Raw genomic sequence first — 1,153,433 nt, forward strand, 5'->3', positions numbered from 1 at the left:
TTAGTGTCATCGGCAAAATTATGTCACTAACTCCATTTATGTCCAGCTCGGATCTTATACATCCATTCAAAAGTAAGATAATTTGCCGGATGACAACAGGAATCAAAAGTGGTGTTTGCCTTGTGGCATTTTTTTCCCATGTGGCAAAATGGATTTTGCAATGTTGCAAAATTGATTTTGCTATGTGGCATTTTTTTTTTTGCCATGTGGCAAAATGGATTTTGGTTTGTGGCATGTTTTTTGGTGTATGTGGCATTTTTTAGGGGGGGTATATGGCATTTTGGCAGGCCATGCACATCCATGCCAATGACAGCTATGCACGTTCAAATTTTTCATTCATTTTGAATGGCAGAAAAACGTATGGTTATTTTTGACAACACACTTTACATTACAGCGCATCAATTTTGCTATATACCAAAAAAAAAAAAAAGCCACGTCAAAATATATTTTGCCACATGGCAAAAAAAATGCCACGTGGCAGAATCAATTTTCCACATGGCAAAAAAAAAAAAAAATGCCGCATAGCAAAAAAAAATGCTACATGGCAAAATCCATTTTGCCACAGTGCAAAATCAATTTTGCAACATGGCAACAAAAATGCCACATGGCAAAATCAAAAATGCCACATGGCAAAAAAATGCCACATGGCAAAATCAATTTTGCTACATGGCAACAAAAATGCCACATAGCAAAAAATGCCACATGGCAAAAAAATGCCACATGTCATAAATCAAATTTGCCACATGGGAAAAAAAAAAAATACTACATGGTAAAAAAAAAATGCCTCATAGCAAAAAAATGCCACATGGCAAAAAAATGCCACATGGCAAAATCAATTTTGCTACATGGCAACAAAAATGCCACATAGCAAAAAATGCCACATGGCAAAAAAATGCCACATGTCATAAATCAAATTTGCCACATGGGGAAAAAAAAAAAATACTACATGGTAAAAAAAAAATGCCTCATGGCAAAAAAATGCCACATTGCAAAATCATTTTTGCCACATGGCAACAAAAATCCCACATAGCAAAAAAAAAAAAGCCACATGGCAAAAAAATGCCACATGGCAAAATCAATTTTGCCACATGGCAACAAAAATGCCACATAGCAAAAAATGCCACATCGCAAAAAAATGCCACATGTCATAAATCAAATTTGCCACATGGGAAAAAAAAAAAAAATACTACATGGCAGAAAAAAATGCCTCATGGCAAAAAAATGCCACATTGCAAAATCATTTTTGCCACATCCCACATAGCAAAAAAAAAAAGCCACATGGCAAAAAAAATGCCACATGGCAAAAAAATGCCACATGGCAAAATCAATTTTGCCACATAGCAAAAAAATGCCAGATAGCAAAATCAATGTTTCCACATTGCAAAAAAATGCCACATGGCAAAAAAATGCCACATTGCAAAATCCATTTTGCCACATGGCAAAAAAAATGGCACATGGCAAAATCCATTTTGACACATTGCAAAAAAATTTGAATGGCAAAATCCATTTTGCCACATGGCAAAAAAAATGACACATGCAAGTACCACATTTCGTTCTCAGCCCTGCTAAAATGGCAGTGTCACGTCGTAATTATGAATAATTATAAATCGATATATATCGTTTTAAAGAGGTGTCAAAAGGAGCCAACAGGTTGCTACCAAAATCTTCTATTAGAAAAGTGTGCCTGCCAATGACGGCTCTAGACATCCCAATTCATTTTGACTGGATTGGATGTCTAGCGCCATCAATTGCATTGAGACCAGAGCAAATCTTTTGTGGGCACTTCTTGTTGATTTAGAGTTATTTCCTATTCATTTGGGGACAAGTTTGAGTTTCAGTAACCCAAAATCAACAGGAATTGACCCGTAAATTCCCCAAAAGGAAAAGGAAGTGATTGAAAATCAACAGGAAATAACGCGAAAAGTCTCAAAATGAACTCGTTGCCTGGCGTTGTCTGCCCCTTACGGCCATAGACGTCCAATCCGTTTGAAGTGGGAGGGATGGCAGTGAATGAACGAACGTTCATTCGCTGCCATTCTCCCACTTCAAGCGGATTGGACGTCTACTAGTGATAAACTCATTCCATTTTACAGCAGGAGGACTAAAATATATGCATTTTCTGTTGATTAGTTGTTCTTATCCCCAAGCTAGAAAAACATACACTGTCCAAGTACATGTAGACACGGCCTTATGCGACTCATTGGACTTTGTTGTGAAGGCGATTTCCCGTTATCATAACTGATAGCAAAATGAGAACTAAGTCAATAATAAACCAGTTAGTCACATAAAATGGAGAAAACATCCCTGTGTGCCGACCATCAATTTTACATACACATTTCAAAATCCAGGTTCCGTGATTAGTCGTCAAGGTAACTAAAGTAGTGCTCGCCCTTAGCTCAGTAGTATTTAGGGCAAGTTGTTGTTCATCTTGACAGACAGCAAACAAACAAGGCAATTGTGCTTATTGGAGCTTTTGACTTCCTTAACTTTTGACAATTTATAAATCTGTAACACACATATGTACAGTTGTTCAAAACGACACGCATGTTAACAATGAAACACTTGACACAAAACAATCTGTGTTTAGTGCTGCAACAAGTTTGGTGCTAACAATTGGTGCTAGTCTGATCAATATGTAAAATTTAGTAGATTAAATTAGCCTAAATTGCCAAACAGAACTCCACTAGTTTAACTCATTCACTCCCAGCCATTTTCACCGGAGCAACCCCCTTCGCTCCCGGCCGTTTTACTGGATTTTGACTGATTTTGCAAGGCCCACAGAAAATTCTGTTCTATTGCTATATAAACATTGGAACCCACCAAAAGAAAGATTAGACTTTCTTTCAGCAGGAAAAAAAAAGCTAGCTCATATCTTTTTCCATTCATTAGAAATTAGCGTAATAGCTTAGTTTGAGCAATTTTCTAATTTCTGATGAGAAAACAGAGAAATTGAGCTTTTTGTAAAAGCATACATTTCAAACATAACTTTGACACAGCTATTTTTTGCTTTTGTGACATCCCAAACATCTAAATAATGTTTTCCTTCTACAAAATAACATAAACAACAAGAGAAATAGAGCTTTTGATAGCAAAGTAACAATTTATTTACACATAAATAAACTAGTGAACTACTGAACTATTGAGAGATGACGCTGTTGTGGCTGCGACCGCCGGGGTAAACTTTTCCCTCATCGCCGCCTGTCTCATCAAGATGGATTTTTTTTTTTGCCTTTCTTTTGTGGTGACCACTACCTCGTGGCGGAGTTTACCTGGGGAACTTGTGTGGGGCATGTTGTGTTCCTGGGGGTGGGGGTGGGGGGGGTGGGTTCCTGATTGGCCCTGCGCATTTCCGGCTGAGTCGCGGGACACTAGAGGGTCGGGGGGGACGCGAGCGGCCGAGCACGGCGGTGCGGGCTCTGCTCGATGAGCAGCACGGACTCAACGGGATCGTCCGCTGCACTGGCGGTCCCGGTCGTTCTGCTCGGTCATCCAGCGCCTGGCATCCCGGGCGTCCTCCCGGTTGTTCTACTCGGTCGTCCACCGCCTGGCATCCTGGCCGTCCTCCTGGTCGTCGCACTTGGTCGTTCATTGCCTGGTGTCCCGGACCTCCTCCCGGTCATCTTTCTCGGACTTCCCGCGCCTGGACGTCCTCCTGGTCGTCCATTCTGTCGTTCCGTTGAATCGGGTTGCGGGTCTTACCAAATGCGCTACTTCCCTCCAGTGGCCAGTTTTATTGCTTTAAAATGGATTTTGGGCATTGTGCTTTGGAGCTAAGTTGCATCAGAACCTAGAGATGTCTCTTGAGAAAAAAAACGTAAAAGACGTATAAATACGTTTTTGGGACTCTGAAACAATAAAAATAGAACGTATTTATACGTTTTTGGGAGCAAATGAGTTAAATGCTACTAATGCTAACGTATTTACAATTCTCATAGCAAATCACTCACACGGAACTGTAGCTCTAAACTTAATTACAAATGCATACACAAACATATTAGCTGAAACAATTTACAAGCTTATGTGGGTAGAGAGCGCAGCTGTCCTTTATCCATGTTAGAAGTTTGAGTCTGCTTCTCAGTCAAACAAGGCGACATCTAGCCAGACCCAACGCTGCCACCAGAGGGCAGTGTATCCTCCATTATTAAACAAAATACAATATGTTTGGACTTTTTGGATAGTTATTTTGTAGGGGTACTTAAAGGGTTAGCGCTGAAATTCGGGTTACGTTGCCAGCGTAGGAACGGAACTCGTTTGTAAACCGGGGACTACCTTTGCAAAGTTTTCCCAGTATGATTCCGCGCTCTGCTGTTGTTTTTTAAAACAAGAGCAATGACAGCGTCGCAGTATTCTTAGCAACTGGCAGTTAATGCGGCATCACATTGACTGCCTCTTGATCCTCTTACAAGGCAGTAAAATATATTTCACCGGGACTTGAGCAATAAAACTTGGAAGTCAATTTGGAAGCCTGACTTGTAATCTTGCTCATACAGTTGCGGGCGCTGCTTCGGACATTAATGAGAATATGATTGATCATATGAAGGGTAATTGAAATTGATTAATCATTTGGGAGTCGGAACTCCATTTTTCCAGTATGCGGGCGCTATCGAGGTGACGAGCGGTAAAAAACTGACAATCGGCATTATCGCTGCCGGCCCAGGCTGGCCGAGCAGACACATGAGTGATCAATACCAGTAGAGACCATGGCACTTTATTTATAATTCACCTGAGGACTACAAAGAAGAGATTAAGCGTTTTTACCTTAAGTAAACATTTGAAAGGGAGAACATGTGTTCAATCAAAAATGGAAATGAATCGGAAATTTTGGCTATTAGGAATGAAAGGGAAAGTTTTTGGCAAATTTTGGACATAGACTTCATAATGTATTGACGGGACACGGAGCACGGGGCCGATAAATAAGGGGCTTGCATTGTTGACGAGGCCGTCAAAGCTGACTGAGTGGAATCACAGACAAAGAGCTTTTTTTGTTAAAAAATTCTTGTGAATAAATGCTTAAATCCCTGAATTCTTCATAGATATGTACGTAAAACAGTCTCGATTCTTGGTTAAAAGCAAAAAAAAAAAAAATGTTCAGTTACCATCTATTTCACGTAAATATATCGAAGTACAATAAAAGTCTGTTAGTGAATGTAGCTAGCAGCCATCTGATGTAAACAGAGCTTTTCCGGTGAAAATTATTGTGACTAAATGCTTAACTCGCCAAATTCTTTATAGATATGGACGTAAAACAGTCTTGATTCTTGGTTAAAAGCAAAAAAAATGTGCAGTTAAGCCAAAACAGCAACAGATCCAGGCGAGGAGGCAGACTCAGGGTCACCATATCACAAGCCAATAAAAGGTTCCCGAGAAAAATGACAACAATTAGTTAAACATTCAGTCTTTTTGAAGGCTCTTGCGGGGCGGGCCATGGGCAGGAAGAGGGGTGTGTTTGGGTCTTTTTCTGTTGCAGATTTGGCCGGTCAACTTTATGTGTCACCGTTGCTAGGTCATGGTTAATGAGGCAATAGGGGTGGGAGGTTCCGCGCGCCTCACCGTCTGAGAGGTCCTGAGCTATTAAACTCAGAGTTGTTTTTGTTATCGGGTGTTGTGGTAGTACAGGACGTCCCGCCACATGTTCTGGACTGTCCTGAAGAGCTGATTGCTGGATTTGCTGCAGACGTGGGCTTGTAGATGTCTTGCCTATCACCTAGTAGTCGTCGTCAATCTTGCTCAGTCAGCTGCATGACACAAGCGTTGGACTTCCGTGGTCAGAAGGCATCATGTATCTCTTATGCCCTGTGTCAAATATATTCTGCTTGCTTTCCTTAAACTATGATATAAATGCTATCTATTTTATATTGGGTATGTTAGAGTAATACAAACAGTGAATACCAAAAAAGATACTACCAGTATTCCCTGATTGATTATATTAAGTGTGTTAGAGTAATACAAACAGTTGAACGGTAAATACGTGAAAATATACTATTCCCTCTTCCCCTCGATTACATACAAAGCTACTATTAATGAAGAAAACAGATTTATGCATCAGCAGATGAGTCAGACTACACTCTCCAAGGGGTAGCTTTCAATATTTACAATGAATATTTAAAACATCATCTACCAAACTTGCAAATGAAAACGCTCTTGCCAATCACACTCATAGTGAGACTCCAAAGACACACTTTTCAAAAAGACTCTCTTCCCACGTCACACTCCTGTCCCAGTTTTGATGAGATAATCAAGCTTCGTCTCCTACTTGAAATGCAAACTACAGTGGAAAATAAAAGCTGCCTCAAATGAGACTGTATGCATGATTCGGGAAAAAGCTTGGAACATTAAACACGCTACATGTATTTAATCTCTTATACAGTATCATCTATTGATTTTTTTATCTGAGAAATAAGTTTTGAACTTAATACTTCCTGAGGACAGAGTTTGAATTTTTAAATGATTCGGCGTCCTTTTTAAAGCCACTTTTGTGCAATTTACCACTGTTCCTATTAAAAAATCCCAGCATTTAAATAGCATGGGCAGCCAGGCATGAGGCTCATTAGAATTAGAAAAGTGGGTGCTTGATTGTTCTCCTTCACTGGTAATGAAAATGAATAAAGACATTGTAATGGAGGCAGAAAGCCGGAAACACAGGAGCCCTTATAACACTACCTACAAGTTTGAGATTTAAAAACAATTTTTTTTAAAGTATTTTGAAATTCATTTATTTGTCTTCTCCACTGCTTATCCTCACGGAGTTGATGACACTTAGAGTTGGCAACTCTGAATTTTTTTTTTAAAAGGATACCTCATTGATAGAGCTGGCCCAGTTAGGGGGTGGTGCCGCGTCCCATTATTGCCATCCCTGAAGGCCGGTTGATAGGGGCTCAGCTGGCTCAGGGGACCACCCTGGATCCCGGGGGGATGACGACGGCCCCTTTGCTGGGCTGCGGGATGATGGATGGCCTGCACTGGCTCGGTGCGCGGCACCTCCACTCGTCTGCAGGACTATCACATGTCTGACGGGATTCACGCATGACTAGGTGCAATTAGACACACTCAAGTAGAAAACCTCGGGGTCAGGATTAGCGATGAGACAGCACAGAATAGGATGCCAACATACACTCACAAGGGATTCAGGGAGAGTTGGGACGGGGGCCATACAGTCCCAGCCGGCTCCCCCCTGATTTTAATGCATCACACATCAAGGTTGTGGGATGGATGGGGCCTGTTGGGGGGGGGGCTCAACGGTCACCTCCTCACAGCAGGCCCCGCCATTCTTGCACCTTTTTTAACGCACCACACACATCATACTCCACGGGGGAGCTGCGGCAAAGGGTGTTGGGACGGGCGGCTGGGAAGAAATTCCATGCAGCAGTTCCACTGCTCCAGGCCGAGCTCTCGTATTTTAATGCATACATTGCACTACCCTCCCCACACAATCCCATTATGGTGCTGGGTAATGGCTGCCAGCCGGAACCTGGCAGCCACAGTAATAGGGTGGTAGGCGGGTCCTACAATTTTTCTCTATGGCGTGGCTCCCGGGTCGTGGCCTCCCCTCTGCCTGGGCTGCAGGAGTGGAGGGAGGTCAGGGCTCCGATCTCGCGTCACCCAGCGGCGGCTCCTCAGCGCTCTCATGCCTCCGCCTTCCCCTCTCTTCTCTGCCTGGGTATCCGCCCTGGGCTCTGTCGCGGGTCGCTGGTTGGACGCCGGTGTATCGGCTGGATGTCGCCTACTCCGGTGGGGGACCCTGCCCCGCCCTGGGCTCGGTTGGCAGCTGGGGGTCCCGTGGCGTGCTGTGCTGGCTGGTGGGCTGCGGCAGCGGCTCGTGGGGTAGGTGGGCGTGTAGTTGGTGGTGCGTCCCCTCTTCCCATTCCTGAAGGCCGGTTGATGGGAGCGCTGGTGGCCTGGTGGACCACCCTGTATCCCCGGGTGGGGGGGGCGACGATGGCTCCTTTGCTGCGCTGAGGGCTAGCTGGCTGGGGGCCGTGGCCCTGGGTTGGCGCCAACGTGGCGTTTCCGCTCGTCCGCTTGGCTGGGCACGCATGCGGCTGGTTGTTATTGGACATGCTCGGGTGGGGGGTCCTGGTGCCAGGATTGGCGGTGGGGCGGCATAGGGTCGGTTGCCAACGGGCTTACACTCACAAGGGATTCGTACGATTACTGGGTTTTAGATCACAGTGCTGATTTGTGTACACTCTACCTCCCAATTACTTAGTTTATATTCCCCCCCCCCCCCTTTCTTGCCCTGGTCAACAGCCCCCCCACATGGTGTCAACCGGAAATACATTTAGCTGACGATAGCACCAACATATTATTAGTGTAGACGTTCAATGTGTTTCTTGTTGTTGCTTTTCTTTCTTTTCTTGTGTTTCTTCTTATTCTGTTCCCCCATAACCCCTTCCTGTTCGCTGCTTTGTCATAATAAATAAGGTATGTTGAATGATCACAATGGGAGTATGTCAAGACCAACCGCTCACTTCCATTCTCTGTGTCAAACAGCTGAACAGGACAGGTTTTAAAGAAAAACAAAAACAAAAAACAAGGGATTCACACAAATACTGTGTTCTAAACCAGTGTTTTTCAACCTTTTCTGAGTCACGGTACGTGTATACACGGGGGAAAAAATCTCACGGCACACCACAAATAAAAAATGTCCCAAAATTACTTTCTGTACAGTATATTTAATTATAATTTCTCAAGACTTACACTTACTCAGTATGAAACTTGAGCCTGTTTAGATGAACACACAGCCGATATCCTGGCAGGAATCTTCTTCAGCAGCTTTCAGTCACTCTGTTTTTATTCTTTGTAGCAGTTAGGCTTGAAAAGCTCAGAATGGTCAGACAAGGGGACTATGGCAATGTCTTTAACCGCATCAGGGCTGAACATCTCGCTGACAATGGCTTTGCAGGCAGGTAGCAGTCTCTGCCATTGTGTGGAGCTGGGCATGAATGGAGTTAGTGACATAATTTGCCTGATGATACTTAATGACATCTGTCATAAGCATTCATTAATGCCCATGATAACTCAAATAAATCAACAAATAAGCCGCACTGGACTATAAACCGCAGGATTCAAAATGAGGGAAAAAACTGAAGGCTTATAGTCCGAAAATTACGGTAAATATACTAATGTATTGCTTAAAATAAGTCCGTTAAGCTTTTTTTCAGCAAGCTATTTTTCTTCAAGAAATCGGAGTAAAATTCACTTGATAGTTGAACTTATTTCGAGTAGATTTCCTCTGAAAACAAAGGAATTTCACTAGTTTTAAGGAGATGTGTTTTTGCAGTGCACGCATACACCTCATTCTAGTGAATTATAAACAGAACATCTCCAGGGGAGACCCTTAAAATTCAGGTAGAAGTCACAAACATGGAGGCTGAGAGAAATGAGCACAAACTGCTAAAAGCAGTGCAGCACTGTAAACACTTGCAGTTTTAATCTGCTCAGTGCTTTGGCGCTTCCCTTTATGCGAGCATATGGGCTAATGAGGATCAATGGCAGATATGTGCCAGTATTAGAACACACACTAATCGTCCTAACTTTCTAAGATGTTCTCTGGTGGACATACACAAACACTCTACGTGACCTCAATCTTCCCTCCTCTTCGGACACAGCTTCTTGATGAAAGAACATCACTCGGTGGTTACATCATCAAGTACCTGGTTAAAAGCATGTCACTGTTAATAGACTTTAAGGTTTAGAGTTCACCAGCGCAACACGGTCAAGCAAACTTTCAATAGGTGATAGTACATGGCAAACAGCGGAACAAATATCTGCAAGAAAGGGATAATGAAAGGACTAAAGGATTTACACTAGAGTTATCCGATAATAACCGATATTGTCCAACTCCAAAAATCCGATATCAAACCGATATCGATATTTGCGGTCTTGGACCTAAGATACGGGTCCTTCTAAAAAAATTAGCATTTTGTGATGAAGGCCATTATTTTCAATAATGTAATGATAAAAATTTAACTTTCATATATTTTAGATTGATTACACACAACTGAAGTAGTTCAAGCCTTTAATTGTTTTAATTAATATTGATTTTTTTTTAAATGAGAAAAACAAACATCCCTATCTCAAAACATTAGCATATTTCGTCCGACCAATTTTTTTTTTTTTAAAGTGTTTTTAAAGCAACACTTGGTAACTTTTCAGCTTTGGTCAGTTTTAGCGACGTTGGTGGACAAAAGCGGTAGTGTTTTGCCTTAAGGAAAACTGTGTTTCTTATGAGGACCAGCGCATGAGTGTCGTAAAATGCTGATCTTCGCTCGCCTGCAGATGGATTAAACAACATTTCTGTTTCCAACGGCTGTGTGAAGGATGATTAGCAATGAGGTAATGAATCCAGCTGTGGCTAACCACCCTACCCGAACTGAATTCATAGACTTCATAATGTATTGACAGGGCGCGGGGCCGATAAATAGGGGGCCTGCATTGTTTGCGAGGCCGTTAAAGCTTACCGAGTGGAATTGCAGACAAAGAGCTTTTTTCACTGAAAATTCTTGTGATTCAATGCTTAAATCCCTGAATTCTTAACAGATATGGACGTAAAACGGTCTCGATTCTTGTTCAAAAGCATAAAAAAACGTGCAGTTAGTGTTTATTTTAAGTAAATACGTCGCAGTACAATGCTAGTCTGTTAGTGAATGTAGCTAGCGGCCGCATGATGTAAACAGAGCTTTCCGATGAAAATTCTTGTGAATAAATGCTTAAAACCCCGAATTCTTTATAGATATCGACGTAAAACAAACTCTTCTGATAGTAGCCTTTGTTACTGTGGTCCCAGCTCTCTGTAGGTCATTCACTAGGTGCCCCCGTGTGGTTCTGGGATATTTGCTCACCGTTCTTGTTATCATTTTGACGCCTCGGGGTGAGGTCTTGCACGGAGCCCCAGATCGAGGGAGATTATCGATTGTTGTATGTCTTGCATTTTCAAATAATTGCTCCCACAGTTGATTTCTTTACACCAAGCGTTTTACCTATTGCGGATTCAGTCTTCCCAGCCTGGTGCAGGTCTACAATTTTGTCTCTGGTGTCCGTCGACAGCTCTTTGGTCTTGGCCATAGTGGAGTTTCAGAGTGTGACTGACTGAGGTTGTGGACAGGTGTCTTTTATACTGATAATGAATTAAAACAGGTGCCATTAATACAGGTAACGAGTGGAGCCTCGTTAGAAGTTAGACCTTTTTGACAGCCAGAAATCTTGCTTGTTTTTAGGTGACCAAATACTTATTTTCCACTCTAATTTGGAAATAAATTCTTTAAAAATCAAACAATGTGATTTTCTGTTTTTTTCCCACATTTTGTCGCTCATGGTTGAGGTTTACCCATGTTGACAATTACAGGCCTCTCTAATAGTTTCAAGTATGAAAACTTGCACAATTGGTGGTTGACTAAATACTTATTTGCCCCACTGTATCATTTAACTAGTTGTCAGTCGACAATATCACAAATGTAATGAAAATGTTTTATAAAGGTTGAAAAATGAAAATGTTCAAATCATTCTTTCTTTGTATCTCCTTTTCACTCACAACTCCGTCCTACATAAACACATTGAAATCAAATCAGCATTTCCCGATCATAGAGAGCCACTTGCCAAAAGTACAAGTAAAAAGTGAATGAAGAGTGCATTAATGACCCACGAGGAGACCTAAAGTCATTTTTCATGTTTACTGCTCCGCACTAAAAGCACCTCAGCTCGGCGGCTCAAATTTAAAGACATCTGCAGTATGAGCCTGAATTTGATGTGCAGTCAAAACCTTCCAAAGTCTTGAATTATAGGGAGACTTAGATTTCTGCTGACCCATTTCTGTCCGCCCTATCAATATTATTAGTAGTGACAATGCGGCATTTGCTGTAGTACTTAATATATTTACGTTCCATGTGCTGCCACTTGAATGAAATCATAGCTTCCTACAATGCCAGTGATCTCTGATCCGGTGTCTACTTGATTGTACTTTTACACTTAAATAGGGCTCATGTAAGAATGCTTATTTTTAAGAAATCATACTGAACCTGCCATCCAAGTCATCTCCAGAGGTGGATGCATAAATCACAATCAAATGTGATCTGATTTTTGTCAAAATCACACAGATGAAAAAAACAGTCTGCTTTAACTAAAACCACCCAAATATGGATAGGTTTTCAATTTTTAATGAGGATACCATGCAAACAATGACGGAAGGGGGAAAAAATAAGTGAGACTTAAGAGCAATTGAAACCAATTTTTACCAAACAATTGAAGTCAGGTGTGTGTCCAATCACTGATGAGTGGTTTAAAGCTGCCCTGCCCACTATAAAACACACACCTGGTGATGAGAAGCGTTGTCTGATGTGCATCATGGCTCGGTCAAAAGAGCTGTTAGAAGACCTGCGATCAAGGATTGTTGATTTGTATGAAGCTGAGAAAGGATACAAAACCATCTCTCACAGTCTAAAAGTTCATCAATTGACAGTCAGAGAAGTTGTCCACAAATGGAGAGTTTGGCACTATTGCTTCTCTCCCAAGGATTGGCCGTCCACCAAGATGACACCAAGAGTTCAGCGCGGAATACCCACAGAGGTAAAAAAGAACCTTAGAGTGTCTGCCGAAGATTTACAGAAATCACTGGCACAGTCCAATATCTCTGTGCACACATCAACTATAGGTAAAACAATGGCCACGAACAGTTTTCATGGGAGGACTCCACTGAGAAACCCACTTCTGTCTTTAAAAAAAAAAAACATTGTTGCCTGTTTAATGTTTGCAAAAAGGCACTTAGACACTCCACAGAAGTTTTGGCAAAACATTTTGTGAACTGATGAAACCAAAGTTGAATTGTTTGGGAGTAACACACAAAGTCATTAGTGGAGAAAAAAATGGACCAGCTCACCAACATCAACACGTCATCCCCACCGTGAAGTGTGGTGGAGGGAGCATCATGATTTGGGGCTGTTTTGCTGCCTCAGAGCCTGGACAACTAGCAACTATTAATGGAAGAATGAATTCAAAAGTTTATCAGGATTTTTTGCAGGAAAACCTGAGGCCGTCTGTCAGACTGTTGAAACTAAAAAGAGGATGGATGCTGCAACAAGACAATGATCCAAAACACAGAAGTAAATCAACTTCAGAATGGTTTCAGAAGAACAAAATACACGTTCTGGAGTGGCCAAGTCAAAGTCCAGACTTGAGATACTGTGGCATGACCTAAAAACAGCGATTCATGGCATACATCCCAGGAATCTGACTGAGCTACAGCAGTTTTGTAGAGAAGAATGGGACATGATTAGTCCTGATCAATGTGCCAGACTGATCTGCAGCTACAGGAAGCGTCTGGTTGGAAATTATTGCTGCCACAAAATATTAAATGTGATGGTTCACTTGTTTATTTTACCCCCTTCTGTCATTGTTTGCATACTATCCACGTTAAAATATGAAAACCTATAAATGTGTGAGTGGTTTTAGTTAAAGCAGACACTGTTTTTTCATCTGTGGTTTTGACAAAGATCAGATCACATTTGATGGTGATTTTATGCGGAAATGTGAGAAATTCCAAAAGGTTCAGATACTTTTTCATACCACTGTAAAAGTAGTCATCTAAAAATTTACTCAAGTAAAAACATATTCGTTGAAAAGAGTACTGCAATCAAGTCATGAGTAACATTGTGAGTAACAGCTTACAATGTCACTTATTTTTAAATAAAGATTGTTTTTTTTTTTTCTTCACACAACTTGATCGATATGAACTGTTATCATACTGTATAGCAGTCCCCAGATTACGAATGAGTTCCGTTCCTACGCTGGCGATGTAACTCGAATTTCCGTGTAAGTCAGAATTAGCCCTTTAAAAATTCGAAATAACCCTCCAAAAAATCGTTGGGTATTATATTTGGTTGAAAGTAGGGATGTCCCGATCCGGGTGTTTGCACTTCCGATTCGATACCGATATTGCTTTGCACTTCCGATCCGATACCAATACTGGCCGATACCGATACCGGCCTATCTGAGCATGTGTTAAAGTTTAAAGTTATTTAGCCTCCTTACTTAGTTGTCAGACTCATGTTGAAAAAGGTTTTAGTACTCTTGATAACAACTAGCCAGCTGAATTAGGTGAGTTTGAATAACACACAACGGTTGTTAACAAGAAACTGACCTGTTTATTCATTGAGAAACACAAAACATTATAAATAACAAACAGAAATGGCATAGTCAGTCAGTAAAACCTGCAAATAATATTGTATATACTGTCTTAAAAAAGCAAAACACACAAACAACCTCAGTGGAAAATCCCACAAACCCCCCAAGCTATTAGATACTTTTAATGTTTCGTGCATTAGTTACAAAAATTGTATAAAAAGCCTCTCAGGTTTAAATCAACTACTATTTCAGTATCAAGTTAACATTTTAAAACAGTAAATAAAATACTCAAGTCCCCATTCTGTATCAGCAGCTTTAAACTACATTCAATTCATTTAATTTTGCGAATCAACTGTTAAAGTTGTTAAAATTGCTCCCGTTATTCCATAATTTCCCTTCTGTCTACTTTCGACGTGTGAAAGTTTGAAAACTGTTTTGAAGATAGATTCAAGTCATGATTTTGCCAATTTAGGAGTATTTTAGATAAAAAGTTAATTAGGTTCGCTTGGAAGGTTCACAACAGCCTACTAGGGAAGTCTCCTGCTTTAAGATGGCGGCTGTTTACTAACGCAACTAGTTTTCAATACTTCAATGTTGCTAACGCCCTCGAGGCTGTCATTTTGCATCTAGTTCTATATACATATATCATCTATATTCTACAGTAAAACGATGTTGACGTAGTTTGTAGCGGCTGTCAGCAGCAGTCAGGTATTCTTGTGTTTTTTATCCAGCGGCATGAGTTGAGCTAAAGCCGTGAGTTGAGCATTGGCATTACCCGGGTCTATGACAAGCATGAATTTTACTCTCGGGACGCAATGCGGTCCGTTTCTTATTGCGTGCCGAAGACCGCGCTGTGTATTAGTTCCGCTTTACTTGACATATTTCAATAATCGGAATTTGGATGTTTGTGAATCGTTCTCGAATCTTCCAAGGCCGAATCGCTCAAGGATGTAATGACGGCTGGGCATGTTGTACCGTGGTTCTAAGTGTTGGATGGTGCGTCTTTACTCACGAGAGATAATGGCTCGTCATCCAGAATGAATTCTTCGGCAATGACTCTTGTTATTCCCTGGGCTTTGGGACTGTCGAGTGCCAGTTTGTCACGCATAGCAAACGTTTCTGCCAGTGTTAGTTGCGTAGGACCTTTCTTTTTGTCTTCGGTTTTCTTAACATACTTCTTATATTGTTTGTGGTGGTATTTCGCTAAATGCTTGATTAGGTTGGTTGTATTAAAACTTCTTACAGCTTTACCACCACGCTTGACTTTATTGTGGCATATGTTGCACTCTGCCTCTTCGTCTTTGTCGTCCTTTAAGGTGAAATGATCCCACACAGCTGACATTTTTACCGATAAAGTCTCTCTGTAAATTGGGAGACGGTAATGTAAATGTAGTGTGTTGAAGGTGTGCCGTAAAATGCGGACCGGATTTTAGGGAAACCGAAGCAAAAACTGGAATGGATTATGTAAATCGGTGCGCTGGAAAACCCGGACCAGAGTTTTAAAAAAAAAAACTGGATCGGAAGTCTGGATCGGAATTTTTCCGTGTCGGCCAGAGGTTGCGCTAGACTTTTTCGTTGTCTGTCATTTTGACTGACAGGGTCATAAAAATCCGGTCATAATCTATTTTTACCCGTCACTTAAATTTTTAAAATGATGATAATGACATTGTGGTGACCATTTGTTTGGCATAATTCACCTTCCGTACTTGTGTGTCCATTTGGCCGAGCGCGTTACCGGCTACGACACAGTCACGTGACAGAGACACTTAAGAGCCGCGTGCGTTCCGGCTTAAATATGAATAGAGAGTTCACAGAGAGCAGCAGAGGTACAGCGGCTGGACACAGCAATTCGAGCTAACAAGACTCTTAACATTGCATACTGCTTCAACATATTCAATAGTATTTAGTTTCATTCATTTTAAATTAATATTCTGTCCGAACAAGCTTAACAGAGAATCCACACCGTGCCATCACACATCAAGCAGATGAATATGTAACTTTTTCTCCGCAGTGACAAAAACAGCTGACTGTGGCCCCAGTAGGTAGGCTACATTTGGAACAATGAAATTAACAGTTCACCTGCTATGGCCTGAACGGAGTCTTACACCTTCCTCCTGGTGCGCATGGACTTGAATTGCGTGCCCACTTGTGCAGTCCCCGTTTTTTCACCTCTTTTATCAACACCATCGTCGTTTTGGGGCTTTTTGAAGAAACTTCGGACACTCAGTTGCCTTGACATTTTTCAGAGTAAGGCCAACGACGTCATGCATCGAGAGAGACAATAGCTAATTAATATGCTCACTCGCCACCCTGTGGTTTGGGGTGTGAATTGCAACCTGTCAAAATGACAGATGGACTTCAGTTTTTTCCGTCACCGTTTTAAAAAATCGGTCAACGACGGAAAATATTCGGTTAATGCGACCCCTGGTGTCGGCTGATCCGATACCGATGCGCATTTTTTTTGCCCATATCGGCGTCCGATCCGATCCAAATATCGGATCGGGACATCTCTAGTTGAAAGATGGAGAATACACTGCCCTCCGGTGGCAGAGTTGGGTCTAACTGGACTGTCGCCTTGTATGACTCAGGAGCAGACTCAGACCTCTTACATGGATAAAGGATAGCTGAACTCTGGCCATAAGTTGTTTCAGCTAATATATGTTTTTGTGGGTGACAGCATATATTGGACACTGGTTTATATCGGTATCGGATTTCAGAGTTTGACAATATCGGGATATCGGTTAAAAAGTTATCATCATTATTATTGTCTTATCAATGCCCAGCGATAGGCTGGTAACCAATTTGCGGTGTACTCTGCCTAGTGACCATAGTTAGCTGGGATAGGCTCCTGCACCGTCGTGATGATACTTAGAAGATAATTTTAATATTTTTTAATAAAACTAGTGATTGTTTACTTCATTGAATTAACAACCTACTTTTTCCATTGTTGTACTTAACAAATGACAATGAAACGTGGCCCCTGAGCACCAAAGATTAGACATCACAATGTGTATTTTCCACTTTGAACAAGCCCAAAGCCAGCGCTCTTACAATCACGGGTCACTACATTCCATAACAGATCGGCTCACCGTGACGATGGCGTCCACAGCTGAGGGGTGAAATATGCCAGTGTGTGTCTGAATGACTTTGCAAAACTGGAATCCGCCTGCAATTTGGCACTCTCCTGTACACTTATCTCAACGGCTGTGAATGTTTGCTATGATACTGTATTGTGAGAAATTATATAACACAGTCCTGGCCAAAAGTATTGGCACCCCTGCAATTCTGTTAGATAATGCTCAATTTCTCCCAGAAAATGATTGCAATTACAAATGCTTTAATAGTAATAGCTTCATTTATGTTGCTTGTAATGAAAAAAACACTAAAGAGAATGAAAAAAAATAATCATCATTTTACAGAAAACTCCAAAAATGGGCCGGACAAAAATATTGGCACCCTCAGCCTAATACTTGGTAGCACAAGCTTTAGACAAAATAACTGCGAACAACCGCTCCCGGTATCCACCAATGAGTTTCTTTCAATGCTCTGCTGGAATTTTAGACCATTGTTCTTTGCCCAACTGCTCTAGGTCTCTGAGTGGTTGTTCGTAGAGTCCGCCCTGATTTAAATGGCCACACAGATGTGTCCGGAGGTCAGTTTGGTTGAAGCCTTTTTGTTATGTTGGGCCCAAGATATTTTGTTAAACTGTTTCTTTTGTGACTTTTATTTTCACCTAAGTTGAAACACCAGTCTCCTCATGTATGTTTGGTCCACTACAGCCACAGTGCCATAGGCTTTACACTTATTGATGACACTGCGCACGGTAGACACAGGAACATTCATGTCTTTGGAGATGGACTTGTAGCCTTGAGATCACAATTTTGCTTCTCAAGTCCTCAGACAGTTCTTTCGTGTTCTTTCTTTTCTCCATGCTCAATGTGGTACACAGGACCAGGAGTGGGAACCTCTTGGTACCTCACGATACGATACGATTTGCGATACAAAGCTCACGATAACGATGATCTGACGATATGGCGATACGACGATTATCGATACATTGGTCAGGAAATCATTCATCATCATCAATCATTCGTTCATTCGCTGCCGTCCCTCCCACTTCAAACGGAATGAACGTCTATGGCTGTCAGTGGCAGTCAATGCCAGGCAATTAGGTAATTTTGGGCCACTTAAGGTCTCACTGGAACAGCACAAAAAAAAGTTCCAGCATCATCACCTTGTCCATTGCAGATTCTTGACTCTTGACACCTTGTCCAATGCAGATTCTTGACAAGGTGATGATGCTGGAACTTTTGTTTGGTGCCGTTCCAGTGAGATTTACAAAGATGACTGCCTGAAGAAGACATCAAAGTTCCCTCAGTCCTTGATGATATGGGGCTGCATGTCAGGCAAAGGCACTGGGGAGACGGCTGTGGTTAAATCTTCAATAAATGCAAAGGTTTACATTGAAATTTTAGACAGCTTTCTTATCCCTTCAATTAAAAATATGTTTGTCATTTTCCAAGATGACAATGCATCATGCCACAGACCTAAAACTGTTCAAGCATTTCTTGGAGAAAGACTCATGCAGTGAATGTCATGGCCTGCAAATAGCCCTTGACACCTTTTTAAAACGATATCTCGATTCTTGGCAGGAGCATATCGATAACCTTTTGGGATACAAAGTATCACGATGTATCACCATTTCGATATATTGTCACACCCCTACACAGGACAGAGGTTGAGTCAACTTTAATCCATTTTAACTGGCTGCAAGTGTGATTGTTATTGCCACCACCTGTTATTTGCCACAGGTAAGTAACAGGTGCTGTTAATTACACAGATTAGAGAAGCATCACAATTTTTTTTAAAAGGGTGCCAATACTTCGTTCTAGTGCTGCAACGATTAATCGATTAACTCGAGTATTCGATTAGAAAAAAATATTCGAATTAAATTTTGCTGCCTAGAGTGTTCGTTTAGTTAAAGAGGGGTTGTAATGGTTTATTTGAAAGTGTTTGCATTGAGTTTTATTGATTTGGGTGGCTACACTGCCCTCTAGTCTGCCTCATTTCACATGGCTGAATCCAGCTGGTCAATGTTAAGACCGACATTAGCTAAGTTTTTGTTTGAGCTAATGTTTTCTAATGCATTCGGAATATGGTTTACAGGTATATTTCGCCATTTTCTGTTGGAATATGTGTCCGAACAATTTGCTAAGAGCATTATTTAAAAAAATAAATTAAAAAAAGTTAGCGTTTTATAGCATTTAAGCTAGCAGACCTTTGCTGTGTAAGTTAGCCAATTGTTCTTTTGTTGTACATAAATCCTTATTTTATTTAATTTTTATAACGTTTGAGGCTAAGCTCGGGTATTTTAATTTTTCATGTTCCTTATCCGATTACTCGATTATTCGAACTAACTAGTTCCTCGATTAATCGACTACTAAAATAATCGATAGCTGCAGCCCTACTTCGGTCCGGCCGATTTTTGAAGTTTTGTGTAAAATGATAATGATTATGAAAAAGAAAAAAAAAATCCATTCTCTTTTGTGTTTTTTCATTGCAAGCAAAAAAAATCTAGACATTACTACCAAAGCATTTGTGATTGTAATCATTTTCTGGGAAAAATTGAGCATTATCTGACAGAATTGCAGGGGTGCCAATACTTTTGGCCAGCACTGTACAACTCAATCCTGTCCCGAAGGATTAGCCATAATAGAACCATAATCACGGTTCAATTTGGCTGAAAGTGAAAGCTACAAGTCTCATTTTTACTCAACAAAAGGAAGCCGAGATGATGTAATGCCGCGCGTACGATTCGATGACATTGGACGGATGATGATTCACTTTATTCAGTTGACAGCTTGAGTGAGCCTCTTTAGTGTTATAGTGCGCACGTGGCAGTTTGGATGGGAACGTGGGACAAAAGCGCAAGGACGGTGGACGGGAGCGACAGCTGGATGTGTGGCTGCGGGCTATCTTACCACGATGGGTCCAGTGGGAGTTTAAGGAGGTTGGACTTGACTCATCTCACCCTTGGGCTCTCTCACTTCATTTTTCCTGTTGGCATCTTTGCAGCCATAAACTTGACAAGAGGGGAAAAAGGTGTTCAAGGAAGAGGGAGGACATGTGAGCAAGTGAAGCAATGTTAATTCATGGCGACTTCATCCATTAAAAAGAGACTTGTAGGTCTGTTTTCGTCCGATACGGGTGACGTCTAATGATAGTGGCGCTATCATACATTACATTACATTCAAGGAAATAAATTTATTTTTGAGTCACCCACATCATTGCTTTTGCACAGTCTGATCCCATTGCAAGCTGAGACAGCTCCAGCATTAAAAATGGTCTGTGGCAAATGCAAACTTTGTAGATGGATACATCATGCATGAATAAATAACATGGAAAGAGCCACGATGACATCGCAAATTGGTTTGCGGAATATACAGGTAAAACCAAATGTGCCATTTTGACCTTGAAGGGACAAATAAAAAATATATCAGTAGAGTTGTCATTTAAATATATACCGGTAATTATAAGGAAAATTTTTGTACTCAGGAGTCAACTGGCGATTAACAAAATACTACATCTAATTTAAAAATAATTCATCACTGCTGTGAATGGAATATTTCCTGTCAAAATTTTTATTAATAATAATGCATTAGATTGGATTTGTATAGTGCTTTTCTAGATACTCAAAGACACTATTTTGTATTGCATTATTCACTTACAGTAGGGCAAATAAGTATTTAGTCAACCACCAATTGTGCAAGTTTTCCTACTTCAAATGATTAGAGAGGCCGCTAATTGTCAACATGGGTAAACCTCAACCATGAGAGACAGAATGTGGTAAAAAAAAACAGAAAATCACATTGTTTGATTTATTAAGAGTTTATTTCCAAATTAGAGTGGAAAATAAGTATTTGGTCACCTACAAACAAGCAAGTTTTCTTGCTGTCAAAGGTCTAACTTCTTCTAACGAGGCTCCACTCGTTACCTGTATTAATGGCACTTGTTTTAACTCATCGGTATAAAAGACACATGTCCACAATCTCAGTCAGTCACACTCCAAACTCCACGCCAAGACCAAAGAGCTGTCGAAGGACACCAGAGACAAAATTCTACACCTGCACCAGGCTGGGAAGACTGAATTTGCAATAGGTAAAACGCTTAGTGTAAAGAAATCAACAGTGGGAGCATTTATTAGAAAATGGAAGACATACAAGACCACTGATAATCTCCCTCGATCTGGGGCTCCATGCCCGTGGCGTTAAAATGAGAACAAGAATGGTGAGCAAAAATCCCAGAACCACACGGGGAGACCTAGTGAATGACCTACAGAGAGCTGGGACCACAGTAACAAAGGCTACTATCAGTAACACAATGCGCCGCCAGCGACTCAAATCCTGCACTGCCAGACGTGTCCCCCTGCTGAAGCCAGTACACGTCCAGGCCCGTCTGCGGTTCGCTAGAGAGCATTTGGATGATCCAGAAGAGGACTGGGAGAATGTGTTATGGTCAGATGGTCAGAAACCAACATAGAACATTTTGGTAGAAACACAGGTTCTCGTGTTTGGAGGAGAAAAAATTCTGAATTGCATCCAAAGAACACCATACCCACTGTGAAGCATGGAGGTGGAAACCTCATGCTTTGGGGCTGTTTTTCTGCAAAGGGACCAGGACGACTGATCTGTGTAAAGGAAAGAATGAATGGGGCCATGTATCGAGAGATTTTGAGTGAAAATTTCCTTCCGTCAGCAAGGGCATTGAAGATGAGACGTGGCCGGGTCTTTCAGCATGACAATGATCCCAAACACACAGCCAGGGCAACAAAGGAGTGGCTTCGTAAGAAGCATTTCAAGGTCCTGGAGTGGCCTAGCCAGTCTCCAGATCTCAACCCCATAGAAAATCTGGAGGGATTTGAAAGTCCGTGTTGCCCAACGACAGCCCCAAAACATCACTGCTCTAGAGGAGATCTGCAAGGAGGAATGGGCCAAAATACCAGCAACAGTGTGTGAAAAGCTTGTGAAGACTTACAGAAAACGTTTGGCCTCCATTATTGCCAACAAAGAGTACATAATAAAGTATTGAGATGAACTTTTGGTATTGACCAAATACTTATTTTCCACCACGATTTGCAAATAAATTCTTTAAAAATCAAACAATGTGATTTTCTGTTTTTTTTCCCCACATTCTGTCTCATGGTTGAGGTTTACCCACGTTGACAATTACAGGCCTCATTAATATTTTCAAGTGGGAGAACTTGCACAATTAGTGGTTGACTAAATACTTATTTGCCCCACTGTTCATTCTAGCTATCATGTTTTTACATGATACCATGTTTTTACATAATTATCACATTTTTATATGATAATAATCATAATTTTACATGATAGTTATATTTTTAAATGAAACGTTTTTACATGCCAGTTATCAGGTTTTTATATTATAGTATGTAAAAATGTGATAGCTATCACACAAAAAAACGTTTTTTTGGGGGTGGCAGCAATATGCTTTGGTACAATACAACGTGATTAAATAGGAAATAGAAATTATGGCGACAAATAAATAGATAAAATGCTAAAATATATTGAGTATTTGAAGGGAATAGGCAGTTAGGAAAACACTGTCGTAAACAATAGCACTATTACCTCAGAATTAGAGGACTGAAATGCATTTTTGCATTTTGTCAATGTTTGCCTGTCAAGTAGAAAGTACGTGATGACAGTGAGACGCCACTTGCAGCTGGAAAATGAAAATGACATGAATTTTCATAGTCAACAGTGCTTTGATTCTACAAGTACAGTGCAAGTTTACAGTCTCTACAATAGAACACATTGCATCAATTTTAAAAATACATGCAATGCGTAAAAATACCACAAGATGGTAGTAATAATCCTTGGGAGCGTTATTGTCACAAACGAAACTTTTCTAAAGCAACCCCGCCACCTTGTGTTTATTTCGTGACTGACACGAGAATAAACCGAGTAGATCTTCCAATTCTCAAACCACTCTAGTAAATGGGGAATAAAAAAACTCACTCTGCCCACAAAATATTCTTTAATTGACCGTTAAAAAGAAATAAGGCGAGAGAGGAAGAGTATTGCTAACATGGAAGTTTCAGACAATCATTTTGCAGATAAATGCGGAGTGAAGACAAAATTCCTTGACTTTTTTTGAGAAAACCTATTGCTTGGTACACATCACGATTCACACCTCTCCCTGCAGATATTGTGCATAGCTCAGGTACATTTTTTTTCTTAACAGCAATACGCCATTGTCACATTTCAGACATACACGATGATTTGTATTTAATTTACATACGTACATTGTGAAGGCTCCATCATTGAAATAAATACTGAAATGGCTAAACTGTAGGCAGATACTTAAACTATTAAATACAAAACAAAACATTGCATGTCGCAATACAGAGGCCTGAAAACATTGGTAAGAAAGCCAAGCTGTAAAAGCCTATTCAAACAAAATATTTTTTTTTTCTATTGCTGTAAAAGGATGAGATGGATTTCCTCCCAAGTTTGGTTTCCTATCACACCGTGAAAATATTCCGCCTCCATTTGAAAACACCAGTCTAAAAATATATCTTATTTACAGCAAGATTTTTATGTTTTCCATTCAAAATATTCGCATTCTGTTACTTAAAGGCGCCACATTCTCATGTGACACGATTGTTAATTCAGCAAATGGCAAGCATTTATTAATAATCCTTTGGTAGCAAACGTAACATTCTTTCAAGCCAAATATTAATATTCAGTGTGAAAAGCCTAAGGCAGCTGAGGACTCTTTGAAAAATTATGCTGTAGCCATGTTGCAAAATACAGAAACCATCTTATTTCGATTACGTCTTTAAAACAAGATTCACCTAAAAGCTAAAATTCTGTCTTGTTTGCATACAAACACCACAGGACACAAAGTTGCCTAACATTGGTCAAACTCTCCATCAATATTGCTGAACATACATTTTTTCGTGTTTCTAGATCATTTTTAGCTGTCGGAAATCGACATTATTCAACCTGGTATTACTTACTGTATTTGGTTAGGCTCAGGAACTGTTGTCCTCAGCACAACAGTTGGGGTACAACATTCGCGTTCGTCCGTCAGTAGAGCTTTTTCAGTTCCGTGTCTAAAATGTCACACAAAAGGCACAAACTGGGGCTACCTGTACTCTGTTGCATATCCAAAATATATCATGTCATTATATTACCAGTTTGGGCTTATGAGTGTGAAGTAAAACAGCTGAAGAAATAAATAACTCTTAAGTACTAACTGAAAAATAGTTGGGCCAAAGAACCAAAAAAAAAAAAAAAAAAACATGTTCATGTTTGGTTTTGAAAACAAAGTGCTTGTGGCAGGCCTGCGGGGGTCCGAGGTCAGAGTTCATTCCCCGTTGTCTAGGACCTGCCAGACGATGAGGTGGCTGCGCTCAGCTATCGACTGGGGCGACTGAAGTTTCATGGGTGCCTCGTCTCCTTCATTCGATTCGCCCTCCTCATCTCCTGGAGATGCCAAAAAAAAAAAAAAAAAAGTTAGGTACAGAGCCCTCAAAGGGACATTGATAGAAATAAAATACATTTAAGCCACTGGGGTCAAACCGGTCCTCAAAGGGCCGCAGTGGGTACTGGATTTCATTCCAACCAAACGAGATGAATATCTTTTCACCAATCTGGTGTCTTACAAGTGTAATCAGTTGGAATGGAAAGATGAGACACAAGATGGATATATATTAGGGCTGTCAAACGATTAAAAATTTTAATCGAGTTAAATACAGCTTAAAAATTAATTAATCGTAATTAATCGCAATTAATCGCAATTCAAACCATCTATAAAATATGCCATATTTTTCTGTAAATTATATATATATTCTGTAAAATAAATTGTTGGAATGGAAAGATAAGACACAAGATGGATATATACATTCAACATTCGGTATATAAGGACTGTAGTGGGCATTTCACTCTACTGTCATTTAAATCTGTCTATGCTGTCCTCACTCCGAAGCGTCTACGTTTTCCAAAGCTAGACAGCTAGTGAACGACGCCTTAATAATCAGACTTCTTCCTTTTTCATCTGATCTATTAATAAAATGGCCTCAAACCATTGTCCTCTTTAGACCATCGTAAAACTACAAAAAAAAAAAGTACACAAGCATTGCATTAGCAACAACGTTAGCTTAGCACGCTATACAGGTTCACTAAACATAAACAAAAAGCGTCTCATACAAAAAATATAACATTTCGCTTACTAACATTATATGTACATTCTTTACAACAACCATACTTACGGAAAAATCTTGTCCAAGGATCATATAAGCACAACATTACAACGTAGGCGTCAGCCCGAGATGTCGTGCAGCCATATTGAACTGGCAAGAAAGCAATAAACCATGTCGCAAAGCGACCACAAGAGTTTGCTGTTAGACAGCACAAAAAACCTTGCTGTAAAACTTACCAAAAGGCAGAATACTGTCTGACATGGGACAGTGTGGGACATGTGCGTTAATTGCATCAAATATTTTAACGTGATTCATTTAAAAAATTAATTACTGCACGTTAACGCGATAATTTTGACAGCCCTAATATATATATCTCTCTCTCTCTCTCTCTCTCTCTCTCTCTATATATATATATATATATATATATATATATACACACACAGTATATATGGGGTATATATATGGGGTATATATGGGCCGATATATATGGCGGAAAACACTTAGGTGACTTGAAGTTCCGCTCTGAGACCCCCAATTTGGTCAAATATCAAAATTATTCTATATGCATGTGTGATACATCATTGGAAAGCTTAGAATCTCTATTTTCTGGGGGAAGAATATTTTTGAGCAGGAGGGCATTTAAAAAAAAAAAAAAAAAAATGTAAACAGCAAAACTAACTGGAGGTGAGAGCACGCGAGAGCTTAATTAAAGATGCCACAATTTTAATTAGATATTATCAAGTACTTACCTCTTTTCAATCCAAAAACTCCATGTAGCATGTATCCCCGAGTGTCAAGACACAGCTGTGAATGGGCACAGCCTGGTTTTTGGGGGATTTTATGGGTGTAACATTACTTTCTTTTTATGGCGAGGTTGAAATAAAAGCGGTTTGCACGTCTGTAAATGGGGGTTTCCAGGGTAAAACGAACCAAGTAAAAATAGTTCAGGGGCTTAAAGCGCCATGAATCTGCGATGGCAGCATATAGGCATATTGTTCTATCAAACACAACAGTTCTTTTGGCTTAAAATACAGCTGTTTATTTGAAAGTGGGGTGCAAGAGCAGAAACTGCTTTTTCAGCTGTGTCTGTGTTGCGCCATATATTTTTTTAATAAATGGTTTTAAGCACTTCAAATTAGGGCTGCAGCTATCGAATAGTTTAGTAATCGAGTAATCGACTGAAAATTCTATCGATTAATCGAGTAATTGGATAAAACAAATATATTTTTAGGTGAAGAGCAATTATAAATATACAAGAGAAAACAAGACATTTCATCTAATCTTGAACCATTTTCAGTCAATCAATGTCTTTATTTTCGATGAATATAGTTGAAAACAGCCAACAATTGCATCTCAGATGTAACTAGAATTTAAAAAAATACTAATTCACTGCTTTCACTCAAAAAACCATTAGATCTTGTTGAAAAAAAAAATATATATATATATATATATATATATATGCCTAAAAATGCCGTTACGCTTGATAACACACATCACTTAAAAGTTAGGATTTTTTTACCATGTGTTTCAGTTGAATTTCTATTTGTGTCAAACCAATTTGAAGTTCTAGTTAAGTTTTAAGTTAGTCTAAACTGTAAGTCCTGATAGGATTTTGAGTTTTTGCAGTGTTCAAAATAAATGTATAATACAGGCTGTATTGGAGCACATTAGGGACCAGTGCTCCTTGGTGTTTTATCCAGCAATGACTACTGAGCTAAAATTGATAGTTAGCATTACTGAGTTTTTATTTTACACCCTCATCACTCCACAACGCTATGTTATGTTAAAGCCTGTATGTAAGACACGATAGCCACGCATCGACAATGGTCATAATTAATAGAAACCCAGCAGGGCTAACGTTACGTGAGCTAAACGTTAATCTTATGTATTAGCGCTTAGCGCTCTACTGTTTTAAGATGGCGGCTGTTTACTAACGCTGCCCAGACGCGGCCGAGTCTGTCACTTCGCATCTAGTTCAACATACATGTGATCTCTATGAGACTCATCAGACGCTACCTACCCATCAACTAGCATCGTGCGGGCTAGTATTTAGCAACGTCGGCGTTGTTTGTTGCGGCTGTCGGCTGATGTAAGTTTTTTATTTATTTTTTTGCTTCTTCCTCTCCGCCCGTGACATCAGCGCGTTGTCCCGCATTTAAAGTAGTCCGAGCAAAACGTGATGCTTAGAGCTGTCAAAATAAACGATTACTCGAGGTGAATAAAATTACTCGGATCAGTTTTTAAACTAGAGTATTCGTTTCAGCTCTACTTAAAATATAATATTAATGATCAGTTTTAAACATGTTACTGTCCCCCCGACTGATTTTTAAAAAGGAATAACATAGAAAAATGCTTGTCTTTATGCAATGCTTCATTGAGTGAGTCCACTCAAATCCACTCACGCTGCTCATTTACACACACACACACACACACACACACACACACACACACACACACACAGAATGAGTTGCCACAGCACACTACTGCTAGTGTTTAACAAGCTAAACGACTCGGCGCCTTTGAACTCAGCGTTCCCAAGCTTCTCTGGCCAGATCAAAGCTTAAACACCTGTCAATCATCATTAACTTTAACAACTCCAGCTGCCTGCTGAGCAAGAAAAGCAGCAGGATGGCGAGTGAGAGGCTGTACGTGATCGAATCTGGACATCCCTGTAAAATACTGCATTTACTCATTTATTTTTTAATTGACAAAAAAACATCTGCAATGGACTGAGGGCGCGAAGTAGCAAAGGATCCCTGTATGTCGTCTCTAAATCTTTCAGCAGGCCCGCAAACTCACCCATCCTGAAGTCAATGTAGCCTTCTCCCCCACTCATCACCAACATGGACTTGGTTCCACCGTTTGGTGTAGTTTCTGAGCTCTTGTCACCTGGTGTATCGCCACAGCTTGATGTAGATGGAAGGGTATGACCTGAAACATCAACACACAACTGACTGGACAACCACGATTTTGACGGGACGTTGTGTCAAACATAGATATATGCATGCTTGATGGCACCATGTAGGTGTTTTGTTTACCTGGGACGGCAGTGAAGAACTTTACAGCATCGCGGTGTCCATGGAAACAGAGCTGGGCATGGGCCATGGAGCAATATGGAACAAATGTGCCTGCTGCAACTTTGTCACTGCTCTCATCACCGTAGACGTGAATTGCACTTCCTGGTTTGCTACCATCTCCTTTGGGTAGCATGTTAGCTTTTTAAATTAATAAAACAACTTGAATTATTATGATTACTTAAACGGTGATACATAATGAAATCAGGCAGTGTTTTTGTGTCTATCACTTTAAAATAAAGACTCACTCTCTGCTAGAGGGATTGAAATGATCACTCCATTGCCAGTACCGATCCACAGACGATTACATGACACCATGAGAGCCGTGATGCGCACAAATGAGAAGCCCAGTTTCCCCGTGCCTGACAAAAGTGCATAAATCATGATATTAAAATACAATAGCACATAAATTTAGCACATTTAAGATGGTGAACCAACCCAACATCTTGCTGACATATGGCTCAATGTCCACATCTTGCAGGTGCTGGAAAGTGTGGGCGTGGAAGAGCCTAAGCGTGGAGTCCAGTCTTATAGACACCCAGATGCCGTCACCATCCCATGCCAACTGACGCACCTGGCTCTCCTTACGGGGGTGTGCGTCAAATGACTTCTGCGTGGTCAACATACAATATCAGTGTGCAGTTTTGGATTTTGTTAGTATGAAGTAGAATGTTAATTCATTTTTGAAAAATCAGTCATTTCTTCTAAAAGAAAAAAGTCAATGCTGGTTATTAGCTTAAAGGTACTATTCGGATTTTTGGGTGATCATTTAAGATACTTTTCTAGTTCATGCATGCTCCCTCAATCAATGCCCTGATGAGTACACAGAGCCATGACATTTTAACTTAAACTGCCCCAAAAAGTAATTTTTCACACCAAGCCACCACCCAGTCACCGCTTGGCAAAAACACTTTTCAAACCCACTTTCATAACCCGCTTAAGACTTGCTACTAACAGTTAGCGTGTGACAAAATATCGAAATGGTGATAAATCGCTATACTTTGTCCTGATAAGCTCCTGCCAAGAATCAATATATCGTTTAAAAAAGGTGTCACTGTCTTTCTGTTCATTTTAGGGCATTTACTTCCCATGATGCTTGAGTCACTGCCTACTCATTTGGGGAGAGTCACTTTCAAATTACATGAGATTACAAAATAAAATTCCAGAGTATTTCTTCAAAGTATGCAGAATTGCACTTTCATTTAAAAATAAATTAAAATACCTGAGCTTAGCCTCAAACGTTATAAAAAAATAAATAAATAAATGAGGATCCAAGCACAACAAAATTGGCCAACTGGCATAGCAAAAGTCCGCTAGCTTAAATGCTATAAAACGCTAACGTTTTATCACAATGCTCTTAACAAATCGTTCACACGTTCCCACCAAAAAAACGGCTAAATACACATATGAACTAGGGCTGTCAAACGATTAAAATTTTTAATCGAGTTAATCACAGCTTAAAAATTGATTCATCGTAATTCATCGCAATTCAAACCATCTCTAAAATATGCCATATTTTTCTGTTGAATTATTGTTGGAATGGAAAGATAAGACAAGACGGATGTATACATTCAACATACTGTACATAAGTGCTGTATTTGTTTATTATAACAATAAATCAACAAGATGGCATTAACATTATAAACATTCTTTCTCTGAAAGGGATCCATGGATAGAAAGACTTGTAATTCTTAAAAGATAAATGTGAGTACAAGTTACAGTAATTTTGATAGTTTGTATATTGTGACTAAATATTGCCATCTAGTGTATTTGTTGAGCTAAACGAAATGTTTGAATAGCATTTGACCGAAGTCTGAGTATTATTTTGCATAGCTATTTTGATTGGGAATGCCAGTTCTCTTTGCAATATGCGCTTTTCTTTTTGTGAACGTTTTTTTTTTTTTTTTGACAAAGAGAAATAGGAAGATTATTTTTTGTTCTTTTCACTAAATGATTTCAGTAAGTGCTTTCACTATTCTTAACTGCCCAAATGCTTGATGGAAAGTTGGGCAACCATGACTGTCAGTGGTGGCTGCAAATGGTATATCTTCTCTGCATTGTGTACAATACAGGGTGTTAAGAAAAACCTAATCTCCTGTCATTCTTCCCCATATCGCGCGCCAAAATAGTTATAATTGTTGTGGAAGAGATGCCAAGGCTTATACCAATAAATAGCGCAGCTCCAATGAAAGCCTGTGTCTACTCTATTCGCTTATCTCTGCCTCTAAGCTCTCAATATAAATAAAACGGCGCAATTGTAGTCTGTTCGCGGCAATGCGTGAGTGGGTCGTTCCACGCATGCGTTAAATATTTTAACGTGAATAATTAAAAAACGTAATTACCGCCCATTACCGCGAGAATTTTGACAGCCCTACTTTAAACTAAATTACGAATGTATAACAAACATTATCTCAAACAAACACTTGCCTTATGTTGATAACAGGGAGCAGTGTGTTAAACGAGTCATGTCATATTCACTGTTGTCACTAGAGGGCAGTGTATCTACCCAAAGTAATAAAACAATGCAAACACTTTCAAAACAAACAATTATTAAGCCACATATTCACTGTTGTCACGAGCGGGCAGTGGATCCACCCAAATCAATAAAACTAAATGCAAACACTTTCAAAACAAACCATTATTAAGCCACATATTCACTGTTGCCACAAGAGGGCAGTGTATCCACACAAAAAAAACTAAATGCAAACATTTTCATAACCATTGCAACACTACTTACTTACTTACACTACTTAAATGAATATTCAAAGCAGAAAAATTTGATTCGCATTTTTTCCCTAATTGAATTACTCCTTGTATCGCAAATCGTATCATATCGTGAGCTACCCAAAGGTTCCCACCCCTGCTAACAGTACACAATAACATTTGCTATTTTTATATTTTTGTTGGGCCAAACGCTTATTGCTCGATCTTAACATAAGCGGTTACACTTCATGCCGTAGGTGTCAATCGTGGGTAAAAAAGTGACAAACTCTATATAGTGCCTTTAAAGACTTTCAGTCACCCAAAATGTGACTTATGTTTCTTTACCTCTATCTTCATTGCTTTGGGGTGCACCACAAAGATCTTGTTCCTGAAACCACACCACACCTTATCATGTACCACCGTCATGCAGCGGACGGAGTGGTTGGGTTTTCCCAAGTCGAGCAGGTGGTAGTTGGTCAGATCCCATTGTCCATCTGACAACAAAACAACGGAGGAAAACTTATTTTAACCTCAAGTCGATCATAGCAGTGGAATTTTATATCCACTCACCGACTCCGCGATGGAAGATAGCTAACGTGCCGTCCGACAGTCCCACTAGGACACGACCTTTGACGTGTCTGAGGCAGAAACGACAAGTCAAAAGTCACACTGGCACAGCTTTCGTGAGCAAAGGACCAGCTACGGATATAAACTTACACGATGCCGAGTACGGAGTCTTTCAATTTTATGGAATGAAGACATTTCTTCCACTGTGCCACGGATGAATGGACATACACACTGGAAAAATAATGATCACACGGATTGAATTCCCACTCACCAATCAGAATTTGAAGAGAACGTAAACAAATGATACTCACCATCCATTCTGTGCCCCGAGCCACATCGTAGGCAAGACGCTACTCATCTTTTGTGCGTCTTCTCTCATCAGATTCTGCTCTTCGGCAGTAGAGTTACAACTTTTGCCATCTTTCACCAGTTCACACTCTCTAATAACCCAGGAAATCACACTCACTGTCAAATCCTGTGGGAGTTCAGTTACTCTCTACTTTTTGACAGGGTATCAGACACGGAAATGCAGCAAAATTGGGAATTTTATATTTAAGATTAATTCTGGATAGCCATGAATCTGCCAGGATCCCTTGGCCCTAGGAAGGGTGGTGCTGCCTGCATTAAAGTCAGTACTTCTCCAAAAATTCTATACCGATATGAAACCGATGTGCACAAGAAAAAGAAAAAGCATTGTGATGGCCCACTGGATGTTTTACTAATGATAATACTGACATAAATCCTAAGCATCTTAGTTTGGCGACTTCTAATGGTCAATAAGCATAACTGCCATCAGCCCTTGTACAAAAGCAAATGGTTCCAACATTCACTTTGAGGGCGACATGCATATTAGCCCGAAAAACGATAATGAAAAACTGATGTTGATATTATCCGTTTTATTATCATTTTAATATGCTTTTAGGGGCTGATATTATTAGGCATCTCTAGTACATATACCATTAGGGGTGTGCCATCTTAGGCACCCCACGATTCGATTCGATTATTGAACAATCATTGTATTAATCATTCTCACGATTATCAATGCATCATACATTACCAATTAATAAAGTAGCCAAACAAATGTATGTGTAGGGCTGCAGCTATCGAATATTTTAGTAATCGAGTAATCGACTGAAAATTCTATCGATTAATCGAGTAATCGGATAAAACAAATATATTTTTAGGTGAAGAGCAATTATAGATATACATGAGAAAACAAGACATTTTATCATTTTCAGTCAATCAATGTCTCTATTTTTTATGTATATTGTTGAAAACAGCCAACAATTGCATCTCAGATGTAACTAGAATTTAAAAAAAAATAAAAAAAAGACTAATTCACTGCTTTCACTCAAAAAACCTTTAGATTTAAAAAAAATGCCTTTACGCTTGATAACACACATCACTTAAAAGTTAGGATTTTTTCCCACGTGTTTCAATTGAATTTCTATTTGTGTCAAGCCATTTTTAAGTTCTAGTTAAGTTTTAAGTTAGTCTAAAGTGTAAGTCCTGATAGGATTTTGAGTTTTTGCACTGTTCAAAATAAATGTATGATACAGGCTGTATTGGAGCACATTAGGGACTAGTGCTACTTGGTGTTTTATCCAGCAATGACTACTGAGCTAAAATTGATAGTTAGCATTATTGAGTTTTTATTTGACACCCTCATCACTCCACAACGCTATTAAAGCCTGTATGTAAGACACGTTAGCGACGCATCGAAAGTGGTCTTAATTAATTGAAACCTAGCCCTCCGCAGGGCTAACGTAAGGTGAGCTAGTAGTGACAGTAACGTTAATCTTATATATTAGCACTTAGCGCTCTTTATTAGCGCTTAGCGCTCTACTGCTTTAAGATGGCGGCTGTTTGCTAACGCTGCCCAGACGCGGCCTCGTCTGTCATTGTGCATCTAGTTCAACATACAAGTGATCTCTATGAGACTCATCAGATGCTACCTGCAACGTAGCATGTGCGGGCTAGTATTTAGCAACGTCGGCGTCATTTGTAGCGGTTGTCGGCTGCAGTAAGTTTTTTTTTTTTTTTTTTTTTGCTTCTTCCTCTACGCACGTGACATCAGCGCGTTGTCCCGCATTAAAAGTAGTCCGAGCAAAACGTGATGCTTAGAGCTGTCAAAATAAACGATTACTCGAGGTGAATAAAATTAGTCGGATCAGTTTTTAAACTCGAGTTACTCGAGTTGCTCGAGTATTCGTTTCAGCTCAATGTATGTCCATTATTTATTTCAAATAATAATGATTCAACAGGAATGATGGAAACATGGCCACACAACAAAAAGCTGCCCTTAAACTTCTGTTTTTTTAAACAACAAAAATGCAAATATTAGTATTAATTTCTATGCCACAGTAAGGGACTTTCTGAATTTAGCAAAAAGTTCAACAACAAGGTAACTGGCTTTGAGGGCTTTCTCCTTTACCTTTGTAGTTTTTCTCAAAAAAGTTGCCTGTTTCTCTGTGTTTTCACAAAGGCCAACAAAATAGTCCATCGACTTGTTTTGAAGCGACGGGTGTTTCGTTTGGAGATGACGTTTAAGTTTGTTTGGCATCATGGGGCTGTTGGGTAGCTGCTCGTGTCGCGTTCAAGAACTGCTCTGATTTCTAGCCATCGGCCACCTTGCTGTCCTCGACAATGTGTTGGAATGAAACACAGGGGGAGGATTAACGGTCGTCACATATGGATAAAATAGAACACTTTCGTGTATATCGAGACTTGATGAGTCTAATCCAATGACGTACAGTAGACGTGCTGGGGTCCACATTGTCGCGGACAGCAAGGTGGCTAGAAATCCGAGCAGTTCTTGAACGCGACAAGAGCAATACCTCCCTCATTTGCACACAACTGAAACCTTCTACCTAGTCCTTCCTTCCTTGCTTCCGTCTGCAACTCCGCCCGACGACGTAAAAAAAAAAAAATTTTTTTTTTAAATGCGATATTGGATAATTTCTCGCGGCACACTAGACCGGTTGAAAAAAACTGTGATATTGGGACCTATAGTAGACACTGCAAAAAGACATTCAGTAAATTCTGTACAAAATCAGGGCAGCAGTTTCACTGTTTGTCAGACTAATCTGCTTCCGTTCCATATTGTGGTTGATTGATCATTTTTGCAAAGCAGATTAAGAGCGGCGGTGCAACACTAGTGGAACATTGACTAGGGTGGATGTTAATCGCACTAAAAGCATAGCTACATGTGTAAATCTCTCTCATCATGTAAATCTCAAAATAAACTATCGAGGAGGTGATGAGTAAACTTTTCCATCACTTCTACGTTTGGGTGACCAAACGTCCTATTTTGCCCAGACAAGTCCTACTTTCACGTAGTATCCTCGTCGTCCGGGCGGGTTTTATAAATTCATAAAAATGACCGGTTTTTATGATTTTTCACGGGACCAATTTGAAGAGAATCCCTCCGGCCGCTAGGTGGCAGCAGTTGAGATGGCTCTTACTAGAAGGGAGGGAAGGAGTAGTTCTTCTTGTTTTTGTTGGCAGTTTACCCCTATCATGAGGCATTACCGCCATCTACTGGGTTGACGATTTGGCCACAATGCCTGCCCAGTTGTTAAGTTTTTTACGATAAATACGTATATAATGGCAACTGTTGACTTCTGTCGGAGCTTTGACTGTAAAATCCCGTTTGGTGTCGCATCGTTGCGCTGCCGATGATTGTAAACTTTTATAGCAAAGTTTGATTTTTGCCTCAGCTAACTATCAGTAAGCTAAATCACGCTATGCATTATGGGAAACGTAGTTTTGAACTGCTACGTTTGGATTCTTGTTTGTGTGCAATCTAAAACATTGAATGAGAATATCAATTGAATGGGAATAACAATTTGTCAAAGACAATTGTCGCTATAGTAATTTATAAAATGTTTAGTTGGCACATAGCCTACTGTGTGTATGTTTATTGACTGGACTACATTTCCATGGGTCTGCATTTTTTATAGTCATTTATTTTATTTTATTTTTTTAATGCATTTTTCCATCCAGAGTGAGGGGGCACACTTTAAATATATTAAACTGATATAGGCATCTTTGAGTGAACTTTGAGTAAAATTCAAGTATCTTGAGGCCGGGCTGAGTGTCCTCTTTTTTAAAAATCAAAATATGGTCACCCTATTCTACGTAATAGTTACCTTTCAGAGTAGTTAGCAGAAGATTCTGCTGTTTGCTGCAGCCCCAACGGATCAGTGAAGACATGTTCACTGTATGCTCCTGTATGACTGCTTTCACTCTCCTCAGTGGCTTCTACAACCAGTCACACCGTTAGTATTAAGCAGCGGGCATTGAAAAACCTTCATTGTCTTACCCGCCTCTCCATTTTCTTTTCCTGCACTATCGGCTGTCTGGGGGATAGCTGTTGCCCCCTCGGCTATACAGCCTACAACAGTAATGCCTCCGAGCACGCCGTCGCTGCCTGTTGTGTTACTACTGCTGTCGGACGAACAGGCCGTTTCCACTGGTGCAGACTCCGAACTCAAGGTTAGCTCCTCACCTGCTGGATAGTCTGTTTCCCTCGCACCTGACCAATAAAATATAGTAGCTGTTCCTCAAACATAAAAAAAAAATACAGTATGGAACTATCTTCATGACACTACTAAAAAAAATAATAAATGAGGATCTCAGTACAACATACAAACAATTGGCTAACTTGCACAGCAAAGGTTTGTTAGCTTAAGTGCTATAAAATGCTAATGTTTTCTGTTTTTAAAATACTCAATCGTTCAAACACGTTACCACAAAAAACAGCTAAATATACCTATTAACTAAATCACAAATGCATAAGAAAACAGCTTATCAGCTTATGTTGGTCTTAACCGGGAGCAGCTGGACTCAGCCATAGTAAAGCAACACTAGGTAACTTTTCAGTTTTAGTCGATTTTAGCGACGGCGGTGGACAAAAGCGGTAGTTTTTTGCCTTAAGGAAGACTGCGTCTCCCAGGAGGACCAGCGCACCCCTGCACAGTGTCATAAAATCATGATCTCCTGGTTGCCTGCTGATGAATTAAACAACATTTCTGTTTCCAGCAACTGTGTGAAGGATGACTAGTAATAAGGTAATGAATCCAGTTGTGGCGAAAAAATAGCATATGACTGTTAGCAACCGTGTGGCTAACCCCCCTCCCTAACCGAACTCAAGATATAAAAGAGTTGTAAGTCACCATATCATCACAAATGTTATGAAAATATTTCATAAATGTTGAAAAGTTAACTAGTGTTGCTTTAAATTAGTTATGTCATATTCACTGTTGCCACTAGAGGGCAGTGTATCCACCCAAATCAATAAAACGAAATTCAAACACTTTCAAAACAAACCATTACAATGCCACTCTAATTAAACAAATAGTCGAAGCAGCAAAATTTGATTCTAAGCTTTTTTTCTTATCAAATTTATTTTTTATCGTATCACAAGCACAAGTGTGACCCAGGATTTGCACACATGCTAACTCAAAAACTACTGGCACGGTGCTCCAATGCACCCCACTTTGTTTTATTTAGACGTTTTGTGTATCGATTTGTGCTTAAATTAAACAAATTTGAGTCGCGAACTTGTGTCTCGATCCACCTTAAATATAAACGAGCATGAGCTGCTGACAATAAGCTACATTGCCCTCTGCTGGCAATTTCCTAACCTACAGCAGGCTGCCCTCTACCGGCTAATTATTCTGCAGTTAACAATGTTTTCGGATGTTCAACTGCTCATGACTAAAAACAAAACCGAGTAGAAATGAACTTTTCTTTATGATGAAAATTGGGAAATTTTCTTTTCATAGATTCTGTGTTCATGAAGCCATACAACAATATTCTGTGGCACTTCAAGGAAGGGGCTGTCATGTGGCAGGACGTTTGGTAGTGAATGAGTTAATCAGCTCTGATACAAAAAAAAAAAAAAAATTTTTTTTTAATCAGGCTTCAAGGATCAATAGATACTGGTCGATGCCACATAACTATCAAGTTTCAATACGATTGGCTCACAAATGACAGAGGAGTAGGACTTCAACGTTAGTGTCCACAAGAACAACACTAACCAAAATGGCAACTTGACATACCTTCAGCCTGTAGAACAAAAAAACCTCATACACATACCTGGTACACTAGTGATGCAAAGGATATGTGCATTGCACACATAAAAGCTGTCAAGAATGATTCCAGGCTGATTGGCATCAATGACAACGGCTTTAGTCGTCGACTGGGTGCTGGTGCAAATCCACACCAATGACGACAACTCGTCCTGTTGTCGTAGTTCCTTCTGCTGTTCCTTTTGGTTAAAAAAAAAAAAAAAAGTGTACATTTCAGTTGAATTGTTCTCATCTTCACAGTTTGGCAGACGGCGGTAAATGCAATCCAACTACTAGAGACCTTGAGCTCCTGATCCAGTTTTTCAAGGCTGCTCTGTGATCCAATTTTCTTTTTGGGGCTTTCCGGTCCTGACACATTGCTGTAAAACACACTAGCTCCTACGATGGAACCTCCATCTCTGGTTTTACCTCCAGATAAGTGTACGCCAGCAGCACACCAAAGCTAAAGCACAGACACACAAGTTCACTGGAACTGATTAAGACTGTTACGTTTATTAAGTATTTTGAGCAGTGATCTGCTGAAGATTTTTTACTATAATTCAGGTATACAATATTATTCATGTCATATTTTCTGGACTATAAGTCACACTTTTTTTAATGACTTGGCTGGGCCTGCGACTTCTTAGTTGTTAATTGTATGGTCGTGAAGGTCTTTTTGATTTCAGGTTTTGCAACTATTGTAACTGAAGTAAAACTAGTAACAGTGTTTAGCGACTTAGCAAAGACAAATGGAGGATGACATACATTTATCGCCAAAATATGATTCATTGTCCGGTGCTACCTACTGTATACATGTTTTCTTTCTCCATCAAAATTTTTTTTAACTAGTGTGAGTTAAGCTCCAGGGCGACTTATAGTCCTGAAAATATGGTACTTCCTCTCCAACAGAACTCCCAGTCAGAGACATGATTTTAAGCTGTTTTTATTGTTGTATTGGGAGAAGTGTATACATATTGAATATACCTCTAAATTTTATAAACTACTGTCATTTTCACACTATAAGGCGCACCTGACAATAAGCCGCCACCCACCAAATGTAATACAAAAACAACATTTGTTCATAGATAAGCCGCACTGGACCATAAGCCACAGCTGTCCTCACTGTATTATGTAATGTATTATACAAAAATATATTTACCAGTAACACTTTATTTGAGAGCGGCATCATACGACTGTCATAAGACCAAATGAACCACTATGAAGCTTTGAACCAATTGGCTCCAAAGCTTCATTGCTTCAAAACGCTTCATTTGGCCATCACTGACTCAAATCTTGTCTTGTCAACCTCTGCTGCCACCTGTATCAACACTGTTGTTGTCAAACATGCCTCCTTGCAGCGCCGTAATGTAAACGTAATGTAGATGTAAACAACAATCAAAATTCATATTCTGTGCTAATTATTTCTTCAGTTACTGTTCCAGTTGTTTCATTAATTGCTATATATGGAATTTGGTAACACTTTATTTGACAGTGGCGCCATAAGACTGTCATTAGACAATCATAATTATGACATGACACTGTCATGAGCATTAACGAATGCTTATAACGGATGGAATTTAGTGTTATCCGGCAAATTATGTCACTTTTGAATGGATGTAAAAGATCCAAGCTGGACATGAATGGACTTAGTGACATAATTTGCCGGATGACACTTAATGACATCTGTCATAAGTATTTCGTAATGCCCATGATAGTGTCATGTCATAATTATGACGGTCTTATGACAGTCTTATTGACACCGCTGTCAAATAAAGTGTTACCTATTAATCCAAACAAATCAACAAGTAAGCCGCCCTGGACTACAAACTGCAGGATTCAAAATGAAGGAAAAAAGTAGCGGCTTATAGTCTGAAAATTACGGTATTTAACTTGTTTTATAACATGAAATGGCAAACGTGGAAACGTTCGTAGAAAATCTACCCCGCTTTAGACAAATCCAATATTGTATTCTTACTACTGAGCTAAAATAATGTAGGTGCGCAGTAGCAAAATTAAAAATCTAAACATACCTTCATGGAGGCATTTTTCTCATCCAGAGGTCTAAGAAAGACTGGAACTGGTAGGTTCTTCACCTTTTCTTGACCACCATTGTTCTGAAAGAAAAAAATTACAGTTCAACATAGTGTCAAAGCTTCACTCAAGACAGATTAGAGTAAGACAAAAATTGCCACACCCCTAATTTTTAAAGCTAAAAGGCCCAATAACACTTTTCCAGAAGAAATACTTGGTAACACTTTATTTGAAGTCAGTGTCATAAGAATGTCATAAGACCGCAAGGGGTTAATTTCTGCCGGATCAGGATCTGTCACCTCTTGATTTTGGCCTTAATTGGGCAGATCCGGCACCTCTCGTTTGACATTTAAAAAAAAAAAAAAAAATTTAATGATTTTTTTTTGGGGTGGGGGGGAATAATACACGGCAACTGACCAATCAGAGCGCTCCTTCAAACCCACCCATTATTAAAATGAATCAAAAATAATGGGAGATTTGTGTTATTTATTGTAATCTTTGATTTTTTTTTCATGTTTTACAAGTTAGACCTGTTGAGAAACTATTTGCTGACTGTGTACTATAAGTCCCACCTGTGGTTATGTGGGCAATTGCCCATGCTGTGCAGAGTATAGCTTAAATAATTGTGAATTTTTGTCATAACATTTATACCATGGACATTATCTGAAATTGAGGCTTGTAAGTCCCACAGCATGGCAATTGGGCATTTGTGTGTTGTTTTCAGCACCATTTTCTGCTTAAGTTCCGGGACCTGTGCCCGTCTCATCATCCCTGCGCTGTCCTATGTATTTTGCGTTTCGGCACCTTATGATTTACAAATTAAGCACTGTAAGAACGTCACAATGATGATGCGACACTGCCATGAACATTAATGAATGATTATGACAGATGTCATTAAGTATCCTAACCCTAACAGAGTTCCTAAACTCTAATCCCAACTCAAAGACATTTGAAAAAAATGTCAATATTGCATCAAAAGTGACATAATTTATTAAGTGGCATCTGTCATAAGCCCTCATTCATATTAATGACAGGTGTCATGATATCATTATGACAGTTGTAAGACAGAGTTAGAATAATGTGTATCAAATACTTTAATCAAGTGGCAGGTTCAGGATCTACTGTGGAATTAGTGAATGATGTACCATATTTTCAACACTATAAGGCGCATTGGAGTATAAGGCACAGTAGTAGTAGTAGTAGTAATTGGGGTTGCATAATGCATCCACTAGATGGAGCCGCGCTTAAGTGAACTGAACCATATAGAAGGTGGATCGGATTATTAGGCACACAGTCTTTTTTTGAGAAAATTGAAGGCTTTTAGGTGCGCCTTATAGGGTGGAAAGTACGGTAAGTAACTTTTCGTCTTACTTTTAGCTTCTTAGGCAGGCTCCAGCCATAAGCCTGTACTCTGCCCTCTTCCTCTTTCTGGACATGGGCTTTAACCTGCTGGTATTGCGCCCGCTTCTGTTCCCGCCTGGACACCACGTTATCCACTGCCGATCTGCAGTAGATGTCATCAGCGCTCTTACAAATGTGTCTTTCATTCAATCGAAAACTGATTTAAAGCGGAGAAAAATAATGACTTACTCCTCGTTGAGAAAATCAAAAGCTTTGCTCTTGTCGCTGGGCAGCTGTTGCAAAGTACTACTCCTTTTCTTGACAGACGGTTGAATCTGCGAGGTGGGCGCATTGTACTTGACGTTGACGGGGGCTTCGGGAGCAGGCTTCTTCGACGCTCCGCCCGACGAACTGAATAAACGGCTGAAACTGGAGGTGTGAGGGCAGGGAGAAGGGCCGGGGAAGGGACGGAAAGTGGGGAGAGAGCACACAGACAAACATATAGAGGGGTGGACAAAAGCAGTGGCTCCAGCAGAGGGGAGGTTTGAGCATTTGAAAGGGCGATGACCAATTGTTGTCATGCTGGCCTCCATAAAGTTAACATTTAAATGGAAACAATATGACACTACTGGTTTACAGTGTATGCTTAAATGAGCAAAAAAACAAGGGAGCGTGATGGAGTGCATGGGGGTTAGTATTGCGCATCGATTGGGACATTAGCAATGGCACATAGCAACACAAAACACATTCACCCTCACCCTACATTGTTAGCACTTTTTCTCCCTCTTCTGAATTATATAAAGCAATTTATTATGAGAGCAGGTTATATCACATTAACTGCCGCACGTTAATTGTGTCTTAGTATCCTCAAGACAGAGAAAGCAGCCGCTGGAACACAACAAATTCTCTCTACTACTAAACTTAGTAGATTGTATCCAACTATAACTGCACACGAAATGCCTGACATGCACTTCCCTAACATGCACCTCCATGAAGTTGGCCCCCATCAGACATAAATTTATGTGAAAATGAAGTCAATCGTTTGTGCTACGTTAGTGCTTGTTTGTGCTGTAAAAGTTTCGTTTTCGCTGCTACCGTTTTATAGATATCATCACTCGTGTCCCTTCTGTATTCTCCAGCAGCTGTCAGAGCATACCAACTGTCTACAAACAGAGGGGTGTCCCAACAACTAGCACAAATGACTGGCACCACTTCAGGTCCATTTTGCAGTCTTTGCGATATTAATTCCGAATGATGATGTCATTCGCATCCCTTCCGTTTGCTCACTCCAGCGGCTGACAGAGCGTACCAACTTTCTAAAAACAGAGGGGTGTCCCAACGACTGGCACCACTTCGGGTCCATTTTGCAGTATTGAGACATCCAATTTCGAGTGATGACCTCACTTGCAGCCCTTCCGTTTGCTAACTCCAGCGGCTGACAGAGCGTACCAACTCTCTAAAAAGAGAGGGGTGTCGCAACAACTAGCACAAAAGACTAGCACCACTTCGGGTCCATTTTGCAGTCTTGAGATATTAATTTCGAGTGATGACATGACTCGTAGCCCTTCCGTATTCTAACTCCAGTCCCTGACAGAGCGTACCAACTCTCTAAAAACCGAGGGGTGTCCCAACAACTAGCAAAAACGGCTGGAAACAACTTAAAGCCTTATGTGAGCCAAACCAGAGCGCAGCTATTCTTTTTTATCCATGTCAGACTTCTGAGTCTGCTCCCGAGTCATACAAGACCACAGTCCAGCCAGACCCAACGCGGCCACCAGAGCGCAGTGTATTCGCCATCATTGAACAAAATATAATACTTTTGGACTTTTTTGGTCATTATTTTGAAATTTTATAGGGGTTAATTCTGACTACCTGGATCTACAAAAGCGTTGCAGCACAAACAATTTTTACAGCAATAACAATTGACACCATTTTTAGCCACTTTTAATCAAATTGACCTATGAAACAATTGTAAATATGTAAAAAACTATAGCAGCAAAAACAAGCACAAATATACCAAAAACGATTAACATCATTTTTATATAAATTTGCATCTGATGGGGTTTGCAACTTCACGAAGGTCTAACATACATGCATCCAAACAGGTTATTCTGCATTCAAAAAGTCATTCAGGACATGTAACATCCTGTTAGTTTCAACTATTCAAGCGCAAATCCATGTGCCGTCTGTTAGCGCGCTAAAGCTCAACTGTACAACCATTATGATCTACAGCTAACATCCCAACATACCGCCTAGACGTAGACACATGACATCAGGCAGATTATAGAGGAATACAGAGCAGGAAGGAGAGATATTGAGATCGTCAGAAGACAATCAGTGTCTATGTTCCTTAACTTTAATTATGTCCACAACACAGCAAACTCATGCCTAAAACGGCCCGACAAAGGAGCCTGAATCTTCCACAATTAGTTTTTTGTGATACAAGGCTCATGATAACGACAATATGGCGATACAAGCCATTATCAGCATTTGACGCCCATTCCAGTCAAAATTAATTGGATTTCTAGTGCCGTCAATGGCAACCAGTGAGCTATCGTAGACACTATTCTAATAGAAGATTTTGGTAGCAACCTGTTGGTTGTTGTTGTTCTTTTTTTTTTTTTTTTTTTTTTTTTATTAACACTTTTTTAAAACAATATACCAATTCTTGGCGGGAGCATATTGATAACCATTTGGGCTACGTATCGCGTTAAACTGTATCACCTTTTTGACATACTGTCAGACCCCTATCTACTATGATAGACCGTTTAACTAGTTTTAACCAAGACATTTTACAACAAAGGGCCTCTGGAGGATGGATAAAGTCAGTGACAGTGGTGGAATGTAACTGTACTTAGGTACATTTTTGTGTGTATGTGTACTTTACCTGAGTACAAAGAAGAAGTGGTACTTAACTACATTTTACAGCAGGTATCCCTACTTTTTACTCCACTACTTTTCAAATTGTCGCCTGCGTGTCACGTTACTTTTGTTTGTTTTCTTTTTTTTTCCCCCCAATGTGAATTGATAGTTTCGTTTTCATGCGTCCGGCACAATCGATAAGCCCCCTGCAACTATACCGTAACCGAGCAATACAGGTAGCAACACAAGTACAAGCAAGATTGGCAGGTGAACAAGATATTAGCCAATAAAAACCACCACCCTCTAGTACAGTAGGTGGCGGTATGCACCTGGTAGTTGCTTGCAATCCGCCATTAAACTTAAGTTTTAGAGTTTTTGAGTTTGTTAAGCTTCTGTGTCCAGTGCAGTCCATTTTAATGCTTATTTTTTTTACATTCTGCAGTTTTATACGGAGCCCCTAAAGCAGTGCTTCTCAATTATTTTCTGTTACGCCCCCCCCAAGCAAGACGTAAATGTTTCGCGCCCCCCCAAACTCTCCGCCGCCACTGTAAATAGTATTATTCGTCTATAAAATTACTATTATAAATACGCATCTGCCTAACATTGTGTCCTTTTTTTCTAATAAAGAAAAAAAGTAACAGATCAACTTATAATAAAGTATAACTTTATTAACATTGTTTTGTTTGTAACAGAGAAGACTTGACGTGCATCAATTTGCCTGAATTAAAAAAAAAAAAAAGTCACATTCAAACTGTAAAAATACACTCAAGGTATTTTTGACCATTTGAAACAGAAAAATAAAATGTAATAAAATCCGTAAATAATAACAAATTCAAATTGATTAGAAACATTTACTCATGAGGACAATATGCCAAAAAATTTGACCGAAAAAACAAAAATGAATAAAGGAAAAAAAGAGTGTCCTTGGACAGAAGGACAGTTTTTATTTTTGCTGCTCACACTCAGTATTACCTCCTTTGCAATGGTGTGGAGTCATTATGCAATGAGCATGCTAACAATGCTCACTGGTTTACTGATATAACACTGACAAAGCAGGACTATTGTTGGCAATATTCGGCACGTTTTCGCTGAAAAATAATCAAGCGGCTTATCAATGAGATTGGGGTCGAATGTCTTTAAGTGGCGTCTTAATTGATTTGGCTTCTGGCAGTCCGCTATAATTATTTTCAGACACAGTAAACAGTAGTCTTTCCTCATCACCCCACTGTATTAAAAGTCAAAGCTAAAAGGCAAACGGCACGAAAAAAAGCACATTCTCGGCGGCCGAGGTAGAACCGTAGGTGAGGGCGGTCGTCGTGACGATCCCAAGCCGAAAATGGCACTTCTCGGGCGGCGACGTGAGAACCGGACAAGACAGTGGGTCGCTGTGTGAGTGAGTCCGGTCGGAAAACGGCTTTCGAAAACGGCGGCGGCGCACTGCTCTTCATGTCTGTTTTCTGTGTGCTGAGTGCTCTTCCTTAGTTCAAAAATACTGCACGCACTCTGAAAATGAGAGCGCCACTGCCACCCACTGAGTGGATGTGCAAGTACACTTTATTCCAGTCCGGCATAAAAAGAAAAAAGAAAAAAGCATGTTCCCCGAGGACACATGCGCCCCCCCTGGCATCGCTCTGCGCCCCCCCAGGGGGGCGCGCCCCACTATTTGAGAAGTACTGCCCTAAAGGGAAATCGATAGAAATATATACATTTAAGCAATTTGGTGTGCACCAGATAGTTTCTCGTGCACACCAGATTGTTTCTAGTGCACACCAGAAACTATCTGGTGAACATTAGCATTATATAGCATTTAAGCTCGCAGACTTTTGCTATGCAAGTTAGCCAATTATTATATTGTTGCAATTTGCTAACTTGCGTAGCAAAAGTCCGCAAGCTTAAATGCTATATAATGCTAATGTTTACAACAATTGACCAACTTGCATTAGAACTGGAAGTACCGGGGGGGTTTTTTGGGGCTATGAAGAAAGACCAGAAGGGCGTCAGATGACCCCGATACCAAACTGACTACTTGGCTAGTAGTAGAAGTAGACCAACCCGCTACACACTTCTGTGGAGTCGCTGCCTAGGTGTGAAAGGGGGGGTGTTCACTCTGGATAGCTTCAATTAGCATATTGAATATTTGCAAATCCAGGGCTCTCTTGGCTTTCTCAAACACAGAGGAACACTACGACAGGCCATCTCAATGTTCTACAATATGATTGACATGGCAGCCCTGAATGCATATGTGTTGTATCAGGCATGCGCCAGAAGGCAAGAGAGACGGGTGGACTTCTTGATTGGTCTTGCAAAGGAATTGGGTCACTCTCATGTGAGCACAAAGAAAGGAAGAAGGAAAAATTGCTTCGGCAACAACCTCCAACACCTAGTCCGGGAAAAGGGCGAAGTGTCGTATGTCACTTCATCAGCCGTCCATCATCAGCAATGTGACGATTATAGCTCCATACATACAAGAAACAGTGCAATTAAATATTCAGAGATTGAGACAGCTGTTGTTTCTCAATGCTGTAATGTCAGACAGCAACAAATCCCCAGCAAAAAAAAAAGGGTTCTGATATCTTCCTAATTTTGTGAAATCGTGCACAATTCGACGATTAGACAACCATACTGAGCAGTTACCAAACACTAAAACATACTGTAATTAGACTGTCCACCAGATTGCCTGCCTGAGCTGTCCAATGTCCAGCAAAGCCAAGGCAGCCCTGCCCTGCAAACACTCAAGGTGCTAACTGGAGCAATCCAACCCTGTGGTTTTGCGAGTGTGAATGCGAATGCCTAATGAGGACCTCAATGCTCACAAAAGATATGCTGATTTGAGTCAGATGACCCTTCTCTGGTAACAGAAGTGATTTGTATCAACTGATCCACCCTTGGTAGTTCTAGTGGGGGCTCTGTAGTTTTAAATAAAACTGCAAAAAAGCAGTCAATGAGTTTTCTGGTTCTTTCTTTGAATACTGACTGAGATTTATGTACATACACACACATGCACATGTATATATAATGTTTTTGCATTGGGAAAAACTTGTAACTTTTAAAGCAATCACTTTGTATTTTTACTTGAGTCCATTTTTTCTTAGATACTTATACTTGAGTAAATTTTTTACTTGAGTTAAAAAAAAAAATGTACTTCGTCCACCACTGGTCAAAGATCCAAGAAAGACTCCTCCTCTGTTAAGTTTTATATTAATATAAACACACACACGTAGGAAACCAAGATTCGCACTTATGCAAGTTACTGATTTACCTACATCCTGGAGAAACCCCCATAACACATGTAATAACAAAGGGAAAGTCAAACAAAGAACGTCAACAAAAGACAAAGAAAGCAGAATGGTTGGTATTTGAGGTAAGACAAATGGGAGCAACTCACAACTGCCACAGGCTTGATTTCTTCTTCTCTGGGAGTGGTGAGTTTTCCTTCGAGGCCCTGAGAGTCAAAATAAGCCAATCAGTACGAACAATGTTTATGTCATAAAACACAAACTACATCAATATTTACAATTTTATCTGTTAAATGACTTCTTTTATTTCAATTTATTTGCTTGCAGTGAAAACCAACAACATCATACTTATGTTTACAAGTCCTTTATACAAATAAACAAAATGGGATGAAATGCTCACTAGAATTACGATTTTTCCTTGACTTTTCGTATTATTAACCTCTACTTTTTTCACACCTGTGGCTTTAATGGCGAAGTGCCTTATGGACTTTTAAGGGCAAACTAGCTTCATGCTTACTAATTGAAAGTAATGCTTTTGCATCCTTGAATGGAATGCAGATATTTCTACCACCCTGGCTTACTTGTTTTTCCTATTCTTACCGAATCATTTCTGTCCATCTGACAGCCTCTTGCAGCTCCATCAGCCTCTCCTTATATTGGTTCCTCTCCATCAGGACTCTGGCCATTTCCACCCTGGTGAAACGTTTCCTCTGTGCCGTGGGCACGTCACTCTGCCACAACCAACATCAATGTTTGTGTGTTAAAATGTAAAATGACATCGCATATAGCAAACAAGCAGCTTACAGTATTTTTCGGACAAAAATCTGTTGTTGTCCCCCCCCATAGTTTGCCGTGCGGTGTGACTTATAGTGCTGGCCAAAAGTATTGGCACCCCTGCAATTCTGTCAGATAATGCTCAATTTCTCCCAGAAAATGATTGCAATACAAATGTTTGAATAGTAATATCTTGATTTATTTTGTTTGCAATTAAAAAACACATAAGACAATGAAAAAAAATGGAAATCATCATTTTACACAAAACTCCAAAAATGGGCCGGACAAAAGTATTGGCACCCTCAGCCTAATACTTGGTAGGACAACCTTTAGACAAAATAACTTCGAACGACCGCTTCCGGTATCCATCAATGAGATTCTTACAATGCTCGGTTGGAATTTTAGACCATTCCTCTTTGCCCAACTGCTCCAGGTCTTTGAGATTTGAAGGGTGCCATTTTCAGATCTCTCCACAAGTGTCCTATGGGATTCAGATCTGGACTCATTGCTGGCCCCTTTAGAATTCTCCAGTGCTTTCTCTAAAACCATTTTGTAGTGCTTTTTGAAGTGTGTTTTGGGTCATTGTCCTGCTGGAAGACCCATGACCTCTGAGGGAGACTCAGCTTTCTCACACATTATGCTGCAACAGTTTTTGGTGGTCTTCAGACCTCATAATGCCATGCCCGCGGTCAAGCAGTCCAGTGCCAGAGGCAGAAAAGCAACCCCAAAACATCAGGGAACCTCCGCCATGTTTGACTGTGAGGACCGTGTTCTTTTCTTTGAAGGCCCCGTTTTTTTTCCCTGTAAACTCTACATATGTTGATGCCTTTTCCTAAAAAGCTCTACTTTTGTCTCATCTGACCAGAGAACATTCTTCCAAAACGTTTTTGGCTTTCTCAGATAAGTTTTGGCAAACTCCAGCCTGGCTTTTTTATGTCTCTGGGTCTTCCTGGGTATCCTACCATAGAGTCCCTTTTCATTCAGACGCCGACGGATAGTGCAGGTTGACACCGTAGTACCCTCGGACTGTAGGACAGCTTGAACTTGTTTGGATGTTAGTCGAGGTTCTTTATCCACCATCCGCACAATCTTTCGTTGAAATCTCTTGTCAATTTTTCTTTTCTGTCCACATCTAGGGAGGTTAGCCACAGTGCCGTGGGCTTTAGACTTATTGATGACACTCCGAACGGTACACCCAAGTCTTTGGAGATGGACTTATAGCCTTGAGATTGCCCATGCTTCCTCACAATTTTGCTTCTCAAGTCCTCAGACAGTTCTTTGGTCTTCTTTCTTTTCTCCACGCTCAATGTGTTACACACAAGGACACAGGACAGAGGTTGAGTCAACTTTAATCCATTTTAACTGGCTGCAAGTGTGATTTAGTATTGCCACAACCCGTTATGTGCCACAGGTAATTAACAGGTGCTGTTAATTACATGAATTAGAGAACCATCACATGATTTTTCAACGGGTGCCAATACTTTTTGTCTGGCCCATTTTGAGTTTTGTGTAAATGGATAATGATTTAATTTTTTTTCCCATTCTCTTTTGTGTTTTTTCATTGCAAGCAAAATAAATGAAGATATTACAACCAATATTTCTGGTTGAAATTGAGCATTACCTGACAGAATTGCAGGGGTGCCAATACTTTTGGCGAGCACTGTACTATATGCAATCGCCTTATACACAGGTGCGACATAGTCTGAAAATACGTTAACTCGTTTGATTTTCATCCTCTCCATTTCAGTACTCCTACTGTCCTAAACACAAAAACAGAACATGATCAAGAACTCACATCGTCCTCATTCTCCGTTTTGGACTTTAGCTTGCTCTCCTCAAGTTCAGCTCGTGCCCTTTCGAGATGGAAAATTTTTGAATAAAAATCGTACATCGTGCAGCAAGATCAAAAAAATAAAATGACACACTTCTTCAGTTGGTCTTCTAAATCTTTGTTCTTCTCCTCTAGTCTGATCTTGGCCTGGGTGACAGCATCAAGCTCCCCTTGTAGGACCTCCTTCTCACAGGCCAGCTCATCCATTCGAGCAATCAGGTCATTCTTTACCACATTAAGAGCATTTCTAAACACAGACAAATGGTGGTATTAGTTTCTTTCAAAGGCCTTTTTGATAGTGTAGAGCAGTGGTGGTGCTGGTGCCCTTGGGTACTAGTCAGGACCCAAGGCATGGAAATAAGATTGAATGACAAATTCAATTAAATATAATTACTAACAATTAATTAAAGGTACTGTATCCCCTGCACTATAAGGCACACCTAAAAGCCTTCATTTTTCTCAAAAGCCGACAGTGCGCCTTAACGTCCAACGCGCCTTATATTTTGATAAATATTGGTTAATTATGGCATGACATTCATTCCCTTTAGCCCAGCTTTATCCAGGTGATGCATAACGCAACCCTAATCACTATGACGACTACTACTACTGCACCTTATAATGCTGTGCGCCCTATATATTAAGGCTGCAGCTATCGACTATCAACTAGTTAGCTCGAATAATCGAGTAATCGGATTAGGAACATTTAATGCGTTGCAAAATAAATTTTGTAAAACAAAGACTTACTAAGATTGCACTTTCAAAAGAGCATTAAATGCGAACACAAAATAAAATTCCCGAGTGTTTCTTCAACCAGCAGAATTGTATTTTCATTTAATAATAAATTAAAATACCTGAGCTTAGCCTGAAATTGTATTGAAAAAAATTAAAATATGAGGAACTAAGTACAACAAAAGAACAATTTGCTAACTTGCATAGCAATGGTCCCCTAGCTTAAAAGCTATAAAATGCTAATATATATTTTTTTTACAGTACTCTCAATTGTTCAAACACATGTTCTCACAGAAGAATAGCTAAATACAACTATAAACTAAATTACAAATACATTAAAAAAAAAAAACATTCACTTATTTTGGTCTTAACAGGGAGCAGCTGGATTCAGCCATATTAAATGAGTTATGTCATATTCACTGGCTAACTTACATAGAAAAAGTATGCTAGCTTAAATGCTATCAAATGCTAACTTTTTTTTAAAATGCTCTTAACAAATGGTTCAAACACAAATTACACACCTTCAAACTAAATTACGAATGCATTGAAAAAACATTAGCTCAAACAGAAAATTAGCTTATGTTGTTCTTAACAGGGAGCAGCTGAATTCTGTCATGTTAAATGAGTCATGTCATATTCACATTTTTTACAAGAGGGCAATGTATCCGCCCAAATAAAATTAAATGCAAACACTTTCAAAACAAACCATTATTACGTCACATATTCACTGTTGCCACTAGAGGGCAGTGTATCCACCCAAATGTTTTCAAAACCATTACAACAGTATTCTAATTAAACGAACACTCAAAGAAGCAAAATTTTGATTCCAAGTTTTTTTTCCTAATCGAATTACTCGGTTTGTCAATTAGTCGTTGCAGCACTAGAGACTTGTATCGCAAATCGTATCGTATCGTGAGCTACCCAAAAGTTCCCAGCCCCCGCTAACAGTACACAATCACATTTGCTGTTTTTACGTTTCTGGTGCTATTTGATGGGCCAAACGCTAATTGATCGATCTTAACATTCAGCCATGAAAAAAAAGGGGTTATGTCATATTCACTGTTGCCACTAGAGGGCAGTGTATCCACCCATATCAGTAAAATTAAATGCAAACCCTTACAAAACAAACCATTAAAACAGCCCTAAAATTAAATGAATTCTCATTGCAGCAAATTTGATACAAAGCTTTTTTTCTAATCGTTGCAGCACTACTATTTATGAAAACGGTTTTAAAATAAGCCATTCATTGAAGGTGCGCCTTATATTCCAATGTGCCTTATAGTGTGGAAAATACGGTAATCATACTTCAAACTAACCAAAATATACTAACTAACCAAATATACTCTGTGTACTAACTTTGTTTCCAGAAGTTGTGCGTTCTCCTGGATAAGATGTTCAACTTCACGACCCATACCTAAAAATACAATGATAAATTGTATACAATTTCTCTTCCATTAAAAAAACAAAAAAACAGAGCAAATCAACTACAGTTCCCGACATCTATCCAAGACTCTGTCTTACCTAAAAAGTTGTAGTCTGACATTCATGCATTGAAAGTTGCAGATTGGATTTAGAAAGATTTATATCAGATTAGCATTGTAAAGTTCTCAATTTATGATTCGGTTATTTCTAATCTAAAAAATTCACAACTGGAAACGCGAAAACACAGCTAACAAGAAAAAAAGCTAATGCTAAACATAGAAATATGACGAAAATGAGGTTTTTAAATGATACACACCAGAAAACTCATCTGCAAAGTTGCAAGCCAACAAAAGACATTTTGATAAAAATATAATGGCAGCCAAATGCACTGGACAAGTGATTCTGATTACCTAAAAGGTCTGCTCCTTCATCGACATCTCCTATGTATTCATTTCCTGCGGAGGACAGCTCTTCGAACAGAGAATCCGTGTTTCGGTCGAACGCTAGATTCTCTATGCCACCTTTAGTGGGTGTGCTGGGCAGTAAAAACACGACAAACAAGGTTAACAAGTTGAACTAAAACCGTACAACCTATTCGCTAACTATTGGCCTCAAAATATCTTTGTTTGTTAAACTAGACAGCTTCTGCATCCTGAACAATTTGTATTTGCAAAGCAGTTAAACTAGAGTTGTCCGATAATGACTTTTCAACCGATATCCCGATATCGTCCAACTCTAAAAATCCAATATCAAACAGATATATATATATATATATATATATATTAGGGCTGTCAAAATTATCGCGTGAACGAGCGGTAATCAATTTTTTAAATTAATCCCGTTAAAATATTTGACGCAATTAACGCACAAATGCCCCGCTCAAACAGATTAAAATGAGAGCACAGTGAAAGGTGTACTTGTTGTATATTTCGGAGTTTTGCCGCCCTCTGCTGGCGCTTGGTTGCGACTGATTTTATAGGCTTCAGCACCCATGAGCTTTGTGTAAGTAATTATTGACGTCAACAATGGCGGGCTACTAGTTTATTTTTTGATTGAAAATTTTACAAACGTTATTAAAACGAAAACATGAAGAGGGGTTTTGATATAAAATTTCTATAACTTGTCTTTTAAGAACTACAAGTCTTTCTATCCATGGATCGCTTCAACAGAATGTTAATAATGATAGTGCCATCTTGTTGATTTATTGTTATAATAAAGAAATACAGTACTTAGGTACCGTATGTTGAATGTATATATCCATCTTGTGTCTTATCTTTCCATTCCAACAATAATTTACAGAAAAATATGGCATATTTTATAGATGGTTTGAATTGCGATTAATTGCGATTAATTACGATTAATTCATTTTTAAGCTGTAATTAACTCGATTAAAAATTTTAATCGTTTGACATCCCTAACATATATATATATATATATATATATATATACACATACACATAGATACAGATATACACAGTCGTGGACTTAACATATTGAGAATCGTATTGTGATGCCCCACTGGATGCTTTACTAATGATAAATGTAACAACTTCAAGGTTTTCCAAATAAACATTCTGTGGAAAATAAGAGAACAACTTCAACTGAAGTTATGGAAAAAGTGCTTATACAGGTAGACATACTCAATTTACACGATTTGGACTTTATGAGCTGAAATCTTATCCTCTATTTTGTCTCCAGCCGTTTTTTTTTTTTTTTTTTTTGTTACATAAACACTACCTTATTGTACTTCACAGTATCTAATTTTTTACTTTACTTTATTCATATGCAGGGGTTCCCCTACATATTAAAGATTGTGGCGCACCGCCACACCAAAATAAAAGCTGCCACGCGATGCAAATGAGATTTTTTTTTCCTTTAAGGCCGCTTCAAACTAGCGGCAGCCTAGTGTGAAGGGTTCAGCGGCAACTTATTCATTGTGTATTGTAATGTCTGTAACTAGCGCGGCCCCCTTAAGAGACGATCGGACTGGGGAGCTGTGACGTAGGGGGAAGCGAATAGGAAAAATAGGAGAACGGGCGAGATAGCGAGAGATAGCCGTCGCATGTCGCGGCATTGTTTTTCTTTATTATTGTTGAAACAATAAAGTGGGTAAGCCAAAACCGACACCTCTCCTTCCTTACTGTATATTGCATGTGAATTAGTCATACATTTGTTCATTACCTTGTTGCTTGGCAGCCTTCAAGTTCCATATCCAACTCAGGAGTTGACTCTATAATCGCCAAGACTTCAGACTTTTCCAGAGTAATTTTGCCACCTAAAAAGGAAGCACAGGTAAACAACATGTGTTTTTGACATGTTTTTTGTTTCTAAGTAATGAATTGCTATGCTAACCTTCAAGAAGCGCTGTTTCAGACTCTTGATTGGTCATTTCTACTTGACCCTGCACGGTTGAGACATCGCAGTCCAGATTCTTATTAAGGCCACATTCTTCCTGAGGTGTACCTTCAGATTCCATTGAGGCAACACAAGCACTCGCGAGTCTGGATGAAGTACTTTTATTGCTACAGACTACGCCATGAGATAATGGCGATGAAGATTGATCGTCATCACTTTTCATGGATGAGGTGGTGTTTGTTTTTAAGCTACCCGTGCGAGACACGGTGCTGTTGGTTTTCGCAACGGTGCCGGATCTCGATCCTTCGTTGTCCGTGTTAGCCAGTTCATCCTAAAATCGGGGTGGAAAAGTACACAGGACTGATCCTCATTTCCAAAAATGTTGATGATAATAAGCATGAATCGATTACAAGGGGTGCAAGCAGTAATTCTCTAATTATGTAGTGAAATAACCAAATAATTCTATGAAAAGTACAGTTAACAGTATATAATATAGTATAGTATGATATATACCGTAACTTCCGGACTATAAGGCTCACCTGGCTATAAGCCGCTACCCACGAAATTTGACCAGAAAACAGCATTTGTTTATAGATAAACTGAACTGGAGTATAAGCTGCCGCTGTCCACACTATATTATGGGATATTTACACCAAACGATATTAAACGTTAATATTTTATTTGACATTGGGATCATACGACTGTATTAAGACCAAATGAACCACCAAGAAGCTTTGAACCAATTGACTGAAAAGCTTCATTGCTTCAAGAAGGTTCATTTGGCTATCACTGCTTGCTCCCTTGAAGGAGATAGTCAATCTGTGATGCCACCTGCTGTCAACACTGTTGTCATCCAACATGCCTCCCAGCATGCACTGCCGCACTACAGATGTAAATAACAATCAAAATTCATGTTCTGTGCTAATTATTTCTTTAGTTACTGTTCCAGTTGTTTCATTAATTTCTAGTTATGGTAGTTGGTAACACTTTATTTGATAGTGGTGCCACTGTCATAAGACCTTCATACTTATGACATGACACTGTCATGAGCATTAATAAATGCTATTAACAGATGTCATTTTGTGCCATATGGCAAATTATCTCACTTTTTAATGGATGAAAAAAATCCAAGCTGGACATAAGTGTAGTTAGTGACCTAATTTGCCGGATGACACTTAATGACATCTGTCATAAGCATTCATTCAGGCCCATGACTGTGTCATGTCATAATTATGACCGTCTGGCAGTCTCATGATGCCGCTGTCAAAGTGTTACATATTAACCCTAACAAATCAACAAATAAGCCACACCGGACTATAAGTCACAGGATTCAAAATGAGTGGAAAAAGTAGAAGCTTATAGTCCAAAAATTACGGTAGTTATCATTTTAAAATGCTTTTATCAACATCTACTAATATGAAGTATGCATTTCATACCTTGAGACTGGTGTTGGACCTTGGATGGCAGAGGTTATTGTATTTCCAAGATTCAGTCTGGTCATCCACCGGGTCCCTCTGGAGGTCAGTGCTCGTGGCATCAGTCCCTGGGACGTGAAAAAGTCCCATGGAGATTGGACGCTCCTTCCTAGATGCAAAATGGCATGAGGAAGAAACAGAACAGTCAGATGAAGGCAAAAGCAAGAAAAATAGAAATGCTACAGTTGTAGGTAATCAGAAACTGCAAAAAAACAAACAAGTATAATTCTACACAGGTTCCTTTAACGATTTGAACATGTTACAACTCCTGAGCTAATGTAGAGGCAGTGTTTTAGTGACTAACTCCATCTAGTGTTAAAGATGAGCGATGCAAAAGAATGTTGGCTGAATTTAACCTTCTTGTTTGTGCCATAATAAATTATATTTTCACAATCTGCTAAAGGTCAATAAAAAATGGCCAGCGGGCAACAGTTACCAGTTGCTCCCTGTTAAGACCAACAAAAGTAAGTTTTTGTGTGAGCTGACATGTTTTTCTATGCATTTGTTACATAGTTTAGAAGTATAGTTAGCCGTTTTTTTTTTTTTTGTTTTTTTTTGTGGGAGTATGTGTTTGAATGATTTGTTTAGTGCTACAACGATTAATCAATTAACTCCAGTAATTCGATTAGAAAAAAATTTCGAATCAAATTTGGCTGCTTCGAGGATTCGTTTATTTAAAGTGACGTTGCAATGTTTTGTTTTGAAAATGTTTGCATTTAGTTCAATTGATTTGGGTGGATACACTGCTTTCTAGTGGCAACAAAGAATATGCCAGAACTCGTCTGACATGGCTGAATCCAGCTGCTCCCTGTTAGGACCAACACAAGGTATGTTTTTGTTTGAGCTAATATGTTTGTTTATGCATTCATAGTGAGCAGTTGTTGTTTTTTTTTGTGGGACTATCTGTTTGAACGATTTGTTTAGTGCTGCAACGATTAATCAAGTCACTGGAATAATCCTAATAGAAAAAAGCTTGAAATCAAATTTTGCTGCTTCGACGATTTAATTAAAGTGGTGTTGTAATGGTTTGTTTTGAAAGTGTTTGCATTTAGTTGTATTGATTTGGGCGGATACACTGTTCTCTAGTGGCAACAGTGAATATGCCATCGTCTGACATGGCTGAATCCAGTTGCTCCCTGTTAAGACCAACATAAGGTATGTTTTTTTTTTATAGCTAATTTCTTTGTTTATGCATTCATTGTTTAGTTTAGAAGTATCGTGAGCAGTTTTTTTTTTGTGGGACTATCATGTTTGAACGATTTGTTTAGTGCTGCAACGATTAATCAATTCACTGGAATAATCCTATTAGAAAAAAGCTTGAAATCAAATTTTGCTGCATCAACGATTTAATTAAAGTGGCGTTGTAATGGTTTGTTTTGAAAGTGTTTGCATTTAGTTTTACTGAATTGGGTGGATACACTGCTCTCTAGTGGCAACAGTGAATATGCCATCGTCTGACATGGCTGAATCCAGTTGCTCCCTGTTAAGACCAACATAAGGTATGTTTTTTTTTTATAGCTAATTTCTTTGTTTATGCATTCATTGTTTAGTTTAGAAGTATCGTGAGCAGTTTTTTTTTTGTGGGACTATCATGTTTGAACGATTTGTTTAGTGCTGCAACGATTAATCAATTCACTGGAATAATCCTATTAGAAAAAAGCTTGAAATCAAATTTTGCTGCATCAACGATTTAATTAAAGTGGCGTTGTAATGGTTTGTTTTGAAAGTGTTTGCATTTAGTTTTACTGAATTGGGTGGATACACTGCTCTCTAGTGGCAACAGTGAATATGCCATCGTCTGACATGGCTGAATCCAGTTACTCTCTGTTAAGACCAACATAAGGTATGTTTTTCTTTGAGCTAATTTGTTTGTCTGTGCATTTGTTATTTGGTGTAGAAGTATAGCTAGCCGTTTTCTGTGGGAATATGTGTTTGAATGATTTGTTTAGTGCTGCAACGATTAATCGATTAACTCGAGTAATTCGATTAGAAAAAAAAGCTTCGAATCAAATTTGGCTGCTTCGAGGATTCGTTTATTTTAAGTGGCATTGTAATGGTTTGATTTGAAATGCTTGCATTTGGTCTCATTGATTTGGGTAGCAACACTGCTCTCTAGTGGCAAATTGAATCTTCCATTACTTGTCTAACATGGCTGAATCCAGCTACTCCCTGTTAAGACCAACATGAGGTATGTTTTTTTTTAGCTAATATGTTTGTCTATACATTCGTTATTTAGTCTGGAAGTATAGTTAGCCCTTTTCTGTGGGAATATGTGTTTGAACGATTTGTTAAGAGCATTGTAAAAAAAAAAAAAAAAAAAAAAAACATTTTATAGCATTTAAGCTAGCAGACTTTTTATGCAAGTTAGCCAACTGTTCTTGTGTTGTATTTAGATCCTCCTTTATTTATTTTCTTTATATTATTTGAGGCTAAGCTCAGGTATTTAAATTTATTTGAAAATGAAACTGCAATTCAACGCATTAAACGTTCCTAATCCCATTACTTGATTATTCGAACTAAATAGTTGACAGATTAATCGATTACTAAAATAATCGAAAACTGCAGCCCTACTACACACACATAATGTACCTGCGAGGACGCTGTATTGAGGGTAAAGACGGCAAAGCAGGTAAGCCACCAGTACCGACAGAATAGTGAACCAGCAGCAATACTGACAGAGACACCAGTATAGCAGAGTTGATGACCACCGCTCCACCAACAAAGCCAAAAACAAAAAGCAGCATACGCCCGGGGCTCATGGCCCCACGTCTCAGTGTTACCAAACTATATGGGGGAGACGAAATGCAGTAGCGAAGCAATGGGTACCGAAGCAAATAATTAACCTTGATCAGACCCGTAATAAAACATGTTTAGCTGTTGTAAGTGGGAGTCAAAGCAGAAAAGAGCTCGGTTGGGAGGTAGCCAGTGAATTAAAGCAGGCAGCGGCAACAATATCTGGAATCCAGAGTGAAACAAAGCCAGACAGAGAGACGAGAAGGAAAGTCATCCATGGATAGAAAGGAGAAGCTGTTAACTCCAGCACTGTCTTCCTCTGGTAATTGTGTTTTTGTTGCTCTGTTCCTCTTCCTGTCCTCTGCCGAGATGTGACACAGCAGGCACTGTGCGGTATTGAATGGTCTGACGCTCTCTCGCTCTCTCTCCCTGTTAGATGCTGAGGCAACCTCTGTTCAGACTGCAAATTACTGATTGACTGCCACAAAAATCTGCTTTGGTAGGAGTGTGTGAGTGACTTTGGAACTGTTTCGGCATCTAAATATTAACTTATGATACTGTACTCTATCTAGCAAACTTAAATTCATTCATTTTATTTAAAATTATTGATATACAAGTAGTCCCTGGGTTACAACGTACACGAGTTACGTGATTTCGACTTTACGACACTGGAGTCTCGTCCGCCGTGTTGTCTCCAGTCGTTTTTAAAAAAAAAAATTTATTCACGTAAACAGAACCTTATTGTACCTCTCAGTATCTTATTTTTTACTTTACTTTATTAATTTGATGTGTTCTGTCCTCATTGAACGTGAAGTTGTTCAGCTTAACAGACAGCAAACAAGCTAATTGTGGTTTTTGAAGCTTTTGACAATTTGTAATAAAATTACCAATAAAACACTTTAAATCTGTAACAATTGGTGTTCAAAGGTCCATCTAGTCCGCGCAATATGTAAATTTACTCAATTAAACTAGCCTAATTTGCCTAACTAAAGTCGGCTAGCTTAAATGCTATGAATGCTAACACCTTTACAATTCTCATAGCAAATCACTAACACATAACTCCACAAACTGTATCTCTAAACTTCATTACAAATGCATACACAAACATATATTAGCTGAAACAACTTACAGCCTTATGTGGGCCACACCAAAGCTGTCCTTTGACGTGTCTGCTCTTCAGTCATACTCGGCGACAGTCCAGCCTGACCCAATGCTGCCACCAGAGGGCAGTGTATCCTCCATCATTAACCAAAATATTAGTGCTGCAACAATTAATCGATTAACTTGAGTTTTCGATTAGAAAAAAGATTCAAATTAAATTTTGCTGCTTCGAGTATTCGTTTAATTAAAGTTGCGTTGTAATGGTTTGTTTTGAAAGTGTTTGCATTTAGTTTTATCGATTCGGGTAAATACACGGTCTTTTAGTGCAACAGTGAATATGACCTAACTCACTTCACATGGCTGAATCCAGCTTCTCCCTGTTAAGACCAACATAAGATAAATTTTTGTTTGAGGTAATGTTTTTTCACTGCATTTGTAATTTAGTTTAAATATATGTATGTGTAACATAATGTGTTTGAACCATTTGTATAGAGCATTGTAAAGAAAAAAAATGTTAGAATTTGATAGTATTTAAGCTAGCAGACTTTTGCTCTAAGCTAAACATTTGTTCTTTGTTGTACTTAGATCCTCTTTTCTTTTTTTATACCGTTTGAGGCTCAGCTCGGTTATTTTCATTTTTAATGTTTTTTATCCTATTACTCGAGTATTCGAACTAACTACTTCATCGATTAACCGACTACTAAAATAACTGATAGCTGCAGCCCTATAAAATACAATTCTTTTGGACTTTTTGAATAAGTATTTTGAGATTTAGGGGTACTTCAAGGGTTAATTCCGATTTACGCGGAAATTCGGGTTACGTCACCAGCGTAGGAATAGAACTCGTTCAGAACTGGGGACTCTCTCTAGTCTTTTTTTTTTTTAATGCCCATTTCAAAATACATGAAGGCAACACCAATACTGCAATTTGATGTCAGACTAGGGCTGCAAAATATTGTCCGGGTTTTGCCTTACCGAATCCTAACAGATGTGCCCGTGGCCGAATCCAAAGGCTCCGCTGTGACTGTATGCTGATTTTTAGTTCGCTCCAAGTGTTCCATGTAACTGTGGATCATCTGCAAGGTAGTGTCAAATAAATAAGATTTATTAATCCATGTGTTCATTTGTTATTATGTGACCATCTTAAAGCATTATATATTTTGTAAATTAGGTCAATACTAGTAGAACTGTTGTTTTTTTAACAATGTATTCATTTTAACGGTGCAAAAGGTCCAATTTTACACAAAATTCCAAGAAATCATTGTTCGCTTATGAATAATTGGAACACAATGTAAGATTCATCATCATCATCTAAACCACTTAAGAGACCCTTGGAGGCACTGGAGCCTATCCCAGCTGAATATGAGCCTAAACTCTGAACTGGTTGCCAGCCAAATTCCGCGTACGGACACAGACTGGCAGGTGTAAAATACATGCAGTAACATAGAATCACTATACAAAAATGCGTTAAAGGTCTTTGCCAGAAAACAAATGCCATTCCACGTTTGTAACATTTTAAAAAAGTACTATTTATTGAGCCTTGACAATTTAAAAACATGTAAAACTGCCTGTCGAATGTACAAGGTGTTACATGGACTCGCCCCACCTCCCATGTCGGACTTTAAAAATAAAATAAATAAATAAGGGGCAGGGGGGCTCACAGTGGTCTCAGGACCAGGGCCTCCTGTAGAGGGGACTGTAAGGTCCCAATCAGAAAAACAGCCTTCGGTCACAAATTCTCACAATTCTCTCTCTGTCAAACCTAGTAAAATCTGGAACAGTTTACCACTCGCCATCAGGGAGTGTCCCACAATACAAACCCTCAAAATTCGCTCAAGCAGTTGTTGAAAGTAAACCAGTCCTGCAACTACTGACTTTGAAATTCTTAGTCACCTATTGTACTGTGCTGTTCTATTGTAACATTTTGTTCTTTTTTGTCTTTCTGTGTCTTTGTGTTACCTGCCTAGGGACTGAAGATGTAAATTAGCATTTTTGCTACAATCCGGCATATTTTTCTTTTGGATGTGTCTAACATATGTTCATCAATGTACACTGTCCCTGTTAAATAAATAAAAGGCAGACAAAGAACCATCTAGACCAACGTTAAAACCTACTGATAGTTAAGAGGGTACAAACAACCAAACCAGATTACCTGGAAGCTTTAGCATAGTGTGCAGAGGACCACAGATTTGGAATGAACTTGACGAAACACTTAAAATGTCACACTCAGTCTCCATCAAAACTCATCTCCTAGCAATGTATGTATAATATGCTGATTCTTTGACTAACATTACTACGGTGTCTAATATGAAATTTAATGTAACCAGAATTTCGAAATTGTCCATAGTTAATTGTATGTGTGTGTGCGATGTATGTGTATGTTGTCCAACTGGGCCCCTGCTAAAAGCTTTATATAGCTTCTTTGCAGTGTCCTTTTCGCACATCTTATATGAATCGCTTGCATATGACCATGTACCGTATATCTTGATGAGTGAATAAACTGAACTGAACTGGAGAAAACAAACGCAGAAACGAGGAGAAAATGCAAACCTCACTGTGGTTTGATACATGATCTCAAAACTTTGAGCTGGACGCGCTAACCGATCAGTCACAATGTGAAATTAAACACTAATATTGTTTGGTTGTGAGTGTGATGCATGTGTGCTCTTACAATGCCCTTACATGCACATATACAGTATATGAATATGTTATTAAACACATTTTACCTCAGTGTGTCTCTGGTGGAGCGCATTGTACTCCTTCTTGAGCTCTGCTTCTCTCTCCTCAAATCTGTTGACTGCATTCATAAAAGGGAAAAAAAAGAGGAACTTTATCCAAAATTACGCACATATGATCCAACAGAGTCAGTAAAAACTCAAAAGACTCAGTGACAAATAGGTTAGTTGCTGCACTGAAGGCTCTGGACCAGAAGGGGGCCCTCCTTTTCAATGAACCAATACTTGATTATTTCTCCAAATACCTTATTTCCCTGCAAACAAGGCTGATCTTTCAGTAAGAATTAAAAATCTACCTTTACATTATGAATCAGCACTAATGGATGCATTGCACATTTGTGTTAAAGTGAATTATTCAAAATAAAGTACCATAACAGTACCAATAAAGTGGCATAATAGTTGTACCATTTTTTAGAATCACATTATTAAAATTATAACTTCAAAATTATATGGCATATCGTCATCGTGATATAAAATGGGCCCATATCGCTATAGCACTAGATGCGAGTATTTTTTTAAGCTTGTACCAATATAAAATGCATGCAGTCACACTATCTGAGACATGGTGAGACCAATATGTTTTTGTCCGTTCCTTGTGCCATCATGAGGCATTTTTTAGTAAATCGACCTATACTCCAGAGCTACATACGGTCCGCAAAACACGGTCATTGTTTTGTGTACAAAATAGTTGTCTCAGAAACGCCTGCCAAACCATCAACATATTCACATTTAACAGTAATTACTTTTTTTGCATGTGTGTTTCAATTTTGGTGTACAACATCCATTTCTCTCAGATGAAACAGATTAATTGTCGTATTTTTCGGACTATAAATTGCACCGGAGTATAAGTCGCACCAGCCAAATAATGCACAATGAAGAGGAAAAAAATATAAGTCGCACTAGAGTCGCGTTTTTTGGGAGTAAATTTTTTAAATGCTCTAAAACCCAAGATTTTAATAATAGTAAAATGAAGAACAACAGGCTAAATAGGCCTTTGCTAACGTAACATACCGTACATAACAGTTTTTCGGATATCTATAGTCTAAAAAAACACAAGATAACAGCCGAGTGGGGAATAAAAAACATAAATAGTCGCACTTGAGTATAAGTCGCAGACCCCGGCAAACTATATAAAAAAAAAGTGCAGAATATATAGTCGCAGACCCTGTCAAACTATGAAAAAAGTGCGACTTATAGTCCGGAAAATACGCTAATTGCTTTATGTGTCAATCATAGACTTCATAACAGCATTGACGGGTCAGTTTTCTTCGTCCCACTCCCTTTTAGGCATTTTTTCCCCCTCTGTTATTTCTTGAAAGCAAAGAACTGTATTAATGAAGATGAATGTAAATGCCTGAAATGAAATGAATTAAAAAAAAAAAGGGAAAAAAAAAAAAAAGATCGGTCATGCACTGCGCCTCGCCTTCAAGTAGGGGGCCGCCCACATCAAGAGGAGCTATTCACAAATACACGCAGCAATCGAACGCCAGATTTCTGTTGAAAAAGTACCAAAGCTGTAGAGCATACAGACAGGAAGGACTGTCTCAAGAGTGATTTGTTCGAAGAGTTCAAGGTAACTATTATATTTTTCATACCATGCATGCATTTTGAAACATGAAAAAAAAGAAATGGGAGAAATTAGCCGCCACTGCATTGGCATCATAGTTCGCAATATTTACGTATAATAAATGCTAACTCCCCTTTTTGTTTTTTTTTTGCTTTTAATCAAGAATAGAGACTGTTTTACGAGCATATCTATAAATAATTTGGGGATTTAAGCATTTATTCACTGAACTTTTCACCGGAAAAGCTCTGTTTACATAAGGCAGCCGCTAGCTACATTCACTAACAGACTAGCATTGTACTTTGGCATCTTTATGTAAAATAAATGCTAACTGCATGTTTTTTTTTTTTGTGCTTTTAACTACGAATTGAGACTGTTTTACGTCCATATCTATAAAGAATTCGGGGATTTAGGCAGTTATTCAAAGGAAGTTTCACCGGAAAAGCTCTGTTTACATAAGGCGGCCGCTAGCTACATTCATTAACAGGCTAGCATTGTACTTCCACATATTTATGTAAAATAAATGCTAAGTGCCTGCTTCTTTTTTTTGCTTTTAACCAAGAACCAATACTGTTTTACGTACATATCTATAAAGAATTAGGGGATTTAAGCATTTATTCACAAGAATTTTCACCGGAAAAGCTCTGTTTACATAAGGCGGTCACTAGCTACATTCACTAACAGAGTAGCATTGTACTTCGACATATTTACGTAAAATAAATTCTAACTGGGCGTTTTTTTTTTGTTGCTTTTAACCAAGCATCGAGACTGTTTTACGTCCATATCTATAAAAAGTTCAGGGATTTAAGTATTTATTCACAAGAATTTTCACCGGAAAAGCTCTGTTTACATAAGGCGGCTGCTAGCTACATTTAGTAACAGGCAAGCATTGTACTACGACATATTTATGTAAAATAAATGCTAGCTGGATGTTTTTTTTTTTTTTTTTTGCTTTTAACCAAGAATCTAGACTGTTTTATGTCCATATCTATAAAGAATTCAGGGATTTCAGCATTTATTCTCAAGAATTTTTTTAAATTTTTTTTTTTAAATTCTTTTTATTGTTTTCCAGTCACAAATTAAATTGACATACATTCTTCAGCAATGGAATCCAATGTACACACTATGTGACCTTGACGTCTAAGCATACACGCAGAACCAAAAACAAAAACCACATACACAAACACACAGCACCTCGTCATTTACAGTATAAAATACTGTATAATAGGGCAATGTCTCTGCAGTTCAACAGCTCCTGATAACCCCCCACAGCGCTCACCAAAAATCAATACACAACCATGCATATATGAACTTTAGGTCCGGTGGGAGGGGCGGCCCCATACCTTATCACTAACGAGAAAGAAAACAAACAAACAAACAAGGAAGTATCATTAATCCGGAATCTGAGGCAAATTCAAGGCCCTAGCATACTTCAGGAAAGGGGTCCACCGCTCGAAAAATTTGTTTCTGCAGCCCCCCAGCGTACACCGGATCTTCTCCAAGTGGACACAATTTAAGATGGACTTTATCCATAGCGTATGGGACGGTGAGATGGGAGATTTCCACGCAAGCAGTATTAGTCGCCTTGCCAAAAGTGTAACGAAGGCAATTCTATCCTGATCCATCTTTGATAACTCTAACACAGATGAGGATGTTCCAAACAGCGCTATGGTGGGGTCTGGACTTATTTGCCTGCTACATATCTCTGAAACAGTCTTAAATACATCCAACCAAAAGTTACATAAAGATGGGCAAGACCAAAACATGTGGGCATGATTAGCTGGTGAACTGTTACATCGTGCACAGGTAGAGGCAACATCCTTATAGATTTTGGACAACCTATCCTTTGTCCAGTGTGCTCTATGAATAATTTTGCATTGAATAAGGCCATGCCGTGCGCAAATTGATGAGGAATGAACTCTTTTCAGTGCAGCCCCCCATACTTCTTCCGAAATCATCACCCCAAGTTCCTGTTCCCACAGTGCTTTAATTGGTGTCAGAGAGACATCTTGTAAACTACAGATTTGGCCGTAAATAGTTGATAAACTGCCCTTAAGTGAAGGCAAAGGTGTCAAAAATGTATCCAAAGCAGTCTCCTCCGGTAAAGTGGGGAAGCAGGTGTTTAAGCTGCTAACAAAACTGCGTACTTGCAAAAACATAAAGAAATTATTCCGAGGAATACCAAATTTGGTCATAACTTGTTCAAATGTTGCAAATGTGTTATCAATGTAAAGGTCCTTGAGCCTGCAGATACCTCTATTGGCCCAGGACGTAAAGGCATTGTGGTACATAGACCGTTGAAAAGCCGGGTTAGCAGCTATTGGGGTAGAGAATGAAACCGCTTGAAGCCCAAAATGGCGTCTGAACTGGTTCCAAATCTTTAATGTCACTCGCACACATGTATTCCGTGTAAATAATGCAAAAGGATTTGTAATAGTAGAGTGAACCAAGGAAGACAGTGTCGCGGGCTTGGATGACTTTGCCTCCATTTCCAACCATACTGGAACTGAAGTCTCTTCTGGACCTTTAAGCCAGTACTTAATGGTTTTAAGATTTGCCGCCCAGTAGTAAAACCTAAAATTTGGTAGTGCAAGACCGCCATCTATCCTGGCTCTCTGTAATAATTGTCTCCGTATTCTAGGGGGTTTCCCATCCCAAAGAAAAGACAATAGTGAACTATCCACTTTCTTAAAAAAATTCTGAGAAAGGAAAATAGGAAGACATTGAAAAAGGTAAAGAAATTTAGGAAGGGTGTTCATTTTAATTGCATTAACTCTAGCACTCAGCGACATCCGAAGTAGGGACCAGCGTTCCAAATCTTTTTTAGTGCGAGTCAGGAGGGGCACAAAATTTGCTTGATATAGTGCTTTAAATGTGTTTGTGATGCATATTCCAAGATACATAAATTGTTTCTCGGCTATTTTGAAGGGCAGAGTATCCAAAGGAAAAGACTTGGCAGCAGTATTAAGAGGCATCAGTTCGCTTTTATTCAAATTAAGCTTATAGCCTGACAGGCAACGAAACGCTGAAAGTGTTCTTAAAATGGCAGGCATGGATATTGGGAGCTCAGAGACATATAGCAGCAGGTCATCAGCGTACAATGACACTTTGTGTTCAATTCCATATCTAACTATTCCCTTTATGGTGGGTTGTAAGCGTAGAGATATTGCCAGAGGTTCTACGGCGAAGGCGAACAACAAGGGACTGAGGGGGCAGCCCTGACGTGTTGACCTTTGTAGAGAAAAGTAATCTGAATATGAGCTATTGGTCCTGACGGATGCTTTTGGGGATGAATACAACAGTTTGACCCATGAAATAAATCTAGGGCCAAACCCAAATTTGTTCAGTGTATAAAACAGATATCGCCATTCTACCCGATCAAATGCTTTCTCTGCGTCGAGTGAGATTAATGCCTCAGAGATATTAAGAGATTGTGGATTATACAAGACATTGAACAGTCGTCGCAAATTAAAAAAGGAGTGCCTGTTTCGAATAAACCCAGTTTGGTCGGGTGAAATAATAGAAGGAAGAACCGGATCCAGACGCATTGCCAGTATCTTGGCTAAAATTTTATAATCCACATTAAGCAGACTAATTGGTCTATACGACGCACAGTCAAGAGGGTTTTTGTTTTTCTTAAGAAAGAGACATATGGTTGCGTAATTCAAGGTTTGCGGGAGACACCCTTTATCTAGTGAGTCATTATACATATCGATCAACATGTGAGAAATTCTAGGGACAAGTTTCTTGTAGAATTCAATTGGAAAACCATCAGGACCGGGACTCTTGCCTGAACTAAGTGACTGGATTGCCCTATGGAGCTCCTCAGTTGAAATCGGCTGCTCCAGTACTTCGGCTATCTCTGCTCCAATCAATGGCATGGTTAAAGACTGAAAGAAGCCCTCCAGTTCTGGGGTGCTTGCCACCATTTCTGAGGTGTACAAGGCCTGATAGAAATTCTTGAATTCGTTATTAATTACCAATGGGTCTATTGAAGTACCAGTAGATGTTTTGATTTCAGGTATCTGGTTCAACACTGAGGAACAACGAAGCTTATGAGCCAACAGTTTACCCGCCTTATCCCCTTGTTCAAAGTAATTGCTTTTAGTCTTCATAAGGAGGTCTGTAACCTGGTCAGTGAGCAGTGTATTTAGTTCGGCTTGCAAAATTAAGCGTTCTTTATAGACACTGGGTGAAGGCGAAATGGCATACAAACTGTCCAATTGTCCAATACTGTGCATAAGAATTAACAAGCGCTCCCTTCTCAACTTGTTCTTGTGTGCAACATGTGAAATGATCCCTCCCCTAATAAAAACCTTGAAGGCCTCCCATAAAATGGATGCAGAAATATCTGGAGTTGTGTTGGTGCTCACAAAGAGGTCAACTTGATCTCCAAGAAAGTTTATGAAATCATCATCGCTAAGTAACTGGGTGTGAAGCCTCCAAGGTGGTCTTCGGGTGTTGGCATGTTGAAATGCTATTTCCATAACCAGAGGAGAATGATCAGATATAATAATGGGGTGATAGGAGCTGGATGTAACTGTGTGCAGAAGCCTATCATCCACTAGGAAATAGTCAATGCGCGTGAAAGTATGGTGAACTGGTGAAAAGTAGGAGTATGCACGCCCAGAAGGATTAAAAAACCTCCAAGAGTCCGATAGCCCAAGATCTGACATAAATGTTTTCAAGGTTTGTGCTGCTGATGATGCAGTAGAGGGCTTTGTAGAGGATCTGTCCAATACTGGATCAAGCCAACAGTTAAAGTCACCCCCCAAAATTAGCAAGTGTGAGTCAAGGCCTGGTAGAGCAGAAAAAATAGATTTAAAGAACTCCCCACTATCCCAATTTGGAGCATAAATATTCACAAGCAGCACTTTAGTGTCTAGCAGTCTGCCACTAACTATAATATACCTGCCATTGGGGTCTGCCATTACCTTCGTGCATGTGAAACTTACGGATTTATGAATCAAAATCGCCACACCTCTGGCCTTGCCCGAAAATGAAGAATGGAATACATGATTTACCCATCTGGTTTGAAGCACCATGTGTTGGTTTGATTTGAGATGGGTTTCTTGCAGGAACACTACATGAGCATTTAATTGGTGGATGTGATGCAAGACCTTACTACGCTTAACCGGGTTATTAATACCTCTACAGTTCCAGGTCAAAAAATTGAGGCCGCTCCCCCCAACCGGACGAGTAACACCCTGATTACTCATATTATATCAAGGAAGGAACAAAAAATCAAGAATTTAACCATTGTGAGCGCATCATGAGCGGGATAGTCCATAACTGAGTCTAGGGAGACCACTAAAAAATATACACACAAATGACGAGGTACTGAAAACACACAACTAAAATCTAATGAAGATAAATCTAACACTACCCACCAAACCCACTTTGCCGAAGCGTCTTCAAAACTGAAGCGCAAGCTACCCCTTAAACCAAACAATAAACTACAGCAAAACATGCTTACTATACGCGCTCCCTTTACTTCACCCCCACCCTGAGCCAGTGACCATATTCCTGAGTTCAAAGATGCCTCCACCGCCAGTATCTCAGATACACACCGGGGAGAAAAAATAAAATAAAATAAAATAAAATAAAAATGATAATAATAATAATAATAATAATAATATTAATAATAATAATAATGATAATAATAATAAAATAAAATAAAATAACAGAAGAAAGCGTCTATATACATATGTGCGTATGTTTCCCTTTGTCTCATAATTTAATCAAGATTGTAAGAAAGATCAGATGAGAGCCAATAGGCGCAATAAACAATAGTGTCAATATATTATTGTGAATGCGCGAGCAATCTAACCCTACAAAGAACACACACAAACTAAACACATTCTATGGTATTACCAGAAAGGATCCAGTCGATCCTATATACTACTAATGGAAGTTGAGACCATTTAAGTTGATAATTTAACAGCACAAAAAAGCATTATAAGCAGAGACCTTCAGAAACATTCCACAAATAAGTACGTCTCAATTCCAAAGACTGGGTATGCCTAAAGAATTGTTAAACCGAAATACTCAGTCAAACATTCAAAGGAGGGGAAAAAAAAAAAAAAAAAAAAAAAAACGTCTGAGGAAACAGCCCAGCAGCAGTAATGAAAAATGGACAAAATAAGACAAAGAAAAACACCGATTCCCCTTTAAATTAAAAATAAAAAAATAAAAATAAAAACTTATAGACGCCGAGCCCGTTTTCCTATGAAATATAATTCCAGTTTTCATACATCAATTACCCCGAGCCTTCAGTCCATCAACGAGGATCCAAGATCAAGCCTCCCCCATTAGCAGCCTCTCTCCCCTTGAAATGTTTATTTACAAAATCCGCCGCCAGTCCCGGATCGTCAAATTTATACATTGTGTTATCAGGCAGAGTCACTCTAAGAACCGCTGGATAAACGAGTCCGAATTTTACTCCCGGGCAAGCTCGTAGTCGCTGCTTGACAGCTCCAAAGCCAGCCCGCTGCTTAGCGACCGACGAAGTGTAGGCCGGAAAAATGGAAATCCTCTTACCCTTGTAGACAATGGGTGATACCTCCGAAGACTTCCTCAGAATCTCGTTGCGGACGTGGAGAAGATGAACCCGAATTACGACGGGACGCGGTGGTCCACCGTCCCGGGGCTTGTCACGCAGGATACGATGGGCCCGGTCTAGAAGCGGTCTCTCGGCGAGACCGAGCAACTCCTGCAGCAGCTTTGCCATGAATTCCGCCGGTCGCGGACCCTCCACTCCCTCCGGAATTCCGATGAGACGAATGTTATTTCGCCTCATTCTGCTCTCCATGTCCTCGCATTTGTCTTCAAGGTGAGTGATCTTAGTCAGCATCGAGCCAACGCTGGCCTCCAGCTCCATGATGCGTGCATCATTGTCGGTAGCATGCTGCTCTAGCTTAGCCAGAGTAGCTCCCTGAGCCTCGAGCTTCTGGTGCATACCTGCGACCGCCGTCTTGAATTCACCCTTCATCAAAGACATCTCCGATCTTAAATTGGTAGACAACGAGTCGATTTTGTCAAACAGGTCCATCTTAAGGGCACCGATGGTGGATTGTAGAAGCTCTGCATATGTAGAATCCACAGGCCCCAAAATAGCAGCGTCAATTGGGAGTCCAGGCTTGCCGCGGCTTGATTTACTTGAATCCGTTTTAGGACGGGAGGAGGTCATTGCCAAACGGATCTTGGAGTGATCGCTCAAAAAGAATATAACAAACAATTGGGAAGAAAACGAGCCCAGTAAAACACGGTTTGGACGGTTTAAGTTTATAAATTGGTCATCGGCTCAGGAGCGGCGTTGAAACGCGTCCTACTCCTCGCCCATCCCGAACAATGCCCTATTCTCAAGAATTTTTAACAAAAAAAACTCTGTTTACATAAGGCGGCTGCTAGCTACATTTACTAACAGACTAGCATTGTACTTCCACATATTTACGTAAAATAAATGCTAACTGTTCGCTTTCTTTTCCTTTTAACCAAGAATCGAGACCGTTTTACGTCCAAATCTATAAAGAATTCAGGGATTTAAGCATTTATTCACAAGAATTTTCACTGGAAAAGCTCTGTTTACATCAGGCGGCTGCTAGCTACATTCACTAAGAGACTAGCATTGTACTTCGACATATTTACGTAAAATAAATGCAAGCTGGAAGATTTTTTTTTTTTGTGTGCTTTTAACCAAGAATCTAGACTGTTTTATGTCCATATCTATAAAGAATTCAGGGATTTTAGCATTTATTCTCAAGAATTTTCAACGAAAAAAGCTCTTTGTCTGTGATTCCACTCGGTCAGCTTTGATGGCCTTGCCAACATTGCAGGCCCCCTATTTATCAGCCCCGCGCCCCATATCCCGTCAATACTTTATGAAGTGTATGGTGTCGATGTAAACTTGAGTGTGCATGGAAAATGCGATCTTTAACCCCTTCAGGCCCGCATTATTTCTGCTGGGCAAAAATAAATAAATAAATAAATCTTCGCTGATCTACTCAAATACCAGAACAAAGTGCATTATTTTTGGTCGGAGATATAGCATGCTTTTATTGGTTATTTTAAATGTTAATGTTACATTGTTTTTAATGAGAAATGAGCACTTACGTTTGCCTTTTTTGAAGTTGCCTTTTGTCTCAGCCATTTTCAAAGAGCCAAAACTAGCAAAGAGGGCGTGCTAAACCTCATGATTTAATTTTGATGGGTAAAGTTTTGTCCAATCATCTCCCAGAAGTGGCAATAGCAACTAAATTCAGTGCATTTACTGTCTTTCAGCAGCATGCTCAGGTCTGAAGTGGTTAAAAAAGCCATCTCTGTTTGAGTCTACAGCATTATCTGCATAGCTTTTTATGACTTAGTACAGTGATCTCTGGCTATTTCGCTCTTCATACTTCGTTCCCAAAGTTCATCGCCGTTTCTTCAAATTAAAAAATAAAGTATTTTATAGAGATGTCCCGATCCGATCAAGCACAGCCTCTTCCTCCTGCTGCTTTTCTTGCTCAGCAGGAGTTTGCTTGTTAAAGTTAACAATGATTGACATGTTTGAAGCTTTGATCTTGCCAGAGAAGATTCAAAGCTTCAGATTTATCAATCATCGTTAAGCTTGTTAAACACTAGCGGTAGGCTCATTGTTTTAAGTTTTAAGTGATGAGAGGCTGGCCTGAGCAGCGTGAGTGGATTTGAGTGCACTCTATCAATGAAGCATTTAATAAAGACGAACATTTTACTACCCAATTCTTGTTTAAAAATAATACGGTGAGACAGTAACTTGTTTAAAACTTTTTTCTTACTTATACTTTGGGGAAAAAATGGGAAAACATGTCTTGTATGTAACTATTTCCACTAATAAAGCTGAATAAATACATCGAACACACCCAAAAAAAAACAAAAAAATGTCTTCATGTAAATAAGCTCCGCCTCTACTGAAAGGATTTTTGATTATCGCTGGGGGGTGCTCCCCATTATCCGAGAAAACGAAGGATCACAGTAATTCCATAGAGTCAATATTACAGAAGATAAGATTTTTGTGTCCCTTGAGGTGGTGCTAAAACAAACAGTAAAGAATTCAGCGAAAGTATGCTGATTCCAACAAATGGCACGCTGCTCTAGGACACACTGCTTCCAATTCTGACGGCAGACAGAATGCATCACAAGTGAAACTCCAATTGGGATGCAAAAAGCAAAAGAGGAAGTGTCACGCAGCAATATGTGCAGCAAAAATCATACTGCGACTTCTCAAAGTTGCCTTTCATATAAAACCGTAACAGTGCCTAGTCAGAATAAACAAGCGGTCACGCGCGGTCAACAAGGCGGTCATGCACACATCATGTGGGCTTTTACATGATGGCCTGGATTTCTAATTTGCCTGGCCTAATATCAGATAATTGTGTTTGCAATCGTCGAGAAATGCCACAAATTGAAAATTTGAATCCATTGCTAAAATCATCTTTTTTTATATATATATATATATTTTACAAGGTTGTTTGTGCAAAAACACTGTCAATACATCAATCCATATGACACATGCTGAAATACTTACTTTGATCTGCAGAGTTTCTCATTTTTAGTTCAAGCTGACGTGAGTACGACTCCAGCGTCGCCACTCGGCCCTGCAGTTCCTTCCTCTCCCCATCCAAAGAATCTTCATTTGCTATGTATCTCTGCAGATGAACACAAAAAAAAAGCAATTAGCTGTGGCCCTGAAAAAGCCATTGGGAGTTTTGACTTTATACATTTATTAGGAAGAATTCATATATATACAGTATATTAGGGTGTTAAAAAAGATATAGATTCTGAGATATATCGCGATAAAACGTCACGCAATTCTCGTATCGATTCAAAATCCGTCTGTATCAATCCTTACTGGTGATTTTTTTGGTGGAAATAAACAATACAGTGGCTGCATTTCTATTTCCGTCCTCTAGCTGGCAGCGCGCAGCATTCTTGCCATCAATGTTTCTGTTACAGCACAATTAGCTCCCTTGCACATTACGAGTTCTCAAATTAGGAGCCCCAACTACCACCTGCAGTAGTCAGATTGTATTTTGATTCTACTACAAAAATATCATTCCATATTTTCCGCACTAAAAGGCATAGCTTCAATGAATAGCCTATTTTAAAACTGTTTTCATATACAGTGATACCCTCTACATTCAAATTTAATTCGTTCCATGACCTGGTTTGCAAGTCGAAACAGTTCTATGTTGTTTTCCGAAATTTCCAGGTTCGCGGTGAAGCAGTAACAGGCACACTTTTGCAAAATAGACAATGTTTATTGATTAGAAAATGCAGAATAAATGAGATTTATTGATTACAATCCCACAAGAGCAAGCAAACAGATATCAAAAACAAGCAAACAAATGGTAACGTGATGCTAGATTTGAGTTTGTCAATCTCAGAATCCCCGCGTTACGTTACAGCACAACTAGTTGTCCCTTAGCAATGAAAATCGCTTACCAAGACAAACGAGTGGGTAGCCAACAACACTCCAGTAAAGCGGCAAAGGGACGAAGCCAGGCGATCCGTACGTGACCCGCTGGCGGACCTCACGGGTCGCCCGGAAATGTCCGGTTTTGTAAGGACGCACCCCTCGGAGGCGGAGAGGCCAACTTCAGCCCCCGAGCGGCGCGGCCCCGTCCAATCACAAACATTTAAGCTACTTTTGGTTCAGCCCCCATGAAAAACGGCTTTTCACATGGGACAAATGAGCTGTGCTGCAACAGATGCCAACAAATGGTAAATATTATGGGTACAAATCAAGTTATCTCGTGAGATTCTCAAGCGCGTCTCCTAACTATTGGAACAAGGTGAAAAACAATAGAAGTTGTTACAATCTATGTCACAGAAGCAATCCTACATCACAAAAGCATAATGTAATATTTTCCCACATCATATGTCGAGCGGGATTTTCCATAAATATATAATTTGATGAATTTGTTCCACAGCCCAACAACCATTGCTAAATTCTTAATAAATACTGCTGGTACGATTACAAATAGCAATTACACAGAGCAACACAAATAAATTATAAATACAAATTGTAATCATAATAAAAATAACGTAACGAATGGGGTTCTAATGTTGGGGTTGCGTTTTACATGCTTTTCCTGAGCGTAGATTTGTGAAGAAAAAATCCTACTCTTACGCTACTTTGGGCTGCACAAGAGTCATTACATTTTTCCTCTTACTTCTACATATTAATTATTTTTTTAGCCAGCGATGCTAAGAGTAGCGTTACGGATTTCACCAATGAGACGTCACACCAATGACTCCATTACACCAATCAGACGCAAGGTTGTTGTTCTATGATCATGCAAGCTTGTTCAATCAAGCACATTCAAAGCACCGTAACAAATGAAGTATTCGTCATAGAGCGCCGCCCTCGACATGAATCGAAATCGGGGATTTAAAACTCTCTCCCAGTTTTTATTTGGCACCGATTGACCACGGAAAACGGGAGATATGATACTTTTAATTTCATAATAGTAATTAAGGAACTGCAGTATTCACAACTCAAAACACGAACTGTTTTCTCCACTAGAGGGCAGGGCGCTCATGTTCTTTGGACGAATAATGCTTCATTACTGTTTTTTTCTCTCTCTTTAATTTAATGATTTTTTTCCCCCCGTTTGGCTTAATGTCGTTATGTAATGGGTTATTGTACAGTATCATTGTAACAACAGTTCATATAGATAAGTTTGTGCTGAGAAAAAAAAAACATTGTTTAAAAACAACAACAACAAAAAAATCAAACAAAAATAAGCAGTTACTCAAAATGTTACTCATTACTTGAGAATTCTTTTCACTGGATACTTTTTTTACTTCTACTTGGGTACATTTTTTGGATGACTACTTTTACTCTTAATTGACTATTATTATTTTTGAAGTAACGCTACTATTACTTGAATAAAATTTTTGGCTACTCTACCCACCTCTGGCTACGACAGACAGTTGCCGTGTTGTGTTACACAAGTTTTGAAATAAATGATTAAAAACCTGACGAAGTTGGCAACTTCCTTACCAATGTTACAATAATAATAATAAATTGGAAATAAAAAAGCATTTTTATTGCCACTTTAACTTATAGAGACTGGCAAAAGGAGGTCAGAAACCAGCCATTTTGTCGAGCAAGTTCACTCACACGCACACTACGCTTATATTTTTCTATCATTACCTTCTTAATTTAACGATTAGCATCATCTTTTGCCTTTTTTCACTACCTTCACTCCGCCATGCGTCCGTCTTGCGGGAAAACAATGAAAATGCAATGCTGTCATAAATCATCGTGTTTGCAGTATGTCGTCATATGTCGAGGCAAATGACGAGTCAAATTTTACATCGGATGACGAAAGGATCGTATGTCCAAGCCATTGTAGGTACCACTGTATAGGGTCCACTGCATTATAAGGTGCAGTTATAATAGTAGTAGCACTCACGTTATGCATTAGCTAGATGGAGCTGCACAAAAGGGCACTATTGATCCATATCTAAGGCACATCGGATTATAAGGCGCACTTTTGAGAAAATGGAAGTCTTTAAGGTGCACCTTATAGTGACGAAAATACAGTATTTTAACATTATGTGATATTGTCTTATGTCCAAGTTGTATTTATGTACAGCATTTTGTTGCAGCTGCATTGCCCCCAGTACATTACTATATAAATGGATCATTAAGGCTACTGTTAGTTTAGTTCTGTGTAATCAATTAAACAGCATGGTTAGGTCTTTCACAGTCATATTACAGAACCACTGTGGAAAATAGATGGGTAAACCACAACTCGATATGAGAAAGTGTGCTTGAGAGTAAGAAAATATAGACACACAGCACCTGTTTTTAAATTATCCGTGTCATCGATGAATGACGCCAGAAACACCACTAAACAATTTAGGCCTTGTTTTTGGTTTAATGTCTATGGTAACTGTGCGGGTTCAGAATTAAGACCTTAAAACTGTTCTTTACAATAAAATACGAACAACTAAAGTGGCACACAGTGAAGGGTGGACCGTAGACCAAAATATGTTGATTGGACTATTGAGGGTAAAGAAAACATTTACCCTCCTCATATGATAGGAATTTTGTACATGTACAACACAAAAGGTGAAACATTTCATTTCTAATAGTTTTCAAGTAAGGACTACTGTAAGTATGGAATGTTGAAAGGTACACTAGATGGACACTTGGCTAAATTCATATGACTGCCGAGTCTTTTTCCAAGCATGTTGCTTGTAAACATGCAACCTTGTGATGTGAGCTCCAATTCATAATAAGCTCTGACCCAGGGGCTGATGTCATCTGCAAACAGATGAGGATCAGCAGAGCGCCCCACCACAAAAAAGCCTCTATTTATGAAACTATCACATTGTTGCCCAGGGTTAGCATGATATCCAAAAAAGACATCCTTCAAGAAGCCTGCAACTTTTTTCTCGCACCACCGATCAAATGAGAAGTTACTTGCTTTGGGGGTCTGAGTGACAACAGTACACACTTGAGTGTCATTAGAATACAGCAAAATCACACAAAATATGTGGAATTCTGTTCTTAATCATGAAGGTTAAATTTGTCTCGGTATTACATATAGGCCGACATATCGGTCGGCTGACATATCGGGCCGATTTTGGAAATTTGGCATAAGCATGTGCCGGTTACCGGTTTCAAGGTTTTAGTTTTCTGAGTGCATCTCTGATCCATGCAATATTTGCGGCAACTGTGGTGTAATTCAATGGGAGATTCATCTGAAAAATCCACCTTTTGCCACAAAACAGTGAAGTTTGGTGGTGGCAAAATCATGGTGTGGGGTTACATCCAGTATGGGGGTGTGCGAGGGATCCGTAGGGTTGAAGGCAATATAAATAGTCTGAAATATCAACAAATCTTAGCTGCCTCTTACATTCCTAACCATAAAAAGGGACAAATTCTGCAGCAGGATGGTGCTCCATCGCATACTTCAATCTCTACCTCAAAGTTCCTCAAGGCAAAGAAGATCAAGACCCTCCAGGACTGGCCAGCCCAGTCACCAGACATGAACAGGATGTAAGAGGAAGCATGGAAGACGAAACCCAAGAATGTTGATGAACTCTGGGAGGCATGCAAGACTGCTTTCTTTGATGTTCCTGATGACTTTATCAATGAATTGTATGAATCCTTGCCGAACTGCATGGATGCAGTCCTTCAAGCCCATGGAAGTCATCCAAAATTTTAAATTTGGATCTCACTGCACCACTACTTAATTCTCTTATGTTATGTAACATATTTTTGTATTTGAAGTACAATTTTTGTTCAATTTTCACATTACTTTCTGTAAGCGAGAAAACTTTTGTCTTGCCAAAATTTGACCTTTATGTCTTCATTAAATGATAAATCTTTTTTCAATGAAACATATTTTTGTACATTCAATATCATTTGGGAGGGTCTTAGCTTTCATATGAGCCATTTCTAAAACTAAGGGAATAATTAAAAGTCAGGTTATTAGCAATTGTTACTCCAAAATGGATAAGCGACAAGACTTTTGTCAGGGAGTGTATTTCAATTTTATTTAAAATATTTCAGTTATTCATTTTTTGCTATTTCATTCCTTTATTTCAACATTATATTCATTTTGATGTTCCTATTTTTAAATATGTTGTGAAAAATAAAGAAATCCTGTTCAATTTATTTTTTTCAACCCATAAATCTCAAAATAACACCTTTTAGAGCTATAATTGCAATACCATGATACCGTAAAACCGCTGTATTTTTTGCTTAAGGTTATCATACCGTCAAAATCTCATACCGGCACATGCCTAATTTGACGGATGTTGGTATCGTCCTTTTTGTAATCTCACCAGACGATATGAAAAAGTTCATTTAAAACTAGGCATAGGTCTGTCAAGCCTATTTTCAGCTTGATGAAAGCCTAACGATTTTTCTTATTTCAAGAAATCTGTGTAAAATTTACTTGAAGCTCTGGCAGATAATTTAGCTTATTTCTAGTAGATTTATACTGAAAACAAGCAAATTTGACTAGAAAGGGAGGTGTGTATTTGTAGTGTCAAAGGAGCGAGGACCTCCCGGGGGAGAGGGGGTATGTCAGCCCATGCCGCGATCAAGCCGAGCAAACATGCCGGTTGAGTCGCCTGTCACGTGACCAAATCTACAAAAATATGTTTCCACCTAAATAGTTGTACAGTGATCCCTCGTTTTTCACGGTCAATGGGGACCAGAACCCGGCGCGATAAGTGAAAAAAACGTGAATTAGCCCCCCCCCCCCCCCAAAAAAAATACTCTTTTCTGTGTTTGTGTTCAATGTATTTATTCAGATTTAGCAGTGGAAAGAGATACAAGACATGTTTTTTCATTTTTTCCCAAAGTATATTAAAAAAAAATATGTCTCTATATATATATTTTAATAAATGGTTTTTAAGCACTTCAAAAACTTGTTACTGAATTATTTTTAAACAAGAATAAAGTACAAAAATGCTTGTCTTTATTAATGCTTCATTTAGTGAGTCCATTCAGATCCGCTCAAGCTGTTCACTTACACACCATGAGTTGCCACAGCAACTGTTTAACAAGTTAAAAGATGATTGACGCATGTGGCACTTTTAAACTTCGGCTTCCAAGCATCTGTGGCAAGATCAAACATTAAACGTCTGTCAATCATCGTTAACTGTAATAAGCAACTCCAGTGCACTGCCTGACCAACAAACAGCAGCAGGAGGGAGAGTGAGACTACCGGTATGTGATTAGCTCGGGACGGCTCATTTGTATTTTTCTTTAAAAAATTTTAATTGAAAAAAAAAAATCCGCAACAGACTGAGAGCGCCAAGTCTGTAGCACGAAGTAGCAAGGGATGGCTGCAGTATTTTTCTGCTGTACTGTAGTAGATAAGCAGCAAAGAATTGATGCATTTCGATTTGACATTCTTGACATTGTCCATTGATTTCGGAACAATAAACTCTTAATAATAAGTTGTTTTTTTAATTGCAAAAAATTACAGTTACAACAGCAAGAAGGTGAATACATATTTCACACACAAATGTTGTGAATTCTCGTCCCTAATCATTTGAACAAATTTACACAAACAATTATGTTTATTTCCTTGACCTGAATTCTCAGCCTGTCACTCGTAATATGGCAAAAAAACGTAGGATTGCACATCCAGAAAATGGATTTCCCCACTTGCTGTCATGCACTCTTCGCTAACATTGCACAGATAATGTTCCTTTTGTCCCTAACTTCCAATACACTAACACATGTGGCTCCAGCACAAGCGCATGAATGCAAGCAAACACACAGGGCACCACTGTATCATGCTCAATTGACTGGCTGAAATGAACTTTGTCTATTGCTCCAAAATCTCTTGGTTGCTGCAGAGAGCTTCTGGGAAGACCATATTCACACTGCTGTTGCCATAGTTGTGCGCTCCCTGTTGTTGTGGTATTACGGTTAAAAGAAACCAAAGTGATGAGCCGTGTGCACATGTGATTAGAAGCACACTGAATAAAGAATTGTTCCACTCAAGTCTTGGCCTTAAAACAGAGCAGACCTCGTTACAAAAAATATATTTCAAGACTGTTTTTTCACAAAAATTGCCTATGCAAGCCATGCCAACTCATCACTGAATATCTACACTCACCGGCCACTTTATTAGGTAGACCTGTCCAACTGCTCGTTAACAGTTAATTTCTAATCAGCCAATCACATGGCAGCAACTCAGTGCATTTAGGCATGTAGACATGGTTTAAGACAATCTCCTGCAGTTCAAACTGAGCATCAGCATGGGGAAGAAAGGTGATTTGAGTGACTTTGAACGTGGCATGGTTGTTGGTGCCAGAAGGGCTGGTCTGAGTATTTCAGAAACTGCTGATCTACTGGGATTTTCACGCACAACCATCTCTAGGGTTTACAGAGAATGGTCCGAAAAAGAAAAAATATCCAGTGAGTGGCAGTACTGTGGGCGGAAATGCCTTGTTGATGCCAGAGGTAACAGGAGAATGGCCAGACTGGTTCGAGCTGATAGAAAGGCAACAGTGACTCAAATAACCACCCGTTACAACCAAGGTAGGCAGAAGAGCATCTCTGAACGCACAGTACGTCGAACTTTGAGGCAGATGGGCTACAGCAGCAGAAGACCACCCCGGGTGCCACTCCTTTCAGCTAAGAACAGGAAACTGAGGCTACAATTTGCACAAGCTCATCGAAATTGGACAATAGAAGATTGAGAAAACGTTGCCTGGTCTGATGAGTCTCGATTCCTGCTGCGACATTCGGATGGTAGGGTCAGAATTTGGTGTCATCAACATGAAAGCATGGATCCATCCTGCCTTGTATCAAAGGTTCAGGCTGCTGGTGGTGGTGGTGTAGTAGTGTGGGGAATATTTTCTTGGCACTCTTTGGGCCACTTGGTACCAATTGAGCATCGTTGGAACGCCACAGCCTACCTGAGTATTGTTGCTGACCATGTCCTTCCCTTTATGACCACAATGTACCCAACTTCTGATGGCTACTTTCATCAGGATAATGCGCCATATCATAAAGCTGGAATCATCTCAGACCGGTTTCTTGAACATGACAATGAGTTCACTGTACTCAAATGGCCTCCACAGTCACCAGATCTCAATCCAATAGAGCATCTTTGGGATGTGGTGGAACGGGAGATTCGCATCATGGATGTGCAGCCGACAAATCTGCACCAACTGTGTGATGCCACCATGTCAATATGGACCAAACTCTCTGAGGAATGCTTCCAGCACCTTGTTGAATCTATGCCACGAAGAATTGAGGCAGTTCTGAAGGCAAAAGGGGGTCCAACCCGTTACTAGCATGGTGTACCTAATAAAGTGGCCGATGAGTGTATAAAGAAACTGTTTGTTTATGTTTATGGTTTGTTATGGTATGCTATGCTATGCTACGTTACATAGCAGATTCATTCTTATCTTGGCTTCTTTTAGGGCTGCAGCTATCGATTATTTAGGTAATCGATTAATCTATCAGTTCGAATAATCGAGTAATCGGGTGACAAACATTTAATGCATTGCAGAATAAATTTTAGGATATGTAAAACAAATAAGTGTTTATGTTAATAATTAATATTTATATTGGCTTGCTAAGATTACACTTTCAACAGACCGTTAAATGTGAATACAAATTCCTGAGTGTTTCTTCAAACTATGCAGAATTGCACTTTTGTTTCATGAGAGCAATTAATGCATTTAAAAAGAAATGAAAAAAAAACGATGATCTAAGTACAACAAAAGAACAAGTGGCCAACTTGCATCGCAAATGTCCGCTAGCTTAAAGGCTATGTTTTTTTTTTTTTTTTTTTTTAACAAATGCTCTTATAAAATCGCTATAACACATATTCCCACAAAAAGCTGATATACTTCTAAACGACATAACGAATGCATAAACAAACATATTAGCTCAAACAAAAACATACCTTACGTTGGTCTTAACAGGGAGCAGCTGGATTCTGCTATGTTCGACGAGTTATGTCATATTCACTGTTGCTAGAGGGCAGTGTTTCCACCCAAATCAATAAAGCTAAATGCAAACACTTACAAAACAAACCAGTACCACATCACTCAGTGATTGAATCCTCAAAGCAGCAAAATTTGATTTGAAGCGTTTTTCTAGTCGAATTACTCGAGTTAATCGATTAATCATTGCAACACTAGCTTCTTTAATATTCGATAATTGTTGTATCGCCGTATTGTGAGAAAAATCATTGCTATTTTTCATTGTTTCAGTGTCCGATAGACTTATTTATACGTCTTTTATGTTTTTTTTGTTTTGTTTTGTTTTTTTAAAGACATCTCTGGGTCGTGATTCAATTTAGCTCCAAAGCACAAAGCTGAAAATCCATTTTAAAGCAATAAAACCGGCCACTGGAGAACAGTAGCGCATTTGTTAAGACCAGCAACCCGATTCAACAGCAACGAACGGCCGGGCCACATGGTCGGACTGCCGGCGAAAGGATGTCAGGCAGTGGACGACCGAGCAGAACAACCGGGACCACCAGTGCAGCGGACAATGTCGTTGAGTCCGTGCTGCTCGCCGAGCAGACCCCGCAGAGACTCAAAAAAATCCATCATTATGAGACATACGTCGATGAGGGAAAAATTTACCCGGCTGTCGCAGCCACAACAGCGTCACCTCAGTTAGTTATGTGTAAATAAATTGTTACTTTGCTATCAAAAGCTCTATTTGTCTTGTTGTTTATCTTATTTTGTAAAAGGAAAACATTATTGAGATGTTTGGGATGCAACTAAAGCAAAAATGAGCTGTTAAAGTCAAAGTTATGTTTGAAATGTATGCTTTTACAAAAAATGTCTGTTTTTTTCATCAGAAATTGGAAAATTGCTCAAACTAAGCTATTTTCTAATGCTGATTTCTAAAGAATGGAAAAAGATATGAACTAACTTTTTCTCTGCTGAAACAAGAGAGTCTAATCTTTGTTTTGGTGGGTTCCATGTTTATATAGCAATACAACAGAATTTTCTGTGGGCCTTGCAAAATCAGTCAAAAAACGGCCAGGCGCGAAGAGCCCAGCTCCGGTGAAAATGGCTGGAAGTGAATGAGTTAAACGAATCCTCATAGCAGCAAAATTTGATTTCAAGCATTTTTCTCGTCGAATTACTCGAGTTCATCGATTAATTGTTGCGGCACTAGCTTATTTTAAATTCGACAATTGTTGTATCGCCATATTGTGAGAAAAATCATCGTTATTAACAAATCCTATCATATCGTGAGGTACCCAGAGGTTCTCACTCCGACTTCAAACTGGCTGTTCTGTTGTGTGTGTTTCTTTATTTTTCACTAGAGTTGGAAAAAGTTTCCATGATCTAGCAGACAATCAAACAGGTGCCGGGGGAGCGGTAGAAAACCGCTGTCTAAATATATCCAACACCACTATATGTAGCCCCCGAAACCACTGTCTGCCACTTTCAGTACAAAACGTGCTTGTTTGCCCTGTACAGAACAATAATTTACTTGTATGAGGAGGACCAAGCATATTAGAAACCTTAACCGGGTATTGTGTTAAATATGATCCCATTGGTTGCATCCTGCATCTCTAGTCACCCCTGACTGGACAAAAGTATTGAGGGAAGTCCTTGTTTTTCCCTAAGAATTTCCTGCCTTGCCTTTTCCTCCTCACTATTGAGATAAAGCTCTCGCTGGAGGTATTCCTCTGGGCTTGGAGCAATGGCAAATGGGATTTGGCTTCAGTAATGCGTATGTTTGATGAAATTAGCAAGACTATTTCTTGGAATGTCACCAGCCCGCTTAACGAGAAGATTATATTAAGTTGTGTTTTGCGCCCTTATTGGCATACTTTGATGTGCTATAGTATTGGTTGCCTCCTGTAAAGAGCTTTTATTAGCCTTTTAACCCATAAAGCTGCCACAACATTAACATTGACCATTTTTTGTTGTTGCAAACAAGTTGTGTTGTTTACAGACCAGCAAAATGATAAAAAGGCAATACAGAAGGGACTTGTTCGGCATGTTTAGCTGCGTATCTAATTTTAAAAAGCTTTTTAATGGATGACAAATCGTTGCTTGCTATGGATAATGAAATGTACTATGTGTGTGTGTGCTGATCAGATGTTTTCTAAGTACTCAGCCAAAATATGTCAAGTACTTGAAAATTTTCTAAGCTATTTGGAGACCAAAATTTGAATGTTTTCACGACACTTGACTGTCACAAGTGTACAGTGGTATGAAAAAGTATCTGAACCCTTTGGAATTTCTCACGTTTCTACATACAATCACCACCAAATGTGATCTGATCTTTGTCAAAATCACACAGATGAAAAAACAGTGTCTGCTTTAACTAAAACCACCCAAACGTTAATAGGTTTTCATATTTTAATGAGGATAGTATGCAAACAATGACAGATGGGGGCAAAAATTAGCAACTGAACCATCACATTTTTTTTTGCCAACAATCGTCCCGCTTTGTTTCAGTGTTACATCAGTAAATCAGCGAGCACTGTTAGCATCATATCAGGTGGCATACCAAGTTGCTCAGTGCAAAATAGCGAAAATAAAAAAACTGTCCCACTGTCTAATGACAGTGTTGTTTTTATTCTATTATTTTTTCTTTTTTTCGGTCAAATTATTTGAATTTATTAATATTTATTGATTGATTTTATCAAATTTTATTTTTCACTATTAAAAGTGTCCAAAAAATGTACCGTGAATGTATTTTTACAGATTGGATGTGACTTTTTTTTCTTTTTATTCAGGCAAAGTGATGCACTTTAAGTCTTTTCGATACTTTATTATTAGTTGAGCTACATTTTTTCCTTAATATTAAGAAGAACACAATGTTATACAGAGGTGTACTTATAATAATAATTTATAGGCAAACGATACCATTTACAGTGGCGGCAGGGAGTTGGGGGGCATGAAATGTTTACGTCTTCGTGGGGGGCGTAACAAAGTAATTGAGAGGCACTGCTTTAATGATTGCAAGTTGTCCAGGCCCTGAGACAGCAAAACAGCCCCAATTCATGATGCTTCCTACACCATCCTTCACGGTGGGGATGAGGTGTTGATGTTGGTGAGCTGTTCCATTTTTCCTCCACACAAGACGTTGTGTGTTACTAAACTTTGGTTTCATCAGTCCACAACATATTTTGCCAAAACTTCTGTGAAGTGTCCAAGGTACTTTTTGCGAACATTAAATGAGCGAGCAACAATGTTTTTCAGACAGCAGTGGCTTCCTCCGTGGAGTCCTCCCATGAACACCATTCTTGGCCATAATTTTACATGTAGCTGATGTGTGCACAGAGATATTGGACTGTACCAGTGATTTCTGTAAGTCTTTAGCAGACACTCTAGGGTTCTTTTTTTACCTCTCTGAGTATTCTGCGCTGAACTTTTGGCATCATCTTTGGTGGACGGCAACTCCTTGGGAAAGAACATTGCAAAACTCACTCCATTTGTAGACAACTTCTCTGACTGTCGATTGATGAACATCCAGACTTTTAAAGATGGTTTTGTATCCTTTCCCAGCTTTATACAAATCCACAATCCTTGATCGCAGATCTTCAGACAGCTCATTTGACAGAGCCGTGATGCACATCAGACAATGCTTCTCATCAAAACATTTCTTACCACGTGTGTGTTTTATAGTAGGCAGGGCAGCTTTAAACCACTCATCAGTGTATGGGCACACGCCCGACTTAAAATGTTTGGTAAAGATTGGCTTCAATTGCTCTTTAAGTCTCCTTAGGCAGAGGGTTCACTAACTTATTTCCCCCCCTTCTATCATTTTTTGTATGCTATCCTCATTAAAATATGAAAACCTATACATGTTTAAGTGGTTTTAGTTAAAGTAGACACTGTATTTTCATCTGTGTGATTTTGACAAAGATCACATCACATTTGATGGTGATTTTATTCAGACCATATGAATGCAGCATATGGATTTGTTGTGGTTTACTTACCGTGGTGCTTAATTCTGGATTCAATTGCAAAATTACGATCAATGTGACAAGCGCGAGTCCGCTAGGCCTCATGTGGTTGAATGTAAAGGCTGGAAAAAAACGACTGTTTTTATTTACATTAAGTTGATATGTGATGATGTACAATAAATCCAGCTAGACAATTACATGAGTCACACAGCCACCCAGGCATAAGATATTTCACACTGATGCCCAAAGAACTAAATATGATGTGGTGACACTCAGGGGTCAAAGGTTGACCTCAGAGCTCGGGAGCATGTTATAACAAGACTAATGATCAGAACACTCCTTTGTGACTTGTCGCACTTGTCACTCAACAGCTTAACTTGCGATCTAGTGCCAAGAAATACAAAAATATTAAGGTGTGTCAACACACACAAAGTCATTAATAGTCGAAGAAGATGTATATTTCCATGTATTAACTACAATTCATTTTTTCCTTGTATTGCAAACTGATTTTGCTGGACTTGAATACCAACGATTGGGGGAATAAACACTAAATCAGATTAAGTTCTGGCCAGCAGAGCATAACGGTTGTTAAAAATGCTTCATGTCGTTGGTGTGTTGGATGCCAAAACGTAAGGCTGAAAAGGATTAAGAGGAGTGTGCAGAAGCATGTGGAATTAAAAATAACAGTATTGTTTTGGCATCCAGGATTGGGAGTTTTATTCATTCGAGAGCAGCCAACCATGAAAATCAGAGCTAACTGCAAAAATTTGACAGAAAAGCAATTTCCTTCATCCAAAATGACAATCACACTGAAAATTAACTCGTTTTCTGAGGATTGGAATTGGGTTAGTGCTGCAACGATTAATCAATTAATGCGAGTATTCGATGAGAAAAAAAATATTCCAATTAAATGTTGTTGTTTAATTAAAGTGACGTTGTAATGGTTTATTCTGAAAGTGTTTGCAGTTTTATTGATTAGGGTGGATACACTGCCCTCTGGTCTGCCTCTTTTCACATGGCTGAATCCAACCGCTCACTGCTAAGACCAACTTAAGCTAAGTTTTTGTTTGAGCTAATGTTTTTTAATGCATTCATAATTTAGTTTGTCAGTATATTTGGCCGTTTTTTTGTGGGAATATGTGTCTGAACCATTTTTTAAGAGCTTTGTAAAAATAAAAATTTAGCATTTTATAGCATTTAAGCTAGCGGACTCTTTCCAGGTAAGCCAACTGTTCTTTTGTTGTACATAGATCCTCATTTAAAAAAAAAAAATGTTATACTGTTTGAGGCTCAGCTCAGGTATTTTAATTTTTCATGTTCCTTATCCGATTACTCGATTATTCGAACTAACTAGTCCATTGATTAATCGACCACTAAAATATTCGATAGCTGCAGCCCTGAATTGGGTAAAAAAAATGTTGTTGTTGTTGTTTTTTAACTCTTACTCAAACTTAATGCTTCAAATCAAATTTTGCTGCTTCAAGTATTTGTTTAATTAGAGTGGCATTGTAATGGTTTGGTATGAAAGTGTTTGCTTTCAGTTTTATTGATTTGGGTGGATACACTGCTCTCTAGTGGCAACAGCGAACATGATATAACTCATCTAACATGGCTGAATCCAGCTGCTCCCTGTTAAGGACAATATAAGGTAAGTTTTTGTTTGAGTTTGTTTCTTTTATGCATTCGTAATTTAGTTTATAGGTATATTTAGCTGTTTTTGTGGGAATATGTGTTTGAACAATTTGTTAAGCGCATTGTATAAAAAAAATATATATATATAGCATTTAAACTGACGTTTCTACGCAAGTTAGTTAATTGTTCTCTTGTTGTACTTAGACGCTCATGTATTTATTTTTATATACTGTTTGAGATTAAGCTCAGGTATTTGTTTTAAATTTAATAATCATCATTATCATTTATTAAAATGAAAGTGCAATTCTGCATAGTTTGAAGAAGCACCCGGTAATTTTATTTTGTATTTGCATTTAATGCTATTTTGAAAGTGCAATCTTAGCAAGCCTTTTTTACATCTCCTAAAATTTATTCTGCAACGCATTAAATCTTCCTAATCCGATTACTCGATTATTCCAACTAACTAGGGTAGCAGCTATCGATTATTTTAGTAGTCGATTAATCAATGAACTAGTTAATTCGAATAATCGAGTAATCGGGTAAGGAACATGAAAAATTTAAATACCCGAGTTGAGCCTCAACAGTATAAAATAAATAAATAAATAAATGAGGATCTATGTACAACGACAGGACAATTGGCTAACTTTCATAGCAAAAGTCCACTAGCTTAAATGCTATAAAATGCAAAAGTTATTATTATTATTATTTTTTTTTTTACAGTGCTCTTAACAAATGGTTCAGACACATATTCCCGCAAACAACGGCTAAATATACTTATAAACTAAATTATAAATGCATTGAAAAAACATTAGCTCAAACAAAAACTTTGCTTATGTTGGTCTGAACAGGGAGCAGCTGGATTCACCCACGAATTGCAATCTACTCTTAAACTACAGTCAATCATTCATCTTGGTGATTTTAAATCTCTTTTGTCTGATGTTTTTACTGATTATTGTAACTGTTTCCGTTAGTGTATTTTGTGTTGTTTGATATTTGTGAATGTTTTTTGTGCTCAGGCCTCTCTTGTAAAAGAGATATTAATCTCAATGAGACTGCCTGAAAAAATAAAGATTAAATTTTAAAAAATTAAAAGAAATAAAAATAAAATAAAAAAATGTGAAATGAGGCAAACCAGAGAGCAGTGAATCCGCCCAAATCAATAAAACTCAATGCAAACACTTTTAAAAGAAACCATTGCAACGCCACTTAATTTAAACGAATACTCGAAGCAGCAAAATTTAATTCCAATCTTTTTTTCTAATCAAATACTCGACTTAATCGATTAATCGTTGCAGCACTACAACTAACTAGTTTAAAGATTAATCTAGGGCTGCAGCAATCGAATATTTTACGAGTCGATTAATCGATGGACTGGTTAGTTCGAATAATCGAGCAATCGGATAAGGAACATGAAAAATTAAAATACCTGAGCTGAGCCTCAAACAGTATACATTTATTTTAAAAAATGAGGATCTATGTAAAACAAAAGAACAATTGGCTAATTTACATAGAAAACGTCCACGAGCTTAAATGCTATAAAATGCTAAAGTTTTTTTTACATTACGTTAAACAAGTGGTTCAGGCACATACTTCCACAAAAAACGGCTAAATATACCTATAAACTAAATTATGAATGCATTGAAAAACATTAGCTCAAACAAAACCTTAGCTTACGTTGGTCTTAACAGGGAGCAGTTGGATTCAGCCATGTGAAAAGAGGCAGACCAGAGGGCAGTGTATCCACCCAAATCAATAAAACTAAATGCAAACACTTTTAAAATAAACCATTACAACACCACTTTATTTAAACGAATACTCGAAGCAGCAAAATTAAATTCCAACCTTTTTTTCTAATCCATTACCTGAGTTAATCGATTAATCGTTGCAGCACTACAACTAACTAGTAGAAAGATTACTCGACTACTAAAATAATCAATAGCTGCAGCCCTAATTAACTCATCAAAAAAATACCATCGTTTAAAAAAAAAAAAACGAACATCTTAAGCAGTTAATCACAATGTTACTAATTACTTAAGTATTTTTTTTTCACTTTTTCACTTTTTTACTCGTACTTGAGTACATTTTCTGGATGATTGGAATTTTTGGGCAAGTTTTTAGCTACTCTACCCACCTCTGCATATTGTTTATTGCCACAACGGTTATTTTTATATAACATTAGATTGGTAGAACAGGTTACACGTTCTAACAAGTTGCAAAAGTGTTTAGTTCTTGATCAATCAACTTGACTTTTTTAGTTACGCAGTGTTTTCCCATAAATTGTTGCTCATCTTTTCTTAATTTAGACTGTGCTTCATAACTATATTTGACTTTGTGGTGTAATAACTATTATTCCATTTAGAAGCACCGAGTGACATCATAATAATGCGTGAGTTCGGCGTAAACGCACCTCCTCAATGTGCTTCCTCAGCGACTTCTCTCGTTCGTACTGCGTGACAAGTTGCTCGTTGTCCTCCTTGAGAAGCTCCAGCTCCACTTCGTGCTCCTGGTTGACAGCGAACACCGAGTCCAAGTTCTCCAGAACGGCGACGACGAGCGGCATCAGCTCCTTCACCACGTCCTCGTCGTACTGGGCGATGAGCCGCTCGAACTCGCGGTAAATGGAACTGGCAAGACCCGAGACCCGCTCGGACATCATGGAGGAGTTACAGGAGTCATCCTGGTAGAGGACGACGTCGTCCAACTCCATTTTTTTGGCCGCCGCCCGCTCACTTCTTCCCCCCGGCTACCGTAGGCGAGCTAGCCGCGAGCTTCGGCTTGACGTCCGTCCGAGGACCGATCGCCTTGTTACTCTCGAAGCAGGAAACCTTGTTTCTAAAGCATAGCTCAAGTGTTACGCGCTAAAGCGTTGGCAATACGGGACTGTAGTTCCTCAGTTTCTTGAATACTTGGCTCCTCTGCACAGCTGACTTGAAGAGATTTGCTAGCCTTGTTGTTGTGAGCAGTACTGAAAAGACTTTACTTGGCTCCTGATTAGTTTCACTGTCCAACAGATGAGCTCCTGCTGATACATTCAGGAGCAATCGGAAAGACGAGAATCGTCTGCTTCTGAACACGTACTTTACATTATTACAATGAAGTTGAACGATAAACCGAACGAACGTACCCATTGCGAATGTATTTGAATAGGATTAAATAATTTTTAATAATAAAAAAAAAAAAGTAGTTTACATAACAATAGTTATGCTTTATTGAACGAAAAACGTAGTTATCAGGACATGTTAGCCTCATAGCTTCATAGAATCTTCTGTTTTTAAACACGTACTTCACATTAGCCACATTACAATGAATTCAAATTGAACGACAAACCGAACGAACGTACCCATTTCGCATGTATTTGAATAGGATTAAGTAATTTTTTAATTTAAAAAAAAAAAAAACTCCTAGTTATGCTTTCCTGAATGAAAAACATAGTTGTCAAGATATGTTAGCTTCATAGAATCTTCTGTTTCTAAACACGTACTTCACTTAAGCCACATTACCATTAATTCAAGCTGAACGATAAACTGAACGAACGTACCCATTTCGCATGTATTTGAATAGGATTAAGTAATTTTTTAATTAAAAAATAAATAAATAAAAAACTAGTTATGCTTTCCTGAACGAAAAACATAGTTATCAAGATATGTTAGCCTCATAGCTTCATAGAATCTTCTGTTTTTAAACACGTACTTCACATTAGCCACATTACAATGAATTCAAGTTGAATGATAAACCGAACGAACGTACCCATTTCACATGTATTTGAATAGGATTGTTTAATTTTTTAATTAAATAAAAAAATAACTCCTAGTTATGCTTTCCTGAATGAAAAACATAGTTATCAAGATATGTTAGCCTCATAGCTTCATAGAATCTTCTGTTTCTAAACACGTACTTCACATAAACCACATTAAAATGAATTCAAATTGAACGAAAAACCGAACGAACGTACCCATTTTGCATGTATTTGAATAGGATTAAGTAATTTTTTAATTGAGAAAAAAAAAACTCCTAGTTATGCTTTCCTGAACAAAAAAACGTAGTTATCAGTACATGTTAGCCTCATAGCTTCATAAAATCTTCTGTTTCTAAACACGTAGGCTACTTCACATTAGCCACATTACAATGAATTCAAGTTGAATGATAATCCAGACGAACGTACCCATTGCTCGTGTATTTGAACTGGATTAAGTCATTTTAAAATAAATTTTAAAAATACTAACTCCTAGTTACCCTTTCCTGAACGAAAAACGTATTTGTCAAGACATGTCTAACTCACCATACAAATCAATGTTATCCTCATAACATAATTGCCGACAACATATTTTTCTGAAAATAAATTGGCGTTTTTTTATTGATATTGTTTTAGTTTTCTAAAACTTTTTGTGATTGGCCAAGGATATAAACAGGAAAGTAGGATTATACAGAGTTGAAAGGAGCCTGCCTTTTATCATGGATATACTGGACTGTCTCAGGAAATTAGAATACACAATATTCTAATTTTTTGAGACAGTCCTGTGTATATATACAGGACTGTCTCAGGAAATTAGAATACACAATATTCTAATTTCCTGAGACAGTCCAGTATATTTTGTTTTGTTGTAAAGCACTTTGAGGACCTCTTAGGTGGTGTATATAGAGCTATATAAAAACATTTGATTTGATACAAGTAGGGAATTATCTCTGTAAGAGCCATATTCCTGATCTGTAATATTATATGTAATTATACTCCTCACCACTAGAGGCTGTCAATTCCATCTTTCCACTGACCTCTGATCAGCCCAGGTACGCTTAAAATGACAGCTAATCATGTCACAGGTGTTGGCAGTTAGGAGGGCAAACAATTTTTGACTGTGGCTTAGTAGCAGCATGCAGGAAGGAATGTACTCATTTTGGTTGTTTGTTGTAAATACGTTTTGAGTCTTTTGGTTTGTTACTTTTATTTGGACAAAGTGCTTTTGAGTTAACTTATTAAACGCCACCAGAATAAACTAGTTGAACTGAGAAATGGACTCGCTGGTATTTGCTTCGCGTCTCCAACTGCACTGAGCGCACGTCATCACTACAATCCCCTAACTATCATCCAGTACTAGACTGAGAACAGGGATCAGTCAGTACATTTAAGGTCAAAAACTTGCTTTTTTGATGTGGACACCGATCGTTAATTGGGACAACGATCATCAAGAGGACGCGGAGCTGCACGCAGCGTGTAGATTTTTACCAGCTCGTTTGGGAGCAGCGGATGTCAGCTGGGCAGCGTTTGACATCGCCGATTGCTGACTGGAGCCGTACGGGAGCTTCCTACGAGACCAGCGGCGGATCATCATCGCGAAGGAGCACCATTCATCAAGCCGGCCAACGCTCGATTGGGGTATGTGGAGACCAGCGCTTATTTGAATGGCCATTTTAATTTGTGTGCACACATTCGCATAAATCCAATGCATTGGTGACGTCACGAACTCGCGATCGTCTAAAAACTTTGCGTCGAGACGAGTTGCGCAACACTTCTTTGCGGGCTAATTAAAAGCCATCTAAACATTCGTGGTCATAATGGCCGAAGAGGAAAAAGGAAAGCTTCGTCATGAGACCGAACTTACTGAAGGTGCGGGTGTACGGGAAAAGCGTGTGATTAAAATTACACCGAAGGTTTTAATGGAAAAAATAAGTAGCTTAGAAAAACAAAGGAAGTCTGGGTTTGTTAAACTGTCAAAAGTAAAGGAAAATATTGCAAAATTGATGTGCGATAAAAGGCACGTAAATGAGGTTGAAAATGAATTTAACACGTTTAATGAGTTGTGTGACAATATACAAATGGTTCATACATCTATATTAGGGTTGCTACCTGCTGACGAGGCAGGCAAACATGATATATGGTACCAAGCCAAAATGTTGAATGTTAATGATTTTATTGAGTATACAAATCAGTGGTTAGCTGACAATAGGACTGGTTCAGTGCGTGATTACCATGGTGTTGGTTATGAAATGGGAACACAACGTGGGCAAACACAAACGGTACAAATTGGAAATGAAATGGGACCAACAGAAACACAAAGCACTGTGGACAATGGCAATGAAAATAAAGTTGCGGATGTCAAGGATGAAGAGGAGGAAAATCAAATAAAACCACAAGACAGCATTTCAAATGTGCAGTCACAGCACCATGGCTCAAGCCGTCGATCATCAAGTGGCAGATCATCGAGCAGCAGATCCTCCACTTCTTCAGCTAGGCTCAGGGCAGAGGCAGAACAAGCTGCTCTCTTGGCTCGAGCTGCTGTTTTAAGGGACCAGCATGCGTTAGAGGAGCAAGAGCTTGCAGTGAAGAGAGCATTAGAGGAGCAGGAGCTTGCATTGAGGAGAAAAAGGGAGCAGCTTCAGCTGGAGGCTGAAATCGCTGCAACCTCGGCTAAGCTAGCGGTGCTTCAGGAAGGGAGCAGCGTCCATTCAAGGCGATCTGATGGAATGGCTTCCTACATTAAAAAGGGGGCTAGACCTAAGATCGACCTCGCCTCCCTCAATCCAGAGGCTGCGACATATGTGCCTCCACCACCGCAGCAGCAAGCTTTTCTACCTCTACAAAGAGATGTGTCATCAATGGTCATGCCCACAACCATATCCAACTCAAGGAAACCACAAGTTGATCCTTCAACATTGTATCCCACCTATTCTCAATCACAGGCAAAGCCAATTGTCAGTCAAGCCTCTCAAACACTTCAATTAAAACCAAATGCAACCTTCACTCAAGGAATTCCATCACAGCAAGGCCAACACTTGTTTCAACCCCTACAAGAACAAAATCCAACAATAGGCCTCTACAGTCTGCTGCAGCAACAAAATGACATAACGGCTCACCTTGTGCAAATGCAAACAGCACAACTACTCCCACGAAGAGAAATTCCAACTTACGATGGTGATCCTCTACAATACAACTCATTCATCAGGGCATTCGAGCACTGTGTTGAAGCAAAGACCACCTGCAAAGGAGACTGTTTATACTACCTCGAACAATTCACCAAAGGGCAGCCAAGGGATATTGTTCGCAGTTGCCTGCACATGACTGCAGATAGAGGATTCGCTCTGGCCAAAACATTACTCAAAGAACATTTTGGAAATGAATACAGGATAACCGCAGCCTACATGGAGAAGGTCACAGTATGGCCAAGTATCAAGCCGGAAGACCCCAAAGCACTCCAAGCATATGGACTTTTTCTCCGTGAATGTTCCAATGCTATGGCTGATCTTCAGCACTTGGAAGAACTTAACATGCCGACAAATATAAAACTTTTGGTCCAAAAACTTCCTTACAAACTGAGAGACAAGTGGAGAACAAAGGCATGTGAAATACTGGAGAAAACAAACAGGAGAGCACAATTTACAGATTTAGTCAAATTCGTCGAGCAACAGGTCAGAATAATTTCTGATCCAGTTTTTGGAGACATACAAGATACATCACCTGCCATCAAAGGGGTTACAAAGGCAATTAAGTTACCGTTGAAACCACAATTGAAAAGCCGTTTTTCTACACAGGTGGTCATTGATGAACAAACCCAACCAGGTGATGACCAAAAGGAAAAGGCACAGAACAAAGGGACTTCTAATATAACTACTTCCACATCCTGCCTGTATTGTAGCACGGGTGGTCATGTGTTGGCGCAATGTTTTAAGTTGGGAAAAAAGACCCACGGGGAGAAATTGGACTTTCTAAAGGAGAAAGGTCTTTGTTTTAGTTGTTTAACCACAGGACACTTGAGCAAGAGCTGTGATAGGCGCATCACTTGCAACAAGTGCAACCGAATGCATCCCAGCATACTGCATATAGAACAAAAGGAAATGGTGAATCATAATGATGGTCAACAAAGCACAAGTGAACAACCAAATACTTCTGACAGTTGTACAATATCCTCCACATGTGGTCTTACAGGGGCCGGAGACTGCAATAAAATTCTTCCAATTTTGCCTGTTAAAGTGAAGTGCTCAAAAGGGAACAAGGTGGTTAAAACCTATGCCTTTCTGGACCCAGGGAGTACAGGAACCTTCTGCACCAGGAGCCTCATTGAAAAGCTGAACACCAAAGGACGGAAAGCTAAAATCAAAATCCGCACCTTGGGGCATTACAACATAGTGGAAAGTTCTCTGGTTGATGGTCTTGAGATTTCAGGAATTTCTCCTGAGCAATTTTATTCGCTTCCCACAGTTTGCACCCATGATCAGATGCCAGTTTCGATCACCAACATAATCAGTGAGAGGGAGCTGAGAAAATGGCCTTATTTAAATAACGTAAAGATTCCCTACCTAAATGCCTCTGTTGACTTGTTGATTGGCACAAATGCATCCAAGTTGTTAGAACCCTGGGATGTGATTAACAGTCGTGAAGATGGACCCTACGCGATTAGAACCCTATTGGGGTGGGTGATAAATGGTCCGTTATGGGGCAGTAGCGACTGTGAACAAGAGCATCCTTCAGTTTACGCCAACACAATTTCACATCATGCCATATACCATCCAGGGAAAGGAAAATTGAAAAGGTCTGCTAAAAGGTGGCGGAAAAAGCAAGAGCTTCCAGAGGGAGAGGGGGTCCATGTGGAGATGGTCAATAGAAAATGCCAGGACAAGCGGGAGCTGATCAGGGCTCAGCCGGAGAACCAGAGGGAATGGGTGGTGAAGAAGTCTACAGTCCAAGCCGAATGGTTCAAGAGCACTGGCTCTGCCCCCTGCATGATGTCGCTGTCGCCTCTTTGCATTCCCCAGAAGTTGGGCAAGCTACCAGGTGCTTTTACCCGGCGCCGGAGCTCGCACTACGGCAGCGGTCGGAAGGATGGGCCGCTCTCAGCTCAGGGCTTTGTGAGGACGCTTCCTGGCCGCATCCATCCCCAAGAAGCCAATACCATCCCCCTCTCCTCTGAGTCCCAGGAACTTCACAATGGACATGATGTCTGGCAACAAGCCGACGCCGAAAACTGCTGGGAGCGCCTTGTGCCGTGCGACAGCATGCAAAGTTGTCATGCTGCCGGTCCATGTCTTATGGATCCGGTGAAGATTGAGCATCCGGACGATATGAGAATGCTGGTCTTCAGAGGTGGTACCAGATGGAAAATCAACAGGAAAGATGAAAGGAAAAATGGCATCCAATCAGGAAATTTAATTGAGAATTCACCAGGATAAGAGTCCGCCAGGTTTCTCTGGATGCCTCCCCTACCAGAAGGAAATGCAAGTTCTGATATTTCTCCTCCTAATGAAGAAACGCCAAAAACCTTCTGACGTGTCACCACAGGCAGCTGTCGGGGAAGTCTGAAAAGGAGCAAAACACTCCCTCTACTGGACGAATGCCTGACAACCAGTCAAATAGGAGGCATGGATTGGGGACAGAAATTACAGGAAGCTCAAATACATCCCGCAACAATCAAGGTTTCGAGACGAGCATAAAAAATAAAAAAAATATGTTCAAAAACAAACGTCGTTGGGTGGTCTATGATCATGTTATGACTACATTGTGGGGTTGAGAGCAAAAGATCGATGTTTTTTTGTGTATATCTATGGCTCTTTTGATGTACATTTTAATGTAATTGCTCTATAAGAAGAAGCAATTAGGGGCCGGTGTGTAAGAGCCATATTCCTGATCTGTAATATTATATGTAATTATACTCCTCACCACTAGAGGCTGTCAATTCCATCTTTCCACTGACCTCTGATCAGCCCAGGTACGCTTAAAATGACAGCTAATCATGTCACAGGTGTTGGCAGTTAGGAGGGCAAACAATTTTTGACTGTGGCTTAGTAGCAGCATGCAGGAAGGAATGTACTCATTTTGGTTGTTTGTTGTAAATACGTTTTGAGTCTTTTGGTTTGTTACTTTTATTTGGACAAAGTGCTTTTGAGTTAACTTATTAAACGCCACCAGAATAAACTAGTTGAACTGAGAAATGGACTCGCTGGTATTTGCTTCGCGTCTCCAACTGCACTGAGCGCACGTCATCACTACAATCCCCTAACTATCATCCAGTACTAGACTGAGAACAGGGATCAGTCAGTACAATCTCAATTGCCCCCCCCCCCCCCCCCCCCACCCAAAAAAAAGGACTTCGGCAATTATACAATGAGGCTAACGATAATCAAGTCAAAATGAGTGATTTTTGAATTTCCGAGGACTTTGAATATATCATGTGTGGCGGAAGGTCCCCTGGCCGTGACGTCACACTCAAGCGGGCTGGGAGGATAGAGTCAGAACTGCATTTAATCCTCAAACATTGTGGAAACATTTCTGTATGATTTGTGCCTCCACCCTATTGACTCACGGGCTTCACTTGTTGTGGAGATGCTTTCCAAAGCAAAGGGCCCCACATGCAATATTACTATTTTTTTGGTCACTTTTTCGTTCCAAAAATTCATAAAATGCAGTCTCTTTTTATTTCGCCCCACACGTTTACGTTTGTGGCCAATGGCGCCACTAGGTGGTGGCTAGGGGTGGTTACGGCCCCCCCCCTAGAAATTTGTTGGCCACCCCCACTCGCCAGTATAATGTCAGATTGTTGTAGCTTTCCAATTTTAGAATGTATCATTCGTTCATTCGGCCCACCCAGTCAAGCTGGATTGGACATCTAGCGCCGTCAATGGCCGCCAATAATTTAACAAGGCAGCAGTGATTAAGTACTCACTTTTTTTATATAAAGCAACACTCGGTAACTTTTCAGTTTTAGGGATACAGACCCCCTCAAAATATAAAAGAGGTGTCATTCAACTAGTTGTCAGTCGACATATCATGTTATGAACGTATTTTATAAAGGTTGAAAAGTTACCTAGTGTTGCTTTAAGTACAGATACAGGGGCAAAAAATTACTTAAGTAAAAGTACAAGAAAAAATGTACACAAGTACAAAGTACTTGCTTTAAAATTTACTTTACAAGTAAAAAGTAAAAGTATATTCTCCTTAATATAAAAATTTGATATATATACTAGGGCTGTCAAACGATTCAAATTTTTAATCGAGTTACTTACAGCTTAAAAATTAATTAATGGTAATTAATCGCAATTCAAACCATCTATAAAATATGCCATATTTTTCTGTAAATTATTGTTGGAATGGAAAGATAAGACACAAGACGGATATATACATTCAACATACGGTACATAAGTACTGTATTAGTTTATTATAACAATAAATCAACAAGATGGCATTAACATTATTAACGTTCTCTTAAAGCGATCCATGGATAAAAAGACTTGTAGTTCTTAAAAGATAAATGTTAGTACAAGTTATAGAAATTTTATATTAAAACCCCTCTCAATGTTTTCGTTTTATTAAAATTTGTAAAATTTTCAATCAAAAAATAAACTAGTAGCTCGCCATTGTTGATGTCAATAATTACACCATGCTCACTCCCCAAACCCATAAAATCATTTGGACCCAAGCGCCAGCAGAGGGCGCCAAACACCAAAAAAACAAGTAACAAGGCGGACATTACACTGCTGTCATTTTAATCTGTTTGAGCGGGGCATGTGCGTTAATTGCGTCAAATATTTTAACGTGATTAATTTAAAAAAATAATTAGCGCCCGTTAACGCAATAATTTTGACAGCCCTAATATACACATATTGTATTTTAAAATATATAACCGTGCAGAATGGAAAAATAATCAAATTGACTGCACTGTAAACAGAAGCTTAACAAGCTCAAATAACTCCCAAAACTTATCTTAATGGCGGATTGCAAGCAACGATCAGGTGCATACCCCCACCTACCGCACAATATCTTCTTCACCTGCATAATCTTGCCTGTCCTCATGTTGCTCCCTCTAGTGCTCAATAACGGTATAGTTGCACAGGGCTTATTGATAGTGCTGGAAAACTATCAATTAACAATGAGGGAAAAACAAAACAAAACTAATGTGTAATGCAGGCGACAATTCGAAAAGTAGTGGAGTAAAAAGTACAGATACATGCTGTAAAATGTAGTGAAGTAAAAGTAATAAGCACCACTTCATATTTGTACTCAAGTAGATACACAAAAATGTACTTAAGTACAGTAATAAAGTACTTTTACTTCATTACATTCCACCACTGCAAGGCAGTGACCCTAAAATGCCCCAAAATTCATAGGAATTGACCAAAAAATGTACAGGAAACAACTGAAGAGAGGACAAAGCATCCCCGCGCAATTGCATATTCAAATTTTGAATAACTGCTTCTAGCTCCACGTTGACATTATTTTATTTCTGGTTACTAGAAACTGCAATTTCTGGAGAAATTTCTCTGGGGCTTTGCTGTGTGGAGATACGGATCTTAGCCCCGCCCAGGTTGGTTTGTGGACATTTCGGGGACATTATCCGGTCACTTCCTGTTGATTTGGGAACAGTTGGGGGACATGTTCTGGTCATATCAGGTCATTTGGGGGACATGTTCTGGTCATATCAGGTCATATGGGGGGGCGTGCTCTGGTCATATAAGGTCATTTGAGGAAATGCCCTGGTCATATAAAGTCATTTAGGGACATTAGGGGGACACGCTCTGGTCATATCAGGTTATTTGGGGGACATGTTTTGGTCATATCAGGTCATTTGGGGACATTTGGCGGGGGTGTCCTGGTTATATCAGGTCATTTGGGGGACACGCACTGGTCATATCAGGTCATTTGGGGACATTAAGACATTAAGGGGACATGCCCTGGTCATATCAGGTCTTTTGTGGGACATGTCCTAGTCATATCAGGTCATTTGGGGGACATGCCCTTGTCATATCAGGTCATTTGGGGACATTTGTGGGACATCCCCTGGTCATATCAGGTCATTTGGGGACATTTGTGGGACATCCCCTGGTCATATCAGGTCATTTGGGGACATTAGGGGGACATGCCCTGGTCATATCAGGTCATTTGGGGGACATGCCCTGGTCATATCAGGTCATTTGGGGGATATGCACTGGTCATATCAGGTCATTTGGGGTCATTAAGACATTAAGGGGACATGCCCTGGTCATATCAGGTCTTTTGGGCGACGTCCTGGTCATATCAGGTCATTTGGCGGACATGCCCTTGTCATATCAGGTCATTTGGGGAACGTGCTAGTCATATCAGGTCATTTGAGGACATTTGTGGGACATCCCCTGGTCATATCAGGTCATTTGTGGGACATGCCCTGGTCATATCAGGTCATGTGGGGGATATGCACTGGTCATATCAGGTCATTTGGGGACATTAAGACATTAAGGGGACATGCCCTGGTCATATCAGGTCTTTTGGGGGACATGTCCTGGTCATATCAGGTCATTTGGGGGACATGCCCTGGTCATATCACTTCATTTGGGGACATTTGGGGAACATGTGCTAGTCATATCAGGTCATTTGGGGACATTTGTGGGACATGCCCTGATCATATCAGTTCATTTTGGGACATTTGGAGGACATCCCCTGGTCATATCAGGTCATTTGGGGACATTAGGGGAGACATGCCCTGGTCATATCAGGTCATTTGGGGGACATGTCCTGGTCATATTATGTCATTGGGGGACACGCGCTGGTCATATCAGTTCATTTGGGGGACATGTCCTGTCATATCAGGACATTTGGGGGACATTTTAGTTATCAAAGTACAGTGGGACCTCTACTTATGAAATTAATTGGTTCTGGAAGTACTTCCTTAACTTGAAAATTCTGTAAGTAGAGACGCGTTTTCCACGTAAATGCCCTAATCTGTTCTGAGCCCCCAAAATTCAGACATCAATCTTTTCTAATGCACAAAAATGCATCAAATCATGTAACAAATACATGTTACAATAAGATAATTGCACAATAAACATAAAATCTGAGTTGTTCATCGTGTAAAAAAACAAGAATAAAGAATAGAAGCTAATACACTCATGTAAAGCTGTTGGCACATGAGGGGCGAACGAAGAGGATCCTGGGATACACACATACACATACAGTAGAGGTCCCTCTTAGCCAATTGGATGCCAGGAATGCTAGGCAATAGCCAATAGCAGAGCAGCTAAAAGTATGATGCGTTCAGAAAACTGGGAGCTGCGAGTACCAGCCATACTGCGTGTCTTAACCTGAAAATTCTGTATGTAGAAACGTTTTTAAGTAGAGGTACCACTGTATAAGAACATCATGTGAAAATACATGCACAACATGATTAATTTGAATCATAATAACGGGGCGTAAAAGGATGTTGGTACATTGCACAAAATCTTTTATTTGCATCATGTCAATGCGATGTATTAATAAGGCGAACGCATCAGATGACTTGAAACCTTAATACTGTACTGCTATTTTGTTCAGGAAAAAATTGTGACGTCAATTTACGCAGACTAAAATAGCCTTTCTCCTATTTGCATCAACATGCGACATAACATCAGTTAGATCAAAGCACGGTTGCCTTTCCGCGTCGAAACAATATGACAAATTTTCGCACGAAGCGTAGGCACTGTTCACCCTGATATCTCAAAACAATAAAACACGAATCACAATTTTTCGATGCAAAATTTACGTTTTCAGACAGACGTTACGGCAATTCCACTTTCATCCTTGAACATTTCCAACCAGTGAGGAAGACAAGTTAGAGCGCTCTGGTGCAGGGCCGGCCCTGAGTGACTAGGTTCCCTAGGCAAATCTTTAGCTAGGCGACCCCCCTCCCCCCCAAAAAAATGACTACAGGTAGTCCCCGTAGTGATTTCGACTTTACGACGCCAGAATATCGTCCGCCATTCTTGTCCTCAGTGTTTTTAATTAGCGTAAACATTACCTATTATACCTCACAGTATCTTTATTTTTTACTTTATTAATATGACTATTCTGCCCTTTGCCGAAATGTGTATTTGATTATAATGTTCACTTTTGTTTTGTGGTGCATGCTTTTATTTTACACTGGCGAATGGAGATAGTACCTTTTCTCGTATTTAACGATTGACTGTATTACATTAACACACTCAATATAAAATAAACAGCATATGGCATAAGAGATACATGACGCCTTCTTATCACGGAAGCCCAACGTGTGCATCATGCAACTGACTGAGCAAAATTGACGCTGACAAGCCCACGTCTGCACCACCAACTCTCGCAATCAGTTCTCCCAGACAGTCCAGAACAAATGGCGGGACGCCCTGTCCCAACACAAGGAACTATGCCCATACTATATCCAACTGATAACACGACTGACAAGACTCCAAGAGCCCATAAAAAATCAAAACCCACAACTCTTGTTGCCTTGACAACAGTAACTCCCGAATCCTCCTGTCCAATCCACAAACAGTCAAGAATCTTAAACAAAGCCCAAACAGACACTTCCTGTTCACGGCCCGCCCAGCGAGAGCCTTCAAAAGATTGAATGTTTAACTATGCGTTGTCATTTTTCTCGGGAACCTTTTGTTGACGTGTGAGAGGGTGACCTTGCCTCCCCGCCTGAGTCTGTTTCTGTTTCGCCTTGCCGTTTGATCGCTGTCGACCTGAATAAACTGTCAACTTGTGCTTCGAAGCCATTTTCCAGCTCTCAAAACGGAGTCAGTACAAAGGGTTAAGACTAAGGTGAACGCGATGAATTTGGCCTTTTGGCTGGAATCCCGCCAGTCCGTGTCGCTGTGTGTTACACCTTTAGAAATCGTCAAAAGTGAGGAAAGTAAAAAGCATCAAAAAGCACAATTGCTTTGTTTGCGGTCTGCAAAGGTGAACAACTTCACATTTAGTAAGGACAGAACACGTCATATCAATAAAGTAAAAAATAAGATACTGTGAGATACAATAAAGTATTGTTTATGCGACTAAAAAAACGAGTGGAGACAAAATGGTGGACGGGACTCAGGCGCTGTAAAGTCGAGTACGTCGTAACCTGGGGATTAGCTATATTTTGTGTTAATTATTTCACAATTTAAGAGTGTACGCCCATCACTCTTTATTGTTCCTCTGAAACGAGTGAATAAAGTCCCATTTAAAGTGCCCGTTTTTCCTCTGCCTAGCCGCTAACAGTGAGATAATGCGCAACCTCTGCTTTGGATATGTTAGAAAATGTTTTGGAAGCGAGTCTTTTGTTCCCCCCCCACACACAATTTGTTGCCCCATCCACTTGATGGCTCCCTAGGCTCCTGCATAGCTCACCTATGCCCAGGGCCGGCTCTGCATGGGCGGTTCGGCCTTGTGCAGCGATACAACATACGCGCACAAACATTTATACAAATAGGATAAATACTCACTGTCAAATATTGTACACAAAGCACATTCATAGATCATGCCATTAAGCCTCACAAGGTAAGACAAAAAATGTGAAAATTAAGCAGTATTAGAATTAAATAATTAAAAGTGCAAAATTCCCCCCCCAAAAAACAGGAAAATAATTTCCTCGTCTTATAACAACTACAATGGAGTTTTTTTCAAAAGGTCTCTTGGTAAGTCTTTTTTTAAAAAAAACAATAGGCGTACGAACAGCATGGTAGGACATCGAAATAATGCGCGTGGAGAAAGCTAAACGCCGTATTTACTTTGTAAATCTTGTGTGGTACATTCAGACAATGTTGTGCTGGCTGTGGTTTGAGGATGACGGGCAGAGGGAGTAGGGCTTGTCTCTGGTCAGGCTCTCAAGAGCTCGAAGCACACCATCCGGCATGTGATCCACTAGCATCCTGGGGCTGATCAGAATGCTCCTGAATGCCATTTCGTTTGACCACTCTGCACGGTATCGAACCTGGGATATACAAGACCTGGAAGAAAAGGAAAATACGTATTTAATGAACATGTCACTCTGGAAGTCAATACATATGAAATACAATCCATACTATCGCTCAAGTTTATATTTGAGGCATTGAAAAACAGTCTACAGGTTTTAGGTGTACAGACAACATGGAGTGGATTTAATGTTATGATTTTTTTCGTATAATGAATCGCTTTTTACATGTAGATGGCCTAATTCGTCCCAGGCTCTACTGAAACAACACATTAAATTTGAGAGACCACGAGAACCAAAAGTGGTATTTGCCAAGTGGCAGATTTGATTTTCCCAATTGGCATTTTTTAGCCATGTTGCATTATGGATTTAGCTAGGGTTGATTATATAGCATTTAAGCTAGCGGAATTTTGCAATGCAAGTTAGTCAAATCAATTGGCTAACTTGCAAGTGAATTGTTTGGACCAACTTAAATAACACAATTCCGCTAGCTTAAATGCTATATAATGCTAATTTTTACAACAAATGGCTAAATTGCGTAGTAAAAGTCCTCTAGCTTAAATGCTATATTATGCTAATGTTTGCCCGATAGTTTCTGGTGCGTACCAGACACAATCTGGTTCGCACTAGATTGCTTAGATTTATTTTCTCTTTATGTAGATGTCCCTTTAGGGCATGGGTGTCCAAACCTGTCCTCAAGGGCCGCTGTGGGTCCTGGTTTTTGTTCCCACCAATCGAGCCCAGACAGTTTAACCAATGAAGTTTGTGCTAAAACAAGCAGCACCTGACTGCAATCAACTGATTACACTTGTGAGACACCAGATTGGTGAAAAGATGTCGTCTTGTTGCGTAGGAATGAAATCCAGCACACACTGCGGCCCTATGTGGAATGGTTTGGACACTACTGCTTTAGGGGGTCCGTAATTTACATATGACTGATGTCATCTTTTTGAGGGGACCCAACCTGCGCGTGGAGCCATCTTCCAAAATATGTAGAACGCGTCCTGGCAGGAAAAGAGGCATGTGTGGCACAGTGTGAACAGGTGAGTCGTCCGACGCCAGGCTTTGATAGGACGACGAGTTGCGGATCAAAAGCGATTCTTCGCCGAGCAAGGGCTGACTGAGCTCCTGCTCCCTTCTGTTCTCCATTTCGGAAGGAAAGTCATCTGGATCTCCTCCAAACAGTTCGTACCAGCATCCTTGCAAAAGGATACGGTACTGAAACACACACAAACAAACAGCTGACATCGAGCCACAACTTATATGCTAACGAAAATAGTCCTGAAGTGCTTCTTACTTTAGGTTTATTGCAATTTGAAACAATCTTCAGTATTTTTCTTTTTAGATCCTCCATATTGGGAAGGCTCAATCTGTAAGGAAAAGAATGCTTTCAAAAAAAAAAAAACATGTGAAAGACACTCTCTCAACATGCAATAGCAGAATAGAGCAGTCTGCATTATATATGAGTCCATAAATGCCTGTACACCACATTCATTTACTTGTTGGAAAACTACAATATACAAACCTATGTGACCTTCTTTAATACACAATCCATCCAATTATAATACAGTGGGGCAAATAAGTATTTAGTCAACCACCAATTGTGCAAGTTCTCCTACTTGAAAAGATTAGAGAGGCCTGTAATTGTCAACATGGGTAAACATCAACCATGAGAGACAGAATGTGGGGAAAAAAAAAAAAACAGAAAATCACATTGTTTGATTTTTAAAGAATTTATTGCCAAATTAGAGTGGAAAATAAGTATTTGGTCACCTACAAACAAGCAAGATTTCTGGCCCGTCTGCAGTTCGCTAGAGAGCATTTGGATGATCCAGAAGAGGAGTGGGAGAATGTCTTATGGTCAGATGAAACCAAAATAGAACTTTTTGGTAGAAACAGAGGTTCTAGTATTTGGAGGAGAAAGAATACTCAATTGCATCCGAAGAACACCATACCCACTGTGAAGCATGGGGGTGGAAACATCATGCTTTGAGGTTTTTCTGCAAAGGAACCAGGACGACAGATCTGTGTAAAGGAAAGAATGAATGGGGCCATGTATCGAGAGATTTTGAGTGAAAATTTCCATCTGTCAGCAAGGGCATTGAAGATGAGACGTGGCTGGGTCTTTCAGCATGACAATGATCCCAAACACACAGCCAGGGCAACAAAAGAGTGGCTTCGTAAGAAGCATTTCAAGGTCCTGGAGTGGCCTAGCCAGTCTCCAGATCTCAACCCCATAGAAAATCTGTGGAGGGAGTTGAAAGTCCGCGTTGCCCAACAACAGCCCCAAAACATCACTGCTCTAGAGGAGATCTGCATGGAGGAATGGGCCAAAATACCAGCAACAGTGTGTGAAAAGTTTGTGAAGAGTTACAGAAAATGTTTGGCTTCTGTTATTGCCAACAAAGGGTACATACCAAAGTATTGAGATGAACTTTTGGTAATGACCAAATCCTTATTTTCCACCATGATTTGCAAATAAATTCTTTAAAAATCAGACAATGTGATTTTTTTTCCCACATTCTGTCTCTCATGGTTGAGGTTTACCCATGTTGACAATTACAGGCCTCTCTAATATTTTCAAGTGGGAGGACTTGCACAATTAGTGGTTGACTAAATACTTATTTGCCCCACTCTACATCACATTTCACCACATTTATTTACTTGTTGGGAAACTACAATATACAAACCTATGTGACCTTCTTTAAAACACAATCCATCTAATTATAATACATTACAATGACAATAATTAAATCAGCGTCATTACTAAAAATGATAAAAACACATTTGGCGGTGGAACACGTACCGTGGAACCAAGTCTTTTCCCAGTACAACAGACACCACAAAGTCCTTGGAGTAATCAGCTAAGGCTTTGCTGCATATAAAACAGAAAATCGGTAACATTTAATAATTCCCATAAATAACCATTCAATTTCAATGTTACATTTTTTTCCCCTGAGAATAATACAGTATTTAAAAAAAAATAAATACAGCTAACACTTTATTTACTAGTGGCATCAGACTGTCATAAGATCGTCATAATTATGACATGACACTGTCATGAGCATTAATCAATGCTTATGACAGGTGTCATAAAAGCTCATCTGGCAAATTTTGTCACTAACTCCGTTTATGTTCAGTCCGTACCTTCAGTGGCGCAACTACACATTGAGCAGCGAAAGCCCCGCATACAGGGACGAACCGACAGGGGGCGCCGTCATGAGGAATGACTACCGGTACCAGTCAAATTTACTCTCAAGCCCTTTTTTTTTTATTACTTACTCCTCTTAATTGTTCATTATCAAAGTCAATGGATTGTTGGGAAAGAATTGGATTATCAATTTTTGCAGGCAGCTACGAGCAGTTTCGTTTGAGTGCTTGTTTGTGTGAAATGTGAGGCTGCGTGCGCGCCAGTGATTACAGCAAGAGAGCGCTACATTCAGGTTTGTTTGCTGAATCAATAATACAGTATTACAAAGTGTCAAGAGTTAGATTGATGTCAATAATGCCAATTGTATTGTTTGTATTCTTCGTTGATGAGACGTTACTACTTAGGACTCAGCGCTAAACGAATATGCTAATCAGTGTCTTGAGTGTCAACTTGATATTTATACTAAAAAAATGGTACTCGTTAACATTTTCAGTACTTCGTAAATAAAAAAAGCAAAAAATTATTTTTCAATAAACTCTTTTGTTTGCCATCGACAGTGATAGACGTCCAATCATATGGCTCTTTCAATCTAAATTAAAACTTTTTAAAAATTTAATCACGAGTAGAACAAACATTTGTTAATTTTCTGCCACCCTTCCCACTTCAAATGGATTGGACGTCAAGTGCCGTCAATAGCAGCCAATGTGTTAACAAGGAAAATGCAAAATTATACTCCATTACCACCAAAATTCGTGCAAAATTAAATATCTAGTGACCTGTGGTCATGCAAAAACGAATGCGTATCGATTTATTTGCAAATAGAAATCGGATCCGGGTTAGCAACATTCCAGTATCGATACTTTGATAATTTTCGATACTTTTAACAACCCTAATGCAAATATGTCATTGCTATATTTCTGCTGTTCGGACAAATTATTTAAAAAAAACAACAAATTTTTCATCTGTTGATATCACCATGTTTTTTATTTATTTATGTTTGTCTGATTGACAATATTTTGGGGGAAATTCTAACGGTCTGTGAACAAAGGAAAGGTAAATAAAAATCAGGTGTAGGAGGTAAAATTCAACTACACGAATAACATTTCCGTTTGATTAGATACATTACCTTCGAAAGTAAAATGAAATAATTCCGAGCATCCACCTAATATTGTATGTGGATGCTCAGAACTTGGTATTTTTCGTTTTTTCAGCTTCATACAACTCTTAAATTTAATAGCAGAGAACAAGACTGGCTTTGTCGCACCTCAGAAGTCCCCCTGGTGGAGAAAATGCGTAGCACTTCAGCGTGGGGAAGGAGCTGCGCAATAGGATGGCCAGCACTGCAGCGGCGCCTGCACCCAGGCTGTGACCCGTAATGACCAGTTTGTACTCATGTAAAACAAAAAACACACGTACATTACTTTTCCATGTAGTTCAAGAAAGACTTTACTTCCCTGATTAATAAAATTCCATTTAAACTGCATTTCGTCTAAGGCTGCAACAACTAATCGATTAAAATCGATGAATAAATTATAGTTGCCAACAAATGTGATAATCGATTAATGCCGGTAGCTATGAGCAGTCCCGTTTGGGTCCTTGTCTGTGTGAGTTTTAAGGCCGCCTGTGCACGCCTGTGATTAGAGCAACAGAGAGAGTTCCCTGCTACACTCAGTTTGGGTTTCTGAATCAATAACACTGTATTACGAAGTGTCGAGTTAGATTGTCTTGAGTCGTGTCTGTTATTTGATCCAGTGGGCCTCCATCAGAGGTGAATACAGTGGGGCAAATAAATATTTAGTCAACCACCAATTGTGCAAGTTCTCCTACTTGAAAAGATTAGAGTGGCCTGTAATTGTCAACATGGGTAAACCTCAGCCACGAGAGACAGAATGTGGAAAAAAAACAGAAAATCACATTTTTTGATTTTTAAAGAATTTATTTCCAAATTAGAGTGGAAAATAAGTATTTGGTCACCTACAAAAAAGCAAGATTTCTGGCTGTCAAAGAGGTCTAACTTCTTCTAACAAGGTCTAACGAGGCTCCACTCATTACCTGTATTAATGGCACCTGTTTTAACTCATTATCGGTATAAAAGACACCTGTCCTCAACCTCAGTCAGTCACACTCCAAACTCCACTTGGGCCAAGACCAAAGAGCTGTCAAAGGACACCAGAGACATAATTGTAGACCTGCACCAGGCTGGGAAGACTGAATCTGCAATAGGTAAAACGCTTGGTGTAAAGAAATCAACTGTGGGAGCAATTATTAGTAAATGGAAGACATACAAGACCACTGATAATCTCCCTCGATCTGGGGCTCCATGCAAGATCTCACCCCGTGGCGTCAAAATGATTAACAAGAACGGTGAGCAAAAATCCCAGAACCACACGGGGGGACCTAGTGAATGACCTACAGAGAGCTGAGACCACAGTAACAAAGGCAACTATCAGTAACACAATGCGCCGCCAGGGACTCGAATCCTGCACGGCCAGACGTGTCCCCCTGCAGAAGAAAGTACACGTCCAGGCCCGTCTGCGGTACGCTAGAGAGCATTTGGATGATCCAGAAAAGGAGTGGGAGAATGTGTTATGGTCGGATGAAACCAAAATAAAACTTCTTGGTAGAAACACAGGTTCTCGTGTTTGGAGGAGAAAGAATACTGAATTGCATCCGAAGAACACCATACCCACTGTGAAGCACGGGAGTGGAAACATCATGCTTCGGGCTGTTTTTCTGCAAAGGGACAGGACGACTGATCTGTGTAAAGGAAAGAATGAATGGGGCCATGTATCGAGAGATATTGACTGTAAATCTCCTTCAATCAGCAAGGGGCATTGAAGATGAGACGTGGCTGGGTCTTTCAGCATGACAATGATCCCAAACACACAGCCAGGGCAACAAAGGAGTGGCTTCGTAAGAAGCATTTCAAGGTCCTGTAGTGGCCTAGCCAGTCTCCAGATCTCAACCCCATAGAAAATCTGTGGAGGGAGTTGAAAGTCCGTGTTGCCCAACAACAGCCCCAAAACATCACTGCTTTAGAGGAGATCTGCATGGAGGAATGGGCCAAAATACCAGCAACAGTGTGTGAAAAGCTTGTGAAGAGTTACAGAAAACGTTTGCCTCTGTTATTGCCAACAAAGGGTACATAACAAAGTATTGAGATGAACTTTTGGTATTGATCAAATACTTATTCTCCACCATGATTACCAAATAAATTCTTTAAAAATCAAACAATGTGATTTTCAGTTTTTTTCCCCCCTCATTCTGTCTCTAATGGTTGAGGTTTACCCATGTTGACAATTACAGGCCTCTCTAATATTTTCAAGTAGGAGAACTTGCACAATTAGTGGTTGACTAAATACTTATTTGCCCCACTGTAAATGAAACCAATTGTATTTTTTGTATTCTTTGTTGATGAGACGTTAGCAAGGAGCGCTAAGCTAATCAGTGATTATGCTAGCTAGTGTTTTAAGTGTCAGTTTTGCGGTTCTGACGGTTTGGCTGGCGGGATTCCAGCAATCTGGCTAAAAGGTCAAATCCCAACAATTGGTACTTAAAGATGCCTAAAACAACTATGTTAAATTGTGAGGGTAATTGGGGAAAAAAAAGCGACATCAAACTGATTAATCAAACGTCCGATTAATCCATTATAACAAAAATAATCGTTAGTTGCAGCCCTAATTTCGTCTTTAGAGTGTGAAAACTGCACTTACTGGCACAACAGTGAATGCTTGGTTCAGGATTCCGTCATTGACCAGTTTCTTATATATGTAAGATGCCGCCTGGCTGATGCCCTGCAAGAAGTATGCATTTAAAATTTGTCAATCGAAAGGGACGGAAGAAGAACTTCGTTGAATTAGAAATTGCCTTGTGAGCGTAGCAGGCGCCGGTCACACCATCCATGGGCAGGTTCTCACATTCAGCAGAAAGGTCTGTCAGGACATCCTATAAGGATGACACCGTGAAAGAGAGATTACAATTTACTCGCTCAACCAACCTCAGCTGTAGGCTCTGTTTAGCCCCCCTCGTCTGCAGCAATATGGGCACACACAAATAAGAGTTGGAACCTCTGGGTATTAACGACGATCTCACGATATGGCGATACAACAATTATCGATATATGAGTCAGGAAATCATTCTAGGATGTTCTACAAAACAACTAATAAATAGATAAACAACATAAAGTGGTAGTTATCTTTTAGTCATCTGCACACAACTGACCTTTAATGACAGGGTTCCTCTGACAGCAACAATAATGAATTCCCGCTTATGATCCAGAGAGACAAAGAATGGGATCTCGTAGATCTGGAGGATAACAATTGTTCAAAAGACATAAAATGGACTTTAGCAAATGCTTATCTGTCTTCATCATGATGAAGGCAACAAGAGTGAATTACCTGGTTGTGGAAACTGACGTGGATGAAATCTCTGTAATGCAATCCGGTGCTTTGCAGAATGGAAGAAAAATGACAGCCGAGGTGGTCTCCCCCAACAATGTCATACTCGCCGGGGCGACTCCTACAGCTGACATGCGAACCCATTTTTTAATACCAAATACTAACTAGAAGGTCTTAATTTAAGAAAGTCAAATCATACCAGTCTCCGCAAAGCTTGCAGGGTCCAGTGAGAAAGTTGGAGTAAATATACAAAGGCCAACCATAAGCTGCAGCGGCAAACTGCATTAAATGGACAGAGTGCTCCAACTCTGACTCCAGGTCTTCTTCCTTCAAATTGTAACCAATAATTCCAAAATGTTACTGCTTAAAATAAGTTGAACGTAACAGTTCTTAGGTCACAATCTGCTGGTTAAAGAAAAAAAAAAGTACATACAATGGGAGAGGATGGACTGTGATCTAAAACGCCATCTGGATCTCTGCTCCTCTCCAGCTTGTCCTGTTCTTGATGCAGCAAAGCCAAACCAGCAGCAATGTCACTGGGAACCAAGTCAGTGTCCTGCAACACAAGTATTTCAATGCAGGGGGGTTACGAAAAACGATATTTAATGGTTACAAGCACGCGTGCAGCAAAGGACTCACAAGATCGGTTAACGCCATTTTTATTGTCTTTCATTTGACCGTTTTGTTGTTGCTCCTGCCACCCTCCTCAAAATTAATTAGTGTTGGTGAAAGCGATACAGACCCCCTCAAGATATAAAACAAGTGTCATTCAACTACAGTGGTATGAAAAAGTATCTGAAGCTTTTGGAATTTCTCACATTCCTGCACAAAATCACCATCAAATGTGATCTGATCTTTGACAAAATCACACAGATGAAAAAAAGTGTCTGCTTTTACTAAAACCACCCAAAAATGTATAGGTTTTCATATTTTAATGAGGATAGTATGCAAAAATAAGTGAACCATCACATTTAATATTTTGTGGTCCCCCCTTTGGCAGCAATAACTTCAACCAGATGCTTCCTGTAGCTGCAGGTCAGTCTGGCACATCCATCAGGACTAATCCTGGCCCATTCTTCTCTACAAAACTGCTGTAGTTCAGATTCCTGGGATGTCTGGCATGAATCGCTGTCTTGAGGTCATGCCACAGAATCTTCATGGGGTTTGAGTCTGGACTTTGACTTGGCCACTCTAGAACGTGTATTTTGTTCTTTTGAAACAATTCAGAAGTTGATTGACTTCTGTGTTTTGGATCATTGTCTTGTTGCAGCATCCATCCTCTTTTTGGCTTCAACTGTTTGAGAGGCAGCCTCGGGTTTTCCTGCAAAACATCCTGCAAATTCATTCTTCCATTGATGATTGCAAGTTGTCCAGGCCCTGAGGTAGCAAAACAGCCCCAAATCATGATGCTCCCTCCACCATGCTTCACGGTGGGAATGAGGTGTTGATGTTGGTGAGCTGTTCCATTTTTCCTCCACACATGACATTGTGTGTTACTCCCAAACAATTCAACTTTGGTTTCATCAGTCCACAAAATATTTTGCCAAAACTTCTGTGGAGTGTCCAAGTGCCTTTTTGCGAATATTAAACGAGCAACATTGTTTTTTTTTTTGGACAGCAGTGGCTTCCTCTGTGGAGTGTTCCCATGAACACCATTCTTGGCCATAGTTTTACATATAATTGATGTGTCCACTAGAGGTGCACGATAATTATCGGTCCGATAATAGGAATTATGACGTCATCCCAATAAATCCGATAACATAATATATTATCGGCCCTATTAATAATATTTTTGGCATGGTGTCGGATTGGGATTTGTGCGTTTGTTTCCACTCCTGTTTTTCCAGTATGCAAAGTTTTGTTACTGTCTTTGTTTTTTTTCATTATAATAATGTTCATGTCATCATGAAAATTCTGGCTCGGTCAAAGGCAAATCTAAGCTGAATCAACCACTAGTATTTTTGACCTACAGGTTCAAAAACTTAGGTGAATATACATTGAAAAATTATATATATATTATCGCTTATCGTATCGGTATCAGCCTTGAGGAGCAGGAAGTTATCGATATCGGTTTTAAAAAATGGATGTCGTGCACCCCTAGTGTCCACAGAGATATTGGACTGTGCCAGTGATTTCTGTAATTCTTTAGCAGACACTCTAGGGTTCTTTTATTTTACCTCTCTGAGTATTCTGCGCTGAACTCTTGGCGTCATCTTTGGTGGACGGCTACTCCTTGGGAGAGAAGCAACAGTGCCAAACTCTCTCCATTTGTAGACAACTTCTCTGACTGTCGACTGATGAACATCCAGACTTTTAGAGATGGTGTTGTATCGTTTCCCAGCTTTATTCAAATCAACAATCCTTGATCGCAGGTCTTCAGACAGCTCTTTTGACCCAGCCATGATGCACATCAGACAATGATTCTCATCAAGACATTTCTTACCAGGTGTGTATTTTATAGTGGACAGGGCAGCTTTAAACCACTCATCACAGATTGGGCACACACCTGGCTTAAAATGTTTGGTAAAAATTGGTTTCAATTGCTCTTTAAGTCTCCTTTGGCAAAGGGTTCACTTACTTATTTTTCCCTCTTCTGTCATTGTTTGCATGCTATCCTCATTAAAATATGAAAACCTATAAATGTTTGTGTGGTTTTAGTTAAAGCAGACACTGTATTTTCATCTGTGTGATTTTGACAAAGATAAGATCACATTTGATGGTGATTTGATGCAGAAATGTGAGAAATTACAAAAGGGTCAGATACTTTTTCATACCACTGTAGTTTTCAGTTGACATATCATCACAAATGTTATGAAAATATTTCATAACGGTTGAACAGTAACATAATGTTGCTTTAATTTCTATTCATACTACGAAAGTACTTAGAAATTATGTATATACAAATCTCGCCGCCGATGAAATATCTCCAGGTTTTGTCTGTGTGAGTGCCATTTTCTCCCTCTAAAAATACACCTCTCACATTTTAAATCACCTCTGTAAAATTCCTCTCTAAACTTTCTAATTGATATGAAGTAAGTGCCTTACAGAGAAGAATCCGCTGACAAGCTGTGAGATGCTGGAGAACGCCGCTCTGTTGCTTTCATCCTGCGGCAGGCAGCAGCACAAAAGTCGCAGCCTGCTCTCCCACACCTTGACGGCTAGTGAGCGTGCTGTGGAAAGGAACTGAGTTCCTCCGCTGCTCTCTAAGTGTCGCACACCCAGTGGCTCCGTGGGAGCACCGGAAGGCCGAGGATCGCCCAGTGGGTCGAAGACAAATATGACACCCAGAGCAGTGAAGAGCAGGATGATCCAACTACCGAGGGGAGAAATGCTTGAATAGAAACAACTCGAAAAATGCACTCATGTACTGCAACGGAATTTAAAGCACACCTGGCGACGACTGCCGCGATGACGACCCCAACCGTCGCCGGGTCGCAACCTTTACCATCATCAGATACCCACACGGCCCCCAGAGAGGCCCACACCAGCTCTGGTAGGTACAGGAGAGCTCGCAGGTACACCAGCGTTGGCATGGAGCGTCGTGACCCCGGGTTTGTTATAGTACCTGAAAGATAAAACATTACCAAAATCGGTAGAAATAACAGCAGCAAAGATTGAATTATGCAACCTGCTGAGTGGATCTCAACAAAAGCAAATTAGCTATTGTCATCAATCCCTTCGGTCATTGCTATTGTCAGTTTTAATCATATATTATAAAAACACACTACTCTCAACGCTACAGTGATGATAATTCTTAAATTAATTACGCGGAACGGCCACAAGATGACGCTATACCAGCTAATAAGGTGTTTGCCTACCGTAATTTTCGGACTATAAGCCGCTACTTTTTCCCTCATTTTGAATCTCGCAACTAATAGTCCAGTGCGGCTTACTTGTTATAATATTTTTGGGTTAATAGGTAACACTTTATTTGACAGCAGTGTTATCAGACTGTCATAAGACCGTCATATTTATGACATGACACTGCCATGGGGCTTTAAAGCTGTAATGTGAAGTAATTTCATTTTTCATTTTTTCATTTCAGATGGGCTTCAGTACATTTCTTAAAGATGATATCAGTCTATTCATTATTGCTCTATACGCTGTATGTTTACATAAATATATTTTCATCTTAAATTAATGCAGAAAATGCACAAATCAGTGTGTAAAGATTCACCAGAATGCAGGAAATTACGTAGTTGATACTCTAAATGTGTGTGTGTGTCCCAGCACTGGTGGTGGGGCCCAAAGTGATATCTTTTCATGGGGCCCAAAATCCCTGGCAGCGCCCCTGGTCATGGCTCTCTTGAGTTTCCAGTTATTTCTACAACTCTGATTTTTCTCTGATAGAGTGATTGGAACAGATACTTCTTTGTCACAAAAAACATTCATGAAGTTTGGTTCTTTTATGACTTTATTATGGGTGAACAGAAAAAAGTGATCAAATCTGCTGGGTCAAAAATATACATACAACAGCGCTAATATTTGGTAACATGTCCCTTGGCCATTTTCACTTCAATTAGGCGCTTTTGGTAGCCATCCACAAGCTTCTGGTTGAATCTTTGACCACTCCTCTTGACAGAATTGGTGCAGTTCAGTTAAATTTGATGGCTTTCTGACATGGACTTGTTTCTTCAGCATTGTCCACAAGATCTCAATGGGGTTTAAGTCAGGACTTTGGGCAGGCCATTCGAAAACCTTAATTCTAGCCTGATTTAGCCATTCCATTACCACTTTTGATGTGTGTTTGGAGTCATTGTCCTGTTGGAACACCCAACTGTGCCCTTGACCCAATCTTCGGGCTGATGACGTTAGGTTATCTTGAAGAATTTGAAGGTAATCCTCCTTCTTCATTATCCCATTTACTCTCTGTAAAGCACCAGTTCCATTGGCAGCAAAGCAGCCCCACAGCATAATACTACCACCACCGTGCTTGACGGTAGGCATGGTGTACTTGGGGTTAAAGGCCTCACCTTTTCTCCTCCAAACATATTGCTGGCCATTGTGGTCAAACAGCTCGATTTTTGTTTCGTCCGACCACAGAACTTTCCTCCAGAAGGTCTTATCTTTGTCCATGTGATCAGCAGCAAACTTCAGTCGAGCCTTAAGGTGCCGCTTTTGGAGCAAGGGCTTCCTTCTTGCACGGCAGCTTCTCAGTCCATGGAGATGCAAAACACGCTTGACTGTGGACACTGACACCTGTGTTCCAGCCGCTTCTAATTCTTGGCAGATCTGCTTTTTGGTGATTCTCGGTTGAATCTTCACCCTCCTGACCAATTTTCTCTCAGCAGCAGGTGATAGCTTGCGTTTTCTTCCTGAACGTGGCAGTGACAAAACAGTGCCATGCACTTTATACTTAAAAACAATTGTTTGCACTGTTGCTCTTGGGACCTGCAGCTGCTTTGAAATGGCTCCAAGTGACTTTCCTGACTTGTTCAAGTCAATGATTCGCTTTTTCAGATCCATGTACCCTAATTTTCGCACTATAAGGCACACCTGACTATAAGCCGCAGCCCACCAAATTTGGCACGAAAACGGCATTTGTTCATAGAGAAGCCGCACTGGACTATAAGCCGCAGCTGTCCTCACTGTATCATGGGATATTTACACCAAAAGAGATTAACAGGTACAACTTTATATTCATACGACCGACTGTCATAAGACCAAATGAACCATCATTAAACTTTGAACCAATTACTGCAAAGCTTCATTGCTTCAAGAAGCTTCATTTGGCCATCACTGCTCCCTTGGGGGAGACAGTCAACCTCTGCTGCCACCTGCTGTTGACTGTTGTCATCCAACATGCCTCTTAGCATGCATTGCAGTGCTACAGATGTAAATAAAAATCAAAAATTATGTTCTGTGCTAAATATTTCTTCAGTTACTGTTCCAATTGTTTCATCAATTGCTAGTTATGGTATTTGCTAACACTTTATTTGACAGTGGCGCCATAAGACTGTCATTACACAATCATAATTATGACATGTCTCTGTCCTGAGCATTCATTAATGCTTATAACAGATGTCATTAAGTGTTAAATGATCTCACTTTTGAATGGATGCAAAAGATCCAAGACGGACAAAAATTGAGTTAGTGACATAATTTGCAGAATGACACTTAATGATATAAGCATTCAGTAATTTCCATGATAGTGTCATAATTTTGATTATCTTATGACAGTCTTATGACACCGCTGTCAAATAAAGTGTTACCTAAAAAAATCAACAAATAAGCCGCACTGGACTATAAGCCACAGGTATCAAAATGAAGGAAAAAAGTAGCGGCTTTTAGTCTGAAAATTACGGTATGTATATTTTTGACCCAGCAGATTTTATCACTTTTTCCGTTAACCCATAATAAAGTCATAAAAGAACCAAACTTCATGAATGTTTTTTGTGACAAAGAAGTATCTGTTCCAATCACTCTATCGGAGAAAAATCAGAGTTGTAGAAATAACTGGAAACTCAAGAGAGCCATGACATTATGTTCTTCACAAGTGTATGTAAACTTTTGACCACAACTGTACCTTGAAACCGGTAATCGACACGTCTAGCTAGCACTATCACTGATTTCCCTCCCAGTCAAAATGAATTGGACTTTTGTCGCTGTCAATGACAACCTTAGAGATAACTAAAATGTCCACCCTTACAGCACATGTACTGTCTTGGGTGCTTTACCTTGAGCGCTGACATACACAATGGCACATAGAGACAGGATGATGAGTGCCAACACCACCAACAATCCAATCAGATAGATGTGAAGCACCCCATTCCCGTTACAATCAAAATGACCCTTGTGATAAGTGTACAGGATGATGGTGCCCAGCCACCTAAATAAAAACACAAAACATCCAATTAAAAGCTTGCAAGACTCTGCTGCTGCTTACAAGTCAGTGCTAGTTTTGTTTAACACAGAATTCAGCATGTTGTCAGTTATAGTTTTTGTTTACAAATGTGTTATTTAAAAAAAAAAAAAAAAAACTGCTTTCAAATAGGGACTAGAGCTAAAGCTTTCAATTATTAAAGTAATTGATTAATCTATCAATTAGATAGTTTGAATAATCAAGTCATGAGATTAGCAATATTTAATGTATTGCATGATGAATTTTAGGAGAAGTAAAACAAAGGCTTGTTAAAACTGCACTTTCAAAAGAGCATTAAATGTGAATACTAAATAAAATTCCTGAGTGTTTATTCAAACCATACAGAATTGCGCTTTTATTTCACAAGAGCAATAAATGTACTGCTGCAACAATTAATCAATCAACTCGGGTAATCCGATGAGAAAAAAGATTCAAATAAAATTTTGCTGCATCGAGTATTCGTTTAATTGAAGTGGCGACTTGCAATGGTTTGTTATGAAAGTCTTTGCATTTAGTTTTATTGATTTGGGTGGATACATTGTCCTCTAGTGGCAACAGTGAATATGACATAACTCATTTCACATGGCTGAAGCCAGCTGCTCCCTGTTAAGCACAGCATAAGCTACATTTCTGTTTGAGATGTTTTTTCAATGCATTCGTAATTTAGTTTGAAGGTATACATGTGTAATATAATGGGTTTGAACCATTTATTAAGAGCATTGTAAAAAAAAAAAAAAAAGAACATAAGCATTTGATAGCATTTCAGCTAGCAGACTTTTGCTATGTAAGTTAGCCGTTTGTTCTTTTGTTGTACTTAGATCCTTATTTTTCTTTTTGATGCCGTTTGAGGCTCAGCTCAGTTGTTTTAATTTTTTTAGGTTCGTTATCCGATTACTCGATTATTTGAACTGCTTCACCGATTAATCGACTACTAAAATAATCGATAGCTGCAGCCCTAAATAAATGCATTTCAAAATAAATTCAAATACTTGAGCTTAGCCTCAAACGGTATATAAGAAAAATAATAATGAGGAACGAAGCACAACAAAAGAACAATTAGCGAACTTGCTTAGCAAAAGTCCGCTAGCTTAAATGGTATAAAATGCAAACTTTTTTTTTTTTTTTTTTTACAATGCTCTTAACAAATCATTCAAACACATATTCCGACAAAAGCAGCTAAATATACCACTAAACTAAATTATGAAAGCATAAACAATGAATCGATTATTAATAATACTGGAACATTGCTGAATCAATGTTGTTTTCGACCAAAACGCCCGCTCATCCATAATTCAATGACTTTTCAATCTTATTTCCCGGTCAATCATAAACTATAAAACAATGTTAACCCAACCATCGCCTGACATACCATAGAACGACATTGTTTCAACGTCACATGACATCAAAAATTTCGATGTCAACCATATTGATGATTTCGATTGAAAATCAACATTTATTCAATGTCGGTCTGCCACCTGGGATATTAGCTCAATCAAAGCCACGTTAAATGAGTCATTTCATATTCACTGCTGCCACTAGAGGACAGTGTATCCACCCAAATGAATAGAACTACAATAACTACATGACAAAAACTACAATAAAACACTTTCAAAACAAACCATTACAACGCCACTCCAATTAAACAAATCCTTGCAGCAGCAAAATTTGATTCGAAGCTTTTTTCTAATCAAATTACATGATTTAAACCGATTAATCGTTGCATCACTAATAGAGACATTAGCAAAGACAGTGAAACGCGAAAAAAAACATTCATCATTCCAACAAGCAGTGTTCTTAATGAAGACTATGCAACATAACTACTTTTAGTTTGAATTAGAGTGCCTCGTACATACCAAAGTACGCGGAGGAACAGCTCGAATGCTCCAGGGAAAACAAGATCATCACTGGCGATCCCCCACCGACGACCGAAAACCACCATTCCAGGCATTTTTGCAATTAAAAAGAAAAATTGTTGACTAGGAGTTGTACACCGCTACAAAACTCATTCAATGGGCGCTCCGGGCCATTCATGGCTCCACTTCCTGAAAGCAAATCAGTGTTGCCATGTTGTACCTTTTCCTATGTTGCAACACATCCTCGAAATCATGCTTGTCGATACACGCCATTTTACAATAAGGCTGATAACAAATAGTCATGGGTGTTTAACCATCTCGCTGATACCTTAAATATCACGACAGCCGTTTAAATGAACATAAAATCGTACTAACAGCGAAATTAAGTCACATTAAATAACGTTATTAAGAGCTTTAGACGGTTACTGGAATTCTTAATGTTACGTGACTAGCTGCTTATCTTCTAATGTTAGCGACATTTACTAAAAATAAACCTATTCCAAGATAATGATTAAATCCATCACAAGACTGTTCGGTTAGACGGTTTACAAAAATCTTACTCTGTTGAACAGATAATGCGTTTCAAGGTTTTTTTTTAGGTACTAGTCTGGTACATGGATAATAAACGGACGTGTTTATCTTTATATCGTGTCCATCCGGATGGAGCAACCCTATGCAACAGCGATTTGTTTGTTAGTTCCGCTTTTGGTGTTTTATTTTGGTAATAATACTGCACTACTCCGGATAATAATGGGATTCTTAAATCAGTCTCCGTATTTTTTTATTCAAATGTAAATTTAATCTACACATGCCCGCGGTGTTTTTTGCAAGATTTATAAATGTAATACTAAAGATGAGTATTTTCAGGTTCCATGGTGTAATGGTTAGCACTCTGGACTCTGAATCCAGCGATCCGAGTTCAAATCTCGGTGGAACCTTGTTTTTTTTTTTTTTTAATCATTCGTTTTTTCATGTATTAAACAAAATTTGTCTGGTTAAACATTCCAGGAACAATTTTGATTTGGTTTAACAAGTAAACTTGTATGTCTACATCTTGAAGTCCTGCTACATTGGTTTCTTACAGCAGTCTTCCATTGTTGTTTTTTTTTTAAATTATAATATCAAAATATAGATTTTGTTGTACACTTGGCTTGAACTGGACTGATGCTGCCTTCACGTGCTGTCGTAAATATGGTCAATGCCACTTGTCGAGTAGAAAATTGCAATTTGGACGCCCCCTCAAGTCGTATTTTTTTCTACTGGAGAATCGGTATTTTACGCATTATGATGATTTAACTTTTCAAATGCCCTTTTAAGAAGATTTATACAGGATTTGCACGGTTTTTTTACGCCAGCATTAACACGTACTGACACGTTTATACAACTCTTGATTTTTTCACCAAGTGGTTGCTAAACGTTCAGCTACAAACAAAAACTTACCGTTTGCATTTTGATGCAAATCTCTTATTTTAGAAGATAAATTAATAGGTTTAAAACCGTATTCCCCACGCAACAAATTAAAATTAAGTCCGTGTCTGCTGCATTTAAATTTTTCCTATGACGACAAAAGCACATGAAAAGGACGCGTAACCAATTAGCAAGAGTTAAGTGTCATCTTTCCCAAAGCATGTGAAGGCAGCATAATGTTACACAAGAAGCACAGCTACTTATCTAAAGGCTACATAGCATGGCTCACTCTAAATTAACACATTGGAGCGGGACAATGAATTCGAGAGAACATACTTATACATATATATAAATATCTACCAACAAAATATAACACGGTCAAAAGTAAACTTACAGAAATATGTGTGGAGCACAATAATTACAAGTACGGACTCAAACGCTATGCTCCATAGCAGGAGTTAAATTAATCAAGGTGGACAATGCCCCCAAGTGGTTGATAAATGGCAACGCTTCATGTCGTCTACTTTGACGTCATGGGATCATGGCGGCATGCGTGGCTGGACGTTGTCTTTCTCTTTTCGGTAATATTTGTGCACATTTTTCGGTGATTCCACGGCCGGTAAAACATAAGTGCGTTCAGATTAGTAAACAAAACGGTTATGTCACCCGAAGGACAGACAAAGAGCAGGTAAGTCGCTTGTCAATTACGTAAATTCAACTACTAAATGCACTAAAATGAGCATATACACCCTCTTTAAAAATGAACATAAACCCCCCATCTTAATTTTATTTCATGACACACAACTATGTAATACTTTTACTCACATGAGAGTGTAACATTTCATTAAACAGATACTATTAACTCAATACATTTGTGTTTTTTTTCCTCCCAGGATAACCCAGTATACATTCCAATAGGTAAATATTATTTACCACTAAACCAGGCTATTTCTTATCAACTTGCTTTCATTTTAAATCACACTTTCTTCTCTTTAGATCGCCTCACCGTGTCTTATAGTCGAAGCGGCGGTCCTGGTGGTCAACATGTCAATAAAGGTCCTGCAACAGTCTTAACAAAAACTTTGTGTTCCAAGTTAACAATATGAATTTCAACCCACAGTCAACACGAAAACAGAGATCAGATTCCATGTGTTAACTGCAGAGTGGATCGCCGAAGACGTGCGAGAGAAAATCTTGGAAAAGGTTTGGTCATCAACCCTCATTTTTTAAACCTCCAAGCATAGACTTCATAATGTATTGACAGGACACGGGGCGCGGGACCGATTCATAGGGGGCCTATCGCCGTCAAAGCTGACCGAGTGGAAACACAGACAAAGAGCTTTTTCTGTTGAAAAGTCTTTTGAATAAATGCTTAAATCCCTGAGTTCTTTATAGATATGGACGTGAAACGGTCTCAATTCTTGGTTAAAAGCAAAAAACCGTGCAGGTAGCATTTATTTTACGTAAATATTGCGAGCTATGAGGCTAGTCACTAATGACATTAGCGGCCGCCACATGTAAACAAAGAGCTTTTTCCGTTGAAAATTCATGTGAATAAATGCTTAAATCTCTGAATTCTTTATAGATATGGACGTAAAACAGTCTCGATCCTTGGTTAAAAGCAAAAAAAAAAAAACGTGCAGGTAGCATTCATTATACGTAAATATTGAGAACTATGAGGCTAGTCAGTAAGGAAATTAGCAGCTGGCACATGTAAACAGAACTTTTCAGTTGAAAATTCTTGTGAATAAATGCTTAAATCCATGAATTCTTTATAGGTATAGATGTAAAATAGTCTCGATCCTTGATAACAAAGAAAAATAAAACGTGCAGGTAGCATTTATTTTACACAAATATTGCGAACTATGAGACTTAGTAAGGAAATTAGCGGCCGCCATATGTAAACAAAGAGCTTTTTCCGTTGAAAAGTCTTGTGAATAAATGCTTAAATCCCTGAATTCTTTACAGATATGGACGTAAAACAGTCTTGATCCTTGGTTACAAGCAAAAAAACATGCAGTTAGCATTGATTTTACGTAAATATTGCAAACTAGGCTAGTCAGTAAGGAAATTGGCGGCCGCCATATGTAAACATAAGCTTTTTCCGTTGAAAATTCTTGCAAATAATGCTTAAATCCCTGAATTCTTAATAGATATGGTTGAAAACAGTCTCTATTCTTGGTTAAAAGCAAAAAACCGTGCAGGTAGCATTCATTTTACGTAAATATTGCGAACTATAAGGCTAGTCAGTAAGGAAATTAGCGGCCGATATATGTAAACAAAGAACTTTTTCCGTTGAAAATTTGTGTGAATAAATGCTTAAATCCCTGACCTCTTTATAGATATGGACGTAAAACAGTCTCGATCCTTGGTTACTACAAGCAAAAAACAGTGCAGGTAGCATTTATTTAACGTGAATATTGCGAACTATGAGGCTAGTCAGTAAAGAAATTAGCGGCTGTTATATGTAAACAAAGAGCTTTTTCCGTTGAAAAGTCTTATGAATGATGCTTAAATCCATGAATTCATTATTGATATTGTTGAAACCCGTCTCAATTCATGGTTAAAAGCAAAAAAAACAAAAAACGGGCAGTTAGCAGTTATTTTATGTAAATATTGAGAAGTATAATGCCAATGCTGAAGCGGCTAATTTTTCCCATTGATTTTTTTTCACAATGTTTCAAAATGCATGCATGGTACGAAAAATATAATTACGTTGTTGAAGGCGTTGCGCAGTGGCTGATGGAGGTGACCTGTCAATACAATTATGAAGTCTATGCTCCAAGTAAAATGAGAGTGATCAACATGCTCACTCGATACAGAACAAAAACCGAATCAACAAGGCTGGTGAGTTGTTGGTGACTTCAGAACTTAGCAGAAGCCAGCACAGGAACTTCAACGACTGTATACAGAAGATCTCAGCCATTATTGCTGAAGCTAGCGAGAAGCCACACGAGGCCACGCCGGAAGATATTGCCCTCAGGAAAGCTAGGTACATTGGATAAACATTTGAGTTTTAGTGTTATGCATAGAATAAAGCCAGAAAACAAAAAATGATTAGTACTGATGGATGTGTTTTTTTATATTGACTACATGTCTTAATTTTGAAAGTCTCGCCTTTAAGGATCTTATATGGTGAACATGTTTTTTCAGGTTAGACAAGAGAAACCAGGAGCGAATTAGACAGAAGAAGATCCATTCTGCTACCAAACAGAGCAGGCGACTAGAGTTTGATTGATATTCCTACTTTTGGTTTGATTCTTGTATTGTTTATGTAGTAAAATTGTTTTTTTTTTAAATTTTTAATGGACATTAATTTCTTTAAGATTCCTTGACCAATCAGCATGTAGACAGTTTTAACAGCAGCTCACCCGATTGGCTGTTTTGCATGTAATTTTTTGTTGATTGACTGCATCACAGCCATGTTTAGTCATGCTATTTGATTATTTAAAAAAATAAAATAAGGACTGGAACAGAGTCTTACACTTTACTAGCAATAAATGTGGCTTCTCTCAGTTTGAAAATACACCAAGAATGTCATTTTGTATAGTTGGGTTCTTTATGATTGATGTTTAGACTAAAAATATATATTTGCTTTGTTTCCGTATTGTATCGCATCTATACTTAATTTAACTATAAGCATTGTCTTTAAATATAGTGTTTTTTTTAATCGAATCACAACCCACGCATAAAAACATTTCTCATATTACTTTTCCTGCAATGTAATTTTCTTTTTGTTATTAATTGTGTCAACGTAATTTGTAATATAAAAAGCGAAAAAACAAAATATGACAACAACAATAACTCTGGTTTGCTTTGTTGCAGTATGTCACTATCCACTATTTCCTCCTCTCTGACCCTTACCCATTGGTTGACTACCAGTAGGCGATACTTGATTAACTTATCTGCGTTTTGCACTGATTTATGACTGTTTTTAGCTGGTATATTTTGCTCTCCAGTTTAGCACTGACATGACCTCATGCTGCTGTTGTACATATGTCCAATACTGTGTCAATGTTTACACTTAGTACTTAAGGGTATTTAATATATGGGTTTTGCACTTTACCAAATTAGCTGTATGAGCTGTATGGATGCTCCAAACAGTTTCGTTGTGCTTTTTGTAACAATGACAATAAATATTATGAATCTGAAAAGAATGTCCGCAAAAATTAGCAGAGGATGGTTTCGATCCATCGACCTCTGGGTTATGGGCCCAGCACGCTTCCGCTGCGCCACTCTGCTGTAGCGCCACGTGTAGTCTGTGGTCTTCGTTATATCGGCAGCTGGAAGCAACGAGACATCGTTCATAGCGACTTTTATCGCTGAATCAGAACGTTGGGGTTTTAAAATTATTATTCCGCAGAATTTAAAAATCAAATCATTGAATTCAGTCACTACGACAAATGAAAAATGATCGACCACGAAGGGACTCGAACCCTCAATCTTCTGATCCGAAGTCAGACGCCTTATCCATTAGGCCACGCGGTCACATGCCATACATGGGTCGCATTAACTTTATAAATAAACACAGTACGCACCCGCCAACAGCCGGATTGCTTTGAGGTCCTAACACTTCCGAACAGGTCCGAACAAATACTCAAATAAGCAGGCTAGCAGCTCGACTGCTTCAAGGGTCCTAACAATACACATAACAAACATGTCCGAACATGAGGTGGCGCCTGTGTGCTCAAACTGATAGCACCTAGTACACCAAACACCATACATACTTTCGTCGTTCGTAGAGTTCCATTGAGAAAACTTTTGGTGTTGTTCTCGTTCGAATCAGGTCAAACTGAAATTTATGTACGCCAAATTAGGTAAGTCCACCACTACATCTCTAAATAAACGTTTTTATGTTTTAACCCACAGGGCAATCATCATTTCGCCTCTCGCAGTCAAAATGGATTGGACTCGATAGACGTCAATGGCATGTATCCAATGAGTCAAATACTATGAACAAAAATAATCATCTTTAGAGTGTTAGTTGAGGCTGTAACTACATTTTACTTGTTTTGATTCATTTCAATCGGATTTAGTTTTTTTATTAACATTATATTCATTTATAATAAAAATGGTACAATGAATGAATGAATGAATTTATTGTCATTGTCACCATCATCAAAATCATTGACAATACAATATTGCTAGGATTGTAGTTAGGATAGGTTAGAATTGTGGTTAGGATATTTTAGGATTGGGATAGGAATTGTTACGACTTGTTTGTAGGATATGATCGGCTCAGGGTGCGTCCCATAAATATTTTAAAGCACTTTGAGCAACATTAAATACAGGCATGTAGTGTGTACTTTGCTAACTATTACCAGATGCAAAATCTTGACAACAATGAATGCAGTATAAGGCTTTATTATCAATAGGTCTTCAATGAGCGACAATGGAACTATCGGTTTAACAGATAAAACAAATCCAAAATATGAGTCATTCATACAGTATATTGTGTATCATTGTGTAAAACAACAACAATAAATACAAAAGTACATTTCCACCCCCCACAACAACAAAAATGCAGAGGCACGAAAAGATTACAAGTGCAAAGGGTGAAACAAAAATATCTTGTTGAGCATTGAACATTTTCGAAATAGTCTTACCTTATTATCTTTGATTTTCTTTTCTTTTTTTTTTTACCGGAATTAAAGTTGGGTAATATGGGGGGAAATGTACCTCATTTTTTCAGATAGAATTACCTGAACACATCACACTTTTCATAATGTGGTTATCATATCAAAATGGTGTGCCAGGCGCTTGTTTTTGTGTTCAACACGCTAAAAACATTCATAGCTTTGTACTTTACAATACATAGGCAGTCACAAGCCCTACAACAAAAAGGAATTCAATCCTTAAAAGGTTTTTCAAGGTTAGTATGTTGGGTAAGGCTGCAAGAGTTAGACAAAACCGTGGCTTCAACATGCCTATTACTGTATTATTGTATATACCGTAATTTTTGTACTATAAGGCGCACCTGACTATAAGCCGCCACCCAGGAGTCAGTCAACCTCTGCTGCCACCTGCTGTCAATACTGTTGTTGTCCAACATGCCTCCTAGCATGCATTGCAGCGCTACAGATGTAAATAACAATCAAAATTCATGTTCTGTGCTAATTATTTCTTCAGTTACTGTTCCAGTTGTTTCATTAATTGCTAGTTATGGTATTTAGTAACACTTTATTTGAAAGTGGCACCAAAAGACTGTCATTTCACAATCATATAATTACGACATGACACTGTTATGAGCATTAATGAATGCTTATAACAGATGTCAATTGGTGTTATCCGGCAACTGATCTCACTTTTGAATGGATGTAAAAGATCCGAGCTGGACATAAATGGAGTTAGTGACATCATTTGCCGGATGACACTTAATGACATCTGTCATAAGCAATCAGGAATGCCCATGATAGTGTCATGTCATAATTACGAAGGTCTTATGACAGTCCTATGGCACCGCTTTAAAAAAAAGTGTTACCTATTAACCAACTAAATCAACAAATAAGCCGCATTGGACTGTAAGCCGCAGAATTCAAAATGAAGGAAAAAAAGTAGCAGCTTATAGTCCGAATATTACGGTAATCATGTAATGAATAACAAAAAATGTTTTCTTCTGCTTTAGAATGTGTAGATATTCAAAAATAAGGACATTAATATGTTATGATGCCATGTGTAGCACCCAAAAATATTGTGGTGATCCTCATGGGTCAAAGTCAAAACATTACATCAGCAAAAATGAAACATGTTCACTATAAAAACTGTCAATTAAACAGCCATAACTTCACATTCCTCTATATTCGAATAGTTGTATCCTATCCTTTCATATTCCCCTCTAAATGTAAGCATATAAGAAAACAAGAACACAACATAACATAATTGAAAAAGTAGCACCTATTGTTATTATTCAAAAATGCTAATTGCAAATTTCCAACACAACATGGTTTACCGTATCGCGCTGATATTTCCATGTGTATTCTTCTCAGTTAAATAGTGGTGAGCGTTCACCTTTTAGTGTAGATATTGAATAGGGGAGACCCTCGGTTTACGTCATGTGACTTTTTTTTAGCTACTGTGTGCTAATAGCACTAGAAGGCTAGCTAAGAAAAGAATGACTTTTTCATACAATTGCTATATATTTATGGCCTTGAAGTGGCTTTCAAACAAATATTTAATCATTCTGACTTTCTACTGCAGCAATACACAGTGAGTAACAGACTGAGCTTTCGTACAAATTCAGGTTAAGCCGTTAGCATAATGTTAGCCAATGTTGTTTTTGTTTATTTGGCAAGAATACATACGGCAATTTTATTTATTTTTTACAAAACTTTTTTTTTACTATTAAAAAAACAAGATTTTGCCATTTAAGCAACTTTGACAGCAGAATCCAAAGTATTTCTCCTATAACAATAGCCTCTTCCTTATTTTTGTCATTATGCTTGAGTACATTAATAACAAATGTAAAGTGCATCACCATGTTGATTTTTTCTCGTAACATTACGACTTTTTACTTGTAATATCACGACGTAAGACTTTCCTGTTATAATATTACTATTTTTTTCCCGTATATTTTTGACTTTTTCTGCTAGCATTACAAGACGTCTTATTTTGCAGTCAACACATTAATAGAAACTAGCGCTGCAACGATTAATCGATTAACTCGAGTATTCGGTTCGAAAAAAAATATTCGAATTACATTTTGTTGCATCGAATATTCGTTTAAATAAAGTGGCGTTGATGGTTTATTTTGAAAGTGTTTGCATTTAGTTTTATTAAGGTGGATACACTGCCCTCTGGTTTGCCTCATTTCACATGGCTGAATCCAACTGCTTCCTGTTAAGACCAATGTAAGCTAAGTTTTTGCATTGTAAATTAGTTTCTAGATATATTTAGCCGTTTTTTGTGGTAATATGTGTCTGAACCATTTGTTAAGATCATTGTAAACAAAAACAAAACAAAAAAATGTTAGCATTTTAACTAATTGACATCTGCTGTTCTTTTGTTGTACATAGGGGTGGTGTGGCTCAGTGGTAGAGTAGTTGTCCCCTAACCCAGAGGTTGTGGCTTCAATTCTCCGCCCTGATGAACTCGCCTAAGTATCCTTGAGCAAGATACTGAACCCTAAAGCGCTTTGAGAGCCTTGAAAGTTGGAGAAGCGCTATACAAATATAACACCATTTACCATAGCTCCTCATCGATTTTTTTTTTTTTTTTAATACCGTTTGAGGCTCAGCTAAGGTAATTTAATTTTTCACGTTCCTTATCCGATTACTCGATTATTCGAACTAACTAGTTAATCGATTAATCTACTACTAAAATAATCAATAGCTGCAGCCCTAATAGAAACATTTTATCTTGTGTGTTGAATGAGAGCGCAACTATTCTTAGCATCACAGTTCTGTGGTTTTGATTTATAATCTTTTTTTTTTTTTGCAATTCTCATTCCAATCCCATGCACGTTAGCTTAAGACTGAATTGTCCATATGTATAATTGTGAGTTTAAATGGTTTGTTGTCTGTACCCAGCGATTGATTGACGAGCTATGAGAGTTTTACCCTACGTCTCGCCCTAAGTGAGCTAAACACCTAACACTGCTATTGTACTACAAGTGTCCTTTAGATCAGGGGTGTCAAACGCATGGTTTGCAGGTCGGAAGCAGCCCACCAGTAGGTCCAATTCGGCCCGCGGGCTCGTTCTGCTGACAGGCAATTTGTAGCTCATTCATACTATACATATAGAACTGCATGCTTTTATTTTGACATTGGTGCCGCAAAACCGGACATTTGTGCACAACTGCACTGGGCTCACTTATGCGTTCTCAGTACTCAGTCACATTCGTACATTCGACCCTTGCCAGTCAAAATGGATTGGGCGTCTCGTGCTATCAATGGCAGCCAATGAATAAACAAACTAGTGATAAAAAATGACCCAAAACCAAAAGGAAGTGACCGCTGTGTGTGATCAGATGCAAATTTATATAAAAATGATGTCAATCGTTTGTGCTGTAAAAAGTTCTGTTTGTGCTGCTATCTTTTTTTAAGATATTTACAATTCTTTTGTAGGTCAATGTGAGGTCAACAACCCATTTGATTAAAATGGCTAAAAATGGTGTCCACTGTTTATGCTGTTTTTGAGATACAGTATTAATTTCGAGTGATGACGTCACGCAGCCCCCACCTTTAGCGGAAGGGAACCATAATAGTGACATTTAGTGTAGGTTTGTGCAGTTAAAATTGTCATTTGTACTGCTATCGTTTTATTGATATTGAGGTATTAATAATTTCGGGCGATAACGGTACTCACAGCTTTTCCGTATCCAACTCCCGCGGTTGACGGAGCGTACCAACTCTTTAAATAACAGAAATGTGTCCCGACAACTAGCACAAAGCACAAACATATCTCAAGCCCCCCATTTACTGCAAAATGGTCAGGAAGGGGTTGCTTAGAGGAAGTCGGCGTGATGTCACGATGACGTCACCTCGCTTAACGTGTCGCCATTTTGAGAGGGGGGCACGCACAGCTAAACATTCCGTAGAGAAACGTCTGAAATTCATATATTTCAGGTGTGTTTTGCATCTTTTTTCATGAAAACGTCTTAAACGTGGCTTACTATTATCACGAGTCACAGCCGACAGACGTGAGGAGGCGATACAATTTAAAATTACCATGTATTGGCTTGCAAATCTGCCCATACAAAGTCACAGCTGATTGCTGGATAAACAAAGGAATGGCCAGCAGTGGAGTTCGGAAACATCTACAACTACCTCATAAAGTCACCCAGTAAGTTGACCATTATCAATTACGTGAAATATGTACTGTGTGGAACTGAGAAAATTGGTAGTTTATACAAAGTGATTATTTCTGCCGTAACCGGTAATTTGCCTCCAAGCGTTATTTAGCCGTGAACACGTCACGGCAAAATAACCAATTCCCAATAATATACCGATTGACTGATCAGAGCACTTCACGGCAAAAGAAAAATAACGCTTTGCGATTTGCCGGTTACGGTAATAATAACCACTGCCTATTGAATCCTAGCAGCTACTAGGGGCAAAAAAAAAAAAAATCGATTAAAGTTTACTCACCAGTAATAAAATGTCGGCTGCAAACGTAAATGTGCTTGGATTTAGGTCCCACAGGCGAGATTAGCCCACGGAACAGTCTTCTTTTACTGTTCCTCGATTAATTGCTTTGCATTTGTTTCTCCTTTTCTTCTCACGAGGAAGAATCAAGAACTTCAAATGCAGCTCCGAACTCTTCCTTGTGTGACAACCCTCAACACAGCAACTTTTAGTCATTCCGACGGAAAAAAGACCGCAAATAAGACGAAAGTTCAACGCATTTGTATCACAATGCACCACAGAGAAACTGCTTGTGACTTGTCTTTTGCCCCTATTTCAATATGGCGACGCTTTGTCGTGGCTGGTGACGTCATTAATGCCCGGATGTCTGACTGTGAGAATTCGTTTGTGCTACCTTTGCGCTAGTTGGTGGGACACCCCTCTGTTTTTGAGAGAGTTGGTATACTCCGTCAACCGTGGAAGTAACTTGGATACGGTAAAGCTGCGGGTAACATCATACGAAATTAATATCTCAATACTGTATGTATAAAATTAGAAGAATTATGTATAAAATGATAGCAGCACAAACAAAAAAATCCAGCACAAACGTAGCATAAACGAATGGCTCCATTTCGGGTCCATTTTGCAATAAAGGGGCTGCATCACTCGAAATTAGTCTAAATATTTTTTAAAAAGATAACGGCTCAAACGAAACTTTTTTTCAGCACAAACAAAGCAAAAACGATTGACACCATTTTTAGCTGATTTTAATCCAAATGGGTGGCTGGTTAACCTCAGATTGACCTATAAAAGAATTGTTAGCTTCTCAAAAACGATAGCACAAACGTAGCACAAATCATTAACATCATTTTTATATAAATTTTCCTCTGATGGAAGGAAAACTTCACAGGAAGTGAAGTGTAAGTACCCTAAAATGACAAGTAAGTGACCCAAAATTAACTCTTTGGCTTCCTTGGACAACAATAGACATCCAATTCACTTAGATTGGAAGGACTGGCTATAAATGCTAATATTTCAGTGCTATTGACGGCGCTAGACATTTTATTCATTCCCCCCTCCAGGTCCAAATGAATTGGACATCTAGCGCCGTCAATAGTAGCTAATGAGTTAACGGTCCTGAGATCTTATGTGAACCACAGCGAGTTTGACACCCCTGCTTTAGATCTCGACATGTCACTATTTACTAGATTTGCCTGATTTGCTGGATTTACTAGATTTTGCAGACTTGGTAGCTTTAATATCCATTTTGGTCTTCTGGATACGAGAAAAGATCTCCTTGAAGAGAGCCTTGTACTCCGGAGCGTTTTGTCCCAGACGCTTATCCACCGCCTCCACTTGCTTGCCGATCATCTCGATGGCTTCCGGCGTGGACGGCGACTGAGTAGGGGTGGGCGGGGGCGCTTGCCCCATGGCGCAGTCTTTCATGGAAGGATCCCGGGAGACGGGTCGGGACGTCTGGACCCCGGTGTGGCAAAGGCTTTCCTCGTGGCGCCTGCACTTTCCTAGAAGCTCCTCATATTTTTCCAGTAAAGCGTGGTATTGCTCGTCCACCTCTCTGAGGATGGACATCCCTCTCTTCCTCACGCTGTTGGCGTGAAGCGCGTAGCTCCCCCTCCTGTGGCCCGAAGCGTCCCGAGCGACGATGGCGTTGAGTGCGGTGTCGCTACAGCTTTTCCTCACGGGGTTCGACTCGGGCAGGGCTTCGCCGTCCACGCCGGGGCCGCCCTCCGCCTTCTCTCTTACTCCTCCTCCTGTTTCACCGACCTCTTCTAGGAAGGTGTCAGTCTCCGGGGTGCTATTGAGGACGGTTTGGGTCAGGGTGACGCCGTCATCCTCGTTCCCGAGAAGGAACGTTCGGGTGCGGCGGAGCTGTTGGAGCTCCCGTAGCTCCACTTCCAACTCCTGTACCCTTGCTTGGCAATTCTCAGCATCCTTGGATGAAAAGCACATTGTAAGATAGCAAATAGGACAAATATCATTACATTTCGAAGTATTGCCATAGACTTCAAAACTATTGACCTGACACTTCATCATTCTTTGTGTCACGCCTTACCATAGGGGGCTCAGCTTCATTTAGTAATAGTCATTCGAAGACAGCACATGTTCAAGGTACGAAAGCTGTACCGCATACAAACAGGAAGGATTGTCTCAGGAGTGATTTGTTCCAGGATTCAAGGTAATTATTATATTTTTTGTGTCATGCATGCATTTTTAAACGTCGTGAAAAAAAAATCATTGGGAGAAATGAGCCGCTACAGCTTTGGCATTATAGTTCGCCATATTTACGTAAAATAAACACTAACTGCACGTTTTTTTTTTTGCTTTTAACCAAGAATCGAGACTGTTTTACGTCCATATTCATGAAGAATTCAGGGATTTAAGCATTTATTCACAAGAATTTTCGCCAGATAAGTTCTGTTTACATCACGCGGCCGCTAGCCTCAATCGCTAACAGAGTAGCATTGTACTCCGACATATTTACGTAAAATAAACGCTAACTGCACGGTTTCTTTGCTTTTAACCAAGAATCGAGACTGTTTTACGTCCATATCTATGAAGAACTTGGGGATTTAAGCATTTATTCACACGAATTTTCGCCAGAAAAGCTCTGTTTACGTCAGGCGGCTACTAGCCTCATTCGCTAACAGAGTAGCATTGTACTCTGACATATTTACATAAAATAAACGCTAACTGCACGGTTTCTTTGCTTTTAACCAAGAATCGAGACTGTTTTACATCCATATCTATGAAGAATTCGGGGATTTAAGAATTTATTCACAAGAATATTTGCCAGAAAAGCTCTGTTTACGTCAGGCGGCTGCTAGCCTCGTTCACTAACATACAAGTGTTGTACTTCGTCAATATATGTAAAATAAATGCTAACTGCACAGGTTCTTTGCTTTTAACCAAGAATTTATTAAGAATTTTCACCAGAAAAGCTCTGTTTACGTCAGGCAGCTACTAGCCTCAGTCACTAACAGAGTAGCATTGTACTTCGACATATTTATGTAAAATAAACGCAAAATGCACGTTTTTTTGCTTTTAACCAAGAAACCAGACTGTTTTACATCCATATCTATGAAGAATTCGGGGATTTGAGCATTTATTCACAAGACTTTTCGCCAGAAAAGCTCTGTTTACGCCAGGCGGACGCTAGCCTAAGTCGCTAACAGAGTAGCATTGTACTTCGACATATTTATGTAAAATAAACGCAAAATGCACGTTTTTTTGCTTTTAACCAAGAAACCAGACTGTTTTACATCCATATCCATGAAGAATTCGGGGATTTAAGCATTTATTCACAAGAATTTTTGCCAGAAAAGCTCTGTTCATGTCAGGCGGCTACTAGCCTCATTCGCTAACAGAGTAGCATTGTACTCCGACATATTTACATAAAATAAACGCTAACTGCACGGTTTCTTTGCTTTTAACCAAGAATCTAGACTGTTTTACGTCCGTATCCATGAAGAATTCGGGGATTTAAGCATTTATTCACAAGAATTTTTGCCAGAAAAGCTCTGTTCATGTCAGGCAGCTGCTAGCCTCATTCGCTAACAGAGTAGCATTGTACTTTGACATATTTAAGTAAAATAAACACTAAATGCACATTTTTTGCTTTTAACCAAGAAACGAGACTGTTTTACGTCCATATCTATGAAGAATTCAGGGATTTAAGCATTTTTTCACAAGAATTTCCACCAGAAAAGCTGTTTACGTCAGGCGGCTGCTAGCCTCATTCGCTAACAGAGTAGCATTGTACTTTGACATATTTAAGTAAAATAAACGCAAAATGCACTTTTGTTTGTGCTTTTAATCAAGAATCTAGACTGTTTTACATCCATATCTATGAAGAATTTAGGGATTTAAGTATTTATGCACATGAATTTTCGCCAGAAAAGCTCTGTTTACGTCAGGCGGCCACTAGCCTCAGTTGCTAACAGAGTAGCATTGAACTTCGACATATTTGCGTAAAATAAACAGTGAATGAACGTTTTTTTTTTGCTTTTAACCAAGAATCGGGACTGTTTTACGTCCGTATCTAAGAAGAATTCGGGGATTTAAGCATTTATTTACAATAATTTTCACCAGAAAAGCTCTGTTTACGTCAGGCGGCTGCTAGCTTCATTAGCTAACAGAGTAGCATTGCACTTCGACATATTTATGTAAAATAAACGCTAACTGTACGGTGTCTTTGCTTTTAACCAATAATCGAGACTGTTTTACGTCCATATCTATGAAGAATTTGGGGATTTAAGCATTTATTCACAAGAATTTTCACCATAAAAGCTCTGTTTATGTCAGGCGGCCACTAGCTTAATTCACTACAGCTATAACTAACTATACAATTGTATAATGATGATAAAGGGCTATTCGATTCTATAATAAATTACATTATTAATAATGTGTTTATAAATTATTATTGATTCTGCATGTTTTCCTGAAGTATTAAGTTTCTGATGTGAAAATTGAGTGATTTATTAGCTGTTGAAAAAAAAAGTTGCTATTTTGGGCAAAAACCTATATGATATGTTAAATATTGCTATTGACCCTGAAAATAGAGGTGATTATCTCTGCATTTGTTGATTTTTGTGTATGTAGTGTAAAATCTGAGAATTTTATAGCCATTTTAAGTTATGTTATACTTATATAAAAAACAATCAGGACTTTATAAGGGAACGACTTAGAATTTTTTGCTGCCGCTGCTGATGGAGATTCATGTATGGCTAAGGTGGATCGGCCCTGTGTCATTTCAATATACAGTATTATGAAGTCTATGGTATTTCTTTCTTAGTAATATAGTGTTGTCATAACATGATAGAAAGAGACCAAAAATCACCTGCACACGTGTTTGCAAACGTGAAAAGTCCGCAAGCAGAAGGTTGCATTCCTTCTCCACGCCCTCTCGGCGTCCCCGCTCCGTCCGGATGGCCGCTCTTAGAGCTGACACCGCCTCTCTCAGGTGCTGGTTTTCGTCTTCGAACGGCTGACGCTTAGGTTCCGAGGTGAAGCTTTCAGCCCGGCCCACAACAAACTCATCCTCGTACCTGACGAGCATGAAGACGGGCATTCAACGGGATAGATGTTAGATACATGGGCTTGTTGTCCATTCTTTTGTGGTGTAATTCTTCCAAGGGCATAGGTTTGGTCTCAACATTGGTAGGGACGATGTAACAGCATAACCTGCATTTACACTTTTTGCTGGCGACAGGACATTAATAAGACCAAACCATAGACCAGGGGTCCCCAACCCAGTCCTCAAGGCCCACTGTGGGTCCTGGTTTTTGTTCAGGCCGATCCAGCAGAGACAGTTGAACCAATGAGGCTTCTGCTAAAACAAACCACACCTGACTGCAGTCAACTGATTGCACTTGTAAAATACCAGATTGGGGAAAAAGTGTCGTCATCTTGTTTGGTAGGAATGAAAACCTGCACCCACAGTGGGCCTTTGTGGAATAGGTTGGGGACCCCTGCCATAGACATCATAATGACAGGTTATGAAGTCTATGACCAAACAGATTTTTGAACGGGGGTCAGGACAACATTTCTCACGAATATGAACCGAATTAATAGGCTAAATGATCAATGCAAAATAAATCTCTATTGATTTATTCTGTCATGCCACGTCGCTTCCTGTTTTATTTTGAAGGCTTCACCCTCTTCATAGTCGCGTACTTCCTCCTTCCTCTTGTCAGCTAATCACCTATTGTTTCCACCTGTTCCCCATTACCTTGTGTGTATATAATGCCCTAGTTCCCCTTGTCTTGTGCAAAAGTGTCTTTCATCTAAGGTCAGTCACGTCAGCCTCTCGCCATAGCTATCATAGTTATTTTGAACATTATTCTCTGTTTGGAGCGCTTTGTGTTAGAACCTTCTTGATCCTAGCCAGCTTGACTTTTTCCTCCATTTTGGAGCGCTTTATGTTTTTGCCTTACTTCCCTTTTGGAGTGCTTTGTGTTTGAAACCTTATTTTGTTTCTAGTCATCCTGACTCATTCCTCCGTTGGAGCGCTTTTTGTTTGTACTTTTTCTCATCCCCGCATGTCAGCGGAAGAACCTCTGTTTTCAAAATAAAGTTTTGCCTGAACCTCCGCAGCTGAGTCCGCCTCGTCATCTCGGCCAGACATATTCTAAATTTCATGTCTATTGGTTCAGTTGATGCAACATTCGAATCAAACCTTTGTTTTCAAAAACTACTAAAGAAACATTTTGAAGAGCAAGTCCCTTTATTAAAAAAACAAACAAACAAAAAAACGGGGAGCTATCGAAAAATGGGTCCACTCTTGGGGGACACCAGAGCACCCTTAGACTCAAACTAAAGTATTTTAATATTAAAATGATTTGGGGAAAAAATGAATGGAAAAAAACTCAGATATCCAACGACTGAGGCATACTAGACTACCCCAAGACTCGAACCAAAGTACTCTCATGAAATTCTGATGTGTGATGTGTGTCATTTCATTGATTTTTTTCATGTCAGTTCATGTTCATGTCAAAGTCCCCATAAACCGCGTTGCATTACCGTAATGCACATAATGCAAGCAATGACCAGAATATGGGACAGCTAGCTTGTTTTCATTGTTCCTTGTGGAGACTGGCCTGTAGTTTTGCAGTTTAGCAAGTTAACACAGTTTAATGTGATGCTAACTCTGATGCAGTTTGGACTTTCAGTTACAAAATTAGTGGTGTTTCTCCCATTTCTGCAACATTGACGTCTTTTTACATTACTTACAGTGGCTGCTGCTGGCCGAAAAAAAAAACTATTATCCCTCCTCTTTGAAGGGGCGGAGGAGGCGGCATGTTGTCGACATGAATCTGTCGGTGTTGTGTGAGTGTGCGTGCGTAATAAACAGATAAATAAGCTATTTTCATCCCTCTGTTGTGAGTTTATCACTGGTATGCCCCTACCTGGGTGCTGTGCAAAGTTCCTTCAGACAAGGGAAGGAGTGGATAGTCTTGCGCCGTTCCCTCTTCTCCCTCTTGACTCTCAGTTGTTCCACCGAGCGCAACTGTTCCACCTTTCCCGATAGGGATTCCACCTGATTCTGCAAAGCCTCGATGGTCCCTGTTAAACTGCCCCAAAAGACGGAATGTTTTTATTGGAACCCAATGCGGATACGGTAAACCTTTCTCTTTACCTTTCTATCTTTTGCTGTGAGACCTTGCTGTCCATCACGAGTGTTTGGTTGGTGTGTTCAAGCTCTCTCGCAGTACCGTCGAGCTGCTCATACACTTTGGCGTGCTGTTCATTCATGTCCCGAAGGACTTCAAGCTGTTTTGACAGGTACTGCGGAACAAACACAAAGACATTGTTTTTAATTATTTTAAAGGCAGTGGTTCCGAAACTGCGCTATGCCATAATAGAGGAATGCTACTGTAAAGGAAATCACAGAATGGGCTCAGCAGTACTTCTAGGAACCATTGTCGGTGCACACAATCACAAAAAATTGGACAGACAGCGAGAACGAAAAGTGGTACTTTGTATGCGGAAAAATTCATTTTGGCACGTGGCATTTTTTTTGCCATGTGGCAAACTTAATTTTGCCATGTGGCAAAACTAATTTGGGCATGTGGCATTTTTTTTGCCATGTGGCATTTTTTTGGTATGTGGCAAAATGGATTTTAGTATGTGGCTTTTTTTGTATGTTGCATTTTGTTTTTGTATATGGCATTTTTGCAGGCCATGCACGTCCATGCAGTGTAGGGTCAAAAATCACAACCACAAATTTCTCTACCGTTCAAAATGAATGGAAAATTTGGACGTTCATAGCCTTCAATGGCTTAGCCTTACTTGGGTGCCAGTTGAACGTCAATGCGCTGTAATGTAAAATGTATGGTCAAAAATCCCAGCCACACATTTTTCTGCCATTTAAAATGAATGGAAAATTTTGGACGTGCATAGCAGTCAATGGCATGGATGTGCATGGCCTGCAAAAATACCATATACACAAAAAAATGTTACATGGCAAAAAAAATGCCACATGGCAAAATTGGTTTAGTGGCAAAACCAATTTTGCCACATGGCTAAACAAAAATACCTCATGGCAAAAAAATGCCGAATGGCAAAATCAATTTTGTCACATGGCAAAAAAAAAATGCCACATGGCAAAACCAATTTTGCCACATGGCTAAACAAAAATACCTCATGGCAAAAAAATGCCAAATGGCAAAATCAATTTTGCCACATGGCAAAAGCTATTTTTTCACATGGCAAAAAATGCCATATGGCAAAAAAAAATGCCACATGGCAAAAAAAAAAAAAAAAAAAGACACATGGCGAAATCCATTTTTCCACATGGCAAAAAAATGTCACATGGCAAAATCAATTTTGCCACATGGCAAAAAAATTGCCACATGGCAAAACCAATTTTGCCACGTGGCAAAAAAATGCCATATGGCAAAAAAAAAATGCCACATGGCAAAAAAATGCCAAATGGCAAAATCAATTTTGCCACATGACAAAAAAATTGCCACATGGCAAAATCAATTTTGCCACATGGCAGAAAAAATTGCACATGGGAAAATCCATTTTTCCACATGGCAAAAAAATGCCACATGGCAAAATCAATTTTGCCAAATGCCCAAAAAATGCCACATCGCAAAATCAGTTTAGCAACATGGGAAAAAAATGCCACACGGCGAAATCAATTTTGCCATATGGCAAAACAAAAATGCTACATGGCAAAATCAATTTTGCCACATGGCAGAAAAAATTCCACATGCCAAAATCCATTTTTCCACATACCAAAAAAATGCCACATAGCAAGATCAATTTTGCCACATGGCAAAAAAATGCCATCTGGCAAAGTTCTCACATACCAAATACCACTTTTCGTTCTCGGCCCAGCTGAAAAATTGATGGGTGACCATTTGAGGCTACAAAGTGGAGGCATAGTTGGCAATGTCCCGTCTTTCCTACCTCAATTTCTTGCACTTGCTCTTCATTGGTTATGTACATCTGCTGAAGGGAGTCCTCCAGCTCCTTGTTCCTCTCCAGCAACGTCTTTCCCAACTCTGCAGCCAGGTGAAGGTCTACCAATGGGAAATATATTAAGTAATGTACGCATAGAGGAATGGGGGGGCAATGGGATGGAAATTTCAGACTAAATTGCCTCAGATGATGATATGAGGCAACAACCGAAGATCCAAAACCACAGAAGACACCAAACAAAACACTTTTGAGCATTCATGATTCAACTTGTCATTCCACCTTAGTTTCCAGGGAGGAAACAGCTGAAAAAACATGAGAAATTGGAGAGGCGAACAGAGGAAGCAGACAAATCAATACTAATAATTCCATTAGAAAACATTGGAATCAATACTTGCCACACACGAGCGTGTGTTTGTTCTAGAGAAGCCTGTAGCTTTAGTTAATTGAGTTCAAAACATTGACATTTTGCTTCACACAAAAAGCATTCATTTACAGGGCTTGCAATGATCTAATTTTAAGGTGCTGAATCCAGATCTGGCCTTACTTTTTTTTTTTTTGCAAATCGAGATTTAAGAAAATCACTACAGGATATTTATGAACAAAACGCATATGCCACTTTAAAAAAAAAGCCCAAAGTAACAATATGTATCAAAATGTCGTATGTATCGAGGTGTTAACCTAGCTACAAAATAAAGATCAATATGGATTTATGTGATTGCTAAACATAAACATTTAAACTAAGACTGAAATAGCTTAGGAAGCCTCTCATTGGATTGAAACTAACGTCCGTTCTCAGCTGGTACAATGGTCAACAGGACAAACAATTGCTCCTTGGATTTCAGCCAGTAAAGACTCTGGAAAGAAGAAAAACAATAGGTCCTAACAAAGCCACATACTAATGGCATGTCTAACACTCTTGTTGTTTTCCAGCTGTAACCCGAGTAGCTATATGAGGAATTCCACTGGTTCACATCATTCCAAGTCTGCCTGAAAATTTCACATAGAAGCTCTTGACTCATTTTTGAATAGTCCGCTCATTTGGTTCAATGCGAGTGAAATTTTTCAATGCGTCTCTCAGTATGATGCAGCAGAGCTGCATTCAAATATAATAACCGTAATTTTCAGACTATAGGGCGCACCTGACTATAAGCCGCCACCCACCAAATTTGATCATAGATTGCATTAGATTTAGATTTGCAATCATTTTCTGGGAGAACGTCAGCATTATCTGACAGAATTGCAGGGGTGCCAATACTTTTGGCCAGCAGTGTGACGTACCTGGGCTTGAACTTAAAGCATTTAGAAAGTTTTTATGCGTCTGCTTCAATGACTAACGAGGAGGGTGTGATAAAAGTTAATTTACTGCATTCAAATCAATAAAATACTCGTACATCACTGTAATAAGTGGCAACAGATATTTGGTCACTCAGCAGGCACGTGCCGCTCACACAGTAACTAACAAGCAAACAAAAAGACCTATTGTATCATTCCTGCAATTCATGACAAGACGGAAGCTTCTTGAGGGGCTCGTCGCCTCTGGAAATGTCGCAAGATAAGGTCACGTTGTCAAAGCGCGGCACTGCCAATGGCTCTGCTCCTCACATTTTATTGAACGTGAGGCTTTTTGGCATCAACTACTTTGTGGTACGGTCACTTTTGTGCAGTGCGTGAGCTTCGCAATGATAAATGCAGGGCTTAACAGTCTACATCAGCTTTGGTTCACCTTGAGGGCTATATTATTCTGATGACTCAGCACTGTGAATGAGCGTAGCCCAAAATTAGTAAGTGATGTTCAGCAACACAGCATGCGGCAGAAACTGTCAAAACAGCCTGATATTTTTGACTTTTGGGTTACACCCAATCACAGAGGTTTGAACAGAGATCTCAGGATTGTGAGTCAGGCACGATAAACACTAGTTTACCATATCATCTTACTTTTGAGAGCGTGTCCCAACTGAGATCGGGTGAAAAACAGTCTGAAAGTTAAGCAAATGAACTCACATCATTGCTGACTTCCCTTGATATGAAATTGTACACCAAATTTTAAGGCTGTAACAACAACTAATTACGGTAATTAAATTGATGAAGAGGGAGTTCACTGCTACAAGCAGGTTGGTTGCTGAATCAATAATATTACGAAGTGTCGCGAGTTAGATTGTCTTTTGTGTCGTTAGATCCAGTGTGCCTACGTCAGGGGTGTGGAAATGAAGCCAAATGTATTGTCTGTATTCTGTTTATGAGATGTTATCATGGAGCGCTAATCTAGTTAGCGATTATGCTAATCAGTGTCTTAAGTGTCCGTTTGTATTGTGTTTTGGAGAAGCATATTAGCACTTAACTTATTGTTAGATAGTAAAGTTGTCTCATTTCTTTTTAAAGAGAAACCACACACAAATTGTCTTACAAGAGAGTGTGCTTTGAAATTGGATTTAGATTGTGTTTATGAACAACTGTCTGGTAAAGAAAACTGATTCATTACACTCCGCCTCCTCCTTATTCGACTGTTTTTTGTTTAGTTTGTTTAAAGAAAATAAATGAGTCATTGACACAATTTATATCAGCGCTTTGCCCACAAGGAAAAAAAATGTCAATCAGCAGCACTTTTTTTTTTTTTTTAATTCAAATGAACATGACTTCACTGTCTGATTTGTGAACTGAAAAGTTATTTTTATGTTTTATACTTAGAACCTTAATTAAAAACCTTAACACGTTTTATGTACTTAAAACAGTACAGTTGTAGAATGCAGTTCAGCCAGGAAGCTGTAATAAAATATTTTGGAAGGAAATAGTCATCTAGGGCTGCAGCTATCAATTATTTTAGAAGTCAATTAATTTATTAACAAGTTAACTCGAATAATCGAGTCATCTGAACATTTAATGCATTGCAGAATGAATTTTAGGAGATGTAAAACAAAGGCTTGCTAAGATTGCACTTTCCAAAAAAAGCATTAAATGCGAATACAAAATAAATTTTGTACTTCTTTAAACTATGCAGAATTGCACTTTCATTCAAAAATAGCTGAGGTTAGCTTCAAACAGTATTAAAATAAATAAATAATTGAGGATCTAAGTTCAACAAAAGAACAATTGGCTAACTTGCATGGCAAAAGTCCGCTAGCTTAAATGCTACAAAATGCTAAGATTTTTTTTTTTTTTTTTACAATAATCTTAACAAATCGTTCAAACACATATTCCCACAAAAAACAGCTAAATATACCTATAAACTAAAACATAGACTTCATAATGATATTGACAGGACACACTCCCCAGATAATGCACCACACCTTCAATTAGGGGGCCGTCCAACACTCCGCTTCAGTCGGTCTAAGTCGGTCGCAGTTATTCTCAAACACATGCAGTGATCCAATGCTGGATTTAGGTTAAAAAAGTATGAAAGCTGTACCGCATACAAACAGGAAGGATTCTCTCAGGAGTGATTTGTTCGAGCTAATTATTATATTTTTCGTACCATGCATGCATTTTGAAACGTTGTGAAAAAACATCAATGGGAAAAATTAACCGCTACGGCATTAGCGTCATAATTCGCAATATTTACGTAAAATGAATGCTAACTGCCCGGTTCTTTGCTCTTTTAACAAAGAATCAAGACTGTTTTATGTCTATATCTATAAAGAATTTGGGGATTTAAGCATTTATTCACAAAAATTTTCAACGTAAAAAGCTCTATGTGTTAATGTGGCGGCGCCACAGTGACTTAAAGACTAGCAGCATATTCGACATATTTACGTAGAATAAATAGTAACTGCCCATTTTTTTGCTTTCAACCAAGAATTGAGACTATTTTACGTCCAAATCTATAAAGAATTCAGCATTTAAGCATTTATTCACAAGAATTTTCAACGTAAAACGTTCTTTGTGGTCATAAGGCGGCGCCACAGTGGCTTGAAGACTAGCAGCACATTTGACATATTTACGTTAAATAAATGCTAACTGCCCGTTTTTTTGCTTTAACCAAGAATCGAGAATGTTTTGCGTCCATATCTATAAAGAATCCAGGGATTTAAGCATTAATTCACAAAAATTTTCCAACGTAAAAAGCTCTTTGTCTGTGTTTCCACTCAGTCCGCTTTGACTTAGATTAATCTGCCCTGTGTCCTGTCAATATATTATGAAGTCTATGATTAAATTGAATGCATTAAAAAAAACATTCGCTTATATTGGTATTTAGCCATGTTAAACCCAAACGAGTAAAACTAAATGCAAACACGTTCAAAACAAACCATTACAACGCCACTCTGATAAAACTAATCCTGCAATGATTAATTGATTACCTGGAGTATTGGATTAGAAAAAAATATTCAAATTCAATTTTGTTGCTTCGAATATTACTTTAATTAAAGTGGCGTTGTAATGGTTTATTTTGAAAGTGTTTGCATTGAGGTTTATTGATTAAGGTGGATACACTGCCTTCTGGTCTGCCTCATTTCACATGGCCGAATCAGACTGCTCCCTGTTAAGAGCAGCGTAAGCTAAGTTTTTGTTTGAGCTCATGTTTTTAATGCATTTGTAAATGAGTTTATACATATACTTAGATATACTTTTTTGTGAGAATATGTTTCTGAACCATTTGTTAAGAGCATTGTAAAAAAAGCCTAGCAATTAGCAGTTAGTTAGAATTTTATAGCATTTAAGCTAGCGGACTTTTGCTATGTACGTTAGCCAATTGTTCTTTTGTTGTACATAGATCCTCATTTATTTTATTTTTAAAACCGTTTGAGGCTCAGCTCAGGTATTTTAATTTTTCATGTTCCTTATCCGATTACACGATTATTCGAACAAAGTAGTTCATCGATTAATTGACTACTAAAATAATCAATAGCTGCAGCCCTAAATGAAACGAATACTCGAAGTATCAAAATTTCATTCAAAGCTTTTTTCAAATCGAATTACTCGAGGTAATCAATTCATCGTTGCAGCACTAGTTTAATCTAATAATTTATTTAAAATAAAACAAATTTACCAAAACACTTCCCACCCAACATCAGGGGGCTTTGCAGTGCCCTCAGCACCCCACCTCCCACGCCACTGAACAATGAGCATCAAATCAGCAACAGAAACGTAACAGTTAGTTGGGAGTCACATGTGGGTTAGAAAAGTCTTTTTGCCAAGTGCAGCCTAAGCAGAGAGAGACTCAGTGAAACACCGCTGCTGACGTGGGGACATCACAGGTGCTGAACATAGGCGGAGCTTGACATTTGGGGCGGGGGGGGGGGGGGGGCACAACAACTTGATGACATGCAGTGTCAGCAATAAAATTAACGTACAAGAATATTTATAAGTTGACAATGAGCGTCCCCCCCCCCCCCCCCCCATCATTCTTGAGGGGAATTCTAAATCAGGCTGCTTAGGAATACTTATCGCCAAGATTGTCATCCATTGAATATGGTACACCCGCCGGTGTCGTGCCAATGTAGTTACCCCAATCAAAAATTGTATCCCCTGGGGGAAGCCATATGGAGGTAGATTTGTGTCTTTATTATTCAAGCCAAAAAAATGTCGCTTCAATTAAAAAAAATGTTTGAATGCAAAAACAAATTTGAAACGCAATGTGTTTGAATGCAAAAATAAATTTCAAACTCAAAAGACTCCCCCCCAAAAAATGCATGTGAAAGCTATTTTTCTTTGATTTGTTATTTCATTTAATTAATTTATTTATTTTTATTTATTTATTTTTGATTGAAGTCAAGTTTTTTTGATTAAGGCAACTTTTTTGATTGAATATTTGAGATAGAAAAATTTGCATTTGAACACTTTATTTTTCATTGAAAAAGTTTTCTTTGATTGAAGCAATCTTTTTTGTGTTTGGGCCATATTATGATTAGGACATTTGTGTCTAAATCATTCAATCCCCCAAAAAGTTGCTTCAATCAAAAAAAATGTTTCCGGTCAAAATAAAAAAACAGCATTTTTTAAAATACCCCCCCCCCCCCACACACACACACACACACACATTTTTTTTTAAAATTATATGCAAAGCAAATGGCCGTCTAAGGTGCTCGAAAAATAATTTTGATCCCCTGGCCCCCCCATAAAATCCGCTTATGGCACTGAATACTTTTTTACGTGTACTTGAATGAGTACATTTTTTTGGAAGAATACTTGTACTTTTACTCGAGTAATATTATTTTGAAGTAACACTATTCTTACTTGAGTCAGATTTTTGGCTACTCGACCTCTGTACATTTGTAATAAATACAAAATTACTGCTTGATTAGTGTTCGGAGACTGGTGAATTCCAGCTGAGCAAAATGCAATGCAAAACTTGGCATAGGTTCAAACGCATTGTAGTAAAAGAAACATTGACAACTTTTAAGTCTATAATTCAAAACTCGACTAAACGAGCAAAAATAGTAGTCTAGACTTAACCACTTCAAACTGCAGTGAAAAAAGTTCCATTATAGTTCTGCGAGATGAAACCGAGGCTTTGTTATGTAGGTACCACTGAGAGATGCCACGCCGCCGCTTCCTGCTAGGATGCTGCGGCCAAAGAGGAGGATCTTACCCTGCTCGAGGTCCCGTTGGTCGTACCAAGGCTCTTCCTCCTCGGTGACGAATTCGTCCATTGTGCCTGAGCTTAGCATGAGTGAAGAGCACGTTCCAAACAATGGAGATTTCGACGAGATGCTCGTAGTTCCTTTTAAGACATGGAAGCCGGGGCTGCTTAGGCGAACATTACTCTGTGTTGAGGTTCCTAATATTTCCTCGGCATTTCCTCCGTCACTCCCACTCATCCCCCACGGCCCATCCCGAGTGCCGAGTCCCGACTGCAGCTGCAGAGACGTGGCAGAGCAGAGATGTTGCAAGAGGAGCACTTCCTGTCACTGCGGTTAGGCCAGCCTCCACTTGAAAATACATCATCAAATTCAATAACTTTTTATACTCTATATTACGGTAAGGCGCAGCAACGGTCTATAGGAGTCAATTTTCAAAATAAAAACGGATTTATAACTATTTGGATGCCGAGATAAGAAATTATGAACATAAAATTTGGATATTTCCTGTGTTAAAATATGTTTTAAAGTTCTTTTTTTCATAAGTATTATGATTCCATAAGAGAAATTACGTTGGGATGCTTCCCATAGATTTTCAGTCCCTTGGCTATTTATTTTAAAGGGGTAGGTTTTGCTTCATCCTACTCCCTTTTGTATACAATGAATACATTCTAATATTATTTATTATTACTATTATTATTATTGTCGCAAATATTGTTGCTGTTATCTCAAGTATTATAATTGGTTTGTCTGAATTTTTTTGTTTGTTTGTTTTCTTGTTTATTACTTTTATTTTCTCATGTCCAAATAAAGCATTCATTCATTCATTCATTTTGCCAGCATTTTCAAGTCACTTTTTTGTTAACCCAGTTGCTGCCATTGACGGCGATGGACGTCCAATCCATTTGGACTGGGATGGAGCGAATAAACGACTGTCTATTGACTGACTGAAGCAGCCAATCCCCTCCTCCCAGTTTAATTGAATTGGATGTCTGTCCTAGTCAACGGCAGGCGATGTGTTAATTTTGGGTACTTACCCGTCACTTCCTGTTGACCTGGGGTCACTTCCTGATGATTGTGGCACATTCCCGTATTTTTACAGATACATACATTTAATTTTGTTTCCCTAACAGTTTGTTTTTATTTTTGACCATTGATTTTTTTTTTCTTTCGAAATTACATGCATATAAAACATCTGTTTCACAACATAGTTGACAAAAAAAGGACATACAGATGCAATCAACATTATCCTTCCAAAATAAAAGACAGTTAAAAAAAAAAAACACACACACACACACATACTGTATATAGATTCTAACATGTAAAAATAATATAGACATTTTAACCAGAGACTTCAGGGGAAAAAAACAAAAAAATTAATCAGTTGTTTACTCTTTTTTTTTTTTTTTTTTTTAATTACTTATAATTGCTAATTTGCCTTTTTGATTTCAGTGTTTAATCTATTTCTGATTGGAAACATGTAGGAGGTTTATTTGCAAACGTGTGTTTGTGAATAAAAGGAATTATAACATTTATTAAATATTCAAAACTATTATCTCTGGGGTAAGTGTGGTCACAAATCATTTCTTTTCAATTCCAATTATATGGGCCAGTAGAATCAGGGGGGAAAAAATTCAAAAACAGTCCAAAATTATTTGTTTTCACACATGTAAAAATATAAATGCATTATTGTTTCTTTGTCATTTCCACATAAGAGCACAAATCATTCATATGAAGAAATGTAGCAATATATTTCATGTAAATTATTTAAATGTACCACCTTTGCTTTATTGGATACACTGTATTTGTATAGTAACAGCCAGGTTTTCTCCAGTTTTTACATTCAATTTGGGACCACCAATGAATGTTATCAGTTAAACACAATGACTTTACACCAGACATGTCCAAAGTCCGGCCCGGGGGCCAAATGCGGCCCGTGGTCAAATTTCATCCAGCCCCCAGCCTCTGTTATAAATTCAATAACGTCTGGCCCGCACACAGACTTAATAAATTGGTCAGCAGCACTGCTACCAGCATATGAAGTAGCTTACACACTAAATGTTGCTCCTCATTTACCCACTAAGCAACATTACCCTGTGTGACCCCTTACTTGCAATTTTCTAAAATGGCGATAATCAACAACAAAAAAAGAAAGTTGACTGCGTTGGCCGACGCTTCAAGGATAGGTGGAAATTGGACTATTTCTTTACTAATTCCTTCACTACCCTACAAATGTGTCTGCCTCGTTTGCAAAGAGACAGTCGCTGTTTTTAAAGAGTTCAATGTGAGGCAATATTACCAAACAAGACACGCTGACATGTACGACAAGATGACAGGGAAGAAACGCAGCGAGAAACTGAAGCAACTTGAAGTTAGTTTAATTTCACAGCAGCAGTATTTCGCAAGATCCCGAGAGTCGAAAGAGAACGCCATAAAGGCTTGTTGTGAGATTGTTGAAATTATTTTTAAAAAATAAATAAATAAAGCAATTGTGACACACAGAATGGATTGCTAAAATTTGCTTAAGGCAGAAAACACTCAGGTGACTTGAAGTTCCGCTCTGAGACCCCCAATTTGGCCAACTTTCAAAATTGTCCGATATGCATGTGTGATACATTTGAAAGCTTAAAATCTCAATTTTCTGGGGAAGAAAAATTTTGAACAGGAGGGCATTAAAAAAAATAAATAAATAAAACAGCAAAGCCCTATCTGGAGGTGAGCGCACGCGAGAGCAGAATTACAGACGCCATGACTTTAACGAGATATTATCGCGTACTTACCTTGTTTCAATCCAAAAACCCCATGTAGTATGTATCACTGAGCGTCAAGACACAGCTGTGAATGGCCACAGCTGGATTTTGGGGGGATTTTATAGGTGAAACATGGTAATATAACAAGGGTCGCGATGCAGAAATCGCAGACATCAAGGAGTGGTCGAGATTTTCTTTTTCATTTATTTACCCTTTTAAACATTTTTTTTCAATTTTTTTTGTTTGGATCGATTATTTATCATCTAAAATATCGGAGAAAATGCGACAGTAACCACAAAAATACAATTAAGCAATAGTTATGAGGTAGATATCCGTGGCTTTTTTACAGACGCCATTTTTTTCATTGTGACATAATCTGTTATAAAGTTTAAAATATGTGAGTGAATAATTTTTACAGTTGTTGTTTTTTTAAAATGAAATATGAGACATCAATTAATGATACTAAGCTAAAAACGACAGACATTTTGAATAATAAATATATTTAATTACCTTCGTTTTATGGCTGGGTTGAAACAATAACAGTTGCGCGACGTCTGTAAACGGGGGTTTTCAGGGTAAAACGGAAAAATTAAAAATAGTTCGGGGGCTTATTGCACCATGAATCTGCGATGGCGGCATTTCGACATATTGTTCTATCAAACAAAACAGTTGTTTTGGCTTAATATACAGCAGTTTCTTTTAAAGAGGAGTGCAAGAGCAGAAACTGCTTTTTCAGTCTTGTCTGTGTTTCCGCCTTAAATATATTGTTCTACGTAAAAGACGTCAGCCAAGGTCGGCCCCCTACATTTTTACCACACCAAATCTGGCCCCCTTTGCAAAAAGTTTGGACACCCCTGCTTTACACGTACCATTTATTTTAGTAAAACGGCGCCCTCTTGTGGCTTTACCATAGTCTTGTCATTGTAAAACGACAACAGGAGCTAAACGATGCACGGCAGACTGTTGTGGGGAAACTAGCTAAAACGCGGGCTCGGTGTTTTAAACATGGTCACCTTCGCTTTCTATTATTTCTTCCCACCGCAAGAAGCTATTCGAACGAGGACAGGGACAAGGAATTGCACCAACAACGTCCTGTTTGCCTGAAGTCTATCGTAAGCAAAATCCCACGGATAGCAAAAAAACGAGTTTGTGTTAAACGGGAAATGTCTTCGACCGGAAGTAGTAGCTTTTGGTAGTTTGTTGTGATATGGCTGTTATTATCTTTTACCAAGGCACATTTTAGAGGGAAATAGATCAAATTTGACGGTAATAATAGGGTTCTAAGAAGTTTAAACGAAACCATAACCAGGCATGATTGAAGCTTACATTTACTTTCGTAATGAGAGCGTTTCGTTTGTTTGTTTTCCTCGAATTAACGCACTTTTTTGTGAAAAAGTGATGCGCAGCGCCGTGGAGTAGGCAAACCATTTTGAATTATGGAAACGAAGTATACAGAAGAGGTCCCTTGTTGCTCTAGCAACAACAGTGGGGGTCATTTGAATCAAAATGCAAGCAGAGGACCGCGTTCATCTTTGGGTGGCGGATGCTTCCCCTCCCCAACTTCCGCTAGAAGATTGACGTCGCTCCGGACTCGGGATCTGACACTAGGAGGCGTCCTGAAAAAAACTAAGGTATCCAAATAGAGGCACCCTCAATACTGTTGCCACGGATTTTTTAATGGAATAAAAATGGAACCCCTGTGTGTGATTGACTCTCCTAATCGCCCGTAAAGGCAACGAAATCAAGGAAATGTATTTGTGAAATTCCTCAACTTACCTCCACATAGTTCATTGTTACCAAAATGCCACGAAATAATAAGGAAGCAATGATTTTGTACTAGCATCGGTGATCTGCATCGGCCTTACTACTATTGTTTAATTCCCCAAATTTTTTTCCCCCTGCTTTCCCAAGAAAACCTTCGAGCCAAACGTCAATGCTGTAAGGAAAAGCAAAGATGAGTGAGTGCTAGCCATTTAACACTGTCTTAGAATCTGGTATAATATACAGGTAGTGCCCGGGTTACGAACAAGTTCCGTTCCTACCCGAATTTCTGCGTAAGTCGGAATTAACCCTTTAAAAATTCAAAAATAACTATCCACAAAGTCCAAAAGTATTGTATTTTGTTTAATGGTGGAGGGTACACTGCCCTCTGGTGGCAGCGTTGGGTCTCGCTGGACTGTCATTCTATAATGCTTCCATACAGGAGCACTCAGACATCTTACATGGATAAAGGATAGCTGTGCTCTAATTTGGCTAACATTAGGCTGTAAGTTGCTTTAGCTAATATATGCTTGTGTAAGCAATTGTAATGAAGTTTACAGCTACAGTTTGTGGAGTTAGTGTGAGCGATTTGCCATGAGAATTGTAAATAGGTTAGCATTCCTAGCATGTAAGCTAGCGGATTGTTGTTAAGCAAATTAGGCAAATTTAACTTTTGAACACCAATCGTTTTGTGTCAAGTGTGTTATTGTTAAAATGCGTGTCATTTTGAACAGACGTGTACATATGTGTGTTACAGCTTTACAAATTGTCAAAAGTGAAGGAAGTATGAAGATTCAAAAAGTACAATTGCTTTGTTGTCTGTTTAGCTGAAAAACTTCACATTTAGTGAGGACAGAACAAGTCATGTCAATAAAGTAAAGTTATTTTTTAAGACACTGGGAGGTACAATTAGGTACTGATTGCGCGAGGAAAAAAAAAAAACTCGAGACAAAATGGCGGACAAGGTCTGGTGTCCTAAAGTCAAAATTGTGTAAGTCGAGTATGTCGTAACCCGGGGACTACCTGTACTGTTATTTATTTGTCGTTTTTAACTATTTAGCATTTACCAATTTAATGCATCTGATTCTAGCATAAAGCAAGAGATTCAAGTGACGCCAAAAAGAGAGCGAAAACAGAGGCAAGATAGAAGAAGCGCAAACAGAGGCAGGAGGAAAGAGAAGCCGCAGACGATCCAGTGTCACTCCATCTTTGAACAGGGTCCTGCGGACTCGCTGCGGAAAACAGGTTCATGTCATGTGCATGATAAAGTATATCCTTTGTTCCTTGTACATGAATATTAGGCGGTAATTCCCGTAAATTCTGAACTATAAGCCGCTTTTACCCTTTGCTTTAAACCCTGCGTCTTAAAGTCCAGTGAGACTTAGATATGAATGGGTTTCCTGTAAAATTTGGTGGGTGAAGCTCATAATCAAGTGCAAAACTTACAGCAAGTAATGTAGTTGTTTGATATTATCGGGTAGCCGATAATATTGGCGGATAAAAGCATTTTCTAAATGATATTAAAAAATATTGGTGTCAGTTTTTCATCATTAATTTTGGGCCAATATGCCTTCTACCTTTGTACAGGGGCTGGTCACCATATATCACGGCAAATTTTGCTCATTGACTATTAGATGTCTCTAAACTAAGATGTTTGGAATTTGTTATGTGAGCAGACTATTTCCATTCATGGTGCAAAAATTAAATGAACAATACATTGAATAAACAATGAATTATAAACTTCTGCGTTGACAAAAAGAAGTCGTCACTAAGAAAACTATAAAAGTAATACCATACAAAAATCTGTGGAAAAGCCCAGCAAAATGCATCTTAGCAATTGTCATTGCATTGGCATGTCCTATGATTGGCTGCCTGTATTTCTAATGCTTTGGTCGATCTCTTAGTGGCTCTTTGGCATAACTACTGTTAACACGATTGAATTGAGAATGATTCCTTTTATGTAATGATGGACTTTTTGGCTCATAATCAACTGCAAAACTTACAGCAATTAATAGAGTTGTTTGATTTTATCGGGTAGCCGTTAATATCAGCCAACAAAAACAATTTCGAAATGATATCGGATAATATCAATGTCAGTTTTTCATTATTGGTTTTGGGGCAATATGCAATTGCATTCAAAGTGGATGTAGAAGCCTTCTGCCTTTGTACAAGGGCTGGTCACAGTTTAGCGCAGCAGATTTTGCTAATTCACTTTTAAATGTCTCCAAACTAAGATGCTTGGAATTTGTTATGTGAGCTGACCATTTGCATTCATGGTGCAAAAATTAAATGAACAATACATTGAATACACAATGAATTATAAACTACTGCGTTTTAAAAAAGAAGTAGTCACTAAGAAAACTAAGAAAAGCAACAAAATACAAAAATCTGTAGAAAAGCCCAGCAAAATGCATCTTGGGAATTGGCATTGCATTAGCTTGTCCTATGATAGCCTGCCTGTATTTGTAATGCTTTAGGTCGCCCCCTGTTGTAAAATGTTAGGTTAAAATGCATAATTGAATTAATAGTGAATAATAGTTTAGTTGAAAATCAGATAAAATAAATAGTTACAATATAAAACGCTTCTATATACAAATTAATACACCGCTAAAATTATTCTGAATATTATTTCCTGAACAATATACTGCTATAGATTTGACAGGAAGTGCTTTTATTTTGAAGTGTGACAGAGTGAGCTGTGTTATGGCAAAATGCCTTTGTTTTATGTTGTACTGCAGCATTTTTAAGCAGTAAATGTTCAAGTTGAAAAGCGAGTGTCTTAGTCATCGTTAAGAAGCTTCCATTACCCTTACACCCCCCTAGTGGCTCTTTGTTTACAGTAGTAATGCTATGATAGAATTGCGAATGATTCCTTTTATGTAATGATGGACATTTTGGCTCATTTCAATCTATATTATTCACATTGGACATTTTTTTTCTAAAAATTCAGTTGAACTTGTTTTCTAATTTTCACAGAATGTTTATTTTATTTGGAAAACCTTGATGTTGTTACATTTATCATTATCAAAGCATCCAGTGGGGCATCACGATACAATTAGCAATAACAGGTTAAGCGCACAACCGAATATAGGAATTTGTTTTGTATCTGTATTGTATTTTCGGAGTTGGACAATATTGGTTATCGGTTAAAAAGTCATGATCGGACAACTCTAGTAATTCATACATATTTTTAATCTTGCAGGCTGGGTTGCTACTGCAGACGTGTGTGACACCACCTCACCTCCTAAATTTCAACCAGTAAAAAAAGAGCACCTCGACTCTGACGATGAAGATGAGATACTCCAAAAACTACAACGAGATGATGTAAGTTAAATCTGCGAAATCGTTCACAAGAATTTCCCTTGATTCGGAGACTATGACTCACATGGTCGTCAAGCTAGGCGGGAGGGTGCATGTTAGCCGGAGGAAGAAAGAGTTCATGTATTCCTTCAAAATTGGTTGGAATATAGTATTAATGCAAGGATTCAAAGGATTCTGAATCTTTAAAAAGGATTAAAAGTGTTGTTTTTCTTTATTGTGAAGGGCAGAGTGAAATTCTACTCCTGATTACAATAAATACACTAGGTTACATAACACAAGTAGTTAGCATCATAGAGGCTACGGCTGGGTTATTTAACCCCAAAAAGTTTTACAATTTTTTTCACACATCGTCTGATCTTCATTCTTCTCACTATTTATTTTTTAATCTGTGTTTTTATGATGATTTATTTGAACTGGTAGATTTTAATGTTTCATTAATGTGTGTCTTGCTTCCCCAGTTCATATGTGATCCAAGTTTGAGGAATGACACAAAGCGAAAACCCATCCAGTTACCCCTGAGTCAGACGAGCACAACATGTAAGAAAATATTTTTTTCTTAAAGCTGGGTGAGGTATTTATACTTAATCGTAATTAATCGCAATTAAAGTCATAGTTACAATTTATTGTTAGGGCCCGAGCAACAACTGGCGCGAGAGCTCTATTGGAATGCAAATTTCTATTATTTTTCATGGCGAATGAAAATGGCCAATTTGGAGGCCTGAACATGCTCAAAAACTTACCAAAATTTGCACATACATGGGGCTTCGCGTAAATTTCGATAATTTTGCAACGTTGCGAAAACTTTAATAAAATGGCATGGTGGCGTCCATTGAATTTAAAAAAAAAAGGCCTCTCCTATTAGGTTTTTTCAACGTAGCGCAATGAAATTCGGGGAGCTGATACGTTGTGCAAAACTATTCCAAAAAGTCTCTTGAACCCATAATCCAAACCCAACAGGAAATCAGGTATTTCTGATTGAATGTAATTTTTTAATCGATTTACAGGGTGCACATTTAACACCTTGGCACCTAGGGAATTAGTTGGATCCTCCTAAAAATTGGCGAGACTGACATATGACATCTTAAGTCATCAAAATGGTAAGGGAGTGCCAAAAAAATCGATTATTAGACGCATCACGATTCGACACATGACGATTCGATTACGATTCATACATGATCAAAAACGATGATTTTCCCTAATAACTTTATAACAGCCGCTCATAGCGGAACAAAATTCAAGACACTTCTGCAACCCGGACACATTTAACGGACGCACACACGTTATGATGGATGCTGCCGGTTACTGAACGTGAGATTTACTCCTTTTTAAAAGACTGGAAAATTAATGTGTGTATGAGACAGGCAGGAACCTGGCGGTCGCACTTCTGTGCGCAAGTTATTTTTTTAGAACGAGAGGGGAAGAGAGATGGTTCATTGCTCCTTGTCGTTCAGTTGTCCAGCAATAGTTTCAAGTCATGTCAATTAAAATATGTCCTGAGTTTGTTGCTAAGTCCCGTGTGTGTCTATAAGAGGTGAGTACACAAACCCTCTTGTACAGTTTAGCCTGTAAATTTTTTTTGTTTGTTTGTTTGTTTTTTGAGATATTAACAGCGCCTAGCGCTAAGCTAATTAGCTTACGTGTCCATTTGTCTGTTGTTTGTTGGTGTACAAAAGTTATTTCAAGGTATCTCAAGGTCAGCTGTGTGTTGGATGGGCATGTTGAGATATAAGTACTGCCTTTAAAATGGTTAATGTTTTTGCACTTTCTTATTAAAAAAAAAAAAAAAAATCGACCATTTTTTGGCAAAACACCAAATTCAGAAAATGACAAATAACTCCCTGATACAATGTTCAATATATTTCATATCTGGGATTAATGTGAGGCATCACAGCCTGAACACGACTGCATTGAAATATTACCTATTAGGCCTGGCGTCCACTGCTGGGAACAGGAAACGGCCTTTTTTACGAGACCGGGTCCTCCTCTGGAAGGGAAATAAATCTATTGACCTCAAACCTGTTTCAAGGGAGCCTTAAGACATGTGGTCAGTTGCCTGATGAAAAATAGCAGAGCGGTCCAAACAGGAAATTGAAAAGACCGTTGTCATTTTGTCTCACCACAAATTTTGAACAGTCACAACTTGGCAGATATAAAACATATCTGCGTCAAACCCGTGTTTAGTGAGAGGCGTACCCTTAAGGGTGTAGGGTTCATTTGCTTGAACTCTGCAGCACCAACTAGTAGCAACAGAAAGTCACCTATTTCACTTATACATGTCCAGTTCTTTTCACGTTGGTCATTGTAGTTACAAGACCTTTTGTAATACTATATTTTAAGGCCTGTGTCTACATGTCTTTGTCTATGCCATGACGACCCTTTGTTCGACATTGAAAGAAGGAATTTTTTTTCATGGACTTTTACAGTTTACAGAGTCACGAAATTTGGCACTCTTGGTCAAATTGGTCCAATTAGAAGATTCATTTTGGTTTTGAATAAGGGCGTGGCTGCACAGCTCAGTAGCACCACCTTTTTTATAGGACCCTCTTCAATAGGGTTTTTTCTCCTAGGTGTGTGAATGCATTTTTAATCCCCAAAAAAGAGGCGAGTTCCAGCAAGTTAGGTTCTCTCTAGATGATGAGAGGGGGACGATCTGCCACCACTCTGACCTGCGTGCCGTCCGAGTTACGCCAAACTGGGAGGGCCTGTTCAGTCCTGCTTACAGGCCTAGTTTTTGAGTTATTATACAAAATGTGGTTCATCAGTATTAAACTCAACATGATTAATCCCGATTAAAATTGGTAACTATTGACCAGCCTATTTCTATTTTTAATGCAAACCTTTGTACTGTGTGCCTGTTACGTTATCTTACTCTACTGGTCTGCCCTTGTTTTAAAAGCAAGTCAAGCGAAGCCCTTTCTTGGACCACCGTCCTCGGGTGCTCAGGTTACAACAAGCCATCACAGAGACCAGCCATCTTTAGTTGAGAAACTGCAAGGTCTCTGCCTGTCCGGCAAGGAGGAACTCTTCTTCATGCAGTTACCTGACTGTATGCCGGCGAGAGCACAAAAACCCGACGTCCATCCTGAACCCAAATCCGAGAAAGCTGGCAGAGAAAAGAAGCCGCTGCATGCGAAAGCACAAGTGAGCGTAATTAGGGCCCGAGCACCAACAGGCGCGAAGGCCCTATTGTTTTGCAAAATATATATATATATTTTTTTCATGGCAAATGAAAATGGACAATTTGGAGGTCTGAACATGCTCAAAACTTCACGTAAATTTCGATAATTTTGCAATGTTGCGAAAAAATGTCACAAAATGGCTCAGTGGTGCCCCCTTGAATTTTTAAAAAAGGCCTCTCCATTTAGGTTTTTTCAACGTAGAGTGATCAAATTTCGTGATTCGATAGGTTGTGCAAAACTAAGTCTCTTGCACCCATATTCCAAACCTAACAGGAAATCGGGTATTTCGGATTGAATGTTGAAAAACACGCCATTTTAGTCCAAAACTAGTGTGCACGTTTCAGACCATTGCGCTGAGTCAGTTAGTTGGATCCTCCTCAAAATTGGTGAGACTCTTCATGAGACATATGAGATGTTAAGTTATCAAAATGGTGAGTTTTCATTCACGGGCCTGACATGGGTGGGGTACCAAAGTCGGGTATTTTTTGGGGTTCAGGTTAGTGCTTATTCATAGCAAATTAAAATGGTCAATTTGAAGGCCTCAACATGCTCGAAAACTCACCAAAATTTGCACATACATACGGAGAGCAATGAAATTTGGGGAATTGATAAGTTGTGGGAGGGCCCGTTCAGTCATGCTTGCAGGGCTAGTTTGTATTTGTATTTTGACATATTTTGTATTAATGAATTCCTGTTTGTTTTTGCGCCTCACAAGGAGTCTCCTCCGGTGAAGTGCTCCCCCGTGCTGTCAGAATTCCCAGATGGATTTCTAGGAAAGCTCCAAATACGAAAATCGGGGAAGGTGGAGATGAAACTGGCTGATATTGTACTGGACATCACGGATGGAGCCGCTTCCTCCTTCCTTCAGGTTGGTAACAATGTTCACGTTGGATTGACACACGTGTGAATTAGCATTTTCTGTTTTGTCGTTTTCAGCAACTGGTGTCCGTCAATCTGTCCGACGCCAAGACTGGAGACATGATGGTGTTAGGAAATATTAAACATAAACTGGTGGTATCTCCAAATTTCCAAAATTTATTGGAACAATCGACACAACAGCAGCAACAAGGATCCTGATCAACTCATCAGCGGAGGAAAATGGTTGTTTTATTAGTGCTGGTAAATATTGTCATGAAAATGTTACTGTTGATCTGTAAGCTAGGCTAGTCAAGCCTTTGGTAGTTTGCCTATTGTTGTCAGTAATATGTAGCAGAAAACCAGAAGTGAAGGCTTATTTTTCCAGAATTTTCAAGCCAAAATGCCTTCCAATTCTGGAATGATCCTAGTGTCATTAATCAACTTTTATGATTCTAATGCACAACTCACAAGTCCGTGAAAGAACCAGTTTAAAAATTTTTAACTGTAATTTTCGTGTGAACTACTTTTTCCCCCCGTTCACTCCCATTTTGTATTTTGCACCAAATGCGGCACAATTTTTGAGCGCGCAAGAACCAAAAGAGGTATTTGCCATGTGGCAAAATGGATTTTGCCATGTGGCCTTTTTTTGGCCATGTGGCCTTTTTTTGGCCATGTGGCATTTTTTTTTGCCATGGTGGCATTTTTTTTTGCCATGTGGCAAAATCGATTTTGCCATGTGGCATTTTTGTTTTGTTATGTGGCAAAATGAATTTCGCCATGTGGCAATTTTTTGGCCATGTGGCATTTTTTTTGCCATATGGCAAAATGGACTTTGCCATGTGCCATTTTTTTGCCATGTGGCAAAATCGATTTTGCCATGTGGCATTTTTTTGGCCATGTGGCATTTTTTTTGCCATATGGCAAAATGGACTTTGCCAGGTGCCATTTTTTTGCCATGTGGCAAAATCGATTTTGCCATGTGGCACTTGTTTTGCCATGTGGCAAAATGATTTTGCCATGTGGCATTTTTTTGGGCTATGTGGCATATTTATAACGTGGCATTTTTTTTGCCATGTGGCACAATGGATATTGCGACGTGGCACTTTTTTTTACCATGTGGCAAAATGGATTTTGCCATGTGCCTTTTTTGCCATTTGGCAAGATGGATTTCGCCATGTGGCATTTTTTTTTACATATGGCAAAATGGATTTTGCCGTGTGGCTTTTTTTTTTTTTGTTATGTGGCAAAATGAATTTCGCCATGTGGCATATATATAACGTGGCATTTCTTTGCCATGTGACATTTTTTTTGCCATGTGGCAAAATGGATATTGCAAAATGGATTTTGCCATGTGGCATTTTTTTGCCATATGGCAAAATGGATTTTGCCATGTGGCTTTTTTTTTTTTTTGTATATGGCATTTTTTCTGGCCATGCACATCCATGCCATTGACAGCTATACACGTCCAAATTTTCCATTTAAATGGCAGAAAAACGTGTGGGTGTGATTTTTTTACCATACACTTTACATTACAGCGCATTGACGTTCAACCAGCACCCAAGTAAGGCTAACCCATTGACAGCTATGAACGGCTATGAATGGAAAATTTGGATGTGCATGGCCTGCAAAAATGTCATATACCCCCAAAAATGCCAGATACAAAAAAAAAAAATACCACAAACCAAAATCCATCTTGCCACATACCAAAAAAATGCCACATGGGAAAATCAATTTTGCTTGTCACATGAGTTGGTGCCATCATGGTAAAAAAAATGCCACATGGCAAAAATTCATTTTGCCACATGGCAAATACCACTTTTCGTTCTCGACCCTGCTGCAATTTTTTGGGGTTGAAATCAGATTTTTTTGTTTCTAAAGTCTCTTTAACCTTCCGTTGTTTCTTGATACAGAGTATTTTCATATGTTAAACGTTATTGTGTTTGTCTGGCTTGTGTAATATTGACTCCAAATATTGTTTAAGTAATTAGCTGTTACATGCTAAACTTGTTTAGCGCTTTAATTTGTCATGTTTTTTAATTTTTTTGATTTGCAGGTCTCTTGCCTCTGACCATGTTTAGTTGTTGTTTAATAATTTACAAATATTTTTTGTAAATCTAGTACAAGAACCCTATCTGGGAAGAAAAAAAAATGTTTGAACATGAGACGAGAAAACCGCTTCAAATAACAAGCTAGCATTAAAGCAAAACTTTTCCTTTCAAGAGAATTCTCCTTTTGGTGTTCACAACGCGTTGTGGATGTCAATGTTTTACTGTAACAATGTGAAATGGGTTTAAATCTTTATTGAAAACACGTTACAAAAAAGGTAATGACTACAATTCTGTGAATCTGAAAAGTATGCTTTTAAGTCAAGGAAAAAAATCTAAAGAACGGAACTGGACAAAATGCGGACGTTTCATGGTGATATAACAATTTTCAAACATTACATCTTGATTTGGGTGTGATGAAAGCTGTTATTATAGAAACATAAGCATTTTGTTTTTTTTTACAGTGTTTCAGGGACATTGGATAACACAAGCATTTCACAGTCATAAGTGAATTTGCCCAAGCTTATTCACGTAAAAATGAGTCGAGAGCAAACATATGACTTCAGTCAAGTTGCCGTAGTCTTCCCAACGTGGTAGATACTGTCAAGTATAATAGCAAAGTAGCTGCGCTGTGAATTGCCGGTGAAGTGGAAAGGATCATTCGAAAACCTAAACATTTTTCAGTAGTTTTGAAGTTATTTTTTGTACATCACCGATTATCCAATCGTCAACGAAAAGATCACGAGGGCAGCCTTGGCGTTAAATGAACATTATCGTGCACATTAAATGTATGATCAATGTGGTAACACTTTAACAGTGGGTTCATAAGACTGTCATAAGACCACCATGACACTGTCATGAGCTTTAATGAATGCCAATGACAAGTGTCATCCAGCAAATAATGTCACAAACTCCACATATGTCCACATGTGGACTGGACATATGTGGAGTTTGTGACATAATTCGTTGGATGACACTTTATGACATCTGTCACAAGCATTCATTCATGCTCATGACAGTGTCATGTCATAATTATGACAGTCTTATGACAGTTCAATTAAAGTTTTACCCTTTATTTCAGTCTCATTAACCCACAGTCAAATAAATGGTAACACTTTATTTGACAGTGGGTTCATAAGCCTGTCATAATTATGACATGACACTGTCATGAGCATTAATGACTGTTTATGACCGTTGTCATGAAGTGTCATCTGACAAATTGTCAATCTGAATGGATGTAAAAATGCGGACTGGGACTAAATGGAGTTAGTGACATTATTTTGTCATGACATCTGTCATGAGCATTCATTCATGCTCATGACAGTGTCATGTCATAATTATGATAGTCATGAACCCACTGTCAAATAAATGTTACCCTTCATTTGACATTATTTGAAATAAAGTGTTACCCCCTGACAGTCTTATGAACCCACTGTCAAATAAAGGGTACCACTTTATTTGAACTGTCATAAGACTGCCATAATTATGACATGACACTGTCATGAGAATTAATGAATGCTTATGACAGATTTCATGAAGTGTCATCTAACCAAACATGTCACTAACTCCCATTTTTATACAGTATGCATCTTTTACATCCATTCAAAAGTGACATAATTTGCCGGATGACACTTCATGAAATCTGTCATGAGCATTCATTAATGCTCACTGAAAGCTCATGACAGTGTCATGTCTTAATTATGACGGTCTTATGACAGAGGTCAAATAAACTGTTAACCCCCTCACAGTCTTATGAACCCACTGTCAAATAAAGTGTTACTCAAGAGTAACACTTTATTTGACAGTGTGTTATAATTGTTATAATTATGAGATGACACTGTCATGAGAATTAATGTTTATGGCAGATGTCATGAAGTGTCATCTGACAAAATATGTCACTAACTCCATTTTTATGCAGTATGCATCTTTTACATCCCTTCGAAAGAGACAATTTGCCGGATGACACTTCATGACATTTGGGCATAATCAGTCATTAATGTTCATGACAGTGTCATGTCACAATTATGACGGTTATGAATTCACTGTCAAATAAAGTGTAACCCTTTTTTGACAGTGGGCCCTTTTTTGACAGTGGGCACATGAGACTGTCAAATAAAGGGTACAACTTAATTTGAACTCTGTCATAGGACCGTCATAATTAAGACATGACACTGTCATGAGCATTAATGAATGCTTATGACAGATGTCATGAAGTGTCATTAGGCAAATTAGGCCACTAACTCCATTTACGCCCAGTATGCATCTCTTACATCCATTCAAAAGTGACATAATTTGTCGGATGACACTTAATGACATCTGTCATAAGCGTCCATTAATGCTCATGACAGGGTCATAATCATCATAATAACGGTCTTATGAACCCACTGTCAAAGTGTTACCCTTTATTTGAGAGTTGGTTCATGAGACTGTCAAATAAAGGGTACCACTTTATTTGAGAGACACAGCGAGAACCAAAAGTGGTATTTGCCATGTGGCAAAATGGATTTTAACATGTGGCCTTTTTTTGCCATGTGGCATTTTTCTGCCATGTGGCAAAATGGATTTTGCCATGTGGCTTTTTTTTTTGCCATGCGGCAAAATGAATTTTGCCATGTGGCTTTTTTTTTTTTTGCCATATGTCAAAATGGATTTTGCCAACTGGCAAAAAAATGCCACATGGCAAAAAAAAAAAAGCCACATGGCAAAATCCATTATGAAAAAAATGTTACATGGCAAAAAAAATGTTGCCACATTGCAAAACATTTTTTTGCCACATTGCAAAAAAAAAAAAAAAAAGCCATTTTGCCACATGGCAAATACCATTTTTGGTTCTGGGCCCTGCTGTCATTTGAACTGTCATGAGACTGCAATAATTATGACCTGACACTGTCATTATCATTAATGAATGCTAATGAAGTGTCATGAAGTGTCATCTGACAAAATATGTCACCAACTCACTGATATCCAGTCCGCATCTTTTACACCCTTTCAAAAGTGACATCGTTTGCCGGATGACACTTCATGACATTGGTCATAAGCAGTCATTAATATTCATGACAGTGTGATGTCATAGTTATGACAGTCTTATGAACCAACTGTCAAAGTGTTACCATAAATGGAGACTGGAATTTTTATGTGTTTCGGCCATTTAGTTACAGAGCAGCTCTGGATTTAGATTTGTGCACAAGGTCATTTTGAAAAACTATTGACACATAGAAAACTGTACTTTTCTACTACTAATGAAATCCCGAAATCGGTTTGGCTATATGACAAGTCTATACCAACGTTACACTATAACAACAAAAGTATTAACATACCTTTATCGATTGAACATTGTGGACATTTTAGACAATTCTAGAAGTCCAAATTAGCGAGTTGCTCATAAGACCAGTGACCTAACAAATGCTCTTCTAACTAAATGGCCAAAACATGGAAGTGTCCTAGCCGTAAAGGTGATGTTATGCAAATTGTCATTCTGTTTATGCACGTAATAGCCATGAGTATTGCCACTTCAAATACATTTCTAAACCTCACAAACAGACCAATTGACCGAACGGATGTTAACCTTTAATTTTCTGGAGAACACGGTAAGAAATTTGACAACCTTTATAGTGCTGCAATTTTGAAGAGAAACAGCCAACACATGTCAGAGTCATCAAACCAAGAAATATAGTTAAGTCTTTTTTGTTTTCTTAACAACTTTGACGGTGCTCTTTTTGGTTTTCTTAGTAGTTTTTGATTTGGCTTTGGCGACTTTTGGCGTCTTTGCTGCCGCTTTCTTGACCTTCTTGGCCTTTTTGGCTTCCGCGGCCTTTTTTTTCCAAGTCTTGTCTCGGATCAGGTCTTCCCGTCCGATTTCCACCATGTGGTCCTCCCATGATTTCATCTCGTTTTTGTAGCGGATTTTGTCGTCTTCCGCCAGTTGTGCATAAACCTGAAATGTCATGGAAAAAAACAAGCTAAAATAGGCTATCTGGATCTTGACATTTGCTTATAATACAGCAAGGGTGTGTAAACTTTTTCTCCTTGAAACTCTCCTAATTTCATTTGTTAAACAGAAATCAGAATCAAGTCTTCAAACACGGTGATTAGACGTTCAGTCCATTTTAACTTGTAGGACTGGTTGTTTTACAACCCTCCTTCCCAATTATTTTTACTTTTATTGTACTTTATTTTGTAATGTCTGCTGCTCTGTTAATGTGGGAGTGGAATTTGTATTGGTGTTCCATATAGTCACTTAGGTAATTGTTTCGCAGCATGACTCAATCTTTTCGTTGTGAGAGAATTAATATTACGTGTTTAGTGAAAGCTCACATTTGGCTCACAGCATTAGAAGCTATGCAAGAAAACATATTTCAAGACCCGATTTACAGTGGGGCAAATAAGTATTTAGTCAACCACTAATTGTGCAAGTTCTCCCACTTGAAAATATAAGAGGCCTGTAATTGTCAACATGGGTAAACCTCAACCATGAGAGACAGAATGTGGAAATAAAAAATCACATTGTTTGATTTTTAAAGAATTTATTTGCAAATCATGGTGGAAAATAAGTATTTGGTCAATACCAAAAGTTCATCTCAATACTTTGTTATGTACACATGGTTGGCAATAACGGAGGCCAAACGTTTTCTGTAACTCTTCACAAGCTTTTCACACACTGTTGCTGGTATTTTGGCCCATTCCTCCATGCAGATCTCCTCTAGAGCAGTGATGTTTTGGGGCAATATGGACTTTCAACTCCCTCCACAGATTTTCTATGGGGTTGAGATCTGGAGACTGGCTAGGCCACTCCAGGACCTTGAAATGCTTCTCACGAAGCCACTCCTTTGTTGCCCTGGCTGTATGTTTGGGATCAATGTCATGCTGAAAGACCCAGCCACGTCTTATCTTCAATGCCCTTGCTGATGGAAGAAGATTTTCACTCAAAATCTCTCGATACATGGCCCCATTCATTCTTTCATTTACACAGATCAGTCGTCCTGGTCCCTTTGCAAAAAAAAAAAAAACAGCCCCAAAGCATGATGTTTCCAACCCCATACTTCACAGTGGGTATGGTGTTCTTCGGATGCAATTCAGTATTTTTTTAGTGATGCACGATAATTCATTTTTCAACCGATATCGATAACCGATAATTTCCTGCCCCTTTCACCCGATAACCGATAATGTCACGCCGATAATTCTATTCAAATATGTATGTCAAATTTTAAAGTATACAAAGATCAAATGTTACTGTGCAAAAATGTAATTTAGTGCTATTTTTTTCCCACATCAAATGTGAAGAAGTAGTAAATTCCAACATCTAAACAATGGCAATGACATTGTGTAATGGTAAGCTTTTGGCAACAATTACTTAGAGAGTAAACACCCAAGTTGCACAAAATGCCTTTAAAAGTAAGCCATTCCTAACATATATCACATTACTACACTGCAAAAACACCTCCTTAAAACTAGCAGAATTGGACAAAACTGTTGATTGCGCACATTTGGAGGCTAAATCAAGTATATAATTATCGGATTGCATTATCGGTTGAATTTTGTTTTATCTGGATTATCCGTGTGACATCATAATTGCCATTATCGGCCGATAATTATCGGTGACTAATATTATCGTGCATCTCTAGTATTTTTTTCTCCTCCAAACACGAGAACCTGTGTTTCTACCAAAAAGTTCTATTTTGTGTTTTGGGTGGTAGGTGGGTCCCACACTTTTTCCCTATGGCGTGGCTCCTGGAGCGTGTCCTCCCCTCTGCCTGTACTGCCGGTTGTGGGATTGGGGGGGGGGGACGATCCTGCGTCGCCCCGTGGCGGTTCATCGGCGTTCTCCTGCCTACACCTTCCACTCTCTTCTCTGACTCGATATCCACCTTGAGCTCAGTCGCGGGTTGCTGGCTGGGTGACAATGACACCCAGACAATGCTTCTCATCCAGACAATTCTTACCAGGTGTGTGTTTTATAGTGGGTAGGGCAGCTTTAAACCACTTACCAGTGATTGAGCACACACCTGACTTCTTTGGTAAAAATGGGTTTCAATTGCTCTTTAAGTCTCCTGAGGCAGAGGGTTCACTTAATTACTACTTACTTTTCCCCCCTTCTGTCATTTGTTGCATGCTATCCTCAATAAAATATGAAAACCTATAAATATTTGGGTGGTTTTAGTAAAAGCAGTTTTTACGTCTGTGGGATTTTGACAAAGATCAAATCCCATTTGATGGTGATTTTATGCAGAAATGTGAGGAATTCCAAAAGATTCTACTTTTTCATACCACTGTATAATTTTTTACTCTTTAATTCAGCACCCGTTCTCATATTTTGAACCTCACTGAAGCAGAAATTTGAAGATGCTGGTGTTTTGCACTATTGGACATTGTTGACTGCACATGTTGAGACTTGTGCGAAAATGAGATCTATGTAGCAGTCATGTATGTCGATCAAAGTCTATAGATGGCAAAGAGGGTGGGCGATTAGTTCCTATGTTATATCTTGACTGGTTAATCTGTATGTAAATCTCATCAAAAGACATATCTAATAGCAAGAAACGATAATAGAAATGTCAAGAGTATTAGGAGATTTTCTACCAAGATATTGCTTTAATTGTTGAGGCTTACCTGCTTCTGATGGCTGAAAAGACTACTCCAGTCATTCAGCAGAGTCTTCAGCTTTGTCTGGTAAGGAACACGTGAAAATCTGTTATGCAATATACTCATCGAGATGTGTCAGGAGGCATGATTTATGATATTAAAAAGCGGGTATACACAAGAAAAATGTTGCCACACTTAGGACGAACCTGCGTATCTGCGCCTCTGGCTTCCTCAAAATGTTCAGACATGAAGATGTTGAATGCCGAGCGAGGACGTTTCGGCTTTCCCATGCTGTTTGCTTCCTAGATGAAATTTAAAAAAATATTCATGGTTTAAATATTTTACCAGGAATTAGACACTTGGTAAGTGTGGTTTAGCATGACTTTCTCATTACACCCCTAATTATTTGTGATTTTTTTAAAAAATGACTTGAATTTCTAATGTGTGTTACCAAAAAGCATAGAAATTCCAAACTAGCCCTGCAAGTAGGACTGAACCGGCCCTCGCAGTGTTGTCTTTTTGGAGCAGTTTTGCTCAACGTATCCACTCCCGAAATTTCATCGCTCTACATTGAAAAAACCCAATAGGAAAGGCCTTTTTGAAAAATTCAAGGAGGCGCCACTGAGCCATTTTGTTACAGTACATTTTTTGCAAGGTTGCAAAATTATCGAAACTTACACAAAGCTGCATGTATGTGCAAATTTTGGGCGAGTTTTCGAGCTTGTTAAGGCTTCAAATTCTGCTGCCACTAGTTGGTGCTACAGAGTTGATGCAAATGACCCATACACAACCTTTCAGGGTATGACTCGGATACCTCTCATGCATGCCAGATATGAAAAAAAAAATCACCTTGTATCAGGAAGTTATGAATCATTCACTAAATTTGGCGTGTTGCCAAAAAATGCCCGACTTTGGTTCCCCGCCCAGGTTAGGCCCGTAAATTAAAAATAACCATTTCAATAACTTAACATCTCATATGTCTCATGAACAGTCTCACCAATTTTGAGGAGGATCCAACTAACTGCCTAAGTGAAATGGTCTCAAACGTGCAAGCAGTTTATCGACTAAAATTGCATGTTTTTTAACATTCAATTAAAAATACCTGATTTCCTGTTGGGTTTGGAATATGGGTGCAAGAGACTTTTTGGAGCACTTTTGCACACCATAATCGACTCCCCAAATTTCATCACTCTACATTGAAAAAACCTAAATGGAGAGGCCTTTTTGCAAAAATTTCAAGGGGGCGCCACAGAGCCATTTTGTTACAGTACGTCTTTTGCAAGGTTGCAAAATGATCAAAACTTACACAAAGCTGCATGTATGTGCAACTTTTGGGCGAGTTTTCAAGCTTGTATGTCTTAAAGTGCCTGTGACACGAAAAAGCATGTTTATTTCATAATACACGCGGTATTTTATGCCCCTGAATGATATGGACCGCTTGGATGTGTGTGGAAGCGATCGCTATATTTATTTAGTTTTTTGAATCCCGCGCCATGAAAATGAGTGACTTCCGGCTTCGGTCTTGCATTGAGGAGGAGGGCGCTGTGACGTGTACGGTAGAAGACGTTCTCTTCACTATACAGTGTACTGTTGTGTATGAGGACGAAGGATTCAGCTGATTTTGCGGATTAATACTTTTATTTTTTGCATCACGCCAGCCAAACGGCTGCAGAAAAATCATTCTGTATGCGGGAGAGGCGTATGCGCCTTTTTGGAGTTTCAAAAGGTTCCCATTCACCGTGGATATTTACTGTGGGACCATTGGACTTACAAGGAAGTGAGTAAACATCTTGTTTTGTATTATGTCAAATACGAATACAGTGATTACAAAGTAAACACTATAAAATTCCTTTAAATAAAGGACTACTTACGTTTGATCATTGATAGGCATGTAAAAAGCTATCCTCATGCTCATTAGCAGTTAGCTGTTAGCGCGTTAGCTAAACAACAACTCCAGCCACCCTCCTCCAGGGAACGAACTGTAAATTGCTCTCCGCCGGGCGGTTTGCCGATCCGCAAAGAAACTCGACAACCGGGTCGTCATGTCAAATAATCCAGGCTAGTTATGTGTGATTTTCCACTTCGAAGACTTTGAAACATCCCTCGGTTCGGGTTAGCATGTCGGCTAGCTGTCACTCCTTCTGGTCTGTTTACATTCTCCGAAGCCGGGGAAGGGAAATTACATATGTCCGATTTAGGTGTCATAAAATATCGTTCGGCAGGTGTGACAGTAAAGGTGAAGTCGACTGTTTTGACCATTATGGAGTAATTTTGCCATTTCGTCTTGGATAAATGGATTTTTATTATTTTATATTCCATTTAGCACAAGATTGTTATTTGTCATGACCATGCCATTTATTTAGCAATTGGGGAAAGTACTTGGGTAAAAAGAATATCCTGTAAAAATATTGAAGTAAAGAGACAGAAACAATGACATTTTGCCGCTCTCTTCGTCGCGTTTTCCTCATTGTGAATAGTTCCCCCTCGACGGGCTGACTGGTCCTTCTCAAGCCATTTATATAGCTATTGGGGAAAAATACTTGGATAAAAAGAATATCCTGTAAAAATATTGGGAGTAGAGAGACTGAAACAATGACATTTTGCAGCTCTCTTCGTCGTGTTTTCCTCGTTCTGAACAATTCCCCCTCAATGGGCTGAATAGTAAAACCGATGAGCCTAGTCTACCGCTGACGTCATCCACCTGTTGGGGACGCTAAAGCCCTATAATGGTAGGCGTGGCTAACCGGCAGATTAAAAGACTAATTTCTCGTCATCTGCGCTTTGCTAAATTGTTGTATATAGTCGAATCGTCTCAAAATATGATTCTAATTCACATAATAATGCCATTTAAGACTTTTTTTCTGGTGTCATATGCTCTTTAAGGCTCCCCTGATGCAGGTTTGAGGTCAATTCATTTTTTTCTCCAATGAGGAGGAGCCTTTCTCGTAAAAAAAGGGCGTTTCCTGTTCCCACTTGGGGGCGCCAGGCCTAATGGGTAATATTTCAGTGCAGTCGTGTTCAGGCTCGGTTACCTCTGATGCATGCCAGATATTAAAAAAAAAATTCTTACCCTCTTTTTGCGGATGGCCTTCCTCTTGGCCATTCTCTGCCTCTTCTCAATGGCTTGCTGCTCAATCTGTTGCGGAGTCAACTGGGCCTGGTATTTTTGTAGATTCACCTTGAACACTTCTTTCTCCCGCAGATATGCATCTTCAAAGGGCTTCATGAAGATGAAACCGACCGTTTTTGAACCATTCCACCGTTTACATTAAATATTTTTCACAACATTTTGTGGAACCTTAAAAGTTGAAAGTCTCTGAAGTTGTACAATAAGGAATTAAGAGTTCAATATTCAAGAAAGCTGCAACTCTTTATTCATAAAATCTCCAACAGAACTACAGCTTGCTATATAAACAGCCCTCATGCTTTTACCAGTTAGTTGTTCTGAAACACGGCGTACAACCCCTAGCAAAAAGTATGGAATCACCAGTCTCGGACGAGCACTCACTCAGACATTTTAACATGTAGAACAAACTCAGATAAAAAAAAACTTGAAAAAATAATGAGTTACCGTATTGGCCCGAATATAAGACGGTGTTTTTTTGCATTCAAATAAGACTGGAAAAGTGGGGGTCGTCTTATATTCGCGGTCTAGACATTATACCCATTCACGACGCTAGAGGGCGCCAGATATCATTGAAGCGAAGAGTTATTTGATTGTGGCTTTCTGAAAAACAATAAATTTTTACATTTAGGCACTCCTGCAATCGTCACTTTTCTGTTACAAACTGACCTGGCCCCTCATCAGAGAAGGGAAAAGTTATGTGGCCCTCACAGGAAAAAGTCTGGGGACCCCTGAACTAATTCTTTATGAAGGGAATAGTTACTTTTCTCACACACAACATATAACTGTTTGCATTACTCTCACGCACACGTAATATAATCAGGGTATAGTATTATTTCTCATATTTACTGTAGGACTGTTTGTATTACTCTAACACACCTTACACCATAGTTTAATGAAAATAAGCAGAGTAGAGGGCATAAAAATACACAACGCCATCTTATCACAGAAGCCCAACGTGTGCGTTACGAGCAAGATTGACACACAAACTCTCGCAATCAGTTCACCCGGGCACTCCAGGACAAAGAGCAAGGCGCTCTGTCCTAAAACAAGTATCATCTCGCCCAACCAGGATAACAAGTTGATAGCGGGCGCCTGGGACGTCAAGACCGGCGTCGGTCGCTGTGGCAACCACGTCCCAGCCACGAAGGATGACACACGAACTTAACCGCCCAAAACCTGCCACTGAGGGATGATCCCAAAACAACACCCAGCCACACCTTCCGCCCGGCCCACTCCACCGCAGCTTTCAAAAAGACTGGACACTGAGATAACAGACGGTCGCTTCTCGGGAACATTCCTATATAGCCGTTGTTTTGCTGACCCTGGATCCAGCATTGTTCCTCAGTTGTCTCTTTTTGCCTTGTTTTTTGACCATTGTCAAAGAATAAATTGTCAACCTGTTTTCCGTGAGCCTTCTTCAAACTTTTGGAACATGGAGTCAGTACAAAGGGTTAACACGGGAGTGAATGCACAGTATCTTGGCCCCCACCGAGACTGGTGATTCCATACTTTTTGCTAGGGGTTGTATAATATCACAACAAATGTACTAGATTTTTCCGTCATCTATTTTTGAAAAGTTTGACATCGGATGTAAAGAACTTCATCGAAGACAACCAAGAAGTAAACCATTGTTCAAACCAAATCATTAAATAGCAATACTAAATTTGGACAAACTTCATGTAACATAGACATAGAGGGGGTTCTGTTATATTATGTTCTGGGGCAATTTAGCTACGTTTGGCATTTCAAATTTAAAGGTTCCACTGTACTGAATGAAGATTCAGACGAAATACCCGTTTCTGCTCCGGACTCATCAGTCTCCACTCGTGGGCAATTTTCCTGACGACTTCTATTAGTTTTATTTCTAGAGGAGACAACAAGATCAAAAATGTCACATCATGCCACACTGCATTGCACATTGATGAATTAATATGAGTTGAACCTTACCTGGGTTCTGACTCACCACGGACGGCTTCTGCTGCATCACATACCTCATGTATCCATTGAGAGGCCTCTTTGGAGGACCACTGACTTGGGTGGACAGGCATTTGACTGGGTTCCTGAATGATGTATGGACGACTCTGGTCGACGAAGGACACAAATATTACTCTCCACAGACTATTCTGAGCAAAACAAACAACCTCAGGTACCCATTTCGCCATTGCTGGGGTTTGCAGCCCGCAGCACACACAGCTAGCAGATGCTACTGTTGCCAACTGCCCATTGCTCCAAAAACAAAAGTACGCGTCCCGTATTAAGCTTACAAGGGACGAGCTCGGTCCTGTATAGTCACAAAAAGCGAAAATAGGGTTTTATTTGTCGAACAAACGAATACTGGTATGGTGCTTTTCAAGAATACGTAGAGGAACGCACTCCCCCGCCTCACCTGTTTTCTGGCCAATGAGTTGACAGAACAATGACAATCCGGCTCATCTCATTGGTTGAGGTACTGTGGGTTGTCATGATAATACCGGAAGACAACATACAGTCCCTGACAAAAGTCTTGTCACTTATCCATTTTGTAGAAACAATTGCTAATAACCTGCCTTTTAATTATTCATTTGGTTTCGGAAATGGCTCATATGAAAGCTAAGACCCTCCCAAATGATGTTGAATGTACAAAAATATATTTGTTTCACTAAAAATATATAAATATATAATTTAATGAAGACATTCATTCAGGTCTGTTGTGAAGCGTGGAAACCTCCCTGGAGTTCCTGCTCATTTCTTCGAGTGGAAGCGTTGTGGCGCACGGGTTTGCGTCCCGGCCTAGTCAGAGGTGGGGTGGCCCTGACACACCTGTTACAATGGTGCCGTGACCCGGATCGTCAGCGAAGAAATCGGCAGGGAGGTTTCCACGCTCCACAACGGACCTGCGTGTACCCGTTACACTCACCCCCCGAAACCTTTGCTGCCGATCCGGGTTCACGGCAACATTGTAACCAGTGTGTCAGCGCCACTCCGCGTTCCGCTCCCACCTCTGACTAGGCTGGGACGCGAACCCATGCGCCACGATGCCTCCACTCGGCATGTTGGGACGCTAACCACTGCGCCATAAAGCTCGAGCCAACAGCACAGCGTCAGCGTCCCCACATGAAGGAATCGGCAGGGAGGTTTCCACGCTCCACAACCGACCTGCGTGTACCCGATACACTAGGAACTGCAAATAGTTCCTACAGTTCGAAAGCAGCTATTGACTGACGCTGGGCTGCTACTGGGGTGTGTTAACATCCCAGTAATGGCGGCCACAACTAGAGAGTGACATTCACAAATCTCTTATCGGATTAGTCTTAAAGCAAAATAATCCATTTGGCATTTAACAGATTGTTGAAAAATTCCAGCAGTTGTGCATTAGTGATGTTTCGTTCCGATACTCAGTATCGGCGCACGATACGGCTATTTTTTGAATAACAGTTTCAGATTTAGAAACAGGATCCAGCAGTCGTGTTTTTTCAGTACCATGGTGCTTTTTGGCAGCTGTAAATCAAAACACTAGACAAATAAGTCCGCTGAATGAGACTAGTGCTTTTTAATAAAGAATGATCCTGCCAAATTTTCGAGAAGGTACAGGCAGAGCTCGGTTTAATCAAAAAAATATGACTTTTTATTGGTCTAAAAATATAGGTATCGGCTTGGAAAAACATCTTGAAAAAAATCAGGTCTGAAGTAAAAAAAAAAAAGATAATAAATCACCATCGGGACATCCCAATTTTGTATGCCTGACTTGCATCATTGACTGATGAAGAAAAAGGTGCCAGCTCTCCCAGTCAAAATGGATTAGACGCCTATCGCCGTCAATGGCAGCGAATGAGTTGCAAATTAAATTCAGGCATTAAACTCTAATCAATAACATAAATATCAATTGTCAAGGATGCTTTGACAATGCATTAGAAGCGCTCTGTAATGTAGTCATTCAAAACAAACAAAAAAAACAGCAGCTATAAGAAAACACCGTCACACTATGAAAAGCAATGCTTCTTTGCCCACAAAAATTCGTTCTGGTCAGCTCTTATCCCACGATTAACATGCACATCGTCCCTAAATCGGTAGAACCAAAGTTAGTTTACCTTGCCAGAGTACTTGTGCATGTGAAGACATTGAAGGACTTCGCCAAAAGGCTAACACTCGCTGTCACTAAGCCGAAAGGAGCCATTCTCGCGATGTTTGCACGGTCAACGAAATTAGGCCGATCGGGGAAAAACTGTCCTATAACAATATCCCGGCACCGAAATATTAATTCATTCGATATCCTTCACGTCTGCACACATTCAGCCTCTGCAGCTCCAGCAAAAGGCGCCTTCAATAACCGCCGGTGCATTGTGGGTATCAAAAATAATAATCTCCTTGTTTTTGTACTGCCACCACGTGGACTGGAGTTTCACTAACTGGGGGAAGAACTTAAAAAATTAGTTATTAAAATCATTCGATGAATATTTTACATTATTTACAATATATAAAGAAGCCAACTAAAGAACCACATGATAACACATGTTTTAACTTGAAGTTGGGATGCTGTAGTATACGTAAATAAGAACAGAATACATTGGGTTGCAAATCATGTTTTTATATATTTAATTAAATACACTGAAAACACATACGGAGCCCCTGAAAGAGACATCGACAGAATTTTTTTTAAAAATTAAGCAATCTGCTGCGCACCAGAAACAACCTGGTAAACATTAGAATTACAGTGCCCTCCATAATTATTGGCACCCCTGGTTAAGATGTGTTTTTTAGCTTCTAACATTTTTTTTTTAAATTCAAATATTATGGGACCTTAATGGAAAAAAAAGAGAAAAATCCAACCTTCAATACAAGTGTATTTCTTCAGTGGGGAAAAAATCCCACATAAAGAAATAATTATTTGACATCAAATAATGTGTGTCACAATTATTGGCACCCCTGGTGTTAATACTTTGTACAACCCCCTTTGCCAACAAAACAGCACCTAATCTTCTCCTATGTTTCACAAGCTTGAGTTTGTGTCTGATGAACCATTTCTGCGTAGATTTGGCCATATGTTTAGGGTCATTGTCTTGCTGAAAGACCCAGTGATGACCCATCTTCAGCTTTCGGGCAGAGGGCAACAGATTTGGATTCAAAATGTCCTGGTATTTCAAAGCATTCATGATCCCATGCACCCTAACAAGGTTCCCAGGGCCTTTGGAAGCGAAACAGCCCCACAGCATCACTGACCCACCGACACACTTCACAGTGGGTATGAGGTGCTTTTCAGCATGCACATCTTTCGTGGCACGCCAGACCCACTTAGAGTGTTTGTTGCCAAAAAGCTCAATCTTGGTCTCATCTGACCAAAGCACACGGTCCCAGTTGAAGCCCCAATACCGCTTGGCGAACTCCAGACGTTTGCGTTTATGATTGTGAGTGAGGAAAGGTTTTCTCCGTGCATGCCTCCCAAACAGCTTGTTGACGTATAGACAGCACCTGGACCGTACTGGACTGTAAGCCGCAGCCGTCCTCATTATATTATGGGATATTTACACCAAAAGATATTAACCGGTAACCCTTTATTTGACAGCGGTATCATAAGACTGTCATAAGACCAAATGAACCACCATGAAGCTTTGAACCAATTGGCTGCAAAGCTTCATTGCTTCAAGAAGCTTTATTTGGCCACCACTGCGCCTTTGGGGGAAACAGTCAACCTCTGCTGTCAACACTGTTGTCGTGCAACATGCCTCCGAGCATGCATTGCAGCGCTACAGATGTAAATGACAATCAAAATTCATGTTCTGCGCTAATTATTTCTTCAGTTACTGTTCTAGTTGTTTCATTAATTGCTAGTTACTGCATTTTGGTAATACATTTGACAGCGGTGCCATAAGACTGTCATAAGACAATTATACTTATGACATGACACTGCCATGAGCATTCATGAATGCTTATGACAGACATCATTTTGTGTCAACCGGAAAATTATCCACTTTTGAATGGATTTACATGGGATGTAAAAGATACAAGCTGAACCTAAATGCAGTAAGTGACATAATTTGCCGGATGACACATAATGACATCTCTCATAAGCATTCATTAATGTCCATGATGGTGTCATGCCATAATTATGACGGTGATATGGCAGTGTTATGACACCGTTGTCAAATCAAGTGCTGCAAAGCTTCATTGCTTCAAGAAGCTTTATTTGGCCATCACTGCTTCCTTGGGGGAGACGGTCAACCTCTGCTATCAACACTGTTGTCGTCCAACATGCCTCCTAGCATGCATTGCACCGCTACAGATGTGAATAGCAATCAAAATTCATGTTCTGTGCTAATTATTTCTTCAGTTACTGTTCTAGTTGTTTCATTAATTTCTACTTAAGGTATTTTGGTAACACATTTGACAGTGGTGCCATAAAACTCTTACGAGACAGTCATAATTGTGACATGACATTGCCATGAGCATTAATGAATGCTTATGAGTCATGACAGATGTCATTTTGTGTCATCTGACAAAGTACCTCACTTTTGAATGGATGTAAAAGATCCAAGATGGACATAAATAGAGTTAGTGACATAATTTGCCAGATGAGGCTTAATAACATCTGTCATAAGCATTCATTAATGCCCACGACAGTGTCTTCTGGCAGTCTTATGACGACGTTGTCAAATAAAGTGTTATCTATTAAACAAAATAAATCAACAAATAAGCCGCAGGATTCAAAATAAGGGGGGAAAGTAGCGGCTCATAGTCCGAAAATTACGATAATGCTAATGTTTACAACAATTGGCTAACTTGCATAGCAAAAGTCCGCTAGTTTAAATGCTATATAATCATGCTAATTTTTACGAGATAGTTTTTGGTGCGCACTATAAACAATCTGGTTCGCACCAGATTGCTTAAATTAATTTTATTTCTGTCAATATCCCTTTAGGGGCTCCGTAAACACATGAGATTTTACGTTCAAACTTGTTTATTTTTCGAAAATAATCATGAACGTAGAATTTTATGGCTGCAAAACGTTCCATATGCGCTGGGAAAGAGTTGATGAACATCCCTCAACTTTTTCAGTCTTTTTTTTTTTTTTTAATATAAATTTTTTTTATAATTAAATATAGGTTGAACAAGATTTGCAAATCATTGTATTGTTTTTATTTATGTTTAACACAATGTCACAACTTCATCGTAATTATAATCATCATATGACCTGGATGTTTGATCACATGGTTCCAAAAGTTCCTCCTGAAATATGAAGAATTTTGATTGGTTACAAGTTACCACGGCCTCTTCCGATTGGCTATCAGTTCCTCGGGAACGCGACGCTTCCTGGTTAACTACAAATGGAGCGATCGTTCTGTTTTAAACCTGATCTCCGGTGGGAAATCTTTGGACAGGGGTCGAAATGTCGCACAGCTTGCTTGTCGTCGTCGTGTTTTACCTGTTTGTCACCGCCTCGTGCAAGTTCCCGGCTTTGGATCACTTGAAACCGCAAGCCAGCGACAAGACGCAGGGCAGAGCTGTGGTCGACCTGCTGAGACGTCTGCTTGGGAATAGATCCACTGAGTTCATCATCGTAGTGAATAGGAGCCTTTCCAACGACAGTTTGGATGTGTGCGAGCTCAAGTCGACCAAAAATAACAAGATCGTCGCCACGGGCAACACCGGAGTGTCCGTAGCGTCTGGAATTTACAACTACTTGAAGTATTTTTGCAACTGTCACGTGTCTTGGTCCGGTGATCAGTTGGATCTACCGCGTCCTCTTCCGAAACTCTCCGGTGTCCTCCGCATCAACACCCAGCATAGGTAAGTGACCCGTCGTTGTCTACAACCTGACTATCTATATTAGGGATGTCCAAACATTTTTCTTTGAAGGCAATTTTCAGAAAAATATTAAGGATGCAAGACCCAATTTGACATCCTTTCGCTTTCATTTATTAAACACAGAATCAGAACCAGGGAAAAAAAAATAGACATCTTGTTATTAAAATGTATTGGAAATTTGCCAAAAACTTTCCCATTCATTTCTAATTGGAAAATTTCCCATTCACTTCCAATGGGATTTCCAATGGAATTTACATTGCATTGATGCCATTGACGGCTATGCACGTCTAATCTATTGATGCTAATGTACTTGGATTCCATTGACGCCTATGTAACTCGATGCCATTGACGGCCATGGATGTCCCAAATTTTTCCCATTTTCAATGGGAAAAAAACAATGTCCCCAAATCAACCGGAAATTACCAGATTTCAATACCACGTGTCCCCCAAACTTCCCCGATTCCAATGACGCTTATGGAGGGCATTGCCATTGACGGCCATGGACGTCCAAATTTCCAATTCATTTCTAGTGGCATTTACTATGTTTAATGACATTGGAGGGCATGTTTGTCCATTCTATTGATGCCGATATACTTGGATTCCATTGACACCTATGTAAGTTGATGCCATTGACGGTCATGGACGTCCAAAATTTTTCCCATTCATATTCAATGGGAAAGAAAAAACAATGTCCCAAAATCAACAGGAAATGACCAGATATCAATAGGACGTGTCCAACAAACTTCCCCGATTCCATTGACGCTTATGGAGGGTGTTGCCATTGACGGCCATGGACGTCCAAATTTCCCATTCATTTCTAATGTCATTTACTATGTTTAATGCCATTGATGGGCACGTTTGTACATTCTATTGATACGGATGTACTTGGATTCCATTAACACCTATGTAAATCGATGCCTTTGAAGGCCATGGACGTCCAAATTTCCCATTCATTTCTAATGGCATTTACTATGTTTAATGCCATTGACGGGCGTGTTTGTCCATTCTACTGATGCCGATGTTCTTGGATTCCATTGACACCTATGTAAGTCGATGCCATTGACGGCCATGGACGTCCAAAATGTTTCCCATTCATTTTCAATGGGAAATAAAAAACAATGTCCCAAAATCAAAATGACCAGATATCAAAAGGACGTGTCCCCCAAACTTCCCCGATTCCATTGACGCTTATGGAGGGTGTTGCCATTGACGGCCATGGACGTCCAAATTTCCCATTCATTTCTTATGGCATTTACTATGTTTAATGCTGTTGACGGGCATGTTTGTCCATTCTATTGATGCCGATGTACTTGGATTCCATTGACACCTATGTAAGTCGATGCCATTGACGGCCATGGTCCTCCCAAAATTTTCCCATTCATTTTCAATGGGAAATAAAAAACAATGTCCCAAGATCAACATGAAATGACCAGATATCAATAGGACGTGTCCCCCAAACTTCCCCAATTCCATTGACGCTTATGGAGGGTGTTGCCATTGACGGCCATAGACGTCCAAATTTCCCATTCATTTCTAATGGCATTTACTATGTTTGATGCCATTGACGGGAATGTTTGTCCAATCTATTGATGCCGATGTGCTTTGATTTCATTGACACCTATGTAAGTCGATGCCATTGACGGCCATGGACGTCCAACATTTTTGCAATTCGTTCTCAATGGCAAAAAAAACAATGTCCCCCAAATCAACTGGAAATGACCAGATATCAATGGGACGTGTACCCCAAGCGTCCACCATTCCATTGACGCTTATGGAGGGTGCTGCCATTGACGGCCATGGACGTCCAAACTTCCCATTTATTCTTTTCTAATGGCATTTACTTTGTTTGATGCCATTGACGGGCATGTTTGTCCATTCTATCGATAGCCCTGGACGGGGCTAGGATCTGTATAGCCACACAGCAAAGACCCACAGTAATTTTAAGTTTGGTGGTGGCAAAATCATGGTCAGGGGTTACATCCAGTATGGGGGTGTGCGAGAGCTCTGCAGGATGGAAGGCAACATATATAGTCTGAAATATCAACAAATCTTAGCTGCCTCTTGCATTCCTAATCATAAAAAGGGACAAATTCTGCAGCAGGATGGTGCTCCATCACATACTTCAATCTCTACCTCAAAGTTTCTCAAAGCAAAGAAGATCAAGATCCTCCAGTACTGGCCAGCCCAGACACCAAACATGAACATCATTGAGCATGTCTGGGGTAGGATGAAGGAGGAGGCATGGAAGACGAAACCCAAGAATGTTAATGAACTCTGGGAGGCATGCAAGACTGCTTTCTTTGATGTTCCTGATGACGTCATCAATAAATTGTATGAATCCTTGCCGAAGCCCATGGATGCAGTTCTTTAAGCCCAGCAAAGTCATACAAAATATTCAATTTGGATCTCACAGCACCACTACTTAATTCGCTGATGTTATGTAACATATTTTTGTATCTGAAGTACTATTTTTTTTTCAATTTTCACACTACTTTCTGTAGGCGACAAAACTTTTGTCATGCCAAATTTGACTTTTATGTCTTCATTAAATGATAAATCTTTTTTCAGTGAAACAAATATTTTTTTGTACATTCAACATCATTTCGGAGGGTCTTAGCTTTCATATGAGCCATTTTGGAAACCAATTGAATAATTAAAAGTCAGGTTATTAGCAATTGTTTCTACAAAATGAATAAGCGACAAGACTTTTGTCAGGGACTGTCGACTAGACTTTTTTTGAGGGGGTTTTGAAAAAGCTCAGGTGTAGTTTTCAGTGTCACCGACAGAGCAAAAACCCGAGGAGGAGAGGTGAGCGCTGCCGCTCCAAGCCATGGATTTCTCGCTGCATTTTTTGGACATAAAAATAGCTAATACCGTAATACGTTATGACGGAAAATTTTAGTGGATTTGAAACCGTGATGTTTTCAGACCACGGTAAACCTTGAAACTGTGGCAAATACCTAGTGCTGACATCAGCAAAAAATGCCTTATTTGTTAAAAAAAAAAAATCTTTTCAGACTCAAGTGGCATGTGTCATAGATTGCGCAATGAATGTGAATTTTACTATTTTTTTCCCCATACTATATTGTCATTAGACAATAAAGACTAGTCAGTGGCACCTTTGTGCATTTTTAGCTGTATTAATAGCAGTATTTGAGTTGGGAGACCCATTATCACAGCTGAACACATCAAAACATGGGCACATGACAAATGGAGCATTGTCACACATTATGTTTCATTGTTTACTGGGGGTGCAATGAAAACTTGCGGCGGCTAGGTCCTTTTAAAAGGACCAATTCTCTCAATTAACTGTTGTGAATTAGCACCGCATCAGCTCACCCCAGTTATGTCATGTGCGCAGACTGAAAAAGCCATGTGAAGCATGGCAAAGCGTGGCACAGTTTGTTTTTCCCATGACTGTGTAATAGTCTAAGGAAGGGGTGTCAAAAATGAATTGATTTAATACTTATAGACGGGCTTAGGGATGGCGTAGCGCTTGCTAGGCTAACACAGCAGCAACGCATACAAGAACAAAGTATACAGTTGTACTTGTAAGGATGTGTTCTGTCTGCTCTGTTCAGTGCTAATGAAGCTAAATTGTTGACTAAAGACTGTAAGTGTCATGTATGTCAGGGGTCAAGACTTCCCCCGTCAGGTTACATGTTTTACAAGATTTTGTGTGTCTCACAAAATGTAATATGGTGGTCTTGATAGCATCAACATTATTGTCTGTGGAATAAGTAAGTCATTTACATACATCAGTCTATTCAAATACAGTGGTATAAAAAGTGTCTGATACTTTTGGAATTCCTCACATTTCTGTAAAAAATGTGATCTGATTTTTGTCAAAATCACACAGATGGAAAAACAGTGTTTTAACAAAAACCACCCGAACATTTATAGGTTTTCATGTTTTAATGAGGATAGCATGCAAACAATGACAGAAGGGGGAAAAATAAGTAAGTGAACCCTCTGCCTAAGGAGCAATTGAAACCAATTTTTACCGAACAATTTAAGTCAGGTGTGTGCCCAATCACTAATGAGTGGTTTAAAGCTGCCCACTATAAAACACACACCTGGTAAGAATTGTCTTGATGAGAATCATTGTCTGATGTGCATCATGGCTCGGTCAAAAAAGCCGTCTGAACACCTGCGATCAAGGATTGTTGATTTGTATAAAGCTGGGAAAGGATACAAAACCATCTCTAAAAGTCTGGATCTTCATCAATCGACTGTTAGAGAAGTTGTGTACAAATGGAGAGAGTTTGGCACTGTTGCATCTCTCCCAAGGAGTGGCCGTCAACAAAGATGATGCCAAGAGTTCAGCGCAGAATACTCAGAGAGGTAAAAAAAGAACCATAGAGTGCCTGCAAAAGACTTACAGAAATCTCTGGCACAGTCCATTATCCATGTGCACACATCAACTGTATGTAAAACTAACGCCAATAATGGTGTTCATGGGAGGACTCCACGGAGAAAGCCACTGCCGTCTAAATAAAAACATTGGTGCTCGTTTAATGTTCGCCAAAGGGCACTTGGACACTCCACAGAAGTTTTGGCAAAATATTTTGTGGACCGATGAAAGCAAAGTTGAATTGTTTAGGAGTAACACACAACGTCATGTGTGGAGAAAAAATGGAACAGCTCACCAACATCAACGCCTCATCCCCATCGTGAAGCATGGTGGAGGGAGCATCATGATTTGCGGTTGTTTTGTTGCCTCAGGGCCTGGACAACTTGCAATTATTAATGGATGAATGAATTCAAAAGTTTACCAGGATGTTTTGCAGGAAAAGCTGAGAAAGTCTGTCAGACAGTTGAAGCTTGGACGCTGCAACAATTCAATGATCCAAACACAGAAGTAAATCAACTTCAGAATGGTTTCAGAAGAACAAAATACATGGTCTGTAGTGGTCAAGTCAAAGCCCAAACTTGAGATGCTGTGGCATGACCTAAAGACAGCGATTCATGCCAGACATCGCAGGAATCTGACTGAACTACAGCAGTTTTGTCGAGAAGAATGGGCAAAATTAGTCCTGATTGATGTGCCAGACTGATCAGCAGATACAGGAAGCGTCTGGTTGAAGTTATTGCTGCCGGGGGGGGGCACAAAATCTTAAATGTGATGGGTCACTAACTTATTTTTCCCCCTTCTGTCATTGTTTGCACACTATCCTCATTAAAATATGAAAACCTATAAGTGTTTGGGTGGTTTTAGTTAAAGCAGACACTGTTTATTCATCTGTATGATTTTAACAAAGATCAGATCACATTTGATGGTGATTTTATGCATTAATGTGAGAAATTAAAAAAAGTTCAAATACTTTTTCTGTTTTTCATACCACTGTACTACAATAAATATTGTACTACAGTAGAGGTCGACCGATAAATCTGTCCGATATCTGGATTTTTTTTTCTTTCAACATCAGCCATTGGCTGATGTAAACAAACACACAAAAAAAAGCCGATAAAAAAATGAATTTTGATTAGGCATTTGTGTGGGCAACTGCAGGTGTAAATCACCAAATTCATCACGATATGATACAGTACTGATTCGATTTACTTCGATTTGATTTACCTAATCTTGTTCTTAACAGGGAGCAGCTGGATTCAGCCATGTTAAATGAGTTAGGTCATATTCACTGCAGCCACTAGAGGGCAGTGTATCCACCCAAATGCAAACACTTTCAAAACTAACCATTACAACACGACTCTAATTAAACGAATACTCGAAGCAGCAAAATTTGATTCGAAGCGTTATTCTAATCGAATTATTCGAGTGAATCGATTCATCGTTGATGATCCTCTCAGGCTGAGCATAATCGGTTTCCAGAACAAAATACACAAACCGTTCTTCCTTAACTTAAATCATAAGTGACGGCAATTACAATGCAAAATGCTGTTTACCGTATTCAAAATACATCTTGTTTAATCTTTTGTTAATGTTGATTTCATTATTTTTTGGCTCAACTTATCAGCCCGAGACAACTGTGCCACTTTCCCACATTTCTGGGGTCGTCATCAAATTTTTTCCCTCTGTCATCACCCATACTCTTGTGTTGTGGCATTTCACACACACGCTTGCTCTGACGTCACGAGTCTGAAGCTGCATTGAAGGCGTCCGTCGGCGAGTGACACGCGAACAAGCAAAAACAAAGGAGAGAACATGCCCCCTTTCATACTTCTCAACTGTAGGTTTTCAATGTACTGCAGAGGCACACTATCACGATCAAATTCTAGTAAATAGAATACAACCTCAATTGACTTTTACAACTTCAATAACTGCACAAAATGCTAACTATTACTTTAATAATTCAGGAAATATGGATAAAGTTGAGTCATGATTCTATATACAATCACAACTTATTAACAGTGCAAATAATCAATGTGGTGTTACCAGGATGTGAGCCTCGTCTTTCAACAATCACATAGCCTCTTTCTATGCCTTGCGTTTTCTGGTCAGCTTCCTCAACTTGTACGAGTCCCTGTTCCTCGCCGTCTCCTTTCTTCTGGGTCAACTTGTAGCCGGCCTTGACAGACTTGTAGTTCTCCCACCTGGCCAGCACCTTGAGGCTCAAGAATCGGGCCGTCCTTATCCTCACAGGCTCCTAAAAAACATGTTTGTTTTAGAAAGATAGGTGTTTTGATTCATCTTTTTTATGAAGTGAAAAATGCTGGCCACTTACTTCATCCCCAGGACACCTGGGCAGCACCATACAGCCGTTGTTGTGGAAGCTGCTGTAGATGTTCATCCAAAGGCGCACGGGGTCAAAGTAGACGAAGATCTGTTTGTTACCATCGGCGTAGGGGTTGGTGTAGGTAAGCCTGTCGCAATATGCAATAATTCCATTTATCGCACAATAAATAAAAATGAAGGCGGTAATTTTTCCGCTGCGATTTATCGCCTCGCGTGCATGTGCGTGCGCGTGTGTGGCAGACATGCTGTTAAAAGTTCGGATTCCTTTTTACCAACTGCGCAAAATGCATCTTTGTTCCAGGTCCGGCAAAAAATAGCGCCAGAGCCAATCGTTCCCATTATATCCTATTGTTCAACGTATAACTGCCGCGTCAGTGCTCAGAGTTGACTGCGGACCATCTCCGGCGTGCCGGTGTTGTTGACGTGTGGGGTCTCCCGTCAGGGGTGACATTTCACGCGGAGCAGCAATTTTTCGGCACAACACCGGATATTTGAGTGGCAAATTAAGAGCACTGTGCTTCAAACTCGTCCTGTATATGAAAGTCGATTGTCATATGCTAGTGTTGTGCAGTAATGAGCAGACGTGACTTCTGTGGCGTTTGCTAACTTTTTTAATGCGCATTGCGCGCACACACTAAATATCATGAAATAGCAAATTAGATGTGCTACGTCCCATGCCATTGACGACGTGAGCCCAGAGTGATTATGGGACACGTAGTCCATGTACTACATCGATGAATTATAAACCGCCATGACTGAATGGAAGTTAAGAAGGCCAAATCAATCCATACCAGTGACTATAGATAATGCTGCAAATATTGTTAATTCAGTACGTGATACAGATGGATTGTGACCACAAATAGGACGTCTTGCTCATGTAGTAAACCTAGCTGCTAAGAGAGCTGTAGCAATCAACAGTGTGCGCCGCCTCACTTTACAAACTGTATTGTTCTCAGCACTTTTATACTAAATTTCTTCAGATCAGTAAGAAGTAAGCACATAGATATTATGCACTAAATTGCATGTTTATATGATGACAATTTAATTTTTGCTCGTTTGCAAAAAAAAAACCGAAACAAAAAAGTTTTTTTTTTTTTTTCCAGAGGAATAAATGTATTGAATCAGATCAAAAATCGTGTCCTCCGAATCGAAAATCTTACCGAATTTGTGCAATTCGGTATAGAAAATCGTACCAAACCGTGACTTAACTATCATTGCATCCCTACGGAACACCATTGCAGAAGCTATGAGGGGAAAAGTTTTCATTTGCCTAAGTGCTTGAGTCATTAACTGCAATTGTATTTTTTTTTTTCCTTGAAAACACATTTTATTTATTCTGTGTTTCTGTGGGGTATTAATATTGTTGTCTTTTATTTAAGAGGCATGGTCTATTGTTTCTAGTTGTGATTTCTTATCGCGTTTAAATGGGTTTACTTGATCTATTAATATATACTGTATTCTTACTGTGTTATTGTAAATTGTATTTTAAAAAAATGGGGGGGGGGGCGCAATAATATCGCATATCGCAATAATTTATTAGATAAATTATCGCACACTAAAATTTGTTATCGCGACAGGCCTAGGTGTAGGACCAGGTGCCTATGGGGAGCTCAAGGCTGGCATAGTAGCCAGCATTGTTGGCGTGGCCGTCAAAGCTGACTGAGTGGAAACGCAGACAAAGAGCTTTTCCGTTGAAAATTCTTGTGAATAAATGCTGAAATCCCTGTATTCTTTATTGATATGGACGTAAAACGGTCTCGATTCTTCATTAAAAGCAAAAAACAACAACGTGCAGTTAGCATTTATTTTACGTAAATATTGCGAACTATGATGCTAGTCACTAAGCAAATTAGCGGCCGCCATAGGTAAAAAAAGAGCTTTTTCCGTTGAAAATTCTTGTGAATAAATGCTTAAATCCCTGAATGCTTTATAGATATAGACGTAAAACGGTCTCGATTCTTAGTTAAAAGCAAAAAAAAACAAAAAAAAAAAAAACAACAACAACAAAACGGGCAATTAGCTTTTATTTTACGTAAATATGTCGAATGTGCCACTAGTTAAGTCACTAGCCACGTTTACATGCTGACTTTTATTCATACCGATTCAAATCATTCCGAATGGAAATTTCACATCAGCTGTTTACATGTCACTCCATCTATTCCGATCCAGCGTTTACATGTGACTGCCTTTATTCCGAAAGGACGTTTGACAACTGCCGTCTGACATGCGCAGATTAATCAAAACAAAGCGTCACGTTGCAAAACATGGAGATCGATCGTCAGATAAGCTGCTGTTTTAACTTTTCGAGTGGAAACAAAACTTCAGAATGATACGCCGTTCATTTATAAAGTTGTGTGGGTGCGCTGTGCGTGTGCTTGGAAGCCATGTTGCAAGTGACGTTACTTACGTCACCGAGTGACGTCACCACGTCAGTACGGAGCATGTGCAGAAAGAACGCAACCAGACACCATTCCGCTTCCCTGTTTACATGATATATTTTTACTTCTAATCGGTTTGGGAAAAGGAATATTCCACCCCTGTGAATCGGAATGAAATTCCATTCGGTTTGGGCCTGTTCATTCTGAATGAGGTGTTTATATGGAACACATTTATTCGGTTTGAACAAATATTCCGATTGTAATTGGAATATTTGGCTCCATGTAAACGTGGCAACTGTGGCGGCCCCCTTAGTACAAAATGTCATATTCACTGTTGCCACTTGAGGGCAGTGTATCCATCCAAATCAATAAACTAAATGCAAACACTTTCAAAAGAAACCATTACCGTGCCACTCTAATTAAACGACTACTCGAAGCAGAAAAATTGGATTCTAAGCTTTTATTCTAATCAAATTACTCGAGCAATACTGTGGTACCGTTTGGTTTTGGAACATATTCCATTTCTGCTCAAACTTCTCAACAAAGGACGGTCAGAAAACTTGCATCCCACGCTCACCAGCCTGTTAGCTGCCTACAAGTGACGGAGAGCTCAATCCAAATAGTGACACCAAGTCATTATTATTAGTAGGGTTGTTCCGATCATGTTTTTTTGCTCCCAATCCAATCCCGATCGTTTTAGTTTGAGTCTCTGCCTATCCCGATATTTCCTGATCAGATTGCTTTTTTTGCTCCCGATTCAATTCCAATCATTCCCGATAATTTTTCCCGATCATATACATTTTGGCAATGCTTTAAGAAAAAAATGAATAAAACTCGGACGAATATATACATTCAACATACAGTACAGAAGTACTGTATTTGTTTATAATGACAATAAATCCTCAAGATGGCATTTACATTATTAACATTCTTTCTGTGAGAGGGATCCACAGATAGAAAGACTTGTGACTTTGTATATTGTGACTAAATATTGCCATCTAGCGTATTTGTTGAGCTTTCAGTAAATGATACTGTAGCCATGCCCAAATGCATGATGGGAAGTGGAACTATGACTGTGCGTAGTGCTACCAATTGATATATCTTCTCTGCGTTGGGAAATAGCATAAGGTGTTAAGAAAAAGATGAATTGCTACCTTGCATCCCCACATTGCTTCCCATGATATTTCTAATCGTATGGAGAGGGATTGTAATTTTACGCTGCCTTTTATCTCTCTATATAGGTAACAAAAAGCTAATTACAGATTGCGCGCGACAATGCGTGAGTGGGTCGTGCAACGCATGCATTATTGCCTTTAAATATTTTAACGTGATACATTTTTTAAAAAATTAATTACCGCCGTTATCGGGATAAATTTGATAACCCTACCTTAAGCCTAAACTAAATACTCTGGATGAGTGTAACATATTATGTCTGTAATGTTAAATACAATTAGAAAACAATTTAATTAAAATATATATATATATATTAAAAAAAGGCATGGCCGATATTTTTTTGCTGATTCCGATATTTTGAAAATGACGTGATCGGACCCGATCGATCATCTCTAATTATTAGTGCTATTGTTGCCTTGGTATGTTCTATTTTCCGATAAAATTAGTTCTTATTCTGACACAGGACTTCATCATTAAAAAAAGTTCAGGAAATTTAGCAACAGGATAAGCCATTTCAGTTAAATTGGATAAAGCTGAAAGCCACACAGGCTTTCTAGATGAGTTGTGTAGGTATAGGAGACGAGCTAGACTAAGTAGCATCCATTTTTCACGTCGTAACAAGTGGATGCAGTTCATTGACATTTGGCCTTGAACAGGTGTGATTTCAGCACAGGCAGCGGGCACACCTATTGCTTGAGAAACCGGACAGGCCTGCTTTATTTTCCAGATTTTTAAGCCTTATAAGAAATGCAGTACATGACTCATTATTCAATTATGACAGGCTTGTTAACAATTGACGCTTTTCTTATGTGTCTCCAATTGCTTATCAAATAATTTACTTCCACAGTAAAGGAACTCTAAACTGGTGCTACTATTATAATCTAGCACATTGAAAAGATGATTCATAATCTTGAATCAGTTAAATAAAATGTAACCCCAGTAAAGCCGGACATTTTATTTCATTGGAGGCAGACTGTAGAAACCAAGTTAATTATAACAAGAGAGCATCCTTCTTTTAGCTCCTGTGTCTAACACTTGGTCTGTGTCCAGGTTCCGCTACTACCAGAATGTCTGCACTGTTAGCTATTCGTCTGTCTGGTGGGACTGGCAAAGGTGGGAGAGAGAGATTGACTGGATGGCGCTGAATGGAATCAATCTTCCTTTGGCTTTCACTGGCCAAGAGGCCCTGTGGCAAGAGGTAAATGCTCAGATGTTATTCCTGGAGTTTAAATTACTATAGCAAAAATTTTGCATGTGCCTTTTTTTTTTTTTATCCATCTCGCAAAATGGATTTTGCCATGCGGCATTTTTTTTTTTTTTTTTTGCCATGTGGCAAAATGTATTTTGCCATGCGGCATTTTTTTTTTTTTGCCATGTGGCATTTTTTTGTCATATGGCAAAATGGATTTTGCCATGTAACATTTTTTTGCCACGTGGCAAAATGGATTTTGCCATGTGGCATTTTTTTTAACATGTGGCAAAATAGATTTTGCCATGTGGCATTTTTTGCCATTTTTTTGCCATGTGGAAAAATGGATTTTGCATTGTGGCATTTTTTTGCCATGTGGCATTTTTTCTGCCATGTGGCAAAATGGATTTTGCCATTTGGCATTTTTTTGCCATGTAGCATTTTTTTGCCCTGTGGCAAGATGGATTTTGCCATATGGCATTTTTTTTGTCATGTGACATTTTTCTGCCATGTGGCAAAATGGATTTTGCCATGTGGCATTTTTTGCCATGTGGCAAAATGGTTTTTGCCATGTGGCATTTTTTCTGCCATGTGGCAAAATGGATTTTGCCATGTGGCATTTTTTTGCCATGTGGCAAAATGGATTTTGTGATGTGGCATTTTTTCACCATGTGGCATTTTTTTCTGCCATGTGGCAAAATGGAATACGCCATGTGGTATTTTTTTTGCCCTGTGGCAAAATGGATTTTGCCATGTGGCATTTTTTTAACATGTGGCATTTTTTTGCCATGTGGCAAAATGGTTTTTGCTATGTGGCATTTTTTCTGCCATGTGGCAAAATGGATTTTGCCATGTGGCATTTTTTTGCCCTGTGGCAAAATGGATTTTGTGATGTGGCATTTTTTCACCATGTGGCATTTTTTCTGCCATGTGGCAAAATGGAATATGCCATGTGGCATTTTTTTTGCCCTGTGGCAAAATGGATTTTGCCATGTTGCATTTTATTGTCATGTGGTATTTTTTTTTTTTTTTTTGTATATGGCATTTTTGCAGGCCATGCACAGCCATGCCATTGGCGACTATCACGTTCAAATTTTTAATTGATTTTAAAGGCAAAAAAACATTTATGGCTGTGATTTTTGACAATACACTTTACAGCCCATTGACGTTCAACCAGCACCTAAGTAAGGCTATGCCATCGACGGCTATGAACGTCCAAATTATCAATTCATTTTGAATGGCAGAAAAACATATGTGGCTGTGAGTTTTGACCATGCATTTTACATTACAGCGCAATCACGCTCAACCGGCACCCAAGTAAGGCTAAGCCATTGACGGCTATGAACGGAAAATTTGGACGTGGATAGCCGTCAATTGCATGGAGGTACATGGCCAGCAAAAATGTCATATAGCAAAAAAAAAAAAAAAAAAAAAACATAGCAAAATCCATTTTGCCACATGGCAAAATCCATTTTGCCACATGGCAAAATTTCGCCACATGGCAAAATCAATTTTGCCAAATGACAAAAAAATGCCACATGGCAAAATCCATTTTGCCACATGGCAAAAAAAAGCCACATGGCAAAATGTTGCCACATGGCAAAAAAATGCTACATGGCAAAATACATTTTGCCACATGGCAGAATCCATTTTGCTACATGACAAAAAAATGCTGCATGGTAAAGAAAATGCAACATGGCAAAGTCAATTTTGCCACATGGCAAAATCAATTTTGCCACATGGCAAATACGACTTTTCTTTCTTGGCCCTTTTGTTTAGGCGCAACATATGGAGCGATAACATGTTTTTATCATTAATCGTCAGAAAAATTTGGACCTCTGAAAAGTTGCATGAACAAAAGCACACATACTGCACGTATTTCACTTTGTCATATTTTAATGTTTGGTGTTCCATAGTTAATTTTTCAATTGAATATGAATTTTAATGTTATGGCACTGCTATGCTAATATATGTACCCTTTAGGTTTACCGTGCTCTTGGTTTAAACCAATCAGAAATCGAAGAATTCTTCGCCGGCCCGGCCTTTCTTGCCTGGAACCGCATGGGAAACATGTTCAAGTTTGGCGGACCCCTTCCACAGTCTTGGCATGTGTCCCAGCTGACCCTCCAAGTACGTTTAACAAATTCTGTCACTTTTAAATAGATGTAAAAGATGTGGACGGGACATAAATGAATTAGTAACAAAATTTGTCAGATGACACTCATGACTTCTGTCATAAACATTAATTAATGACCATGACAGTGTCAAGTCATAATTATGACTGTCAAATAAAATTTTTGTTTTTTACTGTAATATAACTTTTGGTTAAAACTGTCAAACTAACATGATTTTTTTGTCTTTTTCAGTTGAAAATCTTGGAACGAATGAGGTCATTTGGCATGATTCCAGTGTTGCCAGCCTTTTCTGGTAACATCCCAAGGGGAATCCTTAGGTATCATTTTTTACTCTTATGGAATTACTTATATTCACATTTTTTTAATCAGTGTTTTTGCAAATAGATGTAAAAAGTTCAATTATGAAGTGACAGGGTGGCAGAGGTGAAAGTGGGCAGGAAATAATAGCTCTGCATACTGTATGTATCAAGTCATTGCTAGTCAGATACTAGATGTGTAACCTTTCGAAGTAGGCTCAAAGTGAAACCATTTCTTTGAAAATTTCAGGTTGCACCCCGAAGCAAACGTAACAAGGTTGGGGCCATGGTCTCACTTCAACTGCAGCTACTCGTGCTCCTACATCTTGGATCCCAGGGACCCGCTTTTCCTCCGGATCGGTTCCCTCTACCTTTCCCAGGTGGTCAAACAATTTGGAACGGATCACATCTATAATACGGACACCTTCAATGAGATGATTCCACCTTCCTCGGACCCCGCCTACCTGTCTGCTGTCAGTCGTTCCGTTTTTGCCTCAATGACTGCTGGTGAGTGTGTGGGACTCAATTCATCAAATGACTGAAAGCATAGTTTTTATTGAATGTAGTGTTGTAATACTACAAACCGGTTTTGTCTTGGGGATTATATTGCAAATTCCAAACGCCTTTGCAAAAGAAAACAAGCATGAATGTTAGGGGTGCACGATATCCATTTTTTGAAACCGATAACTTCCTGCTCCTGAAAGCCGATACCGATATCCAATAATAAATATATATTTTTTTTAATGTATATTCACTTGGGCTGTCCCAAACGACTAATTTTCTCCCGATTAGTCAGCCGACTATTTTTACGATTATCGTAATTTCCCGAATATAACGCGCACTTTTTTTCCCCAAAATCAACTGGTAAACTCATGGTGCGCATTATAAACGGGTACATGGATGGAGACAGAAATATATATGTATTACATATATATATATAAACCGATTTTTTTTCATTGACACGGCCACGTTGTGTTGAAGAAACGTATGCGGCCACCCGTTACCGACCATTACGGTACGTGCCGTCACCGTTTTGTTTCGGTAATACTTCACTCTAATCGGCCGAATGATTTCGTCTGTGTTAAATTCTGCTTTTTTCACTCTTCATAAAGCACAGAATTTAGTTTCTTGAACTCATTTGAGTCGACGTTTATTGCAGCTCCGCAATTCGGACCATAACAAATGTAAGGACACACACTTCCTGTGTCCGTCAACTATATCGGTCCCTCGGGAAACTCAAACCCAAATAACAATAGTTCCTTTTGTTACTGTCGTGCTGACAGCTATGAGCTCTCACGGATTTCCGACTTACATTCTAACTTTCATTTTACCGTATCAATCCATGGAAGAAACATTTATTCATCATGAGGAAACGAGCAAGTTATACAGCAGCCTTTATAAGAAAAGTCACATCTGTTTTGTTTTCTCCTAGATTCTGGTAAGTTGGAGAAGTTGTCAAATCATATTATTACCGTAAATATTGTCAGTTCACGTTAATGTTTTGAACTACCAATGTGCTATGCTTGAGCTGTGTTTCACCAGTCAGTAAAATGACATCTCTGTATCTGTACACAAGCTCTGTTTTCTTGTATTCTTCTATTTATTGGTGCTAAAATTAGGGTGCGCGTTATAAACGGGTACAATAATTTTCCCTAGATTTTACAAGTAAATTTGGGGTGCGCATTATACACGGGTGCGCCTTATATTCGGGAAATTACGGTAGTCGACTAATCTAATGATTTTAAAAAAAATTTTTTTTTTTTTTTTTTTTTACAAATTTAGCAATGAAATTTTTGTTGACGCTTATCAATTCACAAAAAATATATTGGAACACTTAAATTATTTATTAAAGTACAAATAAACACGTAAATGACAATAATAAATCACAAATAAACAATGAGTTCAAATACTGATAGAATTAACTAGTGTAGCATCCCGATTGGAAAGATGGTCTCTTAAACTGATGGTTTACAACTTTTATTCCATCCTTGATGTAAACACACCGTAAGAGCTACGGTGCACACAAATAAAAAAACACAATTAGAAATTAACAAAAACTTTTCACCTTTTGCGTTTGAAACCTTATTTATATATCAATGAATTGCCTATATGAATTACCTTTACCTTAAATTATTACCTTATCATTGACAATCTCTCCCTTGAGTGCAATCACTGTATATACTGTATATATTTATGACCTTTTAACCTTATATCATTTTCTATACCATAAAATAAACCATAACATGCAATAAACCTTTCAATTAGCATTAAGAACAATACTAATAGCACTTATAGGCCCATTGTCAATGAAACATCATTATTTAGTAAGGTGACAGCACCCTCTGGTGTACAAAAAATGAAAAAACAAAAAATTACAAACTGGTTGGCGGTGCTTGGTGTTTATTCACGGCCGACGTGCAGCCAAGCTTGGCATTGAAGAGACAGGACATAAGAGTGTACCCCTCATTTGTTTCTTTGAAATAAGTCAATGTTTTGGACACTTTTTTTGGCTTTGTGCCGCTTTCCCCGCTTGCATACAGAGCATCCAACATTCTGAACTTTCCACACATATATTTTTTTAACCCTTCATTAACCGTCGACGGGATGTTGTGCTCATCGACGGATTTACGTCATCGATGACGTCGACTACGTCGACTAGTCGGGACAGCTCTAATATTCACCGGAGTTTTTGAACACCAGGAGTTTTTAAAAAAATGGTGGATCAACATAGATTTGCTTTTGACCTCACCAGAATTTTCATAATGACATGAAACATTATTATAATGAACAAAACAAAGACAAGAACAGTCTTGACTTCAAATAAAGTGCCAATATTTATTTTTTTCAAATAAATAAAATTTGAGTCAATCACAATCAATTAGTCAATATAATTGAAGATGTGTTTCCTGGACAATGAGCACTGAACTAAAACTTAAACCCAACTCATCCACCCTTGGTAGTTCTAGGGGCAGTTTACATGGCAACTCTGCGACACAAAGACACAATGACTGAGTAGCGGAATCGCCTCGCGTCCACATGGTGTCGGCGAAGACGAAAAATTCTGAATCCTGCCTCCAAAGTGGAAGAATTCCATTGCGGGGGATTGACGGGGGCTTGCTCCGCATACATATCAAAAGCTCCCGCGGCGCAAGACCGCGCCGATAACGCCGGCACTCGTACACGTCACATTGGGCGTGCGCAGCGGTGCTACTAAACATTAAAAGCAGCAAATATGGCGGAATATTTTTAAATTAAATATGTTGAATGTTTCCTTTTTTGTGTCTTTTTGAACAAAAGAAAAATGCCATTGCTTCGAGTGGGCGGGCATATTTTTTTCCGGGCTGAGGAGCTTGTTGGGGTCAAAGTGCATCATTCGCTGTCGCCTTGTAAATCCGCACTGCCCCCTAGGGCCTGGCATGAAAACTACATTGTTTTCATGCGGAATTGCGACATTGTTCGAATGGAGACGGGCCCATATAAACTCAAATTTGAAATTTTTCATATTCTCAGATTGTCACCATGTAGACGGCCCCCTAGTGTTGACGTATTATTTTCAAGTCCAATAATTGTCCCAGTTCGGAGACCTACAAATGACCTATTGTGTTACAACGCTTCCAACTCCCTACCGAGTTCAATATTTCAACTATGTTCTCGAATTGTCCCGTTCTTGTTTCTCAATGATTTTTTTGTGTGCCCCCCACCCCCTCTTCTTTTCTCTCTCTAGTTGATCCTCAGGCAATTTGGCTAATGCAGGGATGGTTGTTCTTTAACGCCGCAGCTTTCTGGAAGCCTGCCCAGATTCGGGCCCTACTACACGGCGTGCCCCTCGGACGGATGATCGTGCTAGATTTGTTTGCGGAGACCGAGCCAATTTTCTCCTACACTGAGTCTTTCTACGGGCAGCCTTTCATCTGGTGCATGCTCCAAAACTTTGGCGGTAACAGCGGTCTCTTTGGCACAGTCGAGAGTGTCAACTCAGGGCCTTTTAAAGCCTCGCGTTTCCCAAACTCCACCATGGTCGGCGTAGGGATGACACCCGAGGGTATTGAGCAAAATCCCGTCTTGTACGAGCTGATGAGCGAACTGGCGTGGCGCAAGGAACCGGTCAACTTGGTCAAGTGGGCGTCGCTCTACGCCGTGCGTCGTTACGGCACCACGCAGGACGGCCTGATCTCCGCGTGGAGGCTCCTGTTTTCCAGCGTGTACAACTGCACCGTGCCGCATTACCGAAATCATAACCACAGCCCGTTAGTGCGCCGGCCGTCTTTCCGCATGAACGTCGACCTTTGGTACAGCCCGGCCGACTTGTTCAAAGCGTGGAAACTCATCATGGATGCGTCTCCGTCTCTGGCGTCCAAGGAAACTTTCCGCTACGACCTCGTCGACGTGACTCGGGAGGTTTTGCAAGTTCTAACGACATCGTTTTACCTGGATATCACCGATGCCTTTCATAAACAAAAGCTGCCGGAACTGCTGGTTTCAGCCGGGGTGCTCATATACGATCTTTTGCCGGAACTGGATCGTTTGCTAAGTAGCGATCGCCATTTTCTGTTAGGGACGTGGCTGGATCGGGCTAAATCCTTAGCTATCGACGAGGAAGAGGCTAAGCTTTACGATATGAACGCCAGGAACCAGCTTACTCTTTGGGGGCCTGGCGGTGAAATCCAAGACTATGCTAGCAAAGAGTGGGGAGGACTGATGGAGGACTACTACGCCCAACGATGGGGCCTTTTCGTCCAAACGCTGGTGGAGTGTCTGGACAGCGGGCAGCCGTTTCATCAAGAAGCCTTCAACCAAGCTGTTTTTCAAGTAGAAAAGGGATTTATTTATAACGGCCGGAAGTACCCCGCGGAACCTCGAGGCGACACGTACGAAATCGCCCGTAGGATCTTTCTAAAGTATTACCCGCAAGCCTTGAAAACCTTGAAAAGACCCTGACCAAACGTCCTCATTTGCCCGGATATGTCCACTTTTTAAATCTTGTCAGGGGCGTCCGACAGGGTTTTTGTAAATTCATGAAAATGTCCGGTTTTCATTATTTTTCACGGGACCAATTAGCGTGTGTTGAAATTGACTGACGCTTTGCACAGAATACTACGGTACTGCGCTGCCTATGTGACGTGTTCCCAGAGAGCCTACCCAGTTGTTAAGACTTTTATTATGATCAATACATAAGTCCCTGACAAAAGTCTTGTCGGTTATCCATTTTGTAGAAACAATTGCTAACTAGCCCTTTAAGCAGGACTCAACAGGCCCTCGGGAGTCCTGTGTTGATTTCTCCAATTTCTTTTCGGTGATTTTTTTTGGGGGTCATTAGGTTTTTTTCCCTTCCAGGAGGAGTCGGTCTTGTAAAAAAGGCCATTTCCTGTTCCCAGCCGGGGGCGCCAGGCCTAATGGGTGATATTTCAATGAAGTCGAGTTCAGGCTGGGATACATCACGTACATGCCAAATATGAAAAAGATTGAACGTTGTATGGGGGAGTTATTAGTCATTTTCTGAATTTGGTGTTTTGTCAAAAAAATGTCCGACTTTGGCACCCCATGGATTTTGGATCTTTTTTTTCTCCTACAGATAAAGTAGCAGAGTGTGAAGTAACATCCTTAATGAGTCAAAGCAGTTATTCACTGCTGTCATCAGATGAACCAATTTATCTAATTGAAAAGTACATAGTATTTTTTTCTCCCACAGAAGAAGTAGCAGAGTGTGAACCCTAAGCCCTGACCCTAACCCTAACACACACGCAAAAAAAACAAACAAAAAAACGCCACACACAGGTCAGGCCCGTGAATGAAAACTCACCAATTTGATATGTGCAAATTTTGGTGAGTTTTCGAGCATGTTCAGAACTTCAAATTGGCCATTTTCATTTGCCCTGAAGAAACCCTAACCCTAATCCCCAAATTTGCCCCACTTTGGCACTCCGCCCAGGTCAGGCCCGTGAATGAAAACTCACCATTTTGATAACATCTCATATGGCTCATGAAGAGTCTCACCAATTTTGAGGAGGATCCAACTAACTGCCTCGGCGCACTGGTCTCAAACGTGCACCCTGATTTTCGACAAAAATGGCATGTTTTTCAATATTCAATCCAAAATACCTGATTTCCTGTTGGGTTTGGAATATGGGTGCAAGAGACTTTTGAAGCATTTTTTCACAAGGTATCCTAACCCTAAACCCTCACCCTAATCCCCAAATAAACCCGATTTTGGCACTCCGCCCAGGTCAGGCCCGTGAATGAAAACTCACCATTTTGATAACATCTCATATGTCACATGAAGAGTCTCACCAATTTTGAGGAGGATCCAACTAACTGCCTCGGCGCAATGGTCTCAAACGTGCACCCTGGTTTTCGACAAAAATGGCATGTTTTTCAATATTAAATCCAAAATACCTGATTTCCTGTTGGGTTTGGAATATGGTTGCAAGAGACTTTTGAAGCATTTTTTTCACAAGGTATCGACTTCCCAAATTTCCTCGCTCTACGTTGAAAAAACCAAAATGGAGAGGCCTTTTATAAAAACTCCAGGGAGCGCCACTGAGCCTTTTTTTGACATTTTTTCACAACGTTGCCAAATTATGGAAATTTTCGTGAATCCGCATGCAAATTTTGGTGAGTTTTTGAGCATCTTAAGACCTCCATTTCATTTCATTTGCCATGAAAAAAGAATAATAATCCTTTGCAGAACAATAGGGCGCAGAACAATAGGGCCTTTGCACCTGTTGGTGCTCGGGCCCTAAAACTTTTAATGATTCAATTGGTTTCAGAAATGGCTCATGTGAAAGCTAAGACCCTCCCAAATGATGTTGAATGTACAAAAATATATTTGTTTCACTGAAAAAGTATTGATCATTGAATGAAGACTTAAAGGTCAAATTTTGGCAAGACAAAAGTTTTGTCGCCTACAGAAAGTAGTGTGAAAATTGAACAAAAAATGTACTTCAAATACAATAAAAATAAGCGAATGAAGTAGTGGTGCTGTGAGATCCAAATTTAATATTTTGTATGACTTCCATGGGCTTGAAGGACTGCATCCATGCGGTTCGGCAAAGATTCATACACTTTATTGAGGAACATCAAAGAAAGCAGTCTTGCATGCCTCCCAGAGTTCATCAACATTCTTGGGTTTCGTCTTCCATGCTGCCTCTTTCATCCTGTTCATGTCTGGTGACTGGGCTGGCCAGTCCTGGAGGATCTTGATCTTCTTTGCCTTGAGGAACTTTGAGGTAGAGCTTGAAGTATGCGATGGAGCACCATCTTGCTGCAGAATTTGTCCCTTTTTGTGGTTGGTAATGTAATAGGCAGTTAAGATTTGTTGATATTTCAGACTATTTATGTTGCCTTCCACCCTGCAGATCTCTCAGGGTTAAGCCTGTCGCAATATGCAATAATTCCATTTATCGCACGATAAATAAAAATGAAGGTGGTAATTTTCTCCGCTGAAATTTATCGCCTTACGTGCGTGCGCGCGTGCGGCAGACGTGCTGTTAAAAGTCCGGATTCCTTGTTACCAACTGCGTAAAATGCATCTTCGTTCCAGGTCCGGCAAAAAATAGCGCCGGGGCCAATCGTTCCATTTATATCCTATTGTTCAACGTATACCGGCCGCGTCAGTGTTTCGGATTGACTGCGGACCATCTCCGGCGTGCCGGTGTTGTTGACGTGTGGGCGTCCTCAATGTACACACAAGGACATAGGTTGAGTTAACTTTAATCCATTTTAACTGGGTGCACGTGTGATTTAGTTAGTGCCACCACCTGTTATGTGCCAAAAGTAAGTAACAGGTGCTGTTACTTACACAAATTTGAGAAGCATCACATGATTTTTCAAAGGATGCCACTACTTTTGTCCGGCCCATTTTTGGAGTTTGGCATGAAATGATGACGATTTAATTTTTTTCCCCATTGTCCTTTGAGTTTTGTTCATTGCAAGCAAAACAAATGACGATATTACTCCCAAAGCATTTGTAATCGCAGTCATTTACTGGGAGAAATTGAGCATTCTCTGACAGAATTGCATGGGTGCCAATACTTTTGGCCAGCACTGTATATAGATGTCAATTTTGTTGACGTTAACAGTGAGTAAATTTAAAAATAAGCAGATATTAGTATAATAATGGGAGGTACCATTTAGACAAATTGAATGTATAAATGGTAAAGATTAAAGATGTCCCGATCGATCGGGATCGCGTCATTTTCAATGTATCGAAATTGGCAAAAAAATATCGGACATGCCTTTTATTATATGTATATTTTTTAATTAAATCGTTTTCTAATTGTATTTAATGTTACAGACAATATGTCTTACACTCATCCAGAGTCTTTAGTTTTGGCTTAAAGTAGGGCTATCAAATTTATCGCGTTAACGGCGGTAATTAATTTTTTTTAAAATGAATCACGTTAAAATATTTAACGCAATTAACGCATGCGCTGCACGATCCACTCACACATTGTCGCGTTCAATCTATAATGGCGCCGTTTTACCTATATATAGAGTTAAAAGGCAGCGTAAAATGAGTAGAGTGAATTTTGGCAGTCTTTGGAGCCTTTTTTTCATTGGCTAAAGCCTTAAAATCCCTCTCTCAACAATTAAAAATGCCGTGGGAAGCAATGTGGGGAAGAAAGGTAGTAGTTGATCTTTTTCTTAACACCCTATGTTGTTTTCCAACGCAGAGAAGATATATCAATTGGTGCCACTACGCACAGTCATGGTTGCACTTCCCATCATGCATTTGGGCATGGCTACAGTATCATTTACTGAAAGCTCAACAAATACACTAGATGGCAATATTTAGTCACAATATACAAGGTCACATTTATCCTTTAAGAATTACAAGTCTTTCTATCCGTGGATCCCTCTCACAGAAAGAATGTTAATAATGTAAATGCCATCTTGAGGATTTATTGTCATAATAAACAAATACAGTACTTATGTACTGTATGTTGAATGTATATATTCGTCCGAGTTTTATTCATTTTTTTCTTAATGCATTGCCAAAATGTATATGATCGGGAAAAATTATCGGGAATGATTGGAATTGAATCGGGAGCAAAAAAAAAAAAAAAGCAATCGGATCGGGAAATATCGGGATCGGCAGATACTCAAACTAAAACGATCGGATCGGGAGCAAAAAAACATGATCGGAGCAACCCTACTAAAAATACTGACTTCATATATCATGGCCAGATGGTTAGACATAACATACCAGTTACAGGTTGTATAACTCATCAAATAAATTCATTTATTAATGCTTCCCTGCATAAATGATATATGACATTTGTTAGCTCGTGAGCAAAATGAACACAGACCGATAAAGCTGCCGGAATAAACCAACCATTCGACACCGAGACAAAATGAAGTCATTGATATTAACATAAGGCAGTTACAGGAAAAAAAAAAAAAAGTGTAAACTTGAGTTAAGACTCCAACAATTTGATTAGATTTTTTTTTTTTTTTGCATTTAGAATCATTAAAATTGCAATGTTAAATTACACATGAATAAAAAATGTATTCACATTTTCCAATGACATAAAAAGGCGTTTAAATCAAAGTGATGCAGTCGATCTCACGCACACGATTAAAGCAGCTTGCAAGTCAAGACATAAGGAGCCAGTTATGATGGAAGCAGCCATTTTTTAAAAAAGCACAATGAACACCCTCGTTTCCATAAAAAAATAAACATACTGTTGTTGAGAGGATTGACATGAAACGACCAGCAAAGTTGAAAAGAGGTGTTTAGACATGAACTCGCTGCTTTGCGACAGCTTTAATCTCAAGATAATACGCTAGTTTGGTCTTGATTCAAGTTGCTTTGGGTTATCATCTAACGCATGTAGAATATTTGCAGTTGTCAGTTCACAAATCAGCCCAGGAATTAAAAAAATATTAGTCAAACGGTACAGAAAAAAATTAAAATAACTCCTTTTTTAACCATCCATACAATGCCCCTTTAAAATAAAATAGAACAAAAGGCCATTCCATTGCTGTCTTTCTCCATTCATCATTTCATCAAGCAACACTTTCTTTAATACAATCTTGACCATATAAATTGCAATTTTATCACTCACTGCCATAACTGCACCACTTTACGACAAAAAACTTGTCATAAATGACGTGGTATCGGATATCAGAAGCAAAACAAGGACTCCGACTGAAGGTGGTCATCAATGGACGACGTGAGACGAAACATTGAGCGTCAAGGAGTGTCAGACTACGGCCCAGTTTTCATTGGAATGCTGAAAATTTCTCTGAATATGGCCCGCACAAGCTTTCCAAATTTTTCTTTTAATCCAATTCCAATCCTCTGCTTAACAAATGAAAGTGGAAAGATTTCAAGTTGCATCCGTTGGAAAAAGTTTGGACACCCCTGGTTTACAACAACAGCGCAAGAATAATCTAGCAGAAAGCAAAATAAAATCATGTTAACTACAGTATGTATTCATGGTGGTCATTACCTGAGTTAGTTCCCCGTTGACACTGAATTCGACAAAAAACAAAACAACAACAACAACAAAGTGACAGCCAAGGTTATCTTTAAAAGAGAAGTTCAGATTTTTTTGACATTGGGCTTTATCTTCGAGCTAGTGGAGGTTTAATGAGCTAGCGTGAGTCAATGGGGTTTGCTAGCATGCCAATAAAAAAACAACATATGCAATAGGGCTGCAGCTATGGATTATTTTAGTAGTCATATTGGGCTTTATCTTCGAGTTAGAGGAAGTTTAATTAGTTGGTTTCAACAAATTCCGTGCAGTTTTTTAGTGTCAGGGCTCTGCAGTGGCTAAGCTAGCGCGAATCAAGTCAATGGGGTTTGCTAGCATGCTAATAAAAAACAACATATGCACTAGGGCTGCAGCTATGGATTATTTTAGTAGTCGATTAATCTATTAACTAGTTAGTTCGAATCATCAAGTAATTGGATTAGCAACATTTAATGCGTTGCAGAATACATTTTAGGAGTTGTAAAACAAAGGCTTGCTAAGAAGAACTTTTAAAAGAGCATTAAATGCGAATAAGTCCCCCCCCCCCCCCCGATAAATTAAAATACCCGAGCTTTGCCTTAAACAGTATAAAAATAAATGAATGAGGATCAAAGTACAACCACAGAACAATAGGCTAACTTGCCAAGCAAAAGTCCGCTAGCTTAAATGCTCTAAAATGCTAACATTTTTTGACAATGCTCTTAATAAATTGTTCGAACACATATTCCCACAAAAAAACAGGTAAATATACTGGGGCTGTCAAAATTATCGAGTTAGTAGAGGTTTAATTAGTTGGTTTCAACAAATTCTGTGCAGTGGCTAAGCTAGCGTGAGTCAATGGGGTTTGCTAGCATGCCAATAAAAAACAACATATGCACTAGGCCTGCAGCTATGGATTATTTTAGTAGTCGATTAATCTATTAACTAGTTAGTTCGAATAATCAAGTAATCGGATTAGCAACAAGTAATACGTTGCAGAATTTTAGGAGGTGTAAAACAAAGGCTTGCTAAGAAGCACTTTTAAAAGAGCATTAAATGCGAATAAAAGTTTTTTTCCCCCAATAAATTAAAATACCCGAGCTTCGCCTTAAACAGTATAAAAATAAATAAATGAATGAGGATCAAAGTACAACCACAGAACAATTGGTTAACTTGCCAGGCAAAAGTCTGCTAGCTTAAATGCTATAAAATGCTAACATTTTTTGACAATGCTCTTAATAAATTGTTCTAGCACATATTCCCACAAAAAACAGCTAAATATACTAGGCCTGTCAAAATTATCAAGTTAGTGGAGGTTTAATTAGTTGGTTTCAACAAATTCTGTGCAGTCTGTTAATTTCAGGGCTCCGCAGTGGCTAAGCTAGCGTGAGTCAATGGGGTTTGCTAGCATGGCAATAAAAAACAACATATGCACGAGGGCTGCAGCTATGGATTATTTTAGTAGTCGTATTGGGCTTTCCCTTTGAGTTAGTGGAAGTTTAATTAGTTGGTTTCAACAAATTCCGTGCAGTTTGTTAGTTTCAGGACTCCGCAGTGGCTAAGTTAGCGCAAGTCAAGTCATTGGGTCTGCTAGCATGCCAATAAAAAACAACATATGCACTAGGGCTGCAGCTATGGATTATTTTAGTAGTCGATTAATCTATTAACTAGTTAGTTCGAATTATCAAGTAATCGGATTAGCAACATTTAATGCGTTGCAGAATAAATTTTAGGATCTATAGAAATTCCGCAATTTAAGCATTTATTTACAACAATTTTCAACTTAAAAAGCTCTTTGTTTTGTGGCGGCCGCCATGTTGGATTTTGTATCGCTACACATTGCATTTAGGTTGCTATTTCTGGCAAAAACTTATATATGTTAAATATTTCTATTGATCCTGAAAATATAGGTCTCTACATTTGGTGGGTTTTGTGCATCTATTGTAAAATCTGAGAATTTTATAGCCATTTTAAGTTTTGTAATACTTATATAAAAAAATTATCAGGATTTTATTATGCAACGACTTTAAAAATTTTTGATGCCGATGCATATGGAGACTCGTATATGCCGAAGGGAGGTGCCTGCTTTGGTTTTAGGGCGCTAGCGGCTTTGGTTTAGAAAACATTAGAATTTTACGTTTTTGAAAATAGGCCCCCGACCGATCGGCTTCGAGCTCAGTGTCCCGTCAACTGATAGTGAAGTCTAAGCTTAGCCACTCTGAAGCCCTGAAACTAACAAACTGCACAGAATTTCTTGAAACCCATAATAATTAAACCCCCGCTAACTCTAAAATTAAGCTCAATGTCAAAAATTCTGAACTTCCCTTTTAAGAACGTCCATTCATGCTATGGCAGCATAGTGTCTTGTTTAGCTCGAAAACGTTGCATTTTAAAATCATTGTGGGGATTCAAGCAGCCCAATTCCAGTTGATGGTCGCTCAAAGAACAGTTGAAAATGCACCAAAAAATATAAATGATGGACATCCAGTTAAAATAGTCATGGTATTCAGGGCTAATATACTTTCTGGTATTCATAGGTTTCAAATCTTAACACACCAACAGGCCATGCTAGCTATTTGCAACTTATCCAATGTTATCTGATGGCGATAATGAGATCAAGTTGGAAGGTCATCATCATTAGTGTTGCACCAATACCGATAAGTTTCGGAAGGGGCCCCGATTCGGTGCTAAAATATAGGCGTCAGTACCAGTGAGTACTAAGAAATAATGTGCCGATGCTGCTCAATATGTACTCTTTGAGATTTAGTTTGCAACTGCTGGTCACCCTCCCCAAGATGGCAGCCGGTCAATGCTCACTTAGCATTCATACATGGAAAATGAATGAATTCTCCACGTATGAGTCAGTACTTTAAATGGGGGATAACTGTCTATGTCAAGCGGTAACAACTTCAGGTCAATTGATGTATGACTTTTTTTGTTCAACATCAGCCGATTAAAGAAAAAAAAATAAGCCAACAATAAAAGGATTTTGAACAGGCATCTGTGTGGGCAACTGTAGCCGCCGCTGACTGACGGTAAGACTCCGGAAGGACCCTGCAGCAGCTTGAAAGCAGGATGCAACAGGGAGTTCAGGCCTGCCTGTTTTGAAAATATATTCAAAGATTTTTTTCTTATCTGGCATAAGAGAAGATGGAATGTTGCTTTAGCTTTTAAGGTTTACTGAGTGATCCTTACACTCTACATGTAACTCATAGCGTTAGCATAGCATTAGCATCAGCTTTAGCGTGCTCCTAGTAAAAAATGTTAGCTTGGAGCCATGTTTAAGGTGTTTATTGAGTGATCCTTAAAACCTAAATGTAACTAGTAGTGTTAGCGTAGCATTTGCTTTAGCATGGTGTGCTCCTAGTTAAAAAATGTTAGTCTGGAGCCTTGTTTAAGGTGTTTATTGAGTGATCCTTACACTCTCAATGTAACTCGTAGCATTCCTGAGACAGTCAACCTTTTCAGCCAACTTCTTTCAACACTGTTGTCATCCAACATGCCTCCTAGCATGCATTGCAGCGCCACAGAGGTCAATAACAATCAAAATTTATGTTCTGTGCCAAATACTTCTTCAGTTACTCTTCCAGTTGTTTCATTAATTGCTTGTTATGGTCTTTGGTAACACTTTATTCGACAGTGGCGCTATAAGACCATCATAATTATGAGACTGCCAGGAGCATTACTGAATGCTTATAACCGGTGTCATTTTGTGTCATTTGGCAAATTATCTCACTTTTGAATGGATGTAAAGGATCTAAGCTGGCCCTAAATTAGTGACATAATTTGCCGGATGGTCATAAGCATTCATTATTGCTCATGATAGTGTCATGCCATAATTACCGTAATTTTTGGACTATAAGCCGGTACTTTTTTCCTTCATGTTGAATCCTGCGGCTTATAGTCCAGCGCGGCTTATTTGTTGATTTGGATTAATAGGCAACACATCCCTCCTAGCATGCATTGCAGCACTACAGATGCAAATAACAGTGAAAATTCAAAATTCATGTTCTTTGCTAATTATTTATTCATCAACGGGTTAAGCATTCAGTAATGCCCAGGATAGTGCCATGTAACAATTATGACCGTCTTATGACAGTCTTATGACGCCGCTGTCAAATAAAGTTACCAAATACCATAACAAGCAATTAATGAAACAAGTGGGACAGTAACTGAACAAATAAGTAGCACAGAACATGAATTTGGATCGTTATTTACATCTGTAGCACTGCAATGCATGCTAGGAGGCATGTTGGACCACAACAGTGTTGACAGCAGGAGAAGAGGTTGATTGTCGCCACCAAGGGAGCAGTGACGGCCAAATGAAGCTTCTTTAAGCAATGAAGCCAATTGGTTCAAAGCTTCATGGGGGTGCCACTGTCGAATGAGGTGTTCCCAGTCAATATATTTTGGTGTAAACATGCCATAATACAGTGAAGACAGCTGCGGCTTATACTCCGGTGCGGCTTATCTGTGAACAATGCTTTTTTCGTGTCACATTTTGTGGGTGGCGGTTTAAAGTCAGGTGCGCCTTATAGTGGAAAATTACGGTATAACGGTCTTACGGCAGTGTTATGACGCCGCTGTCAAATAAAGTGTTGCCTATTTTAACCCAAATAAATCAATAAAAAAGCTGCAGAATTCAAAATAAGGGGGGAAAAAGTAGCGTCTTAAGAGTCCGGGGAAAAAAAATCTGAATATTTTTTCAGAAAGATTGGTATCGGTACGGTATTGTTGCAACACTAATCATCATACGACATAAATTCGGTGATGCAGAAATAGAATTTGGGAAGAGATTAAGCTTCGGGACATTTCATTGATTAAAAAAATAGAATTTCCCTCAAAATCTGACTGTGAATGCTGAGAGACGTCAAGCTGCTAAAAGAGAAAACAAATAATGTTGGTTAATAACACACAATAATGTACGTTTCTATTCTATAAAGCGTTTTGTTTATGACGAATTGGCCCTTTCATGTTTAAATGGAATGTATAAATCGCAAGTAAACAAAAGTAGCACATCATTAAATAAAGTATTACATTTGTGTGTTTAGGTGACACTTTAGCATTTCCCATGTACGTAAATTCTTGTCAGAAAAGCATTTTGGAACCCATGATTTTTTTGAAGGTAGTTTTGTTGATCGTGCATGGTTAAAAAAAATATTAGTTATATTTTAATGGCAGTAAAAGCTCGTCTCTCAGCATCCACACAATTTAAAACTGCTATAAATAGTATCAAATAGTTACTATGGTATAAACAATACAGAAAAATCTCTGGCTCACTCAGGATTTGAGATGTTCTTATATACAACACAAATCTAACAGGTTTTTAGTGGCCTCGATATAAAAATAGACTTGTCAAATCCAGTGCATTTCAAATGGACTTACAGGCAAAGTAGGGTTGTGTAATGCGAGCGTACCCGACGACGGAAGCGGAGGGTCCTAATGCCTTCGAGGGATCGATTCCGCTGGAAAAAACGACGACCGGGTGAGATGACGGCGGTTTTGAACCTAAGCCTCGTCCGAGAGTATTTGCTTCAACACGGTCAGCAGGTGCTTGAGGCCATAAATGTAGCCGTGATCGTGGCCGTCGCTGGGGAAAACGTGAGCGAAGTCGATCATCTTGACCTCCACTTGTGCGTTCCCTTCGCTCAACGCCGTCGCCTCATCGCCTCGCGCAATATCCTCGTCTCTGCCCACGCTGTTCTCCTGCTCTCGCGTCTCCTCTTCAAGTTGGGATTTGTTTCTATTTCCGTTCGGCGCTTGCTGAGACAACCACGAGGAGTTATCTCGCGGCGGCGATTTGTCTACCGTCGTTCCCAAAGTGGCGTCGTCTCCTCCGCCGCCTTGGAGTTGAGTCTTGGCACAAAGATGGAGGCTAGCTTTCCTGCGATTGCTGTAAATGGATTCTAGGGTGCGATCGTTTTCGATGTTGTTGTTGTTGTACTCTGCCATCTTTTCGTTCTTTTCGCCTACTTCACGTCTCCTTTCGTCCACCTCGTTCCAATCTTTGCCTGTGGCTGCCGGGCCGGTGAGGGGGAAGGCGCTGGACACGGACGAGGACGGGAGGCCCTCGTAGACAAAGAGAAGGGAGCTGGCGTAGAAGACTAGTTGACGCTGAGACTCGAACCAGCGGAGGATATTCTGCACTCGGCAAATGCTGGCCATAACAGCGTCCTTCCTCAGACAAACGCCATTGTGAAAGAATTTCGCCAAGCCTAATGAATGAGAGGTAGAAATTACTCAATTACAATGAATTCATAAAACATCTAAAGTCTAGCCTGGCACGGCCAGACTGCTCTCCCTGTATTTTTCAAACACTGAGAGAAAGGTCTGGGAACCAGCCCATTAACGGCCTCTCGAGCAGGTACAAAATCAATCGACAAATCAGATTCGTTTATTTGCGTGATGTGTTCTTAACGAGCAATGTCACTCTTGCGCGTCGGAAGTCGTCTCCACAACAACACAGATGGTGAACAGGAGGGCTGAAAATACGTTCCAATCCACGGTAAAATCCGTTTTAAATTACCAAAAACACATCGACACGAGTCATTGACAACAGTCTGTCTCGCGCTAGCCATGTTGAATAAACTCCGCTCTCCTCGTATGTTTAGTTCCACGCGCAAGTCCCTCGTCCTGCCCTCGTCGTTTTACCAACGTCACGTCTGCCCGTCGCTGATTGGTCCACTCCGCTGTCTGTTTGCTGTAGCTTGCTCTGCCCTGGAAATTGTATCCGCTGAATGGTGGCCAGACTCAATAGACCCTACTCACATGACGTCACAACCACGCCTCCGCGCCATATTGTCCGTCAACTCGTCGTGTTGACGCATTACCGCTACGTAAATTCCTCCTATTATGGCGTGTTTTTCTGCTCGTTAACATTAATAATCAAAATGGTGAAGGGGTGTGTGGCGGTCGGTTGCAATAACAGAGAAGATAGACGGAGAAACTTGAAGTTCTACCGTATTCCGAGAGACCCGGAGAGGAGAGCGAGATGGACTGCTGCAATTCGACGAGACAACTGGGCTCCAAACGATTACTACAGATTATGTAGTAGTCATTTTATATCTGGTAAGATGCATTTAATATAAATTTAGAGGGTTTTGGGCTGACAACCACAATTAAGATCATTGCAAGGCTAATCGCCGACAACATACAGTTTCAAATTCAAGATGCTTATTTCTTCCACCATCATTACATTTTGAATAATATTTAGCTGGTACCAAGTGAAATAAGCTGGCCTCGTCTACGGATCATCAGTCAAACAGATGTGTCCAAACCTTTTGCAAAGGGGGCCAGATTTGGTGTGGTAAAAATTAGAGCCGTGCAAAATTTCCGATTCTTAGATTATTCGCGATTCGGCTGTGGAAGATTCGAGAACGGTTCACAAATATCCAAATTCCGATTATTGAATTATACCAGTTAAGCCGAAGTAAAACACAGTCAGGGCGGTCTTTAGGACGCAATGAGGAGAGTAAATATCATGTTCAAATCATGCCGCTAGCTAAAAAAACAATCATACCTGACCGACAGCCGCTACAAACAACGGCCAGTTGCTAGTTGCTACAAACATACGGCTACAGTAGATATCATATATGTAGAACTAGATGCAAAATGACAGACGACGTCGGTGTTAAAACCTGTATTATTGAACAGAGATGCGAAATGACATTCGTTCCGGTGTAAGTAAACAGCCGCCATCTTAAAGCAGTAGACCTCTCTAGAAAGCTGTTGTACCTAATTAACTTTTTATCTAAAATACTCCTAAATCGGCAGAATCTTGTCTTGAATCTATCTTTAAATGATGAAATAGTTTTAAAACTGACAAAAGTAGACAGAAGAGAAATTATGGAATAACGGGAGTAATTTTAACAACTGTAACAGTTGATTCATAACAAATTAATTGAATGTTGTTTAAAGCTGCTGATACAGAACGGGGACTGGAGTTTTTTTATTTACAGTTATTTTGTATATTTGTTTACTGTTATATGTTAACTTGATACTGAAATAGTAGTTTGGTTTAGCCTGGGAGGATTTTTGAACAATTTAGGAACTAATGTACAAAACATTTAAAAAAAAAAAAAAAAAAAAAGGAGGAGGGGGGTGCATCAATAATAGTTTTATAATCGAATCGGACCCTCTGAATCGTAATCGAATCGTTAGGTGCCCAAAGATTCCCAGCTCTAGTAAAAATGCGGAAGGCTACCTTGGCTGATTTACATAGAATGTATTTTTTTAAAATTTAGCAAGCCTTCTGTGTGTCACATTTGCTTTATTATTTTTTTAAATTCATAATTTCAACAGTCTCGTCTTTATGGCATTCTCTTTCGACACTCGGGCTCTTGCGAAATACTGCTGCTGTGAAATTAAACTAGCTTCATGTTGCTATAATTTCTCGCTGCGTATCTTCCCTGTAATGTCGTACATGTCAGCGTGTCTTGTTCGGTAATATCGCGTCACATCGAATTCTTTGAAAACAGCGACTGTCTCTTTGCAAATGAGGCAGACACAGTTGCGTATTTTATTGAAGAAATAGTCCTATACCCACCTATCCTCGAAGCGGTCGCAGTCAACTTTTTTTTTTTAATTGATTGTCGCCATTTTAGAAAATTGGAAGGGTCACACGGGGTAATGTTGCTTAGAGTGCTGCTCTTAAAGTTTTTCCAAACTTTCGTGAGAATAGGCTGATTTTGTGTGGACAAGATAGTTGTAGATATCAGGGTAGCAGATGTCAGGCAGAGAGGGCGAAGACAGCGGGTCGAAAAATATCGATTTAGGCATCAAATATGGATCTGGCGAATGGATAGACTGAAGCTTTTCCACATAAACCCTTTTATGCAACGCATCCAATGAGTTTACAGCGTCTGAAAGCACCGGGGCTTCCATGAATTGCACTATAAATTGCACGACAAATTGAAACCATTGAGAATACGGATAAACAATGACGGACAATATGGCAGCCGGATACAGCGACACGTCATTCTGAGACGTCGGTGAGTAGGGTCTATAGCTGGAACAGCGGTGAGTCTGGTGTACCAGGTAATCTAAAGTCCCCCTGTCTGATAATTCTAAGCTTTTTAAGCCTTAACTGCTATAAAAAAATAAAAACAGAGACTGAGAGCTGTTGAAGATTCCTGCCAGGATATCGGCTTTGTGTTCACCTAAACAGGCTCAAGTTTCACACCGAGTAAGTATAAATACTATTTTATAATTACTGTAAATATACTGTAAATGTATGTAAAAACGTGCCGTGACTCAGAAAAGGTTGAAAAACACAACACAATACACCGATCCCTCCCAGCTCCCCTATTTTTACCATCTTTAATGGTGTCCTTCAACAGTCCTCTTCCATAGTGCTGGTCAAATGTGTCAACAGTGTCATTGCAGAGCTTGTAAACCTGTCAAGAAAAAAATATTTGTGTATTCAATATTTACAGCACTAATTTCAAACCAAGAGTCACCTCTCTAGCCATGTATTGTATTAAAAAGCATAAACGAGCAGCATCAAGGCTTTAAATGTAAGCCCAATATTGATTTTTTCCTGACTAGAGAAACAATGAGCAGAGGCATTGACGGCATCTAGTGGTTTAACACTGTAACTACGCACAAACCAGTCGAGAAGAAACAGGAAAGCAATTAAACTTTAGGGAACAATTTGGCTTAGGTCAGCACTGTGGTGGTGAAATGTACAAGTTCAAAGTTCAGTTCAAATATAAAACAGATGACTTGGTCAAGTCATAGTTAGTCATTGAAAATGTTGAACTAAACTCATTGTCCCAAAAAGTAACTAGCTTAACCTAAAATGTGTTGCGGCAGGCAAGCTGTTAGACTCTCAAACTGCTGGCATTTCCTTGTTGTCACGACCCAATTAAACAAGTTTATAAATGGCTTCAATTTATTTTGGGAGAAAGCCAAAATGTTATGAAAGCGGCATCATGGTGTGTTCAGGCCCATTAAGTGAAACAAACAGTACAAATTTAGCTTCTTCAGTTTACAAAATGAGGTTTATTTTGCAACCTCCTCAAACATATTACACAATTGTAAATACCACAAGATTTGTTGTGTTTGTATACAGAGTATATCTTAGAAACAGGAAATTGTAATGATGCAAACAAGATAGGAATGGAATAAATGTTTAAATATTTAACTTGTTTCCTTTAAAAAAAAGATAAGATGCACAATCAGTCTTTCCTTCTTTCTCCCACCCATGTTGACACAGTAATCACTACCAGTTGCCTCATATCGCCAGCCATTTTACAGCATTCCGGATAAATGCTGCAACACTTGACAAAATAGAACATAACGTTCCGTGTATACTGTTATAAATATACATAAGGCATTCAGAGAACTGAATTACTTCAGTACTTAATTCAGCAAACCAAAACTTAAGCTGCATTTAAGCTAGCGGACTTTTGTTAGCCCAATTAGGCTACTTTAATCTACTAAATTTACATACTGATTAGACTAGATGGACATTTGAACACCAATTGCTTTGTGTTAAGTGTTTTATCGTTAAAATACATGTCGTTTTGAACATAAGTGTGTTACAGCTTTACAGTGGGGCAAATAGGTATTTAGTCAACCACTAATTGTGCAAGTTCTCCCACTTGAAAATATTAGAGAGGCCTGTAATTGTCAACATGGGTAAACCTCAACCATGAGAAACAATGTGAAAAAAACAACAACCAGAAAATCACATTGTTTGATTTTTAAAGAATTTATTTGCAAATCATGGTGGTATTTGGTCAATACCAAAAGTTCATCTCAATACTTTGTTATGTACCCTTTGTTGGCAATAACGGAGGCCAAACGTTTTCTGTAACTCTTCACAAGCTTTTCACACACTGTTGCTGGTATTTTGGCCCATTCCTCCATGCAGATCTCCTCTAGAGCAGTGATGTTTTGGGGCTGTCCTTGGGCAACACCAACTTTCAACTCCCTCCACAGATTTTCTATGGGCTTGAGATCTGGAGACTGGCTAGGCCACTCCAGGACCTTGAAATGCTTCTTACGAAGCCACTCCTTTGTTGCCCTGGCTGTGTGTTTGGGATCGTCATGCTGAAAGACCCAGCCACGTCTCATCTTCAATGCCCTTGCTGATGGAAGGAGATTTTCACTCAAAATCTCTCGATACATGGCCCCATTAATTCTTTCCTTTACACAGAGCAGTCGTCCTGGTCCCTTTGCAGAAAAACAGCCCCCAAGCATGATGTTTCCACCCCCATGCTTCACAGTGGGTATGGTGTTCTTCGGATGCAATTCAGTATTCTTTCTCCTCCAAACACGAGAACCTGTGTTTCTACCAAAAAGTTCTATTTTGGTTTCATCTGACCATAACACACCTCTTCTGGCTCATCCAAATGCTCTCTAGCGAACCACAGACAGGCCTATTGTCTAATGTTGATGTCAATAATTACACAATGCTCATGGGTGCTTAAGCCCATAAAATCAGTCGCAACCAAGCGCCAGCAGAGGGCGACAAAACTCCAAAAAACACAAGTAACAAGTTGGCATTGCACTGTGCTGTCATTTTAATCTGTTTGAGCGGGGCATGTGCGTTAATTGCGTGAAATATTTTGACGTGATTAATTTTAAACAATTAATTACCGCCTGTTAACGCGATAATTTTGACAGCCCTAATGTTCTCTTTATGATGTTCCATAAAAGAGAGCTCACCCTCATGCCGAGGACCAGGAAGCCTATCTCCTCCATGAGTGGGTACTTCCTAATCTGTTGCTCCCTTTTCTCTTGCGAGGCGTACGGATCGTAGCTTCGTTGGCCAAGCTTCACGTCCATGATGCACGGCTTGACAAAGCGGCGGGTCACATCCTCCAGCTTCATGTATAGGTCTGGAACAGCAACAGGTAACAGACATTTTTGGACTATATAAAGAACAAATTGTGAGAGCTGAACATCTGTCGATCGCTATATGTTGACCAAACTTTTTAACCAACTGTAAACTTGTATAGTAGAATTGCCAATGGTTTCGTACCATTAGGTGCATCGGGAGAGGACAAAGTGCCATAATATTTTGGAAGATGGTTCTGGAGTTCAAGAAGGCATGGGTCGCAACAGTCCTCTGCATATACCTAGTAAAGTCCAAAAGACAACAATTGAAGTGGGATTATCAAACTGAATTTACAAAAAAAGTTTCATGTATTAAAAAAAAAAGTGTAAGTAATCCATTCATTGATTCATCTTTGAGCTGCTTATCCTCACAAAGGTCGCGGGGGGTGCCGAAGCCTATCCCAGCTAACTATGGGCAGTCTACCAATGGGCCCTCCATCAGACATAAATTTATAGGTCAACCATTTTGGTTATAAATGGCTAAAAATTGCGTCAATTGTTTGTGCTACCTTTGTGCTATCGTTTTTGAGATATTGACAAATTAATTTCTAGTGATGTCACGCAGTCCCCCATTTATTGCAAAATGGACCAGAAATGGTGCCATTCATTTATGCTACATTTGTGCTGTAAAAAAATTCGTTTGCGTTGCTATCGTTCTATTGAGATATTAATTTAAAGTGATGCTAACCACTTCTCATAGATTGGATACAAGTACTGTAATCCAATTTACTCAATATTTAAGTAAGGAGATTTTACATTATTCTCACCATGTAACAATTAAAACATGAGCAAGCCAGATCATTGCATGACGGTCTGAACGGACCAATTCACAGTGAATTTGATACGTTCAAATTAGAGCTGTCCCAAATAGTCGAATTCATTGATCACGTAAATGCATCGACAAGCACAACATCCCGTATCCGGTTAATGAAGGGTTAAAAAAATATATGCGTGGAAAGTCGGGAATGTCGGACGCTCGGTATGCAAGCGGGGAGAGTGGCACAAAGCCAAAAAAAAAAAAAGAGCACCAGAGTGGCCAAAACATTGACTTATTTCAACGAAACAAAGGATACACTGTTGTGTCCTTTCTCTTCAATGCCAAGCTTGCATACCAGGCATGAGCTGTGAATGAAAACCTAAAGCGCCGTCACCCAGTTGTAATTTTCGAAGACGACAGGAGACAATAAGCTGGCAGATCGTAAGTCCATCTAACTAACTAACGACCTGTTTCATTGAAGTTGCTAAGCCTGTCGTGATATGCAATGAGTCCATTTATCACGCGGTATATAAAAATGAGGGCGGTCTTTTTCACAGCTGCGTTTTATAGCCGCGTGCATGCATTCATTTGAGGATGCCTGTTGATGGCATATGAGACTTCAGTTCCTTTCACAGATGTTTATTGGTCATCAACATGCTGTAGAATTAAAGTTCAGACACACAAAATAAGGAAACACATCTATATTAAACACTGTAAACGTTAGCATTGCTACATTGAGGCTAACGGGGAAAAAGACAACCTACTTTAGCCTGCTATAAAACATTGGCAATTTTCTCCAAAACGCAAACTTGAGGTTAAAAGATTACACTTCAAAACATGGAAAATCTAAAAAAAAAAAAAAAAAATCTAACACTGACAACACATGCAATGGCGAAGTGCTTTTTTTGCGGAGTGTAAAGCTTATGGTTAGCGGTTTAGCGAACGTGCTTCTGGTGAACTTTTCAAAATAAAAGCACGTCATGTTCGTCATATACATAACGATTTCTGGAGTTAATCTCACATACTCCAGAATTCAGATTATACAGTAAGAATAGCTTTAAAATGACATCCTTTATGAAAAATCTGATTGGCAATGAATATTTATTATAATCCTATTATACATAGTAGTATACTAAAATAGTAATGCTAGATATATATATATATATATTTTTTTAAAGAACTGTTTTGAATCGTGTTAGAAAGGCAAACTCGGTGTGCTGAATCTGTTTTCATTCCATTCGTTTGCACTAATTAATGCTATCAGCATTTGACCTCATTGTTTGTGATTTATTATTGTTAATTACGTGTTTATTTGTACTTTAATAAAGAATTTAAGTGTTCAAAAATGTTTTTGTGAATTAATAAGCATCAACAAAAATGTCATTGCTAAATTAGTAAAAAAAAAAAAAAATTTACATTAGTCGACTTATCGTAAAAATAGTCGGCTGACTAATCGAGAGAAAATTAGTCGTTTAGAACAGCCCTAGTTCAAATCCCATCTAGACCACTTATAGATTGGATTTAAATTAGGGCTGTCAAACGATTAAAATTTTTAATCGAATTAATCAGCTTAAAAATTAATTAATCGTAATTAATCGCAATTCAAACCATTTATAAAATATGCCATATTTTTCTGTAAATTATTGTTGGAATGGAAAGACGGATATATATACATTCAACATACTGTACATAAGTACTGTATTTGTTTATTATAACAACAAATGAACAAGATGGCATTAACATTAACATTCTGTTAAAGCGATCCATGGATAGAAAGACTTGTAGTTCTTAAAAGATAAATGTTAGTACAAGTTATAGAGATTTTATATTAAAACCCCTCTTAATGTTTTCGTTTTAATAAAATTTGTAAAATTTTCAATCAAAAAATAAACTAGTAGGTTGCCATTGTTAATGTCAATAATTACACAATTCTCATGCTCATAAAATCAGTCGTATCCAAGCGCCAGCAGAGGGCGACAAAACTCCAAAGAACACAAGTAACAAGTGCACATGACCCTTTGCTGTCATTTTAATCTGTTTGAGCGGGGCATGTGCGTTAATTGCTTCAAATATTTTAACGTGATTAATTTAATAAATTAATTACCGCACGTTAACGCGATAATTTCGACAGCCCTAATTTAAATATGACATTAGTTCGATTTTTTGGGAATGTGGTTGTAGTCTAAACAGACTAGAAACTTTACGCTCAATTTTTCAAAGATTTAAAATTTAGAGAGTGTAATTTTCTAATTGTTGAACGAGTATTGTTACCATAAAAGATCAGCCCTAGTCCAGTCAAAGTAATTGAATTTTTCTGACTTTTTTTGTTTCAAAATGTGTGCATACATTGTGAGACGGTTAGCATTACCATGCTATAAAACTGCATCTCTCTTGGTCCTCTAGGTGGAGGTTGGAGTTGCTTCAGGACTGTTCCATCTGGATGTTGCAGAATTCCTTCAACAAACAAAGGACAAAACAAGATTATAGCTAATGCTTCTGATTTAATCTTTTCAAAAAGATTGACAATTAACTAGTTCATTTTTTTCAGGCATGCAACTCAAGTTTTCCCTTGAATAGGACGCAGGGCTACAGTAGTATGAAAAAATATCAACCTATGGAATTTCTCACATTTCTGCATAAAATCACCATCCAATGTGATCTGATCTTTGTCAAAATCACACAGATGAAAAAAACTGTTTGCTTTACCTAAAACCACCCACACATTTACAGATTTTCATATTTTAATGAGGATAGTATGCAAACCATGACAGAAGAGGTTAAAAAAAAAAAAAGTGAAACATCAAATTTAATATTTTGTGCCCCCTCCCCCTTGGCAGCAATAACTTCAACTGTTCTTCTCTAAAAAAAAACTGCTGTAGTTCAGTCAGATTCCTGGGATGTCTGGCATGAATCTCTGTCTTTAGGTCATCCCACAGCATCTCAATGGGGTTCAAGTCTGGACTTTCACTTGGCCACTCCAGAACGTGTATTTTGTTCTTCTGAAACCATTCTGAAGTTGTTTTACTTATGTGTTCTGGATCGTTGACTGGTTGCAGCATCCATCCTCTTTTTAGCTGCAACTGTCTGACAGACGGACCCAGGTTTGCTGGCAAAACATCTTTATAAACTATGGAATTCATTCTTCCATTAATGATTGCACGTTGTCCAGGCCCACAGGCAGCAAAACAGCCCCAAATCATGATGCTCCCTCCACCATGTCACGGTGGGGATGAGGTGTTGATGTTTGTGAGCTGTTCCTTTTATCCTCCACACATGACGTTGTGTGTTACCCCTGATTTAGCATATCAATTAATTAGGTTCATATGCATGAGAAATGCAGCCCTGATCATCGTTCACCCAATCTGTTCGGTTCCATTTGTGTCTCATCCCGAGCAAAAAGTGTACATGCAGGTTGCGCTGTTATATCGTCCCTGCCAATGTTGAAACCAAACCTATACCCTTGCAAACAGGTGGTCCATGCAGCGTTTTAATGTTTATTTATGAGGGCAGTAAAACGATAAAACTCAAATGACATTCTCTCTCGTTTCACACGGTTGATTGGCTTCAAGTAAAAACGGGCGTGGACCTCAACTTCCGCTCTTTCAAACGAGACCAACCAGTGGCACGTGGGTGACGTAATTACAACGTGACGAGGCTTCGAAGTTGATCTGCGTAAATGTGTCGCCGCCAATATGTCCGATGTTAAAATGGTTAAACGAATCCTCGAAGCACCAAAATTTGATCCAAAGTTTTTTTCTAATCGAATCCCTCGATTGAATTGTTGCACTAATTCATTGTTACTGACGGCTCTGCGCAAAAAAAACAACAACAAAAAATGTCCCTGAACCTGCTGACCTCCTGAGTCCTATGGGTCCTGAAATGCCTGCCAGAAGGCAGTAGGTTAAACACGCTTAACCATCGCGATGACAGGAGGGCGCCGAGAGAAGCCATTTACCTTCTAAAACTTTTGTGAAAGCGCGTGAGCTTGTAATAACATGACAAATTCATTAACTTAAATACGACAAAGATATACACTTCTGCTACTGCTCTGTATATAAAAGTAGCAATCGCAGTTTTATAGTATTGTATAGAAGTAAAGTACAGGAGTTCTAGTTTAGGCACATTTCAACATTACCTATGGAGGTCAATGCATTTGGAAGCTTAGGCGAACAAGCTACAGGAGGAGCACAGTCATGTTCAGTCAGCAGCAATACAGGACGAGCAGGATTCCACTATTTGTTCTACACAGCATAATGTAACATTGTCGGCAGAGTCTATCACTTCAATGTACGTGAGCTGTGTTAATGATTGTCGAAGACCGGGCCCGGTCGTAAAATGAGATAACATCTTACTGTTTCACTCAATGCTGCTCTGTTTAAATAGACAGGCAAGTACCCCTCTCAAAGGAAGCGAGTTTCATCTGAAACTGATTTCCTTTTGTTTTTAATTCCATTGTTTCATAGATAAGAAACGCTTTCTTATAAATGGTTTAATGATTGGTCTGCTGCTTTTACAGGTAAGCCCATTGTTTCAGTTTAAAACAATTGTCATTGTTAATTAAAGAGCATATGACACCAGAAAAAAAGTCTTAAATGGCATTATTATGTGAATTAGAATCATATTTTGAGACGATTCGACTATATACAACAATTTAGCAAAGCGCAGATGACGAGAAATTAGTCTTTTAATCTGCCGGTTAGCCACGCCTACCATTATAGGGCTTTAGCGTCCCCAACAGGTGGATGACGTCAGCGGTAGACTGGGCTCATCGGTTTTACTATTCAGCCCACTGAGGGGGAATTGTTCAGAACGAGGAAAACGCGACGAAGAGAGCCGCAAAATGTCATTGTTTCAGTCTCTCTACTCCAATATTTTTACAGGATATTCTTTTTATGCAAGTATTTTTCCCCAATAGCTATATAAATGGCTTGAGAAGGACCAGTCAGCCCGTCGAGGGGGAACTATTCACAATGAGGAAAACGCGACGAAGAGAGCAGCAAAATGTCATTGTTTCTGTCTCTTTACTTCCATATTTTTACAGGATATTCTTTTTATCCAAGTATTTTTCCCCAATTGCTAAATAAATGGCATGGTCAAGACAAATAACAATCTTGTGCTAAATGGAATATGAAATAATAAAAATCCATTTATTCAAGACGACATGGCAAAATTACTACATAATGGTCAAAACTGTCGACTTCACCTTTACTGTCGCACCTCCCGAACGATATTTTATGACACCTAAATCGGACATATGTCATTTCCCTTCCCCGGCTTCGGAGAATGTAAACAAACCAGAAGGAGTGACAGCTAGCCGACATGCTAACCCGAACCGAGTGATGTTTCAAAGTCTTCAAAGCGGAAAATCACACAAAGCTATCCTGGATTATTTGACATGACGACCCGGTTGTCGAATGTCTTAGCGGATCGGCAAACCGCCCGGCAGAGAGCAATTTACAGTTCGTTCCCCGGAGGAGGCTGGCTGGAGCTAACGCAGCTAACGTGCTGCTGCTAATGCATTAGGAGAGCTTTTTACATGCCTATCAATGATCAAACGTAAGTAGTCCTTCATTTAAAGGAAGTTTGTAGTGTTTACTTTGTAATCGCTGTATTCGTATTTGACATAATACAGAACAAGATGTTTACTCACTTCCTCGTAAGTCCAATGGTCCCACAGTAAATATCCACGGTGAATGGGAACCTTTTGAAACTCCAAAAAGGCGCATACGCCTCTCCCTCATACAGAATGATTTTTCTGCAGCCGTTTGGCTGGCGTGATGCGAAAAATAAACGTATTAATCCGCAAAATCAGCTGAATCCTTCGTCCTCATACACAACAGTACACTGTAGCGTGAAGAGGACGTCTTCTACCGTACACGTCACAGCGCCCTCCTCCTCAATGCAAGACCGAAGCCGGAAGTCACTCATTTTCCTGGCGCGGGATTCAAAAAACTAAATAAATATAGTGATCGCTTCCACACACATCCAAGCGGTCCATATCATTCAGGAGCATAAAATACCGCGTGTATTATGAAATAAACATGCTTTTTCGTGTCACAGGCACTTTAAACTGAAAACGAAAAAAAAAAATGGGGTTAGTTATGTTCTTCAGAAATATATTACACATTACTCTTAGTAATTGTAATGCCTTATAGTACTCCCTGAAGAAAGTAATTACATGGATTACTAGTTACTTTAGCATTCATTTCGACTAATAGAAGCAGGAAAATTATTGTTAAAAATAAAAAATGCAAAAGATTATTTACTGGTAGAAATTGAAAGGGCAGAAGCAGCGCTTGTAAAATCAATTATTATATACACTCACCGGCCACTTTATTAGGTACACCTGTCCAACTGCTCGTTAACACTTAATTTCTAATCAGCCAATCACATGGCGGCAACTCAGTGCATTTAGGCATGTAGACATGGTTTAAGACAATCTCCTGCAGTTCAAACAGAGCATCAGTATGGGGAAGAAAGGTTATTTGAGTGACTTTGAACGTGGCATGGTTGTTGGTGCCAGAAGGGCTGGTCTGAGTATTTCAGAAACTGCTGATCTACTGGGATTTTACGCACAACTATCTCTAGGGTTTACAGAGAATGGTCCGAAAAAGAAAAAATATCCAGTGAGCTGCAGTTCTGTCGGCGGAAATGCCTTGTTGATGCCAGAGGTCAGAGGACGATGGCCAGACTGGTTCGAGCTGATAGAAAGGCAACAGTGACTCAAATAACCAGAGCATCTCTGAACGCACAGTACGTCAAACTTTGAGGTAGACGGGCTACAGCAGCAGAAGACCACGCCGGTCCCACTCCTTTCAGCTAAGAACAGGAAACGGCCTACAAATTGCACAAGCTCATCGAAATTGGACAATAGAAGATTGGAAAAACGTTGCCTGGTCTGATGAGTCTCGATTTCTGCTGCGACATTCGGATGGTAGGGTCAGAATTTGGCGTCAACAACATGAAAGCATGGATCCATCCTGCCTTGCATCAACGGTTCAGGCTGGTGGTGGTGGTGGTGTAATGGTGTGGGTAATATCTTCTTGGCACTCTTTGGGCCCCTTGGTACCAATTGAGCATCGTTGGAACGCCACAGCCTACCTGAGTATTGTTGCTGACCATGTCCATCCCTTTATGACCCCAATGTACCCAACTTCTGATGGCTACTTTCAGCAGGATAATGCGCCATGTCATAAAGCTGGAATCATCTCAGACTGGTTTCTTGAACATGACACTGAGTTCACTGTACTCAAATGGCCTCCACAGTCACCAGATCTCAATCCAATAGAGCATCTTTGGGATGTGGTGGAACGGGAGATTCGCATCATGGATGTGCAGCTGACAAATCTGCACCAACTGTGTGATACCGTCATGTCAATATGGACCAAACTCTCTGAGGTATGCTACTTCCAGCATCTTGTTGAATTTATGCCACGAAGAATTGAGGCAGTTCTGAAGGCAAAAGGGGGTCCAACCCGTTACTAGCATGGTGTACCTAATAAAGTGGCCGTTGAGTGTATATCTAAAAGGGACCAAACTTTTTTTTTTTTTTTTTTACATGTCACTGCCACCTCCAGCCTGAAGCGCAACTGTAGCTCGTGCATAGTGCGCATGCTTGTACGAGCACGAATATGAAGCAACAAGCGTCAAATCAGCACCAGAAATGTAAAAACAATTCTTAAAAGGATTAGAAAAGTGTTTTTGCCACTGTAGTGACTACTGTCCCTGAAAGGGTAAAAGTCCTGCCTGTGATGTCACTCCTGGTGCTAATCCAAATCTGGTGTATATCTGTTAAGTGACTTCAATGCTAGAGATAGACCGATTATCAGCGCCGATATTTGGAAATTTGACGTATATTGGCATCTTCCTTTTTTTTTTTTTCTTTTTTAATAAAATCCAACCGGCCGATATGAAAAAAAAAATTAATTAAAAATCAACTTCAAACTGGGTTATTTCAGCTCAGATGCAGCCTAGTATTCACCCTGTCCTCTAATTGGTTAAAACAACACTAGTTAACTTTTCAACTTTTATAAAATATTTTCCGAACATTTGTAAAGTGTCAACTGACAACTAGTTGAATGACACCTCTTTTTACATCTTGAGGGGGTCTGCATCAATTTCACCGGCAGTAATTAACTTTGAGGAGGGTGGCAGGAACCCTGGCAGACAAAAAATATATATATATACAAATGTGCTGACTGCTTTACGGCATACAGTGCCCTCCATAATTATTGGCACCCCTGGTTAAGATGTGTTTTTTAGCTTCTAATATATATTTTTTTAATTCAAATAATATGGGACCTTAACGGAAAAAAAGAGAAAAATCCAACCTTCAATACAAGTGCATTTATTCAGTGGGGAAAAAATCCCACATAAAGAGAGAATTATTTGACATCAAATAATGTGTGTCACAATTATTAGCACCCCTGGTTTTAATACTTTGTACAACCCCCTTTTGCCAACAAAACAAGGTCTGGGGACTGAGATGGCCATGGGAGGAGCTTGATTTTGTGTTTGGTGAATCATTTCTGTGTAGATTTGGCCATATGTTTAGGGTCATTGTCTTGCTGAAAGACCCACTGACGACCCATCTTCAGCTTTCGGGCGGAGGGCAACAGATTTTGATTGAAAATGTCCTGGTATTTCAAAGCATTCATGATGCCATGCACCCTAACAAGGTTCCCAGGGCCTTTGGAAGCGAAACAGCCCCACAGCATCACTGACCCACCCCCATACTTCACAGTGGGTATGAGGTGCCACACGGTCCCATACCCACTGTGAAGTATGGGGGTGGGTCTTACCTGAAAATGTAATAACGCTTGATAACACACATCACTTGAAAGCTATGTGTTTTTCCCGCGTGATTCAATTGAATTTCCATTTGTGTCAAGCTATTTTTAAGTTCTAGTTAAGTTTTAAGTTAGTCTAAACTGTAAGTGCTGATAGCATTTTGAGTTTTTGCAGTGTTCAAAATAAATGCATGATACCTGCTGTATTGGAGTACATTAGGGACCAGTGCTACTTGGTGTTTTATTCAGCAATGACTACTGAGCTAAAACTGACAGTTAGCGTTATGTTTTAATTTCACACCCTCATCACTCTACAGCGCTGTTTTTACAGATTAAATAAAGCCTGTATGCAAGACACGTTAGCCACGCATCGACAGTGGTCATAATCAATAGAAACCTAGGCTTCCGAAGGGCTAACGTTACGTGAGCCAGTGACAGTAACGTTATATTTATTAGCGCTGAGAAGTCTACTGCTTAAAGATGGCGGCTGTTTACTAACGCTGCCCAGACGCGGCCGAGTCTGTCATTTCGCATCTAGTCCTAAATGCATGCATCTATGAGGCACATCGGACACTACCTGCTATCACACTAGCATTATGCGGGCGTAGCTTTTAGCAACGTCGGCGTAGTTTGTAGCGGCTGTCAACTGCAGTAAGGTTTTTTAAAAATTTTTATTGCTTCTTCTTCTACGCACGTGACGTCAGCGCGTTGTGTTGTCCCGTATTAAAAGTAGTCCGGGCAAAGCGTGATCCTTAGAGCTGGCAAAATTAAACGATTCCTCGAGGTGAATAAAATTACTCGGATCAGTTTTTAAACTCGAGTTAACTCGAGTTGCTCGAGTATTCCTTTCAGCTCTAATTTGCTTCTTTTTTTTTTTTTTTTTAATTGATAAACTCTCGCAACTAGCCTTTGTGGTGTTCTCTTTCGACTCTCGGGCTCTTGCGAAATACTGCTGCTGTGAAATTAAACTAGCTTCAAGTTGCTTCAATTTCTCGCTATGTATCTTCCCTGTAATCTTGTCGTACATGTCAGCGTGTCTTGTTTGGTAATATCGCCTCATATTGAAGTCTTTTAAAGCAGCGACTGTCTCTTAGCAAATGAGGCAGACACAGTTCTTGCGTATTTTAGTGAAGAAAAAGTCCAATTTCCACCTATCCTTGAAGTACCGGCCGCTGCAGTCAACTTTTTTTTTTTTTTGTTGATTGTCACCATTTTAGAAAATTGGAAGTCAAGGGTCACACAGGGTAATGTTGCTTAGAATGCTGCTGCCTTTTAGTGGATAAATGAGGAGCAGCATTTAGTGTGTAAGCGACTTCATATGCTGGTAGCAGTACTGCTGACCAATTTATTAAGAATAAATTAATCGGGCCAGAGGTTATTGATCTTATGACAGAGGCTGGGGGCCGGATGAAATTTGACCACGGGCCGCATTTGGCCCCCGGGCCGCACTTTGGACACGTCTGGCGTAGGCATTCAATAAACATGTTTTAGGCCAGGGGTCATGAATTAAAAATCCTCTGGGTCCGAAATTAAAAAATTACAACAATCTCGGGTCCGGAAATATTTTTAATGCTTCTTTTTTTTCCAAAAAATACAAACGTATCTTTACGTGGCCATGCTGATAATTTCAACATTCAAAAATGTAAATAAAATATAAAAAAATTAATTTATAGTAAGTAATAAATAATATTTAATAATAATTCATTAGTAATAAATAATAAAGTGATCATATTGAGTCCTTAATTCCACTATTTTTTGATAACGGATGGCAGAGTTCATAGGGAAACTTTGCGAAAAAGCTGCGTGCTTCGTCTCATAGTGCCTTTTCAAATTGCTGCTTTTTACAAACGCTACCGTTGTTCGGCCATTCCTTACTACGCGGCGAAACGTCTACACAACGCTCAGCGCGCTTGCGCAAGCATCAACACGCATGCGCACATTGGTCAGAAGCGTCGAGTACTCACTATTTTTGTTTTTATTTCGTTTTTTAGAACCTTTTCATTGCCTCAAAAATACTTTTTGCATGTATTACCCTCTCATACTTTTAACCATTGTGTTTTTTTGTGTTAGCTTTGAAGCAGTTGACCACATTAGTCACGTAGCGTATTTAAACCGTCCTTATTTGGTATAACTGCATTTCAGTATTTTCTTGAGGCATTTTTAGTACGTTCTGCCTGTATGCATCCAAACAAAACAAGTTTAGCGCGCACGGTAGTACTTTGGGTGTCAAATTTGACTAAGTAGGACGTTTCGCCGATGTAGCAGATTTTGGCAGAACACTGTCTCTGAACAGATGAGGCATAGCGGTCTTGTGCTGCCGCCAGGTAAAATGAACAAAAATGTGTTGGTCTATTCCTCCTTAAACACTGTTTTCTGCATCAATCTTGCGTAGTTTTGAGCACGCCATTTGCCATACCTTTTCGCCTCTTCCTCCAACTTCATTCGGCTCAGTTTTTGGTTGTCACTTCGCGGAGTCTGGAAAGTGATGCTGTTCTAAAAATAACTTTCAAATGCTTCACTCCCATTGGCTGGCTCACGTGCGTCACCGCTAAGGTTTTTGTTTGTTGCCCGCCTCTGCTCTGCAAACCCGCAGAAAAAAATGATTTTTGTCGTTGCAACGTGTATTAGTCCGGACAGCTTGAGATCCGGTCCAGACGATTTGGGGGTCCGGAACTGGACCGAGGTCCGCGGTTCTGTGACCCTCTGCTTTAGGCATTTCAATGAAGTTCAGTGAATGCATTATTTTTCCCCGCCAATTTTTACTTTTACAGCAATTGATTGCGGCTTCATGAATCGATTATCGGTTATCTAACTACTAATCATCGGTATTGGTCCTGAAAAACCTATATTAGTCAATCTCTATCAATCAATTCTTTCCAAACCACTCACGTTAAAACTTAATGACTAAGAGCACATTCATCGAGCAGGGGTGCACCTGTTGTCACTCAAGTTTTACTCACCCACTTTATCCACTCCATACTTGTGACCCGCGACCTGATGTGACAGCGGCACACATCCATTTAGGTGAGCCGGTCCTTGCGTTCCGATTTGCCGGGGACCGCTCATCTCTTTAGTGGAGGCGCCGGGAGAGATGCACGGGGTCATGTTAACACCGACGGCGGAAGTCAGCTCCAGTCTACCGAGCGCTAAGGAGGACTCCATCATCACTTGATGATGGTGACTTGCTGACATTTGTAAAACGAACGACGAGGCCCAGTTGGAGCCAAACCGCCTCCAAAAATATATCAATAATTAAAAAGTCACTATATGGCTTCACATACTTATTACGTAACCAACGCCCTGGATGCAGTTGCAATAAAGTGTTTGGGCGTGAGGTTGTTTAGTCTTTAGGCAAGTGGTCCAATCCAGACGAAAGCAAAGACACGGCGGCTCCGTTGGCCGATTTGGACTCCCGGTGGCAAGTTGTTTGACCGAGGGCGACACTGTTATCCCCGCTGTGACCTGCGGTGAAGCAGACCTCCCGAGGCGCGCTGATTCAATGATTTTCATATCTTGAACAGCAGCATAAATACAATCTGGCCACATCCCACTTCCTGACAGCGTCGATTATGGCTGAAGCGGGCGCTATTTCCGCGTGGGCATTTCAAATTAAAACAAAGAGGCGTCGCGTGATACATATTGAGCAACGACGCGAATCAACTTGTCAGTATCAACGGTTACATAATATTGCAGCATTCCTAACCCAACGTTTTTCTAATGAATTTACACTATCCCATTTTCATTAGAATTTATCAATTTGCATCCGGTTTCTCTCCTTCGGCCGGTGCCGTTGAGTCGCCTTGGACTGATGTTGCGAAACATTCAGAATCATGTACTTATTTATGATTCAAAGCAAAAGCAGAGTACTGTAATGATGTACGGATATTACGAAAACAGTGTAGTCAAATGTTATTTACGAAGACTACCATTTTGAACTATGAAAAATTCGCCAAAGCGCTACGGAACCACATTAAAACGAAGGCCTACCCCATTCGGTAAGACGAAATAAGACACTCGTCAGCATTATAGTCCATATTTAAACGTAAGTGCGTGAAATACAGCCAGGAGGAAACTATCGGTTCAGGTGACGAATCCAAATACGTTGCGACATTTCCATACTGTCGTAAATACGCTTTAACTCCTTTACGGCAGACGGTCTCGTGGGTTTTTTTTGCATTCTAACTTTATTTATTCAACGCTATTTGCTAACAATATTGTGAATACTATTTGCTAACAATTTTTCCCTATTAAATGAAGAGAATAAAAAAATATAGGGTTTTTTTTTATCCATGCTAACTTTATTTATTCAACGCTATTTGCTAACAATATTGTAAACAGTATTTGCTAACAATATTTTTCCAGATGAAGAGTATCATAAAATATATTTTTCATGCAAACTTTAATTGTTCAACGCTATTTGTTTTACAATATTACAAACACAATTTGCTAACAATATTTTCCCAATTAAATGAAGCCTATCATAAAAGTTTTTTTTTCATGCTAACTTTATTCATTCAACACGATTTGCTAACAATATTTTCCCAATTAAATGAAGAGGTTAAAAAAATATCGTTTTTTTTTTTTTTTTATTTCAACAGTTTTAAGATTAAATGTCATCATTGGGGGAGGGGCAATGGGAAAAATGGCCTTTTGGGGGGTACTCCAGGCTTATTTACTATTTTTAAATTATTGTCCAGCTTTTTTTTTTTTTTTTTTTTAATCTTATGATATTCTAAATCAAGGGGTCCCCAAACTACGGCCCGCGGGCCGGACACGGCCCCCTCCACATTTGGTCCGGCCCCCTGAACAATACCAGAGAGCATTTTTATTTTATTTTTTCTCAATAGTCTTATTTATTTCCTGGCCTTTTTCTGTGAAGAACTCAGAGAGGGTTATTTGGTTATTATCTATTTGATTAATAGTGTTATTAGTATTATATCATATCATATCATATTATATATTATATTATTATTTTATTTACTTTTGTTCCGTGAAGAATCCAGAAAGGGTTATTTGATTGTGGCTTTCTGAAAAACAATAAATTTTTACATTTAGGCACTCCTGCAATCGTCACACCTTTTCTGTTACAAACTGACCCTGGCCCCTCATCAGAGAAGGGAAAAGTTATGTGGCCCTCACAGGAAAAAGTTTGGGGACCCCTGGTCTAAATGATGAAATTAACAAAAATATATGTATCATAGACTACATAATATATTGACGGGACATGGGGCCTTTTTAAAAAAAAAAAACTTAAAATGAAAATGTTTTCAAAACCAAAGCTGCTACTGACCTAAAACCAAAACAGGCACCTACCTTTGGCATTAATGAGTCTCCATGAGCAGCGGCATAAAAAAATTCAAAGTCGTTCCCGGATAAAATCCGATGATTATTTTTTTTCTATAAGTACAGCAAAACTTAAAATGGCTATTAAATTCTCACATTTTACACTAGATGCACAAAACTGACCAAATGCAGAGATAATCACCTATAATTTCAGGATCAGGAAGTCAATGATATATATATATATATATATATATATATATATATATAAATAATAGATTTAACAATTATTATAATTAGCATGAACAGCAACATTAACAAAAAATACATTACAAAATACCGTAATTTTCAGACTATAAGGCGAACCTCACTATAAGCCACCACCCACCAAATTTGACACGAAAACGGCATTTCTTTATAGATAAGCCGCACTGGACTATAAGCCGCAGCTGTCCTCACTGTATTATGCAATATTTACACCAAAAGATATTAACCGGTAACACTATATTTGACAGCGGCATCATACAAAAATGGACTATGCAACACTAACATGCTAGACTGTGCGTCCCAGACTGTTGGGGGACGGGTATCGATAAGCATTTGCTTTTTCCCCGTGTTCCTTTGGGTGTCATTGTCTTTTTTCGGGCGAATTATTCCATAGTCTGTGTCAATGTTTCTCCTTTCTGGCCAAACTATCCCACACTCTGTAGCTGTCAATGATACTGATGATGATGACAATGACAATAAATTCATTCATTCATAAGACTGTCATAAAACCAAATGAACCACCATTAAATTTCATTGCTTCAAGAAATTTCATTTGGCCATCACAGCTCCCTTAGGGGAGACAACCCAACCTCTGCTGCCACCTGCAGTCAACACTGTTGTCGTCCAACATGCCTCCTAACATGCATTGCAGCGCTACTGATGTAAATAACAATCAAAATTCATGATCTGTTCTAATTATTTCTTCAGTTAGTGTTCCAGTTGTTTCATTAATTTCTAGTTATGGTAGTTGGTAACACTTTATTTGACAGTGGTGCCATAAGCCTGTCTTAAGACCAAGATATGACACTATCATGAGCATTAATGAATGCTTATAACAGATGTAATTTTGTGTCATCCGGCAAATTATCTCACTTTTGAATGGATGTAAAGATCTGAGCTGGACATAAATGGAGTCAGTGATAGTGCCAATTATAGTGTCATGTCATAATTATGACGTCTTATTGCAGTTATATGATGCCGCTGTCAAAGAAAGTGTGACCTATTCCTATGCAATCAATGAATGTACACCACTTTGGAAGGTGTAAATTGGTCACCCCTACCCAAAAAAAAAAACTTCAATATGAATTGGCAAAAAAAATAAAAATGTGTTTACCTCAAAAACCTTCATTCATTATTTAATATTGAATGGATGATGTTGATTTTTGTGAAGACTAAACCCTCTCCTGCTCTTCAAAGAGCCAAAAGTTTGCTCCCCTGAGAGATTGTCTAACTCATCTCACCCCATCTTCCACAATTAACATGATTCCCACGCAAGCCCTCCTCTAAAATTGCACAATTACACTTATCTGGTGGAAATACAGCCTACTCTAAATAAATTTCACAAATACAGATAATGAGTAAACAGTTTACCGAGGATGTACTACACTTGTTTTGTAACAACGTAATGACGTTTATGAATGCTTTTCCTAAATTACGTAAGAGTTGCAACCTGAGTAGGTGTGTAGTAACTCCTTACATTTAACAGTGGTGGATGAAGTACTCACTTTAAAAAAAAAATTTTTTTTTTAAAGATACAGGTGCAAAAAATTACGTAAGTAAAAGTACAAGTATTGAAGGAAAAAAATATTCAAGTATAAGTCCAAAAGTACTTGCTTTAAAATTTGCAAATGTAATATATGTATATATTATACATACATACAGATATCTGAGTCAATATTCAAAAAAAGAACCAGAAAATTCCTTCACTGCTAAGTTTTATTTAAAACTGTGCAGAATGGGGAAAACAAGCAATAAAACTGACTGCACTGTAAACAGAAGCTTAAGAAGCTCAAAAACTCCAAAATCTAAGCTTTATTGTGGATTGCAAGCAACTTTCAGGTACATACCGCCACTAACTGTACTTTGGTTTCTATTGGTCAATTTCTTGTTCACCTGCCTAATCTTGCTTGTACTCGTGTTGTTGCATCTAGTGCTCAATTACGGTATCGGTGCACGGGCTTATCGATTGCGCCGGAGGTATGAAAAAGAAACGATTAATTCACAATAAGAGAAAAAAAGACAACAAACAAAAGTAATGTGTAAGGCAGGCTACAATTTGAAAAGTAGTGGAGTAAAAAATACAAATATGTGCTGTAAAATGTGAAAAAATACTTTATCTTTGTCCTCAAGTACAGATACACAAAAATAGTGCACTTAAATACAGTAACTATTTAGTAAGTATTTGTACTTCGTTACATTCAACCACTGACATTTTATCTGTTACAGTGGTATGAAGAAGTATCTGAACCTTTTGGAATTTCTCACATTTCTGCATATAATCAACATCAAATGTGATCTGACCTTTGTCAAAATCACATAGATATAAAAACAGTGTCTGCTTTAAATAAAACCACCCAAACATTTGTAAGTGTTCATATTTTATTGAGGATAGCATGCAAACAATGACAGACGGGGGAAAAATAAGTAAGTGAACCCTCTGCCTAAGGAGACTTAAAGAGCAATTGAAACCAATTTTTACCAAACAATTTGAGTCAGGTGTGTGCCCAATCACTGATGAGTGGTTAAAGCTGTCCTGCCCACTATAAAAGACACACCTGGTAAGAATTGTCTTGATGACAAGCATTGTCTGGTGTGCATCATGGCTCGGTCAAAAGAACTGTCTGAAGACCTGCAATCAAGGATTGTTGATTTGTATAAAGCTGGAAAGGATACATAACCATCTCTAAAAGTCGGGATATTTATTAATCGACAGTCAGAGAAGTTGTCTACAAATGGAGAGAGTTTGGCACTGTTGCTTCTCTCCTAAGGAGTGGCCGTCCACCAAAGATGATACCAAGAGTTCAGCACAGAATACTCAGAGAGGTAAAACCGAACCCTAGAGTGTCTGCTAAAGACATTCAGAAATCACTGGCAGAGTCCAATAGACCCTACCCACCGACGTCACAAAACCACGTGCTCGCTGTATGGTTCCGCCCACTTGTCCGTCATTTTGTCTCTGTATTAGCATTGGTTTCAATTGATCGAGGAATTTAAAATGCATTTCATGGAAGACCCGGTGCTTTCTGATGCCGTAAACTCACTGGATGTGTTGCATAAAAGGCGTTATGTGGAAAAGCTTCGTTCTATACAGTCGCCAGATCCATATTTGATGCCCAAATCGATGTTTTTCGACCCACTGTCTTCGCCCTGTCTGCCTGACATCTGCTACGCTGATATTTACAATTATCTTGTCCACACAAAATCAGCCTATTCTCACGAAAATTTGAAAAACTTCAAGAGCTTGGAGGCTTATAAATACTTCGTTGCTGGTTGGGTGAAACAGGTCCTCGTCCACGAAAATTCGGCAGAAATCTATCTTGTGCTTGGAAAGGTGAGTTACGAAATTTTCAATTCAAAATCTTTTGTTATTGCTAACATCCACTGTCAAGTCTAATGTATTTTATGTCGTTTGTCAATGGAGTTAAGGCTTTTAATGTTTATATGGTTTAGCGATAGCACTCTCACTACATACATACGTGTATGTTGTCGGCGATTAGCCTAGCAATGATCTTAATTGTGGTTATTTGTCAGCCCAAAACCCTCTAAGTATATCTTAAATGCATCTTACCGGATATAAAATGACTACTACATAGTCTGTGGTGATTTTTTTGATGCCCAGTTTTCACGTCGAATTGCAGCCGTCCATTTCGCTCTCCTCTTTGGATCCCTCGGAATACGGTAAAACTTCAAGTCTCTCCTTCCATCTTTCATTGTTAGTGCAACCAACAGCCACACACGCCTTCACCATTTTGATTATTAATGTTAAGGAGCAGAAAAACACGCCGTAAATAGGAGGAATGTACGTAGCCGTAACAGGTTAACACTATGTTTTGACGGACAATTGGGCGGTACCATTCAGGAGAGCGGAGTTGTGACGTCACGTGGGTAGGGTCTATACCTCTGTGCACACCTCAACTATATGTAAAACTATGGCCAAGATTGGTGTTCATGAAAGCACTCCACGGAGGAAGCCACCGGTGTATAAAAAATTTTTTAAAAAAAAACATTGATGCTCATTTAATGTTCACAAAAAGGAACCTGGACACTCCAGAGACGTTTTGGCAAAATATTTTGTGGACTGATGAAAGCAAAGTTGAATTGTTTGGGAGTTAACACATAGTGTCATATGTGGAGGAAACATGGAACAGCTCACCAACATCAACACCTCATCCCCATCGTGAAGCATGGTGGAGGGAGCATCATGATTTGGGGCGTTTTGCTTCCTCAGGGCCTGGACAACTTGCAATCATTACTGGAAGAATTAATTCAAAAGTTTATCACGATGTTTTGCAGGAAAACCTGAGGCCGTCTGTCATACAGTTGAAGCTAAAAAGAGGACGTATGCTGCAACAAGACAGTGATCCAAAACACAGAAGTAAATCAACTTCAGAATGGTTTCAGAAGAACATAATACACATTCTGGAGTGGCCGAGTCAAAAGTCCAGACTTGAACCCCATTGAGATGCTATGGCATGACCTAAAGACAGCGATTCATGCCAGACATCCCGGGAATTTGACTGAACTACAGCGGTTTTGTAGAGAAGAATGGGCCAAGATTAGTCCTGACCGATGTGCCTGACTGATCAGAAGCTACAGGAAGTGTGTGTGTATGGGGGGGGGGAGGGTTCCCCCATTCTGTTATTGTTTGCATACTATCCTCATTAAAAAATGAAAACCTATAAATGTTTGGGTGGTTTTAGTTAAAGCAGACACTGTTTTCACATCTGTGTGATTTTGACAAAGATCAGATCACATTTGATAGTGATTTTATGCAGAAATGTGAGAAATTCCAAAAGGTTCAGATACTTTTTCATACCACTGTACATGAACATTTTGAGGAAATATGTACTTCTAGGAGTAGTTTTACCATGTCGTAGCATTTACCTGTACTTGAGTAGATGTGTGATGATAAGATACGGAGGTGGAATCATGCCAAAACTTTAAAAAAAAGTTTGGTTTGAAATTTAAACATGTAATTCAATATCCTATATCATTGGCTGATATTGGCTAATTGGCTATCAAACAGTCCATATCAAAACTTCCATTAAAAAAACTTCACTTAACTTGGAATGTTGTAAGACAGGTCACCCCTACCCCCAAACATTTTAGCACCTGAGCCAAAATTCGAATCCGAAGCGGACGTGCTAAATTACAACACGCGGAAACGTAGTTCTTCATTTATCATAACATAATCATCCGAATCATTCCTATTCAGACGTCACCGCCGCGTCACAATAACGTCAACGCGTGGGTTTCCGATTCGACCTCTGTCAACTCCACTTCCCATCATCCCTTTCGGTCTTCCACCGTAAACACAGGAAGGCGGAGACAAAAGAGCTTTCACAAAAACCACAAACCGGCAGCTGGGCAAGGAAATGAACTACGTTTACTGATTTTGACAACATCTACACCGAAATTGAAACAAAAAAAAGTGCCACGAAGTTAGTTGAAATTCGTCTACAGCATGGCATTGAAGAGAATACAAAAGGTAAACGACTAGCTTGCTAGCGGCTGATAAACGGAGCATCGAAGTTGCTGGTACTAATGTTTCCTTGCCTTTCTCGCATTTAAACGACTCTTCGAGAACTCAGCGACGCTTACAGATATGATAGAATTGTTGACACTTGGTAGAATTGTCGAGGCAGTCGGTGACAACTTCGAAGTTTCGAGCTAGCTAGCGAAGCTAAACAGAATGACACATACCGTCAAGTGTTCTTGTTGGTACACTTGCTATTACGGTTGAATTCAAACCTCGTATATCTCCTTAAAACAACAACTAGCTATATATTAGACACTGAAATATATCGGTGTAAGTAATAGAATGTAAAGTTAATTTAACAGCTTCGTTTTTATCAACGAAAACTTGCTGAAACCTGAAATTTGCCATAAGTGACGTCAGTTAGTCCATTATCGCAAAACTACACGTTCCTGTATACAGCCAACGTGTAATGATACAGTTCAAGACAGCGTAAATGAAGACCAAACGATAAAAACTTGATTTCTGGCAGGGGTGCACGATATCCATTTTTTGAAACCGATATCGATAACTTCCTGCTCCTCAAAGCCGATACCGATAATAAATATATTATTTTTTAAATGTATAACCTGAGTTTTTGAACATCTGGAGGTTTAAAAAAAGTGGTGGATTCAACATAGATTTGCCTTTGATCTCATCAGATTTTTCATAATGACATGAACAAAACAGTGCATTTCACTTCTGCACTGCCCGACAGCCAGCTAAGAATGAATGCACTTCCATATACCACAAGGCTTGGTCTTTTCTTGCTTTAATGGGAAGACACTCGTCTTAATATTCTGAAAGTACAACAGAAAAATACACATATTCAGTACTCAATATTAGAGATTTCCCGATCGATCGGTCGGAATTGGCAAAAAAATATATTCATATTTTTTAATTAAATCGTTTTCGAATTGTATTTAACGTTACAGACATAATATGTTACACTCATCCAGAGTCTTTAGTTTAGGCTTAAGGTAGGGTTATAAAATTTATCCTGATAACGGCGGTAATTAATAAAAAAAAAAAAAGTACCACGTTAAAATATTTACCGCAATTAATGCATGCGCTGCACGACCCACTCACGCATTGTCGCGCTCAATCTGTAATGGCGCCGTTTTACCTACATAGAGAGATAAAAGGCAGCGTACAATGAGTAGAGTGAATTTTGGCAGCCTTATTTTAATTGGCTGAAGCCTTACACTCCCTCTCCCTACGATTAGAAATATCATTGGAAGCAATGTGGGGAAGCAAGGTAGCAATCGATCTTTTTCTTAACACCTTGTGTTATTTCACAACGCAGAGAAGATACTGTATATCAATTGGTAGCACTACACACAGTCATGGTTCCACTTCCCATCATGCATTTGGGCATGGCTACAGTATCATTTACTGAAAACTCAACAAATACACTAGATGGCAATATTTAGTCACAATATACAAAGTCACATGTCTTTCTATCCGTCGATCCCTCTCACAGAATGTTAATAATATAAATGCCATCTTGAGGATTTATTGTCATAATAAACAAATACAGTACTTATGTACTGTATGTTGAATATATATATTCGTCCGAGTTTAATTCATTGTTTTCTTAATGCATTGCCAAAATGTATATGATCGGGAAAAATTATCGGGAATGATTGGAATTGAATCGGGGGCAAAAAAAAAGCAATCGGATCGGGAAATATCGGGATCGGCAGATACTCAAACTAAAACGATCGGAATCGGGAGCAAAAAAACATGATCGGAACAACCTTACTCAATATACAACAAACTGCACAATACACTTATTATATGTATAGCGATCAGTTAGTTTGAATATTCATCAGATTCTGAACATTTAATGCGTTGCAGAATCAATCTTAAGAGATGTAAAACAAGAGCTTGCTAAGATTGCACCATAGACTTCATAACCTATTGACATGACACGGGGCCAATCCGTAGGGGGCCTATTTTCAAAAACTTCTAATTCAAATATTTTCAAAACCAAAGCTGCTACCGACCTCAAACCAAAACAAGCACCTACCTTAGCCATATAAGTCTCCATGAGCAGCGGCATCAAAAAATTCAAAGTCGTTCCCTTATAAAATCCCGATTATTTTTATATAAGTACAGTATAACGCAACGTAAAATGGCAATAAAAGTCTCAGATTTTACACTAGATGCACAAAAATCACCGAAATGCAGAGATAATCACCTATATTTCCAGGATCAAGAGCAATATTTAACATATCATATACGTTTTTGAGCAAAGTAGCATTTTTTTTTTTTTTTTTTTTTAATAATTGGCTACAAGTTTTCAACATCTAATAAATTATTCAATTTAACATCAGAAACGTAATACTTGAGGAGAACATGCAGAATCAAGTATAAATAATATGTAAATTAATAAATTCTACATACAATCACAACTTATTATAGAATAGAATAGCCCTGTATTATAATTCTACAGTCATACAATGAAATTGTGGAGGATCCCTTTACAGTGCAGGATAAGTTAAAATCTCAAAAGTGACCTGCAAGTATGAAATCTAAATAAACATTGTAACTACAAAATGTGTATGAGTTGATTCTTGGTTAAAAGCAAAGGAAACCGTGCAGGTAGCATGTATTTTACATAAATATGTGAATGCGAATGTGCGGCTCGTCTTTAATTTCACAGTGGCGCCGCCTTACAACAAGTCCACAGCAAAGAGCTTTTTACTTTGAAATTCCTGTGAATAAATGCTTAAATCCCTGAATTTTTATAGATATGGACGTAAAACAGTCTCGATTCTTGGTTAAAAGCAAAAGAAACCGTGCAGGTAGCATTTATTTTACGTAAATATGGCGAACAACGAGCCTAGTCAGTTACGAATATTAGCCGCCTCTATGTGTAAACAAAGAAGAAAAATTCTTGCGAATAAATGCTTCAGTCACTGAATTCTTTATAGATATGGACGTAAAACTGTCTTGATTCTTTGTTAAAAGAGCCAAAAACCGAGCAGTTACACATCTATTATGCCAATGCCGTAGTGGTCAACATTCTCCCATTGGATTTTTTTTCACGTTTTAAAATGCACGCATGGTAAGAAAAATATATTTACCTTGAATCCTCGAACAACTCACTCCTCTGACAATCCTTCCTGTTTGTATGCGGTACAGCTTTCGTAGTTCTTCAAAAATCCAAGCTTAAACCAGACTTTGACATGACCGTGTGCTGTCTTCCGCTTACTATTACAAAATGAAGCTTCAAACTCAGCCCCCTATGGTAAGGTGTGACGCAAAGAATGACAAAGTGTCAGGTCAATAGGTTATAAATTCTATGATTGCACTGTCAAAAGAGCATTAAATGAAAATTAACGAGTGTTTTTTCCCCCAAACCATTCAGAAATGCACCTTCATTCCACAAGAGCAATAAATGCATTTATAATTAAATTAAAATACCCAAACTTAGCCTCAAACGGTATAAAAAAATTAATAAATGAGGCTCTAAGCATAAAAAAAGTACATTTGGATAACTTGCAAAGAAAAACTTCGCTAACTGAAATGCTATAAAATGCTAACTTTTTGTTTACAATGCTCTTAACAAATCGTTAAAACACATATGTCAACAAAAAAAAACTGCTAAATACCTCTAAACTAGTGGTTCCTAACCTTCTTAAAGGTACCAAACCCAAAAGTTTCCCATGTGGGTTCACAGAACCCTTCGGAATTAGATAATAAAGCAATTTTTTAAAAATCCAAAACCGGTATACCTAAACTGGCAACCTAATAGTTTAGCAAATTACCATTCAAAATCCTTCTCATTTTGACAGCATGTTTTGTAAACAGGTCAAAATTTGAGACCACGCTGCCTGTTGGTCTGTTGTATTCCCTCATACCAAGTGCGAGTCAACCTTCCACTGAGCAAACCAGTTCCTCCTCTCATCAGATTGAGGACTAGCAGTGAAAAGAAATGGATTAAGCGTGTAAATTGGGAGCAAACCAGTCCAAAACCTAGTCTAAAAAGCGCCTTTTCCTAAATTTAATCAGCGTACGAAAATATGGCTCCGCGTTTCTTTACCTTCGCCAAACCCTTTAGACTTACTCACTCGACTAGACTTACTCGTTCGAACCCAGGTTAAGAACCACTGCTCTAAACTAAATTACGAATACATAATCATGTTAGCTTAAATAAAAATTTACAACAATATGTTGGTCTTAACAGGGAGCAGCTGGATCCAGACATGTTAGGAGTCCTGTCATATTCACTGTTGCCATTAGAAAGCACTGTATCCACCCAAATCAATCAAACTAAATGCAAACACTTTCAAAACAAACCATTACAAGGCCAGTCTAATTAAGCGAATCCTCAAGCAGCAAAGTTGGATTTGAAGTTTTTTTTCCAATCGAATTAGTCAAGTTAATCGATTAACCGTTGCAGCACTGGATGCTATGCTCTCCTATAGGTTACTTCCTGTAGATTTTCGGTCATTTTCTATTAAATTGGGTGTTTTTGGGTCACTTATTGCCTGCCATTGACGGCTCTAAACGTCCAATTAATTATAACTGGGAGGGGTGAATGAACATTCAGTTAAAATGGATTGGACGTCTAGTGCCGTCAATGGCACTGAAACATGAGCATTCACAGCTAGTCCTCAAGAGTTTAAATGAATTCGATAACTATCGTGGTCAATAGCAGGCAATAAGTTAATTGTGAGTCACTTCCTTGTTAGTTTTAGGGCATTTCTGTGTCACTTCCTGTTAATTTTGGGTACTTTCTGTTGATTAGGGGGTATTCCCTGGTCACATCCTGTTAATTTTGGGTCAATTTTAGGATTTTGGGGGGTAAAAAAAAAAAAAAAAAAAAGGCCACCAATGAAAGATTTATTTTTACAGGTTCAAGTTGAAAATCAATAGGAGTGGATGGACGTGATTTTGTGAGAGTTGAATAGGGTCGTTGAAATAGCGTACTGAAATCAGACTATCATGTATTGTGTTGTGTATATTCTGTGTCCCTACGATAAAGTAGTAATGATTGACAGCTGTATTACCGGTTTGCTGTGCAGGAATTGCAGGACCTGCAGAATGACCCACCGGCACAGTGTTCTGCTGGACCTGTTAGCAGCGACTGTGAGTAAACACATTTCAGTCCACCATTCACACTGAAGCACTTCACTGGCAAAGGTGTTATGGTGTTATACTTATATAGGTACAGTTAAAGCGAAAATTCCGAATTTTTTACTTAAGGCGAAATTTTAAGAGTTAACGCAATAAATTAGTGGCCGAGAAATTTGATAATCGATACAGTTGTAGACTACAGTTCAGTCAGGAAGATGTCATAAGCAGGGGTGAAAGTGGGCCAGAACGGTCAGGAACACAGTTCCGGTGTAAGATTCAGGGCAGTAACGCAGTTCAGGTATAAGATTCAGGGGTTGAATGCTGTACATGGTGCTTTGATTCCAAAAATATGACGGCAACTATCAAAACGCTATGTAAAAAAAAAAATGCTAAGCTGCCACACATGCATTTCATCTCCAAGACGAAAACAATCTACCTATCAACATCAGATTTACATACAAAAGTGTTAACAACAAGTATAATAAAGTGCTTGTGTAGCGTAATCCGTTTCCACCGATATTTATTATTTATTTTATCAATATGTTTTAACAATATGCCAATGCAGGCAGCAAAGAAAAATGCCTGGACTCATTTATCCATTCAATTGGCTGACATACTGACATGTGATCAGCAGAGATAGTTAGCTGTGATTGGTTCAAATGTGCATGTTTTCTGGAACAGCAAAAAAAAAAAAAAGTTTGTTGAATTGATGCAACAAAAAAGGGCAATGCAACAGAAAATGGATCAAATCTTTAAGAGCAAGGAAAGAGTTGAGCAGGCTTATCATATTTAGTTTTATTTGCTCTGATGGGGAGGTTCTGAACTTCTTAGCTGTCAATGTGCACTTTGGACGTATATTTGTTCATTTATGTTAGGCTACTTATTCATTTCCTTATGATTTAAAAAGTCAATGTTTGCGCAATCTTCAAAATATATTACATTTCACTCAGCATAATATAAGTCATTTGTACTTATTCTTCTGAATGTATGTTACTTATATTTTATTTAAAAAACCTAAATGTTTACATTAACTTCAATTTTAATACGCATCCTATGTTCTTAAGTAGTTTAAATTGAGATTTGGCATTTAGTATGTGAGGAAATGAGGGAAAATAAAAATTAGGAGATGGGAGTTGGGGTTATTGCTGTTTTTGTTTAGTTTGCAAATCACTGAAAAAATACCATTTTGAATGAAAATCAGTTTTCTTTGCATTTCAGTAGTTTTAGGAGGTTTGAAACCCCGACCCCCACCCTAAAAAAATGCAGATAAATAAATAAAACAATAAAATTTCTGGCTCCGTGGCGACCTTCACGTCAGGGAGTTCCGGCAAGAAATTCTAGCCACTTTCACCCCTGGTCATAAGACATTATTTTTGAAGGAAATAGTCATGAAAAAGTGACATTTATACGATTAATAATCCGATGAATCAATTATGAGAATAATCGTTAGTTGCAGCCCGCGTTGGCTGCCAAAAACAGCACTGAGGCTAACAAGCACCAGTGACTCGCGCTAGTTTAACCACTCTGCAACCCTGCAAGTAACAAATTATTAACAAACTGCACCAATTAATTAAACCCCCGCTAACTCAAAAACTAAGCCCAATGTCAAAAATTCTGAACTTCCCCTTTAATTACAACATCATAATTCAGTAAGAAAGGGTTGAGAAGGTTCTGTAGGTTTTGCCAGACCAAGACCAGTACCTTTTTTTTTCCTTCAAACTTACACTTGTGCTGCTTTTTGTTTCCAGTGTTTAATTGGCAGGCGACAATTATGGGTCCGGTGAGTACATTTTAAGTTAGATTTCAATGTAATTATGGGAAAAAAATCCAATTCCAAAGCATCATTGCAAATCCTTTCCATTGTATATTCCATTGCGCACACCACAATAACAGGTTATTTCATGTTCAATATATTATATATATATTATATTATATAAACTGCCAATGGGTTTTCCCATTGGCAGTGTATCAAATACTTGTTCTCCCCACTGTATATTCTCTCATTTTGAATTGGATTCCTCCAGCATGTTCCCAAAAAGCAACAAAACACGAGGATGGTTAAGGAATGCTGAAAAAAAATCATGTTCGAAGCATTCGATAGTTGAAGAGCGAAGCAAACTTAACATCTCTCCAGTCTTTTACGATGACGAACTGTAGTCACCGAAATCAAGAAATGGACATACCTTTTCATCCCACTGCATTTTAGAAAAATGATGGCAAACCAGATTCAACAGCGTGGTAGTAAAAGAGTGAAAGTAAGAAAGACTGGCCTGCCAGCATTCCAAACCTTTGAAAATATGTGGCACATTGTGATGCGCAAAATGTGACAGCGGAAACCTGGATTGTTTCAAAAGCAAAGTTGTAAATCAAGTAAGAAGGGAAGTGATTCAACAAGTACAGTTCCCAAACGCAAAGTGGAAAGACGATGCAACGTAGTGGTAAACATGCATCTAAAAATAAGTAAATATTCATCAAAAAAAAACAACAGTCAATTAGTTTGAACAATGAATATCTTGTATTTGCCGTTTGTTTAATTGAATGTAAGTGGAAAAGTTATTTACAAATGATTAGTCTGTTTTAATTGCGGTTTACATAACGTCACTTTCAAAGGAATTGGTGTTAATAATCTGCTTGGTGATGGAACGTTCTGACATTTGAGGTTAATTATATCACTGCCATTCCGCAACTACTGCAATTAGCGCAAAGCTTTTAAGTCATTTTCATGATTTGTTTCAGACTGAGAACAATTTAGAGTTAAATCGCTGAGTTTACAGCAAGAAACTTTCACTTTAGACAGCAGGATTTTTTAAACATTTTCGGCAGGCTTAAACCGATTGCAGATAGATGTAGGAAACAATATCATGCAGCATCCATTTTCCACACTGCAACAAATAGTTCAGCACTCTTCTCACTGGCCCAACCATATTGTTTTGGAATTGGACCTCTATTTGAAGTCTTTTTTTTTCTTCTATATCCTGACTATAGACCCTACCCACGTGACGTCACAACTCCGCTCTCCTGAATGGTACCGCCCAATTGTCCGTCAAAACATAGTGTGAACCTGTTACGGCTACGTACATTCCTCCTATTTACGGCATGTTTTTCTGCTGCTTAACATTAATAATCAAAATGGTGAAGGCGTGTGTGGCTGTTGGTTGCACTAACAGAGAAGATGGAAGGAGAGACTTGAAGTTTTACCGTATTCCGAGGGATCCAAAGAGGAGAGCGAAATGGACGGCTACAATTCGACGTGAAAACTGGGCACCAAAAAAATCACCACAGACTATGTAGTAGTCATTTTATATCCGGTAAGATGCATTTAAGATATACTTAGAGGATTTTGGGCTGACAAATAACCACAATTAAGATCATTGCTAGGCTAATCGCCGACAACATACACGTATGTATGTAGTGAGAGTGCTATCGCTAAACCATATAAACATTAAAAGCCTTAACTCCATTGACAAACGACATGAAATACATTACACTTGACAGTGGATGTTAGCAATAACAAAAGATTTTGAATTGAAAATTTCGTAACTCACCTTTCCAAGCACAAGATAGATTCCTGCCGAATTTTCGTGGACGAGGACCTGTTTCACCCAACCAGCAACGAAGTATTTATAAGCCTCCAAGCTCTTGAAGTTTTTCAAATTTTCGTGAGAATAGGCTGATTTTGTGTGGACAAGATAATTGTAAATATCAGCGTAGCAGATGTCAGGCAGACAGGGCGAAGACAGTGGGTCGAAAAACATCGATTTGGGCATCAAATATGGATCTGGCGACTGTATAGAACGAAGCTTTTCCACATAACGCCTTTTATGCAACACATCCAGTGAGTTTACGGCATCAGAAAGCACCGGGTCTTCCATGAAATGCATTTTAAATTCCTCGGTCAATTGAAACCAATGCTAATACAGAGACAAAATGACGGACAAGTGGGCGGAACCATACAGCGAGCACGTGGTTTTGTGACGTCGGTGGGTAGGGTCTATAGTGAACAGTTTATGAAATTTCTAACATATGTTCTTAGGGCGACAGTCCTTACCAAGGAGGAGTTTTCTTTCTCACAATACACTTCCCCACCGATTACCCCTTCAAGCCACCAAAGGTAAGATGGACTTGTTTTTTTTTTTTTAAAAAACTATTTTGAGTCATTGTCAACCAAACAAATGCTGAAGTCAGTAAATCACAACTTTTTTCTTCTATCTGTTCTCTACACCACTTATCCTCAATTGGGTCATGCCTAAAAAAATAGTAAACTAAAGCCTCTTTCACATGACTGGTAGTGACTTAAAATTTGATATTTGGGCCAAATTTTTTTGATTATATGCTTCTTAACTCACACCAAATGTCAGATTTTGATCACCCTTCCTGATTGGACATGACAGTAAATTTCGTGTCACTTGAAAAAATGAACTCTTGATTTATGATGCCGACATTCCTACATGACAAATAAGTGACATGTGCCCTCTTGTGGTGTAAAGAAACTTCACCAGAAAACTGTGACCTAACTATAATTGTGGACAATGAATTGAGCTACTTGAGATTGCTTGCTCTGTCTATGTACATTATTGTATTAGGTAAATAACAGTAAAATGTGTAAAAAATTTCTAATGATAAATGGCATCTCCTGATCTAAAACATCCGCATCAAGCAAGGAAATTGGATCTGATCTCTTTTCCAGGTAGCGTTTACAACAAAGATTTATCACCCAAATATCAACAGCAACGGGAGTATTTGTTTGGACATTCTACGCTCGCAGTGGTCTCCTGCTCTAACCGTCTCAAAAGGTGCTTGCGATCTGTTTTTTTTTTGTGCGTAGCGAGGAAGATCATGTCTAAATATCACATTTTTTCTTCTGACTTTCAGTGCTATTGTCCATATGTTCTTTGTTGTGTGACCCAAACCCAGATGACCCTTTAGTTCCCGATATAGCACAGATCTACAAGAATGACAAAGAGAAGTAAGTACGAACACCCAAATTTAAAAGGCACCTGCCGCCATTCCCCCCACCCATAAAGATGATTTGAATTTGAGACTCCTCTAGTGCTGCAACGATTAATCGATTAGCTCGAGTAATTCGATTAGAAAAAAGATTCGAATTACATTTTGCTCCTTCGAGTGTTCGTTTAATTAAAGTGGCGTTGTAATGGTTTGTTTTGAAAGTGTTTGCATTTAGTTTTCTTGATTTGGGAGGATACACTTCCCTCTAGTGGCAACAGTGAATATGATATCTCGTTTCACATGGCTGAATCAAGTTGCTCCCCGTTAAGACCAACATAAGCTAAGTTTTTGTTTGAGCTAATTTTTTTTAAATACACAATTTAGTTATCTGGGTCTTTGAAAAAGTATTTGAAAAAATCCCAGATAGTGTTATTCTGTTTTAAAAAAAATTTTTTTTAAAAATGGGATTTCTTCGGCGCACCGCACAACCCTAACCGACAGGAATTTTCATGCAACGAAGGGAATTTTTCAAACGACCCCGAAAAATTTTCCATTCGCCCGTAAACACCGATTTTTTTGGGGGGGGGAATCCTAAATGTATGTAGTCCTTTTTTTTTTTTTTACCTAATCACATAATTTGGACATCAAGACAGTGGGGGGCATAAAAGTTTTATACAGAATTTGGAAAAAATTTACGGTTCACCGGAAATTTGCCGAAAACTTTCCCATTCATTTTTAATGGGATGCAACGTTGGTTCAAATTTGCCGTTCCAATGGAATTTACAGTGCATTAATGCCATTGACGGCCATGTATGTCGAATCTATTGCTGCCAATGTACCAAATTTTCCATTCATTTTCAATGGGAAAAAAATTGATGTCCCCAAATCAACAGGAAATGACCAGATAGCAATAGGACGTGTCCCCCAAATGTCCCAGATTCCATTGACACCTATGGAAGTCGATGCCATTGACGGCCATGGACGTCCAAATTTCCCTATTCACTTCCAATGGCACTATCATTGCATTGAGGCCAATTTAGATAGATGCCATTGACGGCCATGTATGTCAATTCTATTGATGCATATGGATGTCGATGCCATTGACTGTTATGGACGTCCAAATTTCCCATTCATTTTCAATGGCATTTACTTTGTTTAATGCCATTGACGGCCATGTTTGTTGATTCTATTGATGCCAATGTACTTGGATTCCATTGACGCATATGGAAATTTGGACACATTTCCCATTCATTTTCATTGGCATTTACCTTGTTTAATGCCATTGACGATCATGTTTGTCGATTCTATTGGTCCCCAATAAAAAAAAACCCAACCTGGGCGGGGCTAAGTTCTGTATCTCCACACAGCAAAGACCCAGAGTCATTTCTCCAGAAATTGCAGTTTCTAGTTTATAGGTATATTTAGCCGTTTTTTGTGGAAATATGTTTTTGAACCATTTGTGAAGAGCATCGTAAAAAAAAAAAAGTTAGCATTTTATAGCATTTATGCTAGCGGACTTTTGCTATGTAAGTTAGCCGATTGTTTATTTATTTATACCGTTTGAGGCTCAGCTCGGGTATTTTAATTTTTATGTTCCCTTTCCGATTATTCCAACTCACTAGTTCATTGATCAATCGACTATTAAAATAACATTTTGAGAAAAATGTACTTCTAAGTAAATGTAACATGTTACTACCCTCTCCGATTATCACACACTAAATGTAACTCGTAGTATTAGCAAAGCACTCGCGTTAGCATTTGGCTGGTGTTAACGGTAAGCATCCTCTTATTTTTTTAACACACGGTACGTGGTGTCCAGGTGTGTAAAATAGAAAATAATGTACTGTTTTGAGTGTGTGTTATCACCAGGAAGTTGGCATTGTCCTTGTAGACGCTACATTATGTTCTCGTCTGTCAACGTTCTTTCGAAATGGTTGGAAACACAAACTAGACAAAGACTAAACACATTTTTGAAATGCCTAACATATGACCAAGACTAATAATAAGTATTAGACGGAAATTCGAAGGGCTGCCAAAAACACAGTTTGGCCATGAAATTTACCTGGGAATTGACATTTTGTCGGACGTGGTCTTAAATTTCACTTGATGAAGACTGTAGGAACCTTGTCCTCACTCAGCTCTCTTCTAATATAATCAGGAGCCTGATGTCACACTTGAACAGATTCCAAAACCTCATTTTGAGAGCGGTTCAAACCTACAATAGAGATTGCAATCAAATCACAAACCTAGTAGAATGACAAACTTCAATCAAGTCGCTGTCATTTCAACCGACATTTTTGGGGAAAAAAACAGAATTTGATTGCAGTAACAGTTCTGAACTAAATTCTTTTTCACTCTTTCTTTTCAGATACAACAGACTAGCGAAGGAATGGACCAATAAGTATGCCATGTAATGAAAACAAAGTAGCATTATTCTTTTCAGTCATAAAACACTGTACAATATAGTAAGAAATTGAATAATCTCCAGTCAACAGTACCGTCACGAAATCAATCTTATACTCAGAGACTCATTCGTACCTGAAGATGAAGCAGCATGTCCCCTCTGATTTCTGTTCATTTTAAAATATGAAATGCTTCATTTTTATTTTTTTTCCTCGAAGGCCAGTCGTTACAAACTGGTATGTAGCAAAATTGTTTCGCCACAAGGATGAACGCCAAATGCCTTCCTTGAACAAATCATCTCACTTGTCTTTGATACCTATGTGGCATATTTTGTACTAAAATAAATAAGGGTACAATCCAGTTTGTCCTGCTTTGCTTCTTTTTTGCATTTTACAATTTGGGATTTATTTTTGAAAGATTATTTTTCTAATCACGTCATGGTAACTGCTTAGAACAGGGGTGTCCAAACTACGGCCCAAGGCAAATGATGAAAATATCATTGAATATGACCTCTGCAAAGTTGGTAGGAGGACTTTTTGGAGGCGCACGTCGGGCTACGGCGTAGTCGTAAATCAGGTCTGCTTTAACGCCGTAGGTCCGCCGTCACCGCTACGCAGACGCATAAATCAGTCTTAAGCTGTGAAGGAAAATGGATTCCACACCCAAAAAGTAGTTACAAACAACTGTTAGACCTAAAACAAATTGTATTTATTTATTTAAAAAAAAAAAAAAATGAAAAAGGTATAATTAGTGCTGCTGACATGAAATAAATTGCTATTGTCTTTTGCGGTGGAAAACAAGTAGATCTCGAGCTCCTCTGTTGAAAATTTTCAATTATCAGGTAGTCCCCGGGTTATGAACGAGTTCCGTTCCTACGCAGGCGACGTAATCCTTTTACGCAACACCTGGTAGCTTTTCACCCTTTATAAAGTACTTTCATAACATTTGTGATAATATGTCGACTGACAACTAGTTGAATAACACCTCTTTTATATCTTGAGGGGGTCTGCATCACTTTCATCAGCACTAATCAACTTTGAGGAGGGTGGCAGGAACCCTGTCACACAAAAAATACTACAAATGTGCTGACTGCTTGACGGCATACGCCACTTCCCCCTTTCATTATAGGGACGGAAGTCGATGCTAACGCTTTTGCGCAAATTCTGGAAAGATGGCAGAGCAACCAAAGAGAAAAAGTTTTGTCTCACAGGGGAAAAAAAGGGAGGCTACCAGGATATACACCATAAAAATCGGCCCGGCTTTCGCTCCCTTGTCAAAGCTGACGAGTTCGGGTGGGGTTAGTCACACTAAGCCACACGGTTGCTAACCGTCATTGTTTAACCACAACTGGATTCATTACCTTATTACTATTCATCCTTCACACATCCCCTGGAAAAGGATTGTTTAATCCATTTGCAGGCGACCGGGAGATTGATTGATAATTTTATGACACTGTGCGGGTGTACGCTGATCCTCATGGGAAACGCTGTCTTCCTTAAGGCAAAACCCTACTGCTTTTGTCCACTGTCGTCGCTAAATTCGACCAACACTGAAAAGTTAGCAAATGTTACTTTAACCCGGGGACTACCTGTATTATATATACAGTGGTTGTATCTGAACCTTTTGGAATTTCTCACATTTCTGCATAAAATCACCATCAAATGTGATCTTTGTCAAAATCAAACAGATGAAAAAAGTCTGCTTTAACTAAAACTAACCAAACATTTATAGGTTTTCATATTTTAATGAGGATAGCATGCAAACAATGACAGAAGGGGGAAAAATAAGTGAGCCCTATGCATAAGGAGACTGAAAAAGCAACTACCAATTTGTACCAAACAATTTAAGTCAGGTGTGTGCCCAATCACTGATGAGTGGCTTAAAGATGCCCAGCCCACTATAAAACACACACCTGGTAAGAATGGTCTCGATGAGAAGCATTGTCTGATGTGCATCATACCTCGGTCAAAAGAGTTGTCTGAAGACCTGCGATCGAGGATTGTTCATTTGTATACAAACCCATCTCAAAAGTCTGGATGTTCATCAATCGACGATCAGAGAATTTGTCTACAAACGGAGAGAGTTTGGCACTGTTGCTTCTCTCCCAAGGAGTGGCCGTTCACCAAAGATGAAGACAAGAGTTCAGTGCAGAATACTAGAAGAGGTAAAAAGAACCCTAGACTGTCTGCTAAAGACTTACAGAAATCACTGGCACAATCCAATATCCATGTGCACACATCAACTATATGTAAAACTATGGGCAAGAATGGTGTTCATGGCAGGAAGCCACTGCTGTCTAAAAAAACATTGTTGCTCGTTTAATGTTTGCAAAAAGGCACTTGGACACTACACAGATGTTTTGGCAAAATATTTTGTGGACTGATGAAACCAAAGTTGAATTGTTTGGGAGTAACACACGTCATTTGTGGAGGAAAAAACGGAACAGCTTACCAACATCAACACCCCATCCCCACAGTCAAGCATGGTGGAGGGAACATCATGATTTCGGGCTGTTTTGCTTCCTCAGGGCCTGGACAACTTGCAAACATTAATGGAAGAATGAATTCAAAGCTTTATCAGGATGTTTTGCAGGATAACTTGAGGCCGTCTGTCAGACAGTTGAAGCTAAAGAGGATGGATGCTGCAACAAGACAATCATCCAAAACACAGAAGTAAATCCACTTCAAAATGGTTTCATAAGAACAAAATACATATTCTGGAGTGGCCAAGTCAAAGTCCAGACTTGTACCCCATTGAAAAGCAGTGGCATCACCTAAAGACAGCGAATCATGACAGACATCCCAGGAATCTGACTGAACTACAGCAGTTTTGTGGAGAAGAATGGGCCAAGGCTCGTCCTCATCGATGTCCAGACTGATCTGCTGCTACAGGAAGCGTCTGGTTGAAGTTATTGCTGCCAAAGGGGGGACAACAAAATATTACATGTGATGGTTAACTTACTATTTTTTCCCCTTCAGTCACTGTTTGCATACCATCCTCATTAAAATATGAAAACCTATAAATGTTTGGGTGGTTTTAGTTAAAGCAGTTTTTTCATCTGTGTGATTTTGACAAAGATCAGATCACATTTGATGATTTTATGCAGAAATGTGAGAAATTCCAAAAGGTTCAGATAGTTTTTCATACCACTGTGTGCATATATATTAGAGAGAGAGAATATATAACATACACGTGAATGTGTAATATATAACAACTGTCAATTATAATGATCTAAAATGTACTTTTGATTCAAATGAAAGCATTTACATACATGTTGTATAGTTCAAAAATCTTACAACAATCTGTAAACCACCAATACACTTTGATGGATGACCGTATTTACATTTAACAGAACTACAAACCTTTATGTAATACTGTACTTGTACTGGTAACTTTCCAAATCATTTTGTGCTTAATTTCAATTCCTAGCATACTGACAGACAACCTCTATTAGAATGTGAAAATGTGTGCCATTTAGTCACATTTTACTTGAGTTTTAAAAACTCATAGGCCTGTTGGAATGGCCCATGTCAGAATGACTATGTATAAAAAGAATGTCAAAAGGCATCCATGCTACTTGTCATCTTGGACAAATCTGAACGGGAGAAGACCGATGCAGGAGTGCTCTTGCGTAGCACCAACTTGTTACCGTCAGAGTATTTCAACTGACAAAGAAACTGAGGAAAGTGGATGGCTGTTTAAAACCTGACCGTTAGTCCAGCATATAAAGACGCTTCTGTTCTGTAGTCGTGTCTCACTCAGAACTGCTTTTAGGCCAACGGCCTACGGAGAAGCTCCTCCACATGTCGAGCTACGTCCATGGTATCATCCAAGTCAAAGTCTGCGTCTGCATCCAACATGGTGTCCCCCCTGTTTTTACAACACAAGTCAAAGCCAAAATGAGAATAAATCATTCAATAGATGGCCATAGACTTCATAATGTATTGACGGGGCGCGGGGCCGATAAATAGGGGGCCTGTAATGTTGGCAAGACCGTCAAAGCCGACCATGTGGAATCACAAAGAGCTTTTTTCTTTGAAAATTCTTCGAAAAATCCCCGAATTATTTATAGATATGGACGTAAAACAGCTTCAATTCTTGGTTAAAAGCAAAAAACGTGCAGTAAGCATTTATTTTACGTAAATATGTCGAAGTACAATGCTAGCCTGTTAGTGAATGTAGCTAGCGGCCGCATGATGTAAACAGAGCTTTTCCAGTGAAAATTCCTGTGAATAAATGCTTAAATCCCTGAATTCTTTAGAGATCTGGACCTAAAACAGTCTGGATTCTTGGTTAAAAGCAAAAAAAGCCGTGCAGTAAGCATTTATTTTACGTAAATATGTCGAAGTACAATGCTAGTTTGTTAGTGAATGTAGCTAGGGGCCGCCTGATGTAAACAGAGCTTTTCCAGTGAAAATTCCTGTGAATAAATGCTTAAGCTAATAGCTTAATAGATATGGACATAAAACAGTCTCAATTCTTGGTTAAAAGCACAAAAAAAAAAACAAAAAAAAAAACAAAAACAAAAAAAAACAACAAAAAAAAAAAACAGGCATTTTGCAAACTATGATGCCAATGCCGTAGCAGCTAATTTCTCCGATTGATTTTTTTCACGTTTCAAAATGCACGCATGGTATGAAAAATATAATAATTTCCTTGAATCCTTGAACAAATCACCCCTGAGACAATCGTTCCTGTTTGAATGCGGTACAGCTTTCGTACTTTTATCCTAAATCCGGCGTTGAATGCTGCATATGTCGCTGCAACCGACTGCGAATAACTGAAGCGGATTGTGGGATGCCTGGTCCCCTGCTGGAAGGCGTTGCGCAGTGGCTGGCTGAATTGACCCGTCAGTACAATTATGAAGTCTATGAGATGGCTTATATCGACTCATTTCGCATTTTTCATTGCAGCTCTGCATTTCATTATCATTTTGTTTTTTGTACTTTCTTCATTCTAGCTCCTTAGCAACTGGAAATAAGTTAAAGTTAGGATGCATGCTTACATGGAGTGATAGGCAGCAAAATTGTTGGGGCTAACCACGGATGGGGAAGCCGTCTGGTCCATGAATGTAGGAGTTGTTCCGGAAGGTTCAGGATTTGGGGTGGTGAATCTGGTAGACAATATTTTATGATTGGTCCAGTCATTATTATGATAAAATCTCAAAATACTTACAACTGACAGTATTTGTAGTGATACACAAAAAATGCTCACAGGACTCCAAACTAACATTTTTTACTAGGGTCGCACAGTGGCTCCTAATTTAAAATTTTAGGGGCGCAAGCAGAAGATTCAGGGGTACACACTCTAGATCCACATCTTAGGTTTTCCTCTAATTTTCACTGTTTAACAGATACTTTCATAATAAATGCATAAAACTACAAACTTGTGAATCTATATTTTATTCTCTATCAGTTTTGAAATCAACCAGTATACTGCTTACAAATTAAGTTAACATGGGGGGGGCGCAGCTGTTACATGGATGCTAAGTGTCCCATTCATGACAAAAAATATATGAAAAAGAAGTTTAAAATATGTCAGATGTTGGGAGCCTTTTTGACCAGGAGAGGCAAAACACCCAACATATAAAATATAAAATGAAATAATAAAATAAAATGTGATTCCACTAATGCCATACAGTGTGTGTGAGTATATATATGGCAGAAAACACAGACAAGACTGAAAAAGCAGCCTCTGCTCTTGCACCCCTCTTTAAAATAAACTGCTGTATTTTAAGCCAAAAGAACTGTTGTGTTTGATAGAATAATATGTCTATATACTGCCACACCAGATTCATGGCACATTAAGCCCCCAAACTATTTTTAATTTGTCCGTTTTACCCTGGAAACCCCAGTTTACAGATGTCGCGCAACCGCTTTTGTTTCAACCTAGCCATAAAAAGGTAAGTACCGTATTGGCCTGAATATAAGACTGTTTTTTGCATTGAAATAAGACTGAAAAAGTGGGTGTCGGTCTAGACGTTATACCCATTCACAACGCTAGATGGTGCCAGATATCATTGAAGCGATGTTCTGTCATGACAGATCTCAGCTGCTTTATTGCAATGTTTTTCCTTATCCAGATTTGTTTCAAGACTACAATTACAGTTAGGCATCAATTTGATGGTTAATTCAGTTATTGCAATATTGTTGTTTTATCACAAAAGACCCTACTCACCTACGTCACAAAATGGGCGTGTCGCTGTTTCCGGCCGCCATATTGTACCTCTTTTTCAGACCTATTCTCATTGTTTTCAATTAGTCGAGCAAGTTATAGAGCAATTCATGGAAGCCCCGGTGTTATCTGACGCTGTAAACTCATTGGATCCGTTGCATAAAAGGCGTTACGTGGAAAAGCTTCAGTTTATCCATTCGCCAGATCCGTATTTGATGTCTAAATCGATGTTTTTCGACCCGCTGGCTTCGCCTGACATCTGATACCCACACAAAATCAGCCTATTCTCACGAAAGTTTGAACAACTTTAAGAGCTTGGAGGCTTATAAATGCTACGTTGCTGGTTAGGTGAAACACGTCCTCGTACACGAAAATTCGGCAGGAATCTTGTGCTCGGAAGGTGAGTTACGAAATTTTCAATTCAAAATCTTTTGTTCTTGCTAACATCCACTGTCAAGTCTAATGTATTTCATGTCATTTGTCAATGGAGCTAGGGCTTTTAATGTTTATATGGTTTAGCGATAGCACTAACTACATACATACGTGTATGTTGTCGGCGATTAGCCTAGCAATGATCTTAATTGTGGTTGTCAGCCCAAAACCCTCTAAATATATATTAAATGCATCTTACCAGATATAAAATGACTACTACATAATCTGTGGTAGTCGTTTGGAGCCCAGTTTTCTCGTCGAATTGCAGCAGTCAATCGCGGCCTCCTCTTCGTGTCTCTCGGAATACGGTAAAAATTCAAGTCTCTCCGTCTATCTTCTCTGTTTTTGCAACCGACCGCCACAAACGACTTCACCATTTTGAGTATTAATGTTGACGAGCAGTAAAACGTGCAATAATAGGAAGAATTTACGAAGCGCTAATGCATTTCTATGGCGAGTATGCGGACATCATGGCGCGGGGGCGTGGCTGTGACGTCACGTGAGTAGGGTCTATAGATTGGTTTATTTACATTTCAAAAACCAGAAGCCATTCATTTACGAAAGTGATTGCACTTTAGTTTACATATTTAAATGTTCAGATATTAAGATTTAAATTGGGCAAAATAACATGCTTTTTCTCTCAAATGTATTGTTATAATCATTTGTTTCGGATGCACTGTAACTATTTTCTGTATAAAAATTAATTTGGTGTTCAAAAAGTCTTTTTTCAAACTTGAGTCTTGAAAAGAGGGGGTCGTCTTATAATCAGGGCCGTCTTATATTCGGCCCAATACGGTAATTGTATCTATTATTCAAAATGTCATTTTTAGCTTAGAATCATTAATTGATGTGGAATATTTCGTTTAAAAAAAAAAAAAAAAACTTTCAAAAATTATTCACTTGCATATTTTAAACTTTTAAACAAATGTCGTCACAATGAGAAAAATGGTGTCTCTAAAAAAGTCACGGATATCTACCTCATAACCATCGCTTAATTGTATTTTGTTTGTTACTGTCGCATTTTCCCCAATATTTTAGATAATAATCGATCCAAACGAAAAAAAATAAAATAGATAAAAAAAAAAAACATTTAAAAGGGTAACTATATAAAACTGACCACCACTCCACTCCTTGACCACTCCTTGATGTCTGCGATTTCTGCATTGCGACCCTTGTTATATTACCATGTTTCACCCATAAAATCTGCAAAAACTCCGGCTGTGGCCATTCACAGCTGCGTCTTGACACTCGGTGATACATGCTACATGGAGTTTTTGGATCGAAACAAGGTAAGTACCGGTACTCGATAATATCTTGTTAAAGTCATGGCGTCTGTAATTCTGCTCTCGCATGCTCTCACCTCCAGATAGGGTTTTGCTGTTTAAAAACATTTTTTTTTTTTTTTTTTTTTTTAAATGCCCTCCTGTTCAAAATGTTTTCTTCCCCCAGAAAATTGAGATTTTAGGCTTTCCAATGATGCATCACACATGCAAATAGGACAATTTTGAAATTTGGCCAAATTGGGGGTCTCAGAGCGGAACTTCAAGTCACCTTAGTGTTTTCCGCCAAATATATTTTTAAATGTAAATACTGTAAGTTCAGCCTCTACTTCGTGGTTTTTCGATTTTTGCGGGGTGTCCCATTAACCGAGAAAAACGAGGGACCACTGTACATCAAATTAGTGATACAAGAGTGCACTTTTATCTTCAAAGACTGCAACAATCCCCCACAATAGTGCTGAAATTGTCACACTTCTAATTATCTGACTACAGTATCATGTGTCACACAGTTCAGAAACACAGTTGATAAATAACTCACTCTGGCACAACTTGTTTGATCTGTGGTTTCACGTAGCCATCCACAGCTTTTGCTGCAAGACACAAAATAAATTCACATCAATGTTATTTCAAGGTCAATATACTAATATTTCCAATTCCATCAATTATATATTCTCCATCATATTTTTACAGCATAAAATGTAACCTGGCGCAGCAAAATGATTCACAGTGACTCATTTTTTAAAACATATTTTGTTCTACTAATTTTAGCTTTCCAACATTTGCGATGACGTTTCAACCACGTGAAATTATGATTATAATTTTTTTGACACGTGCATCTTGGATTTAAAAAATGCTAACAACCATTCACTTGTCCTTAGAACCAGCATAATAATGAGATGTGACAACCATCAAATTTGACACATGAATGCAGAAAATAGTGAGGAACAATTTACTGTAAACATTAAGCTAGAGTAAAAGTAAAATACAATTAATGGTAGTATAATAGAAAATCCTTATTCAGTCCCGTTCTAATTTTAGCTCATAATGATATTAGCTAAACAATCTCAGAATCTGTTTGACATTGGTCTCATTTTTCTATGCTAGGTCACAAATACGTATTCAACATGAAAATGTACAGAGATTCTGCTGATACATACAGAGTGGTGGTGTGTAGTACTTGGCAAAGACTTCATCTTTAGGTCGGTCGGGATAGAGAAACAAGAGATGGTTCAGATCACTGATACGGTCCGCCAAGGAGCGAATGGAGAAATCCTTGGATGTATAAGGCAACAGATTCCAGACCAGCCTTTCACCTACTCCCCAAGAGGAACAGCATAAGCACCAATATTAAAAGCTAGAACTGTATAGCATTATGACCTCCATTTGTTCTCACAATACAGTGGTATCAAAGTATTTGAACCTTTTGGAATTTCTCACATTTCTGCATAAAAACATCAAATGTGATCTGAATTTTGTCAAAATCACTCAGATGTAAAAACAGTGTCTACTTTAACCAAAACCACCGAAACATTTATAGGTTTTCATATTTTAATGAGGATAGCATGCAAACAATGACAGAAGGGGGGAAAATAAGTGAACGCTCTGCCTAAGGAGACTTAAAGAGTAATTGAAATCAATTTTTACCAAACATTTTAAGTCAGGTGTGTGCCCAATCACTGACGATTGGTTTAAAGCTGCCCTGCCCACTATAAAACACACACCTGGTAAGAAATGTCTTGATGCTTGATGAGAAGCATTGTCTGATGTGCATCAAGGCTCGGTCAAAAGAGCTGTCTGAAGACCTGCGATCAAAGATTGTTGATTTGTATAAAGCTGCGAAAGGATACAAAACCATCTCTAAAAGTCTGGATGTTCATCAATCAACAGTCAGAGAAGTTGTCTTCAAATGGAGAAAGTTTGGCACTGTTGCTTCTCTCCCAAGGAGTGGTTGTCCACCACTAGGTAAAAGAGAACCCTAGAGTGTCAGCTAAAGACTTACAGAAATCACTGGCACATTCCAATGTCTCTGTGCACACATCAACTATATGTAAATCTATGGCCAAGAATGGTGTTCAATGGACTCCACTAAAAAACATTACTGCTTGTTTAAAGTTCGCAAAAAGGCACTTGGACACTCCACAGAAGTTTTGGCAAAATATTTTGTGACCTGATGAAACCAAAGTTGAATTGTTTGGGAGTCACACACAACTTCATGTGTGGAGGAAAAATGGAAAAGCTCACCAACATCAACATTTTATCCCCACCGTGAAGCATGTTGGAGGGAGATTCAAGAATTGGAGCTGTTTTGCTACCTCGGGGCCTGGTCAACTTGCAATCATTAATGGAAGTATGAATTCAAAAGTTTATCAGGATGTTTTGCAGTAAAATCTGATGCCATCTGTCGGACAGTTGAAACTAAAAAGAAGATGTATGCTGCAACAAGACAGTGATCCAAAACACAGAAGTAAATCAACTTCAGAAATGTTTAAGAAAAACAAAATATACACTCTGGAGTGGCCAAGTCAAAGTCCAGACTTGAACCCCATTGAGATGCTGAGGTATGACCTGAACACAGTGATTAATGCCAGGCATTACAGGAATATAACTGAACTAAGGCAGTTTTGTAAAGAAGAATGGGCCAAGATTAGTCCTGATCGGTGTGCCAGACTGATCTGCAGCTACAGGAAGCGTCTGGTTGAAGTCACTGCTGCCAAAGGGGGAGGCCACAAAATATTAAATGTAATGGTTCCCTTACTTACTTTCCCCCTTCTGTCATTATTTGCATACTATCCTCATTAAAATACGAAAACCTATAATGCAGACAGTTTTTTCATCTGTGTGATTTTGACAAAGATCAGATCACATTTGATCGTGATTTAATGCAGAAATGTGAGAAATTCCAAAAAGTTCAGATACTTTTTCATACCACTGTATTTTCCCCCAAAATGTTTGAATTTGATGTTAAAAAACGTATAAAACTACCCATCAGATTCGATGAGCAAATACCCGTTTTGTTGGGGTTTTCCGCAACCCAGGCAATAGTGATGCCACCGATTTCAGAGTCGCTAAAACGCAGGAGGAATGACCCATTGGGTTTTGACATGAGCATATCCTGTGCCTGCTGTTTGTTCACAAAACCCAGGATGGCCCTGCAAAATTTCACAATTTTACAGTATTTATGATATATTAGATGCTTCTACATCTGTACATTAACAAACAAAGGCTGCTGTTTTCCATTACCCATCATTCCAATGGGGCTTGAGGTGTTTCTTCATAAGTTCCATGACTCCATCAAACCACTGCCAAAAGGTGAAGTTGCGTCCGGGTAAATTCTCCTGTTCAAAAAAGCCGAGTTGAGAGTAACTACGCAGTTTCAGGAGTATCGATTCACCTTATCAAACTAAATACTGAGAGTGGAAAAATGATGGACTCACCCTGTTGAACTGTGCCCAAGATATGGTCATGTTGCGGTATTCCTCTGGGTTGTTACTTGTACTCGTGAAAGCTTTCTGTGCTAGGAAAACCAGGTTATTCTCTGACAGGCCGCGGCCACTATGCATCTCTGCCTTGTACTTCATATCTAGGGCTTCACATAGTTGATTCCATAATACCTTGTCTGGTACAATGAAAGGCACACGACCCTGAAGACAAAAAATACAAACTTAAAGAATAAAGAAAGAAAAGTTTAACGATACTGTCATGTTTATTGATAGCAAAAAGGCTTTCACGTGTGTAGCACTTTACAACTATTCAAGGTGCCTTAACAGTCTCCTATTTGACCTTCTGATAAAGCTTCAGAACTAATTGCGAGTTCAGTATCTTACTCATGTTCTGTCTACGTATTATATGGGCACCATTAATGAACGAGTTTTCATTTAATTCGAATCAAATTCATTTTCATACATAATGCACACCTGTAAGTGCCTCAATATAACACATTTTTTCATTACAGGATTTCACCAACATATTAAAGTTTGTGGCACCCCGCCACAACAAAATAAAAGTCGCCACGCCTTGCAAATGAAATGTTTAAAAAAAAAAAATTCAGGCCGTTTCAAACTAGCGCTAGCCAAGTGTGAAGGGTTCAGCGGCAACCTATTCATTGCGTATTGTATTGTCCGTAACTAAGCGCGGCCCCCTTAAGAGACGATCGGACTCGGGAGCTGTGATGCAGGGGGAAGTGAGTAGGAAGAATGGGAGAACGGGTGAGATAGCGAGAGATAGCATCGCATGTCGCGGCAGCCCGCTGTGATTTTGTTATTGTTTTTCTTTAGAGTTGCACGATAATTATCGGTCTGATAATAGGAATTATGACGTCATCCCAATAAATCCAATAACATAATTTATCGGCCGGATAATATGTAATATTTTTGGCACGGTGTCGGGGGATTGGGATGTGTGCGCGTTTATTTTGTTATTGTTTTTCTTTAGAGTTGCACGATAATTATCGGTCTGATAATAGGAATTATGACATCATCCCAATAAATCCAATAACATAATTTATCGGCCGGATAATATATAATATTTTTGGCACGGTGTCGGGGGATTGGGATGTGTGCGCGTTTGTTTCGACTCCTGTTTTGCAACAATGCAAAGTTTTGTTACAATTCTAGAGGCCGTATTTTTCCATCACTGAGTGATAAACCTTACTACGGCAATTAGCAAATGTTTGCATTTTACAGTGGTATGTTTACAAGTTCTTGAGAGGCCTTTTGGTTATTGACTTGCTTGCTTGCTGTCCTATAATTGCCAGGTAAAGAAAGTTGTTTCATGGACCAAGACCGCAAAAGTCTCCTCTCATGTTGCACCAAATGTTTTATCTCCTGACAAAGCACAATACCTTTTGGGTTTATGTATCAGATCAGTGCTCATTTTTCAGTGGAATACGTCGTCAATGATATTGACTGATTGACTGTGATTGACTGAAATTATATTTATTTGAAAAAAATAAATATGGGCACTTTATTTGAAGTCAAAACTCTTCTTGTCTTTGTTTTGTTCATTATAATAATGTTCATGTCATCATGAAAATTCTGATTAGGTCAAAGTCAAATCTATGCTAAATCCACCACTAGTATTTTTGACCTACAGGTGTTCAAAAACTCAGGTGAATATGGATTTAAAACTTCTATATATATTATCGGTTATCGTATTGGCCTTGAGGAGCAGGAAGTTAACGATATCGGTTTAAAAAAATGGATATCGTGCACCCCTATTTTTCTTTATTATTGTTATCAGACGGATATACGCAATCACGGCTGACGTAACTTTGATAAATGCACTTTTTTTTTCAAGTTTTTATAAATGCCCTTTTATTCCCCAAAACTTCACCTTCTCACCAAAACTAGTGAAACTCTTTACACGTCTATTAGAATTTTCCCCCTACGGGCTTCTCCGCCCGTCTGCAGGGCTGTCGCGCGCCCCATTGGGCGCGCTTGCTGCTGGGTGCGGTAGGGCATGCTCGGGTTGGGGGTCCTGGTGCCGGGATTGGCGATGGGGCGGCGTAGGGTTGGTCGCCAACGGGCTTACATTCATAAGAGATTCACATGATTACTGGGTTCTAGATCACAGAACTGATTTGTGTACACTGTCTTTCAATCACTTAGTTTATAGACACCTCCATCCCCGTCTTTCACTGGCCAATAGGCCCCCACATGGTGTAAACCGGAAATACATCTCGCGTACGATGGCACTAGCATATTAATTATTAGTTTAGATGTTCTATGTATTTCTTGTTGTTGTTTGTGTATGTGTTTCTTTTCTTTCTTCACTTGTGTTGCTTTTCTTCTGTCCCCCATAAGCCCTTCCTGTTCGCTGCTTTGTCATAATAAAAAGGTATTTTGAATGATCACAGTGGGAGTATATCAGACCCTCAATGTGAAACATTAAAACTGTTCAGACAACCCGGGCACTTAGACTACCATTCTCTGTGTCAAACAGTTGAACAGGACAGGTTAAAAAAAAAAAAAAAAAAAAAAAAAAAAGATTTTTCCCCCTACACCTTGAAATGGGTCCGTTAATAGAAGGACTATTATTGTTGTGGTATTGTAGTACTTATTCGGACCAAATAAAATTAAAAAGAAGGACTACAACGGGGGTCTGAAACCCGCAGCTCTAGTCTTTAGTGCTGACCTAGTGGCTCCCTGGAGCTCTTTGAAAATGGAAAAAGATGGGGGAGGGAAATATATTTTTTGTTTTAATATAGTTTCTGTATGAGGAAAAACATTACTCAAACATTAGTAGTCTTGTGGTGCGTCATTCTCTATAGCAGGGGTGGGCAAACCGGTCCTCGAGTGCCGCAGTGGGTCCTGGTCTTTGTTCCAACTGATTCAGCACATACACAGCATAACCAATGAGGTTTCAGTGGAAACAAGGAGCACCTGACTGCAATCAACTGATTGCACTTGTAAGAAACCAGATTGGTGAAAGGCTGTCCTCATGATGGGTACGAACAAAAACCCGCACTCACTGCGGCCCTTTGTGGAATTAATTGCCCACCCCTGCTCTATAGCATGGGTGTCCAAACCTGTCCTCAAGGGCCGCTGTGGGTCCTGGTTTTTGTTCCTACCAATCGAGCACAGACAGTTTAACCAATGAAGTTTGTGCTAAAACAAGCAGCACCTGACTGCAGTCAACTGTTTACACTGGTGAGACACCAGATTGGTGAAAAGATGTCGTCTTGTTTTGTAGGAATGAAATCCAGCACCCACTGAGGCCCTATGTGGAATAGTTTGGACAACACTGCTCTATAGCATTCACTGCAGGGAAAAGAAACATTTAATCATAAAGGCTAATTACGTATTTGTAGCCAACTTAGTCATTTTGATAGTAGGCTAATATAGCTAATATCAATACATACAGCTGGTGTTTTCATTATAAGGCTTATACAAGGCTTTTAATTTTTTTGCTGCTCCAGACATATTGTATCGTTTTGTTTTGTTTTTTTTGGTCAAATATGGCTCTTTCAACATTTTGGGTTGCCGACCCCTGGCCTACAAGATGTAAATCGTACTATTGTTACGAGAAAAAAAGTCATATTATCACGTATGGTAACGTAGCTGTTATAAGCTACACTTTACGTACATGTACCGTAGCTGAGAGCTATGACATTAGCCTGGCTAATGAGATATTTGAAATTTGTTATGGTTCTTCTTTTGATATTGTAATTATCATTTTATTCGCTATTTGTTTTACTATGATTATGTGTGTTCCTGGAGCAGTATAATCCAGCTATGCGCTAAAACTATTCCACGTAGGGCCGCAGCGGGTACAGGATTTTACTCCAACAAAACATGACCGCACCTTTTCACCAATCTGGTGTTTTAAAGTGTAATCAGTTGCAGTCAGGTGCTGCTTGTTTTAGTAGATACCACATTGGTTAAAAGGTCTGTGCTTGATCGGTATGAACAAAAACCGGGACCCACAGCGGCCCTCGAGGACCGGTTTGGAGACCCCTGCGCTAACGAATTACGTTTGAGGTCAACTCACTGGTTCAGCGAAGGCATTGTCCCAAAGTACTGTTGCTGTGGCATTGTTGTCCTGACTACCGTGGACTATCACCACCACGGGTAGTGATAAAGTCTGCAGGTACAAGCAAAGAATAGGGGTAAGGGTAACAGGAAAACGGCTTGCAGAGAATGAAAAAGCTAAAATTCACCATCCAGGAGAGATATTGTGAAACAATCATTTTAAATTTTAAACAACTGTTTAAAAAAAAAATCCCTTACTTTGACATGGAATACTAGCTCATTGCCACCGATGCTGAATTGCGATTCAAACAGAACCGTGAACTTTTCCTCAGTCACCGACTCTGCACCGCGACGGTCCGAACGCTTGATTCGCTTCAGAGACTGCACACAGGGATAATCAAATAATGATTTAATTTCTTAATACATTGACATAGAGTAAAACTTATGATACTTTATAGGTACAAATAAAAATAATACTGACATGCACGATGTTTTTTTGGGAACGTTTGACCATGACTGTATGTGTAAAAGCTTGGTTATGAAAACATGAATTCTTTCGAACTGCTGAAAGCATTGTGATTTTTTGCTTTATCTCAATATTTCATTAGAAACATGAAAGGTATTGAAACTGGAACCCTACCATGTTTCTGAAGTGTGCACTGAGAGTGCCTGTCGCCTGGTGATACTCCATCACACAGTTGTTGTTAAGAATTTCACCGCTGCTTTCACTATCAATGGGGGAAGAAATTCGATGATGTCATGAATGGAACAAAATAACATTTTTTGTCATCTCACAATGCAGAGGTGAACCAAATAGTATTTATAGTCATAGAAACAGCAATGTCCTACTTTTTACCTGTGTGTGCTTTCATTTTTGAGTAGTGCTTTGGCCTGTTGCTCACTCACAATGACAGCCTTGACTTGAGGTGGATTCATGTGGACATTGAGCTTCCCACCCACCAAAAGTCGCACTGTTGCCGCAAACTTGGTGTGGGTTCTTAACACCTGGGGCGGTTGTTTTTCTATGATGAAGGTGCTATAAACAGGGGCGTATTAATATTAGGGGTGTGGGGGAAAAAAAAGAAAATTGAAACGGTGATATATCGCGATCCTTTGTAGCCCACAAGTTTGTTTCTGGTGTGTACCAGATTGTTTCTGGTGCGCACCAGAAAAAATTGGTAAACATTAGCATTATATACAATTTAAGCTAGTGGACTTTTGCTATGCAAGTTAGCCAATTGTTGTAAACATTAGCATTATATAGCATTTAAGCTGGCAGACTTTTGCTATGCAAGTTAGCCAATTGTTGTAAACACTAGCATTATATAGCAATTAAGCTAGCAGACTTTAGCTATGCAAGTTAGCCAGTTGCAACAACTGGCTAACTTGCATAGCAAAATTCTGCAAGCTTAAATGCTAAATAATGCTAATGTGTACCAGATAGCTTCAGAGTGCGCACCAGAAACTATCTTGTAAACATTAGCAAAGCATTTAAACAAGCGGACTTTTGCTATGCAAGTTAGCCAATTGTTGCATTGCATTGTTTCTAGTGCGCACCAGAAACTATCTGGTAAACATTAGCATTATATAGCATTTAAGCTAGCGGACTTTTGCAACGCAAGTTCGCCAATTGTGGTAAACATTAGCATCATATAGCATTTAAGCTAGCAGACTTTTCTTATGCAAGTTAGCCAATTGCAACAATGCAACAATTTGGCATTTAAGCTTGCAGACTTTTGCTATGCAAGTTAGCCAATTGCAACAACTGTCTACCTTGTATAGCAAAATTCCGCTAGCTTAAATGCTAAATAATGCTAATGTGTATCAGATAGTTTCTGGTGTAGACTAGAAACAATCTGGTAAACATTAGCATTATGTAGCATTTAAACTGGCAGACTTTTGCTATGAAAGTTAGCCAATTGTTGCATTGCATTGTTTCTAGTGCGCACCAAAAACTATCTAGTAAACATTAGCATTATATAGTATTTCAGCTAGCAGACTTTTGCAACACAAGTTCCCCAAATATTGTAAACATTAGTGTTATATAGCATTTAAGCTAGCAGACTTTTGCTATGCAAGTTAGCCAATTGCAACAATTCAACATATAGCAGAACCAGGCATGAAAATGGGTCAGGGGTTAAAAAGGTGAGAAGGGTGTGGAGGAAATATGTTCCAGTACACTGTACACCCCAACAAAATATTGAGCTCTGTCGACCCACACTGTGTTTCAGCAGGGCCGTGCAGAGACCGGTGGAGGGGCGGGTGCTCGTAGATCAAAAGGGGCACATGAACAAGTATTTAATACACCTTAAAACAACGTAACTTCAATTTTAACAAGCTTTAGATAATAATTGGCTGCGACTGTGACATACTTTAATTGGGAGGGGGCAACAGTGAATAGAAATCAAAACTGTCAGCAACACTTTCTGGCTGTGACTCAGTCAGTCTGCCTCTTTTCTTCCTTCAACCTCTGCATCAAAACTTCCTTCCTCAACTTGTTAATCTGAGAACAAACCACATCAGATGGTCACTGAGCCACCAACAGCACAGTTTTCTTAAAACTAATATTTCATTATTATCCTTACTTAACAACTCTAGCACCTAATGATTAATAAAGCAATGACATAAAAATCTTATAGAAAAATAACATTGTAATTGTGTTTATAATTGTATTTAATGCCCGACTATCCTTGCAAACTTGTTCTTACCAGGTCTGCTATTCACCCAGCTGATGAGGTATCCACTGCCTTTAGTAGCCTCATCCAACTCCTTTTTTTATCCCTCAATCTCCTTTCCCTACGAGGCATGTCTATGTAATGAAATATAAATATTTTTTAAAAAAAAAACAAAAACAAAAAAACAGACTCCCCGGTGGCTTTTAGTTTTAAAGCTTTCTTAATTTCTTTCTCTCTCAATAGCGATGGAGGTAGATTTGTGTTTTTATTATTCAATCAAAAAACAAAGTTACTTCTATCAAAAACAAAGTTGCTTCAATCAAAATACAGTATATACTTTTAATCCCCAAAAAGTCACTTCAATAAAAAAAATTGTTTTTGATTGCAAAAATAAATTTGAGACAAAAAAAGCATTTGAAAACTATTTTTCTTGATTGAAACAAATCTTTCCATTGAAGTAAAGTTGTTTTGCGTTTGGGCCACATTTTGGCTAGGACATTTGTGTCTTTATTATTCAATCAAATAAGTTGCTTCAAACAAAAAAATATATATAAAAAGAAAAACTTTGCACATGTGTCAATCACCGTTTACCAAAGCCTGAGAGGGTTTGAGTAGACTCACTATGAAGCATTTAATAAAGCCAAGCATTTTCTTACTACTTTATTCTTGTTTAAAAATAATTCGGTGGGGCAGTAACATGTTTAAAACTTATCATAATTCTTACATTTTGAAGTGCTTGAAAACTATTTATAAATGATACTTTGGTGAAAAAAGTGAAAAAACATGTCATATATATATATATTTTTTTTTCCAATGTGAAATCTGAATAAATGCATTGTACACGCACGAAAAAATGGGGGGGGGGGGCGCTACTTCGCGGTTTTCACTTATTGCGGCGGGTTCTGGTCCCCATTAACCGCAAAAAACGAGGGATCCCTGTATTTCTGAAAAGCTTTAAGAAGCAGGACTCATTCCCACCACTCGTCGGGCCGCTGTTGTGCCGACACCGGCCGTCAGCTTAAATCCAAGCCGAAAATAACGCGTCTCCGGCGGACGACGGGAGCGATGTGAGGCGCCCCCTCCATCCGAGAGCATGCCGCTTAATTTGACTCAACAGTGTGTTTCTTCGTTTATATTACCGCTAAATACACAAGCTTGACGCCAATTTAACGGGAGCTATTTTTTTTCATGGGAGATTTGGCTAGCTCTGGCAGTGTTCAACGCAAGCTGCAACGAATGGCAGTAACTTTTTTATATCGCAAAATGTGAAAACGATTGAAACCATTCCTCACCAAATTCAATCTGCTGGCAAATACAGGCAAGTGTGTATGCTGCGCTCTGGTCTGCCCCGGTGTGGATAAGGCCTGCTTTTTGTTTTCGCAGCTTTGCAATGCAACCAAAGGCTCTCCGAGCATTCCATGTACAGTAAGGAGTGCGCGCGTTTGGAATAATGGAACGGAGCTTGGGCCGATGATTGGTTCTCGTCAGCGAAGCATCTAGAAGGATTTGCTGACTGTGTTCTTAAGTGCTCAGTTTACGTTAGGCCTGAACGATATATCGTTTAAACATCGCCATCGCGATGTGCGCATGTGCAATAGTCCCATCGCAAGGACGTGCGATAGTTTTTTAATTTCATTTTTTTTAATCCACAAACGTTTGTTTTGAGGAAGGAGAGGGGGAAAAAAGCGCACAGCTTCTCTTTCTCTCCAGCAAGTCATCGGCTCCTCCCCCTCCCCCTGCAACAGCGGAGTGGAGGGAGGAGGGGCCGAACAGCAGAGCGGAGGGAGGAGGGCCCGTTCTCAAAGTGAAAGCAAGCAATCAACACGTTGGAGGAGCAAGGAAGACTGTATCCAAAAGGAGTTTTGGAAGTATTTTGGCAAGAACAAGACTATAAGGGACAAAAAACAGCCCTGTCGACAGTGCCTCGCCATGGTTGCCTCAACAAGAAGTAATCTGTCAAACATGTGGGACCATTTAAAACGCAGGTATCTATGCATTCCTGCTACGAGCTCCCCATCAGAGGCTTTTTAGCACAGGTGGGAACATTGTTACGTGCCAACGTTATTGTCTCAAGCCTGCTATAGTGGATAAACTAATAGTCTTGGCCAAAAACCTATGAGACCCAGTTGAGAATTGCTGAGCAAGGAAGGTGGACGATATGCAGACAAATACATAACACAGCTGAAGGAATGTCTTTTCTTCTTTTAATGTGACAGCTATCAGGAAGGCAGGAAATTTGGGAGTTAAAATGGTTCTGTTATTCATCACAGTTATTTGCAGTTATTCAGTTCAATTATTTACAAGTTCAATTGAGTTTGTTTCTTTTATATTTAAATTTATTGTAAACCGTATTTTTCAAATAACTATATATAGTACAGCTGCACATAAAGTTTTGATACTTAATATTTTTGTTGAAATATTTTTACAACTTTGTTGCCGTTTTGCAGTTTTATATTGTTATATTTTGTGTAAACAACTCAGGGGACTAATGCACTTGCACTTTTATTAGTCAGATTTAATATTTAAGTTCAAATATGTTGACAACTTTGTTGTTTAACTGAGGTTTTTATGTATTGTTATAGTTTGTGAACTCTTTTGTCATATTTAATATTTTTGTTCAAATATGTTGACAACTTTGTTGTTTTACTGAGGTTTTTATTTATTGTTATAGTTTGTGAGCAACTCTTTTATTTGTCATATTTAATATTTTTGTTCAAATATGTTGACAACTTTGTTGTTATTTTACAGAAGTTTTTATTTGTTATATTTTGTCAAAAACTAAGGGGACTAATGCACCTGCTCTTTTATTTATCATTTAATGTATTTGCTGCTGTTGAAGTGTAAAATATTGTATTCAATAAATGATCTATTTTGTGCAGACATGACTTCCTGGATACCTTCATACAGAAATCTTCATCATTAACAAATTAAACGGTATTATATGAATACACTGTGGTCACGGTGTGTTATGTAAAGTATTTCCAAACAGCTATTCAAGTCATTTAGTGAAAATTTCTTTAAAAAAGATAGATCTTTTTTTTTTTAATATCGCAATATAATATCGCAATATATTGCAAACCTAAAAAAAATCGCGACAATAGTTTTTTCCAATATCGTTCAGGCCTAGTTTACGTACTAAGTTAATCACATGATGATAATAATAATAATAATTAAATAAAACCTCCCGACCCCCCCCCCCCCTCCCAAAAATGAATTTCTCCTCGGATCTATGCAATTCACGTAGGTCGCCCTTTTTGACTTCAAAACGGCGAATTTCGCCGAAAGGTGAGAGATTTTCATGCCTGAGAACAATTGAACGCTATGCTTCCCGAGGTGGTTGTACGGGCTGACAGGACAGACAGGTACGGAGCCCCTAAAGGGACATCGAGTATAACCACCACGGGAAGCATAGCGTTCAATTGTTCTGCTATATGTGATGTTTACGTTTTGCCACTGCACCTTTCACATAGCCCAAGAAGGATGAGGTGCGAGTTTCACCTTGTGACCAAAGCGGAGATGATATCAGTGATGTCGGCATTGAGTTTGTTCAGCACGTCTTCCATGGAGCCTGGCAGAGGAAGTTGCTGAGTAAGATGTTCGCAGCGTCGAATCTGCTGCCGATTTGTCCAGATTAAATCGGCCAATTTTTCACACCTGAAAATATGAATACACGGACACATAAAGGTCTACTTGGACATAAGAATGATTTTTAGGCAAAAGGAATCCCTACCAGGACTGAAGAACATCTAGTCCTCCCTCGTGAGGACCCCCGTTGCCAGCTAACTGCTGCCTCCTCTTCCACTGTATGAGCTCCTCATCTAAAATCAAAGTTTGTTGTTTCCTCAAAAGGCTCAGGGTCTTTTGGTGTTGTTCTGAAAGGTCCTGCAAACGCACAGTTAACCTCAGACTGAGAACACAAGCTTTGGATTAACAGAGGGCAAATACAAAAAGAGCACTAAGCATGTGTCGGTGAGTTCTCATAACAATGTAAACAACTACTACATAAATTGGACAACAATGATGAAATATCTGAAAAACTAGAAGATGTTTGCTATCACAAAAAATGATTCCAAATCTGTTTTATCCTGATTTTGGAAATCAAAAGCCCCATTCAGACATATGCTGAACTCCAGTTAAGTCCTGGGATGTAAACAGGTAACCCCTATGTCTGAAAGCAATTTCCCGAGTCGACACGGACATTAAGCAGGTCACGTCCTAGTATAATGACAATCGTCCCGCCATGATATATACAGTGGGGAGAACAAGTATTCGATACACTACCAATGGGAAAACCCATTGGCAGTGTATCAAATACTTGCTTTTACCACTGTACGAAGTTAGTTTTCGTGCTGCGACCCGGGAATTAACGGGCTGCTTTCATTCATGTCGCGTCCAGGTTAATTCCCGCGTATACAGTGGTATGAAAAAGAATCTGAAACTTTCGGAATTTCTCCCATTTCTGCATAAAATCACCATCAAATGTGATCTTTGTCAAAATCACACAGATCTAAAAACAGTGTCTGCTTTAACTAGCAGTTTTCATATTTTAATAAGGATAGCATGCAAACAATGACACAAGGGGGAAAATAAGTAAGTGAACCCTCTGCCTAAGGAGTTTTAAAGAGCAATTGAAACCATTTTTTACCAAACAATTTAAGTCAGGTGTGTGCCCAATCACTGATGAGTGGTTTAAAGCTGCCCTGCCCACTATAAAACAAACACCTGGTAAGAATTGTCTTGATGAGAAGCACTTTTCTAATGTGCATCATGGCTCGGTTAAAAGAGCTGTCTGAAGGATTGTTGATTTATATAAAGCTGGAAAAGGATTAAAAAATCATCTCAAAAAGTCTGGATGTTCATCAACCGACAGTCAGAGAAGTTGTCTACAAATGGAGAGAGTTTGGCACTGTTGCTTCTCTCCCAAGGAGTGTCCGTCAACCAAATATGACCCCAAGAGTTCAGCGCAGAATACTCAGAGGTAAAAAAGAACCCTAGAGTGTCTGCTAAAGACTTACAGAAATCACTGGCACAGTCAAAAATCTTTGTCCACACATCAACTATATGAAAAACTATGGCAAAGAATGGTGTTCATGGGAGGCCTCAACAGAGGAAGCCTGTGCTGTCTAAAAAAACACTGTTGCTCGTTTAATGTTTGCAAAAAGGCACTTGGACACTCCACAGAAGTTTTGGCAAAATATTTTGTGGCCTGATGAAACCAAAGTTGAATTGTTTGGGAGTAACACACAAGGAAAAAAGGAACAGCTCACCAACATCAACACTTCATCCCCACTGTGAAGCATGGTGGAGGGAGCATCATGATTTAGGGCTGTTTTGCTTCCTCAGGGCCTGGACAACTTGCAATCATTAATGGAAAAATGAATTCAAAAGTTTATCAGGATGTTCTGCATGAAAACCTGAGTCTGTCTGTCGGACAGTTGAAGCTACGTAAAAAGAGGATGGATGCTGCAACAAGACAATGATCCAAAACACAGAAGTAAATCAACTTCAGAATGGTTTCAGAAGAAGAAAAAAGTCAAAAGTCAAGTCCAGACTTGAACCCCATTGAGAAGCTGTGGCATGACCTAAAGACAGCGATTCATGCCAGACATCCCAGGAATCTACAGCAGTTTTGTAGAGAAGAATGAGCCAAGATTAGTGTGCCAGACTGATCTGCAGCTACAGGAAGCGTCAGGTTGAAGTTATTGTTGCCAAAGGGGGGCGGCACAAAACAACAAATGTGATGTTTCACTTACTTATTTTTCCCCCTTCTGTCATTGTTTGCATACTATCCTCATTAAAATATGAAAACCTATAAATGTTTGAGTGTTTTTAGTTAAAGCATACACTGTTTTTTCATCTGTGTGATTTTGACAAAGTTCAGATCACATTTGATGGTGATTTTATGCAGAAATGTGAGAAATTCCAAAAGGCTCAGATACTTTTTCATACCACTGTATATAATGGCGGGCTGATTGTCATTTCCTCTTTCTTGGCAGTAAGACGGAAATCGGTCAACAAACATCACAATTATCAACACGGCAAACTGGAAAAATAACTAAATTAGATTGCTACTGGATCTTAGAGCCGAGGATGAGTTATCAGCCATTTTGGAAACTTGTGGTTAATTTGGGTATTTCATTGGAAAACTGAGACTGTATTATTATGCCAAAAACTCAATTCTGAAAAATGGGTCGGAGTGACTCATTTTGACGTGCTGGATCCCATTAGTACCGCCAAGGAACCATTCGGTTTGGAGACGAACGAATCCAGTGTGCAAGTAAGGCTGTGAATTTTTACGTGAAAAAGGTAGGGTCTATATGTGTCTGAACCATTTCTTAAGAGCATTTTAAAAAAGTTTCAGCATTTTATAGCATTTGAACTAGCGGACTTTTGCGATGTAAGTTAGCCAATTGTTCTTTTGTTGTACATAGATCCTCATTTATTTTATTTTTTTTAACCGTTTGAGGCTCAGCTCAGTTAATTTAATTTTTCATGTTCCTTATCCGATTACTCGATTATTCGAACTAACGGTTTATCGATTAATCGACTACTAAAATAATCGATAGCTGCAGCCCTAGTCTTGTTGCACATAAGTTACATTTTTTTTCCATACATTTAACATTTGTTTTGAGGCTAGTCATTTAAGGGTGGAGAGTGGAGACTCCTTGAGTTGTAAACCAGTAAACTTGCCAGCAAAGAAATTATAATAACGTGGTATAGTCATACAAGCCTGTATTTTTGTAATGTGCTGGCCTCTCTGGCGAGCCAGGCCTCCACAGTTGCCCTCTTGCTTTGTAGGGGGGTTTCCCGTTGGGTGCGTTCAGCTGGAGGCAGGGAGCTAAGGCTGCTCAGCTGGGCTGACCAAAATGGAATCAAAATTAGAGCCAGGAAAAAACAGGGAATGAATAAGCACTATTTAGTGGTTTAGATATTTAACTATTGTGGTTAGTGCAGTGTAATATACTGTACCGATATGCCACGATATAATACATTTTTAATTACCGTAATTTTCGGACTATAAGGCACACCTGACTATTAGCGGTGTGGCAAAAAAATCGATTATTAGATGCATCGAGGTACGACATGATGTTATGATGGATGCAGGTAAAGTTACTGAGCCAGAGATTTACTCCTGTTCAAAAGACTCGAAAATAAATTTGTGTATGAGACAGGCAGGGACTCGGCGGTCGCGCTTTGGGTCCTCTTCTCTGCGCAAGCTATTTTTCAGAGCGAGAGGGGGAGAAAGAGAGATAGTTCGTTTGCAGTTTTTGTGTCAAATTTTAGTGGGTGGTGGCTTGTCAGGTGCTCCTTATAGTGCAAAAAATATGGTAAATGTGTTGTTTTTTTCCCTTTAAGAACACATAATGAAGTGAATGAGTGCATACCCTGGATACGCAAGTTCTCCTGGTACTGGATGATAAAGTACTCTTGGCTGTGCTGCAGCTTTCTCAGTTCATTCTCAGTCTCCTGCGTGGCTAGCCGGAGCTCTTCAAAGGCCTGATTGATCTGCTGATGGCGCTGGGACAGACTGTCCAACGTCTGTCCCCCTATTACACAATTTGCCTGGACATGAAGCAGATCAGAACCTCTTCAATAACAACAGTAGACGTGATTTTTTTAAAAAATCAATCCTGTCCTGAAAACATTCTGACTCATTTCATTGCATTTGCAGAATTTACAATATATTTTACATGTTGTTTTTTCATTACAGCCGCTAGATGTCGCTGTTAAATAGCATCCTCCAGAAGAAACTGCATTTATTTGCTGAATGCTCCAATTTTTTCTAGCAGTCAGCTGTAATGTTTATAAAACAATTTATACTTTCTGCACTTTATAATTTTTTCTGCTCTATGCTGCAGGTTTATTTTTTACAATATCTAGGTCAAGTGGATAGCTTGCACTTTGTTTGAAGCAACACTCGGTAACTTCTCAACCTTTATAAAATATTTATAACATTTATGACAATATGTCGACTGACAACTAGTTCAATGACACCTCTTTTATATCTTGTCTGTATCGTTTTCACCGGCACTAATTAACTTAATGGGAGTTGGCAGGAACCCCGCCACATAAAAAAAATAAAATAAAAAATACAAATGTGCTGACTGCTTCACGGCATACGTCACTCGCCACTCGGCTAACCGTCATATGCTATGGTTCATCCACAACTGGATTCATTACGTTATTACGATTCATCCTTCACATAGCTGTTGGAAACAGAAATGTTGTTTCATCCATCTGCAGGCGACTGGGAGATTGATTTTTGATTGATTGATGATTTTACGACACTGTGCGGGTGTGCACTGGTCCTCATGGGAAACGTAGCTCTGGTCCTTATGGGAAACGCAGTCTTTCTTAAGGCAAAACACTACCACTCTTGTCGACCGGTGTCGCTAAAAATCGACCAAAACTGAAATGTTACCACGTGTTGCTTCATATCTTTTGTTTTCCTACTTCTTCGGCAGCGTTCGTAATTAGTAGCCATTCTGGGAAGAGCGACCGCCAGTTGGAAACAAAATCTCAAAGAGTACATATTGCGCTGTGATATTTTGAAGTACTCGTCAATGGCTGCACAATAGTAATTCGGGATTTTTCTATAATACATTGGAGTCTGTTGACTCAGAATTTGTCCTATTTATTTATGGTCTCAAAATTGTTGTACCATAGCTTCTGCAGCAAGTACTTAGCTGTTTTTGATTAAATGCTAAAGTCAATTGCTCGACAAGGTGCGAAACTTACATTTGAAGCTTCCTGAACCAATCGCTGCTCGGAACACAAGATGTGTTTGATGCAGCGCACTAGCTCCAAAGGACAGCGGTCATAAGTACTCTGCATTGAACAGAAATTTTTAAGAACATATTCACAATCATGTCGGTATTCAAAAATGAAAGAAAAATCAAGCTTCATTAGCACTTAGTTCTGAAAGGATATTACAACATATTGTTCCTTTACTGACAAGTCTAGCTTACTTTTAGCTGGTTTGCATAGTGTCCTAGCTTGATCTTTAGAAGAAAGCCATCTTCTCCTCCCTGAAGCTGGGCTTTCCTTTGGAGCTCTGCCACCAAGTTGTCCAAAAGACGCTTGGCCTTGGCTTCCTCAGCTGGGTTGCCCAACTCGATTGAATCCCTTTGAAATTAAATCATTTGTAAAAGACAGTTTAGCCAAACTACATCCATTTTAAAGGGACTGTACAGTTTGTCACTTTTTTACTCATGACTGCCACCTCTGGCCTAAGCATAACTGCAGCTCCTGCATGCTTGTGCAGGCATGAACGTAAAGCAACGAACATTTGGCCCATCAAACCAGTACCAGAAATGTAAAAACTAGAGATGTCCCGCAGGTCCGATCACGTCATTTTCAAAGTATCGGAATCTGCAAACAAATTTCGGACATACATTTTTTAAATATATATATATATATATATATATTTTTTTTTTTTTTTAAATTAAATCGTTTTCTAATTGTATTTCACGTTACAGACATAATATGTTACACTCATCCAGAGTCTTTAGCTTTGGCTTTAGGTAGGGTTATCAAATTTATCCTGATAATGGCGGTAATGAATTTTTTAAAAAAATGTATCACGTTAAAATATTTTACGCAATTAATGCATGCGCTGCACGACCCACTCACGCATTGTCACGCTCAATCTGTAATGGCGCCGTTTTACGTATATAGAGAGCTAAAAGGCAGTGTAAAATGAGTAGAGTGAATTTTGGAAGCCTTTGGAGCCTTTTGTTAATTGGCTAAAGCCTTACAATCCCTCTCCCTACGATTAGAAATATCGTGGGAAGCAATGTGGGGAAGCAAAGTAGTAATTGATCCTTTTCTTAACACCCTATGTTATTTCCTGACACAGAGAAGATATATCAATTGGTAGCACTACGCACAGTCATGGTTCCACTTCCAGTCATGCATTTGGGCATTTACTGAAAGCTCAACAAATACACTAGATGCCTATATTTAGTCACAATATACAAAGTCACATTTGTCCTTTAAGAATTACAAGTCTTTCTATCCGTGGATCCCTCTCACAGAAAGAATGTTAATAATGTAAATGCCATCTTGAGGATTTATTGTCATAATAAACAAATACAGTACTTATGTACTGTATGTTGAATGTATATATTCGTCAGAGTTTTATTCATTTTTTTCTTAATGCATTGCCAAAATGTATATGATCGGGAAAAATTATCGGGAATGATTGGAATTGAATCGGGAGCAAAAAAAGCAATCGGATCGGGAAATATCGGGATCGGCAGATACTCAAACTAAAACGATCGGGATCGGATCTGGAGCAAAAAAAACATGATCGGAACAACCCTAGTAAAAACAGTTAGTACTAAGTAGACATGTCTCAATTACCGGTTTCAAGGTATACCGTGGTATGAAAACGTTTCAAAAGGTTTCAAAACCGCAAAAAAATTCCGTCATACCTTCCCTAAGGTATTAGCTATTTTTATGTCCCAAAAAGTAAGGCTCAACCTTCCCCCACTGGTTGTTGCTCAGTGTCAGTGAGTCAGCTGTGCTACATGATGGCTGGAGGAGGTGAAACTTCTGAATTTTTTCCTCCGATCGACGAAAACAAAATCGCTGGTGTGGGAATACTTTGGCTACAGAAAAGTTACAGACGGTCGCGGCTTAGAGGAGCAGGGCCAACCGACATGTAAATAATGTTTGCAGAAGGTGGCTGCCGAGGAGGCAATACCTCCAATATGATTTCGCATTTATACAAAATTAAAGATTAGTGAATGCTGTTTCCCACCAGCTAGAGCTATCTCCAGCATGTTTAGTGTGTCTAGCGGTGGTAAAACCTGGTGTTTTTTTTTTTTAATCTCCGGCAACTGTCTGTGTTGAGAAAGACAGTGTGTGTATAATTTTAAACATGATACCAGTCATAAACACGTGCTTTTTATTTAAAATAATGAAATTATTTTTGTTCTGATGGTAATAAGGTTGAGCTGTAGCTATGGGTTTAGCCTCATCCAAAAGATTTCATTTATTTTAATTCTATTTAGAATATTTCGTGTCTTTTTTTGTTTGTTTGTTTATTCTAACATTATACTTATGTTCCAATTTCCTAATATGTCTGAGAAATAAAAATCCTGTTCAATGGAAAAAAAGTTGTTGTTTTTTTTTTAAACCCAGATATCTCAAAGTAACACATTTTAGAGTTGTAATTGCAATACCGTGATACCGTGATGTTTTGGCTTAAGGTTATCAACCGTCACAATCTCATACGGGTACATGCCTAGTAGCATAGACTTCATAATAATATTGACGGGACACAGGGTGCAGGGCCGATTAATAGGGGACCTGCACTGTTGTTGGCGTGGCCGTCAAAGCTGACCGAGTGGAATCACAGACAGCTTTTTTCGTCGAAAATTCTTGTGAATAAATGCTTTAATCCCTGAATTCTTTATAAATATGTACGTAAAACAGTCTCGATTCATGGTTAAAAGAAAAAAAAAAGCATTCATTTTACGTAAATATAATAATAATAATAATAATAATAATACATTTTATTTCTAGAGCGCTTTTCAAATACACAAAGACGCTTCACAAGAGGCATGGGATTACAGTACGATAAAAGGTATTAAAAGGATTAAAAACTTAAAAGCACAATAAAAAGAGGTAAAAAATATGACAGCTAGGGGTTATGGTGGGTAAGAAAGAGTGAACAGGTGTGTTTTCAGTCGAGATTTGAAAAGTGATAGAGTAGATATGCTGCGGACATCAGGGGGTAGGGAGTTCCAGAGCTGGGGGGCGCAATGACTAAAAGCTCTGGAACCAAGGGTGGAGAGGCGGACATGGGGGACGGAGAGGGGGGGAACAGAGGCAGGGCGAAGTGAACGGGTTGGATATGTCGAAGTACGGTGCTAGTCTGTTAGTCAATGTGGCGGTTGCCATATGTAAACAAAGACATTTTCCGGTGAAAATTCTTGTGAATAAATGCTTAAATCCCTGAATTCTTTATAGATATGGACGTGAAACCGTCTCGATTCTTGGTTAAAAAAACAAACAAAAAAACGTGCAGTTAGCATTTATTTTACGTAAATATTGTGAACTATGATGCCAATGCCGTAGTGGCTAATTTCTCCCATTGTTTTTTTCACGTTTCAAAATGGACGTAAAACAGTCTAGATTCATGGTTAAAAGCAAAAAAAAAAAAAAAAAAAAAAGCGCAGTTAGCATTTATTTTATGTAAATATTGCGAACTATGATGCTAGTCAGTAAGCAAATGGAGCAGCCGCCATGTAAAAACAAAGACTTATTTCCATTGAAAATTCTTGTGAATAAATGCTTAAATACCTGAATTCTTTGTAGATATGGACGTAAAACAGTCTTTATTCTTGGTGAATAGAAAAAAAAAAAAAAAAACGTGCAGTTACCATTTATTTTATGTACATATTGTGAACTATGACGCCAATGCCGTAGTGGCTAATTTCTCCCATTGTTTTTTTTCACGTTTCAAAATGCATGCATGGTACGAAAAATATAATAATTACCTTGAATCCTCGAACGAATCACTCCTGAGACAATCCTTCCCGTTTGTATGCGGTACAGCTTTCTTACTTTTTCAACTTAAATCTGGCATAGAATCGCTGAATATGTTGACCGACTGCGAATAACTGAAGCGGACTGGAGGCGTTGCGCAGTGGCTGACGGTTGTGACCCGTCAATACAATTATGAAGTCTATGCTAGTCGTATGTCTAAAGTGGGTTATAAAAGTGTTTTGTCAAGCGGAGACTGGGCAAGGCTCGGTGAAAGAACGTTGACGCGCACAGGCCTTTGTTCGCCCAGAAGTCCCTCTAATGAAGGTAAGAAAATGTGCTTTTGAGGCAGTCAATTAAAATGTCAGGGCTATGTGTACTCAGCAGGGCATTGTTGGAGCATGCACGGAGTAGAAAACTATCTTAAATTAACAGCCCGTATAGTCCCTTCAATGCATCCAAATGAAAAGATGTGCTTAAAAAGTGCTGGATCAACAGCTTAAAAAGAAACCTGTTAGCAAATGTCACATTGATATACCTACTGTATGGAGTTTGCTGTTTGGAAAAGAAACATTGATTACCAGAGTTGGCTCTCAATCCACTGGGCCAAGTAGTGTCGAACCTCAATTGGAAAGTGCTGGCCGTAAAGAGCCTGCATCTGGTGTAAGGCATCGCCCTGTAGTTGCTGGGCTTGGATCCACATGGCCATGGTGGTGCTCCTGTGGAAGTGGGGGGCGTGTGCGTGACGTCAAACAGTTGAAAAGAGGGGATTCGTAAGACCATATTTCAGACGCTGAGAAGCACTATTGTCAATACATTACTGTTCATAAAACTATTTTGGTTTTTTCTTTTTAATTCTTCAAAGCATTAGCAGCAGTTTTTATTAAATTGGAGTATAGGCGTTTACTTTTAAAACTCTACAATGTGTGTGCACAGTACAGACTGAAGAGAGCAGATTGCTATTGGTCTGCCTAAACGGAGGTTTTAGCTTGCTAACGATATTTCTAATGCACACTAACCAAGTAGACGACAACCAAAGGTAAAGTATAATCTAAAAATCTCGATAAAACTGAATTATTATATATTTTTTCTCTGGAATTGCGTTTCCGGTTGTAGTTGTTTTGGGGGTTTTTTTCACTTCGTGGACTTGTAGAAAGTGCGCCGTGCTAGCTAGCGCAAGTATGCTATCATCTTCGCTAGCATTCGCAAGCAGCGATAAGGTTGTCAAATTACAGTTTACGAGTCAAACTGAAACTCTCTAATGCAACATGCAACTTGTATGGTTGCGAAAAAACTCACCTTATAAAGGCTGTAGGGCAGTTGACTGAAACACCATGCAAAAGTAGCAGCCGGACACACGTAAACACAACTTTTTAAAAGTCACAGTGGTTGACGGTCGCGCTACATTCTGAAATGCCAGCTGTTGGTGAAACGATGAAAACACATCAATATTAGCGGCAACTTCCGTTTCTAACTTTCGAAATAAAACCTAACATTTCATAATTATGTCATCAACATTATTTATTGTAATGTGTATTATGGCGTTGTTTTTTGTGTTTATTTTAGTTTTATTCGTAAAATCTTCCTAACCTAACGGCAAATATAAATGAACCACGCTCTAAGCCTCGCTCAAGATAAATAGAACATTCACATATCCTAATCATTTCAGTACACACAATAGAAATAAACTGTGAACACAACAATATTTTTAAACTTATGATTATTTTTTTTTTTACTTATGTTGTCTATTACAGTTGCCACAAACTGGCGCCCCGTGGGCCAATTGCGGCCTACGGGACAATATTTTGCGGTCCTCATTTGACAACCAACGCACGAGCATGACAAAAATTCTGGTTGAAACGACTGTTTCGAACCTCAGCACCCCCTGCTGTGAGTGACTTCAGCGCCACTGGCTACCATTGACGGCAATAGACGCCCAGTCATGATCATTTGATCACTTCCAGCTCCTCATAAGTCTAGTGCAGAGGTGGTTAGATGAGCCAAAAATGATTCAAAATGATTCAAAACTCAAGTAAGAGTTGTGTTACTTCTTAATAATATTACTCAAGTAAAAGTAAAACTCGTTATCCAAAAATTTTGAAGTACAAAGTAAAAAACTATTCATTGAAAATAATACTCAAGTAATGAGTAACAATGTGAGTAAGTGCTTACAATGTCGGATTTTTTTTTTTAAATAATGGTATGTTTTTTTTCTCAGCTCAACTTCATATATATGAACTGTTATTATTATACTGTACTATAACTTATTACGTGGCCAAATTAGGCCAAAAAGATGACATAAAAATCATCGAATTCAGACCAGAACACAACTATTAAAACTGTCCAAAGAGCATGAGTGTCCTCTTGTGGAAAAAAAAAACATTGTTACCTTTAATTGGTATTATGGAGTCTCGTGGTTATTGTTGTGACATTTCGTCGGCAAAACTGAGACAGCCACTATTGGTGTCTCTGGCAAAAATAAAGTCAATATGTAGAATAAAGACATAAAATGTCAGTTGGGCTAAAAACGAAAAGTGGTATTTGGTATATGGCAAAATCGCTTTTGGCATATGGCAGTTTTTTTCGTTGGTATAAGATAAAATGGCTTTTGGCCTATGATAGTTTTTTTGGGTATATGGCAAAATGTTTTTGGCATATGGCATTTTTTTTGTATATGGTAAAATAGCTTTCGGTAGACGGCAGTTTTATTGTTGGTATATTGCAAAATGGCTTTTAGCATATGATAGTTTTTTTGTGTATGGCAAAATGGCTTTTGGCATGTGATAGTTTTTTAGGTATATGGCGAATGTTTTTTGGCATATGGCATTTTTTGGGTATATGGCAAAATGTTTTTTGGTATATGGCATTTTTTTAGTATATGGCATTTTTTTGGCATATTCCAGAATTGCTTTTGGCATATGGCAGTTTTTTTTTTTTTTGGTATATGGCAAACTCGATTTGGCATATGGCCGTTTTTTTGTCGTATGGAATTTTTGGCAGGCCACGCATGTCCAAATTTCCCATTCATTTTCAATGGTAGAAAAACGTGTGATTGTGATTTTCTTGATACCCAAAAAACTGCCATAGTTCAACAGCAATTTTGCCATATGCCAAAAAAGCCATATACCCAAAAACTGTCACATGCCAAAATCCATTTTGCCATATACTAAAAAAAATACCGATTGGCAAAAGCCATTTTGCCATATATCAAAATAATAGCATATGCCAAAAGACATTTTGCCACATGCAAAGCAAAAAAAAAAAGCCATATGCCCACCCCCAAAATGGCAAAATGTTTTTTGGCATATGGCATTTTTTGGGTATATGTCAAAATGTTTTTTGGTATATGGCATTTTTTTAGTATATGGCATTTTTTTGGCATATTCCAGAATTGCCATTTTTCCATATATCAAAATAATAGCATATGCCAAAAGACATTTTGCCACATGCAAAGCAAAAAAAAAAAGCCATGTGCCCACCCCCAAAATGGCAAAATGTTTTTTGGCATATGGCATTTTTTGGGTATATGGCAAAAGCCATTTTTCCATATACCAAAAAATACCATATGCCAAAAGCCATTTTGACATATGCAAAACAAAAAAAACAAAAAAAACATTTTGCCATATATAAAAAAAATGCCATATGCCAAAAGCCATTTTGCCATATACCAAAAAACTTACCATATGCCAAAAGCCATTTTGCCATAAACCAAAAAAATGCCATATGCCAAAAGACATTTTGCCACATGCAAAGCAAAAAAAAAGCCATATGCCCACCCCCAAAAAATTCTGTATGCCAAAAGCCATTTTGCCATATGCAAAACAAAAAAAGCAATATGCCCACCCCAAAAAAGTGCCATATGCCAGAAGCCATTTTGCCATAAACAAAAAAAAGCGATATGCCAAAAGCATTTTGCCATATGCAAAACTTAAAAAAGCCATATGCCTATCCCCCCAAAAAAGCCGTATGCCAAAAGTAATTTTGCCATATGTCAAATACCACTTTTCGTTCTCGCTGTCCCTAAAAAATATAATGACTCTAGTGTAGCCCAAAGTAGCGGCATAAAAGTACTGTTTCTTTTTCATATTCTACTAAAGTAAAAGTAATACATAGTAAGTAAATTTTTCTCAAAAAGTTACTCAAATAAATGTAACTAAATAAATATAACCTTTGGTCTAGTGTAAACCACTGGACTGTCAGTGACCTGATAATATCTGTTTCATAATAAAAACAACACACACAAAAACATCTCTCCACTAGATAGCTTTTATTAATTCATTCATTAGTGGTTAAGTAATTAAACATTGTACAATAATCCATTACAACAACGTTATTTCACTTGGAAGTGCCGATCATTAAACCACTAAAGATAAATTGTGCATTTAAAATAGCTCTACGTTCTAAGACAAGCGTGTCAATTTTGCCTTAAGAGACTTCTAAAAGCAGCGTATGTGCCAGCAGCTGTATGTGTTACGTTCTCTTTTATGTAAAATGTGTATGGTTTATGAACGGTAATGTGATTATTTACAAAAAAAATCCAAACACATGCATGTTACTGTGCTAGAAAAAAGTAGCTAACCATTTTACAGGATTTCCTGTACTCCCCCGGCCTATAGCTTCTACAAACTTCCCAACCTCCCACTCCATGCTTCAGTTGCAAATTGACTTTTAGTTCCTTATGTCAAAAGGGATGCAGTCATTGCAGAATAAACATTATTAAAATACTTATAAGGCAACCATTGGATACGAGTAGCGGTGGCGGACAAATCAAACAATTGAAATACACTCGAGTCAAACAAATGTGGACTAACATTTTCCCGTTTTGCCACTTTTGTGAATTGCATCGTTAATGCAGAGCAGACAAAAGCGGCATTACACAATCATTTTATGCAACTTCAGTCTAAACTTGGTCTGTGTTGTGTTATGAAACTTGCTCAACATATTGGTCCTCATCTCAGTTCAGTTCATATAAACAAAGACAGAGTGGAAGAATTTTAAAAATTAGCACAAGTATATGAAAAGGTCTAAGTGACACAAAAACCTAGGACAGGGGTCGGCAACCCAAAATGTTGGAAGAGCCATACGGGAACAAAAAACTAATATGTCTGGACCTGCAAAAAATTAAAAGCCTTATATAAGCCTTATAATGAAGGCAACACATGTTGTATGTATCTATATTAGCCATAGTAGCCAAAATGAAAGTTGGCTACAAATACATAATAAACCTTTTTGCTTGCCAAATTTTTAGCACTGCAAGGCACACCTTCAATTAATGGCTTATTCGAAAAACTTTGTTCTTATATAAGGAGCACTGCATTATAAGGCACATAGAATAGACACTAGAGTAGAGGCTGGGGTTACATTATGCATCCATTAGATGGAGCTCCGTTCCAAGTTGCTGTGAAACCTTTTGATTCATATATAAGGTGTACAGGATTATAAAGCGCACTGTCGGCTTTTGAGAAAAATTTAAGGCTTTTAGGTGCGCCTTATAGTGCGGAAAATACGCCTCAAGTTTAACTTCATGACAATCTTAATGAATTAAAATGATGTTTGTCCTCCTACAGAAACTATATTAAAATATAAAAAATATGTTTCCCTCCCTCATTTTTTTTCCACTTTCAAACATTTTTTGAAAAAGCTCTAGAGAGCCACTAGGGCGGCGCTAAAAAGCCGCATGCGGCTCCAGAGCCGTGGGTTGCTGACCCCCGACCTAGGACCTTGGAATAAGCTGGTATGTATTCTTTTATAGTTGATAATTAATGGATTAACCCTTTCAGGCTCAAATAATGATTTTTTAAAACCCCTACCAGGCATTCATTTTATTGTCTGCCATTGAGAGCGTCGATGTGCAATCCATTTTGACTGGGAGGGGTGAATGGACTTGTCAAAATGTCAAAACTGCAGATTTTCAGTATTTTGAATTGGACATCAAGCCCCGTCAATGGCAGTGGAAGATGATCCCTCAGGGCCAGCCTTCAAAATGCAGTGGTACCTCTACTTAAGAACGTCTTGACATACATAATTTTCAAGTTAAGACACGTCTCAACGGGAAAATATTGCCTCTTGTAACTAACTTCTCTAACTACTTCAAGAACCAATTAATTTCATAAATAGAGGCAGGGCTGTCAACAGACTTGCAGGGGCCCGGGGACAAGAGACCATTATAGGGCCCACCCCACCACACCCCACCCCTGCCACCGGCTTGTCACGACAACATACGCAGGAGTTTTAACGCTTTGCAAGCAATGACAGTGTAAATTTTCAAATCATTTAATTTGAGATGGACAGTTCAATTTAACAGACCGTAGTGTGATGTGACACATTATAAACAAACAATTTCCATCTATTTTTTCATGTCGGCTACAATACAATACAACTGAGAGTGCTATGCCTGCCAGCTAAGCAACAAAACAGTATAACAGTGGGTTGTATTAGGGCACGTACGTAGTGTAGCCTTGAGTGCGCCAGAGCGGGGTCAAACCATTCTCTGCTAAGACTAAGGGGGCAGGGCGTTGTGCAAACAAAGGAAAAAATATATATTTGAAATATTTAATATGTTAAAGTTTTTAAGTATATATCGAGTAGAACATAATTTTTAATCAGACAATGATTTAAATTTAAAAAAAGAAATATGTGACTGTGAAGTAAAATAAATTTAGGGTCATTCAGGGACCCCTACGGTCCTGAGGCCCGGGACAACATAACCGGTTGCCCCCCCCCCCCCCCCCCGCCACCCCCCCATCGACTGACTTGAATAGAGGTACCACTGGACTAAAATCCTACAGTTTCCTACCTTCATTTTAGCATGTTGTAAGGATAAAAGAGAGGCACTGTTTAAGTGACTAGCTCCATCTAGTGTTAAAAACAAAGAAGCGCAACTAAATATAGGCTGAATTTAAGCTTATGGTGTGCCTTTTTCGTGTCAAATTTGGTGGGTGGCGTCTTATAGTCAGGTGCGCCTTATAGTCCAGAAATTACGGTAGTTTAGAAGTATATTTAGCAGTTTTATTGTGAGAATATGTGTTTGAATGATTTGTTAAGAGCATTTAAAAAAATTAGTTAGCATTTTGTAGCATTTAAGCTAGCAGGCTTTTGCTATGCAAGTTAGCCAATTGTTCTTGTGTTTTACTTTTACTGCATTTATTTTTTTTTTAAATACAGTTTGAGGCTTTAACATCAAGTATTTCAATTTATTTTAATTGTTTTTATTTCTGTTATGAAACGAAAGTGCAATTCCGCATAGTTTGAAGAAACACTCAGGAATTTTATTTTGTAGTTACGTTTAAATGCTCTTTTGAGAGTCATTTTAGCAAGCCAAAATGAATATTGCAAGCATGAGCAATTGTTTTACATATCCTAAAATTTATTCTGCAACACATTAAATGTTCATAATCTGAAGACTGGATTATTCGAACTAACTAATTGATGAATTAATCGATTACCTAAATAATCGATAGCTGCAGCCCTACTCAAATCTCATCTGAACTGTTCAGGCTGAGAGGGATTTTGTCCATATCTGATATGAAACTACCTCCTGTAGCCTATGTGGTTTCAATCTGTTTCAGATTCAAATCAGATTTCTGTGCTTTGGGACTGTTCAGACTACAAAAGAGTAATCTAGTTTAAATCTGGATTAGCTAAAAATCGGATTTTGGCTGCTAGTTTGAACAAGGCTTTTGAATTCATGAGTAAGATGCTAGAGTCCACATTATTCCTGATGCTAGGTCATTAGCAAGTACAGTAAATGACAAAATAGTGTCTGAGTGCCTTGAAGGTGGAAAGGTGCAATAGAAGTATAACATAATTTGCCATAGTTTGGACACCCCTTGAAATAGAAGATGGGAGACTGGACCTGCACGGCAAAAGATTTCCACTGCTATCACTACATACATATTTTGGCTAATGCTCGTCACTGCTAATGCAAATTTTAGCATGACTTTTGGCTGCTGGAACAACGCTGGTTTAGTAGCACAAAGAAAAAGTAACATACAATGGCTAAAACATGTACATTTAGTGTATTAGCACAAACCATCGGTTAAGAGGAGTTTAGGGGCAGGTAGTTTTTGGATGTGCGCTGTGATTATGCCTTGCTAAATAGGAAGCTATGGCAGGCATGGTTGATAGAACAGTCAAAAACTGATATAGGTTAGTTGTCAAATAATTTTCCTGGTTTAACTTGAAGACTTTTTTGTGGGAAGGGGATACAAAAGTAATATTCAATTGAAGGAGAATAGAATGGATCTGTTCAATGGCAAATTCCTGATCTAGTCGCTGTCTCTTTCTTTGTCCTCATTATCATCTAAGACATCGTGGCTCGCCTCCTCTTCGTCTTCGTCTTCATCATCTCCTCCGCCGTTCATCATCTCCAGCTCCATTTCCCCGCCGTCTCCCTCCACCTCTTCATCCACTTCGTTGAAGGGCTCGGCATTCTGGGAGACCTCCACCATTTCGGTGCCCTGGATCACCTCGACAGCGCCGTCGCGAACTTTCTTGACGTGGAAGGTGAAAGGGGGCACCTTGTACACGGCAGTCTTGGAGCGGGCGTAAACCACGTGATCCGGCGTGAAGGCTTTCTGCATTTTTTCGCGGGACGTCTGAAGCTTCTGCTTGCGTTCAGGGTTGACGCTCATGCGTGTTCCGAGCTTTCCCATCTTCTTCTCGATGTTGTGTCGGGTTTTCTCCAGGTTCTCCTTAGCCTTTTGCTTTGTGTTTTCTAGGTTTTCCTTTGTTTTCTGCTTGGTCTTCTCCAGATTGGCTTTGGTCTTTTGTCTTGTCTTCTCTAAATTCTCCCTGGTTTTCTGCTTGGTCTTTTCTAGGTTCTCCTTGGTCTTGGCTCTGGTCTTGTCCATCTTCTCCTTGGAGAAGACCGTCTTCAGGGTTTGCACACGTTGCAGGCTGCTGCGCTTGATACGCTCGGCGCGGGTTTCTAATAGGACATCTTCTATTTCAACTCCCTCCTCGTCTGAGGAGAGGTCAATAGCTGGCTTGTTTTCCTTCTCGCCCTCTTCTGCGTCCTCCCCGTGCTCCTCTGTAGCTTCCTTGAGCTCCAGCATACTTCCTCCTCTGCTTCCTGGGACGGACTCGGAGACCCGCATGGATTTAGACACGTTGAGTTTTGAGGGAACCTTGACTTCATCCTGTGAAGAAGATGAAAAAGTACAGATAAGCTATAGAACACACTAGCAAATACTCTATGATAGGACTTTGTAGTTGTAATTGGGGTAAAGACTCCCTATACATTGTGGGACCATCAAGAAAATCGACATGTATTTCTTTTATGTATTTGGGTAGATTAATTTGCATTCATTGCAATACATAGTTCATCAATGTATTTGAATGAATAATTTAGAAAGAAGAATCATTTCTTAGTGCCATTTTACTATCGACAGGGGGCAGTAGAACCTAATGAAACTTGGTTTCATGATGAACAAACAATTCAGTCAATCCAGTTTGTGTGTAACTGAGAAGAAAATGTGTCGTTATGAGGTGAGTGGGTAGGTAGATCTTCAGGTAAGTAGTGTTCTGTGGTTATTTTAGCTAGGTAGGTAGGTAGGTAGGTAGTGTTCTATGGTTATTTGCAGGTAGGCAGGTAGATAGTGGGATACGTAGTGTTCTATGGTTATTGTAGGTAGGTAGGTAGGTAGGTAGGTAGGTAGGTAGGTAGGTAGGTAGGTAGGTAGGTAGTGTTCTATGGTTATTTGCAGGTATGTAGGTAGATAGTCAGGTAGGTAGTGTTCTATGGTTATTGTAGGTTGGTTGGCAGGCACATAGGTAGATAGTCAGGTAGGTAGTGTTCTATGGTTATTGCACGTAGTCAGGTAGGTAGTGTTTTATAGTAGGTAGGTAGGTAATGTTCTATGCTTATAGTAGAAAGGTAAGTAGGTAGGCAGCTAGGTAGTCTTCTATGCTTATAGTCGAAAGGTAGGTAGGCAGGTAGGTGGTGTTCTATGCTCTTAGTAGACACGTATAGGTAGGTTGTCAGGTAGGTAGTGTTCTATGCTTATAGTAGAAAGGTAGGTAAGTAGGCAGGTAGTTAGTGTTCTACTATATGCTTATAGTAGACAGGTAGGTTGGTAGGTAGGTAGTCAGGTAAGTAGTGTGTTATGATTATTGTAGGTAGGTAGTCAGGTAGGCAGTGTTCTATGGGTATTGTAGGTCAGTAGGTTGTCAAGTATGTAATGTTCTATGGTTATTGCAGGTAGGTAGTGTTTTATGGTTGTTGTAGGTAGGTAGGCATGCAGGTAGTGTTCAATGCTTATAGTAGAAAGGTAGGGAGGTAGTGTTCTATGCTTATAGTAGACAGGTAGGTAGGTTGTTAGGTAGGTAATGTTCTATGGTTATAGTAGACAGGTGAGTAGGTTGTCAGGTAGGTAGTGTTCTATGGTTACGTTAGATTGGTAGGAAGGTAGTCAGGTTGGTAGTGTACTCTGGTTATTGTAGGTAGGTAGGTAGGTAGGTAGTCAGGTAGGTAGTCAGGTAGGTAGTGTTCTATGGTTATATTAGACTGGAAGAAAGGTAGTGAGGTAGGTAGTGTACTGTGGTTATTGGTGGTTATTATTATTATTGTAATCTGGTTATGGTAGGTAGGTAGGTAGGTAGGTAGGTAGGTAGGTAGGTAGGTAGGTAGGTAGGTAGGTAGGTAGGTAGGTAGGCAGGTAGGTAGGTAGGTAGGTAGGTAGGTAGGTAGGTAGGTAGGTAGGTAGGTAGGTAGGTAGGTAGGTAGGTAGGTAGGTAGTGGTCTATGCTTATAATAGATGTAGAGAGGTCGGTAGTTAGTCAGGTAAGTAGTGTTCTATTGTTATTGTGGTTAGGTAGGCAGGTAGGTAGTTTTCTATGCTTATAGTAGACAGGTAGGAAGGTAGTCAGGTAGGTAGTGTACTATGGTTATTGTAGGTAGGTAGGTAGGTAGGTAGTGGTTTATGCTTATAATAGATGTAGACAGGTAGGTAGTTAGTCAGGTAGGTAGTGTTTTGTTGTTATTGTGGTTATGTAGGCAGGCAGGTAGGTAGGAAATTTTCTATGCTAATAGTAGACAGGTAGGTAGGTAGTCAGGTAGGTAGTGTACTATGGTTATTGTAGATAGGTAGGTAGGTAAGTAGTGTTCTATGGTTACGTTAGATTGGTAGGAAGGTAGTCAGGTTGGTAGTGTACTCTGGTTATTGTAGGTAGGTAGGTAGGTAGGTAGGTAGTCAGGTAGATAGTGTTCTATGGTTATATTAGACCGGAAGAAAGGTAGTGAGGTAGGTAGTGTACTGTGGTTATTGTAGGTAGGTAGGTATTCAGGTAGGTAGTGTTCTATAGTTATAGTAGGTAGTCAGGTAGGTAGTGTTCTATTGTTATAGTAGGTGGGCATGGGCAGGCAGGCAGGTAGGCAGTGTTCTATGGTTATAGTAGGCAGATGGGAAGAGAGAGACAGAGAGAGGTAAGTAGGTAGGCAGTGTTCTATGGTTATAGAGTAGTTAGGTAGATATAGTCCCTAAAAAAATGAGTGAGGCCATGTAAGGAGTAAAATTAGTTGCTCGCCTAAAAGAGTTGTTGTTGGTTCAATACATTTGACAGAGCCTTTCACCTATGTTAACAAGACTTCAGGTTGTAGTCATCTACTGTATGTCTTGCCAGAGGGCAGAATTCCAAAAAAATGTGTATTAAACTTGACAGAGGTAAGGCAATGGAAACATCCCTTTGGCCAAAACGTTGTGCAAGTTTATCATATTTCCAAAGCAAAGCTGCACCGACACATTCCACTGTGTACACATTGATAGATGATGTGACTGTTACCTGCCACTGCATGTTAGACAAAGGTGAGATTTTTTTCCCCTGGTCTTTTTGCAGACTTGCTTGGACTTACTTTAAAATGGAAAATCAATTGTTTTTGCTTTGCTGTCACCGCACCACTCATATCCTAATCCATACAAATACCACAGTGGTGAAGAATCCACAGCAACACTTCCTTCTTCCATTGCCTTAATTTTCTTGCCCATCAATCAACCAGTCTCTTCAGTCACTTTTCCCATATCATTACAGACGAGGAAGCCTTTTTCCTCTTTAGCTTTCGTGACCCTTCACCTTCGGAATACAATGCGCTATGGATTGTTAATGAAGGGATGGAAAAGACGCGTAAGGGGCGGGAGGACTTCCTTTTTCCAACTTGACGGTCGCAAAAGGCAACATATGTGAATGTTGCGTGTTTTCTTTTGCCCGAACAAAACAGGAACACAGTCGAGTCTGAACAAAAGACGCAGGAAGATATGCTACGAACCAAGTCCCAATCCAAATGGGATGATGCTTCAGAGAGGTGGAAAACTGCTTTGATAGCATCAAAGAGGCGAGGGAGATGAGGGTGGAGCACAGAGTGGAAAAGGTCTACATTCTATTGTTCTCTGTTTTGGCGAGAGGCTGATTTTATGAAGGTATTGTATTGCGGTGTCTTGGGTAGAAAGAGGAATCCCGGCTTTCCTGAGCAGCTGCCTTGGAAGGAAAATGGAAAATATTTGCTGAAATTCTTGCTTCGGTCTTGATGAAATGTTAATCGCTTGGAACTAGGTGGGAACCTCCCGATTTTTGCGATACAAAGCTCGCGAAGAGTCCACTCGGAGGGTCCCATTTATGCTCATAGCACCCGGGCCTTGTTCACATTTGTTCTGCCCCTGGCCCCAATAGAAATATTTTGTTCACTGCAACGGCATTTCACATTGAAAGTAAAAGTGCGGTGCTGATTTCTATAATATATCACCACCAAATTTATTACCATGCACTATATTGCTATGAATGATGTAAGCCATCTTGTTGAAGAGCCAATTCTGCCAGCTGACAGTAGTTCACATACCGCAATTTTCTTTTCTTTTTGCTTTTTTCTTCTTTTTTCTGTCTTTTTCCTTCTTTTTGAATCCTGCAGTTTATAGTCCAGTGCTGCTTATTTGTTGATTTATTTGGGTTAATAGTAGGGTTGTTCCGATCATGTTTTTTTGCTCCCAATCCGATCCCGATCGTTTTAGTTTGAGTATCTGCCGATCCCGATATTTCCCGATCCGATTGCTTTTTTTTTGCTCCCGATTCAATTCCAATCATTTCCGATATTTTTTGCCGATCATATACATTTTGGCAATGCATTAAGAAAAAAAATGAATAAAACTCGGACGAATATATACATTCAACATACAGTACATAAGTACTGTACTTGTTTATTATGACAATAAATCCTCAAGATGGCATTTACATTATTAACATTCTTTCTGTGAGAGGGATCCACGGATAGAAAGACTTGTGACTTTGTATATTGTGACTAAATATTGCCATCTAGTGTATTTGTTGAGCTTTCAGTAAATGATACTGAAGGCATGCCCAAATACATGATGGGAAGTGGAACCATGACAAGTGGAACCATGACTGTGTGTAGTGCTACCAATTCATATATCTTCTCTGCAATGGGATATAACATAAGGTGTTAAGAGAAAGATCAATTGTTACGTTGCTTTCGCACATTGCTTCCCATGATATTTCTAATTGTAGGGAGAGGGATTGTAAGGCTTTAGCCAATTAAAATAAGGCTCCTAAGGCTGCCAAAATTCACTCTACTCATTTTACGCTGCCTTTTAGCTCTCTATATAGGCAAAACGGCGTCATTACAGATGGAGCGCGACAATGCGTGAGTGGATCGTGCAGCGCATGCATAAATTGCGTTAAATATATTAACGTGATACATTTTTTAAAAAATTAATTACTGCCGTTATTGGGATAAATTTGATAACCCTACCTTAAGCCTAAACTAAAGACTCTGGATAAGTGTAACATATTATGTCTGTAACGTTAAATATAATTAGAAAACGATTTAATTAAAAAATATATATATATTAAAAAAAGGCATGGCCGATATTTTTTTGCCGACTCCGATACTTTGAAAATGATGTGATCGGACCCGATCGATCGGGATGCCGATCTCTAGTTAATAGGTAACACTTTATTTGACAGCGGCGTCATAACACTGTCATAATTATGACATGACACTATCATGGGCATTACTGAATGCTTATGTCATTAAGTATCATATATGTCCAGCTTGCGTCTTTGACATCCATTCAAAAGTGAGATAATTTGCCGAAAAACACTAAACGACTTCTGATCAACTGCTCATGACAGTGTTGTGTCATAATTATGGTTGTCTAATGAGAGTCTTATGGCGCCAGTGTCAAATAAAGTGTTACCAAATACCATAACTAGCAATTAATGAAACAACTGGAAAAGTAACTGAAGAAATAATTAGCCCTGAACATGAATTTTGATTGTATTTACATCTGTAGCACTGCAATGCATGCTAGGAAGCATGTTGGACAACAACAGTGTTGATAGCAGGTGGCAGCAGAGGTTGACTGTCTCCCCCCAGGGAGCAGTTATGCCCAAATGAATCTTGTTGAAGCAATCATGGTGGTTCATTTGGTCTTATGACAGTCGTATGATGGCGCGGTCAAATAAAGTGTTACCAAATACCATAAAGAGCAATTAATGAAACAACTGGAAAAGTAACTGAAGAAATAATTAGCCCAGAACATGAATTTTGATTGAATTTACATCTGTAGCGCTGCAATGCATGCTAGGAGGCATGTTGGACAACAGCAATGTCTAAGGCAGGTGGCAGCAGAGGTTGACTGTGTTCCTCAAGGGAGCAGTGATGGCCAAATTAATCTTCTTGACAAAACTACATGGTGGTTCATTTGGTCTTATGACAGTCGTATGGTGGCGCTGTCAAATAAAGTGTTACCAAATACCATAACTAACAATTAATGAAACAACAGGAACAGTAACGAAGAAATATTTAGCCCAGAAGATGAAGTTTAATTGCGCTGCAATGCATGCTAGGAGGCATGTTGGACAACAACAGTTTTGATAGCAGGTGGTAGCAGAGGTTGACTGTCTCCCCCAAGAGTGCAGTGATGGCCAATTGAATCTTCTTGAAGCAGTGAAGATTTGCTCCCAATTGGTTCAAAGCTTCATGGCGGTTCATTTGGTCTTATGGCTGTCAAATAAAGTGTTACCGTTTAATATCTTTTGGTGTAAATATCCCATAATACAGTGAGGAAAGCTGCGACTTATAGTCCAGTGTAGCTTATCCATGAACAAATGCCGTTTTCGTGCCAAATTTGGTGGGTAGCGTCTTATAGTTAGGTGCGCCTTGTAGTGCGAAAATTACGGTAATTGTTTGCATGAGATGGATGAAACCTGTGAGTTTAAAGCCCAAAAATGAAACATGTACAGAGTATCTGGGAAAGTTCAAACATGTTGTGTTGACTTCCTCAACCTCCTAATTTAATGGGACATTGTTCTCCATGAAGCTGCTGTGCCAAAGGCAGGAAGGTACATACTCTGAGCCATGGAAAATAGACAAATGAGGTATGCAGCAGTGATGTGAGTGTGCGTGTTTATTTGATTGTCTCGACCAGGCTGCAGAAACAGTTCTCTTTTGTGTGAGCAAAAAAAAAAAAAAAAAAAAAAACAGGGCAATAATTTCCATAAATGATTTGCATTCAAACCAGAAGGCATGAGAAAAATTAGTCATTACAAAATGCAGTACAATGAAGTAAATGACAAATGGGGAGAAAATACTGTTTAATGTTGAATCCAATTTTCTATTTCTAAATAAGTCAACGGAATGATCAATGTTTATTCACACTCAACAGTATAGATCTAGAAATTCTGATCATATACAGTGGTATGAAAAAAGTATCTGAACCTTTTGGAATTTCTCACATTTCTGCATAAAATCACCATCAAATGTGATCTGATCTTTGTAAAAATCACACAGAGGAAAAAACTGTCTGCTTGAACTAAAACCACCCAAACATTTATAGGTTTTCATATTTTAATAAGGATAGTATGCAAACAAAGACAGAATGGGAAAAAATAAGTGAACCACATTTAATATTTTGTGCCCCCCCCCTTTGGCATCAATAACTTCAACCAGACGCTTCTTGTCGCTGCAGATCAGTCTGGCACATCGATCAGGACTAATCTTGGCCCGTTGTTCTCTACAGAACTGCTGTAGTCAGTCATATTCCTGGGATGTCTGGCATGAATCGCTGTCTTTAGGTGATACCACAGCATCTCAATGGGGTTCAAGTCTGGTCTTTGACCACTCCAGAACATGTATTTTGTTCTTCTGAAATCATTCTGAAGTTGATTTACTTGTGTTTTGGATCATTGTGTTGTTGCATTGTGTTGTCTTTTTAGCTTCAACTGTCTGACGGACAGCCTCAGGTTTTCCAGCCAAACTTTTGAATTCATTCTTCCATTAATGATTGCAAGTTGTCCAGGCCCTGAGGAAGCAAAACAGTCCCAAATCATGATACTCCCTCCACCATGCTTCACGGTGGGGTGTTGATCTTGGTGAAATGTCCAATTTTTAATCCACAAATAGCGTTGTGTGTTAGTCCCAAACAATTCAACTTTGGTTTCATCAGTCCACAAAATATTTTGCCAAAACCTCTATGGAGAGTCCAAGTGTGTGAACATAAAACGAGCAACAACATTTTTTTAGACAGCCGTGGCTTCCTCCCATGAACACCATTCTTGGCAATAGTTTTACATACAGTTGATGTGTGCGCATAGATATTGGACTATGCCAGGGATTTCTGTAAGTCTTTCGCAGACACTCTAGGGTTCCTTTTTACCTCTCCGAGTATTCTGCGCTGAACTCTTGGCATCATCTTTGGTGGACGGCCACTCCTTGGGAGAAAAGCAACAGTGCCAAACTCTCTCCATTTGTAGACAACTTCTCTGTGTGCCAATTGATGAACATCCAGATTTCTAGAAATGGTTTTGTATCCTTTCCCAGCTTTATACAAATCAACAATCCTGGCAACAATCCAATAGCAGTGGCTTCCTCCGTGTCGTCCTCCCATGAACACCATTCTTGGCCATAGTTTTACAATAGTTGAACGGCCAAAGTGAGCAACAGTGCCAAGCTCTTTCCATTGGTAGACAACTTCCCTGACTGTCGATTGGTGAACATCAAGACTTTTAGAGAGGATTTTGTCTTCTATCCCAGCTCTATAGAAATCAACAATCCTTGATCACAGGTGTTCAGGCAGCTCTTTTGACCGAGCCATGACGCACATCAGACGATGCGTTCAGCAAGACATTTCTTACCAGGTGTGTGTTTTATAGTGGGCAGGGCAGCTTTAACCACTCATCTGTGATTGGGCGCACACCTGACTTAATATGTTTGGTAAAAATTGGTTTTAATTGCTCTTTAAGTTTCCTTAAGCAGATGGTTCACTTACTTATTTTTCCCCCTTTCTGTCACTGTTTGCATGCTATCCTTATTAGAATATGAAAATAAAGTGCTTGTGTAGTGTAATCCATTTACACCCTTATTTATTTATTCCACAGAGCTCTCCCAGGTTTCAGCAGTTTATCTGAGGTCATGTAATCATAACAATGTATGGGGAAAAAATGTCTATAATACCCCCATCCTGTGTTCTTTAATATGAAGCACTGCAAGAGTTTGTAAATTAATGGAAGCCAAAGCACCTGTCTAATTTGTTTCAAATGTAAACATAGCAGTCAGTGACGTTTCCACAGTTAAATCTTTGGTTATCAGTGTCCACATGATGGCGCTACAAACACAGAATTCGCACATCATCACTTTGGACGTTATTTTTAAGAACCTGCATTTTCAATGCCCAAAATGTCCATGTTCGTGTGGATGATTGGCCAAACTGTCGAAAAAGTTCTTTTTGCCAAACACCCTGCTACGTGTAGACATGGCCTTAGTCTGGCGAGTCGCATCGAGGTGTGCATGAAAACGCAAACCACCCTTGACTCAGCTGTCTGTTCAGTTGGCTGACATGTGATTCGCATGCATAGTTAGCTCTGATTAGTTGAAATTGCACGTGTTTTCTGGAACAACAACAAAAAAAGAACGAACGGATTTGTTAAATTAATGCGATAAAAAAGGACAATGCAATGGAAAATCGATCAGCTCTTTAAGAGAAAGGAGAGAGTTGAAGAGGCTTATTTTATTTGCTCCAATGGGACGTTTAGAATATGTTGATGTGCACATTTTGACTTGTTTTTGTTCATTCATTTTAGGCTACTTATTTATTTGCTTATCATTCAAAATGTGAATTATCCCAAAAACCAACCATGACAGATGTTTGAAAGTGTATGTGCGACAAAGTTTGCATGTGAGTTGCTGAGTTCAGCTGGCTGATGTGATTAGCAGCACACAGCATTTCTCTTTCACACTGTCTGCATAATCAGACCATCCATCAATCCATCCATCCAGCACTCCCCGCAATACAATGTTTTAGACAGAGTCCACATATTTTCATGAATTCTTTTGTTTTTAATAAATTCATTTTCATGCACTTTTTGAAGTGGGAGTGATGGCAGTCGCTGCCACCATCTCAGTTCAAACGGATTGGACATCTACTAGTGATAAACTCATAGCAGAAGGATGAAAATAGATTTTTTTTCCGTTTATTAGTTGTTTTGTAGAATATCCTGGAAGGATTTCCTTTTTTTGTTTTTTCCTTAACCTGAAAAGGCCAGAGAGACAGAAGAGACAAACAAGAAATACATTCAACGCCTACGCTAACTATGAATATAGTAGTGCTATTGTTGGCTAATTGTATTTCCGGTTAATACCATATGGGGAGCGTGATGACCGAGGAGTATAGGAGGGGCGGGGTTAGAAAGAGATGTGATTAGGTGGGGTGGAGCGTACACAAATCAGAAATATTCACTGCGTCACGCCTTCCCGAAGGGGGCCGTCCGACACTCCGCTTCATTTATTAGCAGTCGGTCACATGCAGCGATCTAACGCCGGATTAAGGTTGAAAAAGTGCGAATGCTGTACCGCATACAAACAGGAAGGCTTGTCTCAGGAGTGATTTGTCCGAGGATTCAAGGTACCCTAATTTTCAGACTATAAGCCGCTACTTTTTCCCCTCATTTTGACTCCTGCGGCTTATAGTCCAGTGGGGCTTATTTGATGATTTATTTTGGTTAATAGGTAACACTTTGTTTGACAGCGGCATCATAAGACTTGTCATAAGAACATCATAATTATGACATGACACGACACTATCATGGGCATTACTGAATTATGACAGATGTCAAAATGTGTCATGTTGCATATTATGTCACTAACTCCATTTATGTCCAGCTCAGATCTTTTACGTTCATTCAAAAGTGAGATAATTTGCTGGATGACACTAACCGACATCTATTACAAGCATTCAATAATACCTATGACAGTGTAGTGTAATAATTAATGACAGTATTATGACACCACCATCCAAGAAAATGTTACCAAATACCATAACTAAAAATTAATGAAACAATTGGAACAGTAAATGAAGAAATAATTAGGACAGAACATGAATTTTGATTGTTTTTACATCTGTAGCGCCGCAATGCATGCTAGGAGGAATGTTGGATGACAACAGTGTTGACAGCGGGTGGGAGCAGAGGTTGACTGTCTCCCCCAAGGGAGCAGTGATGACCAAATGAAGATTTTTAAAACAATAAGGCTTTGCACCAAATTGGTTCAAAGCTTAATGGTGGTTCATTTGGTTTCATGACAGTCTTATGATGCAATTGTCAAATGAAGTGTTACCAGTTAATATCTTTTGTTGTAAATATCCCATAATACAATGAGGACAACTGCGGCTTATAGTCCAGTGCGGCTTATTTATACACAAATGCCGTTTTCATGTCAAATTTGGTGGCTGGCGGCTTATAGTCAGGTGCGCCTTATAGTCCAGAAATTACCGTAGTTATTATATTTTTTGTACCATGCATGCATTTTGAAACGCTGTGAAAAAAATCAGTGGGAGAAATTAACCACTACGGACTAGCAACATTCTTCGACACATTTACGTCAAATAAATGCAAATTGCACGTTTTTTGCTTTTAACCAAGAATTAAGACCGTTTTACATCCATATCTATGAAGAATTCAGGGATTTAAGCATTTATTGACAAGAATTTTCTTCGGAAAAAGCTCTTCGTCTGTTTTTCCACTCGGTCAGCATTGACAGAGATAGGCCCCCTATGAATTGTCCGCACGCCCCGTGTCCCGTCAATAGATTATGAAGTCTATGGTAGACCTCTGTTCAAAACGACACGCATTTTAACACTAAAACACTCGACACAAAACGATTGGTGTTCAAACGTCCATCTATTTTGATAAATATGTAAATTTAGTCGATTAAATTAGTCTAATTTGCTACACAAAAGTCCACTAGATTAAATGCTACAAATGCTAACATATTTACACTTCTCATAGCAATCACTCACAAGTAACTCCACAAACTGTAGCTTCAAACTTATTTACAAATGCATACACAAACATATATTAGCTGAAACAACTTACAGCCTTATGTGGGCCAAACCAGAGCGCAGCTATCCTCTATCCATGTGAGACGTTTGAGTGCTCCTGTATGGAAGCATTATTGAACGACAGTCCAACGCTATTGTATCTAGCTAGTGTATCGTCCACCATTGAAGAAAATATAATACGTTTGGACTTTTTTGATAGTTATTTTGGATTTTTAAATGGTTAATTCCGACTTAATTTTGGAAATTTGGGTTACGTCGCAAGCGTAGGAATGGAACTTGTTCATAACCCAGGGACAACCTGTAGTGACCGCTGGCCCTGAAATGGTTAGTACCGTATTGGCCCAAATATAAGACAATATGAAATAAGACTGAAAAAGTGGGGGTCGTTTTATATTCGCGGTCTAGACGTTATACCCATTCACGATGCTAGATGGCGCCAGATATCATGGAAGCGATGTTCTGTCGTGACAGATCTAAGCTACTCTCACATTTAACAAGTTTGCATTGTTTAATTGCAATATTTTTCCTTATTCAGATTTCTTTCAAGACTACGATTACAGTTAGACTTCCCTTTGATGGTTAATGCAGTTATTGCAATTTTGTTTTATCTCAATAGATTGGTTTTATTTACATTTCAAAAACCAGAAGCCATTCATTTACGAATGTGATTGCACTTTAGTTTACATTAGGGCTGTCAAACGATTAAAAATTTCAATCGAGTTAATCACAGCTTAAAAATTAATGAATCGTAATTAATCGCAATTCAAACCATCTATAAAATATGCCATATTTGTCTGTAAATTATTGTTGGAATGGAAAGATAAGACACAAGACGGATATATACATTCAACGTACTGTACATAAGTACTGCATTTGTTTATTATAACAATAAATCAACAAGATGGCATTAACATTATTAACGCTCTCTTAAAGCGATCCATGGATAGAAAGACTTCTAGTTCTTAAAAGATAAATGTTAGTACAAGTTACAGAAATTTTATATTAAAACCCCTCTTAATGTTTTCGTTTTAATAAAATTTGTAAAATTTTCAATCAAAAAATAAACTAGTAGCTCGCCATTGCTAATGTCAATAATTACACAATGCTCATGGTCCATAAAATCAGTCGCACCAAAGCGCCAGCAGAGGGAGACAAAAACACAAGTAACAAATGGACATGTCATTTTAATCTGTTTGAGCGGGGCATGTGCGTTCATTGCGTCAAATATTTTAACGTGATTAATTTAAAAAATTAATTACCGCCCGTTAACGCGATCATTTTGACAGCCCTAGTTTACATATTTAAATGTTCAGATATTAAAATTTGAATGAGGCAAAATAACATGCTTTTTCTCTCAAATATAATCTTTTTTTTTTTTTTTTTCAGATGTACTGTAATTATTTTCTGTTCAAAAAGTCTTTTTTCAAACTTGAGTCTTGAAAAAGAGGGGGTTGTCTAATAATCAGGGCCGTCTTATATTCGGGCCAATACGGTAGTTTGAATCATGTACTTTTTGAAGTGGCACTTGAAAAAAATGGTGTCAAACATCAAAAGATGGACGTGGTTTATGTATGCGTGTTTGGAAATTAAATGCTGTTTATACAAGGGAACAATCAGTGAGTGCTTGCGTGTTTGTCAACTGGACACTCTCTAAATAAGCATTACTTCTGTAGTCCAACTTGTGTGTGAGCGAGCGTGTTTGTATACTCTATGGAAGCTCCCTACCCTCAGCCCACACTGCAACCTCTCATCAACTCTCCCGCCATAACACACCCCTCTCTGTTACTGTTTTCCTGTTTAACTTGAGCTAGCATGAACTCCCCTGCTGCTAAGCCCGAGCCAGATGTCTTCATTTTAACTGCGTATACCTGAATGAGCAACATCAGTACCGTCCAGTGTAGGAGTTCGGTACACATTCCGTGACACGCCTTACGGCGAAAACAGTGTCACACACACATGCTGAGGGATTTTCCAGTCAACCCAGGAAAAGACGGAATCGTCATGACTTAACCGGTGATGTAAAGAGGAACTGAAAGCGGTTCAAGAGGCAAACGGGGACACGATATTTCCATTTTATACTGGCCGACTAAATCGACCCATTCAGTCAATCCCGTTTGAACTTAGAATTCATGTGCAATGACTTCATAAACACGTGCAGACTGCCAAGTGGTCATGGAATTATAGCCTCGTATTGAAAGAACTGGTTTCTTCAAAGTTGTATTTTCAGGCTTTTCATTTTGTTCGCTTTGGAATTGATTTGGTTGTATTATGGATTTTTTCAATCCATTTCACGAGTCATGATGATCTGAGTTACAAGTAAGTCCCAAGTCTTACATGCTGTGGGGCAAGTCGAGTCGAGTCACGAGGTTATGTCGTGTCAAGGCTACGAAATTGTCGGACACAAATAAACATTTAGAAGAATTTGAAAAAAAATTGCCGATATATACAATATATGATACGATATTCCTGTAGTCCCCAACCTGTCTGCACCATGTACCAGTGTAATGTGGGCCTTTTTTTTCACCGAACAGCAGTGTGTGGCAGAAAATGACAGCAAATATAAAAAAACACGGCGAGACTAAAAACGAATATTAAGTGCAGGGAAAATATCACTCATCATACACTGAATCAACCTTTTTTTAACAGCGGCCTCTCCTACAGTGGTATGAAAAAGTATCTGAACCTTTTGAAATTTCCCACATTTCTGCATAAAATCAACATCAAATTTGATATGATCTTAGTCAAAATTACACAGATGAAAAAACAGTGTCTGCTTTAACTAAAACCATCCAAACATTTATAGGTTTTCATATTTTAATGAGGATAGCATGCAAACAATGACAGAAGGGGGAAAAATAAGTAAGTGAACCATCACATATCATATTTTGTGCCCCCCCCCCCTCCAGTTGGCAGCAATAACTTATAACAAGACGCTTCCTGTCGCTGCAGATCAGTCTGGCACATCGATCAGGACTTATCTTGGCCCATTCTTTTCTACAAAACTGCTGTAGTTCAGTCAGATTCCTGGGATGTCTGGTATGAATTGCTGTCTTTAGGTCATGCCACAGCATCTCAATGGGGTTCAAGTCTGGACTTGGCCACTCCAGAACGTGTACTGTTTTCTTCTGAAACTATTCTGAAGTTAATTTACTCCTCTGTTTTGGATCATTGTCTTGTTGCGGCGTCCATCCTCTTTTTAGCTTCAACTGTCCGACAGACGGCCTCCGGTTTTCCTGCAAAACTTATGAATTCATTCTTCCGTTAAGTTCTCCAGGCCCTCAGGTAGCAAAACAACCCCAAATCATGATGCTCCCTCCAACATGCTTCACGGTGGGGATACGTTTTCATATTTTGATGAGGATAGCATGCAAACAATGGCAAAAGGGGGAAAATAAGTAAGTGAACCATCACATTTAATATTTTGTGGTCCCCCTTTGGCAGCAATAACTTCAACCAGACGCTAACTGTAGCTGCAAATCAGTCGGGCACATCAATCAAGACTAATCTTGGACCATTCTTCTCTACAAAACTGCTTCAACTGTCTGACACACGGCCTCAGGTTTTCCTGCAAAACTTTTGAATTCATTCTTCAATTAATGATTGCAAGCTGTCCAGGCCCTGGGGCAGCAAACAGCCCCAAATCATTAAACTCCCTCCACCATGCTTCACAGTGGGGATGAGGTGTTGATATTGGTCAGCTGTTCCATTTTTCCTCCACACATGACATTGTGTGTTACCCGCAAACAATTCAACTTTGGTTTCATCTGTCCACAAAATATTTTGCCAAAACTTCTGTGGAGTGCCTAAGTGCCTTTTTGCGAACATTACACGAGCAACAATGTTTTTTTCTAGACAGCACTGTCATCCTTCATGGAGTCCTCCCATGAACACCATTTTTGGCCATTGTTTTACAATAGTTATTGTGTGCAAATAGATACTGGACTGTACCAGTGATTTCTGTAAGTCTTTAGCAGACACCCTAGGGTTCTTTTTTATGTCTCTGAGTATTCTGCGCTGAACTCTTGGCGTCATCTTTGGTGGACGGCCACTCCTTGGGAGTGAAGCAACAGTGCCAAGCTCTTTCCATTGGTAGACAACTTCTCTGACTGTCGATTGATGAACATCCAGACTTTTAGATATGGTTTTGTATCCTTTCCCAGCTTTATACAAATCAAATTGTGGCTTTCTGAAAACAATATTTTTTTTACATTTAGGCACTCCTGCAATCGTCACACCTTTTCTGTTACAAACTGACCCGGCCCCTCATCAGGGAAGGAAAAAGTTATGTGGCCCTCAGAGGAAAAAGTTTGGGGACCCCTGATCTAGACTTTTAGAGATGGTTTTGTATCCTTTCCCAGCTTTATACAAATCAACAATCCTTGATTGCAGGTCTTCAGACAGACCTGCTGACCGAGCCGTGATGCACATCAGACAATGCTTCTCATCAAGATAATTCTTACCCAGTGTGTGTTTTATAGTGGGCAGGACAGTTTTAAACCACTCATCAGTGATTGGGCACACACGACTTAAAATGTATGGTAAAAATTAGTTTAAATTGCTCTTTAAGTCTCCTTAGTCAGAGGGTTCACTTACTTATTTTTCCCACTTCCGTCATTGTTTGCATGCTATCCTCACTAAAATATGAAAACCTATAAATGTTTGGGTGGTTTTGGTTAAAGGAAACACTGTTTTTTCATCTGTTTGATTTTGACAAAGATCACATTTGATGGTGATTTTATGCAGAAATGTGAGAAATTCCAAATAGGTTCAGATACTTTTTCATACCACCGTAGTTCCATTTAAAGTGCGTACGACAGGATGTTTGTGATGTTTAACTGCTCGTAACTAAAGGCCCAAAAAAGTGCACAAAACTTTTTTAATGATAAAAAATTGGATTCTAAATTCTATGTCGACATAGCCATAGAACACAATATTCTGCAACACTTTTTCATAACACTGTAGTTTGTTTACATTATTACTAGAGATTTCGATCGATCGGGTCCGATCACGTCATTTTCAAAGTATCGGATTCGGCAAAAAAATATCGGACATGCCTTTTTTTAATATACATAGTACATTTTTTAATTAAATCGTTTTCCAATTGTATTTAACGTTACTGACATAATATGTTACATTCATCCAGAGCCTTTAGTTTAGGCTTAAGGTAGGGTAATCAAATTTATCCCGTTAACAGCGGTAATTAATTTTTTAAAAAATTTATCACGTTAAAATATTTAACGCATGCGCTGCACGACCCACTCACGCATTGTCGCGTTCAATCTGTAATGGTGCCGATTTACCTATATTTAGCGCTAAAAGGCAGCGTAAAATGAGTAGAGTGAATTTTGGCAGCCTTTGGAGCATTTATTTAATTGGCTAAAGCCTTACGATCCCTCTCCCTACGATTAGAAATATCATGGGAAGCAATGTGGGGAAGAAAGGTAGTAATTGATCTTTTTCTTAACACCCTAAGTTATTTCCCAACGCAGAGAAGACATATCAATTGGTACCACTACGCACAGTCATGGGTGCACTTCCCATCATGCATTTGGGCACAACAGTTAAATGGCTACAGTATCATTTACTGAAAGCTCAACAAATACACTAGATGGCAATATTTAGTCACAATATACAAAGTCAAATTTATCCTATAAGAATTACAAGTCTTTCTATCCGTGGATCCCTCTCACAGAAGAATGTTCATAATGTAAATGCCATCTTGAGGATTTATTGTCATAATAAACAAATACAGTACTTAGGTACTGTATGTTGAATGTATATATTCGTCCGAGTTTTATTCATTTTTTTTCTTAATGCATTGCCAAAATGTATACGATCGGGAAAAATTATCGGGAATGATTGGAATTGAATCTGGAGCAAAAAAAAAAAGCAATCGGATCGGGAAATATTGGGATCGGCAGATACTCAAAATAAAACGATCGGGATTGGATCGGGTGCAAAAAAACATGATCGGAACAACCCTAATTATTACCAGTGCCATCATTAGTGTTTGTGAAGTTTTGTGCTTGTATGCTACGTTCACTTACATCCTGAGTGCTTAGCCCCTCATATTCTTAAAACATAGTGACGCCCCTGCCTATTACAGAGAAGATATTAGCATGCGCGCGTACAAATTTGTTTATATTTGTGTATCTGTACGTACCGACATGAAAGTACATGATCAGAATGCCCCTGAACCAAAGTATGCGGTAAACACAACCTCCAGAGACAGCCGACAATAGCAAGCTGTGTCTTGCCGGGAGAGTTAAAAGGACTAAGAAAGAGTGAACACTCCACAGCTTCCTCACTTAAGCATGTCTGCAACCTTGGAAACAGTTCAGGAAATCTTTATTTTGTGTTAGATTCATGGATACGTGCGAACAGGGTCGCCCTGTTGAACTTCACGGCATAAGTGGGTTGCTTTGAGTCAACATTTTGGAGGTCGGCGCAATCTTCTCGGCCAATGGCTGTAAAAATACACCAGAGGTGGAGGGAAAATGTATTCGTAGCTGTCGGGGTTATCTGGAACTAAAACACGCTGAAATATTTGTTCTGTTGCCATGGCGCTGATGCCGAAATTTCTCATTCACACTGATCTAATAAATCGGATTTAGTCTTCTTTCCTACAGTTGTAACCACAAAGGAATTGGCAAACAAATGCAGGTGTGGAGCGCTGAGGAATGAAGTGAATTTGTGAAGGAAATGGAGAAAAAAAAAAGAAAATTAATGAAAAAGGGGTGGAATGGCAGGAGGGGCTTGATGCCACGCTCCAGCGCAACAGCAGGCCGGGTGACTCATCCTTCCTCAGGGAGCTGTGGCATGCCATCACTTTATATAGCAATCTTTTTCTCTCTGGCCAAAGGGAACTACTGGAAAAAATAAGGAGCGCTCCCTCCCAAGATTTTTTACCCTGCCTGTGACCATCACACTCTTTCCCATGAGTCTCTGGAGAAATGCTTTTTCCCTCAAAAGTACACTCACTCTTCCATAAGGGACATCCAAACTTTTGTTCAGCTAACTGTGGAGCAATGTTACAAGCGCTTTGTTACTATCCTCTGGCCCTAACTTGGCCTATATTATGTACATTTCCCCACGCTTGACTAACAGTGACACGGACCCAGTGTGGGATGACAGTGGCCGTTGCCATGGCTACCTCATGTTAGTCTTTTCAAAAACAATGGAGGCGTCTGGCATTTATGGTGAGATTTAGAAACGTGGAAAAGAAAGTCCTCAACTGTGGCGCCTCCAGAAATTTTTCATAAGGGTGGGCAGATGGGGCCACTTAAAATCTTGGGGTGGCCAAAACTAAAAGCCATAATTTCAGGTTTTCATTATATTATTGCAGTAAAAAGGTCAGGGGAAGACTATCGGAAAGACTTAACGACACGGTTACTGATATACTTTGGTGTATTGTGTAGTGCTGCAACGATTAATCGATTAACTCGTAGGGCTGGGCGATATGGCCTTAAGTACGTATCACGATAAATTGAGCGAATTTACCTCGATAACGATAAATTCGCCCAAGCAGACTGTTATATAATTTGAAATTTTGAATCAATGCATGGAATACAAATGAACCGTTTCTCGTTAAATTTATTTAACCAGCTTTCAATTTAACAATTGCACACGCAGTCTTTCATTAAGTATTAAAAGAAATCTTGTAAACAATAAGAATTCTAGTGTGAACATTTATAACAGCTTGTATGACTTGAAAAATGTACAACATTATAAAAATCAATATGACGACTGTGCAAACATGTCATTCTAACACAAATGACTTGCAGCTTTAACAGTACACTTCAGACAACTTATTGGTAATGGCTGCTGTGACATAATTATTCAACACAAGTGTTTACGTCAAGGTTTCAGTTTTTTTTTTTTTTCCCCGAAACATGTTTTAATACATGCACCCCCCACACAGACACAACCAGATTAAAGCTGTATTGCTCTGATGCCAATTAAACATTTAAGGTTTTATGATGGCAGAATAAAGCAAACACATACAGAAAAATAGCTGTGGCCATTAAACTGTCATATTATATATAAGCTTCACTGTTGGATTATACTTTATGCAGAGTGCTTTACCATCATGAAAGCTTTCAGAGAAACCACACAGATGCCAATACCGCGACATGATGATTGCTACATGGAAGTCCGTGCCCAGTCCACTCATTAATTTCAGCCGTTTTGACAAGGTTAGAGCCGCTGTCCGACTCTTTCACGTTCATTTGTAGCCGTTGTTAGCCGGTAGCGTTAGCCTGTGGTTTGGCTACCAGAAGAAAGCACTGAAAGCATCCTCTCCTGATATCGTGAGAACCAGGGAGGACAGCGGGTGAATGCCCGTCTGGAACCCGCCAAGAGTTTACTTTATGTCGGGTGAAAGTTTGGCGAAGCTAACTCAAGCCCGACTCCATCCCGTTTACTTGTAGCGTTAGCCGCTAGCGTTAGCCTACCGGGCTTCTGTTTGATTGGCTTCCTGAAAACCACGTGACTCCATACGTAAGCACACTGTCTGCTTTCTTAAAGGGGAATGAACATAGCCGAACAACACAGCGTCAAAGCGGGATAAAAAGACTATATTTTCTTGTTTTATTAAATTACCGAATTCACCGACATGGTCAAAATTACGTCGGTCATCGTGAAGAATTTCGGTGACGGTAAATTTTCGGTTTACCGCCCTGCTCTAACTCGAGTATTCGATTAGAAAAAAATATTCGAATAACATTTTGTTGCCTCGAGTATTCGTTTAATTAAAGTGGCGTTGTAATGTGTTATTTTGAAAGTGTTAACATTTAGTTTATTGATTGCCCTCTTATCTGCCTCATTTCACATGGCTGAATCCAACTGCTCTCTGTTAAGACCAACTTAAGCAAAGTTTTTCTTTGGGCTAATGATTTTTAATGCATTCGTAATTTAGTTAATATGTATATTGAGCCATTTTTTGTGGGAATATGAGTCTGAACCATTTGTTAAGAGCATTGGGAAAAAAAAACATTCGCATTTTATAGCATTTAAGCTAGCGGACTTTTGCCATGTAAGTTAACCAATTGTTCTTTTATTGTATATAGATCCTCATTTCTTTATTTTTAATACCGTTTGAGGCTCAGCTCAGGTATTTTAATTTTTCATGTTCCTTTTCCGATTACTCGATTATTCGAACTAACTAGTTCATCGATTAATTGACTACTAAAATAATCGATAGCTGCAGCCCTAGTATTGTGTAATATTTGATGTTACTAATGATTTAATATTCATAGTCCGTAACTGTCCAGCCAACATTTTGAGTTCCACAACAATTCTGTTTTATTGTGTTATGTATATATTAGGCATAAGGTGTACATTTAACCAGGGCTGTCAAACGATTCAAATTTTTAATCGAGTTAATCACAGTTTAAAAATGAATTAATCGTAATTAATCGCAATTCAAACCATCTCTAAAATATGCCATATTTTTCTGTAAATTATTGTTGGAATGGAAAGATAAGACACAATACGGATATATACATTCAACATACGGTACATAAGTACTGTATTTGTTTATTATAACAATAAATCATCAAGATGGCATTAACATTATTAACATTCTCTTAAAGTGATCCATGGATAGAAAGACTTGTAGTTCTTAATAGATAAATGTTAGTGCAAGTTATAGAAATTTTATATTAAAACCCCTCTTAATGTTTTCGTTTTATTCAAATTTGTAAAATTTTCCATCAAAAAATAAACTAGTAGCTTGCCATTGTTGATGTCAATGATTACACCATGCTCACTCGTTGTGCTGAAGCCCATAAAATCATTTGGGCCCAAGCACCAGCAGAGGGCGCCAAACACCAAAAAAAAACAAGTAACAAGCGGACATTACACTGCTGTCATTTTAATCTGTTTGAGCGGGGCATGTGCGTTAATTGCGTCAAATATTTTAACGTGATTAATTAAAAAAATTAATTACCGCCCGTTAACGCGATCATTTTGACAGCCCTAATTTTTACACAAGTGACTTCCGGTCTGCCCGATTATACCTAGTTTGATTGACACTTCACTGGGTTGACGCGACGACAACGCTGACGCGCCGCAGACGCGACCATACCGGGGTCAGCTTGTCGTGTCTCGAGTCAATGTCTCACGAAATAAGTCGAGTCGAGTCTCGGACCCTCACAGCTCAAGCGAGTCAAGTTTGAGTCTGTTTTTTTTCTTCAAGTCCGAGTCGAGTTAGGGGGGTCATCAAATTTGCAACTCGAGTCAACTCGGTCCCTGTGACTCGAGTCCAGTCGTCTGACAATAAGTATGAAAATATCAAACAGAATCAGCAGTTTAAGTGTGAAATGATCTCAAAGCGTCAATGGGCACACGTGTTTGTAACCACAAGATCACAAGGTCATTTGATGTTTTAGTAGCATTTCAAAGTGAATTTCATTTAAGAAGCAGGCAGAAAATTCACCTATCGAGTTCCACATCTTAGCTCCTTTTTCGAGATCAAATAAAAAATTTGAGTACAGTTTATCACAACACTTATTTTGTCCCTTTTTAGGCTCAAATATGTGTAACTCAAAATCACATGAACAATGGAATCATATGAGCAGACGAAATGTGATTAACTTTTAATGAAAGCGCGTCTCGGGAATATGAGTCATCTGCATCTGACTTGTGTGTAAAAGTTATGAAATGAACAAGTATTTTGTGTAAAGGCTTTGACACAGTTTCAATAGTACAAATACAATCACTGTCTAGACTGGTGTCATGTTTTTTTTCTTGCTCTTTTGGGGGTTCAGTTCAGTGGATGTCGAAATTGTGAAGCCCTTTAAGACAAATGTGACTTGACTTGGTTTGCCTATTACTGTAATTTTCGGACGATAAGCCGCTATCTCTATACATAGTTAAAATAGGGTTAATAGGTACAGTTTTGTAGGTTAGCAAGTTTACAGAGATGAATGTTATGCTAACTCATAGCAAAACAAAATTAGTGGTGTGTTTTCCACCTCAACAACATTGACGTCTTTTTAAATGACTATTCTACTATATTATTCGTTATAAAATATATAATTTTCGTTTGAAGCAACTTATTTTTTGATTGAATAATAAAAACACAAATGTCCTAGCCAAAATGTGGCCCAAAAGCAAAACAACATTACTTCAATCAAAAAAAAAAAAAAAAAAAGACTTCAATCAAAACAAAAATTCAAAGAAAAATAGCTTTCAAATGCATTTTTTTTAAGTTTCAAATTTATTTTTGCATTCAAAATTATCGCGTTAACGGGCGTTAATTAATTTTTTAAATTAATCACGTTAAAATATTTGACGCAATTAACGCAGATGCCCCGCTCAGACAGATTTAAATGACAGTACAGTGAAACACTCACTTGTGTTTTATGGAGTTTTGCTGCCCTCTGCTGGCGCTTGGGTGCGACTGATTTTATAGGCTTCAGCACCCATGAGCATTGTGTAAGTAATTAGTGACATCAACAATGGCGGGCTACTAGTTTATTTTTTGATTGAAAATTTTACAAATTTTATTAAAACGAAAACATTAAGAGAGGTTTTAATATAAAATTTCTATAACTTACGTACTAACATTTTTCTTTTAAGAACTACAAGTCTTTCTATCCATGGATCGCTTTAACGGAATGTTAATAATGTTAATGCCATCTTGTTGATTTATTGTTATAATAAACAAATACAGTCCTTTTGTACCGTATGTTGAATGTGTATATCCATCTTGTGTCTTATCTTTCCATTCCAACAATAATTTACAGAAAAATATGGCATATTTTATAGATGGTTTGAATTGCAATTAATTGCGATTAATTAATTTTTAAACTGTAATTAACTCGATTAAAAATTTTAATCATTTGACAGCCCTAATTCAAACACATTTTTTTGAATAATGCGAATAATGAAGACACAAATCTACCACCATATGGCTCCACCCAGGGGATACAATTTTTGACTGGGGTAACTACAATGGCACGACACCGGCGGGCGTACCATATTCAATGAATGACGATCTTGGCGAAAAGTATAGCTGTCCTAAGCAGCTTGATTCAGAATTCCCCTCAAGAATAATGGGAAAATAAAAACGCTCATTTTCAACTTATCATATTCTTGTAAGTTAATTTTATTGCTGACACTGTGTTTGGGGTCATCAACATGTTGTGCCCCAAAAGTCAAACTCCGCCGATGGTTCCATAATTTAAATAAATATATTATAATTATAAAGCTCCTAAAATACATTACTACATGATTGATGGCAAAAGTCAAATTGATGCCGACCAGGGTGGCAAGTGGGGTGGCGAGCCTGTCATCTAGGGTGGTAGTTGCTCGTTGCAGACCCCCCCCCCCCATGCTAAGGAAGCGTTTAATTTAAACAATCCTATGTTGTGTTGTGGATGTCAGCGCACGTAATTCAGTTCCCGTGACAGATTTTCATTAAACAGGAACACATTGTCAATGTCTCTTTCCTTCTCACAATCAAACAAGTATGTGATAGCTGCTATTTTTAGACATCTCTCACTTACGTCGTCTCCATACTCTGAATCCTTGTCTTACACCCTCTTTACTTCCTCAATTTTGACTTCACCATCAGCCATTTGAAGTCAGTGAACCTGAGAAGAAACACTTCAGAAAAAAAATCTGTCGCCAACTGGTCTTTGTCGAAAAAACATTTCACACAATCTGGCTTGTAAAGTTGGCCCGGAGCTTTTGAGACATTGACGACCATATTTGGGCCTGGGTCGTCTTGCGAAAGAGGAGGGGGTTTGCTCATGATGCGTTTGGAATTATAACCAAGTGCTCTTGATTTTTATTGGTGTACAAGCCAGAAAAGGGACGTCAAGAATCTCTTTCTGGTTAATTTCTCAACCCCAGTTTACGGGGCTGGTGAAAAGTATTGGCAACCCTGCAATTCTGTCAGAAAATGCTCAATTTCTCGCAGAAAATTATTGCAATTACAAATGCTTTGGTAGTAATATCTCCATTTATTCTGCGCGCGATGAAAAATGGGGGGGGGGGGGGGGGATCAATCATTATCGCTAGTTTCTTTTTTGATTGAAAATTTTTACAAATTTTATTAAAACAAAAACATTAGGAGGGGTTTTAATATAAAATTTCTATAACTTGTACTAACATTTATCATTTAAGAACTACAATTTTTTATATCCATGGATCGCGTTAACAGAATGTTAATGCCATCTTGTTGATTTATTGTTATAATAAACAAATACAGTACTTATGTACCGTATGTTGAATGTATATATCTGTCTCGTGTCTTATCTTTCCATTCCAACAATAATTTACAGAAAAATATGGCATATTTTATAGATGGTTTGAATTGCGATTAATTACGATTAATCAATTTTTAAGCTGTAATTAACTCGATTAAACATTTTAATCGTTTGACAGCCCTAAAACCATTACAACGCCACTTTAATTAAGCAAATACTCGAAGCAGCAAAATTTAATTCGAATCTTTTTTTTCTAATCGAATACTCGAGTTAATTGATTAATCGTTGCAGCACTACATGACACTGTCATGAGCATTAATGAATGCTTATAACAGATGTCATTTAGTGTTATCGTGCAAATGATCTCACTTTTGAATGGATGTAAAAGATGCAAACTGGACATAATGGAGGCAGTGACATACCGTAATTTGCGGAATGACACTTAACATCCGTCATAAGCTTTCAGTAATGCCCATGATAGTGTTATATCATTATTATAACGGTTTTATGGCAGTGCAACTAAATCAACAAGGATTCAAAATGTAGGAAAAAAAGTAGCAGCTTGTAGTGCGAAAATTACGGTATATAGCACAACTTAATGTGGAAGAACATCTGTTTGTTAAGAAAAATCAAGTATTCAAACTGGATGTGAGAAGCGGGAATTAGCGCAACGGATGGGATGGTGGGTAGGGCTGACAAGGGCGTGGTTGCTTGAGGAGGTGGACTGAATGGAGGTGCTGAGAGGGAAAGAACAAGGGGATCAGAATTGGTTCCAAATCAGATGAGTAGGCAGGCGCTTTGCACAGAGAACAATGGCTGCCTGTGCAATGAATCAGCTGTCTAAATACGGTCTCTTGCTCCTCATCATAACACACCCAACCTCTCCCAGCACAGCGGGGATGGAATACTTCAGCACCTTTACATTGACCTCCTACAGTTAAGCATTTTGTCCCATGTACAGCGAAATCTTGGGTCACCATTTTTTTTACGCTGCACTTAATAGTCCTCTCGCCTTATCTCATTTTATCAGTTCCTATTGGACTGTATCCATCTTGCACATTGCCATATTTGGGACAAAGGTGCTTGTTTGACCTCATGAAACATCAGCGTTGAGTTGGAATGCACGACAAGGGTAACAATTCATTTGTATTTTAAAAAATGTAATTTTTGACATAATAAAGCCTTCCAAATCAGTTATTACTAGTAGCGGATGCTGGTCTTTCAATGAGGGGAAGCTCAAAATGTGAGTGCTTTGTGACGGTGCAGGGGTTCAGCGCACCCGCTGCTCTGGAGGGAAAGAAACTAGAGTGCCAGGATTCAAGTCTCCAAACACAATTAGCAACAATAGAAAAAAAACACGGGAAATAGGCTCGATTTTTCGCTCATCATTTTATCAAAGCAAGTGTCGCTAGGAAGATGATTCAAGTCTCAACTCGGAACAACGGAATGAAATTTGAACAAAATCCCTCCTGCGGATCTTAATCCGACAAAGTCCCCAATTCGCTCATTTCGCTGTGCATCAAAAAGGGATTCCGCCTCAGACGGATCATCTTATCATCATGCAGAGAAGCAGAGCGTCCGATGGCCGGGTTAAACCCAACCTTTAGCCAATGTTTCTTTTCGCTGAAACGGAACGACGCACTCTCAACTTTGGAGACGCGCAGCGTCCACACTGTTTAAATGATTGTGAAGCTTCGCAAATGAATGAAAAGCAAGCCACATTGTAACCAGTGAAAGGGAGCGAATTTTGAACAAAAGTTGTGCACGTTGTAGCCAGTGGTCTCGTTAGACCTATTTTAAGGGGGCTTCAGCATAAGAAGGACATAAGAAGGTTTTCCAAAGGAGTATTTATCACTGCTGGTAGTAACAGTTAGCTAACAGCAGAAAGTACCATGTAATTATTAAACCAACTGCTCCATCTTTGACTAATAAAAACCTGGCTTGCAAACTAGAGACAATCTCTGGGCACGTCTTAGCTTCGTTGTTTTGCGGTCAAAAGTTACATCCCAGCTCTAAAATAACGCTGCTATTTAGCTGCTGCTAGCTAGTTAGTCTGAAATACATTGTGAAGGCCCTGGTTGTTTAAAGATTTAAGTGTGCACTCTTTTTACCTCTCTCTTTGGGTGACTTCCTTCTGGAGTGTCAGCTGTGTTTCTCACTTTGCATATAGATAAGTACAGGAACTAAGCTTATTCACTTAAGATTATCATCAGTGGATAGTTAAAATAATACACTATTAATAATCACTCCACCACATTTATTGACCTGTAGGAGTCAGAGCAGAGTGATGGACCGATTTTCCACCCTTAAAAACAGACGGCATTCTTTGATGCTTCCATCTACCAATTAACTTGCAATTGTAGCCATTTTTTCCTGTTGTTGTACTGTATTAAAAAAATAGACTGAAACAACAACAATAATTATGAATAAATTACCATTATCTTTGAGAGTCCTTCAAGAGTTCAGCGCAGAATACTCAGAGAGGTAAAAAAAGAACCCTAGAGTGTCAAATAAAGACCTACAGAAATCACTGGCACAGTCCAATATCTCTGTGCTCACATCAACTATATGACCAAGAATGGTGTTCATGGGAAGACTCCATGAAGGAGGCCATTGCTGTCTTAAAAAAAGATTGTTGCTAGTTTAATGTTTTCAAAAAGGCACTTGGACACTCCACAGAAGTTTTGGCAGAATATTTTGTGGACCGATGAAACCAATGTTGTATTTTTTTGGGGAGTAATACACAACGTCATGTATGGAGGAAAAATGGAACATCTCACTAACATCAACACCTCATCCCCACCGTAATGCATGGTGGAGGGAGCATCATGATTTGGGGCTGTTTTGCTGCCTCAGGGCCTGGACAATGAATGAATGAATTCAAACGTTTATCAGGGTGTTTAGCAGGAAAACCTGAGGCCGCCTGTCAGACAGTTGGAGCTAAAAAGAGGAGGGATGCTGCAACAAGACAATGATCTAAAACACAAAAGTAAATCAACTTCAGAATGGTTTCAGAAGAACGAAATACACGCTCTGGAGTGGCCAAGTCTAAGTCCAGACTTGAACCCCATTGAGATGCTGTGGCATGACCTAAAGACAGCGATTCATGCCAGACATGCCAGGAAACTGACTGAACTACAGCTGTTTTGTAGAAAAGAATGGGCCAAGATTAGTCCTGATCGATGTGCCAGACTGATCTGCAGCTACAGGAAGCGTCTAGTTGGAGTTATTGCTGCCAAAAGGGGGGGCACAAAATATTAAATGTGGTGGTTTACTTACTTATTTCCCCCCGTCTGTCAGTGTTTGCATACTATCCTCATTAGAATATGAAAACTTGTAAAGGTTTGAGTGATTTTAGTTAAAGCAGACACTGATTTTTCATCCGTGTGATTTTGACAAAGATCAGCTCACATTTGATGGTAATTTTATGCAGTAATGTGAGAAATTCCAAAAGGTTTAGATTAGGGCTGTCAAAATTATCGCGTTAACGCGCGGTAATTAATTTTTTTAATTAATCACGTTAAAATATTTGACGCAATTAACGCACATGTCCCGCTCAGACAGTATTCTGCCTTTTGGTAAGTTTTATAGCAAGGTTTTTTGTGCTGTCTAACAGCGAACTCTTGTGGTCGCTTTGCGACATGGTTTATTGCTTTCTTGCCAGTTCATTATGGCTGCACGACGTCTCGGGCTGATAATGTTGTGCTTATATGATCCTTGGACAAGATTTGTCCGTAAGTATGGTTGTTGTAAAGAATGTACATATTATGTTAGTAAGCGAAATGTTATATTTTTTGTATGAGACGCTTTTTGTTTATGTTTAGTGAACCTGTTTAGCGTGCTAAGCTAACGTTGTTGCTAATGCAATGCTTGTGTACTTTTTTTTGTAGTTTCACCACGGTCTAAAGAGGACAGTGGTTTGAGGCCATTTTATTAATAAATCAGATGAAAAAGGAAGAAGTCTGATTATTAAGGCGTCGTTCACTAGCTGTCTAGCTTTGGAAAAAGTAGACGCTTCGGAGTGAGGACAGCATAGACGGATTTAAATGACAGTAGAGTGAAATGCCCACTACAGTCCTTATGTACCGTATGTTGAATGTATATATCCATCTTGTGTCTTATCTTTCCATTCCAACAATTTATTTTACAGAATATATATATATAATTTACAGAAAAATATGGCATATTTTATAGATGGTTTGAATTGCGATTATTTGCGATTAATTACGATTAATTAATTTTTAAGCTGTAATTAACTCGATTAAAAATTTTAATCGTTTGACAGGCCTAGTTTAGATACTTTTTCATACCACTGTATAAATATAAATACGGTACTGTAGTGTAAGCAAGAAATACATGACAGCTTGTTAGGTCCTCACTTGCAATGGGAAACAGCAGAGAAGAGTGGTTGACAGCTGCTAATAAAGCAAAGATGAAACTACAAAGCTCCTCTCGTGCTGTGTCCTCTCGTCTCATGCAATAAACACCATTTAGTAGTTGTGTTTTTATTAGCAGCAGAGCGCTTGGGCAGAGTGTTTTCTGTACGTAGAAGGGATTCACTCCTTATCCTATAAATGTACGGGGGGCTTAGAATCCTTAAGAACACTTCTGTTTCCTAAAGTAACATGTGGATGCATAGTAGTTGTCATTTGTGTTGGGAAGACATATCAGACATGTCAGCAGTCGGTTGTTTGCAGCCCAAAGTTTTACTGCTCAATTAAAAAAAAAAACAACAACAAAAAAACATTCAATGTGTTATATGTCAAGTTTGTGATTGATTTTGTTGGACTTGAAAATTAACACAGAGGTCAGTTTTCAGTCTCTGACATTAATTATGAGTTTGTTTGTTTTTTAATGTTTTGATTCCATTCATATAGGAACAGGGGTCTCAAATGTGCGGCTAAGGGGCCAGTTGCAGGCCGCGGGACAATATTTTGCGGGCCTCATTTGACATCCGATTTTAGTACCAGTACTGTTGCCGGCATGAAATTTGCGATGGCAAAGTGTAAATGTATATAAGTAATAATGAATTAGATTAAAGGATCTATTTTGGAAAAAATACAATCATTAAAAAAAAATGCTAATTCAAAAAAGCTGTGATTAATTTAAAAAAAAAAAAAAAACATTCAAAATAAAAACAAAACTAATATATATTTTTTAAATGAGATAATTATTTAATAAAAATGTTAATAAAAACAACAATAAATAATAGAAAAAATGCAATCATTTAGATAAAAACTAATCAGGAAAAATGCCAATTTAAAGAAGCTGTGATTCACCAAAAAATTGAAATAAAAACAAAATTGTTAATTTTTATTTTTTTTAAATTAGACAAATTAAGAAAAATGCTAATTTAAAGATGCCGTGTTTAATTACATGAAATTTGAAATAAAAACTACATTTATTAATTATTAAATAATTATTGTTTTATTTTCATTTAATTAATTAAATCAATTAAAATGTACAGTATATAAATAATATTAATTGAATCGAATTGAAGGATTTATTTTGGGAAAAAAATACAATTATTTGAATAGAAATAAGAAAAATGCTAATTCAAAAGCCATGTTTAATAAAAACAAAATTAAATAAAAACAAAATAATTATGATTTTATTAAAAAAAAAATTTAATCAAAAACAATTATTAAATTAATATTCTTTTATTTTTTCTAACAGTAATTCTATTTTTTATTAAAGAATTATTTAATACAAACATAAAATAACAATAATAAAAAACAAACAAACAATAAAAAAAAATAAAAAATGAAACTTCAACAAAATACATGTTAAAAAAAATTGTAATATAGGAACTAATTAATTTTTTGTATGGTTTTGTGACCTCACATAGTTGAAATCTTTGGGTGCCATTGACAGCAATTGACGTCCAATCCAATTTAACTGAGAGAGGCTGGAAGCGATTAAATGATGTCATTAAGCAGAAATTTCTTCTGTTTTGCATTCGTTCTGATTTTTTGTTCTGGACAACAAAGAGTTTATTACATTTATTTATGACATTTGTCAAATATGTACTTTAAACGCTCTAAGTGCGTCTGGACTGCCTAAAAAGGAGTTCTCATTTAAGCAGCCGCCATGGAGAATGAAAGAAAGAGGTAGCTTGCTCCAAGACATGATGTCTGAGTCAAGGGTGGAAACTCTGAATGTTCTCGCGCCACTGTGCAAAAAAAGCTGCAACCCATTACACATCACACTGCTGCCTTACAGGCTAAAAAAAGAATGAGGGCTCCCCTGCACTCTCTTCAAAGAGGGAAAAAAAGTCTCTCTTCAAATACAGTACTGTATTAGTCTTCTTTTTTTCTCCTGTATTACCTTAAATACAACTTTTTCCACCAGCATTCTTTTAAGACAATTAACTTTTCAAACGGATTATGCCGGACTTTGACAAGGAGTGAGCATTCTCACATGTGAAGGCTTGTATTTTTCAGGTCCATCCATCACGTGCTATGGAAGGAAAATATCTGGAAGGCACCTGAAGTGGATTCCAAGTGCTGAACGAGTGTACACTTGGGTGGGTGGGGCAGGGGTGGTGAAAGGCAACATCTGGGCTCCAAAAAATACGGAAAAAAGCACACTATGATGTTTACTGGCAGATGTATGCGTAATAATAACTAAAAAAAGTCTGGAAACGAAGTGCTTCTTTTACTAGAAATGCCATTGGAAAAAAAAGAAATTATAAATGCATTACATGCAAAGCTACCATCAATAATTGAAAAAAAAAAAAAAACTCAGGTGAGTTATTACAACATGTGGAATAACAAATGCATATGCATTCGAAATAAGTACTGTATATATTAATATTACACATACATTTGTACATTGTATATGGCGGAAAACCCAAATAAGACTGAAAAAGCAGTTTCTGCTCTCGCACCCCTCTTTAAAAGAAACTGCTGTATTTTAAGCCAAAACAATTGTTGTGTTTGATAGAACAATATGTCTATATGCTGCCATAGCAGATTCATGGCGCATGAAGCCCACAAACTATTTTTAATTTGTCCGTTTTACCCTGAAAACCCCCGTTTACAGACGTCGCACAACCGCTTTTGTTTCAACCTAGCCATAAAAAGACGGTACCGTAAATAATTATATTTATTATTTAAAATGTTTGTCATTTTTAGCTTAGAATCATTAATTGATGTGTAATATTTAGTTTAAAAAACGAAAACCACTTAAAAAAATATTTACTCGCATATTTTAAACTTTTTAAGCAAATTACGTCACAATGAAAAATTTGGCGTCTGTAAAAAAGTCACGGATATCTACCTCATAACTATCGCTTAATTGTATTTTTTTTGTTACTGTTGCATTTTCCCTGATATGGTTGATGATAAATAATTGAAAAATTGAAAAATAACGTTTAAAAGGGTAACTATATGAAAAATAAAATCTCAACCAATCCTTGTTGTCTTTGATTTCTGCGTCGCGACCCTTGTTATATCACCATGTTTCACCAATACAATTTAAAAAAAAATCTGGCTGTGGCCATTCACAGCTGTGTCTTGACACCCAGTGATACATGCTACATGGAGTTTTTGGATCGAAACAAGGTAGGTCACGATAATATCTCGTTAAAAACGTGGTGTCTTTAATTTTGCTCTCGCGTGGTCTCGCCTCCAGTTGAGGTTTTGCTGTTTGAGTTCGTTCAAGCTGCTCACCTACACACAATGAGTTGCCACAGCAACTGTTTAACAAGTTAAATGATGATTGACGCATGTGGCGCTTTGAAGTTTCGGCCTCCAAGCGTCTCTGGCAAGATCAAACGTTAAAGTGTGTCAATCATAGTGAATTTTGATATCATTAATATTAAATTAATATTATTATTTTAATAAGCAACTCTAGTGCACTGCCTGACCAACAAAAGCAGCAGGATACATATATATATATATATATTTTATGTGAATAAGCTCCGCCTCTACTTCGCGGATTTTTTTTATTTTCACACGAGGGCATCCCCATTAACTGCAAAAAAACCCAAAAAACAAAGTCACTGTACATAACATTGTGTACAATTGAAATTGTAAATAACAATAAAGGTTTTTTTTATTCTATGACATACAGTACATTGATAATAATTAAAGATGTCCCGATCGATCGGGATGCTGATCGATCGGGTCCGATCACGTCATTTTCAAAGTATCGGAATTGGCAAAAAAATATCGGACATGCCTTTTTTTAATATATATATATTTTTTTTAATTAAATCATTTTCTAATTGTGTTTAACATTACAGACAACCTGAGTCTTTAGTTTTGGCTTAAAGTAGGGCTATCAAATTTATCGCGTAAACGGCGGTAATTAATTTTTAAAAAATTAATCACGTTAAAATATTTAATGCAATTAACGCATGCGCTGCACTACCCACTCACGCATTGTCGTGTTCAATCTATAATGGCGCCGTTTTACTTACATATAGAGCTAAAAGATAACGTAAAATGAGTAGAGTGAATTTAGGCAGTCATTGGAGCCTTTTCATAATTGGCTAAAGCCTTAAAATCCCTCTCTCCACAATTAGAAATATGGTGGGAAGCAATATGGGGAAGATAGGTAGTAGTTGATCTTTTTCTTAACAACCTATGTTTTTTCCCAACGCAGAGAAGATATATCAATTGGTGCCACTACGCATAGTCATGGTTGCACTTCCCATCATGCATTTGGCCAGAACAGTTAAATAGCTAAGGTATCATTTACTGAAAGCTCAACAAATACACTAGATGGCAATATTTAGTCACATTATATAAAGTTACATCTATTCTTTAAGAATTACAAGTCTTTCTATCCGCGGATCCCTCTCACAGAAAGAATGTTCATAATGTAAATGCCATCTTGAGGATTTATTGTCATAATAAACGAATACAGTACTTATGTACTGTATGTTGAATGTATATATTCGTCTGAGTTTTATTCATTTTTTTCTTAATGCATTGCCAAAATGTATATGATCGTGAAAAATTATCGGGAATGATTGGAATTGAATCGGGAGCAAAAAAAAAAAGCAATCGGATCGGGAAATATCGGGATTGGCAGATACTCAAACTAAAACGATCAGGATCGGATCGGGAGCAAAAAAACATGATCGGAACAACCCTAATTGATAATAATCATAATCATCATAATATTTTAAAAAATAAAAAATATGGAATAATAAAGATTAGGGCTGTCAAAATTATCGCGTTAACGGGCGGTGATTAATTTTTTAAATTAATCACGTTAAAATATTTGACGCAATTAACGCATATGCCCTGCTCAGATTAAAATGACAGCACAGTGAAATGTCATGTTGTTAATTGTGTTTTTTGGAGTTTTTCGCCATCTGCTGGCACTTGGGTGCGACTGATTTTATAGGTTTCAGCACCCATGGGCATTGTGTAAGTAATTATTGACATCAACAATGGCGGGCTACTAGTTTATTTTTTTGATTGAAAATTTTACAAATTTTATTAAAACGAAAACATTAAGAGGGGTTTTAATATAAAATTTCTATAACTTGTACTAACATTTATCTTTTAAGAACTACAAGTCTTTCTATCCATGGATCGCTTTAACAGAATGTTAATAATGGTAATGCCATCGTGTTGATTTATTGTTATAATAAACAAATATAGTACTTATGTACCGTATGTTGAATGTATATATCCATCTTGTGTCTTATCTTTCCATTCAAACAATAATTTACAGAAAAATATGGCATATTTTATAGATGGTTTGAATTGCGATTAATTGCGATTAATTGCGATTAATTACGATTACCAGTAATTAATTTTTAAGCTGTAATTAACTTGATTAAAAATTTTAATTGTTTCACAGCCCTATATATATTTTTAAATAATTAAAGTAGCTCAACAAACTTGAAGTTTTTTTAAATCTAAAAAAAAAAAAAAAATTTTTAATCCTGAAAAGTGATGGCTTTTGGACATGCAAAAATTCTATGCTAAATCAGTCATTTTTATTTATTTATTTATTTTGCTTTAAAGCAATAATGCACGAGAGCACGATCACTTTAACCACACCCTTTAAGTTGCCTGCGTCTGACATATTTTGGCTTCCGTCATATTCCAAACCAGCATTTACTCTACTTAAATACTAGAATTTACATGCCAAAAATCATTGATTATTTCCATTTTGGAAAGCTGGACTGCACCGTCCAAGGTTTCTACTTTATTCTGATTTGCAGGAGTTCGGTCACGAGAGTGCCACACCCATACATCCAACCTTACAGCTCCTTTCCATCAGAAAATCAACTCTCACCCACCTGATAGATCATGACTTTAAAGTTGCGTCTCTTCAGCAGCTCGGCCTCGTTGGTCTCCAACTTCTTGATTTGTCCTCCTTGCTTCTCCAAAGTGGCTCTGACCGTCTTGACGTTGACGCTCACCTTCCGCACTTTTTCCATCATCTTATTCACGCTGTTGGACGTGGTGCTGTGATTCTTGGTCAGCTTGGTCAGCTCTCCCTGGATGTTGCTCACCGAGCGCTCCATCTCCTGCTGCCTGGACTCCAGTCCGCTCTGGGTCTGCTGGATCTGGTCCACGGCGCCGATGATCTTGTCCAGCAAAGACAGCACCAGCACCCCGTTCACCTGCTGGTCGGACTTGCCCGATTCGTCATTGTCTTCGGCGGCGTCCCCCTCCGCTTCCATGTTGGACAGCTCTTTCTTGGCCGCCGCCAGGACATCGTCTTCATCTTCCGAGTTGCCTATGTGGAGATCGTCTTCTGAAATCTCAGTGAGGGACTGCGGCTCGAGCTGAGCGCTTGAGGACTCCAGCGCTTCCATTGCTGCCATGTCAAGTTTGGAGTTTGAAATGAATAGATCGACCTTCTTCGTCACCTTCTGCTGGATCTCTTTGACTAGTAGAGATCCTCGTCTTTCTCAGGCATAAATGAACTTTCTCTAACTTTGTCCAACTCTGTGTTCAGGCCACTTTGTAGGTGGTGCCAAGCAAAGCTGATGAGCTCTGGGATGTGAATGCCTCACCAGGCAGAGAAAGCCTTAAGTCAAGCAAGCTACAACCAACATAGTTTTCTCTCTCTCTCTCTAGCCACTCTCCTTTTTTCCATTAGCCTCTCCCCTGCGTTTAAACCACTCCCATACACAAATTTGGGATGCACGCAGAAGGAAAAAAAGCGACTCTCCACCTTAGGCTATGTGTGGGTCCACCCATTTTGTTCTATCAGTGTGGTCGGAATAGTTACAGTAGAGCAGAGCTGAGCTGAGCTGATTTGTGTAAACAAATTCTCAAATCCAACAGTGACAAGAATGTAAGGCATGATCAGAGCTTTACTTATTTCAAAAGAAATTCCGGGGAATTCCTGTAAATAGACGGACAGCTGTGGACAAAGGAAAATTGAGTTAAAATGTATGACACGATGTTAAAATGACACAAGTAGGCTGTACGGTGAACATGGAAATTCCATGTAAGAAGGAGACTACATTGGTATGAAAAAGTATCTTAACCTTTAGAAATTTCTCACATTTCTTCAAAAAAATCACCATCAAATGTGAACTGATGAGCTTAATGAGATAATTATTTCATAAAAACGTTATTAAAAACAACAATGAATAATAGAAAAAGAGCAACCATTTACAGAAAAACTAATTAGGAAAAATGCTAATTTTAAAAAGCCGTGATTCGCACAAAAATCGAAATAAAAACAAAATTATTATTATTATTTTTTTTAATTAGAAATTATTTAATCAAAACGTTGATAAAAACAACAATAAATAATAGAAAAAATACAGTCACTCAAATAAAAACTCATTAAGAAAAAATGCAAATTTAAAGAAGCCGTGATTGATTAAAAAAAAAACAATTAAAAAAATTATTTAATTAATTTTAAAGTAAAGATTTCTTTAATTTTTATAGAATTAATTAATTAAATCAATTAAAATGTATATAAATAATATTAATCAAATTGAATTGAAGGATCTATTTTAGAAAAAAAATACAATCATTAAAATAAAAACCAATTAAGAAAAATGCTAACTTAAAGAAGCCGTGATTAATTAAAAAAAAAAATGGAAATAAAATCAAAATTAATTAATTATTAAATGTGTATTATTTTATCCTTATAAAATTAATTAAATTAATTAAAATCAATTGAAAATGTATATAAATATTATTAATTAAATTGAATTGGATGTATTTTGGGGAAAGAAATTACAATCATTTAAATAGAAAGAAGCCGTGATTAATACAAAATAAAAACTTATTTAAATAATTTTAAACTAAAAAGATTTTTAAATTTTTATTAAATTAATTTCATTAATTAAATCAATCAAACTGTATATAAATAATAATAATCAAATTGAATTGGATGTATTTTGGGGGAAAAAATTACAATCGTTTAAATAGAAAGAAGCCGTGATTAATACAAAATCAAAACTTATTTAAATAATTTTAAAGTAAAGATTTTTTAAATTTTTATTAAATTAATTTAATTAATTAAATCAATCAAAATGTATATAAATAATATTAATCAAATTGAATTGAAGGATCTATTTCAGAAAAAAGAATACAATGATTAAAATAAAAACTAATTAAGAAAAATGCCAATTTAAAGAAGCCGTGATTAATAAAAAAAATTGAAATAAAATCACAATTAATTATTAAATGTGTATTGTTTAATTTTTTATAAAATTAATTTAATTAATTAAAATCAATTAAAAATGTATATAAATATTATTAATTAAATTGAATTGGATGTATTTTGGAGGAAAAAATTACAATCATTTAAATAGAAAGAAGCCGTGATTAATACAAAATAAAAACTTATTTAATTAATTTTAAAGTAAAGATTTTTTAATTTTTATAAAATTAATTTAATTAATTAAATCAATTTAAATGTATATAAATAATATTAATCAAATTGAATTGAAGGATGTATTTTAGAAAAAAAATACAATCATTAAAATAAAAACAAATTAAGAAAAATGCTAATTTAAAGAAGCCGTGATTAATAAAAATTTTTAAAAAACAAAATCACAATTAATTAATTATTAAATTTGTATTATATATATATTTTTAAATAATTAAATTAATTAAAATCAATTAAAAATGTATATAAATATTATTAATTAAATTGAATTGGATGTATTTTAGGGGAAAAAATTACAATCATTTAAATAGAAGCCATGATTAATACAACAACAACAACAAAAATCGAAATGAACACAATTAATAATTATAATTATTCAATCAAAATTGTAATAAAAACTAAATTATTAAATTTATGTTATGGACGCAGGAAAATTAAGTTAAAGCATTAAGTTTGGCAGTTTTTAGTTAAAGCAGACAGTTTTTTCATCTGTGTGAATTTGACAAAGATCAGATCACATTTGATGGTGCTTTTATGCAGAAATGCGAGAAATTCCAAAGGATTCAAATACTTTTTCATACCACTGTATAATAATCAAAATAATGATAAAAACATCACCGGAAATGAATTTTTTTCTTTTGTAATAATCATACAAATGATAATAATAATAATATTGTCACCCTCTTAACCCTTTCATGGATGATTTATACCGTAATCATAGACTTCATAATATACTGACGGGGCGCGGGGGCCGATTAATAGGTGGGCTGTCTCCGTCCAAGTTGACTGAGTGGAAGCACAAAGTACTTTTTCCGTTGAAAATTCTTTTGAATAAATGCTTAAATCCCTGAATTCGTTATAGATATGGACGTAAAACAGTCTCGATTCTTGGTTAAAAGAAAAAAAAAAAAAAAAACGGGCAGTTAGCATTTATTTCACGTAAATATGTCGAATGTGCTGCTAATCTTAAAGCCACTGTGGCGCCGCCTTATCACCACAAAGAGCTTTTTACTTTGAAAATTCTTGTGAATAAATGTGTAAATCCCTGAATTCTTTATAGATATTAATGTAACACTGTCTCAATTCTTGGTTAAAAGCAAAAAAAAAAAAAAAAAAACAGCTACAAGCCACTCAATCAGGTCAACTCAATAACGGTGTGATTTGGTGCTGTAAACAGTGCATATTACTGTTTTTTTTGTATCGTAATTTGATTAATTTATTGTTTATTAACATAGTATCAATTTGTAGATGCATTTATAAGTATAAAAAAAAAATCAAACAACAACATTGTTATTAAAAATTTACAAAAAATATATCCATAAAAGTTATTTAAATGACCAAAAAAAGTTACTTGCATTGTAAAAAAGGTCATCGTTTGAATAACTGTCCACTAGATATAAATATCAAAATTCAACAAACGTCACGTTTTGGTATTTGCAGAAACGACTCAGGCGATTATTTCAAGAATATGTTCTCTTCATTTTTTTATAGACGAACTTTACTTCTGAATTTCAAAATAAAACGTCATCTGATTCAAGTGGAAATGATTAAAACTTGACGAACCTTAATCTACCACGAGTGACAGAATAAAAATTAATATAAAACGTTCTATCAATTTGCGCTATCAACCTGCTTTTATTTTGATTTCACAAACGGAAGCACGACTTGTTCTTGTCGTTCAGTACCGCGAACTTGACGCACCGTGAGTGTAGCTAAACATCCAGCAGCATCCCTGGGGCTTGACAGACCACAAATTTACCGAATTGGACGCTTTAACGGTAAGTCAATCGAACTACATTTATCGGTAATCTTTAATACCATGTAAACTTTAATTAAAACGTTGGTTAACACCCGTATGTTTATTTTTAACCAAAGCTGTCATGCCTTCCCTAATATTTAACGTGCTGATAAGGACGACGATACGAAACCGAATGATAAGATGTTTTTCGTACGTCCCATTCGGAAAGAATTTTACACCGAATTCCAGTTTTAGGTTTTGTTTAAGAAGGGATGATATTGATTTATGTGCGTTTTAGAAGGGAATTGATGCTGTAATAGAGAAGGAAGTCAGCCAACCAGCAGCAGCATCATGGCGTCCTTGAATGAAGGGCAGTGCTGCAGAGGAAGGATGCTCACGACAGATGGCTTCGGCTATTTTTTTATTCTGCTCCAGCCGATTAAGCTAACATGCGAATGAAGCGTCAAATTTCCAGCCTCAATTCTCACTCTTATTGTTTTGAATAGTTATTGTGGTTAGGGTTTAAACCCTGAACCCTAACCACACTAAATTCTGGTGATTTTGTCCATTTTAAGATTTTAAGTTATGTGTTAATGCAGCAAATTATTAAAATATAATTGATAGGGCTGTCAAACGATTTAAATTTTTAATCGAGTTAATCACAGTTTAAAAATTAATCATAATTAGGGCTGTCAAAAGTATCGCGTTAACGGGCGGTAATTAATTTTTTAAATTAATCACGTTAAAATATTTGAATAATTGAATAATTTAAAAAAAAACTCAGGTGAGTTACTACAACACGTGGAAGAACAAATGCATGTGCATTCGAAATAAGTACTGTATATATAAATATTACACATACATATGTACATTATATATATATTTATTATTCCATATTTTTTCTTATTTTTTACAATAATATGATGATGATGATGATTATTATTATCAATGTACTGAATGTCATAGAATAGAAAACCTTTATTGTCATTTACAATTTCAATTGTACACAATGTTAAGTACAGTGCCCTCGTTTTTCTGCAGTTAGTGGAGACGCCCCCATGCAAAATTCGGAAAATCGCGAAGTAGAGGCTGAGCTTATTTACATTTAAAAATAAAAACATATACTGTATATATATATATATATATATATATATATATATATATATATATATATATATATATATATATATATATATATATATATATACACATACATACAGTATACATATATATACATACATACAGTATATATGTATATATTAGGGCTGTCAAAATGATCGTGTCAATGGGCGGTAATTAATCTTTAAATTAATCACGTTAAAATATTTGACGCAATTAACGCACATGCCCCGCTCAAACAGATTAAAATGACAGCACAGTGCAATGTCCACTTGTTACTTGTTTTTTGGAGTTTTGTCGCCCTATGCTGGCGCTTGGCCTTAAGCCCATGAGCACGGTGTAATTATTGACATCAACAATGGCGGTCTACTAGTTTATTTTTTGATTGAAAATTTTACAAATTTTTTATTAAAATGAAAACATTAAGAGGGGTTTTAATATAAAATTTCTATAACTTGTACTAACATTTATCTTTTAAGAACTACAAGTCTTTCTATCCATGGATTGCTTTAACAGAATGTTAATAATATTAATGCCATCTTGTTGATTTATTGTTATAATAAACAAATACAGTACTGTATGTTGAATGTATATATCCATCTTTTGTCTTATCTTTCCATTCCAACAATAATTTACAGAAAAATATGGCATATTTTATAGACGGTTTGAATTTAGATTAATCACGATTAATTAATTTTTAAGCTATAATTAACTCGATTAAAAATTTGAATCATTTGACAGCCCTAATCGTAATTAATCACAATTCAAACATCTCTAAAATATGCAATATTTTTCCGTAAATTGTTTGTTGGAATGGAAAGATAAGACAAAAGATGGATTTATACATTCAACATACGGTACTGTATTTGTTTATTATAACAATAAATCCACAAGATGGCATTAACATTATTAACATTCTTTCTGTTCCACAAGAAAGACTTGTAGTTCTTAAAAGATAAATGTTAGTATAAGTTATACTAATTTTATATTAAAACCCCTCTTAATGTTTTCGTTTTAATAACATTTGTAAAATTTTCAATCAAAAATTAAACCAGATACACTAAATACACCAGAAGGTGTCAATGGCGAGTTTTAAATTAACTTAGAAATCAAGCCAAATAGTGTGTTTTGGACCATCCATCGTAATTCACGTCATTTGAGTGCTGGCTTCACAACGTACTTGACCTCTGATAGTTTGTATATTGTGAATACATATTGTCATCCAGTGTATTTGTTGAACTAAATGGAATGTTTAAATAGAGTTAGACCAAAGTCTCTGTAAGTTTTGTGTATGTTGCATACCTATTTTGATTGGGAATGCCAGTTCTTTTTGCTCCGTTGTTTAACTGTGTGAGGATAGGGCCTCATTAATACAGATTGAAGCGCTTTTTCTTTTTGTGAACATTTTTTTGAGAGATATTATTTTTGTTGTGCTTTCACTAAATGATACTCATGTTTGTTGTGAACCAGTTGCCGAAGCTTATGCCAATAAACGGCGCGGTCCAATGAACGCCTGTGTCCACTCGCCTTTTGTAATATTCTGATAATAATCTACATAAGAATATTCAGCAGTTGGACCCAAGCGCCAGCAGAGGGCGCCAAACACCACAAAACAATTAACAAGCTGACATTACACTGTACTGTCATTTTATTCTGTTTGAGCGGGGCATGTGCGTTAATTGCATCAATGCGTGATTAATTAAAAAATTTTACAAATTAATTACCGCCCGTTAACGCGATATTTTTGACAGCCCTAAATTAAATATATATTGTTCAGAAAGTAATTTTGGAACATTTTTGGTTTGTGGTGTGTCGCACCGCAAGATTTTTTAATTATACAATTTGCTCTATCTTACTATCATTTCTATTCAAGTCTTTTGGTCAGCATCATGGGGGAACTATTCAGGAGTGAGGAGATGACCCTGGCCCAGCTGTTTCTCCAATCGGAGGCAGCTTACTGCTGTGTCAGTGAACTGGGAGAACTTGGCATGGTCCAGTTTAGAGATGTAAGTATGCTAGATACTATGGTTATAATTTCTTCTGTCCTAATAAAAACATTTCCGTTAACAGCTTAATCCAGACGTGAACGTGTTCCAGCGCAAGTTTGTGAATGAAGTGAGGAGATGCGAGGAGATGGACAGAAAATTGAGTAAGCCAGCTTCGAGTTTTGTGGAAAAACGTCAGAATTGCAATATATTGTTTCAAATGTTTTGTGAATGAGCTTGAGCTGGAATGTGCTCTTACAGCGTTCAGGGGCTAAATCGATACAGTTTTCTTCAACTCTGTTTGGGTTGTGTGTGTTCACAAAGCAAACCCGGCCTAATGTGTTGCTACCTCCCTCTTTGGAACAGGGTTTGTGGAGAAAGAGATCAAGAAAGCCAATATCCCAACTGTTGACACCGGAGAAAATCCAGAGGTTCCCTTTCCAAGGGATATGATTGATCTAGAGGTAAAGTCACTTCATACAGGCGATATATACCGTATATAAGATTATAGGATACATTTCTGGATGAACCTATTATGAAAGTTTCTTTTTTTTCTCCTTAGGCTACATTTGAGAAGTTGGAAAATGAATTGAAGGAGATCAACACCAACCAGGAAGCCTTGAAGAAGAACTTCCTGGAGCTGACGGAGCTCAAGCATATTCTTCGTCGAACACAGCAGTTCTTTGACGAGGTTTTGACCGAACTTTTTATAAAGCTACACGTTGAGTCAACCACATGGTTATTTTATTCAGCTAAACTAAACTGTTTGTTAGATGGAGGATCCCAACTTGCTGGAAGAGTCATCAGCTCTAATGGAGGGCAACGAGGGGGGCAGAGGAGCTCCTCTCAGATTGGGGTAAAGCCATTATAAGTCTGCTTTTGAGTAGGGCTGGAGCTATTGATTATTTTAGTAGTCAATTATTCAATAAACTAGTTAGTTTGAATAATCGAGTAACTGGATAAGGAACATAAAATAAATAAATAATACAAATAAATAAAACAAATACCTGAGCTGAGCCTCAAACGGTATTAAAAAAATAAATAAAATGATGATCTCAATACAACAAAAGAACAATTGGTTAACTTAAATAGCAAGTCCGCTAGCTTAAATGCTATAAAATGCTAAAGTTTTCTTTTTTTCTTTTTTTTTTTGTAATCAATGCTCTTCACAAATGGTTCAAACACATATTTCCCGCGAAAAAATGGCTAAAATACCTATAAACTAAATTACAAGTGCATTAAAAAAACAAAAACTTAGCTTATGTTGGTCTTAACAGGAAGCAGCTGGATTCAGCCGTGTGAAATGACTTATTTCATATTCACTGTTACCACTAGAGGGCACAGCATCCACCCAAGTAAATGAAAATAAATGCAAACACTGTCAAAACAAAACCATTGAAACTCCACTTTAATTAAGTGAATACTCGAAGCAGCAAAATTGAATTTGAATCTTTTTTCTAATTGAATGGCTCGAGTTAATCGATTAATCGTTGCATACTGTACATTTAACTGTAAACACATAACGTACAGTCTGACTGTTCACCAAAAAATGTCAATACGTAATCAACAGTTCTAGTAATATTAGGACATACAGTAGACATTGATATCGAAGGATTGTAGTACAACAAAAGAACTGTTGGCTTACATAGCAAAAGTGTGCTAGCTTAAATGCTATAAAATGCTATTTTTTATTTTTTTACAATTCTTTTAACAAATCGTTGAAACACATATTCCCACAAATAACTGCTAAATTACAAATGCATAACTAATCATATTGGCTCAAACAAAAACTTTATGTTGGTCTTAACAGGGTACAGCTAGATTCAGCCATGTTTGACGAGATATGTCATATTCACTGTTGCCACTAGAGGGCCACCCCAATTAAACGAATCCTCGAACCTTTTTTTTTTTTTAAAATCGAATTACTCGATTTAATTGATTAATCGTTGCAGCACTAATAAAGTTGTGTAGAAATTACATTTATTTTGGAAATCACAAAGCCCTTATATACTGTACGAGTAAATTAAAACATTTGCACTCTATATGATTTCTTTATCAAAAAACAGTGCAAGATAACAATGTATTCATCCAGTGTTTTTAAAAATAAAAAAAAAATTCTGTTCAAAAGACATTTTTTTCTCGTGTTGTCACATGTGCAGATTTGTAGCCGGAGTAATAAGCAGAGAGAGAATTCCAACATTTGAAAGAATGCTGTGGCGCGTGTGTCGCGGTAACGTTTTCTTACGGAAGGCCGAGATCGAGGACCCGCTGGAGGACCCCACGACGGTCAGTACACAAATAAATCATATCGGTAGTGCACAAGGTAAATTTTTAATGAAATGTGTTGCTCTCCAACAGGGGGACCAAGTCCACAAGTCGGTCTTCATTATTTTCTTCCAAGGTGATCAGCTGAAGAACAGGGTGAAGAAAATCTGTGAAGGGTGGGTGTTCTCAACCAGTGATTTTGAAATCATATACAGTATGTATCTACATACATATTTGGAAAGTAATGTCTTGTGACCAATCTGTAATATGGTTTAGTTCACAACAGTTAGTTGTGTTTAAAATAGTCTAAATACCACCACGTCTCCTCATGTAACTAAGTGCTGATGCTTATTGCACTATTTACGATTAATCGTTTATGCTAACACTGTAGCTTTGTTCTCCTTTTGATTTTGATACATACAATAATGCTTCAGTTGAGTCTGGTGTCCAGTCTCTTGGCACTCCAGAGCAGACAATTGCATGAGTCACTACGATCCAAGTCACAAGTCAGGCCAGAGTCTTACCTGTTGTGGCTAAGTCAAGTCGAGAGGTCATGTCGAGTCGAGTCTCGAGGTGATCTCTAGTCGGGTCTCGAGGTCATGTCGAGTCGAGTCTCGAGGTCATGTCGAGTCGAGCCTCGTGGTCATGTCGAGTCAAGTCTCGAGGTCATGTCGAGCCGAGTCATTGTCTCACGAATTGAGTCTGGAGTCATTGTCTCACGAGTCGAGTCTGGAGTCATTGTCTCACGAGTCGAGTCAAGTCATGAGGTCATGTCGAGTCGAGTGTCGAGGTCATCTCGAGTCGAGTGTCGAGGTCATGTAGAGTCCAGTCGAGCTTCGAGGGCGAGTCGAGTCGAGTCTCGAGGTCATGTCGAGTCGAGCCTCGTGGTCATGTCGAGCCTCGTGGTCATGTCGAGTCTCGAGGTCACGTCGAGTGGAGTCATTGTCTCCCGAGTCGAGTCTCGAGTCATTGTCTCACGAGTCGAGTCTCGATTCATTGTCTCACGAGTCTCGAGTTATTGCTTCACCAGTCGCGTCGAGTCATGAGATCATGTCGAGTCGAGTCTCGAGGTCATCTCAAGTCGGGTCTCGAGGTCATGTAGAGTTCCGACGAGCTTCGAGGTCGAGTCGAGTCTTGAGGTCATGTTGAGTCGAGCCTCGTGGTCATGTCGAGTCTCAAGGTCATGTCGAGTCGAGTCATTGTCTCACGAATCGAGTCTCGAATCATTGTCTCACGAGTCGAGTCTTGATTCATTGTCTCACGAGTCTCGAGTTATTGCTTCACCGGTCGCGTCGAATCATGAGGTCATGTCGAGTCGAGTCTCGAGGTCATGTTGAGTCAAGCCTCGTGGTCATGTCGAGTCTCGAGGTCATGTCGAGTCGAGTCATTGTCTCACGAATCGAGTCTCGAGTCATTGTCTAACGAATCGAGTCTCGAGTCATTGTCTCCCGAGTCGAGTCTCAAGTCATTGTCTCACGAGTCGAGTCTCGAGTTATTGCTTCACCAGTCGCTTCGAGTCATGAGGTCATGTCGAGACGAGTCTCGAAGCTATATCGAGTCGAACCGAGTCACAAGGCTGTAAAGAGAAGTAGTATCAAGTCAAAAAGTTGCCGAGTCAAGTCGAGTCACAGGTTAGTCAAGGCTGAGTCGAGTCTAGATTCGAGGTCATGTCGAGTCTCAAGGTCATGTTGAGTATCGAGGTCATGTCGAGTCATTGTCTCACGAATCGAGTCTCGAGTCATTGTCTCCAGAGTCGAGTCTCGAGTCATTGTCTCACGAGTCAAGTCTTGAGTTATTGCTTCACCAGTCGCGTCGAGTCTCGAAGCCATATCGAGTCAAGCCGAGTCACAAAGCTGTAAAGACGAGTAGTATCAAGTCAAAAAGTTGCTGAGTCGAGTCACAGGTTAGTCAATGCTGAGTCGAGATTCGAGGTCATGTCGAGTCTCAAGATCATGTTGAGTCGAGTCATGTCGAGTTGAGTCTCGAGGTCATGTCGAGTCGAGTCATGTCGAGTTGAGTCTCGAGGTCATGTCGAGTCGTGTCGGGTCTCGAGGTCATGTCGAGTCTCGAGTCATTGTCTCACGAGTTGAGTCTCGAGTTATTGCCTCACGAGTCGAGGCGAGTGACGAGGTCATGTCGAGTCGAGCTGAGTCACAAGGTTGTAAAGACGAGTCGCGTCAAGTCAAAAGGTTGTCGAGTCGATTCGAGTCAGAGTTCGAGTCTGCTCCAGAGTCTCAACTACCGTAATTTTCTGATTATGAACCGCGACTTTTTATCCACAAATTCTGAACTCTGCGGCTTATATTCCAGTGCGGTTTACATAATAATTTGTACCGCCTGATGAGCTGCATGTTTTTTGGTGTATATAACCAATAATATAAAACGGGCGCATCATTCTTACTATCCACTGCGGCTTATATATGAGCAAATACTGTTTACTTGTCAAATTTGGATGGTGCAGCTTATAGTCCAAAAATGTTAGTATTTCTGTACAAACAATCGCTTGCTGTTTTCCCAGGTTCCGTGCGTCTCTCTACCCTTGTCCAGAGACACCACAAGAGAGAAAGGAGATGTTGGCTGGCGTCAACAGCCGGATTGATGATCTCCAAATGGTACATTTAATTCTTCAATAGCATACCCTTGTCATATAATTCACCTTTTCAATAAATAAAGCATCAATATTTTGAAATTTTTGACAAAGTTGTTAACTGCAAAACAACAAATTAATCAGAAATTATGCACAACAGTTCATTTGTCGTCTTCATGTTTCTTCCAATGCCGCAAACATCCATTATAGTGTAGCTTTGTAGCTTTTCTGCATTTTGTTTCTTATCTTCAAAGACTTTTGTCCTGTATCAAAAAGTGGTCCTGAACAGATTTCCCCTTCGGCTTGAGCATCTGCGCTAACGTTAGCGTGCCAAACACATAAAATATATGACACTCACACAATAGAACAATTTGCTCGGCTTTTCAAAGAAACTAATAATTTGCCAGAACTGTCAACTAAGTCTAATCAGTCATGGCATTTATAAAAGTTAGCCAAAAAAACCTGAATGCTTCCAGTATTTAAATTTTTTAAAATTAAAACGAATTGGACGTCTATTAACCTCAATTCAATTCACAGCAGTAGGATGAAAAGAATTTTACTTATTATTACTTCATAGACAACATTCATCATGAGCTAATTCTGTCATTTTGCTAACGTAGGTGCTAAACCAAACCGAAGACCACCGTCAGCGAGTGTTGCAGGCCGCCTCCAAGACCATGAGAGTTTGGTTCATCAAGGTTCGAAAGATGAAAGCCATCTACCACACTCTCAACCTGTGCAACATCGACGTGACCCAGAAATGTCTGATTGCCGAAGTCTGGTGTCCCGTCTCGGATCTGGATTCCATTCAGTTCGCTCTGCGGAGAGGAACGGTGTGTTTCTGTTTGCTTATTTGAACATTCTTGGAATGAAGTGTAGCAATCAAACACGTCATGATCATGTGTATGATTTAGTTTTAGTGGAATGTTGTGGTGAGTTTACAGATTGTCAAAATCTTGCTTCGTTTCCCGGCTATTTGTTATGTTCCTACATTGCATCACTATGACAGACCTGGTCAATGTATGTGAAGCTACACATACAGTGGGGCAAATAAGTATTTAGTCAACCACCAATTGTGCAAGTTCTCCTACTTGAAAAGATTAGAGAGGCCTGTAATTGTTAACATGGGTAAACCTCAACCATGAGAGACAGAATGTGGGAAAAAAAACAGCAAATCACATTCTTTGATTTTTAAAGAATTTATTTCCAAATTTGAGTGGAAAATAAGTATTTGGTCACCGACAAACAAGCAAGATTTCTGGCTGTCAAAGAGGTCTAACTTCTAACGAGGTCTAACGAGGCTCCACTCGTTGCTTGTATCAATGGCACCTGTTTTAACTCATTATCGGTATAAAAGACACCTGTCCACAACCTCTGTCAGTAACACTCCAAACTCCACTATGGCCAAGACCAAAGAGCTGTCGAAAGACATCAGAGACAACATTGTAGACCTGCACCAGGCTGGGAAGACTGAATCTGCAATAGGTAAAACACTTGGTGTAAAGAAATCAACTATGGGAGCAATTATTAGAAAATGGAAGACATACATACTTTGTCACCGATTCTGTTCATAATTTTTATGGACAGTTTTAGGCGCAGCCGAAGTGTTGAGGGTGTCCGGTTTGGTGGCTTCAGCATTGCATCTCTGCTTTTTGCAGATGATGTGGTGCTGTTGGCTTCATCGAGCCGTGACCTCCAACTTTCACTGGGGCGGTTCGCAGCCGAGTGTGAAGCGGTTGGGATGAAGATCAGCACCTCCAAATCTGAGACCATGGTCCTCAGCCGGAAAAGGGTGGCATGCCCTCTCCAGGTCGGAGATGAGATCCTGCCCCAAGTGGAGGAGTATCTGGACATGAAGACAATCTTGGGGTCTTGTTCACGATTGAGGGCAGGAGGGAGCGGGAGATTGACTGGCGGATCGGTGCAGCGTCTGCAGTGATGCGGACTCTGCACCGGTCCGTTGTGGTGAAGAAGGAGCTGAGCCAAAAGGTGAAGTTCTCGATTTACCAATCAATCTACGTTACTACCCTCACCTATGGTCACGAGCTGTGGGTCGTGACTGAAAGAACAAGATCCCGGATACAAGCAGCCGAAATGAGTTTCCTCCGCAGGGTGTCCGGGCTCTCCCTTAGAGATGGGGTGAGAAGCCCGGTCATCCGGGAGGGGCTTGGTGTCGAGCCGCTACTCCTCCGCGTTGAGAGGAGCCAGTTGAGGTGGCTCGGGCATCTGGTTCAGATGCCTCCTGGACGCCTCCCTGTAGAGGTGTTCCGGGCATGTCCCACCGCCGGGAGGCCCCGGGGTCGACCCAGGAGACGCTGGAGAGACTATGTCGCTCGGGTGGCCTGGGAACGCCTCGGAATCCCGCCGGAGGAGCTGGCTTAAATGGCTGGGGAGAGGGAAGTCTGGGCTTCCCTGCTAAAGCTGCCGCCCCCATGACCCGACCCCGGACTAAGCGGAAGATAATGGATGGATGGAAGACATACAAGACCACTGATAATCTCCCTCGATCTGGGTCTCCATGCAAGATCTCACCCCGTGGCGTCAAAATGATAACAAGAACGTTGAGCAAAAATCCCAGAACCACACGGGGGGACCTAGTGAATGACCTACAGAGAGGTGGGACCACAGTAACAAAGGCTACTATCAGTAACGCAATGCGCCGCCAGGGACTCAAATCCTGCACTGCCAGACGTGTCCCCCTGCTGAAGAAAGTACACGTCCAGGCCCGTCTGCAGTTGCCACAGCAACTGTTTAACAAGTTCAACAATGACTAATGCATGATGCGCTTTGAAGGTCGAGTCTCTGGCAAGATCAAAGCTTAACCGTCTGTCAACATCGTTAACTTTCATAAGCAACTCTAGTGCAGTGCAAACAACAAAGCACAGGGAGCGGGAGGGAGGGAACGAGTGTGAGACTACGCGATTGGCTAGGGCTCCAGCTCATCTTTTTTTTTTTTTTTTTAAATAAATAAAAAAAAAAAACGTGATGGACTGGGGTTATGAAGTTTGAAGCGCGAAGTAGCGAAGGATCACTGTAGTCACTAACAAAAGTAAGAAAACACAAAAATCTGTGCAAAAGTCCTCATGACCGCATATTTCAGTATCGGTTTGATATCGGTATTGGATTTTTGGAGTTGGACAATATCGGGATATCGGTTCTTTGTTAAAAATTAATTATCGGAGTACTCAACTTACAAGCGATAGCAAGCAACGGCTGCCGAAGTTTGCGAGTTCAAGTTGTGGTCATGTGATAACATCTGTAGACTTAGCCTAACAAACTAGTTACACTTAAGCACTATTAGGGTGGTGACAAAACATTACAAATGAAGACAGGCAATCAGAGGACAAATTTAATGTGGGGTTTTAGTAGATCTTGGAAGGAATTAGGTCGTTTACATGCGAAACGCAATTCATTATACAAACAAAATCATGATACAAACTAACCCACTCTGGAATGAATTCATTTTGTATCTTGAAGTACTACCGTTATAGTACTATATTCACATTCAAAACATCGAAAAACTGGAATAAATGACTGAAGACGTTGGCTTTGTGTTGATTTGATAGGAACGAAGCGGCTCAACTGTGCCGTCGATCCTCAACAGAATGCAAACCAAGCAGACTCCGCCCACTTTTAACAAGACTAACAAGTTCACCTCCGGCTTCCAGAACATTGTGGATGCCTATGGCATTGGAAATTACAGGGAAATCAATCCAGGTAACGCAATTTGAAAAAAGGTATACCATTTTGGCGGTGCTGCCACCTACACACTGGGCATACGTACTACAAGTTTCATGCACTTCATATCGGATTTCTTAAACAAGATGGTTGGCACTGAATTATTGCAAAAGACAATGTATTGATTAATAGTGGGACAGTTATTTTTTTCTACAAAACATGCCTTTCATACAAAGTTTATTTTGTATTTTCCACAGACACAAGTCAAGCTCACTGCTACGTTAACGATATCTAGAAAGAAGAGTTTTGTCAACATTCTATTTTGTTTTGTTTTCAGTTTGACTGGTTCCCCTCATTTAATGGTATACTCTTTTCCTTACCTGCTACAGCTCAATACACCATCATCACCTTCCCTTTCCTGTTTGCTGTCATGTTCGGTGACATGGGTCACGGCCTTCTCATGACCTGCGCCGCTCTCTATTTAGTCATTCGAGAAAGTCGCCTCCTTGCCCAGAAGACTGACAACGAGGTATTTCGATAGAGATATTGATATGATTCAGTATGGATGTACATGCGTTTACTTCTGTCCATCTCCTAATTGCCCAAAGATGTTCAATATGGTGTTTGCCGGGCGCTACATCATCTTGCTGATGGGGATCTTCTCCGTCTACACGGGCATCATTTATAATGATTGCTTCTCCAAATCACTTAACATGTTCGGCTCTGGATGGAGCGTGAGGCCCATGTTCGGGCCCAAAGGAGCCAACTGGTCGTAAGTCATCTCATCTTTTGCAATGTTATACTTCACGTATGTTATGGTTTACATTAGACTGATTTGATTGTACTGTACAAAGTAGGGATCTCCCTGATCCGATCAATTGGGCCACGTTTCAGAGGATCGGATGTAGGTGAAAAGTATCTGCCTGATATATATGTTTTTTTCCCTAAGGGCTAAAAAGTAACAAATATTAATCCAGAAATACAGTGACATTGCCAAAAGAAACAAAAATATATACATTTTATACTACGCAACACTCGTGGTAAAAGCGGAAGAGGAAGTACAGGTAGTCCCCGCTTTACGAACAACTTCCATTCCTGCGCAGGCGACGGCGATGTAAAGTCAACAAACCTCACGGACGTCTTACATCGTCATTTCGGAGCTCACTGTCTAGCTAGGATTTAGCTCCGACGTCTTGGCGAGGACAGTACAATGATGTATAATACATGTTTTTGGATAGTTATTTTGAAATATTTAGGGGTACGTTCTTAACCCGGGGACTACCGTAGTCTCTGGGTTCCAAACGAGTTCCGTTTCTACACTGGTGACGAAACCTGAATTTCTGCTTAAGTCCGAATAAACCGTTTAAGTACCCCTAAATACCCCCCTAAATCTTAAAATGACTATCCATAGACTTCATAATGATATTAATGGGACGCGGGGCCGATTAATAAGGGGCCTGCATTGCAGACATAGAGCTTTTTCATTGAAAACTCTTGTGAATAAATCCCTGAATTCTCCATAGATATGGACGTAAAACAGTCTCGATTCTTGGTTAAAATAAAAAAAAACTGTAGTTAGCATTTATTTTACATAAATATCTCGAAGTACAATGCTAATCTGTTAGTAAATGTAGCTAGCGGCCGCCATATGTAAACAGCTTTTCCGGTGAAAAATCTTGTGAATAAATGCTTAAATCCCTGAGTTCTTTATAGATATGGACGTAAAACAGTCTCGATACTTAGTTAAAAGCAAAAAAAAAAAAAAAAAACGTACAGTTAGCATTTATTTTACGTAAATATGTTGAAGTACAACGCTAGCCTGTTAGTGAATGTAGCTATTGGCCACCTTATGTTAACAGAGCTTTTCCGGTGAAAATTCTTGTGGATAAATGCTTAAATCCTGAATTCTTTCTAGATATGGACGTAAAACAGTCTCGATTCTTGGTTAAAAAAAAAAAACAAACAAAAAAACGTAGTTAGCATTTATTAAAACAGTCTCGATTCTTGGTTAAAAGCAATAAAAAATTCTAAAAAACATGTCCAGTTAGCATTTATTTTACGTAAATATGTCAAAGTACAATGCTAGTCTGTTAGTAAATGTAGCTAGCGGCAGCCTTATGTAAACAGAGCTTTTCCGGTGAAAGTTCTTGTGAATAAATGCTTAAATACCCGAATTCTTTATCGATATGGACGTAAAACAGTATTGGTTCTTGGTTAAAAGCCAAAAAACCGTGCAGTTAGTACTTATTTTACGTAAATATTGCTAATTTTGATGCCAATGCCGCAGCGGTTAATTTCTCCCATTGATTTTTTTTACGTTTCAAAATGCACACATGGTACGAAAAATATAATAATTACCTTAAGTCCTCAAACAAATCACTCCTGAGACAATCCTTCCTATTTGTATGAGGTACAGCTTTCATACCTTTTCAACAGAAGTCCGGCGTTAGATCGCTGGGTGCGTGTTTGTGAATAGCTCCTCTTGATGTGGGCGGCCCCCTACTTGGAAGGCGAGGAGCAGTGCATGACCGATCTGACCCGTCAATATCATTATGAAGTCTATGAATTGTATTTATTAAAAAAACCTTTTTTTTTTTTTTTTTTTTAAATGTTTCATTTAGAAACAAACAAACAAACAAAAAAAGTATTCCTACTTGATTTCTGTCATGTTGACCCTATCAAAAGGTTCGAGACGCTCGAAGGAAATGCAGTGCTACAGTTGGACCCAGCAATTCCCGGTGTATTTAATGGACCTTATCCTCTCGGAATTGACCCGGTAAAACACCTAAGAAAACAAACAAATGACTGCTCCATTTTTATTGAAATTGGAGGGTGCCATGATATAGTGTAGTGATCTCCTCTGCGTAGATATGGAACGTTGCCACCAACAAGCTGACGTTCCTCAACTCCTTTAAGATGAAAATGTCTGTCATCCTGGGTGTCATTCACATGCTGTTTGGAGTCTCTCTCAGTCTTTTTAATCATCTGTAAGTACAGAATAACCACCATAACCATGTCTAGTGAGTTTTACAATTTAAGACTATCTTCCCTAAATGACCACTACAGGTACTTCAAGAAGCCTCTGAACATATTCCTGGGCTTCATCCCCGAGATTGTCTTCATGTCCAGCTTGTTTGGTTACCTGGTCCTGTTGGTCTTCTACAAATGGACAGCTTACGATGCAGTCACTTCAAAAGACGCTCCCAGTCTGCTCATCCACTTTATCAACATGTGTCTCTTCAATTACAGTGATCCCACGACTAAATCCCTCTACGCGGGACAGGTGCTCCTGTTTTTGTTTTTTGTTTTTTTAACCTTGCACACACATGCCCACAACAGAAAAGTCAGTCTGGGACAAACAGAGGTGGGTAGAGTAGCCAAAAATTTGACTCAAGTAAGAGTAGCATTACTTCAGAATAATATTAAGAGTAATAGTACCGTATTTTTCGGTACTATACAGTCGCACCTGACTACAAGCCACACTGGACTATTTACACCAAAAGATTTTAACCGGTAAAACTTTATATGTCAGCGGCATCATACGACTATCATAAGACCAAGTGAACCACCATGAAGCTTTGAAAGCTTCTTTGCTTCAAGAAGCTTCATTTGGCCATCACTGCTCCCTTGGGGGAGTCAGTCAACCACTGCTGCCACCTGCTGTCAAACCTGTTGTTGTGCAGCATGCCTCCTAGCATGCATTGCAGCGCTATAGATGTAAATAACAACCAAAATGTATGTTCTGTGCTAATTATTTATTCAGTTACTGTTCCAGTTGTTTCATTAAGTGCTAGTTATGGTATTTGGTAACACTGTATTTGACTGTGTCGCTAAAAGACTGTCATTAGACAATAATAATTATGACTTGACGCTGTCATGAGCATTAATGAATGCTTATAACAGATGTCATTTAGTGTTATCCGGCAAATTATCTAACTTTTGAATGGTTGGAAAAGATCCGAGCTGGACATAAATGGAGTTAGTGACATAATTTGCTTGATGACACTTAATGACATCTGTCTTAAGCATTCAGTAATGCCCGTGATAGTGTCATGTCCTACTTATGACGGTCTTATAACAGTCTAATGACGCTGCTGTCAAATAAAGTGTTACCTATTAACCCAAATAAATCAACAAATAAGCTGCACTGGACTATAAGCCGCAGGATTCAAAATGAACTAAAAAAGTGGTGTCTTACGGTAGTCATCCAAAAAAATGTACTCAAGTACAAGTAAAAAAAGTATTCAGTGAAAAGAATACTCAAGTAATGAGTAACTGCTTATAATATTAGTTTTTTTCTCAGCACGTCAGTTATATGAACTGTTATTGTTGTTCTACTACAAGCTATTACATGATCATGTTAGGCCATAATCAAAATCGTCAAATTCTGACTAGAAAAACCTACAAAAATGAAGCATCACCCATCCAAAGAGCATGAGTGCCCTCTGGTGGAGTAAATATTTCCTACCATGAAATTAAAACGGGTGAAATGAACATAGACGGGACCCTTGGTGCAGTCGCACCCTCAGAAACCCCGAAAAGCCGATTCAAACTAGCGGTAGCATAGTTTGAAGGGTTCAGCGGCAACCCATTCAGTGTGTACGTTGGAGAGGACTTCTCGGCGAAAGTGAGCGGTAGGCGGCCATTTTAGGCGGAACGGCAAATTTGAATGAATTTACGCCGAGAGGTGGGGCCCAAAATAGAGCCATATTGTATTTTCAGTCAACAACGCATCCAATAGCAGAGGTGCAGGCTTACTTGTATCTGTGCTATTAGGCTTTTTCGGCAGATGGATACACGCAAACCACGGCCGACGAAACCTGAATAAATGTGCTTTTTTAAAGTTTCGTGAGCTCTGGGACACTCGAAAAATGACTCTCATACCTCTCCTTGCTAAGCTAAATGGTAATTCGATGTGCGTTTGTGTGGAAATGTAGTTCACGAACAAAAAAAACAAAAAACTATTTACCTTCTCATCTAAACTAGTAAAACTCTTTACATGGCTATTATAATGCCCTCTACTCCTTGAAATAGGACAAGTCAGTATACATCCATACTGTACATGTAACAAAGTAAATGTAAGGTGTCACTACCCACCTCTGGTGATGAGCAATTATTGTAAACAACCACAGTTGAGTTCATTTTTTCAGTTTCCCTTTAAAAGCTTAACACATCTCTGTTTGAATCTATAGATGGGGATCCAGGTTTTGTTGGTGCTCATTGCCCTTGCATGTGTACCCTGTATGCTGGTTGTGAAAACCATGGTGCTTCGACGTCAGCACCTGTGGAAAAAGCACCTGGTATGTTATTTTTACCACAAAATGTCCCTCCTTTGCAATATAACCCTTTCTATTCTGTCTTTCAGTGTACCTTGTATTATATAATGCGCTTGATTGTTTTTGCCATGTAATGCATGCTTAAAGCTCGCCTTGGTAACGCTCTGAAAATTGAGATTAAGTGGTCTGTGGGCACCCTAAAAACAGTTTTTCATCACATTATATCCTCTGGATGTGTTGTTGAACCTCTAAGAAATAGTTCCGTCAAGACTAAACAGATATAATTTAAATAAATAGTTAATTTTTAAGTTGATTTAAGTCATCTTAATGGGTGATTCTCATGAAGCTAAGCTAAACTGTCTTTGAAGATTCATAGACTTCATAATATATTGACGGGGCACGGGGCCAATTAATAGAGGGCCTATCTCCGTCAAAGCTGACCTAAATGCTTAAATCTCTGAATTCTTTGTGGATATGGACGTAAAACATGTCTCGATTCTTGGTTAAAAGCAAAAAAAAAGTGCAGTTAGCATTTTTTTTACGTAAATATGTCGGAGTACGATGCTAGTCTGTTAGTCATTGTAGCGCCCGGCATATGTAAACAGAGCTTTTCCGGTGAATATTCTTGTGAATAAATGCTTAAGTCCACGAATTCTATATAGATATGGACGTAAAACAGTCTTAATTCTTGGTTAAAAGCAAAAAAATGTGCAGTTAGCATTTATTTTACGTAAATATGTCAAAGTACAATGCTAGTCTGTATGCTAGTCTGTTAGTGATAGTAGCTAGCGGCCGCCTGTATTAATCGGAGCTTTTCCAGTGAAAATTCTTGTGAATAAATGCTCCAAATCCCCAAATTCTTTATAGATATGGACGTAAAGCAATCTCAATTCTTGGTTAAAAGCAAAAAAAAAAACGTGCAGTTAGTATTTATTTTACGTAAATATGTCGAAGTACAATGCGAGCCTGTTAGTGAAAGTAGCTAGCGGCCATCTGATGTAAACTGAGCTTTTCCGGTGAAAATTCTTGTAAATAAATGTTTAAATCCCTGAATTCTTTATAGATATGGATGTAAAACAGTCTCTATTCTTGATTAAAAGCAAAAAAAATAAATAAATAAAACGGCCAGTTAGCATTTATTTTACGTAAATATGTCGAATGTGCTGCTAGTCTTTAAGTTACTGTGGCGCTGTCTTACCACAACAAAGAGCTTTTTACATTGAAATTCTTGTGAATGAATGCTTAAATCCCTGATTTCTTTATAGATGTGGGCGTAAAACAGTCTCGGTTCTTGGTGTAAAGCAGACATGTCCAAAGTCCGGCCCGAGGGCCAAATGCGGCCCGTGGTCAAATTTCATCCGGCCCCCAGCTTCTGTCATAAAATCAATAACGTCTGGCCCGCACACAGACTTAATAAATTGGTCAGTAGTACTGCTACCAGCATATGAAGTAGCTTAAAAACTAAATGCTGCTCCTCATTTACCCAAAGGCAGCAGCACTCTAAGCAACATTACCCTGTGTGACCCTTTACTTCCAATTTTCTAAAATGGCGACAATTAACAAAACAAAAAAAAGAAAGTTGACTGTGATGGCCGACGCTTCAAGGATAGATGGAAATTGGACTATTTCTTCACTAAAATACGCAACAACTGTGCCTGCCTTATTTGCAAAGAGACAGTCACTGTTGAGTTCAATGTGAGGCGATATTACCAAACAAGACACGCTGACATGTACGACAAGATTATAGGGAAGATAGACAGCGAGAAATTGAAGCAACTTGAAGCTAGTTTAATTTCACAGCACCAGTATTTCGCAAGAGCCCGAGAGTCGAGCGAGAACGCCACAAAGGCGAGTTGCGAGATTGTTGAAATTATTAATTATAAAATAATAATAAAGCGAATGTGACACACAGAATGGCTAGCTAAAATTTGCTTAAATACTGTATATTGTTCAACGTAAAGGATGTCAGCCAAGGTCGGCCCCCCACATTTTTGCCACACCCAATCTGGCCCCTTTTGCAAAAAGTTTGGACACCCCTGGTGTAAAGAAAAAAAAGAAACAAAAAAAAAAACAGGCAGTTAGCATTTATTTTACGTAAATTTGTCGAATGTGCTGCTAGTCTTTAAGTCACTGTGGCGCCGCCTTACCACAACAAAGAGCTTTTTATGTTGAAAATTCTTGTGAATAAATGCTTAAATCCACAAATTCTTATAGATATGGACGTGAATCAGTTTCGATTCTTGGTTAAAAGCCCAAAAACCGTGCAGTTAGCATTTATTTTACGTAAATATGTTGAAGTACAATGCTAGCCTGTTAGTGAAAGTAGCTAGCGGCCACCTGATGTAAACTGAGCTTTTCTGGTGAAAATTCTTGTGAATAAATGCTTAAATCCCCGAATTCTTTATAGATATGGACGTAAAACAGTCTCGATTCTTGGTTAAAACCACAACAAAAAAAAACGTGCAGTCAGCATTTATTTTACGTAAATATGTTGAAATACAGTGCTAGTCTGTTAGTGAATGTAGCTAGCGGCCGCCTGATGTAAACTGAGATTTTCCGGTGAAAATTCTTGTGACTAAATGCTTAAATCCCCAAATTCTTTATAGATATGGAAGTAAAACAGTCTCAATTCTTGATTACAACAACAACAACAAAACTAGCAGTTAGCATTTATTTCACGTAAATATGTCGAAGTACAATGCTAACTTGTTAGTGAAAGTAGCTAGCGGCCGCCTGATGTAAATTGAGCTTTTCTGGTGAAAATTCTTGTGAATAAATGCTTAAATCTCCGAATTCTTTATAGATATGGATGTAAAACAGTCTCGATTGTTGGTTAAAAGCAAAAAAAAAGTGGTGCAGTTAACATTTATTTTACGTAAATATTGCGAAGTATAATGCCAATGCTGTAGCGGCTAATTTCTCCCATTGATTTTTTTTCACAACGTTTCAAAATGCATGCATGGTACAAAAAAAATATAATAAATACCTCGACTCCTCGAACAAATCCCTCCTGAGATAATGCTTCCTGTTTTTTTACTTTTTCAACATAAATCCGGCGTTAGGTCGCTGCGTGTGCGTTTGAGAATAACTCCTCTTGATGTGGGCAGGCCTCCTACTTGAATGCGAGGTGCAGTGCATGACCAATCTGACCCGTCAATATATTATGAAGTCTATGACCTTATGTTGGTCTTAACTGGGAGCAGCTGAATCCAGCCATGTTAGATGAGTTAAGTCATATTCACTGTTGCCACTAGACGGCAGTGTATCCACTCAATTGGCCTCAAATTATAATCTTACAAAACCGGCTTTAGACTTCAGCAATCAGCTAATTTTTTTTTTTAATTGTTATTAGCATCAGCCTTTAAAAATCCAAAAATGGTCGTTCGCTACCCATAATGCACCACAAAGAAAGCAAGATAAAGAATGGCTACAGGGTAAGATTATTTGGACATTTTTGATCACAGTTAAGTTTATATTCTTATTTCCCTATGATGTGTAATAATTAGGGCTGTCAAACGATTAAAATTTTTAATCGAGTTAATTACAGCTTAAAAATTAATTAATCGTAATTAATCGCAGTTAATCGCAATTCAAACCATCTATAAAATATGCCATATTTTTCTGTAAGTTATTGTTGGAATGGAAAGATAAGACACAAGATGGATATATACATTCAACATACGGTACACAAGAACTGTATTTGTTTATTATAACAAAAAATCAACAAGATGGCATTAACATTATTACAAATTTGTTAAAGCATGGATAGAAAGACTTGTAGTTCTTAAAAGATAAATGTTAGTACAAGTTATAGAAATTTTATATTAAAACCCCTCTTAATGTTTTCGTTTTAATAAAATTTGTAAAATTTCCAATAAAAAAAAAACAACTAGTAGCCCGCCATTGTTGATGTCAATAATTACTTACACAATGCCCATGGGTGCTGAAGCCTATAAAATCAGTCGCACCCAAGCGCCAGCAGAGGGCGGCAAGACTCCACAAAACACAATTAACACGTGGGCATTTCACTGTACTGTCATTTAAATCTGTCTGAGCGGGGCATGTGCGTTAATTGCGTCAAATATTTTAACGTGATTAATTTAAAAAATTAATTACCGCCCGTTAACGCGATAATTTTGACAACCCTAGTAATAATACATATTTTTAGATATCAGTCAATTAGATATTTTACTGTAAATATAATATTAGAGAGCTCAAACTGTTGATGAAAAAAAGGCTGAGTCATAACATTCTGCTATTTTAAACTAGCTTTGGTAAATGTCTCGCATTACCGTAATGCATCGCGTTCAGGAGAATCACCCAATGGCTTTCTACTTACAAACCATCAATATAAACATTGCACAAATGAGAGGTTCAGCTCCTAATAAGAGGTTTATTGTAAACAGTGAGACTGAAAAAGCAATTGGCTATCAGTGACTCAATTTTAAACAAATTATTGGTTCATAACCTACTTTGAAAATTCAGTTTAATGTGTCTCGCAAAACAAAACATCTGTTTAGGGTGCCATGTTTACTTGACCAGTTAGTACAATGTACTAACTAAGGCTTGCTTTAAGCCCGCCCGACAAAGCTCTTGTGACTTTTGTATCTAGTCACAGACGAGGCAAGAAACCCCTGCAGAGAATCTAGCGCAATCTTTAGAGAAAACAGGCGTGTCCTCATCATGCACCGGACTCACCCAACAGGGCACGCAGAAGTTCGGAGGGGTGCGGGTGGGCAACGGGCCCACGGAGGACGAGGCTGGCATCATGGACCACGACCAGCTCTCGCAACACTCAGAGGAGGGAGATGAGGTCAGTGCCTGAAATCACTTTAAACCTGCCGTAACTGGTCAACTTCAAAATCATTGAATGTTTTAGGGTGTTTTTATTGAGATTAACTGTTAAATATAAAAGGGAAGTTCAGAACTTTTGATTTTAGGCTTAGTCTTGGAGTTAGCGGGGGTTTAATTAGTCGGTAGGCATGTGCCAGTAGAATGTTCTGACGGTATGATAACCTGAAGCCAAAATATTACGGTTTCACGGCATCACTGTATTGCAATTACAGCTGTAAAATGTCTTACTTTGAGATATCTTGGATTTTTTTCAAAACAGATTAGCAAATTGGAACATAGGTATATTGTTAGGTTAAAGGGCAACTGAAGAGCTTTTTGGATTTCGCTCTTGAGTGTTTACTTGGTTGAATTGTATTAAATGCATCATTCGCTGTCTCAAAAAGTCACATTAAAAAAAATAAATAAATAATTGACCGCGTAGTTTTTGAGTTATGGCCATAGCAACACCATAGCAACGAGGGACGCGCCGCCCTGCCGACCGCTACCTGATGACGTAGCTTCCAGGGAGCGTCGCCACCACTCTGAACACGGAAATATAGGACCACGCTATCCTCGCCATATATTGCAAACATTTTCTGGGTTTTACTTGCGAGATTTGTCATGCCATCTCGATGTGAAGCGATGATTTGCTCACAGAAAGACTCGAGACTCTATGAGTGGTCCAAAAAAACTTCTCCTGCAAAGATTTGGACCGTTTTTGTGAGCATGCATACAGGTCCCCAATCGGCTCATTGTTTTCATCATTTCAGCGACGACAGCTTTGAAAACCTACAACAAAATGCAACCTTGGTTTTACAAAGACGTAAGTAGACCCTCTGATTCTAAAATTTGATGCACTTCTGTTGATAAACGAGGGGGACTCCTACTGCCTGTTTGTTGAAGCGCAACATTTTTTTGTTGTTGCTGTTGCCCTGTCATAAGTAGACAGGTTTGCTGACAGGTCTACTCATGTGATTTTATTACTATATCAATGGGCATTATGTAAATTCAATTGTCCCCAGCACCAAATAGGTCCTTGGCTCGTTGTTTTTTGGCCTGTCACAGGGTAAATATAAAGCCTCAAAAATCAATAACATATCATTCATTTAGCCACATTTGGGCTAGCTTTACCATATTTAGATTGGTAGGAGCTGTCCCTTTACCTAATATCCAGTTGTAGCTATGTGGAGAGCATGGAAAAATATACAACCATGTAATCGCATTCTCTCAAATAAAAAAATCACGATGCTGGGACTTAAGCTTACCATTCACTCTCCCGTTCGTGAAGTGTCGAGCTGTCAATTGGTGTCATGACGACATCTGCTGTGTCAAGTAAATCGCCGTCATCTGACGCCTCAGGTTCAAACATGTAGGGATTAATTGTAGTTCATCTTTCCTGGGAGCCTTTGCCATCGGTAGCGTCACAAAAGAGCGATCCTGAATGGTTACCTTTGGTGGAAATATCACTGACATCGTTGTTGCTACTATGCTAGCTGTGGATAGTCTTCTCTGTTGCGTCGGGGAATCTACGTCACACTTCCGGGTTTGCGATTTACATTAACGGAGTGCAAAAAAACTAAAAAAACGCAAATTATCCTTGCAATTATGTGTTGATAATTTCATGGTTGTTTTGACGAACTCGTCCAAAGTTTATATTCGTAAAATTACACCAAAATCCGGAAAAGTCTTCAGTTGCCCTTTAAGATCAATTTTAAAAAATACCAAAAAATAACTAAAATATTCTAAATAAAATTAAAATAAATGCAGTCCTTTTGGTGAGCCTAAACCCACAGCCACAGCTCAACATTATTACCATCAGAACAAAAATATTGGAATTATTTTCCATAAAAAGCATGTGTATGACTTGTATCATGTTTCTCAACATAGACAGTTGCCAGAGAGAAATATAATACCCATACCATATAGCATAGCATAGCATAGCATACACAACCTGACCCGACCCCTCCCCACTCCACCATACACTCCACCAGACCCTACCCTACCCATCCCCTTACCCATACCAGCATTTTGTTTTCTTCAATAGGGAAAAAGTTCAGGAGTTTAACCTCCTTCAACCATCGTGTAGCACAGCTCACTGATTGACACTGAGCACCAACCGGTGGGGGAGCGTTGAGCCTTACATCTGCAAGCGAGGGATTTCTCCATGTATTTTTGGGACATAAAAAATAGCTCATACCTTAAGGACAGTATGACGGAAAATTTTGTGGGTTTGAAACATTGACGTTTTCATACCATAGTGTCCCTTAAAACCGGTAATCGGCACATATCTATTAGTCGATGGAGTTGATTTAAACAAATTCCGTGCAGTTTGTTAGTTATTTGTTCGTTTCAGGGCTCCGGAGTGGCTAAGCTAGCGCGAGTCAATGGTTCAGTCTTCGCATGCCACAGTTGGTAGCTCGAGTTATTCTCGGACCGAAGGGTCAGCGGTTCAATTCCAGGCTACGACTGCCCACTGTCGAAGTGCCCTTGGGCAAGGCACTGAAACCAAATTTGCTCCCAATGGGTTGACAGCACCTTGCATTGCAGCAGCACCATTGGTGTGTGTGAATGTGTGTGTGAAAGTGTAAATGTATGCTAATGCAAAAGCACTTTGGGCATTGTAACAATGTAGATAAATGCGCTATAGAAGTACTTTCCATTTATGTGTTGGCTATGTTTTCAGGATAAAGTTATTAAAATTTACCATTTCATGTCATGAACAGCAACACTTGTAATCCAGCAGCTCTGCAGGGATTGCTTGGTGTGTTTGTCATAGCCAGTAGTTAGTCACCACAGCTTAGATTGTTCCTTGTTCTTCATGGGGAATTTGTGGCATTTGCCCATTTCTTCCGTCTGTTTCCACAGCCTCTAATTGCACATTTCACCATGTTGCCATTCTTCAGTCAAGGCTCAGTATGCTGCATTCGAGCAAGGTGGGAAGTCGGAGTTTTCCAACTTCCGACCAGGGAAAATATCATTGGAACCCCACTCGAGCTGGGAGGCCCTAGGAAGGACGGGACCATTGACTCGCGCTAGCTTAGCCACGCTAGAGCCCTGACATTAATAAATAACTAACAAACTGCACGGAATTTGTTGACATCAACTCTGCCAACTAATTAAACCCCCACTAACTAGAAGATTAAGCCTAATGTCAAAAATTTTGAACTTGCCTTTTAAGGCAGCGATTAATGTAATTTTTAAGTCACATCCACCAAATTTGACAGGAAAACAGTATTTATTCACGGTTAAGTTGCATCGACTATATGCTTGTTCGCCACTGTTATATGTATTATTGTCTTGAATTGCAAGTCAGATGTACATCCAGTCAGAACGATACAACAGCAACCAAGAATGTTTTCCTCCTGGCTTGTAGTAGTAGGAGGCTTTCAAATAGAAAGGGAGGCCTGTGATGCACTAGAGCAGATAAGAGTTGGATTTTCCATTTCAGAAAAACAAACACTGAGATGTTTTTCATGAGAACCAGGGAATGGAATTTCTGAAAATATTACCCAGTTGACTCAGAGCGTTGGTGTCCGCCAGTTCTGATGCATACTACAGCAGAGTGTTTGTGTTGTGATAACTGCAACTTAACAGAACTACGTTCATCATTTTTTCAGTATTGTGATTGTACAAGTAGACATGCGTTATCAACAATAGATAGGGGTGTTCGTAACATTAAAGGTACTACGTATACGAAATGTTTAGTGTTAATTTGAAATACTTTTCCACTCCTTGCATGCTCCACCAATGCCCTGATGAGTACACAGAGCAAGGACGTAGGTTTGGTCTTAACATTGGTAGGGATGATAAAACAGCATCACCTGCATGTACACTTTATGCCTGGGATGGGACATTAACAGGTCCAAACAGACTGGGTGAACCGGGGTCAGGGCTACAGGTCTCACAAATGTGAATTTTTGATATGCTAAATCAGGGGTGCTCATTATGTCGATCATAATCTACCACTCCAACCAGTCGATATCAAAGCTAGTATGGGTAGCTCGCGGCAACCCCCCCCAAAAAAAAAAAACACTTAAAAAAATATATATATATACAGTCCCTGACAAAAGTCTTGTCGCTTATCCATTTTGTAGAGACAGTTGCTAATAACCTGACTTTTAATGATTCAATTGGTTTCAGAAATGGCTCATATGAAAGCCAAGACCCTCCCAAATGATGTTGAATGTATAAACATATATTTGTTTCACTGAGATAAGATTTATCATTTAATGAGGACATAAAGGTCAAGTTTTGTCGCCTATAGAAAGTAGTGTGAAAATTGGACAAAAAATGTACTTCAAATACAAAAATATATTACATAACATAAGCAAATTAAGTAGTGGTGCTGTGAGATTCAAAGTTAATATTTTGTATGACTTCCATGGGCTTGAAGGACTGCATCTATGCAGTTTGTCAGTTCGTCGTTTTCAAAAAAATTCATTACCGCCGTTATCGGGATAATTTTGATAACCCTACCTTAAGCCTATACTAAAGACTCTGGATGAGTATAACGCGTTATGTCTGTAACGTTAAATACAATTAGAAAACGATTTAATAAAAAAAAAAAATATATATATATATATATATATATATATATTAGGGCTGTCAAAATTATCGCGTTAACGCGCGGCAATTAATTTTTTTAATCAATCACGTTAAAATATTTGATGCAATTAACGCACATGTCCCGCTTAGACAGTATTCTGCCTTTTGGTAAGTTTTACAGCAAGGCTTTTTGTGCTGTCTAACAGCGAACTCTTGTGGTTGCTTTGCGACATGGTTTGTTTTCTTGCCAGTTCAATAAGGCTGCACGACGTCTCGGGCTGACGCCTACGTTGTAATGTTGTGCTTATATGATCCTTGGACAAGATTTGTCCGTAAGTATGGTTGTTGTAAAGAATGTACATATTATGTTAGTAAGCGAAATGTTATATTTTTTGTATGAGACGCTTTTTGTTTATGTTTTGTGAACCTGTATAGCGTGCTAAGCTAACGTTGTTGCTAATGCAATGCTTGTGTACTGTTTTTGTAGTTTTACGACGGTCTAAAGAGGACAATGGTTTGAGGCCATTTTATTAATAAATCAGATGAAAAAGGAAGAAGTCTGATTATTAAGGCGTCGTTCTCTAGCTGTCTAGCTTTGGAAAAAGTAGACACTTCGGAGTGAGGACAGCATAGACAGATTTAAATGACAGTAGAGTGAAATGCCCACTACAGTCCTTATGTACCGTATGTTGAATGTATATATCCATCTTGTGTCTTATCTTTCCATTCCAACAATTTATTTTACAGAATATATATATATAATTTACAGAAAAATATGGCATATTTTATTGATGGTTTGAATTGCGATTAATTGCGATTAATTACGATTAATTAATTTTTAAGCTGTAATTAACTCGATTAAAAATTTTAATTTGACAGCCCTAATATATATATTAAAAAAAAAGCATGGCCGACATTTTTTTTGCCGATTCCGATCCTTTGAAAATGACGTGATCAGACCCGATCGATCGGCATCATCTCTAATAGAAAGTATTAGCATGCATTAGTTACTAAACTCTAACACTAATTTTTGACATTTGCTTCTTTTCAAGCATGCAGAGGAAGAGCCGGTAAGAGACGTTGATATGGAATTTGTAAATGCTTCATTCATATTGTTCACAATATTGTACCTGCCTCTTACTGAAGTCAAATGGTAAAGGCTGGGGAAAAAAATGTATGGATATTTTGATTGAAGTGTTAAAAAAAAAAAAAAAATCAGAGACAACAAAACACGACCATGGACTACATGATAGTTTCCATAAAACATCACTATATTCATGTATACATAGCCCTCTTTTTCTCTCTTGTTGGTGAAGGCCAAACTTCCCAAATGAAAATGTTCTACAATATCATCTTGTATCTAAGAGTCAATCAGCCTTAATGTATTTTGCCATGACATCATGCCGGCCAGTTTTGTTTTCTCCTGCCACTTCCGCTGGAGACCCTTTGAATGGGAACAATGAGGCTACTTCCATGAACTCAATTCCATGAGTCCAAGAACAAAAGAGAAGCATGGAAAGCGGAAACCTGGCCAGCACCAGGCCCGCTTCAGCAACAGCGCCAGAGAGCCATAACCCTGCCCACTTCGTACAGGAAAGGCTAGTCTTGTTCCAGGATGGAGTATATGAAGAGACAATATACAAACATGTCCAGGTCTCTATGATCCTGCAGAAAACAAAATTTGCAACTAAACACTGCCTATTAGAACCGATACCTTTTCCCGGGTCACTGTGTCACAAAATGGCGCAGGGTCAAATTAACTCGATGAACTTACAGGCTTCTATGGTATTGGGAAATGCAGAATTGACTGCTTTGATGGAGTCTTATCTGAAAGACGCTTTTCTACCAGTGTCCAAAACGAATAGTGCTTAAAATACGCATACAGTGGTATGAAAAAGTGTCTGAACCTTTTGGAATTTCTCACATTTCTGCATAAAATCACCATCAAATGTGATGTGGTCTTTGTCAAAATCACACAGATGAAAAAACAGTGTCTGCTTTCGCTAAAATAACCCAAAAAACTTATAGGTTTTCATATTTTAATGAGGATAGTATTCAAACAATGACAGAAGGGGGAAGAATAAGTAAGTGAACTATCACATTTAATATTTTGTGTACACCCTTTGGCAGCAATAACTTCAAACAGATGCTTTCTGTAGCTGCAGATCAGTCTGGCACACTAATCTTGGCCCATTGTTCTCTACAAAACTGCTGTAGTTCAGTCAGATTCCTGGGATGTTTGGCATGAATCCCTTTCTTTAGGTCATGCCACAGCATCTCAATGGGGTTCAAGTCTGGACTTTGACTCGACCACTCCAGTGTATTTTGTTCTTCTGGAACCATTCTGAAGTTGATTTACTTCTGTGTTTGGATCATTGTCTTGTCAGTATCCACTTACCTTTTAGCTTGAACTGTCTGACAGACGACCTCAGGTGATCCTGCAAAACCTCCTGATAAACTTTTGAATTCATTCTACCATTAATAATCGCAAGTTGTCCAGGCCCTGAGGTAGCAAAACAGCCCCAAATCATGATGCTCCCTTCACTATACTTCACGGTGGGGATGAGGTCTTGATGTCAGTGAGCTGTTCCATTCTTTCTCCACACATGACGTTGTGTGTTACTCCCAAACAATTCAACTTTGGTTTCATCCGTCCACAAAATATTTTGCCAAAACTTCTGTGGAGTGTCCGAGTGCCTTTTTGCCGACGTTAAACGAGCGACAATGTTTTTTTTTAGCTAGCAGTGGCATCCTCCGTGGAGTCCTCCCATGAACACCATTTTTGGCCACAGTTTTACTTATAGTTGATGTGTGCACAGAGATACTGGACTGTGCCAGTGATTTCTCTAAGTCTTTAGCAGACACACTAAGGTTCTTTTTTTACCTCTCTGAGTATTCTGCGCTGAACTCTTGGTGTCATCTTTGGTTGACGGCCACTCCTTGGGAGAGAAGCAACAGTGCCAAATTCTCTCCATTTGTAGACAACTTCTCTGACTGTCGATTGATGAACTTCCAGACTTTTAGAGATGGTTTTGTATCCTTTCCCAGTTTTACACAAATCAACAATCCTTAATCGCAGGTCTTTAGACAGCTCCATGATGCACATCAGACAATGCTTCTCATCAAGACAATTCTTTCCCGGTGTGTGTTTTATAGTGGGCACGGCAGCTTTAAACCACTCATCAGTGATAGGGGCCACACCTAACTTAAATTGTTTGGTAAAAATTGGTTTCAATTGCTCTTTAAGTCTCCTTAGGTAGAAGATTCACTTACTTATTTTTTCCCCTTCTGTCATTGTTTGCATGCTATCCTTATTTAAATATGAAAAGCTATAAATGTTTGGGTGGTTTTAGTTACAGCAGACACTGTTTTTTCATCTGTGTGATTTGGACAAAGAACATATAACTTTTGATGGTGATGTGATGCAGACATTTGAAAAATTCCAAAAGGTTGATACTTTTTCATACCACTTTAAACACATAGTAATGGGTCCCAAACTGCTTCATGAATCCACAGATAACTAAAGAGTATGTTTGCATGTGGTGTGCTTGAACTTTTAACTAATTTGAGCTCTGGAACATGGAAGTTTAATGCATGTCGTTGACCTGCTTTCAAAAGTGTACTGCTGCCCTGCAGAACAATCTGACCTTTGTACCTCTATAACTAAAGAAAATCTAATGTCAAATACATGCTAATAGCATTTTTCTATCCCACAGTTTGACTTTGGTGACGTGGCTGTCCATCAGGCGATCCACACCATTGAGTACTGTCTGGGATGCATCTCCAACACGGCCTCTTATCTCCGTCTCTGGGCCCTCAGTTTGGCTCATGCACGTGAGTATTGTTCAAACAATATGAATGATTTTTCTTGCTGAGCACAAACAGTGCAGCAACATATCTAGACAGATAGTAGTACATGTAGGTATATACTGTATCTTGTATCCTTTGCAGAGAAAACTTTGCCCTTAATTACCGATTTCCATACAGTAACTCATTTGTGTTTCTTTGCATAACTATGTAGAACTTATGCTACCATGTGTGTATTCAGAGCTGTCAGAGGTGCTATGGTCCATGGTGATGCACCTCGGTTTGTCTTCCCGGAGTGGGGGCGGCTTCTTCGGCCTCACCATTATCTTCGCCGCATTCGCTACGCTCACGGTTGCCATTCTGCTCATCATGGAGGGGCTGTCCGCCTTTTTGCATGCCTTGCGTCTTCACTGGTAAGAAATACAAACACAACCTTCAGTTATTAGAACATTTCAGTTTCTTTGATTTCACAAGTCCGTACAATACACAGCAAGCAGTCATATTTTACCTTTTGAATCAAGTACTGTATCTTTGCCAAAGTCGTAGTTCTTCAGCTTGTCAAGCACATGAAGAATGAACGGAACATGAAACATTCCTGACCCAAAGTGGTTTACCAAACTGTAAGCTCAAGGGGCTGAAAATAACTTTTTCTGATCCATCGCCTCCTTGCACCATCTTCACCACCCTGATACAACTTGCAACACTGAGTACACACATGTCAAACATTAGCCTATTGGAGTACATTATCAACACACTTGGAATGTAAAGGATTGCCAGAAGCACGATGACAGTTAGTAGTAATTACATAGGAGCAAGTAGGAAAATCTTTTTATTTATTTTTCAATATAAATGATATTTGAAGTGGGTCGGTAGGCATTACAAGAAACTTTTCAGCATTTACTGTATGTTCATTCACATGATTTATAAAACCTAGATCAGTTGTTCTTAACCTTGCTGAAGGTACCGAACCTACGGTGGCCGAGAGGTGTCAGGCGAAATGCAAAGTCCAAACACTTTGCAATTAGAAAAAGCACGAACCCCAATTGCAAACACTTTGCAAAAGAAAAAAAGCAGGAATGCAAACTGCCATAACACGATCCCCAATTCCTAAAGCGCGATCGCAAATTGGCAAAAGCACAAACCCCAATTGCCACAACACGGCAGCAAATGGCTCGCAGCACGAATGCAAATTGCCACAACACAATCCCCAATTCCTAAAGCGCGTTTGCAAATTGGCAAAAGCGCGAACGCCAATTGCCACAACACGACAGCAAATGGCTCGCACCACGACCGCAAAAGGCTCGCAAGACAATTGCAAAGACGATGACCCAGAAGTTAAAAAAAATAAATAAATGAATAATAGCTAAGACGACAATTTGCTATATGTGCTTTGTGACCATCTCTGCAGGTCTCCATAAAGTTGCCCCCCCCATCAGACGCAAATTTATATAAAAATGATGTTAATCGTTTGTGCTGCAACGGTTTTGTAGATACAGTATTATGCTTTTATTGAGATATTAATTTCGTGTGGGGACGTCACTCGTAGCTTTTTTGTAGCTTCGCTCCCGCAGCTAATAGAGCGTACCAACTCTCTCAATAACAGAGGGGTGTCCTAACAACTAGCACGGACAGAGCACAAAAAAATTCGGGTCCATTTTGCGGTAAATTGGGGGGCTTGAGATATTAATTTCGAGTGATGACGCCCTCTATGCCCCTCATTTACTGCAAAATGGTTCCGAATTGGTGCCATTCGTTTGTGCTACTTGTTAGAACACCACTCTGTTATTGAGAGAGTTGGTACGCTTCATTAAAATAACAGAGGGAGAGTTGGTACGCCCATTAACAGAACATAACATCTGAATAATGTTTTCCTTCGACAAAATAACAAACAACAAGACAAATAGAGCTTTTGATTGCAAAGTAACAATTTATTTACACATAACTAAACTATTGAACTGAGAGATGACGCTGTTGTGGCCACAACAGCCAGGTAAACTTTTCCCTCATCGCCGCCTGACTCATCTAGATGGATTTTTTTTTAGTCTGTCTTTTGTGGTGACCCACTGCCTTGTGGCGAAGTTCGCCTGGGGAACTTGTGTGGGGCATGTTATGTTCCTGGGGAGGAACTGGTTTGGCCGTGCGCGTTTCCGGCTGAGTAGCGGTGGATGTGAGCGGCTGAGCACAGCGGCGCGGGCTCTGCGCTGCGAGCAGCATGGACTCAACGGCATCGTCCGCTGCACTGGTGGTCCCGGTAGTTCTGCTCGGTCGTCCAGCACCTGGCATCCCAGGCGTCCTCTCGGTTGTTCTGCTCGGCCGTCCGCCGCCTGGCATCCTGGACGTGCCTGGTCGTCGCACTTGGTCGTCTCCCGCCGGCTCCCCGGCCGTGCGGTCCGTTGAATCGGCTTGCGGGTCTTACCAAATGCGCTACTTCCCTCCAGTGGCCAGTTTTATTGCTTTAAAATGGATTTTCAGCATTGTGCTTTGGAGCTAAGTTGCATCAGAACCTAGAGATGTCTCTTGTGAAAAAAAAAACGTAAAAGACGTATAAATACGTCTTTGGGACAGTGAAACAATTAAAAATAGAACGTATTTGTACGTTTTTGGGAGCAAATAAGTTAAGGGTTAAAGACGACGTAAAACGACGAAAAATCGATCTTATTTCTGGTGTTTTTTTCTATTGTAGCTGCTTATGTTTGGAGACTTAACGTGTGGGACTCAAAACACTTACAGGTGGACAGACTTTGAGCTTCCCCTCATTGAAAGACCAGCATCCGCCACTGATAAACAGACGTGAAATACAGCGGTGAGGAAATTCATGACCTGTAGCGGTAGTCCAACCCCGTCAAAACGTCCACATCTAAATGATCTATGCCCCCCTGTATGAGCTCATCTCCAGTTGAAGAATGCTGCAGATTATACCTCGGTTAATAAATCAGATGCACGTAAGCTCAACAGGTATCTGCATCTTATCTCCAGGTATTTTCCTTCACATCTGCAATCCCATATGTCATTACCTCCCTGGTCAGAGAATGTTACTCGCTTCATAAAGCAGAAGCGTGTCAGCTCAACAGGTAGCCGCTAAGGTTAAAAAGAGTCCCGGGGTATTTTTCGCGGATATGAGCGAATGGAAATAGTTGCGCTCGGAGTTAACGGCAGTCAACGTGAAACCTCTGCTTTGGTGTCCGCTCTTCACACACACGTGCTGATGAGTTGCCGGCACGCACACGCGCAAAAGTGGACAGCGGTATGTGTAAGGCTGAAGAGTTTTTCCATCTCCGCAGATGTGTGGGGAGGCAGATGAGAGGATCTCTCATTTCTTTCCACATTTTAAGTGTTGCCCTCTCACGGCTCCGGTAGACCAAATATTTGCCAGGGCTTTAAGACATTCCTTGGCAGCTCCCCTAACTCACTGAGGCCAGGAACTGACGCCCCATTCTTAAGGATTTCCTTCCAATTGAAAACAGAGCTACTGTAATAGTTTCGTATGGAATTGATAGGGTAAACAGGCTAGACCCTATTCCACATCTACATGTTGAAAAATGTACTTGACGTACTGTGTAACTATACTTTATGCATCAGGAGTGCTGAGAACGTTTGGATTCTACTTGATGAAAATGCCATAGACGTTCACATGTTAGTGAATTATTTATTACCAAATATATCTTTATTGCTGAGAGTAAAACTGTGACATATAGTGACAGGCGGAACAATTTAATGCTCTTTCATTGGATGGCAGAACATTAGGGGTGCAACGGTTCAGGTAGCCCACGGTTCGATTTGAACCTCGGTCAGGGCCGGCCCAGGCCATTTGGGGGCCCTAAGCAAAATAATGCAAAGGGGCCCATATTTTTGGCCCGCCATTTCGTCACAGTGTACTGTGAAAGCCATACATGCAATCCAACCCATACTCCCATATTTTGTATATTAATCAGATTTTGTTGCACTGCATACTTCAAACTTCTCAACCCAAATGATTGTCAGAACTTACAGTAGATAGCGCCAAACCTTTTTCTAAAAAAGGAAAGACAGAAGTTAAGGAAGGACTTTTTTTTTTTTTTTTAAGTTTGCAATCAAGTATCAAAACTCACAAAAGTCAAATAAAGCAAAGTGTAGTAAAAAAAATAGAATAGAAATTAAACAATTGCCAAATTGGGGGCCCCCTAGTGGTCAGGGGCCCTAAGCAGCTGCATAATCTGCGTATAGGCTGGGCCCGCCCTGACCTCGGTTTTGGGATCACTATTTCGGTTCGGTTTGCTTTTTTTTTTTTTTTTTTTTTTTTTTCCAACTGCCTTTCTTTTGCTTTTAAGAAAATGAAATAAACACTTAAAATGTAAACATTTTCGACTGTTAAAATGCCTCTTAGCTCTTTGGCTAGTGTAGTGACTGACTACTGAAATACACACACAGTAGTAAAAAAGTTACTTAGCAAAGTAACTGGTGTTACCGTTAAAAAAAAAAAAAAAAAAAACATGTTTTTTGTTTTTTTTAAATGAAAAAAAAAAAAAAACATGTTTGTTTGTTTTTTTTTTTCATTAAAAAAAACAAAAAACAAACAAAAAACATAGTAACCTTTGCTATGTTTGGAGGTCATTTAATGTTCCGAATCAACCGTTAAAGTTGATAAAATTGCTCCCGTTTTTGCATTAGTTCCCTTCTGTCTACTTTCGACATATGAACATTTTAAAACTGTTTCAACCTTTAAAGATAGACTCAAGTCAAGATTTTGCCGATTTAGGAGTATTTTCGATAAAAAGTTACTTAGGTTCGCTAGGAAGGTTCACTACAAAAGTGCTTTTCTGAGAAGTTTACTGCTCTAAAATGGCGGCTGTTTACTAACGCCACTGAGTCTGTCATTTAGCATGTAGTTCTATATGCATGAGATACAGTGCCCTCCATAATTATTGGCACCCCTGAAAAAGATGTGTTTTTTAGCTTCTAATAATTTCTTTTAATTCAAATAATATGGGACCTTAATGGAAAAAAAAGAGAAAAATCCAACCTTCAATACAAGTGCATTCATTCAGTGGGGAAAAAATCCCATATAAAGAAAAAAATATTTGATATCAAACAATGTGTGTCACAATTATTAGCACCTCTGGTGTTAATACTTTGTACAACCCCCCTTTGCCAACAAAACAAGGTCTGGGGTCTGAGATGGCCATGGGAGGAGCTTGATTTTGTGTCTGGTGAACCATTTCTGTGTAGATTAGGTCATATGTTTAGGGTCATTGTCTTGCTGAAAGACCCAGTGACGACCCATCTTCAGCTTTCGGGCAGAGGGCAACAGATTTTGATTTAAAATGTCCTGGTATTTCAAAGCATTCATGATGCCATGCACCCTAACAAGGTTCCCAGTGCCTTTGGAAGCGAAACAGCCCCACAGCATCACTGACCCACCCACAAACTTCACAGTGGGTATGAGGTGCTTTTCAGCATGCGCATCTTTCGTGGCATGCCAGACCCACTTAGAGTGTTTGTTGCCAAAAAGCTCAATCTTGGTCTCATCTGACCAAAGCACACGGTCCCAGGCTTACTGGGACCGTGTGTATTTTTGTGTGATTTTTATGTATTACATAATACAAGATGTTTACCCACTTCCTCGTAAGTCCAATGGTCCCACAGTAGTAGGGCTTGGCCAATATCCACGGTGAATGGGAACCTTTTGAAACTCCAAAAAGGCGCACACGCCTCTCCCTCATAAAGCAAGATTTTTCTGTAGCCGTTTGGCTGGCGTGATGCGAAAAATAAACGTTTTAATCTGCAAAATCAGCTGAATCCTTAGTCCTCATACACAACAGTACGGCTGTTTAGTGAAGAGGACGCCTTCACCCGTACACGTCACAGCGCCCTTCTCCTCAATGCAAGACCGAAGCCGGAAGTCACTCATTTTCATGGCGTGGGATTAAAAAAACTAAATAAATATAGCGATTGCTTCCACACACATCCAAGCGGTCCATATCATTCAGGAGCATATAATACCGCGTGTATTATGAAATAAACATGCGTTTTCGTGTCACAGGCACTTTAAGTAATGTGTGTTATCAAGCGTAATGGCATTTTTAGGTAAGAAATATATATAATAAAATATATACAGCACTGTGCAAAAGTTTTAGGCAGGACCTTGGCTAAAACTTTTGCACAGTACTGTATATTTTTATTATATTATGTGGATACAGGATACACTGTATGTATATATTTCCCCCAGGTGGAAGCTTCCATGATCCTAATAAATTTAATAATAAAAATATATATATATATATATATTAGGGCTGTCAAACAATTAAAATTTTTAATCGAGTTAATTACAGCTTAAAAATTAATTAATCGTAATTAATCGCAATTAATCGCAATTCAAACCATCTATAAAATATGCCATATTTTTCAGTAAATTATATATGTATTATGTAAAATAATTAGTTGGAATGTAAAGATAAGACACAAGATGGATATATACATTCAACATACGGTACATAAGGACTGTAGTGGCCATTTCACTCTAATTTCATTTAAATCTGTCTATGCTGTCCTCACTCCGAAGCGTCTACTTTTTCCAAAGCTAGACAGCTAGTGAACGACACCTTAATAATCAGACTTCTTCCTTTTTCATCTGATTTATTAATAAAATGGCCTCAAACCACTGTCCTCTTTAGACCGTAGTGAAACTACAAAAAAAAAGTACACAAGCATTGGATTAGCAACAACGTTAGCTTAGCACGCTATACAGGCTCACTAAACATAAACAAAAAGCGTGTCATACAAAAAATATAACATTTCGCTTACTAACATAATATGTACATTCTTTACAACAACCATACTTACGGACAAATCTTGTCCAAGGATCATATAAGCACAACATTACAACGTAGGCGTCAGCCCGAGATGTCGTGCAGCCATATTGAACTGGCAAGAAAGCAATAAACCATGTCGCAAAGCGACCACAAGAGTTCGCTGTTAGACAGCACAAAAAACTTGCTGTAAAACTTACCAAAAGGCAGAATACTGTCTGAGCGGAACATGTGCGTTAATTGCGTCAAATATTTTAACGTGATTAATTTAAAAAATTAATTACCGCGCGTTAACGCGATAATTTTGACAGCCCTAATATATATACACTGTATATACTGTATATGTATATTTTTTTAATAAGATCTAAAAGGTTTTTGAATGCTGAATAGCTGCAGCCCTAGTACATTTAGCCATATTTTGTGGGAAAATGTGTTTGAACCATTTTCTGGGAGAAATTGAGCATTATCTGACAGAATTGCAGGGGTACCAATACTTTTGGCCAGGAGTGTATAATCCATATAAGGTTGCTTAAAAGTTGGTGGGCACAATTTGAGCGTCCTGAAAGGTTGTCCCTATGCAAATCTACGCCCTTGATTCTGGCAACACTACGACTTTAATCTTGGAATATTATGACTTTATACTTGTAGTCCTATTATTTTTCTTTGTTTGGCCGTAATAGTCCATCGTACTATTACCATTTTTTCCCCCAATGTAATAAACACTGTTTTTCCACTGTCAACTTTGACACATTTTTCCACAGTTATGAAACTTTCACACTGACCACTTGTTTATTCCTCTATTTTTTTCCTTTGCAGGGTGGAGTTTCAAAATAAGTTTTATTCCGGCCAGGGATTCAAGTTTGTCCCCTTTTCATTCGAGAGCATCCTGGAGGGAAGATTTGACGAATGATCATCATCCCGTCAGCGTGCATGAACCCTCGCGCGATCCTCTACGTCCCTCTAGTGGTTGTGTGTGACATCCGTATACTGTAGGTACACGTACTGTATATTGTCAGAAGTTTCCAGCTGTACTCATTCTGGAACCCGTCACGCTGGCATCGTGTTTTCCGCCTGTCGAGCAGATTTCCTTTTAATTGTTTTCATTAGCTGCAACGGTGAAATACTGCAGGTGTAATTTCCTGTTTTTGAGTCTGAATGGGCATGTTTGTGCACAACTTCTATGTGGAAAAACGTCCCTTGCCTGATCAGTACAAGGAAATATACAGTACTGTAGTTGTGGCACAGCCAAGTGTAATGAATTGAATGAGTCATCAGCGAAAATGCCAAATGGACAAATGTAGTCCAAATCATGAAATATGTCAAATTATGGGTCTTAATAGCAGAATGATTCTGTATTTCGAGTATGTCGGGCATTGATGGCAATATTTATGTAGATCCGTATCGCTACTTTAATATTATTTCCCTACAAAGTTATAGACTATATTAAAAAAACAAACACACGCACAAAGTAATGTTATTCAGAGATGACAAAAAAAACTACAGTGGTATGAAAAAGTATCTGAACCTTTTGGAATTTTTCGCATTTCTGCATAAAATCCCAATCAAATGTGATCTGATCTTTGGCAAAATCACACAGATGAAAAAACAGTGTCTGTTCTAATATTTTAATGAGGATAGCATGCAAACAATGACATATAGGGGAAAATAAGTAAGTGAACCCTCTGCCTAACGAGACTTAAAGAGCAATAGAAACCAATTTTTACCAAACAATTTAAGTCATGGGCGTGCCCAATCACTGATGAGTGTTTTAAAGCTGCCCTGCCACTATAAAACACACACCTAGTAAGAATTGTCTTAATGAGAAGCATTGTCTGATGTGCATCATGGCTTGGTCAAAAGATCTATCTGAAGAACTAGGACTGTTGATTTTTATAAATCTGGGAGAGGATACAAAACCATCTCTGAAAGTCTGGATGTTCATCAATCGACAGTCAGAGAGGTTGTCTACAAATGGAGAATTTGGCACTTTTGCTTCTCTCCCAATGAGTGGCCATCCACCAAAGATGACGCTAAGAGTTCAGCGCAAAATACTCAGAGAGGTAAAACAGAACCTTAGCGTGTCTGCTAAAGACTTACAGAAATCACTGGCACAGTCCAATATCTATGCACACAACAACTATATTTAAACTATGGTGTTCATGGGAGGGCTCCACGGAGGAAGCCGTTTCTGTCTAAAAAATAAAATAAAAACAAAAAATTTTTTTAAATTAAAAATAAAAAACATCGTTTAATGTTTGCAAAAAGGCACTTGGACACCCCACAGAAGTTTTGGCAAAATATTTTGTGGATTGATGAAACCAAAGTTGAATTGTTTGGGAGTAACACACAACGTCATGTGTAGAGGAAAAAATGGAACAGCTCACCAACATCAACACCTCATCCCCACCGTGAAGCATGGTGGAGTGAGCATCCTGATTTGGGGCTGTTTTGCTGCCTCAGGGCCTGGACAACTTGTAATCATTAGTGGAAGAATGAATTCAAAAGTTCTGCAGGAAAACCTGAGGCCGCCGTTCAGACAGTTGAACCTAAAAAGAGGATGGATGCTGCAACAAGACAATGATCCAAAACACAGAAGTAAATCAACTTCAGAATGGTTTCAGAAGAACAAAATACACGTTCTGGAGTGTATATACTGAAGTCCAGAATAGAACCCCATTGAGATGCTGTGTCATGACCAAAAGACAGCGATTCATGCAAGACATCTCAGGAATCTGACTGAAGTACAGCAGTTTTGTAGAAAAGAATGGGCCAAGATTAGTCCTGATCGCTGTGCCTGACTGATCTGCAGCTACAGGAAGCGTCTGGTTGAAACAAAACATAAATGTGATGGTTCACTTACTTATTTCTTAACCTTCTGTCGTTGTTTGCATACTATCCTCATTAAAATATGAAAACATATAAATGTTTGGGTGGTTTTAGCTAAAGCTGACTGTTATTTCATCGGTGTGATTTTGACAAAGGCCATATAACATTTGATGGTGATTTTAGGCAGAAAAGTGAGAAATTCCAAAAGCTTCAGATACTTTTTCATACTACTGTATTGTTGGAACATTTGAGTCATATATGGTGTGTCCTGCATGTCTTCTGTGTAAGTTGTGGAGGATCATTTGTTCATAGATGGTTAAATATGGAGCGAAAACAAAAAGCTCTCCCTTCAACTGAACGGTTGCCAACGTGCTGCACTCAGTATTTATGTTGTTTATTCCATGGAAAGTTATAGACGGAGCCACAAATACTATGAACATGTTTTGATTTTCAGATTTTATGAAAGTTTGTGTGTTGCTAAATTATTGGTACTGTTGGAAGGTTATTGTGAGTGTGTCATCAATAAAGATTTGGGGTTTACATCTTTTTCAAGCTTGTTTCTTGTCTTCCGCAGCCTAGAGCAGGGGTTTTCAGCTCATTTATTCGGTACAGACAGAATCACATGCTTTTACTTTAATATTTTCGCCATAAAACTGCAGATTTGTGCGGAATTTGTGTGAAAATTCCGTAAAATCAAGAGGAAAATATCCAAAATGTACAGAAAGCCCTAAAATCAACTGGGAATTATCCAAAATGTACAGAAATGGCCCTGAGATACCCCAAAATATACAGGGAGTGACCCGTAAATCCCCTAAAATTACATGAAAGTGACCAACAAAAAAAAAAAAGATTTCTTCGAGGATTATAGGTAATTATTATATTTTTCATACCATGCATGCATTTTGAAATGTTCAATGGGAGAAATCAGCTGCTACTGCATTGGCATCATAGTTCGCAGTATTTATGTAAAATAATTTTTTTTCTGCTTTTAACCAAGAATCAAGACTTTTTTACGTCCATATCTATAAAGAATTCAGGGATTTAAGCATTTATTCACAAGAATTTTCACCAGAAAAGCTCAGTTTACATCAGGCGGCCGCTAGCAACATTCACTAACAGACTAGCATTGTACTTCGACATATTTACGTAACATAAATGCTAACTGCTCTGTGTTTTTTGCTTTTAACCAAGAATTGAGACTGTTTTACGTCCATATCTGTAAAGCAATTAGGGATTTAAGCATTTATTCACAAGAATTTTCAACCAAAAAAATCTCTTTTGTCTGTGATTCCACTCAGTCAGCTTTGACGGCCTCACCAACAATGCAGGCCCCCTATTTATCAGCCCCGTGTTCCGTCAATACATTATTAAGTCTATGGCTCATATTTCTGTGCAATCAACGGTGCTAGATATTTCGTTCATTCACCCCTCCCAAACCAAATTGATTGGACGTCTAGTGCTATCAATGGCAGCCAGCGAGTTAACTTATTTTGCAAAAAATTAACTGATTTAATTGCCATAATGAGGCCCGCAACGCAAAATGAGTTGGACACCCCTGGCCTAGAGACAACGTAAAACCTGAATTTACTTTTATCTGAAATATTCCACTTTATAGTGTATCGTTTAAAGTTTATTTTGTTGTAATACTTTATTAAGATTTTGCTGGGTATGTTTGTGTAAATGTATTTACTGTTATATAAAAATTCTTTTAGAAAAAAAAAATACAATAATCATTCAAAATTAAAAAAAATACTGAAAAACTGTCCACTGTAGTGCCCACTGTCCCTTAAAGGTTCAACTACCAACTAATTTTACAAATAAATTCTCAAGGGCAAAATTATTTTTAAAAAAATACAATTCTAAATGGCTTCTTTTATTTTCCTTCAACGCTTCGTTATGTTTTCCCCTTTAATAAACTGAAAATATAATTAAAAAGCGGTAAAAGCGCTTTATTGTTCAATTAGCATTGTTTCCATATTTTCAATGATCTACACATACATTACTTTGAAAGGGATTGCCGGAAACTACATGTTTACCTCCGGAAACTTTGAGTCCTACATTACTTACCGATACTTGATGGAATGGCACCGAGAGCAACTTTGTTTTCGTCAACTTCTCAAATCGTCTTCAGACAAAAAAGCTACAACTTAACCTGAATTAGTGACCAAGATAAAGATTTTAACATTCCAAAGACAGATTTTTCTGAAATTGTGTCGAACGAAGAAGACATCGCCGCTCTTTGTGATTGTTTTCTTTAAGTAAGCTAATTTAGCTCAAGTTAAAAGTTCGAATTTAGCGTCTCACTACATAGATTTAGGATGCATCCACTAATATTTCATGGTAAGTTTTTCTGCTTTTTGTCTTATTTTTATTCTTTGTGCCTTCATCCTTTAGTAGCAGAAATCTACACGGTGAGTGTTTTAAGGCTCGTGTTGTTAAATACTTGGCAAAAGGTGCTAACTTTTTGTATTTAAAGAGAGGCGTAGCGATATTTATTTTAAGCAAATATATTAAAGTATTAGCAATAAGAATAGTCACCATTCAAGTGGTCATGACAATTTTGATTGGTGCCAATATTTAATTTGCTTTTCTTAAAACGGAAGCGGTACAGATGCGAAAAGGTTAAAGCACAAGCTTGACTATTTTAGGAAATATTAAAGCACTTAAACAACTTTTCGAGAGTAAAATGACAATTGTGGAAAACACTTTACGACATGAAAGAAAATAGATAAATAATTTAGTGCTGCAATGATTAATCGATTAACTCGAGTATTCGATTAGAAAAAAATATTCGATTTAAATTTTGTTGCTTCGAGTATTCGTTTAATTAATTTGGCGTTTTATTGGTTTATTTTGAAAGTGTTTTCAAGTAGTTTTATTGATTTGGGTGGCAACAATGAATATGATATAACTCATTTCTCATGGCTGAAACCAGCTGCTCCCTGTTAAGACCAACATTAGCCAAGTTGTTGTTTGAGCTAATGTTTTTTAATGCATTCATGATTTAGTTTATTGGTATATTTAACCGTGTTTTTTGTGGGAATATGTGTCTGAACCATTCGTTAAGAGCATTGTTAAAATAAATAAATAAATAAATAAATAAATAAACTTTTTATAGCATTAAAGCTAGCAGGCTTTTTCTGTGTAAGTTAGCCAATTGTTCTTTGTTGTACATAGATCCTCATTCAGAAAAAAAAAATGATACCGTTTTAGGCTCAGCTCGGGTATTTTAATTTTTCATGTTCCTTATCCGATTACTCGATTATTCGAACTAACGAGTCCACCGATTAATCGACTAGTAAAATATTCAATAGCTGCAGCCCTAATATAATTATATCACGTTATTTAACCATTTGGTTGTACAATTTATGCAGCCTTCACGGGCTGTGGGAAAGATGAGCTTTACCACTTACCGTACTATTACCACTTATTAATTGGTAAGTACGAATCATCCTATTATGTGCTTGTATTGCAAGAATACCATTTTTGGCTCCCAATAACGATTCCGATACTCGGCTGTGTGGTATTGGGCGATACTAATACTGTGAGGATCTAAGTGCAACAAAATAACAAATGGCTAACTTACATAGCAAAAGTCCGCTAGCTCAAATGCTATAAAATGCCGACGTTTTTTTTTTTTTTTTTTTTACAATGCTCCTAACAGATTGTTCAAACACATATTCTCACAAAAAATGGTTAAATGTACTTATAAACTGAATTACGAATTCATAAAAAACATAAGCTCAAACAAAAATTTACCTTGTGTTGGTCTTAACAGGGAGCAACTGGATTCAGCCCTATTAAATAAGTTATGTCATATTCACTGTTGCCACTAGAGACAAATCAATACAACTAAATGCAAACACTTAAAAAAAAGTTTTTTGTTTTGTTTTTTTTTTAAATAATCAAATTACTCAAGTTAAACGATTAATCACTGCAGCACTAATCATTATACCACATATGTACAATAGCTTAACTCATGTTTTAATCACTTAGGCTAGAAGATGACACACGTTCGTTAGCCTGCTTTTTCCAGTTTTCCTCCTTCTAACAAGGCTAACATTTTTGTAAATGCTCATGTCAACGTCAATATTCACAAACCTTCAACTCCTGGCTGGTATTCCAATTTAAAATGTACATTTATCCATTACTTCAAATATAGGCCCATACATCGAAAATATGATTGCTAATTTAGCACATTCACCAACTCTTACTAGAATCCATTCTCAGTATATCTACTTTACACATTTTCACATGACCGTCAACTCTACTAAGGGGCAGTTTACATGGCGACTCTGCGACACAAAGACGCAATGACTGAGTTGCGGACTCGCCTCGCGTGCATATGGTGTCGGCGAAGATGGAAGGCTAAGACGAAAAATTGTGAATCCTGCCTCCAAAGTGGAAGAATCCGATTGCGGGGGATTGAGGGGGGCTTCCTCGGCATGCGTATTAAAGGCTCCTGCGGCTCGAGACCGCGCTGTCAACGTCAGCACTCGTACACGTCACATTGGGCGTGCGCAGCGGTGCTACTAAACATTAAAAACAGCAAATATGACGGAATGTCGGCTTTAACTTACTGTTTTAATGATATTTTTAAATTAAATATGTTGAACGTTTCAATTTCGTGCCTTTTTGAACAAAAGAAAAATGACATTGCTTCGAGTGGGCGGGGATATTATTTTCCGGGCTGATGGAGCTTGGTGGGGTCAAAGTGCATCATTCTCTGGCGCCCAGTAAATCTGCACTGCCCCCTAAGGCCTGGCATGAATACTACATCGTTTTCATGCGGAATCGTGACATTGTTCAAATGGAGACGGAAATGCAAATGCAAATTTGAAATTTTTCGTATTCTCGGCGAGTCACCATGTAAACGGCCCCTAAGTGGTGTGTTAATCACAAAGGAACGCATCTAGACTGTCTTATTGAAACTCTCCACACTATCACCCAAAGGGCTGTAGGGTAAAGATGTGAACGTTTAGGATGTAATGTCTTATAAATATCAAATGCAGATTTCGGCGTGATGGAGTGAGAATGGGACGAGGCAGCGTGGAAAGTGGCTTCAGCCCTGGAGGCTGATGCACCTTCTCCGTCGACCCGCCAGAATGCACATAGCGTCGGTGGGCCTCAGTAAGGTTGGCTTCCTGTTTTCCCTTCTGTTCTGCGGGCTCCTCTTGCTGCTCATACCAGCCTTCCAACCGACGGCCCGCCAGGTGGACTTGCCCCAGCCCCGACCTCAAGTCAGGACCTCAGCGTCCAATTCACAGCAGATATCCGGGCCTCCCACTGTGTCAGATTCTGCTGGTGACCCTGATACGGGGTTGAATATAAGCTCAGGAGGCACGAATGACACCTTAGAGACTGAACTTTTTGAGAACGATGACTACAGGGGGACTTCCTCTGATACAGATTCCAACGCTGAAGTACAAGAACTTGCTGGACCTGGTGCACGCGACCTTTTGGAATTAAAGGATATTTTTATCGCCGTTAAAACCACGAGGAAGTACCACAAATCCCGACTGGAGCTGCTTATTCAAACCTGGATATCACGGGCTAAAGAACAAGTGAGAGAAATTTAACTTTTCGAAGCATAACAATTTTTTCAAAACTAAATGAGATACTACATTTGTTTTGGCCATTGGTAACTGTATGTAACTATATGTAAAAAGTTTTCCAAGAGTCTAAGACGATGCTAAATGCATACCTGTCAAGTTGTACGGTTTCAGGGTAATTTGTGCAAGTGAGCACTGATTTTTAAATGTGTACGCCGTCCGCTCAAAATCTGTACGTTTTTCGTGCATTGTTTTTTTTTCTCCGTTCGGATTTTAACACCATTTCGGCAACGGGACATTGTGCGTTACTATGCGTTACTACATTGGTTGAATGACGTGAGAAAAGTCAGAGACACTGAGAGAGTGAAGTGTTTGTTAATGACGCTGTTGCAAACGCGATGCTAGGCTAGGTGGCTCCAATATTTCCTGACTGTAGCCGACAGCTTACAATCTACGCCTAGATATTTCATGCATAATGACATAATATGACATAATACATGTGAAATGACAGACTTGGTGGCGTTAGTAAACAGCCGCCATTTTAGAACAGTACACTTCTCAGAATGGTTCTGTTGTAGTGAACCTTCCTAGCGAACCTAAGTAACTTTTTATCTAAAATACTCCTAAATCGGCAAAATCTTGACTTGAATCTATCTTTAAATGATGAAACAGTTTAAAAACTTTCACGTCGAAATGAAATAATAAATAAATGACTTCCAAACATAGCAAAGGTTACTATGTTTTTTTTTGTTTTTTTTTTGTTTTTTGGAAAAAATAAAAAACCTTGAAAGGTAAAAAACAGTTACTTTGCCAAGTAACTAATTACTCTTACATTTAGGTAACTGAGCTACTAACGCAATTACTTTTTGGGAGAAGTAATTTGTAACTAATTCATTACTTTTTAAAAGTAAGATTAATGACACTGGTCATAAAGATGCAGAATGAAAAGAGACGAAAAAGGAGATTTCATTCTGCCAATTTGTTGCCGAACACAATTTGCCTGCAACTATTGCTGATCACTTCTCAGAATTAGCAAAAGAAATGTTCCCTGACTCAAAGATTGCATCGGTGAGTTCATTTTATCAATTGACCTTTTTAATTTATATTTGGACTCACTAACGAACTACCTTCAAGTCAAACTGAATTGCGAGCTGAAGTGCAGCCATCAAAAGACATGATAGAAATTGCCAAAAGTGCTACCTACAATTACAACAAAAGTCACTTTTAATTTTAGTAATCATGATGTAGCTGTACATATTGATTGTTCTTTGATTGCTCCAGGTGATATGTTACAATATTACCAATAAATTCCTATTATCTTAAAAATTAAGTTTTATTTTTGTTTCATATTGCACGCTATATACAACGTTGTAAGATTAGTCACCAATTTGTAATGGCATACGTCACTATTTGTAAGATTGCCAAAGGCCTCGGGTTGACAGGTATGTAAATGCTAATGCTAACGCGAACACTATGCTAACGCTCCGAGTTATATTTAGTGTGTGATGATCAGTCAGCACAGACTTTTAAATCCTAAAGCAACATGGCATATCTAGCCAAGATACGGGAACAAAAGCAGCACGCTACATGAATGGCACGACCAAACACTGCTACGATGCGTGCTAACAGTACATACGATACGCAAAAGTTATACATTGTAAAATTATGACAAAAATGGCGAATTTTCATCAGGTTGTTGTTTCGTCAGACAAAAACTAGCATTCATTTCGTTATGTTTTAGTCTCCCAAGACAAGTTTTAGGCTTTAAACATTTTTAAAAATTGTTTGTTGTTAAAATATTTATTTATAATAACAATACAGTGGAACCTGGACATACGATCGCTTCGACACGCAATGTTTTCGGCGTCCAACGTAAAATTTGACTCGCCATTTGTTTCTACATTAGACGACATGCTCAAAATACGACGATTTTTGACAGCGCCGAAGTTTGTTTGTTTTTCCGGAGGACAGACGCACGGCTGATTTTCTTGTGGGAGAAATATTATTTTGAAGTAAAGCTACTCTTACTTGAGTCAAATTTTTGGCTACTCTACCCATCATTGGTTGTAGCACAAGGCACATATATTCCCACAAAAAACTGATAAATATACCTCAGAACTAAATTACAAACGCGTAAACAATTATATTAGCCCAAACAAAAACATACAACCTTATGTTGGTCTTAACAGGGAGCTGCTGGATTCAGCCATGTTACATGAGTTATTCACTGTAGCCACTAGAGGGCAAGTTTACAGTTTGTCTTTATGTCTTACAGACTTACTTATTCTCAGATGGAGACGATAAAGAGTTGCAGAGGAGAACAGGTAAATTTGCCAAACGATCATTTAACAAATAGTTGGGAAAAAAAATACCATCAAATATTAAAACTTTTTGTCATCCATATATCTTGTTTTATAGGTGCAAATATTATTAACACCAACTGCTCTGCAGCTCACACTCGACAGGCTCTCTGCTGCAAGATGTCTGTTGAATATGATAAATTCATTGAGTCTCAGAAAAAGTGAGTAGACTAATATTGCGTAGGTCTAATCTGAATACAAACGATATGTTGAGTCATATTTTTGTGCATTTTTCTTGAGGTGGTTCTGCCATGTGGATGATGATAACTACGTGATCCTACCAAGCTTGTTGCAACTGCTCTCTTCCTACCACCACAGCCAAGATGTTTACCTTGGTCGGCCCAGTCTCGACCACCCTATCGAAGCTGCCGAGAGGGTCAAAAGCAATGGATTGGTGAGTATGGTCACCTCAGTTGCGTTTTAAATCAGGTCCAAGACATGTTAAGAGTACTGATATCTTAAAAAAAAAATTCAGCCTATTGCCGATATCCAAAGCCGATTTTGTAAGCCGATATTTGATATACTTTTTTTAAAGCATGTATGTAATGAAGGGCAATTGTTTAACTCATTTGCTCCCAAAAACGTATAAATACGTTCTATTTTTAATTGTTTCAGTGTCCCAAAGACGTATTTATACGTCTTTTACCATTTTTTAAATTTTTATACAAGCGACATCTCTAGGTTCTGATTCAATTTAGCTCCAAAGCACAAAGCTGAAAATCCATTTTAAAGCAATAAAACTGGCCACTGGAAGGCAGGAGTGCATTTGGTAAAACCCACAACCCGATTCAACGGCAATGAACGGCCGGGGTGCCGGCGGGAGACGACCGAACGGACGTCCAGGAGGCGGACGACGAGCAGAACAACCTACAGGACGCCCGGGATGCCAGGCGCTGGACGACCGAGCAGAACGACCAGGACCACCAGTGCAGCGGACGATGCCGTTAAGTCCTAGTGCTCGCTGAGCAGACCCTGCAGAGACTCAAAATAAAACATCTTTACGATACAGGCGGCGATGAGGGAAAAGTGTCAACAGCGTCATTTCTCAGTTATGTGTAAATAAGTTGTTACTTTGCTACCAAAAGCTCTATTTTTTTGTTGTTGATATTATTTTGTAAAAGGAAAACATTATTCATATGTTTGGGATGTGACTAAAGCAAAAAATAGCTGTGTTAAAGTCAAAGTTATGTTTGAAATGTATGCTTTCACAAAAAGCTCAATTCCTCTGTTTTTTTCATCAGAAATTGGAAAATTGCTCGAACTAAGCTATTTTCTAATGCTGATTTCTAAGGAATGGAAAAACATAGGAACTTTTTTTCCTGCTGAAAGAAGAGAGTCTAATCTTTCTTTTGGTGGGTTCCATGTTTATATAGCAATAGAACAGAATTTTCTGTGGGTCTTGCAAAATCAGTCAAAATCCAGTAAAACGGCCGGGAGCGAATGGGGGCGCACCGGTGAAAATAGCTGGGAGTGAATGAGTTAAACAATTGCTTCAACGGCTTCCAATTTATAAAGATGACCTGAGATTTACAGGATTAATTAACTAGTGCTACAAAACCAATGAACACAGCACTTCTTTTTACAATTATACACACTCAGCAAGAACAGTACATTATTTTCAAATGATTCAACCCACCAGGACGTCACGACGAGATGTAAACAAGTGAGAGTTTAAGAGGATTTTCGCCACGCTAAAGCTGATGCTAACGCAAATGCTACACTAACGCTACGAGTTACAATTAGAGTACAAGGATCACTCTTTAAACACATTCGAAGGCTAAAGCAACCTTGCATATTCTTTCGTGTAATGTAAAAAAATTACAATATTTACTAAATGGACAAGCCTGATGCTTCCTGTAGCGGCCTGTCTTTAAGCTGCTGTAGGGTCCTTCCGGGGTCCTACCGTCAGTCAGCGGCGGCCACAGTTGCCCACATACATGCCTGATCAAAATTCTTTTTTATCGGCTTTTTTTGTTTGTTTGTTAATGTTAAAGTTGGTTTTTTAAAAAAAGTCCACATATCGGCCCGATATGTCAGCCGGCTGATGTATCGGTCGACCTGTAGTTAAGAGACAATGTTGCACAGTGTGTTATTGTTGTTTTTTAACATCAGGGCTTCCAATTGAGTAGATAGTAAACATTGATATCAGTATTCTGCATTTAAATTTGTGTCGTGAGATTTACAGTACATGGCACTCATGCCAAAGAATGGCATGTTAATGAAAAATGTCACTTTAGTCCACTTGTAAAGGTTTCGATGAGTGATTTCCCTGATTTTGTTGCTAATAGTCGTAGCTACAGTAGATAAAATGACTTCAAGTATTAATTTTACATTTGCGTTTCAGGTCTCAGTCAAGTTTTGGTTTGCAACTGGTGGCGCAGGTTTTTGTATCAGCCGAGGTCTGGCATTGAAAATGAGTCCATGGGCCAGGTGGGTCATGCCCTCTCCTCATAACAACTTTTAATTGTCTTACTGACCTTAGGGTCCAACGAAGACACTTGACTTGTGTGAGTGCTCTGATTCGGACTCCGGTTTAGTACAATCGACCTTCTGCAAACTTCACCCCCAAAAAGACAATTGACCAATTGTACATCCTAGTAACTGTTGTGAAGTGAGCATGATTACATCTGAAAAAATGCTACCCAAAATGATATTTTGAAAGGTAATGCTTTATGAATTGGTTCGCCTCTAACCATCTGTCTTGTGGTTTTAGTTTGGGGAATTTCATCAGCACTGCAGAGAAGATACGGCTCCCAGATGATTGTACTATTGGCTACATTATTGAGGCTCTGTTGGAAGTCTCATTAATACACACGCACCTCTTCCACTCCCACTTGGAGAATCTCCAAAAGTTGCCCACAGACAGTGTTTTGGAGCAGGTCAGTGTCTTTGTTGTCTTATAGCTTGATCTCACAAGAGGTAAATGTAGTCTTTCCACTAAAAAATACATCGATAATTGCTTAAAATATAAAAGCCGTGAATGTATTAGAATTACAGAATTGCCCTTTTTAAAAAAATAATATGATCTAAAACTGTATTTTTATTATCATTAAGAATGTTAGTCATTTAGTACTCTAGATTTCTGAGTCAGAGCTGCTAAAGTCTTACTTTGCATTTCTCCAATAGGTTACACTTAGCTATGGTGGCTATGAGAACCGACGAAACGTGGTCAGCATTGCTGGAGGCTTTTCACTACTTGAAGACCCAACAAGGTAAGAAGAAAAGTGATAATGGTCCTCAGTTCGCACACACAAGCATTGACAAAAAACCTTTCCAATTTTACAGGTTTAAGACAGTCCACTGCCTACTATATCCTGATACTGACTGGTGTCCAAAGCCTAAACCTCATAGCAGAAAGTGACTTCCACGGTACCTTCATCCAGCAACTCCATAAAACATAATGAGCTAGCGTGCTCTCTGAAGTCGAGATTTCCTCACAACTGATGCTTTAATTCCGAGCTAACTCGCCTCCTACCTCATGAGTGTTAGACATGATTCTTTTGCCAAACTCACACTAAACACAAAGGTGTGGCCTTTAAGCCAGAGAGTGGCTAACAGAAATTAGTAGAAAGTGGTCAATGGTGTCTTGGGAATCTGAAGATTCCTTTAGAATGATCATGAAACAAAACAACAGAAAAAAAATGATGATGAAACCATGACTCTAATGCACAGAACTCCTGTATTGTGGAAAGAGGATATACTTCAAGTACGTGTACCTGTACTACAAAAACGTATTACATGCATTTACTAGTATTTTAAGTACATGTACTAGTGAGACAAGCATGTATACTTGTACTACTAGCGTGTGTACTTGCGTGTTGCGTGTATTTGTATTACACGCACCTGTACTTGCGTGTATTTGTACTGCAAGCACGTGTATTTGCGTGTACATGCACTACAAGCACGTGTATTTGCGTGTACTTCTGGGCCAAGCATGTGTACTTGCATGTACATGTACTACAGGAACGTGTACTAGTACTACAAGCACGCGTACTTGCGTGGGCATGTACTACAAGTATACTGACCAGCACAGCAAAGCTACCCACAGATTTTCTTCACAAAATGCATTTTCTAGCTTCTGATTGGAATGAAACATTGGTATGATAGCATAGCTTGATTCACCATTGCATACTTGTACTATAAGAATGGGTACTAGTACTACAAGCACGTGTACATGTGTGTAGTAGTACTGTAAGAAAGCAGACTACACACATGTATTTGCATGTACATGTACTACAAGCATGTCTACTTGTACTGGAGAAACCTGTACTAGTACTACAAGCACGTGTACTTGCATGTACTTGTACTACAAAAACGTGTACTTCTACGACAAGCATGTGTACTTGCATGTACTTGGACTATAGGAACGTGTACTAGTACTACATGCACGTGTATGTACGTGGACATGTACTACAAGCACGTGTACTTGCATGTACTTCTACGATCAGCATGTGTACTTGCGTGTACTTGTACTATAGGAACGCGTTCTAGTACTACAAGCATGTGTACTTGCGTGGACATGTACGACAAGCACGTGTACTTGTGTGTACTTTTACTACAAGCATGTGTACTTGTACTATAAGAACATGTACTAGCACTACAAACACGTGTACTTGGGTGGACATGTACTACAAGCACGTGTACTTGTGTGTACCTGAACTACAAGCACGTGTACTTGCGTGTACTTGTACGAAAAGAACGTGTACTAGTACTACAAGCACATGTACTTGCGTGGGCATGTACTACAAGCACGTGTACTTGCGTGGGCATGTACTACAAGCACATGTACTTGCGTGGGCATGTACTATAAGCACGTGTACTTGTACAACAAGCAGTACTTGCGTGTACCTGAACTACAAGCACGTCTACTTGCGTGTACCTGAACTACAAGCACGTGTACTTGTGTGTACTTGTACTATAGGAACGCATTCTAGTACTACAAGCATGTGTACTTGCGTGGACATGTACGACAAGCACGTGTACTTGTGTGTACTTTTACTACAAGCATGTGTACTTGTACTATAAGAACGTGTACTAGTACTACAAACACGTGTACTTGCGTGTACCTGAATTACAAGCACGTCTACTTGCGTGTACCTGAACTACAAGCACGTGTACTTGTGTGTACTTGTACGAGAAGAACGTGTACTAGTACTACAAGCACATGTACTTGCATGGGCATGTACTACAAGCACGTGTACTTGCGTGGACATGTACTACAAGCACATGTACTTGGGTGTACTTGTACTACAAGCACGTGTACTTGCGTGTACTTGTACTATAAGAACATGTACTAGTACTACAAGCACGTGTACTTTGCTGTACTTGTACTACAAGCATGTGGACTTACAAGCACATGAGAGTTGTACTACAAGCACAAGTTCTTAGGAGTACTTGTACTATAAGAACATGTACTAGTACTACAAGCACGTGTACTTGCGTGTACTTGTACTATAAGAACATGTACTAGTACTACAAGCATGTGTACTTTGCTGTACTTGTACTACAAGCATGTGGACTTACAAGCACATGAGAGTTGTACTACAAGCACAAATTCTTAGGTGTACTTGTACTATAAGATCGTATTCTAGTGCTACAAGCACGTGTACTTGCGTGGACATGTGCTACAAGCACATGAGTTTTGTACTACAAGCATGTGTACCTGCGTGTACTTGTACTACAAGAATGCATACTTGCGTGTACTTGTACTACAAGTATGAAAAATTGGTATGATAGTGCAGCTTGATTCTCCATTGCGAAGCACTTATCCGGCAGCCCCAAAGGGATGTTGTGCGCTCCAATAATGTGATCCTGGTTGCAGTACCATTTTAGGTCACCAATCTTGCATATTGCTCAGTGTTCAGACTGACGTGGCATTAGACTGTTTTAATGTTTCATTTTTGCTTTTCTGAATTCAGTGTTTTAGCTCAGCAATGTGCTTGGCTTAGCCTCAGTGGTATGTGAGTGGTTAAAAGTGAAAAATAATTTCTTCTACTTGCTGCCTGTGTGTTTTTCTACCCAGTGGTAGTTTGATTCAGTTCTTCAACGGAATGTTTTGCATTTCCATTTTGTTCAAATATATATAAATATCAATAGACTGAATATTGTATTATGTTGCTCAAAATAATGAAGGATGACGACTCAAGAATGAGATGAGGTACTTGCATGTGCATAATGGATGAATTTAACAGTTTTGTTTTTTTAACTGAAGCCAATGACCTGTATCCGATTTTATTTTATTATTATTTGTTTTTTATGTTGTTAGCTTCAGAACCACCCACGTTTATGGTCTTTGCACTATTTTGACTGTGCATGTGTTCATGAAATGCAAAATGCCAAAGTGATTTTCCGTTTGGTCATTAAACGTTAACTATGCATGTCCTTTTAAACACAACTTTGACTTATTTTTCCTATTTGGATGTTGAATTCCACAGATCTGATTGAACAATGTCAACCATATATTAATAAAATTGGGTGTGCAAATACATGCAAAATTTACAATGTGCTATGTTAATCATTGGAATGTTAATTGGATAACAGTTTTCATTGTCCAACCTGAGATTTTACATATTTTTGGAATGGTAAAGTTAGATACCTAAAAAAAAGACCATCCCTGTCAGGTTTGAGTTATTGGGTCTAACAGCTCTTGTAAATTATATGGCTCCATTCTACCATCAATCAGTATTTCAACTTGTATAGTTTTTGTCTGTTTTGTTAACTTGCTCACATGCGCAAATCCAAATGTGTGTCACTGCAGGTCAGTGCTTGAAACTCTGATGTGTTTTCTTTCATTCATGCAGTGTTGTTTGGGAAATAAAACATTTCTGAGTCACGTTTCAAGACTTTATATCCATTTTTTCCCAAAGTGCTTATTATCATGCAACAAAATACTGTATTATGTGACGTGTACTTTATAAAGGGACACTACCGCCACTTTGTGTTTGAAATGCGAGTTGCAGTTGTGTCTCACTTGGTGGTTTCGTCTTTTATATTTATTATTACTTTTTATTTTTCTCATTATTGGAAAAATATAAATTTCTATCCCTAATAATAGTTGTTTTGACTGAGATAAACAATGTAATTTAGCCAAAACTAATAGTACAAGTATTCATAATATCCTTTCAGCTACATACGACGGTACTACATTTTTAATTAGTTTCAAGCAAGATAGCTAGATAATTCAAACGCGTTAAATCGTTTGATTGTCAAAACATAATAATAAAATTGTAATAAATCACGTATGATGACAGTAAACATTAATTAAGAATGAAACTTAAAACACTGACATATCGTCCTTAAAGGACCTGCAACTTTCGCTGTACAAAATCGGTGACGTCACTAACAGTCGCCACATCTTTGTCAGTGAACAAAATGGCAACTTACTGTCTCACCGTCGCGCGGCTTCAGGTATGAGACATATTCGCTTGTTTTAGTTCTGCTACCGCGTATATGACGATTGTCATTTTGATGTCTTGCACTGCTGCCCTCTATTATTGCACCTCCGAGAGAATAAAACGCATCATTCTGGCTCGACGTGCAGAGAAATAGCGACCGGGTTGCTAACTAGCCGGGTCACCGTGTCCCTACGTGAGCTTTCAGAGGACATCAGCTTGCATTGCGGCGACTTTTAAAAAACATATACCAAACACACATTTTTGAAGAGGAAATTTAGCAGTGTGTCAAATCTTGAAATATTTTAAATTGTATCTGATCTAGTATGGAGAGTTGGATTTTATATGACAAGGTTAACCAAGGTTAGACGTCTATAGGAGAACAGATTGACTGACTTCAACGGTTAAACAACTTTTTTAAAACTAATAAGCTTTTCTTGAAATGTGCACGCTATACAATTGCTACCGCTAATTTGGACAGATTATAGTGTATTTATTACTTTCAGAAAAGCTTATTTCCAACAGGTTCTTGAAAAATACAATTTATTATACCTCAATAATCACACAAATTCCACACATGCTACAAATGGAGCTTTAATTTTGCTGCTTGTATAGTTATATTTGGCCTTTTGAAGATGAAAGATCCATCTGTTTGATTTGTGGGTAACAGGTGGTATTGTTAATGCCTTTTCACATGAAAACAATTAGAACAATGCTTGTCTCATAAATCGAAAATACACAAGGACATTTAGGACAACTCTGAAAAGAAGACAAACCTCTGATTGCTGTATTTTTTTTTTCTTTTAACTATATTTAAAGCATCCCTACGGTGTATTGTTTCCCCCTCTGTGATAAAAAGTGAAAATGCTTTTTATTTTTTTAAATTTAGCTATTTTTGAGTCACCTTTTATACCTGTGCTGTAATTAAACTATTTTTACTGACCGTGTGTGAATGTCTTTACTGTTGTCCTCAGCTCGCTCTTGGCCATGGCGCACGGCGTCTGCACGTTGCGGCCGCCTACAGAGCCAAGGCGCAAGTGTCCATGAGCCGATTCGAGCCCACCTCCTTCGTCAGCTACGAGAAGCTCCAGTCCAATATTGACATCGTGCAAAAGAGGTTGGAGTCTGCCTGCCTTTCGCTCAAACATATCACTACCTGCTAGCATCATGTTTGCTTGCCGCTAAACACCGTTTTGTACAGTAAACCCCTGCCTAGTCAAATTTACCACAAACAACTGTAATGAATTGGTTTTCTTTATCAAACAATTGTTCATAAATACAATCCAAATCCAATTTCAAAGCATTTGTATGACAATTTACAATTTCAATGAGAGTTTGTGTTGAGACTGTTATATGAATGGTTTATGTGTGTGGTTTAGTTATAAAAAAGTGACAACTTTACTATCTAACAATAACTGAAGCGCTAATATGTTTTTTTTTTTTTTGCATAGTTGCTAACTAGCTTAGCGCTCCGTGCTAAGTAGTAACGTATCATCAACAAAGAATACAAACATTACAACTGGCTTCATTTAATAACCTCTGACGGAGGGACACTGGCTCTAACAACACATAAGACAATCTGACTCTCGACACTTCGTAAAGTTATTGATTCAGCAACCCAACCTGAGTGGAGCAGACTAGCAGTGAACTCTCTCTCTTGCTCTAATCCTCTATCACGCACGCAGAGCCTCACATTACACACAAAGACCCAAACGAGACTATACATAGCTGTTGGCAAAAATCTGTTATCAAATTCATTGGCAACTAATTCATAAATCGATTAGTTGTTGCAGCCTTAGTGTGAATGCTTTCCGGCTGGTCGGTATACTGCAAGCTCATAGAATGATATGGGGCAATGTTGAATTTAGTGATTTTGTGGCATTCCGAGTTGTTTTTGTTGATTTTGGGGCATTTCCATCTCACTTCATATTGATTTTTGGTTCACTGATAGTTATGTTGGGGGTATTTCCAGGTCCCTTACTATTGATCTTGTTTTTGGTGAAAAATAATAACCACCAGCAATTTTTGACTGTTGAGTTTAGGGCCATTTCGGGTCATTTCCCGTAGGGTTTTTTTTAGGGGGGGGGGGGGGGGGGGTGAAAAATACTGACCACTGACAGATTTTTTGATAGGTTCTTCAATGGAGTTTTTTTGTGGGTAAAGTTATAGGAGTGAATAAGTTGCTGTCAATGAGTGACAATGTAATTTTAATGAGTAATGCCAATGCGTTACATTGAAGATGCCATTGGAAATGAAAGATATTTTTTTTTGTCCAAAAATTGAATTTGGGAATTTTTGGAACATCTTGGAGTTTGAACAGTGTAGCATCTACAGATAATTTAAATAATCGATTAATCTATTAATTAGTTAGTTCAAATAATTGAGTCATCCGATTAGGAACATTTTAATGTGTTGCAGAATAAATTTTAGTAGATGTAAAAACAAAGGCTTGCTAGGATTGCACTTTCAAAAGAGCATTAAATGCGAATGCAATATAAAACTCCCTAGTGTTTCTTCAAACTATGCAGAATTGCATTTTCATTTCACAGGAGCAATAAATACAAATAATTGAAAATACCTGAGCTCAGCCTCAAACGGTATAAAAAATGAATGAGGATCTAAGTACAACATAAGAAACACTGGCTAATTTGTAGAGCAAAATTCCGTTAGCTTAAATGCTATAAAATGCTAAGAGTATTGTCAAAAATAAAACAAACAAAAAAAACTTAACAAATCGTTCAAAAACATTTCCACAAAAAACAGCTAAGTATACCTATAAATTCAATTTCAAATGCATTAAAAAAAATAATCTTATGTTGGTCTTAACAGGGAGCAGCTGGATTCAGCCATGTTAAGTCATATTCACTGTTGCCACTAGTGGGCAGTGTATCCACCCAAATCAATAAAACTGAATGCAAACACTTTCAAAACAAACCATTACAACAGCACTCTAATTAAACTAATCCTCGAAGCAGCAAAGCTTTTTTCCAAATCAAATTACTCCAGTTAATTGATTCATAGTTGCTGCACTGAAATAGTGTGAATCGGATGTTAAATATGGGAGGAAATTGGCGACAAACATGGGACGCTACAAATAACAACCTTTCACATTTGTTTTCCCCAGGCTCAATCGACCTCTCACCTTGTCAGAAAAGATCGTATACGGCCATCTGGATGACCCCCACAACCAAGAGATCGACCGCGGGCGCACCTACCTGCGCCTTCGTCCCGACCGCGTGGCCATGCAGGACGCCACCGCGCAGATGGCCATGCTGCAGTTCATCAGCAGTGGTCTGCCACAGGTGGCCGTTCCCTCCACTATCCATTGTGACCACCTGATCGAAGCCCAGATCGGCGGGGATCAGGACTTGGCCAGGGCGAAGGTCAGTTTTTGCTCAGGTCGTGGAAAAAGTTTAAAGAAAGAAAAGCATCATGAGTACTTATGTCAAACTAGGAAGTCAACCAAGAGGTCTACAACTTCCTGGCAAGTGCTGGTGCAAAATACGGAGTTGGTTTCTGGAAACCCGGTTCTGGCATCATCCATCAGGTAAAGAACTAGGACATACAGTGGGGCAAATAAGTATTTATTCAACCACTAATTGTGCAAGTTCAAGTTCCACTTGAAAATATTAGAGAGGCCTGTAATTGTCAACATGGGTAAACCTCAACCATGAGAGACAGAATGTGGGGAAAAAAACAGAAAATCACATTGTTTGATTTTTAAAGAATTTATTTGCAAATCATGGTGGGGGGAAAAAAGCATTTGGTCAAAACCAAAAGTTCAGCTCAATACTTTATGATGTACCCTTTGTTGGCAATAACGAAGGCCAAACGTTTTCTGTAACTCTTCACAAGCTTTTCACACACCGTTGATGGTATTTTGGCCCATTCCTCCATGCAGATCTCCTCTAAAACAGTGATGTTTTGGGGCTGTCTTGGGCAATACGGACTTTCAACTCCCTCCACAGATTTTCTATGGGGTTGAGATCTGGAGACTGGCTAGGCCACTCCAGGACCTTGAAATGCTTCTTACGAAGCCACTCCTTTGTTGCCCTGGCTGTGTGTTTGGGATCATTGTCATGCTGAAAGACCCAGCCACGTCTCATCTTCAATGCCCTTGCTGATGCAAGGAGATTTTCACTCAAAAGCTCTTGATACATGGCTCCATTCATTCTTTCCTTTACACAGATCAGTCATCCTGGTCCCTTTGCAGAAAAACAGCCCCAAAGCATGATGTTTCCACGCCCATGCTTCACAGTGGGTATGGTGTTCTTCGGATGCAATTCAGTAATCTTTCTCATCCAAACACGAGAACTTGTGTTTCTACCAAAAAGTTGTATTTTGGTTTCATCTGACCGTAACACATTCTCCCAGTCCTCTTCTGGATCATCCAAATGCTCTCTAGCGAACCGCATACGGGCCTGGACATGTACTTTCTTCAGCAGGGGGACACGTCTGGCAGTGCAGGATTTGAGTCCCTGGCAGCGCATTGTGTTACTGATAGTAGCCTTTGTTACTGTGGTCCCAACTTTCTGTGGGTCATTCACTAGGTCCCCCCCCGTGTGATTCTGGGATTTTTGCTCACCGTTCTTGTTATCATTTTGACGCCACGGGGTGAGATCTTGCATGGAGCCCCAGATCGAGGGAGATTATCAGTGTTCTTTTATGTCTTCCATTTTCTAATAATTGCTCCCACAGTTGATTTCTTTACACCAAGCGTTTTACCTATTGCAGATTCAGTCTTCCCAGCCTGGTGCAGGTCTACAATTTTGTCTCTGGTGTCCTTCGACAGCTCTTTGGTCTTGGCCGTAGTGGAGTTTGGAGTGTGACTGACTCAGATTGTGGACAGGTGTCTTTTATACCGATAATGAGTTAAAACAGGTGCCATTAATACGGGTAACGATTGGAGCCTCGTTAGAAGAAGTTAGACCTCTTTGACAGCCAGAAATCTTGCTTGTTTTTAGGTGACCAAATACTTATTTTCCACTGTAATTTGGAAATCTTTAAAAATCAAACAATGTGATTTTCTGTTTTTTTTCCACATTCTGTCTCTCATGGTTGAGGTTTACCCATGTTGACAATTACAGGCCTCTCTAATCTTTTCAAGTTGGAGAACTTGCACAATTGGTGGTTGACTAAATACTTATTTGCCCCACTTTAAGCCTCAATTTGACTGCAGTTTAACTCTGATATTTTGTCCATTCAGATCATCCTGGAGAACTACGCCTATCCGGGCGTGATGCTCATCGGCACAGATTCGCACACACCCAACGGTGGCGGACTCGGCGCCATCTGCATCGGCGTGGGAGGCGCAGACGCTGTGGACGTCATGGCGGGGATCCCCTGGGAGCTCAAATGTCCCAAGGTTAGCAAAAGGGATTCTACAAAAATAGCCTTTTGAAGTTGCAGTTCTTATACCGCTCTTCTTAGCACTATTCATCGATTCTTTGTAGGTGATCGGGGTGAGACTGACAGGGTCCCTCTCGGGCTGGACGTCCCCGAAAGATGTCATTCTGAAGGTGGCTGGCATTCTGACGGTGAAAGGTGGCACTGGAGCTATAGTAGAGTACCATGGACCGGGTGTCGACTCCATTTCTTGCACTGGTACGTCCAAAAAAATAAAATATGTAACACATTATTTAACAGTGGCTTCATAGGACTGTCATAAGACAACCGATGCCAATACATTACTAATACAACGTTATTATTATTATTATATTTAAATGGATTGGTCATCTACTAGCGATAAATCCATTGGCGAGAGGGGGCATCTTCACCAGAAGAACAAATTTCATTTCTCAGTGCAGTACAGTTAAATTACAGTATACTTAATGAAATTATTCATGTTTCTTGTCAACAGGAATGGCCACCATTTGCAACATGGGCGCAGAAATCGGCGCAACAACTTCAGTGTTTCCTTTTAACCACCGTATGAAGACCTATCTGGAGAAGACCGGACGTGAACGTAAGTAGCTTTGAATTTAGAAAAGTAGCAATGACTAACATTCAGTTTTTGGTGTCAGACTCGAGATGAACTATTGATATTTAATCACATTTCCCTTTAGAGATCGCTGCTCTGGCTAATGAATACTCACATCTGCTGGTGCCGGATAAAGGCTGCGAGTACGACCAGGTCATTGAGATCAATCTGGATGAGGTCAGTCCCCCATTTTTATGGTGCCACTTCATTTCTCATCTGTCATATTTGAAGTAAAATCCATCACCAGATAACACGAAGTGGGATGGATTCATTTCACAGTACAGCATTTTCCTTTTCTTTGAACTTTTGATGGCTAAACATTTTTTTCCCCCAACTGTTTATTGATCAGTACAACCTGTGACTTTGCCTGAATGATTCCATCAATTATGTTCGTAAACAGGGAAAGATACTACAGGATTGACCCCTGTTACCTTAAATATCATTGTGAGGACACTTTGAGATTTCCTGTTGACTTTTTACACAGTTCCACATGCTTTTTTTATTTTTAAAAATTTCGCTCCTACTGTTCAAGGTTGAAAAGAGCCATGACATGAATGAAAGAAAATTAACTGCGCAAATTTTACATGCAGACAAGGTAGTACTTTGTGCGCACGGGCTAGTACTTTGTGCGCACGGGCTAGTACTTTGTGCACACAGACCTAGTACTTTGTGCACACAGACCTAGTACTTTGTGCTAATTGGCTAGTACTCCGTGCGCACGGGATAGTACTCCGTGTGCATCCCACAGGTTAGTACTCTGTGCGCACGGTCTCGTACTCTGCGCGGGCACGGTCTGGCACCCTGTGCGCAAATGGGCTAGTACCCTGCGCGCGGGCACGGTCTGGCACCCTGTGCACGAATGGGCTAGTACCCTGCGCGCGGGCACGGTCTGGTACTCTGCGCGGGCACGGTCTGGCACCCTGTGCGCGAATGGGCTGGTACCCTGCGTGCGGGCACGGTCTGGTACTCTGCGTGGGCACGGGTTGGTACTCTGCGTGGGCACGGGCTGGCACCCTGTGCGCGAATAGGCTGGTACCCTGTGCGCGAATGGGCTGGTACCCTGTGCGCGGGCACGGTCTGGTACCCTGCGCGCGGACACGGTCTGGTACGCTGCGCGCGGGCACGGTCTGGTACCTAGCGCGCGAATGGTCTGGTACCCCGCGCGCGGGCACGGGCGGTCTGGTACCCCGCGTGCGGGCACGGTCTGGTACACAAGGGTAAACACATCGAGCGCACTTTCTTTGTTCTTTGAGCTAAAGTTACAAGATGAACTGAGAAGACATGATTGAATTTCATTTTAGGCTGGGTATGAGCTAAAATAATGAAAGAGAATAGAATGCCAATAAACTTGCCAAGAGGGAATTTCTGGTGTATTTGCAGGTCAAGTGGCGTAGTTTGTGAGTCTGTAAACATGTGATCGATATGTTTAGCCTCATGTACTGTACGGTGCTAGATCTACGCTGTATGCCGTTAGCTGCTGGCTAAGCGGAGACTTGACATGCGAGGCGAGCTCTGTCATCTCCGCGCAATCCGTCCTGGGAGGACAACCAATGGGACACTGAATTGAAGCTTATTGACGTTTGAAGTGTCCAAGATCAATGTGTGAATGCACCTTCGGCTCATCACAGCTCGTCATGTTAAGCGAGCCATCCTGTTCCTCAGTTAAGATTACAGGTTGGCTCGCAAGACATAGGATTCTGATCCCTGCCCTAAAATGTAAATGTCCCAATGTATTTCTTTCTCAGCTGAAGCCTCACATCAATGGTCCATTCACCCCTGACCTTGCTCACCCAGTATCCGACGTGGGTTCTGTGGCTCAGAAGAACGGCTGGCCTCTGGAGGTTAAAGTTGGTGAGTCCTTTAATCTGCTTCATCAAACTTCAAACTCCCGCCTCAAAAATGGTACTTACTCACGTTTCTTTGTTTATATCAGGTCTGATTGGGAGCTGCACCAACTCCAGCTATGAGGACATGGGCCGAGCCGCCTCCGTGGCAAAGCAGGCGTTGGACAAAGGCCTGAAATGCAAAGCTCAGTTCACAGTCACTCCTGGCTCAGAGCAGATTCGCGCCACTATTGAAAGAGATGGCTATGTGAGTTATGCTACCAAAAGAATCACTTTCATACGGGTAAGATTCAAATTTTACATTATTTCGTCATCTAGTCAAAGATCCTCGGTGACGTGGGAGGTGTCGTCCTGGCCAACGCTTGTGGACCTTGCATCGGACAGTGGGACAGGTTGGACGCAGTCCCGTCTGTAAAAGGTTCTTACAGGGTTCTTCCGACACTCACGCTTTGTTTGTATTAAGACGAGACGTGAAGAAAGGCGAGAAGAACACCATCGTCACCTCCTTCAATAGAAACTTCACAGCCAGGAACGACGCTAACCCTGCGACGCACGCCTTTGTCACGTCCCCTGAGGTAAAGCCACTCAAAGCTAATCTGTATGTTCTGATCAAATTTCCTGCAAGAAAGTAGTTTTGTGGTCAAATTGTTGCCAAATTGCTATTTTCGTCATTGATGACGATAGCAAAAAATATTTCGTCAATGAACAGTTATTTCATGGCGATGATGTCACGATGACTGGCTAAAAATGTGTCTTGGAAGACTAAAACATAACGAGATGCATAACGAGACGGATGCCAGTTGTCGTCTGACGAGATGAAAATTCGCCATAGTTTCCATCATAGGTTCACAATGTGTGATATTTTCTTATCGTATGTGTAGTTAGCACGCATCTTAGCAGTGTTTGGTCGTGTCACTCATGTGATGTGCTGCGCCTCCCCCAACAGGGTACCATTTGTTTGTGCTACGTTTGCGCTAGTTGTTGGGACACCCCTCAGTTATTGAGAGAGTTGGTAGTTCCGTCAGCCACGGGTGTTGGACACAGAGTGACGTCATCACTCAAAATGAATATCTCGATATCTATAAAACGATAGCAGCACAAACATAACACAAACGATTGACATCATTTTTATCTAAATTTACGTCTGATGGGGGCCAACTTCACAGAGGTCTTGAGTTCACAGAAAAAATTATGACAGATTTGGATTTAGCACCCCAAAATTAAGTGAGAACAAGTGTTATTAAAGGGAAACACTGACAGAAAGACTTGTAGTTCCTAAAAGATAAATGTTAGTATGAGTTATATTAATTTGGCATTCAAACCCCTCTTAATGTTTTTGTTTTTATAAAATTTCAAAAATGAGTTGTTCGCCATTGTTGTTGACGACGCAAGGCAATGACGTCACTGGGCAGCGCTGCCGTACTTCCACAGTGTCACTCATTAGCTACATAAACATGTCGTCGGTTCTGCCATTTCAATTTGGACCCGAGCCGACAAGTGATCAGTAGAACATCACTGCCGCCATTTCACAAAACGAGCAGCAAAATAAATTAAACGAAAGTCTCCAGCGGGATTCGAACCTGCGTTTCCCGTGCAACAAACGAACGCATAGACCACAGGACTATGCTACTAGTATACGTGACGTTAGTCAGGATTTTTCATAAAGCATACCGCGACCGTTATCTGTCTGTGCGGTAAAACCTGAAAAGGAAACACAGCTGAAAAGAAAGTGCGGCTGGCATGACCACGGAATTAAAAAATGCTGCTCAATTCAAACAGCAAGCAGACAACAAAAACATAGGAATTGCGTAACAGGGTTTATTGACCACAAAAAAAAAGACACCCAACCGCAAAAAGGGAGACACAAAAAGGGTACGTGACAGTAGGTCGGGATCAATTAAAACAAAAAACAAAAAAAAACGGAAAACCGCAGTGCAAGGCAGACGAACGTAAATGATGCAACTAGCAACGAAAGGATGTTGAAACTGTCAAAAAGCACCAAGTCAATATCTCGGCAAGCCGCCTAGGATCGGTTTAAAGACACTGCTGATGAGCTGGTATTGGATGCAGGTACGACGTTGGGAACTCATCCCACATCTCTGTAACTAAACAATCTGACCAGCAGTAGAAAGTGAAAAAATCATGCCACTCGTCATACTAGCTTCGCTTGCTAGTTAGCACAGCTATTCTCCCATTCCAGGCCAACCGCGTCATCACCCCCACTGTGCATTGCGCGCGTAAAACATGGCGCCCTCCGTAGGTCAAAAGATGTACTAAATATTTTAGATTTTTAAATCAATGGTAATGTATATGTGTTTCTAATAACATATTTTAGTAAAAGAGAACAATTGTGGCTTATTATAGCCTACAAGTCTTTGAATCCGAGGTTCCCCTTAATGAATATGTAGCAAAAAACACTCTTTTTCAAGAATTCTGAACGACTGCCACATTTTACCAATTTTTTTTAATGCCATTTCTCATAGATCGTCACCGCCTTGGCCATCGCCGGAACGCTCAACTTCAACCCAGAGACAGACTTCCTGACGGCCCCCAACGGCGAGAAATTCAAGCTGGATCCCCCGAACGGAGACGAGCTCCCGGCCCGAGATTTTGACCCGGGTCAGGACACCTACCAGCACCCGCCCGCTGACGGAACCGGCCTCAAGGTGGACGTCAGCCCTCAGAGCAACAGACTACAGTTGCTGGAGCCCTTCGACAAGTGGAGCGGCAAAGACCTGGAGGACCTGAGGGTTCTTATCAAGGTCAGAAAAGGTCCGCCACCGCCTCGGTTCCTTCGTTAAAAATGGTCTCCTTATGTATCCAGGTGAAGGGCAAGTGCACTACAGATCACATCAGTGCTGCCGGTCCTTGGCTGAAATTCCGAGGCCATCTGGACAACATCTCCAACAACATGCTCATCGGCGCCGTCAACAGCGAGAACGACGCCATCAACTCCATTAAGAACCACTTGACGGGGGAGTACGGCGGCGTCCCGGACGTGGCGCGTCACTACAAGGTCAATTTGGCAAAGAAATTGAATTGAATGTCTAGCGCCGTTCATTGCAGCCAACAAATAACATGATCTCCGTGTTGCGTGCAGGCCAACAGCGTGTCGTGGGTCGTGGTGGGAGACGACAACTACGGCGAAGGTTCCAGCAGGGAGCACGCCGCTCTGGAACCCAGACATCTCGGAGGAAGAGCCATTATCGTGAAGAGCTTCGCTAGAATCCACGGTAGGGCAACGCCACGTGATGCTTATTGATCTGTTCCATCACGTTGCACGGCTGACATTTTGCGTCCCTTTTTTTAGAAACTAACCTTAAGAAACAGGGCCTGCTGCCTTTGACCTTCACCAACCCGTCAGACTATGACAAAATCTGCCCCGATGACAAGATCTCCATTAAAGGACTTGAAACCTTTACTCCCGGAAAGGTAAGGGTAGCGTCATTTGAGGTTTTTTATTTTATTTTATTTTATTTTTTATTTTTTGGAGAAGAAGAAACATTATTCTATATAGTAATAACAATAAAAAGGAGAACAGGCTAAATTGACATCTGTTAATGTAATGTATTTGGGGTTACTCGGATAAATTTAGCTAAAATACAACACAACTTGGCCATCAGAACAACTGGTTAACTGCCCTAGCACCTTAATGCGATATGTAGCATATTGTGATATGATCTAATATGGCAAAGGCATTTTGAAATACAATTTGTGATATGTTAGGGAGTGCTTCCCAACCTTATTTTAATGTTTACACATGATTGAAAAAGAGAACACATTGTTTAACTAATTCTATTTCTCACAATTTCCAGGAATTATAGCTAGCTAGCAACAGCCATATAGCTTAACCTTAAGTATTTCACATACATAGCAACAGTGAGAAACAATTTTATCAAAAAAAGATATGATTATTATAACTTGTCAACCTTTTTTCGGTTTTTAGATGAATAAAAAACTGAATTAGTTAAACATTGCTTTCTATTTATCACACGCTACTGCTAATTGTGCTAATGCCTAAAATGCAGCGTGTAGCATATTGCGATATGATCAAATATGGCATATTGAAATAGTTTGTTGTATCTTAGGGAATGCTTTTCAACCTTTTTTATGTTTACAGATGAAAACAATGTTTAACTAAATCTATCACAATTCCAGGAAATTATAGCTAGCTAGCGCTAGCTTGGCCAAGATATTTGATATTTATAACAGTGTGAAAACATTTTATTTAAAAAAAAAAGGATTATGATGATGATATCTTATCAACCTTTTTTCTATTTACAGATACAATTTTGTTTTCTGTTTATCACATGCCACTGCTAACAATTCCCTGGAATTATAGCTAGCTAGCGCTAGCCATACATAGCTTGGCCTAGATATTTGACATTTATAACAACAGTGTGAAAAAAACTTTATTAAAAAACTGGAGATTATGATGATTATATTTTATCAACCTTTTTTCGTTTATAACGCTACTTCAAAGAATTCCGTGGAATTATAGCTAGCTAGCGCTAGTCATAAATAGCTTGCCCTAGACATTTGACATTTACAATAACAGTGTGAAAACATTTTATTTAATAAAACAAAGATTATGATAATTTTGTCAAACCTTTTTATCCATTTCGATAAATTGTTTTCTATTTATCACATGCTACTGCTAACCATTTCCAGGAATTATAGCTAGCTCGCGCTAGCCTTAAATAGCTTGACCTTGATATTTTACATGTATAAGACCAATGTGAAAACATTTTATTAAAAAAAAATAGAGATTATGTTGATTATGTCTTATCAATCTTTTTTTCTGTTTACAAATGAATAAAAAACAATTAAACATTGTTTGCAGTAGCATGTGATAAATACAAAACAATTTCCAGGAATTCTAGCTAGTTAGCGATGGCCATATAGCTTGGCCTTAGGTATTTGACATTATAAGACAGTGTGAAAACATTTTGTTAAAAAATATTGAGATTATAATGGTTATAGTTGCGTCTGGCACGGCCAATTTAATTTCACGTCTATTATCCATGGTTGCGGCTTGCTTCAAACCTATAACGTCACATGGTAAGATGGTGTTTGTGAGTTAAATTGGCAACAAAAATAAAGGGATGAAGTTTTTCTCAATATTTTATTTACAAAATATATTGATTTAATTGTATTGTTAAGTCGCTGGCCCAGCCAAACTATGGAAAATGTTTGCTTCTTAGTCCAGAAAATACAGTAAATTTGCCACCTAAAGATACAGGTTGTACAAGTACATAATACGATGTACAAAAAATTTACAATTTATTTTAAATTTATTTCTTTTATTGAATTCATTTTTGACTAAACATCCAATCCATTTGAAGTGTGAGATGGCAGCCTCCCACTTCAAATAGATTGGACGTCTACAAGTAATTAAACTCATTGGTTTTCACTCCGCGCTTAGCCTTTGAGCGCCGTGGTCAAGCACAGCGACGGCTCCGAAGACGTCTTGGAACTCAACCACAGCTTCAACGAAACGCAGATCGAATGGTTCAAGGCCGGTTCCGCTCTCAACAGGATGAAGGAGCTTCAACACTGAGAGAGAAAAAGCCGGCAAGAAATATGTCAAGATTGTTTCGTAATCTGCGTCAGACTCAAGTGGCAGGTGGCCACGTCACACTCGCGTCCAATCAAACAAGCAAACGCTCCGCGGTTATGTTTCTACTCCTGTCATACGTGGCACTACAAGTCCTGCAATTTCACATTTCTCCGGAAAAAAAAAACACTCATTTGATTGCACATCTTTCAATATAGTTAACAGGTCAGAATGGATTAACAGCGTTATTGCAGGGGTTGTTGTTCAACCAAACTTGCATTTTCCCGCCAGAAATATCAAACTTTTTGGGTTTGTTGTTCTATTATGTTCCAGTTCTGTTTCTTAGTTTTCAATCTGTACCAAAAAAGGGTTAAATCGAACTCTTTCTAAGTGGGACGGCTAGCATTGAATGATCAAGTTAGATGTCTAATTCAGTTTTACTGAATTAAGCATTGAATTCAAAGTGTCGTACTTTTCCTGTATTTATTATTTTCCAGGCTCCGTCATCAATATTTTTTTGCTCTGTGCTCACATAACGGTGACGTTTTCCCCCCAATTATGAAAAGGTTACTGCGGACTAGGAAGCTGATGTCATTCTGTTACCCCTGAGTTGTGTATGTATGTATAAAGAAAACTCAAATGAAGGTTAGTATTTTCTTTCGATCCATAAGAAATGGAAAAAATACAATCGTGGATTGAGGTTACGGTGAAACGTCATGATTATCTGCTCTCTGGCTGGGATTGATTTTTATGTAAAGTGTTCATGTTTTATTCCTCAAAGATCGGTAATAGAATAAATACGGACAGATCTCATCTCGTGTTCATGGGTTTGGTTGTTTTGGCTACCTTTTTAGGCAACAGGAAATTATTTTACTTGGATGCATATACACTGCTGGCCAAAAGTATTGGCACCCCTGAAATTCTGTCAGATAATGCTCGATTTCTCCCAGAAAATGATTGCAATTACAAATGCTTTGGTAGTAATATCTTCATTTATTTTGCTTGCAATGAAAGAAAACAGAATGAAAAAAAATGAAATCATGATCATTTTACAGAAAAAAAAATGGGCCAAAGGCATTCGCGCCCCTTGAAAAATCATGTGACGCTTCTCTAATTTATGTAATTAACAGCACCTGTCACTCACATGTGGCACATAACAGGTGGAAGCAATACCTAAATCACACTTGCAGCCAGTTACAATGGATTAAAGTTGACTCAACCTCTGTCCTGTGTCCTTGTGTGTACCACGTTGAGCATGGAGAAAAGAAAGAAAACCAAAGAACTGTCTGAGGACTTGAGAAGCAAAATTGGGAGGAAGCATAAGCAATTGACGAGAGATTTAACCGAAAAATAAGCCAAAGAAATTAAAAAAAAAAAAAAAAAAAAAACGAATCCCGGCGTGAGAAAAAAACTACAGATACGGTGCTGGCCAAAAGTATTGGCACCCCTGCAATTCTGTCAGATAATGCTCGATTTCTCCCAGAAAATGATTGCAATTACAAATGCTTTGGTAGGAATATCTTCATTTATTTTGCCTGCAATGAAAAAACACAAAAAGAGAATGAAAAATTTTTTTAAAATCACCATCATTTTACACAACTCCAAAAATGGGCCGAACAAAAGTATTGGCACCCTCAGCCTATACTTGTTAGCACAACCTTTAGACAAAATAACTGCGAACAACCGCTTCCGATATCCATCAATGAGTTTCTAACAATGCTCTGCTGGAATTTTAGACAATGCTTCCTTTGGTCTAGGACTCTGGGATTTGAAGGGTGCCTTCTCCAAACTGCCATTTTTAGATCTATCCACAGGTGTTCTATTGGATTCAGATCTGGACTCATTGCTGGCCACTTTAGAAGTCTCCAGTGCTTTCTCTCAAACCTTTTTCTAGTGCTTTTTGATGTGTGTTTTGGGTCATTGTCCTGCTGGAAGACCCATGACCTCTGAGGGACACCCAGCTTTCTCACACTGGGTCTTACATTATGCTACAAAATTTGTTGGTACATAGGTTGGTAGTCTTCAGACTTTATGACGCCATGCACACGGTCCAGCAGTCCAGTGCTGGAGGCAGCAAAGCAACCTAAAAACATCAGGGAACCTCCGCCATGTTTGACTGTGGGGACTGTGTTCTTTGTTTTGAAGGCCTCCTCTTTTTTTTTCTTGTGAACTCAAAGTTGGTGCCTTTCCCCAAAAAGCTCTACTGTTGTCTCATCTGACCAGAGAACATTCTTCCAAAACGTTTTTGCTGTTCTCAGGTAAGTTTTGGCAAACTCCAGCCTGGCTTTATTATGCCTCTGGGTCAGAAGTGGGGTCTTCCTAAGTATCCTACCAAAGATTCCATTTTCATTTAGACGCAGACGGATAGTACGGGTTGACACTGTTGTACCCTCGGACTGCAAGACAGTTTGAACTTGTTCGGATGTTCGTCCAGGTTTTTTTATCCACCATCCGCACAGTCTTTCGTTGAAATCTCTCGTCAATTTTTCTTTTCCGTCCACATCTCGGGAGGTTAGCCACAGTGCCATGGGCTTTACACTTATTGATGACACTGCGCACAGTAGACAGAGGAACATTCAGGTCTTAGGCGATGGACTTGTGGCCTTGAGATTGCCCATGCTTCCTCACAATTTTGCTTCTCAAGTCCTCAGACAGTTCTTTGGTCTTCATGTTCAATGTGGTACACACAAGGACACAGGACAGAGGTCGAGTCAACTTTAATCCATTTTAACTGGCAGCAAGTGTGATTTAGTTAATTACACAAATTAGAGAAGCATCACAGGATTTTTCAAAGGGTGATAATACTTTTATCTGGCCCATTTTTGGAGTTTTCTGTAAAATGAAAATGATTTCATTTTTTCCCCCCATCCTATGTTGTGTTTTTTCATTGCAAGCAAAATAAATGAAGATATTACGACCAAAGCTTTTGTAATTGCAATCATTTTCTGGGAGAAATTGAGCGTTGCAGGGCTGCCAATACTTTTGGCCAGCAAAAAAAAAACAAAAAAAACATCATCATCATAGGCAGTCTGTACTCTAGTTAACTAATATGTGGGTAGATATGAATAAACTACCGTAAATTAAGTAATCAGTACCAACATTTTAGTATACAACAAGTTGCTAAAAACTACAGATTACCAATGGAAAATATTTTTCTCGACCTCACAGCACATTAACTTTTTTTGGGGTGGGGGGGGGGGGTGGGGGGGGCTCATAAGAATAGATAGTTAACTATGCTTCCAATGTTGCGAACAAAGAATTCAGTAGATTTGATTTGAAGTAACTCCCACTTTAACAGCACCCCCACCCCTCCCTCGCTTCTTCCATTCTGATCTGGCATCGCTTGAATGCGTCGCACACGTACAAAATCCAGTCATTTAATTCATCGCTCCGTCCACTCTAGACTGATTAATGACATCATCGTCTGTTGAACGCCTTTGAGACACCGAATCGCTTAGCACGGTAAGTAACCCGATAGTTCGATCGATCTTTCTGGCTCTGCTAGTGATGTTTTGGGCGGATGAAATCCGTAATATCTTTACTCTTTGTCTCTTCTGTAACGTTAAGACTTCTACTTAAAAGAAAATGAAAATGGTTAAAAAAGAAAACTGATTTAACATTAGTTTTCGGTTTGGTTTAAAATACTGTAGCTTAACAGTCTTTGTGTTGGGAAACTGTCTCGAGAATGTTCTAGAAACAAAACGCTTCAAGGCGTTTTGGCGTTATGAATTATTTAATCCTAATATCAAACCATATGGTGGTGTAATATACAAAGTCTGTCTAAAGGACTAGTTAAAAGTTTCAAGTGTGGATGTGTGTTGACGTGTTTCCCATACTGATGAATGTGCCCCACCACAATGCCATGCTTTCAATGCAAGAAGAGTGTGTGTGTGGCCTTTTGTGTGCAAGTGTGTGTGTGTGAGAGAGTGAGGGTCCTCTATCCAAGCTACACTTTAAAAAAAAATCATTTCAGTCCATACTAGAAGTGTGAGAATATACAATGTATCCAGGGGTGAAAGTGGTTAGAATTTCTTGCCGGAGTTCCCCGACGTGAAGGTCGCCACGGAGCCAGAAATTGTATTTATTTATTTTGGGGTAAAATTACTGAAATGCAAAGGAAACTCTTTTTGGTCAGTTATTTACTATAACACATACAAAAACTTGATTTTCCATTCAAAATTGTGTATTTTCAATGATTTGCAAAATAAAAGTGAACAAAAACAGCTATAACCCCAGCTGGCTCCATCTCCTAATTTGTATTTTTCCTCATTTCCTCACATACTAAATGCCAAATCTCAATTTTAACTACTTAAGAACATATGATGTATATTAAAATTGAAGATAATGTAAACATTTACTTTTTGTTGTGTTTTTTAAAAGATATAAGTAACATACATTCAGAAAAATAAGTACAAATTACTTGTATGATGCAGAGTGAAATGGAATGTATTTTGAAGATCGTGCAAAAATTGACTTTTTAAATCAAAAGGAAATGAATAAGTAGCCTAACATAAATGAACAAATATAAGTCCAAAGTGAACATTGACAGCTAAGATGTTCTGAAGCTCCCCATCAGAGCAAATAAAACTAAATATGATAAATAAGCCACCTTAACTCTTTCTTTTTTTTTTTTTTTTTCCTGTTTCAGAAAGCAAGCACATTTGAACCAATCAGAGCTAACTATCTCTGGTGATCACATGTCAGTATGTCAGCCAATTGAACGGATAAATGAGTGCAGGCGATTTGCTTTGCTGCGTGCATTCGCACATTGACGTGACTCGTCATAGTCAATTTCAGATAAATGCAGTAGCTGGGGAAACCTCCATGCTGAATAAAATAGATAATGAATATCGGTGGAAACGGATTATGCTATGCACTTTATTATGCTTGTTGTTAACACTTGTGTATGTAAATCTGATTGCTGTAGACAAGGGGTCAGCAACCCTGTTCCTCGAGTGCCACTATCCAGCTTGTTTTCCATGTCTCCCTCCTTTAACATACCTGAATCAGATAATCTTGATTGTCATCAGGCTCCTGCCTGATGACAATTTGATTCAGGTGTGTCAATGGAGGGAGACATGGAAAACAAGCTGGATAGTGGCACTCGAGGACCAGGGTTGCTGACCCCTGCTGTAGACAGTTGCCGTCATATTTTCAGAATCAAAGCACCGTATACCGGAACAACGTTCCGGCCCTGAATCTTATACCGGAACTGCGTTCCAGCCCTGAACCTTATATCGAAACTGCGTTCCTGAACGTTCCCGCCCACTTTCACCCGAGTGTATCACAAAAGTGAGTACACCCCTCGCATTTCTGCAGAAATTTAAGTAGCTATATCTTTTCATGGGACAACACTGACAAAATGACACTTTGACGCAATGAAAAGTAGTCTGTGTGCAGTTTATATAATAGAGTTCATTTATTTTCCCCTCAAAATAACTCAAAACATAGCCATTGATATCTAAACCTCTGGCAAAAAAAATGAGTACACCCCTTAGAAAAAACGTACATCCCTAACTGTCCAAATTGAGTACTGCTTGTCATTTTCCCTCCAAAATGTCATGCGACACGTTACAGGAGTGCTATCAGGATTGCTGCTGAGATTGAAGAGGTGGGGGGTCAGCCTGTTAGTGCTCAGACCATACGCCGCACTCTACATCAAATTGGTGTGCATGGCTGTCACCCCAGGAGGAAGCCTCTTCTGAAGACGGTACACAAGAAAGCCCGCATACGGTTTGCTGAAGACATATCAACAAAGCACATGGATTACTGGAACCATGTCCTATGGTTTGATGAGACGGGCGGGCTTTCTTGTGTAAGGGTCTTCAGAAGAGGCTTCCTCCTGGGGTGACAGCCATGCACACCAATGCTAACAACATTTGATTTTTTTTCAAATGATTGTATTGTTTTCTTCTCAGCACAAAGTTATCTATATGGACTGTTATTGTTATACTGTACTATAAAGTATTACAAAATTTAGTATGGCTTTAACATCGACCTCCTGTCTCTTGTCGTACTTCAGTTGTCGACGATGCACGAGGCGTAACTCTTGCGTCGGCTTAAGGAAGAGGAGAAACACGGAGATGTCGGACACCGACCCCCCGCCACCGCCGCTCGCGTCCTCGCTTCAGATCTCCTTCCCATTTCTCCAGGGGGGAGGCAAGATTCGGGAAAGGAAACCCCCTCAGACAGGCGGAGAGCTACCCAGCCCGCTGCCCACCAAACGCACCCGCACATACTCGGCGTGAGTCGTGCTTTGTCCTCAGAAACTGTCAAATACTCGTGTCTTCACTTCAGTCTGTCCCGGTTGTGCGCAGGACGGTACGAGCGAAATCAGGTCCCGTGTTTAAAGGCGTGTGCAAGAACTTCTCCCGCTCGCAAGGTCACGGATTCATTCGGCCCTCTCATGGAGGAGAAGACATCTTTGTCCATGTTTCTGAGTGAGTCCACTAGTGCTGCAACGATTAATCGAGTAATTCGATTAGAAACAAGCTTTGAATCGAACTTTGCTGCTTCAAAGATTGTTGTAATGGTTTGTTTTGAAAGTGTTTGCATTTAGTTTTATTGATTTGGGTGGATAAACTGCTCTCTAGTGGCAACAGTGAGTATGACATAACTCTTTTAACATGGCTGCTCCCTGTTAAGACCAACATAAGCTAATGTTTTTTTTATGCATTCGTAATTTACTTTATAGGTATATTTTTCTTTTTTGTTGGAACATGTGTTTGAACGTTTTGTTAAGAGTATTGTTAAAAAAAAAAAGTTAGCATGTTATAGCATTTAAGCTAGCAGACCTTTGCTATACAATTGTATGTGCTTAGATCCTCATGTATTTTTTAAAATACGCTTTGAGGCTAAGCTCAGGTATACCAATTAAAAAAAAATGTTATATATCGGTCGAGCTTCATAAGAAAAATTAGCCTGTTTAGTACTTGGATGGAAGATTGCCATGGAATGATTTTAACACATCGGCTTTTAATAGTAAATCAGCTGATATTGTGATGAAAAAAATCAGCCGGCCGATATATCGGTTGACCTCTTGTTAGCAGACAATGTTCTAGTGGAAAATTTTTGTCTCATGGAAAACTTTGGTTGCCTCTTGGTTCCTTTTATAAAACAACATATTTTTTTAGTACTTGACAAGCAATATATCACTATAATGCTATTTATTCACTAGTGCTTCAACGATTAATCGATTAACTCGAGTAATTCGATTAGGAAAAAAGCTTTGAATCAAATTTAGCTGTTTCAAGTAGTCGTTAAACTAAAGTGGTGTTATAATGGTTTGTTTTGAAAGTGTTTGCACTTCGTTTTACTGAGTTGGGTGGATACACTGCCCTCTAGTGGCAACAGTGAATACGACACAACTTGTTTAACATGGCTGAATCCAGCTGCTCCCTTTTAAAGACAACATAAGCTAATGTTTTTTTTATGCATTGGTAATTTAGTTTATAGGTATATTTTGCGTTTTTTTTGTGGGAAAGGTGTTTGAACGATTTGTTTTAAGCGTATTGTAAAAAAAAAAAAAAAGTTAGCATTTCATAGCATTTAAGCAAGCGATGCAAGTTAGCTCATTGGGAGGGTTGGCAGTGAATGAACAAAATAGTGGTGCAACGATTAACTCTAGTAATTCGATTAGGAAAAAAATTTTGAATCAAATTTTGTTGCTTCGAGTATTCGTGTGGCATTATAACGGTTTGTTTTGAAAGTGTTTGCATTTAGTTTTATTGATTTGGGAGATAAACTGCCCTCTAGTGGCAACAGTGAATATGACATAACTCTTAACATGGCTGAATACAGCTGCTCCCTGTTAAGACCAACATAAGATAATGTTTTTATAAATTTGTAATTTAGTTTAAATGTATTTTTAGTTGGGTTTTTTTTTCCGTGGGAACATAAGTATGAACGATTTGTTAAGAGTATTGCAACAAAACAAAAAAAGTTAGCATTTTATAGCATTTAAGCTAGCAGACTTTTGCTATCCGAGTTAGACAATTGTTCTTTTGTTCTACTCAGATCCTCATTTATTTATTTTCCTAATACCGATTGAGGCTAAGCTCAGGTATTTTAATTTATTTTTCAATGAAAGTGCAATCCTGCATAGTTTGAAGAAACACTCGAGAATTTTATTTTGTATTGGCAATCGATGCTCTTTTGAAAGTGCAATCTTAGCAAGTCTTGGTATTTCATCTCCTAAAATAGATGCTACGCATTAAATGTTCCTAATCTGAGTACTTAAACTAACTAGTTGATAGCTGAATCGACTACTAAAATAATTGATAACTGCAGCCCTGGAGTCCACGCGCCTGAGTTTGCCTTTAAATTGAACATATAATATCCAGTTTGCTCTCTCGACAGCATCGAGGGCGAGTACGTGCCGACGGAAGGCGACGAGGTGACGTACAAGGTGTGCCCCATTCCTCCCAAAATGCAGAAAATCCAGGCGGTGGAGGTGGCCATCACCCACCTGAATCCGGGAAGCAAGCACGAGACGTGGTCGGGTCAGATCATCAGCTCTTAGAGAGCGTCAAAAAAACAGTGAGGAGTGGAAGTGAATGGAGCAATGGTGGAGTCCGAACAAGTTTAATGCAAAGGATTTTGAATGTAGTCTGAATGTTTTGATGGTATTAAATTATAGTGTTGCAAGAATATTGATGCTAGTATCGGTATCGGTACCTACATGGCACTAAGATAACGTCATCAGAGGGTAGTACCAAGAAATAATGTTGCATATGCTACGCACTATGTTCTCGGGGTGGGACCCTCTCGGTACCTCACGATACAATACGATTTGCGATACAAGGCTCACGATAAGAGAATGTCACTAAATCATTCTACGATACACCTAATAATCAGAAAAACAAAGTGTAAGCAACAAGCTTTTCGCCCATCAAATCAGCACCAGATAAAACAGTAGCAAGCCATAAGTGGGTTAAAAAAGTGTTTTTGCCCAGCGGAGACAAGGTGGAGGCTCGGTGAAACAGCGCTGCAACGTTAGACGTAGCTGGAGGCCATCTTAGGTATGGCAACCAGCAGAAACTTGATCTTGAAAAGTACATCGCCACATTATTTCTTAGTACTCTTCCAATACAGATGATGTCGTTTTAGTGCCGTATCGGTACCATGGACGAAAATCATCAAGAAATGAAAATAGAAGAAAAGAAGGCGTTTCCCCTTTCAGGGAGACGTTTTGCAAAGTTGGTTTTCTAAAAAGTAATTGAAAAACAATGACGTGATGTCATTGTTAGAGTACGTAGAAAGAGTTTTGTGATGTCGGTCTTCAATGGCTATTTATTATTTATTGACTTATTTATTTTGAATGTAACAACGGCACATTCAAAGGCTGCCTTTATATTTAACCACTCATTTTGCATCAGCGTAGAATCATTTACATCATTTGAGTGATTTAAAAAAATGTCAGTTTTTAATTAAATATGATATTTGTCTTACACAATGCAAATCCATGACAGTCAAAATAATGCAACACAATGTACTTGTTGATTCACAGTGCTGGTTTGTTAGTGGTCAAAGCACTTTTTATTTGTCTAATCACTTTGATTGTGTCCTTTGGGTCTTAACATTTAAATAAACTGACTTATCACATTACTACGTGAAGACATAGCAAATAAGTTCAAGATCTTTAATAAATGGACTAGGTTGCCAACTCTTCATCTGTTTTTTTTTTTTACTTAATGGTTACTCTGTACGCATATTCAGACTGTCCATAATTTACATTATGTCGACATTGTGTAAATTTGAAGCAAAATGAAAGTAACCGATACCATTTTTTTGGCTCCTGATACTGATTCAGACAACTAATACCACATATAAAGATATAGATAGTACAGTATATACGTGTATGACGGAAAACACAGACAAGGCTGAAAAAGCAGTTTCTGCCCTTGCACTTCTTTTTAAAATAAACTGCTGTATTTTAAGCCAAAAGAACTGTTGTGTTCAATAGAACAATATATGCTGCTATAGCAGATTCATGGCGCATTAAGCCCCCGAACTATTTTTAATTTGTCCGTTTTACCCTGGAAACCCCCGTTTACAGACATCGCGTAACCGCTTTTGTTGCAACCTAGCCATAAAAAAGCTTTTTTTTTTTTTGTCGGAACGTGTTTGAACGATTTGTTAAGAGTATTGTTGAAAAAAAAGTTAACATTTTATAGCATTTAAGCTAGCAGACTTTAAACCTAGCCATAAAAAGAAGGTAAGGAATTGTATTTATTTTTCAAAATGTCATTTTTAGCTTAGAATCATTAATTGATGTCTAATATTTCGTTTTAAAAAAAAATATATATATTCACTTGTATATTTTAAACTTTTAAACAAATTACGTCACAATGAAAGAAATGGCGTCTGTAAAAAACTCACAGATATCTACCTCATAACTATCGCTTAATTGTATTTTTTTTGTTACTGTCGCATTTTCTCTGATATGTTAGATGATAAATAATCAATCCAAACAAAGAAAAATTGGAAAAAAAGTTTAAAAGGGTAAATATATGAAAAGGAAAATCTCGACCATTCCTTGATGTCTGCGATTTCTGCATTGCGACCCTTGTTATATGACCATGTTTCACCCATAAAATCCAGCTGTGGTCATTCACAGCTGTGTCTTGACACTCAGCGTTACATGCTACATGGAGCTTTTGGATCGAAACAAGGTAAGTACGCCATAATATCTCGTTAAAGTCATGGCGTCTGTAATTCTGCTCTCGCGTGCTCTCACCTCTAGATAGGGTTTTGCTGTTTAGAAAACATTACTTTTTTAATAAATGCCCTCCTGTTCAAAACGTTTCTTCCCCCAGAAAATTGAGATTTTAAGCTTTCCAATGATGTATCACACGTGCATATCGGACAAATTTGAAAGTTGGCCAAATCGGGGGTCCCAGAGCCGAACTTCAAGTCACCTATTCAGTCAGTATTTTTTAACAAATTGTTTGTCATTTATATCCCTAGACTGTCAGCCCTTCCGCTACAAAGGGATTGGACGTCTAGCGAAGACGAGTTGAGCAGTCTCTGAACAAGGTTTAAATAAAGATTACAAGTGACAATCACATGGCAGTTATAAATCAATAAACTACTCTACTGTACATAGTAACCCTGATCCGTATTGATTTGAGACTAATGATCATTTACTTGAATCAGTTAACAAACGCATTGCTATCAACAAGCTCTTTCAATCTTTCTTTATGACTTACCTTTGCGCTCCTTTTTGCAGTAATCATTTCTGTTATTCAATTCATTTCCCTCGAGTTTGTAGTCGAGTGTAAATTAGCATTGCGCCGTTGCCATGTTTTTGCCTCTTGATACCGATTCCGATACCTGATAGATTACATTTTTTTAAATATAGCAAGCATTATGTTGCACTGAGACGATTGTTCCCATTCACACTCACAAAACCACAGGGTTGGATTGCTCCAATTAGCATCTTGAGTGTTTGCAGAGCAGGGCTGCCTTGGCTTTGTCAGACAGTGGACCGCTCAGGCAGGCAATCGGGTGGACAACCTTTTTACGTATTCCAAAAGCTGCAGTTTGCCTACACCTCCTTTTTATACAAGGTACAGTGTAGCAAATTTTTCAGACAGAGAGTGATTGAGATAGTTGTTCTTTGTGGTTTCATGTCGGACACTTCTTCTCAGTGAATCCTCAGCAAAAAAAGAAAAAAAGTGTTTTGATGTCTTCCTAACATTTTGCCAAATTGTACAAGCCAACCAAAATTGAAAAATGAGCGGTCGCTCATCATTATTCATTCAGGTGGATGATTTAATGGTTTCAGAGGTGTAAAAGAGAATGTTTTGTCAAAGCACAGACAGCATGTCTGAATTGAAGGGGAAGGTGCCAGCTGTCTCAATCTCTTTGAATATTAAGTTGCACTGTTTCTTTAATGTATGGAGCTATAATTGTCATATTGCTGATGATGGATTGATGAGGTAAATATTATATTTTCGTAGCATGCATGCGTTATTGAAGCATTTATTGGCAGGAATTTTCTTCTTTGTTTAGACATGGGGGCGGCTAATTTTCATAACCGACTAGCGCCTCATAGTTGGCAATAATTATGCGAAATAAATGCTACCCGCACGTTTCTTTGCTTTTAACCAAGAATCGAGACTGTTTTACGTCCATATCTATGAAGAATTCGGGGATTTAAGCATTTGCTCACAAGAATTTTCACCAGAAAAGCTCTGTTTACGTCAGGCCGTTAACAGAGTAGCATTGTACTTCAACAATATACGTAAAATAAACGCTAACTGCATGGTTTCTTTGCTTTCAAGCAAGAATCGAGACAGTTTTACGTCCATATCTGTGAAGAATTCGGGGATTTAAAACATTTATTCACAAGAATTTTCGCCAGAAAAGCCCTGTTTACGCCAGGCGGCCGCTAGCCTCATTCACTACCAGAGTAGCATTGTACTTCGACAACAGCCTATACATAAAATAAACGCTAACTGAAAGGTTTCTTTGCTTTTAACCAAGAATCGAGACTGTTTTACGTCCATATCAATGAAGAAGTCGGGGATTTAAGCATTTATTCACAAGAGTTTTCACCAGAAAAGCTCTGTTTACTCCAGGCGGCCGCTAGCCTCATTCGCTAACAGAGTAGCATTGTACTTTGACAATATACGTTAAAAAAAAACGCTAACTGCACGGTTTCTTTGCTTTTACCCAAGAATCGAGACTGTTTTACGTCAATATCTATGAAGAATTTGGGGATTTAAGCATTTATTCACAAGAATTTTTGCCAGAAAAGTTCTGTTTACATCAGGTGGCCGCTAGCCTCACTCGCTAACAGTATATAGTGTATAATGATTATAAAGGGCTACTCTATTCTACAATAAATTGCGTTATTAATAATCTATTTACTAGGGCTGTCAAATGATCAAAATGTTTAATCGAGTTAATCACAGCTTAAAAATTAATCGTAATCGTTAATCTATAAAATATGCCATATTTTTCTGTAAATTATTGTTGGAATGGAAAGATAAGACAGATATATACACTCAACATACGGTACATAAGTACTGTATTTGTTTATTATAACAATAAATCAACAAGATGGCATTAACATTATTAACATTCTGTTAAAGCGATCCATGGATAGAAAGACTTGTAGTTCTTAAAAGATAAATGTTAGTACAAGTTATAGAAATTTTATATTAAAACCCCTCTTAATGTTTTGTTTTAATAACATTTGTAAAATTTTCAATCAAAAAATAAACTAGTAGCAGTAGTAGTGATGCCAATAATTACTTACACAATGCTCATGGGTGCTGAAGCCTATAAAATCAGTCGCATCCAAGCGCCAGCAGAGGGCGACAAAACTCCGAAAAACACAAGTACACATTTCACTGTGTGTGCTGTCATTTTAATATTTGAGTGGGGCATGTGCGTTAATTGCGTCAAATATTTTAGCGTGATTAATTGAAAAAATTAATCACCGCCCGTTAACGCGATAATTTTGACAGCCCTAACGAAAATATAAAAGTATTTTGCATGTCATGACATGTAGTCATACTACCGAGCAAGTAGAATACTGTATAATCAAGTCCTAGTTAGAAATAATCACCACATCTGGATTTATGCTTTTATAACAATGCTTCCAGGCAAAAGTCGTGGTCATTGCGCTTATCGTCTATTTGCGCTCGTAATTCTTGCAGACGTTGGGATGACAAGAGACCACGTTATATGGCCTTCTTCTTTCTCTTCTAGTTGTATATTAACAAATTGGAGGAGGTGCCCAACGGAGGAAGTGATTTGAAAACAGATGAAAAATTCACTGCTGGATCTTGTGCGCATTTTGATTTGGTGTCGGATTAAGCGTGATATGGATTTTTTATTCTATTCTGAGTGAGGATAATCTGACAAAATGGCTTTAGGTGGTTGGTGCTTGTGGTGGTGCACCTTTGCGACGTTTCTGCCGTCGCATCACGGCCTCCACCCGTGTTTGAGAGGAATCTCTATGAATGTGATTCTCCTGGATGACGAGGACTCTCCCTGGAGCTTGAAATTTGTCCGAGGGCAAATATTAAAGGCGTTGGAGACGGAATCGGTGCCTGAAAACAGTAAGAAACTTTTACGAAATTCACTTATTTGTGTGTGTGTGTGTGTGTTTTTAAACTCTTTCATGCACAAATCTAGCCTTTTTTGGCACTCATTGGTTGCCATTGACGGTGCAAGACGTCCAATTTTTTTCAGCTGAGACTCGAAACGGATTTGACGTCTAGTGTCGTCCATGGCACTGAAAGATGGTGAGGCGCATCGGAGTATAAGGCGCACCTTTAGTGAAGGCCTATTTAAAACTTTTCATATATACGGCGCACCGCATTATAAGGCGCAGTACTAGTAGTAGTAGTAGTTGGGGTTGGCTTATACATCCACTAGATGGTGCTGCACTACAGGGAATGTCATGCCATGAACCAATATTGTAGGGCTGCAGCTATCGAATATTTTAGTAGTCGATTAATTGATGGACTACCGTAATTTCTGGACTACAAGGCGCACCTGACTATAAGCCGCCAGCCACCAAATTTTACATGAAAACGGCATTTGTTCATAGATAAGCCGCACTGGACTATAAGCCGCAGTTGTCCTCATTTTACTATGGGATATTTACACCAAAAGATATTAACTGGTAACACTTCATTTGACAAAGGCATTATAAGACTGTCATGAAACCAAATGAACCACCATGAAAATTTGAACCAATTGGCTGCAAAGCCTTATTGTTTCAAAAATCTTCATTTGGTCATCACTGCTCCCTTGGGGGAGACAGTCAACCTCTGCTGCCACCTGCTGTCAACACTGTTGTCATCCAACATTCCTCCTAGCATGCATTGCAGCACTACAAATGTCAATAACGATCAAAATCCATGTTCTGTGCTAATTATTTCTTCAGTTACTGTTCCAGTTGTTTCATTAATTGCTAGCTATTGTATTTGGTAACATTTTTTGGGATAGTAGTGCCATAATACTGTTATAATTATTACATGACACTGTCATAAGCATTATTGAATGCTTATAATAGATGTCGGTTAGTGTCATCCAGCAAATTATCTCACTTTTGAATGGACGTAATAGATCTGAGCTAGACATAAATGGAGTTGGTGACATATTATGCCACATGACACATATTGACATCTGTCATAAGCATTCAGTAATGCCCATGATAGTGTCATGTCATAATTATGATGTTCTTATGACAGTCTTATGATCCCGCTCTCAAAAAAAGTTTTACCTATTAACCCAAATAAATCACCAAATAAGCCGCACTGGACTATAAACCGCAGGATTCAAAATGAGGGAAAAAAGTAGCGGCTTATAGTCTGAAAATTAGGGTAGTTTGTTCGAATAATCGAGTAATCGGATAAGGAACATGAAAAATTAAAATACCTGAGCTGAGCCTCAAACGTTATCAATTTTTTCTAAAAAATGAGGATCTATGTACAACAAAAGAACAATTGGCTAACTTACATAGCAAAAATCCGCTAGCTTAAATGCTATAAAATGCTAAAGTTGTGTTTTTTTTTTTTTTTTTTTTTTTACAATGCTCTTAACAAATGGTTCAGACACATATTCCCACAAAGAAAAGGCTAAATATACCTATGAACTAAATTATGAATGCATGAAAAAATATTAACTCGAACAAAAATTTAGCTTACGTTGGCCTTAACAGGGAGCAGTTGGGTTCAGCCATGTGAAAAGAGGCAGACCATAGGGCAGTGTATCCACCCTAATCAATAAACTGAATGCAAACACTTTCCAAATAAACCATTACAACGCCACTTTAATTAAACGAATACTCAAAGCAACAAAATTTAATTTGAATATTTTTTTGGCTACCTAAATAGAAATATTCCACAAGCTTAAATGCTATAAAATGCTAAAGTTTTTTTTACAATGCTCTTAACAAATGGTTCAGACGCATTTTCCCCACAAAAAATGGCTAAATATACATACAAACTAAATTATGAATGCATTAAAAAGTGAGTTAGCTTAAATGCTATAAAATGCTAAAGTTGTGTTTTTTTTTTTTTTTTTTTTACAATGCTCTTAACAAATGGTTTAGACACATATTCCCACAAAGAAAAGGCTAAATATACCTACGAACTAAATTATGAATGCATGAAAAAACATTAACTCGAACAAAAACTTAGCTAATGTGGGTCTTAACAGGGAGCAGCTGGATTCAGCCATGTGAAATGAGACAGACTAGAGGGCAATGTATCCACCCTAATCAATAAAACTAAAAGCAAACACTTTCAAAATATACCATTACAATTAAACGAATACTCGAAGCAGCAAAATCTAATTCGAATATTTTTTTCTAATCGAATACTCGAGTTACTCGATTAATCGTTGCAGCACTACAATATTGATAAATATATTAGGCGCATCGGATTATAAACCGCACAGTTTGCTTTTGAGAAAATTGAAGGCTTTTAGGTCCGCCTTTATAGTTCTGAAAATCCTGTATATACCGTGTGGCAAATAAGTATTTAGTCAACCACCAATTGTGCAAGTTCGCCGACTTGAAAAGATTAGAGAGGCCTGTAATTGTCAACATGGGTAAACCTCAACCATGAGAGACAGAATGTGGAAAAAAAAACTGAAAATCACATTGTTTGATTTTTAAAGAATTTATTTCCAAATTAGAGTGGAAAATAAGTATTTGGTCACCCACAAACAAGCAAGATTTCTGGCTGTCAAAGAGGTCTAACTTCTTCTAACGAGGCTCCACTCATTACCTGTATTAATGGCACCTGTTTGAACTCATTATCGGTAAAAAAGACAAATGTCCACTACCTCAGTCAGACACACTCCAAACTCCACTATGGCCAAGACCAAAGAGCTGTCGAAGGACACCAGAGACAAAATTGTAGACCTGCACCAGGCTGGGAAGACTGAATCTGCAATAGGTAAAACGCTTGGTGTAAAGAAATCAACTGTGGGAGCAATTATTAGAAAATGGAAGACATACAAGACCACTGATAATCTCCCTCGATCTGGGGCTCCATGCAAGATCTCACCCCGCGGCGTCAAAATGATAACAAGAACGGTGAGCAAAAACCACACGGGGGGACCTAGTGAATGACCTACAAAGAGCTGGGACCACAGTCACAAAGGCTACTATCAGTAACACAATGCGCCGCCAGGGACTCAAATCCTGCACTGCCAGACGTGTCCCTCTGCTGAAGAAAGTACACGTCCAGGCCCGTCTACGGTTCGCTAGAGAGCATTTGGATGATCCAGAAGAGGACTGAGAGAATGTGTTATGGTCAGATGAAACCAAAATAGAACTTTTTGGTAGAAACTAGGGCTGTCAAAATTACTGCGCTAACACGCGGTAATTAATTTTTTAAATTAATCACGTTAAAATATTTGACGCAATTAACGCACATGTCCCGCTCAGACAGTATTCGGTCTATTGGTAAGTTTTACAGCAAGGCTTTTTGTGCTGTCTAACAGCGAACTCTTGTGGTCGCTTTGTGACATGGTTTATTGTTTTCTTGCCAGTTCAATATGGCAGCACGACGTCTCGGGCTGACGCCTACGTTGTAATGTTGTGCTTATATGATCCTTGGACAAGATTTGTCCGTAAGTATGGTTGTTGTAAAGAATGTACATATTATGTTAGTAAGCGAAATGTTCTATTTTTTGTATGAGACGCTTTTTGTTTATGTTTAGTGAACCTGTATAGCGTGCTAAGCTAACGTTGTTGCTAATGCAATGCTTGTGTACTTTTTTTTGTAGTTTTACGACGGTCTAAAGAGGACAATGTTTTGAGGCTATGTTATTAATAAATCAGATGAAAAAGGAAGAAGTCTGATTATTAAGGCGTTGTTCACTAGCTGTCTAGCTTTGGAAAAATTAGACGCTTTAGAGTGAGGACAGCATAGACAGATTTAAATGACAGTAGAGTGAAATGCCCACTACAGTCCTTATGTACCGTATGTTGAATGTATATATCCATCTTGTGTCTTATCTTTCCATTCCAATTTATTTTACAGAATATATACATAATTTACAGAAAAATATGGCATATTTTATAGATGGTTTGAATTGTGATTAATTACGATTAATTAATTTTTAAGCTGTAATTAACTCGATTAAAAATTTTAATCGTTTGACAGCTCTAGTAGAAACACAGGTTCTCATGTTTGGAGGAGAAAGAATACCGAATAGAATCCGAAGAACACCATACCCACTGTGAAGCATGGGGGTGGAAAAATCATGCTTTGGGGCTGTTTTTCTGCAAAGTAACCAGGACGACTCATCTGTGTTAAGGAAAGAATGAATGGGGCATTGTATCGAGAGATTTTGAGTGAAAATCTTCCATCAGCAAGGGCATTGAAGATGAGACGTGGCTGGGTCTTTCAGCATGACAATGATCCTAAACATACAACCAGGGCAACAAAGAAGTGGCTTCGTAAGAAGCATTTCAAGGTCCTGGAGTGGCCTAGCCAGTCTCCAGATCTCAACCCCATAGAAAATCTGTGGAGGGAGTTGAAAATCCATGTTGCCCAACGACAGCCCCAAAACATCACTGCTCTAGAGGAGATCTGCATGGAGGAATGGGCCAAAATACCAGCAACAGTGTGTGAAAAGCTTGTGAAGAGTTACAGAAAAAGTTTGGCCGCCGTTATTGCCAACAAAGGATACATAACAAAGTGAGATGAACTTTTGGTATTGACCAAATACTTATTTTCCACCATGATTTGCAAATAAATTCTTTAAAAATCAAACAATATGATTTTCTTTTTTTTTTTTTTCCCACATTCTGTCTCTCATGGTTGAGGTTTACTGATGCTGACAATTACAGGCCTCTCTAATATTTTCAAGTGGGAGAACTTGCATAATTAGTGGTTGACTAAATACTTATTTGCCCCACTGTATCATTCTACCCTTTCTGTTATGTACATTTCCACCAAGAAGTCAACCTGACGGTCATGTTCGGCGGTTTCAACACAACCTCCTATCGACAAAAAGGCTGCCACAGTAGTGCATGTGAAGGAGTGGCCGAGTTAACAAATCTTGTGGTGAGTACATTTATCATCAATAACCATCTAGATTGGTTTCCTGACTCACGGATCGATCATTATTGTATCAATGTATGTATTTTCTTGGCAGCATTCAAACAGCCTGGGATGCGCCGTGCTAGGCCCGACCTGCACTTACGCCACGTTCCCCCTGGTCGAGTAAGTGTACCACCGGTACGTCATCACCATCACAGGTTTTCATCAATTTCAATCATTTCCTTCTGCGTCAGCGCCGAAAAAGGTTTGAAACTAAGCACGCCCATCATCTCGGCGGGCAGCTTCGGTCCGTCTTGCGACAATACGCTCAACTTACAGCGCCTCCTGCCTCCGGCGCGTAAAATCTCGGACTTTTTCGTCCACTTCTGGAAAGACAACAACGCCATCAAGCCGGTGTGGGAGACTGTTTACGTGTATAAAATGCAGCATAACTCCGAGGAATGCTTCTGGTGAGAGAACACGCAGTGTATCGGCTCTGTTTGTGCTTTACCGTCATTTTCGGACTATAAGACGCACCCAAAATATTTGACAAGAAAACTGAAATTGTTCTTATCTATATAAGCCAACCCTATAAACCTATAAGCTACAGGTTTCCTCATTATACAGTAGGATGAAAAAGTATCTAAATTAGGGCTGTCAAACGATTAAAATTTTTAATCGAGTTAATTACAGCTTAAAAATTCAAACCATCTATAAAATATGCCATATTTTTCTGTAAATTATATATATATTCAGTAAAATAAATTGTTGGAATGGAAAGACACAAGATGGATATATCCATTCAACATATGGTACATAAGGACTGTATTTGTTTATTATAACAATAAATCAACAATATGGCATTAACATTATTAACATTCTGTTAAAGCGATCCATGGATAGACTTGTAGTTCTTAAAAGATAAATGTTAGTACAAGTTATAGAAATGTTATATTAAAACCCCTCTTAATGTTTTCGTTTTAATAAAATTTGTAAAATTTTCAATCAAAAAATAAACTAGTAGCCCGCCATTGTTGATGTCAATAATTACTTACACAATGCTCATGGGTGCTGAAGCCTATAAAATCAGTCATACCCAAGTGCCAGCAGAGGGCGGCAAAACTCCATAAAACACAATTAACAAGTGGGCATTTCACTCTACTGCCATTTAAATGTTTGATTGGGACATGTGCGTTAATTGCGTCAAATTTTTGTAACGTGATTAATTTAAAAAATTAATTACCGCCCGTTTACGCGATAATTTTGACAGCCCTAATCTGAACCTTTTGGAAATTCTCACATTTCTGCATAAAATCACCATCAAATGTGATCTGATCTTTGTCAAAATCACACAAATGTAAAAACAGTTTCTGCTTTAACTAAAACCACCCAAACATTTATAGGTTTTCATATTTTAATGAGCATAGCATGTAAACAAGACAGAAGGGGGAAAAATAAGTAAGTGAACCCTTAGTCTAAGGAGACTTACGGAGCAATTTAAACCCTTTTTTTTTTAGCAAATAATTTAATATAGATGTGTGCCCAATTACTGATGAGTGGTTTAAAGCTGCCCTGCCCACTATAAAACGCACACCTGGTAAGAATTGTCTTGATGAGAAGCATTTTCTGATGTGCAGCATGGCTGTCTAAGGACCTGCGATCAAGAATTGTTGATTTATATAAAGCTGGGAAAGGATATAAAACAGTCTCTAAAAGTCTGGATGTTTATCAATCGACAGTCAGAGAAATTGTCTACAAATGGAGAGAGTTTGGCACTGTTGCTTCTCTCCCAAGGAGTGGCCGTCCACCAAAGATGATGGCAAGAGTTCAGCGCAGAATACCCAGAGAGGTAAAAAAAAAAAGAACCCTAGCGTGTCTGCTAATGAAATCACTGGCTTAGTCCAACATCTATGTGCACACATCAACTATATGTAAAAATATAGCCAAGAATGGCGTTCATGGGAAGACTCCACGGAGGAAACCATTGCTGTCTAAAAAAAAAAGGCACTTGGACACTCCACAGATGTTTTGGCAAAATATTTTCTGGACTGATGAAACCAAAGTTGAACTGTTCGGGAGTAACACACAACATCATGTGTGGAGGAAAAATGGAACAGCTCACCAACATCAACACCTCATCCCCACCGTGAAGCATGGTGGAGGGAGCATCGTGATTTGGGGCTGTTTTGTTGCTTCGAGGCCTGGACAACTAGCAATCATTAAATGGAAAAATGAATTCAAAAGTTTATCAGGATGTTTTGCAGGAAAACTTGAGGCCGTCTGTTAGGCAGTTGAAGCTTAAAAGAGGATGGATGCTTCAGCAAGACAGTGATCCAAAACACAGAAGTAAATCAACTTCTGAATAGTTTCAGAATAACAAAATACAAATTCTGGAGTGATCAAGTCAAAGTCCAGACTTGAACCCCATTGAGATGCTGTGGCATGACCTAAAGACAGCGATTCATGCCAGACACCCCAGGAATCTGACTGAACCACAGCAGTTTTGTTGAGAAGAATGGGCCAAGATTCGTCCTGATTGATGTGGCAGACTGATCTGCAGCTACAGGAAGCGTCTGGTTGAAGTTATTGCTGCCAAAGGGGGTGCCACAAAATATTAAATATGATGGTTCACTTACTTGTTTTACCCTCTTCTGTCATTATTTGCATACTACCCTCATTAAAATATGAAAACCTATAAATATTTGGGTGGTTTTAGTTAAAACAGAGATTTTCATCTGTGTGATTTTGACAAAGATAGATCATATTTGATGGTGATTGCTGCCACAAAATGTTAAATGTGATGGTTCACTTATTTTTCCACCGTCTGTCATTGTTTGCATACAATCCTCATTTAAATATGAAAACCTATAAATGTGTGAGTGGCTTTAGTTAAAGTGGGCACTGTTTTTTCATCTGTGTGATTTTCACAAAGCTCAGATCACATTTGATTGTGATTGTATGCAGAAATGTGAGAAATTCCAAAAAGTTAAGATACTTTTTCATACCACTTTATATGATTTGCACAGGTACATAAATGCACTGGAATCAGCACCGCACATGTTCGCTCAGAGTGTGAAAAGAACGATGCTTCGAAAACCAGAAGACCTCAAAACAGTCTTGTCGTCGCGCACAAATAGGACAAGCAACTGTACGTTCCACCGCTCTGCTATTTGGATGAGAAACACGTTGAAAATCCTTTTTCTGATTGCAGTATTCATCATGTGCGGTTCTGTTAATCACGTCATGGATGTGAAGAATCTCTCAACCGAAGCGGACAGTAATGAGATTCTCTTCATCCTTATCGATCTCTACAAGTCAGTACTTGTCTGCTTCATAATGCTTAGAGCTGTTTTTTTGGGTGTTTGACTGTTTCACTCAACGGCTTCTGTTTCTACAGTGATCAATACTACAAAAACAAAACATCTCATTCGTCCATGAAGAACGTGTTAGTGCTCACCATGCCCAACACCAGGAATTACACCATTGACTCCGACCCAAAAAGCAACAGTACAGTAAGCATACTGGAAACTTTCATTTGTTAGTGTCGTTTCATTTTTGTTCAAAATAATGTATACACCTGTTGCCGGGTTGATACTGAGAAACTCATCATTTGTTTCCAACATACGTGGCCAATATTGATGATTCCCATGTGCGTATACAGTGGTATTAAAAAGTATCTGAACCTTTTAGAATTTCTCAATTTCTGCATATAATCACCATCAAATGTGATCTGATCTTTGTCAAAATCACACAGATGAAAAACCTGTCTTCTTTAACTAAACCCCCCCAAACATTTATAGGTTTTCATATTTGAAGGAATCGGACCTTTTAGCCAGACTGCTACAATCACGCTGGCCGAACCGCCGGACCCGCGCTGGCGCAGCTCCAACGACCCGGGCCGGCGAAATCTAGACAACCTGGCCAAAAGGCCAAACTCCGCATTTTCCGAAATTTCCAGGTTCGCGGTGAATCAATAACAGGCACACTTTTGCTCAATAGACGATGTTTAGCAATTAGAAAATGCAGAATAAATAAGATTTATTGACTACAATCCCACAAGAGCAAGCAACAAGTGTCAAAAACAAGCAGAAACAATGGTAACGTGACGCTAGATTTGAGTTTGTCAATCCCAGAATCCCCGCGTTATCGTTACAGCACAACTATGTCGTCCCTTAGCAATGAAAATCGCCTACCGTGACAAATGAGTGGGAAGCCAGCAACACTCCAGTAAAGCGGCAAAAGGACAAAGCTGGGCGATCCGTACGCTTAATCCACCAGCGGACTTCACGGGTCACCCGGAAACGTCTGCTTTTGTTAGGACGCACCCCTCGGAGGCGGAGAGGCCAACTTCCGCCCCCGAGCGGCGCGGCCCCGTCCAATGACAAACATTAAAGCTACTTTTGGTTCAGCCCCCTTGAAAAAGGACTTTTCACATGGGACAAATGAGCTGTGCTCCAACAGATGCAACAAATGGTAAATATTATGGGTGCAAAACAAGTTATATCGTGAGATTCCCTCTTAGCTATGGAACTCAGGCGCGTACTATGGTGCAAAACAAGTTATCTCGTGAGATTCCCTACTCAAGCGCGTCTCCTAACTATGGGAAGAAGTTGGAAAAACAATAGATGTTGTTTCAATCTATGTCACAGAAGCAATCATACAAAGGCATAATGTAATATTTTCCCCATCATCGCGCGTTCACCTTAGTCTCAACCCCTTGTACTGACTCCATTTTGAAAGCTGGAAAAAGGCTTCAAAACACAAGTTGACAATTTATTCAGGTCGTAGCGATCAAACGGCAAGGATAAACAGCAACAAACCCAGGCGAGGAGGCAGACTGGTTCCATATTACAGGTCAACAAAAATTCCTGAGAAAAATGACAACGATTAGTTAAACATTAATCATTCATATTTTAATGAGGATAGCATGCAAACAATGACAGAAGGGTGAAAAATAAGTAAGTGAACCCGCTGCCTAAAGAGCAATTGAAACCAATTTTTACCAAACATTTTAAGTCAGGTGTTTGCCCAATCACTGATGAGTGGTTTAAAGCTGCCCTGCCCACTATAAAAACACACCTGGTAAGAATTGTCTTGATGAGAAGCATTGTCTGATGTGCATCATGGCTCGGTCAAACGAGCTGTCTGAAGACCTGCGATCAAGGATTGTTGTATAAAGCTGGGAAATGATCCCAAACCATCTCTAAAAGTCTGGATGTTCCCCAATCGACAGTCAGAGAAGTTGTCTACAAATGGAGAGAGTTTGGCACTGTTGCTTCTCTCCCAAGCAGTGGCCGTCCACGAAAGATGACGCTAAGAGTTCAGCGCAGAATACTCAGAGAGGTAAAAAAGAACCCTAGAGTGTCTGCTAAAGACTTACAGAAATCATTGGCACAGTCCAATATCTCTGGACAACTTGCAATCATTAATGGAAGATTGAATGAACACCAAATCTCACAAACAGCTCTTCAGGACAGTCCAGAACAAATGGCGGGACGTCCCGTACTACCACAAACACTCGATAACAAAAAGAACTCCAAGTTTGATAGCTCAGCGCCTCTCAGATGGTGAGGCGCATCGAACCTCCCAGCTCAGTTGCCTCATTAACCATGAGCCAGCAACGGTGACACATGAACTTGACCGCCCAAATCTGCAACAGAAGAAGACCCAAAAACACCCCTCTTCCTGCCCACGGCCCGCCCTACGAGAGACATAAAAAAGAATGAATGTTTAACTAATCATTTTCATTTTTCTTGGGAATATTTTGTTGACTTGTGATATGGTCACCCTGGAACCAGTCTGCCTCCTCGTCTGGGTCTGTTGCCGTTTTGCCTTGCCGTTTGATCGCCGTCAACCTGAATAAATTGCCAACTTGTGTTTTAAAGCCTTTTTCCAGTTTTCAAAATGGAGTCAGTACAAGGGGTTAAGACTGAGGTGAACGCGCGGAGTTTGGCCTTTTGGCCGGGCTGTCAGAATTTCGCCGACCCGGGTCGTTGGAGCTACACTAGCGCGGGTCCGACGGTTTGGGTGGCGTGATTCCGCCAATCTGGCAAAAAGGCCAGATTCCTTCAAATATGAAAACCTATAAATGTTTGGGTGGTTTTAGTTAAAGCAGACAGTTTTTTTTTTTATCTGTGTGATTTTGACAAAGATCAGATCACATTTGATGGTGATTATATGCAGAAATGTGAGAAATTCCAAAAGGTTCAGATACTTTTTCATACCACTGTAGAGCTGGAATTTTGTCTGTCATCTCGGTGCAGATGAACGACTACATGGCGGCGTACCACGACTCGGTGTTGCTGGTCAGTCAGGTGATAAAGCATATACTTGACAATCCTCAATCCGAGGTTCATCAGAGGCCATACGTTTCTGTGAATTATCTTCGGAACATCTCTTTTAACGGTAAGCCGCCTCGATCGATGTTCTGCGCTCGTGCTTACCGTCGTCAAGCAATAATGTGTGAAGATAGGACAGCGGACTTGACATCCGTTGACCTGAGGCGCAGCAGCAGGAGGCTGTCAGCCTGTCAATTTTGTTCCACCGACATGACAAAATTGAACTGTCAGTCGATAAATGTGGCAAAATTTTGTGTCCGCCTGTTTAGGTATCGCAGGGAACTATCGGCTCGACAAGCACGGAGACAGAGATGTCAACCTGTCCATCATTTACACCACAAATTATAACGAGGTAATAGCTTTTTCAAGTGCAATACTCCACATTTACGTCATCTGAGCACAACTAGATCTGAAAGACTCTCCTACTAATTAGCATGTCTACCAATGATGAACTATGTATTTGAAGTGGAGGGTCTGGCAGTGAATGAACATGGAGGCCACTGAGTAAATAACAGATGTTTGGACTTTGATGAAATAGTCTTTTAAAAATCGGTCGAGGAATTACAGAGGCCCTAAAGGGACATTGACAGGAATAAAATAAATTTAAGCAGTCTCGTGCACACCAGATTGTTTCTCATTCCCAGCAGAAACTATCTAGTAAACAACAGCATTTTATAGCATTTAAGCTAGCGGACTTTTGCTATGAAAGTTAGCCAGTTGTTGTAAACATTAGCATTATATAGCATTTAAGCTAGCTGACTTTTGCTATGAAAGTTAGCCAGTTGTTGCATTGTTGCAATTGGCTAACTTCATAGCAAAAGTTAGCCAATTGTAATAAAAATTTTGCTTCATAGCCAAATTTAGCCAGTTGTTGCATTGTTGCAATTGGCTAACTTCACAGCAAACTTCCAAACTTGGCTAACTTGCATAGCAAAAGTCCGCTAGTTTAAATGCTATATAATGCTAATGTTTACAACAACTGGCTAACTTGCGTAGCAAAAATCCGCTAGCTTAAATGCTATATAATGCTAATGTTTACAATAACTGGCTAACTTTCGTAGCAAAAGTCCGCTAGCTCAAATAATATATAATGCTAATGTTTACAACAACTGGCTAACTTCCGTAGCAAAAATCCGCTAGCTTCAATGCTATATAATGCTAATGTTTACAATAACTGGCTAACTTTCGTAGCAAAAGTCCGCTAGCTCAAATAATATATAATGCTAATGTTTACAACAACTGGCTAACTTGCGTAGCAAAAGTCTGCTAGCTTAAATGCTATATAATGCTAATGTTTACCGGATAGTTTCTGGTGCGCACTTGAAACAATCTGGCCCGCGCAAGAAACAATTTGGTGAACACCAATAGTTTCTGGTGCGCACCAGATTGCGTAAATTTATTTTATTTCTGTTGATGTGCCTTTAGTAGGGCCCCGTAAGAAAAAACCGAGGTATGACTTTGTTTTCAAATAAATGCATTGACTTTAATTGGAACGTTGCCCCAACCAACATGGCCGCCCGGAGGCCATTTTGGTAGGGGCGATGACTCACTTCTGCTGTCAATTGAAATCAATGTATTACTATCAGACATCAATTACATTGTTCTGTTTCCAGTATCGCATCCTATTCGAGTTTGACACAGAACATAACCTTACCACGCTGGTTGAGGATGACCCCTCCTTTGTCTGGGGGGCAAGACTTCCCAATTTCAAGCCAGACGACGGTAAACTCAGATTCATGTCTATTCGATTCGGTGAATCGTCAACCGAGAAACTGTAAACGTTTCCCCCGTAGAGGCTCCGTCACTTGACATTGTCGTCGTCATCTTGGGTTTGATTGTGGTGGTGGTGGGCATCGTCGCTTTTGTCTTCTACAGGTAATAAACAACATGAATTTTGCGTAAAATAAAATTCATGATATCCTAATTTGATTGCGTATCCAGACAAAACAGGAGAGATCGTCGACTGAGGAGAGGAAGCTCCATTTCCCATATTCCCTCCGACCTTCTAACTCTGCTGGAGGACAACACACATAACCAAGTTTCTCTGAAGGTAAGCATATGAAACATTCAAGCAGATATGAATAAATTGTCCGCTTTTGTACTTTTTGCATGTTGAAGTGTTCTATCTATGATTTCCTATCAGATTGAAGAGAGGAAAAAAGTTTACAAGATCCGCCGAGCACTCTACGATAAGAAGGTAATCAGACACGATCACATATTTTTGCTAGTGAGTTCAAGTCAGACTTTCAGGATCTGCTCATACAGAGTCGTGATCCGAAACCTTGCAATCGAAAAGTCAAAATGCAGTGTGACCTCTAATTTTTAATGTGTCCGAGCAGACACACAAGCTCTCTGAGCACACTGAGTTCCACTGTGAGCAACATCAGATGTTCAAAACCTTGGATCGTAGCAAGTTATATGGCTTATTGAAAGAATTAAATTACAGCAGCAATTTTCATTTGTTTACTTTTAATATTATTGATTTGGCCTACTTAAAATGAAAAAGACAAAAACCTCATTGTTCATGAAATGTGTACTATGTTATATGAGAGAGTCCTGCTTTAACCATAGGAAAAGTCCTACTTAATGGCATAATGGCATGCACAGAGCCAAGCAGTCCAGTGCCAGAGGCAGCAAAGCAACCCCAAAACATCAGGGAATCTCCACCATGTTCGACTGTGGGGACCGTGTTCTTTTCTTTGAAAGCCTCGTTTTTTTCCCCCTGTAAACTCTATGTTGATGCCTTTTCCCAAAAAGCTCTACTTTTGTCTCATGTGACCAGAGAACATTCTTCCTAAACGTTTTTTGGCTTTATCAAGTAAGTTTTGGCAAACTTCCGCCTGGCTTTTTTATGTCTTTGGGTCAGAAGTGAGGTCTTCCTGGGTATCCTACCATTGAGTCCTTTTTCATTCGGACGCCGACGGATAGTACGGGTTGACACTATTGTACCCTCGGACTGCGGGACATCTTGAACTTGTTTGCATGTTAGTCGAGGTTCTTTATCGACCATTAGCACAATACTTCGTTGAAATCTCTCGTCAATTTTTATTTCTGTCCACATTGGGGACAGAGGTTAGCTACAGTGCCATGGGCTTTACACTTATTGATGACACTGCGCACGGTAGACACAGGAACATCCAGGTCTTTGGAGATGGACTTGTAGCCTTGAGATTGCCCACGCTTCCTCACAATTTTGTTTCTCAAGTCCTCAGACAGTTCTTTGGCTTCTTTCTTTTCTCCATGCTCAATGTGGTACACACAGGGCCGGCCCAGCCTATACGCAGACTATGCAGCTGCTTAGGGCCCCTGACCACTAGGGGGCCCCCAATCTGGCAATTGTTTATTATTATTATATTATATGTTTATTTATTAATTTATATTCTATTTTGTTTACTACTGTTTGCTTTATTTGACTATTGTGAGTTTTGATATTTAATTTCAAGCTTATAAAATAAAAGTTCCTCCTTAACTTCTTTTCCTCTTTTCGAAAAAGGTTTGGTGCTATCTACTGTAATTACTGACAATCATTTGAGGTGAGAAGTTTAAAGCATGCAGTGCAACAAAATCTGATTAATATAAAAAATATGGACGTATGGGTTGGATTGCATGTATGGGTTTCACAGTACACTGTGACGAAATGGTGTGCCAAAAATATGGGCCCCTTGGCATTATTTGGCTTAGGGCCCCCAAATGGCCTGGGCTGGCCCTGGGTACACACAAGGACACAGGACAGAGTCAACTTTGATCCATTTTAACTGGCTGCAAGTGTGATTTAGTTATTGCCACCACCTGTTATGTGCCACAGTAGCTGTTAATTACACAAATTAAAGGTGCATCACATGATTTTTCAAAGGGTGCCAATACTTTTGTCCGGCCCGTTTTTGGAGTTTTGTGTAAAATGATAATGATTTCATGTTTTTTTTCATTCTCTTTTGTGTTTTTTCATTGCAAGCAAAATAAATGATTATATCAATACCAAAGCATTTGTAATTGCAATCATTCTGGAAGAAACTGAGAATTATCTGACAGAATTGCAGAGGTGCCAATACTTTTGGCCAGCACTGTATACAATCGTGGTGTTCGTAACCCACCATTGGGAGCGCCGCGTTACTGTCTCGAACGTACCAATAGGAGCGTAGCACTGACACATCACTGTGGCACCGACAGTAGTCCTAGTGACGCCAGGGGCGGACTGGGACTGAAAACAGCCCTGGACTTTGACTCAGCCCAGCCCACAAGAATCGCTGTATGAAGGGAAACACAGACCTCTAGGGGGGTTCGGGGGCATACCCCCCTGGGAGATTTTTTTTTTTTTCTCATTTTATTGTAAAATGCATCAATTTCGTGCACTTTGGGAGATAAATGAAGCGGCTATGAAGAACTACACATTGCATTATTATACATTTTAACTTGAATACTCACTGAGAAATCAACAGCACAGTCCAGGTCTCAATGTAGAACCAGAAAAGGCAGGAGACTGCCTGAAGCACAAAGAAAACATGGTATGATTTATGATAAATCACAATGAAAGGAGGCTGTAATTATACATTTTAACTTGAATACTCACTGAGAAATGAACAGAACACTCTCAGGATCTCTATGTAGAACCAGAAAAAGGCAGGAGACTACGTTTCCTCTGAATTAATATGGCTTCTGCGTGTGCATACATTGTTTTACAGCTAAAATAGTTTTTCTTAGGAGAGGAATAGTAGGACTAGCATACTGTAACTTGACACGATTGCAAACAGGGACATGGACTAGCTGGCACTAACCCTTTAACTGCCATTTATTTCATTTAAAATGTAGCTACCTGGTGGATAACAATTGCCAATATACCTAGCAAGTAACCCTCTGCATCCCTACTTACTTGCCCTGCGCTTGTCTGGGGAACTTCCACCAGCCCATCATTACCCTTTCCTTCATCTGTTGCCCTGCACCGGCTGCACGTGAGAGCGGCTGCCGCTCCCACTCTCACCATCGCCGGGCTGTTGCTAGCCGGCGTGGGCGTTGCAGCCAGACTGCTGCTCACGAACATGTGTGTCAACTTGTGACATTTCGATGCTTTGCTCTCGAGTTTCTTCAGTTTTTTCTCTCTAACCTTCTCCGTGCCACCCTTCTCTTTTCTTTTTTTGCCACCACCATCCATATTGTTTCTCCACGCTCATCGCTATTTTGCTTCCTCAAGGAGTAATGCTTTACCAAAGTAGGCTACTCTGTGCTTTCTTCGTTCTTCTATCAGATTGGCGGTTACCAGCCAGGCGCATTGCTGCCACCTGTCGAATTGGATGCAAACTGTAGATAATCATTGAGGATAGGGGGGATAAAAACAGTGATGTACGTATGGCGGCCGCCGGCCGTCCAGAGCACTGGCCGTTCTGTGATCCTCTAGAAGTCACAGATGACCAGTCCGCCCCTGAGTGACGCTACTATACGTCTCTGATCCTCTAAAAATCACATGATTGGGCCGGATTTCCCGTTCACGTGATCGGCTCGTGGCCGTCCCTAGTGTATGTGTTATTTGGAATTGATCATCACCACTATTTTGTCCAGATTGTGATCCTGAAAGAACTCAACCACTCGGACGGAAACTTCAACGAGACTCAGAAAGAGGAACTTCACGCGGTGAGGCACACACAGATGCGTGCAAACAATTTTTATGTTTCTGAACAAATTTTCTTTGCAGCTCCTGCAAGTCGACTATTACAACTTGACCAAGTTCTACGGCACTGTCAAGTTGGATCAGGGCGTGTTTGGGGTGTTTGAGTATGGTGAGCGGGGGTCACTTAGGGTATGTACGACGCGCCGACACTGATAATGCCAATTTAAAACTGTATTGGTACCAATACTAATGCAACACTACTTACAACTGCTGTCTTTGAGCTTTTTTCTGAAATATTTATGAAAAACGTGTATTGCCTGATAAAAACAAGAGGATGTACTGTCATTTGACTCATGAGGGAAGAACATATTTATCAAACAATGAAGCTAACTGTATTTTATTCAATGAATCGGTCTTATACTGTGTCCAGTATGTGCTGAATGACAAGGTGTCCTATCCGGACGAGACGTTTATGGACTGGGAATTCAAGATCTCCGTCATGTATGACATTGCCAAGGTAACGTGCAAACAAACATACAGGTTAGGGCAAAGGCGAGCTAGGCAGTTACCTAGGGCGCCATCTAGTTGAGGGGGCGCTAAATTGTTTTTGGGAAAAAAAACGTTTTCTAACAAATCAAGTACATTTTAATAGGCTAGTAGTAAATATATTTGCCGTTTCCGACCTGGATCAGGTTAGCCACCTGCTATTTTGTGGCATTCACAAGGCAGGAAGGAACAGTTCACGCAGTACATACGTAAGTTAGTACCGTACAATACCGTACAATACTACAGTGGTATGAAAAATTTTCTTAACCTTTTGGAATTTCTTACATTTCTGCATAAAATCAGCATCCAATGTGATCTGATCTTTTTCAAAATCACACAGATGAAAAAAACAGTGTCTGCTTTAACTAAAACCACGCAAACATTTATAGAATCTTATATTTTAAGCATGCAAACAATGACAGAAGGGGGAAAAATAAGTAAGTGGACCTTCTGCCTAAGGAAACTTAAAGAGCAATTGAAACCATTTTTTACCAAACAATTTAAGCCAGGTGTGTGCCCAATCACTAATGAGTGGTTTAAATCTGCCCTGCCCACTATAAAACAAACACCTGGTAAGAATTGTCTTGATGAGAAGCATTGTCTGATGTGCATCATGGCTCAGGCCTGAAGACCTGCGATCAAGGATCGTTGACCACCTCTAAAAGTCTGGATGCTAATCAGTCGACAGTTAGAGAAGTTGTCTACAAATGGAGAGACTTTGGCATTGTTGCTTCACTCCCAAGGAGTGGCCGTCCACCAAAGATGACGCCAAGAATTCAGCGCAGAATACTCAGAGAGGTAAAAAAGAACCCTAGAGTGTCTGCTAAAGACTTACAGAAATCACTGCACAGTCCAATATCTCTGTGCACACATCAACTATATGTAAAGCTATGGCCAAGAATGTTGTTCATGAATGGACTCCATGGAGGAAGCCACTGCTGTCTAAAAAAAACATTGTTGCTCGTTTAGTGTTCACAAAAAGGCACTTGGTCACTCCACAGAAGTTTTGGCAAAATATTTTGTGGACTGATGAAACCAAAGTTGAATTGTTTGGGAGTAACATACAACGTCATGTGTGGAGGAAAAATGGAACAACTCACCAACATCAACACCTCATCCCCACAGTGACGTATGGTGGTGGGAACATAATGATTTGGGGCCGTTTTGCTACCTCAGGACCTGGACAACTTGCAATCTTTAATGGAAGATGAATTCAAAAGTTTTGCAGGAAAACCTTAGGCCGTTTGTCAGCCATTTGAAGCTAAAAAGAGGATGGATGCTGTAACAAGGCAATTATCCATTACACAGAAGTAAATTAACTTCAGAATGGTTTCTGAAGAACAAAATACACATTCTGGAGTGGCCAAGTCAAAGTCCAGACTTTAACCCCACTGAGATTCTGTGGCATGACCTAAAGACAGTGATTCATGCTAGACATCCCAGGAATATAACTGAACTACAGCAGTTTTGTAGAGAAGAATGGGCCAAGACTAGTCCTGATTGATGCCAGGAAGCGTCTGGTTGAAGTTATTGCTGCCAAAGGTGGCCACAAAATAGTAAATGTGATGGATCATTTACTTATTTTCCCCCATCTGTCATTGTTTGCTTACTATCCTCATTAAAATATGAAAACCTAAAAATGTTTGGGTGGTTTTAGTGAAAGCAGACACTGTTTTTCATCAGTGTGATTTTGACAAAGATCAGATCACATTTGATGATTTTATGCAAAAATGTGAGAAATTCCAAAAGGTTCAGATACTTTCTCATACCACTATATATAAACTACTATAAATAAATAGTAAAATACATACTACTACTATATAGTACAGTAAGTAAGTACGTATGCAGATCCACTTCATGAACAATGACAAATAATGGCAGGCAATTAAAACCAAGGTTATTCAAACTCAAGGTTTCAGTCTGAAATTATCATGTTCACATAACAATAAACTAAATAGCATAGATAGCAATTAATTAAAAAACTGGAACAGTAACTAAAGCAATAATTAGCACAGAACATGAACTTTGAACATTATTTACAGTGCCACATTGCATGCTAGGAGGCATGAGGAATGTTGCACGACAACAGCGTTGACAGCAGAGGTTGTCTCTCCCAAGGGAGCAGTGATGGAAAAATGAAGCTTCCTGAAGCAATGAAACTTTGCAGCAAAATTGTTCAAAGCTTCATGGTGGTTCATTTGCTCTATGGCGCTATCTAGTGGTCTTGAAGCCCAAACAGTGAACCGTGTTGAGAATTCTGTGGCTATTTGTTTAAAAAGATATGAATATGCTTGCGTTACTATATGATCAAAAACAAGTGTTATGAGGATCATTTGCTATTTGTTACATTGTTATTACCTTATTATTATCCCAATGTGTTTTGGCTTTAAACTGTACAACCTATAAGTTATAAAAATACCTTATTTACAAGTTAAAATTTATATAAATATTTTTAAAAATTAAATAAGTCATTTGGGGGGGGCTCCTAGCTTTACGTTCGCCCCGCTTCTCGTCACCCAGAGCCGGCCCTGATACAAATAATTACCGCTCACCTGACTACTTGAAAATGTCACTGCAGTCTCTTTTCGGCCAGTAGAGGACGCCCAAGCTTCTTCTTACCTCTTCCCTTATCCGCGCAGGGCATGTCCTACCTCCACACCAGTGACATCCAGGTGCACGGTCGCCTCAAGTCCACCAACTGTGTGATGGACAACCGCATGGTGGTGAAAATCACCGATTTCGGCTGCAACTCTTTTCTCAAACCTGGCAGAGGTAAAAATGTCATGACTGTACTGGACTATTGATTTTTAGATCTTTTACCGATGTCTGTGCGTCTCCTGTTTCGGGTCAGACTTGTGGACGGCGCCCGAGCACTTGAGGAAACAGGGCACCTCGCAAAAAGGGGACGTATACAGTTTCGCCATCATCGCTCACGAGATAGTGCTCAGGAAATCCACTTTCTACACTGAGTGCTGCTCTGACCGTGCAGGTGAGCGATAAAAACATACGTAGTTTCAGTCTTTGTTAGCTTGTGTCATGGAAGAAACAACATTATAATGTGGTTATACAGAATACTGCATTCAGTTTTATTACCTCCATATTAAATGACAGTGTTGAAGGGCAGTGACCTATAGACTTCATAATGTATTGACGGGACACGGAGCCGGTAAATAGGGGACCTACATTTTTGGCAAGGCCGTCAAAGCTGACCGAGTGGAATCAAAAACAAAGCTTTTTTTCATTGAAAATTGTTGTGAAAAAATGCTTAAATACCAGAATTCTTTATAGATATGGACGTAAAACAGTCTCAATTCTGGGTTAAAAGCAAAAAAACGTGCAGTTAGCATTTATTTTATGTAGACATGTCAAAGTACAATGCTAGTCTGTTAGTGAATGTAGCTAGCGGCCACCTTATGTAAAACTGAGCTTTACCGGTGAAAATTCATGTGAATAAATGCTTAAATCCATGAACTTCTTTATAGATATGGATGTCAAAAAGTAGCAATTCTTTGTTAAAAGCAAAAAAAACGTGCAGTTAGCATTTATTTTATGTAAATATGTCGAAGTACGATGCTAGTCTGTTAGTGAATGTAGCTAGCGGCCGCCTTATATAAACAGAGCTTTTCCAGTGAAAATTCTTGTGAATCAATGCTTAAATCCTTGAATTCTTTTTAGATATGGACATAAAACAGTCTCTATTCTTGGTTAAAAGCAAACAAAAAAAAAACGTCCAGTTAGCATTTATTTTATGTAAATAATATGTCGAGGTACAATGCTAGTCTGTTAGTAAATATAGCTAGTGGCTGCCTTATGTAAACAGAGCTTTTCCGGTGAAAATTCTTGTGAATAAATGCTTAAATCCCCGAATTCTTAATAGATATAGACGTAAAACAAAAGCAACAACAACAAAAAAGTCCAGTTAGCATTTATTTTATGTAAATAATACGTTGAAGAACAATGCTAGTCTGTTAGTAAATGTAGCTAGCGGCCACCTGATGTAAACAGAGCTTTTCCAGTGAAAATTCTTGAGAATAAATGCTTTAAATCCTCAAATTCTTTATAGATATGGACGTAAAACAGTCTTAATTCTTGGTTAAAAGCAACAAAAAAAATCGTGCAGTTAGCATTTATTTTACATAAATATTGCGAACTATGACGCCAATGCAGTAGCGGCTAATTTCTCCCATTGATTATTTTCACAACGTTTCAAAATGCATGCATGGTACGAAAAATATAATAATGACCTTGAATCCTCGAACAAATCACTCCTGAGACAATCCTTCCTGTTTGTATGCGGTACAGCTTTTGTACTTTTTCAACAGTAATCCGGCGTTAGATCGCTGCGTGCATGTGTTTGTGAATAGCCGGCCCCTACTTGAATGCGAGGCGCAGTGCATGACCGATCTGACCCGTCAATACCATTATGAAGTCTATGAGTGAACCCTAATAGTAAAGTGATTTGTATTTATATAATAATTTGTGTGTTTGAACAGAAAAGGTATCAAGGGTTATCATGTCCTACTTCAGACCTGATCTGGACTTTGACACAGCTTCCGAGAAAGAACTTGAGGTAAAGCAGTTACAGTACAGTACTCCTTGTCCTGTTATTAATTGCTAATTGCGTCATTACAATAACCTTTGGGTAGCTCACGATACGATACATGATGCAAGAAGGCTCATGATAAGAGGTTGACCGATATGGGATTTTCAAATGCCGATAGAGATATCTGAAAAAAAAATTCAGTCGATTGCCAATATCCAAAACCGATTTTGTAAGCCGATATACTTTTTTTCAAAGCACGTAGATTATTCATTCATTCATTTTCCATGCCGCTTTTCCTCACAAAGGTCGCGGAGGTGCTGGAGCCTATCCCAGCTAACTACGGGCAGTAGGCAGGGGACACCCTGAATTGATTGCCAGCCAATCGCAGGGCCACGTAGATTATGAAAGCCCATTTTAAAAATGCTTCAATAGCTTCAAATTTGCAATAATGACCTGAGACAGTGGTATGAAAAAGTAACTGAACCTTTTTCTCACATGACTGCATAAAATCACCATCAAATGTGATCTGATCTACAGTATGTCAAAATCACACAGATGAAAAAACAGGGTCTGCTTCAACTAAAACCACCCAAACATTTATAGGTTTTTATATTTGATCGAGGATAGTATGCAAACAATGACAGAAGGGGGAAAATAAGTAAGTGAACCATCACATTTAATATTTTAATATATGGTCCCTCTTTGGCAGCAATAACGTCAACCAGACACTTTCTGTAGCTACAGATCAGTCTGGCACATTGATCAGGACTCATCTTCTCTACAAAACTCTTGTAGTTCAGTCAGATTCCTGGGATATCTGGCATTAATCGAGTCTTTTGGTCATGCCACAGCATCTCAATGGGGTTCAAGTTTTGACTTTGACCTGGCCACTTCAGAACTTGTATTTTGTTCGCCTGAAACCATTCTGAAGTTGATTTACTTCGATGTTTTAGATCATTGTCTGGTTGCAGCATCCATCCTCTTTTTAGCTTCAACTGTCTGACAGACGGCCTCACGTTTTCCTGCACAACATCCTGATAAACTTTTGAATTCATTCTTCCATTAATGACTGCAAGTTACCAGGCCCTGAGGCAGCAAAACAGCCCCAAATCATGATGCTCCCTCCACCATGCTTCACGGTGGGGATGAGGGGTTGATGTTGGTGAGCTGTTCCATTTTTCCTCCACACATGACGTTGTGTGTTACTCCCAAACAATTCAATTTTGGTTTCATCAGTCCTCACAATATTTTGCCAAAATGTCTGTGGAGTGTCCAAGAGCCTTTTTGCAAACATTAAACGAGCAACAAGATATTTTTTTAGACAGCAGTGGCTTCCACAGTGGCGTCCTACCATGAACACCGTTCTTGGCCATAGTTTTACATAAAGTATAGTTGATGTGTGCACAGAGATACTCCACTTTGCCAGTGATTTCTGTAAGTCTTTAGCAAACATTTTAGAGTTCTTTTTTTGCCTGAGTATTCTGCGCTGAACTCTTGATGTCATCTTTGGTGGACGGCTACTCCTTGGGAGAGAAGCAACAGTGCCAAACTCCATTTGTAGACAACCTCTCTGGCTGTCGATTGATAAACATCTAGACTTTTAGAAATGGTTTCTTATCCTTTCCCAGCTTTATACAATTCGACAATCTTTGATCACAGGTCTTCAGACAGCACTTTTGACCGACCTACAATGCTTCTCTTCAAGACATTTCTTACCGGGTGTGTGTTTTATAGTGGGCAGGGCAGCTTTAAACCACAGTGATTGGGCACAAACCTGACTTAAAATGTTTGGGAAAAATTGATTTCAATTGCTCTTTAAGTCTTCTTAGTCAGAGGGTTCAGCTTACTTATTTTGTCCCCTTCTGTCATTGTTTGCATGCTATCCTCATTAAAATATGAAAACCTATAAAGGTTTGGGTGGTTTTACTTAAAGCTGACAGTTTTTTTTTTTCATCTGTGTGATTTTGACAAAGATCAGATCACATTTGATGGTGATTTTACGCAGAAATGTGAGAAATTCCAAAAGGTTCAGATACTTTTTCATACCACTGTAGCAATTAAAGATGTCTGATGACGTCATTTTCAAAGTATCGGAATCGGCAAAAAAATATCGGACATGCCTTTTTTTTTTTTTTAATATATATATTTTTTTAATTTAAATCGTTTTCTAATTGTATTTAATGTTACAGACAAAATGTCTTACACTCATCCAGAGTAGTTTTGGCTTAAAGTAGGGCTATCAAATTTATTGCATTTATGGCGGTAATTAATTTTTAAAAATTAATCACGTTAAGTAATTAACGCATGCGCTACACGACCCACTCACGCATTGTCGCGTTCAATCTATAAAGGCGCCGTTTCACCTATAGATAGTGCTAAAAGGCAGCGTATAATGAGTAGAGAGAATTTTGACAGCCTTTGGAGCCATTTTTTATGTGGCGAAAGCCTTTCAATACCTCTCTCAGCAATTAAATATATCGTGGGATTGTGGGGAAGAAAGGAAGTAGTTGATCATTTTCTTAACAACCTATATTCTTTCCCAACACAGAGAAGATATATCAATTGGTAGCCCTACGTACAGTCATGGTTGCACTTCCCATCATGCATTTGGGCAGAAGTTAAATGGCTGCAGTATCATTTACTGAAAGCTCAACAAATACACTACATGGCAATATTTAGTCACAATATACAAAGTCACATTTATCCTTTAAGAATTACAAGTCTTTCTATCTGTGGATCCCTCTCACAGAAAGAATGTTAAAAAAATTCAAATTCAAAAAAAGCAATCGAATCGGGAAATATCGGGATCGGCAGATACTCAAACTAAAATGATCGGGATCGGATTGGGAGCAAAAAAACATGATCGGAACAACCCTACTTCTTTGCTCAGATGTACGATAACATAGCAGCACCATATATCATGTTCTAAAATGGCAAATTATAGCCTGTTTCATTTCGTAGAAGGATGTTTTTGTTGTTTCGAATCATTTTGTCCTCAATATAATCCCAGGTGTACACGTTGATAAAAAGTTGTTGGGATGAGGATGCTGAGAAACGACCCGATTTCAAGAAGATAGAAGGCTGTTTAGGGAAAATCATCAGGTAACTTTATTTGTACTAAAGTTGAACAAGTGCAGCATCTTTCTGATTCGAAGATGATCTCTTCTATTCCCTCTAGTAAAATTCACAAGGACAATGAAAGCTACATGGACAACATGATCCGTCGGCTACAGATGTATTCCAAAAACCTGGAGCACCTGGTGGGGGAGAGAACGGCCCTTTACAAAATGGAGAGGGACCGAGCGGACCTTCTCAACTTCATGCTTCTTCCACGGTTCGCTTCATTTTGAATTCGCTTTTACCTTGTAAATTTCATTCACCATTCAAATTGCTCAACCTTCCCATGCGATTTGCTTGCGCAGCCCTGTGGTGAAGAGCCTGAAGGAGACGGGTGCAGTGGAGCCTGAGCTGTACGACGAGGTGACTATTTATTTCAGCGACATCGTGGGCTTCACCACGTTGTGCCAGTACAGCACGCCTATGGAGGTGGTGGACATGCTCAACGACATCTACAACGGCTTCGACAGCATCCTCGACCACCATGATGTCTACAAGGTACAAGGAAGCTAATATAATCATTTGGTAGGAGGGTTCATCTCGGACACGTAAGGACAAATTTTATTGGCTGCCAATGACACAGCTAGATGTCCAATCCATTTCAATCATCGATTCCAAAACCGGTATTGGTGCAACACTACTATGGAGTAGAAAATCAGAAAAATGAAGGCTTATTAGCCAAGAATTTTGAAGACAATCCTGCTAACTCTCAGGTGGAGACGATAGGCGACGCCTACATGGTGGCGTCCGGTCTACCAAACCGTAACGGCAACAGGCACGCGGTGGACATCTGCCGCATGGCTCTGGACATTTTGGCCTTCATGGGGACCTTCCAGCTCCGACACCTGCCCGGAATTCCAGTTTGGATACGTATCGGCGTGCACTCAGGTACACCTGATCTACCGATAAAATCACACGCAATGAATTTTTGCCCTATTGCGTCTAGGTCTATGCGCGGCAGGCGTGGTCGGCGTCAAGATGCCCAGATACTGTTTATTCGGTGACACGGTCAACACGGCGTCTCGAATGGAGTCTACGGGACATCGTGAGCGCTCTCTTAATGATCAAACTGATTTATGTGGACTTTAACGCGGCGCGCCGGTCGGTTCCCGCTCTGTGACATTTGTCATTTTTCATGTGCAATTAGAGCGTCTCACAGTCAACATAATGAAATGAAGCTGACATTTTGTGCCGCAGCCCTGAGGATCCACGTCAGTCAGCCTACTATAAATATCCTGACCAGGACAGATTGCAAGTTTGAGTACGAGTGCAGAGGTGAAACATATCTAAAGGTAATGGATGAAATTAGAAGTGTGACAATATATACATGTGGTGATATGTGGCAATAATTGCAACAAACTTACTTGCAAAATATTCTACTAGAATTTTTCACTAGTGTCTATGTTAACTCTGTGGCTCCTAATAACGGTACTAGACGTCCAATTTATTTTTCTAGTATGGCGCCATCAAAGGGACTCAAACATGAGCATTCAAAGCCAGTACTCCCACTTTAAATGATTTGGACTTGTATTGTTGTCAATGGCAGGACTTTTTTTTCCTTGGCCGATATATAGCCAATACAATACAATTACAATGTTCACTGTTAGAGTGATCATTTTTCTTGAAAGTTGACCGATATATCTGGCTGATATGATTCCCCCCCCCCCCAAAAAAAAATCAGCCATTGAACAATATATAGACAATACAATAGGATAATTGTTATGTTCACTGTTAGGGTGATAATTTTTCTTATGAAGGTCGACCGATATATCGGGCCGATATGGACTTTTTTCCCCCATAAGATCGGCCTTTGAACAATATATAACCAATACAATTGGATAACTGTTATTTCCACTCTTAGCGTGCTAATTTTTCTTGGGAATGTCGACCAATATATCGGGCCGATATGGACTTTTTTCCCCCCAAGATTGGCCATTTGCCGATATATAGCCAATGCAACTGGATAACTTATGTTCACTGTTAGATGATCATTTATCTTGAAGGTCAACCAATATATCGGGCCGATATATGGGCATTTTTTCCAAGATCGGCCATGGGCCGATATGTAGCCAATGCAATTGGCTAACTGTTATGTTCACTGTTAGAGTAATACTTTTTCTTATGAAGTTCAACTGATATATCGGGCTAATGTATGGACTTCTTATTTTCAAGATGTGCCATCGACAGATACATAGCCAATAGAAAGGATAACTTAAGTTAACAGTTAGGGTGATCATTTTTCTTGATGGTCCACCAATATATCGGGCCGATATATGGACTTTCCCCCCCCAAGATCGGCCATTTGCCGATATATAGCCAATGCAAATGAATAACTTATGTTCACTGTTAGAGTGATCATTTTTCTTGAAGGTCAACAGATATATTGGGCGGATATATGGCCTTTTTGTCCAAGATCGGCCATCGGCCGATATATAGCCAATGCAATTGGCTAACTGTTATGTTCACTGTTAAGGTAATAATTTTTTTATGAAGGTCAACCGATATATCGGACCGATATATGGAGGTTTTATTTTCAAGATCTGCCATCGACGGATACATAGCCAATACAAAGGATAACTTATGTTAACTGTTAGGGTGATCATTTGTCTTGAAGGTCGACCAATATATCGGGCCGATATATGGAATTTTTCTTCCCCAAGATCGGCCATTGGCCGATCTATAGCCAATGCAATTGGATAACTCATGTTCACTGTTAGAGTGATCATTTTTTTTGAAGGTCGACCGACATATCGGGCCGATATATGGCCGTTTTTCCTAAGATTGGCCAACGGGCGATATATAACTAATGCAATTGGCTAACTGTTATGTTCATCCATCCATCCATCCATCCATTATCTTCCGCTTGTTCCGGGGTCGGGTCGCGGGGGCAGCAGCTTTAACAGGGAAGCCCAGACTTCCCTCTCCCCAGCCACTTCAACCAGCTCCTCCGGCGGGATCCCAAGGCGTTCCCAGGCCAGCCGAGAGACATAGTCTCTCCAGCGTGTCCTGGGTCGTCCCCGGGGCCTCCCGCCGGTGGGACACGCCCGGAACACCTCTCCAGGGAGGCGTCCGGGAGGCATCCGAACCAGATGCCCGAGTAATTTTCTTATGAAGGTCGACCAATATATGGACTTTTTATTTTCAAGATCTGCCATCGAGATACATAGCCAATGCAATTGGATAACTTATGCTTACTCTAAGGGTGATCATTTTTCTTGAAGGTCAACTGATATATCGGGCCGATATATGTACTTTTTATTTTCAAGATCTGCCATCGACAGATACAGCGGCAATAGGATAACTTATGTTTACTGTTAGCCTGATCATTTTTCTTAAAGGTCATCCGATATATCTGGCCGATATCGGGCCAATATATGGACTTTTTCTTCCCCAGAATCGGCCATCGGCAGATATATAGCCAATGCAATTGGATAACTTATGCTTACTCTAAGGGTGATCGTTTTTCTTGAAGGTCGACTGATATATCAGGCTGATATATGGCCTTTTTTTCCAAGATCGGCCATCGGACAATACATAGCCAATATAATTGGATAACTGTTATGTTCACTTTTATGGTGATAATTTTTCTTATGAAGGATGACCGATATATCGGGCAGATATATGGACTTTTTTTCCCCACCCAAGAACGGCCATTGGGCAATATATAGCCAATACAATTGATATATTATGTTCACTGTGAGGGTGATCATTTTTCTTGAAGGTCAACTGATATATGGACGTTTTTTTCCCACCCAAGATTGGCCATTGGATAACATATAGCCAATACAATTGGATAATTGACTGTATGTTCACTGTTCAAGTAATCATTTTTCTTATCAACATGGACCGATATATCGGCCCGATATATGGACTTGACATTTTCAAGATCAGTTAATAACCAATACGTAGCTACTACAATATGATAACTGTTATGTTCACTGTTAGGGTGATTTTCATGAAGGTTGACCGATAAATCGGGACGGTAAGTGGCCTTTTTTTTTCCCAGTATTGGCCGATATCAGCCAATATATAGCTGCTATAATAGGATAACAACCGTTACAGTATGTTTACTGTTAATTGTGATTCTGTACCACCTGGTGGCCGGTGTTACAAAATAGAAGAAAACTTAACGATGAGTGTTTTAATTACCTTTCATAATCAATATGCTTTGAAACAACATGTCAAATATCGGCGTACAAAATCGGTATCGGCCTTTGAAAATCTCATAACTCTATGTTTTTCCATTTAGAAATTGCTTCTTTTTCTAGAATTGTTCATGTTTTTTCAGGGTAAAGGAACAGAGACCACCTACTGGTTGACCGGTGAGACGGGTGAAGACTACGACCTACCAACCCCACCCACAACGTATGCAAATCCTGTCCCTAACACATTGGCTGCCATTGACATCAAATCCGTTCTAACTGGCAAGGCTGTCAGTTCATGATACGTGACCCGACAATGACACTGACCCGCTTTTCCAGGGAGAACTTCCAGCGGTTGCAGCAGGACCTGGCCCACATGATCCTGGAATGTCTGGAGCGGCGTTCCCGGGGGTCCGTGCGCCGAAAAAGGCCGCTTTTAAGTCAGAGCGAAGATGAGGACAAGAGGCGAGGATCAGAAGCGGAACCCCCGGAATACTTACATCTGGCCACTGTGGATAACACACTTAGCACCTTCCTGTAGGACAAACTTGTGTTTGAATAACATCTTCAGTGAAAGACTTTTGAACAAGTAAAAAATTGATGTCGTTGTTTTTATTTATGCACTTAGCCGTTATGATAAGGTAGGTTTATCCTTATTACCGTAATTTTCGCATTATAAGGCGCACCTGAACATAAGCCGCCACCTACCAAATTTGATGCAAAAACGACATTTGTTCATAGATAAGCCGCACTAGACTATAAGCCGCAGCTGTCCTCACTGTATTATGGCATATTTACACCAAAAGATATCAACCGGAAACACTTTATTTGACAGCGGCATCATACGACTGTCATAGGACCAAATGAACCACCATGCAGCCAAATGGTTCAAAGCTTAACTGCTTCAAGAAGCTTCATTTAGTCATCACTGCTCCCTTTGGGGAGACAGTCAACCTCTGCTGCCACCTGCTGTCAACATTGTTGTCATCCAACATGCCTCCTATCATGCATTGCAGCGCAACAGATGTAAATAACAATGAAAATTCATGTTCTGTGCTACTTATTTCTTCAGTTACTGTTCTAGTTGTTTCATTAATTGCTACTTATGGTATTTGGTAACACTTTATTTGACAGTGGTGCCATAAGACTCATTAGACAATCATAATTATGACATAAAACTGTCATGAGTATTAATGAATGCTATTAACATGTCATATAGTGTTATGCGACAAATTATCTCACTTTTGAATGGATGTAAAAGATCCGAGCTGGACATAAATGGAGTCAGTGACATAATTTGCCGGATGACACTTAACGACATCTGTCATAAGCATTCAGTAGTGCCCATGATAGTGTCATGTCATAATTATGACAGTCTTATGATGCTGCTGTCAAATAAAGTCTTACCTATTAACCCAAATAAATCAAGAAATAAACTGCACTGTACTATAAGCCGCAGGATTCAAAATGAAGGAAAAAAGTAGCGGCTTATAGTCCGAAAATTACGGTATTCAGGAGATCGCTGAGCTAAAGCACATCCCATCTGACTTTAGGAAAAAGGACAATTTGAGCCAGTCAATCACAGGGCACAAATGTAGACACTAGACCAGGGGTCGGCAACCCAAAATGTTGATATAGCCAAATTGGAGCCAAAAAAAAAAAAAAAAAAAAACAATTATGTCTGGAGCCACAAAAAAAATTGAAAGCCTTATAATAAAGGCAACACATGCCGTTTGAGGTTTTTGCCTTGCTGTCTGATTGCTGTCGACTTGGAATAAATTGTCAACTTGTGTTTCAAAGACTTTTTTTCAGCTTTTAAAAGGGGTTAAAACTAAGGCGAATGCGCAGAATTTGGCCGGGTGGTTGGGGTTGCGCCAGCCCGGGTCATTGGAATTGCGCTAGCGCGGTTCCGGCAATTTAGCTGGCATGATTCCAGCAATGTGGCTACAAGGTCAAATTCCAACATGTGGGAACTTGTCTCACGCTACCTGCAATAGGTGAGTAAACAATACCATCAGAACATTAATACAGTGGGGCAAATAAGTATTTAGCCAACCCCCAATTTTGCAAGTTCTCCTACTTGAAAAGATTAGAGAGGTCTGTAATTGTCAACATGGATAAACCTCAACCGTGAGACAATGTGGGGAAAAAAAATTCACATTGTTTGATTTATAAAGAATTTATTTCCAAAATTAGAGTGGAAAATAAGTATTTGGTCACCAACAAAAAAGCAAGATTTCTGGCTGTCAAAGAGGTCTAACTTCTTCTAACGAGGCTCCACTCGTTACCTGTATTAATGGCACCTGTTTAAACTCTATCGGTATAAAAGACACCTGTCCACAACCTCAGTCAGACACACTCCAAACTCCACTATGGCCAAGCCCAAAGAGCTGTCGAAGGACACCAGAGACAAAATTGTAGACCTGCACCAGGCTGGGAAGACTGAATCTGCAATAGGTAAAGCGCTTGGTGTAAAGAAATCAACTGTGGGAGCAATTATTAGAAAATGGAAGACATACAAGACCACTGATAATCTCCCTCAATCTCGTGCAAGATCTCACCCCGTGGCGTCAAATTGATAACAAGAACGGTGAGCAAAAATCCCAAAACCACACGGGGGGGACCTAGTGAAGGACCTACAGAGAGCTGGGACCAAAGTAACAAAGGCAACTATCAGTAACACAATGCGCCGCCAGGGACTCAAATCCTGCACTGCCAGCGTAAGAAGCATTTCAAGGTCCTGGAGTGGCCTAGCCAGTCTCCAGATCTCAACCCCATAGAAAATCTGTGGAGGGAGTTGAAAGTCCGTGTTGCCCAAGACAGCCCCAAAACATCACTGTTCTAGAGATCTGCATGGAGGAATGGGCCAAAATACCAGCAACAGTGTGTGAAAAGCTTGTGAAAAGTTACAGAAAACGTTTGGCCTCCGTTATTGCCAACAAAGGGTACATAACAAAGTATTGAGATGAACTTTTGGTATTGACCAAATACTTATTTTCCAACATGATTTGCAAATACATTTTTTTCCCCAAATTCTGTGTCTCATGGTTGAGGTTTACCCATGTTGACAATTCCAGGCCTCTCTAATATTTTCAAGTGGGAGAACTTGCACAATTAGTGGTTGACTAAATTCTTATTTGCCCCACTGTATACAGTGTATCACAAAAGTGAGTACACCCCTCGCATTTCTGCAGATAATTAAGTATATCTTTTCATGGGACAATGACAAAATGACACTTTGACACAATGAAAAGTAGCCTGTGTATAGTTTATATAATAGAATCAATTTTATTTTCCTATCAAAATAACTCAAAATATAGCCATTCATATCTACACCCCAGGCAACAAAAGGGAGTACACCCCTTGGAAACGACACCCCTAAATGTCCAAATTGAGTACTGCTTGTCATTTTAGATATTAATGGCTATATTTTGAGTTATTTTGAGGGGGAAATAAATTGACTATTATATAGTGTAAGCTGAACACAGACTACCTTTCATTGTGCCAATGTGTCATTTTGTCAGTGCTGTCCCATGAAAAGATATACTTAAATATCTGCAAAAATGCAAGGGGTGTACTCACTTTTGTGATACACTGGAAATACACACATATAACAAAAGCTATAATAGACAAACAAAAATACTCTATTTCAATCAAGTGTACATATGCTGGTTAAAAAGTAAAACAAGATTTTTTTTTTTTTTAATTAAAAAGATTTATTTCTTTTTGTATAGAGCCATTCATTTACATAAAACACAACATTGCTTGTTCAGAATGTTTCTAAATTAATGTTCCCCTTTCTGTATGCAAGTACTTTGAGGCTGTACATTTCCATTAAATCCAAATTTGTATAACAAAACTTGTGTTTTTGGTTGTTGTTCAGAAAAAATGAATTGCCCTGTATTTGTTTTACACATCAAAATCAGAAGGAAGCATTTAACAAGTGATGTACAAAACACGATGTGAGCACCCCGACATGCAAAAAGAGGTGGATGGAAATGAGCTAATGCTAACACATTTGATCAATCAAACATAAAAGCTATCATGTATACAAAAAAAGTTACCCGTCCAATTAATCTCCCATCCAACAAAACCCAGATTTTTTTTTTCAGTATGACATTACAAAATAAAGCTTAATAATAAATAAGAAACAAATATACAAAATATTTTCTTCCCAAATTTTTTTTAAAAAACAGCTCAGGCCCTCGACATCATTTGAATTGAACACATGTTTTCTACCTTTCTGGAAAAATACGACTTTCAAGCACTCAAAATGTAACTTGGACTCTAAATGAGATTGTAAAATACGCATGAATTTTATCTTAAAATGCATGTAAAAACAATTTTTCCGCTTGAACAAGGCACTCAATTAGCCATGTTACAACAGCTAAAGTTACAGAAAAAAACCAATTGTTTTTTTCAGTCTTTGCTAATACCAGCGTTATGATTACCACCAGCTAAACACTATTTTATGCTAACATTAATTTGGATTATTAGCATTGCACTGGCTATGTACTGAAATGTAATGTTAACATTTTTTCTTTTAAAGAAGCACTAGTAGATCACAAGACGTCCAATCACGTGGCGACTAATCATTCTTCTGCAGTGAATTTAAATGAGTGTTGATAAAATTTAAGATGGAAGCTGATCGGTAGCATTTACTGTTACTTTTTACAGTGGTATGAAAATGTGTCTGAACCTTTTGGAATTTCTCACATTTCTGCATAAAACCACCATCAAATGTGATCTGATTTTTTGTCAAAATCACACATATGCATTCAACTCTGGACGGAAACAAACCACAACTAATAATTAACTGCAATATGGTCAAATACTACGAGGCGACGCATTTTAATACCAACAGGCTTTTTTGTTTTTGTTTTGCATTCCTAGCTACAGTACATGACGCAATGCGGGAAAGACTACAGGAATAACTAGCGTCAGTAAATGCATCATTTGGATGGAAATTCTATGATTGTCCATAGACTTCATAATGATATTGACAGGTCAGATTTCCCTTTCACTGCACCACGCCTTTAAGTAGGGGGCCATCCCACAACCCGCTTCAATCATTCGCAGTCAGTCGCCGCGACACATGCAGCGATCACTGGACAACACTGGATTTTGGTTGAAAAAGAACGAAAGCTGTACTGCATACAAACAGAAAGGATTGTCTCAGGAGTTATTTGTTCGAGGATTCAAGGTCATTATTATACTGTATATTTTTCGTTTTTTCACAAGAATTTTCAGCGTAAAAAAAGTTCTTTGTTGTAAGGCTGCCGCCACATTGTCTAACAGACTAGCATCATTCTTCGACATATTTATGTAAAATAAATGCTAAGTGCCCGTTTTTTTTGGTGCTCTTTTAAAAAAGAATTGAGGTTGTTTTATATCTATATCTATAAAGAATTCAGGGATTTAAGCATTTATCACAAGAATTTTCACAGGAAAAGTTATGTTTACATCAGGCAGCCGCCACACTGACAGACTAGCATCGTACTTCGACATATTTACGTAAAATAAATGCTAACTGCAGTTTTTTTTGCTTATAACCAAGAATCGAGACTATTTTACGTTCATAGCTATTAAGAATTCAGGGATTTAAGCATTTATTCACAAGAATTTTCACAGGAAAAGCTGTTTACATATGGCAGCCGCCACATTGTCTAACAGACTAGCATCATTCTTCGACATATTTATGTAAAACAAATGCTAACTGCGCGTTTTTATTGTTTATAACAAAGAATCGTGACTGTTTTACAAACATATCTATAAACAATTCAGGATTTAAGCATTTATTCACAAGAATTTTCAACATAAAAAGCTCTTCGTGGTAAGGCTGCCGCCACATTGACTAACAGACTAGCATCGTACTTCGACATATTTACGTAAAATAAATGCTAACTGCACGGTTTTGTTGCTTTTAACCAAGAATTGAAACTGTTTTACGTCCATATCTATAAAGAATTCGGGGATTTAAGCATTTATTCGCAAGAGTTTTCACCGGAAAAGCTCTGTTTACATGTAACGGCCGCCACATTGACTGACAGACTAGCATCGTACTTCGACGTATTTATGTAAAACAAATGCTAACTGCATAGTTTTTTTTGCTTATAACCAAGAATCGAGACTATTTTACGTCCATAGCTATTAAGAATTCAGGGATTTAAGCATTTATTCACAAGAATTTTCACAGGAAAAGCTGTTTACATATGGCAGCCGCCACATTGTCTAAAAGACTAGCATCATTCTTCGACATATTTACGTAAAATAAATGCTAACTGCACGTTTTTTTTTTTTTCTTTTAACCAAGAATCATGACTGTTTTACGCACATATCTATAAAGAATTCAGGGATTTAAGCATTTATTCACAAGATTTTTCACCATAAAAAGCTCTTCGTTGTAAGACTGCCGCCACATTGTCTAACAGACTAGCATCATTCGTTGACATATTTACGTAAAATAAATGCCAACTGCACGGTTTTGTTGCTTTTAACCACGAATTGAGACTGTTTTACGTCCATATCTATAAAGAAATCGGGGATTTAAGCATTTATTCACAAGAGTTTTCACCGGAAAAGCTCTGTTTACATGTAACGGCCGCCACATTGACTGACAGACTAGCATCGTACTTCGACGTATTTATGTAAAACCAATGCTAGCTGCACGTTTTTTTTTGGCTTACAACCAAGAATCGAGACTATTTTACGTCCATAGCTAATAAGAATTACGGGATTTAAGCATTTATTCACAAGAATTTTCCACATAAAAAGCTGTTCGTGGTAAGGCTGCCGCCACATTGTCTAACAGACTAGCATCATTCTTCGACATATTAACGTAAAATAAATGCTAACTGCACGTTTTTTTTTTCTGCTTTTAACCAAGAATCATGACTGTTTTACGCACATATCTATAAAAGAATTCAGGGATTTAAGCATTTATCAAAAGAATTTTCACAGGAAAAGCTGTTTACATATGGCAGCCGCCACAATGACTAACAGAAAAGCATCATTCGACATATTTATGTAAAATAAATGCTAACTGCACGTTTTATTTTGCTTCTAACCAAGAATCATGACTGTTTTATGCACATATCTATAAAGAATTCAGGGATTTAAGCATTTATCAAAATAATTTTCACATGAAAAGCTGTTTACATATGGCAGCCGCCACAATGACTAACAGACTAGCATCGTACTTCAACATATTTACATTAAATAAATCCTAACTGCACTTTTTTTTTTTTGCTTTTAACCAAGAATCATGACTGTTTTACGCACATATCTATAAAGAATTCGGGGATTTAAGCATTTATTCACAAGAATTTTCAACATAAAAAGCTCTTTGTGCTAAGGCTGCCGCCACATTGTTTGACAAACTAGCATCATTCTTCGACATATTTACGTAAAATAAATGCTAAATGCACGTTATTTTTGGCTTTTAACCAAGAATCATGACTGTTTTACGCACATATCTATAAAGAATTCGGGGATTTAAGCATTTATTCACAATAATTTTCAACGAAAAAAGCTCTTTGTCTGTGATTCCACTCGGTTAGCTTAGATGGCCACGCCAACAATGCAGGCCCCCTATTAATCGGCCCCGTGTCCCGTCAATATCATTATAAAGTCTATGGATAGGCAAAAACATTGAGAATTCCGCAAAGGTGCCTTGCGTCAGTCAAAATCTTTGGTTGTGAATGTACTAAGTTTCACTAACCTTGGAAAATATTGCTGTGATCAACAAAATGTATTGTTTCAGTTCATCCTGTTTGTAAGTAGTTCAACAATCCCCAATCAAAAATGCTCCACGAATATTCCCCGCAGCCGTCTTGTGCACACGTTCCGTGTACAGGATGTTGTTATGAGCCTAAATAATTCATTTAGGTTCTCGTCGCGTCTACATCCGGGAGCCGTGGATCTGGAAAAGCTGTGGAAGAAAACAAGACTGTCAGCTAGCGCTTCCATCTTTATTAATGACAGCGTCGTCCGGTTGCCGTGACAGACATGATGGAAATGGGGACCTACGTGATGGCTGGGGCGCGTCAACAAAAATATATGCGTGTGTACACGGAAGAACATACAGTGTAACGTCAGTACTGCTGCGCTAAAAGGTCAAGGATATTTCATGTCACAGCAATGGTAATTAGAGTCAGTGCACTCATTTGTTTTCTATAATGATGGAAGAGTGGGAGAGTGCGCACCCACTCACACTGATGCAGTCCAGATAAGCACACCAATAAGACATTTGATTCATCTATCTTCTCCCGCTTATACGAAGCATTTTGAAAAGGATGTGTACATTGCATCAAAATTTCCAAAGATGCAACGAAATAAAACAATTCTTGTCCGAAACCAAATATGAGAAAACTGCGGCTGAAAGCCAAAACCAACTACAGCGGTACCTCTAATTACGAAAGAGCTGAAACTCGAATAATTCGAGTAACTGGATTAAAAAAAATGATCTAGGAATTTTCCCCGCCTCGAGGAATCGTTTATTTTCGTTGACGTTTTGCCCGGACTACTTTTAATACGCGCTGACGCATGACTGATGTAAACAATAGAGCTGTCCTGATTAGTCGATGTAGTCGACGTCATTGATGACGTAAATGCGCCGACGGTTAATGAAGGGCATAGACTTCATTACCTATTGACGTGACACTTCGTCATTCTTTGCGTAACGCCGTATCAGAGGGGAGCGAGCTTCATTTAGTAATAGCCAAAGACGGCACACGGTCATGTCGGATTTAAGCTTGGATTTTTGAAGAACTACGAAAGCTGACAAATGCTAACTGCAGGTTTTTTGTTGTCGCTTTTAACCAAGAATCGAGACTGTTTTACGTCCATATCTATCAGGAATTCAGGGATTTAAGCATTTATTCACAAGAATTTTCACCGGAAAAGCTCTGTTTACATTAGGCGGCCGCTAGCTACATTTACTAACAGACTAGCATTGTACTTCGACATATTTATGTTAAATAAATGCTAACTGCACGTTTTTTGTGTGCTTTTAACCAAGAATCGAAGAATGTTTTACGTCCATATCTATAAAGAATTCAGGGATTTAAGCATTTGTTCACAAGAAATTTCACCGGAAAAGCTCTGTTTACATCAGGTGGCCGCTAGCTACATTCACTAACAGACAAGCATTGTACTTCGACATATTTACGTAAAATAAATTCTAACTGCACTATTTTTTGCTTTCAACCAAGAATAGAGACTGTTGTACATCCATATCTATAAAGAATTAAGGGATATAAGCATTTTTCAAAAGAATTTTCACCGGAAAAGCTCGTAGCTGATAGCTATATTCACTAACAGACTAGCATTGTACTTTGACATATTTACGTAAAATAAATGCTAACTGCACAATTTTTTTGTTGTTGCTCTTAACTAAGAATCGGGACTGTTTTACGTCCATATCTATCAAGAATTCAGGGATTTAAGCATTAGTTCACAAGAAATTTCGCCGGAAAAGCTCTGTTTACATCAGGTGGCCGCTAGCTACATTCACTAACAGACTAGCATTGTACTTCAACATATTTACGTAAAATAAATGCTAACTGCACTGTTTTTTTGCTTTCAACAAAGAATCGAGACGGTTTTACATCCATATCTATAAAGAATTTGGGGATTTAAGCATTTATTCACAAGACATTTTCCAGGAAAAGCTATGTTTGTATCAGGCAGCCGCTAGCTACATTCACTAACAGACTAGCATTGTACTTCGACATATTTACGTAAAATAAATGCGAACTACATGTTTGTTTGGTTTTTTTTTGCTTTTGACCAAGATTTGAGACTTTTTTACGTCCATATGACCATATCTATAAAGAATTCGGGTATTTAAACATTTATTCACAAGAATTTACAATGAAAGAGCTATGTTTACATCAGGTGGCCGCTAGCTACATTCACAAACAGTCTAGCATTGTACTTTGACATATTTACATGAAATAATGCTAACTGCACGTTTTTTTTTTTTTGCTTTTAACTAAGAATCTAGACTGTTTTACGTCCATATCTTTAAAGAATTCAGAAATTTAAGCATATATTCACAAGAATCTTCAACGAAAAAAGCTCTTTATGATTCCACTCGGCCAACTTTGACGGCCTCCTCAACAATGCAGGCCCCCTATTTATCGGCCCCGCGCCCTGTTTCCCGTCAATACATGATGACGTCTATGATGCAAAGTAATTTTTTCAAAAAGCATGTTTTTATTATATGTTTAAGGACCATATAAAGCTTTCAAATTTAAAAAATCTGAATTTTCTGTTCATTCTGGGGTCAGGCATTGCAGGGTTAAAGCCTCCAGTGGTGCAACACAAAACAATTAGCAATAACACGTAAAGTGCGCGACTGCAAACATCAGTATCGGATAGATATCGGATTTTATGAGTTGAACAATACGGTCATATCGGTTATCAGTTAAAAAGCCATTATCGGACAACTCTAATATTCATTCTTAACGCCTAGAATTACAAAAATGCCCATTTGATCATATTTATTTGGTAGTGGCATTTCACCAATTTGATTTCCTTCCAAAATACAATACTATGGCATGAAACATCCCCAAGTGACATGGCACAGCTGACTGACACAAATCCTCACCCTTTCCCCACCTGGCTTTGGAACAAAGGAACACGACTCCCTCATTCTCTAAGCCACTCATTCGGTGCGGTTTCTCTCCCTCCCTCTGCATCCTCCTCCTCCTCCTTCGCCGCTTCCTCCTCCTGCGTCTCCGTCGGCTGCGTTCGGCGCGAAGGATGGAGGGAAAACAAAAAAATGGATAAAAATGAACAAAAAAAATGAATGCCGATGAGCGTCCGTGAACAGGTAGATATATATTTACAGTATATATCCGTATGAGAGAAGACAGTGAAACCAGAAGTGGAAGGTCACTTCAAGTGAGTGATGGCGTGGATGACATTTGTGAGTGAGAGAGTGACATTTGGTGCTTTTCAAGTGGCGGGTGCAGCATCAAAGCGGAAATTTACAAAGCTCAGTCACATTCAAAATGAGAGGAAAGGAGTTCGCATTGACGCTAGGGGTGGTACTGTTTGGGCTTGCTAAGATTGCACTTTTAAAAGAGAACTAAATGCAAATACAAAATAAAATTCCAGAGAATTCGGGGATTTAAGCATTTATTCACAAGAATTTTCACCGGAAAAGCTGTTTACATCAGGCGGCCGCAAGCTACATTCACTAACAGACTAGCATTGTACTTCGACATATTTACGTAAAATAAATGCTCGCTGCACGATTTTTTTTTTGCTTTTAACCTAGAATCGAGACTGTTTTACGTCCATTTCTATAAAGAATTGGGGGATTTAAGCATTTATTCGCAAGAATTTTCACCGGAAAAGCTGTTTACATCAGGCGGCCGCTAGCTACATTCACTAACAGACTAGAATTGTACTTCGACATATTTACGTAAAATAAATGCTAACTGAACGTTTTATTATTGCTTTTAACCAAGAATCGAGACTGTTTTACTTTCATATCTATAAAGAATTGGGGGATTTAAGCATTTATTCACAAGAATTTTCACCAGAAAAGCTCTGTTTACATCAGGCGGCCGCTAGCTACAGTACATTCACTAACAGACTAGCATTGTACCCCGACATATTTACGTAAAATAAATGCTAAATGAACATTTTATTATTGCTTTTAACCAAGAATCGAGACAGTTTTACGTCCATAACTATAAAGAATTTTGGGATTTAAGCAATTATTCACAAGAATTTTCACCGGAAAAGCTCTGCTTACATAAGGCGGCCGCTAGCTACATTCACTAACAGACTAGCATTGTACTCTGACAAAGTTACGTAAAATAAATGCTAAATGAACATTTTATTATTGCTTTTAACCAAGAATCGAGACAGTTTTACGTCCATAACTATAAAGAATTTTGGGATTAAAGCAATTATTCACAAGAATTTTCACCGGAAAAGCTCAGCTTATATAAGGCGGCAGCTAGCTACATTCACTAAAAGACTAGCATTGTACTCTGACATATTTACGTAAAATAAATGCTAAATGAACATTTTATTATTGCTTTTAACCAAGAATCGAGACAGTTTTACGTCCATAACTATAAAGAATTTTGGGATTGAAGCAATTATTCACAAGAATTTTCACCGGAAAAGCTCTGCTTACATAAGGCGGCCGCTAGCTACATTCACTAACAGACTAGCATTGTACTTCGACATATTTACGTAAAATAAATGCTAACTGTACTTTTTTTTTTTTTGCTTTTAACCAAAAATCCAGACTGTTTTACGTCCATAACTATAAAAAAATTTTGGGATCTAAGCAATTGTTCACAACAATTTTCAATGAAAAAAGCTCTTTGTCTGTGATTCCACTCGGTCAGCTTTGACAGACTCGCCAACAATGCAGGCCTCCCATTTATTGGCCCCGCACCCCGTGTCAAGTCAATAAATTATTAATTGTTTGGGTGATAATTTTTCTTATGAAGGTCGACCGATTTATCGGGCCGATATATAGATTTTTTTCAAGATCGTCAAGAAAGCAGCGATAATATAGTTGCTGTATTGATTTACAGAAATGATGTCTGCGATACTTCCAAAAATAAACATTTTGTAAAGGTCGACCGATATATTGGGAAGATATGTGGACTTTCTTAAAGCTCGCCCATCAGCCGATATATAGCCAATAAATGTGATTAACTTTTATGTTCATACTTTGGTTGATAATTTTTCTTATGAAGGTCGACCAAGATATCGGGCCGATACATAGACTTCTTTCAAGATCGACAAGAAAGTTGCAATAATATGGTAGCTGTATTATTTTACTGAAATGAGGTCTGCGATACTTCAAAATTTAAACATTTTTGTAAAGGTCCCGATATATCGGGCCGATATATGGGCTTTCTTCAAGCTTAGCCATCAGCCAATATATAACCGATAACAATGGATAACTGTTATGTTCATTGTTTGGGTGATAATTTTTCCTATGAAGGTCGACAGAGATGTCGGGCCGATATATTGACTTTTTGTCGAGTTCATCCGATATAATTGGATAACTTTGCTCATTGTTTGGGTGATCATTTTTCTTATGAAGGTCGACCGATATATAGGCTTTTTTTCAAGATCGACAAAAAAGTTGCAATAATATAGGTGCTGAATTGATTTACAGAAATTTTGTCTGCGATACTTCTAAATTTAAACATTTTTCTAAAGGTCAACCGATACATCGGTCCGATATATGGACTTTCTTCAAGCTCGCCCATCAGTCGATATATAGCCAATACAAATGGATAACTGTAATGTTAATTGTTTGGGTGATAATTTTTGTTATGAAGGTCAACCGATATATGGACTTTTTTCAAGATTCTCTCATATCAGCCATTTATAACTGCCATAATAGGACAACTTATGTTCACAGTTTAGGCGATGATGTTTAGTAATTGTTAGGGATGTCCCGATCGATCGGGATCGGGTCCGATCATGTCATTTTCAAAGTATTGGAATCGGCAAAAAATATCGGACATGCCTTTTTTTAATATATGTATATATATATATATATATATATATATATAAATTAAATCGTTTTCTAATTGTATTTAACGTTCCAGACATTATATTTTCTTAATGCATTGCCAAAATGTATATGATCGGGAAAAATTATCGGGAATGATTGGAATTGAATCGGGAGCAAAAAAAAGCAATCGGATCAGGAAATATCGGGATCGGCAGATACTCAAACTAAAACGATCGAGATCAGATCGGGAGCAAAAAAACATGATCGGAACAACCCTATTAATTGTGATTTGTTATAAAAATTGTTATTTTTATAAGTGACCAATGTACAAAAGGAAGTAGCAGAAGAAAAATTTCTTCTCATACTGTATTTAGATTTACATAACGAGTGATTCAATTGTGTTTCATAATAATCCTGCTTTAAAACAAATTTATATTGGCCTCAAATAACGGATTACAAAATCAGCAATCATCTGAATTTTTTTTCTTAAAATTGCTGTCGGCATTTGAAAATCCCATATCGGTCGACCTCCAATTACAACATTAAAGTTTTTAAACAAAAAGTATAGTCTATTCTAAGGCATCCCACAAGGCTGCATTTTTTTTTTTACTCATCTCCATGTTTATGGCAAGCAACAACGCTTTTGTGCCATTGCGAAATCTCTACTGGTGAACATGTTTGAAACATTTTCTTGGCACCACCCTAACATTCCACCCTTGCATGTCCGTGTGTGTGTGTGAGAGAAAAGGTTTACCTTAGTTTTGTGGCTCTGCTCTGTACCCAACCCGGAACCGGGCGTGTGAAGCTCTTTGGAAACGACACACAGAAACTCTGCCTGATCTTCTGTTCCGTAGCTGTACGACGAACCGATGTTCACCATCTGAAACCAGACACGGACAATATGTCAGCAGGAAGTAAAGCTCACCGAAGGAGGAAAAACACTTGAGCGTAGCGGGGACTCTTGTGTTCGTGCATGCTGGGTCGGGTTGGGTCAAGGAGCGGAGCGTCATACTGGACGAGAGGCATCTCTTGGGGGTGCGAATACATTAAATCAGCAAGTGAAAGTCCACAGACATTGTATGCGAAGCAAAGCTGCGCTGTGAGCATTTGGGCATGTGGCAAAGCAGGGGAAGGGCGGGGTTAACGTGATCGCTAGACTGATTTTTGTCACTTGTAGGGGACGTTTAATGGCAGTCTTGGCATGAACATTGAGTTAAAGGTACTTTTTTAGAGTCGTTAAAACATTTTTTTACTCCACGGATGTTCCATTGATGCCCTGAAGCTCTTTTTCTTTTCTTCAACACCAAGCCTCCGCCTAGTCACCGCTTGGCAAAACCCTTTTCTAACTCACTTAGTCACAGCTTGGCAAAAACACTTTTTCAACTCACTTGAGACTTGCTATGAACAATAAACGATCACATTTGCGGTTATCACGTTTCGGGTGCTGTCAAGCATGCGCGCCACGAATGAGATTCACACGGGCTGCAGTTACGCTTTACGTCAGAAGGGGGCAGTCACAGGTAGAAAGTGACAAAACTTCATATAGCTAAAATCAACTTTACCCCATGACAAAACATTTCTGGTGAACAAAAACAACTAACTTAGTGTTGATATTTTTGCTTTGAGTATTCGTTTAACTAAAGTAGTGTTATAATGGTTTGTTTTGAAAGTGTTTGCATTTAGTTTTATTGATTGGTGTGGATATACTGCCCTCTACTGGCAACAGTGAATATCTCATTTGACAGCTGCTCTCTGTTAAGACCGACAAAAGGTAGTTTAGTTTTAGTTAAATTTAGTTTGATTGATTTGGGTGGATACACTGCCATTTAATATGGCTGAATCCAGTTGCTCCCTGTTAAGACCAACATAAGCCAATGTTTTTTTTAATGCATTCGTAATTTAGTTTATATGTATATTCGGCTGTTTTTTTGTGGGAACGTGTTTTAACAATTTGTTACGATTATTGTGAAAATGAAAAAACATTAGCATTTTATAGCATTTAAGCTAGCAGACTTTTCCTATCCAAGTTAGCCAGTTGTTCTTTTGTTGTACTTAGATGCTCATTTATTATTATTTTTAACACCGTTTGAGGCTAAGCTCAGGTATTTTAATTTATTTTTAAATGAAAGTGCAATCCTGCATAGTGTGAAGACACACTCGGGAATTTTATTTTGTTTCCATTTTGTTTTAATGCTCTTTTAAAAGTGCAATCTTAGCAAGCCTTTGTTTTACATCACCTAAAATTCTAAGATTCTGCAATGATGACTACATTATTCAAAATAACTAGTTCATAGATTCCCGTAATTTCCTGACTATAAGCAGCTACTTTTTTCCGTCATTATGAATCCTGCGGCTGATAGTCCAGTGCGTCCTATTTGTTGATTTATTTGGGTTAACAGGTAACACCTTCTTTGACAGCGGCGTCATAAGACTGTCATAAGACCGTCATAATTATGACATAACACTATCATGGGCATTACTGAATGCTTATGACAGACGTCATTAAGTGCCATCCGGCAAATTATTTCACTAACTCCATTTATGTCCATCTTGAATCTTCTACATCCATTCAAAAGTAAGATAATTTGCCAGATAACACTAAATGACATGTTATAAGCATTCATTAATCTTCATGACAGTGTCATGTCATACTTATGACTGTTTAATGACAGTCATATGGCGCCACTGTCAAATAAAGTGTTACCAAATACCATAACTAGCAAATACCGTAACTTAATGAAACAACTGGAACAGCAACTGAAGAAATAATTGGCACCGAACACGAATTTGGATTGTTATTTACATCTGTAGTGCTGCAATGCATGCCGGGAGGCATGTTGGTCAACAACAGTGTCGACAGCAAGTGGCAACAGAGACCGTATCCCCCGAGGGAACAGTGATGGCCAAATGAAGCTTCTTGAAGAAATGGATCACAGTGGGTCGCTTGGTTTTATGACAGTCGTATGATGCCACTGTCAAATAAAGTGTTACCAGTTAATATATTTTGGTGTAAATATTCCATAATACAGTGAGGACAGCTGTGGTTTATAGTCCAGTGCGGCTTATCTATGAACAAATGCCGTTTTCGTGGCAAATTTGGTGGTTGGCGGCTTATAGTCGGGTGCACCTTATAGTGCGAAAATTACAGTAATCAACTTAAAAAATAATCGATAACTGCAGCCCTACCATAAATGCCCCAAAATCATCAGGAGGTGACACAGAAATGCCCCAAAATCAACACAAAGTGACTGAAAATCAACAGCAAATGACCTAAAAGCCCTGCAAAATTAAACTCATTGGTTGCCATTGACTGACATAGACGTCATGAACGAATGTTTATTCACAGCCACCCTTCCACTTTAAACGAGTTGGACGTCAACGAGTGATCATTTCAATTCAATTCATGGCAATTGAAAAGAAAAGAGCTTGTTTTTCTGTTTATTACTTGTATAGTCAAATTTTGTAGAATTATTTCCTGGCAATGTATCGTCATATTGTGAGATAATCGTTATCATGAGCCTTACATCGCAACCCACCCTTACTGTACACTGTGATTCATCATCTGACAGTCAAGCCACAGAATGTCATTGGTCCATTTAGCATATAATGATAATTAAAAACATCTCCAGTAAATTGTATTGTAACTTAACGAATGAATAAAATCACAAGTGGTTAGTGTGGTTAGTGGTTGCCATCTGTGGTTTGTCTCAGGAAGGGAGTCAATTATACATTTGATCGTCTACTTAGCCTGACGCTTCTGTGTAACCATGAGGCAGAAGACGCATTATGTCGAAGGTTTAGTAAGAGCGGCAGGCAGGGCTCGGGTCGGGGTCGTGGGGGAGGGATTAAAATTGAAGGGTCAGCAGCAGCGTGAGTCCAACCCACAGTCCAGAGCAGTCCAGTGCGGGGCTTTCTGCAGGCGCGCACGCTGACCTGCTCAAACTTCCAGCCGTCGGACATCGTGGACACCATCTGGGTCAGCTCCTCCTCCTGGCACTGCAACACTCGATAGACGTGCTTAGGGGGAACCTGCTGGGAGGACAGAGGACCAGAGCATTTGATTTATTTATCACGTGATTCCAAAATGGCTAAAAACAACGCTAAAGACGAGAGGCGGATTCTTAAAAAGAGAAATATATGAACTGTCGGTAAATCAGCCTTTCTATTTTCAGATGAGGGCACAGCGTGCAACCGCAGGCATGTAAAGTTAAGTGCAGTACGACGTAACATGGGGAGAGTGGGAGTATGCCGAGGATGGCGATGATTATGTAAGCGTGAGTGCAACCACCCTGAAAAAGAAAGGAGAGAGAAATAGTAGCAGGAGCTCTTTCTTTAGAGAAGCACAATAAGCTCAAGTGAGTCACAATGCCAATCCTTGACTTACTGATGTGCCGTGATGGGGTGCTTGGTGCAGATACAAAGTGGTACGAGATACTGTATTTACTAGGGATGTCCCAAACCAATATTTTTGCATGCGAAGCCGAGTCCGTGTCAATGGATTCTGAGGATCTGGCGATACTGAGTACCGATCCGAAATCTCACCACGGCAATTTATTGAAAATAAAGAAAGAAAAAAAAAAAGCATGTCTAAATGGAGAGACAGCGAGAGCGAAAAGTTGTATTTGATACATGGCAAAATGGCTAATGGCATTTTTTTGCATACGGCAGGTGTTTTGGGCATACATTTTTGGCATATTTTTCAACATACATGGCTGTCAATGGCATTGACTTACATGGGCGCTAGTTGAATGTCAATGGACTTTGATGGTAAGTGTATGGTCAAAAATTACAACCACACATGAGTTTCTGTCATTGAAATGAATGAGAAATGTGGATGTGCATGGTATCGCCTTACTTGAGTGCCAGTTGAATATCAGCGTGCTGTAATGGTAAGTGTACTATCAAAAATTAAAACCACAAATGAGTTTCTACAATTGAAATGGGAGATTTGGACGAACAAGGCCTGCAAAAACTGCCATATGCCAAAAGCCATTTTGGCATATGTCAGTTTTTGCCATATACCCCCCCAAAAAACATATGCCAAAAGACATTTTGCCATATACAAAAAAACTGCCATATGCCGAAAGCCTTATGGCATTTTTTGGCATATGCTAAAAGCCATTCGGCCATATGCCAAAAAAATGCCATATGCGTAAAGCCATTTGGCCGCACACCAAAAAAAAAAAAAAAAACCTGCCATATGCCAAAAGCCATTTTGCCATATGCCAATAAAACCTGCCATGCCAAAAGTCATTTTGCCGTATGCCAAAAAAATGCCATATGCTAAGAGCCATTTTGCCATACGCAAAAAATGCCATATGCCAAAGAAGCCATTTTGCCATATGCCAATAAAACTTGCCACAACCCCAAAAAATGCCATATGCAAAAAGCCATTTTACCACATACAAAAACCTGCCATGTGCCAAAAGCCATTTTGCCATATGCCAATAAAACCTGCCATATGCTAAAAGCCATTTTGCCATATGTCAGTTTTTGCCATATACCCCCCCAAAAAACATATGCCAAAAGACATTTTGCCATATACAAAAAAACTGCCATATGCCGAAAGCCTTATGGCATTTTTTGGCATATGCTAAAAGCCATTCGGCCATATGCCAAAAAAATGCCATATGCGTAAAGCCATTTGGCCGCACACCAAAAAAAAAAAAAAAAACCTGCCATATGCCAAAAGCCATTTTGCCATATGCCAATAAAACCTGCCATGCCAAAAGTCATTTTGCCGTATGCCAAAAAAATGCCATATGCTAAGAGCCATTTTGCCATACGCAAAAAATGCCATATGCCAAAGAAGCCATTTTGCCATATGCCAATAAAACTTGCCACAACCCCAAAAAATGCCATATGCAAAAAGCCATTTTACCACATACAAAAACCTGCCATGTGCCAAAAGCCATTTTGCCATATGCCAATAAAACCTGCCATATGCTAAAAGCCATTTTGCCATATGTCAGTTTTTGCCATATACCCCCCCAAAAAACATATGCCAAAAGACATTTTGCCATATACAAAAAAACTGCCATATGCCGAAAGCCTTATGGCATTTTTTGGCATATGCTAAAAGCCATTCGGCCATATGCCAAAAAAATGCCATATGCGTAAAGCCATTTGGCCGCACACCAAAAAAAAAAAAAAAAACCTGCCATATGCCAAAAGCCATTTTGCCATATGCCAATAAAACCTGCCATGCCAAAAGTCATTTTGCCGTATGCCAAAAAAATGCCATATGCTAAGAGCCATTTTGCCATACGCAAAAAATGCCATATGCCAAAGAAGCCATTTTGCCATATGCCAATAAAACTTGCCATAACCCCAAAAAATGCCATATGCAAAAAGCCATTTTACCACATACAAAAACCTGCCATGTGCCAAAAGCCATTTTGCCATATGCCAATAAAACCTGCCATATGCTAAAAGCCATTTTGCCATATACCAATAAAACCTGTCATATGACAAAAGCCATTTTGCCATATACCAATAAAACCTTCCATATGCCAAAAGTCATTTTGCCATATGCCAAAAGCCATTTTGCCATATGGCAAAAAAACATGCCTTTTCCCCAAAAAAAGGCCATATGCCACGTAGCCTTTTGCCATGTACAAAAAAAAAATGCAATATGCCAAAACTCAAGTGGATTTTTTTTTTTGCATATTCTAAAAGCCATTTTGCCATATGCCAATAAAACTTGCCATAAGCCGAAGGCCATTTTGCCATATACCAATAAAACCTGCCATATTCCAAAAGTCATTTTGCCATATGCCAAAAAATGCCAAAAGCCATTTTGCCATATGGCAATAAAACCTGCCATACACCAAAAAAGGCCCTATGCTAAAAGCCATTTTGTCATATACCAAAAAAAAAAAAACTGCCATATGCCCAAAGCCATATTCTGCCATATTCCTGCCATATTTCAAAAGTCATTTTGCCATATGCCAAAAAATGCCAAATGCCAAAAGCCATTTTGCCATATGGCAATAAAACCTGCCATACACCAAAAAAGGCCCTATGCTAAAAGCCATTTTGTCATACACCAAAAAAACTGCCATATGCCCAAAGCCATTTTGCCACATACCAATAAAACCTGCCATATGCCCAAAGTCATTTTGCCATATACCAAAAATGGCATATGCTAAAAGCCATTTTGCCATATGGCAATAAAACCCACCAGATCCCAAAAAAAGGCCATATGCCAAAAGCCATTTTGTCATATACCAAAAAAAACTGCCATATGCTGAAAGCCATATGGCATTTTTTTGCATATACTAAAGGCCATTTTGCCATATGCCCCCCAAAAAATGCCATACACCAAAAGCTATTTTGCCATATGCCAAATGCCACTTTTCTTTGTCGGTCCTGCTGCCTAAATGTAAAAGATTTCCATACTTCAGACATGATCACGCTTGCATGAAGCTATCTAAACATTAGCTTCTTGTGCAAACTAGCATAACATTTTCCAACCGGCGTTGATTATTTCTGCTTCCACTGCTGTTGTAATGTTGTTGTAGACATTCCCAGTATTTACTGGTAATAGTTTACTACATGGTCTCAAAAGATTTAAGTACAGAGTAGAAAACTGTCATGCAAAACATGGATTTGGGTTTTACCTGCGTGGACTTGGAGTCCCTCTCTAAAATGCGCTCCTTGATGAGTTTAATAAGAGGCGTGATGTTATAGAACTCCGCCTCCTCCAGCACTCCTTGCAACAAAAGGAAGAGACAATACAACAAACAACAAGTTCAACGTCAGATTTGAAAATCGGTAGAGAAAAAAAAATCGGTATGTCTGTATCGTGAACCTTGTAATGCAAATCGTGTCGTTTCGGAAGGTACCCAGGCGTTCCTTGTGTAAACTGAGTGACTCAAATAAAAGTCAAATCAGTGATACCTTCTTCAGCTAGCTCCTTGTTGTAGACCAGTTTGCCATGCCGCAAGTAGTTGAGGATGGGTCCGAAGTAGGTGGGGTCTCTGTCGATCACGTAAGCTCCTGTCTCGTCCTGTTACGCAAGACAACCAGAAAATTAGCATTGTCGTGTAAATTCGAGTGATGCAACACGATATCTTCTTGCTTGCTCATCAGATTTGCTAAGTATAAAAGAAAAAGCACGACAAACATGGTCAGAGTAACAAAAGGACGAGGTTATCACTTTTCAGTAATACTGCAAGAACTTCAACTTTCAAGGTGACAAAGGATGAGGACACACGGATGGTGGGATGAGGAGCTATAATCACATTACTGTGTTTTGTGCGGAAGGGTGGCAGAGGACAGTTGGAAGTGACTCGCCAGCGTGGGTAGGAGCTTCCTGAATGCGTCAGTTTCTTACAAAAAAAACAAAAAAAAAAATGCAAGAGATGGGGTCACTTTTCAGCAGACCTAATTTAGTATATCAGCCAGTTTTCAATAGACATTGAAGAATGTTGTCTGGACTGTAAAGGACATTAGTTCAGGCAAGTAGATTATGACTCCCTGCTGAGGTTAAGCACACACCCACGAGTCACCAATCCAAGGCCTGTCGTCATTCTCAACATGTTTGTGTTTCTGTTGTGAGATGTCAACTTACTAATGTCTTCACCAACAAACATATTGGACAATCATAGGCAAAATAAATCAAGGCAAGACAATTCAGGAACATTTCAAGCTACCCTTTTACAGTGGTATGAAAAATATCTGAACCTTTTGGAATTTCTCACATTTCTGCATGAAATCACACAGATGAAAAAACAGTGTCTGCTTTAACTAAAACCACCCAAACATTTGTAGGTTTTCATAATTTGATGAGGATAGTATGCAAACAAAGACAGCAGTAAGTAAGTGAACAATGCTATCTTGAGGTCATGCCACAGCATCTCAATGGGGTTCAAGTCTGGACTTTGACTTGGCCACTCCAGAACGTGTATTTTGTTCTTCTGAAACTGTTCTTAAGTTGATTTACTTCTGTGTTGTTTTGGACCTCTTTTTAGCTTCAACTGTCTGGCAGACGGCCTCCGGTTTTCCTGATTAACTTCATTCTTCCATTAATGATTGCAAGTTGTCCAAGCCCTGAGGTAGCAAAACAGCCCCAAATCATAATGCTCCCTCCACAATGCTTCACGGTGGGGATGACGTGTTGATGTTGGTGAGATGTTCCATTTTTCTTCCACACATGACGTTGTGTGTTACTCCCAAACAATTCAACTTTGGTTTCATCAGTCCACAAAATATTTTGTCAAAACTTCTGTGACTTCCAAGTGCCTTTTTGCGAACATTAAACGATCAACAATGTTTTTTAAGACAGCCATGGCTTCCTCCGTGGAGTTCTGCCATGAACACCATGGGTGGTTTTAGCATGCTATCCTTATTAAAATATGAAAATCTATAAATGTTTGGGTGGTTTTAGTTAAAGCAGACACTGTTTTTTTTTAAAATCACATTTCGATGGTGATTTTATGCGGAAATGTGAGAAATTCCAAAAGTTTCCGGTACTTTTGCATACCACTGTACGTTTAGCAGAGGTCAGGCAGTATATCATAAAACAGTGTAGTGCTGCAACGATTAATCGATAAACTTGAGTAATTGGCTAAGAAAAAAGCTTTGAATCATATTTTGCTGTTTCGAGGATTCGTTTGGAGTGGCGCTGTAAGGGGTTTGTTTTGAAAGTGTTTGCATTTAGTTTAATTGATTTGGGTGGATACACCGCCAGGGGAATATGCCATAACTCGTCTAACATGTCTGAATCCAGCTGCTCCCTGTTAAGACCAACATACAGTAAGTTAAGTTGCTGTTTGAGCCAATATGTTTGTTTATGCATTCATTATTTAAGTGTAAACGTCTATTTGGCAGTTTTGTGGCAATATGTGTTTAAACGATTTGTTAAGAGCATTGTAAAAAAAAAAAAAAATTAAATAGTATTTTATAGCATTTAAGCTAGCGGACGTTTTGCTATGCAAGTTAGCCAATTGATATTTTGTTGTATTTTTATATCAATTACCCAAATAATTGATAGCTGCAGCCCTAATACAGCAGTACCTCAAGATACAAAATTAATTTGTTCGGGAGTGGCTTTTGCGTCATGATTTTTTCATATCGTGAATCATGTTTTACATGTAAATCGCCTAATTCATTCCAAGTACTAATTTGCTGTTATATCCTCTGATTGCCTGTCTTTATTTGTCCTACTTGGTCGCCCCCTAGTGGCGCTTAAGTGCATCTTGTTTGTTAGGTTCCGGCTCATTCTACTGATGTTATCACATGACTACTTGAGCTCATTGCAAATACGCAGTGCTAAAAGACGAGCTAACTTTGGCAGTCATTGCTTGCTAATTTTATCTTGCTGGTGTGCCTTGATAAAGCATCACTTGTCAGCGTACCCAACTTACGTGATTTCAACTTTACGACGCTGGAGTCTCGTCCACCATTTTGTCTCCAGTACCTTATTATACCTCACAGTATGTTATATTTTTGCTTTCATCAATAGGACTGCTCTGCCCGTTGGCGAAATTTGTATGCGTTTTGCGATGCATACTTTTATTTTGCCGCAGGAAGCGTAGACCAGGTAGTAGTTGCTTCAACTAAGACGGCGCACTGTCTAGCTACAACTTAATTCCAACGTCTTGGCAAGGACAGTACAATATGTATTATACATGTTTTTGGATCGTTATTTTGAGATTTAGGGGGTATTTAGGTGTACTTAAAGGGTTAATTCCGAACTACGCGGAAATTCGGGTCATGTCGCCAGCGGAGGGAGGGACTCGTTCGTAACCCGGGGACTCCCTGAATACATCAGCAATGTGTAGCACATTGTGGTGTGTGTGTATATTTTGTTTGTTTACAGTTATAGACTATAACTATGTTTGACTATAACTTATAGTCAAACATAGTTACGTTACCGCTACTAACGGAATGATCTATTACAGTACGTACTATCTTTCGTATGATGCATTCTTTTTTGTAATATGACGCGAATAAAAGCTTCGGCTATCTTTCCGTAAAATGAATTTTTCGTGTACCGAAACATTCGTATGTTGAGGTACCGCAGTAACAAATTAACATGGAAATTCAATAAACATTTCTTAGTGTAATGGTGTCGACGAAAAGAACCTCACCTTAACTCATTTGCTCCCAAAAACGTATAAATATGTTCTATTTTTAATTGACGTCTCTTACTTTTTTTTTTTTGACAAAAGGCATCTCTAGGTTCTGTTGCACCTAAACTGCAATGCACAACACTCAAAACTCATTTTGAAGCAATAAAACTGGCCACTGGAGGGCAGTAGTGCATTTTGTAAGAACTCATCTCGGGCCAAGAAAGGAAGTGAAGAAAAATAGTCAGGAAACGGAAGTTGGTGGGATCTTGTGAAGACGCGTGAGAATGAGAAAAGTGTGGAGAACGATCGGAAAACAAAGGCATACGACACTGGTGGAGTGTTTTGAAAAGAAAACGAAACCATCGTCAAAGATGGATTCAATAAAATCTATCTTGATGTTCTATGCGCGTTCTGCGGAGCTCACGTTGCGTTACTCCTGAGCCCGATGTTGAAACCGACGATGAAGATGATGAAAAAAGTGAGACCGATCTTGATCCGGACTCATCAGATTACTGGGAGCCACCTCATTCAATCGGGAGCAGCCGAGAGTTTTCCCCGTTGTTATGTGGGCGAATAGTTCAACAGTTTAGTTATGTGTAAATAAATTGTTACTTTGCGATCAAAAGCTCTATTTGTCTTGTTGTTTATGTTATTTTGTAAAAGGAAAACATTATTCAGATGTTTGGGATGTAACTAAAGCAAAAAAATAGCCGTGTTAAAGTCAAAGTTATGTTTGAAATGAATGCTTTCAAAAAAAGCTCAATTTCTCCGTTTTTTTCATCAGAAATTGGAAAATTGCTCAAACTAAGCTATTTTCTAATGCTGATTTCTAAAGAATGGAAAAAGATATGAACTTCTTTTTCTGCTGAAAGAAGAGAGTCTAATCTTTCTTTTGTTGGGTTACATGTTTATAAAACAATAGAACAGAATTTTCTGTGGGCCTTACAAAATCAGTCAAAATCCAGCAAAACGGCCGGGAGCAAAGGGCCTTGCTCCAGAGAAAATGGCTGGGAGTGAATGAGTTAATCGATCTTTCAAAAATTCTACTTTTGTGCAAAGTGAGGTATAATTAAGTCAATTTGTATATCTAGATTCAAATTATTTTGCATATCTGTTGGTGTATTCAGTAATATGATGACATATGCACGGGTTTTCCAATAAACGTTTGTCTCCCCGTGTGTTATATTGTCCCATACACAGAGAAAGTAATACAACGAGTTAAGACTTGCAGTGGAATCCACATTGGCACTGTAAGATGGGCGAGACTTTATGGAAAATGAGCATACTCGTTTAAAACTCATCAGTGTGATCTGTTGAAATATTTCCCCGGCATCAAATACTAAACAAAGACAATCCGCGCAAAGAGGATTACGTGGTTATAATCTGCAATCCCCCAATCCTGTTACAGCTCATCGTAGAACATCACACAAGTATCAAGATGGACATTCGCTTCATAGTGTAATTGGCTTGGAAACAGCCAGGGCTCAATTTGCTTGGTATTTAAAGCAGAGAACTGATAATTTGGCGGCAAGGCGGTTTAATAAGAGTAATCTCGTTAAAAAAGGCGCACCGAGTCAGACGGCGTGGATGTTAAATACAGCAGAAGGCCCAAGAGGCGTCGCGGACAAAAGGGAGGCACGCGAGGAGGATTAAAAACGCGTCTCCAGAGAGGGATAAAAACACCTGATTTGAACCTTTAGACGCACTTTGATCTATTCTCACCGTTCCAAGAATTCAACACGATGCAGGCTCGCTTTCAGTTTCGCCCCTCACGTTTACGGTTGTGGAAAAAGCATGTTTTTTTTTTACCCAAAAAAAATCCCTATTCGTTTCCACCAAAATTGTTTTTAATTAAAAATCTATCTAACTTGCAGGCATGTGCCAGTTACCGGTTTCAAGTTTTTGCCGTGGTTGAAAACGTCAGTTTCAAAACCACTACAATTTTCCGTCATACCGTAGTACGGTATTAGCTATTTTTATGTCCACAAAATACAGCGAGAAATCCGTGGCTCGAGCGGAACAAGGCACTGCCAAATGCAAATTGACCCGAAACTGATAATGAAAAACTGATGTTATCCGATATCATTTTATGATAGTGCTGCAACGATTAATCGATTAACTCGAGTACCGTAATTTCTGGACTATAAGGCACACCTGACTATAAGCCGCCAGCCACCAAATTTGACATGAAAACGGCATTTGTTCATAGATAAACCGCACTGGACTATAAGCCGCAGTTGTCCTCATTGTATTATGGGATATTTACACCAAAAGATATTAACTGGTAACACTTAATTTGACAATGGCACCGTAAGACTGTCATGAGACCAAATAACCCACCATTAAGCTTTGAACCAATTGTCTGCAAAGCCTTATTGTCACCAAAAGCTTCATTTGGCCATCACTGCTTCCTTGGGGTAGACAGTCAACCTCTGCTGCCACCTGCTCTTAGTCTCAACACTGTTGTCATCCAACATTCCTCCTAGCATGCATGGCGGCGCTACAGATGAAAATAACAGTCATGTTCTGTGCTAATTATTTCTTCAGTTACTGTTCCAGTTGTTTCATTAATTGCTAGTTATGGTATTTGGTAACACTTTCTTGGATAGTGGTGCCATAATACTGTCATAAGACAGTCATAATTATTACATGACACTGTCATAAGCATTAATGAATGCTTATAATAGATGTCAGTTAGTGTCATCCAGCAAATTATCTCACTTTTGTATGGACGTAAAAGATCTGAGCTGGTCATAAATGGATTTAGTGACATAATATGCCACATGACACATATTGACATCTGTCATAAGCATTCAGTAATGCCCATGATAGTGTCATGTCATAATTAGGATGTTCTTATGACAGTCTTATGATGCCGCTGTCAAATAAAGTGTTACCTATTAACCCAAATAAATCAACAAATAAGCCACACTGGACTACAAGCCGCAGGATTCAATAAGAGGGAAAAAAGTAGCGGCTTACAGTCCGAAAATTAGGGTAATTCGATTCGAAAAAAAGCTTTGAATCAAAATATTTCCGCTTCGAGGATTGGTTTAATTAAAGTGGCATTGTAAAGGTTTTGGTTTGAAAGTGCTTGCATAGTTTTATGGTTGTGGGTGGATACACTGCCCTCTAGTGGAAACAGTGAACATAACTCATCTAACAAGGCTCTATCCAGCTGCTCCCTGTTAAGACCAACATAAGGTTGTAAGTTTTTGTCTGAGCTACAATGACTTAGTGCTGAAACGATTAATCAATTAATTCGAGTAATCAGATTTGAAAAAAAGTTTTGAATTCAATTTTGCTGCTTCGAGTATTTGTTTAGTTAAAGTGGCGTCGTAATGGTTATGTTGGGTGTATACACTACCCTCTAGTGGCAACAGTGAATATGACATAATTCATTTAACATGGCTGAATCAAGCTGCTCCCTGTTAAGACCAAAATAAGGTAAGTTTTTGTTTGAGCTAGTGTTCTTTTAATGCATTCGTAATTTAATTCACTGGTATAGAACGATTTGTTGAGAGCATTGTAAAAAAAAATTTTTTTTGAAAAACGTTAGCATTATATAGCATTTAAGCTAGCGGAATTTTGCTATGCAAGTTAGCAAATTGTTTCTTTTGTTGTACTTAGATCCTCATTCATTTTTAATTTTTTTTTTACATTATTTGAGGCTAAGCTCAGGTATTTTAATTTTTTATGTTCTTAATACAATTACTCGATTATTCGAACTAACTAGTTCATAGATTAATCGACTACTAAAATAATAGCTGCAGCCCTAATCTGATTGTTTATGCATTGGTAATTTAAGTTCAGGGTTATTTAGCAGTTTTTTTGTGGGAATATGTGTTTGAATCATTTTTTAGCATTTAAGCTAGAAGGCGTTTTGCTATGCAAGTTAGCGAATTGTTCTTTCGTGATACTTAGATCCTGATTTATTTATTTTTTGATACCGTTTGAGGCTAAGAGCAGGTATTTTTGTTTCTTTTTAAATGGATTTATTGCTCTTGTGAAATGAAAATGCAATTCTGCATTGTTTAAATGCGGTTTTGAAAGTGCAATCTTAGCAAGCCTTTGTTTTACATCTCCTAAAATATATTCTGCAATGTATTAAATGTTCCTAATCCGATTTCCCGATCAATTGATGAATTGATAAATCGATTATTTAAATAATCAAGTGCTGCGGACTTATTTCAAAATGCTTTTATCGATCGGACAACTCCAGAAAGTAGTGTTTTTAATCATGCCTTGTATTATATTAATGCATACTAATATCCAGTGGCATTTTGAAGAAACAAAAATGCGCATCACCATTAGACAATGACATTTATAGCATCCACTCTGCCCATAGCAACATCAAATATAGTGGCAGAATAAATCCAAAATAGATATTTGTGATGTTTGGGAATGCAACACGTGACGAGTATGTCGCTCTCCCACTCCGCATAGGATGCTGCTGTACACCCACTGTGACAGTGAAGAGGCGGCACGTGTTCCTCCATCTGACTCCAGCAGCTCACACTATGGAAGGATGCTGAGACACACACGCATACGCGACACTATGTGTGGCGCATACTAAAGAGGAGTGGATTGAAGAAAAGAGGGAAATCTCACTTTATACGTCGAGCTCTTTAATCAGTATTTGTTTAATATCCTGCTAGTGCAGGGAATGTTGAGGTATTGGTTTATTATTTGTCATTAAAAGTGAATTAATTCAGTGTATTATTAGAATTACAATCCCTAAAAAGTGCTGTTACGATCCGAGACTCAGTATCGGTATTAGTTCTGGTACGACTATTTTTGGAGAATGGGACGGTATTGGATTTGGTCACAAGTACGGATGTCCCTGATCCAATCACGTGCTAGGAAATCATGCCCGATGACATCATTTTTGGAGGACAAGGACTGTGCCTTAATTATGTTAAAGGTCATGTTGTCAGGTTAAATGTTAAGTACATGAAGATTTTGAATTGTATATTCGATAAAATAAAATAAAAAATAAAAAACTTACTAAAATTTGAGAAGTTACATAAATCATTTATCCACTATGTAAGTACTGTATGTATGGATAGATGTATGTATTATGTATGGATAGTAGGGTTCCACCTATCAATTATTTAGGTAATTGATGAATCCATAAATTAGCTCGACTAATCGAATTACATTTAATGTGTTGCAGAATACATTTTAAGATATGTAAAACAAATAAGTGTTTTTTTCTTGCAATAATATTTATTTTGGCTTGCTAAGATTATTGCCTGTTCTAGCGACTGAGTCTGGCGACCATCTGGCGGATCAAATTCCCAGGGCAGAGTAAGCCACAGCAAACAGACAGCGGAGTGGACCAATCAGCGAGGAGCAGATGTGACGTTGGTAAAGAGACAAGCATGTCCCTGGCGACCAGAAACTAGCGCAGCGCGAGCGGAGAAGTTTATTTAACATGGCTAGCGCGAGACAGACTGTTGTCAATGACTTGTGTCGATGTGTTTTTGGTAATAAAGACATCTACAAGCCAACGTCAGCAACACCATCCCGCAATCAGCTCTTCAGGACAGTCCAGAACAAATGGCGGGACGTCCTGTACTACCACAACACCCGATAACCTAAAGAACTCCAAGTTTGATAGCTCAGCGCCTCTCAGACGGTGAGGCGCACCGAACCTCCCACCTCAGTTGCCTCATTAACTGTGACCCAGCAACAGTGACACATTAACTTGACCGCCCAAATCTGAAACAGAAGAAAACCCAAAAACACCCCTCTTCCTGCCCATGGCTCGCCCCACGAGAGCCTTAAAAAAAATAGTATGTTTAACTAATCGTTGTCATTTTTCTCGGGAACCTTTTGTTGACTGTTATAAGGTGACCCTGGAACGAGTCTGCCTCCTCGTCTTGGTCTGTTGCTGTTATGCCTTGACGTTTGATCGCTGTAGACCTGAATAAATTGTCAACTGTGTTTTGAAGCCTTTTACCAGCTTTCCAAATGGAGTCAGTACAAGGGGTTAAGACTACTGCTGCAACAATTAATCGATTAACTCGAGTATTCGATTAGAAAAAAATATTCAAATTAAATTTTGTTGCTTCGAGTATTCGTTTAATTAAAGTGGCGTTGTAATGGTTTATTTTGAAAGTGTTTTCATTTAGTTTTATTGATTAGGGTAGATACACTGCCCTCTTTTCACATGGCTGAATCCAACTGCTTCCTGTTAAGACCAACGTAAGCTAAGTTTTTGTTTGAGCTAATGTTTTTTAATGCATTCATAATTTAGTTTATAGGTATATTCAGTTAGTTATATTTTAGTTTTTTGTGGGAATATGTGTCTGAACCATTTGTTAAGAGCAGTGAAAAAAAACTTTAGCATTTTTTAGCATTTAAACTTTTTCGATGTAAGTTAGCCAATTGTTCTTTTGTTGTACATAGATCCACATTAAAAATATATATATATATACCGTTTGAGGCTCAGCCCAGGTATTTTAATTTTTCATGTTCCTTATCCGATTACTCGATTATTTGAACTAATTAATCCATCGATTAATCGACTACTAAAATATTCGATAGCCGCAGCCCTAGTTAAGACTAAGGTGAACGTGCGGAGTTTGGCCTTTTGGCAAGAATTCGACGGTCCGGGTCATCCAGATTTTGCCGGTCCGGGTCGTTGGAGCTCTGCCAGCGCGGGTCTGGCAGTTCGGCTGGCGTGATCCCGGCAATCTGGCTAAAAGGTCAGATTCCTTGAGCTTGTATCTATGGATAGATGTATGTATGCATGTACTGTATGTTTGGATGGAAGTACTGTAAGTAGAGATGCCGATTGATCGGGTCCGATCATGTCATTTTCAAAGTATTGGAATCGTCAAAAAAATATCGGCCATGCCTTTTTTTAATTTATATATATATATATATATATATATTTTTTTTTTTTTTTAAATTAAATCATTTTCTAATTGTATTTAATGTTACAGACATAATATGTTACACTCATCCAGAGTCTTTAGTTTAGGCTTAAGGTAGGGTTATCAAATTTATCCCGATAACAGCGGTAATTAATTTTTTAAAAAATGTATCACGTTAAAATATATAACGCAATTAATGCATGCGCTGCACGATTCACTCACACATTGTTGCGCTCAATCTGTAATGGCGCCGTTTTACCTATACAGCGATAAAAGGCAGTGTAAAAATGAGTACAGTGAATTTTGACAGCCTTTGGAGCATTTTTTAATTGGCTGAAGCCTTACAATCCCTCTCCCTACGATTAGAAATATCATGGGAAGCAATGTGGGGAAGCAAGGTAGCAATTGATCTTTTTCTTAACGCCTTATGTTATTTCCCAATGCAGAGAAGATATATCAATTGGTAGCACTACGCACAGTCATGGTTCCACTTCCCATTATGCATTTGGGCATGGTTACAATATCATTTACTGAAAGCTCAACAAATACACTAGATGGCAATATTTAGTCACAATATAACAAGTCACAAGTCTTTCTATCCGTGGATCCCTCTCACAGAGAGAATGTTAATGTAAATGCCATCTTGAGGATTTATTGTCATAATAAACAAATACAGTACTTATGAACTGTATGTTGAATGTATATATTCGTCTGAGTTTTATTCATTTTTTTCTGAATCCATTGCCAAAATGTATATGATCGGGAAAAATTATCGGGAATGATTGGAATTGAATCGGGAGCAAAAAAAAAAGCAATCGGATCGGGAAATATCGGGATCGGCAGATACTCAAACTAAAACGATCGGGATCAAAAAAACATGATCAGAACAACCCTAACTGTAAGTATAAATGGATAAACTTTGTCATTCTGGTATGTACAAGTGAATACTGAACGATGTGTTGTTGCATTTGGCCTGCATAGTGATGAGAATAAAATGAAATAAAATAAAAGTTAAATGTAATTTTTTTTTTACAAAGTAAAATAAAAATATGAATTAAAACAAAGATGAGTGGTCCTAATTTGGATCACAAAAATCAATGGGCTTAATCATTGTGTCAATGAGCCAATTTATCTCACATTTACCCCTATACCTGCATTTCTATTTGGATTTTTTCTTTTTAAAAGGGTGGTTTCTGTGAGCCTTGTAGAATGTAAACAAACAAAAAAAGATTACTTCTAATTTTTGTCCAAATGCCTGCAGTAGGTATTAAAGGTGGTACTAAATAATGATAGGGAATATTTTTGAAAATTTAAATAAATACAATTACTTTAATCGGGAAGGCTATTGAATGGTTTTGAAGGATATCTAGTGATCTACTATGGTAAAAAGTGTGTCCTGGTAGGACTCACCGTGTCCGAGTGCAAGTCTTGCTGCTGGCACAATCGGTACAGGAACGAAGTTTGTTCTTTAAGTAGCGTTTGCCTTGTTGTCAGGAAGACGGTGCCGCCGACGTTGAGCCGAACCCACTTTCCATTATTTCCTCCGCCGGGGTTGATGACCGAGCCGTTACCGACGCAATGCGACGTCTTCCCGCCGGCTTCGGTCGAGCCCGTCGGAGGTGAGTTGGCCGTCTCCCCCGCTTCGTTGTCTTTATTATTGTTGTTGTTATTATTGTTATTGTTGTGGTGGTGGCAGCCGCGAAGCGAGGGATCCCACTCGTCGTCTGCCGTGGTTGCCATTTGGAAAAGGGCGCTTCTTCCCACCGAGTGGCGGTCAGTGACTTTGAGGCTCCGCGTTTTCTATCGGTTACCAACTCGGAGTCGTTCTGGGCGTGGCTTGGAAATACTCAGGTGCATTGTGGTCTTGGTAGTTCGTTTTGCTTTTTGCTAACACTAGGCAGGAGAGAACACGCGACTGTGAAAATGACAAATAAAATCCATTTTATTATACTGTACAGTAACAAGGAACATTGTCATATTTGCATCAAACATTGATTAATGGTTCTACATTTTTATATGAATATACTAAAAGGGCTAGAACAGAATTATGGTACGTATTGATGTGGAGACAAAAACAAAAGATATAATTATTTGAGGTACAAAGAGAAAGAGTTACATTTATAATACTGAATATATTATAGATCACTATCGCAAGTGCAGAAACTGTAGAATATTTAAAGTTATGTTATACTGAAGTAATATTTTGTATATTAAAGTTATACCAAATCGGCATACGATAATGTAATGGTCAAAAATTGATGCTGAAGTTTTCTATTAATGGGGTAGGTCTAAATAAGTATTAACTTCTACTTGAAACTAGGGCTCTCAAAATTATCGCGTTAACGCGCGGTAATTAATTTTTTAAATTAATCACGTTAAAATATTTGACGCAATTAACGCACATGTCCCGCTCAGACAGTATTCTGCCATTTGGTAAGTTTTACAGCAAGGCTTTTTCTGCTGTCCAACAGCGAACTCTTGTGGTCGCTTTGCGACATGGTTTATTGTTTTCTTGCCAGTTCAATATGGCTGCACGACGTCTCGGGCTGACGCCTACGTTGTAATGATGTGCTTAAATGACCCTTGGACAAGATTTGTCCGTAAGTATGGTTGTTGTAAAGAATGTACATATTATGTCAGTAAGCGAAATGTTAAATTTTTGTATGAGACGCTTTTTGTTTATGTTTAATGAACCTGTATAGCGTGCTAAGCTAACGTTGTTGCTAATGCAATGCTTGTGTACTTTTTTTTTGTAGTTTTACGACGGTCTAAAGAGGACAATGGTTTGAGGCCATTTTATTAATAAATCAGGTGAAAAAGGAAGAAGTCTGATTATTAAGGCATCGTTCACAAGCTGTCTAGCTTTGGAAAAAGTAGACGCTTCGGAGTGAGGACAGCACAGACGGATTTAAATTACAGTAGAGTGAAATGCCCACTACAGTCTTTATGTACCGTATGTTGAATGTATATATATCCATCTTGTGTCTTATCTTTCCATTCCATTTATTTTACAGAATATATATATAATTTACAGAAAAATATGGCATATTTCATAGATGGTTTGAATTGCGATTAATTACGATTAATTAATTTTTAAGCTGTAATTAACTCGATTAAAAATTTTAATCGTTTGACAGCCCTACTTGAAACATAATGTTTTTGTTGTAGCTTGTGAGGCTGTTATGAAATTTTGTGCATTTAATTTCTATATATTGCATTGCAATGCAAGATATTGGAAAGTAATGCCTTTGTTTTTTTTTTTAATAACCAAGTTCGAATTTGATATGCTTAGCAAGTTGGAGTAATATACATATGGGGCGCCGTTTGTAAAGTAGCACATGCTGAAAATTACAACATTTTTTTTTTCACATTTAGCGCCACCCACTGTTTAAAATATGGTATGAAAATTTTAGAGTCAATTTTTTTTGCACATTTGCAACATTATTTAGCAACTTAAATATGTATTTTTAAATAATAAGTATTAGACCTGAATGTTTAAATCGAGAACTAAATGTTTAATTTAAATCTTAAATGTAAAACTTAAATATATATCTTAAACTTAAATATGTATCTTAAGTGTAAATCTTAAATTTACATCCTAAATCTAAATCTTAAATCTGAAATATAAATCCTAAATATACAGTCCTGGTCAAAAGTATTGGCACCCTTGCAATTTTGTTAGATAATGCTCAATTTCTCCCAGAAAATGATTGCAATTAAAAATGCTTTGGTAGTGATATTTTCATTTATTTTGCCTGCAATGAAAGAACACAAAAGGGAATGAAAAAAATATATATATCATTGTCATTTCAAACAAAACTTCAAAAATGGGCTGGACAAAAGTATTGGCACCCTCAGCCTAATACTTGGTAGCACAACCTTTAGACAAACCAACTTCGAACAACCGCTTCTGGTATCCATCACTGAGTTTCTTAAAATGCTCTGCTGGAATTTAAGACAATTTTTCTTTGGCCATCTGCTCCAGGTCTCTGAGATTTGAAGGGTGCCTTCTGCAAACTGTCATTTTCAGATCTCTTCTATGGGATTCAGGTCTGGACTCATTGCTGGCCACTTTAGAAGTCTCCAATGCTTTCTCTCAAACTATTTTCTAGTGCTTTTTGAAGTGTGTTTTGAGTCATTGTTCTGCTGGAAGACCCATAACCTATTAGGGAGACCCAGCTTTCTCAAACTGGGACCTACATTATGCTGCAAAATTTGTTGGTAGTCTTCAGACTTCATAATGCCATGCACACGGACAAGCAGTCCCTCGCCAGAGGTAGTAAAGCAACCCCAAAACATCAGGGAACCTCCGCACTGTTTGACTGTGGGGACCGTGTTCTTTTCTTTGAAGGCCTCATTTTTTCTTGATGTAAACTCTTATGTTGATGCTTTTTCCCAAAAATCTCTACCTTTGTCTCATCTGACCGGAGAACATTCTTCCAAAACGTTTTTGGCTTTCTCAGGTAAGTTTAGGCAAACTCCAGCCTGGCATTTTTATTTCTCTGGGTCAGAAGTGGGGTCTTCCTGGTATCCTACCATAGAGTCCCTTTTCATTCAGACGCTGACAAATGGTAAGTGTTGACACTGTTGTACCCTCGGACTGCAGGACAGCTTGAACTTGGATGTTAGTCGAGTTCTTTATCCACCATCCGCTCAATCGTTCATTGAAATCTCTCGTCAATGTTTCTTTTCCGTCCACATCTAGGGAGGTTAGCCACAGTGTTGTGGGATTTACACTTATTGATGACACTGCGCACAGTAGACACAGGAACATTCAGGTCTTCGGAGATGGACTTGTAGCCTTGAGATTGCACATGCTTCCTCGCAATTTTGCTTCTCAATTCCTCAAACAGTTCTTTGGTCTTCTTTCTTTTCTCCATGCTCAATGTGGTACACACAAGGACACAAGACAGAGGTTGAGTCAACTTTGATCAATTTTAACTGGCTGCAAGTGTGATTTAGTTATTGCCACTACCTGTTATATGCCACAGGTAAGTGACAGGTGCTGGTAATTACACAAATTAGGGAACATCACATGATTTTTCAAAGGGTGCCACTACTTTTTGAGTTTTGTGTAAAATGATCATGATTTAATTTTTCTTTTCCATTCTCTTTTGTTTTTTGTTTTTTCATTGCAAGCAAAATAAATGAACATATTACTACCAAAGCATTTGTAATTGCAATCATTTTCTGGGAGAAATTGAGCATTATCTGACAGAATTGCAGAGGTGCCAATACTTTTGGCCAGCACTGTATATCTTAAATATAAATATAAATGCCCCACATATCAGACCATCGTCTGAAGGGCCCATGAAACAGTGGAGGGGCCTGCGAATAATCATCCCCTCGGATCCCCCACCCAGCGGATGTTCCCCTTGGGTGGCCCGTTTCTACTTCTCGCACCCGGACCCTGTTCACAGTTGTTCCGCCACTGTTTGGCTCAATTGTAAAATGAGTAAAAGCCATGTTAAACGATCCTCGAGTGGTTTCATTGCAGTTAAACATTAACATTTGCGGGTGATGATGCAGGAGGAAAAGGTCAACAGCCCCCTTCCTCGGGGGAATAGCACTTTGCATTGTGTCCAAATTGTGCTCAAGCCAACCTGCAAACAAACTGTAAATGCCGATTAGCAAATGTTACCATAGAAAAAATGACAAAACATTTTATCATTCCACAATCTTGCATTTAGGGCCGTTTGAGAAGGTGTTTCATGGTGACAAAGGAGAAGTTGTACTCATGAGGGAGACCCTCATGGGTAGTGAGGTTGAAGGAGTGCCACGAGAATGGTCGCAGACCCCCCTGTGTGGTGGGGCCGTTTATCGCCTCTGCGCTCAGCTCAAGAGCCATCTGGTAGTCAGTCACCTGTAAAACAGGATGAGGAACATCACTCTACTCCTCAAATGAGCAAAACGTGGACGTTTTCAGCAATGATGCATATTAATTCACCTTAGTGTCATAACAACCGCCGGGGCGTGGTCTCCTCGGTCGTAGGTCGTTACGGCAACAAATGGTTTTACAGGGATGGCCTTTGGTGTAAGGGTCTCGTTTGTAGTCTGAAACATATCAATATATGATACCATTTTCCAGGTTCGAAGCATTTGTTCAGATGTGTTATATCTACTGGAACTAAATTTTTTAAAATGAACATTCACGGTCAATGGCAGTGAATGCGTTAAGGGTTAGAAATCGTTTGATGTTATATCACATTGAAAAATTTAATTAAAATACATGCAAGGATTTAAAAAAATAGAAATACCGAAATTTTCGGACTGTGAGGCGCACCTGACTATAAGCCGCCACCCACCTAATTTGACACGAAAACAGCATTTTTTCAAAGGTAAGCCACACTGGACTATAAACCGTAGCTGTTCTCACTGTATTATGGCGTATTTACACCAAGAGATATTAACCGATAACACTTTATTTGACAGCAGCATCATACGACTGTCATAAGAACAAAATGAACCACCATGAAGCTTCATTGCTTCAAGAAGCTTCATTTGGCCATCACTCAGCGATGAAATGTGGGGAGTCGATATGTTGTGCAAAACTGCTCCAAAAATTCTCTTGCATCCATATTCAAAACCCAAGAAGAAATGGGGTATTTTGGATCGAATGTGAAATGTTTAGCGATTTACAGGGAGCACATTTTAGACCTTGGCGCTTACGGAGTAAGTTAGATCCTCCTCAAAATTGGTAAGACTGTTCATGAGACATATGAGATCTTAGGTTTTGAAAATGGTGAGTTTTCATTCATGGGCCTGATCAGGGCGGGGCACCAAAGTCGGCCTTTTTTTGGCAAAACACCAAATTCAGTAAATGACGAATAACTCCCTGATACAATGTTCAATCTTTATCATATCAGACATGTAAGTGAGTTATCTCAGCCTGAACACGACTGCTTTGAAATATTCCCTATTAGGCCTGCCGCCCCCTGCTGGGAACAGGAAACGCCCCTTTTTTACTAGACAGGCTCTTCTTCCATGGGAAAAAAAAACAACTGACCTCAAACCTGCATCAGGGGAGCCTTAAGACAAGTGCTCAGGTGCCTGATGAAAAATACTGAGGTTTCGTTGAAGCGGAGAGGTCCAAACAGGAAAGTGAGAAAGACTGTTGCCATTTTGTCTGACCACAAATTTTGAACAGTCATAACTTGTCAGATACACAACATATCTGCGCCAAACGTCCCGCGCTTGTTGAGAGTCATACCCTGAAGGGTCCTGTAGGGGTCATTTGCATCAACCCTACAGCGCCAACTAGTGGCAACAGAAAGTCACTCATTTTACTTATACATCTTCAGTTCTTTTCAGGTTGGTCATTGTAGTTAGAAGACCTTTTGAAATACTACATTTGAAGGCCTACGTCCATATGTCTCTGTCTGTTGCCATGACGTCCATTTGTTTGCCATTAAAAGAAAGCAGATTTTTTCATGGACTTAGGCAACTTATAGAGCCACGAAATTTGGCACACTTGGTTGAATTGGCCAAATCAGAAGATTCATTTTGGTTTTGAATAAGGGCATGGCTGCACAGCTCAGGAGCACCTCCTTTTTTGTAGGACCCTCTTCAATAGGCTTTTTTCTCCTGTGAATGTATTTCTGATCCCCAAAAAAAAGATGCAAGTTTCGGGCAAGTTAGGTTCTCATGAGATGATGAGAGGGAGACAATCTACTAGTACCCTGACCTGCGTGCCTCTGAGTTTGCGTGACGTCCAAGTTGCGCCAAACTGCGAGGGCCCATTCAGTCCTGCTTGCAAGCCTAGTTTTCATTGTAGCTGCTTGTGTTTAGCGACTTGACTTCTAGCAATCTAGTTTCTTTCCCTACCGAGCAGCAGGTGCCACTGAGCTCCTTTACCATCACAAAGCACTCACAGGCGGACAAACTTCCATTCATTGAAAGACCAGCATCTGCCACTAATGTTAGGATATGTTAGGAATTCGTAAGGATATGTTAGGACTTGATTAGCTAAATTTGCCTAAATTGAGGAACATTAAATGAGCTTTTTCAAATACTAAAAATTGAACTCATGTTTTTTATCTTTAAACTCTTTGCTTAATTGAGTTTTGGGATCACTTGCCATGTCCTGAAAAGTAAAGTTTCATTTTGGGTAACATCAAATATGTCATTATTGCACCTACTGTTGTATCTCATGATGTGCTTGAGTGATCTGATGTCATAAACCTTGGCCTGGTCCCGACGGAGGATTTTGGCTCTGGGGCAAAGGTCATAGGAAAAGTCTTCGCCGTATCTCCTCCACATCACATCGTACCCACTCAGGTTGTAGATGTCAATGTGAAATGGAATGTTGTAAGACGGCCAGTACCCTTAAGAGTGAGTCACACTTGGGATAAATCATCAGGATAAACCGACTTATTTGTTATATTCAAGAGAAGCATTGCGAAAAATGTAAAATGTGTGTTTGTGTGTCACCTCCACGTAAAGCTTGGGTCTGGTCACTGTAGATTACTTTCCCAGGAATCTGCTCCACAACCGTCAGAGCTCCAGTCCTGATACTATGCCTAGGTAAAACCTTACTCAAGTCCACCACCATATACTGGCTGTTATATGTACCTGCAACATAGAAAGAAACATCGCTTTGCTTCCCGGCGTAAACACGAGCTTATCACTTTCGTTCTGACCAGAGTTGTACTTGGAGAAGATCTGCGCCCACTCCTCGCCGCTGCGCGCTAAGCTGTTGGCCAAGCGTACTCTTTGCCAGGCCAGCAGGCTGTGAGGGCTGAGCTGTGAAAACAAGGAGGCGTTGAAGACGCCGATAGACGTTTGAGTCATCAGCAGGCCGCTCTCCAGCAGGTAGAAGTCGTCCAGAGATGTGAGGAAGCCTGTAGGATGGAAGAAGGATAAGCGGTGTTTAATGGGGGCTAAGGTAGAGGTTATATCTTTGTTGACAATTATGCACGAACTAATTTGCATGAATCATGGTGGTGGGAAGCAGTAAAGGTCAAAGAAGAGAGTAAACCTTTCATAAAGCAAGGAGGATTTAGCTGTGAAACAGGTGATCTCTCTTCTTATCGGAATAAAAATGTCAGGACAAAAAGGAATTGTCTTGATGAGAAGCATTGTCTGATGTGCATCATGGTTGGGTCAAAAGAGCTGTCTTATTTTTTTTTTTTTGCTTTTAACCAAGAATCGAGACTGTTTTACGTCCATATCTTTCAGGGATTTAAGCATTTATTCACAAGAATTTTCACCGGAAAAGCTCTGTTTACATTAGGCGGCCGCTAGCTACATTTACCATCAGACTAGCATTGTACTTCGACATATTTACGTAAAATAAATGCTAACTGCCCATTTTTTTGGTGCTTTTAACCAAGAATCGAGAATGTTTTACGTCCATATCTATAAAGAATTTGGGGATTTAAGCATTCATTTACAAGAATTTTCACCGGAAAAGCTCTGTTTACATGAGGCGGCCGGTTGCTGCATTCAATAACAGACTAGCATTGTACTTCGACATATTCACAGAAAATAAACGCAAACCGCACTTTTTTTGTGTGCTTTTAACCAAGAATCGAGACGGTTTTACGTCCATATCTATAAAGAATTTGAGGATTTAAGCGTTTATTCACAAGAATTTTCACCGGAAAAGCTCTGTTTACATCAGGCGGCGGCTAGCTCCATTCACTAACAGACTAGCATTGTACTTCGACATATTTACGTAAAATAAATGCTAACTGTCCATTTTTTTGTGCTTTTAACCAAGAATCGAGACCATTTTACATCCATATCTATAAAGAATTTTGGGATTTAAGCATTTATTTACAGGAATTTTCACCGGAAAAGCTCTGTTTCCATCAGGCGGCGGCTAGCTACATTCACTAACAGACTAGCATTGTACTTTGACATATTTACGTAAAATGAATGCTAACTGCACTTTTTTTGTTGTTTTTGTTTTGAACCAAGAATCAAGACTGTTTTACATCTATATTAAGGATTCGGCGATTTAAGCATATATTCACAAGAATTTAATGAAAAAAGCTCTTTGTCTGTGATTCCACTCGGTCAGCTTTGACGGCCTCGCCAACAATGCAGGCCCCCCTATTTATTGGCCCCGTGTCCCATCAATACATTATGAAGTCTATGACTGATATTTCATTGTACATTACAAAAAGAAGGTTGAACCAATGTGACAGTGATTATGACTTTAAAGGGACGGACAATCCTTTGATCATAATATACAGTGCCCTCCATAATTATTGGCACCCCTGGTTAAGATGTGTTTTTTAGCTTCTAATAATTTTCGTCCCAGGCTTCAACTCGGACCGTGTGCTTTGGTCAGATGAGACCAAGATTGAGTTTTTTGGAACCAAACACTCTAAGTGGGTCTGGCGTGCCACAAAAGATGCGCATGCTGAAAAGCACCTCATACCCACTGTGAAGTATGGGGGTGGGTCAGTGATGCTGTGGGGCTGTTTCGCTTCCAACGGCCCTGGGAACCTTGTTAGGGTGCATGGCATCATGAATGCTTTGAAATACCAGGACATTTTAAATCAAAATCTGTTGCCTGAAGATGGGTCATCACTGGGTCTTTCAGAAAGACAATGACCCTAAACATATGGCCAAATCGACACAGAAATGGTTCACCAGACACAAAATCAAGCTCCTCCCATGGCCATATCAGTCCCCAGACCTTGTTTTGTTGGCAAAAGGGGGTTGTACAAAGTATTAACATCAGGGGTGCTAATACAGTGCCTTGCAAAAGTATTCGGCCCCCTTGAACCTTGCAACCTTTCGCCACATTTCAGGCTTCAAACATAAAGATATAAAATTTTAATTTTTTGTCAAGAATCAACAACAAGTGGGACACAATCGTGAAGTGGAACAACATTTATTGGATAAATAAACAGAACCCTGAGACTATCACAGTGCAGGTGCATTTATACGGAGACTTGATTACACACAGGTGGATTCTGTTTATCATCATCGGTCATTTAGGACAGCATTGGATCATTCAGAGATCCTCACTGAACTTCTGGAGTGAGTTTGCTGCACTGAAAGTAAAGGGGCCGAATAATATTGCACGCCCCACTTTTCAGTTTTTTATTTGTTAAAAAAGTTTAAATTATCCAATAAATGTTGTTCCACTTCACGATTGTGTCCAACTTGTTGTTGATTCTTGACAAAAAAATTAAATTTCATATCTTTATGTTTGAAGCCTGAAATGTGGCGAAAGGTTGCAAGATTCAAGGGGTCCGAATACTTTTGCAAGGCACTGTAATTGTGACACACATTATTTGATGTCAAATATTTTTTTCTTTATGTGGGATTTTTTCCCCACTGAATGAATGCACTTGTATTGAAGGTTGGATTTTTCTCTTTTTTTTCCCATTAAGGTCCCATATTATTTGAATTTGAAAAAATTATTAGAAGCTAAAAAACACATCTTTTTCAGGGGTGCCAATAATTATGGAGGGCACTGTAATAGCGAATAAAAAAGGTCAATATATGCAAGTATTTCAAGGAAGTGGCCATCGTAAATCGAAGCGTATTTGAGCCAAGTGGCTTATAGTCCAAAAATGACTTTAAATTGATTCAAACGGTTCAGATTGTCACAAAGAATCTTCATTGTAACGCAATGAAGTCACATCCTTCCCGCTCTAAAAATAGCAGTAGTTGTATTCGAATAGCAACAGAGCCTGTAAGAGGATTTTTCCTGACCTGGTCTCCGACAAATCTTTTCTGATGAAATGACTTACTTTACTGTGAGGGGAAACACTCGACATTGTGGCTGAGATTTGATATTGACGTGCACACATTACTTGGGGTTGTTTAATCATCGGTGCCAGAGCGCAGGAATTACTTTAAGAGGGGTAGGTTCAGACTGGATTTTGTTCAAATTGAGGTGGTTGCTGTGTACATTTTCTTAAAAGAAAGTATTTTGGAGCATTTGTACGTGTGAAGTTGAGGTTTCTACAGAGGAATATGTATACCAGGGTAGCTGCTGAATGACATTCTTCCAGTAGCCACGTTAGACACTCTGAAGTCCAAGTGTTTATAGATGCGCATGGTGGATGCGTAATTATACCAGCTGGAGTGGCCTAGCAGTAGGTTTTCAAAGCCAGATGTCACCTGGGCCACACAGACAGAGAGAAATCTTTGCACTAATATGACATCATTAGAGTACTCAGAAATAACATGGCAATGCCGATAAAACGCAGCTGTGAAAATTACCGCCCTCATTTTTATTTACCGTGCGATAAATGGACTCATTGCATATCACGACAGGCTTAGCAAATTCAATTAAAATTGTCGTTAGTTCGTTAGATGGACTTACAATCTGCCCGCTTGTTGTCTCCTGTCGTCTTCCAAAATTACAACTGGGTGACAGCGTAGGTGTTCAATTACGGCCGACATGCAGCCTAGCTTGGCATTGCAGAGATAGGACACAAAAGTGTACCCTCCTTTGTTTCATTGAAATAAGTCAACATTTTGGCCACTCTGGTGTGCTTTTTTTGGCTTTGTGTGCCGTTTTCACTGCTTGCATACCGAGCGTCTGACATTCTGAACTTTCCGCCCATATATTTTTTTAACCATTCATGGGATGTTGTGCTCGTCGACAGGTTTACGTCATCGATGACGTCGACTATCTCGACTAGTCGGGACAGCTCTACTACTGTCGTTTTCCAAAATTACAACTGGGTGACGGCGCTTTAGGTGTTCATTCACGGCCGACGTGCAGCCTAGCTTGGCATTGAAGAGACAGGACACAACAGTGTACCCTCCTTTTTTTTCGTTGAAATAAGTCAATGTTTTGGCCACTCTGGTGCGCTTTTTTGGCTTTATGTGGTTTTCCCCGCTAGCATACCAAGCGTCCGACATAAAAATTTTCTGCTCGGATCTATACAATTCACATAGGTCACCGTTTTTGACTCCAAAACGTGCGAATTTTGCCAAAAGGTGAGAGATTTTCATGCCTGTATCCTCCAACATTAAACAAAATACAATACTTTTGGACTTTTTGGATATATTTTCTTTAATTTTTAAAGGGTTCATTCCAATTTACGCGGAAATTCGAATTACATCGCCGGCGTAGGAACGCAACTCGTTCGTAACCCAGTGACCAATTGTATCTTAATTAACTTTCTCAACTCATTCACTGCCATTGACGGTGATAGACGTTGAATCCAATTTAACTGAGATGACTGGCACTGAGTGATCAGTCACTGCCATTTTGACTGTCAAAATGGTTTGGATTTTTTACGCCTTCAATGGCAGCCAATTGTTTTTTTTTTTTTTTCTCATTATATATGGCGGAAAACACAGACAAGACTGAAAAAGCAGTTTCTGCCCTTGCACTCCTCTTTAAAAGAAACTGCTGTATTTGATAGAAAATATGTCTATATGCTGCCATAGCAGATTCATGGCGCATGAAGCCCCGAACTAGTTTTAATTTGTCCGTTTTACCCTGGAAACCCCCGTTTACAGACGTTGCGCAACCGCTTTTGTTTCAACCAAGCCATAAAACAAAGGTAATTAATTATATTTAATATTCAAAATGTCTGTCATTTTTAGCTTAGAATCATTAATTGATGTCTAATATTTCATAAATAAAAAAAAAAACGACTTAAAAAAATTATTTGCTCGCATATTTTAAACTTTTAAACAAATGCGTCACAATGAAAAAAATGGCATCTGTAAAAATGTCACGAATATCTACCTCATAACTATCGCTTAATTGTATTTTTTTATTACTGTCGCATTTTCTCCGATATGTTTGATGATAAATAATCGATCCAAACAAAGAAAATTTGGAAAAAAACATTTAAAAGGGTAAATATATGAAAAAGAAAATCTCGACCACTCCTTGATGTCTGCGATTTCTGCATTGCGACCCTTGTTATATTACCATGTTTCACCCATAAAATCCCCCAAAAATCCAGCTGTGGCCATTCACAGCTGTGTCTTGACACTCTGTGATACATGCTACATGGAGTTTTTGGATCAAAACAAGGTAAGAACGGGATATTATCCCATTAAAGTCATAACGTCTGTAATTCTGCACTCGCGTGCTCTCACCTCCAGATAGGGCTTTGCTGTTTAATTTTTGTTTTTAAAATACCCTCCTGTTCAAATTTGTTCTTCCACCAGAAAATTAAGATTTTAAGCTTTCCAATGATGTATCACACATCCATATCGGACAATTTTGAAATTTGGCCAAATTGGGGGTCTCCGAGCGGAACATCAAGTCACCTGAGTGTTTTTCGCCATATCTTTTTAAAAACGCGGTATCAGTATCCTATTGGCACATAGTCGTGATGTGTCGTAATTGGTATCTGGATCCCAAAAAATAGAAAGAATACCCCGTTTAAGAGGGCCTCTTAACACTTGACAAAAACAGGAAACCGCATACTGAAGTGCAACAAAGAAAACCAAAGCAAATCTACATTGAGGATTCCGGGCCCGACCTTTATGAGAGCTGTGCAATGGCCCATTCCCGGCATCCTGAAAGCAACTGGCCCGGTGGAGTTGGGCCGAGGTGTCAGCGCAGGGACGAGGTCCAGGAGGTCACCGACTCCATTCAGAAACTGGACAGCGAATGGCGACAGAGGCTGGAACAGGAATAAAGAGAGAGTGAGACGAGGACAATGATGCGCTGATAATGATCCCCACAACGCACGTTACGCACATCTATGTGTTTGCCTTTGGCCCACTGTGCTGCCCCAGCAATTAGGCCATCCAGTTGGGCTTGAATCAGTCCCAAATGTTTCCACAGGGAGTCGCTGTTCTTCCTCAGCTTCACTTGTTCTCTGGCCCACTGGTCCTGTTTACTGTGGGACAGACAACTCGCATCAAACTTAAAGCGTTCAACTTTTCAATGACAAAAAAGTAAATAGGAAAGACAAAACTACTGTAATTTTTTTGACTATGAGGAAATTTGACCAAAAAAATCAGTATTCAGTATTTATACACTATAAGTCACTTTGGACCATAAGCTACAGTGGTATGAAAAAGGCAAAATCTAGGCAAAGTGACGTTTTAGACCAGGTTTTTGGTTAGTGCCAATGTACTCGGATTCCATTGACGCATATGTAAGTCGATGCCATTGACAGCCATGTACGTCCAAATTTCCCATGCATTTCCAATGGCATTTACATTGCATTAACCCCGTATACACAGGTGACATTGATGGCCATGTATGTAAATTCTATTGATGCCAATGTACTTGCATTCCATTGATGCATATGTAAGTCAATGCCATTGACATCCATGTACATCCAAATTCCCCATTCATTTCCAATGGCTTTTGAATTGCATTAACGCCCATGTTGCCCATTTACAGTCCCTGACAAAAGTCTTGTCGCTTATCCATTTTGTAGAAACAATTGCTAATAACCTGACTTTTAATTATTCAACTGGTTTAAGAAATGGCTCATATGAAAGCTAAGACCCTCCCAAATGATGTTGAATGTACTATTTGTTTCACTGAGAAAAGATATATCATTTAATGAAGACATGAAGGTCAAATTTTGACAAGACACAAGTTTTGTCGCCTACAGAAAGTAGTGTGAAAATTGAACAAAAAATGTACTTCAAATACAAAAATATGTTACATAACAAGCGAATTAAGTAGTGGTGCTGTGAGATCCAATTGTAATATTTTGTATGACTTCCATGGGCTTCGGCAAGGATTCATACAATTTATTGATGAAGTCGTCAGGAACATCAAAGAAAGCAGTCTTGCATGCCTCCCAGAGTTCATCAACATTCTTGGGTTTCGTCTTCCATGCTTCCGCTTTCATCCTGTTCATGTCTGGTGACTGGGCTGGCCAGTCCTGTAGGATCTTGATTGAAGAATGCGATGGAGCACCATCCTGCTGCAGAATTTATGGTGAGGAATGTAAGAGGCAGCTAAGATTTGTTGATATTTCAGACTATTTATCTCTCAGGGTCCAGACAATTAAAAAACTGTGTGGCATTTGCCAAGGCCCACAGCCTGTCCAAAGGATGGACGCAGGAAAAGTGTCAAAATGTGGATTTTTCAGATGAATCTTCCATTTAATTACACCACAGTCGCCACAAATATTGCAGGAGACCTACTGGAGCCCGCATGGATCCGAGATTCACTCAGAAAACAGTGAAGTTTGGTGGTGGCAAAATCATGTTCTGGGGTTACATCCAGTATGGGGGTGTACGAGAGATCTGCAGGGTGGAAGGCAACATAAATAGTCTGAAATATCAACAAATCTTAGCTGCCTCTTACATTCTTAACCATAAAAAGTGACAAATTCTGCAGCAGGATGGTGCTCCATCGCATACTTCAATCTCTACCTCAAAGTTCCTCAAGGCAAAAAAGATCAAGATCCTCCAGGACTGGCCAGCCCAGTCACCAGACATGAACAGGATGAAAGAGGAAGCATGGAAGATGAAACCCAAGAATGTTGATGAACTCTGGGAGGCATGCAAGACTGCTTTCTATGATGTTCCTGACGACTTCATCAATAAATTGTATGAATCCTTGCCGAAGCCCATGGAAGTCATACAAAATATTAAATTTGAATCTCACAGCACCACTACTTAATTCCCTCATGTAATGTAAAATATTTTTGTGATTTGAAGTGCATTTTTTGTCCAATTTTCACACTACTTTCTGTAGGCGACAAAACTTTTGTCTTGCCAAAATTTGACCTTCAGGTCTTCATTAAATGATAAATCTTTTCTCAGTGAAACAAATAGTACATTCAACATCATTTGGGAGGGTCTTAGCTTTCATATGAGTCATTTCTGAAACCAATTGAATAATTAAAAGTCAGGTTATTAGCAATTGTTTCTACAAAATGGATAAGCGACAAGACTTATGTCAGGGACTGTAAACTACCCACAGCCACTAACCCTAACCCTATAAAAAAAAAAAAAAAAAGTAAAACATTTCTAAATAAAATTAAAATATATCTACTGTACGACTTTTTTCTTTTGAGGGGGCAAAAAGCTCAAGTGAAGTTTCGACATTTTCAGCCACTGTGTCAACTCCGGTCTACATGTCATGCCTTTGTGTTAAAAAAACATAAACAATTCATAAGAATTAATTTGCGTAACTTAAGTTATTAAGTTAAAAATGTATAAGTTAGTTAAAATGTAAATGTTGCTGTGTAAAGGTTTAATCTAAAAAAAAAAAAAAAAACATTGGGAGTGAGACCTCTTCTTGTCCAGCGAACGTGCATTTGTGCTTAGCGCAAGATCATCTGTCTCAATTAGCGATCTTTGATATTATCCCTTTTCCTTCATTCGTTCAAGCATGTTTCTCAGTGGCCGTGAGTTTTTAAACCTCGACGAAGTTGCTCTCGCAGCTAAGCTAACATCCGTCTTTGTAAGTTTTTAGTAAGTTTGTATTTTGAATTTGAAGGGGAAATGCGTGTTTGGTTTTTGGCGAACTTTTTCATGGAGTTCATGGATATGACTTCCTCGCATTCTGCTGTGTTTGTGCTAATGAAGCTACTCACACGTGCAAAAATACTATTGTACAACGGTTTAAATGTACAGTATTCGTTTTGTTTATTTCAGTTATCATGATTTGAGACGTCCACAAATTCAAGAAAAGTACACCTTGTATTTGGAGTGTATTTTGGTTCGCTGGCTGTATTCTCGCAGTTGGACATCCAGGCGTTAATGACGTCACCAGCCACAACAACGCGTTGCCATATTGAAAAGGGGGCAAAACACGAGTCACAAGCAGTTGCTCTGTCTGTACAAACGCGTTGAACTTTAGTCTTCTTTGCAGTCTTTTTTTCCGTCGGAATGACTAAAAGTTGCTGTGTTGCGGCTTGTAACACAAGGAAGAGTTCGGAGCTGCATTTGAAGTTCTTCATTCTTCCGCGTGAGTAGAAAATGAGACGCAAATGGCTGAAAGCAATCAATCGAGGAACAGTAAAAGAAGACGGTTCCGTGGACCATTCTCGCCTGTGGGAACCTAAATCCAGGCACATTTACGTTTGCAGCCGAAATTTTATTACTGGTGAGTAACCTTTAATTGATTTTTTTTGCCCCAATTAGCTGCTAGGATTCAATGGACTAGGCAGTGGTTGTTATTACAGTAACCGACAACTCGCAAAGCGTTATTTTTCTTTTGCCCTTAACTGTTCCGATTGGTCAGTCTGTATATTATTGGCCTAGACAACACTTACTTACCAGATTAATTTCTACCAATGTTTGAATGGTGTCAACACTGTACCTTAGGAATCTTTTCAATGGTTTCAGAACGTTGTCATCCTTGATTAGCTGTGGATACATGTTGGAGTAATGATTAAACATCTGCCTGCAATGAAAAAAATAACAGTCAACTCAACATATTTACGTAAAATAAATGCTAACTGCACTGTTTTTTGCTTTTAACCAAGAATCGAGACTGTTTTTACTTAGTATCTATAAAGAATTCAGGGATATAAGCATTTGTACACAAGAATTTTCACCGGAAAAGTTGTGTTTACATATGGTGGCCGCCACATTGACTGACAGACTAGCATCGTACTTCGACATATTTACATGAAATAAATGCTAACTGCATGTTTTTTTTTTGCTTTTAACCAAGAATCAACTGCACGTTTTTTTTTTTTTTGTTTTTTTTTTTGCTTTTAACCAAGAATCGGGATTGTTTTACATCTATATCAGTAAAGAATTCAGGGATTTAAGCATTTATTCACAAGAATTTTCACCGGAAAAGTTCTGTTTACATATGGTGGCCGCCACATTGTCTGACAGACTAGCATCGTACTTCGACATATTTACATGAAATGAATGCTAACTGCACGTTTTTTTTTTTTTTTTTTTTGCTTTTAACCAAGAATCGGGACTATTTTACATCTATAACAATAAAAAATTCAGGGATTTTAAGCATTTATTCACAAGAATTGTCAACAGAAAAGCTCTTTGTCTGTGATTCCACTCGGTCAGCTTTGACGGCCACGTCAACAATGCAGGCCCCCAATAGACCCTACCCACCGACGTCACAAAATCACGTGCTCGCTGTATGGTTCCGCCCACTTGTCCGTCATTTTGTGTCTGTATTATCAATGGTCTCAATTGATCGAGCAATTTATAATGCATTTCATGGAAGACCCGGTGCTTTCGGATGCCGTAAACTCACTTGATACGTTGCATAAAAGGCGTTATGTGGAAAAGCTTCAGTTTATCCATTCGCCAGATCCATATTTGATGCCTAAATCGATGTTTTTCGACCCGCTGTCTCCGCCGTATTTGCCTGACATCTGCTTGCTACCCTGAACTGTACAACTATCTTGTCCACACAAAATCAGCCTATTCTCACGAAAGTTTGAAAAACTTTAAGAGCTTGGAGGCTTATAAATACTTCGTTGCTGGTTGGGTGAAACAGGTCCTCGTCCACGAAAATTCGGCAGGAATCTATCTTGTGCTTGGAAAGGTGAGTTACGAAATTTTCAATTCAAAATCTTTTGTTATTGCTAACATCCACTGTCAAGTCTAATGTATTTCATGTCGTTTGTCAATGGAGTTAGTGCTTTTAATGTTTATATGGTTTAGCGATAGCACTCTCACTACATACATACGTGTATGTTGTCGGCGATTAGCCTAGCAATGATCTTAATTGTGGTTGTCAGCCCAAAACCCTCTAAATATATATTAAATGCATCTTACCAGATATAAAATGACTACTACATAATCTGTGGTAATCGTTTGGAGCCCAGTTTTCTCGTCGAATTGCAGCAGCCCATCTCGCTCTCTTCTCTCCGGGTCTCTCGGAATCCGGTAGAACTTCAAGTCTCTCCGTCTTCTCCGTCTATCTTCTCTGTTATTGCAACCGACCGCCACACACGCCTTCACCATTTTGATTATTAATGTTAACGAGCAGAAAAACACGTCGTAAATAGGAGGAATGTACGTAGCCGTAACAGGGAAACATGATGTGTTGACGGACAACTGGGCGGCACCAGTCAGGAGGAAGGAGTTGTGACGTCACGTGGGTAGGGTCTATTAATCGGTCCCGTGGTCCGTGTCCCGTCAATATCATTATGAAGTCTACGATAATGAAAAGGGTGTTCCTATAGTTATTTTTTATACATGATTGATAAAACCTTTTGCATTCTGTATCCTAACACAGAGGTCCCCAACCACCGGGCCGGGGACTGGTACCGGTCCGTGGTGCGTATGCATCAGGGCCGCACAGAAATAATAAATAATTTATTAACGACTGAATTCTTTTGAATGCCTGCCTGCCTACTCTATTGATTAGCCTGAGTAGAGATATGTGGACGTCGTCCCTCTAATGGTGACTGCCATTACTGGGGTGTTAACTGTACATACCTCTTTAGCAGTTAGAAAAGGTGATTCATCGTGTGGTGAGTTGCATTCTTCCTGCACTTGACGTTCGTTTTTCACCACGCGTTGTTAATTTTTAAAAAATATTAACCTGATCTTTCTGCCACATATTGCCATTCCATGAAAAAAAGGCCCACATTACACCAGTCGGTGATGCAAAAAAAGGTTGGGGACCACTGCCCTGACTATAAAAGTCTAATTTGAATATTTCATAGACATAGTTAGAGGCCCAAATAAGTCCATAAGTCATAACAACAGAAATTTTTATGCATGCCCAGTTTTTACACAATGGCAGTTTTCTGATTCAAATTAAATTCTTGTGATTTTGTCCAAAGTATGACTTTTCCTTTGAAGAGTGATAACTAAGTCATTTATGAATAGTTTTTCACTTTCAACCACTCAAAAATGTTCATTGGCATTAGACCTATATATATATATATATATATATATATATATATATATATATATATATATATATATATATAAAATTAAAGTCTAATATGAATATTTCATATGACATAGTTAGAAGCCCAAATAAGCCCATAAGTCATAATAACAGAATTTCTTTGCAAGCAAATTCATGTTTTGGCCTTTGGCGCCCCCTAGTGACTTTTGGGTGTTAAGACTCTCAACACACAAATTCCTCTATTTCCATGTTTTTGACTCGCCAAAGAAGCGATTGCATCAGTAATCACGGAAAATGCATTATAACACATCAGGTTTACAGCATATAAAAAATAATGATTTATAATGGGAGTCAATGAGCCAGAACAATGCATTATTACAAGAATTTAGTGCAAATCTCCCCAACCTGTTTGCAATAAGTTAGAAATTGCAGCATGGTGCCATTTTGATCTTTACATGTCTTTACTATCCTGGGGAAATATTGGCTCCCTAGTGTAATTTTTCCGATGCTTTTACTTTGATGTAACACAGAAAAAAAACTGAAAACTGAACAAAAATTGAGTTTCCCAGCCTTATGGTTTGCATTTTGTTGTAAAGATAAGTTTTAAATCTTCTCACTCAGCTGTGAGGTAGCCTTCAAGGTAGCCAGCCAAAAAGAACGCTGTCTCATCTTCTTGTTTGACGCCTCCGTAGCCGGCGCAAATCTCCAAGACACCCCATCCGGTGAGGTGCAACGTATCATTGAAGTAACCAAAAGCGCCACCCTGTGTGTCTGTCACCCCTTCCTTCAGGATCACCCTTTTCTGGGCAGCATCCCAGTACACAGTGGCCTCACTGAGGTCTGTCATTGTAAAAGGATGTTTCAGGGTCACAGGGTTGAAGTTGAATAACTAACATAATACAACATAACTTTTAGCAGTGTCATAGGAATTAAGATAAATTATTGAACTAATATGATATTGTTTATAAAGGTTCTATAAGTAAAAATATTAATACTCACGCCAAGTGTGCACCGATGCAGCCAAAGCGTTCAACAGGATGCACAGTTTAATAGCCTGCTGCTCCAATTTTTTGTAGTTGTCCAGCATTTCCGAAATAAAATATTGACACTGAACTGAATTAAAAGAGAATCTTGCTGTTGGTATGTCTAGATCATTCCGGAGAAAACGAAAATGCGACCACCCCAGATGGGACTCGAACCCACAATCCCTGGCTTAGGAGGCCAGTGCCTTATCCATTAGGCCACTGGGGCTGGACTACATGTTATCCACCGGCGATATATATCGCGATCTACACACCTATGGTGTATATAGGTGAAAACATGTTTATGTCGAAAAAATTCAAAACAAGGCGATTATACCAACTAATGATACAGCAAGGGTTAGGGAATCCCTCCACATGGTGTCACCTTGTCGAATGTTCCATTTTCTCGACTTCACGGGGGCGAACGACTTTAAATACCAAGCCGAAACGTGATACAATAACATACAACATCACTGATGAATGCATAGCAAATTTAAAATTGTTCCAATAATTAATCAAAGGTCGTATTAAGCGTCTAACAGTTACACTTTTGTACCTGTTTTTTAATGGAACATTCGTACTTGCGCGCGCAGTACGCCTGCGTTTTGTACTCTGAATTGAACTACGTAGGGAATTTAACTAAGTTGTCTATATGGAGGTAAATATACTCATTAAAAGTTAGTAAAGAAAAAGCTACTTGTATCGCGGTGAACTCTATTAATTAAAAGTCAGATATGAGAAGTATAATTCCAGTATGCTACTAGCTACCTAGCAATTAGCATTAGCTAGCTGCGTGGTGTCCTGACGGTTACCACGACTACGCAACGGCGGAAAGAACATTTTGCCTGTATTAACCATCAGTTTACGCGTATCTCCAATTTTATTTAGGATCTCAAAATGTCCCTGAAGCTATTTGAAAATCCGTTCAATCCCAAGAAGATCCCTCCGCGAAAAACAGCGTCCTTGTCGAGTCTTCACACAGTAAGTTTAGCTTCCAAAAGAAGAAATGTTTACAGTATTTGAATAAAGTGCATGTTTATTGGTGAGTGGAGAGTGAATATGCCTTCTGTTTTAGTTGGACCGATCAACACGGGAATTAGAGTTGGGCATTGAATGCGGACCTCCTGCAATGAGCATTGGAGGACATAACTTGAAATTTGAAGATGGACAGTGGATCTCAGGTGATGGCGAACAGTATTGTTGCAAATTATGTCTAAATACTGATATTGGGGGGACTATTTTCACTGATTATGTAAAATTATTATTAATAATTTTTAATCAGTACAGTGCAGTGCAGTAGTAGGGGAGAACAGGGATGGTTGTCACCCAGCTCCCCAAATGTGGTTTTGTGTTTACACTGACCTAACATCGCCCAAAATGGAAGTCCGCGTATTGATAACAATTTCCGATTCACGTAACGTAAAATTAAGCCATATAACAACTGTAATGTTGTAATTTTAGTATTTTTTTCCTCCTATTGCCAGAGTGGAAGCAAACAATTTACGGTTCACATAACGTAAAAATAAGCAACTGTACAATTTAACAATTCTAATCATGTAATATTACAATGTATGACTTAATTCTCGTAATATTACAACTTTGATCTCATAATATTACAATGTATGACTTCAATATTGACCAACTAGCACCAGTCTCCTATCTCTTCAACCTGTCAATGGAACAAGCCATCACGCTACCCTGACTAAAAATGGCCACCATCATCTCGGTCCCCAAAAGTCACCCACAAGAAATCACAATGACTTCCATCCAGTAACACTCCATCCAGTGATAACAAAGTGCTTTGAAAAACTGGCACTGAAGCACATCTAAGCCTGCTTATAATTTGTAGAACCCTGTTCATCGCCTACTGAGTCAGACACACAGAGATACAAAATAACACAACATACTAATTGCTAGATGCAGTCTGTCCCCAATCCACTCATTAAGTTCAGCCGTTTTGACAGGGTTAGAGCCGTTATCCGACTATCACGTTCATTTGTTGCGTTAGCCGCTAGCGTTAGCCTACTGGGGCTTTGTTTGACTTCCTGATAACTACGTGACTTCATACGTAAGCACACTGACTGTTTTCTCAAAGGGGAATGAACATAGCCGAACAACATGGAGTCAAAGCGGGATGAAAAGACTATATTTGCTTGTTTTTTTAAATTACCAAATTTACTGACATGGTCAAAATTATGTCGGTCATCGTGAAGAATTTCGGTAATAGGTAAATTTTCGGTATACCGCCCGGCTCTACAATATAGGCACTTTTTCTATAACTTCAGTTGAATTTGTTCCCTTGCTTTTCAATGTTTATTGGAAAACCTTGAAGTTGTTATATTTATCATTATTAAAGCATCCAGTGGGGCATCACAACCGCATATATCGGTATCGGTTTGATATCAGTACCGGATTTTTAGAGTTGGACAATATCGAGATGTCAGTTATTGGTTGAAAAGTAATTATCGGACAACTCTACTTACAATTTGTGTGTGGGAAACTATCTGCAGTAGGGCATTAGATTTATTAAAAGTGGCATTAAAAAGCATTAAATGAGATTTGCCTTTGTTCTTGTATTTTGTTTTGTTTTTTTCTTTTTAGTATCAGGTGGAAATGCGTCGCACCGGGAAATAGAACGGCTTAAGAAGAAAAACTTGCAGCTGGAGGAGGAGAACAATATGCTGAAATTAAAAATAGAAATTCTAATTGACATGGTAAGAACAGAGGAGTTCAGGTTCTTATGTTAAATTCTTCTCAATTTCTTATGTGTTGAATCTTTTCTATGTAGTTGACAGAGTCTACTGTAGAGTACCATCTGATGGAGAAAGAAGTGGAAGAGATCAAGTGTCAACATTAAAGAATTGACAAACGCAATACAATACCTTCCTCATAGGAAGCTTTTTAGTAGAATTGTGTTTTGTTAATACACATAAAGATGTACAGTATGTGTAAAAAAATGTACACCTTGTGTTATATAGACCAGGTTTTCAGAACTAAGTTTATCTGGTACGTGCATTTCTTACAATTTCGTTACATATTTTTATTGTTTCGTATAATCTTTTTGGCAAATTATTTTATCATTATTTCACATTGAAGTCTGGAACAATAAAATAAGTTTGGCTGATTGTATTAAGTTTATTTTGGATTTCTTTGAATGTTGTTATGACCAATTATGTATGGATTAAAGAAAAACTACTGTGTAACAAGAAAGAATACAATCGAGTTGTGTTCATTCAATTGTTGTTACAGTGAATTAAATTCCTATATCAGGCATTTTACAGTGGATTAAATTCCTATATTAGGTATTACGACCTATGGAACACCATGTAAATCATATTTTACACAGTTTTAGTCTATGATTTTCTAAAATTCAGCAGGGCCGAGGACCAAATGTGGTATTTGCCATGTGGCAAAATGGATTTTGCAATGTGGTATTTTTTGCCATGTGGCAAAATGGATTATGCCATGTGGCATTTTTTTGCCATGTGCTAAAATGGATTATGCCATGTGGCAAAACTGATTTTGCCATGTGGCATTTTTTTTGCCATATGGCAAAACTGATTTTGTCATGTGGCATTTTGCCATCTGTCATTCTTTTTGCCATGTGGCAAATTGGATTTTGACGTGCCATTTTTTTGGTATGTGGCAAAATGGATTTTGGTTTGTCGCATTTTTTAAGGGGAGGGGTCTGTGGCGTTTTGTGGGGGTACAGTATATGGCAGTTTTGAAGGCCATGCACGTCCATGCCATTGACGGCTATGCACGTCCAAATTTTCCATTCATTTTAAATGGCAGAAAAACGTGTGGCTGTGATTTTTGACCATACACTTTACATTAGAGCGCATTGACGTTCAGCTGACTCCCAAGTCAGGCTACGCCATTGACGGTTATGCACGGCCATATTTTCCATTCATTTTACATGGCAGAAAAACGTGTGGCTGTGATTTTTGACTATACACTTTACATTACAGCGCATTGACGTTCAGCTGACTCCCAAGTCAGGATATGCCATTGACGGCTATGCACGTCCAAACTTTCCAAAATCCAAATCCATTTTGCCACATGGCAAAAAAATGCCACATAGCAAAATCCATTTCGCCATATGGCAAAAAAAAAAGCCACATGGCAAAAAAATGTCACATGGCAAGATCCATTTTGCTACGTGGCAAAATAAAATGCCACATGCCAAAATAAAAATGCCACATGGCAAAATCCATTTGACCACATGGCAAATATCACTTTTAGTTCTTGCCGTCTCTCAGATTTTGCAATAAACAAAAAAAAAAAGACAACTTTGTTTGTGTCGTGTATGTATTCTGATACAGCAGCGTGTACTTTGTAACGCTAATACAAATAATAATTCATCATGGATTTCTCAGCAGCAAAGTTACGTATTTGATTTATCAAGTCGTAGCATGTCGCAAAATCTTTTTAATTGTTTTAAGATTCGTGTAAGTATTTAAACATTCAAGTCTTATCAAAATGTATTAAACTATTTGAATCATGAATTTATTGTAATATACAGTGTAGTTACTTGAGACGTTCTTTGAATATCCCTGTCAAAAAGAGAAGACCGCCTGACAATAAAACCACGAATCTGATTGGCTATCATCACCTTACGTCAACTATCCCGATTGGTCAGTTACTACGCTTGCGCAGTGTGAAGATAATGCATTTTCGCTTTAGCGTTTTAGCCGTAGTACGGGCTACTCAGTTTGTGTACAAACTACACTTTAACGTGTCGTCTAAAATTTTAAACAGCGGATTCAAGTTGCATTGTTGTTGAATTTGTTCTCCATCATGCCGAGAGGCGGTAGGTGTCACCGCTAGAACGCCGTAAACTGTTTAAGCAAGCTTACCGGAGCGAGCAAAGTGACAAGACGTCGCTTTTACACATGCTTAGCACTTAGCATGCTAACCGAGGAGTCATGTACTGTTCATTGGCATTTCCGGCCCTGGAAACAATATTTACAGGAATGGATACTGGTTAATAGTTCTGTTTTTGTGACGTTCGCTATCTTATCTTCTTATTAAAATAAAATTATCAAATACTTGTATTGATTGACGGAAGCTACGATTGTAAGATTATACCACCAATGTGTCAGTAACTCGTTTATGTTCGAATTATGTTTTTTATTTTTATTTTTTAACCTTACAGGGGACTCGCTTAACTCATTGGCTGCCATTGACTTTCGTTTATTCTCCCCTCCCGGTCTAACTGGATTAGACGTTTAGTGCCGTCAATGGCACAGAAAAATGAGCATTCACAGTTTTCCCGGTTTAAGTGAAATGGGCGTCTTTTGCCATTAATGGATTTCATTATATACAATAATGATAATATATTTTTATAAATGACTAAAAATAGTGACTTGGTCTATAAAAGTTTAAAAGTCTTAAGTGTGTAATTTTGAATAGCTGTCCACTGTAGGGACTAGGACTGCAGCTATCGATTATTTTAGTAGTCGATTAATCTGTCAGCTAGTTACTTTGAATAATCGGTGTTGCAGAATACATTTTCAAAGATGTAAAACAAAGGCTTGCTAAGATATCACTTTCAAAAGCACATTAAATGCGAACAAAAAATAAAATTCACATTTGTTACTTCAAACAATGCAGAATTGCACTTTCGGTTAAAAACGAATTAAAATACCTGAGTTTAGCCTCAAACGATACAAAAAAAAAATACTGGTAGTCCCCGGGTACGACGTACTCAACTTATCCGATTTCAACTTTACGACGCCGGAGTTTCGTCCACCATTTTGTCTCCAATCGGGGTTTTTTTCAGTACCTTATTGTACCTCACAGTATCTTATTTTTTACTTCATTAATTTGACGTGTTCCGTCCTCTCTGAATGTTGTTCAGCTTGACAGCAAACAAGGCAATTGTGCTTTTTGAAGCTTTTTACTTTGACAATTTCTAAAGCAGTAACACACATATGTACACTTATATTCAAAACGACACGCATTTTAACAAAAAAACAGCACAAAACAATTGGTGTTTAAACGTCCATCTAGTCTGATCAATATGTAAATTTAGTCGATTAAATTAGCCTAATTTGCCTAAAAAAAAGTCCGTTAGCCTAAATGCTACAAACGCTAACGTATTTACAATTCTCATAGCAAATCGCTCACACGAAACTCCACAAACTGTAGCTGTAAACTTAATTACAAATGCATACACAAACATATATTAGCTGAAACAACTTACAGCCAGATGTGGCCCAAACCAGAGCGCAGCTATCCCTTATCCATGTCAGACATCTGAGTCTGCTCCTCAGTCATACAAGGCAAAAATCCAGCCAGACCCTAACGCTGCCACCAGAGGGCAGTGTATCCTCTATCATAAAACAAAATACTTTTTTTTGAAAGTTATTTTGAGATTTAGATGTACTTAAAAGGTTAATTTCGATTTACACGTAATTTCGGGTTACGCCGATAGCGTAGGAACCGAAGTCATTTGTAACCTGGGGACTACCTGTAGATATATGTGGATTTAAGCACAACAAAAGAACAATTGACTAACTTGCATAGCAAAAGTTTGCTAGCTTAAATACTATAAAATGCTAACGTTTCATTTTTTTGCTATGCTCTTAACAAATCGTTAAACACATAGTATTTTGACAAAAAACTGCTAAATATACCTATAAACTAAATTACGAATGCATTAAAAAAAAACAATAGCGTGACAAACACTTATGTTGGTCTTAACAGGGAGCAGTAGGACTCAGCCATTTTAAATGAGTTATGTCATATTCACTGTTGCCACCAGAGGGCGGTGTATTCTCCATAATTAAACAAAATACAATACTTTTGGACAGTTATTTTGACATTCATATGTACTTAAAAGGTTAACTCCGACTTCCACGGAAATTCGGGTAACGGCGCCAGCGTAGGAACGGAACTCGTTCGTGACCTGGGGACTCCCTTTGAATACATGAGGATCTAAGTACAACAAAAGAACAATTGACTAACTTGCATAGCAAAAGTCCGCTAGCTTAAATGCTATAATATGCTAACTTTTTTTTTCAATGCTCTTAACAAATCGTTCAAACACATATTCCCCCCCCAAAAATGGCTAAATATACCTTTAAACTAAATTACGAATGCATTAAAATAAATAATAGTACAAACAAACACTTTTGTTTGTCTTAACAGGGAGCAGCAAGATTCAGCCATGGCAAATGAGTTATATTCACTGTTGCCACCAGAGGGCAGTGTATCCTCCATAATTTAACAAAATACAATACTTTTGGATTCTTTGGACAGTTATTTTGACATTCATGGGCACTTAAAAGGGTAATTCCGACATCCACGGAAATTTGGGTTACGGCGCCAGCGTAGAAACTACAACAAAAGAACAATTGACTAACTTGCCTAGCAAAAGTCCACTAGCTTAAATGCTATAAAATGCTAACTTTTTTTTCAGTGCTCTTAAACCGTTTAAACACATATTCCCACAAAAAATGGCTGAATATACCTAGAAGTTAAATTACGAATGCATTAGAAAAACAACAACATAATAGTGCAAACACTTATTTTATGTTCGTCTTAACAAGGAGCAGCAGGATTCAGCCATGTTAAATGAGTTATGTCATATTCACGGTAGCCACTAGAGGACAGTCATCCGTCCAAATCAATAAAACTAAATGCAAACATTTTCAAAACAAACTATTACAACGCCACTCTAATTAAACGAATACTCCAAGCAGCAAAATTTGATTTGAAGCTTTTTATTAATCGAATTACTCGAGTTAATTGATAAATCATTGCAGCACTGGAAGGGACCGCTGTTGCACAATAAGCTTCTCAAATGGTTTTATTTATTGTCTTGACTGACGTTTTTGTTACCCGGCACAGGGAAAAAGGGCCATAAGGGCAGAGGGAAGCAATTCAGCAATCCCGAGGAAATTGATCGACAGATGAAAGCCCAGAGAGAACTGGTGAGTTAAGAAATTGTTACTTTAGAGTGTTTATTTTTTCAACAATCTAATATGCAATTGTCGCATCTCCCCTCCAACAGGAAGCAAATGCAGGTGTGGAAAAAGAAAGCGGTTCTGAGTCTGAAGAGGAGAGTAGCAGCGAGGAAGAGTCTGAGGTTAGCTACACGACTGTTATTTTAGTTCTCTGACAGTTGTCATGTACGACTGTCTGTCGCTAACTTGTTGGTTTTCTCGCGCAGTCAAAGAAGAGGAGTGGCGTGGAGGGGCTAATAGAAATTAGTAATCCCAACCGGATTTCTCAGAAAAGCAAGAAAGTCACCGAATTAGACGTCGACGCTCCTCGAGAGCTGTCTCGCAGAGAGAGGTGGGTCGATTAGGGTAGAGGCTTAAGAAGGCTTGTTTTTGTGTTTGCCCCAAGAAGCTACAAAAATGTTGCCAAAGGACAGCCCCCCATTAACTGCAAAATGGACCCATGTGGTTCAATTTGTTTGTGCTACGTTTGCGCTAATTGTTGGAACACCCCTCTGTTTTGTGAGAGAGTTGGTACGCTTCTTCAGGCGCGACGGAGGTGCTGCGATTAACGTCATCACTCGAAATTAATATCTCTCACAAATGAAAATATTAACAGCACAAACGATTGACACTGTTTTTAGCCATTTTTAATCAAAATGGGGGGTCAGTTGACCTCAGATTGACCTATAAAAGAATTGTTAATATTTTTTAAAAAATGATAGCAGCAACAACGAAAATGTTTTCAGCGAATGACATAATTTTATAAATTTGCACCTGATGGGGGACAAACTTCACGGCGGTTGTACTGATTTGTTTTGTCCAATTACAAGCTTTTGCTAGAAATTTGAACTGTACAGGAACAAAGACGTTTATCATAAAGGCTGTGTAGGGCAGCTATACGCGACCATAGCTAACTACAGACCTTGATGCTAACCAAACCACAACTTTTTGGGTTAAGTCCGAACCAAACAGGGCAGGTGTAACTACGCCGACAGTGTTTCAGACCTTTTGCAGCATGTGCTATAGCATAATACGTAAAAAATATCAATAGGGATCCTTTACTCTAATTGTAATTCCTATGAATAATTCCTATTAAATCAACTATATCTGACATGGTGGTATTCGCCAGGGAGGAAATCGAGAAGCAGAAATCCAAGGAACGCTACATGAAGCTTCATCTTGAAGGCAAGACGGAACAGGCCAGAGCGGACCTGGCCCGACTCGCCATTATCAAGAAACAGAGGGAGGAAGCCGCCAAAAAACGAGATGAACTCAGGAAAGGTGAGGAGAGTCAACGTTCAGGTGATACGTTCGATTCAAACCTTTGTTTTCAATAACTACTAAAGAAATATTTTGAAGTGCAAGTCCCTTTATTCAAAAAAATGGGGAGCTATCCAAGAATGGGTCCACTTTTGTGGGATGCTGGTGCACCCCTAGACTCAAATTAAAGGATTGTAATATACAAGTGATTTGGGGAGGGGGGGTTAAATCTGAGATATCCTAGGACCAATTTACATCTCAGTAAGGCTGCAGCTATCGATTATTTTAGTAGTCGATTATCTATAATCTAGTTCGTTTGAATAGTAAGGTAATCGGATTAGGAACGTAAAAAGTTAAAATATCTGACCTTAGCCTCAAACGGTATAAGAAAAATAAATGAGAATCTAAGTACAAGAAAAGAAAAAAAATGGCTAACTTGCAAAGCAAATGTCCGCTAGCTTAAATGCGATAAAATGCTAACGTTTTTATTTTACAATGCCCTTAAGAAATGTTTAAACGCATATTCCAAAAAAAAAAACGCTAAATATACCTATAAACTAAATTATGAATGCATTAAATCAAGGGTCCCCAACCTTTTTTGCACCACAGACCGGTGTTATTTGTTGTTTTTTTTCCACGGACCGGTGTTCTGACAAATTTTGCAACCCATCAAAAATTGCAACGATGCGGTTCTGCGCATGCGCGTAACGTTAAACATAGCCGCAAAATGCGCAAATGCAGCGATTCCAAAGTAAACACTACATACTTTCTTTAAAGAAAGGAATATTAACTTACGTTTCATCATGGAAGGACTTGTAGAAAAGTTCTCCTCAGATACATCCTGCCATTTAAGCTGCACACAACTGCACACCGCTCTCACCTTTAACGACTTCGCCTTGTCGTTAAACAGAAGCCCGCTTCACAAAGATACGATGTTGGAAATTGTAGCAAGGTTTTCAATGGTCTTGTAGCGATGTCAGGATATTCCAGAATGACTTTAATCCAGAACCTCGGTAGATTTGTTGTCTCAAATGTACGCTTAATAAGGTCGCCGTCATTTGCCATCTCTACAAGTTGATCTTTCTGTTGCACAGACATGCTCGAATCACTTGGTTTATTCACAAACGGGTCACGAATCCACTCCTTCGCAGTTCGTGGGTCTTCGAGGTTGTAGGCTCGTCAGGTGGCCTTTTCGCCGTAAAAAATCTCCAAAGACGTCTGTTTTTCAGTCATCTTCGCTCGTGTGGGGGCTAATTATTTCCGGGAACAAATGTGCTGCGCCCGCGGCCTAGCAATACATTGTTGTCGAGGACAAGCGCACATAGATATATTATATACACAAACAAGATGTACTGCTAGCGGTCCAATCAATGGATTTTTATGACATTTTAATCTATCCCGTAGTAATATATCTACAGTAGACAGCGATATTGGTGTGTTAAGCAGGGGCACAGGGTTCATACAGCCAGAATGTGATCGTTATTAAATTATTATTTCTGTACGGCCCGGTAGCAAATGCACCACGAACCGGTACCGGTCCGCGGCCCAGCAGATGGGGACCCCTGCATTAAATAAACATTAGCTCCAACAAAAACTTAACCTAATGTTGGTCTTATCAGGGAGTATCTTAATTCAGCTACGTTAAATGAGTTATGTCATATTCACTGTTGCCACTAGAGGTCAGTGCATAAATCCAAATAAAAAAAATAAAGACAAACTATTACAATTTCACTTTAATTAAGCGAATACTCAAAGCAGCAAAATTTGATTCAAGGCTTTTTTTCCTAATCGAATTACTTGAGTTAATCAATCGTTGCAGTATAAGATCCAAATGAGGGACGGCTAGCTTGACATTGTTGTTCCTCGTGGACTGACTGCAGTAGTTTTGCATGTTGGCAAGTTCTCATGTTATGCCAAGTCTGATGTAGGTCGGATTTTTAGTAGCAAAATTAGTAGTGTTTCCCCCAACTCTACAACATTGATGTCTTTTTACACTTACAGTGGCTGCTACTGGTCGGAAAAAAAAAACTTCTAATATCCCTGATCTTTGAAGGATGTGGCATGTGGTCGACATGAATCTGTCAGGGTTGTGTGCGTCTGTGGTGGGAGGGAGGGGTGGACAAGTCATCAGCCAATCAAACGTGTGTTGAGGGGGGGTGACTAGCACATGCAGCAAGTGAAAAAAGATTAATGTAAGCCTGATCATAATGCAAATATTTCACTTATGATGGTAGGGTCAATTCTGCCCTTACAATATATGGGAAGACAATCTAAACTACCTCATAGACTTACTTATAATCAGGGGTGCACATATTTTTTTTGCCCAGGTTCTCAGAGGAGGACCTGGAGATGTGACTTGGTCCTCATTGAGCTTGAGAGCCGACCCGCCTGATGCGATAAAATTATGACAAGCTTTACTTAGAGCCAATTACCTTTAATTAATTATATAAACAATTAACGCTTGATTAACATCAACTGGCACAAAAAATTGCCATTACTTTGAAGTGAAATGCAAAGAAATAAACATAAAAGCACTAATTCAAAATAAAGGGCATTCATATGCGGCTCCCACATTAACTCCAAGCCTTTGTAAAAGTGGGATGTCCTCCTCATAAGAGCTCATTGAACGTCCATGTTTAGCTTTGTGAAATGCGAACAAAAACACGTCAGTGCATGGCGCTGTTCTTCAATATCTTTTTTCCGCCACTTGTCCATAGAGCGAGTGGGGTCCTGTCTGACATCGATAGTTTGCTTAATTGCCACATGCTCTGTTTTTTTCGTGCTTTTCAAAGTTTGGATGGCTAAAATTCTTTGACCCTACATAAAATGCGCTGCTCTTATTAACGACATTGGGATTCTCACGGCAAATGTTGCACCACATTTCCGTGCGAGCAACATTTGCTTCTAGCCATAGTACCTCCTGCAGCCACTTTTCAGCAAAAGTCCTTTTTTTCCCAGTAGCTCCGGTGACGTCTGTCGTCTGTCTGTCTTTTGACGGGAGCAGGGGAACACAGATATAATTACTCAGTGGGGCCTGCCTCTTTGACATTTTGAGAAGTGCTTTTCTCGTGTCCACCGCAAATACAGTGGTCAGCCATCGGTACGCAACAGCGTATGGAAACCGTTGAGAGCCAGCTCGTTTGTCTGCGTCCAGTGCGCATGCGCGCATGCGGACCACTTATGTGCACCCCTGCTTATAATATAACTGAAGTCATTATATAGTGGAAATATGGTTGCTTAAAAGCTGGTGGGGACAATTTGGGCATCCTGAAAAGTTGGTAATGTTATGTCCCTACTGGCCCTATGCAAACCTACGCCCTTGTTATGAACCCACGCTGAAATAAAGCGTTATCACTAAGTACGTACGGTACGCACCAAGTATGTATAGTGCTGGCACCCCTGCAATTCTATCAGATAATGCTCAATTTCTCCCAGAAAATGATTGCAGTTACAAATGCTTTGGTAGTAGTATCTTCATTTGTTTGTTTGCAATGAAAAAACAAAAAAAGAGAATTAAAAATATATATATACAGTGGTACCTCTACATACGATCGCTTCGACACACGAACTTTTCGACATCCGACGTAAAATTTGACTCGCCATTTGTTTCTACATCCGACGACATGCTCGAAATACGACGACATTGGCAGCACCGCAGACGAATGCACGGCGGATTTTCTTGTGTGACAAATCAACACTGGTTTCAGAAAAGGTTGGTACAGGTGGTGAAACAAGGAAAAAGTTGACGCTTACCTTCTAAATGAAGATGCAAATGACAGAAAAATATGAGCGTAGGGTGGACATCCGTGAAATGGCTCAACAATACATCTCCACGGTCCTCCTCCGACCATCGTTCGCCAGTCTTTATAAGTTAAGCTGACAGTTCTTATTGTGGTAACGTCTCCAGAGAAATCGCCAACTTCGCCACGTTTTTATCATTTATTTCACAACTTATTCAAAACAAAAACACCTTCTGTCTGCCGCAATTGACGGTGTTCTCAAGAAAACATTCAAAGTGAAAGTGAAACTCAAGCTCACCGGTCTGTCTCTGGCACGTCATCCCCGCGGTGCGTTCAGGGTCAGCAAAAAACGTCCGCCACATTAGAACCCGATTCATTACATTAATACAGGAATTATTATTATTATTATTCCGATTTTGATTTATAATTTATTTGTTTTGCTATGTGTAATTGCCATTTGTAATAGTACCAGCAGTATTTTTTAAGGATTTAGTGAAGGTTTTTGGGCTGTAGAACGAATTAATGGAATCATAATGTATTCCTATGGGAAAATCCTGCTCGACATACGACCATTTCGACTTACAAACAAGGTCCTGGAACGGATTAACTTCGTATGTAGAGGTACCACTGTATATCATTTTACACAAAACTCCAAAAATGGGCCGGAGTAAAGTTTTGGCACCCTCAGCCTAATACTTGGTAGAGCAAACTGTTCCAAGTCTCTTGAGATTTGAAGGGTGCCAAACTCCAGCCTGGCTTTTTTATGTTTCTGGGTTTGAAGTTGGGTCTTCCTGGGTATCCTACTAGAGTCCCTTTTCATTCAGACACCAACGGATAGTACGGGGTGACACTATTGTACCCTTGGACTTCAGGACAGCTTGAACTTGTTTGGATGTTAGTCGAGGTTCTTTATCCACCATCCACACAATCTTTCGTTGAAATCTGTTGTCAATTTTTCTTTTCCGTCAACATCTGGGCAGGTTAGCCACAGTGCCATGGGCTTTACATTTATTGATGTCACTGCACACGGTAGACACAGGAACATTTAAGTCTTACTGGTGCACGATAATTATTGGTCCGATAATTATCGGTCCGATAATAGGAATTATGACGTCATCCCTATAAATCCAATAACATTATTAATAGGACCAATAATATGTACTGTGCTGGCACACTAGCATGGGAAAGCAGTTGATCATTTTGGGCATTTGGGGAATTGCTCCCACCTGCTGGTCAGAATAATTGGCTGCATCTATTTTTTGTTACAGTAGTTGTGTTCACATCATATTCACATTAGAGGTTAGATTTTGTGCCCGAACCCGAACCCGACCCGACCCGACATTCGGGTCTGGTCGGGCCCACATTTTAAGCATTCACGTTCGGGTCAGGTCGGGTCGGGCCGCCATGCCGGACTAATAAATTATTTTAAATAAATAAATAAATAAATAAATAAATAAATAATTTTTTTTGTTTTTAAATGGAGAGCAGGCTCTCTGTATTGCGCTTTTGCTTGTGCGTGTGCACGAACGCCGTGGTGCCGGCCGCTTTTTCTTCTTGTCCTCCCGCTGTACCGTTTGCGCACGGCCGAGGCGCCGCCCTCATTTTCATTTCCTTGTCAGAGAGGCGCGTCCATGTGAGAACAATATCCCACACACTCAGAAATATGTTTAACAAACTTTCCCAGCGTTATTTCGTTGTGTGAATGCTTTGATAAGTCTCAAAAAAATATGTAGATTATTTAAACATTAAGAAAACTTGCGTTTTTTTCTGCCAACTCGAAGAAATGAAAATAAATTGCTGCTGCTGCGTTTTTTCCGCGTCACTCAAAAAAAAAAAAAAAAAAAAAAATCGGGTTTTTCGGGCTCGGGCCTGCAAATCTAGTTAAGTGATCGAGCTCGGGCCAGGTCGGGCCTCAATACCAGCGGGCCATGTCGGGTCGGGCTGGATTTTTTAGGCCCGAACTAGGCTCTAATTCACATACATATTGCGATGTCTAGTGGTAGCATTGACAATCGTGAATGCTTTCTGTTACGGTTCCGCCTCGGAAATATATGTCTGTAAGTATTTTATGTTTACTATAACATATGGATGTGCAACATGTTTACTTCTGTGGTGAAGGGTCATATGTACATAACTTAATAAGTTGTTGTGTTATAGAAGCCAGCCAATGCTTTAGTAGCTCAAGCTAGTGTGCTATGCTATACATATAATAGTTGTGTATATACGTGTATTGTGCAGTTTGTTGTATATTGAGTATTGAATATGTGTATTTTACTGTTGTACTTTCACAATATTAAGGTGAGGGTCTTCCCATAAAAGCAAGAAAAGACCAAGCCATTTTTAGATGGCTGTCGGGCAGTGCAGAAGTGAAACGCACTGTTTTGTTCATGTCATTATGAAAAATCTGGTGATATCAAAGGAAAATCTATGTTGAATCCACCAGTAGTTTATTTTTTTTTTGAACCTCCAGGTGTTCAAAAACTCAGGTTATACATTTAAGAAATTATATATTTATTATCGGTTATTGATATTGGTATCTACTTTGAGGAGCAGGAAGTTATCGATATCGGTTCCAAAAAATGGATATCGTGCACCCCTAGTCTTTGGAGATGGACTTAAAGCGTCGAGATTGCCCATGCTTCCTCACAATTTTGCTTCTTTTAAGTCCTCAGACAGTTCTTTGGTCTTCTTTTTCATGCTCAATGTGGCATACACAAGGACACACCAAGGCGCAAGTGTGATTTAGTTATTGCCACCACCTGTTATGTGCCTCAGGTAAGTAACATGTGCTGTTAATTACACAAATTAGAGAAGCATCACGATTTTTCAAAGGGTACCAATACTTTTGTTGGGCCCATTTTTGGAGTTTTGTGTAAAATGTAGGGCTCTCAAAATTATCGCGCTAATGGGCGGTAATTAATTTTTAAAAATTAATCACGTTAAAATATTTGACGCAATTAACGCACATGCCCCGCTCAAACAGATTAAAATGACAGCATAGTGTCATGGGCACTTCTTACTTGTGTTTTTTGTCTCCCTCTGCTGGCGCTTTGGTGCGACTGAATTGATGGGTTTAAGCACAATGAGTAGACGTGCCGGTTACCGGTTTCACGGTTTACCGTGGTGTGAAAACGTCGCGGTTTCAAAACCACTAAAATTTTCCGTCAGACCGTAGTACGGTATTCGCCATATTTAGCACTATGAAAAAGTTCGCCAAAAACAAAACACATATTTTCCTTTGAAATTCGATATACAAACTGACTAAAAGCGTATAAAAGACGAATGTTAGCCTAGGCCTAGCTGAGAGAGCAACTTCGTCGAATGTTACAGCTGCAGAGTGAGAAAAGCTTGAGCATTCAAGCTTGATCTGCTTGAATGAAGGGGGGAAAAAAGGCATAGCATCAAAGATCGTTAATTGCGGAAAGATGATCTTGCCCTAAGCACAAATCCACGTTCGCTGGATCAAGGAGAGGTCTCACTCCCAATAATTTTTTTTAATTTTTAATTTTTAGATGAAACCTTTCCTCAACAATATTTAACTATCTAACTTAAACATTTTTAACTAACTTATTAACTTTTGAATTCTTTGTTCTAACACAAAGGCATGACATCATGTAGACTAGAGTTGACACAGTGGCTGAAAATGGCGAAACTTCACTTGAGCTTTTCAATCCTCAAAAAAAAATTATGCAGTATAAATTTTTAAAATTTTTATTCAGAAGAGTTACTTTTTTTATAGAAATTATTTTGTATTTGCTCTAAACTTGAGCAACTTGAGCTGTGGCTGTGGGTATAGTCTACGTTATATTTTAATTTTATTTAAAATATATTTTTTTATTGATAATTTATTTATTTTAACAATACATTCGTATTCCAATTTGCAACTATGTTCTGGAAAAAATCCTGTTCAATGGAAAAAAGTTTTTTTTTTTTAACCCATACATCTAAAAATAACACATTTTGGAGCTATAATTGCAATACCGTGATACCGTGAAACCGCTGTATTTTTGCTCACGGTTATCGTACCGTCAAAATCTCATACCTACACATGCCTAACAATGAGCATTGTGTAATTATTGACATCAACAATGCGAGCTACAAGTTTATTTTTTGATTGAAAATTTTACAAATTTTATTAAAACTATAACATTAAGAGCGGTTTTAATACAAAATTTCTATAACTTGTACTAACATTTATCTTTTAAGAACCACAAGTCTTTCTATCCACGGATCGCTTTAACAGAACGTTAATGTTAATGCCATGTTGTTGATTTTTTGTTATAATAAACAAATACAGTACTTATGTACAGTCTGTTGAATTTATATATCCGTCTTGTGTCTTATCGTTCCATTCCAACAATAATTACCAAAAAATACTGCATATTTTGTAGATGGTTTGAATTGCGATTAATTACGATTAATTAATTTTTAAGCTGTGATTAACTCGATTAAAAATTTTAATCGTTTGACAGCCCTAGTAAAATGATAAGGATTTTTTTTTTCAATCTCTTTTGTGTTTTTTCATTGCAAGCTAAATAAATGAAGATATCACTACCAAAGCATTTGTAATTGCAATCATTTTCTGGGAGAAATTGAGCATTATCTGACAGAATTGCAGGGGTGCCAATATTTTGGCCAGCACTGTACCAAGTTTACCGAAACTCTAAAATGCTAAGTCTGTTTTTTCTTTATTCAAGATGCCGAGGAGGCCAAAGCAAAGCGTTAGTCTTCTCCGAAAGAACTTCAACATGCACATCGGTCTCAGAGGAACGAACACATTGGAAAGCGTCAGAACACGGCCGTCCCATCCAAGCGGAAGGGTGGCGTTCTCCGTGCAGATAAAATAACAGGTGAAATCCAGGAATGAAGAGAAACGCAACATTTGGGATCTTTTCCGCAGGTTTTCCAAGTGTTCACGACCGCTCTTTATACTCTTAAGCCATCTTCATTATTTTTTTTTATGTTGCTCATCATTTGCATTTCTTTTTAATTCACGTTGTCGGGACTCAAAACAGCAGGGAGCCAACGCGAAGAAGTCTCGGCGCTTTCCGTTTTTCTTCCGCCTGACTCGCCAATAATCGAAGAAAAGGATGCATATTTGGAATAACGTGTTTTCATTCGCTCATGACAAGTTTATAAAGTGGACATTTCTTGTAATGCCTAAAAGCAGAAGGACTATTACTTGAACTACTTTTTGATCAGCTGTGTTTGCTTGTTTTTTTTTTTGTTTTTTTTAAATATATAATTATCGAAACACATCTTTGTAAGCCTTGCATCAAAGTGACCTTGTTGCGGTTCTGCTGGGATTTTTCAGATTTTTTTGTTTTGTTTTTTTTTGTTGCCTTCATACTTTACCAAATACCGCCTCACTGACTTTTTTAATATACAACATTCCGCTTTAAAAAAAAAAAAAATTGTTTTTTCAAACGCCAGACTTCCCTCACTTGTATTTTCTCATTTAACAAGGAAAAACATCCAGCGCAAACAATGTTTACAGAACACTAATTGTTTGTTTTGGCTATGTAAAATCCAGTATGGCACACTCATATTAAACAAAAAAAATTACCAACTGTCTAGCTAAACAAGCTGCGGCATAGAAACGAGTTCCTCAAGTTTTCCCTCATGTGTTTGAAGTCATTTAATAAAGAAATTGATTCATACCATTGTAAACGTCATTTTGCTTCTGTGCTCTTTGTGGTGCTTTCATGAGCCATTCGTTATTAAAAATTAATCTGTCATTGCGAAAGTGCCATTTTTTGGTGTGGCCTCTATTGCAATTCCAGAATCTGTGGACATTTTGTCTACCTTTAAATTTGAAATAATCCACATGACTTGTCACGATACTAAAATTTTCACTTTTTCGATATTGATACTCAGTAAAAGTTTCGTCTTTCAATGCCATTGACATTGACAGACTCTTAAAAAAATTAATTGAAACTCTACGTTTATCACTAATAGACGCTCAAATCCATTTAAAGCTGGAGGGTACCAACAAATGAACATTCTGCCATCCAAATTCAATTGGATTGGACGTCAAGTGTTGTCAATGGCAGCCAATGTGTTAACTTAAATGCAAACTTATACTACATTACTATCAAAAGTAGTGCAAAATCAAATTTCTGGTGACTTTTGGTCAAGCAAATACGGTGGTACCTCTACTTAAGAACGTCTCTACATGACAGAATTTTCAGGTCAAGACACGTCTCAATGGGAAAATGTTGCCTGTCGTTTGGTAAGAAATTTCAGGATACAAAAGGCAAAAATACAGCATGAGTGGTACTCGCAGCTCCCAGAGGAGTTTACTTAGCATATTTCTAGCTGCTTTGCCATTGGCTAATTGGCTAAGAGGGACATCTACTGTGTGTGTATGTGTGTATCCCAGTGTCCTCTTAATTCGCCCCTCATCAGACCGCTTTAATGTGTGGAATGTGTTTGTGACATGTTTAGATTAGTGTTGCACTGATACTATTTTTTGGCCCCGATACCGGGCTGTGCAGTATCGGCCAATACCATTCCGATACCACTCCGTTTATATATGGATTGAAGGAATCTGACCTTTTAGCCAAATTGCCGGAATCACGCCAGCCGAACAGCCGGACCCGTGCTGGTGCAGCTCCAGCGACCCGGGCCAGCGACATCTGGCAATCTGCCCAAAAGGCCAAACTCCGCGCGTTCACCTTAGTCTTAACCCTTTGTACTGACTCCATTTTGAAAGCTGGAAAAAGGCTTCGAAAGACAAGTTGACAATTCGTTTTGAGTCGACAGCAATCATACAGCACAGAGGGACCCAGGCGAGGATTCAGGGTCACCATATCACAAGTCAACAAAAGGTTCCCGAGAAAAAATGACAACGATTAGTTAAACATTGTCTTTTTTAAGGCTTTCGCGGGGCGGGCTTTGGGCAGAAAAAGTGTGTGTTTGGGATTGGACAGGAGGATTCCGAATTTTCTGTTGTCAGGGCAACGGGGGTTATGGATTTTGCCACCTCAGCGTCAAAGGGGCTCTTGGAGTCTTATCAGTCGTGTTATCAGTTGTATGTCGGGCGTTCTCCGGTGTTCCTTTTGTTGGGACAGGGCGTCCCCCCCATTTGTTCTGGACTGTCCGGGAGAACTGATTGCAAGAGTTGGTGGTACAGACGTGGGCTTGTCAGTGTCAGTCTTGCTCAGTCAGTTGCATGACGCATACATTGCGCTTCCGTGATAACAATGTTTGGGCGTTGTTTAGGATTATTGCCTGTTTGTGGATTGGACAGGAGGATTCAGAAGTTTCTGTTGTCAGGGCAATGGGGGTTGTGGATTTTACCACCTCAGCGTCAAAGGGGCTCTTGGAGTCATCAGTCGTGTTATCAGTTGTATATCGGGCGTTCTCCGGTGTTCCTTGTGTTGGGACAGGACGTCCCCCCATTTGTTCTGGACTGTCCGGGAGAACTGATTGTGAGAGTTGGTGGTACAGACGTGGGCTCGTCAGTGTCAATCTTGCTCAGTCAGTTGCATGACGCGCACATTGGGCTTCCGTGATAAGAGGGCGTCATGTATTTCTTATGCCCTATATTCGGCTTGTTTTCCTTAAACTATGGTATAAGTGCTATTTATTTTATTTTGGGTTTGTTAGAGTAATACAAAAAGTCAAACCGTAAATACGAGAAAAGGTACTATTCCCTGATTTTTATATTCAAGTTTAATTTCGTAAGTAGAGGTACCACTGTACAAATAAATGAAAAATCTGTTTTCAAAAGCAGGAAGTAAGTCAAAATACTGCGTACAGAAAACATGACTTAAGACCAGTAAAAAGTTATTCATTGCTACTATACACGCATAATCAACAGTTGTACAGTACAGTTGCAAATTGGCAAGTGTAACTGTTTACTCGTCAAATGAGAGCGTGAGGGAGAAAAACGAGCTCTTCCCGCTCACATTGCATCGTCGCAACTTCCTCATTAACCGCTTTAGAGCTTGAGAGAACACATCTAAAACAAGAACTACGAGGCACGCCAACACGCAGCAGAAAGTACATAGTAGAAGCCGCTCAAGTATCTAGAGGAGGTCAGGCATTGACGGCCACAATGCTGCGACAGTCTCTCAGCATTCTCAAGCAGCTAGGATCGTCTGCTAGGTAAGTTCCTTTTATTCGCATTTCGCAATTTCCAGATGAGATCTAATGTCATGACTCAGTGTAGATGATTGAAATGTTCACATTAGGTACACCTGCAAAATCAAGTGTCATAAAGCCGTTTTGATCATCCTTTATCCAACTTAAGAATATGTCAGAAATGGTCATGAAATAATGTAATTTGCAGCAATTTAGTCATGTACTGGACTCTACCACAAACAGGGGACACAGTGGAGAATTATTTGTGGGCCCCTCAAGACTCGTCCGGTGTGTGTGTGTGGGGGATGCAAATGGAATTTTTTTGCAGGCCCCTCCGGACAACTGGTCAATTAGCTGGCAGAGATATTTTAACTAGGGATTTCCCGGTCCGATCACGTGATCAGAAATCAGGCCGATCACGCCATTTTTCAGAGGATCAGAATCGGGTGAAAAGGATCAGGTTTTTAAGATTTTTATGACGACAGTAAATACACAGAATAGCTGTGGCCATTAAACAGTCATATTATAGGCTACACTGTTGGATTATATTTCCTGCTGAATGCTGTACCATCGTAAAAGCTATCAGAGAAATCACACATAGAGGAGCTTACAAAGTTATGATTTAAAAAAAAAACAACCTATGGGGCTTTACCATGTGGCGATACAGATCTAAGACCCACCCAGGTTGATTTGAGACGATATCAGGTCAATTCCTGTTGATTCGGGGACATGTCCTATTGATATCAGGTCACTTCCTGTTGATTTGGGGACATGTCCTATTGATATCAGGTCAATGCAATTTAAATGGCCTTGAAAATGAATGGGAAATTTGGACCTAGATGGCCGTCAATGGCATGGACTATATGCGTCAATGGAATCCAAGTACATTGATGTCAATAGAATCGACAAACATGGGGTACATGGGCGTCGTCAATGCAATGTAAATGCCTTTGGAAATGAATGGGAAATTTGGACCTAGATGGCCGTCAATGGCATGGACTATATGCGTCAATGGAATCCAAGTACACTGACGTCAATAGAATCGACAAACATGGGGTACATGGGCGTTGTCAATGCAAGGTAAATGCCTTTGGAAATGAATGGGAAATTTGGAAGTACATGGACGTCAATGGACTCCAAGTACATTGGCAACAATAGAATCGACATACATGGCATTTATGTTCATGGGTGTCAATGCAATGAAAATGCCATTGGAAATGAATGGGAAATTTGAACGTACATGGCCGTCAATGGCATTGACTTGCATATGCATCAATGGAATCCATGTACATTGGCATCAATAGAATCGACATAAATGGGGAACACGGGCATCAATGCAATGTAAATGCCATTGGAAATTGATGGGAAATTTGGACGTACATGGCCGTCAATGGTATTGACTTACATATGTGTCAATGGAATTCAAGTACATTGGCAAAAATAGAATCAACATAAATGGGGTACATGGGCGTAAATGCAATGTAAATGCCATTGGAAATGAATGGGAAATTTGGACGTACATGGCCGTCAATGGAATCCAAGTACATTGGCATCAATCGAATCGAAATACATGGCCGTCAATGAATTTTGTGTACATGGGTGTCAAGAAAATGTAAATGCCATTGGGAATGAATGGGAAATTAGGACGTATGTGGCCGTCAATGGCATCGACTTACATATGCGTCAATGGAATCCAAGGACATTGGCATCAATAAAATTTACATACATGGCCGACAATGGCAACTGTGTACATGGGCGTTAATGCAATGTAAATGCCATTGGAAATGAATGGGAAATTTGGACATACATGGCTGTCAATGACATCGACTTACATATGCAATGGAATCCGACGACATTGGCACTAACCAGTCCAAAAACTAGTCTAAAACGCCACTTTGCCTAGATTTAGTCAGCTTTCAAAAATAGGGCCCTGCGTGTCTTAACGTTCACCGAACCCAGGTTAAGACCACTGTGTTACAGCTATTGTCATGGAACAAGGTTGTTAACTCGTGAACATGAATGAACCTTTTACAATTGTAAATAATGTGATAAACATTGTTCTGTCATGCAACCGGCTACTTTTAAAACTCATATAATTAATACTGAATCTCAAAACTGCGTCGTAATCCTTACTGTACTGCAAGTGTGAACCAAAATATTTAGTTCCCTTATTGGCCTACTACTATATAAATGCAGCTTGTGTTTGATGTGACTGTTTCTGACTGTGACACATCCTGAGTGAAAACACAGCGTTGAGCATTTGTGCATCTGCAAAAGAGAAACCACAATATCACGCGAAGACAACGTCTCGCTTTGGACACAAACATTAGCTGCCATAGCTAAAAAATAAAACAGTAGCATGCTATCAGGACGCTATATGTATATATAGCGTTGCTTTTTGAGAGTTGATCATTATTAAAAGTGAAGTTTAAAAAAAGGGAACTGCCGATAGCGTCAAACTGTCATCAAAGAAATGGTATTGATGTTATGTACAGTACATTACAAAGAAATACTGCAAGTGTGCTATCATTGGGATGCAATTTAACATGGAACGTCTTCATTATTTATGAATATTTGCAGATCACAAGATGCCAGTGAGCTTTTACATGCAGACCTGGTTGTGGTGAGAAAAACGAACACATTTTGTCTTTCCAAAGTAGTGTACAATATATATATTTTTTGTGGGACATAAAGGTGGAGCAGCGGGTGGAGCCAGCCAAGAGAGCAGCACAGATACTCAACAAAAAGCTTCAATTCTGCATGCAGAGTCAGACAGGACCCGATACTGAAAAACGGATGGTAAAATGGATAGAAATGAAATCACAATTTCAAGAAGTAACTAGAAAATGCCGTTACTGGAGAAATTGTCTGTAGATTTTCGTTCGGTCTATTCCAATTCATGTTGAAGCATTTTCGGGTCACTTCCTAGTTAACTAACCTGGCAAAAAATGCCACGTGGCAAAATCATTTTGAAAAATGGCAACGAAAAGGCACATGGCAAAATCCATTTTGCCACCTGGCAAAAAAAAAATGCCGCATGGCAAAATCCATTTTGCCACCTGGCAAAAAAAAATGCTGCATGGCAAAATCCATTTTGCCACCTGGCAAAAAAATGCCGCATGGCAAAATCAATTTTGCCACATGGCAAAAGCATGCCACTTGGCATAAAAAATGCCATATGGCAAAATCCATTTTGCCACTTGGCAAAAAAAAAAGCCACATGGCAAAATCCATTTTGCCACAGGGCAAACAAAATGCCACATGGCAAAATCCATTTTGCCACATAGCAAATACATGCCACACGGCAAAAAAAGACACATGACAAAATCAATTTTGCCACAAGAAAAAAAAGGGTCCTAAAATCAATAGGAAGTGACCAATAAACAGAAAGTGACCGGCAAATGCCCATAAGTCAACCGGATATGCCCCAGAAGTGACCCAAAATCAATAGAAAGTAACCCGTACGTGTCTTAAAATGAACAGAAAGTACCATTGACTGTGTACAAATGAAGCAACATCGCACTTCTGTTTCTCCACAGAAGAAGCTCCCACTCATGTTGCTGTCAATCAGCATGGCGGAGAGCTTCAAAGACTTTGACGCCGACTCGTCTTTCAGGTGAACCTGAAGGTCTCGTGACCGATGCTTTCGATTCTGTGTTAAATAGGAAGAGAGACAAACCACATGACCTTTTGATTTGAAACTCAAAGCTGTTTTGATGTGTGCGTGGTATGTGGCAGAAGGGTGCTGGAGATGTGTTGCTTCATGGAGAAGAAGCTGGCTAGCCTCTTAGCAGACTTTGAAATCAAAGTGGAGAAGGAGGTTCTGGAGCCTTTGAATAAACTTAGTGAGGTGAATATCTTCTCATACAATGCATTAAACCTTAGGTTCCCCATCATGACTTCCTTCTGTCTTGTTCTTTTGGTGAAGGATGAACTACCAGAGATTCTCAAAAACAAGAAGCTTTTCGCGAAGCTCAATACAGACTGGAATAATGCACGACTCAGGTGACTTATAACCTATCGACTTTTGTCGGCTCGGATCATGTGATATGAACTCTGAACGTCAGGTTCCAGAGCAGCACCGGTCCACAGGCCAAGCAGGACGGTCTCAAGGAGGAAGAAGAAGAAGCTCTGAGGAAGTTGGAGGCTATCAAGGTACCAGGGTACCTTGGGTGGGGACCTATGGGTAGTAGTTTATCACTAGTAGATGTCCAATCCGTTTTAAGTGGGAGGGATGGCAGCGAACGGCGGCCACCCTCCCATTCGGGGAGAGTCGGAACGGGGCCGTACGGCGAGGGCGGTGGGAGGTGCGGCTGGGAAGAACTTCCATTCAGCGGACCCACTGCCCCAAGCCGGACTCTCGTATTTTAATGCATACACTGCACTACCCTCCCCACACGATCCAATCACGGTGCTGGGTAATGGCTGCCAGTTGGGGACCTGGAAGCCACAGTAATAGGGTGGTAGGTGGGTCCCACACTTTTTCTCCATGGCAGGGATCCCAGGGCTTGGCCTCCTCTCTGCCAGGGCTGCTGGCCGTGGGTGTTGGGTCTCCGATCCCCTGCCACCCCACGTCGGCTTCTTGGCGCTCTCCTGCCTCTGCCTTCCCCTCTCTTTTGTGCATGGGTATCGCTCCTGGCGTGGATCGCTGGCTGGATGCCAGTGGGTCAGCCGTGTATCGCCTGCTCAGGGTGGGGCCCTGTCCTGCCCTATGCTTAGTGGACCCTGGGGGTCCAGCGGTGTGCTGTGTCAGTTGGGGGACTGTGGTGGTGGCTCGTGGGCCGGCTGGGCGGGCGGTGGTGGACGTTGGGGCCGGTGGCGCATCCCCTCGTCCCATCCTTGAAGGCCGGTTGATGGGGGCTCGGATGGTCCAGGGGACAACCCTGGATCCCGAGGTGATGACGTAGCCAGGGAATCCAGACTCACCGCTGTTCCAGCTATAAAGTCTGGAACCCAGCTCTGTATTGGTCCCTCGAGCCCGAACGAAATCGTCCGTGCATTCAGATTTGTTTATTTGTGTGACGTGATCTTCACGCGCATTGTCACTCTCGTGCGTTTGAAGTCGTCTCCACAACAACACAGATGGCAAACGGGAGAGCTGAAAATATGTTCCTAAACCAAAAAAAACGTTCTCCGCTCTCCTCGTATGTTTACGTCCTTGAGCCAGAGTTTCTTGTCGCTTTACCAACGTCTGCCCGTCACTGATTGGTCCACTCCGCTGTCTGTTTGCTGTGGCTTGCTCAACCCTGGGAATTTGATCCGCAGAACAGTCGCAAGTCCCTATAGCTGGAACAGCGGTGAGTCTGGAGGTCCAGACTACGGATGACGGTGGCCCCCTTGCAGGTGCTGCGGGAGGAGGGATGGGCTGTGCTGGCTGCCATGCCCCTCCCACCCCCCCAATTGGCTGAGGAAGGCCACGGCCCTGAGGCGTTTCCTGCGTGTTATTTACACTTGTCTGCAGGACTATCACATGGCTGATGGGATTCACGCATGACTAGGTGCAATTAGACACAGTCAAATAGAGAAACATTCGTGTCAGGATTAGCGATCAGACAGCATAGAATAGGATGCCAACATATCCACACTCACGAGGGATTCACTCAAATACTGGGTTCTACACCTCACGTGGCTGATTAGGGTACACTTCACCCCTCCCAATCACTTATCTTTCTGACGCCACCCCTCCTCTTTCTCCTTGTTCATCAGGCCTCCCACATGGTGTCAACTGGAAATACAACTAGCTAACGATAGCACCAACATATTCATAGTTAGTGTAGGCATTTGTAGTGACGTTGAGCGCCCAATCCAGTCAAAATGAATTTGATGTCTAGCGGCGTCAGTGGTAGCCAGTGAGCTAACGTACACACTTATCTAATGGGAGATTTTGATAGCAACCTGTTGGTTCCTTTTAAACAGTGACAACATTTTAAAACGATATATCGATTCTTGGCGGTAGCCTATCGATAACCTTTTGGTCTACAAAGTATCGCAATCTATGACTTTTTCGATATGTTGTCACAGCCACGACTTCAAATGTTGCATTTTGTCTCAACTGCATTTCGTTGTTCTGTCCGCAGAATCAGTATTCAGCCGATCTGTATCACTTTGCTACCAAAGAAGACGACTACGCAAGCTACTTCATCCGCGTAAGTTGCACTTTTAACTCGTTAAAATGCTGCCATGCCTGTTTCAATACAGTGTCACCCTCCCAGTTCAAATGAATTGGACAGCTACTCGTGATAAACTCATTTCAGTTCACAGCAGAAGGATAAAAATGGCTTGTTTTTCTGTTTAAGAGTTGATTTGTAGAATATCCTAGAATGATTTCCTGACACATGTATCGATAATTGTTGTATCGCCATATCGTGAGGTCATCGTGAACTTTGTGTCGCGTATCGTATCGTGAGCTAACCAGAGGTTCCCACCCCTTGGGCTAAATCGAATCACACTGCAGGCCAGATTTCGACATTTTTCTCTAAAGCAATGGTTCTTAACCTGAGTTCGATCGAACCCTAGGGGTTCAGCGAAGGTAAAGAAACGTAGAGCCCGATTTTCGTACGCTGATTAGATCCAGGCAAAGTGGCTTTTTGGACTACGTTTTGGACTGGTTTGCTTCCAATTTACAGGCTTAATCAATTTCTTTTAACTGCTAGTCCGCGATCTGATGAGAGGAGGAACTGGTTTGCTCAGTGGAAGGTTGACTCTCACTTGGTATTAGGGAACACAACAGACCAATAGGCAGTGTGGTCTCAGATTTTGACCTGTTTACAAAACATGCTGTCAAAATCAGAAGAATTTTGATGGGAATTTGCTTACTTATTAGCTTGCTAGCTTAGATATATCGGTTTTGAATTTGAAAAAAAATTGCTTTATTATCTAATTCCGAAGGGTTCGGTGAATCCACATGTGACACTTGTGGGGTTCGGTACCTTTAGCAAGGTTAAGAACCACTGCTCCAATGCCTTCTCGTTCTTTTCTCTGAAGCTTTTGGAATTGCAAGCAGAATACCACAAACAGTCGCACGAGTTCCTGGATAGAAATATAAGTGAACTCAAGGAGAATCACAACCAGAAAGGTAAGATATGCATTAATTTGCCGCGCTAGCTTACCCTGGAGTTGACTTTGTTCGCTGGTGGCTACAGGGCCACCGGCGAATCCCTTCAGACCAAAGGTTTTCGGAGAGCCTCTGGCTTCTCATCTGCTTCAAAGCAAGCGAGAAATTGCAGCGCCCGTTCAAGAATGTGTGCAACTGCTGCTCAGAACGGGCATGAAAGAAGAGGTGAGAGCATTTAACTAGCCGATCGTATCAACGGTACTGAAGCGGAATATTTGTTAGGGTCTGTTTCGTCTGGCGGCAGCGGCTTCGGTGGTGAAGAGGCTTAAGACTTGCTTGGATCAGGGGACAGCCAATCTCAGTGAGTTCAAGATGGACCCTCACGCTGTGGCTGGTAAGCTATTGAAGAATGAAGTGAAAGTACGGAAAGTTACTGTAAATCTGATTTTAAACCTTAGAGCTTCCAACTGTTTTGCTTGCTCCTCTTAAAAATTCCAACGATCCATCCATTATCTACCGCTTAATATGTGGTCACGGGTCACGGGAGCAGCAGCTTTAGCAGGGAGGCCCAGACTTCCCTCTCCCCAGCCTCTTCAACTAACACCTCCGGCGATCCCACGGCGTTCCTAGGCCAGCCAAGATACATAGTCTTACTCCAGCGTGTCCTGGGTCGTCCTCGTCCCCAGGCCTCCCGCCTGTGGGACATGCCTAGAACACCTCTCCAGGGAGGCGTCCAGGAGACATCCGGACCAGCCCGAGTCACCTCAGCTGGCTCCTCTCATCGTGGAGGAGTAGTGGCCCCACCCTGAGTCCGTCCTGGATGACCGAGCTTCTCACCTTATCTCTAAGGGAGAGTCTGGACACCCTGTGGAGGAAAGGCATTTTGGCCGCTTGTATCAGGGATCTTGTTCTTTCGGTCACGACCCTCAGCTTGTGACCAAAGTTGAAGGTAGGAGCGTAGATCGACTGCTAAATCAAGAGCTTCGCCTTTTGACTCAGCTCTTTCTTTACCACAACGGACCAGTGCAGAGTCCGCATCACTGCAGACCCTGCACCGATCCGCCTGTCAATCTCCAGCTCCCTCCTGCTATCACTTGTGAACAAATCCCCAAGATACTTGAACTCCTCCACTTGGGGCAGGATCTCATCCCTGACCCGGAGAGAGCACAGCACCCTTTTCCGACTGAGGACTACTGTCTCAGATTTGGAGGTGCTGATCTTCATCCTGACCGGCTGTGAACCTCTTTAGTGAGAATTGGAGATCACGGGTTGATGAAGCCAACAGCACCACATCATCTGCTAAAAGCAGAGATGCAATGCTGAGGCTACCAAACCGGACCCCCTCAACGCTTCAGCTGCGCCTAGAAATTTTGTCCATAAGTCCAAGTTTTGAACAGAATCGGTGACAAAGGGCATCCTTGGCGGAGTCCAACCCTCACTGGGAATGAATTCGACTTACTGCCGGCAATGCGGACCAAACTGTGACACCAGTCGTACAGGGACCGAACAGCCCTTACCGAGGGGCTCGGTACCCCATACTCCCGGTGCACCGTCCACAGGGCTCCTCTAGGGACACTGTCAAATGCCTTCTCCAAATCCACAAAACACATGTAGACCGGTTGGAGGAACTCCCATGCACCTTCGAGGACCCTGCAGAGGGTGTAGAGCGAATCCACTGTTCCATGATTGAGGTGAAAACAACACCGCTCCTCCTGAATCCGAGATTCGACTTCCCGACAGCCCCTCCTCTTCAGCAACCTTGAATAGACTTTACCGTGAAGGCTTAGGAGTGTGATCCCTCTATAGTTGGAACACACCCTCCGGTCTCCCTTCTTAAAGGGAACCACAGACAGAAAGACTTGTAGTTCTTAAAAGATAAATGTTATTATGAGTTAAAATAATTTGAAATTCAAACCCCTCTTAGTGTTTACGTTTTTGAAAAAAATTTGTTTAACAAGTTGGTCGCCACTGATGTTGATTAATGCAATGCGCTCTGGGCGGTGATATCACTGGGTAGCACTGCCTTACTTCCACAGTGTCACTCGTTAGCTACATAAAGATGTCGTCGGTTCTACCCTTCCAATTTGAACCTGAGCGGAAAAGTGATGAGCAGGACAGCACTGTCTATAATTCACAAAACGAGCAGCAAAAGCAGTTAAATGAAGGTCTCCAGCGGGATTCAAATCCGCGCAACGGATGAGCGCTTAGACCACATCGGAGTCATTTTCCATATAAAGCAGTCGTTACCCACATGCGTTGTCTGTCTATGCGGTAAAACCTGAAAGGTAAACACAACTGAAAAGAAAGTGCGGCTGGAATGGCCACGGAACTAGAAAACGCAGATGGACAAACAACACGTGATCGCGAAAAGGGAGACACAAAAAGGGTCCGTGACAGTAGGTCGGGATCAATTTTAAAACAAAACTGAGGGAAAACCACAATGAGAGGCAGACAAATGAAAAAAAACAAGGCAATGATGCAACTAGCAATGAAGAGATATACAAACTGTCAAATGGCCGCAAGTTAATATCTCGGCAAGCCGCCTATGATCGCTTTAAAGACACCGAGCTGGAATTGGATGCAGGTACAACGTCGGAAACTCATCCCTCATCTCCGTAACAAAACAATCTGACCTGCAGCAGAATGTGACAAAATCATGCCGGTCGTCATACTAGCTTCGCTTGCTAGCTAGCACAGCTTTTCTCCCAGTCCAGGTCAACCGCTTCATCACCCGCAGCGTGCATATGCACGCACAAAACATGGCGCCCTTCGTAGGTCAAAACATGTACGAAATATTATAGATATTTTTAAATCAATGCAAATAATATACAGTATGCGTTTTTAATAACATATTTTAGTAAGAAAGAACAGTTGTGGATTATTAGAGCCTACAAGTCTTTATGTCCGACCACCCCGGTCTGCCAGTTCAGAGGCAACATTTCAACAATAACAACAAAAAATCTCACATTGAAACCTTCGGAGTCATTTCACAATATTATTAGACCCACAAAAAACTCAGCTGTTAATTCAATTCCAACCCACAGATGGATCATCACTGGGTCCCACTGACATTAAACCAGGATAAATCCTTATGAGTCATTTAAATACAAGGGTCACATCTTGGTCTATTCACATGTCAAAATATTACTCAAAAATTTTCACATGGTCCCATAAGGTCACACTTTTTGACAAAAAACTTCCTCAAAATAAACAGATTATCAATCAGCACGAATACATTCTTATGCAGTTTCTCCAGAAATGGCATTTTCTATGTTTAATAATTTATCATCTTCATTTTTATCAAATGACTCCAATAGGAGCTCTGAAGTGTTACCTGCGAGAACTTCCTGAACCCTTAATGACCTTTGAACTCTACAAAGACTGGTTCAAAGCAGCAAGGTGTGTATAAACTCACATAACTTTCACATTCATTTCTTCTATTTACAATCAAATTATACTTCTTGATTTACAGATTTACTGTTTCATAAAAGTACCATAAAAAATGTCTTGGTTTATGTCTCCTTTGCCGAATGCTACTTTAACAGTGAAAAAAACCATACAGAGAAGTTGGAGCAGTTCCGAACACTTCTGACGAAATTGCCTCGTGAAAACTACAACAACCTCAGGTGGGAATATTTTGTAGTTTTGTACCAATATGGCATGAAAATCGGTATTGAGGAGTGCTGTTTCTAAGAAACTAGAAAATTGCTGTGAATTTTAATGTGTTTATCACTAGCAGATGTCCAAACAGGGCAGGCCCTGGGTGACTGTAAGATATGCTTGATTGTATGACTATTATACTCTGCGGGTTATACAAGTTTGTTTTCTCCCATAGCTATTATGAAGAATACAGTTTTAGCCAATAATCATGTGCTTACATTTTTATTGCCGGCAATTGCTCACATTCTGCTGATAAATAGATACACACACATATGTTGATTCATCACACAACGTCTCAGTGCTTTTCCACCAAGCTACTTCGAGTGCAAATGTGTGTTCAAACCAAAGTTATCTTGCTCGCTCAAGAGTGTGACTGTTGGTTTGATCAATGCAGTGACGTGCGGTGAGGTTCATGGTTGGTGAGGCACTGACTCCTTTAGTGTCAGATTTCCAAATATATAAACCAAAAAGGGTAGCTTATTCAATTGGCTACTGGTTATTTCATATCTCATCAGCATTCTTCACAAAACACGCACACACGGTACATATTATCGATACGTAAAAGTAAGAAAATAACATGCATTTGCGATAATTCATGCAACATAAATGAGAGTAAAGAGTGGTGTACAAAACCACAGAATTCTGACCTTTAGTGAAATATTCAGTTTTTAAAACTTGTAATTCTGATACTTTAATCAATTTATTACAGATTGCTAGACAAAAAGTGCGAAAAGAAAAACAAAGAATATTTTATTTAAGGCCAAAATTTAGTTTTTAAATATTCTATTGTATTTTTCTTAGTCTAAACTCTTTTTTTTAAATTTTTTTTTTTAATAAGATTGAAATGAAAACTGTTTGTGGTCTTGCGCCTGTCCTTCACCACAAAAACCGCCGTACTTTGGAAGAGCATAGGTTTGGTCTCAACATTCGTAGGGACGATATAACAGCATAACCTGCATGTAGGTACACTTTTTGCTGGGGACGGGACATTAATAAGACCAAACAGATTGGATGAAGGGGGCAAAGGGCCACATTTCTCATGTATATGAACCTAGTTAATTAATAGGCAAAATGATCAATGCAAAATAAATCCTTATCTACTGATAATAACTTTTATGTGCATTGGTTCAGATGATACACTATTCGATTCAAACCTTTGTTTTCAAAAAATACTAAAGAAACATTTTGAAAACTTCCTGAATAAATGTCTGGTTTTTATTAGCATAAACATAATGAAAATAATTCACTTAATGATGGTAGCGTCAATTCTATCCTTACAACATATGGAACTATTAAAAGATCTAAATTCTCTATATAACTGAACATTATATCATGCAAAAAAGGTAAGGTTGCTTAAACGTTGGTGGGGACAATTTTAGCATCCTGAAAAGTTGGTAGTGTTATGTCCCTACCGTCCCTATGCAAACCTACGCCCTTTTTGTAAAAGTCCACCTTATTTTCCTTTACTTTAAAAAAATCTCTCCGCCTCAATGGAGAGGCTTGCTTCAGTTAGATTGCTGTGTTCTATTTGACAAGCCAGAACACATCGTGGATGTGTCCAAATGTCTAGCTAACCTTTCACCTTTCTCAGCAAAACCATGTAATCGTTCTACATATATGCCACGTTTAGAAGAGCTTACACGCTCATCGTTACCACGAAATGTTAACTCCTGTTAAGCTAGGATGCAGTTTGCATTAATGAGGTATTTCAAACTCTTTACCTTAGCATTCTGGATGCTACCGTGAGCTTCCGCTGTTCGTCAAAGCCAAATCGATCCTTGAGCTTCCAAATGTTTTTAAAGCAATCAGGCTTTGAATGTGAGTGGTCGAGCTCTCGTGTTTGCTGAGGCTTCGTGGTAGTTTTTTAATGTCACAATATCTCGTGTTAGTCCAGACATTGGCACAAGTTGAGAAAAAAAGGCAGGGAAAGCAGCAAAGCCGATTTTTTCGAAGGACAGCCACATAGCCAGTCTTTTCGGGTGTACCAGTCCGTTTGAAAAGCGCGAGTTATCTTCTGTCCCGTAGTTTGAAGCAAACCTTTTAGCTCCGGTGTTGTTAATCGCGTCCACTTTTGACGGAAAGTCCAGTTTCACGTACGCCCCCTTTCAGTGCGGCAGAGTACTATCTGCTGCAGCCTGTGCCTTTTCACTGCGGTTTTATTTCCCATCAGCAAAGCTAAATATGTCGCTAACAAACATTAAACTTTAAGGGTTAAAGACATTAGCCAGACTGTGGAAAATCAGGTCAAATAAACGTATCTGGAAACATTATGATGGCGACATGCAGATGTACGGCAACCAGCACGCTCCAATTCCATGTATCAACCCAGTTTGTTATGGATTGCGCAATCAGAGGTGAGGCTTTACTCGTTGCTGCCGCACCTCTCGTTTCATTTTGTTATTTGAACAGGAAATGGGCAAATTCAGCGATTTTGACAATAAAAAATGTTTGAAATGAGTCATACATAAAGAGCAATGGACAAATATTAATATAAATTTGATGCTATAATTATTTTTTTGTCATGATGACAGGTGAGGCTCTGCCTCACCTGCCTCCCCTGACCGCACGTCACTGGATCAATGAGTGTGACTGTTAATTTAATCAAGAGTGTGACTGTTAATTTAATCAGTGACTAGAGTGGGGAACTTGCCCGGTCGAGGCTGCCACGTTGGACAGCAGTGTTGTGACTGTATTCTGCCCAGCAACAAGCCTTCAATAAAAGTCAGCAGCGCGGGGAGCTCTGAGAGAGACTTCAATGAGATGCTCTTAGTCACGTTGCCCGATCTCAGACCTCTCCCCAAACTGCAGTTGGTAAAGTCTACTCTCTGACTCCTGCCTCCTTGTGTCCTGCCTTTGTCGCCTCGCTCTGGGTCAACAGCTAAATTGAAGAAGGTGTTTTAGACCCAACAGTGACTAAGTGCCCTGGGCGAAAGTGTAACAAGGAGCCCCCCGCCTCGCCCCCAAAAATTTCAAATACTTTTGAAATATTGTATATACAGTACATAGATTACTAAGAATGCAAATTACAGTGTAGTGTGATTATTTTTTTATGCAAACTGTAAATATGCCCAACTATGTAAGGTACATGCAAGATAAAAAAAAAAAAAAAAAACTAACTAGAAACTGCAATTTCTGGAGAAGTTGTAATGGGAGCTTTGCTGTGGGGGATACAGACCTAAGACCCACCCAGTTAATTTTGGGGCATTTGTGGTTCACTTCCTTTTGATGCCCTGTTTGATATTTTGACGTACATGGCTGTCAATGGCATTGACATACATGTGCGTCAATGGAATCATAGTACATTAGCATCAATAAAATCGACATACATTACTGTAGATTGAATGGATGTACTTTGGTTTCAATGGCAAGGACGAAAATGGCTGTCAATGCCATGGACGTACATCAGTGTCAATGGCTAGGACGTACATGGCTGTCAATGGAAACCACTCACTAGAATTAGACTTAACTCTGGTCATAGACTTCATAATGTATTGACGGGACACGGGGCGCGGGATCGATAAATATGGAATCACAGACAAAGAGCTTTTTTTCGTTGAAAAGTCATGTGAATAAATGCTTAAATCGCTGAATTCTTTATAGATATGGACGTAAAACTCTCGATTCTTGGTTAAAAGCAAAAATAACGTGCAGTTAGCATTTATTTTACGTAAATATGTCGAAGTACAATGCTAGTCTGTTAGTGAATGTAGCTAGCGGCCGCCTTATGTAAACAGCTTTTCCGGTGAAAATTTTTGTGAATAAATACTTAAATGCCCGAGTTCTTTATAGATATGGACAGAAAACAGTCTCGATTCTTGGTTACAAGCAAAAAAACGGTGCAATTAGCATTTATTGCACGTAAATATTGTGAATTATGATACCAATGCAGTAGCGGCTAATTTCTCCCATTGATTTTTTTCACGTTTGAAAAAGCATGCATGGTACGAAAAATCTAATAAGAATCCTCGAACAAATCACTCCTGAGGCAATCCTCCCTGTTTTTATCCGGTACAGCTTTCGTACTTTTCAACAAAAATCCGGTGATAAATCGCTGCGTGCGTGTATTTGTGAATAGCTCCTCTTAATGTGGGCGGCCCCCTACCTGAATGCGAGGCGCAACGCGTGACCGATCTGACCGGTCACAAAATCGACATATAACATAAATATTGTTGACAAGAGCGCAAGTAGAACAAACATAAGTAACAAGAGATTCAGGGTGACAAGTGATGATCTGACTCACGGCTTCAGATTGAGGCGAGAAGTCATTCTGAAAATAATAACTTTTTTGTATGTAGCATATCCAAACGTACTTTATATGCCAGAAAACGTTCTGGAAGCAGAGCATGAGTATTTTTTTTTTTCCACCAAAAACAATTTGGCACCCCCACAACTAGATGGCTCCCTTGGCAACCACCTATCTCGCCTATGCTGAAGGCTGACCCTGCGTCCAAAGAATGCTTGTATCAATAAATACAAAATTGATATCAGTGGGTTTTGTATTGTATTATTTCAGGTACCTGATCCAATTCTTGTCTTTGCTGTCGGAAGAACAGGCCGCAAACAAGATGACGCCCGGTAACATTGCCATTGTCCTGGGGCCCAACCTACTCTGGCCACAATCTGAAGGGTAACTCGACGTAATGTAGCCAGCCAGGCCATGTTTTATGTCTATCTTCATCTGATTCAGTCTTCCTATTTTAGGGAGACCTCTCTGGTTGACATGGCGTCAGCCTCATCGGTGCAGGTGGTGACGGTTATTGAACCTCTTATTCAGTACAGCTCAGTTCTCTTCCCAGAAGGTACTAAACATTAAAGTATATATAACACAAATTAGTTATATATAAATGAACATTCACAACCTGTCTTTACGGTTTAAATGAATTGGATGTGGACAAAAAAGCTAATTTTATTGTGATTTTGGGTCGTAATCAGTGTGGAATATTTCTGTTTTTATTCATTTTTATTTCATTCATTTAGTTGTTATTAATTAGAGTTGTCTGATAATAAAATTTTAACCGATATCCCGATATTGTTCTACTACAAAAGTCCAAGACTAGGGTTGTTCCGATCATGTTTTTTTGCTCCCGATCGTTTTAGTTTGAGTATCTGCCGATCCCGATTTTTCCCGATCCGATTGCTTTTTTTAGCTCCCGATTCAATTCCAATCATTCCCGATCATTTTTCCCGATCATATACATTTTGGCAATGCATTAAGAAAAAAATGAATAAAACTCGGACGAATATATACATTCAACATACAGTACATAAGTACTGTATTTGTTTATTATGACAATAAATCCTCAAGATCGCATTTACATTATTAACATTCTTTCTGTGAGAGGGATCCACGGATAGAAAGACTTGTGACTTTGTATATTGTGACTAAATATTGCCATCTAGTGTTTTGGTTGAGCTTTCAGTAAATTATACTGTGCGTCGTGCTAGCAATTGATATATCTTCTCTGCGTTGGGAAATAACATAGGGTGTTAAGGCAAAGGTCAATTGCCAACTTGCTTCCCCACATTGCTTCCCATGATATTTCTATTATATAGGCTATATATTAATTCTATATATTATAGGCTGCCAAAATTCACTCTACTCATATTGCGCTGCCTTTTATCTCTCTATATAGATAAAACGGCGTCATTACAGATTGAGTGCGACAATGAGTGAAAGGGTCGTACAGCGCATACATTAATTGCGTTAAATGTTTTGACGTGACACATTTTTTAATTAATTAGTTGCCGCCGTTATCGGGATATTTTTGATAACCCTACCTTAAGCCTAAACTAAAGACTCTGGATGAGTGTAATATATTATGTCTGTAACGTTAAATACAAGTAGAAAACGATTTAATTAAAATATATACAGTGCCTTGCAAAAGTATTCGGCCCCCTTGAACCTTGCAACCTTTTCGCCACATTTCAGGCTTCAAACAAAAAGATATAAAATTTTAATTTTTTGTCAAGAATCAACAACAAGTGGGACACAATCGTGAAGTGGAACAAAATTTATTGGATAATTTAAACTTTTTTAACAAATAAAAAACTGAAAAGTGGGGCGTGCAATATTATTCGGCCCCCTAGCGTTAATACTTTGTAGCGCCACCTTTTGCTCCAATTACAGCTGCAAGTCGCTTGGGGTATGTTTCTATGAGTTTTGCACATCGAGAGACTGACATTCTTGCCCATTCTTCCTTGCAAAACAGCTCGAGCTCAGTGAGGTTGGATGGAGAGTGTTTGTGAACAGCAGTCTTCAGCTCTTTCCACAGATTCTCGATTGGATTCAGGTCTGGACTTTGACTTGGCCATTCTAACACCTGGATACGTTTATTTTTCAACCATTCCATTGTAGATTTGGCTTTATGTTTTGGATCATTGTCCTGTTGGAAGATAAATCTCCGTCCCAGTCTCAGGTCTTGTGCAGATACCAACAGGTTTTCTTCCAGAATGGCTGCATCCATCTTCCCGTCAATTTTAACCATCTTCCCTGTCCCTGCTGAAGAAAAGCAGGCCCAAACCATGATGCTGCCACCACCATGTTTGACAGTGGGGATGGTGTGTTCAGGGTGATGAGCTGTGTTGCTTTTACGCCAAACATATCGTTTTGCATTGTGGCCAAAAAGTTCAATTTTGGTTTCATCTGACCAGAGCACCTTCTTCCACATGTTTGGTGTGTCTCCCAGGTGGCTTGTGGCAAACTTTAAACAAGACTTTTTATGGATATCTTTGAGAAATGGCTTTCTTCTTGCCACTCTTCCATAAAGGCCAGATTTGTGCAGTGTACGACTGATTGTTGTCCTATGGACATACTCTCCCACCTCAGCTGTAGATCTCTGCAGTTCATCCAGAGTGATCATGGGCCTCTTGGCTGCATCTCTGATCAGTTGTCTCCTTGTTTGAGAAGAAAGTTTGGAAGGACGGCCGGGTCTTGGTAGATTTGCAGTGGTCTGATGCTCCTTCCATTTCAATATGATGGCTTGCACAGTGCTCCTTGAGATGTTTAAAGCTTGGGAAATCTTTTTGTATCCAAATCCGGCTTTAAACTTCTCCACAACAGTATCTCGGACCTGCCTGGTGTGTTCCTTGGTTTTCATAATGCTCTCTGCACTTTAAACAGAACCCTGAGACTATCACAGAGCAGGTGCATTTATACGGAGACTTGATTACACACAGGTGGATTCTATTTATCATCATCGGTCATTTAGGACAACATTGGATCATTCAGAGATCCTCACTGAACTTCTGGAGTGAGTTTGCTGCACTGAAAGTAAAGGGGCCGAATAATATTGCACGCCCCACTTTTCAGTTTTTTATTTGTTAAAAAAGTTTAAATTATCCAATAAATGTTGTTCCACTTCACGATTGTGTCCCACTTGTTGTTGATTCTTGACAAAAAAATTAAATTTCATATCTTTATGTTTGAAGCCTGAAATGTGGTGAAAGGTTGCAAGATTCAAGGGGGCCGAATACTTTTGCAAGGCACTGTATATATATATATATATTAAAAAAAGGCATGGCCGATATTTTTTTGCCTATTCCGATACTTTGAAAATGACGTAATTGGACCCGATCGACTTGGATGCCGATCGATCGGGACATCTCTATCTAATACAAATATCACACCAATACGGATATATGCGGTCGTTGACTTAACACATCATGTGATCATAGACTTCATAATGATATTGACGGGTCACATTCGTCAGACACTGCGCCCACGCCTTCAAGCAGGGGGTCGTCCGACACTCCGCTTCAGTCGGTCGAAGTTATTCAACACATGCAGCGATCCGTCGCCGGATTTAGGTTGAAAAAGTACGAAAGCTGCACTGCATACAAACATGAAGGATTGTTTCAGGAGTGATTTATTCGAGGACTCAAGGTAGTTATTATACTTTTAGTACCATGCATGCATTTTGAAACGTTGTGAAAAAAATCAATGGGAGAAAAAAACCGCTACGACTTTGGCGTAATAATTCGTAATATTTACGTAAAATAAATGCTAACTGCCCTTTTTTTTTTCTTTTAACCAAGAATCGAGACTGTTTTACGTCCACACCTATAAAGAATTCAGGGATTTAAGCATTTATTCATAGGAATTTTCAACGTGAAAAGCTCTTAGTCTGTGTTTCCACTCGGTCAGCTTTGACGGAGATAGGCCCCCTATTAATAGGCCCCGCACCCTTTGTCCCGTCAATATCATTATGAAGTCTATGCGTTTGATGCCCCACTGGATGCTAATAATGATAAATGTAACAATTTCAAGGATATCCAAATAAAGTTCTCTCATTTTTTCCAGAATGTTTAACTAAAGGTATGGAAAAAGTGCTTGTATTGCACCAAAATAGTTAGTGTTTTGATGCTTTTATTAGTGAGTATTTCTTTCTGGTAACGCAGTAGTTATATCTAATGAGTTTATAATTCCATATTTTCTAATCATATATTGTTCATTCAATTTTTGCACCATGAATGCAAATGGTCTGCTCGCATACCTGATCTCAAGCATCTTAATTTGGAAACATCTAATGGTCACATAACTGCTGTGCTAATCTGTGACCTGTGTTTGTACAAAGGCAAAAGGCTTCTACATTCACTTTGAAGGCAACATACATATCGGCCTAAAACCAATAATGAAAGATAGATGTCAATATTATCCGATATAATTTTAAAATGCTTTTATTGGCTGATATTATTGGATATTGGACTACTCTAGTATTAATTTATGAATTTACTGTAATGTGCTTTGTTTCTGCAGAGGTGTCCTTTGAAATTCCAGGCATTCCTAAAGTCCAAGATGACAATCCTATAATATCAGAACAGACGCCACTTAGCAGTACAGACTCCACCTCTTCAACTTGCTCAACGGCAAGCAGGTACGACCCCAGAAATGATCATTACCAACCTCTTCAGCATATATTCAGTAACGTAAACCGCATTAAGTTATTCTTCAATATATTTTTTTTCTTCTTGTAGCATATCCCCTCAGGACGGTGTCGGTGTGTCCTCTGGGAAGTCCGTCAGACGTCGAGCATGGGCCACTTCTGCTCAAAAGGCAGCTACTCAAACAACAACGCTCGGCGGCTCGATGCCAGAGCAGAACTCGACTCTACATCCAGCAACGGCGGGTTCTGACCCGGGACCGAGTGCGGAGCAGCGCTCGGAACAGGTAGAGCCCGTTTCGGAGGCCGGTCCGAGCTCGCCGAAAGCAGTCGTGACCATCGCCACGCCGAACAAACGTGAGTCCGTGCACACTTGATTTTGGACATTTTTTTTTTTTTTTAAAGCTGATTCTTATGTATGTATTTGACGTCTATAAGTGTTAAGGGCTACAGGCAACAAAATATACAACTGTATATTTACACCTTTTTGCAGAAAAATAAAACATATCCAACACAAATCAAGAAAATCACAATCAAGACAGTAAGACTGCAACTAGTAATCGATTAAATCGATTAATACATTAGTTGCCAGCAAAATTGATAATCGATTTTTTGCCGTCAGCAATGAGCGGTCCCATTTGGTTCCTTGTTCGTGTGTAATGTGAGGCTTCACGCCAGTGATTAAAGCAAGAGAGAGAGAGTTCACTGCTCCACTCAGGTTGGGTTGCTGAATCAAAAATATTACGAAATGTCGAGAGTTAGATTGTCTTTTGTGTTGTTAGATCCTGTGTGCTTCCTTCAGAGGTGAGTAAATGAAGCCAATTGTATAGGTTGTATTCTTTGTTGATGAAACGTTACGATTTAGCATGGAGCGCTAAGCTAGTTAGCAATAGTGCTAATCAGTGTATTAAGTGTCCATTTGTATTGTGCTTTGGAGAAGCATGTTGGCACTTGAGTTATTGTTAGATAGTAAAGGCCTTTAATTGTCAACATGGGTAAACCTCAACCATGAGAGACAGAATGTGGGAAAAATATGTAGAAAATCACATTGTTTGATTTTTAAAATATTTATTTGCAAATCATGGTTGAAAATAAGTATTTGGTCACCTACAAACAAGCAAGATTTCTGGCTGTCAAAGAGGTCTAACTTCTTCTAACGAGGCTCCACTCGTTACCTGTATTAATAGCACCTGTTTTAACCCATCAGTATAAAAGACACCTGTCCACAACATCAGTCAGTCACACTCCAAACTCCACTATGGCCAAGACCAAAGAGCTGTCGAAGGACACCAGAGACAAAATTGTAGACCTGCACTAGGCTGAGAAGACTGAATCTGCAATAGGTAAAACGCTTGGTGTAAAGAAATCAACTGTGGGAGCAATTATTAGAAAATGGAAGACATACAAGACCACTGATGATCTCCCTCGATCTGGGGCTCCGTGCAAGATCTCAGCGCGTGGCGTCAAAATGATAACAAGAACGGTGAGCAAAAATCCCAGAACCACACGGGGAGACCTAGTGGGTGACCTACAGAGAGCTGGGACCAAAGTAACAAAGGCTACTATCAGTAACACAATGAGCCGCCAGGGACTCAAATCCTGCACTGCCAGACGTGTCCCCCTGCTAAAGAAAGTACACGTCCAGGCCCGTCTGCGGTTCGCTAGAGAGCATTTGGATGATCCAGAAGAGGACTGGGAGAATGTGTTATGGTCAGATGAAACCAAAATAGAACTTTTTGGTAGAAACACAGGTTCTCATGTTTGGAGGAGAAAGAATACTGAATTACATCTGAAGAACACCATACCCACTGTGAAGCATTTTTATGTTTTATACTCAGAACCTAGATTAAAATTTGAACACGTTTTATGTACTTAAAACAGTACAGTTGTCGACTACAGTTAAGTCAGGAAGCTGTAGTAAAATATCATTTTTGAAGGTAATAGTCATCCATTTTGTCTTCATTGTTACTTACAACATGCAAGTTTAATTGTGAAGGTAATTGGTAAAAGTGACATATATCCGATGAATCGATTAGTCGTTTGGTTAATCGTCAGATTAAATGATTTAAAAAAAAAAAAAAAAAATCATCGTTAGTTGCAGCTTTAGTTTAGACGGAATACATATCTCCTATTTTAAGCCATCGACCTTAAAATGTGTACACTTTCTCTCATTTGCAGAAAAGAGAATCCTGAGCGTGAGAAAAGGCAACAAAGCCGACAAACCATTGACAGTTCACTACAATAAGACTGGTGCAGCGGCGCCTGACGGGATCCCGGCGGTGCGTCCTGCACCACCGGCATCTCCAGCTCAGCTGTTTGGTCTGAAAAGAAAGTCCGTTAAAGCCCCTAGCTGTCCTCCGCCACTTCCCCCTGCATCACAGTCGAAAGCGGCTCACTCTATAGCAGAGTAATGACATCTACAGTGGTATGAAAAAGTATCTGACGCTTTTGGAATTTCTCACATTTCAGCATAAAATCACCATCAAATGTGATCTTTGTCAAAATCACACAGATGAAAAGACAGTGTCCGCTTTAACTAAAACCACCCAAACATTTATAGGTTTTCATATTTCAATGAGGATAGTATGCAAACAAAATGACAGGAGTGGGTAAAATAAGTAAGTGAACAATCACATTTAATATTTTGTGCCCCCCCCCCCCCCCCTTTGGCAGCAATAACTTCAACCAGGTGCTTGCTGTAGCTGCAGATCAGTCTGGCACATCGATCAGGACTAATCTCGGCCCATTCTTCTCTACAAAACTGCTATAGTCCAGTCAGAATCCTGGGATGTCTGGCATGAATCACTCTCTTTAGTTCATGCCACAGCATCTCATTGGGGTTCAAGTCTGAACTTTGACTAGGCCACTTCAGAACGTGTATTTTGTTCTTCTGAAACTGTTCTGAAGTTGATTTACTTCTGTGTTTTCGATTATTGTCTTGTTGCAGCATCCATCCTATTTTTAGCTTCAACTCTCTGACAGACGGCCTCCGGTTTTCCTGCAAAACATCCTGATGAACTTTTGAATTCATTCTGCCATTAATGATTGTAAGTTGTCCAGGCCCTGAGGTAGCGAAACAGCCCCAAAACATGATTCTCCCTCCACCATGCTTCACAGTGGGGATGAGCTGTTGATGTTGGTGAGCTGTTCCATTTTTCCTCCGCACATGACGTTGTGTGTTACTCCCAAACAATTCAACTTTGGTTTCATCAGTCCACTATATGTTTGGCCAAAACTTCTGTGGAGTGTCCAAGTGCCTTTTTGTGAATATTAAATGAGCAACAATGTTTTTTTTAAGACAGCAGTGGCTTCCTCTGTGGGGTCCTCCCATGAACACCATTCTTGGCCATAGTTTTACATACAGTTGATGTGTGCACAGAGATATTGGGCTGTGCCAGTGATTTCTGTAAGTCTTTAGCAGACATTCAAGGGTTTGTTTTTACCTCTCTGAGTATTCTGCCCTGATCTCTTGGCGTCATCTTTGGTGGAAGGACACTCCTTGGGAGAGAAGCAACAGTGCCAAACGCTCTCCATTTGTAGACAACTTCTCTGACTGTTGAGTGATGAACATACATACATCACACAATGTTTCTTGTCAAGACAATTTTTACCAGGTGTGTGTTTTATAGTGGGCAGGGCAGCTTTAAACCACTCGTGATTGGGCACACACCTGACTTAAATTGTTTGGTAAAAATTGGTTTCAATTGCTCCTTAAGTCTCCTTAGGCAGATGGCTAATTTACTTATTTTTCCCCTTTCTTTCATTTTTTGCATGCTATCCTCATTAAAATATGAAAACCTATAAATGTTTAGGTGGTTTTAGTTAAAACAGCCACTGTTTTTTCATCAGTGTGATTTTGACAAGATCACATTTGATGGTGATTTTATGCAGAAATGTAAGAAATTCCAGAAGGTTCAAATACTTTTTCATACCACTGTATGTGCGTTTTTGCTTTATGTAACCTGGCTTCCATTTGTCCAAATTCTTACACTGAAACTGTATTTATTTTTTCACCCACCACGGTCCTTTATTTTCAAATAAAAGCATACATGAGGATGATAGTCAAGCCTTATTGTTGAACATTTACTCCGTTTATAGTGTTTTTAAATACAAACGGTTGCATCTTTATTTCCAACTAACAACAGAATAGTGTCATTGGTATTAATATACAGTAGTTGGATCTGAAGGTGCCACAAAATACATGTTAATAGAGGAATTAGCTGAAATTTCAGGCAATAATACAATTTGTATATTAAAAATAGAAATAGTGTTGCACTGATACAAATACTAGTATCGGTACAGATACGGCACTATAATGACAAAATCGATGAGTACTGCTGCGTAAAATGTAGTTTTCGTGAACTTGTTTTCTGATTGCTGTCAGCCCTCCCACTTCAAATGGATTGGACATCTAGCACTGTCCATGACCTACTGTGAGTTAAGAGTCTGATAGCAGTTACTTCACAGTCAAGTGAGTAAGCAGTAATTTAATATTAAAAATATATATATTTACAAGTATATTTTGGTACAGTATTGACATCAACTGTGTTGGAATCGGTATCACGGGCCAAAAAAATCGTATCGGTGCAACACTTAAAAAAACAAACAAACAAACAAACAAAAAAAAACATCACAATTCGTCATTAAAGGTGCACAAGATGTAGCTTCTGTATACAGAATTTCCGGAATGATTACATAGCTTAGCCCATAAGTTGATTAATAACACCAAACATTGGTGTTATTGGTCCTCAATTTGTATAAAGCGATATCTGTCCTCCATGTAAGACACCGATAACCCTTAAGATTTGAAGGTTAGCTTAGCGTGCTCATTAAAGTCATGGCAAATCTTTAATAAAATGAATTTTCTTCAGTCTGAACAAGAGTTATGCTGTTGTTAGTCCCAAATTTGTATAAAGTGATATTTGTCTTCCATGTAAGACACTAAAAACCCTTAAGATTTGAAGGTTAGCTTAACATGCTCATTAATGTCATGGCAAATCTTTAATAAAATGAGTTAGCTTCAGCCTGAACCAGAGTTATGCTGATATTGGTCCTCAATTTGTCTTAAGTTATATCTGTCCTCCATGTAAGACACTAAAAACCCTTAAGATTTGAAGGTTAGCTTAACATGCTCATTAATGTCATGGCAAATCTTAAATAAAATGAGTTATCTTCAGCCTGAACCAGAGTTATGATGTTATTGGTCCTCAATTTGTATAAAGTGATATCTATCCTTCATGTAAGACACTAAAAACCCTTAAGATTTAAATGTTAGCTTAGCATGCTCATTAACGTCGTGGCAAATCTTTCATAAAATGACTCATCTTAAGCCTGACTTATGCTAATTATGTACACAACCCTCCTACTTGTATTGACAGGTCACTAATTAGACTAATGTTAGATTGTCAAAATAATTTGTAGAACTTCTTAGTTGAGTAACATTAGCGTTTGCTCTTTATTGGTTTAAGTTCAAGACATTTCTCGCAAAAATGTATCGATACTCAACTTGAACCTAAAATGGATGTGAACTTCATTGATTTTAAGACTAAACAAAATCTGTTGTGAATTTAGCCATTTAGCTCTTTGTTAGCGAAGAGCAAATTAGCACAGAAAGAGGAGGTCAATTTTGGCAGTAGCAAACATCTGTTCATTTGACAGCCCCTCAACAGATTTGTAATTGCCTAAAGATGCCACAAGATGGTGGAAAAGGACTACGTTTGTCAAAATGAAACTCCTTAACGCACTTCAACATAGTTCTTTGGCACAGACATACTACAAAGTGCTGCCTTTTATTGCTTCGGCTAAGGCTAATAATTAGCATGTGGCTAGATTCACAAACGCCAACTATGAACCAAAAGTTTTTCCTGAATGGTATACGTTCAAAATATGTCTATCCTCACCTGTGAGCCATTCAACGGAAACCAGAAAGTTCGATTTTCAGCGTTCCTCATTGTGCTTTTGACAGGCTTTCAAAAAATTAATTACATTTTTTTTCCTTCAAATTTGAGGAAATCCAAGATCGTAAAATAAGAAGCGGAAAGTCCTTAAAACCATGTTTGGTTTAAATAAACTGAATTCTGGCCCTCATTTTGATCATTTCTTGAATATTTGTTGTTTTGAACCTGAAACCAGATGAAAAATACAGTGGTACCTCTACTTACAAACGTCTCTACATACAGAATTTTCATGTTACAACCAGCGTTGTCAAAGATTACTTGAAAAAGTAATTTGATTACTGATTACGCCTCTCAAAAGCAATCATGTTTACTTTAAAAGTAATCTATCAGTTACTTTTGACCATTTTTTTCTCCCTATGCTGCCACAACATAAGAATGGCAACAGAAAAATGTCATCGCGTGTAATTGACTTTCCAATTATGGAATTTAAAGGGAAAGATCAGAATTTTTCACCTAAGGCCTAATCTTCAAGTTAGCGGGGGTTTAATTAGTCGGTGGAGTTGATTTCAAACACTGTTGACTCGCGCTAGCTTAGCCACTCCTGAGCACCTGAAACTAACAAATAACTGACAAACTGCATGGAATTTGTCGAAATCAACTCCATCAACTAAATAAACCCTGCTTACTCGACGATTAAGCCTATTGTCAAAAATTCTGAATTTCGGGTTAGGGTTAAGAGCATATATATGATTTAAAACAATGCAAATTGACTGCACAATAATGGCCGTGCGTGTACCGGCTCCAACCTATCGCTGGAACCCTCCAAAATGAAGGAAAAATATTCACATTCATTCAACGACCATGGATTTTTTTAATGTATTGAGAGCTCAGATCGCACTGCGCCTCGCATTCAAGTAGGGGGCCGCCCACATCAAGAGGAGCTATTCACAAACACACGCACGCAGCGATCTAATGCTGGAGTTCTATTAAAAAAGTACGAAAGTTGTACCCCATACAAACAGGAAGGATTGTCTCAGGATGGATTTGTTCTAGGATTCAAGGTAATTATTATATTTTTCATACCATGCATGCATTTTGAAACGTGAAAAAAATCAATGGGAGAAATTAGCCGCTACTGCATTGGCGTCATATTTCGCAATATTTACGTAAAATAAATGCTAACTGCACGGTATTTTTGCTTTTACCAAGAACTGAGACTGTTATACGTCCATATCTATAAAGAATTCAGGGATTTAAGCATTTATTCACAATCATTTTCACTGGAAAAGCTCTGTTTACATCAGGCGGCCGCTAGTTACATTCATTAACAGACTAGCATTGTGCTTCGACATATTCACGTAAAATAAATGCTTACTGCACATTTTTTTTGCTTTTAACCAAGAATTGAGACTGTTTTACGTCCATGTCTATGAAGAATTCAGGCATTTAAGCATTTATTCACAAGAATTTTCACCGGAAAAGCTCTGTTTACATCAGGCGGCCGCTAGCTACATTCACTAACAGACTAGCATTGTACTTCGACATATTTACGTAAAATAAATGCTTACTGCACGTTATTTTTGCTTTTAACCAAGAATTGGGACTGTTTTACGTCCATATCTATAAAGAATTCGGGGATTTAAGTATTTATTCACAAGAATTTTCACCAGAAAAGCTCTGTTTACATCAGGCGGCCGCTAGCTGCATTCACTAATAGACTAGCATTGTACATCGACATATTTACGTAAATTAAATGCTTACTGCACGTTTTTTTGTTGTTGCTTTTAACCAAGAATCGAGACTGTTTTACGTCCATGTCTATAAAGAATTCAGGCATTTAAGCATTTATTCACAAGAATTTTCACCAGAAAAGCTCTGTTTACATCAGGCAGCCGCTAGCTACATTCACTAACAGACTAGCATTGTACTTCGACATATTTACGCAAAATAAACGCTAAACGGTTTTATTTAGCTTTTAACCAAGAATCAAGACTGTTTTACGTCCATATCTATAAAGAATGAGGGGATTTAAACATTTATTCACAAGTATTTTCGCTGGAAAAGCTCTGTTTAAATCAGGCGGCCGCTAGCTACATTCACTAACAGACTAGCATTGCACTTCGACATATTTACGTAAAATAAATGCTTACTGCAGGTTTTTTTGCTTTCAACCAAGAATTGAGAATGTTTTACATCCATATCTATAAAGAATGAGGGGATTTAAGCATTTATTCACAAGAATTTACGCCGGAAAAGCTCGGTTTACATCAGGCGACCGCTAGCTACATTCACTAACAGACTAGCATTGTACTTTGACATATTTACGTAAAATAAATGCTTACTGCAGGTTTTTTTTAAATTTTGCTTTTAACCAAGAATCGAGAATGTTTTACGTCCATATCTATAAAGAATGAGGGGATTTAAGCATTTATTCACAAGAATTTTCGCTGGAAAAGCTCTGTTTACATCAGGCGGCCGCTAGCTACATACTCTAACAGACTAGCATTGTACTTTGACATATTTACGTAAAATAAATGCTTACTGCAGGTTTTTTTTTTTAATTTTGCTTTTAACCAAGAATCGAGAATGTTTTACGTCCATATCTATAAAGAATGAGGGGATTTAAGCATTTATTCACAAGAATTTATGCCGGAAAAGCTCGGTTTACATCAGGCGACCGCTAGCTACATTCACTAACAGACTAGCATTGTACTTTGACATATTTACGTAAAATAAATGCTTACTGCAGGTTTTTTTTTTAATTTTGCTTTTAACCAAGAATCGAGAATGTTTTACGTCCATATCTATAAAGAATGAGGGGATTTAAGCATTTATTCACAAGAATCTTCGCTGGAAAAGCTCTGTTTACATCAGGCGGCCGCTAGCTACATACACTAACAGACTAGCATTGTACTTTGACATATTTACGTAAAATAAGCGCTAACTGCACATTTTTTTCCTTTTAACCAAGAATCGAGACTGTTTTACATCCATATCTATAAAGAATTCAGGGATTTAAGTATTTATTCACAATCATTTTCACCGGAAAAACTGTGTTTACATCAGGCGGTCGCTACTTACATTCATTAATAGACTAGCATTGTGCTTCGACATATTCACGTAAAATAAATGCTTACTGCACGTTTTTTTTTGCTTTTAACCAAGAATCGAGACTGTTTTACGTCCATATCTATGTAGAATTTGGGGATTTAAGCATTTATTCACAAGAACTTTCACCGGAAAAGCTCTGTTTAGCTACATTCACTAACAGACTAGCATTGTACTTCGACATATTTACGTAAAATAAATGCTTACTGCACGTTTTTTTTTTGCTTTTAACCAAGAATCGAGACTGTTTTACGTCCATATCTATGTAGAATTTGGGGATTTAAGCATTTGTTCACAAGAATTTTCACCGGAAAAGCTCTGTTTACATTAGGCGGCCGCTAGTTTCATTCATTAACAGACTAGCATTGTACTTCGACATATTTACGTAAAATAAACGCTAACTGCACGGTTTTATTTAGCTTTTCACCAAGAATCAAGACTGTTTTACGTTCATATATATGAAGAATGAGGGGATTTAAGCATTTGTTCTCAAGAATTTTCAACGAAAAAAGCTCTTTGTCCGTGATTCCACTCGGTAAGCTTTGACGGCCTCGCCAACAGTGCAGGCCGCCTATTTCTCGGCCCCATGCACCACGTCCCATCAATACATTATGAAGTATATGACGCGTCTCTACTTACGGAATTTTCAGTTCACGAAAGTACTTCCAGAATTTCGTAAGTAAAGGTACCATTGTGGTAAAATAAGACGGCTAAAGTCCTTTACAACAATGTTAGGTTCAAATAAGTAGAATTCTGACCCTCATTTTGATCATTTCTAGATATTTTGTTGTACTGAACCTTGCAGATGGAAATGCACACACAAACACAACTTTGGGATAAAGTGAAAGTTTCTGTGGTGAAAGTTCATTAATATTGACAAAAATATTCCTCTAGCAGGCGACATATTTTTGGTTTTTGGTTTTCAGCGGGACGGCTCACGTTTGAGATCCATTTGCAGCAAGAAAATTCATTATTGCACCAAAAATAATGTGTCCAATATAATGCAAAAAATATCCTCTATTGGCAGTTTGTCACTGTTGATGGCCTGGTTATTGATTACAAAAAAAAAGAGTATTATCCAATCATGATTTATAGTTTCTTCTAGCTCAGACTTTGATTTCATCATCATCGTCATCATCAGCCATATAGCTGTAGGATATTTTCTTCACGTTCCGAGAATTGCCCGCTTCCATTTTGTTGTGGCCGCCATAATGGCGGGCGAGCACATCCGCGGCACTCTGAAAACGCTCGCTCTCCATCCTCACTGCTAATTTTCCTCCTTGTGGTTTCCCGGACATCTCAACTTTGTTGACGCTCCCTTGGTCGTCATCCCATTCCGCCCCTTGTGGACTCTTCACGTCCTCTCTCAAAAGGGAGTCCACGTACGAAATAGTAGCCGAGTCCATCTCGGATCCTTCGTTGGCGGGCCCCGTTTCGTCTCCCTCCCAGGCGTGGCCGTCGCCGTCCAGTAATCCGAACACCTCGCTCATGAGGGATGGGCCTAGGTCCAAGTTGAAGGTGTCTAGTGAGGTGAGAGAGGCGAAGGAGCTGGAGAAAGCGGTGGATTCGGGGCTGGAAGTTACAACGGCGGCAGAACGGGCGGTCGGGACGGCGTCTGCGGGACCGGTCAGGGAGCCGCGGTGCACGTTGGCAGAGTAAGACTGTTGACGCTCGGAGCGGGACAGACGAGGAAGCGTGACGAAACCCGACTCCAAACCTGAAAAAGACACATTTATGAAATTAATACTGAAGGCTCTAACACACCCAATATAAAATAAATAGCATTTATATCATAGTTTAACTGGAATGACTGGAAATTGCAGTGCCAAGACAATGGGCAGATAAGGGCATAAGAGATACAGGACGCTTTCTGACCACGGAAGCCCAATACGTTCGTCATGCAGCCGACTTAGCGAGTTTGACGCTGACAAGCAGGTGATAGGCAAGACATCTAGAAGCCCACGTCTGGACCACCGCAACGCCGCCCAACTTGGAATGAATTGTCAACTTGTGTTTCAAAGCCTTTTTCCAGCTTTTAAAATGGATTCCGTGCAAGGGGTTAAGACTAGGGTGAACGCGAGGAGTTTGGCCTTTTGGCCGGGTTGTCGGGGTTTCACCGGTCCGAATCGTTGGAATTGCGCAAGCACGGTTCCGGTGGTTTGGCTGGCATGATTCTGGTAATCTGGTTTAAAGGTCAGATTCCTTCAACAAGAAATGACATGAAATGCCCCAAAATGAAATCGTTACCTGGCATCTCTCAGTTCAAGCGGATTGGATGTCTACTAGTGATAAACTCATACCCAGAGGTTCCCACCCAAGGTACCTTGGTACCTTGATGGCCTCCAACTTCCTCAGAGATTCTTCAAGGAGTTAAGACTAAGGTGAAAGCGTGGAGTTTGGCCCTTTGGCCGGGTTGTCTGGGTTCTTCTGGCCCGAGCTGTTGGAATTGCACGAGCACTGTTCCAGCGGATCGGCTGTCGGGATTCTGGCAATCTGGCTAAAAGGTCTGATTCCTTCAACAGGAAATGACATGAAATGCCCCAAAATGAAATCGTTAACTGGCATCTTCCAGTTCAAGTGGATTGGATGTCTACTAGTGATAAACTCATACCCAGAGGTTCCCACCCAAGGTACCCTGGTACCTTGATGGCCTCCAACTTCCTCAGAGATTCTTCAAGGAGTTAAGACTAAGGTGAAAGCGTGGAGTTTGGCCTTTTGGCTGGGTTGTCGGAGTTCTTCTGGCCCAAGTTGTTGGAATTGCGCAAGCACAGTTCCAGCGGATCAGCTGTCGTGATTCTGGCAATCTGGCTAAAAGGTCTGATTCCTTCAACAGGAAATGACATGAAATGCCCCGAAATGAAATCGTTACCTGGCATTGGTTGCCAATGACGGCTATAGACATCCGATCTGTTTGAAGTGGGAGGGACCTCCTACCCTGCCACCCTCTCACTTCAAACAGATCGGATGTCTACTAATGATAAACTCATACCCAGAGGTTCCCACCCAAGGTACCCTGGTACCTTGATGGCCTCCAACTTCCTCAGGGCTTCTTCAAAGTGTTAAGACTAAGGTGAATGCGCGGCGTTTGACCTTTTGGCCGGGTTGTCAGATTTCTGCCGACAAGGGTCGTTGGAATTTCGCGAGGGCGGTTCCTGCAGTTCTGCTGGCGTGATTCCGGCAATCTGGCCAAAAGGTCAGATTCTTTCAACAGGAAATGACATGAAATGCCCCAAAATGAACCTGGCATTGGTTGCCAATGACGTCTGATCTATTCGAAGTGGGAGGGATGGCAGCGAATGAATGACTGAATGTTCAAGCGGATTGGATGTATACTAGTGATAAACGCATACCCAGAGGTTCCCACCCAAGGTACCCTGGTACCTTGATGGCCTCCAACTTCCTTAGAGCTTCCTCAGAGCTTCTTCAAGGGGTTAAGACTAAGGTGAATGCACGGAGTTTGGCCTTTTGGCCGAGTTGTTGGGTATCGCCGGCCTGAGAATTGTGCTAGCGCGGTACCGGCGGTTCGGGTGGCGCGATTTTGGCAATCTGGCTAAAAGGTCAGATTCCTTCAATAATAAATGGGACCGGTTTGTTCCCACAACAACAGCAACGCCTGGTGGTTGAGACAGAAATATAACATCTTTTTTACATATTTTAACCGATTTTGAGGCCATTTTGGACCCTTAGTTTGCCTTTTATGGAAAACATGAGTTGCCCCACATATTATTATTATTTTGCCGTCACATTTTCAAAATGGTATTTGTCAATATTGCAATATGCATATTGGAGTCTACAACAATGTTAATGACTTTTACCTTCGTACAAGGACTGATTACAATTTGACATTACAGTTATACTGGTTCATCATTAGATGTCTCCATTGTCAAGATGCTTGGGATTTGTTATGAGAGCACACCATTTGCACTCATGGTGCAAAATTTAAATGAAGATTAAATACTTGAAAAATAATGAATTATAAACTCATTACATGTGTTATCAGAAAGAAAAAGTCAATAAGAAAACTAGAAATGTAATAAAATGCAAAAAAATCTCAATAGTCAAGACAACAACAAACTGCATCTTGAAAATTGTCATTGCATTGGCATGTCCTATGATTGCTTGCCTGTATTTGTTATGCTTTGGTCTCCCTCTAGTGGCCCGTTGGGGTAACTACTGTAAACGTGATTTGGTTATGAATTGATTCCTGTTGGAGTTTTTATGTTGAGTGACGCAATGTGGCAATGCCGCCACTATGGGCAATGACGTCATCACTATTAATGACTTCTTCTGCACAGGTGTGGAACGCTGGCGGGTAGTTTTCAACCGCAATCGACGTGTATGTATAGATTACCGCAGAGTTGCGTGTAGTATTGTTTTGTTTTGTCTTAAAGTTTGAAGACGCCAAGTTCACATTTTATTTTGTTGTTTGACCTCACGACATGATGTTGGAGTGAATGACGATTAGTTTAGCCAGACTAGTTGACTATTTTGACACCACGGATTTTCATCGGCCACATCGTTTTATCTGGTCCTGCCAACTGACATCAACTCACGGTGAGTGCACGTTAAAACTTTCTTACCAGCATTAGTGTGTGATTGAAATTTGTCAGAACAATTAATTTTATTTAATGATGGGCATTTTGAGCTCTTTTCAATTTATAATATTCATATGGGACATTTATTGTCGAAAATTTCATTTGAAGTTGTTCTCCTAATTTTCACAATATGTTTATTTGGAAAACCTTGAAGTTGTTACATTTATCATTATTAAAGCATCCAGTAGGGCATCACAATACAATTAACAATAACACGTTAGGTGCACGACTGCATGTATCGGAATTTGGTTTCATGTTGGTATCAGATTTTTCCGAGTTGGACAATATCGGGGTATCGGTTGCCCTTTAAAAAGTTAAATTGGACAGCTCTATTTTACTTGAATATATTTATTTTTAAAAAAATAAACAGATTCCTACACCGCTACTTTGGACTACACTAGAGTCGTTCCATTTTTCCTCTTTATTCTACACATAAGATTTGACTTTGGCACAGAGGCTCAACCAGTTTCACCAATGAGGCGTCGCAACACTAATCACATGACTCCAGCATACCAATCAGACGTAACAATACAGTCACATGACCACACACACAAGTTTGCAGTCGCAAGTCCTATGATCACGCCAGCGTGTACAATCACGTGGCGTCTTTAAAGTGTCGTAAAATTAAACTATTTGACATAGAGTGGATAACAGTCGAAAGCGCGGATTTCAAGCTCCGTCCCGGTTTTTATTTGGTGCCGGTAGACCACGGAAAAATGGTGATATGATTGTTTTAATGTAATGTTTTCTCCAATAGAGGGCACTCATGCTTTGGGCAGGTGATGTTTCATTTCTGTTGATTTATCTAGTATTTTTTGGACTGATATGGTCATGTAATAGGTTATAGTACAGTAGTGCTGCAACGATTAATCGATTAACTCGAGTATTCGATTACCAAAAAAAGATTCAAATTAAATTTTGCTGCTTCGAGTATTCGTTTAGTTAAAGTGGCGTTGTAATGGTTTGTTTTGAAAGTGTTTGCATTTAGTTTTATTGGTTTGGGTGGATACACTGCCCTCTAGTCCGCCTCATTTCAGTTGGCTGAATCCAGCTGCCCCCTGTTAAAACCATCATAAGCTAAGTTTTTGTTTGAGGTAATGTTTTTTTAATGCATTCATGATTTAGTTTAGCCATTTTATTGTGGGAATATGTGTCTGAACCATTTGTTAGGAGCATTGTTAAAAAAAAAAAAAAAAAAGTTAGCATTTTATAGCATTTAAGCTAGCGGAATTTTGCTATGTAAGTTAGCTAACTGTTCTTGTGTTGTACATTGATCCTAATTAATTTTTTTATACCGTTTGAGGCTCAGCTCAGGTAATTCAAATTTTTATGTTACCTATCCGAACTATTGCTATGTAAGTTAGCCAATCGTTCTTTTGTTGTACTTAGATCCTCAATTATTTTTTATACCGTTTGAGTGGCAACAGTGAATATGACAGAACTCGTGTAACATGGCTAAATCCAGCTGCTCCCTGTTAAGACCAACATAAGCGAAGTTTTTGTTTGAGGTAATGTTTTTTTTAATGCATTCGTGATTTAGTTTACAGGTATATTTAGCCATTTTATTGTGGGAATATGTGTCTGAACCATTTGTTAGGAGCATTGTTAAAAAAAAAAAAGTTAGCATTTTATAGCATTTAAGCTAGCGGAATTTTGCTATGTAAGTTAGCTGACTGTTCTTTTGTTGTACATAGATCCTAATTAATTTTTTTATACCGTTTGAGGCTCAGCTCAGGTAATTCAATTTTTTATGTTCTTTATCCAATCACTCGATTATTCAAACTTACTAATTTATTGATTAATCGGCAACTAAAATAATCGATTGCTGCAGCCCTATAGTACAGTATAATAATAAAATTAATAATAACAGGTAATATAGAGGTTTTGCTGACAAAAAATATATACCATTATTAAAAAATATGTAATTGTAAGCAGTTACTCACAATCTTACTCATGACTTGAGTATTTTTTTTTCTTTCTTTCTTTCTTATGACTACTTGAGTAATGTTATTTTGAAGTAACATTACTCGTACTTGAGTCAAAGTTTTGACTACTCTACCCACATCTGTTGTATCAATATTCAAACATCGGGCTTTCATCGTGTTATACAGTATTTGTCTTGATTGAAATGGTGGGATTACTTTCAGGAGAATATTGACCCTTAGTGAGAAATTTCACACATGTGGAGGACATGCACTACATTTGCAGCTTTGTGCTGAGAGTGCTGTCAGGCTGTATGCAGCAAAGCTTACAACAAGTACTCCATTAATACGTTGCACGCAGGACTTTCACAATTTAGCAATAAGCCCAACAGGGGGCAGTGTAAGCCATCACGTCTGGGTATAAGGATCTCCAATTTCAAAAGATTCCTTTTAGGTCAGCATTGAATCACTGTGAATCTACTGAAAGCCCTTAAATATCCATTAACTTGTATGGTGCATTCCAAACAACAGAACTTTATTTTTTAAATTGGTCTCTTGGCTGCAAGTTTGAGACCCCTGTCCAATATAAATGTAATTAAAACATTTAAGATAAGAAAATCATAAATCGTGCCTGAAAGTATTATTTTAAAGGGTACCACAGGTAGAACTACATGTAGTTCTTAAAATATAAATGTTAGTACGAGTTATAACAATTTGATATTAATACCCCTCTTGATGTTTTCGTTTTAATAAAATTTGTAAAATTTCCAACCAAAAAAAAAAACTCGTACTAACATTTGTCTTTTAAGAACTACAGTGCCTTGCAAAAGTATTCGGCCCCCTTGAACCTTGCAACCTTTCGCCACATTTCAGGCTTCAAACATAAAGATATAAAATTTTAATTTTTTGTCAAGAATCAACAACAAGTGGGACACAATCGTGAAGTGGAACAACATTTATTGGATAATTTAAACTTTTTTAACAAATAAAAAACTGAAAAGTGGGACGTGCAATATTATTCGGCCCCCTTGCGTTAATACTTTGTAGCGCCATCTTTTGCTCCAATTACAGCTGCAAGTCGCTTGGGGTATGTTTCTATCAGTTTTGCACATCGAGAGACTGACATTCTTGCCCATTCTTCCTTGCAAAACAGCTTGAGCTCAGGGAGGTTGGATGTGGAGTGTTTGTGAACAGCAGTCTTCAGGTCTTTCCACAGATTCTCCATTGGATTCAGGTCTGGACTTTGACTTGGCCATTCTAACACCTGGATACGTTTATTTTTGAACCATTCCATTGTAGATTTGGCTTTATGTTTTGGATCATTGTCCTGTTGGAAGATAAATCTCCGTCCCAGTCTCAGGTCTTGTGCAGATACCAACAGGTTTTCTTCCAGAATGTTCCTGTATTTGGCTGCATCCATCTTCCCGTCAATTTTAACCATCTTCCCTGTCCCTGCTGAAGAAAAGCAGGCCCAAACCATGATGCTGCCACCACCATGTTTGACAGTAGGGATGGTGTGTTCAGGGTGATGAGCTGTGTTGCTTTTACGCCAAACATATCGTTTTGCATTGTGGCCAAAAAGTTCAATTTTGGTTTCATCTGACCAGAGCACCTTCTTCCACATGTTTGATGTGTCTCCCAGGTGGCTTGTGGCAAACTTTAAACGAGAGTTTTTATGGATATCTTTGAGAAATGGCTTTCTTCTTGCCACTCTTCCATAAAGGCCAGATTTGTGCAGTGTACGACTGATTGTTGTCCTATGGACAGACTCTCCCACCTCAGCTGTAGATCTCTGCAGTTCATCCAGAGTGATCATGGGCCTCTTGGCTGCATCTCTGATCAGTTTTCTCCTTGTTTGAGAAGAAAGTTTGGAAGGACGGCCGGGTCTTGGCAGATTTGCAGTGGTCTGATGCTCCTTCCATTTCAATATGATGGCTTGCACAGTGCTCCTTGAGATGTTTAAAGCTTGGGAAATCTTTTTGTATCCAAATCCGGCTTTAAACTTCTCCACAACAGTATCTCGGACCTGCCTGGTGTGTTCCTTGGTTTTCATAATGCTCTCTGCACTTTAAACAGAACCCTGAGACTATCACAGAGCAGGTGCATTTATACGGAGACTTGATTACACACAGGTGGATTCTATTTATCATCATCGGTCATTTAGGACAACATTGGATCATTCAGAGATCCTCTCTGAACTTCTGGAGTGAGTTTGCCGCACTGAAAGTAAAGGGGCCGAATAATATTGCACGCCCCACTTTTCAGTTTTTTATTTGTTAAAAAAGTTTAAATTATCCAATAAATGTTGTTCCAATTCACGATTGTGTCCCACTTGTTGTTGATTCTTGACAAAAAAATTCAATTTCACATCTTTATGTTTGAAGCCTGAAATGTGGCGAAAGGTTGCAAGATTCAAGGGGGCCGAATACTTTTGCAAGGCACTGTACATGTCTTTCTATCCATGGTACCCTTTAAGACTGACACTAAACAGAAGCTGTTTGTTTTATTACATTCTTTAAGAAGTCAGATTTATTTGTGTAATGCACACCCATACACATACAAAGGTGAGACATGAGTCTGGTGTTAATCTGGATCATTCCACCACTTTACAGCTTTCTCTGTCTGGATGTCTGCCTTTTATCAGGACAGAAGAATGTGCCAAAATCATACAAAAAAGCTTCATCCGTCAAAATAAATCATCGAATAGACCTGGTGCAAAGCCTCCAAGTCTTTGCAGAGTTTGCGTTAACTTGTTTGACCCCCACTTCCCTGTGTTTAGCAAACTAGATTTATGGTTCGGTCCCGTCGTAATCATAGGGATCGCTCTGGGATCGTGCGTATGATGCTTGGAATTTACAGTGAAGATATAGTAGCCCTTTTTTTTTTTTAAATGGTGTCTCTTAGATCTTCCTGTCATAAAATAAATCAATCCATCGCAAACTACAAAGACCCCAGTAGAGTTTTGTCACAGTTCAGTTGCTATGATCTGGCGGACAAGTGGTCCCATGCTAAATTGTGCATTGACTACTGAAAAATGTCATAAAATTTCGAGGATATAGCTTAATGACTAAACAAGACATTTGTTTCTACAGCTGTTTCCCAGGAAAAAAAAAATCATGGCACAGCAGAAAATAGACAAAAATACAAGTACAGTGGTATGAAAAAGTATCTGAATCTTTTGGAATTTCTCACATTTCTGCATAAAATCACAATTAAATATAATCTGATCTTTGTCAAAATCACACAGATGAAAAAGTGTCTGCTTTAACTAAAACCACCCAAACATTAATAGATTTTCATATTTTAATGAGGATAGCATGCAAACAATGACAGAAGGGGGAGAAATAAGTAAGTGAACCCTTTGCCTAAAGAGACTTAGAGCAATTGAAACCAATTTTTACGAAACATTTTAAGTCGGGTGTGTGCCCAATCACTGTTGAGTGGAAACACACACCTGGTAAGAATTGTCTTGATGAGAAGCATTGTCTGATGCGCATTATGGCTCGGTCAAAAGAGCTGTCTGAAGACCTGCGATCAAGGATTGTTGATTTGTATAAAGCTGAGGAAGGATACAAAACCATCCCTGAGAGTCTGAATGTTCATCAATCGACAGTCACCGAAATTGTCTACAAATGGAGAGAGCTCGGCACGGTTGCTTCTCTCCCAAGGAGTGGCCGTCCACCAAAGATGACGCCAAGATTTCAGCGCAGAATACCCAGAGGGATAAAAAAGAACCCTAGAGTGTCTGTTAAAGACTTATGGAAATTACTGGCACAGTCCAATATCTCTGCACACATCAACTATATGTAAAAATAGGGCCAACAATAGTGTTCATAGGATGACTCCACAGAGGAAGCCACTGCTGTCTAAAAAACATTGTTGCTCGTTTCATGTTCGCAAAAAGGCAATTGGACACTCCAAAGACGTTTTGGCAAAATATTTCGTGGTCTGATGAAATCAAAGTTGAATTGTTTGGGAGTAACGCACAACGTCATGTGTGGAGGAAAAATGGAACAGCTCACCAACATCAACACCTCATCCCCACCGTGAAGTATTGTGGAGGGAGCATCATGATTTGGGGCTGTTTTGCTGATTCAATTTTGCTGCTTTGACTATTCAAAGTGGTTTGTTTTGTAAGTGTTTGCATTTAGTGTTATTGACTTGGGTGGAACACTGTCCTCTAGTGGCAACAGTGAATATGACACAACTCATTTCACATGGCTGAATACAGCTGCTCCCTGTTAAGACCAACATAAGCTAAGTTTTTTTTTTTTTTTTTTAGCTTGTTTTTTTCAATGCATTCATAATTTAGTTTATAGATATATCTAGCCGTTTTTTGTGGGAGTATGTGTTTGAACCATTTGTTAAGAGCATTGTTTAAAAAACAAAAAAAAAAGCATTTTATACATTAAGCTACTAGACTTTTGCTATGTAAGTTAGCCAATCGTTTTTTTTGTTGTTGTACTTAGGTCCTCAATTATTTATTTTTTATACCGTTTGAGTGGCAACACTGAATATGATATAACTCGTGTAACGTGGCTGAATCCAGCTGCTCACCGTTAAGACCAACATAAGCTAAGTTTTTGTTTGAGCTAATGTTTTTTAATGCATTCGTAATTTAGTTTATAGGTATATTCTGCTGTTTTTTTGTGGGAATATGTGTTTTAACCATTTGTTAAGCGTATTGTAAAAAAAAAAAAAAAAGTTTGCATTTAAGCTAGCGAACTTTTGCTATGTAAGTTAGCCAATTGTTCTTTTGTTGTACTTAGATGCTCAATTATTTTTTAGACTGTTTGAGTGGCAACAGTGAATATGACATACATGGCTGAATCCAGCTGCTCCCTGTTAAGACCAACATAAGCTAAGTTTTTGTTTGAGCTCATGGTTTTTTTTAATATGTAATTTAGTTTAAAGGAATATTTAGCTGTTTATTTTGTGGGAATATGTGTTCGAACCATTTGTTAAAAGCATTATAAAAAAACAAAAACAAAAAATGGCATTTTATAGCATTCAAGCTAGCCAACTTTTGCCATATAAGTTAGCCAATTATTCTTTTGTTGTACTTAGATCCTCAATTATTTAATTTTTATACCGTTTGAGTGGCAACAGTGAATATGAAATAGCTCATGTAACATGGCTGAATCCAGCTGCTCCCTGTTAAGACCAACATAAGCTAAGTTTTTGTTTGAGCTAATGTTTTTTTTTTTTTTTTTTTTTTAATACATTCGTAATTTAGTTTAAAGGAATATTTAGCTGGTTTTTTTTTTTTTTTTTTTGTGGGAATATGTTCGAACCATTTGTTAAAAGCATTGTAAAAAAAAAAACAAAGCATTTTATAGCATTCAAGCTAGCCAACTTTTGCTATGTAAGTTAGCCAATTGTTCTTTTGTTTACTTAGATCCTCAATTATTTAATTTTTATACCGTTTGAGTGGCAACAGTGAATATGACATAACTCATGTAACATGGCTGAATCCAGCTGCTCCCTGCTAAGACCAACATAAACTAAGTTTTTGTTTGAGCTAATGTTTTTTAATGCATTCGTAATTTAGTTCATAGGTATATTTAGCTTTTTTTTTTTTCTGTGAGAATAGGTGTGAATGATTTGTTGAGAGCATTGTACCACAAAAAAAAGTTAGCATTTTATAGCATTTAAGCTAGCGGACTTTTGCTATGTATGATAGCCAATTGTTCTTTTGTTGTACTTAAATCCTCATTTATTCATTTTTTTTATACCATTTGAGGCTCAGCTCAGTTATTTTATGTTCCTTATCCGATTACTCGATTATTCAAACGAACTGGTTCATCGATTAATCGACTGCTAAAATAATCAATAGGTACACCCCTCAAAGATTTTACATTTAATCAACAAAACCACACTTTATCTTGTATGATTTTAACTAAAGTCCTCTAGCATAATGCTAACATAGACATGCTAACCGATATTAGCATAGTTACTTTGGAGGCATTTCAACCATGTGTCCCCAAGAGTTCTGTTTTCTTCACGGCAATTAGCATTGGCTCATCTTTCAGGAAAGACAACAAACTATTAGACAAATGTCCAAATCTCCCTCTGCTCTGTTGAACATTTTAACATCTGCCGACTGTTTTGATTTTGCGGTTTGATTCTCCGGGCTCTCGTCGGCGTCGATGACTCACGCAGCGGGCGTCCGTTTGCACCAATTTCGCTACAAATCAAGTCACCAGATACATCTTCCCGGCATTAAGCAGACCGTGAAATGACCGCGTACACCACATTGAGTGATAATATTATGTTAAAATGCCATGCCCGCCGAATGCTAACCGTCTGAGTTTACTGACGAGGTGGATTTTTAAAATTCCGTGCCGATTTACAGCGTGCGAATACGGTCGGGGTCCGGTGAGGTTAAGTGGCAAAATGGGGAAAACAGATCTCCCGCCGCAGCCGTGTGTTCGTTGGAGGCTACCTGCCTTTCGGCAACAGACGGACGCTCGCACATTGAAATAACATCAACACTGCCTGCTGTTCAACCGGACCGCAAGAAAATGACCCCAATTGAATTTCCATTGACTATGTTTTTGTGGTGTCAGCACATCATTCCGATGCATTAAGAAGGACATTTTGGAGGAGCGAGCTGATGAAAAGCGGAGTATTTCCTTGCAGCTGAGGTTCAGGTTTGGAAATGTACTTCCTCAGAGGTTCGCAAACTCTTTACAAGTAGAATAGTTTACAAGATATGAAATAAATTTGTTCCGTAGTGGCTTTTTGGTCATGATTCCTGATGGAAATTGACCTAATTCGTTCCGAACTCCACATTAAATTTGCCGTCATGTTCTTTGATTGCCTGTCTTTATTTGTAATGCTTAGCCACGCCCTAGTGGCACTTAACTGTAACTAGTTTTTTAAGCTTCCAGCACATTTTACAGACGTTATCACATGACTACTCCAGCTAATAGCAAACAAGGCGTGCTAAAAGAAGAACTTATGCAGCTGTTTCATCTCGCTGTTTGTAAGTTAGACTCTTTTGTTACGCATGAGCATTGTCTAGCACATTTAATGAGTATACACTGCTGGCCATCCAATGTGCACGCCTTATATGGAGAAAATGCGCAAGACAAAGACAAATTTGGACCGTTTTTGGTCTGGAAACGCTAAAAGAAAAAATACCCAACACCCCCCACCCCCCCAACCCCTGCTTTGAGTGACTTCCAGCGCCCCTGTAAGGAGACGGCGAGAACAAAAAGTGGTATTTGCCATGCGGCAAAATGGATTTTGCCATTTGTTGTTTTTTTTTGCCTTGTGACTTTTTTTTTTTTTGCCATGTAGCATTTTTTTGCCATGTGGCAAAATCCATTTTGCCATGTGGCAAAATCCATTTTGCCATGTGGCATTTTTTAAATTTGCCATTTGACATTTTTTTGCCATTCGGCAAAATGGATTTTGCCATTCGGCAAAATGGATTTTGCCGTGTGGCATTTTTTTGCCGTGTGGCATTTTTTTGCCGTGTGGCAAAATGGATTTTGCCATGTGGCATTTTTGCCGTGTGGCATTTTTTTTATTTGCCGTGTGGCATTTTTAAAATTTGCCATGTAGCATGATTTTGCCATGCGGAAAAATTGATTTTGCCATGTGGCATTTTTTGCCGTGTGGCATTTTTTTTTATTTGCCGTGTGGCATTTTTTTTTTTTGCCATGTAGCATGATTTTGCCATGCGGAAAAATTTATTCTGCCATGTGGCATTTTTTTGCCATGAGGCATTTTTTTGCCATGTGGCAAAATGGATTTTGCCATGTGGCATTTTTGTTTGCCATGTGGCATTTTTTTGCCATGTGGCAAAATGGATTTTGCCATATGGCATTTTCTGGCCATGTGGCAAAATGGATTTTGCCATGTGGCATTTTTTTGCCATGTGGCAAAATGGATTTTGCCATGTGGCATTTTTTTGCCATGTGGCAAAATGGATTTTGCCATGTGGCAATTTTTTGGCATGTGGCAAAATGGATTATGCCATGTGGCATTTTTGTTTGCCATGTGGCAAAATGGATTTTGCCAGGCGGCATTTTTTTTGGGGTATATGGTAGTTTTGCAGGCCATGCATGTCCAAATAAAATGCCGTATATTGTACCCCCCCCAAAAAAATGCCACAAACCAAAATGCATTTTGCCACGTACAAAAAAAATGCCACATGTAAAAATGTAACAAAATTGCTTTTGCCATGTGACATTTTTTTGGGGTATATGGTAGTTTTGCAGGCCATGCACGTCCAAATAAAATGCCATATACCCCCCCCCCCAAAATGCCACAAACCAAAATGCATTTTGCCACATACAAAAAAAATGCCACATGTCAAAATACATTTTGCCATATGGCAAAAAAAAAGCCACATGGCAAAAAAAAAAGCCACATGGCAAAATAGATTTTGCCACATGGCAATTTTATTTTTGCGACGTGTACAGAAAAATATCCAAATGGCAAAATCCATTTTGCCGCATGGCAAACACTTTTGGTTCCGGCCTTGCTGCCGGTAAGTCACAGGTCAAGCAAAACTATGAAAAAATGCGAATCATTGGAAATTACAGCAAATGAACATCATGGTTCTTGTTCGTATCTCAAAGCTTACCATATGAACTCGTCCTCTCCGCCGGTGTGCTTTGAGAACTGGGGAAGAGCATCTTTGAGGGAGTCCCGTTATACATGTCCACATCCAGCCTGGGAAGCGAGATGGCGTTCTTGATGATGGGCGAAACGGCCGGAGGAGGGAACGACATATCCTTGGAGCCTGCCCTGCTTCTGTGGTCGGAGCCCCTCCTGATTTGTCGGAGGGTCCTGGAGAAAAAAGCTCCCAGTTTGTTGTCGGTGCCGCTCACCGAGTCAGTTTCCCCGTTACCCCCGTTGGCCGAGCCGCCGTGGTTGCTGAGGAAAGAGGTGTCCCCGAATACTTCGCCTCCGCGCCCGACGTGCATCGTGTGTCGGAAATCGCCCAGCGGGGGGCTGATCATGTCCGCCGTCAGGTCTGCTTTAACACGCCGTTTGCCGTGAGAATGCGTCACCAGGCCTTTAAGGCCCGAGAGCTTTTCCTGGAGATTCATGTTCTTGAAGCTCAAAAACGTTCAACCTGAAACTTTAAAGATACCCCGAGTTCTCAAAACATGTAATCTACACGACTAAAAAACAGGCCCGCCGCGCCAAATACTTGAGTGGATTATTATCTATGTTTATCATGCGCAAGCCAAAGTTTGTCCCACTCTTTGCCGGTCATCGTTATGCCGAGCTGGCAGAATCAAATGGACATAAATTGCAGAGAACACTGTGCAGTTGCGTCCCTGGCAGAAGCCCCGTTGGATCGGAGTCAAGACGCTGGTTTCCTTCGCTTTGGCGTCGTCGACTTCGGCTCCAAAATAGGTCCGGGTCCAGCTGCGAATACTTCTGTGGTCGCAGCGTCTACGCGGAGCAAAAACGGAGAGAAAGGCTATCTTTAAAATGGAGGAAGGACAAAAAACTGAATGGATTAGGTGGGAAATGACAACATTCAGGAGGAAAACGTAAAACTTCCGTAAGTGTCACAACTGCAGTACATTTGTCAAAGATTGCCAGTGTTCGTTATCGGTACCGATACGGCACTAAAACAATTGGTATCTGGGTAGGAGAGACGTTTTCCATGTACAGTGGTATGAAAACGTATCTGAACCTTTTGGAATTTCTCACATTACTACATAAAGTTACCATCAAATGTGACGTGATCTTTGTCAAAATCACACAGGTAAAAAAACGGAGTCTGCTTTAACTGAAACCACCCAAACATTTATGGGTTTTCATATTTTAATGAGGATAGTATGCAAACTGATAGAAAAGGGAAAAATTAGTAAGTGAACCATCACATTTAATATTTTGTGGGCCCCTTTGGCAGCAATAACTTCAACTAGGCGCTTCCTGTCGCTGCAGATCAGTCTGGAACATCGATTAGGACTGATCTTGGCCCATTTTTCTCTACAAAACTGCTGTAGTTCAGTCAGATTCCTGGGATGTCTGGTGTGAATGGCCATCTTTAGGTCATGCCACAGCATCTCAATGGGGTTCAAGTCTGGACTTTGACTCCAGAACATGTATTTTGTTCTTCTGAAACCATTCTGAACTTGATTTACTTGTGTGTTTTGGATCATTGTCTTGTTGCAGAATCCATCCTCTTTTTACCTTTAACTGTCTGACAGGTGGCCTCAGGTTTTCCTGCAAAACATCCTGATAAACTTTTGAATTCATTCTTACATTAGTGATTGCAAGTTGTCCAGGCCCTGACATAGCAAAACAGCCCTAAACAATGAGGCTTCCTCCACCATGCTTCACAGTGAGGATGAGGTGTTGATGTTGGTGAGCTGTTACATTTTTCCCTCCACACATGGCGTTATGTGTCACTCCCAAACAATTCAACATTGGTTTCATCAGTCAAATATTTTGCCCAAACTTCTGTGGAGTGTCCAAGTGCCTTTTTAGGAACATTAAACAAGCAACATTTTTTTTTTTTTTTTCAAGCCATCAGTGGCTTCATCCGTGGAGTCCTCCCATGAACACCATTTTTGGCCATAGTTTGACATATACGTAGTTTATGTGTGCACAGAGATATTGGACTGTGCCAGTGATTTAAGTCTTTAGCAGACACTCTAGGGTTCTTTTATACCTCTCTGAGTATTCTGCGCTGAACTCTAGGCGTCATCTTTGGTGGACGGCCACTCCTTAGGAGAGAATCAACAATGCCAAACTCTCTTCATTTGTAGACAACTTCTCTGACTGTCGATTGATGAACATCCAGACTTTCAGAGATGGTTTAGTATCCTTTCCCAGCTTTATACAAATCACCAATCCTTGATCACAGGTCTTCAGACAGCTCTTTTGACCGAGCCATGATGCACATCAGACAATGCTTCTCATCAAGACATTTCTTACCAGGTGTGTGTTTTATAGTGGGCAGGGCAGCTTTAAACCACTGATCAGTGATTGGGCACACACCTGACTTAAATTGTTTGGTAAAAATTGGTTTCAATTGCTCTTTAAGTCTCCTTAGGCATAGGGTTAACATATTTTCCCCTTTCTGTCATTGTTTGCATGCTATCCTCATTAAGATATGAAAACCTATAAATGTCTGGGTGGTATTAAAGCAGCCACTGTTTTTTCATCTGTGTGATTTTGACAAAGATCAGATCAGATTTGATGGTGATTTTATGCAGAAATGTGAGAAATTCCAAAAGGTTCAGATACCGTTTCGTACCCCTGTATGTATCTATATTAGCCATATTAGCTTACTATCAAAATTACTAAATTGGCTACAAATACAGCTTTCATAAATACCATATTTTCCACACTATAAGGCGCACCTGAAAGGCTTCACTTTTCTCAAAAGCCGACAGTTTGCCTTATAATCCGATGTGCCTTTTATATGGATCAATATTAGTCAATCATGGCATGACATTCCGTTTAGCTCAGCTCCATCTTGTGGATGCATAATGCAACACCAACCATTACTACCACTACTACTACTGTGCCTTGCAGTGCGCCCTATGCATGCTCCTACAGAAACCATATTAAAACAAATATATTTCCCTCCCCCATCTTTTACCATTTTCAAACATTTTTGAAAAAGCTCAATGGAGCCACTAGAGCAGCGCTAAAGAGCCGCATGCGACTCTAGAGCTGCAGGTTGCTTACCTGCAATATAATCCAAGCTCCCCAAAATTCAGACATAAATATTTTATAATACATAAAAATTAGGGCAGTCAAAATTATCGCGTTTACATGTGGTAATTAATTTCTTTAAATAATCACGTTAAAATATTTGACGCATTTAAACGCACAATATGCCCCGCTCAGATTAAAATGACAGCACAGTGTAATGTCCACTTGTTACTTGTTTTTTGGTGTTTTGTCGCCCTCTGCTGGCGCTTGGGTGCAACTGATTTTATGGGTTTCAGCACCATGAATGAGCATTGTGTAATTATTGACATCAACAATGGCGGGCTATTAGTTTATTTTTTGATTGAAAATTTTACAAATTTTATTAAAACGAAAACATTAAGAGGGGTGTAATATAAAATTTCTATAACTTGTACTAACTTTTTTTTTTAAGAACTACAAGTCTTTCTATCCATGTGTCGCTTTAACAGAATGTTAATAATGTTAATGCCATCTTGTTGATTTATTGTTATGATAAACAAATACAGTACTTATGTACCGTATGTTGAATGTATATATTAGGGCTGTCAAAATTATCGCGTTAACGGGCGGTAATTAATTTTTTAAATTAATCACGTTAAAATATTTGATGCAATTAACGCACATGGCCCGCTCAGACAGATTTAAATGACAGTAAAGTGAAATGCCCACATGTTAATTGTGTTTTATGGAGTTTTGCCGCCCTCTGCTGGCGCTTGGGTGCAACTGATTTTATAGGTTTCAGCACCCATGAGCATTGTGTAAGTAATTATTGACATCAACAATGGCGGGCTACTAGTTTATTTTTTGATAGAAATTTTTACAAATTTTATTAAAACGAAAACATTAATAGGGGTTTTAATATAAAATTTCTATAACTTGTACTAACATTTATCTTTTAAGAACTACAAGTCTTTCTATCCATGTGTCGCTTTAACAGAATGTTAATAATGTTAATGCCATCTTGTTGATTTATTGTTATGATAAACAAATACAGTACTTATGTACCGTATGTTGAATGTATATATTAGGGCTGTCAAAATTATCGCGTTAACGGGCGGTAATTAATTTTTTAAATTAATCACGTTAAAATATTTGATGCAATTAACGCACATGGCCCGCTCAGACAGATTTAAATGACAGTAAAGTGAAATGCCCACATGTTAATTGTGTTTTATGGAGTTTTGCCGCCCTCTGCTGGCGCTTGGGTGCAACTGATTTTATAGGTTTCAGCACCCATGAGCATTGTGTAAGTAATTATTGACATCAACAATGGCGGGCTACTAGTTTATTTTTTGATAGAAATTTTTACAAATTTTATTAAAACGAAAACATTAATAGGGGTTTTAATATAAAATTTCTATAACTTGTACTAACATTTATCTTTTAAGAACTACAAGTCTTTCTATCCATGTGTCGCTTTAACAGAATGTTAATAATGTTAATGCCATCTTGTTGATTTATTGTTATGATAAACAAATACAGTACTTATGTACCGTATGTTGAATGTATATATTAGGGCTGTCAAAATTATCGCGTTAACGGGCGGTAATTAATTTTTTAAATTAATCACGTTAAAATATTTGATGCAATTAACGCACATGGCCCGCTCAGACAGATTTAAATGACAGTAAAGTGAAATGCCCACATGTTAATTGTGTTTTATGGAGTTTTGCCGCCCTCTGCTGGCGCTTGGGTGCAACTGATTTTATAGGTTTCAGCACCCATGAGCATTGTGTAAGTAATTATTGACATCAACAATGGCGGGCTACTAGTTTATTTTTTGATAGAAATTTTTACAAATTTTATTAAAACGAAAACATTAATAGGGGTTTTAATATAAAATTTCTATAACTTGTACTAACATTTATCTTTTAAGAACTACAAGTCTTTCTATCCATGTGTCGCTTTAACAGAATGTTAATAATGTTAATGCCATCTTGTTGATTTATTGTTATGATAAACAAATACAGTACTTATGTACCGTATGTTGAATGTATATATTAGGGCTGTCAAAATTATCGCGTTAACGGGCGGTAATTAATTTTTTAAATTAATCACGTTAAAATATTTGATGCAATTAACGCACATGGCCCGCTCAGACAGATTTAAATGACAGTAAAGTGAAATGCCCACATGTTAATTGTGTTTTATGGAGTTTTGCCGCCCTCTGCTGGCGCTTGGGTGCAACTGATTTTATAGGTTTCAGCACCCATGAGCATTGTGTAAGTAATTATTGACATCAACAATGGCGGGCTACTAGTTTATTTTTTGATAGAAATTTTTACAAATTTTATTAAAACGAAAACATTAATAGGGGTTTTAATATAAAATTTCTATAACTTGTACTAACATTTCTCTTTTAAGAACTACAAGTCTTTCTATCCATGTGTCGCTTTAACAGAATGTTAATAATGTTAATGACGTCTTATTGATTTATTGTTATGATAAACAAATACAGTACTTATGTACCGTATGTTGAATGTGTGTATCCATCTTGTGTCTTATCTTCCCATTCCAACAATAATTTACAGAAAAATACGGCATATTTTATAGATGGTTTGAATTGCGATTAATTAATTTTTAAGCTGTAATTAACTCGATTAAAATTTTTAATCGTTTGACAGCCCTAGTATATATCTCTTGTGTCTTAGCTTTCCATTCCAACAATAATTTACAGAAAAATATGGCATATTTTATAGATGGTTTGAATTGCGATTAATTACGATTAATTTTTAAGCTGAAATTAACTCAATTAAAAATGTTAATCGTTTGACAGCCCTAATAAAAATACATCAAAATATATAACAAATTCATGTTAGATTATTGCATATTAAACATAAAACAGAGTTGTGCATAATGTCAACAACCAAGAATAAAGATCAAAAGTCATGTAAAGTTGTCGGAACACGAGAAGCGAATGAAGAGGATGCTGGGATACACACATACGCATACAGTAGAGGCCCCTCTTAGCCAACTGGATGCAAAGAAGATGCTACGCAATAGCCAATGGCAGAGCAGCTATAATTGTTACGTTCAGTAAACTCTGAGAGCTGCAAGTACCAGCCATACTGTATTTTTGCCTGACGTATCCTGAAATTTCTTTTGCAACAAGAGGCAATATTTTCCCGTTGAGGCATGTCTTAACCTGAAAATTCGGTATGTAGAGACATTCGTAAGTTGAGGTAGCACTGTACTAATTAATAATGTGCTGATGCTATGTAATATATGCTTCAAGATTGTTTTTAAATGCTAGTCCTCTATCCAAAATGGCCGCCAGCTTCTCGCCCTTCCCAAGTTGATGATAGACGTCCACTCATGTGGCGTTCAAGCATTCTTCTGCTGCATTTGCTGCCAACCTTCGTCATGTGTTGTATTCTGTTTACATAGGTTAATATAACACGTGTGTACACAAACCAACCGGTCTCAATTCATTGAGACAAACCGCACCCCATTGATTGAAAGAACAACTTTCCATTTTGGATTAACTAAATTATTCAGCAAGTTACAGTGGTATGCAAAGTATCGGAACCTTTTGGAATTTCTCACATTTCTGCATAAAATCACCATCAAATGTGATCTGATCCTTGTCAAAATCACACAGATGTAAAAACAGTTTCAACTTTAACTAAAACCACCCAAAAATTAGGTTTTCATATTTAATGGTAGCATGCAAACAATAACAGAAGGGGGTGAAATAAGTGAACCCTCTGCCTAAGGAGACTTAAATAGCAATTGAAACCAATTTTTACCAAACAATTTTAGTCAGATGTGTGCCCAGTCACTGATGAGTGGTGTAAAGATGCCCTGCCCACTATAAAACACACACCTTGTTGAGAAGCTATGTCTGATGTGCATCATGGCTCGGTCAAAAAGGTGTCTGAAGACCTGTGATCAAGGATTGGTGATTTGTATAAAGCTGGGAAAGGATACAAAGCCATCTCTAAAAGTCTGGATGTTCATCAATCGACAGAGAAGTTGTCTACAAATGGAGAGAGTTTGGCACGGTTGCTTCTCTCCCAAGGAGTGGCCGTCCACCAAAGATGACGCCAAGAGTTCAGTGCAGAATACTCAGAGAGGTAAAAAAAGAACTCTAGCGAAATAACTGGCACAGTCCAGTATCTCTGTGCACACATCAACTATACGTAAAACTATTTCCAAGAATTGTCTTCATGCGAGGACTCCATGGAAGAAGCCACTGCTGTCTAAAAAAAAAACATTGTTGCTCGTTTAATGTTTGCAAAACGGTACTTGGACACATCACAGAAGTTTTGGCAAAATATTTTGTGGACTTATGAAACAAAGTTACGTTGTTTGGGAGTAACATACAATGTCATGTGTGGAGGAAAAATAGAACAGCTCACCAACATTAATGCCTCATCCCCACCTTGAAGCATGGTGGAGGGAGCATCATGATTTGGGGCTGTTTTGCTCCCTCAGGGCCTGGACGACTTGCAATCATTAATGGAAGAATGAATTCAAAAGTTTATCAGGATTTTTTGCAAGGAAACCTGAGGCTGACAGTCAGACAGTTGAAGCTAAAAAGGAGGATGACACACAAGTAAATCAACTTCAGAATGCTTTCAGAAGAACAAAATACACTTCTGGAGTGGCCAAGTCAAAGTCCAGACTCAAGTCCTATTGAGATGCTGTGGCATGACCTAAAGACAGCGATTCATGCCAGACATCCCAGGAATCTGACTGAACTACAGCAGTTTTGTAGAGAAGAATGAGCCAAGGTCGACGTGCCAGACTGATCTGCAGCTACAGGAAGTGTCTGGTTGAAGTTATTGCTGCCATGGGGGGGGCAAAAAACATTAAATATGTTTTACTTATTTTCCCCCTTCTGACATTTTTTTGCATACTATCCTCATTAAAATATGAAAACCTATAAATGTTTGGGTGGTCTTAAAGCAGGCTGTTTTTTCATCTGTGTGATTTTGACAAAGCTCAAATCAAATTTGATGGTGATTTTATGCAGAAATGTGAGCAATTCTGAGAGGTTCAGATACTTTTTCATACCACTGTACATGAAAAATACAGTAGATTGAACAGGTAAGTACAGCGTCCAAACTCGGTGCCTAAATTTAGACTGAAGTCAGTCTTTTGCCTAAAAGAAAGCCTGCTTCTCAGATTCAATAAAACATGCACAGTAATTCTTCTATTGTCTTGTTCACTGTCATAAACATCACCCAAAGGAGTTCACTTTTGGCCCGTTCCTCACATTTTGACAGTTTTATACTCGTACGTGTGTTCTGTTCTCCAAGCTGTTCTCTGCTAGGAGCGGTAATGGATAGCCCATTCTTAAATATTTTGATAACATAAGGGCCTTGACAAGCTAATCTGGTTCTCTTTAAAAAATCTGCACGGCAGCAGCGGCGGGCCTCCTACACACGCACGGCCCCATCTGGCTTCATTAATGGCTCGCTTTGGTTTACGTGGATCGCGTCAGGTCCGAGGCGGTCTTTGTAATTTGCTGCTGACCGCAGTCGCCGAGCCCTCCGCTTCACTTCCCCTGGGCCGGCGTTTTAAAAGAGGGGCATCTGGAAGCGGAGAGGGAGGAAACGCGCCACATACCAGCGCTGAGCAGAGCCGTATCAAGAAAAAAAAAAAAAAAAAAACATGTTGATGCAGAGATGGCATAAGGGGAACTGGTACGCATTCCCATGAACAGGCCGTGCAGAGACCGATGGAGGGGCAGGTGCTCATAGATCTAAAGGTGCACATAAACTAAAATTTTATACACCTTACAACAACATAACTTCCAGTTTAACCTATTGGCTGTGACTGTGACAGGCTTTAATTGGGAGGGGCGAACAGTGAATAGAAATCAACACTGTCATCAACACTTTCTGCTGTGACTCAGTCAGTCTTTGCCTCTTTTCTTCCTTCTACCTTTAGATCAAAACTTCCTTACTGAACTTGTTGTTCATCTGAGAACAAACCAAATTAGATGTTCACTGTAGTGCTGCAACAATTAATCGATTAACTCGAGTATTCGATTAGAAAAAGATTTGAATTCAATTTTGCTGCTTCAAGTATTTAATTAAAGTGGTGTTGTAATGGTTTGGTTTGTTGATGGATACACTGCCCTCTAGTCTGCCTCATATCACATGGCTGAATCCAGCTGTTCCCTGTTAAGACCAACATAAGCTTTTTTAAGTTTTTTTTTTTTTTTTTAATGCATTCGTAATTTAATTTATAGGTATCTTTAGCTGTTTTTTGTGGGAATATGTGTCTGAACCACTTGTTAAGAGCATAGTTAAAAAAAAAAAAAGTTGGCATTTAATAGCATTTAAGCTAGCGGACTTTTGCTATGTAAGTTAGCCAATTTTTCTTTTGTTGTACATAAATCCTCATTTATTTCTTTTTTAATAACATTTGAGGCTCAGCTGAGGTATTTTTTTGCTGAAAGACATGACGCGTTTGCCTCTCTAAACCAGTAAATACACTGAATTTAGTTGTTTTTGCCACGAATAGTAGATGATTGGATGAAAATATCGAAATCAAATTAGGATGTTTGGCACGCGCTCGTTACTATTTTTCGGACTTTGAAAATGGCTAACCAAATGCAACTTCAAAAAGGATAACGTATAGTGCTCATTTCTCATGAAACACATTAAAATTGACATTTAAAAATACACAAATTTCAAGCATGAAATATCCCCGACCAAAAAAATTGCATTTAACCCTAAAGCCTGAGTTATACTCCTGCATTGCGGTGACGGCGCAGCGACTACGCCGTCATTCGATAGTTCTGCAGTGAGGCAACGTGTTGCTCTGTCATTCACCGCCAAGCCACTAGAGGGGTGTGGCGTTATCTTTGTACGGTTTTGGGGCATGCTTGTTGACTTCCGCTAGTCTAACGGAGAAAAAATGAATAGTGCAAGATGGAACTCTTGAATGTAAATCTTCTGCTCATCAACATTGAATAAATGTTGAACATACAAATGTTGAGGGGCAGGCGACGCAGAAGGCTGTTTCGAGGCGGTCTGGCCGACTTTTGATGCCGCACAGACTTCTAAACTCGGATAGAGAGAGCTAGCTGTGGCGGCTAGCTTTAAACTGGCATCCAAGGTTTGCAAAGCCCTCCAGCCCGATTTGTTTGCCCTGTCCTACAACCAGCCAGTGGGAAGACATAGCAGATTTCTGGCATCTATGGAACTTCCCAAACTGCGTTGGGAGCCTTAATTTTAACGTTATCATAAAAAGCACCGAGGCACTCTCAGTGATGATGTATCGTGTGTGAACTGTCTGTTATTGAAAATTAAAGATCAAAACAACTCTTTTGACACCAAATCTGTGCTTTATTCTTCATATACTTGAAGTGTGACACGTAAATAAGTCAGACTCACAGCAAACATATGTACACAATAAATGAAGTGCACCAACCAAAAATACGACATAAAGTGATCAAAAGTTGGCAGTTTTTGGCTGACTGGGTCACAGCTTCGTGTGGCCACTCGATTCCGAACACACACATGTTGGTGGTTCTTCTTTTTTTTTTTAATCGCCGACCTTGCCATCTGGCAATCATAATAATGTCTTGACGAGACTTGCTTTTCGATGATACTCCCGTCGGCTTGGTCCATTTTTGCGTGTAGAAAAATAATGTTTGATTCTGTTCTACAATGGCGGTGATTTCGCGCTGAACCAGAAACAATAGTCTGAGCGGACCAATCACAGTCCATTTTCGCCACGTCATACGCGTCTAGGTGATGCGAAGTTTAGAAAATTCGAGAGGAGCGCGTCAGGCTACGGCGCAGGGTCGTAAATCGGGTCTTCCTTGACGGCGCAGGTCTGACGCGGAAGTATAACTCTGCCTTAACCCAGGTCTGAAGGGGTTAAATTGGCTGCCCTTGACGGCATTAGATGTAAACTTGTGATAAAGTAAATCGTGAACGGGCGCATGTTGTCCAGAGGACGACTACTAGTGATAAAGTAGTATCGTTGCTCTGCCTGTAATCCGTCGGGTGACCTTTGACCCCGGCACAGAGGCGATTGCTCCGTGTCTTCGGACTCCCAAAAAACTGCCGCTGTCATTTGCACTTGTTTATGTGTTTGCGAGGTCGTGTAAACACACTTCTGGGTGTAGGATAAATAGCCTGTTCGGTATCAACAGGCTGTAAAAGCATACGGTAATACGCTTAATGCTATAATCCTGGTGGCGGTCTGCCTGAGGGAATGGAGGGGCTTGGACATACTCTAGATAATCCTTTAAATCTTCATCTCTGTTACCTCTAAATATGCACGTCTTTCTGGCAGGGCTACTTTGGCTCCTGTTTGAAGAGGCTCCATCAGGAAAAGCCACTGAGAAAGACTTGGAAAAAAAATTGGAAGTATGGATTTTAGATTTATACAGCAGTGATTCAAATGTGGATTTAACGTGTGGAAAGGCTGCGTCATTTTGATTTACGAGTGCACCAATTTATGAGTTTTAAAGTTTCTTTTTAGGTGGAACAGTAATACTAAAACAATTGAATATATTTGCTGCTCAACTATGAGTAGCTTTGTAAAATTCATTGCGGCTTCATTTACCGATGGGACACCATGTGGAGAGGGGATACACCTAATAACTGACGGGACAGAAAGAGGGAAGACAGGAAAGATTAGCACATGACAAAAGAGAGCTTGTGTGCAAACTAGGGGTGTCAACCAATTAAAATTTGTAAGAGTTAATTACTGCTTAAAAATTAATTCATGGTAATTAATCGCAATTCAAACCATCTATAAAATATGCCATATTTTTCTGTAAATTATTGTTGGCAGGGAAAGATGAGACACAAGATGGATATATACATTAAACATACGGTACGTAAGTACTGTATTTGTTTATTATAACAATAAATCAACAAGATGGCATTACCATTATTAACATTCTGTTATAGCGATCCATGGATAGAAAGATTTGTAGTTCTTAAAAGATAAATGTTAGTACAAGTTATAGAAATTTTATATTAAAACCCCTCTTAATGTTTTCGTTTCAATAAAATTTGTAAAATTTTCAATCAAAAAATGAACTAGTTGCCCGCCATTGTTGATGTCAATAATTATGCAATCCTCATGGGTGCTTAAGCCCATAAAATCAGTCGCATCCAAGCGCCAACAGAGGGCGACAAAACTCCAAAAAACACAAGTAACAAGTTGGCATTGCACTGCGCTGTCATTTTAATCTGTTTGAGTGGGGCATGTGCGTTAATTGCGTCAAATATTTTAACTAGGGCTGTCAAAATTATCGCGTTAACGCACGGTAATTTTAAAAAATTAATCACGTTAAAATATTTGACGCAATTAACGCACATGTCCCGCACTGTCCCATGTCAGACAGTATTCTGCCTTTTGGTAAATTTTACAGCAAGGTTGTTTGTGCTGTCTAACAGCGAACTCTTGTGGTCGCTTTGCGACATGGTTTATTGCTTTCTTGCCAGTTCAATATGGCTGCACGACGTCTCGGGCTGATAATGTTGTGCTTATATGATCCTTGGACAAGATTTGTCCGTAAGTATGATTGTTGTAAAGAATGTACATATTATGTTAGTAAGCGAAATGTTATATTTTTTGTATGAGACGCTTTTTGTTTGTTTAGTGAACCTGTATAGCGTGCTAAGCTAACGTTGTTGCTAATGCAATGCTTGTGTACTTTTTTTTTGTAGTTTCACTACGGTCTAAAGAGAACAATGGTTTGAGGCCATTTTATTAATAAATCAGATGAAAAAGGAAGAAGTCTGATTATTAAGGCATCGTTCACTAGCTGTCTAGCTTTGGAAAAAGTAGACGCTTTGGAGTGAGGATAGCATAGACAGATTTAAATGACAGTAGAGTGAAATGCCCACTATAGTCCCTATATACCGTATGTTGAATGTATATATCCATCTTGTGTCTTATCTTTCCATTCCAACAATTTATTTTACAGAATATATATATAATTTACAGAAAAATATGGCATATTTTATAGATGGTTTGAATTGCGATTAATTGCGATTAATTACGATTAATTAATTTTTAAGCTGTAATTAACTTGATTAAAAATTTTAATCGTTTGACAGCCCTAATTTTAACGTGATTAATTTTAAAAAATTACTGCCCGTTAATGCGATAATTTTGACAGCCCTACTATTAACCCAAATAAATCAACAAATAAGCCGCACTGGACTATAAGGCGCAAGATGCAAAATGAGGGGGGGAAAAAGTGGCGGTTTATAGTCCAAAAATTACAGTATACTGCGAAATAATCGCTTAATAAGCCTTGTATCGCAAATCGTATCAGGAAGGTACACCGAGGTTCTAATTAACACAGATCACGTGATAACTTGTGTATCACATTTTCATATTAACTGTATAACTGCTAATCATCTCCTGAATCTTTCCACCAGTAGGTACTAAATTTGTTAGCATTAGCCTATACTTAAAGGGATCCTCTATTTTTAAGACAAGTAATTCTTAAAAGATAAAAGTTGGTATGAGTTATAATAATTTGATAATAATGTTATCTTAATGTTTTTGTTTTAATAAAGTTTGTAAAATTATTTTAAGTGATAGATCGCCATTATATTTACGTCACAGTGCGTGACGTGACTGGTCCCGTTGCCGAAATTCCAGCGTGTCACTCGTTAGCTTTCCTAACATGTCGTCAATTCTACCCTTCCTATTTGAACCAAATCTGAAAAGTGAAGAGCAGGACAGCACTGTCGGTCGTTCACAAGACGAGCGTCAAAATGCGTGCAGTAAATACCTGATAAGACAAAAGTTAAGCAAAACTGGTGATGCGAGAGAGTGCTGTTGGGAACTCCGGTTTTATTAGCAGATATTCAAGGTAAGCATATTGCATTTTCAAACTTATCCCAATATAATTATGTAGATTGTTAGCATCCAGAGCTGTCGTGTGCTTTACATACAGTACAGGCCAAAGAGCACACCTAGTGTAATCCATGTCTTGTACATTGTAATGTCTGGTAGCTAGGATACGTGTATGAAAGTACCAAAAATGGGAGAAGCTTCCACTTATGCACATTTATTCACAAAAAACAATATTTCCACCTTGACCACTCTTCACTCTGGAGCTCAGCAGTACGCAAACACGCGTTCCCTGACGAACTCCAACATTGTTGTAAGGTCCACGTCAGAGTCACTGTCGTCACTGTAGCGTGCCATAGTGCTTTAATTATTTAGTATGATTTGGGGAAAACTCCCACGAAGAATAGTCGACAAAAAAGATAGCAATAGCAATCCAAATCCGCGTTTTTTACTCACTCGAAGATCCAGGAATTAGACCGATCCCAATGGCAATGTCGCAGCCGCGATCAGGCCGTCGATTCCACAAAATAGACTGATCCGAAAAGCCGCTGTTGGACTGACAAAAAAAAAAAAAAAAAAAGACGGATCCAAACCCGGTATTACAGACGCGGTGGGACCGTCGGATCCAGAGAATAGACGGATCCCTAACTTGACTGAGGATCTGGGAAAAATGTTCGGGCACCAGTTGTAACGCGTGGTGGGTAGGACCATAAAGGGGAGAAGCTTCCACTTATGCACATTTATTCTGTTGAAATTCGCCCCCCCGGCCCAGACGCACCCGGGAACAGCACCAGCCAAAACGAGTGCCGCTCGGCTGACGCTGCCCCGCGTGCGGCCGCCGGGAAGGCCGAAGTTCGCGCGTCCTCTTATTTTAACCCTTTGTACTGACTCCATGTTTCAAAAGCTTGAAGAAACCTCACCGAAAGCAGGTTGACAATTTATTCGTTCACAGTGATAAAAAACAAGGTAAAAACAGACGACAGAGGGACAATTCTGGATCCAAAACAAGGCTACATTTTTCCGAGCCGAAACAATCTGTGTGATCTCAGTGTCCAGTCTTTTTAAAGTCTTTGCTGGCGCGGGTCATGTCGAAGGCGTGTCCGAAGGTGGGTCTGGGCGTTGCTTTTGGGTCTTCCCCTTGGTGGCCGGTTTTAGGCGGCTTAGGTTCGTGCGCCGATTGGGACGCCCGCTATCAACTTTGCTGTCCGGGCTGGTTGTACTTGTTTTAGGACAATGCGCTTTGTCCTTGGAGTTTGCTGGGAGAGCTGATTGCAAGAGTTGGTGCGTCAATCTTGTGATAAGACGGCATTGTGTATCTCCTCTATTTCTTCTCATTAAACTATGTTGTGCTATTTATTTTATATTAGTAGTGTAGTCCTACCGTAAATATGAAAATGACACTATTTCCTGATTAATTATTACGTGTGTTAGACTAATGCAAACAGTTAGACGGTGCCTACGAGAACCTGTACCATATGTATGTGTTAGACTATACATGTGTTAGACTAATGCAAACAATTATATGGTGTGTGTGATGACGATATCTTTTCCCCTTCAATTCACTAAAAATAATAATTCCACCTTGACCACTCACTTCACTCCCCTTGTTTCCATTTGACTGGAAATTGCATCCAAAAGCAGCACATCGTGGCATTTTACTTTGCGAGTTTAGGCAGCAATAAGCAATTGTTGAGCACGCTACACATTTGGAAAGATCCCAGTGACGTCATCACTAACGGTCAAAATATGGACTAAATATTATAAAATATTGCCATTGATTTAACATTTTATGTGTTTCTAACAACATATTTTAGTACAAGAGAACAATTGTGGTTTATTAGAGCCTACATGTATTTAAGTTGGAGGATGACTTTAAGGCGAACATCAAGGATGTTAGCAAATATTCAAACGGCTTTCTATCGTGTCTTCCTGTTTATATTTTTGCGATGCTTTGCTCCATTTGAAACAAACACATGTGTATGTAAAATCCCAGGCTCTGCTGTAGGTCCACATTAGCGGACTTTGTTAGCGTCTAGCGTCCTTCGAGCTCTAACCAGGTGAACAAACATACAAGATAAGGCAACATTTTTTACACTCACGCTTGGCTTTTGACTGCGTTTCTATTTTCAAGCATCCCGCTCGGCGCTAATCCAAGCAGAACGCTTCCTCTTCGCTCGAGAAAACATGTTCGACTCTTGGACAAATATCCAGTCTCGCTACAAGTCCCCGCTGTTTGTTGCACTTTTCTAAATCTCATCATGACTTTATTCTCGCACACCATCGCACTAAAGCAACAGCGTGTTACTTGAGAATGTAAAACTTTGAGATGGAAGCAGTTTTCCCCCAAAAACTATTTTCCAGCGACCTTAAATGCATGCTTGCGAAGGAAATAAAACCCGAAATGCTTCTCAAAAAAAAAGAACACTTGAAATTACAGTCCTGGCGTTCGCATGGGAATGGCCTTGACTTGTAACTTGAAACATGTTCAATTGATTTAAACTGCCAGGGGCGGGACTTTTCACCATTTGGTGATGACAGGCTGCCATGCGTTCGCAGACTTCGTCACCACGTTTGGTCAGAACGACTGGGAGGAATCCGGCGGCGTCAAGACAAATAAAGCAAAGTTTGCACCTTTGCCACGGAAGCCTTGCTGGTTGCGTCAGTGACACTTAAAGGTCGTAAAGGTTGAGGCTTCAAAGGGATGCCAAACTGAGGTTACCAAAACGTAGACGAGTAAAGAAGCTGTGGATTAAATTACGGAGATTGCTATAGGATAGAAAAAAAGTGACATGGCAAGTTAAGACTACTGTTGTCACGATACTAATATTTATAGCTAAACTAAAACTCTATATCGAGACTCAAAAGAATACTTGATACTGTTTTCGATGCTATGTGTATTAAGAAAAAAATTAAAAAAGATTTTTATTGTTTCTCTATTAGTGGTCATTATTATACTATATCAACTGAAAGTGACCAGGTCATGCCCTAAAATCATCAGAAAATAACCAAAATCAATAGAAAGTGACCCACAAATGCCCAAAACGAACAGAAAGTACCCCAAGAATAACAGGAAGTGACCTGGAAGTGCTCCAAAATCAATTAAAAAAAGGACCAAAGAACAGGATGTGACCCGTAAATGCCTTAAAATCAACACGCAATGTCCCAAAATTAAAAAGTGACCAGGGAATGCCCCAAAACCAATAGAAAATGACCCATAAATGCCTGAAACTAACATAAAGTACCTCCTAAACAACAGAAAGTTACCCGGAAGTGTCCCAAAATCAATAGGAAGGTAACATTGAACAGGGAATTACCCGTAAATGCCCTAAAATCAACAGACAATGCCCCAAAATTAAAAGTGACCAGGAAATCCCCCCCAAATTAAAAGAAAGCCACCCATAAATGCTCAAAACCAACATAAAGTGGCTCGAAAACAAAAAGTGTCCCTGAAGTTGCCGAAAATCCATAGGAAATTACTCCAAAATGCCCAAAACCAACAGAAAGTGCCTCGAAAATGACAGGAAGTGACCCATAAGTAGCCCAAAATCGATAGGATGTTACCCACAAATGCCCATAACCAACAGAAAGTGCCTCAAAAACAGGAAGTGACCCGGAAGTAGCACAAAATCAATATGAAGTTACCCATAAACGCCCAAAACCAACATAAAGTGGCTCGAAAACAAGAAGTGTCCCTGAAGTTGCCGAAAATCCATAGGAAATTACTCCAAAATGCCCAAAACCAACAGAAAGTGCCTTGAAAATGACAGGAAGTGACCCGTAAGTAGCCCAAAATCGATAGGATGTTACCCACAAATGCCCATAACCAACAGAAAGTGCCTCAAAAACAACAGGAAGTTTACCTGGAAGTAGCACAAAATCAATAGGAAGTGACCAATGAACATGAAGTGAGCCATAAATGCGGAAAACAGAAAGCGCCTCGAATACAACAAGTTACCCGGAAGTAGCCCAAAATCAATAGCAAGTTACCCATAAATGCCCAAAACCAACAGAAAGTGCCTCGAAAATAACAGGAAGTGACCCGTAAGTAGCCCAAAATCAATAGCAAGTTACCCATAAATGCCCAAAATCAACAGAAAGTGCCTCAAACAATGGGAAGTGACCCGGAAGTAGCGTAAAATCAATAGGAAGTTATCCATAAATGCCCAAAACCAACAGAAAGTGCCTCGAAAATGACAGGAAGTGACCCATAAGTAGCCCAAAATCGATAGGATGTTACCCACAAATGCCCATAACCAACAGAAAGTGCCTCAAAAACAGGAAGTGACCCGGAAGTAGCACAAAATCAATATGAAGTTACCCATAAACGCCCAAAACCAACATAAAGTGGCTCGAAAACAAGAAGTGTCCCTGAAGTTGCCGAAAATCCATAGGAAATTACTCCAAAATGCCCAAAACCAACAGAAAGTGCCTCGAAAATGACAGGAAGTGACCCGTAAGTAGCCCAAAATCGATAGGATGTTACCCACAAATGCCCATAACCAACAGAAAGTGCCTCAAAAACAACAGGAAGTTTACCTGGAAGTAGCACAAAATCAATAGGAAGTGACCAATGAACATGAAGTGAGCCATAAATGCGGAAAACAGAAAGCGCCTCGAATACAACAAGTTACCCGGAAGAAGCCCAAAATCAACAGCAAGTTACCCATAAATGCCCAAAACCAACAGAAAGTGCCTCAAACAATGGGAAGTGACCCGGAAGTAGCGCAAAATCAATAGGAAGTTATCCATAAATGGCCAAAACCAACAGAAAGTGCCTCGAAAATAACAGGAAGTGACCCGTAAGTAGCCCAAAATCAATAGGAAGTGACCAGTGAACATGAAGTGAGCTGTAAATGCCCAAAACTAACAGAAAGAGCCTAGAATATAAGAAGTGACCCAGAAGTATCCCAAAATCAATAGGAAGTTGCCCATAAATGCCCCAAACCAACAGAAACTACCTCGAAAACAACTGTAAGTGACCCAGAAGTAGCCCAAAAATCAATAGCAAATGACCAACGAACATAAAGTGAGCTGTAAATGCCCAGTACTAACAGAAAGGGCTTCAGAAAAACTAAAGAGGTGACCCGGGAGTAGCCAAAAACAAAAGAGGTGACCCGGGAGTAGCCAAAAAACCAACAGGAAGTTACCCATAAATGCCCAAAACCAACAGAAACTGCCTCGAAAACAACTGGAAGTGACCCAAAATCATTAGGAAATGCTCCAAAATACTCAGGAAGTGACCCTGCAATGCCCCAAAACGTACAGAAAGTGACCTGTAAGTACCCTGCCATTGACAGCGATAGATGTCCAATTCATTCATTTAATAAGTGACCAATGAACATGAAGTGACCCATAAATGCCGAAAACTAATAACTAAACTTGTGCAACGAAAACAAGTGACCCAGAAGTAGCCCAAAATCCATTGGAAGTTACCCATAAAGGCCCAAAACCAACAGAAAGTGCCTAAAAAATAACAGGAAGTGACCTGTAAGTAGCCCAAAATCAATAGGAAGTGACCAATGAACATGAAGTGAGCTGTAAATGCCCAAAACTAAAAGAAAGGGCTTCAAAAAAACAAAAGAAGGTGACCCGGGAGTAGCCAAAAAACCAACAGGAAGTTACCCATAAATGCCCAAAACCAACAGAAACTGCCTCGAAAACAACTGGAAGTGACCCGGAAGTAGTCCAAAATCATTAGGAAATGCTCCAAAATACTCAGGAAGTGACCCTGCAATGCCCCAAAACGTACAGAAAGTGACCAGTAAGTACCCTGCCATTGACAGCGATAGATGTCCAATTCATTTGAAGTGGGAGCAGGGGTTAATTTGTTGTTAAATTGTTGTCATAACCAGTGTTGTTAATAACGGCGTTACAATATAACGGCGTTACTAACGGCGTTATTTTTTTCAGTAATGAGTAATCTAATTAATTACTTTTCTCATCTTGGCAACGCCGTTACCGTTACTGAGGCGGGAAAGGCGTGCGTTACTATGCGTTACTAAGTTGGTTGAATAAAAAAAAGTCTGAGAGAAACGGACTCACGGGGACGAGAGCAGAGCAGGAGTGGGGAAGACGCCGTTGCAACCGCGATGCTAGATGGCTCCAATAATACCTGACTGCAGCCATAGCCGACAAACTACGCCCACATGACACGGTAGATATCATATTATAGATCTAGATGCATATGACAGACACTGCTGCATTGCCAACATGTTTTAAGGACTACATGCGTTTGTAAACAGCCGCCATCTTAAAGCAGTAGACCTCTCAGGAAGGCCCTGATGTAGAGATCCTTCCTAGCGAACCTAAGTAATTTTTTTTCATCTAAAATGCTCCTAAATCGGCAAAATCTTAACTTAAATCTATCTTTAAATGATGAAACAATTTTAAAACTTACACATGTTTAAAGTAGACAGATGGGAACTAATGCAATAACGGGAGAAATTTTAACAACTTTAACGATTGATTCACAACTTTAAATGACTTCCACACATAGCAAAGGTTACTAGCTAGTTATCGCAATACCCTTGTGTCTAGTTAAGTGGAGGGTAAAGAATTGGGCTTGGGCCAATTGTCCCCCAAGCCCTTTAAGCTTCACATTGTGTGACCTGTTTTTTTTTTTTTTTTTTTTTTTTTTTTTTGGAGAAAAAAAAATATATCACTACTTTGCCAAGTAACTAATTACTCTTACATTCAGGTAACTGAGTTACTAAAGCAATTACTTTTTGGGAGAAGTAATTTGTAACTGTAATTAATTACTTTTTTAAAGTAAAATTAACAACACTGCATGGCACTAAATGCGTTAGTAGACAGCCGCCATCTTAAAGCAGTAGACTTTTTAGGACGGCTCTGTTGTAGAGAACCTTCCTAGCGAACCTAAGTAACTTTTTATCTAAAATACTTCTAAACCGGCAAAATCTTGACTTGAATCTATCTTTAAATGATGAAACAGTTTTAAAACTTTCATATGTCGAAAGTAGAGAGAAGGGAACAAATGCAATAATGGGAGCAATTTTAACAACTTTTAACAGTTGATTCAGGGTAAAGGGTAAATTAGGGTAAAGAATTGGGCTCGGGCCAATTGTACCAAAAACCTTCACAAAAAACTTCACATAGTGTGGCCAATGTTTTTTTTTATTTTTTATTTTTTTTTTATTTTATTTTTTTTTTGAGGGAAAAAAAAAAGTAATTATCACCAATTACTTTGCCAAGTAACTAATTACTCTTACATTCAGGTAATTGAGTTACTAACGCAATTACTTTTTGGGAGAAGTAATTTGTAACTATAATTAATTACTTTTTTTCAGTAAGATTAACAACACTGGTCATAACATGGGTATTATCTGAAATTGAGGCTTATAAGTCCCACAGCATGGCAAGTGGGCATTTGCGTGTTGTTTTCAGCACCATTTTCTGCGTATGTTCCGGTACCTGTGCCAGTCTCGTCATCCCTGTGCTGTCATATGTACTTTGCGTTCCGGTATCTTATAATTTACAAATTAAGAGTGGAAGAACTAACTTTGAACAATCATGTTTGAGTGCCAGTGACGGTGCTCGACGTCCAATTCAGTCAAAATGAATCAGACGTCCGGAGTCTAGTCATAGTAGCCAATGAGAATGCAGTTTGAGCCAAAATAATTTAGATGGGGAAAAAAAAATGACTAAATCTAATTGTTGCAGTAATGTCAAATGTTGTTGAAGCGCCATCTCAAATTTCTTTTGCGAAACCCAACCTGCTTACTGACATATTTATACGCCAAAAGCAGCGACGGTATATCGTAATTATTATACCCTTGCTGTTAAACGTGGCTAAATTGCTTAGCTTTTCGATATCTTACTTTGTAATTAGACGCCGAAAATAAATGACGACGTGTCGGGATTGACATTCGGCGTTTTAATGAGGGAGCATAGTTGCACTTTGTGGCCTTGCGAGGCAGATCACTGTGTGAAATGTCACACTCCAGCACATGCAGACACATGCACATGCCTGCTGGTGGAAAGCCAATAGGCAAACATGGACAATCAATGAAAAATCCTGTTAGACATCTCTTTAGTTGTCGCAGTGGAATTGAATCTGCTAATTTAGTTCTAGTTCTTCAATCGTTTGTATATGTCCAATTCATTTGAAGTGGGAGGGTGGAAACCGGCTACCTGGAAGGCTACCTGACAGCTGGGTGACAAGATTTAAAACTTATTTTTACAACAAAATGCAAACTATAAGACGGGGAAACTCAATTTTTGTTCAGTTTGACAGCTGTTTTGATCTCATGTTAGGGCAGTGGTCCCCAACCTTTTTTTGCAGCCCCGACTGGTGTAATGTGGGCCTTTTTTTTCACGGACTGGCAGTATGTGGCGGAAAGATCCTATAAATATAAAAAAAAATGACAAAGCAGGGCTAAAAATGCAGGGAAAATGTAATTTACCGGACACAGAATCAACCTTTTTAAACTGCTACTGAGGTGTGTAAACACCCCAGTAATGGCAGTCACCACTAGTTACCACATATCTCAGGCTAATCAATAGAGTAGGCAGGCAGATTGGTGTGTCAAATAAATGCAGTCGTCAATAAATTATTATTTCTGTGCGGCCCTAAAGCATATGCACCACGGACCGGTACCAGTCCCCGGCCCGGTGGTTGGGGACCACTGTGTTAGGATACAGAATTGAAAAGGTTTTATCGGTGGGCCGATGGGGGTCCCGTGGCGTGCCGTGCCGGTTGGAGGGCCCTGGCTGTGGCTCGTGGGCCAGTTGGGCAGACGTAAGTGGGCGTGGGGTTGGTGTTGCGTCCCCTCTTCCCATCCCTGAAGGCCGGTTTATGGGGCCGCGGGTGGCCCGGGGGGGTGACGATGGCTCCTTTGGTGGGCTGCGGGAGGAGGGATGGGCTGCGCTGCCCTCCCTCCCCAGGCTGGCTAAGTGGGGGCCGTGGCCCTGGGGTGGCGCCCGTGCGGCGTCTCCGCTCGTCTGTGTGGCTGTTGAGTGTTTGGTGTGGATCACGCGCAGCTGGATGTGATTGGGCACGCTCGGGTGGGGGGCCCCAGGACTGGGGCGGCGTAGGGTCGGTTGCCGACAGGCTTACACTCACAAGGGATTCACACAATTACTGCTTTCTAGATCAGAGTTGATTTGTGTACACTCCACCCCTCCCAATCACTTATCTTATAGACTTCCCAAGACTGATTTTGGGACACTTCCGGGTCACTTCCTGTTGATTTCGGGGAACTTGCTGTTAATTTTAAGACATACATGGGTCAATTCCTCTTGATTTTGGGTCACTTCTGTGCATTTCTGATAGATTTTAGGGCATTTAGGGTCACTTTCTGTTAATTGAGTACTTCCTATTAATTGTGGGACACTTCGGGGTCACTTCCTGTTGATTTCGGGGCACTTTCTGTTCAATTTGACGTTTACGGGTCACTTTTTATAAATTTTGGGTTGCTTTCTGATGATTTTGGCGCATTCCCGGGTCAAAATGAATTGGACGCTTGGCGCCATCAGCAGCACCGAAAAATGAGCATTCAAAGCCAGTTTTCCCAGTGTAAATGAACTGGACGTCTGTCGTCATCAATGGCAATCAATGCATTAAGAAAGACTCATTTAATATAGTGTTTCTGTATTCATTTACAGAGATGTTGCACTGAAACATTCTCATAGTCTGTGTGGGAGACAAGTTTTTTGACAAATTGTCCGCGACGGTGCAAAAAAAAAAAATTGTTTAAAAAATAGCTTGTTTTATTTCTAACCCATGCAATTGTTGCATTGCCATGTTGTGACATCATCGTAATCGTGACCCTTGTATCAAAAAATTGGGTGGTTCCCATCCTTAATTCATACCAATGAAAAAGTTTCAAATGACCTTAACATGTATGATTTGGGAATGTGGGAAGAAGCAGAAATAACAGCAGAAATCTCACATTAACACCTTGGCCTGAATTAAGAATTGATTGAACCAATGACCACTTGGCTGTGAGGCAGGTTGGAAACCACTACTACACCGTGCTGCTTAAACACAAAAAGTGAACTTTTACCTGACATTTGGGAAAATTGCAAAACTGAATACAAAACCACTATACATATAGATTAGACACATTAAATAGCAGTCAAACACTGGTACTTTCCTCATGAATCAAGAATAGCGACTCACCGAAAAACTGGAGAAACACGAACAAAAGTGACGGAGTTTTCCTAAAATAGAGTGGACGTTGGTCCGTGTGCGCTGTTGCTCGACAGGGCAGTCACACTGTCTGGCGTGTGTGTGTGCGTGTGTGTGTGTAGAAGCGTAGCGCGGAGGACAAGGAAAGGGGCGGGCTATGGGTCGAACGCCGCTCTAATGAGCGGGCCGCCACAGGGGTCCTCGGCACACTGATGAGAACTGCAATTGATGTGTTACCACAAGAAGCCAAATTGACTTGTCAAAACTATTAAAAACACTCGGGTCGCTGTGTGCGGATCATTCCGAAATTGGAAAACATGGAGTTTCTCTGTAAATTTACTTGTCCTGACACCGAATCTTTAAAAAATGGGATAAGAGCAACTTTAAAATAGTTTTAAAAATACCCCAAAATCCCAGAGTAACCCCAAAAATGCTTTTTTTTAATTAAAAAAAATTTTTTTTTTAGTTACACCCCCCAAATGACCAAACTGAAACCTCTTTTAAACTTAAACTGAACTCCGGTTAAATTTCAACAGGTATTACTCATGTCTGAAAGGAATTTCCCAGGTTGACTGACACAGAGATGACACAGACATTAGCCGAGTCCTGTTGTAATCAGTGTTGTCACTGATTACTTGAAAAAGTAATTTAATTACTGATTACTCCTCAAAATACCATAATTTTCGCACTATAAGGCGCACCTGACTATAAGCCACTACCCACCAAATTTGGCACGAAAACTGCATTTTTTCATAGATCAGCCGCACTGGACTGTAAGCCGCAGCTGTCCTCAGTGTATTATGGGATATTTACACCAAAAGATGTTAACCAGTAACACTATTTGACAGCGGCATCATATGACTGTCGTAACACCAAATGAACCACCATGAAGCTTTGAACCAATTGGCTGCAAAACTTCAAGACGCTTCATATGGCCATCACTGCTCCCTTGGGGTGGACAGTCAACCTCTGCTGCCATCTGCTGTCAACACTGTTGTTGTGCAACATGCCTCCTAGCATGCGTTGCAGCGCTATAGATGTAAATAACAATCAAAATTCACGTTCTGTGGTAATTATTTTTTTCAGTTACTGTTCCGCTTGTTTCATTAACTGCTAGTTATAGTATTTGGTAACACTTTATTTGACAGTGGTGCCATAAGACTGTCATTAGACAATCATAATTATGACATTAAACTGTCATGAGCATTAATGAATGCTTATAACAGACGTCATTTAGTGTTATCCAGCAAATTATTTCACTTTTGAATGGGTGTAAAAGATCCAAGCTGGACATAAATGGGGTTAGTGACATAATTTGCTGGATGACACTTAATGACACAAGCATTCAGTAATGTCCATCATAGTGTCATGTCATAATTATGACGGTCTTATGACAGTCTCATGACGCCGCTGTCAAATGAAGTGTTACCTATAAATCAACAAATAAGCCGCACTGGACTATAGACCCTACCCACGTGACGTCACAACTCCTTCCTCCTGACTGGTGCCGCCCAATTATCCGTCAACACATCATGTTTACCTGTTACGGCTACGTACATTCCTCCTATTTACGACGTGTTTTTCTGCTTGTTAACATTAATAATCAAAATGGTGAAGGTGTGTGCGGCGGTCGGTTGCAATAACAGAGAAGATAGACGGAGAAGACGGAGAGACTTGAAGTTCTACCGGATTCCGAGAGACCCGGAGAGGAGAGAGCGAGATGGGCTGCTGCAATTCGACGAGAAAACTGGGCTCCAAACGATTACCACAGATTATGTAGTAGTCATTTTATATCTGGTAAGATGCATTTAATATATATTTAGAGGGTTTTGGGCTGATAACCACAATTAAGAACATTGCTAGGCTAATCGCCGACAACATACACGTATGTATGTAGTGAGAGTGCTATCGCTAAACCATATAAACATTAAAAGCCCTAGCTCCATTGACAAATAGACTTGACAGTGGATGTTAGCAAGAACAAAAGATTTTGAATTGAAAATTTCGTAACTCACCTTTCCAAGCACAAGGTAGATTCCTGCCGAATTTTCGTTGACGAGGACTTGTTTCCCCCAACCAATAACGAAGTATTTATAAGCCTCCAAGCTCTTAAAGTTTTTCAAACTTTTCGTGAGAATAGGCTGATTTTGTGTGGACAAGATAGTTGTAAATATCAGGGTAGCTAGCAGATGTCAGGCAAATACGGCGAAGGCAGCGGGTCGAAAAACATCGATTTAGGCATCAAATATGGATCTGGCGAATGGATAAACTGAAGCTTTTCCGCATAACGCCTTTTATGCAACGCATCAAGTGAGTTTACGGCATCCGAAAGCACCGGGTCTTCCATGAAATGCATTATAAATTGCTCGATCAATTGAGACCATTGATAATACAGACACAAAATGACGGACAAGGGGGCGGAACAATACAGCGATCACGTGATTTTGTGACGTCGGTGGGTAGGGTCTATAATGTTTCACAAGATGGGAAAAGACTGAGAGAGGGATCTTCAACCATTCCTCTTTGCAGAATCTCTCTAAATCATCCAGAGACCTGGGTCCTCTCCTCTGTACTCTCCTCTTCAGCTCACCCCAAAGGTTTTCAATGGGGTTGAGGTCTGGGGAATGAGATGGCCATGGGAGGAGCTCGATTTTGTGTCTGGTGAACCATTTCTGTGTAGATTTGGCCATATGTCTAGGGTCATTGTCTTGCTGAAAGACCCAGTGACGACCCATCTTCAGCTTTCGGGCAGAGGGCAACAGATTTTGATTTAAAATCAGGGCCGGCCCAGCCTATACGCAGACTATGCAGCTGCTTAGGGCCGCTGACGACTAGGGGGCCCCCAATCTGGCAATTGTTTAATTTATATTCTATTTTGTTTACTGCAGTTTGCTTTATTTGACTTTTGTGAGTTTTGATACTTGATTACAAGCTTAAAAAAAAAAAAAAAGTTCTTCCTTAACTTCTTTCTTTCCTCTTTTAGAAAAAGATTTGGTGCTATCTACTGTAAGTACTGACAATCATTTGAGGTGAGATATAATAATAATAATATACAAAATATGGACATATGGGTTGGATTGCATGTATGGGTTTCACAGTACACTGTGACGAAATGGTGGGCCAAAAATATGGGCCTCCTTTGCAGTTTTTTGCTTAGGGCCCCCAAATGGCCTGGGCCGGCCCTGTTTAAAATGTCCTGGTATTTCAAAGCATTCATGATGCCATGCACCCTAACAAGGTTCCCAGGGCCTTTGGAAGCGAAACAGCTCCACAGCATCACTGACCCTCCCCATACTTCACAGTGGGTATGAGGTGCTTTCTACATGCCAACAAGCTGTTTAAGAGGCATGCATAGAGAAAACCTTTCCTCACTCACAATCGTAAACGCAAACGTCTGGAGTTCGCCAAGCGGTATTGGGGCTTCAACTGGGACTGTGTGCTTTGGTCAGATGAGACCAAGATTGGGCTTTTTGGCAACAAACACTCTAAGTGGGTCTGGCGTGCCATGAAAGATGCGCATGCTGAAAAGCACCTCATACCCACTGTGAAGTATGGGGGTGGGTCAGTGATGCTGTGGGGCTGTTTCGGCCCTGGGAACCTTGTTAGGGTGCATGGCATCATGAATGCTTTGAAATACCAGGACATTCTAAATCAAAATCTGTTGCCCTCTGCCCGAAAGCTGAAGATGGGTCGTCACTGGGTCTTTCAGCAAGACAATGACCCTAAACATACGGCCAAATCTACACAGAAATGGTTCACCAGACACAAAATCAAGCTCCTCCCATGGCCATCTCAGTCCCCAGACCTCAACCCCATTGAAAACATGTGGGGTGAGCTGAAGAGGAGAGGGTCTCTGGATGATTTAGAGAGATTCTGCAAAGAGGAATGGCTGAAGATCCCTCTTTCTGTCTTTTCGCATCTTGTGAACATTATAGGAGAAGATTAGGTCGGATTAAGGTCCTGTATTATATTAAAAAAAATATTAGAAGCTAAAAAACACATAATTATTAATAAATCCAATAATTATGGAGGGCACTTGTATGGCGGTAAACACAGACAAGACTGAAAAAGCAGTTTCTGCTCTTGCAACCCTCTATAAAAGAAACAGCTGTATTTTAAGCCAAAAGAACTGTTGTGGTTGATAGAACAATATGTCTATATGCTGCCATAGCAGATTCATGGCGCATTAAGCCCCCAAACCTTTTTTTAATTTGTCCGCTTTTGTTTCAACCCAGCCATAAAAAACGAAGGCAATCTTTGCTATGTGGGATGTCCTCCATTAGAACTCGATACAGATGAATGCGCGTATCAAATGTTTAAGAGGTCAAACTGTTTTTTTTTTAACACTAGAAAACCCAGCAGAGGCCGACTAGGCCTTTCCCAAGACAAGTACTCCTAATATTCTCCCCTTCACACGACACAAATTCAGCCTGTTTTTCCTCAGTTTTCACACATTTTCTTCTACTAACTTCAGACACGATGACCAAAATTCATGCTCCATGCCCCTGATTCAGTCCTTCTAAATTATAGACACAATTCTTGCTTTACACTCAAATTGCTGTTCTAAAACACTATATTTCAAAACAATGTACACATTTTGGCCATTTTTTTCTGTTTTTGTGTGTAGTGTAGGAGAAGTGAGTTAAAAAATGTGTGAAAAGTGCAAAACTCCATAAATGTAAATAAATAAGTCGGACTATTAGGAGTACCAGAATTCTCTGGGACTTCTAGTGTTAAAGCTGTCATCAAGATGAGTGCATGGTTTCTAATTCATGAAATTTTTTATACTTTGGCGCTTTTACGAGCGATTGTCAGGATGCTTTCGTTCCTGTTGATGAGTCTCATTTTCCTGTCGGACAGGTCAGTATGATACAAGCTGACGGCATGGCTAGCATATTGCTGTATAATGTTTTCATTCAGCACATTCTTGGCTGGAAACAATGTCATGCCAATGTGTTTCCACACAGTAAAAGGAAAACTTCCTGCAGTCAACTGAAGTAGAACTTCAAACACTATCAAGTTAATGGTTTTCGGAGGTCAACTGCCACCCACGTTACAAACCTTAACCTAAATTTCTTCTCGGTATCGCCTTGTCACTTCCCTATCAGAGAGATTTTAAAGTCTTAATTTTTGCATTTTTCAGATTAAGTAGAAATAATTGAAGGCTAAATGCTTTCGTGGAGGAAAGGCACTAGGGCAGCAAAGGCTTCTGGGTGGATTCCCCTAAAACAATTTCATAATGACGCATTTCCCGTTTCCTCACAGTCAGCCGATACTCAGCTGATAGAGCAGTCACTTCACCATCTTTGGTTCTGGCAGGATAGTACAAACCAATATAAACAGCACATGGACTCAAAGTACTGCATTTTATTCAGTGGTGGATGAAGTACTCACATTTTTTTACTGATGTAAAAGTATAGGTACGGGCTAGAGATGTCCCGATCGATAGGGACGCCGATCGATCGGGTCCGATCACGTCATTTTCAAAGTATCGGAATCGGCAAAAAAAATATCGGACATGCCTTTTTAAAATTTTTTTTTTTTTTTTTTAATTAAATCGTTTTCTAATTGTATCTAACGTTACAGACATAATATGTTACTCATCCACCGTCTTTAGTTTAGGCTTAAGGTAGGGTTATCAAATTTATCCCGTTAACGGCGGTAATTTAAAAAAAAAAAAATTCACATTAAAATATTTGACGCAATTAACGCATGCTTTGCACGACCCACTCACGCACTGTCGCGTTCAATCTGTAATGGCCCCGTTTTACCTATATATAGAGCTAAAAGGCAGCGTAAAATGAGTAGAGTGAATTTTGGCAGCCTTTGGAGCCTTTTTTTAATTGGCTGAAGCCTTACAATCCCTCTCCCTACGTTTAGAAATATCGTGGAAAGCAATGTGGGGAAGAAAGGTAGTAATTGATCTTTGTCTTAACACCCTATGTTATTTCCCAACGCAGAGAAGATACAGTGCCTCGCAAAAGTATTGAACGCGACAGTGCGTGAGAGGGTCGTGCAGCGCATGCGTTAATTGCATTAAATATTTTAACGTGATTAATCTGAAAAAAATTTATTCCCGCCGTTTACGCGATAAATTTGATAGCCCTACTTTAAGCCGAAACTAAATACTCTGACTGAATGTGAAACATTTTGTCTGTAACGTTAAAAACAATTAGAAAACGATTTAATTAAAAAATATACAGTTAAAAAAAGGCATGTCCAATATTTTTTTTGCCGATTCCGATACTTTGAAAATGACGTGATCGGGACATCTTTAGTTCCCACCACTAGTCAGAAGGAGTCAAGTGTGACTTTTATGCCCTCTACAGAATACTCCATCAGTGTTGTTTTAGAAATGGAATAAAGCAACACTGTGATGATCAGAATTCACTTGCCAAGATTTTTTATGTTGATAGAGTAGAAGAAGACATGACCAACACGAATAGATTAGATAGTCCTTGGAGATTCGGTAGGAAAAAAAATCCAAAGTCTTACGTACTTTTTTTCTTCTTCTCAAACAAATAGCTGACATGCCTCAGAAAAGTGCTTGTTTATTTTGGGTTTGACTGAATTTAAGCGATGAGTTTGATACACGGAAAGTCGACACGAGACCGAGGGAATGGATGTGAAGCTGAAGAGGGAGGAAGGCCAAAGTTTAGATGCCGTTCGAGCCGGTCAGTTTGCAGTAACGCGGGAAGCCGTCGCGAAAGCCAGTAAAAACAGCAGGAAAATTGTAAACACAACTATTAAAGTCGAAACTCAACACAGAAAGCAATTCAAACACAAATGAGGAAAAGATGTAGTGACGCGACAACAATTCCACTTGTGTCTCTGCAAAATCCAGCCATACATTTTCTATAGCTCTTATTACTGTCTCGGGGGGCTAAGTTTGGCCTACGCCTCGGTATGGTTGCCAGTCAATTACAGAGCACGTATAGACTAACAACTACTTACACTCCCATTCACACCTAAGGACAATTTACAGTCCTCAATTAACCTTCCATGCATGGTTTCGGATCGGAGGGGAGGCCAAAGAAAGCCGAGATTCAAACCCGAATGTAAAAACCGTGACACAGACGCACTAAACACCATTGAAAGTGTGCTGGGTTTTAAAATTCTTGGAGAAAATAAGTCTTGACGCCAATAGCAGGTGACTGTGTGCTGGACACAGCCTCAGCTCGCCAGATTCAAATAGCAATTACTCCGGCTAAACGTCAGTGCGCCAGATGTGGCCCGGATCATCAATCTGACAGTCGAAATGATAGGTTACGCACTGTTCTGGGGCGGACCGTGCAGACTAGGGGTGTGACAAAATATCAAAATGGTGATATATCGTGATACTTTGTATACCAAAAGGTTATTGATATGCTCCTGCCAAGAATCAAGATATCATTTAAAAATGTGTCAATGTTTTAAAAAAAAAAAAAAAAAAAAACCACCATAATAGTGTCTCAGTTAACACTATGGCTACCATTGACGGCCGCGATGCCCAATCCATTTAGACTGGGAGTTCATTCATTCATTCGAAACCAGAGCATTCACAGTCACTTTCGGATTTTTGGGGCATTGACAGGTCACTTTCTGTTCATTTTAGGGCATTTACAGATCAGGTTTGAGTTACCGCCTATTCATTTGGTAGATTCCCGGGTCACTTCCTGTTCTGTAACCCAAAATAATCAGGAAGTGACCCAGAAATGCGCCAAAATCAACAGGACGTGACTGAAAATCAACAGGTGAAATGCCTTAAAATTACCTCGTTGACTGGTTTAGTGAGGACAGAACACGTCATATTAATAAAGTAAAGTAAAAAAGATACTGTGAGGTACAATAAGGTACTGTTATTGCGACTGTATTGCCCTAAATATTAGGTGTCAAACCAAGTCCACAAAGGGCCAAGTGGGTGCTGGATTTTGTTCCAACCGATACAGCGCAAACAGTTTAACCAATGAATTTTCTGTTGAAACAAGCAGCACCTGACAAAGTTGAACTGATTACCCATGTAAGAGATCAGATTAGTCAAAAGGTGTCCTCTACATTGGTTGGAAAGAAAACCTGCACCCACTTGGCCCTTTATGGAGTCAGTTTGACACCAGTGCCCTAAATGTTTCAATGTTGGAATACTGTTAGGGCTCTTGTCCCCTGCTCCTCCTTGTGTGTGCGTGTGTATGTGTGTCACTGCCTTAATTGCAGGATTCGATAGATCAGTGAGCCTGGGACCAGGTGCCGGTGATCGTCAGCATCTTAAACTGGTCCTTGGCCTCACATCATTGCAAGATTAACAACTCAACTCCACAAGTTTGTGACTCCAGCTTTCAGCTAACAAACAATCTTGATACTGAGCTCGTTTTTCTTTTTTTTCCCTAGATCGTGTACTGCTTACCTGCCAGAACACCTGCCCGGCCGTTCACATGTTCTATTACCAAAACTGCCCACCAGAATCTTCATACACTATCTGCCACAACCTCAAACATCAATAAACTCTTGTTACCACTGCCAGTTTGCCCGTCTCTGCGCTTGAGTTCTATGTTAATCCAGAACCTGAGAAAATACAGTCTGAAAATGGGTCATCCTTAATGTGGAATTGCTTGTTCCAAATAAAATAATCTTTTTATCCGGGCCATACATTGTGGTTTCTGCTACTTTGGACCAATTCTGGCCCAAACTGATTTTGGGGCCGATCCAATTTACGAATTTGGGTCAAAATTTGCACTACATCTTGCCCATGTCCACTCCAGTTATATTTTGCTATCTGGGAATCTGAAGTACATCTGGCCCAGTGTTGGCCCTGATTGGGTAACGTGTGCCATATCCCGGCCATAAACTAATGTCTCGTCTGGTACTTTGGACCAGTTCTGGCCCAAAACCATATATTCATGTATAACAGGAAACAACCTATCAAAGGCTTGATGTTCAGACACCACTTAGCTCACTGTCTTCCATTGACGTCGCTAGACGTCCAATCAGGGCCGGCCCAGGCCATTTGGGGTCCCTAAGCAAAATAATGCCAAGGGGCCCATATTTTTGGCCCACCTTTTCATCACAGTGTACTGTGAAACCCATACATGCAATCCAACCCATATGTCCATATTTTGTTTATTAATCAGATTTTGTTGCACTGCATACTTCAAACTTCTCGACCCAAATGATTGTTAGTACTTACAGTAGATAGCGCCAAACCTTTTTCTAAAAGAGGAAAAGAAAGAAGCTAAGGAAGAACTATTATTTTTTCAAGCTTGAAATTAAGTATCAAAACTCACAAAAGTCAACTAAAGCAAACTGTAGTAAACAAAATATATAAATTAATTGCCAGATTGGGGACCCCTAGTGGTCAGGGGCCCTAAGCAGCTGCATAGTCTGCGTGTAGGCTGGGCCGGCCCTGCGTCCAATCCATTCAAAGTGAGAGAGATCATGGCAGCGAACGAATGAACGACCTTTCCTTGGTTGTGTACTTTTCCATCCAACAATTCTGGAGTTTTGAGCTTATGTTAACAACTTAAATTAGCAAGGCAAAGTTGAACTAAGATGCCAAGTGAAACACAGAATGATAGAACTTTTCATGGAACTGCACTAATTACACTAATTCATAACTCTAAAATGTTGTTGCACAATAGACTTCTCCCAAACCATAATTTCGGAGCACTGGATCGCTTTGCAAATGGATTTCCTGTCGCTGGAAGCTTCCTCGATTTATTTGGCAGCAAGACAGTATTGTGAAAAAGTAACGTCTAGCAAAACTCTTCATACTCTTCTAACATTCATTGTACGTCTAAATCACCGCTTCTCAATACCGTCTTTTTTTGTGCTGCATTCATAAAATAGACCAGAAAATTCGGACTATAAACCACAGGATTAGCGGTTTATATTCGAGTGCAGATTATTTGCTGATTTATTTGGGTTGATAGGTAACACTTCTTTTGACAGTGGCGTCATAAGACAGTCATAATTATGACATGACACTATCATGGGCATTACTGAATGCTTGTGACAGATGTCATTATGTGTCCTCTGGCAAAATATGTCACTAACTCAATTTATGACCAGCTCGAATCTTATACATCCATTCAAAAGTGAGATAATTTGACGGATGACACTAAATGACATCTCTTATAAGCATTCATTATTACTCATGACAGTGTCATGTTATAATTATGATTGTTTTAAGAGAGTCTTACGGCACTACTGTCAAATTAAGTGTAATCCGATACCATAACTAGAAATTAATGAAACAACTGGTACAGTAACTGAAGAAATAATTAGCTCAGAACATGAATTTTGATTGGAATGCATGCTAGGAGGCATGTTGGATGACAAAAGTGTTGACAGCAGGTGGCAGCAGAGATTGAGTATCTCCCCTCGAGGGAGCAGTAATGGCCAAATGAAGCTTCTTGAAGCTTTGCAGCCAATTGGTTCAAAGCATCATATACTTCATAATGACACTGACAGGCCATGGGGTGCGGGGCCGATTAATAGGGGGCCTGCATTGTTGGCGTGGCCGTCAAAGCTGACCGAGTGGAATCACAGACAAAGAGCTTTTTTTATTGAAAATTCTTGTGAATAAATGCTTAAATGCCTGAATTCTTTATAGATACGGACGTAAAACAGTCTTGATTCTTGGTTAAAAGAGCAAAGACCCGGGCAGTTAGCATTTATTTTACGTAAATATGTCAAAGTACGATGCTAGTCCGTCAGTCAATGTGTCGGCCGCCATATGTAAACAGCTTATTTTTTTGTTAAAAATTATTGTGGATAAATGCTAAATCCCTGAATTCTTTATAGATATGGATGTAAAACTGTCTCGATTCTTGGTTAAAAGCAAAAACAAAAATGTGCAGTTAGCATTTATTTTATATAAGTATGTCAAAGTACGATGCTAGTCTGTCAGTCAATGTGGTGGCCGACATATGTAAACAGCTTTTTTTTTGTTGAAAACTCTTGGGAATAAATGCTAAATCCCTGAATTCTTTATCGATATGGATGTAAGAACGTCTCTATTCTTTGTTGAAAGCAAAACAAAACCAAAAAAAAATGTGCAGTTAGCATTTATTTTACGTAAGTATGTCGAAGTACGATGCTAGTCTGTCAATGTGGAGGCCGCCATATGTAATCAGAGCTTTTCCGGTGACAATTATTGTGAATAAACGCTTAAATCCCTGAATTCTTTATAGATATGGATGTAAAACAGTCACGATTCTTGGTTAAAAGCAAAAAACGTGCAGTTAGCGCTTATTTTGCGTAAATATGTCGAAGTACGATGCTAGTCCGTCAGTCAATGTGGTGGCTGCCATATGTAAACAGAGCTTTTTTTTGTTGAAAATTCTTGTGAATAAATGCTAAATCCCTGAATTCTTTATACTAGATATTCTTTATACTAGATAAACAAATGGAACAGTAACTGAAGAAATATTTAGCACAGTACATGAATTTCAATTTTTATTTACATCTCTAGCTATGCAATGTATAATAGGAGGCATGTTGGACAACAATAGTGTTGACAGCAGGCGCCAGCAGAGGTTGACTGTCTCCCTCAAGAGAGCAGTGATGGCCAAATGAAGCTTCTTCAAGCAATGAAGCTATGCAGCCAATTGGTTCAAACCTTCATGGTAGTTCATTTAGTCTTATGATGCAATTGTCAAATAAAGTGTTACCGGTTAATATCCTTTGGTTTAAATTAAAGTTGCACCGATACCGATACCAGTATCGGCAGGGGGCGCCAATCCGGCCCGAATTGGTGGTACTGGTATCGACGAGTACCAACATTTAGGGCGCCGATACCATCTACTGGCGTCACTTGAGCGCAAATGAACTGTCTTTCCCACGTGAGCTAATTTCCCAAATCTCAATGCATGACATCTGCATGTTTTTGTCTCGAATTTACCAAACGAAAGTATCATCTTCGTCTTCAATATTCAGGATGTTCACTTCAACGCATATCCGCGATGTTACGCTGCTATTCTAACATGGCATTCACAAACGATTAGCATGCGTAAGCTAACGCATGCTGTTGGAGCGTCGATGGGATCAGAAAGCTTAAGACCGTGAGAGACTAAGAAAACTCATGGTTTCATGATGAACAATGAGTGGCAAATTAAGAGCCCCGTACTTCAAACTCGTCCTGTTTATGAAAGTCGATTCTCATATGCTGGTGTTGTGCAGTAATGAGCAGAAGTGACTTCTGTGGCCAGAAAACACTCAAGCGGCGCAGCGCGCACACTAGATATCATCAGATAGCAACCTAGATGTGCTACATTAGATCCCATGCCATTAGCTGCGTGAGCCCAGAGCGACGCCATATTGTCCATTGATGAATTAGAAACCGCCATGACTGAATGGAAGTTAAGCAGGCCAAATCAATCCATACCAGTGACTATAGATAATGCTGCAAATACTGTTAATTCAGCACATGTTACAGATGGACTCGAACCACAAATAGGATGTTTTGCTTATATGGTAAATATAGCTGCTAAGAGAGCTGCAGCAATCAACAGTGTGCCCCACTTTACAAACAGTAAAGATTGTTCTTAGCACTTATTTACAAAATTTCTTCGGATCAGTAAGAAGTGGGCACATAAATATTATGCCTAAAATGCTTGTTTTTAAGATGGCACTGTTATTCTTTCTTGTTAGCAAAAAAAAAAAAAATAATAATAACAGTTGTATTTTCTGTTTCAGAGCATTGAATGTATTGAATTGTATCGAAAATCGTACTGAACCGTGACTTAACTGTATCGTTGCATCCCTTATATATATATATATATATATATATATATATATATATATATATATATATATATATATAATATAATTAGGGCTGTCAAACGATTAAAATTTTTAATCGAGTCAATTACAGCTTAAAAATGAATTAATCGTAATTAATCGCAATTAATCGCAATTCAAACCATCTATAAAATATGCCATATTTTTCTGTAAATTATATATATATTCTGTAAAATGTTGGAATGGAAAGATAAGACACAAGATGGATATATACATTCAACATACGGTACAAAAGGACTGTAGTGGGCATTTCACTCTACTGTCATTTAAATCTGTCTATGCTGTCCTCACTCCGAAGCGTCTACTTTTTCCAAAGCTAGACAGCTAGTGAACGACGCCTTAATAATTAGACTTCTTCCTTTTTCATCTGATTTATTAATAAAATGGCCTCAAACCATTGTCCTCTTTAGACCGTCGTAAAACTACATAAACAAAGTACACAAGCATTGCATTAGCAACAACGTTAGCTTAGCACGCTATACAGGTTCACTAAACATAAACAAAAAGCGTCTCATACAAAAAATATAACATTTCGCTTACTAACATAATATGTACATTCTTTACAACAACCACACTTACGGACAAATCTTGTCCAAGGATCATATAAGCACAACATTATCAGCCCGAGACGTCGTGCAGCCATAACGAACTGGAAAGAAAACAACAAACCATGTCGCAAAGCGACCACAAGAGTTCGCTGTTGGACAGCACAAAATGTCTTGCTGTAAAACTTACCAAAAAGCAGAATACTTTCTGAGCGGGACATGTGCGTTAATTGCGTCAAATATTTTAACGTGATTAATTAAAAAAAAAAAAAAAATTCATTACCGCATGTTAACGCGATAATTTTGACAGCCCTAATATATATATATATATATATATATATATATTTTTTTTTTTTGTAAACAGTGGTATCGGAATGGTATCGGTATCGGCCGATACTGCACAGCCAGGTATCGGTATCGGGCCCAAAAAATGGTATCGGTGCAACACTAGTTTAAATATCCCATAATACAGTGAGGACAGCTGCGTCTTATAGTCTAGTGAGGCTTATCAATGAAGAAATGCCGTTTTCGTGTCAAATTTGGGGGGTGGCGGCTGATAGTCAGGTGCGTGTTATAGTCCAAAAATTCCGGTATACCTTTTGTTGGATACTGACTAACATTGGTACCGATACGGCAGGGGCGGAGGTTAGGGAGGTGCTCAAAGGGGCGTAAAAGTAGTGTGGTTAGGGGAAGGAATTGTCTAACTCAAAGGTAAGATGTCAATGGCAGCCAATGTGGTTAAAAAAAAAAAGATTTTTTAAAAACACCCTCCCACCAATGAATTCATCACAAGTAGACGTCAGTGGCAGCCAATGAGTTAACATAGACACCATTGAATATCCTAGTGTCACGCCAATAGTCTGAACTGGTCTCCATTCAATCGTAGTGCATGAATAAAGCAGATTTAAAGGCTAATAAATACGCTCCTTCTTCCCCTGACAAATCTTTTTTATGGGAAATCCAGACGGGGTTACAGCTGCCCGATACGTTCTCCCCACAAGCCAGACTGCTTTAAATTAGAACCCTACATCTTTTTAGCACGCTAATTTCAACTCCTAGAATAACGGCGGCTACTGTGTTTTTCATGAGTCTGGAACCCCAAGGATGTTTTTGCGTGTTAAATTAAAACTGTCCATTCACAGGTTACAGTTTGGAACATGCATCTGTAAAAGAAACGAGGTCTTTTAGTGAGTAGTTTTAGTTACTATAACAGCAAAACACTGTGATTTAGAAGCAGCTAAACTTAGCGCAAAAGAAACTCGCTGAAACTGTTGTGTTACAAACAAAAACAAATTCTAGCTGCGTGTGTGTGTGGTCTGGAAATGTCAACAAAAGCAGTAACGTACCACATGGTCGTTCTACATGTGGCGGAAAACACTCAGGTGACTTGAAGTTCCGCTCTGAGACCCCCAATTTGGCCAACTTTCAAAAATTGTCCGATATGCATGTGTGATACATCATTGGAAAACTTAAAATCTCAATTTTATGAGGGAAATTTTTTGTTTGAGGGCATTAATAAAAAAAAAAAATTTAAACAGCAAAACCCTATCTGGAGGTGAGAGTAGAATTAAAGACACCATGACTTTAATGAGATATTATCGCGTACTTACCTTGTTTCGATCCAAAAACTCCATGTAGCGTGTATCACCGAGTGTCAAGACACAGCTGGGAATGGCCACAGCTGGATTTTGTGGGGATTTTGTGGGTGAAACATGGTCATATAACAAGGGTCGCGATGCAGAAATCGCAGACATCAAGGAGTGGTCGAGATGTTCTTTTTCATATATTTACCCTTTGAAAGATTGTTTTTCAGTTTTTCTTTGTTTGGATCGATTATTTATCATCCAACATATCGGAGAAAATGCGATAGTAACAAAAAAACAATTAAGCGATAGTTTTGAGGTAGATATCTGTGACTTTTTTACAGACACCATTTTTTTCATTGTGACATACAGTAATTTTCGCACTATAAGGCGCACCTGGCTATAAGCCGCCACCCACCAAATGCGACACGAAAACAGCATTTGTTCATAGATAAACCGCACCTGTCCTCACTGTATTATGGGAAAGTCACATCAAAAGATATTAACCGGTTAACGCTTTATTTGACAGCAGCATCATACGACTGTCATAAGACCAAATAGAACACCATGAAGCTTTAAACCAATTGGCTGCAAAACTTTATTGCTTCAAGAAGCTTCATTTGGCCATCACTGCTCCCCAGTCAACCTCTTCTGCCACCTGCTGTCAACACTGTTGTTGTCCAACATGCCTCCTAGCAGGAATTGCAGCACTACAGGTGTAAATAAATCCTGTGCTAATTATTCATTTAGTTACTGTTCCAGTTGTTTCATTAATTGCTAGTCATGGTATTTGGTAACTCTTTATTTGACAGTGGCACCACAAGACTGTTATCATACAATCATAACTATGACATGACACAGTCATGAGCATTAATGAATGCTTATAACAGATGTCATTTAGTGTTATCTGGAAAATTATCTCACTTTTGAATGGATGTAAAAGATCCAAACTGGACATAAATTGGATTTAGTAACATAATTTGCCGGATGACACTTAATGACATCTGTCATAAGCATTCAGTAATGCCCATGATAGTGTCATAAATATGACCGTCTTATGATAGTCTTATGACGTGATTGTAAAATAAAGTAGGAATTAATGAAACAATTAGAACTGTAACTGAATAAAGAATTAGCACAGAACATGAGTTATGATTGTTATTTACATCTGTAGCGCTGCGATGCATACTTAGACGCATGTGTTGCCTATTGACCCAAATAAATTAACAAATAAGCCGCACTGGTCTATAAGCCGCAGGATTCAAAATAAAGTAAAGTAGCGGCTTATAGTCCGAAAATTACGGTAATTTGTTTAAAATATGCGAGTGAATAATTTTTTAAAGTTTTTTTTTTTTTTTTTAAAGCGAAATATTGCATTTGTATTTATTTTTTGTATTTTTCCCTTCAGGCATGACAAATCCGAACAAACATACAGCATTTATATGCATTTACAATTAATTCAACCCGAAAAGAAAAGGGCAGACGGGAGAAGCCGAAGCTTATTGAAACCCGCCCCCAGTATACCATATACGACGCAGAAAATATCGAATAACAATTTTTGACACTAAGATTTCGTAGTGATCACAAGTTTTTTTTTTTTTTGTAGACATCAATTAACGATTCTAAGCTAAAAATGACACACATTTTGAATAATAAATATAATTACTAGGGGTGCACGATATCTATTTTTTGAAACTGATATCGATAACTTCCTGCCCCTCAAGGCCGATACGATACGATAACCGATTATATATATATATATAATTTTTCAATGTATATTCACCTGAGTTTTTGAACACCTGTAGGTCAAAAATACTATTGGTTGATTCAGCTTAGATTTGCCTTTGACCAAACCAGAATTTTCATGATGACATGAACATTAATATAATGAACAAAACAAAGACGGTAACAAAACTTTGCATTCTGGGAAAAACAGGAGTGGAAACAAACGTACAAATCCCAATCCGACACCGTGCCAAAAATATTATTAATAGGGCCGATAATATATTATGTTATTGTATTTATTGGGATGACGTCATAATTCCTATTATCGGACCGATAATTATTGGTCCGATAATTATCATGCACCTCTATTTATTACCTACCGGTACGTTTTATGGCTGGGTTGAAATAAAAGCGGTTGCGCGACGTCTGTAAACGAGGGTTTTGAGAGTAAAACGGACAAATCAAAAATAGTTCGGGGCCTTAATGTGCCATGAATCTGCTATGGCAGACATATTGTTCTTTCAAACACCAGTGTTTTTGGCTTAAAATACAGCAGTTTATTTTAAAGAGGGTTGCAAGAGCAGAAACTGCTTTTTCAGTCTTGTCTGTGTTTTCCGCCATATACAAATTAAAACTGTTAAAAGTAATGAATGGGAGAAAATGATGTGGTGACTCCTAATTACGCAATATCGTACACGTATATTAGCATGAAATGACTTATAATGAGTTGTCATTGACAGTTGCGTAAGCGTTGCTATTGCTAAACTGTTCTTTTGAGGCAAAAGGATTGAAGGAAAACTCATATTTACGTCAATGTTTGTCAATTTGATGAGTTAAGATGTGTGTTTACAAAGTCATTTCTTAATAATGACATAATTTCTTTGAATAGAATTGTCATTGTGTGTTGTGTTCATTGAGTTCATTGAGGGAAAGCTCAAAGTATGTCCGCCTGTGAGTGCTTTATGACGGTGGAGGGGCTCAGTGACACCCGCTGCTCGGAAATTAGTGAAGTTGACCCCCCCCATCAGATGGAAATTTATTTAAAAATGACAGCAATCGTTTGTGCTACGTTTGTGCTTGTTTTTCCTGTGAAAAGTTTCGTTTGTGCTGCAATCGTTTTTTAAAAATATTTACAATTATTTTATAGGTCAACCAGCCCCCCGTTTTGTTTGTGCTGCAACGATGATATGATTTTAATTTGTAGTGTTGACATCACGTATCCCCCCCCAGTTCTTAATTTGTAAATCATAAGGTGCCGGATCGCAAAGTACACATGACAGAGCAGGGATGACGAGACGGGCACAGGTCCTGGAACAAACGCAGAAAACAACACGCAAATGCCCACTTGCCATGCTGTGGGACTTACAAGCCTCAATTTCAGATAATATCCATGGTATAAACTTTATGACAACAGTTTACAATTATTTAGGCGTTAACCTGGCTAGCTGCTGCGGCGCTAGCCTCCTGCTGCACCCGTTCCTGTCCATTAGCATGATCGCTGCAGCTGCCCTCATTGCAGGTTGTAGCTTTTCTGACTCGTTTTGAACCATCTTCCTTCTTTTTCAAAAAAGACAGTTAATTCAACTGCCTTTTTGGCATGTTGAAATACCGTTTGATCTTGGCTGCTTGCTCCCCAGATGCCGCAAATTTCCAAAGTTTGTCTCCGAAATCTACGACTCTTTAAAAATGACATTAAATTTTTATAAACAACAAGCAATAACGTACTGCACGTAACACGTCACCTTTGCTCATTAATATTCATGACGTTAGCAACTGTTGCTAGGGGGGGGTCAAACTTGCGTTTGTCCATCACGCTAGATGCATGTAAATAGTGTATGAACGAGATGTTTACTGCGCTAAACCTACCAATTCTCTCCGGAAATGATGTACCTGGTGCCAAATTCACTGGTAAAGATGTGGAAGACTATACAAATGTTCAGTTAAAGAGATGGCTTGAGTGACGAGGGCTGAAAAAGAGCCGACCTGATCCAGAGGTAGCTTTTTCATCGACCTTTTTCTTGTGTGCATTGCCTTACGCCACTGACAATGACATTCTCCTGTTTTAACAAGCTTTACCACCATATGCCCTGTCTTTCTTATATATTATATCCTCTGGTTGTCTTACGTCTCTAACCATTCTTGGGGGTAATTTATATGGCTATTTTTGTGTAGGGATCGCAAATGCTACTCAATGACAGCTAACGAGCACTTTTAATTTTTTCATTAATAACAAATCTTCCTTCAATTGATTTATCTACACTTCGCCCTCACTGAAGTTGTTACTTTACAACAGAAAAGGTAACAACAGTGGCACCACAATTTAAATTTTTTTCAGGTCATTCATTGTCAGACAGAAGCAGCACGGCAAAACGCCACGCTAAAAAAAATAAGTAAAAAATATCAAAATGGCTTACCTCTTCGTCCTCTGAAGGACCATGTCCCCCAACAAAATGTTTATAGCATATGAAGGTGAATGGCTTCATCTCGCTGTCGTTACACTGGTGTTTCGGACGTCCACACAAGTTGATCCATAGTTCACTTTTTTCCCCCCCCCCTGAGTTTTTGGCTTGGGAAACGTATGAAGAAAACATCCTTCACACGATCATAATGTCTAGATTCATTGCTACAAGTTCCATAGCAGCAGTGTTTACTTGGCATGTTCTTTTTTGAAAGATTACCGGCAGAAAACAAGCAGTAATAGCATGGGTTGTATGCGAGCGCGCATCTGTGTTGACCCTTTTCCGGTTTACGATGGTGACGTCATGCAGCCTTGCTGTCTAAAAATAGGATTCGTGCGGTACCATATTGTTGGGATTTGTTCTGTAAATGAATTTATGCAAATTATTTAGGGCTGTCAAACGATTGAAATTTTTATTCGAGTTAATCAATGCTTAAAAATCAATTAATCGTAATTAATCGAATTTCAAACCATCTATACAATATGCCATATTTTTCTGTAAATTATTGTTGGAATGGAAAGATAAGACACAACACGAATATATACATTCAACACACTGTACATAAGTACTGTATTTGTTATAACAATAAATCAACAAGATGGCATTAACATTGTCAACATTCTGTTAGAGCGATCCATGGGTAGAGAGACTTGTAGTTCTTAAAAGATAAATGTTAGTACAAGTTATAGAAATTTTATATGAGAACCCCTCTTAATGTTTTCTTTTAATAAAATTTAAAATTTTCAAACAAAAAATAATCTAGTAGCTCGCCATTGTTGACGTCGCCGAGCAAGACGTCACATGGGCTCCCTCCCGTAAAATAAAACCTGTCGCACTCAAGCGCCAGCAGAGGGCGGCAAAACTCCCAAAAAAACGCAAGTAACAAGTGCATATGACCCTGAGCTGTCATTTTAATCTGTTTTAGCGGTGCATGTGCGTTAATTGCGTCAAATATTTCAACGTGATTAATTTTTAAAAATTAATTGCCGCCCGTTAACGCGATAATTTTGACAGCCCTAAAATGATTATTTTATTTTATTCATTTTTTAAAAACGTTTTTATATTATTATTTTCTTTACACGAGAGGTGCCGGATCTGCCCAAATAAGTCCCGGAACACAGGGAGGCCAAAATCAAGAATCAAATTAACCCCTGATCCCCCCAATTTATTCCAAAATGGGCCCGAAATGTTGCTATTCATTTATGCTTTGTTTATAATGTAAAAATTTTCATTTGTGCTGCTATCGTTTTACAGATTTTGAGATGTTCGAGTGATGACGTCAATCGCAGCCCCTCCGTTGCGGATGACGGAGCGTACCAAATCTCTCAATAACAGAGGGATTTCCCAACAAATAGCGCAAACGTAACACAAATGAACGGTACCCCTTAGGGCCTGTATTGGGGCGCTGTGGTTCACATCACCACTCGAAATATTTATTATATTATTATTAAAGTTTACTGCAAAAATTGATGTTTACACTAGGTGTTGGGACACCACTCTGTTATTGAGAAAGTTGGTACGCTCCGTCTTTTTACATGAATTACAGTGGCTGCTGCTGACCGAAAAAAACCCTTCTAATATGCCTCCTCTTCGAATGGGCCGGAGGAGGCGTTTTTGAACAATATAATGAATCCGAGACGTCGTCTAGTTTCACACGTATGAACACCCCGAGCACACATAACATAGGAAAACAGCACAGCTCTGCCAAATACCTCCATGTCTGTAAATAGCCTCCCTTCCTCTACATCTTTCCTTTGGCTTTTCTGACAGGCGGTCCGGACTCATCCATCACTCGGCCTTGATGTGACAAAATCCAGAAGGTCACAAGCTTCGGATATGGACATCGAAGTTCATATGTGCTCAGAATTGACAGATGATGAATTTGTTCAAAACAATCTTCAAGTGTTATCACATTTTTCCATTCCATTGTGCTTACACAGTCATGTTGTGTTGGTTCACATGCCAAATATCATTTCAATAAATACCGAGAGTATACAGCCAACGTTTTAATATGTTGATTTAGAACTCATAAATCAACTTACAACAACGTTTTTTGCCACAGTAATCGCAGTTGTGCTTGCCACCCCTTTTATGGCCATTTTTCATGACTCGGGATGGAGACATTTTTGCTTTCCTGGCACAGAAACGGCATGCCTCAGTTTGCTCTTATTGGTCAACTGCTTTCTCATGAGGGCGGACATCAGAACTAGAGTTGTCCGATAATAACTTTTTAACCGATAACTGATGCTGTCCAACTCCAGAAATCCAAATATGCGTTCGGAGTGGTAAGAAAGTATTATTGTAATGCAAAAGATTGTTATTAATTTTTAGACCCAAATGAATATGGACATTGTGTAGGCCTTAACATGCTCTAAAACTCACAAAAATTTGCAGATATATGCAGCTTAGCGTAAATTTTGATAATTTTGCAACCTTCCGAAAAACCATAACAAAATGACTCAACAGTGCCCCCTTGAATTTTTCAAGAAGGCCTATCCTATAAGGCTTTTTTCAATGTAGAGCGATGAAAATTGGGGAGGCGATACCTTGTGAGAAACTGCAGAAAAAAGACTATTTGACCAATATCCCAAAGCCAACAGGAAATCGGGTATTTTGGACTGAATATGAAATGTTTATTGATTTACAGGGTGCACATTTCAGACCTTAGCGCCGGGGAAGTTGGTTGGATCCTTCTCAAAATTGGTGAGACTGTTCATGAGACATATAAGATCTAAAGTTATCAAAATGGTGAGTTTTCATTCATGGGCCTGATCTAGGCGGGGTGCCAAAGTCATTTTTTCTGGCAACACGCATGAACACGACTGTTAAAATATTTGGCCATTAGGCCTGGCGCCCCCTGCGGGGAAAAAGAAATGCCCTTTTTTTTACCAGACGGGCACCTCCTCCAAGGGAAAAAAAAAATCAATTGACCTTAAATCTGCATCAGGGGAGCCTCGAGACATGTTCAGCTGCCTGATAAAACATTGAGGTTTCATTGAAGCAGAGGGGTCCAAACAGGAAAGGGAAAATTGACCATCGCCATTTTGTCTCACCACAAATTTTGAACAATCATAACTTGGCAGACATACAACATATCTGCGCCAAATTTTCCGTGCTTGTTGAAAGTCGTACACTGAAGGGTCCTGTAGGAGTCATTTGCATCAACCCTACAGTGCCAACTAGTAGCAACAGAAAGTCACTTATTTTACTTATACATGTCCAGTTCCTTTCAGGTTGGTCAGTGTAGTTACAAGACCTTTTGTAATAGTACATTTTAAGGCCCATGTCCACATGTCTCTGTTTGTTGCCGTGACGACCCTTTGTTTGCCATTAAAAGGAAGTACATTTCTTCAGCGATTTCAGCAGCTTATAGAGTCACAAAATTTAGCATTGTAGGTCAAATTGGCTCAATTAGAAGGTTCATTTTGGTTTTGAGTAAGGGCATGACTGCACAGCTTAGTAGCACCTCCTTTTTTGGAGGCCCATCTTCAATAAAGGTATTTTTCACCTAGGTGTGTGAATGTCTCTCTCATCCTAGGATATAAAAAAAAACATCTCTATCAGCCATGCCCACAACACAGAAGAGACTCCACACACAAAAAGAGGCCAGTTTTGAGCGCATGTTAGTGTCTCATGAGATGATGAGAGGGGGACGATCTGCCACCACCCTGAGCTACGTGCCGTCCGAGTTACGTGATGTCTGAGTTGTGCCAAACTGTGAGGGTCCATTCAGTCCAGCTTGCAGGCCTAGTTGCTAATTGTACTGCGATGCCCCACTGGATGCTTAAATGATGGTAAATGTAACAACTTCAAGGTTTTCCAAATAAAATGAACATTCTGTGAAAAATAAGAGACCAACTTCAACTGAAGTTATAGAAAAAGTGTCAAAATAATGTCCCATATAAACAAAATAAAATGAGCCAAAATATCTGTCATTAAATAAAAGGAATAATTCACAAATAAATCACTTTTGCACTAGTTACCCCAAAGAGCCACTAGGGGGTGACATACATATATAATACACATAGAATACAAATACAGTCGGGAAATTATAAGACATTCCAATGCAATGACAATTCCCAAGATGCATTTTGCTAGGCTTTTGTACAGATTTTTCAATTATAAAAATGTGTTTTATTACTTTTCCTAGTTGACTATTTCTTTCTGGTGACATAGTAATTTAATTTATAATTCCTTATTTTTCATTAATTGTTCATTTTATATGCGCACCACGAGTGATTAGGGTCTTTCCTTCGGTTAATATATCCCAAGCATCTTAATTTGGAGACATCTAGAGGTCACGTAAAGCACAGGTGCTGTGCTAAGTTGTGACCAGCCCATCAACAAAAGTTGTAGGTAATTCACGTATACTGGCTTGATACTAATATTTTCTGATATTGTTTCAAACACTTTTATTGAATGGGCGATATTGTCGGACAACTCTAATCAGAATGATATTTCAGAACGATATTTCGGAGTGGAGGAGGCTACGGTAAAGTTGGGAATTGCGTGTAGACATAGCAACAGTAACTCGGCGATTCTGTGCCTGTGTGTCTTGGTGCCTTTTCCTGTTTAAGTCTTGCATGCACATAAAGTGCGTCCTTACAATAGTCCATTGTCTCGTCCACCCTCCGCTCTTCCTGTCAGGTCAGAATTCACGGAAATAAGGACACGGCGCAAAACAAACAGAGGCGGCTAGGCTGCAGCTCTCCACCCACTGGTGGGCCCTCTAGGAGGAATTCATACTAGCTTCAGTTTAAGGGGCTGGCGGCGGCATTCCTGCCAGGAAGCTAATCAGTATCGCATCCCAGTTTGAAATGTATGTAATGCATGCGAATGCTGAATAGGGGGATACAAAATGAAAGCAGACGTGACGGGAATTTCCAGCTAAAGTTTTACATATTACACTACTGTAGTTCATGTCTTTTCTGAGAACATATTTTCTTCCATTTCTATTAAAATTGACATTCATTTTTTTGTAAGTGAGGGGGAATACAATTAATGTACTTGCCAAGACAAGTATATTACATACAGCTGGTTGGCTTGTCTTAACCAATGATTCAGGTATTTACTTGCCAATACGCTGTTGTTACGCTTGTTAAATAGCCACTGAGATACATTTCGGTTGGATTTAAATCAGAATAATCTATCCATCCATTTTCTATATTTGACTTCTGCTGTGAATTTTTCTTAGTTTATAACTTGTAGACGTTCATTTGCTGCTAACCCTCTGTTTTCCGAAATTTCCAGGTTCGCGGTGAATCAGTAACAGGCACACTTTTGCTCAATAGACGATGTTTATTGATTAGAAAATGCAGAATAAATGAGATTTATTGATTACAATCCCACAAAAGCAAGCAAACAGATATCAAAAAGAAGCAAACAAAGTGTAACGTGATGCTAGATTTGAGTTTGTCAATCTCAGAATCCCCACGTTACGTCACAGTACAACTAGTTGTCCCTTAGAAATGAAAATCGCTTACCGTGACAAACGAGTGGGAGGCCAACAACACTGCAGTAAAGCGTCAAAAGGACAAAAGCCAGGCGACCCGGGTCGTACGTGACGCCACTAATGTTTTCCGAAATTTCGAAGTCCGCTGGTGGATTAAGTATGGATCACCCAGCTTTTGTCCTTTTGACGCTTTACTGGAGTGTTGTTGGCTTCCCACTCGTTGGTCACGGTAAGTGATTTTCACTTCTAAGGGACAACTAGTTGTGCTGTAACGTAACGCAGGGATTCTGAGATTGACAAACTGAAATCTAGCATCACGTTACAATTTGTTTGCTTGTTTTGGATATCTGTTTGCTTGCTGTTGTGGGATTGTAATCAATAAATCTAATTTATTCTGCATTTTCTAATCAATAAACATCGTCTATTAACCAAAAGTGTGCCTGTTACTGATTCACTGTGAACCTGGAAATTTCGGAAAACACTCTCCCACTGCAAATGGGTTGTCAATGGCAGACAACGAGTTAAAGAATGTCTGACCGAGCCATGATAGCCATTATTTTACAGTCAAGCGAAAATGCAGTAATTTAGTAGTTTTCTTTTAATTAAAAAAACGTATCGGTACAGTATGGGCATCGGCCAATACCACACAACTGGGTATCGAAATCGGTACATGAGTTGTTACATGCACACGTAGACCACAGGTGTCAAACTCAAGGCCCGGGGACCAAATCTGGCCCACCATCTTTATTTTGTGTGGCCCGTAAAATCATATGCATCGACTTCGTTTCTTGCTCAAAAGAAAAATGTAGATTTTCATCAGGTCACACCAAATAAGGCTGAAACAACTAATCGATTCTAATTTGATAATTGATTTTTGAGCAAAGCGAAAGAGTTCACTGCTACATTCAGGTTGGGTTGCTGAATCAATTGTACAAAGTGTCGAGAGTTAGATTGTCTTTTGGGTTGTTAGATCCAGTGTGTCTCCATCAGAGGTGAGCAAATGAAGCCAATTGTATTGTTTGTATTCTTTATGAGACGTTACTACTTAGCATGGAGTGCTAAGCTAGTTAGCGATGATGCTAATCAGTGTCTTAAGTGTCCATTTGTTGTGTGTTTTGGAGAAGCATATTAGCACATGAGTTATTGTGAAACAGTAAAGTAAATGTTTAGTATATGTAATAATATCAGTTAAAATGCATCCTTATGGGTCCGCAGTTACAATGTACTACAGTATGTAACTATGTTATGGCCTGCAACAAAAATGAGTTTTACACCAATAATTTAGACTGAAAAACAGTCAAATTAATGCTGAGGAACAATGAAGTCCCCGATGAATCCACTCTACATATGTATGTAGGAGTGTCAGATGTGACGATAGGTTTGTGTACAACTAGCTAAAACTAGCGAAAAAGAACAGGAGGACAGTGAGAGGGATAGGAAAGCAATATAGACCCTAGAATAGAATACATAGACTAGATGGGGGCCACATGGCCCAGGACAAAGGATAGGCTGACTAAACATAATTCATCCTATCTGGTGACCATAGGTAGGTAGTAAGGCTTTACATTTACTCCATTACATTTACTTAGACGTCGCAACAATAACCACATGACTACATTATACCAATCAGAGGTAACAATCTTTTCAGCCACTGGGGGATGCTCATGCTTTTTGGACGGATGACATTTCAAATGTTGTTCTGGTCTGAATTCAATGATTTTTTTGTGTCATATTTTTAGCCTAATATGGTCATGCTATAGGGTATAGTACAGTACAATAATAACAGTTCATATAGATGAAGTTGTGCAGAGAGGAAAAAAATCTGACATTGTAAGCAGCTACTCATAATGTTACCAATATTCTTTTCACCAAATACTTTTTTACGTGGACTTGAGTACATTTTTTGGATGACTACTTTTACTTGAGTAATATTATTTAAAAGTAAACCTACTCTTATTTGAATAAAACTTTTGGTTACTCTGCCCACCTTTGCTGATGACTAACCAGGGCCGGCCCATGTCATTTGGGGGCCCTAAGCAAAATAATGCCAAGGGGCCCATATTTTTAGCCAACCATTTCGTCACAGTGTACTGTAAAACCCATACATGCAATCCAATCCATACGTCCATATTTTGTATATTAATCATATTTTGTTGCACTGCATACTTCAAACTTCTCACCCCAAATGACATGTAATGACAAGAAAATGGACGTTATTCACGATTTCACGAGGATTATTCACGATGCTCTATTAACAACATATAAAATGAGGTTACCAGATTAGGGGCCCCCTCGTGGTCAGGGGCCCTAAGCAGCTGCATCGTCTGTGTATTGGCTGGGCCGACCTCGTGACTAACTATAATAAGGAAAGCATAAATGTTAACCGCGTGGACAATAATTCTAACATGGAGTAAGTTGAAGCAAAATAAGACAATCCAAATAAGCACACTGAAAAATTTGTGAATGATTACAAAGATTTTCACCCACGTTCATTTTTTTAAAAAGTTGAATTTGTCATTCACTGTTTTACTGAATGGTTTTACATCCTTTTCACAAATAGAGCAGAATCAGGCAAGCAAAACGGGTTCAATTTGGGACTTGAGCATAATAGTCCATACTCACACAGTATGTTCTCTGCTTGAACTATTTTTATCCTTGATTCTATGTCTATATCTGTTTTTATTGCAACAGTGGGATCTCTCTGAAAAGAAAACAAACTGATTTATTTCCCAGACTGTTTGTAGATGTTCAGAATGTTGCCAGTGTTGGAAAAATATGCATCCGAGCATAACATATAAACCCCACTATTTTCTTTCCATGGGAGTTATAAGAAAAAAAACACAATATCTGAAAAGCATAAATGCTGCGGTGATATTTTGGAGCAGGAGTAAAGGATTTGCTGAGGAAGCAAAATGGACTCCACCCTGTTTTGCGAGTGTCATTGCTTAGGCTTGTAAGAACGAACACGTGAGCCCTTATGTGGAGTGTGTGTGGCATCGACTTGGAGCGCTGCTGGCTGATGTAGAAGTCAGACTGCGGTTACGGAATGGATGGACCGCTGCAGTTCAAGTCCAGTTTTGATGAGTGCATTGCAATTGTGGTTACATAAGTACAGACTGTACACTATATTGCCAAAAGTATTGGCTCGCACACTCTTATGAATTGAACCCGATAGACAACCTCTTGCGCACCACAGCGGAAAGAATCTAGTTTAATAAAGGGAAAAGACATTTTTTCCGATGTGCCATAGCGGAGAAAAATGTCCAATATTATTTCAGCCAATCAAATGTCAGTTTCTGAGCTTGCCCCGCCTACTCGTACGCATCGGCTACCCACTTTGCAATGCACTGTCAATGACGATTTGCGATACGAGGCTCACGATACGGCGATAGAACAATTATCGATATATTGGTCAGGAAATCAATAAACAAGTAAACAGGAAAAACAAGCTCTTTTCATTCTTCTCACTTGTAGACGCCCAATCCATTTGAAGTGGGAGGGTGGCAGCGAATGAACATTCGTTCATTCGCTGCCATCCCTCCCACTTCAAACGGATTGCGCCGTCAGTGGCAGCCAATGCCAGGCAACAACTTAATTCAAGGGCATTCTAGTGCCGTTGTCTGGAGTGTCCAATTCAGTTAAAATTAATTGGATGTCTAGCGTTATCAATGACAGCCAGTGAGCTAACGTAGATACCGTTCTAACGATAGTTTGGTGTTTTTTTTAAAAAGTGACACCTTTTTAAAACGACAAATCTATTCTTGTTGGGAGAGTACAGTGGTATGAAAAAGTATCAGAACCTTTTGGAATTTTTCACATTCCTACATAAAATCACCATCAAATGTGATCTTTGTCAAAATCACACTGATGAAAATACAGTGTCTGCTTTAACTAAAACCACGCAAACATTTATAGGTTTTCGTATTTTAATTAGTATGCAAACAATGACAGAAAGGGGAAAAATATGTAGGTGAACCATCACATTTAATATCATGTGGCCCACCTTTAGCAGCAATAACTTCAACCAGACGCTTCCTGTAGCTGCAGATAAGTCTGGCACATCAATCAGGACTCATCTTGGCCCATTCTTGTCTACAAAACTGCTGTAGTTCAGACTTAGATTCCTGGGATGTGAAAGCCAGAATGCCGGAATCACACGAGGTGATACGCGGGATCCACACTGGTGCAGCTCCAGCGACCCTGGCCGGCTAGACGCTGACAACCCGGCCAAAAGGCCAAACTCCGCGTAGTCACCTTAGCCTTTAAAAAAAAATTTATTTTTTTAAATTAAACCTGTCCTGTTCAGCTGTTTGACACGGAGAATTTAAGTCTAAGTGTCCGGTTGGTCTGAACAGTTTTAATATTTCACACTGAGAGTATGACATACTCCCATTGTGATCATTCAACATACCTCGTTTATTATGACAAAACAGCAAACAGGAAGGGGTTATGGGGGAACAGAAGAAAAGAAGAGAAACACAAACAGCAACAAGAAATACATTGAACGCCTACACTAACTATGAATATGTTGCTGCTACTGTATTTCTGGTTGACATCATGTGGGGGGCCTGTTGGCCAGGGAAAGAAAGGGAGTGGGTGGGGGAGTCTAAGCTAAGTGATTGAGAGGGGTAGAGTGTACACAAATCAGCTCTGTGAACTAGAAACCAGTAATCATGTGAATCCCTTGTGAGTGTAAGCCAGTTGGCAACCGACCCTACACCGCCCCATCGACAATCCCGGCACCGGGACCCCCTACCCGGGCGCGCCAGCCCCACCAAACACGCAACAGCCACGCAGACGAGTGGAGCACCAACCCAGGGCCATGGTCCCCACCCAGCAAGCCCGGGGAGGGAGGGATGGTGGGCGTGGCAGCGCAGCCCATCCCTCCTCCCGCAGCCCAACAAAGGAGCCATCATCACCCTGCCCCCGGGATCCAGGGTGGTCGCCCGGGCCACCCGCGCCCCCATCAACCGGCTTTCAGGAATGGGAAGAGGGTATGCACAGCCGCAGCCCTCCAACCGGCACAGCACGCCACGGGATCCCCAGCAGCCCACCAAGCCCAGGGCAGGGTCCCCCACCTTAGTCTTAAACTCTTTCCATTTGTAGACAACTTCTCTGACTGTCAATTGATGAACATCCAGACTTTTACAGATGGTTTTGTATCCTTTCCCAGCTTTATACAAATCAACAATCCTTCACCGCAGGTCTTCAGACAGCTCTTTTGACCGAGTCAAGATGCACATCTCATCAAGACATTTCTTACCAGGTGTGTGTTTTATATGGGGAAGGTCAGCTTCAAACCACTCGTCGGTGATTGGGCACACACCTGACTTAAATTGTTTGGTAAAAATTGGTTTCAATTGCTCTTTAAGTCTCCTTAGGCAGAGGGTTCAGTTATTTTTCCCCCCTTCTGTCATTGTTTGCATACTATTCTCATTAAAATATGAAAACCTATAGATGTTTGGTGGTTTTAGTTAAAGCAGACACTATTTTTGCATCTGTGTGATTTTGACAAAGATCGGATCACATTTGATGGTGATTTTATGCAGAAATGTGAGAAATTCCAAAAGGTTCAGATACTTTTTCATACTACTGTATCCATAACCTTTCGGCTACAAAGTATTTTTGATATATTGTCACACCCCTAACAGGAAGGGCTTTGTCAGAGTCTCAGACGGAGAAAGGCGAAAGACAGCAACACATTGAATAGGTACCAATTTTTTGTCTTTTTTTGTGTATTAAACATTATTTTTCTCCATTATACAAGGCTCGCGATAACGACTATCATATTATTATTATTATAAATACGACTTGGTGGTGATGTTGACTTGGCATTTTCAACTCAAAAAGTGCTATTTGCCATATTTATGAAACAATATGAAGGCATAATGAGTGCCATTGACGGCGCTAGACGTCCTATTCATTTTGACTGGGTCCCGGTCAAATAAATTGGACGTCTACGGCTGTCAATGGTAGCCAGTGAGTGAACATTGCTACTATTCTAGTGTAAAATTTTGGCTAGCAACTTGCTGGTTCCTTTTTCCTAAACGTAGCTAAAACTTTCTGGAAATACTTACAGCCTTGTATAATCACACGGTGGCTTAAGGGTACGGTGGAAATATTTGTAGCGTCATGATGACACGCAGCTAAGGGAAGAAAAAGCCTCACGGGGGCTCACAAAACGACAGCGGGCCAAACTAATGCCACACATTTTAAGGCGATGAGGGAATGGAGCAGCATTTTATATATTCCCATATGTGTTTTGTTGTGTGTGCCTTCTCCACAAAGTGATTAATCTGAGCTTCAGGAATGCGCGCTCAATGTTTAGTCTTCAGCGGCTCCGTCGCCAACCCTTGACCCAACCAGACCGCCAGAACGTCTTTAAAAGACATCATATGTCACCTTATCTAAACGGAGCGCAGGTCCATCCGTCCTGTCCTCCATCATAAACCGCGCTAAGTATTTCGATCACAGCAGACTTCAACGGGCCAGATTGGCATTTCCTGTGGGCGGAGCCGGGGAGCAGACACATTCTTGGGCCAGTCACCTTCACTTCCTGCCTAAGCTAACGCCGCACTAAAACCCATGCAGTGTGGACTAGCTTTACACTTCACTTTCTCATCCAGAGGGCAATGATAAGTATGTGTACTGTGCTATCGTTCATATAGGTGTGTGTAAATAGACTTAAGCGAGGCCACAGTATCAGTTCGATGATACTTGAGGGAACATAACATTAAGAATTTGATGATAATATACAGTAATTGGCACAAATAAGAAATACAGGCACGTTTTGGGAATGGGGAGCACCTGGAGAAAACCCACGCAAGACACAACTGTGAGCCAGATGTGCTAACCACTGTGTTATAATCAGTGTTGGAACTAACGCCCCTACATTTGTTACATTTTTTTTTAGATTTATTTATTTGCAAGGACAGTGCATATTAACTTTACAACTATAACAGTGTTGATTGCTCTGAATGATGATTGGATGATCTGTCTGAGACTGAATGCCTTTTTGATTGACAGCGAAATGAGCGAATCCGTGATCTTGTCGTATTAAAATGCACATGAGGCATTTTTCAATTTTTATTCAGTTGTTCTGATTTGAACCGGAGACTTCCATAATTATCCTAGCGACACTTGTTTTCTTTAAAAATGAGTAGTGAAAAATCGAGGTTATTTCTGGTGTTTTTTCAATGGGTAGCTGCTGGTGTTTGATGACTTGACTTCTGGCACTCTAGTTTCTTTCCCTACTGAGCAGCCCCTCCACCATCATAAAGCAGTCAGGCAGCCACACTTTGAGCTTCTCCTTCTTAAAAGATGGACGGATGGATGTGTGAATGGTTTTAATTTTACGGATGGATGGATGGATGGATGGATGGATGGATGGATGGATGGATGGATGGATGGATGGATGGATGGATGGATGGATGGATGGATGGATGGATGGATGGTTTATTTTTTTTGTTGTGGTTGGTTGGTTGGTTGGTTGGTTGGTTGGTTGGGTTGATGGTCGGGTGGGTGGATGGGTTGATGGATAGATCAAATGATGGGCTGATTGTTGGTTGGGTGGGTGGATGGATGGATGGTTTGGATGGATGGTTGGGTGGATGGGTTGATGGATGGACGGTTGGGTGGGCGGGTAGCTGGTTAGTTGTTTTTTTTTGTTGGTTGGATGGATGGGTGGGTAGGTGGATGGGTTGGTTGGTTGGTTGGTTGGTTGGTTGGATGGATGGGTTGATTTTTGGTTGGTTTGGATGGATGGATGAATGGGTTGATTTTTGGTTGGTTGGGTGGGTGGGTGGGTGGGTGGATGGGTTGATAGTTGGATGGATGGATGGTTGGTTGGTTGGTTGGTTGGTTGGGCGGGTGGCTGGTTAGTTGTTTTTTTGATGGATGGATGGATGGATGGATGGGTTGGTTGGGTTGATGGTTGGATGGATGGGTGGGTGGATGGGCGGGTGGCTGGTTGGTTAGTTGTTGTTTTTTGATTGGTTGGATGGGTTGATGGTTAATTGGATGGATAAATAAATGGGTGGGTAGGTGGATAGGTTGGTTGGGATGATGGATGGTAGAGTTGATGGGTGGGTGGGTTATTGGATCAGTTGATGGGTTGATGGTTGGTTTGGTGGGTGGATGGCTGTTGGTTGGGTTAATGGTTGGTTGGGTGGGTGGGTTGATGGTTGGATGGATGGATGGATGGGTTGATGGTTGGGTGGGTGGATGGGTTGATGGTTGGGTGGAAGGATGGCTGGCTGGCTGGCTGGATGGTTGGTTGGATGATTGATTGATGGGTTGATGGATGGATGGTTGGGTGGATGGGTTGGGTGGATGGATGCTTGGATGGGTGGGTTCATTGTTGGGTGGATGGATGGATGAATTGATGGATGGTTAGGTGGCTGGGTTGATAGTTGGATGGATGGATGGATGGATGGATAGATGGACAACAGGAAATAACCAGTAAATCCCCCAAAATCAAATAACTGGTGAACTGGTATTGCACAGAAATCAGCGAGAATGACTCACAATCTACAGGGAATGACCCAGAATTCCTTCTAACACTTCATTCAACATGAGTCTACACTCTTGCTGTATATAACAACCAGCACGAAATAATTTCCACTCCAGAAATTGGCATTTTTTAGCTTACCAATATATTCCTTTGTAGATATGTATTAATTTTCAATCCAGAAAAAAACTGTGATATAATTGAACTGTATTTGAGGATATCCTGCCATTTTGTGGTGAATAAAATTTTGACTTTCCTTTAAAATCCATACAAGCGTGGGAAAACTTTTTACTTGGCGGCAGACGTGGTGGAACACGTCTAGTGTGTAATATTATGACTCACAGGGGAGTCACGGTAATGCCTTTCGTGGACTTGTACCCCTGAATCATCATGATTTTTGGTCTCCATTTTTCATTTAATGTCTTTTTTTCCTGCTGTGTTCACAACCAAATCTGCATGGTTTCAAGACTCGGCTGTCAAAAAATGTACTCCTGACTGTGCAGATGCATATTTATGTACACGGCGGTAAGTTCGAGGAGGTGTGACAATCAATTACAGTCCCAGGGGTCAGCAGCTGCACCCGAGTGTTAATATTCGACAGCTGGAACTGTCGGCGAGTTTTACTATTGATGCGAGTGTCGTAAGCGAACCTCAAGCAATCAGTCAATCATGCGCCGTTCTAGTGAAAGGAATCTTTGTACATTCCCGTAGCTAGGCATTTGTTGAATTGCACATTAGTGCTTGTCACAGAAACAGTTCTCTCCATTTTTAATTAAACATCCATTTTCTAAAGTGTTTGCCCAGATTAAATATCTAAAAAGAACCATTGACGGCAAAAGACGTCCTATCCATTTCAACTAATGGATTTGACGTCTATTTTATTCCCAGAGCAAAATACACACCGGCCATACTTATTTGAATTCATGTCTTTCTGCTTTTCAATTTACTGTATTAGTTTGTTTTCATTTTGTTTTTTAAAGTTTGAATATTTTTAAATACATTTTATTTTTATATATTTTTTATTACTCATGGCTTTAAAAAAAAAAAATCTCAAAATTTATTCTTTTATTAATCCATTTTATTTCAAATCATTTTTATTTTTATATACTAATACTACAATTGGGCGTCACATGATGGGGGCCGCAAAAGTTTGTCTCGTGGGCCGCAATTGGCCCCTAGGCCGCAAGTTTGAGAGTAGAGTTCTAAAAATAAAAAAACAATCACAATTCTTACAATGCATATTACCTTATCGTAGAATGATTCACCATTTTATCATTACTTTACATTGTAGGTGCAGTATATTATTAGAATTTATTTTAAAATGCTATTACCTTAGATAAAAATTGGGGGAAAAAATGTCCATGTAAATGCCAACCTACTTTGTAGACATTTCCAGATAAACTGCAATGATCACTTAAAGTGTATTTTTGTGCGTTTACACCCTCTAGTGGCTGAGACTGAGAGTTGCTTTTCTGTTTTTGTTTTTTTGTTTTTTTTTACGTACTTGGAGATGCTTATTATACTACTGCTATACTGCATCTTTATGATAATTTGTTGGGTAATTGAATTGTGTTTTTAATGTTTTTCTCAAACGTAGTAAATATACTGTAGAAATTGAATCTTTTCTGCACATGCATCAAAACAAACCTTTGCTGAAATTTCCTTAAAAAGTGCGAAGGAGCTACTTTCAGTACGATTCAAGAATATAAGCAGAAAGTTTTTATGTTGGTGTAAAAGTCTCAATGACTACAAGTTACTTTCAATGATTTTAATTGTGACGATTCAATTAGTAATACAGACCACCCTATCCCCGCAAAAATCGAAAATCTGCTAAGTAGAGGCCTATCGGGCACGGTTTGTAAAGCAGCACGTGCTGAAAATTACGACATTTTCTCTCATAAAGTGTGGTGTGAACATTTTAGTCACTTTTTTTCACATATATAACATTATTTAGCAACTTAAATATTTATTGTTAGATAATAAGTATTAGACTTGAATGCTTGAATCCAGGACTAAATATTTCATTTAAATCTTAAATGTAAATCTTAAATTTATAAACTAAATATAAATCTTAAATATAAATCTTACATCTAAACCTTAAATCTATATCTTAAATCTAAATGTTAAATATAAATCTCAAATGTAAATCTTAAATTCATATCTTAAATGTAAATCTGAAATATACTGTACATATCCTTCATTTAATCAGTGTTGCTCTCCGGTCCAACAGAGACCCCTCGTGGCGATTCATAGTAAACTTTACTGGGCTCATGTACTAGGATGTAAAAGTGACACGAAAAACACAAAATACTCTTTAAATAAAGCTTCTCCAAAATGTATTTTATCTAGAGATTGTTATTATCACAAGGGTCCATTTCCAAGAGCCAACTGCCACCATTGAGTAGGTTTTATTCATTTTCAAGCAACGTAAACAAACACAGACTGAGCTTTAACCAGACACTTGCTGTAGCTGCAGATCAGTCTGGCACATCGATCAGGACCAATCTTGGCCCATTACAAAACTGCTATAATTCAGTCAGATTCCTGGGATATCTAGCATGAATCGCTGTCTTTAAGTCATGCCACAGCATCTCAATGGGGTTCAGGTCTGGACTTTGACTTGGCCACTCCAGAAGTGTATTTTGTTCTTCTGAAAGCATTCTGAAGTTGATTTACTTCTGTGTTTGGATCATTGAATTGTTGCAGCATCCAAGCTTCAACTGTCTGACGGATGGCCTCAGGTTTTCTTGCACAACATCCTGATAAACTTTTGAATTCATTCTTCCATTAATGATTGCAAATTGTCTAGTCCCTGAGGCAGCAAAACAGCCTCAAATCATGATGCTCCCTCCACCATGCCTAACGATGGGGATGAGTTGTTGATGTTGGTGAGCTGTTCCATTTTTCTCCACACATGACGTTGTGTGTTACTCCCAAACAATTCAACTTTTGTTTAAGCAGTCCACAAAATATTTTGCCAAAACCTCTGTAGGGTGTTCAAGTGCCTTTTTGCGAAAAATAAACAGGCAACAATGTTGTTGTTGTTTTGTTTTTGTTTTTTTTTTTGACAAAAGTGGCTTCCTCCGTGGAGTCCTCCCATGAACGCCATTCTTGGCCATCGTTTTACATATAGTTGATGTGGGCTGTGGACTGGACTGTGCCAGTGATTTCTGTAAGTCTTTAGCAGTCACTCTAGGGTTCTTTTTTACCTCTATGAGTAATCTGCGCTGAACTCTTGGTGGACGGCCACTCCTTGGGAGAGGAGCAACAGTGCCAAACTCTTTCCATTTGCAGACGACTTCTCTGACTGTCGATTGATAAACATCCAGACTTTTAGAGATGGTTTTGTATCCTTTCCCAAGTTTATATAAATCAACAGTCCTTGATCGCAGGCCTTCAGACTGCCATGATGCACATCAGAAAATGCTTCTCATCAAGACAATTCTTACCAGGTGTGTGTTTTATAGTGGGCAGGGCAGCTTTAAACCACTCATCAGTGATTGGCCACTCACCTGACTTAAATTGTTTGGTAAAACAATGTCAATTGCTCTTTAAGTCTCCTAAGGCAGAGGGTTCACTTATTTATTTCCTCCCCCTTCTGTCATTGTTTGCATGCTATCCTCATTAAAATATGAAAATCTATAAATGTTTGGGATGTTTTAGTTAAGGCAGACAGTTTTTACATCTGTGTGATTTTGACAAAGATCACATTTGATGGTGATTTTATGCAGAAATGTGAGAAATTTCAAATGGTTCAGATACTTTTTCATACTACTGTATTAAAGAGGTGTCATTCAACTAGTTGTCAGTTGACGTAATATCGCAAATGTTATGAAAATATTTTTTAAAGGTTGAAAAGTTACCTAGTGTTGCTTTAATAGTTGTATCAATACAAGGGCGTAGGTTTGCGTAGGGTCGGTAGGGACATAACACTATCAACTTTTTAGGATGCTCAGATGGTCCCCACCAACTTTTAAGCAACTTTATTTGCGTTATACAATGAGTTCTGCTGTAAAGGTAATTTAGATTGTCTTCCCATGTGTTGTTAGGATAGAATTGACCCTACCATTATTAAGTGAATTACTTTCATTATGTCCAGACTTACATTTACCCCTTTTCACTTGCTATTTAGTAGTGCCGGTCCATTTTTCCCCCCCCAAATGCACATTTGATTGGCTGATGACTAGAAACCCCACATTCACACAATCCCGACAGAAATGCATGTCAATATGCCACCTCCTTTGAAGAGGAAGGATATTAGAAGTTTTTTTTGTCCGGCCAGCAGCAGCCACTGTAAGTAATGTAAAAAGATGTCAATGTTGTGGAGGTGGGGAATACACCACTAATAATTTTTCTACTAAAAGTCCAACCAGCATCAGAGTTTGCATAAAATTAAACTGTGTGAACTTGCTAACCTGTAAAACTCGAGTAGGAAGCTGCATATAGAGCCTACCCACGTACCACGTGTTCGCTGTAGGGTTCCGCCCACTTGTCCGTCAAAACGACTCTGTATTAGCATTGTTTTCAATTGATGGCGCAATTTAAAATGCATTTCATGGAAGACCCGGTGCTTTCTGATGCCGCAAACTCACTGGATCTGTTGCATAAAAGGCGTTATGAGGAAAAGCTTCGTTCTATACAGTCGCCAGATCCATATTTGATGCCCAAATCGATGTTTTTCGACCCACTGTCTTCGTCCTGTCTGCCTGACATCTGCTACGCTGATATTTACAATGATCTTGTCCACACAAAATCAGCCTATTCTCACGAAAAACTTCAAGAGCTTGGACACTTATAAATACTTCGTTGCTGGTTGGGTGAAACAGGTCCTCGTTTGGCAGGAATCTATCTTGTGCTTGGAAAGGTGAGTTACGAAATTTTCAATTCGAATTCTTTTGTTATTGCTAACATCCACTGTCAAGTCTAATGTATTTCATGTCGTTTGTCAATGGAGTTAAGGCTTTTAATGTTTTTATGGTTTAGCGATAGCACTCACTACATACATACGTGTATGTTGTCGGCGATTAGCCTAGCAATGATCTTAATTGTGGTTATTTGTCAGCCCCGTAGACGAGGCCAGTTTCTTTTACTTGGTACCAGCTAAATATTATTCAAAAAATAACGATGGTGGAAGAAAGGGAAGTCACAAACATCTTGAATTTGAAACTATGTCGTACTACGTCGTATGTTGTCGGCGATTAGCCTAGCAATGATCTTAATTGTGGTTGTCAGGCCAAAACCCTCTAAATATATATTAAATGCATCTTACTGGATATAAAATGACTACTACATAGTCTGTGGTGATTTTTGGGTGTCCAGTTTTCACGTCGAATTGCAGCCGTCCATTTCGCTCTTCTCTTTGGATCCCTCGGAATACGGTAAAACTTCAAGTCTCTCCTTCCATCTTCTCTGTTAGTGCAACCAACAGCCACACACGCCTTCACCATTTTGATTATTAATGTTAAGGAGCAGAAAAACACGCCGTAAATAGGAGAAATGTACGTAGGCGTAATAGGTTAACACTATGTTTTGACGGACAAGTGGGCGGAACCCTACAGCGAACACGTGGTACGTGGGTAGGCTCTATAGAGGTGTCTTCCTGTATGTTTTGTACTGTTAATGTTAATTCAACTGTGCATTTTGTGCATTTATTCATTAATTAAAATGTATTTATTTTCTACATCATTAAAAAAAAAATTTGCAGCCCATGCACATATTACCCCCCCCCCAAAAAAAAATTCAAAAGCACAACCACTCTAAGTTTCCTTAATATGAATTGAGTATTTTGAAAAATGACTTTCTCCCTCTGAAAATAATTAGGGCTGTCAAAATTATTGCGTTAACGGACGGTAATTAATTTTTAAAATGAATCACGTTAAAATATTTGACGCAATTAACGCACATGCCCCGCTCAAACAGACTAAAATGACAGTACAGCGTAATATCCGCTTGTTACTTGTTTTTTGGTGTTTGGCGCCCTCTGCTGGCGTTTGGGTCCAACTGATTTTATGGGTTAGTACCATGAGTGAGCATGGTGTAATTATTGACATCAACAATGGCGAGCTACTAGTTTATTTTTTGATTGAAAATTTTACAAATGTTAATAAATGAAAACATTAGAAGGGGTTTTAATTAGGGCTGTAAAAATTATCGCGTTAACGGGCGGTAATTAATTTTTTAAGTTAATCACGTTAAAATATTTGACGTAATTAACGCACATGCCCCGCTCAAACAGATTAAAATGACAGCACAGTGCAATGCCAACTTGTTAATTCTGTTTTTTGGAGTTTTGTCGCCCTCTGCTGACGCTTGGGTGCGACTGATTTTATGGTCTTAAGCACCCATGAGCATTGCGTAATTATTGACATCAACAATGGTGGGCTACTAGTTTATTTTTTGATCGAAAATTTTACAAATTTTATTAAAACGACAACATTACGAGGGGTTTTAATATAAAATTTCTATAACTTGTACTAACATTCATCTTTTAAGAACTACAAGTCTTTCTATCCATGGATCGCTTTAACAGAATGTTAATAATGTTAATGCCATCTTGTTGATTCATTGTTATAATAAACAAATACAGTACTTATGTACCGTATGTTGAATGTATATATCCATCTTGTCTTATCTTTCCATTCCAACAATAATTTATAGAAAAATATGGCATATTTTATTGATGGTTTGAATTGCAATTAATTACGATTGATTAATTTTAAGCTGTAATTAACTCGATTTAAAATTTTAATCATTTGACAGCCCTAATCGCCATATTATCGTGAGCCTTGTATCGTAAATCATATCAGGAGAGGTGCCCACTCCTAGCCATTAGTATGCTGAGAGATATCAAGTAAATAGTGATTTGAGGAGTTGATAAATGAGTAAAATGTGACCTAAACAAATTACCAATGCATTTCCCCCACAAGTACCTGTACTTTCTGCATTTGTAAAGAACTCAATGTGAGTGCCGTGCCCTTGCCACATCCTCTTAGAAAGTTTGCGTTTTTTCTCCCGCAAGTAAAGTGTCATATTTGTCTGAGCAACTGCCTCCAAGTTTATGAAGGTCAAAAAAAAGCGTTTTTGATGCATCCCTCTCGATCCCGAGCAGCCAGTCAGAACGCTTCCACGCAGCTGCCACTGGCTGCTGGCCATTGGAGACTCTTCATGCTTAGCAGCAAAATGGCCGCCCGTCTACAGACTGACTCCACAGCGCTTTGAAATTGAACATTTCTGCATATTTTTGCTTTACTCGGCAGCAATCAAACTACTTGTTTACAAGCCGGTGGCGCGTTGCGCGTGTATTTTCATGATAGTTTCATTTACTTGACGTACCCGCTCAGGCGTCGCGGTTCTTGTAGCTTCGACGAATGCCTCAGAAAGCTAAAAAGAAAAAACGCACTGAAGCACTTTAGCAGAAAGCTCGCTAGCTTTTCTTCATATGTGATTGCTGAGGTGAGTGTCCAATGTCTCTTGGTTGTTTTGCTATTTCGCTAAATGCAACGTTGTCTTGATATTGCGTCCAAATAGATTATTTTGTGCTAACGCTGTTAGCTTTGGCTACTTGTAGCTGTCAATGGGAAATTAGCGTAGCCTGCTAAAGCTTGCTGGCATGATATCTGGCTATGTTTTAACAGTCAAATTTTAACATTTGCTTCATAGCCCGGTGGGTGACAACTGTTTAAAAGGTTTTCTTTTGGTGTGAGTGTATCTGTAGTCAAGAAAATGACAACCATTCTTGCTAGCAACAAGCGGGACTGTGTATCATGTATGTACATGATGATTGTTTGAACCTGTAAACTAGTATATATGTGTATAAAACACGCAAAAATGTTCATATTGTGTTTAGTTGGCACTGTTAATCTTTAAGCACTGCCGAAAAAAGTGGTTATGTGGCATTAGCTAGCTAAATTTTGCTCTTGGTACAATGACTGGAAGGTTATTAGGTAACGCAGTGTCAAAAATTGCGTGATAGAATAGCGAGTGAACACAATTCAGTTTAAAAACCAACGTGAATTTGTTTTGTTTTTTTCACCATATTTAGTGTCATGTGTTCACATAGTGCTCCGGATGTCTGAGAATGCTATCAGAACTTGAAAGGAATCACAAGCATGCTATTTGAAATGGCCATTGGCGTTTTGCAGACAGTCATTTGTCCTTCATAGATCCTACATATGTCCTCTTCACCGGAGTACTTTATGCCAAGGTACCAACCCTGGCGTTAATTGATGCACTGCCATTCTCCACATATATGTTGTGTCAGTTGGCCCTGAATATTAATGCAGCACAGTACTGAAGAAGACATAATCGCATCAGACTCTTGACAAGATGACTCGGCCAACTTAACATACAGTTTTCCCCTTTTTTGGCTTTGTAAATCTAAAGAGGATGAACTTAAACGTTGTGTCAGTTTCTCCATAACCTTATGCTAGGGATAATTAGTGTTTCTGCTCCCCTATGTAAAACGTTATTCTTCGCTTTTCCACCTATTGGCTTAGTAAAGTTTTCTGAATAGATGTCTTACACATGTGTTCCCACATGGCTCTGATATAATGTCGCTTTTTTTGCGATTCAGATTGAACTAATGATTGTATTTTGATATATCGCGCTTATCCTGGTAGAAGAAACGACTGGAGCAGTAGTTCATGGAAGACAAGAAAAGGAAGAAAGAAGACAAAAGGAAAAGGGAAGCCTCTCAGAAGGTACGGTTGTGTTTCATCATGTTTTAATCATACAACCCCTTGCGAAAAAGTATGGAATCACCAGTCTCGGACGAGCACTCACTCAGATATTTTATTATGAAGAACAATCTCAGATTAAAAGCTTGAAAAATAATGAATTAGTTCAAAAGTGCAACTCTTTAGCATTTAGAAACACTAAAAGAAAAGAATAAAAACATTGTGGTGGTCAGTAAATGTTACTTTTATAGAGCAAGTGCAGGGAAATATATATGGAATCACTCCATTCTGAGGAAAAATGATGTAATCATGAGAAACAAACTAATAACAATCAAAACACATCTCTAGGATTTAGTAGCACCACCTCTGGCTTTCTATGACAGCTTGCAGTCTCTGAGGCATGGACTTGATGAGTATTCTTCATCAATTTGGTGCCAACTCTCTTTGATTGCAGTTGCCAGATCATCCTTGCAGGTTGGAGCCTTGCTGTGGACCATTTTTTTCCCCCATTTCCACCACAGGTTTTCAATAGGGTTGAGATCTGGGGTATTTGCAGGCCATGACATTGACTGGATGAGTCTTTCTCCAGGGAATGCTTTAACAGTTTTAGCTCTGTGGCATGGTGCATTGTCATCTTGGAAAATGACAAACATTTTCAAATGAAGGGATAAGAAAACTGTCTAAAATTTCAATGTAAACTTGTGCATTTATTGAAGATTTAACCAGTCATCACCCCAGTGCCTTTGCCTGACATGCAGCCCCATATTATCAAGTACTGAGGGAATTTTGATGTTTTCTTCAGGCAGTCATCTTTGTAAATCTCACTGGAACAGCACGAAACAAAAGTTCCAGCATCATCACCTTGTCAAGAATCTGCATTGGACATTGATTGTTGTTTTGATTGTGATTTATTTGTTTGTTTCTCACGGTCTGTATTATATTCCTCAGAATGCAGTGATTCCACATATATTTCCCTGCATTTGCTCTATGAAAGTAACATTTACTGACCACCACAATGTATTTTATTAATTTCTTTTAGTGTTTCTGAATGCTAAAGAGTTGCACTTTTCAACTAATTCATTTTTTCAAGCTTTTTATCTGAGTTTTACATGATAAAATGTCTGAGTGAGCGCTCGTCCGAGACTGGTGATTCCATACTACTGCTAGCGATTGTATTTATGGGCATCACCGAGCGTTTTAGAATTACGTTCATCAACACAACATTATGTGTGTGAGGATGTGCAAAATTAAAAAAATGTCTCATTATGAGTTAACTGTTCTAACGACTGTCTTATGTAGCATGCCAAAATGGTGGCTACAAAAGTGAAGTTGTACAAAGGCTTTTAATGAACGTCATTTGATTTTAGTACAAGAAATGCTACATTCAGCTCATGTCAATGCAGCTTGGGCTAATTGACACAAATGGTCAGGCCCAGTCATTTTATTTCAAATCCTAAATTTCAACAAATTGTGTTTCAAATTTATTGGAAAGATTTGCTCATATCTGTTTCTTGTCTTTACTTTAGGTTACAGAGCAAAAGAACAAAGGTAAGCAGTACAGCAATTTATGAAAAGTGAAATCATACTTCTTTGAACTCATCTAACCTCCATCTACTGTATATACACTCACCGGCCACTTTATTAGGTACACCATGCTGGTAACGGGTTAAACCCCCTTTTGCCTTCAAAACTGTCTCAGTTCTTCGTGGCATAGATTCAACAAGGTGCTGGAAGCATTCCTCAGAGAGTTTGGTCCATATTGACATCATCGCATCACACAGTTGGTGCAGATTTGTCGGCTGCACGTCCATGATGCGAATCTCCCGTTCCACCACATCCCAAAGATGCTCTATTGGATTGAGATCTGGTGACTGTGGAGGCCATTTGAGTACAGTGAACTCATTGTCATCTTCAGTCTGAGATGATTCCAGCTTTATGTCATGGCGCATTATCCTGCTGAAAGTAGCCATCAGAAGTTGGGTACATTGTGGTCATAAAGGGATGGACATGGTCAGCAACATTACTCAGGTAGACTGTGGCGTTCCAACGATGCTCAGTTGGTACCAAGGGGCCCAAAGAGTGCCAAGAAAATATTCCCCACACCAGTGCACCACCACCACCAGCCTGAACCGTTGATACAAGGCAGGATGGATCCATGGCTTCATGTTGTTGACGCCAAATACTGACCCTACCATCCGAATGTCGCAGCAGAAATCGAGACTCATCAGACCAGGCAACGTTTTTCCAATCTTCTATTGTCCAATTTCGATGAGCTTGTGCAAATTGTAGCCCCAGTTTCGTGTTCTTAGCTGAAAGAATTGGCACCCGGCGTGGTCTTCTGCTGCTGTAGCCCATCTGCCTCAAAGTTCGACGTACTGTTCGTTCAGAGATGCTCTTCTGCCTACCTTGGTTGTGACGGGTGGTTATTTGAGTCACTGTTGCCTTTCTATCAGCTCGAACCAGTCTGGCCATTCTCCTCTGACCTCTGGCATCGACAAGGCATTTCCGCCCACAGAACTGCCGCTCACTGGATATTTTTTCTTTTTCAGACCATTCTCTGTAAACCCTAGAGATGGTTGTGTGTGAAAATCCCAGTAGATCAGGAGTTTCTGAAATACTCAGACCAGCCCTTCTGGCACCAACAACCATGCAACGTTCAAAGTCACTCAAATCACCTTTCTTCCCCATACTGATGCTCGGTTTGAACTGCAGGAGATTGTCTTAAACAATGTCTACGTGCCTAAATGCACTGAGTTGCCGCCATGTGATTGGCTGATTAGTGTTAACGAGCAGTTGGACAGGTGTACCTAAGAAAGTGGCCGGTGAGTGTATATTTACCTTTGAAAACATGAATGCTGGTAAAACTAGAAAAGTACTAGGCCTGTCACTATAGGTGGGAATCTTTGGGCACCTAACGATTCGATTACGATTCAGAGGCTACAATTCGATTATAAAGCGATTATTGATGCATCCCAGCTATTAGCTGCTTTTAATATTTCGTACATTAGTTACCAAAATTGTGCAAAAATCCTCTTAGGCTTAAATTGACTATTTCAGTATCTAGTTATCAGTTCCCAAGTCCCCATTCTTTATCAGCAACTTTAAACTACATTCAATTAATTTAATGTTGTGAATCAACCGTTAAAGTTGTTAAAATTGCTCCCGTTATTCCATAATTTCCCTTCTGTCTACTTTCGACATGTGAAAGTTTTAAAACTGTTTTAAAGATGAATTCAAGTCAAGATTTTGCCGATTTAGGAGTTTTTAGATAAAAAGTTAGATTCGCTTGGAAGATTGCAGAAAAATTTAGGAGATGTAAAAAAAAAGGTGTTCATGCTTGCAAAAATCTTTATTTTGGCTTGCCAAGATTGCTCTTTCAAAAAAACATTAAATATATAAGTCCATCAACGTACAGTAAGTGTTGTTGTGAGGCATATCAACCTATCTTCCCTTGCCTAACAGCATTTCCACCTGTAAACAAATGAATAAAAGAACTTGCACTCAACTCATGCTTTTTTTCGATGACATACAGTAATTGTGCCATCTGCACGTACGGTTTAGCAACAGGCTAGCAGTCACAGCAGCACAGTGGTTGTAGTAAATATTAAAGATAATCAGAGTTAAAATCATCATCATAATAACAATATCAAAGGTAATAAGTCGTTTCATGCGCAAGATTATAGTATGAAGTATTTTTTGAGCACCGGACACATACAAATGCAGGAGGAAGAACATACCTTCCATAACACGGCGACACGAGATGGCTTCCACGTCTGCCTTCATGAACATGTTGTCCTCCCCTGTCGTGATGATGTTAGATGAATGCGTTATTTCAAAATTGATGAGTAACTCCAGCTCCACCGTTGTTTTGGATGGAGAAATTCTAAAACGGAAGTTGCTTGCAGACATAAAGAAGTACCTTAGAAACCTGTCCATAAAAAAATGTACTTGGCCCTTAATTTTTTTTTTTTACAAAGTTCTTAACAAATCAAACACATATTCCCACAAAAAAAACTGCTAAACACACTTCTAAACTAAATAACAAATGTACAAACAAACATATTAGCTCAAACAAAAGCTTCCATTACGTTGGTTTTAACAGGGAGCAGCTGAATTCAGCCATGTTAGTTATGTCATATTCACTGTTGCCACTAGAGGGCAGTGTATCCACCCAAATCAAAACTAAATGCACAACTTTTATTTCAAAATAAATTAAAATACTTGAGCCTAGCCTCAAATGGTGTCAAAAATAAATATATGAGGATCTAAGTACAACAAAAGAAAACTTGGCTAATTTGCATGGCGAACGTCCGCTAGCCTAAATGCTATAAAATGCTAGCATTTTTTTAAACAATGCTCTAAACAAATCTTTCACATATTCCAAAATAATGGCTTAATATACCTTTTAACTAAAGTAGGATTGCATTGAAAAAACATTTAAGCTCAAACAAAATCTTGGTCTTAACAGGGAGCAGCTGGATTCAGCCATGTTAAATGAGGCAGACTAGAGGGCAGTGTATCCACCCTTATCAATAAAACTAAATGCAAGCACTTTCAAAACAAACCATTACAACGCCACTCAAATTACGAATACTCGAAGCAGCAAAATTGAATTAGAAGCTTTTTTTCTAATGAAATTACTCGAGATAATCGTTGCAGCACTAGAATGAATGAATGTTCCACCATCCCAGTTCAAATGGATTGGACGTCTACTAGGGATAAACTAAGAATGATTTCCTGATAATTGTTGTATCGCCGTATCGTGAGATCGTTATCGTGAGACTTGTATCTAGTGCTGCAACGATTAATCGATTAACTCGAGTATTCGATTTAAAAGAAAAAATTCAAATTAAATGTTGCTCTCTCGAGTATTCGTTTAATTAAATTGACATTGTAATGGTTTGTTTTGAAAGTGTTTGCATTTAGTTTTATTGATTTGGGTGGATACACTGCCCTCTAGTCTGCCTCATTTCACATGGCTGAATCCAGCTGTTAAGACCAGCATAAGCTAAGTTTCTGTTCGAGCTTATGTTTTTTTTAATTCGTAATTTAGTTTAAAGGTATTTTTAGCCATTTTTTTGTGGGAATATGTGTTTGAACTATTTAAGAGCATCGTAAAAAAAAACAACTGCATTTTATAGCCTTTAAACTAGCGGACTTTTGCTATGTAAGGTAGCCAATTGTTCTTTTGTTGTACATATATCCTCATTTATTTATTTTTTTATACCGTGAGACTCAGATAAGGTATTTTAATGTTTTATGATCCTTATCCGATTACTCGATTATTCGAACAAACTAGTTCATGGATTAATCGACTACTAAAATAATCGGTAGCTGCAGGCCTACTTGTATCGCAAATCGTATCGTTATGTAACCAGAGGTTCCCACCCCTAATATGTATGTGTGTGAAGCATTACCTTGTTGGTTATTCACTAGTTTCTTCTCCCTGCCTCGTCACTCAGTACTAGATTTGACCAAGCAGGCATCTGCCCATCCTCCTGCCACTCAGAGCATCTCTGCCTCCCCCAGCCCTGGACCCATCCCTTCTGCATCACCGTCTCCAGCCACTTCAGGCCCTGGCTGTGCTGCCGCCCAGTCACAGGGTGGTAACAATGCCAAGCGCCTCGCTGTGGCCAACGGACAGCCCGCCTCCGCCGCCAGTTCTTCCTCTGCCGCAGGCAGCGCAAGCGTTCCAGGAAACGGGAATACAAGTAGCGGAGGTGCGGGCCAGCAGCAACCTCGCTATATGCCGAGAGAAGTGCCACCGAGATTCCGCTGCCAGCAGGACCATAAAGTGCTACTGAAAAGGGGTCAGCCGCCACTGTCCTCCATGCTGCTGGGAGGGGGAGGCGGAGGAGGAGCAGGGGAAGGCCCCAATGCAAACACAGCTGCTGTCTCAGGTATGAAATACTCAAATTTTGGCTGGAAAATGGATCACTGTGTCAAATTCCCTTTTGTAATGATGTCTCGGATCCTTTTAGACTCTGGTGTGGCTACCTCCTCATCAGCTCTCACCTCATCATCCGTTGCTGCTTCGACCACTACTTCTAATTATGCAAATTCCATGTGGGGCACAAGCTTAGGCAGCCAGGCCTCCTCTCAGGGCAGGGAGAAGGTGATTGTAGATGGGAATGACCTGGAAGAGTGGCCCAGCATTGCTGGAAGTGATGGTGGAGGAGCCTCTTTCACTGTGGCTGGAGGGGGGAGCGGCGGAAGCAGCAGCACCAACAACGGGATGCCTGTGAATAGCACCAGTGCCTCTGGCAGCCAGTCCACTTCCTTGTTCTCTTTGCCCAATGAATGTACGCAGTCGTCCAGTAGTGTGGCGTGGGGGACGGCTGCCGCCCAGGGCCATGTTGGAGGAGGAAACGCAGTAGCTTCAGCTGGGCCTGTATTACAGCAGTCCTCCAAAGCCGCCACCGTGCCGGGAAGCCACGATGCCGGTGGCCTCGTCGATGGCAGCGGTGGGATTCCGGGTGCCAACTTTAATCCAAATGCCAACCCTTCGGCCTGGCCAGCCTTAGTGCAACAGGATGGGCCTGGTGTCGCAGGGGAAGGAGGCTCATCTTCCTTCCATCATCAGGGTCCCGCGGGGACTGTATCTGCCAACAATTCTGCTTCCGTAGGGCTAAAGGCTGGGCCGGTCGGGGTGCTAGGGGGTCACCAAGCTTTGTCTGTGAATCAATCAAGCACTCATCAGCACCAACTTCACCAAATGCAATCCAGAGACAGAGAGATGGGAGCGGGGAAGTGGGATAGTGAATCAGCGGGACCAAAAATTGCAGGAGAGGAAGGAGTCGCGGGAGGAACAGGAGGTGGCGGGGACCACAATCTTTCTTCCTCGTGGAGGGGCCAGCCCTCTTACCCTGCATCCAATTCCAAAATGGGTGCCTCAAGGACTGACGGATGGGAGGGCAGAGACGGTGGCGTGGGGGCATACAGAGCTGCTGAAGGGGATAACGGGTCCGCGGGTTGGGGTTATCCGGGGGCCTCTGGTGGGGTTAATACATGGGGTAGTGCTAAAACTGGAGCAAATGATAGTCAAACTGGGGTATCTCAGGGAGGGTGGGGGACATCCGGAGTAGGAGCGGAAAAAGGGGTGTCTAGTGTCGACTGGGGTGCGAGTTCGTCTGGAGCTAATCCCGGAGAAGTCACGGGAGGAGCCTGCAGTAGTAACAGCAGCAGTAGCGGATGCAGCACAGCTGGCAATCCACCTGTCACCTCAACTATTATGAACAGAGCTTGGGACAATCAGAAAGGAGAAGGAGAAACAGGGGAGTGGTGTGAGCACGGAGCACGTGGAGGATCTTTATCCAGTGGTGGCAATTCCAGATCCGAAAGGGAATATAACGGCAGTCGTCCCCGGCGTCAGCCACCTGATACTGAAGCTGCCTTACAGAACCTGCTCAGCCGTCCTGATCTCGATCCACGGGTACTCTCAAACACAGGCTGGGGCCAAACGCAGATTAGACAAAACACAGCTTGGGATCTTGATAATCAAGCGGAACACAATAAGAGTGCGAAACACTCAGCCTCTCTGGGAAATTCTTCTCAGTATTCCTCTGCACCCAGACTCCTGACCGGTGATTCTAACGGACCTGGGGTCCACCCTCCCTTGCTTTCATCTGCCGGCTCCTCTGGAGAGGGCTGGGAGACGAGCAGCAGCAGCAGTAGCAGTGGTGGAGCCTCTTTAACCGGTAGAGCCCCACCTCCGTCAGGCCCCAATATGAGTAATCTTGGCGTCTCACAATCTGCTCCCGTGGTCACAGGAGGTACCGGCGGTGGGTCGGGACCGCTAGGACATAACCAGCCAGGGAAAGCCACTGGCTGGGGTACGGGAGGAATGGGTGCTGTGGATAATCAGGAGACCAAAGGGTGGGGCAATGAAGAATGGAGAACCAATAGAGGAAACGGGAGTGGTTGGGGCGGTTTGGGGCAACAAGGTAACCCAAGCTGGGGAGGAAATGACGAGAGGGGAGCTGGGTGGAAAGAAATGGGTGGGGAAGGGCGAGGAAGTGGGTGGGGCTCAGGGCAGAAGGTTGGGACAGGTAGGGACTGGGGCGAGCAGGATTCCAAATCTAATAGCAGCGGGGGTTGGGAAGGCGAATCGAAGAGCGGAGGGAGGAACTCAGGTGGGGATTCGGGCGCGGGCGGTTGGGGAAGCTGGGACGACGAAACTCCACGGAGAACATGGGGCGCGGGAGGGAGCGGAGCGGTCGGAGTTCCTGGCTCCAAAGCCCATCAAAGCTGGAGCGGAGGAAATAAAATGCATCAGATGCCAAACAGCCAGTCAGGCTCAATCACAGGCCTACAGGCACAACTGCAACAGCAACAATCACAACCCCGTAATCAGCCTCCACAGCTGCAACAAGCATTGGACCAAGGGGCTATGCAAGGGGGCACTGGGAGAAAAGCAATCTCCCAAACCCAGAACCAAAGCTCAGGCTGGACCTCGGGGCCCATCCCGGCATGTCACGGAAGTGGATCCGAACCCAGCGGTTGGGAGGAACCCTCCCCGCAGTCTTTAAGCAGGAAAAATGAAATAGACGACGGAACATCAGCGTGGGGAGACCCGACACATTACAACTACAAGCCAGTTAATCTGTGGGACAAGAACAGCAACCCCGCTGGTCAGACTCCACAACAACAGGGACCTTCACCTCCGACACAGCAGCTAAACAGACCTGCTGCGGGACCTCCGGGTAGCAGGGACTTCAACACTGCACACGGACAAGGAAAGGCCACAACAATTGGTGAGACGCTAGCAACTTGTGAAAGTCTGAAGCTAATCACTACTGCTATTTTAGTACTACAAATAATTTCCTGTGTGTGTTTGCAGGTTCTTCAGGTTGGGGTGGTACGCCTCCAGCGAGTCCCACAGTAGATAATGGCACAGCTGCGTGGGGAAAACCTACAGATGCACCTTCTGGCTGGGGGGAACCTGATGACGCCGTGGGAAAAACAGGATGGGGAAACCCGCCTCCCAATTCCCTCAAATCTGGTTAGATTACATTATAAAGACAAAATTGTGATGACAATACTGACTGACAGATGAACTCCTCAACAGGCTCAAAGTCTATGCAGGACAGCTGGGGGGACAAAGATGGCTCTGTGACAGCGTCACGTCACTCGAGCTGGGAGGAAGAGGAGGAGGGCGGGAGCATGTGGAACAGCGCCGGCTCCCAGGGTAGCGGGTCGTCTTGGGGACAGGGTAGCACTGGTGGCTGGGGACAGAGCCACAATGTCAAGAAGGCTAGCAACAAGGTTGGTTACCTGGATGGAACATTTAATGGCTGTTGAGTGACTGTCTTGAATTAATAAATCAGTTCAATCAGTTGTACTTTGGAAACAGAAGCACACATAAAAATATCTCAGGGCATATAGTTATCAAGCTTACCAAATTAAACTCCATCTTGCTCAGGGCCCGCTCAAGGTTGGTGGAGATTCCTGGATGAACCCAATCAACCGACAATTTTCAAATATGGGGCTTCTGGTAAGTCATGCATTCGTACAAACATTCAGTCGAACCTTGACTTGCCTGTACCGGAACTTTTGCATGTTGGGTGGATATATGTTGTATAAAAATTAATTTTTTGGAGGGGAATTTTTTTTTTTTTTTTTTTTTTTTTTTTTTTTTTTTTTTTTTTTAGCAAGATCACCAGCACTAGTTTAAGGCCATGTCTACACTTAGCAGGGTATTTGACAAAAATAACTTTCTATGGTTTGGCCTGTCATCGACACGAACACTAACATTTTGGGCATTGAAAATGTGGGTTCCTAAAAACTCTGTCCAAAGTGAAGATGTGTGAACTGTGCGTTTGTAGTGCCATAATGTGGACACTGATAACAGCAGATTTATCTGTGGAAACTTTGTTCCTATGTCACACATGAGACCAATCTTTACATTTGGAGTAAAATAGATACCTTCGCAGTGGGTACAGATCTAATTAGGTGCTTTTTGCCTCCATTTTTTTACAAACTCAGGATGGTGATCCATCCATCCATCATCTACCGTTTAATTGGGTTGGGTCGCGGGGGCAGCAGCTTTAGCAGGGAAGCCCAGACTTCCCTTCCCCAGCCACTTCAACCAGCTCCTCTGAAGGGTTCCCAAGGCGTTCCCAGGCCAGCTGGGAGACAGTTTCTCCTGCATGTCCTGGGTAATCCGACACAGATGCCCGAGCCGCCTCAACTGGCTACTTCAATGCGGAGGAGTAGCGTCCATAATGCTTGCAGTTGTGGAGCTAATGCGAATGCTACGCTAATGCTAGGAGTTGCATTTGGCGTCTGATATCTCAGCACAGACCTTTAAAGGCTAAAGCGACATTGCATGTTCTTTCTTGTCAAGATAAGAAAGCAAATCTTAGTGTTTCCAAACAAGCAAGACGGCGTGCAGCCTAGCTTGAGATACATCCTAAGAGTGAGGCGCAGAACATCTCACATGATTGACGCAACCCAAACACTGCTACGATGCAAGCTGATGTACTCCACGTGCAATCTAAAAATGTCACGCATAGTGAGCATACGGCAGAAAAATTTGTCGCATTTTCGTCTCGTTATGTCCTACACCCCCAAGCCACGTTTTTAGCTTGTCATCTTGACGTCAGCATCCTAAAAAAAATGTTAGTCGACAAAACATTTTCGTTATCGTCCTTGTTGACAAAAACAACACTGCTCAAAACTATATACAGGTAGTTCTCGGGTTACGACGTACTCGATTTTTACTTTACGATGCTGGAGTTTGCCATTTTGTTTGTTTTTCTTTATTTCATGTGGTTTGTCCTCACCAAACATGAAGTTGTTCAGCTCGACAGACAGCACTTTTGACAATTTGTAAAGCAGTAACACACATATGAACACTTCAAAACGACATGCATCTTAACAATAAAACACTTGACACAATAGAATTGGTGTTCAAACGTCCATCTAGTCTGATCAATATGTAAATTTAGTAAATTAGCCTAGCTTCAATGCTAAGAATGCTAAAGTATTTTTACAATTCTCGTTGCAAATTGCTCAAACACAACTCCACAAACTGTACCCCTAAACTTCCAAATGCTTACACAAACATATATTAGCTGAAACGACTTACAGCCAAACCAGAGCACAGCTGTCCTCTATCCATTTCAGACAAGCGTCACAAGGCAACAGTCCATGGGTGTCCAAACCTGTCCTCAAGGATCGCTGTGGGTCCTGGTTTTTGTGCATACCAATCGAGCACAGACAGTTCAACCAATTAAGTTTGTGCTAAAACAAGCAGCACCTGACTGCAATCAACTGATTACACTTGTGAGACACCAGATTGGTGAAAGGTTGTCCTCATGATGGGTTTGAACAAAAACCCACACCCACTGCGGGCCTCTGTGGAATAGTTTGGACACCACTGGTCTAGCCAGACCAAACACTGCCACCAGAGGGCAGTGTATCCATCATTAAACAAAATACAACACTTTTGGACTCTTTGGATCGTTATTTTGAGATTTAGGGGCATTTAAGGGGTTCATTCCGATTTATGCAGAAATTCGGGTTACATCGCCAGCGTAGGAACGGAACTCGTTCGTAACCTGTACAAGACACAGATGAACATTCCTGCGAAGGTGATTTTAACGTTTATGTTATGATTTATCCTTTTCTTTTGGACAGAATGATGATCAGACCGGACCAAACATCGACCTGGCATCAGGCGCTCTCCAGGAGAAAAAAGTAGATATGGAGAAACGAGCCATGGGAATGATGGATTACAACGGAGACATGAGGAAAGGAAGAGGGGGAGGCGGCATGGCTTATCGTTCACCCGTTTCCAAAGAGGCAGCACCTGGGGATACTGTTTCTTTTTATGACAAGGTATGTGTTTATAGCTCCACTAATAAGACACATTCTTTACTCTGTGTCTTTTCTGCCTCGTGTGATGGTACCCCTTTTCCTTCATTTCCTCCTGTTCCCTTGTACGAATGTGTTCTCACTCGGGCAGACCTTGCTCTTGAACAATCAGGATGGGTACCTTGGGGAGGACGCTCCTTGCTCTTTGTTCTCACCACCCACTGCCTTCAAGCCCCATTCCCTCTTCAATCACACTATCCCCTTTAGACAAGTAAGATAACTCCTCTTGTATCTGTCCTCCCATCATTGAATCATGTTCTGTGTAGTTTTCTGTGCTCACGACGTCATTTGTCTCTCAAAAAATGGTTTGATATTCTTGTTCTTTTTCATCTAATGTAATTGTTGAAATCGGGCGACAGGGTGGCCACAGTCTCCTTGGCAGTAGTGGAGGGATGTCTCAGCCCAGACACCAGCCAACCAATGTTCCACCCGTGAACCAGTCCCCAGGGATACGAGCACAAGTGCCTCATCAGTTCCTGTCACAGCAGGTGCTTTTATTTCTCTTGTTTTTCTGTCGATCAGATGCCTTCAAAACCCAAAGCTCCTCACATTATGGTACCTCGGAAGGGTCACAAGTAGAGGTGTGCATCGGCACTGCCCTCCCGATTCGATTCGATTACGATTCGGAGGGCTTCGATTCGATTCAGAGGGTCACGATTCGGTTCGATTCGGCAATGCATCACGATGCATTAAAGCCTGGGATGTATTAAAATTCTAAAGCAAAGCATTTTTTGTGAATCATGAGGCAACACAAGGTCAGACATTAAACAACTTTTTATTGGCTCTTGTGTCACTCCTGGTTGAAGTCAAATGAAAATACTTTCAGATATATATATTTAAAAAAAACATCACAGCATTTAATTAGTGCTAGACCAGGGCTTTCTCTTTTTTTACACACAGTAGCAGCCTTTCACACAGTGCAACATCTGAACTCCTGTGCAAAATCAGTAATAAGTCACTGTATTTTAGTCACAACGACCCATCAATAAAAATATTCAAGTAAATATTAAAGAAAACGACAAAGAAAATATTGTAGTACAGCAGCATCTTTATCGCAATATCAATCCAGGGATCTGTTCAGTTGCAAACAAAACATCAACTAAATTGCAATGTAGAACAAAAGTAAAATATAGGCCTAGCCCACTAAATATGTGCAATAGAGGTTAGATCGGGCCTAAAAAATCCAGCACTGTCCGCACGGCCCACTTTTTTTTTTTTTTTTTTTTTTTTTTTTGAGTGACGTGGAAAAAAAACTCAGCAGCAGCAATTTTTCATTTCTTCGAGTTGGCAGAAAAAAACGCAAGTTTTCTTAATGTTTAAATAGTCTACATATTTTTATGATCATTATAAAAGCATTTACACGAACGAAATAACACTGGGAAAGTTTAATATAAAAAAAAAAAAACCTTGGGTTTTGCAGACAGAGGAGAAGATTCTAAATGATCACATTTCTGTTGCCTTTGTGTGCATAAATAAAAGTGTCCTTCGTAACGAATTCTCAGTTGGCAGAAAAAAAACGCAAGTTTTCTTAATGTTTAAATAGTCAACATATTTTTCTGATCATTATTAAAGCATTTACACAACAAAATTACGCTGGGGAAGTTTGATATTAAAAAAAACAAAAAAAACATGCGGGCCACGGCGTTCATGTGCGTGCACAAGCAAATGCACAATACAGAGAGCCTGCTCTCGGTTTTATCCTTTTTTTTTTTTTTTTTTTTTTTTTTTTTTTTTAATAATTTATTAGTCCGGCGTGGCGGCCCTACCCGACCGGGCCCAAAATGTTAATCGGGTTCGGGCGCAAGATCTAACCTCTAAGATATAGGACATAACATAACAATGGCTGAAGCGGAAAAAGAGGGAGCGAGAAAGATTATTGATGCACGTAAGACATTGAAAGCAGATATCTGGAGACATTTTGGCTTCTACGAGGTTTGTGGGAAACTTGACCAGAGTTATGCGTGTGTAAAAAATGAAACATGAGAATAATACAAATGGGGAAACCAAATCCATTGCATAACCGGAATTTCTTATATATTTTAAAATGCGCTGAATCGATTCGGCTTGTTGCCCGCATCGAATCGAATCGTCCATGCCCCACATCGGGATGCATCGCCGCATCGATTATTGTTGACACCACTAGTCACAAGTGCGCCCAAATTGTTTTTCTATTTTTTTTTACTGCATAGTTGGCGGCCATCTTGGGTAGGCTGACATGCAACCAATGTCTGTATCTGTGCAGCACTACTTTTTATCTGGTTATGATGGCAGTGCTTTGAGAGCTAAATACTTTTTCGAGGCGATACAGCGGTAGCTCTTGATACGAAAGCTTAGGTACACGAAAATTTCCTTCTACGAAAAATTTTTCGAAGCCTTTTCCACGATTAATGATTCATCATATGAAAGATAATACAGATTGTAAGAGATATTTCCCGCGCGCCGCAATTTAGTATTGCAACTACGTTTGACTATAAATGTAAACAAATGAAATATACACAGCACAATGTGGTAGATTTGTCTTTATTATTTAATCAAAAAAGTTGCTTCAATCAAAAAAAAAGTTTGAATGCCAAAATAAATTTGAGACTCAAAATATAAACATTTGTAAACTATTTTTCTCTGATTTAATTATTTTTATTATTATTATTATTTTTTTTTTTTTTAAATTAAAACTTTTTTGATTGAAGTAATATTTTGTGCTTGGGCCACATTTTTGCCTGGACATTTGTGTCTTTATAATTCAATAAAAAAAAAAGAAGTTGCTTGAAACAAAATATTTTCAAAAGAATATCTTCAATCAAAACACTTTTTTTTTCCAATCATAGAAAAAGTTTTTCAATGTGAAAAAATATTTGAGACCGCAAAATTTGCATTTGAACATTTAATTTTTCATTGAAAATGGTTTCTTTGATTGAAGCATCTGTTCTTGTGTTTGGGCCATATTATGGGTAGGACATTTGTGTCTAAATCAATGCCCCAAAAAGTTGCTTCAATCAAAAAAAATGTTTTCAATCAAAGAAAAAATCATTTGCAAAAATAAAATTACCCTCGCCTAAAAATAAATATTTTTAAATATTACTTTTATTTGAATTTTTTTTTTTTAAGTGCAAAAAGTTTTGAACGCACTTTTTTTTTTTTAAGTGCGAAAACTCTTGAACGCACTTTTTTTCGATTGAATCATTTTGACACAAATGTTGCACTTCGGTATTGGTCAGACATGTTTGAGTGACAAGTGGCTACACCAATGGCGTATTTCTGAAAAGTATGAAGAAGCAAGAATCTTGCCGGCCTGAGAGCCGAAAATAGTGCGCTTCAGGCGTACGACAGGCTCGATGCCGCTTGATTTGACCCCCCCACCCCTGCTTCACGCAGACCGCGCGCTCGCTGGCCTGACAGCTGGCTATCGGGGTCCCACCGGAGTGCCGCAACGCAGAAGTGACTGGCGGCCAGCCTCCACGTTGGGGCAAAGGTGTACAGAAATTACCTGGTCAACATTAGCAATATTTAATATTTAAGCTAGCAGACGTTTGCTATGCAAGTTAGCCAATTGTTGTAAACATTAGCATTATACAGCATTTAAACTAGCGCACTTTTGCTATGCAAGTTAGCCAATTGTTGTAAACCTTAGGATTATATAACGTTTAAGCTAGCGGACTTTTGCTATGCAAGTTAGCCAGTTGCAACATTTCAGCAATTGTCTAACTTGCATAGCAAAAGTCCGCTAGCTTAAATGCTATATAGTCCTAATATGTACCAGATAGTAGTGCACACCAGATTGCTTTAATTCTATTTCTGTCAATGTCCCTTCAGGGATTCCGTATCGTACAAAATAGGGCTCTGCATTTAACCTTCACCGAACCCCTGGGGTTCAATCGAACCCCAGTTACCGTATTTTTCGGACTATAAGTCGCGGTTTTTTTTTCATATTTTGGCTGGGGGTGCGACTTATACTCAGGAGCGACTTATGTGTGGAATTATTAACACATGATATAATTTCACATGTTATTTTGCTGTTTTGCAGTGACACTGATGGTTTTGTAAAGTTGTTAGCATGTTCTTATGCTATAGTTATCTGAATAACTCTTTATAGCTATGGCCATGTTCGCGTTTTGCCTTTGGCAGTGTATGTTCAATTGTATTATTGACTTTATCTTGAAATGGATGCATTTAGTTTGTGGCGCTTTCACGCCCACGTGAGGGCGCACTCGCACTTGTTTACGTGACACGCCAGAAGAAGACGGACAGCTACGTAGCTCTGAGTGAGTGAGTGGGCGAGTTAGCTAGAGAGAATAGACGGATGCGAACCTACTTCCATTGTTTATGCTTTGAAATCATCTCTACAGAGGCAACGCCTGCGTGTATCATCTTTTCTGTTGTTGTTGTGTATTTTCCACCCGCGATCGGACACTTAGAGCCAGTTGTGTGGTTGTTTGAACGATGTGCTAATGATAGCGAACGCACGCTAACCCGTTACTTATTACTAATAGTACCTAATTATCATTTATTTACGTTGATGCGAACCTGTTTTCTATCGAGGACCAAATTGATTCAGCAAATTATACGGACGTCCAGCATTGTCTTTTGCGAGTTCGCTGTATAGCCAGGACAGGCCGTAGCGTAGGACAGTATATTCACATTTCGTTGTTCATGCACTGTACACTGTACATTTATTTAGCATGTTGTTCTCTATTGTATTTTTATATTAAATTGCCTTTCAAGATGACATGTCCTTTCTATGTGTTGGATTTTATCAAGTAAATTTCCCCCCAAAATTCGACTTATACTCCAGTGCGACTTGTATATGTTTTTTTTATCTTCGTTGGGCATTTTATGGCTGGATCGACTTATACTCAGGAGCGACTTGTAGTCCGAAAAATACGGTAATAACCACTGGACCAAAATATGACGACGACTAATAAGTCTTATCGTCCAAGAGACTAAGACCAAGACGAAAATGAAAAGGGCTGCCAAAAACACTGTCTGGAACTAATTGATTTTGTATCTCTTCATGTGATGTAAAGCACTTTGAATTGCCTTGTGTTGAATTGTGCTATATAAATAAATTTGCCTTGCCTTGCCTTGCCTTGAGTTTACTTGAGTGTATTCGTTTTTCCCCCGTCCAATTTTTGGTCGCGCCAGTCGCACACATCCGACACACTTTGAGCGGTTGGAAGCGTGTTTGTCATTGTGTTTTTTTCCCCCCTTCCCTTAGGTGCCAGGCTCCATGCTGAAGCAGATGCCCCCTCCCAGCGGGAGCGTGGGGGGTGTTGGTAATGTTGGAGGAGTGGCGGGAGTCGGCGGCGGTGTGTTCCCTCCGCAGCTATCCCCCCAGCATATTGCCATGCTCAGCAGCATTTACCCACCGCACATCCAGTTTCAATTGGTGAGAACCTGTAAAAATGGAGGACATAGTGTAGTAGTGCGGTGGTTTTAAAATCTGCGTCATCTATGTGTTAGGCTTGTCAGCTCCTCCTCCAGCAGCAACAGCAGCAGCCTCAACAGCAGCTGCTGCAAAACCAGAGGAAGTTCACGCCGAATGTGCGGCAGCAAGCTGACCCTCAACAGGTACGCGAGCAGACAAATACTGTTTAACCCTTTAACGCCTAAGCAGATTTTGGCCGAATTTGCATGCATTTGATGTTGCCTTTATATTTCAAAGACAAAATTGTTTACAATGGCCAAGTTGGGTCCCTTTTTACAGGACACCTTGAACTTCATGTCCAAACTGTTGTTTTCTTCACTGACCAATTATAATCGACATTTTGGACCCAAAAAGACAAAAAAAATCCCAAAATCTTTTTTCAAAATTTGTAATATTGATGTCCCATTGACAACCAAACATGCTCGACCAACCATTTTGAAGCTTGATAATATTTATTCAACTTGTTAGGATAAACATTCACTAGAAAAAAATAACATTGAATAGTTTTATGTTTGACAATTCAACACAAACAGCAGGTATGGTCATAGTCGTTTTTGGCCTTTACACATACGATGGTCAAAACAGGTTTTATACAGTGCAAAATTGTGAGAAAAAAACAACTAACACAAAAAGGGTTTGGAGGATATCTCTTTGTGAAGGTAGGTGTTGTACCCATCGCCTTATCCAAATTTAATACGTACATGCAATCAAGCTTCTCAAACACACATCTACATAAAAATTGAAAAGATTATAGTGAAGAAAAAAATATATCTAACATTAAAAAAGTATTTTAAAGAAATATTGACAAGTAGTTCAGTTCAATTCTAATTTTTAGGCATGCGACCCAATAGTTTTTTTTTTTTTTTTGCGCACTCAATAAAGCTTCTTCTTGAACAGGTCACAGAGCTGCGTCACACACAACGTCACACAGCCTACTCTTTCGCCATTTGCGCGCTGCTGTCACTTCTACTCGCCGAGACGCCGACTCATCCAAAGAAAACAACGACAAATACTGCTCATCTTCTTCCTTGAGTTGATGAAATAATGCATTAGCTTGCGCTAAATGTAGTTTTAGATTCATTCTCCACGTTTCAAGGTCGCTCGCTCAAACCAACCGGCCGTTGCTTGCTTGGCATGCCTTTCTTTCATTTGTTGGCGCCTCGCTCGGAAATGTATTAAAGATGATCACATTCGGTTCGTCCTTCTTGACATCACAATGGCTCTTGGGATATGTAGTCTTTTGGGCTGCTTTCGGTTTTGATAAAGGACAAGAAATGATAGAAATATGGAGATACATGGTCCATGCAGTGTTGTAATGCATATTTCTGAGTGCAACAAAACTATGACATTCAAATGACATTATCTCCCGTTTTTCTTGGTCGATTGACTTCAAATAAAAACTGGTGTGGACATCAACTTCCGCACTTTCAAATGAGACCAACCAGCGGCACGTGGGTGACGTAATTACAGCGTGACGAAGCTTCAAAGACGATATGCGTAAACGCGTCGCTGCCGACACGTTCGGTGTTAAAGGGTTAATGACTGTGTTATAGCTTTCTTCTTACCTTGACCTACACTGCCACTGAGAACTCAATTATCTTGTTTTTGGTGCGCCTTGGCAGTTGGCCAGGATCATGGCCATACTCCAGCAACAACGGCAGCAACAGCAAGTCGGGAGTTTGGGTGGAAACATCAAACTCTCCCCCTCCCACCATGGAGGAAGTGGTGCCAAATTACATGGGGCGGACTCCCTGCCCCACCATGGCCTGGCGGGATCTGTGGCTGACCTGCACCAGAAAACGCTTGGACCCTACTCTAGTAAGCTTGTGCATATGTGCATGCATTCATGATGTTTACGTCTTAGGCATTTGCGCATTCTCTCAGGAGGACTCTGTCCCTCATTTTTGGCTAAGAACCAACCATGTTTGCTGTGTTCTTATTTTAGGCTCAGGAAAAAAAATTATTGGTTTGGCGCCACCTCGTGTCATTTGGGTGATAAGGATCTGTTAAAGTTAAATACAGTGGTGCCTCAACATATGATCGCTTCGTAAATGAATGGCTTCTGGTTTTTGAAATGTAAATAAACCAATCTATTGTGATAAAACAACAAAATTGCAGTAACTCCATTAACCATCAAAGTGAAGTCTAACTGTAACTGTAGTCTTGAAACAAATCTGAATAAGGAAAAACATTGCATTAAAATAATGAGAGTAGCTGAGATCTATCATGACAGAACATCGCTTCAATGATATCTGGCGCCATCTAGCGTCGTGAATGGTTATACTGTCTAGTAAACTGCAAAAACACAGTCTTCTATTCGGACCAATACGGTATATGACTTTAAAAAAAAAAACAACAAAAACATTTTAAAACCCTGATTATTCACACCAGATTCCAATCCTCTGAAAACCACGTGATCAGGGTAAAAACTCGACGTCAATGCGATTTAGGTTAATCGTTCAGCTCTAGTTCACCACATTCATATTTTGGCTTGGTTTTAGTAATGAAAAACAATAATATAATGCTATTGCCTCGATCTGCAGGCTTTAGTTCTGGTATGAACCTCACAGGTCTGGACCTGGGTGGCTCCGCGGTCGGGGCGCCTGGCACTATCAAGGACATGGGAGGTCAACAATCTCGCTTCAAATGGATGATGGAGGGGCACTCCTCCCCAGACACATCATCACCTGAAAATGCATTCCACAAAAATGGTAAAATTTTGTTTTCATTATGAAGCTTAGGCAGTTGTAATTTGCATGGTTATGATAAAAACTATCGTCCAGGTCCAGTCACCCCCATGAAGATGCCGGGGGGCACCCCCTACTCACAGTACGATATGATTGTCGGAGACGCACAAGGCAGCACCAATTGGCATCGCACTCCTGGCAAGATGAGTACCAAGCCCAGCACCACGCCCAGTTGGCCCCCAGGTAAGAATTATGCAATCCTGTTTGCACTAATGACTTGACATAAGTGGCCTCATATAAATTTAAAATGAGACATTATACAATTTTCCTACTAATTGTGAAAGAATTCCCTGGTGTATTAATTACTGTCAAAATACCCCAAGAATTACATCACGATTGGCAACCTCTATTCATTCTTAATAAGTTATTCAACATGTCATATTTTCTTCCTGGGCTCCCTCAGAGTTCCAGCCTGGCGTTCCCTGGAAAGGAATCGATCGGGTTGACCCCGAATCGGATCCTTACATGACGCCAGGGAGCATGATGGGAAACACCGCCTCTCCAGGCCTCAATGACACTGAGCACCAGTTGTTACAAGACAATACCGGTTAGTACTATTCAGTGTTGTTTTCGTCAACGATGAGGATAACGAAAATATTATTTTTGACGATGAGCTAAAAACGTGTCTTGGGAGACTAAAATACCACGAAACCGATGCCAATTTTTGTCTGACAAGACGACAACAAGATGAAAATTCACAATAGTTTCCGTCAAAAGTTCACAATGTGTGACATTTTCTTATTGTATGTGTAGTTAGCACGCATCTTAGCAGTGTTTGGTCGTGTCACTTATGTGACGTGCTGCGCCACACGCTTACTCACCGGGGGGTGAATAAGCGTGTGACCTCTCCAGGGTTCAGACTTGTGAAAAGTCTTTATTTTTTTTGTTGCTGACATACACCTTCACAGTTAAATCTGTTAAAATAATGTAACGAGCTGGTTTGCTAATGGAAAATACAACGGAAGATAAAAGGTGTAGGTTGTAGTAAATTGCATTTTCTAATTCAGAAAGAAGTACTCTAATTTTTAAAATATGTTGCCGTGTCGCGAAGGTTGAACAAAACAATTGAACACACACATACAGGTATACTTCATTACATATGGACGTAAAACGGTCTCGATTCTTGGTTAAAGCAAAACACCGTGCCGTTAGCATTTATTTTACATAAATATTGCGAACTATAATGCTAGTCAGTAAGCAAATTGGCGGGCGCCATTTGTAAACACTTTTTCCGTTGGAAATTCGTGTGAATAAACGCTTAAATCCCTGAATTCTTGATAGATATGGACGTAAAACATCTTGATTCTTAGTTAAAGCAAAAAATAAATAATTTATTTTACATAAATACTGCGAACTATGATGCTAGTCAGTAAGCAAATTAGCGGCCGCCATATATAAACAGAGGGTTTTCTGTTGAAAATTCTTGGGAATAAATGCTTAAATCCCTAAATTCTTTCTAGATATGGCTGTAAAACAGTCTCAATACTTGGTTAAAAGCAAAAAAAATGCAGTGAGCATTTATTTTACGTAAATATCGCGAACAACGATGCTAGTCAGTAAGCAAATTAGCGGCAGCCATATGTTAACAAAGAGCTTTTTGCGTTGAAAATTCTTGTGAATAAATGCTTAAATCCCTAAATTCTTTATAGATATGGACGTAAAACAGTCTTGATTCTTGGTTAAAAGCAACAACAAAAAAAGTGCAGTTAGCATTTATTTTACGTAAATATTGCGAACTATGATGCTAGTCGGTAAGCAAATTAGCGGCCGCCATATGTATGTAGAGCTTTTTGCGTTGAAAATTCTTGTGAATAAATGCTTAAATCCCTAAATTCTTTCTAGATATAGATGTAAAACAGTCTCAATTCTTGGTGAAAAGATATGTAAACAAAGAGCTTTTTCTGTTGAAAATTCTTGTGAATAAATGCCTAAATCCCTGAATTCTTGATTTTAAAAAAAGTCTCGATTGTTGGTTAAAAGCAAAAAAAAAAAAATGCAATTAGCAGTTATTTTATGTAAATTTTACAAATGCTTTAACGGCTAATTTCTCCCATTGATTTTTTTCACAGCGTTTCAAAATGCATGCATGCATGGTACGAAAAATATAATAATTACCTTGAATCCTTGAACAAATCACTCCTGAGACTGTCCTTCCTGTTTGTATGCGGTACAGCTTTCATACTTTTTCAACTGAAATCCGGCATTAGATCGCTGCATGTTACCGACTGCTAATAAATGAAGATGAGTGTGGGACGTTCCCCTTTGGGAAGGCATGACGCAGTGAATGGTGAATGTGTCATGCCAATACATTATGAAGTCTATGACACATGTCTAACATCAGCCATCTTTTGTTGCAGATTCCATCCCTCCCCTCAACACCTTACTGCCTTCACCGGGTGCCTGGCCCTACAGTGCCTCAGATCCCCTTAACAACGCACATAACTCAGGTAAACACGCAGACTCTGACTGAAAGTCTTAAATGGAGTCTTAAGCGACTTCTGTTTCCCTTTTCAATAGCAAAGTACACAGACTATAAGACTGGATGGCCCCCCGAGCCCATTGGACACAAGTCTTGGAAAGCCAGTCGCGGTAGCAACCAGGCGCAGCTGTCCCGCCCACCTCCGGGCTTAGCCAGTCAGAAACAGATATCGCCTACGCCGTGGTCTGGCGGTGCCCCCCGACTCACCGGCAGAGGGTGGAGCAGTGGCTCAGGCACCGCTGGTAAGATCCATAATCTTTTTGTATTTTACTACACAGACACCAGCAATTTGAAATAGTTACAGGTAGTCCATGGGTTACGACGTACTCGACTTAAGCAATTTCGACTTCACGACACCGGAGTCTCGTCCGCCATTTTGTCTCCAGTCGTTTTTTTTTTTTTTTTTAAGTTGCAAAAACAGTACCTTATTGTACCTCTCGGTGTCTTATTTTTTACTTTATTAATATGAAGTGTTCTGTCCTCACTAAAGGTGAAGTTTTTCAGCTTTACAGACGGCAAACAAGGCAATTGTGCGTTTTGAAGCTTTTGACCTTCAATTTTGACAATTTGTAAAGCCGTAAGACATACGTATGTACACCTATGTTCAAAACGATACGCATTTTAACAATAAAACAGTTGACACAAAACAATTGGTGTTAGAACATCCATCGAGTCTGATCAATATGTAAATTTAGTAGATTAAATTAGCCAAATTTGTAGGTCTGCAGCTATCGAATATTTTAGTGGTCGATTAATCGATGGACTTGTTAGTTCGAATAATCGAGTAATCGGATAAGGAACATGAAAAGTTAAAATACCTGAGCTGAGCCTCAAACGGTATGAACATTTTTAAAAAAATAAATATCTATGTACAACAAAAGAACAATTGGCTAACTTACATTGAAAAAGTTCGTGAGCTTAAATGCTATAAAATGCTAAAGTTTTTTTACAATGCTCTTAAAAAATGGTTGAGACACATATTCCCACAAAAAACGACTAAATATACCTATAAACTAAATTATGAATGCATTAAAAAACATTAGCTCAAACAAAAACTTGGCTTACGTTGGTCTTAACAGGGAGTAGTTGGATTCAGCCATGTGAAAAAAGGCTGACCAGAGGGCAATGTATCCACCCTAATCAATAAAACTAAATGCAAACACGTTCAGAATAAACCATTACAACGCCACTTTAGTTAAACGAATACTCGAAGCAACAAAATTGAATTCGAATATTTTTTTCTAATCGAATACTCGAGTCAATCAATTAATCGTTGCAGCACTACTAATTTGCCTCACAAAAGTTCGCCAGCTTAAATGCTACAAATGCTAACGTATTTACAATTCTCATCACAAATTGCTCACACGTAACTCCACAAACTGTAGCTGTAAACCTAATTACAAATCCATACACGAACAAATATTAGCTGAAACAACTTACAGCCTAATGTGGGCCAAACCAGAGCGCAGCTATCCTTTAGCCCGGTGGTCTGCGCCGCGTGCGGCTCTTTACCGCTGCCCTAGTGGCTCCCTGGAGCTTTTTCAAAGATTTTTGAAAATGGAACAATATTGGGGGGTATATTTTTTTGTTTTAATATGGTTTCTGTAGAAGGACAAACATGACCCAAACGTTCTTTCAGTTCAATAATATTGTAATGAAGTCAAACTTGAGGTGGCATCGTACAACAGAGCAGTCAGATGGTGCGTCATTCTCTATCGCCGGGGTCCCTAAACTATGGCCCGCGGGCTGGATACGGCCCGCCTCCACATTTGGTCCAGCCCCCTGAACAATACCAGAGAGCATTTTTATTTATTTTTTAAATTTATTTATTTATTTTTCTTCCAATAGTGTTATTTCCTGGCTTTTTTCTGTGTCTGTGAAGAATTATTTGGTTATTATCTATTTGATTAATAGTGTTATTAATATTTATTATATTATATCATAATTTTATTTACTTTTGTTCCGTCAAGAATCCAGAAAGGGTTATTTGATTGTGGCTTTCTGATAAACAATAAATTTCTACATTTAGGCACTCCTGCAATCGTCACACTTTTTCTGTTACAAACTGACCCCCGGCCCCTCATCAGAGAAGGGAAAAGTTATGTGGCCTTCACAGGAAAAAGTTTGGGGACCCCTGCTCTATAGGATCCACTGCGGGGAAAATAAACATTTAATTATGAAGGCTAATTATGTATTTGTAGCCAACTTGGTCATTTTGATAGTAGGCTAATATCGATACATACAGTTTGTGTTGCTTTCATTATAAGGCTTATACAAGGCTTTTAATTTTTTGCGACTCCAGACATACTGTATCAGTGGTTTTTCTTTGGGTCAAATATGGCTCTCAACATTTTGGGTTGCCGACCCCTGCTTTAGCCAGTTAGATGTCTGAGTGCTTCTCAGGCATACAAGGTCCAGCCAGTCCCAACGCTGCCACCCGAGGGAAATGTATCCTCCATTTTTTTTTTTTCACAGAATCGTTATCGGAAAACCTTGAAGTTGTTACATTTATCATTATTAACGTATCCAGCGGGGCAACACAATACAATCAGCCATAATATGGTAAGTTCACAACCGCATATATCGGTATCGGTTTGATATCGGTATCAGTTTTTTGGATTTGGACAATATCGGGACATCGGTTATTGATAAAAAAGTCATTATAAGACAGCTCTACTTACAATTTGTGTGTGAGAAAGTATCTGCAGGTGGGAATGGGTATTAAATTATTTTCAAGTGGCATTAAATGAGATTTGCTGATACCTGTAGAAACCCTGTGTATTTACTAAAAAATGACTATTGAATAAAATCAAATTTCTCCAAAGGCACAGCGTGGAGCGATGGCAGCTCTCGGGAAGGTTGCTGGTTGGTGCTCAGCAATCTCACACCACAGGTACGCTCACTGACAGTGGACCGGCTCTTGCTGTCAGGCTTCACTACCCAGAAAAGCTATCGGTTAATATTTTGAATTGAATCTGCAGATTGATGGCTCCACGCTTCGAACCATCTGCATGCAACATGGCCCGCTGCTGACCTTCCACCTGGGATTGACCCAGGGCAGTGCACTTATCCGTTATGGTTCCAAACAGGAAGCAGCCAAGGCCCAGAGTGCCCTCCACATGTAAGACCTTAGATTGTTCTTTTGGTTTGAACTCATTCGGTGCTATTTACAGGAAAAGGTTCATGATCAGTCGAGGCCAGTTTAATAAATTAGGAGCGATGGGTGATCGGTCAATCACTAAAAATATAAGCGACCTTGTCTGGAGTCAGTTAGCCACATTAGTCCGCTAGAATTTGGTCAGGGATAGTCGTGATTTTATTTACCTTTAGGGGGAACTCATTTAACCCATTGGCTGCCATTAACGTTCAATGCATTTTGACTGGGAGGGGCGAAAGAATGAATGAACGAACGAACGTACGTCTAGCACCATCACTGGCACTCAAACATGAGCGTTAAAAGAAGTCAATGACATGCAATTAGTTAATTACTATAAAAAATATCTACTTTAGTGTTAAGGGTTAGTGTTTTGTTTTTAATTAGCTTTCATTTATATTGTATTATAATCGTTATCGGTGGCACGGTGGCTGAGTGGTTAGCACGTCCGCCTCACAGTTCTGAGAATGAATGAATGAATCGTTATCGTGAGCCTTGTATTGCAAATTGTATCGTGAGGTACCCAAAAGTTCCATCCCCTACTGCAAAAATCATGATTGGTGCACACCTAATCGAAAAGGAAGGACAGTTAATACTAGGGTAGGACAGGACAGGCAGGTATTGGCGCATTATTAATGAATAAGGCTAAAACTAATTGATTAAATTGATTAAAACTGATTAATACATTAGTTGCCAACTAATTTAATCATCGATTTTGCCGGCAGCTATGAGTGGTCCTGTTTGGGTCCTTGTTTGTGTGTAATTTGAGACTGCCTGTACGTGCCAGTGATCAGAGCGCGAGAGAGAGAGAGTTCACTGCTCCTGCTGCTGCTGGATTGGCGAATCAATAATATTAGGACGTGTCGAGAGTAAGATTGTCCAAACAGTTTGACCGTCACCATTTAAATATCAAAATGACAGGAATTTTCGCGCAACGCAGTAATTTTTCAAACATTGACAGCGATGCACGTCCATGATATTGACGACCGTGTACCTCCAAACTTCCCATTCATTTTCAATGGCAGAAAACCCTGTGTGGTTGTGATGTTTGACCAAAAACTTACCATTACAGCGTATTGGCATTCAACTGGCACCCAAATAAGTCGATGCCACTGACAGCCATGTACGTCCAAATTTCCCATTCATATTCAATGTAAGAAATATGTGTGGTTTTGATTTTTGGCCGTACTTACCATAACAGCCCACTGACATTCAACTGGCCCCCAAGTAAGTTGATGCCATTGACAGCTATGCATGTACATGCCATTGACGGCCATGTACCTCAAAATATCAACAGGAAGTATCCCCGAAAATGTCCCCAAATCAACAGGAAGTGGTCAAATAGATTTGTATCTACCACAGCAAGCCCCATCGTAATTTCTCCAGAAATTGCAGTTTCAAGTCAGATTTTGTTTAGTTCAGTTAAAAAAAAAAAAAAAGTCATTGACACAATTTATATTAGCGCTTTGCCCACAAGAAAAAAAAAGTAAAGGAGCAGCATTTTTTTGTGTTTGCATGAACGGGACTCTTATTTGTGGACTGAGAAAATACTCAGAACCTTTGGTAAAAACGTTTGTGTTTTATGTACTTAAAACAGTACAGTTGTCAACTACAGTTATGTCAATAAGCTTTGATAAAACATTATTTTTGATGGAATTAGTCATCCATTTTGTCTTCATTGTTACTTACAACATGCCTAAAACAACTTCAAGTTCAATTGAGAAGGTAAGTGAAAAAAGTGACATTTATCCGTTTACCGTATTGACCCGAATATAAGACTGCCCTGATTTTAAGACGACCCCCTTTTTCTCAAGACTCAAGTTTGAAAAAAGACTTTTTGAACACCAAATTAATTTTTACACAGAAAGTAATCAGAGTACATCTGAAACAAATGATTATACCAACATATTTGACAGGAAAAGCATGTTATTTTGCCTCATTCAAATCTTAATATTTGAACATTTAAATATGTAAAATGCAATCACATTTGTAAATGAATGGCTTCTGGTTTTTGAAATGTAAATAAACCATTCTATTGTGATAAAACAACAAATTTGCAATAACTGCATTAACCATCAAAGTGAAGTCTAACTAACTGGTCTTGTAACAAATCTGAATAAGGAAAAACATTGCAATAAAATAATGCAAACTGGTTAAATTTGAGAGTAGCTGAGCTCTATCATGACAGAACATCGCTTCAAGGATATCTGGCGCCATCTAGCGTTGTGAATGGGTATAATGTCTAGACCGCGATTATAAGACGACCCCCACTTTTTCAGTCTTATTTCAATGCAAAAAACACCTTATATCCGGGCCAATACGGTAATTAATATTCCGATTAATCGATTATAAAAGTAATTGTTAGTTGCAGCCTTATTAACGAGCGTGTTTTTGTTTTCGACAGGTGTGTTCTGGGCAACACCACCATCTTGGCCGAGTTTGTGAGTGAAGAGGACGTGGCCAGATACATTGCACATTCCCAGGCCGGAGGGTCGGGGAACGGCAGCGCTAGTTCAGGCGCTACTGTCCCTCCGTCCTCTGCGGCGGGGACTAAAGAAAGCGCGGGAGCCTGCGAGCTTACGCCGGCGGCATCGGCAGCAGGAGGCGGCGGAACAGGGGGCGGCGGCGAGGGAGGCTCTTCGGCAGGTACGACCGTGCCGGCCGGACATTCGGAATCCACGTGGCAGAGCTTGGAAGGCGCGGGCAGCTCGTCAGAACAGTCCGCCGCGCCCGGTTTGGGCATCTTCTCCCAGTGGAGCAGCAACAGCGCCAACGTGGTGGCGGCCGGAGGGGTGGAGGCGGGAAGGCAAGGTTTATGGGGGGGTATGAGCGGGGCGGGGTACCCCAGCAGTAACCTGTGGGGATCGCCGGCACTTGAAGATCGCCATCAGATGGGAAGCCCGGCTTCACTGCTGCCAGGGGACCTTCTGGGAGGCGGGGCCGACTCAGTCTGAAGCGATCACGTTGAAAAATCAATCGTCACCACATCACGCTCTATTTATTTCCACACACATGATGTGAATTGAAGCTACACTGGTCTCCCGTCAAGGCTACATGCAATATTCTGTTTTTTTCCCCCCCTCACACATGAACGCATCCAAGTTAAATGAAGACCACAGTGAAACTTGAAGCGGGGGGCAGGGGGAGGACCTCTCGGACCGAACTGGGTAGTTCTGTCTTTTTACTCCACGACCCGATCACTCAGGCATGTACTGCGACGGGCTCCGCCGAGCCTCGCGTCAACACGTTTAGCTCTCGCTCTTCTTTGTGTGCCACAGTTGTCTTCCCCGCCGCCCCTCCTCCTTTTGTATTTAATGTCCACGACTTGCAGACTGAGCCTTCTTTAGACCCGGCGTACTTAAGTTCTCATGTTCGGAAGCTCGATAAAAGGATCTGAAGTGTGTCGGGTAACGGGGGATGACGGCACCTCGCTCGCTCTCAACTGGACCAGTGGCAACTTAAAGGAGTAGAGGAGCTTTCCCCCCAAACACCCTTTTTACCGACACCTCTACCTTGGAGGAAATGCCATCAACATGGGGCCCAGGGTTTTAAAAAAAAAAAAAAAAACTTAGCCAAACTTGCACTATATGCCTCTGGGGTTTGTTGTTGACTCATCCAATACAAATCCCTCCACAACTCGACACCGACCTTACAGGACGACTCGTAATGTTACATCAGCAGTGGCCTTGGCCCACTCTCACACTCACCTACCAATTACACACTGCTCTTTGTTTGACAAGCAAAACTTTCCTCCGTGAAGTTGGCCCCCGATTAGATCCAAATTTATATAAAATGGCAAACGTTTGTGCTACTGTTTTTTTTTTTTTTTTTTTTTTTTTACTTATTTACAATTCTTTCCTAGGTCAATATGAGGTCAACCATTGATCAAAAATGGTGTCAATCGTTTGCTTTGTTTGTGCTTCAATGGTTTTGTAGATATTATGCCGAATGGAACCACAACGATGCCATTCCTTTGTGCTAGGCTAGCGCTCATTTGTGCTGTAAAAATTTCCGTTTGTGCCGCGATCGTTTTATCGATATTGGGCTATTTCGAGTGATGTCACTCGCAGCTTTTCCATCTTCTAACTCTAACTCCCGCGTCTGACGGAGCGTACCAACTCTCTCAATAACAGAGGAGTGTCCCGACAACTAGCACAAACGAATGACACCAGTTAGTATGTGGTGCGCACCAGATAGTATGTGGTTAGCACTACAAACTATCTGATACGCATCAGGTAGTATGTGGTGCCGAACCGATATTATGTGGTGCGCACCAGTTCGTATTAGGTGTGCACAAGATAATATGTGGTGCACAACAAGTCGTATGTGGTTAGCACTACTAACTCTATAGTGCACTCCAGGTGTTATGTGGTGCGCACCAAATGCTCACCAGATATTGTGTGGTGCGCTCCAGATAGTATGTGGTGCGCAACAGACAGTATGTGGTTAGCACTACAAACTATTTGGTGCGCACCAGATCGTATTTTGTGTGCAAAAGATAGTATGTGGTGCGCAACAAATAGTATGTGGTTAGCACTATAGTCTGTGGTGCACACTGGATAGTATGTGGTTAGCACTACAAACTATCTGATACGCACCAGGTAGTATGTGGTGCCCAACCGATATTATGTGGTGCGCACCAGTTCGTATTAGGTGTGCACAAGATAATATGTGGTGCACAACAAGTCGTATGTGGTTAGCGCTACTAACTCTATGGTGCACTCCAGGTAGTATGTGGTGCGCACCAAATGCTCACCAAATATTGTTTGGTGCGCTCCAGATAGTATGTGGTGCGCAACAGACAGTATGTGGTTAGCACTACAAACTATTTGGTGCGCACCAGATCGTATTTTGTGTGCAAAAGATAGTATGTGGTGCGCAACAGATAGTATGTGGTTAGCACTACAAACTATTTGGTGCGCACCAGATATTGTGTGGTGCACACCAGATAGTTTGTGGTTAGCACTACATAGTATGTGGTGCACACCAGATAGTATGTGGTTAGCACTACAAACTATCTGATAAGCACCAGATAGTATGTGGTGCCCAACCGATATTATGTGGTGCGCACCAGTTCGTATTAGGTGTGCACAAGACAATATGTGGTGCACTACAAGTCGTATGTGGTTAGAACTACTAACTCTATGGTACACACCAGGTAGTATGTGGTGCGCACCAAATGCTCACCAGATATTGTGTGGTGCGCTCCAGATAGTATGTGGTGCGCAACAGATAGTATGTGGTTAGTACTACAAACTATCTGATAAGCACCAGATAGTATGTGGTGCCCAACCGATATTATGTGGTGCGCACCAGTTCGTATTAGGTGTGCACAAGACAATATGTGGTGCACTACAAGTCGTATGTGGTTAGAACTACTAACTCTATGGTGCACACCAGGTAGTATGTGGTGCGCACCAAATGCTCACCAGATATTGTGTGGTGCGCTCCAGATAGTATGTGGTGCGCAACAGATAGTATGTGGTTAGTACTACAAACTATTTGGTGCGCACCAGATCGTATTTTGTGTGCAAAAGATAGTATGTGGTGCGCAACAGATAGTATGTGGTTAGCACTACAAACTATTTGGTGCGCACCAGATATTGTGTGGTGCACACCAGATTGTTTGTGGTTAGCACTACATAGTATGTGGTGCACACCAGATAGTATGTGGTTAGCACTACAAACTATCTGATAAGCACCAGATAGTATGTGGTGCCCAACCGATATTATGTGGTGCGCACCAGTTCGTATTAGGTGTGCACAAGACAATATGTGGTGCACTACAAGTCGTATGTGGTTAGAACTACTAACTCTATGGTGCACACCAGGTAGTATGTGGTGCGCACCAAATGCTCACCAGATATTGTGTGGTGCGCTCCAGATAGTATGTGGTGCGCAACAGATAGTATGTGGTTAGTACTGCAAACTATTTGGTGCGCACCAGATCGCATTTGGTGTGCAAAAGATAGTATGTGGTGCGCAACAGATAGTATGTGGTTAGCACTACATAGTATGTGATGCACAACAAGTCGTATGTGGTTAGCACTACTAACTATGATGCACACCAGGTAGTATGGGGTGTGCACCAAATGCTCACCAGGTATTGTGTGGTGCGCTCCATATACTATTTGGTGCGCACCAGATCGTATTTGGTGTGCAAAAGATAGAATGTGGTGCGCAACAAATAGTATGTGGCTAGCACTACAAACTGTCTGGTGCGCACCAGATATTGTGTGGTGCACACCAGATAGTTTGTGGTTAGCACTACATAGTATGTGTTGCATACCAGATAGTATGTGGTTAGCACTGCAAACTATCTGGTGCACACCAGATATTATTTGGTGCGCAACAGATGTTATGTGGTGCGCACCAGATGCACACCAGATCTTATTAGGTGTGCACAAGATAGTATGTGGTGCGCAACAAATAGTATGTTGTTAGCACTACAAACAATCTGTTGTGCATCAGTTTGTTTCTACTGTGCACCACATACTATGTGGTGCGCACCAGAATGTTTAAATTTCTTTCTTTCCTTTTGGGGCTACGTACAAAATGGACACAAAGTACTCCCATTTGTGCTAGTGCGCTAGTTATCGGGACACCCCTCTGTTTTTGGGAGTTGGTACGCTCCCTAGGCGTACTATCACAAACGAACAACACCACTTTGACTTCGGGTCCATTTTGCGCCCCCCATTTACTGCAAATTGGACCCAATGTGGTGTCATTTGTTTGTTCTAGTACTTGGGATACCCCCCTGTTATTGAGAGAGTTGGTACGCTCCGCCAGTCGCCGGATTTAGGATACGAAAGAGCTGTGATTGACGTCATCACTCGAAATAAATAGCTCAATATCTGTATAACAATCGCAGCAAAAACGAATGGCACTATTTCGGTTCCATTTTGCACGAAATGAGGGGGCTGCATGACGTCATCACTACAAATGAAAAGATTACCTACAAAACCGTAGCAGCACAAACGATAGACACCATTTTTAATCAAAATGGGGGCCCGGTTGATCTTGGATTAACCTATTAAAAAAAAAAAGTCTCAAATATGATAGCAGCACAAACGATTGACATCATTTTTATATAAATTTGCGTCTGATGGGTGGGGCCAACTTCACGGTGGTGTGAAACGTTGATCTCCGTGCGGATGTCCATCAATTTTCTCTCCGTTTGAAGAGAAACTTTGCAGAGATCTCATTGTTCCCCAAACACTGACCTCGCTATTGTATTTTTTGTTTTCCTCGTTCAAAGAAATCAAGTTGGTTGTTATTATTCGATATTGTCCCGATGTTAACGACGACTACGGTCACTTATTTACTTGCTGTTCAAGGTGCCCTCCTTTGCCTGCCTTGTGTGTGCATGACAGAAGCGTCGACGGTATGACCGAACGGAGGACGTAGAAGGTGACGACGCTAGTTTATCCGAGTGTGTAAGCGCGTGTGTTCTATTGCTACAATGTTGAATGTGTTTTGCTTTGTTTTGTCCATGAGAGATTCATCCGAGCGCACTCGGCTTTGGAACACTTATCTGCTTCAGTCAGGGAAGTGAATAGATGTTTATCTGACAGCTTGGCTTTTTGGAGAATGAATGCGTTTGTACGTTCATGAGTGAGTGCGTGCGTGACCACCAGACATTGTGATAGCTGAAAAGTTCAAAAACATTGGCACTATTACAGACGTCTCTTAAATTTTGTTTTTTTTTAGCAGTGTTTTGTTCATGTTTGTGTTTTTTTTTTTTTTTTTTGTCAATTGAAAGATTTGTTTTTAAGACAAAGCAACCAACTGAAGGCATTTGTATTCAAATGCCCAAATCCGAGCTCGGCTGGAAACTGTGTTTTACGGACACGTTAAAAGACAGTAGCTGTTATGTTTTACTATTTTTTTCTGTTTTGTTTTGTTTGGATGTTATGTATCAATTTAAATTAAGTCTGTCTTTATCACTCCTGTTCAGGATGTTTTTGTTTATTTCAGATGTTACAAAAAGGAGAGGAAATTAATTTAAAGTGGAGAAGAACAAGATAATAAAGGTTCAAATGAGGTCTTTTGCTGTTTTTTAATTTTCTGTGCCTAAAAAGAGAATTCATTCAAATTTACCTTGAGGCTGCTTGATTAGACCTTTCCAGCTTGTACGTACAGGTACTCAGTAATGAAAGTTCAGCAGGACCAACAACCAAAGGAGGTATTTGCCATGTGGCGAAATCGATTTTGCCATGTTTTTGCCACGTATCGCAAAATTGTTTTGCCACATGGAAAAATCGATTTTCCCACATGGCAAAAAAAAATGCCACATTGCAGAAAAGAAAAAAAAAGCCACATAGCAAATAAATGCCACATGGCAAAATACATTTTGCCACATGGCAAAAAAATACCGCATGGCAAAATACATTTTGCCACATGGCAAAAAAAAATGCCGCATGGCAAAGTCCATTTTGCCACATGGCAAAAAAAAATGCCGCATGGCAAAGTCCATTTTGGCACATGGCAAAAAAATGCCACATGGCAAAGTCCATTTTGGCACATGGCAAAAAAATGCCACATGGCAAAATCCATTTTGCCACAATGTTAAAAAAAAATGCCACATGGCAAAATCCATTTTGCCACAATGTTAAAAAAAAATGCCACATGGCAAAATCCATTTTGCCACAATGTTAAAAAAAAAATGCCACGTGGCAAAATCCATTTTGCCACAATGTTAAATATAAATGCCACATGGCAAAATCCATTTTGCCACATGGTAAAATCCATTTTGCCACATGGAAAAAAATCCCACATGGCAAAATCCATATTGCCACATGGCAAAATCCATTTTGCCACATGGAAAAATATGCCACATGGCAAAAAATGCCACATGATAAAATACATTTTGCCACATGGAAAAAATACCGCATGGAAAAATCCATTTTGCCACATGGCAAAAATAAATGGCAAAATCCGTTTTGCCACATGGCAAAATCCATTTTGCCACAATGTTAAAAAAAAAATGCCACATGGCAAAATCCATTTTGCCACAATGTTAAATATAAATGCCACATGGCAAAATCCATTTTGCCACATGGTAAAATCCATTTTGCCACATGGAAAAAAATCCCACATGGCAAAATCCATATTGCCACATGGCAAAATCTATTTTGCCACATGGAAAAAAATGCCACATGGCAAAAAATGTCACATGACAAAATACATTTTGCCACATGGAAAAAATACCGCATGGAAAAATCCATTTTGCCACATGGCAAAAATAAATGCTAAATGGCAAAATCCGTTTTGCCACATGGCAAAATCCATTTTCCCACATGGAAAAAATGCCACATGACAAAATCCATTTTGCCACATGGCAAAAAAAAATGCTACATGACAAAATCCATTTTGCCACATGGCAAAAAAAAATGCTACATGACAAAATCCATTTTGCCACACGGCAAAAAAAAATGCCACGTGACAAAATCCATTTTGCTACATGACAAAAAAAATGCAACATGACAAAATCAGTTTTGCCACATGGCAAAATCCATTTTGCCAAATGGGAAAAAATGCCATACTTTTTACTTGAGTAGATTTGTGAAGAATGCTACTTTTACTCTGCTACTTTTGGGCTACACTAGTCGTTAAGCCAAGAGTAGTGTCGTGAACTTTTTTTTTTTTTTTTTTTGCCTCCTGATACCAGTTCCGACACCCGGTTGTACAGATACTTTTTTTAAAAGTACAATTTTTTTTTTTTCTTTTGACCCTCGCATTCGGTGTCGAAATTGACCCGTTTTAAAGTTAGTGCATTTTACATTCCCAAACCTGAAATTTAGTCACTCTTGACCCGAAATCAGTGCAGTATACTGCATGGGAGTAATATTTTCAGGCCTGAGCGATAGACTTTATAATGGTATTGACACGGGTCAGATCGGTCATTCACCACGCCTCTCATTCAAGTAGGGGGCCGCCCACATCAAGTTCACAAACACGCGCACGCAGTGGTCTAACGCCGGATTTCTGTTGAAGTACGAAAGCTGAACCGCAAAAAAACAGGATTGTCTCAGGAGTGATTTGTTCGAGGATTCAAGGTAATTATTATATATTTCTTACCATGCATACATTTTGAAACATTGAAAAAAGTCAATGGGAGAAATCAGACGCTACTGCATTGGCGTCGTAGTTTACAATATTTACGTAAAACCGACCCTGGAGCAAGCGGAATATGATTGATGGATAAATGCTAATTGCAGTTTTTTTTTTTTTTTTTTTGTTGCTTTTAACCAAGAAATGACACTGTTTTACGTCCATATCTATAAAGGATTCATGCATTTATTCACAAGAATTTTCACCGGAAAAGCTCTATTTACATAAGGCGGCCGCTGGCTACATTTACTAACAGACTAGCACTGTACTTCTACATAATGTTTTCCTTTTAACCAAGAACCAAGACTGTTTTACTTCCATATCTATAAAAATTCGGGGATTTAAGCATTTATTCACAAGAATTTTCACCGGAAAAGCTCTGTTTACATAAGGCAGCCGCTAGCAACTTTTACTAACAGACTAGCGTTGTACTTAGACATATTTACGTAAAATATATGCTGAATGAAAGTTTTTTTTCTTTTGCTTTTAACCAAGGATCCAGACCTTTACGTCCATATCTATAAAGAATTCGGGGATTTAAGCATTTATTCACAGGAATTTTCACCGGAAAAGCTCTGTTTACATAAGGCGGCAGCTAGGTACATTTACCAACAGACAAGCATTGAACTTTGACATATTTAAGTATAATAAATGTCAACTGCTTTTTTTTTTTTTTTTTTGCTTTTAACCAAGAACTGAGACTGTTTTACGTCCATACCTATAAAGAATTCGGGGATTTAAGCATTTATTCACAAGAATTTTCACCAGAAAAGCTCTGTTTACATAAGGCGGCAGCTAGGTACATTTACTAACAGACTAGCATTGAACTTTGACATACTTAAGTATAATAAATGCCAACTGCAAGTTTTTTTTTGCTTTTAACCAAGAACCGAGACTGTTTTACGTCCTTATCGATAAAGAATTCGGGGATTTAAGCATTTATTCACAAGAATTTTCACTGGAAAAGTTCTGTTTACATAAGGCGGCCGCTAGCTACATTTACTGACAGACTACCGTTGTACTTAGACATATTCACGTAAAATAAATGCTTACTGCATGTTTTTTTTTTGCTTTTAACCAAAGATAGATACGTTTAAGTCCATTTCTGTAAATAATTAGGGGATTAAAGCATTTATTCACAAGAATTTTCAATGAAAACTTTATGAATCCACTCGGTCAGCTTTGACGACCTCGCCAACAATGCAGGCTCCCTATTAATTGGCCCCGTGTCCCATCAATACATAATGAAGTCTATGCTCATAGACCTTTTTTTTTTTTTTTTTTTTTTTTAAAACACATACGTGGCGTCCAGATGGGTATAGTTCATTGACAATTATGTCCTGTTTTCCTGCTGAGTTTGTATTATCACTAAGTTGGCGTCATCCTTGACATACATGCTACAATATGTGCTCGTCTGTCAATATTCACTTGAAATACAGTAGTTGGAAACAATTTTTTTGGGGGGGTGGGGGGGGGCGGGGAATAATTTTTAAACATTTTTCAAACGAAAACATTTCGAGTAGACGTCAACTAAAACTATAAAATTAGTCTGTTTTCGTCAACAAAAACTAGATGAAGACAAACACAATTTGAGATCACTATAATATTACTAAGACTAATAAGTATTGTCGTCCAAAAGACTAAGACAAAAATTAAAATGGCTGCCAAAAACAACACTGACTAGTCAGTATACATTGATCTCATATTATTTTTGCCTAGTTCACTACTCAGCCACTGTACTAACCCAGGTGTGGTCTTCGCAGTTACCACTATTCTCCTCTAGATGGCGCTGTTAAGCCAAGTTTACCAACTCGCTTTGACATTTTTCGTCAGAGGACAAACAAATGGTAAAACCCACGTCCCCACTTGGCGTTTAACATGTTTTACTTTTGCTTTATGACGTATGAAGGCGCTTAATTGTCTTCAACAAAAACCTACGTTCTGTTTGAACGCCCCTGCTGCTTCATTCATTTTGAAAGGGATGACATCATAGTCGTTTGGCGGTGTTTAAAGTGGGAGGGTGAGAGGAGGAGGTGGAAGAAGAAGAGGAGGAGGAAAGTCGAGGGACACTCGCTCTTTTCCAACCCGCACGGCGACACCGTGACAGCGGCTAAATCTTCGGAAGGAAGCTCCCGAGTCTTGCCGGGAGGATGAACCGCCAATGGACGTCGCTGTCCAGGGCCCCCGAGTGAGACGAAGCATCATCGGCCCGGTGAGCTCATCGAGGTACTACTCTCACTCCTAGCTGATGCGTGATGTGCTTGTGCGGTGTCCTAAATGCCAAATAATTCAACACGTCTGCTTTTGTTACATCGTATTTACTGCCCTATTACATTAGCTAGTTGTGTAACTGGTAGTGCAGAAGAGGCTGAGCTTGTGTGTGTGTCTTAATGACTATTGACTGCATGTCCAGTGCAGTAATGACCCCACACAGACACACACAAAAGCTTAAAATTTCCCCTTTTGATTAATATGAAGGTTATATTACTTTTCATACTTTCTTTCCATATAGGAGACGAATATGTATCCATACTGCCATCCATCCATCCATCTTGTTTTGCACCAATGAAATTTCTTGGAGCACGACACCGATTCCGATAACCCGGCTGTTTGCCGATACTTTTCCGATACCGATTTATTTTCATCTGCCAAGACTTGAGTAGCAGCATCTCACTGTAGTTTCGTAGTAGTGCTTAATTAAACATGCCGATATAACTGGTGTTGCACCGATACCAATTTTTTGGGGCTCCCGATACCGATTCCGACTAGAGGTCGACCGATATGGGATTTTGCCGATACAGATCCAATTGCTGGTATCCAAAACCGATATTGTAAGCCGATATTTGTGGCTGATATACTTTTTTTTTCATCACGTAGATTATAAAAGACTTTTTTTGATTGCTTCAACAGCTTCAAATTTACAATGATAATCTGAGACTCAGGGGTCACGTTGACCGAATATTTTCCGTCGTTGACCGGTTTTTTAAAACGGTGACGGAAAAAAATGAAGTCCATCTGTCATTTTGACAGGTTGCAATTCACACCCCAGACCACAGGGTGGCGAGTGAGCATAATAAGCATATTAATTAGCTATTTTCTCTTGATGCATGACGTCGTTGGCCTTACTCGGAAAAATGTCAAGGCAACTGAGTGTCCGAAGTTTCTTCAAAAAGCCCCAAAACGACGATGGTGTTGATAAAAGAGGTGAAAAAAGAGGGACTGCACAAGCGGGCACAGAATTCAAGTCCATGCGCACCAGGAGGAAGGTGTGAGACTGCGTTCGGGCCACAGCAGGTGAACTGTTAATTTCATTGTTCCATATGTAGCCTACCTACTGGGGCCACAGTCAGCTGTTTTTGTCAGTGCGGAGAAAAAGTTACATATTCATCTGCTTGATGTGTGATGGCACGGTGTGGATTCTCTGTTAAGCTTGTTCGGACAGAATATTAATTAAAAATGAATGAAAACTAAATACTATTGAATATGTCATTATTATCAATTTAAAAATTTAAGTGATGGGTAAAAATAGATTATGACCGGAGTATTCTGTGCTGAACTCTTGAGGTCACCTTTGGTGGACGGCCACTCCTTGGGAGAGAAGCAACAGTTCCAAATTCTCTCCATTTGAAGACAAGTTTTCTGACTGTCAATTGATGAACATCCAGACTTTTAAAGATGGTTTTGGGTCCCTTCTTAGCTTTATATAAATCAACAATCCTTGATCGCAGGTCTTCAGAAAGCTCGTTTGACCAACCCATGACTAGGGTTGGGCATCGAGCATCGATGGGAATGATTCTAACACTCCAATGCTCCCGGAATCGTTCGAATTTTAAAATTTTGATTCCTTGTTTTGATGCCCTGACCGCCGAGTGGAAAAAAAATGCTCAAGTTTAAAGACTGATATTTATATACAAGTTATAATTAGCCCTGTGAGAAGTTCATTTAATTTCAAAAAACGTTGAGAAGTTATGACTTTAATATAAACTATGCAATTTTTTGGACGTTACATTTATTTATTTTTTTACCCTGCCTCTTAAAAGAATCAGAATCGGGAATCGTTCGGAACCGGAATCGAAACATGGAATCGGAATCATTGAATTTCAAACGATGCCCAACCCTACCCATGATGCACATCAGACAATGCTTCTCATCAAGACAATTCTTACCAGGTGTGTGTTTTATAATGGGCTGGGCAGCTTTAAACCTTTCATCAGTGATTGGGCATACACCTGACTTTGGTTTCAATTGCTTTAAGTCTCCTTAGGCAGAGGGTTCGCTTACTTATTTTTCCCCTTTCTGTCATTGTTTGCATCCTATCCTCATTAAAATATGAGAACCTATAAATATTTGCGTGGTTTTAGTTAAAGCAGACACTGTTTTTTCATCGGTGTGATTTGGAGAAAGGTCAGACCATATTTGATGTTGATTTTCTGCAGAAATGTGATAAATTTTAAAAGGTTCAGATTAGAGATGTCCCGATCGATCTGGTCCGATCATGTCATTTTCAAAGTATCGGAATCGGCAAAAAAATATCGAACATGCCTTTTTTTAATATATATATATATATATATATATATATGTTATAATTAAATTGTTTTCTAATTGTATTAAACGTTACAGACATAATATGTTAGACTCATCCAGAGTCTTTAGTTTAGGCTTAAGGTAGGGTTATCAAATTTATCCCGATAACGGCGGTAATTAATATTTGTAAAAATGTATCACGTTAAAATATTTAACGCAATTAATGCATGCGCTGCACGACCCACTCACACATTGTCGCGTTCAATCTGTAATGGCGCCGTTTTACCTATGTAGAGAGCTAAAAGGCAGCGTAAAATGAGTAGAGTGAATTTTGGCAGCTTTTGGAGCCTTTTTTTAATTGGCTAAAGCCTTCCAATCCCTCTCCCTACGATTAGAAATATCGTGGGAAGCAATGTGGGGTAGAAAGTCAGTAATTGATCTTTTTCTTAACACCATATGTTATTTCCCAACGCAGAGAATATATATCAATTGGTAGCACTATGCACAGTCATGATTGCACTTCCCATCATGCATTTGAGCAGAAGTTAAATGGCTGCAGTATCATTTACTGAAAGCTCAACAAATACACTAGATGGCAATATTTAGTCACAATATACAAAGTCACAAGTCTTTCTATTCGTGGATCCCTCTCACAGAAAGAATGTTAATAATGTAAATGCCATCTTGAGGATTTATTGTCATAATAAACAAATACAGTACTTATGTACTGTATGTTGAATGTATATATTCGTCCGAGTTTTATTCATTTTTTTCTTAATGCATTGCCAAAATGTATATGATCGGGAAAATTTATCGGGAATGATTGGAATTGAATCGGGAGCAAAAAAAAAAGCAATCGGACCGGGAAATATCGGGATCGGCAGATACTCAAACTAAAATGATCGGGATCGGATCGGGAGCAAAAAAACATGATCGGAACAACCCTAGTTCAGATACTTTTTCATACCACAGTATGAGTGGGAAACACATGAAATAATTATTTTTTGGCAATGAAAAGGTAGCAAAAGACTCAATAAAAACAACAAATAGTAAGTACTCGCCGCTTTTAACCGATGTGCGCATGTGTTGGACGTCTCGCCGCGTAGAAGGAATTGCAGAACACCGGTAGTGTTCGTCTAGTGACAGTGACAAACCACATCATCACCCTGAGCGTCCATTGCGCGCATAAAACATGGCGCCCTCCATATGTCAAAACGTACTAAATATGATAGATTTTTAAATCAATGGTAGTATTTTATGTGTTTTCTAATAACATATTTTAGTAAAACAGAACAATTGTGGCTTGTTAGAGCCTATAAGTCTTTAAGTCCGCAGTTCCCTTTAACAATGCGCTACTGCTAATGACAGTGAGGTGTTTCCTTTCAATGAAAATAAAACTCCATATTGTGTAGTACTGTAGGAGTTGCCCGCCTCATCTTCCTCTTGTAACATGACTCATTCAAATATCAGCATCACTGTTCGCCACGTTATGCAACTTAGAAGCTTTGTTCTATGAGGACTGAATGAAAGCGAGGATAAACATCCTTTAAAAAGATGATAAAAGTTTCCTTTCTACTGTCATTCCACTCCACGTTATTTGTAAAACCCCCTCGGGGGCTCTTAGCAGGACTTTTAAGACTGCGGTGGTGTGTCCTCATTCACGACTGATCACCAGTGATGAATGACATTGCGAGCGAATGTGTTTTTCAGTGAGTCGGAGCGGTCGGCAGCCATGGAGTTGAGAGTGGGAAACAAGTACCGCCTTGGGAGGAAGATAGGGAGCGGATCCTTTGGAGATATTTATCTCGGTAAGAGTGTCCCACTTTATTTATCACGAGCACCCGTTTAAACACGCAGTGATTAGATTTAGCGCTCCTCGTTAGGTTCCAACCTGGCCACGGGGGAGGAAGTGGCCATCAAGCTAGAATGCGTCAAGACCAAACACCCGCAGCTCCATATTGAGAGTAAATTCTACAAGATGATGCAAGGAGGAGGTGAGGCTCGTTAAGCTCGGTCAAGTGTTTACTAAGTGTACCAAGGTACTACTGTTTCTTTCGCGCAGTGGGTATTCCGTCCATTAAGTGGTGCGGAGCTGAGGGGGACTACAATGTGATGGTGATGGAGCTGCTGGGGCCCAGTTTGGAGGACCTGTTCAACTTCTGCTCCAGGAAGTTTAGCCTGAAAACTGTCCTGTTGCTGGCTGATCAAATGGTGAGTCATACAACATTACTTTCATAATAAAATTTGTTCTTCCTCTGGTCGAGACACATCGCCCCTCCAATGAGTTTCTCACTAGTCACTACCAAAAATTATAATCAAGTCAGAGTAGCGTTACTTCTAAATAATATTACGTAAAAATAGCCATCCAAAAATGTACTCAAGTACAAGTAAAAAAAGTGTAATGAGTCTGCAACATTGTAACTGCTAACAATGTTTGATTTAAAAAAAGTTCAAAGGAGCTGTCTGAGGCATTCAGAAAGAAGATTGTTGACATTTATGAGACTGGTAAGGGGATCTCAAAAGAATATCAAATTAGTGGAGGACATTAGTAACAACTGCCAACATGCTTAGGTCTGGCCAGGGCCTTTGAAAACTCTACAGCATCACTGACCCACCCCCATACTTCACAGTGGGTATGAGGTGCTTTTCAGCATGCGCATCTTTCGTGGCACGCCAGACCCACTTCGAGTGTTTGTTGCCAAAAAGCTCAATCTTTGTCTCATCTGACCAAAGCACATGGTCCCAGTTGAAGCCCCAATACCGCTTGGCGAACTCCAGACGTTTGCGTTTATGATTGTGAGTGAGGAAAGGTTTTCTCCGCGCATGCCTCCCAAACAGCTTGTTGGCGTGTAGACAGCACCTCATACCCACTGTGAAGTATGGGGGTGGGTCAGTGATGTTGTGGGGCTGTTTCGCTTCCAAAGGCCCTGGGAACCTTGTTAGGGTGCCTGGCATCATCAATGCTTTGAAATACCAGGACATTTTAATCAAAATCTGTTGCCCTCTGCCCGAAAGCTGAAGATGGGTCGTCACTGGGTCTTTCAGAAAGACAATGACCCTAAACATATGGCCAAATCTACACAGAAATGGTTCGCTAGACACAAAATCAAGCTCCTCCTATGGCCATCTCAGTCCCCAGACCTCAACCCCATTGAAAACCTGTGGGGTGAGCTGAAGAGGAGAGTACAGAGGAGAGGACCCAGGTCTCTGGATGATTTAGAGCAGACATGTCCAAAGTCCGGCCCGGGGGCCAAATGCGGCCCGTGGTCAAATTTCATCCGGCCCCCAGCCTCTGTCATAAAATCAATAACATCTGGCCCGCACACAGACTTAATAAATGGGTCAGCAGTACTGCCACCAGCATATGAAGTAGCTTACACACTAAATGCTGCTCCTCATTTACCCACTAAAAGGCAGCAGCACTCTAAGCAACATTACATCGTGTGTATCTTTTCTCCCAATTTTCTAAAATGGCGACAATCAACAAAAAAAGTTGACTCCGATAGGCCGACGCTTCAAGGATAGGTGGAAATTGGACTATTTCTTCACTAGAATACGCAACAAACTGTGTTTGCCTCATTTGCAAAGAGACAGTCGCTGTTTTTAAAGAGTTCAATGTGAGGCGATATTACCAAACAAGACACGCTGATATGTATGACAAGATTTCAGGGAGGATACGCAGCGAGAAATTTAAGCAACTTGAAGATAGTTTAATTTCACAGCAGCAGGGATATTTCGCATGAGCCCGAGAGTTGAAAGAGAACGCCACAAGGCTAGTTGCAAGATTGTTGAAATTGTTAATTTAAAAAAATAATGAAGCAAATGTGACACATAGAAAGGCTTGCTAAAATTTGCTTACATTGTTCTACGTAAAGGTCATCGGCCCCCCACATTTTTAACACACCAAATCTGGTCCCCTTTCCAAAAAGTTTGGACACCCCTGATTTAGAGAGATTCTGCAAAGAGGAATGGCTGAAGATCCCTCTTTGTCTTTTCCCATCTTGTGAAACATTATAGAAGATTAGGGGCTGTTTTGTTGGCAAAAGAGGTTGTATAAAGTATTAACACCAGGGGTGCTAATAATTGTGACACACATTGTTTGATGTCAAATAATTATTTCTTTATGTGGGATTTTTTCCCCATTGAATGAATGCACTTGTATTAAAGGTTGGATTTTTCACTTTTTTTCCATTAAAGGGGAACTTTGAAGTAAGGTTGGCCAACCATGTTTTTGACTGATTTTTGAATAATATCAATGGCTAAATAATTATAAGCATATTTTCATTATTTTTTTTAACGCAACCCTTCCAGATTCTTTGTTTAACCCATAGCAACGCCCTTGACAACGAAAATGCTTTTCTTCGGCAATCTTCGGAAATTACGTCACACCTAGACGTGCGAGGGGAGTCCACCATAGAACAGTATTGTTTGTTGCATTGCTTCTCGGTAAGATGCCACAGCGGTGTGTGGCGATGTTTTGTTCTCGCTCAAACGAAAATTTGTATGAGTGGCCAAAGGATAGCAGGGCACGTAAATGGACATCTTTCGTTCGCACGAAGCGAATGAATTTCACGCCATCATCGAGTAGTGTTCTCTGCTGCAAACACTTCGAAGATGCCTGCTTCCTTAACCGGTCTGCTTATGATCAAGGATTTGCCAAAAAGTAAGTGTGATTTTTGGATAGATGACTGATGACTTTGTCAAAGCAAAGCTGCCTACTGTTGTGGAATTGAACAGTATAAGCTAGCGACGTTACCCGAAAGTTAACTCGTGGCAATCCCCGATCATAGTTGTTGTTGCGTTCGCTAGGTTAAGCGTGTTTAAATTGTGCGTCATCTACGATCGTGTCCGAAAGGGTTAATCCACTGTCAATCGGGAAACGGGTGTGGATGTGCATATAAACGGGTCGGCGTCGCGGTAATAGGCTTCTAGTTTGTGTTTTATGAGAGCCGCTGACAGCTGACAAATAGCATGTTGGTTTAGTGTAGCCATTGAGTCAATCTCGCAGCGAATCAGCGAGCGCGCAGGTCACGCAGTGAATCATGGGAAATGTAGTCTGGGGACAACACTGACGTGGTGCTTTGTAATCTGTTCGCTTGTGTGAAAAAACTACATTTCCTCACGCCATTAGACGCCAATTCCTGCCGAGAGCTGTGTTCTAACTTTTCCATAAGAGCTGCTCCATGTGTTAATAAAGAGACAAGGTTGTCAGCGCGTCGTGTGTTCGATACATTTGTACAAAAAAAGCTCATAACAAGACACTATGCACAATCCGTTTAAGAGACGCTGGAGTGGGAGGCGAGGAGGAGATCGGCGAGAAGCAAAACTTCGCGGTCGAATGTGGCGGCAGTCCGCTATTATATTGTTTTCTTATTTTTGCCACAATAAAGTGGAGAAAGCCATCGAAGACTCATCTCCTTCTTTCCCCCCCAACGTTTTTATATTATTATTTTATATGCACGAGAGCTGCCGGATCTGCCAAAATGAACATGAGGTCTGATTATTTATTTTTTTTAACAATGTCATCAGATAGACAAAAACATAAAATTATGTGCAAATGCCTGCATCTTCAAATCATAAAAATAATAACAGCCTATATCTTACCACTGTTGTAATCTCGATGGGTCTTGTATCCATTCCATGTCAGGTAGTCTAGGCACAATGTTTGCATTCTGATTAGCGTCTGGCTAATACATGTTAGATCCAACATAAAATTCCAAGCGTCTCCTCTTCCTCCAACTCTTCAAAAACTTGGATCTCCTCCCTTGCGCTCGGTCTATCGCTTATATCGCTGTTTGAATCATAGTTTGAAGGGCTTTTTATGGCGGCAGTATAAGTTTGAAGGGCTTTGTATGGCGGCAGTATGTATGGAGCTGCCAACGCTGTTCCCGGTGTGACGTATCACTTCCGGGTTCGTCCCCTTTCAGGCTCGAACTTCGGAAACGCGATTATTTTGTCAAATGTACAACATATAAATTATTTTTTCATGCTTTATTTGGTGGACAATGTTTAATTACTTTACTTGTGACCCTATTTGGCATGTGAATAAATTAGTTCACACTACAGCTTTAAGGTCCCATATTTAGAAAAATAATATATTAGAAGCTAAAAAACACATAATTATCATAAATCCAATAATTATGGAGGGCACTGTATTAGGTTGTAGGGTGTCCTAACCTTTTCCTCAGTTAGAATATGTATTTTTGTTGATATATTTCGTTTAATGAACATTACTTAATAAAGAACTGAATATTTAATGGGGTGTCATAATTTTTCACATGACTATATGAACTGTTATTGTACTGCACTAACCTGTTACATGACCATATTAGGCCAAAAAGATGACACATAAATCCTCAAATTCAAACCAGAACAACACTAATAAACATCAACCGTACAAAGACCTTGAGTGCTCTCTAGTGGAGAATAAAAACATTGTTACCTCCGATTAGTATAACGGAGTCATGTTGTTATTGTTGGGACGTCTCATTGGTGTAACAGGTAGCGCTACTGTCGGCATATCTGGCAAAAAAAAGTTGATATGTAGAATAAAGAGGAAAAATGTCACAACTAGTGTAGCGTAGGATTAGCATTTCTTCCTTATAAATCTACTCAGATAAAAGTATTGCGTGCTAAAACTAGTATAAGAAGTAAATTTTCCTCAAAAAGTAACAGTAAATGTAACACATTACTGGGTATCAGATTTTGTATCGGGAACCAAAAAATGTTATTGATGCAACACTAGCGGTTAGCACACCTTACACTTCCAAAGTTGCGAAATTTTCCTGTGCTTTTCACTACTAGATCAGCAGGATCGAATACATCCACCTGAAGAACTTCATTCACAGAGACGTGAAACCCGACAACTTCCTGATGGGACTCGGCAAAAAGGGCAACCTCGTCTATATCATAGACTTTGGCCTGGCCAAGAAATACCGCGACGCCCGAACGCACCAGCACATCCCTTACCGAGAGAACAAAAATCTCACTGGCACCGCCCGTTACGCCTCCATCAACACCCACCTGGGAATCGGTGAGTGACGGCTTTCTCTGAAAACAATATTAAAATCGCTCGTCCAGATAATATAAATTCTTATATTTGTTATATTAGCATAACGAAGAAGGCACTACGTAATCCTATGTCATGGAATATTGTTTTTTTTCCCTCTGTAGAACAATCGAGGCGAGACGACCTGGAGTCTCTGGGCTACGTCCTCATGTACTTCAACCTGGGCTCGCTGCCGTGGCAGGGCCTCAAAGCCGCCACAAAGAGGCAAAAGTACGAACGCATTAGCGAGAAGAAAATGTCGACTCCCATTGAGGTGCTTTGCAAGGGCTACCCCTGTGAGTACTTCCTAAAAGGGATTGAATGAACTCAGTGGCTGAAATTACTACCATGAAGTTGCAATCAGGGGTGGAAACCTAAGGGTAGCTCACGATACGATACAAATTGCGATACAAGGCTAACGATAACGAGGACCACACGATATGACGATACAACAGTTATCGATACACGGGTCAGGAAATCATTCTACAACATGGTACCCACGGGTTACTAAAAGTATTAAAAAAGCATTGAATTTAGTTTTCCATTATTAAAGGTATTAAAAGTATTAAATTAGCTGTTGTAAGTCTGGAATTTTTTCACTGTGGTCTTAATTTTCAAGAACATCTCAGTGCAACCTAAATTATATCCGTGACGAAGTTGTTTTTTTTAAAAATCCATAACGAAGATGATGCATAGAATTTTTACGATGCACTGCACTACAAATCGAAATGCAACTCGTGCGTGCCAAACCACCACAACCGGCAAAACGGAGAATCCATCCACCTCTGCATCGGGAATGCGTCCGTTTGTCGGTGGAACGAAAACCCTGCAGGCAGAAGTATTGTGGACTCTGAACACCAAAACAGACCACCATTCATATACTTCAAATGAGTCCATTGGTGATCCGTTTTGGATATTACGTCGTTTTTTGTCGGCATCGGCTGTCACAATGTTGGTCATATTGCGTTTTGTTCCAGAGGGAGCGTTCCCGATGTCGTAAGTGTCTTTTGTAACGAATTTTCAGTTGGCAGGAAAAAAACCGTACATTTTCTTAATGTTTAAATAGTCTACATATTTTTATGATCATTATAAATGCATTTACGCAATGAAATAACGCTGGAAAAGTTTGTTATACATAATGTTGGTCAAATTGTGTTTTTTTTTCTGGAGGGAGCATTCCCGACTTTGTAACTGCAGCCAATTTAAGCTCATCAAGATTTTGAGATAGAGGTAAAATCGGGCCTAAAAAATCCAGCCCATCCCGACCTGGTCCGCGGGTATTAAAGCGCGACCCGCGTTTTGTGTGATAACATTTGTGACGATGTCTGCATAAAAGCCTGTCTTTTGTAACGAATTCTCATTTGGCAGAAAAAAAACGCACATTTTCTTAATGTTTAAATAGACTACATATTTTTATGATCATTATAAGTTTATTTACACAACGAAATAACGCTGGAAAAGTTTGTTAAATATAAATGCGGTTTTGCGGACTCGCAGAGGGGAAGATTAAAAAGGGCGTATAGGCACGCTCTGGCTCTGCAATGACCATACAGCACCTCCTTTTTTTTTAATCCAAATTATTTATTTTATAACAAGTATTCCTTAGTTTATCATTCATACATTATTTCAAAAAGTTAGCGAGAAAGAAACCTGGCCCCGCCCGACGTAATAATTGACATTTTGGTTTTGGTCATGTTTTCAGTTAATGTACCGTAATTTTCGGACTTTTAGCCGCAACTTTTTTCCCCTCTTTTTGAATCCTGTGTCTTATAATCCAGTGTGGCTTATTTGCTGATTTATTTGGGTTAGTATGTAAAGCTTTATTTGACAGTGGCTCATAAGACTCCAATGACTAGTTTCTTTGAAAAGCTTTTCCTGGTTCCCTGTTTTCCAGCTGTGTTCTCCACCTACCTGAATCTGTGTCGCTCCCTGCGTTTCGACGACAAGCCGGACTATTCGTATCTGAGGCAACTCTTCAGGAACCTTTTCCATAGACAGGGCTTCTCTTACGACTACGTCTTTGACTGGAGCATGCTCAAATTTGTGAGTCTGACCCTCTATGCCTTTAAGTGCCTTAAAAAGATGTCAAATTCAACCTAAGATGCTGTTGTAGGGGGCCAGCAGGACGGCGGAAGATGGAGACAAAGAACGGAAGGAGGATAAGGATGAAGAAGAGCGAGCGGGAGAAGGTCAAAGAGTCGCCGGGGGTCGGGCTTTGCCGTCCGGACCCAAACCGTCGGCGGCGAATCGGGTCAAGAACGAAGCGGACGTCATTCCGTCGAAAGTGATCACGCGCGGCGTCCAGCCGTCAGGTTAGGATAGTGGCGAGCCTCGCTATTAGCAAGCGGATCTCGAAAACATATAAGGTGGCGAGAGGGGGCAGCAACTTTTTTGAGGTCAGCAAATAATTCAAGACGGTATAATATATTGATTCTTTGGACATTGATACAAATTTCTGCGATGATTCAGTTCAAAGGCCTTCGATTGATTTAATATAAATTGATGACGCACAGTTACATATATACTATAGACCCTACTCACGTGACGTCACAGCCACGCCCCCGCGCCATGTTGTCCGTATACTCGTCATGTTAATGCATTAGCGCTTCGTAAATTCCCCCAATTTGGTGTGTTTTTCTGCTCGTTAACATTAATAATCAAAATGGTGAAGTCGTGCAATTCGACGGGAAAACTGGGCTCCAAGCGACTACCACAGATTATGTAGTAGTCATTTTATATCTGGTAAGATGCATTTAATATATATTTAGAGGGTTTTGGGCTGACAACTACAATTAAGATCATTGCTAGGCTAATCGCCGACAACATACAGTTTCAAATTCAAGATGCTTATTTGTTCCACCATCTTTATTTTTTGAATAATATTTAACTGGTAACAAGTGAAAGAAGCTGGCCTCGTCTACAGATCATCGGTTAAACAGGGGTGTCCAAACTTTTTGCAAAGGGGGCCTGATTTGGTGTGGTAAAAATGTGGGGGGCTACCTGGGCTGATTTACGTAGAACAATACATTTAAAGAAATGTTAGCTAGCCCTTCTGTGTGTCACATTTGCTTTATTATTATTTTTTTTAATACATAATTTCAACAGTCTCGTCTTTGTGGCGTTCTCTTTTGACACTCGGGCTCTTACGAAATACTGCTGCTGTGCTAGCTTCAAGTTGCTATAATTTCTCGCTGCGTATCTTTCCTGTAATGTTGTCGTACATGTCAGCGTGTCTTGTTATTATCGCGTGACATCGAACTCCTTGAAAACCGCGACTGTCTCTTTGCAAATGAGGCAGACAGTTGTTGCGTGTTTTATTGAAGAAATAGTCCAATATCCACCTATCCTTGAAGCGTTGGCCATCGCAGTCAACTTTTTTCTTTTTTTGATTGTCGCCATTTTAGAAATCGCACAGGGTAATGTTGCTTAGAGTGCTGCTCTTAATGTTTTTCAAAGTTTTGTGAGAATAGGCTGAGTTTCTGTGGAAAAGATAGTTGTAGATATCAGGGTAGCAGATGTCAGGCAGAGAGGGCGAAGACAGCGGGTCGAAAAATATCGATTTAGGCATCAAATATGGATCTGGCGAATGGATAGACTGAAGCTTTTCCACATAACGCCTTTTATGCAACGCATCCAATGAGTTTACAGCGTCTGAAAGCACTGGGGCTTTCCTTGAATTGCTCTATAAACTGAACGACTAATTGAAACCATTGAGAATAGGGCTAAACAGAGACGGACAATATGGCGGCCGGATACAGCGACACGTCATTCTGTGACGTCGGTGAGTAGGGTCTATAGTGGAGTTTGGAGTGTGACTGACTGAGATTATGGACAGGTGTCTTTTATACCGATAATGAGTTAAAACAGGTGTCATTAATACAAGTAACGTGTGGAGCCTCGTCAGACCTCGTTAGAAGAGGTTACATCTCTTTGACAGCCAGAAATCTTGCTTGTTTGTAGGTGACCAAATACTTATTTTCCACTCTAATTTGGAAATAAATTCTTTAAAAATCAAACAATGTGATTCTCAGTTTTTTTTTCCCACATTCTGTCTCTCATGGTTGAGGTTTACCCATGTTGACAATTAGAGGCCACGCTAATCTTTTCAAGTAGGAGAACTTGCTTACTCATATATAGTATGTATTACACTTTTTTATATTATTATTATTACTATAAGGATCCTCACTGACACCACTTCATAATTGCTGGCTGGAAATGTCAAATGTAAGTTTTCATAGTGCCAACTGGGAGGGCAAGCCTACCTTTTAGGGTGGCAGTTGCCCCCCATGCCAGACTGATGGATCCGCCTCTGCTCGCTAGTTAACTTATTTTTTTCCTCCATTAACTGATTTTTTTTCTACACACAGGGAACCGCTCCCCTCAGGCGGGTCGAGCAGAACGGGTGGAACGAGAGCGCAAAGTGGCCATGAGGCTTCACCGGGGCGCCCCCGCCAACTTGTCCTCCGGCGATCTTTCCACACGCATCGACCAATCGCGCATCACGACGTCGCAGGTAGCGTGAGTCGTTTAGTGACTGAACCGAAGCTTAGAAAATGAAATGCATTTACAACTCTTTATCATGTGCAGGTCAGTGTGCCATTTGAACATTTAGCAAAGTGACTTCTTCCTGACTGGACTTCTGCTCAGAGGCAGGTATGTCTGAATCGCAGATATTGGTGTTAGTGTCTCAGTAAATTCATCACGCACTGGTTAAAGCGGGAAGTTCAGAATTTATGACATTAGGCTTAATCTTCATGTCAGCCGGGGTTTAATTTGTCGGTGGAGTTGATTTCAACAAATTAAGTGCAGTTTGTCAGATATTTGTTTGTTTCAGGGTTCCGGGGTGGCTAAGCTAGCGTGAGTCAATGGTCCCGTCTTAGCCTGTCAACAAAAAAAAACAATATTAACAGATCTAACATTGTCAAATAAATTCAAAAGGGCGGCCTGAACAATGTCACGCCAAACTGCCGTCATTCATTTTATTTGGCAGGACTACAGTGGTGCAAATAAGTGTTTAGTCAACCACTAATTGTGTAAGTTCTCCCACTTGAAAATATTAGAGAGGCCTGTAATTGTCAACATGGGGAAAACTCAACCATGAGAGACAGAATGTGGAGAAAAAAAAACAGAAAATCACATTGTTTGATTTTTAAAGAATTTATTTGCAAATCATGGTGGAAAATAAGTATTTGGTCAATACCAAAAGTTCATCTCAATACTTTGTTATGTACCCTTTGTTGGCAATAACGGAGGCCAAACGTTTTCTGTAAATCTTCACAAGCTTTTCACACACTGTTGCTGCTATTTTGGCCCATTCCTCCATGCAGATCTCCTCTAGAGCAGTGATGTTTTGGGGCTGTCGTTGGGCAACACGACTTTCAACTCCCTCCACAGATTTTCTACGGGGTTCAGATCTGGTGACTGGCTAGGCCACTCCAGGACCTTGAAATGCTTCTTACGAAGCCACTCCTTTGTTGCCCTGGCTGTGTGTTTGGGATCATTGTCATGCTGAAAGACCCAGCCACGTCTCATCTCCAATGCCCTTGCTGATGGAAGGAGATTTTCACTCAAAATCTCTCGATACATGGCCCCATTTATTCTTTCCTTTACACAGATCAGTCGTCCTGGTCCCTTTGCAGAAAAACAGCCCCAAAGTATGATGTTTCCACCCCTATGCTTCACAGTGGGTATGGTGTTCTTCGGATGCAATTGAGTATTCTTTCTCCTCCAAACACGAAAACCTGTGTTTCTACCAAAAAGTTCTATTTTGGTTTCATCTGACCATAACACATTCTCCTTGTCCTCTTCTGGATCATCGAAATGCTCTCTAGCAAACTGCAGACAGGCCTGGACGTGTACTGGCTTCAGCAGGGGGACACGTCTGGCAGTGCAGGATTTGAGTCCCTGGCGGCTCACTGTGTTACTGATAATTAGCCTTTGTTACTGTGGTCCCAGCTCTCTGTAGGTCATTCACTAGGTCCCCCAGTGTGGTTCTGGGATTTTTGCTCACCGTTCTTGTTATCATTTTGACGCCACGGGATGAATTCTTGAATGGAGCCCCAGATCGAGGGAGATTATCAGTGGCCTTGTATGAAGATGTCCCGATCGATCGGGTCCAATCACATCATTTTCAAAGTATCGGAATCGGCAAAAAAATATCGGACATGCCTTTTTTTAATATATACATATTTTTTAATTAAATCGTTTTCTAATTGTATTTAACGTTACAGACAAAATGTCTTACACTCTTCCAGAGTCTTTAGTTTTGGCTTAAAGTAGGGCTATCAAATTTATCGCGTTAACGGGGGTAATTGTTTATTTTAAATTAATCACGTTAAAATATATAACGCAATTAACGAATGCGCTGCACGACCTACTCACGCATTGTCGCGTTCAATCTAAAAGGCAGGGTAAAATGAGTAGAGTGATTTTGGCAGTCTTTGGAGCCTTTTTTTAATTGGATAAAGCCTAACAATCCCTCTCTCAACAATTAGAAATATTGTGGGAAGCAATGTGGGGAAGCAAGGTAGTAGTTGATCTTTTTCTTAAGACCCTATCTTATTTCCCAACGCAGAGAAGATAAATCAGTTGGTGCCACTACGCAAAGTCATGGTTGCACTTCCCATCATGCATTTGGGCAGAACAGTTAAATGGCTACAATATCATTTACTGAAAGCTCAACAAATACACTAGATGGCAATATTTAGTCACAATATACAAAGTCACATTTATCCTTTAAGAATTACAAGTCTTTCTATCCGTGAATCCCTCTCACAGAAAGAATATTAATAATGTAAATGCCATCTTGAGGATTTGTCATAATAAACAAATACAGTACTTATGTACTGTATGTTGAATGTATATATTCGTCCGAGTTTTATTCATTTTTTATCTTAATGAATTGCCAAAATGTATATGATCGGGAAAAATTATCGGGAATGATTGGAATTGAATCGGGAGCAAAAAAAAGCAATCGGATCGGGAAATATCGTGATCGGCAGATACTCAAACTAAAACGATCGAGATCGGATCGGGAACAAAAAAACATGATCGGAACGACCCTAGCTCTTGTTTGTGTTCTATTTTCTAATAATTGCTCCCACAGTTGATTTCTTTACACCAAGCGTTTTACCTATTGCAGATTCAGTCTTCCCAGCCTGGTGCAGGTCTACAATTTTGTCTCTGGTGTCCTTCGACAGCTCTTTGGTCTTGGCCATAGTGCAGTTTGAAGTGTGACTGACTAAGGTTGTGGACAGGTTTCTTTTATACCGATAATGAGTTAAAAAAAAAAGTGCCATTAATATAGGTAACGAGTGGAGAGTGGAGAAGTTAGACCTCTTTGACAGCCAGAAATCTTGCTTGTTTGTAGGTGACCAAATACTTATTTCCGCTCTAATTTGGAAATAAATTCTTTAAAAATCAAATAATGTGATTCTCTGTTTTTTTTTCTCCACATTCTGTCTCTCATGGTTGAGGTTTACCCATGTAGACAATTACAGGCCTCTCCAATCTTTTCAAGTAGGAGAACTTGCACAATTGGTGGTTGACTAAATACTTATTTGCCCCACATATCTTCAACAATACTAATTTGTGCCACTTAATTCACATGACCTATATTAATAGTTTAAAAAGTTTTGTCCATCACTTATCCAGGAACCCCTCGACTTTCAAAATGATGAATGAAAGCATGAGTGAAGAAGGATGCGTTGCAGATGCCTCAACAGGGAGGTCAGTGGTGTCCAGAAGGAGCCAAAGTAACGCTTCAATGATGGAAACCAGTGGGCCACAATTAAAAAAAAAAACTTCAACAGTACTGGTGTGCAGTTTGGATGCATAACCGCGAATCTCGTCGATTCCAAAGGCTTAACTCACAAAAAAAAAAAACACATCCGATTGCACAAACTTTCAGGTTTCTGTGGTTTACAGTTGTCATAAACTACAATGTAACGCTAATGTTAAGGAGTTAAACATGCTGCATATTGACGTCTTTCGTATAAAAATATTAACGACCAGCGTGGCGGTGACGACATATACCATTTGTGTGTTTAGGCCGTTTCTTAGAAATAGTCTAAAAAATGTCTGTCTGTCCTGATTGTACGGTAGTTTTCCATCGCGCTGCTTTGCCTCTCAATTGAAAAATTGACATGAAATGTACTAAAAGAGAGTCCTCTTGGAGTGGACAATGTGAAAAGAGAATGAAGAGTGAATGCTACGACTCCTTGTTTTAAGGTGTCATTTGAACAATCTTGCTAATGTACTGTACTGTATATGTTTTTTTTTTTTTTTTTGTACATACAGTAAGTTTTGTTTCGGCAAAATGTAAATGACATTAGAATGTACCAGATACTTATAAAGTCAAACACAAATTATCTTATAAAGGCTGATGTCCTCATCTACTGTGTCCTGTGCTTGTTTTCATTCTGTAATATTTGCATAATTTTAAAATTGGTAAGAAAAAAAATGGAAATGCTTACCTGAAATGTTCCCTCGAATTTTTTCATGTGTCTGAGCAGACACACCCTGAACCCATTGAGGATCTCTGTGAGCAACATCCGATGTGGACGCTGTGGCCACAGACCAGGAAAATACATTTAGCAAATTTCAGCAGTGGAAAATGAGTTCAATTTTTAAAAGCTAATTGATTTTCTATGTTTTTTATGTTTTATGTTGAGAATTTGCGGGTCTTTTACAAAGAGTCTATTTTATGACTTTGTTTTTAACATTTGTTTGTTCAATGCACACAACAATATATTTTGGTTTTTTTCTTGAAATTTTAACAAGCATACAAAAATATCAGTATATAACTAGCTTTACTATAGTATGTACTTTGTTATAAATAGTTTATTATACATCCGTCAAAGGCTTCACTATTCAGTAGGATGGAAAAAAAAAAACGCAATTTCCGTGTTTTTACTTTTTTCCAATTGTCAATTTACAAAAGAAAAAAACTTATTTGTATTTTAATTTTTTTTTTTTTTTTAATATGGGAAAACGCAAAAAATCTTTATTATTTTTTGTTTTCCACTTGAAATACAACAATAAAACAAAGGGGGAACAAGCTTTTTTTTTTTTTTTTTCAAAAGAAAAAAAAAAAAAATTATATGTGTATTTTACATTTTAACAAAATAACAGCAAAAATCTTGTTTTATTACTTTTATACTTTCCACTTGAGTTTAACCAAAAACAAAAGGGGGGAAAAAATTGTATTTTAATTTGACCTTTTCACAAAATGTTTTATTACATTTTTTACATTTCCACTTGAATTTAACCACACACACACAAAAAAAAAAAAAAACAAAAAAAAAAACAAAAGGGGGAAAAAATCAATTTTTTAATTGAACAAAATAGAAAAAACTTTGTATTCATATTTTAATTCTACCTTTCAACAAAATTTGTTATCTTAAAATTTTCAAAAATTTCACCTTGAATTTAACAAAGGAAAAAAGTAAATTTGCTAATTAAAAAAAGAAAGAAAACACTCTTTTATTTGTATTTTAAGTGACCTTTTAACAAAATAAGGGAAAACAGCAAAAATCTTGTTTGATTATTTTTTTATATTTTCCAATTGAATTCAACAAAAAGGAGAAAATCGGTTTTTTAAATAAAATGAAAAAAATATCTATTTTAAATTTTTTTACCTTTTAACAAAATACGTTGTTTTATCAAAGTTTTACAAATTACACTTGAATTTAACAAAAAAGGAAACAGTGAATTTTTCAATTTTACAGAAAAAGAAATTACTCTTTTTATTTGTATTTTAATTGACCTTTTAATAAAATATGGGAAAACAGCAAAAATATTGTAATATTTTTTATCATTTCCAAAAAGAAATAGAAACAACTACTATTTTTATTTGTATTTTAATTTCATTCCTTCATTTTCCATGCCGCTTTTACAGAATACAGATTTTAAAAAAAATAAAAATAGCTTTGCTAGGGTCTTTTTCCAAGTCATATTTTTCAAATAACATTAACAAGTTTCAGTGCATTTTTTAAACTGTTCATCATGTTAAAGCTTTTTTTAAAGGAGAGTTCATTACGAAACGCAGTTTCACTTTCGTAAATTGTATTTTACATATATTAAATTTACAAAGAATGAATATGTAGTTCATGAGAAAGTCCACCTCGAAATCTCCATTTCGCTTACTTCCGCATTTTGAAGTTGCCCTGGCTGTGATTGGCTGTCTCTTCGACATCCCGCTACGTGGGCGGGACTTGTCCGATTCTCCTGTCGTGTCGACCCAAAGTCTCGGCAGAGAAAGGGAGGGCTCCAAAATCCAAATCCAATCCGGGCAAATGACGACAAGAGTTGTCCGTCGAGCTGCCACAAACACTTGACGGGCTTTCCCTGGTGTAAAAGTAAGGACTCGTTTACCATGAAGAGAAACAGTAGGTGAGAACACGCAAGAGCAACGTTAACGGACTCAACATGGATGTTCGGGGGGGCGACGGCGCTTCTCTGAGCTGGAATTAAGGCAGTTTACGAGCTATTTCTGTCCCAGCGAGGCATTGGACGACTTTTTTGGGGGTAAGTCTAGCCTCCTAAACACGTGAAATACAACATGTCACTAATTCTCGAATGTTTACTTCTTAAATCCAGGTTTTAAAACTCGACGTCATCTGCGTAGTCGCGACGAACTGTTCGGAAAGGTGAGACTCGTTCTGTTTTTTAAAGCGCTTTCAACATTTAAGAATGTCAATAACATGTTATGATAAAGGGTTTAGCGAACACATTGATTGTCATGATGATGGTTATAAACTCAGCCCACCATCTGCTGCAAACCCCTGACCTTCTGGCACACATGGATTATTATTCCTGTGAGTGGGTGATTTATTTGCCTATTTAAAAAGACAACAAAACAAAAAAACAGGCAGATGTCTCTTGTTCCTCGGTCACCAATGAGTGACTGCTGACTTCTCTTTTATGTGCGCATCTGCTGATCCCTTACAAATCAATACAAATGACCTCTATGTGCATACACACAAGCAAGAAAAACACCTCAGTCCTCCATAGAGCCGCATCATGTATTTTATTAGATTGCTAAATGTGATGTCTAAATGGAATCATTGTTGTACACGAGTAGATGTGGGAACCTCACGATATAATACAATTTGTGATAGGAGTGTGACAAAATATCAAAATGGTGATACAGTGGAACCTCTACTTACAAACGTCTCTATATACAGAATTTTCAGGTGAAAGCAACACTAGGTAACTTTTCAACCTTTATAAAATATTTTATAACATTTGTGATGATACAGTGGTATGAAAAAGTATCTGAACCTTTTGGAATTTCTCACATTTCTGTATAAAATCACCATCAAATGTAATCAAATCTTTGTCAAAATCACACAGATGAAAATACAGTGTCTGCTTTAACTAAAACCACCCAAACATTTATAGGTAGGGTTGTTCCGATCATGTTTTTTTGCTCCCGATCCGATCGTTTTAGTTTGAGTATCTGCCGATCCTGATATTTCCCGATCCGATTGCTTTTTTTTGCTTCCGATTCAATTCCAATCATTCCCGATAATTTTTCCCGATCATATACATTTTGGCAATGCATTAAGAAAAAAACTCTGAATATATACATTCAACATACAGTACATAAGTACTGAGTTTGTTTATTATGACAAGAAATCCTCAAGATGGCATTTACATTATTAACATTCTTTCTGTGAGAGGGATCCACGGATAGAAAGACTTGTAATTCTTAAAGGATAAATGTGACTTTGTATATTGTGAATAAATATTGCCATCTAGTGTATTTGTTGAGCTTTCAGTAAATGATACAGCAGCCATCTAACAGTTCTGCCCAAATGCATGATGGGAAGTGCAACCATGACTGTGCGTAGGGGCACCAATTGATATATCTTCTCTGCGTTGGGAAAGGACATAGGGTATTAAAATGATCAACTACTACCTTTCTTCCCCACATTGCCTCCCACGATATTTTTAATTGCTGAGAGAGGGATTGCAAGGCTTTAGCCAAATAAAAAAAGGCTCCAAAGGCGGTCAAAATTCTCTCTACTCATTGTATGCTGCCTTTTAGCTCTATATACAGGTAAATCGGCGCCTTTATAGATTGAACGCGACATTGCGTGAGTGGGTCGTGCAGCGCATGCGTTAATTGTTTAACGTGATTAATTTAAAACATTTAATTTCCGCCGTTAACGCAATAAATTTGATAGCCCTTCTTTAAGCCAAAACTACTACGAGTGTAAGACATTTTGTCTGTAACGTTAAATACGATTAGAAAACGATTTAATAAAAAAATATATATATATATTATAAAAAGGTATGTCCGATATTTTTTTGCCGATTCCGATACTTTGAAAATGACGTGATCGCACCCGATCCCGATCGATCGGGACATCTTTATTTATAGGTATTCATATTTTAATGAAGATGAATGAATTAATATTTTTTGGCAACAATAAATTCAACTAGTCGCTTCCTGTAGCTGCAGATCAGTCTGGGAAATCGATCAGGATTCATCTTGGCCCATTCTTCTCCAGAAAACTGCTGTAGTTCAGTCTTCTTTTTCTTGAGATGTCTGGCATGAATCACTGTCTTAAGGTGGTCTTCGCTTATTGCCAGTTAAAAACTACAGTGGTATGGAAAAAGTACCTAAACCTTTTGAAATTTCTCACATTTCTGCATAAAATCACCATCAAATCTGATCTGATCTTTGTCAAACTCACACAGATGTAAAAACAGTGTCTGCTTCAACTAAAACCACCCAAATATTTATAGGTTTTCATATTTCAATGAGGACAGCATGCAAACAATGACAGAATTGGAAAATAAATAAGTGAACCCTCTGCCTCAGGAGGCAATTGAAACCAATTTTTACCAAACATTTTAAGTCAGCTTTGTGCTCAATCACTGATGAGAGGTTTAAAGCTGCCCTGCCCACTATAAAACACACACCTGGTAAGAATTGTCTCGATGAGAAGCATTGTCTGATGTGCATCATGGCTCGGGCAAAAGAGCTGTCTGTAGACCTACGATCAAGGTTTTTTGATTTGTATAAAGCTGGGAAAGGATACAAAACCATCTCTAAAAGTCCTGATGTTCATCAATCGACAGTCAGAGAAGTTGTCTACAAATGAAGAGAGTTTGGCACTGTTGCTTTTCTCCCAAGGAGTGGCCGTCCACCAAAGATGACGCCAAGAGTTCAGCGCAGAATACTAGGAGAGGTTAAAAAAAAAAAAGACCCTAGACTAGAGTGTCTGCTAAATACTTACGGAAATCACTGGCACAGTCCAATTTAACACATCAACTATATGTAAAACTATGGCCAAGAATGGTGTTCATGGGAGGACTCCACAGAGGAAGCCACATCTGTCTAAAAAAAAAAAAATTGTTGCTCATTTAATGTTTGCAAAAAGGCACTTGGACACTTATTTTGTGGCCTGATGAAACCAAAGTTGAATTGTTTACTAGTAACACATAATGTCAGGTCTGGAGGAAAAATGGAACAGTTCATCAACATCAAAACCTCATCCCCACCGTGAAGCATGGTGGAGGGAGCGTCATGATTTGGGGCTGTTTTGCTTCCTAAGGGCCTGGACAACTTGTAATTATTAATGAAAGAACGAATTCAAATGTTAATCAAGAAAACCTGAGGCTGTCTGTCAGACAGTTGAAGCTAAAAAGAGGATGAACGCTGCAACAAGACAATGATCCAAAACACAGAAGTAAATTAACTTCAGAATGGTTTCAGAAGAACAAATTACATGTTCTCAAGTGGCCAAGTCAAAGTCCAGACTTGAACATCATTGAAATGCTGTGGCATGACCTAAAGACAGAGATTCATGTCAGGAATCTGACTGAACTACAGCAGTTTTGGAGAGAAGAACGGGCCAAGATTAGTGCTGATCGATGTGCCAAACTGATCTGCAGCTATTGGAAGTGTCTGGTTGAAGTTATTGCTGCCAAAGGGGGGGGGGGGCACAAAATATGAAATTTTAATGGTTTACTCACTTATATTCCCCCTTCTGTCATTTTTTGCATACTATCCTCATTAAAATATGAAATTCTATAAATGTTTGGGTGGCTGTAATGAAAGCAGACAGTTTTTTCATCTGTGAGATTTTGACAAAGATCAGATCACATTTGATGGTGATTTAATGCAGAAATGTGAGAAATTCCAAAAGGTTCACATACTTTTTCATCACCATTAAGTATTTCACCACCATTGAGTGTGGCATGAAAGAATAATGCATTGTTTCTAGGGCTGCAGCTATCAAATATTTTAGTAGTCGATTAATCGATGGACTAGTTAGTTCGAATAATCGAGTAATCAGATAAGAAACATGAAAAATTAAAATACCTGAGCTGAGCCTCAAACTGTATAAGTTTTTTTTTTTAAAATGAGGCTCTATGTAAAACAAAATAACAATTGGCTAACTTACAAAGAAAAACTCCGCTAGCTTAAATGCTACAAAATGCTAAAGTTTTTTTTTTTACAATGCTCTAAACAAATGGTTCAGACACATATTCCCACAAAAAAACGGCTAAATATACCTATAAACTAAATTACGAATGCATTAAAAAACATTAGCTCAAACATAAACTTAACTTACGTTGGTCTTAACCGGGAGCAGTTGGATTCAGCCTTGTGAAAAGAGGCAGACCAGAGGACAGTGTATCCAGCCTCATCAATAAAACCAAATGCAAACACTTTCGAAATAAACCATTGAAACGCCACTTTAATTAAACGAATACTCGAGTCAACAAAATGTAATTCGAATATTTTTTTCTAATCGAATACTCGAGTTAATTGATGAATCGTTGCAGCACTAATTGTTTCCCTATTAAATTATTATTATTAGGGATGTACCGAAAGCAATCCAGTTTACAGCCAAATCATCCATTCAAAGAGGGAAAAAAACGACTTTTGACCTTCTTTCTTTCAAAATTACTGTCTGTCAATGTCAATAAAACAAACAAACCGTGAGTCGACCAGCAAGCGTCATCTCTTGAAGTCCTTTTGTCATGTTAAACACATTATACAGATGATTGTAAAGCTGTAAAAAAGAAAAAAATCAAGCTTTTAGACTGTATTAGAGCTGAAACGAATACTCGAGTAACTCGAGTTTAAAAACTGATCCGAGTAATTTTATTCACCTCGAGTAATTGTTTGTTTTGACAGCTCTAAGCATCACGTTTTGCTCGGACTACTTTTAATGCGGGACAACGCGCTGATGTCACGTGCGTAGAGGAAGAAGCAAAAAAAAAAAAAAAAAAAAAACTTACTGCAGTCGATAGCCGCTACAAACGACGCCGACGTTGCTAAATACTAGCCCGCACGATGCTACGTTGGTAGCAGGTAGCGTCTGATGAGTCTCATAGAGATCACATGTATGTTGAGCTAGATGCATATTGACAGACTCTGCCGCGTCTGGGCAGCGTGAGTAAACAGCCGCCATCTTAAAGCAGTAGATCGCTAATAAATAAGATTAATGTTACTGTCTCTAGCTCACGTAATGTTAGCCCTGCGGAGGGCTAGGCTTCTATTAATTATGACCACTGTTGATGCGTGGCTAACGTGTCTTACATACAGGCTTTAACATAACATAGCGATGTGGAGTGATGAGGGTGTAAAATAAAAACTCAATAATGCTAACTATCAATTTTAGCTCAGTAGTCATTGCTGGATAAAACACAAAGTAGCACTGGTCCCTAATGTGCTCCAATACAGCCTGTATCATACATTTATTTTGAAAAAACTCAAAATCCTATCAGGACTTACAGTTTAGACTAACTTAAAAATGGCTTGTCACAAATAGAAATTCAATTGAAACGCGTGGGAAAAAATGTTATCAAGCGTAACGGCATTTTTAGGTATATATATATATATATATATATATATATATATATATATTTTTTTTATAAGATCTAAAGGTTTTTTTAATGGAAGATGTGAATTAGTCTTTTTTTATTTTTATTTTTTTAAGTTACCGTACATCTGAGATGCAATTGTTGGCTGTTTTCAACAATATACCGTACATCGAAAATAAAGACATTGATTGACCTAAAATGGTTCAAGATGAGATGAAATGTCTTGTTTTCTAAAAATATATTTGTTTTATCCGATTACTCGATTAATCGATAGAATTTTCAGTCGATTACTCGATTACTAAAATATTCGATAGCTGCAGCCCTAGACTGTATTATTGTTTAAGTTATACAAGGAACTAGCAGTTCCATGAAGGAAACCATGTCATATATTGCTTTGTTGTGTCACGCTTTCATTAGAGTTGAAAGGCTTTATAATATTGCATCACATGGCTTACAGCCTTCGGACATGCTTTTAACAGCTGAAGCATCCAACAAAAAATCACTTGTAAATGAGGTATGTTATCAAGCAGCGCTTAAACTTTTTTGTGTGAAAGTTAGCGTTTTTCTTTTTGGAATTTTTTGAAACACAGGTGTCATTGTCCCTGTGTGACTAACGCATTCTTGTCCTCGTGACACTCGTTGAATTGAAAGCTTTACCGAATACATCACGCCGATAAGGATACATTAGCGATCCATAAACATGTTAATAGTTACTTATGAGAAATAGTCATCGCAGCATACGGAAAGGTTTACTGCGGTTTATTAACATTAAAGAGCATACGACAGGAGAAAAAAAAGTCTTATAAAGCATTATTATGTGAATTAGAATCATATTTTGAGACGATTTGACTATATACAACAATTTAGCAAAGCGCAGATGACGAGCTTTTAATCTGCCGGTTAGCCACGCCTACCATTATAGGTCTCTAGCGTCAGCGGGTGAATGGGCTCATCGGTTTTACTATTCAGCCCAATGAGGGGGAATTATTCAGAACGAGGAAAACGCGACGAAGAGAGCCGCAAAATGTCATTGTTTCAGTGTCTCTACTCCAATATTTTTACAGGATATTCTTTTTATCCAAGCGTTTTTCCCCAATAGCTAAATAAATGGCTTGAGAAGGACCAGGGGGGAACTATTCACAACGAGGAAAACGCGACGAAGAGAACTGCAAAATGTCATTGTTTCTGTCTCTTCAATATTTTTACAGGATATTCTTTCTATCCAAGTATTTTCCCCAATTGCTAAATAAATGGCATGGTCACGACAAATAACAGTCTTGTGCTAAATGGAATATGAAATAATAAAAATGCACTTATTCAGGACGACATGGCAAAATTACTCCATAATGGTCAAAACTGTCGACTTCACCTTTACTGTCGCACCTCTCGAACGATATTTATGACACCTAAATCGGACATATGTCATTTCCCTTCCCCGGCTTCGGAGAATGTAAATAAACCAAGAGGCGTGACAGCTAGCCGACATGCTAACCCGAACCGAGTGATGTTTCAAAGTCTTCGAAGCGGAAAATCACACATAACTAGCCCGGACTATTTGACATGACGACTGGGTTGTCGATTGTCTTTGCGGATCGGCAAACCGCCCGGCAGAGAGCAATTTACAGTTCGTTCCCCGGAGGAGGGCGGCTGCAGTTGTTGTGCAGCTAACGTGCAGCTAATGTGCACGAGGAGAGCTTTTTATATGCCTATCAATGATCAAACGTAAGTAGTCCTTTATTTAAAGAAAGTTTTTAGTGTTTACTTTGTAATCGCTCTATTCGTATTTGACATAATACAAAACAAGATGTTTACTCACTTCCTTGTAAGCCCAATGGTCCCACAGTAGTAAGGCTTGTTTTGGCCAATATCCACGGTGAATGGGAACCTTTTGAAACTCCAAAAAAGCGCACACACTTCTCCCTCATAAAGCAAGATTTTTCTGCAGCCGTTTAGCTGGCGTGATGCGAAAAATAAACGTATTCATCCGCAAAATCAGCTGAATCCTTAGTCCTCATACATAATAGTACCGCTGTTTATTGAAGAGGACGCCTTCACCCGTACACGTCACAGCGCCCTCCTCCTCAATGCAAGACCGAAGCCGGAAGTCACTCATTTTCATGGCGCGGGATTACAAAAACTGAATAAATATAGCCATCGCTTCCACACACATCCAAGCAGTCCATATCATTCAGGAGCATAAAATTCCGCGTGTATTATGAAACAAACATGCTTTTTCATGTCATAGGCACTTTAAAATATGGATCACATTATCAGAAGTGGGTGGTAACACGTTGAGTTGACGTACTTCTAATAGTAGTTTTAGAAGCCATACTTAATTACTGCTAATTGATTAACTTAAATACCGTATTTTTCGGACTATAAGTCGCTGTTTTTGTCATAGTTTGGCTGGGGGTGCGACTTATACTCTGGAGCGACTTATGTTTTCACACATTATTATATCATTTCACATGTTATTTTGGTGTTTTTGAGTGACACTGATGGATGTTTAAATCCCCGAATTCTTTATAGATATGGACGTAAAACAGTCTCGATTCTTGGTTAAAAGCAAAAGAAACGAATTGATTTTTGCTGATTTGAGTATTTGTTTAGTTAAAGTGGCGTTGTAATAATGGTTTGTTTTGAAAGTGTTTGCATTTAGTTTTATCAATTTGGGTGGATACACTGCCCTCTAGTCTGCCTCATTTCACGTGGCTGAATCCAGCTGCTCCCTGTTAAGACCAACATAAGCAAAAAATTTTTGTTTGAGCTAATATTTTTTTAATGCATTCGTGATTTAGTTTATAGGTATATTTAGCCAATGTATTGTGGGAATATGGTTTGAACCATTTGTTAGGAGCATTAGAAAAAAAATAGCATTTTATTGCATTTAAGATAGCGGACTTTTGCTAAGTAAGTTAGTGAATTGTTCTTATGTTGTACATAGATCCTCATTCTTTTTTTTTTTTTTTTTTAATACCGTTTGAGGCCCAGCTCATTTTAATTTTCTATGTTCCCTATCCGATTACTCGATTATTCGAACTAACTAGTTTATCGATTAATCGACTACTAAAATATTCGATAGCTGCAGCCCTACAGTTCATATAGATAACATTGTGCCGAGAAAAAAGTCTTAACATCGTAAGCAGTTACTCACAATGTTACTCATTGCTTGAGTATTGTTTTCACCAAATACTTTTTCGCTTGTACGTGAGTCCTTTTTTTGCATGACTACGTTTACTTGAGTAATATCATTTTGAAGTTACACTACTCTTACTTGAGTCAAATTTCTGGCTACTCTGCGCATTATATAAAGGCTGATGCGTCAACTTTTTTTGTTCCAGATGTTGTGGAGGCGAGATGTGCCCCTCTTAGAAAGGCTGGGGTTGGACTCCCCTGCGGGCGAAGCGTCAGGCCCGCCCTCGACGCCGCCGACGGGAGGGTTGAACATTTCCCTCAACCCTCAACAACCCTTGCTTATTCAGGACCAGCCCATATTCCTGCTGACCCCGGCGGCCCAGGCTGTGTCTGGCTTCTTCGTCTGGACCGCGCTCCTCCTCACTTGTCACCAGGTAAATATGCACCTGAAAAGCAAACTTTATTAGCAAGGATTTCCAAATGATGTCCATGTGCAGTGGAGTTATCTCATCATATTTGAGAGAAATAGATGCTAGGACGTTTATAAGCCAGTACAGTGATACCTCAGCTCACGAACATAATTGGTTTCCAGAGAGTGTGTGTAAGGCGAAAAGTTCGTCTTCCGAACATTTATTTCCCATAAGAAACCATAAAATGAGAATAATCCGTTCCCAGGTCCCCATAAAACATAATTTTCTACTAAATAAGCCTTAAAACTACACAAAAATATACCTTATTTTCTTTAATGTCGTCTTAGGCTTAACACTAGCCTGTGGTGTGGTCTTTTTCGGTCCCATAATAGCAAAAGTACACTCAATATGGTCCAAAATGTCTATCAAACACAAACCACGTCCGCACTCAACGAAAGGGAGGGGACGAACTGGGACGCCGTGAGCGTGCGTCAGCTTCTCACGGCGCTGTTCGACCGCGTGGTTTGGTTCGTCCGCCGAAAACTAGTTCGTCAGCAGAGACTATATGCTCGCAATTTAATGTTCTTGAGGCGAAAAGTTCGTGAGCTTAAGCTTCGTGAGCTGAGGTATCACTGTATTTATTAGTTGATGTCATAAGCAAGTGCGCTAGTATTTAGTGGCAGGAATCCCCGATACGATTTGCCGGTGTGACAAAATGTCGAAATGGTGATATGTCGCAATACTTTGTATTGGTATACAGTTGTGGTCAAAAGTTTACATACACTTGTGAAGAACTTAATGTCATGGCTCTCTTGAGTTTCCAGTTATATCTACAACTCTGATTTTTCTCTGATAGAGTGATTGGAACAGATACTTCTTTGTCACAAAAAACATTCATGAAGTTTGGTTCTTTTATGACTTTATTATGGGTGAACAGAAAAAAGTGATCAAATCTGCTGGGTGAAAAATATACATACAGCAGCGCTAATATTTGGTAACATGTCCCTTGGCCATTTTCACTTCAATTAGGCGCTTTTGGTAGCCATCCACAAGCTTCTGGTTGAATCTTTGACCACTCCTCTTGACAGAATTGGTGCAGTTCAGTTAAATTTGATGGCTTTCTGACATGGACTTGTTTCTTCAGCATTGTCCACAAGTTCTCAATGGGGTTTTGGGGAGGCCATTCGAAAACCTTAATTCTAGCCTGATTTAGCCATTCCATTACCACTTTTGATGTGTGTTTGGGGTCATTGTCCTGTTGGAATACCCAACTGCGCCCAAGACCCAATCTGATTGCTCTGATTGCCAGAGTTGGTGCGTCAATCTTGCTCGTGGCGCACACGTTTGGGCTTCTGTGATAAGATTCTGTTTCTTTAAACTATGGTGTGCTATTTATTTTACATTAGGTATGTTAGAGTAGTGCAGTGAATATGAGAAATGATACTATTTCCTGATTGATTATATTACGTGTGTTCGAGTAATGCAAACAGTTAGACGGTGCCTACGAGAAACGGTACCATTTTTCTTTTTCCCCCTCATGAGCGCCGATAAGGTGATTCAATTTACTTTGTTCAAGGCCACTGAGTGAAGTCTGCCTAAACTATAGTTAAATGAATGTGTTATACTAATGCAAACAATTATATGGAGTGTGCGAGAACGGTACCTTTTCCCTTCAATACTGGCGCAGAACCGATACTGATATTTTCCGATATTGTTTTTAATGCTCTTATAGGCTGATATTGTCTGACAACTCTATTGAGAACTAATGTAAATTCACAGTATAAGGATAATTGGACGGGTTAACATCGTCAAGAGTTAATTAGCCAATCAAATGAACAGTAACTGAAAAGTAACAACACATTGTGCCAGACAAAATTCCATCCAATATTTTCAAATATGAACTCTGTTTTTACACATATCGAGACTGGAGTGTGTGTTTTTTGCAATTCAGATGCTGAGTATTCCACACTTAACTGTTATGTGCCCTGGAAAGGTAAACACGCATCCGCTCGGGCCCGACAACAGGCGCGGGTTGCTCGGCAACTTCCCTCAGCAGGTGTACGTGAGACCGAGCGTGAACAAACATACATGCACAAGCACATAGGATTTATCAACAAAAAAAAGTCTGTCAAACATGTGTTTTGAAGCCTGTGAATTCAAATGACAGTTTCAATTAACCCTGCACCATCTTTCTGACAAAGATATGTGATTGCGCAATACCTTCTACATTTTTTTCCCCAGATATACATGCACCTGCGTTTCTATAGCTCACCTCGGGAGCAACGCCACATTGTTCGGATCCTCTTCATCGTTCCCATCTACGCCATCGACTCTTGGCTCAGCCTCCTCTTCTTCACCAATGACCAGTACTACGTGTACTTCGATACTATCAGGGACTGCTACGAGGGTAAGCGCATGCTTGAATTTGATGCAAAGATATCCCGCTTTAATTTGAGCACATTGTACTTGTTGCAATGACAGATAACGTTCTATTTTATTTAGGGCTGTCAAAATTATCGCGTTAACGGGCGGTAATTGATTTTTTAAAATTAATCACGTTAAAATATTTGACGCAATTAACGCACGTGCCCCGCTCAAACAGACTAAAATGACAGTACAATGTAATGTTGGCTTGTTACTTGTTTTTTGGTGTTTGGCTCCCTCTGCTGGCGCTTGGGTCTAACTGATTTTATGGGTAATTACTAGAGCTGGGAATCTTTGGGCACCTAACGATTCGATTACGATTACGATTCAGAGGCTCCAATTCGATTGTAAAACGATTATTGATGCACCCCCCTCCTTTTTATTTTTAAAAATTTTTTTTTAACTTTTTTAAATGTTGTGTACATTAGTTCCAAAATTGTTCAAAAATACTCTCAGGCTAAACCAAACTACTATTTCAGTATCAAGTTAACATATAGCAATAAACAAATATAAAAAAAATAACAGTAAATAAAAAGTCCCCATTCTGTATCAGCAGCTTTAAACTACATTCAATTAATTTAATGTTGTGAATCAACCGTTAAAGTTGTTAAAATTGCTCCCGTTATTCCATAATTTCCCTTTTGTCTACTTTCGACATGTGAAAGTTTTAAAACTATTTTAAAGATAGATTCAAGTCAATATTTTACCGATTTAGGAGTATTTTAGATCAAAAGTTAATTAGGTTCGCTTGGAAGGTTCGCTACAACAGCCTTGCAGGGAAGTGTACTGCTTTAAGATGGCGGCCGTTTACTAACGCCCGTATCTAGCTTTTTGTAGATGTGCTGCTAACGCTACCGAATCTATATTGCATTTAGTCCTTTATAAATGATATCTACCGTAACATTATGTGGATGTACTTTGTAGCAGCTTTTCGGCAGCAGTCAGGTATGTTGTTGTGTTTTTTTATCTCGTGGCATGAGTTGAGCTCGAGCCTTGAGTTGAGCATTGGCATTACCCGAGGGGCCGGGTAATGAGAAGCATGATGTTTAGCTACTCTCGCTCCGTTCCTCGTTGCGTCCCGAAGACCGTGCGGCGCGCTGAGTCTGTTGTACTTCCGCTTTACTTGACATATTTCAATAATCGGAATTTTGATGTTTGTGAATCGTTCTCGAATCTTCCACGGCCGAATCGCGAATAATCTAAGAATCGGAAATTTTGCACACCTCTAGTTATTACCATGAGTGAGCATGGTGTAATTATTGACATCAACGATTGCGAGCTACTAGTTTATTTTTTGATTGAAAATTTTACAAATTTTTATAAAACGAAAACATTAAGAGGGGTTTTAATTAGGGCTGTCAACCGATTAAAATTTTTAGTCGAGTTAATTACAGCTTAAAAATTAATTAATCGTAATTAATTCAAACCATCTATAAAATATGCCATATTTTTCGGTAAATTATTGTTGGAATGGAAAGATGAGACACAAGATGGATATATACATTCATCATACTGTATTTGTTTATTATAACAATAAATCAACAAGATGGCATTAACATTATTAACATTCTGTTAAAGCGATCCATTGATAGAAAGACGTGTACTAACATTTATCTTTTAAGAACTACAAGTTATAGAAATTTTGTATTAAAACCCCTCTTAATGTTTTCGTTTGAATAAAATTTGTAAAATTTTCAATCAAAAAATAAACTAGTAGCCTGCCATTGTTGATGTCAATAATTACACAATGCTCATGGGTGTTTAAGCCCATAAAATCAGTTGCACCCAAACGCCAGCAGAGGGCGACAAAACTCCAGAAGTTGGAATTGCACTGTGCTGTCATTTTAATCTGTTTGAGCGGGGCATGTGTGTTAATTGCGTCAAATATTTATCGCGATTAATTAAAAAAATTAATTACCACCCATTAACGCGATAATTTTGACAGCCCTAGTTTTAATATAGAATTTCTATAACTTGTACTAACATTTATCTTTTAAGAACTACAAGTCTTTCTATCCATGGATCGTTTTAAGAGAATGTTAATAATGTTAATGCCATCTTGATTTATTGTTGTAATAAACAAATACAGTACTTATGTACCGTATGTTGAATGTATATATCCATCTTGTGTCTTGTCATTTCATTCCAACAATAATTTACTGAAAAACATGGCATATTTTATTGATGGTTTGAATTGCGATTAATTAATTTTTAAGCTGTAATTAACTCAATTAAAAAATTGTAATCGTTTGACAGCCCTAATTTTGTTCTAAAAGTGCTATGAAATTGTGAAAAATGTTTGAAAAACTATGTAATTTTACATGTAGTGAAGCAATTCAGCACTCACAATTCTGCTTGTGACATCACAACCAGAACTGATGATTATGTCTAGCTTTCCAGAACTACGTTAAGTCCACATGTTGACAGAATGACAGTTCGGTCACACGGCAACAAGAGAGTAGAAAGCCTATGGTTAGCATGCTAGCAAAAATCCGCCACGCACTCTGGATGTGACATCATCTTCTGTTTGGAGATTTTTTAGAGCGCGGGGCCAAGGCAGCTGAAGAAAGGAAGACTAATTATTAAAGTCGCCTGATAATTAATTTTTAACCGATATCCCGATATTGTCCAACTCCGAAAATGCTGATTTCTAAAGAATGGAAAAGATATGAACTAACTTTTTTTCCTGCTGAAACAAGAGAGTCTAATCTTTGTTTTGTTGGGTTTCATGTTTATACAGCAATAAAACAGAATTTTCTGTGGGCCTTGCAAAATCAGTCAAAATCCAGTAAAACGGCCGGGAGTGAAGGCGGTTGGACCGGTGAAAATGGCTGGGAGTGAATGAGTTAAGCCTTCTAAGGCTGAGGGTTCACTTACTTATTTGTCCCCCTTTTGTCATTGTTTGCATGCTATCCTCATTAGATAATGAAAATCTATGAATGTTTGGGTGGGTTTAGTTAAAGCAGACACTGTTTTTTCATCTGTGTGATTTTGACAGATCAGATTACATTTGATGGTGGCTTTAAAGGTTCAGATACTTTTTCATACCACTGTATATTAAAAATATAAAAAATATATGTCACATTTTTGCATTGGAAGAAAATACTTTGACTTTTTACTTGTAAATTTTCAAGCAAGTACTTTTGTACTTAATTTTTTTTTGCCTCTGTGTCTGTACTTAAGAGAAAAAAAAAAGTACCTCATCCAAAACTGCTAAGTATTACCTCATCGCCTGCCATTGACAGCATAAGGCTGGGGTCCCCAAACTTTTTCCTGTGAGGGCCACATAACTTTTCCCTTCTCCAATGGTGGGCCGGGGTCAGTTTGTAACAGAAAAGGTGTGACGATTGCAGGAGTGCCTAAATGTAAAAATTAGGGCTGTCAAACGATTCCAATTTTTAATCGAGTTAATTACAGCTTAAAAATTAATTAATCGTAATTAATCGCAATTCAAACCATCTCTAAAATATGCCATATTTTTCTGTAAATTATTGTTGGAATGGAAAGGTAAAACACAAGATGGATATATACATTCAACATACGGTACATAAGTACTGTATTTGTTTATTATAACAATAAATCAACAAGATGTCAACTCTATGCCCAGGAGAGTAAAGGCAGTTCTGGGTAATAGTGGTGGCCACACAAAATAATGGCAGTTGACATGTTGTACGTATGTTAATATTGACAACTTTTACTAAGGGGTGTACTCACTTTTGTTGCCAGGGGTTTAGATATTAATGACAATATTTTTTGAGTTATTTTGAGGGGAAAATAAATGAACTCTATTATATTAGCTGCACACAGACTACTTTTCATTGTGTCAAAGTGTCATTTTGTCAGTGTTGTCCCATGAAAAGATATACTTAAATATCTGCAGAATTACGAGGTGTGTACTCACTTTCGTGATACACTGTATGCAACCTACGAGTCCTGACCTGGTGTTTTACTGAGTAAGAAGGACGGGCCTGTTGCATGGCAACAATACTCAAAATGGTTCTCAGCGACTGGACGGGCTTCGACAAGATAATGAGTTTCCCCTCGACCCTACTTGCCCTCAAAAGTTCTCATTGTATGCATGGCTACTCCGTTGCCATGGCAACCGGCTCTGCTGGCAAAGAATGCACAGTGACGTGTGAGGTCTCACGATATATTGATCGGGAAATCAATCTTCGATATTCTACGAGACAACTAATCGTTAGTTTATCCCGAGTACAAATTTTGTCTTTCTCTGATCAAGATGAACCCTCAAGCAATTAGTTTATTGTTAGTAGACGTCCAATTTTACACGAAGAATGTGGAGTTGCCCCCAAACCCTTGCCGGCTGAAAAATGTCATTGCATGTAATTGACTTTCCTGTATATGAATTTAAAATAAAGACTTAGCCGGTAAAATGTTGTCTATGAAAGTTTCAAAGCAAAAAAAAATGAATGAAATGATCAAGAATCCAAGAAAGTATTTCATGATTGGTCCAAATTATTTTTCAAACAGATCATGTGACTAGCACCTTAGGGACTGTAATTTGCTTTGCTTAGCCAAAACTATACCTGAGTAGGCAAAATGGAAATTCGGAATTACGACGTACCTGACTTGTTATTTCGCCTTTATGACGCCGGACTTTCGTCCGCCATTTTGTCTTCAGTCATTGAGTATTTGATTAATATTGACTTTTCTTTTGTGATTCATGCTTTTATTTTGGCGCAGGAAGCGTAGAGCGGGTAGTACTTCCGCACGCGGGTAAGAGCGCATGTACACACGAAGAAGAGCGCATTTGTTCGCCCATAAACGCTGATTTTTCACCCATTTTTGAAAAAAACAAAACAAATTTTCAAATGTATCTAGTCCTGCAATTTTTGACCAAATCACATAATTTGGACATCAATTCCGGGACAGTGAGGGGCATAAAAGTTGTATACAGAATTTGGAAAAAATGTATGGTTACCCAAAAACTTTCCCCTTCATTTTTATTGGGATGCAATGTTCAAATTCCCCATTCACTTCCAATGGAATTTACATTGCATTGATGCCATTGCCATGTATGTCGAATCTTTTGATGCCAATATACTTGGATGCCATTGACAGCTATGGACGTCCAAATTTCCCATTCATTTTTAATGGCAAAAAACAAATGTCCCCAATTTAACAGGAAATGAACAGATGTCAATAGTACACGACCCCCAAATAACCTGATATGACAAGGACACGTCCGCCAAATGTCCCCAAATGACCTGATATGACCAGGACACGCCACCAAAAGTCCCCAAATGACTTGATATGACCAGGACACGCCCCCCAAATGTCCCCAAATGACCTGATATGACTAGGACACGCCCCCCAAATGTCCCCAAATGACCAGGACACGCCCCCCAAATGTCCCCAAATGACCTGATATGACTAGGACACGCCCCCCAAATGACCTGATATGACCAGGACACGCCCCCAAAATGTCCCCAAGTGACCTGATATGACCAGGACACGCCCCCCAAATGTCCCCAAATGACCTGATGTGACTAGGACACGCCCCCCACATAACCTGATTTGACCAGGACACGCCCTCCAAATGTCCCGAAATGACCTGATATGACAAGGACACGCCCGCCAAATGTCCCGATATGACCTTATATCACCAGGACACGCCATCAAAAGTCCCCAAATGACCTAATATGACCAGAACATGCCCCCCAAATGTCCCCAGTTGACCTAATATGACTTGGACACGCCCCCCCAAACCCCAAATGACCTGATATGACTTGGACACGCCCCCCCCAAACCCCAAATGACCTGATATGACCAGGACACGCCCCCCAAATGACCCCAAATGACCTGATATGAGTAGGACACGCCCCCCAAACGACCTGATATGACAAGGACACGCCTCCAAATGTCCCCAAATGACCTGAAATGACCAGGACACGCCCCCAAATGTCCCGAAATGACCTGCTATGACCAGGACACGCCATCAAAAGTCCCCAAATGACCTGATATGACCAGGACACGCCCCCCAAATGTTTCCAAATGATCTGATATAACCAGGACACGCCCCCCCAAATGTCCCCAAGTGACCTGATATGACAACGACACGCCCCCCAAATGTCCCCAAATGACCTGAAATGACCAGGACACGCCTCCCAAATGTCCCCAAATGACCTGATATGCCCAGGATGCGCCCCCCAAATGTCCCCAAATCAAAAGGAAATGAACAGATATCAATAAGATGCGTCCCCCAAATGTACCCAAAATGTTCCCAACTAAACAGGAAGTGACCTGATATTGCCCCCGAAATGTCCCCAAACCAACATGGGCGAGGCTAAGATCTGTATCCTCACACAGCAAAGCCCCAGAGTAATTTCTCCAGACATTACAGTTTCTAGTTTTCAATAATTATTTTGAGATTTAGGGGGTAATCAGGGGCACTTAAAGGGTTCATTTTGACTTTAACTGAAATTCAGGTTACGTCGCCAGCGTAGGAATGGAACACGTTCGTAACCCGAGGCTACCTGTATAAGGTGATGCACCCTACTGGACGGGGGTGAATATATATAATATACATATATATGTATACATACACACATATATGTCTGGTAAGTTCATTTTGTTGCTGACACTGCATTTTGGGATCATCAACATGTTGTTGTGGCAGCAATGTTCATTCGCTGCCACCCTCCCAGTTCAAACGGATTGGACGTTTATTGCTTGTTTTTCTGTTTATTAGCTATGTAGAACATCCCAGAGTGATTTCAGGCAGAAAACTGATGGAGGGAGAACAACTCCGAGCGGTGATGTAATAGAAATTGTTGGCAGCCGTGCCGCTGAGCTCTGTGGCGAAACGCTCCGCGCTTACAGGACACGTACCATTTTCACAAGTCGGCATCGAACCGATTGCACAATCGTCAGCCTGACATAATTGCGCGACACACAAAGGAGGAAGGTCCGAGTGGGGAGTCAGGAAAAGAGGATTACCTACCGCGGGGGTGTTTATGAGCCGCTTTGTTTGTCATCGTCCACATGCTGAGAAAGCACACTGGAGACTAAAATCACTTCCCACAGGAGCCATTTGCTCTCTCCATTTTATTGTTATTAGTATAATGTACATGGCAATGCTGTTTTTGGTCCCCTCGAGTTTTTATTCTTTATTTACAAAATCAAATATACATATAACATAAAACATAGTTACTTCAAAGCCTTGATGTTTCAGTAATGCATTTTTGCTGCCCCAAAGAGGGAGGGCAATTAACATTTAGCTTTAAGACTTATCCAAGAGGTCGCGGTTCAATAAATCCTAAGTGCACCCGCTGTGCTAGTGTTCAAAGTGTCCCAGTCTTGGCCATCGGAACACTTGAACGCCCCTCAACGGGGGCTTTTATGGCTCCAGAAGAAAACAACCTCCACCTTATGGAGCCTTATTCAACAAACAGTGCTCTTTTGATTTGGGCATATTTCGTATTTCCTGTTTGCTTGACCAAAAATAGGGACTGTTTTTCTGAAAAAGCACACATGCACGTTTACTCCTGTTCTAATCCAAAAAACCTGAACCCAGAATAAATAAAAAACTACAAGGACGACACGGCATTTTTCACCAAATTGAAATTGTACGATTCATTTTCTTGCTCTATTTTTTTTATTTCAACTCACAATAAATGGTGTTTTTGCCTTTGTTTGTCCCCAGCGTTTGTGATCTACAACTTCCTAAGTTTATGTTACGAATACCTTGGAGGAGAGAGCGCCATCATGGCAGAGATACGAGGGAAACCCATCGAGTAAGTTTACAAGCATTTGTCGAATGCTTACGTTTGAGTACCATTGACGGCGCTGGACGTCTAATTTTGAACGTCTCGCACCGTCAGTGTCAGGCAATAAACACTATTCTAACGGATAATCGATCGGCAGATCCAGCTGCATGTTCGGCACCTGCTGCTTAAAGGGAAAGGCGTACTCCATCGGTTTCCTGCGCTTCTGCAAGCAGGCCACGCTGCAGTTTTGCGTGGTCAAGCCGCTCATGGCCGCCGTGACTGTGATCCTGCAGGTGTATGGCAAATACAAAGATGGAGACTTCAAGTAAGTGTCTTCAGAAACAGGCATCAGGAAAAATAAGCCTTTCTCCTAGATACTCTTCAATAATAGGTGATAAATTATCAATAGGTTGGTTAGCTAAGATTGCAGATTATTGGTAACGTTTTTATTTCATTTAAAGGTGTATGGCATTGTAACAGTGGTACTGTTAAAAATCTACTCAATTTTTCTCAGGAGCGGTTCTCGGTTTGAACCCTAGCGGTTCGGCGAATGTTTCGGGCATCTACAGTATATCCGTAAAATAAAAACATGAAACATAAAGTTTTGAGCTGTTTGCAAAACAGGCTGATAGGGAATTTGAACAGGAATTTTGCTTATGGTAGATATTAGCTTGTTAACTTAGCTATATCGGTTTTGAATTTTGATTTTTAAAATTGCTTTGCACGTGAAACTCGTGGGGTTCCGTACCTTTAGCAAGGTTAAGAACCACTGAGCGAGCTGTTTAGTTAGCTGTTACTCTTGATTAAGAGGACAAATATATTTAAAGAAAAAAAATAGCTTTACAAAATATTGTTTTTGTGTTAACAATATTTGACATAATCACAGTAAAAGTGTTTTTTTTGTTTTGTTTTGTTTTTACACATATTTGAATATTTTTTGTGTCAGGAGTACCAGTTAGCTGTTTAGCTAGCTGTTACTTGCTCACCTAGAGGACCTTACTTAGTTATAATGTAAAGCAAAAGAAAAAAAAATAGCAACAACTGAGCTAGCTGTTTAGCTAGCTGTGACTATTGATTAAGCGGACAAACCTCTTTTTAAAAAATAGCTTACAGATTACTGTTTTTGTGTTTACAATATTTGACATAATCAAAGTAAGGATTTTTTGTTTGTTTTTTTGTGTATACAATATTTGAACAATATTTTATGTCGGGAGTACCACATAGCTGTTTGGCTAGCTGTTACTTGCTCACTAAGAGGATATTACTTAGTTATATAGTAAAGAAGAAGAAAAAAATAGCAACAACTGAGCTAGTTGTTGAGCTAGCTGTTATTGTTAAGAGGACAAACCTATTTAAAGAAAAGAAATATCTTACAGATTACTGTTTTTGTGATTACAATATTTGACATAATCAAAGTAACAACTTAAAAATATATAAATATATACACATATTTGAACAATATTTTTTGGTCAGGAATACCAGTTAAATGTTTAGCTAGCTGTTACTTGCTCACCAAGAGAACATTACTTAGTCATAATGTAAAGAAGAAGGGAAAAAAGTAGCAACAACTGAGCTAGCTGTTACTGTTGATTAAGAGGACAAACCTATTTAAAGAAAAAATTGCTTAGATTGTTTTTGTGTTTACAATATTATATTGACATAATCATAGTAACAGTCTTTTTTTTTGTTTTGTTTTTTTTAAACACATACTTGAACAATGTTTTTGGTCATGAGTACCAGTTAGCTGTTTAGCTAGCAGTTATTTGCTCACCAAGAGGACATTACTTAGTTATTAAGTAAAGAAGAAGAAAAAAAGTAGAAAACAATAGTCATGGTTAACTATTTTACAAAAAAAATAAAAATAGAAGCAAAGCCATAAATTTGCTCCATACATCCTTTTTGAAATGCACATAATGTGATTCACTGCTTTCCTCTGCCATCCTAAAAAAAAGTTATGCTAGCAGCATATCACATGGTCTATGTACAACATTATAAAAATCAATATGACGACTGTGCAAACATGTCATTGTAACACAAATGACTTGCAGCTTTAACAGTACACTTCAGACAACTTATTGGTAATGGCTGCTGTGACATAATTATTCAACACTAGTGTTTACGTCAAGGTTTCAGGTTTTTTTTTTCCAGAACATTTTTTAATACATGCACCCCCCACACAGACACAACCAGATTAAAGCTGTATTGCTCTGAAGCCAATGAAACATTTAAGATTTTATGATGGCAGAATACAGCAAACACATACAGAAAAATAGCTGTGGCCATTAAACTGTCATATTATATATAGGCTTCACTGTTGGATTATACTTTATGCTGAGTGCTTTACCGTCATGAAAGCTTTCCGAGAAATCACACAGAGATACCAAATAACGCAACATAATGATTGCTAGATGAAGTCCGTGCCCAGTCCACTCATTAATTTCAGCCGTTTCGACAAGTTTAGAGCCGCTATCTGACTCCATCACGTTCATTTGTAGCGTTAGGCGCTAGCGTTAGCCTGTGGCTTGGCTAACAGAAGAAAGCACTGAAAGCATCCTCTCCTGAAATCGTGAGAACCAGGGAGGACAGCGATGAAAACCCGTCTGGAACCCGCCAAGAGTATACTTAATGTCGGGTGAAAGTTTGGCGAATCTCCCTTAAGCCAGACTCCATCGCGTTTGCTGTAGCGTTAGCCGCTAGCGTTAGCCTACCGGGCTTCTGTTTGTTTGGCTTCCTGAAAACCAGGTGACTCCATACGTAAGCACTCTGACTGCTTTCTTAAAGTGGAATGAACATAGCCGAACAACACAGAGTCAAAGCGGGATGAAAAGACTATTTACTCGTTTTATTAAATTACTGAATTTACCGACATGGTCAAAATTACGTCGGTCATCGTGAAGAATTTCGGTAACGGTAAATTTTCGGTTTACCGCCCTGCTCTAACCCTGACGTGTTCTGTTAAAGTGATAAACACAAACGTTTTCTTCTTAGCCCAAGTGAGATGATAATCTCAACGCAACATATAGGAGTAACGTTACTCTGTGTCTTCTTGCTACTCCACAGCGTTGCCAGCGGTTACCTTTACATCACCATCATCTACAACATCTCCGTGAGCTTGTCTCTCTACGCCCTCTTCTTATTTTACTTCGCCACCCGCAGCCTGCTCAGCCCTTACAGACCCGTGCTCAAGTTCTTCATGGTCAAGTCTGTTATCTTCCTCTCCTTTTGGCAAGGTGAGTCCAAATACAGTGGCGGAACAAATGTGAACTGGGCCCGGGTGCTATGAGTATAAACGGTCCCCCCGAGGTGAACCTCTGGCGGGAATGCTGAAACTTTTCCGGGTCCTCTTGGTCTAATGTGAAAGTGCCGTAAAACATCTTGCGTGTGTGTTTTGATTTCTATTCAGGCATGTTGCTGGCCATCATGGAGAAGTGCGGCTTCATCCCCCAGATTAACTCCATGGAGGTGTCTGTCGGCGAAGGGACCGTCGCCGCCGGTTACCAGAACTTTATCATTTGCATCGAGATGTTTTTCGCAGCGCTGGGATTGCGTCTGGCTTTTACGTACACAGTCTACATGGACAAAAGTTTAAGAACGCTAGGTGAGAAGAAGCGTTTGTTTCTAATCAAACTTTTACAATGACTGACTTCCATTACTTCTCCCACTTTGTCTTTTCTTCTTCACGTTGTAAACGTCTTGTTTTTCTGACTTGTTTTCACACCAACCTTCACTTTTCTCTTTCTCTGCTGCAACTTGAAGGGCCTCTTCCTACATATGGAGAGTTTGGTAGGTAACACTTGGACTGTTTCTACTCTGCTTTTCTTCTGTTTTTCTTCATAACTGCTGTTTAGATTTGTACCGTACCAGAGGTTGGCTGATCGGTGACTGCAATCACTCCCGCCGCTGTGTGTGACATGTGTCAGGGTAGTTTTGTGCGAATTTATTTTGTGTTAGAAAGGCGAGGAAGAGACTTGGAAGAGCCGCTCGGTTCAGGCTAGCATGTAGCCTAGCTCTCACGCCTCCTCTTTTGTTTACGCCCTCCCTGGTATAGCAACAAAAGCCTGCAGCACATTGGGCTACCTGTAAAAAAACGAATTACAGGTAGTCCCCGGGTTACGACGGACTCGATTTAAGCGATTTCAACTTTACGTTGCCTGGAGTCTGGTCCGCCATTGTCTTTAGTTTAAAGCTACATAAACAATACCTTATGGTACCACACAGTATCGTGATTTTAACTTAATTAACTTGACGTGTTTTGTCCTCACTAAACGGGAAGTTGTTCAGCTTGACAGACAGCAAACAAGGTAATTGTTCTTTTTGAAGCTTTTTCTTTCACGTTTGACAATTTTGACAAAGCTGTAGCACACATATGTATACTTATGTTCAAAACTACACTCATTTTAACAATATAGCACCTGACACAAAACAATTGGTGTTCAAACGTCATATTGTCTGATCAAAATGTAAATTTAGCAGATTAAATTCGCCTAATTTGCCTAACAAACATCTGCTAGCTTCTGCTTGCTTAAATGCTACGAATGCTAACGTATTTACAATTTTCATAGCAAATCGCTCAAACATAACTCCACAAACTGTAGCTCTATACTTTATTACAAATGCATACACAAACATATATTTGCTGAAACAATTTACAGCCTTATGTGGGCCAAACGAGAGGGCAGCTGTCCTATATCCATGTCGAGTCTCCTACTCGGTCATAGAAGCCAAGGCGAAATTCAGGTTACGTCGCCAGCGTAGGAACGGAACTCGTTCGTAACCCGGGGACTACCTGTAATCTGCAAAATCAGTTTAATCTGCAATCCTTCTGCATACAGTAGTATGGCTGTATAGTAAAGATTATCTCATTCGCTGACGTCACATCTGCCATCTTCCTCAGTCCTAGATTCTCGCTGGAAGTCACTCATTTTCATGGCGCGGGATTCAAAAAGTTGAATAAATACAGTGGGGCAAATAAGTATTTAGTCAACCACTAATTGTGCAAATTCTCCCACTTGAAAATATTAGAGAGGCCTGTAATTGTCAACATGGGTCAACCTCAACCATGAGAGACAGAATGTGGGAAAAAAAACAGAAAATCACATTGTTTGATTTTTAAATAATTTATTTGCAAATCATGGTGGAAAATAAGCATTTGGTCAATACCAAAAGTTCATCCCAATGCTTTGTTATGTACCCTTTGTTGGCAATAACGGAGGCCAAACGTTTTCTGTAACTCTTCACAAGCTTTTCACACACTGTTGCTGGTATTTTGGCCCATTCCTCCATGTAGATCTCCTCTAGAGCAGTGATGTTTTGGGGCTGTCGTTGGGCAACAGGGATTTTCAACTCCCTCCACAGATTTTCTATGGGGTTGATATCTGGAGACTGGCAAGGCCACGCCAGGACCTTGAAATGCTTCTTACGAAGCCACTCCTTTGTTGCCCTGGCTGTGTGTTTGGGATCATTGTCATGCTGAAAGACCCAGCCGCGTCTCATCTACAATGTCCTTGCTGATGGAAGGAGATTTTCACTCAAAATCTCTCGATACATAGCCCCATTCATTCTTTCCTTTAAACAGATCAGTCGCCCTGGTCCCTTTGCAGAAAAGCAGCCCCAAAACATGATGTTTCCACCCCCATGCTTCACAGTAGGTATGATATTCTTCAGATGTAATTCAGTATTCTTTCTCCTCCAAACACGAGAACCTGTGTTTCTACCAAAAAGTTCTATTTTGGTTTCATCTGACCATAACACATTCTCCCAGTCCTCTTCTGGATCATCCAAATGCTCTCCAGCGAACCGCAGACGGGCCTGGACATGTACTTTCTTCAGCAGGGGGACACGTCTGGCAGTACAGGATTTGAGTCCCTGGCGGGGCATTGTGTTATTGATAGTAGCCTTTGTTACTGTGGTCCCAGCTCTCTGTAGGTCATTCACTAGGTAGCCCCGTGTGGTTCTGGGATTTTTGCTCACCGTTCTTGTTATCATTTTGACGCCACGATGTGAGGAGGGAGTTGAAAGTCCGTGTTGCCCAACGACAGCCCCAAAACATCACTGCTCTCGAGGAGATATGCATGGAGGAATGGGCCAAAATACCAGCAACAGTGTGTGAAAAGCTTGTGAAGAGTTACAGAAAACATTTGGCCTCCGTTATTGCCAACAAAGGGTACATAACAAAGTATTGAGAGAAACTTTTGGTAATGACCAAATACTTGTTTTCCACCGTGATTTGCAAATAAATTCTTTAAAAATCAAACAATGTGATTTTCTGTTTTTCTTTCCCACATTCTGTCTCTCATGGTTGAGGTTTACCCATGTTGACAATTACAGGCCTCTCTAATATTTTCAAGTGGGAAAACTTGCACAGTTAGTGGTTGACTAAATACTTATTTGCCCCACTGTATATCATTTGCTTCCACACATATACAAGCCGTCCATTTCATTCAGGATCTTAAAATATCGAGTGAACATGCTTACTAGTGTCATATGCACTTTAAGGCAAAACACTACCGCTTTTGTCCACCGGCGTCGCTAAAGTTGACCAAAACTGAAATGCTACCTAGTGTTGCTTTAACATTCAACTGGCGCCCAAGTAAGTCGATGCCATTGATAGCCATGCACGTCCATACCATGGACACCATTGTACGTCCATGCCATTGACAGTCATGTACCAGGGTTCCTCCGGGTCCCTTAACACTAGAAGTCCCACAGAATTCTGGTACTCCTACTAGTCCCAAACAATGGCCGGTATGGCCTCTCCCCCGGAAAACCCAGAGGTGGCAAAAATGACCCAAGTGCTTTTGAATTGGCAAGTTGTTGTCGGACAGACGACAGCCGTTCATCTGGAAATGCAACCACTAGACATACATTAAGTTCAGAGACAATGACCACAATCCATACTCCATGTTCCTGATTTAGTCCTTCTAAACTATAGACACAATCCTGCTTTACACTCAAATTGCAGTTCTAAAACGCTTTTTTTTCCTCTTCAAAACAATGTACACATTTAGGCCATTGTTTCTGTCGTTATGTGTGGAGTATAGGAGAAGTGAATTAAAAAATGTATAAAAAGTTTCAACCTTCATAAATAAATGTAATTAAATAAATGTAGCTTGACTTGAACTGACACAAACTATCACAAGAGTCACGGAGGAGAGGCCAAATCGGCCACTGTGAGGGAATATTAGGAGTGTTTGTCTTGGGAAAGGCCAAGTCGGCCTCTGCTGGGTTTTCTAGTGTTAAAGGGAACCACCACGGATATAAAGACTTGTAGTTCTTAAAAGATTGGCTACCCAATAATAGCAGACAATTCTAGTGACAATAGTAGTACCGTGACCTAATGTCATTGTTTCCCAGATTATTCCCTTTCCTATCGTCCATATTTTCTCCTTCTTCTTGTTGGGAAATTCTCAATTTTATCTGATCACGCACTCTAAAGAAAACCCAATTATTTTCTATATGTAACGCAGGCCACCCCGCCCCGATGAAGAGCATCTCTAGCAGCCTGAAAGAGACCATGAACCCTGGCGACATGGTCCAGGACGCCATCCACAACTTCTCCCCGGCTTACCAGCACTACACCCAGCAGTCCACGTTAGAGCAGGGCGTGCCGCCGCCCGCTTCGCGCTCCTTCAGCGTCGTCGGCCAGGACGCTGAGAAGACACTCCTTTTGAGCTCTGATGAAGATTTTTAGCCTGACAAACGTGCTAGTGTTCTTTTGTAAGTATGGAAAAAGCACTATAAGCTAGTTTGCTTTACAACACATGCTTTTATTTTGCATTTGTTTAAGGATTAATCATTTTTACTCAAGATTTATCTGACTTTGATAGAATTTTTTTTTTTTTTTGTTCATAGTACAGCTCAATTTTATTTTGCCTGTATTTCGTTCTGACCACATTTGGGCTTTTTGCTACCTTTCACGAGAACCGTTAAAGGAATTTTTTAAAAAAGTTTTTCAGTTTGGAATAAATTGTAGGTACCACCAAATTTTGAACTTGTAGTTTCATTGCGTCACCTGGCTATCATTTTCGATTCAGAAAGTTCATTTTGAAGGAAAATCGATCAGTCATTGACAAGCAAAGGTTCACCTCTTTGTGAAGAAGTCCATGAAGAACTAGGCGGAACAATGTTCCAATCGTTGCTCGGTCAAACTCCGCCTTTGCGTGGGTACATGCAGGCGGTTTGCTGCACCCACATGAAGCACTGTTGCCCCGCCCACTTTTCCTAAGAACTGAAACCGCCGGACCCGCCCCCTCCGTGACGTCGCCGTGTCCTCAATCACGAGAGAAGCTCCAAAAGGAAGTAGACTTCGTTTATTTTGATCACACAGCTCATCGGCTTCTGCTTGTGACCTTAGCAACAATTTGAAGTGTTTTTTAGGGTTGAATTTCAATAAAAATCAAATGTGTCTTTAAAGTTTGGTCATTTTTCAAGCAGGCCCGAGAACCAAAAGTGGTATTTGCCATGTGGCATTTTTTTGTCATGTCGCAAAATGGATTTTGCCATGTGGCATTTTTTTGCCGTGTGGCAAAATTGATTTTGCCATGTGGCATTTTGGTGGCAAAATGGATTTTGCCATGTGGCATTTTTTTTGCCATGTGGCAAAATTGATTCTGCCATGTGGCATTTTTTTGCCATGTGGCAAAATGGATTTTGTCATGTGGCATTTTTTTGCCATGTGGCAATTATTTATTTTTTGTCACACGACAAAATTGATTTTCCCATATGGCATATTTTGCCATGTGGCAAAATTGATTTTGCCATGTGGCATTTTTTTTGCATGTGTGCATAGCCATCAATGGCATAACCTGACTTGGGTGTCAGTTGAATGTCAATGCGCTGTAATGGTAAGAGGATGGCCAAAAATCATAGCCACACGTTTTTCTGCCATGTAAAATTCATGGAAAATTTGGACGTGTAAAGCCTTCAATGGCAAAGCTTGAGTTGGGTGCCAGTTGAATGTAAATGCGCCGTAATGTCAAGTGTATGGTCAAAAATCACAGCCACACGTTTTTCTGCCATTTAAAATGAATGGAAAATTTGGACGTGCATAGCAGTCAATGTCATGGAGGTACATGGCCATGCATCGCCTGAAAAACTGCCATATACCCCCCAAAATGGGGGGGATGGCGTGGCTCAGTGGTAGAGTAGTTGTCCCCCAACCCAGAGGTTGTGGGTTTGATTCTCTGCCCTGATGAACTCGCCTAAGTCTATCCTTGAGCAAGATACTGAACCCCACATTGCTCCTGGTGCTGTGTCACCAGTAGGTACGGTAGATGGCGATGTAGTGTAAAGCGCTTTAAGCCCCTTGAAAGGTGGAAAAGCGCTATATAGGTATAACACCATTTACCATTTACCAAAAATGCCACATACCCCCCCAAATAAAAATGCCACAAACCAAAATCCATTTTGCCACATACGAAAAAAATATCAAATTCCATTTTGCCACATGGCAACAAAATAAAAAATGCCACATGGTAACATCCATTTTGCCACATGGCAAAAGAAACTGCCACATGGCAAAATCATTTTTGCCACATGGCAAAAAAAAATGCCACATGGAAAAAAATGCCAGAATCAATTTTGCCACATGGCAAAAAAAATGCCACATGGCAAAACCCATTTTGCCACATGGCAAATACCACTTTTGGTTCTTGCTGTCTCCCCATTTTTTTGCAGGTTTTGCAGTGATAACATTCTCAACAAAGCACCATTTTATTCGTAGTAAATTTTGTTTTGCCGAAAGCTCGGTGACTTGACGAAGACCTTTTATCTTAGCTTAGCGCGGCAGTGTGACATGAGCTTGACACGCGGAGCAGCTGGTGGCCTTTAAACAGCTGAGCTGACGTTACGGCCGACTCGCGGAGCGTCTCTACTGGTCGTCTGCTGCGGCCCCGCCCCCTTTTGCATGTTTCCAGGGAGAGCGCTCAAATCGGTGGGGGTGCGGGAAGCGGTTAGGTGACACTTGACCCACAAAGAAAGGTCCAGACGTTCAGGAAGGAGCAGCACCCCAAAATTTTGGGGAACATTGAAGACCTACATAGAGGATCCAAAGCAGGTAGGTTCTAGTAATCTATAACCTGCCTGACGACTGCTTCACTTCTTTCAAGTACACCTGATTCAAACTAGTATTTCATCGATACTTGGATCAGTACTGATGCCCACTAAAATAACGTCATCGGGACAGTACTAAGACATAAAGCGCAATATGTAGCCTACTCTTCGAGATCAGGTTGCACTACCCAAGATGGCCGCCAGGTGTAAAAACACTTTTTAGCCTTTACATGACAACAGACGTCTAATTGTGTGGTGTCCAATTGTCCTGTTGTGATTTTTTTTCAATGAGCTAATCACCTGTAGATGTCTACAGAGCCCTTAAAGGGACATCAGAAGAAATAAAATATATTTGAACCATCTGGTGCGCACCAGAAACAATTTGGTGCACACTAAAAACTTATTATTCAGTGAATGGAGCTGGCAAAATGGACCCAACATGAAAGTAGTTATTCACAGAGATGTTCTAGTGTATCCTGAGGCGAGAAATACATTCACACACTCAGGTGAAAAAAAAAACTCTTTTGAAGAGGGTCCTACAAAAAATACATTCACACACCCAGGTGAAAAAACCCTTTTGGAGAGGGTCCCACAAAAAAAGGAGGCGCTCATGAGCTGTGCAGCCACACACTTACTCAAAACCAAAATGAATCTTCTAATTGGGCCCATTCGACCAAGTCTGCCAAATTTCGTGTCTCTCTAAGCTGCCTAAGTCCCTGAAGAAATCGACTAACTTTTAATGGCGAACAAAGGGTCGTCATGGCAAAAGACATAGACATGTGGATATTTGCCATAAAATGTAGTATGACAAAGGCCTTGTAACTCCACTGACCAACCTGAAAGGAACTGGACATTGAAAAGTGAAATGAGTGACTGTCTGTTGCCACTAGTTGGCGCTGTAGGGTTGATGCAAGTGACCCCTACAGGACTCTTTAGGGTACGACTCTCAAGCATGGGATGTTTGGCACAGACATCTTGCATATTTGCCAAGTTATGACTTTTCAAAATTTGTGGTGAGACAAAATGGCGATAGTCATTTTCCTGTTTGGACCTCTTTGCTTCAACGAAAACTTAATATTTTTCATCAGGCACCTGAACACGTCTTAAGAAGACTTCCCTGATGCAAGTTTGAGGTAAATTGATTTCTGTTTCCTTGGGGGAGGAGCCGATCTAGTAAATAAGGACGTTGCCTGTCACCAGCAGGGGGCGCCAGGCCTAATGAGTAATATTTCAATGCAGTCGTGTTGAAGTTGGGATACCTCTCATACATATCAGACATGAAAAAGATTGACCCTTGCATCAGGGAGTTATTACAGTAGTTGTTTACTGAAAATTTGGCTTGGCCCCCCCCCCAAAAAGAGGCACTTTGGCACCCACCCAGGTGAAGCATTTGAATGAAAACTCACTATTTTAAAAACTTTACATCTTAAACGTCTCATGAACAGTCTCACTAATTTTGAGGATACAACTAACAGACGCGTTTTTGTTGTTGTTGTTTTTTCAAAACCGAAATGAATCTTCCAATTGGGCCTATTCAACCAAGTGTGCCAAATTTCGTGGCTTTAAAGCCTCCTAAGTCCCTGAAGAAATCTACTTCAATTTAATGGCGAACAAAGGGTCGTCATGGCAACAGAGAGACGTGTAGAGAAGGGCCTTAAAATGTCTTAACTAGTCTATAACCAGCGTTGGGAATAACGCTGTGACATAACGGCGTTATTTTTTCAGTAACGGGGTAATCAAATTATTTTTTCCGCCGTTACAACGCTGTTACTGTTACTGATGGTCAAAAGTGGTACGTTACTTACTCTGAATAAATTGAAACTACCAGCCGTAGCGACTCTGCTCTGTTTATTTGTCATCGAAGACTTGGGGTGCGTTCAGGTTCGAGAATAGCGCACGTACTTCTTATGACTCCAGGCTGTTTGTCTCTGCTCATTCAATTAGACAATGCTTTCCAAAGCATGCTAACGTTTCTGTGTCTGCTACACCTGAATGCTAGTCTCGTTCCCATCGCCCACTGTCAGCCAGCAAGAATGCTGCTTCCATCTTGAGGACGGCAGACGCTTGGAGACGAGGCCACCTGAACGCACCCCCTGGTTAGATGCGATGGAAGTGATTGTGATTAGCTGAGGGTTAGAGTCATGTGTCATGGTAAACCAATCAGAGCCGGTGTTTTCACACACAAACCGGAACAGCGCGTGCGGCAAACACACACACACGCAAAACAAATGCAGAGGGATATGATGGCAGAGCATTCAGAGGAAATTTTGTCCTTAACAAGGTGGAGATATAAACACTATTTCAAGCTGGTGGAAATTAAAGAATGTGCATGTAAAATGTAATTTATGTCCCGAGACAAAGCTTTTGTCGACATCTGTGGTAAGCAATTCAAATCTGTTTGTTTTTGTTGCACTTCAAGTGTAGGATAAATCTGTTGCTAGTGAGGTGCAATAAATATTACAAGGTTCTATAACACAACTACCTGTCTGTTCTTCTCTATTTAACTGACTCGAATACTGCTCAGAAAATTTCAAATTCTTTGACATACAACAACTTCTTTTTAATGTAATGGAAATAGTTACCTTCCCTGGTAACTAATTTTACTATAGAGCACAGGTGTCAAACCGATTCCAGAAAGGGCCAAGTGGGTGCAGGTTTGCTTTCCAACCAATGAAGAGGACACCTTTTCACCAATTAGATCTTTTACATGTGTAATCAGTTCAACTTTGTCAGGTGCTGCTTGTTTCAGCAGGAAGTTCATTGGTTAAACTCTCTGCGCGTTATCGGTTGGAACAAAATCCAGCACCCACTTAGCCCTTTCTGGAATTGGTTTGACACCTGTGCTATGGAGTAATTCAGTTACTAACTTGGTTACTTTTTGGAAGAAGTAGTGAGTAACTATAGTTACTTTTGTAAAGTAACGTGCCCAACAGTGCTCATGAACAGTCTCACTAATTTTGAGGATACAACCAACAGCCAGTTTTTTTTTTTTTTTTTTCTTTTTCAAAACCAAAATGAATCTTCTAATTGGGCCTATTCAACCAACCAAGCCAAATTTCGTGGCTTTAAAGCCTCCTAAATCCCTGAAGAAATCTACTTCCATTTAATGGCGAACAAAGGGTCTTCATGGCAACAGAAAGACATGTAGACAAGGGCCTTAAAATGTCTGTTAACTAGTCTAAAACACTCAAAACAAATGGAGTAAATTATTTGACTAGATTTAAGAAAAATAGCCTGATTGAGATGTTGTGAATTGGCAGTGTACAATTAGCCGTAATATGTCCACGACCGCATATATCGGTATCGGTTTGACATCAGTATCAGATTTTTGGAGTTGGACAATATTGGTTAAAAAGTCATTATTAGACAACTCTACTCCTCTTTCAAAGCAGCGCACGATGAGGTCCGCTGTTTTTGCCCACATGTCCAATTTTCAGCCAACTTTCGCTTTTAGCCAGGTTGTTCCTGTGAATGACGGCGATGATGATGATGTCTTTCTGGACTATGACAGGAATTCAACATCCGGTGGCATGCCGGACCACGGCGGCGGTCGCGAGCGGGCGCCCCCCCTCGGTCAAGCCATGCTGCTGGGAACGGCACGGGAAGCCGCGGCACCTTTGAGCGTGTCTGTCGTGGCGCAGGCAGAAAGTGAGATGAGATACTCCGTTGCGCTGAATCGCGTCCGCGCCGCCACTTGCCCTTACGTACGATGTACGTGTTGCGTCGACAGGCGAAGATTTTCAAGAGTTCAGCCCCACGCACGTGCAGACTTCCCGCTGGCAGCTGCGTCTCCTCAATACCTTCAGGTACATCTTTAGAAGCGTCTTAATATTGATGCTGTTCGATGGCGCCACAAGGGGGAGCCACAGGGCTAGTACTTTATATAGTAGTACCTCAAGATACGGAAGCTTCTGAATACAAATGATACGATATTACGAGAAATTACTAGTAAAGATCACGTCATTTTCAAAGTATCGGAATCGGCAAAAAAATATCGGACATGCCTTTTTTTATTTATTGATTTTTTTTTAATTAAATCGTTTTCTAATTGTATTTAACGTTACAGACAAAACGTCTTACACTCATCCAGAGTAGTTTTGGCTCAAAGTAGGGCTATCAAATTTATTGCGTTAACGGCGGTAATTAATTTTTTAAAATTAATCACGTTAAGCAATTAACACTGCACGACCCACTCACGCATTCAATCTATAAAGACACCGTTTTACCTATAGATAGCGCTAAAAGGCAGCGTATAATGAGTAGAGAGAATTTTGACAGCCTTTGGAGCCATTTTTTATGTGGCTAAAGCCTTACAATACCTCTCTCAGCAATAAATTATAACGTGAGAATGTGGGGAAGAAGAGTAGTAGTTCATCATTTTTGTAACGCCCTATGTTCTTTCCCAACGCAGAGAAGATATATCAATTGGTAGCCCTACGCACAGTCATGGTTGCACTTCCCATCATGCATTTGGGCATGGCTACAGTATCATTTACTGAAAGCTCAACAAATACACTAGATGGCAATATTTAGTCACAATATACAAAGTCACAGGTCTTTCTATCCGTGGATCCCTCTCACAGAAAGAATGTTAATAATGTAAATGCCATCTTGAGGATTTATTGTCATAATAAACAAATACAGTACTTATGTACTGTATGTTGAATGTATATATTCGTCCGAGTTTTATTCATTTTTTTCTTAATGCATTGCCAAAATGTACAGTATATGATCGGGAAAAAGTATCGGGAATGTTTGGAATTGCATCGGGAGCAAAAAAAAAAGCAATCGGATCGGGAAATATCGGGATCGGCAGATAATCAAGCTAAAACGATCAGATCGGGAGCAAAAAAAAATCTCGGAACAACCCTAGAAATTAGTCATCATAATTGAGGCATGGAAAATGAATGAATGAATGAATTTCATCCATGTTGTGATTTGGTGTGTTCAGGAAGCAAGACCCAGACGTCGTCACAAGTCATAATCTGTCAAATTCATCCAACTTTGTAATGACGTCACGCCACGACGTCATCCCCCCGCCACGCCAGTTCAAGGACTCGCCGACGTCATCGGGCGAAGACGCCGAAGACGAGCAATCGGAGCAAAGCGAGAGCGAAAACGAAGCCACCTCGTCGTCTGCTTTTAGCTCCTCCTCTTCGGCCGAGCTGGAATACAGCTCCGCCCGTACGCCGAATGGCAAAGTCGTATCCCTTTGTCCACTGGCGACTCCCATCGTCCAGCGCCGCCTGTTGGACTGGAGGACGAACAACAACCAAGGATTCCTGCTGCACCGTGTCACGAAACTCAAAGCGCTAAAGATGGCAATGGGTACGGTTCGCCTCTATTGTTTATCATGCAGTATCAGTATTGTTTTTGGCAGCCATTTTAAGAGAGACAGCGAGAACCAAAAGTGGTATCTGCCATGTGGCCAAATGGATTTTGACATGTGGCATTTTTTTCGGAATGTGGCAAAATGGATTGGGATTTTGGAAAAATTTGGATGTGTATAGCCGTCAGTGGCATAGCCTGACTTGGTTGCCAGTTGAATGTTGATGCGCTGTAATGCTAAGTGTATGGTAAAAAATCACAGCCACACATGTTTTTCAAATTAAAAATTTGGACGTGCATAGCCGTCAATGGCATGGACATGCATGACCTTCAAAACTACCCCGCCCCCCAAAAAATTGCGACAAACCAAAATCCATTTTGCCACATACCAAAAAAAAAAAGCCAAATGTCAAAATCAGTTTTTCCACATGGCAAAAAAAATGCCACATGGCAAAAAAACGCCACATGGCAAAAAAAAATCCCACATATTTGCCATGTGGCAAAACCTAACCCCAAAAATATTGCGACAAACCAAAATCCATTTTGCCACTTACCAAAAAAAAATGCCAAATGTCAAAATCTATTTTTCCACATGACAAAAAAATGGCACATGTCAAAATCAATTTTGCCACATGGCAAAAAAAATGCCACATGCCAAAATCAGTTTTGCCACAAGGCAAAAAAATGCCACATGGCAAAATTAATTTTGCCACACGGCAAAAAGAACGCCAGGCAGAAAAAACGCCACATGGCAAAAAAAATGCCACATGACAAAAAAAATCCCACATGGCAAAAAAAATCCCACATATTTGCCATGTGGCAAAATGGATTTTGCCATGTGGCATTTTTTTGCCATGTACTTGGCAAATACCACTTTTAGTTCTCGGCCCTGCTGCATTTTAATGTTTGTCTTAGTCTTTTGGACGATTATACTTATTAGTCTTAATCATATTTTAGTCATCTCAAAATGTGTTTGTCCTCGTCTAGTTTTTGTTGACGAAAACTCAAGACTAATTTTGTCTAGTTTAATATTTTATTATATATTTTATATTTATAGTCTAATATTTTCAAGTGGGAGAACTTGCACAATTAGTGGTTGACTAAATACTTATTTGCCCCACTGTACATATGTTTAAGAACTTGTCCGCCCTAGTGTGGCCTTAGTTTGGATGTGGTATGGTGTTGGTGTGACCTCCACGTGACCTAGCGGTCTCCATCTTTTCCTCCACAGCGGGCGGTCCGAGCGGCGCCCCGGACGCCGCCGCTAGTGATAAACTGTACAGGCGCGGAACGGCGCCCACCGGCAGCGGTCTCACGATGCGCTGGGTAAGCCCGTGGAGGACTACAGCGGCGGACGAGGATGATGACTCGGACGCAGGGGAGGTCGACTCACTAGCCCTGGAGCGGGAAGGCCAGCCCACTTCTCTGCGGCATGAGCCGGCCTGGGATTCGGACTCGGATGTGGACATCTACGTGGGAGAGGAGGGCGACGACTACGAGAGCGACGACTACGAGGGCGACTGTGAGGGCGATGAAGACAAAGAAGACGGTTCAAAGCGCTACCTCCAAGCTCTGCTGGATGTTTTCCCTCTGTTGCGGAGAGGCCGGCAGACAGGTGGCGCTGGCGAGGGCTCGGAAGCGCAGCTGGACGACCTACGAGAAGGTTGGTCCGCCTGAGGTTTGCTCGCAAACACTCAAACCTGATTTCAGGTCTCCTTGAGATGATTTTGGGGCATTCCGGGGTCACTTCCTGTACATTTTAGATAATTTCCTGTTGATTTTAGGCCATTTCCAGGTCACTTTCTGTTAATTTTGGGTACTTGCTTTTGATTTTTGGGATAATTCGAGGAAGTATTGGTAGACATTGAGATAATTTTGGGTCACTTCTTTGTTCATGTTAGGGTACTTACAGGCAGGGGTGGGTAGTAACGCGTTACATTTACTTAAGTTGAACTTTTTGAGAAAAATGTTCTTCTAAGAAATGCTACTCTTACTCTGCTACTTCGGGCTGAGTCATTTTTTGAATGATTAGTTTTACTGGGGTAATATTATTTTGAAGTAACATTACTCTTACTTGAGTAAAATTTTTGGCTACTCGACCTCTGCTAACAGGTCACTTTTTGTAACATTTTGGGTTATTTCCAGGTCACTTCCTGTTGTTTTTGGGGCATTTCAGGCCTTTCTTGTTCATTTCCGATCACTCCCTGTTAATTTTGGATCACTTTCTGATGATTTTGGGTTATTTCCAGGTCACTCAGTGTACATTTTGGGTAATTTTGCAATTCAATTTTGTTAAAAAAAAAAATAAAACTGTGTATGGACACATTTTTGTGCAAGTTAAACGTGCCATTGGAAACATATAGGGAGGTTTTTGTCAAATTTTGGCGGATTTGTGCATTTTTGTGTAAAACTACTCTTACTCTGCTTCTTCGGGCTAAGTACTTTTTGAATGATTAGTTTTACTTGGGTAATATTATTTTGACGTAATATTACTCTTACTTGAGTAAAATTTTTGGCTACTCTACCTTTGCTAACAGTTCACTTTTTGTAATATTTTGGGGCATTTCCAGGTCACTTCCTGTTGTTTTTGGGGCATTTCAGGCCTTTCTTGTTCCTTTCCGATCACTCCCTGTTAATTTTGGATCACTTTCTGACCATTTCGGGTTATTTCCAGGTCACTCGGTGTACATTTTGGGTAATTTTACAATTCAATTTTGTTAAAAAAAATAATAAGTGAGTGAATGGACACGTTTTTGTGTAAGTTAAATGTGCTATTGGAAACGTATAGGGGAGTTTTTGTCAAATTTTGGCGGATTTGTACATTTTTGCGTAAAACTGGCTGATAATGTTTGTCCGCCTTGATTTGGTGAATGTTTAAAGTTTCTCTCCCACACTCCTGGAAAATTTGTCACCATGTTTTCCTAGACGTGGCCCTCCAGCCGGACACATGGACCCCGGAGCCGCGAGACGACCCTCCCTCCTGCTTCAGCAGCTCCTCACAGGCCTCATTAAACGTATGTGTGTCCGCAAGTGCATGGATTCTTTTAATTGCTGACTTTTTGTGGGATTTCCAAATCAGGACTCTGAGTGTTCGTCGGACGATGCCAGCTCAGGGGCATTCTCCTCGTGCGACGCCCGCGTGGAAAATTGGGCGCCGGCGCCCCCCTCGGACCGCTTTGAAGAAAACGCAACGAAAATCCGACCGATGCCGGCGGGATGTTGCCGGAGCGCCTCCTTCGGTCAGGCGGCAGGCGTGGATGTTTGGATTGAGCGCATTGACGGCGAACGAGTGAAGATTCGTGAACGTCAGCGGGTGCGAGTTGGACACGTGGCCGTCGGAATCAGCCAGCAGGTGATGCTCGACACGGTAGACCCACAATCCTTTGGGTTGGGACCAATTTGTTCTAGTAATGCACTGGTTCCAATACTACAAGTACGAGTAATAAAAAATAACATGCCGATAAGGAAAGTACGTACGTCCTTTCCGAGATCTGGTTTCCAACTTCTAATCTCCCTACCCAAGATGGCCGTCAGCTATGCACGCCACCGTAAAAAAAAAAAAAAGAGAGCTATAGACTTCATAATGTATTGACGTAACACGGAGCGGGGGCCGATAAATAGGGGCCTGCATTGTTGGGGAGGCCGTCAAAGCTCATGAGTGGAATCACAGACAAAGAGCTTTTTTTGTTGAAAATTCTTTATAAATATTGATGTAAAACATTCTCGATTCTTGGTTAAAAGCAAAATAAAACGTGCAGTTAGCGTTTATTTTACGTAAATATCTCGAAGTACAATGCTTGTCTGTTAGTGAATGTAGCTAGTGGCCGCCTAATGTAAACAGAGCTTTTCCGGTGAAAATTCTTGTGAATAAATGCTGAAATCCCCGAATTATTTATAGATATTCATGTAAAACAGTCTTGATTCTTGGTTAAAAGCAAAAACAAAAAAAATTTGCAATTAGTGTTTATTTTACGTAAATATGTTGAAGTACAATGCTAGTCTGTTCGTGAATGTAGCTAACGGCGGCCTGATGTAAACAGAGCTTTTCCGGTGAAAATTCTTGTGAACACATGCTTAAATCACCAAATTCTTTTTAGATATGGACGTAAAACAGTCTCGATTCTTGCTTAAAAGCAAAAATAAAACCGTGCAGTTAACGTTTATTTTATGTAAATATGTCAAAGTACAATGCTAGTCTGTTAGTGAATGTAGCTAACGGCGGCCTGATTTAAACAGAGCTTTTCTGGTGAAAATTCTCGAGAATAAATGCTTAAATCCCAAATTCTTTATAGATATAGATGTAAAACCGTCTCGATTCTTGCTTCAAAGCAAAAATAAAACCGTGCAGTTGGTGTTTATTTTATGTAAATATGTCAAAGTACAATGCTAGTCTGTTAGTGAATGTAGCTAACGGCCACCTGATGGAAACAGAGCTTTTGCGGTGAAAATTCATTTTAATAAATGCTTAAATCACCAAATTCTTTATGGATATGGACGTAAAACAGCCTTGATTCTTGGTTAACTGCAAAAAAACGTGCAGTTAGCGTTTATTTTACATAAATATGTCGAAGTACAATGCTAGTCTGTTAGTGAATGTAGCTAGCGGCCGCCTGATGTACACAGAGCTTTTCCGGTAAAAATTCTCATGAATAAATGCTTAAATTCCCAAATTCTTTATAGATCTGGGTGTAAAACAGTCTCTATTCTTGGTTAAAAGCAACAAAAAAAAACCTTCAGTTAGCGTTTATTTTACGTAAATATGTCAAAGTACAATGCTAGTCTGTTAGTGAATGTAGCTAGCAGCCGCCTGATGTAAACAAAGCTTTTCCCAGTGAAAAATCTTGTGAATAAATGCTTAAATCCCCGAATTCTTTATAGATATGGACGTAAAACACTCTCGATTCTTGGTTAAAGGCAAAAAAAAAAAAAAACGTGCAGTTAGCGTTTATTTTATGTGAATATGTCAAAGCACAATGCTAGTCTGTGAGTGAATGTAGCACACCCCCGCCTGATATAAACAGAGCTTTTCCGGTGAAAATTATTGTAAATAAATGCTTAAATCCCAGAATTCTTTATAGATATGAATGTAAAAGTCTCGATTCTTGGTTAAAAGCAAAAAAAACGTGCAGTTAGCGTTTATTTTACGTAAATATGTCGAAGTACAATGCTAGTCAATACATTTTGAAGTCTATGGGAGAGCTCATCGCCCTTTCCAAGATGATGAAGACGTCCAATTGTGTGGTGTCCAATTGGTTGATAATTAAGCTAGTGATGACTTAATTTTGATGTCAATGCATTGACTTTGATGGGAATGTTGCCACTCAGGGCGGCCATTTTGGTAGGGGCCACAAAAGGTCTTTTTCGTGTTTAGTTTAGTACTAAAAGATCTTTTTTTTAAATACCATGTTTTTTGTTAAAAAGTGTCGGTAAAGTATCGGCAGCCAAAATGGTATCGTATTAGTCTTGTACAACATTTGTGCATATTTTTTCCCTAAAATTTTCATGGACTTTCACTCTTGGCCAGTCCCGAAACCCTGCGAATCGCCGAGTACGCCTGACACGGCACAGTGACACCGCTTCCTTTCTCCCGATCAGATGTCCTCAAGCGCCTTCACTATGGAAACATTGGACAGCAAGTCTGTGTCCTTCCGGCGGGAGATCTGCGAGCCGTTTGTCAAGCTTCGCTGCGTGGCCGCTCCCGACTGGTGCCCGCAATGGACCTGGCGAGTTCGGGACGGCCAACTCGAAGTCCGCCAGTGACCTCGAGCCGACCTCGTGTTTGGCAGAGGTCGCCATTTCTGCAGGAGAAAGGCGCTAACTTTCTTAGCTTAAAGTAGCTAGCTAGCCTAGAATGCAATGTGGGTTATTCAAAAGGAACTGTTTTAAAATATTTTGCAATCATGTATTTATTGTAAACTATGTGTAGACTCTATGAATGTATATCTTTCCACCCACAAGAGTTATTGGTAGAATCTGTGACTGTTGATAGGACACAAAGTTTCTGTGCTAAAATGCTAATACAAGTAGTCCCTGGGATATGACGTACCCAACTTACGTGGTTTTGACTTTACACGCCGGAGTGTCGTCCACCATTTTGTCTCCTGTCAATTTTTTTAAGTCGCATAAACAGTAACTTATTGTAAGTCACAGGATCTTATTTTTTAATTTATTAATATGATGTGTTCTGTTCTCACTAAACGTGAAATTGTTCAGCTTTACAGACAGCAAACAAGGCAATTTTTGCTTTTTGAAGCTTTTTACTTCCTTCACTTTTGACAATTTGTATAGCTGTAACACACATATGTACACTTATGTTTAAAACGACACACATTTTAACTATAAAACACCTGACACAAAACAACTGGTGTACAAACGTCCATCTAGTCTGATAAATATGTAAATTTAGTCGATTAAATTTGACTAATTTCCCTCACATAAGTCCGCAAGCTTTAATGCTTCGAATCCTAACTTATTTACAATTCTCATAGAAAATCGCTCACACGTAATTCCACAAACTGTGTAAATTTAGTTGATTAAATTTGCCTAATTTTCCTCACAAAAATCCGCTAGCTTTAAAGCTACGAAAGCTAACTTATTTACAATTCTCATAGCAAATCGCTCACATGTAGTTCCACAAACTGTGTAAACTAGTAGATTAAATTTGCCTAATTTTCCTTACAATAGTCTGCTAGCTTAAATGCTACGAATGCTAATGTATTTATAATTCTCATGGCAAATCGCGAACACATAACTCCACAAACTATAGCTCTAACTTGATTACAATTGCATACGCAAACAACTTACAGCCTAATGTGAGCCAAACCAAAGCACAGCTATCCTTTATCCATGTCAGACATCTGAGTCAGGGCTGCAGCTATCGACTACTTAGTAGTCGATTAATCAATGAAGTAGTTAGTTCGAATAATCGAGTAATCGGATAAGGAACGTAAAAAGAATTGAATTCCTGAGCTGAGCTTCAAATTGTATTTAAAAAAATTATAAATTAAGACCACAACAAAAGAACAACTGGCTAATTTACATAGAAAAAGTCCGTTAGCTTAAATGCTATAAAATGCTAAGTTTTTTTTTTCTTCCCCTATGCTTTTATGCTAAGTATAACTATTAACTAAATTACGAATGTATTAAAAAACATCAGCTCAAACACTTATGTTGGTCTTAACAGAGAACAGCTGGATTCATCCATGTTAAATGAGTTGTGTCACATTCATTGTTGCCACTAGAGGGCCGTGTATCCACCCAAATCAATAAAACTAAATGCAAACACTTTCAAAAATTAAAATACCAGAGCTGAGCCTCGAATGATACAAAAAATTAATAAATGAGGATCCAAGTACAACAAAAGAACAATTGTTTAACTGAGGTAGCAAAAGTCCGCTAACATAAATGCTAAAAAAATGCTAACTTTTTTCTTAACGATGCTCTTGACAAATGGTTCAAACACATATTTCCACACAAAAATGGCAAAATACACCTATAAAATGAATTACGAATGGATTAAAGAAAACATCAGTTCACACAAAAACTTATGTTAGTCTTAACAGGGAACAGCTGGATTCAGCCATATGAAATGAGTTATGTCAGGTTCATTGATGCCACTAGAGGGCTGTATAGCCACCCAAATCAATACAACTAAATGCAAACACTTTCAAAAATTAAAATACCTGAGCTGAGCCTCGAACAATATGAAAAAAATAATAAATGAGGATCCAAGTACAACAAAATAGCAATTGTCTAACTGATATAGCAAAAGTCCACTAGCTTAAATGCTATAAAATGCTAACTTTTTTTTTTTTTTTTTACAATGCTCTCCACAAATGGTTCAAACACATATTCACACAAAAAACGGCTAAGTATACCTATAAACTAAATTACAAATGCATTGAAAAAAGCATCAGTTCAAACAAAAACTTATGTTGGTCTTAACAGCGAACAGCTGGATTCATCCATGTGAAATGAGTTATGTCATATTCATTGCTGCCACTAAAGGGCCGTGTATCCACCCAAATCAATAAAACTAAATGCAAACACTTTCAAAACAAACCATTACATCACCACTTCAATTAAACCAATACTCGAAGCAGCAAAATGTAATTTGAATCGTTTTTTTTCTAATCGAGTTACTCGATTTAATCGATTAAATCGTTTCATCACTAGTCTGAGTGCTCCTGTATGGAAGCAATATTGAACGACAGTCAAGCCAGACCCAACGCTGCCACCACAGGGCAGTATCCTCCACCATAGAACAAAATACTTTTGGACTTTTTGGATAGTTATTTTGAACTCGTTCGTAACCCAGGGACTACCTGTACATACAAAACAATGGAGGCATGCCCACTTTTCATTTGGAGAAAAATCACAGTGCCCATTAATATTGCACAAACACATTTTTAGTAAACACCACAATTGTTTGATTACGCAGTGATAAGTTTCCGAACAAGTTTAACTCATTAGCTTCCGTTGGCAGGGCAAGACGAAACAAAATTGAACTATTTTTATATTGAGTTCACAGTAAATTTGGCATATTCCCACTTAGAACATTCTTCAAGATCAGGAAACACATCAACAAACACCTCACTGTTCAATCGGCTTTCGCGTTAGTTCATAAACTAACATTAGCCGCCATTGACGACGGTAGACGTCTAGACAATTGGACAGGGAGGGGCAGGTAACAAAGGAGTTAAAAGTTATTCTACTTTTACCAGTCTGTTTTTCCATATAAAAAATACATATTTGTTTAAGTATTGTGTTTGAAGGAGCGTTTTTAGAATGTGTTTTGTGTGTAAAGACGCCCATAGGAAGCGTTTCTTTGCATTTCCGCGACATTTTGTGCAAATTCCAGACAGCGAACGAATGGGCGCGACGTGATTGGACGACAGCGTCGAGGAGGCGGGTTTGGAGCGACACTTCGCACGCTGCGATTGGCTCCTGCCTGATAGTAGGAGGTTACTCTGCGCCGGCGTCCACCCGGCTGCGCAAGAAGCCATTTTGAAGTAACGGCCAATATAACGGAAGATAACGTAAACATCCACAAACGAGCCTTCGAAAAAGGTAAAAAATGCTCCCGAATCCCAAGGCGGCTGCCCGACGCCGCCGCTTCGAGGTGACGCGTCTGGGCTTAAGAAAAAGCTGTTTAACCGAGCTTTTAGCGCGAGGTCACGCTCGCCTCCTTTGCTGTGACGCGGCACTTAGCGGCTAACACTTTGTGGCTAACGATGGCCTTATTGGCAATTACTGTTTCGTTTAACCCGCTTCGCATTTACTTGACATGTGCCTAAATTACCCGAAAAGTAACAATAAAGAGCGCATTACTTGGTAAAAATTGTCTTTCTAGTGACAGGGTTCGCCGAGCTAACTGAACGAGCTCGCGTATCCGCCCTAAGTGAGGCTAACGGTAGCAGCAGTGCTAATTCTGACCCGAGTAGCCGGCTGATGAATCATTTCGAAATTTGACAACTTCCCGCTATTGTTTCGCACTATTTTATTGTATTTTCAGCCGGGTCCGTAGTCGAGGTTTGGTTTGTGTTTCGAGTTTAAAAGGCGAGCAATTTAAAAGGTGAGCAATTAGTGTCGTTCAAGGGTCGCCTGTGGGACAGGAGGCCGCTCTCCGATTAGTCAGAGCTGACAAATGTCACTTTTCAGCAGCGAGGCGGAAAAAGTCGAATGTCTTCGTAAGATTTCGAGGCGAAAAGTAAACTTTTAAATGTCCAACATGGCTAAGAAGTAGTGCTTTCCTCCTTCCCAGATGTTTGCCCTCTAACCCGATTTTTCTGGTCCTCTTGACAGAGTCGTCGCCATGGGGAATATGTTCGCCACCGTTTTCAAGGGCCTGTTTGGCAAGAAGGAGATGAGGATCCTGATGGTGGGACTGGACGCCGCGGGGAAGACCACCATCCTCTACAAGCTGAAGCTCGGAGAAATAGTCACTACCATTCCCACCATTGGTACGAAGGCTGGAAAACATTTGCATGTCTTCCCGGTCTCCTTTAGTTGACAGTCCCTATACGAAATACTGTAATGTTAAGTAATTGTTGTCATTGCTTGGTCAGACACTGCTTATAGAGCTGCAGCTATCGATTATCTAAGTCAGGGGTCCCCAAATTTTTTCCTGTGAGGGCCACATAACTTTTCCCTTCTCTGATGAGGAGCGGGGGTCAGTTTGTAACAGAAAAAGTGTGACGATTGCAGGAGTGCCTAACCCTTAAGTACCTGCAACATGAAGCAATTATCAGAGAATCCCAAAATTTGAAAAATAAGGTCCTAATGAAACCTTTTTTTTTTTTTAATTTGTAAAAAGAAAAGTCAAAATGAATATGTGTAATAAGCTCTCTGATCTCTATAACCCTCGCTAAATCCTGTTTGTTTTTCTCATGGAACCTGCAGATGCATGTGTTGACTTGCATCCATCATTTTTTTTTTTCAAAAAGAATTGTCAAAATTCTGAATTAGTCTCAAAATCGTGAAATTTTAGGTGTATCAAATGTGATACATTTGGCAATAATGGGCTAAATGTGAAAAATTATTGTTTTTCAGAAAGCCACAATCAAATAACACTTTCTGGATTCTTCACGGAACAAAAGTAAATGAAATTAAAATAATAATATAATAATAATAAATAATAATAACACTTTTAATTAAATAGAGAATAACCCTCTCTGGGGTCTTTACAGAAAAAAGCCAGGAAATAACACTATTGAGAAAAAAAAATGAAAATGCTCTCTCGTATTGTTCAGGGGGCCGGATCAAATGTGGAGGTGGGCCGTATCCGGGCCGCAGTTTGCGGACCCCTGATCTAAGTAATTGATTATCAATTAGTTCAAATAATTGAGTAATCGGATTAGGAACATTTAATGCGCTGCAGAATAAATTTTAGGAGATGAAAAACAAAGGCTTGCTAAGAGTGCACTATAGACCTCATAACCTATTGACATTCAATTCGTAAGGGGCCTATTTTCAAAACCAGAACTGCGACCGACCTTAAACCAAAACAGATACCTAACTTAGCCATATATGAGTCTCCATGAGCAGCGGCATCAAAAGATTCAAAGTTGTTCCCTTACAAAATCCCAATTAATCGTTTTTTATTTTAGTATAACAGAACTTAAAATGGCTATTAAATTCTCAGATTTTACACTAGATACACACAAATCACCAAATGCAGACATAATCACCTATATTTTCATGATCCATAGCAATATTTAACATATCAAGATATCATATAGGTTTTTGCCCAAAATAGCAACTTAAATTTTTTTTCAACAGCTATTAAATCACTCAATTTTCACATCAGAAACTTAATACTTGAGGAAGACATGCAGAATCAATTATAAAGAATTTATAAATTGATTATTAATAAATTCTATGTGCAATCACAACTTATTATAGAATAGAATAGCCATTTATTGTCATTATACAGTTGTATAGTTAATTATATAGTTGTAGTGAATGGGGCTAACGGCCGCCTGACGTAAACAAAAGCTTTTCTGTCAAAAATTCTTGTGAATAAATGCTTAAATCCCCGAATTCTTCATAGATATGGAAGTAAAACAGTCTCAATTCTTGGTTAAAAGCAAAGAAACTGTGCAGTTAGCGTTTATTTTACGTAAATATGTCGAAATGCTATTCTGTTGGTGAATAAAGGCTAGCAGCCGCCTGACGTAAACAGAGCTTTTCTGGTGAAAATTCTTGTGAATAAATGCTTAAATCCTCGAAAGTTTGATAGATATGGACGTAAAACGGTCTCGATTCTTGCTTAAAAGCAAAGAAACGGAGTAGTTAGTGTTTATTTTACGTAAATATGTCGGAGTACAGTACTACTCTGTTAGCGAATGAGGCTAGTGGCCGCCTGACGTAAACAGCTTTTCTGGCAAAAAATATTTTGAACAAATGCTTAAATCCCCCAAATTCTTCATAGATATGGACGTAAAAGAGTCTCGATTCTTGGTTAAAAGCAAAGAAACTGTGCAGTTAGCGTTTATTTTACGTAAATATGTCGAAATGCTATTCTGTTGGTGAATAAAGGCTAGCAGCCGCCTGACGTAAACAGAGCTTTTCTGGTGAAAATTCTTGTGAATAAATGCTTAAATCCTCGAAAGTTTGATAGATATGGACGTAAAACGGTCTCGATTCTTGCTTAAAAGCAAAGAAACGGAGTAGTTAGTGTTTATTTTACGTAAATATGTCGGAGTACAGTACTACTCTGTTAGCGAATGAGGCTAGTGGCCGCCTGACGTAAACAGCTTTTCTGGCAAAAAATATTTTGAACAAATGCTTAAATCCCCCAAATTCTTCATAGATATGGACGTAAAAGAGTCTCGATTCTTGGTTAAAAGCAAAGAAGAAGAAAAACGTGCAGTTAGCGTTTATTTTACGTAAATATGAAGTAAAATGCTACTCTGTTAGCGACTGAGGCCAGCGGCCGCCTGAAGTAAACAGAGCTTTTGTGGCAAACATTCTTGTGAATAAATGCTTAAATCCCCGAATTCATCATAGATATGGACGTAAAAGTCTCGATTCTTGGTTAAAAGCAAAGGAACCGTGCAGTTAGCGTTTATTTTACGTAAATATGTCGAAATACAATGCTATTCTGTTGGTGAATAAAGGCTAGCGGCTGCCTGATGTAAACAGCTTTTCTAGTGAAAATTCTTGTGAATAAATGCTTAAATCCCCAAATTCTTTATAGATATGGGCGTAAAAAAGACTCGATTCTTGGTTAAAAGCAAAGAAACCGTGTAGTTAGTGTTTATTTTATGTAAATAAACTAGTAGCCGCCTGACGTAAACAGAGCTTTTCCAGCAAAAAATTCTTGTGAACAAATGCTTAAATCCCTGAATTCTTCGGAGATATGGACGTAAAACAGTCTCGATTCTTGGTTAAAAGCAAAGAAAGTGTGCAGTTAGTGTTTATTTTACGTAAATATGGCAAACGGTGATGCCAATGCAGTAGCGGCTGATTTCTCCCATTGATTTTTTTCCTCACAACGTTTAAAAATGCATGCATAGTACGAACAATATAATAATTACCTTGAATCCTCCAACAAATCACTCCTGAGACAATCCTTCCTGTTTGTATGCGGTACAGCTTCCGTACTTCTTTTAAAAAACCAAGCTTAAATCCGGCTTGGACATGAGCATGTGCGGTCGTTGACTATTACTAAAAGAAGCTCGGACCTCTATTGTAAGGCGTGACGCAAAGAGTGACGAAGTTTCAGGTCAATAGTTTTGAAGTCTATGATTTCACTTTCAAATGAGCATTAAATGTGAATGCAAAATTAAATCCCCAAGTGTTTTTCAAACTACATAGAATTGCGTAATGCACACAACATGTCGCTTTTGCTCCTTAATATTCATGACGTTAGCAATTGTGGCTAGGCGGGTCAACCTCCCGATTGTCCCTAATAGTAAATGAATGCAAATAGTGTATGAATGAGATTTTTACTGAGCTAAACCTACCAATTCTATCCAAAAATGATGTCCCTGGTGCCAAATTCACTGGTAAAGATGTGGAAGAACATACAAATGTTCAGTTAAAGAGATGGCTTGAGTGTCGAGGGCTGATCCAGAGGTAGCTTTTTTATCGACACCTTTTTCTTGTGTACATTGCCTTACGCCACTGACAATAACATTCTCCTGTTTAAACAATCTATCCTTTACCACCATTATGCCCTGTCTTTCTTATATATTATATCCTCTGGTTATCGAACATCTCTGGCCGTTCTTGGGGGCAATTTACATTGCTATTTTTGTGTGGCGATTGCAAATGCTACTCAGTGACAGGCAATGGACACTTTTAATTTTTTCACAAATCTTAATTCTATAATTTATTTACACTTCCCCCTTACTAAAGTTGTTTTTTACAAAAGAAAAGGTCACTGTTTTTATGGTGGCGTGCGTAGCTGGCCATCAGCAGTTGGTCATTTTGGCACGCTATGAATACTGTTATCGGTAAAGGGCTGCAGCTCGTGATTATTTTCGTAGTTGATCAATCAACTAGTTAGTTCAAGTAATCTGATTAGGAACATTAAATGCATTGCAGAATAAATTTTAGGAGATGTAAAACAAAGGCTTGAAAACCAAATAAAATTCCCTACTGTTTTTTCAAACTATGCAGAATTGCACTTTCGTTGAAAAAGACATTAAAATATCTGTTAGTGCTGCAAGGATTAATGGATTAACTCAATTTGATTAGAAAAAAAAGTTTCAATGAGTATTCGTTTAAAGTGCCGTTGTCATGGTTTGTTTTGAAAGTGTTTACATTTAGTTTTATTGATTTGGGTGGATACACTGCCCTCTAGTGGGAACAGTGAATATGACAACTCTGAGCAGCTGAATCCAGCTGCTCCCTGTTAAGAGCACTATAAGCTCAGTTTTTGTTTGAGCTAAGTTTTTTTTTTTTTAATGCATTTGTAATTTAGTTATAGGTGTATTTAGCCATTTTTTTGTGGCAATGTGTTTGAACCCTTTGTTAAGAGCATTGTTAAAAAAGTAGCATTTTTTAGTTTTAAGCTAGCAGGTTATTGCTATGTAAGTTAGACAATTCTTTTGTTGTACTTAGATCCTTATTTTTTCATACTGTTCGAGGCTCAGCTCAGGTATTTTTTATGTTCCTTATCAGATTATTCGAACTAACTAGTTCATCGATTAATCGACTACTAAAATAATCCATAGCTGCAGGCCTAATACTTAAGGTTAGCCTCAAATGGTATTAAAAATAAAATAAAATGAGGATCTAAGTACAACAAAAGAACAATTGGCTAACTTGCATAGTAAACGTCCGCTAGCTTGAATGCTATAAACTGCTTACGTTTTTTAAAAATTAATATTATTATACAATTAGCAAATCGTTCAGACACGATTCCACAAAAAACATCAAACTATACCAATAAACTAAATAACGAATATATGATAAAACATTAGCTTATGTTGGTCTTAACAGGGAGCAGTTGGATTCAGCCATGTTAAATTATATTCATATTCACTATTGTCATTAGAGGGTAGTGTATCGACCCAAACCAGTAAAACTGAATGCAAAAACTTTCAAAACAAACCATAATAACGCGACTAGTTAAATAACTACTCAAAGCAGCAAAACATGATTTCAACCTTTTTATACTGGAGTTAATTGATTCATCGTAGCATCACTATATCAGTGAAATATTGCCAGTCGGTGCCACAGCACAGTCCAAATGAATAGGAAGTCTATTCACCAATGGCTTGAAATGAATTCAACGCTTCTCTGTGCGTGCGCAGGTTTTAACGTGGAGACGGTAGAATACAAGAACATCAGTTTCACTGTGTGGGACGTGGGCGGTCAGGACAAAATCAGGCCGCTGTGGCGCCACTACTTCCAGAACACTCAAGGTCAGTTGCCGCCCGCCCAAGCGCATCTGCACGACACGACGCGTGCGAAGCGCATCTGATGAGCTCCTACGCGCAGGTCTCATCTTCGTGGTGGACAGCAACGACCGGGAGCGTGTCAATGAGGCGCGGGAGGAGCTCTCCCGAATGTTGTCGGAGGATGAGCTGCGAGAAGCCGTTCTTCTGGTGTTCGCCAACAAACAGGTGAGAAGTCCAGAGGTCGAGTTCCTCGTTGGCGAACGACGACAGAAATCCGGCCGTCATGTTTCGGTGCCGGTAACGCAAAACTTTAAAGAAAATGCTCCATTTGTGGAAAAGCTCCAACATTGTTCATTTGCTGCCAATCCCCTCCCTGTCATAATGGATTGGACATCTTTGAGTTATGTACTGATTCATTTAAACTGAGCTGTAAATGCTTATCTTTCAAGTGCCGTAAGAATTGGACATCTATTGCCATCAGAGGGCACCAAAGAGTTATTTTGAACGATATACTTTTCCTGGTTGTAAATAGTACATGTACTACAAGTATACAGAAGTACACGTACTTGTACCGCAAATACAGGTAGTCCCTGGGTTATGAACGAGTTCCCTTCCTACGCTGGCGACATAGCCCGAATTTCCACATAAGTCTGAATTAACCCATAACAAAATAACTATCCAAAAAATTCAAAAGTATTTTAATTTGTTTAATGATGCATGATACACTGCCCTCTGGTGGCAGCGTTGGACTCGTCAGACATGGATATACAGTGCTGCTCGAAAGTTTGTGAACCCCACAGCGATGGTCAGATTTTTTTGTAAAAAAAAACTAAAATAACCTTATTAAATGTTAAGTTATACCCAAATCCACAATACTGACATTCCAAATAATGGACTGAAACAAAAGAAATAGTTATATTGTCATTCTTTATTTAACAAAAGTGGTTGATTTAAGAAAAACTCAGATATCATGTGTGCAAAAGTATGTGAACCCCTTCAGTTAATAGGATATTGCGCCTCCTTTTGCAGAGATTACCTCAACCAAACGGTTTCTGTAGTGACTAATCAGCCTCTCACATCTACTTTGGGGGATTTTTGCCCATTCTTCCTTGCAGAACGCAGTCAGTTGAGAGAGGTTTGATGGGCGTCTGGCATGAACTGCTCGCTTCAGGTCCCGCCACAGCATTTCAATGGGATTTAGGTCAGGACTTTGACTGGGCCAGTCCAGAACACGAATCTTTTTCTTTTTCAGCCATTCCTTGGTTGTATTGCTGGAATGCTTTGGATCATTATCATGTTGCATGATCCACCTTCTGCCAAGCTTTAACTTCAAAACAGATGGCGTCAGGTTATGTTCTAGGATTTGACAATATTCCTCAGAATTCATGATTCCCTGGACTATGTGGAGTTGTCCAGGTCCTGAGGATGAAAAGCAAGCCCAGATCTTGACATTCCCACCTCCATGCTTCACTGTTGGGAGAAGGTTCTTTTGGTGGTATGCAGTGTTGACTTTTCGCCAGACATGGCGGTTTTGGTTGTGACCAAACAGTTCAATTTTGCACCTACATCAGTTGATGAAAACTCTTTTTAATTTAGTCTCAACAACACAACTGTTAAAAAAACAAGAAAAAAACTACTGAATTGATTGATTAGGAAATCAGGTTGAAATAATAGAAAATTCCAAAATGTTGAGGGGGTTCACAAACTTTTGAGCAGCACTGTAGGACAGCTGCTCTCTCCTTTGGCCCACATAAGGCTGTAAGTTTATAAGATAATGAATGTTTGTGTATGCTTCTGTAGTTAGGTTTAGAGCCACAGTTTGTGGAGTTATGTGTAAGAGATTTGCTATGAAAATAGTAAATACGTTAGCATTCGTAGCATTTAAGCTAGCGCACTTTTGCTACTAAATTTACATTTTGAGCCGACGAGATAGCTGTTTGAACAATAATTGTTTTGTGTCAGGTGTTTTATTGATAAAATGTGTGTCGTTTTGAACATAGGTGTTCATATGTGTGCGACAGCTTTACAACTTGTCAAAAGTGATGGAAGGAAAAAGCTTCAAAAAGCACAATTTCCTTGTTTGCTGTCTGTCAAGCTGAACAACTTTACGTTTAGTGAGGACAGAACATGTTGTATTAATAAAATAAAAAAATAGGTACTGTGAGGTACAATAATGTACTGTTTAAGAGACTAAATAAAAAATGACATGAGACAAAATGGCAGACGAGACTCCGGCACCGTAAAGTCGAAATCGCATAAGTCGAATCCGTCGTAACTAAGGGAGTTCCAAAAAATCTATTATTAGATGCATCGCGATTCAACAGGTGACCATTCCATTACGATTCATAAAGGTTTAAAAACGATGATTTTCCCGAATAACTTTATGACAGCCGCTCGTAGCGAAACAAAATTAGAGACATGTCTGCCGCCCGGACAACTTTAGCAGATGCACACACAACGTTATTATGGATGCTACCGGTCGCTAAATGAGAGATTTACTCCTTTTTAAAAGACTGGAAAATATATTTGTGTATGAGACAGGCAGGGACCCGGCGGTCGCGCTTCTGTGCGCAAGTTATTTTTTAAAGCCAGAGGGAAATAGAGGTAGTTTGTTGATCCTTGTCTTTCAATTGTCCAGCAGTAGGTTCAAGTCGTGTCAATAGGGAAAAAGTCCCTAGTGTTTTGCTAAGTCCAGTGTCCGTCCATCAGAGGTGAGTACATGAACCCTCTTGTACTGTTTAGACTTTGTTGTTGTCTTTGAGATGTTACTAGTTAGCATCGAGCGCTATGCTAATTTGCGACACAACTTACTCCAGATGCAGAATGTTTAAAACCAGGATTACCGTAATTTCCCGAATATAAGGCGCACCCGTGTATAATGCGCACCCCAAATTTACTTGTAAAATTTGGGGAAAATTATTGTACCCGTTTATAACGCGCACCCTCATTTTAGCACCAATAAATAGAAGAATACAAGAAAACTGAGCTCGTGTACAGATACAGAGATGTCATTTTACTGACTGGTGAAACACAGCACAAGCATAGCACATTGGTAGTTCAAAACATTACCGTAAACTGACAATATTTACGCTAATAATATGATTTGACAACTTCTCCAACTTACCAGAATCTAGGAGAAAACAAAACGGATGTGACTTTTCTTTTAAAGGCTGCTGTATAACTTGCTCGTTTCCTCATGATGAATAAATGTTTCTTCCATGGATTGATACAGTAAAACTACTGAACTATTGTTATTTGGGTTTGAGTTTCCCGAGGGACCGATATAGTTGACGGACACAGGAAGTGTGTGTCCTTACATTTGTTATGCTCCGAATTGTGGAGCTGCAATAAACGTCGACTCAAATGAGTTCCAGAAACTAAATTCTGTGCTTTATGAAGAGTGGAAAAAAAGCAGAATTTAACACAGACGAAATCATTCGGTGGATTAGTGTGAAGTATTACCGAAACATAATGGTGACGTCATGTACCGTAATGGTCGGCAACGGGTCGCCGCATACGTTTCTTCAACACAACGTGGCCGTGTCAATGAAAAAAAATCGGTTTATATATATATATATGTAATACATATATATTTCTGTCTCCGTCCATGTACCCGTTTATAATGCGCACCATGAGTTTACAAGTTGATTTTGGGGAAAAAAAGTGCGCGTTATATTCGGGAAATTACGGTAAGTGCAGCGGTAATACTACAAACATGCGAAATAGTACAGAAATCTCTGAAAACAAAGTATATTGGTTATGGTCTTATTTCTAAAGACACTTTGTTTGTTTACAGAAAATGTGGAATTCATTCCATCAGTGTAGGGCTGCAGCTATCGAATATTTTAGTAATCGAGTAATCGACAGAAAATTCTATCGATTAATCGAGTAATCGGATAAAACAAATATATTTTTAGGTGAAGAGCAATTATAGATATACATGAGAAAACAAGACATTTTATCATTTTCAGTCAATCAATGTCTTTATTTTTTATGTACAGTATATTGTTGAAAACAGCCAACAATTGCATCTCAGATGTAACTAGAATTTTAAAAAATGACTAATTCACTGCTTTCACTCAAAAAACCTTTAGATCTTATTTTAAAAAAGTATATATATATATATATATATATATATATATATATATATATATATATATATATATATATTATATATATATATAACACACCTAAAAATGCCTTTACGCTTGATAACACACATCACTTAAAAGTTAGGATTTTTTCCCACGTTTTTCAATTAAATTTCTATTTGTGTCAAGCCATTTTTAAGTTCTAGTTAAGTTTTAAGTTAGTCTAAACTGTAAGTCCTGATAGGATTTTGAGTTTTTGCAGTGTTCAAAATAAATGTATGATACAGGCTGTATTGGAGCACATTAGGGACTAGTGCTACTTGGTGTTTTATCCAGCAATGACTACTGAGCTAAAATTGATAGTTAGCATTATTGAGTTTTTATTTGACACCCTCATCACTCCACAACGCTATTAAAGCCTGTATGTAAGACACGTTAGCGACGCATCGAAAGTGGTCTTAATTAATTGAAACCTAGCCCTCCGCAGTGCTAATGTAAGGTGAGCTAGTAGTGACAGTAACCTTAATCTTATACAGTATAATAGCGTTTAGCGCCCTTTATTAGCGCTTAGCGCTCTACTGCTTTAAGATGGCGGCTGTTTGCTAACGCTGCCCAGACGCGGCCTAGTCTGTCATTGTGCATCTAGTTCAACATACATGTGATCTCTATGAGACTCACTGGACGCTACCTGCAACTAACGTAGCATGAGCGGGCTAGTATTTAGCAACGTCGGCGTCGTTTGTAGCGGTTGTCGGCTGCAGTAAGTTTTTTTTTTTTTTTTTTTGCTTCTTCCTCTACGCACGTGACATCAGCGCGTTGTCCCGCATTAAAAGTAGTCCGAGCAAAACGTGATGCTTAGAGCTGTCAAAATAAACGATTACTTGAGGTGAATAAAATTACTCGGATCAGTTTTTAAACTCGAGTTGCTCGAGTATTCGTTTCAGCTCTACATCAGTGTAAATTGGTACTGCCTTTGAAACGGATAATGTTTTTGCACCTTCTTGTGAAAGAGTATTTCAAGGTCAGCTGACTGTTGTATGGGCATGTAGAGAAATAATTAATCGAATCGTAGCACCCTGAATGGTAATCGAATCGTGAGTTGCCTAAAATGGCACACCCCTAGTCGTAACCCGGGGGCTACCGGTATACAGAAGTACACGTACAGTACGGTACTCAACGACCAATCCATTTTGACTGGGAGGGGCAAATGAACATCAATCCAAATGGATTGGACGTCACTGGCACTCGAACAAAAAGTCTGTATTCCGGTTGATATGAATTAGATGTTTATCCTTATCCAGGGTAATAACCCTCTGAAAGCTAACACCAAACGGTTTTCCTGAGTAAACGCAGGGCTAACATCTAATGAGTGTGTTGTCGCCGGGCAGGACCTGCCGAACGCCATGAACGCGGCGGAGATCACAGACAAGCTGGGCCTGCACTCCCTGCGCCAGCGCAGCTGGTACATCCAAGCCACGTGCGCCACCAGCGGCGACGGCCTCTACGAGGGCCTCGACTGGCTCTCCAATCAGCTCAGGAACCAGAAATGAGCGTTCGCCGCCGACGCGCTCCCCCGACCGACCGACACGTCTTTGTTGTTTCTTTGTTCTCTCCCCACGTGGCGCAGCCCCACTTTTGGGCTCCGCGCGACCGCCCCCAATCCCCGCCCTATTTCCTCCCCTCCTCCTCCTCACTCGTCTCGGGGGTCGCCGTGGGCTGGGACGGGAAGAACGCTGGCGTGCCTTTTTACACCTGTGCGGCTCCCCAAACTCCCTCTCGGTCTGCCCCGCCCCCACCCAGAGGAAGCATGGTTTTCATGGCCCCGGCCCCCGACTGTATTACAGCACCAATCGCTAGATGTCATTTCACTCCCGTAAGAAGCATTTAACCTGTATCAGGTCACTGTCGACACCCCGCTACCCTTTCTCCCTTCCTTCCTCCCTCCTTCCTGTCAAGCTGTCAATCATGAAAAACATGCTGTCTCTGAACCCGTGCCCCCGCCCACCCCTCACAGCACAAGGCGCGTTTGCGGGAGGAGTCCGGCGCGGACTCGACGAGACTTTGTGACGAGCTTCGTTGTCAAAACGTTTTTCTTCTTCTTCTCGCTGTCACTCGATCTTGATTCTATTTGTACTTTTGACTGCGCAAACAACCAAAAGCATCCCCGGCAGTTTCCACGTCATCCGCAAAAAAAGAAAAGCAAAGGAAGAGCGTCCGGCAGCTGGGACGGCACGTCCGGACACCCTACAAGATGGCCGCGCGCGCGCGCCACCCGGGCAGCGAGCGAAGGTGGCGACCGCCGCCATGATTGTAAATGTGTAAACTGTTTGTGTGGGCTTCCCTGATTACGCAAGAAGAAAATAAAACAATTTGATTTCCCCCCCCAAAAACGCGCCGTGACGTCAGCACGCACGCACGCACGCACCACCAACACTTTTTGCAACATAGGACATAAGCGAGGCGCGGCCGCCGCCAGGTGGCGACAAAGAAGCACAATTGGAGAAGGTTCATTTTGCAGCGCAGTCAGCTTTTTTTTTTTATTATTAGCAAAATAGCTTGATTTCTACTTTAATTTCATGATGCAACTTTTATTTAATTGTCATTTTCAAGATAAATTGTAAAGAAATAACGTTTCAATTTTCATTCTAATAAATGCGTATTTGTGCAACAAAGTAGTTTACTGAAATATTTGCGTTTTTCTTTATAGTCTCCAACCACCGACATTTGTACAACCTTAATATCTGAATTCAATGGAAACCATTTTCAGACGAAGTTAGTACCATATTAAGTTTTTACTACTATTAAGAATACTCACAAAAATAACATTTTTCTATACAGTATTGGCAAGTTTTGACATTTGTAAGAAAGTATACGGAGTAGGGATAAAAGTAATGCTAACATAACTACATAATATGAGAAAAAAATGTTATCATTTTATGTAATATATTAGTTTGTCATATCTTTGTTACAGAATACAGTGCTGGGCAAAAGTATTGGCACCCCTGCAATTCTTTCGGCTAATGCTCAATTTCTCCCAGAAAATGATTGCAATTACAAATGCTTTGGTTGTAATATATTCATTAATTTTGCTTGCAATGAAAAAACACAAAAGAAATTTTTAAAAATAAAAATAAATCATTGTTTTTAAACAAAACTCCAAAAATGGTCTGGACAAAAGTATTGGCGCCCTTTGAAAAATCAGGTGATGCTTCTCTAATTTGTGTAATTAACAGCACCTTTTACTTACCTGTGGCACATAACGTGATAAGAACTAAATCACACTAACAGGCAGTTAAAATGGATTAAAGTTGACTCAATCTCCGTCCTGTGTCCTTGTGCGTGCCACATTGAGCATGGAGAAAAAAAAGACCAAAAAACTGAGGACTTGAGAAGCCAAATTGTGAGGAAGCATGGGCAATCTCAAGGCTACAAGTCCCATCTCCGAAGACCTGAATGTTCCTGTGTCTACTGTGCGCAGTGTCATCAATAAGTGTAAAGCCCATGGCACTGTGGTTAACCTAGATGTGAACGGAAAATAAAAATTGCCAAGACATTTCAACGAAAGCTTGTGTGGATGGTGGATAAAGAACCTCGACTCACATCCAAACAAGTTCAAGCTGTCCCGCAGTCCAAGGGTACAACATTGTCAACCCGTACTGTCCATTGGCGACGTGTTTGAATGAAACGGGACTCTATAGTACATAGGTGTCAAACCAATTCCACAAAGGGCCAAGTGGGTGCTGGATTTTGTTCCAACCGATAACGCGCAAACTGTTTAACCAATTATTTTCTGTTGAAACAAGCAGCACCTGACAAAGTTTAACTGATTACCCATGTAAGAGATCAGATTGGTCAAAAGGTGTCCTCTTCATTAGTTGGGAAGAAAACCTGCACCCACTTGGCCTTTTATGGAGTCCGTTTGACACCAGTGCTATAGTAGGATACCCAGGAAGACCCAACTTCTGACCCATAGAGGAAAAAAAAAGCCAGGCTGGAGTTTGCCAAAACTTACCTGAGTAAGCCAAAAATGTTTTGAAAGAATGTTCTCTGGTGAGATGAGACAAAAATAGAGCTTTTTGGGAAAAGGCATAAGCGTAGAGTTTACAGGGGAAAAAAAGGTCTTCAAAGCAACACTGTTCCCACAGTCAAACATGGCGGAGGTTCCCTGATGTTTTGGGGTTGCTTTGCTGCCTGTGGCACTGGACTGCTTGACCGTGTACCTGGCATTATGAAGTCTGAACACTACCAACCAATTTTGCAGCATAACGTGTGAGAAAGCTGGGTCTCCCTCAGAGGTCATGGGTCTTCAGCAGGACAATGACCCAAAACACTCTTCAAAAAGCACTAGAAAAAGGTTTGAGACAAAGCACTGGACACTTCTAAAGTGACCAGCAATGAGTCCAGACCTGAATCCCATAGAACACCTGTGGAGAGACCTGAATATGGCATTTAGGAGAAGGAAACGTTCAAATCTCAGAGACCTGTCATTGTTGGATACCGGAATTGGTTGTTCGCAGTTATTTTGTCTGAATGTTGTGCTACCAAGTATTAGGCTGAGGGTGCTAATACTTTTGTCCGGCCCATTTTTGGAGTTTTGTGTAAAATGATAATGATTTTTTCTCTCTCTCGTGTGTGCTTTCAGTGTAAGCAAAATAAATGAAGATGTTACTACCAAAGCATTTGTAATTGCAATCATTTTCTGGGAGAAATTGAGCATTATCTGACAGAATTGCAGGGGTGCCAATACTTTTGGCCAGCACTGTAACTATAAAATAGGACAACTAACACCAAAGTTTTTTTTATTTATTTATTTTTTTTGAGCGTTTAAATTTTACAATAAATGCGTATTCTAAATTCTAACAGCGTACGACTTTATTATTTTTATTGCAATATATAACATTTAACTTGTTAGCAATTAGACGTCTATCACCGTCAGAGGCACTTAATCGTGAGTTAGAGCAGGGTCATTTTTACGAATAAAATTTTAATTCAATGATTATAAATTGTGATTTTTTTGTGGAGGGGCGGGGCTACCGAGGTGCTTCAGGTGCGTCGATGACGTCATGTGCTCAATGGCTCCTTCCCCCATCCGAAGGTGTCGCCATGATACGCCCGCAGACAGACAAGTGAACGGCAGGTGCGTTCAGAAACTACACGTAAAGAAAGGTCGCCGAACGGACGACGAGTTGTTTTTGGCGCGTGCGCGGTGATTTTCGGAAACATTTCAGGGAGGACAAAGAACACAAGACGGACATGTCCCGAAAACAAACTTTGGAAGAAGATGCCGGAGAAGTCACGTGGCCGGAAGTTAGCCGCTCGCAGCCAATCAGCATCGCCGCCGGCAGCAGGTACGTCGTGACGTGGTCGATTGTTTGACGAGTTGAGATTGCCATGACTTTTGACAAGTCCATCTTGACGACCATTGTGTTGGGTTAGAGATATATGTAATACTGTAGTTTTGTTTTGTTTTCCCGTCCACTTTTTCGGCTCACACTTTTGACAGATACTTACGAGTCTTTCCATTTCAGCCCTCACTTTAACAATTGCGACAAAAATTTTTCGGTTCATCAACAACAACAAAAAAAGCCACATTAATTAGCAATGACAAAAATATTTTATTTTTAATCTGATTCTCGTAATTTTCCAAAATCATATGGTTTCACCCCAATTTGACAAAAACATCCCCATTCGTTTTCATTGGGGGGTAAAAAAATGCCCTTAAATCAACCGTAAGTGACATGAAAAAGCCCCAAAATTTACAGGAAGTGACCCAGAAATACACTCAAAACCAAGGGCGAAGGCATGCATAGGGACGGCAGGGAGTAGGGACTTAACACTAGCAACTTTTCAGGATGCTAAAATTGTCCTCGCCAACATTTAAGCAACCTTATTTGCCTTATATAATGACTTCACTTATATAAGATATGTTGTAAGGCTAGAATTGACCTTACTATTATTAAGTAAATTACAGTACTTTCATTATTTTCAGACTTACATTGACCCCTTTTCAATAGCTAAATGTTTTTCCCTTGAACGCATGTTTGATTGGCTGATGACTTGACCCCACCCCCCAAACACACGCGCAGTCACAGCCCCGACAGAAATACAACATGCTGCCTCCTCCGCCCCCTTCGAAGACAACTGATATTAGATTTTTTTTCCCTGCCAGCAGCACCCGCTGTAAGTAATGTAAAAAGACGTCAATGCTGTGGAGGTGGGGAACACACCACTAATTTTGCTGCTGAAAGTCCGACCTGCATCAGAGTGAGCATAACATTAATCTATATGAATTTGTGGACAAAAGCAGTTGTGTTTTACTTGAAGGAAGACTCTATTTTTATTTATTTTTGTTAGGGTTAGGGTTATTGTCCCTACCAATATTGAGACCAAACCTAGGTCCTTGCTCAAAACCAACAGAAATGATCCAAAATATACAGGAAATGACCTGTAATTACCCTAAATTTCATAAGGAAGTGAACTCATTGCTCGCCATTGACAACGATGAATGTCGAATTTTTAAACAGTGGTAGGACATCTTTCAATGCCATTGACGGCACTCAACGTCCAATCCATTTGGTCGGGGACAAATGAAATAACGTTCCAACGTCATTTTCTTTCCTCCTAGGAGTAAACGGAGGGAATGTTTGTCATCTTCGGCACCATGTGTCCCGAACCCGTTCCCGGAATTGGGCGGCCCATCTGTGTCCCCCGTTGCCACGTCGACGCTTTCACCACCATCCCACGTGAGCTTACGAATCATCAGTGTTATTTTGATTGAAGTAATTTTGCTTTAATTGATAAATGTATAACTACATTACAAAAAATTCAAAATAATATAAAAATGACAAATAATTAGACCTGGCATCCACAAATTGTGGCCTCCAAAATGTATGTGAACACAGGTTTCAGTTGATTTTTCACACATGCAAGATGAACAGCCGCTATTCATGCGCTTACGTACATGTCAAACCAAACAAAAGACAGACACGCGTCATACGCACGCTTTGCACTGCTCACCTGTCCAACCGGCTCCATGAAGGGACCCGAACGTTCCGGTCAGGCTAGTTTGTCGCTCCTTCCGATTGAGGCACATCCGGAAAAAGCATTGGTCACAACAAAGCACTAATAACACAGGTAGCTTGTTACATCAATGTATTCCTAACCATACTTACTGTAGATTCTTTCATTTGATGTCATAAGGCCATTAATAGAATAAAAATCAGGATTGACTCGTTGGCCGCCATTGACAGCACTAGACGTCCAATCCATTTGAAGTGGGAGGGATTGCAGCGGCTGAACCAACGTTCATTCGGTGGCTTCTGCTAGCTAGCGTTGACGGGAGGTTAAGGTTACCAATAGGGTGAGCAATAGCGTGCATGTCAGTGACACCGTTCATTTTTTGACACCATGTACGTCCAAATTTCATTCATTTCGCAATGGCAGAAAAAAATGTGTGACTGTGATTTTTGACCATGAATGGAAAATTTGGACGTGCATGGCCGTCAATGGCATGGATGTGCTTGGCCTGCAAAACTGCCATACACCCCCCAAAAAATGCCATATACCACCCAAAAAAATACCAAATGGCAAACACTGTTTTGCCACAAACCAAAAACATGCCACATAGCAAAATCCATTTTCCCACACGGCAAAACAGCGCCACATGTTAAAATGTATTTTGCCACATTGCAAAAAAAGGTCACATGGCAAAATCCATTTCGTCACGTGGCAAAAAATTTTCCCCCCAAGATAAAAAAATGCCATATGGCAAAATCAAATTTGCCAAATGGCAAAAAAATGCCACATGGCAAACTCCAATTTGCTACATGGCAAAAAAATGCCGCATGGCAAAAAAATGCCACGTGTTAAAATCCATTTTGCCACATAGCAAAAAGTGCCTCATGGCAAAATCCATTTTGCCAATTGGCAAAAAAAGGGCCACATGGTAAAATCCATTTTGCCATATGGCAAAATCCATTTCGTCACGTGGCAAAAAAAATTTCCCCCATGATAAAAAAATGCCACATGGCAAAATCAAATTTGCCAAATAGCAAAAAAATCCACATGGTAAAATCCATTTCACCAAATGGCAAAAAATGCCACGTGGCAAAACTCCATTTTGCCACATGGCAAAAAAATGCCACATGACAAAATCCATTTTGCCAAATGGCAAAAAAATGCCACATGGCAAAAAAAAATGCCACGTGTTAAAATCCATTTTGCCACATAGCAAAAAATGCCTCACGGCAAAATCCATTTTGCCAATTGGCAAAAAAAGGGCCACATGGTAAAATCCATTTTGCCAAATGGCAAAAAAATGCCACATGGCAAAAAAAAATGCCACGTGTTAAAATCCATTTTGCCACATAGCAAAAAATGCCTCACGGCAAAATCCATTTTGCCAATTGGCAAAAAAAGGGCCACATGGTAAAATCCATTTTGCCAAATGGCAAAAAAATGCCGCATGGCAAAATCCATTTTTCCACATGGCAAAAAAATGCCACATGGCAAAATCCATTTTGCCAAATGGCAAAAAAAATGCCGCATTGCAAAATCCATTTCGCCACATGAGAAAAAAAGGCCACATGGCAAAAAAAAATGCCACATGGCAAAATGCATTTTGCCAATTGGCAAAAAAATGCAACATGCCAAAATCCATTTTGCCACATGGGAAAAAATGCCACATGGCAAAATATATTTGACTACATGGCAATTTTTTTTGCCACACGGCAAAAAAAATGTCACATGGCAAAATCCATTTTGCCACATGGCAACAACAATTTCGGATGGCAAAATCCATTTTGCCACATGGCAAAGAAAATGCCGCATGGCAAAATCCATTTTGCCACATGGGGAAAAAAATGCCAAATGGCAAAAAAAAAAAAAATCGCACATGCCAAAATCCATTTTGCCACATGGCAAAAAAAAATGGCACTTGGCAAAATCCATTTTGCCACATGGCAAAAAACAAAAATACCACATGGCAAAATCCATTTTCCCACATGGCAAATACCTCTTTTGGTTCTCGGCCTTGCTGGAAATTTAACCACCAACGTGTGACCTGCGTTTCATTGTTTGTATTTGGCAACAGAAGTGGTGTCACTTTGAAGCGTCCGAGCGGTTCGGCAGTACGAGCCCAGATGGAACAGATGGGAAAGTAAGTCTACGCGCACATGATAGCTCGCCCATTTGAGCGCATCTCAATGCCTTCGTCATATCAGTCGCTAAAGGTTTTCGACACAGACGAGCGCGCCCGTTGGATACGCGTTCGTGACGGTGCGACAGCAGCGGATGTCTGCGGCCTGTTGGCGAGCGTATCCCGACGCGGTGTGGACCGGGAGAACCGGGCACTGCTGGAGGTTCGCCCCGCCCTCGGCCTGGGTAAGTCGGGCCGATTGCCCGCGGGCGCCTACCCGTGGCGTGAATCCACTTCTTGCCAGAAAGGTGCTTGGAGGACCACGAGGTAGTGCCGGAGGTCGAGGCCGGCGACCGGACCCCCGAGGCTGACGTGCGGCTGGTCTTCAGTGAGAATTACGCCAAGTACCAATTCTTCCGCCAGCCCGGGGTAGGTCGACTCGAACGCGATGTTACATGACGTGGCCGCGTTTGACGTTGCTGTCGTTCCGTCAGCTCTTCTTTCCAGACGCCATGATCTCAGACAGCGCGGACGGCGACAAAGTCATGACGTCGCAGCGGCTCGTGCAGGTGAGTCGGTGACACGGAAACGCATACCTAGCTACTATTGATCAACTGATATAATTTTTCGGCTCCCGATATCGATATGTGTCTTATCGGCCCATACTGTGTTGGTTTTTGGAAGAAAAAAAAAATAGCTTGGCTATTGTCCGCCAATGATGGTGCTAGATGTCTAATCCATTTGAAGCAGGAGGGTGGCAACGAATGAACGTCCGTTCATTGGCCCCTACCAACGTGGCCTCAGAGCGGACATGTTGGTAAGGGCTATGTTCCCTTCAAAGTCAATGCATTGACATTCAAGTGAAGTCAGGGTTAGGGTTAAAAGATTTTATTTGCCTTTGACAGTACTGGATTTCAAATCCATTTGCAGTGGGAAGGCTGGCAGCGAACGAATGAACGTTTCTTGACTGCCGCTCTCATGCTTCAAATGGATTGGACGTCTCCTAGTGATAGATTGAAGGAATCTGACCTTTTAGCCAGACTGCCGGAACGGCGCCAGTGTATTTATGATTATTGTCTCTTTGTGGATTGGACAGGAGGATTTGGGAGGTACTGTTGTCAGGGCAACAAGGGTTGTGGATTTTGCCACCTCAGCGTCAAATGGATTCTTGGAGTCTTGTCAGTCGTGTTATCAGTTGGATATTGGGCATTCTCCGGTGTTCCTTGTGTTGGGACTGGGCGTTCCGCCATTTGTTCTGGACTGTCCAGGAGAACTGATTGCGAGAGTTGGTGGTGCAGACGTAGGCTTGTCAGTGTCACTCTTGCTCAGTCAGTTGCGTGACGCACTTGTTGGGCTTCCGTGATAAGAAGGCGTCATGTATCTTTATACCCTATATTCTGCTTGTTTTCCTTAAACTATGGTATAAGTGCTATTTATTTTATATTGGGTGTGTTATAGTAATATAAACAATCAAACCGTAAATTCGAGAAACAATGCTCTTTCCTGATTGATGATATGAGGTGTGTTAGAATAATGCAAACAGTTTGACAGTGCCTGCGAGAAAAGGTACTATCTCCTTCAAAACTCATTGAAATTGAAGGCATAAGCATGAAAAGACATTTCATTGCCCCTACCGACATGGCCTCAGAGCGGCCATGTTGGTAGAGGCTATGTTCCCATCTCATAGGTAGCTTATTTCTTATCCAATTTTTAATATATTTTATTTGCCTTTGACAGCACTGGATGTCCAATTCATTTGAAGTTGGAGGGCTGGCAGCAAATGATTGGACATTAATTTGTTTCCACCCTCCTGCTTCAAATGGATTGGACGTCTATTCGTGATAAACTCATTGAAATTGACGGCATAGGCATGAAAAGACATTTTATGGCCCCTACCAATATGGCATCAAATGAAGTCATAACTAGCTTATTTCTCATCCATTTAAAAAATATATATTTTATTTGACTTTGGCAGGACTGGATGTCCAGTCCATTTGAAGTGGGAGGGCTAGCAGCAAACCAATGAACATTCCGTCACTGCCACTCTCATGCTGCAAATTGATTGGATGTTTACTCGTTATAAACTCATTGAAATTGATGGCATAAGCACGAAAAGACATTTCATGGCCCCTACCAACATGGCCTCAGAGCGGCCATGTTGGTAGGGTCAATGCTCCCATCAAAGTCAATGCATTGACATTCAAATAATCATAAAGTAGCTTATTTCTCATCCAATTTTTAAAAGATTTTATTTGCATTTGACAGCGCTACATGTCCAATTCATTTGAAGTGGGAGGGATGGCAGCAAATGAGTGGATGTTCATTCGTTGCCACCCTCTCGCTTCAAATGGATTGGACGTCTACTCGTGATAAACTCATTTCAATTGACGGCATAAGCATGTAAAGACATTTCATGGCCCCTACCAACATGGTCCCAGAGCGGCCATGTTGGTAGTGGCAAGGTTCCTATCAAAGTCAACACAGTGACATTCACATTAAATCATAAGTAGCTTATTTCTCATCCAATTTTTAGAACATTTTATTTGCCTTTAACAGCACTTAATGTCCAATCCATTTGAAGGCGGAGGGCTGGCAGTGAACGAATAAACATTCCTTCACTGCCACTCTTATTCTTCAAATTGATTGGACGTCTACTAGGGATAAACTCATTTGATTATTGGATGCCACACAATTGGACGCCTATAATTGTCTTTTTTTATGGTAGAGTGCGTAGCTGGCAGCAATCTTGGGTAGGGCAACTGGTGGTTGGAAACTAGATCTTGGTACACTACTAACTACAGTACACGCAAATAAAAAATAGTATGTGGTCATTTCAGGACCTGGTCCGGTCGGGCTCGTGTCCCGAGATCCAAGGCTTCCTGCACGTGAAGGAGTCGCTGCGCGAGTCGTGGAAACGCCGGCACTTACTCCTGCGACGTTCGGGACTCTACCGCTCGTCCAAGGGCGCTTCCAAGGAGCCCCGCCACCTTCACTACGTGGCCGACATCACCGACCATCACGTCTACAATGTGTCCGACGCGCGTAAAGTCTACGCCGCGCCCAAGCGCTTCTGCTTCGCCATCGCGGTGAGTGACCTCGCTCGCCGCGCCGCTTCCATCGATGCGGCCTCACCTCAGCCGTGTTGCGCGCAGCCATCGGGAAGTCCGGTACGCCTTCCCCACCTCAAGATGTTTTGCGCCGACAGCGAGCGCAGCAGAACTTGCTGGACATCCGCCTTCAGATTGTTCAAGGTCGGAGCTGCCGGTCGGCCTCGCGCCGCGGATGACCTCTAACCTTTTCTGTCCGCTCGCCCTCAGTATGGGAAGCAGCTACAGATGAACTTCCAACAAGCCACATGTAGTCGGCCACCGCCGGATGGCCAGACCAACCTGACAGATGGCAAAGTGAGCCCGTAGATTATGAATGAATGATTAACACTGGGCGGGTTACTTCCTGTACATTTTGGATCAATGCACATGGCAAAATTAATTTGGCCACATGGCAAAAAAAATTCCACATGGCAAAATCATTTTTGCCACAATGCAAAAAAAAAAGCCACATGGCAAAAAAAAAAACACATGGCAGAATCATTTTTGCCACATGGCAAAAAAAATCCCAATGGCAAAAAAAATGCCACATGGCAAAATCTATTTTGCCACATGGCAAAAAATGCCACGTGGTAAAATTCATTTTGCCACATGGCAAAATCCATTTTGCCACATGGCAAAAAAAATCCCCATGGCAAAAAAAATGCCACATGGCAAAATCTATTTTGCCACATGGCAAAAAATGCCACGTGGTAAAATTCATTTTGCCACATGGCAAAAAAATGCGACATGGCTTAATCAATTTTGCCACATGGCAAAAAAAATCCCCACGGCAAAAAAAAATCCACATGGCAAAATCCATTTTGCCACATGGAAAAAACATGCCACATGGCAAAAAAAAAAAATCCACATGGTGAAATCCATTTTGCCACATAGCAAAAAAAATCCACATGGCAAAATTTATTTGGCCACATGCCAAAAAAATGCCACATGGCAAAATCATTTTTGCCACATGGAAAAAAAATGCCACATGGCAAAAAAAATTCCACATGGCAAAATCATTTTTGCCACAATGCAAAAAAAAAGCCACATGGCAAAAAAAAAAAAACACATGGCAGAATCATTTTTGCCACATGGCAAAAAAAATCCCATTGGCAAAAAAAATGCCACATGGCAAAATCTATTTTGCCACATGGCAAAAAATGCCACGTGGTAAAATTCATTTTGCCACATGGCAAAAAAATGCGACATGGCAAAAAAAATGCCACATGGCAAAATCTATTTTGCCACATGGCAAAAAATGCCACGTGGTAAAATTCATTTTGCCACATGGCAAAAAAATGCGACATGGCAAAATCCATTTTGCCACATGGCAAAAAAAATCCCCACGGCAAAAAAAATTCCACATGGCAAAATCCATTTTGCCACATGGCAAAAACATGCCACATGGCAAAAAAAAAGCCACATGGTAAAATCCATTTTGCCACATAGCAAAAAAAATCCACATGGCAAAATTTATTTGGCCACATGCCAAAAAAATGCCACATGGCAAAATCATTTTTGCCACATGGCAAAAAAAGGCCACATGGAAAAAAAATGCCACATGGCAAAAAAATCCCCATGGCAAAAAAAATGCCACATGGCAAAATCAATTTTGCCACATGGCAAAAACAATCCCCATGGCAAAAAAATGCCACATGGCAAAATCCATTTTGCCACACGGCAAAAATATGCCACATGGCAAAATCAATTTTGCTACATGGCAAAACCTTTTGAAATGTCTCACATTTCCGCATAAAATCACCATCAAATGTGACCTGATCTTTCTCAAAATCACACGGATGAAAAAACTGTCTGATCTAACTAAAACCACCCAAACATTTATAGGTTTTCCTATTTTAATGAGGATAGCATGCAAACAATGACAGAAGGGGGGTAAATAAGTCAGTGAACCATCACATTTCATATTTTGTGCCCCTCCTCTTTTGCAGCAATAACTTCAACCAGACACTTCCTGTAGCTGCAGATCAGTCTGGCACATCGTTCAGGACTAATCTTGGCCCATTGTTCTCTACAAAACTGCTGTAGTGCAGTCAGATCCCTGAGATGCCTGGCATGAAACGCTGTCTATAGGTCATGCCACAGCATCTCAATGGGGTTCAAGTCTGGACTTTGGCCACTCCAGAACGTGTATTTTGTTCTTCTGAAACCATTCTGAAGTTGATTTACTTCTGTGTCATCCTCTTTTTAGCTTCAACTGTCTGACAGACGGCTTCAAGATTTCCTGCAAAACATCCTGATAAACCTTTGAATTCATTCTTCCATTAATGATTGGAAGTTGTCCAGGCCCTGAGGCAGCAAAACAGTCCAAAAATCATGACACTCTCTCCACCATGCTTCACGGTGGGGATGAGGTGTTGATGTTGGTGAACTGTTCCATTTTTCCTCCACACATGTCGTTGTGTGTTACTCCCAAACAATTAAACTTTGATTTCATCAGTCCACAGAATATTTTGCCAAAACTTCCGTGGGGTGTCCAAGTGCCTTTTTGCGAACAATAAACGAGCAACAATGTTTTTTTTAGATAGCAGTGAATTCCTCCCATGAACACCATTCTTGGCCATAGCTTTACATATAGTTTATGTGTGCACAGAAATATTGGACTGTGCAGTGATTTCTGTAAGTCTTTAGCAGACACTCAGGGGTTAATTTTTACCTCTCTGAGTATTCTGCGCTGAACCCTTGGCGTCATCTTTGGTGGACAGCCAGTCTTTCAGAGAAGCAACAGTGCCAAACTCTCTACATTTGTAGACAACTTCTCTGACTGTCGATTGATGAACATCCAGACTTTTAGAGATGGTTTTTTATCCTTTCCCAGCTTTAAACAAATCAACAATCCTTGATCGCAGGTCTTCAGACAGCTCTTTTGACTGAGCCATGATGCACATCAGACCATGCTTCTCATCAAGACAATTCTTACCAGGTGTGTGTTTTATAGTGGACAGGGCAGCTTTAAACCACTCATCAGTGATTGAGCACACACCTGACTGAAAATGTTTGGTAAAAATTGGTTTCAATTGCTCTTTAAGTTTCCTTAGGCAGAGGCTTCACTTACTTATTTTTCCCCCTTCTGTCATTGTTTGCATGCTATCTTCATTAAAATATGAAAACCTATAAATGTTTGGGTGGTTTTAGTTAAAGCAGACACTGTATTTTCATCTGTGTGATTTTGACAGATCAGATTACATTTGATGGTAATTTTACGCAGAAATGTGAGAAATTTCCACAAGCTTCAGATACTTTTTCGTACCGCTGTATGGGTCACTTCCTGTTGATTTTATGTCACGTTCTTTTGATTTTGGGTCAAAATTGATTTCCGATCACTTCCGGTTGGTTTTGGGGTACTTGCAGGTGATTTTCTATTTTTTCTTTTGCCTGCAGGCCAAGTCGGAAGCCTGTTTGGTGGCGATGGACTTTTCCGGAAGCGCCGGCGGTCGAGTCGTGGAGAACCCCGCCGACGCCGAGTGGTGCGAAGGACGTCCTCCGAGGGTGAGGAGGGGGCGAGGCCTTCTCCATCCGCGGTCACCTTGTTTTGACCCCCTTTTTTTATGTGTTTGTTTTTGTGCTTTAGCGTCACGAAGTTCTCCTTTGCGGCCCGCCCGTTTTGAACTCGCTGCCCGACGCGCCGCTCCACGAGGGCCGGCCGTGGTTCCACGGCGACGTGTCCAGGGAGCAAGCGCGGCTGCTGATGGAGAAGCGAGGCCTCGTCGATGGGTGAGCACACGTGGCGACCGCCGCCGTGGCCTACTTTATGACCCCGGCTCTCCGCAGGACGTTCCTGATCCGGAGCAGCCGGCAGCACGCGCGGTGCTTCGTCTTATCCTTGTGCTTCCGGCAGAAGACCAAACACTTCCTGGTCATCCCCGTGAGAGCGCCACCGCGTTTCGGTACGCACGCGCGTACGCTGACCTCCGTTGCGTTTGCAGTGCGAGGACCGCGAGCGTCGATATCTGACCATGGACGACGGGGTGACGCTCTTCGCGGACCTGCTGCAGCTGGTGGATTTCCACCAGATCAATAAGGGCATCCTGCCCGTCTGCCTCAAGCACCCGTGCACATGCGATTCGACGTCGATTAGGTCATGACATGTCTTTAATTTGACCTTTCTCTTTTTGTGAGGGAAGGTATTGTTTTCTTAGATTTTTTTTGTTTGTTTTGGCAAATTTCTCCCAGGGCATAACACTAGACATCAGGGGTCCCCAAACTTTTTCCTGTGTGGGCCACATGACTTTTCCCTTCTCTGATGAGGGGCCGGGGTCAGTTTGTAACAGAAAAAGTGTGACGATTGCAGGAGTGCCTAAATGTAAAAAAAAAATTGTTTTTCAGAAAGCCACAATCAAATAACCCTTTCTGGATTCTTCACGGAACAAAAGTAAATGAAATAAAAATAATAATTATTTATTATTATTATTATTATAACACTATTAATTAAATAGATAATAACCAAATAACCCTCTCTGAGTTCATCACAGAAAAAGGCCAGGAAATAAATAACACTATTGAGAAAAAATAAAATGCTCTCTGGTAATGTTCAGGGGGCGGGACCAAATGTGGAGGTGGGCCGTAGTTTGGGGACCCCTGCCATACATGGTCATTTTTAGAAGAAAAAAAAAAGACCTTAATATATATGGTCATTTTTTAAAGAAAAAAGCCTTACAAGACATGGTCATTTTAGAAAGAAAAAAAAAGCCTGACTATAAATGTTTTTTTTAGGAAAAAAAAAAAAAAAAAGCCTTACTATACATGCTCATTTTTCAAGGGAAAAAAAAAGCTTTACATGGTCATTTTTTAAAGAAAAAAAAATCTTGCTATACATGGTCGTTTTTTCAGGAAAAAAAGCCTGACTATACATGGTCTTTTTTTATTATTAAGAAAAAAAAAAAAAAGCCTTACTACACATGGTCATTTTTTGAAGAAAAAAGCATTACTGTAAATGGTCGTTTTTTGAAGAAAAAAAAAACCTTGCTATACATGTTTTTTTTTTTTTTTAAGAAAAAATAAAACCTTGCTCTACACGGTTGTTGTTTTTTTAAGAAGATAAAAAGCCTTACTGTACATAGTTTTTTAAAGAAAAATAAAAGCCGTACTATACATGGTCATTTTTTGAAGAAAAAAATACTTGCTATACCTGGTTATTTTTTGAAGAAAAAAGCCTTACTATCCATGGTCATTTTTTGAAGAAAAAAACCTTGCTATACGTGGTCGTTTTTTAAGAAAAAAAGCCTTACTATACATGGTGGGGTTTTTTAAGAAAAAAAAAGCGATACTGTACATGGTCTCTTTTTGAAGAAAAAAAACTTGCGACATGGTCGTTTAAAAAAAAAAAGTCTTGCTAAACATGGTCGTTTTTTTAAAGAAAATAGTCTTACTATACATGGTAATTTTTTCAGAAAAAAAAAAAGCCTGACTATACATGGTCTTTTATTATTTAAAAAAAAAAAGCCTTACTACACGTGGTCGTTTTTTGAAGAAAATAAAGACCCTTACTATATATGGTCATTTTTTAAAGTAAAAAAAAAACCTCTCTTTATATGGTCGCTTTTTAAGATTAAAAAAAGCCTTACGATACATGGTCATTTTTTTTGAAGGAAATAAAAAGCCTTACTCTATACATGGTCATTTTTTGAAGAAAAAAAAGCCTTACTATATATACATGGTCGTTTTTTAAGAAAAAAAAGCCTACCTATTGTTTTTTTTTTTTTTTAAAGCCTTACTAAACATGGTCGTTTTTCGAAGAAAATAAAGAGCCTCTTGAAACATGGTTGTTTTTTAAGAAAAGTAAAAGCCATACATGGTCATTTTTTGAAGAAAAAAACCTTGCTATACATGGTCGTTTTTAAGAAGAAAAAAAAAACTTACTATACATGGTCATTTTTTTAAAGAAAAAAGCCTTACTATACATGGTCATTTTATTAAAGTAAAGAACCTTGCTATACATGGTCGTTTTTTGAAGAAAAAAGCCTTACTATACATGGTCATTTTTTTTTAAGAAAAAAAAAAGCCTTACTACACATGGTCATTTTTTGAAGAAAATAGCCTTACTATACATGGTCTTTTTTTTTTTCAGAAAAAAAAAGCCTTACTCTTCATGGTCGTTTTTTAAGAAAAAAAAAAAGGCCTACCTATTGTTTTTTTTTTAAAGCCTGACTAAACATGCTCGTTTTTCGAAGAAAATAAAGAGCCTCACTATACATTGTTGTTTTTTAAGAAAAGTAAAAGCCATACATGGTCATTTTTTGAAGAAAAAAACCTTGCTATACATCGTCGTTGTTTTAAGAAAAAAACCTTACTATACATGGTCTTTTTTTTTTTTTAAAGAAAAAAGCCTTACTATACATGGTCATTAAAAAAAAAAAAAAAAAAAAAAAAGGCTTACTACACATGGTCGTTTTTTGAAGAAAGAGGCCTTACTATACATGGTCATTTTTTTGAAGAAAATAGCCTTACTATACATGGTCATTTTTTAAGAAAAAAAAAAGCCTTACGATACATGGTCATTTTTTAAAGAAAAAAGGCCTCACTTTACATGGTAATCTTTGAAGAAAGAAGCCTTACTATACATGGTCATTTTTTTGAAGAAAAAAAAAGCCTACTTATTGTTTTTTTGGTTGTATTTTTTTTTTTAAAGCTTTAGTAAACATGGTCGTTTTTTAAAGAAAATAAAGAGCTTTACTATACAGGGTCATTTTTTGAAGAAAAGAGCGTTACTATACATTCTTTTTTTTTTTTTTTTTTTTTAAGAAAAAGCCATACTATACATGGTCATTTTTTGAAGAACAAAGCCATACTATACATGGTCATTTTTTGAAGAACAAAGCCTTACTATACATGGTCATTTTTTTAAAGAAAAAAAAAAGCCTTACTACACATAGTCGTTTTTTGAAGAAAATAGCCTTACGATACATGGTCATTTTTTTTAAGTAAAGAACCTTGCTATACATGGTCGTTTTTTGAAGAAAAAAGCCTTACTATAAATGGTCTTTTTTTTTTGAAGAAAAAAGCCTTACTATACATGGTCATTTTTTTGAAGAAAAAAAAAGCCTACTTATTGTTTTTTTGGTTGTATTTTTTTTTTTAAAGCTTTAGTAAACATGGTCGTTTTTTAAAGAAAATAAAGAGCTTTACTATACAGGGTCATTTTTGGAAGAAAAGAGCGTTACTATACATTGTCTTTTTTTTTTTTTTTTTTTTTTTTAAGAAAAAGCCATACTATACGTGGTCATTTTTTGAAGAACAAAGCCTTACTATACATGGTCATTTTTTTTTAAAGAAAAAAAAAGCCTTACTACACAGTCGTTTTTTGAAGAAAATAGCCTTACGATACATGGTCATTTTCTTAAAGTAAAGAACCTTGCTATACATGGTCGTTTTTTGAAGAAAAAAGCCTTACTATAAATGGTCATTTTTTGAAGAAAAAAGCCTTACTATACATGGTCTTTTTTTTTTTTTTTTTTTTTTAAAGAAAAAAAAAGCCTTACTATACATGGTCATTTTTTGAAGAAAAAAGCCTTACTATACATAGTCATTTTTTTGGAAGAAAAAGCCTTACTATACATGGCCGTTTTTAAAGAAAAATAAAAGCCATACTATACATGGTCATTTTTTGAAGAAAAAAGCCTTACTACACATGGTCGTTTTTTGAAGAAAATAGCCTTACTATACATGGTCTTTTTTTTTTTTTTAAGAAAAAAAAAGCCTTACTATACATGGTCGTTTTTTGAAGAAAAAAGCCTTACTATACATGGTCTTTTTTTGAAGAAAAAAGCCTTACTATACATGGTCATTTTTTTTTAAAGAAAAAAAAAGCCTTACTATACATGGTCATTTTTTGAAGAAAAAAGCCTTACTATACATGGTCATTTTTTTAAGAAAAAAAAGCCATACTACACATAGTCGTTTTTTGAAGAAAATAGCCTTACTATACATGGTCATTTTTTTAAAGTAAAGAACCTTGCTATACATGGTCGTTTTTTGAAGAAAAAAACATTACTACACATGATCATTTTTTAAGAAAAAAAAAAGCCTTACTATACATAGTCATTTTTTTTTGGAAGAAAAAGCCTTACTATACATGGTCGTTTTTAAAGAAAAATAAAAGCCATACTATGCATGGTCATTTTTTGAAGAAAAAAGCCTTACTACACATGGTCGTTTTTTGAAGAAAATAGCCTTACTATACATGGTCATTTTTTAAAAGAACCTTGCTATACATGGTCGTTTCTTTTTAAGAAAAAAAAAACCTTACTATACACGGTCATTTTATTTTAAGAAAAAAGTCTTACTATATATATGGTCATTTTTTAACAAAAAAAGCCTTACTATACATGGTCATTTTTTGAAGAAAGAGGCCTTACTCTCCATGGTCATTTTTTTTAAAAGAACCTTGCTATACATGGTTGTTTTTTGAAGAAAATAGCCTTACTATAGATTGTCATTTTTTTAAAGAAAAAAAAAAGCCTTACTACACATGGTCGTTTTTGAAGAAAAAAGCCTTACTATACATGGTCGTTTTTCAAAGAAAAATAAAAGCCATACTATACATGGTCATTTTTTAAGAAAAAAGCCTTACTATACATAGTCATTTTTTTTTGGAAGAAAAAGCCTTACTATACATGGTCGTTTTTAAAGAAAAATAAAAGCCATACTATGCATGGTCATTTTTTGAAGAAAAAAGCCTTACTACACATGGTCGTTTTTTGAAGAAAATAGCCTTACTATACATGGTCATTTTTTAAAAGAACCTTGCTATACATGGTCGTTTCTTTTTAAGAAAAAAAAACCTTACTATACACGGTCATTTTATTTTAAGAAAAAAGTCTTACTATATATATGGTCATTTTTTAACAAAAAAAGCCTTACTATACATGGTCATTTTTTGAAGAAAGAGGCCTTACTCTCCATGGTCATTTTTTTTAAAAGAACCTTGCTATACATGGTTGTTTTTTGAAGAAAATAGCCTTACTATAGATTGTCATTTTTTTAAAGAAAAAAAAAAGCCTTACTACACATGGTCGTTTTTGAAGAAAAAAGCCTTACTATACATGGTCGTTTTTCAAAGAAAAATTAAAGCCATACTATACATGGTCATTTTTTAAGAAAAAAGCCTTACTATACATGGTCTTTTTTTTTAAAAGAAAAAAAAAGCCTTACTATACATGGTCATTTTTTGAAGGAAAAAAAGCCTTACTACACAGTCGTTTTTTGAAGGAAATAGCCTTACTATACATGGTCATTTTTTCAAAAGAACCTTGCTATACATGGTCGTTTCTTTTTAAGAAAAAAAAAACCTTACTATACATGGTCATTTTTTAAAGAAAAAAGTCTTACTATATATGGTCATTTGGAAAAAAAAAAAAAAAGCCTTACTATACATGGTCATTTTTTGAAGAAAGAGTCCTTACTCTCCATGGTCATTTTTTTAAAAGAACCTTGCTATACATGGTCGTTTTTTGAAGAAAATAGCCTTACTATACATTGTCATTTTTTTTTTAAAGGAAAAAAAAAGCCTTACTACACATGGTCGTTTTTTGAAGAAAAAAGCCTTACCATACATGGTCATTTTTTAAAGAAAAATAAAAACCATACTATACATGGTCATTTTGAAGAAAAAGCCTTACTATACATGGTCTTTTTTTTTTAAGAAAAAAAAAGCCTTACTATACATGATCATTTTTTGAAGAAAAAAGCCTTACTATACATGGTCATTTTTTAAAGAAAAAAAAGCCTTACTAGACATAGTCATTTTTTGGAAGAAAAAGCCTTACTATACATGGTCGTTTTTAAAGAAAAATAAAAGCCATACTATACATGGTCATTTTTTGAAGAAAAAAGCCTTACTACACATGGTCATTTTTTAAAGAAAATAGCCTTACTATACATGGTCATTTTTTTAAAAAGAACTTTGCTATACATGGTCGTTTTTTGAAGAAAAAAGCCTTTCTATACATGGTCATTTTTTAAGAAAAAAAGCCTTACTATACATAGTCATTTTTTGGAAGAAAAAGCCTTACTATACATGGTCATTTTTTTTTAAAGATAAAAACCTTACAATACATGGTCTTTTTTTTTTTTTTAAGAAAAAAAAAACTTACTATACATGGTCGTTTTTTAAAAAGAAAAAAATAGCCTTACTATACATGGTCATTTTTTAAAAAGAACCTTGCTATACATGGTCGTTTTTTGAAGAAAAAAAGCATGACTATAAATGGTCATTTTTTAACAAAAAAAAGCGTTACTATACATGGTCATTTTTTGAAGAAAGAGGCCTTACTCTCCATGGTCATTTTTTTAAAAGAACCTTGCTATACATGGTCATTTTTTGAAGAAAATAGCCTTACTATACATTGTCATTTTTTGAAGAAAAAAACCTTACTATACATGGTCATTTTTTGAAGAAAAAAAACCCTTGCTATACATGGTCGTTTTTATAAGAAAAAAAAGAAAAGCCATACTACACATGGTCATTTTGGAAGAAAAAAGCCTTGCTATACATGGTCGTTTTTTTAAGAAAAAAAAAAAAAAGCCTTACTACACATGGTCGTTTTTTGAAGAAAAAAGCCTTACTATACATGGTCGTTTTTTAAAGAAAAATAAAAGCCTTACTACACATGGTCGTTTTTTGAAGAAAATAGCCTTACTATACATTGTCATTTTTTTGAAGAAAAAAACCTTACTATACATGGTCATTTTTTGAAGAAAAAACCCTTGCTATACATGGTTGTTTTTTTAAGAAAAAAAAAGAAAAGCCATACTACACATGGTCATTTTTGAAGAAAAAAGCCTTACTATACATGGTCATTTTTTTTAAGAAAAAAAAAAGCCTTACTACACATGGTCGTTTTTTGAAGAAAAAAGCCTTACTATACATGGTCATTTTTTTAAGAAAAAAAAAAGCCTTACTACACATGGTCGTTTTTTGAAGAAAATAGCCTTAATATACATTGTCATTTTTTTAAAGAATAAAGCCTCAATATACATGGTCATTTTCTGCAGAAAAAAAGCCTTACTATACATGGTCGTTTTTTTAAGAAAAAAAAAAAGAAAAGCAATATAATACATGGTCATTTTTGAAGAAAACAGCCTTACTATACATGGTCATTTTTTTTAAAGGACCTTGCTATACATGGTCGTTTTTTGAAGAAAATAGCCTTTCTATACATGGTCGTTTTTTTTAAGAAAAAAAAGAAAAGCCATACTATACATGGTCATTTTTGGAAGAAAAAAGCCTTACTATACATGGTCATTTTTTAAAGAAAAATGCCTTACTCGACAATACATTGCCATTTTTTAAAGAAAAAAACCTTGCTATATGTGGTCGTTTTTTTTTTTTTTAAGAAAAGAAAAAGCCTGACTATACATGGTTGTTTTTTTGTAAGAAAAAAAGCGTTACTACACATGGTCGTTTCTCGAAGAAAAAAAAGCCTTTCTATACATTGTCTTTTTTTAAAGAAAAAAGTAACTCAGTAAGTACATGTCGTCTTTTTTTTAATTTTTTTTTTTTTTTTTTAAAGGAAAGATCCTTACAATACATTGTCATTTTTTTAAAGAAAAAAACCTTACTATACATGGTCATTTTACTAGTGGTCGTTTTATTATTTTTTTTACAAAAAAAAAAAAAAAAAAGCCTGATTATAAATGGTCATTTTTTGAAGAAAAAGCCTGGCACATGGTCGTTTTTTTAAAAGAAAAAAAAGGCTTACTATACATGGTCGCTTTTTTGAGAAAAAAAAAGCCTGAATATACATGGCCATTTTTTGACAAAAAAAAAAAGACTACTATACATGGTCGTTTTTTTTTTTAAGAAAAAAGCCTTTTTTTTAAAAGAAAAAAAAGCCTATATGTTATGACCCTGTGGGTCAGTTGTTCTTTTTTTTTCCCGTTTTTTTCCCACTGCTATGTGTGTGCGTGCGTGAGTGTGTGTGTGAGATGCTGATGCTGAGATCAAAGTTGTTGCAGATGGGGTGTCGGCCCTTTAAGAGGCTGCGGGGGAGTGTGTGCGTAGCGGGAGGGGGTCTCCTTTACACTCCCCTCCTCTTCTCTGCTCTCCTTTCCTCCTCCTCCACCATCAAAAAAGAGGACTTTATCCAGCGTCGGCTCCCATCCTCTGCTGCCGCATCGCACGACGCGACGGCGGGCGGGCGGACGACCGCGACGCGACGACCATGTGAGGAAGCGGCGACGGACTCGGCATGGGCAACTCGTCCTTCCCAGGCATGTAGTCGCAGGTAGTCTTAACTTTGTCTCTCCGTGCACTTTCCCGCCCGTGCACGCGCGTTTCCTTTGCTCCGGAGTCGGGGGGCGCCGCCGCAACACGGCACGGCGACGTTCACGTGACCGCGCCAGCGCAGGTTACCAGTTGTCTAAATGGATACTTTGCTACTATTTCGGGGATTGTGAACTCACGGGCTGCCATTGACGGCGATGGATGTCCAATTCGTTTGAACTGAAGGCTGGCAGCGATCAAATCAATCCATCATTTTGATGACTTAAAAAAAATCAAGCAAACAACAAACTCCTGATTTCTGTAGTCCTAGATGATTATTGGGGATTCATTATTTGGGGCAGACCTACTTTTAACATGATTAATACTCATGATAAAATTGGCCTAATCAGTGATAATGGCACTATAGTTCTAATGGTGCTACTGATCATATTGAACTGGTGCCAATAACACTATCTTGTGCCATTGGTACTCTTGACATAATACTAATACTGCTATTTCTGTACTTATTGGCCTCATTGCTATTATTAGTATCATTGCTGCTACTGGCTTTTGGTACCAATCAACAATAACTCGTATCTTGTACCATTGGTACTCTTGTCGCTTTACTAATACGTCTATTTCTGTACGTATTGGTATTATTGACGTTATTAGCACTAATGATGCTACAGGTACTTTTGGTACCAATCATTAGTATTAGCACTAAGTGTATAGTGTTGTAGCAAATAACAGTACTATCTTGTCCCATTGGTACTATTGTCACTCTACAAATACTCCAATTTCTGTACATATTGACTTTATTAGTACTAATGGTGCTACTGGTACTTTTGGTACTACTGATTGTATTGGCACTAATTGTGCTTAATTTGTAAATCATAAGGTGCCAGAACGCACAGTACATATGACAGCGCAGGGATGACGAGACGGGCACAGGTCCCGGAACATACGCAGAAAACAACACGCAAATGCCCACTTGCCAAGCTGTGGGACTTACAAGCCTCAATTTTAGATAATATCCATGGTATAATTGTTATGACAACAATTTACAATTATTTAGGCTACACTGTGCCCAGCGCAGGCAATTGCCCACATAACCACAAGTGGGACAGTACATGGTCAGCAATTAGTTTCTCAACAGGTCTAACTTGTAAAACATAAAAAAAAAAAAAAAAAACCTGAGATTACAATGAATAACACAAACACATTCTTTTGCGAGTTTCATCCCCCGTTTTCTCTGGCCCCAAAGTTCCCACCGCCTTACAAATTGTGTAGCCCAAACACGAATTTCCCATAAGGGTACTGGCCTGTTGCTCCGGCTGTTGATGGTCCACCTGGCCGACTGTTGGCGCTGTAGCGGGCCCCCACTTCGGGTGTTGCTGAACCTGACCACCTGCTGCCACGTTAGCAGCCACCTGCTCTGGCTTGGCTGGCTGAACCTGGCTAGCGCCTGTGGCGCTAGCCTCCTGCTGCAACCAGTCCCGCCCGTTAGCATGATCGCTGCAGCTGCCCTCACCGCCGGTTGTTGCTTTTCTGGCTCGTTTTGAACTATCGTCCTACTTTTTGAAAGAAGACAGTAAATGCAACTGTCTTTTTGGCATGGTGAAATCCTGGCTGCTTGCTCCCAAGATGAAAAAAATATATATAATTTAATGTCAGGGGCGTGATTTGTTGGTCCAGCTTATCAGTGCATCAACAAATCTCCGACTCTTTCAAATGACTTCAAATTTTTATAAACAACATGCAATTCTCAGGGATTGTCCTGTAACTGAATTTATGCATATTATTATTTTATTTGATACATTTTTTAAAAACGTTTTTATATTGTTATTATTTTCTATACACGAGAGGTGCCGGATCTGCTCAAATAAGTCCCGGAACACAGGGAAGCCAAAATCAAAAGGTGCCGGATCTTGTTCCAGCAGTGTCCGGCACAAATTGAATAAAATTAAATTAAATAAGTGGTATTTGCCATGTGGCAAAATGGATATTGCCGTGTGGTATTTTTTTGCCATGTGGCAAAATGGACTTTGCCATGTGGCATTTTTTTCCCCATGTGGCATTTATTTTTTTCCATGTCGCATTATTTTTTTTGCCATTGCCCATTTTTTTGCCATGTGGCATAATGGATTTTGCCATGTGGCATTTTTTAAGTGGTATTTGCCATGTGGTAAAATGGATGTTGCCATGTGGAATTTTTTCAAGTGGTGTTTGCCATGTGGCAAAATGGATTTTGCCATGTGGCATTTTTTTGCCATGTGGCAAAATGGATTTTGCTGTGTGCCATTTTTTCTTTAACATGTGGCCAAATGGATTTTGGCACATGGTAAAGAAATGCATTTTTTCTTTACCATGTGGCTTAATGGATTTTGGCACATGGCAATATCCATTTTGACACGTGGCAAAAAAATGCCACATGACAAAATCCATTTTGCCACATGGCAAAAAATTGTCACATGGCAAAATCCATTTTGCCATATGGCAAATAGGACTTTTGGTTCTCGCTGTCTCTGACTTGAAGGACGGTCGCATCGTCTCTGGTGGAGAAGTTGGGGACCAAATGTATTTTGGCACATGGTAAAAAAATGCCACATCGCAAAATCCATTTTGCCACATGACCAAAAAAAAAAAAAAAAATGCCGCATGGCAAAAAAAATGCCACATGGCAAAATCCATTTTGCCACATGGCAAATACCACTTTTGGTTCTCACTGTCTCTCACTTGAAGGACGGTCGCGTCGTCTCTGGTGGGAAAGTTGGGGACATCACGTGGCTGAAAATGGGGGCGCGCGTCCATTATTAATTATTTATTCAATTAATAATTTTTGCTACTTTCTTCATTTTGATGTTACTTTTGATCCATTTGTTTTTTAATGAATTGTCTTTGTCTATGGCATCCAGACAGCGATCTGCTGACGCGGGAAGCGAGCGTCTCGTCCTCTTTTGGGGAAGTGCGGCAGGCGGGCGGGAACACTGCGACATCGTAAAAGGCGGGAAGTCTGCGCTGGAGGGGTGGGGGGACTCGCTGGGGGCTGGAGTGCGGTGCTCAGATAGTGCAGAAGAAGAAGCGCAAAAGTGGAGCGAGAGATAGAAACGCTTCATTCTCCGCCAGAGAGGATTAAGCATGCGGCGAGGAAGGAGGGAGAATATTCGCAAATCGGGCACGTGTCGAGGCGCCACGTGATGCTGTCCAATCGTGTGCTGTCCAATCATCCTTCTGCTCGGAGTTTATCACTAGTAGACTTCCAATCCGTTTGAAGCGGGAGGACGGCAGCGAATGAACAAATGCTACTTCAAATGAATTGGATGGATGCGTCAATGGTGGCTAATGAATTAACAAGGAAGTGACCTGCAAAATGTCCCAAAATTAACAGGAAGTGACCTAAAATGTTCATGAAAAGACCTACAAGTGCCCCAAAATCAACAGGAAGTGTTCAATGAATGGGAAGTGACCCAAAAATCAATATGAAATGATCTTAAATGGACATGGATTGACCTTGGAATGACGCAAAATCATGACAAAGAGGCCAAAATCAACACAAAACTAGAAGCTGCAATTTTTGGAGAAATTACTCTGAGCTTTTGCTGTGTGGAGATGTATATCTTGGCCCAGCACAGGTTGGTTATGGGACATTTCGGGGACAATATCAGGTAACTTCCTGTTGATTTGGTGACATTTGGGGGACGTGTCCTGGTCATATCAGGTCATTTGGGGACATATGGGGAGCGTGGCCTGGTCATAACAGGTCGTTTGGGGACATTTGGGGGGCGTGTCCTGGTCATATCAGGTCATTTGGGGACATTTGGGGGGCGGTTCCTAGTCATATCAGGTCATTTGGAGGACACGTCTTTTTGATATCTGTTCATTTCCTGTTGATTTGGGGACATTTGTTTTTCCGTCACTGAAAATGAATGGGAAATTTGGACGTCCGTGGCCGTGAATAGCATCGACTTACATTTGTGTCAATGGAATCCAAGTACATTGACATCAATAGAATCAACAAACATGGTCGTCAATGGCATTAGACAAAGTAAATGCTATTGAAAATGAATGGGAAATTTGAAGATCCATGGCCGTCAATAGGATCGACATCCATATGCGTCAATGGAATCCAAGTATAGTGGCATCAATAGAATTGATATACAATGGCAATCGTCAATGGCAACTGTCTACTTTGGCCTCAAAACAATGTTAATGCCATTGGAAATGAATGGGCCGTCATTGGCATCGACTTCCATATACGTCAATGGAATCGGGGACATTTAGGGGACCCGTCCTTTTGATATCTGTTTATTTCCTGTTGATTTGGGAACATTTGTTTTTTTTTTTTTGCCACTGAAAATGAGTGGGAATTTTGGACGTCCATGGCCGTCAATGGCATCGACATACATATGCGTCAATGGAGTCCAAGTATATTGGCATCAATAGATTCAACAAAAATGCCGATCAATGGCTTCAATACAATGTCAATTCCATTGGAAGTGAATGGGAAATTTGAACGTTTTATCCCTTTAAAAATGAATGGGAAAGTTTTGGTCAAATTTCCGGGGAACCGTAAACTTTTTTCCAAATTCTGTAAACAACTTCTCGTCCTGGAATTTTTGATGTTCAAATTATGTGATTTAGTCAAAAATTGTTGGAGTACATACATTTTGCAAAGTTTTGTTGTTGTTGTTGTTGTTGAAAAATCGGTGACAATCGGCGTTTACGGGCGAAGGAAAACATTTCCGGGGTCGTCCGAAAAAGTCCCTGCATCGCGTGAAAATTCCGGTCGCTGTGCGCCGAAGAAATCCCATAAAAAAAAAACAACATTTTTTTTTACTACTTTGTATTTGCAACGCAAAGACCCTAATAGTAAAATGAAAAGACCCATATAATTATCTGTCCATGCCTGGAAATCAACAGGAAGTGACCCGGAAAGGCCCTAAAGTCAATCGTAAAGGATTTAAAATGTACAGGAAGTGTCCAATGAATAGGAAGAGTCCCCAAAATGCTCTAGAATCAATAGGAAATGATTCAAAATGTACAGGAAGTGACATTGAAATGCCCCAAAATCATGTTGAAGTGGTGCAAAATCAACAGAAAGTGACCTGTACCTGATCCGAAAAAAACATTTGTTCATTCGCTGCTAGCGTCAATGGCAGCTTTTGCTTCAAAAGAAAACAAGGCTGTCAAAATTATCGCGTTAACGGGTGGTAATTAATTTTTTAAATTAATCACGTTAAAATATTTGACGCAATTAATGCACATGCCCCGCTCAAACAGATTAAAATGACAGCACAGTGTCATGTGAACTTGTTACTTATGTTTTTTTGCCCTCTGCTGGCGTTTGGATGCGACTGATTTTATGCACTCTGAGCATTGTGTAATTATTGACATAAACAATGGCGAGCTACTAGTTTATTTTTTGATTGAAAATTTTACAAATTTTATTAAAACGAAAACATTAAGAGGGGTTTTAATAGAAAATGTCTATAACTTGTACTAACATTTATCTTTTAAGAACTACAGGTCTTTCTATCCATGGATCGCTTTAACAGAATATAATAATATAATAAGTTATAATAAACAAATACAGTACTTATGTCCAGTATGTTGAATGTATATATCAGTCTTGCGTCTTATCTTTCCATTCCAACAATAATTGACTGAAAAATATGGCATATTTTAGAGATGGTTTGAATTGCGATGAATTACTATTCATTTTTAAGCTGTAATTAACTCGATTAAAAATTTTAATGGTTTGACAGCCCTAAAACAAAACAAAAAAATCATCCAAACTGAGACTGTTAAACTGCAGCGTGTTGTCTTTCCGCTTTCCACGGAGTTGAAGGACGCCGCAACATTAGCGCGACCACGTCCGGACATAAAATTGAAGTAATGGCGTCGGTCACGCCCGCCGCTAACACGCACGCGCTTCCCCGGGGGACGTTTGGCCTCGAGTGGAAGTGAAATACGAGCGGAGCGGTCGCTCGGGCTTTGCGCTCGTCGCCAAAGAACATCAAACATCAATCAAGACGGCGGCCCGCGCGCGTCCGTCACTGCGTCTGCTGCTATGTGTCTGTTTTTTTAAGTCTCGAGAACAAGTTGTGTCCTGGAAAAGCAGGACAGACTCAATGGAATGAAGGCAACTTTTCGGCTAGGTATGTCCCCGATCCCATTGCGTGATCAGAAATTGGGCTTTATCGCATTATTTTCACGGGATCGTGTGGAAATATGCATTTAATTATTTTTCTAAATCATTTTTGGGGAAACAAAAAAATCAAGATGTATAAGGATTTTTTACAATGCAACTATTCCCGTTGTGTTTTGCAATCATACTTCTGCCGCGAACTGAAATGAGCTTAGTAGACGTCCAATTTATTTGAAGTAGAAGGGCTAGCAGCGACACGGAAATACCCTAAAACAGACTTCATAATGATATTGACATAAAACAGTCTCGATTCTTGGTTAAAAGCAAAAAAAAGGGCAGTTAGCATTTATTTTATGTAAATATGTCGAATGTACTGCTAGTCTTTTAGTCTTACCACAACAAAGAGCTTTTTATGTTGAAATTCTTGTGACTAAATGCTTAAATCCCTGAATTCTTTATAGATATGGACGTAAAGCAGTGTCGATTTTTGGTTAAACCAAGAACAAAAAAATGGGCAGTTAGCATTTATTTTACGTAAATATGTCAAATGTGATGCTAATCTGTTAGCAAATGTGGCAGCCCCCTTAATACAACAAAGAGCTTTTTGCGTTGAAAATTCTTGTGAATCAATGCTTAAATCCCTGAATTCTTGATAGATATGGATGCGAACCGGTCTCGATTCTTGGTTAAAAGCAAAAAAAACAAAAAAAACAAAAAACAAACAAAAAAAAAAAAAAAACACGCAGTTAGCATTTATTTCATGTAAATACTAGCGGTTCAACGGTTTGCGGTTCAAAGCCGAACCGTACGGTTCGCCCTGTACGGTTCAATACGCCTTTATGAACCGCGGCTTTTCGGTTTTGCAATTAATGTATTCCGAACGCTTGTGGAATGAATTGATCGAGCTCTCTGTGCCTGTGTGTGACGTGAAGCACCGCTGTGGAGAAATTCCCGCCCCGCAAGTAAATGTCCGATCGCTGTCAAACACCTGTGTAATAGAAACCGAGTAACGCCCTCTCTCGCTTACGAACGAAGTGAAAGTGAAACAAGAAAGAAAACAAATAGCTATGGCGAGCGGAGGAGTGGAGAGACCGAATTTTGAAGAAGCACCGGCTTTTTTCAAATCTGCGGTGTTGCAACATTTTGGTTTCCCCGTGGACTAGGGAAAGAAAATATTGAAGAAAAAAAAAATTGCAAGCATTGCTCAGTGCTTGTTCCAAAAGGCTAATGGCAACACTTTTATATCATGACTCCGGCACCTCAGCCGGCATCACCCACAGATATCACTTTCTCAGGGTAGGACAACCCCGAAGATGACACCAGTGAAAACACATGGCGGGCTTCGTTAATTTTTTTGCAACGCTTGACCCGCGTTACATTGTTCCCAACAACGTAATCCCCAACATTTATGAAATGGCACGCAAAGCCATCGAAGATGATTTTGCTAAAGCACATTGTTTCGCCCTGACCACTGATAATTGGAAGTTGGATGTCCCGTGCTACAGAGTGCTACTACCTAACTGTGACGGTCCACTAGAATTCATATGTGTCAAGTTGTACGGTCTCGTCGTAATTTGTACAAGTGAGCATTCATTTTGAAATGTGTACGCCATACGTTACGTTCAAAATCTGCACATTTTTCGTGCATTTTTTTTTTTTTTTTTAATCCGTTCGGATTTGGTCACCGTTTCTGCAACGAGACAATGTTCGTTAATACGTTGGTTGAATGACGCGAGAAAAGTCAGAGACACGGAGAGGGAAGAGTGTTTGTTGAGACGCTGTAGTAAACGCGATGCTAGGCTAGGTGGCTCCAATATTTCCTGACTTAGCTGACAGCATACAATCTACGCCTAGATATCTCATGCATATATAGAACTACATGCGAAATGACAGACTCGGTAGAGTTAGTAAACAGCCGCCATTTTAGAGCAGTAAACTTCTCAGAAAGGCTCTGTTGTAGTAAACCTTACGAGCGAACCTAAGCAACTTTTTATCTAAAATACTCCTAAATCGACAAAATCTTGACTTGAGTCTATCTTTAAAGGATGAAACGGTTTGAAAATTTTCCCATGTCGAAAGTAGACAGAAGGGAACTAATGCAAAAACGGGAGCAATTTTATCAACTTTAACGGTTGATTGACAACATTAAATGACCTCCAAACATAGCAAAGGTTACTATGTTTTTGGGTTTGTTATTTTTTTTTTTTTTTTTTAATGAAAAAACAAAACATGAAAGGTATCACTAGTTACTTTGCCAAGTAACTTTTTTACTACTGTGTGTCTATTTCAGTAGTCAGTCACTACACTAACCAAAGAGCTAAGAGGCATTTTAACAGTCGAAAATGTTTACATTTTAAGTGTTTATTTCATTTTTTAAAAGCAAAATAAAGGCAGTTTAAAAAAAAAAAAAAAAAGCAAAATGCAAACCAAAACCGAACCGAAACTGTGATCCCAGAACCGAGGTTCAAACCAAACCGTGGACTAACTGAACCGTTGCACCCCTAGTAAATACTGCAAACTATGACGCCAGTGCTTTAGCGGCTAATTTCTCCCATTGATTTTTTTCACAACGTTTCAAAATGCATGCATGGTACGAAAAATATAATTACCTTGAATCCTTGAACAAATCACTCCTGAGACAATCCGTCCTGTTTGTATGCGGTACAGCTTTCATACTTTTTCAACCTAAATCCGGCGTTAGATCGCTGTGTGCATGTGTTTGAGAATGACTCCTCTTGATGTGGGCAGGCCCCCTACTTGAAAGCGTGGCGCAGTGTATGATGGATGTGACCCGTCAATATCATTATGAAGTCTAAGCCAAAAATCAATAGTCAACGATTTAAAATGTGCAGGAAGTGTCCATAGAACAGGAAGTGACCCAAAAATGCCCTACAATCGAGAGGAAATGATTAAACTTTTCCAAGAAGTGACATGGGAATGCCCCAAAATCAACAGGAAGTGACCCAAAAATGTTTTACAATCAATAGGAAATGATTCAAAATGTACAGGAAGTGACACTGGAATGCCCCAAAAACAATAGGAAGTGACCTGTAAGTGAGACGAAATCACCCCGGGAACATTTGTTTGGAGGCCCCGTTTGTGGGCGTGAAGGGAGAGTGGTTGGGTGAGGGAAGGTCAAACAGAAAGGTAAGATGATGCTCAAAGCTGGAATATAGTTATACCCGTTTTTATCTACAAAGATGAGAAAAAGCAGAAAAAATGTAAAGTACAGTCAGGAATTGGAGTCCACTTGAATAAATAATGACCTTCGCACTGCCTAATGGGCGGCTTTTGACCTGACATGGTTCAGTGACTTAAGTGTGCGCACTCAAGTTGCGGCAGGGTGGTTTCGTGCAACCACCCTGCCGCAAGTGTAGCCGTCGGGCAATCGCCATGGCGCTTTTCATTTGAAGCGGAAGGGATGGCAGCGAATGAACGAACGTTCATTCGCTGCCACCCTTCCGCTTTAAATGAAGTGAACATCTACTAGTGACAAACTTATTTCAATTGCTGGCAGAAGCATGAAAAGAGCTTTCGCTGCCCCTACCAACATGGCCGCCCTGAGAACATGTTGGTAGGGGCTATGTTCCCATCAAACTCAATGCATTGACATTCACATTAAGTCATAAGTAGTTTATTTCTTTTCCAGTTTTCAAAATATTTTATTTGCCTTAGACAGCACTGGATTTCCAATCCATTTGAAGTGGGAGGACTGGGGGCAAATGAGCAGACGTTCAATCATTGCCACCCTTCCGCTTCAATGAATTTGGACGTTTACTTGTGACAAACTCATTCCAACTGCTGGCAGAAGCATGAAAAGAGCTTTCACTGCCCCTACCAACATGGCCACCCTGAGGCCATGTTGGTAGAGGCAACATTCCCATCAGTCACTCGAGATAAACTCATTGAAATTGACAGCATAAGCATGAAAACACATTTCATGGCCCCGACCAACATGGCCTCAGAGCGGCCATGTTGGTAGGGGCGATGTTCCTATCAAAATCAATGCATTGACATTCACATTAAGTCAAAGGTAGCTTATTTCTTTTCCCAAATTTTAAAACATTTCGTCGCCCTCACCAACATGGACGCCCTGAGGCCATGTTGGTAGGGGCAACATTCCCATCAGTCACTCGTGATGAACTTATTGAAATTGATGGCATAAGCACGAATAAACTTTCACATTAAGTCATAAGTAGCTTATTTCTAATCCAATTTTTCAAAGATTTTATTTGCATTTGACAGTACTGGACGTCCAATCCATTTGAAGCGGAAGGGTGGCAGTCGTTCATTCACTGACACCCTTCCGCTTTAAATGAATTTGGACGTCTACTAGTGACAAACTCATTCCAACTGCTGGCCGAAGCATGAAAAGAGCTTCACATGGATACCCCTGAGTCAACGTTGGTAGGGGCAAAATTCCCATCAGTCACTCGTGATAAACCCATTGAAATTGATGGCATAAGCACGAATAGACATTACATCCCTACCAACATGGCCTCAGAGCGGCCATGTTGGTAGGGGCAATGTTCCCATTAAAGTCAATGCATTGACATTCACATTAAGTCATAAGTAGCTTATTTCTTATCCAGTTTTTAAACTTTCGCCGCCCCTACCAACATGGCCGCCCTGAGGCCATGTTGGTAAGGGCAACTTTTCCTCAGTCAATCGTGATGAACTCATTGAAATTGATACCATTAGCATCAATAGATATACCAATGTTCCCATCAAAGTCAATGCATTGACATTCACATAAAGTCATAAGTAGCTTATTTCTTATCCAAATTTTTAAAGATTTTATTTGCACTTGCCAGTACAGGATGTCCAATCCATTTAAAGCGGGAGGATGGCAGCGAATGAACGGATAAAATCCTTAAAAATTTGGATAAATTGGACATCTACTAGTGAAAACTAATTTCATTTGCTGGCGAAAGCATGAAGAGAGCTTTCACCGCCCCTACCAACATGGCCTCAGGGCGGCCATGTTGGTAGAGGCAACATTCCCATCAGTCACTCGTGATAAAGTCATTAAAATTGATGGCATAAGCATGAAAATACGTTTCATGGCCCCTACCAACATGGCCTCATTTCAATTGCTAGCGGAAGCATGAAAAGAGACCTACCGACGTGGCTTCAGGGCGGCCATGTTGGTAGGGGCAACATTCCCATCAAACTCAATGTACTTACGTTAAAATTAAGTCATAGCTATCTTAACCGATTATTTTATGAATGTCGAAGCTATTACCTATTCAATGCCTGCCAGTGATGGCGCTAGACGTCCAATCCATTTGAAGCGGGAGCGAATGACGGCGCGCCCTAACGGCACATCTCTCGTTCTCCCAGGTCGAGAGAAAAGAAAGAATCCGATGATCTCCGCCAGCGACGCCGAGTTCCAGCGGGATTACCGCACGCTGGCCGGCGGCGGATCCCGGCGCTTCGTGGACGGCGCTTCCAATGGGGGGTCGCCGGCGTCCCCGTCGCCGGAGAGGCGGCGCGCTGCCATCCAGGCCAAGAGCCTGGAGGCCCTGGACAGCATCCACAAAGCCGACGGCGCCGTCGCGCGTAACAAGATGGACGGCAGCCCGGGCAGCCTGTCGCTAGGGGGCGCCGCTCGAGGACGACAGGTACGCCACAGTCGGCGCTAGCTAGCAGCTTTCCGCTTGAAATTTAGCTAAAGTTGCTAATCTTTTAACCCCTTGATGGCTCAATTTACATCACCTTACATCAGTGGCGGAACAAATGTGAACAGGAACCGGGGGCAATAACTAAAAACGGGCCTCCCGAGGTGTGTGGGGATCCTAGAGGATGATTATTCGTGGGTCCCTCCACGCTCTCGTGGGCCCTTCAAGATGATTGTCTGATGTGTGGGGCGGGGGCGGTACAAATGAAAAATTTTCTGCCGGTAACAACCAGTCGAGCAAGGGAAGTGGGGTCTTAGGCTGGGTTCATACTGCAGGTCTGAATGCACAATTCGGATTTTTTGTCATAACTGTTTTTTTGGCGTGCCCGTTGAGACTGCCTTTGTCCATGGAGCCCGTTCAAGTATTACACATGCACACTAATTTGCAGTCAGACACAAGCTGAGGAAACTGACCCGCATACACACAAGCATCAAAACAAATAACTATGCACTGTGAGTGCATGACGCACACATAAGCCTTATGTGTGTGTTTCAGTTTGCCCCAACTCGGCCATGTAAGAAATACTGAAATATTGCTCATTTGGCGCACAGTAGGAAACCAAGCAATATCAGGCGTATCTTCATTGTTTTTTTTTATTTTTTTATGACTGTTGTCAAACTCGCCTCCTGCGTAGTAAAAGCTAGGCTCTAACGCTAATGAACAGCTACATCGATGCTCTCGCTCTTTGCTATACGAAGTCCGATTTGAGAGACTTGACAGTTCAGACCACCGCCACATTCTGGGAAAATGTGGCCCAGATTGGATTTAAACCACCTACGAAAGTGACCCAGATCGGATGTGAAATGGTCCACTTCTATGCGACTTGTCCCATTCAGACCGAAATGGTCCACTTCTATGCGACTTGTCCCATTCAGCCCAACAAGTTAATGCCTCACTCGAGTCGGGAAAACACGAAAAAATTGGATTCCAGCATTAAGACCTGCAGTATGAACCTAGCCTAAGAGATACAGGCAGTCCCCAGGTTACGAACGAGTTCCGTTCCTATGCTGGCGACGTAACACGAATTTCTGAGTGAATCAGAATTTACCCTTTAAGTACCTCTAAACACCCCCTAGATCTTAAAGTAACTATCCAAAAACATGTATTATACGTCATATTAATGATACGGAAGATACTGTTGATACATGTTACATCAATCCTGTGAGGTGATACTGGTATGTGACTCCCCCCCAACCTCCCAAAAAAAGGTTATGGGGGCCGGTGGCGCGTCTCCTAGTCCCTTCCCTGATGCCGGTTAGTGAGGGCGCGGATACCATCCTGGGTCCCGGGGGGATGGCAGTGGCCCCCTTGCCGGAGCTGTGGGAGGAGGAATCGGACGCGCGAGCTCACCCCCATGACTGGCTGGGGGAGCAGCCTTGGCCCTGGGGCGGCCCCCACACAGCATTTCCACTTGTCTGCAGGACTATCACATGTCTAATGGGAATCACACATGACTGGGTGCAATTGGAAACACAGAAGTGGAGAAACTATACTGTAGGTGCCAGGATTAGCGATCAGGCAGCAATAAATAGGATGTCAACATATCCACACTTACAGGTGATTCACATAACACTGGGTTCTACACCTTACATTGCTGATTTGTGTACGATCCACACCACCCCCACCTGTCCTCTTTTTCCTCGGTCATCAGGCCCCTACATGGTGTCCACCGGAAATACAATTAGCTAACGATAGCACCAACATATTCATGGTTAGTGTAGGCGTTTAATGTATTTCTTGTTGTTTGTTCTTCTCTTCGCTCTACCCTTTTTTCCTTACTGTCCCCCCTTAAACCCTTCTTGCTCACTGCTTTCTCCTAATAGACGAAACGCAACGATGTATGGATACTTTAATACTTTTCCACACTTTTGACAACCATAATTGTACGTCCATCACTGCTAATGGCAGACAATGAGTTAAGTGACCGGAATGACTTAATAGGTGTTCTGAGAAGACGCCGTACGCGATCAGAGATACGTGATTGACGTCAATGAGGCAGGCGGCGGGGCCGCAGGGGGGCGGAGCTTTACTCAGGGGCGAGAGACAGTGACAGACGGCGGAGAGCATCTGAGAGAGAGGGAGAAAGACGCGGGAGGGGGGCGAGCAGGATGCGGATCGCCTCCGAGGCGCCTCCTCCGCCACTGCCGCCGTAGCGACCGGGAGAAACTCCGCTGCATCCACCGGCGCGCCAAAAAAAAAAAAAAAATGGCGCGAGAGGAAGAGGACGAGAGAGGAAGAGGGATGCTGCATTACCACGGTAACCGTCTCCGCTCGTTCCTGCCGTCGTGCAGGTTGACGACGTTCCCGCGTGCGGCCAGGTTGACGTCATGTTCGCACACGGACGCTTGGCCGCAGAGGAAGACGATGGGTGTGTACAAAGATGGCTACCGGTGTGTCGGTGGAACCCGGCTGGTGATGATGTCACTTCCTGCCGTGGACCAAAAAGAAGGAATTGAAGCATTTACCACCTGACATTGTGTGTGACATTGGTCGCTAACGTTTATACTGAGTGATTATCCTGAGGTGTGCGCTGTTAACGTATAATTCGATTGATTGATTTGCTCAGAAACACTCCAACTCTGCGCTTTGAGATACAAGTGACCTGACTTTTTCGTGTTACGAGTGACCAGATTTTAGAGTTCTTCAGGTTACAAGTGAACAGATTTTGAAGTTTTTCACGTTACGAGTGACGCCATTTTGGAGTTCGGCGTGTCACGATTGTCACCCGATCTCAAACTCAACTCAACTGGCATCTTTCTTACCTAAACTGCTGGCCAAAAGTATTGGCACCCCTGCAATTCTGTCGGATAATGCTCAATTTCTCACGGAAAATGATTGCAATTACAAATGCTTTGGTAGTAATATCTTCATTTATTTTGCTTGCAATGAAAAAACACAAAAGAGAATGGATAAAAAATTCAATCATTATCATATTACACAAAAATCCAAAAATGGGCCGGACAAAAGTATTGTCACCTTTTGAAAAATCATGTGATACTACTCTAATTTGTCTAATTAACAGCACCTTTTACTTACCTGTGGCACATAACAGGTGGTGGCAATAACTAAATTACACTTGAAGCCAGTTAAAATGGATTGAAGTTGACACAACCTCTGTCCTGTGTCCTTGTGTGTACCACATTGAGCATAGACAAAAGAAAAAAGGCCAAACAACTGTCTGAGGACTTGAGAGGCAAAATTGTGAGGAAGCACGGGCAATCTCAAGGCTACAAGTCCATTTCCAAAGACCTGAATGTTCCTGTGTCTACCGTGCGCAGTGTCATCTATGAGTGTAAAGCCTATGGCACTGTGGCTAACCTCCCTGGATATGGACGGAAAAGAAAAATTGACAAGATTTCAACGAAAGATTGCGCGGATGGGGGTAAAGAACCTCGACTAACATCCAAACAAGTTCAAGCTGTCCCGCAGTCCGAGGAAACAACAGTGTCAACCCGTACTATCCATTGGCGATGCATCTGAATGAAACGGGACTCTATCGTAGGATACCCAGGAAGACCCCACTTCTGACCGAGAGACATAAAAAAGCCAAGCTAGAGTTTGCCAAAACTTACCCGAGAAAGCCAAAAACGTTTTGGAAGAATGCTCTCTGGTTAGATGAGACAAAAGTAGAGCTTTTTGGGAAAAGACATAAACATAGAGTTTGCAGGGAAAAAAACGAGGCCTTCAAAGAAAAGAACACGGTCCCCACAGTCAAACATGGCGGAGGTTCCCTGATGTTTTAGGGTTGCTTTGCTACCTCTTGCACTGGACTGCTTGACCGTGTGCATGGCATTATGAAGTCTGAAGACTACCAACAAATTTTGCAGCATAATGTAGGGCCCAGTGTGAGAAAGCTGGATCTCTCTCAGAGGTCATGGGTCTTCCAGCAGGACAAAGAACCAAAACACACTTCAAAAAGCACTAGAAAATAGTTGGAGAGAAAGCACTGGCGACTTCTCAGGTGGCCAGCAATGAGTCCAGACCTGAACCCCACAGAACACCTGTGGAGAGATCTGAAAATGGCACCCTTCAAATCTCCGAGACCTGGAGCAGTTGGCCAAAGAAGAACGTTCTAAAATTCCAGCAGAGCATTGTAAGAAACACAATGATGGATACTGCAAGCGGTTGTTTGCAGTTATTTTGTCTAAAGGTTGTGCTACCAAGTATTAGGCTGAGGGTGCCAATACTTTTGTCCGGACAATTTTTGGAGTTTTGTGTAAAATGATAATGATTTCATTTTTTCATTGCAAGCAAAATATATGAAGCTATTACTACCAAAGCATTTGTAATTGCAATCACTTTCTGGGAGAAATTGAGCATTATGTGACAGAATTGCAGGGGTGCCAGGAGTGTATCTGACAAAATGTCAGATAGGTATGAAATGATCTTCAAGGGGTATTTTTGTGATATACATCAAACATAAAATTTACACGAAATAGCACACAAAAGTGATCTATAACCTTTGACCTTCATTACTAATGTTGACTTTGTTCTCTTTGTTCCTCAGCAACAAGCTAACTATTGGAGCTTCAAGGTCAGCATTTACCACTTTCATTTTGATGATTATTTTTCTTATTTTGGCAAGGAGTTTAAGACATTTTTTGGTAGAGGTCGACCGATATGGGTTTTTCAAAGGCGGATGCCAATAAGATTTAAAAAAAAAAATTCAACCAATTGCCTATGTCTAACGCTGATTTTGGAAACAGACACTTGAGGCCGATATACTTTTTTTCCCCCCAAGCTCAGTCTGCTTCTTCATTTTGTTACACTGGCCACTAGGTGGTGCAAGGTCACAAATAACCAAGATGAAATAGGTCGTTAAATTTTTCTTCTGCTTTATTTTGCAACACTGGTCACTAGGTGGTGCAAAATCACAATTAACAAAGATCATCACCCGAACAGTGGAGAGACGTTATCTTAATCTATTGGCTATATATCGGCTGATGTTGAAAAATCCATTTATTGGCCCGATATATCGGCTGGCCAATATATCGGTCCACCTTTATAAAAAAAGCTCATCATCCATACAGTGAACATAACAGCTATCCTGCTATGCTATATATCAGCCGATGTTAAGAAAAGTCCATATATATGCCCGATTTATCAGCCGGACTTTTAGTTTTTGAATCACGCGTCATGTCTTCATGAACTGTGAAGGAATCTGACATTTTAGCCAGAATGCCGGAAGGCCAGCGGGATCCAACATCCCAGCCAAAAGGCCAAACTCCCGTGCGTTCACCTTATTCTTAACCCCTTGTACTGGCTCCATTTTGAAAGCTGGAAAAAGGCTTTGAAGCACAAGTTGACAATTTATTCAGGTCGACAGCGATCAAACAGTAAGGCAAACAGAAAATAGACTCAGGCGGGGAGTCAAGGTCATCATATCACATGTCACTTAAAAGGTTCCTGAGAAAAATGGCAACGATTAGTTAAACATTCAGTGTTTTGGAAGCTCTCGCGGGGCGGGCTGTGGGTAGGAAGAAGGGTGTGTTTAGAATTATTGTCTGTTTGTGGTTTGGACAGGAGGATTCCGGAGTTACTGTTGTCAGGGCAACGAGAGTTGTGGATTTTGCCACCTCAGCGTCAAAGGGGCTCTTGGAGTTTTGTCAGTCGTGTTATCAGTTGGATATCAGGCGGTCTCAGATTTTCCTTGTGCTGAGACAAGGCGTCCCGCCATTTGTTCTGGACTGTCCGGGAGAACTGACAGCAAGAGTTGGTGGTGCAGACGTGGGCTTGTCAGCGTCAGTTTTCCTCAGTAATTTGCATGACGCACACGTTGGGCTTCCGCGATAAGAAGGCGTCATGTATCTTTACGCCCTATATTATGCTTATTTTCTCTAAACTATGGTATAAGTACTATTTATTTCACATTGACTGTGGTACAGTAATTCAAACAGTCAAACAGTAAATACGAGAAACAATACTATTCCCTGGTTGATTATATTAAGTGTCTTAGAATAATGCAAAGACTTAGACGGTGCCTACGAGAAAAGCTCTCCTTCAGCTCATTGCTGCCAACCACTTTGTTGTGGCAAAACGTGGGACTGCACTTCAAATTTTGATGTGGAAAAATTAAAAAAACCTTTTCAATATTCGCTGAGGAATCAGTCTGATGTGAAGATGTATGACTTGACAGGACCTGATGTCCCATTAGTCCTACATTGTGCTCGACGGTAAGGCACGTTGACCGCTGTTGTCATGGTAACGTCTGTGCAGAAGAGCGGGAACAATGTCTGCATTTTCCATCCGTGAGCACGAGCGTCAGCTTTTGCCGGCGCTCGTTCACGTCATTGTAGTGACGATAGCGGGCGTCCTTTTCAAAGACTTTTGTCTCGACCCAGACCCTTCGGTCCCGGCGAGCCGGTCGGAGGATTTGAAGATTTTCCGCTCCTACGGCTGCTCGCCGGCAGATACGGGAAATCCCAATTCCCCAGTCGGAGCGGATGGCGAATGCCGGCCGGCGCCGCTGCTTTTCCTCTTTTCACTGGCTTCAGGCTTTTGGCGGCAAAGGAGACATGAAGCTGTGACCTTTGTTTTGTTTTGTTTTTCTTGGAATCATGTTTTGATGATTATGGGAACCGAAATCATGGAAAATTGGTGCTTTGTGGGGGTGTGCTAAAATTCAATGAGTACCAAGTTTTTGGCAAATATTTACTACTTGTGGTCAGGTCCAATGTTGCAATAATGGAGGTCCATTGTATTGGACTTGCAATGGTGATTCTGCGACTAGTAGCGGGTGTCACTAGTCAAAATGGAATATTTTTCATCCAAAAGTTGCTATTTGTGAGAGTTTGCTTGCTGTTGTGCCGGACTAACAGAAAGTCTGTTTTGTTGGATGTGTGTTTAATGGCGACGGCAGAGTCGGACGCCTCGCGCCAGCGGGCCGAGTCCGACGCGGTCGGGCCGAGCTCCTTTTTTGTCGGCCGAACATCCGGACGCCATGTCGGAGCGCGACGTTCCGGCGGGCTTCAGCCGCATGAACCGCCTACGCCAGAGTCTCCCGCTCTCTCGCTCCTCTGCCAGCCAAGCCAAACTTCACGCGCCAGGTCCAAAAAACGCACTCACATTGTCTTCTTCTGTAGTGTCTCGATTTGGCCTTGGACTTTCCTTTTTTCCGTGGCTTTGCGAGCAGGTATGCTGTTCCTGCAGCTGGGCGAGGAGACGCGGCGCGTGCACTTGACTCACGAGCTGAGCAGCCTGGACACTCTGCGAGCGCTCATCGTGCACATGTTCCCTCAGAGGCTCACTATGGCGACGCTCAGGTAACCCAAGTGCGCAGCAGCGAGGGAAGGTTGACGATGGGCGCTATTCGAGGTTTTCGGGCCCCTCAGGTCTCCCAGCACGGCTCTGCTGATCAAAGACGAGAGCCGCAACGTCTTCTACGAGCTGGAGGACCCGCGAGACGTGCGCGACCGCTGCGTCATCAAGATCTACTGTAAGGAGCCGGTCTACGGAACCTACCCGGGACCCCGAAACTCGCACATGGCCAACGGGGACCTCAGGGTGAGTGCCGGCCGGCTGCGAGATGTCTCATACTTGAAATTGTGACTGAGACTGACAATAAGACCATTTTGGGACTAAGACTTAGACCAAGACCTACCTTCCTTGCTTGCTTCCCTTGATTCCTTTCTTCCTCCCTTTGCTTCCCTGATACTTTCCACCTTCAACTTATTCCGTCCTCCCTCCCACTTCTCATCCCTTCCTGCCTCTCTTCCTTCCTCCATCCATCACTACTCCCTTCCTTTCTCCATCCTCTCATTCCTTCCTTCCTCCCTCTTCCCATTCCTCCCGATGTCCCTCCCTCGATCCCTATATTCCTTCCTTCCTCTCTCTCTTGCGTCCTCCGTCTTTTCAATCCTTCCTTTCGTCCTTCCTCTCATTCCCTCTTCCTTTCTTCTTCACTCCTTCCCTCCCTCAATTCATTCCTTCCCCTCTCTAACCTTCCATCCTCCATCCATCCCTACTCCCTTCCTTCCTCCATCCACTCATTCCTTCCTTCCTCTCTTCTCCTTCCTCCATCCACTCTTCCCATTCCTTCCTCCCGCTGTCCCTACCTCAATCCCTACATTCCTTCCTTCTTCTCTCCGTTGTGTCCTCCCTCCTTTCATTCTTTCATTTTTGTCCTTCCTTTCTCTCATTCCCTAATCCTTTCTTCCCTCGCTACCTCCATTCATTCCTTCCCCTCTCTAACCTTCCTCCCTCCTCTCATCCCTTCCTGCCTCTCTTCCTTCCTCTATCCATCCCCACTCCCGTCCTCCCTTTCTCCCCTACTTCCCTTCCTTCCTCCTTCTTCTCAATGTTTTCTTCCTCCTTTGTGTCGTCGCTCCTCATTCCTTCATTACGTCTTCCCTTCCATCCGGTATCTCTCCCCACTCCCTTCCTTCTTCCCATTCATCCTCACTTCCTCGATCCCTACTTCGCTCCCTTCCTCCTTCCTCTCATTCTTTCTCCCTCCCTCCCTTGCGTCCTCCCTCCTGTCATTCCTTGATTCCGTCCTTTCTTCCTTTCTCCCTCCCTCTTCTTATCCCATTCTGCCCGTCTTTCTTCCACCTCTAACCTTCCTTACTTCCTTCCTCCCTCCCTCTTTTCATCCCTTCCTGCCTCTCTTCCTTCCTCCATTCATCCCCACTCCCTTCCTTCCTCCTCCCATCCCCACTTCCTTCCTTCCTTCCTTCCTTCCTTCCTTCCTTCCTTCCTTCCTTCCTTCCTTCCTTCCTCCCTCTTCTTATTCTGTGCTCCCTCTCTCCCATGATCCATACTACCCTTCCTTCCTCCCTCCCTCTTCCCATTCTGTTCTTTTTCCTCCTTTGCATCCGCCCTCCTCTCATTTCTTCCTTCCTTCTTCCCTCCATCCTTTCATTCCTTCCTCCCTCGCATCCTCCCTCCATCCCTCCAGCGAGAGATGGTATACGCCCCCCAGGACTCACCCCCCAGCCGGCGCCTGGGCACAGCCCCGGCGTCCTCGCAGCATTGCCCGGCCTCATCTTCGCCGCAGGGCTCGCCATCACGGACGCGCCTCCTCTACGGCGGGGGTGGGGTCCGTCCCTCGTCGTACGCCGGGCCTCCGCCCCACCACCAAGGCATGTTGCTGGCACATCACTCGCCCCCTTTACAGCAGCCTCTTTTCGGCGCCTCCTCCAGCGCCATCTTGGAACGGCGCGACGTGAAGCCGGACGACGAGGCGGGCGGGGCCCGCGGCGTGGTCCTCCTGCGTGCCGACGAGAGGGGCGGGGGCGGCGTTTACGCCGACCCCTACTCTCTGGGCCCGGAGTCCCGCTCGGGGCTTGCCGGGGCGCCGCACTCGCCGCTCCCCAGTCGGAGCGACCCGTACGGCTCCTTGTATCGGCGAGGGGGAGCGGGCGGGACGGTGTGCTCACTAATGGAGGGCGGCGGCCTCTACCGAGCGGGCGGCGGCCTTTACAACGATGCTTACGCGGCATCTATGTTGGCCGTCGGGCTGCGCGTGCCGCCGCCCTCCTCGCCACAGAAGATTCCTGACATGCGCGACACCTATGGGGGCACACTGCCGTCCCGCGGCTCCCCCGCTAGAGGCGAGCGACGCCGCGACTCGGTGTGCCTGGCCGGAGATGGTCCCAGGGCTAGGGGGCTGACTTCAGAACAGCTGTGCCTGATGGCAGCAGCGGCGGCGGGAGCGGACGGGCTCCGAGCGGACGAGACGGAAACCAGGTGAGGTTAAGACCGTCCGTATCCGCAGACTCCTGCGCTAACGACCATGTGCGGTTGTCAAGAGAGCGCATGGAGGTGATGGAGAAGCAGATCGCTAGCCTGACGGGACTTTTGCAGCGAGTCCTCAGCAGAGCGCCCGATGACAACAGCCCGTAAGTCACGCATTCCTCCTTCCCGTCTCTCCTCCGCAAATTGCGTTTACGTCTCCCCGCAGGGATAAAATGGAGTCGGCCAGCGATGGCTCGGGAACCGAACGTAAGTACCGCGACAGTACGGTGAGCATGTAATATCGCCAGCTTGTAGCTTCAAACTGCTCTAATATGCAAGCGGCTACTACCAGCTTTTATATGCTAAGGTGTGGCGCCATTGACCCCACGCTAACCACTGCTAGCATGAAACTGCCGCTAATGCTTCTTGTTCTTGCTGGACCTGCTAAAAAAATGAAAAATAAAAAAATAAAAAAACTGAAAAGGCAAATGTCAATCGTTTGGCTAGCGACAGTTGTTTGTGTTAGGGCACAATATGCATTAGCCAACTACTAGCTTTTAAATGCTAAGGTGTGGCGCCATTTGCCCCCCCCCCCGGCACTACGCTAACCGCTGCTAGCATGTAACTGCCGCTCATGCTTCTTGTTCTAGCTGGACCTGCTAAAAAAAACAGAAAAGGTACACGTCAATTGTTTGGCTAGCGACAGATGTTGTTTGTGTGAGGGCGCGTGTGTGTTAGCATGTGTTTTAGCATGTTTATTTGGTTTTCTGTACGTGTGTACTTGTAGTGCGTTCCTTTTTGTGCATGGGTTTCTGTTTTTGGCATTTTGGCATCTATGACTATGCGTGTCTGTCAGGGTTGTCCAAACTTTCAAAATCAAAGGATGACACTTTGATTTGTTCAACAGAGGATTGGAATTGGGTAATAACGACTGGGTCAATCAAAACTCGGCCGCAGTTGGGCCAATGGCTATAGTTCGGACACCTGTTGGTATATGTGCTAGCGTGCGTGCGGATGCTGAACAATGTGGCATTTAGCAAACGATGCTAACATTTTGGCTGCAGCCGCGACTCCCTCTGGCCCACTGGCGCTGATGCCGCCGCCCCCGTCCTCCGACCGGCCGCCGAGCGTGTCACGCGGGCAGATGCGGCGCCAACTGTTGGGCTTACAGCAGAGCACCAACGCGCTGCGTACGCAACTCTCGCAACTACGCGACATGCAGGTGAGCGAGAGGGAAAACCACGCTTAGCGTACGCGCGTGTTCCTGCTGACGTGTCGTTGCTTACGTGCCACTCAGCTGGAGAATCAGGATTCGGTGCTGGCGCTGCTGAGGCAGACGGAAGCGGAGCTTAGCGTGCTGACGCTGGAGGCGACGGCGCGAACGCAAGAAGATCCTCTGCAACGACAGCGCCTCCTAGTGGAGGAGGAGCGCCTCAAGTACCTCAAGCAGCAGGAAGCGCTGGTGCAAAAACTCCAGTCAGTACACGAGGCACTTCCGAGTTGCCTTTCCTGCCACGTTGACCTTTAACCTCTGCCGTCTAGCGAACTGGAAGCTTGGGTAGAGGATCTTCGGTTGAAATCGAGCACAGCAACCCCGGCCGCGAGCCAACGAGACCTTCAGCTGAAAAGTGAAGAACTCAAATCGTTGGCCGACACTCTGGCTAGCCTCAAGAGTGAGTACGCTGAGCAAAGTTGTGGGCCATTCGGTCGACTTCAAACATCCTGTCTTATTCCTTGTCCTGTTCTCCCGGTGGGTATCCAGGTCAGTTCCCGGGTCTTCAGAGCAAGATGCGCGTGGTTTTGCGCGTGGAGGTGGAGGCCGTGAAGTTCCTGAAGGAAGAGCCTCATCGTCTGGATGCGTTGCTGCAACGATGCGATAACATCCGACACTCGCTCAGCACACTTCGGAAGTATGGGCAGCACTTTCCCTCCATCTCTTTCTTACCCTTCCCTTGCTCTCTCACACTCTTTCTATCCCCCTTCCATATCCCTTACCATTTCCGTTTCCTTACCCTTTTCCTAACGCTTACACATACCCTTACACTGTACCTTATTTCATTTTTTGGTTCGTTCCGGGTTTCCTTTCCATTTCCCTTACCCTTTCTCTCTCCCTCACCCTTTTTTGCTTTTCCTTTCTTCCCTCTTACCCTATGTCCATTTCTTAACCCTTACTTTTTCATTTACTTTTTCCTTACGCTTTTCCTCTTTCCCTTTGCTTCCCTTTTATTTAATCCATTCCTTTTCCCATACCTTCACTCTTTTCCTGTTTCCCGCACTTTCCTATTCCCTAACCCCTACCCTTACCTTTTCTTTCACTTTCCCTTATCCATAACCTTTCCCTCTTTCTTCCTTTTACCCTTTCTCTCCCCCTCACTCATTCTTTCTCTTCTCTTCCTTACATCTCCTTTCTCCTTACTCTTTCATTTATCTCTTCCCTTCCCCTTACCTTCCCCTTTCCCACCCTCTCCCTCAACCTTTTTTCCTTTTCCTTACCATTTCCCTTTTATTTGTCCTTTCCCTTACCCTTTGTTCCGTTTTACCCTCCTTCCATTTCCTAACCTTTACTTTTGATTTTTTTCCTTATGCGTTTCCTCTGTTCCTCCCCTTCCCTTTTATTTGTCCTTTCCCTTCCCCATACCTTCACCCTTTTCTGTTTCTTCCACTTTCCCTTTTCCTCATCCATTCCCTTTCCCTTACCATTTCCATTTCCCCTTTTCCTTGCTCATACCCATAACCATACCCTCATCCTTTCCCTTCTGCTTTCCCAAACCCTCTTCGTTCCCCCTTCCCTTTATATGCGCTCAAGCAGACAGGCCAGCGAGAAGGAGCTGGAAGACGTGTCCGGCCAATCGCAGACCAGTTCCCCCCTCAGCTTGACGGATAGCCTGACAGACAACCTAATGGACAGTCTGACGGAGAACCCGTGCGACGACGGATGGATGTCGGTTGGCGCCGCCGAGCCGGAAGAGACGCCTCCGCTGAGCTTTAGGAGTCGAGCGGCTGCTGAGAAAAGCCTTAACACGCTAGTGTCTGCTGACGTCACGCTGGTGAGCAGCTTCCACGTTCTCCTCTATGCAAGAGCCGGAAAAAATACAAATAACGAGAGTAATGAAGGCGCGCGTTTCAGGCGGCGGAGCGCGACTGGGAGGAGAAGCGGGCGAGCCTGACGCAGTTCAGCGCTCAGGACATCAACCGTCTGCTGGAGGAGACGCAGGCAGAGCTACTAAAGGCGCTGCCTGACTTGGACTTGGCCGCCAAGACTGTGGCCAAACCCGCCGTCCCCCCCAAACCCCAAATTGCTCCCTGTACCGGTGAGCCGTCGCCGGGCAAAGTGCAGCTGGCGGCGCAGAAGCTCAACAGCATGGAGAGCGGGGCCTCACAGCGAGGAGCAGGTAGATCAGTTGTACCGATTGGAAAACTTGTTCAACTCTTAAAGCGCCATTGTCGATGCTACGTGTCCAATCGTCTCGCGTCTAATCACCTTCAAGGTCTACAAGTTTTTAACTTGGAATGGAAATAAAAACAAAAACATTAAAAGTAACAGCACTTACTTTGCCAAGTAACTAATTACTCTTACATTCAGGTAACTCAATAACTTTTTGGAAGTAATTTGTAAATGTATTTAATTACTTTTTTAAAGTAAGACTAAAAACACTGGTAATGACTCACGTCATTTGTTCCGTAGCAGACGTGGGCGTGACCCGATGCCGCACGGAGAAGCCATCCAAGTCTCCGCCTCCGCCACCCCCTCGCCGCAGCTTCCCGTCGGCGCTCGTCGCCCACCGCAACACCGACAACAAGAACGCAAAGGTGAGTCCCTGCACGCGAACCTCCATTTTTATAAGTGACGTCTCAGTCTCTGTCTTGTTGAAAGATGGAGGACGGCGAGCTGCCTAAAGCGCTGGCCAAGCTGAGGCGGACCCCCTGTGATGCGCCGCGCCCTGCTTCCACGCCGCCCGTCATGCCAATGTCGGACCCGCAGGACGCTGACGACAAGGAGGTAACGACGCTGAGGCGAATTCCGTGAGGGCTTCTTGTGAAGGCAAAATTAGATCTGGAAGAGTACAGATTGCGCAGCATCGGCTTGTATTTCCTAGTACTGTACTCCCCGTTACCGATGACGTCATATTAGTACTGTATAGGTGCAACGCTACTTAAAACAACACTTGGTAACTTTTCAGTTTTGGTCGATTTTAGCGACGCCGGTGGACAAAAGTGGCAGTGTTTTGCCTTAAGGAAGACTGTGTTCTCCATGAGGAACAGCGCACACCCGAACAGTGTCGTAAAATCATTGATCAAAAATCAATGTCCCGGTCGCCTACAGATGTATTAAACAACATTTCTGTTTCCAGCAACCGTGTGAAAGATGAATAGTAATGAGGTAATGAATCAATTTGTGGCTAAACAATAGCGTACAACGGTTAGCAACCGTCGTATGCTATTGTTTAGGCTTAGTGTAGATAAACCCCCCCCCACCCCACTCGAACTCCTCAGCATTGACGAGGGGGTGTTGTCAAGTGAAAGCTGGGTCAATGTTAGCTAGTAGCTGCCTTTTTTTATTTCCTCAGACAAAACTTTTTGTCTCTTTTATTGCTCTGCCATCTTTGCAGAATTTGTGTGAAAGCATTCGCATCGACTTCCGTCAGTAGTGAAAGGGGGAGTGACATATGCAGTAAAGCAGTTTTTTTGTGTGGCAGGGTCCCTGCCACCCTCCTCAAAGTTAATTAGTGCTGATGAAAGCGATACAGACCGCGTCAAGTTATAAAAGAGGTGTCATTCAACTATTGGTCGGTCGACATATTATCACAAATGTTATGAAAATATTTTATAAAGGTTGAAAAGTTACCTTGTGTTGCTTAAAAACGCTTGCTCCGCAAAATAATTTGTCCACTTTTCCACATCCAATATGGTGCCGACGTCCATTCCCTTGCCCACTTCAGGGTGTGTTTTGTGTTTGTGCTTGTCCCACTTCTGCAGATCCTCGGTGGTTCACCGGCGTCCGTCAAAGGTCCGACGGTGGCGGCCCGCCTCAAACATTTAGAACAAGGAGGACGTAAGTCCAAAGAGGACGTCAAAGCCTTTCCGGGGGGACAGCAGCAGGTTTTCCACTTCTAGTAGACGCCGTCCATCGTCAACGCTTCCTTCTCGTCATCATCGTGTTGACGAGACGCTCGCCTAACAAAGCACAAAGGATGATTTGGTCAGGGATTAGGGTCGTCGTCGCGTCGGATCTTTGTCAAAATGGATCATGGTCAGCGGATGCCCTGAAGTTCACCCCTACATTCTTCTCTTTTGCCTCACGTTGATGACATCACAGGAAATTACAACGTTGGATTTTGGGGTTTGGAAGAGGGATGTGGGGTTAGGGTCGTCGTTGCGTCCGATCACAGTTAAAATGGATCACGGTCAGCGGCAGCCCTAAGGTTAACCTTGTCCTTCAACTCTTTTGTCCCATGTTGATGACATCACGAGGGGTGACGATGTCGGAGGTTGGAGTTTAGGTTGGGGAAGTTGTTATGTCTGATCTCAGTCAAAACGGATCATGATCAGCAGCAGCCCTCAAGTTGATCCCCTCTGTCTTCTCTTGCGTCCCACGTTGATGACATCACGACAAATAATGAGTTTGGAGATTGTGGTTTCAGTTGGGGCTAAGGGGTTAGGTGAATCGTTACGTCTGATCCCATTCAAAATGGATGACTTGTCAGCGGCAGCCCTCGAGTTGATCCCTTCGGTCTTCTCTTGCGTCCCACGTTGATGACATCACGGCAAATGATGAGGTCGGAGACTGGGGTTTCGGTTAGGGCTGAGGGGTGGTCGTCGCGTCCGTCCCAGTCAAATTGGATCACAGTTAACGGCAGCCCTGAAGTTAACCCCCTCCTTTTGTCTTTTGTCCCATGGTGATGACATCACGAGAAATGACGACGTGGGAGGTTGGGGTTTAAGTTTGGGATAAGGGGTTAGGGTCGTCGTTATGTCCGATTCCAGTCAAAATGGATCATGGTCAGCAGCAGCCCTGAAGTTAACCTTCTCTTTCCTCTCATTCGTCCCACGTTGATGACATCACGGGAAATGATGAGGTCGGAGACTGGGGTTTGGGTGGTCGTTGCGTCTGATCCCAGTCAAAATCGATCACGGTCAGCTGAGGCCTCCAGTTAACCCTGTCCTTCTTCTGTCCCATGTTGATGTTATCACGGGAAAAGACGATGTCGGAGATTGGGGTTTAGGTTAGGGATTAGGGTTATGGACGTTGTCATGGAGATTGGGGTTTAGGTTAGGGATAGGGTTATGGACGTCGCGGCTGATCCCAGTTAAAGTTAAGGGGGTTAGGGTCGTTGGCGCATCAGATCTTTGTAAAACTGGATCACGGTCAGTGGCAGCCCCAATAGTTGATCCCCTCCGTCTACTCTTTTGAACCACGTTGATGATAGCACAGGAAATGATGAGTTCAGAGATTGGGGTTTGGGTTAAGGATGAGGGGTTAGGGTTGTCGTCGTGTCCGATCCCAGTAAAAATGGAACATGGTCAGCGGCGGCCTTCAGTTAACCCTCTCCTTCTTTCGTCCTATGTTGATGACATCACCGGAAAACACTACGTCGGAGGTTGGGGTTTAGTTTAGGGATAAGGAGTTAGGGTCGTCGTCGTACCGGATCAGAGTCAAAATCGGCGACGGCCCTTGAGTTAACTCACCTTCCTTCTTCTGTCCCACCTTGATGACATCACGGGCAATGACGACGCGGCGGCGTCAATTTAGAATTTAGAACGTGTCCGTGTTGTCGTGCTCTGTACAAAAAAAAAAAAGACAAATGCCATCTATGTTTTCTACTTGTTTTCTATTTTTATACGCACGTGAGACATCGATTGTGTAACGTATTATTTTTATGATTTAGAGATATTTTATTTTTTCGGACGCCCATCAATCTGTTGATCATCTCGCTTCCGTCAATCGCTGTTCTCAATCTCAAGAATTCTACGAATTATGATCATAAAGTGAACGTGGCATGTAAACTGTGGACGTGCACGCTGACTACTTGTATTAATAATAATAATAATATTCATAATAAGAACAATAATGTCACGCCTCTATCGTCAGTGTATCCTACGTAGAATCAGACGATAGAATTGGATGAAACGTTTCGAGTGGGAGAAGAATAATTTTCTTTGTGGTGCTCGCTGTGTGGCTCCCTTGTGACGCGTCAACCCCAAAGCATTCTGGTCGCGACGACCTTGTACTTTTCTACGTACTTCCCGTGTTTTGTGACAATAAAAGTGACCGCCTCGTTTCATGCGTGTCTGCTTTCTTTTCCAAATGAGTCTATCTCTAGTAGGGGCCCAATTCATTTGTAGTTTCATTCATTATGACATCTAAATGCTGATATAAATACATTGACTGATTGAGTGCTGGGTTGTCCTTGTGGTCAAAGCCCCGAGAGTTTAGGATTGAAAGTCTACCACCTAGTGGGGAGAATTGTACACAACAAAATCTCTATAGTACTGATATAAATAAATCAAGACTGATTGATTGAGTGGTGAATTTATTGTTAAATGCTGCCCTTTGCGGTCAAAGGCCCAAGACTGAAAGTCTACAACCTAGTGGTGAAAATTGCCCACAACAATATATTTTCAGAATCCGAATAGATTGTGGATAGAGGGAATATAAGCGTATATCCACATCACAAAAAAAAAAAAAAAAAAAAAAAAAAAAATCACATTTCCATCACATTTACTTTTTTTTCTTGCAATATTAATGTAATATTAATGTCTAATTCAGTGTTTTTCAACCTTTTTTTAGCCACGGCACTTTTTTTTTTCATTTGAGGCACAGCAAAAGCACAAAATGTAAAAATTAAAATCTGTACCGTATGCAGGTAGCCCCCGGGTTACAACGTACTCTACCTATGCGATTTCGAATTTACGATGCCAGTCTCATCCGCCATTTTGTCTCTAGTCGTTTTTTTCCCCGCATAAACAGTACCTTATTGTACATCACAGTATATATATAAATTTAAGCTTCATAAATATGATGTGTAGGGTTGTTCCGATCATGTTTTTTTGCTCCCGATCCGATCGTTTTAGTTTGAGTATCTGCCGATCCCGATATTTCCCGATCCGATTGCTATATTTTTTTTTGCTCCCGATTCAATTCCAATCATTCCCGATAATTTTTCCCGATCATATACATTTTGGCAATGCACTAAGAAAAAAATGAATAAAGCTCGGACGAATATTTACATTCAACATACAGTACATAAGTACTGTATTTGTTTATTATGACAATAAATCCTCAAGATGGCATTTACATTATTAACATTTTTTCTGTGAGAGGGATCCACGGATAGAAAGACTTGTAATTCTTAAAGGATAAATATGACTTTGTATATTGTGACTAAATATTGCCATCTAGTGTATTTGTTGAGCTTTCAGCAAATGATACTGTAGCCATTTAACTGTTTTGCCCAAATGCATGATGGGAAGTTCAACCATGACTGTGCGTAGTGGCACCAATTGATATATCTTCTCTGCGTTGAGGCGTAACATAGGGTGTTAAGGAAAAGATCAACCACTACCATTCTTCCCCACATTGCTTCCCACGATATTTCTAATTGTTGAGAGAGGGATTTTAAGGCTTTAGCCATGTATAAAGAGGCTCCAAAGACTGCCAAAATTCTCTCTACTCATTTTATGCTTCCTGATAGCTCTATATATAGGTATAACGGCACCATTATAGTTTGAACGCGACTATGAGTGAGTGGCTTGTGCAGCGCATGCGTTAACTGCATTAAATAATGTAACGTGATTAATTAAAAAAAAAAAAATTACCGCCATTTACGTGATAAATTTGATAGCCCTACTTTAAGCCAAACTAAAGACTCTGGATGAATGTAAGACATTTTGTCTGTAACATTAAATACAATTAGAAAACGATTTAATTAAAAAAAAAAAAAATAAAAATAAAAAATATATATATATTAATAAAAGGCATGTCCAATATTTTTTTGCCAATTCCGATACTTTGAAAATGACGTGATCGGACCTGATCGATCGGGACATCTTTAATGATGTGTTCTAAATGTGAAGTTGTTCAGCTTTACAGACCGCAAACAAGGCAATAGTGGTTTTTATGTCCTTCACGTTTGACAATTCGTAAAGCTGTAACACGCATATGTAAACCTATGTTGAAAACGACACGCAATTGGTGTTCAAACGTCCATCTAGTCTTATCAATATGTAAATTTAGGAGATTTGTTAGGCAAATTAGGCTAATTTAAAGTCCGCTAGCTTAAATGCTACGAATGCTAACATATTTACAATTCTCATAGCAAATCAATCACACATAACACCACAAACAGTAGCTCGAAACTTAATAACAAATGCATACACAAACATATAGTAGCTGAAACAACTTACAGCCTCATGTGGGCCAAACCAGAGCGCAGCTATCCTTTATCCATGTCAGACATCTGCTCAATCATACAATGCGACAGCCAGCCATGCCCAATGCTGACACCAGAGGGCAGTGTATTAGGGGTGCACGATATCCATTTTTTGAAAGCGATATCGATAACTTCCTGCTCCTCAAAACCGATAACGATATCGATAACCGATAATAAATATATAATTTTTTAAATGTATAACCTGAGTTTTTGAACACCTGGAGGTTTGAAAAAAAATAGTGGTGGATTCAACATAGATTTGCCTTTGATCTCATTAGATTTTTCATAATGACATGAACAAAACAGTGCGTTTCACTTCTGCACTGCCCGACAGCCAGCTAAGAATGAATGGACTTCCATAAACCACAAGGCTTGGTCTTTTCTTGTTTTTATGGGAAGACACTCATCTTAATATTATGACAGTACAACAGAATAATACACATTTTCAATACTCAATATACAACAAACTGCACAATACACTTATATACACAACTATTATATGTATAGCATAGCAGACTAGCTTGAGCTACTAAAGCATTGGCTGGCTTCTGTAACACAACTTATGAAGTTCTGTACATATGACCCTTCACCACAGAAGTAAACATATATTGCACATCCATATGTAATAGAAAACATAAAACACATATATTTCCGAGGCGGAAACGTAACAGAAAGCATTCACGACTGTCAATGCTACCGCTAGACACCGCAATGTGTAAGTGATTGAACCAAACTACTGTAACAAAAATTAGATGCAGTGAATTATTCTGACCAGCAGGTGGGAGCAACGGCCCGCAAATGGTCAACTGATTTCCCATACTATTGTGTAAACTGTAAAGCCAGAACAGTACATATTATCGGTCCTATTATAAATGTTATTGGATTTATCGGGATGACGTCATAATTTCTATTATCCGACCGATAATTACCGGACCAATAATTATCGTGCATCAGTACAGTGTACCCTCTATCATTAAACAAAATACCTTAGGAATTTTTGGATAGTTTTGGAGTAGTTAAAGGGTTAATTCAGACTTAAACGGAAATTTGGGTTACGCCGCCAGCACGGGAACGGAACCCGTTTGTAACTACCCGAATTAACGATATAGAGGAAAGAACTGAATTGGAGTGAAACAAAGAAAAAAAATTTATAATTATATTTTTACTCACTCAGTGTGACTTGTATTGCAGTGTTGTTTTTGGCAGCCCTTGTCATTTTCGTCTTGGTCTTTTGGACGAAATACTTCTAAGTCTTAGTCACATTCGAGTCATTTCAAAGGATATTTTCTTTTTAAAAAACTTTCGATGTCACTGTTATCGTTTCGCTAGCTAGCAGCTAGCTTCAGTGCCACTCACACCTTTCTTAGCTAATTACTTTGTTGTTGTTAACTATAGACACCTACTGATATGGAAGAGTATTGCATGATTGAACAGCACACCCTCGGTTAACGACGCATTAGTGGATTCATTGTCAATAAACATTTTTAACATCAATTAGGTGAAAGTGGATGATAGGGTTAGGCACACAAGAAACTACCCCACGACACAGTGGTTGAAAAACACTGGTGAAAATATTATTTGAACACTCAAATGTTGTCATTTCATGTCATTGCGTCATATAATCAAACCAATGAATGACAGGCTTAACAACTTTAAAAATCAATGAAGAACAATAACAATGCTTAAAAGAAAACTAAACAGACGACGACGCTGAAAATCAAGTCACGTCAAATAAGTCTCAGGAGAAAAATGAAGCGCACATCTGGGAGCAAAATCACGACATTGTCATCATAGATTCACAGAAGTTTTAACACTACGCGGATAGGGGATTATTTTCAGAGGACTTTTATGTGCTGTCCAAAGGTAAGGATACATTTTGGTGTTACCGGACCGGTCTGGCCATTCGGAAGGGTTCTTAACGGTACACAAAACAGTGTTTGTAAGAGATTCAGAGAAGGAAAGATGCCTTTCAATCATGTCCACTTCAACTCGGATTCTCTGCCCTTCTAAAGGCAGATCCCACCCTCCAACAAACGTTGTTCTACCATGCATTGTGTATTTACCATCCTTAAATCCAAAGAAAAAACCCACCATTCGAGCTGGCAAACAAGGGTCGCCCCACTGGACCCCCAAACACCAGTCGTTGTTGTCTCCCACCTCTACATCCCAAATGTTTGTTCCCGAGTCCAAAGCGCAACCCAGCACAATTTTCGCCTTGGACCTCTCTGGATTCTCTGGGGGCTGATTTGCTTCATTTAAAGTCAGACTGGTCAGATCTTCAGACAGAATAAGACCCGGACCGGCCGTGTTGGGGTCCAGAATGACGGGACTGTAGGAGAGGCTCTCCTTCATTCGCTCCCAGATGTTGAACTTGAGGTTGCCCACGTGTTTGGCTTCGTCCAGCAGAACTCCTCCGGGCAGCTTCAGTTCATCGAGCGGTTCTTGGTATCTGCTCATTGCGGTCAGGATGTTTTTCATGAAGGCAATGTCGTCAGATGCCAGATTCTCCTCGGTGCGTCTGATAAAGTGTGACAGAGTGGCCATGTCTCTGCTTAAAGCCGCAATCTTCTCCTTCATGAATTGACTCTTGATTTTCTCTTCTTCCATGACCGCAGCTAACCTGGCCTTCTCCTCGACATCTAGGAAGCGACGGAGCTCTTCAAAATCCTTCTTAATCTTGTTTTCGATCTTCTCGCTCTGGACCTTGATGTACTCTGCCAGTTCTATGCAGTTCTCTCTAACCTTGGTATAATCTTCTAGTCTGTTCTTGGCACGCTGCAGTTCACACTGAAGTTCCTCCTTATGATCTTCCGCAACTTCTTTGAGGGGACGGAACTTGTGTCCTGCGTGGATTTTTGAATCTCTGCAAATGAGGCACACCAGCTCCTGGTCCTCTAAGCAAAAAAGTTTGAGTTTCTCATCGTGCAAGCAGCACGTGTCTTCAGACCAGACCTGATTTAAAAAGTTCTCACACATATTCCTTAGTGCTAAGTTCAAAGGTGGATCTGTCGACTGAAACTCTGTCCTACAGAGTGGACACGATCGCTCTCCTTTGTCCTTCCACTGCTGCAGACACGCACGACAGTAGCTGTGACTGCACGGCAGCATGACGGGATCTTTGAAGACATCCAGACAGGTCGGACATTGAAGATGCTGCTCTAGTCTTCCGGCCATGGTCTTTGAGATGAGCTGACTTGAAGCAACTACAAATGCCTTCTAGTTTGCTTTTGTTCTGCTTTTGAATTAGGCGTTGGCATCTGCTCCATCAGCCTGGCTGATAAGCAGAACAGGATATTCAAGTTGTTCAAGTGACCACTTCATGAATTGGACCGTCAGTAACCTTAAAGTGATCCTCTAACACAAATACATGTAGGCTCTAATAAACCACAATTGTTCTCTTGTACTAAAATATGTTGTTAGGAACACAGAAAATGTTAAATCAATGGCAATATTTTATAATATTTAGTCCATATTTTGACCGTTAGTTGGCGCCATGGTTTGCCGGCTCGCAGTGATGACTTCATTGGTATTGTAGCTGCCATTAAGGCAGAATAAAGAAATAAATAATTGACTCTTTGATCTGGGGGTGTAATGTTAAGCATTTAGTTTCTTTGATATGGAGTGGGAACTAAAGTTCACTGTCGCAAGTTGACATGGGCACTATTAAGTGTTACATCGGCTTATTATCTGATGAATACCACTACAGTACAGACAACTTTTCAGTACCTCTGATCAAGATAAACAAGGAAACATCTCAAGTGCATAGTGCATCGAAGAATTGAAGCTGAACTAATTTCCTCTGGAGTAAAGCGGCCAATGAGGTAATTTAGTTTGTGTTATTTGTTAGTTTGCGTTAATTGACTTAGTTTCTGTTAGTGTAGTTAGTGTAGTATTCATGTTGTTTTATGTTTCTGTGTGAATATAATTTGACTTCATGTATATATTTATTTGTGCTGTATGGAAATGATCTGACTTAATGTATATATTTGTCTGAACTGACTTTATGTATATTTTTATCTGTATTGTTCAGTTCTCACTGCATTGTCACGGCATTGTCAAGGCAATTCAAGGCATTGTCAAGGCAAATCAAGTTCTGTGATTACAGCCCGTAAAAGAGAAACAGCTTGGTTCGTCATTTCGACTCGAGAGGGAATTACAGGTATCTTTCCAAATGCGTAGGTGTTAAAAAATTGCTTATTGCTGCCTAAACTCGCGAAGTAAAATGCCACGATGTGCTGCTTTTGGATGTAATTTCCAGTCAAATGGAAACAAGGGGAGTGAAGTGAGTGGTCAAGGTGGAATTATTATTTTTTTGTGAATAAATGTGCATAAGTGCAGGGGTCGCGTTAACTGAAAATTTTCGGACGGTGACGGAAAAAACTGAAGTCCATCTGTCATTTTGACAGGTTGCAATTCACACCCCAGACCACAGGGTGGCGAGTGAGCATACAAATTAGCTATTTTCTCTTGATGCATGCCGTTGTTGGCCTTACTCGGAAAAATGTCAAGGCAACTGAGTGTCCGACGTTTCTTCAAAAAGCCCCATAACGACGATGGAGTTGATAAAAGAGGTGAAAAAAGAGGGACTGCACAAGCGGGCACACAATTCAAGTCAATGCGCGCCAGTAGGAAGGTGTGAGACTGCGTCCAGGCCACAGCAGGTAAACTGTTAATTTCATTGTTCCATATGTAGCCTACCTACTAGGGCCACAGTCAGCTGTTTTTGTCACAACGGAGAAAAAGTTACATATTCATCTGCTTGATGTGTGATGGCACGGTGTGGATTCTCTGTTAAGCTTGTTCAGACAGAATATTAATTGAAAATGAATGACAACTAAATACTATTGGACATGTCATTATTATCATTTTAAAAATTTAAGTGACGGGTAAAAATAGATGATGACCGGATTTTTATGACCCTGTCAGTGAAAATGACAGACAACAAAAAAGTCTAGGGCAACCTCTGCATAAGTGGAAGCTTCTCCCCCTTTTTGGTCCCTGTATGCACGTACCCTACACACCACGCGTTACAACTGGCGCCCGAACATTTTTCCCGGATCCTCAGTCAAGTAAGGGATCCGTCTATTTTCTGGATCCGACGGTCCCGCCACGTCTGCAATATTGGTTTCGGATCTGTCCATTTTTTTGATTCGTCGGTCCCACAGCGGCTTTTCGGATCAGTCTATTTTGTGGAATCGACAGCTGCGACATTGCCATGGGATCGGTCTAATTCCTGGATCTTCGAGTGAGTAAAAAAACGTGGATTTGGATTACTATTGCTATCTTTTATGTTGACTATTCTTCGTGGGAGTTTCCCCCAAATCATACTAAATAATTAAAGCACTGTGGCACGCTACAGTGACGACAGTGACTCTGACGTGGACCTCACAACAATGTTGGAGTTTTGCCAGGGAACGCGTGTATGCTTACTGCTGAGCTCCCGAGTGAAGAGTGGCCAAGGTGGAAATACTATTTTTTGTGAATAAATGTGCATAGTGGAAGCTTCTCCCCTTTTTGGTACTTTTATACATGTATCCTAGCTACCACGCGTTACAATGTACAAGACATGGATTACACAAGGTGTGCTCTATGGCCTGTACTGTATGTAAAGCACACGACAGCTCTCGATGCTAACATTCTACATAATTATATTGGGATAAGTTTAAAAACGCAACATGCTTACCTTGAATATCTGCCAATAAAACCGGACAGCATACACTCTCGCTCCCAACAGGACTCTCTCGCATCACCAGTTTTGCCCAACTTTGTCTTTTCAGGTATTTGCTGCACGCATTTTTCCCTGAAGCTCGTCTTGTGAACGACCGACAGTGCTGTCCTGCTCTTCACTTTTCAGATCTGGTTTAAATAGGAAGGGTAGAACTGACGACATGTTTGGAAAGCTAACGAGTGACGCGCTGGAATTTCGGCGACGGGACCAGTGACGTCACGTACTGCGACGTAACAAGAATGGCGACCCATCACTTAAAATAATTTTACAAACTTTATTAAACGAAAAACATTAAGAGGGGTTTTAATATTAAATTATTATAACTCATACTAACATTTATCTTTTAAGAATTACTTGTCTTAAAAATAGAGGATCCATTTAAAGGGAAGTATGCAGACATGCTCACAAATGGGGACGCAACAGTTCAGGTTGTACTGATGTTTACTGTCATCTTGCTTTTTCACACTGGAGAACTGGTGATACAACGAAATGATATACAATTGAATAAACGCACTTATACACAATATAAAATACAAACGAAAATATACATAGGCCAACTACTTTGTCCTGTATGAACAAATAGGTAAGTCAATCTGACTTATTACGCTTATTTTTGATAGCTTTCAGCAACTTGGCCGAGGTTAAGCCGCTTATGCTACACTAACAGACTTTTCTTCCTTAGTGAAAAAAACAGGAAGTGCCCTTTTTAAAATGTTTTTTTATATTAACACGATTATATACTGTGTATAAACAAAAACAGGCTTTTGACAGTACAGTACTGAAACAAGAAACTATATATAACACTCAATATCACAATTTACAAAACGCTACCTGTTTGCATTCATACACCCCCGCCTTCAGTCCCCCTAAAATTTTTTTGTTTATACAAAGAAAAAAAATAAAACAAAAAAAATGCTGACATATTCAGAATGAAGTTGCCAGAATATTAGTTTAAATGAATATTCAGTTTCCCCTCACTTCAGAGTAAGGTAGAGAGCCCCTTTAGTGCGTCATTATCAAATCCACTCCACTTCTTCATATAGAAAATGTCCACATCACTGAAACTCCAGTCCGCATTTTCCCTGTGACCTTGCTCGCAGAACAGATGGGATGAAAGATAGACATAAGAAGGTTTTTCAAGAAAGTGAGTATTTATCACAGCTGGCAGTAACGATAAGTTAGCTCCAGCCCCCAGCTAACATCAGAAAGTCCCAGCTAATTAATAAACCCAATGCTCCGTGTTTGACAAATAAAAACCTGGCTTGCACACTACAGATAATATTTGCGCACGTCTTTGTAGTTTTGCGGTCAAAAGTTACATTCCAGCTCGAAAATAATGCTGCTACTTAGCTGCTGCTAACTAGTTAGTCTGAAATGCAAGGTCCAGGTTGTGTAGAGTTAAGTCTTTTTACCACAATCTTTGGGTTGACTTCCTTCTGGTGCATCAACTGTTTTTATCACTTTACGCATAGATGAGCAGTGTTGGGCACGTTACTTTAAAAAAGTAATTAGTTACATTACTCACTACTTCTTCCAAAAAGTAACTGCGTTAGTAACTGAATTACTCTATAGTAAAAGTAACTAGTTACCAGGGAAAGTAAATATTTCCGTTACTTTAAAAAGAACTTGTTGTATGTCAAAGAATTTGAAATTTTCTGAGCAGTATTCGAGTCAGTGGAATAGAGAAGAACAGACAGGTAGTTAACTTGTTAGGTGCTTCAGCAGATTTGAATTGCTTACCACAAAAGCTTTGCCCCGGGACATAAATTACACATTACATGCAGGTTCTTTCCTTTAATTTCGACAAACTTGAAATTAGGCCTGTCGCGATAACAAATTTTAGTGTGCGATAATTATTCTCATAAATTATTGCGATATTATTGTGCCCCCCAATTTTTTTTAACCAATTTACAATAACAGTGAGACTACAGTATATATTAATAGATCAAGTACACCCATTTAAACGCGATAAATATTTACTCTTAAATTCAAAAATACTTTTTGAGAATTCACAACTAGCCAATGGCATGGGATGTAGCACATCTAGTTTGCCATTTCATGATATCTAGTGTGTGCGCGCATTAAAAAAGTTAGCAAGAGCCGCTGAAGTCACGTCTGCTCATTACTAAACAACACCAGCATATGAAAATCGACTTTCATAAAAAGGACGAGTTTGAAGCACAGCGCTCTTAATTTCATTCAGCTGTTCGTTGTCAAAGCGAGGTTGTTCGTAGCAGCCAAGTCGTTAACAATGTTTTGGCGGACTTCGTTGTAAATATCCGGCGTTGTGCCGAAAAATAGCCACCCCGTGTGAAACGTCGCTCCTGACGGGAGCGCCCACACGTCAACAACACCGGCGCGCCGTAGATGGTCCACAGTCACTCCGGAGCACTGATGCGGCCGGTATACGTTGAACAATAGGATATAATGGCAAGTTTTTGCCGGACCTGGAACGAAGATGCATTTTGCGCAGTTGGTAATGAGGAATCCGAACTTTTAACAGCACGTCTGCCGCACGCGTGCAGACGAGGCTAGCATCAGGTGTAGCAAACACAGAAACGTTACCAAACTTTGGAAAGCATTGTCTAATTGAATGAGCAGGGACAAACAGCTTGGAGTCAGAAGTACGTGCGCTATTCTCGAACCTGAACGCAAGCCTTGGATGACAAATCAACAGAGCAGAGAGTCGACTCGACACGGCTGGTAGTTTCTTCAATTTATTCAGAGTAAGTAATGCACCGCTTTTGACCGTCAGTAATGGTAACAGCGTTGTAACGGTGGAAAAAGTAATTAGTTAGATTACCCCGTTACTGAAAAAATAACGCCGTTATGTAACGGCGTTACTCCCAACCAGTGTTGTTAATTTTACTTTAAAAAAGTAATTAATTACAGTTACAAATTACTTGTCCCAAAAAGTAATTGCGTTAGTAACTCAGTTACCTGAATGTAAGAGTAATTAGTTACTTGGCAAAGTAACTAGTGATAATTTTCATGTTTTTTTTTTCTCCCAAAAAAAAAAAAAAAAAAAAAAAAGGTCACACAATGTTAAGTTTAAAGGGATTTGGGGACAATTGGCCTAGCCCAATTCTTTACCCTCCACTTAACTAGACACAAGGGTCTTGCAATAACTAGATAGTAACCTTTGCTATGTGTGGAAGTCATTTAAAGTTGTGAATCAACCATTAAAGTTGTTAAAATTGTTCCCGTTATTGCATTAGTTCCCTTCTGTCAACTTTCAACAATCAACATGTGTAAGTTTTGAGTTTTCATCATTTAAAGATAGATTTAAGTCAAGATTTTGCCGATTTAGGAGCATTTTAAAATAAAATTTTAAAAAAAGTTACTTAGGTTCGCGAGGAAGGATCTCTACATCAGAGCCTTCCTGCGAGGTCTACTGCTTTAAGATGGTGGCTGTTTACTAACGCATGTAGTCCTTAAAACATGTTGCCAATGCAGCCGAGTCTGTCATTTGCATCTAGTTCTATAATATGTGATATCTACCATATCATGTGGGCGTAGTTTGTAGGCTATGGCTACACTCAGGTAAACGAGGGAGTTTATTTTATATCTAGCGATGAAGTTGGAAGCAGTAATGCGGCGTTGGAGCTACTCCTGTTCTGGTTTGTTTATATCCGTGGTACACTCAAAATGGCGGATGGAAGCGTGTCCGCTAGTTTGGGCACGTGACTGACAAAGACCGATTGGAGCCACCTAGCATCGTGTTTGCAACGGCGTCCTCCCCACTCCTGCTCTGCTCTCTCGTCTCCGTGAGTCTGTCTCTCTCAGACTTTTTCTTTATTCAACCAACTTAGTAACGTATAGTAACGCACGCCTTTCCCGCCTCAGTAACGGTAACGGCGTTGCCAAGATGAGAAAAGTAATTAATTACATTACTGATTACTGAAAAAAATAACGCCGTTAGTAACGCCGTTATATTGTAACGCCATTATTAACAACACTGCTCCCAACACTGTAGATGAGTACAGTAGCTGAGCACATTCACGTATGATTATCATCATTTGATAGTCATAATAATACACTAATAGCAATCACTCCATCTTTATTGACTTGTAGCAGTCAGAGCAGAGGAGCAAAAAGGGTGAGAGGGGAGAGACTTTGACAACTTCTACATCTAATTAATCAGATGTGTTTACACTGAAAATCAAGTCGCGCCAAATAACTCTCGGAAGGAAAATAAAACGCACATTTCGGAATTGTGGGAGCAAAATCACAACATTATCGTCATTACAGATTCACGGAAGTCGTAACACGAGGCGGATAGGGGACAATTTTCAGAGGACCTTTATGTGCCATCCCAAGCCAAGGATACATTTTGGTGTTATCGGACAGGTCTGGCCAGTGGAATGCGTTCTGAAGGGTCCACAATTCAGTATTTGTAAGAGATTCCGAGAAGGAAAGAGACCTTCCATTCGTGCCCACTTCAACTCGGATCCTATGCAATTCTAAAGGCGGATTCCACGCTCCAAAATCTTCACCAGACCTTTTGTATTTACCATCCTTAAATGCAATACAATAAAATCTCATTGGATTCAGCCAATTAGGGTCGCGCCACACGACTCCCACTTCCCAGTTGTTGTTGCCTCCGACCAAGTCGCAACACAACACAAGTTTGATCTCAGACCTCTCTAGATTCTCTGGGGGCGGATTTGCTTCTTCTAAAGACAGACTGGTCAAATCTTCAGACAGAATGAGACTCGGACAGGCCGTGTTGGGGTCCAGAATGACAGTACTGTAGGAAAGCATCTCTTTCATCCGCTCCCAAAAGCTTAACTTGAGGTTGCCCACGTGTTGTGCTTCGAGCAGCAGAACTCCTCCATGCACCTCTGTTCATCGAGCAGTTCTTGGATTCTGCTCATTGCGGTTGGGAAGTTCTTCATGAAGGAAATGTCCTCAGATGCCAGATGCTCCTCAACGCTCTTGATCAAGTCTGAGAAAGCGGTCACGTCTCTGCTGAGAGCCGCAATCTTCTCCTCCATGGTTTTACTCTTTTTCTCTTCCTCCCTGACCGCAGCCAACCTGGCCTTCTCCTCGACGTCTAGGAAGCGATGTAGCTCCTCAAAATCCTTCTTAATCTTGCGTTCGACCTTCTCACTTTGGACCTTAATGCACTCTGCCTGTTCTTTGAACTTCTCTCCAACCTTGATATAATCTTGTAGTCTGTTCTTGACATGCTGCAGTTCACACTGAAGTTCCACTTTATGATCTTCCACAACTTCTTTGAGGGGACGGAACTTGTGTCCGGTGTGGATTTTTGAATCTCTGCAGACAAGGCACACCAGCTCCTTGTCCTCCAAGCAGAAAAGTTTGAGTTTCTCCTCGTGCAAGCTGCACATGTCTTCAGACCCGACTTGATTTAAGAAGTTCTCACACATATTATTCAGTGCCAAGTTTAAAGTTGGATCCAGCGACCGAAACTCTGTCCTACAGAGTGGACACGAGCGCTCTCTTTTGTCCTTCCACTGCTGCAGACACGCACGGCAGAAGCTGTGACTGCACGGCAGCATGACGGGATCTTTGTAGATGTCCAAACAGGTCGGACATTCAAGATGCTTCTCTAGTATTCCGGCCATGGTCTTTGAGAAGAGCTGACTTGAAGCAACTACAAATGCCTTCTAAGTTTGCTTTCGTTTTTGTGTTCTGCTTTTATTTTTATATTTATATTTTCGTTAGGGCTGTCAAAATTATCGCGTTAACGGGCGGCACTTAATTTTTTAAATTAACCACGTTAAAATATATATATATTTTTTAAAATTTTTTTATTGAATTTTCATACTTTAATGGGATCGGTACAGGCAAAACACAACAAGGGTAGAAACACATAAATGATAGTTGATGCTAGATAAGGTTTTGATAACACAAAGTAAGCTTCTTTCCAATAAGGTCAAGATAAGGGTACCTTCCCGGCACGATCAAGACAGCAGACGTTCTCATTCACAACTTGCACACACCCCGCACACACACACACACACACACATACACACACACAAAAAAAAAAATAAAATAAAAATAATAATAATAATAAATAAATAAAAATAAAAAAAGAAAGAAAGACAGAAAGGGAGGGGGTGTTAGTAGCTCAATGGTTTTCAGCTTCAATAGGTATGGAATCTATGTAGAGTAGAAAGGGTTGCCAGATTGTATCAAAGGTTTGGAGGGAACCCTTTAAGGAAAATCTAATTTTTTCGAGTCTCAGGTTTTGCAGGATTTCTTGGATCCATTTATTGTGCGTAGGTGGGGATGAGTGAGTCCACTTAAGGAGAATTAGCCTCCTGGCAAGTAGTGTTGTGAAAGCAATCACTTTTCTTGATGGTTTGGACAAAGCGGGTGAGGGAGATGTTCCAAAAATTGCCGTTAGGGGGTCCGGATTCAGCTTAGTGCGAAGCACTTTTCCCAAAGTGTCAAATACAGTTTGCCAAAAGACAACTAGTTTGGGGCATGACCAAAACATATGTATATGATTGGCTGGCGAGAGTTTACATCTATTACATGCATCAGATCTTCCCGGAAAAATTTTGGCCAACCTCGCATTTGTAAAATGAGCCCTGTGGAGAATTTTGCACTGTAAGAGTTGATGTCTGGAACAAATTGATGAAGAATGAACAAGATGAAGCATGTTGTTCCATTGTTCATCAGATGTATTAATGTTGAGGTCTTGGTTCCACGCTGTTCTAAGAGAATTTAAAAAAGTTGGATTGATTTTAAAAATTAAACCATATAAAGTAGACAATAAGCTTTTCTGTGTTGGTTTAAGTACAAGAAAGGCATCCATCGGCGTTTCAGGTGGGCGATTTGGAAAATGAGGGAAAAGTTTTTGAATAAAATGTCGTATCTGAAAGTAACGGAATAAATGAGAGCTTGGAAGACTGAACCTCTTTGACAAGTCAGCAAATGAGGGAAATATGCCATCAATATAAAAATCGTCAAGAATTTGCAGGCCCTTTTTCGACCACGAGTCGAAGGCTAGGTCTGAACACGCCGGAGGAAATAAGTGATTTTGGCTAACCGGGGCTAGTCTTGATCCAATATGCAATCCAAATTGTTCTCTGAATTGCCTCCATATTTTTAAAGTCTCGAGGACTATAAAATTTTGAGATATATCTTTAATGGGAAAAGGTAACTGTGCGCATACGACCGACCACAATGAAAAATGTGCGGATGATAATTCCATACATGCCCAGAGAGGTCTGTTGTTTGCTACGCCTGTATTCCAGTAAAGGATTTTGCCAATATTACTAGCCCAGTAGTATCGTCGGAAGTCTGGTAAAGCCAGACCTCCGAGAGATTTGGGGAGCTGGAGAGTTGATCTTTTAATCCGAGCTTGTTTACCCCCCCATAGGAAAGAGTTAATGATCTGATCAAGTGTAGTGAAGAAAGATTTGCGTATAACTAAGGGAATATGTTGGAATACGTAAAGAAAACGAGGTAGTATTGTCATTTTAATGAGGTTGACCCGACCAAGTAATGACAAAGGGAGTGTGGACCACTTAGTTAAATCTAGTTTACAACAGTCAAGAAGGGGTTTGAAATTTTTAGAAAATAGTTCAGACAGGGATTTTGTCACAATTATGCAAAGATATTTCAGCCCATTGTTAGTTTTCTTAAAAGGAAAAAAAGATTGAGGAAGGTTTTCAGCAGGTAAATTAAGAGGGAGGTATTCACTCTTGTGTAAATTAATTTTATACCCTGACAATTTACTGAACTGTTCCAGAATGGCCAAAATAGGGGGGAGAGAGACAACTGGGTTGGATATGTAGAGCAACAGGTCATCTGCATATAATGATAGTTTGTTGGAGAGGCCAAATCGACAAATCCCTTTAAATTTCTCTTCCTCACGGAGCCACAGGGCTAAAGGTTCGATCGCTAGCGCGAACAGGGACGGGGAGAGCGGGCATCCTTGACGAGTGCCACGAGACATGGGAAACGGTTTGGATTTGAGTCCATTAATATTAAGGCTCGCTACTGGGGATCTGTATAGGAGTGTAATCCACGATACAAAATTCGAATTAAAACCAAATTTTTCCAAGATAAAAAACAGGTAGCCCCACTCCACCCTGTCAAAGGCCTTCTCAGCATCTAATGATAAAATTAATTCAGCAGTTTCAGAATCTTTGCAGGAAGCAATGACATTGAATAACCGTCTTGTATTATTAAAAGAATGACGCCCTGTAATGAAACCGGTTTGATCTGGGTTTATTAGTGTCGGCAAAACCTTCTGAAGTCGAATAGCGAGTACTTTGGACAATATTTTAAAATCGACATTGAGAAGAGAAATTGGTCGGTAACTGCTACAATGAAGAGGGTCTTTGTCTTTCTTAAGCAAAAGTATCAATGATGCCTCCGAGAACGTAGAAGGAAGGTGTTTCCTTTTAAAAGCGTCATTAAATACCCTCACTAGTATAGGGGCCAGTTTGGCAGAAAAGGTTTTAAAGAACTCAGCAGAGTACCCGTCTGGTCCCAGTGATTTTGAACTTTGTAGTGCACTAATGGCAGCTTGTACCTCAGATAGTGTTACTAAGGCTCCTAGATCGGGCGAGTTATCGATGTTTACTTGAGGGTATGTTAAAAAGTCTAGAGGACTAGGGTCTGGCCAAATAAAAGTTGTTTTTTCTGAGGTATAGAGCAATGAGTAATAATAAGAAAATGCATCACAAATTTCCTTAGGGTCTGACGTCACTGTTCCAGTCGGAGAAGTTATCCTGGGTATGAGTCTGGAAGCAGCTGCAGCACGGACCTGATATGCTAGTAGTTTACCAGGTTTATCGCCTTGTTCAAAAAAACGTTGCCTTGTTTGTAAAAGCTGAATTTCTACCTTGCTAGTCGACATCAAGTCGTACTTAGACTGTAACTGTACCTTTTTTTTATACAAGGAAGAAGAAGCGTTTGTTGCATAATCGGCATCAATGTTTGAAATGTCATTTAAAAGTTCTGCCAGTTTAGTAGATTCTGCTTTTCTTAGATTAGATGTAAATGAAATTATTTGACCACGGATGTAGGCCTTAAAAGAGTCCCATAATATATTGCTTCCAATGTCAGGTTGGTCGTTCATCTCAAAAAAGAAATTTATTTGCTCTGAGAGAAATTCTTTAAATTTTGCATCTGAAAGCAGCTGTGTATTGAATTTCCAGGATTTTTGAGGGGGGCTGTCTGTAAGAAAAGTAATATCTACCGATGTCGGAGCATGGTCGGAGATGACAATATTATGATACTTACAATCAACAATTCTATGCAGGAGTTTGTTATCTAATATAAAAAAATCTATTCTCGAGTAACTGTGGTGAACATGAGAAAAGAAGGAATACTCTTTCTTTGAGGGAAAAATAGTCCGCCAGGGATCTGCCAATCCCAACTGGTCTGCGTGAAATTTTAAGGTGGCAGCTGATTTCGTCAGGTTAATATGTTTTGTAGACGACCTATCAAGTGCAACATCTTGTACAAGGTTAAAATCACCCCCGATGATGACAAGGTGGTCAGTAATATTAGGTAACGACGCAAAAAAATTGGAAACAAATACATCATCATCAAAGGTAGGGGCATAAACTGAAGCGAGAGTAACCTGAGTGTTTAGCAATTTACCCGAAACTATGACAAACCGACCATTAGGGTCATTGACGGTTTTAGAAAGTTCAAAAACAATATCCTTATGTATTAAGATGGCTACACCTCTTGTCCTCTGAGTAAACCCTGAGTGAAAAAGATGTCCCATCCAAGCTCTCTTTAAACGTGAAATTTCAGAATCGCGGAGGTGAGTTTCTTGTAAAAAGCACAGGTCTCCCCCAAGATGACAAAGGTGTGAAATTACCTTGTTGGCCTTGACAATCTTATTCATACCCCTGACATTCCATGACACAACTCGGAGATTTCTCCTACCCATCAGGATAGAACTTCAGCTGGATGTTAGTTGAGCTACTGAGAAGGGGAAGTAAAGACAGAAAAAAATTAAAATAAACAAAGAAAAACCACGCACACACATCACCACACATTCGACATGACAAACAAACAAATCCTACGGGACTATCGAATTTCTGTATCATTAAGATACTGACTTCCCGATGTCTCCTACTACCGCTTGCTCTGGCTCCAGTTGAAAAGAAGTGGGAAAAAAAAATAGGTTGGATCAAATTAGCCCATGCAAAACTGAAAACAAGGATGCATAGAACAGCCGCTTAGGATTTTTTGTAATATAATAAATAAATAATAATAATAATAATATATACTTTCTTTTTTTTTTTTTTTTTTTGTCCCTTTTTTTTTTTAACAAAGGTGAGCAGACAAAAAAAAAATATATATATATAAAAATACATTTGAGAGGAAGACAAAAGAAGAAGAAATTACGTCAAAATTGTGTAAATAGTCAAAGAGACCAAGGCACTATATTGGAGTCCGATAAAGGTAAATGCAGAATGTTGCTGTTTAACTATCATGTCCAAGAAGGCGAGAAAGTAAATAAATAAGTAACTAGATAAGCGAACAGGGCATCATTTAATACAGACATGGGTATATAGTGTCCAAAAGTAGCATAAGAAAAAAGAAAAAAAGACGAGCAAGCCCCTTGTCACAAACCAGGTATGTGTATACAGCTCAATATGGGCATATCAAATATAGAACACATGGTGCAAGCAACCCGAGTATAACACCGAATGCTTGGGAAAAAATGAAAGGAAAGAAAAAAAAAACGCATTAATGTTGCCCTTCGCCGGATCTTGCAAGTCTAGCATGATGTCAAAAGTGAGTAAATGACAATCAAGCTGAAATAGTTCAGATGCTACATTAGCATGGTTTACTTAGCTCGTTTGGGTTTGAAGGTACTCCTTAGCGTCTTCTACAGTCTGCAATCTAATTCGGTCTCCTTTCGCAGTGATGATAAACAGCCGAGCTGGATAAAGGAGAGAAGGTCTGAATCCTTTCTTGTACAGTTGTTGCATGACATCCCGGTAAGCCGTGCGTTGATCCATAACTTCGGGGGTGTAGTCTTCGTGCAGACTGATGGGCTTCCCCAGATAAGCCATGTCCGATCTTCTTTTCCGAGCTTCCCGAATGACCTTTTCCTTCGTCTGGAAATCATGGAACCGGACGATGACCGGTCGCGGCCTCTGGTCCGGCCTTGGTTTAGCCGTTAGCGATCTATGAGCACGATCCAGCACAGGGGGGCTCGGCAGAATGTCTTTCCCAATGAGCTCAGTAAGCAAAGAGGCAAAGAAAGCAGTAGGCTTTGCGCCCTCGATTGACTCTGGTAGTCCAATGATGCGGATATTGTTTCGGCGGAGTTGCGCTTCCAAAACGGAGGTCTTGGCATTTAGCTTAGCGTTGCTAAAAGTTAGCTCCGCACATTTAGCTTCCAGAGTCTCCAAGCGGGAACTCACTGAGGTTGCATCTGATTCAAGAGATGAAATGCGCTGCTCGTAAGAGTTCAAAGTTGTCTGAAAAGCATCGATCTTTGACTCAAGTGTGGAAATTGTGGATTTGAACTCCATAGAAAGGGCGGCTTTGTGATCTTCTAATAGCCTACTCAGCGCAGCCATATTCACCGCCTCCTCTGTTGTCGATTCTGCAGGCGGAGAGTCTTTTTTTCGATTGTTGTTTTGTTGCCCTTGTAGTCATTTTAACGTATGTTTTAAAATGTGGCAACTTTATGAATGAAAGTGGGCAATCCAAGCAAAATATTCCAAAAAAAAAGAGTAGGAGCCGGAGCGGACGCGTCTACTCCTAACGCTTCATCACCGGAAGTCCACGTTAAAATATTTGACGCAATTAACGCACATGCCCCTCTCAAACAGATTAAAATGACAGCACAGTGTAATGTCCATTTATTGTGTTTTTTGGAGTTTTGTCGCCCTCTGCTGGCGCTTGGGTGCGACTAATTTTATGGGCTTCAGCACCCATGAGCATTGTGTAATTATTGACATCAACATTGGTGGGCTACTAGTTTATTTTTTGATTGAAAATTTCACCAATTTTTATTAAAATGTAACATTAAGAGGGGTTTTAATATAAAATTTCTATAACTTGTAGTAACATTTATCTTTTAAGAACTACAAGTCTTTCTATCCATGGATCACTTTAACAGAATGTTAATAATGTTAATGCCATCTTGTTGGTTTATTGTTATGATAAACAAATACAGTACTTATCACCGTACGTTGAATGAATATATCCATCTTGTGTCTTAGCTTTCAATTCCAATAATAATTTACAGAAAAAGATGGCATATTTTATAGATGGTTTGAGTTGCGATTAATTACGATTAATTATTTTTAAGCTGTAATTAACTCGATTAAAAATTTTAATCGTTTGACAGCCCTAATTTTTTTTACATTCAACATCATTTGGGATGGTCTTAGTTTTCATATGACCCATTTCTGACACCAATTGAATAATTAAAAGTCAGGTTATTAACAATTGTTTCTGCAAAATACTCAAGTACAGTACAAATAAAGAAGTATTTGGTGAAAAGAATACTCAAGTCATGAGTAACATTGTGAGTAACTGCTTAAATGTTTATTTTTTTTTTTTACAATGGTATTGTTTTTCCCTGCACAAAGTTATGTATATGAACTGTTATTATACTGTCAAATAACATATTAACCAAAGAAATAGAAAAAAAACCCCATTGAATTCTGGCATGAGAAAAAAAAAATCTACATAAATTAAGCATTTTTCGTCCAAAGTGTCCTCTGGTGGAGAAAATATTTCCTATTATGAAACTAAAAGGATAATATCTTCAGTTTTCCGTGGTCAATAGGTGACAAATGAAAACTGGGAGAGGGATTCAAATCTGTGCTTTCGAGTCATGTTGAAACGGCGCTCTATGTCAAATACTTCATTTTTTACGGCGCTTTAAAGATGCTGTTCGAGGCAGGAATTTTTGCACTAGTCTTGGTGTTCCAAAGGGTTAATGATTGTGTGTCCGTGTGTGTGTGTGTGCGTGGAGTGGGTGTGTCACTGGGAATGTTTGATTGAGGTAGGAGGAGAGGAGGAGCCTAGCTTCAATGCCACTCATACTTCTCTTACGCATCACCTTTCAAAGTAATTAGCTACTTATTGACACCTACTGATATGGAAGAGTATTGCACGATTGGACAGCACGCACGCGGTTAACGAAGCATCTGTGGATTCATTGCCAATAAACGTTTTTAACGTCCATGAGGTGACAGTGGATGATACTCCATGGCACACCAGACACTACGCCACGGCACAGTGGTTGAAAAACATAAAAAATATTTGAACACTCAAATTGAACGCCTTTGTCATTGCACGTAAAGTCTTGTCAAATAATCAAACCAATAAATGATAGATTAAAAAAAAAAACCAATACATAACAGTGCTTAAACGAAAACCATCTAATTAATCAGATGTGTTGACACTGAAAATCAAGTCGCGTCAAATAACTCTCGGGAGGAAAATGAATAGCACATCTTGGAATTGTAGGAGAAAAATCACAACATTCACAGCCTCACGGAAGTCATAACACGAAGCGGATAGGAGATTATTTTCAGAGGACTTTCATGTGCTGTCCAAAGGAAAGGATAAATTTTGGTGTTACCGGAGCAGTCTGGCCATTCGGAAGGGTCCTGAAGGGTAAACAATTCAGTGTTTGTAAAAGTTTCCAAGAAGGAAAGACGCCTTCCAAATACGTCAACTTCAACTCGGACTGTCTGCAATTCTAAAGGTGGATTCCACGCTCCAAATTCTTCACCAGACCTGTTGTACTTACCATCCTTAAATCCAATGAAGAAAAGCACCATTTGATCTGGCAAACAAGGGTCTTCCCACATGACTCCCATTTCCCAGTCCTTGTTGTCTCCCACCTCTACCTCCCACACGTGTGTTCCTGAGTCCAAAGCGCAACCCCGCACAGTATTGGCCTTGAACCTCTCTGGATTCTCTGGGGGTTGACTTGCATCATTTAAAGTCAGGCTGGTCAGATCTTCAGACAGAATGAGACTCTGACTGGCCGTGTTGGGGTCCAGAATGACGGGACTGTATGACAGCGTCTCCTTCATTTGCTCCCAGATGTTGAACTTGAGGTTGCCCACATGTTTGGCTTCGTCCAGCAGACTTCGTTTAATCAGCTCCGGTTCATTGAGCTGTTCTTGGATTCTGCTTATTGCAGTCGGGAAGTTCTTCATGAAAGAAATGTCGTCAGATGCCAGATGCTCCTCGGTGCGTCTGATAAAGTCTGAGAGAGTGGCCATGTCTCTGCCGAGAGCTGCAATCTTCTCCTTCATAGACCAACTCTTCATTTTCTCTTCCTCCCCAACCACAGCCAACCTGGCCTTCTCCTCAATGTCTAGGAAGCGACGTAGCTCCTCAAAATCCTTCTTAATCTTGCTTTCAACCTTCTCACTCTGGACCTTGATGTACTTTGCCAATTCATTGCAGGTCTCTCTAACCTTGATATAATCTTCTAGTCTGTTCTTGGCTTGCTGAAGTTTACATTGAAGTTCCTCTTTATGACCTTCCACAACTTCTTTGAGGGGACGGAACTTGTGTCCGGCGTGGATTTTTGAATCTCTGCAGACGAGGCACACCAGCTCCTGGTCCTCCAAGCAGAAAAGTTTGAGTTTCTCCTCGTGCAAGCTGCACATGTCTTCAGACCAGGCTTGATTTGAGAAGCTCTCACACATATTCTTCAGTGCCAAGTTCAAAGGTGGATCCATCGAATGAAACGCTTCCCTACAGAGTGGACACGAGCGCTCTCTTTTGTCCTTCCACTGCTGCAGACACGCACGGCAGAAGCTGTGACTGCACGGCAGCATGACGGGATCTTTGAAGATGTCCAAACAGGTCGGACATTCAAGATGCTTCTCTAGACTTCCGGCCATGGTCTTTGAGAAGAGCTTACTTGAAGCAACTACGAATGCCTTCTAGTTTGCTTTCGTTCTTGTGTTCTGCTTTTGAATTAGGCGTTGGCATCTGCCAAATCAGCCTTGCCAACAAGCAGGACAGGATATTCAAGTTGTTTCCACTTTTCAAATTACACCGTAAGTAACCATGAAGAGAAGTATGCTGGCTTGTTCACAAATGGAGATGCAAGAGTTCTGGTTGTCCTGATGTTTACTGTAGTCTTGCATTCACACCGGAGAACTCGTGATACAACAAAATGATATACAATTGAATAAACATACATATACAAAATATAAAATACAAACGGACACATACATACCACTTTGGCCTGTTCATGAACAAACAGGTAAGCCAATTTGACTTATCAATAGTTCTGTAAAAGGGTGCGCCGAAGCTTCGAAGTGCGTGTCGAGTCATGAAGGGGTGTTTCCGCAAAGTACGTGCAGAGGCTCGCTTTATTTAGGGGATGTTCCGAAAACGATGACATCCGACGCCTCGCTGCCACGTGATTGCTTCAGGGAGTGCTTTAGATTTTGCTGCGAGGTTTGACTGCTCACTACAGTCATAGGCGGAGTTTGACTTTAGGGGCGGGGGGGTTGGGGGGGGGCACAACATGATGATGACCCAAAATAGCAGTGTCGGCAATAAAATTAACTTACAAGAATATTTATAATACTAAATTGACATTTTTTTGTTTCCCGTCATTCTTGAGGGGAATTCTAAATCAGGCTGCTTAGGACAGCTGTACTTTTCGCTAAGATTGCCATTCATTGAATATAGTACGCCCGCCGGCGTCGTGCCAATGTAGTTAACCTCATCAAAAATTGTACCCCCTGGGCGGAGCCACTACAGTGCACTGATTTGCTTGATTTCCATGTTTTGGTGTAGTTATCTATGAGGTTTTAAAACATGGCCCATCCGTTAAAAAAAACTTATTTTCATCTGTCGTATAACGCAACATACTCACTGGAAGTAAAAAATGGCAATGTTTTCACTGTTTTACTCGTAGGATGACCTATAACTGTTATTACTATAATTCAAGTCCTGTATGGAGTTTGTCCAGTTTAATAAACATCCATTGTCAAAATATATAACTTTGGTTCTTTTCTGGCTTCAATTAATCGATTAAGTTGAAATAACTCATAACTAATGTGTGTGTGCGCGCGCTCCCACAGCCAGGGCATACAATTTTTGACGGGGGTAACTACATTGGCAAGACACCGGTGGTGGCTGTTGTACAATTAGCATCTTTAGTGGGGCAAATTGAAATTCCGCTCACCATTTTGGCGGTGCTCTCTTGGCAGTTCATGGTCCACATTTTCAATCCTTGTTTCTTGCTCAGTAGTTGTCGCTTTTGAAAGCTTAGTTTTGAAAAAAATACGTTTAACCATCTTGCCTCTTCAGTTGTCGGGTGGTTTTGGCTAAGCAAAGCAAATGAAGATCTAAGGTGCTAGTCACATGATTGGTTCGAAAAATAATTTTGGGATGATGTGCGCCCAGTGCAGTTGAAGAAAGTTAATTTCTCTTACCTCACATCATAATGGCCCAAATATAAGACGGTGTTTTTTGCACTGAAATAAGACTGAAAAAGTGGGGGTCGTCCTATATTCGCGGTCTAGACATTATAGCTATTCACGATGCTAGATGGCGGCAGATATCATTGAAGTGATGTTCTGTCATGACAGATCTCAGCTACTCTCAAGTATAACCAGTTTGCATTATTTTATTGCAATGGTTTTCCTTATTCAGATTTGTTTCAAGACTACAGTTACAGTTAGAGAATGGAATTAAAGAATGGAAAAGATATGAACTACGGTAACTTTTTTTTCCTGCTGACAGAAGAGATCTAATTTTTCTTTTGGTGGGTTCCGTGTTTATATAGCAATAGAACAGAATTTTCTGTGGGCCTTGCAAAATCAGTCAAAATCCTGAAAAAAACGCCAGGAGCGAGGGGCCTTGCTCTGGTGAAAATGGCTGGGAGTGAATGAGTTAATGAACAGGATAGTATAACAAAGTATTGCATAAGTATTGCAAAGTATAACTCAGGCTTTATACTCCCGCGTTGCGGTGACGGCGCAGCGACTATGGCGTCATTCGACATTCGATAGTTCTGTGGTGAGGGAACGCGTTGCTCTGTAATTCACCGCCAAGCCACTAGAGGGATGTGGCGTTATGTTTGTACGGTTTGGGGGCATGTTTGTTGACTTCCGCTAGTCGGAGAAAAAATAAACAATGCAAGATGGAACTCTTGAAAGTAAATATTCTGCTCATCAACACTGAATAAATATTGAACATACAAATGTTGAGGGGCAGGCGACGCAGAAGACGGTTTCGAGGCCGTCTGGCTGACTTTTGATGCCGCACAGAGTTTTAGACTCGGGTGGAGAGTGCTAGCTGTGGTGGCTAGCTTCAAACTGGTGTCGAGCAGTGCATTCAAGGTCTGCAAAGCCCGATTTGTTTGCCGTGTCCTACAACCAGCCAGTGGGAAGCCATAGCAGATTTCTGGCGTCTATGGAACTTCCCAAACTGCGTTGGGAGCCTTGATTTTAACGTTATCATAAAAAGCACCGAGGCACTCTCAATCAGTGATGATGTATCGTCTGTGAACTGTCTGTTATTGAAAATTAAAGATCAAAACAACTCTTTTGACACCAAATCTGTGTTTTATTCTTAGTATACTTGAAGTGTGACATGTAAATAAGTCACAGACTCACAGCAAACATATGTACAAAACAAGTGAAGAGTGCACCAACCAAAAATACGACATAAAGTTGGCAGTTTTTGGCCGACTGGGTCACCGCTTCGTGTGGCCACTTGATTCCGAACACACATCTCGGTGGTTCTTCCCTTTTTTTTTTTTTCCCCCAATCACCGACCTTGCCCTTTGGCAATCACAATAATGTCTTTACGAGACTTGCTCTTCGATGATACTCCCGTCGGCTTGGTCCATTTTTGCATCTAGAAAATAATGTTCGAATCTATTCTACAATGGCAGTGATTTCGCGCTAAACCGGAAACAACAGTCTGAGGGACCAATCAAAGTCCGTTTTCGCCATGTCATACACGTCTACACGCCGCGAAGGTTAGAAAATTCGAGAGGTGCGTGTCAGGCTACGGCACAGGGTTGTAACTCGGGTCTTCCTTGACGGAGCAGGTCTGACGCGGAAGTATAACTCGGCCTTAACTCAGGCTTAAGACGACACACAATTCAGGCACAAAATAAAGCAACAATAAGCTAAGATTAATACATTTATTACGGAAAGAGTCATCAATAGCTGGCCGGTCAGAAAAAAACTCCCCGGGAGCCCCGTGCAGGTGCCTCAAGTCGATCAGCCCCGACCTTCGAGATCATACAGTTTATATTTGTCATTATGCCAGGGTGTGGGCTAAAGCCAGCCTCTATATCAGTACTTCTCAAATGGTGGGGTGCGCCCCCCTGGGGGGGAGCAGAGCGATGCCAGGGGGGGCGCGAGTGACCTCGGGGAACATGCTTTTTTTTTTTTTTTGCCGTACTAGAATAAAGTGTACTTGCACATCCACTCCGTGGGTGGCAGTGGCGCTCTCATTTTCAAAGTGCGTGCAGTATTTTTGAAGTAAGCAAGAGCACACGGAAGAGACTCATGCAGAGCTGGACTCACGCAGCGACCCACTGTCTTCTTCGGTTCTCACGTGTCCGGCCGAGAAGTGCCGTTTTCGGCTTGGGATCGTCACGACCACCGCCCTCACCTACGGTTCTCCCTCGGCCGCCGAGAATGCGCTTTTTTCGGGCCGTTTGCCTTTGACTTTTAATATAGTGGGAAATGAGGAAAGACCACTGTTTACTGAGTCTAAAAATGATTATAGCGGAGAAGCCAAATCAGTTAAGACGCCACTTAAAGACATTAGACCTCAATCTCATTGATAAGCCGCTTGATTGTTTTTCAGCGAAAATGTGCCGAATATTGCCAATTGTCACAATCGTCCCGCTTTGTTAGTGTTATATCAGTAAACCAGTGAGCACTGTGGTGAATCAGCGAAAATAAAAACTTTCCTTCTGTCCAAAGACCCCCCCCCCCCTTCTATTCAGTTTTGGTTTTTTTTCGGTCAAATTTTTTGGCATGTTGTCCTGAAGAGTAAATGTTTCTAATCAATTTGAATTTGTTATTATTTACTGATTTTATTACATTTTATTTTTCAGTATCAAATGGTCAAAAATGTACATTGAGTGTATTTTTACAGTTTGGATGTGACTTTTTTTTTTTTTTTTTTTTTTAACTTCAGGCAAATTGATGCGCGTCTTTTCTGTTACAAGCAACACAATGTTAAAAAAGTTATACTTTATTATAAGTTGATCTATGTTACTTTTTTTCTTTAATAGAAAAAAAAGGACACTATGTTAGGCTGAGGCGTACTTATAATAGTAATATAGACGAATGATACTATTTACAGTGGCGGCAGAGAGTTGGGGGGGGGCGCGAAACATTTACGTCTTCCTTGGGGGGGGCGTAACAGAAAATAATTGAGAAGCACTGCTCTATATGAAAAAACTGGAAAAACACTAGTGAAGAGAATAAGGACCTTGGACACGACAGACTCCCTGGTATGTTGAAAACTGAGATTTTGTTGTGTACAATTCACCCCCCACTAGGAGGCAGCCTTTCCATCCAAAACTATTGGGCCTTTGACCATGTAGCTATATATTTCCATTTTTTTTCACATGAACATATCTGCTCATTTCACATCGTCAGATTCGTCACACATAATCATTTATTGTCCCATAGCACTGTGTTCTGTCTATGATGGAACAATGTTAAAAGCAAATCATCAAATTGTTTAGTTCACAGTTTATGCTAAAAAAATCAAGTCGTGTCAAATATCTGTTGGTGTTAGGGTTGCGTGAGCAAGAGAGGATCCCGGAGCAGACACACAGGGGTGAGATGCGTGCTCTTTTTATTAGTGATCACAAAAGTGTGGCGAGGGCTGGTGACTTGGCTCGGGGTAGTTGAGCTGGCGTGAGGCAAGGGAGCTCGGAGGGAGACAGGCGTGGAATCCGACAAGGGGCGCGCAGAGAACAGGTCCTGGAGCGAGAGAAAAAAAACAAGTCGTGAGCCGGTGATCAGAGGAACGTATCTAAGCAATGCGAGAAACAACTGACGGTGGAACCAGACGAGTTGATCGGGCGACGAGGTGGAGCGTCTGCTTGGCTTTTAAGGCTGGCTGATGTTAATTGCCCTCAGGTGTGGCCGCTCCACTCGTCTGACCTGTAATCAAGTAAAAACATGCACACCTGCTGGAGGTGGGCATGTCTCAAAAGGAAGGGGAAGAGGACCTAACAGGACCCCCCCCCCTACGGGCGCCACCTGGCGCACGACGAAGAGCCCCGGGATGGGCACGGTGGAAATCCCGGATGAGCACGCGGGACAACACCCACCGGGCCGGGATCCAGGACCGCTCCTCCGGGCCATAGCCCTCCCAGTCAACCAGGTACTGGAGCCCCCGGCCACGGCGGCGAACATCCAGAAGCCGCTCCACCCTGTAGGCCGGATGCCCGTCGACCGACAGAGGCGGTGGAGGGGGCGGAACAGGGGGGGCCAACGGACTTGTGGAAACCGGCTTGACGTGGGAGACATGGAACGTGGGGTGCACCCGGTAATGAGCAGGGAGCCGAAGACGCACTGCGTTGGGGTTTACCACCTTGATGACCTCAAAGGGGCCTACGAACCGGGGGGTGAGCTTCGCCGACTCAGTCTTCAGCGGCAAGGACTTCGAAGAGAGCCACACCTTTTGACCAACCGTATAGGCCGGCGCAGGTGTGCGGCGGCGGTCAGATTGGGCGCATGACTTCTCGGAGGCCCGTAGGAGCACGGAGCGTGCCTGTTCCCAAACCCTGGAGCAACGATTGATATGCGTCTGGACCGACGGAACCGCAATGTCTTGTTCCTGCGTGGGAAACAATGGAGGTTGGTAGCCCAAGGAGCAGAGGAATGGGGACATACCGGAGGAGGCGTTTGGCAGAGAGTTGTGCGCATATTCTATCCACGGAAGCTGGTCGCTCCAGGTGTTAGGACGGGCCTGTGTGGTACAGCGGAGGGCCGCTTCGAGCTGCTGGTTCGTGCGCTCGCATTGCCCGTTTGTTTGAGGGTGGTACCCCGACGACAGACTCACCCCGATACCCAGTGCAGTGCAAAATGCTCTCCAGACCTGAGATGTGAATTGCGGTCCTCGGTCGGAGACAATGTCTGCTGGGATGCCGTGTAAGCGGAATACATGGTGAGTGAGCAAGTCTGAAGTTTCCTTGGCCGAGGGAAGCTTGCGAAGGGGGATGAAATGGGCTGCCTTGGAGAATCTGTCTACCACGGTGAGAATGACTGTGTTACCTCTGGAAGGGGGGAGACCGGTGACAAAATCCAGAGCGATGTGTGACCAAGGGCGGCTTGGAATTGGTAAGGGGCGGAGGAGTCCAGAGCTGGGCTTGGTGGAAGTTTTGCTGCGGGCGCAAACTGTACAGGCGAGGACAAATGACCTTGTGTCTTCCGACATGGATGGCCACCAAAACCGCTGGCGCAGCACGGCGAGTGTCCGTCTGATGCCGGGGTGGCAGAAGAGGCGGGACGAGTGTGCCCACTCCAGCACCTGGGAACGTAGGGACTCGGGAACAAAGAGATCAGACTGAGGGCCCTCTCGGGGGTCCGGGTGCTCACCGTGGGCTTCCTTCACCATTCCCTCGATCTCCCACTCCATCGAAGCAAGGAAACAGGTCTGTGGGAGGATGGGTGCGGGCTCTTCCCTTGGTTCGCTGGCCTGGAACTGACGTGAAAGGGCATCTGGCTTGGTGTTTTTTGAACCTGGGATGTAAGACAGAGTAAAGTTGAAACGGGAGAAAAACATGGCCCACCTCGCCTGTCGTGGATTTAGTCGCTTGGCTGACTTCAGGTATTCGAGGTTCTTGTGATCAGTTAACACAAGGAAGGGTTGCGATGTTCCCTCCAGATGGTGGCGCCATTCCTCCAAGGCCAACTTGACTGCCAGGAGTTCTCTGTCTCCGATGGTGTAATTGCGCTCTGCAGGAGACAGTTTGCGGGAGAAGAAGGCGCATGGGTGAACCTTACCATCGGCAGGCCTCCGTTGTGACAGCACTGCCCCCACGCCCGTCTCTGAAGCGTCAACCTCTACAATGAACTGAAGCGATGGGTTAGGAGGGGCCAATATAGGTGCCGAAGTGAAACGGGCCTTGAGGTCACTGAAAGCGGAGCCGGCAGGATCAGACCAATGGAATTGTGTGGCGGTAGAGGTGAGGGCTGTGAGGGGAGCTGCAATCCTGCTGTAATTTCGGATGAACCTTCTGTAATAATTGGCGAAGCCGAGAAAGCGCTGGAGCTGCTTTCTGTCAGAGGGGCGTGGCCATTCCAGGACTGCCTTAACTTTCGCTGGGTCCATTCGCAATTGGCCCTTGCCAACGATGTAGCCAAGAAATGTGGTCTCGTTGACATGAAACTCACATTTCTCAGCCTTTGCAAAGAGTCTGTTCTCGAGAAGACGTTGGAGAACTTTATGGACATGATCTTTGTGTTCAGAGGGGGTGCGTGAGAATATCAGGATGTCATCAAGGTAGACCACCACAAATCTGTTGATGAAGTCTCGGAGGACGTCATTAACCAAGTTCTGAAAAACTGCAGGGGCGTTAGTGAGGCCAAAAGGCATGACCAAATATTCATAATGCCCCAGGGGCGTATTAAATGCAGTTTTCCACTCGTCCCCCTCTCTGATGCGGACGAGGTGATAAGCGCTGCGCAGGTCGAGCTTTGTGAAAATCGTAGCACTATGGAGGGGGGTGAAAGCGGAGTCCATGAGTGGAAGAGGGTACCTATTCTTGATGGTGATGTCGTTTAGGGCTCGGTAGTCGATGCAGGGCCGCAGGCCACCATCCTTCTTGCCTATGAAAAAGAAGCCTGCGCCGACCGGGGAGGAGGAGGGACGGATGGTGCCAGTGGCCAGGGATTCGGAGATGTACTTCTCCATCGCCTCCCTCTCCGGTTGTGAGATGTTGAATAGCCGACCCTTGGGCAGAGCAGCACCAGGAAGGAGGTCGATGGCGCAGTCGTACGGACGATGCGGAGGGAGCGACATCGCACGATCCTTACTAAAAACCTGCCAGAGCTCGTGGTAGCATTCCGGGACAGTTGAGAGGTCTGGTTGCTCCAGCTTCTGAGCGGGACAGGATGGCACTAGAGCAGATTTGAGACAGTTAATGTGGCAGAACGGACTCCAAGCGGTTACCTTGGGAAGGGACCAGTCTATGGTGGGATTATGTTTCTTGAGCCAAGGTAACCCAAGGACCAAGGGTGTGCGGGGACTCACAAAGACTAGAAAAGTGCTCACCTCTTGGTGGTTGCCTGACAGGAGCAGCTTGATGGCCTCAGTTTTCTGATCCACACTGAAGAGGAGCTGCCCGTCGAGTGCAGTGGTCCTCAATGGCACGGGGAGCGGGTGCGTAATCAGCCCTAGTTGTGCCACGAGCTCTTGATCAATAAAGTTCTCGTCTGAACCGCAATCAACTAGGGCATCTACCGAGCGTGACTGGCCCCGCAAAGAGAGGGTAGCTGTGAGCTGCAACCGACCCGAGGAGTTGTGTGACATGTGGCTTACAAGTAGTGTCTCTACTGGTGAACCTGGACGCACTGGGCAGCTACGCAGAAAATGACCACTTTTCCCACAGTAAATACACAAGCGTGCGTCAAACCTACGCATGCGCTCCTCCCGAGACAGCCTGATGCGCCCCAGTTGCAGTTGCTCGGCGTCTACAGCAGGGGGCGATATCGCGGGTGCAGCGCCTGTGGCCTGGAGAGGAAGTTGACGTGGAGCTGGCCGACGGAAGACAGTGGAGGGGGGAGGCATGGTGGTTAACTGTGTGCTATGCTCTCTCTGACGTTCGCGTAAACGATTGTCAATATTGATGGAAAGTTTTATGACAGCGTCCAAGGAAGATTGTGCATCACGGGCGGCCAATTCATCTTTGAGGCGTTCATTAAGACCGCGGACGAACACCTCCTGCAGCGCCTCGTCATTAAAGCGGCTTTCAGCCGCTAACGTCCGGAACTCAACTGCGAACTCGGCGACGCTCCGAGTCCCCTGGTGAGCAGACAAGAGCCGCTTGGCGGCTTCTTTTCCACGGACTGGATGATCGAATATTTTCCTCATTTCCTCCGTGAAACGAGGATACGTGGCACATACCGGCGAACCACTCTGCCACACTGAGCACGCCCAATCCAACGCGGTGCCCCGCAAACAGCCAATGAGGTAGGCGATTTTTGCTCTGTCTTCGTGGTATGTGGACGGCTGTTGCTCAAAAACTAAGCTACATTGCACCAAAAAGGCGCGACAAGTGCCGAGATTGCCGTCGTAAGGCGCCGGTGCGGGCACGTGAGGCTCTCGGAAAGTCAACGATGACGCCGGGTTATTTGTGGGTATGTGGAACGGAGGAGTAGCGGCGTAACGTGGTGCTGGCTCGGCTAAGCGGGCTTGAGGCAGTGGTGTGAGCTGCTTTTGTATGGCTTGGAGTGAATGAGTGATGTCCGTTACCTTATGGAAGAGCGATTCTATGGCCTGGTGGTGGTCAATGAGTGATGTAGGCGAGCTGGCGAGGTTGTCTGCGAGATCCATTATGGCCCGATCAAACTGTTAGGGTTGCGTGAGCAAGAGAGGATCCCGGAGCAGACACACAGGGGTGAGATGCGTGCTCTTTTTATTAGTGATCACAAAAGTGTGGCGAGGGCTGGTGACTTGGCTCGGGGTAGTTGAGCTGGCGTGAGGCAAGGGAGCTCGGAGGGAGACAGGCGTGGAATCCGACAAGGGGCGCGCAGAGAACAGGTCCTGGAGCGAGAGAAAAAAAACAAGTCGTGAGCCGGTGATCAGAGGAACGTATCTAAGCAATGCGAGAAACAACTGACGGTGGAACCAGACGAGTTGATCGGGCGACGAGGTGGAGCGTCTGCTTGGCTTTTAAGGCTGGCTGATGTTAATTGCCCTCAGGTGTGGCCGCTCCACTCGTCTGACCTGTAATCAAGTAAAAACATGCACACCTGCTGGAGGTGGGCATGTCTCAAAAGGAAGGGGAAGAGGACCTAACAGTTGGAAGAAAAAAAAATCTCATCTCAGAATGGTGTCATCATCATCATCATCATCACGGACTCATGGAAGTTGAAGCAGGAGGCGGAACTGGGATTATTTTCAGAGGACTTTTACCCCTTGTGAAAAGGTAAGGAAACATTTTTGTGTGACCGGAAAGGTTTGGCCAATTGCTAGAAGTCTTTCTGATCCACAATTTAGTGTTTGTAAGAGATTCAGAGAATGAAAGTGACCTTTCATTCATGTCCACATCAACTTGGATCCTCTGCAGTTTTACAGGCGGATACCAGTCTCCAAATGGGACGCCAGGCCTTTTGTATTTACCGAGAACAAACCCAATGAACCAACCAATCATTTTATCTGGAAAACGAGGGTCTCCCCACAGCACACCAACTTGCCAGTCACTGCCGTCCCCCACCTCAACATCCCACACGTGTCTTCCCGATTCCAAAGCACAGCCCCGTACAATATTCCTCTTGAACCTTTCTGGATTCTCTGGACGCTGCTGTACTTCTTTAAAAGTCAGAACGGGCAGATCTTCAGACAGACTGAGATTGGAACGGGCCGTGTTGGGGTCCAGAATAACGGGACTGTAGGAGAGCTTCTTCTTTATCCGCTCCCACACGCTGAACTTGAGGTTGCCCACATGTTTGGCTTCGTCCAGCAGAGCACCTTCGGACAGCTCCGGTTCATCGGGCAGTTTTAGGATTCTGCTCATCACTGTCTGGAAGTTCTTCATGAAGGAGATGTCATTAGAGGCCAGCTGCTCTTCGGCACTTCTGATGAAGTCTGAGAGAATGGCCATGTCTCTGCTGAGAGCACCAATCTTCTCCTTCATGGATTGACTCTTCTTCTTCTCTTCCTCCCTGACAGCAGCCAACCTAGCCTCCTCCTCAACGTCAAGGAAGTCACGAAGTTCCTTAAATTCCTTCTTAATCTTCGTTAGGACATTCTCCCCCTGGACCTTGATGTACTTTGCTTGTTCATTGCAGTTGTCTCTAACCATGATACAATCTTTTAGTCTTTTTTTGGTATCCAGCAGGCCTTTAAGGAGTTTCTCTTTCGGACCACTTACAACTTCTTCAAGGGGACGGAACTTGTGGCCTGTGTGGATTTCTGCATCTCTGCAGATATGGCACACAAGCTCCTGGTGGTCCAAACAGAAGAGTTTGAGTTCCTCATGGTGCAAGCAGCAGATGTTTTCCGACTTGACCGAGGCTCTCGAAAAGTTCTCGCACACATTCCTCAGTGCCAGGTTCGGAGGGGCTTCCAGCGAACTCATCTCTGTCCTACAGAGAGGACACGATTGCTCTCCTTTGTCCTTCCACTGCTGCAGACACGCACGACAGAAGCTGTGACTGCACGACAGCACCACAGGATCTTTAAAGATCTCAAAGCAGGTTGGACATTCAAGATGCTCCTCCAGTGTTGCAGCCATGGTCTTTGAGAAGAGACTGTCTCAGCGTTCAAGCTTTGGGTGTTGACTCTCAGGAGAGCTGAGGTTCTTCTGACTGAGTCACAAGAGAAAATATAATTTCATGTCATCAAAGTCCAAAAGCTCACTTCCTGCTTGCCGAAGATGGGCTTAGATTAGTAATGAGCAACCTTTATGGCTTGATTGTTTTGGTATACAGTAAGTGAGATATTACAGAAGTGCAGGATGAAATATAGGGAGTTTCCACACCTGAAGACATTCAAGTTTATTAACAAAACACTGCATCATCTTAAGTGTATAGTATTATGAGTGTGTACAGTATGACGTTCAAGATGTTGAAGTAGTGGTTTTCTCTTCAAAAGTCCAAAAATGAATTCTCCGCTTGGTAGTTGTGGTTCTTCCATGGTTGACACTTGGACTTATGATCGAACGTTTATGACTTGATTATTTTAGTAGAGGTGAGATATTGGAGCTGCCAAAGTGCAAGATGAAATGGAGTGTCCACACATGAAGACATTCAACATTCAATTTATCAACAACAACAATTACTGCATCACTTTAAGTGTAGAGTGGTGCAAGTATGCATATCTCAGAAGACTCAAGATGATGTTGAAGGGGTGGTTTTCTTTTCAAAAAGTCCAAAAGTGAATTCTCCGTTTTGTAAGTTGTGGTTCTTTAATGGTTAACACTTGGACTTATGATCAAACTTTTATGGCTTGATTATTTTAGGAGAAGTGAGACACTGGAGGTGCCACAGTGCAAGATGAAATGGACGGAGTGTCCAAGCATGATTATTTTAGTAGATGTGAGATATTAGAGCTGTCAAAGTGCAAGATGAAATGGAGTGTGCACGCATGAAGACATTCAATTATATCGACAACAACACTTACTGCATCACTTTAAGTGTAGAGTAGTGCAAGTGTGTATATCTCAGAAGATTCAAGATGATGTTGAAGGGGTGGTTTTCTTTTCAAAAAGTCCAAAAGTGAATTCTTCGCTTTGTAAGTTGTGATTGTTCAGTGGTTGACACTTGGACTTATGATCAAACTTTTATGGCTTGATAATTTTAGGAGAAGTGCGATATTGGAGTTGCCAAAGTGCAAGATGAAATGGAGGGAGTGTCCAAGCATGAATACATTCAATTTGATCAACAACAAAGCTTACTGCATCACCTTAACTATAGAGCAGTGCCAGTGTGTATCTTATAGATAGACCAATTATCGGCCAGGCCGATAATTATTTGGAAATTTGACGTACTGTATATCGGTATCGGCCAATTTTTTTTAAATTCGACAGGCCGACATGAAAAAATCAATTTAAAACTGGGTTATTTCGGCTGAGATGCAGCCGCACCTCTCGCCTGCACTAGTAAATGGAGTTACACTCGTATTGCGCCATGAATCTGCTATGGCAGCATATAGACATATTGTTCTATCAAACACAACAGTTGTTTTGGCTTAAAATACAGCAGTTAATTTTAAAGAGGGGTGCAAGAGCAGAAACTGCTTTTTCAGTCTTGTCTGTGTTTTCCGCCCTATATTAATTATGTAAGGTCGTGTACTGAATAGAAATCAAACAAACACATAGAAAACCACATGTTAGAATCATATTTTTACTCACTCAGTGTGACTTGTTGTATTGCAGTGTTGTTTTGGCAGCCCTTCACATTTTCTTCTTGGTCTTTTGGATGAAATAGTTATTAGTCATATTTGAGTCATTTCAAAGGATCTTTTTTTTTGTCTTTGTGTCAATCGGAAACCATTAATCAGAACGAACCAAATTCACGTGTGGAGTCCCTCAAGGGTCAATTCTTGGACCACTCCTATTTAACATCTATATGCTTCCCCTAGCTCAGATTATGGAACAGTATGACATCTCCTATCACACCTATGCAGATGACACACAACTCTACATGTCTGTTTCCCCACATGATTATATTCCCTTAGTCTCCCTGAGTAAATGCATTCATCAAATCAATGAATGGATGTGCCAGAATTTTCTCCAGTAAATGTGGAGAAGACAGAAGTGAACATTTTTGGGCCAAAAAAGGAAAGGTCAAAGATCAGCGAGCACCACAGCACAATGTCACTTACAGCTACAAATCGAGTCAGAAATCTTGACGTAATTATTGACTCAGACCTAAAATTTGATAGCCATCTAAAGTCCGTCATTAAATCTGCTTATTGCCACCTAAAAAATATAGCCAGAATTAAGGGGCTTCTGACTCAACAAGACATAGAAAAACTTATGCATGCATTCATTTTCAGTAGATTGGATTATTGCAATAGTATATTTACAGGTTTTGATAAAAAAAAAAAAAAAAATCAGTCAGGAAGCTGCAAATAGTACAGAATGCTGCAGCCAGAGTCCTTAAAAATACAAGGAAACTGGACCACATTACACCGGTTTTGAAATCGTTACACTGGCTTCCAGTGAGTCAAAGGATAGACTATAAAATACTACTGCTCATCTACAAAACACTTAATAGCCTCAGACCAAAATACATGCTTGATTTGTTAGATTCCTATAAAAAATCTAGACCCCTAAGGTCGTCTGGAACCGTTCTCCTGCATGTTCCAAGAACAAGAACCAAGCAAGGTGAGGCAGGATTTAGTTATTATGCGCCTCACCTCTGGAACAAGTTACCTGAAGGTCTGAAGTATGCTCAAACTGTTAGCTCCTTTAAATCAGGGCTGAAAACGCTTTTGTTTAGCACTGTATATCCATAACGGTCTATATATTTCAATCTGTTTGCTTTCTATTCCTCTTATGGTTATCTCCATTGCTGATTTGTATTATTGTTATTATTATTAGTATTTGTATTTTATTTTATTTTTTTATTCGTGATTAAATGTGATCTTTATGTATTTTATTTCCTATTTCGATTGTCTTTGTTTTTACGTTCTATTGATTTAAATGGGATTTTTATGATCTTCATGTGATGTAAAGCACTTTGAATTGCCTTGTGTTGAATTGTGCGATATAAATAAATTTGCCTTGCCTTTAAAAAACTTTTCGCTAATGATAATGATTTTTCTTTTCATTCACTTTTGTTTTTTTTCATTGCAAGCAAAATAAATGAAGATATTACCACCAAAGCATTTGTAATTGCAATCATTTTCTGGGAGAAATTCAGCATTATCTGACAGAATTGCAGGGGTGCCAATACTTTTGGCCAGCAGTGGAACTACATTGAGCCAAAGAAATACAACAACAACAAAAAAAAACATTGAGGTTCCGGCTTGAGAAAAAATCTACAGAAATTAAGCATGATTCGTCCAAAGTGCCCTCTCGTGGAGGAAATATTTGCTATCATGAAACCAAATGGATCATATCTCTGGTTTTCCGAGGTCAATTGATGCCAAATTAAAACTAGGAGAGTTCAATCGAGTCATGTTGATGACGGCGTTCTATGTCAAATTAAATACTTCCTTTTTTACAGTGCTTTAAAGATGCTATTCGAGGCAGGAATCTGAGCACTACTTGTCTTGGTGTTGCAAAGGGTTAATGAGTGTGTGTGCGTGGAGTGGGTGTGTGACTACCTGGGAATGTTTAATTGAGGTAGGAAGAGAGGAGCTGCTAGCTTCAATGCCACTCATACCTCTCTTATGGATCACTTTTCAAAGTAATTAGCTACCTATTGCCACCTACTGATTTGGAAGAGTACTGCATGATTGGACAGCACACACTCAGTTAACTGCACATTTGTGGATTCGTTGTCAATAAACATTTTGAACATCAATTAGGTGAAAGTGGATGATATTCCATTACACACCAGACAATACGAACGGTGGTACAGTGGTTGAAAAACACTGGTGAAAATATTTGAACACACAAATTGAATACCTTTGTCATTGCATGTAAAATCTTATCACACACTCAAACCAATAAATGGTAAATGGTGTTATACTTATATAGCGCTTTTCCACCTTTCAAAGATACAAAATCAATAAAGAACAATAACAATGCATACCTGTCAACCCGAGGCCGTTGGCAATCTTACGAATAGTGACGTATGCCCTTACAAATTGGTGACTAATCTTACAACGTTGTATATAGCGTGCAATATGAAACAAAAATAAAACTCAATTTTAAAAATATGATTTTATTGGTAATATTGTAACAAAGAACCTGGTGCAATCAAAGAACAATCAATATTTCCAGCTACATCATGATTACTAAAATTTAACAGTGACTTTTGGTATAATTGTATGGAGCACTTTTGGCAATTTCTATCATGTCGTGATGGCTGCACTTCATGGCACTTCGGCTCCCAATTCAGTTTGACTTGAAGGTAGTTCGTTAGTGTGTCCAATTATGAATGAACAAGGTCAATTGATAAAATGAATTTACCGATGTAATCTGAGTCAGGGAACATTTCTTTTGCTAATTCTGAGAAGTGATCAGCAATAGTTGCAGGCAAATTGTGTTCGGCAAAAAATTGGCAGAATGAAATCTCCACTTTCGTCACTTTTCATTCTGCAGACTTCATCTTTATGACCAGTGTTGTTAATCTTACTTTAAAAAAGTAATTAGTTACAAATTACCGTATTGGCCCGAATATAAGACGGCCCTGATTTTAAGACGACCCCCTCTTTTTCAAGACTCAAGTTTGAAAAGACTTTTTGAACACCAAATTAATTTTCATACAGAAAATAATTACAGTACATCTGAAACAAATAATATATTTGAGGGAAAAAGCATGTTATTTTGCCTCATTCAAATCTTAATATCTGAACATTTAAATATGTAAACTAAAGTGCAACCACATTCGTAAATGAATAGCATCTGGTTTTTGAAATGTAAATAAACCAATCAATTGTGATAAAACAAGAAAATTGCAATAACTGCATTAACCATCAAAGTGAAATCTAACTGTAATTGTAGTCTTGAAACAAATCTGAATAAGGAAAAACATTGCAATAAAATAAAGCAAACTGGTTAAAGTGCTTGTGACACGAAAAAGCATGTTTATTTCATAATACACGCGGTATTTTATGCTCCTGAATGATATGGACTGCTTGGATGTGTGTGGAAGCGATCACTATATTTAGTTTTTTGAATCCCGCACCAGGAAAATGAGTGATTTCCGGCTTCGGTCTCGCATTGAGGAGGAGGGCGCTGTGACGTGTACGGTAGAAGACGTCCTCTTCACGCTACAGTGTACTGTTGTGTATGAGGACGAAGGATTCAGCTGATTTTGCGGATTAATACTTTTATTTTTTGCATCACGCCAGCCAAACGGCTGCAGAAAAATCATTCTGTATGCGGGAGAGGCATATGCGCCTTTTTGGAGTTTCAAAAGGTTCCCATTCACCGTGGATATTTACTGTGGGACCATTGGACTTACAAGGAAGTGAGTAAACATCTTGTTTTGTATTATGTCAAATACGAATACAGTGATTACAAAGTAAACACTATAAAATTCCTTTAAATAAAGGACTACTTACGTTTGATCATTGATAGGCATGTAAAAAGCTATCCTCATGCCCATTAGCAGTTAGCTGTTAGCACGTTAGCTGCACAACAATTCCAGCCACCCTCCTCCAGCGAACGAACTGTAAATTGCTCTCCGCCGGGCGGTTTGCCGATCCGCAAAGAAACTCGACAACCGGGTCGTCATGTCAAATAATCCAGGCTAGTTATGTGTGATTTTCCACTTCGAAGACTTTGAAACATCCCTCAGTTCGGGTTAGCATGTCGGCTAGCTGTCACTCCTTCTGGTCTGTTTACATTCTCCGAAGCCGGGGAAGGGAAATGACATATGTCCGATTTAGGTGTCATAAAATATCGTTCGGGAGGTGTGACAGTAAAGGTAAAGTTGACTGTTTTGACCATTATGGAGTAATTTTGCCATGTCGTCTTGAATAAATGGATTTTTATTATTTCATATTCCATTTAGCACAAGATTGTTATTTGTCATGACCATGCCATTTATTTAGCAATTGGGGAAAGTACTTGGGTAAAAAGAATATCCTGTAAAAATATTGAAGTAAAGAGACAGAAACAATGACATTTTGCCGCTCTCTTCGTCGCGTTTTCCTCATTGTGAATAGTTCCCTCTCGACGGGCTGACTGGTCCTTCTCAAACCATTTATATAGCTATTGGGGAAAAATACTTGGATAAAAAGAATATCCTGTAAAAATATTGGGAGTAGAGAGACTGAAAAAATGACATTTTGCAGCTGTCTTCGTCGCGTTTTTCTCGTTCTGTACAATTCCCCCTCAATGGGCTGAATAGTAAAACCGATGAGCCTAGTCTACCGCTGACGTCATCCACCTGTTGGGGACGCTAAAGCCCTATAATTGTAGGCGTGGCTAACCGGCAGATTAAAAGACTAATTTCTCGTCATCTGCGCTTTGCTAAATTGTTGTATATAGTCGAATCGTCTCAAAATATGATTCTAATTCACATAATAATGCCATTTAAGACTTTTTTTCTGGTGTCGTATGCTCTTCAAACTTGAGAGTAGCTGAGATCTGTCATGACAGAACATCGCTTCAATGATAATCTGGCGCCATCTAGCGTCGTGAACGGGTACAATGTCTAGACCGCAAATATAAGACGACCCCCACTTTTTCAGTCTTATTTCAAAAAACACCGTCTTATATTCGGACCAATACGGTACTTCTCCCAAGAAGTAATTGAGTTAGTAACTCAGTTACCTGAAAGTAAGAGTAGTTAGTTACTTGGCAAAGTAACTTTAGTTACCTTTCATGTTTTTTCTTTCATTTTTTTCAAAAAAACAAAATCATAGTAACCTTTGCTATGTTTGGAAGTCATTTAATGTGAATCAACTGTTAAAATTGCTCCCGTTTTAGAATGAGTTCCCTTCCGTCTACTTTCGACATGTGAAAGTTTTAAAACTGTTTCGTCATTTAAAGATAGATTCAAGTCAAGATTTTGCCGATTTAGAAGTATTTTACATAAAAAGTAACTTAAGTTCGCTAGGAAGGTTCACTACAACAGAGCCTTTCTGAAAAGCTTTAAGATGGCAGCTGTTTACTAACGCCGCCGAGTTCGCATGTAGTTCTATATGCATGTGATATCTAGGCTGTCGGCTACAGTCAGGAAATATTGGAGCCATCTAGCCTAGCACTGCGTTTGCTACAGCGTCACAACAATTACTCTTCTCTCTCCGTGTCTCTGACTTTTCTCGCGTCATTCAACCAACGTAGTAATGTATAGTAACGCACATTGTCTCATTGCCGAAACGGTGACAAAATCCGAACGGAGGGGAAAAAAACGTACAGATTTTGAACGTATGGCGTACACATTTAAAAATCAGTGCTCACTTGTACAAAATACCCCGAAACTGTACAACTTGACAGGTATGACAATGCTTAAAAGAACATGATCTAATTATTCAGATGACTTGATGCCGACAAATAAGTTGGGAGAAAAATGAATCGCGCACATTGGAATTGTGGGAGCAAAATCTCGGCATCATTGTCATCAACACAGATCCACGGAAATCATAACATGAGGTGGATAGGGGGTTATTTTCAGGGGACTTTCATGTGCTGTCCCAAGGAGGGGATAGATTTTGGTGTGAACAGTTGGATCTGGCCATTCGGAAGGGTTCTGAAAGGCCCACAATTCAGTATTTGTGAGAGATTCCAAGAAGGAAAGACGGCTTCCATTCACGTCAACTTCAACTCGGATTGTTTGCAATTCTAAAGGCGGATTCCACGCTCCAAATTTTTCACCAGACCTTTTGTATTTACCATTGTCAAGTCCAAAAGTAGATCCTTAGGTTGACATTGTAAAATTACCCAAAAATAAGGAGAGAAGACACTCAGTTTTCTTGGCCAAGGAGTTCAAAAAAGCGTGACCAGTACAGTCACCTAAGTTGATCTAAAAAAACAATCCTCCTTGGTAATTTATTTAGGGGTTTGTCCTAAACAAAATGGGTGCTGCCCTGAGGGAGGGGGGAAGCAAGCTGGAGACACCCATGTGGTTTTTGATTGGATATGTGTGTGCATGTAGGTGGATTTAAGTGATACACGTGTGTGGAGCAAGAGCTTATGTAAACAATCAAAACAATCATATAAAGAGTCAAAATAGCATATAAACAGTCAAAATAATGCAGACACTTTTAGTTCTGCAACGTTAAACAATCAGAAAAATAATCCAAACACTTCCAGTTATGCACCGCTGTGGCCCTGGAAGATGTCCTCGGATGGAAAATTGTCCTCGGAAGGGCTAGGCGAAGCCCCAGGTGCCTGGAAGGTCTAGTTATGCAACGACGCGGCCATGAGGCAAGCAGTTGTCACCCCGACCCCTTCTACTCTTTGTAGCACTTAAGCACTATATTGCAACCCGGTATAGCAAGCAATAATCATTTACTGGTTATATAAGTAAGAAAAATATGGCAATATGTATTATTTATGGCATACATGAGCACAAGCAAAATTCAATCAATCAATCAAGTAAATATTTAATCAATCAACCCTCAATCAATTAATCAAGCAAATATTTAATCAATAATATTTAATCAATCACACCCCGATAATTACCTCAACAACCATCCTTAAATCCAATGAACAAAAGCATCTTTTGAGCTGGCAAACAAGGGTCGCCCCATACAACTCCCACTTTCCAGTTATTGTTGTCTCCCACCTCTACGTCCCATACGTGTGTTCCCGAGTCCAAAGCGCAACCCAGCACAGTACAGGCATTGAACCTCTCTGGAGTCTCTGGTGGCTGATTTTCTTCATTAAAAGTCAGACTGGTCAGATCTTCAGACAGAATAAGACCCGGACCGGCCGTGATGGGGTCCAGAATGATGGGACTTTAGGAGAGAATCTCCTTCATTCGCTCACAGACGCTGGACTTGAGGTTGCCCACGTGTTGTGCTTCGAGCAGCAGAACTCCGTGCACCTCTGGTTCATCGTGCACCTCTGGTTTTTCGAGCAGTTTTTGGATTCTGCTCATTGCGGTTGGGAAGTTCTTCATGAAGGAAATGTCCTTAGATGCCAGATGCTCCTCAACGCTGTTGATCAAGTCTGAGAAAGCGGTCACGTCTCTGCTGAGAGCCGCAATCTTCTCCTCCATGGTTTTACTCTTTATTTTCTCTTCCTCCATGACCGCAGCCAACCTGTCCTTCTTCTCGACGTCTAGGAAGTGCTGTAGCTCCTCAAAATCCTCCTGAATCTTGCGTTTGACCTCCTCACTTTGGACCTCAATGCACTTTGCCTGTTCTTTGTAGTTCTCTTTAAGCCTGATATAATCTTTTAGTCTGTTCTTGGCATACTGCAGTTCACACTGAAGCTCCTCTTTATGATCTTGCACAACTTCTTTGAGGGGGCGAATGTTGTGCCCTGCGTGTGTTGTTAAATTCTTGCAGACGAAGCACACACCCTCCTGGTCCTCCAAGCAGAAAAGTTTAAGTTTCTTCTCGTGCAAGCTGCACATGTCTTGAGACCCGACTTGACTTATGAAGTTCTCACAAATACTTTTCAGTACCAAGTTCAAAGGGTGATCCATTGACTGAAACTCTGTCCTACAGAGTGGACACGATCGCTCTCTTTTGTCCTTCCACTGCAGCAGACACGCACGGCAGAAGCTGTGACCGCACGGCAGCATGACGGGATCTTTGAAGATCTCCAAACAGCTCGGACATTCAAGATGGTTCTCTAGATTTCCAGCCATGGTCTTTAAGAGCTGACTTGAAGCAACTACAGATGCCTTCTAGTTTGCTTTCGTTCTTGTGTTTTACTTTTGAGACGTTGGCATCTGCCACACCTGTCTTGCCAATAAGCAGAACAGGATATTCAAGTTGTAGAAAGTTTCCTTAAACCTTAAAAGGAAGTAATATTAAAAAGGGATTGGTACTTATTCCCTTCTTTACTAACGATTTAACTCATGTTAGTGTTACACATGAAAACGGTTCACGCCATAAGGACACTTAGATTTAGGACAATATTTGTTGACTCTCAGGAAAGCTGGCAGTTTTTGTGCCTCAGTCCCGAGGAGGGCTGCAGCTGTCGATTATTTTAGTAATTGATTAATCTATCATGTAGTTAGTTTGAATAATCGAGTCATCGGATCAGGAACATTTAATTTTTTGCAGAATCAATTTTAGGAGATACAAAACCAGGGGTGTCACTAGGTTTTTAGAAGGGGGGGGCTTAGCCCCCAGGAGATACACAGGATGTAGTTTATCACAAAAGTGAGTACACCCCTCGCATTTCTGCAGATATCTATCTTTTCATGGAGCAACACTGACAAAATGACACTTTGACACAATGAAAAGTAGTCTGCGTGCAGCTTATTTAATAGAGTTAATTTATGTTCCTCTCAAAATAACTCAAATACAGTGCCTTGCAAAAGTATTCGGCCCCCTTGAATCTTGCAACCTTTCGCCACATTTCAGGCTTCAAACATAAAGATATGAAATTTAATTTTTTTGTCAAGAATCAACAACAAGTGGGACACAATCGTGAAGTGGAACAACATTTATTGGATAATTTAAACTTTTTTAACAAATAAAAAACTGAAAAGTGGGGCGTGCAATATTATTCGGCCCCTTTACTTTCAGTGCAGCAAACTCACTCCAGAAGTTCAGTGAGGATCTCTGAATGATCCAATGTTGTCCTAAATGACCGATGATGATAAATAGAATCCACCTGTGTGTAATCAAGTCTCCGTATAAATGCACCAGCTCTGTGATAGTCTCAGGGTTCTGTTTAAAGTGCAGAGAGCATTATGAAAACCAAGGAACACACCAGGCAGGTCCGAGGTACTGTTGTGGAGAAGTTTAAAGCCGGATTTGGATACAGAAAGATTTCCCAAGCTTTAAAACTCTCAAGGAGCACTGTGCAACCCATCATATTGAAATGGAAGGAGCATCAGACCACTGCAAATCTACCAAGACCCGGCTGTCCTTCCAAACTTTCTTCTCAAACAAGGAGAAAACTGATCAGAGATGCAGCCAAGAGGCGCATGATCACTCTGGATGAACTGCAGAGATCTACAGCTGAGGTGGGAGAGTCTGTCCATAGGACAACAATCAGACGTACACTGCACAAATCTGGCCTTTATGGAAGAGTGGCAAGAAGAAAGCCATTTCTCAAAGATATCCATAAAAAGTGTTGTTTAAAGTTTGCCACAAGCCACTTGGGAGACACACCAAACATGTGGAAGAAGGTGCTCTGGTCAGATGAAACCAAAATTGAACTTTTTGGCCACAATGCAAAACGATATGTTTGGCGTAAAAGCAACACAGCTCATCACCCTGAACACACCATCCCCACTGTCAAACATGGTGGTGGCAGCATCATGGTTTGGGCCTGCTTTTCTTCAGCAGGGACAGGGAAGATGGTTAAAATTGACGGGAAGATGGATGCAGCCAAATACAGGAACATTCTGGAAGAAAACCTGTTGGTATCTGCACAAGACCTGAGACTGGGACGGAGATTTATCTTCCAACAGGACAATGATCCAAAACATAAAGCCAAATCTACAATGGAATGGTTCAAAAATAAACGTATCCAGGTGTTAGAATGGCCAAGTCAAAGTCCAGACTTGAATCCAATCGAGAATCTGTGGGAAGAGCTGAAGACTGCTGTTCACAAACACTCTCCATCCAACCTCACTGATCTCGAGCTGTTTTGCAAGGAAGAATGGGCAAGAATGTTAGTCTCTCGATGTGCAAAACTGATAGAAACATACCCCAAGCGACTTGCAGCTGTAATTGGAGCAAAAGGTGGCGCTACAAAGTATTAACGCATGGGGGCCGAATAATATTGCACGCCCCACTTTTCAGTTTTTTATTTGTTAAAAAAGTTTAAATTATCCAATAAATTTTGTTCCACTTCACCATTGTGTCCCACTTGTTGTTGATTCTTGACAAAAAATTAAAATTTTATATCTTTATGTTTGAAGCCTGAAATGTGGCGAAAGGTTGCAAGGTTCAAGGGGGCCGAATACTTTTGCAAGGCACTGTAAATAATATAATCGAATATTCGTTGCAGCGCTAGTCCCGAGTGAAAGGATGTTTTCATTTCCTAAAGGTCCAAAAGTGCACTTGCTGCTTGGTAAAAATAGGCTTGAATTTTTACTGGCATGTTGCTTTACAGGAAAATGATGGGAAACATTCCTCATGCCTCGCCTAAAAATATAGCTGACGGAACAATTACTATACGAAATCCCACACATCTCATTAATTTTCTACAGTATTTAAAGAAAAATATATTTACTTGCAGCCAATACATACATTTTTTAAGAAAATCATATACATTAATCCAGATAGTTTTCATTTTTTGTTGAGTTTGACTATGCTTGTGGACCAAAGCAGTTGTGTTGTACCTGAAGGAAGGCTCCATTTTTATTTATTTTTGTTTTACTCTGAGAAATTTTTTTCAGTTATATTTAACTTATTTGTTTAGACAGACATTTTTAAGTGGTTGTAAGGCAGCACTTTGTAACTTTTCAGTTTTTGTCAATTTTAGCGACGCCGGTGGACAAAAGCGGTAGTGTGTGACTGCATTTCCCATGAGGACCATAGTGTGATAAAATTATGATGGTCCCCTGCAGATGGATTAAACAACATTTCTGTTTCCAGCAGCTATGTGAAGGATGAAAAGTAATAAGGTCATGAATCCAGTTTTTGGAGTGATCATTTGCAAAAATGTTATTGCTGAGGGGACTTTGACTGCACCTAATTTGTAAAAAAAAAAAAAAAAAAAAAAAATTACCGCAGAGTTTTATTATTTTATTACTAGGTTTATTAATAATTTGAGTATGTTTTGTATTAAATATACATTGCTGATAATTCTTGTTTTTCCATGTTACACAAAATGTACCTAATTAATTTAGGTTTGAGTAGAATTATTATATTTATTCATTAAAAAAAATTCAAGGATGACAGTTATCGAGTTGGCCGACTCTACCAATGAGGTTTCCCTTATTTTTTTTTTCAGGGAGTTGGCAACACTCACGTCACATTAACTCATTTGCTTCCAGAAACGTATGAATACGTTCTATTTTTTATTGTTTCAGTGTCCCAAACACGGATTGATACGTCTTTTCATTTTTATTTTTTAAATTTATTTATTATTATTATTTTTTTTTTACAAGAGACATCTCCAGGTTCTGATGCAACATCGCTCCAAAGCACAATGCTCAAAATCCATTTTAAAGCAATGAAACTGGCCACTGGAGGGCAGTAGCGCATTTGGTAAGAACTCATATCGGACCATAAAAGAAAGTGAAGTGAAGAGGAATAGTCAGGAAACGGAAGTTGGAAGAAGTAAGAAGCGTGAGAAAAATGTGGAGAACGATGTAAAACATAAGGGAAACGACACTGGAGAAGTGTTTTGGAAAGAAAACGACACAATCGTCAAAGAAAGATTAAAAAAATCTACAGTAACTTGATGAGACTGGCAGTGATGAGGGAAAAGTTTACCCCGTCTGCCGAGACAGCCACGGCCACAACTGCGTCATCTCTCAGTTCAATAGATTAGTTATGTGTAAATAAATTGTTACTTTTCTATCAAAAGCTCTATTTGTCTTGTTGTTTATGTTATTTTGTAGAAGGAAAACAGATGTTTGGGATGTCACAAAAGCAAAAAATAGCTGTGTTAAAGTCAAAGTTATGTTTGAAATGTATGCTTTTACAAAAAGCTCTATTTCTCCGTTTTTTGGAAAATTGCTCAAACTATGCTATTTTCTAATGCTGATTTCTAAAGAATGGAAAAAGATATGAACCAACTTTTTTTTTTTGCTGCTGACAGAAGAGAGTAATCTTTCTTTTTGTGGGTTCCATGTTTATATAGCAATAGAACAGAATTTTCTGTGGGCCTTGCAAAATCAGTCAAAATCCAGTAAAATGGCCGGGAGTGAAGGGGGTTGCTGCGGTGAAAATGGCTGAGAGTGAATGAGTTTAATGTAAAGTATGTGGGTTATCTCAGAAGGTTCAAGATGACATTATTTTGAAACCAAAGACTCCAAAATTGCACTTTCTGCTTCCCGAGATGACCTTTTTCAATGAATGACACTTGGACTTATGATCATTTTTTTTTTCTTGATGTATTTATTTAGTGGCAATAACATTTGGACAAACTGTAACATGACATGTCAAGCGGAGGTGTCGAAAAGTCTGTCGATCATGTCCTCCACTTCCTCCGGACGGTATTTGTGGTACTTGTCGGGGTTCTTGGTGAAAGGCAGGTTGGCACATCTGCCATCCATGCGACAAAATTTATTTTTAATGTTTTCCCACTGGTTCACAATTTCACACATTTTAGTTTGAAAATGCTTTTATTATTTTTAGTTAATGGTATGGAAATAAAACTGAGAAAATGTATGTAAAAACACACTCATGAACAAAACTTTCTTGGGAACTGGATCTTGAAAATTTTATAAAGTTGTAAAGAGGTGCAAGAATTGGGAAAAATACATTTAAAACTATTTTAAATGTCTTTCATAAACGTTGAGAAAATATTGTTCTTTTAACAAATCAAAAAAACTGTAAAAGTATTAAAAATGTGAATCCTGACAGTGTCAAAAGGTAGTAAACTGAATGAAATAATTATTTTGGAAATTTTCATTCTAACTAGGAAAAAAATGGAAACAGTGTGGAAACAACTTAAAAACTTAAATGTAAATTTGAGAAATGTTTAATCATTAAAAATGAGAGTATTTTCCGTAGAATGGAGAGAGGGAAAAAAAAAAAATTTTTTTGTATGTCATTGAGTACAGAACACAGAAATAATATATTGAAAGTTAGTTTAAACGTGTAAAGTAAATTCAACAATTTATAGAAAAAAAATAAATCTTCAGAAATAGTTTTGTACATACCCTTAGTCAAAGGTTTTGAGATACTTTCTCATTAAGTCGGATGAGGGAGTGTCTCAAAACTTTTGACCTTGGGTGGAAATGTGAAAAATGTGTCATTTTGAAAAAAATTGCTTTGTAAACATATGATTAAAAGTTTAAAAAGTTGTGTTTTTTCCTCTGTAAAAGCTAGCACGCGTACCTGCGCAGGAACGCGGCGTAAGCGTCACTGACGACGGTCCTCTGAGCCCGCCGGATGAAGTCTCTCTGCTCCTTGTCGGGGACGGCCCACCCCTTCTGGATCTTGCAAATTTCCTCCAGACCCTCGTTGAAACCCTGACGGCGAGGCAAGACCCGCCGCATCAGAGCGCCACGTCTCGCCTCGCGCCTATGAGGTTTTTGCTCACCTTGAACTTGTCCTTGATGACCTGCCGTTCTTTGTCCTTGAGCTGGAAGGAGAGTGCATCAGTTAACGTGGTGACACATGATCACATTTCGGGGATGTTGACGATGACCGACGTTCAATTGTGTGGCTTTTTTTTAAATTAACTGAAAACTCTTTAAAGCAGAAATGTGAAGTAATTTCATAACATGCCAAATAGGGTCACAATCAAAGTAATTAAACATTGTCCAATAAATAAAGCATGAAAAAATCATTTATATGTTGTATATTTGACAAAATAATCGCATTTCCGAAGTTCGAGCCTGAAAGGGGACGAACCCGGAAGTGATACGTCACACCGGGAACAGCGATGGCAGCTCCATACATAAGGCTGCCATACAAAGCCCTTCAAATAATGATTCAAACAGTGATATATGCGATAGATCGAGCGCAAGGGAGGAGATCCAAGTTTTTGAAGAGGAGGTTGGAATTTTACGTTGGACCTAACATGTATTAGCCAGACGCTAATCAGGATGCAAACAATGTGCCTAGACTACCTGACATGGAATGGAGACAAGACCCATCGAGATTACAAGATTGGTAAGACATAGGCTGTTATTATTTTCATGATTTGAAGATGCAGGCATTTGGATATAATTTTATGTTTTTGTCTATCTGATGACATTGTTAAAAAAAAATAAGAATCAGACTTCATGTTCATTTTGGCAGATCCGGCAGATCTCGTGCATATGAAATAGTAATATAAAAACATTGGGGGGGGGAGAAGGAGATGAGTCGTTGATGGCTTTCTCCACTTTATTGTGGCAACAATAAGAAAACAAAATAATAGCGGACTGCCGCCAAATTCGACCACAAAGTTTTGCTTCTCGCTGATCTCCTCGCCTCCGACTACTCCAGCGTCTCTTATACGGATCGTGCATAGTGTCTTGTTATGAGCTTTTTGTTTACAAATGTATCGAACACACGACGTGCTGACAAATTTGTTTCTTTACTAACACTAACACAGCTCGGGGCTCTCGGCAGGAATTGGCGTCTAATGGCGTGAGGAAATGTAGTTTTTTCACACAAGCGAACAGTTTACAAAGCACCACTTCAGTGTTGTCCCGAGACTACATTTCCCATGATTCACTGCGTGGCCTGCGCGCTTGCTGATTCGCTGCCAGACATTAAAAGCAACACGCTTGTTGTTGTCAGCTAGCCTGGCTCTGCCAGACTATTCTCCCTGTATTTTTCAAACACTGAGAGAAATAGTCTGGGAACCATCCCATTAACGGCCCTTTCGAGCAGATACAAAATCAATCGACAAATCAGATTCGTTTATTTGTGTGACGTGTTCTTCCCGAGCAACGTCACTCTTGCGCGTCGAAAGTCGTCTCTTCAACAACACAGATGGTGAACGGCAGAGCCGAGAATATGTTCCAATCCACGGTAAAATCAGTTTTAAATGACCAAAAACACATCGACACGAGTCATTGACAACAGTCTGTCTCGCGCTAGCCATGTCGAATAAACTCCGCTCTCTTCGTATGTTTACTTCCGTGCGCAAGTCCCTTGTCCTGCCGTCGCCATTTTACTAACGTCACGTCTGCCCGTCGCTGATTGGTCCACTCCGCTGTCTGTTTGCTGTGGCTTGCTCCGCCCTGGAAATTGTTTCCGTGGGAATGGTGGCCAGACTCAATAGCTGGAACAGCGTTGAGTCTGGTGTACCAGGCTAGTTGTCAGCGGCTCTCGTACGTAAAACACAAACTAGAAGGCTATCAAGCGATCACCGTGAAAGAAACGCCAAACCGTACAAATGCAATGCAATGCTTGAAGCATGAAAGTGGAAATACATACTACAAATACAAATAAATGTGCACAAACTCACCGGCGGTGTGTGTCTCTTACGGCAACGTGACCGTGAATTACCGCGACGCCGACCCGCTTATATGCACATCAACACCCCTTTCCCGATTGACAGTGGATTAACCCTCTTGGACAAGATAGTAGATGACGCACAATTTAAACACGCTTAACCTAGCGAACAAAACAACAACTATGCCACGACTATTGCCACGAGTGGGCTTTCGGCTAACGTCGCTAGCTTCTACTGTACATTCCACAACAGTTGGCAGCTCTGCTTTGACAAAGTCATCAGTCATCTATGCAAAAATCACACTTACTTATTGGCAAATCCTTGATCATAAGCAGACCGGTTAGGGAAGCAGGCATCTTCAAAGTGTTTGTAGCAGAGAACACTACTCGATGATGGCATGAAATTCATTCGCTTCGTGAGAACGAAAGATGTCCATTTACGTGCCCTGCTATCCTTTGGCCACTCGAACAACTTTTCGTTAGAATGAGAACAAAACATCACCACACACCACTGTGGCATCTTACCGAGAAACAATGCAACAAACAATACTGTTCAATGGCGGACTTCCCTCGCACTTCTAGGTGTGACGTCATTTCATAAGATAAGAAAAGCATTTTCGTTGTCAAGGGCGTTGCTATGGGTTAAACAAAGAATCTGGAAGGGTTGCGTTAAAAAAAATAACGAAAATATGCTTATAATTGTTTAGCCATTGATATTATTCAAAAACATGGTTGGCCAACCTTACTTCACATTTCCGCTTTAAGTTTCATCCAATCATCTCCCAGAAGTGGCAATAGCAGCTCAATTCATTGTATTTATTGGTTTAGAGACGTGAATGAGTCATGTCCTTCAGCAGCATGTTTAGGTCTGAAGGGGTTTATATTTAATATTCTTATCTATTCATTCATTCATGTCCTTTTTTTCACGTTTTTGTGGTTTTTCGCATTTTGGGGCATTTTTTCATGGTGTTGAGTTTTTTTTTCTTTTTCTTCTTTGATTTTTGCATTTTTTTTCTATTAGCTCTTTTACGGTTTCCCAGTATAACTGTAAATGCCAAAGACGTCTATAAAAGCATCAACGCCACAGACAGCTATGTCAGTCAATGCTAAAATAAATAAATAAAAAGAACAAAACATAGAAATAAATAATCCAGTGTGTGGCGCTAACCTTGGCGCCGGGCTGGAAGACGGGAAGGTTCCGCTCGGTCAGGTGCTCCGTCACTTTCAGCCAGCTGAGGGCGGTGGCGAGAAGAAGTGTAAGACAAGTAGGACAAAGAAGATAAAATTGATGAGGTCGACTCGAACGTGTGTACCTGCGCTGGTAAACGTGGATTTGTTGCTCTATGAGTTCTCGGTAGGAACTCTCCGCTCGCTTCTGAGTCACCGTCACCAACTGGATCAGCTCTGACCTGCACGCACATACGTCGCTAGGTCACATCTCCGCGTCGTCACGCCGTACGCGACGAGCACGCGTTCTCACTTTTCCAGAGACTTGAGGATGTAATTGTAGTTGTTGTGGAGGAAAATAGCGCTCAGAGCAGAGTCCTCGTACACTTTGGACTTGCTGAGCAGGTTGAGTTGAAGGTTCCCCAGAACTTTACCTGCTCGCGAAAACACCATTGTCACCTTAAGTTTGCGCACGTGAGCGCATGCTTGAGCGTACAGATATACGTGCTGAGGAGTCGCTTGTTGAAGTCTGACGTGTAGCTGCTGGATGAAGATGTGGATTCTGCGAAGAAAACAAACAAAATTAAAAACACGCTGAGAGACAAAACACAGACACGCACACACACACGGCTGTGTCGCTACAGTACCCGAAAGGCCTCTAATGGGCGTGCTTACCTCGGGGGTCTAAGGGGATATTGTAAGTGTCCCCCAGGACTAAAAGCGCCCCGAGAACAAAGAGGAGGAAGAAGAAAAGCGAGAAGTTAGTGCACAGGAATTAGAAACATCAGCAGGGGTGGAGGTTGATCCCAATAAGTACTCTGAGGGGGCGGGACAGGAAGTGGCATGCGACGAGGCCAGAGAGAGATAGAGATGAGTGGGATGAAGAAATGAGGGTGTAAAGTAGAGGTTGACCGATATATCCGCTGGCAAATATATGGTATTTTTTGCAATTAAAAAAAAAAAAAAAAAAAAAAAAAAGCTGATAAAAAAGGATTTTGATCAGGCATCTGCGTGGGCAACTGTTACCACCGCTGACTGAATTTAAAGAGTTTAAATAAGTGTTCAGAAATGTTTTGTGAATTAATGACAGAAAACCCCCAAAATAAATCACTAGTTAAAAAAAAAAAAAAAAAAATCATTGTTAAGACTAATCGCAAATATAGTTGATAGCTTAGTTGGGAGAAAAATAATCATTTGGGACAGCCCTAGTAATTGCACATCCAGTACAGCAGGTGGCACTCTTGTCACTATGGTATCGGCCGGCCAATATAACAGGCCAATATATGGACTTTTTACCAACAACGGCCAACAGCGTACTGCACGAATACTATTTTTAGACCATGACATCGCCATCGCAGTGCGGATGTGAGACATTTTTGACACAACCTCGCACACAAACCATGTTATTTTTGCTTATTTTCTCCGGTAATCTTTCAAAAAAGAACATGCCGAACAAGCACTGCAGATATGGAACTCATAGAAACGACTCTAGACATTACGACATATGAAGGAGGTTTTCTTCATATGTTTCCCGAAACCAAAAAAATATAAAAATGAAGGAATGGACCAACTTGCGCGGACGTCCAAAAGACCTGTTTAACGTCAGCAAGGTGAAGCCAGTCATATTTCATATGCAGTTAACATTTTGTTGGGGGCCATGGTCCTTCAAAGAACCGAGAGGTAAGCCATTTCGATTTTTTTCACTTATTTTTTAGCATGGCGTTATGCCGTGCTGCTTCTGTCTGACAATGAATGACCTGAAAAAAATTAAAATGGTATCTGACTGCCACTGTTATCTTTTCTGTTGTAAAAAAAAAATAAAAATAAAAATAAAAATTTAGTAAGGAGGAAGTGTAACTAAATTATAAAATTAAGATTTGTTGTTAATGAAAAAATTTAAAGCGTTCGTTGACTGCCACCGAGTAGCATTTGCGATCGCTACACAAAAATAGCAATGTAAATGGGTCCCAAGAACGTAGAGACGTAAGACAACCAGAGGATATAATAAATAAGAAAGACATGGCATATGTTGGTAAAGGATAGATTGTTGAAACAGGAGAATGTCATTGTCAGTGGCATAAGAAAAAGGTGTCGACAAAAAAGCTAAGGCTGAGCTTTGGTCAGCTTGGCTCTTTTTCCCGTCTTTTTCAGCCCTCGACACTCAAACCATCTCTTTGACTGAACATTTTTATGTTCTTCCACATCTTTACCGGTGAATTTGGCACCAGGGACATCATTTTCTGACAGAATTGGTAGGTTTAGCTCAGTAAACATCTCGTTCGTACACTATTCCCATTCATTTCCTATTGGGGACAAATGGGAGCATGTTCCCCCAGCAGTAGCTAACGTCATAAATATTAATGAGCGGAAGTGACGTGTTGCTTGCGGTACGCCATTGGACAGCCACTACAACAGGTGGCACGCTCGTCTCTATGGTTCTAAGCCTTTTTTATTTTTTAAAAAATTGCCTTTCATAATCTCATTTCTAATCTAATCTCAAATATCGTGTGGCAAAATTGGCTTTGGATAACAGCAATAGGCTGAAAATTTTTTTTAGATATCACCATCGGCCTTTGAAAATCCCATATCGGTTGACCTCTAGTGTAAAAATAAGAACTTAGAGCGGCTCTGTTTGTCCACACGGGGCAGATGCTAAGACGCTACCTAGCGTACCTTGTGAGGCCAACATGGCGCCCGCAGTCTCGTGGAAGTCCAGCAGCTGCTGCAGGAAGAGGATTGCCTGTGGGGAGGAAGGGACAATGTACAGCACAACGGACGGACAGAGGGGACGTCGGACTCATGTACGTTGCTGGTCAGCTCGTGCACCGTGCCGTCCTTGGGCATGTTGTATTCCTTGTCGGGGTCGTTCTGAGGGCGAAAGCGGGTAGGAGGAGAATTCGCAGACGATGACATTACGGAAGTGAGTTTGGTAGAAGAAAAAGAATGAGAGGGTGAGAAAGAGGAGAAAAAGGAAGAGCAGGAAAGAGAGTGAAGAACAGAAGCAGCAGCAAAGAGGAAGGACAACCGACAAGGGGGAAGAGAACAGCAGTACAAGGTGGAAAAAAGAAAAAAAGAAGGACAAAGAACAGCAAGTGGGGCAAAGTTAGAGAATAGGACAGAAGGAAGACGAGAACGGTACCTTGATGCTGTCGGCGAACTCCTCCAGCGCTTTGGCCCCGATGCTCTCCATGGATGCGATGAGCGCCGGCAGCTTGTTCTTGGTGCTGGCCGCCGTCCCCTTCGGACACGACAAAGTCAGCGGAGAGCGAGCGACGGGCGCCTTGCAGCCTACCTGCAGCGTGGCGTCAAAGTCTGCCTTGTTGATCTTCAGGTGCCTCAGGATGGGGAAGATGGTGAGCACGGCCGAGTAGTCGTGGCGTAGAATGGCGCGGCGGGCGGCGCCCACGATGTTGTCGCCTTCCAGCATCAGGTTATCCAGAGCCTCCTACGCCGACGGTTCACATCAGCATTTTGACAGCGACGGCAAGCAAGCGGTCGTACCTGAATGAGCGAGTCGAAGGTCTTCTTCTGGTGGTGCTCGGGGATGACCTCGCACAGGAGGGCGTACTCGCTTTGCGCCAGCTTGACGAAGGCGCTGATGCAGTGGATGTACGCGTCCATCTCGGCGTCCAGCGCGTCGTCTCTGCCTGATCGGCGCACGCAAACAGAGTCAGAAAAACTCAACGGCCGCCGATCGGACGACATCGTTCCTTCCGGTTCAAACGGATCGGACGTCGACCGCCGTCGAAAGCCCTCGCCGGCCGTCCGACTCACCTGGGGGGCCGGCGAGCTTGTCAACCGGAGCCTCGGAGACGTGCCTGACTCGCGGGTCGTGATCGTAACCTGCTGGGACGGACCTCGTCAAATCGGACGAGGTCCAGAGGGGGCGGAGCTAAGCTCCCGAGCGGCCCGCCACCAAGCACCCAAAACCCCCGGAATGGGGCTAACGTGAAAAGATACATCTACAACTAGAAGATGCAATTTCTGAAGAAATTGCGTGGTGGTCAGATGATGCTCGCGTCTGGACTTTTTTTCCTTTAATTTAATGTTGTTTGGGAGGCGTGGCTTACGGCCAGTTGCTCTCTATAGAACGGAATTCACGGCGCGACTAGAATTCGAAGACGTACGCGAGCGGTCAGTGTTGACGGAAAAGAAGAAATAGGAAGAAGTGCTAGAGTTACCTTCCAATGGTGCCAGGTTGGACCCCCCCTTTTTGCCATCCAGCCCATGCTGTGAGTACTGTTTGAGAAGGTTCTGAGCCTTGCGAATGGTCCCTGAGACCCCGACAGGAGGAGCAAAAGAAGGAAGGAAGTAGAAAAAGCACAGCCGCCCAGTGAGAAATCAGCAGTAGCAGCAGCAGTAGCAGTAGCAGCACCATGTTGCCCCGCCCACACGCGTGACCCATGTCAATCCCAACAAATGTCTACCCTCGTATCCCGTGCAATACGCACACGGCGGCGGGTGGTCTCCTCGCTAGGCCTGTCGCAATAACAAATTTTAGTAGGGAATATATTGTCTCATTGATCATTGCCTATGTGCGATGTTATTGTCAATTTTTTAAAAGCAATTCAACCACTAATGTAGTGACAATAAATCCTGATAAAACACCAACTATATATAAAAATATAAAACAAAAAAAACAATGGATCAAGTCATTTGAAAGCTAGCTAATTGCAATTTTTATTCTCTGCCAATAGCGTACAGCACAAATGCTATTTTTTTAGACCGTGACGTCGCCATCGTAACGCGGAAGTGGGACATTATAGACACGCCCTCGCACGCAACCCATGTTATTTCTGTTTGTTTTCTCCGGTACCCTTTCAAAAAAAAGAACATGCCGATCAAACACTGCTGCTATGGAACTTGTAGAAATGACTCTAGACATTACGAAACAAGAAAGAGGTTTTCTTCATGTGTTTCCCGAAACAAAAACTCGGAGGAAAAAATGTGCAGAATGGATCAACTTGCGCGGACGTCCAAAAGAACAGTTTAATGCCAGCAAGGTAAAGCCATTCACATTCCATATGCAGTAAACATTTTGTTGGGTGCCATGGTCCTACTGTGGACAAAGAGGTAAGCCATTTTGATATTTTGACTTATTTTTTAGCGTGGCGTTTTAAAGTCCTGCTTCTGTCTGACAATGAATGACCTGAAAAAAATGAAAACGGTATCTGATAGGGGTGTGCGAAATTTCCGATTCTTAGATTATTCGCGATTCGGCCGTGGAAGATTCGAGAACGATTCACAAACATCCAAATTCCGATTAGTGAAATATGTCAAGTAAAGCGGAAGTAAAACACACTCAGCGCGCCGCGCGGTCTTCGAGACGCAATGAGGAACGGAGCGAGAGTAGCTAAACATCATGCTTGTCATTACCCGGCCCCTCGGGTAATGACAATGCTCAACTCACGGCTGTAGCTCAACTCATGCCGCGAGATAAAAAAAAAACAACAACATACCTGACTGCTGCCCAAAGCTGCTACAAAGTACGTCCACAATACATAATGTTAAGGTAGATATCATATTCATATAGGACAAGATGTAGAATAGACTCGGTGGCGATAGCAGCACATGTAGAGAAAGCTAGATGCGGGCATTAGTAAACAGCCGTATCTTAAAGCAGTTGACTTCCCTGCAAGGCTGTTGTAGCGAACCTTCCAAGCGAACCTAACTAACTTTTGATCTAAAATACTCCTAAATCGGTAAAATATTGACTTGAATCTATCTTTAAAATATTTTCAAAACTTTCACATGTCGAAAGTAGACAAAAGGGAAATAATGGAATAACAGGAGCAATTTTAACAACTTTAACGGTAAATTGACAACATTAAATTAATTGAATGTAGTTTAAAGCTGCTGATACAGAATGGGGATTTGAGTATATTATTTATTGTTTTTAACTGTTAACTTGATACTGAAATAGTTGTTTATTTAAGCCTGCGATGCTTTTTTTTTTTTTTTTTTTTTTTTTTTAAAACAGTTTTTGTAACTAATGTACAAAACATTAGCAGCTAATAGCAGGGGCAGGGGGGTTTCATCAATAATCGATTTATAATCGAATCGTAGCCTCTGAATCGTAATCGAATTGTTAGGTGCCCAAAGATTCCCACCTCTAGTATCTGACTGCCACTGTTGTTACTTTTTCTGTTGTAAAAAAACAACTTTAGTAAGGGGGTCGTGTTAATGAATTATAGAATTAAGATTTCTTGCGAATGGAAAAATTATAAAGTTCGTTGGCTGTCACTGTGGACTTGAACTTTATTTAAATCATCTTTTGTTTCTGTCTGTGTATCATATTGCCTATGCAAAGCCCTTTGAGACAACCTTGTTGCAATATAGGGCTATATAAATAAAATTGAATTGAATTGAGTAGCATTTGCGATCGCTACACAAAAATACAATGTAAATTACCCAAAAGAACGGTCAGAGACATAAGACATCCAGAGGATATAATATATAAGAAAGACAGGGCATATGTGGTAAAGGATAGATTGTTGAAACAGGAGAATGTCATTGTCGGTGGCGTAAGGCAATGCACACATGAAAAATGTGTCAATCAAAAAGCTACCTGTTTTTCAGCCCTCGACACTCAAGCCATCTCTTTAACTGAACATTTCTATGTTCTTCCACATCTTTACCAGTGAATTTGGCACCAGGGACACCATTTTCGGACAGAATTGGTAGGTTTAGCTTAGTAAACATCACGCTCATACACGATTTCCATGCATTTACCATTAAATCATTTGCTCTCAAAAACGTATAAATACGTTCTATAATTGTTTCAGTGGCCCAAAGACTTATTTATACGTCTTTTACGTTTTTTTTTTTTTTTTTCTCCAAAAGAGACATCTCTGGGTTCTAAATCAATTTAGCTCCAGAGAACAAAGCTGAAAATCCATTTTAAAGCAATAAAACTGGCCACTGGAGGGCAGTAGCGCATTTGGTAAGACCCGCAACCTGATTCAAGGGCAACAAACGGCTAAGCCGCTGGCGGAAGACGACCGAATGGATGCCAGGCGGCGGACGACTGAGCAGAACAACAAGTAGGATGCCCGGAATGCCAGGCGCTGGACGAACAAGCAGGACGACCGGGACCACTAGTGCAGCGGACGATGCCTTTGAGTTCGTGCTGCTCGCGAGCAGAGCCCGCAGAGACTCAAAAAAATTCATCTTTATTAGACATGCGGTGACGAGGGAAAAGTTTAACGGCTGTCGCGGCCGGAACAGCGCCATCTTTCAGTTAGTTATGTGTAAATAAATTGTTACTTTGCTATCAAAAGCTCTATTTGTCTTGTTGTTTATCTTATTTTGTAAAAGGAAAATACTATTCAGATGTTTGGGATGTAACTAAAGCAAAAAAAGCCTATTTTCTAATGCTGATTTCTAAAGAATGGAAAAAGATATGAACTTTTTTTCTGCTGAAAGAAGAAAGTTATCTTTCTTTTGGTGGATTCCATGTTTATATAGCAATAGAACAGAATTTTCAGTGGGCCTTGCAAAATCAGTCGAAATCCAGTAAAACGTAAGCCGGGAGCGAAGGGCCTTGCTCCGGTGAAAATGGCTGGGAGTGAATGAGTTAAGGGCAAATGGGAGGTTGACCCGCCTAGCAACAATTGCTAACATCATAAATATTAATGAGCAAAAGTGACATGTTGTGTGCAGTACGCCATTGCAATGAGAATTCCCAAAGATGCCTTTTGTTGGGCTTTTCCACAGATTTTTGTGCTTTATTACGTTTCTAGTTTTCTTAGGGACTATTTCTTTCTGGTAACGCAGTAGTTATATTTAATGAGTTTATAATTAATTATTTTTCAATCATTTATTGTCCATTTAATTTTTGAAATTTCAAGCATCTTATATTGGAGACATCTAACGCTCAATTAGCATAACTACTGTGCTAAACTGTGACCAATCCTTGTACAAAGGCAGAAGGCTTCTAGTCACTTCAAAGGCAACATGAATATTGGCCCAAATCCAATAATGAAAAACCCATATTGATATTACCCGATATTATTTGTAATGCTTTTATCGGATGATATCATTGGCTCCCTAATAATATTGGATAACTTTTTTGTTTATTTAAATATTTAAATACTTTTATACATTTATTTTAATTTGTACTGATCATTTCAAATGTCTATTTCGATTTTCATATATTTGTCAATATATTTTTTCTATTTTTACATAATTATTTCATTGAAATAATAAACATCGCAACAAATGGAAATGTATAAATATTGAAGTAAAAAAACTACTGACATAAAATATCGAATGAGACAATAAAATATGCATTTGATGATGTATTTTGGAACAACTGGTCCTCCAACTATTGCAGAGAACGGCCATGTTGGATGTGGCGAAGCAGAGTGAGTGACACATGCAACATGGCGGGCGGCCATACGTCAGCGAGGAGCCCACCCAGGAGATGAGGGGCGGTTCGGTCGGGGGTCCTACCGGGCCTCTTGGGCACCTTCTTGGTGGGCGTGTCTTTGCGCTTGGCCTGCACGGCGGGCGAGTAGAGAATGCCCGACGAGGCGCTGTTCTTGCGAAAGTGCTCCTTCAGACCTTTGATGGAGCGGTCCAGCTGACTGGAGCGGATTTGGAAGTAAACCGTCATGAAATCTGAAAGACAAACAAACAAACAAAAAAAAAGGTTTCCGTCACCGGACGGGCCTCCGTGGATGGCGAGGGCGATCGCCACCTTGATTGCGGCCGTATTCGACCAGCCAGCCGCCGATGCAGATGATGTCGTGGAGGACGGCTTGCGGCAGGTGCTCCAGCAGCACGTCCTCGGCGGTGTCCAGCTCTTCATCTCCGCCGATGGCGTCCAGGATGAGGACTGGCGGCACCGGCTTGCTGTAACGGGTTAGCAGGCTGCGGAACTCCGCCTCCAGGAGCTCCTTGCCCTTCTCCAAGCGCCCTTTCTGCAGCAGTACAGTTAAAACAACAGCAGTTATTTGCTTTTTAATTTGAGAGCGAGTGGGAAAGCCACTTAATCAAAATTTGGCAAGAAAACGACAACCTGAAAGAGGTGCACAAGTACCTACAGTCGTCGCAAGAGCAATAAAGCACTACATTTTATCTTTTGTTATGTATAGAACTTTTTTTTTTTTTTTTGCACAATTTTTATGATTATTTTTTGACTATTATTGTCAAGATGATACTGGTTTCTCATCTCACTTCAACCAAGTTCCATGACGTTATGATGTCACCATAGCACTACTTTTGCCAATGTTACACAGACTACAATAGTATAAAAAAGTATCTGAACCTTTTGGAATTTCTCACATTTCTGCATAAAATCACCATCAAATGTGAGATGAGCTTTGTCAAAATCACACAGATGAAAATACAGTGTCTGCTTTAACTAAAACCACCCAAACATAGGTTTTCATATTTTATTTATTTATTTATTTTTTTAAACCTGTCCTGTTTTGCTGTTTGACACGGAGAATGGAAGTCTAAGTGTCCAATTGGTCTGAACTGTTTCAATGTTCCACATTGAGAGTATGACATACTCCCATTGTGATCACTCAACATACCTCGTTTATTATGACAAAGCAGCGAACAGGAAGGGGTCATGGGGGAACAGAAGAAAAGCAACACAAGAAAAGGAAAAGAAACACAAACAAGAAGAAATACATTGAACGCCTACACTAAGTCACTAACTATTAATATGTTGGTGCTATCGTCAGTTAGATGTATTTTTGGTTGACACCATGTGGGGGGCCTGTTGACCAGGGAAAGAAGGGGAGGGGGGTGGGGAAGTCTATAAGCTAAGTGATTGGGAGGAGTAGAATGTATACAAATCAGCTCTGATCTAGAACCCAGTAATTGTGTGAATCCCTTGTGAGTGTAAACCTGTTGGCAACCGTCCCTACGCCGCCCCACCGCCAATCTCGGCACCGGGACCCCCCACCCGAGCACACCCAACCACACCCAGCCGCACGTGAGCCCCACCAAACATGCGACAGCCAGATGAGACGCCGTGCAGGCACAAACCCAGGGCCACGGCCCCCACCCAGTCAGCCCGAGGGGTGGGGGTGGGGGGACAGCGCAGCCCAGCATAGGAGCCACCTTCACTACCCCGGGATCCAAGGTGGTCCCCCAGGCCACCCGTGCTTCCATCAACTGGCCCTCAGGGATGGGAAGAGGGGACGCACCACCAACCCCACACCCACCCCCTTACTTATTTTTCCCCCTTCTGTCATTGTTTGCATGCTATCCTAATTAAAATATGAAAACCTGTAAGTTTTGGGGTGGTTTTAGTTAAAGCACTTTTTTTCATCTGTGTGATTTTGAAAAAATTTGATGGTGATTTGGTGCAGAAATGTGAAAAATTCCAAAAGTTTCAGATACTTTTTCATACCACTGTACGTTTTAATTTTTTTAATATGTATTTAAACGCTCTTAGGTTTGTTTACAAATTTTTATATAAATTAATGTGTGTTTACATTTTTGACTACTTTTGTCAACATGTTACTCATCTCATTTCAACCAAGTTCCATGATGTAGAGATAAAACCAAACCAAATCATGACTTTTGTCCCCGTGAAGTTCCTCATTTCACTTCAAAACAATGTTAAAGCATTGAAACAGGTTCCTTAATTCACTTCAACATCATGTCTTGGTATTGCGATGTTAACCAAAGCACAAATTAGAACTGAATGAATTTAAACTCACTTCAACGCGGTTGCTTGGCACTAAAATGGCACAAAATCACTACAAATTGAAGTTTCTCCTCAACTAGCTTTAACAAAGATGATGATAAAGCAGTACGTCAGTCAGAATGAAGCTCTTCAATTCACCGAAAATACTTTTCAAGTGTGGCCGGTACAGAAGGAAATATGGGTCGTACCACGGTGTTGAGCTCCGGGCTGTCGGGATTGTTGTCCTGGAAGTACTCGACGGCCTTCTGGATCTTGGCGATGCACGCCAGGTATTCGTCCAGTCGACCCGTAGGCCTGGAAGGAAAAATCCGCGGCATCAGGACCGGTGTTACCCCTGCCCCCCCGCCCTCCACCTGACTCACCCTTCCCTAATGATGCGGTCCGTGTCCTTGGCCACGTGGTAGTAGCTGATAACGTGGTCCATGCAGGACAGCGTCTTGTCCACATTGTCCTGCAGACGCTGTAGGTTCTCGGTCTGCTTGTGGACCGGAATGATGGCGTTCTCCAACTGCATCAGACGGCTCTCAAATGACGACAGGATGGACACCTGACAAAACGCCAGTTGCGTCACAGCTACAAAAGGGTTTCTTAACCCCTTGATGCCTCAATTTAGTTTTATAAAATATACATAAGTAAGGCTACAGCTATCGATTATCTTAGTAGTCGATTAATCTATTAATTCGGTAGTTCGAATAATGGAGTAATCGGAATAGGAACATTTATTACGTTTCAGAATAAATTTTAGGAGATGTAAAACAAAGCTTGTCAAGGCTGCACTTTCAAAAGAGCATTAAATGCGAACACAAAAAAAATTCCAGAGTGTTTCGTCAAACTGCAGAATTGCATTTTTATTTCAAGATAAAATACCATCAAGCCATCAAACAGTTTAAATGAGGATCTAAGCACAACAAAAGAACAATAGGCTGACACTTGCATATGAAATGTCCACGAGTTTAAATGCTATAAAATGCCATTTTATCTATTTATTTTTTTTACATTAATCATAGACTTCATAATATATTGACGGGACGTGGGGCGCGGGGCCTGACCAAGTGGAAACACACACAAAGAGCTTTTTCCGTTGAAAATTCTTGTGAATAAATGATTAAATCCCTGAATTCTTTATAGATATGGACGCAAAACAGTCTTGATTTTTGGTGAAAAGCAAACAAAAAAAAAAAAAAACAAAAAAAAATAACGGTGCAGTTAGCATTTATTTTACATAAATATGTCGAAGTACGATGCTAATCTTTTAGTCAATGTGGGGGCCGCCATATGTAAACAGAGCTTTTTTCTGTGAAAATTCTTGTGAATAAATGCTTAAATCCCTGAATACTTTATAGATATAGACGTAAAACAGTCTTGATTCTTGGTTAAAAGCAAAAAAACGTGCAGGTAGCATTTATTTTACGCAAATATTGCGAACTATGAGGCTAGACAGTAAGGAATTTAGTGGCCGCCATATGTAAAGAAAGACCTTTTTCCGTTGAAAATTCTTGTGAATAAATGCTTAAATCCCTGAATTCTTTATAGATATGAATGTAAAAAAAGTCTCGATTCTTGGTTAAAGGCAAAAAAACGGGCAGTTTGCATTTATTTTCCGAAAACATCTCGAAGAATGATGCTACTCCGTAGCGGTTAATTTCTCCCATTGATTTTTTTCACGTTCCAAATGCATGCATGGTACAAAAAATGCAATAATTGCCTTGAATCAACGAACAAATCAGTCCTGAGACAATCCTTCCCATTTGTATGTTGTATAGCTTTCGTACTTTTTCAACCTAAATCCGGCGTTGGATCGCTGCATGTTTTGACTAACTGCGATTAACTGAAGCGGACTGTAGGACGGCCCCTTATTTGAAGGCGTTGCGCAGTGGCTGACGGATGTGACCCCTCAATATTATACAATTATGAAGTCTGTTTTAATCTTAATCGTTCAAACACATGTTCCCACAAAAACAGCTAAGTATACTTATAAACTAAATTATGAATGCATAAAAATATTAGCTTTTGTTGGTCTTAGCAGGGAGCAGCTGGATTCAGCCATGTTAAATGAGTTATTTCAAATTCACTGTTGCCAGAAGAGGGCAGTGTATCCACCCAAATCAATAAAACTAAATGCAAACACTTTCAAAACAAACCATTATAACGTCATTAATCACTGGAGCACTATAGATTCGCATTGGTGGAATACATCGATATAGTATTACTTTAGAAAAAGGCTAAATATAGAAAATAAGAATGACATGTACATTTAAAGACTTCCATTGACAGCGTTCGTTCATTCGCCCTTCCCTGTCAAGATGAATTAGACGTCTAGCGTCGTCAATGTCATCTAATGAGTTGATAGTAAATTCATGCATCAAGTTGCCCCGTTCAAATGGGATGGACGTCCATCACCGTCAACAGAAGCTGAAGATAAATTTTGTCAGCACTTGTGTCGGGTGTGTGTGTTTCTGACCATTCCATTTGTCAGCTGATCGCTCTTCTCCAGGTTCTCGCGGATGAAGGCCAGAGTTTCTTGTTCCTGTATTACAAAAAGCAAGGAGGCACGTCACATTTGCTCGTTTAATGTTGAAAAAACACAAACATTGCATCTAGGAATTGAAATGTTTGTAAGGAAAGATGCGCGTTTTGGTCACCTGCTGGAGTTTCTCCTCAATTTCTCGCTTCCTGGCGGACGCGTCCTCGGTAGGAATCATCTTGCCAAGAACAATAAAATGTCGTCCACCGGACGACTGTAAATCTATTTACAAATGCCTTTAAACAGATAAATTGCACATTATTTCAGCAGAAAACGTCGCGAGAAGCTAGGCGCTTCAAGCTAGCCTGAGTCGTAGCCGCTTCCGAGTTGGGCTTCAAAATAAATGTCAACTTTTACTTCGTGAAGTGCTCCACCTTTTTCAACTAACAATTGATTCAATTTATTAATTAAATATAGTTGACAGCGCAATTTATGATTCGCGAAAAATATTTTTTTATGAACCGTCGCATTTTTCGTTTCCGAATAAACTATATTGTGAAAGCAACATTGTTCTTTATCCGACAGGAAGTGTTTGACGTCTTCGCCCGTTTGTATTCCGCAAAAAATAACGTTTTTCTTTTTAAATCGTTGTACTTTCAGCCAAAATGAGGGTAAAAGAATTTTTAATTTTTTTTAATCACAATGTCTACGTCACAAATGTGAAGTATGCTGCTTTCCCACATGGGGTCACCATGTAGTCCAGGTCACTGAGATACACGAAAGATAGCGGCTCAGGTGGTCGTGATGACGTAGGTGACAACAACCGATACACACTAAGTACACAAAAACAAATTGAGTCATTTAATGGTGTTCCAGCACATTGCAAGACATTCCATTATATTACTATGAATTATATAAATAATCCAGTTCAGAAATGCACATGAGAAAAAGTTTTTTTTACATAAATAACGTTCTGAACTACACAACTGATGTTGGAGTAAAGAAGAAATAAAAGATAACCCTTCAACACTTGAAGTAAATCAAATTGACGGGAAAATAAAATACCGTATTTTCCGGACTAAATAAGCCGTTAGGGGGTTTAAATTTTATTAGACAGACAAAAAAAAAAAAAAAAAGGTAAGTCGCATTGGACTATAAGTCGAATTTTTAAAGGAAAATGTACCTTATGTCAAATATTACTGCAGTATTATTTCAGCAACAAAAGAGCAGGTCAAAAGAATTGTGCTAATGTGCTAACCCATTAGCTTAGCAAGAAAACATTGCAACACTTCAGGTCAAAGATGGCCATTCTGTCAGCGTTCTTCAACTTTCATGGCATGTACACAGCCCTTTTCTTCAGAGTTTTGACTAATACTCAAATCACTGATGGTCCCGTTAGCTTAGCTGTCATTATTATTCTTGTTTGATTAAATACACACATAAATATAAGCTTTGCTGTGAGATTTCTTGTCTTCATAATCACAATCCATCCAAGAGGTCCTTCTTGTGGGTTGTTTGGGTCATGTCGGCCAACATGTCATTTCAGAAGATGGAACGTTTGTTTTTTAGTATTATACAAAGAACAGTGCGACTTATAGTCCAGAAAATATGGTACAAATGAAGATGGATGCAAAAGATCCGCCACGCTTTTAAGATTCCTCCTCTTTGGACAGCGTCTGAGGTAAAGAAGAAAAAAAACAACAACAACAACATAGAAATTACTTTTTTTTCCAAGCAAATAAAAATTGGATTAGATGAATCAATTCAAAACTCTAACCTGTTTGAGAAACTGCCTGCCAAAGTAGTTTGTGGCCATATTTTTCAAGTCGGTCTTCCCTCCCACTTTACAGCGCACGTATCCATACAAGTTGGCTCCTTGCAGCACTAGGCCCATCAGCACCACCGGCTGCAATGCAACAATCCATTCATTGAATTGCTTCAGAAATGAAGCAATGACATTGAACTGTTTCAGTCTTATTGACAATGCTAGTCGTCCAATCACGTGGCGTCCGATCTAGTGCTGCAACCATTAATCGATTAACTCGAGTAATTCCATTAAAAAAAGCTTCGAATCAAATTTTACTGCATCGAGGATTTATTTACCGTAATTTTCACACTATAAGCAGAGGCGTCACGTCCCATTAGGCAAACCAGGCAATTGCTTAGGGCCCCCAGCTAGCAGGGGCCCCCAGAGGGCCAACAGATTTAGCACACGCAGCTTAACTGCACTGTCGCAGCGACAAGTGCGACAGTGCCAGTGAAAGCCTTGTGTCTGAGTTCCCTGAAGGGGCCCCTTCACTCGCTCTACACCCCTCCCCTCTCCCTCACGTGAGTCAGAGTGAGAATGAGCGGCGATTTGCCTTTTTTTTTAATGGCGTATATCCAAAATGAAGAGACGTTATCCTTCTGGAAGCGACAAAAGAAAGAAAAAAAAGCAGAAGAGGAGAAAAGGAAGCAAGACAGTGGTGAGTGTACTGTTACTGTAGTTTTATGTCCTAATGTAGTAGAAGTCGGGCAATTTGAGTGTCCTAAAAAGCGCTCTATGAGACCGAGGCGTTATTATACTTTTATTAAATATGCTATTCCTCCAAGTCCAACTGTCCCCCTTATTTGCACATGCTTGAAGGGTACCATGTTGCTCGTTGCCTGGGGCCCCCAGGGACCCTTGCTACGCCTCTGACTATAAGGCGCACCTGACTATAAGCCGCCACCCACCAAATTCGACACGAAAATGACATTTGTTCATAGATTAGCCGCACTGGACTATAAGCCGCAGCTCTACTCACTGTATTATGGAATATTTACATGAAAAAATATTTACAGGTAACACTTTATTTAATGGCGGGATCATATGAATGTCATAAGACCAAATGAACCACCGTCAAGCTTTGAACTGATTGGCGGCAAAGCTTCATTGCTTTAAGAAACTTCATTTGGCCAGCACTGCTCCCTTGTGGGAGACAGTCAACCTCTGCTGCCACCTGCTGTCAACGCTGTTGTAGTCCAACATGCCTCCTAAGTTGCATTGCAGCGCAACAGATGTAAATAACAATCAAAATTCATGTTCTGTAGCAATTATTTCTTCAGTTACTGTTCCAGTTGTTTCATTAATTGCTAGTTATGCTATTTGGTAACACTTTATTTGACAGTGTCACCATAAGACTGTCATTAGACAATCATAATTATGACATGACACTGTCACGAGCATTAATGAAAGCAAGTTATAACAGATGCCAATTAGTGTTATCTCACTTCTGAATGGATGTAAAAGATCTGAGTGGTCACAAATGGAGTTAGTGACATAATTTGCCAGATGACACTTAATGACATCTGTCATAATGCCCATGATAGTGTCATATCATAATTATGATAGTTTTATGACGCCGCTGTAAAATAAAGTTACCTATTAACCCAAATAAATCAACAAATAAGCTGCACTGGACTATAAGCCGCAGGACTTAAAATGAAGGAAAAAAGTAGCGGCTTATAGTCCGAAAATTACGGTAATTAGAGTGGTGTTAAAATGGTTTGTTTTAAAAAAAATGTTTGCATTTACTTTGATTTGAGTGGATACACTGCTCTCCAATGGCAACAGTCAACATGACATAACTCCATTTAACTTGGCTGGCTCCAACTGCTCCCTGTTAAGACCAACATAAGCTAATATATTCATTCTACTACTGTGAATTTCAATAAGTTTATCGCTAGTAGGCGTCCAATCTGTTTGAAGAGTGCCACTTATTCATTTGTTTAAATTTGTTTTGTTTGTTCAAATAAAAAAAAAAACGAAAACAATGACCAACTCGGATTGGACGTCTATCACTGTCAATGAGTACCAAAAGTGCGTGGGTCTCACCAGCCACTTAATGTTGAACTGAAAGAGGGTGCTGAAAGCAAACACCACCCAAATGAGCGGACATACGATCAGACCCAGCCAGAAGATGCGAGCCTCTGAATCGGAGCTTTGCACTCTCCCGGTCCCCTGAATCAAACCAAAAACGTCGTCAGCGGTCGTAAACCACCCCGCGTCCGGTCGCGCGAGCGAGCACCTTGCGCGACTCGAAGACCCAGCGACTTTGCCCGTCCTCGTCCACTTGGTTCCACCACCTCAATGCCACCAGCAGCCGGCCCGTGATGTTCTGCAAATCGGACAGCGTTGAGGCCAGCTCGCCAGGTGGCGCGTCGCCCGCAAAAGAGGCTGACCTTGACGGTCCAGAAGTCGCAGGAGAGCAGCAGGATGACAGCCACCGTGCCGCCGATGAAGCCATTGCCGACCTTCTCGCAGAGAAGGTAAACCAAGATGGCGCTGACTCTGAAGAAAAGGTGGAAGAAGGACGCCACCGGGTGCCTGTCGACACAGTTGCCCGCCAACATCATCAAAGTAAATACTCCTTCTTATAGACTAAGCAAACTGACTGACTTAATGTTTGTCTTCTTTGACAATCTTTGGCCGGCGTCCTCTTCCGCGTCAAAGAGTGAGACATCATCATCGTTGTTCTCCTGAGGGAACGACACAACACAAGTCAGCTGACACGTAACCACAAAACACTTCAAGTGTCAAATTTTGAATAGCAATCCACTGTAGTGACCACTGTCCCTAAAGGGGTTAATTTTTAAAATTAATTTGATTGTATTTAGAATTCCATTTTTTTTTTAGATTACCCATGGCTTTTTTTAAATTTGCGTTTTAATTCTGTTAGTATTACTATTTAAATAATGATTTTTTTTTTTTCAAAATGGATTATTCAATTAATTAATTATTTTTAAAAAGATTTAATGTGTAAAATACAATCAGGCAACACTAGTACTACAATTGGACGTCAAATTGAGGATGCAAAATCATGTCCTGTGGGTCCCAATTGGCCCCAAGTTTAAGACCCCTATCCTTTATGTCAGTCAAGACATTTAAGAAAAAGATTAGAATTGATGATGATCAACACAAGAAAAACAAGACTATATTTCAAGATAAATGCCCGGCACGATCGCTTTAATTTTTTTCTTGATAAGAATAAAGGTTCGAGTTTAATAACATAATTCGTACAGGTAATTTCCGTATGTTATATCGTTTAATAAGCATTAGCTTCCTAGCTTTGTTAACAGTCATAATAGGCGAGCGGAAAGCTCTTTTTAAAACGTTTGACACATCGTTTTGTGTTTAAGACTCACAAAAAAAAGTTATTTTAGTAAACCGGGCAAGTGTCACTTACGTCTGTGGGCATGTTGACACACGAGCTAACATTTCCTGCTACATGCTACTTGGAAGACACGTCACTTGGCGGCGTAGTCACGTGACCCGTGCGTTGGACGTCATGTGACCCGTACGTAACGTTGACGGATGACAAAACTAGCAAACTGCAAAATGTGGGTTGAACATATTTATTAAAAAATACAAAAGAAATATAATCCTTGTCACTGAAGCATGTTAGCTTACACTTCCAGGTAAAGAATTGGAAGACGCGTCATGTGACTGAGGCGCTCACGTGACATATGCGTGCTTCGTCATTACGTAACGATGACGGCAACACAAACTGCTTTGTGAATAAATAACAATTACTAAGGAAACTAAGAAATATCAATAAAAACCTAAATCGTAAAATCTGTTTACTTGTTAAATGATTTATAACAAAAGAAAATATTGAGACCTGAAAAAAAAATTAACCTTGTTTTCCTGATCAGCATTGTCCTCCAGTATTATTATATCTTGTCAAGATTCTGTTTATTTGGCACAATACATAATAGTGACATGTTGAGTCGTAAAAGTGGGAAAAAAACAAATAATGTAGAAAAGGGAAAAAACTATTTTTATTTGTATAATCTTGAAATTGACTGTTTTTCAGTCATGAATGAATAACCTTGACATGTTAAACATTTATATGCAAAAATATATATACTTTATTTCTTGAGTTTGTCTTGGAAGTATGGACAAGTCTTCTTGGTCATTCTGCGCAGGACAGGGACATAAATAACCGGACACTTCCTGTCACGCGCACTTCCGGAAAGACCTTTAAGGAAGAGGAATGGCGTTTGCGGGCGACGTGGGAGGAGAGGGGCTCTTCAGAGGCAAGGGCTCACCGGGCGGCACCAGAACCACCACGTTCTCCTTCTTGGACAACCAGAAGGCGGGATAAAGCGGCTCCAGGAATTCGGCCTGGTAGCGGTGAATGAGGGTCATGTCTTCGTCCACGCCATAGAAGGCCAGGAGGCCCCTGGGCGAGTCCACGTACACGCCTGCGGGATAACCACTAAATTACTGACAGAAATTTAAAATTCTTTCAAAATGGACCCTTAAATGATGCTTCTGAACTCTTGTGTACAATTTTTAAACGTGTCCAGAACTTCAGTAGGCAAAATTCAGGTGCAACTGGACTGTGGTGTTAAGCCTGAACGACATTGGAAAAAACTATTGTGGCGATTTTTTGGGGGGTTTGCGATATATTGCGATATTTATTTAAAAAAATAAATAAAAAAAAAAAAAATATATATATATATATATATATATATATATATATATATTTTTTTTTAAAGAAATTTTCACTAGATGACTTGAATAGCTGTTTGGAAAGACTTTGGATGACTCACCACCACCACAGTGTACAGTGATCCCTCGTTTTTGCTCAATGTATTATAGTATAGTACCATAGGAAAGAGATACATATAAGACATGTTTTTTTCTCACTTTTTCCCCCCAAGTGATTTAAAAAATGTATATAAATAAATGGTTTTTAAGCACTTCAAATGTCAAAATTATGATCAGTTTAAAACATAACTGTCCAACCAAATCATTTTTGAACAAGAATAAAGTACTGTAGTAGACAAATTCTTGGCTTTATTAAAAGCTTCTGTTTATCTACCTTAGCTGTGACAGTTGGAGTGACATGTAGAAATTTCAAATTCCTCATGATCACTTCTGGCATTTATAAGTCTCCAACATCTCCACACACACACACATTCATTCCAGCGCGGCTTCCTTGCAGAAACTGTTTAACAAGTTAAACGATGATTGACACATTACTCCGCTTTGAAGTCAGCTTCTTGGCAAGATCAAAGACAACGACCATCGTTAACTTTAAGAAGCAAGTGCTGCAGTGACTGTGAGGAACAAAGGGCTGGGAGAGGGAGGGTTTGAGGCCGTGCGCAGATCAGAAAGCAAAGCGTATGTGGATTTAAAAAAAAACAAAAAAACAATTGTACGTGCTTGCGAGGGGACTATCGCGCACGTGCACATCGCGATGGCGATGTTTAAACGATATATCGTTCAGGCTAAGTGTGCGATGTTCAAATTTGCCTAGAACTCTCGTGTCCAATATTTAAATGTGTCCAGAACTCTCGTGGGCGACATTCGGATGGAACTCGACTTCAGTGAGTGTTATTCAAATGTGTCCAGAACTCCAGTGTGCGATACTGAAATGTTTGTAGAACTACAGTGTGCAATACTAATGTGTACTAATGTGTAGGTTTGCAAAGATATACACCGGGGTACTCACCGACACGTGTGAACTTTCCCACGCTGAGCGGCGTCTCGACGCCGCTATGCCAGGCGGAGAAGGTTCGTCCGTTCCAGTGAAGGCACCAGGAGAAGTTGTTGCCGGTGATGCAGCCATTACTGTCGCCGCCTTTGCGCTGGATGCTCTTGTAGGTGAGACCGACGTGCGTGCCCTCACCGCCGATGTCAGCCTCGAAGTAATGCCGGCCCAAGTAGAAGCTCTGGAGCGCAAGGACCTGTCGCCACTCCTCGAAGCGCTCGGGCAAGTTCGGGTAGGGGTGCTGCCAGGGCGTGGTGTTGGTCACCTTGCGGTTCTCTTCCGTCAGACGTAGGAAAACGTGGGCCGTGTCCGCGTCGAAACTCACATGAGCGCCATCTACGGAAAGAAAAAATGTTGACAAAAAATGAAAACAAGGATGGATTAATTATTGGATGGAATATTGAAAAAGTGTTTAATCCTTGTAATTAGAGATGTCCCGATCAATCGGCATCCGATCACGTCATTTTCAAAGTATCGGAATCGGCAAAAAAATAACACATGCCTTTTTTTAATATATATATATTTTTTAATTAAATCGTTTTCTAATTGTATTTAACGTTACAGACAAAATGTCTTACACTCATCTTGAGTCTTTAGTTTTGGCATAAAGTGGGGCTATCAAATTTATCGCGTCAACGGCGGTAATAACCTTAAAATATTTAACGCAATTAACGCATGCGCTGCACTACCCACTCATGCATTGTCGCGTTCAATCTATAATGGCGCCGTTTTACACATGCAGTATATAGAGCTAAAAGGCAGCGTAAAATGAGTAGAGTGAATTTTGGCAGCCTTTGGAGCCTTTTTTTAAATGGCGAAAGCCTTTCAATCCCTCTCCCAATGATTAGAATAATCGTGGGAAGAAATGTGGGGAAGAAAGTTCATCATATGTTATTTCCCAACGCAGAGAACCTACATCAATTGGTACCACGACGCAGTCATGGTTGCACTTCCCATCATGCATTTGGGCAGAAGTTAAATGGCTACAGTATCATTTACTGAAAGCTCAACAAATACACTAGATGGCAATATTTAGTCACAATATACAAAGTCACATTAATCCTTTAAGAATTAAAGTACGGATTACATATACATAGAACTAAAAGGCAACGTAAAATGAGTAGAGAGAATTTTGGCAGCCTTTGAAGCCTTTTTTTAATTGGCTAAAGCCTTACAATCCCTCTCTCAACGATCAGAAATATCGTGGGAAGCAATGTGGGGAAGAAAGGTAGTAGTTGATCTTTTTCTTAACACCCTATTTTATTTCCCAACGCTTAGAAGATATATCAATTGGTACCATTACGCACACACATTATCATTTACTGATAGCTCATAAAAATCCACCAGATGGCAATATTTAGTCACAATATACAAAGTCACATTTGTCCTTTAAGAATTACAAGTCTTTCTATCCGTGGATCCCTCTCACAGGAAGAATGTTAATCATGTAAATGCCATCTTGAGGATTTATTGTGAGAATAAACAAATACAGTACTTATGTACTGTATGTTGAATGTATATATTCGTCCCAGTTTTATTCATTTTATTCTTATTGCATTGCCAAAATGTATGTGATCGGGAAAAATTATCGGGAATGATTGGAATTGAATTGGGAGCAAAAAAAAAAAGCAATCGGATCGGGAAATATCAGGATCGGCAGGTACTCAAACTAAAATGGTCGGGATCGGATCGGGAGCAAAAAAACATGATTGGAACAACCCTAAAGTTGCACAATCAACGCGCACTCACACTTGAGGAAGTCGTCTCTCGTGACGGGTTCGGGAACGCTGCTGCTGTGTTTTGCCGCTACAATGGCTTGCACCGTCGTTTTGATTCCCATTTTGTCTGGAAAAGATACACACAAACATCTTCACACTTTGGCTGTTCTGTCATTATGACGTTTCTTCAGAAATTTTTGCCTCCAGTCGACCTTGCGTATTCGCGTGGCCTGGCTGCTTGACAATTTTCCCACAGTGACTTTGAAAAATGTTCCGAGGGCATCGGGCACTTTTCACCTGGTTGCCGAGAAATTTTGAGTTGACATGCAGCCGGAACATTCCGCACATGTGAAAACACGCCCGCTGAAGAGCCATGTGAGAATCTTTAACTTGTTTCCCATTCCCGACAGGAGGATTTGTATAGAGAGCGCCTAAATAGTTCCGAAAAACCAATCACGGGCTCTTTTTTGACTCTTTAATCAGGATATGAGGATTTTTAAATACAGTAGGCAATGAAAAATGCCACGCCTCCCTGTCGAAATGGATCAATAATAATAATCCTAATATTTTTGGTGTGTGTCCAAACCTCTAGAGTGCGAATTCCAATGTGTGTGACATTTAAAGATACCTAGAGCACTTGGGTGTGATATTGAAATACACCTAGAACTCCATTGTACCATATTCAATTTCATCTAGAACTTCAGTTTGCGATATTTTAAATGAATCTAGAAGTCTAGTGTGCAATATCCAACTGCGTCTATATATTTTTTTTCCAAATAATATGGGACCTTAATGGAAAAAAAGAGAAAAATCCAACCCTCAATACAAGTGCATTCATTCTGTGGGGAAAAAATCCCACATAAAGAAAAAATTATTTGACATCAAATAATGCGTGTCACAATTATTAGCACCCCTGGTGTTAATACTTTGTACAACCCCCTTTTGCCAACAAAACAAGGTCTGGGGACTGAGATGGCCATGGGAGGAGCTTGATTTTGTGTCTGGTGAACCATTTCTGTGTAAATTTGGCCAAATGTTTAGGTCATTGCCTTGCTGAAAGACCCAGTGACGACCCATCTTCAGCTTTCGGGCAGAGGGCAAAAGATTTTGATTGAAAATGTCCTGGTATTTCAAAGCATTCATGATGCCATGCACCCCAACAAGGTTCCCAGGGCCTTTGGAAGCGAAACAGCCCCACAGCATCACTGACCCACCCCCATACTTCACAGTGGGTATGAGGTGCTTTTCAGCATGCTCATCTTTCGTGGCGCGCCAGACCAACTTAGAGTGTCTGTTGAGACCAAGATTGAGCTTTTTGGCTTTTAGGGTGATAAAAAATTATCACTTAAAATACTTTTACAAACTTTATTAAAACAAAAACATTAAGAGGGGTTTTAATATCAAATTATTATAACACATACTAACATTTATCTTTTAAAAATTACTTGTCCTAAAAATAGAGGATCCCTTTAAATGAACCTAGAAGTCTAGTGCGTGATATCTAAACATGCCTTGAACAATAGTTTCTGATATTTAAATGAACCTAGAAATCTAATGTGAGATATATAAATGTACCTAGAAGTTTAGTGTGATATTTAAATGTCTGTAGAACTCTAATGTGTGATATTTAAATGTGTCTAGAAGTCTAGTGTATATTTTAAATGTGTCAAGAACTTAGTGTGCGATACTTAAATGAACCTAGAAGTCTAGTGTGTGATATCTAAACATGCCTAGAACAATAGCATGTGATATTTAAGTGACCCAAGAACTCTTGTATGTGATATTTATGTCTCTATAGAACTCAAGTGTGCGATATTTAAATGAATATAGAACTCTAGTGTGCATTATTGTAATGAACCTAGAAGTCTAGCATGTGATATCTGCATGAACCTATAAGTCTAGTGTGTGATATTTAAATTAACCTAGAAGTCTACTGTGCGATATTTAAAAGCACTGAATACTCTCTAGTGTCTTATTTAAATCTGTCTTGAACTCTAAAGTGGCATGTTAAAAAATCTAGAAGTCGAGAGTGAAATATTTAACTCATTGAGGCCCAATCCGATGGATCCATGGAGCCAATGAACTGGACTTCAATCGCTGTCAATGGCAGCCTATGAGTTTGAAAGGCACTGGCTAGCTCACCCGTGTTGCACGTCTCCTTGACCTTGTCCACATAGGACGTGGCCAGCGCGGCGCAGAGGTCCCGCGTGGCATCGGAGATGACGCGGCTGACCGAGTCCAGCCGATCCATCAGCCCGATGTAGACGCCGGGCAGGGAAGTGTCAGACGCTTCCTTCTTCCACTCGCAGTACTCCTGGACACATGAATTTTTAACCGGGTCCGCTGTATGGCGACCGTTCTCCACCTACCTGCAGGAAGTCGACGTCGTTCTTGTTCCTGGAGAGTTTGTCCACCCGCGTCTGCGTCTCCTTGAGCTCGGCGCAGCGGCGCTCGAGGTGGGCGCGGATGCCGTCGGCCTGCCGCAGGGCTTGCTTCTCCTCGGCCTCCAGGATGTCGCTGACCTCCCGCCGCGCGGCCTCGGCCGCCGCCCGCAACTGCTCAAACTGGGCCTGGATGACGTCGCGCACCGCGCCGGCAGAGTTCTGGATGGAGACGGCGTTGAGCTGCAGCTTGTCGATGGCTTTCTCCGCCGCCGTCACCGTCTTGCTCATCTCGCCTCGTTTGTCCTTCAGCTCCCTCTGAAGAGGGCCAGGTCATATCATCACTTAGGGGCCTTTCCCACAACCCCCGGATGAATAGTCAGCGGCTTTTCCCACAAAAAAATGAAAAATTCCCCCGCATTTTCTTTCCGATATGAAACAATATCATAAAAACAAGGAGAACCAAGAATGACAAAAACATCCGGTTGTAACACAAAAACACATTGACGTTCATTTCCAATGGGACACTCAACACCCACTGCAGACCCACGAGAACGTTCATAATCACTCCTTTCAGAGAAAGGTTTGATTAGGTGGGGTGGAGTGTACACAAATCAGCAGTGTGAGGTGTAGAACCCAGTATTATGTAAATGACTTGTAAATGTGGATATGTTGACATCCTATTCTATGCTGCCTGATCACTAATCCTGGCACCTTTAGTTTCTCTACTTGAGTTTTTCTAATTGGCACCCAGTCATGTGTAAATCCCATCAGGTGTGTGATAGTTCTGGAGACAAGTGGAAATGCTTCACGGGTGCCGCCCCAGGGCCACGGCCCCTCCCCAGCCAATCAGGCGGGCAAGCCAGCACGGCCCATCCCTCTCCAGGAATGGAGACGCCGCCATCCCACCGTGATACAGGGTGGTCCCCCGGACTAACTGTGCCCCCAAGTGTGAGGGAAGGGATGAGAGGACGCGCCACCGCCCGCCCACCAGCCACCACCGCAACCCCCCCCAACCGACACAGCACTATGCCTGAGGAAGGACATGATTCCCACCCAAAGTGGGCGACACCCTGCCGACCCACCGGCACTCGGCCAGCAACCCACGCCGGAGCCCAAGGAGGATACCTGGACAGGAAAGAGGGGAAGGCGGAAGCAGGAGAGCGCTGAAAAAACGCCACACAGGAGCACCAACCCCCCTCACACCCTTGCAACTGGCAGCCCAGATGAAGAGGAGGCCACGCCCCGGGAGCCACGCCATAGAAAAATAAGTGTGGGACCCATCTACCACCCTATTACTGTGGCTGCCATTACCCAGCACCATGATGGGAATGCGTGGGGAGGGTACCAATAAAAAAACCTGGATATATGGTTATTTTATTCATTCTTTAATACCAAAAATAAGAAGGAAGTGACCTGGAAATGCCTCAATATCACCAAGAAATGACCTAAAATAACCAGGAAGTGACCTGGAATTGCCTCAAAATCAACGGAAGGCGACCAAATCCCCAGCAAGTGACCTAGGTATGCTCAGTAATCTACAGAAAATGATCCAAAGCCATCAACTAAGCTCAAAATGACTGAAAGTGACCCAAAAATGTTTGTCGCAGCCCTACATAATGTCGCCACTGACAGAAGTACGATGCGCCTGGCAATAAAAAGTACTTTGACACCTCTGTGACAACAATTCTGGGATACAATCTTAGCAACATTCCTCATTTAAGCCACCCTGCGCGTCTGTGTGAAGGTTAGCGAATGTCCGAATCGACGCAAATAGACCGAGCCAGATCTTGTCGTACCGGTGTTATGTTACTCAAAGTTTTCCGTGGCTAAAACAATCACTCAACCTAACAATCGGGCTCAAACCTAATCATACCATCCATCAACTTGAGAGTGACTCAATCAAGATAAAGAAGACAATCAATGTTGAAGTTAGGTAACTGAAAGAGCGACTGACCTCAACCCGCCGGCGTGCTTCAGCCACAGGGACGGTGTTGTGACCGCGATGCTCGTCTCCGACGCAGTCCGGGCAGAGGCAGCATGCGTCGGCGGGGCAGAAGACCTCCAGGGGGCGCTTGTGCAGCTCGCAGGTGCGGCGCTCGATGTCGCGCAGCGGCTCCAGCAGGCGGTGGTTGTGGAACTTGGCGTTCTCCAGGTGGGGGCGCAGGTGCTCCTCGCAGTATGACACCAAACACGTCAGGCACGACTTGACAGCCCGTCGCGGGCGCTCCATGCACGAGTCGCACACCACTGCGTCCTCGTCCAAAACGTCCTCGCACGACGACTCTGAGGAAAAAATTTTTTTCTACTTGTGCGGTGTTGTTTTAGCATTTTACCACTAGGCAACGTTAGCATACGACGATGAATTGAGCAAAAATGTTCATGATGATACGATATCTTTAGTGGTGAAACAAATTATCCATTAACTTGAGTAATTCGATCAGAAAAAAAGCTTTGAATCAAATTTTGCTGCTTCGAGTATTCGTTTAATTAAAGTGGTGGTGTCATGGTTTGTTTTGAAAGTGTTTGCATTTAGTTTTATTGATTTGGGTGGATACACTGCCATCTAGTGGCAACAGTGAATATGACATAACATTATTTAATATAGTTGAATTCGACTGCTCCCTGTTAAAACCAACATTAGGTAGGTTTTTGTTTGGCTTATGTTTTTTAAGCATTCGTAATGTAGTTAAGAGGTATATTTAGTTGTTTTTTTGTGGGAATATATGTTTGGACCATTTGTTAAGAGCTTTATATAAAAAAGTTAGCATTTTATAGCATTTAAGCAAGCCGACTTTTGCTGTGTAAGTTAGCCAATTGTTCTTTTGTTGTACTTAGATCCTCTTTAATTTATTTATTTATACTGTTTGAGGCTAAGCTCAGGTGTTTTATTTTTATATGAAAGATCAATTCCAACTAGTTTGAAGAAACACTCAGGAATTTTATTTTGCATTCACATTTAATGCTCTTTTGAAAGTGCAATCTTAGCAAATTATATCACTAACTCCATTTATGTCCAGGTTGGATCTTTTAAATCCATTCAAAAATGAGATTATTTGCCAGATGACGCCAAAAGACATCTGTTATAAGCATTCATTAATGCTCATGACAGTGTCGTGTCATAATTGTCTTATGGCGCCACTGTCAAAGTGTTACCAAATATTATAACTGGCAATTAATGAAACAACTGGAAGAGTAACTGAAAAAATAAGTAGCACTGAACAGGAATTTTGATTATTATTTACATCTGTAGCACTGCAATGCATGCTAGGAGGCATGATGGATACCAACAGTGTTGATATCAGGTGGCAGTAGAGGTTGGTTGACTGTCTCCCCCAATGGAGCAGTGATGGCCAAATGAAGCTCCTTGAAGCAATGAAGCTTTGCAGCTAATTGGTTCAACGCTTCATGGTGGCTCATTTGGTCTTCTGACAGTCGTATGTTGCTGCTGCCAAATAAATTGTTACCAGTTAGTATCTTTTGGTGTAAATATCCCATAATACAGTGAGGACAGCTGCGACTTATAGTCCATTGCGGCTTATCAATGAACAAATGTCGTTTTCGTGTCAAATTTGGTGGGTGGCGGCTTATAGTCAGGTGCGTCTTATAGTCCGAAAATGACGGTAGATATCTTACAATGACTGTAGGGCCTTCGATGGATTTAAAATGGCCGACAGCTACTGACGCCGTCATTAAAAAAAAAAAAAAAAAAACATCCTTCTACTGTGAATTTACAACGAGTAGACGTCCAATCCGTTTATAGGGAGAGGGTGGCAAGATTCGTTTATTTGCTGCCAAACCTCCCAAATCAAATGGATTGGACATCTAGCACTGCCAATGAAAGCCAATGAGTAAATAGCAGATTGATAAAATAATGTTTCAAAAATCTGTTGAGAAATATACTAGCTATAACTTCATTGGAATGTCTATGCATTGATTTCGTCGCCCCTACCAACATGGCTGCCCTGAGGCCACGTCGGTAGGGAAGATGAAAGCATCTGCTTTTCACGCCTTTGCCATAAATTGAAATGAGTTTATCATTAGTAGACGTCCAATAATTTAGAAGCTGGAGGGCCGGCGGCAAATAAATGCTCATTCATTCGCTGCCAGGCCTCCCGATTCAAATGAATTGGATGTCTAGCACCGTCAATAGCAGACATTTTCTGACTAAGCCATAATAGCAATTACTTTACATTGAAGTGAATATGCTGTAACTTAATAATACAAAAATAATAATAACATATTTAAAAAAAAAAAAAAAAAAAAAAAACGTGGTATCGGAAATACATTATCGGTATAGATATTGGTATCGGGAGTCAAAAAACTGTATCGGTACCGTGCAACACTACTCATAAGTAAGTCCCAGTGGTCTTACGAGTTGTGGGAATAATAATACTAGAAAGATAGTAGCAATTTGTGAAGTATTTGGATTTTGTAGTTTTACACTCCTCACCCAAGTTTTCATCAGGAACTTGTTCCACTTGGGCGCTTCCCTCTGGGGTTCCCCCTTTGGTTTCCTCATCTGGGGTTGCTTCTGAGACTTCTCCTGGAGGTGGAGCGTCCTGCTTCTCTTGCTCCTGCTGCTGGGGCTCATCTTGAGCTTGTTCCATGTTTGCCGGCGGTCTTGTGACTTTCAGTTCCGAGTGAGCAGCGGCGCGTGAGCAGCGGCAGTCGGGAAAGGAAGAAGGAGCCGTCTCGCCTCGCCGCCGGGACTTGCTGGGCCCGGCCCCCTCGGTCGGTTCCTACGCGGGTGGAGCTCACAGACGGCCGCCAAACCGGCTGGGAGGATACCACTCGCATTCCTGCACATGAGCGCGTCACGCACGCGCGCATGCACTGGAGCGCAAAGGTGCCCCGCCCTTCCACTCGCAGGTAACTGTCACCTGACTAAACCCGGAAAAGGCCCTCTCGCCTGTTTTTCTTTATTTTCTGTGTGACTTTTCAATGTTTACATTACTTTTAACTTTTTAAATCATTGGCTGACATTGGACGGCGATAGACGTCTAATCCACTTGAACCAAGAGAGTTTGCAACGACGGTTTGGATGGATTCGACGTTAATAGCCGTCAGTGGTAGTCAATGAGTTAACTATTTTTGTTTTTAACTGTCTTCCTTGCTGTGGATAACCAAAAGCACAACGGCTCGATGAGGTCATAGTGGTGGCTTGAAATCCAAATTTTTTTTCTTGCCATCTTTGTGGCGACATCTAGTGTTCAACAACAGGCATCGCAGCCATTTTCTTTCAGGTGTGTCGTCGTGTGGAAGTAAATCAATGGTCAGTTTCTAGAAGTCCGTTTGTGCCACCTTAGTCAGTCGCAAAAATTCAGGTGCAAGTGATTTATCATATAATGGCATCTTTGTCTTGCTAAGTCCCAGATAATGTTGTTCTGCAACTTTATTATGCCGTTTCTTTTATTCAATATACTCTCCGTGTTTTTTCAGCGTGCCGCACAGCACGAACCTTTGGACCGATCGGCACCGTTCAAGTATCAAAACAACCGGAATTTTCGCACGACGCAGGAATTTTTTAGAATGGCCCCGGAAAATTGTCCCCAAATGACCTGATATGACCAGGACATGTCCCCCAAATATCCCCAAATGACCTGATATGACCAGCACATGTCCCGCAAATGTCCCCAAATGACCTGATATGACCAGGACATGTCCCCCAAATGTCCCCAAATGACCTGTTATGACCAGGACATGTGTACACTAAATGACCTGATATGACCAGGACATGTCCCCCAAATGACCTGATATGACCAGGACATGTCCTTCAAATGTCCCCTAATGACCTGATATCACCAGGATATGTCCCCCAAATATCCCCAAATGACTTGTTATGACAAGGACGTGTCCCCCAAATGACCTGATATGACCAGGACATGTCCCCCAAATGTCCCCAATTGACCTGTCATGACCAGGACATGTCCCCCAAATGTCCCCAAATCAATAGATATGACCAGGACATGTCCCCCAAATGTCCCAAAATCAACAGGAATTGACCTGATATTGTCCCCAAATCAACCTGGGCGTAGCAAGATCTGTATCTCCCACAGTAAAGCCCCATAGTAATTTCTCCAGAAATTGCCGTTTCTAGTTGATGATAGCTTTGCATGTAATGCAAAAGCAACTATCTATGTTATTCCTTTTTTTTCAACAGCGCGCCGTTCAGCTCAAACCGTTTGGCCCAACAACGCCATTCAAATACCAAAATGACCGGAATTCTAGTGCGATGCAGTGAATCTTTTAAGTGACAAAAAAAAAAAAAAAAAAAAAAAAAAAAAAGTTCGCACCAAAATTGCTGTGTTTTCGGGGACCCCCCCCAAAATGTATCTAGTCCAAAAATTTTTATCCAATTCTCATAAACCATAATCCAAAATTTCAAGAAAGTAAAGAGGCATAAAATTTGTGTACAGTACTTGTCAACAACCTACGGTTCCCGCAAAATTCGCCTGAAACTTTCCTATTCGTTTCTAATGAGATGCCATTGCCGTGTAGGTCGTGCCATTAATTTCTAGTGGCCAAAATTGACATTCAATTGGCGCCCATGCTGTATAAGTCAATGCCATTAATGGCCATGTACGTCCATGCAATTGTTGGCCATATATGTCGATTCTATTAATGCCAATGTATTTAGATTCCATTGACACATATGTAAGTCGATGCCATTGATGGCATGTACGTCCTTGCCAATGACGGCCATGCATGTCAATGCCATAGACAGCCATATTTCTCAATTTTATTGATGCCAATGTACTTGGATTCCATTGACAGTCATGTACGTCCATGCCATTGTCACCAATGTACCTCCATGCCATTGATGGCCATATATGTCTATTCTATTGATGCCAATGTATTTGGATTCCATTGAAGCATATGTAAGTCGATGCCATTGACGGTCATGAACGTCAAAATATCTACTGTGAGTGACCATATAATGTCCCCAAATCAACAAGAAATGACCCTTAGGGGTTTACCTGCAATTTTTGTGGCTGAATTTGTATTTTGATGATTCAGATTTCAAATTCAAACCCTCGCAGTGGCACAGATTTACTCATGCCAAACTTTTTTTAAATTTAAATAAACAACATTGGAAATCACGTTCATCTTTTAAAGGTAAAAAATAATTGAAAATTTCTAAAAAATATAAATTCAACGATAATTGTTTAGCTCTGTAAATAGATAATTTGTTAAAAATAAAAGAATCATTTAAGGAAGAATTTTGTTATGGCACCGGTGGTCAGACAGGGACGTAGCGTCGTATCCACGGCACGTAGTTGCTGACTTTGGCGTAGACGCCTGGGCGACGTTCGCGGGCGCACCCTTCGCCCCAGCTGATCACGCCCGACAACACGAAACGCCCGTCCATTTGGCACACCAGAGGGCCGCCAGAGTCGCCCTGAATGGAAAAACCGTATCGATCATTCTTGAGAAAATCCCCTAAAATGTTTCAATGTTTTCGTAAGGCAAAACCGGCGCCTACCTCGCAAGCGTCCTGCGTCCAATCGGGCCGGCCGGCGCACAGCATGTTGTCGGTGACCTTGTCGCCATAGTAATCGCTCCGCCGGCACACGGCGCTGTCCAGCAGTTCCACGCTCGCCCGGCGCAATGACTGTGAGTGGTACCACAGGCCGTGCTTCTCCTTTCCGAAGCCGGCGATCTCGCACGGGAAGCCCGGCGGGAAGTCCCGGCCGTCCGAGGGCAGGCACGCCCGCCGCACGCCCGCGCTCTCACGGGCGCAGCGACCGTCCGCTTTGGACTTGAGCTTCAGCAGCGCTGCGCAAACACGCATTATTGCCAAAGCCCACAAACACCGCTTCCGTATCTCGTACCGACGTCGTTGTCGTAGTTTCCTTCGTCATTGTTGAAGTCGGGGTGCAGGATGATTTTTTCCACGCCGAACATTTGCTCGAGGGTGTCGCTTTGGTTCAAGTTGCTCTTGCCTAGTGCCACCAGGAAGCGGCGCTCCATGCCGATGGATCTACGGGATAGGAAGTGAGAAGGTAGGAAGCTACCTCCCAGTGTTGCACCGATACCAATATATCGGTCCCAATGTGGCATTAAAATGATTTCATTGGTATAGGGGAGCACTAAACAAATAACATGCTGATGCTGCACAATATGTACTCTTTGAGATCTAAATTCAAAACGCTGGTCACCCTACCCAAGATGGCCGCTAGCTACGCACACCGCCATAAATTTTTAATAAAATTCAAATGACTTGATCATTATTAGATGTCCAATCCATTTGAAGTAGGAGAGTGAGAGCTACTGAATGTTGGTTAATACGGTGCCAACCTTCCCACTTCAAATGATTTGGTCGTCTAGCACCATCAATGGCAGACAGTGAGTTAAGCAGTGTCTGAACATGCCATGATGGAATTACTTTACAAGCAAGTGAGTAAGCAGAAATTTTGTATTAAAAGAAAATAGCCATTCATTCAACTTCTTCAACTGCTAATCGTTACAAGGTTCGTGGGCATGGGTGAAAGTTTGCTGGAAGTTGTATCTCAACCTTTTGGAATTTCTCACATTTCTGCATGAAATCACCATCAAATGTGATCTGATCTTTGTCAAAATCACATAGATGAAAAAAAACCTGTCTGCTTTAACTGAAACCACCCAAACATTTATAGCTTTTCATATTTTAATGAGGATAGCATGCAAACAATGACAGAAGGCGGAAAAATAAGTAAGTAAACCCTTTGCCTAAGGAGACTTAAAGAGCAATTGAAACCAAGTTTAACAAAACAATTTAAGTCAGGTGTGTGCCCTATTATTGATGAGTGGTTTAAAGCTGCCCTCACCACTATAAAACACACACCTTGTAAGAATTGTCTTGATGAGAAGCATTGTCTGAAGTGCATCATGGCTCAGTCAAAAGAGCTGTCTGAAGACCTGTGATCAAGGATTGTTTATTTGTATAAAGCTGGTAAAGGATACAAAACCATCTCTAAACATCTGGATGCTCATTAATCGACAGTCAGAGAAGTTGTCTACAAATGGAGAGTTTGGCGCTGTTGCTTCTCTTCCAAACAGTGGCCGTCCACCAAGAATGACGCCGAGAGTTCAGCGCAGAATACTCAGAGAGGAAAAAAAAGAACCCTAGAGTGTCTGCTGAAGACTTACAGAAATGACTGGCACACTGTGGACTGATTAAACCAAAGCTGAATTGTTTGGGAGTAACACACAACGTCATGTGTGGAGGAAAAATGGAACAGCTCACCAACATCAACACCTCCTCCCTACCGTGAAGCATGGTGGAGGGAGCATCATGATTTGGGGCTGTTTTGCTACCTCAGGCCCTGGACAACTTGCAATCATTAATGGAAGAATGAATTCAAAAGGATGTTTTACAGGAAAACCTGAGGCTGTCTGTCAGACAGTTGAAGCTAAAAAGAGGATGGATGTTGCTACAAGACAATGATCCAAAATGCAGAAGTAAATCAACTTCAAAATGGTTTCAAAAGAACAAAATACACATTCTGGAGTGGCCAGGTCAAAGTCTGGACATGAACCCCATTGAGATGCTGTGGCACGACCTAAAGATTCATGCCAGACATCCCAGGAATCCGACTACACTACAGCAGTTTTGTAGAGAAGAATGGGCCAAGATTAATGCGGAATTGCGGATCGATGTGCCGGACTGATATGCAGCTACAGGGAGCGTTTGGTTGAAGTTATTGCTGCCAAAGGGGAAGCCACAAAATATTAAATGTGATGGTTCACTTACTTATTTTTCCCCTTTCTGTCATTGTTTGCATACTACGCGTATCCTTATTAAAATATGAAAACCTATAAATGTTTGGGTGGTTTAAGTTAAAGCAGACACTGTTTTTTCATCTGTTTGATTTTGACAAAATTCAGATCACATTTGATGGTGATTTTATGCAGAAATGTGAGAAATTCCAAAAGCCTCAGATAGTTTTTTAAAATACTACACAAGAATCACTACCTGTCGGGGAAGCAGTGGGCAGCAGTGAGGACCCAGCACCTGGAGATCAAGGTGCCTCCGCAACGGAAGACCTTCTCTTTGGACCTGCCGCGCCACAAGATGGCCGCCACCCACGGGTGAGATTCCGCCGGCGCCACGGAGCCGCCGACGATGCGCATCTGCTTCCTGCGCGACCGCCGCCCGCACGTCATCCATGCTGGTGGCAAAACAGGAACACACATCAGCACAGCGTAATCAGGGTTGAGGAGGCGGAGCTTACCTGCACGTGTGGTCCGCGGCGGTTGATGGGTCACTGTCGGCGTGATCGCTGGAACTACAAGAGCGTAAATCTGTTTCACAAAAAAAGCTAAAAAAAAATTCCAGAATATTCCGATCTCACAAAAAATGTACAAGTACACAAGCGATGAGGAGGCGGAGCTTACCCGCTCGTGTGGTCTGTGGTGGTTGATAAGTCACCGCCCATGTGATTGGTTGGACTACAAGAGCACAAAGTCATTTTAACATAACTATTCCAGAATATTACGATCTCACAAAAACATACACACATAGGGGCGGAGCTTACCCGGTCGGGTAATCTGCGGGGCATTGGTGGACCGCGCCGACATGAAAGGTCGAACTAAAAGAGCATAAATACGCCTTCACTTAAATAAAATGCCAGAATATTCCGGACTCTCAAACACGAACTGACAAAAAAAAAGGTCAGATTTACTGGCGTCGCATCGAGGAACGTCACAATATTCCCAAAGCAGCTGCTGGTTTTTCCACACTTGACACCATGGACGACGCTTGAAGCGAAGGTTCCTGAAAACAAGCAACAATCCAATTATTCAGGGTTGCACCGATACCATTTTTGATTTCCCGATACCGATACTGTATCAGTACATTAAAAAAATGTACATAATAAAAATAATGTATAGATATTTATTTTAATTAGACTTGTCCGATATTATTAGCTAATTTCGGCCGATAACAGCATTTTTAAACGATACCGGACAATATCAGTTTTGCTTTAATGTATTGAAGTCAATATATATTTTACCTTCATAATAAATATAAAAGCCTTCTACCTTTGTACAAGGGCTGGTCAAAGTGTAGCACAAAAGTGATGCTAATTGACCAGTAGATGGCTCCAAATTAAGATGCTTTGGATTTGTGATATGAGTAGACCATCTGCATTCATGGTGCAAAAATTAAATGAACAATAAATGATTGAAAAATAATGAATTGCAAACTCATTACATAAAAGTAATCCGTTACCAGAAATAAATGGTCACTAAGAAAACTTGTAAAGTAATAAAACACAAAAATCTGTGGAAAAGCCAAGCAAAATGCATCCCGGGAATTGTCATTGCATCGGCATGTCCTATGATTGCCTGCCTGTATTTGTGATCCTTTGGTCGCCCCCTAGTGGCTCTTTGGGGTGACTACTATAAACATGTTTTAATTGTGAATGATCCTCTTACATGTAGTCTCCGGGTTACGACATACTCGACTTCCGCAATTTTGACTTTGCGACGCCGGAGTCTCGTCCGCCATTTTGTCTCCAGTCATTTTTTTAGTCGCAAAAAAGTACCTTATTGTACCTCACAGTATCTTATTTTTTACTTTACTTTATTAATATGATGTGTTCTGTTGTCACTAAACGTGAAGTTGTTCAGCTTTACAGACAGAAAAGAAGGCAATTGTGGTTTTTGAGGCTTTTGACTTCCTTCACTTTTGACACTTTATATAGCTGTAACACACATACAGTATGTACACTTATGTTCAAAACGACACACATTTTAACAATAAAGCACTTGACACAAAACAGGTGTTCAATTGTCCATCTAGTCTGATCAATATGTAAATTTAATAGATCAAAGCCTAATTTGCCTAACAAAAGTCCGCTAGCTTAAATGCTACGAATGCTATCAAAATCGCTCACAGGTAACTCCACAAACTGTAGCTGTAAACTTGATTACAAATGCACAAACAAACATATTAGCAGAAACAACTTACAGCCTTATGTGGGCCAAACCAGCTATCTTTTATCCATGTCAGACATCTGAGTCTGCTCAGTCATACAAGGCGACAGCCCAGCCAGACCCAACGCTGCCACCAGAGGGCAATGTATCCTCAATCATGAAACAAAATACAGTACTTTTCGACTTTTTGGATAGTTTAGTGGTACGTTTGCGACTTGCGCAAAAATTCGGGTTACGTCGCCGGCGTAGGAACGGAACCCGTTCGTAACCCAAGCACCACCTGCATTTAATCATGGACATTTTGGACGCCACACGATCGGACGTCTATCTAGCTGGCAGCCATCTTGGGTAGGGTAACCGACAGTTGGAAACTAATTGTCGAATAGCCTCGGCACGTTATTTTTTAGTACTCCCTGATATCGGTGATGCTGTTGCCATAGAAACCGAAGCATAGTTTGACCTGCAGTAGTTGTGTTGTCCGCCGTCCACGTCAGAGCTGAGGTAGCGTCTCCTGATGTCGTCGTCCCATCGCTGGCATGGGCGTCCGCTCTCCGACACGGACATGAACCCGCGGTAGTAAATTCCGACGCCCTCGTAGCAGTCGGCGCCAACGGCTGCCATGCAGAGAAACTGGCGTTAATTTTATTCCCTTTGAAATGAATGGCGCATTCCAATCTGTCACTAAAACTGCGGATGCTTGTTACTCACATTGGGATTGCAAAGTCATACAAAAACAAAAAAACTGCATTCTTACGTGTTTGGCAGAAGTTTCCTTCAAAAGCGTCGGTACACATGCAAAACATGTGTCGGCCCGTCGTCAGGCTGGGGACAGATGTTCCTCCGTTCTGGCAGATTCCTAGCGACGGATCGCGACACGCTCCGCTTAACCGCATCAGGCATCGAGCTCATTCCCAGCCCGACGCGCCCCGACTTGACGGCGGCTCACCTGAGCTCCACCACGAGGACAAAATGGTCTGCCGCCGCCGCCTTCCTGCCTCGTTGCTCTGGTAAAAAACAAAAAACAAACACATTTTAACAGCTAAACGAGACGATACATAGACACGTGGGGTGCACTTACGCCAGCGCCATCTGCCGGTGAGCACCATAACGCCAACGCTACGAGGAACAACGCCACTGCCGTCCGCATCGCGCTCGGCGTACACACAAAGTGTGAGCGGGAGATGAGGAGGGCCTCCCAGGAAGCTGAAACATACAAACACACACATGCAAGCATCAACAAAAAGACACACCTACACACACAAAATCATACACAGGCACGCAAACCATTACCGTGGTACCTCTAGTTACAAACGTCTCTACAAACGGAATTTTCAGGTTACAACATGCTTCATCTGGAAAACTTGTTAAGAAAGAAATCTCAGGTTATGAGAGGCAAAAATACTATACAGTACCGTAAAAGATTCGTATGTACAGTGGGGCATCACTCCGTCGCGTCAAAATGATAACAAGAACGGGGAGCAAAAATCCCAGAACCACACGGGGGGGGGACCTAGTGAATGACCTACAGAGAGCTGGGACCACAGTAACAAAGGCTAATATCAGTTGTTACTCAAATCCTGCACTGCCAGACGTGTCCCCCTGCTGAAGAAAGTACACGTCCAGGCCCGTCTGCGGTTCGCTAGAGAGCATTTGGATGATCCAGAAGAGGACTGGGAGAATGTGTTATGGTCAGATGAAACCAAAATAGAACTTTTTGGTAGAAACACAGGTTTTCGTGTTTGGAGGAGAAAAAATACTCACTTGCATCCGAAGAACACCATACCCACTGTGAAGCATGGGGGTGGAAACATCATGCTTTGGCGCTGTTTTTCTGCAAAGGGACCAGGACGCCTGATCTGTGTACAGGAAAGAATGAATGGGGCCGTGTATCAAGAGATTTTGAGTGAAAATCTCCTTCCATCAGCAAGGGCATTGAAGATGAGATGTGGCTGGGTCTTTCAGCATGACAATGATCCCAAACACACAGCCAGGGCAACAAAGGAGTGGCTTCGTAAGAAGCATTTTAAGGTCCTGATCTCAGGTCTCCAGATCTCAACCCCATAGAAAATCTGTGGAGGGAGTTGAAAGTCCGTCTTGCCCAACGACAGCCCCAAAACATCACTGCTCTAGAGGAGATCTGCATGGATGAATGGGCCAAAATACCAGCAACAGTGTGTGAAAAGCTTGTGAAGAGTTCCAGAAAACGTTTGGCCTCCGTTTTTGCCAACAAAGGGTACATAAGAAAGTATTGAGATGAACTTTTGGTATAGACCAAATACTTATTTTCCACCATTATTTGCAAATAAATTCTTTAAAAATCAAACAATGTGATTTTCTGTTTTTTTCCCTCCACATTCTGTCTCTCATGGTTGAGGTTTACCCATGTTGATAATTACAGGGCTCTCTAATATTCTCAAGTGGGAGAACTTGCACAATTAGTGGCTGACTAAATACTTATTTGCCCCACTGTATCTATGAAGTGAAGGAAATAAAGAAGTTACTGGCAGTTTACTTCAAGTTACTTCCCTGTAAGGTTACTTCCTGTGCAATTGCCAAGTGGAACAACTTGAATATCCTCTTCAGCTTGGCTGACGTGACATTTGCCAATGCCTGGATCAAATCAGAACACAAGAACGAAAACAAACTAGAAGGCATTTGAAGTAGCTACGGGTTCACTCTTCTCAAACACCATGGCTGGAAGTTTGGAGGAGTCTCTCCACTGTCCGACATGTTTGGACATCCTCAAAGATCCCGTCGTGCTGTCGTGCGGTGACAGCTTCTGTCGTGCGTGTCTGCAGCAGTGGAAAGACAATGGAGAGCGGTCGTGTCCAATCTGTAGGACAGAGATGAGGTCGTTGGAACCCCCTCCAAGCCTGGCATTGAGGAATGATTGCGAGAACGTTCCAAAAGCCTTGGTCAATTCGGAAAACATCTGCAGCTTGCACCAGGAGAAACTCAAACTCTTCTGTTTGGACCACCAGGAGCTTGTGTGCCCTGTCTGCAGAGACACAACAATCCACCTTTTTCACCGGATCCAGCCTCTTGAAGAAGTGGTGAAAGATCACAAGAAGCAACTCGAAAAAGGTCTGCGGAACACCATAACAAGACTCGAAGATTATATTGACTGTAGAAAGAACTGCAATGAACAAGCAGAGTACATTAAGTTCCAGAGTGAGAAGGTCGAAAGCAAGATTAAAAAGGATTTTGAGGAGTTGCGTCACTTCCTAGACATCGAGGAGAAGGCCAGGGTGGCTGCGGTCAGGGAGGAAGAAAAAAAGAAGAGTCATTTTATGAAGGAGAAGATAGCGGCTTTCGACAGAGAAATAGCCGCTCTCTCAGATGCCGTCAGGAACGCTAAGGTGCATCTGACATCTAGCGATATTTCCTTCATGAGGAACTTCCAGATGACGGTGAGCAGAATTCAAGAGCTGCCTGATAAACCGGAGTTGCCCAGAGGAGCGCTGCTGGACGAAGCAAAACACGTGGGCAACCTCAAGTTCAGAGTGTGGGACCAGATAAAACAGAAGATCTCCTACAGTCCCATCATTCTGGACCCCAATACAGCCGGTCCGGGTCTCGTTCTGTCTGAGGATCTGACCAGTCTGACTTCAGAAGAGGTACAACAGCGTCCAAAGAATCCAGAGAGGTTCAAGGTCAATACTGTGCTGGGTTGCGCTTTGAACCGTAAAAGACAGGTGTGGGAAGTCGAGGTGGGAGACAACACGAACTGGGAAGTCGGGGTGGTCTGGGGGAACCCTTGTTTTCCAGCTCAAATGGAGGGCTTCAAAATTGCATTCAAGGATGGTAAATACCGAAAGTTTGATGGTGAATTTGGTGCGTGGAAGCCGCGTGTAAAAGTGCAGAGGATCCTACTTTATATTGATCGCGACTGGTCATTTTCAATGTCCGAATCTCTCACAAACACCCAATTAGGCTCAAAGAATGTTTTCAGAATGCCATACTTGTCCGACAACACAAAAATCTATCCTTTCTTTTTCACGATGGATAAAATTCCTCTGAAAATATTCCCAAAGACTATTTCCGTTTCATACTAAATATGAGATTTTGCTGTCGCAATTTAGAAATGTGCAAACATTCTTCCCAGTGTCCCTATCTGTAAATGTTTTCTTCCTTCGCCCGCAATCTTTTGGGACCTTCAAAGCGGAGATTTTGTTGTGTGCGATATTGACCGCTTGGTAACAGAAACATTATTATTACAAGAAAAAAGTCAATGTGATTTTGTATTTTTTGTGGTGTGCAGATTATTATTATTTTGATCTAGCCATCATCTTCTGAGATTTTCAAAGCAGAAATGATGTTGTGTGCAATTTTTACCACCAGGTGGCGGACTTTCCATCCAAACATTTTTGAAGGAGCAACCAATAAACCCAGCACTAGCTCAATCCGTCTTGTTGTATTTATTTTAGGGCTGTCAAACGATTAAAATTTTTAATCGAGTTAATTACAGCTTAAAAATTAATTAATCGTAATTAATCGCAATTAATCGCAATTCAAACCATCTATAAAATATGCCATATTTTTCTGTAAATTATATATATATTCTGTGAAATAAATTGTTGGAATGGAAAGATAAAACACAAGATGGATATATACATTCAACATACGGTACATAAGGACTGTAGTGGGCATTTCACTCTACTGTCATTTAAATCTGTCTATGCTGTCCTCACTCCGAAGCGTCTACTTTTTCCAAAGCTAGACAGCTAGTGAACGACGCCTTAATAATTAGACTTCTTCCTTTTTCATCTGATTTATTAATAAAATGGCCTCAAACCATTGTCCTCTTTAGACCGTCGTAAAACTACAAAATAAAAGTACACAAGCATTGCATTAGCAACAACTTTAGCTTAGCACGCTATACAGGTTCACTAAACATAATCAAAAAGCGTCTCATACAAAAAATATAACATTTCGCTTACTAACATAATATGTACATTCTTTACAACAACCATACTTACGGACAAATCTTGTCCAAGGATCATATAAGCACAACATTATCAGCCCGAGACGTCGTGCAGCCATAATGAACTGGCAAGAAAATAATAAACCATGTCGCAAAGCGACCACAAGAGTTCGCTGTTGGACAGCAAAAAAAGCCTTGCTGTAAAACTTACCAAAAGGCAGAATACTTTCTGAGCGGGACATGTGCGTTAATTGCGTCAAATATTTTAACGTGATTAATTAAAAAAATTAATTACCGCGCGTTAACGCGATAATTTTGACAGCCCTAATTTATTTCAATATTTACAATTACTGACATGCAATGTTAAATTTAACTCATTCACTCCCAGCCATTTTCCCCGGAGCAAGGTCCTTCGCTCCCGTCCGTTTTACTGAATTTTGACTGATTTTGCAAGGCCCACAGAAAATTCTGTTCTATTGCTATATTAACATGGAACCCACCAAAAGAAAGATTAGACCAGGGGTCATGAATTAAAAATCCTCTGGGTCCGAAATGAAAAAATTACAACAATCTCGGGTCCGGAAATATTTTTAATGCTTCTTTTTTTAAAAAAAAAAAAAAATACAAATGTATTTTTACATGTCCATGCTGATAATGACAACATTCAAAAATGTAAATAAAATATAAAAGGTGCACAAAACTAAAAAAGTGCTTTAATTCAATCATTAAATAGCAACATAAGAGCATGTTCAAGATTTGTTTTTGTATTTTTTAAATTGTGGATGCTGACAGGGGGATTTGCTTTATTTTTTTGACAGACCTCTTCTTTTTGCTTTCCATCGACAAAGTTTCAGCAACTACACTCATACAGTCTTTGACAATCGGTGCGTAACTGAGAGACTTTTTGTTTTGACCCAATATTCACGATATTCTGAGGGAGAATTCCTTTGCGCGTTGCTGTACAGTGAATAAATGGACCATGAGCCTTGAGGTGCGATCATATTGAGCCCTTAATTCCACTATTTTTTGAGAACGGATGGCAGAGTTCACAGGGAAACTTTGCGAAAAAAGCTACGTGCTTTGTGTCATAGTGCCTTTTCAAATTGCTGCTTTTTACAAGCGCTACCTTCTCTGAATGAGTCTCAGATGAGGCATAGCTGTCTTGTGCTGCCGCCAGGTAAAATGAACAAAAATGTGTTGGTACACTCCTCCTTAAACACTCTTTCTGCATCAATCTTAGTAGTTTTGAGCACCCCATTTGCCGTACCTTTTCGCCTCTTCCTCCAACTTCATTCGGCTCAGTTTTTGGCTGTCACTCCGCGGAGTCTGGAAAACGAGTGTGAGACATGCTGTTCTAAAAATAACTTTCAAATGCTTCACTCCCATTGGTTGGCTCACGCGCGTCAACGCTAAGGTTTTTGTTTGTTGCCCGCCTCCAATCTACAAACCCGCAGACAAAAATTATTTTTGTTGTTGCAACGTGTATTAGTCCGGACAGCTTGAGATCCGGTCCAGACGGCTTGGAGGTCCGGAACCGGACCGAGGTCCGCGGTTCCGTGACCTCTGCATTAGACTCTCTCAGCAGAAAAAAAACGGAAGTTCATATCTTTCTCCATTCTTTAGAAATCAGTATTAGAAAATAGCTTAGTTGCAGCAATTTTCCAATTGCTGATGAAAAAACTGAGAAATTGAGCTTTTTGTGAAAGCATACATTTCAAACATAACTCTGACTTTAACACAGCTATTTTTTTGCGGTAGTTACATCCCAAACTTCTGACTAATGTTTTCGTTCTACAAAATAACAAACAACAAGAGAAATAGAGTTTTGATCGCAAAGTAACAATTAAAGTAACAATATCGATACATTGGTCAGGAAATCATTCTGGGATATTCTACAAACAACTAATTAACAGAAAAGCAAGCTTCTCGTGTGAATTGGAATTAGTTTATCACTAGTAGACGTCCAATCCATATGAAGTGGGAGGAATGTTCATTCGCTGCCATCCCTCCCACTTCAAGCAGATTGAACGTCTAGGGCTGTCAGTGGCAGTCAATGCCAGGCAGTTAGGTAATTATGGGTCATTTAAGGTCTCACTGGAACGGCACCAAACAAAAGTTCCAGCATCATCACCCTGTCCAATGCAGATTCTTGACTCTTGACACCTTGTCCAATTCAGATTCTTGACTCTTGACAAGGTGATGATGCTGGAACTTTTGTTTAGTGCCGTTCCAGTGAGATTTTCAAAGATGGCTGCCTGAAGAAAACATCAAACTTCCCTCAGTACTTGATGATATGGGGCTGCCTGTCAGGAAAAAGCACTGGGAAGATGGCCGTGGTTAAATCTTCAATAGATGCACAAGTTTACATAGAAATTTTAGACAGCTTTATCCCTTCAATTGAAAATATGTTTGTCATTTTCCAAGAGGACAATGCATCATGCCACAGAGATAAAACTGTTAAAGCATTCCTTGGAGAAAGACTCATCCAGTCGATGCCATGGCCTGCAAATAGCCCAGATCTCAACCCTATTGATAACCTGTGGTGGAAATAGAAAAAAATGGTCCACAGCAAGGCTCCGACATGCAAGGCTGATCTGGCAACTGCAATCAAAGAGAGTTGGCACCAAATTGATGAAGAATACTCATCAAGTCCATGCCTCAGCGACTGCAAATTGTCATAAAAGCCGGAGGTGGTGCTACAAAATACAAGAGGTGTGTTTTGACTGTTATTTCTTTGTTTGTCTCTAATAATTCCATTTTTTTTTCTCCTCAGAATGGATTGATTCCATATAATTTTACCTGTACTTGCGCTATAAAATTAACATTTACTGACCACCACAATGTTTTTTTTAATCATTTCTTTTAGCGTTTCTGAATGCTAAAGAGTTGCACTTTTGAACTTCTGGTAATTCATTATTTTTTCAAGCTTTTCATCCGAGTTTGTTCTACATTATAAAATGTCTGAATGAGTGCTTCTTTTAAAACATTGACACCTTTTTAAAACGATATCTCGATTCTTGGCAGGAGCATATCGATAACCTTTTGGGATACATATCATCACGATATATCACCATTTCGATATTTTGTCACACTCCTACTATCCATAATCTTTTGAGATTTTCAAAGCAGAGATTTTGTTTGCTACCAGGTGGCAGAATTTCCACCCAAAAAAATATGGCTGCTTTGTGCTTGTACTACCACCATGGGCAACAAATAAATCATTATCGATTTCAATATTTAGATGGGACTTTTATATTTTATATCAATATCAATTTCTGACATTACGCTCATTACCATTTCAAAACCCGACATGCAATTGACACAGGTTAAATATACAACCACGTGCACAAATTCACTTTTGCACACATGCACTTACACGTAAAGTGTCTAAAGACGCACGCACGCTCCTAAACGCACTCTTTAACACATACATATGCAAACACAAAGTACACACAAGCACTCACGTTGATTATTTTTGCGAACATGCATTCAGGTGTCAATCGTGACCTCAACTAATAAAAAAAATGCCATACCTCCGATCACGTGACGTAATCATGGCCAGCAGCAGCAGGACCTCCGCTTGATAGTCGATGAGTGACGTCACCGAGAAGCGGTTGAAAGTCAAATAGGAAACTTTTCCCATCCCGGAAATCTTCCAGCTGCGAGTTCCTGCTAGGTGCTGCGTTCGGAGACGCTCGGAAGTGAGAAACTTTCAAGATAACGTCATGTTAACTGCAGCCAAATAAGATCTCTTCGAAGACATATTAACAGCATGTTGGTTGCTGCACTAAAAAAAAAATTCACATGGTGAACGATCATCTTCCCGAATGAGTACAGTGACGGGTTCACTAACATTTTGGAGGGGCCGTGAACGTCTCACCCTCATCAGAGGACCTGCTGTCAGTCGAACCGGCGGCAGAAAGAAAAAGACAACGGGACCAATGAATGATGGGAAGCGGCGACAGCAAGCTTCACTTCAGGAAGGCTGTCATCCAGCTTACCAGCACTACTCAGGTCAGACAACGGGACCGGAGAACCGGACCACGCGAACATATGTCATATGCACACGCGCGCTACACTGTCTAACATTTTGCGTTTTGGTCACTTTTTGCCTCATTCTTGCCAAAAACTTGATTGACAGCTCTGAGCCAATCAACTTCATGTTTGACTAATTAGTTGTCTGAAAAACACGCACTTTTTGGCTACATTTTTTTGGAGTGAAAAATAGTGTTTACTCTTGTCTCCCCATTGTGTGGTATTGACTGATGCCAATACTGTACCCGTATGTTATTTTTTAATTTATACATTTTTTCCCGTTTTAATACTAAATTACAACAATTGAATTTAAAGTCATTGCTATCATGGCTTGGTCAGACACTGCTCAACTCATTGGCTTCCATTGATGGTGCTAGAAATCCAACCCGTTTGAAGTAGGAGGGTTGGCAGCCAATGAAAATTCATTCATTCGCTGCCACCTGAATTAGGGAAATTTATAAAATTACCTCGTGCAGCCCGTGGAAGCGTCGGACGACGCCTTCTGGGAGCAGTTCTGGGCCCACCCGTCCACCTCCATCCAGGACATCTTCGCCTTGGTTCCGGCGGCCGAGATCCGAGCGCTGAGGGAGGAGTCTCCGTCTAACCTGGCGACCTTATGCTGCAAGGTGCGTTCCTTTGCCGTGTCGCCGCCGCTAGTGTGACTCCGCTCCCTGTGTCGTTCAGGCCGTGGAAAGGTTGTCCCACGCGGCAGTCCGCGGTTGCCCATCAGAGCGGGAGCGTGCCGCCGCCCTGAACTGCACCCGTCTGCTGACCCGCGTCCTGCCGTTCATCTACGAGGACGCCGACTGGCGTGGATTCTTCTGGGCCGGCCTCCCCGGCGCCCTCAACCAGGTAGGTGGATGTCAATCCAGAGTTATGACCGCGTTGAAGTCCAGTGTCCCTTAGCGTCACCCTGACGACGGAGGCGACGACTCCGACTCGGACGGGGGTCGCCCCCTGGCCGAGACGCTCCTTCTCGCCATTGCCGACCTCCTCTTCTGTCCGGACGTGACCGTCCATAGCAGTGGAGACGGCGGACAGGCAAGTCCACTTTTGTTGCCTCAAGGGTGGCCATATATCCTAATTTAAATGCCTCTTCCAGAGTCCTGCACAGGACACTTATTTGTCTTCATTTCTGAAATTGCACCTGAACGCAACACACTGCAGTGTGTTTGCATATGCATCTACCGATCGGCAATGTAAAACACTTAAGAAAGCCTTATTTGACCTCAACATCTGATATGCGGTCAACTATTGTGGAAATGACCTCTGGAGATTCCTCCAGAAGCTAAATTTGCTCTCTGCAGACTTTGTGTTAGCCACTCAGCTAAAGCTTACTAGGCGTGTTGTTTGCTTACATCGCTAAACAACTTGTTAGCTCAGTAGCTATCCCATTAGCGTCTTCAGTAGTCAGTGAATGGGGAGTAACTATGTTTGATTATCGGGCGGAGCAACTCAACAACCTGAGTACACATAGCGAGAGCCCACGAGGGGGGAGGCTAGCCCCCTTTCCTGCCTGAGATAATGCTAAAAATACGCTTCCGCTCACTTTTACAAACAATATTATTACTTTATTCCAGAATATTTTCAACAGACTACAAACATTATTCCAGAATATTCCTACTTGACACGGCATTTCAGTTACTTCAGAATATTACAATTGAACTACCTAAACTTCTAGAACATTCCTGAGGGACATGCAAGACTTCCATGATTTCAGAACTGATAACAAAGTCTTGGTGCAAATGCTAACACGTAACAATGGGCGTACTCCGCTACAGGAAGTTGGCGCAGATGCCATCGACAGTTGCGAGTTGATCTGGGAGGCCGGCGTGGGTTTCGCCCAATCGCCTGCGCTCAATTCGACCCACGACAGCAACAGGTGAGGCGGCGTCACCTCCAGCTCGCATCCTTCACATGTCGATGACTTTGTCTCTTTTTGCGGCTTGGAGGATGGAGCTTCTTAAACTGCTGCTGACGTGCTTCTCTGAGGTTCTTTACCTCTCCCCCGCCGAAAGCCAACACAACCCCTGGGTACTCTTCTTCTGCTCCGCCGCCAACAGGTACACCCAATTGTAATTGTCAGTGGTGCGTCTGGAAAGGGGGCGTGTCTGGCTATACGTCAAAATCGATGCTCCCTAAAACACATCGCAAGAAAGCGCCAATGACAACGCATAGAAGTTGCTCTCCTAAACATCTCTAAGATTTGCCTTTTGGGTTAGCCTATATACTATTCGTAACTCAACCACGCCTCCGCCAACGCTAGGTAGCGGCTATAAATAGGGTTCGCTATAGACCATGTGCAAGATGGATGGAGACGGAGTTTAGGCTTATCCTATAGCACTGCTAGCTTCAGCTAGCTAGCATTGACATGGTTGTGGTTGTGTGAGATTAGGGTTAGCTATAGAGCACATGCCAGGGGGACAGAGGCATGTTGCTGTAGCTTCCGCTAGCAACTGCTAACTTCTGCTGGCTTGCTTTGACAGGGGCATGGTTTGAGATTAGGGTTACGAATTGGGTTAGCTACAGACCGCATGCTAAGGGGATGGTGTCGTGGTCATTGTTTGGCTACAACCTACAGCTAGCGTGCGCTAGTGGGGGCGTGGTTGAAGTTAGGGATACGAATAGGGTGAGCTATAGACAATGTGTAGTGTTGCATTACTTGTGATACTCATTTTCAGATGTGCCCCCATTCCAAGACACGCCCCATTTTCAGACGTACCTCCATTCCCAGACACACCCCAATTTCAGATTCGCCCCCGTCTCAAAAGCCGCAGACAGAACATACTCACGTGATTTTGGGCATGCAGACATGCCCTCCCTTTGTTCACATCTCTGCTTAACGTGGTTTGTGCCTACAATCCCTCGGGGCGGGGCATCCCGTATGACCACCTGCTGTTCTCGGACCGGCGCCGGGTCCTGGTGGAACAAGCGCTTCAGGTGCTTGTCGTGGCCCTGGAGCAGCGACGGCCTCCAGAGACCGAGTTGGCGTCCAACCAAGACACAGACGTGAGGATAACACGGATCCTGTCCTGGCAATAACTTTCTCACCCCCTCTCACGTTCACATCTTTTGTTCTCACACAGTCTGGTGAACCCGAGAACCAGTTTGTGAATTTCCTGTCCAGAATCCACCGAGAAGAGGTGAGGGAGCGCGAGACCCATTCGGAGCGGCATGTGCCAATTTCTTGTCTCATAGGATTTGAGCTTCATCCTGAAAGGAATGAGTCGTCTCCTCAACAACCCTCTGGTGCAGACATACCTGCCAAACTCCAGCCAGAAGATCGGCTTCCACCAGGAGCTCCTGGTCCTTTTCTGGAAGATCTGCCATTTCAATAAGGTTAGGGGGAATCCGCGTGGACACCCACGAGGCTAAGCTTACCGGAAACTGACGCGCTTCTCCAGAAGTTCCTCTTCCTGGTGCTGAAGAGTAGCCATGTTCTGAACATTCTGGTGCCCGTCCTCTTCTTCCTCAACGAGGCTCGCTCTGACCCGGGTGAGTTTTCAGGCGGGCCGGCCCGAGGTGCATTGCGTCCATGAGCGTTGAACACAAGTGTGCCATAGCCGCCGTGGGCCTTGTCCACACGGGAGTTTTCATCCTGCTCCTGCTAAGCGGAGAGAGGAACTTTGGCGTGCGCCTCAACAAACCTTTAACGCTGCGTGTCCCCATGGATGTCCCAGTCTTCAGCGGGACGCACGCCGACCTGCTGCTGGTGGTAACGCCACTGTAGCCACGCTCAGGGTGAAGTAGGAAAGAGGTACCGAGCACTCGTGGTTTCTCCACAGATTGTCCACAGGGTCATGACCGGTGGACATCGACGACTGCAGCCGCTTTTTGACTCTCTGCTCACCGTCATCGTGAATGGTTAGTGTCGTCATTTGCGTGTCAGTCCTTTTTCGGTCGTGACGAATGACTCGTTTTGTTAGTTTCTCCGTATCTGAAGAGTTTGTCCATGGTTTCGGCCAACAAGCTTCTGCACCTTCTGGAGATTTTCTCCCGGCCGTGCTTCCTGTTCTCGGCCCCCCGCAACCACCAGCTGGTCTTCTTCCTGCTGGAGGCTTTCAACAACATCGTCCAGTATCAGTTTGACGGTCAGAACACCCCCGACTTGGTCGTTCGTGTCACCTGACTGAACCGTTGCATGCCATCCTCGTCAGGTAACAGCAACCTGGTCTACTCCCTGATCCGGAGAAGGAACCTGTTCCATCAGTTGGCCAACCTGCAGGCCGATTCAGCATCCATTCAAAAGGCACTTTTGCACAAGAAGAAGAAAAAGAGGATGGATGGTGCCGAATCCCCGGAGGGTGAGCCGACTCGGACCAGCCCTTCTTTGGGGATCCGCGACTTCGAGAAAACTCAAATGGATCAGGACGTTTCGGACCGCTCGGGGGCTTCCGCCGACAGCAGTGCCGTGGGCGGGGCCAGTGACACAGAGTCCAACTCGGAGCGGGACCGCAAGGTACACACCCGAGAAGGTTGCTCTTTCTCCCATGGCTCAGGGTTCTTACAGGTCACAGTACCTGTTGGTTTTGGGTCACTTCCTGCACATTTTGGGGTACTTTAGGGGTCACTCCCATTTCTTGTGGAATTTGTTATTACTGGATCAAAAACTGCAAAAACCTTTGTGCAACAGAACACTCAGACAGAGAGCGAAGCCGGCACTCAACTTCCAGTCGACTCGTCAGCACCTTGGACCGCCACGCCTGACTGGGTCGGTTTCTTCAAACTAGCTTGTTAAAATTGTCGTCTATTTTCTTTCAAAGTTGTCCCCGTCCGAGTTCGCCGTCTCACCATGTGGCGCTCACAGGTGCTGTCTTGGAAGTCCAAACTTCCCCTGCAGACCATCATGCGACTTCTTCAAGTTCTCGTCCCTCAAGTGGAAAAAATCTGTATTGACAAGTAAGTCGATTTTCTTTTACCCATGTCACCTAATTGATTGTATGACGAGGGTGTTTTTTGCCGGCTGTTCAGGGGTCTGACGGACGAACGGGAAATTCTGAAGTTCCTCCAGCACGGCACTTTGGTGGGTCTCCTGCCGGTGCCTCATCCCATCCTGATCCGCAAGTCCCAAGCCAGCGCCGCCACGAACTCATGGTTCCGCACGTACGCGTGGGGTGTGGTCTACTTGCGGTGAGTCTTCTGAAAGGCACGCCCAGCCGACGGGGCCCGCCGCAACTCACTGGTGTTTTTGGTCACCGTAGCAACCTGGATCCGCCCATCTGGTACGACACGGACATTCGACTCTTTGAGATCCAGAGGATTTAAAGCGGTTTCCGGGAGGATGACATGTTCATTCTTGACTGCATGCAGCAATTTTCTCTTTCAATAAAATAAATAGCAAAATGAAGGGAGGCTTAAGTTTTTCAACCAAGGTTGTAATACTTTTGTTTTTTATTGTTTCCAATGCAAAACTCTGGTTCTGCGTGTACTTGTACTACGACTATGAGTACTTGTACATATTACAATTATGTATACCTGCATATACTGAAAATAAAGGTACTAGTACTAACCAGTACCAGACATATCCAGCTGAGGGCGACCTCGTTTGCAACACCTGCTTAAGACGCGTTGTTGACGGTTGGACGCCAGTAGCGACCGTTCAGGAAAGTCATCGGCAGACGGGAGAGGCAGAGGCGTGTCTTCTGGAATGTCGCCCGGAATGTCGTCCGTGTTGTCCTCCGCTTTGTCTGCGCTCGCCTCGCCAGGCGACTTTACCACTTTACCACGCAGACCGTCGAGAGCGGACTTAAATTCTTGTTCCTCATCGTCGCCTGAATCAAAGTGAGTACACTTGTGATTACGGAGAATGTCTATGATATTAACGATTGAAGATGACAATTTCAGGCCAACATGCCGGAGACCGCAGAGTCGCACGCCTTCCACTTGACTACCAACCGCAACTGCACCATTGAGGTCGTCAACCGCACCTCTGTCTTCTGCCTCACCAACCCCAAGTAGGTGCACCCGCACACATGCACCAAGACTTTCTTCTTCTTTTTTAATGTGGGAGCAAAGGTCATTTAAAAAATATAATTACAAACATAAACAAATGAGTACTACACCCACTTAAAAATCATCTAGCGTTCTAGGCATGTGACTACTGCGCCACCTCTCATTTTCGTACACTAGAATTCTAGGCACATGTGAATATTGCACACTACAGTCCTAGGCACATGAGAATATCGCACACTACAGTCCTAGGAACATGAGAATATCGCACACTAGAGTTTTAGGCACATGAGAATATCGCCCACTAGTTTCAGGCACATGAGAATATCGCCCACTTTTAAATTTTGCACACTAGTGATCTAGGCACTTTTAAATTTTGCACACCAAGACTTTCTTCTTCTTTTTGGTGGTGGGAGCAAAGGTCATTTAAAAAATATAATTACAAACAAACAAATGAGTAGTAACCCCACTTAAAAATTGCACACTAGCGTACTAGGCATGTGATTACTGTGCCACCTCTCAATTTCGCACACTAGAATTCTAGGCACATGTGAATATTGCACATTACAGTTCTAGGCAAAAGTGAACATTACACTCTGCAGTCCTAGGCACATGAGAATATTGCCCACTAGAGTTTTAGGCACATGAGAATATTGCCCACTAGGTTTTAGGCACATGAGAATATTGCCCACTAGAGTTTTAGGCACATGAGAATATCACACACGACAGTTCTCGGCACATGTGAATATCGCTCACTAGAGTCCTAGGCACATGAGAATATCACACACTAGAGTTCTAGGCACAGGTAAGTACTGCACACTAGGATTCCAGCCACATACAATGTCACACACTGCAGTTCTAGGCACATGTGAATATCGCCCACTAGTGTTTTAGGCACATGAGCATATTACCCACTAGTGTTCTAGGCACATGAGAATATCACACACTACAGTAGTAGGCACATGAGAATATCGCCCATTAGTTTTAGGCACATGAGCATATTACCCACTAGTGTTCTAGGCACATGAGAATATCGCCTACTAGAGTTCTAGGCACATGAGAATATCCCACACGACAGTTCTCGGCACATGAGTATATTGCACACTAGAATTGTAGGCACATGAGAATATCACACACTAGAGTCTAGGCACAGGTAAGTACTGCACACTCGGATTTTAGGCACATACGATGGCACAGTAGTTTCTAGGGACATGTGAATATTGCACGCTAGGGATCTAGGCCCCGGTAAGCATTGCACTCTAGGATTCTAGGCACATACGATAGCACGCTAGATACTAGGGACATGTGAGTATTGCACACTAGGGTTCTAGACAGTTAAGTATTTCAGACTACAGTCTAGACACATGAGAATATTGCCCACTAGAGTTTTAGGCACATGAGAATATTACACAGTAGAGTTCTAGGCACATGTGAATATCAAACACGGGTTCTAGGCACATGAGAAAATGGATCACTCCAGTTAAGGCACATGTGAATATCTCAGACAAGACTTCTCATTTCATTTAATTACTGCTCATTAGAGTTTGGACAGCTTTGACTACTTCGGCTTGGAATGAAACATGATTGTTTGGCACAGGGTTTACAATGAGAGAGGGTTCCCCTTCAGCCCCCCGCAGCCGACAGTGCGCGTGGGCCGCGGCGAGGTGTGCTCCTTCACCAAAGATGACAACACGGCCTCAGGCGCGGTGGGAGTGCTGACCTACGAGCTCTTCCACATGCACAACAAGTACTGCAACGAGATGGTGGCCGTCATGTTCTCCGTGCCCTTCGACTACAACTTCTACAAGAACTGGTTAGGGGTGGGGGTCTACCCCAAGTCGCGCGAAACCGACGAGAAGCTCTACAAGGAGATGTACAACTCCAAGGACTTCACCAACTTCGTGCGCCACGAGGCCGACGGCTCCGGCGTGGAGTTCATCAGCCGTGAGGTGGAAGTGGCCGCCTGCATGTCCAACGAGGGCCACGCCATCATCAAGCTGGAGGTCAGCGAAAAGTAGGCCTGAAGGTCCTCGCCACTTTTTTTGCATTCCCTGTCAGTTATTAAAGTGGATCGTGACTTCCAAATGAACGTGTTGCCTCTTTTTCACATCGCCTCAAACACGCAAAAGATATTCATTCAGTGTAGGCTACTCACAATTGAACATGCAAAACAAATTGGCCGATACTGTAACGATACCACGTTAAAAAATATATATTAGGGCTGTCAAACGATTAAAATTTTTAATCGAGTTAATTACAGCTTAAAAATTAATCGTAATTAATCGCAATTCAAACCATCTATAAAATATGCCATATTTTTCAGTAAATTATTGTTGGAATGGAAAGATAAGACACAAGATGGATATATACATTCAACATACGGTACATAAGTACTGTGTTTATTATAACAATAAATCAACAAGATGGCATTACCATTATTAACGTTCTGTTAAAGCGATCCATGGATAGAAAGACTTGTAGTTCTAAGATAAATGTTAGTACAAGTTATAGAAATTTTATATTAAAACTAGGGCTGTCAAAATTATCGCGTTAACGGGCGTTAAATTTTTAAATTAATCACGTTAAAATATTTGACGCAATTAACGCAGATGCCCCGCTCAGAGAGATTTAAATGGCAGTACACAGTGAAACTCTCACTTGTTGTGTTTTATGGAGTTTTGCCGCCCTCTGCTGGCGCTTGGGTGCGACTGATTTTATAGGCTGAGCATGACCCATGAGCATTGTGTAAGTAATCATAGTTGATAATTTACAGAAAAATATGGCATATTTTATATATGGTCTGAATTGCGATTAATTACGATTATTTTTTAAGCTGTAATTAACTCGATTAAAAATTTTAATCGTTTGACAGCCCTAATTAAAACCCCTCATGTTTTCGTTTGAATAAAATTTGTAAAATTTTCATTAAAAAAATTAATTATTGACATCAACAATGGCGGGCTACTACTTTCTTACACAGTGCTCATGGGTGCTGAGGCCTATAAAACCAGTCGCACCCAAGCGCCAGCAGAGGGCGATAAAACTCCGAAAAACAACAACTACACATTTCACTTTGCTGTCATTTTAATCTGTTTGAGCAGGGCATTTGAGCGTTAATTGCGTCAAATATTTTAACATGATTAATTTTTAAAATTAATTACCGCCTGTTAACGCGATAATTTTGACAGCCATAGTATTTTCAAAATATAATTTTCTTATATTTGTCAATAACGACGCTAGACGTCCATTGCGTTTGAAGTGGGAGGATTAGCGGTGAATGAACATTCGTTCACTGCCACCCTCCCACTTCAAATGGATTGGACGTCTACTCGTGATAAACTCTTGAGAATTGACAGCAGAAGCATGCTAAGGCATTTCATCAACCCTACCAACATGGCCTCAAGGCGGCCATGTTGGTAGGGGCGACGTTCCCGTCAAAGTCAATGCATTAACATTCAAGTCATAAGAAGCTTATTTTTAAAGATCAACTGTCTGCCATTGGCAGCGCTAGACAAATGGATAGGAGAGCTTTATTAGTCATTGACACACAGTACAAGTACAGGTAACAAGAAATCGGGCTGCTGCAGATTGTTCCGTTCAGCCAACTTCTCTCTCTTCAAAAATTACGGAGCAAGTTACAAAATACACAACATACAACATAGCAGGGATATGACACGACTCACATGCAGGAATCTTTTGTTATGACAATAAGGAGCCTGCGCGGTCATGAACGGCCGGACAGGAAGTGAGTTGAACAGTGATAGTTGAAGGCGACGGAAGCGGATTGGAGGTATGACGATGTCTGTATGTGTGCACATGAGTTTATCAGTGCATGTGCCTGTATGTAGACCACAGGTGTCAAACCGATTTCAGAAAGGGCCAAGTGGGTGCTGGATTTTGTTCCAACCGGTACCGCGCAGAGAGTTTAACCAATTAACTTTCTGCTGAAACAAGCAGCACCTGACAATGATTAACTGATTACACATGTATAAGATCTGATTGGTATAAAGTAGGGCTGTCAAACGATTAAAATTTTTAATCGAGTTAATTACTGCTTAAAAATTAATTAATCGTAATTAATCGCAATTAATCGCAATTCAAACCATCTATAAAATATGCCATATTTTTCTGTAAATTATATATATATTCTGTAAAATAAATTGTTGGAATGGAAAGATAAGACACAAGATGGATATATACATTCAACATACGGTACATAAAGACTGTAGTGGGCATTTCACTCTACTGTCATTTAAATCTGTCTATGCTGTCCTCACTCCGAAGCGTCTACTTTTTCCAAAGCTAGACAGCTAGTGAACGACGCCTTAATAATTAGACTTCTTCCTTTTTCATCTGATTAATTAATAAAATGGCCTCAAACCATTGTCCTCTTTAGACCGTCGTAAAACTACAAAAAGTACACAAGCATTGCATTAGCAACAACGTTAGCTTAGCAACCTATACAGGTTCACTAAACATAAACAAAAAGCGTCTCATACAAAAAATATAACATTTCGCTTACTAACATAATATGTACATTCTTTTCAACAACCATACTTACGGAAAAATCTTGTCCAAGGATCATATAAGCACAACATTATCAGCCCGAGATGTCGTGCAGCCATAACGAACTGGCAAGAAAACAATAAACCATGTCGCAAAGCGACCACAAGAGTTCGCTGTTGGACAGCACAAAAACCCTTGCTGTAAAACTAACCAAAAGGCAAGAATACTTTCTGAGTGGGACATGTGCGTTAATTGCGTCAAATATTTTAACGTGATTAATTAAAAAAAATTAATTACCGCGCGTTAACGTGATAATTTTGACAGCCCTAGTATAAAGGTATCCTCTTCATTGGTTGGAAAGCAAACCTGCACCCACTTGGCCCTTTCTGGAATCAGTTTGACACCTGTGATGTAGACAAAATAAGAGTCTCAGGGCCCTGCAACCGGCCTTGGATACCATAAGTTCCAAAAGTATCGTATACCTACACAGTATACCTACACCATATAACTACAGTATACCTACACGCTTCTAAGTACCGTGGTACCCTAAGGAAAAGGCAAACTGTGCTGCTGTCCCAGAAGGAGGAGGAGGGGCTACAGGGATTGGGAAAGGAAAACGTTATAATCAAATTAAGGCAAATCCCAAATTGCCAAAAACAGTTGGTTCTCAGTCAAAATCACGCTCATCAAGGCGAAGGCGAGACCTCAGTTCCCCAAAGTCCTTGCCAACAGTTGCAGTCTGTCTCAAACAGATGACATCCACCTTTTCCATCCTGAACCATGTCCTCACGGAGTAAATTCTCAATCCAGTCTTCCACCCGGTCCTCCGAAGCCTTGAAGAGCACCTTTCGATCCATGGTAAGTTTGTCAATTTCCTTGAAAGCTGCCATCTTAGAAACTTTCTGGTACAGAAGGCCACCTCCCAAGCCAAGGAGAAGAAACCCCACGACCGTCACGCCAAACAGCCAAATATCCTCGACGTCTTCCACGTATAGGACTGTGAGATAGCCGGGCTTCCAGTAGTCCCATGAGTCCCTCACGGAGCACGCTGCAAATGTCCCATCTGGACAGGACAGCTCTCCTGGCCAGCGTGCCTTGTCAAAAATATTTTTTGTCAATTTCGCTGAGGGACCAACTAATCAAAACCATATTTTTCATGTGGGAGTCCGGCAACCAGCTGCTCCACAGAGGAAAAGACACAAAAAAAGCAACAGACTGGACCGACAAAAGATAGCAGAAGGAGCAGGGATGAAACACGTCCGCCCCCGTCTACTGCAGAAAGAAGAAGAAATGGATAAGACATTGACGAGTCATAAACTCATCTGAATTTGTAGCAGTAGGACAATTGGACGCAGAGCATCATTTGGCAGGGGCGATAAGCACTCATTTTTTAACACAGACATGCTAAGCTAGCAGACATTTTAGGTAGGGTGACTGTCGGTTAGAAACTGACTCTCTACGAGTACATATTGTGCAGAATCGGCACGGTATTTCTTAGTCATTTTATCGGCACCGATACAGATAGTAGTGTTGGTGCGACACTATTTTGAACAGATAATGAGTAAACTACCCAAACATTTGGAAAGTAAGCCCTTCCGAACATGCATATTTGGGGGAACTGAACCTGTTTTAAGTGCGACTACTTGATCAACTTGAATATCCTCTTGCCACGCCTAATTCAAAAGCAAGACATGAGAACGAAACCAAACTAGAAGGTATTTGGACTCCACATTCTAAACACAGTCCACATTCTAAGCTTTTTCACATATGGTGTCTTTTTTAAAACAATGGCTGGAAACCTAGAGGAGGATCTCCGCTGTCCGACCTGTTTGGACATCTTCAAAGATCCGGTCATGCTGCCGTGCAGTCACAATTTCTGCCGTGCGTGTCTGCAGCAGTGGGAGGACACAGGTGAGCGATCGTGTCCAATCTGTAGGACAACCTTTCAGTCCAAAGATATACCTGCAAACTTGGCACTGAGGAATATCTGCGAAAACATTTTACGCGCCCCTGTCAAGTCACAAGACATCTGCAGCTTGCACAAGGAGGAGCTCAAACTCTTCTGTTTGGACCACCGGGAACTCGTGTGCCTCGTCTGCAGAGATGCAGAAATCCACGCGGGCCACAAGATCCTGCCCCTCGAAGAAGTTGCAGAACGTCTAGCAGAGCCCGCCGGTCCACCCTTACCTGAGCGTGACTACATTTTGCGGTCTGGCAGCGGGCCATTTGCAGGCAAGGAGTGGTACTATGGCAAAGTGACACGCCACCAGGCGGAGGTGGCGCTTAACAAGCGGGGCACCAAGGGAGATTTCCTCATCCGAGACAGCCAGTCATCGCCAAACGCCTTCACCATCTCGCTGAAGGCACAGAGCAAGAATGTGCATTTGAAGGTGGAGCTGAAGGGGAGCCTATATTGCACCGGACCGCGCATGTTCAACTCCATGGAGGAGCTTGTGGAACACTATAAAAAGGCGCCGATCTACATCAGCGAGCAGGGTAACCGCCAATGCCTGGTTAAGGCCCTCTCTGATCCTGCATCGAAAAATACAATCCCATCTTCACGCAAACACTTGTAAATGACACAAACAGAGGCAGTATACAGACCGGAACACACTAACATCAAGCCTGAAGACTTGAATGTTCATTCGCTGCCACCCTCCCAGTTCAAATGGATTGGACGTCTACAAGTGATAAACTCATTCCAATTCACAGCAGAAGCTTGTTTTTCTGTTCATTATTTGTTTGTAGAATCTCCTAGAATGATTTTCTGACCAATGTATCGATAATCGTTGTCTCGTCAGATCATCGTTATCGTGAGCTTTGTATCGCAAACCGTATCATATTGTGAGGTACCAAGAGGTTGTCACTCCTACATATACCATAGTTTAATGAAAAGAAGCAGAATATAGGGCATAAAAGATACACAGCGCCATATTATGACAGTAGCCCAACGTGTGCGTCATGAGACGTCAAGATTGACGCACCAACTCTCCCAATCAGTTCTCCCGGGCACTCCAGGACAAAGAGCAGGGCGTTCTGTCCTAAAACAAGTAGCATCGGAGAACGCCCGGTATCCAACTGATAACACTCCAACAGCCCCCTATGACGATGAGGGGGCAGAATCCACATCCTCATTGCCCGGACAACAGTAACTCCCAAATCCTGATGGCCAATCCACAAAAAGACAACAATCCCAAACACACCCTTCTTCCTGCCCACGGCCTGTCCCGTGAGAGCTTTCAAAACACTGAACATTTAGATAACAACTGTCGCTTCTTAGGGACATTTCGCTCTATCCGTTGTTTTGCTGACCCTGGATCCAGCATTGCCTGTCCGTCGTCTGTTTTGCCGTGTTTTTTGACAATTGTCGACGAATAAATTTTAAACCGGTTTTCGGTGAGCCATCTTTAAACCGTTCAAAATGGAGTCAGTACAAAGGGTTAACACTGGAGGGGACGCGCGGAGTTTGACCTCGCCGGCCGACTTGCTGGAGCGGCGCCAACAGGGCGCCTTCTGGTTCAGCTGTCGGTGTTCCAGTGGCTTGGCCGGGATTGGCCGAATTCCTTCGAGACATCGCGCAACCGCGATTAAACCCAGCCATAAAAAGAAGTAATTATATGTATTATTCAAATTGTCATTTTAATCATAAATTGATGTCTAATATTTTGTAAAAAAAATAAATAAATAAAAATAATTAATTTTTGTTGTTGTTGTTACCGTCGCATTTCCCCCGATATGTTGATGGTAAATAATCGATCCAAACAAAGAAAATTTGGAAAAAAAAACATTTGTAAGTGTAGATACTAGGGCTGTCAAACGATTAAAAATTTTAATCGAGTTATTTACAGCTTAAAAATTAATTAATCGTATTTAATCGCAATTCAAACCATCTATAAAATATGCCATATTTTTCTGTAAATTATTGTTGGAATGGAAGGATAAGACAAGACGGATATATACATTCAACACACAGTACATAAGTACTGTATTTGTTTATTATAACAATAAATCAACAAGATGGCATTTACATTATTAAGATTCTCTTAAAGCGATCCATGGATAGAAAGACTTGAAGTTCTTAAAAGATAAATGTTTGTACAAATTAAGTAAATTTTGTATTAAAACCCATCTTAATGTTTTCGTTTTATTAAAATTTGTAAAATTTTCAATCAAAAAATAAACTAGTAGCTCACCATTGTTTATGCCATGCTCACTCATGATACTAACCCATAGAATCAGTTGGACCTAATCACCAGCAGAGGGCGGCAAACAGCAAAAGAACAAGTAACAAGCGGACATTACAATGTACTGTCATTTTAGTCTTTTTGAGCGAGGCATGTGCGTTAATTGCGTCAAATATTTTAACGTGATTCATTTAAAAAATTAATTACCGTCCTTTAACGCGGTAATTTTGACAGCCCTAGTAAATACATGAAAAAGAACATCTCGTCCACTCCTTGATGTCTGCAATTTCTGCATCGCGACCCTTGTTATATTACCATGTTTCACCCATAAAATCCCCCCAGAATCCAGCTATGGCCATTCACAGCGGTGTCTTGACACTCGGTGATACCTGCTACATGGAGTTTTTGGATCGAAAAGAGGTAAGTACGCGATAATATCTCGTTAAAATCATGGTGTCTTTAATTATGCTCTCTCATGCTCTCACCCCCAGTTAGGGTTTTGCTGTTTAAAAATTTTTTTTTTTTTTTTTTTTAAATGCCCTCCTGTTCAAAAATTTTCTTCCCCCAGAAAATTGAGATTTTCAGCTTTCCAATGATGTATCAGACATGCATATAGGACAATTTTGAAATCTAGCCAAATTGGGGGTCTCACAGCGGAACTTCAAGTCACTTGAGTGTTTTCCAGCAAACTTCTTGATTTTGTTGGTTGTGGAAATGACGTGCATCTCTTTTGGATGGCGTCATTTTCAGGTACAACCCTATTTTGAATAGACGACAAGTAACTTCAGTAAATTCTTTTATTCATTTTCAATGACACTTAACTGAAATAAACAGACTACTTTGCAATTAGTCTGTTGTTGTTTGTTGTTATTTTTAGTATGTACCACGCCTTGAGCATAACCATTAGACTGCAATAGTAGAATGTAACCAAGTACATCTTTACTGTACTGAAGTACATTTTTGTCATACGCAGAGATGAGCGGGCATTGCATGTAATTGACTTTCCTATACACTGCTGGTCAAAAGTATTGGCACCCCTGCAATTCTGTCAGATAATGCTCAATTTCTCCCAGAAAATGATTGCATTGACAAATGGTCCGGTAGTAATATATTCATTTATTTTGCTTGCAATGAAAAAACACAAAATCATTATCATTTTACTAGGGCTGTCAAACGATTAAAATTTCTAATTGAGTTAATCACAGCTTAAAAATTAAATAATCATAATTAATCGCAATTCAAACCATCTATAAAATATGCCATATTTTTCTGTAAATTATTGTTGGAATGGAAAGATAAGACACAACACGGATATATAAATTCAACATACTGTACATAAGTACTGTATTTGGCGACGTGAGTACCGGACAAGACAGTGGGTCGCTGCGTGAGTCCGGTCGGAAAACGGCTTTCGAAAACGGCGGCGGCACACTGCTCTTCATATCTGTTTTCTGTGTGTGCTGAGTGCTCTTCCTTACTTCAAAAATACTGCGCGCACTCTGAAAATGAGAGCGCCACTGCCACCTACTGAGTGGATGTGCAAGTACACTTTATTCCAGTATGGCAAAAAAACAAAAAAAAGCATGTTCCCCGAGGTCACATGCGCCCCCCCTGGCATCGCTCTGCGCCCCCCACTATTTCAGAAGTACTGGTGTATCTGTACTTGTGTACAAATATGAAGTAGTACTTTTTACTTCACTACATTTTACAGTGCGGATCTGTACATTTTACTCCACTACTTTTCAAATTGTCGCCTGCCTTACACGTAACTTTTTTCTTTTTGTTTTTTTTCCTCATTATGAATTGAGAGTTTCGTTTTCATGCCTTCAACACTAATGACCTTCGCCCATTGCTCCTCTGGATCATCCAGATGGTCAGTGGCAAACTTCAGACGTGTCTGGACATGCACTGGCTTCAGCAGCGGGACCTTGTAGGATTTGAATCCATGACGGCGTAATGTGTTTCCGATGGTTTTCTTCGAGACTGTGCTTCCAGCTCTCTTCAGGTCATTGACCAGGTCCTGCCGTGTAGTTCTGGGCTGATCCCTCACCTTCCTCATGATCAATGATCCCCCACGAGGTCAGATCTTGCATGGAGCCCCAGAATGAGGCAGATTGGCCGTCAACTTGAACTTCTTCCATTTTCTAATAATCGATCCAACAGTTGTTACCTTCTCACCAAGCTGCTTGCTTATTTTTCTGTAGCCCATCCCAGCCTTGTGCAGGTCTATTATTTTATGTCCTTACACAGCTCTTTGGTCTTGGCCATTGTGGAGAGGTTGGAGTTTGTTTGTTTGAGCATGTGAACAGGTGTCTTTTATACAGGTAACAAGTTCAAACAGGTGCAGTTACTTCCGGTAATGAGTGGAGAACAGGAGGGGTTCTTCAAAAAGAACTGAGAGTAGTTGGTAATGTATCAAATACTTATTTCATGCAGTTAAATACAAATTTATTATTTAAAAATTATACAATGTGATTTTCTGGATTTTTTGTATTAGATTCCGTCCCTCACAGTTGAAGACAACTTATGATACAAATTACAGACCTCTACATGGCTTGCAAGTGGGAAAACCAGCAAAATCGGCAGTGTATCAAATACTTGTTCTCCCCACTGTAATTATATTTACATTATGCGTAAAGTCTACATGTGATTTTTTAAAACCGACAGATGTGTAATTAGACCTCCAAGGCTTGTTTGGTGACAGGACTGCTCATCACCTAACTTTTTTTTCTGAATGAATGAATGAAAATGAATTAAAAATGGAACAAAAGTAAACCTGCACATTTGGAGAGAAGAACCTTTTTCCAGTGTGCCAATCAGTATGCAACTTGACCAACTTGAATATCGAGTTCAGCTCTAATGTTAGCTCGGTCGATGCCTGATTCAAAAGCAGGACAGGAGCAACCAAAATCAAACTTGAACACATTTGGAATAGCTTCGAGTCAACATTCTAAGCTTGTTTACGGGCAGTGTTGGTGCAACCCTATTTTGAACATATAACAAGTTAACTACCCTAAACATTTGGAAGGTAAACTTTCCGAACCTTCATGTTTGGAGAACTGAACCTGTTTTAAAGCAGAAATGTGAAGTAATTTCATAACATGCCAAATAGGGTCACAATTAAAGTAATTAAACATTGTCCAACAAATAAAGCATGAAAAAATAATTTATATGTTGTATATGTTGACGAACCTGTAAGTGACACGTCACACCGAGAACAGTGATGGCAGCGCTCCATACGGCCGCCATACAAAGCCCTTCAAACAATGATTTAAACAGCGATATAAGCGATAGATCGAGCGCAAGGGAGGAGATCCAAGTTTTTGAAGAGTTTGAGGAAGAAGAGGAGCTTGGAATTTTATGTTGGACCTAACATGTATTAGCCAGACGCTAATCAGGATGCAAACAATGTGCCTAGACTACCTGATATGGAATGGAGACAATACCCAACGAGATTACAAGATTGGTAAGATATAGGCTGTTATTATTTTCATGATTTGAAGATGCAGGCATTTGCACATCATTTTATGTTTTTGTCTATCTGATGACGTTGTTTAAAAAAATAATAACCAGACGTCATGTTCATTTTGGCAGATCCGGCAGCTCTCTTGCATTTAAAATAGGGCTGTCAAAATTATCGCGTTAACGGGCGTTAATTAATTTGTTTAATTAATCACGTTAAAATATTTGACGCAATTAACGCACCCGCTGGCATATTGCCTCAAACATTACAATGAGGCCGTTTATGGACATTAAGAGTGAAGAGAATGCCACCAGCCGTTTGGGGACAGCGCCGTTCCATACTCATGCTATGTCTTCTAAACGTGGGAGAATTAGTAGTTGTGAGACGTTTATGCTGTATTCACAATGCAATGCAAATTGCTATTTGTGCTCCACACATATTTCGGTAAGTTTTCTTTCTTTTAGTGGCAATTATGTGTCTCTCGTTTTATTTTGGGTAAGATATGTACAGATATAACCACTGTATGTGTTATACAGTAAAGGCGAGTGGACACAGGCGCGCCATTTATTGGCATAAGCTTCTCCTTCACAACAAACATAAGTATCGTTTAGTGAAAGCACAACAAAAATAATATTCCTACCTCTCCAAAAAAAAAATGTTCTCAAAAAGAAAAGCACTTCAGTCTATAGTAATGAGGCCCTATTCTGACACACAGTTAAACAACAATGCTAAATAAACTGGCATTCCATGTCAATTTAGCTATGCAAAATACACCTAAAACTTTTCACTCTATTTTTATTATTGTAATTTTTATTCCTATTATTATTATTATATTAACTCTACTTTTGATTGAAAATTTTACAAATTTTATTAAAACGAAAACATGAAGAGGGGTTTTAATATAAAATTACTATAACTTGTAACTATAACATTTATCGTTTAAGAACTACAGGTCTTTCTATCCGTGGATCACTTTAACAGAAAGAATGTTAATAATGCCATTTGTGGATTTATTGTTACAATAAACAAATATTGTACTGATGTACAGTATGTTGTATGTATATATCCGTCATGTGTCTTATTTTTCCATTCCAACAATAATTTACATAAAAATATGGCATATTTCAGAGATGGTTTGAATTGCGATTAATTGCGATTAATTACGATTAATTAATTTTTAGGCTGTAATTAACTCGATTAAAAATTTGAATCGTTTGACAGCCCTAATTTAAAATAATAAGATCAAAACGTTGGGGGGAAAAGAAGGAGATGAGTCGTCGATGGCTTTCTCCACTTTATTGTGGCAACAATAAGAAAACAAAATATTAGCGGACTGCCGCCACATTCGACCCCGAAGTTTTGCTTCTCGCTCATCTCCGCCTCGCCTCGTACTACCAGCTACTACTACTTCCAGTCCCAGCGTCTCTTAAACGGATCGTGCATAGTTTCTTGTTATTAGCTTTTTGTTGACAAAGGTATCGAACACACGTCATGCTGACAACTTTGTTTCTTTATTAACACATAGAGCTAACAGTACAAACACAGCTTGGGGCTCTCGGCAGGAAGTGGCGTCTAAAATTTCCGAAGATTTCCGAAGATTGCTGAAGAAAATAATTTTCGTTGTCAAGGGCGTTGCTATGGGTTAAACAAAGAATCTGGAAGGGTTGCGTTAAAAAAAAAGAAAATATGCTTATAATTGTTTAGCCATTGATATTATTCAAAAACATGGTTGGCCAACCTTACTTCACATTTCCGCTTTAAACTATGGTGTAAGTGCTATTTATTTTATATTGGGTGTGTTAGAGTAATACAAACAGTTAGAAAGGTACTACCTCTTTCAAGAGGCTGTACGAGCATAAAGCAGAAAAACAAATATATTTTTCAAATGAAAAACCAGATCCTTTTCATCTGTTCCCAATCCTCTGAAAAATGGCACGATCGGCCCGATTTCCGATCCAAGATCAGATCGTGACATCCCTAGTATAATTATATTTACATTATGCGTAAAGTCTACATGTGATTTTTTAAAACCGACATGTGTAATTAGACCTCCAAGGCTTGTTTGGTGACAGGACTGCTCATTACCTAACTTTTTTTCTGAATGAATGAATGAAAATGAATTAAAAATGGAACAAAAGTAAAGCTGCACATTTGGAGAGAAGAACATTTTTCCAGTGTGCCAATCAGTTTGCAACTTGAATATCGAGTTCAGCTCTAATTTTAGCTCGGTCGATGCCTGATTCAAAAGCAGGACAGAAGAAACCAAAATCAAACTTGAACACATTTGTACTCGCTTCGAGTCAACATTCTAAGCTTGTTTACAGGTAGTGTTGGTGCAACACTATTTTGAACATATAACAAGTTAACTACCCTAAACATTTGGAAAGTAAACTTTCCGGACCTGCATGTTTGGAGAACTGAACCTGTTTTAAGTGTGGCCATGTGACCAACTTGAATATCCTCTTGCCACGCCTAATTCAATACAAGACAACACAAGGAAAGCAGACTAGAAGGCATTTGGAGTCACTTCGAGTCAGCATACTTACCTCGTTCACTGAGACGTTGTCTTTTCAAAGACCATGGCCGAAAGCCTAAAGGAGAATGTCCTTTGTCCGAGCTGTTTGGACATCTTCAAGGAGCCGGTCATGCTGTCTTTCGTACACAACTCCAGGCGTCCATGTCTGCAGCAGTGGAAAGACAGAAGAGAGCGACTGTGTCCACTCTGTTGGACAGCGTTTCCTCCAATGGATATACCTCCAAACCTGGCACTGAACAATGTGCACGACAACTTTTCAAGCATCTTGGTCAAGTCGAAGAACAGTCCAGTCTGTCGTAGCCGCTCAACGCCGCCATCTTTTAACTTCGCACTGAAGAATAACTCTGACAACTTTTCCAGAGCCTATTTAAAACCAAGGAACACTTATATCTGTCGTAACCACTCAATGCAGCAAATTTTTGACTTCACGATGAAGAATAATTGTGAAAACCTTTCCACAGCCTCGGTCAAGTCGAAGAACATTTGCACCTTGCACCAGGAGGAACTCACACTCTTCTGCTTGGACCACCAAGCGTTGGTTTGCATCTTCTGCAGAGATGCAGAAATCCACGCCGGCCACAAGTTCTGCCCCCTTAATGAAGATCCGCAAAATCTCAAACTTGAGGAGAACCTAAAGGACATCGAGAAAAGCATCAATTATTATAATGAACAGGCAGAGTACAGTGAAGTCCAGATGGAGAAGGTTGAACGCAAGATTGAGAAGGATTTTGAGGAACTTCGTCACTTCCATGAAGTTGAGAAGGACGCCAGGTTGGCTGCGGGCAGGAAGGAAGAGGAGATAAAGAGTCAGACCATCAGAGAGAAGATTGGGAGAAAAAATGCCGCCATCTCGGACATGATCAGAAGCACAGAAGAGCATTTGACATCTGGCAACGTTTCCTTTCCTAATACCAAAAGTTCAAGATTTCTCTGGTGTACCGGAGCTGCTCCGAGGAGCCCTGCTGGATGAAGCTGAACACGTGGGCAACCTCAGGTTCAACCTGTGTGAACTGGCAAGTGGCAACTCCATTCCTGGTCATGCTTGCAAACATATCCGAAGATTGCATTAGGCGAGATGCATATGGACTTCAACACACACAGAGGCACTATAGACAAGTTTCCTGAGCGAAATATGGGCGGCGCCATCTTGGACAATGTCTGCCTCGAACTTCCGGTATAGAAAAAAACTCATAAATTGCGGTTGAAGTTAGTGTGTTGACAACATAAGCCAGAGGAATCCACGGAATCTTCAAAAATGGATTCAGCACGACCGAGATGAGACGTAGATGAGATTGTAAGATTTTTCTTATCACCTCGTTGATCCTTCGCAGATAATATTATAACAACCTGTCAGCCTGTGTGACGTGAGGTATAGATTGATATGCCGGCCACTTGAGTGATATAAATGAGGTGAAATTACAAACTATATTAACATTTGCCAATTGCAGAAGGACTGACACGGATTTTTGTTACAAGGAAATACTACATGGTACGGTATGTACATATCATGTAAACATGTCATTCTTTTTTACTGCTTTGATCGCAATAAAACATTTGAACAACATGATTCCATTTCTTGTTTTATATAAAACGATTGCAAAACAGGTCAATTTATAAAATAATTAGAAAAATATGAACAAAGGTTGCGCATACGAAGAATGTTATCAGACAGCAGAGCTTAAAGTGCGTACGACAGGATAGAAGAGTCTTAAATAGCATTATTATGTGAATTAGAATCATATTTTGAGACGATTTGACTTTATACAGTGTATCACAAAAGTGAGTACACCCTTCGCATTTCTGCAGATATTTATATATTTTCATGGGACAACACTGACAAAATGACACTTTGACACAATGAAAAGTAGTCTGTGTGCAGCATATATAATAGAGTTCATATATTTTCCCCTCAATATATAGCCATTAATATCTAAACCCCTGGCAAAAAAAGTGAGTACACCCCTTAGAAACTGTACATCCCTAAATGTCCAAATTGAGTACTGCTTGTCATTTTCCCTCCAAAATGTCATGTGACTCGTTACAGGAGTGCTGTCAGCATTGCTGCAGAGATTGAAGAGGTGGGAGGTCAGCCTGTTAGTGCTCAGACCATACACCGCACTCTACATCAAATTGGTGTGCATGGCTGTCACCTCAGGAGGAAGCCTCTTTTGAAGATGGTACACAAGAAAGCCCGCAAACAGTTTGAAGACATGTCAACAAAGCACATGGATTACTGGAACGATGTCCGATGGTCTGATGAGACAGGCGGGCTTTAACGGAACATTTTTATGTTCTTCCACATCTTTACCAGTGAATTTGGCACCAGGGACATCATTTTTTGATATAATTGGTAGATTTAGCTCAGTAAACATCTCGTTCTTACACTTTTTACATGCATCTAGCATGAGGGGTACATGGAAGTACGGGGTACCGAGCCCCTTGGTAAGGGCTGTTTGGTCCCTGTACGACCGGTGTCAGAGTTTGTTCCGAATTGCCGGCAGTAAGTCGAATTCGTTCTCAGTGAGGGTTGTACTGCAACAAGGCTGCCCTTTGTCGCCGATTCTGTTCGTAATTTTTATGGACAGAATTTCTAGGCGCAGCCGAAGCCTTGAGGAGGTCCGGTATGTTGACCTCAGCATTGAATATCTGCTTTTTGCAGACGATGTAGTGATGTTGGCTTTTTCAGGCCATGACCTCCAACTCTCACTGGAGGGGTTCGCAGCCAAGTGTGAAGCGGTTGGGATGAAGATCAGCACCTCCAAATCAGAGACCATGGTCCTCAGTTGGAAAAGGGTGAAGTTTCCTCTCCGGGTCGGGGATGAGATCTTGCCCCAAGTGGAGGAGTTCAAGTATCTTGAGGTCTTGTTCATGAGTGAGGGCAGGAGGGAGTAGGAGATCGACAGGCAGATCGTTGCAGCGTCTGCAGTAATGTGGACACTGCACCGGTCTGTAGTGGTGAAGAAGGAGCTGACCCGAAAGGCGAAGTGATTTACCAGCTGATCTACGTTCCTACCCTCACCTATGGTCACGAGCTGTGGGTCGTGACTGAAAGAACAAGATCCCGGCCGAAATGAGTTTTCTCCGCAGGGTGTCCGGGCTCTTCATTAGAGATAGGGTGAGAAGCTCGGTCATCCGGGAGAGACTCTGCGTCAAGCCGTTACAACTCCTCGTTGAGAGGAGCCAGCTGAGGTGGCTCGGGCATCTGGTTCAGATGCCTCCCCAGAGAGGTGTTCTGGGCATGTCCCACCGGTGGGAGGCCCCGGGGATGACACAGGACATGCTGGAGAGACTGTCTCTCGGCTGGCCTGGGAACACCTTGGGATTCTGCGGGAGCGGCTGGTTGTGAAGTGGATGGGGAAAGGGAGGTCTGGGCTTCCCTGCTAAAGCTGCTGCCCCCGCGACCCGACCTCGGAGCAAGCGGAAGATGATGGTACGTTATGGTATGGTATGGTAGCATGAGAGACATACGTGAGTTTGAACCCCCTAGCAACAGTTGCTAACGTCATGAATATTAATGAGCAAAGGTGACGTGTTACGTGCGGTGCGCTATTGACAGCAGAAGCATGAGAAGCAATTTCATAACCCTTAGCAAAATGGCCTCAAGGTCGCTATGTTGGTTGGGGCGACGTTTCCCTTCAAAGTCAATACATTGACATTTAAATGAATTAGGGTGGCCAACCAGTGGTGCCGTTAGGCCCTCTTAAGGGGGGTGGCGTGGCTCAGTGGTAGAGTAGTTGTCCCCCAAAACCAGAGGTTGTGGGTTCGATTCTCCGCCCTGATGAACTCGTCTAAGTGTCCTTGAGCAAGATACTGAACCCCACGTTGCTCCTGGTGCTGCGTCACCAGTAGGTAGATGGCGAGATAGTGTAAAGCGCTTTGAGCGCCTTGAAAGGTGGAAAAGCGCTATATAAGTATAACACCATTTACCATAACACCATTTAAGACGCCCAAATAATTTGGTGACGTTTTATTTAAAAAAAAAAAAACGCTGGCGTTAGTGCAACACTATTTTGAACAGACAACAAGAAACTTCCTCATACATTTGGAAAGTAAACCTGAACATTTGGAGAGCTGAACCTGTTTCCAACATAACAGAGTTAAATACCTGCCAAGTGGCAACTTGACAAACCCGAATATCGTCATCATCCCTGTATGTTAGCTCAGCTAGGAGGAGTACATGAGAAAAAAAATCAACTACAAAGCATTTGGACTCGCTCCGAGTCAACATTCTAAGCTCTTTCACTGAGACGTTGTCTTCTCGAAAAACATGGCCGGAAGACTAGAGGAGGATCTCGGTTGTCCGACCTGTTTGGACATCTTCAAAGATCCCGTCATGCTGCCGTGCGGTCACAACTACTGCCGTGCGTGTCTGCAGAAGTGGAAAGACGTAGGACAGCGCTCGTGTCCACTCTGTAGGACAGTGTTTCGGCCGATGGATCGATGGTCGGGCACTCCAGGACAAAGAGCAGGGCGTTCTGTCCTAAAACAAGTAGCATCGGAGAACGCCCGATATCCAACAGATAACACAACTGACAAGACTCCAAGTGCCCCCTTTGATGCTGAGGGGGCAGAATCCACATCCTCATTGCCCGGACAACAGTAACTCCCATATCCTCCTGGCCAATCCAACAATAATCCCAAACACACCCTTCTTCCTGCCCACTGCACGCCCCGCGAGAGCTTTCAAAAGACTGAACATTTAGATAACAACTGTCGTTTCTCAGGGACATTTCAATGTATCCGTTGTTTTGCTGACCCTGGATCCAGCATTGCCTCTCCGTCGTCTGTTTTGCCTTGTTTTTTGACCATTGTCGACAAATAAATTTCAAACCTGTTTTCGGTGAGCCTTCTTTAAACCATTCAAAATGGAGTCAGTACAAAGGGTTAACACTGGAGTGGACGCGCGGAGTTTGGCCTCGCCGGCCGATTTGCTGGAGCGGCGCCAGCAAGGCGCCTTCTGGTTCCGCTGTCGGTGTTCCAGCGGCTTGGCTGGGAGGCCGAATTCCTTCAAGACGTCGCGCAAGCGCTTTTGATTAAACCCAGCCATAAAAAGAAGTAATTATATGTATTATTCAAAATGTCATTTTTAGCTTAGAATCATTAATTGATGTCTAATATTTTGTAAAAAAAAAAGACTAAAAAATTATTCACTCGCATATATTAAACTAAAAAAAATTAAGTCACAATGAAAAAAATGGTGTCTGTAAATACGTCACTAATATCTACCCCACAACTATCGATTAATTGTATTTTTTTTTGTTACCGTCGCATTTTCCCCGATATGTTGATGGTAAATAATCGACCCAAACAAAGAAAATTAGGAAAAAAAAACATTTATAAGTGTAAATACTGGGGCTGTCAAACGATTAAATTTTTTAATCGAGTTAATTACAGCTTAAAAATTAATCGTAATTAATCGCAATTCAAACCATCTATAAAACATGCCATATTTTTCTGTAAATTATTGTTGGAATGGAAAGATAAGACACAAGACACATATATAAATTCAACATACTGTACATAAGTAATGTATTTATTATAACAATAAATCAACAAGATGGCATTAACATTCTGTTAAAGCGATCCATGCATAGAAAGACTTGTACTTCTTAAAAGATAAATGTTAGTACAAGTTATAGACATTTTGTATTAAAACCCCTCTTAATGTTATCGTTTTAATAAAATTTGTAAAATTTTCAATCAAAAAATAAACTTGTAGCTCGCCATTGTTGATGTCAATAATTACAAATGAAATTAGAAAATTCAGTCGCACCAAAGCGCCAGCAGAGGGAGACAAAAAACCAAGTAACAAGTGCACATGACACTGTGCTGTCATTTTAATCTATTCGAGCGGGGCATGTGCATGTGTCCTACCATGGAGTTCCTTTTCATTCAGACACGGAAAAGATAGTACGGGTTGACACTGTTGTACCCTCGAACTGCGGGACAGCTTGAACTTGTTTGGATATTAGTCGAGGTTCTTTATCCCCGATCCGCACAACCTTTCGTTGAAATCTCTCGTCAATTTTTCTTTTACGCCCATATCTAGGGAGGTTAGCCACAGTGCCATGGGCTTTACACTTATGGATGACACTGCGCACGGTTGACACAGGAACATTCAGGTTTTTGGAGATGGACTTGTAGCCTTGAGATTGCCCATGTTTGCTCACAATTTTGCTTCTCAAGTCCTCAGACAGTTCTTTGGTGTTCTGTCTTTTCTCCATGCTCAATGTGGTACACACAAGGACACACGACACAGGTTGAATCAACTTTAATCCATTTTAACTTGCTGTAAGTGTGATTTAGTTATTCCCACCATCTGTTATGTCACAGGTAAGTAACAGGTGCTGTTAATTACACAAATTAGAGAAGCATCACGTGATTTTTCAAAGGGTGCCAATACTTTTTCCCGGGCCATTTTTGGAGTTTCGAGTAAAATGATCATGATTTAATTTTTCCCCCCCCCATTCTCTTTTGTGTTTATTCATTGCAAGCAAAATAAATCAAGATATAACTACCAAAGCATTTGTAATTGCAATCATTTTCTGGGAAAAATTACCAGTAAGCATTATCTCATAAAATTGCAGGGGTGCCAATACTTTTGGCGAGCAGTGTATATCTTGTAGTTAATTTTATTGCTGACACTGCGCTTCGGGGTCATCAAAATGTTTTGCCCCCTCAGCCACAAAAGTCAAACTCTGCCTATGAGCTTTGTGTGTCTGTACTTTACTTGTGTACAAATATGAAGTAGAACTTTTTACTTCACTACATTTTACAGTGCGTATCTGTATATTTTACTCCACTACTTTTCAAATTGTCGCCTGCCTTACACGTAACTTTTGTCTTTTTGTTTTTTTTCCTCATTATGAATTGATAGTTTCGTTTTCTTGCCTTCGACACTAATGACCTTCGCCCATTGCTCCTCTGGACCATCCAGATGGTCAGTGGCAAACTTCAGACGTGTCTGGACATGCACTGGCTTCAGCAGCGGGACCTTGTAGGATTTGAATCCATGACGGCGTTATGTGTTTCCGATGGTTTTCTTCGAGACTGTGCTTCCAGCTCTCTTCAGATCATTGACCAGGTCCTGCCGTGTAGTTCTGGGCTGATCCCTCACCTTCCTCATGATCAATGATTCCCCACGAAGTGAGATCTTGCATGGAGCCCCAGAACGAGGCAGATTGACCGTCAACTCGAACTTCTTCCATTTTCTAATAATCGCTCCAACAGTTGTTACCTTCTCACCAAGCTGCTTGCTTATTTTTCTGTAGCCCATCCCAGCCTTGTGCAGGTCTATTATTTTATGTCCTTACACAGCTCTTTGGTCTTGGCCATTGTGGAGAGGTTGGAGTTTGTTTGTTTGAGCATGTGAACAGGTGTCTTTTATACAGGTAACAAGTTCAAACAGGTGCAATTACTTCCGGTAATCAGTGGAGAACAGGAGGGGTTCTTCAAAAAGAACTGAGAGTAGTTGGTAATGTATCAAACACTTATTTCATGCAGTTAAATACAAATTTATTATTAAAAAAAAATTATACAATGTGATTTTCTGGATTTTTGTATTAGATTCCGTCCCTCACAGTTGAAGAGAATTTATGATACAAATTACAGACCTCTACATGGCTTGCAAGTGGGAAAACCAGCAAAATCGGCAGTGCATCAAATACTTGTTCTCCCCACTGTAATTATATTTACATTATGCGTACAGTCTACATGTGATTTTTAAAACCGACAGATGTGTAATTAGACCTCCAAGGCTTGTTTGGTGACAGGACTGCTTATTACCTAACTTTTTTTCTGAATGAATGAATGAAAATGAGTTAAAAATGGAACAAAAGTAAACCTGCACATTTGGAGAGAAGAACATTTTTCCAGTGTGCCAATCAGTTTGCAACTTGACCAACTTGAATATCGAGTTCAGCTCTAATTTTAGCTCGGTCGATGCCTGATTCAAAAGCAGGACAGAAGAAACCAAAATCAAACTTGAACACATTTGGACTCGCTTGGAGTCAATATTCAAAGCTTGTTTACAGGCAGTGTTGGTGCAACACTATATTGAACATATAACAAGTTAACTACCCTTAAACATTTGGAAAGTAAACTTTCCAAACCTGCATGTTTGGAGAACTGAACCTGTTTTAAATGTGGCTATGTGACCAACTTGAATATCGTCTTGCCACGCCTAATTTAATAGAGGACAACACAAGGAAACCAAACTAGAAGGCATTTGGAGTCACTTTGAGTCAGCATACTTACCTCGTTCACTGAGACGGTGTCTTTTCAAAGACCATGGCCGAAAGCCTAAAGGAGGATGCCCTCCGTCCGACCTGTTTGGACATCTTCAAAGATCCCGTCATGCTGTCGTCTGGTCACAACTCGGGTCTGCAACAGCGGAAGGACAGAAGAGAGCTATTGTTTCCACTCTGTCGGACAGCGTTTCTGCCAATGGATATACCTCCAAACCTGGCACTGAACAATGTCTGTCGTACCCGCTCAACGCCGCCATCTTTTAACTTCGCACTGAAGAATAACTCTGACAACTTTTCCAGAGCCTATTTAAAACCATGGGACAGTTATATCTGTCGTAACCAGTCAATGCCGCAAATTTTGAACTTCACGATGAAGAATAACTGTGAAAACCTTTCCACAGCCTCGGTCAAGTCGGAGAACATTTGCACCTTGCACCAGGAGGAACTCACACTCTTCTGCTTGGACCACCAAGCGTTGGTTTGCATCTTCTGCAGAGATGCAGAAATCCACACCGGCCACAAGTTCTGCCCCCTTAATGAAGCTCTGCAAAATCTCAAACTTGAGGAGAACCTAAAGGACATCAAGAAAAGCATCAATTATTATAAAGAACAGGCAGATTACATTGAAGTCCGGATGGAGAAAGTTGAATGCAAGATTGAGAAGGATTTTGAGGAACTTCGTCACTTCCATGACGTTGAGAAGGACGCCAGGTTGGCTGCGGGCAGGAAGGAAGAGGAGATAAAGAGTCAGACCATGAGGGAGAAGATTGGGAGAAAAATGGCCGCTATCTCGGACGTGATCAGAAGCACAGAAGAGCATTTGACATCTGGCAACGTTTCCTTTCCTAACACCAAAAGTTCAAGATTTCTCTGGTGTACCGGAGCTGCTCCGAGGAGCCCTGCTGGACAAAGCTGAACACGTGGGCAACCTCAGGTTCAACCTGGGGGCTTGGTCAAATGAAGATTTTTTACTTTCCATTTAAGGATGGCCAATGCAAAGGTCTGGTGGCTTATAGAGAGCGTGGGAAAAAAAACATTTTCAATCTATGAATTTGGTTTTTGTACATGAAGCCGTTTTTGTAAAAAAAAAAAGATGTCCGCATATGAAGCCTGTATTTTATCATGATGAAAGATACTGTATATATTTGCTGCTTGGGACCAGAATGATCCAATCGGTCAATGCAAACAATTTTAGCTTTAAACAGTAAGCGGTTCTCCTAAAATTCAGAAGCTGGGACATTACTTTTTCATTCCCGCTGGATTTTGCTTTAGTGAGACATAAGGTACTGTCGGAAAGGACATGCCTCTGTAAATATGGTTTGTATTCATTTTAGGTATTTAGCCTGTTAGCCAATGAGCTAGTGGATATGGTCCAAAAACTTAAACGAGGATACAAGATTTACTAGTGTTTTACTTTGCAGGTTTAACTAAATAGAGTCAATTTTATATGCCACACCAAGCAAGATATGCTATTTAACATAAATATACTACTTTTGTTCAGGAAACTTGGATGTAAAGGTTACTTTTACGAGTTTTCTTCGCTGAGGTACTGGAGAAGCCTTAAATCGATTTTGAAGCCATTTCCTCATTCATTTAAAGTGATGTTAAGTAGTGTACACACCACAAGAGGGCGCTGACAACGTCTCTGAATGTGCCCAAATGGTCAAAGGATTTCAAAAATCCTTTTCAATAACCCTGCATGCAGGGTTATTGTTTATTGTTTTTATTTTATTATTTGTGTTCATTTATTGCTTTAATCATTTGAATAAGACTTTACCAGTGTAGCACTTCCATTGTGCTGTATTTTATTTGATCATTATGTGCAATGAAAAAAGGCATTCAATTTTCTTCTGTATTTGACTGTTCAAATTATAATCTGACATTAAAAGTGCAAATTACTCTGATGGAAAATAGTGATGTGCTGATTTGTGTTTTTTTCCCCCTCCTATCAACAATCTTTTGGGATTTTCAATACAGATGTTTTGTGTGGACAATTTGGCCTTTGGGCTGCCATGTTGGATGATTTGATGAAGGGCGATTGGACAGCTAGCATCATCTTGAGATGGGCGACAAACGCTTCTCTTTTTACAGCGACGTGTGAAGCTGGCGGCCATCTTGGGCGGAGTTAGAGGGGCAGGTAGGGCAGTGCCTCCTGCAGGAGCCGAAAATGTCATTGCGTGTAATTGACTGTCCTACAAATGAATTTAAAAGGGAAGTTCAGAATTTTTGACATAAGGCTTAAAGTGCCTATGACACCAAAATGCATGTTTATTTTATATTTCAAGTGGTCTTTTTTACAATCCTGAATGGACCGCTCGGATGTGTGTGGAAGCGATCGTTTCATTTATTCAATTTTTAGTCCCGCGCCATGAAAATGAGTGACTTCCGGCTCCAGTCTTGGGTTGAGGACGAAAGCGAATGTGACGTCACCCTGGTCAGCATCTCAATCCAGCATTGCTTTATAGCAGGGGTGCCCTATTCACGGCCATTTTTAAGACAAAGTTTCAATTTCTGGGGTGGAAAATTTGACAGAACACCGGGCACACGAAGAGGGCAAAAACTGAGTATAACTCTCCCGGCGGGCACGCCAAGGACCGAGGGGGGTGTGTGACAAGCCGCCGGTTGTCGGCCGAGTGGCATTCTCAGTGGACAATCAAGCCACAAAATGCAAGCCACCTATGTATTAAAACGTGTGCCATGATCCTAGTATTTGACATAATACAAAATATGATATTTAATCACTTCCTCGTAAGTCCAGTGGTGCCACCGTTTTCGGACTTGTTTTGGTCATTCTCTGAGGGTGAAAGGGAACTTTTTTAAACCCAACAAGGCTCACACTCCTCTACTTGGTACAGCAACAAAACCCTGCGGTACATTTGGCTGGCGTGATACGAAAAATAAATGAATTAATCCACAAAATCAACTGAATCCGCAGTCCATCTGCATACTATAAAACAGGGGTGCCCAGTTTTGCTGAGGACCTGATCATTTGGTCCTTCGCGTGCCCGCCGGGAGAGTTATACACAGTTTTTGCCCTCTTTGTGTGTCTGGTGTTCTGTCAAATTTTCCACCCCATCAGAAATTGCAACTTTGTGTTAAAAATGGCCGCGAATACAGCGATTACAAAGTAAACACTACAAACTTTCTTTAAATAAAGGACTATTTAATTAAGTTTGATCATGGACGGACATGTAGATAAGTTCTCCTTAGACACATCCTGCCATATTAGCTGCACAACAACTGCACGCCGCTCCCTCACTGTTTACGTCTTCGCTGTGTAGTTAAGCATTAATTTACGCCATATTCGAGTTGACCATGTGGCAGCTAGGTGCTCCTCCGACGTCGGCCGGTTTGTCCGGCGGTCATTCTCTAGCTGCTTCCCCGGCAAACGAGCTCTCCTGTCGGCAGCAGGGGAACGATGAGCTGTAACTTGCTCGCTTTGGGGCGGGTTGCCGATCAGCGAAGACTGTCGACAACCCCGCTGCCGTGTGACGTGATCCGGGGTAGTTTTGTGTGATTTTTCGCTTAGAAAGGCGAGAATAAGACTTTGAAACATCACTCTGTTTGGGTAAGCATGTCAGCTAGCTGTCACGCCCCCTCGTTTGTTGACGCTCTCCGGAGCCGGGGCAGGGAAATGACAAAAGCCGGACTAACTCCGGTGGCATAAAAGTGCAAGAAGTCGACAGTTTTGACCATTATGGAGTAATTTTGCCATGTCATACTGAATAAATGCATTTTTAATATTTCATATTCTATTTAGCACAAGGCTTATTTGTCATGACCATACCATTTGTTTAGCAATTGGGGAAAAATACCGAGATAAAAAGAATATACTGTAAAAATATTGGAGTAGAGAGATTGAAACAATGACATTTTGAAGCTCTCTTTGTCGGCTTTTCCTCGTTCTGAATCATTTCCCATCAATGGGCTGAATTCTAAATCAGATGAAACCATAACCCTGGCGACGTCGTCCTTGTGTTGGGGATGCTAGAGCGCTATAATGACAGGCAGGGGCTAAATGGCAGAGTAAAACACTAATTTCTTGTCGTCTTTGCCAAATTGTTGTTTATAGTCAATTCGTCTCAAAATATGATTCTAATTCACATAATAATGCTATTCAAGACTTTTTTTTAATCCTGTCATACGCACTTTAATCTTCGAGGTAGCGGGGGTCTAATTTTGTGTTGTTTGTTAGTTATTTGATAGTTTCAGGACTCCGGAGTGACTAAGCTAGTGCGAGTTGATGGCACCTGCGTCATGCTAGCACTGTTTGTGCATGCGTTCTATCTATCAATGTAAACTTTGAATATTATTAGTGTCTGTTATTTGTGTCCTCCTTTTGGGAATCAAAATATGATCGCCCTGGAATGACGTACAGCCAGCATGTGTAGTCATTTTTTTATGCCTCTACGTATGCGGGTCAGTTTGCTCAGTGCGTGTCGGACTGCCAATTAGTGCGCAACACTTGTACGGGCTCAATGGACAAAGGAAGTCTGAACGGGCACGCAAAAAAACAAAACAGACAAGGCAAAAAATCGGAATTGTGCATTAAACCCGCGGGGTGAACCTAGCCCAAGTAACTTCCTCATACATTTGGAAAGTAAACCTGCACATTTGGAGAGTTGAACCGGTTTCAACTGACAATAAGAGTTATATGCCTGCCAATTGGCAACTTGACTAACCTAAATATGGTCTTCAGCCCTAATTAGGCTGACGCCTAATTCAAAAGGAGCACATGAAAACAAAACCAAACTCAGGTTTTCCCCTACATACAAGAAATAGTTGTGCTCCACCCAGTGCTTAATTTGTAAACCATAGCGCAGGGATGACGAGACAGGCACAGGTCCCGGAACATAAGCAGAAATGGTGCTGAGACAACATGCAAATGCCCACTTGCCATGCTGTGGGGACCTATAAGCCTCAATTTGAGATAATAATAATGATATTAATAATACATTGTATTTACGCGGGGCTCTTGTTGCTGCACCAGTGTGCCAGCGCGACGCTCCGATCGGTGGACTGCATAGCCGCCCGCCAGTGACTTGTTTTGCATTGGAGTGGCGGAAAGAATAAAATGAGGGGGTAAAAAGCGTCAAGGTTCCTGTGTTATTTTCGCTGCCAAGCTTTCACTTAGCAAGCGTTACAGTTTAAAGCGACTGTTTTCTTTTCAGCCCTAATGCTTGATGAAAGGTTTAGGCAACCATGACTTAGAGTGGTGGTTTCCAGTCTTATCCAATGTGTGCTCTGATCAGTACAGTGTACTGAGTCTTGGCGTTAATTATTGTAGGGGGCGCTAACATAGCAAGAGATGATGATGAGCTCATCGCCTCTCATTCGCCTCCACGTCGCGTGCCACAATAATATCATTAATATTTATACACAAAAGGTGCTGGATCGGACTAAATAAGTCCCAGAACACATGGAGCCCAAAATCAAGAGGTAGCGGAACATGTTCCGGCATGATCCGGCTCAAATTAACCTCTGTCCCCGCCACACCAAAATAAAAGCCGCCACGCCTTGCAAATGAGATGTTTTTTAAAAAAATTATTATTATTACAATTTATTAAAGGCCATTTCAAACTAGCGGCAGCCGAGTGTGAAAAGTTCAGCGACCTCCTATTCATTGTAATGTCCGTAACTAAGCACGGCCCCCTTAAGAGACTTGGGAGCCATGACTCAGGGGGAAGCAAGTAAGAAGAATGGGAGAACGGGCGTGATAGCGAGAGATAGTTGTTGCATGTCGCGGCAGCCCGCTGTTATTTTGTAATTGGTTTTCTTTATTGTTGTCGCCACAATAAAGTGGGTAAGCCAATATCGACTCCTCTCCTTCTTCCCCAACATTATATCAGAATATTACACACAGTTACGGACATTACAGTATAAAATAATATAATAACATGTATAAATTCATTTACACAACAAATCCCAAGAATTGCATGTTGTTTATAAAAATTTGTCATTTGAAAGAGTCGGAGATTTGTTGGAGCAACAAATCACGCCCCTGACATAAAAAAATAAATAAATAAATAAATAAATAAATAAACTTGAAATTTGCGGCATCTTGGGAGCAAGCAGAATCAAATGGTATTTCAACATGCCAAAAAGACAGTTGCATTTACGCATTTACTGTCTTTTTTCAAAAAGACGCAAGATGGTTCAAAACGGGTCAGAAAAGCACATAGAAAAGAAAGAAAAAAAGGTCCCACAGCATGGCAAGTGGGCATTTGCGTTTTGTTTTCAGCACCATTTTCTCCATATTGTAATGTCCGTAACTGTGTGCAGGCCCATGAAGGGGCCATCGGACAGCAGAGTGGTGACGAAGCGGCAAGTTAGGAGAAGAGTGCGGCGTGAGAGCGAAGTTGGCGGTAGCGTATCGCAGCAGTCCGCTGTTATTTTTGTTATCCGTTATTTAACTGTTGCCACAATCAAGTGAAGGAAGCCATCATTCACTCCTCTGCTTTCTATGTCCTGATTCGGGCTATTACAATATGTTCCAGAACCTGTCCCCGTGCTGTCACCCCTGCACTGTCATATGTACTTTGCGTTCCGGCACCTTATGATTTACAAATTAAGCACTGGTTGCGCCGTTATCGAGCCTTCGATTTGGCACGTAACAGTAAGCCTGTCGCAATATGCAATAATTCCATTTATCGCGGGATAAATAAAAATGAAGGCGGTAATTTTTCCGCTGCGATTTATCGCCTCGCGCGCACGTGCGTGCAGCAGACGTTCTGTTAAAAGTTCTGATTCCTCGTTACCAACTGCGCAAAATGCATATTCGTTCCAAAAACTAGCGCCGAAGCCAATCGCAAACTAGATGTGCTACGTTCCATGCCATTGGCTACGTGAGCCCAAAGTGATTATGGGACACGTAGTCCATATACTTCATCGATGAATTCTAAACTGTCATGACTGAATGGAAGTTAAGAAGGCCAAATCAATACATACCAGTGACTATAAATAATGTTGCAAATATTGTTAATTCAGTACGTGACACAGATGGATTCGGACCACAAATAGAATGTCTTGCTCATGTAGTAAACCTAGCTGCTAAGAGAGCTGTAGCAATCAACAGTGTGCCCTGCCTCACTTTACAAACAGTAAAGATTGTTCTCAGCACTTTTATACAATTTTTTTTCAGATAAGAAGTAAGCACATAAATATTATGCACTAAAACACATGTTTATATGATGGCAATTTAATTTTTGCTCGTTAGCAAAAAAAAAAAAAAAAAAAAAAAACCGAAACAAAAAATATAATTATTTTTTTTACAGAGCATTAAATGTATCGAATTGGATCGAAAATCGTGTCCCCCGTATCAAAAATCGTACCGAACCATGACTTAACTGTATCGTTGCATCCCTATGGAACACCATTGCAGAAGCTATGACGGGAAAAGTTTTCATTTGCCTAAATGCTTAAGTTATTAAGTGCAAATTTTTTTTTAAAACACATTTTATTTATTCTGTGTTTCTGTGCGGTATCAATATTGTTGTTTTTTACTTAAGAGGCATGGTCTATTGTTTTTAGTTGTGATTTCTTAGAAAGTATTTTTGAATCTAAGAGTAAATATTTATCGCGTTTAAATGGGTGTACTCGATCTATTAATATATACTGTATTCTCACTGTGTTATTGTAAATTGGTTAAAAAAAAAATTGGGGGCGCAATAATATCGCAGTAATTTATGAGAATAATTATAGCACACTAAAAATTTTTATTGCGACAGGCCTACGTGACAGTCATTTAAAAAAAAAAAAAAAAAAGGTACAAACGTCATGGGACAACTGAGAATAAACACAAAGTTGTTGAACACCTGCCAAGTGCCAACTTGACCAACTTGAATATCCTCTTGCTGGAAGAGCATAAAAGAAGGAAACACAACAAAGTCATTTGGAGTTGTTTGAATCAACATACTAAGCTCCTTCACTGAGACGGTGCCTTTTCGAAGATAATGGCCGAAGAACCAGAGGTTCTCGAGCATCCTGTCATTCTCGTCAGCTCTGCGTGTCTGCAGTTCGGGCTAGGAAAGCAATCTTGTTCACTCAAGAGGATACGGTCTATTGGCGAACCTCCCAACCTGGCACTGAGCAATCTGCGCCAGAACTTTTCAAGCGGCTCGTTCATCTCGGACAATTGCAGCTCCTGCCGCTGCCACTTAATTTATCAATTTTTTAACTTGCTACTGAAGTATATCTTTAAGAAATTTAAGAGGGACGCGTGTTCACTCTGTAAGAACGAGTTTCGATCGATGGCTACAGCTCCAAATCTGGCACTGGAGATTATGAGTAAAAACTTTTTACAAGCTTTCGAGTCACAAGCCATATGCAGCTTGGACAAGGAGGAACTCAAACTCTTCTATTTGAACCACCGGGAGCTTGTGTTCCTTGTCTGCAGAGATAGAAAAATCCACACAATAAGCCTCAAGATGCTGCCCTTCAAAGAAGTTGCAAAACTTCTACCAGCGCCTGCCAGCCCACCCACACATGAATATCAGTACATTTCGTCGCTTGACATCAGCCGATTGGCAGGCAAGGAGTGGTACTACGGGAAGGTGACACACCACCAGGCGGTGGTGGCGCTTAACCAGCGGGGCACCGTGGGAGATTTCCTCATCCGAGACAGCGAGTCATTCCCAAACAACTTTGCCATCTCGCTGAAGGCGCAGAGCAGGAATGTGCATTTCAAGGTGCAGCCGAAGGGGAGCCTCTATTGGATTCGAGGGCACAAGTTCAACTCCATGGAAGAGCTTGTGGAACACTTTAAAAAGGTGCCAATCTTCATCAGCGAGCGGGGTGACCGCCAATGCCTGGTTAGAGTCTTGCCCCAATACTGATCTTGCATCAAAAACACAATCTCCACACAAACACTTGTTAATGACACTGTTGGAGGCAGTCTTTCAGGTCCTCCGCGTGTTTGTTTTCAATTCAGGTGAGACTGCTAGACTGGATTGTTAAATGAAGACTGGAGGCAAAAGTTCAATACCGCACAGCTTTAATTTCAGAAATTTCTGGGTGCATTCAGTTACTGAACAAGACGTGTAGAGAATGCGCACTAGTCAGGAAATCCGGCCTTCCTTATATGCAAATAGGGAAGTGTGTCTAGAAGGCTTGGTGATTGAATCTTCTTGCAGATCTTGCAAAATAGGTCATGAACCTTGCTGCGTTGGCAGTTAAAAGTCCATGATTATCTGGGGCAAAACAAACTGCCAGCGGTTTCTATGAAAGACAACTCCATTCCTAGTCATGCTTGCAAACATATCCGAAGATTGCATTAGGCGAGATGCATATGGACTTCAACACACACAGAGGCACTATAGACAAGTTTCCTGAGCGAAATATGGGCGACGCCATCTTGGACAATGTCTGCCTCGGACTTCCGGTATAGAAAAAAACTCATAAATTGCGGTTGAAGTTAGTGTATTGACAACATAAGCCAGAGGAATCCACGGAATCTTCAAAAATGGATTCAGCACGACCGAGATGAGACGTAGATGAGATTGTAAGATTTTTCTTATCACTTCGTTGATCATTCGCGGATAATATTATAACAACCTGTCAGCCTGTGTGACGTGAGGTATAGATTGATATGCCGGCCACTTGAGTGACATAAATGAGGTGAAATGACAAATTATATTAACATTTGCCAATTGCAGAAGGACTGACACGGATTTTTGTTACAAGGAAATACTACAAGGTATGTACATATCATGTAAACATGTCATTCTTTTTTACTGCTTTGATCGCAATAAAACATTTGAACAACGTGATTCAATTTCTTGTTTTATATAAAACGATTGCAAAACAGGTCAATTTATAAAATAATTAGAAAAATATTAACAAAGGTTGCGCATACTAAGAATGTTATCAGACAGCAGAGCTTAAAGTGCGTACGACAGGATAGAAGAGTCTTAAATAGCATTATTATGTGAATTAGAATCATATTTTGAGACGATTTGACTTTATACAGTGTATCACAAAAGTGAGTACACCATTCGCATTTCTGCAGATATTTATATCTTTTCATGGGACAACACTGACAAAATGACACTTTGACACAATGAAAAGTAGTCTGTGTGCAGCTTATATAATAGAGTTCATATATTTTCCCCTCAATATATAGCCATTAATATCTAAACCCCTGGCAAAAAAAGTGAGTACACCCCTTAGAAACTATGTACATCCCTAAATGTCCAAATTGAGTACTGCTTGTCATTTTCCCTCCAAAATGTCATGTGACTCGTTACAGGAGTGCTGTCAGCATTGCTGCAGAGATTGAAGAGGTGGGAGGTAGAGGTTAGATTTTGTGCCCGAACCCGAACCCGAACCCATGTCGGGTCGGGTCGGGCCCACATTTTAAGCATTCACGTTCGGGTCAGTTCGGGTCGGGCCGCCATGCCGGACTAATAAATTATTTAAAAAAAAAAAAAAATGGAGAGCAGGCTCTCTGTATTGCGTTTCTGCTTGTGCGTGTGCACGAACGCCGTGGCGCCGGCCGCTTTTTATTCTTGTCCTCCCGCTCTACCGTTTGCGCACGGCCGAGGCGCCGCCCTCATTTTAATTTCCTTGTCAGAGAGGCGCGTCCATGTGAGAACAATATCCCACACACTCAGAAATATGTTTAACAAACTTTCCCAGCGTTATTTCGTTGTGTGAATGCTTTGATAATTCTCAAAAAAATATGTAGATTATTTAAACATTAAGAAAACTTGCGTTTTTTTCTGCCAACTCGAAGAAATGAAAATAAATTGCTGCTGCTGCGTTTTTTCCGCGTCACTCAAAAAAAAAAAAAAAAAAAAAAAAAGGGTTTTTCGGGCTCGGGCCTGCAAATCTAGTTAAGTGATCGAGCTCGGGCCGGGTCGGGCCTCAATACCAGCGGGCCGTGTCGGGTCGGGCTGGATTTTTTAGGCCCGAACTAGGCTCTAGTGGGAGGTCAGCCTGTTAGTGCTCAGATCATACACCGCACTCTACATCAAATTGGTGTGCATGGCTGTCACCCCAGGAGGAAGCCTCTTCTGAAGATGGTACACAAGAAAGCCCGCAAACAGTTTGAAGACATGTCAACAAAGCACATGGATTACTGGAACGATGTCCGATGGTCTGATGAGACAGGCGGGCTTTAACGGAAAATTTGTATGTTTTTCCACATCTTTACCAGTGAATTTGGCACCAGGGACATCATTTTCGGACATAATTGGTAGATTTAGCTCAGTAAACATCTCGTTCTTACACTTTTTACATGCATCTAGCATGAGGGGTACATGGAAGTACGGGATACCGAGCCCCTTGGTAAGGGCTGTTTGGTCCCTGTACGACCGGTGTCAGAGTTTGTTCCGCATTGCCGGCAGTAAGTCGAATTCGTTTTCAGTGAGGGTTGTACTGCACCAAGGCTGCCCTTTGTCACCGATTCTGTTCGTAATTTTTATGGACAGAATTTCTAGGTGCAGCCGAAGCCTTGAGGATGTCCGGTATGGTGACCTCAGCATTGAATCTCTGCTTTTTGCAGATGATGTAGTGCTGTTGGCTTCTTCAGGCCATGACCTCCAACTCTCACTGGAGGGGTTTGCAGCCAAGTGTGAAGCGGTTGGGATGAAGATCAGCACCTCCAAATCAGAGACCATGGTCCTCAGTTGGAAAAGGGTGGAGTTTCATCTCCGGGTCAGGGATGAGATCTTGCCCCAAGTGGAGGAGTTCAAGTATCTTGAGGTCTTGTTCACAAGTGAGGGCAGGAGGGAGCAGGAGATCGACAGGTGGATCTATGCAGCATCTGCAGTGATGCGGATTCTGCACTGGTCCATTGTGGTGAAGAAAGCGCTGAGCCAAAAGGCGACGCTCTCGATTTACCAGCAGATCTACGTTCCTACCCTCACCGATGGTCACAAGCTGCGGGTCGTGACTGAAAGAACAAGATCCCGGCCGAAATCAGTTTTCTCCGCAGGGTGTCCAGGCTCTTCCTTAGAGATAGGGTGAGAAGCTCGGTCATCCGGGAGGGACTCTGCGTCAAGCCGTTACAACTCCTCGTTGAGAGGAGCCAGCTGAGGTGGCTCGGGCATCTGGTTCAGATGCCTCCCCAGAAAGGTGTTCCGGGCATGTCCCACCGGTGGGAGGCCCCGGGGATGACACAGGACACGCTGGAGAGACTGTCTCTCGGCTGGCCAGGGAATACCTTGGGATTCCGCCGGAGCGGCTGGTTGTGAAGTGGATGGGGAAAGGGAGGTCTGGGCTTCCCTGCTAAAGCTGCTGCCCCTGCGACCCGACCTCGGAGCAAGCGGAAGATGATGGTACGTTATGGTATGGTATGGTAGCATGAGAGACATACGTGAGTTTGAACCCCCTAGCAACAGTTGCTAACGTCATGAATATTAATGAGCAAAGGTGACGTGTTACGTGCGGTGCGCTATTGACAGCAGAAGCATGAGAAGCAATTTCATAACCCTTAGCAAAATGGCCTTCAAGGTCGCTATGTTGGTTGGGGCGACGTTTCCCTTCAAAGTCAATACATTGACATTTAAATGAAGTAGGGTGGCCAACCAGTGGTGCCGTTAGGCCCTCTTAAGACCCCCTAAATAATTTGGTGGCGTTTTATTTCAAAATATTAAAAAATGCTGGCGTTAGTGCAACACTATTTCAAACAGACAACAAGAAACTTCCTCATACATTTGGAAAGTAAACCTGAACATTTAGAGAGCTGAACCTGTTTCCAACATGACAGAGTTAAATACCTGCCAAGTGCCAACTTGACAAACCCGAATATCGTCATCATCCCTGTATGTTAGCTCAGCTAGGAGGAGTACATGAGAACAAAATCAAACCACAAAGCATTTGGACTCGCTCAGAGTCAACATTCTAAGCTCTTTCACTGAGACGGTGTCTTCCTGAAGACCATGGCCGGAAGACTAGAGGAGGATCTCCGTTGTCCGACCTGTTTGGACATCTTCAAAGATCCCGTCATGCTGCCGTGCGGTCACAACTACTGCCGTGCGTGTCTGCAGAAGTGGAAAGACGTAGGACAGCGCTCGTGTCCACTCTGTAGGACAGCGTTTCGGTCGATGGATACACCTCCGAACCTGGCACTGAGGAATATGTGTGAAAACTTTTTACGAGCCACTATCGAGTCAAAAGACATCTGCAGCTTGCACAAGGAGGAACTCAAACTCTTCTGTTTGGATCACCAGGAGCTCGTGTGCCTCATCTGCAGAGATGCAAAAATCCACGGCGGCCACAAGATGCAGCCCGTCGAAGAAGTTGCGAAAGATCACAAAGACAAACTTCAAGACGGCCTACAGAACGTAAGAATGAGACTCAATGATTATAAAACACGCAGCGACAATTGCCATCGACAACTGGCTCACATCAAGGCCCAGGGGGAGAAGGTCCAAAGAAAGATTAAGAAGGATTTTGAAGAGCTTCGTCACTTCCTTGACGTTGAGGAAAAAGCAAGGTTGTCTGCTGTCAGGGAGGAAGAGCAGAAGAAGAGTCAGACCATGAGGGAAAAGATCGCGGCTCTCGGAAAGGACATGGTCACGCTCTCCAACACGATCAGAAACACGGAGGACCTGCTGAGTTCTGGCGACATGTCCGTCTTGAAAAACTTCAAGACAACGATGAGAAAAATCCGAGAGCTTCCCGATGAACCGGACCTGCCCGGAGGAGCTCTGTTGGATGAAGCAAAACACGTGGACGAACTCAAGTTCAACGTGTGGCAAAAAATGAAGACTGTCTCCAACAGACCCAACAGGAACACTCCAGATCCCGGTCCGACCAATCTGACTTTGGAAGAAGCGCAAAGGTGTCCAGAGAGCGTGAAGTGGAATATTGTGCTGGGTTCCGCTTTGGACTCAGGAAGACACGAATGGGACGTGGAAGTGCTAGACCACAAAGACTGGCTGGTGGGGATCTTGTGGGGGGAACCTTATTTCCCTGGAGAAATGACTGGGTGGTTAATTGGATTTAAAGACGGTAAATACACAAAGCCCGGTGGCGCATTTGGAGCTTGGCATCCGCCTGTAGAACTGCGACGGATCCGAGTCATGGTGGACTTTAACAGAAGATCTGTTTCATTCTCTGAACCTCTTACCAAAACGCAATTGTGGTCCATTAATAACTGCTCCGATTGGCCAGATTTATCCGGTTACATCAAAATGTATCCTTCCATTTACACTAGGAGTATTACTCCTCTGACAATAATCCCAGTTCCGACTCGAGCTATGTCTCTCATGAGTTCATTTTGATGATACAGGTAGTCCCCAGGTTATGACGGACCCGACTTACGTGATTTCAACTTTACGACGTCTGCGTTTTGTCGTTTTTTTTTTTTAAATTGTTGACTTTTGTGATGCATGCTTTTATTTTGGCGCAGGAAGCGTAGAGCTGGTAATCCAGTGATCCCTCGCCACTTCGCGCCCTCAGTTCATAAATAAACAAATACAGATGAGCTGTCCCGAGCCAATCGCATGGTCTCACGATCCCACCCTCCCTGGTCTTTGTTGGTCAGGCAGTGCCCTTGAGTTAGTTGCGTATTAAAGATGATTGACAGATGTTTAATGTTTGATCTTGCCACCGCTGAAGTTTCAAAACACAGCATGTGTCAATCATCTAGGGCTGCAGCTATCGAATATTGTAGTAATCGAGTAATCGACTGAAAATTCTATCGATTAATCGAGTAATTGGATGAAATAAATATATTTTTAGGTGAAGAGCAATTATAAATATACATGAGAAAACAAGACATTTCATCTAACATTGAGCCATTTTCAGTCAATCAATGTCTTTATTTCCGATGTATATTGTTGAAAACAGCCAACAATTGCATCTCAGATGTAACTAGAATAAGAAAAAAGACTAATTCACTACTTTCACTCAAAAACCTTTAGATCTTTATTTAAAAAAAAAAAAAACCTAAAAATGCCGTTATGCTTGATAACACACATCACTTAAAAGTTAGGATTTTTCCCCACGTGTTTCAATTGAATTTCTATTTGTGTCAAGCCATTTTTAAGTTCTAGTTAAGTTTTAAGTTAGTCTAAACTGTAAGTCCTGATAGGATTTTGAGTTTTTGCAGTGTTCATAATAAATGTATGATACAGGCTGTATTGGAGCACATTAGGGACCAGTGCTACTTGGTGTTTTATCCAGCATTGACTACTGAGCTAAAATTGTTAGCATTATTGAGTTTTTTTTTTTTTTTACATCCTCATCACTCCACAACGCTATGTTATGTTAAAGCCTGTATGTAAGACACGTTAGCCACGCATTGACAGTGGTCATAATTAATAGAAACCTAGCCCTACGCAGGGCTAACGTTACATAAGCTAGTGACAGTAACGCTAATCTTATTTATCAGCGCTTAGCGCTCTTTGTTAGCGCTTAGCGCTCTACTGCTTTAAGATGGCGGGTGTTTACTAACGCTGCCCAGACGCGGCCGGGTCTGTCATTTCGCATCTAGTTCAACATACATGTGATCTCTATGAGACTCATCAGACGCTACCTGCTACCAACATAGCATCATATGGGCTAGTATTTAGCAACGTCGGCGTCGTTTGTAGCGGCTGTTGGCTGCAGTAAATTTTATTTTATTTCTTTTTTCTTTGCTTCTTCCTCTACGCACGTGACATCAGCGCGTTGTCCCGCATTAAAAGTAGTCCGAGCAAAACATGATGCTTAGAGCTGTCAAAATAAACGATTACTCGAGGTGAATAAAATTACTCGGATCAGTTTTTAAACTCGAGTTACTCAAGTTGCTCGAGTATTCGTTTCAGCTCTACAATCATCGTCTAACTCAAACAGTTGCTGTGGCAACTCATTGTGTATAAGTGAGCAGCTTGAGCAGATTTGAGTGGACTCACTCAATGAATCATTTAATAAAGCCAAATATATTTCTATTTAACACTGGAAGTCCCGGGTTTTTTTTGGCAATAAAGAAATACCAGAGAGGCGTCAAATGACGCTGATACCAAAGTGACTACTTAGCTTTGTCAAATAAAAGACCACTTAAGCAATAAAGCAGCCTAGGTGTGAAGAGGTGGGGTTTCACTCTGGATAGCTACAATTAGCATCCTGAATATTTGCAAATCCAGACTTGTTAACTCCTGGGTTAGTGTATAAATGACGAGAGGGCCATGTGGCATGAAACTACGACTAGCATCCAGAACTGTAGCTAAACCAGACTGTCTACGTCTCAGAAAATTGAGTGTTCGAACATCTGGGACAAATCCCATCAAGCACCTTTACGTTGTCTTGACAAGTCCAACATTTCAAGGTTCACAGTTTATTATGTTGAAGCACACAATGACCAAAGAAGCTCAAACAGCTGTTTTGACACAGCAAACACAAGCTTCAGTATACAGTACACACAGTAGGAAAACTGCAGCTTTTGGGATATGTAAAAAGGTTGTCCACCCGACAGCCTCACTGAGCGGTCCACTGTCCAAAGCCAAGGCAGCCCTGCCCTGCAAACACTCAAAATGCTAATTGGAGCAATCCAACCCTGTGGTTTTGCGAGTGTGAATGGGAATGACTAATGAGGACCTCAGTGCTCACAAAAGAAATGCTGATTAGGGTCACATGACCCTTCTCTGGTTACAAAAGTGATTTGTATCAACTGATCCACCTCTGGTAGTTCTAGTGTTAAGCCAGGGGTTCTTAATTCTTGTTTGTAAATAATTCGGCGGGACAGTTTAAAACCTATCAGAAGTAATACATTTGAAGTGCTTAAAAAACATTAATTAATTAACCATTTTTCTTATACTTTGGGGGAAAAGTGAAAAAACTTGTCTTTTATGTATCTAGTACAGTGAACACAAAAAAAAAACATTTTTTTTGGATTGAAAAAATTGTTTTTTTGGGGGGGTGCTACTTTGCGATTTTCCACTGATCGCTGCGGGGTCTGGTCCCCATTAACCACAAAAAACGAGGGATCACTGTACTTCCAGATGCGGGCGCTAATACAGATCCCCCCGCCCCCACACACACACACAAACACAGATTAGCCGAGTAACAGAGGTGACAGCCTGCGCGCACATTTGTTGCTTGTGAAGCATCCAGAGGCGACTGCTGTATATAACCCCTTTTGTACTGTTTATTGTGCGTTTTCAATTGTGGTCGAATACTTTTTGTGGTGAGCTAGTGTGATTGTTTTTGATGATTTGCGGACGCTAACTGATACATGCTAATCGTTTGTTATTGCTGTATCAGCAGCTCCTTGTAAACACAAATTTGAATTGCTGTTATTGGAGATGATTAATTTAATTTTGGTTTCATTCGGCAAGTGTTGATGTCATGAGCAGCTGATGGGAGCTTAGCTCGCTGTCTAGCTAGGACTGAGGAGTAGGACAGTACAATGACGTATAATAAATGTTTTTGGAGAGTTATTTTTTTTAATTTAGAGGGTCTTTTGAGATGTTTAGAGGGTTAATTCCGATTTATGTGGAAATCCGGGTGCAGGTACGGAAGTCGTTCGTAAACCGGGGTCCGGGTACTACCTGTATTGAGTTTTCGCTCCCACAATTGTACATTTTTATATTTGACATGTCTGACCAATAAACTCAATTTGACAATAGTTTTGCAGGAAAACAGAGTTCAAGTGATAAAACGGTGATTTTCTCAATGTGCAGATTTGTATTTTCTTCCTCCAGCCATCATTTTTTGGGGCATTTGACTTCACTAGTGGAGATTTTGTTGTGTGCTATTCTCTCCACTAGGTGGCGAAAATTCTCCATACCCGAGAAGAATAGCTTTTCGAGAGCAAAAGCCAATGTCTTTTTTTATCAATTGTTTTCACAATAATGGCACTCCATACTCCATATAAACATTTTCTTCCCACCTATCAAATGTTACTGTTTTTGCCTGGATATTTTTATATTTTACAGAAACAACCAATCATTAATCTTGAAAATTATTTGGGGTGCCCAAACCTTTCCATATACTTGTACATAATAAAAAATAAAAAAAAAAGAAACTACTGGTACTTTCTCTTATAGGGATGTCCCTGTCCAATCACCTGATAGGAAATTTGGCCTAATGTTGTCATTTTCAGAGGTTTGGGAAAAAGATCATCCCAATAACAACATACAGTATGTTGTCCCATAAGCTTTGCATATAATTAACAAAAAAAAAAAAAAAAAAAAAAAAAAAAAAAAAAAAGAATTAGGGGAGGGCAATTTTTCAAATGATTTTTTTCTTTGAAAATATTTTGGCCCATAATATGGCCCAAACAAAAAAAAAATAAAAAAAGAATTGCTTCAATCAAAAAATAACTAACTTTTTCAATGAAAAATTAAGTATTTGAATGCAAATTTTTCAATCTTTTCACATTCAAAAACTTTTTCTTTGATTGAAAATATATATATATATTTTTTGATTGCAGTGATTTTTCTTTTTGAAAAAAAATTATTTTTTTTAGGCAACTTATTTTTTGATTGAATAATGAAGACAAAAATGCCCTAGCCAAAATGTGGCCCAAACACAAATCAACATTACTTCAATCAAAAAAGTTGCTTTAATCAAAAAATACAGACAAAAAACTTGACTTTTATCAAAAAACAAAACAAAAAAAACAAACAATCATAGCAAAATAGCTTTCACATGCAATTTGTTTTTAATTTTTTTGCATTTCAAATTTATTTTCTGCATTCAAAAACATTTTTTATTTTTATTTGAAGCGACTTTTTTTTTTTGGTTGAAAATATATATTTTGATAGAAGCAACTTTTTTTTTTTATTCAAGCAACTTTTTTTGATTGAATAATAAAAGACACAAATCTACCTCCATATGGCTCCGCCCAGGGGATAAAATTTTTGACTGGGGTAACTACATTGGCATGACACCGGTGGGCGTACCATATTCAATGGATGACAATCTTGGCGAAAAGTATTGCCTAAGCAGCCTGATTTACAATTCCCCTCAAAAATGATGGGAAACAAAAAACGCTCATTGTCAATTTATTATTATAAAAATTCTTGTAAGTTAATCTTATTGCTGACACTGCATTTCAGGGTCATCAACATGTTGTGCCCCCCCGCCCCAAAAGTCAAACTCCACCGATGTGTTGTCACACCCCAATTGAAAATTGCCCTTTGTCTTTTAAACTGAATTGAAAAGTACCTTTATTGGATCCAAAGTCCAACTAAAACCTCCTCGCCGCTAGTCCGCGTCGTTCAGTCTTCTTTTTCATAGCTAGCCTAAAACAAAGCAACAAAAAGGTTAGCGTTATTTGCCAGACTACATTGCGTGATTGACGTTTACATCGGTGACTTGAACTTCTGCGTGACATTTGAAAATAATCAACTACATTTCTGTGAAAGACCTGGCAAATATGCCGGAATGGTTTTGGCAGCGGTATCGGGATGCTTGGCAAGAGGCTGGGTTGCGGTGGTAGCTGCCAGTGGTCTACGTGATCATAGAACGGTAAACTTGAGTCGGATTGGTATAATGGAGTCATGGGATTATTGTTGCGATGCATAGGCGGAGTTTGACTTTTGGGGCAGGGGGGGGCACAACATGTTGATGACCCCGAAACGCAGTGTCAGCAATAAAATTAACTTACAAAAATATTTGGCGAGGTGGCTAGGACATTTTTTTCTTCATTATTCAGTCGAAAAACAAGTTGCTTCAAAAAATATAGATTTTCAAAAAGAAAATCACCAATAAAAAAAAAAAAAGAAAAAATTCAATCATAGAAAAAGTTTTCGAATGCGAAATTTTTTAAAAATTTGAACGCTTAATTTTTCATTAAAAAACGTTTTCTTTGATTGAAGCAATTCTTTTTGTGTTTGAGCCATATTATGATTAGGACATTTGTGTCTAAATCGTTCAACCCCCCCCCCCCAAAAAAAAAAAGTTGTTTCAAAGAAAAAAAATTTTTTCTTTAAATGTTTTTTTTTTCTAATATATATATAAATTTTGACAATTAAATGCAAAGCAAATGACTGTCTAAGGTGTTCGTAAAATAATTTTGACCCATTATAAAAATAGATTATTTTGTTCATTTCATTCATTTTTGTTGCTTTACAACTTGTATATATTGGAAAGTCAATTACATGCAATGAAACTGCTAGCGCCATTGTTGCTGTCTGTGGCAAAAAAATAAAGTCAATAAGTAGAATGGAGGTAGGTTTGTGTCTTTGTCATAAAAAAAAAAAAAAAAAGTTTCCTTCAATCAAAAAATATATTTTTAACCAAAAAATGTTGCTTCAATAAAAAAAAAAAAAAAAAGTGTTTGAATTCAAAAATAAATTCGAAACTCCAAAAAATGCATGTGAAAGCTGTTTTTCTTTGTTTTTGTTTTTTTGATTGAAGAAATGTTGATTTGTGTTTGGGCCACATGGTGGCTAGGACATTTTTTTCTTTATTAGTCAATCGAAAAATAAGTTGCTTCAAAAAATATAGATTTTCAAAAAGAAAATCACCCAAAAAAAAAAAAAAAAAAAAAAAAAAAAAAACTATCATAGAAAAAGTTTTTAATTGCGAAAAAATATTTGAATTTGAACGCTTAATTTTTCATTGAAAAAGTTTTCTTTGATTGAAGCAATCCTTTTTGGGTTTGGGCCATATTATGAATAGGACATTTGTGTCTAAATCGTTCAGTCCCCCCCCCCAAAAAGTTGCTTCAATCAAAAAAAAAAAAAAAAAAATCAATCGAAAAAAAATGTTTTTTATTTTTTTATTTTTTTTCTAGTACATATATATATATATATATATTTATATTTATATATATATATATATATGTGTGTATGTATATATTTTGAAAATTATATGCAAAGCAAATGACTGTCTAAGGTGCTCGTAAAATATTTTTGACCCATTATAGAGATAGATTATTTTGTTCATTTCATTAATTTTTGTTGGTTTTGCTGCTTTACAACTTTTATATATATATTGGAAAGTCACTTACATGACACTTTTCGGCCACCGGGGGGGCTTGTCCCCTCTGCCCCCCCCCCTTTAAATCCGCTTATGTTGCGATGTCTCATTGGTGAAACTTCTAGCGCCACTGTTGTCGTCTTTGGCAAAAAATAAAGTCTTTAAGTAGAATAAAGAGGAAAACTGTAATGACTAGTGTAGCCCAAAGTAGCGGAGCAAGAGTAGTGTTTCTTCTTCACAAATCTACTCATCCAAAGTTAAAAGTATGGTGTGGTAAAAGCAATCTTAGAAGTACATTTTCTCAAAAAGTTACCCAAGTAAATGTAACGCGCTACTACCCACCTCTGATTACGACTATTTTGCTTACTGGTGGGAAATAAGCAATGTCTGCTTTAGTTCCTTTTTTAAAAATCTCTTACTTTGCTGATGTCACAATTTAACTCCAACAATTATGTCATGCTTTTCATTGTGGCCACTTGAAGTGATATTTGATAAGGTGTCGTTTCCCCTTGTGTGCCAACGGTTTACAACAGCTGCTAGCCAGTTTGGGAGAGGCGTGGAGTCAAGCCCGAAGGCAGTCATACTCCACAGGGTGCTTATCCAAAAGGCCATTGACAAATACTGTACACTGTACAAAAAGTACAGAAGGGGCATCCGCTGCCAACAAAATATCATATCCTTAGGCTTACCGTATTAGTGTACATCTTAAAGAGGGTTTGCGGAGAAATTGTTGCTGGATTGGGTGGTTGGTGTACTGGTGCTTTATGGAGAAAATAACTGCTGAAAAGTTAAAAAAAAAAAAAAAAAAATCTTTAAAAAATTTTTCAAATGTACACATTTTCTTACGGTGATAAATTAAGGCAGGGGTATCCAAGACTGGTTCTCAAGCGCCCCTACGCAGCTTGTTTTGTCTCCATCTTCCAACACACCTGAATCAAATACCGTAATTTTCGCACTATAAGACCAGACACCAGACAATAAGCCGCCACCCAGTGCTTAATTTGTAAATCATAAGGTGCCGGAACGCAAGGGAGTAGGTTTGCATAGGGACGGTGGGGACATAACACTAGCAACTTTTCAGGATGCTCAAATTGTCCCCTCCAACTTTTAACTCATTTGCTCCCAAAAACGTATAAATACGTTCTATTTTTAATTGTTTCAGTGTCCCAAAGACGTATTTATACGTCTTTTATGGTTTTTTTTTGTTTTTTTTTAAAGGGACATCTCTGGGTTCTGATTCAATTTAGCTCCAAAGAACAAAGCTGAAAATCCATTTTAAAGCAATAAACCTGGCCACTGGATGGCAGTAGCGCATTTGGTAAGACCTGCCAACTGATTCAACGGCAACGAACGGCCGAGCCGCACGCCCGGGGCGCCGGCGGAAGACGACCGAATGGAGAACAACCTAGAGGATGCCCGGGATGACAAGCGTTGGATGACCAAGCAGAACGCCTGGGACTACCAGTGCAGCGGGCGATGCCGTTGAGTCCGTGCTGCTCGCCGAGCAGACCCCGCAGAGACTTAAAAAAATCCATCTTTATGAGACAGGTGGCGATGAGGGAAAAGTTTACCCGGTTGTCGCGGCTACAACAGCGTCATCTCTCAGTTAGTTATGTGTAAATAAATTGTTACTTTGCTATCAAAAGCGCTATTTGTCTTGTTATGTTATTTTGTAAAAGGAAAACATTATTCAGATGTTTGGGATGTAACTCAAGCAAAAAATAGCTGTGATAAAGTCATGTTTGAAATCTATGCTTTCACAAAAACCTCAATTTCTGTTTTTTCATCAGAAATTGGAAAATCGCTCAAACTAAGCTATTTTCTAATGCTGATTTCTAAAGAATGGAAAAAGATAAACTTACTTTTTTTCCTGCTGAAAGAAGAAAGTATAACCTTTTTTTTTTTTGGTTGGCATGTTTATACAGCAGATGATTGACTGATGACTTGACCCCCCCACACACATACACACAAACTGACCCGACGAAAATACAACATGTAGCCAACATGCCGCTTCATCCTACCCCTTCAAAGAGGCGGGATATTAGAAGTTTTTTTTTTTTTTTCCAGTCAGCAGCAGCCGCTATCAGTAATGTAAAAAGACGTCAATGTTATGGAGGTGGGGAACACACCACAAATTTTGCAACAGAAATTTTGCAACAACCTGCATCAGAGTTTGCATAACATTAAACTGTGTGAATTTGCCAACCTGCAAAACTCGAGTTGGAAGCTGCTTGGAGAGAAGTGCCCTCCACTTTTGTATGTATTTTCTGCTGTTAACGTTAAACTGTGAGAAATGTAGTGAACCGAGGTTTACCCTCTTTGACCCAATTTTCATTTTTGTTTTGTTTATGTGGTCTTAAAGCAACACTTGGTAACTTTTCAGTTTTGGTCGATTTTAGCGACGCTCGTGGACAAAAGCGGTAGTTTTTTGAAGACTGCGTTTCCCATGAGGACCAGCGCATAGTGTCTTCCTGTGACGGGCGTAACAGAAAATGATTAAGAAGCACTGGTATAACTCAATACAGATTTATTTTGCAATGATCAGTTAGACTATCAATTAATTAGGTTGATATTCGTGAGAAATGTAGCCCTGACCCCTGTTTACCCAATCTGTTTGGTCTTATTAATGTCCCGTCCCCAGCAAAAAGTGTACCTGCATGTTACACTGTTATATCTTCCCTACCAATGTTGAGCCCAAACCTACACCCTTGCTGGAAGGCAAAGTACATATGACAGCGCAGTGATGACGACACGGGCACAGGTCCCGGAACATACGCAGAAAATGGTGCTGAAAACAAAACGCAAAAGCACACTTGTCATGCTGTGGGACTTTTCTTTCTTTCTTTCTTTTTTCTTTGTGCTTTTCTGACTCTTTTGAACCATCTTCCTTCTTTTTGAAAACGCAACTGTCTTTTTGGCATGTTGAAATACCATTTGATCCTGGCTTATTTCTCCCCAGATGCCGCAAATTTCAAATTTTTTTTTTTTTTTAATGTCAGGGGCGTGATTTGTTGGTCCAGCTTTTCAGTGCATCAACAAATCTCCGACTCTTTCAAATGACGTTAAATTTTTATAAACAACATGCAATTCTCTGGATTTGTTCTGTAAATTAATTTATGCATTTTACCATATTGGCCCGAATATAAGACGGCCCTGATTATAAGACGACGCCCTCATTTTCAAGACTCAAGTTTGAAAAAAGACTTTCTGAACACCAAATTGATTTTTTTACAGAAAATAATTACTGTACATCCGAAACAAATAATTATAATATATTTGAGAGAAAAAGAAAAAAATTGCCTCATTCAAAGCTTAATATCTGAATATTTAACAATGTAAATTAAAGTGCAATCACATTCGTAAATGAATGGCTTCTAGTTTTTGAAATGTAAATAAACCAGTTCTATTGTGATAAAACCGCAAAATTGCAATAACTGCATTAGCTATCAAAGTGAAGTCTAACTGTAACTGAAGTCTTGAAACAAATCTGAATAAGGAAAAACATTGCAATAAATTAATGCAAACTGGTTAAACTTAAGAGTAGCTGAGATCTGTCATGACAGAACACCGCTTCAATGATATCTGGTGCCATCTAGTGTCGTGAATGGGCATAACGTCTAGACCACGACTATATGACGACCCCGTTTTTCAGTCAAATTTCAATGCAAAAAACACTGTGTTATATTCGGGCCAATACGGTAATATTTTATACTGTAATGTCCGTAACTATGTGTAATATTCTGATATAATGTTTTCCGAGGCACCCTGAAGTGCACGCAACGTTACTGTTGTTTTGGTCACATGATGCGGGAGTGTGATAGAGAGGCACAGCCTGCCGAGAGCCCCAAGCTGTGTTCCTGCTGTTAGCTCCACGTGTTAATAAAGAAACAAAGTTGTCAGCATGTCGTATGTTCGGTACCTTTGTCAACAAAACACTAAGCACGGTCTGTTTAAGAGACGCTGGGACTGAAGAGCTGTTAGTAGTAGGAAGCGAGGGGGAGACGGGGGACAAGCAAAAGTTTGCGGTCAAATGTAGCGGCAGTCCGCTGTTATCGTTTTCTTATTGTTGCCACAATAAAGTGGAGAGAGCAATCAACAACTCCTCTCCTTCTTTCCCTCCAATGTTTATATTTTCTATGCACGAGAGGTGCCGGATCTGCCCAAATAAGTCCCGGAACACAGGAAGGCCAAAATCAAGAGGTGCTGGATCTTGTTCCGGCAAGATCCGGCTCAAATTAACCCCTGCCGCCATCAACAAAGTTTGACAAATAAACGACATTTGTTCATAGATAGGCTGCACAAGACTATAAGCCTATAAGTATTATGGGATATTTACTCCAAAAGATATGAACCGCTAACACTTTATTTGACAGTGGCATCATAAGACTATCATAAGACCAAATGAACCACCATGAAGCTTTGAACCAATTGGCTCCAAAGCTTCATTGCTTCAAGAAGCTTCATTTGGCCATCACTGCTGCCAATACTGCTGTCGTCCAACATGCCTCCTGGCATGCATTGCAACGCTACAGATGTAAATAACAATCAAAATTCATGTTCGGTGCTAATTATTTCTTCAGTTACTGTTCCAGTAGTTTCATTAGTTGCTAGTTAAAGTATTTGGTAACACTTTATTTGACAGTGGAGCCATATCACTGTCATTAGACAATCATAATTATGACATGACACTGCCACGAGCATTAATGAATGCTTCATACAGATGTCATTTTGTGTCATCTGGCAAATTATCTCAATTTTGAATGGATGTAAAAGATCTGAGCTGGACATAAATGGAGTTGGTTACATCATTTGCCGGATGACACTTAATGACATTACCATTCAATAATACCCATGATAGTGTCATAGTTATGACGGTCTTATGACAGTGTTATGACGCCGCTGTCAAATAAAGAGTTACCTATTAACACAAATAACTCAAGAAATAAGCCGCACTGGACTATAAGCTGCAGGATTCAAAATGGAGGAAAAAAGTAGCTGCTTATAGTCTGAAAATTACGGTAATCAGGATCGTTATCAGGCACCTGCAGAGCTTGCTGATGAGCTGATCATTTGATTCAGGTGTGTTAAAGGAGGGCGACATGGAAAACAAGCTGGATAGGGGCTCTCGAGGACCGGACTTGGGCACCATTGAATTAGGGGACTTTAAAAAAAACAAAACTATGCCATCAGGCTACTAAAAGATGTTCGGTCACTTCCTTGATAACTGGTCAGCTGCCATTGACGGCACTACATGTCTAATCCATTTTGACTGGGGGGGGTGGGGGGGGTGGAATAAAGACATTTTTGCTGTTTAAATGATATGAATTAGAACAAAAGTAGGAAGAGATGCATTTTGAAATTAAAAAATCTTAACGTTTTTTCCAAATGGGGATGTTTTTGACAAATTTTGGTGGCAAAAACATTTGTGCGTATCATATCCTGATTTTTTTTTTTTTTTTTTTTTTGATGTGTCGAGTCAGTTTTTGAAACGTTTCAGGGTTGGAACAAGTGAGTCTATGTGAAGTGATTGAGAATAAATAAATAAACATATTATCTGTGAGGGAGCTTTTCCTTGAAACTTGAAAGCATCCCCACTAGAGATGTGATCGGGTCTGATCACATCATTTTCAAAGTAACGGAATCAGCAAAAAATTATCGGACATGTCTTTTTTAAATATATATATATATATATATATATAGTATTTTTTTAAATTAAATCGTTTTCTAATTGTATTTAACGTTACAGACATAATGTGTTACACTCTTCCAGAGTCTTTAGTTTAAGCTTAAGGTAGGGTTATCAAATTTATCGCGTTAACGGCGAGAATTATTATTTTTTTAAAAATTTATCACGTTACAATATTTAACGCAATTAACGCATGCAATGCACGACCCACTATACCCCTATAATGGCGCCATTTTACCCATACAGTATATAGAGCTAGGCAGCGTAAAATGAGTAGAGTGAATTTTGGCAGCCTTTGGAGCCTTTTTTTAATTGGCTAAAGCCTCACAATCCCTCTCCCAACAATTACAATAATCGTGGGACGCAATGTGGGGAAGAAAGGTAATAGTTGATCTTTTTCTTAACTCCTCATGTTATTTCCCAACGCAGAGAAGATATCAATTGGTACCACGACGCACAGTCATGGTTGCACTTCCCATCATGCATTTGGGCATGGCTACAGTATCATTTACTGAAAGCTCAACAAATACACTAGATGGCAATATTTAGTCACAATATACAAAGTCACATTTATCCTTTAAGAATTACAAGTCTTTCTATCCGTGGATCCCTCTCACAGAAAGAATGTTAATAATGTAAATGCCATCTTGAGGATTTATTGTCATAATAAACAAATACAGTACTTCTGTATTGTATGTTGAATGTATATATTTGTCCGAGTTTTATTCATTTTTTTCTTAATGCATTGCCAAAATGTATATGATCGGGAAAAATCATCGGGAATGATTGGAATTGAATCGGGAGCAAAAAAAAAAAAAAAAAAGCAATCGGGATCGGCAGATACTCAAACTAAAACGATCGGAATCGGATCAGGAGCAAAAAAAACATGATCGGAACAACCCTAATCCCCACCATTATATCGTATTCAGTATAATAGACTGGGGTATGTTAAGCAAAACAAACAGTAAATGTGGCTGCAATTTCACATTCAGTCATCATGTCTTTCGGGGTACAATGCCTTAGCTTAGTTATACTTGAAAATCCATAAACTTCCATTGTGTACAGTTGGCGACAGATATCCTGGGACACATTTCACAAGCATTGCAAGTAGAACAAATTCCCTGTCGAAATGTGCTCCTTTGTTGCCTGATTTAACACTGCGAGAGTTCAAATGTTCAAACTAGTGTGCTGTAAAGTTGAGCTGTGACGTTATATTTGTTACCGGATTATCTCGACGTATTTCATGCGCACATGGACGTCACGTGATCGAGTTGCCAAAAAACCACTACTCTTACTCTTACTATCTTGGGCTAAACTAGTCGTTACATTTTTCTTCGTTTTTCTACATATTAGATTTATTATGTTTTGCCAGCGATGCCAAGAGTGGCTGTCTCAGTCTGCTGTGGTGGATGAAGTACTCCCTTTTTTTAAGCATCGAAGACAAAAATTACTCAAGTAAAAAGTACTTGCTATAAAATTTTACAAGTATTTTCTCCAGATGCAAAAATGTATAATATGTACCGTATTGGCCCGAATATAAGACGGCCCTGATTATAAGACGACCCCCCTCTTTTTCAAGACTCAAGTTTGAAAAAAAGACTTTTTGAACACCAAATTAATTTCATACAGAAAATATTACAGTACATCCGAAACAAATGATTATAACTATAAGGGCTGTCACACGATTAAAATTTCTAATCGGGTAAATTACAGCTTAAAAATTAATTATTTGTAATTAGTCGCAATTCAAACCATCTATAAAATATGGCATATTTTTCTGTAAATTATTGTTGGAATGGAAAGATAAGACACAAGACGGATATATACATTAAAAATACGGTACATAAGTATTGTATTTGTTTATTATAACAATAAATAAACAAGATGGCATTAACATTATTAACATTCTGTTAAAGCGATCCATGGATAGAAAGACTTGTAGTTCTTAAAAGATAAATGTTAGTACAAGTTGTAGAATTTTTATATTAAAACCCCCTTGATGTTTTCGTTTTATTAAAATTTGTAAAAATTTTCAATCAAAAAAATAAACTAGTAGCTCGCCATTTTTGAGGTCATTAATTACACCATGCTCACTCCCCAAACCCATAAAATCATTTGGACCCAAGCGCCAGCAGAGGGCGCCAAACAACAAAAAAACAAGTAACAAGCGGACATTACACTGCTGTCATTTTAATCTGTTTGAGCGGGGCATGTGCGTTAATTGAGTCAAATATTTTAACGTGATTAATTAAAAAAATTAATTGCCACCCGTTAATGCGATAATAACGGGCGGTATATAATATAAACAAAAAAAAATATATTTTTTCTCAAAGAATATATTTGAGAAAAAAAGCAAAATTTTGCCTCATTCAAATCTTAATATCTGAACATTTAAATATGTCAGCTAAAGTGCAATCACATTCGTAAATGAATGGCTTCTGGTTTTTGAGATGTAAATAAACCAATCTATTGTGATAAAACAACAAAATTGCAATAACTGCATTAACCATCAAAGTGAAGTCTAACTGTAACTGTAGTCTTGAAACAAATCTGAATAAGGAGACGCACGAAGAAGGCTTAAAAAAAAAAAAAAAAAAAAAAAAGGCTCGTCAAAAGGGGCACGTAGGGGCAAACGAGCAGGTGCTCAAGCACCCTCCGCCCCCTCTACACGTGCCTGAACACTAGCGATCGACGTAATGGGCACCCCTGATATAGATGAAGCTGTGCTGAAAAAACAAACAAACATTTTTAATCAGACATTGTAAGCATTTACTCACAATGTTACTCATTACTTGAGTATTCAATTCAACAAATACTTTTGTACTTGTGGAAATTTTTGGATGACTACTTTTACTTTTGGAATATTTAGAAGTAACGCTACTTGAGTCAAATTTTTGGCTACTCTACCCACCTCTGACCTTTGTGTGTGTTTATTTTATGATTAAAAAAATATATATGTGAGATTATATGAATTGAATAAAAAAAATTCGGACGAGGCACATTTTGAAATTTGAAACGTTTATGCGCCGAAATTGCTGACAGGAATAAAAAAAAAGATTATTTGTAAGGAGCTTTGCATTCACGCAACTCGCTGTACGACGCGTTCGCTCCTGAGAGGTTACCATAGTAACCGCACGTATGTGAATTCTTCCCTTGCTACACACACGTAGCGATAAACAGTTCCTCGAGCGTACAGCACAATGATGAGTATTATTTTGTAATCATTCAGCGTGCCTTCAATTTCATTCTTGAAATCAATGCCGCTTTTGAATCGATTAAAAAAAAACGTCCTATACAATAAACGTCATATGAAAGGGATTTAGTGAAAGAAATTCCTCTCATATTAACTGTATGGGTCAGTTCTCCTGAACGGGTCGAGGTTTCCAAGGTAACCTCGAGTCTGTTAATCTAATCTTTCCCCACGGCACAGACGCAACATAAATGGTTCCTAGACCATCGATTATTTATTTTTGGGATACCACATAACAAACAGACAAGTGACTATACATAGAATATTCACGTTTAACGAGTACAAAACTATATTAAAAAAAAAAAAAAAACCATATTTGTTGGCATAGACATGATAAACATCCATTATTAGAAGCGTAGTTATTATTATTATTATTAATATTATTATTATAATAAAATAGGAAAAATGATATTTTCCGCTCACATGATTACAACAAAGGTTTTTTTTTTTTTTTGGAGTGATGTAACTATGACACAAGTCCCAGGGGTGTCCCGTCAGAGCGCCGCCGTTTATAAAACCACGCAGTGACGACGGCACCTTCACATGCTCTGTCTGTATTGAAGCGGCTCAAGACAGCATCTCCCCAGGTAGGCATTTTCTCTTACGATTTTGTTGTTGTTTAATATTCCCATTTTATTTTTGACAACCGCCTCCAATTATATGCGGAAGAAGCAACAGGTCGCGAAAACGACGGATTTGAATAACATAAACAGGGTGATTCAAATGCCAAAAGAAGGGTTATTTGGAATCGTATTTTGTTGTCACCATCATTCGTATTGGATGGTCAAAAATGACATGACATGAGAAGAACACGATGTATCGTTCCGTCCAAAAAAACTGTCAATTTCAGGTTGAAAAGAATGCGCAACGGTCGGATAACGTAAGAATTTCACAGCAATTCTCAAATACGCGCTAAGCAACGATGTAAATAAAAGTTGACAACATCCCGTGAGGAGAGACGCCGCGGTCCTCACGTACGCCAGGCAGGCAGCCGAGCGAGCTGCATCATCCACGTGACGTCACGCTCATGGAAACACGTCAAAGAGGCAGCCGGCGTATTCCAGAATAGAAAGGCTAACGGACGCCACTTGAAACGAGTCAAATGAGGTAAATATTTGCACATTATTCGCAAAAAAATTGCAACTCATTTCGTGTTTCTTCGTTAAAACTCGAGTTTTAGGACCCGTGAAGCATTGGCGTTGTGCAGGTTGCTATTTACTGTACATGTGTGTGGCTTGACTTGTATACAGTGGCGCCTCCAGAAATTTTTCATAGGGGTGGCCAGATGGGGCCACTTAAAATCTAGGGGTGGCCAAAACAAAAAGCCATAATTTCAGGTTTTCATCATAGTATTGCCTGTAAAAAGGTCAGGGGAAAACTATCAGAAAGACTTAAGGACACGGCTACTGATATACTTTGGTGTATTGTGTGTAATATTTGATGTTACTAATGATATAATGTGCATAGTCCATAACTGTCCAGTCAACATTTTGAGTTCCACAACAATTCTATTTTATCGTGTTACGTATATATTAGCATAGGCATAAGGTGTACATTTAACTAAGGCTGTCAAACGATTAAAAATTTTAATCGAGTTAATCACAGGTTAAAAATGAATTGATCGTAATTAATCGGAACTCAAACCATCTCTAAAATATGCCATATTTTGCTGTAAAATATTGTTGGGATGGAAAAGATACAGTATATACATTCAACATAGTGTACATAAGTACTGCATTTGTTTATTATAACAATAAAGGCACAAGATGGCATTAACATTATTAACATTCTTTCTGTGAAAGGGATCCACGGATAGAAAGACTTGTAATTCTTAAAGGATAAATGTGAGTTTGTATATTGTGACTAAATATTGCCATCTTGTGTATTTGTTGAGCTTTCAGTAAATGATACTGTAGCGACCTAACTGTTCTGCCCAAATGCATGTTGGGAAGTGGTGCAACAATGACTGTGTGTGGTGGCTGCAAATGCTATATCTTCTCTGCGTTGGGTACACTGCAGGGTGTTAAGAAAAAGATAACCTCCTGTCATTCTTCCCCACGTCGCTTCCCACAATATTTATAGCTGCTGTGGGAGCGAAGACAAAGCTTTTGCCAATCAAAAGCACGGCCCCAATGAATGCTTGTATCTACTCCACTCTGCCTCTTATCTCTGTATATAAGTAAAACGGCGCCATTGTAGGCTGTTTGCGGCAACGCGTGAATGAGTCGTACCGCGAATGCGTTAATTGCGGTAAATATTTTCACATGATTAATTTTTAATTTTAATGTGATAAATTTGACAGCCCTACATTTAACAAAACAAAATAAATGCATTCATTTGGGAAGAAATGCATAACTGATGCTACAACAATCTAATGATATACTGGCAAGCGGGGTGGCCAGTGGGGGTGGCCAACCTATTTATAGGGGTGGCCCTGGTGGCGCCACTGGGTAGACATTATTTACAAAAAAAATGCAAATTACTTCTTGTTTCTTCGTCGTAACGTGAGTTTTAGGACCTGATGGCGGTCAGGGCTACATTTCTCACTAATAAGAACCTAACCGATTGATAGGCTAAATGATTAATGTAGAATCTGAATTGAATTACACTGGACTAACTTTCACACTGCAAATTTACAGTATAACCAGGGGTGAAAGTGGCTAGAATTTCTAGCTGGAACTCCCCGACGGGAAGGTTGCCACTGAGCCAGAATTTTTATTTATTTTTTCTTTCTTTTTTTAATTTATTTAACCCTTAGATGCATAAGTGGGTCAAAAATGACCTGGTGAGGTTGTTTTCTTGAAATATCTTTGGAATTTAAAAATTGTTATCAATTCATATTCCAGGTATTTCTCAAAAAACATGTTTTTGATATAATGCCATTCAAATTTTTGATGAAATTTTCATACATTTGAAGAAATTGTCATTTTTGTATTACTACCCTAAGGTTCCACAAGTGAGTAAAAAATGACCCTCATGCATTTTCTATGGAATCCAATGGGAATCTTTCATTCTTATCAACTTTGGCTGTAAGGAATAAATTTACCGTGGACCACACAGACTAGGTATGTAAAAAGTGACATCCCTTAAGAAGATTATTTTACACAGCAAGAGCTGATACGTGTACTGTAAGTATTATGTCCATATAGTATTTTGTGTGTATTTCATGACTCTTTTTTTATTATTTATCAACAAACAAACCTATTTCATAACTAGCTAGCTAACTAAGGCTAGGTTCATACCGCAGGTCCTAATGCACAATTCCAATTTTTTGCCATATCTGTTTTTTTGGCGTACCCGTTCAGACTGCCTTTGCTCAAGTATCACACATGCGCTCTAATTCGCAGTCCGAGATGAAACTGGCCCGCATGCGCAGGAGCATTGGAACAGAGAGAAAACCGAGCATTGTCAGGCTTATTCTCAACCCATTTTATTTTTTTATGACTGTTGTCAAGCCCGCTCCTTCCCAAAAAGCCGCGTTCAAGCTAGGCGCTAACGCTAATGCACAGCTACCGTAGCACCCTGTCTCTCTCGCTCTTTGCTGATGTTAATTGCTGCATGAATTCAAATTTGGGGGACTTGAGAGTTCGGACAGCAGCCACATTCTGGAAAAATGTGGCCCGGTTGGGATTTTAGCCACATACGAAAGTGACCTGGATCGAATTTGAAAATGGTCCACTTTTACGCGACTATTCCCGTTGAGTCGGAAAAACACGAAAAAATCAGATTTGTGCTAGATTTACAGCTGAAATGGTCCTACAGATGTTGGATGATGAAGAGGCAGGGACAGGGTTGGACTCAAGCATCCGAAATTTCTGATGATGAGGACCCAGACTATTGTCCAGGTGGCAGTGGCAGTTGTCCACCAAAATCCAACTAAACAGGATCAGTCTGACTCATAAGATTCCACTTATGTGTTCTCTGAAGAAGAAAGCGTCCAAATCATGGCCAACAGAATGAGTTGGTAGAGCTCTTACTAGAGAATTACCTCCCACCCAGGGCAGAAAACAGAGCCACAATATCCTCAGAAATCAGTCAGTGCCTCCACAAGGGCTTAGCACCGCTGTCTCACCAAAAAGATGCTTGGGAGCTCTTCATCATTGATGCTAAAATACAATGAAGGATGAAGTCTATTGCTGTTCTGTTTTTTGGGTATTTCTTTCAAAAAAAAAAGTTAATTAAGTCACAAAGACATTTCAAGCATGAAATCATTCTTGTGTGGCTCTAAATATCATACTAATTAATATACAAGTGATTATTCTTCACCAAAATGGCATAAAAACACATTGGTTCTAATATGGGTCATTTTTGACCCACTTATGGAAGAGTGTAGGGTCCAGAAACTTGTGCATCTAAGGGTGAATCGATTTTTTTTTGGGGGGTGGGGGGGGGTGGGGGGGGTGGGGGGGTTAAAACCTCTTAACCCTTTAATGCCTGCAATATGAAGCAATTGTCAGGGAATCACAAAATTTGAAAAATAAAGTCATAATGAAACCTTTTTTTCAAATTTGTAAAAAAGAAATAAAATATATGTGTAATAAGCACTCTAATATCTATAACCCTTGCTAAATCCTGTTTTTTTTCTCATGGAACTTGCAGATGCATTATTTGACTTGCATCCATTTTTTTGTTGAGGAAAGATATTTCAAAATTCTGAATTAGTCTCAAAATCATGAAATTCTAAGTGTATCAAATGTGATACATTTGGCAAGAAGGGGTTAAATTACTGAAATGCAAAGAAAACTGTTTTAGCAGTTATTTGTATAACACATACAAAAACTGATTTTCATTACAAATTTTTTCAATGATCTGCAAAAATAAAAGTTAACAAAAACAGCAATAACCCAAACCATCTCCAATTTTTATTTTCCCTCATTTCCTCACATACTAAATGCCAAATCTCAATTTTAACTACCGGTACTTAAGAACATAGGATGTATATTAAAATGTATATATATATATATTTTAAATAATAAACATATAAGTAACATACATTCAGAAAAATAAGTTCAAATGACATATTATGCAGAGTTAAATGGAATATACAGTGCCTTGCAAAAGTATTCGGCCCCCTTGAACCTTGCAACCCTTCGCCACATTTCAGGCTTCAAACATAAAGATATAACATTTTAATTTTTTTGTCAAGAATCAACAACAAGTGGGACACAATCGTGAAGTGGAACAAAATTTATTGGATAATTGAAACTTTTTTAACAAAAAACTGAAAAGTGGGGCGTGCAATATTATTCGGCCCCCTCGCGTTAATACTTTGTAGCGCCACCTTTTGCTCCAATTACAGCTGGAAGTCGCTTGGGGTATGTTTCTATCAGTTTTGCACATCGAGAGACTGACATTCTTGCCCATTCTTCCTTGCAAAACAGCTCGAGCTCAGTGAGGTTGGATGGAGAGTGTTTGTGAACAGCAGTCTTCAGCTCTTTCCACAGATTCTCGATTGGATTCAGGTCTGGACTTTGACTTGGCCATTCTAACACCTGGGTACGTTTATTTTTGAACCATTCCATTGTAGATGTGGCTTTATGTTTTGGATCGTTGTCCTGTTGGAAGATAAATCTCCGTCCCAGTCTCAGGTCTTGTGCAGATACCAACAGGTTTTCTTCCAGAATGTTCCTGTATTTGGCTGCATCCATCTTCCCGTCAATTTTAACCATCTTCCCTGTCCCTGCTGAAGAAAAGCAGGCCCAAACCATGATGCTGCCACCACCATGTTTGACAGTGGGGATGGTGTGTTCAGGGTGATGAGCTGTGTTGCTTTTACGCCAAACATACCGTTTTGCATTGTGGCCTAAAAGTTCAATTTTGGTTTCATCTGACCAGAGCACCTTCTTCCACATGTTTGGTGTGTCTCCCAGGTGGCTTGTGGCAAACTTTAAACGAGACTTTTTATGGATATCTTTGAGAAATGGCTTTCTTCTTGCCACTCTTCCATAAAGACCAGATTTGTGCAGTGTACGACTGATTGTTGTCCTATGGACAGACTCTCCCACCTCAGCTGTAGATCTCTGCAGTTCATCCAGAGTGATCATGGGCCTCTTGGCTGCATCTCTGATCAGTTTTCTCCTTGTTTGAGAAGAAAGTTTGGAAAGACGGCCGAGTCTTGGTAGATTTGCAGTGGTCTGATGCTCCTGCCATTTCAATATGATGGCTTGCACAGTGCTCCTTGAGATGTTTAAAGCTTGGGAAATCTTTTTGTATCCAAATCCGGCTTTAAACTTCTCCACAACAGGATCTCGGACCTGCCTGGTGTGTTCCTTGCTTTTCATAATGCTCTCTGCACTTTAAACAGAACCCTGAGACTATCACAGAGCAGGTGCATTTATACGGAGACTTGATTACACACAGGTGGATTCTATTTATCATCATCGGTCATTTAGGACAACATTGGATCATTCAGAGATCCTCACTGAACTTCTGGAGTGAGTTTGCTGCACTGAAAGTAAAGGGGCCGAATAATATTGCACGCCCCACTTTTCAGTTTTTTATTTGTTAAAAAAGTTTAAATTATCCAATAAATGTTGTTCCACTTCACAATTGTGTCCCACTTGTTGTTGATTCTTGACAAAAAAATTAAATTTCATATCTTTATGTTTGAAGCCTGAAATGTGGCGAAAGGTTGCAAGATTCAAGGGGGCCGAATACTTTTGCAAGGCACTGTAAGTCCAAAGTGCACATTGACAGCCAAGATATTCTGAACCTCCCCATCAGAGCAAATAAAACTAAATATGATAAATAAGCCTCCTCAACTCTTTCCTTGCTCTTAAAGATTTAATCCATTTGATGTTGCATTGCCCTTTTTTTGTCGCATCAATTCAACAACCTTTTTTTTTTCTTGCTGTTCCAGAAAACATGCACGTTTGAACCAATCAGAGCTAACCATCTTTGCTGATCACATGTCAGTACAGTATGTCAGCCAATTGAAGGGATAAATGAGTCCAGGCGTTTTGCTTTGCTTCGTGCATTCGCACATTGATGTGACGCATCATCGTCAAACTCAGATAACTGCAGCAGCTGGGGAAACCTCCATGCCGTCCGTGGAATAAAATACATAATATTGGTGGAAACGGATTATGCTACACAAGCACTTTATTATGCCTGTTGTTAACACTTGTGTACGTAAATCTGATGTTGGTGGATTGTTTTCTTCTTGGGGATGAAATGCATGTGTGGCAGCTTAGCTTTTTTTTTTTTAACATAGCATTTTGAAAGTTGCTGTCATATTTTCGGAATCAAAGCACCGTGTACCGGAACAGCCTTCTGGCCCTGAATCTTATACCGGAACTGCGTTCCTGACTGTTCTGGCCCACTTTCACTTTCAATGCATGTGTGGCAGCTTAGCTGTAAAAAAAAAAAAATTTTTTTTTTTACTTCTGGATCATCTTGTCATCATGCTGCTGGATTTTGCTGAGTTTTTTGCATTCATGCTGCGAGCTATTTGCTGTTGTGCTGCGAGCCATTTGCTGTCGTGTTGCGGCAATCGGGGTTCGTCCTTCTGCCAATTTGCAATCGCGCTTTAGGAATTGGGGATCGTGTTGTGGCAGTTTGCATTCGTGCTTTTTTTCTTTTGCAATTGCTTTTTTCTATTTGCAAAGTGTTTGGACTTTGCATTTCGCCTGACACCTCTCGGCCACCGTAGAAGACAATCTAAATGAACTATATAGCTGAAGTCATTATATAATGCAAATAAGGTTGCTTAAAAGTTGGTGGGGACATTTTGAGCATCCTGAAAAGTTGCTAGTGTTAAGTCCCTACCATCCCGATGCAAACCTACGCCCTTGGTTAGACTTGAAATTGTATTTTTGTTCACAGCCAAAACACAAAAACAAACAAACAAACAAAAAAAACCTGAGGGTTATTAATATTACTGCTGTTTTTGGAGAACAATAAAATGAATGGCACTGTAAAAGAACAAAAACAACAACTAAATATTACTGTAACTCAAAATTAATGGTGTATTGTAGACGCAAGGTCAAACAAAAGGCTTTACTATGAAACTATCACACACACAAAAGTACACACAAAGCATGTTAGTATCTGGCGTCCCTTCATCCGACTGCTTAGGATGCGAAATGTTCCATTTGATAGCTGCATGCTCTATGTGCGTGCCGTGCATGTGTTTGTCCAGTGGTCTTAAATTAGTAATGGTGCTGATATTTCTTTGGCTCTGGACAGAATAGTGCATGGGTGACGGACGTTTGGGGGGCAAAAAAGGGTCGCGCAAAGCTGAATAACAAAAAAGTAAAAATGCTAGATGAGAAAGTGTAATGGCGTACTGCAAGCAACACGTCACTTCCGTTCATGAATAATCATGACATTAGCTACTGTTGCTAAGTAGGGACAAGCCCCCGTTTGTCCCTAATAGGAAATGAATGGAAATCGAGTACGAAGGAGATGTGTCTCCAATTCTCTCTCAAAATGATATGCCTGGTGCCAAATTCACTGGCAAAGATGTGGAAGAACATAAACATTTTCAGTTAAAGTGATGGCTTGAGTGTGGAAGGCTGAAAAAGAGGGAAAAAAACGAGCCGACCTAAGCATAGCCTTAGCTTTTTTATCGACGCGACTGACAATGACATTCTCCTGTTTCAACAAGCTATCCTTTACCATCAGCCCTGTCTTTCTTATATATCCTCTGATTGTCCTACGTCTCTGACTGTTCTTGGGGGTAATTTAGTTAGCTTTGTGTAGCGATCGCAAATGCTACTCAGTGACAACCAACGAACACTTTAAATTTTTTCATTGATAACAAATCTTAATTCTATAATTTATTTACACTTCCCCATTACTAAAGTTGTTATATATATATATATATATATATATATATATAGTGCCTTGCAAAAGTATTCGGCCCCCTTGAATCTTGCAACCTTTCGCCACATTTCAGGCTTCAAACATAGAGATATGAAATTTAATTTTTTTGTCAAGAATCAACAACAAGTGGGACACAATCGTGAAGTGGAACAACATTTATTGGATAATTTAAACTTTTTTAACAAATAAAAAACGGAAAATTGGGGCGTGCAATATTATTCGGCCCCTTTACTTTCAGTGCAGCAAACTCACTCCAGAAGTTCAGTGAGGATCTCTGAATGATCCAATGTTGTCCTAAATGACCGATGATGATAAATAGAATCCACCTGTGTGTAATCAAGTCTCCGTATAAATGCACCTGCTCTGTGATAGTCTCAGGGTTCTGTTTAAAGTGCAGAGAGCATTATGAAAACCAAGGAACACACCAGGCAGGTCCGATATACTGTTGTGGAGAAGTTTAAAGCCGGATTTGGATACAAAAAGATTTCCCAAGCTTTAAACATCTCAAGGAGCACTGTGCAAGCCATCATATTGAAATGGCAGGAGCATCAAACCACTGCAAATCTACCAAGACCCGGCCGTCTTTCCAAACTTTCTTCTCAAACAAGGAGAAAACTGATCAGAGATGCAGCCAAGAGGCCCATGATCACTCTGGATGAACTGCAGAGATCTACAGCTGAGGTGGGAGAGTCTGTCCATAGGACAACAATCAGTCGTACACTGCACAAATCTGGCCTTTATGGAAGAGTGGCAAGAAGAAAGCCATTTCTCAAAGATATCCATAAAAAGTCTCGTTTAAAGTTTGCCACAAGCCACCTGGGAGACACACCAAACATGTGGAAGAAGGTGCTCTGGTCAGATGAAACCAAAATTGAACTTTTAGGCCACAATGCAAAACGGTATGTTTGGCGTAAAAGCAACACAGCTCATCACCCTGAACACACCATCCCCACTGTCAAACATGGTGGTGGCAGCATCATGGTTTGGGCCTGCTTTTCTTCAGCAGGGACAGGGAAGATGGTTAAAATTGACGGGAAGATGGATGCAGCCAAATACAGGAACATTCTGGAAGAAAACCTGTTGGTATCTGCACAAGACCTGAGACTGGGACGGAGATTTATCTTCCAACAGGACAACGATCCAAAACATAAAGCCAAATCTACAATGGAATGGTTCAAAAATAAACGTATCCAGGTGTTAGAATGGCCAAGTCAAAGTCCAGACCTGAATCCAATGGAGAATCTGTGGAAAGAGCTGAAGACTGCTGTTCACAAACACTCTCCATCCAACCTCACTGAGCTCGAGCTGTTTTGCAAGGAAGAATGGGCAAGAATGTCAGTCTCTCGATGTGCAAAACTGATAGAAACATACCCCAAGTGACTTGCAGCTGTAATTGGAGCAAAAGGTGGCGCTACAAAGTATTAACGCAAGGGGGCCGAATAATATTGCACGCCCCACTTTTCAGTTTTTTGTTAAAAAAAGTTTAAATTATCCAATAAATTTTGTTCCACTTCACGATTGTGTCCCACTTGTTGTTGATTCTTGACAAAAAATTAAAATGTTATATCTTTATGTTTGAAGCCTGAAATGTGGCGAAAGGTTGCAAGGTTCAAGGGGGCCGAATACTTTTGCAAAGCACTGTATATATATATAAACATATATAAACAGAAACTGTAACAGTGGCAGTCAGATACCAATGTAATTCTTTTCAGGTTATTCATTGTCAGACAGAAGCCGTACGGCACAACGCTACGCTAAAAAAAATAAGTTAAAAATATAAAAATGGCTTACCTCTTTGTCCTCTGAAAGACCATGCCAAAGCAACAAAATGTTTACTGCATAAAAAATGTGAATGGATTCACCGAGCTGGTGTTAAAGTCTGCGCAAGTGGATTCGGTCTTCACATTTTTTCCTCCCGAGTTTTTAGTTTCCGGAAATGTATGAAGAAAACGCCCTTCATGTGTCGTAATGTCTAGACTCGTTTCTACAAGTTCAAAAAAAGCAATGTGTGATCGGCATGTTTGTTTTTGAAAGATTACCGGCGAAAAGTAGCACAAATTACGTCGTTTCTATGCGAGGGCGGGTCTATAATGTCCCACTTCGGCTTTACTTCCGCTTTACGATGCGACGTCACGGTCTACAAATAGCATGCGTGCGGTACGCCATTGGAAGGTTGCTTGTGAAACAATTTACAGACCTAGTGATGCAACGATACCATTTTTTTTTAAGCGTCCAATACCAATTCCAATGCACAGTGGTAGATGAAGTACTTTTTTTTTTTTTAACTGAAGTACAGCTAAACAGGCAAAAAATTACAAGTATCGAAGAAAAATGGACTTAAAGCAACACCAGGTAACTTAACAGTTTTGGTCGATTTTAGCGACACAGGTGGACAAAAGCGGTAGTGTTTTGCTTTAAGGAAAACAGTTTCCCATGAGGACCAGCGCACAGTGTCGTAAAATCCTGACGTAGCGGTCCCCTGTCGATGGATTAACCATTTAACACCGAACGTGTCGGCGGCGACAAAATTACGCATATCCTCTTTGAAGCCTCGTCGCGCTGTAATTACGTCACCCACGTGCCGCAGGTTGGTTTGATTTGAAAGTGTGGAAGTTGAAGCTCACGCCCGTTTTAACTTGAAGTCAATCGACCAAGTAAAATGGGATAATTTCATTTGAGTTTAATTGCCCTAATCAATAACTATTAAAACGCTGCATGTTTATATGTCCACATTCCCATCATTTTTTGTGCTTTTCCAAACCGAAAGCACCATAAAAGACTACATATCCCAGGAGCCATTGTGAGATAAAGAAGGACGGATATAATGTTGAACATTTTTAATACAGTACCGAGCGAGGCGCCAAGCGAGCAATGGCTGGTTGGATTGACCGAGCGACTTTGAAAGGTGCGGAATGAATCGAAAACCAAACTTAGCACAAGCTAAAGCTATTTGTCGTTGTTTTCTTCGGAAAAGTGACAGCAGCGTGCAGACGGTGGAAGAGTGGGCTGTGTGACTTAGCTCTGTGAATACAGTGGTATGAAATGGAACCTATTGAAATTTCTCCCATTTCTGCATATAATAACCATCAAATGTGATCTGATCTTTGTCAAAATCACACAGATGAAAAAAAAACTGCTTTAACTAAAACTGCCCAAACATTTATGGTAGTATAGATAGTATGCAAATAATAACAGAAGGGGGAAAAATAAATACGTGAACCATCATATTTAATATTTTTGGCCACCCCTTTGGCAGCAGTGACTTCAACCAGACGCTTCCTGTAGCTGCAGATCAGTCTGACATATCGGTCAGGACTAATCTTGGCCCATTCTTCTCTACAAAACTGCCGTAGTTCAGTCAGATTCCTTGGATGTCTGGCATGAATCGCTGTCTTTAGGTCATGCCACAGCGGTTCACAGAGGTTCAAGTCTGGACTTTGACTTGGCCGTTCCAGAACGTGTATTTTGTTCTTCTGAAACCATTCTGAAGTTGATTCACTTCTGTGCTTTGGATCATTGTCTTGTTGCAGCATCCATCCTCATTTTAGCTTCAACTGACTGACAGACGGCCTCAGGGTTTTCTGCAAAACATCCTGATAAACTTTTGAATTCATTCCATTCCATTAAAGATTGCAAGTTGTCCAGGTCCTGAGGCAGCAAAACAGCCCCAAATCATGATGCTCCCGCCACCATGCTTCACGGTGGGGATGAGCTGTTGATGAGCCGTTCCATTTTCCTCCACACGATATTGTGTGTTACTTCCAAACAATTCAACTTTGGTTTCATCTGTCCACAAAATATTTTGCCAAAACTTCTGTGGAGTGTCCAAGTGCCTTTTGCGAACATTAAACGAACAACAATGTTTTTTTTTTTTTTTTTTAGACAGCTGTTGATTCCTCCATGGAGTCCTCCCATGAACATCATTCTTGGCCATAGTTTGATTATATAGTTGATATGTGCATAGATATATTGGACTGTGCCAGTGATTTAAGTCTTTAGCAGACACTCAAGGGTTCTTTTATACCTCTCTGAGTATTCTGCACTGAACTCTTGGCATCATTTTTAGTAGACGGCCACTCCTTGGGAGAGAAGCAACAGTGCCAAATGCTCTCGATTTGTAGATGACTTCTCTGACTGTCGATTGATGAAAATCCAGACTTGTAGAGATGGTTTTGTATCCTTTCCCAGCTTTATTCAAATCAGCAATCCTTGATCGCAGGTCTTCAGACAGCTCTTTTGACCAAGCCATGATTCACATATTCACATAAGACAATGCTTCTTATCAAGACCCTTTTTTAAATTTTTTTAATTTTTTTTTAAACCAGGTGTGTGTTTTATAGTGGGCAGGGCAGCTTTAAACCACTTATCAGTGATTGGGCACACACCTGACTTAAAGTGTTTGGTAAAAATTGGTTTCAGTTGCTCTAAGTCACCTGAGGCAGAAGGTTCACAATTTTCCCCCTTCTGTCATTGTTTGCATGCTATCCTCATTAAATTATGAAAACCTATAAATGTTTGGGTGGTTTTAGTAAAAGCATACACTGCGTTTTCATCTTTGTGATTTTGACAAAGATCAGATCACATTTGATGGTGATTTTAAGCAGAAATGTGAGAAATTTCAAAAGGCTCACTTTTTCATACCACAGTATAGTATATAACCTGAACAGAGATCTGAGCCAATATTCAAAGAACCAGAAAATTGACTGCTCAATCTCATTTAAAACTGCGCAGAATAGAAAATGCCAGCAATGAAATTGACTGCACTGTAAACAGAAGCTTCACAAGCTCAAAAACTCAGTTTAATTGTGGATTGCAAGCAAGTATATTGTGCATACTAGGGCTGCAGCTATCGATTATTTTAGTAGTCGATTAATCGATGAACTAGTTAGTTCGAATAATCGAGTAATCGGATACAGAACCTAAAAAAATTAAAATACCTGGACTGAGCCTCAAACAGTATATAAAATAAGATTTATGTACAACAACAGAAAAATTGGCTAACTTACAAAGCAAAAGTCCGCTAGCTTAAATACTATAAAATACTTTTTTTTTTTTTTTTTTTTTTTTACACAACACTCTTAACAAATGGTTCAGACACATATTCCCACAAAAATTGGCTAAATATACCTTTAAACTAAGTTATGAATGCATTTAAAAAAAACAAGCTCAAACAAAAACCTAGCTTATGTTGGTCTTAACAGGGAGGAGCTGGATTCGACCATGTAAAATAAGGCAGACTAGAGGTCAGTCTAGCCACCCAAATCAATAAAACTAAATGCAAACACTTTCAAAAACAAACTATTGCAACACCACTTTAATTAAACGAATACTCGAAGCAGCAAAATTTAATTCGAATCTTTTTTTCTAATCGAATACTCGAGATAATCGATTAATCGTCTCGGCACTAGTGCATACCACCACCTACTGTACAAGAGTGGTGGTTTTTATTGGTTAATATCTTGTTCACCTGCCAATCTTGCTTGTACTGGTGTCGCTGCCTCTAGTGCTCAGTTACAGTATAGTTGCACAGAGCTTATCGATCGCGCCGGAGGTATGAAAATGAAACTATCAATCAACAATGACAAAAAAAGAAGACAATCAAAAGTAACGATTAACGCAGGTGACAATTTGAAAAGTAGTGGAGTAAAAAGCACAGATACCTGCTGCAAAATGTAGTGATGTAAAAAGCAGAGGTGGTTAAACAAAAATTGTCCTTAAGTAGGAGTAGCGTTACTTCAAAATAATATTACTCAAGTCCAAATAAAAGTAGTCGAAATTTACTAAAGTAAAAAAAAAAAAAAAAGTATTTGATGAAAAAAACTACTCCGTAGTTGCGTGTCTAGGAAGTCACTCACAATAAACCTTCAGAACTGTTTTGATCAGAGTTCTGTATTTTTAGGTCCGTTTGTTCCCTGGTTTGTGTTTGTTTTAGTTTGTTCTGACATGAAGACAGGAAGAACCCTTGTCTTTCAGTGAAGTCTGGGGGATTGTTCGCACAGGGTGGGGGGTCAAGCAAGGCAAAGGCACAAGCAGGAAATGTTTCGGGTCTGGTTCCCATCAAAGGTTGAAACGGTCAAAAATACCGTATATATACTAGTATATGGCGGAAAACATAGACAAGACTGAAAAAGCAGTTTCTGCTCTTGCATCCCTCTTGAAAAGAAACTGCTGTATTTTAAGCCATAAGAACTGTTGTGTTTGCTAGAACAATATGTCTATATGCTGCCATAGCAGATTCATGGCCCATGAAGCCCCCGAACTATTTTTAATTTGTCCATTTTACCCTGATAACCCCCGTTTACAGACGTCGCGCAACCGCTTTTGTTTCAACCCAGCCATAAAACGAAGGTAATTAATAATATTTATTATTCAAAATGTCTGTCGTTTTTAGCTTAGAATCATTCATTGATGTCTGATATTTCGGTTTAAAAAAAAAACACTTAAAAAAAATTATTCACTCACATATTTTAAACTTCTAAACAAATTATGTCACAATGAAAAAAATGGCGTCTGTAAAAAAGTAATGGATATCTACTTCATAACTATCGCTTAATTGTATATATATTAGGGCTGTCAAATTATCGCGTTAACGCGCGGTAATTAATTTTTTAAAATTAATCACGTTAAAATATTTGACGCAATTAACGCACATGTCCCGCTCAGAAAGTATTCTGCCTTTTGGTAAGTTTTACAGCAAGGCTTTTTGTGCTGTCCAACAGCGAACTCTTGTGGTCGCTTTGCGACATGGTTTATTGTTTTCTTGCCAGTTCATTATGGCTGCACGACGTCTCGGGCTGATAATGTTGTGCTTATATGATCCTTGGACAAGATTTGTCCGTAAGTATGGTTGTTGTAAAGAATGTACATATTATGTTAGTAAGCGAAATGTTATATTTTTTGTATGAGACGCTTTTTGTTTATGTTTAGTGAACCTGTATAGCGTGCTAAGCTAACGTTGTTGCTAATGCAATGCTTGTGTACTTTTTTTTTTGTAGTTTTACGACGGTCTAAAGAGGACAATAGTTTGAGGCCATTTTATTAATAAATCAGATGAAAAAGGAAGAAGTCTAATTATTAAGGCGTCGTTCACTAGCCGTCTAGCTTTGGAAAAAGTAGACGCTTCGGAGGGAGGACAGCATAGAGAGATTTAAATGACAGTAGAGTTAAATGCCCACTACAGTCCTTATGTACCATATGTTGAATGTATATATATCCATCTTGTGTCTTATCTTTCCATTCCAACAATTTATTTTACAGAATATATATATAATTTACAGAAAAATATGGCATATTTTATAAATGGTTTGAATTGCGATTAATTGCGATTAATTACGATTAATTAATTTTTAAGCTGTAATTAACTCGATTAAAAATTTTAATCGTTTGACAGCCCTAATATATATATATATATATATATATATATATATATATATATTTTTTGTTACTATCGCATTTTCTCCGATATGTTAGATAAATAATTGATCCAAACAAAACAAATTGGGGAAAAAACGTTTAAAAGGGTAAATATATGAAAAAGAAAATCTCGACCACTCCTTGATGTCTTCGATTTCTGCATCGCGACCCTTTTTATATAACCATGTTTCACCTATAAAATGCGGCTGTGGCCGTTCACAACTGTGTCTTGACACTCTGTGACACATGCTACATGGAGTTTTTGGATCGAAACAAAGTAAGTACGCGATAATATCTTGTTAAAGCCATGGCGTCTGTAATGCTGTTCTCGCGTGCTCTCACCTCCAGATAGGGTTTTGTTGTTTAAAAAATATATTTAAAAAAAAAAAGCCCTACTGCTCAAAAATGTTCTTCCCCCAGAAAATTGAGATTTTAAGCTTTCCAGTGATGTATCACACATGCATATTGGACAATTTTAAAAGTTGGCTAAATTGGGGGTCTCAGAGCGGAACTTCAAGTCACCTGAGTGTTTTCCGCCATATGTATATGGGGGAAGAAGAATTTTGAACAGGACTGAATTAAAAAAAAAAAAAAAAAAAAAAAAAATTAAACAGAGAGCATAATTAAAGACGCCACAATTTTAACTAGATATTATCGCGTACTTACCTCTTTTCGATCCAAAAACTCCATGTAGCATGTGTCACAGAGTGTCAAGACACAGTTGTGAACGGCCACAGCCGCATTTTATGGGTGAAACATGGTTATATAACAAGGGTCGCGATGCAGAAATTGCAGACATCGCGGAGTTGACGAGATTTTCTTTTTCATATATTTACCCTTTAAACGTAACCCCCCCAATTTGTCTTTGTTTGGATTGATTATTTATCATCTAAAACAGGGGTCCCCAAACCTTTTCCTGTGAGGGCCACATAACTTTTGCCTTCTCTGATGAGGGGCCGGGTCAGTTTGTAACAGAAAAAGTAACGATTGCAGGAGTGCCTAAATGTAAAAATGTATTGTTTTTCAGAAAGCCACAATCAAATAACCCATTCTGGATTCTTCATGGAACAAAAGTAAATAAAATGAAAATAATAATATAATATAATAAATAATAATAACACTATTAATTAAATAGATAATAACCAAATAACCTTCTCTGGGTTCTTCACAGAAAAAAAGCCAGGAAATAAATAACACTATTGAAAAAAAACAAAAAAACTCAAAAATACTCTCTGGTATTGTTGAAGGGGCCGGACCAAATGTGGAGGTGGGCCGTATCCGGCCCGCGGGCCTTAGTTTGGGGACCCCTGATCTAAAATGTCGGGGAAAATGCAACAACGGCAAAAAAATAAATACAATTAAGCAATAGTTATGAGGTAGATATTTGTGACTTATTTACAGACACCATGTTTTTCATTGTGACGTCATTTGTTTAAAAGTTAAAAGAATAATTTTTTAAAGTCGTTTTTTTTTTTTTTTTCCCCCAAACGAAATAAGGAGACCTAATAAAAATTAAATCCATTAAGTCCATTTTGCCACATGGCAAAAAAAAATACCACATGGCAAAATCCACTTTGTCACATGGCAAAAAAATGCCACATGGCAAAAAAAAAAAACACATGGCAAAGTCCATTTTGCCACATGGCAAAAAAAAGCCACATAGCAAAATCAATTTTGCCACATGACAAATACCACTTTTGGTTCTTGGCCCTGCTGACAAAAGTCCGTTATCTTAAATGCTATGAATGCTAACGAAATTGCTCACACTTAACGCCACAAACTGTAGCTGTAAACTTAATTACAAATGCATTCACAAACATATATTAGCTGAAACAACTTACAGCCTTCTGTGGGCCAAAGCAGAGCGCAGCTATCCATCATCCAGTCAGACTTCCGAGTCCGCCTTTCAGTCATATAAGGCGGCAGTCCAGCCAGACCTAATGCTGCCACCAGAAGGCAGTGTATCCTCCATCATTAAACATTGTTATTTTAGGGTTCTGAAAGGGTTCATTCCGACTGATGCGGAAATTCGGGTTAAGTCACCAGCGAAGGAAAGTAAATCCGGAAAAGGGAAGATGACTGCAAACGCTGAAGTTGCTGTAAGGGCTATGATGACGATCAGGTGTGCAGAACAGGTGGGTTGAATGAGTGCTAATGACTGGGGCTAAGAAAAACACGCAGGCCTACTGCTGCGCTCTAATACGTTATTTCTTAGTACTCCTCGACACTGAGGACGTACGATCAATAATTGTATCGCCAAATAGTAAGATAATGGTTATAGTGTCTTTTATCGCAAATCCTGGGGCGATACCCCAGTGGTTCACTTCCCACCCTTATACCACAGTATTGTGTTCTAAAGAACTAATGCGCTATTTTGCAGCTTCTGACTCGAAACACACGAACAAGATGGGGGGAGCGGTGGTGGACGATGGACCGAGCGGGATCAAGGCCCCGGACGGAGGCTGGGGCTGGGCCGTCTTAGTCGGCTGCTTTGTCATCACCGGATTCTCCTACGCCTTCCCCAAGGCGGTCAGCGTCTTCTTCAAGGAGTTAATCAAAGAATTTCACGTGGGCTACAGTGACACCGCCTGGATATCTTCCATATTGCTCGCTATGCTCTACGGCACAGGTGATTGCACACGCTTTGCCTTGGGTTGACCGTGAAACAGAAAGGCGCAATAAACCGGTGTGTTTGTGCCTAGGTCCTCTGTGCAGCGTGTTGGTGAACAAGTTTGGCTGTCGACCGGTGATGATGGTGGGCGGACTCTTTGCCTCACTGGGAATGATTCTGGCTTCTTTTGCAACCAGCATCATACACATCTACCTTTGCACCGGTGTCATTACAGGTAGAGTTTGAGCACAAAGCCAAAAATTAAGCATTAGGAGGTAGAGGTACCTCTACTTACGAACGTCTCTACGTACAGAATTTTCAGGGTAAGACGCCTCAACGGGAAAATATTGCCTCTTATTACAAATGAAATTTCAGGATACAAAAGGCAAAAATACAGTATGGGCTGCGACTCACAGCTCCATGAGTTTACTGAACGTAACATGCTTATAGCTACTCTGCCATTGGCTGTTACCTAGCATTCCTGGCACCCAATTGGCTAAGAGGAACATGTACTGTTTGTGTCAATCACAGCATGCTCTTCATTTGCCCCTCGTCTTCCGACAGCTTTACATGAGTGTATTACCTTTTATTTTTTTTACTCCATTCTTGATTTTTTTAATATAATGCACAACTCTGATTTTGTATTTATTGAGTAATAATCTAATCGTAACATGTATTTGTTACGTTTTGATGAATTGTAAAAGAATTATGTCTGAATTTTGGTGGGGCGGATTAGGGCATTTACATGGAAAACGCGTCTCTACTTACAGAATCTTCAGGTTACGAAACTACTTCCAGAACCAATTCCACTGCATAGGATAATAATTGTTAATATATATATTTTTTAATGACCAAAAACTGACAGAGGTGGGTGGAGTAGCCAAAAAAATTCCTCAAGTAAGAGGAGCGTTACTTCTAATATTACTCAAGTATTAAGTAGTCACCCAAAAATTTACTTAAGTACAAGTAAAAAAGTATTTATTCAAAAGAATACTCAATTAATGAGTAACATTATAACTGTTTACAATGTCTTTTTTTCTCAGCACTATGTGAACTGTTATTATATTACTGTACTACAACCTATCACATGACCAAATTAGGCCAAAAAGATATTAAAAAAAAAACATTAAATGGCATGCCACAAGCAGCATGTCACTTTTGTTCATTATTATTCATGACGTTAGCAATTGTTGCTAGGCGTGTCAACCTCCTGTTTGTCCCGAATAGTAAATGCATTGGAATGAGAGTACGAACGAGATGTTTACTGAGCTAAACCTACCAATTCTGTCCGAAAATGATGTCCCTGGTGCCAAATTTACTGGTAGAGATGTGGAAGAACATACAAATGTTCAGCTAAAGAGATGGCTTGAGTGTCGAGGGCTTAAAAAGACAGAAAAAAGAGCCGATCTGATTCAGAGGTAGCTTTTTTATCGACACTTTGCCTTACGCCACTGACATAGACAGTCTCCTGTTTCAACAATCCTTTACCACCATATGCCCTGTATTTCTTATATATTATATCCTCTGGTTGTCTTGCGTCTCTGACCGTTTTGGGGGTAATTTACATTGCCATTTTTGTGTAGCGATCGCAAATGCTTCTCAGTGACAGTCAATCAACACTTTTTAATTTTTTCATTAATAACAAATCTTAATTCTATAATTTATTTACACTTTCCCCTTACTAGTTATTTTTACAACAGAAAAGGTAACAACAGTGGCTGTCAGATACCATTTTAATTTTTTTCAGGTTAGTCTTTGTCAGACAGAAGCAGCACGGCAAAACGCCACGCTAAAAAATAGGTAAAAATATCAAAATTGCTTACCTCTTCGTCCTCTGTAGGACCATGGCCCACTACAAAATGTTTACTGCATATGAAGGTGAATGGCGTTACCTTGCTGGCGTTAAACTGGTCTTTTGACGTCCGCACAAGTTGATCTATCCTTCACATGCTTTCCTCCTGAGTTTTGGGATTCGGGAAATGAATGAACAAAACATCTTTCATATGTCGTAATGTCTAGAATCGTTTCTACAAGTTCCATAGCAGCAGTGTTTACTCGGCATGTTCATTTTTGAAAGATTACAGCAGAAAACAAGCAGTAATTACATTAATTATATGCGAGGAGGTGTCGACGTTGACCCACTTCAGTGTTAAGATGGCGACGTACGGTCTAAAAATAGCATTCGTGCGGTACACTATTCAGACCGGAACAACACTATGAAACATCACCTGTTCAAAGGGTGCCCTCTAGTGGAGAAAAAACATTGTTACCTCTGATTGGTTTAATGGAGTCAAGTGGTTGTTGTTGCAACATCTGTTTGGTGAAACTGAGACAGCCACTGTTGGTCGGCATCTCTGTTCAAAATAAAGTCAATATGTAGAAAAGTGGAAAAATTGAACGACTAGTGTGGCCCAAAGTAGGGAAGCAAGAGTATTTGATTTTCTTCACAAGTAAAAAGCTTTATGAAGTATATTTTTCTCAAAAAGCTACTCAAATAAATGTAAAAGAGTAAATGCAACTCGTTACTACCTACCTCTGGTCTTGAGTAACAACTTTTGAATAGAATAGAACCTGATTTCTGTCCTTGAAAGGGTCTAACACTGGGGTGGGTAAAGCGGTCTTCAAGGGTTGCAGTGGGTCCTGGTCTTTGTTAAAACTGATCCAGTTTAAGCAATGAGGGGTCCGGGAAACCAAGAAGCATCTGACTGCAATCAATTGACTGCACTTGTAACCAACAGATAGGTGAAAAGGTGTCCTCTTGGCGGGTTGCAGTCCTCTTGACGGATTGCAACCATAGTTGGAGTTTCACTTTTGGGGCAGGGAAGGCACAACATGTTGATCAACCCGAAACGCAGTGTAAGCAATAAAATTAACTTACAAGAATATTTATAATAAGTTGACAATGAGTGTCCCCCCACCCCCCCATCATTCTCGATCATTCTAAATCACGCTGCTTAGGCAATACTTTTCGCGAAGATCATCATCCATTGAATATGGTACGCCCGCTGGTGTCGTGCCAATGTAGTTACCCCAGTCAAAAATTGTATCCCCTGGGCGGAGCCCTATAGAGGTAGATTTGTGTCTTTATTATTCAATCAAAAAAAAAAGTTGAAAAAAAGTTGCATCAAAATATATATTTTCAACCCAAAAAATGTAGCTTCAATCAAAAAAAAATGTGTTTGAATGCAAAAATAAATTTGAAATGAAAAAAAAAAAAAAAAAAAAAAAAATGCACGTGAAAGCTATTTTCTTTGATTTTTTTTTCTTTGGATTGAAGTCAAGTTTTTTTTTTTTGATTGAAGCAACTTTTTTGATTTAAGTAATGTTTATTTTTGGGCCACATTTTGGCTAGGACATTTTCATCAAAAAATAAGTTGCTTCAAAAAATATAGATTAAAAAATAATAACTTCAATCAAAAAAAAGGAAACATTTCAATCATAGAAAAAGTTTTTGAATGCGTAAAATTATTTGACATTGAAAAATTTGCATTTGAACACTTCATTTTTCATTGAAAAAGTTTTTTGATTGAAGCAATCCTTTTTTTGTTTGGCCATATTATGATTAGGACATGTGTGTCTAAATCATTCAATCCCCCCAAAAAGTTGTTTCAATCACAAAAAATATTTTCGATAAAAAAAAAACAAAAATCATTTAAAAAAAATCTTTTTCAAATTTTTTTGGGGTGAAAATTATATGCAGTGTGCGTGAATGGTTGTATGTCTCCTTGTGCCCTGCGATTGGCTGGCAACCAGTTCAGGGTGTCCCCTGCCTACTGCCCGGAGTTGGCTGGGATAGGCTCCAGCACCTCCGCGACCCTCGTGAGGAAAAGCGGCATGGAAAATGAATGAATGAATGAATTATATGCAAAGCAAATGAGCGTCTAAGGTGCTCGAAAAATAATTTTGACCCATTTTAAAAATATATTTTTTGTTCATTTCATTCTTTTTTGTTGCAGTTTTATTGCTTTAAAACTTTTTTATACCTATATAGGAAAGTCAATTACATGCAATGACACTTTTTGGCCACCAGGGAGGGTGGGATGGCCCCCTTGCCCCCCTAAAATCCGATTATGGTTGCAACAAAAACCCGCACCCACTGTGGCTCTTTTTCGCATTGTTTGCCCACCCCTGGTCTAAGATAACATTCAGTACTACAAGTAGAATCAAACAGAGTACAGTGGCGCTACCTAGAGGAGAAAAGGATGAATTGCAGTAGCATGAATCCTTCACATAAGGGCGACCAGCAGTTGGAAGCCAAAACTCATATAGTAAAAGTATTGCACGGCATCTCCATGTTATTTCTTAATACTCCCCGATGATGTAATTTTTGTGCCGTAGCGTATCAGTATAGTTAGCGCAACATTCATGAATTAGAATGACAATATAGTTAACACAGAGCTCTAGGGTCTTATGCAACTCACACATGATTTGTGTAACACAAATATTTTGTGTGTTCAGGTCTTGGCCTGGCATTGAATTTCCAGCCTTCCCTGATAATGCTCAATCGCTATTTCAGCGAGAAGCGACCTTTGGCCAACGGTCTGGCGGCCGCCGGCAGCCCCGTGGCTCTATGCTGCCTTTCCCCACTGGGACAGGTTCTCCAGTACCAGTACGGCTGGAGGGGAGGTTTCCTCATCCTGGGGGGGATGCTGCTCAACTGCTGTGCCTGCGGTGCTCTGATGAGGCCCCTGTTGCCACCAAAGAAACATCAAGAGTTTGAGGATGGCAGTCTTGTAGCCACAGAGGAGAAGAAACTCAAGCCAAAGAGAAAACTGCTGGACTTCAGCGTGTTCAGGGATAAAGGATTTGTCATCTATACCGTGGCGGCCTCCATCATGGTGCTGGGCTTGTTCGTCCCACCCGTGTTCGTGGTCAACTACGCTAAAGGCCTCGGCTACGAGGACACTTATTCGGCGCTGTTGCTGACCATTTTGGGATTTGTAGATATGTTCGCTCGCCCTCTGTGCGGAATCATCGCGGGGCTGAAGTGGGTCCGACCAAGGTGTGTCTACTTCTTCAGTTTTGCCATGCTCTTCAACGGCGTCACCGATCTCATCGGGTCTCAGGTAAAAAGAGAAAATGTTGCACCGATACAGATCGCTGTATTCAGTCATAGACTTCATAACCTATTGACATGACACGGGGCCGATTCGTAGGGGGCCTATTTTCAAAAACTTCAAATATTTTCAAAACCAAAGCTGCGACCTACCTAAAACCAAAACAGGCACCTACCTTAGCCATATATGAGTCTCCATGAGCAGCACCATCAAAAAATTAAAAGTTGTTCCCTTATAAAATCCTGATTGTTTTTTATATAACACAGATTAAAATAGCTACAAAAAAAGTCTCAGATTTTACACTGGATGCACAAAATCACCAAATGCAGAGATAATCACCTATATTTTCAGGATCAATAGCAATATTTAACATATAAGTTTTTGACCAAAAAAGCAACTTGATTTTAAGTTTTCAACAGCTAATAAATCACTCAATTTAACATCAGAAACTTAATACTTGAGAAAAACGTGCAGAATCAATTATAAATTATATGTAAATAGATTATTAACAAATTCTATATACAATCATAACGTATAAAATAGAATAGCCGTTTATAATCACTATACACTATATACTTTTAGCGAATGAGGCTAGCAGCCGCCTGGTGTAAACAACTTTTCTGGCAAAAATTCTTGTGAACAAATGCTGAAATCCCTGAATTCTACATAGATATGGACGTAAAACAGTCTCTATTCTTGGTTAAAAGCAAAGAAACCGTGCAGTTAGCGTTTATTTTAGGTATATTGTCGAAGTACAATGCTACTCTGTTGGCGAAAGAGGCTAGTGGCCGCCTGGCGTAAAAGGATCTTTTCTGGCGAAAATTCTCGTGAATAAATGCTTAAATCCCTGAATTCTTCATAGATATGGACAATAAAACAGTCTTGATTCTTGGTTAAAAGCAAAGAAACCGTGCAGTTAACGTTTATTTTACGTATATTGTCGAAGAACAATGCTACTCTGTTAGCGAATGAGGCTAGCAGCCGCCTGGCGTAAACAGCTTTTCTGGCAAAAATTCTTGTCAACAAATGCTTAAATCCCCGAATTCTTCGTAGATATGGACGTAAAACAGTCTTGATTCTTGGTTAAAAGCAAAGAAACCGTGCAGTTAGCGTTTATTTTATGTATATTGTCGAAGTACAATGCTACTCTGTAAGCGAAAGAGGCTAGCGGCCGTCTGGCGTAAAAGGATCTTTTCTGGCGAAAATTCTTGTGAATAAATGCTTGAATCCCCGAATTCTTCATAGATATGGACGTAAAACAGTCTCGATTCTTGCTTAAAAGCAAAGAAACCGTGCAGTTAGCGTTTATTTTATGTATATTGTCGAAGTACAATGCTACTTTGTTCGGGAAAGAGGCTAGCGGTCGCCTGGCGTAAAAGGATCTTTTCTGGCGAAAATTTTTTGTGAACAACTGCTTAAATCCCCGAATGCTTCATAGATATGGACGTAAAACAGTCTCGATTCTTGCTTAAAAGCAAAGAAACCGTGCAGTTAGCGTTTATTTTATGTATATTGTCGAAGTACAATGCTACTCTGTTAGCGAAAGAGGCTAGCGGCCGCCTGGCATAAAAGGATCTTTTCTGGCGAAAATTCTTGTGAACAAATGCTTAAATCCCCGAAATCCTGATACATATGGACGTAAAGCAGTAGTGATTCTTGGTTAAAAGCAAAGAAACCGTGCAGTTAGCGTTTATTTTACGTAAATATGGTTAAAGTGCGGCTCGTCTTTAAGGTGCCTCTATGTGTAAACAAAGAAGAAAATTCTTGCGAATAAATGCTTCAATCACTGAATTCTTTATAGATATGGACGTAAAACTGTCTCGATTCATTGTTGAAAAAGCTAAAAACCGAGCAGTTACGCATCTATTTTACGTATTTATGTCGAACAATGACGCCAATGCCGTAGCGGTTCCCATTCGCCCACTGATTTTTTTTCACGTTTCAAATGTTACGTTTTCATCGTATGAAAAATATAATATTTACCTTGAATCCTCGAACAAATCACTCCTGAGACAATCCATCCTGTTTGTATGCAGTACAGCTTTCGTAGTTCCTCCAAAATCTAAGCTTAAACCCGGTTTTGAGATGACCGGTTGCCGCCTTCGACTATTACTGAATGAAGTTTCAAGCTCGGCCCCCTACGGTAAGGCGTTGCGCAAAGAATGACCAAGTGTCACGTCAATAATATTGAAGTCTATGATTCAGTGTTCCAGTTATTTATCAACACTGCTTCTTGTCTTGGAATTCAGGCCGACAATTACGGAGGTCTGGTTGGCTTCTGTATCTTCTTTGGGTTGACATACGGCATGGTGGGAGCCCTACAGTTTGAAGTCCTTATGGCTATCGTGGGAACGGACAAGTTCCCCAGTGCCATTGGCCTCGTGCTATTGATGGAAGCTATAGCTGTATTGGTGGGACCTCCTGGAGCAGGTATGTGATACATCAAATCTTTGCTATCCCAAGTAAGACTATTCCTACCACAGACTGTAAAACTTGTTACGTGACTATCTCCCCTACTCCAGGTCGCCTCTTGGACGCCACTCACAAGTACATGTACGTCTTCTTGCTGGCCGGCTGTGAGGTCACGTTGTCGGCCATTGTGATTGCCGCGGGGAACTTCCTGTGCATCAAAAAGAAACAGGAAGAGCCGGAGGCCAGGCTGGAAATGGCCGCGGCAGGCATTAAGAAGGGGAGCCTCCGTAACGAGACAAGGAACCTCGAAGAGGACGAAAGGGGAAATTACAACGCCGATTTGCATCAACGGGGCGACGGCGAGTCCAGGGAAGATGGACTGGAGAATACTAAAGGATGAATGATTAGAAAGATGGAAGAAGTATCATGAGGACCAAGTACTATAGTCATGCACTTGGTTAAAATGCATTATTGGATAAGCAGTAGAGAAGTAAATGCCGTTAATCTCAGTACTGTAATTGTGAACTTAAAAGTTAGCTTGCTACTGCCGCCTCATGAACATTTCATGAGCTCTAACATGGGCATTTCATTGATGAGTCTCCCTTTCAAGGACCCAGTTACACTTCAGTTATTCATGATATGGCCCAAATATTTCAATAGACGTTAAAGAAATAAGTATTTCGAACACTGGTTTAGTCTAGATTTTCATATTTTAATTGTCAGCCCGGTAAACGTTATTTTCTGTGTCTATGACGGATGTCCTGCCCTGCCTCCAGCAATCAGAGATTAGCTTTACACTGCTGGTCATAAGTATTGGCAACCCTGCAATTCTGTCAGACAATGCTCAATTTCTCCCAGAAAAGGATTGCAATTACAAATGCTTTGGGGGTAATATCTTCATTTATCTCGCTTGCAATAAAAACACAAAAGAGAATGAAAAAAAATTGCAAATCATTCAGAGGTTGCGCTAGACATTTTCGTTGTCTGTCATTTTGACTGACAGGGTCATAAAAATCCGGTCATAATCTATTATTACCAGTCACTTAAATTTTTAAAATGATAATGATGACATATTCAATAGTATTTAGTTTTCATTCAATTAATATTGTAACGCTTGCTTGGCGGCGAAAAATTAGACACGGAAGTCGTGGTATTTTTCACCCTCTTTTTACTCTGCTTACCGCCAACACCACCAACAAAACAACAACTCCACCCCCAAAGAAAAAGAGGCAACTATATAGACCCCAATCATCAACGTCACACAATGATCTTAATTGTGGTTGTCACCCCAAAATCTTCTAAATATATATTAAATGCATCTTACCAGATATAAAATGACTACTACATAGTCTGTGGTGATCGTTTGGTGCCCAGATTTCTTGTCGAATTACAGCAGTCCATCTCGCTCTCCTCTTCGGGTCTCTCAGAATACGGTAGAACTTCAAGTCTCTCCGTCTATCTTCTCTGTTACTGCAACCAACCGCCACACACGCCTTCACCATTTTGATTATTAATGTTAACGAGCAGAAAAACACGCCGTAATTGGAGGCATGTACGTAGCAGTAATATGTAAACATGACGAGCTGACGGAAAATCTGGCGGCTCCAGTCAGGGGGGCGGAGTTGTGACGTCATGTGATTGGGGTCTATACACAGGCGGCAATCTAGTCCACCAATTGGATGACGCGCTGGCACACCGGGTGCACCAATAAGAACCTCGCGTTGATGTGTCAATCACGGTGCCGCTGCCAGACCCCGGTGACGCTACAATATTCTGACAGAATAGCCAACGACGTCATGCATTAAGAGAGACAATAGCTAATTAATATGCTCACTCGCCACCCTGTGGTCTGGGGTGTGAATTGCAACCTGTCCAAATGACGGATGGACTTCAGTTTTTTCCGTTACCCTTTTAAAAAACTGGTCAACGACGGAAAATATTCGGTTAACGCGACCCCTGAAATCATTATAATATTACACAAAACTCCAAAAATGGGCTGGACAAAAGTATTGGCACCTTCAGCCTAATACTTGGTAGCACTTTTAGACAAAATAACTGCGAACAACCGCTTCAGGTATCTATCAACGAGTTTCTTACAATACTCTGCTGGAATTTTAGACCATTCTTCTTTAGCCAACTGCTCCAGGTCTCTGAAATTTGAAGGGTGCCTTCTCCAAACTGCCATTTTCCGATCTTTCCACAGGTGTTCTATGGGATTCAGGTCTGGACTCATTGGTGGTCACTTTAGAAGTCCCAAGTCCTTTTTCTCAAACCATTTTCTAGTGCTTATTGAAGGTTGTTTTGGGTCTTTGTCCTGCTGGAAGATCCTTGACCTCTGAGGGAGACCCAGCTTTCTCACACTGGGCCCTACATTATGCTGCAAAATTTGTTGGTAGTCTTCAGACTTCATTATGCCATGCACACGGTCAAGCAGTCCAGTGCCAGAGGAAGCAAAGCAACCCCAAAACATCAGGGAACCTCCGCCATGTTTGACTGTGGGGACAGTGTTCTTTTCTTTAAAGGCCTCAGTTTTTTCCCCTGTAAACTCTATGTTGATGCAGTTTCCCAAAAAGCTCTACTTTTGTCTCATCTGACCAGAGAACATTCTTCAAAAACGTTTTTGGCTTTCTCAGGTAACTTTTGGCAAACTCCAGCCCGGCTTTTTTATGTCTCTGGGTAAGAAGTGGGTCTTCCTGGGTATTTAGTGCCTTTTCATTCAGACGTCGACTGATACTACGGGTTGACACTGTTGTACCCTCGGAGTGCAGGACAGCTTGAACTTGTTTGGATGTTAGTCGAGGTTCTTTATCCACCATCCGCACAATCTTTCGTTGAAATCTCGTCAATTTTTCTTTTCCATCCACAGCTAGGGAGGTTAGCCACAGTGCTATGGGCTTTACACTTATTGATGACCCTGCGCAAGGTAAAGACAGGAACATTCAGGTCTTTGGAGATGGACTTGTAGCCTTGAGATTACCCATGCTTTCTCAGAATTTTGCTTCTCAAGTCCTCAGACAGTTCTTTGGTCTTCTTTCTTTTCTCCATGCTCAATGTGGTACACACAAGGACACAGGACAGAGGTTGAGTCAACTAATCAATTTTAACTGGCTGAAAGTGTGATTTAGTTATTGCCACCACCTGTTAGGTACCACAAGTAAGTAACAGGTGCTGTTAATAACACAAAGAGGCATCACATGATTTTTCAAAGGGTGGTTTACTTTTGTCCGGCCCATTTTTGGAGTTTTGTGTAAAATGATAATGATGTAACTATTTTTCCATTCTCTTTTGTGTTTTTTCATCGCAAGCAAAATAAATGAAGATATTACTACCAAAGGATTTGTAACTGCTATCATGTTGTGGGAGAAATTGAGCATTATCTGACAGAATTGCAGGGGTGCCGATACTTTTGGGCAGCAGTGTATGTCTGAACGATCGCTTCCAGCCCCTCCTAGTTGCTATCAATTGCCGCTTTCTCACTGTAGGGACTATCCATAGTTCCTAGAACATCTTGGGGACGATGATGTGTTCGCATATGTAGGAGCTAGGAACCAGAAACTCGAGTTCCGAGAATCATTTTTGAAACTTTCAGTGTGGCTGTAGCAGTGTTGTTTTTGTCAACAATGATGATAACGAAAATATTTCGACAATGAATAATTTTTTCATGACGATGAGCTAAAAACGTGTCTTGGGAGGCTAAAACATAACTAGACGAATGCCAGTTTTCTTCTGACGAGGCAAGAACAAATAAAAAATTCGCCACAGTTTCCGTCATAAGTTCACAATGTATGACATTTTCTTATCATATGTGTTGTTAGCACGCATCGTAGCAGTGTTCAGTTGTGTGCTAAGCACACACACGTGTCCACTCCAGGCTCCTTTTGTGAAACTTGTCAGGTGTTGCTTGTTTTGTTTTCTCATCTCTGCTAGCTATGCAAAGCTGCTTTAGCAGCCTTAAAAGATCTGTGCTGTGATTATCACACACGAAATGTAACGTAGCGTTCGCAAAGCGTTCACGTTAGCATTAGCATTTAGCGTGGTGCAAAACTACCTTGTACTAAATCTGTGCGCTCTTTTGCTCTCATCGTTAGAGGTTGGATTTGCTCGTCGATGGAATCTATTCCCGTCAAATATGCAAGAATGTCGACGTTACGTTTAGCTTAGTTTTATTTTGCCAGAGGTTGGTGTGGCAAGTAAATAATGCAGAATACAATGTAATAGTTCGTATCAGGCGCAGTACCCATTACTGCCTGATGAAGTGTCACTAACGCGTTATTGTAATCTGATAACTTTCTTTCAGTAACCAGTTATCTAACGCATTCATTTTCCAAACCAGTAATCTGATTAGTTCCCTTAGGCTACGTTCATACTACAGGTCTTAATGCACAAATCCGATTTTTTGTCATCTGTTTTTTTGGCATGCCCGTTCAGACTGCCTTTGTCCAGTGAGACCATTCAAGTATTACGCATGCTCACTAATTCGCAGTCCGACACGCGATGAGCAAGACGACCCGCATGCGCAGAAGCATCAAAACAAATGACACACGTCATCTGTCATTCCAGGGATATCATATTTTGCTTTTCAAAAGGAGGACACAAGTAACAGACATAAATAATCCCCGTTTAGGCTTATATTCAAAGTTTATATGGATCGATAGCATGCACGCACGGTCAGTGCACGTCACGCACACATACGGGCAGTTTGCCCCGACTCTCGGCCGTGTAGGCTATGTTGAAATATTGCTCACTTGGAGCAGAGAGGAAAACTGAGCATTCTCATGCTTATCCTCAACCCATTTTATTTTTTATGACTGTTGTCAAGCCCATCCCTTCCCCATAAGCCGTGTTCACTGCAAGCTAGGCGCTAATAACGCACAGCGGCACCGCTAGGGTAAGCGTCTCTCTCGCTATTTGATGACGTAATTGCTGCATGAAATCCGATTTGGGAGAGTGGACAGTACAGACCGCCGTGACAGTCTGGAAAAATGTGGCCCAGATCGGATTTGAAGCACATACGAAAGTGACCCAGACGGATTTGAAATGGTCCAGTTCTATGCTACTTGTCACGTTCAGACCGTCAAGTTAATGCCTCACTCGAGTCGGAAAAAGACGAAAAAATCGGATTCGTGCATTGAGACCTGTAGTATGAACGTAGCCTTAGTGTCTGTGCATTACTATTTTGTTATTGCCTCATAATGTATGTAGAATGAAGAATACTGTATTGTAGTCATGTAAGAAGAGCATTTTGAATGGAAAATGTTCAAAAGGTTCCCACTACGCGTTCGTTTCCATGGTAACCGCTCATAGTTCCTTCATGTTTTGCTCGAGTCACACGCACCAAGTGTTTTGGGACTTGCCTCATAACGGATGTAGAATGAAGAATAATGTAGTCATGTACGAAGAGCATTTTGAATAGAAAATGTTTGAAAGGTTCCCACTACGCATTTGTTTCCATGGTAACCACTCATAGTTACTTCATGTTTTGTTCGAGTCACACGTATGAAGTGTTTTGGGACTGGGAAAGGCGTGAGGAATGTTGGTTTGTGTGCGTCCTTGAATGAACATATTTTTTCATTCATTCTGGCGGGTTCCAGCAATAGGTTGGAGCTGCTACATGCGGGGCCGTTTCGTAGCTTTGATGTTGCAACGGCAGGTTGTCGGCGAGCATTGTTTACATCATATTCGTGTTGCCCATTTGCGCCATGAGGTGACGTTGCACATCTTTGGAATGTGTTGTACGTCGGATTGACTGGAAAGTGTAGTTGCCGCCACGTTTTGTGGCCAAATAGCGTGTGTGCACGACGTAGTTCCATAAGGCTTAATCTGGAGTTAGCGGGGGAGTCTTAATTAGTCGGTGGAGCTGATTTTAACAAAATTCAATGCAGTTTGTCAGTTACAGTATTTACAGGAATTAAGTACTCAGGTTCCTACTGTGCGAAAGCGGCTAACAGGTGTTTTTTTTCAAGTGAATATATAAAGACAACAAACATTTCCATCTCAAAAATACAAGATAGACCACCACACAAGATTCCCACTGGACTTTAAAATCACTCCACATTTCACTTTATAGTCCCAATATCAAATCTCTCTACGTATCGTAGCTGTTGTCTACGCTTCAACATCGATTTTTTTGTCCTTTTTGTTTTTTGTAATACTTGACGTATCTCGATGCACTTGCATTTATCTTTTCAGCAGCGAAGAAAACTTTGTGCTTTACTGGAGTTTGTTGCTGTGTGTCAGTAGTTTTGATGTCTGCTTTCTAAAGAACAAAACAAGCACTGATCAGCACTAACATAAAATTACCTATTTTGGCAATGTGACAATTATTTTTCTTGCAATATATTGTATTGAAAATAAACTATTTAGATGTGCATCTTTGTTGCATGGATTGTCTTGGGTAATTAAGAAAAAAAACTCTTTGGAATTCACTCCCTAAACCCATCCGCACCTGTTCAGACCTTTCTACATTACAAAAAATGTTAACTCACCTTTTTAAACTGGCTTTTAAATTACAGTTCTTTTCTCTATTCTTTGGTTCTGATCGCGTTGTTTGTTGCTTTCTTCGTTTTAACTGTAGAGAGTCTGAGCATCTGTAAAGGTGCTCGATAAATGTATAATTACTAATGCTAACGCAAATGCCATGCTAATGCTACAAGTTACATTTAGAGTGAAATGATCACTCGGTAAACACCTGAAAAGGCTAAAGCAACATTGCATATTTTCTCTCATGCAAGATTTAAAAAAAATCTTACAATAGCAGCCTGCCTTCAAGCTGCTGCGGGGTCCTTCCATCAGTCAGCGGCGGCCACAGTTGCCTACAGAGATGCCTGACCAAAATTTTTATCAACTTATTTGTTTGTTAATTGGCCGATTTTGGAAAAAAGTCCATATATTGGTCCAATATATCAGCCGGCTGATATATCAGTCGACCTCTGCGACAAAATATCATGATATATCACCTACAGTAGTATAAAAAGTATCTGAACCTTTTGGAATTTCTCACATTTCTGCATAAAATTCCCATCAAATGTGATCTGATCTTTGTCAAAATCACACAGATGAAAAAACGGCGTCTGCTTTAGCTAAAAACCACCCAAACATTTATAGGTTTTCACATTTTAATGAGGATAGTATGCAAACAATGACAGAAGGGGGAAAAATAAGTGAACCCTCTGCCTAAGGAGAATTAAAGAGCAGTTGAAACCAATTTTTACCAAACAATTTAAATCAGGTGTGTGCCCAATCACTGATGAGTGGTTTAGAGCTGCCCTGCTCGCTATAAAAGATACACCAGGTAAAAGTTGTCTTGATGAGAAGAATTGTCTGATGTGCATCATGGCTCGGTCAAAAGAGCTGTCTGAAGACCTGCGATCAAGGATTGTTGATTTGTATAAAGATGGGAAAGGATACGAAACCATCTCTAAAGTCTGGATGTTCATCAATCGACAGTCAGAGAAGTTGTCTATAAATGGGAGAGTTTGGCACTGTTGCTTCTCTCCCAAGGAGTGGTCATCCACCAAAAATGATTCCAAGAGTTCAACGCAGAATACTCAGACAGGTAAAAAAAAAAAAGAATGCTAGAATGTCTGCTAAAGACTTACAGAAATCAGTGGCACAGTCCAATATCTCTTTGCACATACAAACTATGTGTAAAACTATGGCCAAGAATGGTGTTCATGGAAGGACTCCACGGAGGAAGCCACTGCTGTCTTAAAAAACATTGTTGTTCGTTTAATGTTTGCAAAAAGGCACTTGGACACTCCCCAGAAGTTTTGGCAAAATACTTTGAGGACTGATGAAACCAATGTTGAATTGTTTGGGAGTAACACACAATGTGATGTGCGGAGGAAAAATTTGACAGCTCACCAACATCAAGAGCTCATCCCCACCTTGAAGCATGGTGGAGGGAGCATCATGATTTGGGGCTGTTTTGCTCCCTCAGAGCCTAGACAACTTGCAATAATTTATGAAGGAATTGAAGAGTTTATCAGAATGTTTTGCAGGAAAACCTGAGGCCGTCTATCAGACAGTTGACGCTAAAAAGAGCATGGATACTGCAACAAGAAAATGATCCAAAACACAGGAGTAAATCAACTTCAGAATGGTTTCAGAAGAACAAAATACACATTTTGGAGCGGCCAAGTCAAAGTCAAGACTTGAACCCCATTGAGATGCTGTGGCATGACCTAAAGACAGCGATTCATGCCAGACATCCAAGGAATCTGACTGAACTACAGCAGTTTTGTAGAGAAGAATTAGCCAAAATTTTTCCTGATTGACGTGCCAGACTGATCTGCAGCTACAGGAAGCGTCTGGTTAAAGTAATTGCTGCCAAAGGGGGGGGCCACAAAATATTAAATGTGATGGTTCACTTACTTATTTTTCCCCCTTCTGTCATTGTTTGCATACTATCCTCATTAAAATATGAAATCCTATAAATGTTTAGGTTGTTTTAGTTAAAGCACTGTTTTTTCATCTGTGTAATTTTGACAAAGATCAGATCACATTTGATGGTGATTTTATGCGGAAATGTGAGAAATTCCAAAAGTTTCACATACTTTTTCCATACCACTGTATATTACCACACCCCTAGTGTACAGTAAATTAAAGGTTGAAGAAGTAGATGCGCAAACGCCTCATTTTAGAGTTACCGGCATTAATTCAAAAGTGCTTTTGGAGACAATAAAGGCTCACAAAGTTTACAAGGAGTTATTTATTTACAATTTAAGTACACAAATATAAACGTGAGAACAAACGTTGCTGGCCCAGTAACTTATTGTCTTCGACCGCCTAACCAAAGAAGTGTCCAAATCCAAAACTAGGGGGCAGACAGCATAAAAGAATGACATTATTTCAACAAACCTACCTATTCCACGCCAGACGTCTGAGACAATCTACTCCAAATTGGGGGTAACAAGCCCCCCCCCCCCCCCCCCCCAAAAAAAAACATTCAGCTTGAGAAGCATGCAAAAACAAACTTTGCCCCTTACATAGCAAATTGCATAATTGAAACGGATAAGAAAAAACTCACCTCTCATACTGACAAGTACCCCTGACAGCCAAATGTATGTAAAAGACTTGGCCACATTCAGTACAGTGGCTGTGACTAGCACTGCTCTGAGACAAAAAAAAAAAAAAGTGTGTGGGGATTCGGTGATCAGATACACACACAACAAGTACACGCTACACACAATTATGGCTGCCTAACCTTGCTGAAGCCGGCCTGCTAAACCCAAGCTTCCAAAGAATGCCGTTCCTAACTCGGAAGATGAAAAACAAAACTATTTACACATCTACATTGCAAGTATTTCACAGCTTCAAACATTACAAAGACAGAGCAAAATGTTTTATCTGTACACAGCGAATAGAAATCGGGTCAGAAGTGTCAAATGAGGCTAACTTTCCTCAAGTGCAGTTTTTTTTTCAGCACTAAGAAAGGCAAAGGCCCGCTGGACACTGCACCGTGGACAACAAAAATGCATCAAATTAAAAAGATATTAAGCTTCTTGTGTCTGTAATACCAAAGTATGTTTGGTACATTCACTGTGTGTGTGCGTGTATGTATTCATTTACACACACCCTGAAACTACATAATACCAAATTTGGACATATTAGTGTTGCACCGATACAATTTTTTGGCCTCTGATACAGATTTTGATAACTGGCCATGTGGTATCTGCCAATGTCAATACTGTAAATTGATTGGACGTCTATTAGTGATAAACTAATTGGCAGGTTTGAACGTCTACTAGTGATCAAGTCATTGAAATTTACAGAAGGATGACTGGACGTGACATGATTGGACATCTATTGTCGTATTGGAAAGAGCAACAAGTGCTCTTTTTTTGTTTTTTTTACGGTGGCCATCTTGGGTAGGGCAACTGGCTGTTGGAAAGTAGCTATCAAAGAGTAAATAATGCATGGCATCAACACCTCCGTGTTGTTGGCTCCCTCCATCGGATGCAAATTTCTATAAAAATGTCATTCGTTTGTGCTGTAAACAGGTTTGTTTGTGTTGCTATCGTTTTTAAGACATTTAAAATTAATTTATAGGTTAATCTGATGTCAACCGGCACCCCATTTTGATTAAAAATGGCTAAAAATTGTGTCAATTGTCTATGCAGTAAAAAATTTAGTTTGGGCTGCTATCATTTTATAGATATTGAGATATTAATTTCAAGTGATGACGTCACACAGCCCCCATTTATTCCAAAATGTATGGTGTTATATTGCTGCCACCATTAGCGAGCAATAATGGATTGTGAGCACAGAAAAATTTATTGAGCAAGCAAAAAACAAAATCTACTCTGTGCCGCTCAATCTCAGACAGTGAGAACCAAAGGTGGTATTTTGCCATGTGGAAATATGGATTTTGCCATGTGGCATTTTTTTTTGCCATGAGGCATTTTTTTGCAATGTAGCATTGTTTTTGTCACATGGCAAAATCCATTTTGCCCCAAACAAAAAAAAAAAAAAATCCCACATGGCACAATCAATTTTTTCCACATGGAAGAAAAAATGCCACATGGCAAAAATCCATTTTGCCACAAGGCAAAAAACAATGCCACATTGCAAAAAAATGCCTCATGGCAAAAAAAAATAAAAAAAATAAAAATAAAAACACATGCCAAAATCAATTTTGCCACATGGCAAAAAAAAAAAAAAAAGAAAAGCCAGATGGCACAATCAATTTTGCCACATGACAGAAAAAAATGCCACATGGCACTATCAATTCTGCCACATGGCAGAAAAAAATGCCACATGGCAAAATCCATTTTGCCACAAGGCAAAAAAAATGCCAAAACAATTTTGCCACATTGCAGAAAAAAATGCCACATGGCACTATCAACTTTGCCACATGGCAGAAAAAAATGCCACATGGCAAAATCCATTTTGCCACGTGGCAAGAAAAATGCCAGGTGGCACAATCAATTTTGCCATATGGCAAAAAAATGCCACATGGCAAAACCCATTTTGCTACATGTCATAATCCATTTTGCCAGGTGACAAAAAAAATGCCACATGTCAAAGTCCATTTTGCCACATGGCAAAAAAAATTTCACATGGCAAAATCCATTTTGCCACATGTCAAAGTCCATTTTGCCACATGTCAAAGTCCATTTTGCCACATGGCAAAAAAATGTTCACATGGAAAAATCCATTTTGCCACATGGAAAAATCCATTTTGCTACATGGAAAATACCCATTTTTCGTTCTCGTTCGTTCTTGGCCCTGTTGCATTCTCTCAACCCCTCCGCTCGCCGGTTTGTTGATGTCAACACTCGAAATTAATATATCAATATCTATAAAACGATAGCAGCACAAACATTTTTTTTTTAAAGCGCAAATGTAGCATAACCAAACGGCACCATCTTCAGTCATTTTTAAACAAAATGGGGGGCTGGTTGACCTCAGATTGACCTATAAAAGAATTGTAAATATCCTAAAAATGATTACAGTACAAACAAGCACAAATGATGGACATTATTTTTATATGAATTTGCATCTGATGGAGGGCCAACTTCACGGATGTGACATCAACGCGTTATTTCTTAGCACTCACTGATAAGATGAAAACATTTTAGTGCCGTATCGGTACCATACCGGTGCAACACCACTTATATTTATTCCCATGATGAGACAGTAAAAACATTGAGCCATCAGTTGAGCCGGTGACAAGGACCTGGAAGTAACCATGATGGCCATGGACACAATCATTGTCTGAAGACATGCTTAGAAAAACGGTGATTAGATTGGGGAGGATCAGTACAAGTTGTCCAGATATCTCCTGCAAAAGTGGACAGAAAAACGTCCAAGACTCTGACTGAGACGACAACAAAAAAGGGGGCCAGGCTGGTGAAGGGCGAATAGAGAACACCTTAAATTGACAGTACTGAGAGCAGTCAGTAAGAAAGCACTTCCAGTTTAGCTGGTTGAAGTGAGGTGGCTTCCCACGGTAGCTGTTGCAGTAGTAATTCAGAGCGGCGGTAGTACTGTACTATTAGTGTCTGTGTCTCAGAGGGACTGGCTCACCGAGGAGCGAGAGGATGGAGACCGGCAGGCAGTGCGCTTGACACCATCTAGAGGAAATGAGAGACTGCGCATTAGTAGAGCGATAAAAATACAAATTAAAAAAAAATACCCAGCCACCTATCCCTGGTTTACATTACTATTATCGTGGATCGCAATGTTTTAAAAAGATGTGTGCAAAATTTTCCACTAGTCACTAGCCAATTGTTGCAAACATTAGCATTATATAGCATTTAAGCTAGCGGATTTTTGCTATGCAAGGTAGCCAATTGCAACAATTGGTTTACTTGCATAGCAAAAGTACACTAGCTTAAATGCTACCAGAAACAATCTGCTGCCCTAGCAATTGTTGCATTCAGCCATATAGCATTTAGGCTAACGGACTTTTGCTACGCAAGTTAGCCAATTGTTGCATTGTTGCAATTGGCTAATGCCAATTTTTACAACTATTAGCTAACTTGCATAGCAAAAGTCCTCTATCTTAAATGCTATATAATGCTAATGTTTACCAGACAGTTTCTGGTGCGCACTATAAACAATCTTGTGGGCACCAGATTGTTTCTAGTAGCATTTAAGCTAGTGGACTTTTGCTATGCAAGTTAGCCAATTGTTGTAAACATTAGCATTATATAGCATTTAAGCTAGCGGACTTTTGGTCCGCTACAAAGGTCAGCTAGCTTAAATAGAGCTTAGATAGTCAGATAGCTTAAATGCTGTATAACGCTAAAGTATAATGCAACAATGCAATGATTAACTAACTTACGTAGCAGAAGTCCGCTAGCTTTAAATTCTTTAAAATGCTAATGTTTACAAATGGTAAATAGTGTTATACTTGTATAGCGCTTCTCCACTTTTCAAGGCGCTCAAAGCGCTTTACAATACAGAATTGGCTTCCTTGTATAGCAAAAGTCTGCTAGCTTACATGCTACCAGAAACAATCTGGTGCCCACAAGATCGTTTCTAGTGCGCACCAGAAACTCTCTGGTAAACCTTAGAATTATATAGCATTTAAGCTAGTGGACTTTTGCTATGCAAGTTAGCCAATTGCAACAATGCAACAATTGGTTAACTTGTGTAGCAGAAGTCCACAAGCTTAAATGCTATATAATGCTAATTTTTACAACAATTGACTTACTTTCTTAGCAAAAGTCCGCTATCATAAATGCTAACAGAAAGAATCTGGTGCTCTAGCCAATTGCTGCATTGTCGCTAGCTTAAACTCTGTACAATGCTAATGTTTACAACAATTGGCTTACTTGCATAGCGGACTTTTGCTACGCAAGTTAGCCAATTAGCCAGTTAGCATGCACAGCGGACTTTTGCTGCACAAGTTAGCCAATTGTTGCATTGTAGCATTCAGCCATATAACACTTAAGCTAGCTGACGCTTGCTACGCAAGTTAGCCAATTGCTGCAAATGGCTAACTTGCGTCGCAAAAGTCGGCTAGCTTAAATGCTATATAATGCTAATATTTACCAGATTGTTTCTACTGCGCACCAGAAACTATCTGGTGGGCACCAGATTGTTTTTGCTTAAATCTATTGTATTTCTCTCAATGTCCCATTAGGGGCTCCGTAGTATCGCGATATAACACCTTTTCGAAAAACTGTCACTCCCCGATACCGATGACGTCATTTTAGTCCCGTATCAGTGCAACGCTACTTATAACACACGGACACAGAGCACTTTGTGTTGGAACAACTGGGAGGTGTGCTTTCAGCCAAAGCCATGAGCAAGCTTCAAGCTAAGATGCAAGAAAAAAAAAAAAAAAAAAAAAAAAAGTAGCTTCGTCTCGTGCAAGGGTTAAGGGGTAGAAAATCAGAGGAGATGCGGGAACGCAGATTTCGGCAGGTAAAAACAACATCAGAAACCCACGAGTGCACCAAGCCACACTGGAAGGGTTGGGTAAAGGTTGCTTGCTTTGGAGCAGTGAGTTGTATGCGTGCCATTGATGTAGGTGGCAACCAATGGTGCGAGCAACAAGCCACAAAGACAAAGCTGTTCAAAAAGGGCTTTATTTTCAGGGTCTGAGTAGGCAATGAGGGGGGAGTTACATTCTTAGACTACGGTGCACACTGTGATGCATTATCCAGCCCAGTTCTCAAGACTGCAACTTCATATCTATCGGGCAGACAACCATTTATTGGTTGCTTCATCGACACCGGACGAGTTTAATTACGCTTACTAAAAATGATAATTTACGCATTTTTACCTGTCTTGCTCTCAGATATTTAGGTGTAAAACAAACCGGGAGAATCCATTTAAAGCAGTAGGGTAGAACTGGAAGTTGGATCAATGCATTCCTTGTGCTTACAGGGGTGTGCGACTCACCCAGCGTTGCCACGGTCACACAAGTATGTGGCGAGCGTCTACTTGGCGTGATGTTCGTAAGGAATGCTATTCTGAGGTTGGGGGAAGGGAGAGACAAGGCCCAATATGTCAAGTCAGAAACCTTGTCATGTACCAACTTCGCTACTTGTCAAACAAGACTTAAAAGCAGCACTTAAAAAATACAAGGTGCTGCACCACTAGAAGTACTGACCATAATAATGGGCCTGGGGAAGAGTCTACTATATTTTCCTGACAAGAGTTTCATTAACGTTTGTTAAGCAGCAGACACCATTCAGAGACTTGTGTATTTAATTCACTTGCATGACATGCATTTTTTGGTTCCCTTTTACAAGCTTTCACCCAGTGGCGATCCACGGTAATCTAAAGCGCACAAAGCAGTGACCCGTGCTAGGGATGTCCCGATCACATATTTTTGCATGCGAGTCCGAGTCACCTGACTTTAAGGATCTCCCGATACCGCTTCCCAACATTGGAAATAGTGCTGTAACGATTAATCGATTAACTCGAGTATTCGATTCGAAAAAATAGATTTGAATTAAACTTTGCTGCTTCGAGTATTCGTTTAATTAAAGTGGCATTGTAATGGTTTATTTTGAAATTGTTTGCATTTAGTTTTATTGATTTGGGTGGATACACAGCCCGATAGTCTGCCTCATTTCACATGGATGAATCCAGCTGTTCCATGTTAGGACCAACATAAGCCAAGCTTTTGTTTGAGCTAATGTTTTTTTTTTTTTATTCATTCGTCATTTAGTTTATAGGTATATTTAGCCGTTTTTTTGTGGGAATATGTGTCTGAACCATTTGTTAGAGCATTGTTTATAAAAAAAAAAAGAAAAAGTGAGCGTTTTATAGTGTTAAGCTAGCAGACTTTTGCTATGTAAGTTAGCCAATTGTTCTTTTGTTGTACATAGATCCTTATTTTTTGATACTGTTTGAGGCTCAGCTTGGGTATTTTGATTTTTCATGTCCCTTATCTGATTACTTGAACTAACTAGTTCATGGATTAATCGACTACTAAAATTAGAGATGCACGATAATATCGGTCACCGATAATTATCGGCCGATAATGGCAATTATGACGTCACACTGATAATCCAGATAAAACCAAATTCAACCGATAATGCAATCCGATAATTATATACTTGATTTAGCCTCCAAATGTGCGCAATCAACAGTTTTGTCCAATTCTGCTAGTTTTAAGTAGATGTTTTTTTTCAGTGTAGTAATTTGATATATGTTAGGGATGGCTTAGTTTTAAGGCATTTTTGTGCAACTTGGGTGTTTCCTCTCCAAGTAATTGTTGCCAAAAGCTTACCATTACACAATGTCATTGCCATTGTTTAGATGTTGGAATTTACAACTTGTTCACATTTGATGTGGGAAAAAAAAATAGCCCTAAATTACATTTTTGCACAGTAACATTTGATCTTTGTATACTTTAAAATTTTACATACATATTTGAAAAAAATTATCGGCGTGACATTATCGGTTATCGGGTGGAAGGGGCAGGAAATTATCGGTTATCGATATCGGTTGAAAAAATGTATTATCGTGCATCACTAACTAAAATAATCGATGGCTGCAGCCCTAATTGGAAATATTTTAAGGATGTCAAAAAAAGCACATCCAAATGTCTTTTTTTCCTTCCAAAAGCTGAACAAAGCTGTCACATTAAAAATAAATACACGCAATTGCAAAAAAATGCTATCTTGCGGGCCCGATTTCATGATTGGATCGGGGACATCCCTAACCCGTGCCACTATTCGCAGCAGGCACCCATTGTTTGCTTCATGGTTAGTTCTCAAACAAAGGTGAAGATAACCTTCTTATGTCTTGCAGGAAACATGGGGAGAGTCGGCATTAAAATCGGGCCTCTGAAAATGATCGTGAACAGAAATGAAATGGAGCCTATTTTACCTGTGAGGTGGACATGCGCGAGGTGTCTTGTCGTCCGGTGAGATCTGAAGAGGAAACGTTGACGGGGGCGTCGCGGTGCAGTCGCATGCTGACTTTTCGCTCCCGTTCCATACCGGATGCTTGACGTGGGGAAGCTGGCGATAATAGTGAGGGAGGGAACTTCAAACTAATCCCAAACATTACGTAAAAAATGGCTTCAGCGCTTCCATTACGAACCTGTGTGTGAAGTGGGCGTGAGCGGTGTGGGCGGGGCTCGATCTTGGGCTCCCCGAGGCCGTCCCGATGCTGCGGGAACTCCTCTAGTGGCCGGGTTCCTGCCATGTCTCAGCCTGTCCTCTCGGTCACGGCGCTCTCGTTCTGCTTCCTCTGCTGCACGGTTGGCTCCCTGTTAAGAACAATCGGCATCAAAACAAGGTTATAACGACACTATATTTATTGATAATCCGGTGTGGAAGCCTCTGGGTACCTAAAGATATGATTTGCAATACAAGGCTCATGATAACGAGCACGGACAGAAAGACTTGTACTTCTTAAAAGATACATATTAGTATGAGCTATAATAATTTGATATTCAAACAAGGGCTGTCAAACGATTAAAATTTTTAACCGAGTTAATCACAGCTTAAAAATTAATTATCGTAATTAACAGCAATTCAAACCATGTATAAAATATGCCATATTTTTCTGTAAATTATTGTTGGAACGGAACGATAAGACCCAAGACGACTATATATACATGCAACATACTGTACATATGTACTGTATTTGTTTATTATAACAATAAATAAACAAGATGGCATTAACATTATCAACATTCTGTTAAAGCGAGCCATGGCTAGAAACACTTGTTGTTCTTAAAAGATAAATGTTAGTACAAGTTATAGAAAGTTTATATTAAAACCCCTCTTAACGTTTTCGTTGTAATAAAATTTGTAAAATTTTCAAACAAAAAATAAACTACTAGCTCGCCATTGTTGATGTCAATAATTACACAATGCTCATGGATGGTGCTGAAACCCATAAAATCAGTCGCACCCAAGCGCCAGCAGAGGACAAAAAAACACCAAAAAAACAAGTAACAAATTAACATGACTGTCATTTTAATCTGTTTGAGCGGGTCATGTGCGTTATTTGAGTCAAATATTTTAACGTGATTAATTAAAAAAATTAATTACCTCCCATTAACGCGATAATTTTGACAGCCCTAATTCAAACCCCTCAATGTTTTCGTTTTTATAAAATTTGAAAAATTAGTTTAACTAGTACGTAGGTCGCCATTGTTGTTGACGACGCAATGCACTTCGGGCCGTGACGTCACTGGGCAGCGCTGTCGTACTTCCATGTAAACATGTGTCTGTTCTGCCCTTCCAATTTGAACCCAAGCGGAAAAGTGATGAGCAGGACAGCACTGTCGATATTTCATAAAACGAGCAAAACTGTCAAATGGCAGCAAGTCAATATCTAGGCAAGCCGTCTAGGATCGATTTAAAGACACTGCTGATGAGCTGAAATTGGATGCAGACATGACGTTGTGCACTCATCCCATATCTCTGTAACAAAACAATCTGACCAGCAGCAGAATGTGACAAAATCATGCCGGTCGTCATACTAGCGTTGCTTGCTAGCTAGCACAGCAATCCTCCCAGTCATCACCCCCAGCGTGCATTGCGCATGTAAAACATGGCGCCCTCCGTAGGTCAAAACATGTACTAAATATTATAGATTTTTAAATCAATGGCAATAATATGTGTTTCTAGTAACATATTTTAGTAAAAGAGAAAAATTGTGGCTTATTAAAGCCTACAAGTATAAATTGCCGGGGTATCGGCAGATCCATAAAGCCAGGACACTGACTCGAACGCTGGTGCAAACATATTTGGTCGGGACAATGATATAGTTTTTAACAATGAACCAGCTGAGGCTCGTGCTAAATGGCATCTAAAAGTACTAGGGATGTGACAATATATCAAAAAGCTGATATATCGTGATAGCCCAAAATGTTATTGATAAAATGTTGCAATCGTGTGGATGAGGTCATACTCACAAATTTGAGCATATTCCAGTCAAACACATAGTCATAAGAGAATCCCTGTCTGTGAAAAAGATTCCGGAAAAGCTGCCGTAGGTACGAGTAGTCAGGCTTGTCGTCGAAGCGCAGGGAACGGCAAAAATTCAGGTAGGTGGCAAATTCAGCTGTGAAGACACACGAAATTCTGTGAGCCTCATGGATCGAATAAATAATCACAAAAGGAGAGAAAACCAAAGGTCGACATGCCGATATGTGGACTTTTTTCAAGATCGGGCAATATACTGTTTGAGTCCCGATCTTTCTTATAAAGGGCAACCGATATGTCGGCCAGCTTTTTCAACATCGCCCGATCGCCAACATAATGGAAGAACACATGTTTAGGGCTGCAGCTGTTGATTATATAAGTAGTCGATTAATCTATCAATTACTTACATTTAATGTGTTGTAATAATTTTAGGAGTTGTAAAACAAAGGCTTGCGAAAATTACACTTTCAAAAGAGCATTAAATGCAATTACAAAATTAAAAAATTCCCAAGTGTTTTTTAAACCACGCTGAATTGCACTTTCATTTCACAACAGCAACAAATACATTTAAAAACAAATTAACATCCTTGAGTTTAGCCTCAAAGGGTATACAAAATAATGAGCATCAAAGTCCAACAAAAGAACAATTGGCTGACTTGCAAAGTGAAAGTCCGCTAGCTTAAATGCTATAAAATGTTTTAATTTTTTTGTTTTTGTTACAATGCGCTTCACAAACCATTCTCTTATCCCTAAAAAAAAATGCTATGTACACCTCTAAACTAAATTACGAATGCATAAACAATCATATAAGCTCAAACAAAAACTTCGACAACTTTATGTTGGTCTTAACAGGGAGCAGCAGGGTCCAGCCATGTTAGATGAGTTGTCTTTATCACTGTTGCCACTAGAAGCCAGTGTATCCACCCAAATCAATACAACTAAATGCAAACTTTAAAAACAACCCATAACAATGCCACTCTAAATAAACGAATCCCTGAAGATTTGAAGCTCTTTTGTAATCAAATTACTCGAGTTTAGAGGTGCAACAATTAATCAATTAGCAAATTAATCGACAACTATTTTGATAAACAGTTAATTTTTAGGACCTTCTTCACCTTAAACTTGTATAAATTCTTGAAATTATAACATATATATGTATAACTTCTCAATTGTAAATATAAGATTTTTTTCATTATACAGTGCTGGCCAAAAGTATTGGCACCCCTGCAATTCTGTCAGATAATACTGAATTTCACCCAGAAAATGATTGCAATCACAAATTCTTTGGCAGTATTATCTTCATTTATTTTGCTTGCAATGAAAAAACAGAAAAGAGAATGGAAAAAAAAAATAAAAAAATCATTATTATTTTACACAAAACCCCAAAAATGGGCCGGACTAAAGAAATTGGCACCCTTTGAAAAATCATGTGATGCTTCTCTAATTTGTGTGATTAACAGCACCTGTTACTTACGTGTAGCACATAACGGTTGGTGGCAATAACTAAATCACACTTGCAGCCAGTTAAAATGGATTGAAGTTGACTCAACCTCTGACCTGTGTCCTTGTGAGTAAATGGTAAATACTTATATAGCGCATTTATCTGCATGGGTACCATGCCCAAAACGCTTTACAATAGCACACATTTACCCATTCACGCACACATTCACACACCAATGGGGCTGCTGCCATGCAAGGCGCTGTCAACCCATTGGAGGCAAATCAGGGTTCAGTGCTTTGCCCAAGGGCACTTCGACAGTGGGCAGTCGTAGCCGGGAATTGAACCACTGACCCTTCGGTCCAAGGACAACTCCAGCTACCAACTGTGCCACGGCCGCCCCCGACCACATTGAGCATGGAGAAGAGAAAGAAGACCAAAGAACTGTCTGAGGACTTGAGAAGCAAAATTGTGATTAAGCATGGCTACAAGTCGATCTCCAAAGACCTGAATGTTCCTGTGTCTACCGTGTGCAGTGTCATCCATAAGTGTAAAGCCCATGGCACTGTGGCTAACTTCCCTAGATGTGGACGGAAAAGAAAATTGAGAGAGTTCACCGAAAGATTGTGTGGATGGTGGATAAAGAACTTCGACTAACATCCAAACAAGTTCAAGCTGTCCTGCAGTCCGAGGGTACAGCAGTATCAACCCGTACTATCCGTCGGCGTCTGAATGAAAAGGGACTCTATGGTACGATACCCAGGAAGACCCCACTTCTGACCCAGAAACATAAAAAAGCCAGGCTGGAGTTTGCCAAAACTTACCTGAGAAAGCCAAAAAAAAAAAAAAAAACGTTTTGGAAGAATATTCTCTGGTCAGATGAGACAAAAGTAGAGATTTTTGGGAAAAGGCATCAACATAGAATTTACAGGGGAAAAGAACGAGGCCTTCAAAGAAAATAACACCGTCCCCACAAACATGGCGGCGGTTCCCTGATGTTTTGGGGTTGTTTTACTACCTACGGCACTGGACTGCTTGACCATGTGCATGGCATTTTGAAGTCTGAAGACTACCAACAAATTTTTCAGCATAATGTAGTGCCCTGTGTGAGAAAGCTGGGTCTCCCTCAGAGGTCATGGGTCTTCCAGCAGGACAATGACCAAAAACACACTTCAAAAAGCACTACAAAATGGTTTGAGAGAAACCACTGGAGACTTCTTAAGTGGCCAGCAATGATTCCAGACCTGAATACCACCTGTGGAGAGATCTGAAAATGGCAGTTTGGAGAAGGCAGCCTTCAAATCTCAGAGATCTGGAGCAGTTGGCCAAAGAAGAATGGTCTCAAATTCCAGCAGAACATTGTAAGAAACTCACTGATGGATACCGGAAGTGGTTGTTTGCAGTTATTTTGTCTTAAGGTTGTGCTACCAAGTATAAGCTGAGGGTGCCAATACTTTTGTCTGGCCCATTTTTGTAGTTTTGTGTAAAATGATAAATGTATTTTTTTTCCATTCTATTTTGTATTTTTTCATTGCAAGCAAAATAAATGAAGACATTACTACAAAAGCATTTACAATTGCAATCATTTTCTAGGAGAAATTCGGCACTATCTGACAGAATTGCAGGGGTGCCAATACTTTTGGCCAGCAGTGTATATCGCCAATATAATAGACTATCTTATGTTCATCTTTTTGGGTGATGATCTTTGTTAATTGAGATTTTGCACCACGTAATGGCTAGTGTTATAAAAGAAACTAGCAGAAGAAAACTTGATCCTCTAATGTAGACACTTATATAATGAATGTTTCAATTACCTTTCATAATCTACCTGTTTAAAAAAAAAAAAAACATATGAGGCTCAAATATCAGCTTACAACATGGACTTTAGACCGGCTGATTTTTTTTTTTTTTCCCAATTGGTATCGGTATCAGCCTTTGAAAACCCCATATCGATCGACTCCTAGATAAAACTACTTGAAATGGTTCGAGGTTTACTCACAAGGGTATCCTTTGCATAGAACCTCAATGGGGGTGGACATTTTCTTCTCACTAATCCGTTCGTACTTTTGCCTCTTGGTGGCAGCCTTGAGGCCTTGCCAAGGCAGGGAGCCCAAATTAAAATACATAAGAACATAGCCCAAGGACTCCAAGTCATCACGCCTGGACTGCTCTGTAAGAAGAAAACAATGTTAAACCTCTAATTTCTTCCCGGACAAGCACGAGCATGTTCACACAAGTCGATTCCACCGGTACGTACCGATCCCCAGATGGGTGTTGATTGATGCGTATCGTGCGGTTCCTGTCAGGTTCTTGTTCTCGCGGTAGGGGATGTGCTGGTGAGTGCGGGCGTCGCGATATTTCTTAGCCAGGCCAAAGTCAATAATGTAGACCAAATTGCCCTTTTTGCCCAGCCCCATCAAAAAGTTATCTGGCTTCACATCTCTGTGGATGAAGTTCTTGGAGTGGATGTACTCGATGCGACTGATCTGAATTGAAGAAACATGAAAATTAACGGTGTGACAATATTATGATGTGGAGAGGAAGGAACCAACAGGTTGCTAGCAAAAAATTATTATTGGCGGCAATTGATGGTGCTAGACGTCCCAATTCGTTTTGACTAGGAGAGGCGAATGAACGTGTCCTCCCAGTTTAAACGAATTGGATGTCTATCATTGTCAATGGCAGGCAATGAGAGTTAAGACAATCATTTTTTCGTTGAACTAGAGATAGACCGATTATGTCATACAAATATGTCAAGACAAATGACGAGTTCAATTTTATGTCGGATGTCAATGCGATCGTATGTCCAGGTAGCACTGCATTGCCATATTGTGAGATCGTTGCTCTCTTGAGCCTTGTTTTGATATTAAAAACTATGTTTTGCAGATATACATGCTGTCAAGTAGGGTTATGCAATATCATTTTTCCCACAACTTGTTCAAGCATGGTCCACAGAAGAATTTCGCACACCTGCAGTATTGTCTGTCGGCGAGAGAGTATGTGCAAAAGCCGTCATGGAAACAGCTCAGTCAATGTAGATTGGCTGGTCACTTCCAGCATAGGTGAAAACTTTTACAGTAGATCGTTTAAGAAAAGATTAATTGGTGTCAATAATCACTTACAAAAAGCAGCATGTGATACATTGGGTTAATTGCCAAAAATTGTTACAATGGCCGTCGTGTTTTTGGCATTTAAGTGTTAGTCCTTGTTTGAAAATCATCAGTTAAATTTTAGGCATTTATGCATGTCAATAAAAATTGGATGGTTCCAATAAAAAAAAGAATTTCAAATTTGAGTTACCGCAATTTTCGGACTGTAAGCCGCTATTTTTCCCCCTCATTTTGAATCCTGCAGCTTATACTCCAGTGAGATTTATTTGGGTTAATAGGTAACACTTTATTTGACAGTGGCGTCATAAGTAGAGGTGGGAATCTTTGGGCCCCTAACGATTCGATTACGATTCAGAGGCTCCGATTCGATTATAAATCGATTATTGATGCACCCCCCTGCTTTTAATGTTTTGCACATTATTCCAAAATTGGTCAAAAATCCTCTCAGGCTAAACGAAACTACTATTTTAGTATCAAGTTAACAGTCAAAAACAGTAAATAAAATACTCAAGTCCCCATTCTGTATCAGCAGCTTTAAACTACATTCAATTAATTTAATGTTGTGAATCAACCGTTAATAGAGGTGGGAATCTTTGGGAACCTAACGATTCAATTACGATTCAGAGGCTCCGATAAATTATAAATCGATTATTGATGCACCACAACCCCCCTCCCCCTTTTAATTTTTTGTACACTAGTTCCAAAATTGTTCAAAAATCAGTATCAAGTTAACCGTTAAAAACCGTAAATAAAATACTCAAGTCCCCATTCTGTATCGACAGCTTTAAACTACATTCAATTAATTTAATGTTGTGAATCAACCGTTAAAGTTGTTAAAATTGCTCCCGTTATTCCATAATTTCCCTTCTTGTTTACTTTCGACGTGAAAGTTTTAAAACGGTTTCATCATTTAAAGATAGATTCAAGTCAAGATTTTGCCGATTTTTTTCTTTTTGGTAAAAAGTAATTAGGTTCGCTACAACAGAGCCTTCTAGAGAAGTCTACTGCTTTAAGATGGCGCCTGTTTACTAGCGCGGGAAAGTCTGTCATTTCGCAATCTAGTTTTTGGTATATGATCTAACAGGGCCTTTGTCAGTCATTTCACATCTAGTTCTAGATATACAGTATGTGATATCTACCATAGCCGTATGTTGCCGTATATTTGTAGCACGGCCGCAGTCAGGTATTATTGTTTTTTCTTTTATCTAGCAGCATGAGTTGAACATGATATTTACTCTCGGTCCGTTTCTCATTGCGTCCTGAGGACCGCGCTGACTGTGTTTTATTTCCGCTTTACCTGGTATAATTCAATAATCTGAATTTGGATGTTTGTGAATCGTTCTCGAATCTTCCACGGCCGAATCGCGAACAATCTAAGAATCGGAAATTTTGCACGCCTCTGACTGTTAATATCTTTTGGTGTAAATATCCCATAATACAGTGAGGACAGCTGCAGCTTATAGTCCAGTGTGGCTTATTTATGAAAAAAATTCATTTTTGTGTCAAATTTGGTGGGTGTACTATAGTCAGGTGCACCTTATAGTGCGAAAGTTACAGTACCCTCTGATAACACTGATCACACAATAGTTCTTCTTAAAACTGACATTTATTAATTTGTCACTGTCAAACTGTGAACACACTATTATATACGTTATATACTAATAACAAAGAAAGCAACAGGAAAAAATAAGACAAAATTGTATAGCGGAAGACATAACGGTCATCTCACCATTTGATCAGCGAGAAGAAGGACCGTCTTGAGGCTAAACTTGCGGGAGCAAAAATTGAAGAGATCCTCCAGACTGGGTCCCAGCAGCTCCATCACCATGACATTATAGTCACCTTCTGCTCCACACCATTTTATAGTTGGAATACCCACTACAAAAAAAAAAAAAAATAAAATAAAATAAAAAAGAAAAAAAAAAAAAAAAGAAAAAAAAGAATGGGTTTTTAAATAAAGAGGGAAACATAAAAATATTAACATTTTAGATTCATTGGAACACTCAACATATCACAATCTGATATTGCACAGTTTACCGTAATTTCCCGAATATAAGGCGCACCCATGTATAACGCGCACCCCAACTTTACCTGTAAAATCTAGGGAAAATTCTTGTACCCGTGTATAAAGCGCACCCTAATTTTAGCAAATATGAGTCTCGTGTCTCGAACTTTTATAAAGTACGCGGTTGCAGCATTTTTTAATCCTTTTGTCAAATATTAAAAAAAAAAACAAAAAAACAGAATATTAATTTTCTGTGGTAAAATTGCTCACAGTATACGATTAATAATTTTCACAAAGTAAGGCGTTGTAGCGAGTTTTAACAGAATTTACCAGCGGAACTATTGTTGGCAAGTTGTGTAGTTCCCGGGGGGAAGAGTTTAGTTAAGGGAAAAGCTGGAAGTAAACAAATGTCCCGCGATTTGCATGCAAGACATACGTTGTTACTTTGCGAGTGTCAATGTAAATAAAACAACATGGCTTGGCTCAGTGGTTCGACACTCTTCTTCAGACTCCTGTCCTAGCTCGCCACACGGTCAACATTTATACGAAAAGGATCGCCGTATACGTTCTCTTCAAGACAACATCGCCGTGTGCAAGCATGTTACAACGCAAAGGTAAGAAAAATGTACTCGAAAATAATAAATGAATAGTACAAAAAAAAAACCAACATTTTAATTTAATTAGATGTGAAAAATATCATGAAAACAATTATTTACCACATGAAACTTGATTATTATATTACTGTCGTTCAGACTAGGTAATATTGTGCTGGTCCATGCTTACAATGGAACATGAATCATGATGAATTTTTTCTGTCTCCATCCCTGTACTCGTGAATAACGCGCACCCATGATTTTACGAGTAAATTTTGGGGAAAAAAGTCAGGAAATTAAGGTATTTTAAGGGATGAGATGCAATGTTTTGTTGCATGATGTACATTTTAGTACTTTAAATGACTAATAAACTTGCCATTACATGCTGGGTGGTCTGGTCTAGTAAATGGATCATTAAAAAAACAAATTTAAACTGTTTATCTCGATTCTTGTCATAATTTTTTTCTTAACAGTTTCTTAGTTTTATTTTGAAATCTGCAATGAAAACAGAAGAATCTAGGGAGCAGTTTATATTGGCAGTGGAAGTAAATGTTGACAAAGTTAGCTGTCGCTCATAAACACAACTTCTCACATTTGAATTGAATGAGAAGTCATCTTTCTTCCACATAGGCATTATAAAAAAAAAAAAAAAAAAACAGTCCCTCTAAATTTCTCCCATCATTTAACTTCAAAATTATTGGGTATGTTGCACTTGGTTCAATTGCCATTTCCAAAACACAAATTAAGACACTCTTGCAAATTTACCTCCTCCTTGCATCATTTTGTAGATCTTGCTTTCAATGTGAAGCTGGGGGTGCTTGGTCTTCACGCATTCCAACTTAATGGCAACTTCTTCGCCCACAGAAATATCTGTGCCTAAAAAAACAAATAAAAAAAGACATTTGTGAATTCCCAACATTTTCATCAACATAAAAGAATTTGAACAAAAGGCTGTAAATTCAGGACATCTTCATTTTGTGATCGGAAATGCTATTTGTTTTAATCTATTAACTCATTGGCTGCCATTGCCGGCGAGAAAAATGCTCAATCCATTTTGAGCGGGGGGGGGGGGGGGGGGGGGGGGGGCTGGCAGCGATAAACGTGATGACTCACTGCCAGCCATCCCAGTTGAAATCTGTTCTTGAAATCCAATGAGGTGCCATTTGTTTGTGCTATGTTTACGCTAGTTGTTTGGACACCCCTGTTATTAAGAGAGTTGGTACGCTCCATCAGCCATGACTTTGGCGTCATCACTCAAAATGAATATCTCAACATGAAAGGAATCTGTCGTTTTAGCCAGATTGCCGGAATCACGCCAGCCGAACCGCCGGACCCGCGCTGGCGCAGCTCCAACGACCCGGGCTGGCGTAATCCCAGCAACCCGGCCAAAATGCCAAACTCCGCGCGTTCGCCTTAGTCTTAACCCCTTGTACTGACTCCATTTTGAAAGCTGGAAGAAGGCTTCGAACACAAGTTGGCAATTTATTCAGGTCGACAGCGATCAAACAGCAAATAGGTCCCTGACAGAGAGGCAATTCTGAATCCAGGGTCAGCAAAACACCAGGCACATCGGAATGTTCAGTCTTTTTGAAGTCTACGGTACGGTGGGCCGGACGAACAGTGTGCCTGGGTGTTATCTAGCATAATTCTTCTGTTGCAGGTTTGGGGGGTCAAATTTGTGCGTCACCTTTCGTCGCTGGGTCATGGTTACTGAGGCAACTGAGGTGGGAGGTTGACGTCTGAGAGGAGCCGAGCTATCAAGCTTAGAGTTGTTTTTGTTATCGGGTGTTATGATAATACAGGACGTCCCGCCATTTGTTCTGGACTGTCCTGAAGAGCTGATTGCGGGATTTGGTGTTGCAGACGTAGGCCTGTAGATGTCTTGCCTATAATCGAAGCATTAACGAATAGCAACATTTCGAGTCCATTTTGCAATACCTGGAGGGGGGGGGGGGGGTGCTGCGTGATATCGTCACTCAAAATCAAAATCTCAATTAGGGCTGCAGCTATCGATTATTTTAGTAGTTGATTATCGATGAACTACTTAGTTTGAATAATCGGATAAGGAACATAAAAAATTAAAATACCTGAGCTGAGCCTCAAACGGTATTAAAAAAAAAAAGATCTACTATGTACAACAAAAGAACAGTTGGCTAACTTACATAGTAAAAGTCTGCTAGCTTAAATGCTATAAAATGCTAACTTTTTTTCCCATGCTCTTAACAAATGGTTCAAACACATATGTCCACAAAAAATGGCTAAATATACCTATAAACTAAATTACAAATGCATTTGAAAAAAACATGTTGGTCTTAACAGGGAGCAGCTGGATTCAGCCATGATAACTGAAGCAGACTAGAGGGCAGTGTATCCACCCAAAGCAATACAACTAAATGCAAACACTTTCAAAACAAACCATTACAACGCCACTTCAATTAAACGAATACTCGAAGCAGCAAAATTGAATTCGAATCTTTTATTCGAATCGAACACTCGAGTTAATCGATTAATCGTTGCAGCACTAATCCCAATAACTCAAAAACGATAACAGCACAAACGAAACTTAAACGATAGACACCATATTAAGCTATTTCTTAAACAAAATGGGGGGCTAGTTGACCGCAGCTTGACCGTTAAAAGAATTGTAAATATCTTAAAAACGATAGCAGCACAAACAAAACTTTTTACAGCACAAACAAGCACTAATGTAGCACAAACGATTGACATTTTTTATGTAAATTTGCGTCTGATGGGGGGGGCAACTTCAACTCCACTTAACTTTTTTGCCCGAAAATGACTAATGTAAACATCCTTCCTTAGCAATATGAGTCAACGAACTGAATCGCTCTGGTTTCCAGCAGCTGAGGGAGAAAGATGAGACTTGCCTATGGCCTTTCTGGTGGTGACGGGTTAGGGGGGTTTGTATTGTGTAACTACGCCAACTGTATGTCGAGCGACTCGCTAGAAAACGAGAAGCTTGTAGCAACGAGTAAACAACAGGAACTTAAGGGTGGGTCTTCTCGGCTCATCTTGACACAACCCTGAAGTATGCATCATTGACAACCCATTGACATTTTACGTAATATATTCGAGTAAAACAGGCTAACAGATAGCATTTTCCAAATGTGTTCTACAATTAAAACATTAACACGACTATTCAACTCACTTAGCATTTTTTACGAACACGTATAACTAACATTAGCATATAATAGGAGTCCAATAGATTCCAATGATATCATAATCAGATGCTAGCTAAAAAGTGGCTGCTACTAACACAAAGGTTAAGTCCTGTGCTAATGACGATAGCTCTTTATACACCTGCCAGCGATACTATGTGATAACACAAAATAACCAACGTTAATCAAATAGTAGATAATACAAACATTTAAGTATATATGACTTACCTAAATAGATGTCCCCAAACGAACCACTTCCGATTTTTCTGCCGAGTCTGTATCGGTTCCCGACTCTAAGTTCCATTTTGTCGCTGGCTATGTAAATTCAACTTTTCCTCGTCTTTAATACACTTAAATTTCCACCTATTGTTAATTTTACCACCTTCGTCAAGTGGTTGACAAGCCAGCAATTCTCAATTCTTTTCTCCCCGGAATCGGTTTCTTCTGTACGATCCAAAATTCACCATCCCTTATTTGCTTGTCCGGAAAAAAAAGACATATAATTTTGGTATCAATCGAAAGGGTAATATACCTAGTTTATGTTCTCTACCTTTGAGATTTCATTTTTGTCCCCAAAAAGAGAGGATTGAAACGGATTTCAACTCTTGGTCAGTTCTCGTTCGGCTCCGCTAAATCGTTATGCTAGTTTTTTTTTTCTCCGTCGTGAGAATGGGTTGGTCCGTGACGTCACTTCCCCTAGCAACCACGAGCAGATATTGCAAGTGCTCCACTTAATATGCACCGCAAAATATTATTCATCCGCTACAAATTAGCTCATTATAATCATCATAAACATTATGCCAAAAACAAATTTCCAAGTGGTTTATTAATCTCTCTTTATATTATTTTTTAGTTCAAACACAGAACGTGAATATTCGGCAAGGTGCGTTTATTTACAAATAATTTGTTAGTAAATACGAATTTCCTTGCAACTCGAAGAAGCTGATCTCCCTATCCAAGCGCCTTGCCTTGCATGGGCAAAAGAACGGCGGCATCACACGCCCATGTTGGTTCTGCCCAAATCTGTGCCACAGACGTTGATTGCTTTTTTCTGATTGGCTGACCGTACGTCAGCTGGTGGCGATTTTTGTCATTGGTTCCAAAACAGCCAATCAGCATGACGATAGAGGCCTCTCACATGGCTAAACTGTTGTTCCTCAGATTGGATAACAGTCTCGCACGTGTACAGCAGCGTTCTGCACGTCCTGCTTGTGTTGCGTTCAGATCCCGTAGGATTAAAGGTTTAACGCAGTTTGTTGGAGTTAATCTAGGAATAATTCGACAAAAGAAATAGTTAATAGTGGGAAAAAAAAGTTAGATTACATCCAAACAGGCAAATCGTACTCTTTAAAGCTATTCAAATCAATCAGTGTGTTTTCTTAGCAGTTTTATATGACTTTAATTGAGGCCAATGCAGGTATGTTTTATATTTAGATCTCAAATCCACACAATTACTTATTGAAAAATAATAATCAATAATTAAGACCCACTTATTTAGACTCAGGTTTACAGGACTATAGGTTTGTAATGTGTTCGAATTTTTCTGTTTTATTTGCTGTAGTGACTTTTAGCATGACAGATTATTTTTGTTTTTCTCAGTCTTATTGTATAGTATTTTCCTGCCTTTTATTGATCATGAATTACATAGATTTTGCTTTGTTGTAAAAGCACTTTGAGGCGCTTTCTGGTATTTGTAAAGGGATATATAGTGGTACCTCTACTTACGAAATTAATTGGTCCTGGAAGTACTTTCGTAACCGGAAAATTCTGTAAGTAGAGACATGTAAATGCCCTAATTTGTTCCAACACCCCAAACTTCAGACATCAGTCTTTTAAAATGCATAAATATGCATCAAAACATGTGACAAATCATGTTACAATTAAATTATTGCACATTAAACATAAAAGTAGAATTGTGTGTCATGTAAAAAAATAAAAACAAGAATAAAAAAATAAAAGTTGATACATTCATGTAAAGAATGTTGGAACACGAGAGGCAAATGAAGAGGATGCTAGAATAAACACATAAACATACACATATAGTAGAAATCCATCTTAGCCAATTGAATGCCAGGAATTCTCGGTAATAGCCAATGACAGAGCAGCTATAAGGTTACGTTCAGAAACCTCTGGGAGTTGTGAGTACCACCAAGTGCTTAATTTGTAAATCATAAGGTGCCGGAACGCAAAGTACATATCACAGGGCAGGGATGATGCAACGGGCACAGGTCCCGGAACATACGCAGAAAATGATGCTGAAAACACCATGCAAATGCCCACTTACCATGCGGTGGAATTTACAAGACACAATTTCAGGTAATATCCATAGTATAAATGTTATGACAACAACTTACAATTTTTTTTAAGGCTATACTTGGCACAAAACGGGCAATTGCCCACATATCCACAGATGGGACTTGCAGTACACAGTCAGCAATTAGTTTCTCAACAGGTTTAACTAATAAAACAAAGAAAAACCTGACATTACAATAAATAAAACAATCTCCCATTATTATTATTTATTATAATAACCGGTGGGTTTGAGGAAGCTCTCTGATTGTGATTAATAAACGGCAACTGACCAATCTAACATGGATAGATGATTGATACATGGCTAGGGCCTCATCACCAAATGTATCACTACCCCATTTACAGAAAAGTTATGAAGATAAGAAACTTTGATTGCTTTTCACCCAACAACAACAAAAACATCATATGGCACTCCAAAATTAAATTTAAAATAAATGCCATTGGAAGGTAAGTAAAGATATTGTTAATGTATTTTGTTATGTGTTTGTATATAGCTCTTATGGTTACCCAGGCCTACCTTGTAAAGCCCGTTTGAGCCAAGTATCTGTTTATTTAAGGTAATCGACTGATACCAGATGGAACCTTTCCCATCCAAAAGGAGTTTTGATAGCCGCTAGGTGGTTAAATATGAAGCACCTTGCAAAAGCATTCACCCGTCTCGGCTTTAAGCCCATTTTTTTATGTTACGACCTGCAATTTAATGTATTCAAACATTTTTTAGACCAAAGCCTGCAGTGAATGAAGGGATATGTGCAAAGTAGTCGAAAGTTTTAAACGAGGATGGGTTGGGTTTTTTGCTTTTAACCAAGAATCGAGACCGTTTTACGTCTATATCTATAAAGAATTCGGGGACTTAAGCATTTATTCACAAGAATTTTCACCGGAAAAGCTCTGTTTACATCAGGCGGCTGCTAGCTGCATTCACTAACAGACTAGCATTGTACTTCTACATATTTACGTAAAATAAACGCTAACTGCACGTTTTTTTTTTTTTTTTTTAAACCAAGAATTGAGACTGTTTTACGTTAATATCTATAACGAATTTGTGGATTTAAGCATTTATTCACAAGAATTTTCACCGGAAAAGCTCTGTTTACATCAGGCAGCCACTAGCTACATTCACTAACAGACTAGCAATGCACTTCAACATATTCACGTAAAATAAACACTAACTTCACGTTTTTTTTTTTTTAAACCATGAATCAAGACTGTTTTACGTTAATATCTATTAAGAATTTGTGGATTTAAGCATTTATTCACAAGAATTTTCAATGGAAAAGCTCCGTTTACATCAGGCGGCCGCTAGCTACATTCACTAACAGACTGCCATTGTACTTCTAGATATTTACGTAAAATAAACGCTAACTGCACCTTTTTTTTCTTTAACCAAGAATTGAGACTGTTTTATGTTAACATCTATAAAGAATTTGTGGATTTAAGCATTTATTCACAAGAATTTTCACCGGAAAAGCTCTGTTTACATCAGATGGCTGCTAGCTACATTCACTAACAGACTGGCATTGTACTTCTAGATATTTACGTAAAATAAACGCTAACTGCACGTTTTTTTTTTTTTAAAACCAAATATCTAAAAAGAATTTGTGGATTTAAGCATTTATTCACAAGAATTTTCAATGGAAAAGCTCTGTTTACATCAGGCGTCCGCTAGCTAAATTCACTAACAGACTAGCATTGTACTTTGACATATTTATGTAAAATAAATGCTAACGCTAGCTACATTAACTAACAGACTAGCATTGTACTTTGACATATTTACATAAAATAAACGCTAACTGCACGTTTTTTTTTTTTTGCATTTAACCAAGAATCGAGACTGTTTTATACCCATATCGAAAAATAATTCGGGGATTGAAGCGTTTATTCACAAGAATTTTCAACAAAAAAATGTTTTTTGTCTGTGATTCCACTCTGTCAGCTTTGAATGCCTTGCCAACAATGCAGGCCCCCTATTTATCAGCCTGGCGCCCCGTGTCCCGTTAACAGTGTTGTTAATCTTACTGAAAAAAAGTAATTAATTATAGTTACAAATTACTTCTCCCAAAAAGTAATTGCGTTAGTAACTCAATTACCTGAATGTAAGAGTAATTAGTTACTTGGCAAAGTAATTGGTGATAATTACTTTTTTTTTTTTTCCCCTCAAAAAAAAAAAAAAAAAAAAAAAAAAAATATATATATATATATATATATATATATTGGCCACACTATGTGAAGTTTTTTTGTGGAGGTTTTTGGTACAATTGGCCCGAGCCCAATTCTTTACCCTAATTTACCCTTTACCCTGAATCAACTGTTAAAAGTTGTTAAAATTGCTCCCATTATTGCATTAGTTCCCTTCTCTCTACTTTCGACATATGAACGTTTTAAAACTGTTTCATCATTTAAAGATAGATTCAAGTCAAGATTTTGCCGATTTAGAAGTATTTTAGATAAAAAGTTACTTAGGTTCGCTAGGAAGGTTCTCTACAACAGAGCCGTCCTAAAAAGCCTACTGCTTTAAGATGGCGGCTGTCTACTAACGCATGTAGTGCCATGTCTGTCATTTTGCATCTAGTTATATCTATATACAGTACATGTGATATCTACCATGTCTAACATATCTACCATAACATGCGGGCGTAGTTTGTCGGCTATCGGCTACAACATGTATTATTGGAGCTACCTAGCATCGCGTTTGCTCGGCGTCACAACTTTCTTGCCTCCTCCCCGCTCCTGCTCTGCTCTGTCGTCTCGGTGAGTTCGTCTCCCTCAGACTTTTCGACCAATATAGTAACGCATAGTAACGCATGCCTTTCCGTCCTCAGTAACGGTAACGGCGTTGCCAAGATGAGAAAAGTAATTAATTAGATTACCCACTACTGAAAAAAATAACGCCGTTAGTAACGCCGTTATATTGTAACGCCGTTATTAACAACACTGCCCGTTAATACATTATGAAGTCTATGCATGAGCAAAGAAGATATTCACGTACACTTATGTTGTGACTTTTCTCAGCAAAAAACAGCAGATTAGTAACCAGTGTAACTGTATGTCCACCATGTTTTCTGCACAAGTTGGAATTCAAAGCATGAGGCTGGAGCACAGGCCCCTACGTTTGTGTGTGATGTGCTTCTTCCAATTTCTTCTCCGTTTGTCATTTCCCCTTTGGATTCCAGCTCTCAAAACACTCCCTTCTTCTCCTTTAAACTACAAAGCTGCGCTTTTCTCTCTTCCGCTTTCTCAGTTTACTATTTGTTTGCACTGATACTCCTCCCATTTCAGTCTCATCCGCTTGTTTTTAGGGGAAGGCCTTTCTGGCAGTCACTGCATGCGTTGGGCCCGAGGAGCAAAGTGTGATCTAAGGAGAAAGATACGCAAAACAAAAAAACAAGAAAGGAACCCTGCCTTAAGAATTCTTATTCCTAGAGGATAATAACGTGCGATGGCAACAAAAGTAAGATTTTGCTTCTCGCAAATAACTTTTATATAGTGGAACAAATAAGGCTGTGATTGATGCAAGAGCAAGGGTGTAAGGGAGGTGAAGCAACTGATGTAAACACTTTTGTGGTTTGAGAAAAACCAAAACATACACAGCAGCTTTTTTTTTTTAGACTTCTACTCTTGAATGCTGCGCATTTTCACAAGAAATTATTGTCTTCCATCTGTATTTTGGAAGTTATGTAGCAACATGTCTGAGCATGTACAGTATAAGAACCAGAAACTCTATTAGTTAAGCCTCCGCAAACATATATGAATCATATTAAAAACAGATGTTTGTACATTTAACTCATTCTTCCATAACTTTTATTGTGAGTCTAAAGTAGATCAATGGCTGATGTTTGTTGATTAGCTGTCATCCCTCGCACTTCAAATCGAATTGGGTCAGTTCGAGAGAGACAGCGAGAACGAAAAGTGGTATTTGACATATGGCAAAAGGCTTTAGGCATAGGCCATTTTTTTCTGGCATATGGCATTTTTATGGGGCATATAGCAAAATGTCTTCTGCGATATGTGGTGATTTTTTAGGCATATGGCAAAATGGCTGTCAATGGCATTGATTTACATGGGTGCCAGTTGAAGTGTATGGTCAAAAATCAATTTTCTGCCATTGAAAATGAATGGGAAATTTGGACGTGCATGGCTTGCAAAAAATGCCATATGCCCCCCCAAAAAACCTGCCATGTGCCAAAAGCCATTTTGCCACATGCCAAAAAACTGCCATTCACAAAAAGCCATTTTGCCATATGCCAAAAAACTGCCATTTACCAAAAGCCATTTTGCCATATGCCAAAGCTATTTTAAATATGCCAAAAAACTGCCATATGCCAAAAGCCATTTTGCCATAAGCCAAATACTACTTTTCGTTCTCGGCCCTGCTGCAATTCGACCAAGTATGCCAAATTTCGCGGCGTTCCCTGTTCCTAGCAGGGGCCGCCTGCCCTAATTTGTAATACAATGCAGTCGTGGTCAGGCTGGGATACCTCTCATTCTTGCCAGATATGAAAAAGACCTTTTATGAACCTTGTATGAGTGAGTTATTAGTCATTTTCTGAATTCGGCGTGTTGCCCCCCCCCCCCCCCCCCCCCAAAAGGTGGACTTTGGCACCACGCCCAGGTCAGGCCCATGAATGAAAACTCACTATTTTGAAAAATTTAGATCTCATATGTCTCATGAACAGTCTCACCAATTTTGAGGAGGATCTAATTAACTCCCAAGGTGCCAAAGATTCAAATGTGCACCCTGTAAATTGTTAAAAATTGTGTATTTTTTCCACATACAATATAAAATACCCAATTTCCTGTTGGGTTTGGGATCTGGATCCAAGAGATGTTTTGGCGCAATTTTGCAGTTCTTTGAGTTTTGATTTAGATGAAAAATGACCAACTTTTAGATGCATGTATGCAAGAGCAAATAATAATACTTACTTCAAGTAAGTGGATTAATCTGACACATTAATCTGTTAACAAGTTGTTAACAATCAGAACAAGATGGAGAATTTTTTTGGACTAGATTTAAGAAAATTAATCTGATTAAGACATTATAAATTAGCAGTGTAATACTGGGTCACACTGCTCCCATTTTTTGACAATTGCATAAACTACCAATTATTTGTCAACTTTCATGTACCCACGCCCAAAAACAGTTGTTTTCCCTTGTGTATTGCAGATGACACTTTCCATTATTTTGATCTTTATACTCATCTGGTGTTGTCCAGTCATTCCCTACCGGACTCCCCAACATAGGATTGATGATCCAGAGATCAGAAGGGAACACACAGAGCAGGACTACTATCGTGATGCCAGGTGGAAATTTATATTGCATTACTGGGTGATAGTGTGTTCTGTGGGTGAATACCTTTCTTTTGTCGGTCATTAGTAAAACAATTCCAAATAACATCTCCGTCTGGTCTGATTGCCGCCTGTGTAAAGGAGCAGAGAGTGTCAGCGGTGCTGTGACCCGGGAGAATATCCCAGCCAGGAATATCCTCGGTACCAGATTGTACCTCAAATCAACATTACCTTATTGAAAGGTAAGATCACAATAAACAAGTCTGTCTCTAGCTATTGACTGTTCAAATGTACTGTATGCAAGGGGCATAACAAAATATCCAAATGGTGATGTATCGTAATACTTTGCATCCTAAAAGGTTATCGATACGCTCATGCCAAGAATCGAGATATCGTTTTAAAGAGTGGTCAGCGTTAAAAAAAAGAAAAGAAAAAGAACCAACACGCTAATAGCCATTAGCTAGCTGAAAATAAGCTTAACAGACCTATTTTAAGCAATAAATTAGTTCATTTAATCTCAGTGGTGTCAGTGGTTTCAGCCTCCCTAAAATATTCTTAAACCCCCCCCTAAATAATTTGGTGTTGTTTTAATTAAAAAAATACAATTACAAAAAATGCTGACATATTCTCAATGAAGTTGCCATTATATTAGTTTAAATCAATAATCATATAGCCTGTTATTATTAACTTATATAACACCTTTTACCATTTACCATTTAAATGTGATCATAAATCTGTCAGTGTCCCCTTACTTCTTAGAGTAATGTACAATCCCTGACAAAAGTCTTGTCATTTATCCATTTTGAAGAAACAATTGCTAATAACCCGACTTTTAATTATTCAGTTGGTATCAGAAATGGCCCATATGAAAGCTAAGACCCTCCCAAATGATGTTGAATGTACAAAAATATATTTGTTTCACTGAAAAAAGATTTATCATTAAATGAAGACATAAAGGTCAAATTTTGGCAAAGATAAAAGTTTTGTCGCCTACAGAAAGTAGTGTGAAAATTGAACAAAATGCTTTTACTTCAAATACAAAAAAATGTTACATAACATAAGCGAATTAAGTAGTGGTGCTGTGAGACCCAAATTTAATATTTTGTATGACTTCCATGGGCTTCGGCAAGGATTTATACAATTTATTGACAAAGTCATCAGGAACATCAAAGAATGCAGTCTTGCATACCTCCCAGAGTTCATCACCATTCTTGGGTTTCGTCTTCCATGCTTCCTCTTTCATCCTACCCATGTCTGGTGACTGGGCTGGCCAGTCCTGGAGGATCTTGATCTTCTTTGCCTTGAGGAACTTTGAGGTAAAGATTGAAGTATGCGATGGAGCACGATCCTGCTGCAGAATTTGTCCCTTTTTATGGTTAGGTATGTAAGAGGCAGCTAAGATTTGTTGACCACGGAAAACTGGAGATGTGATTTTTTAAAATTTATAATTGGAACCACTATTCAACTTTTCAAACTAGGAACTATTTTCTCCACTAGAAGGCATACTCATGCGTTTTGGATGAATAATGCGTCAGCTCCGTAGATTTTTTTTTTCTCTCGCCAGAATTAAATTTTTTTTTTTTTTTTGCTTTGTTTGGCTTGATGCAGTAATGTACTAGGTAATAGTACAATATAATAACATAATATTGATATTACCATAGATATACAATGCTGGTCAAAAGTATTGTCACCCCTGCAATTCTGTCAGATAATGCTCAATTTCTCCCAGAAAATGATTGTAATTTCAAATGCTTCGATAGTAATATCTTCATTTGTTTTGCTTGCAATGAAAAAACACAAAAGAGAATGGAAAAAAAAAAAAGATTATCATTTTACACAAAACTCCAAAAATGGGCCAGACAAAAGTATTGGCACCCTTTGAAAAATCATGTGATGTTCTCTAATTTGTGTAATTAACAGCACCTGTTACATACCTGTGGCACGTGACAAGAGGTGGCAGTAACTAAATCACACTTGCAGCCAGTTGAAATGGATTAAAGTTGACTCAACCTCTGACCTGTGTCCTTGTGTGTGAGAAACTCATTGATGGATACCGGAAGCGGTTGTTCGTAGTTATTTTGTCTCAAGGTTGTGCCACCAAGTAGTATGCTATGGGTGCCAATACTTTGGTCCGGCCCATTTTTGGAGTTTTGTGTCAATGATAATGATTTTTTTTTTTTCAATTCTCTTTTGTGCTTTTTCATTGCAAGCAAAAAAAGTGAAGATATTACGACCAAAGCATTTGTAATTGCAATCGTTTTCTGGGAGAAATTTCTAATGTTTACCGACCTTGGCCAGAATTTAGCCAGAATTGTGGATTTATAGTACTAGAAAGATGAGAACTGGAACCTGGAACCAGAACAAAGTTCACATGTAGGATATTTGATTCATTTTTCTAAATATTATTGCAGTAAAAATGCAGTTTCGAGTACGTGAAAAGTCAGAGAGGTCCACTACTAAAATTCACCAACCTTGGCCAAAACGTATTAAAAATCGTTGATTTACAGTACCACAAAAATGAGAACTGTAACCTGATCAAAGTACACGTACATGTAGGACTTTTCATTCATTTTTCTAAATATTCGTATGGCAAAAATGCATAGTTTTGAGAATGGGAGTAGTCAGAGAGGTCTACTACTAATGTTCACCAACTTTGGCCAGAATTTATTCAGATTTATGGATTTACAGTGCCACAAAAATGAGAACGGTAACTGACCATCTACTACTGTAAAATGACCTGTTGCCAAGGGGAATCACACAATATTGTACAGATGTGACAACGCACATAACGCACAGGTTTCTCTGCTCCTCCCTTTCCTATAGGTGAGAAAGGGGACGTCGGTGGAAGAGGAGCTTATGGAAAACCAGGCAGAACAGGCCCGATGGGCCCACCAGGTTCCGGCGGAACCAAAGGCAGCAAAGGTAGCATGGGTGTTCCAGGCGAGCCCTGCAAATCCCACTTTGCAGCCTTCTCCGTGGCTCGCAAGAAGGGTATCCACTCCAACCACTATTACCAGACGCTGACCTTCGACACAGAGATTGTAAATCTTTACGGACACTTCAACATGTTTTCAGGTCAATTTTACTGTTACGTGCCAGGGATTTACTATTTCAGTCTGAACGTGCACACGTGGAACCAAAAGGAGACTTACCTCCACATCATGCACAATGAAAAGGAGGTTGTGGTGCTCTACGCCCAACCTAGTGACCGCTCCATCATGCAAAGCCAAAGTCTGATGTTGGAGCTCCAGAGAGGTGACCAGGTCTGGGTCAGACTCTTTAAAGGAGAGCGGGAAAATGCTATTTTCAGTGATGAATTTGATATTTACATCATATTCAATGGACATCTGATTAAACCCACGGATGAACTTTAGCTAACGCAGTGGTTTAAATTTAACGGGAAGATCACTAGCAATGGTGTCATTTGTAAAATATTAGTAGGAAAAAAAATGTTGCTTTAACATAGTGGTGGATCTCAAGTAAATCAGGTTGTTATACCTTAAAATGTAAATAGGCCACATGAAAGAAAAATCCAATCCGTCAAAATTTATTTGGCATCAATTTGGGCTACTGCAGATAAAAATAGAATTCTTGAGGGCAGAACCAATGGCGTACCGCATGCAACACGTGAGTTTTGCTCATTAGTATTCATGACGTTAGCAATTGTTGCTAGGCGGGTGAACCTCATGTTTGTCCCTAACAGTAAATGGGGGGAAATGGTGTACGAACGAGATGTTTACTGAGCTAAACCTACCAATTCTGTCTGAAAATGATGTCCCTGGTACAAAATTACAAATTTTGAGTTAAAGAAATGCCTTGAGTGTCGAGGGCTGAAAAAGACCTGAAAAGGAGCCGACCTGATCCAGAGTTAGCTTTTTTTATAGACACCTTTTCCTTGTGTTCATTGCCTTATGCCACTGACAATGACATTCTCCTGTTTCAACAATCTATCCTTTACCACCATATGCCCTGTCTTTCTTATATATTATATCCTCTGTTTGTCTTGCGTCTCTGACCATTCTTGGGGGCAATTTACATTGCTATTTTCGTGTAGCAATCACAAATGCTACTCAGTGACAGCCAACGAACACTTTGAATTTTTTCATTAATAACAAATCTTAATTCTATCATTTATTTACACTTCCCCCTTACTAAAGTTTTTTTTTTTTTGTTTTTGTTTTTTTTTTAAACATAAGAAAAGGTAACAGTGGCAGTCAGATACCATTTTAGTTTTTTCAGGTCATTCATTGTCAGACAGAAGCAGCACGGCAAAACGCCACGCTAAAAATAAGTAAAAATATCCAAATGTCTTACCTCTTCGTCCTCTGTAGGACCATGGCCCCCAACAAAATGTTTACTGCATATGAAATGTGAATGGCTTCACCTTGCTGGTGTTAAACTGGTCTTTTTGACGTCTTCACAAGTTGATCCATTCTTCACATTTTTTCCTCCGAGTTTTTGACTTATGAAGAAAAAATCCTTCATACATCGTAATGTCTAGAGTCGTTTCTACAAGTTCCATAGCAGCAGTGTTTGACCGGCATGTTCTTTTTTGAAACATTACCGGAGGAAAAAAGCAGAAATAACATGGATTTGATGCGAGGGCGTGTCTGTAACGACCCACTTCCGCATTACAATGGCGACGTCACGGTCTAAAAATAGCATTCGTGCGTACGCTATGGCAAATGAGCCAACAATGATCCCTCGCTTTATCGTGCTACAAATTTCGCGCCCCCAGACTATCGCGGATATTTTTTCAATTAAAAACAAAACAAAATTTTATTTTAAAAAGTTGATATATGCATGTATACATGTGCAAAAGATTGTTTTCTTATATATATATATATATATATATATATATATCTCATAATTATTACATTGAGAGTGCTTTAAAAAACAAAAATATACACTAACATACAGGTAGTCCCCATTCCTACACAGGGGATGTAACCCGATTTTCCGCGCATGTTGGAAAGAACCCTTTAAGTTATCCTAAATCTCAAAACAACTATACAAAAAGTCCAAAATATTTTATTTTGTTTCATTATGGAGGATACACTGCCCTCTGGTGGCAGTGTTGAGTCTGGCTAGACTGTCGCCTTGTATGATTGAGGAGCAGACTCTTTTGACATGGCTAGACAAAGACAGCTGCGCTCTGGTTTGGCCCACATGATTCTGTAAGTTGTTTCAGCTAACGTATGTTTGTGTATGCATTTGTAATTAAGTTTAGAGCTACTGTTTGTGCAGTTATCTGTGAGCAATTTGCCATGACAACTGTAAATACGTTAGCATTTAAGCTAGCGGACTTTTGTCATGCAAATTGTCACATAAGACGTGTACATCGTAACCTAGTGACTACCAGGATAATTAAAAAAAAAATAATAATTTGGGAATAAAAGGGGAAAAAACATGTCTTATAGGTATCATTTTCCAATGCTGTTAAATCTGAGTAATGTAAATACTGTACATTAAACACAACCCCTAATTTTTTTTTTTTTTTTTGGGAAATAAGCTCCACCGCTACTTCGAGAACTTTCGTTTCCCATTAACCGCGAAAACGAGGGATCACTGTATATAATACTTAGTCACATTTGTGCAAATTTTTAATCATCTCATTGTGGTGCATTTAGTTTTACATTGCCATTTGCCAGTAATGAACATAATAAATAATGACTAGTAAGTGTATGTTAACAATACATTGTTACCTTATATATTCACATTTAAATGAGGATGATTATAGAAAGGGTCATGGCTTTGTATAGACATATACATTTATTATTTCAAAATGAATATTATATTTAATGGTGGCACAAACAACTGAACGAACAAACTCCATTTATCTTGAATAACCACACAATAAATGCAAAAAGTCTACCACCAGCAACACTATAAAACAGTGCATTACTTTGCCCTTGTTTTATGACAAAGCCTTCTCAGTTGTAGAAGTAGATATAGAGTGAATTAAATTATATAGTTGCAATGATACAATCTACTTTTTCCAGACTGAAGCATTTTTGTCTTACAGATATTAAAACGTGTATGATATGCACTATACGCGTTTAAATTTTGTGTATTTGACATTCTCTTCCATGAGATTTGATTTCAAATGTCATTTTATTGTGAAATAAAGAGATATTAAAACAAACAAGGGAAATTATGACAATGGTTCTATATTAAAATGTTTTTTTTCTCTCAAGTCCCTCCCGCGATGAGAACAAGTTTTGCTTTGTGTGAAGTGTTGCTCATAGTCATGACACCTTCCTACCACACGATGGCAGACTTGACTGCTGAAAATGAGGGACGTTGCTGAGTTGCAAGTCCGGTGAATTCAAATATTTCAAGTTAAAACACTACTACGGCGCTCCAGTTTTGGCCTTGTGTTCGAGTAAAACTACCATAAAGAAGTTTAGCATTCCAAATAACTTAATAACTTAACATCCAAAATCAGAAGATTAATTTTTTTCAGATCCAAAACCTGGATGAAATAGCATTTTAGGCCTACTTATTAAAAGACATATGCATTTTTTTTTTACATCACAAAGTATTGTTCATAATTTCAGTGTATCACAATGATGTTAGTGTAACTTGATTTCAATTCCTTCAATAGATCCAGTGCCCGTGTTTTTCTCTGAGCTGACTTGTAAAAATAGGCTGTACAGGTAGTCCCAGGTTTATGAACAAGTTCCGTTGCTATGATGACGACGTAACCCGAATTTCCGTGTAAATCAGAATTAAAAGTACTCCAACACGTCAAAATAACAATGCAAAAAGTCCAAATGTATTGTATTTTGTTTAATGAAGGAGGATACACTGCCCTCTCCTGGCAGTGTTGTGTCTGAGCTACAGTTAGTGGAGTTATGCTTGAGCGATTTGCTATAAGAATTGTAAATAGCATTTGTAACATTTAAGAAAGCGAACTTTTGTTAAGCAAATTTGGCTAATTTAATCTACTGAATTTACATATTGATCAGACGAGATGGGCGTTTGAACGCCAATACTTTTGTGTCAAGTGTTTTATTGGTAATTGCGTGCGGTTTTAAACAAAAGTGTATATACACTATAAAAAAACGATTTTTGTGTGTAGTAATTATGATCCATATAAATTGTATAAATTATGCTAAAAGTATTTAGGTAAGTGTGAGAGAATTGTATTCATGCTTAAAACACAACCTTTATATTTTGTATGCTTCTGTTATGCATGCATGAGAACATTGTAGTATAGAGGGTCATTGTTATATTAATCTGCTTGAGTGTGCCTTCCCATGGCCTTGACGATTGTAGACTGTATCACAATATGCCCAAATATGTACTGTTATGTTCCTTTGTTTTTCAATATGCCCTGAATGAATACAAGGGAGGACTGTGGTTTCTTATCGTTCTAGCCAGAGCCGGTGTTCAAGGTGTCAGCTCAAAGATCTTTTTGTATGTAAAAATACCCAGGTTTGTGAGATGATGAGTTTTGTTTCTTAGTAAGTTTCGGTTCACGGCCCTTTCAACAGTATAAAAGTCCAGCCTCTATTGTACTTCTTTATACTTCTGGGTGATCACAGCTCCTGGCTGGGTCACATCATTTTGTACCTGAGAGCTCTTGTTTATAAAGCCTTCGAAGCAAAGCAATCCATGGTTGGGGTCGTATTCATTTCTCTAATCGAGCTATCGAGGTAACACTTGTCTTGGAGTTCAAACTTGAGCTTCCCTGACAGTAAGCAAGTGAACTGTATTAATTGGTTAAAATGAACTCTCTTTATCCAATTTTAATCAGTATAAACTTCAACTTAAATATTTTTGGGTAGACAATATCTAACCAAAAATATTAGGTGTGTGCTCAAGGATGCGCATGCCTTCAAAAAGACTGAATGTTTAACTAATCGTAGTCATTTTTCTCAGAAATCTTTTGTTGACTTGTGATATGGTGTGTCGCTGTTTTGCCGTGCCATTTGATCATTGTCAACCTGAAAAAAATGTCAACTTGTGTTTCAAAGCCTTTTTCCAGCTTTCAAAATGGAGTCAGTACAAGGGGTTATGACTAAAGTGAATGCGTGGAGTTTAGCCTTTTGGCCAGGTTGTCGGGATTCGGCCAGCCTGGGTCGTAGGAGATGCGGCAGCGCGGGTCCGGCGGTTCGGCTGTCGTGATTCCGGCAATCTGGCTAAAAGGTCAGATTCCTTCAATATTTGAGTGCAGTTAATTTTAGTCTTGTGAAAAGGGGGGGTTAAACTAAGGCTTATTGGACCTTTCAGTTTTCAAATGTATTCGTGTGTCATTGTGCCGTCTAGCTGCACTGATTTACGTTATAATACGCGGGCACTTTTATTTACAATACAAAAACTCCAACACACACTATAGGTGAAATAGAACGCTGTCTTTATAGTAGCTTAGTAGTAGTAGTCAGTGTTGTCACAGATTACTTGAAAAAGTAATTTAATTACCGATTACTGATTACGCCTCAAAAAAGTAATCTCGTTACTTTACTGATTACTTCATTATCAAAGTAATCTATCAGTTACTTTTTAACCATTTTTCTCCCTTTGCCGCCTCAACATAAGAATGACAACAGAAAAATGTCATCACATGTAATTGACTTTCCAATGATTGAATTTAAAGGGGAATATCAGAATTTTGCGCTAGCTTAGCCACTCCGGAGCCCTGAAACTAACAAATGTCTGACAAACTGCTTGGAATTTGTTGAAATCAACTCCACAGACCAACTAAACCCCACAAACTCTAAGATCAAGCCTCATGTCAAAACTTGTGAATTTCGGTTTATGGTTAACAGCATATCAGTGCCAATGTAAAACAATGCAAACTGACGGCACAATAATCAACCACACACAAGTGGATTGTACAGTGCAATAAACACAAAGGTGGTGGCGGGCGCGGATGCGCGTGCAGCTGTGCACATTAACAACCCGGAAGTACTCCTCTCAACACACACGCGGTCAATTTGGCCACAAAACGTGGCGGCAACTAAGCACTTTACACTCAAGTGGACTTACAACACATCCCACAGATGCTAAACGAACACATCACCTCACGGCATAAATGTTGAACACGCATATGACGTAAACAAAGCTTGCCAACTTGGAGCGATGACTGCCCGTTGTTGCTATGGCAAAGCTACGAAACGGCCGCGCATGTAGGGGGTCCAACCTTTTGCTGATACTCTGCAGAATGAAGGAAAAATACTCACCTTCATTCATGGATATCCACAGATCAACATTCCCTCGCAACGTCTCAACACTCGGCGCGAATGTCCACCCGCCTCAGTCCCACAACACGTGACGCGAGACCAAAACAGGAAATAGCTAAGAGGTTGTCATGGAAACACGTATTGGGAACCTTTTATTTTAGCACTTTCTATTCAAAATGCTCTTCGTACATGACTACAATATTCTTCATTCTACATACATTATGTGGCAATGAAAAAATAGTAACGCAGAGACACTAAGGAAACTAACTTTAATCAGATTACTGGTGTAGAAAAATGAACGCGTTAGATTACTCGTTACTAAAAAAAAGTAATCAGATTACAGTAACGTAACGCATTACTGACAACACTGGTAGTAGTAGTATGTAAATTATCCAGCATGCTTGTGTTCTGCCATTGTGCACGCCTTGTATGGAATAAAATAAGCGAGCATGACAAATTTGGACGGAAATGGCTGTTTTTGGTCGTGAAGCACTAAGAAAAGATCCTCAGAACCCCCTGCTGTGAGTGACTTCCAGACAATCGTCACGTCTCAGCTCGGGTCGTGTCTTTTGCCATTCATTTCCCAAATAACAGCATTTATCATCCTCCTCTCATGCTTTGGCGCAAAGAAGCGTGCAACCCCTCGCTCTATTCCCCGGTGGCTTGCGGGTACTCAGGAAATGCAGCAATAAAGCCATTGGGTACATGCGTCTATATGTGAGGGCCACAAGCAATATCAATTTTTAATTCGGCGAGCACATTGAATGGGCTGCTACAGACATGTCAGTGTTGTCTATTTATTAGCATATGCCGATGGGAGGCCCGCTCTAAATAATCAGCCTATACGGGACACCGGTGCAATGAGACATTAATATTTCATGGCACATTGTGTACCTTGGTATATGGAAACATAAATAGTGTCGGTTTATGATGCTTTATTAGGTATTAAAGATTGAATAGAAGCCCTTTTCTTACTTGCTTTTCAAAAAGGCCTGAAATACAAATTCAAAAGTTCAAAATTGAATTTTTAAACTGCAATCTGATTGATGACTGAAGCAGCAAGTAGTTAGATTACTAGATATTGGTTAAAAATATTGCCATTAGGAAGTTCTATTCATTAGTGTTGCAACTAGGGCTGCAGCTATCGATTATTTTAGTAGTCGATTAATTGATGAACTGCTTAGTTCGAATAATCGAGTAATCGGTTAAGGAACATAAAAAATTAAAATACCTGAGCTGAGCCTCAAACGAGGATCTACTATGTACAACAAAAGAACAATTGGCTAACTTACATAGTAAAAGTCCGCTAGCTTAAATGCTATGAAATGCCACCGTTTTTTTTTCTTACCATGCTCTTAACATGGTTCAAACACATATGCCCACAAAAATGGCTAAATATACCTATAAACTAAATTACAAATGTATTTAAAAAAACAGTGTAAAAGCTAGTGTATCCAACCAAATCAATAATAGTAAAAGCAAACACTTTCAAAACAAACCATAACAATGCCACTCTAATTAAACGAATCCTCGATGCAGCAAAATTTTATTCAAAGCTTTTCTAATCAAATTACTCAAGTTTAGGGCTTCTGCTATTGATTAATTTAGTAGTCGATTAGTCTATCAACTAGTTAGTCTGAATGATCGGATTAGGAACATTTAATGCGTTGCAGAATACATTTTAGGGATGTAAAACAAAGGCTTGCTAAGATTGCACTTTCAAAATAAAATTCCAGAGTGTTTCTTCAAATTATGAAGAATTTCACTTTCCTTGAAAAATTGATTAAAATACCTGACCTTTGCCAAAAAAATAAAAAAAATAAAATGTTGATTTACGCACAACAAAATAACAATTGGCTAACTTGCGTAGCAAAAGTCCGCTAGCTTAAATGCTATAAAATGCTATGTTTTTTTTTTTTTTTTTTTTTTTTTAAACAATGCTCTCAACATATCGTTCAAACATATACAGTAAATGAGGATGTACTATGTACAACAAAAGAACAATTGGCTAACTTAAACAGTAAAAGTCCGCTTAAATGCTATAAAATGCCAACTTTTTTTTTTTTTTTACCATGCTCTTAACATGCTTGAAACACATATGCCCACAAAAAATGGCTAAATATACCTATAAACTAAATTACAAATGCATAAAAAAAAACAGTGTCAAAGCCAGTGTATCCAACAAAATCAATAAAACGAAATGCAAACACTTTCAAAACAAACCATAACAATGCCACTGTAATTAAACGAATCCTTGAAGCAGCAAAATTTGATCCAAAGCTTTTTTCTAATCCAATTACTTGAGTTTAGGGCTTCTGCTATTGATTGCTTTAGTAGTCGATTAATCAACTAGTTAGTTCGAATGATCGAATTAGGAACATTTAATGCGTTGCAGAATAATTTTTAGGGATGTAAAACAAAGGCTTGCTAAGATTGCACTTTCAAAATAAAATTCCAGAGTTTCTTCAAACTATGCAGAATTGCACTTTCCTTTGAAAATTGATTAAAATACCTGACCTTTGCCAAAAACTAAAAAAAATAAAATGATGATTTACGCACAACAAAAGAACAATTGGCTAACTTGCATAGCAATAGTCCGTTATGTTAAATGCTATATAATGCTAAGTTTTTTTTTTTAAACAATGCTTTCAACAAATCGTTCAAACATATATTCCCACCAAAAAACAAGCTAAATATACCTATAAACTAAATTATGAATGCATTAATATTTTTTTTTGAACAAAAACTTAGCTTATGTTAGTCTTAACAGGGAGCAGCTGGATTCAGCCATGTGAAATGAAGCAGACTAGAGAGCAGTGTATCCACCCAAATCAATACAACTAAATGCAAACACTTTCAAAACAAACCATTACAACCGCACTTTAATTAAGCCAATACTCGAAGCAGCAAAATTCAACTCGACCATTTTTTTCTAATCGAATACTCGAGTTAATCGACTAATCGTTGCAGCAATAGTGCCAACGATATATTTATGTGGGTCTATGTGAGTCGATGCCATTGACGGCCATAGACGTCCAATTTTTTCCCATTCATTTTCAATGGGTAAAAAAAAAAAAAAAATGTCCCCAAATCAACAGGAAATGACCATATATCAACAGGACGTGTACCCCAAATGTCCCCGAATCCATTGACGCTTTTGGAGGGTGCTGCCATTGACGTCCATGGACGTCCAATTTTTTTCCAATTAATTTTCAATGGATAAAAAAAAAATGTCCCCAAATCAACAGGAAATGATCAGCTATCAATAGGATGTGTCCCCCAAATGTCCTCGCATCCATTGACACTGATGGAGGGTGCTGCCATTGATGTCCATGGACTTCCAAACTTCCCATTCATTTCCAATGGCATTTAATCAATTTTTCTCATTCAATTGATGCTAATGTACTTGGATTCCATTGACGCCTATGTAAGTCGATACCATTGACGTCCATGGACGTCTGAAATTTCCCCATTCATTTTCAAAGGCAAAAAAAAAAAAAAAAAAAAAAAAATTCCCCAGATCAACAGGAAAAGACCAGATATCAATACGTGTCCCACAAATGTCCCTGATTCCATTGATGCTTATGTAGGGTGCTGCCATTGACGTCCATGGACGTCCAAATTTTTTCCCATTAATTTTCAATGGATAAAAAAAAAAATGTCCCCAAATCAACAGGATATCAACAGGATGTGTCCCCCAAATGTGTCCGAATCCATTGATGCTTATGGAGGGTGCTGCCATTGACGTCCACAGACGTCCAAATTTTTTCCAATTAATTTTCAATGGATAAAAAAAATGTCCCCAAATCAACTGGAAATGATCAGATATCAATAGGATGTGTCCCCCAAATGTCCTCGAATCCACTGACACTGATGGAGGGTGCTGCCATTGACGTCCATGGACTTCCAAACTTCCCATTCATTTCCAATGGCATTTAATCAATTCTTCTCATTCTATTGATGCTAATGTACTTGGATTCCATTGACGCCTATGTAAGTCGATACCATTGACGTCCATGGACGTCTGAAATTTCCCCATTCATTTTCAAAGGCAAAAAAAAAACCCAATTTCCCCAGATCAACAGGAAAACACCAGAAATCAATATGACGTGTCCCACAAATGTCCCCGATTCCATTGATGCTTATGGAGGGTGCTGCCACTGACGTCCATGGACGTCCAAACTTTTTCCCATTAATTTTCAATGGATTAAAAAAAATGTCCCCAAATCAACAGGAAATGATCAGATATCAATTGGATGTGTCCCCCAGGAAGTGACCAGATATTGTCCCCGAAATTTCCCCAAGCCAACCTGGGCGGGGTTAAGATCTGTATCACCACAGAGCAAAGACCCAGAGTAATTTCTCAAGAAATCGCAGTTTCTAGTTTTTGTTTAATACTCAATTACTGCATAGTCATTGCTATCATGTCTTAGTTAAACAGTGCTTAACTCTTAGTCTTCCATTGACGGTGCAGTTGTTGAATACAATCATCAGACATGAATGAGGAATCTAATATGACACCCCCACAGATGTGATGTGCTGCTTGGGCAGATTAAGCCCTGTGATCCTCCAGTCTTGCTAATCAATGATGGACGCGGCAGCAATGGCTGCGTCAGCAATGCCGGGCACTCTGCAGTCACAACAATGCTGCTCTTTCTTTGCTGGCATTTTCAAGATGAAGTGTTTTGAAAAGAAAAAGAAGTATAAGAAAATGTACAAAAACACAAAATTACTGGAACACATTTGTTATATTGCAAGGATACAGCAAGAACAATTCATTTTAATTTTATTGTTAGTGTTGCACGATACAGTCTTGTTTTTGTAATGGCCAATATTGTACCGATACTGCATTTTTTTGGGGGGAAAAATACCTGTGCAAAATATATGGGGGAGAACAGCTGACTTGAAGTCCCGCTCTGAGATCCCCAATTTGGCCAAATTTCAATATATGCATGTGTGATACATCATTGAAAAGCTTAAAATCTCAATTTTCTGGGGGGAGAAAACTTTTGAACAGGAGGGTATTTAAAAAAAAAAAAATTTAAACCCCTAAGCCCTAACTCGAGGTGAGAGCATGAGAGAACATAACTAAAGACAACATGATTTTAACGAGATATCATCGCGTACTTACCTTGTTTCAATCCAAAAGACACAGCTGTGAATAGCCACAACTGGACTTTTTGGGGATTTTATGGTTGAAACACGGTAATATAACAAGGTTCGCAATGCAGAAATCGCAGACATCAAGGAGTGGTTGAGATTTTCTTTTTCAAATATTTACCCTTTTAAACTACCCCCCCCCCCATTTTTTCTTTGTTTGTATTGATTATTTATCATTTAAACTATCGGGGAAAATGCGAGAGTAACAAAAAAAAAAAAAAAATCCAATTAAGCGATAGTTATTAAGTAGATATCCGTGACCTATTTACAGACACAATTTTTTGTATTGTGACTTCATTTGTTTAAAAGTTTCAAATATGCGAGTGAATAATTTTTATTAAGTTGTTTTTTTTTTTTTAAACTAAATACCGTTATTCCCAAAATATAAAGCACACTTTTTTCCCCCCCAAATCAACTTGTAAAATCATGGTGCGCATTATAAACGGGGTTGCCGACCATTACGGTACCTGACGTCACCATTTTGTTTCGGTAATACTTCACTCTGATCGGCCGAATGATTTCGTCTGTGTTAAATTCTGCTTTTTTCACTCTTCATCAAGCACAGAATTTAGTTTCTTGAACCCATTTGAGTCAACGTTTATTGCAGCGCCGCAACTCGGACCATAACAAACGTAACAACACAGACTTCCTGTGTGTGTCCGTCAACTAACCCAAATAACAATAGTTCCTATTGTTACTGTCGTGTCTGTTTTATCTTATCTTGAAAAGAACTAGAATACTTCGAGTGCCGTGTTCAACGTTTTATTTCTTGCTTTCAATTAACTTAAATGCCGACAGTCCGGCTGTAATGCGGCGCTCTTTTGTCTAGCCTCAGCGGCCCTCTGGCTCATAGACAATCACAACATAGATATGACGATACAGCAGCATGGATCCACCAGTGCCACAACATAGAACAACATAACATAGAATACCAATATGTCACAGTGTCGACAGTGATGAGCGCTCTCGGATTTCCGACTTACGTTCTCACTTTCATTTTACCGTATCAATCCATGGAAGAAACATTTATTCATCATGATGAAACGAGCAAATTATACAGCAGCCTTTAAAAGAAAAGTCACATCTGTTTTGTTTTCTCCTAGATTCTGGTAAATTGGAGAAGTTGTCAAATCATATTATTACCGTAAATATCGTCAGTTTATGGTAATGTTTTGAACTACCAATATGCTATGCTTGTGCTGTGTTTCACCAGTCAGTAAAATGACATTTCTGTATCTGTACACGAGCTCTGTTTTCTTGTATTCTTCCATTTATTGGTGCTAAAATTAGGGTGCGCGTTATAAACGGGTGCAATAATTTCCCCTAGATTTTACAAGTAAATTTGGGGTGCGCATTATACACGGGTGCGCCTTATATTCGGGAAATTACGGTATTAGGCATCAATGATTGTAAGCTAAAAATGATATACATTTTAATAATAAATATCATTACTTACCTCTTTTAATGGCTGGGTTGAAACAAAAGCGGTTGTGCGACGCCTGTAAACGGGGGTCTCCAGGGTAAAACGGACAAATTAAAAAATAGTTCGCGTTATTAAAGTGCCACGGCAGCATATAGACCTATTGTTCTATCAAACACAACAGTTCTTTTGGCTTAAGATACAGCAGTTTATACTAAAGAGGTGTTTTTCAGCCCTGTCTGTGTTATTCGCCATATACTGTAGATCAGGGGTGGGCAAACCGGTCATCGAGGGCCGCAGTGGGTCCTGGTCTTTGTTTAAACCGACCCAGCACAGGCAGTTTAAACAATGAGGTTTCAGCAGAAACAAGAAGCACCTGACTGCAATCAACTGATTGGACTTGTAAAGCACCAGATTGGTGAAAAGGTGTCCTCTTAATGGGTTTGAACAAAAACCTGCACCCACTGCGGCCCTTTGTGGAATAGTTTTCCCACCCCTGCTGTAGATGTATGTGCTCGAGAAGCTTGATTGTATGTATATACTTTTGATAAGGTGATGAGTGAAATATCCAATCTCACAAAGAGATATCCTTCAAACCCTTTCTGTGTTAGATGCAGAGGCGTAGCAAGGGGCCCCAGGCAACAAGCAACATGGGGCCCTTCGAGCGTGTGCAAGTAAGGAGGACAGTTGGACTTGGAGCAATAGCATATTTAATAAAAGTCCAATAATGCTAGCATGCTGCAATGCTGTTAGCAAACGCTAACAAGCTAGTTACAACAAGTCAAGGCACTTAATTGGTTTAGGACATAAAAATACTACTACTACTACTAGTCTGCAGTACATAGTACACTCGCCGCTGTCTTGCTTCCTTTTCTCCTCTTTTGCTGTTTTTTCTTTCTTTTTTCGCTTCCAGAAGGATAACTTCTCTTCATTTTGCCATTTAAAAAAAAAAGGCCAAATCGCCGCCCACTCTCACTCTGAGTCACGTGACACACATACATACTCACGCAGTATAATGAACATAATGGTGGGGGTGTGTGAGTGCGCACTGCGTACGGTCATCTTGGCCATAAAAGTGGCAAAAACTAAGCACTTTACACTGACTCATATGGATGTACTTACATTCGTTCATGGACGCACACCTTTTAACAAGAAGCCGTCCTCTGCTCGAAATGCGCACCTTACGCCTATTCTCGCTCCCGGAATACCCAGCGCTTGTGGCGTAGGACAATAACAGGACTGGTTGCTATGGGAACGTACCCATACCCAAGGAAGCTTCCTAAAAGGAGTATTAAAGTTGCTAATAAAATCGTTTAGGATTACTTTGCATGCATATATGTTATATTTTTCTTATAGAGTATTCGAAGAGGAATACGATAGACTCATTAATAGACTTTTTTTTTTGGAAAAATCACCATTTCTTTCATTAGTCACATGAATAATGAGGTGGCCTGTGAAAATCAACGTAAAACAATTCGGCAAGGACTTTCCAGTGAGTACTTGGTGAGTCACTCTTTAAAAAATCATGTGGTATTAATAGCTGATTAAACTTTCCTAAACATGTATAATTTACGTGACATGGTTAGTGCTGATTGGGATTGATACGAGAATCGTTAGATAATCTGCCAAATGATTCCATGGTATTGTAACACTCTCTACACTTGTCGCTGCGACAGTTCAGTAAAGCTGCGCGTGCTAAATCTGTTGGCCCTCTGGGGGCCCCTGCTGGCTGGGGGCCCTGGGCAATTGCCTGGTTAGCCTAATGGGACGCGACGCCTCTGGTTAGATGGTATGTATATTTTCACTATTTTGCACTGTTGGTCGATTGTATATAACCCGTTTTGACCATAGTACAGTATGATTAAAGGCCAAAAAACACCTATGACCTCTGTTTCTGTTGAATTATTAGATATACAACTATTCAGTCTCATTTTTTGCTGGTGAACCAGTTAAATACATATTATCAAGCTTCAAAATGTTTTGTTGAGCATGTTTGGTTGTCAATAGGACATCAATATTGCAAATTTTGACAAAAAATTTGGGGATTTTTTTTTTTTTTTTTTGGTGGCTTTTTGGGTCCAAAATGTTGATTGTAATTGGTCAGTATAGAAAACAACAGTTTGGACATGAAGGTTATGGTGTCCTGAAAAACGGGACCCAACCAGGACATTGTGAACATTTTTTTCCCTTTGAAATATAAAGGCAACATAAAAGGCATGCAAATTTAGACAAAGTAGGCTCAGGTGTTTAATGGTTAAGCAGCTGAACAGGACAGGTTCAAAAACATAATAACATAATAATAATAAAAAAATCAACTTCTTTGATAGTACAAAAGGCCAAAAAGGCCCAATATTACTCCTTTTTTTGCCACGCCGTGTCTAACAAGTGTCAATGTGGAAAAAGTCGACAACCTGAGACTTTTGTGTGTGCGTGCACAATCACATCTGTCTTGACAGGAGCCCACTCTTTCATAGCAAGCTGTCAGCGCGACAATCACATTTGACCGATTCCTTGCCATTAGCTACCCAAAAAGAAATATGAAAAAATCATGGTCTTTTTCCTGCGCCAGGGTGATATGAAACATTAATAGGTTCTGTATATTTGTCCCCCTTCTCATCTCTGACTCAATCCTGCCCGTATATCTCTAGAGGAAAAACTAATAATGACGAAAAAAATGCAGAAATGATTAAAAGTTGCTTCTCTGCCAGACTAACATTAAGATTAATGGGGAGGTTGGAGCGAGAGATTGGGAGAAAGAGATCTAAGACTCGGCGCGTTAGCAGAAAAAAAAAAAAAAAAAAAAAAGGTGCTCCGTGACGGACCAAAGACAAAGCTAGGACTCGGAGGAAGTTGGAGAATGATGAGATTGACAGCCTCCGTCTATGTCAGTAGTTAATATTCTAGCGGTTGGCTCGGCCCATCCACCTCATTTCTGTCTGCAAATATTTATACTGGGTAGCCCTGTAGCTATGTTTTCTTTTATGCTGACACACAGCATACATACACACACACGCAGTGAAGACTACATCAGCTTATTACAACCAAAGACAGCAAGTTAAAAGGCCATGTCCACACAGACACTGGTATTTTAAAACAAATGAGAGTTTTCCATGTGTTCTTTGTGGGGATGTGTTTTTCAGCATTTCATAGTTCACCGAAAGCCGGGTTTCGGAAAATGACAAACGATTGTTGTGAAAATAAAGTGTTGCGTGATATAATTGTTTGTCCCCTGATACGATTCCAATACCGCTGTGGTGTATCGGCAGTGTTGTTAATAACGGCGTTACAATATAACGGCGTTACTAACGGCGTTATTTTTTTCAGTAGTGGGTAATCTAATTAATTACTTTTCTCATCTTGGCAACGCCGTTACCGTTACTGAGGACGGAAAGGCATGCGTTACTATGCGTTACTATATTGGTCGAAAAGTCTGAGGGAGACTGACTCACCGAGACGACAGGAGAGCAGGAGCGGGGAGGAGGCAAGAAAGTTGTGACGCCAAGCAAACGCGATGCTAGGTAGCTCCAATAATACATGTTGTAGCCGATAGCCGACAAACTACGCCCGCTCGTTATGGTAGATATGGCAGACATGGTAGATATCACATGTACTGTATATAGATATAACTAGATGCAAAATGACAGACATGGCACTAAATGCGTTAGTAGACAGCCGCCATCTTAAAGCAGTAGGATTTTTAGGACGGCTCTGTTGTAGAGAACCTTCCTAGCGAACCTAAGCAACTTTTTATCTAAAATACTTCTAAATCGGCAAAATCTTGACTTGAATCTATCTTTAAATGATGAAACAGTTTTAAAACTTTCATATGTCGAAAGTAGAGAGAAGGGAACTAATGCAATAATGGGAGCAATTTTAACAACTTTTAACAGTTGATTCAGGGTAAAGGATAAATTAGGGTAAAGAATTGGGCTCGGACCAATTGTACCAAAAACCTCCACAAAAAACTTCACATAGTGTGGCCAATGTTTTATTTTATTTTATTTTATTTTTTGAGGGAAAAAAAAAAAGTAATTATCACCAATTACTTTGCCAAATAACTAATTAGTCTTACATTCAGGTAATTGAATTACTAACGCAATTACTTTTTGGGAGAAGTAATTTGTAACTATAATTAATTACTTTTTTTCAGTAAGATTCACAACACTGTGTATCGGCCAGTGCCGATAACACGTTTTTGGGGAAAAATAAACAAAATGTGTTTTTCCTTTATTAATCTTCTTTCTTTTCATATAAAATTACTGCATACGCACTTGAATGCAGGAGCGGACTGGTAATCTGTAGCTTCTGGAGGATCACAGAAAGGCCGGTGCTCTAGATGGCCGGCGGCCGCCATACATACATCACTGTTTTTATCCCCCTGTCCACTATGATTATCTACAGTTCGCATCCAATCCAACAGGTGGCAGCAATGCGCCTGGCTGTTAACCGCCAATCTGATAGGAGAAGAACGAAGAAAGCACAGAGTAGCCTACTTTGGTAAAGCCTTACTCCTTGTGGAAGCACAATAGTGACGAGCGTGGATAAACAATATGGATGGTGCTGGCAAAAAAAAAAAAAAGAGAAGGGTTGTGTGGAGAAGGTTAGAGAGAAAAAAAACTGAAGAAACTCGAGAGCGAAGCATTGAAATGTCACAAGTTGACTCACATGTTCGCACGCAGCAGTATGGCTGCAAAGGCCACGCCGGCTAGCAACGGCCCAGCCCCCGGCGATGGCGAGAGTGGGAGCGGCAGCCGCTCCCACATGCAGCCGGTGCGGGGAGAGACAACAGACGAAGGAGAGGTAATGATGATGAGCTGGTGGAAGTTCCCCAGACAAGCGCAGGGCAAGTAAGTAGGGATGAAGAGGGTTACTTGCTAGGTATATTGGCAATTGTTTCCACAAGGTAGCTACATTTTAAATGAAATAAATGGCAATTAAAGGGTTAGTGCCAGCTAGTCGATGTCCTCGTTTGCAATCGTGTCAAGTTACAGTATGCTAGTCCTACCCTTCCTCTCCTAAGAAAAAATATTTTAGCTGTAAAACAATGTATGCACACGCAGCAGCAATATTAATTCAGAAGAAATATAGTGTCCTGCCTTTTTCTGGTTCTACATAGAGATCCTGAGAGTGTTCTGTTCATTTCTCCGTGAGTATTCAAGTTAAAATGTATAATTACAGCCTCTTTTCATTGTGATTTATCATAAATCATACCATATTTTCTTTGTGCTTCAAGCACCTTTTCTGGTTCTACATTGAGACCTGGACTGTGCTGTTAATTTCTCAGTGAGTATTCAAGTTAAAATGTATAATGCAATGTGTAGTTCTTCATAGCCGCTTCATTTTTCTCTCAAAGTGCATGAAATTGATGTATTTTACAATAAAATGTAAAAAAAAAAAAAAATTCTCCCTTGGGGGGGCTAGCCCCTGGACCCCCCTAGAGGGTCTGTGTTTCCCTTCGTACAGCGATTCTTGTGGGCTGGGCTGAGTGAAAGTCCAGGGCTGCCTTTTAGTCCCAGTCCGCCCCTGCTTGAATGTCAAGTATTTTTCCATCATGGCTTGGGCAGACACTGCTTAACTTAATGTCTGAGCAAGCCATGATAAAATGACTTTGGATTCAAGTGAGTATGCAGAAATTTAGCATGAAACAGAAAAAAATATATTTAGTGTATATGGCGGAAAACACGGACAAGACTGAAAAAGCAATTTCTGCTCTTGCACTCCTCTTTAAAAGAAACTGCTGTATTTTAAGCCGAAACAACTGTTGTGTTTGACAGAACATTGTCTATATGTTGCCAAAGTAGATTTATGGCGCATTAAGCCCCGAACCATTTTTAATTTGTCCGTTTTACCCTGGAAACCCCCGTTTACAGACGTCGCGCAACCGCTTTTGTTTCAACCCAGCCATAAAACGAAGGTAATTAATTAGGTTTATTATTCAAAATGTGTCATTTTTAGCTTAGAATCACTAATTGATGTCTAATATTTCGTTTAATCATTAAAAAAAAAAAAAAAAAAAAAAAAAAAAAAAACGACTCGAAAAAAACCGAAAATTATTCACTCGCATATTTTAAACTATTAACCAAATGACATCACAATGAAAACATTTGGGTCTATAAAAAAGTCACGGATATCTACCTCATAACTATCGCTTAATTGTATTTTTTTTGTTACTGTCGCATTTTCTCCGATATGTTAGATGATAAATATTCGATCCAAAGAAAAATTTGGGGAAAAAAAGTTAAAAGAGTAAATATATGAAAAAGAAAATCTCGACCACTCCTTGATGTTTGCGATTTCTGCTTCGCGACCCTTGTTATATTACTATGTTTCACCCATAAAATCCCCCCAAAATCCAGCTGTGGCCATTCACAGCTGTGTCTTGACACTCAGTGACAGATGGTACATGGAGTTTTTGGATCGAAACAAGGTAAGTACGCAATAATATCTAGTTAAAGTCACGGCGTCTGTAATTCTGCAATTTATGCTATGCACTACACATACTAGCATTGCCAACAGGTAAGCTTCAAGTGTTGTAATTGCAACATAATTTCATCCACTCTCTCAGATGATGGATCGAATCCAGTCATGAACAAATGACTTTTATTTGATATTTAATTTTCAAACTTGACAAAAACAACACATAAAAACAGCATATCTATATACAAATATTCATCGTAAGGAGCTTTTATTGCATAAGTTCCAGTTTTGTCATCATTCCAGCCCTTCTGTACCTTATCCGGAATCCCATATGTGCCTATTTTCAGACTTTTGCCTGTTCGAGATCTGCCTCAGCGCCTGCTCCTGATTTGACTGCTGTTCTCGGACTGACTACCCGGTGACGAACGATAAAGCTCATTTTCCGGACTCTCCTGTACAGTATCGTGCGTGTGGGTTCTCACCTGCTTGGCCTGTGAAAATGTGTGCACTTTGTTCTATTTTTCTGAAAATAGCAATTCCCTTCGAAATTACATTTGAATCCTGACGAATGCTACCGTCCAAAAGAAATTCTAAAAATAGAAGTTAATTGAGTTTCCCAATGTAGGTTAATACATCATAGCACATCAACGTAACCCCCAGATAACATGCAAATATGGAAACTAGGAACTGTAAGTAGGATTGAGTCTTTTTTTCCCCATCAACCTTTATTTTATTTTTGTTCGGGTCTCATTGGGGGATTGGGCATGTTTCTGATCAAGAGTGTTGCACAACAGTGGCGGAACAAATATGAATGTCTATTGCATGCAATTGCTTGTTGATTTTAGACTACTCACAAGTCACTTCTTTTTGATTTTCGGTCATTTTCTGTAGATTTTGGGCAATGGACTGGCTCACACTTCATAGGTGGAGTTTGACTTTTGTGGAAGGGGAGCAAAACATGTTGATGATGCAGTCTCAGCAACAAAATTAACTTAATATACATACAGTGGGGCAAATACGTATTTAGTAGTTTTCCTACTTGAAAAGATTAGAGAGGCCTGTAATTGTCAACATGGGTAGACCTCAACCATGAGAGACAGAATGTGGAAAAAAAAAAAAGAAAATCACATTGTTTGATTTTTAAAGAATTTATTTCCAAATTAGAGTGGGAAATAAATATTTGGTCATCTACAAACAACCAAGATTTCTGGCTGTCAAAGAGGTCTAACTTCTTCTAACGAGGTATAACGAGGCTCCACTCGTTATCTGTATTAATGGCACCTGTTTTAACTCATTATCGGTATAAAAGGCATCTGTCCACATTCTCAGTCAGTCACACTCCAAACTCCACTATGGCCAAGACCAAAAAGCTGTCGAAGCACACCAGAGACAAAATTGTTGACCTGCACCAGGCTGGGAAGACTGATTCTGCAATAGGTAAAACGCTTGGTGTAAAGAAATCAACTGTTGGAGCAATTATTAGAAAATGGAAGACATACAAGACCAGTGATAATCTCCCTCGATCTGGGGCTCCATGCAAGATCTCACCCCGTGGCGTCAAAATGATAACAAGAACAGTGAGCAAAAATCCCAGAACCACACGGGGGGACCTAGTGAATGACCTACAGAGAGCTGGGACGACAGTAACAAAGGCTACTATCAGCAACACAATGCACCGCCAGGGACTCAAATCCTGCACTGCCAGACGTGTCCTCCTGCTGAAGCCAGTACACGTCCAGGCCCGTCTGCGGTTCACTAGAGAGCATTTGGATGATCCAGAAGAGGACTGGGAGAATGTGTTATGGTCAGATGAAACCAAAATAGAACTTTTTGGTAGAAATACAGGTTCTCGTGTTTGGAGGAGAAAGAATACTGAATTGCATCCGAAGAACACCATACCCACTGTGAAGCATGGGGGTGGAAACATCATGCTTTGGGGCTGTTTTTCTGCAAAGGGACCAGGACGGCTGATCTGTGTAAAGGAAAGAATGAATGGGGCCATGTATCGAGAGATTTTGAGTGAAAATCTCCTTCCATCAGCAAGGGCATTGAAGATGAGACGTGGCTGGATCTTTCAGCATGACAATGATCCCAAACACACAGCTAGGGCAATAAAGGAGTGGCTTCGTAAGAAGCATTTCAAGGTCCTGGAGTGGCCTAGCCAGTGTCCAGATCTCAACCCCATAGAAAATCTGTGGAGGGAGTTGAAAGTCCGTGTTGCCCAACGACAGCCCCAAAACATCACTGCTCTAGAGGAGATCTGCATGGAGGAATGGGCCAAAATACCAGCAACAGTGTGTGAAAAGCTTGTGAAGTGTTACAGAAAATGTTTGGCCAACAAAGGGTACATAACAAAGTATTGAGATGAGCTTTTGGTATTGACCAAATACTTATTTTCCACCATGATTTGGAAATAAATTCTTTAAAAATCAAACAATGTGAATTTTCTGTTTTTTTTTCTCCACATTCTGTCTCTCATGGTTGAGTTTTGCCCATGTTGACAATTACAGGCCTCTCTAATATTTTCAAGGGGGAGAACTTGCACCGTTAGTGGTTGACTAAATACTTATTTGCCCCACTGTACATACAATATATACATACTGTTGAGGTAATTATCGAGGGTTGATTGATTGAATATTTGCTTGATTGATTGAATATTTGCTTGTGCTCATATATACCATAAATATTACATATTGCCATATTTTTTCTTATTGATATAACCAGTAAATGATTATTGCTTGCTATACTAGGTTGTAGTATCATGTTTAAGTGTTACAAAGAGTAAAGAGGGTCGGGGTGACAACTGCCTTACTTCATGGCTGCATCATTGCGTAACTAGACCTTCCGGGACATCTTCAGCACCTGGTGTCTGGACTTTCGTCTAGACCAGGGGTGTCCAAACTTTTTGCAAAGGGGGCCAGATTTGGTGCGGTAAAAATGTGGGGGGCCGACCTTGGCTGACGTCCTTTTCGTAGAACAATATATTTAAGCAAATTTTAGCAAGCCATTCTGGTTGTTACATTTGCTTTATTATTATTTTTTAATTAATAATTTTAACAATCTCGCAACTAGCCTTTGTGGCGTTCTCTTTCGACTCTCGGGCTCTTGCAAAATACTGCTGTTGTGAAGTTGAACTACCTTCAAGTTGCTTCAATTTTTCTTTGCGTATCTTCCGTATAATCTTGTCATGCATGTCAGCGTGTCTTGTTTGGTAATATCGCCTCACATTGAACACTTTAAAAACAGCGACTACTTTTTTTGCAAATGAGGCAGACACAGTTGTTGTGTATTTTAGTGAAGAAATAGTCCAATTTCCACTTATCCTTGTAGCGTCGGCCGTCGCAGTCAACTTTCTTTTTCTTGTTGATTGTCGCCATTTCAGAAAATTGGAAGTAGAGGGTCACACGGGGTGATGTTGCTCAGAGTGCTGCTGCCTTTTCGTGGGTAAATGAGGAGCAACATTTAGTGTGTAAGCTACTTCATATGCTGATAGCAGTACTGCTGACCAATTTATCAAGTCTGTGTGCGGGCCAGACGTTATTGATTTTATGACAGAGGCTGGGGGCCGGATTAAATTTGACCACGGGCCGCATTTGGCCCCCGGGCCGGACTTTGGACATGTCTGGTCTAGACCTTCGAGGACAATTTTCCCTTCGAGGACATCTTCCATGGCCGCAGCGTGGCATAACTGAAGTGTCTGGGTCATTCTGACCATTTTTTACATGTGCCTTTGCTTACATACGTGTATTTAGTTAGTTCCACTTACATGCTCACACATAGCCAACCAAAATCACATGGGTGTCTCCAGCTTGCTTTCCCCTCCCTTCAGGGTGGCACCCTTCTGTGTTTCGACAAACCCCTAAATAAAAAGAGCAAGGAGAGTTTTTCCTAAGATCAATTTTGGTGACTATACAGCGTATATACGATATGGCAATAGACCTATGTTTTTTTGTATTTTAATAATAAAACTGAATTTTTCTATCCAGACGGAGGAGGCACACTTTAAATATATTAAAGTGATATAGGCATCTTTGAGTGAACTTCGAGTAAAATTCAAGTATCTTGAGCCCGGGCCGAGTGTCTTCTTTTTTAGAACTCAAAATATGGTCACCCTAGGACAGGGGTGGGCAAACCGGTCCTCGAGGGCCGCAGTGGGTCCTGGTCTTTGTTCCAACTGACCCAGCACAGATAGTTTAACCAATGCGGTTTCAGCAGAAATGAGAAGCACCTGACTGCAATCTACTGATTGCACTTGTAAAACAGCAGATTAGTGAAAAAGTGTCCTCTTAATGGGTTGCAACAAAAACCCGCACCCACTGCGGCCCTTTGTGGAATACTTTGCCCACCCCTGCCCTAGGATCAGCTTCCGCCGATATGCACACCCGGGATACGGCATCAGATTTGGGAGGCAGAAACAACAACACCACTGATGAATTGTGAATGAAAAAGGCCCATTTTCTTTGTCAGTTGGAACTGCATTCCCAATAAAAGTATTAGTTTATTTCACCGTTATGCTAAAGCATTTGCCGACCTGTGCGGGCAGGAGAAATTACCATTTGCATTACTTAAGTCACGTAAACCCAGCGAGTGGGCTGTAGCTTTAGATAATTGCCTTTGTGTGTTCTGGTGTATACTTCAACCACACTGGGTGGCTTTTTATATCAGAGGCACGCAGAGCCCAATTCAGCAGTGTGTGAACGTCTTTGTGAGAAGTTAATCGCTTATGGTGGGCTGGGATAGCTTCGTGCCCTTGACATGTGTTTGACAAGAGCTCAATGTGTAAATCCATTAATTACCGCCATCGCTTCTGCCGCTGCTGGAGTTGGAACGCCGGAACTGTTAAAAGCGGCGCTGGGAATAGCGAGGCCACGCTTCGCTTTACTAGAGCAGTTCGGGTTGACGACCGGAGGAAATGGAAACACCTTGGCGGACGCTCGGCACCCTTAGAGAATGTCCGAAAATGGCTGTTTTAAAACGGCTTGACGCTTTTGCTCGGTTCCTTCCAAAGAATTGCTAATGAATTCCTCCGAAATAGACCTTATCGTTCTGGGCCCCGTGATACATGCGTGATTGCGAAGCTTTAGCAGGTGGAGCTCAAAAGGCTTTTATGGGGCAGAGGTGGGGAGTAACAAGTTAGTACTCTGTTACATTTACTTGAATCACTTTTTGAGGAAAAAAAATGTACTTCTAAGAGTATTTTTACTAAGCCTAGAGGCGTTGCATCCCATTAGGCAAACCAGGCAATTGCCTAGGGCCCCCAGCCAGCAGCGGCCCCCAGAGGGCCAACAGATTTAGCACACGCAGCTTTACTGCACTGTCGCAGCGACAAGTGTAGGGAGTGTTTCAATACCATGGAATCATTTAGCACAGGGGTGGGCAATTAATTCCACAAAGGGCCGCAGTGGGTGCGGGTTTTTGTTGCAACCCATTAAGAGGACACCTTTTCACCAATCTGTTTTACAAGTGCAATCAGTCGATTGCAGTCAGGTGCTTCTCATTTCTGCTGAAACTGCATTGGTTAAACTATCTGTGCTGGGTCAGTTGGAACAAAGACCAGGACCAACTGCGGCCCTCGAGGACCGGTTTGCCCACCCCTGATTTAGCTGATTATATAACGATTCTGTTACCAATCCCAATCAGCACTAACCATGTCACGTAGATTATACATGTTTAAGGAAGTCCAGTCAGCTATTAATACCACATGATTGTTTCAAGTTTGACTCACCAAGTACTTTCTGGAAAGTCCTTGCCGAATTGTTTTACGTTGATTTTCACAGGCCACCTCATTATTCATGTGACTACTTAAAGAAAAGGTGATTTTTCCCAAAATGTCTATTAATGGGTCTATCGTATTCCTTGTCGAATACTCCATATGAAAAATATAACATATGCATCTAAAATAATCCTTAGCAATATTATTAGCAAATTTAATACTCATTTTGGTAGTAGTCCACCAATCAGTGGTTTTTACAGAATAATTTGAATTTGGTGGGTCATAGAGCCAATCTGACTACTGATTTCACACAAAGGTATATGCCTCCACATCCGATAGTGGTATTTTTGCTTGTTGCCCGGGGCCCCCGGGGGCCTCTGACTAAGCCATACTTTTTACTTTCAAAACAAAACATTACAACGGCACTTTAATTAAACGAATACTCGGAGCAGCAAAATTAAATTCAAATTTTTCTAATCGAATGACTCGATTTAACTCATTCACTCCCAGCCATTTTCACCGGAGCAAGGCCCTTCGCTCCCGGCCGTTTTACTGGATTTTGACTGATTTTGCGAGGCCCACAGAAAATTCTGTTCTATTGCTATATAAAGAGACCCAGTTAATACGCACACACAGTAGGCTATGTGCCAACTCAACATTTTTATAAATTATTATCATGACGATTGTCGTTGACAAATTGTTATTCCCACTCAATTTTTCTTCTCATTTAATGTTCTAGATTTTACGCAAACATTAACCGAATTCACTGACAAGCTATTCAACCAGCATGTTTCCAAACACAGCAGTTCAATAGTTCAAAAGCAGCCCATAATGCCTGGCGTGGCTGAGCGCACTGATAGCTACCCTATTAGCGAGTACCGGGCAAAATCAAACTTTTTTAATAAAAGTTTACAATCATCGGCAGCGCAACGATGCGACACCAAACGGGATTTTACAGATTACGCAAGTACAAATCTCCGACAGAAGTCAACAGTTGCCATTATATACGTATTTATCGTAAAAAAATAAACTCATAACAAACACAGCTACTTGGAATATAAGAATAACATTCAACCAAATAAACGAACGCAGAACAATTACAAGACTGGTAAAATATATTGCATCTCTGTGTACACATATATCAAAATATACAACGTGATCGACATTAACAGGAGAGAAACTTACAGAAAGGTGTATGGAGCCACGTCTTACTGTAGTCCATGGGTGTCCAAATCTGTCCTCAAAGGCCGCTGTGGTCCTGGTTTTTGTTCCTACCAATCGAGCACAGACAGTTTAACCGATGAAGTTTGTGCTAAAACAAGCAGCACCTGACTGCAATCAACTGATTACACTTGTGAGACACCAGATTGGTGAAAAGATGGCGTCTTGTTTTGTAGGAATGAAATCCAGTACCCACTGCGGCCATATGTGGAATAGTTTGGACACCACTGCTGTAGTCTGATCTCTCGCAAAACTGCCAACCGTCATTAGATGGTGGTAGTTCCCCATGAAACAAAGGGTAAACTGCCAACAAAAAACAAGAAAAGAGATCTACTCCTTCTGGCGCCCCTACTAGTTGAAGCCATGCCAACGCAGGCAGGCACTGCCTCCTAGCGGCCGGAGGGATTCTCTTCAAATTGGTCCCGTGAACAGTGGCGGACTTGGCAATTTTGGGGCCTAAGGCGAACATGTCCACGGGCCCTCTTCTTGGGTCAGTGATTAAAAAGGTGGGAAGGGTGTGGAAGAAATATGTTCCGGTACACTAGGGCTGTCCTAAATGACAAATTTTCTCCTGATTAGTTAACAGCATTTGCTAACGAAAAAAATTAAATCTATTAGTGACACCACAAGCAATGACGAAGAATGTTTTTTTGCGGAGTGTAAAGCTTTCGGTTAGTGGTTTTGCGAACGTACCTCCGGTGAACATTTTGAAATAAAAGCACGTCATGTTTGTCATATAAATAACGATTTCTGGAGTTAATCCCACATACTTCCGACTTAATATTATAATATGTTGAGTAAATTCTACAGAATACACATTCTACACTAATAGAATAGTTTTCAAATGACACTCGTTATGACAAATATGATTGGCAATAAATAATTATTATACTTCTATTTAAAGATTATTGTTATATTATTGTCAGGTCCGATCACGTCAAGTATCGGAATCGGCAAGAAAATATTGGACATGCCTTTTTATATATATATTAGGGCTGTCAAACGATGAAAATTTTTAATCGAGTTAATTACAGCTTAGAAATTAATTAATCGTAATTAATCGCAATTCAAACCATCATAAAATATGCCATATTTTTCCTGTAAATTATATTGTTGGAATGGAAAGATAAGACTCAATATGGATATATATACATTCAACATACGGTACATAAGGACTGTAGTGGGCATTTCACTCTACTGTCATTTAAATCTGTCTATGCTGTCCTCACTCCGAAGCGTCTACTTTTTCCAAAGCTAGATAGCTAATGAACGACGCCTTAATAATTACACTTCTCCCTTGTTCATCTGATTTATTAATAAAATGGCCTCAAACCATTGTCCTCTCTAGACCGTTGTAAAACTACAAAAAAAAAGTACACAAGCATTGCATTCGCAACAAAGTTAGCTTAGCACGCTATACAGGTTCACTAAACATAAACAAAAAGCGTCTCATACAAAAAATATAACATTTCGCTTACTAACATAATATGTACATTCTTTACAACAACCATACTTACGGACAAATCTTGTCCAAGGATCATATAAGCACAACATTATCAGCCCGAGACGTCGTGCAGCCATAATGAACTGGCAAGAAAACAATAAACCATGTTGCAAAGCGACCACAAGAGTTCGCTGTTGGACATCACAAAAAGCCTTGCTGTAAAACTTACCAAAAGGCAGAATACTTTCTGAGCGGGACATGTCCGTTAATTGCGTCAAATATTTTAACGTGATTAATTAAAAAAATTAATTACCGTGCGTTAACGCGATAATTTTGACAGCCCTAATATATATATATATATATATATATATATATATATATATATATATATATATATATTTTTTTTTTTTAATTTAAATCGTTTTCTAATTGTAAATAACATTACAGACAAAATGTCTTACACTCATCCAGAGTAGTTTTGGCTTTAAGTAGGGCTATCAATTTTATTGTGTTAACGGTGGTAATTATTTTTTCTTAATCACATTAAATAATTAACGCATGCGCTGCACGACCCACTCACGCATTGTCGCGTTTAGTCTATAAAGGCGCCGTTTTACCAATATATAGAGCTAAACGCAGCGTATAATGAGTAGAGAGAATTTTGACAGCCTTTGGAACCTTTTTAAAATTTTTTTTTTTACATTCCCTCTCTCAGCAATTCAAATTAACATGGGAGGCAATGTGGGGAAGCAAGGTAGTAATTGTTCATTTTCTTAACACACTATGTTCTTTCCGAACGCAGAGAAGATATATCAATTGGTGCCCCTACGCACAGTCATGGTTGCACTTCCCATCATGCATTTGGGCAGAAGTTGAATGGCTGCAGTATCATTTACTGAAAGCTCAACAAATACGCTAGATGGCAATATTTAGTCACAATTTAAAAAGTCACATTCATCCTTTAAGAATTACAAGTCTTTCTATCCGTGGATCCCTCTCACAGAAAGAATGTTAATAATTTAAATGCCATCTTGAGGATTTATTGTCATAATAAACAAATACAGTACTTATGTACTGTATGTTGAATGTATATATTCGTCCGAGTTTTATTCACTTTTTTCTTAATGCATTGCCAAAATGTATACGATCGGGAAAAATTATCGGGAATGATTGGAATTGAATCGGGAGCAAAAAAAAAGCAATCGGATCGGGAAATATCGGGATCGGCAGATACTCAAACTAAAACGATCGGATCGGGAGCAAAAAAACATGATCGGAACAACCCTACTTCTATTATATATAGTAGTATACTATAATAATAGTGCCATATTTTTTTTTAAGAATTGTTTTGAATAATGTTGGAAAGGCAAAGTCACTGTTCTGACTATGTTTACTTTCCATTCTTTTGCACTAGTAAATGCTATCAGCATTTAACCTCATTGTTTGTTTGTTAATTATTGTTATTTACATGATTATTTGTACTTTAATAAAGAATATAAGTGTTCCAAATTTGTTTTGTGAAATAATAAGCGTCAACAAAAATTTCATTGCTAAATTAGTAAAAAAAAAAAAAAAAAAATTAGATTAGTCGACTAATCATAAAACTAGTCAGCTGACTAATCAGGAGAAAATTTGTCATTTAGGACAGCCCTCGTGTACCGGAACATATTTCCTCCACAACCTTCTCACCTTTTTAACCCCTGACCCATGAAGAGGGCCCCTGGATGTGTTCGTCTTAGACCCCAAAATTGCCAAGTCCGCCACTGCATATACTGTATAGGAAAACCAATTACATGCAATGACTCTTTTTGGCCACCAGGGGGGCCCTGGCCCCCTTTGAAAATCTGCTTATGGTAGGCGCGACAACGAACGAGCAATGGAAATCGCTAATCCACATATTATTATGATTTTCTATACACAAGAGGTGCCGGATCTGCCCAAATAAGTCCCGGAACACAGGGAGGCCAAAATCAAGAGGTGCCGGATCTTGTTCCGGCAGGATCCAGCACAAATTAACCCCTGTAAACAAGTTAGTTATGACTTCATTTTAACGCATTGACTTGGATGGGAATGTCGCCTCAGGGCGGCCATATTGGTAAGGGCGACAGAAATGGCACCGGCGCAATGCTATTCAAGACGAGCTCACTTTAAAGGATGAACCGAGAAATTTGGAGACATGAACAACACATGGCGAAAAAAAAAAAATCAAAACAAAATACTGGGCTCTATTTGAATGAATTATACATAGTATAAGTTTGAAGAGCAAATAAAATAACATGAAGTGGGATAATGTCTCATTGGTTTAAACACCATAAAGCATTTACTGTCTGCGCTGCTGTTAGAGTACTAATAAACACATTTTCTGTAGGGGGTAGAAAAAGAGAATAATTACACAGCGGGGATGTATAAAGGAGTGTTGACACCACTTATAGCCTATTTCGGTGTGTATTTTATGTGTGTTTAGACAACAAAATGGGCTTTTATTTTAGGTGGAAGCCAGATGTTGATGTCCTTTTGGACTACTCACTTCCCTTCCTGTGCCTGTATACTTCATTAATTAAAAACAATCATTTTTCTCCTCTACTGCCCATCCTCCCTGCTGTCCCCTTTTGTAATTAAATGTTCAAAAATACTACCCCGGCGTGTGTTTGTCTGTGTGATGCGCATAAAAGCAAAGAAAGAGACCTGCTGTGTACAGTTTCATTAGGCAGCAGATGCTTCTGTGTTGTCAAGGCCACAAACTCCAATTTAATGAGAAAATAATTAGCCAAACTCAAAATCCTTAGCGGTGAGGGGAAATTGGATAAAAATTGGGAGGGTGACGAGACAATGGCACATTGATTCAGATGATGCGAAAGATATGGGCACTTTAAGTTGTTTTTTTCATGCAAGTTCAGTTGAGCAAATTCATATTTTTCAGTGAAAACAATGGGGGAAAAAAAAAAAAAAATCAAGACTCAATGACTTTTTAACTGACATCCCGATATTGTCCAAATACGATACCGACATAAAACCCATTCCGTTATATGCGGTCGTGCATTTAACGTGTTATTGCTAATTTTATTTTTCTATGTCCCACTGGATGTTTTAATAATGATAAATGTAACAACTTCAAGGTTTTCCAAATAAACATTTTGTGAGGACAACTTCAACTGAAATTTTGGAAAAATAAATGTCTCGAATAAATAATACAAATTGAAATGAGCCATAATGTCCATCATTAAATGAAACGAATGATTCACTTTTGCAGTAGTTACACCAAAGAGCCACTATGGGGCGACCAAAGTATTACAAATACAGGCAGCCAATCATAGGACCTGCCAATACAATGACAATTTTGCTGGGCTTTTCCACAGATTTTTCTATTTTATTACTTTTCTAATTTTCTCGGGGACTACTTCTTTCTGGTAACGCAGTCGTTGTATGTAATGAGTTTATCATTCATTATTTTTCAATCATTTATCGTCTATGGATTTTTGCACCATGAATGCAAATGGTCTGCTCACATAACAAATCCCAATCATAGTTGTATTGAGTTCATTTTGTCAACACTTAATAATTGGTTGAATTTTTCTTTCATCACAAGCATTGTTATTATTACCTGACATGTTTGGGCGACTACTTCCGCTTTCATCAGAGTGTTACTGGTGTTGGTGTGACACGTCTTTATCAGCTGATGGATGAAGGCGTGACTCACCTGTCAGCTTTCACAAGCGAATTACGCCCTCTGCTGACCATTCGCTCTTCCAGGATGCTGGTCCAGGTAGTAGAGGACATGTAAGCCTCCTCGTCCCTATTGATGGTCGTCGGGCCCCGCTTGCGGACTTCAGTGGCCTCCCTGATCACGCGCTGATGTTTGTTTTCTTTGGTGAGGACTCTGGCCTTTTGCCAGTCCATGTGGTTTTTCCTTTTGCAGTGATCGGTGAGGGTTGACTTATGATGTTCCTGTTGTGGTTGTTGTTTTATTTTATGTTTGTCTTATTGCTGTAAAATCCATTTTGCCAAATGGCAAAAAAATGCCACATGCCAAAATCCATTTTGCCACATGGCAAAAAATGCCACATGCCAAAATCCATTTTGCCACATACCCCAAAAAATGCCACATTGCAAAATCAACATTGCCACATACCAAAAAATGCCACATGGCAAAATCAATTTTGCCACATACCAAAAAAATGCCACATAGCAAAAAAAAAAAAAAAAAAAAAAAAATGCCACATGCCAAAATCCATTTTGCCACATACCAAAAAAATGACACATGGCACAATCCATTTTGCCATACACCCCATAAAATGCTACATGGCAAGATCAATTTTGCCACTTGGCAAAATTTGCCACATGCCCCCCAAAAAAATGCCACATGGCAAAAAAAAAAAAAAAAAAAAAGGCACACGCCAAAATCCATTTGCCACATACCCCAAAAAATGCCAAATGTAAAAATCAATTTTGACACATACCAAAAACAAAAATGCCACATGGCAAAACCAATTTTTACACATATAAAAAGAAAAAAAAAGAAAAAAAAAAATGCCACAAGGAAAAAAAAAAGCCAGATGCCAAAATCAATTTTGTCGCATACCCCAAAAAATGCCACATGGCAAGAAAATGCCACATGCCAAAATCCCAATTGCCATATACCCAAAAAAAGCCACATGGCAAAGTCAAATTTGCCACATACCAAAATAAATAAATAAATAAAAGTCACATGGCAAACAAATGCCACATGCCAAAATCCATTTTGCCACTTAGCCCCCAAAAATGCCACATGCCCGAATCCATTTTGCCACATGGCAAAGTCCATTTTGCCACATACAAAAAAAAAAAAAAAAATGCCACATACCAAAATCCATTTTGCCACATAACCAAAATAATGCCACATGGCAAAATCCATTTTGCCACATCCCAAAAACCAATTTTCGTTCTCGTTCTCTTGAAATTTGACTCAAGTAAGAGTACGGTTACTTCAAAATAATATTACTCAAGTAAAAGTAAAAAGTCATCCAAAAAAAGTACTCAAATACGAGTAGAAAAAAAGTATTTGATGAAAAGAATACTCCAGTAATGAGTAACATTGTGAATAACTGCTTATTTTGTTTTTATTTTTAAACAATGGTATTTCACGTCTACGAGTGATAAACTTATTCCAATTCACAGCATCTAGACACGAATGAAAGCCGGACCCGCCGCGATGATTACCCGTGTCGGAACATCAAGCCCCTCCTCTTGTATCGCGTAACTGTACACATAATGTAAAAGATGGGTGGCTGAGGTGGAGTAGGCCGAGGCATTAATACTACTCAGTGGTGCGGTAAATTAATTTTGGATTGCTTCTCTGGCTTTGAACAAAATTGTTGTGTTGGGGGAAAAAAAAAGAGATTAAGGTTTTTAATTACCCAGGGTAATTCATTCCACAAAATAAATCCCAGCTGAACCGGTGGCTTCTGAAGCAGAGTTTTGTCAGCTACCTCGTGCGCTCGTGATTAAAAGATGTTACATGCTCACGCTGACAGTCCACCATCAGTCATGTGCGCAACACCAATTTTTTCCCCCTCAGTCTTTGGGGGAAAACACTTGTACAATGTAATAGTGAATTTAAACCCATTTTAATCAATCATTTTAAATTTCATGAATAAGCTTTAGCCACCTTTCCCTTTCCCACCTTTGCTAATCCAACAATAAATGTACAAAGAGAATATGTGCCTTGCAAATGACATCAGCTCCATTTGCTCTTTGTTTAAATCATAATTGGACATGATTAGAATAGCAATAAATTCTGAATGAGTTCTTTAGCGAGGTTCAGGTAATTAGAGTCGCTATTAGTGACAATTACGGATGACTTTTCCCCGACATCCTCCGATTTGCTGTCGCTCTCGATTCAACTCTGTCTGTGTACATTCAGCTAACGGTCTCAATCAATATAAATTTTTTAAAAATAGATCACAGTGTAGCGGAAGTACAAATGTCACAGAAAGTCAGCTTATTATGAGTTACCTGACAAATAGAATCACAATGCAATTTTCATGAAAGCTGGCAAGTTTAGTGTTGCACCAGTGCTGTATACAGGTGGTCCCTAGGTTACAAATGGTCGGAATCAACCCTTGAAGTAAATAAATATCCAAAAAGTCCAAAGGTATTGTATTTTGTTGAATGATGGAGGATACACTGCCCTCTGCTGGCAGCGTTGGGTCTGTCGCCTTGTATGACTGAGAAGCAGACGCAGACGTCTGACATGGATAAAGGATAGCTGCGCTCTGGTTTGGCCTACATAAGACTGTAAGTTGTTTCAGCTAATATTTATTTGTGTATGCATTTGTTATTGAGTTTACAGCTACAGTTTGTGGAGTTACGTGGGAGCGATTTATAATGAGAATTGTAAATATGTTAGCATTTGTAGCATTTAAGCTAGCGGACTTTTGTTAGGTAAATTAGGCTAATTTCATCTACTAAATTTACATATTGATCAGTCTGGATTGACGTTTGAACATGAATTGTTTTGTGTCAAGTGTTTTACTGTGAAGGGAATAGTATCTTTTCTTGTATTTACCGTTTGACTGTTTGTATTACTCTAACACATACCCCAAAAAATGCCACATTGCAAAATCAATTTTGCAACATACCCCAAAAAAATGCCACATACCAAAATCCATTTTGCCACATGGCAAAATCAATTTTGCCACATACCCCAAAAAAGGCCATATGCCAAAATCCATTTTGCCACATACCAAAAAAATGCCACATGCCAAAATCCATTTTACCACATGGCAAAAAAAAAAGCCACATGCCAAAAAAAAAATGCCACATGCCAAAATTAATTTTGCCACATAGCAAAAAAATGCCACATGGCAATATCCATTTTGCCATGTACCCAAAAAAATGCCACATGGCAAGATCAATTTTGCCACATGGCAAACAAATGCCACATGGCAAAATCCATTTTGCCACATACCCAAAAAATGCCACTTGGCAAAATCAATTCTGCAACATACCCAAAAAATGCCACATACCAAAATCCATTTTGCCACATGGCAAAATCAATTTTGCCACATACCCCCAAAAATGCCACATGCCAAAATCCATTTTGCCACGTGGCAAAAAAAAATGCCACATGCCAAAATCCATTTTGCCACATGGCAAAAAAATGCCACATGCCAAAATCCATTTTGCCACATGGCAAAAACAAAACATGCCACATGCCAAAATTAATTTTGCCTCATAGCAAAAAAATGCCACATGCCAAAATCCATTTTGCCATGTACCCAAAAAAATGCCACATGGCAAAATCCATTTTGCCTCATACCCAAAAAATGCCACTTGGCAAAATCAATTTTGCAACATACCCAAAAAATGCCACATACCAAAATCCATTTTGACACATGGCAAAATCACTTTTGCCACATACCCCAAAAAATGCCACATGCCAAAATCCATTTTGCCACATGGCAAAAAATGCCACATGCCAAAATTAATTTTGCCACATAGCAAAAAAATGCCACATGCCAAAATCCATTTTGCCACATGGCAAAAAAATGCCACATGCCAAAATCCATTTTGCCATGTGGAAAAAAAAATGCCACATGCCAAAATTAATTTTGCCACACAGCAAAAAAATGCCACATGCCAAAATCCATTTTGCCATGTACCCAAAAAAATGCCACATGGCAAGATCAATTTTGCCACATGGCAAACAAATGCCACATGGCAAAATCTATTTTGCCACATACCCAAAAAAATGCCACTTGGCAAAATCAATTTTGCAACATACCCAAAAAATGCCACATGCCAAAATCCATTTTGCCATGTACCCAAAAAAATACCACGTGGCAAGATCAATTTTGCCACATGGCAAACAAATGCCACATGGCAAAATCCATTTTGCCAGATACCCAAAAAAATGCCACTTGGCAAAATCAATTTCGCAACATACCCAAAAAATGCCACATGCCAAAATCCATTTTCCCTATTACCAAAAAAATGCCACATGCCCAGATTCATTTTGCCACATGGCAAAATCCATTTTACCACATACAAAAAACAAATACCACATGCCAAAATCCATTTTGCCACATGGCAAAATCAATTTTGCAATATACCCCAAAAAATACCACATCCCAAAATCCATTTTGCCACATGGCAAAAAAAAAAAAAGCCACATGCCAAAATCCATTTTGCCGCACAGCAAAAAAATCCCACATGGCAAGATCAATTTTACCACATGGCAGACAAGTACCATATGGCAAAATCCATTTTTTCACATACACAAAAAAATGTCACATGGCAAAATCGATTTTGCCCCATACCCCAAAAAATGCCACATGGAAAAATCAATCATTGTGAAGGGAATAGTATCGTTTCTCGCATTTACCGTTCGACTGTTTGTATTACTCTAACACACTCAATATAATCAATTAGGGAATAGTATCGTTTCTTGTATTTACTATTTGACGGGGATAGGCTCCAGCACCTCCGCGACCCTCATGAGGAATAAGCGGCATGGAAAATGAATGAATGAATGAATGTTTGTATTATTCTAACGTACCCAATATAAAATAAATAGCATTTATATCATAGTTTAAGGAAAACAAGCAGAATATATTGGATAGGGCATAAGAGATACATGACGCCTTCTGACCACGGAAGCACAAAGCCTGCATCATGCAGCTGATTGACGCTGACTACCAGGTGATAGGCAAGACATCTACAAGCCCACAACTGCAAAAACAAATCCCACAATAAGCTCTTCAGGACAGGACAAATGGCGGGACGTCCTGTGCTACCACAACACCCGATAATAAAAACAAGTTTGATAGCTCGGCGCCTCTCAGACCTCAAGGCAGGCCGAACCTCCCATCTCAGTTGCTTCAGTAACCATGACCCAGCAACGAACGATGCTGGGTGTGCTGCATTGCTGTGCTGCATCGCATGCTGGGGGGCATTTGGGATGTTGTATGACAACAGTGTTGACAGCAGGTGGCAGCAAAGGTGAGAGATTACATTGAGCAGTGATTGCCAAATGAAGCTTCTTGAAGCAACGAGCCAAGTGATTCAAAGCTTCACGGTGGTTCATTTGCCCTATGGCGCTATCAACTGGTCATGAAGCCCAAGAGGCAAACATTGTTGACAATTCTATGGCTTTTTTAGAATATGATATGAATGTGTTTGTGTCAATTATCTGGGTCTAGTGTTATTGTTTTTTTTTTTTTTTAAAAATGGGATTTCTTCGGCGTGCCCCCTTCAGCTATCGAAAGGATCGGAATTTTCATGCGACGCAGGGAATTTTTCGAACGACACCGAAAAATCGCTCGTAAATGCCGATTTTTCGAAAAACCCCCCAACATTTTTTGACAAAGTCACATAATTTGGACATAAAAAATTCCGGGACGGTGAGGGGCATAAAAGTTGTATACAGAATTTGGAAAAAATTTACGGTTCCCCGTAAATTTGCCAAAAAATCCCCATTCTTTTTCAATGGAATTTCCAATGAAATTTACATTGCATTGATGCCATTGACAGGCATGTATGGTAAATGGTAAACAGATCTATTGATGCCAATGTACTCTGATTCCGTTGAGGCATATATATGTAAGTCGATGCCATTGACAGCCATGGACGTCTAAATTTCTCATTCATATCCAAAGGCATTAACTTTGCATAGAGGCCAATTTAGTCAAATGCCATTGACGGCCATGTATGTCATTTCTATTGATGCCAATGGATTCCATTGACGCATATGGATGTCGATGCCATTGACGGCCATGGACGTCCACATTTTTTCCCATTCATTTTCATTGGCAAAAAATCCAATGTCCCCAAATCAAAAGGAAATGACCAGATATCAATAGGACGTGTCCCCCCAATCTCCCCGCTGCCATTGACGGCCATGGACGTCCAAATATCCTATTCATTTATAATGACATTTACTTTGTTTAATGCCATTGACGGGCATGTATGTCCATTCTTTTGATGCCATTGTACTTGGATTTCATTGACGTCTATGTAAGTCGATGCCAGTGACGGCCATAGACGTCCAAATTTTTTCCTATTTATTTTCAATGGCAAAAAAAAACAATGTCCCCCTAATCAACAGGAAATGACCAGATATCAATCGGATACGCCCCCAAATGTCCCCAAATTACCTGATATGACCAGGCCACGCCCCCCAAATGTTCCTAGATCAACAGGAGGTGACCTGATATTGTCCCCAAATCAACCTGGGTGGGGCTGAGATCTGTATCTCCACACAGCAATGACCCAGAGTAATTTCTATTCATTAATATTCATTTAATATTTACAAACTACAGTGTTCTGGTTAAATATAAAATATTTTAAAAACTTTTTTGAGGGGTGGGGGGCTCCTAGCTACATGTCGCCTAGGGCACCTAGTCACCCAGGGCCGGGCCTGTTTTCTTGCATGTTAAGTTGTTGCTATCATGGCTCGGTTAGACACTGCTAAGCTCAATGCCAGTCAAAATCGTTCGAACCTCTAAAACCGTCCACGGCAGCCGATTTGTTAACGATAAAGTGACCTGAAAATGGCCCCAAATTAATAGAAAATGTGTGAAAATCTACAGTAAGAGACCCAAAATGTCCCCGCACAATTCCTCCAGAAATGGCATCTTCTCGGGAGAAGGTAAAAAAAATGTTATGAGAGCTAAATGTCTGCTGTTAAGAATTGTATGTTTAGTAAACACAACTCACCACAGGAGGGCAAAAAGTGTTGACACGAGATTTAGAACCTTCTTTATGAACATTTTTTCCTAGCCAAGTTGCCCTCCCCGCCTGGTATAAATTTTATCACAGCAAGCCAGCCCAATTCCTCCAACTGTAAATATCCAGCACCGGGACATCCCATATATTGAGCTAAATTGGTTTAGCCCATACTGTGACCTCCCTTGTCTTGTAAATTGACTGCTGCTACACTCGGGAATGGTGAGAGAACTATTCCTGCTCAGAGTCCGAGTTAGAACTTCTATAATCGGGCTTTTTCAAGTCATTTCCAGCCGACACCAAGTCATGCCCTCCATGTTTTTGGAAGAAAAACTGGAGCGTGGCTGCACCTTGATTTCCTGAATTTTTTAAAACGTGTAAATGACGTGAATTGGATAAAAATGTAGGACTAGATAGATTTTGAAGTTTTAAAAGTTTTTTCCATTGGAAATGAATGGGACATTGTTTGGGGTTGAGTTTTGGGCAAAACCTGAAATGTTAGAGGCAGCGGCAGAACAAATGTGAACAGGGCCCGAGTGCTGCTAGTGGACAGTTATTCCAATTATTAATGGGCCCTTCCACATATTTTGATCAGGCATCTGTGTGGGCAACTGTAGCCGCTGCTGACTGATGGTAAGACCCCAGAAGGACCCTGCAGCAGCGTGAAGGCAGGCTGCTACAGGAAGCTTCAAGCTTGCCTGTTTTGTAAATACTGTAAGATTTTTTAAAATCTGACCTTTGAGAATATGCAATGTTGCTTTAGCCTTTTAAGTAGTGTTACACCGATACCATTTTTGGGCTCCGATACCGATACCTGGCATTATCAGCCATTACCGATACCATACCGATACCACTTAGCTTGAGAGGCCGTCAAAGCTAATCACAGACGAAGAGCTTTTTTCGTTGAAAATTCTTGTGAATAAATGCTTATATCCCCGAATTCTTTATAGATATGGACGTAAAACAGTCTCAGTTCTTAGTTAAAAGCAAAAAAAAAAAAACAACAAAAAAAAAACCGTGCAGTTAGCATTTATTTTACATAAACATGTCGAAGTACAATGCTAGTCTGTTAGTAACTGTAGCTAGCGGCTGCCTGATGTAAACAAATGTTTTATGGTGTAAATTCTTGTGAATAAATGCTTCAGTCCCCGAATTCTTCATAGATAGATTCTTGGTTAAAAGCAGAAAAACGTGCAGTCAGCATTTATTTTACGTATATATGTCGAAGTACAATGCTAGTCTGTTAGTGAATGTAGCTAGTGGCCGCCTGATGTAAACAGAACTTTTCCGGTGAAAATTCTTGTGAATAAATGCTTAAAACCCCGAATTCTTCATAGATATGGACGTAAAACAGTCTCGATTCTTAGTTGAAAGCAAAAAAACGTGCAGTTAGCATTTATTTTACGTAAATATGTTGAAGTACAATGCTAGTCTGTTGGTAAATGTAGCTAGCGGTCGCCTTATGTAAACAGAGCTTTTCCGGTAAATATTCTTGTGAATAAATGCTTAAATCTATGAATTCCTTATAGGTATTGAAGGTAAAACAGTCTCGATTCTTGGCTAAAAGCAAAAAAAAAACAAAAAAAAAACATGCAGTTAGCATTTATTTTACGTAGATATTGCAAACTATGATGCCAATGCCGTAGCGGCTAATTTCTCCCACTGATTTTTTTCACAACGTTTCAAAAAGCATGCATGGTACAAAAAATATAATAATTACCTTGGATCCTCGAACAAATCACTCCTGAGACAATCCTTCCTGTTTGTATGCGGTACAGCTTTCGTACTTTTTCAATCCTATATCAGGCATTGGATCACTGCATGTGTTGACTCTGCGACGGACTGCGAATATTTGAAGCGGACTGTGGTGTGGCCCCCAACTTAAAGGCGTTGCGCGGGTAAGGTGGAATCTGACCTATCAATCTTTATGAAGTCTATGCCTTTATTTATCTTTGGAGGAAAAAATAAAAAATTTACAGATGAAAATATTCTTAGTCAACTTAGTCTTAGATTTTAGTCTGGGTTTTTGTCAACAAAAACTGGTATAAGACAAACACCACAAAAACCATTTTGTGGTGACGAAAATATGACTAAAACTAATAAGTTGTATCGTCCAAAAGAATGAGACGAATTTTAAAAGTAGGGGTGTAACGGTACACAAAAATCTCGGTTCGGTACGTACCTCGGTTTAGGTCAGGGTTCGGTTCATTTTCGGTACAGTAAGAAAACAAAATGCAAAATATAAATGTGCTAGTTGTTTATTACACACTTTTGTGCTTTCAACAATAGGAACATTAGCCTATACAAAGCTAGAATGAATCATTTTTTTTCTCTTATGAACGGTTTTCAAAAGTTTTATTGGTGGATTTTCTCAAGTTAATGCGCCACACAGAAATTAATAAATTTAATTGTGTAAGCAGGATCTGTGTATTATTCTTATTATTTTAGCTAGTTTTAGTATTAGTTTTAGCTCATTTCAATTTATTTAAATGAGCTATTATTTATTTTATTATGTGTATATTTTACAAATGTGATGTAGTATTCATTCATATTGTATATTTTATGTTGTATAACTTTAGTTCCTATGTGAATACTAGTTCCTACTTGTTTTGTTGTGGTAGGAGGGTTTTGTATTGAACACGTGGCCGTGTTGGTTATTATTATAGCAGAGAAGACAGCAGTAAATCAACAAAGACAAGTCAACTGTACCACGATCTACCACTCAAGAGATCTGATGGACTCAAAAAGTGGGTTACGATTGCATATTTGAAAATCGATCGGATACACCGTATTTTTACACGAGTGACTTCCAGTCTGCCCAATCCTAGCGACCGGTAGTAGTATTGACGCAGGAGGGTCACGTCTCGCGTCAAATAATAAACTATCTGGGACACGTCTAACACGCGGCCGGACTGCGACTGGCGTGCATTGGCTGATTGACTTTAACGGCTGCGTTTCAATGCGTTCTCGCGGCGGCCACGTTGTCGCACTGTTGACGTTTCTGGGTTATACTGTCCTACCGTGTTGGTCCTCATTATGGTAGAGAAGACGGAGTAAATATAATCTACACAAAGACACTGTAACCCGATCGACTCACAGCCTCGAAAAGTAAGGGTTACATTACGTCAGAAACGCGTTCGGTACGCCTCCGTTCCGAACCGAGCACCCCGTACCAAAACGGTTCAACACAAATACATGTACGGTTACACCCTTATTTAAAAGCGATGCCGAAACGACAATGGTGTGCATGCTTTAAAAGAATTCTTACTTTATACTGTAAAGGCCACACAAAAAAAAAATCAGTATCTTGGTATTAGGCATCTCACAGGAGGTTTTGGACACTGCCGGCTGACTCCAGGCTTTATTCTATCTCTTTGTCAAGTGATTGTAGCCTACAGTGCACTTGTGTGCCTCTTCTTCTCTTGCACATTATTTGAGATTGAACTTGAAGTCTCATTAGTCCTGGAGTGCCTTTCCACAAAGCCACTGAAAGGGTGTAGTCCTTTCTGTTAACATTCAATTCAGTGTGCCCATTTCCAGAGCTTTGCACCCTGACTGATCCTCTGCAAATCAACCCTCGCTTTCATGTTTGGGCTGAGCTTTAGAGGGTGTTTGAGTTACACGGACGGTGACAAGAAATCGCTACGGTGATGTATCGTGATACTTTTTTAACCCAGTATACACCCGCTAAGAATCGTTTTAGAAAGATTCCACTGTTTCTACATCAAAAGTGTCTTTACACTTTTAATTGCAATAAAATATGAGAGTCTACAGCCATGCGGCTGAAACAGAAACTGTACGGAAACACTTTTTTAAAACATACAGAAAGTGTTTTTTTTTCTCTTTTACTATGGAGGTAGATTTGTCTTTATTATTCAATCAAAAAAAAGTTGCTTCAATCAAAAAAAAAAGTTGCTTCAATAAAAATGTTAAAAAAAAAAAAAAAATATATATATATATATATATATATATATATATATATATATATATTTTTTTTTCAAAGTAAAAATCACTTCAATCAAAAACTTTTTTTCCAATCATAGAAAAAAGATTTTTGAATGCAAAAAATATTTGAGACACAGTTTTTAAAAATTAATATTATATTTAATAATTATTACATATATTGTAGTTATATATACAATATATATATATATATATATATATATATATATATACTAGTATACATCTATAATAATATATTACTTGGGCCATATTATGGGTAGGAAATTTGTGTCTAAATCATTCAATCACCAAAAAAGTAGCTTCAATCAAAAAAAAAGAAAAGAAAAATAATTTCAATCAAAGAAAAATAACATGCAAAAATAAAATTGCCCAACCCTTAAAAAAAAAGTATAATATATATATATATATATATATATATATATATATATATATATATATATACATATATATATTAGGGCTGTCAAAATTATCGGGTTAACGGGCGGTAATTAATTTTTAAAATTAATCACGATAAAATATTTGACGCAATTAACGCACATGACCCGCTCAGATTAAAATGACAGAAGTGTAATGTCCGCTTCTTACTTGTTTTTTGTTATTTTGCCCCCTCTGCTGGTGCTTGGGTCCAAAGGATTTTATGGGTTTGGGGAGTGAGCATGGTGTAATGACATCAACAATGGCGAGCTACTAGTTTATTTTTTGATTTAAAATTTTACAAATTTTAATAAAACGAAAATATTAAGAGGGGTTTTAATATAAAATTTCTATAACTTGTACTAACATTTATCTTTTAAGAACTACAACTTTTTCTATCCATGGATCGCTTTAAGAGAATGTTAATGTTAATGCCATCTTGTTGATTTATTGTTATAATAAATACAGTACTTATGTACCGTATGTTGAATGTATATATCCGTCTTGTGTCTTATCTTTTCATTCAAACAATAATTTACAGAAAAATATGGCATATTTTATAGATGGTTTGCCTTGCGATTAATTACAATTTTTAAGCTGTAATCAACTAAATTAAAAATTTTAATTGTTTGACAGCCCTAATATATATATATATATATATATATATATATATACATATATATTTGAATATATTATTTTATTAGAAATTATTATTTTGATTGAAGTGAAAAAAGTGAACTTTTGAAGTGAAAAAAGCTTTGAAGTCCATTTTTAAGTGAAAAAAGTTGTGAACATTTTTTGATTGAAGTGAAAAATGTTTTGAGGTCTTATTTTTTTTTAAGTGAAAAAAGTTTCAAAGTCCATTCTTTATAAAGTGAAAAACGTTTTGAACTTTTTTTGGACTGAATCATGTTGACACTAATGTTTCACTTTGCTATTGGTCAGACATGTTTGAGTGACAAGTGGCTCCACCAATGGTGCATTTCTGAAAACCTTGAAGACTCAAGAATCATGGCCACCACTCGCCAGGCTGGCCCCAGCCGTCGGCTTTAACCCGAGCTGAAAATACCGCGCCTCAGGCGGACGACGGGCTCGATGCGAGGCTTGCGCTTCCATCCGAGAGCCTGCTGCTTAATTTGACAAAACATGGGAAACCTTAGCCACGCCTCGCCGGCTTGGCGGTTGGCTATTGGTGTCCCCTTGTTTTCAGGGTAACTCTACTAGAAATAAGTGAAACTATCTACCAGTGCTTTAAGTCCTTTTACTCACTTAATTTCTTTAAAATAATGAAAAATAGCTACATCATTTTTCCATCAAAATTTTATTGAAAACCAAAGAATATTACAATACAGTTGTGATGATGCCAAGAGCCAGAATACGTGTCCCAATACTTAAGGCTTAACTATACATACACGCAGGACTGTAGTGAAGATTATGTGATATAGTTAGCTGCAAGATTTGGCTAGCCCTCTTTGTCTCCTACTTTTTTTTTTTTTTTGTTAACTCTTTTAGCATTCTTAGTACTAATGCTTGCGAAACTAAAAAAAAAAAAAAACTACCGTAATAGGATTCAAACATTGAAAAACAAGGGCAAACCTTTTGGTTAAAGATCAAATTTACATAGTTATTATGACTGTGGATTGTAAAATACTTGTTTTGAAAAGTGCTATAGAAATTAGCGTTGCAGCAACACCAATACTAGATACTAGTATCGGTACTGAAACGGCACTAAAATAACGATATCCGTATCGGGGAGTACTAGGAAATACCGTGCCAATGCTGTGTAATATGTACTCTTTCCAACCGCCGGTCACTCTACCCAAAATGGCTGCCAGCTACGCACATAAAAAAGCAGCAGGGCCGAGAACCAAAAGTGATATTTGCCATGTGGCAAAATGGATTTTTCCATGTGGCATTTTTTTTGCCAAGTTGCAAAATTAATTTTGCCTTGTGGCATTTTTTTTGCCATGTGGCTTTTTTTTTGCCATGTGGCAACATTGATTTTGCCATGTAGCATTTTTTTTTGCCGTGTGGCATTTTTTTGCAATGTGGGAAAATTAATTTTGCCATGTGGCATTTATTTTTGCCATGTGGCAAAATGGATTTTGGTTTGTGGCATTTTTTGGAGGGGTATGGTATTTTTGGGGGGTATATGGCAGTTTTGCAGGCCAATGCATGTCCATGCCATTGACGGCATGGACGTGCATGGCCTGCAAATGAATATAAAATTTGGACGTGCATAGCCGTCAATGGCATTGACTTACATGGGAGCCAGTTGAATGTCAATGCGCTCTACTGTAAAGTGTATGGTCAAAAATCACGGCCGCACACGTTTTTCTGCCATTTTAAATGAATGGAAAATTTGGACGTGCATGGCTGTCAATGGCACGGACGTACATGGACTGCAAAACTGCCAAATACCCCCCAAAATGCCATAAACCCCCCCAAAAATGCCACAAACCAAAATCAATTCTGCCATATACTAAAAAAAAAAAGCCACGTCCCATGGCAAAATCTGTTTTGCCATATGGCAAAAAAAAATGCCATGTGGCAAAATCCATTTTTTGCAACATGGCAAATACCACTTTTGGTTCTTGCTCTTTCTCTAAAAAAGAGCGCTTGTCGCCCTTTCCTAAGATGATAGAATTCCAATCAAGTGGCGTCCAATCATCCTTCTGCTGCGAATTTCAATGACTTCATCACGAGTAAAATTCAAATTCATTTGAAGTAGGAGGGGCCAGGTCTCCCAATTCAAATGGACTGGACATGTAACTCCTTCAATGCTAGCCATTGAGATAAGCAGTGTCTGACCTAGCTATGATAGATCTACTTTTCATTCGAGTATACATATAAAGAAACAAATACACGTAGTCCCCGCGTTACGAATAATTTCATTCCTACACTGGCGACATAACCCGAATTACCGCGCAAATCAGAATTTAGCCTTTAAAAATTCAAAATAACTACCCCAAAAGTCCAAATGTATCATATTTTGTTTAATGGTGGAGGATACACTGCCCTCTGGTGGCAGCGTTGAGTCTGGCTGGACTGTCGTTCTATAATGCTTCCATACAGGAGCACTCAGACGTCTGACATGGATAAAAGCTGCGCTCTGGTTTGGCCCACATAAGGGTGTAAGTTGTTTCAGCTAATATATGTTTGTGCATGCATTTGTAATTAAGTGTAGAGCTACAGTTTGTGAAGTTACATGTGAGCGATTTGCTATGAGAATTGCAAACACGTTAGCATTTGTAGCATTTAAGCATTAGAACCCGATTCTTTACATTTATTGTTACGATTATCATTACAATTTGTATCTATTAATTTATTTGTTTTTTTATGTGTAATTGCTATTAGTAATTGTACCAGTGATGTTTATGAAGGATTAAGTTTATGGCCTGTGGAACCAATTGATTGAATTACAGATTACTAACGAATTCCGTTCCTATGCTGGTGATGTAACCCAAATTTCTGTGTAAATCTGAATTAACCCTTTAAAATGTCAAAATAGCTACCCCAAAAGTATCGTCGTTGTGTCATGATGGAGGACACACTGCCCTCTGGTGGCAGCGATGGGTCTGGCTGGACTGTCGCCTTGTATGATTGAGAAGCAAGACTCAGATGTCTGACACGGATCAAGGATAGCTGGGCTCTGGTTTGGCCCACATGAGGCTGTAAGTTGTTTGAGCTAATATATGTTTGTGAATGCTTTTGTAAATAAGTTTACAGCCACAGTTTGCAGAGTTACGTGTGAGCGATTTTGTTTGCATTCGTAGCATTTAAGATAGCGGACTTTTGTGAGGCAAATTAGACTAATTTAATCTACTAAATCTACATATTGATCAGACGAACGTTCGAACACCAATTGTTTTGTGTCGAGTGTTTTACTGTTAAAATGCGTGTCGTTTTGAACAGACATGTGCATACGTGTGTTACAGCTTTATAAATTGTCAAAAGTGAAGTATAAAGCTTCAAAAAGCACAATTGCTGTGTTTGCTTTCTGTCAAGCTGAAAAACTACATTTTGTGAGGACATGTTAATAAAGTAAGAACTAAGATACTGTGAGGTACAATTACGTACTGTTTATGCGACACAAAAAAACAAACCAAAAAAACGACTAGAGACAGATTGGCGGACGAGACTTCGGAGTTGTAAAGTCAAAATCGTGTGAGTCGATTACATCGTAACCTGTAAAAGGAATCATTTTTAATAAAATCAAGTTTACAGTAGTTACCCCAAATAGCCACTAGGGGGCGACCAAAGCATTAAAAATACAGGCAGGCTATCATAGGACATGCCAATGCAATGACGATGTTTTTTCCCACAGATTTTTGTATTGTATTACTTTTCTACTTTTCTTAGTGACTATTTCTTTCTGGTAACGCATTACTTTTATGTAATGAATTTATAACTCATTATTTTTCAATCATTTATTGTTCATTTAACGTTTGCACCACGAAAGCAAATGGTCTGTTCACATCACAAATCCCAAGCATCCAAATCTAGAGCCATCTAATGGTCAATTATACGTCGTAACCCGGGGACTACCTGTATATATTTGTATAGTTTTTCAAAACACATATCGGTACAGTATCGGCTGACAGCCAGGTATTGGAACTGGCATCGGGACCCCAAAAAATCGGTATCGGTGCAAAAATAATAGAAATTGTGCTACATAAGACTCTCATTATTTTTTTAGATTATACATTCAGAGGGATATCTTGAAAATTATAGCAGCCTTTGATGCAATATATGATTTTTATGTGAAGTTCGTGTCCAGACACAACCGGGAAAGTGCTCTCTGTCGCTTCACGATAGGACTTTTCTTGCAATATATACTAGACATTTTGTTGGTAGACATAATATTTAGGCATTTAAGAGTTGTGTCAATGGACATACTTCATTACAGTCCTATGTGAAAAATGAAAGTAGTAGTATGCAAATTGAATGATGTCGTATAAGAATTTGTTGTTGTAATATACAGTGATTTAAAGGCAGAAAACAAAAGTTCTGCACGCAAGAATACAAAAAGCACATTGAAGCCTTCAATACATAAAAAAGACCCCAAACAGATGGACAAATACAACAGCGTGGAAGGATTTTTTTTTCTCTTTTCTTTCTACCATTCAAACCTTTGTGCTTTGGGGATCTGCATAGGATAGGACGGTTGCAGGAGTGCCAGGGGTGGAAAGACCACAGTATACAGCTGAAACTGAAACCAAGCTAGGAAGACGAGTACATCTTGATAGTTTTATTCTTGGATGATTCACTGCCAGAGATATCAGATACTATAAGCCGCTTTCAGACTGTAGGAACCGGAGTACTACCCTACCCTACAGTAGTTCTAGCAACCATGCTTCGCGAGGCAGTCATGTTCGCCCATGGGTACTACTCCCAAAACGAACTACTGTGACGTTGTAGTGTGCGCCAGATACACATTACTTACAGGCCAGTCCCCACACTTAGCAGCGGCGCATAAGTAATACTAAGCTAAACGGAAGACAACGAAATGGAGACCGCGGCAACACTTGCATGTTTGAAGGGAACAGTTTCCATCAGCGAGCAAATCCAGATCCAAAGGCGAGCGATATTTCTTCGTTTCATGGAGAACAAAAGGGTAGCAGACCGTAGAAGACAAAAAAGGAGGCTACGGGTAAGTGTAAAAAAATATATTTAATGTGTTTACTAAGGATGCAACTGTTCATGTGGGTGTATTGAACTGTTTTGGATGAGAGATGTGCGAGTAGGTAAGGGGCGTAGCTGCTGATTTCAGCGAATCACCAAAGAGCTACGTAATGTAGTTCCTGCGGCCACACGGAAAGTCCCTAATTCAGAGTAAGAGCTAAAATGGTTCCCGGAATCAGAGTTCCTCGTCCCTAGTTCCTACATATCCGAACAAATGACGTCATGCACCCCCAAAAGGTTCGAGGAACTGTGGACAGTTCCTACAGTGCGAAAGCAGCTATAGACAGGCTAAAACAGGTGGCTCCTCCTCAGGTGCAGAACCAATAGGCTGAGAGACTCTTTAGTTCCACGAGCTATCAAGCTCCACAACTCTACTCTTTTTACTCTAGCACTTTTTTACTACCTTGCAATTGTAGAAATACTGTATATTTCCATTTATTCACAATAATCACATGTAAAAGATGCCACTTTGCTTTTTTTCCAATATTTACACAGGCCCTTTGTCCTCTTACCAGTGTATGTAATCTGATCAGGGCAGGGGGTTGCACATTCCAAGCAATTCTAGAGAGGAAGTTAACCCTTCAAAATTAGTTAGAAGTAAGAAAAAGTGTAGGAGCTGAGAGGCGGGACACAGTCTTTTCTGTTTGTCAGTCTTTAAGTGTAAATTCTTTTGTTCTTTTTTATTCCTGAATTCTGTGTCATCATCTCCTGTTCGTTATAAGAATAAAACAACCTGTATCAAGGAATAATCGACTCTTTTCCTTCACTCTTGATGCTTTTATCTTTGTTGATGTGGTGTTATGGGCGCTGGAAAACTAATTCCCTTGAGGGAACCCTCCCAAGGGATTAATAAAATGTTAAGAAGTTACATACTGATGCGGCGCAATCATCATTCTGCCGTGAATTGAGTATCACTGGTAGATGTCCAATCCATTTGAAGTGGCTAGCAGCGATTGAACGAACGTCACTGGTAAGCAGTGTCTGACCAAGCCGTGATTGAATGGCTTTACATTCAAGTGGGTATGCAGAAATTTAGTCTTAACAAATGAAAATTATGTATTTTTACCAAAAATGTGGCACTGGTACAATATCGGCTGATGGCAGACAGCAGAATCGGGAGCCAAAAAATCTTATCAGTGTAACACTAATTAGGATAGCTGACCCAAAGTGTCAAAAACTGCCATGTTATCTTTGTGTTTTAGAAATTGGTGCATTATCATCAGTTTTTAAGATTGATTTCTTGATCTGTGTATTGATAATTGTCGCACTGCCAGTTTTCAGAGATGTATACTGTGGTCTTAGATGCAGAGGTCAGTTGGGTCACCAGGGGGAGGTAGGTGTGGTTTTGGCATATGGATCGTAGTCAGGGAGTAGCTGGGGTACAAGTGGCGCTTAGCAAGGTCTGCTTGCCTGGACACTTGATGGGTTAGCTGCTTTTAGGTCTTGCATCTGAGGTATACACAACATAACAATACGGGGAATATCTTCCTGACATTGGATAGGAAGCTCAAGGATGTTCTATCTGGTATGCGGTTGGTAAACAGACAGAAGGCTGTGGAAAAGGGGCAAGGATAGAGACGATACAGAACATTCTAGCTGTTAGGGTCCTCTCAGAATTACAGGAATCTGCCGTGAACGGAAGCTGCTACTGTTTTTTTTTTTTTTCTCTTCTCCCCAGCAATGGATAGAGATCATTTGGGGTAATATGTAAACAAGATGAAAGTCTTTAACCAATATCAAAGAACAGAAAACTTCAGATTAGAACAAGGCAGAGATCAGAGTAAACCTAGATCGCTGATTGACATCGTTAGTTGCTTTCATAGTTTGTTCTCGTTTTCTGTCAAGTCTTAAGTCTGCTTTTCTTCACATCTTCTGAATTCCAGATCCAACTGACAATAGAGGCATTCAATTCCATTCGAGTGCTCAGCTGGATTCCCGCGCGATGATGACAGGTAGGACAAAGATAATCCACTTGAAGCACCCATACGCTTGGCGCCAGTCTGTGAAAATCTTCCGTTCCGGGAGCGCAAAGTCGAGCGCTGTGCAAACCACTGTCCTGAACGTGTCACGTGCACTTTGAAGATACAAACGCCGCTTTCTCCAGATCAAACAGTGGAAAATGGAACACACAACTGCTTCGCCATGGAGTGGAAGAGAAAGAAAAGAATCAGGACGAGATTTAAGCGGTCAGTGTCATTTTGCGTGGGAAGAATTCCCTCCTTCTGTCGTAGATTCCTGAAAGTTCTCGAAAAACAAAAGCAGACTCTGAGGCTGCTACATTCAACAATGCACAGGGCTATTTGGAGAGGGTGGACAAAATAATGCAATTTCAGTCAAAGTGTGATTTCAATTAGTGTCGCACCAATACCGGTCAGAAGTGATACGGCACTAAAATGACGAGGAGTGCCAGTATAAATATTTCGTCGAAGAACACTTTTTTCATGCGAAAAACGTGTTTTCGGAGACTTAAAAAACAACGAGCCTAATGACAGTTTTCGTCCCACGAGACGAAAATGCGCAATAGTTTCCGTCACATGTTCACAATGTGTGACATTTAATCTGTAGTTAGTCATACAGTACTGGCCGTCCCTGCAATTCTGTCAGATAATGCTCAATTTTGTCCCAGAAAATGATTGCAATTACAGATGCTTTGGTAGTAATATATTCATTTATTTTGTTTGCAATGAAAAAAAAACTACACCTCCAAACTGGGCCGTAAAAAGTATTGGCACCCTCAGCCTAATACTTGATAGCACAGCCTTTGAAAAAAATAACTGCGAACAACCGCTCCCGGTATCCATCAATGAGTTTCTTACAATGCTGGAATTTTAGACCATTCTTCATTGGCCAACTGCTCCGGGTCTCTGAGATTTGAAGGGTGCCTTCTCCAAACTGCCATTTTCAGATCTCTCCATAGGTGTTCTATGAGATTCAGGTCTGGACTCATTGATGGCCACTTTTGAAGTCTCAAGTGCTTTCTCTCAAACCATTTTCTAGTGCTTTATGAAGTGTGTTTTGGGTCATTGTCTTGCTGGAAGACCCATGACCTCTAAGGGAGACCCAGCTTTCTCACACTGGGCCCTACATTATGCTAAAAAATTTGTTGGTAGTCTTCAGACTTCATAATGCCATGCATACGGTCAAGCAGTCCAGTGCCAGAGGCAGCAAAGCAACCCCAAAACATCAGGGAACCTTCGCCATGTTTGACTGTGGGGATCGTGTTCTTTTCTTTGAGAGGCCTCGTTTCCGCCTGTAAACTCTATGTTGATGCCTTTTCCCAAAAGCTCTACTTTTGTCTCATCTGACCAGAGAACATTCTTTCAAAATGTTTAGCTTTCTCAGGTAGGTTTTGGCAAACTCCAGCCTGGCTTTTTTATGTCTCTGGGTCAGAAGTGGGGTCTTCCTGGGTATGAGTCCCTTTTCATTCAGACGCCAACGGGTTGTATGGGTTGAAACTGTTGTACCCTCGGACTGTAGGACAGCTTGAACTTATTTGGATGTTAGTTGAGGTTCTTTATCCACCATCCGCACAATCTTTCGTTGAAATCTCTCGTCAGTTTTTCTTTTCCGTCCACAAGCAATCGGATCGGGAAATATCGGGCTCGGCAGATACTCAAACTAAAACTATCGGGATCGGATCGGGAGCAAAAAAACATGGTCGGAACAACCCTACTAATAAGTATTATTGTCCATAAGACTATGATGAAAATTAAATGGGACGCCAAAAACAACACTGCTTTGGAGATGGACTTGTAGCCTTGAGATTGCCCATGCTTCCTCACAACTTCTCAAGTCCAGACAGTTGTTTGGTCTCCTTTTTTCCCTCCATGCTCAATGTGGTACACACAAGGACACAGGACAGAGGTTGAGTCAACTTTCATCCATTTTAACTGGCTGCAAGTGTGACTTAGTTATTGCCACCACCTGTTATGTGCCACAGGTAAGTAACAGGTGCTGTTAATTACACAATTCAGGGAAGCATCCTGATTTTTCAAAGGGTGCAAATACTTTTGTCTGGCTGATTTTTGGAGTTTAGTGTAAAATGATAATGATTTACTTATTTATTTTTCTATTTTGTGTTTTTTCATTGCAAGCAAAATAACTGAAGATATTACTATCAAAGCATTTGTAATTCATTTTCTTTGAGAAATTGACCATTATCTGACAGAATTGCAAGGGTGCCAATACTTTTGGCCAGCATTGTATAGCTCTGAGTTTGAGAATGAGTTTAACACTAGTAGATATCCAAATGATAAACTCGTTGGTCGGGGAGTACCACTGTACTAATGCACCAATGTACTGTACATTTGATGTTCACCATAAAAAGAAGTAGTAAAGTTCAATATTTTGTCCACCCCCTTTTCCCTCAGAACTTTTTCTCCATCCCGCGCACGGAAAACCACGGCACCCTAATAGCGTTAGGATTCAGGGAAGCTGGAGGAAAAAAAGAAAAAGAAAGGCGGCCTTTTCATCTCTCCCACTGTATTATTCACATGGGACAGTCTGCTCCCCATCTCCTTGTTCTCATCAAATTTGAGAAGCCAGGCAAAGAAAAATTCTTACTGATCCCGCAATGATTAAACATTTCTGTCTCTCCCACTGGCTGCAGGGTGCTGGTGGTCCTTTTGGATGCTCCGCTCCTCCAATTTTCATTCTCGCCCCCATTTTTTCTTTTTTTTTCTCTATCTCTCAGTAATGCAGTCAGTCCGGGTCAGTAGAAGTCCAGCATATTATCAGAAACATTTTGCTATATCATTTACACATTTACAGAGCACTGTATCTTGAAATATATATACTGTATATATAAAACAACAACACCTACCTAAAAAGTTCCAAGAGTTTTTGAATTACATTCAGTAGCTGAACAGAAAAAAACGAAAAACCCAAATGAATGTAAACAGAATAAAACATGACACAAGTAGAAACTTCATCAAACATGAAATCCTGCGCGGAAGTCGAAAACCAAAGGCAAACTTATTCTCAATAGCTGCAGATCACAAATAGATATATCTATATTCATATATAAATGTTTTGTCTTCTTACCAGTAATACAATAAATACAACATTAGTAAATGGCTACAGTTGACTCTTGGACCATGCCCGACAGCATGTTATTAGTACAATGTTTAAATATAGCAGGATGACACTAAATAGAAAGGATTAAAGAGACTCTTCGAACGTGTTTTTCTCGACTCCCTTTTTCGTTTTTACACGGAAGGTTCAGAAGTATTTGGACATTGAATTTTGGGAATTTTGTCTTTTTACACCACCACAAATGAAGTCATTAAAACTTGCCGAGCTTGAGATTTTCAATCCTTCATTCCCCTGAGACATGGGTCGTTATAGTAGATGGTAGGTTACAGTTCTCATTTTTGTGGCACTGTAAATCCATAAATCGGTAACACTTTACAATAAGGGTCCCTTAATTAACATTAATTAATGCATTTTTAGACAATAACCAATGTTTAAGTAACATTACAATAATTAATTTCCTGTTGAGTTAATTATCGAGGGTTGATTGAATATTTGCTTGATTGAGTGAATATTTGCTTGTGCTCATATATACCTAATACATACATAATACATATTGCCATATTTTTTCTTATTTGATATAACCAGTAAATGATTATTGCTTGCTATACTAGGCTGTAGTATAATGTTTAAGTGTTACAAAGTGCTAAAGAGGGTCTTTTTCCCCCCAAAATCAACTTGTAAAATCATGGTGCGCAGTATACATGAGTAAATGGATGGAGACAGAAATATATATATTAGGGCTGTCAAAATTATCGCGTTAACGGGCGGTAATTGATTTTTAAAATTAATCACGTTAAAATATTTGACGCAATTAACGCACAAATGCCCCGCTCAAACAGATTAAAATGACAGCACAGTGAAATGTGTACTTGTCTTTTTCGGAGTTTTGGCGCCCTCTGCTGGCGCTTGGGTGCGACTGATTTTATAGGCTTCAGCACCCATGTGCATTGTGTAAGTAACAAGCAGTTCGGGCTGCACGCTGCGCCGAAGGATTCCCATTCAGAAAAAAACCCCCAGAATAACATATACCTGATCTTTCCAAAGGAAAGATCATGGTGTTATTTCAAGATATGTTGACATCAACAACGGTAGGCTACTAGTTTATTTTTTGATTGAAAATTTTACAAATTTTATTAAAACAAAACATGAAGAGGGGTTTTAATATAAAATTTCTATAACTTGTACTAACATTTATCTTTTAAGAACTACAAGTCTTTCTATCCATGGATCGCTTTAACAGAATGTTAATAATGGTAATGCCATCTTGTTGATTTATTGTTAGAATAAAGAAATACAGTACTTATGTACCGTATGTTGAATGGATATATCCATCTTGTGTCTTATCTTTCCATTCCAACAATAATTTACAGAAAAAATATGGCATATTTTATAGATGGTTTGAACTGCGATTAACTGCGATTAATTAAGATAAATTTTTAAGCTGTAATTCACCTGATTAAAAATTTAATATATTAATATATTAATTAATATATTTAATATATATATATATATATATATATATATATATATTTTTTTTTAAATTGACACAGCCATGTTGTGTTGAAGAAACGTATGCAGCGATCCATTGCCGACCATTACGGTACGTGACGTCACCAATTTGTTTCGGTCATACTTCACTCTGAGCGGCCGAATGATTTCGTCTGTGTTAAATTCAGCTTTTTTCACTCTTCATAAAGCACAGAGTTTAGTTTCTTGAACTCATTTGAGTCAACGTTTATTGCAGCTCCGCAACTCGGACCATAACAAACGTAACACAACACAGACTTCCTGTGTCCGTCAACTATATCTGTCCCTCGGGAAACTCACACCCAAATAACAATAGTTCCTATTGTTATTGTCATTTCGACAGCGATGAGCTCTCTCGGATTTCCGACTTACGTTCTCACTTTCATTTTACCGTATCAATCCATGGAGGAAACATTTATTCATCATGATGAATTGAACAAGTTATACAGCAGCCTTCAAAAGAAAAGTCACATGTTTTGTTTTCTCCTGGATTCTGGTAAGTTCAAGAACTTATCAGATCATATTACCGTACATATTGTCAGTTTACGGTAATGTTTTGAACTACCAATGTGCCATGCTTGTGCTGTGTTTCATTAGTCAGTAAAATGACATTTCTGTATCTGTACACAAGCTCTGTTTTCTTGTATTCTTCTATTTATTGGTGCTAAAATTAGGGTGCGCGTTATTCACGGGTACAATAATTTTCTCTAGATTTTACAAGTAAATTTGGTGTGCGCGTTATACACGGGTGTGCCTTATATTCGGGAAATTACGGTAATCGCTTATCTAACATTTTATAATATATTAATTAACATGAGTTAATGCATTAGCTAATGCATTAGTTAATGTATTAGGTTAAATATATAGGCCTATATAGGGTTAGGGTTTGTTAACTTAGCATTTATAATTTCTTAGTTAAGGGACATATGTGCTCCACTTTACAGTAATGGTCTACAAAGCATTCAGTCATGGTTAATAAAGGTTAAGAGAGGGGAACTTAAGCATTTATAATTTCTTAGTTAAGGGATACATGTGCTACACTTTACAAGGGCCCAAAAAACATTAAGTCATGGTTAATTATAGAGATGTCCCGATCGATCAGCATCCAGATCGATTGGGTCCGATCACGTCATTTTCAAAGTATCGGAATTGGCAAAAAAATATCAGCCATGCCTTTTTTGAATATATAATACATATATATATATATGTACAGTATTTAAATTTAATCGTTTTCTAATTGTATTTCACGTTACAAACATGTTACTCATCGAGAGTCTTTAGTTTGGGTTTAAGAAAGGGTTATCAAATTTATCCCGATAACGGCAGTAATTAATTTTTAAAAAAATGTATCACGTTAAAATATTTAACGCAATTAATGCATGCGCTGCACGATCCACTCACGCATTGTCACGCTCAATCTGTAGTGGCGCCGTTTTACCTATATAGAGAGATAAAAGGCAGTGTAAAATGAGTAGAGTGAATTTTGGCAGCCTTTGGAGCCTTTTTTTAATTGGCTAAAGCCTTACAATCCCTCTCCCTACGATTAGAAATATCATGGGAAGCAATGTGGGGAAGCAAGGTAGCAATTGATATTTATCTTAACACCTTATGTTTTTTTCCAACGCAGAGAAGATATATCAATTGGTAGCACTACGCACAGTCATGGATCCACTTCCCATCATGCATTTGGGCATGGCTACAGTATCATTTACTGAAAGCTCAACAAATACACTAGATGGCAATATTTAGTCACAATATACAAAGTCACATTTGTCCTTTAAGAATTTCAAGTCTTTCTATCTGTGGATCCCTCTCACAGAAAGAATGTTAATAATGTAAATGCCATCTTGAGGATTTATTGTCATAAATACAGTACTTATGTAGTGTATTCTGAATTCGTCCGAGTTTTATTCATTTTTTTCTTAATGCATTGCCAAAATGTATATGATCGGGAATGGTTGGAATTGAATCGGGAGCAAAAAAAAAAAAAAAAAAAAAGCAATCGGATCGGGAAAATATCGGGATCGGCAGATACTCAAACTAAAACGATCGGGATCGGAACAACCCTAGTTAATTCAGGTTAAGTAATACTTATGAGATAAGTATGGTATTATTTCAAATGAACGTAAGTTTAGGTTATAATATATATATAATACATTACTTAACATTCATTCACATATACATTAGTGCATTAATAAATAGTTATTAATGTATACTGGCACTAGTAAGTGATTGTTATTTTAAAATGAGAAGCATTGCTCTGTGAGTCCTTGGGTGCTGCTAAGCTAACCTTAAATATGGTATTATTTCACTTAAGTTACCCCCCATTAACTTTTATTAACCATTACTGAATGCTTTTTGGACCCTTATTGTAAAGTGTAGCACATGTGTCTCTTAACTAAGAAATTATAAACGCTTAAGTTAACAAACCCTAACCCTAACCTTATATAGGCCTATATATATTTTTTTAATTTTACCAAACTATTAGTTAATGCATAACCAGACAGTAACTCATGATAATATATTAATAAATGTTAGATAAGCAACTATATTAATGATTGTAATATTACTTAAACATTAGTTATTGTTTTAAAATGCATTAACTAATGCATTAACTCATGGTAATCAATATATTAATAAATGTTAGATAAGGGATTAAATGAATTATTGTCATGTTAATTAATGCATTTTTAGACAATAACTCATGTTTAACTAATGTTAATTAAGGTACCCTTATTGCAAAGTGTTACCCATAAATCTGAATAAATTCTGGCCAATGTTGGTGAATATTAGAAGTAGACCTCTATGACTATTTCCTTCATCAATTTTTTTTTTTTTTGCTGTACCAGTATTTAGAAAAATTAATTAAAACTCCTTGATGTATACTTTGATCAGTTGCAATTTTTGTGTCATTTTTGTGGTACTGTAAACTCACAATTTTTAATCTCTAACTGCTCGGACGGAGTTTTTTGTTGTTGTCGTTCTTAGGTAAAATGACAAACACACAGTCGTCCAAATACTTGTGTACCAACCGGACAACTGTGAAGTTGGCCCCCCATCAGATGCAAAATTATATGAAAAATGTCAATCGTTTGCACTACGTTTGTGCTGCTATGGTTTTTAAGATATTTAATTCTTTTATAGGTCAATCAGAGGTCAACCGGCCGCCCATTTTGATGAAAAACGGCTAAAAATGGTGTCAATCGTTTATTCTTTGTTTGTGCTGTAAAAAGTATCATTTGTACTGCTATCAATTGTGACATATTTAGATATATTAAAACATTAAAATTCAGAATTTCGATAAATTTCGAGTGATGTCTCACAGCCCCCTTATTTATTGCAAAATGGACCCGAAATGGTGTATTCGTTTATGCTAGGTTTGTGCTGTAAAAACTTTCGTTTGCTATCGTTTTTGTGATATTGAGATATTAATTGTTAGTGATGAGATCAATCGCAGCCCCTCTGTCGCGGCTGACAGCTTACCAACTCTCTCAAATACAGAGGGATATCCCAACAACTAGCGCTAACGTAGCACAAACGAATGGCACCCCTTTGGGTCTATTTTGCAGTAAAAGTAAGTATATCTCAAACCCCCCATTTACTGCAAAATAGACCCGAAGGGGTGCCATTCGTTTGTGCTACATTTGTGCTAGTTGTTGGGACACCCCTCTGTTATTGAGAGTTGGTACGCTCCCTCAGCCACTGGAATAGCGTACCGAACGAATGCTATTTTTAGGCTGTGACTTCGCCATCGTAACGCGGAAGTGGGTCATTATAGACACGCCCTCGCATACAATCCATGTTATTTCTGCTTGTTTTGCCTGGTAATTGTTCAAAAAAGAACATGCCGATCAAACACTGCCGCTATGGAACTTGTAGAAACAAATCAAGACATTACGACATATGAAGGATGTTTTCTTCATACGTTTCCCGAAGCCAAAAAACTTCGAGGAAAAAATGTGAAGAATGGATCAACTTGCGTGGACGTCAAAAGACCAGTATAATGCGAGCAAGGTGAAGCCATTCACATTTCATATAAAGTAAACATTTTGTTGGGGGCCATGGTCCTGCAGAGGATGAAGAGGTAAGCCATTTTGATATTTTTACTTATTTTTTAGCGTAACGTTTTGCCGTGCTGCTCCTGTCTGACAATGAATGACCTGAAAAAAATTAAAATGGTATCTGACTGCCACTGTTGTTCCCTTTTCTGTTGTAATAAACAACTTTAGTAAGAGGGAAGTGTAAATAAGTTATAGAATTAAGAATTGTTTTAATTAAAAAATCAAAAGTGTTCGTTGGCTGTCACTGGGTAGCATTTACGATCCTACACAAAAATACCAATGTAAATTGCCCCCAAGAATGGTCAGAGACCTGAGACCACCAGAAGATATAATATATAAGAAAGACAGGGCATAGGGTGGTAAAGGATAGATTGCTGAAACAGGAGAATGTCATTGTGAGTGGCGTACGGTAATGCACACAAGAAAAAATTGTTGATAAAAAAGCCGTCTTTTTCAGCCCTCGACAATCAAGCCATCTCTTTAACTGAACATTTGTATGTTCTACCAGTGAATTTGGCACCAGGGACATCATTTTCGGACAGAATTGGTAGGTTTAGCTGGTAAACGTCTCTTTCGTAGACTATTTACATGCATTTAGCATTGGGACAAACACTAGCTGGACCCGACAAGCAACAATTGCTAACTTCATGAATATTAATGAAGTTACGTATTGCGTGCAGTACGCCATTGCAGACCCTTCGTCGCGGCTGACGGAACCCACCAACTCGCTCAATAACAGAGGGGTGTCACAACAATTAGCGCAAACGTAGCACAAACGAATGGCAACCCTTCGGATCCATTTTGCTGTAAATGCGGGGGTGCGAGTCTAGTCAGCACAAGGGGTGCCATTTGTTTGTGCTACGTTTGCGGTAGTTGTCGGACACCCTTCTGTTATTGAGAGAGTTGGTACACTCCGTCAGCCACTGGAATTGGGTACGGAAAAGCTGCGAGTTAGCAAGTGAGCTATAAAACGATTGCAGCACAAAAGAATGTTTTTACAGAACAAACACGCACGAACGTAGCATAAACGAATGGCACCATTTCGGGTCCATTTTTCAGTAAATGGGGAGCTGCGTGACGTCGTCACTTGAAATGAATATCCTAAAAAACGATAGCACAAACGAAAATTTTTACAGCACAAACGATTGACACCATTTTTAATCAAAATGGGGGGCTTGTTGACCTCAGCTTGAATTATAAAAAAATTGTTAATACCTAATAGTTGTTTGGACAACCTTCTGTTTTTGAGAGAGTTGGTACGCTCCGTCAGCCACGGGAATTGGGTACGGAAAAGCTGCGAGTTAGGAAGTGAGCTATAAAACGATAGCAGAACAATTTTTTCAGCACAAACCCAGCACAAATGAATGACCTAATTTTTCTATAAATTTGCATCTGATGGGGTGCCCAACGTCACGGAAGTACCAACCGGTAAGCGTTATTTTAAATCCTAAAGTGTCTCTCCCACTCCCCGTCTGATGCTTCAAAGTAGCTCCCGTGCCCATCTGGGCCGGCCAGCCAGCCAACCCCGCACAATGTTTAAAAATCACGACTACACAGCACAGCCACCTCGACCACGACACTACAGTAACATGTTTGGTTGTAATGACGGCAGCAGACATGACCTGTATCAACCTTGACCTAAGGCCCGATTCTTATTTCATTTCATACAGACTAGTGCAGTGGCACTCATTTTTTTGACATTAAAAGACATGCCAGAATAGCTAAGCTTTAAGACGACAACGACACTGGTTTCTCACCTTCGTTCCTTCGAGATTTAGAACACGTCTGCTCGACCGGCTACGACCCCATGTGGGACGCACGTAAATACGTGCATCGACTTCAACCCGATGAAAAAAGGGTGCTCGTCGCTGTGAGTGTGTTACAATCAGAAGACATCATGGGCAGGATCACTCCAACCCCTTGTTTTTTTTTTTTCAATTATGAGGACACACACACACACACATACCTATTATATATACTATATATATTTATAGGTGTGTGTGTGCGTGTATATACACACATATATACGGTATATACATATGTATATATGGTATATATTATATACACAAATATTTAGTATACATACATTAGTCTTTGTTCTTTTTTTGTAAATCATAAACATAAAAAATTTTTACAAAAATAAAATGTTTTATGGTGACCTAGTTGGTCTCTTCCACTCAGCAAAGCTTTTTTTTTTTTTTTCTTCAGGGGTCAGAGTCAGCTCCGTCCCCCCGTCATAGACTACTTAGGCTCATGGGTTCCGGCCGTGGCCTCAGTGCAGGCTCACTATCGTCCGTCCTGGTTTTCCTTGCTTCTGTAACAGACTTTTTGTTTTGTTGATGCCCATCCGCTTCCATATTTTGCTCCTCAGTTTTTGATGTCCATCTGTTCTCATCACCTTAGTTCTATTTACTAAAAAAAAAAAAAAAAAAAAAAAGACAGAGAACAAGAGTGAATACATTGATGCCGATAGGAAATGTTTATGTGCTGTAAATACAATTTCACAATAAAATCAGACAACAATCACTAAACAACTATTGGAGGACTTAGAAAAGAAAATCTGTTGGACGTTGTCCACAATTACAGCTTTGTCCTGGGAAGAGTCCATTCATCTAGAAGACGCTTCATGAGGTCAACGTCTCTGATGACGGACGAGAGGGCCTGGCTTCATTTTAAACCATCCGAAAGGTGTTCCATGGGGTTGAATTCAGGGCTCTAACACGTTTTTCAGCATCTAATTAATCCGAGTTGAACTTTCGTAACATTGGTGAAACAAAGAAAGAACTTCACCTAAACCATTTTTGCAAAGTTGCGTCATGTACGGGAATTTCATAGCAGGCTAAAAAGAAAATACACTTTCAACAGCACTGATACAGCACGAAAAATGACGTCATGGGTAAAGTTCTGACAAATAATGCTGTGCAATATGTACTCTTTTACATGTAATTATAAATATGCTAGTTATGAAATCATTTTAATGTCAATGCATCGACTTTTTCAACAAGGCCTCCCAGAGACCATTTTGGTAAGAGCAATGAAAGTTCTTCATGCTTCTGTGTGCATGATGTTCGCTCATTTGCTGCCAACCGTCCCACTTCAAATGGATTAGACGTCTAGCGCCATCTGGCGTCCAATGAGTGGTAACACTTTATTTGAAAGTGGCTTCATAACACTGTCGTAAAACCGTCCTAATTATGACATGACACTGTCATGAGCATTAATGAATGCTTATGACAGATGTCATTAATTGTCCATCCATCCGTTATCTACCGCTTAATCCGGGTTCGGATTGTGGGGCCAGCAGCTTTAGTAGGCAAGCCCAGACTTCCCTTTCCCCAGCCACTTCAACTAACTCTTCCGACAGGATCCAAAGGCGTTCCCAGGCCCACCGAGAGACAGTCTCTTCAGCATGTCCTGGGTCGTCCCCGCGGCCTCTCTCCGCTGGGACATCCCTGGAACACCTCTCCAGAGAGGTGTCCAGGAGGCATCTGAGCCAGATGCTCGAGACACATTAGCTGGTTCCTTTCAATGCGGAGGAGTAGCGGCTCGACCCTGTCAACGCGGAGGAGTAGCGGCTTGACCCTGAGTCCCTCCTGGATGACCGAGTTTCTCACCCTATGTCCTAAGAAAGAGCCTGGAAACCCTGTGGAGGAAACTCATTTCGGCCGCTTGTATCCAGGATATTGTTCTTTCAGTCAAGACCCACAGTTCATGACAAGAGGTGAGGGGAGGTAGATCGACTGGTAAATCAAGAGCTTCGCCTTTTGGCTCAGCTCCTTTTTCACCCACCACAACAGACCGGTACGGAGTCTGCATCACTGCAGAAGCTGCAAAGATCCTTCTGTCGATCTCCAGCTCCCTCCCAACATCCCTCGGGAACAAGACCCCAAGATACTTAAACTCCTCCACTTGGGGCAGGATCTAATTCCCGACCCAGAGAGGGCACCCTTTTTCGACTGAGGACCACGGTTTGAGATTTGTAGGTACTGATCTTCATTCCGGCAGCTTTACACTCAGCTGCGAACTGCTCCAATGAGAGTTAGAGGGCACAGGTTGATGAAGCCAACAGCACCACATCATCTGCAAAAAGCAGAGATGTAATGCTGAGGTCACCAAACTGGAGCCCCTCAACACCTCGTCTGCGCCTAGAAATTCCTTCCATAATACTGTAGTTATGAACAGAATCAGTGACAAAGGGCAACCTTGGCAGAGTCCAACTCTTACTGGGAACGAATCAGACTTACTGCTGGCAATGAGGACCAAACTCTGACACCGGTCGTGCTAGGACCGAACAGCCCTTACCAGGGGGCTCAGTACCCTGTACTCCTGAAACACCCCCCACAGGGCTCCCACAGGTTGAACGCCTTCTCCAGATCCAACAAAACACATGTAGACCGGTTGGGCGAACTACCATGCACCCTTGAGGACCCTGCTGAGGGTGTAGAGCTGGTCCACTGTCCGACGGCGGGGACAAAAACCACACTGAATCAAAGATTTGACCCTCCTCTCCAGCATCCCTGAATAGACTTTAACAGTGAAGCTGACAGGTGTGATCCCTCTATACTTAGGACACACCCTTCAGTCCTCCTTCTTAAAAAGGGGGACCACCACCCCGGTCTGCCAATCAAGAGGCACTGTCCCTGATGTTAGGACCCTGTGGGTCAGTTGTTGCTGTGTGTGGGTGGGTGCGTGTGTGAGTTGGTTTGCTGATTCAGTGAATTAGGTGCAGGTGTTCCTTGTTCAGCCGCTCCTGATTGGTGCCACCTGACTGGCTAAGGTGTGGACTTCCTGGCCTACTTAAGAAGCCTAACACAAGCACTTTGCCTCCTCCTCTCCAGCCATACCAGCACTCAGAAACGCCAGTTCATGTGTGCAGATTCCAGCAGCGATTCTTGCTACATTTGTCTATTTTGTAAAAAGTATAAATAGTAGAGCAGTGATGTAGGAGGGAGAAGCGGTTTTTGTTTAGAGTTTTCTCCTGTTTTTTGTTGTTTTTTTTGCATAGGAGTTAAATTAGTGAAATGTCTTTGACCTTTTTCTTTTTGTTAGGGAAGATTGGGTTTTGTTCGATTGTTTTGTTATTTTGATGAATTTCTCCCTCTGAGACAAAGAAACTGCTCTTGAATCACTTGATTTTCTGATTTCACTGGTCTTTCTGGGTGAAGGTTGGACGGGAGGAGCACACCCCATGTTACATCCTAATTCCCCTAGACAGGGGCGTAACACCGATGTCCTAACGAGGTTGTAGAAATGTGTCAGCCATGACAGCCCCACAACTTCCAGCGCCGTTAGGAACTCCGGGCGGATCTCATCCAACCCCAGGGCCTTGACACCGTGGAGCTTTCCAACCACCTCAGTGACTTCGACCCCAGAGATAGGAGAGCCTAGACCAGGGGTAGCCAACTCTGGTCCTCGAGGGCCCCTATCCAGCTTGTTTTCCATGTCTCCCTCCTTTAAAACACCTGAATCAAATGATCAGCTCATCAGTAAGCTCTGCAGGAGCCTGATAACGATCCTGATTATTTGAGTCAGGTGTGTTGGAGGAGGGAGACATAGAAAACAAGCTGGATAGCGGCCTTCGAGGACCGAAGTTGGCTACCCCTGGCCTAGATTCTGCTTCCTCAAAGGAAGGCGTGTCGGTGGAATTGAGGAGGTCTTCGAAGTATTCTCTTCAGCAACCCACAACGTCCCGAGTCGAAGTCAGCAGAACTTTATCTCCACTATACACAGTGTTAACGGTGCACCGCTTTCGTCTAATGCACAGGTGTCAAACTGATTCCAGAAAGTGCCAAGTGGATGCTGGACTTGTTCCAACCGATACAACGCAGAGAGTTTAAGCAATGAATTTCCTGCTTAAACAAGCAGCACCTGACAAAGTTTAACTGATTACACATGTAAAAGCTCTAATTGGTGAAAAGGTGTCTTCTTCATTGGTTGGAAAGCAAACCTGCACCCACTTGGCCCTTTCTGGAATCGGTTTGACACCCGTGCTCTAATGAGACACCGGATGGTGGACTAGAATTTCCTCGAAGCTGTTTGGAAGTTGTTTTCCGAGGCCTTGCCGAACTCCTCATGAATTGTCGTCTGGCAAATTATGTCACTAACTCATTTATGTCCAGTCCGCATCTTTTACAACCATTTAAAAGTGACAATTTGCTGGATGACACTTTATGTTATCGGTCATAAGCATTCATTAATGCTTATGACAGTGTCACGACAGTCTTATGAATCCACTGTCAAATTAAGTGTTACCCAGTGAGTTAAACTGAGAAGTATCATTTTCTAGTTTAATGTATTTAACGTGAATCTAGTATATGCAATCAAACCATGCAGGAAAACCTAAATGTCCATCTGCTCAGTAGAATATTGGCTACCCAGATACTATGCCAAATTCTGAGTTGTAGCAAAGTTCATGGTGACATTTCTACAGTTCAACATGACTGTATTTTGCAAGATTTTTTTCCAATAGCTACCGTCTCTAAAATAGTGATTCAATTTTTGGTGTGAGACGCCACAGCTCACCCCGAGGTGGTCTTCAGGCATAGCCGATGGTCTAACTTCATGCTTGATTAGAATGTGGCTGTAATACCATTTCACAATCCTGTAAAATGTCCTTTTAAAATAATTGCATTTCTTCAATATGTTGGGATATGAATACGTTTCAAAAGGTCACCGGCAGTCTTTTGCCACTTTGACCTTTCAGCGGAAATATACTCAATCAACAAAAAAGATTGGTCAGGGTATGAATACTTTCAGGGTTAATTGTAGAGATGCTTTGCTTGGTCAGACTCTGCTTAACTCATTGGCTGCCATTGACGGCGCTAGACGTCAAATCCATTTGAAACGGGCTGCCACCCTCTTGCTTCAAATGGATTGTCTGTCTATGGGTGATAAGGTCATTTCTATTGATGGCAGAAGCATGGAAAGACCTTTCATTGCCACTACCAAAATGGCTTTGGGGCGGCTATGTTGGTAGGGGCAACATTGATGGTGGTAGAAGGCCAATCTATTTGAAGTAGGAGGGCTGGCTGGCCACCCTTAACTAGATCTCGAAGAGTAGATGACATCATTTAAATGGCGTAGCGGTAACGATACAACTGCAACACTACATCTCAGCCCCACAATTAAATAGAACCAGCTCTTCGTGAGGCTTCACTGATACCAAAATTGAAAATACTGTATCCAAATTTCTTGCACGTTACGCTGCATCTACCCCAACGGGGGGCATCCGTTGGACGTAATACAATTCTGTCCCGCATTATCTTCTGTTAACAAACAGATGCTGGAACGGTGTGTGTGAAATTTTAAGTATGTTGAATCTTCAAAGGAGGCCAGCACTTTGTAGTTGCTCGGTCCCGCCCCCTCCGGTGGGAGACTGTGAGCGACGGGACCTGTGGAGCTAGCGGCGTGTCGCCAATCACAGCTGATAACTGCCTCCTCTTGTCTCAGCTTAACAGGCTCACACCTCGGAGACTCGCTTCACACTCAGAGGAGAAGCCTCAGAGGATGGAAAGGGAGGGCTGTCTGTTTCGGAGGTAAGGTGAGCTCAACAACCCGCCAAGTAGCTGATCAAGGATGCTTGAGTATTGAGATGATGTGACAAAAAAGGTAATGGTTTGAGTAGTCTGTACATGTCTGACTCCCACTCACGAACCGAGCAACTTTGTTTCACTTATGTGTTGAAACTTCTTCAAATGAAGTCCACGTAGAGAGAACAATAGAGATGAAGAACCCTCTAGGTGAGAGAGGGAATTCGGTTCATCAGTCAATTCCCAAGAAATGAACTCGAACAGCGCGTGGGTCATCAACTACCTCCGTGAAGTTGGCCCCGCATCAGGCGCAAATGTCTATAAAAATTATGTCAATCGATTGTGCTGTAAAAAGTTTCGGTTTTGTAGATATTATGCTTTTAATTTGTAGTGATGGTGTCACGCACCCCCCCATCTACGGCGGCATGGTACTGTAATGGTGCCATTCATTTGTGCTGCTATTATTTTATAGATATTGAGATTTTAATTCCATGCTCCTCGGTGGCAAGGCCCCGGGGGTTGATGAGATCCGTCCAGAGTTCCTGAAGGCTCTGGATGTTGTGGGGCTGTTGTGGCTGACACGCTTCTACAACATTGCATGGACATCGGGGACAGTGCCTCTGGAAAGGGGAACCAGAGGGTGTGTTCCAATTATAGAGGGATCACACTCCTCAGCTTCCACGATAAAGTCTATTCAGGGGTGCTGGAGAGGAGAGTCCGTCGGGAAGTCGAATCTCGGATTCAGGAGGAGCAGTGTGGTTTTCGTCCCGGCCGTGGAACAGTGGACCAGCTCTACACCCTCGGCAGGGTCTTCGACGGTGAATGGGAGTTCGCCCAACCAGTCTACATGTGTTTTGTTAATCTGGAGAAGGCGTTCAACCATGTGCCTTGGGGAGTCCTGTGGGGGGTGCTCCAGGTGTACGATCCGACCCCTTTGGTAAGGGCTTTTCAGTCCTTGTACGATCCGGCCCCTTTGGTAAGGGCTTTTCAGTCCCTGTACGACTGGTGTCATAGTTTAGGTCTGCATTCCCAGCAGTAAGTCGAATTTGTTCCCAGTGAGGGTTGGACTCCGCCAAGGCTGCCCTTTGTCACAGATTCTGTTCATAATTTTTATGGACAGAATTTCTAGGCGCAGCCGAAGTGTTGAGGGGGTCCAGTTTGGTGACCTCAGCATTGCATCTCTCAGAGAATGTGGAGCTGTTGGCTTCATCAAGCAGTGATCTGGAACTCTCACTGGAGCAGTTCGCAGTCGAGTGTGAAGCCGTTGGCATGAAGATCAGCACTTTCAAATCTAAGACTGTGGTCCTTAGTCCGAAAAGGGTGGAGTGCCCTCTCCGGGTCGGGGATGAGATCCTGCCCCAAGTGGAGGGGTTTAACTATCTTGTTCTTGTTCATAAGTGAAGGTGGGGGGGGGGAGCAGGAGATCCGACAAGCAGATTGGTGCACCTTCTGCAGTGATGCGGACTCTGTAGTGGTCCGTTGTGTTGAAGAAAGCTCTCGATTTACCAGTCGATCTACGTTCCTACCCTCACGTATGGTCACGACCTGATCCCGGATACAAGCATGAGGGGGAATGAAGTGTGGGTGGGGAGTGCAAAATGAGTTTTTTTCCGCAGGGTGTCGACCCAGGACACACTGAGAGACTGTCTCTCGACTGGCCTGGGACTGAGGACGCTTTGGGATCCCGCCAGAAGTGCTGGTTGAAGTGGCTGGGGAGAGGGAAGTCTGACCTTCCCTGTTAAAGCTGCTGTCCCCGCAACCCGACCCAGCAGCAAGTGGAAGATGATTGATGGATATGAATTTCAAGTGATGCAGTCACTCGCAGCTCTTCCGTACCCTAACTCCAGCGGCTGAGGGAGCTTACCAACTCTCTCAATAACAGAGGGGTGTCCCAAATACTAGCGCAAATATAGCACAAAGAAATGGCACCACTTTGGGTCCATTTTTCGGTAAATGGGGTGTAATCACTAGAAATTAGTATCTCAAGCACCTCCATTTATGATAGCATCACAAACTTGACACCATTGCGGTTCCGTGCCATCGTAAATGGGGGGCTGTGTGATGTCATCGCTATAAACTAAAAGCATAATATTTACAAAACCGTTGCAGCACAAACAAATTCTTTTTACAACACAAACCAGCACAAAGGAAGCACAAATGATTGACAAAATTTTTCTATAAATTTGCGTCTGATGTAGAGCAAACTTCACGGAGGTTCATCAACTTCCTTGAATGAACCAAAAAAACCTCATTCATTTCTAAAAAATGTCATCTCTGAAGACATCCTCCATGTTAACTCATCCTTCATCATAATCAAAATGTAGAACAAAATAGATTTTTAAATCTGACATTTTTGCCACTGGAAATGAAAAGGGTTTTTTTTCTTTTTGTCGCAAACATAACTATAAATCAAAAGAGCCTGCGAATGAAAGTAGTCTGTGTGTCAGAAGACAGCATTGCATTTAAGACAGTTGTAGACCAATGGTTTATCAAAACACTTGACACAACGTGATACTGCATATACAAATACATTGAAATGAAATGGAACAGTGAAACATTTTCTTGTCATATAAAAGGCTAACATTGTCGAACTGACGATATACAAAAAAGGCATACGTTTGTTGTCTTTTTGACTTAAATGCTCTTTTTCTTTAGTACACTAGTACACTTCAATGACAATATCAGGTCATTTATAATAGCACATGATACAGAATGTGAATGAAAACAAAATGGCTATTTAACAAATTTCAACTGAATCTGGTCAGTCGGTCGTGGCGTAAAGTGCATGGAATAGATGATATACAACAGATTTTTTTTTTTTTTATTTACATTGAGAAAAAGCAGGCGATATCCCATTATGACTGAAAATGCCATAAAGAATCACTAATAAATACAAGTATTGGGAGAGTGCATTACATCTGGAGAATGTTGTCATTGTTGTCAACTCCCAGTTTAAAGGAATTGGACGTCTATCGTTCTCAATGGCAAACAATTCATTTTGGGTCACGTCCTTGTAGGGCTGAACGATATTGGACAAAAACTGATGTTTTGACTTGGTGATATAGATTGCAATATCAAAACTTTTTCACCAGAATTTTCACCAGATGACTTAAATAACTATGTATGGAAAGATTTTGTTTGACTCACCAAGTAGAGGCCGGGCTTATTTCCTATTTACAACTGTCCCGACCAGTCGACGTCGTCGATGACGTTAATGCATCGACGAGCACAACATCCCGACGACAGTTAATGAAGGGTTAATAAATATATGCGTGGAAAGTTGAGAATGTCGGACGCTCGGTATGCAAGCGGGAAATGCGGCACAAAGCCAAAAAAGCGTACCAGAGTGGCCAAAACATTGACTTATTTCAACGAAACAAAGGGGGTACACTGTTGTGTCCTGTCTCTTCAATGCCAAGCTTGCATACCACGCTGTACACCTAAAGTGCCGTCACCCAGTTGTAATTTTGGAAGATGACAGGAGACAACAAGCGGGTAGATCGTAAGTCCATCTAACTAACCAACGACATGTTTTAGTGAAGTTGCTAAGCTTGTCGCGATATGCAATGGGTAATAAAAAGGAGGGCGGTAATTTTCACAGCTGCGTTTTATCGTCGCGTGCGTGCTTGCATACATTCGTCTGTCCGTGTTGATTGCATACGAGACTCCAGTTCCTTTCACAGATGTTTATCGGTCATCAACACGTCGTAGAATTAAAGTTCAGACATACAAAATAAGGAAACACATCCATATTAAACACTGTAAACGTTAGCATTGCTACATTGAGGCTAATGGGGAAAAAAAAAGACAACCTGCTTTAGCCTGCTAGAAAACATTGGCAGTCTTCTCCAAAACGCATAACTTGCGGTTAAAAGGTGACATTTCAAACATGAAAATAGCTGGTTGACAGCATTTGCAAATGAAAAAAAAATGAAAGAAACAAAAAAAAAATCTATTACTGATACCACATGCAATGACGAAACGTGCTTTTTTTATGGAGTGTAAAGCTTACGGTTAGCGGTTTAGCGAACGTACGTCTGGTGAACATTTCAAAATAAAAGCACGTCATGTTCGCAACATAAATAACAATTTTTGGAGTTAATACCACATACTTCAGAATTCAGATTCTACACTAGGAATAGTTTTAAAAATGACACCCTTTATGAAAAATCTGATTGGCAATGAAAAAGTATTATATATATAATACTATTTTATCTAGTAGTATACTATCATATTAATCCGAGATATAGATTTTTAAGAATTGTTTTGAATCATGTTGGAAAGGCGAAGTCAGTGTTCTGAATCTGTTTACATTTCATTTTTTCCACTAGTTAATACTATTAACATTTGACCTCATTGTTTGAGATTTATTATTGTTATTTATGTGTTTATTTGTACTTTAATAAAGAATTTAAGTGTTCCAAAAGGTTTATTTTTTAATTAATAAGCGACAACAAAAATTTCATTGCTAAATTAGTAAAAAAAAAAAAAAATAGTCCGCTGACTAATCTGGAGAAAATTAGTTGTTTGGGACAGCACTATTATTTACATTAAAAAATATCTATGACATGTTTTCCCCCAATGTATAATTAAAAAACAACAAAAACAACGAGAAAAACGAACAAAAAACCCTTATATATATATATGAATATGTATATTTTAATAAATGGTTTTTAAGCAGTGTAAATGTAATAAATTTGATAAAAATGAGATATAGGCCCCTAAATCAAAGAAAACAACGATTTATACATGCATAAATACGTAGCCTCTAAAGGGACATCGACTAATAGTAATATATAGTAATATATTATTATATATAATATAATATATAATATATAGTAATAATAAAATAGTTTTTGTCTTCAGTAGTATCGTAGATTTATTTCCTGACCCGCGTATCGATAACGACGCTGTCATTTTAGTATCGCATCGGTATCGGCGCTGCTCCATATTTTGTTTGCACACGGTAAAAGAGCTAACAGAAGTTTCCGTTCAGTCCGTATGTTTGGAAACAGCGGGAGAACATGAGAAGAGACAACCGACGGTGACAGCGAGAGGAGCAAAGTGTGAATTTGCGCGTGTTTGTGTGAGTCGGGTCCGTCTGCTATATCTTCAAATGAGATCAGTGCCTATTGACTGAACTCTCTTATCTCTAATCTGTGGCGTATATGGCCTCGGTTACTGCTGCTCTTCACACTCCCTTCCTCTTCCTGCGCTACTGACTCCTGTCTTTACGATCCCATCAGACGCAGCCGGCGCAGATGCTATTTACTGGTGAGGGAGACCCTATATGTGTTTTTTTTTGTGTGTGTATGTGCGATTGTGTAAGAGGGAGTGCAATTGGTGGATGCATTAGGGACAACTGCCTGCTGCCACCATGTGACTGTGGGCGCATCAGCCAGATAAGGACAATAAAGTGCCCAAATAAAAACATTTTGGTCAGTGTCATGAACTATTTTACTCTATTCTCACAGGTGATGTGTAGGTTGTTTTATATATATATACACATATATACAGTGGGGCAAATAAGTATTTAGTCAACCACTAATTGCGCAAGTTCTCCCACTTGAAAATATTAGAGAGGCCTGTAATTGTCAACATGGGTAAACCTCAACCATGAGAGACAATGTGGGAAAAAACCCCGCGAAAATCACATTGTTTGATTATTAAAGAATTTATGTGCAAATCATGGTGGAAAATAAGTATTTGGTCAATACCAAAAGTTCATCTCAATACTTTGTTATGTACCCTTTGTTGGCAATAACGGAAGCCAAATGTTTTCTGTAACTCTTCAAAAGCTTTTCACACACTGTTGCTGGTATTATGGCCCAGTCCTCCATGCAGATGTCCTCTAGAGCAGTGATGTTTTGGGGCTGTCGTTGGGCAACACGTACTTTCAAATCCCTCAACAGATTTTCTATGGGGTTGAGATCTGGAGACTGGCTAGGACACTCCAGGACCTAGAAATGCTTCTTACGAAGCCACTCCTTTGTTGCCCCAGCTGTGTGTTTGGGATCATTGTCATGCTGAAAGACCCAGCCACGTCTCATTCAATGCCCTTGCTGATGGAAGGAGCTTTTCACTCAAAATCTCTCGATACATGGCCCCATTCATTCTTTCCTTTACACAGATCAGTCGTCCAGGTCCCTTTGCAGAAAAACAGCCCTAAAGCATGATGTTTCCACCGCCATGCTTCACGGTGGGTATGGTGTTCTTCAGATGTAATTCAGTATTCTTTCTCCTCCAAACACGAGAACCTGTGTTTCTACCAAAAAGTTCCATTTTAGTTTCATCTGACCATAACACATTCTCCCAGTCCTCTTCTGGATCATCCAAATGCTCTCTAGCGAACCGCAGACGGGCCTGGACGTGTACTTTCTTCAGCAAGGGGGACACGTCTGTCAGTGCAGGATATGAGTCCCTGGCCGCGCATTGTGTTACTGATAGTGGCCTTTGTTACTGTGGTCCCAAGCTCTCTGGAGGTCATTCACTAGGTCCCCCCGTGTGGTTCTGGGATTTTTGCTCACCGTTCTTGTTATCATTTTGACGCCACGGGGTGAGATCTTGCATGGAGCCCCAGATCGAGGAAGATTATTAGTGGTCTTGTATGTCTTCCATTTTCTAATAATTGCTCCCACAGTTGATTTCTTTACACCAAGCGTTTTATCTATTGCAAATTCAGTCTTCCCAGCCTGGTGCAGGTCTACAATTTTGTCTCTGGTGTCCTTCGACAGCTCTTTGGTCTTGGCCAGAGTGGAGCTTGGAGTGTGACTGACTGAGGTTGTGGATAGGTGTCTTTTATACTGATAATGATTTAAAACAGGTGCCATTCATACAGGTAACGAGTGGAGCCTCATGAGACTTCGTCAGAAGACATTAGACCTCTGACAGCCAAAAATCTTGTTTGTAGGTGACCAAATACTTATTTTCCACTCTAATTTGGAAATTATTTAAAAATCAAACTGTGATTTCCTGTTTTTTCCCCCCCACACATTATGTCTCTCGTGGTTGAGGTTTACCCATGTTGACAATTACAGGCCTCTCTAATCTTTTCAAGTTGGAGAACTTTTGAGAACAAATGGTGGTTGACTAAATACTGATTTGCCCCACTGTGTGTGTGTGTGTGTACATATATATATATATATATATATATATATATATGTTAGGGCTGTCAAAATTATTGCGTTAACGGGCGTTAATTTTTAAATTAATCACGTTAAAATATTTGACGCAATTAACGCAGATGCCCCGCTCAGAGAGATTTAAATGACAGTACACAGTGAAACGCTCACTTGTTGTGTTTTATGGAGTTTTGCCGCCCTCTGCTGGCGCTTGGGTGCGACTGATTTTATAGGCTTCATTATCCATGAGCATTGTGTAAGTAATTATTGACATCAACAATGGCGGGCTACTAGTTTATTTTTTGACTGAAAATTTTACAAATTTTATTAAAACGAAAACATTAAGAGGAGTTTTAATATAAAATTTCTCTAACTTGCACTAACATTTTTCTTTTAAGAACTACAAGTCTTTCTATCCATGGATCGCTTTAACAGAATGTTAATAATGTTAATGCCATCTTGTTGATTTATTGTTATAATAAACAAATAGTCCTTATGTACTGTATTTTGAATGTATATATCCATCTTGTGTCTTATCTTTCCATTCCAACAATAATTTACAGAAAAATATGGCATATTTTATAGATGGTTTGAATTGCGATTAATTGCGATTAATTACGACTAATTAATTTTTAAGCTGTAATTAACTCGATTAAAAATTTTAATCGTTTGACAGCCCTAATATATATATATAAATATATATATACATAGTGGAGAGATTGAAACAATCATGACATTTTGCTGCACTGCGTCGTATTTCCCTCGTTCTGAATCTTCCCCCTCAATGGGCTGAATTCTAAATCAGATGAAATTGTGACCCTGTCGACGTCATCCTCCCTCTTGGGACGCTGGAGTGCTATAATGACAGGCGGGTCTAAATGGCAGATTTAACGACAAATTTTTCGTCATCTACGCGTCGCCAAGTTGTTGTATATAGTCGAATCGCCTCAATATATGAGAAATTCACATAATAATGCTATTTAAGATTTTTAATGCAGTCACAAGCACTTTAAAGGGAGATTGATTATATTTTTAGCTACTTAAAATCAAGAAAACACTCTCCCATTTGTTCATTACATGAGAAATTTCTCGTGTGGCCTATTGCTTAGTATGTGCATGATACTAAAAGACAGGAAACGATATGAACGGAGTGAAAATAATGTGTTTTCCCCCGGTAAAGCAATTCAGAAGTAATGGGATACCTCCCGCCTCTGGTACCGTGCCAACAATCAATTGGCACTGCCGCCCATTTTGCAATGGCTAACATAGCTCTTTCTCCACACCCCCATCATACATCTCTTCCTGCCGCATTCAGATTCGGTAATAGATCAGTCCGTGTCATCGCTCTAGCCTGCTTTCTGTTCAATATCACTTAATGCTGAGCATTTTCTTGCAGTTTCACCTTAACAGTTACAAGTCTGATTAAGTCAGCTCCACTTATTGGCGCTCTCAAAATGAAGTCAGCCAGCCCTTTAAGGGCCAATTGTTATGCCATCTGTGTAATAAGTTTGTTGTCCACACTGGACTTTGGACAACAAACTTATTACACAGACGGCATAACAACAATGGCATAACAAACGCTGCTGCTCTTAATGTATATGAGGGGGAAAGACCAACCGAAACAATCAACTTGGGGAATAGGGTGGAATTAAAACTAGTGTTGCACCGATACCATTTTTTGACTCCTGACTCCTATGCCTCCTTTTTGATGGGGTGTTAGAATTGTTGTGCAAACTGTTAACATTTATGGTTTCCTTATTATAGTTAGTCACGAGATAGGGTAATCTCTGTCTAGCCAGCCTTTCCTTTGGCTGGGGCCATGTGGCCCCCATGTTGTCTATGTATTCTATTCTAGATTCTATGTTGCTTTCCTGCCTGTTTGCGAGCGTGTCCCGGGAGTGTCCTTTGGCAACTCCCACCTGACCGACCTGGAGTACGCCGATCCTGCTCAGTACAACCTACAGTTGGCTGAGAAACGCTCTGGGCATTTACAGTGAGGGCACAGCTCGGCCTCCAAGTGAGCTGGACTAAAACAAAGTTCATGTACATCAACGGTGGACCAGATCTACCTCCTATTCGTATCGGTAGCGACATCGACGAGTCATTCAAAGACTTGGTGTATGAAGAAATAGTATCTTTTCTCGTATTTACTGTTTGACTATTTGTATTACTCTAACGTACCCAATAGAAAATAAACAGCATTTATATCATAATTTAAGGACAACAAACAGAATACAGTGGGGCAAACAAGTATTTAGTCAACCACTAATTGTGCAAGTTCTCCCGCATGAAAATATTAGAGAGGCCTGTAATTGTCAACATGGGTAAACCTCAACTATGAGAGACACAATGTGTGACAGCCAGGAATCTTGCTTGTTTGCCGGTGACCAAATACCTATTTTCCACTCTAATTTGCAAATAAATTCTTTAAAAATCAAACAACGTGATTTTCTGTTTTTTTCCCCCACATACTCTGTCTCATGGTTGAGGTTTACCCATGTTGACAATTACAGGCCTCTCTAATCTTTTCAAGTAGAAGAACTTGCACAATTGGTGGTTGACTAAATCCTTATTTGCCCCAATGTATATTTGACATAGGGCATAAGACATACATGACGCTGGACGTCCAATCAATTCTTAGTATCGGTATTGGTGCAACACTCGTTATAACTGGCACAATAAGCCAAAGTAGCAGAGTTACAGACCAAGTAGGAAAAAAGTACAGACAAATATTGCATGTAAAAATGGCCACACCTACAAGTGAAGAATACATTTCCAAATGAAATACATTGCATTCATACATCAAGAAATGTTATAGTAGAAGCAACTTAACAGTGATTCTACAGTATTTGCCACCTGGAAGCAGCGTTATGTTTCTTCCAATGAAAGGAATGGTTATTTAGAGATTTGCTGTTGCTTTTTATGTGTTTGGTTTTGCTGGGAAGGAAAGGGGCGTGACTCGCTCCTTTCTAGTAGGGAGTGAAGCGACTGCACCCTCCTCTGTAAAGGCTAGCCTGCAACATCAAAGATGAAAAAAAAAAAAAAGCTCCAATCAGTAATCATTGTTGAACCTTGATTTGTAGTTATTATTAATATTTTTTTAATTCAAGTTACATCACTCTTTTGTTCAAACAAATCAGTCCTCCTTTTTTTGCCCTCTGTGGACTCCTCAGAAAGTTGATGGGTATTTGTCACATATTTTTTCATCAAATACTTTTAAACACTAATTATGTTGTCACATCCTTGCGCCAGTTTTACATTTAGTAGTCGTGATTAAACTACAGACCTACGTTGACAAGTGTATCACATTTGATACAAGCATCTCTGACCTCATTAATGTAATAATTATGATAAGTTTTAAACATGTTACTATCCTGTCAAATTATTTTAAAATAACAATAATGTAGAAAAATGCTTGTCTTTATTAATGCCTTCATTGAGTGAGTCCACTCAAATCTGCTCACGTTGCTCACTTACACACAATGAGTTGCCACAGCAAGTGTTTCACAAGCTAAACGATGATTGACACATGCGGCGCCTTGAAGTTTCGGCTTCCAAGCTTCTCTGGCAAGATCAAACCTTAACACCTGTCAATCATTGTTAACTTTAACAAGCAACTCCAGTATACAGCCTGAGCAAGAAAAGCAGCAGGAGGGAGAGTGAAACTACATGATCGGATCGGGACAGTTCTATAAAAATAATGGATTAATTAATTATCTTTTAATTGGGAAAAAAAAACTGCGATTCCAGTACAGCTTCTTACTCTCCCTCCTGCTGCTTTTCTTGGTCAGCAGTGAGTGCACCTGGAGTTTGCTACTTAAGGATAACAACGATGGACAGGTTTGTAGCTTTGATCATTCCAGAGAAGCTTGGTAGTGCTACGATCAAAGACGCAAATGTGTCAATCATCGTTTAGCTTGTTGCACACAAGCGCAGTGGTTCTTAACCTTGCTATTGGGACTGAACCCCACGAGTTTCACATGTGCATCCATCGAACCATTTGGAATTTTAATATAAAATGGATCCCACCACCCAAATTTAAAGCCAATGCGGCTAAGCTAACAAGCTAATATCTAAGTGAATATCCATTCAAACTTACTGCAAATACTTAACATGTTTAAATCTTTTTGTTCAAAAATATAATTTTTTTGGGGTATCTGATCGGAAGTCAGTATTGGCATATTCTCTAAATCAGGTGACTGCCTTGGACGCAAAAATATACGATCGGGACATCCCGAATATATACACAAATGTACAGATTATATTAGGGCCGCAGCGATCGATTATTTTAGTATTTGATTAATTGATGACATAGTTAGTTCGAATAATCAAGTTTTTGCTAAGGAACATACAACATTAAAATACCTGAACTGAGCCTTAAACGGTATAAAACAATAAATGAGGACCTTAGTACAACAAAAGAAATATTGGCTAACTTACATAGCAAAAGTCCGCTTAAATGCTATAAAATGCTAACTTTTTTTTTTAACACTCTTAACAAATGGTTCAAACACATATTCCCACAAAAAATGGTTAAATACACCAATAAACTAAATTACTAATGCATTAAAAAGCATTAGCTCAAACATTAGCATTAACATTGGTGAAATTAGCTATATTATATTCACTGTTGCCACTAGAGGGCAGTGTATCCACCCACAACAAACCATTACAACGCCACTTTAATTAAACGAATAACTAAGCAGCAAAATTTAATTTGAATCTTTTTTCTAATCGAAGTACTCGAGCTAATCGATTAATCGTTGCGACACTAGTATATATGTATTATATATGAATACTGTGTGTGATTTTTCATCAATTTAACATTGAATTAGAATTTTGTGAATAGCTAAGGAAGTCTACGTTGAATTTAGGCACAACATAATATTAAATTAAATGGCGAAGATTAGCATATTACTTCAGATGATATCACTCTAAAGTGAAGTCACTTATGTGGGAGGATGGGGCAAACGGGAGGAGCCATTTGATGAAAAAAAGAGACGAAAGTTTAAAGTAATAAGGAGGAAAACACAGGCCACTGTTTTAATTAAGTAAATGAAGAGGAAATAATGGTTGTAATTAATGAAGGCTTTTAGCTAGCAGCTGCACTATAGGGGAGGAAGGGAGGTGTACATAGGGGGACACATGGGGGAGGTGCGGTGGGTGGGTGGGTGGGTGGTCTCGTGATTGCCATCGCCACACGCGTGCCAGCGCAGCAACATTGACCCGCAGAGCTTCGGTTTTAATTTTTTATTTCGTGGAAGCCAAAATGCCGCATCAAGCAGAAAAATGTATGCTGCAGCTAGCAAGAATGGTACCTAAATTAAGGGATTGTTCTGTAATTTATGTCAATATGTCGATCGAGACGAGACTGTAGAACCCTTTGATTTCTTCTGGCCAATCAGCAAAAAAAAAATTTTTTTAAACAATTCACGATCGTATTAAAAAAGTTACTCATTTGCGTCAGTATTTCCTTCTTCTATTTACTAAAAAATTCACAGCATAACACACTGGAAGACCTATGTGGAAAAAAGGGGGGAAAAGAAGCACTACTTGTGGTTTTCCTCCGTCCTCTAAGATATTCTTTATTGTTTTAATCCCAAAATAATTTTCATCTTTGATGTTAGCTGCAAAGCTAGCTAAAAACAAACATTAACGTTTGACTCCCCTTTACAAAATGATTGTGTGGAAGAATTCCCGGTCTCAGCTAAATTTCAAGCAAGAAAGCTTCAGGCCAATAAATGCGATTGGGGAGTCAGAGAATACAGCAGCTTCCCTTTTTCATTTACTGAAGTGGCGTTGATTCACATTCAACATTCAAAAGAGGGACACTCAAACACTTTTCATCCACATGACAATTCATCAGCAACCTCAGGGTAACTGTCTTACTCAGTCATTATTCTCTTATACTGTATAGTGTTGCACCGACACCATTTTGGTTCCCAATACCGATTCCAGGCTGTGTCGCATCAACTGGTACTCTACCGATTAGGGGTGGGAACCTCTTGGGACCTCACGATATGATTTGCGATACAAAGCTCAAGATAACGATCTCACGGTATGGCAATACAACGATCATCGATACATTTAGTTCTGCAACGATTCTTTTTTTTTTTTTTTTTTTAACTCGAGTAATTCGATTCGAAAAAAGATTTGAATTCAATTTTGCTGCTTAAAGTATTTGTTTCAATTAAAGTGGCTTTATAATGGTTTGTTTTGAAAGTGTTTCCATTTAGTTTTATTGATTTGGGTGGATACACTGCCCTCTAATGGCAAAAATGAATATGATATAACTCATTTCGCATGGCTGAATCCAGCTGCTCCCTGTTAAGACCAACATAAGGCACATTTTTGTGTGAGCAAATAAGTTTGTTTATTTGGAATTTTTTTTTTTTTGTGAGTGTGTTTGAATGATTTGTTATGAGAATTGTTAAAAAAGGTTGACCTTTTAAAGCATTTAAGCTAGCGAATTTTTGCAAGCAAGTTAGCTGATAGTAAGTACAAAAAAGGACAAAGTCAGGTATTTTAATTTGGTTTGCATTTTAATTTTAATTTTTGTTTGCGCTAATGTTTTTCTTTTATGTATTAATAATTTAGTTTATAGGTATATTTAGCCATTTTTTTTTTGTGGGAATATGAGTTTGAACCATTTGTTAAGAAAATTGGCATCAAATGAACGAATGCTTCCCGCTTCGAATGGATTGGACGCCTACTAGTGATTAGGGCTGCTGTTATCGATTAATCTGTTGCGTAATCGGATTAGGAACATTTAATGCGTTGGAGAATGAAAAAACATCCTCATGTTGTTCTTAACAGGGAGCATCTGGATCCACCCATGTTAGATGAGTTACGCCATATTCACTGTTGCAACTAGAGGGCAGTGTGTCCACCCAAATCGATAAAACTAAACGCTAAATCTTGCAAAACAAACCATTACAATGTCACTCTAATTAAACAAATCCTCGAAGCAGCAAGATTTTTTTAGTCAAAACTTTTTTCTAACAGAGTTAATTGTTACAGCGAGTGATGAACTCAATTCAATTCACAGCAGAAGGATGACTGGACGCCACATGATTGGACATCTACTGTCATCTTGGCGGCCATGTTGTGTGGGTTGACCGTCGGTTGTAAACTAGATCTCGAAAAACACATATTGAGCAGCATCGGCATGTTATTTTAGTGTCGTATCTAATACGATTCAATGCTAGTATCGGTGCAACACTACTATTATACAGTTCATACAGTGATCTTCAATTAATTTCAACACGCATGTAATCAGGTGGTGTGTCATATGTTATTTAAAAAGACTATAAGATGATACACATACACTCAGTCACTGACTCACCATAGTTCCCACGGTATATGTGGCTGCAGGACCGATCGTATGGTGATACGGGTCTGCTGTTGCATAGACTCTGCCGTAACTGTGGAGGGAAAAAAAAAACGGCAATGTAAAAACATCCTTCACTTTTCTTCATTTAAGGCTACATCATCTTTCAAAGTTGCCCATGGGAAAATTTAAGCTCAAAAACGCTTCTCGTCTTTGATTTGTGTCTTTGTCTTGTCGCCTATTTCTTCCCTTAAGGTAAAAATATCCAAGTCCATATGGCAGGCGCCGTTGTTATACTTGGCTGAGAGCTACGGGTATTCCTATGATGGAGTAATGCCTCCGGTTAGCTGCATGTCAATTGTGTACTTTGTGCTAGTTTAATTAAACATGTTTTTTTTAACTATAAGATCAATTTCTAGGGATGCCTTGCTCTTGCTCCCATGAGTCATTTCGAGTAGATTTACGGACTTTTCTTGTTAATGTTGGGGCACTTCCTTGTTAACTCATTGGCTATGTTTACATGGATTAAAATCCTGGTCGGAATGCTCTGTTTACACACCCTGTTAGGAATATTCTGACCCGATTGAGCTCATTCCAAATTAAGATTTTATTTTGAACGAGATGGATGATTTACCGTATTGGCCCGAATATAAGACGGCCCTGATTATAAGATGACCCCCTCTTTTTCAAGACTCAAGTTTGAAAAAAGACTTTTTGAACACCAATTTTTAAACAGAAAATAATTACAGTATCTGAAACAAATGATTATAGCAATGTATTTGAGAGAAAAAGCATGTTATTTTGCTTCATTCAAATCTTAAAATCTGAACATTTAAATATGTAAACTAAAGTGCAATCACATTCGTAAATGAATGGCTTCTGGTTTTTGAAATGTAAATAAACCAATCTATTGTGATAAAACAACAAAATGGCAATAACTGCAATAACCATCAAAGTGTGGTCTAACTGTAACTGCAGTCTTGAAACAAATCTGAATAAGGAAAAACATTGCAATAAAATAATGCAAACTGGTTAAACTTGAGAGTAGCTGAGATCTGTCATGACAGAACATCGCTTCAATGATATCTAGCGCCATCTAGCATTGTGAATAGGTATGATGTCTAGACCCCGAATAAAAGATGACTCCCACTTTTTCATTCTTATTTCAATGCAAAAAACACTGTCTTATATTCCGGCCAATACGGTATGTTTATTTCGAATCAGTGTCGTTTTTGGCAGCCCTTTAAATTTTTGTCTTAGTCTTTTGGACGAAAAAATTTGACCCCGTGGATTCATCAGGGTTAATAGAATAGAATAGAATACGTCTTTAATGTCATTAGTCAGGGGTGAAAGTGAGCCGGAACGCTGTTCCGGTAAGAGATTCAGGGCCAGAACGCCATTCCGGTATACGATGCTTTGGTCCCGAAAATATGGCAGTAACTTTCAAAACCCAATGCAAAAAAAAAAAAAAAAAAAAAAAAAAAAACTGCCAGGCTGCCACACATTAATCACATTTCCAAGAAAAAAACAATCTACCAATGTCAGATTGACAGTGGTATGAAAAATTATCTGAACCATTTGGAATTTGGAACATTTCTGCATAAAACCCCCATAAAATGTGATCTGATCTTTGTCAAAATCACACAGATGAAAAAAAAACAGCATCTGCTTTAACAGAAACCATCCAAACATTTATAGGTTTTTGTATTTTAATGGGGATAGTATGCAAACAATGACAGAAGGGGGGAAAACAAGTAAGTGAACCAGCACATTTAATATTTTGTGCCATCCCCTTTGCCAGCAATAACTTCCTGTAGCTGCAGATCAGTCTAGCACATCGATCAGGACTAATCTTGGCCCATTCTTCTCGACAAAACTGTTGTAGTTTAGTCGGATTCCTGGGTTGTCTGGCATGAATCGCTGTCTTTAGGTCATGCCGCAGCATCTCAATGGGGTTCAAATTTGGACTTTGGACTCTCCACTCTCTCCAAGCTTTATTGAAACCTTGATTTTTATAGGCCTGGCTCACCAGCATTTCGTAACAATAAAAGCAGGACACATTCGGACTTGGCAAAAACAAGGAGTCCCTTCGCGATCTTTTGGCAGGACCTTTGGGTCATGCAGATCCTCCTGATATACAAAAACAAGACATTCCGAGAACTACTGTTATCGCACTTCCTGGAATCAGCCGTGTACATGAATGAGTTCACGCACCAACCATGCACACTAAGACCTTTGTATGGACTCAGACAAGATCCACAATATTCCCTCTTTTTGTAGTTTTCACTACAAAAACCATATATATATATATATATATATATATATATATATATATATATATCATCATTTATTTTGCTTGCAATGAAAAAACACAAAACGGAATGAAAAAAAATTCAAGTCATGATCATTTTACACAAAACTCCAAAAATGGGCCGGACAAAAGTATTGGCATCCTCAGCCTAATACTTGGTTGCACAACCTTTAGACAAAATAACTGCGAACAACCGTTTCAATGAGTTTCTTACAATGGTCTGCTGGCATTTTAGACCATTCTTCTTTGGCCAACTGCTCCAGGTCTCTGAAATTTGAAGGGTGCAATTTTCAGATCTCTCCACAGGTGTTCTGGCCACTTTCCAGTGCTGTCTCTCAAACCATTTTCTAGTTCTTTTTGAAGTGTTTTGGGTCATTGTCCTGCTGGAAGACCCATGACCTCGGAGGGAGACCCAGCTTTCTCACACTGGGCCCTACATTATGCTGCAAAATTTCTTGGTAGTCTTCAGACTTCATAATGCCATGCACATGGTTAAGCAGTCCAGTGCCAGAGGTAGCAAAGCAACCCCAAAACATCAGGGAACCTCTGCCATGTTTACCTGTGTGGACCGTGTTCTCTTCTTTGAAGGCCTCGTTTTTTCCCCCTGTAAAATCTATGTTGATGCTTTTTCCCAAAAAGCTCTACTTTTGTCTCATCTGACCAGAGAACATTCTTCCATAATGTTTTTGGCTTTCTCGGGTAAGTTCCAGTCTGGCTTTTTAATGACTTTGGGTCAGAAATTGGGTCTTTCTGTGTTTGCCGAAGGGAATAGTTATCTTTCTCGCACACACCGTATAACGGTTTGCATTACTCTAACACACTTAATAAAATCAATCAGGGAATAGTATCGTTTCTAATATGTACTGTAGGATTGTTTGTACTACTCTAACACACCTAATATAAAATAAAAAGCACACCATAGTTTAATTAAAAGCAGCAGAATAGATACACAACGCCATCTTATCACAGAAGCCCAACGTGTGCGTCATTAGCAAGATTGACGCACCGACTCTCGCAATCAGTTCTCCCGGCCACTCCAAGGACAAAGAGCAGGGCGCGCTGTCCTAAAACAAGAAGCGTTTCGCGCAGCCAGGATAACAAGTTGATAGCGGGTGCTTGGGACATCAAGACTGGCGTCGGTCGCTGTGGCAACCACGTCCCAGCCACGAAGGATGACGCACGAACCTAACCGCCCAAAAACAGCCACAGAGGGATGATCCCAAGACAACATCCAGCCACACCTCAGCTTTCAAAAAGACTGGACACTGAGATAACAAACGTTCGTTGCTCGGGAACTTGTCTATGTAGCCTTGTTTTGGATCCAGCATTGTTCCTCCGTCGTCTGTTTTGCCTTGTTTTTTGGCCATTGTCAACGAAGAAGTTGCCAACCTGTTTTCGGTAAGCCTTCTTCAGACTTTTGGAACATGGAGTCGGTACAAAGGGTAAACACAAGAGGGGAACGCGCAGAAAGTCAGCCCCCACCATTGGGCTTGCGGGAGCGGTGCCAGCGGAGCGGCACTTCGTTCGGCTAGCGGTGTTTCCACGGCTTGGCAGGGGGGGCAGAATTCCTTCATACCTTAGAGTCCCTTTTCATTCAGACGCCGATGGATAGTACGGGTTGGCATGGTTGTACCCTCTGACTGCAAGACAGCTTGAACTTCTTTGGAGGTTAGTCGAGGTTCTTTATCCACCATCCGCACAATCTTTCGTTGAAATCTCTCGTCAATTTTTCTTTTCCGTCCACATCTAGAGAGGTTAGCCACAGTGCCATGGGCTTTACACTTATTGATGACACTGCGCACGGTAGACACAGGAACATTCAGGCCTTTGGAGATGGACACGTAGCCTTGAGATTGCACAATTTTGCTTTTCAAGTCCTCAGACAGTTTTTTGGTCTTCTTTCTTTTCTCCATGCTCAATGTGGTACACACAACAACACAGGACAGAGGTTGAGTAAACTTTAATCCATTTTAACTGGCTGCACGTGTGATTTAGTTATTGCCACCACCTGTTATGTGCCACAGGTAAGTAACAGGTGCTGTTAATTACACAAATTAGGGAAGTATCACATGGTTTTTCAAAGGATGCCAATACTTTTGTCCGGCCAATTTTTTTAGTTTTTGTAAAATGATAATGATTTAATTTTTTTTCACTTTCTGCTTTGTGTTTTTTCATTGCAAGCAAAATAAATGAAGGTATTAATACCAAAGCATTTGTAATTGCAATCATTTTCTGGGAGAAATTGAGCATTATCTGACAGAATTGCAAAGGTGCATATACTTTTGGCCAGCACTGTATGAATGAACATGTGTGGAACTAAAATTATAATCCATAATTATCGCCACAATCAGTGAAAAACATCTTTTGGCAGCTTCTTTGCATAAGCAAAACAACTTTGGAGAGAACATTTCAGTGTGTGTGGTGGCTACTACTTCTTCTTTCACCTCTTTCAGGTTCCCCAGTTGTACTTCTCTCCATCTGTCTCCTGAGATTTATTTCCAGTCTATTCACCAGCACTGGCTTGGAACTAATCCCCAACCCCAAAGCCCATCTCCTTTCTCATTCCATCCGCTGTTTTCCGATGCCACTAGACTGCTTTATTTGGATTCCTCTTTGCCTCTTTTTCCCTCTTGTTTGTTTGCTATATTTAAAAAGGACAGCAAAATATGTCTGGAGGAAAAAGATAACGGGTTGCGTGGTTACACCAGGTTGGTTGAACTGTATTTAAGTGAGAGTCCTACAAACAAAAGGAGGACGCAAATAACGGCTATTTGAATCAATAAGGCATTGAAATGAGTTTTGAAAAATGCGCTAAATCATTTTAAAGCGTCTATCTGCAAGTCGTAACTCCCCATAAAATCAATGTTTCATTTTCCCGATCTGATGAAATAGTGTGAACGTGGCCAAATATGCAACTTGTAAATCAATCTGCCCATAATTCAAAGCTTCCTCTTCAGCATCAGCAGTAATCCAATGATTACGGTACTTTTCGGACTCATAAGCGCACCTGACGAAAAGCCAACACCCACCAAATTTGACATGCAAACGGCATTTGTTCATGGATAAGCTACAGTTTTCCTCACTGTATTATGGGATATTTACACCTAAAGATACTAATTGGTAACACTTCATTTGACAGCGGCATCATAAGACTCTCATAAGACCAAATGAACCACCATGAAGCTTTAAACTAATTGGCTGCTAAGCTTTATTGCTTCAATAAGCTTCATTTGGCCTTCACTGCTCCCTTGGGGCAGACAGTCAACCTCTGCTGCCACCTTCTGTCAACACTGTTCTTGTCCAAAATGCCTCCTAGCATGCACTGCGGCGCTACAGATGTAAATTACAATCAAAATTCATTTTCTGTTATAACTATTTCTTCAGTTACTGTTCCAATTGTTTCATTAATAGCTATTTATGGTATTTGGAAACACTTTATTTGACAGTGGCGCCATATGACTGTCATAAGACCATAATAATTATGACATGACACTCCCTGAGCCATAGACTTCATAATGGTATTGATGGGTCAGATCGGTTATGCAATGCGCCTCGCATTCAAGTAGGGGGCCGGCCACATCAAGAGGAGCAATTCACAAACACGTATGCAGCGATCCAACGCCGGATTTCTTTTGAAACTGGACTACTACTTGGGATACTTGGGATATCTAAAGGGTAACAAGTTAAGATTTTTTTCAACTGTGTCGTAAGTAGCTCGGGTTAGGGTCTTGGGTTGGAAACATGTGACAGGTAGTCCCCGGGCTACGATGAACCCGATTTATGCGGTTTCAACTTTACGAAGCCCAAATCTCGATGTTTTTTTTTTTCTAAATGTTGACTTTTGTCTTGTGGTGCATGCTTTTATTTTAGCGCAGGAAGTGTAGAACTGGAAGCGAGTGCATGTACAGACACGTCTAGCCCACACAGACCAGCCGAGTGACAGCCTGCGCGCACATTGGTTGCTTGTGTAGCATCCAGAGGCGAAGGTTGAATAAAACCTAGGGTTGTTCCGATCATGTTTTTTGCTCCTGATCCGATCGTTTTAGTTTTAGTATCTGCTGATCCTGATATTTCCCGATCCGATTGCTTTTTTTTTGCTCCCGATTCAATTCCAATCATTCCCGATAATTTTTCCCGATCATATACAGTTTGGCAATGCATTAAGAAAAAAATGAATAAAACTCAGAGGAATATATACATTCAACATACAGTACATTAGTACTGTATTTGTTTATTATGACAATAAATCCTCAAGATGGCATTTTACATTATTAACATTCTTTCTGTGAGAGGGATCCACGGATAGAAAGACTTGTGACTTTGTATATTGTGACTAAATATTGCCATCTAGTGTATTTGTTGAGCTTTCAATAAATGATACTGTAGCCATGCCCAAATGCATGATGGGAAGTGGAACCATGACTGTGCGTAGTGCTACCAATTGATATATCTTCTCTGCGTTGGGAAATAACATAAAGTGTTAAGAAAAAGATCAATTGCTACCTTGCTTCCCCACATTGCTTCCCATGATATTTCTAATCGTAGGGAGAGGGATTGTAAGGCTTTAGCCAATTAAAAAAAGGCTCCAAAGGCTGCCAAAATTCAGTCTACTCATTTTACGCTGCCTTTTATCTCTCTATATAGGTAAAACGGCGCCATTACAGATTGAGCAAGACAATGCGTGAGTGGGTCGTGCAGTGCATGCATTAATTGCGTTAAATATTTTAACGTGATACATTTTTTAAAAAATTAATTACCGCCGTTATCGGGATAAATTTGATAACCCTACCTTAAGCCTAAACTAAAGACTCTGGATGAGTGTAACATATTATGTCTAACATTAAATACAATTAGAAAACGAGTTAATTAAGAAATATATATATTAAAAAAAGGCATGGCCGATATTTTTTTGCCGATTCAGATACTTTGAAAATGACGTGATCGGACCCGATCGATCTCTAATAAAACCCCTTTTGTAATGTTTATTGTGCGTCTTGAGGGGAATAATACCTTTTCTAGTATTTACCATTTAAGTGTTTGTATTATTCCCACATACTCACAGGCATTTAAACACAGCTTACGGAAACAAGCGGACTATATTTTAAAGCATGAAACAACAAAGAGCCCGATCCGAATGATTAACAGTTCCAGAATCAGCACAACCTTACCCTGACCAGAGAAGATGGACTTCAAGAACGTGGCCACACCTCAGTACCTCTCAGACACTGAGGCGGGCCAAACCTCCCACCGCGGTTGCCTCATGAACCATGACTCAGCAACGGCGACACCCGAACTTTACCTCCCAATCTGAAGCAGATTGGCAACAGAATATTAACCTAAAAAAAACCCAGTCACTCCTTCTTCCGAACCCATTGCCCGCCTCACCGCAGTGTTCAAAAAGACTGAACGCTTAGCTAACATCCATTGCTTCTTGGGGATATTCCTGTTTGCTCGTTGTTTGCTGACCCTGGATCCAGTTTTCCTCCTCGCCTGGGTCTCCCCTTGTTGTATGATTGCTGCCGAACTAAAACTAGGGTGAACGCGCAGAGTTTGGCCTTTTGGGTGGGTTGTCGGTGTTCCGCTGGCCCGGGTCGTTGGAATTGCGCTAGCGCGATTTGGCTCGTGTGATTCCGGCAGTCTGGCCAAGAGGTCAGATTCCTTCAGTTTTCAATGGTGACCTACATAATTGGGGTGAGTTGATGTGATTGCTTTGATGATGTGTGGATGCTAACTGATACATGCTAATCGCTTCTTATTGCTGTATCAACAGCTACTGAACTAAAACTAGGGTGAGTGCGCGCAGAGTTTGGCCTTTTGGGTGGGTTGTCGGTGTTCCGCCGGCCCGGGTCGTTGGAATTGCGCGAGCGCGGTTCCGGCGGTTCGGCTGGCGTGATTCCGGCAGTCTGGCCAAGAAGTCAGATTTCTTCAGTGTTGTGTGATGTGTGAAGTGATGTGATTTCTTTGATGATGTGTGGATGCTAACTGATACATGCTCATCGCTTCTTATTTCTGTATCAACAGCTACCGAACTAAAACTAGGGTGAACGTGCAGAGTTTGGCCTTTTGGGTGGATTGTCGGTGTTCCGCCGGCCCGGGTCGTTGGAATTGTGCTAGCGCGATTTGGCTCGTGTGATTCCGGCAGTCTGGCCAAGAGGTCAGATTTCTTCAGTTTTCAATGGTGACCTACATAATTGGGGTGAGTTGATGTGATTGCTTTGATGATGTGTGGATGCTAACTGATACATGCTAATCGCTTCTTATTGCTGTATCAACAGCTACTGAACTAAAACTAGGGTGAGTGCGCGCAGAGTTTGGCCTTTTGGGTGGGTTGTCGGTGTTCCGCCGGCCCGGGTCGTTGGAATTGCGCGAGCGCGGTTCCGGCGGTTCGGCTGGCGTGATTCCGGCAGTCTGGCCAAGAAGTCAGATTCCTTCAGTGATGTGTGATGTGTGAAGTGATGTGATTTCTTTGATGATGCGTGGATGCTAACTGATACATGCTAATCATTTGGTATTGCTGTATCAACAGCTACTTGTAAACGCAAATTTGAATTGCCATTATTGAAGATGAGACTAATTTGATTTAATTTTATTTTAGTTTCATTCTGAAAGTGTTGATGTCCTGAGCATACGAATAAAGTCAGCAAACCACAAGGACGCCTGACATCGTCATTTCGGAGCTTAGCTCGCTGTCTAGCTAGGACTTAGCGCCAATGTGTTGGCGAGGACAGTATAATGACGTATAATACATGTTTTTGAAAAGTTTTTTTTTTCCATTTAGGGTGTTTTGAGGTATTCAAAGGGTTAATTCCGACTTAATAATTAATGTGTTTTTTGAAATGTCGATTGTACTTAAAGAATTTCTCTGCCGTTATCTGCGAGAGCTACCCTGCAGGTTTTAAACGGGACATAAAGCAGAGGAATAAAAGATAAGACGGTAAAATAAAACTTAGTACCGGTATGAACGATTTTTACCCTAATAAACTAGCTTTGAAAGCTGCGAAAACCAGAGTTATACCCATAGATAGTTGTTTTCGTGTGCGTGTGTGTGTGTGTGTGTGTGTTAAGCGTGCCCTATGAGCTTGCCTCACGAGATAAAGCATGTCAGGTCAGATAAGAAATGTTCACAGTGGGAATCTGTAGGCCTCTGATAATGTAAGATACAATAGAGGTGAGAAGAGAGCGCTGGTCTCTGAAGACTTATGAAGAAAGGAAAGGAGAAGTATACTGCAGGTGAGAGAGCACATCAGCTTCACGCCGCAGGACTAATTTAGTCTCCTTTCATTTTCCGCACATACCCTACGTATTCCTCTCTTTGTCATTCCTAGATTGTTTATTCTCCATGATGGTTGTGCATGGCCCCTCTCTTCTCTTGTATTTTAGTTTCACGCACTCTTGATTTAGAGGGAAGTCTAAGCACTGAGGAGATGGGTCAGAGCGTCAGGCAGGCAGTTTTATTTATTGTCGAGTAAGGGAGGACTTAAATAGACTAGATAAGCTAGCCCGGGTGACTTTTCCGTCCTCTCCTTCTCCAGGTTGTGCGCAAACATTCGCTGCATTTCAACCTTGGCCATCAACTATAGGTACAGTGGGGCAAATTAGCATTTAGTCAACCATTAATTGTGCAAGTTCTCCCACTTGAAAATATTAGAGGCCTGTAATTGGCAACATGGGTAAACCTCAACAATGAGAGACAGAATGTGGAAAAACCCCCCCAGAAAATCACATTGTTTGATTCTTAAAGAATTTATTAGCAAATCATGGTGGAAAATAAGTATTTGGTCAATACCAAAAGTTCATCTCAATACTTTGTTATGTACCCTTTGTTGGCAATAACGGAGGACAAACGTTTTCTCTTCACAGGCTTTTCACACACTGTTGCTGGTATTTCGGCCCATTCCTCCATGCAGATCTCTTCTAGAGCAGTGATGTTTTGGGGCTGTCGTTGGGCAACACGGACTTTCAACTCCCTCCACAGATTTTCTATGAGGTTGAGACCTGGAGACTGGCTAGGCTACTCCAGGACCTTAAAATGCTTCTTATGAAGCCACTCCTTTGTTGCCCTGGCTGTCTGTATGGAAAAACTGCCATGCTGAAAAACCCAGCCACGTCTCATCTTCAATGCCCTTGCTGATGGAAGGAGATTTTCACTCAAAATCTCTCGATACATGGGCCCCATTCATTTTTTCCTTTACACAGATCAGTCGCCCTGGTCCTTTTGCAGAAAAACAGCCCCAAAGCATGATGTTTCCACCCCCATGCTTCACAGCGGGTATGGTGTTCTTCGGATGCAATTCAGTGTTCTTTCTCCTCCAAACACGAGGACCAAAAAGTTCTATTTTGGTTTCATCTGACCATAACACATTCTCCCAGTCCTCTTCTGGATCATCCAAATGCTCTCTAGCGAACCGCAGACAGGCCTGGACGTGTACTGGCTTCAGCAGGGGGACACGTCTGGCCGTGCAGGATATGAGTCCCTGGCGGCGCATTGTGTTACTGATAGTAGCCTTTGTTACTGTGGTCCCAGCTCTCTGCAGGTCATTCACTAGATGCCCCCGTGTGGATCTGGGATTTTTGCTCACCGTTCTTGTTATCATTTTGACGCCATGGAGTGAGATCTTGCATGGAGCCCCAGATCGAGGGAGATTGTCAGTGGTCTTGTATGTCTTCCATTTTCTAATAATTGCTCCCACAGTTGATTTCTTTACACCAAGCGTTTTACCTATTGCAGATCCAGTCTTCCCAACCTGGTGCAGGTCTACAATGTTGTCTCTGGTGTCCTTCGACAGCTCTTTGGTCTTGGCCATAGTGGAGTTTGGAGTGTGACTGACTGAGATTGTGGACAGGTGTATTTTATACCGTTAATGAGTTAAAACAGGTGTCATAAATACAGGTAACGAGTGGAGCCTCGTTAGACCTCGTTAGAAGAAGTTAGACCTCTTTGACTGCCAGAAATCTTGCTTGTTTGTAGGTGACCAAATACTTATTTTCAACTCGAATTTGGAAATAAATTCTTTAAAAATCAAACAATGTGATTTTCTGTTTTTTTCCCCCACATTCTGTCTCTCATGATTGAGGTTTACCCATGTTGACAATTACAGGCCTCTAATCTTTTCAAGTAGGAGAACTTGCACAATTGGTGATTGACTAAATACTCATTTGCCCCACTGTAGTCCCCGGGTTACGATGTACTTGATTTACAGTGGTATGAAAAAGTATCTCAACCTTTTGGATTTTCTCATATTTCTGCATAAAATCACCATCAAATGTGATTTGATCTTTGTCAAAATCACACAGATGTAAAAATAGTGTCTGCTTTAACTAAAACCACCCAAACATTTATAGGTTTTCATATTTTAATGAGGATAGCATTCAAACAATGACAGAAAAAAAAAGTGAAAAATAAGTGAACTCTCTGCCTTTTTACCAAAATATTAAATGTGATGGTTCATTTACTTATTTTTCTCCCCTTCTGTAATTGTTTGCATACTATCCTCATTAAAATACGAAAAGCTATGTTTGGGTGGTTTCAGGTAAAGCAGACAGTTTTTCATCTGTGTGATTTTGACAAAGATCAGACGACATTTGATGGTGATTTTAAGCAGAAATGTGAGGAATTCCAAAAGGTTCAGAAACCACTGTACGTGATTTCGACTTTACGACGGAGGAGTCTTGTCCGCCATTTTGTACCCAGTTGTTGTTTTTGTTTTAGTCTGATAAATATGTAAATTTAGTCGAATAAATTAGCCTAATTTGCCTATCAAAAGTCCTTTACCTTAAATGCTACGAATGCTAACGTATTTACAATTTTCATTGCAAATCGCTCACACACAACTCCACAAACTGTAGCTGTAAACTTAATTACAAATGCATACACAAACATATATTAGCTGAAACAACCTACCCTTATGTGGGCCAAACCAGAGCCCAGCTATCCTTTATCCATGTCAGACATCTGAGTCTGCTTCTCAATCATACAAGGCGACAGTCCAGCCAGACCCAAAACTGCCACCAGAGGGCAGTGTATCCTCCATCATTATGCAAAATACTTTTGGACTTTTTCGATAGTTATTTTAGGGTACTTCAGGGATTAATTCCGACTTACACGGAAATTCAATTTACGTCGCCAGCGTAGGAACGGAACTCGTTCGTAACCTTTATGTTCATTTTTTTACTGAAAATAGTCACAATAAAAACTTTGTGTTGATCTGACCACGTGGTTTCCTCTGTTTTGTGCATGCGTGTCGAGAGTCCGCGGTTGTACGGACCGCATGATGATGATGATGATATGCAGTGGGCATTGAGCATGGCTGTCCGCATCGGAGCTGAACACAGCCCACACAGAAATAGTGGAATTTAGGGGTAAAATAAACATCTAATTATGTGGTGTACAATCATCCTTCTGCTGTGAATTTCAATGAGTTTATCACTAGACTAATCTGTGAATGTTAGTTCATTGACTGCCAACCCTCCTACTTCAAATGGATTCCCGATGACTAAAAAAATTAAAAAAAATTCTTCCTTTGGCCAAGATGCGCCCTCCCCACCAATTAGTTTATCACTAGTAGACATCCAATCCATTTGAAGTGAGAGACAGCGAGAACCAAAGGTGGTATTTGCCATGTGGCTTTTTTTTTTTTTGCCATGTGGCAAAATGTATTTTGACATGTGGCATTTTTTATTGGTATGTGGCAAAATGGATTTTGGGTTAAACGCGTCTTATTTTTGGTATGAGGCATTTATTTTGGTGTATATAGCATTTTTGCAGGCTATGCACGTCCAAATTTTCCATTCATTTTAAATGGCAAAATAACATGTGGCTGTGATTTTTAACCATACATTTACCATGACAGCGCATTGACATCCAACTGGTACCCAAGTCAGGCTATGCCATTGACGGCTGTAAACGTCCAAATTCTCTTTTCATTTTGAATGGCAGAAAAACATGTTGTTGTGATTTTTGACCATACACTTTACATTACAGTGCACCCATTTTGCCACATACCCTAAAATAATGCCACATGGCAAAATCAATTTTGGAACATATAAAAACATGCCACATGGCAAAATCAATTTTTCCACATGGCAAAAAGCAAAACCAATTTTGCCACTCGGCAAAAAAATGCCACAAGGCAAAAAACAAAAAACAAAAAAAACAAAAAAAAAAAATTTTTTTTTGCCACATTGCAAAATCCATTTTGCCACATCCCTAAAAAAATGCCACATGGCAAAATCCATTTTGGAACATTCAAAATCAATTTTTCCACATGGCAAAAAGCAAAACCAATTCTGCCACTCGGCAAAAAAAAAAAATGCCACAAGGCAAAAAAAAAATTTTGCCACATGGCAAAATCCATTTTGCCACATGGCGAAAAATGCCACATGGCAAAATCAATTTTTCCACATGGCAAAAGCAAAACCAATTTTACCACACAGCAAAAAAAAGAAAGAAATAAAAAAAGAAATAAATCAATGCCACATGGCAAAGAATGCCACATGGCAAAAAATGCCACACGGCAAAATAAATAAATAAATAAATAAATGCCAGATGGCAAAGAATGCCGAATGGCAAAATCAATTGCCACATAGCAAAAAATGCCACATGGCAAAATCAATTTTGCCACATGGCGTAAAATGCCACATGGCAAAATCCATTTTTCCACATGGCAAAAGCAAAACCAATTTTGCCACATGGCAAAAAAATGCCACACAGCAAAAAATAAATAAATAAATAAATAAAAATAAATAAAAAAAATGCCACATGGCAAAGAATGCCACATGGCAAAATCAATTGCCACTTGGCAAAAAAAATAAAAAAATAAAAAAAAAATAAAAAATGACACATGGCAAAAAATGCCACACGGCAAAATCAATTTTGCCATATGGCAAAAAATGTCACATGGCAAAATCAATTTTTCCACATGGCTAAAAGCACAACCAATTTTGCCACATGGAAATAAAAATGCCACATGGCAAAATCCATTTTGCCTCATGACAAAAAAAAAAATGCAACATGGCAAAATCCATTTTGCCACATGGCAAATACCACTTTTTGTTCTCGGCCCTGCTGTTTGAAGTGGGAGAGTGTTAGCGGATGAACGAATGAATGTTCTTTCGCTGCCGGCCATTCCGCTTCAGCACCGTATCTTGACAAGACCACACAGCAGAAACAGGCTAACATACGGTACCTGTCACTATATGCAGCTGCAGCAGTAGCAGCTGGTTGGGCATATCTGTAAGCTGCATATCCGCCCTGAACAAAGAGACAGCATGACAAAATTATGTATGACATAAAAAGCAAAAGTCATTTGATTTAATACTCTAGACATAATGAGAAATTTGAAAAATGTAATCGTAGTACTACAGTACTTACATATATTTCCGCTCCATAAAATCCATCCTGGTAGACGACACTGCTAACAAAAACAACATTGTCAGGATTTTGTCTATAATTCTGTTGTTACAAGCATTACAATTAGCTAAAAATGCTAAAGTGTCTGTATTCCAAATATGAAGAGAATCTTTAAATTACATGCCCCCCCCCCCCCCCCCCCCCACACGCACACACATATCCCTCCTCCAAACACCCACTAGGACTCGCATTGAGTGAGTTGGGCCTGTTGGAGTGTGCAGGGCAGGTCATAGCAGTTCATTCACAGCTGAATAAAGAGTGACACTTTCGAAAAAAAGAGACAAATTTGACCATTCTGGAATCAAAGAGCAATTTTCCGCTCTATTAGAAAGTGGCCTTTTTGTTTTCCACTCACCATTCTCCCATTACTGAAAGCGTGGCGGTTTCAATTGCGAGTGTGTGTTTGTACGTTTGAATACTCTTAAATTACATCTATTCACCACGAGAACGTATGCATGTCACTCACGCTCCGTAGGCCGGTATGGGAGGTGGAGGTGGCGCGGCGCGGAACGTGTTGTAGACAGCCCGGCCCCTCCCTCTCAAATGGGCCCCTCTGTAAGCTACCGCAGCTCCTGTGGTGGGGTACGGAAACCCTGTGACTGAAACAAATACAAAAGCACAGAATTGAATTTGGAGCACAAATATATTCAAATCAACACGGTCAAATCGAAACTGAACTGGACCTGAACTGCAAAGATTACAAATAGCGAAGCAAATTGTCATTCGCGCACTAACAGATTGGCGTTTACGGTATTTTCTGGACTATAAATCACACTGTTTTCATAGTTTCGCTGGGCCTGCGACTTATACACAAGTGTGACTTATGTAATGTTTAAAAAAAAATAATTAACGCCCACACTAACTATGAATATAGTGGTGCTATCGTTAGCTAATTGTATTTCTGGTGGACACGAATCAGCAATGTGAGGTGTAGAACCCAGTATTATGTGAACCACTTGTATGTGTGGTTATAATAACATCTTATTCTATGCTGCCTGACTGCTAATCCTGGCACTGAGAGTTTCTCTGCCTGAGTGTGTCTAATTGCACCCAGTCATGCTTGAATCCCATCAGACGTGTGATAGTCCTTTAGACAAGTAGAAATGCTGTGTGGGGGCCCCGCCTTGGCCACGGCCCCTCCCCAGCCAATCAAGGGGGGTGGGCCAGTGTGGCCCATCCCTCCTCCAATAGCTCCAGCAACGGGGCCACCGCCATCCCCTGCACCATCCTAGCCCCCATTAAGTGGGCAACACCTGGGACCCAGCGTGGTCCCCCAAACCATCCGCGCCCCCATTAACCGGCCTTCAAGAAAGGGATGAGGGGACGCAGCACTGGCCCCCAAGCTCGCCCCTACCACCGGCCGTCCACCCGGCCCACCAACCAACTGACACGGCACACCGCGGGAGCCCCATGGCCCGCTAGGCCCGGGGCAAGACATGATCCCCACCTAGAGTGGGTGACACTCCGCTGACCCACCGGCACTGAGCCGGCAACCCGCGGCGGGGCCCGAGGAGGATATCCAGGTAGAAAAGAGGGAAAGGTGGAGCAGGAGAGCACTGAGAAGCTGCCGCAGGGCGTCTCAGGACTAGAGCCCTGCACCCCCTGCAACCACCCAGGCGAAGAGGAGGCTCCGCCCTGGGAGCCACACCATAAAGAAAAGTGTGGGACCCACCTACTGCCCTATTACTGTGGCTGCCAGGTAACTTATATACATGTACTCCCCGGGTTACGACGAACCCAACTCACGTGAGTTCGACTTTACAACGTTGGGAGTCTCGTCTGTAACGTTTGTCACGTAAACAGTACCGAGTTCCCGTTGCCATTCTTCATGTCAGGATCCCATCCTCCCCCAGCAGCGTGGCAGTGGTCCTACATTTTTTTCCGCCCGGGAGATGTGCCACTTCCTTGTTCTATTTCTGCTGCTTCTTTCACGGCGCCGACTCCTCTAACGAGTTCCCATCTAGCTTTTCGAGTTCGGACGGCGTTGAGAGGCGTGGCTGGTAACCTGAGCGGCCATAACCCCCCCTCTCTCGCATTTATACTCTTTCTACAGCACCCTTTTCTCTTGGCAAGGCAACTCTCTCGTGAGTAAAGCCCGAATAGTCATTGAATTTAACAGCATTTAATACACCGTACCTCACAGTATCTTATTTTTTACTTAATGTATAAAACATGTTTTTGGCAAGTTATTTTGAGATTTAGGGGATGTTTAAAGGGTTTATTCCAATTTACATGGAAACCCGGGTTACATTGCCAGCGTAGGAATGGGACTCATTCCCAGGGGACAACTTGTAATGTTAAAATGTTATATTAGCGGACCATGTTGGAAACATGACCCATAGCAGGAGGGCCATCTTGGCTGGATTGTGATATTAAAAAGTCAAGTAATGGTAACACTCTCAGAGCAGAGCCTATACTGTATTTATGTTTATATTTTATAAGCTAAAAATAAGCTAGCAGAACTGTCTGTGAGCTATTAGCCAAAACCATGAATAAAAAGGCTGTGTGTACATGCTACTAAAGTTGAAGCTAAAAAAAAAAAAGCCCATTGTTGACATGAAGTGCTGCAATGCCGCGGGAGCAATGGCAGCCAATGATTAAATCGCAGATACATTAACATGGATAAAATAATCTTTGACTTAGAAATAAACTAGCTAGGATTTCATTTTAATGTTAATGCACTGACTTTGATGGGAATGTCGCCGCTACCAACATGGCTGCCCTAAGGGCAATTTGCTAGGGGCGACAAAAGTTCTTTTCATGCCGTCAATTGAAATGAGTTTATTACTAGTAGACGTCCAATCCATTTAAAGTATGAGGGTTGGCAGCCGATGAGTTAAGCAGTAGCCATGATAGCAATTACTTTACACTCAAGTGAGTATGCAGTACTGTAATTAAACAAACTTGGTATCGGTACAATTCCACACATACAGTATTCATACATATTTGAGGGGCGTGTCCTGTTCATATCAGATCATTTTGGGGGCGTGGCCCATCCTTGATACAGTGCAGTCGTCCAGTCCCATGTGCAGAAAAACACTCTCAAAGCATGATGCTACCACCCCGCATGCCTCACACTAGGGATGGTGATCACAGAGTGGTACAATACTTATTTTCCTCACTGTATTTGCTCGTCCCAGTCTAAATGGATTGGACGTCTAGCACGATCATGCTACGATCATGCATGCCCCTCAAATGTCCCCAAACGACCTGATATGACCAGGCCAGTCCCCCCAAATGTCCCCAAATGACCTGATATGACCAGGACACGCCCCGCAAATGTCCCCAAATGACCCGATATGACTAAGACTTGCCCCCCAAATGTCCTGATATGACCATGACACACCCCCAAATGTCCCCAAATGACCTGTTCTGACGAGGACACGCCCCCAAAATGATCTGATATGAACAGGACACGCCCCTCAATGTCCCCAAACGACCTGATATGACCAGGCCCCTCCCCCCAAATGTCCCCAAATGACCTGATTTGACCAGGACACGCCCCGCAAATGTCCCCAAATGACCCGATATGAGTAGGACTTGCCCCCCAAATGTCCCTAAATGACCTCATATGACCTGGACACGCCCCCAAATGACCTGATATGACCAGGACACGCCCCCAAATGACCGGATATGACCAGGACACGCCCCGCAAATGTCCCCAAATGACCCAATAGGACTAGGACTTGCCCCCCAAATGTCCTGATATGACCATGACACGCCCCCAAATGTCCCCAAATGACCTGATATGACGAGGACACGCCCCCAAAATGATCTGATATGAACAGGACACGCCCCTCAAATGTCCCCAAACGACCTGATATGACCAGGCCACTCCCCCCAAATGACCTGATATGACCAGGACACGCCCCGCAAATGTCCCCAAATGACCCGATATGACTAGAACTTGCCCCCCAAATGTCCCTAAATGACCTCATATGACCAGGACACGCCCCCAAATGACCGGATATGACCAGGAAACACCCTCCAAATGTCACTGAATGACCTGATATGACCAGGACACGCCCCCCAAATGTCCCCAAACGACCTGATATTACCATGACACATCCCCAAATTACCTGATATGACCAGGACATGCCCCTTAAATGTCCCCAAATGATCTGATATGACTAGGACACGCCCCCCAAATTACCTAATATGACCAGGGACTCCCCCCAAATGACCTGATATGACTAGGACATGTCCCCCAAATGTCCCCAAATCAATAGGAAGTCACCTAAAACTGTCCCTAAAATGTCCCCAAACCAACCTGAGTGGGGCTAAGATCTGTATCTCTGCACAGCAAAGCCCCAGAGTAATTTCTCCAGAAATTGCAGTTTCTAGTTTCAAAATTTTGTTTTTTTTAATTTAATCCTGACCCTTTGGGGTTCCATATTGTGGCAGATGTCATTAAGTGTCATCCGGCACATTTTGTTATTAGCTCCATTTATGTCTTTATGACAGTCATGTCGTCAGTCTCTTATGATGCCTGTGTCAAATAAAGTGTTACAAAAAAATGGAGCTTTTTTTTTTTTTTTTTTAGCAAAAGTTGCTATGCTGTTAGAATGCAGTTAATCCAGGTTAATCAATTCCACACATATTGTATTCATACATATGTATGAATGTACTGTAATACTCTTGTATCTCTCGTTCTTTTTCTCTTTTCATCCATCTGTCCCGTACTATTACGCAGTCGAGTGATGGAGCACCACAACAATCTGCCTTGGCCCGTTCTAACGAGTCTGACAACAGCATTAATATGTCAAGCACTGTCGGCGATAAAGATCCATTTCCTCCCGCCGCCTTTTTTACCCCTCTCTCTTAATATTGGACATCCTTATATTAATTCTACTCTGCGTATCCATGCGAAGGGAGCCATGTGTTGTTGTTGTTGTTGGCGTGACATATCTGAATAGGATATGACAATGAGCTATGGTTTGCGCATGCTACAGCGCTGCTGTAATAACCCATGAATCATGGCCGGGCTCTTGCGCGACATCCGACAGCCCTATAAAATCAAAATGCAGAAAACATCCATATTCATATGAATTGGGAGCAACAATAGACGCAAGTTTATTTTTTGTTGTTTTTTTTTTGGGGGGGGGGTGTGGGGGTAATTTAACCCTTTCATGCACAGATGACTTTCTATAACTAAATGGCTCCCATTGAGACGGGGGTGTTTTTCTGCACATGGGACTGGATGACTGCACTGTATTAAGGACAGGATGACCAGGGCTATATAGCATGAGATTTTGGCAAATAACGTCCTTCCCTCAGTTAGCGCATTGAAAATGAGTCGAGACCGGGTCTTCCGACATGACAATGGCCCGAAGCAGACAGCCAGAATAACCAAGAAGTAGCTTCGTAAAAAGCATATCAAGGTTCTGGAGGGGCCTAGCCAGTCTCCAGACCCAAACCTAATAGAAATCTTAGCAGGAAGCTCAACCTCCATGTTTCTCAGTGACAGCCCAGAAGTCTGATTGATCTAGAGAAGATCTGTGTGGAGCAGTGGTGCAAAATCCATGCTCCAGTGACGCCACCCCCAACCGAACTCATCAATTCGGTAGGGGTGGGGGGTTTAGCCATACCAAGCCAGACGGTTGCGAACCATCATATTCTGTTTTTTAGCCACAACGGGATTCAGGCTGCAGCTATTGCAGCTTAGGGTCGGTTGCCAACGGGCTTACACTCACAAATGACCTGATATGACTACGACACGACCCCCAAATCTCCCCAAATGACCTGATATGACCATGACACGCCCCCCAAATGTCCCCAAATGACCTGATTTAACCAGGACACTCCCCCTAAATGTCCCCAAATGACCTGATATGACCATGACACGCCCCCAAATTACCTGATATGACCATGACATGCCCCCCAAATGTCCCCAAATTACTTGATACGACCAGGACACACCCTCCAAATGTCCCCAAATGACCTGATATGACCAGGACACGCCCCCCAAATGTCCCCAAATGACCTGATATAACCAGGACACGCCCCCCAAATGTCCCCAAATGACCTGAAATAACCAGGACACTCCCCCTAAATGTCCCCAAATGACCTGATCTAACCAGGACACGCCCCCCAAATGTCCCCAAATGACCTGATCTGACCAGGACACGCCCCCCAAATGTCCCCAAATGACCTGACATGACCATGACACGCCCCCAAATGACCTGATATGACCAGGACACTTCCCCTAAATGTCCCCAAATGACTTGATACGACCAGGACACGCCATCCAAATGTCCCCAAATGACCTGATATGACCAGACACGCCCCCCCACATGTCCTCAAATGACCTGATATGACCGGGACACTTCCCTAAATGTCCCCAAATGACTTGATACGACCAGGACACGCCCTCCAAAATTCCCCAAATGACCTGATATGACCAGACACGCCCCCCAAATGTCCTCAAATGACCTGATATGACCAGGACATGCCCCCCAAATGTCCCCAAATGACCTGATATGACCAGGACGTGTCCCCCAAATGTCCCCAAATCAATAGGAAGTGACCTGATATTGTCCCCGAAATGTCCCCAGACCAACCTGGGCGGGGCACAGCAAAGCCCCAGAGTAATTTCTCCAGAAATTGCAGTTTCTAGTTTCAAAATATTGTTTTTATTTATTTAATCCTAACCCTTTTGGTGTTCTATATTATGACAGATGTCATTAAGTGTCATCCGGCAAATTTTGTCATTATGACAGTCTCATGTCATAATTATGACAGTCTTATGATGCCAGTGTCTAATAAAGTGTTACCAAAAAATGTAGTTTATGTGGACTCAAGTTTCAATGCGGTTAGAATGCAATTAATCCAGGTTAATCAGTTACAAAGCCTCTAATTAATTAGCTTCGATTTTTAAAATCAAGTCTTAAAGTTAATTATAATGTATGTGTTAAACTTGACATCACATGTGATGCACGGTGGACTGCTTTTTTTCCGAATACGTGTGTCTCTGTGTGCGCGCGCATGCACGGCGGAGGTCATCTGTCATTCTTCTGAACGGGATTTGCGCACAATAAACCTGTAGCCAAGCCTAGCAATGGAGATGGAGTGCACTGTCAGATGGCCGGGATTTATGGAGGCCGATTCAGCTGATGGGTGCTGGGAAAAGCCGTCTGATAAAGGGTGATTAATCGTCCTTACGCCCTGCTTTACATCCTGCTTTGCTCCCGCCCCAAACTAGATGAAATGCAGTCTGAATTATTCCAGAAGACGTTCCGATTCCACAGATTTGGACTTCCTAATGTTGACCCAAAGCGTTGCTTTTATAATTTTTATACATAGAGTAAATGCCATTCATCAAAACTGCGATAACCACAGAGAAATTTCCGAATATATTGACTGAGCTCATAACACGCTTGAAGGATTTATCTTCCGCCCCTCTTCCTTTTTTAATTCTCATTTATCGGCAGTTGTAAATATAGATACAAATCCATCTCCGGTTAACTCATATCGGCTGATAATATCGGCATAAAAGACTCGGGGAGTTTGATTCATGAGAGGAAGGAGGTATAAAAAAAGAAAATTGAAGAGGGAAGACATGACGGGCTTTCTTCTTAACTAATACGTCATCTTAAAATTCAGGCTATTCAATTTCCTGCAGTCCTGGGAGGAAAAGAAGCATATGGTGTCATTTAGGCTCGGCAAACTTTAGTGGTGCCTTTAAGACCGCTTGGCACATTAGCATCCTATAAATTAGCGAGCCAGACTGGATGTGCGTATGACTCGGACACACCAATTTGTAGAACGCTCCATTTAGAGAGCGTTGGCGTTTTAACACCCCCCTGAGCCGGCCCTTCCAGGCCGCAGCTATTTTACCGGAGCTGAAAAAGTCAAGTCTCATTGCCATAAAGTGCAATGAGTGCCAAGTCAAGAGCCACATAACACTCTCACTTGAGCTTGCTTTCAGTTTATAGACAGTCAAACACAATCTTTTCCAGGAGTTTGGTTAACTTCTGGTCTGTTAGGAAAGAGTTATGAATAGACAAATGTAACATTGTTAACCCTTTCATGCACGAATTAGGATTTTTCCCGCCAACCCTTATAGAGTTCTCACTTAACTCATTGGCTATTGGTGTGGAGTCCCTCAAGGGTACATTCTTGGACCACTCTTATTTAACATATACTGTATATGTTTCCCCGTAGACATCATTATTTCCTTGACAGCTCACTTCGCCCTCACTCCGCGCAACGCCTGACGGTAGGGGGCTGTCCCATCCCACACCAGCTTAATTATAAATGCATACACAAACCTATACAATATTAGCTGAAACAACTTAAATCCTGCAAACACGCAATTGTTGTTAAAATCACAACCTACACCAATTAGTTGCATCTAGATGAAAATCCTTATTGGCAATGGCACATATTAAGATCCTGATCTGGATCTGACGAATGCATTGCTAAGTCAAAATTCACCACACTCTCGCTTTTTCATATTTTATATTACATTATTCAATTCACATTTAATGAATAACAGTTTGTTCCATGATGTGCTTGTCATTTTTTGTGGATTAAATAAAAGATTACCCTGTTTGTATTGGGACTGGGAGGAGAGAGGTCATCTCTTCATGCTCTGTTGCTTGTTTGGGTTTGCGGATTAAGGGATAGATGTACCTTACTGAAACCAAGGGAGGGAAATAAAAAAGATGGATGGGCTCTCTCGCTTTCTGTCAGAAGAGTTATTTAGAGGGGCGCCGTAAACCTGTCTAGAAATGAACAGATTTCAGACTAATGAGCAAAAAGGAGTACAGTTACAGCGAACGAACAGTCTCAGCTCATGAAGCCCAGCCGCTATTTCAAAGTGCACTTACACAAATACGCTTCCGTGGAAATCACTCATATGCATTATACTTTTAGTCCGCTAACTGTAGCCAGACATGTCCTTATTACAACACTGGTATGGATAAATGTATACACATCATGGTCTTTAAATAAAAGATGCTTCACTGAGCTTATTCTTACCTGCATAAAATTCAGGACCGTACACCGCTCCAACCACTGGATTCAGCTTCCAGCCTGAAAATAGTCCACAGACACACGGTTTTTGCAGATGAAACTGTATTTTTTTTTTCTCAATCTTGACTCTTGCATATACTACTCATGCTTGCTGCTTTTCTCCAGGTGCTGTACTTTATCCCATAGTCCAAAACATGGTATCGCTACAGTATTGGCCAAAACCACACAGCTGGGTATAGGGACCCAAAAAATTGCAGCAGGACCGAGAAGGAAAAGTGGTGTTTGGTATATGGCAAAATGGCCTTTGACATGTGGCATTTTTTATTGGTATGTTGTTGCAAAATGGATTTTGGTATGTGGCAAAATCGATTTTGGTATATGCCATTTTTATTTGGAATTTGCCATTTTTGTATGTGGCAGAATGGATTTTGGAATGTGGCATTTTTATGGTATGTGGCAAAATTGATTTTGGTATACACCTATGCCATTTTTAGGGGGGTATTTGTATGTGGGTATATGTGGCATTTCTTTAGTATGTGAAAAATTGGATTTTGGTATTTGCCATTTTATTGGTATGTGGCAGAATGGATTTTGGCATGTGGCATTTCTTTGGTATGTGGCAAAATTGATTTTGGTATTTGCCATTTTTTTTGGGGGGGGGGGTATCTGGCAAAATCGATTTTTGAATGTGCCATTTTTTTGTATATGACATTTCTTTGGTAAGTGGCAAAATGGGTTCTGGTATGTGGCATTCTTTTGGTATAAGGAAAAATTGATTTTTGTATATAGCATTTTTACTTGGTATTTGCCATTTTTTGTATGGGGCAAAATGGATTTTGGTATGTGGCAAAAAGGCTTTTGGTATATGGCATTTTTTTGGGTATGTGGCAAAATGGATTTTGGTATATGACATTTTTATTTGGTATTTGCCATTTTTTTGGTATGTGGCAAAATGGATTTTGGTATATGCCATTTTTTTGTATGTGGCATTTTTTGGTATGTGGCAAAATGGATTTTGGTACATGCCATTTTTTTGTATGTGACATTTTTTTTTAGGTATGCGGCAAAAGCGACTTTGCTATGTGGCATGGTTATTGGTATGTGGCAAAATGGCTTTTGGTATATGGCATTTTTTTCGGTATGTGGCAAAACGGATTCTGGTTTGTGGCATTTTTATTGGTTTGAGGGAGAATGGCTTTTGGTAGATGGCATTTTTTATGTGGTATGGTCAAAATCACAACCACTTATTTTTTTCTGCCATTCAAAATGAATAGAAAATGTTGACTTGCATAGCCGTCAATGGCATCGACGTGCATGGCCTGCGAAAATGCCATATAAAAAAAAAAAAAAAATGCTATATGTAAAAAAAAACCAGATACCAAAATTCATTTGGCCACTAAAAAAACCAATGCCATATACCAAAAGCCATTTTTCCACTTAGCAAAAAAATGCCATTTACCATATGTATTCCGTATGTAACATTGTATGAATATTGCATTACATGTTGGCAACTGGCAGGTGTAAATACATGAAGTAACGTAGAATCACTCTACAAAAAATGTAAAGGTCTTTTCTTCTTTTTTGTCTTTTTGTGTCTTGCGTGTTACCTGCCAAGGGAATGTAGATGTAAATTAGAATTTTTGCAATAAACCGGCGTATTTACATCTTTGGATGTGTCTAAAAGATGTTCATCAATGTGCCCTGTCCCTTTTAAATAAATACGAAAATAGGTATGCTGCAAACCAAAAAATCATCACATAAAGCTCTCCGGGCTTTTTATCATCATGATTTTACTTTTAACTTGATATTTGCCACAGAGGCGGAGGTCTCAGTGTCAGTCTAGTGGCTTTTTTGGGGGAAAGGTATTCATTTATTCTTCCTGCGCCATTATTTTTCTGTCTCTGCTTCTTTCCTCTTGCCTGCACTTTGCTATTTGTGTGATATTTCAAACTTCATTCTCTACGGCAAATATGGATTTAGCATCCTCTATGACAAATATGCATTTCATTTATCATAGTAAAAGGATGATGCATACAGCTTTTTGTTTCCGTTTCATTATAAAAAAAGTATTTGGTAGACAGGGCTCTCCTTCCTCGCTGTGAAAAAACGAAAGGTCTGTTGCTTTATGTTTGCAACTACACAGCAACACCTTGTAACAACTGAAAAAAAGACACACACAAAGAAACAAACACATACACAGATACAAATAAAGGTCAGATCTTACCGTTTGCGTACGGATTTGCCACTTTTTTGTTGGTCATTACTCTCGCGGTGGCATTATTGACCTGTCAGCAGGCAGGCAGAGGTTAGCATTAGGCAAAGCTGGACACACAACATTTCATAAGCAATCTCCATGCTGTATTTTTTTCAAGTCAGGCTACATGCAGTCAAGTCAGCAGTTAGATTTACTATACATTCCTCCATCTAAAATTGGTAAAAAAAAAACAAAAAAAAACTTAAAGTTGCGAAGGTCATCATGGAAAAAATGTACGACGCAAACGTTTCTTATCTTAACGCCTGGTACCGCTAAAGGTGTATTTTGTGTCAACCTTCCACTGAGCAAACCCGTTTCTCTTTCAGTCAGGACCAGCTGCGCCCCCCCTCCAAAAAAAAAAAAAACCTGAACAATGAAAGCTTTGCTTTGCTTGAAAGTATGATAAAACATTTATGGCAGTTTTGCCTGAATGTTTAATACTAGGAGTCCCAGACAATTCTGGTACTCCTAGTAGTCCCAAACAATGGCCGATATGGCCTCTCCCCCGGAAAACCCAGAGGTGGCAAAAATGACTCAAGTGCTTTTGATTTGGCAAGTCGTTGTCAGACAGACAACAGCCGTTCATATGGAAATGCAACCACTAGACATACATTAACTTCAGACACAATGACCACAATCCATACTCCATGCCCCTGATTCAGTCCTTCTAAACTATAGACACAATTCCTGCTTTACACTCAAATTGCAGTTCTAAAACGCATTTTTTTGTTCTTGAAAACAATGTACACATTTGGGCCATTCTTTCTGTCGTTATGTGTGGAGTATAGGACAAGTGAATTAAAAAATGTGTAAAAAGTGTCAAACTTCATAAATAAATGTAATTAAATAAATGTAGCTTGACTTGAACTGACACAAACTATCACGAGTCCCGGAGGAGAGGCCAAATAAGCCATTGCTAGGGAATATTAGGAGTGTTTGTCTTGGGAAAGGCCAAGTCGGCCTCTGCTGGGTTTTCTAGTGTTAATTAGTAGCTTAAGACCGGTTACAAAAATTGCTACGTCATGGTTTTTTTGAATGGTGAACTTATTGTATATTGTATAGTGAGGAAAATAAGTATTTGAACACTCTGCGATTTTGCAAGTTCTCCCACTTCGAAATGATGGGCGGGTTTGAAATTTTCATGCTAGGTGCTGAAGGGAATATCTTTTCTCATATTTACCGATGGACTGTTTGTATTACTCTAACACACTTAATATAATCAATCAGGGAATAGTATCTTTTTTCGTATTTACTGTTTGACTGTTTGTATTACTCTAACACACCGAATATAAAATAAATAGCACTTATAGTTTAAGGATAACAAGGAGAATATATTTGACATAGGGCATAAGAGATACATGACACCTCTGAAGATTGAAGATATCTACATGCCCAAGTCTGCACCACTAACTCCTGCAATCAGTCTCTTCCGGACAGTCCAGAACAGATGTACGTAATTGAAGGAATCTGACCTTTTAGCTAGATTGCCGGAATAACGCCAGCCGAACCGCCGGAACCGCGCTGGGTCTGGAGACTGGCTAGGCCCCTCCAGAACCTTGATATGCTTTTTAAGAAGCCACTCCTTGGTTATTCTAGCTGTCTGCTTCGGGCCATAATTGTGATGTTGGAAGACCCAGTCACGACCCATTTTCAATGCTCTAACCGAGGAAAGGACGTTATTCCCCAAAATCTCACAATACATGGCCCTGGTCATCCTCTACTTAATACAGTGCAGTCATCCAGTCCCATACGCAGAAAAACACTCTCAACATACTTCACAGTAGGGATGGTGTTCAAATACTTATTGAAGTCCGGTGAGTGAAAAAATCTACAGAAATTAAGCATTATTCATCCAAGAGCATGAATGCCCTCGAGTGGAGAAAACATTTCCTATTATGAAACTTAAAGGATGATATCGCTTGTTTTCCCTGGTCAATCTGTGCCAAATAAAATCCGGGTGAGAGGTTAAAATCTGCTTTCGAGTCATGTTGACTGTCAAATGCTTAATGTTTTACAGTGCTTTAAAGACACCACATGATTGAACAGGCCAGCATGATCACAGAACGGCTAGTCATTCTGTATATTCTGCATTGTTTATTCTGGCTAACCTGATAGCCTCCCCTTTTTTCCCTCTACCATTTTTGCAGAAATTGCGCAGAACGTTCGCATCAACTTCCGTCTTTATAACGAATAGTGAAAGGGGGAAGTGACGTATGCCATAAAGCAGTCAGCACATTTGTAGTTTTTTTGTGTGGCAGCCTCCTCAAAGTTAATTAGTGCTGGTGAAAGTGATACAGACCCCTTCAAGATATAAAAGAGGTGTCATTCAACTAGTTGTCAATCGACATATCATCACAAATGTTATGAAAATGTTTTATCAAGGTTGAAAAGTGTTGCTTAAAGTATTTTATTTATATTAAAGTATGTTTTGTGAAGGTAGAACACAAAAGACAATTAAAACTAGCCCTGCAAGCAGGACTGAACGGGCCGTCGCAGTGTTGGGTTTCGAATATGGGTGCAAGAGACTTTTTGGAGCACTTTTGCACAACGTATTGACTCCCCAAATTTCATCGTGCTATGTTGAAAAAACCTAAATGGAGAGGTCTTTTTGAAAATTTCAAGGGGGCGGCACTGAACCATTTTGTTAAACATCTCATATCTCTCATGAACAGTCTCACCAATTTTGAGGAGGATCCAACTAACTGCCTAGGTGCAATGGTCTCAAATGTTTATCGACTAAAATTGGATGTTTTTTAACATTCAATCCAAAATATCAGATTTCCTGTTGGGTTGGAATATGGGTGCAAGAGACTTTTTGGAGCACTTTTGCACAACGTATCGCCTCCCTAAATTTCATCGCTGTACGCTGAAAAAACCTAAATGGAGAGGCCTTTTTGAAAATTTCAAGGGGGTGCCACTGAACCATTTTGTTAAACATCTCATATGTCTCATGAACAGTCTCACCAATTTTGAGGAGGATCCAACTAACTGCCTCGGTGCAATGGTCTCAAACGTGCACGCTTTTTATCGACTAAAATTGCATGTTTTTTTAATATTCAATACAAAATACGGAATTTCCTGTTGGGTTTGGAATATGGGTACAAGACTTTTTAGAGCACTTTTGCACAATGTATCGACTTCCCAAATTTTATTGCGCTACGTAAAAAAAACCTAGATGGAGAGGCCTTTTCGAAAATTTCAAGGGGGCGCCACGGAACCATTTTGTTAAACATCTCATATGTCTTATGAACAGTCTCACTGACTTTGAGGAGGGTCCAACTAACTGCCAAGGCGCAATGGTCTCAAACGGGCACACGGTTTATCGACTAAAATTGGATGTTTTTTAACATTCAATCCAAAATATCCGATTTCCGGTCGGGTTTGGAATATGGGTGCAAGAGACTTTTTGGAGCACTTTTGCACAACGTATCGACTCCCTAAATTTCATCGCTCTACGTTGAAAAAACCTAAATGGAGAGGCCTTTTTGAAAAGTTCAAGGGGGCGCCACTGAACCATTTTGTCTCATGAACAGTCTCACCAATTCTGAGGAGGATCCAACTAACTACCTCAGTGCAATGGTCTCAAACATGCACGCTTTTTATCGAATAAAATTGCAGGTTTTTTTTAATATTCAATCCAAAATACCCAATTTCCTGTTGGGTTTGGAATATGGGGGCAAGAGACTTTTTAGAACACTTTTGCACAACGTATAGCATCACGCTACGTTCAAAAAACCTAAATGGAGAGGCCTTCTTTGAAAATTTCAAGGGGGCGCCACTGAACCATTTTGTTAAAAATCTCATATATCTCATGATCAGTCTCACCAATTTTGAGGAGGATCCAACTAACTGCCTAGGTGCAATGGTCTCAAACGTGCACGCTGTTTATATACTAAAATTGGATGTTTTTTCACATTCAATCCAAAATACGGGGGCGCCACTGAGCCATTTTGTTATATATTTTCGCAATGATGCAAAATTATCGAAATGTATGCAAAGCCGCGTGTATGTGCAAATTCTGGTGGGTTTTCGAGCATGTTCAGGCCTTCAAATTGGCCATTTTCATTTGCCATGAAGAAGAAATAATAATCCTTTGCATTCCAATAGGGGTCTTGCACCAGTTGATGCTCGGGCCCTAAAAATAAACTAAAATTGGTGGTTTTATACTCTTCCCGAAAGAAAACAAATAAGCTGAACGGCCCGTGTCATAGAGCTGACCACGCTTTGTTCATTTAAAGTCTGTTCGTTTCGTTCCGACTCCCAAAGAAGCAAACTGATGTTACTCCGTGCGCATGCACACACAAACACGCATGCCGCAATCCGTCACGAGCAAAGTAGTATTCATTGTTTGTGTCAAAACACGGGGAAACACTCAAACATCGCCGAATCGCTCTTTCTCTGTCTTTGTCACAAACACTTACAGATCAGATCAGATCAGGCTTCAGCATGCAGCGTTCAAGGTGCAGCAGGCAGGTGGAAGACACGAGATGAATGGAAGAGAGGGAAGATATTGCAGGAAACTTCAGGCAGAAGGAAAAAGGAAAGACAGAGTCAGGGGTGGAAGGAGGAGGAGGGGAACAAGGAGGGGGCGGTAGAAGGGGAAGAAGGCAAAAATAGAGAGGAAAAAAGACAGGCACCTCTATTTTGCGTCCCTCTACGATTGTACCATTTAGTTTCTCCCGTGCACGATCAGCATCTGCAGTTGTTTCAAATGTTACAAACCCAAAGCCCTGCACTTGCCAGGAAGTCAGGTTTCCAAAAAATAAACAATAGATGAAGGATGGAAGTTGAGGAAAGGAAAAAAAAGGGAAAAAGACAAGCATAGATGAGAGGCTTGGAGGTTAGAAAGGAGGCTAGAAAGCAAGGGACATTAAACACACACACATACGTCTCTTATATTTCTGTATAAAACCAAACAGTATTGTGTGAGAGTTTCCGTTTTGAGATCGTTTGTAGCATCTCAGTTTATAAGTAGGGCTGTCAAAATTATCGCGTTAACGGGCATTAATTTTTAAAATTAATCACGTTAAAATATTTGACGCAATTAACGCATGCACTGAATGACCCGCTCGCACATTGCCTCAAACAGATTACAATGAGGCCGTTTAGGAGTGAGGAGAATGCCACAGGCCGCTTGGGGGAAGCGCCATTCCATACTCATGTTACTTCTTCTAAACGTGGGAGAATTAGTAGTTGTGAGACGTTTATGCTGTATTCACAATGCAATGTAAATTGCTATTTGTGCTCCACACATATTTCGGTAAGTTTTCTATCTTTTAGTGGCAATTATGTGTCTCTTGTTGTATTTTGGGTAAGATATGTACAGATATATGTTACACAGTAAAGGCGAGTGGACACAGGCGTTCTTTGGACCGCGCCGTTTATTGGCATAAGCTTCGGCAACTCCTTCACAACAAACATAAGTATTGTTTGGTGAAAGCACATCAAAAATAATATTCCTACCTCTCCCCCCAAAAAATAATATTCACAAAAAGAAAAGCACTTCAGTCTATAGTAATGAGGCCCTATTCTCACACAGTTAAACAACAATGCAAAATGAACTGGCATTCCATATCAAAATAGCGATGCAAAATACACGTAAAACTTTGGTCACTATTTTTATTATCATTTTTATTCTTATTGTTATATTAACTCTACTTTTGATTGAAAATTTTACAAATTTTATTAAAACGAAAACATGAAGAGGGGTTTTAATATAAAATTACTATAACTTGTAACTATAACATTTATCTTTTAAGAACTACAAGTCTATCTGCGGATCACTTTAACAGAAAGAATGTTAATAATGCCATTTGTGGATTTATTGTTACAATAAACAAATTCAGTCCTTATGTACAGTATGTTGTATGTATGTATCTGTCTTGTGTCTTATCTTTCCATTCCAACAATAATTTACAGAAGAATATGGCACATTTTAGAGATGGTTTGAATTGCGATTAATTACGATTAATTAATTTTTAAGCTGTGATTAACTCGATTAAAAATTTTACTCGTTTGACAGCCGTATTTATAAGATGAAAGAGCAGGCAGGTTGGTACATAGTGAACGATACATCGTTTAAACATCGCCATCGCGATGTGCGCATGCGCAATTGTCCCATCGCAAGGACGTGCGATAGTTTTTTCATTTCATTTTTTTAATCCACAAACGTTTGAGGAAGGAGAGCGCACAGCCTCTCTTTCCCTCCAGCTCCGCAGTCATCGGCTCCCCCCCAGACCCCCCCCCCCCCAGCGCTACAGCAGAGCGGAGGGAGGAGGGGCCGTTCTCAAACTGAAAACAAGCAAGCAACACGTTGAAGGAAGTGAGGGAAGAGTGTCTCCAAAAGTAGTTTTGGAATTATTTTGGCTATCGACAAGATGATAAGGAACAAAAAACAGCCCTGTCGACAGTGCCTCGCCGTGGTTGCCTCAACAAGATGTAATCCGTCGAACATGTGGGACCATTTAAAACGCAAGTACAGTGGGGAGAACAAGTACAGTGCCTTGCAAAAGTATTCGGCCCCCTTGAACCTTGCAACCTTTCGCCACATTTCAGGCTTCAAACAAAGATATAAAATTTTAATTTTTTGTCAAGATATTCAACAACAAGTGGGACACAATCGTGAAGTGGAACAAAATTTATTGGATAATTTAAACTTTTTTAACAAATAAAAAACTGAAAAGTGGGGCGTGCAATATTATTCGGCCCCCTTGCGTTAATACTTTGTAGCGCCACCTTTTGCTCCAATTACAGCTGCAAGTCTCTTGGGGTATGTTTCTATCAGTTTTGCACATCGAGAGACTGACATTCTTGCCCATTCTTCCTTGCAAAACAGCTCGAGCTCAGTAAGGTTGGATGGAGAGTGTTTGTGAACAGCAGTCTTCAGCTCTTTCCACAGATTCTCGATTGGATTCAGGTCTGGACTTTGACTTGGCCATTCTAAAACCTGGATACGTTTATTTTTGAACCATTCCATTGTAGATTTGGCTTTATGTTTTGGATCATTGTCCTGTTGGAAGCTAAATCTCCGTCCCAGTCTCAGGTCTTGTGCAAATACCAACAGGTTTTCTTCCAGAATGTTCCTGTATTTGGCTGCATCCATCTTCCCGTCAATTTTAACCATCTTCCCTGTCCCTGCTGAAGAAAAGCAGGCCCAAACCATGATGCTGCCATGACCATGTTTGACAGTGGGGATGGTGTGTTCAGGGTGATGAGCTGTGTTGCTTTTACGCCAAACATATCGTTTTGCATTGTGGCCAAAAAGTTCAATTTTGGTTTCATCTGACCAGAGCACCTTCTTCCATATGTTTGGTGTGTCTCCCAGGTGGCTTGTGGCAAACTTTAAACGAGACCTTTTATGGATATCTTTGAGAAATGGCTTTCTTCTTGCCACTCTTCCATAAAGGCCAGATTTGTGCAGTGTACGACTGATTGTTGTCCTATGGACAGACTCTCCCACCTCAGCTGTAGATCTCTGCAGTTCATCCAGAGTGATCGTGGGCCTCTTGGCTGCATCTCTGATCAGTTTTCTCCTTGTTTGAGAAGAAAGTTTGGAAGGACGGCCGGGTCTTGGTAGATTTGCAGTGGTCTGATGCTCCTTCCATTTCAATATGATGGCTTGCACAGTGCTCCTTGAGATGTTTAAAGCTTGGGAAATCTTTTTGTATCCAAATCCGGCTTTAAACTTCTCCACAACAGTATCTCGGACCTGCCTGGTGTGTTCCTTGGTTTTCATAATGCTCTCTGCACGTTAAAAAGAACCCTGAGACTATCACAGAGCAGGTGCATTTATACGGAGACTTGATTACACACAGGTGGATTCTATTTATCATCATCGGTCATTTAGGACAACATTGGATCATTCAGAGATCCTCACTGAACTTCTGGAGTGAGTTTGCTGCACTGAAAGTAAAGGGGCCGAATAATATTTTACGCTCCACTTTTCAGTTTTTTATTTGTTAGAAAAGTTTAAATGATCCAATAAATGTTGTTCCACTTCACAATTGTGTCCCACTTGTTGTTGATTCTTGACAAAAAAATCTTTATGTTTGAAGCCTGAAATGTGGCGAAAGGTTGCAAGATTCAAGGGAGCCGAATACTTTTGCAAGGCACTGTATTTGATACACTGCCGATTTTGCTGGTTTTCCCACTTGCAAGCCATGTAGAGGTCTGTAATTTGTATCCTAAGTTCTCTTCAACTGTGAGGGAAGGAATCTAATACAAAAATCCAGAAAATCACATTGTATATCTTTTAAACAATAACTTTGTATTTAACTGCATGAAATAAGTATTTGATACATTACCAACTAGTAAATATTTTGGCTCTTAGTTCTTTTCGACTTTTGACAAGACTTTTGTCAGGGACTGTACTATAACCAGCAATTAATGAAACAACCAGAACAGTAACTGAAGAAATAATTAGCACAGAACACAAATTTTGATTGTTATTTACATCTGTAACGCTGCAATAATGCTAGGATGCATGTTGGACAACAACAGTGCTGACAGCAGGTAGCAGCAGAGGTTCACTGTCTCCCCCAAGGGATCAGTGATGGCCAAATGAAGCTTCTTGAAGCTTTGCAGCGATCATCGTTTAATAATTGGATCGTATCACCCTGAATCGTAATCGAATCGAATCGTGGGGTGCCTAAGATGGCACCGCCCCTACCTTATAGTGCAAAAATTACGGTATTTATTTGCATTTTCCAATTTTAAGAGCAACAACGCATTCAAACTAGGGCTGTCAAACGATTAAAATTTTTAATCGAGTTAATTACAGCTTCAAAATTAATTAATCGTAATTCTGTAAATTATTGTTGGAATGGAAAGATAAGACATAAGACGGATATATACATTCAACATGCGGTACATAAGGACTGTATTTGTTTATTATAACAATAAATCAACAAGATGGCATTAACATTATGAACATTCTGTTAAAGCGATCCATGGATAGAAAGACTTGTAGTTCTTAAAAGATAAATGTTAGTGTGAGATGTGCTTTAATGCTTTTGCACAATAACAGTATTAACAGTATTCACAATAACAGTATTTACAATAATTAAAGCAATTATGTGTGTTTAAAACTAGGTGTTATGATTAAGTTTTCTCATGTAACAGTTTATTCGCCTGTGCTTTAGTGTTTACACAATGAAAAGAGTAAGGTTTCTGTTTTCAGTAAACGTTACCATAATGTTTCATTCTGGTTTCTGTTCTCAGTAAAGAATACCTTAGCAGCTAAACGAAACTCACGTGTGTGCAATAAAAGGCTGCGCTCCTCAGGGGGAGGGCAGAGAAGCTTGTTGTGAGCCACCCGCTCCACATCAACCTTCCTCCTGACGGCCGTCAGCGTAAAAACGTATCTCCGTCTCCTGTCTGATCCTTGTCTTCGTCCTCCTCTAGGTCTTTATTATTTTGCTAGATACAAGTAAGTTTAGACCTAACAGTACAAGTTATAGAAATTTTATATTAAAACCCCTCTTAATGTTTTCGTTTTAATAACATTTGTAAAATTTTCAATCAAAAAATAAACTAGGAGCCCGCCATTGTTGATGTCAATAATTACATACACAATGCTCATTGGTGCTGAAGCCTATAAAATCAGTCGCACCCAAGCACCAGCAGAGGGCAGCAAATCTCCATAAAACACAATTAACAAGTGGGCAGTTCACTATACTGTCATTTAAATCTGTCTGAGCGGGGCATGTGCGTTAATTGCGTCAAATATTTTAACGTGATTAATTTAAAAAATGAATTATCGCCCGTTAACGCGATAATTTTGACAGCCCTAATTCAAACACGAGCATTCGAGGGAGTCCTCCCAATTTAAACGAACTGGACACCTAACGTCGTCAATGCCGTGTTGCGAAATCATCGTTATCATGAAGTTGTCAGCTGGGCGAGGCGGAATTTGTTGATTGGATAGGCTCCGTCTTTATGCTTTCTACATAAAATTAGCGGTTATCTCCTACCGCTATAGGTCGGAAAGCTAACTAGGCATGACAGTGTGTGTTTGCCTGATGTCAGCATTAAGATAAGAAGGACCGCTGAGCGTAGGTCTCAATGTATGGCAGGCGAGAAACGTGTAAGAGCTGCCTGGAGGCAACTGGAACTGATAACTTTGTAATTACTATTAGACAGAATGAAAGAAAGAGCTGTGAAGACAGAGACTGTGTGAGAGAAAATGCAGACAAGTGACGCTAACTAACGTGAGCGAGACAAAAAATACGTTGTATACTGTAGACCGCTGTAGTATCTTACCTTGGAGCCTCGCTCGTTAAAGATAATCTCCACATCTAAAATCTTGCCGAATTGCTGTTGACGCCAAGAAGGAACACGAAGGAGAGCACAGGGAGAGAAAATAAAAAGGGATTATTAGAATGTCATCAGGCAAACACAATAATACACAAAATCGTTAAAGAGCTGTGCAGCTTTGTGTGACAAGATATCGAAAAGTTTTGAGGTGGGAGGGATGGCAGAGCTGCCACCCTCCTGATTCAAATGGATTGGACGTATACTAGTGATAAACTTATTCAGATTCACTGCAGAAGGATTGAAATAGCTTGTTTGTCTTTCATTGTATCTTTACAGTGGGGCAAATAAGTATTTAGTCAACCACAAATTGTGCAAGTTCTCCTACTTGAAAAGATTAGAGAGGCCTGTAACTGTCAACATGGGTAAACCTCAACCATGAGAGACAGAATGTGGAAAAAAAACTGAAAATCACATTGTTTGATTTTTAAAGCGTTTACTTGCAAATCATGGTGAAAATAAGTATTTGGTCAATTGTTATGTACCCTATGTTGGCAATAACAGAGGCCAAACGTTTTCTGTAACTCTTCACTCTTCGCTTGGTGTAAAGAAATCAACTGTGGGAGCAATAATTAGAACATGGAAGACATACAAGACCACTGATAATCTCCCTCGATCTGGGACTTCAGTGATTGGGCATACACCGGACTTAAATTGTTTGATAAAAAGGCAGAGGGTTCATTTATTCCCCCCCTTCAGTCATTGTTTGAATGCGATCCTCATTAATATATGAAAACCTATAAATTTTAGGGTGGTTTTAGTTAAAGCAGACACCATTTTTACATCTGTGTGATTTTGACAAAGATCAGATCACATTTGATGGTGATTTTATGCTGAAATATGAGAAAATCCAAAAGGTTCAGATACTTTTTCATACCACTGTAAGTCGAGTACATAGTAACCCGGGGACTACAGTGGGGCAAATAAGTATTTAGTCAACCAGCAATTGTGCAAGTTCTCATACTTGGAAAGATTAGAGGCCTGTAATTGTCAACATGGGTAAACCTCAACCTTTAGAGACAGAATAAGGGAAAAAAAGAAAACTGAAAATCATTGTTTGATTTTTAAAGAATTTATTTCCAAATTAGAGTGGAAAATAAGTATATGGTCACTACAAACAAGATTTCTGGCAGTCAAAGAGGTCTGACTTCTTTTAACGAGGTCTAACGAGGCTCCACTCGTTACCTGTTTTAACTCATTATCGGTATAAAAGACACCTGTCCACAACCATGGTCAGTCATACTCCAAACTCCACAATGGCCAAGACCAAAGGGCTGTCGAAGGACACCAGAGACAAAATTGTAGACCTGCACCAGGCTGGGAAGACTGAATCTGCAATAGGTAAAACGCTTGGTGTAAAGAAATCAACTGTGGGTGCAATAATTAGAAAATGGAAGACATACAAGACCACAGATAATCTCCCTTGATCTGGGGCTCCATGCAAGATCTCACCCCGTGGCGTCAAAATGATAACAAGAACGGTGAGCAAAAAATCCCAGAACCATACGGGGGGACCTAGTGAATGACCTACAGAGAGCTGGGACCACAGAAACAAAGACTACTATCAGTAACACAATGCGCCGCCAGGGACTCAAAAACTGCACGGCCAGACGTGTCCCCCTGCTGAAGCCAGTACACGTCCAGGCCCCTCTGCAGTTCGCTAGAGAGCATTTGGATGATCCAGAAGAGGACTGGGAGAATGTGTTATGGTCAGATGAAACCAAAATAGAACTTTTTGGTAAAAACACAGGTTCTCGTGTTTGGAGGAGAAAGAATACTGAATTGCATCCAAAGAACACCATACCCACTGTGAAGCATGGGGGTGGAAACATCATGCTTTGGGGCTGTATTTCTGCAAAGGGCCCAGGATGACTGATCCGTGTAAAGGAAAGAATGAATGGGGCCATGTATCGAGAGATTTTGAGTGAAAATCTCCTTCCATCAGCAAGGGCATTGAAGATGAGACGTGGCTGGGTCTTTCAGCATGACAATGATCCCAAACACACAGCCAGGGCAACAAAGGAATTGGTTCGTAAGAAGCATTTGAAGGTCCTGGAGTGACCTAGCCAGTCTCCGTGTTGCCCAACGACAGCCCCAAAACATCACTGCTCTAGAGGAGATCTGCATGGAGGAATGGGCCAAAATACCAGCAACAGTGTGTGACAAGCTTGTGAAGAGTTACAGAAAACGTTTGGCCTCCGTTATTGCCAACAAAGGGTACATAACAAAGTATTGAGATGAATTTTGGTCTTGACCAAATACTTATTTCCCACCATGATTTGCAAATAAATTCCTTAAAAAAAAAAAAATCAAACAATGTGATGTTTTTTTTTTCCACATTCTGTCTCTCATGGTTGAGGTTTACCCATGTTGACAATTACAGGCCTCTCTAATATTTTCAAGTGGGAGAACTTGCACAATTAGTGGTTGACGAAATACTTATTTGCCCCACTATACATAATTCAGCAACGATACAGTACATTTCTCGTGTTTTTCCGCATTAAGGCAAAGCAGACAGCTGTCCTCACGTTACTGAAATGTAGCGATAATTGTACGGAGATGCGAGTTTGATGATGTGCTGGGGCTCCACTCATGGGTTCATGTCCAACACTAACCTTCCCAGGCAGTATGGTAATATCCAGCCTTCCATTCTGCATAACTAGACCTTGAATCACACTTTATTTCAATAAATAAATAAAGATGGGGCAGACAACGGAGCAAAGGCAAGGTCACAGCAACAGTCCTGGAAATTAGGGATGTCTACAATTTCATAAGCAGCATTTATGCAAAGAAACGCAATGTACTAGTTTAAGTAGTGGTGCACCGATACCATTTTTTCATTTGGATTCCCATACCCTATTTTTACCGCCTGTTAACGCGATCATTTTGACAGCCCTAGCCTTATTTCTTAGTACTGTACTCCCCGATGACGTCATTTTAGTGCTGTATCGGTACCGATACTAGTATTTGAAGTCATGTCAGCATTTAATTTCATAGGACCACACTCTGATCAAATGGAATCTTACATTTATAAGAAAACAATGTCATTCAATTTTAGTGTCGTGCATGTGTGTTGTAGAGACGGGAGACTCACACACAGTGTGATATTTGTCTAGGACTAGCCCCAGTGAGAGGCCTATCTCCAGACCACTGAACAAGCAATTTTGTTCAGCTAGCACTGTTTTCACTCTGCTCACACAAGCTGGGCTTTACTTCCTCCCAGCGGAAGGTTGGATTTAGAGTGTGTACATGTGTTGCACAACCTTGGTGATTCATGTTGCTTAATTTAGTGTAAAATAGAAGCTGTCACATTCCAACAGTTTGTAAACCATTTGGGGTTACTGTACTGTATATGGTCTTGCAAAAAAAAAAAAAAAATAATAAGTAGGCAATCACAGGAAAATGGAAATGGGCGGACATACTGTGGCTAAAGCGCTATTTCACCATTAAAACAGTTATTTGCAAAGCAGTTATAGCAAGGAGATTTCTTTGTATTTAATTTATAGGATTTCTTTTTCTATACAATCCTGCTCAAACCACATGAGAAATTATTCTCATTCAATGTTCTAGATTACAGGCAAACAATAACCGAAATAAACGGACAAATGATTCAACCAGCACGTTTCCAAATGCAGCAGTTAAAAACTACATTCCCCATAATGTCTAGCGCAGCTTAGCTCAATGACAGCTAACCTATTAGCGAGCATCGGTAGCCGAGGCAAAATCAAACACTGCTATATAAGTTTACAATCATTGGCAGTGCAACGATGCGACACCAAACAGGATTTTACAGATTACATCAGTACAAAGCTCGGACAGAGGTCAACAGTTGACGAACAGTAAGTTTAGCAAATCTATATACCAATAGCATGTGACAGAGGTTTGTTTGTGAATGTGAGTTGGCACCATGGTAAAGCCGGTCTGTGACTGCGCAAGCCTGCGCAAATTTGCAGCAGGGCCGAGAACGAAAAGTGGTATTTGGTATGCGGCAAAATTGATTTTGCAATGTGGCAAAAATTGATTTACCCTGTGGCATTTTTTTGCCAAGTGGCAAAACTAATTTTGCCATGTGGCATTTTTTTTTTTTTTTGCCATGTGGCAAAATGGATTTTTCCATGTGGCATTTTTTATTTAACATTTGGCAATATGGATTGTGCCATGTGGCATTTTTTGGTGTGTAGCAAAATGGATTTTTCCATGTGGCATTTTTTGGTGTGTGGCAAAATGGATTTTTCCATGTGGCATTTCTTTTGCCGTGTGGCAAAATGGATTTTTCCATGTGGCATTTCTTTTGCCATGTGGCATTTTTTTAGTATGTGGCAAAATGGATTTTTCCATGAGGCACTTTTTTGCCATGTGGCAAAATAGATTTTTCCAAGTGGCATTTCTTTTGGCATGTGGCAAAATGTATTTTGACATGTGGCATTTTTTTGGTATGTGGCAAAATTTGCCATGTGGCATAGTTTTGGTATATGTCATTTTTTGCGGGGTAAATGGCATTTTTGCAGGCCATGCACATCCATGCCAAAAAAAGGAACATGACAAAAATAAACGCCACATGGCAAAAATCCATTTTGCCACATTGCAAAAAAATGCCACATGGCAAAAAAAGCCACATGGCAAACCCATTTTTTTCACATGGCAAAAAAATGCCACATGGCAAAATCCATTTTACCACGTGGCAAAATCCATTTTGCCACATACCAAAAAAATGCCACATGCCAAAATCAATTTTGCCAGATGGCAAAAAAATGCCACGAGGCAATTTTTGTTTTGCCACGTGGCATTTTTTTTTGCCATGTGACAAAACGGGTTTTGCCATGTGGCATTTTTTTATGGTATGAGGCAAAATGGATTTTGCCACGTGGCATTTTTTTGGTATGTAGCATTTTTTGGGGGGTATATGGCATTTTTGCAGGTCCATGCCAAAAAAAGAAAAATGCCACATGGCAAAGCCCATTTTGTCTCATGTAAAAAAAAAAATGCCACATGGCAAAATCCATTTTACCACATAGCGCCCCCCCCCCCCCAAAAAAAAAAAAATGCCACACGTCAAAATCTATTTTACCACATGGCAAAAAAAAATCCACATGGCAAAATCAATTTTGCCACATGGCAAAAAAAAAAATAAATAAATAAATAAATAAATAAAAAAAAGCCGCATGGCAAATACCACTTTTGGTTCTGGCTGTCTCTCCAAATTTGTATCCAAAGTGAAATAAAGGTACTTTTGTTTTATTACTCTTAGGTACATGAGCATTTGATTATATACGTATTTACCGTAATAAAAGTCTTAACAACTGGGCAGTCTCTGGGAACACGTCACAGGCAGCATAGTACCATAGTTTTCTGTGCAAAGCGTCAGTCAATTTCAACACATGCTAATTGGTCCTGTGAAAAATAATGAAAACTGGACAGTTTCACGAATTCATAAAACCTCGGCGGACACCCCGGACAGGATGTGAAAAGTGGACATGTCCGGGCAAAAGAGCGTCGTAACCCTGGGACTACCTGTATCGTAAGCTGTATTGTAAACCATATCATATCGGGAGGTACCCAGAGGTTCCCACGACTACAGCAGACACTCGTGTTTTAACATTTACAGAAAAACTGTCAACATTTTGGTAGCTAACAAAGCTATAAGAACTGTGTCATAAACCTTCCCCCTATTTGAGTTGAAAACTGCCTTTGCCGATTTTTTTCAAACCATAATGTGAATCCCAATAAACCTGTTTATTGTTTGGTATATTTATTGGCCTGTATTTTAAAATAAAAAATCCATTTCCTCAGTTTAAATATTTTTTTAATCAGCAGATTTGCAACTTTATGAAGTGTATTACTGCGTTTTTGTAGTTTCTAGGGCGTGTTGATATTAAAACACTAATGAAAACCCAATTATTTCTTACAATTATTTTAATATTCATGCATATAGCCTTCTTTTTATAGCTGCAATGATAAGCCAATTGCGATAAATCAAGAAAGAATAAAGTGACTGACGTCGGAGATATTGATGGACGTGGGGAAAATACTCAATGATGTACTTTTAGTTTTATTCAACAACGAAGTGCTGATGTTTGATTGATAATCGGGACAGAGGGATGTGACACTTGAGTGAATATCATCTTTAGTTTGTCAGCTTAACAGCCGCTTTCCCAATTGTAATTTATACATGTCACCCACATTTAGAAGTGCAATGCTGCATTGTTGAGCTATGCTTCTCCATCAATGTCCTTAAGTCATTGTTGCTTAGATGCGTGTGCCAGATGGAGTTACTGAAGCACTGCTACACAATTAGGAGGCATTTATCTGCATCTTAAAGCTGTCTTCTATGTTCTTAGTACATTCGATTTGGAAAATCATATGTTTTACTTTCTCTCTCTTCCAAAAATTGATATTTTACTGCTGCCCTTGTTTTTAGAAACCTTTGTTCATTCGCTGCCACCTTCCCGCTTCAAATGGATTGGACGTTTAGCGCTGTCAATGGCGGACTGAGTTACGCAGTGTCTTACCAAGCAAAGACTTTACATTTAAGTGACTATGAAGGCATTTAGTATTGTTTAGTATTATTATTAGAGTTGTCTGATAATACCGGCCACACGATAATATCGGCCAATAAAAGCTTTTAAAGTAATATTGGAAAGGTATTGTGTTAGGGCTGTCAACAGATTTGCCGGGGGCCCCTCACCCCACCCCAGCCACCAGCTTGTCACGACAACATACACAGTACATTAACGCTTTGCAAGCAATGACAGTGTAAATTTTCAAATTATTTCATTTTAGATGGACAGTTAAATTTCACAGACCGTAATGTGAAGTGACACAATATAAACAAACAAGTTCCATCTATTGTCCAATGTAGGCTACAGTGCAATACAACTGAGAGTGCTATGCCGGCCTGCTAAGCAGCAAAACAGTATAACTAAACATCCTGTGCCTGCCTCCTCCACATCCCTGGGGTTATCAAGTCCTCAAACAGTGATGCGCATAGATTTTTTGACAGCAGTCATTTATGACATCAGTGAAATCCGGTTTTTGAGCAAGCTCACGCTCAATGGAGAGCATGGTGTCCCCAAGTGGCCGCTGTCCCCTACAATATGACTGGCTTTACAAATTTGGCGCACCGGCAATTTCCTTACTGACTAGCCTCATAGTTTGCAATATTTATGTAAAATAAATGCTATCTGCACGTATTTTTTTTTTTTTTTTTGCTTTTAACCAAGAATCGAGACTGTTTTATTTCCATATTTATAAAGACTTCAGGGATTTAAGCAGTTATTTACAAGAATTCTGAACAGAAAAGGCTCTGTTTATATATGGCGGCCACTAATTTCCTTACTGATTAGTCACATAGTTAGCAATATTTGCGTAAAATAAATGCTACCTGCACGTCTTTTTGTTTTGTTTAGAAAGAATTCAGAGATTTAAGCATTTATTCACAAGATTTTTCAACGGAAAAAGTTCTTTGTTTACATATGGCAGCCGCTAATTTTTCTTACCGACTAGCCTCATAGTTTGCAATATTTACAAAAAATAAATGCTACCTGCACGTTTTTTTTTTTTTTTTTTTCTTTTAACCAATAATCGAGACTGTTTTACATCCATAACTATAAAGAATTCAGGGATTTTAGCACTTATTCACAGGAATTTACAACTGAAAAAGCTGTTTACATATGGCGGTCGCTAATTTCCTTACTGACTTGCCTCATAGTTCACAATACTTACATAAAATAAATGCTACCAGCACGTTGTTTTTGCTTTTAACCAAGAATCGAAACTTTTACATCCATATCTGTAAAGAATTCAGGGATTTAAGCATTTATTCACAGGAATTCTCAACAGAAAAAGCTCTATTTACATATGGCGGCCACTAATTTCCTTACTGACTAGCCTCATAGTTCGCAATATTTAGCTAAAATAAATTCTACCCGTATGGTTTTATTTTTGCTTTTAACCAAGAATCGAGACTGTTTTACGTGCATATCGATAAAGAATTCAGGGATTTAAGCATTTATTCACAGGAATTTTCAACAGAAAAAGCTCTGTTTACATATGGCGGCCACTAATTTCCTTACTGACTAGCCTCATAGTTTGCAATATTTACGTAAAATAAATGCTACCTGCACATATTTTTTGCTTTTAACCAAGAATTGAGATTGTTTTACGTCCATATCTAGAAAAAAATTCAGGGAAATAAGCATTTATTCACAAGAATTTTCAACAGAAAAAGCTATTTACATATGGCGGCCGCTAATTTCCTTACTGACTAGCATCATAGCGCTGTGGTGACCCTTTGTTGGACATAATTCACCCACCGTACTTGTCTGTTTGGCCGCGCGCGTTACCGGCTGCGTCACAGTCACGTGACAGACATTATAAAGAGCTGCGCGCGTTCCGGCTCATTAGAGAGAGAGAGAGTTGGACACAGCAATTTGAGCAATAAAGACTCTTAGCAAAGCATCCCGCTTCAGCGCGCAATATTTACGTAAATGCTACCTGCACATTTTTTTTATTCACAAGAAATTTCAACGGAAAAAGCTCTTTGTGTTTCCACCGGGTCGATTTTGACAGAGATAGGCCCCCCTATGAATCGGCCTAGCGCCCCGTGTCCCGTCAATACATTATGAAGTCTACGGTTTGGATGTTAATCATTATCTTGGGAAGGGTAACAAGCGTTTCTTTTACTACAGTGGTGTACGTAGATGGCGGCCATCTTGGGTCGGTTGGAAACCAGATCTCGAAAAGTACGTATTGCACAGCATCGGCACATTTTTTCATCGTACTCACGGATACTGATGACGTCATTTTAGTGCTGGAACAGTTGGTACACGAATATATTGTACAAAAAAATAAAGAAAAAATATTTCTAAGAAAAGTTCATTGTAGTTTTTGTGTAAACACTTTTGACAAACTTTGTTTTCTGACACTTCTAGCCCCATCGCTGATTTGGATGAGCTTCCTCCACAAAGGTCTCTTGACTAGATCTTTCATTTTAAACTACATTTTGCCATCCATTTTACAGACAGATACCCATCCTGACTCCAACCAACCTGCCCTACAGTGTTTATATGAGCTCAGGACCGACTTGCCCCCTATGGGTCTCAGTGCCAAGCTTTTATGACACTGGTAGGTCAGAAATAACCGAGTACTGAAAGCTGATGCAACATCAGTGTCACTGTTGACAGTCAGGATAACTTGATGTGAGATGCTTTAACTGCTGCAACACAAAGACCTTCAAGCTTTGCTGGAGTTTGCAAAGTCTTGTGAAGAAAAGTTTTACGGTGGGACAAGAAACAATTGTGCTCTTGGCTACAATGACCAGTACAAACTGTTAGGTGTAGCGGTAAAATCATTCCGCTGGGCTGTTTTGGTGTACAAGCTACAATATATGTTAAGAGAATGACAAAGGAATTAATTGCAAACAGCATTATGAAATACAACAAGGCAGGCTAACATTACTTTCTGATCGCTAAAACAGGAGATTTCTTAAAATTGCTAATGTTGTGGGGGTTGTGAAGTTAATGAGTTGATGGTAGCGTTGCATGTAATTAGTGCTGCAACGATTAATCCATTAAGTTGAGTAATTCGATTAGAAAAAAACATTCAAATTAAATTTAGCTGCTTTGAGTATTCGTTTAATTGAAGTGGCGTTGTTATGGTTTGTTTTGAAAGTGTTTGCATTTAGTTTTATTGATTTTGGGTGGATATACTGCCCTCTAGTGGCAGCAGTGAATATGAAAACATTTCAAATGGCTGAATCCAGCTGCTCCCTGTTAAGACCAACATAAGCTAAGTTTTTGTTTAAACTAATGTTTTTTAAAGCATTTGTAATTTAGTTTTAGGTATATTTAGCATTTTTTGTAGGAATGTGTGTTTGAACCATTTGTTAAGAGTATTGTAAAAAAGTTAGTATTTTATAGCATTTTAGCTAGCGGACTTTTGCTATGTAAGTTAGCCAATTATTCTTATGTTGTAATTAGATCCTCATGTATTCATTTTTTATTCCGTTTGAGGCTCAGCTCAGGTAGTTAAAATTTTTTTTTTTAATGTTCCTTATCCAGTTACTCGATAATTCGAACTAACTTGTTCATCGTTTGATCGGTTAACTCGAGTAATTCGATTAGAAAAAAATATTCAAATTAAATTTAGCTGCTTTGAGTATTCGTTTAATTAAAGTGGCGTTGTTATGGTTTGTTTTGAAAGTGTTTGCATTTAGTTTTATTGAGTTTGGGTGGATATACTGCCCTTTAGTGGCAGCAGTGAATATGAAAACTCATTTTACAAGGCTGAATCCAGCTGCTCCCTGTTAAGACCAACATAAGCCACGTTTTTGTTTAAGCTAGTGTTTTTTTTATATTTTTATTGCATTCGTAATTTAGTTACAGGTAGGGTTGTTCTGATCATGTTTTTTTTTGCTCCCGATCCGATCCCGATCGTTTTAGTTTGAGTATCTGCCGATCCCGATATTTCCCGATCCGATTGCTTTTTTTTGCTCCCGATTCAATTCCAATCATTCCCGATAATTTTTCCCGATCATATACATTTTGGCAATGCATTAAGAAAAAAATGAATAAAACTCAACATACAGTACATTAGTACTGTATTTGTTCATTATGACAATAAATCCTCAAGATGGCATTTACATTATTAACATTCTTTCTGTGAGAGGGATCCACGGATAGAAAGACTTGTAATTCTTAAAGGATAAATGTGACTTTGTATATTGTGACTAAATATTGCCATCTAGAGTATTTGTTGAGCTTTCAGTAAATGATACTGTAGCCATGCCCAAATGCATGATGGGAAGTGCAACCATGACTGTGCTTAGTGCTACCAATTGATATATCTTCTCTGCGTTTGGAAATAAAATACGGTGTAAAGAAAAAGATCAATTACTACCTTGCTTCCCCACATTGCTTCCCACGATATTTCTAAGCATAGGGAGAGGGATTGTAAGGCTTTAGCCATTTAAAGCAAGGCTCCAAAGGTTGCCAAAATTCACTCTACTCATTTTACACTCCCTTTTAGCTCTCTATATAGGTAAAACGGCGCCATTACAGATTGAGTGCGACAATGCGTGAGTGGGTCGTGCAGCGCATTCATTAATTGCGTTAAGTATTTTAAGGTGATACTTTTTTAAAAAACTAATTACCGCCGTTATTGGGATAAATTTGATAACCCTACCTTAAGCCTAAACTAAAGACTCTGGATAAGTAACATATTATGTCTGTAACGTTAAATACAATTAGAAAACGATTTAATTAAAAAATATACGTATATATATTTAAAAAAAGGCATGTCCGATATTTTTTTGCTGATTCCAATACTTTGAAAATGACGTGATCGGACCCGATCGATCGGGACATCTCTAGTTATAGGTATGTTTAGCCGTTTTTTTTTTTTTTGCGGGAATATGTGTTTGATCAATTTGTTAAGAGCATTGTAAATACATTTAAAAAAAAGCGTTTTGTAGCATTTTATCATCTGACCAGAGCACACGGTCCCAGTTGAAGCCTAGGACCCTGTGTACTTTTGTGTGAGACCAAGATTGAGCTTTTTGGCAACAAACACTCTCAGTGGGTCTGGCATGCCACGAAAGATGTGCATGCTGAAAAGCACCTCATACCCTCTGTGAAGTATGGGGGTGGGACAGTGATGCTGTGGGGCTGTTTGGCTTCCAAAGGCCCTGGGAACCTTGTTAGGGTGCATGGCATCATGAATGCTTTGAAATACCAGGACATTTTAAATCAAAATCTGTTGCCCAAAAGCTGAAGATGGGTCGTCACTGGGTCTTTCAGCAAGACAATGGCCCTAAACATATGGCCAAATCTACACAGAAATGGTTCACCAGACACAAAATCAAGCTCCTCCCATGGCCATCTCAGTCCCCAGACCTTGTTTTGTTGGCAAAAGGGGGTTGTACAAAGTATTAACGCCAGGGGTGCTAATAATTGTGACACACATTATGTCAAATAATTTTTTCTTTATGGGGATTTTTTCCCCACTGAATGAATGCACTGGTATTGAAGGTTGGATTTTTCTCTTTTTTTCCATTAAGGTCCCATATTATTTGAATTAAAAAAAAAAAATATTAGAAGCTAAAAAAACATCTTTTTCAGGGGTGCCAATAATTATGGAGGGCACTGTACCAACCATCGCAATTTTTCCAGAAATTGCATTTTTCTCGTTTTAATGTGTTCTACCATTCCATTTCCATCCTTCTTTTTTTTACCGCGCAAATTTCTCCTTGATTATGTGAATTAAAAGTGAATATTTCCAAATGTCTGCCGCAAGTTAACGACGCTCGACGATTCTGCTACGTTTACTTGATGATAAATGAAGCGACGATATCTGTCAATGACCCTTCGGGTAGAGGAGTCATCGCGGAAGCTGTTCCGCATGACACCGATGATACGTTGATGTAAATTAGCCAATTTTGGATTATAATTACACCTCCCTGCCTCAGATGCAGAGAAGGCGAGAATGGAGCCTTGCGGGATAATTGGAAAGGCAAATGAGTAGAGAGCTTTGAACAGGACACATTAAAAAGAATTCCCGTGCTGAGAATGCCGGGTTACCTGGAATGCTGGAAGGCTCCTGAACAGGTGATTAGGCAGGTGTAGGTGTCATTAAAACTCTATTACCACAGCACCCTCATGCATACGTGCATACACGCACACACCTAGTATATACAGTGACTGCGCGTTGAGTATCTAATGACTCATTTAGGATGTCTACCTCTGGGAGGGTGACAGTTAGGATCCTCTTGCGGTTGGCTCACTAAGTGCCTGTTTATTAATTAAACACAGCCAATACTCAAGGGACAGTAGTTCTGCATCTCAACTTGTCAGGTTTCACCCTGTCTATGGTAAGAAAAAACAACAGCCAAGCATAAGTACAGATTTTTTTTTGGCCTGATATTTGTGTAATTAGAAACAAACACGTCCGCCCCAGTCAATGGCAAGAAGAAGTACCATTCGGAGACAACTTCTCTAACTGTCGATTGATCAACATCCAGACTTTTAGAGATGGTTTCCCAGCTTTATACAAATCAACAATCCTTGATTGCAGGTCTTCAGACAGCTCTTCAGACAGCCATGATGCACATCAGACAATGCTTCTCATCAAGACAATTCTTACCAGGTGTGTTTTTAATAGTGGGCAGGGCAGCTTTTAAACCACTCATTAGTGATTGGGCAAACACCTGTTTTAAAATTGTTTGGTAAAAATTTGTTCAATTGCTCTTTAAGTCTCCATAGGCAGAGGGTTCACTCCCCCCCCGCCCCCCCTTCTGTCATTGTTTGCATGCTATCCTCATTAAAATATGAAAAACTATAAATGTTTGGGTGGTTTTAGTTGATGCAGACACTGTTTTTTTCATCTGTGTGATTTTGACAAAGATCAGATCACACTTGATTGTGATTTTATGCAGAAATGTGAGAAATTCCAAAAGGTTCAGATACTTTTTCATATCACTGTAGGCTTTTCGAGGTATGTTTACTTGATTGTTCACAATGCATCCAAGCCCTGGGATTCGCCTTTGATTGAACTTCTTGGTATTGCTTACTTTAATGTTCTCATAATGCGCTGCGATTACAACTTTGGCTGAGATGACTCAGAATTCCATTTGCTGTAATGCCCAGTTATTACCCTCTTTTTTTTCTGCATCACGGTGGTAGTCTAGCGGAACTGTAATAGATTTGCGTCTGCTGCCCAATTTCAGTGAACGAAGGTTCTTCAGTTCTTCTGAAGTCCACGGTCATGAGCGGTAAACCTAGACATAATTTTGCAGTAATTGCTTCTGTCTTCACCTCAGGGAAAATAACACATTCATTGACAATCCAATTGCAGTTTTTCCAATGCACGGTGGTGACTTGTTTTGCCTCATTTTTTAGTTTACTGGAATTGCACTTGAAAATTAAAAGTGCATGTGCCCCTATTAAAAAATCTGAAATAGCATTATTTTTGGAATTAAAATCATATTTTGAGACAAATGGACGATATACAACCATTTGGAAAAGCACAGATGACGAGAAATGAGTCTTTCAACCTGCCGTTTAGCTCCTCCTGTCATTATAGCGCTCTGGCGCCTCCATCTGGGTGAGAACGTCAGCGGATTTAGAATTCAGCCCAATGGAAGAGGAAGATTCAGAACGAGGAAAATGTGACAGAGAGCAGCAAAATGTCATCACTGTGTTAATATCTCTCCATTCTGAAATGTTTACAGGAAATTCTTTGTATCTAAGTATTTTGCTAAATAAATTGATTGGTCATGACAAAAAAAAGTCTTGTCCTAAATGGAATATGAAATATTAAAAATGCATCCATTCAGTACAACAGGGCAAAATTACTGCATAATGGTCAAAACTGCCGACTTCTTAAAGCTCCCGAAAGGTATTTTATGCCACCAGGCGCCAGAGCGCGATAATGACAGGCAGGGCTAAACAGCATATTAAAAGACTCATTTCTCATTTTTATCCAAGTATTTTTCCCCAATTGCTAAATAAATGGTATGGTCATGACAAATAACAATCTTGTGCTAAATGGAATATGAAATAATAAAAATGCATTTATTCAGTACGACATGACAAACTGTCGACTTCACCTTTACTGTCGCACCTCCCGAACGCTATATAATGCCGCCGTAGTTAGTCAGGCTTTTGACATTTCCCTGCCCCCCGGCTTCAGAGTGTGTTACGGAGCCCCCCGGGTGTCAGGGTAGAAAAAAATAAAAAAGTCGTAGCTAATCTGTACCCACAGTTTACTAATCTGTACCCACAGTTTACTAAACTGTACCCACAGATTACTAAAATGGGGTTTTAAAAGGTAACTATTGCACATTTTCTTTGGTAGCCGTCTACATTTTCAGGTGTCATCAATCAATATGGCATGCTGTGTGTTAGTAGCCTCTAATGTGGCCACTAAAAATAGCTAACTGACAAATGAACACTACTTGAATTAAGCACGCACGGACACGACAGCAGCACAGAAAATGTGCAAACACAACATGCCATATTGATTGATGACACCTGAAAGACACCTACCAAAGAAAACGTGCAATAGTTACCCTTTAAAACCCCTTTGTTCGCCGAGGGCAAATGGTGCAGATGGTCGCTCGGTCGGTCCCTCGGCGTTTGGACTCGGAGTTCCCGCTAAACTTTGGTGACTACTGTTTCCAGGTCATTGCTAAACTGTGGGTACAGATTAGTAAACTGTGGGTACAGTTTAGTAAACATTGGGTACAGATTAATAAACTGTGGGTACAGATTAGTAATCTGTGGGTACAGATTGCTAAACTGTGGGTACAGTTTACTAATCTGTGGGTACAGATTAGTAAACTGTACCCACAGATTAGTAAACTGTGGGTACAGATTAGTTATGATTTTTTATTTTTTTCTATCCTGGCACCCGGGGGGCTCCGTAGAGTGTAAACCAGGGGTGTCCAAATTTTTATCAAAGGGGGGCAGATTTGGTGTGGTAAGGATGTGGGGGGCTGACCTTGGCTGACGTCCTTTACGTAGAACAATATATTTAAGCACATTTTAGCAAGCTATTCTGTGCGTCACATTTGCTTGAAATTTTTTTCAATAATTTGCTGCACGCATTTTTCCCTGAAGCTCGTCTTGTGAACGACCGACAGTGCTGTCCTGCTCTTCACTGTTCAGACCTGGTTCAAATAGGAAGGGTAGAACCGACGACATGTTGGGAAAGCTAACGAGTGACACGCTGGAATTTCGGCAACGGGCCCAGTGATTTCACACACTGCGACGTAACAAGAATGGCGACCTATTACTTAAAATAATTTTACAAACTTTATTCAAACAAAAACATTAAGAGGGGTTTTAATATCAAATTATCATAACTCATACCAACATTTATCTTTTAAGAATAACTTGTCTTAAAAATAGAGGATCCCTTTAAGACTAATAAGAATTATCGTCCAAAAGACTAAGACAAAAAATTTAAAGGGCTGCCAAAAACAACACTGCTATGAACCCATTGGCTGCCATTGACGGCGACAGATGTCCAATCCATTTTCACCAGGAAAGCTCTAAAGAATAGTACTCTTGCCTTGCCGACAGTTTTGGCTGTCACTTCAGCCTTCGCCAATGCCGTCAGTGGACAAAAACGACCAGTGGCGCCCCCAGGGGGTGGCCAGGGGTGGCCACGGCCACCCCTATAAATTGGTTGGCCACCCCACTGGCCACCCTGCTTGCCAGTATATCGTTAGATTGTTGTAGCATCAGTTATGCATTTCATCCCAAATGAATGCATTTATTTTGTTTGGTTAAATGTCGGGCTTTCAAATTTTTCGCTTTAACGGGCGGTAATTAATTTTTAAAAATTAATCACGTGAAAATTTCGCAATTAACACATTCGCGGTACACCTCATACACGCATTGCCGCAAACAGCCTACAATGGCGCCGTTTTACTTGTATACAGAGATAAGAGGCAGTGTCAAGTGAGTGGAGTAGATATAAGCATTCATTGAGACCGTGCTTTTAATTGGCAAAAGCATCGTCATCTCTCCCACAGCAACTATAAATATTGTGGGAAGCGACATGGGGAAGAATGACAGGAGTTGATCTTTTTCTTAATACCCTGTTGTGTACCCAACGCAGAGAAGATATAGCATTTGCAGCCACCACACACAGTCATGGTTGCACCACTTCCCATCATGCATTTGGGCAGAACAGTTACGTCGCTACAGTATCATTTACTGAAAGCTCAACAAATACACTAGATGGCAATATTTAGTCACAATATACAAACTCATATTTTTGTAAGTCTTTCTATCCGTGCATCCCTTTCACAGAAAGAATGTTAATAATGTTAATGCCATCTTGTGGATTTATTGTTATAATAAACAAATACAGTACAGTACATATGTACAGTATGTTGAATATATATATCCGTCTTGTCTTATCTTTCCTTTCCAACAATAATTTACAGAAAAATATGGCATATTTTAGAGATGGCTTGAACGGCGATTAAATACGATTAATTTTTAAGCTGTGATTAACTCGATTAAAAATTTTAATCGTTTGACAGCCCAAGTTAAATGTACACCTTATGCTTAATATACTGTATACATAACACAATAAAACAGAATTGTTGTAGAACTCAAAATGTTGACTGGACAGTTATGGACTATGCACATTAAATCATTAGTAACATCAAATATTACACAATACACCAAAGTATATCAGTAGCTGTGTCCCTAAGTCTTTCTGATAGTTTCCCCCTGACCTTTTTACTGCAATAATAATATCATGAAAACCCGAAATTATGGCTTTTAGTTTTGGCCACCCCAAGATTTTAAGTGGCCCCATCTGGCCACCCCTATGAAAAATTTCTGGAGGCGCCACTGAAAACGACGTCTCTTAACCCCAAATCCCCCAAGATATACAAAAACAGAAAGGTTTGCCTGAGGACAAGTGGCTGATATTTTGAAGGAAAATGCTTCCTGGCACCGTAATTTGAATCCTTTTCCTTCCTAAGTGTGTGAGATGCTGTGTTCAACAGGAGCGTCTGAGACAGTCTGTCTCTTTTGATTCTCATTTAGCATTCTACTGTTCCTTTCTCCCAGTACGATACCGTCATTGGTTAATTGTGGCGCAGTGTTCAGCGCCTTGGAGAATCCACTAAGTGACTTGAGACTGCTGGGAGAAAATATAAAGTCCCAGCACTGCTCAGGAATACACAAATCCAAACACACGCACTTACTCTAGCACCCCTAGCTGCTGCTGTCACCCTGCATACACCTAATGAGGATAAACTCCCTTTTAACCTCGCCGAAGAATCCTATTAATTGCGTCTCTACTGACGGGCCCTTCCGTTCCTTTGCATTATCCCGACATCAAGCGCTCAGAGGCCTGGGAAGTGCTGGTGGAACCCACAGGAGCAGATGTTTCAGTCCATTTGTGTAACAGGAAGGTGAGCGTGGGAGTACCAGACGCCGACCTCCTATTAAATATTCATACTCATGCTGGGTTGGGTTGCTCCAATAATAGGCGTTTCAGTCAAATGTGGTGCTGCACCGATATCATTTTTTGGTTCTCCATTCAGATTTCTAGATATGTGCTATCCATTGTTGTTTTAGTCTACAAAGACGACAACGGTAATATTTACTCAACGAACAATTTTTTTTCACGACGATGACGAGCTAAAAAATGTGTTTTGGGAGACTATATAACGCGACAACAACGAGACCAAAATGCACCATAGCCTCCGTCAAATGTTAACAACGTGTAACATTTTCTTATTGTGTGTGTAGTTAGCCTGCATTGTTGCAGTGTTTTGTTGTGTCACTCATGTGACATGTTGCACCCACCCCCACTCACCGGTGTTCTCTCCAGGCTTTCTTGTCTTGAAACTAGGGCTGTCAAAATTATGGTAATTAATGCACCGCTCAAACAGATTAAAATAACAGCACAGTGCAATGCCAACTTGTTACTTGTGTTTTTTGGAGTTTTGTCGCCCTCTGCTGGCACTTGGGTGCGAGTGATTTTATGGGCTCAAGCACCTATGAGCATTGTGTAATTATTGACATCAACAATGGCGGGCTACTAGTTTATTTTTTGATTGAAAATGTTACAAATTTTATTAAAATGAAAACATTAAGAGGGGTTTTAATATAAAATTTCTATAACGTGTACTCACATTTATCTTTTAAGAACTACAATCTTTTTTATCCATGGATCGCTTTAACAGAATGTTCATAATGTTAATGCCATCTTGTTTATTTATTATGATAAACAAATACAGTACTTACGTACCATATGTTGAATGTATAGATCCAGCTTGTGTCTTATCTTTCCATTCCAACAATAATTTACAGAAAAATATGGCATATTTTATAGATGGTTTGAATTGCGATTGCTATGATTTTTTTTTTTCTTGCCTTGGCAAGAGAGATAATACTATGCTGAGTGATCATCACACACTCAACATAACTTGGAGCGTTAGAATAGTATTTGCCTTCTTGTTAGCATTAGCATTTAGTATAGCGCGCTTCATCTTAAACCTCCGGGCAACTTAAAAAAAAATTTTTTTTTTTTTTTTTTACATACAGTTCATGGTGTCCAAGCGCGTATAATTAATTGAAAAGGACGCTCACTTTTAGCATTAGCCTAATGCTAACACTAATGCGAATGCTATGCTTACACCACGAGTTACATTTAGTGTGTGATGATCACTCAGCACAGACCTCAAAGACTAAAGCAACATTGCATGTTCTCTCTGGCACATATAAGAAATCAAATCTTACCGTGTGTGCAAGCCTGCATGGAGACGACACGCTGGGGAGTGGGGCAAGATGTAACGCTAACTACACATAAAAAAGTCACATCTTGAACACGTGACCGAAACTATTGCACATTTTTGTCTCGTTCTTGTCTCGTCAGACGAAAGCTAGCATTTGTATCGTTCTGTTTTAGTTACCCAAAATACGTTTTTAGCTCGTCCAATGCTAATACTGTACAGAAACCATATTTATTGCAAAAAAAATATTCAATTTTTGTCCCCCTTAATACAAATTGACATATTCACTTGAATGTAACATCATAGCCATCATGGCTTGATTATACACTGCTCAACTCATTGGTGGGAGGGTGCATCTTGGCCAGAGGAAGAGAAAATTGTATTGAACTCATTGGCTGTCATCGGCGGTGCTAAATGTCCAATCCATTTGAAGTGTTAGTGCTAGCCGTAGGGTGATGACTTCCATAAAGTAAAAAAGTTTTGCGCGATTTATATATTATATTTATTCACTTAAATAGTAAAAAAATATCAACTAGTCCTGCTAGCAGGACTGAACGGGCCCTCGCACAGCGTATCGACTACCCAAATATCATCGCTCTCCCTATGTATGTGCAAAATTTGGTAAGTTTTCAGGCATATTCAGGCCTTTAAATTGGCCATTTTCATTTGCCATGAAGAAGTCCTAACCCTTAACTCAGAACAACGTCAGACTTTGGTACCCCGCCCACGACAGGCCCGTGAATGAAAACTCACCATTTTGTTAACCTAACGTCGCATATGTCTCATGAAGAGTCTCACCAATTTTTAGGAGGATCCAACTAACTGCCTCAGCGCAATGGTCTCAAACTTTGCACGCTGGTTTTCAACTAACTTTTTTCAGTGAAACAAATATATTTTTGTACATTCAACATCATTTGGGAGGGTCTTAGCTTTCATACGAGCCATTTCTGAAACCAATTGAATAATTAAAATTCAGGTTATTAGCTATTGTTTCTAAAAAATGGATAAGCGACAAGACTTTTGTCAGGGACTGTATTATAATGAACCGTTTTTTGTTGTTGTTGAATTCATATCACCTAATGATCCATCAGTACAGTTTGTCTTTCCTGCGATAAGACTTCCCAAAACGTTGCTTTTGCATGTGTTAAGTCAAGTGAAGCATACAATAGGCTAGCTAGCTACCACTCTGACTTTCAGAGGACCACTTAAGGACAGACATGCACGATAAAACATTAATAAAGCTAGCCTAATTTGGGTTAAGGGGCATGCAAAGGTAAGGGCGTGAATTATTTAGATTTATGACGAGAAGCTTACAAACTAGTTCAAGGGACAAAACTCACTTTATGCTTTTCTTACACTTTTCAAATTGGTTAGGATTGACAGAATGAATACTGGGCGGCACCGTTTGACCTGTGGTGGACACCCGCCAGCCAGCAACAAAAATATCAAGGTCCGTGACAGGGTACAGTGGAACTCACCCCAAACATTTGCCGAAGATCAGGGTCCCGAAAACGGAAAGGTATGTTGGAGACGTGTAATCTTTTGGGCTGCTGTTTCTCCGACGAGTCGCTTGGCTGCAGGTGAAGATGCTGCGAAGCCTCCGTCTGTGGAATGTCATCTACCTGCTGAAAAGAAGCACACAAAAGGCCAAAGGTCAACTACCGTCGGGAATAACTTTGGATTCTGCAAGAAAGCTTTCCTAATTTGACATTTCCAAGCAGCAAGCCGCATATCATGCACTGGCGCGACTATTCCAGTGATATACTGCAAAACAGGCTATTTGTCTGAACATGTGTTCCCATTCTGTGCAAAAAATCAATATGGGTCCATCAGAAATCACTTCACAAAGCCAGGCGCGGAAGTGAGAACATGCAGTGCGCTCAGTCAGCCTGCCGGCTAACGGTGAAATATTGTTCTATGATGTTTACAAAAGATTCCAATGAATTTTTCCCCGTATTTATAAATGTCACTGAAAAAGTGACAGTGCAGTTTGTCAGATATTTGTTAGTTTCAGGGTTCCGGAGTAGCTAAGCTAGTGTGAGTCAATGGTACAATCTTAGCATGCCAATATAAAACGATATTAACAGATCTAAGATAGTCAAATAAATTAAAAAATGCCGATCATTGTTCGAAATAGCCATGCTGCCAAAATTATATCAGACCTAACTGCCGTAATTCTTTTCATTCTGCGGGACTATTTTTTTAAAAATGCGTAATGCGACCACAATTGAGAGGAGTGCTCCGTGCACTCGTGCTCATGCTGCATTTAACACTAGGGGGCAGTTTACATGGAGACTCTGCGACACAAACACGCAATGACAGAGTAGCGGAATGGCCTCGCGTGCATATGGTGTCGGCGAAGACGAAAAATTTCAAATCCTGCCTCCAAAGTGGAAGAATTCGATTGCAGGGGATTGAGGCGGGGCTTGCTCCGCATGCATATCAAAGGCTCCCGCGGCGCGAGACCGCGCCGATAACGTCAGCACTCGTACACGTCACATTGGGCGTGCGCAGCGGTGCTACTAAACATTGAAAACAGCAAATATGGCAGAATGTCGGCTTTAATGTACTGTTTTAAGAATATTTTTTAATTAAATGTGTTGAATGTTTCCATTTTTGTGCCTTTCTGAACAAAAGAAATATGCCATTGCTTCGAGTGGGCGGGGATATTTTTTTCCGGGTTGAGGAGTTTGGTGGGGTCAAAGTGCATCATTTGCAGTCACCTTGTAAATCTGCACTGCCCCTAGGGCTTGGCGTGAATACTACATCGTTTTCATGCGGAATTGTGACATTGTTCGAATGGAGACGGGCCCATATAAATGCAAATTTGAAATTTTTCGTATTCTCGGAGAGTCACCATGTAAACAGCCCCTAGAACTACCAAGGGTGGATCAATTGATAACCAGAGAAGGATCATCTGAGCCTAATCAGCGTATGTTTTGTGAGCACTATGGTCCTCATTAGTCATTCCAATTCACACTCGCAAAACCACAGGGTTGGATTGCTCCAATCAGCATCTTGAGTGCTTGCAGGGCAGGGCTGCCTTGGCTTTGTCGGAAAGTGGACCGCTCGGGCAGGCAGTCGGGCGGACAACCTTTTCACATATTCCAAAAACTGCAGTTTGCCTACAGTATGTACTGTATACTGAAGCTTGTGTTTGCAGTGACAAAACAGCTGTTTGAGCTGCTGTGGAAAGTTCTCTGGTCATTGTGTGCTTCAACATAATAAACTGTGAACCTTGACAAAAGAAGGTTGGACTTGTCAAGACAAAGTGAAGGTGCTTGATGGGATTTGTCTCAGATGTTCTATCACTCAGTTTTCTACAGTTCTGGATAGGGTTGTTCCGATCATGTTTTTTTGCTCCCGATCCCGATCGTTTTAGTTTGAGTATCTGCCGATCCTGATATTTCCCGATCCGATTGGTTTTTTTTTTTTGCTCCCGATTCAATTCCAATCATTCCCGATAATTTTCCCCCATCATATACAGTACATTTTGGCAATGCATTAAGAAAAAAATGAATAAAACTCGGACGAATATATACATTCAACATACAGTACATAAGTACTGCATTTGTTTATTATGACAATAAATCCTTAAGATGGCATTTACATTATTAACATTCTTTCTGTGAGAGGGATCCACGGATAGAAAGACTTGTAATTCTTAAAGGATAAATGTAACTTTGTATATTGTGACTAAATATTGCCATCTAGTGTATTTGTTGAGCTTTTGGTAAATGATACTGTAGCCATTTAACTGTTCTGCCTAAATGCAAGATGGGAAGTGCAACCATGACTGTGCGTAGTGGTACCAATTGATATATCTTCTCTGCGTTGGGAAATAACATAGGGTGTTAAGAAAAAGATCAATCACTATCTATCTTCCCCACATTGCTTCCCACGATATTTCTAATCCTAGGGAGAGGGATTGTAAGGCTTTAGCCATTTAAAAAAAGGCTCCAAAGGCTGCCAAAATTCACTCTACTCATTATACGCTGCGTTTTAGCTTTATATATAGGTAAAACGGCGCCATTACAGATTGAACGCGACAATGCGTGAGTGGGTCGTGCAGTGCATGCGTTAAATATTTTAACGTGATAAATTAAAAATTTTTTTTTTTTACTGCCGTTAACGGTATAAATTTAATAACCCTACCTTAAGCCTAAACTAAAGACTCTGGATGAGTGTAACATATTATGTCTGTAACGTTAAATACAATAAGAAAACGATTTAATTAAAAAATATACATATAATAAAAAAAAGGCATGTCCGATATTTTTTTGCCGATTGCGATACTTTGAAAATGACGTGATCGGACCCGATCATCGATCGGGACATCTCTAGTTCTGGATGCTAGTCGTAGTTTCAATTCCACATGGCCCTCTCATCATTTTTACAACAACCCAGGAGTTAACAAGTCTGGATTTGCAAATATTCAAGATGCTAATTGCAGCTATCCAGAGTGAAACCACCAACTTGCAGCTCGATTGCTTGTTTGAGTGGTCTATTGTTTGACAAAGCCAAGTAGTCAGTTTGGTATAGGGGTCATTTGATGCCTTTTTGGTATTTCTTCTTGCCAAAAAACCCTTATGGTCAGGCTAGTTGAAATCAGACTAGACTCACAGTTCAGTCTAAGCTGCACTAGAAGCTATAATGCTAGGGGAAGTACAGCCACTGAGTCCTATCCCCTTTTTCTCACTCTACCTACCACTTGTTTTTATTACATTTCTCTTTTCTAATTCTAATATCTAGTTGACTAGTCTCTTCATCACTAGTCACCTGGTGTCCCCTTTCCCTCCTCCCTTATGGGGAGGAGCTATTTTTCAGCCGCAGCGTCCTGACTATCCTGACCCCTCGCTGGATGGACGTCCTCGCTGCCTGTCTCATCTGGCTAGATAGACTATCCTGACCCCTGGCTGGATAGACGTCCTCGCTGCACATTTCTTAATAAAGAACTGAATATTTCATGGGGTGTCCTAATATTTTTTCAAATGACTGTAGTTTGGATAACTGCCACAAATCTTGATTTATATATCGACACACGAGCAAGGCCTTGGTCGTAGTGGTGAAAGATCGTTTCTAATTGCATAATGAAAAAATAAAAAGGATACATGATACATCACAATTGACCTGAGTTCTTAATAGGCAAGCAAAAGATGGGTCCCTAATCATCTGATATTTTATCTTTTGTTAGCCTGTTTCAAAAGGTTTGCTGTAAGTAAGCAAAACACTCCAACACATGAGAATCAGGAGAAAAGGAAGAGTGAAAGAATAAGGGCAAAACCCTGAGACGGAGAGATGATGTCAGCTTATCCGGCCTCCAATCAATGAGAGAGAAGTGCTGAAGGTAGCAGCAATTGTAGCAAGAGTCGGGGAAGGGGAAAAGAGAAGGATGGCGAGAGGAAAGAAAGACAGAAAAAAAAAGCAAAAGACTTAGCACATGATGATTGGTTCGGGACGCACGTATACGGAGACGCAAGACATGCTGCAAGTGCTGACTGAACGGTAAAAATGGAAAGACAGGGAAGTGAGGATAATGGCATTACATCACTTTCACTCTCACACAAACACGCACACACAAAAGCTGAATAGGCAAGGCACTTTAATGCAGCTATAATAAACTATGCGCGCCTCAGCCTGACTGTGGCCACATTTTAGACTAAATCGTGGCTTCAACAAAAGTACTATGCTTTTGCGAGAAAGAATTGCAGTGCCATGAATGGCGATTACAGAGAGAGCAAAATTGATCAAATGTGTGGCAAAAGTATGATCTCAAACAACAATAGCAAGGACTAAATAAACTACAAACTGCAATTTCTGGAGAAATTACTATGGGGCTTTGCTGTGGTTGATACAGATCTATCAGATCCTGTTACATGGCTGTCAATGCCATCGACTTACTTGGGCATCAGTTGAATGTCAATGGGCTGTAATGGTAAGTTTTTGGTCAAAACTCACAGCCACACATGTTTATCTGCCATTGAAAATGAATGGGAAATTTGGACGTGCATGGCTGTCAATGGCATCGACTTACTTGGGCGCCAGTTGAATGTCAATGGGCTGTAATGGTAGGTTTTTGGTCAAAAATCACAATCACACAGGTTTTTCTGCCATTGAAAATGAATGGGAAATTTGGACATACATGGCCGTCAATGGCATGGATGTGCATTGCTGTCAATGGCATTGACTTACTTGGGCGCCAGTTGAATGTCAATGGGCTGTAATGGTCAGTTTTTGGTCAAAAATCCAAACCACAAAGGTTTTTCTGCCATTGAAAATTGGGAAATTTGGACATACATGGCTGTCAGTGGCATGGACGTGTATGGCTGCCAATGGCATTGACTTACTTGGGCACCAGTTGAATATCAATGGACTGACATGGGAAATGGTCAAAAATCACAATCACACAGGTTTTTCTGCCATTGAAAATGAATGGGAAATTTGGACATACATTACCGTCAATGGCATGGACGTGCATGGCTGTCAATGGCATTGACTTACTTGGGTGCCAGTTGAATGTCAATGGGCTGTAATGGTCAGTTTTTGGTCAAAAATCCCAACCACAAAGGTTTTTCTGCCATTGAAAATAGGGAAATTTGGACATACATGGCCGTCAATGGCATGGACGTGCATGGCTGCCAATGGCATTGACTTACTTGGGCACCAGTTGAATATCAATGGACTGACATGGTAAATGCTCAAAAATCACAAGTACCTATGTTTTCCTGCCACTGAAAATGAATAGCATCGTGCAAAAGTTCTGGTCATTCTGATATTTGAAGGGTGACGGTTGGTGCGTTGGCAAAATTATGGGAATGAACAGAAAAAAAAATCGATTTGGGCATCACACCCTGCGATGCACTTTTGATCAACGTACAGTGGTAAGAAAAAGTATCTGAACTTTTTGGAACTTCTCACATTTCTGCATGAACTCGCCATGAAATGTGATCTGATCTTTGTCAAAATCACACGGATGAAAAAACAGTGTCAGCTTTCACTTTCAAAACCACCCAAACATTTTTAGGCTTCCATATTTTAATGAGGATAGTATGCAAACAATGACAGAAGGGGGAAAAATAAGTAAGTGAACCATCAGATTTAATATTGTGTGCCCTCCCTCTTTGGCAGCAATAACT

At 39.9% G+C, this 1,153,433-nt stretch overlaps 44 protein-coding genes and 4 non-coding genes across 116 annotated transcripts in view; 27 read left to right on the forward strand and 21 right to left on the reverse strand.

Moving 5' to 3' along the window:
- Positions 1 to 23,153: 23,153 nt before the first annotated feature.
- On the reverse strand, positions 23,154 to 91,035 carry spag9b (sperm associated antigen 9b). 3 transcript variants are annotated; one of them, XM_057825767.1, is made up of 29 exons: positions 90,395 to 91,035; positions 73,494 to 73,614; positions 62,377 to 62,447; positions 60,626 to 60,726; positions 55,778 to 55,925; positions 54,339 to 54,672; positions 54,168 to 54,261; positions 52,397 to 52,521; positions 51,921 to 51,978; positions 49,930 to 50,082; positions 49,800 to 49,857; positions 47,831 to 47,961; positions 47,380 to 47,436; positions 41,382 to 41,561; positions 41,163 to 41,295; positions 39,791 to 39,874; positions 38,062 to 38,223; positions 37,789 to 37,960; positions 36,011 to 36,223; positions 35,838 to 35,949; positions 31,998 to 32,126; positions 31,837 to 31,917; positions 31,690 to 31,757; positions 31,465 to 31,613; positions 28,855 to 29,026; positions 28,665 to 28,778; positions 28,381 to 28,557; positions 28,142 to 28,273; positions 23,154 to 24,626 (listed from the first exon to the last, which is right to left on the reverse strand). In XM_057825767.1, exons 1-29 carry the CDS (start codon positions 90,692 to 90,694, stop codon positions 24,508 to 24,510), a joined length of 3,948 nt encoding a protein of 1,315 aa, XP_057681750.1. In that variant the 5' UTR covers positions 90,695 to 91,035; the 3' UTR covers positions 23,154 to 24,507. The 3 variants fall into 3 exon arrangements, with proteins under 3 accessions (XP_057681750.1, XP_057681749.1, XP_057681748.1); XM_057825766.1 differs by lacking the exons at positions 73,494 to 73,614; positions 90,395 to 91,035 and adding an exon at positions 70,490 to 73,451 and having other exon boundaries at positions 41,382 to 41,555; XM_057825765.1 differs by lacking the exons at positions 73,494 to 73,614; positions 90,395 to 91,035 and adding an exon at positions 70,490 to 73,449.
- A 12,968-nt stretch (positions 91,036 to 104,003) lies between these two features.
- daglb (diacylglycerol lipase, beta) lies at positions 104,004 to 121,556 on the reverse strand. 2 transcript variants are annotated; one of them, XM_057826757.1, is made up of 16 exons: positions 121,451 to 121,556; positions 120,891 to 121,079; positions 118,853 to 119,004; positions 115,566 to 115,740; positions 115,221 to 115,488; positions 112,609 to 112,731; positions 112,375 to 112,502; positions 112,176 to 112,302; positions 112,000 to 112,083; positions 111,646 to 111,723; positions 111,491 to 111,572; positions 109,043 to 109,169; positions 107,434 to 107,502; positions 105,925 to 105,997; positions 105,592 to 105,845; positions 104,004 to 104,664 (listed from the first exon to the last, which is right to left on the reverse strand). In XM_057826757.1, the coding sequence occupies exons 2-16, from the start codon at positions 120,983 to 120,985 to the stop codon at positions 104,469 to 104,471; spliced, it is 2,031 nt and encodes a 676-aa protein (XP_057682740.1). In that variant the 5' UTR covers positions 120,986 to 121,079; positions 121,451 to 121,556; the 3' UTR covers positions 104,004 to 104,468. The 2 variants fall into 2 exon arrangements, with proteins under 2 accessions (XP_057682740.1, XP_057682739.1); XM_057826756.1 differs by having other exon boundaries at positions 120,891 to 121,540.
- Positions 121,557 to 121,756: 200 nt separating this feature from the next.
- On the forward strand, positions 121,757 to 121,828 carry trnaq-cug (transfer RNA glutamine (anticodon CUG)). The gene has a single exon. It is a non-coding gene; the product is annotated as a tRNA-Gln (tRNA).
- Positions 121,829 to 122,801: 973 nt separating this feature from the next.
- On the forward strand, positions 122,802 to 125,589 carry mrpl58 (mitochondrial ribosomal protein L58). Its single transcript, XM_057826758.1, has 6 exons — positions 122,802 to 122,985; positions 123,191 to 123,215; positions 123,294 to 123,353; positions 123,418 to 123,500; positions 125,120 to 125,289; positions 125,451 to 125,589. Exons 1-6 carry the CDS (start codon positions 122,839 to 122,841, stop codon positions 125,533 to 125,535), a joined length of 570 nt encoding a protein of 189 aa, XP_057682741.1. The 5' UTR covers positions 122,802 to 122,838; the 3' UTR covers positions 125,536 to 125,589.
- An 878-nt stretch (positions 125,590 to 126,467) lies between these two features.
- Positions 126,468 to 126,539, reverse strand: trnam-cau (transfer RNA methionine (anticodon CAU)). The gene has a single exon. It is a non-coding gene; the product is annotated as a tRNA-Met (tRNA).
- Positions 126,540 to 126,712: 173 nt separating this feature from the next.
- Positions 126,713 to 126,785, reverse strand: trnar-ucg (transfer RNA arginine (anticodon UCG)). Its single transcript has one exon. It is a non-coding gene; the product is annotated as a tRNA-Arg (tRNA).
- An 860-nt stretch (positions 126,786 to 127,645) lies between these two features.
- Positions 127,646 to 148,159, reverse strand: LOC130909196 (cerebellar degeneration-related protein 2-like). Its single transcript, XM_057825368.1, has 6 exons — positions 147,831 to 148,159; positions 141,296 to 141,408; positions 139,515 to 139,663; positions 139,285 to 139,449; positions 137,217 to 137,424; positions 127,646 to 134,311 (listed from the first exon to the last, which is right to left on the reverse strand). The coding sequence occupies exons 1-6, from the start codon at positions 148,057 to 148,059 to the stop codon at positions 133,556 to 133,558; spliced, it is 1,620 nt and encodes a 539-aa protein (XP_057681351.1). The 5' UTR covers positions 148,060 to 148,159; the 3' UTR covers positions 127,646 to 133,555.
- A 3,262-nt stretch (positions 148,160 to 151,421) lies between these two features.
- On the forward strand, positions 151,422 to 161,912 carry zgc:171971 (uncharacterized protein LOC569690 homolog). 2 transcript variants are annotated; one of them, XM_057825370.1, is made up of 9 exons: positions 151,422 to 151,681; positions 151,966 to 152,200; positions 152,481 to 152,527; positions 153,421 to 153,575; positions 155,533 to 155,654; positions 156,110 to 156,188; positions 158,548 to 158,792; positions 159,546 to 159,698; positions 159,743 to 161,912. In XM_057825370.1, the coding sequence occupies exons 2-9, from the start codon at positions 152,006 to 152,008 to the stop codon at positions 159,905 to 159,907; spliced, it is 1,161 nt and encodes a 386-aa protein (XP_057681353.1). In that variant the 5' UTR covers positions 151,422 to 151,681; positions 151,966 to 152,005; the 3' UTR covers positions 159,908 to 161,912. The 2 variants fall into 2 exon arrangements, with proteins under 2 accessions (XP_057681353.1, XP_057681354.1); XM_057825371.1 differs by having other exon boundaries at positions 151,450 to 152,200; positions 159,767 to 161,912.
- Positions 161,913 to 164,513: 2,601 nt separating this feature from the next.
- On the reverse strand, positions 164,514 to 175,771 carry tfam (transcription factor A, mitochondrial). The gene is made up of 7 exons (XM_057825372.1): positions 175,507 to 175,771; positions 173,387 to 173,520; positions 173,233 to 173,303; positions 171,383 to 171,532; positions 168,519 to 168,614; positions 168,340 to 168,396; positions 164,514 to 165,667 (listed from the first exon to the last, which is right to left on the reverse strand). The coding sequence occupies exons 1-7, from the start codon at positions 175,590 to 175,592 to the stop codon at positions 165,407 to 165,409; spliced, it is 855 nt and encodes a 284-aa protein (XP_057681355.1). The 5' UTR covers positions 175,593 to 175,771; the 3' UTR covers positions 164,514 to 165,406.
- Positions 175,772 to 178,710: 2,939 nt separating this feature from the next.
- naglu (N-acetylglucosaminidase, alpha) lies at positions 178,711 to 204,077 on the forward strand. Its single transcript, XM_057825367.1, has 6 exons — positions 178,711 to 179,200; positions 190,517 to 190,664; positions 192,639 to 192,785; positions 193,022 to 193,107; positions 193,337 to 193,593; positions 196,811 to 204,077. The coding sequence occupies exons 1-6, from the start codon at positions 178,800 to 178,802 to the stop codon at positions 198,022 to 198,024; spliced, it is 2,253 nt and encodes a 750-aa protein (XP_057681350.1). The 5' UTR covers positions 178,711 to 178,799; the 3' UTR covers positions 198,025 to 204,077.
- ipmkb (inositol polyphosphate multikinase b) lies at positions 197,963 to 229,043 on the reverse strand. The gene is made up of 6 exons (XM_057825369.1): positions 227,894 to 229,043; positions 218,513 to 218,598; positions 215,533 to 215,629; positions 215,217 to 215,389; positions 212,857 to 212,938; positions 197,963 to 209,758 (listed from the first exon to the last, which is right to left on the reverse strand). The coding sequence occupies exons 1-6, from the start codon at positions 228,123 to 228,125 to the stop codon at positions 209,052 to 209,054; spliced, it is 1,377 nt and encodes a 458-aa protein (XP_057681352.1). The 5' UTR covers positions 228,126 to 229,043; the 3' UTR covers positions 197,963 to 209,051.
- Positions 229,044 to 235,771: 6,728 nt separating this feature from the next.
- On the forward strand, positions 235,772 to 248,793 carry LOC130909394 (ubiquitin-conjugating enzyme E2 D4-like). Of its 2 annotated transcripts, XM_057825787.1 has the most exons (7): positions 235,772 to 235,968; positions 241,032 to 241,095; positions 242,832 to 242,863; positions 245,117 to 245,194; positions 245,771 to 245,876; positions 245,956 to 246,049; positions 248,399 to 248,793. In XM_057825787.1, the coding sequence occupies exons 1-7, from the start codon at positions 235,945 to 235,947 to the stop codon at positions 248,442 to 248,444; spliced, it is 444 nt and encodes a 147-aa protein (XP_057681770.1). In that variant the 5' UTR covers positions 235,772 to 235,944; the 3' UTR covers positions 248,445 to 248,793. The 2 variants fall into 2 exon arrangements, with proteins under 2 accessions (XP_057681770.1, XP_057681771.1); XM_057825788.1 differs by lacking the exon at positions 242,832 to 242,863 and having other exon boundaries at positions 235,794 to 235,968.
- LOC130909393 (signal transducer and activator of transcription 5B-like) lies at positions 244,772 to 280,385 on the reverse strand. Its single transcript, XM_057825786.1, has 19 exons — positions 280,258 to 280,385; positions 279,540 to 279,677; positions 275,433 to 275,589; positions 275,203 to 275,292; positions 273,849 to 274,026; positions 273,190 to 273,320; positions 270,194 to 270,345; positions 269,962 to 270,117; positions 264,645 to 264,824; positions 264,429 to 264,516; positions 264,047 to 264,169; positions 263,808 to 263,900; positions 259,754 to 259,960; positions 259,560 to 259,654; positions 259,326 to 259,468; positions 257,477 to 257,632; positions 256,858 to 256,909; positions 253,439 to 253,546; positions 244,772 to 252,303 (listed from the first exon to the last, which is right to left on the reverse strand). The coding sequence occupies exons 2-19, from the start codon at positions 279,665 to 279,667 to the stop codon at positions 252,204 to 252,206; spliced, it is 2,337 nt and encodes a 778-aa protein (XP_057681769.1). The 5' UTR covers positions 279,668 to 279,677; positions 280,258 to 280,385; the 3' UTR covers positions 244,772 to 252,203.
- Positions 280,386 to 285,704: 5,319 nt separating this feature from the next.
- On the reverse strand, positions 285,705 to 323,521 carry cavin1b (caveolae associated protein 1b). The gene is made up of 2 exons (XM_057827085.1): positions 322,785 to 323,521; positions 285,705 to 288,098 (listed from the first exon to the last, which is right to left on the reverse strand). Exons 1-2 carry the CDS (start codon positions 323,313 to 323,315, stop codon positions 287,226 to 287,228), a joined length of 1,404 nt encoding a protein of 467 aa, XP_057683068.1. The 5' UTR covers positions 323,316 to 323,521; the 3' UTR covers positions 285,705 to 287,225.
- Positions 323,522 to 327,033: 3,512 nt separating this feature from the next.
- On the forward strand, positions 327,034 to 367,546 carry LOC130909569 (V-type proton ATPase 116 kDa subunit a 1-like). 7 transcript variants are annotated; one of them, XM_057826211.1, is made up of 22 exons: positions 327,034 to 327,126; positions 330,079 to 330,211; positions 330,276 to 330,354; positions 330,557 to 330,654; positions 330,753 to 330,881; positions 330,964 to 331,046; positions 332,350 to 332,476; positions 332,549 to 332,631; positions 334,974 to 335,067; positions 335,663 to 335,875; positions 338,609 to 338,759; positions 339,110 to 339,249; positions 339,329 to 339,492; positions 341,406 to 341,496; positions 341,589 to 341,707; positions 341,787 to 342,003; positions 343,913 to 344,020; positions 348,609 to 348,809; positions 354,427 to 354,444; positions 357,091 to 357,208; positions 357,423 to 357,594; positions 364,783 to 367,544. In XM_057826211.1, exons 2-22 carry the CDS (start codon positions 330,095 to 330,097, stop codon positions 364,874 to 364,876), a joined length of 2,616 nt encoding a protein of 871 aa, XP_057682194.1. In that variant the 5' UTR covers positions 327,034 to 327,126; positions 330,079 to 330,094; the 3' UTR covers positions 364,877 to 367,544. The 7 variants fall into 7 exon arrangements, with proteins under 7 accessions (XP_057682194.1, XP_057682197.1, XP_057682191.1 ...); XM_057826214.1 differs by having other exon boundaries at positions 348,702 to 348,809; XM_057826208.1 differs by having other exon boundaries at positions 332,350 to 332,631; positions 364,783 to 367,546.
- An 899-nt stretch (positions 367,547 to 368,445) lies between these two features.
- rfng (RFNG O-fucosylpeptide 3-beta-N-acetylglucosaminyltransferase) lies at positions 368,446 to 381,504 on the forward strand. The gene is made up of 9 exons (XM_057825209.1): positions 368,446 to 369,132; positions 371,805 to 372,356; positions 374,620 to 374,668; positions 374,763 to 374,865; positions 374,945 to 375,098; positions 377,049 to 377,134; positions 377,418 to 377,583; positions 377,831 to 377,916; positions 377,990 to 381,504. The coding sequence occupies exons 2-9, from the start codon at positions 371,871 to 371,873 to the stop codon at positions 378,063 to 378,065; spliced, it is 1,206 nt and encodes a 401-aa protein (XP_057681192.1). The 5' UTR covers positions 368,446 to 369,132; positions 371,805 to 371,870; the 3' UTR covers positions 378,066 to 381,504.
- Positions 381,505 to 382,035: 531 nt separating this feature from the next.
- Positions 382,036 to 396,699, forward strand: aco2 (aconitase 2, mitochondrial). The gene is made up of 17 exons (XM_057826773.1): positions 382,036 to 382,111; positions 383,070 to 383,212; positions 385,220 to 385,478; positions 385,550 to 385,642; positions 387,302 to 387,460; positions 387,549 to 387,699; positions 387,956 to 388,060; positions 388,161 to 388,252; positions 389,821 to 389,926; positions 390,009 to 390,166; positions 390,238 to 390,311; positions 390,383 to 390,494; positions 392,403 to 392,681; positions 392,744 to 392,935; positions 393,020 to 393,152; positions 393,230 to 393,351; positions 395,345 to 396,699. The coding sequence occupies exons 1-17, from the start codon at positions 382,076 to 382,078 to the stop codon at positions 395,477 to 395,479; spliced, it is 2,349 nt and encodes a 782-aa protein (XP_057682756.1). The 5' UTR covers positions 382,036 to 382,075; the 3' UTR covers positions 395,480 to 396,699.
- A 1,993-nt stretch (positions 396,700 to 398,692) lies between these two features.
- csdc2a (cold shock domain containing C2, RNA binding a) lies at positions 398,693 to 405,140 on the forward strand. Of its 2 annotated transcripts, XM_057826774.1 has the most exons (5): positions 398,693 to 398,938; positions 400,635 to 400,768; positions 401,499 to 401,720; positions 401,794 to 401,916; positions 403,835 to 405,140. In XM_057826774.1, the coding sequence occupies exons 3-5, from the start codon at positions 401,560 to 401,562 to the stop codon at positions 403,995 to 403,997; spliced, it is 447 nt and encodes a 148-aa protein (XP_057682757.1). In that variant the 5' UTR covers positions 398,693 to 398,938; positions 400,635 to 400,768; positions 401,499 to 401,559; the 3' UTR covers positions 403,998 to 405,140. The 2 variants fall into 2 exon arrangements, with proteins under 2 accessions (XP_057682757.1, XP_057682758.1); XM_057826775.1 differs by lacking the exon at positions 400,635 to 400,768 and having other exon boundaries at positions 398,694 to 398,938.
- Positions 405,141 to 409,355: 4,215 nt separating this feature from the next.
- Positions 409,356 to 440,864, forward strand: gucy2cb (guanylate cyclase 2Cb). Its single transcript, XM_057825531.1, has 27 exons — positions 409,356 to 409,683; positions 414,419 to 414,525; positions 414,617 to 414,684; positions 414,756 to 414,971; positions 417,528 to 417,649; positions 417,713 to 417,815; positions 417,899 to 418,013; positions 420,765 to 420,906; positions 421,109 to 421,191; positions 422,453 to 422,561; positions 422,633 to 422,714; positions 422,781 to 422,889; positions 422,983 to 423,036; positions 426,390 to 426,461; positions 426,523 to 426,627; positions 426,869 to 426,955; positions 429,624 to 429,756; positions 429,836 to 429,973; positions 431,478 to 431,554; positions 434,538 to 434,629; positions 434,706 to 434,861; positions 434,950 to 435,142; positions 435,358 to 435,532; positions 435,591 to 435,689; positions 435,842 to 435,936; positions 438,933 to 439,009; positions 439,126 to 440,864. Exons 1-27 carry the CDS (start codon positions 409,356 to 409,358, stop codon positions 439,325 to 439,327), a joined length of 3,339 nt encoding a protein of 1,112 aa, XP_057681514.1. The 3' UTR covers positions 439,328 to 440,864.
- A 1,253-nt stretch (positions 440,865 to 442,117) lies between these two features.
- Positions 442,118 to 473,777, reverse strand: kctd17 (potassium channel tetramerization domain containing 17). 7 transcript variants are annotated; one of them, XM_057826560.1, is made up of 7 exons: positions 471,666 to 473,777; positions 460,196 to 460,304; positions 459,916 to 460,007; positions 456,179 to 456,322; positions 453,048 to 453,173; positions 449,410 to 449,535; positions 442,118 to 446,716 (listed from the first exon to the last, which is right to left on the reverse strand). In XM_057826560.1, exons 1-6 carry the CDS (start codon positions 471,993 to 471,995, stop codon positions 449,440 to 449,442), a joined length of 897 nt encoding a protein of 298 aa, XP_057682543.1. In that variant the 5' UTR covers positions 471,996 to 473,777; the 3' UTR covers positions 442,118 to 446,716; positions 449,410 to 449,439. The 7 variants fall into 7 exon arrangements, with proteins under 7 accessions (XP_057682543.1, XP_057682546.1, XP_057682542.1 ...); XM_057826563.1 differs by having other exon boundaries at positions 456,227 to 456,322; positions 471,666 to 473,776; XM_057826559.1 differs by having other exon boundaries at positions 449,399 to 449,535; positions 456,179 to 456,325; positions 471,666 to 473,773.
- plbd1b (phospholipase B domain containing 1b) lies at positions 471,999 to 492,958 on the reverse strand. Of its 2 annotated transcripts, XM_057826556.1 has the most exons (12): positions 491,965 to 492,958; positions 491,583 to 491,805; positions 488,440 to 488,523; positions 484,900 to 485,041; positions 484,679 to 484,822; positions 482,204 to 482,342; positions 478,895 to 479,095; positions 478,686 to 478,826; positions 478,394 to 478,579; positions 476,203 to 476,309; positions 475,991 to 476,118; positions 471,999 to 472,170 (listed from the first exon to the last, which is right to left on the reverse strand). In XM_057826556.1, the coding sequence occupies exons 1-12, from the start codon at positions 492,050 to 492,052 to the stop codon at positions 472,149 to 472,151; spliced, it is 1,605 nt and encodes a 534-aa protein (XP_057682539.1). In that variant the 5' UTR covers positions 492,053 to 492,958; the 3' UTR covers positions 471,999 to 472,148. The 2 variants fall into 2 exon arrangements, with proteins under 2 accessions (XP_057682539.1, XP_057682538.1); XM_057826555.1 differs by lacking the exon at positions 471,999 to 472,170 and having other exon boundaries at positions 475,408 to 476,118.
- Positions 488,063 to 496,192, forward strand: cby1 (chibby 1, beta catenin antagonist). Of its 2 annotated transcripts, none has more exons than XM_057826568.1 (5): positions 488,063 to 488,223; positions 492,876 to 492,968; positions 493,063 to 493,168; positions 494,589 to 494,701; positions 494,776 to 496,192. In XM_057826568.1, exons 2-5 carry the CDS (start codon positions 492,885 to 492,887, stop codon positions 494,842 to 494,844), a joined length of 372 nt encoding a protein of 123 aa, XP_057682551.1. In that variant the 5' UTR covers positions 488,063 to 488,223; positions 492,876 to 492,884; the 3' UTR covers positions 494,845 to 496,192. The 2 variants fall into 2 exon arrangements, with proteins under 2 accessions (XP_057682551.1, XP_057682550.1); XM_057826567.1 differs by lacking the exon at positions 488,063 to 488,223 and adding an exon at positions 492,443 to 492,645 and having other exon boundaries at positions 494,776 to 496,191.
- On the reverse strand, positions 492,144 to 492,216 carry trnar-ccu (transfer RNA arginine (anticodon CCU)). The gene has a single exon. It is a non-coding gene; the product is annotated as a tRNA-Arg (tRNA).
- Positions 496,193 to 496,633: 441 nt separating the features above from the next.
- pdap1a (pdgfa associated protein 1a) lies at positions 496,634 to 510,614 on the forward strand. The gene is made up of 6 exons (XM_057826566.1): positions 496,634 to 496,800; positions 499,845 to 499,927; positions 500,008 to 500,082; positions 500,167 to 500,291; positions 501,069 to 501,220; positions 509,637 to 510,614. The coding sequence occupies exons 1-6, from the start codon at positions 496,788 to 496,790 to the stop codon at positions 509,663 to 509,665; spliced, it is 477 nt and encodes a 158-aa protein (XP_057682549.1). The 5' UTR covers positions 496,634 to 496,787; the 3' UTR covers positions 509,666 to 510,614.
- Positions 510,615 to 510,755: 141 nt separating this feature from the next.
- On the forward strand, positions 510,756 to 535,098 carry sh3bp1 (SH3-domain binding protein 1). The gene is made up of 18 exons (XM_057826554.1): positions 510,756 to 513,051; positions 515,608 to 515,650; positions 515,722 to 515,826; positions 516,567 to 516,643; positions 516,766 to 516,877; positions 516,956 to 517,032; positions 517,095 to 517,182; positions 519,105 to 519,173; positions 520,012 to 520,102; positions 520,170 to 520,306; positions 520,364 to 520,475; positions 523,399 to 523,480; positions 523,627 to 523,707; positions 528,255 to 528,368; positions 528,443 to 528,540; positions 532,497 to 532,614; positions 532,715 to 532,977; positions 534,799 to 535,098. Exons 1-18 carry the CDS (start codon positions 513,002 to 513,004, stop codon positions 535,029 to 535,031), a joined length of 1,950 nt encoding a protein of 649 aa, XP_057682537.1. The 5' UTR covers positions 510,756 to 513,001; the 3' UTR covers positions 535,032 to 535,098.
- Positions 535,099 to 536,469: 1,371 nt separating this feature from the next.
- Positions 536,470 to 580,902, reverse strand: cdc42ep1a (CDC42 effector protein (Rho GTPase binding) 1a). Its single transcript, XM_057826557.1, has 3 exons — positions 580,757 to 580,902; positions 556,742 to 557,562; positions 536,470 to 543,342 (listed from the first exon to the last, which is right to left on the reverse strand). Exons 2-3 carry the CDS (start codon positions 557,208 to 557,210, stop codon positions 542,732 to 542,734), a joined length of 1,080 nt encoding a protein of 359 aa, XP_057682540.1. The 5' UTR covers positions 557,211 to 557,562; positions 580,757 to 580,902; the 3' UTR covers positions 536,470 to 542,731.
- tnrc6ba (trinucleotide repeat containing adaptor 6Ba) lies at positions 545,957 to 656,775 on the forward strand. 6 transcript variants are annotated; one of them, XM_057826549.1, is made up of 22 exons: positions 545,957 to 546,179; positions 622,431 to 622,511; positions 624,014 to 624,035; positions 627,950 to 628,387; positions 628,469 to 631,240; positions 631,327 to 631,488; positions 631,555 to 631,751; positions 631,909 to 631,980; positions 634,128 to 634,328; positions 634,456 to 634,575; positions 634,724 to 634,852; positions 639,577 to 639,747; positions 639,822 to 639,929; positions 641,409 to 641,604; positions 642,330 to 642,497; positions 642,570 to 642,716; positions 642,937 to 643,080; positions 644,891 to 644,980; positions 645,051 to 645,254; positions 647,838 to 647,905; positions 647,994 to 648,133; positions 650,571 to 656,775. In XM_057826549.1, the coding sequence occupies exons 2-22, from the start codon at positions 622,455 to 622,457 to the stop codon at positions 651,118 to 651,120; spliced, it is 6,156 nt and encodes a 2,051-aa protein (XP_057682532.1). In that variant the 5' UTR covers positions 545,957 to 546,179; positions 622,431 to 622,454; the 3' UTR covers positions 651,121 to 656,775. The 6 variants fall into 6 exon arrangements, with proteins under 6 accessions (XP_057682532.1, XP_057682534.1, XP_057682530.1 ...); XM_057826551.1 differs by lacking the exon at positions 545,957 to 546,179 and adding an exon at positions 610,987 to 611,013; XM_057826547.1 differs by lacking the exon at positions 545,957 to 546,179 and adding an exon at positions 620,962 to 621,264.
- A 3,347-nt stretch (positions 656,776 to 660,122) lies between these two features.
- Positions 660,123 to 678,258, forward strand: csnk1e (casein kinase 1, epsilon). Of its 4 annotated transcripts, none has more exons than XM_057826669.1 (11): positions 660,123 to 660,505; positions 664,514 to 664,611; positions 664,687 to 664,797; positions 664,866 to 665,014; positions 669,608 to 669,836; positions 669,977 to 670,147; positions 671,746 to 671,894; positions 671,965 to 672,163; positions 674,219 to 674,364; positions 674,439 to 674,504; positions 677,505 to 678,258. In XM_057826669.1, exons 1-10 carry the CDS (start codon positions 660,441 to 660,443, stop codon positions 674,469 to 674,471), a joined length of 1,350 nt encoding a protein of 449 aa, XP_057682652.1. In that variant the 5' UTR covers positions 660,123 to 660,440; the 3' UTR covers positions 674,472 to 674,504; positions 677,505 to 678,258. The 4 variants fall into 4 exon arrangements, with proteins under 4 accessions (XP_057682652.1, XP_057682653.1, XP_057682655.1 ...); XM_057826670.1 differs by having other exon boundaries at positions 674,439 to 674,500; XM_057826672.1 differs by having other exon boundaries at positions 660,123 to 660,491.
- Positions 678,259 to 680,056: 1,798 nt separating this feature from the next.
- tmem184ba (transmembrane protein 184ba) lies at positions 680,057 to 707,382 on the forward strand. 3 transcript variants are annotated; one of them, XM_057826979.1, is made up of 10 exons: positions 680,057 to 680,378; positions 680,451 to 680,500; positions 689,042 to 689,269; positions 691,487 to 691,652; positions 699,336 to 699,426; positions 699,557 to 699,724; positions 702,460 to 702,629; positions 702,803 to 702,997; positions 703,156 to 703,182; positions 706,866 to 707,382. In XM_057826979.1, the coding sequence occupies exons 3-10, from the start codon at positions 689,042 to 689,044 to the stop codon at positions 707,087 to 707,089; spliced, it is 1,269 nt and encodes a 422-aa protein (XP_057682962.1). In that variant the 5' UTR covers positions 680,057 to 680,378; positions 680,451 to 680,500; the 3' UTR covers positions 707,090 to 707,382. The 3 variants fall into 3 exon arrangements, with proteins under 3 accessions (XP_057682962.1, XP_057682960.1, XP_057682961.1); XM_057826977.1 differs by lacking the exons at positions 680,057 to 680,378; positions 680,451 to 680,500 and adding an exon at positions 686,111 to 686,214; XM_057826978.1 differs by lacking the exons at positions 680,057 to 680,378; positions 680,451 to 680,500; positions 703,156 to 703,182 and adding an exon at positions 686,112 to 686,214.
- A 1,727-nt stretch (positions 707,383 to 709,109) lies between these two features.
- LOC130909840 (uncharacterized) lies at positions 709,110 to 721,118 on the forward strand. The gene is made up of 8 exons (XM_057826746.1): positions 709,110 to 709,453; positions 712,961 to 713,097; positions 713,180 to 713,255; positions 714,401 to 714,777; positions 716,009 to 716,440; positions 717,703 to 717,791; positions 717,857 to 718,129; positions 720,373 to 721,118. The coding sequence occupies exons 2-8, from the start codon at positions 712,980 to 712,982 to the stop codon at positions 720,535 to 720,537; spliced, it is 1,530 nt and encodes a 509-aa protein (XP_057682729.1). The 5' UTR covers positions 709,110 to 709,453; positions 712,961 to 712,979; the 3' UTR covers positions 720,538 to 721,118.
- Positions 721,119 to 723,682: 2,564 nt separating this feature from the next.
- On the forward strand, positions 723,683 to 736,611 carry LOC130909806 (ADP-ribosylation factor 1). The gene is made up of 5 exons (XM_057826668.1): positions 723,683 to 723,846; positions 724,582 to 724,739; positions 730,044 to 730,154; positions 730,231 to 730,355; positions 735,610 to 736,611. The coding sequence occupies exons 2-5, from the start codon at positions 724,592 to 724,594 to the stop codon at positions 735,769 to 735,771; spliced, it is 546 nt and encodes a 181-aa protein (XP_057682651.1). The 5' UTR covers positions 723,683 to 723,846; positions 724,582 to 724,591; the 3' UTR covers positions 735,772 to 736,611.
- Positions 736,612 to 739,311: 2,700 nt separating this feature from the next.
- LOC130909579 (growth factor receptor-bound protein 7-like) lies at positions 739,312 to 751,676 on the forward strand. The gene is made up of 13 exons (XM_057826241.1): positions 739,312 to 739,569; positions 740,847 to 740,964; positions 743,313 to 743,378; positions 743,443 to 743,602; positions 743,662 to 743,786; positions 743,852 to 743,926; positions 746,195 to 746,443; positions 746,510 to 746,608; positions 746,675 to 746,761; positions 749,846 to 749,953; positions 750,036 to 750,178; positions 750,236 to 750,329; positions 750,391 to 751,676. The coding sequence occupies exons 1-13, from the start codon at positions 739,475 to 739,477 to the stop codon at positions 750,547 to 750,549; spliced, it is 1,578 nt and encodes a 525-aa protein (XP_057682224.1). The 5' UTR covers positions 739,312 to 739,474; the 3' UTR covers positions 750,550 to 751,676.
- Positions 751,677 to 758,508: 6,832 nt separating this feature from the next.
- LOC130909575 (SRC kinase signaling inhibitor 1-like) lies at positions 758,509 to 786,484 on the forward strand. 6 transcript variants are annotated; one of them, XM_057826225.1, is made up of 19 exons: positions 758,509 to 758,674; positions 770,158 to 770,438; positions 775,003 to 775,029; positions 777,355 to 777,541; positions 777,628 to 777,757; positions 777,827 to 777,998; positions 779,392 to 780,182; positions 780,245 to 780,334; positions 780,397 to 780,437; positions 780,821 to 780,847; positions 781,235 to 781,392; positions 781,468 to 781,646; positions 781,713 to 781,843; positions 781,933 to 782,080; positions 782,977 to 783,217; positions 783,298 to 783,562; positions 783,856 to 783,980; positions 784,045 to 784,170; positions 785,148 to 786,484. In XM_057826225.1, the coding sequence occupies exons 1-19, from the start codon at positions 758,653 to 758,655 to the stop codon at positions 785,283 to 785,285; spliced, it is 3,279 nt and encodes a 1,092-aa protein (XP_057682208.1). In that variant the 5' UTR covers positions 758,509 to 758,652; the 3' UTR covers positions 785,286 to 786,484. The 6 variants fall into 6 exon arrangements, with proteins under 6 accessions (XP_057682208.1, XP_057682211.1, XP_057682210.1 ...); XM_057826228.1 differs by having other exon boundaries at positions 783,859 to 783,980; XM_057826227.1 differs by having other exon boundaries at positions 782,980 to 783,217.
- Positions 786,485 to 791,483: 4,999 nt separating this feature from the next.
- On the reverse strand, positions 791,484 to 793,107 carry LOC130909274 (E3 ubiquitin-protein ligase TRIM35-like). The gene is made up of 2 exons (XM_057825532.1): positions 791,665 to 793,107; positions 791,484 to 791,515 (listed from the first exon to the last, which is right to left on the reverse strand). Exons 1-2 carry the CDS (start codon positions 792,773 to 792,775, stop codon positions 791,484 to 791,486), a joined length of 1,143 nt encoding a protein of 380 aa, XP_057681515.1. The 5' UTR covers positions 792,776 to 793,107.
- Positions 793,108 to 820,353: 27,246 nt separating this feature from the next.
- On the reverse strand, positions 820,354 to 831,667 carry LOC130909276 (E3 ubiquitin-protein ligase TRIM39-like). The gene is made up of 3 exons (XM_057825533.1): positions 830,536 to 831,667; positions 830,333 to 830,475; positions 820,354 to 821,739 (listed from the first exon to the last, which is right to left on the reverse strand). The coding sequence occupies exons 1-3, from the start codon at positions 831,386 to 831,388 to the stop codon at positions 820,354 to 820,356; spliced, it is 2,382 nt and encodes a 793-aa protein (XP_057681516.1). The 5' UTR covers positions 831,389 to 831,667.
- A 3,163-nt stretch (positions 831,668 to 834,830) lies between these two features.
- Positions 834,831 to 853,521, reverse strand: exoc7 (exocyst complex component 7). Of its 9 annotated transcripts, XM_057825892.1 has the most exons (21): positions 853,251 to 853,521; positions 853,070 to 853,135; positions 850,971 to 851,155; positions 850,797 to 850,902; positions 848,641 to 848,863; positions 848,394 to 848,561; positions 844,121 to 844,213; positions 843,714 to 843,782; positions 843,441 to 843,586; positions 843,232 to 843,384; positions 843,079 to 843,177; positions 842,745 to 842,807; positions 842,613 to 842,679; positions 840,615 to 840,653; positions 840,436 to 840,501; positions 840,253 to 840,373; positions 840,086 to 840,181; positions 839,941 to 840,004; positions 836,923 to 836,964; positions 836,718 to 836,851; positions 834,831 to 835,919 (listed from the first exon to the last, which is right to left on the reverse strand). In XM_057825892.1, the coding sequence occupies exons 1-21, from the start codon at positions 853,308 to 853,310 to the stop codon at positions 835,817 to 835,819; spliced, it is 2,163 nt and encodes a 720-aa protein (XP_057681875.1). In that variant the 5' UTR covers positions 853,311 to 853,521; the 3' UTR covers positions 834,831 to 835,816. The 9 variants fall into 9 exon arrangements, with proteins under 9 accessions (XP_057681875.1, XP_057681879.1, XP_057681878.1 ...); XM_057825896.1 differs by lacking the exon at positions 844,121 to 844,213 and having other exon boundaries at positions 834,832 to 835,919; positions 843,714 to 843,785; positions 853,251 to 853,516; XM_057825895.1 differs by lacking the exon at positions 843,714 to 843,782 and having other exon boundaries at positions 834,832 to 835,919; positions 853,251 to 853,515.
- A 398-nt stretch (positions 853,522 to 853,919) lies between these two features.
- Positions 853,920 to 858,426, reverse strand: tvp23b (trans-golgi network vesicle protein 23 homolog B (S. cerevisiae)). Its single transcript, XM_057825911.1, has 7 exons — positions 858,280 to 858,426; positions 857,493 to 857,572; positions 857,276 to 857,420; positions 857,122 to 857,211; positions 856,929 to 857,054; positions 854,850 to 854,978; positions 853,920 to 854,748 (listed from the first exon to the last, which is right to left on the reverse strand). The coding sequence occupies exons 1-7, from the start codon at positions 858,289 to 858,291 to the stop codon at positions 854,722 to 854,724; spliced, it is 609 nt and encodes a 202-aa protein (XP_057681894.1). The 5' UTR covers positions 858,292 to 858,426; the 3' UTR covers positions 853,920 to 854,721.
- A 79-nt stretch (positions 858,427 to 858,505) lies between these two features.
- trim16 (tripartite motif containing 16) lies at positions 858,506 to 870,881 on the reverse strand. Its single transcript, XM_057825902.1, has 7 exons — positions 869,148 to 870,881; positions 866,652 to 866,980; positions 864,683 to 865,012; positions 864,456 to 864,627; positions 862,345 to 862,440; positions 860,557 to 860,931; positions 858,506 to 859,300 (listed from the first exon to the last, which is right to left on the reverse strand). The coding sequence occupies exons 1-7, from the start codon at positions 869,302 to 869,304 to the stop codon at positions 859,077 to 859,079; spliced, it is 1,683 nt and encodes a 560-aa protein (XP_057681885.1). The 5' UTR covers positions 869,305 to 870,881; the 3' UTR covers positions 858,506 to 859,076.
- Positions 870,882 to 870,988: 107 nt separating this feature from the next.
- LOC130909432 (urokinase-type plasminogen activator-like) lies at positions 870,989 to 885,130 on the reverse strand. Of its 6 annotated transcripts, none has more exons than XM_057825905.1 (13): positions 885,005 to 885,071; positions 877,695 to 877,819; positions 877,563 to 877,620; positions 877,371 to 877,472; positions 877,077 to 877,230; positions 875,341 to 875,453; positions 875,215 to 875,268; positions 875,075 to 875,128; positions 874,912 to 874,998; positions 874,653 to 874,848; positions 872,530 to 872,678; positions 872,181 to 872,473; positions 870,989 to 872,096 (listed from the first exon to the last, which is right to left on the reverse strand). In XM_057825905.1, exons 1-13 carry the CDS (start codon positions 885,027 to 885,029, stop codon positions 871,938 to 871,940), a joined length of 1,569 nt encoding a protein of 522 aa, XP_057681888.1. In that variant the 5' UTR covers positions 885,030 to 885,071; the 3' UTR covers positions 870,989 to 871,937. The 6 variants fall into 6 exon arrangements, with proteins under 6 accessions (XP_057681888.1, XP_057681892.1, XP_057681886.1 ...); XM_057825909.1 differs by lacking the exon at positions 885,005 to 885,071 and adding an exon at positions 885,074 to 885,130 and having other exon boundaries at positions 870,990 to 872,096; XM_057825903.1 differs by lacking the exon at positions 885,005 to 885,071 and having other exon boundaries at positions 870,990 to 872,096; positions 877,695 to 877,874.
- Positions 878,349 to 883,612, forward strand: LOC130909433 (E3 ubiquitin-protein ligase TRIM35-like). Its single transcript, XM_057825910.1, has one exon. The coding sequence runs from the start codon at positions 879,307 to 879,309 to the stop codon at positions 880,669 to 880,671; it is 1,365 nt and encodes a 454-aa protein (XP_057681893.1). The 5' UTR covers positions 878,349 to 879,306; the 3' UTR covers positions 880,672 to 883,612.
- On the forward strand, positions 883,781 to 890,920 carry LOC130909429 (protein HID1-like). Of its 2 annotated transcripts, none has more exons than XM_057825890.1 (18): positions 883,781 to 885,554; positions 886,052 to 886,201; positions 886,260 to 886,427; positions 886,482 to 886,620; positions 887,361 to 887,457; positions 887,528 to 887,638; positions 888,386 to 888,584; positions 888,662 to 888,718; positions 888,774 to 888,914; positions 888,980 to 889,070; positions 889,139 to 889,290; positions 889,361 to 889,439; positions 889,502 to 889,666; positions 889,733 to 890,034; positions 890,209 to 890,286; positions 890,383 to 890,474; positions 890,547 to 890,705; positions 890,777 to 890,920. In XM_057825890.1, exons 1-18 carry the CDS (start codon positions 885,486 to 885,488, stop codon positions 890,838 to 890,840), a joined length of 2,313 nt encoding a protein of 770 aa, XP_057681873.1. In that variant the 5' UTR covers positions 883,781 to 885,485; the 3' UTR covers positions 890,841 to 890,920. The 2 variants fall into 2 exon arrangements, with proteins under 2 accessions (XP_057681873.1, XP_057681874.1); XM_057825891.1 differs by having other exon boundaries at positions 888,983 to 889,070.
- Positions 890,921 to 891,211: 291 nt separating this feature from the next.
- On the forward strand, positions 891,212 to 893,609 carry LOC130909818 (DELTA-actitoxin-Aeq1a-like). Its single transcript, XM_057826690.1, has 3 exons — positions 891,212 to 891,356; positions 891,420 to 891,529; positions 893,122 to 893,609. The coding sequence occupies exons 2-3, from the start codon at positions 891,426 to 891,428 to the stop codon at positions 893,540 to 893,542; spliced, it is 525 nt and encodes a 174-aa protein (XP_057682673.1). The 5' UTR covers positions 891,212 to 891,356; positions 891,420 to 891,425; the 3' UTR covers positions 893,543 to 893,609.
- A 4,168-nt stretch (positions 893,610 to 897,777) lies between these two features.
- Positions 897,778 to 899,300, forward strand: LOC130909887 (cytoplasmic protein NCK2-like). The gene has a single exon (XM_057826819.1). It carries the CDS (start codon positions 897,818 to 897,820, stop codon positions 898,604 to 898,606), a length of 789 nt encoding a protein of 262 aa, XP_057682802.1. The 5' UTR covers positions 897,778 to 897,817; the 3' UTR covers positions 898,607 to 899,300.
- A 28,043-nt stretch (positions 899,301 to 927,343) lies between these two features.
- LOC130909277 (E3 ubiquitin-protein ligase TRIM39-like) lies at positions 927,344 to 928,690 on the forward strand. Its single transcript, XM_057825534.1, has one exon. It carries the CDS (start codon positions 927,344 to 927,346, stop codon positions 928,688 to 928,690), a length of 1,347 nt encoding a protein of 448 aa, XP_057681517.1.
- A 16,036-nt stretch (positions 928,691 to 944,726) lies between these two features.
- Positions 944,727 to 977,100, forward strand: LOC130909351 (monocarboxylate transporter 4-like). 5 transcript variants are annotated; one of them, XM_057825696.1, is made up of 6 exons: positions 944,727 to 944,841; positions 962,874 to 963,122; positions 963,196 to 963,339; positions 967,563 to 968,170; positions 970,411 to 970,591; positions 970,684 to 977,100. In XM_057825696.1, exons 2-6 carry the CDS (start codon positions 962,900 to 962,902, stop codon positions 970,971 to 970,973), a joined length of 1,446 nt encoding a protein of 481 aa, XP_057681679.1. In that variant the 5' UTR covers positions 944,727 to 944,841; positions 962,874 to 962,899; the 3' UTR covers positions 970,974 to 977,100. The 5 variants fall into 5 exon arrangements, with proteins under 5 accessions (XP_057681679.1, XP_057681680.1, XP_057681681.1 ...); XM_057825697.1 differs by lacking the exon at positions 944,727 to 944,841 and adding an exon at positions 945,096 to 945,361; XM_057825698.1 differs by lacking the exon at positions 944,727 to 944,841 and adding an exon at positions 961,329 to 962,628.
- Positions 977,101 to 979,507: 2,407 nt separating this feature from the next.
- csnk1db (casein kinase 1, delta b) lies at positions 979,508 to 999,988 on the reverse strand. 3 transcript variants are annotated; one of them, XM_057825702.1, is made up of 10 exons: positions 999,477 to 999,988; positions 996,838 to 996,948; positions 995,204 to 995,352; positions 992,622 to 992,850; positions 992,364 to 992,534; positions 988,917 to 989,065; positions 987,089 to 987,257; positions 986,873 to 987,006; positions 984,932 to 985,002; positions 979,508 to 982,650 (listed from the first exon to the last, which is right to left on the reverse strand). In XM_057825702.1, exons 1-9 carry the CDS (start codon positions 999,550 to 999,552, stop codon positions 984,970 to 984,972), a joined length of 1,221 nt encoding a protein of 406 aa, XP_057681685.1. In that variant the 5' UTR covers positions 999,553 to 999,988; the 3' UTR covers positions 979,508 to 982,650; positions 984,932 to 984,969. The 3 variants fall into 3 exon arrangements, with proteins under 3 accessions (XP_057681685.1, XP_057681684.1, XP_057681683.1); XM_057825701.1 differs by lacking the exon at positions 984,932 to 985,002 and having other exon boundaries at positions 999,477 to 999,725; positions 999,799 to 999,983; XM_057825700.1 differs by lacking the exon at positions 984,932 to 985,002 and having other exon boundaries at positions 999,477 to 999,983.
- Positions 999,989 to 1,004,119: 4,131 nt separating this feature from the next.
- c1qtnf1 (C1q and TNF related 1) lies at positions 1,004,120 to 1,013,013 on the forward strand. Of its 3 annotated transcripts, XM_057825308.1 has the most exons (5): positions 1,004,120 to 1,004,309; positions 1,004,858 to 1,005,009; positions 1,006,723 to 1,006,859; positions 1,006,986 to 1,007,086; positions 1,009,668 to 1,013,013. In XM_057825308.1, the coding sequence occupies exons 2-5, from the start codon at positions 1,004,998 to 1,005,000 to the stop codon at positions 1,010,216 to 1,010,218; spliced, it is 801 nt and encodes a 266-aa protein (XP_057681291.1). In that variant the 5' UTR covers positions 1,004,120 to 1,004,309; positions 1,004,858 to 1,004,997; the 3' UTR covers positions 1,010,219 to 1,013,013. The 3 variants fall into 3 exon arrangements, with proteins under 3 accessions (XP_057681291.1, XP_057681290.1, XP_057681293.1); XM_057825307.1 differs by lacking the exon at positions 1,004,120 to 1,004,309 and having other exon boundaries at positions 1,004,750 to 1,005,009; XM_057825310.1 differs by lacking the exon at positions 1,004,120 to 1,004,309 and having other exon boundaries at positions 1,004,750 to 1,005,009; positions 1,006,992 to 1,007,086.
- A 55,375-nt stretch (positions 1,013,014 to 1,068,388) lies between these two features.
- rbfox3a (RNA binding fox-1 homolog 3a) overlaps positions 1,068,389 to 1,153,433 on the reverse strand; it is a 597,184-nt gene continuing 512,139 nt past the window's right edge. For 2 of the 12 annotated variants that reach the window (XM_057825688.1, XM_057825685.1), the window contains exons 4-13: positions 1,147,776 to 1,147,922; positions 1,126,986 to 1,127,039; positions 1,121,363 to 1,121,455; positions 1,116,696 to 1,116,756; positions 1,114,478 to 1,114,531; positions 1,105,962 to 1,106,094; positions 1,105,457 to 1,105,496; positions 1,105,272 to 1,105,336; positions 1,090,791 to 1,090,869; positions 1,085,953 to 1,086,459 (exon numbers count right to left, since the gene is read on the reverse strand). In XM_057825688.1, coding sequence (XP_057681671.1) covers positions 1,086,415 to 1,086,459; positions 1,090,791 to 1,090,869; positions 1,105,272 to 1,105,336; positions 1,105,457 to 1,105,496; positions 1,105,962 to 1,106,094; positions 1,114,478 to 1,114,531; positions 1,116,696 to 1,116,756; positions 1,121,363 to 1,121,455; positions 1,126,986 to 1,127,039; positions 1,147,776 to 1,147,922 — 771 coding nt within the window. In that variant the 3' untranslated portion in view covers positions 1,085,953 to 1,086,414. Of the gene's footprint in view, positions 1,071,208 to 1,085,952; positions 1,086,460 to 1,090,790; positions 1,090,870 to 1,105,271; positions 1,105,337 to 1,105,456; positions 1,105,497 to 1,105,961; positions 1,106,095 to 1,114,477; positions 1,114,532 to 1,116,695; positions 1,116,757 to 1,121,362; positions 1,121,456 to 1,126,985; positions 1,127,040 to 1,147,775; positions 1,147,923 to 1,153,433 lie in introns of those variants that run through there. The other 10 variants (XM_057825683.1, XM_057825677.1, XM_057825678.1 and 7 more) reach the window with 9 other exon arrangements.

The sequence above is a fragment of the Corythoichthys intestinalis genome, chromosome 21 (assembly GCF_030265065.1).
Source record: "Corythoichthys intestinalis isolate RoL2023-P3 chromosome 21, ASM3026506v1, whole genome shotgun sequence".
NCBI classification, from domain to species: Eukaryota; Metazoa; Chordata; class Actinopteri; order Syngnathiformes; family Syngnathidae; genus Corythoichthys; species Corythoichthys intestinalis.

Excerpts from the sequence above, each read along its gene's own strand:
- cavin1b (XM_057827085.1), bottom strand. The coding sequence starts at position 323,315 with ATGGCAGCAATGGAAGCGCTGGAGTCCTCAAGCGCTCAGCTCGAGCCG. Across the intron at positions 288,099-322,784 it reads TTAAAGTCATGATCTATCAG|GATGAAGTCAAGGTTCCCTC; the intron begins GTGGGTGAGAGT and ends TCTTCTTCACAG.
- aco2 (XM_057826773.1), top strand. The coding sequence starts at position 382,076 with ATGGCAACTTACTGTCTCACCGTCGCGCGGCTTCAG. Across the intron at positions 382,112-383,069 it reads TCACCGTCGCGCGGCTTCAG|CTCGCTCTTGGCCATGGCGC; the intron begins GTATGAGACATA and ends TGTTGTCCTCAG. Across the intron at positions 392,682-392,743 it reads ACCTGAGGGTTCTTATCAAG|GTGAAGGGCAAGTGCACTAC; the intron begins GTCAGAAAAGGT and ends TTATGTATCCAG.
- LOC130909276 (XM_057825533.1), bottom strand. The coding sequence starts at position 831,388 with ATGGCTGGAAATCTAGAGAACCATCTTGAATGTCCGAGCTGTTTGGAG. Across the intron at positions 830,476-830,535 it reads GCGAATGAAGGAGATTCTCT|ATCTGACCAGTCTGACTTTT; the intron begins CCTAAAGTCCCA and ends TTCTGTCTGAAG. Across the intron at positions 821,740-830,332 it reads GAGACAACAATAACTGGAAA|ACCATGGCTGCAACACTGGA; the intron begins GTGGGAGTTGTA and ends CTCTTCTCAAAG.
- trim16 (XM_057825902.1), bottom strand. The coding sequence starts at position 869,304 with ATGGAACAAGCTCAAGATGAGCCCCAGCAGCAGGAGCAAGAGAAGCAG. Across the intron at positions 865,013-866,651 it reads AAGCACGCCGGCGGGTTGAG|AGGGAGCTGAAGGACAAACG; the intron begins GTCAGTCGCTCT and ends GGCCCTCTTCAG. Across the intron at positions 864,628-864,682 it reads ACGACGTCGACTTCCTGCAG|GAGTACTGCGAGTGGAAGAA; the intron begins GTAGGTGGAGAA and ends TCATGTGTCCAG.
- gucy2cb (XM_057825531.1), top strand. The coding sequence starts at position 409,356 with ATGGCTTTAGGTGGTTGGTGCTTGTGGTGGTGCACCTTTGCGACGTTT. Across the intron at positions 426,628-426,868 it reads GTGAGCGGGGGTCACTTAGG|TATGTGCTGAATGACAAGGT; the intron begins GTATGTACGACG and ends TACTGTGTCCAG. Across the intron at positions 434,630-434,705 it reads TGTTTAGGGAAAATCATCAG|TAAAATTCACAAGGACAATG; the intron begins GTAACTTTATTT and ends TATTCCCTCTAG.
- cdc42ep1a (XM_057826557.1), bottom strand. The coding sequence starts at position 557,210 with ATGAATCTCCAGGAAAAGCTCTCGGGCCTTAAAGGCCTGGTGACGCAT. Across the intron at positions 543,343-556,741 it reads GGAGAGGACGAGTTCATATG|GTTTGGAGTCGGGTTTCGTC; the intron begins GTAAGCTTTGAG and ends TGTCTTTTTCAG.
- c1qtnf1 (XM_057825308.1), top strand. Across the intron at positions 1,006,860-1,006,985 it reads GACTACTATCGTGATGCCAG|GAGCAGAGAGTGTCAGCGGT; the intron begins GTGGAAATTTAT and ends GCCTGTGTAAAG. Across the intron at positions 1,007,087-1,009,667 it reads CAACATTACCTTATTGAAAG|GTGAGAAAGGGGACGTCGGT; the intron begins GTAAGATCACAA and ends CCTTTCCTATAG.
- spag9b (XM_057825765.1), bottom strand. The coding sequence starts at position 71,138 with ATGACCTCCTCCCGTCCTAAAACGGATTCAAGTAAATCAAGCCGCGGC. Across the intron at positions 38,224-39,790 it reads AGAAAAATGCCTCCATGAAG|CTTTGGTGTGCTGCTGGCGT; the intron begins GTATGTTTAGAT and ends TCTGTGCTTTAG. Across the intron at positions 36,224-37,788 it reads TTGCATCACTAGTGTACCAG|GTGCGAGGGAAACAGACTAT; the intron begins GTATGTGTATGA and ends TTTATTGGTCAG.
- rfng (XM_057825209.1), top strand. The coding sequence starts at position 371,871 with ATGCACCTTCTCCGTCGACCCGCCAGAATGCACATAGCGTCGGTGGGC. Across the intron at positions 374,669-374,762 it reads AGAGTTGCAGAGGAGAACAG|GTGCAAATATTATTAACACC; the intron begins GTAAATTTGCCA and ends CTTGTTTTATAG. Across the intron at positions 375,099-377,048 it reads GGGTCAAAAGCAATGGATTG|GTCTCAGTCAAGTTTTGGTT; the intron begins GTGAGTATGGTC and ends TTTGCGTTTCAG.
- csnk1db (XM_057825701.1), bottom strand. The coding sequence starts at position 999,552 with ATGGAACTTAGAGTCGGGAACCGATACAGACTCGGCAGAAAAATCGGA. Across the intron at positions 995,353-996,837 it reads CAAAATGATGCAAGGAGGAG|TGGGTATTCCAACTATAAAA; the intron begins GTAAATTTGCAA and ends TTTTTTTTGTAG. Across the intron at positions 992,535-992,621 it reads CAACACCCATCTGGGGATCG|AGCAGTCCAGGCGTGATGAC; the intron begins GTACGTACCGGT and ends TTCTTCTTACAG.
- LOC130909887 (XM_057826819.1), top strand. The coding sequence starts at position 897,818 with ATGGCTGGAAACCTAGAGGAGGATCTCCGCTGTCCGACCTGTTTGGAC.
- kctd17 (XM_057826559.1), bottom strand. The coding sequence starts at position 471,995 with ATGGCAACCACGGCAGACGACGAGTGGGATCCCTCGCTTCGCGGCTGC. Across the intron at positions 453,174-456,178 it reads GCACTGGACTGCTCTGGACT|ATGGTGAACATCGGTTCGTC; the intron begins GTGGGTTGGACT and ends GTCTGGTTTCAG. Across the intron at positions 449,536-453,047 it reads AGCAGAGCCACAAAACTAAG|CCGACGGAGACGCAGGAGGA; the intron begins GTAAACCTTTTC and ends CGCCGAACGCAG.
- csnk1e (XM_057826669.1), top strand. The coding sequence starts at position 660,441 with ATGGACGTCGCTGTCCAGGGCCCCCGAGTGAGACGAAGCATCATCGGC. Across the intron at positions 664,612-664,686 it reads CTTTGGAGATATTTATCTCG|GTTCCAACCTGGCCACGGGG; the intron begins GTAAGAGTGTCC and ends GCTCCTCGTTAG. Across the intron at positions 669,837-669,976 it reads CAACACCCACCTGGGAATCG|AACAATCGAGGCGAGACGAC; the intron begins GTGAGTGACGGC and ends TTCCCTCTGTAG.
- LOC130909393 (XM_057825786.1), bottom strand. The coding sequence starts at position 279,667 with ATGGCCATGTGGATCCAAGCCCAGCAACTACAGGGCGATGCCTTACAC. Across the intron at positions 270,118-270,193 it reads CTAGATGTTCTTCAGTCCTG|GTGTGAAAAATTGGCCGATT; the intron begins GTAGGGATTCCT and ends TCATATTTTCAG. Across the intron at positions 252,304-253,438 it reads TTTGCTGCCTATCACTCCAT|GGGGGACACCATGTTGGATG; the intron begins GTAAGCATGCAT and ends TTGTAAAAACAG.
- cby1 (XM_057826567.1), top strand. Across the intron at positions 493,169-494,588 it reads AGATGGACAGTGGATCTCAG|TATCAGGTGGAAATGCGTCG; the intron begins GTGATGGCGAAC and ends TTTTCTTTTTAG. Across the intron at positions 494,702-494,775 it reads TAGAAATTCTAATTGACATG|TTGACAGAGTCTACTGTAGA; the intron begins GTAAGAACAGAG and ends TTTTCTATGTAG.
- LOC130909806 (XM_057826668.1), top strand. The coding sequence starts at position 724,592 with ATGGGGAATATGTTCGCCACCGTTTTCAAGGGCCTGTTTGGCAAGAAG. Across the intron at positions 730,155-730,230 it reads CTACTTCCAGAACACTCAAG|GTCTCATCTTCGTGGTGGAC; the intron begins GTCAGTTGCCGC and ends TCCTACGCGCAG. Across the intron at positions 730,356-735,609 it reads TGGTGTTCGCCAACAAACAG|GACCTGCCGAACGCCATGAA; the intron begins GTGAGAAGTCCA and ends GTCGCCGGGCAG.
- zgc:171971 (XM_057825370.1), top strand. The coding sequence starts at position 152,006 with ATGGAAACGAAGTATACAGAAGAGGTCCCTTGTTGCTCTAGCAACAAC. Across the intron at positions 152,201-152,480 it reads GCGTCCTGAAAAAAACTAAG|AAAACCTTCGAGCCAAACGT; the intron begins GTATCCAAATAG and ends TGCTTTCCCAAG. Across the intron at positions 152,528-153,420 it reads GTAAGGAAAAGCAAAGATGA|CATAAAGCAAGAGATTCAAG; the intron begins GTGAGTGCTAGC and ends ATCTGATTCTAG.
- LOC130909433 (XM_057825910.1), top strand. The coding sequence starts at position 879,307 with ATGGCTGGAAGTTTGGAGGAGTCTCTCCACTGTCCGACATGTTTGGAC.
- exoc7 (XM_057825892.1), bottom strand. The coding sequence starts at position 853,310 with ATGATTCCTACCGAGGACGCGTCCGCCAGGAAGCGAGAAATTGAGGAG. Across the intron at positions 840,654-842,612 it reads CGCCATGTTGGCCTCACAAG|TCCTGGGGGACACTTACAAT; the intron begins GTACGCTAGGTA and ends GGGCGCTTTTAG. Across the intron at positions 835,920-836,717 it reads TACGCCGCGTTCCTGCGCAG|ATGTGCCAACCTGCCTTTCA; the intron begins GTACGCGTGCTA and ends CATGGATGGCAG.
- LOC130909394 (XM_057825787.1), top strand. The coding sequence starts at position 235,945 with ATGGCATTGAAGAGAATACAAAAG. Across the intron at positions 245,195-245,770 it reads ACCCCTTCAAGCCACCAAAG|GTAGCGTTTACAACAAAGAT; the intron begins GTAAGATGGACT and ends TCTCTTTTCCAG. Across the intron at positions 246,050-248,398 it reads TACAAGAATGACAAAGAGAA|ATACAACAGACTAGCGAAGG; the intron begins GTAAGTACGAAC and ends CTTTCTTTTCAG.
- tmem184ba (XM_057826977.1), top strand. The coding sequence starts at position 686,167 with ATGCTTTTAACAGCTGAAGCATCCAACAAAAAATCACTTGTAAATGAG. Across the intron at positions 689,270-691,486 it reads TCCTCCTCACTTGTCACCAG|ATATACATGCACCTGCGTTT; the intron begins GTAAATATGCAC and ends TTTTTTCCCCAG. Across the intron at positions 691,653-699,335 it reads TATCAGGGACTGCTACGAGG|CGTTTGTGATCTACAACTTC; the intron begins GTAAGCGCATGC and ends GTTTGTCCCCAG.
- tvp23b (XM_057825911.1), bottom strand. Across the intron at positions 857,212-857,275 it reads GCGACTTCTGGACCGTCAAG|AACATCACGGGCCGGCTGCT; the intron begins GTCAGCCTCTTT and ends TCCGATTTGCAG. Across the intron at positions 854,979-856,928 it reads AGTTCAACATTAAGTGGCTG|CCGGTGGTGCTGATGGGCCT; the intron begins GTGAGACCCACG and ends GTTGCATTGCAG.
- LOC130909840 (XM_057826746.1), top strand. The coding sequence starts at position 712,980 with ATGCCGGACCACGGCGGCGGTCGCGAGCGGGCGCCCCCCCTCGGTCAA. Across the intron at positions 717,792-717,856 it reads CCTCACAGGCCTCATTAAAC|GACTCTGAGTGTTCGTCGGA; the intron begins GTATGTGTGTCC and ends TTTCCAAATCAG. Across the intron at positions 718,130-720,372 it reads CCGTCGGAATCAGCCAGCAG|ATGTCCTCAAGCGCCTTCAC; the intron begins GTGATGCTCGAC and ends TCTCCCGATCAG.
- LOC130909569 (XM_057826208.1), top strand. The coding sequence starts at position 330,095 with ATGGGGGAACTATTCAGGAGTGAGGAGATGACCCTGGCCCAGCTGTTT. Across the intron at positions 330,655-330,752 it reads GGGATATGATTGATCTAGAG|GCTACATTTGAGAAGTTGGA; the intron begins GTAAAGTCACTT and ends TTTTCTCCTTAG. Across the intron at positions 341,708-341,786 it reads CTCAGTCTTTTTAATCATCT|GTACTTCAAGAAGCCTCTGA; the intron begins GTAAGTACAGAA and ends TGACCACTACAG.
- daglb (XM_057826757.1), bottom strand. The coding sequence starts at position 120,985 with ATGCCTGGAATGGTGGTTTTCGGTCGTCGGTGGGGGATCGCCAGTGAT. Across the intron at positions 115,489-115,565 it reads ATCGCGGCAGTCGTCGCCAG|TTGGATCATCCTGCTCTTCA; the intron begins GTGTGCTTTAAA and ends TCCCCTCGGTAG. Across the intron at positions 112,503-112,608 it reads ACAGTCCATCCTCTCCCATT|GAAGAAGACCTGGAGTCAGA; the intron begins GTATGTACTTTT and ends TACAATTTGAAG.
- LOC130909277 (XM_057825534.1), top strand. The coding sequence starts at position 927,344 with ATGGCCGGAAGACTAGAGGAGGATCTCCGTTGTCCGACCTGTTTGGAC.
- LOC130909432 (XM_057825903.1), bottom strand. The coding sequence starts at position 877,850 with ATGCTTGCATGTGTGTGTTTGTATGTTTCAGCTTCCTGGGAGGCCCTC. Across the intron at positions 875,269-875,340 it reads TAAATCTGACCTTTTTTTTT|TTCGACCTTTCATGTCGGCG; the intron begins GTCAGTTCGTGT and ends ATGCTCTTTTAG. Across the intron at positions 874,849-874,911 it reads GCCGCGGACCACACGTGCAG|CATGGATGACGTGCGGGCGG; the intron begins GTAAGCTCCGCC and ends TTTTGCCACCAG.
- plbd1b (XM_057826555.1), bottom strand. The coding sequence starts at position 492,052 with ATGCTGGACAACTACAAAAAATTGGAGCAGCAGGCTATTAAACTGTGC. Across the intron at positions 478,827-478,894 it reads CTTCTCCAAGTACAACTCTG|GTACATATAACAGCCAGTAT; the intron begins GTCAGAACGAAA and ends TCTATGTTGCAG. Across the intron at positions 476,119-476,202 it reads GCGGTTGTTATGACACTAAG|GTGACTGACTACCAGATGGC; the intron begins GTGAATTAATAT and ends CCTGTTTTACAG.
- LOC130909579 (XM_057826241.1), top strand. The coding sequence starts at position 739,475 with ATGTCCCGAAAACAAACTTTGGAAGAAGATGCCGGAGAAGTCACGTGG. Across the intron at positions 749,954-750,035 it reads GCGAAGGACGTCCTCCGAGG|CGTCACGAAGTTCTCCTTTG; the intron begins GTGAGGAGGGGG and ends TTTGTGCTTTAG. Across the intron at positions 750,330-750,390 it reads AACACTTCCTGGTCATCCCC|TGCGAGGACCGCGAGCGTCG; the intron begins GTGAGAGCGCCA and ends TTGCGTTTGCAG.
- LOC130909274 (XM_057825532.1), bottom strand. The coding sequence starts at position 792,775 with ATGGCCGGAAGACTAGAGCAGCATCTTCAATGTCCGACCTGTCTGGAT. Across the intron at positions 791,516-791,664 it reads TTTCTTTGGATTTAAGGATG|AACCCTTCCGAATGGCCAGA; the intron begins GTAAATACACAA and ends TGTACCGTTAAG.
- mrpl58 (XM_057826758.1), top strand. The coding sequence starts at position 122,839 with ATGGCGGCATGCGTGGCTGGACGTTGTCTTTCTCTTTTCGGTAATATT. Across the intron at positions 123,216-123,293 it reads CCCAGTATACATTCCAATAG|ATCGCCTCACCGTGTCTTAT; the intron begins GTAAATATTATT and ends TCTTCTCTTTAG. Across the intron at positions 123,354-123,417 it reads TGGTCAACATGTCAATAAAG|TCAACACGAAAACAGAGATC; the intron begins GTCCTGCAACAG and ends TTCAACCCACAG.
- LOC130909196 (XM_057825368.1), bottom strand. The coding sequence starts at position 148,059 with ATGAGTGGGAGTGACGGAGGAAATGCCGAGGAAATATTAGGAACCTCA. Across the intron at positions 141,409-147,830 it reads CCAACGGGACCTCGAGCAGG|ACCTTCACCTGGCTGCAGAG; the intron begins GTAAGATCCTCC and ends TCCCATTGGTAG. Across the intron at positions 137,425-139,284 it reads GAACTTTGCACAGCACCCAG|GTACGAGGATGAGTTTGTTG; the intron begins GTAGGGGCATAC and ends CATGCTCGTCAG.
- pdap1a (XM_057826566.1), top strand. Across the intron at positions 500,083-500,166 it reads GCAGCGAGGAAGAGTCTGAG|TCAAAGAAGAGGAGTGGCGT; the intron begins GTTAGCTACACG and ends TTTCTCGCGCAG. Across the intron at positions 500,292-501,068 it reads GAGCTGTCTCGCAGAGAGAG|GGAGGAAATCGAGAAGCAGA; the intron begins GTGGGTCGATTA and ends GGTATTCGCCAG.
- sh3bp1 (XM_057826554.1), top strand. The coding sequence starts at position 513,002 with ATGCTGCGACAGTCTCTCAGCATTCTCAAGCAGCTAGGATCGTCTGCT. Across the intron at positions 520,307-520,363 it reads GAACGGGCATGAAAGAAGAG|GGTCTGTTTCGTCTGGCGGC; the intron begins GTGAGAGCATTT and ends AATATTTGTTAG. Across the intron at positions 532,978-534,798 it reads CATCGCCACGCCGAACAAAC|AAAAGAGAATCCTGAGCGTG; the intron begins GTGAGTCCGTGC and ends TCTCATTTGCAG.
- naglu (XM_057825367.1), top strand. The coding sequence starts at position 178,800 with ATGTCGCACAGCTTGCTTGTCGTCGTCGTGTTTTACCTGTTTGTCACC. Across the intron at positions 190,665-192,638 it reads AAGAGGCCCTGTGGCAAGAG|GTTTACCGTGCTCTTGGTTT; the intron begins GTAAATGCTCAG and ends TGTACCCTTTAG. Across the intron at positions 193,594-196,810 it reads TTTTGCCTCAATGACTGCTG|TTGATCCTCAGGCAATTTGG; the intron begins GTGAGTGTGTGG and ends TTCTCTCTCTAG.
- csdc2a (XM_057826774.1), top strand. The coding sequence starts at position 401,560 with ATGTCGGACACCGACCCCCCGCCACCGCCGCTCGCGTCCTCGCTTCAG. Across the intron at positions 401,721-401,793 it reads CGCACCCGCACATACTCGGC|GACGGTACGAGCGAAATCAG; the intron begins GTGAGTCGTGCT and ends GGTTGTGCGCAG. Across the intron at positions 401,917-403,834 it reads ATCTTTGTCCATGTTTCTGA|CATCGAGGGCGAGTACGTGC; the intron begins GTGAGTCCACTA and ends CTCTCTCGACAG.
- LOC130909818 (XM_057826690.1), top strand. The coding sequence starts at position 891,426 with ATGCCGGAGACCGCAGAGTCGCACGCCTTCCACTTGACTACCAACCGC. Across the intron at positions 891,530-893,121 it reads TTCTGCCTCACCAACCCCAA|GGTTTACAATGAGAGAGGGT; the intron begins GTAGGTGCACCC and ends TGTTTGGCACAG.
- LOC130909429 (XM_057825890.1), top strand. The coding sequence starts at position 885,486 with ATGATGGGAAGCGGCGACAGCAAGCTTCACTTCAGGAAGGCTGTCATC. Across the intron at positions 888,719-888,773 it reads CCAGAATCCACCGAGAAGAG|GATTTGAGCTTCATCCTGAA; the intron begins GTGAGGGAGCGC and ends CTTGTCTCATAG. Across the intron at positions 889,440-889,501 it reads GCTCACCGTCATCGTGAATG|TTTCTCCGTATCTGAAGAGT; the intron begins GTTAGTGTCGTC and ends TCGTTTTGTTAG.
- LOC130909575 (XM_057826225.1), top strand. The coding sequence starts at position 758,653 with ATGGGCAACTCGTCCTTCCCAG. Across the intron at positions 777,999-779,391 it reads TGGCCAACGGGGACCTCAGG|CGAGAGATGGTATACGCCCC; the intron begins GTGAGTGCCGGC and ends CCATCCCTCCAG. Across the intron at positions 780,848-781,234 it reads TGCTAAAAAAAACAGAAAAG|CCGCGACTCCCTCTGGCCCA; the intron begins GTACACGTCAAT and ends TTTTGGCTGCAG.
- tfam (XM_057825372.1), bottom strand. The coding sequence starts at position 175,592 with ATGGCTCCTTTCGGCTTAGTGACAGCGAGTGTTAGCCTTTTGGCGAAG. Across the intron at positions 173,304-173,386 it reads CGTGGTGAGTCAGAACCCAG|AAATAAAACTAATAGAAGTC; the intron begins GTAAGGTTCAAC and ends TGTCTCCTCTAG. Across the intron at positions 168,615-171,382 it reads AGGCCATCCGCAAAAAGAGG|GAAGCAAACAGCATGGGAAA; the intron begins GTAAGAATTTTT and ends AATTTCATCTAG.
- LOC130909351 (XM_057825695.1), top strand. The coding sequence starts at position 962,765 with ATGGTTATAGTGTCTTTTATCGCAAATCCTGGGGCGATACCCCAGTGG. Across the intron at positions 963,340-967,562 it reads TTGCACCGGTGTCATTACAG|GTCTTGGCCTGGCATTGAAT; the intron begins GTAGAGTTTGAG and ends TTGTGTGTTCAG. Across the intron at positions 970,592-970,683 it reads GGTGGGACCTCCTGGAGCAG|GTCGCCTCTTGGACGCCACT; the intron begins GTATGTGATACA and ends CCCCTACTCCAG.
- ipmkb (XM_057825369.1), bottom strand. The coding sequence starts at position 228,125 with ATGTCAGCAAGTCACCATCATCAAGTGATGATGGAGTCCTCCTTAGCG. Across the intron at positions 215,390-215,532 it reads CTCTCCCGATGCACCTAATG|ACCTATACATGAAGCTGGAG; the intron begins GTACGAAACCAT and ends TTGCTGTTCCAG. Across the intron at positions 212,939-215,216 it reads TCCTGGTCCTCGGCATGAGG|GTTTACAAGCTCTGCAATGA; the intron begins GTGAGCTCTCTT and ends TTTTCTTGACAG.
- tnrc6ba (XM_057826549.1), top strand. The coding sequence starts at position 622,455 with ATGGAAGACAAGAAAAGGAAGAAAGAAGACAAAAGGAAAAGGGAAGCC. Across the intron at positions 642,498-642,569 it reads AAATGCATTCCACAAAAATG|GTCCAGTCACCCCCATGAAG; the intron begins GTAAAATTTTGT and ends ACTATCGTCCAG. Across the intron at positions 645,255-647,837 it reads CAGTGGCTCAGGCACCGCTG|GCACAGCGTGGAGCGATGGC; the intron begins GTAAGATCCATA and ends ATTTCTCCAAAG.